General features: G+C 41.8%; 1 protein-coding gene across 2 annotated transcripts in view; it reads left to right on the top strand.

Annotated features, from left to right (window-relative positions):
* Positions 1 to 1109988: 1109988 nt before the first annotated feature.
* GPC6 (glypican 6) overlaps positions 1109989 to 1153433 on the top strand; it is a 946336-nt gene continuing 902891 nt past the window's right edge. For both annotated transcript variants that reach the window (XM_063425801.1, XM_063425799.1), the window contains exon 1: positions 1109989 to 1110279. In XM_063425801.1, the coding sequence (XP_063281871.1) occupies positions 1110126 to 1110279 (154 nt within the window). In that variant the 5' untranslated portion in view covers positions 1109989 to 1110125. The remainder of the gene's footprint in view (positions 1110280 to 1153433) is intronic.

Below are 1153433 nucleotides of genomic sequence, written 5' to 3'. Positions count from 1 at the left end.
GAGGGCATCCCTGTCTTGTCCCATGGTTGATGTTAAAAATTTGAGAGGTAAATCCAGATCCCATGACTTTTGCCTGTGGAGAGTCAAAGAGAGCAGATACCGCTTTTAGAAATGAGCCTGTCAATCCAAATTGTTTTAATGTGGCTGACATAAAGGCCCACCCTAACCTATCAAACACTTTCTCTGCGTCTATTGATATGAGCATGAGTGGGTTCCCCTTAGTCTCTGTTGCCTCCAAAATGTCTATTACTTTCCGGATATTGTTAACTGATGACCGACCTGGAATAAAACCAACTTGGTCATTGTCAATAAGATCTGGTATGACAACTGTAATGGAGCTCCCCGTACTCAGACCGAGTACCCTCCGTTGATGGACGCTTCCTAGCTTGCACCGAGGACCACAAGCACTGCACCGGACACCACAACCACTGCAGACTCCACAACCACCATAGCTTAACTGGAGTCTCGCCATCTTCTGTCCACCCTGGATCAGCTTCGGTCCTCCAGGACCGTGTGGGAAGACCTCTCCTCCAGGAGAGCATATCAGGAACAAGCTCTTAAAAGAGCTGAGTGATTAAAGCTCAGGGGAGTATGGAGAGCATAGCAATCCCCAGTGTGATATAGCAGTTCCCTCCAATAACAAGACAAGGCCACATATTGAGGGTCAAGAAGATCTCTTTTACTTGGCACCAAAGGGCCTTCTTTTATGCAGGATTTCCCTACATAGGACCACCCACAGGGTGTTACAGAACAACCAATAACACACGTACATTACAGAAAACACTCCCAGCAATTATACACAAAATCCTCCCCTCTGCCTGTGATATAATTATGGTACACAATGGGTTAACATAATTATCACAAGCAGGAAAAATACAGTTTTATACATGTAGTATAACTTAAAAAATATACATCCAATCTTCAAAAATATATATAATATTCAGAATCAGCCCACTTTAAACATAAACACTCTCAAAAATCAGACCAATCGATCCAGTAGATCAAAAGTTAGCTGGGAGTCCTTTATGACCGACCGCAAGCACATTTTCCTGCCCAAAACAGTTCCATAGATTTGGGCTGTGCGGTCGGTCTATTTTACACAGAAAAATGACTAAGTCCCATTCGAATGCACGAACGGGGCCGTTCATGCATTTAGCTTAGTATAGCAGTGAGTTCAAACTGCCGAACGGGACTTAGTCTCTGCAGCTGAAAACGGAGTGTAGGAGAAGGTAAGGGTCAGCGGTGTTCGTTGAAATGTGTAGCCGATTTCAGTTCCATGGATTTGGCTACACATACCGCTGACCTCGTTCGAATGAACAAAGATAGCTGCCGCCACGTGTTCGTTTGTCGAATGGCGGCCACTTCGACTACTTCAGCACTTCGGCTGCATCCGAAGTGCCAATTTAAAGCTGCAGAACTGCTCCAATACAATTTAAAGGGGCAGCAAGAGTCTTTTAAAATCCAATCTACTAAAATAGTTTTTAACAGGCAATATCTTCCAGGGGCCATTGTCTTAAAGGGGCATTATTCACCAAAGTCACAATGTGCCCACAGACGGCTCTTAAAGGGCCATACACAGTTCAATAAAAGTCCATAAGCCCAAATGCTGGTTTTAAAAGGGTACAATCTCCCAGGGGCCATAGTCGCAGGGGAGGAGGCAGGCCTCTCCAGGACAAAGTGGCAAAGGGCACTTCGTCACAACAACTTTCAGGCGATCAGCAAGAATCAACGAGAATATTCTGATGTCTGTGTTTATCAATGAAATCAGTATAAAATTACTTATAAGTTCTGGATCTTTATCTGGTTTTGGAATTGGAACAATATTATCTCTCAATAAGTCTCCAGGGCATTTTACTGTATTTATCATATAGTTAAAAACATTTACCAGTTCTTCTTTTAATTGATCTTTCATAATTTTATAAAATGTTTTTATCATTACCAAACAATCCGGTAGTAGATTATATAGATCTCTATAAAAAAAATTAAATGCTCCACCTATTTGTTCTGGGGCCATTATGTATGTATCTTTTTCCCTAATTCTAGATATCACTCTTATATTTTTTTCCTTTTTCAACTTACTCGTCATAAGTACTTCAGGTTTATTGCCTTTATGATACCATTTAGATTGAAAAAATCAAAAGGTTTTGCTATTTTATTGGATAACTGTACATTTATGTTCTGCTCTATTTCTGATATTTTCTTTGCTATTTCTGTAGAATGTGTTATTTTATTATGTTTCTTATATTCATTTAGCGCTATATAGCTATGAGAGTGGGGGTCCTTCTTTCTTTTTCATTCTAGCTGCCATCCACATCAAGTGGCCCCTAATTACGCTTTTGTAAGCGCACCATACTACAGTATCTGATGTCCCCTTATTATTTTCCCCAAAAAAAGTTTAGTTAGTTTTTTTATCTGTTCAATATTATAATTTTTGTATAATATACAATCGCCGGTCTTTACAAACTTATCAAATGCATCTTTGTAATCCAATATGATTCAGGTTATGATCTGACCATGTTATATCCTGTATTACAATCTTTTTAACAAGGTACAGCATGGCCACATCCCCCAAAATAAGGTTGATTCTGGAGTAGGAATTGAATGTTTTTGAATAGCATGTGAAGTCCAACTCCAAAGGATGAAATGTTCTCCATATATCCCTAACTTTATATTGATCTAGCAAATTTTGTAGTTTATCTGATGATGCTTTATTGATCTTTTTTCCATTATAGTTCTTCCTGTCTTTAAAAGGCTCTATTACACAGTTGAAATCACCCATCATTAATAGCACCCCCTGTTTGATTTGATCTATTTTCTTCATAATCTTTGTTAGGAATTTTATGGTAGACTTATTAGGTGCATATATATTAGCTAGTGTAAAGAGTTTATTGTTTATTTCGCACACCAGGATAATATATCTTCCATCTATATCAAGATCTTGGTATTTAATGTTTACGGATATATTTGTAGACAACATAAAGGCCACCCCCCTTTTTTTTTTCTTCCAGAGCCACGCTTATAATAATCAGATAATTAACATATCATATTAATTTTGTCAGTTTTTATCCAATGTGTTTCTTGTAATGCATAAACTTGTATTTGTTTTTTCTTCAAGAAATCCAGAATTAGAGATCTTTTAAATGGTGAGTTAATCCCATGGGCGTTCAGTGATGTTAACTTAATTTAACAGTATCTGCCAGCTCAAATGTCTCTCTCTCCAATTTTAACATCAGGGCTATCATAACATAGGGTATATATGATTTTTTTTTTAAATTACGCACATAGACAGGCTAGTCCTAAACAAAGGAATCAGCCTAAGACACAGCTTATGTATGGTACAAACTACCTGACATACTTTATCTTGAGCAATATCACTCATTGCTCATATAATGAACCCACCTAACCTGTGGGTTAGCGTGCTCGGTTAAAAAACGCCTGAGTCACTACCTAAACATCTAATGGGTATCACACTGAACAAACAAACACGCAGAAGAAACAATAAATCAATCAATAATGGAAAAAGGGACAACATAAAAGAAAGGAATGGCCTCACCTCCCCATCACTCTACCAAAGAGCCCTTAGGACATTGCTCTGTAGAATTCTAAACTTCACTTAAAAAAAAAAAAAGAGCCTTATTCATTCCAATCTATAATTGTGTATAGGTCTAAAATACCCCCTTTTAAATTTTTTTATTTTTATTTTGTATCCCTTTTCCCTCCCATTTATTCCCCTGCCATCTTGTGCCTTTTCTCTAAATATCACCTGGTGAGTAAACCATTCCATAAAATGTATTAATTTTTTAACTTTATAGTGCTATTTCTTTTTACCCACATCCTTTACACTTTTTCCTTTACTTGAATAAATCTTCATAAGTCTATTAATCCCTCCTAATTTGTTGATAAATGTATGTGACAGTTTCGTCTTAAGTGTATATTAATTAGCACCTCAAACTTTGGTCAGTGTTGTCTAACTTGTGAGTCTTCTCTGAGAAGAAGAGGCAAAAAAAAAAAGAAAAAAGAAGATAATAAATAAATAAGCCCAACTAATCTCTTCAAAATACCTGATGTCTGCAATTTCTAAGTGTATTCATTTTTATTCTACTAGTGTATCTGTTTTCCTCTTTATATTGTGTACCTCTATCTATCATCCTCTATCACAACCAAAAAAGTTAAAATAAAAATAAATAAGTAAATAAGTCTGCAGGTGCACTTATTTCCATCTTTACCGTCTTCCTACTTTCTTTTCACCCTTTTCCTTCCTTTCTTTTTGCTATATTTTCCTATTTCTCCCCCTTTTCTTCATTGTCTTCTTCCGTTCCCTAGCAAGATAGTTACTGTTTCTTCTTTATATCTCTTTCGTTAGGGTCATCCATCTTTTAAGTTCTTCTGCTGTAATGACACTTAAGATCTTGCCTTCATGCAATATAAAGATATTTGTAGGGAACCCCCACCAGTATTTTATATTCTTGGATCTAAGTAATGTTGTACTATCTGCAAATGTCTTTCTCTTCTGATAAAGGTTTAACTTTTCATACTCTCCTGAAAGATTCGTTTTTTTTTTCAGTGATCTTAGGATCTGTAACTTGGGTTTAAAAGAGGAGCAACAAACCAATATGTCTCTTGAAAGGTGATCTGGTATGCCTTTTGGCTTGTTAACTCTGTGACACCATTCCATCATAGGGCTTTTGATATCCCATTCCACGTTCATATATTTGAAGAATTCTTCTAGATATGTTTCCAATTCTGTTGTCTTTATTTGTTCTGGCACACCTTCTAATTCTTAGATTGTTCCTCCTTGATCTGTCCTCCAGATCTATATTTTTTCTTTGCAAGATAACATGTTCTTACTGGTAGGAGTTACTCACTTGTTCGATAATCTCAAGTTTTTCTTCAATACTCTGTATCCTTGGGATTAATAAGGAAAGGTCTCTCTTGATGTCTTGTGTATTCACTTGCATTTCCTCCCTCATGTTCTCAAATTGTGTGAGAATTAAGTTATCGTGTGCCTCCATTTGTGTACTGCTTGTTTCTCGTTCTGTCAGATTGGTTGACTGGTGTGACATAAATTTGATTTATTCCCAGGTGTGACGAAACCAATCTCGCCACTGAGAACTGGAGAAGCCTGGTTGCCCGCCTGCTGCCTTTGGACTATGGCCCTGGGAGATTGGGCCCTTTACAAACAGTATTCGGCCCTAACAGAGTGCATGTCACTCATTCTGGCCCTTTAAATACAGTGGGGCCATTCGGTACTTGCCCTGTGTGAGCAGTGATACCCCCCAGATAGCTATGCCATGGAGCCTATTCATATAATGAAAGACTATGGGAAAGACTTTGGCTCCATGGCAATTAAACTGTATTTGTGTGGTCTGCGTGCCATTCACCTAATAATGTGCACGCAGACCTGAGCTATCTGGGGATATGTTAAATGTCTGTGTTTAATGTATAAAAAGTGACTTTATGTATTTTAAAGAGTTTTATGTTGTTTTGCAACCATGTGGTTAATGGAGTCTGCCTCTAGTCCTGGATAATTAGATTTCCTCTCCAATTATCTCCAGGGCAGAAGGGAGGAAGCCAGGATGCATTGTGGGGATGTTTTACTTTTACTGTTTGAGCCAGAAGGAACAAAAGATACTTTTAGTAACTTTTTAACCCCTGGTCGGATTCATGCCATTTTTTAATATGTTGTTCCCCTGAATGGATTGATTGTGGATATGTATTTTTATGTGAATGTGATGTATGGTTTTAAAGTTATGAAAGTTGTGTAAAAGTATATTTTGAACTGTACACATAATGGGATTAAGTGTCACACTAAGGGGAGGGGATGTGTGGGAGGTAACATCTATGTTATTGGTTATTTTATGCCTCCCCCTGGGTGTGGCCTGTATGTGTACTCATGTAATAAAAACCAGGCTGGGTGCCCAGCACCTCAGACCACTGCTTGACCTTCAACACGGAGCCTTGTCTCGTTCTTGGGGGGATTCACTGTATGCTGTTGGAGATCGACTGCTAGGAGTGTAAGCGGATGTCTGCTTTTCCTATTCATCTGCTAGCAGCTATTCGTGAGGTTCCAGCTTGGAGTGCTACCTTATTCACCTATATCCAGTTCGTGAGTTTTGATGTTCTGCAGTAGCTGTGCCTTTCTGAGAAAAGGGGATTATCGCCTAAACGGATTTTAACCCCTCATATGCTGAAACGGTCCGTTACAATTGGTGGCAGCGGTGGGATCGTTCCTACAGCCAGAAGGACAGCTACAGGAGACACCATTACTCTGGATTGTACAATTTGAGGGCAACGCATGTCCCAGTACAGCGACCCTAAAAGCAACAGCATGGAACCAGCAGTGGAGTACAATAAGGGTGACATGGATGACCGGGATGCAATAAGGAAAGGCATCTGGTACCAGGCCCTGGATAATGTACAATACCAGCGGGGTGAGAGTCTCCCCAGTGAAGAGCAGCGGTTGCAGAAGCAAGTGGCCCTGTGGATGCCCTTCCTGGGAGAGCAGCCCCTGGAGGAATGGGTGAAGGAACTAGAGCACCGGGTATGGCAGGAGCTATGGCTGGAGGATGCCTACCAGGCGCTCTGGTGGTATATGGCACAGTATATACCCTGGACAGCCGAACATGACAAGCCAGAGGGAGAGGAGTTTGATGGTCCTGGCTTGTTATGGGAGTCCTTTGCAGAGCCTGGCTTCGGGAGCCCTGCGCAAACCAGACTGCAGGACATTTTCTATGAGAGGGAGGCTAGGCATGAGTGGGATGACCCCCATGAGGTAGAGCAAGACCTGGCTCACCTAGCAGCCCTGGAGTGGGAACTGGAGCAAAACTACCAAGATCTCTTCCGCTTCATTGGGAAGGCTCAGCAGGACAGTAAGGTGACAGACCCAGATCCAGACCCCTTCCGCTGGGAAGATATTGTAGAGATTTACTGGGAAGAACCCCAGGTGGCCTGTAGAGATGGGACCGAGGTCTCTCCACCGGTCCTGCAGGGAATTGGGAGCCCAGTCTCCATTCCCCAGCGGCAGGCTGAGTTACAGGGGGCAGAGGTAGTTGGTCCCACCACCCAGCAGCAGAGTGATATGCCGGGAAGGCAGTGTGAAGTGCAGGGAGAGGAGAGCAGCGTCCTCCCTCCCCAGCGGCAGGCTGAGTTACAGGGGGCAGAGGTAGTTGGTCCTACCCCCCAGCAGCAGAGTGATATGCCGGGAAGGCAGTGTGAAATGCAGGGAGAGGAGAGCAGCGTCCTCCCTCCCCAGCGGCAGGCTGAGTTACAGGGGGCAGAGGTAGTTGGTCCTACCCCCCAGCAGCAGAGTGATATGCCGGGAAGGCAGTGTGAAGTGCAGGGAGAGGAGAGCAGCGTCCTCCCTCCCCAGCGACAGGCTGAGTTACAGGGGGCAGAGGTCGTTGGTCCTACCCCCCAGCAGCAGCGTGATTTATTGGGAATTGGGAGCCCAGTCTCCATTCCCCAGCGGCAGTGTAAAGTGCAGGGAGAGGAGAGCAGTGTCCTCCCTCCCCAGCGGCAGGCTGAGTTACAGGGGGCAGAGGTAGTTGGTCCTACCCCCCAACAGCAGTGTGATGTTTTGGGAATAGAGAGCCCAGTCTCCTTTCCCAAAAGGCAGAATGTCCAGCAGGGAATAGAGAGCCCAGTCTCCTTTCCCCAACAGCAGGACACTGTATTGGGAGGAGAGACAGTCGGTCTCCCTCCACAGATGATGGAAGTATGTATGGGAGAGGAGCTTGCTACCACCTCTCCCCAGCGGCGGATCATTGATGTGCAGGGAATAGAGAGCCCAGTCTCCTTTCCCCAGCGGCAGGACACTGTATTGGGAGGAGAGACAGTCGGTCTACCTCCACAAAGGTGGAAAGTATGTATGGGAGAGGAGCTTGCTACCACCTCTCCCCAGCGGCGGATCCGTAATGCGCAGGGAATAGAGAGCCCAGTCTCCTTTCCCCAGTGGCAGAGTGTTCTAGTGGGAGAGGAGCCTGTTACCCCCTCTCCCCAGCGGCAGCTTAATATACCAGGGGGAGACTGTAAACCCCCCACCGGTGCAGATGGGACCGTGGTCTCTGCACTCACCACACAGGGGGTAGGGATGGTCGGTCCTACCCCCCCACGACAGAACTATGTATCCAAGGGGGAGACAACCGGTCTCCCCATTCAGCAGCAGAGCTATGCAATGAAGGGGGAGACAATCCGTCTCCAGCAACCAGGCTCCAACCAGACTACTCCGGTGGTAGTGCTGGCATCAGGACAGAGTACCGCTGGTCTCTGCCCACTCAGCAACCCACCAAGGCAGCCTACCAGTCCCCTGCACAGCCGGGGTGAGGCACCTGGACATGGACAACTTTCTCCTCTACCCAGGTGTAGTAACCATTTATTGTGGGTGGGCTGTACTGATGTTTCTGCTTTGTGGGTGGGTTGCTGGACTAACAAGGGCACTGACCGGCAGGAGGTCAGGTACCCTGTTAGTCTTTTTGGAAAGGGGGAGAGATGTGACGAAACCAATCTCGCCACTGAGAACTGGAGAAGCCTGGTTGCCCGCCTGCTGCCTTTGGACTATGGCCCTGGGAGATTGGGCCCTTTACAAACAGTATTCAGCCCTAACAGAGTGCATGTCACTCATTCTGGCCCTTTAAATACAGTGGGGCCATTCGGTACTTGCCCTGTGTGAGCAGTGATACCCCCCAGATAGCTATGCCATGGAGCCTATTCATATAATGAAAGACTATGGGAAAGACTTTGGCTCCATGGCAATTAAACTGTATTTGTGTGGTCTGCGTGCCATTCACCTAATAATGTGCACGCAGACCTGAGCTATCTGGGGATATGTTAAATGTCTGTGTTTAATGTATAAAAAGTGACTTTATGTATTTTAAAGAGTTTTATGTTGTTTTGCAACCATGTGGTTAATGGAGTCTGCCTCTAGTCCTGGATAATTAGATTTCCTCTCCAATTATCTCCAGGGCAGAAGGGAGGAAGCCAGGATGCATTGTGGGGATGTTTTACTTTTACTGTTTGAGCCAGAAGGAACAAAAGATACTTTTAGTAACTTTTTAACCCCTGGTCGGATTCATGCCATTTTTTAATATGTTGTTCCCCTGAATGGATTGATTGTGGATATGTATTTTTATGTGAATGTGATGTATGGTTTTAAAGTTATGAAAGTTGTGTAAAAGTATATTTTGAACTGTACACATAATGGGATTAAGTGTCACACTAAGGGGAGGGGATGTGTGGGAGGTAACATCTATGTTATTGGTTATTTTATGCCTCCCCCTGGGTGTGGCCTGTATGTGTACTCATGTAATAAAAACCAGGCTGGGTGCCCAGCACCTCAGACCACTGCTTGACCTTCAACACGGAGCCTTGTCTCGTTCTTGGGGGGATTCACTGTATGCTGTTGGAGATCGACTGCTAGGAGTGTAAGCGGATGTCTGCTTTTCCTATTCATCTGCTAGCAGCTATTCGTGAGGTTCCAGCTTGGAGTGCTACCTTATTCACCTATATCCAGTTCGTGAGTTTTGATGTTCTGCAGTAGCTGTGCCTTTCTGAGAAAAGGGGATTATCGCCTAAACGGATTTTAACCCCTCATATGCTGAAACGGTCCGTTACACCAGGCGGTTGGGGTGAGAAAAAAGACAAGTGTTTTTCTAGCTGCCCTCCCATTTTTTTTTCTTTCTTCAGGTGTTTGCCATTTTGCATCTTTTTGGTGGCCATATTTTCTTCTCCTTATCTCCCCACCTCCTCCCCTCTTTCCCCTTCCTTCTTTTCCTCCCTTCCCTTTTCTTCTTTTTTGCCACAGTTATGTTACTGGAGAAAGAATGTGTGTATGATGGCATACACCTACATGCCTTACAGTATCCACAAGTATGGAATCCCTTCCTCATCTTCCACCAATCCCTTCCTATATACAACCTTTGGGATATCTGGTAATTTGCGCCCTAGGTATTGATCAATTTGGAGAATTGCCCAATGCTTCTTCAGTTAATGGAGAAGGCCTTATAATTGTATTGGGTATTAAACGAAAATTCGAACTGGGTATTGGAGTTAGTTGTATGTTTGGGTTTGTCTATAAGGAGAATTGGGTATTAAACGAACATTTTGAATTGGCTATTGAAGTTTGTTGTATGTTTGGGTTTGTCTATAAGGAGAGGGTATTAAACAAAAATACTAATTGGGTATTGGAGTTAATTGTATGTTTGGGTTTGTCTATAAGGACACTTCTATACATCTTGGCTGTATTGAACACCTAGTGTGATGCATGTTATAAGTTGGCATATATTAATTTCTCATATATCTTAAATGCTTGGTTTTATATATATATATATATATATATATATATATATATATAGTGTCTTTGAAATCTCTCTATGTATACTCAATTATCTGAAACATACATAATTGTACATAATGAAATGTCAACTTAGAAATAGATTACTAATTCTTTGAATACATCTTTATTTGCATGTTATTATTTGATCCTTTACGATCTAATGGGGACTGATTGTGTACATTTTGGGAAGAGACTGAGAAACGAAGTGGAACGCGTATTCATTCCGGCCGCACTTTAATGATGCTAATACCATCGACGAGAAGACGGACGACTTCCTGATCGGTGGAATGCATATGCGTTCCACGGACGTCCGCCGGAACCCCATCTAAGGAAAGAAGAAGAAAAAGAACAATGAATACATAACAGGTGATTTGAAGACAGCGGATTGGCTAAACGGTCCCTAATACAAACAGGAGGGACTTTTAAATTCCACTCAGATCATCAGACCTAATACAGGACTTTATCTACACACCACCTAATTTTATTGCTCCTGAGGAAGTCTACCGTAGTAGATGAAACGCGTAGAGTTTATTGATATATTTTTATCTTTTACTTTTTAATTATTTTTATATAATAAGCATTTGCCTGATACTCCTGTGAATAATACTCCACCCTACACTATTTGGACTGAGGGAATACAGAGATGTATTGATGGGCATTTTAACTCCTTGTATACTGTAAGTGTACCTAATAAAGCGTGTCATTTCTACTTTCAAACAGTGCTGTATTATGTCAATTTCTATATTTCTTGCATGCATCCATGGAGATCTGAGGTATGATTGATCCGTGAAAATCTAACTTATTTGATGAGCCTGAAAAATTCATTCAGGCTGTGAGTGCAATATTGATACAATGGGCCATTTGTTGATATATGCTATTGCCCTATGAGTTTTTTCTTTTCTCTACTTATATATTTAGGTGTATCTTACTTTTGCATTTATCTTGAGGATTGAGAGGAATCCTTTGCTACACTTGCAAAAAAAATGAAGTAATTATCTTTTTTATTTATTGTACTCACACTGCACTCGGATGGTCTAAATTTTTTTATCAATTACTGGACCTGGTGACTCTGTTCGTCTGTCTCAGTCCTATAGGCAGCATTACAGCCGCGTGGTGAGGGAAGTTGTTAGTTGCTGGATCTAGGACCAGGCGAGGGCAGAGGTTAACTGTGCTCTTCCCGGTTGCCAGCACTTCTGCTGGGGTCGCCTGCAGGTAGTCAGGCCCTGTGCAAAGGGAAAGCAGAGGGCAGAGGCCAGCAGCACACTGCCCTGATTCCAGCTCTTCTGCTGGAAGTGGGTCAGTAGGTATGTCAGTCTTCCACTAAGACCAGAGCCCAGCTGGAAATTGGCTGTGGAGGGGAGACATTGCTTACTTCCTCCTCCTGGTATCCCTGTAAGGTTAGTTGGGGGTCTGGACAGGCCGTTCAACATCCCTGTAGGTCTAGTTCAAAAACCATGCTTCCATCTGCACCATCGGTGATAGAAGTGCCTCCCTCTGTAGCTGGGGGGAGGGGCCGGTTGTCTCCTCTCCCTGTAGGGAAGCTGCCGCTGGGGAGAGAGGGCGATATGCTCCTCTCCCTAAAACACATACTGCCGCTGTAGAGTGAGACCGACTGTCTCTTCTCCCTGTAGGACACACTGCCGCTCGGGGAAAGGCCCCCTCGGTTGCATACTGCTGCTGGGGAGGGAGATTGCTTGTCTCCACTCCCAGTAAGATACACTGACACTGGGGTGAGAGGCCATCTGCCTCCTCTCCCTGCATTTTACACTTCCGCTGGGGAAAGAGACCGTTTGTCTCCTCTCCCTGAAACTCACTCTGCCACTGGGGAGAAAGGCTGGCTGCATCCTCTTCCTGCAGTTTACACTGCCGCTGGGGAGAGAGACCAGTTGTCTCCTCTCCCTGCAGGATACACTGCCGCTGGGGAGAGAGACTGGTTGTCTCCTCTCTGTGCAGGATACACTGCCGCTGGGGAGAGAGACCGGTTGTCTCCTCTCCTTGAAGTTCACACTGCCGCTGGGGAGAGAGACCGGTTATCTCCTCTCCTTGAAGTTCACACTGCCACTGGGGAGAGAGGCCGGCTGCCTCCTCTCCCTGCAATTTACACTGCCGCTGGGGAGAGAGACTGGTTGTCTCCTCTCCCTGCAAAGAAAACTGCTACTGGGGGGAAGGAGTTGGGTTGGGTCCGAAGGGAGCCAGCCAACTCTTTAGCATAGCGTCAAACTGTGCCTCAGTATAGCTGAGCGCCATGCTTGCTCGGTGTCTCCAGGATGCTGTTCCTCGCACTAGAAAGCCATCCCGCCGCTTGTCAACAATGTAACGGATCACTTGTCAATCGATGCTCCTAGTGATTACCAAGTACCATCTGCACCGCACCAGACACCATAAGCACTATAGACCCCACGAACTGCCGCAGCTTGGTTGGGGTTTTGCCGTCTCCTACCCACCCTGGACCTACGACAAGGCTCCATGATGCAGTGGGTGAACCTCTCTTCCTTCAGAGAGTGAAGCAGGAACAGCTATTTGAAGAGCTAGTGATTAGATACCAGGGGAGTATACAGAGTATAGCAATCCCCAGTGTGATTATAGCAGTTCCCTACAACACGAGAGAAGGCTGCGAGTTGAGGGTAAGAAGGTCTGACAGTTTAATGGCACACACTGGTATACAAGTTTTACAGCAAAGGTGATGCCACATACAAACCAGTAAAAACAGGTTTACATTTAGACACTCCCATACAATGTACACAAATCCCCTCTGCCTGTGATACAATTAACGAAGACAATGGGCTAACTCAATTAACTCTAAGCAGAAAAAACATACATTTTTACAAAGTCTTCAAAACACCCCAAAACACCACATATCCCCATATCACCACACATCCCCTGATAGCTCTGATCTGGGTGAACAGCATATCCAAAAATCACCCAGATCAGAAGAGGGGTTCCGAAATTCCATGAAAGTCTCTTTTTGACCCACCGTGCACATGGTCCCATGCCCAAAACAGTTCCAGAGAATTAGGGCTAACGGTCGGTCTGAGCATTTTAAAGTACATTGAGCAAAGTAAATTGCAGGGCCCATAGTCCTGAGGCAAGAGGCTGGCCAGCAGGCCCCTCCAAGAACCAGTGGCGAAGTTGCTTTCATCACACTATACATTTTTATATTTTATTAATGTGCTTGTAGTTTGTAGACATATTGTGACAATCTGTATTTTAAGTATGTTAGTCAAAGTATACAGATTATACAGTCAGTAGGTAATGTGGTGGAGTATATCTTGCCATGGAAGCATTTGTAGGATCAATACAATTGTGACAGAAACTATAGGGCATTCAAGAATATAGTGTCAAATGCTGATCCTAAGAAGAATGTAGAATATCTCATTACCCAATCGGGTGTTTTAGATGTCATGACAGGTGACCCTTCAAGCCATCTATATAGAAAAGATACTGATAGTGGAGCGCTGATTAAAAATAGATATAGGTGAGACTAGGGTATAAAATAGGATACCTAACAACCTATACAATACTATACAAAATCACACTAGAACCCTTCTCTTTTAGACAATAATGTCTCACTATATCCTAATAGTAGTACTTTTACAAGAAATCTAAGTACACAATAAATAATGCTGATTTAGAAAAATCTGTAAAAGTCCAATTGATAATTTCCCAGGTGAATCTCCTGAGTTGTTCACTCCATCATGCAGATCCACATATCTAGTAAAAATCTCTCGGTGTCCCAAGACAGCTGAGTAGTATTGCTGTGAAAGATTGAGATTTGGGTCTTCTATATGGTTAAGTAATGGCTGTGAGTGATAGTCGTCAGACCTATCCATCGGGACGCCGAGAGATTTTTACAAAATATGTGGATCTGCATGATGGAGTGAACAACTCAGAAGCCATCTATATAGACTAGAGATACAACACCGGTAGGAGGCATTGTCAAAAGGGGAGGTTCAACTCCACTTGAAAGGATAGGGCAAAAGTATCTGGTATGTCAGTCGATATGTTTGGTTAGGGTAAGGGATGGAGAGGTCATTTGTCATGTCTAGCTGGGGTGTGATGAGGACAGTATGGGGGTAGGTAAGAGAGTGGGAGAGGATGAAAAGATGAGGGAGAATGGATGAGAAGAGAGATATGGAGAGAGAAATAGAGAAAGAAGGAGAAAAAAGTGAAGGTTTCTCCTTTTCTTTTCCTTGTTAGTTTCCCTCTTTTCCTCTACCTTTACTCCCTTGCATTATTAGCTGAAAGGAAAACCAACCAATGGGTCCAGGTCTGGGTACAGCTGTCTGAGCGACTCTGAGGGGCTGCTGTCAGTGATTCCATATTGTAAATCTCTCCCACCCAACATATCCATTGATGGAAGGTTGGTGCACCAATCTGTTTCCAGAGCATGGGCATCAGGGATTTTGCTGGGGTCAGTAAGTGTTTAGTCAGTGACTTTTTGTATGACTTTAGGGATCATGTGGTGTAGTAGCATGGGGAGGGGCCGGAGCAGCAGGTCAGAGTCCATGATTTCTCTGATCTTGGCATTCACCATTGCCCAGGAAGGGGGAAATAATTGGGCAGGTCCACCAAATGTGAAGCATGGTACCAACCTCAGACCCACATCTATCAAATATAATAATATTTATTATGAACAAAAATAATCACAGTGCATACAAAAATATAGATGACACTCAAATTAGTTACACCAACAACAGATACAAACAAAAAGGTTAAAATCTCAGAAGTCCTAATTACTTACCTTAGGTTTTAAAAGTAAAACTTCTACACACGGGGTCTCTGGCAAGGAAAAATGGTGACTCACTCAAAATAAGATTTTGGCCCCAAGCAAGTACAATAGACATCATATATATACCCTCTGGATTCATCTCAAGTTCCCAAGCCTTGCCCAGAGGTGGAGATAAGGTGTACTTATATAAAAAATAAGTAACCACACCTTGTGTTCCAGACCAACATTAATCCTAATATAAACTTTTGGTTTTATCTCCTTTTATGTGCTTGTCACAGAAATAATAATTGCATGTATGAATTTGATACAATTTTTCCAATCCATAAATATGTTACACTTCTTACCTAATAAAGTGGACTTTTTAGTTTCTTCCAAACAACTTAAATTGTGCTATTTAATACTGTTTATGTATGAATGGAGTAGCCCTCATGTGTTCGCACACCTCCCCGATAATCAATTTTCCTGGCACTGCAGGTCCCCTCTCCCTCCCACCCCCCAATCCCGGTTGCTGAAGGGGTGAAAACCCCTTCAGTAACTTACCAGAGGCAGCGACGATGTCCCACGTTGCTATTTCTTCCTCCACTGCCGCTCCTCCCTGTGATTGCATCGGCCGGTGGGCAAGACTGATCCCTCCCACCGGCCGGGGAGACCTAATGCGCATTAGCGCTCCCCATAGGAAAGCATTGAAAATACTTTTTAGTGCTTTCCTATGGGGAAATGAGCAACGCTGGAGGACGTCCACAGCATTGCTTTTGGCCACTCTCACATGATACTGCAGACACATTTGGTTCTGGCACTCCTGGTCACTCTGCCCTCCCTCCCAGCACAGTTGCCCAGCATTTTAATGTTTCCACAGACACCCCTGGTTGTGGCATAGATTGACACATAATCTGCACTACATCCCAGCAAAGTTGACCTTATTTCACCTTCTTTCACCTAGTGCCACAGACAACCCAGGTTCTGGCACAGCCTGGCACGCATGCTCCCTTTGCCCTCCCTCCCAGAAACTATGTCTTGGCACACTCTCACATGGTACCACTGACACTCCTGGTTCTGGCACAGAACAAACGTCAGTCTTCACAGTAGGGCCCCTTCGATATTTGGGTTTATAACACATATTACTTTCAGGCACATATCGAGATAACCAATCTTAATTCTGTTACTAAGGCATTTTTATCCGCTCTCGTGAGCATGTTAGTGGAGATTGTGGCTAATTTAGCCAAGATCTGTGCTAGGGTTTCACTCTGCAAGGAGCCCAGCAAGGAGTCAGCCATGCTTTTGGCTACAGGGGAAGTCGGTGCCATGTTGTGTGTTGTAATGCTGTCGGGTGTGCCCCACTTGTGTCTCAGGCCATTGGGAGTGGATAGGAGATCATCCATGGTGTCCATGGCCCGCCTCAGGGAACTTGCTCCGGAGGTTCCAGGGGTCACCATGCGTCATGTTTTTCCCATTTCGTGAAGCAGAAGAGATGTGATATGGGGCTATGTGGACTGCGTCCTACTCCATTAACCGGCTATCCACACCCCCAGAGCATTTTTAGACTATTCTATACAACACACATTCTATACCATTCTATATCATTCAATTGGACAGGTATTTCCAAAAACCACCAGCAGATCATGTCAATTATGACTGAATAGAATATGTACTGGACATAAACTTTGAAAGAGGTATATAGTGAACATCTGTAACTCCAATAACATTTGTAATCTACAGAATGCCCTTAGAAATTCTATGAGTCATCCGCTCTGATCATTAATCCAACACTGTTCTTTGTGAGTCATTCAAGGTCCTGTAAAGAGCTGTACAAGAGCCTGGAAGAGGAAGGTCTTTTATAGGTAGGACTAGAGATCCAGCAAAGAGATCCAGAGCAGAGAGCAAGGTAAGTATTTTTTTTTTTTACATATTTACCATTGTTAAGAAATATGTATCATAATAAAAAAATGAGATGTTCAAATGCTAGATAAAATTGTATAATATAGTATTGTTCAATGCAAATTGAAAAGATATTCTTCATTTCATTGATAGCCACAGCATATTAAATGTATTGTTGTATTGCTGCAGTATAATATATTACAACAATGAAGAAGGCTATAATGTGTCGCTTTATGAATTTTACAGGAAAATCACTCAATGGACAGCATGAGATGCGGCAGAAATCAATACAAGGCTTTGCTTTCGAGGTTTCTTTTAAAATTTACTGTACTTGACAACGGAATTGCAATGAACACAGAAACAATACACAGTTTTACTAAGACGATTCTTAAAAAAATAGATCCCAGTGTATTAATATATTACATACAAAGGCTAATATATATGTAAAAGGCCATAGGTCTGAATTTGTGGGAGGAGTGTTCCCTATATAAACTCTACCCCCCTACTTACCTTTGCCGTTTCCTTTTCAAGTGATCAGGTTGCCACGACAACCAGCACTTCCGTTCCGGTCCTTCCTGCCAATTTTTCACTGCTCCAGCTCGAGGACACGGCTTTATTTGTCTCTGACCTGGCTCCAGTATCGCAAGACGCCGGCTTCCAGCCACTAGACCCAGCATGGGTGTTCCTACGTTCGGGCCTATTACTTAATTCCATTACTTTCACTTACATCTGTACTGTTTCGTTAAATTTCGTTTAAACACTCCTGTGGTTCTTACTTATGTTCACATGTTTTCGCTTATTCCCATACAGCCTGTTCGTTCACTTAGCCTGTTCATTTGGTTCAAACCGTATATTTGTTTACTTTCTCTTCGCGGTTTTTCATTACTTCCATCTGTGCGTTTAATGTCTGTTCACTGTTTGGTATTTGGCCAATGTTCTTTGTAACGGACCGTTTCAGCATGAAAGGGGAAAAATCCGTTTAGGCGATAATCCCCTTTTTGAGAGACAGGCACAGCTACTGCAGAACACCAAACTCCCGAACTGGATACAAGATAACACTCCGAACTGGAACAGCTGAACAAGAAAAGCATACGATCCGCTTACACTCCTGGCAGTCAGCTTACAATCCAATTCCCCCCAAGAACGAGACGACACTTCATTTTGAGGGTTAAACAGGAACTCTCGACTGGCTCATCCAGCCTGGCTTTTATTTCCAACTCACACATACAGGCCACACCCAGGGGGAGGCATAAAAGAACCAATGACATAGATGTTACCTCCCACACATCCCCTCCCCTTAGTGTGACACATAATCCCATTATGCATACAGTGTAAAATATACTTTTACACAACTTTCATAACTTTAAAACCATACATCACATTCACATAAAAATACATATCCACAATCAATCCATTCAGGGGAACAACATATTAAAAAATGGCATGAATCCGACCAGGGGTTCAAAAGTTACTAAAAGTATCTTTTGTTCCTTTCTGGCTGGCAGAAAAACATCCCCACAATGCACCCTGGTTTCCTCCCTTCTGCCCTGGAGTTAATTGGAGAAGTAATCCAATTACCCAGGACTAAAGGCAGACTCCATTAACCACATGGTTGCAAAACAACATAAAACACTTTAAAATACATAAAGTCACATTTACACATAACACACAGACATTTCACCCATCCCCAGATAGCTGGGATCTGCACGCACAAAACTACCGAATAGCGCGCAGATCCTACTCACACAGTACAATTGCCATGGAGCTAAAGTCTTTCCCATAGTCTTTCATTATATGAATAGGCTCCATGGTATAGCTATCTGGGGTATCACATTCCCATAAAGTCTGGTCCATAGTCCAAAGGCAAGAGGCAGGCAAGCAGCCCCCTCCAAGGACACGTGGCGAGGTCGGTTTCGCCACACTTCTCCCCTTTTCCAAATAGACTAACAGGGTATCTGACCTCCTGCCGGTCAGTGCCCTGGTTAGTCCAGCAGCCCACCCACAAAACAGAAACAGCAGTACAGCCCACCCACAATAAACGGTTACTACACCTGGGTAAGGGAGAATCTGGTCCATGTCCAGGTGCCTTACCACGGCTGTGTGGGGGACTGGTAGGCTGCCTTGGTGGGTTGCTGAGGGGGCAGAGACCAGCGGTACTCTGTCCTGGTGCCCGCACTACCACGGGAGTAGTCTGGTTGGAGCCTGGTTGCTGGAGACTGACTGTCTCCCCTTTAGGTGCATAGCTCGGCTGCCGGAGGGAGAGACCGACTGTCTCCCCTTTGGATACACCGCTCTGTGGCTGGGGGACAGGACCGACCGTCCCTACCCCTTGTGCTGTAAGTGCAGAGACTACGGTCCCATCTGCACAGTTGTGGGGCTTAACATCTCCCCTTGGTGGGTTAGGCTGCTGTTGGAGAGAGGGTGTAACAAGCTCCTCTCTCTGGACGGTGAACTGACGCTGGGGAGAGGGGTTAGCAGGCTCCTCTCCCTGCCACTCTCTCTGCTGGTGGAAAGGGAGACCAGCTGTTTTTCTCTTGTCCTGCTGCTGGGGTGCGAGACTGACTGTCTCTGCTTCCTGCAGGACACACTGCCGCTGGGGAGGATGGACAACACCATCAGCTCCCTGGGGTACACACTGCCGCTGGGGAGGAAGGATGGCACCATCAGCTCCCTGGGGTACACACTGCCGCTTGGGAGGAAGGACGGCACCTTCTGCTCCCTGGGTTACACACTGCCGCTGGGGAGGAAGGACTGCACCTTCTGCTCCCTGGGACACACACTGCCGCTGGGGAGGAAGGACGACACCTTCGGCTCCCTGGGTTACACACTGCCGCTGGGGAGGACGGACGACACCATCAGCTCCCTGGGTTACACACTGCCGCTGGGGAGGAAGGACTGCACCTTCTGCTCCCTGGGACACACACTGCCGCTGGGGAGGACGGACGACACCATCAGCTCCCTGGGGTACACACTGCCACTGGGGAGGAAGGACTACACCTTCTGCTCCCTGGGGTACACACTGCCGCTGGGGAGGAAGGACTACACCTTCTGCTCCCTGGGGTACACACTGCCGCTGGGGAGGAAGGACTACACCTTCTGCTCCCTGGGGTACACACTGCCGCTGGGGAGGAAGGACTACACCTTCTGCTCCCTGGGGTACACACTGCCGCTGGGGAGGAAGGACTGCACCTTCTGCTCCCTGGGACACACACTGCCGCTGAGGAGGACGGATGACACCATCAGCTCCCTGGGGTACACACTGCCGCTGGGGAGGAAGGACTGCACCTTCTGCTCCCTGGGACACACACTGCTGCTGGGGAGGACGGACGACACCATCAGCTCCCTGGGGTACACACTGCCGCTGGGGAGGAAGGACTGTACCTTCTGCTCCCTGGGACACACACTGCCGCTGGGGGGGAAGGACGGTACCTTCTGCTCCCTGGGGTACACACTGCCGCTGGGGAGGAAGGACGGCACCTTCTGCTCCCTGGGATACACACTGCCGCTGGGGAGGACGGACGACACCATCAGCTTCCTGGGGTACACACTGCCGCTGGGGAGGAAGGACGATACCTTCTGCTCCCTGGGACACACACTGCCGCTGGGGAGGACGGACGACACCATCAGCTCCCTGGGGTACACACTGCCGCTGGGGAGGAAGGGCTGCGCCTTCAGCTCCCTGGGACTTACTCTGCCGCTGGGGAGGAAGGACGACACCTTCAGCTCCCTGGGATTCCTTTTTGGCCAAATCTACTAGGGATTGCAGGTACTCTCCTACTAGTTTCCTGGCGAGCTGCACGGCTCTCTCCGGGGGGTTGGGTCCATAGCCAGACAGCACCTCATTGACCTCTCTGTCCAACTCCTCCTGAGTGTAGTCATATGCCATGCTTGCTCTGCTGAAGTTGATTCTTTTGTAGATAGGGTCGCTGTACGGGTACTAGCGTTGCCCTCAATTTGTAATCCACGGAAATGGTGTTTCCTGTAGCTGTCCTTCTGGCTGTAGGAACGATCCCGCCGCTTGCCACCAATTGTAACGGACCGTTTCAGCATGAAAGGGGAAAAATCCGTTTAGGCGATAATCCCCTTTTTGAGAGACAGGCACAGCTACTGCAGAACACCAAACTCCCGAACTGGATACAAGATAACACTCCGAACTGGAACAGCTGAACAAGAAAAGCATACGATCCGCTTACACTCCTGGCAGTCAGCTTACAATCCAATTCCCCCCAAGAACGAGACGACACTTCATTTTGAGGGTTAAACAGGAACTCTCGACTGGCTCATCCAGCCTGGCTTTTATTTCCAACTCACACATACAGGCCACACCCAGGGGGAGGCATAAAAGAACCAATGACATAGATGTTACCTCCCACACATCCCCTCCCCTTAGTGTGACACATAATCCCATTATGCATACAGTGTAAAATATACTTTTACACAACTTTCATAACTTTAAAACCATACATCACATTCACATAAAAATACATATCCACAATCAATCCATTCAGGGGAACAACATATTAAAAAATGGCATGAATCCGACCAGGGGTTCAAAAGTTACTAAAAGTATCTTTTGTTCCTTTCTGGCTGGCAGAAAAACATCCCCACAATGCACCCTGGTTTCCTCCCTTCTGCCCTGGAGTTAATTGGAGAAGTAATCCAATTACCCAGGACTAAAGGCAGACTCCATTAACCACATGGTTGCAAAACAACATAAAACACTTTAAAATACATAAAGTCACATTTACACATAACACACAGACATTTCACCCATCCCCAGATAGCTGGGATCTGCACGCACAAAACTACCGAATAGCGCGCAGATCCTACTCACACAGTACAATTGCCATGGAGCTAAAGTCTTTCCCATAGTCTTTCATTATATGAATAGGCTCCATGGTATAGCTATCTGGGGTATCACATTCCCATAAAGTCTGGTCCATAGTCCAAAGGCAAGAGGCAGGCAAGCAGCCCCCTCCAAGGACACGTGGCGAGGTCGGTTTCGCCACATTCTTAAAGTCTACTGCACATTTAAATCCACATATACATTCACAAGGAATTATGCACACTAGATATATAGTCTGTTATAAATTTTGTCCAGTTCATCTGGGATTCCTGTTTATTATATAATATCATTAAGTGGTCACATCCGTCTGTTTATAATAATGCATGTCTGCTAGGTGACACACAAATTCAGTGCATAGGTCTTTTTGATATATATATTTCTCCAAATCGGTACTCACTTTGTTCTCCTATTATACCGTGTATTTTAGGTGCCATATCAATTTATTCGCAATCTTACTAGAGAAACCAAGCGGTTTTCTTCCAGCAATATTGTTTTGGGTATTTCCTTACGTTCATATTTTTTCGTTAAACCCATATTTAGGCCTCACACTGTCTTTTACGTTTATACATTGTGCTTATTTAGGGGCTTAGGTTATTTAGGGGCCCATGTTAGGTCTCCAATACGTTTACATTCATACAGTGACTTCAGTGTTGTACTGTTTTCAAATTACTCCATTAGGCAAACTAGGATACAGAGAGTTATATTCCCACACCTATCAGGTATTTTATAATTTTCTCTTTAAAACTCTTCTCCCAAATTTGTGCCTTCTTCTTTTACCCACACGTTTCTTCAATTATTTATAGGTGCACATAACAGACCCCTCTCTGGTTATAATGCGCTCTCATCAGCTCTTTCAGGGTACGTTCTGTTTATATACACTAAGCAATAAACCAATAAATCATGTGTCACAATTTAATTGCTGATCTTTATTTCAGAGAGGTGTCATTTCAGCTATATCTTCCCTCCAGCTCTTTCTTCCTCTGTCTCTATTTCAGTCTATTTAGGTACGTATGTTTACAATTATGCAACTTCTTATAAGACAAGCCTCTGCTAGGGATAGAGAACTGGCTGCAAGGGTTAGGAGCTGGCCTTATTTTATTTGGTTACTTTCATGATCCGCGAGGCCAACTCCCTACCTCTCTCGGAGGTATTGCCCACACGGCCCAACGTTTAGTTAAATTGCCTTATATGCATGGGGTTTTTAGAGTATCACATGCCACAGCCATATGCTTTTGACTCTTTACTATCACCAAGAGGCCAACATCCTCTCCCACAAGCCAAACCATAGATAGAGCCTCTCATCGCTACTTGGCAACTAACAGGGATTCACCTGTCACAGGGTAGTTAAGTTCTTCGCCACCGGCACTAGAGGGGTTTCCACCGCTGGAGGGTATCCTTCTCCTGGTGAGTGAGGGGTATTCTCAGCATCCAATCTTCATGCAGGTGAGGAAGCTCTTAAAAGCTCTTAACATGATTAGCTGTATAGCTGGTTACCCACAATAAGAGACAGGACTCTAGATTGAGGGTGAAGAAGAACTGACTCCAATGAGCGTTTATTCCTGCTTATATACAAGTTTCCCAGCAGGGTTACCAACCACGTAGACCTTGTGGGGCACTGGAACTGTAAACTTAGCAACCAATCAAATAAAGGCACATGGATAATCACACCCACCTATTACAATAAGAACCCTCCCCTCTACTTGGGAGAAAATTGAGTTACTTACTGTATCAACTAAATTATCTACATGCTACAAAAACATACTTTTATGCAATTTTGATAACTTTGTGAGTTTACATACAATATGAATAAATTATTATATTTTTACAACCAGCATAACTTGGGGACAAAGCTCACTTGAATCGGTTAAGTGGTTAAAAAGTTAGGTGGAGGTCCCTTTTTGACCGACTGCACACACAAACAGTTCCATAGATTTGAGCTGTGCAAATGGTCTATTTTATGCAGAAAAATAACTAAGTCCCATAAAAGTCCATAAGCCCAAATAATGTTTTTAAAGGGCCATACACCCCAGGGCCATCGTTATGCGGCAAGAGGCTGGCAAGCAGGCTTCTCCATAAGCCAGGGGAACAGAGCAGTTTGGCACATAGAAAGCCAGTGGCAAATGGCAGTTTGTCACACATGGGTTTGTTACAGACTACCTTTAGATGGACCCATATTCAGGAACATATCAGACCTTTTGGACACTAACCCTTTTAATGTCCAGGCTAACTCAGTTATCAAAGCAGCTATTTATATCGCCTTCTACGTCTTCCTCAGACCTAGAGAATTCACTGTGGTCCAACAATCCAATTTTAATACAAGTTCAAAAATAGCCGGTTTGGTCAAACACAACGACCATTACATCCTCTCATTACAACCATCTAAGATTAACCAAACTAACCATCTCTTTCCAACAGACAACCTCTGGTGCCTCGTTAAAATACTAGATTCATTTCAATCCGCATGCATCAGCCACCCAGCTAACACTCCCTTCTTGCTTCTTCACGGACACCCACTTACCACTTCCAAATTCATATTTTATGTTAGAATATTGTTGCTAAGATTGGGACATAATCCCTCTTCATTTTTTGAGCACTCTTTGAGGATCGGGGCCGCCTCTGCAGGCTCCAGTACGGACACACCAGTCCATATTATTAAAAAACTGGGCAGATAGAAATCCTCTGTCTACAGCACTTACATTCCGCAACCTGAGAGAGAACTCAGGAAAGCATTTAAATGGTTAGATTTATGAGTATGCAATAAAGTGTATTTTTTCCCTCTTTATTACAGGCCTACCTGTACGTTGGTTTCGGCACAACACTACCAACTTTCTCCCTTTCCTCTATTTTCATATACTATTTAAGTTCTAACCACAAACCACCCAGCTAGATACGAGCAGCATGTTGCTATAGCAACACATCAACAATCTGACTGCGTTCCAGACGACGGCTTCGGCACCCGCTGGAACGCGAGGTCAGACAGCAACATGATCCAGCTGCTGCATACACTTATGTTACGACACTCACCGCCAGTTAGATGACGCCGCCGTTTAGTAAATAATCCCCTTCTCCAGGAACGCAGGTTCTGTACAGCCAACCGTCAAACTGCCGAACGGAGGATACGTGAACGTGGCAACTCCCGACCATAAAATCAGCCGACCTCCTTTCACAGCTAGAAATACGAAAAGTGCTTTCCCAGTAATAATTCCCCCCACAAACGAGACCAAGCTCCATCTTGAGGGTCAAACAGGAATTTTCTTTAATGAGGGCTACCTGCCCGGTATTTATGCAGGTCTCCAACAAGGTGGACACTCCCCTAGGGGACCTTGTGGAAGACTGTAACACATATAGGACAGTAGCCAATCGCAGTGGCTTAAGTGTAAGCCCTCCCCATTTTACCCATAAATCCTTCCTCTCTATTCTGGAGATAATTGGGAAGAAACTTAATTATCTCCAAGGATAGAGGCAAATCACCATTTTAAATGCAATATGAAAAATACATGAAAATACATAAATGAGGAAATACCAAATAAATATGGTTCGTGTAACGTATCCCCAGATAGCCTGAATCTGATTGCATATTTCTACCGAATAGCACTCAGTTCCGATGTGCACAGTTCAATCGCCATGGAGTCAAAGTCTCTCACAAGTCTTTCGGTACACGATTGACTCCATGGGACGGCCATCTGGGCGAAGTCCATACGTACGTTACAAAACTCCCGAACGGACCGGTGTTCGTATGCCTCGATGAAATAGAAGGCGGGCGGCAGTTTCCAGCGGTGTTCGGTAGATAAAGTGTCCGCTTTTAGTTCCATAGAATCGATACCGAACACCGCTGATCTTCCTCGTGTCCCAAAATGGCCGCTGCCTCGTGCTCGGCATACGAACGACGACCACCCATACGGAGGGAATGGAGAGGTGTCTGCGGTTAACCACAATGTTCTAATTGGGGCCAAGAGGTTAACCAGCAGCACACTCCTCTCCTGGGTGGCCGTCCGTTCGGTAGTTTCAATCGGTATTTAGAGAAACACACGAACAGGGGCATACGGACAGGAAATCAAACGAAATAAAGGCAAACAGACGAACCAGCAATACTAGTCTGCACAGATGGATCTGTCACAACTTACAGGGGTCAATTTTACCCGCGTTTTTTCGGCGATCACCATGGGGACCACACTGGGACAGGGGTAAGCAACACCTGTATACAATACAATACAATGTACTAATGTAATTTGTATCTGTTTGTTATTTATTTGTTGGTTGGTGTAATGCACCTTATCCTGATGAAAGTTCTGCACAAGAACTGAAACGTTGATACTTTGTGGCAGTTGCTGAATAAAAGTTATTTTTTCACCATACTTTTTTGAAGTCCCTGGAGTGTTATTTTCTACTATTCTGTTCTATTATATTTGCTAAACAAGCACCGGGCTTTATTTTGTTACAAGAGGAGTGCAAGTATTTGGACATTTTGTATTTTCGGTCTGGATGGCAAAGGACCAGCTATGCACCCGTGGAATTTTGATGTACATGTAATATAGCTCCTCATTCTGAATCAATTGAGGATACTTATAGCTATTATATATTACCTTGTTTTTATGCATTTATTTGTTCAACACATTCATCGCTGACACAAATTTCTATTCAAGGGCATCTTACTGCATGAATATCAGTGAGATTGTAACCAGAACTGTAATATATATCCTTGATTGATATATACACCAATTTTTCATTTTTTTGTACATTGTATATAACGGGTGCTTAATCTCTATGGAACAGCTTTTTGCACAGGCAGGTGGCTTGCTGGAACAAGCAGAGACTCTACAGTATACAGAGGAAGACGCCGAAGAAGTTTATCTTGAATTAATACGTCTAAAAAAGAAAGAGACTGACTTGGATCTTCATGGGCTATTCCTATCAGACTGTCACAGAAGACTACAAATACCAAGGGGATTCAGGATTAAAAACATCCCTACTATAGGACGAGTAAAACCAAAGGTCTGCAAGAAGTGGATTGCAGTATTGAACAAATGCTCCCTAGACCTGACCCTCATTATTATAGAGGACGTGAAGGAAGATCTTGTCAAGATTAGACAACGCATCACTCAACTTGAAGCAAAAGAAGCTTTACTATTGACCTCAGCAGAAGCAGCCCCCACCCTTTTGAAACTTGAACAAAACGTGAAAGAATATAAGACTGAGCTGATTAGATTCAAGCGTGAAAAACAAGAAAAGGTTAAGAGTGACTACATGGAACACAGGGTCTATCGGTGGCTGAGCGGCCAGAACGAGGTCCCACGCTTCGCAAGGAATAGAAGACCCATCAGGAGACCAAGGCAGTATACAATAGACAAAACCTCAGCAGACTCTACCTCAGATTCAGATTCTCAACCAAGAACCCAGAACGCACAACAAACTACCTTTTTTTAGAGAAGGGGAGTATAACAACAGGCACAACTACGAGACAATGGGCCAGGCAAGATATCAAAGAAAACGATACACCACGAAGAGGACAGAAGGGGAGGATATACTGGGCAAAGAGGCAGACCACCACGCCAGAGATAGTACCAATTTTCAACTTATCTACATGCCAACTCACCAACGCGGAGAATAAATTACTGATGAAAGGCTTATCTTTTGTACCCACTTCACACCCTAACCCACTCACTCAGGAAGTGGAAATATATAAGTTTGGGAGAACACTAAGACTGAAAGACTTCTTCAAACTATAGAATACACCAAATCCATCCACCAACATGTTCAAAGCCAAGAGCACCTGGGATCCTCTACCCAACCAGTCTACAATAAAGACGTTTTTGAAATCTCTGAACTATGAGACTCAACTACACCTTAACCAACCTACTAAACATAAATCCAACATCACCAAAGATGAACGAAAGATCATAACCTCGTTAGCCAAAGACCCTAATCTCATCATCCGACCAACGGACCAGGGCAGTGGAATAGTGCTTTTAAATTATACAGACTACAGACAGGAGATCCTTACAATTGGGTGATTTGACCACATACTCAAAATTAACCACAGATCCCACTATAACAATTATGCAAAGTATTCAACAGATCCTCCAACGAGGATTGGAAGCCACCTACTTCACCCAGGAGCTTTATGAATTTCTACTACAGAAGAACCCAAGGACGCCAGTGATATACACGCTGCCAAAGATACATAAAAACCCCAAATCACCACCAGGAAGACCCATTGTGTCAGCAATAGGGGGGCTCTTGAACCAATAGCCAAATGGCTGGACTACTTGTTCAAAAAATCCATTGAGGAATTACCCACATGCATTAAAGATACTCCAAGTCTACTCAAACTACTACAGCAATTTACTAGATTGGAGTCTGGGATCACCTTTATAACGTGCGATGTAAAAAGTTTATACACGATTATCCCACACGACACGGGCATTAATGCCATGCGGAGGATCCTGACATCATCACCATCATATATGGGACCACCAGTTGAGTACATATTGGAACTGTTACATCTGGTACTTAGCCAAAACTACTTTAGATTTGAACATACTTGGTATAAACAAATCGCAGGAACTTCAATGGGGGCAGCCATGGCCCCGATGTATGCTAATAGCTACATGTACGTATTTGAACAAGAACATATACTCATGCCATTTCACAACAGTATATTGTTTTACCGCCGATTTATCGACGATATTATTATCATCTGGAAAAACGTGGGACCCACCCCAGACCAAATACTTGACACCATCAACAGCCTGGACACACCAGTCCACCTCACAATGACCACAAGTGACGAACAGATCGACTTCCTAGATGTTCGTCTGTACAAGGAAAATGGCAGAATAGCCTATACCTTATTCAGCAAACCAACTGACAGGAATACTCTCCTGCATGCCGAGAGCCATCATCCAAAACATCTAATCAGTTCACTCCCGCAGTCACAATTTATGAGGGTGATACGAAACAACTCCAATGTGGCCAACACCCAACTCCAACTACAAATTATGTGGGATAAATTCCTTGCACGGGGTTATAATCCTAGAAATTTGTCAAAAGCACTGGACAGATGCTATGAAATACTAGTACAACGTACAGCAAAAACAGAAAGATTGTTTTTTCCTATAACATATACCACTATATCTGATGATATCAAACAATCAGTCGACCGTAACTGGAGAATGCTACAGAATGACACAAGCCTGCCACCACAATTCAAGCAGTGCCCAATGATGTGCTATCAGAGGGGCAGCAACTTGAGCGACCTATTGGTCAAAATGGACCCTACACACTTGTTACAAATCGCTATTTGTAACTGGCCCTTTAAATGAGAAAGTGCCCTGCTTCCCTGGATTGTGGAGAAGCATGTTTGCCAGCCTCCTGCCTCATGACTATGGCCCCTGGAAGATTGTGCCCCTGAAAATGTATTAACTTTAATTGGGTGTGTATGGCCCTTTAAGAACCGTCTGGGGACATATTGTGACTTTGCTGAACAATGCCCCTTTAAGACTATGTCCCCAGACCGGTAAAATAACTTGTTCCTGGCTCTCTCCCACTTGGTTCAGTAAATAGGGCTTACTGAACCAAGTACCACACAGGCAGACCACCCAGAAGTTAAAGTATGCAGGCAATTTACCTCCCAGGCTGTGAGGTTACTGCCGGTCAATTGCACGTGGCGGCGGCCATCTTGGTTTCCTCGAATGCGGTCAGCGGTGTATGCTAAAGATTCTGTGGAACTGAAATCGGCTACACATTTTGCCGAACACCGCTGACCCTTACCTTCTCCCATACGGAACTTGCAGCTCCAGAGACTAAGTCCCGTTCGAAATGGGACTTAGTCGTTTTTTCGCATGAAATTGACCGACCGCACAGCCCAAATCTATGGAACTGTTTTGGGCAGGAAATTGTGCTTGCGGTCGGTCATAAAGGACTTCCAGCTAACTTTTGATCCACTGGAGGGATTTGGCTGATTTTTGGAAGGGTGTATGTTTGATGTATGCTGAGTCTGAATATGCAACTTTTATTGAAATTGGATGTATGGTTTTAAAGTTACAGTGTGTGTGTAAAAACTGTATTTTTACTGTATGTAATAATTGGTTTAACTGTTTATCTGAGGGGAGGGAACCTGTGGGCTGTACTATGCTGTTATTGGTTAATTTCATCCTCCCCCTGGGAGTGTCCTATTTGCATGTAACCTCAATAAAAGCCAGGCTGGGTGTTCCAGACCTCAGACCTCTTCTGACCCTCAATACGTAGCCGTGTCTCGTTATTGGAGGGAACTGCTATATCACACTGGGGATTGCTATGCTCTGCATATTCCCCTGAGCTCTTAATCACTTAGCTCTTTTAAGAGCTTGTTCCTGTTACGCTCTCCTGGAGGAGAGGTCTTCCCCACACGTTCCTGAATGCTGAAGGTTCATTCCAGGGTGGACGGAAGACGGCGCGGCTCCAGTTAAGCTACGGCGGTTGTGGAGCCTGCGGTGGTTGTGGTGTCGTCTGCAGTGCTTGGAGTCCTCTGAGAGCGCTAGGAGCATCCATCAACGGAGGGTACTCGGTCGGAGTACACGGAGCTCCGTTACATTGGTGGCAGCGGTGGGATGGCGTCCTAGTGCGAGGAGAAGCAGCTCAGAGACACTGGTAACGTTTGGAGTTACAATTGAGGGCAACGCTAGCCATTGGGCAGCGTCCCTGGCTACAACAGGATGGCTTCCCTAGGGCGAGGAACAGCATCCTGGGAACACCCAGCAAAACTGGACTATTGGTATAGTCACGTACAGTTTGACGCTATGCTGAAGCGGCGGTTGGCTGTCTACGGGCCCCTCCTAACAGAGGAACTTGTACCAAGAGTGAGGAGAGAACTGGCGGAGTATCTGCAGATGGAAGCAGAATATCGGGCAGTGAGGGCAAAGTATTCCGTCCCTGCGCCCCAACAACAGCGTGAGTTACAGGGGGCCGAAGGGGCCGTCCTTCCCCCCCAGCGGCAGTGTGTCCTACAGAGAGCAGAGACAGTTGGTCCCTCTCTACAGCAACAGGACCATGGTAAGGGAGTGGAGACAGGCGGTCTCCCTCTCCAGCAGCAGTGTGTACCCCAGGGGGCCGAAGGTGCCGTCCTTCCCCCCCAGCAGCAGTGTGTCCTACAGAGAGCAGAGACAGTTGGTCCCTCTCTACAGCAACAGGACAATGGTAAGGGAGTGGAGACAGGCGGTCTCCCTCTCCAGCGGCAGTGTGTACCCCAGGGGGCTGAAGGTGCCGACCTTCCCCCCCAGCAGCAGTGTGTCCTACAGAGAGCAGAGACAGTTGGTCCCTCTCTACAGCAACAGGACAATGTTACGGGAGTGGAGACAGGCGGTCTCCCTCTCCAGCGGCAGCCTGTGTTTCCGGGAAAGGAGCACAGCACCCCCTCTCCCCAGCGGCAGCTTACCCTAACAAGGGGAGACACCAATCCCCCAGACGGCGCAGATGGGACCGTGGTCTCTGTGCCTGACCTACAGGGATGCTGGACAACCTGTCCAGATCCCCAACTGCTCTCACCAGGACAACAGGAGGAGGGGGTAAGTACAAATTCCCCTCCCCCGCTAACTCCTAGCGTGGCACCAGGGTTAACAGAGGCGATGTTAACCCCTACTGACGTCCATGTTCCCTTGGCTACTGAGCCGGACTATGGTCTCAGTACCCCAGCAGACGAGCTGGCAGCTGGGCAGAGTGCAGTCGGCCTCTGCCCTACCTTTGTCCCTGATCCAGAGCCTGATGTCCTGCAGGCTACCCCAGTGGAAGAGCTGGCATCTGGGCAGAGTGCAGTCGGCCTCTGCCCTACCTTTGTCCCTGGTCCAGAGCCTGATGTCCTGCAGGCTACCCCAGCAGAAGAGCTGGCATCTGGGCAGAGTGCAGTCGGCCTCTGCCCTACCTTTGTCCCTGATCCAGAGCCTGATGTCCTGCAGGCTACCCCAGCGGAAGAACTGGCAGCTGGGCAGAGTGCAGTCGGCCTCTGCCCTACCTTTGTCCCTGGTCCAGAGCCTGATGTCCTGCAGGCTACCCCAGCAGAAGAGCTGGCATCAGGGCAGAGCGCCGCTGGCCTCTGCCCTCCCACAAGTCCCCACAGCATGTTACCACATCACCACAGCAAAATACCCAGGTGCAGTAATTGTGTCTTGTGGGTGGGTCACCCTTGTACCTGTTTGTTGTGGGTGGACTACTCTGGCATTTGGTTATTGTGGGTTGGTGGATCGACTAACGGAGGCACTGACCGACAGAAGGTCAGGTGCCTGGTTAGTCTTCCCCCCAAAGGGGAGATGTGTTACAAATCGCTATTTGTAACTGGCCCTTTAAATGAGAAAGTGCCCTGCTTCCCTGGATTGTGGAGAAGCATGTTTGCCAGCCTCCTGCCTCATGACTATGGCCCCTGGAAGATTGTGCCCCTGAAAATGTATTAACTTTAATTGGGTGTGTATGGCCCTTTAAGAACCGTCTGGGGACATATTGTGACTTTGCTGAACAATGCCCCTTTAAGACTATGTCCCCAGACCGGTAAAATAACTTGTTCCTGGCTCTCTCCCACTTGGTTCAGTAAATAGGGCTTACTGAACCAAGTACCACACAGGCAGACCACCCAGAAGTTAAAGTATGCAGGCAATTTACCTCCCAGGCTGTGAGGTTACTGCCGGTCAATTGCACGTGGCGGCGGCCATCTTGGTTTCCTCGAATGCGGTCAGCGGTGTATGCTAAAGATTCTGTGGAACTGAAATCGGCTACACATTTTGCCGAACACCGCTGACCCTTACCTTCTCCCATACGGAACTTGCAGCTCCAGAGACTAAGTCCCGTTCGAAATGGGACTTAGTCGTTTTTTCGCATGAAATTGACCGACCGCACAGCCCAAATCTATGGAACTGTTTTGGGCAGGAAATTGTGCTTGCGGTCGGTCATAAAGGACTTCCAGCTAACTTTTGATCCACTGGAGGGATTTGGCTGATTTTTGGAAGGGTGTATGTTTGATGTATGCTGAGTCTGAATATGCAACTTTTATTGAAATTGGATGTATGGTTTTAAAGTTACAGTGTGTGTGTAAAAACTGTATTTTTACTGTATGTAATAATTGGTTTAACTGTTTATCTGAGGGGAGGGAACCTGTGGGCTGTACTATGCTGTTATTGGTTAATTTCATCCTCCCCCTGGGAGTGTCCTATTTGCATGTAACCTCAATAAAAGCCAGGCTGGGTGTTCCAGACCTCAGACCTCTTCTGACCCTCAATACGTAGCCGTGTCTCGTTATTGGAGGGAACTGCTATATCACACTGGGGATTGCTATGCTCTGCATATTCCCCTGAGCTCTTAATCACTTAGCTCTTTTAAGAGCTTGTTCCTGTTACGCTCTCCTGGAGGAGAGGTCTTCCCCACACGTTCCTGAATGCTGAAGGTTCATTCCAGGGTGGACGGAAGACGGCGCGGCTCCAGTTAAGCTACGGCGGTTGTGGAGCCTGCGGTGGTTGTGGTGTCGTCTGCAGTGCTTGGAGTCCTCTGAGAGCGCTAGGAGCATCCATCAACGGAGGGTACTCGGTCGGAGTACACGGAGCTCCGTTACAACACTGTTATAGCCAACCTAATATCCACCAGAACCTGGGGTGCTACAGATGTTTGGGCTGCGTAACGTGCAGCCACATGATCCATGGTAAATCATTCACTCACCCCCATACGGGCAAGAAATACCTTATAAGGCATAGACTCACCTGTACAAGTGATTTTGTTGTATATAAATTGGGGTGCCCTTGTGGTTTGGCATATGTGGGAAAGAACGATTTACCACAACATGAGAGAATACGTAATCACCGATCAAGCATACGCATTGCCTACAGAGACAAAGGTTCAGAACTGCCAGTTGCAAAACATTTCCTGGAACATAACCATCCTCTACCCACAATGAAATTCCTGGCAATTGATCACATTCCATAACCTTTACGGGGTGGGGATCGCAAGAAGCTCTTATTACAAAGAGAGCTACACTGGATCAGAACTCTTGACACAGTGCAACCTAAAGGACTAAATGAGAAATATACTCTGGGTATTTTTCTTTGACATGTCAGCACCCGAGACTGATACTATTAGTACCTCGGACTATTGATGCTACATATATTTGGCCTAATAATCAGGGCGTTATTGTAGATAACTAATTGATTTCATGTCTGCCTATAGGTATTTCGCCTTTTTGGAAGTGGATCTGATCTTTTTTGCTGTACTCTCTGGTTCAGATAAAAAATAATCAGATGGAATCTTGATCAATGGGTCAGCAACATAACCAGTATCATTTTCTATATTTTCTACATTTTTACTTGTGCATGCATTGATAACTCCTGCTTGGATATGATATGTGGATGTCTATTATGTACATGGGGGCTCTATGGTTAGAACTATACCCTTCTGCAGTTATTTTCAATGTATTATGTATTGGACATAACCCTCGACTCAGATAGATAGCAACTTGATAGAAGCAAGAGCAATGGGTTAGCAACATATTCTGTCTCACTGTTTATATTTTAGCCTCTGCAGGTGTTAACACTCCTGTCTGAATAGTGTCTGAGAATGCCTGTTATGTACATGGGGGCTCTATATACAGAACCACATCCTTTTGCAATTATTGTTAATCCACACAATACAACCACCATCAGAACTGCATGTGAGGATACAATGTCCCTCATATACCATATTATGTCAGCAACCTTTATCCCCATTACAAGTCAATCTGACACAATAACTTGAATCCCCATTGGAGCACTTATTTAGCAGTAACTACGTCCCCCACATTTCGCCCATGTCATAAGGGACAAATATTAAGCTGCTGCCTTGCCCCATTAATCAAAGACACATTATTTGGGCACTGCATGTGTAATTTTTGTACAACCCTTCAGGGCTTTGTATTAGGTTTATTTTTTGACTATCAGCCTCCTCTGGGTGCTCCAACAGTATAGGGAGTATACAGCCTCTACCTCTATATAGTACCTATACCTATGCCTCCCCTATACAGTGTAGAGATATGTTCTCTCTCACTGTTATCACCAATTTTACCACTCTGTGCTGTTAGACCTGTAACAGATCGACAGTTTCGCCAATCGCTCATTCCTCCCCCTCCCACACACTAAGTCCCTCCGCCCAGCCAGACACGAGCAGCATGTTGCTATAGCAACGTATCAACAATCTGACTGCGTTCCAGCCGACGGCTTCGGCACCCGCTGGAACGTGAGGTCAGACAGCAACATGATCCAGCTGCTGCATACACTTACAGGGGTCAATTTTACCCGCATTTTTTTCGGCTATCACCATGGGGACCACACTGGGACAGGGGATGAAAGTTCTGCACAAGAACTGAAACGTTGATACTTTGTGGCAGTTGCTGAATAAAAGGTAAGTTATTTTTTCACCATACTTTTTTGAAGTCCCTGGAGTGCTATTTTCTACTATTCTGTTCTCATATATATAGCTAAATTCTATGTGTATTATATATGTAATTATACGTATTTACATAAACCAAAAAGGCTTGAGCAACTGAGCCATATTCCTGGCTCTTCTTTTGTGAGTTGGCATCCTTACTGATTTAATAAGTCTTTTTCTGTTGTAAAGGTTTTAAGAAAAGTTTTCTGCACTATTTTTGGCTTTGATGATTTTACTATACTAAAGAGTGATTTAAATAGCAATTGAAGGTATAAATGTGTGAAGCGCAGTTTTAACATTTTATTAAAGAGTCACCACCTTTATTTGGTACTATAAGCATTTTAAATAGCACAATAGCGCAATGTATTGTTTAAATTGATTGTTCGATTGCACAGATTTCATGTATAAGCACTTTTTGTTGGGAAGATTTATTAAATTTGATGAAAATAAGGCATACTAAGCACTCCACCAACCCAACACTAGTGATGTCGCGAACATACAATTTTTGTTCGCGAACGGCGAACGCGAATTTCGGCAAATGTTCGTGAACCGGGCGAACCGCCATAGACTTCAATAGGCAGGCGAATTTTAAAACCCACAAGTTGTTTCAAGGGGACTAACACCTGGACTGTGGCATGCAAACTCCGATCCGCGGCTGCATCTTGCAGCCGCTTAGTAGATAACTCCCTAATTCCCATGGTATTAGGGAGTTATCTACTAAAAGGCTGAGCGGCGGGTGGGGGCCCTAAATACTAAAAAAGGCGGGGGACCTAATGTCCTCCCCCCGGCCCCCACCCCTGAGCGGCGGGTGGGGGCCCTAACAAAATGTCCCCCCCAGGTGACTAGGGGTCCCCAAACCCGTAGTCACCCCCTCCCCCCAAAAAAAAATTAACCCCTACCTACCCCCCTCACCCTAAAAAGTATCTGTAAAAAAAAACTTACCATTCAATGTTTTCTTTCTTCTAAATCTTCTTTTTTTCAGCCCCAAAAAAGGGCAAATAAAAAACCATAATAACCGACGCAATAAAAAAAAAAAAAAAATATGAGCGCTAAAAAAATAATCCATGTTCACCCGGCGAGGGCTCCGCGCAGACTAAGCTCTGCAGGGCGGGGGAAGGCTTATAAAGCCTTGCCCTGCCCTGCAATTAGGCTCAGAGCACTCTGATTGGTGGGTTTAAGCCAACGAGAGTGCTCTGACAGGTAAATACATTTACCTGTCACAGCACTCTGATTGGTTGGTTTGAAATCCCCCAATCAGAGTGCTCTGTGTCATTTTACACAGCGTGGGAAAGTTCTTTGGAATTTTCACACGCTGTGTGATTTGACTCATAACTCTCTGATTGGTAAAGTGGTTAAACTCATAAGAGCAGACATTAGAGTGTGAGAGTAGGACCTGCCAAAGATGGGGTACATTGACGTTGTGGCAGGCTTATGCAATGTATGATCATATAATGTAACTAAATCCCCATTATTTTTTTGCCTAGATGAGGTGTTTTTAAAAAAACTTTAAAAAACTAATAAAATCTGTCAACATTGAAGTTGCTGTTTAGTAGATAGGAGAGTGCGCTGGATCTTGTGTATTGTTTATTATATAATATGGCCCCCCAGCAGCACCCCATTTAAGCATGTTTAGGTGAGTGCAACCATCCCCCCATTTTACATACATACTGGTATTGTACAAGAGTGACAGTACTCACACAAGCAGTCATATTTATTGATACTGCAAACATAAACATAATAACATTGCACACTGCAAAGCATTCACAATGGTTCTACACTCAGACACCCTCACACAAAATATTGAACAAATCATAATATTTAAAAATCAACTTATGACATTAACATTTACATTTAGTTTTAATTAAATATGATGTTAAATATGATATAGGATAAGGACCAGGTAACCAACATTCTTAATTAGGAACTGCACAAGTCTTTGTCCCTTGCAAATTTTAGGTAACAATGAAAACAGCAAACATCAATATTCAGAACAGTGGGGAGAAGCAGAACATTAGAGAGGGGGGTGCTATATATACATGAAATCCTTAAAATACTTATGTCTGTACAAGGAAGGTCTTACTGCTGATAGTCAAATCAAATCAATCTAGAAAAACAAAAACAGATTGCACATAGCATAATACTGTATGAAGAAAAATAAAATCAATAATGGTGGTTTGGGTCACTCACGATAAACAGAGCCTATTGTAGCAGGCTCTGACTGTATGGGCTCATCAAAATCTCTGTATGCTGTATGTTCCAACAGGATCAGCTCCAGGATCAGCTCCCTCCTCCTCTTAGTACTCTTCCAATCACACCAAAAAAACCAAATGGTAAGGTGTAAAAAGGATTTATTCAGAATACTATAAAACAAATAAAATGACAAAGCACTACGCGTTTCGACTGTTCAGTCTTCTTCAAAGGTGCATAACATACAAGTCCATCTGATTTCTTTAAATACATCCGGAGTTGTTGATTTTCGCGGGTAAAAGTTCGTGTTACTTCCGGGTTGTGATGTCACTTCCGGGTCCGCCGGCTCAATTTGCGTCATATGACGTCATCACGCTTCCGTCCGTCTGGCATCCTTCAACCTGGATGTTTATGCTTACGGACGCCATTTTTGTACCTGGCATTGTACTAGCGAACTATACTTAGATGAGGGAAAATAGATCAGGCAGAACTATAACGTGCATATTGTAGAAATCCGCTTACAAAGCTGGTAACATATATATTATACTCTACAATATTAGGAGAAATACTAGAAAAAGGAAAATAAGAAACCATTAAAATTATCCTTATAGGAAAGATTAAGCTTATCGGTAATAAGAAAGGGAGGGGGTTAAAACAATATAACCCTTTCTCGAAAAAAGCAAAAATATACTTTTTAAAAGAAGGAAATCCTTCCATATAACAAAAAGATGGATATGAGAAATATATAAAAAATATAAAAAATATATATATAACCCCTATAATTTGGGCCGAACTTTTTAGATAAGGGCTGCCATCTCAAAGTCCACATTGAGCCCGCCCGGGGTCAGTGTTCCGAGATCAAAGATCCACCTCATCTCACAGCGGCTCAATGCGGACTCGAGATGGCCTCCCCTCCAATGGGGTTTAATAGCTTGGATCCCAAAAAAACTAAGCCCCGCAGGGTTTCCACCATGTACATTTAAAAAATGTGTAGAAACACTATGTTTTAAAAAGCCTCTCCTTATATTGTAGATGTGCTCACGTATCCTTGTCTTTAGGTTTCTTGAAGTTTTCCCCACATATTGGAGTCCACAAGGACACGTGAGCAAATACACCACATTCTTAGTGTGACAGGTCATAAATGAATTGATTTTAAAATTAACAGAGCCAATCTTAGAGTGAAAAGCCTCTACTTTCTTCGGTTTACTCTGGTGGTTCCTACAACCCATACACTCCCCACAAAAGTGAAAACCTTTCTGTAGGGATTTATTGATAGTTAGAAAATTTTCTTTCAATTTAGGAGCTTCTAAATAACTCGAGGTTAGTTTCTGTCTTAGATTTTGCGCCCCTCTAAAAATCAATTTGGGTTTATCATAAAGGTATGGTAGGATTTCTTCATCCTGTTGGAGGATATACCAATGTTTATTAAAGATTTTTTTAAGCTCTCTGTGATCTTGACTATAATTGCAGATGATAGGTATTTTATCTTGTTTTTCCTCTGATATGGTTTTTGATTTATATTCTAGTAGAGTGTTCCTTTCCATATTTCTAACCAATTCTATCTCCTGATCTAAAAGTTCGTTACAATATCCTTTCATTAGAAATTGTTCTTTTAGGATTCGGGATTGGGAATCAAAGGTTTCTATTTTTGTGCAGTTTCGTCTCATGCGTAAGAATTGACCCTTCGGTATGTTCTCTAACCATGGACGGAAATGACAACTTTTTTTGTGGATATATCCGTTCACATCAACCGGCTTAAAGAAAGTGCATGTGTCAATACTATTCCCTGTAGCTGAGATCTCTAAATCCAAAAAATGGATTTTCTGCTGGCTATATTCCTGAGTGAGCTTAACATTCCACTCATTAGAATTCAAAAAGTCGAAATATTCCAAAAAAGTGGAATGATCCCCCCTCCAAATAATGAAAATGTCATCTATATACCTCCTATAGAGGACCAGATTCGCACTCCAGTCGTGCTGGGAATAAACAAAAGAATTTTCCCAAAAAGCCATAAATAAATTAGCATAACTGGGTGCGAATCTGGTCCCCATAGCGGTCCCCCGACGTTGCAGATAGTACTCCCCCTCGAACCAAAAGAAATTGTTCCGAAGGATTAACGAAATTCCTTCCATCACAAAGTCTATTTGTTCCTTGGGGTACAACCCGGATGTTTCCAGAAAGGAGTAATTGGCTCGACATCCAATGTCGTGATCTATACAGGTATATAGGCTAGTGACGTCGCACGTAATGAATGCGAAGTCACTTTCCCACCTAAAGTTCTTAAGTATTTGTAATAGGCTCATAGAGTCTTTCAGGTATGAGGGGTTTTCTTTCACTAAGGGTTGGAGAATCGTATCTATATATTTAGACAGATTCGAAAGAAGTGAACCCACTCCAGAGACAATGGGTCTCCCCGGGGGGTTATTCACATCTTTATGGAGTTTTGGTAATATGTAAATTACAGGGATTTTTGGAGATTTTATGTTTAAATAGTCATACTCTTTCTTAGTTAAAATTTCTTTTAGAAAGCCTTTATCTAGATATTCCAAAAAAATCTTTTGGATATCTTGTTGGGAATTTTTATTTAATTTGACATAAGTATCTTTATCTTCCAACTGCCGATTAATTTCCGTAATATATTTGGCCCTGTCCATAACTACCACCCCCCCCCCCCCCTTATCCGCTGGTTTGATTACAATCTCTGAATCTTTTCTTAAGTCCTGTAGTGCCACTACTTCTGATTTCGTGAGATTATTCCTTTTGTTTATTTTTATCTTTCTAATGTCTTTGGTGCAAGCTTTTTCAAAGACCTTCATGGCATTAGATTTTAGATGGATGGGGTAAAAGGTGGAAGGGGCTTTTAATTCGGTATGTACAATGTTTCCTGTTACTCCACTAGTCACATTTTCCACCTGTGGTTTTTTATCAAAGAATTTTTTTATACACAATTTTCGCATGAAGCGATTTATGTCTGTGTAAGTTTCGAATTGGTCGATATTACAGCTAGGAACGAACTTAAAACCTTTGCCTAGGATTTTTATTTGGTCACAGTTTAAAACTTTTTCGGAAAGATTGAAGATTTTTACCTCCTCATCACTTTTCCTCTTGGGTCTCTCCAGTCTTTTTCCTCCTCTATTTCCCCTTCTTCTACTTCTCGATATCTCCTTTTTGTAGGGAGTGGGGTTTTGTCTAGGGGTTCGTCCCAACGCTCCTCTAAAAAAGGGGCATTTCTTTGTTTTTCTATTTGGTTCAGGGGTTCAAATCGGTTAGATGTTGGGATTCTCCTACTTTCTCTACTAGAAAAACGATAACCTTGATCAGAATTATGTTTATATTGGTTCCTTCTTTTGTAATCATACTCCTGGGGGATCATACGAGTATCAGATTTTAAAGGGTAGTCATAATGATTCGTTCTTTCGCTACGTCTCGTTCTTTTTACCTCCCTCCATTCTGACCTAGAGTTTTGTCTTATTGGGGATTTAGTTCTTGTTCGTTTGGGAACATAGTTGTTGGAAAAAGGTTCCCTCTCCTTTTGTCTACTTCTTTCTCCTGATCTGGACTCTCTTTGGTTAGGATAATTTTTTGGTTTTTTCCTAACATTATTGGTGGCATAATCATTAATGTCTCGTTGGTATTTTTTCTTTTTATTGGTGATAATGATAGTCTCTAATTTATCCAATTTCTCAATAATAGGATCAGAAATTACTTCAAAGTCCCTGGTTCCAATGTAGGGTTCTAATTTGACTTTGATTTCTTTAATAATTTTATCCAGGACCTCTAAGTTCATTTTTCTTTGATCTACTATGATTTGCATCATGGTTATTGAGAAAGACTCTAAGGCCCTTTCCCATATATCCATGAACCTTTTGTCATCCTGATCAAATGTGGGGTATTTTGTAAATCGGAGTCCCCTAGGGGTTATTTGGTCACTTAAATATTTTTCCATGGTGAAGACCTCCCATTTGATTTTTAACTCCTTGGTTAACAGTTTTTCTAACAGTAAACCCATATCTTTTAAATTGTCAGTAATTTTATATTTTTCCGGGGTCTCAATTTCTGTTTCCTGGAAAATCTCTTCTGACCATTTCTGTAACTTGGTTCTTTTCTCAAAAATGGCCATTGTGGTTTAAGCTGCCCACACCCTGGTGATTGAACTACTAGTGAACAAAAATAGATACTTTCCAAGAAAATATCTGTGGGTGGATTGGCGCTATTAATACTGGTAAAAGGTGAAAACACAGCAACTACCCCCAAGTGCCTAGAAATCACCCAAAGGCACTATACAAATGGATACAAAAGACAAAACATAGAGAGGGGGGTGCTATATATACATGAAATCCTTAAAATACTTATGTCTGTACAAGGAAGGTCTTACTGCTGATAGTCAAATCAAATCAATCTAGAAAAACAAAAACAGATTGCACATAGCATAATACTGTATGAAGAAAAATAAAATCAATAATGGTGGTTTGGGTCACTCACGATAAACAGAGCCTATTGTAGCAGGCTCTGACTGTATGGGCTCATCAAAATCTCTGTATGCTGTATGTTCCAACAGGATCAGCTCCAGGATCAGCTCCCTCCTCCTCTTAGTACTCTTCCAATCACACCAAAAAAACCAAATGGTAAGGTGTAAAAAGGATTTATTCAGAATACTATAAAACAAATAAAATGACAAAGCACTACGCGTTTCGACTGTTCAGTCTTCTTCAAAGGTGCATAACATACAAGTCCATCTGATTTCTTTAAATACATCCGGAGTTGTTGATTTTCGCGGGTAAAAGTTTGTGTTACTTCCGGGTTGTGATGTCACTTCCGGGTCCGCCGGCTCAATTTGCGTCATATGACGTCATCACGCTTCCGTCCGTCTGGCATCCTTCAACCTGGATGTTTATGCTTACGGACGCCATTTTTGTACCTGGCATTGTACTAGCGAACTATACTTAGATGAGGGAAAATAGATCAGGCAGAACTATAACGTGCATATTGTAGAAATCCGCTTACAAAGCTGGTAACATATATATTATACTCTACAATATTAGGAGAAATACTAGAAAAAGGAAAATAAGAAACCATTAAAATTATCCTTATAGGAAAGATTAAGCTTATCGGTAATAAGAAAGGGAGGGGGTTAAAACAATATAACCCTTTCTCGAAAAAAGCAAAAATATACTTTTTAAAAGAAGGAAATCCTTCCATATAACAAAAAGATGGATATGAGAAATATATAAAAAATATAAAAAATATATATATAACCCCTATAATTTGGGCCGAACTTTTTAGATAAGGGCTGCCATCTCAAAGTCCACATTGAGCCCGCCCGGGGTCAGTGTTCCGAGATCAAAGATCCACCTCATCTCACAGCGGCTCAATGCGGACTCGAGATGGCCTCCCCTCCAATGGGGTTTAATAGCTTGGATCCCAACCACAAACCACAATGGCCATTTTTGAGAAAAGAACCAAGTTACAGAAATGGTCAGAAGAGATTTTCCAGGAAACAGAAATTGAGACCCCGGAAAAATATAAAATTACTGACAATTTAAAAGATATGGGTTTACTGTTAGAAAAACTGTTAACCAAGGAGTTAAAAATCAAATGGGAGGTCTTCACCATGGAAAAATATTTAAGTGACCAAATAACCCCTAGGGGACTCCGATTTACAAAATACCCCACATTTGATCAGGATGACAAAAGGTTCATGGATATATGGGAAAGGGCCTTAGAGTCTTTCTCAATAACCATGATGCAAATCATAGTAGATCAAAGAAAAATGAACTTAGAGGTCCTGGATAAAATTATTAAAGAAATCAAAGTCAAATTAGAACCCTACATTGGAACCAGGGACTTTGAAGTAATTTCTGATCCTATTATTGAGAAATTGGATAAATTAGAGACTATCATTATCACCAATAAAAAGAAAAAATACCAACGAGACATTAATGATTATGCCACCAATAATGTTAGGAAAAAACCAAAAAATTATCCTAACCAAAGAGAGTCCAGATCAGGAGAAAGAAGTAGACAAAAGGAGAGGGAACCTTTTTCCAACAACTATGTTCCCAAACGAACAAGAACTAAATCCCCAATAAGACAAAACTCTAGGTCAGAATGGAGGGAGGTAAAAAGAACGAGACGTAGCGAAAGAACGAATCATTATGACTACCCTTTAAAATCTGATACTCGTATGATCCCCCAGGAGTATGATTACAAAAGAAGGAACCAATATAAACATAATTCTGATCAAGGTTATCGTTTTTCTAGTAGAGAAAGTAGGAGAATCCCAACATCTAACCGATTTGAACCCCTGAACCAAATAGAAAAACAAAGAAATGCCCCTTTTTTAGAGGAGCGTTGGGACGAACCCCTAGACAAAACCCCACTCCCTACAAAAAGGAGATATCGAGAAGTAGAAGAAGGGGAAATAGAGGAGGAAAAAGACTGGAGAGACCCAAGAGGAAAAGTGATGAGGAGGTAAAAATCTTCAATCTTTCCGAAAAAGTTTTAAACTGTGACCAAATAAAAATCCTAGGCAAAGGTTTTAAGTTCGTTCCTAGCTGTAATATCGACCAATTCGAAGCTTACACAGACATAAATCGCTTCATGCGAAAATTGTGTATAAAAAAATTCTTTGATAAAAAACCACAGGTGGAAAATGTGACTAGTGGAGTAACAGGAAACATTGTACATACCGAATTAAAAGCCCCTTCCACCTTTTACCCCATCCATCTAAAATCTAATGCCATGAAGGTCTTTGAAAAAGCTTGCACCAAAGACATTAGAAAGATAAAAATAAACAAAAGGAATAATCTCACGAAATCAGAAGTAGTGGCACTACAGGACTTAAGAAAAGATTCAGAGATTGTAATCAAACCAGCGGATAAGGGGGGGGGGGTGGTAGTTATGGACAGGGCCAAATATATTACGGAAATTAATCGGCAGTTGGAAGATAAAGATACTTATGTCAAATTAAATAAAAATCCCCAACAAGATATCCAAAAGATTTTTTTGGAATATCTAGATAAAGGCTTTCTAAAAGAAATTTTAACTAAGAAAGAGTATGACTATTTAAACATAAAATCTCCAAAAATCCCTGTAATTTACATATTACCAAAACTCCATAAAGATGTGAATAACCCCCCGGGGAGACCCATTGTCTCTGGAGTGGGTTCACTTCTTTCGAATCTGTCTAAATATATAGATACGATTCTCCAACCCTTAGTGAAAGAAAACCCCTCATACCTGAAAGACTCTATGAGCCTATTACAAATACTTAAGAACTTTAGGTGGGAAAGTGACTTCGCATTCATTACGTGCGACGTCACTAGCCTATATACCTGTATAGATCACGACATTGGATGTCGAGCCAATTACTCCTTTCTGGAAACATCCGGGTTGTACCCCAAGGAACAAATAGACTTTGTGATGGAAGGAATTTCGTTAATCCTTCGGAACAATTTCTTTTGGTTCGAGGGGGAGTACTATCTGCAACGTCGGGGGACCGCTATGGGGACCAGATTCGCACCCAGTTATGCTAATTTATTTATGGCTTTTTGGGAAAATTCTTTTGTTTATTCCCAGCACGACTGGAGTGCGAATCTGGTCCTCTATAGGAGGTATATAGATGACATTTTCATTATTTGGAGGGGGGATCATTCCACTTTTTTGGAATATTTCGACTTTTTGAATTCTAATGAGTGGAATGTTAAGCTCACTCAGGAATATAGCCAGCAGAAAATCCATTTTTTGGATTTAGAGATCTCAGCTACAGGGAATAGTATTGACACATGCACTTTCTTTAAGCCGGTTGATGTGAACGGATATATCCACAAAAAAAGTTGTCATTTCCGTCCATGGTTAGAGAACATACCGAAGGGTCAATTCTTACGCATGAGACGAAACTGCACAAAAATAGAAACCTTTGATTCCCAATCCCGAATCCTAAAAGAACAATTTCTAATGAAAGGATATTGTAACGAACTTTTAGATCAGGAGATAGAATTGGTTAGAAATATGGAAAGGAACACTCTACTAGAATATAAATCAAAAACCATATCAGAGGAAAAACAAGATAAAATACCTATCATCTGCAATTATAGTCAAGATCACAGAGAGCTTAAAAAAATCTTTAATAAACATTGGTATATCCTCCAACAGGATGAAGAAATCCTACCATACCTTTATGATAAACCCAAATTGATTTTTAGAGGGGCGCAAAATCTAAGACAGAAACTAACCTCGAGTTATTTAGAAGCTCCTAAATTGAAAGAAAATTTTCTAACTATCAATAAATCCCTACAGAAAGGTTTTCACTTTTGTGGGGAGTGTATGGGTTGTAGGAACCACCAGAGTAAACCGAAGAAAGTAGAGGCTTTTCACTCTAAGATTGGCTCTGTTAATTTTAAAATCAATTCATTTATGACCTGTCACACTAAGAATGTGGTGTATTTGCTCACGTGTCCTTGTGGACTCCAATATGTGGGGAAAACTTCAAGAAACCTAAAGACAAGGATACGTGAGCACATCTACAATATAAGGAGAGGCTTTTTAAAACATAGTGTTTCTACACATTTTTTAAATGTACATGGTGGAAACCCTGCGGGGCTTAGTTTTTTTGGGATCCAAGCTATTAAACCCCATTGGAGGGGAGGCCATCTCGAGTCCGCATTGAGCCGCTGTGAGATGAGGTGGATCTTTGATCTCGGAACACTGACCCCGGGCGGGCTCAATGTGGACTTTGAGATGGCAGCCCTTATCTAAAAAGTTCGGCCCAAATTATAGGGGTTATATATATATTTTTTATATTTTTTATATATTTCTCATATCCATCTTTTTGTTATATGGAAGGATTTCCTTCTTTTAAAAAGTATATTTTTGCTTTTTTCGAGAAAGGGTTATATTGTTTTAACCCCCTCCCTTTCTTATTACCGATAAGCTTAATCTTTCCTATAAGGATAATTTTAATGGTTTCTTATTTTCCTTTTTCTAGTATTTCTCCTAATATTGTAGAGTATAATATATATGTTACCAGCTTTGTAAGCGGATTTCTACAATATGCACGTTATAGTTCTGCCTGATCTATTTTCCCTCATCTAAGTATAGTTCGCTAGTACAATGCCAGGTACAAAAATGGCGTCCGTAAGCATAAACATCCAGGTTGAAGGATGCCAGACGGACGGAAGCGTGATGACGTCATATGACGCAAATTGAGCCGGCGGACCCGGAAGTGACATCACAACCCGGAAGTAACACAAACTTTTACCCGCGAAAATCAACAACTCCGGATGTATTTAAAGAAATCAGATGGACTTGTATGTTATGCACCTTTGAAGAAGACTGAACAGTCGAAACGCGTAGTGCTTTGTCATTTTATTTGTTTTATAGTATTCTGAATAAATCCTTTTTACACCTTACCATTTGGTTTTTTTGGTGTGATTGGAAGAGTACTAAGAGGAGGAGGGAGCTGATCCTGGAGCTGATCCTGTTGGAACATACAGCATACAGAGATTTTGATGAGCCCATACAGTCAGAGCCTGCTACAATAGGCTCTGTTTATCGTGAGTGACCCAAACCACCATTATTGATTTTATTTTTCTTCATACAGTATTATGCTATGTGCAATCTGTTTTTGTTTTTCTAGATTGATTTGATTTGACTATCAGCAGTAAGACCTTCCTTGTACAGACATAAGTATTTTAAGGATTTCATGTATATATAGCACCCCCCTCTCTATGTTTTGTCTTTTGTATCCATTTGTATAGTGCCTTTGGGTGATTTCTAGGCACTTGGGGGTAGTTGCTGTGTTTTCACCTTTTACCAGTATTAATAGCGCCAATCCACCCACAGATATTTTCTTGGAAAGTATCTATTTTTGTTCAGAAGCAGAACATTGTTGGATTGAGATTTGAGATTGAGAGTTTTTCATGGTAGAAGTACTTGTATTGTACATGGTTCAAAAATTTAGAATTGTACGTTCCCAACAAAAAGAAAATATTTAGCCAGAAATCTATTACTAATAATCATCTGTATATATATATATATATATATCAAAATGTTTTATGCAATTTAATAGCATTTTAAATGAACCATAGCTTGGGTTAAAAAAACAGGATAGTTCTTTATACAGGACTGAAAATGTTCTCTGAAAAACTGAAAAACATCTTCTGTAAATAATTATGTAAAAACAGCTGTGCAGTTCCACTGCAGCAGAAGTAAAATTTCTTGTGGGAGTTATCAGGAAAAGGCAAAACAAGTCATCTTACTCATTAGATTTTCTTGGTTACAAAATTATATTTATTGTTGTATAGCTGCTGGTTAACTGATTGCCTAATATCTACTGGTGCCATTCATTTACTCTGCAATTTAATATGGCAAATTGCTAAAAAAAATGCATTATCAACAGACCTTGAAAATTATTTTATCTTTATGCTTGTTTCCCTTTAAGATTAAGTTTATACTGTTTACTCAGTAGGTTTATAAAATAATTATGATTTCTCCATACATTTTGTATTTTGTATGCAAAGTCATATTTGTTCATGCTGCTCAAATAAAATAGTGTGATTATGTTGTTGTTGTGTTCGCAACTGATCTGTGTAAATTACCGTATTTATCGGCGTATAACACGCACTTTTTTCCCCTGAAAATAGGGGAAAAATCGTGGGTGCGTGTTATACGCCGATATCCCATAATTACTTACCTGTCCTGAAGCGTGGGCCGGCTTCACAGCGCGCACCGCGGTACAGGAACTTTAATTTAAGGTTCCGGTTTCCGGCGGGACTGAAAGGAAGTGTGCACAATAGTGTGCACACTTCCTTTCAGTCCCGCCGGAAACCGGAACCTTAAATTAAAGTTCCTGTTCCGCGGTGCACGGTGTGAAGCCGGCCCACGCTTCAGGACAGGTAAGTAATTATGGGAGGGGAGGAAAGTACACTATGGGAGGGGAGGGGAGGGGGAGGAAAGTACACTATGGGAGGGGAGGGGGAGGAAAGTACACTATGGGAGGGGAGGGGGAGGAAAGTACACTATGGGAGGGGAGGAGGGGAAGTACACTATGGGAGGGGAGGAGGAGGAAAGTACACTATGGGAGGGGAGGGGGAGGAAAGTACACTATGGGAGGGGAGGGGGGAGAATACTATGGGAGGGGAGGGGGGAGAATACTATGGGAGGGGAGAGGGGAGAATACTATGGGAGGGGAGAGGGGAGAATACTATGGGAGGGGAGGGGGGGGAGAATACTATGGGAGGGGAGGGGGGGAGAATACTATGGGAGGGGAAGGGGGGGAGAATACGAGGGGAGGGGGGGGAGAATACTATATACTATGGGAGGGGAGGGTGGGAGAATACTATGGGAGGGGAGGGTGGGAGAATACTATGGGAGGGGAGGGGGGGAGAATACTATGGGAGGGGAGGGGGGAGAATACTATGGGAGGAGGGGGGGAATACTATGGGAGGAGGGGGGAATACTATGGGAGGGGGGAGAATACTATGGAAAGGGGGGAGAATACTATGGAAAGGGGGGACACTATGGGATGAGGGGGGAATACTATGGGATGAGGGGGGGGAATACTATGGGATGAGGGGGGAAATTTCCTGGAATTTCTTTCTAAAAATGAGGTGCGTGTTATACGCCTGTGCGTGTTATACGCCGATAAATACGGTAAATGCACCTTCGGTCAGTTATTTTATTTTAATTGAGAAATAATTTTTACCATTGGGATTATCTACTAGGCAAAAACTCTTGCATGTTAATTATCTGTGTGACATAAAGTTTAGCAATTAACCATTTTTATTAAGATTTCATTTTGGTTTTGTACTCATCACTTCTTTTCAAATTAATTTGTAATATATCAGAACATTATTTATTTATATTCAGCTTTTTTGTCACTTGAACGGACATGAATTTGTCCGGATTTAAGCCAGACTAAACTCCACCGAACCACTGAAATATGGACCGAATGCTGCAAATCTGGGCCTGGATTTTTTTTTTTTAAACTATTCACAGGTCAGAAAAAAACCATCAAAGGATCAGCACTATTTAACCAAACCAAATTAGAAGGAAAAGGCAGCATACCTAAAGGATTGAGCTCTCTTGCAGACCACAAACAGGATAGGACAATACAGCAAAAGGAGAGGAAGGCTGCGCCAATAAAATTGTAGTAAAAGATATTCCCAATGGACGATAGATACAGAAGAATAAAAACCAATAGTAAAAAAAGGATGTCAAATGTCCAAATAAATGTGCAAACTTATATATACAAATATTTTAGGAAAGTCTCTTCTCTATGGACATGCCATATCAGGAAATGCTTGGGATATGTATCAATATACAAAAAACACAAGAGGAAAACCCAATAGTGTAGCATATTAAGAAAATATATGGTACTAATAATTCGTAGATCTAATGTAGTCCTACTCATGTTTTCTAGAGCTAGAACCAGCTCTAGTATGAATGGCATTCATGGTATAGTCCCCAAATATAGGATTCATGTGATAATGAAGTCAGCAGATATCACTGCGGATATCACTGCGGTATGGGGACCATAAAAGCCATAAAAAAAAAAACAACAACAATAGTGCTCACTGTGTAAATTGAACAAAGAGTAATAAGTAAGAAATTACGTGTCCGACTTCCGGTGAGAGCGGTTGCATGGCTTAGGAGCTCCGCCGTAACCCCGACCTGAAAAGCGACTAAAAGCACTATAACTACCAAAATTGATACCATATACGCCACCAGAGGTGCCTGTACATACCATGCCACCATCCAAGAAACTAAAATTGTCAGAAACAGCGAAATTGAAGAAAACCGAGCGCCGCAGGGAAAACCAAGATGGCGACGAGACATCTAATATGTCAGATGGACAATCTGACTATGATTGAGGACCCTCCAAATACACAGACTCACCTGTCACGGAGCGTAGCCTTCACAAGATGCTCCAAGAACTCCGAGCCACCATTATGGCGGATTTTCACCGCATTGACGGAGACTTGAGAAAATAAATCTCTAACCTCGGCGACAGAACCAGTCACCTGGAAAACAGGACGGAAGAATTATGCGTTGAACACAACGAGGTTGTAGATAAAATACAGAAATTGTCAGAGGAAAATGTTATGCTTAAATTAAAATTAGCTGACATGGAAGACAGATCAAGACAACAAAATGTCCGCTTCAGAGGTATACCAGATGATATCTCCCATGATGCTTTCCCAGCCTAAATTCTCTCAATATGTAATTCCCTAGTCCCTGGCCTACCAGGCTCCGCGTGGGCTTTTGATCGCATGCATAGACTTCCAAGACCAGACCGCTTATCTAATGAGGTCCCCAAAGATGTTATTAGGTTTCACTACTTTGATCATAAAGACACTCTATTGGCAGCAGCGAGAAAGCTTCCCACACTTCCTGACCCTCACCAACGGATAGCGCTATTCGCAGATCTGTCATCAACCACAATGGCAAGATGTAAGGAATTTGTCTCAATCACTAAGTAATCACTAATGTAAAATCATAATGTGGCATACAGGTGGGGCTACCCCACCAAGGTGATAATCTGGCGTCAAGGGAAAACCCAAGTAATCAATGAACCAGCTGAGGGACTGAAATTACTCACAGCCTGGGGACTATGGATTAACACTACCAACCTCCAAGAAAACTCAGATGGAACCTCCCCAAGAAGACTTCAAGCGGAATGGCAGATGGCAGGCTCACCGGCCAGGAAACCATAAACTCTGTCACTACCTTGATTCCAGCCAGGGCGGTTACGTTGGTATACTATCTAATCATTAATAGATTTGCAGTGTGTCTACTTCTGAGCGTTATGTCCCAGAACATGTTCATTAAAGGACCACTATAGTGCCAGGAAAACATACTCTTTTTCCTGGCACTATAGTGCCCTGAGGGTGCCACCACCCCCCTCTTTTGTTCTTCATATGTCTCAGCATCACGGCTTTACATCACAAGCTCTAACCTTCTAATTTCCCCATGTTATCTCACTCAATGAAAATTATTTCCCTTAATGCCAAAGCTCTTAATAGCTCTATAAGAGAAGACAAGTACTTAAAGATATGCATACAAATAAACCGGCTATAGTGTGCATTTAAGAAACCCATTTCAACAACAAAAAATCCACCTCAACTGCGATCGACGAAATACCCTACAGCATACCATGCCTAACAAATCGAAAGGAGTAGCAATACTCTTTCATGCTGATTTGTTTTTCACATTACACAAACAATACACAGACCAAGTAGGTAGATTACTGATTTTGGTAGGTGAATTGAACGGCATACTAGTAAACCTTAGCTTCGCTATACGCCCCCAACGAAGCACAATTTTACCACATGACAGGGGGCTTCCTATTTTGCATTAAACTCTCTTTACTAACTCCACATAGCAGTAAAGAAAAGTGAAAACATTAACCAATCAAAATGTAATAGGAAGTATAGTATTCACAGTGATGAGGCTCCTCCCCCTCTTTCTTTACTGCTCCATCAAGCAGACAGGTCAGAGTGTTACTCTTCTCCATTAGTTTATGTTCTTATTGCCTCTTTGAGGTTGTTTCTATATTATATTTTTTTGATATACTTTGCTGTATGTTCTTGCTGTGCTTCTGTTCTCTGTGCAGCTGTGTTTTTTCTATGTTATTTATTGCGTTTGTACCTTATTCTTGGTTTCTGCCCTCTCCCCTCCTTGCTCTCACTTCTCTGAGGTTTGAGGTCTTACTGGGGTTACATGTTAATATTGAATTAAGCCATTTACATAAACTGTTTAAATGGATGTCACCCATAACCCTGGATTAACTATTAGAGCATGGATTGGTGCTCTCTGTCAGGACTGTGGCCTGCACTCAAGGGGTGAGCCCCCTACTATATTTATACTGCACTGTGATACTGTATGGAGACATGTTGTTACAGCCTCTGTTAACTACTGGACAGGACTTCCAGGACATACTGCTTAGGAATATCTCCCATAACCTTGTATTAACGGTTTGAGCACAGGTTAGTGCTCTCTGCCAGAGCTGTGACCTGCACTGAAGGGTTCATGCCCTGTACACCTGGGGTGATACCCCTACCATATATTTCACTATGGAGACAGACTGCTCCAGCCTCTGTTAAGTGCTGGGCAGAATTTCCAGGACATACTGCTTAAAAGACTGCAGACAGGTCAGAGTTTTTTGGCTCTTCCCTTTATTTTATTGTTTATAGCGATTTTGTGTCTGCTTCTTTTCATATATATACACACTGTGTTCTCTCTATTTGTCTTAGGGATTCGTTCCCACATTAGTATACTTTTCTTCAGGGACTCTAACTTTCCTGCTCCCCTATCTATTTGTTTTTGGCGCCAATCCGACCCGTCGGTCTTTATTTTCACCGACGGATCGCTTTGTGCTTGCCTCATTCTTTTAGGTTTCTGAGGGTAATGATCACCCTCCTCCACCCGTTCTCTCCCTCGCGGCTCCACAGCCGCACTCAGCCAGCCGGCATGACGGGAAGCTTTTTTCCCGTCTCCGGCGGCCATCTTGGATCTCGCGTCTCGCGAGACCCACGGCTGCCATCTTAGTAGACCCACGATCTCCGTTATTCCGGCTCCTGATCGCTCCGCAACCGGACACATGCTCCTTACGTTCAGGCAGGGGTTACCAGGTCAGTTGCCTAGACTGTAGCCTGCACTATAGGGTTTGCTAACCCTGTGCATTTGGGGTGAGGCCCCTATAATATTGCTGCTGTCAGGTGGATTTTCGTGCCACATATATATATATATATATATATATATATATATAACCCAGTACAAAGCCCAGTAGAAAGCCCAATATACCCTGCTGGGGTGACTGGTATTGCTGATACCACATACATTGAAATTACATATCCACCCTGCTGGGGTGTCTAATACTGCTGGTACTACTACACTATCTACCCTGCTGGGGTTATCCTGTTGGTACTGCTGTTACCACTATTATATATATTATATATTTACACCCTGCTGGGGTTATTTGGGTACTGCTGGTACCATCACTTACTGTGAATTACGCTACAGACTGACCCCTAGCCAAATAATTACACCCTGTGCCATCATCCAATATAGTAATTTGATTTACACCAGTCCTGCTCCTAAACCTTACGGAAGCATCCCAGAACCCTGCGGACTTCCAGGCAATGATTACTGAAGCCATCTCCGCCTCAATGGAGAAAGCGCTTTCAAGGGTAATGACGGCATCTGCTGATCAAACCAAGAAAGTCACAAAAGCCCAACACCAGGACTACGATGAAGCTTTAGAATCACACGCACAGTCCGATACCCGGCTTAGCAAACGCCACTGGAAGGGCGAAAAGGGGAACGACAACCCTGGCAAAGGCAAGGCACCAGCCAAACGCCACAAGCCGACCCCACCTACCACTGCCCCACGCGCTTCATGGCCGTGTTGGACGAGTGGCAGGATGCGGATTCTGATTTGCTGGACGATGACTGGGGCTCAGATACCAGATCCCACACTGGGTTCTTACACGGCACTTTCTTGGATGACATCCAACTGCCGGACGACCTTACACCCGCCCAAGAAGAAGGGGAAACCATCCTGGACCCCATGGGACAACGTCTTTTCGACCCTCTAAATATCCGACACCCACGGTCAGGGGACTGGACTCCACTGAACACCTCTCTAAATTCATGCATCTGTGGCTTTGCAAACCGCAGGACAAAACAGTGCACAGCCGCCTACGCTCCGAATGCCCTCGCCCTTCACTTCCCCACCATGTGGCTCAGTCTCCGATGTTCGACCAAGTCATGACCACCTTCATGTCTCGGGGTGGCCGTGACCCCCGAAGAGGTGTGGAGAAAGGATTTCACAGGGTTTAGGACAAGCTACTGGACTCCATTGGCCCAATTTCCCACATCATGTATTTGGCAGACAACGCATTTGCAAGGGCTGACCAATTCGATTCCAGCATGGTAAAAGAATGGGCTCATGACATAAGAGAATGGGCACAAAGGTGCTTTTGTTTAGTTGGTAATGCCAACATAGCCCTCTCCTCTGAGAGGCGTAAGGCAGCATTGCTCCGCATAGACGGAAAGCTGGTGGAATTGGGCACCAAGGAGTAGGGACCGCTGGCACAGGGCAGACTGTTCGGGGACGCCTTCCTAAAAGAACTGAACAGACACGTCAATGTGTTCACGTCCCTTAACAAGGCTCAGACTTCTATGAAACAAGTCTTCAGGGGCTACCCCAGTCGGGGTGTTTTTGGACGGGCTGGCCGCCAAAGGGGCCATGCAGCCAGCCGCTTTTGGCCTTCAGGCCCCCGCTCACAAAGACCTCAACCCTTCTACCCGGAAGTAACCTACTGGCAACCCTTCCGGGTAGACACCAGAGGAGCTGACAGAGATCAAGGACCACGTGGCCGTGGCAGAGCACGCTTCCCCACAGATAAGCAAACCTTTCACTCAAGTACCACTTACCCAACATATTGCAGGTCGTATCGCTCTTTTTTTTCAGAACTGGACAACTATCTCCGCAGACTTCCTCGATTTCGACTACATCATCAATTTAGTGGACGCCCCGCCCCCCATACAGTGCTCTGCAGAGGACCACCAGCTCATCGCCGGTGAGTTCCGAGAGCTCCGGTCAAAAGGGGCGATCGAATGCACTCACGATCAAGGGGGTTTCTTCAGCAGTATATTTCTGGTGAAAAAAGAATCTGGGGATTTTCCGACCCGTCATAAACTTGAGGAGACTCAATGTTTATGTGATGTACAGGTATTTCAAGATGGAAGGCATTCATCTTCTAAGAGACCTCCTCCAAGACAGGGACTGGTTCACAAGACTGGATCTCAAGGACGCATACTTGTCAGTACCCGTCCACCTCACCTGCCGCCAATTTCTAAGGTTACGGTGGCAAGGCCTACGCTGGCAATTCACGAGCCTTCCCTTCGGCCTCAGCTCGGCCCTGTGGTGCTTCACCAAGCTGCTGAAGCCAGTAGTTGCACATCTACGAGCACGAGGAATTCGGTGGACGCATTTCTCCAACCATGGCCAACCAGGGGAGCGTACGCCTTTCCCTCGTTCGCCATGATAGCGAGGACGATTTAGTACTTGAAGACTCAACGCGGGTCTCTGCTCCTCATCACTCCCCTATGGTGGGGCCAACCCTGGTTCCCGGACCTCCTAGCATCGTCCTACATGGATCCCCTACTCTTACCATCTTATCCAACGCTCCTCCCAGATCCGAAAGGGAACCCTCATCCTGGAAGACCGTCTTGCCTTGCTGGCTTGGACTCTTTCAGGGGCGCCTGGCGGACCAGCGAATTATCGCAAGCAGCTAGAGATCTTATATGGAATTCATGGGCACCAGGAACCAGACAATGCTACCTATCGGCTTGGAGCAGTGAACGGAACCTCGATCCCTTTACTGCACCTATAACGGCCATCCTGTATTGTCTTTCCTATCTTTTCTCCGCAGGTCGCTACTCCCGATCGCTCAACGTTGTGCGCTCCGCGATTTCGGCAGCCCACATACCAGTCATAGGGATACCGTAGGAAAGGACCCACTGGTATGCCAACTCCTGAGGGGCATTCGATTACAGAGAACTCCGAGACCCCAATACTCTCGCTTAAGGGACGTCAAGGTTGTCTTACAATTCTTGAGAGACTGGCCGGATAACGGCAGACTCTCTCTCCGACAACTCTCAACTAAACTGACGCTCTTGCTTTGCCTAGTCTCGTTCCGTCGGGTTTCGGACGTGCGGGCGTTTGACTTCGACACTTTTTTGGTCTCCCCTGAGGGTGTTACCTTTTAAGTATCGCAGCGTACGATATCGGACTCTACGTCGGTCTTCTGCCCGTTTTTCCCTACCGATCCACAACTTTGCGTGGTGTCTACCCTACGTCGGTATGTGGAGGTCACATCCCCGCTTCGGGTCTCCACTTCAGGACAACTTTTTGGTGTCTTATGTTAGACCACACGTACCCGTCTCGACTACCACTCTCGCCAGATGGATAAGATGGATTCTATCACTGGCGGGGGTGGATGAGGTCTTCAGAACCCACTCAGTTTGCGGGGCAGCGGCTTCTTCTGCTTTCGCTGGCGGATATCCTACGTTCTGCGGACTGGTCACGAGAATTTACCTTTCGGACATTCTACTTCCACCCAAGCTCAGGGGCAGCCACTTTTCTCCTTCATCAGCGTTAAAAAAAAGCAAAATAGGAAGCCTCCTGTCATGTGGTAAAATTGAAGATTATGCTAGCGTTAGTGTACTTATAATCTTAATTTTAGTAATGACAGGAGGCGAGTATTTTCCCACCATTTCCCACCCTGGGAAGAGAGGTCTCACGTAAGTATATTTGTCTTTTGTCTACTTCTTCCCTGCATCAGTCTTTGATTGCTCCTCCTAGGTATGGGGTTTGTTCTGATTGTTTGTTTATAACATTTTACTTGCCGTTTATAGTCTGTCGTTTATAGTCAATAATATAACATCCCTGCGAGTTTGTGTTGAGTTATTACCATTACTTCATACAGTTTCCAGACCTGTACCTAACCTATTTCACGTTCTCTTTCAGTGTAAATTCATGATGTTACAGTTCGTTCTCAGGATGGACACCTTGGGACCTTCCTTCATCCCTTGAGGTTTCGTTTATTGGAGAGTCACCTGATGGTTCATGTTACAAGACTTTTTGGAACTTTATCCGTTATGATGTCGCTTTCGAAAGAGGGGGAGGAGCCTCATCACTGTGAATACTATACTACCTATTGCATTTTGATTGGTTAATGTTTTCACTTTTCTTTACTGCTATGTGGAGTTAGTAAAGAGAGTTTAATGCAAAATACTCGCCTCCTGTCATTACTAAAATTAGTATTATAAGTACACTAATGCTAGCATAATCTTCAATTTCCTTTCCTTAATAAAGCAATCAAAAAAATCTCATCCTTGAAACAGGGCCATGTAATAATATGCAGAGATTGCAATTGTACCCTTGACCCTTCACTTGATATCCAACGCACGCAAAATAAACCACCCAGCAAAGTTTCTACTCAAACTAGCAAACTCTTCTCAAACCTTATTTACACACATGATCTCTGTGATACACGGAGAAATCTCTTTCCAGCAGCAAAAGACTACACTTAAATTCACCGGTACACATGACTTACACACGGATTGATCTTTGCTTAATCGATAAATCAACTCTACCCCACCTTCAAAATCAAACAATAGGCCAAAGAACATGGTCTGTTCACGCACCAATAGTGATCACATTGGCAGTCCCATGCCCAGCAAAAGGCCGAGGCAAATGGAGACTAAATGAATGCATTCTAGATTGCCCCACTAATCAACAAAAAATAGCTTCAGAAATAGATAATTATTTCTCATGCAACGTAACCAATGACACCACATCAGAAAACCAATGGTTAGCTGATAAAGCAGTTATTAGAGGCGAATTCATCAAATTAGGTTCCACCATAAAAAAAAAAACAATTCCATACTACACTTACAGCATTACATCAAAATCTTGCTACATTAGAACAATCGAACAAAAGATCCACTTCCAAAAACCTATCTAAGCAAATAGCCAAAGTACAGGAGGATATTCATCAACTACATACCCAAGTTTACACCAAAATTGTACTAAAGATTCAACAAAATTACTGTAGCATGGGAAACAAAGCAGGTAAATTACTAGCAAATCAATTGAAATTTAATTACCTGCAAACCAAAATCCCCTATATTACATCAAAATCAAACACTAAAATCTACAATCCTCACAACATAGTAGACAAACTGTCCCTATATTATGAAGACATCTACAACCTCAGAAAAAACAAAGACACTTTTACCCCTAATGAAACACAGATATCATAATACTTGACACAAATCTCACTCCCGCAAACCACTCCACAACAAAATGACCTCCTGGACGCCTTGTTCACAGAAGAAGAAGTAGCTAAGGCCATCTGTTCTCTTCCCAAACACAAAATTGGTGTGATTTAGGCATAACACATGTACATAAAGGAATCTGCTCCTTCCCAGACTTACAAATCTCATATTTCTATATCTAAGAGTGAAACACATTCTACAATCTAATAAGATGTGCTACATAAACCCTACATAAACCCTCTTTCACGTAAATTAAATTAAATTAAATTAGAACAAAAATGCCATACAACGAAAAAAGTATCTTCTCCATCCAAATTTCTAACATTATGTTACTCAGCTCAATTAGATATTAATGAAACAAAAAAAATTACCCTACATGATCAAATGGGAAGAAAACCTAGGGAAAACATTCTTATTGTCAGAATGGGAAACAGCAATTAAACACACCAAACAGTCCTCAAAGTGTGTCACCCACTGGGAATCCTTTTTCAGGGTACTGATGAGATGGTATATGGTCCCAAGCAGACTAAGAAAAATATACCCCACAGCAACCTCTATTTGTTGGAGATGCAACAAAGACAAAGGCTGCAAAAAAAAGCACATATTTTGGGACTGTACAATCCTGCAATCCTTTTGGCGTAACATACATAAATCAATCCGAACGCTATTTCGAGATACCACTTACACCAGAAAATTACTTACTTTACCTCATACCCAATTTAAGTGAGGTCCCTTCTAAAGATGCAGTACTCAATATTCTTTTAGCTGCAAAAATCAGTATTGCCGCTCATTGGAAGAGCATTTTATGTCCCACTCTGTCAGAAGTGGTCCGTAGAGTCAACTCCACATACCATCACGAAAAAGAATGGGCAAAAAGAGAAAATATGTCAAAATTCTTAGACAAATGGAATAAATGAGAACTATTTGTACAATCAAACCACTAATTCTATCACACCATTGTTAATCGAGGCCCAAAACAGCGAAACCACATAGCCTACTAATCTATTCTAAATTTACAGCACTCTGCAATTTTACCTCCCCATCCCTCATTTATTAGTTGCATTTAAGATTGAGAGATATTTCCTAGTCCGCTAACTACTCTTATTCCCACTGTGATAGGGAAGGTACATGGTTTTCATACTGTTGAATATTCCGATATACATAGTGGTACTTCTACGTATGCCAATCTCCAACACTGCAAATAAAGGTACCTATATGTTTGAGAAACAGGGTGAAAGCAACACTATTCTTCCGCAAACACCCAAACATGCTGTACCACTATCCACTATTATTGTTCATTCAATTAATGTATGTAACCATATTGTTTTGTATGCGCAAATGTCGTGCAATGGTGAGAACGGTATATTTCATGTTCCGTATATACTCTTCAATGCCGATATCTCTCATTGTTATGCCATTGTTATGTACTATTTGATATGTTCTATTGTAAGTGTTAACTTCTATGTCAAAATCAGTGGTATACAGTGTGCTTTTCTTATGCATAAAACCAATAAAAACTATATATTAAAAAAAAAAGGAAAAGGGCACACTCACATGATATAAGTACCCAAAATCACTTTATTAAAATAGCTATATATAGTTTAACCTATATAGGGCTTTATCAAGTGGAATTCATACTAGAGCTGATTCTAGCTCTAGAAAACGTGAGTAGGACTACATTTATTTATTTATAAAATATTTTACCAGGATCGATACATCAACATAAACAAGTATGCCCTGGGTCTTTGCATTGTTACAATAGGATACAATATTACAAAAATACAATATACAAACTATATATATATATATATATATATATATATATATATATATATATACACACACACACATATATGAATTTAATACATAACAGGTAATAAATATATTCAACCATGACAGGTGCATTCTGTGCTGAGGTATATTGCCATATATCTCTTAAAAGATTTTAGATTGAATGAAGATTTGACTGTGTCCCTGAGGTTATTCCATAATTGCGGTGCTTTGTAGGAAAAGGAGGATTGAGCCACTTTATTTATGTATTGCAGTATGCTTAATATCGTGCTAGTACTGCATCGGAGGTTATAGGAGGTGGGAACAGTCGGAGAGAGCATTCTACTCAGGTAGGGTGGGAGCTTCCCAGAAATGCTCTTATGCACAAGGCAGGAAAAATGAAGAGTACGTCGGCATTCCAGCGCCAGCCAGTTTAGCTCTTTTAACATGTCATAGTGGTGGGTAAAGTTAATACATTCTAGTACAAAGAGGCAGAACAAATTATATAACTTAAGTTTATTAAGGTGGGTTTGCGGTGCGGGTGCATACACTACATCCCCATAATCAATGTGTTGCACTGTTTCCTTAGGCGGGATTTGTTTCTGTACAGGGCACCTATTTTTTCGTTATAGATTTGAAGAGATTTTTTTCAACGTGAAGGCCAAAAGATAGATTGGGGTTTAGCAACATACCTAGATATTTAAAAGAACAGACTGCTGTCAGTGTGCTATTTGAATTTGTTCTGATACACAATTGTTGATTTTGTAGTTTACGTAATTTAGGTACAGTTCCAAAGATCATTGTAATGGTTTTGTCAGTGTTTAGGAAGAGTTTGTTATCACTTTTCTACCTGTGTGAACTGGATTTGGAGCACAGCCTCAAGCTGCGGTAGCTTGGGTATACTAGCGTAGATTACAGTGTCGTCTGCATACGTGGGGCGCCAAATGATATAGATTATCTTAAACAAACAAATATGTTTGAATGACTATCTGTTCCTGTCCAAATCTGAGATGATTAAATTGCGTATACGCAGAAGTAAATTCACACTGACACATGGAGTTCAGGTTAAAAGAACTTCGAGAAAATTTAATGGCATCTGGTTAAAAAGCGGGCTCGCAGACCCTTATAAGAGCAATATTACATCATCATTGAATATCAAGATAACAACAAATAAACATCATTAATTGGTCTATGTGTTAAGTGGTAAGTTAAATGCCCTCCCATCTATATTAGTAATTGGCTTAAGGGTTAAGTGGCTAGTGGGGCATCCTCCCATCATGGGATGTCGTCATCTCTGACAGGGATGGGACATAAGATTCAGGCGCCATTGTTGTTTAGCACGAGGCTCGCTAGATGGGAGGGGGAATCTGGCAGCCAGCCATTTTGAGTACTTGGCACCGTTTAGCTTCGAGGTTATTTCAAGGCTTTTTAGTAAATGAACATTTCATTAGTGCAGTTTCTCGTGATCTAACTATGGCATACATTGTTACATATTACAGGAACTTGATAATTCCGGTGTTAGTCATATTCTTCTAGAAAATACATTCTCTGTCTAACATTCTAAATGCTGTTAGGAAAATCTGTCATATAATGAAGTTAGATGGAGTTAATGGAGAAATTTAATACAGGTTTTAATAATTCTACAACACTATCAGAAATGGCCACATATTGCAATCCATCTGAAACATACGATCAAAACCAAGTTAGCGGACGATCACCAATGCCTGAACTTTTACGTTTTTGAAAAAGAAGGCCATGGTCTATTGTGTCAAAGGCCTTGGCAAAATCAAGGAAAATAGCTCCAGTTAAGTCTCCTTGTTCCTTGCCAATTTGGATGTCATTGCAAGAGGGCAGTCGAAGTTGAGTGATTTGGACGAAAGCCTGATTGATCAGGGGTCAGATAATGTGATCATTGAGTGATTTTGATGAAAGCCTGATTGATCAGGGGTCAGATAATGTGATCGTTGATAATATTCACATAGTTGCGTGTGGACGCATTTTTCCAAGATTTTTGACAATACAGGGAACAATGATATTGGGTGATAGTTAGATGCAGATAATAGGAGTAGGTGATGTGTACAGTCCCACAAAGGGGAAATCAACATCAGGAGAGCTCCACTGTATAAGAAATGAGGAAGGGAGGCCCTACCTTTAATCAATCTAAGGATAAAAAGGGATATGCAAACAAAAAGTATAACTTGAAAAAAGGGAGAGCTTCTAAACGGTGCCCAGGGGATCAATTGTCTGGAGTGCTAGCTAGCATCTAAGTTCCAGTTCCCCAAGTGTCCAACTGACAAGAAGGTAGTGCAAAACTGCAGGGACATTACATCTATGGATGAAAGGGTTCTTGAATATAGATCTAATGGTAACCTCACCAAAAGAGAAAGCTTAGCACTTAATGAGCTAAAATCAAACGCCAACATTGTCATTAAACCATCTGACAAAGGTGGTAATATTGTGGTCATGAATCGTTCAGATTATATCCAAATGGTAAACCTTATTCTTAATGATAAAGACACCTATCGGATCCTACCAGGGGACCCCACGGCTTAATATTTCACTGAAATTAAGACTCTCTTATCTCTGGCCTTGGATAGTAAATTCATAACAAAAGAGGAATTTGACTTCATGCTCATCCGATCACCAGTACTTTTCACCTTCTATAGCCTGCTTAAGGTGCATAAGTCCTTTACGAATCCACCTGGCAGGCCTATTGTATCAGGAAGGGATAATCTAACCCAGAATGCAAGCATTTTTCTTGATAAAATCTTGTCACCCATTGTATCCAATTTACCATCATACATCAGAGATACAAAACAAATATTACACTGGTTAAAGAACCTAAGGGTACCAGAAGGAGCCATCTTATGTAGCCTGGACATAGAGGCATTATATAGCTCCATCCCCATAAATTGGGGATTAAAAGCGTTAGATCCACTCTTCAGAAAACACTTAATGCCCCAGCATACATAGACTTTATTTCTGATATCCTTAAATTTATCTTGACCAAGAATTTCTTTTTATTTAATGATAAAGTATACCAACAAGTTAGGGGTATTGCCATGGGGACTTCATGCGCACCCTGCTATGCCAACATATACCTGGGAGACACACATTGAAATGGACCAGATAACTCAATTATCTCCCAAGCAGAGGGGAGGGTATCTGTGGGTTGTAACCATTGTTTGATTGGTTAACGTCTAATTGGTTGTGGGCGTCTCCCTTGCATGAGAGCACTGCATAAAAGGAGAATACCTGTCATTAAACATCAGTTCTACTTTACCCTTCAAAATGTAGCTTTGTCTCGTTATTGAAAGGGAACCTGCTCGGCTAATCACTAGCTCTTTTAAGAGCTCTACCTCTCTCTCTCTACTTGGATCCAGCTGATAGAAAGAAGGCTACTACATTACTGTACAGCATCTTGCCGGGAAAAAGGACGTCTCCAACGGCTGATACCCCCTCTCCACTGGGGTAGCCGTTACTGTATTGTCACCACTTTTATGGATAGGTACAACTTTTGTAGTCTTCCATAAGATCTATGAATTATTAAAACAGTATATTGTCAAGATATTCTACACTATGGCATGTTTGCACATTTAGTTTGACATTTTATTGGTTATTTTTAGCCTTTTTTTACTATTGTTTTTTTTTTCTTCTGTATCTATCTCCCATTGGGAATATTTTTTATTACAATGTTATTGGCACAACCTGTCTTTCCTTTTGCTATTTGCAGGGTGGAACTAGATGGGGATTTCACTAGTTCACAATGAAAAAGTAAGTTTGGTCTGTACCACTTCATCCAAAAAGCAAACAAAAATTAATGGGGGTTTAGTTACAGTATATGATCATACATTGCATAAGCCTGCCACTGTCATACCTTGTATCCCGCGCCGTCCCGGTCCCGCCGTCCGTCCTCTCCTGTCAGGTGGTGTGGATCGCTGGCGGGCGTTGCACATGCACACCTCCAGGGGCGCACGCGCATCTGTAAAGCGTCCGAGCACGTGCGCGCGCGCACAAGGTAACCAGCAGGGGTCACGTAAGATCAATTTTAAAGAGATAGTAGCCTATTGCTACTATCTACTTATACCTCCCTCAATTCTGTCCCTGCCTATCAGTATTCACCTTGCTCTATATTACCTTTTTCTGACCTCACTTCCTTGCCCTGTCGTGGTTTATTATAGCCCGAGAGTGCGTTCTGAGTAGTTGTCTTTTCTTTGGTTCCTGACTTCTTGTTTATCGGTTATTCTCGTTTCTGGCTCCCTGACCTGGGCTCTGTCTATTCGCTTTTCCGTATCTCTGTATTCCTGACCTTGGCGTGTTTGACTATTCTTATCTCTCGTTCCTACGTTAAGTCCAGCCACTTTAAGGTCCGGTAATACGTCTACCTGTGCTCGCCTTTATTGTTCTCTGGTTTGCGTGTTGGGGAGTATTAACCTTAACAGCCACAACATCAATGTACCACATTCTTGGCAGCTCCTACTCTGGCAGCCTAATGCCTGCTCTTATGAAATTTATCCACTTACTTGGGAAATACTTTCTCCTGGGAACTGTCTGCAGGTCAAGGCTAAATAGGGCCCTGGAATGAGGCACCTTTGACAGGGAGGGGTGCAAAACCAAGGAGTTGGCCTGGACTCTGAAATATATAAATTAAACCAAGAGGGTTGCACTCACCTAAACAGCGATTAGTGAATGAACGAGTGCGCTGGATTTTGTATGTTGTATAAATTGACCCCAGCAGCCCACTTGGTTTCATAAATATATATATTAACTATTGAATTTATATTACTATTGAATAATAACTATTGAATTTATTCACAGATCAAATTTTACAACTATATATATATATATATATATAGTTATTAAATTTGATCAGTGAATAAATTCAATAGTTATTATTATTATTATTATTATTTATAAAGCGCCAACAAGTTCCGTAGCGCTGTACAATGGGTGGACTAACAGAAACTTATTTGTAACTAGACAAGTTGGACGAGGGATTGAGAACCCTGTTTAATTAGCTTACATGCTAGAGAGAGTGAGGTATAGTGACACAAAAGGTAAGGGTAGGGTAGAAAAGTAGGTTGCTAGGATAGTATTTATTGAGGGCTTAGTGTTTTGTTTTGATAACAGTTGCAGCAGAGGAATCATGGTGGGGGAGGGAAAGCTGTTCACAGTTTAATTGATATGCTTTCCTAAAGAAGTAAGTTTTCAAAGATTTTTTGAAGGAGTTGAGATTGGGTGAAAGTCGAACAGAGAGGGGAAGGGCATTCCATAGGAATGGTGTAGCCCTAGAGAATCTTTAAGGTAAGCAATAGAGGTAGGGAGAATGAACAGAGGTTAGATGTAGGTCTTCCGGCAGAGCGTAGAGTCTTAAATTGAACATATTTGTATATTAGTGAGGATAAGTAGGTTGGAGCAGCATTGTGTAGAGACTTGTAAGCAAGTATCAGGGTCTTAAATTGAGCCCTATATCCAATTTAGGGACTGACAAAGGGGGGAGGCGTGGAAGGCTGACTGTAACAGGACAAGTTGGAAACATGTAAGACCATTGAGAAGCGCATTAGAATAGTCAAGGCAAGAGAGGACAGCAGCATGGACAAGCACTTAGCCATATCAGGTGTTAAATAGGGTCAGATGCGTGCTATGTTTTTGAGATGGAAGCGTCAGGATTTGGCGATTGATTGGACATGAGGGGTGAAGGAGAGGTCGGAGTCAAAGAGAACAACTAGGCAGCGAGCCTGAGAGGTATAGTGGATGGTAGCGCCATTGACTTGGAGTAGCAACACGTGAGGGAGGGAAGACCAAAAGTTCTGTTTTGGACAGGTTCAGTTTAAGGAAATGAGCATTCATCAATTTTGAAATAGCAGAGAGGCAGTCAGAGACACAAGTCAAGAGGGGTGGTGAGAAGTCAGGGGAGGACAGATAAATGTCATCACCATAGAAAAGATATTGGTAGCTGAAGAAGCTCATGAGTTTACCAAGAGAGGCAGTGTAGATTGAGAACAGTAGGGGACCAAGGACAGAACCTTGTGGAACACCAACAGAGAGGGATTGGGGAGAAGAGGCAGAGCCCTGAGAAAGAAAAACTGAATGATCACTGGTAGAGGTAGGAAGAGCATCAGGGGAGAGCGGTATCTCCTAGACAGAGATTACGGAGGATGAGAAGAAGCTGTTGATGATCAACAGCGTCAGAAGCAGCAGAAAGGTCGAGGAGAATTAGGATAGAGTAGTGTCCATGGGATTTTGCAGTGATAAGATCATTGTATACTTTGGTCACAGCTGTTTCAACAGAGTGACGAGCGTGGAATCCAGATTGAAGAAGGTCAAGCAGAGAGTTGGATTCTTGCAAGTCTGTCAATCTCGAATACACAACTCTCTCGAGGATCTTGGAGACAAACGGCAGTAGCGATATTGGGTAGTAGTTGGACAGGGAATTCGGCTCAAGGTTAAAAAAAGGTTAGTTAAAACGCAATCATCATTTTTCCCATCAATCATCAACAGGTGGAATTCAGAATCACAAATCAAAATTAACATGCTAACCCATTCAACATGATTTGGCTACATTTTGGCTTGAAGTACGAAAATTTGTACAATTCCCCAATTGGCCCACTATTGAAAGAATTGCAGTTTGTAATGAAATTAATCTCCAAGTCTAATAGTAGCTGAAGATAAATCGAAACTAATTATTCAAATGTCAAAATATTGCTGAACAGTAATCCAAAGGTAATTACATGAAACTGCAATGCACTGCAAGGATAAATTAGGGCGTGAAAGCAATAATAAAGCTTGTTGGTTACAAATACTTGTTAATGTCATATTATATAAGAAGATTCTAGCATCTTCTGGTCAAAGCTGTCAATCTTGGGAATCAGAGAGCCTGACGGCTATCAACTTCCAAAAGGTTAAGAGCTATATCAAATACCAAAAACCAAAAGAGGCTCTAGAGTTTGGCTTGAGGTAAAATTTTAACAAGTGGCCCTGGTTGATATGCTTGCAGTGATAGCAAATCTCTATGAGGGGCATGAGGCAAGGTTTAATCACTTTTCACAATTATTATTCAATATATCAGAACATTTCTTAATAAAAAAAAGTAAACTTTACAATAGTGTCTAATTGTATTAAGTAATTAATCTGTTCTGAAGTTACGGTAAAGTAAAGTCTACTGAAGTGCAAACAGGTAACTGTTATCCCTGTGTTAATAACACAACACTTTAAAAGGGAACAGTCACTTCCCAGGATTTGTATTATGTTTTCCTAGCCTATATGTATTTGTGAGGGTAAAAATTAAATATAGAAATCCACAGCTCTTCTCCCTGTACCTGGACACCTCCATCTTAACTCTGTCAGTCAGTTATATTTCTCCTCCTCATCTGCAATGTTTGCCTGCCTGGTTTTGCGTCTTTTTTTTTTTTTAACTGGATTATGTAATTTGCTAAAATGTTAATGTAAATTTAAAAGAAAACAGAACATCCCATGAAACAAAGGCTAGCACGAATAAGAGATGATTTTCAATGTTGTATTGATTGGTGTAAATTCCATAGAAGGCAGTTCTTCTTTAATAGCTAGATTATTTGTTCATGAAATATGTCAAAATTATAACATTTCAGTAGAGAGTTATGATGTAGTTCTGCCCACAAGTAAAGCCATGTATTTCCAGCTATACATTAGTTAACAATATTCTCCTATAGAGCATTGATTTGCATTTCATCATCTTATTTCTGAAGACTAATTAAATTATATTTTTTAAGGCTACGTTTTTGCATTTATAAATGTACTATCATCACAAGTATCATCAGATGTTTACTAATGTTGTTCAATATAAATACACACAAGGAACATAACATAGCACAACACATATTAATCAAATAGCATGAAAGTTGTTGCTAATGTAGCATTAAAATTCTCCCAAGATTTTTTGTATTCTTAATTAAACAGATGTGAAGGTCACCATGAAGTTTAATTAGAATGTTCACCTTTTTAATAAGTCATTTAAGAGATAAGATAAGTCCTTCAAAATATATTGTATTTTTTCAGTTTAACCAGTGAAGCATGCTAAATTGACTGGGTTTAATATTTAAGTCAATTTGTCTGTGTTATCAGGACAACATAGTAATTATAAATTGTGACTGTCATGCATTCAATTTATCCATGTTTCTGCAAGGTTTTATAATTTGATGACAAATATTCATTATACTTACTACATAAATTATGTTTCTACTTTATCAATTGACAACAGTATTTTATTGTGTTAGAGTCACTAAAAAGTTAGTGATCTGGAATGACATAACATTGTTGCAGAAGTAAAGATAATCATTTCGGATTTTGGATGCAGGTACTTTAGAAAAACGTTTAATAGTACCTTCATTTTGAGTTTATATTGGTTTATTTATTATTAAAGGGACCCTATATTAACCAGAACTATTACAGCTTAATGTACTGGTTGTGGTATCTATTGCATGTCCCTGCAGGCTCTGCATGGAGGTGCTTAACGTTCCCTGCAGAGATGCTTTGATTTAGTTCATCTCTATGAGAATATGATGATTGGTGTAGTGCAGCTTATTGCCCAGCATGCTCAATAGCCTCCCAATGATTTCCTATGGAAAAGCATTGGATCGACTGAGTTTATCAAGTTTTATGATCTCAGCCATGGAGGCGGGGCCAGCTGCGGCGAGACTGGAGCGCCATTCCTGACACTATAATGTTCCTTTAACTATTTGTATGCTGGCTGCACAGGCTATATATTACTGATTTAATGCAACTTTAACGCCTTAACCCCTTCAGGACCGCTGACGGTTCAGGACCGTCAGCGGTAAAACGTGCGTTTGGACCGCTGACGGTCCTGAACCGTCATAACGGTCTGGGGCTACTTACCTGATCGCCGTCGGTCCCACGGCGGCGATCAGTGCTCCACCCGGTCCAGGGGGACTGCCTGTCTGCCCGGGCAGTCCCCCCTCGGCAGATCAGGACCCCACGGCCATGTGATCACTCGATCACATGACCGCAATAGGGGTCTTTGTATCTGCCTGCAGGGGGACTGTCTGTGCTGACAGGCAGTCTCCCTGCAAGTAAAAAATCCAAAAAATAAAGTAAAAAAAAAACCAGTGTAAAATCAGTGTAAAAATAAATAAATAATATGTGTATATATATATGATATATATACATGTATTATATCTATATATAATATATGTATATGTATCATATATATATATAATGTCATATTAAGTGTATTTTTATATTTATATATACGTATATTAATATAAAAATACACTTATATTTAAATTACACACGAATATATACAATATATATATAATTGCTATATATATGGTATATATATATTATTATAAAATACAAATAATATGTTAATAAAAATAAATAACAAAAAATAAAAATAATTTTTAATAATTATAAAAAAATATTTATATATGCAATTTTATTCTAACAGTATTTTGATATATATATATATATATTTATATCAAAATATACTTAGAATGTAATGATATATATATCTATGTATAAATAAATAAATAAAAACAATACCAAATATACATATGTCCATATACATAATTACATAAATAATTTCATAAATATACACGTAGACGTCAAATAAATAAATATGTATATATATTAAAATTCTACATGTGTATTTATGTAATATTTTTACCTAATTAAGTAATTTTAATGATTGCAATTTGAGGGACCTGCCTGCCAACCCAGGCCGAAAGTCCAGATAATTTAATTTGCTAGCACTGTGTTTAACCCTGTAACTTTCTATGACACCCTAAAACCTGTACATGGGGGTACTGTTTTACTCGGGAGACTTCGCTGAACACAAATATTAGTGTTTCAAAACAGTAAAACATATCACAGCGATGATATTGTCAGTGAAAGTGAATTTTTTTGCATTTTTCACACACAAACAGCACTTTCACTGAGGATATTATTGCTGTGATACATTTTACTGTTCTGATACACTAATATTTGTGTTCAGCGGAGTCTCCTGAGTATAACAGTACCCCACATGTAGAGGTTTTATAGTGTTTGTGAAAGTTACAGGGTCAAATATAAGGCTTGATTTTACTTTTTTTTTTTATTGAAATTTGTCGGATTGGTTAGGTTGCCTTTGAGAGCGTATGGTAGCCAAGGAATGAGAATTAGCCCCATGATGGCATACCATTTGCAAAAGAAGACAACCCAAGGTATTGCAAATGGGGTATGTTCAGCCTTTTTTAGTAGCCACTTAGTCACAAACACCGGCCAAAGTTAGCGTTTCTTGCATTTTTAACACACAAACAAATATAAATGCTAACTTTGGCCAGTGTTTGTGACTAAGTGGCTACTAAAAAAAACTGGACATACCCAATTTTGAATACCCTGGGTTGTCTACTTTAAAAAAAATATGTACATGTTAGGTGTGTTTCGGGGATTTATGACAGATAACGGTGTTACAAGGTCACTATTGATACATTTAAAATATATATATATTGAAACAGCAATTTCCTACTTGTATTTATAGGCCTATAACTTGCAAAAAAAAGCAATAAAGCATGTAAACACTGGGTGTTTTTAAACTCGGGACAAAATTTTGAATCTATTTAGCTGTTTTTTTCATTAGCTTTTGTAGATAAGTAAAAGATTTTTCAAGTAAAAGTCCAAAAACATGTTTTTTTTTTAAATTTTTCACCATATTTTATTATTTTTTTTAAATACAATATTGGACATAATACAAATAATGGTATGTAAAGAAAGCCCCTTTTGTCCTGAAAAAAACAATATATAACTTGTATGGGAACCGTAAATGAGAGAGCGGAAAATTACAGCTAAACACAAACACCACAAAAGTGTTAAAACTGCTCTGGTCCTTAACGTACAAACATCGCAAAAACAGGCCGGTCCTGAAGGGGTTAATCCACAAACCCAGCTATAAGCAATACTGGAAATCTTCATTTCCAATTCTCCCAGCAACTTTAAGGTACTGATAGCAGCTTGGAAGATACTTCACCTCATTTTTTCACCTCTGTCACCATATTGTTATTTGATATTATAACAATGTTACAAATTATGCCTGCAGTTTACCATTGTAATTTTCTAATTGCAATTTTCAGCTTATGTTTTTCACCAATATTTCATATATAGTTATTAATATATTGGCTGAATCTGGTTAATGAACTTTTCAATTCTGAGTTTGCTCTACACACCCTGCCTCTATCATTCCTTTGACTTCCCTAGCTGTAGATACTGTGACGTACCCCCCCCCCCCCCCCTGTCGATTGATGCTCCTAGTGCTTGCCAAGGACCATCTGCACCACACCAGACACCATAAGCACTGCAGACCCCACGAACCGCCACAGCTTGGTTGGGGTCTCGCCGTCTCCTACCCACCCTGGACCTACGACAAGGAACCTCTCTTCCTTCAGAGAGCAAAGCAGGAACAGCTCTTTGAAGAGCTAGTGATTAGCATCCAGGGAAGTATACAGAGTATAGCAATCCCCAGTGTGATATAGCAGTACCCTACAACACAAGACGAGGGTACATAGTTACATAGCTGAAAAAAGACTTGCATCCATCAAGTTCAGCCTTCCTCACGTATGTTTTTGCTGTTGATCCAAAAGAAGGCAAAAATCCCAGTCTGAAGCGCTTCCAATTTTGCAACAAACTAGGAAAAAATTCCTTCTTGACCCCAAAATAGCAGTCAGATATATCCTTGGATCAAGCAACTATTACCCCACTAATTAGAAATTATATCCCTTTATGTTTTTGCAAGTATTTATCCAATTGCAGTTTAAACATCTGACAAAACCACCTCTTCAGGCAAAGAATTCCATATCCTTATTGCTCTTAGATAAAATCTCATTTCTTCCAGCCTAAATGTGTGACCTTGTGTCCTATGTATAGCCCTGTTTATGAATAGATTTCCAGATAATGGTTTGTACTGGCCCCGAATATATTTGTATAATGTTATCATTACCCCCTCTCAGGCGCCGTTTTTCCAAACTAAAGAGATTTACATTTTTTAACCTTTCTTCATAACCTTGCTCCATTCCTTTTATCAATTTTGTAGCTCATCTCTTCACTTTTTCTAGTGCCATGATATCTTTCTTTAGAACAGGTGCCCAAAATTGCACAGCATATTCAAGGTGTGGTCTTACCAGCAATTTATAAAGAGGCAAAATTATATTTTCATCTCGAGAATTTATGCCCCTATTTATACATGACAAAACCTTACTGGCCTTAGCAACGGCAGATTGACATTGCATATTGCTGCCTAATTTGTTGTCTATAACAATTCCCAAATCCTTCTCGTGTGTGGTTATCCCTAGTTCACTACCATTTAGGGTGTAAATTGCTTGTGCATTATTAACCTCAAAGATCATAACTTTGCATTTCTCTACGTTAAATTTCATCTGCCCTTTTAGTGCCCTGTCCCCCAATCTATCCAAATCCCTCTGCAGCAAGGCAATATTCTGCTCACATTTTATTACTTTACAAAGTTTTGTGTCATCTGCAAACACTGATACATGGTTTTCAATGCCCATTTCAAGATAATTTATAAACATGTTAAATAGAAGCGGTCCCAAAACAGAACCCTGAGGGACACCACTTACCACTTTTGTCTAGCTTGAAAATTTCCATTAATGACAACTCGATGTACTCTATCCTTAAGCCAATGTTCTACCCAAGAACAAGAATATTCATCTAGACCAACTTCTTTTAGTTTGAAGACTAAATTGTGAGGAACCGTATCAAATGCCTTTGCAAAATCCAAGTAGATCACATCCACTGCAACACCCTGATCTATACTTCTACTTACTACTTCGAAGAAGGCAATTAGGTTAGTTTAACATGACCTATGTTTCATAAAACCATGCTGATTATTGCTAATAACACCGTATTTCCCAATTAATTCATGAATATTATCCCTTAATAGCTGTACAAATAATTTCACAGTCACAGAAGTTAAGCTCACAGGTCTATAATTTCCAGGCAAGGATTTTGAACCCTCTTTAAATATAGGAACAACATCTGCCTTTCTCCAATCCTCCTGTCAGGGCTCCGTGGGCAGCGGTGAGGGGAGGCTGCAATCCTCTCGCAGCACTCGCCCTCGGTCCGTCGCTGCCCGCGGTCCCCCCTCCTCTTACCGGTCGGCGAGCGGCGTCCTCTCCTCTTGACACGCCACTCGCGTCCTCTCCTCCTCCTCCCCCCAGCGGCAGCATGTCTAACGCTGCACGCTGGGAGCCGGCACCTATATCAGTACGCCGGGGTTGCTCACATGACCCAGCGTTAAAGCGACAGTGCAACAATCACAGTGGGGGGTATAGATACCCCCCACGTGTGTTTGTTAATTCTGATTGGAAGTTATCCAATCAGAATTAAGGCAAGGATATTTATACTTACCTTTCCTGTCTCTCAGTGCCCTGTTGTGGTCTTTGCTTTAGAGTATTGATACTGAACGTGTGCTTTCTGGTTACGTACTCCCTGGCTTGTTATACTGACTTTGTGACTTTCTCCTACCCTTTGACCTCGGCTTGTTTCTCGTTATTCTGTTTTCTGGTTCCCCTTACTCGCTTGTCTCCTGACTATTCTGTGTGTGCTTAGCCCGGCCACTCTAAGGTCCGGTACTTCACACTTTCTGTGTGTGTGTCTGTGTGTGTGTTAGCGTGTTGGGTTCCCCGAATCGTGACACCTCCAGTACAATACCTGAAACAAAAAAATCTTGAAAAATTAAATATAGAGGTTCACTTATTTCCCCACTTAGCTCCTTAAGTACTCGTGGGTGGATACCATCAGGCCCCGGAGCTTTATTTAAATTACTTTTCTTTAATAGCTGTAGCACCTTGTCTTGAGTTATCCAATCACAAGTTATCTGCAAGTTTGTTGCAACAATCATTTGCTTATCTCTTGCCATAGTATCCTCATTAATATATACTGAAGAAAAATAGTTATTTAAAATGTCTGCCTTTTCCTGGTCTTCATTAACTAACAGACCCATCTCTGTTTTCAGTGTACCTACACTTTCATTTTTTTTTTTTTTAGAATTGATGTACTTGAAAAAAATTTGGGAGTTGGTTTTGCATTATTTGGCTATCAATTTCTCATTTTCTAGTTTAGCCACTTTAATTGCCTTTTTGCAAGTATTATTGGCTTATTGGGTAAAGAAGGTCTGAAGGTTTATTGAACAGCTTGCATTTTTATACAGTTTTTCAGGCCAGAGGCACATCCCCTGGACCTGATCGAAAACAGGGACACAAGGAACATAAACCAATGGGAACAATAATTTACACTGTAACACTCCCAAATACAGTCAGCAATCCCCCTCCCCTCTGCATGTGATATAACTCAATTATCCACCGGCAGAGAATAGCCATTTTTACCCAAAGTGCAGAAACCCCCCAAAACTCCAACATATTCCCATAAATATTACATCTCCTGATAGCCCTGATCTGGGTGAACAACATTTCCAAAAATCACCCAGATCAGAGCAGGGGTTCCAAAGTTCCATGGAAGTCTCTTTTGACTGACCGCATGCATGATTTCATGCCAAAAACAATTCCAGAGAATTTGGCTGTGCGCCGGTCTATTTCCAATGACTACGTTCACTTCGAATGCACAAAGTCAATGTTGAAGTGCAGTTCGAATTGTTGAACGCTGTTCGACTCCTGTCAAAGAGTCGAAGTCTCAGAGAAGGTAATTTTTCAGTCGTGTTCGTGCCGTTGCATGTCCAATTTGAGTTCCGTGAACTCGATGACAAAACACAGGTGAACACGTTCGACTAAACAAGATGGCCGCCACCACGTGTTCGACTATACAAACAGCGACCGCCCAGCCGTTCAGCAATTTGGCTCCGGTTTACTAGCAGCATGGGAGGTAAATAGGCTGCACACTCCACTTGTGTGTGTGGTCTGGCTGTTCGGTGGTTCGAAGTTCCACTTCGACCACTTCGAAAGTTTAAAGGGGCATTGTGCCAAGTCCCAATAGGCACAAATAGTACATTTTAAAGGCAATACATCCCAGGGGCCATAGTCAAAAGGTGAAAGGCTAGCAAGTAGTCCTCTCCAAAACCCAGTGACGAAGTGGATTTGTCACAGATACCTTCATATAACTGTGTTTCATCTCAATCCATGTTCCTTGGGCCTCAATACACAAACCCAGCTAACAACAATACTGTTAATCTTCATTACCACAAATCAATACAATCTGATTCTGAGGTGTTAACCCTACTTGTCAATGTCAATCCATCATGTCAGTGCACTTGTTATGGGGCAGGAGTGCAAGGTCATAGTCATACTTTCAGAAGTTAAACTGTTTTCAAACAGCTTAACCCCATTTCTCCCTGTCTCCCTGCAGTTGAAAGCTCTGCCTACTCCTTCATATAGCTACTGTCCACTACAGAAAGTTTTTCCCTGGTTGCCGGTGATAAACTGAGGGTGCCAGCTAATGCTCTCAGCCTACAACTGTTTAGTAAATATGTTTAAGAGACCAGATCCCAAAGTCCACACTGTAATTGTGTATGATGCACTTGCAGTGCCAGTCAATAGTAGAGTTATGGAAATTGAAAAAAAGGAGAACAAAAAGTCTCATATAAAAAATTCCTTTTGAGTACTCAAATGTATGTACAAAATGAAAAGAACCAAAGAAAAAATATAGATGATACTTGAAGGGTACTAGGAGTACTTGGATCCAATACAGGTGGAGGCTGGGAGATGTCAGGTTTCTGTTGCCACAATACCTGTTATGTTATGTTATGATCCCCAGCTATTAGATACTTTGTCATTTCACATACTAGCATGAGCAAATACATTTGTATCAAATATATATGACCACTATAGTGTATATATGGAATTCTTTATATATTTTTGTCTATACTCCATCCAATACAATGGATTTTTATAATCGTTACTTGATTTTTATAATGGATGAATTAATTACAAGTTATGTCTTAACCAATTTTTTGGTGGCTGCTCCTTATTCATAGGGATTGTTCTATGTCCTTTTATCCCTATTTTCTCCTTCTTTGTCTGAATTGTTTAAATTAGGGGGTTACCCCCATCTTACTAAGATCAATCTTACACTCTTGCCCATAAATATTAGCATTCTTTTTAGTCTCTAATAACATGACCTGTTACTTTAACCCCTTAAGGACCAAACTTCTGGAATAAAAGGGAATCATGACATCTCACACAAGTCATGTGTCCTTAAGGGGTTAATTGCATAAAAACCTACAGGGTCCTGTAATTGCTATGGACTTCTGTAGGTGGTGTGGGGCTGCCATAGTTATCAGGCTGCCTTGAAAGAGTGTGCAGACATTGCCCTCCATGCGGTGTTCACTGTGGCCGGAACGATGTATGACAGTATTCCCTACATATGTGATCTGCAGGTCATCCTCACTCTAAGTCTCCTTGTGCCATCTGAATATTCCCCTGCACCCAGCACTCCCCCAAAATCTTTTCTATAGGTCTCCCCCCTCCCTTAATCCTTGGTGTTGTCCAAATATTCCATGAACCTAGTGATCCCTCCATATGTCATTTGCGGGTCTCCCTCCTTCACCCCTATTCTCCTTGTGCTGTCTGAATATGCCCCTGTAACCAGTGCTCACCATATGTGCTCTGCAGGTCTCTCTCCATCCTAGTGCCATTCTAATATCCCCCTGTACCCAGCACTTCCCAATATGTCCTTTGCAGGTTTCCCTTCTGCCCTCCATCATTATGCTGTCCAAATATCCACATGTACCAAAATTTTAACTGACAAAACTAAAAAACCTACAGAATTTATACAGAACAATTTACACCCCAATCCTATTCCAATACTGGAAAGGGAAAACGTTTAAAATATATTGCATTTCCTAAAAATGTCAAAAGTGCATAGGAATCATCAGCTACAGCAATAGGGCAAGAATTTCAATACAATTTAGGCAAAAAAAGCTTTCAGTAGCATTAGGTTTACTATGGAGAGGGGGGAGGAGAGGGATTTGCATTTTTGCATTTTCCTAACTGTACAGTTAAGTGGTTAAGCTACGTTTTTTTTTCAAATTTAGTTTTTATTGCATTTTAAAATATCAGGGGTACAGAAAGAAGAGTAGGGGGGGGTTAGCAATGGTTACATAGTATGTAGATAACATCATTAAGGTACATTGTCAGGTGTGGGAGTTAACATCATTGTCGTTATTTACAACTTATGAGTACATCACTTCTTCATCATCACTACTGACACTTATTCAACCGGAGCTCATTGTAATAGACCTTTTTTCCACAGTTGGAGGTGGGACTGTCCATGTACCATTACATTTGTAAAGTAGTGTAACCAGATGCCTGTCAGTTAATGTTTTGTATACAGGTTTTCAGAGGGGGTAAGGGTAGTCCTTAACATGGAGGTAGAACTCGGAAAACTTGGGAGATTAGGGCATCACTGACGAGGGGAGCCAGTAATATTGATGGGTTTAGTTACAGACTGGTGGTACGGAGGGCCGTTGGGTTGTTGAGTCTGAAGTAGTATTGGAGTTGGAGCGGTATTTGATTAAGGGTGAGTGGGAAGTGCTGAGTGTGTGGGTGGTTGGTATATATGATTGTTGCGGTATGTAGTCTCCCATACATGCCATGTGTCGATGAATCTTTGTTTTTGTTCTACTGTGGTGGTTGATAATCTTTCATAATAGTAAAATTGATCCAACTTGTCTCGTAGTTGAGGCATGGATGGGCATTGCTGGGATTTCCAACATTGTGCTAAGAGGCTCCTTGCTGCCAACAGGGTTAGTACAGTGATTTGTTTCTCACTCGGGGTCAACTGCGGGGGTAGGAGTAGGAGTAGTCCCACCGTGGGGGTTAGGGGAAAGTTGGGGATATTCAATTCGTCCAGTATGGTACGGGCATGTTTCCATAGGGGTTGGATAGCTTCGCAGGACCACCAAATATGCTTTAATGTACCCAGGGCATTGCTACACCTCCAGCAAGTAGGTGGGGTGTTGGGGAATATGCGATGGAGACGTTGTGGGGTCATGTACCATCGGTACAGAAGTTTCCTATGTGCTTCTATGTGAGAGTAGCAACGGGTCTGCTTAGAGAGACCATTCAGGGCTTTCAGCCAGTCGCACTGCGTTAGGGTTTCATTGCAATCTGTCTCCCATTGGTTTCTGTGGGATATGGGTGGTGGAGGCGCAATCTCTTGCCATGCTTTATAGCATAGTGCCAGGGTCTTTGGTTTCGTTGGTGCAGACCAACATCTATCTAAGAGTAGAGTGGGGGTAACCCAGTTGGAGTTAGGGGTAGTGTGGCTCTGTGGCATGAATGCTAATATGATACTTTTCAATTGTAGGTAGGAAAAGGTGGCTCGGCTTGGTAGCTGCCATTGGGTTTGCAGTTCTGGGAAGGGAATAATTTCTCTATTTCTCATTAGCTGAGATATGTGGGTGATCCCTGCATTGGTCCAGAGGTGGAGTGGGATGTCTTGTGACACCGATTTGACAACCGAAATGGGTGCTTTTGGGTGAAATTTTCCGTGGTAACCTAGGCTTGAGAGAAATTTGTCCCATATGTTTATGGTGTGGGAGGTAGTCGGGAAGATCGTGGGTCTCCGAGTCCTAAGACATCGAGGTGTCCACATATAATCGATGATGGGTAGGTTTGGCCACTGCGCCCTCTCCATGTCTGTCCATTGTAAGAGGTTGGGCTGGGCATGGAGAAGGACGCCACCAGTCAGTGCCGCAGCTTTGTAATATTGTCCAATGTTCGGTAGGCCTACTCCACCTAATTTGGGTGTCAGTTGGAGAAGTCGTATCGGCACCCTAGGTTTTTTACCTGCCCAGACGAATGTGTTACACATTGTCTGTAGGTCTTTACAATATTGGGCGGGGAGCTGTAGGGGTAACATTCTAAAAAAATAAAGGATACGAGGAAGGATCATCATTTTATACGCATTGATTCTGCCTAGCCATGAAAGCATGACGTGTTTCCATTTATTCAGTTCATTTTTACACACTAGGGTTAGGGTACTGTAGTTAAGTGTTATTGTTTTAGGTAAAGTGGATGCTATCTTCATCCCCAGGTATGTAATGTATGTCATTCTCCAGTCAAAGTGATAGCGGTCCTGGAGTGAGTCTATCATTAATTTCGACATTCCCACTGGTAATGCTTGTGTTTTATCTTGGTTCAAGCGGTAATGCGAGATGTCCCCGAATCTTTTTAATAGAGCCATCAGAGGGGGTAGAGACTGCTGTGGTTTGGATAGGGTTATGAAAATATCGTCGGCGAAAAGCGCCAGGCTGTATGTACGGTCTTGTATGGTAATTCCATGAATGTCAGGGTGAGTCCGTATTTTGTGTGCTAAGGGTTCTAGCGATAGGATATAGAGTAAGGGGGATAGTGGACACCCTTGTCGGGTGCCGTTCGTGATCTTAAATGGTTGGGATAAGAGGCCATTGTGGGATACTCTGGCTGCTGGGTTACTGTATAAGGCCATAATGCTTGTTATGACGCTCTCCGGGAATTTAAACTTTTTCAGGACTTCGGTCATGTACGACCAATTGAGGCGGTCGAAGGCCTTCTCGGCGTCCAGCGCCAAGAATAGGCCCTCCGACCCTTGTCTTTGTATGGTGTCTATTACATTAAGGATCTTCCTAGTGTTGTCTGAGCCTTGACGTCCTTTTACGAAGCCTGACTGGTCGTTATGGATAAGTTTGTGTAGTATTGGTGCTAGTCGGTTGCTAAGTAGTTTCGCATAGAGTTTGGCATCACAGTTCAGAAGGGAGATAGGCCTAAAATTTTTGCATTGTGTCGGGGGTTTTCCTGGTTTCGGGAGGGTAGAGATATGGGCTAGCAGCATCTCTTTTGGTAAGGTACCATTTTGGGAACTCTCATTCAGGACCTTTAAGAGGTGTGGAGAAAGGAGAGAGGTAAAGGTTTGATAGTATGCGTTGGGAAGACCATCTGGGCCTGGGGATTTATGGGTGGGCAGGTGAGTTATGGTATCAGTCAGTTCATCTAGTGTAAATGGACCTTGTAATCTTTCTCTGTCTTCGTCCGTCAGTCCGGGCAGATCTAAGTCGTCTAAGAAGTCGTGAATGGTTCGTGGGTTCGGTAGAGTAACAGTAGGGTCTGCTTTTAAGTTATATAGGTCTTCGTAGTAGCTTGCAAATTTGGATACTATTCTCTGTGGGTCGATGATGCGTTCCCCTTTCTTGTCTTCCAGATAAGCTATTCTGGAGGCTGCCATTCTTCGTTTAAGCTGCGCTGCCAGTTTTGCACCCGCTCTATTCCCATTAGCAAAAAAGTTGTGCTTAACTTTGCGTAGAGCATAGGTCGTTTTGGCCATTTCAATATTTCTGAGTTTGGATTGCAGTTGAAGGAGATGTGTGTGCGTCTTAGGGTTGGGGTTGCGTTTATTGAAATGTGTTAACTGGGTGATTTCGGTTATAAGGGCATTGTATTCTGCGGTCCTTAGTTTTTTGGCTCGGCTTGCCTGTTTGATGAAGCTACCCCTGATGCACGCTTTGTGTGCCAACCAAATTTGGTCTACGGAGGTCTCTTCATTTGTGTTCTCGTTAAAGTAATTGGTGAGGTCTGTCTTTATTTGTGCGATAACGGCCGGGTCTGTCAGGAGCGACTCGTTGAGTCTCCAGGAACCTGTGCCTTTGCTAGGGAAAGGTGTTCTTAGGCTTAATGTGGTAGGTGCATGGTCTGACCATGAAATCAACCCAATGGTAGTTTCCTCTATGTTAGGCATGTAAGTGGCTGGGACCAGAAATCTATCAATTCGGGAATAGCTGTTATGTGCCGCAGTGTGGCAGGTGAAGTCAACCTCTGCAGGATGTTGAATGCGCCAGGGGTCAACCAGTTGGTGAGAGGAAAGGGTGTTACATATCTTAGATGTTAGTGCCACTCTTTGGTTGAGAGAGGTCACTGAGATATCAGCTGTAGAGGATGAGTCCATGTTACTATCGATTAAGAAATTAGTGTCTCCACCTAGGATTACCTCCCCATATTTGTACAAATCTGCAAGCGCTAAAATCATAAGTAGGAAGTCGTGTTGATTAGTGTTGGGGCTGTACACATTAATCAGGGTATAGGGGTTATTATTGATGAGACATTGGAGAATTAGGTATCGGCCCTTTTTATCACTGATTTTGCGTATTAATGTGAAAGCGGCATCTTTACTGATCAGTGTCGAAACACCTCGTTTCTTAGTTTTGTAACAAGTGTGGAAGTCATGAGGGAAGTCTTTGGAATTAAATTTTGGTCTACCTTTCCAGGTGAAGTGCGTTTCTTGGTAATATGCTATGAGGGCTTTACACTTTTTGGCTTCATGTATGGCTAGTCTCCTTTTATTCGGAGAGTTGAGCCCCTTGGTATTTAAAGACATTATTTTAATCGACATGTGGGCAGGTAGGGAGTGTGCTACTACTGGGGTGTAGGTGCATTGCCCAACATTCCCCTTTTCTCGGTTCCCACCAGAATAGTATTGTACCGGACTTGTGGACGCCCACTAGTCGTGTCTTATCGTACACGGATAACCCATTGTTCCTATTCAATGTGCCCTTTGTTTTGGGGGTAGGGAGAACTGGGGGAAAACTATTTACAATATTCCGTATGTCACTGGAGGTGACATGTGGCTGCTCACGGCAACGGATAAATCTGGCCATTAATAGGCCGTGGGGGTGATTCATTTGAGACATTTGCATAGAGGTTATACAGTCTAACAATCGGTTAACTAAGCACGTTTAACTAAGAGCGGGTTACATCTCGCCCGTAACAGCTTAACATTTCAAACATTAAATTAGCCATTAGGGAGGGGGGGAAGATCAAGGGGTGTACATATAAAGCGGTCATATATCTATCAAAGCTTTAAGTATGATTGCACTATAGGACTATACGTTACAGTAGTAGTAGTCAGGAAGGTACGGCCTTCTCCATTAAGACCTGTCTTCGTGACCTTAACCGGATCAGGTAGTCGGGGTATTAGAGTTCGTGGGTTGTCTGTGGGTCTTGCGGGCCTGCGACCATTCCTTGGCCAAGGAGTGTAGTGCAGAGGTGGTAGTGGCGTTCGGATGGTCCGCATCTGCGGGGGGGAGCGATATTTGCCAGTCTTGTAGGAGGCGTTTGCCGTCTTTTGGGTCGGTGATAGCTCTTACCGCTCCGTTTTTCCTCACTAGTAATTTGGTGGGGAATCCCCATTTATAAGGGATGTTGGCGATCCGTAGTGCTGTGGTTATGGGCGCGAAAGCGCGTCGTTTAAGCATAGTAGCGGCAGATAAGTCCGTGAATATTTTGATATGTTGGTAGGATTCCGGCCATTGTGACAAGCTCCTGGAAGCTTGCATGATCTTATCTTTCACTGTATAAAAATGGATTCTCGTGATCACGTCTCTGGTGGTATCCGGAGGCAGGTGTTTAGGTTTAGGGAGTCTATGCGTTCTGTCCAGCATCAAGTCTAGGTTGTTTAAAGAGGGTATCAATGCTTTAAATAAGTCTTGCACATACCTAGTGAGATCAGAGTTCTGGATTGATTCAGGGATACCTCTAATGCGGACATTGTTTCTCCTGCTCCTGTCCTCATGATCCGCAACTCTCTCTTCTAGTAGTTGAAGTTTTGTCTTGAGCGATGTGTAGGCCTCAGCCATGGAGTTGTGGGCGTCTATGAGTTCATCAGTGCGTTCTTCCAGCTTTGCTGTTCTTTCGCCAATGTTGTTGATGTCAGCCTTTATTTCTGCAGTCATTTGCTGGATGTCTGCTTTAAGTGAGGCTTTTAGTTCCTGCATTATGGTTCTCACCGAGAGATCTGTTGCTGGGTTGGAGAGTTCAGCGTGGTCTGCTGTATAGTCCCCTATGTCGGAATCCTGAGCCGGCGAGGTAGGCCTGTCGGCGCCATCTTGGTCGCCGTGTTCCAGCGCATGTTGCACTCCAAAGTGCGAGTTTAGCTTTTGTTGTTTAAGTTTCTTCGTAGATCTCGACGCCATGTCGGTATGTGGTGTGTCCCCTCGTTGGTCAGCTCGTTTTTGGATTGCGATAGTGGCTAAATCAGGCTGTGAAGGCCGCTGTTCGGGAGAGCTCTCGTCCCGCACGTCCGCTCACATGCGCTGCTCGGACACGCCCCTGGTTAAGCTACGTTTTAAGAAGAAAGTTGTAAATGTTTGTATGAACATTTGTGCTAGATGATCATTGTAAAAATTCAATAAACCCAAGGTATTCTCTTCCACTTTTACAAGTCTTTTGATAGTAATTATTGGTGCTGATAAATTGTATCAATGAAAGATTGCACTTTCAGGAGTTAATGATGTCTTGTTAATGTATCCAAATCCGTGTTACAACAAATAATCAACATTTTGAACCTATTTGGATCTTTTTCAAGATTATGAATGAATAAATCAAGCACATCAACATAGATAATAAGATGTGTACTCACCAATGGAGATGAAGCGAACATAAAATTTTCCGTTCGCAAACGGCGAACGCGAACTTCCGCAAATGTTCGCAAACGGGCGAACCGGGCGAACCGCCATAGACTTCAATAGGCAGGCGAATTTTAAAACCCACAGGGACTCTTTCTGGCCACAATAGTGATGGAAAAGTGGTTTCAAGGGGACTAACACCTGGACTGTGGCATGCCGGAGGGGGATCCATGGCAAAACTCCCATGGAAAATTACATAGTTGATGCAGAGTCTGGTTTTAATCCATAAAGGGCATAAATCACCTAACATTCCGAAATTGTTTGGAATAACATGCTTTAAAACATCAGGTATGATGTTGTATCAATCAGGTAGTGTAAGGGTTACGCCCGCTTCACAGTGACAGACCAAACTCCCCGTTTAACGCACTGCAAACAACCGCAAACAGTCCATTTGCACAACCGCAAACTCCCCATTTGCACAAGGTTGGATACCAAGCTAGCCATGTCCCGTTCTTTGTCCTCACTGATGTCATTGAAGATCTCTTCCTCCACCAAGCCATGCAAAACACCAAGGGTCCCCGAAAGGTGACAACAAGCCCCCTGTATTTTTTTTTTTAAATGTACACTACTGTTACACCAGGTATGAGTTGCACTGGTGTGACACTGTGCCCTGGCAGGCCCTGAAACGCACACGTGTGAAGGAAACTGACTGCTATTATATTACAGTCAAAAAAGTTTTTTTTTTATTTTTTTTAAATGCAAGCTATTGTGACACCAGATATGAGTGGTGGCACTGGGCAAGTGGGCACAGTACCTGCTGTGAGCCTGACACACACGCTGACAGGCAGGCAACTGCAATTAGATTACACAGGAAAAAAAAAAAAGCAGACTGATGTTCTAGCCCTAAAAAAGGCTTTTTGGGTGCTGTCCTTACAGCAGAGATCAGATGAGTCCTTTTGGACTGTAGTGGACACTGAATACACTAGCCTAGCTATCGATTTCCCTATTAAATCAGCAGCAGCTACACTGTCCCTCCTCTCACTAAGAATGCAGCTTCCGGGGGGCGGGGCCTAGCTGTCATGGAGGAAAGACGCACTTCGTGTGAGCTCCCTCAATAGCTCACTTTAAGCAGCTATCAACAAGTGAATTTCACCCCAGAAGGGGATGACCCAGCAATGTTGCTCCTACCTGACCGACCCGACATGCTTAATAGCGGTCAGCAACTCGACAGAGTCTTACTTACCTCCGCGTGGCAAGTGTGGCCTGGTGCTCACCGGGAGAGAGAGGCGGACGATCTCCCGATCCTGGGATGCCCAGGAGCAGCTACTTCCCGGCAGGAGCTCCGTTACCCCCCCCCCCCAGTGGGGGTTATCCCAGTCCACCCCTGAGAGGCTGTCTGCAGCTAATGGACGCACAGAGCACAGCCGCCCAGGCTGACATACTCATCTGCGACTCTCCCAATATGGCGACAGCCGCGAGTCCTCCTGGTACCAGCAAAGCATGGCAGGGTATTGAGTCTAAGCTGGACAGACTCTTTAATCAATTTTGGAAGAAAATAACAAGCAGGAAGCCCCAACAAGCTCCACCACAGCCCCAACAAGCTCCACCACAGCTAAGCGAAGCAGTCCCCATTAAAATCCACCAACGCAAAAGGCGTTGAAGATGGGACCCAAGGCACAAACAGAAATGCAGAGCCTGCCCCACGTCAAGCACTCGCCTCCACCTTAAGCCACCGCAATCCCGCACCGGACGTGAAGCACCACCGGGACAGATCCGACCACCCGACAAAACAAGCTTCCACCACCTCAAGCCGCGAGACTTGCCTTTGTTGTTCCAGGTATCAAGGACTCCCAGGGTCTGCACCTGGGGCCCAGAAGGGATCGGATGAGCACAGCAGTAAACAGCAGCCTGCCAAGTATGTCCCACTATAGCCGATCCTCCACACCATGCCTTTGATCACATGAACTGCTCTCTGCACATTACCTAATCGTAAAGTAGCAAGCGTTTAAACATGTCATTATTTCACCTCCTAAAGAGTTTATTGTCGTAGTTCCTTACATGCCTTTACCTTAACCGTTCATGTATTATGTTATTCACTAGTCTCATCTCATGGGGCGACTCACACTTGATTTATAACTAGTGGTGGAGCTGCTGATATAAATACACAGTTGATAACGTGCAAGCTACACCCTAAACACATTTCACAACAATGTACTGCTATATACTTATACCCTCAGTGCAACTAGCCATGATATACGCACGTTCAGCCTAGCATGCTCAAATATAACACACTTCTGTCTAAAAAAAAATACAAAAAAATACAAAAAAAAAATAATGCAGCTTCAGAATAAATCTAAATTGTATGCTGTCTGGAAGGTGGGAGGGCCTGGGAGGGAGGGTCTGCTGCTGATGAGCTGGAATGTGTCTGCTGACTGTGAGGTACAGGGTCAAAGTTTACTCAATGATGACGAATAGGGGGCGGACTGAACATCGCATATGTTCGCCATCCGCAGCGAATGCGAACAAGCTATGTTCGCCAGGAACTATTCGCCAGCGAACTGTTCAGGACATCACTGTCCAGGATATCAGATTCAGGTTAATACCTGCTCCACAAGCTTTTTTAAACACACAGTATAAAACAGATACTGTGACGAAAGTGACCTTGCCACTGGTTCTTGGATGGGCCTGCTGGCCAGCCTCTTACCTCAGGACTCTAGGCTCTGCAATATACCTTGTCCAATGCACTTGAAAAAGCTCTGTTCATGTGAGGTATGTACTTTTGAACTTCAGACAGAGAGACCGACCGTTAGCCCTGATTCCCTGGAACTGTTTTGGGCATAGGACCATGTGCACGGTCGGTCAAAAATAAGACTTCTAGGAAATTCCTGAACCCCTGAAATGATCTGGGTGATTTTTGGCTTTGTCAGTCACCCAGATCAGGGCTATCAGAGAATGTAACTTTTGTGGGGATTTTGTGTGTTTTAAGGTACTTTGGGGGTGTTTGTAAAAATGTGTGTTTTTCTGTGCTTGGAGATAATTGGATTAGATTAGTACAGTTCCTGATCCAATTTTCTCCCAGGCAGAGGGGAGGGATTGTGTGTTTGTATATGGGAGTGTCATGCATTTAACCACTGTTATGATTGGCCTGTGACTTTGTGTTGCAGTCCCCAACAAGGTCCATGTGGGCGTATCACTTGCATGGGGATTGTCATATAAGGCCAAGTGTGGCACCATTAAAATATGTTCCTGCTTACCCTCAACACAGAGCCTCATCTCGTGATTGAAGGAACCGCTATACCTGCTATAATCCCTGCTCTTAGGATTGCTATTTGGAGTGTTATAATCACTAGCTCTTTTAAGAGCTGTTCCTTCTATGCTCTCCTGGAGTAGGAAAGGTCCACCTACTGGAAGCTGGATCCTGGTCTTGGGTCCAGGGTGGGTGGAGGACGGCAAGCTCCCAGCCAAGCTGTAATGCAAGCTATTGTGCTGATGTGCTGATGGTGTCAGGTGGAGTGCTGATGGTGTCAGGTGGAGTGCTTGGAGTCCTCGATGAGCACTAGGAGCATTGGTTGGCAGAGGCACAAGGTCGGGGTGTCAGGCGGTCCGTCACAGATACCTTACAAAATAAATCAATAGAATATAGTCCACCTCCACTTAACACATTTTGGCTGGTTGCCTTTTTCAAAAGTGGTTCTGTAGTGAGTGTTTCTGTGATCCTCCCTTTTAACTCCATTTTTGCGCAGTTTTTGGAATTGTCAGTAATCTCTTTCCGGGTTTGTCATAATTCCACGTGTAGACGAATGTGTTCATGCGTCTCTTTGTGTACAACGTCGGACTTGCGGTCACATGTTAGTTCAGAGTGCCAACACTCGAGTTAAACACACAGATTTCCCCTATGTGTTCTAAACCTATACTTATCATCCACAGACAGTTTTAAAGTCCGCCGTAACTCTGGAGTTTTCAAAGGGGGTATAAAATATTGGAAATATGCAATATTATATCATAAATGCCTAGATTCAATAAACATTTAAAATAAAGAGCATAATATCGTGACAACAATTAATATCTAAGAGTAATAAAGGTAGAAATATAGACATTAGTATGAGTTATAAATATACACAGGATATGTGCAATTATGTTTAAATAAAAAACGTGGGGCGAGAGATATGTATAAAATATGTACACATACTTAAAAGAACAATAAAAACAAAATAAAAAATATCATAGTAAAAAATTGTTAAAAGCATGAATTAATCTCAAAATCAACATTTAAGCCGTGGGGTAACATGGTGTGAAGGTAAAAAATCCACCTCATCTGAGACTTACTCAGGAGGCTATCTATATCACCTAAAAAATGTTTTGAGACACTGTGTAAGTAAAATTTTCTATTAATATTATAAATATGTACTTGAATCCTTATCTTGAGAGCCCTTGAGGTTTTCCCAATATATTATATATGATCATATAAATAAAATTTTTGGTGTTGCACGTGATAAAATATTTTATATTGTATTCCTCTTTAGTTTGATATGAGGTGAATTTCTTTACATTTTTGTTGTTATTTTGGTGGTCTCTTAATGTGCAACCCCTACAATTTTTACAATAATAAAAAGCATTGTCTCTCATTAAAAAAAATATTATTCTCTTTGGTTTTTGTTTTATCAAGGAAACTATGGGTTAGGATTTTTATTTTAATTATTAGCCCCTCTAAAAATGAATCTTCGTTTATTCTCTATAAAATTATAGATGTCCTGATCTTCATTTAAAATATGCCAGTTTTTCTTGACAATTTTTGGCAAGTTAGAGCTCTTGTCAATGCTCCTGTCCTAGCTCCTGTCCTAGCTTCCCCAGATCCTAAGAAACGTTTTATAGTCCATACAGATGCTTCCATATTTGGATTGAAAGCAGTTTTAAGCCAAGATAGTGAGGACAGGGGAGAGCATCCAGTGGCCTACCAGAGTCGGAAGTTATTACCCAGAGAGGTCAGCTAGGCGGCTATTGAAAAAGAGTGCCTAGCTCTGGTGTGGGCACTGAAGAAATTAATTAATTCATTAATACCGCACCTCTATGGACGAACTTTCACCTTCATCACTGACCAAAACCCATTTGTATGGCTCAATCGGGTTGCTGGAGACAATGCCTGACTCCTGACACAGAATGTGAATGCAGAGGAGCTATCTCCAAGTTGACCCAAAAAGGATCAAACGGTGTCTGCCTGAGCCATAGGCAAAGGGGGAGCAGTGTGAAGGAATACCCCATCACTTGGTTCGGTAACTTTCATTTCCTTTCTGTTCGTCTGCTTGTTCGAACCCACATAGTTTGGTTCCTGAACAAGGACCACCCCAGCACCTCATTAGAACATGGAACACTAAGTATCCAGTGCTAAACCACAACAGAAACTATTACTAAAAGGCTCCCCTGAGTGGCTGCCACTTAGTTTAACCAAACACACTTGGTCGACAGAATGGATGGCAGCCATGTTGTCTCTCGAACACAGGCATCGGTATCTGGTCGTCGATGGCCTGGAACTTATTTCAGCTAGGCACTCCTGCAAACACTGGTGAATATAAAAAAACTGCTGCCCGTTCAAGTTCCCGACCACCTATACGAGCGGTGTTCATAAACTACCTAATGGAAAGCATTTGACAAAGCTATTCAAATCCAGTTTGAATTGTCCGATCAAGAGCTGTTCAGCTATGCTAGAATAGGACCCCTAATGTATGCCTTGGATATTAAGAAACACACAGAATTTGACAATTTAATTAATAAGCATTATAAAAACAAACAAATTTCTAAAGTTACGCATATGGTTAAGAACCTAATGGTCATAGATAAACCTAAATACATTAAAAAAATGGGAAAAAGATATAAATAAATCTTTCTCATTGGAAACATGGGGAGATGTATGTACTGGGATCAGAAAAATGACCCACAGTTAATATACAATATACTTTTTGTTTAAATTGCCCACAGGTGGTATCTTACTCCACAAAGAATTCAAAAATATAAAAAAAAGTTACTCAGATAAATGCTGGAGATGTTCCAAAGAAATAGGTACACTATATCATATGTGGTGGAAATGTGAGGAATTAGAAGAAATACAAAGGAAGATCTCAAATATATTTCTAAAATTAGGAATACAACAGGCAATATTATTACCCCAGACATTTTTTATTTCACTTCCAAATTGTAACATTGAACAAAAAATAATAATTATTCAATCAAACTCACGTTGGCCAGAAACTGGAAAAACTCATTGGCACTATTATACCAATATATCAACAACAGATGGAAGAACGATTTTACCGAAAGTCAAATAGGATTTTAATGCATAATGCAAAATTCTTAAATCAATGTAGTTACATACCCTGAGCATAGAGCAAAGTAAAAAAGATAGAAAAGGATACATAGAAAAGTAATTTGGCTCAGACTAAAAGTATTATTTCCTCTTCAAGTATTCAATATTTTGAACACTTACTTCCACCCGAATCATGCTATAATATATTTATCTCTAAAAATAATGCAGCAGAAAAACAATTGACAATACATTTTTTTTAAGGGGGGTAAATGAGAAATGAATGGATTTGAAGTGTAATTTATTTATTTTATTTATCATTTATTACTGGCATTTATAAAGTGACAACAAATTCCGCAGCGCTGTACAATTGGGAAAGACAATACAATATGAACAGACTAATACAAAGCTTACAATCTAAAGTTTGATCTGGGCTTACAATCTAAAGGTTGAACTGGGGAGATGAGACAAGAGGTAGCAAAGGGATTTGTATGTGAAAGCAGAGAGAGTTAATAGTATAACTGCAGCAGCTGACAACTGCAGCAGCTGATAGCATGTGAAGGGAACGAGGTGGTGATTGCTTGTGGCTCCAAACAGCTGTAAGAGCACATTGCAAAGTTATAAGGAACCAGGGTGGGTTCCGCCAAGTAAAATTAAAAGACCTTGTAGCAGGGATGGATGATGAAGGAAGGGAAGGAAGAGAGATAAAAGCAGTTACTTAAAAGGTGTTTACAGCTAGAAGTGGCAAGGGGGGGGGAGGGGCAGACAACAAAGAAAAAAAAACTGTACCTCAATGAAAATTCCAAACCGCCAAACAGATCTGAGTGCTTTTTGGATATATTAAACACTCAGATCAGGGCTATCCGGAAGTACTTTTGGGATGTTTAAAAATTGTTATATTTTTCTGTACCTGGGAGATAATTGAGTTGTAAGTTTCCTGACTCAGTTATCTCTCAGGCACATGGAAGGGTTTACTGTATGATTTAAAAAAATGAGTGTGCTTGCCTGAAATAAACAGATCTACTCCCAGCATTCAGTCTCGAATAATGTGCGGGGGATAAGGCAATACCAGCGATATTTACTGTCACTGTTTGATAGAGCTACGTTGTTTTGGGAAAGCGAATCCATGGCGGTGATATACTGGAGGTCCGCCACAGATTTATGTGTACTTGGGGATAGGAGGAGCTACCTCATTGCTTTGCTGTGTCCATGAACTACCAGGAAAATAAAATTACGGTAAGCATGAATACATTTTCTCTTATATATATAAAATTTTAATTAAATTAGCAGTATTAGTCCTCTAAACAAGATGCTGAAATAAGTATTGCAATATGCAATGTATAACATTGATACATTTTATTGGACTAACATAATATTTAAAAGACAAGCTTTCAAGAATTGTGGCTCACACAACTCTCGTTCAGCTCTCTACCCCCTTAATGTAGGTAACTTTTATACAATGGAATATTGCTCTCACTGTAACTAGTTTATTTAGTTGTAAGTTAACAGCTTAAAATATATTAACCCCGGGATAGGTCAAATGATCTTCCACCAGCCAAAAGACATAGGCTAGGGTAAAACCTATAATTCTATCCCCTAGTTAAGGAGGGGTCACCTGGTTGTACTAGTATAACACGGGGTAACCCTAATTACTAGAAATAGAAAAAAAAGAAGAACAATATCCCAGACATCCACTCCAATGCAGATGGGTGTATGGGAATAAGTACAACCTGAAATAGATTAGTAGCAAAAAACAAAAAAAACAAAAAAAACTTTCATTGAATCTTAAGTCGTAGAGCTACTATATCTAATACAGGGTCCTAAATAGGAAACAAATGTCTGCATACCGGGTAATGGGGTATCAGCCCTATGAGACAGATAAGGGGTACATAAAGCGTTACACTTAAGAGGGATACCCTACTACCAAGCAGAACCTAGTAAGGGGTAATTGGGGAACACAGAGGGATAATCTGTTTCTCATTCAAAAAGAAAAATCTCCTGGATATCAGTCATTAGGAGATTAGAAAATAAATATAAGAGAAACAGAAAGGCTCCTAAAGCGATTATAAAAAATCACTGCTAGGTTCCCACCATAACCACCATACCCCATAGAGAATATATTCCTATCTGTCCCTAATACCTTGGCACTGCACTAGGCTAATGCCTACCTGAAGCAAGCACCCTATAGAAGTTAACTCAATTTAACTAAAAAACAAAGTGAAGTGCTACCTAACAAGTTAAGGAGTGCATAAAAAAAAATTATTAATATGGGCTTTATTTATTTTTAATTGTATTATTATTATTTAATCTTATTATGCACTCCTTGACTTGTTAGGTAGCACTTCACTTTATTTTTAAGTTGGTTGGAATCACCATCAGTAGCCTCGTCGTACCTGAATCTCAAAGACGGTGTGAAATCACTTCCCTTTCACAGGTGATTTTAGTTTTGAGAAAAGACAGAAGTTGCAGGGTGGCAAATCTGGGCTATAGGTGGGCTGAGTCACCTGGGCGATTTTATTTGCTCTGCACTCAGAAAGCCTTCTGAATCATCAGAATAGTTTCGCAAAGAATGTTCAAGATAAACACAAAGATAGATGCAGATTAGTTTCTCTACTCGCTCAGTCATTTTGAATGCAATGACCACATAGTATACATGCTCACTCAAAAGCATCTATCACTCTCACTGACTATTACAGTGAAGTCATCATTGTTCACGCATGCTCATTCCAATCCACAATCCTTGGCTGCCAGGTTACATCAATGTTGTGGAAACTGTTCTTATTATATTAACAAAGGTTGGACTTTTTCCAACCAGACATGGTAGCAGGACCGGCGCGTCCATAAGGCGGCACAGGCGGCCGCCTGAGGGCGCACCGGCTCTGGGGGGGGGCAAAATTCCAGTGACCGTCAGGAGGGAAGTGCTCCCTCCTGCCAGGCCACCTTCTGGATCCCCGGCGCGGCGTGCGGCTGAATTGGATTCCGAGGTGACGAGGGAGCTCTGATCTCGCTGATCTGCTCCCTCGCAGGCTGTTTTCTGATGCCTCCCTTGCCACATCGGAATCCAATTCAGCCGCACGCCTCCCAGCAGCCCCACTGGACCACCAATGAGAGACCCACACCAGCTCTCCAGGTAGGGAGGCTGGGTGGGAAATTTAAATTAAATTTATATTATTAATTACTGTGAGTGTGTGTGTCTGTGTGTGTGTGTGAGTGTGTCTGTCAGTGTATGTGTGTCTGTCAGTGTGTGTATGTGTGTCTGTCAGTGTGTGTGTGTGTGAGTATGTGTGTCTGTGAGTTTGTGTGTCTGTGTGTGTATGAGTTTGTGTGTCTGTGAGTTTGTGTGCCTGTGTGTGTGTGTCTGTCAGTGTGTGTGTGAGTGAGTGTGTCAGTGTATGTGTGTCTGTCAGTGTGTGTGAGTATGTGTATGTGTGTCTGTGAGTTTGTGTGTGTGTCTGTCAGTGTGTGTCTGTGAGTTTGTGTGTGTGTGTGTGTGTGTGTGTGTGCATGTGAGTATGTGTGCCTTTCAGTGTGTGTGAGTATGTGTCTGTGAGTTTGTGTGTGTGTGTGTCTGTCAGTGTGTGTTTGTCAATGAGTCTGTCAGTGTTTGTGTGTCTGTCAGTGTACATGTGTGTGTCTGCCAATGAATGAGTGTGTCAGATAAGTGAGTCTGGCTGTCAGGGACGTCTGTGTGTTTGTCATTGAGTGTGTGTGACTGTCAGTGTTTATACACCTCTGACTGTAGCGTGGCCAAGCGGAGTTTAACCGTGGTACAGTAACTTCTGTTTCCTGTACCTGGCAGTACTGACAGGAAAAGCTCACTGTACCGGGATTCGCTCCGCTCAGCCACACTACAAGAAAGGTAGGAGGCACACTAGGAAGGGGAGGGGACCACTATGGGGGACATGGAGAGAAGGGGAGAGATACCCTAAGGTACAGGAAAAGGAGGGGGGAGAGGAACACTAAGCGACAGGGAACAGAGGGGGGAGGGGAGAGAAACACTAAGGGACAGGGAAAGGAGGGGGAAAGGGAAAGGAACAGTAAGAGTCAGAGAATGAGGGGACCATTAAGGGATGGGAAGAGGGGCTGTATGTGAAAGAAACACACAGCGGGGCTTGAGAAGGAAAGAGACACACACAAAGGAGCTGGGAAGAGTAAAAAACACAAAGGGGCTGGGAGAAAAGGAGTTCCATAAAGGGGCTGGGAGGAGTAAGATAAACAAAATGTGGGAGGATGTAAGAGTCATACAAAGAGGAGAGATTGGAGACACACAAAGGCAAAATAGGAGATAAAATACACTAAAGGGAGTCAGATATTTAAAAGACGGGATAAGAAACACAAAAGGGAGGTTAAGACGCACACAGGTGAAGATGTTTTTGGGGGGATGGAAAAATGCATCTTCACCTATGTACCCAAAATTCTTTGCACCGGCCCTGCATGGTAGGTATATATATACAAAAGTACTAGAATGCAATTACTTTACCCACCACTGTGACATGTTAAAAGAGTTAAATTGGCTATCGCTGGAATCCAGAAACACTCTTCATTTTTCTAGCCTTGTGCATAAGAGCATTTCCGGGAAGCTCCCACCCTACCTGAGTAGAATGCTCTCCCCAGCTGTTCCCACCTCCTATAACCTCTGATCTAGTACTAGCACGATATTTAGCATACCGCAATGCAAAAATAAAGTGGCTTGATCCTCATTTTCCTACAGAGCACGGCAATGATGGAATAACCTCAAGGGCACCATCAAATCTACATTAAATCTAAAATCTTTTAAGAGATCTATGGCGATATACCTAAATACAGAATGCACCTGTCATGGTTGCATATATTTATTACCTGTTATGTATTAAATTTATATATATATATATATATATATATATATATATATATATATATATACTATATATAGTTTGTATATTGTGTTTTTGTAATACTGTACCATATTGTAACAATGCAATGTTTTGTGGACCAAGGACATACTGGAAAACAAGATAAATCTCAATGTATCCATCCTGGTAAAATATTTTATAAATAAATAATTAAATTCTAAAGATATATTCTAAAGAGGTTTACTGTGTACTTTTATAAAATGCCGTTATATATGGTTTACTTGTGGAGTACCTAGTTAGTGGTCCTGAGGAAAGTCCCCAAGTGGGACTGAAATGTTGACCTGTATCATTGTACTTCTTACCACACAGTAATGTGAATTATTAAAACATTGAATAATAAAGGATTCCTTAGACATAGACGAAACCGTGAGTGTTGTCAGATTTTTGTATATTTTATTTTTTGGATGCCAAAGACTAGCACCAGGAAAGAACTTGTATGTCCTGCACTCTATCAGAACTTGCATGTCAGTATGTCTATCAGAACTTGTATGCCCTGCACTCCTGCTCCCCAGTCTTGTCAGTGCAAAACTCCAGCCACAGATGTAAAAATTCCAAGATTTACAATTCAAATTGATGCTTTTATTGATGCGAATTCATGAAAACAATGGTCAATGTTTTAGTCCTGCTTGGACATTTTTCAAGATATATATTATGCAGTACACTGATAGACATATTTTCTCTCTTTAGATTAAGTTAGAAAAAGTAGCCAATAAAGGGAAAAATGAGAAGGATCAGTAAAAAAGAAATCTATATGTATTTATTAAATATATAATACATAAATATAGATTTTTCTATCTGGTATTAAGCCCCTGGAATTCTCATTATACCAATGCAATGTATTTATTGGAATTCTCTTGTGGCTCCTAATGTGTGTAAAAAATCTATGAGTAAAAAAAAATTCCAAAAATTCCAAAATTCAAATTAACATTATAAAGTTAAATTTTAATTAGCATTCAATACTGATGCATTGTAATTCATGCTCTAAGTTTAGTTGTTGAAATGTTTAATCTCATACTTTAGAACAGATTGATAATTATTGGTGAGGTGACAATAGGAAACTTGTAATAAAAGTGACATTACTATCCCAAACCTCCTCAAATATATACCTTCCTGTTGTCACCTCCTGTTACAGAAGCCTTAGTTTTATTGTGCACCTTTAAGTACCATTTTTATCTATGCAGCCGTTCGGATGATTTCATACGAATTCTTTGTGCTCGGAATAGGTGGCCGCCATTTCGGGACTTTACACGTGTTCGCGGCCATCTTGCGCACGAACAGCGGTGTTTGCCTGTAACCACATGGAACTGAAAATGGATACGCGAACAGGCGAACACCGCTGAGTCCTCCAGACCTCCATGAATTCGTACAGAAACTACCGAACGTCACACCGTTCGGTAGAAAGACTTAATAGACTATGGGGAGTCTGGCGACCATAAAGATTCGAATGGATGGCAAGATTTTCGTGTCCTTTCACCGTGCGAACGGAGACCGACCGCAAGGCCAAAACTCATGGAACTATTTTCGGCTAGTTGGTCTGTGCGGTCGGTCAAAACTTTGGAACCCTGTATCTCCCGAACCATTCATCCGAATTGACTGATTTTTAAATATGTTGGTCCTCTGAACAAGGACTATCCGGGGATACCAGATGTAAAGCTGTACCCCCTGTTTTTGGGGTACATCCAGAACTGGGGTAAAATAATGTACGTTTAATTATGTTAACTGGTTATCTGAGGGGAGGAGATGTGTGGGTTGTACCCTGTACTGGATTGGTGATTTTATGCCTCCCCTGGGTGTGTTCTTTCTGTACTGAATCCTAATAAAAGGCAGGCTGGGTATTCCAGTCCTCAGTTCTTGTTTGACCCTCAAATCGCAGCCTTGACTCGTTTTGTGGGCAGAAGGGTATCCTAGCTGTGCTATAGCTAGTGGGATTATTCTACATTTACAGGACTCGTATGGAATACTATGCAGAGCAGCTTCTCCCCTCTTCCACGATAGGAACCCAGACTACTAAACGGTCCAGCTATCAGCCAGCCTAAGGGTAACCGTAACACCTCCAAAGTGGCATGTGAAGCTCAGGGGCTCAACCCATGAGAAATCTGGTCTGGATTCCAAACTTACATATTAAAGACAAAAAAGAAAAGCAATTTGGGGCACACCCGGAACATGGTGTGGTGCTGCTGTAGTGACTAAAATACATACATAATACAGATTAAGCAACAGCGCACATATATACAATATATTGTAGCGCACATACAATATATTTTTACATTTTATAAAAGTACTTAAAATCACCTATCTCAGCGGACAAATACATATATGGCTATATTGTGTTAAGCCCACCACTACTTCACAGCACCACAATATCAGTGGGTCAAACGCTATGTGGGAGACAAATTAAATAGTGCCATGCTTTGATTGTCCAGGTTGTATGTGCCTTTTCCTCATCCCCTTTTACCTGTCTTATTGGTTTTTTTCCAACAGGGTGCTGTCCCATTGTTCCAAGGGCACTTTCAGACGAGTTCAGACTGGTTGCCCTCTCACTCCTTTAATTCCCCCATGTGGTTCTCAGCCCTTGTTATTGTCTGTCCCCACCCTTGTTTGTACCACAGTACTGCATTCACACTAATGTAATTAAGCTTCATAGTGTAATTGGTTACTAGTCCAAGTCCTTACTGCTATTGCAGTGTAATTGAATACTGCCTAAGTCCATACTGCTATTAGTTGGCTTGGGCTTACTGTGCAGTTTGAAAGGGGGTTACGGTCTAGAATCTGGAGGGGAACTTTGTGTACCACTGTAACCCTATTGTATGTAACTAAGGTGGTGAGAGTATAAATAGATGTGCTGTTTTCAATAAAGCAGAGCTGTTGTAACTAACGTTCACCAAGTGTCGTCTGGTGTTTGGGGAAAGGGCTATGATCACTGCACTGCAGGAGAAAGGGTTTCCAGAGCTATAATCACGGAAGCCTGGTCCAGGGTGAAAAAGACCCTCAGTGATCCCAGTCAAGCTTTGGCGACTGGGTCTAAAGCTCTCTAGGGTCCCTGATAGCGGCGCAAAAAAGCAGTCTTGGCGCAGGTACTCAGTCTTAGTACAGGAGCTCTGTCACAGTAATAATATATATTTTATGTTTTATGTTGCTTTCTCCACAAAAATATTATGAATCCTATATGAAATGAAGAAAAAAATATAAATTAAAGCATATAAATGACATGATAATCAATGGGATAGGTTGCTATAACAACATGCAGTACTTCCAGACGATAAGTATCATATTGAAATAGGAAACATGGAATAGGAAACACAGGAATGTGTACTTTTAAAATATATATTTTTCTCTCTTTGAGGCTGTATCACATTCTTAAAAACATCTACATTCACAATGCTTTGCACTGAATCTGCTTACGCATTTCAACTTGCATTCAGACGCCAAAAGACAATTTTCAGAATTTGAGAGTTAACCATTGTACATTGGCAGATTTTCCGTAGAAAATATCTGGAAAAAATCATAAATAGTTTGCATATTTAAGAGCAGATTTTGCTTCAGTATAAGGTTATGAATTCCTATATGTTATGGGGAACATTAAGATAAAATCTTGCTAAAATTATTATTAAAATAGTATTATTAAAATTAGAATTTTTAATTGCAATTGTTTATATCAGTGGTAGTCAACCTTTTTCTACCTACCGCCCACTAATGCATCTTTCTTGATGGAAAAATGTCCTTACCGTCCACCAGTTTTCGTGCAAGTGTGGAATATTTTTTAGAAAGGAGGGTGTTTTAAAAATATATATATAAATACGTACATTTATCTTTTTATTTCTACTTTTATAATGTTTTTAACTTTATAAAGTTTAATGAAAAACAATAAAGTAAATTGAAATTACCTTTACTAGTGATTAATGAGATCCTTGAGGTTGATGCTGCAAGACTAAATATTTGATATCTGGTTCGATTTTAGTAAGAAACAAAGGTCCCCTCTTTCTGTGTTATTCAGACGACTTCTCTGTTTGCGCATAATATGATTTCTCATCTGTGCGTCAGCTCCCCTCCTCTCCCTCCTCAATTCCCCTCCCCACTTTTTTTTTAACTTTTTTCCATTTTTTAACCTTCCTTATAGCAATGCCCAGTAGGAAGACTGAGCTAGGTAGCCCACTTACTATTAATAGATAGGCACACATTGACAGTGCTGACCGGGCCCCCTTACAATCCACATCCATCGGGTGGACCTAACAGCATGGGCCATGGTGATGGCGGTACCGTGTCGCAGGGGTACCGCCTGCTCGCACCCTCCCTCCCGCCCTCCCAATCTCTCAAAATGAGGAACTCCCTACCGCCCACCTGGAATCCTGAAATGCCCACTAGTGGGTGGTAGGGACCAGGTTGACGACCCATGGTTTATATAGTGCTGCATATTCTCTACAATAGTTTAACATACAAGAACAGTAGTGAGCCCTGCCTAAATGAACTTACAATCTAAAGAAAAATAGAAAGGTTCATACATTTATGAAACCATTGAAAGGGAAAGACACTAAACTTCTAAGTGTAGTGCAATCAGGGCTGCAAGCTTCATTCTTGTTTTATACATATTACTTTTTCATGCTGTTACACAAATGAGAAAAATGTTTCCTGCAGCATATAGGTTCCATATGTTGAATTTGCATGCTAAAGGATGGAAAACACTAAATAAGTAGATTCCTTTTGGTTCTATTTCTGGTACTCACCCCCATATGAATTCTACATAGTACAAATCAGAGAATCTGTATCTGAACCATGGACAAGCCTTAGTCAGTAACACAAAATAAACATAGCACAAATGCAAATAGTTATGAAACCATGGTAAAATTACACAAACCAAATCAAGGTAGCACGCTTGAATTAAGTGAAAGCTTATGGTAGGAACAATGCAAGCACGGTAAACTGAGTGATGAATATATATAGGCATTACCCATTCATATCTACTATTAAGAAAAAAATTGTGAGAATGGGCACCAGGAAATATTTTCTTTTCCTAAAGGGAAAGACAGGGTACACCACTATTAACCTCTCGTATCACTTAACCTTGTTTTGTCAGACGTAATGCAAGACCAATTGAGTAAGCATGGTAGAGTCCGAAAAACCCTTTAACACATTGAACCCTGATAAGATTATTACATTTATTAGCTGTTGGTAACTAACAAAGGGAAAAAAATGAAATTAGCTGTTAAAATGTAATATAATAAAACGGTAATTATGCTTGACCTCACAGAGGGTTGATACGGAGTGCTCAACATAGGAAATTTGATTTGCAAGAAATATATTCTCACATGTAATGTGGCCGAGAGATACAATAAATTGGATCAGTACCAAAAAGCCTAACTCATTTAAATAAAATGTTCTTTCTTATATATCACGCATATATCGCATACATACAAATAAACATACATTCACACATGCATAAACACACACACACACACACAAAGATATCATTATATTTATACAGTAAGGTTAACAAAAATGGACACATATTGATTGATTGACTCAGTAATTCAAAACAGCACAAGAAGCTAATTTTCCTTTTACTCAACGACAATTAAATCACCATAGATACCAGAGATGAAGGAAAGAGACAGTATATTAGAAAATTGGTTAAACAATTAATTCCCAGCAATGTAAACACCATAAATCTAATATTTAATTACAAATGATATTGTATGTTACTAGTTAGCTTCTCACTGACATAGGTTTTCCCAATGATATGTGATAAACGTCTGGTGCTAAACCAAAAAACATGCAATAATAAATATGTATGATCGGGGTGTTTCTGTCTTGTTTTTATATTTATATTTTTCACCAAGTTTCTTCTTTTTTTCCCATAACAAAATACTTTTGCATTCATATTAAAGGAAATCTATCAAACAAAGTTTTGACAAAACTCCAATGGCATTTATTAATGAAGATTCCTGTCTGCTTATTTTAGTAGTAGTATATGTATGCATCCTAGGTAGTGATGTCGCGAACATAAAAGTTTCCGTTCGCAAATGGCGAACGCGAACTTCCGCAAATGTTCACGAACGGGCGAACCGGGCGAACCGCCATAGACTTCAATAGGCAGGCAAATTTTTAAACCCACAGGGACTCTTTATGGCCATAATAGTGATGGAAAAGTTGTTTCAAGGGGACTAAAACCTGGACTGTGGCATGCCGGAGGGGGATCCATGGCAAAACTCCCATGGAAAATTACATAGTTGATGCAGAGTCTGGTTTTAATCCATAAAGGGCATAAATCACCTAACATCCCTAAATTGTTTGGAATAACGTGCTTTAAAACATCAGGTATGATCGATCAGGTAGTGATCAGGTATCGATCAGGTAGTGTAAGGGTTACGCCCGTTTCACAGTGACAGACTAAACTCCCCGTTTAACGCACCGCAAACAACCGCAAACAGTCCATTTGCACAACCGCAAACTCCCCATTTGCACAAGGTTGGATACCAAGCTAGCCATGTCCCGTTCCTTGTCCTCACTGATGTCATTGAAGGTCTTTTCCTCCACGCAGCCACATACAAGACCAAGGGTCCCCGGAAGGTGACAACAAGCCCCCTGTATTTTTTTTTTTAAATGTACACTACTGTTACACCAGATATGAGTTGCACTGGTGTGACACTGTGCCCTGGCAGGCTCTGAAACGCACACGTGTGATGGAAACTGACTGCTATTATATTACAGTCAAAAAAGTTATATATTTTTTTTTAAATGCAAGCTATTGTGACACCAGATACGAGTGGTGGCACTGGGCAAGTGGGCACAGTATACACTGTGAGCCTGACACATGCTGGCAGGCAGGCAACTTCAATTATATTACACAGAAAAAAAAAGCAGACTGATGTTCTAGCCCTAAAAAAGGGCTTTTTAGGGTGCTGTCCTTACAGCAGAGATCAGATGAGTCCTTTTGGACTGTAGTGGACACTGAATACATTAGCCTAGCTATCGATTTTCCTATTAAATCAGCAGCAGCTACACTGTCCCTCCTCTCACTAAGAATGCAGCTTCCGGGGGGGCGGGGCCTAGCTGTCATGGAGGAAAGACGCACTTCGTGTGAGCTCCCTCAATATCTCACTTTAAGCCGCTATCAACAAGCGAATTTCACCCCAGAAGGGGATGACCCAGCAATGTTGCTCCTACCTGACCGACCTGACATGCTTAATAGCAGTCAGCAACTCGGCAGAGTCTTACTTACCTCCGCGTGGCAAGTGTGGCCTGGTGCTCACCGGGTGGGAGAGGCGGCCGATCTCCCGATCCTGGGATGCCCAGGAGCAGCTACTTCCCAGCAGGAGCTCCGTTACCCCCCCCTCGGACCAGTGGGGGTTATCCCGGTCCACCCCTGAGAGGCTGTCTGGAGCTAATGGACGCACAGAGCACATACTCATCTGCGACTCTCCCAATATGGCGGCAGCCGCGTGTCCTCCTGGTACCAGCAAAGCATGGCAGGATATTGAGTCTAAGCTGGACAGACTCTTTATTCAATTTTGGAAGCAAATAACAAGCAGGAAGCCCCAACAAGCTCCACCACAGCCCCAACAAGCTCCACCACAGCTAAGAGAAGCAATCCCCATTAAAATCCACCAACGCAAAAGGCGTCGAAGACGGGACCGCAGGCACAAACAGAAATGCAGAGCCTGCCCCACGTCAGGCACTCGCCTCCACCTTAAGCCACCACAATCCCGCACCGGACGTGAAGCACCATCGGGACAGATCCGACCACCCGACAAAACAAGCTTTCACCACCTCAAGCCGTGAACCCAGCACTCAACCAGAGACTTGCCTTTATTGTTCCAGGTATCAGGGACTCCCAGGGTCTGCACCTGGCACCCAGAAGGGATCGGATGAGCACAAGCAGTAAACAGCAGCCTGCCAAGTATGTCCCACTATAGCCGATCCTCCACACCATGCCTTTGATCACATGAACTGCTCTCTGCACATTAACTAATCGTAAAGTAGCAAGCGTTTAAACATGTCATTATTTCACCTCCTAAAGAGTTTATTGTCGTTGTTCCTTACACGCCTTTACCTTAACAGTTCATGTATTATGTTATTCACTAGTCTCATCTCATGGGGCGACTCACACTTGATTTATAACTAGTGGTAGAGCTGCTGATATAAATACACAGTTGATAACGTGCAAGCTACACCCTAAACATGACAGCCATCTTTCACAACAATGTACTGTTATGATATACGCACGTTCAGCCTAGCATGCTCAAATATAACACACTTCTGTCTAAAAAAATAAATGAAAATAATACAAAAAAAAAGAATGCAGCTTCAGAATTAATCTAAATTGTATGCTGTCTAGGAGGTGGGAGGGTCTGGGAGGGAGGGTCTGCTGCTGATTGGCTGGAATGTGTCTGCTGACTGTGAGGTACAGGGTCAAAGTTTGCTCAATGATGACGAATAGGGGCGGACCGAACATCGCATATGTTCGCCATCCGTGGCAAACGCGAACAAGCTATGTTCGCCAGGAACTATTTGCCAGCGAACCGTTTGGGACATCACTAATCCTAGGGAATAGCTCACTTGCTTAGCTTTCCCAGTAGAGAATTGGTTAAGTTAATAAAGATGTTAGCTACTTAATATCAAAGCTAGAATTTGTTTAGTTTTTTATATTTTAAGTAAGGTTTGTCTATAGGTTTGTCTAATAAGATGGTAGTTTAAGAAATAGTGAATCAGTAATTGCCAGTTACAGTGCACAATATTTTGAAGTGCTAAAGCTTGAGCGTTTTTCAGATCCTTATGCTTTATATAGTGTACCTCCATTGGATTTTGGAAGCTCCGATGCTTCTATCTATCTATTTTTTACATTTAGTGATCCCACAAAAATCCTGAAATCACTAGGATGACTTTAAAGATTGCATGCTAGCAGATTATTATAAGTTATTAATTATCAATGATTAAACAAATTAAGGGTTATGGTAGCTTAAATCTAGCAAGGCATCTCCTGTGCAAAACACAGTTTTTTTTGTTTTTTTTTTAGTAAGGATGTGTTCAGCACGTGTTTGAACAATGAAGGGAAAATGCAGAGGGAAAAAGAGAGTAAAGACTTTAGTCAAAGATAGGACAGTAAAGGATAATTGGTGTGAGGGAATGGGATCAAGGGGAAATGTGGTACAGCAGGAAGAAGAAGAAGAAGCACACAAGACTCCTCTTCAGAAACAGGGAGGACAATAAGTGTATTAAGTGTAGAGGAGGACAAGGTAAGGGTTGGGCAGTTGGGGTTGGGCAGTTGAGGGAAGAGGCTAGGTGATTTCTGTTTGGATGTTGTGGAAGTTTTCTGTCAAGTAGGACGCACAATTGACAGCAGGGAGATTAGTAGTTTGTGGAGGTGATGTGGGGTGCATTTAGATAGGGCTTTGTATGGATGAGTATTTGCATATGAAAATGAGACTGTCTTTTTATGCTGTGCTTGACAGGATCTCTTCAATACAATTGTGACCTGTCCTAGGTGAGCACATAATATACAAATCACATTTTTAAACTATGTATGCAAATGATCTGTTTGCATTTATCTGACCATCCTGAAATATTCATGCGACACTATATTTACATATTCTGCATTTAATAATATGCAGACATATCTTCATTTATGCATCAATATAAGGATTTATGTTATGGTTTGCAGAGCTTGAATAAAATGGCTAAGAATACAACAGCTCTTGAACTGAGCTTTGAAAAAGCTATTAAAATATTAATATCCTATCTCATCCCTAAAGCAATTGATGGAAGGTTTAAGAAGCACTGACAGAGAACTTTGACTACTGCACGTTAACAATACAGTTCACTTAATAAGGTACCTCAGCAATAAAAAAGTCAGAGTTTATCTACAGTGCATAATACATTTTAGATGTAGTAATTAGGTTATGGGTGCATGAACTTCGGCTCATATTAAGTACATTAAAGTAATCTTCCTACGAATAATGGCCGCTTCAAAAATAAGGGCATCTAATCAAGTGTACCTTGCTCTGTTGAGATTTTGTGCAAAGGGTTTGATGGCATTTGAAAATGAACACAGTTATTAAAATTTGTTAAGAAAACAATTCATTTTGTAAAAGAATAAGATGTACTCTAAATGAAAAAAACACAGGATCTAAAATGATGGCATAATAATCATCATTAATAAATCCCAGAAAAACTAAAAGATATATAAAAAAAAATATATATATATAGGAGGATCCCATTTACTACCCTAATTAGCAACTGATAAGGCTTTAATTAGCAGGCTATACAATATGAACTGCTGATATTAGCAAGGCTGTGCAGAGCAGGACAAAGTTCTAAAGGTTGGTGAAACCTACGTTTATTTTGCTGGATTTGTTACCTCATTACCCTGGATTAGTAAGGAAAGCTATTTATGTCTAGTAAGTGCTCAATTTTGAGCTAAAGTTTTGTTTGTAGATTTTCTCTTTGGCTTCGATTTTGTGCACAATGTAAATAGACCCACTCATTTTTGCATACGAGACTGTTGTCCTGTACCTGATACCATAGAGGACCGTGTTGCTTTGTCCCTGGGAGAAGTAGCCCGCTAACCTGAAAGGTCATAATATATATATATAAATATATATAGTTATATATATTTTGAAATCTACATTCTACATTACATACCACAGCTAACAAATTCGGGATTATTCTAACTTTTAGTGACCGAATAATCTAAATTTTATTAAAGACAGGAGGCGAATATTTGCTTATGTTTCTTTACTGAAACTCCCAGCAGCAAAGAAACAGTTAACAATAAGTTTAAAAAATGTAACCAATCAGCATGCATCACAGTAATATAAACTGCCATCAGGCTCCTCCCAATTCCTCTTTCTTGATGTAGCCGAACAGCCGTAGAGTCAACCATGTAAACGTAGAACCATTAGAACGATGAGTAGGAAAAGGTGTAAGTATCCGATAGGATGAAGACAATGCTCCATCCGCGGGGAAGACTTTAGACAGAGAGGACGAGTGATCTTCACACTAGGAGGAAAGAGAGACATCGTGAAAGTATGGTCTCTTTGGCAAGAGAAAAAACAAATTAAATGTAATGAAACTAACGTCCAATTTAAGTGCAAGTTTTAACATATAATAATTAACGGTCTGGTGTCTAGGGCAAGTGAAAACCAAATTAAAATGTAATGAAACTAATGTTCAATTTGAGTGCAAGCTTAACATATCATAATGACCTAACGAGTAAAGGTTAGAAAAGTTGAGAGAATATTAGTCAGCTAGTTAGAGATGGAGGTGGTAAGAGATACTTACCTATTAGGGTGGGCAAAGATTAATAAAATTTAGATTATTCGGTCACTAAAAGTTAGAATAATCCCGAATTTTATGGCAAGACAGGAGGCTTCATATTTGCTATTTTAACGCGTAGATAGCATGGACAAAGAAACATGTGGAGAATGTCTAAAATAAAAGGTACGGAAAGTGGATTCTCTAGACCAGTCAGTGGAGGATAAAATCTCCGCTAGGGAACCTCCAGCTATGAATACAGAGGAGACGGCCGCGCCTCTAACCGAGTGAGCCCCGAAAGACGCATCAATGCCGGCTAGGGTTAGTAGCCATTTAATCCATCGAGCGATGGTAGGACATGAGACTGGTTTGTGTGGTGGCACATAAGACACCGGGAGGGGCCCAGTAGGTGTCCTGAGAGGGGTAGTGCGAGAGATATAGTGTTTTATGCAACGGGCTACGCAGAGAAGGGGTTTCTCTGGAAAATAGGGGTAGCTCACTGTAGATGAATTGGTCTTGGTGTGTCTAGTGATGTGAAAGTGCACCCCTTCCGATGTGAAATTGAGGGCATGAAAGTCGAAAGCCCTGATGTCGGAGACTCTTCAGAAGGAGACCAAGCAAAGGAAGAGAGCTAATTTGGCTGACAATTGGCATAGGGAGAGCGCCTCGTTGTCCGGCCAAGCTTCTAAGAACGTGAGCATGATGGCCACGTCCCAGAATTGACTATATTTGGGAGCCGGGGGTCTAGCGATGCGGATGCCCCATAAGAGACACACAGAAGGGTGTTTGCCTACTGAAGAACTTTCAATAGGAACGTGTGCTGCGGAGATAGCAGATCGAAACACGTTAATAGTTCGGTAGGATTTACCCTGGTCGAACAGAGACAAGAGGAAATTGATAATATTAATTATAGATGTTGAAAAGGGATCAAAGTTCCTTTCCAAACACCAGCAACTCCAGAGACACCAAGCGGAGATGTAAGAGCGTCTGGTTCCTGGGGCCCATGAATCCCAAAGGAGTCCCTGAGCAGTTGTCGAAAGGCCTGAGACATTCCAAGATCCCCTGAAACGGTCCAAGCCACTAGTCGGAGATGATCCTGGATTGCCAACGGGTGAAAGTTGCCTGCCGGGTCCCTGAGGAGGTCGCAGGAGGTGGGTAGAAGCAGGGAAAAGTCCACTGACAGTTCCAGGAGGTAAGGGTACCATGGTTGGGCCCGCCATAGGGGGGACAACAGTGTTACCTTGACACCTTGAGTTTTGAGGTGCTGTAGTGTGCGTGGAATCATGGAGAATGGAGGGAACGCATATGCACCGGACATCGGCCACGTCTGTAAGAAGGCATCGATTGCAAGGCACGCTGGATCTGGCAACCAGCTGAAAAATGCGTCCGTCTGACTGTTGAGGCGAGACACAAAGAGGTCCAGGTGGAATGGTCCCCGCCAAATCTGGAGACGGTGGAATATCTGTGGATTCAGTTGCCAATCGCTGGAATCCCTCCAATGACGGGAGAACCAGTCTGCAACGAGGTTGTCTGATCCCGGTAGATATTCTACTCGCAGGGAGATATTCCTGTCTAGGCAGAACTGATACAATTCTTTGGTCAGGTCCGAAAGCATCTTCGCTTTGGAACCTCCTAGACGATTCACGTAGCGAACTGCTGACACATTGTCCATCTTCAGCACCACGGAACAATTGTAGACATCCTTGGTGAAACTGCGGATTGCGAAGGAGCCTGCAATTAGTTTGAAGCAATTGATATGAAGTGCTCGTTCCGAATGGGACCAGAGGATCCTGTAGAATTTTTCGAGCAAGTTGCGCCCCATCCGAGCAGGCTTGCATCCGATTCTAGAATGAAATCGGGTTGGGATCCGAAAATGGCTCTTCCATTCCAAGCGTCCATATGGTGTAGCCACCAATGGAGTTCTAACCGAACTTCGTCTGTGAGCGTGATCTGTTGTTCTTAGGATGTTGACTGATGTAAATATTGCGTTTTCAGGCGTTGTAATGCTCGGTAGTGTAATGGGGCAGGGAATATGGTCTGTATTGAGGCGGAGAGCAAGCCGATGATACGAGCTAGATCTCGCAGGCAGAGGTATGGTGATATCAGCAACCTCTGAATGTCCTTTTTTATGGATTTGATTTTGGTTGCCGGAAGTTGAAGGATTGCCTGAACAGAGTCTATCTGGAATCCCAGGAATTGTACCGTCTGGGACGGTGTGAGAGATGACTTTTGGCGATTGATCATGAAGCCAAGGTTCTGTAACAAAGCTGAGGTCATGGCTGTATGAAGGTGAAGTGTCTCTTGATCCTGCACCATGAGGAGGATATCGTCCAGATAAATGATGGACCGGATTCCCTGGGAACGCAGTAATGCCATTACTGGTTTCATTAGTTTGGTAAAGCACCAGGGTGCAGAAGATAGGCCGAAGGGGAGGCAGGTGAATTGCCATATTTCCTGTTCCCAACGAAACTGAAGGAGGCAGCGGTGGGCTGGTGTTACCGGCACCGTGAGGTATGCATCCTTTAGATCGAAGCGGGAGAACCAATCTCCCTCGCAGAGTAGGTCTCTCAATAAATGGATTCCCTCCATTTTGAAGTGACGGTATGTGATGAACCTGTTCAGATCTCTCAGATTGATAACAGGTCGCAGGTCTCCTGATTTTTTCTTGACTAGAAACATGTTGCTTATGAAGACCTGAGTGCCAACAACTCTTTCAATCGCACCTTTGGTGAATAGATTGTTGAGTTCGCTCTGTAGAGTCGACTCGTCTAACAGTGACATTTTGATCGGAATAGGAGGAGATTTTTGTATCGGTTCGTCTGAAAAGTCTAGGTGGAACCCGGACACAGTCTGAAGGATCCAAGGATCCCAAGTGAGTTGAGACCACTGTTGGGAAAAAAGGGTTAACCGGCCTGCAATAGGAATATGAGAATAAGGAAGGTCCATTACCTGTAGCAGTGCAACCGCGGAGGGAAGCGGATCCACGTCCTCGGATAGCTCCGCGTGAGGGAAAAAATTGCCTGTGGTGGAATCGGGTATTGCCCGAGTTCCAGGTGTCCGAAGGTCGAGGCCTGTAGCCCGTGAAGGCGGCTCTGCCAGTCGCTCGGCCTCTGTAGCGACCAGCTCTCCCAGAAAAACGCTGTGTGCGAAACACCTTGCAAATGGAGGATTGCGCTTTTGTCAGCGTAGTAAATACAGAGGCGTGTTTACTAAGTTCTTTTATGAACTTGTCTCCGAATAACATGCCTTGAGCCTCTGGACCAAGTTCTTTAGTGCCCAATTCGGCAAGCTTGGCATCGATTTTATAAAGGATGGCCTTCCGCCGTTCTGTCGAGATTGCCACATTGGCATTGCCTAAAAGGCATAAAGCCCTTTGTGCCCACTCTCGCACCATATGTGCGTCAAACGTGCCACCTGATAAAGCCTCGTCTGCTATAATGAAAATTTGTATAAGCGGGCCCGTCACATCCATCAACTTATCTTGAGTGGCTTTCAGACCCTGTTCTATACCCTTACAGGGGTCTTTCCCTGACTTGGTCAGAAAGGTAACAAGGAAGGGATCGAATTCAGGTGTACTGGCCACCTTGTCTGGGATAATGGGACGTGGGCATTCTGCCCTCAATTTGTCTCTCACCTCTTTTTCTAGAGGCCGACGGAGCCACATTCTGCAGTATTTGGCAATGTGGTCCGGGGGTGTCCATACGGCAGATCTAGGGTGCCTGATGCATCTGAGGTCAAATAAAGGGCGGCCAGAGGTATCAAATAAGGTATCATCTTTTAAGTTAGGGTTTTCGGATGTTAAGTCAGATTCCAAATGGAATTCCTCTTGAGGTATGAGGTAGTCATTATTTGCAAAATCAGACGGGTAAAGGTCTCGGGATGTCTTATGAGGTGGAGCATCATTGTCCGAATGTTCTGCATAATATTCATCTACCACCTGAAGATCATAATTAGAGGTTAAACCCTCAAGTGGGTCCAAATTATGTTGGGAGACAACCTCCCTGGGTTTGGAATAGGACACTCTAGGTAGCGCTATCACCTTTCCAAGGGCGTTTGCGAGGAGCTTCATCACGTTCTGAACCGTGAGAGTCCTCGGAGTCTGACAGCTGGGTAACAGTCGCTGTAGGGGCTGGGACTGTCTTTTCTCGGAAAGCTGCTAGAGCTTTGGGTATGGATTCGGTGATGGCATTGAATAGCCAAGCCTTAAGTTCAGCAGAGACTGCTGGTTCTGGCAAATCCAACATAATGTCAGTAACAGTGGGGTCACCACTATAGTATTTAACTTATTTGTATTTGTATTTTTTCTTTTATTTATTTATTTATTTTTTTATATGCAGACAAAGGTGGTGGACTTAGACAGTATGTAAACTTTTGGTAAACAATTATCTTGCAAAAAGTGGGGTTCATCCACAGCTTATCAGTGGGGTTCACCCAAAGAGAAAAGGAACAATATAATGTCCAAAATCAATAACAGGTATGTACCTGTGTAATTATATAGGGGGTTACCCTGTATAGAGGCAAAGAGGGGGTGACCCTTAGAAAAGAGGCTAGAGGGGGTCACCCTCAGAAAATAGGCTAGAGGGGGTCACCCTCAAAATCAAGCAAGAGTTTTGAGACACTTTGTTGTAATTGGGAATCTGTAAACAGAAAAAAACAAAAGAAAAAACAGATATTTTGAGTATGGGGTATATACCTTTACGTATTAACTGGCGGACTGGGGCTTTAAGAAATGAGAATGTACTTACCGAGCAGCTGGGTCGCATTTGCAGTGAAGAGCCGAAATGAAACTAAACTGCCGCACAGAATCCTTCCACAAGATGGCGCTGAGCCAAAAAGCCAGGGAAAAAGGTAAGAGAAAAGACCGCGGCATAGGAGGGAGGGTGGGACGCGTTTCTATGGAGACGCCATGGCAACATAGATTGTGTATAGAGAAGCTGAGCGGCTGAACGGACCGGCAAAATGCCGGGAGCCCCGGCGAAAGTGTCAGTTTGCAGTTTAGATTTAAACTGACAGCACAAAATTGAAGTTTAAAAATAATAAATAAATAAGAAAAATTATGAGGTAATCTGAAGTTGTGGGCTGACTAGAAAGTCAGCCCACTTAACAGTTGTAAAGAAAAGGAGCATATATTGCATAAAAGAGTTAAAGGAACAGAAAAAAATATATGTTTAATAATACATGTAAATGGTATTAAAGTGATAACAATCAGTTAAATTGATCACTAATAGGGATATAATTAGAATAGACTCACCTGGGAGGCTAAGCAGCAAAGAAAGAGGAATTGTGAGGAGCCTGATGGCAGTTTATATTTCTGTGATGCATGCTGATTGGTTACATTTTTTAAACTGATTGTTAACTGTTTCTTTGCTGCTGGGAGTTTCAGTAAAGAAAGATAAGCAAATATGAAGCCTCCTGTCTTGCCATAAAATTATGATTTTGCTTAAAACAGGCTTTATGCCAATATGAAATTTATTGGATGTAGCATTTCAAATAAAGTGTGACGAAACCAACCTCGCCACTGAGAACTGGAGAAGCCTGGTTGCTAGCCTCCTGCCCTGCGACTATGGCCCCTGGACATATTGCACTGTAAAAACTATATTTGGGCATGTAATAGTTTATATTACTGCTACTGGGCCTTTAAGGGCCATCCGTGGACCTATTGGGACTTGTGGGATACTGTACCTTTAAGACTGTAGAGCATATTACAGTAATCCTGCCTTAGTCCTTTAATATCATGTATGCATTTATGTGTTCAGTTAACCTTGGTTATATGTATGCATCATTCATCTGATTGTTCGGTAGAATCACTCCATTCAGTATATTGAGTGAAACTACCGAACAACCAGACCACCCAGGAATAAGTGTGCCTCCAATTACCGTTTGCAACAATGTTGCAAACGGGTAATTGGCAATCAGTGTAATGTATTCTTTGTCCTCTGGGTGGCCGCCATTCGGGAAACGAACACGTGGCGGCGGCCATCTTAAACTACCGAACAGCGGTGTTTTGCCGTCAAGTGTCTGGAACTAAAATCGGACACTTGACTAGGCAAACACCGCTGAGACCTCCATACTTCCAGAAATTCGTATAGAAACTACCGAATGACCCGCCGTTCGGTAGAAAGAACCCCACAAACAAGGAAATTCATTCAAACCCTCTCCAGGCTCTATAACCCAGGCAATTCGTCTGTTTTCATTCCCTTGTTTGTGACCGACCGCAGGGCCAAAATGCATGGAACTGTTTTCGGATACTTTACCCATGCGGTCGGTCAAATCTTTGGAACCCCATATCTCCCGAACCGTTCATCCGAATGACTTGAATTTTGAATATGTTGTCCCCCTGAATAAGGGCTATCCAGCGATGCTGGATTTAAAGGTGTACCCCCTGTTTTTGGGGTACATCCAGAACTTGGCTGAAAAGGTGTACCGGATAATTGGGTTTAATGTTATCTGAGGGGAGGGGATGTGTGGGCTGAACCATGTATGTGATTGGGTATTTTATGCCTCCCCCTGGGTGTGGCCTGTATGTGTACTCATGTAATAAAAACCAGGCTGGGTGCCCCAGCACCTCAGACCACTGCTTGACCCTCAACACGGAGCCTTGTCTCGTTCTTGGGGGGATTCACTGTATGCTGTTGGAGATTGACTGCTAGGAGTGGAAGCTGATGTCTGCTTTTCCTATTCATCTGCTAGCAGCTATTCGTGAGGTTCCAGCTTGGAGTGCTATCTTATTCCCTGGTATGCAGTTCGGGAGTTTGATGCATTCGCCTGTATCTAGTTCGTGAGTTTTGATGTTCTGCAGTAGCTGTGCCTTTCTGAGAAAAGGGGATTATCGCCTAAACGGATTTTAACCCCTCATATGCTGAAACGGTCCGTTACATAAAGATTTACCTAATTTAAACTTATTTAAGCATTTGAACAAAAACAAACAATTTCTGGTGGCAACAAATGCCCATGAGATAGCTAAATTAATAGAGCTAACGCCACAGCTAGATCAAGAAGACAGAGCTTCACTTCCCAGCAAAGTGAACTGAGGCTTTCATCCTTCTAAGGTTCTCATAAGTAACACTAAAAAGTCGAATAATAATGATATCTACAACCAAGACATACCTGAAATCTCCTGAGAAGTTAAATGTGCTTTGTTGGTTAAAATGTTGGAAAATACTATTATAACGTTTTTGAAATATTGTTATAGAAACTCTAACTATACAAAACTGTGCAACATCTGTGATATTTGATGCATATGCCTGCTGTTGTGACATAGTAGGAGTTTGTTCTTCCTGCACAGCAAAAAAAAAAAGAATAAAAAAAAAAGGCAGTGTTACAAAGTACTCTCTGTCTGCTACATTTGCTACAATATTGCTGTTTCTTGCCTATTGTTGTTTCTTGCCTATAAGTAAAACAACAAAAAGCATTCACAAGGTCATTCATATGAACGAATGACCGACCACCCGGCATATGGAGTGTGCTGCCTATTAACCGCCCAGAAGCTGTGGCTTTTTCCCTTGTTAACCTTTTCACCCCCCAATCACCAAACAAACTGCCGAATGACCGACCACCCTGCAGGAGGATTGTGCCCCTTATTAGCCGCCCAGAAGCTGTGGTTTAATTGATGAACGGCTGGATGGTCGTCGTTCGTATGAACGAACACATGGCAGCGGCCATCTTTAACTGCTGAACGCCCAGCGAGGGTTTGTCGTCGACCGCCTGGTACTATTTCCGGCCACTATTATTCACGAACCCCGCTGGGATTCCCAGACCTTCGTCTGTTCATGCCTAAGCATACGAGCACAGTGCCGTTCGGTAGTTTTATTCTCTCGAAACGAGACCGACCTTATGCCTGAATACTGTGGAACTAATTCTGGGTTGACTTTTGCCGAATGGCCCTGGAGACAAACTTTACCCCCATGGCGATCCCACTATATTCATGAGATCTGAGCACTTTTTGGACATCTTGTGCGCTCAGATCCAAGCTATCTGGGGATATGTTGGACATATAGGTTAAATATGGTATTATATAAGTTATGTATTTGTATGTGGTTTCTGTTATATATTTAACTTTAGAATATGTCCTGTACCTGGAGATAATTAAGTTAATACAGGAGGGTTTAGAAAGATGCACTTTGTTCTTATTGGTTTATGTCCCTTGTATCACAATGTTCCATCAGGTCCAGAGGGGTGTGCCCCGGCCCGAAAATGTGTATATAAGCAATGGCTGTCTTCTCACTAAACCAGACTTCTTACCCTCAACTCACAGCCTCAACTCGTGTTGTAGGGAAACGCTAGTCACTAGCTCTGCTCAGAGCTCCAGGAATACTCTACACTTGCAAGAATATCGTTAGGTGCTGAAGTGGAACATTTCACTGCTCTCCAAGATCGGGGACAAGTACATCCAAGCGGTCCAACCCCCAGTCAGCCTGGGGCAACCGTAACAGACAGTTTCTCAGGGTGGAACGGTTGAATTGGTCATCTACTTTTACCTTTATTTTTATTTTTTTGTAATTACTTCTGCTTCTGCTGCGTCCCTCTTTTCATTAATTTACAATATTGCTAAAGGAAAAACAATAATTGTAAATTTAAAAAGCTGTCAACATATTTCTAATACAGATATAATAATATAATTATAACACAATTCACAATGAGCAGTGCAAAATGTTTAATAGTATTTAGCCTCGACATCAGGCAATAGTTTACAGATTTTTGCATTGCTATATACTAATCGGCACCTTGTGTGCCATTTTAGTGCATCCACTTAATTAAAAATGTGTCTATGCAAACTCTACATGGACACATTTTAATTTTGTCCAAACCATTTTTTTCCCTTTATTGGACAAATTAATTTGGACAAACCAAAACATTTTTGGCATGCACAAGTCTAATGAATATACAGGAGTAATCGGGTCACACTTTGATTTAACATTAAAATAGTGAGTAGCTATATCAGTACCTTGATCCTTCTAAGACTATTTAGCTGATTTAGAATAAAGCAATAATGTGATGTTAGGTTAGCAAGTAAAGTGGAGTTATTTGAAATAATGATAATAGTGTATGTAGAGGTCTTACTTTATGAGAACATCCTCAAAAGATATAAAGCTCATGATTTCTGAACAGCTGAACTAATAACAGAACATGAGCAATCGGACGTTCTGGTGATTATTTAGGGCATATTATTACATGAGATATTGAACAATGTTTTCTGGTTTGCAAAGATTAAACTTTACAAATACATTTAGTTTCAGCAATGTCATTTTATAATGTAATGTAAATAATAAAATAGACTAATATATTACATATCATATACTATAAATTATTTCCCAGGTTTAGAATTGAAATGCAGAACTGCAGAGGAAAATGTTAACTGTCACCATCCAGGAATTTTAGTTTTGTAACATTCTTCTTTTACTGACAATCATGCTCAGTCCAATAAACTACAAAGGAAAACATTGCAACATTGCAAATAAAAAACAAAACAGACAAACATGTGACATGAAACACATGGTTCATTCCAACTGAAAAACAATATAACCAAATGCTGTACTTCACCTTGAGAAGCAAATACAACTATGGAATAAAATCACATAGATCTTTTTATTTATTATCTATGTGAATATAAATATGCAACAACAATGTCAAACAGTAAAAATATGAACAGACTAGGCATGAAAAAGGGGGGAAAGACATAAAACGCCTTTTGAAACTGAACACGTTTTGAATCTGCACCGGATGCATTGTCAATAGCTACAGTTGATTTTTTCTGTTCATTTTTACTATCTGCCAATATATTTGCTATTTTTTATTCACATTGATAATAAAGAGAATATCTATTTACTGTTACTCCCTTTCTTCATTATTTTCTCATGGTGGAGTGCAACATTTGGCTATATTGTTTGCTTGTTTTTTGCACTAATTGGGGTTACCCGAATGGTCATCTCCAAGGAGACATGCAAGCACATTTAGTATAATTTATTTGCTTGTCCCTTCATAATTTATAACTGCAAAATTTAGCTATGGGCAAGTAGTTGATTTGTTTAATTTCAGTCCAAATAAACCTTCCAAAACGTGATAAATATTGTTAAAAATAAAATAGAAAATGAATAATGATCACAATGTAAACTTGCATGTTCATGTGAGTGCAGCCTCTTGGTTTCATATATATTTGGGAGGACAGACCAACTGACCAGCTTTGCACCCCTCCTTGTCACAGGTGCCTCATTCAAGGGCCCTATTTAACTAGAAGGAAATATTTCCCAAGTAAGATTAACCTCATAAGAGCAGGCAATTTGAAATTGCTGTTTAGTGGATGAGTGAGTGCGATTGATCTTATATATAGTATTATGACATATATCTCATTTGCAAGCCTTATTTTAGACCGTGTTACTTTCAGAAGCCCCCATAAAATCCGTACATGGGTTTATTGTTGTATGCATGAGATGTTGCTGAACACAAATATGAGTGTTTTAAAACAGTGAAAAGTATAATGAGGATGATATCATCAGTGAAAATAAAGTTTTTGTGTGATAAATGAAAGAAAAAAAAACATGAACATTAAATTTGCCCAGTGTTTGTGACTAAGTGGCTACTAAAAAAGACTGGTTATTATTGTTATTATTTTATTATTTATAATTAGGCCAGCAAATTCCACAATGCTGTACAATGGGTGGACTAACAGATATGTAATTGTAACCAATATTCACAGGTATTCACGGAGGGCTTAGTAGGTTATTTTTGACAGTTGCAGGAGAGGAGTCATAGGGGGTGAAAACCTGCTAACAGTTTAACTGATACACTTTCCAGAAGAAGTGAGTTTCCAAAGATTTTTTGAAGGAATGGAGACTGGGTGAAAGTCTAACAGAGAAGGGAAGGGAGTTCCACAGAAAAGGTGGAGCCCTGGAGAAATGGATATACCCCATTTTGAATAACCCGGGTAATATACTTTTGCAAATGATATGCCAAGATGGGGATAATTTGCCATGTGGTCTCAAAGGTAACAATGGCCAAGCACACCAGTCTGGCATACTGAAATGGGCAAGCCCTATATTTGACTTTCCAAAACAGCATAAAACCTGTACATGGGTGGATACTGTCATCCTCCTGAGATATGGCTGAACACAAATATGAGTGTTTAAAACAGTAAAACATATGACAATAATATAATCAGTGAAAGTGCAGATATAACAAACATAAAAATTAATTTGGGCCAGGATTTGTGACGGAGTACAAAAAAGGAATGGACATACCCTATTTTTAATACCCTGGGCTGTCTATTTTTGTAATTGGTATGCCATGACAGGGGTAATTTTCATTCCTGGGCTGCCATACGGTTTCAAAGATAACATTGACCCATCAAACCAATATGGAAAATTTAAACGTGTAAAAACTGAAATATACTTTTTTGACCTTGTAACTTTCCAAAACACCATGAAATCTGTACACAGGGGGAATCTTTGTACTCATAGGAAATCACAGCATACAAATATTTGTGTTTTATTGCAGTAAAAAGAGTATTATGACATTTACAGTTAAAATGCCATGTAGTACATGGAAAATAACAGTTCTTAATTTCTCACATTTTTTTTAGATTGTATTTATATTCAATTATATTTCATGGATACATATTTGATTTTTAATGAAAGCCCTCTTTCTCCTGAAAAAAAATATTATATATAATAAGTGTGGGCACATTTAATATGAAATAGGTAAATTATAGTTGAACAGACATAGCTCTTCTAGGTTTTACTTTGGTTTGATTTTGGTCAGAACTTGTACAATTGCCTCCATTGTTAAAGGGTTAAACAGGACTATTTTGCAGGATATTCTATCCACTGAAATTACTATAAAAGTTTATAAAAACAGATTAGCTAATATCTTTATTTTTAGCTTTCTTTTCATGATTGTTACGTGCCACTCATTTTACATGAATATAGTGGTGGTGGCGAGCTGCCTTAAGTGCCCCCATGGACGGACCACTACAGGCAACAGCCTGTATAGATATAATTTAATTGTCTGGAAATGATTGTAAGCATAACAAATTAAAAGCCCTGGGTTAGATATTACTCATCATAATGTTATAAAAACACAAACTTTAATGCTGAAAAGTCATCATAAGTGATAAAATATTTTCACATGTGGCTGCACATTAAATATAGAAACATATTTAGTGAGTTGATTATTGCAAATTTGACTAGTGAACTTAAATTATTATATTTTAATACAAGCTGTTTTCTAGTCTGAGAAATATATTGGCTACTAGTAGTGTTTTATATTGAATTACATATTTTATTAAACTCACACTTTATTATTATTATTGGTATTTATTATTAAGAAAGGGGGACAATAAATGAGACAATTATAAAGTGAAACAGGAACAATAGGTAGATGAGGAACTTGCTCAGATGAACTTACAGTCTAGAGGAGCAGAGTATAAAGACACAATAGGAAAGACATTAATGGGGACAGCAAACAATGAGATGTAAAAGTAGCAGAACTGGAGGTGAGAAGAAGAGAGCATGAAACAGATTTGTGACATAGAAGTAACTATGGGAGGCCATAAGCATTTCTGAAAAAAAAATGGTTTTAAGGGACTTCTTAAAAGATTAGAGACTAGGAGAGAGTCTAATGGAGAAGGCAGGCTGGTCCAAGGGAAAGGAGTGACCAGTGAAAAGTCCTGCAAGTGCAAGTTAGCAGTAAGGGTGTGAGCAGCGGACATGAGAAGGTCACCTGCAAAATGGAGAAACCAAGAAGGGGCATTCTTACAAAAGAGTTAAAGAAATGTAACAGGGACTAGAGTTGTCTAGAGCTTTATAGGTACGGGTTAGTATTTTGAATTAAAACATACAGGATACAGGAAGCCAGTGTAAGAATCTACAGACGGGTGAGATATGAGAGGAGCGACAGGAGAAAATAATCAGCCTGGTGGCAGCATTCATTACAGGTTGTTGTGGGGCAGTACAGCTTCTGGGGAGACCAATTAGGAGAGAAGTACAATAATCCATTTGAAACTACTAGAGCATGAACAAGCTCCTTGGTGGATATGGGCAATGTTTTTAAGGTGGAATTAATAGGTCTTAGCAACAGACTGTATATGAGACACACAGGTGAGGCCTGAATCAACGATAACACCAAGACAGTGAGCTGGCATGGACGGGATGATGCTGGTACCATCAACTTTTAGGGAAACAAAAAGAGGAGGATCAGCATTATGAGGAGGAAAAACAAGAAGCTCTGTTTTAGAGAGAGTTTCAGAAAGTGGTAGGACATCCAGTCAGAGATGGTAGAAAGGCAGCAGTGACACATTGTATGACAGCAGGGGAGAAATGGGGGTGTAGGGGATGATAGAAACACAGAATGTGATGGAAGATAAGAACCATTTGGCTCATCTAGTCTGCCCAATTTTCTAAATACTTTCATTAGTCCCTGGCCTTATCTTAAGTCTAGGATAGCCTCATGCCTATCCCACGCATGCTTAAACTCCCTCACTGTGTTAACCTCTCAGATGGAAGGCTATTCCATGCATCCACTACCCTGTCTGTAAAGCACTACTTCCTGAAATTATTTTTAAGCCTTTGCCCCTCTTATTTAAGACTATGTACTCTTGTTGTGGTAGTTTTGTTTCTTTTAAATATAGTCTCCTCCTTTACTGTGTTGATTCCCTTTATGTATTTAAATGTTTCTATCATATCCCCCTGCCTCGTCTTTGCTCCAAGCTACATCTGTTAAGATCCTTTAACCTTCTCCTAGTAAGTTTTATCCTGCAATTCATGAACCAGTTTAGTAGCCCTTCTCTGAACTCTCTCTAAAGTATCAATATCCTTCTGAAGATATGCTCTCCAGTACTGCATACATTACTCCAAGTGAGGTCTCACCAGTGGGTGTCTGGTGGTAGCAGAATCAAAAGAAAATAATGAGTTTGCCACGAGAGACAGTTTAAAGAGAGAAAGAAGGGGACCAAGAAGAGAGCCTTGGGGTACTCCAACTCTGACAGGATGAGGGTAGGATGTGTTATTTGAAAAGGAGGCACAAAATCAATGTTGGGAGAGATAGGAGGAGAACCATGGGAGGTCAGTGTCACAGAGAACGAGGGATTGAATAGTTTGGAAAAGGATGACATGATCAACAGTGTCAAAGGTGGCAGAGAGGTTAAGAAGAATTAGTATGGAGTAGTGGCCTTTAGATTTAGCTGTAATTAGGTAATTTGTAACTTTAGATCAATAGAGCAATATCAGTAGAGTGGAGAGGGCAAAAAACAGATTAACCCCTTAAGGACACATGACATGTGTGACATGTCATGATTCCCTTTTATTCCAGAAGTTTGGTCCTTAAGGGGTTAAAGAGGGTTGAGGAGGAAGATGGAATTGAGGTAACAAGTCAAACAGGTAAAGAATGGGTAAAATTGCTACTACTGGTACTATATATTTTATTGTTTTTACTGTGGTGCGACCTTACTCTATTCTATTCTATTCTCTGTGATGGTCTGTGAGGGAACCTCATACTCTTAGGTTGCGGCCTACCCTTAACTTATCCTAGCTTCAAGTTGGCCAATAAGCGCTGATCCAACAACTGTTTGTCTTAAAGAATGGGTAAAGACAAGTCCAACCAGGTAATGTCAACATTGACTCTAATCAATGCTGGCCAGGTGTTCCAAAACAAAAGCATATAGAAATGGAATATATAGCAACTTTTTAGCTCATACCATTTCACAATGAAAATTTCAGAAAATGTTTCCAATCCTTAGTATGACTTTGGAGATAGATATAGTTGTGGTCGGAAATATAAAAGCCGATAGAGTATAAATATGAATTTATACTATGAAAACTTAATATAACGAAAAGTCGGTTGAAGTGTGCCGGAACCGACGAGAGGTTAGACCTGTAATAAAGTAGGGCAAAAAGATATTACTTCACATTATTTTTGACTACACCTTTTTAGGGTAGCACTATGCACCTTATTCTTATTATTTTTTTGTAATCTAGGTACTCTGAGGGTCTCTGGTTTAGGTAGGCACTAGCCTTGTGCGGTGCAGAGGTAATAAGGGACAGTAGCTAGCTTATATACTTTATGCTTGTTTGTTGCTTTTATTTAATTTTTTCTAGGCTCCAGTGGTTATGGTAGATAAACATTTAGTCCATGTTCCGCCTTTTTTGGGGGGGCTCTAGACTTTGGTTCTAACTTATGCATATATGAGGGAAGCATGGACTTTTTGATTCCCATTATCCTTACCTGTATTTAGGTTATTTCTATAGGGAATTGTTCTATCTCAATAATCCAGCTCCATCCTGTACTTAATTGTTTGGCATATACCATCTACCTGCCTATCTTTTCCTGTACCCTTACCTCTACTCTCGCCTTTTTCAGCCAGACCCTAGAGATGTTACACGTGTGGTGCATTTCTATTTTTCTTTTTGGTCTCAGTAATTATGATCTAGTTATTAATAAAGGTTATTTTGTTTTTCTCTTTTAGATTGTATAGTCTGAGATCTCTATCCCTATACAACCTATCACTATATGACCTCTTATCTCAGCGGATGAGTAGCTGGGATTCTGTAGTTCAAAATATATTATGCAATTCAAACCTTTATTTAACACTTACCTTGTTATTACATAGCTATAGTACAAAAAGCAAACCTGACTTCTTTCTCTGGCTGTGGAAACAATTGCAATACCCAGTGGACTGGTTCTCCAGCTGATAAAAGGGGGATTAAAAAAAGGCCAATCACAAAGCCATGCTCTATTTCTTTGTTCAATAGCAAAGACACTGTAAGAGGATCTTGCGAGGCAGGTTGTAAATTGGGACATTCCAATATACCGGTGGGGAAAGAAACTAAACCCATGTGGAAACCTTCAGAAAACCTAGTGCTCAGAAACTCAACCAAGTGTCTGGAAGGGTAATTAGGCAAAAGATCTTTTAACATGTCAATTTTACTGATTGGTAAAGAGCAAGTTGGGCACATTGTTTTAGCATGTGCTGTAAAACATCTGGAGCATGTGTGTAGTAATCTACAATTGCGATAGCCCCCAGAATTAAAGATATTACAAACTTGCGCCTTGACAAGAAAACAATTGGTCATCCTAGCGTATCATTTAATTCATTTTGTGGTGGTTTATACGTGTATTGTGAAGGTGCTTGACTAGTGAATGGTAAGCTAACGTCGTTAGGGCATAAGTTGGTGACATGCTTGTATGATTCATAATTTGCGCAACCTGAGCCCTTGAGACCTGCAAAGTGTCTGTAGTACCACTATGAGTTAAAAAGAAGATGAAACCTAAGAAGATTATTTGGACAAGGATCGAACCTAATAAGCCAGTTCCATCTAAGTTTTTTTTTTAAATACCTGAAATCCTACAGCTTTATATTCTAACCGATTTCCAACCTGTGGAGCACTGTGCAGCCTATATAAAACAAACCAACCGTTAGTATGGAAACAACAATGCAATTGGAGGGTTTTGAAAGTGTAAATATATGTACCTACAGAATGACACTTATTCCTAGACTTCTTGATACAGGAAATTGCACTTATAATATGTAAACGAACCACTACAAATTGAAAACCGCCAAATAGGCTACCATCATATAAAAATTTCACATACTAACCTTAGATAAGGAGGGACTCACCAAAAAAAGGGGACAAAGGTTATGGTTTGGCCTACAGATCTGAATCTTAAACAGAAAGTTTATACGAAAATTAGGGATTATTCTAGCTTTAGTGACTGAATAATCTAAATTTTATTAACGACAGGAGGCGAATATTTGCTTTATCTTTCTTTACTGAACCTCCCAGCAGCAAAGGAACAGTTAACAGTAATGTAAAAAGTTCAACCAATCAGATAGTATAACAGTATTATATGATGTCATCAAACTCCTCCCATATCCTCTTTCTTGCTGTGGTCGATGATATGTCTGTGTCAACCGTGTAAACTGTAACGATGAACTGCGGACTAAGTTGGAGTCCTGAAGTAGTCAACATGTGGAATCTTCAGTGTGCTTGAAGGAGCCGTATATACAAAGGTAGGTATTTTTCACACTAAGGGAATAGAGAAAAGACGTGAGAGTATAGGTTCTCATACTAGGTGAATGCAATTTATGGCATGTATGTTAAGAACAAATTGTAGTTACTCTTTGAATATAATATTGAATATTTCAAACACTAGATTAGAAGTGTTATGGCGTGAACCTATGGCAGATGGTGTATAAAGTGTGTGTAACCAGTAGACTGGAATGCATAGTAACTTACCTGGGCAGGTGTTAGAAAGTGAAAATAAAGAAGGGGGGGAAAATATTCGCCTCCTGTCGTTAATAAAATTTAGATTATTCAGTCACTAAAGCTAGAATAATCCCTAATTTTATGGCAAGACAGGAGGCTTCATATTTGCTGTTTTAACGCTCCTATATGAGAGAAGATGCAGCATGTGTCATAGGTTTGAAATAAAATGTACGGAATGTGGACAAAATGTCTGAGAGGGAGCTCCCCGCGCGAAAGGCTGAGGATGCGGCTGCTCCTCTGACTGAATATGCGCCAAATTTTGAGTCAATGCCTGCTTGCGCTGGTATCCATCAGATCCACCGTGCGACGGTGGGTGCGGATACCGGTTTGTGTGGTTTTACATAAGACACGAGGAGGGGTCCCGTAGGGGGCGTAGAGTGGTGGTGGCATCTAAATAATGCCTTACGCAGAGTGCCACGCAGAGTGACTGTCTATTAGGAAAGTAAGGTAGAATACTGAGGAAGAATTAGTTTTGTTCGTCTGGTGATGTGAAACTTAACGCCTTCAGGCGAGAAGACTACTGCGTGGGGATCAAATGCTCGGATATCCAAGACCCTACGGAAGGATACCAGGCATAGGAGTAAGGCCAGTTTGGCCGAAAGTTGACGTAGCGACAAATTTTCATTAGCGGTCCAGGATAAAAGGGAAAAGACTTGAGTGATATCCCAGAAACAGGAGTATTTAGGAAGAGGGGGTCTGGCTAACCTGATCCCTCGTAAAAGTCTACAGACTGAAGGATGTTTCCTTATTGACGCATTGTCAATGGGATTATGGGCCGCAGAGATAGTGGATCTATAGACATTAATTGATCAATAGGATTTACCTTGATCAAATAGGGTAGACAGAAAATTTAGGATGATCGTCAGAGGTGCTGAAAAGGGATCGGTGTCCCTTTCAAAAACCCCAGCTGACCCATGTCTTCCATGCAGCGATGTAAGCCCGACTAGTGCCTGGGGCCCAGGAGTCCCATAGGAGAGCCTGAGTTGTCTCTGAAAGTCCTGAGACGTTCCAAGATCCCCTGAAACGGTCCAAGCTACAAGCTGGAGCCGGTCCTGAAGGGCAATTGGGTGAAAGTGCCCTGTTGGGTTCCTGAGGATGTCGGGTGATCGAGGTAGAAGAATTGGATAGTTCACTGATAATTCTAACAGGGTTGGAAACCAAGTCTGGGTTCTCCTTAGTGGAGTGACAATGACTATCATCACTATTAGGGCTTTGACCCGGTAGAGGGTGCGTTGGATCATGGAGAAAGGTGTGAACGCATAGGCTCCTGTCTCCGGCCATGGATGTAGAAAGGCGTGGACTGCCCATGACTGGGGTCTGGGAGCCAGCTGATAAAGGCTTCCGTCTGGCGGTTCAGACGGGATGCAAACAGGTCCAGTGTAAGGGGCCCGCGAAGGCAATGAATTTGGTGGAACATGCGGGGGTCTAATTGACAGTCGCTTACATCCCTCCAATGGCGAGAGAACCAATCCGCAACTAGGTTGTCCGTGCCCGGAAGATATTCCGCTCTGATAGATAAGTTCCGTTCTAGACAGAATTGGTAAAGATCTTTGGTCAGATCGGATAGTAGCTTGGATCGGGAGCCTCCTAACCGATTCACATAGCGCACTGCAGAGACGTTGTCCATGCGCAGTACTAGTGAACAGTTGAAACAGTCTTTTGTGAAACTGCGAATTGCGAAAGATCCTGTAATCAATTCCAAACAATTGATGTGCAGTGCTTGTTCGGATGGGGACCAAAGTCCCCCTGTGGACCCTTGGGCGCATGTGGCGCCCCATCCCAGGAGACTGGCATCGGATTCCAGAATGAAATCTGGTTGTGATCTGAAGATGGCTTTGCCATTCCAGGCTTCCATATTGTGAAGCCACCAGTGAAGTTCTATACGAACTTCGTCTGGCAGTTGGATGTACTGATCGTAGGAGGTGGAACGGTGTAGGTAATATGTCTTGAGCCGTTGCATGGCTCGGTAGTGTAAAGGTCCTGGGTAAATGGCTTGGATAGAGGCAGACAGTAGGCCTATAGTATGAGCCAGATCGCGTAAGCAAATCTGATGGGTTGATAACAATTTGCGAATGTCTTGTGCCATTATCAGGATGTCATCCAAATATATGATGGATCGAATCCCCTGTGATCGGAGTAGCGCCATCACTGGTTTCATCAGTTTCGTGAAACATCATGGTGCGGAGCATAGTCCGAATGGGAGGCATGTGAATTGCCAGATTTCCTCTTGCCAGAGGAATTGAAGGAAAGCTCAATGGTTGCAAGCAATAGGAACTGTAAGGTATGCGTCTTTGAGATCGAAGCTGGAGAACCAATCTCCCACGCAAAGGAGGTCCCTGAGTAGATGGATGCCCTCCATCTTGAAGTGGCGATACCTGACAAAGTGATTCAGGTTTTTTAAGTTGATAATTGGGTGTAGGTCTCCAGTTTTTTGTGGCCAAAAAAATGTTGCTTAGAAAGTATGTGGGAAAGGCGATTTCTCTATTGGCCCTTTTTTTACTAGCTTGCACAGTTCGGTTTGTAGTGTCAGGTTGTCTGCAGACATTTGTAGTGGTGTAGGTGGGGTGTCCTGGAAGGGGTGGAAAGGAAATCTATTTGAACCCTTGGACTGTGTGTAGGATCCATAGATCCTGAGAAAGTAATTCCCACTGTTGTAAAAAACTGGCTAATCGACCTGCTATAGGTACATTGAAAGAAGGGAGATTTATTACCTGGAGCAGCTCTTCCGCGTAGGGAGGCAGATCCACGTCTCCGGATAGACCCTCTATTAGTGAATAGTTGCCTGTGGTAGGGTCGGGGTTGTCCCGATTGCCAATAGTTTTCAGAGGGGCGAGGCCTGTAGCCTGTGAAGGCGATTCTGCTGTTCGTTCGGCCTCTATAACGTCCAGCTCTCCCAGAAAAACGTCCTGACTGAGAACGAAAAACCCTGCGCAAGGAGGATTGGGCCTTATTTAGGGTGGTGAACACCGCTACATGTTTGGAAAGGTCTTTCATGAACGAGTCCCCAAACAGTAATCCATTGCCTCTGGTCCCAGTTCTCGGGAGCTCAGATCGGCTAATTTTGCATCCAGTTTGTACAGTGCCGCCTAGCGTCTCTCGGTGGACATGGCCACATTAGCGTTGCCTAGTAAGCATAAGGCTCTCTGGGCCCACTCTCTAACTGTGTTTGGGTCAAATCTGGCGTGAGAGCTACCTTGTTTGGAATGGTCGGTCAAGGGCACTCGGCTCTGAGTTTTGCCCTAATTTCTTTGTCCAGTGGTTTGCATAACCACATTTTACAAAAGTTGGAAATGTGCTCTGGTGGAGCCCATTCTGCCGACCGTGGGTGTCTGATGACCCTGGGGTCAAATAAAGGGACACCCGAAGCATCCAGAAGGATGTCTCAATCGGGTCCTTTTGATTAGGTAGTATAGCATCTAGATCTTTATGTGTGAGAAAGGTTTCCTTGACAAATTCCGATGGGGTATCCCCTAGTGCATTCGCCGAGGGGTCCTCATCAGAATATCCAAGGAAATAATCGTCAACCCCGTCTAACGTGTGGGATGTAGACCCTCTAAGGGGTTAAAGTTAGCTTGAACGGGGCGAGTGGCAATCAATTTTTGGGACTTGGCAGAAGCCTTGCCCGCAGACCTACTTTCCCCTTTCCAGGGGCGTTTGCGTGTAACCTCCTAATCCGAGGGTTGAGAGTCCTCGGAATCAGAGAGTTGACGTGCAGAAGGGGTGACTTCGGCCGAAGTCTTCTCATGAAAGGCTGCTAATGCCTTGGGGATGGAATCTGCAATGGTTGAAACCAACCAGGCACTGAGTACCTGGGATATAGCGGGCTCATTATTGTCAGACATGGTATGTCTTAGAGCGGTTGCCAAACAGTTAAGTATATTAATTTGAAAGAATGGAGTTGAATGGGGTTCACCCAAAATTATTTCAGAGTATAGATGGGGGTCACCCAAAATATTTGGTAGTTTAATACGTAGGCGGCACTCAATATTTAGTGGGGTTGTCCACTAAAATATACACAAGTGGGTTGTACCACTATGATAGTAAACAGTGGGGTTAACCACTTAATTGTAACCATAGACAGTGGGGTTCACCACTGAGTAGTAATAAAGTGTTGTATCACTTAATTATAGTGTATTTGTATAAGGGGATCACCCTTAACAGTAATATTGGTGTTAAAACACCTTAAGAATTGATATTAAAGTGTTGTATCACTTTAATTATAGTGCATTTGTATAAGGGGGGTCACCCTTAACAGTAATATTGGTGTTAAAACACCTTAAGAATTGATATTAAAGTGTTGTATCACTTTAATTATAGTGCATTTGTATAAGGGGGTCACCCTTAACAGTAATATTGGTGTTAAAAAACCCTTAGGAATTGATATTAAAGACACTCAATATAATGAAGTGGCAGATAATAAAATGGTGGGGGTCACCCACAAAGCCTTGCTTTATTTAGTAACAACAATGATAATACAGCAGGTGTTGGAAAAAATCCTGAGAAATAAAAGGGGGGAAAAATCACAAAAATAAATTAATGTATTAGCACTTTAAGGTGCTATAAACAGAAGAGGAAAATAGTACTTACCAGATCCGAAGTCAGGCGAGTTGATCGCTGCTCTGGTGACTGGAACGCGAATAAAATGGCCGCCGCCAGCAAAAGGGCGAGAAACAATGCACTTGCTAAGTGCTGATGCGAACGGGCGGGGTAACGCGAGGGCGCAAAACTGAGAATAGTAAAAAGCAGTAATGAGTCGCAGGAGGAAAAACCTCCTGCGATTTAAAGGGGAAACCTAAATAAAGTTTAATAGGAAATTGAAAAAGTAGTCCAAGATTGAATAGAATGAAATTACATAAATAGAGCATAAATGTTTCCACAGAAAGTGTTGTTAAAGTGATAAGTGAATAAAGTGTTAAAGGTATGTGACCATTGTAATACATTTTTTTATTGAAATAGTGTATTAAATGTTAAATGATACAGCAATATAATTGGAGTAGACTCACCTGGGAGGCAAGCAGCAAAGAAAGAGGATATGGGAGGAGTTTGATGACATCATATAATACTGTTATACTATGTGATTGGTTGAACTTTTTACATTACTGTTAACTGTTCCTTTGCTGCTGGGAGGTTCAGTAAAGAAAGATAAAGCAAATATTCGCCTCCTGTCTTGCCATAAAATCTAAATGATACACCCATCAATAAGGATCGTCATGAGGGCAGATATTCTTTTCATGAATGCAACACAAGGTTTGATAAAATAATACTGCCAGTTCTAAAGTAGGCCTTGAGATGTGAAAACCTGGTTGGCTGTGTAACAATCTAATATTGACAATTAACATTTCATGGTCAAATATCGATAATAATACTAAAACAAAGCACAGAATATCAAAGAGTTAGCTTTCGTAGTCCGAAAGAACCAACTTGCTGCAATCATAAGTGCAACAATACAAAGCAGTGAATCAAACTGCAACAAGCAAATACCGTATATACTCGAGTATAAGCCGACCCGAATATAAGCCGAGGCCCCTAATTTTACCCCCAAAAAATGGGAAAACTTATTGACTCGAGTATAAGACTAGGGTGAGAAATGCAGCAGCTACTGGTAAATTTCTAAATGAAATTAGATCCTAAAAAAAATATTAATTGAATATTTATTTACAGTGTGTGTATAATGAGTGCAGTGTGTGTGTATGAATGCAGTGTGAGTGTATGAATGCAGTGTGTGTATGAGTGCAGTGTGTGTATGAGTGCAGCGTGTGTGTATGAGTGCAGCGTGTGTGTATGAGTGCAGCGTGTGTGTATGAGTGCAGCGTGTGTGTATGAGTGCAGCGTGTGTGTATGAGTGCAGCGTGTGTGTATGAGTGCAGCGTGTGTGTATATGAATGCAGCGTGAGTGTATATGAATGCAGCGTGAGTGTATATGAATGCAGCGTGAGTGTATGAATGCAGCGTGAGTGTATGAATGCAGCGTGAGTGTATGAATGCAGCGTGAGTGTATGAATGCAGCGTGAGTGTGAATGCAGCGTGAGTATGAATGCAGTGTGAGTATGAATGCAGCGTGTGTGAGAGTGCAGCGTGTGTATGAATGCAGCGTGTGTGTATGAATGCAGCGTGTGTGTATGAATGTAGCGTGTGTGTATGAATGCAGCGTGTGTGTATGAATGCAGTGTGAGTGTATGAATGCAGTGTGAGTGTATGAATGCAGTGTGAGTGTATGAATGCAGTGTGTGTGTATGAGTGCAGTGTGTGTGTGTGTGTGTGTGTGTATTGCAGAGCCTTGGTGGGGGGTGGGCAATGTTTTTTTATTTTTTTATTATTTTAATTTTTTTTAGTATTATTTATTAATTTTTTTAATTTAATTTAATTATTATTATTTTTGTATTATTATTTATTATTTAATTATTAATTTTTTTATTATTACTAATAATATTACTAAATTATTATTACTAATAATATTACTAAATTATAACTAATTTTTTTTCGTCCCCCCTCCCTGCTTGATACATGGCAGGGAGGGGGGCTCTCCTTCCCTGGTGGTCCAGTGGCATTGGCAGTTCAGTGGGGGACTGGCAGAGCTGTAACTTACCTGTCCTGCAGCTCCTGTCAGCTCTCTCCACCTCCGCGCCATCCGTGCAGCTCCCTCTGTCAGCTCACACTGTAAGTCTCGCGAGAGCCGCGGCTCTCGCGAGACTTACACTGGGAGCTGACCGAGGTGCTGAACGGACGGCGCGGAGGTGGAGAGAGCTGACAGGAGCTGCAGGACAGGTAAGTTACAGCTCTGCCAGCCCCCCTCTCCCCCAGTCTGTATTGTGGCAATGTAAATTGCCATAATACAGACTATTGACTCGAGTATAAGCCGAGTTGGGGTTTTTTAGCACAAAAAATGTGCTGAAAAACTCGGCTTATACTCGAGTATATACGGTAAGTACAAGTGACTTAGTAATTTGTTGTTCTAAGGTACAGCGAGTATCCCCACAATGAGGGAAATGTAGAAACATATGTTCTGTAAACCAAGTTGCATTTGACAGAGATATGGGCAGTAGCCCAGCAATAGTACTTATGATCCAATAAACCGCCATGTCTCTGAAACTGCAGGAGAATTTGTGCTCTGGGATCCTGATGCACTTGACTCTGATAAAACTAGCTTACCTCCTGCATCTGATCGAGATGCCTAAGCACCTAAGGTATGCCTGGATGCGCTGTGCGATGTTGCGAGGGAAAGAAAACACAGAGTGCCCAGGGTTCGCGTCTAGTTGACGGGAGGATGTTTAGCTGGGAAGTAAGCTGTAAGTCTTGACAGCTGCAGCTTCAAGAGGGATCCGGATTCTACCGACTGACAGCAGGCTTCCCAATATCTCTGCAGGGCTGTCTTTATTTACAGTACACCAACAAGATCCTGGAGACAGAGAAGCTTGACGCAGCAACACTGAAACCTCTCACTTCACTATGGTTACTTGGTAACACTTTAATTATTGGAGATTTTAATTACCCAGACATAAATTGGGACATAGGGACTAGTAGCTCAGCAAAGGGAATTAGGTTTTTAAACTTGTTAAATGACAACTTCATGTCACAACTTGTACAAGCACCAACTAGAATGGACGCTTGTCTGGACCTGGTTTTAACAAACAACGTTGATCTTTTGACCAACATTCAAGTAGGTGAGCACTTGGGAAATAGTGATCACAATATAGTGTCCTTTGAAATAAACTCAAAAAAACAAAAGCACATGGGGTATACTAAAACATATAATTTTAAAAAGGCCAATTTCAATAAGATAAGGGAAGCTTTACAATATATTGACTGGCATAAACTCTTTAGTGAAAAGAACACTGAGGATAAATGGATCATCTTCCAACAAATATTAGAAAGGTACATTTCTCAGTATGTACCATTGGGAAATAAGTATAAAAGAAACAAATTAAAACCAATGTGGCTTAGTAGAGAAGTAAAACAAGAGATTAAAAATAAGAAAAGGGCATTTAAAGCATTTAAATCAGACAAATCAGATGCATCTTATAAAAGATATAAGAAAGCAAATAATGCGTGCAAAAAGGCAATTAAACTTGCTAAACTTCAAAATGAAAAAATGATAGCTAAAGAGAGCAAAACCAACCCCAAAGCATTTTTTAAGTACATAAATTCCAAAAAACCCAAAAATGAAAGTATAGGTACACTTAAAACTGAAACGGGGGTGTTAGTTAATGAAGACCAAGAAAAGGCAGGAATTCTAAATAACTATTTCTCCTCCGTATATATTAAAGAAGAACCCATGGCAATAGATGTGCAAATGATTGCTACTAAAAACTTGCAGAATAATTGTAATTGGTTAACTCAAGACAATGTGCTGCAGCAACTAAAGAAAGTTAATATAAACAAAGCTCCAGGGCCTGACGGTATCCATCCACGTGTACTTAAGGAACTAAGTGTAGAAATAAGTGAACCTCTGTTTTTAATCTTTCAAGATTCTTTTCTTTCAGGAAGTGTTCCGGAGGATTGGAGGAAGGCAGATGTGGTTCCTATATTCAAAAAGGGTTCAAAATCCTTGCCTGGAAATTATAGACCTGTGAGCTTAACTTCTGTGGCTGGTAAAATATTTGAAAGGTTATTAAGGGATAATATTCAAGAATTCCTTGAGAAGAATATGGTTATCAGCAAAAATCAGCACGGTTTTATGAAGCACAGGTCATGTCAAACTAACTTGATTGCGTTCTACGAAGAAGTAAGTAGAAGTATAGATCAGGGTGTTGCAGTGGATGTGATCTATTTGGATTTTGCCAAGGCATTTGATACAGTTCCACACAAAAGATTAGTGTTCAAACTCAAGGAAATCGGTCTCGATGAAAATGCTTGTTATTGGGTAGAACATTGGCTTAAAAACAGAATACAAAGAGTTGTCGTTAATGGTAAATTTTCAAGCTGGACAGAGGTGGCAAGTGGTGTCCCTCAGGGGTCTGTTCTGGGACCCCTTCTATTTAACATTTTTATAAATGATCTTGAAGACAGCATTGAAAGTCATGTTTCAGTGTTTGCAGATGACACAAAACTTTGTAAAATAATACAATGTGAGCAAGATATTACTTTGCTGCAGAAGGATTTAGATAGACTGGAGGACTGGGCACTCAAATGGCAGATGAAATTTAATGTTGAAAAATGCAAAGTTATGCACTTCGGCGTAAAGAATACACAAGCAACGTATACCCTTAATGGAAGCGAATTAGGGATATCAACACACGAAAAGGACTTGGGAATTGTTATAGACAACAAACTATGCAACAATGTGCAATGTCAATCAGCAGTGGCCAAGGCCAGTAAGGTATTGTCATGCATGAAAAAGGGCATTCATTCTCGGGACGAGAATATCATTTTGCCTCTCTATAAATCACTGGTAAGACCACATATTGAATATGCTGTGCAATTTTGGTCACCTGTTCTAAAGAAGGACATCATGGCACTAGAAAAAGTGCAGAGGCGGGCTACAAAATTAATAAACATATCAGCTATGAAGAAAGGTTAACAAATTTAAACCTATTTAGTTTAGAAAAACGTCGCCTGAGAGGGGATATGATAACATTATACAAATATATTCGGGGCCAATACAAACCATTGTGTGGAAATCTATTCACAAACCGGACTTTACATAGGACACGAGGCCATGCGTTTAGACTGGAAGAAAGAAGATTTCGTCTAAGGCAAAGGAAAGGTTTTTTTACTGTAAGAACAATCAGGATGTGGAATTCTCTGCCTGAAGAAGTGGTTTTATCAGAGTCCATACAGATGTTCAAACAGCTACTAGATGCATACTTGCAAAGACAGAATATTCAAGGATATAATCTTTCAATGTAGGGTAATAACTGCTTGATTCAAGGATAAATCTGACTGCCATTCTGGGGTCAAGAAGGAATTTTTTGTCCTAGCTTGTTGCAAAATTGTGCTTCAAACTGGGGTTTTTTTTTTTTTTTTTTTCTTTTGGATCAACAGCAAAAAACAGGTGTGAGGAAGGCTGAACTTGATGGACGCAAGTCTCTTTTCAGCTATCTAACTATGTAACTATATGTAACTATGTTGCTACAGGTAAGCTATGTTGCTACAGGTAAGAGGAGGGTTTTTGGGGTTTATATAGTGACTAAATCCCTGCCACAATTGCAGATTTCCCACCTTTTATTTATGTAACTATTTCCACAAATTGGTCTGGCAAGTACCGTATATACTCGAGTATAAACCGAGTGTTTCAGCACATTTTTCGGCTTATATTCGAGTCAATGTCTGTATTATGGCAATTTACATTGCCATAATACAGACTGGGGGCTGTGGGGGCTTCTTACCTCTCCTGCAGCTCCTGTCAGCTCCCTCCTCCTCCGCGCCGGTCCGTTCAGCACTTCTGTCAGCTCCCAGTGTAAGTCTCGCAAGAGCCGCGGGGTCATAGTGCGGCCGCGAGACTTACAGTGTGAGCTGGCAGAGGGAGCTGACCGGACCGGCGCGGAGGAGGAGGGAGCTGACAGGAGCTGCAGGAGAGGTAAGTAACAGCTCTGCCAGCCCCCTCCCTCCACTGAACTGCCAATGCCACTGGACCACCAGGGAAGGAGAGCCCCCCTCCCTGCCATGTATCAAGCAGGGAGGGGGGAAGAACAAAAAATATATAAATAATAATAAAATATTAATAAAAAAAATTATAATAATAATAATTAAATAAAATAAAAAAATAACAATACAAAATAATTATTAAAATAATTAAAAAATAATAATAATAAAATTGCCCACCCCCCACCAAGGCTCTGCAACACACACACACACTGCATTCATACACACACACTGCACTCATACACACACACTGCATTCATACACACACTGCACTCACACACACACACTGCACTCATACACACACACATTGTAATCATACACACACTGCACTCATACACGCACTGCACTGAAACACACACACTGCATTCATACACACACTGCACTCATATACACACACTGCACTCATACACACACACTGCACTCATACACACACACTGCACTCATACACACTGCACTCATACACACTGCACTCATACACACTGCACTCATACACACTGCACTCATACACACTGCACTCATACACACTGCACTCATACACACACTGCACTCATACACACACTGCACTCATACACACACTGCACTCATACACACACGCTGCACTCATACACACACACTGCATTCATACACACACACTGCATTCATACACACACACACACACTGCATTCATTATATACACACACTGTAAATAAATATTCAATTAATATAATTTTTTTAGGATCTAATTTTATTTAGAAATTTACCAGTAGCTGCTGCATTTCCCACCCTAGTCTTATACTCGAGTCAATATGTTTTCCCAGTTTTTTGGGGTAAAATTAGGGACCTCGGCTTATATTCGGGTCGGCTTATACTCGAGTATATACGGTAGTTAGATTTTTTTTTTGTATATATTTTATATTGTACATGTAGTAGAGAAATGAGATGCAGATCAGTACAAGATGCCAGATTTTTACCAGCTTCAATAAGTAGATAACATGAAAAATGACAAATTCTGCTAACTCTACTATACAGTATTTTGCATATGTGACATTCCAATAGATGTAAAATTGGAAGTAGCTGTTTTGAGTTGTAATAATTACCTTTTTTCAATCAGCAACTTCTTCGCATGGTATATATTTACTTAATTTCATTAATGACATGTCTATTCAAGCATCTACTTGGTATCTTACCTGGCTGTGTAATTATGATATCCGGAAATAGAAACCTAAATAGAAATGCAATAATTACAGTTTGTATTTTACATAGGATGTATTTCACTTTAATAACATAAATTAATAATGAGAACAGTGACAAGTACAAAATTAATGTTTAGGTCATTTTAATTAAATGTGGAAAAATGAATATATAAAAAATATATATATATATATTTGTGTTCGGGGCATTCTCATATGATATAGAATAAGATGGTTGTAGCGATGTAGCTTTAGGAATAATCGGTTGAGGTGTGCCGAAACCGACGTATGCTGTAGGCCGGTAAAAAGTGGGCTTACATAGAGGAAATATGAACAATGGGAGTGGAGGGTGGGGCTATTCATCTGACCCACAAAGGTAAGTAGGGAAAGGGGGAGTCCCTTTTGTAGGTCTATAGCCCCTCCCACAACTTCAGGCCCTGCCTTCCAATTTGTGTTCGGGGCATTCTCATATGATATAGAATAAGATGGTTGTAGCGATGTAGCTTTAGGAATAATCGGTTGAGGTGTGCCGAAACCGACGTATGCTGTAGGCCGGTAAAAAGTGGGCAAAAGAGAAATATTAATGCAAAACATTATACAGGATCATAGTGCATTTGTTAACCATCAGGTAGACATTTTAATGAAAGCTTCCTAATTCCTGAATCGGCTGTGGTATGTAAGTCGCATAAGCCTATGATTCGGAGCGGCCCCGTGTCTTTAACGTGTGCGGGGATATCTTGGCTATATAGTGCATGAACTTACCTGTGGTAAGGACAGTATTGTACAGTGACAGTAATGGTTCAGTAGTGCGTATGGTGGCATGCCCAAGAACGTCACCAGTACCTTAACTGGGCACCCAATATTGCTTGTAAGATAGTAGGTTATATGCACTGGTTCGCACATCTGACTCGTCTTAGTTTTAGGAAGGGACCGGACATAGTGGTTTGTGTGTTTTAGAACAATAAGAGGTCAACAGGCACTCTTGTTTATGATGTTTGCAGCTGATAGTGAGTTATACCTTGAGAAAGCAGTTAAAGGCTAAATAGGTAGCAGTTTTGACGACTGCATTGTGCATGGTTCGGAAGGTGCATGGTCGAGTGGTTCTGATATGGTTTGAACATTGTATGTCTATGGCCAGTATTTAGTCGTAGCGGGAACGTCCACTTGGTATGTCTCTAAGTAAGGTATGGATGGGATAGGTGGATAGGAACCTTTGTTGTTTGGGAAGGAGAAATACGTATAGTGTTGAATGTCCGTGAGATAAAGTTTAACCGTGTTGTGCGAGAATTTTTTACTTAAGGTGGCAAAAGAAGTGAATGCCATAATTGGTGAAACCTCAAACCAGCTAAGTCATGGTCTGACATGAAACGTATTGTATAAGTGGAAACCCTGTAGCAAGCGTGTTGAGTGCTGGTGGACAAGGCCAGTTTAGTCAGAGCCCGACTATGTTGGCGAGGTTCATGTAATCCATGACCTTGACCATAAATGACCCCCTGCCATGGCGGCTGTCACGTCAGCTGCCACAGTAGTTTACCATAACATGTGGTTAGGTCTGCCGTGGCTTGGTTGTCTAGGGACAGCCCCTGATCATCAGGTGGGAATGTGGAAAAAGCAAAGTGGTCTGAGATTAAAGCGCAGCCTGCGGTATGATGCGCATGGCAAATTTTAAGGAACCTGGCAGGGATTGTAGTTCCATGCGGTTGCGAGTACCAAGCAGGAGTTGGTAATTGGTGTTTTTGCGACTGTTCCTATTTCTCACGTGGTAACTTGTTGGCAAGGATGCCAAGTCAAGTTGTATGCCCAGGAATGTAACGATAGTGTCTGGGTCTTCTATGACCTTAGGGAATACTGGGACCCCCAAGTGTTCAGACATACTAATGGCATTCTTGAAGCTTCTAGAGGGAAAGGCGTTCCCTTTGACCAACAAGAAATCATCTCGGGAATGTATGACCTTGGGGCATCTGGATATGTTTAACCACAACCAGCAAATAGTTCTACGAATATATTTAAGATTGTGGCTGCTCTTGACCCGAAAGTTAAGCAGGAGAAGAAATATATGACTGCTGCCCATAAATGCCCTGTAAGTGCCAGTGTAGGGTGGATGATGGCAGTCTGAAATGCGTTGTGATATCAGTTTTACTTAACCAGGCTTCCCCCGCTGCTTGAGTGATAGCTGTAATGGTATGAACAATGGTGGCATACTGTAATGAAAACTCCTCGAAAGGGTATGAGGGAGTTGAGACTTGGGGTAGCTGAGGTGTGAGGTGCCGATGAGTCTGTGATCAGTTACAGTGTGAGGGAAGATTCCCTGTGACAATCCCAATGGGATTGCGCCACGCGGTAAATGGTGTACAGAGGCCCAGGTAGAAATCTTTCTGCCATTCTTGGGCCATGAGTGTATTGCCAGCTGTTGGATGCTGCTGTGATGACTGCAAGTTAGGGCATTTTAGATTTCCCCAAAAGTATATGGCAATACCTGTCCGGAAGGCTTTTAAAATCGGAGATTAGGAAATCAACTAAATTTCTGGAAGGGTGATGAGTTAGAAAGTATTGGAAATGCATAATGTTTACAGACGTGAAGTAATGTTCAGGATACATTTATTGGGACACATGGTTTCATGTGCCCTGACGTATTGGGAACATATCTGCCACAGTCTGCATGCACTGAAACTACTTGTGCCAACATGGAAATTGTTGCAAATCTGGGATTTGCCAAAGAGAATGAGACAACCCAATTTGTCTCTGGTAGTTCTGAGGTGCTAGAGCTTGGAGCCTGAAACGTGATCGTCCGCTGTGTTGGGACAAAATTGTCGTGTGGGACTAGCAACATCCTCTCCAAGTGAAAGATGAAGATAGCCATTATTATATGAACCCACAGTGTGCTAGTACTGGCTTGCTAGCTAAAGCCGCATGGCGAAACAATCAATCCTTTGTTTTGTGACAGGTGAGGCCCTGCTAGTTGCCAAGTGGCTTGAGAGGCTCTATCTATGCAATGGCGCGAGGGAATTTTGTGGCCACCAACGTAATGGCAGGATGTTGGCCTCTCGGTGACTGTAACCAGAAAAAAGGGGAGGGGAGTGACAGATGAGGCCCTCTCTATATACCATGCGAGGCGGCTAGCTCACGAGTGGCCCGATGGGTGTTTGCCTCCGAGCGTTGAGGCGGGGTGTTGGCCTCGCGGGACCACTATACGACAGGCATAGATGCCAAGAAAGGAGAATATCTATTGGAAACCTATAGTCCCTAATTGCCAGTACGCTAAGGATGTATCCAGGGGAAAACAGAAAATGTATGTAAATACCACATAAGCAGGTGTATATACCTGGTACTATGATTAGATACCCTTACTGGTCGTAAGGGTTATTAATACCTGTATCCCGGACGGGTAAAACAATGTATGAAAATTGAATATATAGATATTTAAAAGCGTATACCCATATGTGTTATGCACGTTTAATAGAGCAAAGTGCTCCGTCCCAATGTTTATTGTATGCTTGTTAATGCCCCTGTTTGAAGGAAATTAACTTGTCGGGAGTGTTATATCATATGTGATATGGAATACAACTGTACCCGGAAACATGAGTGTAGTGAACCATGACTGGCTGCTGAATAACCTAATGTGTGAAAGTACGTAATTGGAAGGACTTATATTTTAAGCGTGCAACCATGCAAATAATCCATAGGAGTCAGTATAAACGAAAATGCTGTAGTTCGTTTGATTGCTTATGAAGTGAAATAAAGTCTGAGAAGCCTGTAGTATACCGATTGACCAGTAGGGGTCAGCATGTAGGCGAAAATGCAGTGATTCGTTGGTTTGTACATGCAATGCAATAATGTCTGAGGAGCCTGTAGTACGCCGAATGACCAGTAGGGGTCAGTGTGTAGGCACGAATGCAGTGGTTCATTAGTTTGTACATGAAATGCAATAATGTCTGAGAAGCCTGTCGTACATCGGATGACCGGTAGGGGTCAGTGTGTAGGCTCAAATGCAGTGGTTCGTTGGTTTGTACATGAAATGCAATAATGTCTGAGAAGCCTGTAGTACACCAAATGACTGGTAGGGGTCAGTGTGTAGGTTTAAATTTAGTAGTTTATACATGAAAATGCAAACAACGTCTAAGAAGCCTGTAGTACACCGAAATGACCGATAGGGGTCAGTGTGTAGGCGAAAATGCAGTAGTTAGTTGGTACATGAAATGCAATAATGTCTGAGAAGCCTGTAGTACACCAAATGACCGGTAGGGGTCAGTGTGTAGGTGAAAATGCAGTGGTTTATTGGTTTGTACATGAAAATTCAAACAACATCTAAGAAGCCTGTAGTACACCGAAATGACCGATAGGGGCCAGTGTGTAGGCGTAAATGCAGTAGTTAGTTGGTTTGTACATGAAATGCAATAATGTCTGAGAAGCCTGTAGTACACCGAATGACCGGTAGGGGTCAGTGTGTAGACTCAAATGCAGTGGTTTGTTGGTTTGTACATGAAATGCAATAATGTCTGAGAAGCCTGTAGTACACCGAATGACTGGTAGGGGTCAGTGTGTAGGTTAAAATTTTGTGGTTTGTACATGAAAATTCAAACAACATCTAAGAAGCCTGTAGTACACCGAAATAACCGATAGGGGTCAGTGTGTAGGCGTAAATGCAGTAGATAGTTGGTTTGTACATGAAATGCAATAATGTCTGAGAAGCCTGTAGTACACCAAATGACCGGTAGGGGTCAGTGTGTAGGCGCAAATGCAGTGGTTCGTTGGTTTGTACATGAAATGCAATAATATCTGAGAAGCTTGTAGTACACCAAATGACCGGTAGGGGTCAGTGTGTAGGCGCAAATGCAGTGGTTCGTTGGTTTGTACATGAAATGCAATAATATCTGAGAAGCTTGTAGTACACTGAATGACCGGTAGGGGACAGTGTGTAGGTGAAAATGCCATAGTTTATTGGTTTGTACATGAAAATGAAAGACGTCTAAGAAGCCTGTAGTACACCGAATGACCGATAGGGGTCAGTGTGTAGGTGAAAATGCGGTGGTTTGTTGGTTTGTACATGAAATGCAATAATGTCTGAGAAGCCTGTAGTATACCGAATGACCGGTAGGGGTCAGTATGTGGGCGAAAATGCAGTGGTTCGTTGGTTTGTACATGAAATGCGATAATGTCTAAGAAGCCTGTAGTACACCCAAAGACCGGTAGGGGACAGTGTGTAGGCAAAAAAAAAATTATTTTGTTTGTAGTTTTAACCGCACAGATGATTTTAACCCAACAGATTTTACATGAACAGCTAGGTGAGTATTAGGTAATGAAATAACCGTGCAAAACAAAAGGAAACCATAAAGTGAGGACCCGTGCTGTGCTGAACGCCGTGGGAACTAATCCTGGCGCGACAGGTGGGTCAACTTACGGTTTGAGAGTCCCTGAGGCACCAAATATGATGCTGACCGGAAAGAAAGCCACTGGATTAACGGAAAGCCCTGCAGCAGGATTCCTGGACACAGCTTGGAGTATGAGACCTCATGGAGCAAAGGTGAAAACAAAATGGCGTCTTGCATGACCTGGAAGTGCTATTCGTCTGACCCACAAAGGTAAGTAGGGAAAGGGGGAGTCCCTTTTGTAGGTCTATAGCCCCTCCCACAACTTCAGGCCATGCCTTCCAATATATATTTTGGTAAATATTTTATTAAATCTTTTCATGTGACAAAACTGAAGAAATGACACTGCTACAATGTAAAGTAGTAAGCGCACAGCCTGTATAACATTGTAAATGTGCTGTCCCCTCAAAGTAACTCAACACACAGCCATTAATGTCTAAACCGTTGGCAGCAATAATGAGTACACTTCTAAGTGGAAATGTCCAAATTGGGCCCAAAGTGTCAATATTTTGTGTGGCCACCATTATTTTCCAGTACTGCCTTAACCCTCATGGGCATGGAGTTCACCAGAGCTTCACAGGTTGCCACTGGATTCCTCTTCTACTCCTCCATGACGACATTACAGAGCTGGTGGATGTTAGAGACCATCCACTCCCCCACCTTCCATTTGAGGATGCCCCACAGATGCACAATAGGGTTTATGTCTGGAGACATGCTTAGCCAATCCATCACCTTTCCCTTCAGCTTCTTTAGCAAGGCAGTTGTCGTCTTGGAGGTGTGTTTGGGGTCGTTATAATGTTGGAATACTGCCGTGCGGCCCAGTCTCCAAAGGGAGAGGATCATGCTCTGCTTCAGTATGTCACAGTACATGTTGGCATTCATGGTTCCCTCAATGAACTGTAGCTCCCCAGTGCCAGCAGCACTCATGCAGGCCCAGATCATGACACTTTCACCACAAAGCTTGACTGTAGGCAAGACACACTTGTTTTTGTACTCCTCACCTGGTTGCCACCACACATGCTTGACACCGTCTGAACCAAAAAAGTTTATCTTGGTCTCATCGGACCACAGGACATGGTTCCAGTAATCCATGTCCTTAGTCTGCTTGTCTTCAGCAAACTGTTTGTGGGCTTTCGTCTGCAACATCTTTAGAAGAGACTTCCTTCTGGGACAACAGCCATGCAGACCAATTTGATGCAGTGTGTGCCATATGGTCTGTGCACTGACAGGTTGACCCCAAACCCCTTGAACCTCTGCAGCTGTGCTGGCAGCACTCATATGTCTATTGCCCAAAGACAACCTCTCGCTATGACGCCGAGCACATGCACTCAACTTCTTTGGTCAACCATGGCAAGGCTTGTTCTGAGTGGAACCTGTCCTGTGAAACCACTGTATTGTCTTGCCCACTATGCTGCAGCTCAATCTCAATCAGGATCTTCGCATTTGTCTTCTATCCTAAGCCATCTTTATGTAGAGCAACTCTTTTTTTCAGATCTTCAGAGAGTTCTTTGCCATGAGGTGCCATGTTGAACTTGTGAGGGGTGTACTCACTTTTGTGAGATACTGTATATATATCACATTCACTTTGGCAGGAAATGTTTGTCACTTAAAATTTATAAAAACCAAGTCCATAAACTATTTAATATATTTAATATACAATGAATTGTAAAATCAAGTCCTGTATATTTTGTATATTTTGTATATTTTATATGTAATGTATACATTGAAAAGATAAGTCCTTGAACTATGTTATATGTTTAGTGTACAATTTATGAATTTTTATGCAATGTTTTGAAATATTCCAATACATGTCTAGAAACTTTAAACAATAGCATTTTTTAACATAATATTCCTTATTATATTATATTATATTATATTACATATAGCACTAACAGCAGTAATCATTAAGATAAGTTAGAATTTTAACAGGAAAGATGTATAAAAAATCTTTGCCCTAACCTGTACCTTATATAACTGAAAACGTCCTTCTAGAATTGGGTATAAAGAAAAATACAAAATAGGAACATATTTTAATTTTCTCCAGGCAGAAATTGTGTTTTTTGATTCTTCATCCTGTAATTCAGATGTCTGGAACTCTGTATGTTATCTAGCTTTTGATTAATGTCAGAGTAAAAAGACTTAAGGCCAAACATGTTTTAGACAGAACTTGTCTCCAAAACGAGTGGTGTATGGCTTTATTGTAAATCCTATTGACTGGACTGACAGAATCGACTCCCAATGTGCATGGGCTGAATAAAAAAGATTTGCTATCTACTAATGTTTTTTGCTGTAACAAATAAGTTACCAACTACCACAAACTATCATGAGAATTCTACCTGACATTTTATTTTTTATTCTTTTAATAATTTTTGTCTATACAGAAAACACAACACAGTATTTGGGAACAAAGTATCTTGCTTTAGGCCCAGATATTTCATTATGTTTTTCATGTTGTTCAACCGACTATCCTATTCAGAGAATAGAGTCAGAACAAATAAATTAATCTTACTATTATATTTTGTTGTCAATAGAGATTAACCTAAAAATTGGTATTTAAAATCTGTTGTTTTATATTTACAACCCAATGCTTTGATATGATAATACTAGACTATATCTGTACAACAACATCAAGTATTTTTAATTTGGTGTCAGGCTTGTCAAGCACACCAAAAATTACAAGGTTAAATTTGTTGTCAAATTGATATCATGAAAATGTATTAAACAATTTCCTTTATGAATATGTTGTAGCTAAAAGTCAGACAGATATTTACAATTTGGTCTGTTGATATGACTCAAAGACCATTGACTGATTTCAATTTCTGAAAACAAATATTGATAATTAATAAGTTATTATTGATAAGTTAATATCTCTTATTAGAAAAAAAAAAGAATGAATACAAATAAAATACACAGAAAAAATAATATATATATATATATATATATATATATAAATATATATATATTTAACACTACTATATAAGCTTTCTTCTTTTTGTCACCCACTTGCATAATCAAGCATAGAACTATACAATATTCATGTATTTAGTGATATATCCTTTCAAACATATAGGAGCAGCACTAAGCATATATGTGTGTGTAGCGAAAGCCACTTCGCCACTGTGGTTTGGAGGGGGCTGCTTGCCCGCCTCTTACCCTGTGACTACGGTCCCTGGACGATTTGGCCCTTTATGCACGGTATTTGGGCATACTGTGGGTTATTGGGCTGCCCCAGGATTATGGGCCCAAAGTGTCAATATTTTGTGTGGCCACCATTATTTTCCAGTACTGCCTTAACCCTCATGGGCATGGAGTTCACCAGAGCTTCACAGGTTGCCACTGGATTCCTCTTCTACTCCTCCATGACGACATTACAGAGCTGGTGGATGTTAGAGACCATCCACTCCCCCACCTTCCATTTGAGGATGCCCCACAGATGCACAATAGGGTTTATGTCTGGAGACATGCTTAGCCAATCCATCACCTTTCCCTTCAGCTTCTTTAGCAAGGCAGTTGTCGTCTTGGAGGTGTGTTTGGGGTCGTTATAATGTTGGAATACTGCCGTGCGGCCCAGTCTCCAAAGGGAGAGGATCATGCTCTGCTTCAGTATGTCACAGTACATGTTGGCATTCATGGTTCCCTCAATGAACTGTAGCTCCCCAGTGCCAGCAGCACTCATGCAGGCCCAGATCATGACACTTTCACCACAAAGCTTGACTGTAGGCAAGACACACTTGTTTTTGTACTCCTCACCTGGTTGCCACCACACATGCTTGACACCGTCTGAACCAAAAAAGTTTATCTTGGTCTCATCGGACCACAGGACATGGTTCCAGTAATCCATGTCCTTAGTCTGCTTGTCTTCAGCAAACTGTTTGTGGGCTTTCGTCTGCAACATCTTTAGAAGAGACTTCCTTCTGGGACAACAGCCATGCAGACCAATTTGATGCAGTGTGTGCCATATGGTCTGTGCACTGACAGGTTGACCCCAAACCCCTTGAACCTCTGCAGCTGTGCTGGCAGCACTCATATGTCTATTGCCCAAAGACAACCTCTCGCTATGACGCCGAGCACATATATGTGTGTGTAGCGAAAGCCACTTCGCCACTGTGGTTTGGAGGGGGCTGCTTGCCCGCCTCTTACCCTGTGACTACGGTCCCTGGACGATTTGGCCCTTTATGCACGGTATTTGGGCATACTGTGGGTTATTGGGCTGCCCCAGGATTATGGGCCCTCTCATCAGCCCATACGAAACTTAAACCCCATGGCGTTTGAACTGTGTTTGTGGCATCTAAACGCTGTTTGGATATGTTGAGCGCTCAGATCCAAGCCATCTGGGGATGGGTTGAATGTGGTGGTTCTGTTTAGTATAACAGGAGTTATGTATTTTTATGTCTTTTGGTGGTTGCTGGTAACATGTGCTTAATGGAGGCTGTGTTTGTCCCTGGATATAATTAAATCAGCTTCTCCATTGTCTCCAGGATAGAGGATTCTGGGGAACTAGTTTGAGCTTCTAAAAACCATGCTTCCAGAAGGTCAAATGCACATTTGTACTAACTTTTGAACCCCTGGTCCAATTCGTATGATTTTTGAGTATGTTGTTCCCCTGAATGGATTGATTGTGTATATGTATTTTTATGCGAATGTGATGTATATTTTGGGAGTTATGAATGTTGTGTAAAAACTGTATTTTCCCTACCTAGGATAATTGTATTTTCCTGTGTGTACAGATAATTAGTTTACAGGTAGAGGGGAGGGCTATGTGTGGGATGTAACTATTGTGTGATTGGTTAATGTACGTTACTGTGTGTGTCCCTCCCCTTCATGGGAGCACCTAATAAAAAGGGCTGCAAGCTAGCAGCCAGAGAGTTCTATTTTTACCCTCAACTTGAGTCCTGTCTCTTATTGGGGGAATCTGCTACAAGGGATTGCTATGCTAGGCATATTCCCTTGCTATAATCACTGAGCTCTTGTAAGAGCTTGTTCCTGCTTCGTTCTGAAGGGAGATAGCTGCAGCCTGCAGTGCTTATGGTGTCTGGTGGAGTGCTTGGAGTCCTCTGGAAGCGCTAGGAGCATCTTTCAATGGAGGTACCCAGTCGGGGTGCCAGTGGATCCGTTACATTGGTGGCAAGCGGTGGGATGGCGTCCTAGTGCGAGGAGAAGCAGCTCAGAGACACCGGTAACGTGTGGAGTTGTGCAGCGTCCCTATCTTCAGCAACATAATGGAACCAGCAGTGGCTACAGCAAGCATGGCGTATAGCTACTCCGTACTAGAGTTTGGCACGATGGTAGGGTTGCGCCTGAAGTTTTACGGACCCAATCCAGAGGAGAAATACGTGCGGTTCGTGTGGGACATGGTGACCCAGAACCTACAACACAGGGCGTTGAGGGAAGGCCAGTGGGCACGTTGGGAGAAACTCCAGCCACAGGTAGAGTGGGACGAGGAAGAAACCGAGGTGGTCGGTGGAGATGGGACCGAGGTCTCTCTACCGGCCCTACAGGGATGCTGGGCACCCGGCCCAGATCCCCAGCGGCAGTATGTTTTACAGGGAGGGGAGACAGTCGGTCTCACTCCCCAGCGGCAGAATGTGTTATTGGAGGAAGAGACAACCGGTCTCCCTCCCCAACAGCAACCAGAGGTACCCGAGGTAGAGGACCTCATAGACTGGTCCTGGGAGGACCCCCTGCAGGCAGGTGGAGATGGGACCGAGATCTCTCCACCGGCCCTACAGGGATGCTGGGCAACCGGCCCAGATCCCCAACTAGAGCTGGAGTTACAGAAAGTGGAGAGCATCGACCTCCCCCCCCAGCAGCAGCCGGAGTACCAGGGGGAGGTAAGTGATATTTCTCCTCCCCAGTCAACTCCTTTGTTCCCTGACCCCCCAGCAGAAGAGCTGGCAACTGGGCAGAGTGCCGCTGGCCTCTGTCCTCCCTTGTTTCCTTCCCCTGAGCCTGACTTTCTACAGGCTGCCTCAACGGAAGAGCTGGCAACTGGGCAGAGCGCCGCTGGCCTCTGTCCATCCTTTTTTCCTTACCCTGAGACTACCCCAGCTCTGACCCCGGAGCAGAGCACATCGGGCATCTGGCCCCCAAGTACTCACAGCCATTTGCCCAGCAAGGCCGAGGGTGCCACAGTTTCACCCCACAACTTGGGACCTACAGGCCAGTATGACTTATTGTTGGGGGGCTATTCTGTGAATTCTTTATTGTGGGGGGGCTACACTGCTAAATTTGTTTTGTGGGTTATACCCTCTGTGAACTATGTACCGTGGGTGGGCCATTCTGTGAATTCTTTATTGTGGGGGGGCTACACTGCTAAATTTGTTTTGTGGGTGGGCTACTCTGCTAATTTTGTTTTATGGGTGGGCTGCCCGACTAATCTAGGTACTGACCGGCAGAAGGTCAGGTACCTGGTTAGTCTACCCCCGAATGGGAAGATATGTAGCGAAAGCCACTTCGCCACTGTGGTTTGGAGGGGGCTGCTTGCCCGCCTCTTACCCTGTGACTACGGTCCCTGGACGATTTGGCCCTTTATGCACGGTATTTGGGCATACTGTGGGTTATTGGGCTGCCCCAGGATTATGGGCCCTCTCATCAGCCCATACGAAACTTAAACCCCATGGCGTTTGAACTGTGTTTGTGGCATCTAAACGCTGTTTGGATATGTTGAGCGCTCAGATCCAAGCCATCTGGGGATGGGTTGAATGTGGTGGTTCTGTTTAGTATAACAGGAGTTATGTATTTTTATGTCTTTTGGTGGTTGCTAGTAACATGTGCTTAATGGAGGCTGTGTTTGTCCCTGGATATAATTAAATCAGCTTCTCCATTGTCTCCAGGATAGAGGATTCTGGGGAACTAGTTTGAGCTTCTAAAAACCATGCTTCCAGAAGGTCAAATGCACATTTGTACTAACTTTTGAACCCCTGGTCCAATTCGTATGATTTTTGAGTATGTTGTTCCCCTGAATGGATTGATTGTGTATATGTATTTTTATGCGAATGTGATGTATATTTTGGGAGTTATGAATGTTGTGTAAAAACTGTATTTTCCCTACCTAGGATAATTGTATTTCCCTGTGTGTACAGATAATTAGTTTACAGGTAGAGGGGAGGGCTATGTGTGGGATGTAACTATTGTGTGATTGGTTAATGTACGTTACTGTGTGTGTCCCTCCCCTTCATGGGAGCACCTAATAAAAAGGGCTGCAAGCTAGCAGCCAGAGAGTTCTATTTTTACCCTCAACTTGAGTCCTGTCTCTTATTGGGGGAATCTGCTACAAGGGATTTCTATGCTAGGCATATTCCCTTGCTATAATCACTGAGCTCTTGTAAGAGCTTGTTCCTGCTTCGTTCTGAAGGGAGATAGCTGCAGCCTGCAGTGCTTATGGTGTCTGGTGGAGTGCTTGGAGTCCTCTGGAAGCGCTAGGAGCATCTTTCAACGGAGGTACCCAGTCGGGGTGCCAGTGGATCCGTTACAGTGTGTAACATCATGTGCATGTACATAGAGCTTGAAATTACAGGTTTTACAAACATGACATTATAAGCATTTGTGTGATCTGCAGATTTATGTGCTTAAGGGAATAATCAAAGCACCACAAACACTACAACCAGATGTAGTGGCTATTGTGTCAAGAGTACACTGGTGCTGTCGCAAGGTAAGATGTAGCTCATTCAGGACAGTGCTCATTGACTCAGCTAACACTCTCTTAACCAGTGAGCACCATCCTACATGGCCCTGTTTTCCCCTTTAGATCAAATTGGATTCTTCTTCTGGAGAAGGCTGGATGCAAGAGATGTGCCAAAAAAAGTTGCCAAACCATGCTGGTGGTTTGCAACAGGACCGGACTAGCCATTGGGCATACTGTGCAAATGCCCGCAGGGCCACGATGGCCATGGGCTGAGGCCCGGAGGGGAGATCACAGGATCTGCCCTGCCAGCCCCTGCAGGGCCAGTGCTATCCGAGCGCCGACCCTGCTGTGTGCCTTCATGGGCCGGTGGGGTGATCAAAGATCAAAGATCTTTGATCAAAGATCTCCCTCATCGGCCCAGAGGCACTGATGTGCGGCTGGCGGCTGGAGAGGGAGGGAGGCAGGAGAGGACCCGGGAGCTCTAGCTAGCAGCTCTGTCAGGTCCTCTCGCGAGGTCTGAGCATTTGCCGTGGTTACCACGGCAATGCTCAGATCTCGTGAGAGTGAACTCTAGCCCTGCAGCCTAAAGTTCACTCTCACCACTAGGACCACCAGGGAATGCAACACGGCACCCTCCAAAATGCCCTCCCCCCTCCTCCCAGGCTAAAGGTAAGAAGGGAGGGGGGATACCGTTTTTTGTTTGTGTAATACAAAAAAAATACATATTTATATAAACACTGTGCTATTTACACTCTAACTGAGAGCACTCACACATAGAACACTCATACTAACAGCACCCTCAGACACAGACAGCACCCTCAGACACACACAGCACCCTCACTCACACAACACCCTCACTCACACAGCACCCTCAGACACAGACAGCATCCTCAGACACACACAGCTCACTCACACAAACAGCACCCTTAGACACAGACAGCACCCTTACACACACACAGCACCCTCACACACACATCACCCTCAGTCATACAGCACACTCTCACACACAGCACACTCTCACACTACAATATCACCAAATGCCCGTCAGAAAATTAATAATAAAATAAAAGGTAACATAAAGACTGCAAACAGTTTACACTAAGTCCTGCAGATACTATTTAGCCTTATGTTAATCAGTCATATCTGCCTTCTGAATCCCTGGCTATAAGTTGAAAGTAGTCTGCACTGAATCCCACTGAATCTGCAGGACTTAGTGTAAACTGTTTGCAGTCTTTATGTTACCTTTTATTGTATTATTTATTTTCTGATGGGCATTTGGTTATATTGTAGCAGTTCCTCAAGAAGTTTCTATCTATGATAACAAAGTATCCTACTCTGGGAACTGTTACAAATACTTATCAGTATATAATCATCACAGATAGCTTTATTCTGATTGCTACTCACCCTCTTATGTTTGTCTTTTAGTCAGTCCTGCTAACCCACTTATTACATACCCCCATTATGTCTGTTGAGCCTGTAAGCTCTCCTCAGGGATCTAGATGTGGAGTGATTAGGTATTTTGTCTAATTCATTTTTAATTTTTAATTTCTGTCTTTTATGAATTACAATAAAATGTGTTTTTACATTTATATTTACCCTATATTTGAGGGTTCTTCTAAAATGCTCCTGGGACCTCCTGTCCCTGGTACACACCTTTTTTTGTTCTTTCCCTTTTATACCCACACACACATTTCCATCCAGCCCCTATTACTCAACACGCTCCACAATTCCTATCTTACCCTGCACAAATTCTAGCCCCTTTTACCTTGCACACCTACTACAGCCCTTATTCCCTCACACACATACACACACACACACACATACTGCTGTATTTAGGTCCATCCACATACATTGCAGACAATATTATCCCTCCCTTGCACTCTACAGCTCCTCCCCAAAACATATAAGCCCCTATAGATATTCAAATACATTTCCCCACAAACAACCCTTAGGAAGGCTAAACACTGAGGCTATGGGGTTTGATTATCTCCTGCTCTAGGTCTGTATACCTGCTTTCATATTGGTATATGGGTTTCAAGTGTGAGCACTTTACATTAGGCTTCATAGAAACATCTCACCAGTGTTCTGCACAATGGCATGATCACTTCCCTCTTTATACTGTTAATACCTCTCCCTATACGACCAATCATTCTGCTAGCATTTCCTGCTGCTCTATTACATTGTCTGCCTACGCTTAAGTAATCTGAAATCCCTTTTCTCAGATGTTGAGGTTAAGACTCTATTAAATATTCTATACTGTGCCCTTGGGTATTACGTCCAAAATGTATTATCTTGCACTTATCCACATTAAATGTCAGCTGCCACAACTCTAACCATGTTTCTAGTTTACCTAAATCATTTGCCATTTGGCTTTTTCCTCCTGGAACATCAGCTCTGTTACATATCTTGTTGCTGACAGAGTGGATGGATTATTGCGAGGGGCTGGGGATGACCCAGCGGTCATGGTCCATGTTGGTACCAATGACAATGTAAGAGGAAGATGGAAGGTCCTAAAGAATGATTGCAGGGAATTAAGTAGCAAACTTAAGAAAAGGACATCCAAGGCTGGATGCAAGAGATGTGCCAAAAAAGTTGCCAAACCATGCTGGTGGTTTGCAACAGGACTGGACTAGCCATTGGGCATACCGTGCAAATGCCCGCAGGGCCACGATGAGATATTACCTGTGCCATGCACTACAGTGGAAAGTGGAACTTTTAGTGTGATTGGAGTGATTCACATTTTGGTGATTTGAGCACTGTATATCAATTTTTCCCTTTTTATTGTGTTTTATTACTACAGTGGAAAGGCAGTGGGAAATTAGAGAGGTCAATGCGTGACTGAAGTCTTGGTGCAGGAAGGAGGTTTTTGGGTTTTTAGAGCATTGGGTCGACTTTGCACTTGGGTACAACCTTTATAGTAGTGATGGGTTGCACCTAAACGGGAGAGGGTCTGCAGTGCAGGGGGATAGGATGGCTAGACGGTTGGAGGAGATTTTAAAATAATAGTGGGGGGAAGGGTCATAGCAGTATACAAAATGGAGATAGGAAAGAAAGGAGATGGGCTTTAGCTCAGTATAAGGGGGGAAGAGACGGGGGAGGGGCAAGCTCAGAACAGAGAAGCTATGTAATGTTGATAAGTCACAAAAAGTACAAGTGACTCATGATATTAAATGTATGCTTACTAATGCAAGAAACCTAAATAACAAAAAAGGGGGAACAAGAGGCAGTAGCATACACTAAACAATATGATATAATAGGCATAACTGAAACATGGTGGAATGAGACACATGACTGGGCAGTTAACTTAAATGGATACATGTTATTTAGGAAGGATAGGAAAAACAAGACGGGTGGTGGGGTATGTTTGTATGTCAACCATGAGTTAAAGCCAAATCTTAAGCAAGTGGAATGTGATGAGGAAAATGTGGAAGTTTTATGGGTAAATATCTGCTTGGGGGAAAAGAAGGGAAATCAACTATTGGTTGGGATATGTTATAAACCACCTAATGTTAAAATTGACGAGGAACAACAGATGTTTGAGCAAATTGGGAAAGCTGCAAATCTGGGTAACACTTTAATTATTGGATATTTTAATTACCCGGAAATAAATTAGGACAGAGGGACTAGTAGCTCAGAAAAGGGAATTAGGTTTTTAAACTTGTTAAATGACACCAACTAAAGGGTGCTTGTCTGGACCTAGTTTTAACAAACAACGTTAATCTTTTGACCAACATTCAAGTAGGTGAGCAATTGGGAAATAGTGATCACAATATAGTGTCCTTTGCAATAAACAAAAAAAAAAAAAAAAAAAAAGCACATGGGGTATACTAAAACATATACTTTTGAAAAGGCCAATTTTTATAGGTTAAGGGCAGCTTTACAATATATTGACTGGCATTAACTCTTTAGTTAAAAAAACACTGAGTATAAATGGGACTTCTTCCAACAAATAGTAGAATAAATAATAAAAGAAACAAATTAAAACCAATGTGGCTTAGTAGAGAAGTAAAACAAGAGATTAAAAATAAGAAAAGGGCATTTAAAGCATTTAAATCGGACAAATCAGATGCATCTTATCAAAGATATAAGGAAGCCAATAATGCGATTAGATTTGCTAAACTTCAAAATGAAAAAAATGATAGCTAAAGAGAGCAAAACCAACCCCAAAGCATTTTTTAAGTACATAAATTCTAAAAAACAAAAAAATGAAAGTGTAGGTACACTAAAAACTGAAATGGGGGTGTTAGTTAATGAAGACCAGGAAAAGGCAGGAATTTTAAATACCTATTTCTCCTCCGTATATCTTAAGGAAGAACCCATGGCAATAGATGTGCAAATGATTGTTACTAAAAACTTGCAGAATATTTGTAATTTGTTAACTCAAGACAAGGTGCTGCAGCAACTAAAGAAAGTTAATATAAACAAAGCTCCAGGGCCTGACGATATCCACCCACGAGTACTTAAAGAACTAAGTGTGGAAATAAGTGAACCTCTGTTTATAATCTTTCAAGATTCTTTTCTTTCAGGAAGTGTTCCGGATGATTAGAGGAAGGCAGAGGTGGTTCCTATATTCAAAAAGGGTTCAAAATCTTTGCCTGGAAATTATAGACCTGTGAGCTTAACTTCTGTGGCTGGAAAAATATTTTAAAGGTTATTAAGGGCTAATATTCAAGAATTCCTTGAGAAGAACATGGTTATGAGAAGAAAATCAGCATGGTTTTATGAAGCACAGGTCATGTCAAACTAACTTGATTGCGTTCTACGAAGAAGTAAGTAGAAGTATAGATCAGGGTATTTCAGTGGATGTGATCTATTTGGATTTTGCCAGGGCATTTGATACAGTTCCACACAATAGATTAGTGTTCAAACTCAGAGAAATCGGTCTAGATGAAAATGCTTGTTCTTTGGTAGAACATTGGCTTAAAAATAGAGTTGTCCTTAATGGTACATTTTCAAGCTGGACAGTGGTGACAAGTGGTGTCCCTTAGTGGTCTGTTCTGGGACCCCTTCTATTTAACATTTTTAGAAATGATCTTGAAGAAAGCATTGAAAGTTATGTTTCAGTGTTTGCAGATGACACAAAACTCTGTAAAATAATATAATGTGAGCAAGATATTACTTTGCTGCAGAGGGATTTAGATAGACTGGGGGACTGGGCACTCAAATGGCAGATGAAATTTAATGTTAAAAAATGCAAAGTTATGCACTACGGCGTAAAGAATACACAAGCAACGTATACCCTTAATGGAAGCGAATTAGGGATAACAACACATGAAAAGGACTTGGGAATTGTTATAGACAACAAACTATGCAACAATGTGCCATGTCAATCAGCAGTGGCCAAGGCCAGTAAGGTATTGTCATGCATGAAAAAGGGCATTCATTCTCGAGACGAGAATATAATTGTGCCTCTTTATAAATCACTGGTAAGACCACATATTGAATATGCTGTGCAATTTTGGGCACCTGTTCTAAAGAAGGATATTATGGCACTAGAAAAAGTGCAGAGGCAGGCTGCAAAATTAATGAAAGGAATGGAACATATCAGCTATGAAGAAATGTTAACAAATTTAAACCTATTTAGTTTAGAAAAACATCGCCTGAGAGGGGATATGATAACATTATACAAATATATTGGGGGATAATACAAACCATTGTGTGGAAATCTATTCACAAACCAGACTTTATATGGGACTGGAAGAACGAAGAGTTCGTCTAAGGCAAAGGAAAGGTTTTTTTCCTGTAAGAACAATAAGGATGTGGAATTCTCTGCCTGTAGAATTGGTTTTATCAGAGTCCATACAGATGTTCAAACAGCTACTTTATGCATGCTTGCAAAAACAGAATATTCAAAGATATAATCTTTCAATGTAGGGTAATAACTGCTTGATCCAAGGATATATCTGACTGCCATTCTGGGGTCAAGAAGGATTTTTTTTTTCCTAGCTTTTTGCAAAATTGGAAGTGCTTCAAACTGGATTTTTTTGCCTTATTTTGGATCAACCGCAAAAAACAAATGTGAGGAAGGCTGAACTTGATGGGCGCAAGTCTCTTTTCAGCTATGTAACTATGTAACTATGTAATATCTTGGTAGCATCAGCAAAACGACATACCTTACCATCAAGACCCTCTGTAGTATCACTAATAAAAATATTAAAGAGAATGGGTCCAAGTACAGATCCCTGAGGTGCCCCACTAGTGACAAGATCATGCTTCGAATTCACTTCATTGACTACAACCCTGCGTTGCCTGTCACTCAGCCACTGCCTTATCCACATAACAATATTCGAATCCAAACTTAACGATTGCAGTTTATTGATAAGCCTTCTATGTGCATGTCACATACCGTTCCTGTCTGCAGATTATTTCTTATCATGGCTTCTAAACCTTTTTCAACCTCTGCAACTCTGCATGATCCCGTATTGCCTTATCCTAAAAGGTATTTACCTATAACTAGCTGCATTGCAAAGTATCCTGGAAATCCTTAACTACTTGGTACAACTTCAAGCCTACTTGTATACAAAAGACTTTATTCATTTACTTTCTAAAGATCTTGTTTGTGGCATATCGCCTAAACCCTGTTTTTTCTCACAAAGCATCCTGTTTGTGGCATCGCGCTCAACACCAGGGGGTGTGTGGTTACCCTGCACCAGACCCTGATTGCCCTATTCCACACTGTGACTTCTACCAACATCAGGCATACCGGGTCCCGGTCTTTTGACCACCACCCCATGACAGTGCAACAGTGTCAAAAGCCTTACTGAAATCTAGATAAGTAATGTCTACTGCACCACCCAGATCTATTATTTTAGTTACCCAATCAAAAAAAAATCAATAAGATTAGTTTGACATGATCGCCCTGAAGTAAACCCATGTTGCCTCTGATCTTGAAATCCAAGTGATTTTAGATGTACAACAATCATTTGCTCTAACATGGTTTCCATTACTTTTTCCACTACTGAAGTAAGGCTTACTGATCTATAGTTGCCCGACTTCTCCCTACTACCTTTCTTGAGAATGGGCACAACATTCGCTAACTTACAATCTTCTGGGACTACTCCTGTTAACAATAATTGACTAAGTAAATCTGTTAATGGTTTTGCTAGTACACCACTAAGTTCTTTAATAACTTTGGGTGTATTCCATCAGGCCCCATTAACTGATTTGTCTTTACTTTTGACATTTGAAATAGAACCTCTTTCCCGTAAACTCACATGTAACAAATGATTAATTTGTCCTTTTTCCTAACTGAGGTCCATTTCCTTCATTTTCATTGGTAAATATTGAACAAAAATATTAATTGAGCAAGTCAGTTAGACCTTTATCCTATTTTACATACCTTCCTTCTTTTGTTTTTAATCTAACTAATCCTTGTTTTACTTTCCTTTTCTCATTTATGTCTCTAAATAATGTTTTTTGTCCCCCTTTTTTTTTTTACTGACTGTGCTATTTTCTCTTCTGTGTGTGATTTGGAAGCTCTTATAAATTCATGTTTTCACTTTGAGTGTATGGTTTTTACTATGTCATTGTATGCATAACAATCTTATTATGTGCAATTACTTGTGGTGTGGTTTGGGCCTATTTTCTGCTATTGTTTTGTATCTGGTGGGGGAACAAGATTTTTTTCTCGTTAAGCACCCATCACTTTCCTAACCACTTGTTTCACTAAACCAATCCATATCATAGTGCTTACTATAATTTTGCCTGCAAATAAAGAGGGCCTATGATAACAGAGTTAAACGATGAGCATTGGGTTTTCCACAAAAATGCCTGCAGTCTCATGTGCTGCGTTAGTTTTAAAGGCAATTAAACACCTCTTAAAACTACAGGCCTTACGGTGTGAACATTTGTGGTCAGGGACCAAGGCCATACTTGACACAATTACAAAATGCAAAAATGGTAAAGTGTGCCAGAACTGACGGTTGGATTATAAATAAAGAGGGCAAATATTAAATGCAATAAATGCAAAGGTGGGGAAAGGGGCAAAAAAGAAGTGAAAGATAATATGAAAAGTCATCAAATTATCCTACGATAAGTGCATGGCCTGTGTGACAAAGGAAGCTCAGTGAAAATTCCAATATCAATTTGATTAATGTGTAACTCTCTAATGGAGAAAGAGATGAACATGTGTTATCTGTGATAGAGGAAGTTCAGTAGCAAATACCAATTGGATGTTCAGTTTATAATTAAGTTTGTGATTCACAAAGTCTGCTGAAATTATCCAGTTACCAGGGTCAGAAGTGTAATACAAGACATGCCTTAGTAAAGGAATTAACACTGAAAAGAAAGAATGTACATTATAAATAAACAGTACCGCTTTAGCACTTTTCATAGCAAAGGATCAACTAAACTATTAAATACCAAACAAACACAATGAGTCGAGTTATATAAAAATAGTAATAATGTATATTTTCTCAATATTATATATAAAACAATTCTGTAAAACAAAAAAAAGGGAGGAAAGATAATAGTAAATGTAAATAAACCTTTTCACATGCAATATATATCTTATGAATTGCAAGTACTCACAAACATAAAGCCACAATGACACTGGGCTCTAGGATCCTTGGGGAGATCCAAACCCCTCTTCAGTGGGATATACACAGTGTTGCAATAATCTGCTAATTAAAGTAAAGGTAGTTGGTCCACACCAAGGAATTTATTTAAATGGGAAAATTAAAATATCTCTTAGTAAAAAAATGGTCAACTTTCAATAAAAGGAAAGTCTAGTAAAGTATCCAGTCCAGTATCAAAACTGGTTTCACCAAATTATTGGCTTCCTTAGTTGATCATGACATGAAGTACTCAACACTACAAATTCTGCATTCAGATACTAGAACTTACCTATAGGGCTTTGAGTGTCTGCCTATCTGACTGTCCATCTGTCTGTCTGACTGTCCGCCGTCTGTCTCTCTCTCTGTCTGACTGTCCGTCCGTCTGTCTATATGTCTATCTGTCTGACTGACATCCCTTCTGTCTGCTCGTCTGTCTGTCTATCTATCTTAGATACACATCTCTTGGTTTTCATCTCATGTTATGGTTCTGTGTGCCTTTTTAGCTGCTAATTACCCAGTAGAAAATAAGCACATTTGCTTGACATTGTCTCCTTGCAGCACATTCTACTGTGATCTGCAAGCTTAAACTTAACATATTTAACAATTCATTATCTCAATATTGTATCCCAACTAATCACATCTGACTCATTGGCTTACAATTTACTGACTCATCCTTTGTATTACGGTGTTTTTGCATGAATGTAATACTAGATTTTTCAGTTATTCAAATCATCTAGACCTATCACTGTCAATGGTTACTAATTAAATAGTTCTTTAAAAAGCACAATAGGATAGAAATGAATAATTGATACTCGGCACAGCATGCTGAATTCAGAGGAAACGTTTACAGTTTTTCTCCATACATTTTCTTTTGCTAAAGTTCAGATAAAATTATATCTTTGTGTCATTTTGGTGTCATGCTTTGTATTAATTGGCATCTAAACATGGCAGGTGAACAGTTTTTTTTGTCAAATATAGCATGTTTTGTTAATTATTAAAAGAGTACATTGTACATAAAGATAAAGCAAATATATTAAAATAGTAAATAAAATAAATAGAATTTATTTACTGTTACAGTTAACATAGTGTATGTCATACAGAAGTGTGATTGTGCTGCAAGGACTTTTTACATTATGGAAACGCAGCATTATTTGAAGTGCAAATTGCATATGAGTTACAATGTTTAAAGGAACACTATACTCACCTAAATTACTTTCGCTAAATAAAGCAGTTTTAGTGTATAGAACATTCCCCTGCAATTTCACTGCTCAATTCACTCTCATTTAGGAGTTAAATCACTTTGTTTCTGTTTATGCAGCCCTAGCCACACCTCCCCTGGCTATGATTGACAGAGCCTGCATGAAAAAGAAAAACTGGTTTCACTTTCAAACAGATGTAATTTACCTTAAATAAGTGTATCTCAATCTCTAAATTGAACTTTAATCACATACAGGAGGCTCTTGCAGGGTCTAGCAAGCTATTAACATAGCAGGGGACAAGAAAATCTTAATTAGAGAGAACTTGCAATAAAGAAAGTCTAAATAGGGCTCTCTTTACAGGAAGTGTTTATGGAAGGCTGTGCAAGTCACATGCAGGGAGGTGTGACTAGGGTTCATAAACAAAGGGATTTAACTCCTAAATGGCAGAGGATTGAGCAGTGAGGCTGCAGGGGCATGTTATATACACCAAAACTGCTTCATTAAGCTAAAGTTGTTCAGGTGACTATAGTGTCCCTTTAACTTTGCTAAATAAAGACACTGTTCAATATTAAAAGGACAAGTTTGCAGGACCTAAAATCTGCAAAACAAATATGTACTAATAACATTTCATTTTAATTTCAAAGTTAGATTTGCATGCAATATGGACATATTCCATTGTTAACTGATTAATGGCTTGAATATGCATTTCATTAGGTTTATATGAGTTAATTGACAAAGTGGGTAATTTCAAATAATGTGATTTTCCGAAAATATATTCTGTACATTAAGTAAATTACTAAGCCATTAACAGTCATAATGTTAATAAATAAAATACTGCTGCATTTTGCATGCACATTAATCCAACTCTATTATTAAGTCCATCAATGGAATATTTTTTTAATCTAATCAGTGCTATATATGAGACTTCCAATTTGTTTGTGCTGCATCAGTCAGTTATATTTATAATATTCATGTCTACCTATAAAAAGTAACACATGAATATATATATATACACACACAGTCATGAAAAACAAAGTACACTCTCTTTTAATTCTATGATTTTTACATATCAGGACATAATACCAACCATCCATTCCTTAGCAGGTCTTAAAATGAGGTAAACACAGTCTCAGATGATCAACATGACATATTGCCATGATTTATTTAACATAAATAAAGTCAACATGGAGAAGCCAAGAAGCAAATGCCCTTGATTAATTGATCATTAACAAGTGTGACCACTTCTATAAAGGATACTGTAACGGACCGTTTCAGCAGACAAGGGGTTAAAATCGTTTAGGCGATAATCCCCTTTTCAAAGACAGGCACAGCTACTGTAGACTCACCAAAACTCACAAATTGGATATAAGTGAATGCACCAAACTCCCGAACTGCATACAAGGGAATAAGGTAGCACTCCAAACTACTGAACTGGAACCTCACGAATAGCTGCTAGCAGACGAACAGGAAAAGCTCCCAAGCGGCTTACACTCCTGGCAGTCAGTCTCTATCAGCACACAGTGAATCCCCCCAAGAACGAGACAAGGCTCCGTGTTGAGGGTCAAGCAGTGGTCTGTTTATTGAGGGCTACCTGCCCCTGTATTTATGCAGGTCTCCCACCTGGTGGACACTCCCCTAGGGGACCAGATGGAAGACTGTAACAACTGACAATTACACAGACAATTAATGGACAATTACAGACATACAGCAGTAAAACATCCCCCACAATGCATCCTGGCTTCCTCCCCTCTGCCCTGGAGAAGTAATTCAATTATCTCCCAGGACAAAGGCAAAACTCCATTACACACGTGGGGACACAAAGACAGACTATCACTTTAAAATACATAATGGGACAAATGGTACAGTAAATATATACATTTAACATATCCCCAGATAGCTCAGGTCTGAGTGCACATTATTAGGTGAATGGCACTCAGACCACATGAATACAGTTTAATTGCCATGGAGCCAAAGTCTTTAATTACACGAATTGGCTCCATGGCTGTGCTATCTGGGTTAACATTCACATATACAAACTACCGAATTAACATGTATTCGGTTAAATCTGCACAAATAAGAACCAGGGGGCTGGAGGCTCAGTGGTGCCTGCACGTAAAAGTGTCCGCTTTTAGTGCACTGATTCTGGGCTGAGCACCGCTGGCCGTCCGGGGAGCTCCATAACACCACCACCTAGCGGCCGCTAAGTGTAACCGCGACCACCCAATAACAGTCAATTAAACTGCTGCTGTTAACCGCAGTTTCAGGGAGGTAAATTGGCAGCACACTCCAGCTCCTGGGTGGCCAATTAACGGCGCCGGCCGGCTTCCCACGGCTCTGGGGAGGCTGAAAAATGTCTGTTTGTTCGGTAGATAGCATCTACCGAACGGCTGTGCAGAAAGGGAGAAATAAATCTTTCTGCACAGTAAAATTAACCCTTTAACTGCCGGTCCATAATCCAAAGGCAATGTGGCGAGATTGGTCACAGATACGTTTTAGCAGTTTAGCTGGTCTGGAGAATTCAGGTGTGTGTTAACACAATGTCAAGGAGGAACAACATTAGCAGTAATCTTAAGAAACAATTGTTGCTGGCAAACAAACTGGGAATTGTTATAAGGCCATTTCCAAACAATTTTAAGTCCATAATTCAACAGTAAGAAAGATTATTCAAAAGAGGAAAACATACAAGACTGTTGCCAATCTACCCTGGAGCGGACGTCCCAGCAAATTCACCTCAGGGTCAGACCATGTAAATCTCAGAGATATTGCAAAAATACTGAAGAGTTACATCTCAGACTCTACAGGCCTTAGTTAGCATGTTAAATGTTAAAGTTCATGACAGTACAACTAAAAAAAGACTGAACAAGTGTGGTTTATTTGTAAGGGTTGCAAGGAGAAAGCCTATTCTCTCTAAAAAGAACATGGTAGCACAACTTAGGTTTGCATAGATGCATCTGAAAAAAACACAAGATTTCTGGAACAATATCCTTTGGACAGACAATACCAAAGTGGAGATGTTTGGCCATATCACACAATACCACATTTGGTGAAGGAGTGATGATGCGGGCTTGGTTTGCATTTACAGGACCTGAGAACCTTGCAGTAATTGAGTCGACCATGAAGCTAAAGCTTGGCCAAAATTGGGTCATGCAACAGGACAATGATACCAAGCACACCAGTAAATGTACAACAGAATGTCTGAAAAAGAAAAGAATCAAGGTGTTAAAATGGCCCAGTCAAAATCCAGATCTAAACACATTTCAAATACTGGGGAGGTACCTTAAGAGTTGCATAAACAGATGTCAGCAATCGACAATGAACTGAAGAAACTAAAACAAAAATTCCTCCACAATGATGTGAGAGACTGATAAAGTCATACAGAAAACGAGTAATTCAAGTTATAGCTACAACAAATGATACTACAAACTATTGATTTACAAGGTGTACTTAGTTTTTCACACATAGCTTCTCAATTTTGGCTTTATTTTTGTTAAATAAATCATGACATGGTTTAATATGTCATATGTTGTTGTTCATTTGTGGTTGTATTTACCAGATCCGTTGTATTCCAGATCGGTTCGCAGTATCTTAGTGGCATTTCTATTCATACATTACACTGTCACTTTTGGATGCTGCAACTTGGCAGTTCACTACACTTGCTTTATATATATTTGTGTTAAGGGCTCATGATAGTACAGAAGATACAAACACTGTTAGGTGTGGGATGGTATTAAAAGAGCAAGTCGGTTGTGGTGTGCCGGAACCGACGATGAGGTAGGCCTGTAAATAAAGAGGGCCCACCAAGAAGAATTGTAAGAAAAAGGAGTTGATAAAGAGGAGTGGGTGGGAGGGTGATGCAGCGCTGACCTCGAACGGTATGGAGCCAGGTAAGGGGTGTCCCTTAAGTAGGTAGAAGGTGAGTCATACGCCCCTCCCACAATTACAGGCCAAAAGGCCTTAATACTTGTGTTAAGGGCTCATGATAGTACAGAAGATACAAACACTGTTAGGTGTGGGATGGTATTAAAAGAGCAAGTCGGTTGTGGTGTGCCGGAACCGACGATGAGGTAGGCCTGTAAATAAAGAGGGCAAAAGTAGAAAATCAAATTTATTACGAAACGAGCAATATGCATACTTTAACCAGACATATCTTGAAAGGCATTTCTAACTTCTTGTACTGGGTTAGGTATGTATCTAGAGTATGCAGAAGACTTCCAGCGCCCTAGTGACTTGATAACATGTACTGGAATGTTTGCACTGGACGCTGTAGTGGCTGCTCCTATGCGGAAGGAGTGGCCCGAATAGTTAGTTGCTTTTAGGCCTAGTTGTGTAAGTAATGACCTGACGTGGGTCATGAAGGTGGTGGTAGTGAGTACCGAACCTTGTAGACAGAAAAGTGGTTGAGATGGTGATGCTTGTAAAACCTGGGTATATGTGTCCAGTAATGTGACGGGGCACCACTCGTTGTGGGTAGGATAGTATCTAACCTCTACCGGAGGTGCGTGTTGATTGGTTTTGGAGTGATGCAGAGCCAAGATATAGTAATCCATGTGTTTTGTTAAGTGTGAGTGAAGCAGAATGTGAGTGGACTGGGTTGTGTTGATGGCGGTAAATTATCTTGGTCTTAAAAACCCATATAGATGGCGGTTTTAATAACAAGGTTTGTGTTGTTGGCAAAGGGTTTTAAATCTAGTAGTTTGGATAGATCTTTGAAAATATTGACGTCTATGGGTAGCCTTTGCGCAGTACGTGGGGGTTCGGATCTCTGAATACCCCTAAGGATATTTTTGATCTGGTAGGAGGACATGAAACTTGTGTTGTTTGGTTGTAATGTTAACATGTGATGTTGTATGCCTGTTAGATATAGCTTGATTGTGTTGTATGATAACTTGAGTTTGAGGTGGCAAAAGGAAGCAAAACCCAACAAGGATGTCATAATGAAAGGTTGTGCGATATTGTGTGATGACAGAAATCTTTTGAATAGAAGGAAAGCCCTGTCATAGGTCTTCCGGGTATTGGAGGATAGCGCTAATTGTGACAATGTTCTGCTATGTTGCATTATAGCGTCTAGTCCATTACTAGTTGGTGGAAAGGTGGAGTGGTCGTGGCTGTGCGTGCAGCTGATGGAAGTATTTGTCAAAAAGCCTGTAAATTGAAATGAGACAAATGGTCAGCAGCCGTGTTGCATACACCTGGGACATGCACACAAAACAAGAAGAAATTGTGACACGCAGCCAGCCAGGTGAGTTTCCTCAAGAACCTCATAATGGGTAGTGATTTGGATCAACCTTTGTTTATGATGTGGCATGTTGCTTGGTTGTCTGAGTAGCAACGTACTGACGAACCTGCCCATAAATGCCCCCGTGTCACGGCAGCTGCCACAATGGGATATATCTCAAATAGAGCTGAGGTAGTTGAAAAACACTCCAGGTCCTGAACCTCTGGAGGCCAACTACCCCAAAGCCATTCATTCCCATAAATTGCTGCAAAACCTGTGGTAGACGCCGCGTCTGACCAGATGGTAGGTGAGGAGTCAGACAATATAGGGAGGAACATGCTTTTCCCGTTCCATGTGGTTAAAAAGTTTCTCCACATAAGTAGGTCTGCCGTGGCCTGGGTATCCAGGGGTAACCTGTGTGCATCATTGCTAAACAGTGGGAACATGTGTAGGAGCCGTGAGATGAAAGCCCGGCCTTGAGGTATAATGCACATGGCAAAATTCAGTGACCCAAGTAGAGATTGTAATTCTTTGCGGTTGCAAGTACCGAGGTGTAAGTAAAGGTTGGTGTTGGTAAGAATGTTCTCTATCTTGGTGTGTGGCAGGCTGGCTTGCATGTTGGCTAGTATGATTCCTAGGAAAGGGATGACTGTATCTGGTCCTTCGGTTTTGGTGGGGGAAACTGGGACGCCCACCTGTTTAAAAAGACTGATGGTTTCTATGAGGCTACTGGGTGGGGAAATATTCTCTTCGATCAGTAAGAAATCATCCAGGTAGTGTATAACTGTAGGGCATCTGGCTACATTTAACAATAACCAGCATAGTGTTTCGGCGAATACGTCGAAAATGGCCGGACTACTTTTTGAACCAAACGTTAAGCGTGAGAAAAAGTAGTAGTTCCCGGCCCACTTAATGCCATGCAGGTGCCATAGTGTAGGGTGGATAGGCAATAATTTGAAAGCATTTGTTATGTCAGTCTTGCTGAGCCATGCTCCAACCCCTGCCTGCATGATAGCCGTAAAGGCGTGATCTATGGTGGAGTATTGAAGAGAAAATTCCTCAGAGGGGATAAGGGAGTTCAGACTCGGTGTGGCAGAGGTGTGAGGTGCAGACAGATCGATGATAAGTCTTTGTTTGTGGGAAGTGTCACGATTCCGGGGAACCCAACACGCTAACACACACACAGACACACACACAGAAGAGTGGCCGGGCTAAGCACACACAGAATAATCAGGAGACAAGCCGAGTAAGGGGAACCAGAAAACAGAATAACAAGAAACAAGCCAAGGTCAAAGGGTAGGAGAAAGTCACAAAGTCAGTATAACAAGCCAGAGAGTACGTAACCAGAAAGCACACGTTCAGAATCAATACTATAAAGCAAAGACCACAACAGGGCTGTAACGGCTACCCAGGTAGAGAGAGGGTATCTGCCGTTGGAGACGTCCTTTTCCCTGCAAGCTGCTGTGGAGAAGTAAAGCTGATGTAATCCCATCCACGATATCCAGGGCGAGAGTCAGGTTCAGCTGTAACAGGAGCAGAATAACATTCCCAAATAATCCCCTTCCAAGAACGAGACGAGGCTACGTTTTGAAGGCGCCAAAATCGAACGTATAAAAGAGGAAAGAGACTGCACATATTAAATATTCACCAACTGAGGAAGCCTATTTGGCGAAACGCGTCTTGGTGACTTTGGTGACTATATGGACTTTGTTTTATGCTGTTCTTTTATTTCTGGAATAAATTAATTTTTTTAGAAGCATTTATTGTTCCTGTTTTATCCTTCTCATCTGCTGGAGTGGGATTTGGATCTCCCTTAAGGATCCTATTGCTATCCAGACCAGAGCCAGGTTATCTTATGGCTCTACTTTTGTGAGTGTGCTATTTAAAGATACAGTGACCTATTTCCATTTTATCAGATTTACACTATTGTATCTCCCTCTGTTTCTGTTTCAGTTTCATTGTTTTGGCTGTAATATTGAAGAGAGGGAAGTATTTTTATTTGCTATACACTGCTCTACCTATTTTTGTCGTATCATATTATTGTATTTGTGAAGGTGAAGGGGATACCTCACTGGTGTGTTGAGCAGCTTTCATTCTCTGGGACGTACTTGTTTGTGTGTACGTTTTGAAGGGTCAAGAAGAACTGAGGACTGGAACACCCAGCCTGCTTTTTATTAGGATAAGGTACACACAGGACACTCCCAGGGGGATGATGAAAACAACCAATCATACACATGGCAACACCCCCACGTCTCCTCCCCTCAGATAAACACATAACATAATTAAAACGTACAATATTTTACCCCAGTTCTGGATGTACAGCTTTAAATCCGGTATCGCTTGATAGCTCATTCAAGGGGACAATATATCCAAAAATTAGCCCATTCGGATGAATGGTTCGGGAGATACAGAGTTCCAAAGTTTTGACCGACCGCACAGACCAACTAGCCGAAAATAGTTCCATGAGTTTTGGCCTTGCGGTCGGTCTCTGTTCGCACGGTAAAAAGATACGAAAATCTTGCCATCCATTCACATCTCCGTGATCGCTAGAATCCCCATACCAAGTTAAGTATAACTACCGAACGGCCGGATGTTCGGTAGTTTCCGTACGAAGTTCTGGGTGTATGGAGGTCTCAGCGGTGTTCGCCTGTTTGCGTATCCGATTTTAGTTCCATGCGTTTACAGGCAAACACCGCTGTTCGTGCGCAAGATGGCCGCGAACACGTGTAAAGTCCCGAAATGGCGGCCACCTATTCAGAGCACAAATAATTCGTATGAAATCATACGAACGGCTGCATTCTCCAGTAATGGTATTCCCATACAATATATTCGTATAAATCCCCCGGCTGTTCGGTTATATTAGCAGTCCAGACCTACAGCATAGTTAAAGGGCTAGAGTCAGCCTAATACAAATCCATATGCCCGCATATAGTGTTTAAGGTGCAATACAGTCCAGGACCAGGGGAGGCAAGCAGGCCTCTCCAGGACAAAGTGGCGAAGGGCACTTCGTCACAAGGGCACTGAGAGACAGGAAAGGTAAGTATTTATAACCTTATCTTAATTCTGATTGGATAACTTCCAATCAGAATTAACAAACACACGTGGGGGATATCTATACCCCCACTGTGATTGTTGCACTGTCGCTTTAACGCCGGGTCACGTGAGTGACCCCGGCGTTCTGATAACAGTGCCGTCTCCCAGCGTGCAGCGTTAGACATGCTGCCGCTGGGAGGAGGAGAGGAGGACGCGAGCGGCGTGTCAAGAGGAGAGGACGCCGCTCGCTGACCGGTAAGGGGAGAGGGGACCGCGGGTAGCGACGGACCGAGGGTGAGTGCTGCGAGAGGATTATAGCCTCCCCTCACCGCTGCCCACGGAGCCCTGACATTACCCCCCCCTCGAGGACCACCCAGAGGGCGGGAAGCCGAAGGCTTCAAAGGAAACCGCGCATGAAAGGAGCGGATCAAAGAGGGCGCATCCAAATCAGAGACAGAAACCCACGACCGCTCCTCAGGGCCGTAACCCTTCCAATCAACTAAATACTGCAACCGACCTCAAGAGAAACGAGAATCAAGGAGAGCAGCTACCTCGTACACGTCACTAGAGACCGCGTGGAGGGCATCGGAACGCCTAAGAGGCCTAGAGAACCGATTACAGAGCAAGGGCTTCAATAGAGAGGTGTGAAAGGTGTTAGGTATACGCATGGAAGGAGGCAAGGCCAGGGAGTAGGACACAGGATTCACCCTACGTAACACCTTATAGGGACCAAGGAACTTGGGCGCGAACTTCATTGAGGGAACCCTGAGGCGGAGGTTCCTAGAGGACAGCCAAACCCTATCACCCGGAGCATAAGAAGGAGCCACACACCTACAACGATCAGCAAATCTCTTTTGAGCAGCAGCAGCACGACAAAGAGCAGCATGGACCTGATCCCACATCTTCCGTAAGGAGGCGAGGTGCTCGTCCAAAGCGGGCATTCCCTTGTCGGAGAACACACCGGGAAGGACAGCGGGTTGGAACCCATAAGCCACCATAAAAGGACTTACGCCAGTAGAAGAATGAGACACAGTGTTCCTGGCAAATTCAGCCCAGGGAAGGAGATGGGACCAGTTGTCCTGGTGTGCATTCGTGAAACAGCGTAAATACAACTCCACAGACTGATTTGCTCGTTCGGCAGCTCCATTAGATTGCGGATGATAGGAGGAAGTAAACGATAAGGAGACCCCCATCTCAGCACAAAAGCCTCTCCAAAACCGAGAGACAAACTGAGGGCCCCTGTTAGATACAATATCTTGTGGTATACCATGCAAGCGGAACACCTCTTTGGCAAACACCTGAGCCAACTGAACCGCAGAAGGTAGCTTCTTAAGCGGAATGAAGTGCGCCATTTTGGAGAACCTATCCGTTACAGTCAAAATTACTGTCTGTCCATCAGATGAAGGAAGATCCACAATAAAATCCATGGACAAGTGTGTCCATGGTTTCTTGGGTTCAGATAGGGGCATAAGGACTCCCAGGGGTTTAACATTAGGGGACTTACACTGTGTGCAGACACGACAAGCCTGCACATAATATACCACGTCTTTTTTGAGTGATGGCCACCAAAACTGTTGGAGGAGACCCTTGTAAGTCTTGGTAACCCCTGGATGACCAGCCGTTTTGTCTGTGTGAAATACAGTTAACAACTTCTTTCTGTCTTTTACTTTCACGTATAGCTTACCAATAGGAGTCTCAGGGGGTGCTTGGGATTGGTATGACTTGATACCATCAAGAAAAAGAGACGAAATAACCAAACGAGTAGTAGCTATTATATTAGATGTGGGTACAATGGGCTCAGGAGTGGAAGTAATAGTATCCACAGGTTCGTACTGGCGGGAGATAGCATCAGCCTTGACATTTCGATATCCAGGCCTGTATGTGATTATGTACTAAAACGTGAGAGAAATAAAGACCATCTAGCTTGACGAGAGGATAACCTTTTAGCGTCTGCGATATAGGATAGATTTTTATTATCGGTTATAACCAGAATCTTATGTCTAGCTCCTTCTAACAAGTACCTCCATTCTTTAAATGACATCACTATAGCTAATAATTCCCTGTTCCCGACGTCGTAGTTCTTTTCAGACTCTGACAAGCGTTTAGAAAAGTAACCACAGGGAAGGAGGGGTTCATCATACGATTGTCGTTGTGACAACACTGCTTCTATACCTGATTCAGAGGCGTCTACTTCCAGTACAAAGGGAAGGGAAGGATCAGGATGGTGTAACACAGGGGCAGTGGCAAATGCCTTTTTAAGTGTCTTGAAGGCCACAATAGCATTAGGATTCCAAACCCTGGGGTGTAAACCTTTTTTAGTCAGTTTAGTGATAGGGGAAATAATGGATGAGAAGTTTTTAACAAACTTTCTATAATAATTGGCAAACCCTATAAATCGCTGTATTGCCTTAAGTCCTTGGGGAAGGGGCCAGGACAGTATAACTTCCAATTTAGAAGGATCCTTGTTCAGAAATAACATAACCCAGGAATTGTACAGAAGTTTGGTCGAATAAGCATTTTTCTAATTTACAATAAAGACCGTTCTGCAACAACCTCTTGAGCACCATTCTAACATGAGTATGATGTGTTTTCAAATCCGGAGAATATACAAGTATGTCATCAAGGTAGACTATGGCACAGACATGCAGTAGATCTCTAAGGACATCATTTATCAGATCCTGAAATATGGCAGGAGCATTACACAATCCAAAAGGCATGACCAGATACTCGTAATGCCCACTACGTGTATTGAATGCCGTTTTCCACTCATCGTTCTCCTTGATACGAACAAGGTTATAAGCCCCCCTGAGGTCTAGTTTAGTAAAATATTTAGAACCTTTGACACAATCAAACAACTCAGTAATGAGAGGGATCAGATAGGCATTTTTAATCGTTATATTATTTAGAGCTCTGTAATCTATACACGGTCTCAAATAGCCCTCCTTCTTAGCCACAAAAAAGAAACCAGCACCAGCAGGAGAGGAGGACCTTCTAATGAAACCTTTATTTAAGGCTTCCCGCATGTACTCCTCCATGACCTGGTTCTCTTTCTCAGAAAGAGGGTAGACCTTACCCCTAGGAGGCATAGTACCCGGTAATAGGCTTATGGCACAGTCATACTCACGGTGTGGGGGTAGCTTATCTGTCTCCCTTTTTTCAAAAACAAATGCAAGGTCAGCATACACAGAAGGGACAGAAAGTGGTTTAGCCGTGGGCACGTTGAGTAAACAAACGGGACGTACATGGGCCATACAGTCTCATTGACAGGATTCCCCCCAGGAGAGTATGTCTAAACAACCCCAATCAAGTACTGGGTTGTGTTTAACTAACCAGGGAAAACCCAGAACGATGGAAGCAGTAGGAGAGTCAATTATTTGGAAGGTTAACCTTTCCTTGTGTAAAGCACCCACAGACATAACTATATCTTGGGTTTCATGGGTCACCAGAGGCTTCTCAAGTGGTCTACCATCTATGGCCTCAACGGCCAAGGGTGTGGCCTTTTGGATCAAAGTCAAGGCTGCAGTTTTGGCAAAGTTCTCATCCATTAGGTTGTCTGCCGCACCTGAATCGATCAAGGCTTTGGTTCTTATAGTGGTTTTATTGACCAAAAGAGAAACCGTAATAAATGGTCTGGAGATGGACACATGAGGGGACAAAGTCATAACACCCGAGGCCGACCCCTCTCTAGGCCTTAGGTGCTGTAGTTTCCCTGTAATTTAGGGCAGGTATTACAGTGGTGCCCCCTCTTTCCACAATAAAGACATAACCCCTCCCTTCTACGATACGTTCTTTCAGCCTCAGTTAACCCCATAGCACCCAATTGCATGGGTTCTGGGGATGGTTGCCTAGGAGCAGGTAACGCTAGTAATGCAGTACTGGGTAGAGCAGGTAACACCCGTGTATCCAGCCTTCTTTGACTACGTCTCTCTCTAATGCGGTTATCAATAAGGATTACATAGTCTATAACATCATCTAGAAGGACAGGCAGTTCCCTGGATGCTATTTCATCCAGTATGTAAGCTGCCAAACCCTCCTGAAAGGCTGTTACGAGGGCGTTGTTAGTCCAAACCACTTCAGCTGCTAGAGTACGGAATTCGATAGTATAATCCGCTACAGATCTGTTACCCTGTCGAACCCTAAGCAGAGCTTTGCCAGCAGAGGCAACCCTACCGGGTTGATCAAACGTGCGTTTGAATGCTGACAAAAAATCTGCAAAGGACATAGGAGACATATTTTCCCACATGGGGTTTGCCCATGCTAAAGCTCTCCCGGACAGGTGGTTTATCAAAAAGGCAATTTTGGATCTGTCGGTGGGATAGGAACGTGGATTCATTACCAAATGGATGTCAATTTGATTGAGGAAACCACGACACAAAGCTGGGTCACCACTATAGCGCTGTGGCGGTGTCATATGACTACATGAGCAGGAACGGGTACTGGAGTGGCAATGGGTTCGGGCACAGCAACAGCCGCCTCCTGGACGGCAGGCTGCAAGTGTGCAGTATGAGCCAGTATGGTCTTTAAAGCTTGAGAAAACTGATCCATACGGTGGTCCAAGCCATCCATTCTAGCCTCCTGATTAACTAGGAGCTGGGGTATGTCAGCAGGTTCCATTATGGCCCTGTTGTAATGTCACGATTCCGGGGAACCCAACACGCTAACACACACACAGACACACACACAGAAAGTGTGCAGTACCGGTTCTTAGAGTGGCCGGACTAAGCACACACAGAATAGTCAGGAGACAAGCCGAGTAAGGGGAACCAGAAAACAGAATAACGAGAAACAAGCCGAGGTCAAAGGGTAGGAGAAAGTCACAAAGTCAGTATAACAAGCCAGAGAGTACGTAACCAGAAAGCACACGTTCAGAATCAATACTATAAAGCAAAGACCACAACAGGGCACTGAGAGACAGGAAAGGTAAGTATTTATAACCTTATCTTAATTCTGATTGGATAACTTCCAATCAGAATTAACAAACACATGTGGGGGATATCTATACCCCCCACTGTGATTGTTGCACTGTCGCTTTAACGCCGGGTCACGTGAGTGACCCCGGCGTTCTGATAACAGTGCCGTCTCCCAGCGTGCAGCGTTAGACATGCTGCCGCTGGGAGGAGGAGAGGAGGATGCGAGTGGCGTGTCAAGAGGAGAGGATGCCGCTCGCTGACCGGTAAGGGGAGAGGGGACCGCGGGTAGCGACGGACCGAGGGTGAGTGCTGCGAGAGGATTGCAGCCTCCCCTCACCGCTGCCTGCGGAGCCCTGACAGGAAGATTTCCCCGTGACTATACCAATGGGATTTGTCCTCCATGTGGTAAAAGGAGGGGACTGAAAGGGTCCTAATAAGAAGCCCTCTGCCACTTCTTTGGCTATAATTGTGCTGACCGCTGTAGGGTTTTGTTGTGCAGATTGTAAATTAGGGAATTCAAGGATTCCTGTAGGCATGTGTATTAGACCAGTATGGAATCCTTGTGATAGACCAGTGATGATGAAGTCTACCAAATGTCTAGATGGATGTTGTGACAGTAATGCCGTGAGTACAGAAATATTTATATCCGTTAAGTATTGCTTAGGGTACATTTTATTCGGACACATAGTTTTCGCATGTGCCCTAAAACATGTTGAACATATATGCAATAACCTACATCCACTGTAATTACATGCACCGACATTGAAATTATTACATATTTGAGATTTCCCCAAAAACTTGATAGGACGACCCAGTTTATCTTTGGGCGTTTTCTCTGCTGAACCAGCGGAACCAGTGCCCTGTGAGGTAGTAGGTTCGTTTGCAGTGGTTGGACAAAAATTGGCAGTATGGGCCATGGAGGAGCAGTATGCACAGGCCGGTGTTCTCAGACCTGCAAAGTGTCTACAGAAAATGACCGTATCAATCTTGCTCCAGTTGGACCTTGTCCCGTACTGTGAGAAGGCGCCAGACACTTTGGCAGAAAAGGATCTATGGTAGTCATAGAAAGCTGACCCACCATATTTGTTGCCCAGGTCCACCAGCCTGTGCATGTATAAGTCAAACTCCTCACGTCTGTGGGGATATATCGTACAAATCACATCACGATAAATGCCAAAAGCTAAAACAAATTCTGGAATAGTAAGCTTCCTATTTAATCGTGCATCCCTAGATTTTACCACCACAGAAATATCGTCATAAGCGTATGTCTTATGTTCCACTATATCCTGGGAGGCAATTAGTAGTGAGGCCAGATTGACATCTGTACCTTCCAGGATATCTTTTTTGGGGTGTTCGGGTTTCATGTGGGCAGGGTGAACCTCTTGGTCATCCGAGGTGATGGCTGGAGAGACTGATTGCAACTCCACCACTGCTGTGGGGATTGCCGTGGCCGTTCCAGCCATGGTGAGGGCTGTAGTGACCGATTCAAGTGTCTCCAGCCTAGAATTGACCTTGCTCATGGACGCCATGAGGGATGTGAGCATGCCATGTATGTCTCCTGGGTTAGACTGGCTAGATCCCTCCCCGGCATCCCTGTTATCGGTTGAGGTGTGCAGTAACTTGTAAAGTTCTGCTTTCCTTGCTGTTGCCGGAAAAGGGATTTGTCGTCTCCTGAGTTCGCTAGTGATGCGAGGGATAGTCCACGACCTGAAAGATGCTGGGCTAGCCATATCCTCCTCCTGTGATGGGGTGTTTGCTCTGGCGGGAGTACTCGGGATGGAGAAATCCTCTACCCCTTCTTGAGACATACTAGATGACAAAATATAAATTAGCGTGGAAAACCCCAGGGGATGTACTGGCAGGCTAATTATGCCGGGTAAGGCGAAACATTAATCTTGTTCTTTGGTGACAGGTGAGGCCCTGCTAGTTGCCAAGTGGCTGTGAGAGGCTCTATCTATGCGTTGGCGCGAGGGGTTATTGAGGCCGCCCGACGTAGCGGCAGGAGTTCATAGGCCTCTCGGTGACAATAAAAGAAAACAGGGGAAGGGAGTGACAGGTGACGCCCTCTCTATAATTTGCGAGGCGGCTGACTTACGTGTGGCCCGGGGGGCATTACCTCCGAAACGTTGAGGCGGGGTGTTGGCCTCGCGGACCACTAAACGATAGGCAGAAAGCCCAGAGGGGAGATACCTATTTGGGCCTATAACCCCTAAAAATGCTAGTACTCTAAGTCCTATGTAGATATGGAACCGTATGTGTTATACGGCGTGAGCAGGCTTAACGTACCTGGTAGTATGTATGTGTTTGATAAGCGACAGGTATAGAGAAACCTGGAAAACCTAAAGGGTTTAGAAACAAGATATACAAAGTGTGAGAATTGGATCCTTTGATACCAATTTAGACTAAATAGCTGTAGTGAGTTGATATATAGACATATGTAAGGTAAATTTTAATGAATGGTAGTTACCTAACTGGTCATATATGTGGTATGACCCTTATAACCGGGTGTCTTGTTGTGTATAATATGTCTCTATGGTGACAAGAGTAATGCGTATGCTTGCTAGTGTTTGCAGTCTAATATGGTGTATATTAGTAATAATATAGTCTATGTTAGGTATTGAAAGGTAAGCTCTAAAAGAGGTAAAGTATGAGGAAAGATTAAAAATCTTTATAAAACAGAAAATTGACGTATGAGTGGTTGAATCAAGTCGTGTGATTCAACCCGAAAGTTAATGAGATTTTTTGGACCGAGTTCTTGTGTATGTAGTTTTGAGTACATAAAGAAAAAGTCAGCATATGTGCGTACCATGTAAGAAACGTGTGTACATGGTATGTTTAGAAGTGTAATCTTCTAATGGATAATATGTAAACATAAAATATTTAATACACGTGCTTGTGTGAGATAAATAACATAATGTAAAGTTGTTTAAACAAAACTTCATATATGTATAACATGACCATTCTAATATTACTAATAGTCCAATCTGAATAACACATTTAATCAGTAACCTATATAACCCTTATATAAAATTGTAATAAGGAAGGGTATGCTATATTCATATGCCAGTAAACGTAATCTTTATAAAGTAAATAGAGGCGCCAGTGGCAAAACCCCCACCTGTGGATCTCGTGCCCTCATACCACCCTCATGGAGTCTGTTTCTGACCGTTTGAGCAGACACATGCACATTTGTGGCCTGCTGGAGGTCATTTTGCAGGGCTCTGGCAGTGCTCCTCCTGTTCCTCCTTGCACAAAGGCGGAGGTAGCGGTCTTGCTGCTAGGTTGTTGCCCTTCTACAGCCTCCTCCAAGTCTCCTGATGTACTGGCCTGTCTCCTGGTAGCGCCTCCATGCTCTGGACACTACGCTGACAGCAACAGCAAACTTTCTTGCCACAGCTCGCATTGATGTTCATCCTGGATGAGTTGCACTACCTGAGCCACTTGTGTGGGTTGTAGACTCCGTCTCATGCCTTCAAAAGTGACCAAAACATCAGCCAGGTAACATAGGAACTGAGAAGTGGTCTGTGGTCACCATCTGCAGAACCACTCCTTTATTGGGGGTGTCTTGCTAATTGCCTATAATTTCCACCTGCTGTCTATCTAATTTGCACAACAGGATGTGAAATTGATTGTCACTCAGTGTTGCTTCTTAAGTGGACAGTTTGATTTCACAGAAGTGTGATTGAATTGGAGTTACATTGTGTTGTTTTTTTGTCCAATATATATTTTTTATTAGTTTAAAGCATAGGAAGAGTATCCACAATGACAATACAGTGAGAAACATGTTAAGTACATAAATTTGTCTCCGTAACATTTTCAGGCAACAATCACAATGAATTTACAGCATAGTCCCAGTATACAATGGTAATATTGTTGCTATTGAACGTAAAACAGGATTTGATTATGTACAATGAGGTGGAGTATAGATGTCACTATGTTACAAGATGCGTGGATGTCTGTTAAAGCTTATCCTTTCAAGGACTATTGATTCATTTGAACATGCATATTTTGTTACATTGTAGAAGATAAACCTGTCTGATGGCTTATACATCCATCTTGGTATCTTACATCTATACATGACCCCTTATCGACTGTTGCTACATTGACTTTGCGATGTGATGGTAGGTTTAGTTAAAATAAATCATTAAGAGTTAATAGTGTGAAGTGCAACTTCTGTATGCTGTACGTCTATGATTAACTACATTGTAGGCTCCTGGAACCTCTGTATCATGCCTACAATTAACCAACATGTTCAATATTAAAGTGGATTTGGGAGTATTCTTCCTTAGATGTTCTCGAAGTGGTAATAACTTGAAGGGTTATTTAACGGGTATGGTGGAAGAGGGGTGGGGAGATGTGAAAGCACGAAGGATAAACATAGAAGGGGGGAGAGACCGTTTAATCACCATACTCTGTCGTTCATGTAGGCTAGAGTGCTTTCAAGTAGGCTGAAATATAATCAGTTCCGCCAATATGCATAACGTGTTATTGATTGGAGTCCATAACGGATTCCCAATTATACCATAGCTTTAGGAATTTTGTCATGTTGCCTCTTTTTGCCCATTCTTTCTCATGGATGTAGGTGGCATTGACTCTATTAATCACCTCCTGAGCAGTGGGGCACGCGGTGCTTTTCCAGTGGGCGGCAATGCTAGTCTTAGCCGCAAAAGGATATTCAGTACCGCCGCTCTTGAGGGGACCTTACCCAGATGTGGTATTAAGTGAAGGAGGTAATTAGCTGGTGAAAGCGAGAGTTTTTGGCCACTTACTAATTCAATTAAATGTATTTTTAACCAGAATTGTGAAGGATGTTACACTCCCAGAATATATGTTTTATTGTACCTTTGTTTTTGGTGCATCTCCAACAGACCGTAGTTAAACCAGGGTATATGTTACCAAGCCTGTCTGGGGTCATGTACCATCTCATCAGTATTTTAAAGTATGCTTCCCAGTGAGTAACGCACTTTGAGGATTGTTTAGTATACTTAATAGCTGTTTCCCAGTCTGAAATGCGAAAATTGTTATCTAAATCCTCTTCCCATCGAAGCATATAGGGCAATTTATCAATGTCCTTGCTCAATGATAGTAGTAGATAACAGAATGATAAGGATTTCGATGAGGTGGACGTTTTGTTAGTTGTGTAGCAGACATGCCCCAGATTACTCAGTGATAAAGGATTAATATAATCTATTGATCTGGATTGTGATATATGTTTCACCCTTAAGTATAAGAACATATCTCGTGGTGGTAAATTAAAATTTTTTGAAGATCTGGAAAAGGGATTAGACCAGTATTTTTGTATAATGAGTATACATGAGTGATTCCTTTGGTTATCCAGTGTTGTTCTGGTAAATCTGGCGAAATAGCCGAAAGGGCTTGTAATAGTGCTATGAAAAGCAATTCATTTTGAGGGCACAATAATGAGCTCCAGGACATCCAAGATTTTAGTAAAAGTCTGGTAGTGGGCAGCATAGCCAATGACGCGGGTATGGATAGAGACCAAAGATTGTTAGGTAAAGATTGAATGTTCCCACAATCTGATTCCAATTGGAGCCACACTGGATTGGATCTATTTGTTACAATGTCAAGGCTTTGAGCCAAAACTGTTGCTCTGTAGTAGTTTTTAATATTGGGAATATTAAGGCCTCCTTTTTTAATGGGGTACCAAAGGGAGTGGAAAGAGACTCTTGGGGGTTTCTTCTTCCATACATGGGCATTAATAGCCATCTGGAAGCGTTTCAAAAGAGAATTGGGAAGAGCAATAGGCAACGTTCTGAACAGATACAATATGTTAGGCATGACCATCATTTTGATGGAGTTGACCCTACCTAGCCAGGAAGCATTTACTTTGTCCCATGAATCTGTTTGTTTTAAGATATTGGATAAGACTACTTCGTGGTTTTATTGAATAGTTTGTTTTTAAGAATAAGCTATTTTTACGCCCAGATAGGAGATCGAGGTTTTTTGCCATTCGAATGGATATCGGGTTCTTAGAATGTTTGTTATCTCTGAATTCAGTTGGATGGGAAGAATTTGTGTTTTAGTAATGTTGTTTTTATAATTTGATATTTTGCCGTACAATAACAAGGTATCTAAAAGATGAGGGATAGAGTTTATTGGGTTAGTGAGGAAAAGCATTATGTCATCCGCATATAGTGCGATTTTCTTTTCACCTGTGGGTGTTTTAAGGCCGGGAGTAAGGGATCTTTTGTTATCGTTCTAATCAATGGTTCCAGACACAATATAAAAATTAGAGGTGAGAGTGGACAACCTTGTCTGGTTCCATTTGTTATATAGATGCTTCTGTATGTAAATCCTGTTTTGAAGACTTTGGCTGATGGCCATGTATAAAGAGCCTTTATGCTTGTTATGAAGGGTTGGGAAAATTTAAACGCTGATAATGTGTTTTCCATATATCTCCAATTTAGGCGATCAAATGCCTTTTCCGCATCTAACGCTATCAATGTGCCACTTTCCTTATTTTTGATTGCCCAGTCTAATAAATCTAATGTTATCTCCTACTTGTTTACCAGTTACAAAGCCTGCATGTTCTATGGATACCAGAGTGGTCAGGAGGGGTTTTAATCTATTAGCAATTAATTTCGCATATAGTTTTACATCTGCGTTCAATAGTGATATTGGCCGCAGGTTACTACAGATTGTTAGTGTTTTATTTGGTTTGGGCAGAGTTATAATGTATGCTTCGAGCATTTCTTTTGTGAATTTCCCGTTCTTTTTGACTGTGTTAAACAGTCTTGTGATGTGTGGGGTTACTTGTGGTGCCATTTTAATATAATAATAATTTGATAGCCCATCTGGGCCTGGAGCTTTGTGTTTGGGAAGAGACCGGATTGTTCCTGCAACTTCATCTATCGTAAATGGGGCGCTTAACAGATCATTTTGTTGTGATGTAACTTGTGGGAGATCGATTTGTGATAAATAACTCCATACCTCTTCCTGATTGGGTGTGTGTGTGTCTGTATGTGTTTTTAGATTGTATAGATCTTCATAGTAATAGGATAATTTGTCTACTATGTTGTTGGGGTTGTAGATTTTTGTATTTGATTTGGAAGTTATGTAAGGGATTTTTGTCTGGAGGTATGTAGATTTTAGTTTATTAGCTAATAATTTGCCTGCTTTGTTGCCCATATGGTAATATTGTTGTTTAAGCTTTTGTGCGTTTTTAGTGTATTCTCGAGTGTTTAATTGTTGAAGGGCTTCTCGAGTGTTTGCTATTTGTTTAGACAGAGACTTGGAGGGGAACGATTTATTGGATTGTTCTAATGCTGCCAATTTTTGAGTTAATGCAGTATGTGAATTATGAAATAGTTTGTTAATGGTTGAGCCTATTTTAATAAATTCTCCCCTAATAACTGCCTTGTGGGCGATCCATTGTGTTTCAATTGAAGTATCGTCAGTCAAGTTATTGTTTTGTGGTTCTTAGGGCAGTCTAGAATAGATTAATTTAGTCTCCATTTTTCCTGGCTTTTCATAGGATATGCAACTGCTATGATGGTCTCAATTGGGGCGTGGTTGGACCATGTTCTTTGTCCTATTGTTTGACTAATTAGATGTGGTAATGTAGATTTATCTATTAGACAGAGGTCTATACGCGTGCACGTTGTGTGGACTTGTGAAAAATATGTATAATCTTTTGCTGTGGGATAAAGATTCCTCCAAGAGTCGTACAGGTCATGTGAGTGAATTAGGTGAGAAAAAAGTTTACCTGTGTACATGGAATTTTTACTAGGTGGTTTATTGTGTAAGCGTTGCGTGTCCAATAATTGGTCTAATGTGCAGTTGTAATCACCACAAATTATCACATGGCTTTGTTTTATTCGTAATATTTTTTTAATTACTTTGTTTAAAAATGAATATTGGGCTTCATTTGGCGCGTATAGGGAGGCTACTGTTAATAGTATGCCATTTAACTCACCTACTAGGATCAGCAGTCTGACAGTTTGATCTACATATTGTTTGTGCAAAGTGAATATCCAGTCTGAGTGGAAAAATATGGCAACGCCTTTGGTTTTATTAGACACATATGCGTGGTACCCTATGGGGTATCTCGTTGAGCATAGTGTTGGTGGGTTTGTTTTGTTAAATTAGTTTCTTGTAGGCAAACTATTGCCGCATTAGATGTGTACATATCTTTCAACACTTGTTGTCTCTTGTAAGGGCTGATAAGTCCCTTGACATTAAGGGATAATATTTTCATTGTGTTATGCATCATGGTTACATTGTGTAGTTAAGCGTGCGGGGTGGTTACTCAAGGTCATAGGAGAGGGTGACAAATGATATGACCATGTGGGTTGTCTACAGCCTTGCGTGAAGATTTTATTTGCTATGCCATCGAAGTATAGTTTTTTTTTTGTATTCTACCGTGAATAACAATCTCCGTTTTTGTGAGGTTGAATTCGATAAACGGATCTCTATGGAAATACAGGGCTAAGGTAGAGGGAATGGGGAGGAACAAAAAACTAAAGTATATACACCTGACTGCCATTCTGGGGTCAAGAAGGAATTTTTTGTCCTAGCTTGTTGCAAAATTGTGCTTCAAACTGGGTTTTTTTCTTTTTCTTTTTTTTTTTTTTTTTTTTTCTTTTCTTTTGGATCAACAGCAAAAAACAGGTGTGAGGAAGGCTGAACTTGATGGACGCAAGTCTCTTTTCAGCTATCTAACTATGTAACTATGTAACCTATCTCCTTCTTTGAGGAGATGAAATTCGGTCATTTGGAGAACACTAAGTAGTGATCCCGAGAGGTGACATAGGATGGGGTTGGGGGGGGGGGGAGAGAAGGGAATTCCTATCGTCCTGACAATGTTTAACCCAAATACAGTTGTTCACCGGTGTTACTCCATAAACCCCATTCGGAGAGTAGTTTCATACCTTCTGTAGGCTCAGCTATGACTTGTGTTGTGCCCTGTTGCCAAATTATCAGTTTGGTCGGGTATCCCCATTTGTAAGACACGTTGTTATTCCACAGGGTTTTAGTGATTGTGATTAATTCTTTACGCCTTGACATGGTGGCCGCTGATAGATCTGCAAACAGAGCAATTTTAGTATGCGGATCAGGAAGCGTTGAGGTTTTTCTTGCTGCTGATAATAATGACTCCTTGTGGGCATAATAATGAAATTTAACGATCACATCCCTGGAAACTTCGCTAGACAGTCGGGCCGGTCGTGGGAGTCTATGCATTCTATCATAAGCCCATGCAGAGTCGGGCAGGTCAGGGACCAGGGATCTACATATGGAGAGAATGTAGGCTGGAAGAGCATCCTGGGAGACATCATCCGGAATCCCTCTGAAACAGATGTTTTGTCTCCTCAATCTGTCCTCCAGATCAGCCAGTTTTAGTTTTAGGGTATCATTATCTTCTGCCAATTTTTGAAGCTTGTCCACAACTTCATTGTGGGCAGTACATAACTCTCCCGTCTTGTTTTCGAGATGGCTGGTTCTTTCACCCACGCTTGCTATTTATTTTCTGAGGTCGCCATCTATGCAATGGAAGTCTGCTTTTATCGTGGCTCTCTTCCGTGATTGGGGAGTCTGAGTATTTTGAATAAACCGATTCTTGATCGGAAAGGCCGTCCGACATATTTTCTAATTTGTCGTCGCCATCTTGGGTTGTTTTGCGGCGGTCTCTCTTTTTTGTTTTTATCGACTCCGGTAATTTGAGCTGCTTGGATGGTGACATTTTACAGCTCTTCTTCGTCTGAAGAATATAGGTTTATCTTTCTCTTGAATCTTTGCTAATTATTGCTTGATTGTAGCTTATCAGGCCGATTTACCGCCGGAGCTCCTAAGCCATGCGACTAGACGCACTGGAAGCCAGACACGCTCCCCCCCCCCATTGTGTTGTTTTAAAGTGTTCCCTTTATTTTTTTGAGCAGTGTATATATACTCATATAGTCACACACAGATATGCATGAATATGTTTAAAAATAAGTGCAGCATTGTAGACTTGCTTTAATCTATTGCAGCATACATGTAAAAGTTGCATTACAGTGGATCATCATAGAGGCAGTTACCTCTGAAATAGGGCCATGCATTCTACCCCAATAATAAATAATATTTGTATGGGAAATCAAGAAGTGGAGATAAGTTCTTCCAATCACCAGAAGTCATTAGAAAGACAGTAGGTAATATCTGATGACTAGTAATGGAGTAGAGAGAAAAGTATGCTTTGTTTATGTGGAGTGTCAGTATATTTGTACATGCAGAAAGTATTTGTAGACACATGTGAATGCAAAATATACTTAAAATTAATGCGTGCAAATGTAAAGTGTCAGTAATATAAATGAGTAATTTGTATGTATGCGGCTATATACATGTGAATTCAGGATTGTATTGTGTATGGACATTACTGTGTTACTTGTCTCCCACTTCTTTATCCCTCCAGATCTGGCCCAATGTTTATATGCCTACCTAGCGGACGCTCACTTAATCCTATTTAATTAAACTTACCATTACCATTTCTCACCCTGCTATACATACAAGTGTGTCTCACTCTCCCATAAAAACACTTGTATCTCACCCATCCACACCTACCTTAATCTCAAATTTCACTAACACAATTGTATTTCATCGTCCCACCCACACCTGTGTCTCTCCCTGCAGATTTTTTCTTCTGTTAAATGTGTGCTGTGAGTAGCCAATCAAGATGCACCTGATTGTGCACATTCATATAATATCTCAAATGCACAAATATTTCCTAAGCCCTAAAAATATAACTTTAATTAGCAGCAGAATATGCTGCTGTACCTAATCTGGATCCCACCTTTTTTTTGCTTAGCAGTTACTTCCTTATTAATGCTAACGATTGTGCTTTCAAATATTTCTCAAAGAGAAGCATTGGAAATTAATTGCCACTTCAATGCTGGTGGTTTTTTCGTGGTTCTATGGATTTACTGTTATGTATTTTTTTTTTGTCTATTGAAGTGGTAAATTGCTATATAAAGCAGCCTGCTAACATTCCTATCATGCTCAGGTATCCACTGAGTTTTATTCCACATAAGGTGATTAGTAGTGATGTACCGAACTGTCCGCTGGCGAACAGTTCCCGGCGAACTTAGCGTGTTCGCGTTCGCCACGGCGGGCGGACACATGCGCAGTTCGATCCGCCCCCTATTCGTCATCATTGGGCAAACTTTGACCCTGTGCCTCTCGGTCAGCAGACACATTCCAGCCAATCAGCAGCACTCCCTCCCTTCCACACCCTCCAACCTCCCGCCCAGCATCCATTTTCGATTCATTCGGAAGATGCATGCTTAGTGAGAGGAGGGAAAGTTTAGCTGCTGCTGATTAGATAGGGAAATTGATAGCTAGGCTAGGGTATTCAGTCTCCACTACAATCCTGAAGGACTCATCTGATCTCTGCTGTAAGGACAGCACCCCAAAAAGCCCTTTTTAGGGCTAGAACATCAGGCTGCTTTTTTTTTTTTTTTTTCCTGTGTAATGTAATTGCAGGTGCCTGCCTGCCAGCTTCTGTGTGAGGTTCACATTGGATACTGTGCCCACTTGCCCAGTGCCACCACTCATATCTGTTTAAAATAAATTCTGATTTAAAATAAATATTTTTTTTTCACTGTAATAGAAGAGCAGTTGCCTGCCTTCCAGCTTCTGTGTCAGGTTGGATGCCTTGCCCATTTGCACAGTCAGTGCCACCACTCATATCTGTTTTTACAATAGGTTAAGCTTTAGATTTAAAAGAAATAACGTTTTTTCACTGTAATAGAAGAGCAGTTGCCTGCCTGCCAGCTTCTGTGTCCGGCTGGATGCCTTGCCCATTTGCACAGTCAGTGCCACCACTCATATCTGTTTTTACAATAGGTTAAGCTTTAGATTTAAAATAAATAATTTTTTTTCACTGTAATAGAAGAGCAGTTGCCTGCCTGCCAGCTTCTGTGTGAGGTTCACATTGGATACTGTGCCCACTTGCCCAGTGCCACCACTCATATCTGCTTTTACAATAGCTTAAGCTTTAGATTTAAAAGAAATATTTTTTTTTCACTGTAATAGAAGAGCAGTTGCCTGCCTGCCAGCTTCTGTGTAAGTTTCACAGTGGATACTGTGCCCTCTTGCCCAGTGCCACCACTCGTATCTGTTGTTACAATAGCTTAAGCTTTAGATTTAAAATAAATATTTTTTTTTCACTGTAATAGAAGAGCAGTTAGTTGTCTGCAAGCGTCTGGGTGTCAGGCCTACTTCAGCGTGTGCTCTGCAGACCTGTGCCAGCGTGCTTTGACAGTTGCCAATCATATCTGGTGTCTCTATAGCGTGCTTTTAAAACCAAAATTTTGTTTCCACTGTAATAGGAGAGCAGTTGCCTGCCTGCCAGCTTCTGTTTGAGGTTCAGAGTGGATACTGTGCCCTCTTGCCCAGTGCCACCACTCGTATCTGTTGTTACAATAGCTTAAGCTTTAGATTAAAAATAAATATTTTTTTTTCACTGTAATAGAAGAGCAGTTAGTTGTCTGCAAGCGTCTGGGTGTCAGGCCTACTTCAGCGTGTGCTCTGCAGACCTGTGCCAGCGTGCTTTGACAGTTGCCAATCATATCTGGTGTCTCTTTAGGGTGCTTTTACAAAGAAAAAAGGTTTCCAGTGTAAGCTAATAGCAGCCAGTCAGTGTCCTTCCAGCGGCTCTGTCAGGCCTTCCTTCAGCGTGTGCCCTGCACAACCCTGCCAGCGTACTTTGACAGTTGCCAATCAAATCTGGTGTCTCTATAGCGTGCTTTTAAAACCAAAATTTTGTTTCCACTGTAATAGAAGAGCAGTTGCCTGCCTGACAGCTTCTGTTTGAGGTTCACAGTGGATACTGTGCCCTCTTGCCCAGTGCCACCACTCATATCTGTTTTTACAATAGCTTAAGCTTTAGATTTAAAATAAATAAAAAAAATTCACTGTAATAGAAGAGCAGTTAGTTGTCTGCAAGCGTCTGGGTGTCAGGCCTACTTCAGCGTGTGCTCTGCAGACCTGTGCCAGCGTGCTTTGACAGTTGCCAATCATATCTGGTGTCTCTATAGCGTGCTTTTACAAAGAAAAAAGGTTTCCAGTGTAAGCTAATAGCAGCCAGTCAGTATCCTTCAAGCGGCTCTGTCAGGCCTTCCTTCAGCGTGTGCCCTGCACAACCCTGCCAGCGTACTTGGACAGTTGCCAATCATATCTGGTGTCTCTATAGCGTGCTTTTAAAACCAACATTTTGTTTCCACTGTAATAGAAGAGCAGTTGCCTGCCTGCCAGCTTCTGTTTGAAGTTCACAGTGGATACTGTGCCCTCTTGCCCAGTGCCACCACTCATATCTGTTTTTACAATAGCTTAAGCTTTAGATTTAAAATAAACATTTTTTTTTCACTGTAATAGAAGAGCAGTTAGTTGTCTGCAAGCGTCTGGGTGTCAGGCCTACTTCAGCGTATGCTCTGCAGACCTGTGCCAGCATGCTTTGACAGTTGCCAATCATATCTGGTGTCTCTTTAGGGTGCTTTTACAAAGAAAAAAGGTTTCCAGTGTAAGCTAATAGCAGCCAGTCAGTGTCCTTCAAGCGGCTCTGTCAGGCCTTCCTACAGCGTGTGCCCTGCACAACCCTGCCAGCGTACTTTGACAGTTGCCAATCAAATCTGGTGTCTCTATAGCGTGCTTTTAAAACCAAATTTTTTTTTCCACTGTAATAGAAGAGCAGTTGCCTGCCTGCCAGCTTCTGTTTGAGGTTCACAGTGGATACTGTGCCCTCTTGCCCAGTGCCACCACTCATATCTGTTTTTACAATAGCTTAAGCTTTAGATTTAAAATAAATAAAAAAAATTCACTGTAATAGAAGAGCAGTTAGTTGTCTGCAAGCGTCTGGGTTTCAGGCCTACTTCAGCGTGTGCTCTGCAGACCTGTGCCAGCGTGCTTTGACAGTTGCCAATCATATCTGGTGTCTCTATAGCGTGCTTTTACAAAGAAAAAAGGTTTCCAGTGTAAGCTAATAGCAGCCAGTCAGTATCCTTCAAGCGGCTCTGTCAGGCCTTCCTTCAGCGTGTGCCCTGCACAACCCTGCCAGCGTACTTTGACAGTTGCCAATCATATCTGGTGTCTCTATAGCGTGCTTTTAAAACCAACATTTTGTTTCCACTGTAATAGAAGAGCAGTTGCCTGCCTGCCAGCTTCTGTTTGAGGTTCACAGTGGATACTGTTCCCTCTTGCCCAGTGCCACCACTCGTATCTGTTTTTAAAGTAGCTTAAGCTTTAGATTTAAAATAAATATTTTTTTTTCACTGTAATAGAAGAGCAGTTAGTTGTCTGCAAGCGTCTGGGTGTAAGGCCTACTTCAGCGTGTGCTCTGCAGACCTGTGCCAGCATGCTTTGACAGTTGCCAATCAAATCTGGTGTCTCTTTAGCGTGCTTTTACAAAGAAAAAAGGTTTCCAGTGTAAGCTAATAGCAGCCAGTCAGTGTCCTTCAAGCGGCTCTGTCAGGCCTTCCTTCAGCGTGTGCCCTGCACAACACTGCCAGCGTGCTTTGACAGTTGCCAATCATATCTGGTGTCTCTTTAGCGTGCTTTTACAAAGAAAAAAGGTTTCCAGTGTAAGCTAATAGCAGCCAGTCAGTGTCCTTCAAGCGGCTCTGTCAGGCCTTCCTTCAGCGTGTGCCCTGCACAACCCTGCCAGCGTACTTTGACAGTTGCCACTCATATCTGGTGTCTCTATAGCGTGCTTTTACAAAGAAAAAAGGTTTCTAGTGTAAGCTAATAGCAGCCAGTCAGTGTCCTTCAAGCGGCTCTGTCAGTCCTTCCTTCAGCGTGTGCTCTCCAGAACTGTTCCAGTGCACATTGCCAATCATATCTGGTGTCTCTATAGCGTGCTTTTAAAAACAAAATTAGTTTTTCACTGTTATAGATTGAATAGCAGTTACTTGTCTTCAAGCGGGTGTGTCAGGCCTACAGTGTGTGCTCTGCAGAACTGTTCAAGTGCACATTGCCAATCATATCTGGTGTCTCTATAGCGTGCTTTTACAAAGAAAAAAGGTTTCTAGTGTACGCTAATAGCAGCCAGTCAGTGTCCTTCAAGCGGCTCTGTCAGTCCTTCCTTCAGCGTGTGCTCTCCAGAACTGTTCCAGTGCACATTGCCAATCATATCTGGTGTCTCTATAGCGTGCTTTTAAAAACAAAATGTGTTTTTCACTGTTATAGATTGAATAGCAGTTACTTGTCTTCAAGCGGGTGTGTCAGGCCTACAGTGTGTGCTCTGCAGAACTGTTCAAGTGCACATTGCCAATCATATCTGGTGTCTCTATAGCGTGCTTTTAAAAACAAAATTTGTTTTTCACTGTTATAGATTGAATAGCAGTTACTTGTCTTCAAGCGGGTGTGTCAGGCCTACAGTGTGTGCTCTGCAGAACTGTTCAAGTGCACATTGCCAATCATATCTGGTGTCTCTATAGCGTGCTTTTAAAAACAAAATTTGTTTTTCACTGTTATAGATTGAATAGCAGTTACTTGTCTTCAAGCGGGTGTGTCAGGCCTACAGTGTGTGCTCTGCAGAACTGTTACAGTTCACATTGCCAATCATATCTGGTCTCACAGTAGCTTGCACGCATAGTACCACTAATCCCCCAAAAAATGACAGGCAGAGGCAGGCCACCCCGCAGGGGCCGTCGTGGTCGTGGTGCTGTGATTCCCTTTTGCCCTAGAATAATGCCCAATTTTCAGAAGCCACGTACCCTGAACTTGAAAAGTTCTGAGGACATAGTTGACTGGCTAACACAGGACACCCAATCTTGTACAGCCTCCGCTCGGAACCTTGACGCACCATCCTCCTCCAGCTTAGCTTCAGGCACCTCTCAAGATACCACTCACCCGCCTGCCGCCACCACCAAAACTAGCACCACAGCCGCTTTACTTGGTATGTCAGAGGAGTTATTCACACACCCGTTTGAAGAAATGAGTGATGCGCAACCATTATTGCTAGAGGATGTAGATAACAGGGATATGTCTCAGGCAGGCAGCATTAAACACATGGAGGTACGGTGTGATGATGATGATGTTGTACCCGCTGCTGCTTCCTTTTCTGAGTTGTCAGATACAAGCGAAGCGGTTGATGATGACGATGCGTCCATGGATGTCACGTGGGTGCCCGCTCGGCAAGAAGAAGAACAGGGCGAAAGTTCAGATGGGGAGACAGAGAGGAGGAGTAGACGAGTTGGAAGCAGGGGGGGGGTCGTCGCAAGGAGCTAGTGGCACAGTCAGACAGCATGCATCGGCACCCGGGGTCAGCCCGACAGCACGCCAATCAACGCATGCTGTGTCCACCACCAGAATGCCGTCATTGCAGAGCTCAGCAGTGTGGCATTTTTTTTGTGTGTCTGCCTCTGACAACAGTGATGCCATTTGCAACCTGTGCCAAAGGAAACTGAGTCGTGGGAGGTCCAACACCCACCTAGGTACAACTGCTTTGCGTAGGCACGTGATCTCACATCACAAACGCCTATGGGATCAACACATGAGTACAAGCAGCACGCCTACTCTAATCCGCCATCTTCCTCCTGGTCCAGCATCTTCAGCCTCGTCAACCACTGCTGTCCTCCTTGCCCCCTCTCAACCATCCGCCACTCCGTCTCCCGCCTTGAGCAGTTCCCGCTCATCTGCCCACAGTCATGTGTCTGTCAAGGACATGTTTGAGCGTAAGAAGCCAATGTCACCAAGTCACCCCCTTGCCCAGCGTCTGACAGCTGGCTTGTCCGAACTATTTTACCATACAATCTGGTTGAGTCTGAGGCGTTCAAAAAATTTGTAGCTATTGGGACACCGCAGTGGAAGGTACCCGGACGGAATTTCTTTTCACAAAAGGCAATCCCCAACTTGTACTCGATTGTGCAAAAGGAAGTCATGGCATGTCTGGCACACAGTGTTGGGGCAAGGGTCCATCTGACCACTGATACCTGGTCTGCAAAGCATGGTCAGGGCAGGTATATCACCTACACTGCACATTGGGTAAACCTGCTGACGGCTGACAAGCAAGGAATGCGTGGCATTGCAGAGGAGTTGGTGACACCGCCACGAATTGCAGGCAGTCCTGCTGCCACCTCCTCTACTCCTCCTACTCCATCCTCTTCCATAACCTCCTCGGCTGAGTCCTCTTGTGCTGCTGCGTCTTGCTCCACATCAACGGCACCCCCCCAGCTCCCCAGGTACTATTCCACATCCCGGATACGGCAGTGTCACGCCGTCTTGGGTTTGACTTGCTTGAAAGCAGAGAGTCACACCGGACAAGCACTCCTGTCCACCCTGAACGCACAGGTGGAAAAGTGGCTGACTCCGCAGCAACTGGATATCGGCAAAGTGATGTGTGACAACGGAAAAAATTTGATAGCGGCATTGAAGTTGGGCAAGTTGACACATGTGCCGTGCATGGCACATGTGTGTAATCTGATCGTACAACGCTTTGTGCATAAGTATACAGGCTTACAGGACGTCCTGAAGCAGGCCAGGAAGGTGTGTGGCCATTTCAGGCATTCCTACACGGCCATGGCTCACTTTGCCGATATCCAGCGGCGAAACAACATGCCAGTGAGGCGCTTGATTTGCGTCAGCCCTACGCGTTGGAATTCAACACTCCTAATGTTCGACCGCCTGCTCCAACAAGAAAAAGCTGTTAATGAATATTTGTATGACCGGGGTGCTAGGACAGCCTCTGGGGAGCTGGGAATTTTTTTGCCACGTTACTGGACGCTCATGCGCAATGCCTGTAGGCTCATGCGTCCTTTTGAGGAGGTGACAAACCTAGTCAGTCGCACCGAAGGCACCATCAGCGACATCATACCATTTGTTTTCTTCCTGGAGCGTGTCCTGCGAAGAGTGCTGGATCAGGCTGTAGATGAGCGTGAAGAGGAAGAGTTGTGGTCACCATCACCACCAGAAACAGCCTTATCAGCATCGCTTGCTGGACCTGCGGCAACGCTGGAAGAGGATTGTGAGGAAGAGGAGTCAGAGGAGGATTGTAGCTTTGAGGAGGAGGAAGTGGAGCAAAACCAAACACAACAGGCATCCCAGGGTGCTCGTTGTCACCTATCTGGTACCCGTGGTGTTGTACGTGGCTGGGGGGAAGAACATACCTTCAATGACATCAGTGAGGAGGAGGAACGGGAAATGAGTAGCTCGGCATCCAACCTTGTGCAAATGGGGTCTTTCATGCTGTCCTGCCTGTTGAGGGACCCTCGTATAAAAAGGCTGAAGGAGAACGACCTGTACTGGGTGTCCACGATACTAGACCCCCGGTATAAGCAGAAAGTGGCGGAAATGTTACCGAATTACAACAAGTCGGAAAGGATGCAGCATTTGCAAAATAAATTAAAAATTATGCTTTACACAGCATATAAGGGTGATGTCACAGCACAACGGGAATCTAACAGGGGGAGAGGTGGAAGTCATCCTCCTCCTCCCACGACCACGCCGGCAAGGACAGGACGCTTTAAAGACGTGTTGTTGATGGAGGACATGCAGACCTTTTTAAGTCCTACGCATCACCACAGCCCTTCGGGATCCACCCTCAGAGAGCGACTCGACCGACAGGTAGCAGACTACCTCGCCTTAACTGCAGATATCGACACTCTGAGGAGCGATGAACCCCTTGACTACTGGGTGTGCAGGATTGACCTGTGGCCTGAGCTATCCCAATTTGCGATAGAACTTCTGGCCTGCCCCGCTTCAAGTGTCCTGTCAGAAAGGACCTTCAGTGCAACAGGAGGTATTGTCACTGAGAAGAGAAGTCGCCTAGGTCAAAAAAGTCTATATTACATCACCTTTATTAAGCTGAATGAGGGATGGATCCCGAAGGGACTGACACTGTCACTGGGCGATACATTCGATTAAAAAAGGCCTGATGAGATGAGCTGCCTTGGGCTAAAAATGGTCCACACGCTGCTGTATTTTAGCTCTGAATGAGAAGACGCTTAGCTTAGTCAGGTTGCTACTTTGTTACTTAGAAGCTAGACTTAGGCTGGGATAGAACTTTTGATTTCCACTTTTATTTCGCGAAGTTTTCCAGCCTAGTTAGGCATCCACTTTTCTACCAATACCTAGACTTAGGCTGGGCTCGTATTTTGTTTTGTTTTTACAATACAAGGGGTTGGGAATAAGTGGGCATCTGAGTCCTGGCTGGATGGGAGACATTCCCTGCATCTGAGAGACAGGGGCAGCTCCTGTGTCTCTGGGGAAAGCTCACAAACTAGCAACTTCATACTATTGTAACTTTGTATCTTTCCCTAATAGCACTACTCTGGGACCTTAGCATTCTATCAATAAGCACTAACAGATCGTCCCAGCTACTTTGTCTACATTATTTTTGTATAAGCAATCCACTACCTTTGTAATTTGGGGCTGACTACTACTCAGTTAAATCGACCTACTTGGGTATCTTTACATACAGGGGGAAGTTTTCCAATTCTATTATGACTTCATTGTTTTTCCCCCACACTGTATGCCTTTGATCCCGATTTATCTCACCAGTGCAGTCAGCATCCCCACATTTTACCATATACTCCAGGAAAGGACACCCTGGGGTCTGGGGTATCCCCCCCAGAATATACAGTTGGGCTACATTTTATGCAGACACTCTGACACTATAGGGTTGATCTGTATTCTGGTGCTTTATACATTTAGGTAGATACTCTTTTACCGTATGCTAGTATGAGCAAATAGCCTCTAGGGGTTGTGGTACAGTACTCTCTACAGTGATCTGTCCAGTACCCCCCCCATCGTCAGTACAGCCATATGGACCAACCCCCACTCCTATACCCTGGCTGATAGGAGACGCGGAAGGTATTAAACTGATATGAACATTACTCCACTCCTATCAGTAGGTCCGTCCCATTGTGATTTATGCCCCCCACCCACCGTGCAGGGATGGGGGCCGGGGGGAGGAAAGTAGGCCCCCCCATTGTGATTTATGGCCCCCACCCACCGCGCAGGGGTGGGAGCCGAGGGGGGGAGGACAGTAGGTCCCCCCATTGTGATGTATGGCCCCCACCCACCGCACAGGGGTTGGGGAGGACAGTAGCTCCCCCCAGTGTGTATCATGGGCTTTGAGGACAGGTGTCAATCCATACCTGCCAAGTGACCTTATGTAGGGGGAACAGTCTCTATTCTGCTCTGTGTCAGTGTGTATCATGGTCTCTGTGGACGGGTAACAGTCTCTATTCTGCTCTGTGTCAGTGTGTATCATGGTCTCTGTGGACAGGGAACAGTCTCTATTCTGCTCTGTGTCAGTGTGTATCAGGGGTTTTGAGGACAGGTGTCAATCCATATCTGCCAAGTGACCCTATGTAGGAGGAACAGTCCCTATTCTGCTCTGTGTCAGTGTGTATCAGGGGTTTTGAGGACAGGTGTCAATCCATATCTGCCAAGTGACCCTATGTAGGGGGAACAGTCTCTATTCTGCTCTGTGTCAGTGTGTATCATGGTCTCTGTGGACGGGGAACAGTCTCTATTCTGCTCTGTGTCAGTGTGTATCAGGGGCTTTGAGGACAGGTGTCAATGTTAGGTGATTTCTGCCCTTTATGGATTAAAAGCAGACTCTGCATCAACTGTGTAATTTTCCATGGGAGTTTTGCCATGGATCCCCCTCCGGCATGCCACAGTCCAGGTGTTAGTCCCCTTGAAACAACTTTTCCATCACTTTTGTGGCCAGAAAGAGTCCCTGTTGGTTTTAAAATTCGCCTGCCCATTGAAGTCAATGGCGGTTCGCGCGGTTCGCCAACATTTGCGGAAGTTCGCGTTCGCCGTTCGCGAACCGAAAATTTCAGGTTCGCGACAACACTAGTGATTAGCAAATGGTTGCTTTATTGGTTCATTACTTTAAGTATATATATTAATTCCCAATTATTAGGTAATTATTTGTGTTCATTTTGATGGGAAATTAATTTACATTAAAGGGACACTATAGTCACCAGAACAACTACAGCTTATTGAATTTGTTCTGGTGAATATAATCAGTCCCTTCAGGCTTTTTGCTGTAAACACTGTCTTTTCAGAGAAAATGCAGTCTTTACATTACAGCCTAGTGATAACTACACTGGCCACTCCTCATATAGCTGTTAGAGATCCTTCCTGGGTCATGGCTGCCTAAAATGCATCCAAACATTCAGTATCTCCTCCCTCTGCATGCAGACACTGAACTTTCCTCATAGAGATTCATTGTTTCAATTCATCTCTATATGAGGAGATGCTGATTGGCCAAGGCTGTGTTCGAATCATGCTGGCTGTGCCCCTGATCTGCCTCTTTGTCAGTCTCAGCCAATCCTATGGGGAAGCACTGTGATTGGATCAGGCTACCACTTCTGATGATGTCAGCAAACTGTTTGTTTTTGTTTGAGGCAAACAACATGCAGATCTACAGCTTCTATCTTGAATACAGTAAGATTTTGCTATATTAATGGGGGCATGAGGGGCTCGGGGGGGCTAGATGGTGGTTTTAACACTATATGGTCAGGAATACATGTTTGTGTTCCTGACCCTATAGTAATCCTTTAACCCCTTAAGGACCAAACTTCTGGAATAAAAGGGAATCATGACATGTCACACATGTCATGTGTCCTTAAGGGGTTAAAGAGGGATGTGTTGTTTTTTCTGACCTCTACAGCTAGATGGGGTAAAGGTCAAAACCAAGAACTGATTTTTGTTTTTACTTTACCAAGGTGTTAAATTGACTGAGAGCCAGGCAGAAGCTTTGTCACTGTGTGTGTAACGCACCTAGCCAGGGACAGCTTGTTCAAGACATCTGGGGTTAGCATACTGCAGGTGCAAATGTAAGACAAAACTGATTTTGTCAACCAGTAGGAGAATATTCCAAACTTTAAAGACTGTTCACTTGGAAATTAACATCCATCAAATAAAACAAAATCTAAATATCTAAATTATGACCTTGTTTTCTGTCGAAAACAGTATATTTGTATTTTTTTTCCTCTAGGAGAAGCAATTCACTTTATTACCTTTATGTGAACATTTCACCAAATGCCAACACATGCATTGGGCTTGGTGTTCCCATTTATAACCCCTTCTATGGGACATTTCTATTTTACCCAAGTATGTCTACATTGGGTTCCAATAATGCATTACCCCAGTAGGCTGATTATTGTATGATACATCAAGGCTGCTGCTCCAAATAAACTGCATTTTAGAGACTGCCTTACCTTAACTGCTTTTTTCTGCCTTTATACCTGCTGTATTCTCTGTTTTGCTAATTTGCTATTTTATATTTTTAACACTAAAGTTCTTTGTTGTATTTTGATTTTAGCGATATTTCAAAATATCTTTTACAGAGAGAATATTTCAGCCCTAGTATCTGTGTCCTCAGGTCTGTATATGTTCTTTGTCAACTCTATGAACCATTAATTCCTTGTGCATGCCCTTTCCAAATTAAATCTATTTGAATCTCTCATATTTTCTCTTTTACAGTTTCAGTCTCGCACATAAGTCAAGTAAGAACATACTCTCTAAGCTCCGATCATCTATGTCACTTATCTTCCTCTCTCCAGTCCCAACTTTCTCCAATACTACTCCAACTCTTCTACTAAAAATGCCCTTACCAAAGTGACTAATGACTTACTCACTGCTAAATCTAAACGTCATTACTCTCTCTCTCTTAATTCCCCTTGACCTCTCTGCTGCTTTTGATACTGTACAGCACTATTTTCTTCAAACCTTACACAACTCTATGACACTGTACATTCTTGGTTTTCATCCCATCTTTATGAAGTGTTGTTTGCCCATCCCAGCTGGTGTTACCCAAAGCTCCTTTCTTCATCCCCTCATATTCTCTGTATACACTGAACCTCACCTTTCCTCCCTCTAGAAGTAATGCTCCATCTATCTCCGAGCATATTAATTTGACACCTCAGCCCCACAAGTCTGCTGCCTTGGAGTTTTGTTTGATCTAGGTCTTACCTTTTCTACTCACACCCAGTCTGTCTCCAAATCTTACTTTTTTTTAACTTTTTTCTAACTGACGATACAACTTGTTCAGGCACTCATCATTTCCCGACTTGACTATTGCAACCCACTACTCCTCATCTTTTCAAATACCCACATTCTCCCTCTTCATATGTAATGAATGCTGCCTCCATGCTCATCTTCCTGACTATCGCTACTCCCACATTTCACCCCTCTCTCAAATAATACATTAGTTTCCTGTACCCTTCTGGATAAAATGTAAACTGCTAACACTAGCCTACAAAGCCCTCATCAACTTCACTCATCACTGCATTTTCACTTTTCTCAACAAATACAACATTCACTTAGCTCTGCAAATTACCTTCTCCTAATATCTGCTTGTTTCCGCACTTCCAACTCTCACCTGCAGAATTTTTCAAGGGCTGCCCTGTTCCTTTGGATGTCCCTATCCTATGCTATTAGACACTCCCCAAGTTTACAGTCCTTTAACTAACCACTGAAAACTCCTCTCTTTAGGAAATCCACCCCATCTTCCGTGATGATGCTCCTTACATTACAGTTGCCTTCCTCAGTTCCTTTGCCTCCATAGCCCAGCTCACTCTCTCCATCCACAGTTCACTTGTTCCACACACAACGTTTACTAGCTTATTTTGACACAAGCTTTTTATCCATCAGCCCTTCATCGCTTCTGTCTTGCTATTATTTATCTTGTGTGTCTTTATCCATTCGTCATAGAGTGTAAGCTTGTTCGAGAAGGATCTTCTGTATCTCTTGTCCCTGGTAATTTATGTATATCAATTATTTGTTTTCTAATATTCCAATTCTATAATTGTAAAGCACTGCAGGGCATGTGCTGGTGCTATATAAATAATAAAATTAATACAAATGATAATAATAATACAAATATATTTAAACAGTGGAAACATGCTAAGTTTGATTTCCATTGATCTTGAATATTTCATATGTATAAGAGAAAAATAATGCTTTTATATTTTTAGATTAAAAAATCTTTAATCTTAAACTCCCAGCTTTTTTAAAAGAGCACAGCACAACAGAAATGTATTTAGAAATAATTACACCAATGGAAATAGGAACACACAGAGAGCCATAAATTATGCTATACTTGCCAATACCCAAGTGAGATGGAAGACCTGACTGAGGGATGTGAATTGGGTCGAGCTAATTATCTTCGGGGTCTTTTGTTCTTATCCCAAGGCAAAATAACCTTGGAAATTCCAATAGAAAGGCTAGTTTAACCCTCTACCCCTCCTCCCTGTGTTACTAAACACTTCAAACAAAGGTTATGCATATAACACCAAACCTAGTGGCAGTAAACACATGTTGAAATACCTTAATCCTCTGTATCTATCTTAGGGTAATAAGTGCAGCTTAGACCATAACTAATGAATATATCAAAATGGCCGTATTGTCACACATTGAATTAAAAAAAAAGCAAATTTTCATAAAATTAATATTTGAAAGTGGATCTCAATAAACAGCTGAATCTAATAAACTATACACATTGTTATTCATATTTAAATGTTTTACTCAAAAACATCTGAAACTGGCAACTAGTATGTTGTTTCCAAATATTAAAACATCAATCATTTTTAAACCCTGTTCTCAGTCTTGCTTGTTTAATATGTATTTTACATCATATACACTTTTTAACCCCTTAACGCCGTTACGACGTACCATGCCGTCCTGCATTAAATGGGCTTTAAAGCCGTTGCGACGGCATGGTACGTCGTAATGGCTTGCAGCCTCAGGAGGTGAGTTGTACTTACCTCCGCCGCGATCCTCTTCTGGGGGGCTGCCTGACAGCCCAGGCAGCCCCCCTCCGGCAAATGAGGCCCCCGGGGGCCATGTGATCGCTCTCAAAGAGCGATCACATGGCCCCCTATAGCTGGCTATGGATCTGCCAGCAGGGGGACTGTTTGAAATATCAGACAGTCCCCCTGCTGGTAGGAAGAATAAAAAAATAAAAATAAACATGTTTAAAAATAAATTAAATATATTTTTATATATATATATATATAATATGTATATATATTATATTTATAACATATATACATACATATTATATATATGTAACGTCATACAAAGTGTATTTTAATATTAATATAAGTATATATATTAATATTAAAATACACTTAGAATGACGTTACATATATATAATATCTATATATATTATACATATATTAGATGTACATATATATTATATATAAATATGTATAATTAAAATAATAAATAAATAAAATAAAATAAATAAATAAAATATTGAAACAAAATTTAATATAAATTATATATGCATATGTAATTTCATTCTAACTGTATTTTGTTATTAATATATATATATATCGGTAACAAAATACTCTTAGAATGACATTCTATATATATCTATCTATCTATAAAATACAAATAACCGCAAATATATTTATATAGATAAATACATATAATTACATAAAAGATTACATTAGTATACACGTAGAATTGAAATACCTATAAATGCACATATATTAAAATTCTACGTGTATATTTAAATAATATTTTAACGTAATTATGTGATTTGATTAATTAAAATTTGATTGACATGCCTGACAACACAGGGAGAAAGTGCAGAGAATGTAATTCGCAAGCACTATATTTGACCCTGTAACTCTCCAAGACACCATAAAACCTGTACATAGGGGGTACTGTTTTACTCGGGAGACTTCGCTGAACTCAAATATTAGTGTTTCAAACTGGTAAATTGTATTACAACGATGATATTTTAAGTAAAAGTGACATTTTTCGCATTTTTTACAAGCGAACGGCACTTTTATGGTCTATATTATTGTTGTGATATGTTTTACTGTTTTAAAACACTAATATTTGTGTTTAGTGAAGTCTCCCGAGAATAACAGTACCCCCCATGTACAGGTTTTATGGTGTTTTGGAAAGTTAGAGAGTCACATATAAGAACTGCTGGTGGACCCAAGCCCAATACGAAAAAGGGGGGCTCAGGGGCACCAAGGAAGATTCTATGAGTTTACTTATGTTTGAAAATAAAAACACCTTTATTATAGGGTACACATTCCCCAAAAAGAAATAAAGGAAACTTATAAATGATGCTAACACATCTAGAAAAATATAAATCGAGGGAGGTAGTAATATCTACAAATGAGACAGGAGTGAGTGATCGAGTACCTAAGACCCTTTATCCAGGGGTAACTTATGTATCTGAGAGGTCTGTGCAAAATACAGACACAGCTTGTTGAGGGCTAGAAAAAAGCCCTTGAAAGAAATAGTATATAAAACTATAACGTTGTCAACAATGGATACATTTAGGTAATAAAACTTAGAACATTGTATCAATTGTGTCCAGGACTAGAAAAGTCTTGTTGGATTTATTGCTCAATGCTTCTAGTTGTTGGTATCTAGCTCGACTAGCGTGTAACCCAACTGTAGTATCTATTAGAGATAATAAGTCTTTACACTAGTGCAAAAAATACACCATATATACACACTATTACTCTTAACCACAGGGTTATTAAACCTATATCTGCAAATCTGTGTAGAATTATCTACAGACTGGGTAAAAAACTCCCAAGTTGCTTAATAAAAGGTTGTCTATCCGCTGGAAATCTTATGCAGGTATCATTAGATCTTATGCAGGCATTATTAAACTATTGTCTCTCCAGGGGATTGCAGCATACCCTAGGAATAGTTGCGATCACACTAGTACTCATGTAGCCAAAGTGCTGAATAGTAGTGCTGAACCTGAAAGAACACGGCCACGAAAATCGAAGAATCCCAGAATCACTCTAAACTGATATATTCGTCAGACTCCTACATACTCATCTACCTCCCCCCACCTGGTGAACACACACAAAGTGCTCGGTGATAGTTTAAAAAAGCATTAACCTAACGCACGTTTCGGCGCTATGCAAGCGCCTTTCTCAAAGGTAAAGGTGACACTGCCGTCGGCTCGTTTTTATAACACATTACTTTCGTCAGGTAGCCAATCGGTGAACGCCCCTATTGGGATACTCTCGCGCCAGAATTCTGATGGGCGGTCTATGTGTTGTAGCTCCGCCCATCCACGTCATTGGGGGCGTGTGTGAGACTGCTGCCCATGTGATCCTGAATTAGCATAACCTGAAAAAGGTACATGGGGACGAAATATTTGTGTAATACATTGTCTCGATCCTAAAGATCGATCTAAGCTGCTAGTTACTCCCCTAACAGATTATAGAGAGGGAGTATACAGATATTGTTGTCCTTTTGCCCTGCTGTACCATTATTTATGTCTTCAAGTTTTCCCATGTTCCAGGGAACAACTTGCTTTATCGAATATGGATATAATCAGGGTGCAGTTTACTCTATTAGGAGTATATAAAAAATCATAAAAGAGATACTACTAGGGCAACATAATACGATGTACATCTCCCGATATAGAGGTTAATAGATGCCCACTTAAGGAGGATATGATATTAAGGTCGGTCGAGGTGTATAGCGGTAACAGAAATCATCACCATATATGGTTTGAATAATTCTGTTGTCCTCATCTCAGACACTTGTTGTTAGGATAGTATATCTCCATCTTATATGGTCTGTATCTGTGTTATTCCTGGTGATCATATAGGTCACCATTGGTCCATATGCCTCCTTATTAAGTGATGGGAAGTAGATGTACTGGGCTAGTGTCACTTTATGAGTTAGCTTATGTTAAATAATAAAACCCTGTTGTATCTTAGGTGTTAAATGGGTCACGGGTAAACAAATTCTTATATACATATATACATATTAATATACAGCAATGGATTTCTTAGGGTCATTAACTAATGAAGGGTGTAAATGTGAAGCCCTCATTAAGTCCTTTCGGAGACAGGGTGTCCAATTTATGGATCCAGTAGCACTCCCTTCTTTTGAGTGCCTGGTCCAGATCACCCCCTCTCCTACCCATAAGTACCTTTTCAATGCCCGCAAATTTGATGCAGCGGGGTGTATCACTGTGGTGAGATCTCACATGTCTGGCTACTGGAGTGTCTCTATTTGTTGTCACTGAATGTACGTGTTCCATTATTCTTTTCTTGAATGGGCGTATGGTTTTACCGACATACTTCATCCCGCATTTGCATGTTAGTAGGTATACCATTCCGGACGTATTACAGTTAAAAAACTGTTTTATGGGGATAGTAGTGGTGGCAGTTGAGTCCATAATCGTTTTGGACCCCTTGGCAATAAAGCTGCACGCGACACACCTCCCACACTGATATGTGCCTTGCACCGTAAGCCAATTTTTTGATGTGTGTCTAGATGTGGATAGATGGCTGGGTACCAGTATGTCTTTTATATTTCTCCCCCTTCTGGCCGTGACCGATACTCTAGAGGGGATAATGTCCCTTAGGTGTGGGTCTTGTGTCAAGAGTGGCCAGAATCTGCTTAGGATCTTTTTTGCTTCCTCCCAGCCGGCATCATAGGTAGCTATACACCTAATTTGTTTGTCTGTATCCTTCTTACTTTTCTGTAGAAGAGTTTCTCGGTCACTTTCCAGTGCCCTTTGGTAGGCTTGTTTGAGGCATCTTATGGGGTACCCTCGTTCCCTGAATCTTTCCCTCAATACCCTGGCTTTAGTCTTGAAATCATCTATTGATGAACAATTTCTTCTCAGCCTAAGGTATTGTCCCACTGGGATACCTCTTTTCAGAGGGATCGGATGATAACTCTCCCATCTGAGCATATTATTTGTGGAAGTGGGTTTACGGAAGAGGGTAGTGTTAATCTTCAAGGATTTAGTAATCGAGAATGTACAGTCAAGGAAATTGAGGACTTGATCACCAAATTCCATAGTGAATTTCAAGTTTATTTTGTTTATATTTAGTGTTGTTACAAAGTCCTCAAAGCATTGCTTGGTACCTGTCCATATCACTAAGATATCATCTATGTACCGTTTCCATGCATAGATGAAGTCTGTATATTGTGAGTTTCGTGCAGAGAATACCACCTCCTTTTCCCACCAACCCAGGTGCAGGTTGGCATATGCCGGGGCACAAGATGTCCCCATAGCAGTCCCCTGCACCTGGTGGTAGTATTTATCCTTGAATATGAAAAAATTGTGAGTCAATATGAATCTCAAGAGATTAAGTACAAACTTGGTATGGGTGTCATGTTCGGGACCTCTTTTTTCCAGGAAATAGCCTACATGGTCTAGCCCACTTGAGTGTGGGATAGATGAATATAGGCTCTCTACGTCCAGACTGCAGAGTATAGACCCTATTGGCAGGGCCGGATTAAGAGCACACTGGGCCTGGTGCTGACAATTATGATGGGCCTAATTACGGGATCTTATTGACCAAAAACACTAAAACAGTCATGCCTCCCAAAAAGGGGGCATGTCTGTCTAAAGAATTTGAAGGACAGCCTGGTATGAATGCATGTCAGGCTGCCAGCCAATCCTGCAGGCTGTCCAACTAAGGGCATACTATGCAGGCAGCATCCTGAGCTTGACATAAATGCATCCTAAAATGCGCTCACTCCATGCTTTCTAAGGGCGGTCCCCTAGCACTCACATGCCCACTTGTGAGTGCTAGGGGACCTTCTTACTAGCAGGCAGAAGTTCCTGGTATATAGTCTGAGACAGAGAAAAGGTGTATGTAGTGAGTGTAGAAGAAAGGGGACATGCCACAGTGTTAGAGAGACCAACGTCTGCATTACCCAAACTAATTTTATTGTCAGCCAGTCCACACAAGTTTTGTTCCCATACATCCCTCTTAAGCTTCCAAATTTAAAGGGACACTATAGTCACCATAACAACTGTGGTGGAATCTCGGTAAAAATAAATTTAGTAGGCCGAGATTACCACGTGGCATGTGTACGTGCATATGCTGACGTATCGATCAGTTGGTTGCACGAGGCAAGATACGATCAGTAGTGTACGGAGCATGTGCAAGAATACAGGATGTAGTATTCCCCCTCCTCCATTGTGCTGGACAAGCCATGCGGTCAAACAGGAAGTTAATTCTTATTTGTGTTGATTGGTTAAGAGAATGTGCGGGTGGAGCTTAATATGGGAGGAGTTATGTGCCTATATAAGGAGCCTGCACTATTGTCCGGGGCTCAGAACTTGCTGTATTTTGGTGACGCTAGTCCCTCTGAGTCCCGATCGGTGATCCAATAAAGAATCTCTTCCTTCCTGAAGAAACCTGTGTCCATCTCTCTGTGCTTCGCTTCCGTCAGTTTCTCCGGTATCACAACTACAGCTTATTGTATTTTTTTCTGGTAAGTAGAATCATTCCATCCAGGCCTTTTGCAGTAAACACTGTCTTTTCAGAGAAAATAACTCCACTGGGCACTCCTTAGATGGCTTCTAGAGGTGCTTCCTGGGGCAGTACTGCCTAGTGTGCAGCACTGCCATTCAGTGTCTCCACCCTCGGCATGCAGACACTGAACTTTCCTCATACAGATGCATTGATTCAATTTATCTTTATGAGGAGATGCTGATTGGCCAGGGCTATGTTGGACTTGTGCTGGCTCTGCCCCTGATCTGCATAGTTGACAGTCTCAGCCAATCCTATGGGGAAGTATTGTAATTTGCTCAGACCACCACTTCTGATGATGTCAGCAGACAGTCAGTTCAGAGGCAGAGCCAGCAGCTGCAGACTTGAATACAAGTTATATTTAACTATACTTAGGGAGGCAAGAAGGGGCCAGGGTGGTGGTTTTAACATAATAGGGTCAGAAATACATGATTGTGTTCCTGACCATATAGTGCTCCTTTAAACAAGAGTATGTGAAGAGTAGTTAGGGTTGCCACCTTTCTTGGAAAAAAATACCAGCCTTAATCATTTGTATAATCACAAGGAGTGACATCAGAGAAAATTCTGTAAAATCACCAACAGACTACTCACAGTTTGATTCTGCTGTATAGGTGGATTGCTCCCAGTGTCTCAGTCTCACAAGTCACCCAGTGTCTCAGTGTCCCTAGGTATCACACTGTCAGTGTCCCCATGTCGCCCAGTCCCCTAGTCTCTCAGTGTCTCAATGTCCCCATTTCTCCCAGTGTCCCAATGTCTCAGTGTGTCCCCATGTCACTAGGATACTGGGGACACAGTGAGACATGGGGGCACTGAGAGACCCGGGGACACTGAGACACCCGGGGACACTGAGAGACCGGGGGACACTGAGACACCCGGGGACACTGAGAGACCGGGGGACACAGAGACATGGGGACACTGAGACATGGGGACACTGAGACATTTAGGGAAACTGGAAGAAATGGGGACACTGAGACACTAGGGAGACATGGGGACACTGAAACATTTGTGGACACTAGGGACACAGAGACATGGGAACACAGACACTGAGAGACTAGGGGAAACTGGGAGACTAGGGGACACTGGGGACACTTGCTGGGAGACAAACACTTGGAGACACTGGGAGACATGGGGACAGTTGTGGACATAGACATGGGGACACTGGGACATATAGGGACACTGGGAGACATGGGGACACTAGGCACACTGAGACACTAGGAACACAGACACTGGGAGACATGGGGACACTGAAACATTTGGGGACACTAAGACACTAGGGACACAGAGCACAGAGACATGGGGACACCGGGAGACTATGGGACACTGGCTGGGAGACAGACACTTGGGGACACTGGGAGACATGGGGACAGTTGTGGACATAGACATGGGAACACTGGGACATATAGGGACACTGGGACACATGGGGACACTAGTGACACTGAGAGACATGGGACACAGACACTGGGAGACTTGGGGACACTGAGTCACTAGCGACACTGGATGGGGGACATGGGGAGAAACGGGGACATAGTGTCTCTGTGTCCCAATTTCTCAGTGTCTCCCAATGTCCCTATGTTTCACAGCATCCCCATGTGTCTCAGCATCCCCATGTGTCCCAGTGTCCCCTAGTGTCTCAGTGTCCCCATGTTTTCCAGTGTCCCCAAGTGTCTGAGTGTTTCCAGGTCTCCCAGTGTCTGTGTCCCCATGTGTCCTAGTGTCTCAGTGTCCCCTAGTGTATGTGTCCACATTTGTCCCCTAGTGTCTGTTTTCCCTAGTGTCTCAGTGTCCCCATATGTCCCCTAGTGCCTCAGTGTCCCCTAGTGTCTCAGTGTCCCCGTGTGTCCCTGCTGCCTTTCCCCCCATCCCTCTCTTAGCTGAGCTGTAGAGCTGCTGTCTGGACTCTGTGCTGTATTGCTGCTCCCCCACGGATCAGTAAGTAGTAGAGAGAGGCAGGGATATGCTGTAACTTCCTATCCCTGCCTCTCTCCACACACAGTGACCCCTACTGGCCGGTGCTGGTATTGCAGAGTAATCTCCATTTATTCTGAGAAAAATACCTGCATTTGTATTGCCGGTATTACTGCAATACTGGCACGGCCAGGCAGCCTCAAATACCAGTCAGGTGGCAAACCAGTAAAATACCAGTCAGATGGCAAACCTAAGAGTAAACCTAGAGTAGTGTGTAAAAAAAAAAAAAAAAATTTTTTTATTTTTTTTATTTTATTTTTTTTAAATGGGCCTATTCCATGGGCCTGGGCCTGGAGCTGCAGCTCCATCAGCCCCTATGTTAATCCGGCCCTGCCTATTGGAACGGTCAATGATTGCAGGTATTTCAAGGTATCCTTTGTGTCCTTGAGATAGGAGGGTAAGGTTTCTACATATGGTCGTAGGATTTTGTCTACGTATATGCTTCCCTTACTGGTCAGATTGTTGGAGCCTGAAACGATAGGTCTAGCAGTGAGTGTTACATATTGTTTGTGAATCTTGGGAAGACCATAAAAGGTTGAGGTTGCTGGATACTTTATAAAGATGCTACAGTGTTCCTCTTTTGTCAGGATACCATCATCATATGCTTGATCGAGGAGTTGCTTATACTCCAATTGATATTTGGTTGATGGGTCATTGGCAAGTACTCTGTAGGTCTTATTGTCCAGGAGAATGTTTTCTATTGTCTGTATGTAATGTGGTTTATTCATTACCACAATATTGCCGCCTTTATCCGCTGGCTTGATGATGATGTTCTCATTTTCTTTTAGGCTACAGAGTGCCCTCCATTCTGTCCTGGATAGGTTCCCTTTGGGTTGCATCGTGAGCATATCTGTATTGATTGTTTTTATCAAATTTGTGGTAGATTCTACAAACATATCGATATTTTTATATTCCCTTAGGTTGGGGGTAAATTTGCTCCTGGGTCGCAGGTTTGTATAGGGGGTGGTTATGGTGGTATCGTCATTCTCTTCTAGTAGGGTGACCAGTTCCTGTAGGCATTGGTACTCCCTTAGGTTAAAGCCCAATTCTTTCGCCTTTTTTTCATCTTTGATTTTAAAGAATTTGTGTAGGGCTAGTCTCCTGCCGAACAGATTGACATCTTTTATCCATTCAAAATGATTGAATGGAGGGATCGGCACAAAAGACAGTCCTCTCAACAATACTTCTGTTTGGGTAGAGGTAAGAACGATATCTGACAGGTTAACTATTCTCATATCATCTTTTAATATCTCCTGCGTGCCCTTCCCCTGTTTCTTGTTAGTCTGTAGTTTTGTGTTTCCCCCTCTCGGGGGGGCTGTCCTAAAAAAGTCACGCCTTTTTTGAGGATTCCTTTATTGCCCTGTTGTCTCCTATTGTTACTGGTGGAAGGGGTTGGTTCGCTGTCTGTGTCAGACGTTTCGTACTCAGATGTCTCATTGTTGACAACGTTATAGTTTTATATACTATTTCTTTCAAGGGCTTTTTTCTAGCCCTCAACAAGCTGTATCTGTATTTTGCACAGACCTCTCAGATACATAAGTTACCCCTGGATAAAGGGTCTTAGGTACTCGATCACTCACTCCTGTCTCATTTGTAGATATTACTACCTCCCTCGATTTATATTTTTCTAGATGTGTTAGCATCATTTATAAGTTTCCTTTATTTCTTTTTGGGGAATGTGTACCCTATAATAAAGGTGTTTTTATTTTCAAACATAAGTAAACTCATAGAATCTTCCTTGGTGCCCCTGAGCCCCCCTTTTTCGTATTGGGCTTGGGTCCACCAGCAGTTCCTACATTCATTTTGATATTAAGGGTTATCCCCTATACAAGATTCTATGGACACACAATAAGACCCTGTTTTATCAGGGATCTTATTTCTTTACAATTATAATTACTCGTTCTATCTAATAGAGGTTTCAATACCATTACAGTGTGTCAACTCTTTAGTACATGATATATGGCAATGGCACATTTCTTGTCCCAACTCAAAGAACCGAATCAATGGTGCACAGATGTGGAATCAGTTTTTTCAGATAAAGATGCAACATACTTACCTGAACATGACAATATAAACTCAAAATTCAGGAATTTATCTAACATGTGTAAACAACAGATAAGGCTGGGGTGGGAAATAACCTCTTTACAAAAATATCAAAGTAAGTCCATGATACCGAGGGGACTAAGAATACAGACCACACCAAATATAGAAATGGATGACCCGGCCCTATTAAAAGAATGGGAGGAAGCGGCTGATACATGTTCTAAGAAATTCATGGATATCCTGCAAAGATTTGAGGCAGCTAGATTAAAAACGGTCAATGAAAAAGTAAAGACCGCTATAGAGGATATACAAAGCTGCAAAGATGATCCCTCCTTTAGCACACAGGAACAGAGATTAGAACAAAATCTGAAGAAATATCAGGGCAATATAAAAAGCCGTAAACACGGGAAATTCATCCGTGATAATGATGATTACAAAAAAGGCAATGTGTATAGACGCTTCAAAAAAACTATACGGATGGACTCTGACAACTATGAGACATCTGAGTACGAAACGTCTGACACAGACAGCGAACCAACCCCTTCCACCAGTAACAATAGGAGACAACAGGGCAATAAAGGAATCCTCAAAAAAGGCGTGACTTTTTTAGGACAGCCCCCCCGAGAGGGGGAAACACAAAACTACAGACTAACAAGAAACAGGGGAAGGGCACGCAGGAGATATTAAAAGATGATATGAGAATAGTTAACCTGTCAGATATCGTTCTTACCTCTACCCAAACAGAAGTATTGTTGAGAGGACTGTCTTTTGTGCCGATCCCTCCATTCAATCATTTTGAATGGATAAAAGATGTCAATCTGTTCGGCAGGAGACTAGCCCTACACACATTCTTTAAAATCAAAGATGAAAAAAAGGCGAAAGAATTGGGCTTTAACCTAAGGGAGTACCAATGCCTACAGGAACTGGTCACCCTACTAGAAGAGAATGACGATACCACCATAACCACCCCCTATACAAACCTGCGACCCAGGAGCAAATTTACCCCCAACCTAAGGGAATATAAAAATATCGATATGTTTGTAGAATCTACCACAAATTTGATAAAAACAATCAATACAGATATGCTCACGATGCAACCCATAGGGAACCTATCCAGGACAGAATGGAGGGCACTCTGTAGCCTAAAAGAAAATGAGAACATCATCATCAAGCCAGCGGATAAAGGCGGCAATATTGTGGTAATGAATAAACCACATTACATACAGACAATAGAAAACATTCTCCTGGACAATAAGACCTACAGAGTACTTGCCAATGACCCATCAACCAAATATCAATTGGAGTATAAGCAACTCCTCGATCAAGCATATGATGATGGTATCCTGACAAAAGAGGAACACTGTAGCATCTTTATAAAGTATCCAACAACCTCAACCTTTTATGGTCTTCCCAAGATTCACAAACAATATGTAACACTCACTGCTAGACCTATCGTTTCAGGCTCCAACAATCTGACCAGTAAGGGAAGCATATACGTAGACAAAATCCTACGACCATATGTAGAAACCTTACCCTCCTATCTCAAGGACACAAAGGATACCTTGAAATACCTGCAATCATTGACCGTTCCAATAGGGTCTATACTCTGCAGTCTGGACGTAGAGAGCCTATATTCATCTATCCCACACTCAAGTGGGCTAGACCATGTAGGCTATTTCCTGGAAAAAAGAGGTCCCGAACATGACACCCATACCAAGTTTGTACTTAATCTCTTGAGATTCATATTGACTCACAATTTTTTCATATTCAAGGATAAATACTACCACCAGGTGCAGGGGACTGCTATGGGGACATCTTGTGCCCCGGCATATGCCAACCTGCACCTGGGTTGGTGGGAAAAGGAGGTGGTATTCTCTGCACGAAACTCACAATATACAGACTTCATCTATGCATGGAAACGGTACATAGATGATATCTTAGTGATATGGACAGGTACCAAGCAATGCTTTGAGGACTTTGTAACAACACTAAATATAAACAAAATAAACTTGAAATTCACTATGGAATTTGGTGATCAAGTCCTCAATTTCCTTGACTGTACATTCTCGATTACTAAATCCTTGAAGATTAACACTACCCTCTTCCGTAAACCCACTTCCACAAATAATATGCTCAGATGGGAGAGTTATCATCCGATCCCTCTGAAAAGAGGTATCCCAGTGGGACAATACCTTAGGCTGAGAAGAAATTGTTCATCAATAGATGATTTCAAGACTAAAGCCAGGGTATTGAGGGAAAGATTCAGGGAACGAGGGTACCCCATAAGATGCCTCAAACAAGCCTACCAAAGGGCACTGGAAAGTGACCGAGAAACTCTTCTACAGAAAAGTAAGAAGGATACAGACAAACAAATTAGGTGTATAGCTACCTATGATGCCGGCTGGGAGGAAGCAAGAAAGATCCTAAGCAGATTCTGGCCACTCTTGACACAAGACCCACACCTAAGGGACATTATCCCCTCTAGAGTATCGGTCACGGCCAGAAGGGGGAGAAATATAAAAGACATACTGGTACCCAGCCATCTATCCACATCTAGACACACATCAAAAAATTGGCTTACGGTGCAAGGCACATATCAGTGTGGGAGGTGTGTCGCGTGCAGCTTTATTGCCAAGGGGTCCAAAACGATTATGGACTCAACTGCCACCACTACTATCCCCATAAAACAGTTTTTTAACTGTAATATGTCCGGAATGGTATACCTACTAACATGCAAATGCGGGATGAAGTATGTCGGTAAAACCATACGTCCATTCAAGAAAAGAATAATGGAACACGTACATTCAGTGACAACAAATAGAGACACTCCAGTAGCCAGACATGTGAGATCTCACCACAGTGATACACCCCGCTGCATCAAATTTGCGGGCATTGAAAAGGTACTTATGGGTAGGAGAGGGGGTGATCTGGACCAGGCACTCAAAAGAAGGGAGTGCTACTGGATCCATAAATTGGACACCCTGTCTCCGAAAGGACTTAATGAGGGCTTCACATTTACACCCTTCATTAGTTAATGACCCTAAGAAATCCATTGCTGTATATTAATATGTATATATGTATATAAGAATTTGTTTACCCGTGACCCATTTAACACCTAAGATACAACAGGGTTTTATTATTTAACATAAGCTAACTCATAAAGTGACACTAGCCCAGTACATCTACTTCCCATCACTTAATTAGGAGGCATATGGACCAATGGTGACCTATATGATCACCAGGAATAACACAGATACAGACCATATAAGATGGAGATATACTATCCTAACAATAAGTGTCTGAGATGAGGACAACAGAATTATTCAAACCATATATGGTGATGATTTCTGTTACCGCTATACACCTCGACCGACCTTAATATCATATCCTCCTTAAGTGGGCATCTATTAACCTCTATATCGGGAGATGTACATCGTATTATGTTGCCCTAGTAGTATCTCTTTTAGGATTTTTTATATACTCCTAATAGAGTAAACTGCACCCTGATTATATCCATATTCGATAAAGCAAGTTGTTCCCTGGAACATGGGAAAACTTGAAGACATAAATAATGGTTCAGCAGGGCAAAAGGACAACAATATCTGTATACTCCCTCTCTATAATCTGTTAGGGGAGTAACTAGCGGCTTAGATCGATCTTTAGGATCGAGACAATGTATTACACAAATATTTCGTCCCCATGTACCTTTTTCAGGTTATGCTAATTCAGGATCACATGGGCAGCAGTCTCACACACGCCCCCAATGACGTGGATGGGCGGAGCTACAACACATAGACCGCCCATCAGAATTCTGGCGCGAGAGTATCCCAATAGGGGCGTTCACCGATTGGCTACCTGACGAAAGTAATGTGTTATAAAAACGAGCCGACGGCAGTGTCACCTTTACCTTTGAGAAAGGCGCTTGCATAGCGCCGAAACGTGCGTTAGGTTAATGCTTTTTTAAACTATCACCGAGCACTTTGTGTGTGTTCACCAGGTGGGGGGAGGTAGATGAGTATGTAGGAGTCTGACGAATATATCAGTTTAGAGTGATTCTGGGATTCTTCGATTTTCGTGGCCGTGTTCTTTCAGGTTCAGCACTACTATTCAGCACTTTGGCTACATGAGTACTAGTGTGATCGCAACTATTCCTAGGGTATGCTGCAATCCCCTGGAGAGACAATAGTTTAATAATGCCTGCATAAGATCTAATGATACCTGCATAAGATTTCCAGCGGATAGACAACCTTTTATTAAGCAACTTGGGAGTTTTTTACCCAGTCTGTAGATAATTCTACACAGATTTGCAGATATAGGTTTAATAACCCTGTGGTTAAGAGTAATAGTGTGTATATATGGTGTATTTTTTGCACTAGTGTAAAGACTTATTATCTCTAATAGATACTACAGTTGGGTTACACGCTAGTCGAGCTAGATACCAACAACTAGAAGCATTGAGCAATAAATCCAACAAGACTTTTCTAGTCCTGGACACAATTGATACAATGTTCTAAGTTTTATTACCTAAATGTATCCATTGTTGACAACGTTATAGTTTTATATACTATTTCTTTCAAGGGCTTTTTTCTAGCCCTCAACAAGCTGTGTCTGTATTTTGCACAGACCTCTCAGATACATAAGTTACCCCTGGATAAAGGGTCTTAGGTACTCGATCACTCACTCCTGTCTCATTTGTAGATATTACTACCTCCCTCGATTTATATTTTTCTAGATGTGTTAGCATCATTTATAAGTTTCCTTTATTTCTTTTTGGGGAATGTGTACCCTATAATAAAGGTGTTTTTATTTTCAAACATAAGTAAACTCATAGAATCTTCCTTGGTGCCCCTGAGCCCCCCTTTTTCGTATTGGGCTTGGGTCCACCAGCAGTTCCTACATTCATTTTGATATTAAGGGTTATCCCCTATACAAGATTCTATGGACACACAATAAGACCCTGTTTTATCAGGGATCTTATTTCTTTACAATTATAAAGAGTCACATATAAGGCTTGCATTTCATTTTTTTGACATTGAAATTTGCCAGATTGGTTATGTTGCCTTTGAGAGCGTATGGTAGCCCAGGAATGAGAATTACCCCCATGATGGCATACCATTTGCAAAAGTAGACAACCCGAGGTATTGCAAGTGGGGTATGTCCCGTCTTTCTTAGTAGCCACTTAGTCACAAACACTGGCCAAATATTTGTTTTTTGCTTTTTTTCACACAAAAACAAATATGAACGCTAACTTTGGCCAGTGTTTGTGACTAAGTGGCTACTAAAAAAGACTAAACATACCCCACTTTCAATACCTTGGCTTGTCTAATTTTTCAAATGCTATGCCATTATGGGGGTAATTCTCATTCCTGGGCTACCACACCGTCTCAAAGGTAACATTATTAATCTGGAAAATTTCAATTTGAAAATGGAATGTTCTATATTTGACCCTGTAACTTTCCAAAACAACATAAAACCTGTTAATGGGGGGTACTGTTGTACTTGTGAGACATCGCTGATTACAAATATGTGCATTTTTTTGCAGTAAAACCTAACAGTGTTATGACATTCACAGTTAAAATGTCAGACGGAAATGCAAATTTAAAAAAAATCTTATTTTCTCACATTTTTTTTTTATTTTATTCATAATAAATTATGTTCCATATATGAATAGTTAATGATAGATTAAAGCCCTGTTTCTCCTGAACAAAATTATATATAATAAGTGTGGGTGCATATAATTTGAAAGAGGGGAACTACGGGTGAACAGACATATAGCGCAAATTCCAGTTTTTGTTTACGTTTTGTTTTGATCAGAACGTGCACTATTGACTCCGTCCTGAAGGGGTTAAAAATAATAATGGTCTTCAAACAGCAGATAAACATGAAACTCAACACTGTATTTTATTGACATAATAACTAAATTAAATATGATGCCATAAACTAATCATTGCTGCATAAGATCATGATATCATCAAAATAATTGCCGTTACTGCGTTGGCTGAAATCTCTCATAAGAATTTATACTAGTTTGCCTGAGTTCCCTGAATATTGTTATGTTTTGATAATGTTTAACTTATATCCTACTTGCTCTATTATTACTATTTATTAATATGAAATATAGAACCCCAGGCATGTTTAGATATACATCAGTGCATCTTCTGAAGAATGAATGGGAATTTCAATATATATTTTGTTCAATATGTGTTATCTTTTGATTCATTCTATGTGTAAGCCGTATTAGGTTTTGTTTCAGTACTAGTACATACAGTATCTCACAAAAATGACTACACATCTCACATTTTTGTAAATATTTTATTATATCTTTTCATGTGACAACACTAAAGAAATGACAATCTGCTACAATGTAAAGTAGTAAGTGGACAGCTTGTATACCAGTGTAAATTTGCTTTCCCCTCAAAATAACTTGAAACATGGCCTTTAACTGTTAGCAACAAAAGTGAGTACACCCCTAAGTGGAAATGTCCAAATTGGGCCCAATTAGCCATTTTTTCTCCCCAGTGTAATGTGACTCATTAGTGTTACAAGGTATCAGGTGTGAAAGGGGAGCAGGTGTGTTAAATTTAGTTTTATCGCTCTCACACTCTCTCATACTGGTCACTGGAAGTTCAACATGGCACCTCATGGCAAAGAACTCTCTGAGGATCTGAAAAAAAAGAATTGGTGCTCTACATAAATATGGCCTAGGCTATTAGAAGATTGCCAAGACACTGAAGCTGAGCTGCAGCATGGTGGGCAAGACCATACATCGGTTTCAAAGGGCAGGTTCCACTCAGAACAGGCCTCATCATGGCTGACCAAAGAAGTTGAGTGCACGTGTGCAGTGTCATATCCAGAGGTTTTCTTTGGGAAATAGATGTATGAGTGCTGCCAGCATTGCTGCAGAGGATGAAGGGGTGGTGGGTCAGCCTGTCAGTGCTCAGACCATACGCCGCACACTGCATCACATTGGTCTGCATGGCTGTCAAGAAAGTCCGCAAACAGTTTGCTGAAGACAAGCAGACTAAGGACATGGATTACTGGAACCATGTCCTGTGGTCCGATGAGACCAAGATAAACGTATTTGGTTCAGATGGTGTCAAGCGTGTTTGGTGGCAACCAGGTGAGGAGTACAAAGACAAGTGCATCTTGCCTACAGTCAAGCATGGTGGTGGGAGTGTCATTGACTGGGCCTGCATGAGTGCTGCAGGCACTGGGGAGCTACAGTTCATTGAGGGAACCATGAATGCCAAAATGTACTGTGACATACTGAAACAGAGCATAATCCTCTCCCTTTGGAGACTTGGCTGCACGGCAGTATTCCAGCATGATAACGACCCCAAACACACCTCCAAGACGACAACTACCTTGCTAAAGAAGCTGATGATAAAGGTGATGGACTAGCCAACCATGTCTCCAGACCTAAACCCTATTGTGCATCTGTGGGGCATCCTCAAATGGAAGGTGGGGGAGTGCAAGGTCTCTAACATCCACCAGCTCTGTAATGTCGTCATGGAGGAGTGTAAGAGGACTCCAGTGGCAACCTGTGAAGCTCTGGTGAACTCCATGCTCATGAGGGTTAAGGCAGTGCTGAAAATTAATGATGGCCACACAAAATATTGATACTTTGAGCCCAATTTGGAGATTTCCACTTAGGGGTGTACTCACTTTTGCTGCCAATGGTTTAGACATTAATGGCTGTGTGTTGAGCTATTGTGAGATGAAAGCAAATTTACACTGTTATACAGACTGTACACTTACTACTTTACATTGTAGCAGAGTGTCATTTCTTCAGTTTTATCACATGAAAAGATATAATAAAATATTTACAAAAATGCAAAGGGGTGTACTTACTTTTGTGAAATACTGTTTTTATATATATATATATATATATATATATATATATATATATATATATATATATATATATATATATATATATATACACACATTTTATTTTACTGGAGATAGATTTTATTGATTTTTTTTACTGGATTGCTTTATACACTTGTTTTTTTTTGGGGTTTTTTTTTGGTAAGGGCATGAGAGGCTACCAAGACTCAAGGAAACTAAAAAATCCATTCTTCTTTTATTCATAACTTGATAAACTATAATCAGACATATGGAAAAATCATGTTTTAGACTTGACAAAATAAATGGCTATTTATTTTTTAGGGTACTACTGACAATGCAATCAATTTAGGTGCAGAGTGTTTTGCCATTCATATCTAAAGATTACATATAGCATTGATTTGTAGGTGAGCTGCACCCAGACCACTTCAGCTCATTGAAGTGGTCTGGGTGCAATGTCCTTTCTGCACTTATTACTGTAATGTAACATACGGCAGTTCCAGAGAAACTGTAATGTTTATACTGCAGCACTAAGTCTGCCCAGAGTGACTGTCTTCCAGACAGCCACTAGAGGGCTTCTTGAATCATAATCATAACGGACCTTTCTGCACTGGGCTTTACTCACACTTTGCATTAGGACATCCAGCGTAAGATTTTTCCCCATAGGAAAGCATTGATTCAATTGATTCAATGCTTTCCTATGGTGAGGTCTAATGTGCGCATGGCATTTGCCGTGCATACGCATTAGCACCCGTTAATCACTGTTATTGGAGGGAGCAGAGCCAGGACCCAGCACAGAGGGACTTCGGAGCTGGGAATAGGTGAGTAAATAATGCATTTTTAACCCTTTGTTCACCCATGTGTGGGGGCGTGAGGGAGTGGGGGCAAGGGGAGCGATAGTGCCAGGAATACAGCTTTGTATTTCTGCTACTTTAGTATCCCTTTAACAATATTGTTTGTTTTTCTTTTATTTAATGCATTGCCTCTCAATTATATTAATTTTGGTTTTGTAAAGTTATCCCAAAAGGTTTGCATATAGACTATTTAGAATTTGTGTTACATGTGTACACACAACCTGTAAAATCAACTGCATCAGTCAAACATCAAGGCCCTTTAGAACTCAAAATGGTGCATTAAGAGAACTGAGCACAGTGAGTAAACTATGGGTCATCACTGCAGGCTGCCTTGGAAAAGAGTATATTCCATAAACAGAGAGAAGTCCTGTGAGTGCCCCTATTTGTGATAGATATATATATATATATATATATATATATATATATATATATATATTGAAGAAAAAAAGCATTTTATCCCCTGCTGATTTTGAACATTTGCCCGTTGACAAAGAAATTATCAGCCTATAATTTTAATGGTAGGTGTATGAGACAGAATAACAACAACAACAAAAATCCAGAAAAACACATGTCAAAAAAGTTATACATTGATTTGCATGTCAATGAGTGAAATAAGTATTTGATCCCCTAACAATGAGCAAGATTTCTGGCTCCAGTTAACAAGCTGAGATTTGGACCACTCTCTTAAAGGGAGTTCTCCTCATCTGAGCTTCTTACCTGTATAAAAGACACCTGTCCACAGAAGCAATCGAGCAATCAGTTTCCAAACACCATGGCCAAGACCAAAGAGCTGTCCAAGGATGTCACTGACAAAATTGTAGACCTACACAAGGATGGAATGGGCTACAAGACCATCGCCAAACTGCTTGGTGAGAAGGTGACAACAGTTGGTGTGATTATTTGCAGATGGAAGAAACACAAAATAACTGTTTGTCTCCCTCGGTCTGGTGCTCCATGCAAAGTCTCACCTAGTGGAGTTTCAATGATCATGATAACGGTGAGGAGTCAGCCCTGAACTACACTATAGGATCTTGTTAATGATCTCAAGGCAGCTTGGACCATAGTCACCAAGAAAACAATTGGTAACACACTACGCCATGAAGGACTGACATCCTGCAAGTTCCCCCTGCTCAAGAAAGCACATGTACATGCCCGTTTGGAGTTTGCCAATAAATATCTGAATGATCTAGAGGACAACTGGGTGAAAGTGGTGTGGTCGGATGAGACCAAAATCAAGCTCTTTGACATCAGCTCAACTTGCCTTGTTTGGAGGAGGAGGAATGCTGCCTATGACCCCAAGAACACCATCCCCACCATCAAACATGGAGGTGGAAACATTATGCTTTGGGGGTGTTTTTCTGCTAAGGGGACATGACAACTACACCGCACCAAAGGAACGATGGACGGGGCCATGTACCGTCAAATTTTGGGTGAGATCCTCCTTTCCTCAGCCAGGGAATTGAAAATGGGTTGTGGATGTGTATTCCAGCATGACCCAAAGCACACAGCCAAGGCAATAAAGGAGTGGCTCAAGAAGAAGCACATTAAGGTCCAGTCTCTAGACCTTAATCCCATAGAAAATCTGTGGAGGGAGCTGAAGGTTGGAGTTGCCAAAGTCAGCATCGAAAGCTTAATGACTTGGAAAGGATCTGCAAAAGAGGAGTGGGACAAAATCCCTCCTGAGATGTGTGCAAACCTGGTGGCAAACTACAAGAAACATCTGACATCTGTGATTGCCAACAAGGGTTTTGCCACCGAGTACTAAGTCGAAGGGGTCAAATACTTATTTCACTCATGTAAATCAAACTTTTTTTAAATGCATTTTTCTGGATTTTTTTTTTTTTTGTTATTCTATCTCTCACTGTTAAAATACCCCTACCATTAAAATTTTAGACTGATCATTTCTTTGTCAGTGGGCAAACATTCAAAATCAGCAGGGGATCAAATACTTTTTCCCCTCACTGTGTGTGTATATGTATATATACACATGTTATGTATATATACACAGACTTGTGCACAGCAATAATATTTGTTTCGGGCCGAACCACTTCAGGTGCATTTTTTTTGCCATTTGGTTCAGAGATCAAGTAAGAAAAAGTAACCAATAATAAAAAAGCTATATTTTTATATTTATAAACAATATATATATATATTAAATATATCATATTTATTTATTTATTTTTACTGCTCCTGCTTTTTTCCCCTCTATTCTTCACATCTCACTTGATCTGTGAAAAAAATCAATATTTAGTTACTGTCCTTAGCCATCAATCATCTTTTTTGGAGGTACAGGGAGAATTCTGAATCACAAATTAAAACAAAATGCTCATCCATTGCTTGAGATGTTAGATTCATGTTTCAGATACATTTTAGCTTGGCATTCGGGAATTACAGTTCATAATGAAGTATAGGTACAATGATTAGCCACAATATTAAAACCACTGACAAGTGAAGTGAATAAAATAACCAATGACTGGGCCAAAGGTTTTCATCACAACAAGACACTAATCCTAAGCACACATCAAGATAACCTAAAAGTGGCTTAGGGTCAATTTTGTGAATGTCCTTGACTTAAACCCAACTGAACATTTCTTGACAGGCCAGAAAATGGCTGTCCAGTGACCCCAACCAGCCCAACAGAGATTGAGAATGGCAGAAAACAGCTGTGGAAAGTTTGTTACATTTAACCTGTAATCACTGCCAAAAGTGCTTCAACAAAGTACTGAGTTAAGGGCATGAACACTTATGTCAATGTGATATTTTTGTTTAATATATTTGCAATGGTGTCAAAAATCTACTTTTGCTTTGCTATTATTGTAGATGGGTGGGTGCACTAATATTATTATTCAGGGTGAGGAATGTAAGAGCTTTCTGATTGGTTGGCTAGTAAGATTATGTGTGAGACTTGGCTGTCAGGGCCATCTGGTTGACTCGCTTGGTTTGGGTCCCAGAATCATGAATTTGATTGGCTTAAAAGGACATTATATTCACCAGAACAACTACAGCTTATTGCATTTGTTCTGGTGAGTAGAAACATTCCCTTCAGGCTTCTTGCTGTAAACCCTGTCTTTTCAGAGAAAATGCAGTGTTTACATTACAGCCTAGTTATACTTCACTGGCCACTCCTTAGATGGCTGATAGAGGTGCTTCCTGGGACAGTCTTGCCTAGTGTGCAGCACTGCAATTCAGTTTCTCCACCCCCTGCATGCAGACACTGAACTTTCCTCATATAGATGCATTTAATTCATCTATATGAGGAGATGCTGATTGGCTAGGGCTATGTTTGACTTGTGCTGGCTCTGTCCCTGATCTGCCTTCTTGATAGCCTCAGCCAAACCTATGGGGAAGCATCATGATTGGCTCAGACCACCACTTCTGATGATGTCAGCAGACAGAGGCAGTTCACAGGCAAACAGGGTCAGCAGAGTCAGCAGCGTCAGCAGCTTCAGGCTTGATACATGCAGTGTATACACTGCACTCAAATGCTAACCAACATTCACACACATGCTCCATACAAAAACATGCTTACATTCAAACACATTATGTGTATGTATATTTTTATACACACAATATACACACACTGCATCCACTACACACACACACACACACACTGCAATCAAATGCAAACATTACATATACACACCCCTGTATTAAAACACTAAAATGATATACAAACACCCCATCAGTCAAACACCAACACTACGCACAAAAGCACACCTGCATTTAAAGTCCAACACTACATGCAAACACACCCCTGCAGTCAGACGCAAACATTACACACAAGTACACCACTACATTCCAATGGCAACAGTACATACAACTACAACCATACATGCACACATATACTTCAAACAAAAACAAGCTTACATTCAAACGTTTAAACTATGCTCACAAATACAACCCTGCAATGATGGGCAAATAGTGGATCCCCAGCTGGCATAGCATTGTTGAAGTTCTCCACCTTTTGGCCACACTTGCACTGGAGAGGGTCCACTAAACATACTTGCACCAGGGCCCTCTCTATATTATTTCCACCGCTGGGATACTTAACGTGAGGTGCCTGGATGAAAGAGCGGAACACATGGCTTCTGATTGTGAGTCTGTGAGTAAGCAGTTGTATGCCTCTAAATCTGAGTGACATGATATGCCAAGTTTCTGCCTCTAAAACCACCATGATATCCCAAAATTATCCCCTTTAAAACTGCAATGCTATGCCAAATTATGCCTCTAAAACTTTCATGATATGCCAAGTTTCTGCCTTTAAAACTGCCATGATATGCCAAATTATGCCTCTAAAACTGCCACGATATCCCAAGTTTCTGCATTTAAAACTGTCATGATATGCCAAGTTTATGCATCTAAAGCTGTGATGATGTTCCAGTTGTATGCGCCTAAAACTGATTGCCATGGTGTGCCAATGCTATGCCTCTAAAGCTGATTGCCATGGTGTGTCAATTTTATGCATCTAAAACTGATTGCCATAGTATGCCAATTTTATGGCTCTAAAAATGATTGCCCTGGTATGCCAATTTTATGCCTCTAAAAATGATTGCCACAGTGTGCCAATTGTATGTATCTAAAGCTGATTGCCATGGTGTTCATTTTTAAAATATGCATTAAAAGCAAGTGGGTCTCAAAAAAATACTATATTCAAAAGTGGGTCTCGGCCCATAAAAGTTTGGGAAGCCCTGCTTTAAACTATTACAGGTCCAACCCCTTAAATGATGAAGGTATGCAGGAGATACATTGTCTTCATTGGTTCTATAAAGTGTTAATCCAATATAGAGTTTCTCTATATTGTCCTTAAGAATAAATATTTTGAATGTGTAGTCAAATGCATAATGAAATCTCAAGTTTAAAAAATACCCAAAGTATTTATTTGGACAATTCCAGTTAATCACATTATTCTAGTCATTCCCCTGCAGTTGATTATTATTGTAATATTCATTTATTTAGATTTTATTGTTTATTATATTTGATATCTATAACTACAATAAACAATTAAGTATCTTTATAAAATAATGTGTATGTAATGTTCTATATAATGTTCTTCATTCATTCAGTTAAGTTTAAAACGCCTTTTATCTCGCTGAATGATCAACTTCAGAAATATCTTGTAAATGTACATACAATAAAGTGAAAAGAGCTACATCAGCAGACTCAGTACACATATTAAGTACAATTTGACAATATTGTCAAATTGATGCGGAGTATCTTTTTCCTGTCACTTTTTTACTTTGACAATTTTACAATTTGAGTTTCTTCATGAGGTTTTGATTATAGTCATCAGCTGGAAAATAAATGGGCCAATAATGACAGAGAAATAATGACAGAGAAATCAGAATGGCTTAAATAATTTAATTACATAAAATATCACATTTATTAAACCTGAATTGCTGTCTTACTCATCAGGTCTATAGTATATATTATAGAATACATATATGAAGTGTTTTCCTCAGCTTTGTCTTACATAGCTTTTCTGATTGAAGATACCAAACTGTACAATGATGGTTGGATGGTTAAAAACAAACTAAAAAGTAATGCCAAAAAGATTCTTTATTATCGGGTATATCACTAAAATGATGATGTGAAAAGCAAAGTTTTTTGTATGTCCTGTGAGAAAAGTGTTAAGGTTTGAAAAATCTAAAGGTTGTTTAAACCCAAACCATTCCTTGTCATGTCAAACACAAATTGTATTTCTGCATTTATTTTTGTAAAGCTCATAACTTATATAGCTGTAGATACCCTTTTAGCTACATGTTTTGTTAGAACATAGATGTAAGAACAAAACAAAGAACTGACTAATTCAGCAAAATAACAGAAAAACATATTGTGATACATGGCGTTATTTCTTTGAAAAAAAATCATGAATGTAAAATGTAAGCATTTAAATGTTAAAATAATTTTAGAGATATTTCACAGTTGTAGTTGTTATTTGTTATTGCACAGTTGTAGTTACTCATCAGGATGCCACTAACACAATAATTTTTATGATTTTTAATGTTATGTAAAAGACTGGTGTACATATTCAAAATTACATGTAAGCTGCATGAATAAAGGAAAGTAAATGTTAAGATTTTAAGGAGCCAAAGGCCCAGCAGATATTGCAGTACATTTCAAAATACAGGGCATTTAGTGATTACTAGTGATGTCGCGAACACAAAATTTTCGGTTCGCGAATAGCGAACGGGAACTTCCGCAAACGTTCGCGAAACGGGCGAACTGCCATTCACTTCAATGGGCAGGCAAATTTTAAAACCCACAGGGACTCTTTCTGGCCACACAAGTGATGGAAAGGTTGTTTCAAGGGGACTAACACCTGGACTGAAAATTACACAGTTAATGCAGAGTCTGGTTTTAATCCATAAAGGGCAGAAATCACCTAACATTCCTAAATCACAATGGATATGGATTGACATCTGACACATGACATATTGACACCTTGACATATGGATTGACACCTGTCCTCAGAGCCCCTGATACACACTGACACAGAGCAGAATAGGGACTGTTTTCCCTACATAGAGTCACTTGGCAGATATGGATTTACACCTGTCCTCAAGGACCCTGATACACACTGACACAGAGCAGAATAGGGACTGTTCCCCCTACATAGGGTCACTTGGCAGATATGGATTGACACCTATCCTCAGAGACCATGATACACACTGACACAGTGCAGAATAGAGACTGTTCCTCCTACATAGGGTCACTTGGCAGATATTGATTGGCACCTGTCCTCAGAGACCATGATACACACTGACACAGAGCAGAATAGAGACTGTTCCCCCTACATAGTGTCAGTTGGCAGATATGGATTGACACCTGTCCTCAGAGACCCTGATACACACTGACACAGAGCAGAATTGAGACGGTTCCCCCTACATAGGGTCACTTGGCAGATATGGATTGACACCTATCCTAAGGATCCCTGATACACACTGACACAGAGCAGAATAGAGACTGTTCCCCCTACATAGGGTCACTTGGCAGATATTGATTGACACCTGTCCTCAGAGGCCATGATACACACTGACACAGAGCAGAATAGAGACTGTTCCCCCTACATAGGGTCACTTGGCAGATATGGATTGACACCTGTCCTCAGAGACCATGATACACACTGACACAGAGCAGAATAGGGACTGTTCCCCCTACATAAGGTCACTTGGCAGATACGGATTGACACCTGTCCTCAGAGACCTAATTGTGTAATAATGGTAATACTATTACCTATTATATAATATTGGCAGGGGCAAGGAAATTCCCTCTAAATAGATGGGTATAGGCAGAGAGTATGGAGACCGGAGTGATAAAGTGTCAATAAGGTGATATAAAGTTAAATGTATCACAGACACACAGCCACCCTTTCTATTAGCTAGTTTCCAGAAATGCTGGATAGATAGAAGGGCTATAAAGACCCAGAGAGGTCTAAGAAAAATCCTCTAAACTAGCACTTATCTCCTTAAACACCTTCAAGGGTGTTCTAAGCTAAAGCTCAATCTAAACGTTTAGATGACTGCCTGATTTCCCATCACAGATGCTGGCTAGGAATAACAGAGTGGGTCTAAGTGCCCATAGTGCAGTAAAGTGTCCCTAGTAAAGTGAAAAAGAGAATAACGAGCTGTTGCCCTATCAGGGGACGTGTATATGGCATCGATTTTAGGAACCGGGAGATGGAAAAAGATGCTTGGTGGGTCCTACTTCAAATTTGGGGCACTGCGCGTGCAATCTAATGTGCCACCATATAGGAGTGGTGTTTTAAGTAGTACTATTCCTATCAGTTTAATCCCTGTCATGTGCCTTTTTTTTGGTTTGGTTTTTGAAGCCACAGTGCAGCACCAGAGGGCCGAAAAATTAGGCATGTGCACATGCCTGAAAAATTAGGTATTGTTGCAGCCGCTACAGCAGCGGCCATAAAAAATGATGTTTGTTTCCCAGGCAGAAAGTGCCCTTAAACATGGCGGCTTGAACCCTAGTTGGTGGCGGATAAGTCACGCAAGTCAACCGGCATTCAGAGCTAAAATACAGCAGCGTGTGGACCATTTTTAGCCCAAGGCAGCTCATCTCATCAGGCCGTTTTTAGTCAAATGTATCACCCACTGTCAGTCCCTTCGGGATCCATCCCTCATTCATCTTAATAAAGGTGAGGTAATCTAGACCTTTTTGACCTAGGCGACTTCTCTTCTCAGTGACAATACCTCCTGCTGCACTGAAGGTCCTTTCTGACAGGACACTTGAAGCGGGGCAGACCAGAAGTTCTATCGCAAATTAGGATAGCTCAGGCCACAGGTCAAGCCTGCACACCCAGTAGTCAAGGTTTCATCGCTCCTCAGAGTGTCGATATCTGCAGTTAAGCCGAGGTAGTCTGCTACCTGTTGATCGAGTCGTTCTGAGGGTGGATCCCGAAGGGCTGTGGCGATGCGCAGGACTTAAAAAGCTCCGCATGTCCTCCATCAACAACATGTCTTTAAAGCGTCCTGTCCTTGCCAGCGTGGTCATGGGAGGAGGAGGATGACTTTCACCTCTCCCCCTGTTAGATTCCCGTTGTGCTGTGACATCACCCTTATACGTGTAAAGCATACTTTTTAATTTATTTTGCAAATGCTGCATCCTTTCCGACTTGTTGTAATTCGGTAACATTTCCACCACTTTCTGCTTATACCGTGGGTCTAGTAGCATATGTATGTGGAGCAAGACGCAGCAGCACAAGAGGACTCAGCCGAGGAGGTTATGGAAGAGGATGGAGTAGGAGGAGTAGAGGAGGTGGCAGCAGGCCTGCCTGCAAGTCGTGGCAGTGTCACCAACTCCTCTGCAGAGCCACACATTCCATGCCGTCAGCAGGTTTACCCAATGCGCAGTGTAGGTGATATACCTGCCCTGACCATGCTTTGCAGACCAGGTATCAGGGGTCAGATGGACCCTTGCCCCAACACTGTGTGCCAGACATGCCATTACTTCCTTTTGCACAATCGAGTACAGGTTGGGGATTGCCTTTTGTGCCTTTTGTGAAAAGAAATTTCGTCCGGGTACCTTCCACTGCGGTGTCCCAAAAGCTACAAAGTTTTTGAACGCCTCAGACTTGTATGGTAAAAGCTGGCGGGCTAATAGTTCGGACAAGCCAGCTGTCAGATGCTGGGCAAGGGGGTGACTTTGTGACATTGGCTTCTTACGCTCAAACATGTCCTTGACAGACACCTGACTGTGGACAGATGAGCAGGAACTGCTCAAGGCGAGAGACGGAGGGGCGGATGGTTGAGAGGGGGCAAGGAGGACAGCAGTGGTTGACGTGGCTGAAGATGCTGGACCAGGAGGAGGATGGAGGCTTTGAGTTTGTGTGCTGCTTGTACTCATGTGTTGATCCCATAGGCGTTTGTGATGTGCGATCATGTGCCTACTTAAAGCAGTTGTACCTAGGTGGGTGTTGGACTTCCCACGACTCAGTTTCTTTTGGCACAGGTTGCAAATGGCATCGCTGTTGTCAGAGGCAGACACACAAAAAAAATGCCACACTGCTGAGCTCTGCAATGACGGCATTCTGGTGGTGGACACAGCATGCGTTGATTGGCGTGCTGTCGGGCTGACCCCGGGTGCCGATGCATGCTGTCTGACTGTGCCACTAGCTCCTTGCGACGACCTCCCCCTGCTTCCAACTCGTCTCCTCCTCCTCCTCTCTGTCTCCACATCTGAAGTTTCGTCCTGTTCTTCTTCTTGCTGAGCGGGCACCCACGTGACATCCATGGACGCATCGTCATCATCAACCGCTTCACTTGTATCTGACAACTCAGCAAAGGAAGCAGCAGCGGGTACAACATCATCATCATCACACCGTACGTCCATGTGTGTAATGCTGCCTGCCTGAGACATATCCCTGTTATCTACATCCTCTGGCAAAAATGGTTGCGCATCACTCATTTCTTCAAACGGATGTGTGAATAACTCCTCTGACATACCAAGTGAAGCGGCTGTGGTGCTAGTGTTGGTGGTGGTGGCAGGCGGGTGAGTGGTATCTTGAGAGGTGCCCGAAGCTAAGCTGGAGGAGGATAGTGCGTCAAGGTTCCGAGCGGAAGCTGTAGAAGATTGGGTGTCCCCTGTTAGCCAGTCAACTATGTCCTCAGAACTTTTCAAGTTCAGGGTACGTGGCCTCTGAAAACTGGGCATTATTCTAGGGCCAAAGGGAATCACAGCACCACGACCACAATGGCCCCTGCGGGGTGGCCTGCCTCTGCCTGTCATTTTTTTTTTTGGATTAGTGGTACTATGCATGCAAGCTACTGTGAGACCAGAGGAGAGTGGCACTGTGCAGTGGCAGAGGTTGGCAGAGTACACGCTGTTGGCCTGACACACCCGCTTGAAGACAAGTAACTGATATTCAATCTATAACAGTGGAAAAAAAAATGTTTTTAAATGCACGCTATCGTGACACCAGATATGAGTGGCAAAGTGGACTGGAAGAGGTTGGCAGAGTACACGCTGAAGGCCTGACACCCAGACGCTTGCAGACAACTAACTGCTATTCAATCTGTTACAGTGAAAAAACATTTTTTGTTTTTAAATGCAAGCTTAAGCTATTGTGACACCAGCTATGAGTGGTGGCACTGGGCAAGTGGGCACAGTATCCACTGTGAGCCTGACACAGAAGCTGGCAGACAACTAACTGCTACTCAATCTATTACAGTGAAAAAATGTTTTTCTTTTTAAATGTCAAGCTTAAGCTATTGTGACACCAGATATGAGTGGTGGCACTGGGCAAGTGGGCACAGTATCCACTGTGAGCCTGACACAGAAGCTGGCAGACAACTAACTGCTACTCAATCTATTACAGTGAAAATTTTTTTTTCTTTTTAAATGTCAAGCTTAAGCTATTGTGACACCAGATATGAGTGGTGGCACTGGGCAAGTGGGCACAGTATCCACTGTGAGCCTGACACAGAAGCTGGCAGGCAGGCAACTGCAATTACATTACACAGAAAAAAAAGATCAGATGAGAGATCAGATGAGTCCTTCAGGACTGTAGTGGACACTGAATACCCTAGCCTAGCTATCAATTTCCCTATCAAATGAGCAGCAGCTACACTTTCCCTCCTCTATCTAAGAATGCAGCTTCCGAATGAATCTAAAATGGATGCTGTACAGGAGGTGGGAGGGTCTGGAAGGGAGGGTCTGCTGCTAATTTGCTGGAATGTGTCTGCTGACCGTGAGGCACAGGGTCAAAGTTTGCTCAATGATGAGGAATAGGGGGCAGATCGAACATCGCATATGTTCGCCATCCGTGGTGAACGCGAACACGCTATGTTCGCCTGGAACTATTCGCCAGCGAACTGTTCGGTACATCACTAGTGATTACATGTTCATAGCCAACAATACCAAATGGTAGGATTTTCACTTTGTGAAGCGACTGATAGGAAAGTAAATTGAAATAAAATTACTGGCTCATGGCTAAGAATTACTGTTTGTCTCTGATTCAGAGATACCTTTAAGATTTATAGTCTTTTTCAACATTAATGTTTAAAATTAAAGAGGTTAAATTCCACATAAAAAAATGCACAGAACCATATTTACTGAAAATAAAATTTTGTTTGTGATCTGCAGTTGACAGTTGACAGTTTGGCGCATCTGAATATTGTCCATTCAAAGTATTAAAGGGACACTCCAGGCACCCAGACCACTTCTGCCCATTGGAGTGGTCTGGGTGCCAACTCCCACTACTCTTAACCCTGCAAGTGTAATTATTGCAGTTTTTTATAAACTGCAATAATTACCTTGCAGGGTTAACTCCACCTCTAGTGGCTGTCTACTAGACAGCCACTAGAGGGCACTTCCTGACTCATAGCAAAGATTTGTGAGGACCTCCAGCGTCGCTCAATTCCTCCATAGGAAAGCATTGAACATCTTTTTCAATGCTTTCCTATGGGGAGACCTAATGCGCGTGCGCGGCATTGCCGTGCATGCACATAAGGTTTCCTCAGCCGGCGGGCAGGATCAGTCTCGCCCACCGGCTGACGGATTCACCAGGAGGAGCAACGCCGACCCGAAACCACCGCCGAGGGACATCGGCGGGGTCTCAGGTAAGTGACCTGAAGGGGTTTTCACCGCTTCAGCTACCTGGGATGGGAGGTGGGAGGGAGAGGGTACCTGCAGTGCCAGGAAAACGAATTGTTTTCTTGGCACTGGAGTTTTACTTTAAGGAAAATGATTAAGGCAAACCAAAAAGAGCAAGAGAATGCACCTATCGATATAAATATTATGTATGGCTTTAAAGTACACTGATAGGTTAATTTGGCATTTGGCAACCTTTCAGTTCACAGAACAAGTAACCAACAGAAGGAAATAGAGGAGGAGTGGTAATATATATATATATATATATATATATATATTTATTTTTTTTTATAATTTTTTTTTATTTTTTTACATACCAAAAGAGTTGGGTGGGGAAAAAGTTTGGATGAAAATTCCTTCCACCTGAAGTAAGTGGATAGTTAAAAGTACACTCCAGGCACCCAGACCACTTCTGCCCATCGGAGTGGTCTGGGTGCCAACTCCCACCACCCTTCCCTGCAAGTGTAATTATTGCAGTTTTTATAATCAGACAGCCGCTAGAGGGAGTTTTGTGTTCTTAGTACACACTATGTGAGGAACTCCAGTATTGCCGAAATCCCTATAGGAAAGCATTGAATAATGCTTTCCTATGGGGAGGTCTAATGCGCGTGCGCAGCCATTGCCACGCTTGCGCATTAGGTCTCCCCCGCCGGCTGACGTTGGCGGGGGAGGAGAGTAGGCAGAGTCTGACCCAGAGCCGAGGGACATCGGCACTGGACTCCGGTAAGTCACTGAAGGGGTTTTAACCCCTTCGGCAACTTGGGATGGGGGTGGGAGGGAGAGGGGCACTGCAGGGTCCTGGCACTTTTCCTGGAACTGGAGAGTCCCTTTAATACATTGCTAAACACAAATACACACACCAGTCAAGCTATAAGACTTGCTTTTCCCACAGAAATCACACTTTAACAGTGCTCTCACTACTGCAAGGAATTCTGGGTAGGCGTATGCAAATGAGAGCACTGTTAAAGTGAGATTTCTGTGGGAAAAGCAAGTCTTATGGCTTGACTGGTGTGTATGTTTGTGTTTAGCAATATATTAACTATATATTTAAAAATATAATATAAATATATATTTTTTACTGCTCTATTGGTCACTTCTCACTTAAACTGTGCACAAAATCAACATTTACTGGCTGTCCTCATCAATTATCTTTTTCTCATCAATTATGTTATTATTTGATGCCACAGGCTTAACACTCTGAATACTAAGTCAAACAGACATGTCCAGCCTTTGCCCTAGTCAATACCTCCTGATATGCCAATATGCCACTTTGGAGATATGGTCTATCGGCTGATCAGCCTAAATTCAGACAGATATTCGTAGCAGCACAACAATGGGTAGCTTTTCCCCTTCCACATTAGGAAGGAACCTAATTAAAATAGTAGTATAAGTACCCCCTTGTTTCCTTTAACCCTCAAGCATCTTGTTCCTGTTCTATTTCCCTTAAGACAGTATGTAGTCATGTTTGACTATTTTTAGTTTTTCTTTTTGACTTACCAGAGGGTTGTTACCCTCTACCCCCAAAAGATTAAGCTTCTCAGCCTTAATAAAGCTTCAGGATATGGCTCTGTGAAAAGGTGGCACCCTGAATATTCCCCTTTAGTGGCGAGGAGATTTCTAGCAGTGACCTTAAGGGTAGTAAGTGTATGAACACACTAAAATTGAAGGAGTATCACTCCTGTGTATGGATATGTTCTCCAATACCTGGTTGCTCCTGAATAGGTGCAAGTCTAACAGTTTGACATTTCTATGTGTTTCCTGGTGGTCCTGTGGCTTCTTCTATTCTTGAGCACATTTGGAGTATTTTCAGCCCCCTAGGATTTCATGGAGATTTAATAGTATTTTGTTGGTGTCTGGCCATGTGCTGTTACATATGTTGGGGCATAATGATGATTATATTAATGTATGGAAGTCCTGAAACAAGCATGCACAACAGATACATACTGGCCTATAACTCTGAGATCATCAATGATGACATGGCAATAATTTTTTAAGCAACAAAATGTGATTTTATTAAAGACACGGAGGCTCATATTATGCATAACTCTTTCTTTATTCCCTCAGCAGCAAAGATAGAGGAATATAAATATTATCAAAAATAAAAAACTGTATAGGTACACAGGCAACCAATCACATAACAGAGGAAGTGACTATAAAATCCCACAATCCCCCTCTTTCTTTGCTGCTTCCTCAGACCAGCTAAGTATATTTTTGCTCCTCATCTTATGTAAATTTTCCTTGGTATTATTATATCTTGATCATTTATATTGTGGTACTTGCATTTAGTACTTTAATACACTGTTAGTTTTGTCTCTACTGTATTCTATTTATTTGCTTGCACGGTGTGCCTGGTGGGGATCCCCTCTTTGGTCTTGCGGTTCGCCCGCCGGGGTGTTTATCCCCTTGCCTCCCTGCGGCGTTTCCCTCCCACTTTGGTCATGCGGACCGCGGTCCCTTCTTTGTCACGGCTCGCACTCGCGAGGCCCGCATGGGCGCTGTGTATGAGCCCCTTCCCCCGCCTGTGGTCTGGCCACGATAGTACTCTGCTCGGCTCCCATGTGCGGCGGGCATTTTCTGGGTGGAGCTTAATCGTGGCTGGTCTCCCTGCTCCCTGCGGCTCGCGATCGAGCCGCTGCGCGGTACTACAGACCGCTGATTCCCCCTGGGCACACCTGCAAGCGTATTGCTTTTTGTTTACTTTTGTCTGAAGTTTCTTGATATTTTACTATGCAAGATAAGGATGAAGGGCCTGAGGGCCTTGCTGAGGCTTACACCCAGGATGACCCTGAAGGTACTGTAACCTCACAGGAGTTTCAAGCATTACTAGTTGCTACTATGGCCTCATCCTTGCAGAAGGCCTTTACTTCTGCCGTGGGAGCAGTGTACACATCGTTCTCCCAGTTCTTGCAGGCTATGTTGTTACCCCCTATGGTGGCCTCCGCCCTCCTGGGTGTTGGGACTCCCCCGCCTGCCCCTGCCGTGCCTGGTGCCCATAAGGCCAAGGCTAAGGCTAAGCACGTCGACTCCCACTCCTCGATGCAGGTTCTACTTGCCATGAAAGACACGCTAGAGGCGGTCACAGAAAGCGCGCATCACACGCGCAAAAGAGCCCGTGGTCGGGCTAAAAAAGCTAGACTGTGGAAACGGGCTAGAGCCCTCGAGGAAGGGTCGGATACCGACCGGAGTGCGGAGGCTGACTCGGACGTGATGGAATACGACTCTTATTATGAGTTTGAGTCGGGTGAGGATATGCCCCATACGGGTATAACCCCTTCTGGGACCTCTACCACTACTAAGGGTCATCTGCAGGGACCCACTGGGGAAAATAAGACACTATTGGATCCTCAGGGCAATCCCCTGTTTGATCCAGATGACCTTCGCCACCCCCGGTCGGCGGAGTGGGAACCTCCTTGGCATATCGACCAATATGTGGCACGGCACATGCGTACTCCCCTTTCCAAAGAGGGCCGCAATAAACTATGCGCTGAGTGCCCAAGGCCTTCCCTCCCGGGTTCGGCTTGCAATGCCCCTGAGATTGACCCCCAGATCGCACAATTCTTAAATAAGTCTGGCTGGAAACCGAAGAAGGGCTTGGACTACTCCCTAAAAGGGGGCCAGGACAAGATTTTAGATACCGTGGGCCCTTTGTCGAAGCTGTATGAGCTTCTTGATGCTGCTAGGGCTGGCGACTCGGTCCTGGATGTTGATGTGGCCATTGGATGGGTCCAGTGGGCTATTTGTCTTTTGGGAAATGCCAATATCACTATGTCTACGGAAAGGCGTAAGGCAATTTTACTAAAAATCAATCCCAAATTAGCTGCCATGACAGTGGCGGAAACAAGTTCATCAGACGAAGGGATGTTATTTGGTGCTACCTTTGTGAAAGACCTGGGGTCTTACGTTAAGACCTTCACGGCCATCGATAAGGCCCAGACCAACATGAAGCGCATGTTTGCACTTAAGGTTTTCGGAGGGGCCGGGTGTAGCAGGAACCGTCCACCTGGCCGCAGATTCCGGGGCTCATTCCGAGCCAACAGAGGTTCCTTTTTCCCATCCCGGGGCTTCCAGGATCCGAGAGCCCCTCCTTTCTTCCCAGCTAGAGGGAGATCATGGGGCTCCAGATACCCCCGCTGTGCCACTTCGGGCAGACGTCCTTATGGTGAGTACCCATTCTTCCCTTCTTGCTCATGTACGGGTGGCGAGAAGGTTGGCCTTATTCTACCAGGGGTGGGAAGATGTGACTTCGGATGCTTGGGTATTGCAGTCAGTGAGGGGTTATCTCCTCGAGTTTGTTTCTCTGCCTGTCCAATTTTCTGTCCCAAGGGAATTGTCCCTTCCTTTGGAGCAGGACGAGATGATTTCCGCGGAAATTGGAGAGATGTTGTCAAAAGGTGCCATAGAAGAGCTGCCGTTTGCCACCCCGGGCTGGTGCCAAAGAAAGGGGCAGGTGTCCGGCCAGTGATAAATCTCTGACCTCTAAACGTGTTCCTATGCTACCAACATTTTCAGATGGAGGGCATACATTGCCTCAGAGACCTCCTCCGACATTCGGATTGGTTGGCCAAACTATATCTGAAGGACACGTATTTTACGGTGCCCATAGCGATGGAACACAGGGACTACCTCCACTTCACCTGGCACGGGAAGCGGTGGCGTTTTACATGCCTACCGTTCGGTCTCTCCTCAGCTCCTTGGTGCTTCACCAAGATCATGAAACCGGTGGTGACCTTCCTTCGTACTCGTGGCGTACGCCTAATTATTTACCTGGACGACATCCTAATCATGTCCAAGTCCAGGGATCAGTTACAGATCCATGTGGAGTGGACGATCAATCTGCTCCAGAACTTGGGATTCATGATCAACTGGGACAAATCAATCCTGACTCCAGCTCAATCGATGGAATTCCTAGGTTTCAAGGTAGATTCCATTCAACAATTCCTGTATCTGCCAGAATCCAAGATGAAGGTCATCCAGAAAGAGCTTCGATGGGCTCTTCGGGTGTCAGATTTGTCCATCAGACAGTTGGCAAGAATTATTGGCCTACTCGCAGCCTTCATTCAGGCAATCTTTCCGGGCCCGTTACATTACCGGGCACTCCAAAGGCTCAAAGGGTCGCACCTACGATCAGGTCATTCTTACGAATCCAGGATACGACTGGACGAGGAATCCATGGACGAACTGGTATGGTGGTTGGCACACATGGAGGCTTGGAATGGAAGGGCCATTTTCGGTTCCATTCCAGACATAGTGATAGAGTCCGATGCCAGCTTACACGGCTGGGAGACTCGTTGTGGCAACGTTTCCACAGGAGGCAGATGGTCCGAGATAGAAAGGTCCTTACACATCAACTGTCTGGAACTGTTGGCGGGAGCCTTCGCGATTCGCAGCCTTACCCCAGGTCGGGCTAATTGCTGCGTTCTCCTCAAGATGGACAACGTGTCGGCAGTTCGTTATATAAATCATCTGGGAGGTACCAAATCCAAAATGTTGGCTCTATTGGTGAAAGACTTTTGGTAATTTTGTCTGTACAACAATGTCTCTGTGATGGCAGAGCACATCCCGGGTCTGGACAATTCGTGAGCGGATTGGAATTCGAGACATTTGAGAAACTCGGGTGATTGGCACATGCACGTTTCGGTGTTTTGCTCTCTAGACAGGTTGTGGGGACGGTTCAAGATGGACCTGTTCGCGTCCCGCCTGAACACACCGGAGTTTTACAGTTGGAGACCAGACCCGGCAGCGGTGGCGACGGACGCTTTCCTCCAAGAGTGGCCGATTGGCCGCATATACGCCTTTCCCCCATTCAACATGATTGCTCGAACGATCTCGAAGTTGGTTCGTCAAGATCTCAGCCCCGGTTCCCGCGCCTGATGGAGTTATCAATAGACTATCCTCGACTAATTCCGAGCTTCCAGGAACTCCTTCTGGATCCGGATGGGAACTCGCACGGGCTGGTGTTGCAGAACCAATTGCCTCTGATGGGCTCCTTTCAGAGGACCTTGGCATGTCCCAAACGTTCCGCGAGCGACTCTCTTGCTCCTTGATAATGCCTGGGCTCCTGGTACAAGAACGGCCTATAGCGCCTCTTGGAGTTCATTGTCTGGTTGGTGCATGGAACGGTCAGTGGATCCCGTATCTGCCCCTCTCCATATGATGTTGGAGTTCCTCACGCTGTTATTCGGGTAAGGCGTATCGCACTATTACCTTTTTCCGCTCAGCTATCTCAGCTGGAGGTTTGGATGGTTCACCCGTCGGCAGACATCCTTTTGTATGTCGCCTTCTCAAAGGTATCCGCCTCGCTCGTCCACCTAGGTCTCGTTTCTCTGCCTTCTGGGACGTCAACGTGATGTTACAGTTTCTATCTTCATGGTACCCTAACCAGGGACTGACACTTAAACAGTTATCCTCTAAGTTAGTGATGTTGCTTTGTGTGATTTCATGTAAGAGAGTGTCTGACGTCAGGGCCCTTGATTGGGACGCCATTACTTTTACTCCTGAAGGGGTTTCTTTCAACATATCCAGGAGGACTAAATCGGCATCCAAATCATTTATGTACCCTAGATTCTCAGAGAGTCTGGCACTCTGTCCCATGGATTGTCTAAAGGCTTATCTGGATGCTACACGGTCTCTTCGTTCGTTGGACTTTCATCAGTTGTTCATTTCGTTTAGGTCTCCTTACCGACCTGTATCGACGCCGACTCTTGCGTGTTGGGTGCGCTGGCTTTTATCCTTGGCTGGGGTTGACACTTCTATCTTCACGCCGCATTCAGTACGTGGTGCTATGGCATCGAAGGCTTCTGCAGTCGGCTGTTGACTGGAAGACATTATGCGAGCGGCGTATTGGTCTCAGGAATCAACCTTCCGTAACTTCTATTTCAGACCAATTGAACACATCGCATCTCATGTAATAGCTCAGCTTTAAACTTGCATAATATGAGCCTCCGTGTCTTAAAAATAAAATTCCCAGATTTTACTATTAACATGACGTAAAGTCATGATTTTTTTTAAAGACACGGAAGCGCACAGACACAGAATGACAGGCGGATGCGTATTAGGGACTTTAACTTGTGGCTTGGTGAATGGTGTCGGGAGCAAGGATTTGGCTTTATTGCTCATGGTAGCTCTGTTTGGAATGGAAATAAACTGTACAAAAAAGATGGTTTGCATCTTTCTCAAAAGGGATCAAATGTTCTCAGTGAGCAGTTCAGAGGTTTTGCTAGGATGTATTTAAACTAGGAGGGGGGGGGCAAAAGGGTGATAAAACATCAATCCAATTGTCCCCCAAAACAAGGACAGAAGGTGCCTGTAGCAAGTGTGTTAAAAAATGATAAGCTTAGAGTCATGTCTACAAATGCTCGCAGTTTAGGGAATAAGATCCATGAACTTGTGGCAATAATGGCAACTGATAGTGTAGATTTAGTCGCTGTTACTGAGACATGGTATAATGAGAAAAATGACTGGGACATAGCAATACCAGGGTATTCTTTATATAGAAAAGACAGGGAAGGCAAGAAAGGGGAGGGGTGGCCTTGTATGTAAAGAATAGCATAAAATCTAGCCTAATAAAGGTTAGTGAGGCGAACATAGAGTCAGTTTGGGCTACGTTAGAATTTGGTAATCACACAGTAACTCGTGTAGGTGTGATTTATAGGCCCCCAGGGCAAATTGAAGAGTTAGATAATCTACTAGTTGAAGAAATAGCTAAAATGACAATGAAGGGGGAAGTTATCATCATGGGTGACTTTAATCTTCCTGATATAAATTGGAAAACAAAAATAGCTACTTGTGCCAGGAGCACACATATTCTAAACTCCCTACTGGGATTGTCTCTAAAACAAGTCGTTGAGGAGCCAACTCGTAAAGAGGCCATACTAGATTTAGTGTTAACAAATGGAGATTTGGTATCAGATATTACTGTAGGTGAAAGTTTAGGATCCAGTGATCATCAGTCAGTGTGGTTTAATATAAGAACAGTGTCTGAGTCACACCACACAAAAACAAAAGTTTTAGACTTTAGAAAAACAGACTTTTCCAAAATTAGAATATGTGTAAAGGAGTCATTATCAGACTGGAGCAATTTAAATGGAGTCCAAAAGAAATGGGATTATTTAAAAGTTGCACTACTGAAGGCAACAGAAAATTGCATTAGGCTTGTCAGTAAAAGCAAAAAATTCAAGAAACCACTGTGGTACTCCACAGATGTAGCCAAAATAGTAAAAAACAAAAAGTTAGCATTTAGTAATTATAAAAAAACCCAGAGTGAGGAAGACAGAATGACCTATAAGATTAGGCAGAAAGAGGCTAAGCAAGTTATAAGAGCTTCCAAATCACACACAGAAGAGAAAATAGCACAGTCAGTAAAAAAGGGGGACAAAACCTTTTTTAGATACATAAATGAGAAAAGAAAAGTAAAACAAGGATTAGTTAGATTAAAAACAAAAGAAGGAAGGTATGTAGATGAGGATAAAGGTCTAGCTGACTGCCTCAATGAATATTTTTGTTCGGTATTTACAGATGAAAATGAAGGAAAGGGACCTCAGTTAAGAAAAAGGATAAATGAGTCATTTATTACACGTGAGTTTACAGAGGAAGAGGTTCTATTTCAACTGTCAAAAGTAAAGACAAATAAGTCAATGGGACCTGATGGAATACACCCAAAGCTATTAAAAGAGCTTAGTGGTGTACTATCAAAACCATTAACAGATTTATTTAACCAATCATTGATAACAGGAGTAGTCCCAGAATATTGGAAGTTAGCGAATGTTGTGCCCATTCACAAGAAAGGTAATAGGGAGGAGTCGGGCAACTATAGGCCAGTAAGCCTAACTTCAGTAGTGGGGAAAGTGATGGAAACCATGTTAAAGGATAGGATTGTTGAACATCTAAAAACACATGGATTTCAAGATCAGAGACAACATGGGTTTACTTCAGGGAGATCATGCCAAACTAATCTTATTGATTTTTTTGATTGGATAACTAAAATTATAGATCAGGGTGGTGCAGTAGACATTGCTTACCTCGATTTCAGTAAGGCTTTTGACACTGTTGCACATAGAAGGCTTATCAACAAACTACAATCCTTGAGTTTGGATTCCAATATTGTTGAATGGGTAAGGCAGTGGCTGAGTGACAGGCAACAGAGGGTTGTAGTCAATGGAGTATATTCGAAGCTTGGGCTTGTCACCAGTGGGGTACCTCAGGGATCTGTACTTGGACCCATTCTCTTTAATATTTTTATTAGTGATATTGCAGAAGGTCTTGATGGTAAGGTGTGTCTTTTTGCGGATGATACTAAGATATGTAACAGGGTTGATGTTCCAGGAGGGATAAGCCAAATGGAAAATGATTTAGGTAGACTAGAAAAATGGTCAGCGTTGTGGCAACTGACATTTAATGTGGATAAGTGCAAGATAATGCATCTTGGACGTAAAAACCCAAGGGCAGAGTACAGAATATTTGATAGAGTCCTAACCTCAACATCTGAGGAAAGGGATTTAGGGGTGATTATTTCTGATGACTTAAAGGTAGGCAGACAATGTAATAGAGCAGCAGGAAATGCTAGCAGAATGCTTGGTTGTATAGGGAGAGGTATTAGCAGTAGAAAGAGGGAAGTGCTCATGCCATTGTACAGAACACTGGTGAGACCTCACTTGGAGTACTGTACACAGTACTGGAGACCCTATCTTCAGAAGGATATTGATACCTTAGAGAGAGTTCAAAGAAGGGCTACTAAACTGGTTCATGGATTGCAGGATAAAACTTACCAGGAAAGGTTAAAGGATCTTAACATGTATAGCATGGAGGAAAGACGAGACAGGGGGGATATGATAGAAACATTTAAATACATAAAGGGAATCAACACAGTAAAGGAGGAGACTATATTTAAAAGAAGAAAAACTACCACAACAAGAGGACATAGTCTTAAATTAGAGGGACAAAGGTTTAAAAATAATATCAGGAAGTATTACTTTACTGAGAGGGTAGTGGATGCATGGAATAGCCTTCCAGCTGAAGTGGTAGAGGTTAACACAGTAAAGGAGTTTAAGCATGCGTGGGATAGGCATAAGGCTATCCTAACTATAAGATAAGGCCAGGGACTAATGAAAGTATTTAGAAAACTGGGCAGACTAGATGGGCCGAATGGTTCTTATCTGCCGTCACATTCTATGTTTCTATGTTTCTAAGCGAGTATTATTCCCACCCGCCCTCCCGGTGTGGGATTACTGAATGAGATGCTATTGGACTTGTCAGGTATGTTGCAATCTGGAAATTTAATATGGAATGCGTATGGTAGCTATGCTTACTTATTGATGTTTGTTGGTTGGATACGATTTATATTAATCATATTTTTTTATATATTACAGGTTTCAGTTTCCAGATTTACAACCGATAGTTTGTTTGGTAAGTCTTCAGTTTGGAGTTTGGTTATTACCATATTTCTCTCTCTTTTTTAGCTTGAAGTTATCGATTTGTTCCTGTTTCCTGTTCTTGCCGAGTGGGATATCATTCATGTTCCCTGGTCTTCGGTGTTCGCAAGAAAGAGGGGGATTGTGGGAGACACAGGCCTTTTATAGTCACTTCCTCTGTTATGTGATTGGTTGCCTATGTACCTATACAGTTTTTTCTTTCATTTTGATAATATTTATATTCCTCTATCTTTGCTGCTGAGGGAATAAAGAAAGAGTTATCCATAATACTCGCTTCCATTGTATTAACTATCCACAGACTTCAGGTGGAAGGGGTTTTCAATCACATTTTTTCCCCACCATAACCTATTTGGATTTTGCTTCCCAAGCACTACCAAGCCTCAGTAAGCAAACCAGTAACCAACCTCATGCTGAAGAGTTGCATTAACAACGAAACAGCTGTCCATGAGTGGTTCACTGGTTTTGCATCTTTTCCTAAATTGTGTTCCAAGCAGTTGTATACTGCAAACACAGATTAAAAGGAATCCATGTTTAAAATGGAATGAGGCAAAAATGTGATTCTATGTTAAACTAATTTGCATATGCCCACCCAGAATCCTATGCGGTTGTAACATCACTGCAGATTTGGGATTTCTGTGGGAAAAGCAAGTCTTATGGCTTGACTGGTGTCCAGATTTGTGTTTAACATTGTATTAACTATCTATATATATATATACTATCTATATCCTGGTAAGTTTAAAGCTGCAGTTAGCATTTAAAGGCATAATCCTATATTTTCTTATATAAATTTTTGTTGTGAATTTTCCTGCCTATGTGTTTCTTGGTTTTCTTCCATTTTAACAGATTTGCAGATCAGGATTCAGATTATTTTTCTTCACGAAAAAAGTAGTTATAGGTAAGCCATATTATGCTGTTTGTTTTTGTTCTAGACTTTGTGAGGTCTTAGGCGAAACTCAAACTTGAGGCCCCCACTAACACCTAAAGTTAAAAATAGGGGTTGCATTGTGTGTATAAGGAGCTGTTGTTGTATTTAAGGACGAGCTTGCAGCGCTGGATACAGAGAGCTAGTCTCTGTATTCATCGTTCAGAGGCTTGCAGTGTAGCGGCTCCCTGTGCCGCCGCATTATGATCTCTCTGACTGTAGTTATGGCATAATATGCAAACTAACTTAATTTGCAATAAACAAATTTAATTAGCAATTATGCCAATCGTTTATACATGACTGAGGGGTATGGTTACATAGCCTTGCAGTCGTGTATACATAAGTGCCGGAATATGTATATATGAGTGTATCTGGCATTGTCTACCTATGTGTGACAGGGTTTGGGGTGAGTGTTGCACAGTTGGAGTACAGGATTGTAAGGGTTTATGTAATAGGGTGAGTGTGGCAGGGTGAAGGGGGTGAGTGGGACAGACTGATAGAGGATGAGTGACAGGGTCGGGGGGTGAGTGTGACAGTGCAAGAGAAGGTGAGTCTGACAGGGTTGATGGTGGGGGTTAATGCAATAGGGTAGGTGTGGCAAAGCAAGGAGTATTGTATGGTTGCAGTGGGTGAGAGAGACAGGATTAGGAGGGGTTATGTAAGTTTGGCTGGGTGTAGGGGGCGGCAGTGTGTGGGGTCTGAACTGTTTGGGAATGGTGATAGTGTATGTGAAGGGGATGTCAGTGTGTGTGGTAATGATAGGGTCCGGTTGGGGAATGACAAGGTGTGCGGTGGAAAGTTGTGACAGTGCGTGTGTGTGGGAAGGCTGTGATTGGGTGGGTGTGGGGTGACAGGGTAGAGGAGCTGTGAGAGGGTAGGAGACTTTGACAGGACAAGGGGTAGTGGGGGGGCTGGAGCAGGGGGTGGTGGGGCAGGTGGTGGTAGGGGGGCTGTGACAAGGTAGTGAGGTGGTAAGAGGACAGTAGGAGGGCAGAGGGTGGCTGGGGCAGAGGGTGGTAGGGTTCCCCTGGGGCAGGGGGGTTATGACAAAGCACGGGGTGGTAGGACGGCAGTGACAGGGTACGGGGTGGTAGGGTGGCTGTGACAGGGGGTTGCAGGAGGGCAGTGACAGGGTACGGGGTGGTAGGGAGCAGAAGGTGGTAGGGTGGCTGTGACAGGGCAGGGGATGGTAGGGGGCATAGGATGGTAGGAGGGCAGAGGGTGGTAGGAGTACAGTGACAGGGTAGTGGGGTGGTAGGAGGGCAGAGGGTGACTGGGGCAGAGGGTGGTAGGAGGACAGTGACAGGGTAGTGGGGAGGTAGGAGGGCAGAGGGTGGCTTGGGCAGGGGGTGGTAGGAGGGCAGTGACAGGGTACAGGTAGTAGGGAGCAGAGGTTGGTATGGTGGCTGTGACAGGGCAGGGGATGGTAGGGGGCATAGGATAGTAGGACGGCAGAGGGTGGTAGGGTGGCTGGGGCAGGGGGTGGTAAGAGGGCAGAGGGTGGCTGGGCCAGGGGTTGGTAGGAGGACAGAGGGTGGCTGGGATGGTAGGGGGGGCTATGACAGGGCAGGGGGTGCTAGGAGGACAGTGACAGGGTAGTAGGAGGGCAGAGGGTGGCTGGGGCAGTGGTGGTAGGGTGGCTGGGGCAGTGGTGGTGGGGTGGCTGGGGCAGTGGTGGTGGGGTGGCTGGGGCAGTGGGTGGCTGGGGTGGCTGGGGCAGAGGGTGGCTGGGGCAGAGGGTGGTGGGGGGGCTGGGGTGGTAAGAGGGCAGAGGGTGGCTGGGGCGGTAGGTGGGACTATGACAGGGCAGGGGGTGGTAAGAGGACAGTGACAGGGTAGTGGTGGGGTGGCTGGGGCAGTGGTGGTAGGGTGGCTGGGGCAGAGGGTGGTGGGGTGGCTGGGGCAGAGGGTGGTGGGGTGGCTGGGGCAGAGGGTGGTGGGGTGGCTGGGGCAGAGGGTGGCGGGGTGGCTGGGGCAGAGGGTGGCGGGGTGGCTGGGGCAGTGGTGGTGGGGTGGCTGGGGCAGAGGGTGGCTGGGACAGTGGTGGTGGGGTGGCAGTGGTGGTGGGCTGGCTGGGGCAGAGGGTGGCTGGGGCAGTGGTGGTGGGGTGGCTGGGGCAGTGGTGATGGGGTGGCTGGATCATTGGTGGTGGGGTGGCTGGGGCAGAGGGTGGCTGGGGCAGTGGTGGTGGGGTGGCTGGGGCAGTGGTGATGGGGTGGCTGGGTCATTGGTGGTGGGGTGGCTGGGGCAGAGGGTGGCTGGGGCAGTGGTGGTGGGGTGGCTGGGGCAGTGGGTGGCTGGGGCAGTGGTGGTGGGGTGGCAGTGGTGGTGGGCTTGCTGGGGCAGAGGGTGGCTGGGGCAATGGTGGTGGGGTGGCTGGGGCAGTGGTGGTCGGGTGGCTGGGTCATTGGTGGTGGGGTGGCTGGGGCAGAGGGTGGCTGGGGCAGTGGTGGTGGGGTGGCTGGGGCAGTGGTGATGGGGTGGCTGGGTCATTGGTGGTGGGGTGGCTGGGGCAGTGGTGGTGGGGTGGCTGGGGCAGTGGGTGGCTGGGGCAGTGGTGGTGGGGTGGCAGTGGTGGTGGGCTTGCTGGGGCAGAGGGTGGCTGGGGCAATGGTGGTGGGGTGGCTGGGGCAGTGGTGGTGGGGTGGCTGGGGCAATGGTGGTGGGGTGGCTGGGGCAGTGGTGGTGTGGGGGCTGGGACAGAGGGTGGTAGGAGGGCAGGGTGGGGAGCGGAGGCATACCTTAGGATCCCTGGTGGTCCAGTGGGCGGCCAGGCTGTTTCCCTGGTGGTCCGGTGGGCTCCCTTTACGGTCTGCAGCTCCGCCGGGTGCAGAGCTGCAGACCACGTGGTAAGTTTAGTCTCGCGATCTCAGCCAGTCAGAGCGTTGCCGTGGTAACCCGCGGCAACGCTCTGATTGGCTGAGATCGCGAGAGCCACTCAGTCTGCAGCTCTGCGCTCGGCGGAGCTGCAGACAGGCTGGCTCTCCCAGGCAGGCATAGGAGGGGCCTCGCACCCGGCGGCATAAAGGGCAAGCCGCTGGGCACCCTCCTGTGTCGGGTCCTCGGTCTCTGACCGAGGACCCGACCTGTCACACTGCCCTAAGGTGATTTAGGCGGCCGCGAGGCCCCCATAAGCGCGAGGCCTAAATCGCCTAATTAGAGAGCCGCCTCTGGGTATTACAGGCAAACAAGATAAAGGAGACATTTCTTAACCCACCAAGGATGGGCTTCTTGCCCCTGAATCATTGTATCTTGCCAGTGTTAATCACCTTATCTCTAGGATATGCAGATCCTAGAGTCAGTAAAAGACAAAACTTATTCTAGCCTCTATTTTGCTGATCTGAGAAATAAGTGAGTTACATTTCCACTCCACCAAGGAATTTTTCACCTCTACCTTTTTGAAGTTTCAGCTGCTACCTCTTGTGATACTGAGGTGGTCAGGTTAGCTAACGGCACCACCTTCAATGCAGGTCCACTCAGAGTCTCTATGGATCACAGAATGGAGTTAAACCTGGCCAAGACCTATGTAGCAGTAGCATATCTGTATATCTGACCTTGAAGTTGTGGATTGAAAGATCTTGGAGATGGAAGGAACAGATAATCCATTCTTGAATGTCTACAGGATATCAAGCTTTTAACAGACTTTATCACAAAGGCCTTGGTTGTTATGGTAAGAGCTTTAGCAAAAAACATGGCCTTATTAGTCCCAGCAAGTAGGGCCCTGGATATTGTGCACCAAGAATATCATCTGTAATTAGACCACTCCCCTCCAAACCACAGCTTTCAAGTTACAAGATGATTTACACCCAGAATGATTTACACCCAGAAGTTACAAAACACACAAAAAAGGGCACTCCAGAAATGTCACATAATCCACCATAATACCAAGAACTCTAAAAAATATCAATGTTGTTATGTATTGCTTAATTATTATATATTAATTAAGAGATTAATATTAATCTTTATAGTTATTGGTATTATTGTTGAATATGTGGATCGAAAATACACAAAACGTTGTAATATTAAATGTATATTTGATATTATTATAATATCAAGTAAACTGATGATAGTAGAATGTCAATTTACTACAATCATTATTCAATACGAAACTATAACATATTACTTACAAAAGTCTATAACAGTTGCTAAATGTTACAATGGATTCACATGGTACAATACAAAACATGAACAAACTTAAACAGGCCCCAGACTCTGGGGCCGGGGCTAAAACAGTCAGCTGTAATGGTAACCTACATTCTAGAAAGGGCAAATAGCAAAAAGACTGAATTTCTCCTACATCTGGTTTTTATTCAGTGTATTCCTAAAGTAGGCTGGCCTGTGATGTCACTGTCAGAAGCACATAGCTTAAAGAAACCATATAATGGCCTACACACTGCCCCTAGTGGTGCCTCCTTGTGCTTTATTTTGTGTCATAAATCATTATATTAATATATTTACAAGGGGTTGATATGAAAAGACAATTCTGCATCATTAGATATTGTGCTTTATAGTTGAAAGCAGCAAGGTGAATTGTTAGTTTAGTACTAACCTACGAGATTTGCCGTGACGGGGCAGGTGAGTTTCGACTTAGGACAGTGAGTAAGTAACTTTTTTTTTTTTTTTTTTTTAGATATTATGTTCTCTTAAATATGGAAAGTGTAATATATGTGTTTGTAATTCTGCGCTGTATCCTGTAAAGTGACAACACAACAAGAAATAACTGTATCAACTTGCAAGTAAATTTTCTGTAGTAACTGTTCATCACATTGATAGATATGGCAGACGGCCAAATCAAAGCATGATAAACAAACATTCTTTATAATAAAGCTGATAGATCAAAACCAAGTAAACTACTTATGTATTGTAAGCTCATTTGGACAGGGCCCTCTTTAAATGCTTTTGGAACAATCCAATATTTTTTGAATACTAAGCAGAGTGTAGTATTAATCAGAGGCATGCCACAGCATTCAGAAACGTTCTAATATGATTACGATTCTATGAAACAGAAATAAACAGAGCATTTAAAAATAGCAAACTTCAGGACAAAATTATAGAAAAAAATTACTTGGAACAACATGCAACTTTGCTATCATACAAGCTCACCCTTTCCTATAATAAAAAAACCCCACAACAATAACAACAAAAACATATTTAAGTTTCAGGAATATAAAAGAAGAAAAATGACTATCAAAAGCACATACAGGTTTAAATTAAGACACTATTGTGTTTAATCAATAAACATTTTTCCTGCATCACTACTTTTTCTACTTATGATTCATACATTTATTTATAATTGTCTTTTGTTTTGCTTTTGATTCTTATTTTTATTTGTAAACAAAATATGGAGCAAACACATTGATGTGTCTAAACTTTACGAATTGTGTTTCTATGCATGTACAATGTCAGAATATGACATTTGATTTCATAAAAAAATATATATTCCAATATGGATTCTCGATATAAAGAAAAAAAAATGCATAAAGCATCCCTTGGCTGCCAGTTATGCTGTTAATTGTTGCTATAGGTACATAGAATACTCACTATATGTTGTAAGTGAATCTCGTTTGTTTTTGCTAGTTTGTATGTAAGCAGATGGATACTGTGTGAGCTGAAAACCAAGAGATATGTAGGTTAAAGTTTAAAATACATTAAATGAATTCAGACCTAGGCAAACCACTTAAAAGAAACAGGAAAATGAAAATAACCACAACATAGTGGTGAGATTAAGTGATTTATTGCAGCTACAAAATCCTCTCTAGATTTGGTCCTTGACATTAGTGCTGGCCCTCATCATTGCTACACATTTTACACATAGTGTATTCTCTCCCTGTGCTTGGGAACTGTTCCATTCTGTTCAGTGAAATTTTCAGATAAAATGTTCTGGCAGAATTCTAAGCAAGGTGAATGCAGGATGCATACAGATTGCATTGTGTAGCCTTGATTTTAAGCAGCAACAATTGCAAAGAAAGTCAATGCCCTTGGCCAATGCTATATGTCTATCCAATTAACAATAGCATAGGGAATGATAGAAAAAAAAGGAAAACAGGCTTTCAAAGCAACTTAGTGCAGCTTATAAACCAGTCATTTGTCCTCTGCAGCATTTCAAAATACATTTACCACATATAAATGGAAAAAAGTCCAATATATCGTGCTATTACTTTTCCCATACATTTCAATAATAGTCTAGCTACTCTTTATTGATAAGCTACAGAAACAAATGCATTATGGATCACAATGATGTGATCATTGTAATAATAAAAAATATATTTTGTTTTACGTTTTTGTGATAGTATGCCCAGCATGTAATGGGGGAATATTAGAATTAGTGCATATATCTTTGTCAACAGACAGTTTTCTAGTTACTTTTTTCAAGCAATGGCACACGTTTAGTGTTTTGGCATATCTAACAGTGTGTACTACTATATGATTGCATATATACCCAGCAGAAGAGAACAGGTAATTGTTAATGTTTATTCAGTTTTTAATTCGACTTTTAAATCAAAAACTCCAGGTTGTTAGAATAAAACAAAGATAAAACAGCATGACTGGCACGTAGCTAGTTTGCATAGGCCAGTCTCATCTCATACCAACATAAGAGATTCTTAACATACCAACAACTGTACCCCCTTGGTATATTGTTGTGATCAGACTATGACCCACTCACTCCCCCCACACCAAACAGCTTTCCCAACCTTCCTGGTGAAACTAGGTCTACAACATCCATGTTTGACCTCATCCTCTCACTTTTTACACAGATCCACGGCCATTAGATCAGAGAAGGTATATTCAAGGTAATTGAACCATCCCTAAGAATGGCATCAATTATATTTGCCCATTAAACACCTTGAGCAAAGTTCTCCATTCACTCATATACCTTTAAAACCTGAATGTGTTATTAATTTCCAGTGTTGAATAGACTGCACTAGAATTGCACAGTCATATTGCGTTCAATCCGCAATTACCTGGCAAAGGGGATCAGGGGACATTCTGCACTTTACAGGCAAATTGCTTTGAATTCTTATTTACTCTGGTTTTAGTGATCAAGTATGAAGTATGAAGAGACTCCTCACCCTCACCGCTGAACATACTATAAAACTGAATTGTGACTGATGTGATTTTACATCCTATCTTTTTTTTTTTTTCTCATCTTCACTGCACTGTATCTCAAAAAGGGTAGGCTTGGGAATGTAAGTCAGAATGTGTCTTGAGACATTGCCTTCAAATGATACACAGGTAGAGATTGGATGACCTATATCCCTATATGCCAGTTCCTTTAATTGTTTTGTTTACTTAAAATAATATAAAGATGGGGGCCTGGCTAAGCGCTCAAGCCAAATAGATGGATCTGTGTAGAGTTCCGGAGGCTTAAGACACAAGGGGTGCACATCCGTGGTGTATCCTGGTTTTGTGCTGCCCTAGGTTACTGTATGCATTTACACTGAGCAATATACATAGCATTATTTCATTATTTATGGCTTATGGCTGTATTTCGTCCTCATATGTTTGTTTAGCTACAGTTTACCCTAGTAAACCTGTCCTCTAAATAGCACTACCTGTCACTAACAAGAAGAAAGCAGGTTTAGCTTACTAGTATATATTTTCTTTGTTTATGTTAGTTCTGTTATATTTAGCTAAAACCTTATACGAGTACTAATATTATTAGGAGAAAGAGAGACTATCTGAATATAGTCCTATTTACCTATTACTAGTTGGAATATACACAGGTTATAGAATCCTGAGTTTCTATTATACTTAGAAGTTTACACTATCTTAATAAACTGCAAAAAATTGCCAATTACTTACTCTTGACCTTAATCCCCCAAGTAGATTTTACTTGACTGCTGCATTTGATCGCATAGGCCAATTTATTAGCAGCGATTTATAGTCAGTTATATATATTCACTAACACTGTGTGTTTCACTTTTAGTTTTTTCACTTACCTCACCATATTTTGTGTTCTTAAAGATATTATTGAATAAAATGTAATAAAGATATGTCTACGGTTTATCCTATGTGCCCCATGAGTTATCTTTACCACTGTGGGTATACCTGGGGGGGACTTTTAGAGGAGAGGCAGGTCGCCCTTCACTCTCAGAGGCAATTCACTCCTCAGAGGCAATTTTTCGCCCTTCACTCCTCAGAGGCAATGTTTCTCATATTTAAACAATTCAGGGTTTATGACCTTTTATACCCACATAGTCCTTTCGTTTGTCGACTTTAGGGTCAAACCTTGACTGACTCCTAAGGCTTCATTCTTGATTTTCACTAATCAGAAATTGCCAATGGGTAAATCTCCAGCTGCTGATGGACTGACCAACTAATACTATGACATATTCTCAAATATATTGGCACCACATCTTCAGAAGGTGTACCAGCTTGTGAGTAGTCTGGGTTCCTTTGCCCCTGAGATGCTATCTATTGGCCACTATAGTTACGCTTCCCAAATCAGATAAATCAACGGAAGTGTGCAAAAACGTTCACCCTATATTCCTCCTAAACATTGATGCAAAAGTTGATGTGAAATTTTGGCAAATAGGTTGGTATCAATTCTCCCAACTCTGATAGGAGATGACCAGACTGATTTTGTCTCGGGAGGCAGGGGCTTGATAACATGCGTAACCTTTCAATGGCACTTCAACAGCTCTGGGAGTCTAGTCAAGGTGGTCTTTTATAGGCCTTAGATACAGAGTATAAGAGTTCAAGCATCTTGTCTGGCCCTTCCTAAAACTGGTTTTGGGGGCTTATGGGTTCCCACCCATACTTGTTCAACAGATCAATGGCACTTCAACAGCTCTGGGAGTCTAGTCAAGGTGGTCTTTTATAGGCCTTAGATACAGAGTATAAGAGTTCAAGCATCTTGGCTGGCCCTTCCTAAAACAGGTTTTGGGGGCTTATGGGTTCCCACCCATACTTGTTCAACAGATCATTCCATACTACCACTATACAAAAGCAATGGGAAACTGATTTAGGCTGCAAGATAAACCACCTAAACAATGGGAATATATAATCAATTTACCTAAAAGATGGATTAAATCCTCCTCACACATTGGGCAGCATGTAATGCTTAGGAATAAAAGTTGGTTGGAACTCAATTGCAGATTTACAAATAAAGAAATTCTGTCACTTTAAGAATATTTAAAGTAAGTGTTTTATTCAATCTTTAGTATGCAGTTCCTTATTTGAATACTTAAACAGTGTCCAATAGAATTATATGCAGAGTATAAACAAGAAGTATATATGCAGGAGTTGTGCAGGATATATTCAGGTTGCAATTTAAAATTAGGAATATATTGGAGCACAGTGAACTGACTTTTGTATTGACTGGATTCACCCTTTGAGAAGATTAGACTGAATGACTCGAACAATACAGCAATTCCCAGTATAACGGAAGAAACTAGCTTGTTTGTGGAAGTTGGTGATTAGAGAGAGTCCTTCCCATGTTTAAGAAGTCTGTATTTCAGCAATATCAGTTTGGAGCAAAGAGATGAGAGTAGTCAAAGTCTGTTCCGTGTCCAGGGAGCAAAGAGTTCAGCAATGTTGGTTTTGGAGGTTCAGAAGTTCAGAGGTTCAGTACACAGCTTGGTAACACAGGGAGCTCAGACGTCACTTGGTAACAAAATTAAACAAATTGACTGAGCACTTGAGATTACCTGCAGCTTCCATTTAACACAGCTGTTGGTGACATCAGAAGCATAGACGGGGCCTGATCGGTGAACCAGGAAGTTCTGCATAGTGTATCTGCCAATCAGTAATCATGACACAGCATTATAAAATGTTATGCAGGTGGCATCTGGTACCTGCTAAGCTCCATACATTTTATCCTACCACCTCCACGCAATGTTGGCGATGCAGAGAAGCCGTGGGCTCCATTCATTTCGTTGACTTGCATGGGCCTTAATAACTTCTGAGCTAATGTGCTTTGGAAAACTGAGACTTTGATAGAATGTAAGCTGTCATTCTCACCCCAATCTTATCTCCTCTTGGATTTACTGGCAGACATACCTAAATTGAAACTGAAATAAGTACTGTGCATAGCTCTAACTACACAGAAATTGATAGCAAGATCCTGGAAATCAACCAAAGCATCAATAGTCACTGAGCTGCTCCAGGTATTTTACAAAAATAGCTCATATGAAAGGTGTCTTACATCACTCTTCCCCCCCTCTAAAATGTATTTAATTGCATGGGATTTTTGGGACGCATGGAGATGGGAGCCCGTACTGTTTCTTGACTCTCTGTAATTTTGTTAATGCCACTTTAAAGATTGTGCTGCTTGAGATATGTTACCTTAAATCTTGCCTTTCTATTCCATGACTTGTCATTAAAAAACTCTGCTGGTTTTATTTCTCACTCATGACACCTGGTAACTACTACTTTAATGTAAACTACTTTCAGTAAAAATAAATATTTAAATGCAGTGAATATGCCTATTCTACTGTACTGAAAAAGCCATGTGTTAGGATATGTATTTTAAATAAAGTCAGCATATTTTGTGTCTTTTTATTTCTCTTGCAGACATGTTACTGTGTTATGTGTTCATGATTTTCCTATGCTTACTTGTGCTGGTGATGCATCATATATAGCTGCTAAATAATGTGTTGTTTTTTTCTGTATTCATCTCTGTATCTTTCTCAACCCTAGAATGAACTGAAGAATGAATATAAGAAAATATCAGGCTTAAACCTAGAACACTGAACATTTTCATTTGAAGTAAAAAAATACATGCAAAATATAATTCTGCTTTAATATTGGTATTGCAACATATGATTCAAGTATATGATACAAGTGAGACAAGTGCACACAAATGTTTTCTTCAGAGTAAGATATCAAAAGCAAGAACAGATCTGAGCAAGTATTTGGCAGAAGCTTGGCACTTAAGAAATGAAACAAGTGCTTAAGAAATACATTATATCATAGTAAAATGATGCCTAAGTCCGATTAGCAAAGAAATGCAGAAAATTTATCATTTTTCTTCATTTTTGATATTGCCCATTTTATTTAATGCTACCTATTCAATTGCTTGAAACATGTTTTGTTCTTTTCAGAGCCTTGAAATTAGTTGTTTGAGTTGACTCTGAAGAAATATTTAAAATCTTAGCACCATCACAATTTCTTTGTGTTCTTGCCCATTCTACCCACTGACAGAGCACCATATGCAAATATTTTCTTAAGCAGGATAATTCATTAGATGCTACTTGTTAATGTACTAATGGTATGGAAGCTAAGTCATTTAAACATACTTTAAAAGTCTCTCTAAAATTATTGTTCTGCCTAAATTACACTCATTTTGAAACTTTGGAGCCAAATATTTGTTTTGCTCTAAATTCCTCTTTAAATGGACACTGTAAACACCTGTAGTACATTTAAGGCTTTCAATGGCCAAGGATACATTAAGAGCTTTAAAATGAAGTCCCATAGATATTGGGTTTTTTAAATTAAGTTTTTTTCCAAGTGTTGGCAAACTATAGTGCTACACTCATTCGGAAATGGAGGTATCAATACTTTTTTAAAATTCATTTAGCATTTATTTCTCTTCTCTACTGACACATCTTAACGTAGAGGAACTTAGTTTACTAACTGACTTGGAGAAACACTTTGCTAATTTGTTTCTCAAGCAAGAAAAAATGAAAAAGATGGTACTTTTAAAGTATGTTTAAATGACTTTGCTTTAATACCATTGTTACATTAACAAGTAACATCTAATGAATTACCTTGCTTAAGAAAATATTTGCATATGATGCTCCGTCAGTGGGTAGAATGGGCAACAATACAGAAATGTGATAGTGCTAAGTTCTAAAATATTTCTTCACAACCAACTCATCTCAATGCTCTAAAAAGAGCAAAACATGTTTCAAGCAACGTAATAGGAAGAATAAATTGACATGGGCAATTTAAGTGGTATCTCTAAAATGAAGAAAGATAATTATTTTTCTGCATTTCTTTGCTATCTTTATACAATGCCCCTGCAATAGAGCCACTTTAAGTAACCTTCCTAAGTATTAATATGACATTACTAAGAAAGATCAGTATGCTCAAGATTAGTATTTATGATAAAGCATCTGGTAAGGTGGTTCTGTCACTGTTCTTTCTGTAGAGAATAGAGGGATGAATTAGAGACTTGGTATTTAGTAGCAGCTGCAACAAAAACAGAGAGTATGAGAACACATAGCTGTTTTCCTATCACTATAGCTTCCTTTAGTGCCCAACTCCCTTGTGGCCCCAACCATATTGGTTAAAAACCCCTTAATCACTTACCTGATTCCAGCACCCATGTCCGTCTGAGCTAGGGCAAACTCTGCCTCTGCTCAGCTGACAGGGAAGCCTAATGCTCATGTGCGGAGAGACATATGTTCACAATTTGATTTCCAGCATTGGAAAGCATTGTATAAGGCTTTCCTATGAGGTTTTGAGTGATGCTTCATGTCCTCTTGCAATTGCAGGGTTAATGTGCATGGGACACTGCACATAGACCACTTCAATGAGCTATAGTGGCCTAGGTGCCTATAGTCCCTTTAATTCATTGCAACAAAAACAGAGAACATGAGAACTCTGATAACAAGCATTAGCTAAGAGAAACCTCAATAACTTGCCCTTTAGTTAGTTCCTGCTCAGGTCTCAAAAATGCTTTTGCTAATTTGGCTTCCATTATCATTTATATGCAGATGACAGGCAAATCTATCTGTCCTCTCCTGATCTCTCTCCGCCCATCATGACTCGTGTCTCTGACTGCCTCTCTGCAATTTCCAAGTGGATGGCTGCTCACTTCCTTAAACTCAATCTGTCCAAAACAGAACTCCATGTCTTTCCTCCATCAAGTGCTGCTACTCCTGTGTCTTTCTTCCTCCAAGTCAACTGGTCTACAATCACCTCTACCTCGCAGGCTCGCTGCCTAGGTGTTCTCTTTGACTCTGACCATTCCTTCACCACTCATGTCCAGTCGATCACCAAATCCTGCCGCTTCCATCTAAAAAAAAATAGCATTTATCCACTTCTTTTTAATGCCGAATGCGGCTAAGGTGCTGGTCCATGCCATTGATCTCTCGCACCTTGACTACTGCAATCCCCTTCTCTGTAGTCTTATGTGTTCCCAGCTGCACCATTGCAATCTATAATGCTAATCTCCCTGTCCTCCAGCACCTCCCACGCCTCTCCCCTCTGTCAGTCCCTACATTCATTTCCAGTAAGATCTAGGGCTCAATTTAAGATTTTGATGTTTGCTTACAAATCTCTACATAATGCTGTTCCAACCTATCTATCCTCTCTAATACACAAGTATGTCCCATGTAGGCCTCTACGCTCTGTCGAAGACCTCCATCTATACTCTGTCAGAACTTCCACCTCTGATGCTCGCCTTCAAGACATCTGCAGGGCTGCATTTTTTCTGTGGAACTCACTTTCCTTCTCTATTAGACTTTTACCCAGTCTCCATTACTTAAAAAAATCATTGAAAACTCACTTCTTTAGGAAAGTGTCTCAATTAAACTGTTAACAGCTATTCAGCCTTACACCCTGTCACCTCTCCTGCAACTGTTAAAAATAACCTACTAAGAGCCGTGGAACGGAATGGTCGCACACTTCAGAGCTCTGCACCAAGCAGAATAAAAACATAGAATTTCGGGTGGAAATTGGACCACAAACTGACCAATTTCTCGCTAACCAAGCAGGGGAACAAGATGGGCAGAAAACACAAGAAACCCAAACCAGGGAAAAGCCCAAATACCAGAGATATTGGAGAACTATTGCGCAACACGCAGCAGGCCGCGCAACAGGCCGCGTGGCAAAGATGGCGCTGGAGGACGAAGGCTCCTTCTATTCCTCAGATGGAACCCCCTCAGACCTCGGAGAGGGACCCTACAGAGGCTCAGCACTGGCTTACCACCGGCACCCACTCCCGCACACCCACCAGCCGGAGCACCGGTAACGGCGGATCTGCTCAAAACAATGTTGGCAGACCTGCGAAGGGACATTGCCGCGGACATGGCCTACTTTAAGGACGTAGTGGAAGGCGCAACAGCCAAGATTGTCCTCTTGGAGGCCGCCACGAGCTCCCATGATACCAGACTTGCCTCGGTCGAGAAACAAATTGGGGACATGCAAAGGCAACAACTGGCAATGGCCGACAGGCTGGATAACACCGAAGACCAACGCAGGAAATATAATCTTCAAATCCGGGGAATCCCGGACTCGGTCACCCTCACTGACCTGCCACATTATGTGCGGAGATTGTTCGCAGTCCTGCTACCACCTAAACAAACGAAGCTGCTGAGACTAGACGGGATGTTTCGTCTTCCCAAATCAAATAAGGCACCCCCGGAAGCCACTGCGGATCTTATTATCAGATTCCAGTCCTTGCAAGATAAAGCCATGCTTCAGAACGCAGTAAGGGGGAAGACCCCCCTACCCTTTGAGGGATCCGCATTGTCGCTGTTCCCGGACCTCACTCGAGCAACCCTCACTTGGAGGAAAACCCTTCAACCACTTCTACGCCGGCTGCGTGACAACGGAATACCTTTCCGCTGGGGCATACCGAGGGCGATCTTATTCACCCACCAGGGGACGGCCTATAGAGCGCACACCTACCTGGAACTGGACGCACTCCTGCTCCAAATGGGCCTCAACACCCACGCTGATAAAGGCAATACGAGACTTTCCCAACTGAACCCAGCGGGGATAGCAGAGTTTGTCCCACATCGAACCCAACGGCCCGCACCCGCGCACGAACCAGCGTGAGATAGGAGACACCCGTGGAACACCACTCTGCTTCCATAATGAACAGGCTCCAGTTAAGATCCACGAAACCACCTGATACCTCAGGACTTGGTCGGTTATAATATTATGCTGTTCCTATATGCTTTCTTGTTGTTGATTTGTATTTCTTAGTTTTTCATTTATTTAACCACCACTGATCTTCTACGTGCAGAGATCACATGAAGGCCCTATTTTAACCATACCCACATATGGCTGCCGGGCTTTACCAGACCAAAAGCTAGCAATATCTTTTCCAGCCGCGTTAACAATAGCGATACCCTCCCCCCCACACACCACTCAAGGAGGGGTTAAAATCCCCCGACGAGCACACATAGCCTAACAACAACCCCAGAGTTACTCGCTAGGATGCCCTTAAGACACCCCCCACCCCCGGGGTTCCCTCCTCGACTTGCAATTTGCAATGTAACTAACCGTTACAAGACATAAACGAGGACACCTAACCTAGCAAGCCCTTATACCCACCAGAACCCGCACATAGACACGACTCTGGACACGCACTTAGAAAGCTCTTTAATGGAATCTCTCTTTACCAGTCCCCCCCCCCCCAAACAAAACAACGAATACTAATGCAGGAATGCAGTATAGATAGCCGAAGGGGGTCAGTCTACCACAAGAGCACCTATTCCCTCGTGAACACCGCTAAGTTACCTGTCTCCAGTCTTGGAGAACCCTTTACTCTTATTTGCATGATGTTTATGTTATTGACCAGGCATATAAAACCAAAAATCCTCATTCTGCATGCCTACCGCTTGTGAAATCTATAAAATATGACCTGTTATGCACTTTTGTTCTGTTAACCACTGTCAATCGTATTTACTTATGGCATATATGCAGAATGAGAAAAATAAAGAATAAAAAAAAAAAAAAAAAAAAATAACCTACTAAGCCCTCAGTGGATACTTTTCTAGCGACCTACTTTGTTACACCTACTTTTACCTTTTGTGACAATCTATACCCCACTCCCTCTAGCATGTAAGCTAGAGGGAGTGGGGTTCTCAACCCCTCTGTTCCTGTGCGTCCAACTTGTCTGATTATAATTACGTGTCTGTTAGTCCATATATTCTACAGCGCTACTGAATTTTCTGGCCCTATATAATTAATAATAATAATATTAATAACAACAATAATAATAATATTTAGTACCTATTCTATCTGCATATACAACTAACCCTTCTCACGAGGACAGTCCAGATCCAAAATGCTGGCAAGTTCCTTCTACATGAGAGATACAGCAGCCCTGAAGAAACATTGTAGCAGCAGATGCCCATAACTTCCTGTCGTTACTTTGGAAAATGGCAGACGTTAAGAAACCATTAATTGGCTAAAAATGCAACAAGTACTTTACCAAGTACCTGGTAGCCAGTAAATAGTAGTGACAAGTATGGAGATACACCAGCCCTTGGAGAAATGTATTCAATTTCTGCTCATTAGTTGCTTAGTCTATGTTATTATCACTGTTCCGTCACTCTTTCCAAGTTTCTCTATGGAAATTTTTCATCTCACTTTGAGAGTGTCCTTTGCCAGCATAATGGATTAAATACAGACACTAGTAAATGCTATTTTCATGTAACATTTAGAGGCCTGGATCAAAATTTCAATGACTTATAAAATTCATTGTACAACAAAACGTGACGAAAGGCATCATCTTATGCATCACAAGGATTGGTCTGTGGAGGATCCTGTAGACTTACAGAATCTTTCACAGACCTCTGTGTTGTACTTTTTAGTTTACATAACAGTATGGCAGTGACACAGTCATATGAAGTGTCAGTAGCTAAAGATTGAAGGGATAAATTCAGGTATGTATGTTTACTTTCAGCTTCATCTACCCCCTCCCCCAATTTCTCCAGATATGTCACTTTCAATTTTTAATCTTCTAGGGCTCTTATGATCAGTAACCTTTGTTACTAAACTGAAAATATTAGATACTGTTCCTCTCTGGAATACTAATGTATCAATAACACTTAAAGGACCACTATAGTGCCAGGAAAACATACTCGTTTTCCTGTCACTATAGTGCCCTGAGGGTGCCCCCACCCTCAGGGTCCCCTTCCTGCTGGGCTGGATGGAGAGGAAGGGGTTAAACTTACCACTTTCTCCAGCGTCGTGCGGGGAGCTCTCCTCCTCCTCTCCGCCTCCTCTCCTCCTCTTCGGCTGAATGTGCATGCGCGTCAAGAGCCGCGAGCGCATTCAGCCAGTCTCATAGGAAAGCATTTACAATGCTTTCCTATGGATGCTGGCGTCTTCTCACTGTGATTTTCACAGTGAGAAGCACGCAAGCGCCTCTAGTGGCTGTCAATGAGACAGCCACTAGAGGCTGGATTAACCCAAATATAAACATAGCAGTTTCTCTGAACCTGCTATGTTTATAGAAAAAAGGGTTAACCCTAGCTGGACCAGGCACCCAGACCACTTCATTAAGCTGAAGTGGTCTGGGTGCCTATAGTGGTCCTTTAAATAGTAGTTAATTCTCTCCTCTTGTATTCATAATCGTAGGAATTGTAAAAAAAAAAACACTAGGGTTTGCTGAGCACAATTGTGGGCATTTAATGAGTAATTGATTACTGGCTTATAGAAGATACATTGATTCCTCTAGTCATTCTAGAATATAGACGAGGGAGAATGAGACTTTGTGGACTAGATTTCATTCTGCAAAGTGCAGGAGTGAACTTGATTTGGGAAATTAGGGTGTTAAATAGCTTCTCCGAGCACCATGGCCATTTCATAGATTTGAAGTGGTCATGGTGCCTGAAGTCTCTCTGTGCAGCATTTCACTTAGCTGCCAGATGTGTAACTTCAACTCCAGTAGCATCATTTATTTATATTTTCAAAAACATGCTATGGAAATGAGTAGGTGGGAGGACAACAAAATTAGAAACATCTTGACTCATATGAACCACACAGACTTAATTAGAGTCAAATTGCACAATAGATAAAGCTAATGTGAAAATTACAATCTCTGAATAAGTAATTCTGGCTAAAAGCCATGTATGTTGCAGAAAGAGACTTTAATACAAGTACATAAAAATGTTTGTGAACAAACTATCTCTGCCATGTATGTGAGGAGCAAAAGAGAAATATTGAGACATTTAAATGAATATTAAACTCAGAGCTCAAAAAGGTCCTACACTAGTAGAGAGGCATAAAAGTTACTCACCACTGAGAAACTGGAGAGCCATCACTGTGCGGTGAACTTCTACTCACCAGAGCTGAATTTTCACTTGCCAATGGCTAGTGGGTGAATAAATACAATAAATAAGGAAAGAAAAGAAAAGAAAAAAAAGAGGGGGGTGGAGCCAAACGTTACAAAACCTCTTAATCGGGGTTATCCCCAATATAAATGCACAGGGAAAGAAGAGATGGAAGATGCAACTAGGACAAGCTGTCAATGGAGTACAGTACAGTGAAAAATTATGTTAATTAAAACGTAACATTTAATCAGTAAGCTAAAAAGTACAACTTATGGACTAAAAAGAGCAAGATAAACCACACACAAAAATACAGATAGTATTATATAAAAATAAAATAAAAGACACACATAAAAATAAATGTAATGGCTAAAATAGCTCACAAGGAGGAGTATAGACTGGCACCTTAATGCATTCTCGTGAAAATACAAGATCAACAAAACATAGGTAAAAGGTGTCAGACCTCTGTATCTATGATAGTATGGTTTAGGGAATAGTACGCACCTTAATATTAGCAATCTAAAATGGGCAATTGTATACATAGTCCTACAAGGTATATTGTACAAAGATAATATAGGCTAGCCAGAGTTGAGTAATCATAATATCACTATATCACACTGGTACTTTGTCACAGCCATGGTGTATTTCTGTATATAAAGTGTAGAGTACAAAAGGGATATTGGGCGGACTGGGGCAGATTCATCGCAATGTCCCTGTCTCACAATGGTACTACGTTGCAGCAGTAGTATACTGTTATGGCTGCCATTAGGGTCTAATCATGAGCATACATTGAGTGGAGATTATCGATACTGCTATGTCCCCACATGTATAACCCTATGTACTATACATGAGCCATATACTATCCTTGATATTAGCGATATTATCGGATTAGTATAAGGCATTGTCCACCTACTCTGTGACCGTACAGGGTGAACCCAGGTATCACTAAATAAGTTGCTACAGTATTAAATCAGATATATGGTTACAGACAGTTAGTAACCTGGTCTCTGTGTGAGAATGATACTGTCAAAGTGTCATAAGATTTTTACACACTGCCATTCTTTATCCTTGATCTTTCTGGCATTCAAGGGTTAGGTAAAATGTTGCCAACTGATCTGCAACAGTGCCATATGACAACAGTATCCTTGAGTACTGCTACGATATTAAGTCAGATACAAGGTAGCAGACATCGTGACTGAATGCATGGTAAGGTAATTTCTCAATTGCTGTTAGCAGTCTGATCACTACGTAAAGAATAATACAGTTAAAATGTAATTACTTGACTTTTGCAACCTGTAAGAGTGGTAAAAAGGTAGAGTACAGGACAGGGGGGATGTACCAGGTATGAACTACCTCACCATATTGTGTCTCCTTCCTCCATCTCTTCTTTCCCTGTGAATAAATACATAATCCACATGGAGGCAGCTGGGATCTAAGCAGTATATGGTACTGACCTTTTGTGTAAGGATTCAAACCCTATGCCATATATGCAATATAAGCATCCAGTACTTAAAAGCAAAGCTGATTAGTGTACAATATGCTTTGTTACATATATGGGATGCATGGAGGTGTCAGCTCCAACTAAGTTTTAAGCCCCTCTATTTATTTTTCTTTGGGACAGTATGTCTCTAAACAGACTAATTTACATCTTAGATCTTATCTTTTTGTCAAAGCTAAGTAAATGTTAGTTTACTAGTATGTTTCCTTTTATCTAATGGAAAAGCGCATGCCTAATAGTCTTATTTATGTTGCTTTTGTTTATAGATCATTGGCTAAGTTAAATTAAATATAGATTTATGGTTAGTAATAGAGGTGAACTTAGATAGGTAGGTATGTGTGTTAGATGTTTGAGTAAAAATAATAATAATAATAATAATAATAATAATAATAATAATAATAAACTCCATTGTGCACGGCTTGTACTACTTATTCAAACCTCTAGGTCACATTCCAAATGCTCATAAAAAGACACAAATAGAATCTTGTTCCTATTGAATAATGGACTTCAATACAGCACTCTGCCTCTCTTTTTTCACTTGCTATCACCGATCTATTAAAGTGCATATACAAAAGCATATGCTATCACTCTGTGCAACTCAATATTGCTAAAAATGCCTTTCTCCAAACGTAAAAGTGTAAAGACTAGTATAGTTCCCACGGTTGCATGAATCATACTAATATAATAAAGGGAAGTGGGTCATCAGTATTCAGAATGCAATGTTAAATTAATTTAGAATGCAATGTGAAACTGCAACATGTAAGCTTGTGTTTCTGTTGTATGACAATAAGCTCATTCATTTGTGCTCTTTTATTGTTCTTTCTCTCTATTGACTATTCTACAGCAGCACTGTGCTGTAAAACATTTTGTAAAGCTTTTCCATTACTTCACATGCATTTTTCTACTGGAAAAAGTGTATTGTCATACAAGAGATTTTGTGAGTAATCCATGTTATTTGCACCAAAAAACAGCCTACACTAGGTGGAGGAGAACTTGGTTGCATTTCACATGGAAAACGCATCACATACAAAAAATTACTAAATGGTGAAAACCATGAAACAAATTTACACTCAATTTACAATTTAGCTCATGTTAACCATTATAATTTTATTTGACTGCTGAATGTGGGTGGTGTAGAGTTACATAGTTACAAAGTTACATAGTAATCTAAGTTGAAAAAAATTACTTACGTCCATTAAGTTCATCCTTGATACCCATTCTTTAAGGCTATTGACACAAATAAAAGAAAAAAAAAAACAATTGTAGCCATTTGTAGATATACCACAAAAAGGGAAAAATTCCTTCTCAACACCATAATAGCAATCAAATTTCTCCTTGGATCAACAGCCTGTCCACATAAATATCAATTAGATCCATAAATATACTATCTCTGGGAAAAAAACATCCACAATTTAAAAAATATAATATCTAAAGATTATAATTAACTATAGAATTCCATATGACATTGTTACAAACATTGCGATCTATGGTAAATTTAGGATGAGTTATCTTTCAAGAAATGTAGAGTTTAAATAACTTTATGCAGAAGGTTAGAATCTAATTGACATGTACACCAGTTTTTCAGTATTATTTTGTTCATTTCATTTTTTGTACACATGCAGGTGGCTATAAAGTATATTTCTTCTTATTATTTGTTTTTTATTCCTGTTTATTATATGATCATGCCTTTGCATATCTTTGCTCAAGGCTTGTTCCATCAAAGCTAATGATTATTAATTTATTAGGCATCTCATGCAACAATGTTTCAGATATAGTTGACTATGACACTATTCTCTTAGAGAATAGTGACTCTAATGTACATCAGAGAAACTGACTATAATGTACATTTATTTTTAAAAAGGTTGGATGTTCACTGGGGGAAACTGACCATAATGTTCATCTATTTTTAGACTGGTTGGATGTTCGCTGGGATATAGCAGCAGATGATTTTTTTTTTTACAATTACGTCTAGAAATGCAATACATGTAGGATCTATGTTCCGTGAAAGAAATCAATGGATCCAGGAAGGTAACACTATGTACATTAGTTATGAAGGTTAATATTGTATATGGGTCTAATCCACTGATTGTCTAGAACTGGACAAGGATACTGTTCAAATCTATACATATGTAATGCATAAAGTGTTTTCACATTAGAAATTGACTGAAGTCTTCTTATTTTGTAAACAAAAACTAGAAAACATACGTCAGATTACAGTTTACACACAAATAAATACAGTGACTAAATAAATAATAAAATGGTGTTGCTACAATCACCAGTGTTGGTTACCCAAACAACACAGCACAATCGTAAAACAGTAGAATAGATAGGTGAGAGCAAACACACAAGGAAAGCACAATACTACCACTTTCTACGTTGATAAATGGCAGTGTTCACTTTTCTGTAGAAAAACATAAAGTGCAATACATAGTGTAATTTGTAAATGACTGTTACAATATATAATATATGCTGGATAAACTCACATGGTGCGGAGCCTCTAAATAGCAGGCTCAGACTTTCAGGCTCATTATAAAGGAACCTCCAGATTGCTGGAACTGCTTTTTCCCAAGAAGTGATTTTCCAAGCTCTCAGTAGTGGAAAAATCCTATTTATTGGGCATACATATATTGCAGAAAAAAATCTAAAAGAGTATGCGGAATTATCTGACATGCAATCTCTACCTTCTAGAGAATTATTCAATTACTTTCGAGTTAAAAGCTTTTTGAAAGAATATGTATTAATTACCGAAGGTGATACGGGTATTCTGATTGAGAAGGTTCTTTCAATCGAATCTGCTAAAAATAAATACTCTCCAACAATGGAATTACTAAAAGATATAGATGGATTAGATATTCCTACAGCTTTTAAAAAATGGAAAAGAGATTTGGGTATGGAGATTCAATATAAACAATGGTGTCACGCTTACTCAAGAATAAAAAAATTCATACACTGTTTAAATATATTAGAAAATTTCATCAAAGTAAGCTATAGATGGTACATGGTCCCAAGTAGACTTAATAAAATTTCCCAGAGTAATCCCCCCAACTGCTGGAGATGCTTCCACATGGATGGCTCTATGATGCATATTTGGTGGAACTGTCCCAGAATAAGATCCTTGTGGGACCTCTCGTTCAAACTAATACGCAAGGTGGGAGACACTTGCCTGAGTAATAAACCTGAAATAGCATTATTACATTTGTATGGAACGAAATTAGACAAAAAAGTAGAGATTATGGTAATTCATTGCCTTTCGGCTACTAAATTATTGTTTGCTAAAGCTTGGAAACAAACATTAGTACCAAATGTGCAACAATTGAAAAACCAAATAATTTCACAAATTGAGATGGAAATGGGTGGGATCTCACCAAATTAGCATTTTAAAAATAAAACTAAGGATCTCTATCTGAGTCTTATCACTGATATTAAAAGAGCTTTAGTTAATTAAAAAAAGGGAAAAGAGAGGAAACATTTAAGAGAAGGATAAAGGAGGAGGGATGATCTGCCCGTAAAGAGTTAACTTGAGCGTATAAACTACCTTTTCTATATGTATGAGACATATGAGGAAACCCAAACCCCACATGAATGCATGGTATGAATGTTATAGACGTAAGTGTAACAGTGAGAGTGTAAGTGCAAGGGCAGGATGGGATACCAAGACCCAATAAGAATGATACAAGGCTGAGGCATTCTAGAGTCTTTTAGCGGACTAAAGGATAATAATTTTTGAGGATCTATTGCTGAACAAACGTAACTGTCTGACAGACTTAGCTTAGCCTGGAATATTATGGTAATACTGTACTGCGATATAGGGCCTAATAACTATTGGCTAAAACTGTTAAACCTCAGTAAAGATGTATGAGATGTATTCCACAACAACTGTTGTTTGTTTGTTTGTAAACGGTTCCATGGATGAACCAATACATGTCTATTTGTATTTAAAGTATTTAAAAAAAATTTTTCAATAAAAATTAAATAAAAAAAAAAACATATATTGCAGAAAAAATCAGCAAGTTAAAAATCAAAGATGATAAAGCACAACGCGTTTCGACTCTATGATGAGTCTTTTTCAAGTGCATATCTTCTGTCCGTCTGCATCTTCCTCTTATACCCGGATCTGGTGTTCTCCTGCTTTAATTCACGGTCTCTTCCAGGTTCGCAAGGTCAATTGACATCATTTCCGGAAGTCAACGGTATTACGTTGCGTCAATGCGTGCTGACGTCATTTTCCGAAACAGTGTCCGTTCATTAAATTAAGCGTACTATTAGGAGTTCAGATAACGTCCATTTTTATTTTTATTATTGGCAAATGACAGAAAAGAATCCCCTATATTGGGATTAGTAAGCTAAAGAGTCAAAATAAAAATTTAAACATTAAACATTTTACAATGTATGCTTAAAAACATACCATATATTAGATATTATCATAAGGAGTTAGCCATATTTAAATGACATCCAGAATTCATAATAAAGTGCAAAGAAGAAATTAAAAGAAAAATGGAAAGGATACTTTGGATCATAATTATTGAGTTATAACCTTTTGACTTTAAAAGGGAGGGGAAAAAAATCATCTTTTTTCTCCCTTTTAAATTCAAAAGGTTATAACTCAATAATTATAATATGTGGTATGTTTTTAAGCATAAATTGTAAAATGTTTAATGTTTAAATTAGTATTTTTACTTTTTAGATTACTAAACCCAATATAGGGGATTCTTTTCTGTCATTTGCCAATAATAAAAATGGACATTATCTGAACTCTTAATAGCGTTAGTACGCTTAATTTAATGAACGGACATGCTTAAAAACATACCATATATTATATATTATCATAAGGAGTTAGCCATATTTAAATGACATCCAGAATTCATAATAAAGTGCAAAGAAGAAATTTAAAGAGAAATGGAACGGATACTTTAGATCATATGTTTTTAGTTATAACCTTTTGAATTTAAAAGGGATGAAAATTTTTTTTTCTCCCTTTTGAATTCAAAAGGTTATAACTCAATAATTATAAAATATGGTATGTTTTTGCACTTAAATTGTAAAATATTGCTCTCTCTTCATGCTCCTCCTACCTCTCCCAGTGCTCTTTCAGTGTTTCTTTCTCTGGCTCTGCTTCTTCTCCCCAACTCCTCTCTGTTGGTGTCCCCCAAGGTTCAGTCCTTGGTCCCCTACTGTTCTCTATCTGCACTGCCTCCCTCGGTACTCATTAGCTCTTTTGGCTTCCAATATCAGTTCTATGCGGATGACACGCAGATCTATCTGTCCTCTCCTGATCTCTCCCCGTCCCTCTTGACTAGTGTCTCTGACTGCCTCTCTGCTATTTCTAACTGGATAGCTGCCCACTTCCTTAAACTCAACTTGATCAAAACATAAATTCTGGTCTTTCCTCCCTCAAGTGTTGCTACTCCTGTGTCTGTCTCCCTCCAAGTCAACAGTGCGACCATCAGCTCCACCATGCAGGCTCACTGCCTAGGTGTTCTCTTTGACTCCGGCCTCTTCTTCACACCTCATGGTCAGTCTATTGCCAAATCCTGTTGCTTCCATATCAAAAACATTGTGCGCATCCGACCCTACTTAACGCCAGATGCGACTAAGGTGCTGATCTATTCCACTGTCCTTTCTCGCTTTGACTACTTTAATACACTGCTCAGTGGTCTTATGTGCTCCCAACTTGCGCCGTTACAGTCCATAATGAATACGGCGGCAAGGCTCATCTTCCTTTCCGCCCGCACCTCCCACGCCTCACCCTTCTGTCAGTCCCTACATTGGCTTCCTGTAAGATATGGGGCTCAAATTAAAATTCTGGTTCTTGCTTTCAAATCTCTACATAATGCTGCTCCCACCTATCTATCCTCCCTAATACACAAATATTTTTACCGTCTAGGTCCTTACGCTCTGCTGAAGACTTACGCCTATCTTCTGTCCGTACTCCCACCTCTGATACTCGCCTTCAAGACATCTCGAGGACTGCACCGCTCCTGTGGAACTCACTTCCCTCCTCCGTTAGATGCTCACCCAATCTCCACTCCTTCAAAAAATCATTCAAAATCTACTTATTCATAAAAGCATATCAATTAAACTGTTAATAGCTCCCGACTGATTCCTCTTTTGCAACTGTCATTAGTCCAATACTATCCTTACCTTTTGTGACACTTCACCCCACTCCCTCTAGAATGTAAGCTCATTGAGCAGGGCCCTCAACCCCCCTGTTCCGTTGTGTCCAACTTGTCTGGTTACAAATACATGTTTGTTCGTCCATCCACTGTAAAGCGCTGCAGAATTTTTGGCGATATATTAATAACATAATAATAATAGTAACACAAAAAAATCTAAAGCCTCTACAACATCCCAAGGTGCACTGTTGACATTATCTGGAAGAACTTTGCTAACAATATTTCTATATAATTGTGAAATTATACAAATTGCAGCAATGAGCAGTGAGAAGAATGCATACTTTCTACGGCAGTTGATTCAAGGATCATACAGAAGAATTTGCATTTCGAGGATATTTTTCTACACAGATGAAAACGTAATATATACAACAGTCATATTAGTTGCCACTGTATGAGGAGGAACTTAACTGAGGTCAGTGTGTTTTCAATTATCTGTTTTTCATATATATATGTACTTAGAATCTGCAGGAATTCAAACAAATATATTATGTTGCCTTCAAACCATGTGTCTCTACATAATAGACAGATCAGCTGCTGTTCTGTTAAGTATATTGACACAAATATTATGAAGACATGATGTAAAATATTACTGTCAAAGTTCTTACTAGCCATACTTTTAACAATTGTCGCTGCCACCTGCAAAACTATGCTAGCCAGCATTAATATGGCATAAAGACTCACACAACATTCTGCTTCTGAGATATGCTGGCATTAGTTTCTAAAATACCCCTAACAACTTAAAGTAAGCTTAACTTGTATAAATACAATGCAGCATTACATGATTTTAGGAAACAGGACAAAATATTAACTTCACTCTCTACAGCATTTGTGAGCAGCATGAGTCTTTTTCAAATCATTTTTATTAAAATGTTCATCATCTTCAAATACAAGTAGATTAATATAAAAGGAAAAAAGCACTTCAAAAGATGGATATGGCTATTGTTAGATATCTGTACCTTATAAACATAAATGTTCTCTATACATCTAACATATACACTATTTATTGGATTTTTCATAGAGGCCTCTTTGTGAGTAATACATATTTTCATAAATGTCTGCTTTCTTCCATCAGGTGAATAATTTGTGAAAATGAGCAATAATGGTGTATTTTCAAAGGCGAGCTAGGAGGATGGTAGTAGCTGTCAATGTCTCTGAGATCAATATCTGGAAATTCTTTGACATGTTTAGAGGAAAAATTGAAAAAAAATTATCTGTGCAGTCAGAAATAATGTTATACCTTCTGTATAAATGAAAATACAAGATGATATATATATGTCAGTTGAGAGTATGAAACCCTAAAGTGTGGCATTGTTCTCTTACCAGGTCAACCCCCCCCAACATGAAAATAGTGAAGATTGTTGATAGATTGCATGCTATCGACCTGGAGTTATATACCACCTAATCTGTACTTTACAAAATTGTTCCATTTAGTTAACACATTTTGTTACCCTCTGTTAGGCGGCTACTAATCTAGTTTTTGTTAGCAAAACACTGCTGCAGGGTTAAAGCGGCATTATCATGCCGAACTTTCCTTTCCTCCATCGCTTCCTCTTCTCTCCGTCTTTTAGGATCTGTTCCTTATTTCTTTGTGTCTGCTCTAGTTTTCTTTAAAACATAAGACAATGTAGGGACTATTTTGTCTGATGTATTTTTCCTACGCTTGACCAGCTTTGACCCAGGGGAGGAGCAAAGTCCGCTCCATTTCCTGTGGTCAAAGCAATTTTCCCACAATTCTCACCTTCCTCCTGCTGCTTCATTCGGCGTTTGAATGCCAGCGAAACTACAACATTTCATCCTAACAGAATGAGAGCAGTTTGTCCATTCGTGTTAGGACAAAAGTCAGGACTTTTGTTCGGATCGGAATTTCATTGGAATGAATGAAACTCCGATCCTATTCGTGTCGCGAGTAGATAGCTCCCTAATTCCCACGGTATTAGGGAGCTATCTACTAAAAGGCTGAACGATCTAAATTGGTCTTTCAGCCAAATTTACAAGTTACAATGGGGGGGGGGGGTGGGCTATTGACTACCCCCCGCCCTCACCCATGAGCGGTGCGTGGGGGCAGCAAGGTAAAATTAGGGGGGGGGGTCAAACAATAATAGACAGGTAGCACCAAGAAAAATACTCCAAACACAATAGTATATAATAATAAGAACAATAAAATCAATATGAGCAATAAAAAACCCACAGGATATAAAAAGAGTGCACAATAAAACTTAAAAGAATAAAAAAATACCAAATGGTACCAGGGCCGGACTGGCCCACCGGGATACCGGGAAATTTCCCGGTGGGCCGCGGCTCCTGGGGGCTGCTCTGGCAATATGTGCCACCGGGTGGCCGGTCCGGTGGCACACACTTTGAGGGGGCCGGCCGGCAGGCGGCCGCATTGCACGCTGCAGCCTCACCGGTCCGGTGGCACACCTAATGCTGAGGGCTGAGGGAGGAGCATGTCTCTCTACCATGCTCCCTCGCGGTTCCCACAATCCCCAGCAGCATCCGTGCTGTGGGATTGTGGGAACCGCGAGGGAGCATGGTAGAGATATGCTCCCTCCCCCTTCAGCCCTCAGCATTAACAGTGCTGCCGGACCGGCGAGGCTGCAGCGTGCAATGCGGCCGGCCTCCTGACTCCTCTCAGGTGGGTGGGGGGGATGGAAGTGGGGGGGGGGATGGAAGTGGGGAGGGTGAAGAGAGAGACAGAGGTGGGGGGGATGAAGAGAGAGACAGAGGTGGGGGGGATGAAGAGAGAGACAGAGGTGGAGGGGATGAAGAGAGAGACAGAGGTGGGGGGGATGAAGAGAGAGACAGAGGGGGGGATGAAGAGAGAGACAGAGGGGGGATGAAGAGAGAGACAGATGGGGGGATGAAGAGAGAGACAGAGGGGGGATGAAGAGAGAGACAGAGGAGGGGGATGAAGAGAGAGACAGAGGAGGGGGATGAAGAGAGAGACAGAGGGGGGATGAAGAGAGAGACGGGGGGGGGGGTGAAGAGAGAGACAGAGGGGGGGTGAAGAGAGAGACAGAGGGGGGGTGAAGAGAGAGACAGAGGGGGGGTGAAGAGAGAGACAGGGGGGGTGAAGAGAGAGGGGGGTGAAGAGAGAGAGGGGGGTGAAGAGAGAGAGGGGGGTGAAGAGAGAGAGAGGGGGTGAAGAGAGAGAGAGGGGGGTGGAGAGAGAGAGACAGACAGAGGGGGGTGAAGAGAGAGAGACAGATGGGGGTGAAGAGAGAGAGACAGAGGGGGGTGAAGAGAGAGAGAGAGAGAGAGGGGGGTGAAGAGAGAGAGAGACAGAGGGGGGTGAAGAGAGAGAGAGACAGAGGGGGATGAAGAGAGAGACAGAGGGGGGGATGAAGAGAGAGACAGAGGGGGGAAGAGAGAGACAGAGGGGGGTGAAGAGAGAGACAGAGGGGGGGTGAAGAGAGAGATGGGGGGGTGAAGAGAGAGACAGAGGGGGGGTGAAGAGAGACAGGGGGGGGTGAATAGAGAGAGAGACAGAGGGGGGGTGAATAGAGAGAGAGACAGAGGGCGGGAGAGTGCCACAGGGAGAGGGGGGAGAGTGAGACACAAGGGGGGAGAGAGGGGCGAATAGAGAGAGACAGAGGGGGAGGGAGAGTGCCACAGGGAAAGGAGGGAGAAAGAGACAGATGGGGGAGAGTGAGACACACGGGGAGAAAGAGGGGTGAATAGAGAGAGACAGTGCCACAGGGAAAGGGGGGGGAAAGAGACAGAGAGGGGGAGAGTGAGACACAAGGGGAGAAAGAGGCGTAAATAGAGAGAGACAGAGGGGGAGGGAGAGTGCCACAGGGAAAGGAGGGAGAAAGAGACAGAGGGGGGAGAGTGAGACACACGGAGAGAAAGAGGGGTGAATAGAGAGAGACAGTGCCACAGGGAAAGGGGGGAGAAAGAGACAGAGGGGGGAGAGTGAGACACAAGGGGAGAAAGAGGCGGAAATAGAGAGAGACAGAGGGGGAGGGAGAGTGCCACAGGGAAAGGAGGGAGAAAGAGACAGAGGGGGGAGAGTGAGACACACGGGGAGAAAGAGGGGTGAATAGAGAGAGACAGTGCCACAGGGAAAGGGGGAGAGTGAGACACAAGGGGAGAAAGAGGGATGAATAGAGAGAGACAGAGGGGGAGGGAGAGTGCCACAGGGAAACTCTAGCCCTGGAGCTACGGGCTAGAGTTCACTCTCACCACTGCGACCACCAGGGATTCCTGGTGGTCCAAGTGGTGAGAGTGAACTCTAGCCCCATACAAACACTGCCCACACACACCATACACATTCACACACTGCCCCCCCCATACACACACACAGACCCCCATACACACATTCCCCTACACACACAGCCACCCATACACACATTGCCCCACGCACCCTACACACTGAACCTTTCACACATATTGCACCCCTCACACATTGCACCACTGCTCCTATACCCTACTACAGCCCCATATCCCAGCAGACCCCAGGTAAGTTGTCAAACTGTACTTAAACGGTTTGACTACTTACTCTGGGAGCGGGTCCCGGCACTCCTGGCACCATACCCACTACACAGAGCAGTAGTGGTTATTGTGCATGGATTACTTCTTTAAATAATCTATAGGTGCCCCTCCTGAGATCAGGCTCTGGATCCGCCACTGATTTATATTATATTATATTATATATATATATATATATATATATATATATATATATATATATATATATATATATATATATATATATATATATATATATAATTATGCCTATTATATTTACACATATATTAATGTACATTTATATATGCATAATACACTAAGAAATGTCATTGATATGTACAATATGTAATAAGCAGATATTGTCCCAGTCTTGTTGCTAGGTGCATAATCCAGCACAATAACATATTTAAAGTGAAGAGTGCACCCACAGGACCTCAAAATAAACAAGATAACGTCATTTTTTACAGTTGTGCCCAACATACATTCACCATTTCAGTCCCATTACCAAGCGTTCCTTAATATGTCATGGTAGTTGGACTGAAACATTGGTTATATGCAAAGGCACGTCTGCTTAAAATAAATCTGCACTCTTTTTTTTTAAGCCTATATGTGCTTTTTTTCACATTGGAGTAATAATTTTAATTTTAAGTTATCTTTTCTAACTCTGTATCTGCACACTATGCTGGCGCGACGCATTATGGGGCTGGTAAATAATTTTTTTCCAGGGCTGCTTTTAATTCCCAGTCCGGCCCTGAATGGTACGGCACAGTCTCACAGGTGGCAATAGATCTTCTAGTCCTGGTATGGGACTTTCTTGGTAGCTTCACTTAATAGCAGAATATGAAAAGGAAGCAAAAACAGAGGCAAACAAATAGTGCAATATGGTAGTACATGGTAGAACAAACGACACTTAGATAAGATGTCAACTCACATATGGTAGAGCTATAACCAGCTCTAGGTAAAACAGCATGCAGTGGTATACAATCCCCACTTGCAGGATATCCCTCTGGTTTTGGTACACAGTAGAATGTTGGTAAATCACAACTGGATAACGATGAGATAGATCATATGGAATGACAAATAAAGCAGGTATTTAGGTTTATTGGTTCCCCACTCACTATTTTTAGGGTAAGGGGGTTAGGCAGACTTTTATTTGAGGGGGTGACTAGGGGCTTGGGGACCCCTAGTGACCTTTGGGGGAGGGGGTAATTTCTATATTTAGCCCCCACCCGTTACCCATGGGTGGGGAGACAATAGGATCCCTTATTGTAACTTATTGCCCCACCCGCTGCTCATGGGTAGGGGGTGGACAATAGGTCCCCCCCCATTGTAACTTAATGGCCCCCACCCACTGCACATGAGTTGGGGGTGGACAAAAGGGCCCCCACCTGCTGATCATGGGTGGGGGGCAGGGGGGACGGGACCCTTTTCCCCACTATTAATCATTTTTATAGGTTCCCCACTAAGGGGCACTTTATTAAAGTAGTGGGCAGGGGTTTACAACAGTGAGCAGCCACTGGTATAGCGAGTAGGGGCATATTTATTACTAATACTAAGTAATATTTACTTAGTATTTGTAAATTTGGCTAAAAGACAAATTTAGGTATTTCAGCCTTTTAATGAATAGCTCCCTAATACCGTGGGAATTAGGGAGCTATCTACTCGCGGCACGAATAGAATCGGAGTTTCATTCATTCAAATTCCGATCCGAACAAAAGTCCCTAATTGTGTCCTAAAATGATTGGACAAACTGTTCTCATTCTGTTAGGATGAAATTCAGTAGTTTCGCTGGCGTTCCAATGCTGACTGAAGCAGCAGGAGGAAGGTGAAAATCGTGGGAAAATTGCTTTGACCACAGGAAATGGAGTGGACTTTGCTCCTCCCCTGGGTCAAAGCTGGTTAAGCATGGACAATAGATAGCCCCTATTTTAACTTAAAGACCCCCACTCTCCATGCATGGGTATGGGCCTGGGGGTTGACTATAGGTACCTCCCCTGTTGTATTTTAGGGTCCCCACCCACTGCGCATGGGTGGGGTCCGGGGAGGTTGGACAATAGGCCCCTCATTGTGACTTAAGGGTCTTCACCCACCGTACATGGGTGAGGGGCTAAAAGGTGGGCAATTGGACCCCCCCATTGTAACTTCAAGGCCCCTACCTGATGCGCATTGGTGAGGGCCAGGGAGTGGGGGTGGACAATAGGTTGCACCCCTATTGTAACTTTAGTGCCTCCACCCGCCATGCTTGGGTGGGGGCGAGGTGTGGACACTAGGTTCCCCTCATTGTAACTTAAGGATCCCCACCTGTCACGCTTGGGTAGGGGCCAAAGGATGGATAATAGGTCCCCCCTGTTTGATGATGATGTCATCACAGGGGGCCCGGTCAGCGCTGGGCGCTTTACCAGCGCGACCAGGCCCCCTCACAATCCACATCCATCGGGTGGCCCTGACAGCATGGGCCACCCGATGGACCCCTCCATATGCGGCCCCGGCGGTTTGCCGCGTGGGCCGGGGCCGCAAATTGTCACGGCGGTACCCAGTCGCAGGGGTACCGCCGGCTCGCACCCGGTCGTCAGGTCGTCAAAACCTGGAAATCCCTACCGCCCACCTGAAATCGTAAAACGCCCACTAGTGGGCGGTAGGGACCAGGTTGACGACCCATGATTTACATAGTACATAATATGTGTAGGATTTCAGTTTATGTTAAAAGTTACAGGTCACAAACTACAAGGTCTAAAATAAAATTTCAATGTGAAACAATTTTAGAAGTTGGTATGTTTGTCTTGGCAGTTTAATACCCATTACAGGAAAAAAAATTGCCACACAAAAGTATATATTTATATAAAGTAGACATCACAGGCTATTTACCTAAGGTTATTTTGACACTTTTTACGTAGCCATTTCACCGCCAATCTCTGCTAAATATTGGAGTAAAATTGTGTTTTTTTTTTCTCTATTTTGGCATATACACATATAACAAGGTTTTTGTAATGTGCATTTCGTAATCCCTGTACAGAACCCCATAATTGTGTTCAGCTACATCTGCTGAGTACAATGATACCCCCATTGTATACCTTTGCCCCTATTCTGTGAAGCTACAATGCCATATAGGAGACCATGCTATTTCAGTTTCTATAGATGGAATTTTCATAGATGGTCATATGTCTGATTTTGTGGCATTATAGCCATTTGACTGTTTAAATAACCCCACAAATGCCTTCTATTTGAGAAAGCAGACACTCCAGGGTTTCTTATTAGGCATATATTATACCTTAACTTGCCACCATTTTTTCACCAATTTATTTAAAATTTTGTGGTGAGAAATTTTTTTAAAATTTTTTTACATACATGTTGCGTTTTCGCTGGGTATTTCTTACATTTGATAAGTGCTACTGTAATAAATTACCACTAAGTATGCTCAGTTTCCTCTTCTGAGTAAAACAATATGCTCTAATGTATGACCTAGACACTATTTTGTGAAGTTACAGTGCTGTAAAAGAGACGTGACAAGTTCAGGTTTTTAAGTGTGAATTTACATGGAGGGTTTTAATGGGTCGGTATTTTTTTAAAAAATTATGTTAGCAGGCTGCTTTTTCCAACTGCCCCAAAAAGAACACACCCAAGGGTATTTCAAAAGGAAAATTTTGAACCTTAGTGTGATATCATTTTTCTGCTAGCTTGTATCAAGTGTAGTGGTAATAAGCATTTTCTTCTGACTTTTTGACACACAGTGAGTTTGTACTGTATATTTTGCAAACCTTATGTATGCTACGGCTTTATAATACTTTATATGTTGCTCAGCTATGTTGTCTGAGTACATCAATATCCCCGTATGTACCTTTGCCAGGTATATGTGGACGTTTAAGGGGCACATTTGAGACACAGCCATTGCAGTTTTTTTCAAACTTTGAATTTTTATGCTGTGTCGTTACCCCACTTTGGAGTTTTTTAGCAGGCTATATATTCCAACTACCCCATAAAGGTGTGCCATTTCTTAATACTTCCTGTCTTGCTCAGCTATGTAGTCTGAGCACAGCAATACATTTGAGAAACAGCTATTGAAGTTTTTTCAAACTTTAAATTTTTACGCTGTGTCCATACCCCACTTGGGAGTTTTTTTTGTAAGTTAATTATTCCAGCTACCCCATAAAGGCATACCATTTCTTAAAGAAGACACCCTACGGTATTTCAAAAGACGTATTTTGAACCTTAGCGTGAAATAATCTTTCCGCTAGCTTATATCAAGTGTACTGGTAATAAGCATTTTTTATGCCTTTTTGACACACAATGAGTTTGTAATATATATTTTGCAAACCTTATGTGTGCTACAGCAGTATAATACATCATATGTTGCTCCGCTATGTCATCTGAGTACAGCAATAACCCCATATGTACCTTTACCAGGTATATGACAACATTGAAGGGGCGCATTTGAGACACAGCCGTTTAAATTTGAATTTTTACGCTGGGTCCATGCCCCACTTTGGAAATTTTTTAATAGGTTGTGTTTTCCAATTACTTCACAAAGGCATACTATTTCCTAAAGAAGACACCCCAGGGTGTTTCAAAAGGCATATTTGAAACCTTAGCGTGGTATCATTTTTTTGCTAGCCTGTACCAAGTGTAGAGGTAATACGCATTTTCCCCCTTTTTTAAATTTTTTTTTCACTTTTTAAAAGTTTTTTTCACTTTTAAAACATTTTATTTAGCTTTTAACAACTTATTTTACTATTTTTACTAACAGTAAATCCCCAAATTTCCTGACTAACTTCTACTTCTACCCACCCTAGCTAAATAAATAAATATTTTACAAATATTTAAGTAACTAACTAAATAAGTTTAACCCCTGAGGATTAAAAAAAAATAAAAGTTAGCCCTCAGGGGTTTAAAAAAAAAAAATCAGATCACAGTGAAATACTGTGATCTGTATTTTGATCACTGCAGACAGTGATCAAAGGGCAGGGAAGGGGTTAAATTTTATATGAAAGAGGTGAGAGGTGAGGGGGGGGGGGTGGAATTTTCTAACTAACTGTTTTTTTTTTTTTACAGCCAGAGACAGATCAACACCGATCTGTCTCTCTGCAGTTGACAGCTCACACGGAGGTAGTGTTTCACTGCAGCATGTGTGATCGCTCTGACTCCCAGTGAGAGCAATCACATGGGCTGTGAAAGTAAAACTGCCCATGGTAGTGTGCTTCCGACATGGAGATACACTACAGGAACATTAACCCCACGATTGCCGCAATTGTGGCAATCTTGGGTTAATTTTCATTTTGGACGGAAAATTTTCGTCCAGTGTCCTTAAGGGGTTAAAGAAAACTAGAGCAGACAGGAAGAAATGAAGAACAGATCCAGAGAGAGGGAGAGAAGAGGAAGCGATTGAGGAAAGGTAAGTTTTGCATGACTGTGCCGTTTTAATTTATTTTCATTTATTTTTCCGATTTCATGATATATAAATGTTTTTGCTTTGACAACTGTGTTATTACTATATTGTAATTGTCAGTTGGAAGGCCCTTGCCCATTGGTGTATTCATATTTAAAATTTATAAAATAAAGATTAGGTTCTGCGCAAAGTCTCATACCCCGATATTAAACAGGGAGCCAGTTTGTATGTACATAACAAAGCCCAGTCTGGGAATAATTAGTTCCTTCAAGAGAATGAAGGAGCAAAGTTTGCTGTCCTTTAATGGTGACTAGATTTAAACCCAAAACTTTATATGTATGGAACTTAGAGGTATTATTCAGGAAAAAGAGGGATTGTGGCAGAGTTGTTTTCTTTTTCTTCAGTTTGTCCCATATAGAGAATGTAAGTTAAATCGATGGAAGATGATCAATCTGGGTAAAATTGTGTTGTGGACCCATGCAGTGGCGGTACTACCGCGGTCACAGGGTACGAAGCTGCGACCGGGCCTGTCACTCCGGGTGCCCAGTGCACTCCCGGTGCCATGTGTTGCGGCATAACTGCCAGGGCCGCACGTTAAGGGGCCCATCGGGTGGCCCATGCTATTGGGGCCACCCGATGGAAATAAATTTACAGGGGAGCTGGTCAGCGCTGCGGCACTTTAAAAGCGCGACCGCGCCTCGTTTGATGACATCAGAGCACAGGGATTAAGTGACTGCCCCGATCACGCGCGGGAGGAAGAGTGGGGAAAGAGAGTGGGAACTCTGACTACCATCAGCCTGAGCCACTGGACCCCAGGGAAAGTCACCTTCCTGCACCTAAAAGGTAGGAAACAGAAGGGTGACATTTTGCATGTGTGTGTCTCTGTGTGTCTGTGTATGTGTGTCTGTATGTATGTGTGTCTGTATGTATGTGTCTATGTGTGAGTGTGTGTGTGTCTGTATGTGTGTGTGTGTCTGTATCTATGTATGTAACTCTGTGTGTATGTGAGTGTCTGCATGTATGTGTGTTTGAACATATGTGTTTGTATATCTGTCTCTATGTCTGTATGTATGTGTGTGTGTTTATATGTCTGTATGTGCCTGTGTGTGTGTGTGTGTTTGTATGTCTGTGTGTATGTGTGTCTGTATGTATGTGTATTTATGTTTGTATCTATGTTTGTGTCTGTGACTGTGTGTGTATGTGTGTCTACATGTATGTGGGTCTGTATGTGTGTGTTTGCATGTGTATCTGTTTGTCTGCATGTGTGCGGGGTGTGCTGATGTGTGGGTGTGGGGACTTGTGGGAGGGGGGAATGTGTGGGGTGGGGGGTAGACATATGGGGGGCCCCAGGGCAATTTTCGCACCTGGCTAAAAGATCTAAATTGGTCCCCATGGTTTCTAGTTATGCCTCTGGACCCATGCATATTTGGAGTAGACATGTAAGATAAAATGTAGTGATTTGTAGGTATACCGCCTATAATTTCCTTTTTGACAATTCCAAGACATTAAAGGGAAGCTATACACACCAAAACAACTTTAACTTAATGTAATGTTGGTAAAGAATTATTAAAATAGAAAAGTGCCTAATTGGCCATGGACTTCTATTAATTTATCGATCGCTGGTTTCGTCTGTAACCTCTGCAGTACTGGGAAGCCCAATTGAACAACACACACACGATGCTGGTTCAAAATGACTATGTTTTAAAGCATAAAAATAATAACATTCTGTCACTTAATGAGGAAGCCTGGTCTAATACTATCCTTACCTTTGTATCACTTTGCCCCACTCCCTCTAGCATGTAAGCTCATTGAGCAGGACCCTCAACCCCTCTGTTCCTGTGTGTCCAACTTGTCTGGTTACAACTACATGTCTGTTTGTCCACCCACTGTAAAGCGCTGTGGAATTTGTTGGCACTATATAAATGATAACATAAAAATAATAATAATAGTTAAATCACTTTATTTCTGTAGTCCTAGGTGATGCAAAATCACCTTCAATATAAAGGTGTGCCTGAATACCATCAGAAGGGGAAAAAATGACAAAACAATTTGAGTAGGTAACACTCACTGTATGACATTTTGTAAGATTGTCTCCTGATATTTGACCCAAGATTATGTAGTCGATAGTGTGCATTGCTGATGGACTTCCAGCCAGTGGTGTCACTGGGGGGGGGGGGGGCAACCTGCTGGCCATGTGTTTAGATTATATTCCCTCGGACTGTAACATTCTGTGAATGCAGAAGAGAGGAGCTGGAACCGTGCTGGGGGCTGTCTGTGGCCGGAGGGAGCACTGACAGGCTCCCCAGCACAGGCCCCGCCCCCAAACGAAGCCCTCCCGCAAATAAGCCCCGCCCCCGCCATTAAGCAGCAGCCCTTGCTGCTGCTGCAAAGGCAAGAAGATGGCTGACCCCCAGCAACAGGTAGGCTTGATGTGCTCAGGTGTGTGTGTGTGTGTGTGTGTCTGCTAGTGAGGAAGCTTGTGTGTGTGTGTCTGTCTGTGTGTGTGTGTTTGTGTGTGTGTGTGCCTGCCTGCTAGTGAGGAAGCTTGTGTGTGTGTATATGGACTCAGCAGTATGTGTGTGTGCGTGTGTATATGGACTCAGCAATCTGTGTGTGTGTGCGTGTGTATATGGACTCAGCAGTCTGTGTGTGTGTGCATGTGTATATGGACTCAGCAGTCTGTGTGTGTGTGTGTGTATATAGACTCAGCAGTCTGTGTGTGTGTGTGCGTGTGTATATGGACTCAGCAGTCTGTGTGTGTGCGTGTGTAAGGACTCAGCAGTCTGTGTGTGTGTGTGTGTAAGGACTCAGCAATCTCTGTGTGTGTGCGTGTGTAAGGACTCAGCAATCTCTGTGTGTGTGTGTGTGTGTAAGGACTCAGCAATCTCTGTGTGTGTGCGTGTGTTAGGACTCAGCAATCTCTATGTGTGTGTGTGTGTGTATGGACTCAGCAGTATGTGGGTGTATGGACTCAGCAGTCTGTGTATGTGTGTGTGCGTGTGTAAGGACTCAGCAGTCTGTGTGTGTGCGTGTGTAAGGACTCAGCAATCTCTGTGTGTGTGCGTGTGTAAGGACTCAGCAATCTCTGTGTGTGTGTGTGTGTGTGTAAGGACTCAGCAATCTCTGTGTGTGTGCGTGTGTTAGGACTCAGCAATCTCTATGTGTGTGTGTGTGTGTGTATGGACTCAGCAGTATGTGGGTGTATGGACTCAGCAGTCTGTGTATGTGTGTGTGTGTGTGTGTATGGACTCAGCAGTGTGTATGTGTGTGTGGACTCAGCAGTCTGTGAGTGTGTGTGTGTGGACTCAGCAGTCTGTGTGTGTGTGTATGGACTCAGCAGTCTGTGTGTGTGTATGGACTCAGCAGTCTCTGTGTGTGTGCGTGTGTATATGGACTCAGCAGTCTGTGTGTGTGTGTGTGTGTGTGTGTGTGTATGTATATGGACTCAGCAGTCTGTGTGTGTGTGTGTGTATATGGACTCAAGTCTGTGTGTGTGCGTGTGTAAGGACTCAGCAATCTCTGTGTGTGTGCGTGTGTAAGGACTCAGCAATCTGTGTGTGTGTGTGTGTGTGTGTAAGGACTCAGCAATCTATGTGTGTGTGTGCGTGTGTTAGGATTCAGCAATCTCTGTGTGTGTGCGTGTGTAAGGACTCAGCAGTCTGTGTGTGTGTATGGACTCAGCAGTATGTGGGTGTATGGACTCAGCAGTCTGTGGGTGTATGGACTCAGCAGTCTGTGTATGTGTGTGTGTGTGTGTGTGTGGACTCAACAGTGTGTATGTGTGTGTGGACTCAGCAGTCTGTGAGTGTGTGTGTGTGGACTCAGCAGTCTGTGTGTGTGTGTGGACTCAGCAGTCTGTGTGTGTGTGTGTGTATGGACTCAGCAGTCTCTGTGTGTCTGTGTGTGTGTATGGACTCAGCAGTCTGTATGTCTGTGTGTACGTGTATAAATCAGCCTGTGTGCATTCAGTAGTCTGTGTGCATTCAGTAGTCTGTGTGCATTCAGAAATCTATGTGTGTTTGTGTGTGTGTGTGTATGTATTCAGTGTACTGTGTGTATGTACTCAGGGGCGGACTGACAGGTCGGGCAGATTGGTCATGGACCAAGGGTCAGTCAGGGGCCCGGCAGCACAGCCATGCTTCTGCTGTGGAGATCTCCACATCAGAAGTTATGCAAAAAAGAAGTGCTGTAAGAAGGTTGCAGGGGGCCCATAATGAGCCGAAGGGCCCCTGTAACCCATCAATCTGCTAATACACCCCCCCCCCATCATTCAGTGAGAAACCTGGCAGCACACCTCCTCTCACTGCCAGGTCTCCCCTCTCTCCCTGCTCAGAGCTCCGTGTGAGGATGGGAGGCGGGGCAGGAAGTGGCATCACTCCCTGCTTCCCTCTCACACGGAGTACACATACAGCGTGGATGGAGGGTGAGAAGAGGAGCCTGTCTGCCCCACTGCTGCTGGAGGAAGATGGAGGGAGGAAACCATCAAATTGTACAGGTAAGCAGCCCCATACACACACTGCCCCCCCACCACACATACACTGCCCCCCATATACACACACTGCCCACCCATATACATACACTGCCCACCCATATACACACACTGCCCACCCATATATATATACTGCCCCCCCATATACATACACTGCCCACACATATACATACACTGCCCCCCATATACACACACTGCCCACCCATATACATACACTGCCCCATATACATACACTGCCCACCCATATACATACACTGCCCCCCATATACACACACTGCCCACCCATATACATACACTGCCCACCCATATACATACACTGCCCACCCATATATATACACACTGCCCCCCCATATACACACACTGCCCCCCCACCACACATACACTGCCCATATACACACACTGCCATTAATACACTGTCCAATATATACACACATTTTTATATAAAGGAAATAAAGTTGTGGTGCCACTGCCCACCCATATATATATATATACTGCCCCCATATACATACACTGCCCACCCATATACATACACTGCCCCCCATATACACACACTGCCCACCCATATACATACACTGCCCCATATACATACACTGCCCACCCATATACATACACTGCCCCCATATACACACACTGCCCACCCATATACATACACTGCCCACCCATATACATACACTGCCCACCCATATATATATATATACACACGGCCCCCCATATACACACACTGCCCACCCATATACATACACTGCCCCCATATACATACACTGCCCACCCATATACATACACTGCCCCCATATACACACACTGCCCACCCATATACATACACTGCCCACCCATATACATACACTGCCCACCCATATATATATATATACACACTGCCCCCCATATACACACACTGCCCACCCATATACATACACTGCCCCCATATACATACACTGCCCACCTACATATATACACTGCCCCCCATATACACACACAGCCCACCAATATATATATATATATATATATATATATATACTGCCCCATATACATACACTGCCCGTCCATATACACACAGCCGCACACGTATTCAAACGCTGTGTGTCTGTGTATGTGTGTCTGTATGTATGTGTGTCTGTATGTATGTGTCTATGTGTGAGTGTGTGTGTGTGTCTGTATGTGTGTGTGTGTCTGTATCTATGTATGTGTCTCTGTGTGTATGTGAGTGTCTGCATGTATGTGTGTCTGAACATATGTGTTTGTATATCTGTCTCTATGTCTGTATGTATGTGTGTGTGTTTATATGTCTGTATGTGCCTGTGTGTGTGTGTGTGTTTGTATGTCTGTGTGTATGTGTGTCTGTATGTATGTGTATTTATGTTTGTATCTATGTTTGTGTCTGTGACTGTGTGTGTATGTGTGTCTACATGTATGTGGGTCTGTATGTTTGTGTTTGCATGTGTATCTGTTTGTCTGCATGTGTGCGGGGTGTGCTGATGTGTGGGTGTGGGGACTTGTGGGAGGGGGGAATGTGTGGGGTGGGGGGTAGACATATGGGGGGGCCCCAGGACAATTTTCACACCTGGCTAAAAGATCTAAATTGGTCCCCATGGTTTCTAGTTATGCCTCTGGACCCATGCATATTTGGAGTAGACATGTAAGATAAAATGTAGTGATTTGTAGGTATACCGCCTATAATTTCCTTTTTGACAATTCCAAGACATTAAAGGGAAGCTATACACACCAAAACAACTTTAACTTAATGTAATGTTGGTAAAGAATTATTAAAATAGAAAAGTGCCTAATTGGCCATGGACTTCTATTAATTTATCGATCGCTGGTTTCGTCTGCAACCTCTGCAGTACTGGGAAGCCCAATTGAACAACACACACACGATGCTGGTTCAAAATGACTATGTTTTAAAGCATAAAAATAATAACATTCTGTCACTTAATGAGGAAGCCTGGTCTAATACTATCCTTACCTTTGTATCACTTTGCCCCACTCCCTCTAGCATGTAAGCTCATTGAGCAGGACCCTCAACCCCTCTGTTCCTGTGTGTCCAACTTGTCTGGTTACAACTACATGTCTGTTCGTCCACCCACTGTAAAGCGCTGTGGAATTTGTTGGCACTATATAAATGATAACATAAAAATAATAATAATAGTTAAATCACTTTATTTCTGTAGTCCTAGGTGATGTAAAATCATCTTCAATATAAAGGTGTGCCTGAATACCATCAGAAGGGGAAAAAATGACAAAACAATTTGAGTAGGTAACACTCACTGTATGACATTTTGTAAGATTGTCTCCTGATATTTGACCCAAGATTATGTAGTCGATAGTGTGCATTGCTGATGGACTTCCAGCCAGGGGTGTCACTGGGGGGGGGGGGGGGCAACCTGCTGGCCATGTGTTTAGATTATATTCCCTCGGACTGTAACATTCTGTGACAGCCCGAGGGAATGCAGAAGAGAGGAGCTGGAACCGTGCTGGGGGCTGTCTGTGGCCGGAGGGAGCACTGACAGGCTCCCCAGCACAGGCCCCGCCCCCAAACGAAGCCCTCCTGCAAATAAGCCCCGCCCCCGCCATTAAGCAGCAGCCCTTGCTGCTGCTGCAAAGGCAAGAAGATGGCTGACCCCCAGCAACAGGTAGGCTTGATGTGCTCAGGTGTGTGTGTGTGTGTGTGTGTGTCTGCTAGTGAGGAAGCTTGTGTGTGTGTGTCTGTCTGTGTGTGTGTGTGTTTGTGTGTGTGTGTGCCTGCCTGCTAGTGAGGAAGCTTGTGTGTGTGTATATGGACTCAGCAGTATGTGTGTGTGCGTGTGTATATGGACTCAGCAATCTGTGTGTGTGTGCGTGTGTATATGGACTCAGCAGTATGTGTGTGTGTGCATGTGTATATGGACTCAGCAGTCTGTGTGTGTGTGTGTGTGTGTGTGTATATAGACTCAGCAGTCTGTGTGTGTGTGCGTGTGTATATGGACTCAGCAGTCTGTGTGTGTGCGTGTGTAAGGACTCAGCAGTCTGTGTGTGTGCGTGTGTAAGGACTCAGCAATCTCTGTGTGTGTGCGTGTGTAATGACTCAGCAATCTCTGTGTGTGTGTGTGTGTGTGTGTAAGGACTCAGCAATCTCTGTGTGTGTGCGTGTGTTAGGACTCAGCAATCTCTATGTGTGTGTGTGTGTGTATGGACTCAGCAGTATGTGGGTGTATGGACTCAGCAGTCTGTGTATGTGTGTGTGTGTGTGTGTATGGACTCAGCAGTGTGTATGTGTGTGTGGACTCAGCAGTCTGTGAGTGTGTGTATGGACTCAGCAGTCTGTGTGTGTGTATGGACTCAGCAGTCTCTGTGTGTGTGCGTGTGTGTATATGGACTCAGCAGTCTGTGTGTGTGTGTGTGTGTGTGTATATGGACTCAGCAGTCTGTGTGTGTGTGTGTGTATATGGACTCAAGTCTGTGTGTGTGCGTGTGTAAGGACTCAGCAATCTCTGTGTGTGTGCGTGTGTAAGGACTCAGCAATCTGTGTGTGTGTGTGTGTGTGTGTAAGGACTCAGCAATCTCTGTGTGTGTGTGCGTGTGTTAGGATTCAGCAATCTCTGTGTGTGTGCGTGTGTAAGGACTCAGCAGTCTGTGTGTGTGTATGGACTCAGCAGTATGTGGGTGTATGGACTCAGCAGTCTGTGGGTGTATGGACTCAGCAGTCTGTGGGTGTATGGACTCAGCAGTCTGTGTATGTGTGTGTGTGTGTGTGTGTGTGTGTGTGGACTCAACAGTGTGTATGTGTGTGTGGACTCAGCAGTCTGTGAGTGTGTGTGTGTGGACTCAGCAGTCTGTGTGTGTGTATGGACTCAGCAGTCTGTGTGTGTGTGTGTGTATGGACTCAGCAGTCTCTGTGTGTCTGTGTGTGTGTATGGACTCAGCAGTCTGTATGTCTGTGTGTACGTGTATAAATCAGCCTGTGTGCATTCAGTAGTCTGTGTGCATTCAGTAGTCTGTGTGCATTCAGAAATCTATGTGTGTTTGTGTGTGTGTGTGTGTATGTATTCAGTGTACTGTGTGTATGTACTCAGGGGCGGACTGACAGGTCGGGCAGATTGGTCATGGACCGAGGGTCAGTCAGGGGCCCGGCAGCACAGCCATGCTTCTGCTGTGGAGATCTCCACATCAGAAGTTATGCAAAAAAGAAGTGCTGTAAGAAGGTTGCAGGGGGCCCATAATGAGCCGAAGGGCCCCTGTAACCCATCAATCTGCTAATACACCCCCCCCCCATCATTCAGTGAGAAACCTGGCAGCACACCTCCTCTCACTGCCAGGTCTCCCCTCTCTCCCTGCTCAGAGCTCCGTGTGAGGATGGGAGGCGGGGCAGGAAGTGGCATCACTCCCTGCTTCCCTCTCACACGGAGTACACATACAGCGTGGATGGAGGGTGAGAAGAGGAGCCTGTCTGCCCCACTGCTGCTGGAGGAAGATTGAGGGAGGAAACCATCAAATTGTACAGGTAAGCAGGCCCATACACACACTGCCCCCCCACCACACATACACTGCCCCCCATATACACACACTGCCCACCCATATACATACACTGCCCACCCATATACACACACTGCCCACCCATATATATATATACTGCCCCCCATATACATACACTGCCCACACATATACATACACTGCCCCCATATACACACACTGCCCACCCATATAAATACACTGCCCCATATACATACACTGCCCACCCATATACATACACTGCCCCCCATATACACACACTGCCCACCCATATACATACACTGCCCATCCATATACATACACTGCCCACCCATATATATACACACTGCCCCCCCATATACACACACTGCCCCCCCACCACACATACACTGCCCCCCCACCACACATACACTGCCCCATATACACACACTGTCCACCCATATACATACACTGCCCGCCCATATACACACACTGCCCACCCATATACACACACTGCCCACCCATATATATATACTGCCCCCATATACATACACTGCCCACCCATATACATACACTGCCCACCCATATACATACACTGCCCCCCATATACACACACTGCCCACCCATATACATACACTGCCCCCATATACATACACTGCCCACCCATATACATACACTGCCCCCATATACACACACTGCCCACCCATATAAATACACTGCCCACCCATATACATACACTGCCCACCCATATATATATATACACTCTGCCCCCGATATACACACACTGCCCACCCATATACATACACTGCCCCATATACATACACTGCCCACCTATATATATATACACTGCCCCCCATATACACACACAGCCCACCAATATATATATATATATATATATATATATATATATATACTGCCCCCATATACATACACTGCCCGTCCATATACATACACTGCCCACCCATATACATACACTGCCCCCCATATACACAAACTGTCCACCCATATACATACACTGCCCCCATATACATACACTGCCCACCCGTATACATACACTGCCCACCCATATACATACACTGCCCACCCATATATATACACTGCCCCCCATATACACACACTGCCCACCAATATACATACACTGCCCCATATACATACACTGCCCACCCATATACATACACTGCCCCATATACACACACTGCCCACCCATATACATACACTGCCCACCCATATACATACACTGCCCACCCATATATATATATACACTGTCCACCCATATACATACACTGCCCACCCATATACACACACTGCCCACCCATATACATACACTGCCCCATATACATACACTGCCCACCCATATACACACACTGCCCACCCATATACATACACTGCCCACATATATATATATATATATACACTGCCCACCTATATTCATACACTGCCCACCCATATACATACACTGCCCACCTATATATATCCACTGCCCACCCATATACATACACTGCCCACCTATATATATATAAACTGCCCACCAATATATACACTTCCCACCTATATATATACACTGCCCCCACACACACACACACATATTGCCCCACACACCCTACACATTCAGTCACTACACCCCCCCACCACACACTGAACCTTTCACACACTGCACCACTCACACACACCACTGCTCCTATGCCCTACTACATCCTCATGTCTCAGCAGACCCCAGGTAAGTTGTCAAACGGTTTGACTACTTACTTTAAAATTCTTTTTAACATTTACTTAGTCCTTAAAGGACCACTATAGGCACCCAGACCACTTCAGCTCAATGAAGTGGTCTGGGTGCCAGGTCCCTCTAGTTTTAACCCTGCAGCTGAAAACATAGCAGTTTCAGAGAAAACTGCTATGTTTCACTAAGGGTTCATCCAGCTTCTAGTGGCGGTCTCACTGACAGCCGCTAGAGGCGCTTCCGCGATTCTCACTGTGAAAATCACAGTGAGAAGACAAGCTGGGCGTCCATAGGAAAGCATTAAGTAATGCTTTTCTATGGGCGGTTTGAATACGTGTGCGGCTCTTGCCGCAAATGCGCATTCGGATCTGACATCAGCAGAGGGGGCCCGGGGCTGGAGAAAGGTAAGTGGCTGAAGGGGTTTTAACCCTGTGTAACGGCTACCCTAGTAGTGAGAGGGTACTAGCCGTTGGAGACGTCCTTTTTCCCGGCAAGCTGCTGTGCAGTAGAGGAGTTGCTTATTCCCATCCACGAGATCCAAGAGAAGAGTCAGGAATAGCTGTTAAAATAGCAAGGTGGTTATGCAGCAAATCCCCTTCCAAGAACGAGATGAGGCTACGTTTTGAAGGGTCAAGAAGAACTGAATTTTAATGACAGGATTTCTCCTTTTATGTGAGTCTGCCCATGCAAGGGAGAAATCCACATAATTAACACCCAATAAAACATAAGGTACATCCCACACATCTCCTCCCCTCAGATAAGCTTGTAACCCAATTAACAGAAACACATCTTTCCCCAAGTTCTGGGGGACCAACATATAAAAAAAATCAGCCCATTCGGTTCAGTGGTTCGGGAGATATGGGACTTTAAAGTTTTGACCGACCGCACAGGCAAAGTAGCCGAAAATAGTTCCACGGATTTTGGCCTTGCGGTCGGTCTTTGTTCGTGTGTTAAAAGTCCCAGAAAGGCTTGCCATCCATGCAAAATTCGACGTTCGCTAGTATCCCAATAGGCTATTAAGTCTTTCTACCGAACGGCAGGGTGTTCGGTAGTTTTGGCATGAAGTTCCGGTGTTATGGAGGTCTCAGCGGTGTTTGCCTACTCGAGTGTCCGATTTTAGTTCCAGACGCTTGACGGCAAAACACCGCTGTTCGGGAGTTAAGATGGCCGCGAACACATGTAAAAGTCCGAAATGGCGGCCACCCAGGAACTGAAACAACGCGTTCGTGCGTTTACCTTTGAAGCTGAATGTGCCGATCAGGGAGGTAAACAACCACTTAATGAAACAGCAGGGTGCTCCGGTGTTCGGTAGTTTGTATTCGTATAGGGAATACTTTAGAAGTCCCAAACTGCTGTATTGTAATATCCACACAAAAACAGGTAAGGATCTTCAATCTGTTACAAACCCCTTCAGCCCAGCGGGAGGGGGCCCTTGAGGGTGGGGGTGACATAATTATCCTATAGTGCCAGAAAAACGAGTTTTGTTTTTCTGGCACTATAGTGCTCCTTTAATATTTTGTCTCGAAGGGCCCTGGATCTAATTTTGTCCGGGGGCCCAGAAGGCTGTCAGTCCATCCCTGTATGTACTCAGCAGTCTATCAATAATTAAACATTTTATTCCTGTGAGTTGTTTTGTAGGAAGGGCCCCAGTGCACTGCTTTGCCCGGGGGCCTTTAACACTGTTAAGATGGTACTGCTTGTGTGTGTCAGTGAGCTTCTATTTAGTGAGCATGTGTGTGCCAGTGAGCTTGTCTTTAGTAAGCTTGTGTGTGTCCCTGAATTTCTTTGTAGTGAGCCTTGTGTTTATACAAAAGAGTTTGTCTGTAGTAAGCTTGTGTGTGAGTCAGAGAGTTTTGTCTGTCAGTAAGCCTATTTGCGCATGTCAGTGAGCTTGTGTGATTACTGTACAATATATACATATTGACTTGTGGCATACATTTTTTTCCAGGATTCTGGAAAAGAGTTTGGCTCTGCCAGCAAGTGTGCTTTACCGCTGAATCATCTGTGTGAGCTGCCGCACACTTTAACCCTGTTATACGTGCCTGGGAGCTGCTGTTGAAAGGTACTAGTAGTCTAGAGATTGGGACATGGGGTATATGCTCAGCTATCTGTATAATACTATGGTGCTGTTCTCTGTATAATACAGATCTGTGTGTGTATAATATCCCGGGATAGTCAGTGTTCCTGTATAGTGCTGCTCTCTGTCTTGGGATATAATACACAAACAGACCTGTATTATACAGAGAGCAGCACTATACAGAGAGCACTGACTGTCCTGGGATATTATAAACATAGCCATGTATTATACAGAGAGCAGCACTATACAGGGAGCACTAACTGTCCCAATTTATTATACACACAACCCTGTATTATACAGAGAGCACTGACTGTCCAGGGATATTATACACAGACAGTAATTGATAGCTGTGCTGCAAAATGTCCTTGGAAATTTCAAATCTTGGCAACTATGGCACTGTATCAAAGGAAATGTGTTTGGTTTGTTAATAATCCCTGGTGGAAAATAATGAACCCTCCCCCAGGGATTATAAAAAAAAACAAAAAAACAACACATTGTGTCGGGGGCGGGGCTTAACATGCAGCAGGGGCGGGATCAAACTGCGGCGAGGGCGGGGTTGAATGTGCCCCCCTACTTTTGTCCCTGGCCCACCATGTGCCCCCCCTAAAAATGAATCCTAGAGACGCCACTGCTTCCAACTGGCCAGCAAATTATAAAAATCTGGGAATGCTTTGTGCAATCTAAAATCAGTTCTTGAATTTATTCTCACATTGTCTAAGGCAGTCACACACACACTCTCAGACACATACACAGGTAGATAGTGCCAGACACATTTAGAAATACACACAACCAAATACACATTGTGAATGTATGTGTGTGAGTGTCAAAGTGAATATAAAGAAGGATTCCTATTTATGTGTTTACATATGTTTTATACATAACTTGCTTTTTTATATATATATTTGGTCTATCCTTTTTTATTTTATTTCATATATGGTTTTATACATTCTTTATAAAAAGTTTTATCTATTTTTCATATTTTGTAAAAGGCTCGATATAACAGTCATATACTATATAAATAATATGCATATATTTGTTTATATATAAATATTTTATTTATTAGATTTAATATATTTTTATTTATATGTTTTTCTTAATATAGTTTACACCAGTACATGACTGCTATGTTGCTGCCGCTAGGTTAACACAGAATAACCGATATGTAAGTAGAACTCGACGGATCACTACCTTATATCCCTGAGGAAGTCCAGAACAGGACAGAACGCATAGGACTTTACATCAACTTGTTGATATTATATACTTTTTATTTATGTTTGTTTTTATTTGCACCTGTGATCCTGGGACCTTTTCCTGCTACTTGTTGGAAACCTGGATACCACTTTGGTGTGGAGATATGCTGTTTGTCATCTGACATTTTGTAAGTACCACTTGTAATAATAACTTTGTTACTTTTATACAATCTGCATTATATTTTTTGGGGGGTTCAAGAAATGGTTCAAGAAATGTTTTATGTTAAGGAGTCTTCTTCCATATAGTCATCGTTCATATGTTTGGCCAAAAAAATGTAACTAAATTACTCTTATTTAAGTTAAAGAATGTATTTAACATTTTATTCAGGACAATACAAGTTTATAGGGACATTGATAGGACATTGATAATTAACACCACTACTACACTACTCTGTATATTTTTTTCTAGAAAAGGATATACAGCGCTATAAATAATAGAGTAAACCTTAATATGTAGAGCTTCTTGATCCAAGGAGAATTCTGATTGCCTTTTGAAGTCAAGAAGGATTTTTTTCCCCCCTAAGCAGCATTCACAATAGCTTAATTTGGGTTTTGTTTTGCCTTTTCTTTGGATCAAGAGTAGGAAGGATAGGTAGAAAAGTTTAACTTGCTAGGTTTATGTATTTTTTCAACCTAAATTACTATGTAAAAATGGAAATTTAGCTTTCTGACACTAAAGCTTAGCACAATATCATATAGTTTGAAATAATGTGGCCAAAACTGTAATGTTCTGAGCTGTTAATAATTCTGCAATTCAGCGGTCTATTCACTAAACAGGGAATTTTAATAGATTTTCTAAATCTAAGGCATAGTTGACATATTGCGGCAAAACTGCTAATTTGGCTTCAATATTACAATTCTCTTATAAATAATTTGCTATTCCCAGCTTAGTTAATAGACTTTACTGTTTCAAGGTTAGGTAAGGTAAGGGTCGTGCTCAAAGAGTCTACCTTGACGTGGTGGCGGTCTTAATATTTTTAGGCCAAACTATAGATGAAGAGATTCTTTTCTATTAAGAATGATCATATTTGAAACTAGACCTGGATAAAATAACTGTGCAAAGTAGGGGACATGGTTAAATGGGGGTAGGGGAGGTAGGAAAGGGAGGCTATATATCGATATATAGCTATTTTTAAGACCATCTAGATTATGCATCCTCCATATCATTATAATCATTTATTTGGTATGTGTATTTTTATTTTATTTTAATAAATTCACTTTTGTTTACTATGTATATATTTAGGGACAATTAAAATGATCTGGTTTATTAGGATTTACCATTTTTATAAGCCATACAAATTAATTTCTGCTCAAAATTAGTCGCTTACTGTATATGTTTGCTACCATAATATGTTTTGCTGTTTTTATGCCGTGTATTTTTTTATTTGAAGGGATCAGGTTACAGAGACTGTGAAATGTACATCCACAAAAATAATGCTGTCAAAATATGGCTAAGACACAGCATGACCTATATATAGTGATGTATGATGTTGATCTCATAAGAATGATATTCACTTGTGGGCAAAATTGGCTATACAGTTATTTGATTATCGTATTCTGTGAAAGGTCACGCTTTGTGTAATTGTGTATGTCTTTAATATTACGGACAAGGTAACTATTCAGTTCACATTTATACAATAATATAAGCGCCTGCAGATGAAAAAAAGAGAAAAAGTGGGATATAGGTATAATATTTTTTTTTTTTAAAAAGCAATGCATGTGTTTGTGAATTACGGTAGATGTTTTGAAGTCACAGGGGAGTAAAGAAGCTATATTTATTTATTTATTTATTTATAATTTGAGTATATATTTTCTAAAAGCATATTCCTTCAACATAGTTTGTAATATTATCTATGCCTAGGATCACATCTAATATGTGAGATGAATACCATATAGTTGATTTTACAGTAACAAGTTCAGATGTTTTAAAATGGTTTTATGCATTTAAATATTGAATATTAAATTATGTTTGGAAAATATGATGTCAGCAGAATCAATTAACTACTAATTTCTACACTAAACAAGTCAATGTCGATACATATTTTTATACACATGACAAATACCCAAGCTAAATATTTTCACAGTTAATATCACACAATATATTTTCCTTTGTTTTTGGTAGTAGGTTTTGGATATTTTAAAAGTAAACATAACATAGTCACACAATGCATTATTTAAGCACATAAAGACACAATAATGGTATAAGTACTCTGTGATTACAAAATCACATCGAAACTTGTGTGTGAACTATTTCATTCAGTGCATTTCTGCTATTCTTTGATAGTCATTATTGATTGTTTTGTGACTTATCATATATTCTTTATGGCAGTATATTGTGACTCACATGCACCTTGCATCATTTATTCTATATTTTCATACAAAGATATGAAAGCTTCTGGTGAATAAACAATCAGCAAGTAAAACATATAGAATGTGAATGCAAAGATAAAGGTGATAACTTAACAATATTCAGAGGAAGTGATTTATATGTTTTTAAGAAAAATGTGTAGTTGTATATGAAAAAGATAGCTTGTGCTATGAAAAAAACAATACTCTAAAGCATGTGCCTATTTCTATTTTACAGTCATGAACAATCTAAGGATTCTTAAAAAAATTACAGCTTTTTTCATATAAAATTTTACACAGGCTCCTAACTGTATATATTCAATCTTTATATACCTTGTGTACTTATGTATGTAAGATCTTTAAATATAGAAAAATATGATATTTTAAAAATTATACGAACTTCTAAAATAATCAGGGCCGGCGCTTCCTAAAAGGCGAACTAGGCAGCTGCCTAGGGCACCATATAGGAGGGGGCGCCCTGCGCCCCCATCGCAGACCCTTTAAATGCTGCAGCCGCCTGAGCGCTCTATAGAGAACGCTCAGGCAGCTGCCGCACTGCCTCACCTCCCCTTCCCTGTAGCGTGGCCGAGCTCCTCTCCTGTCCGCGACCCGCCCGGACTGATAGGAAGTGCACACTGAGTGTGCACTTCCTGTCAGTCCGGCCGGGTCGCGGACCGGAGAGGAGCTCGGCCACGCTACAGGGAGGGGAGGTGAGGAGAAGATTGCAGGGAGGGAAGGGGAGGGGGGAGGGAAGGTTGGAGGGAGGGAGAAGAATACAGGGAGGGAAGGGGAGGGGGGGAGAGAAGGTTGGAGGGAGGGGGGAGAGAAGATTAAAGGGAGGGGGGAAGAGAAGATGGGAGGGAGGGGGAGAGCAGATTAAAGGGAGGGAGGGGGAGAGCAGATTAAAGGGAGGGAGGGGGAGAGAATATTGGAGGGGAGGGGGAAGAGAAGATTACAGGGAAGGAGGGGGGGAGAAGATTACAGGGAAGGAGGGGGATAGAAGATTACAGGGAAGGAGGGGGAGAGAAGATTACAGGGAAGGAGGGGGGAGAGAAGATTACAGGGAAGGAGGGGAGAAGATTACAAGGAAGGATGGGGGAGAGAAGATTACAGGGAGGGAGGGGGAGAGAAGATTACAGGGAGGGAGGGGGAGAGAAGATTGGAGGGAGGGGGGAGAGAAGATTGGAGGGAGGGGGAGAGAAGATTGGAGGGAGGGGGAGAGAAGATTGGAGGGAGGGGGAGAGAAGATTACAGGGAGGGAGGGGGGGAGAGCAGATTAAAGTGGGGGAGAAGATTACAGGGAATGAGGGGGGAGAGAAGATTGGAGGGAGAGAGGAGAGAAGATTACAGGGAAGGAGGGGGGAGAGAAGATTGGAGGGGGAGAGAAGATTGGAGGGAGGGGGGAGAGAAGATTACAGGGAGTGGGAGAGAAGATTACAGGGAAGGAGGGGGAGAGAAGATTACAGGGAAGGAGGGGGAGAGAAGATTACAGGGAAGGAGGGGGGAGAGAAGATTACAGGGAAGGAGGGGAGAAGATTACAGGGAGGGGGAGAAGATTACAGGGAGGGAGGGGGTGGAGAAGATCGGAGGGAGGGGGAGAAGAAGAGAAGATTACAGGGAGGGAGGGAGGGGGAGATTACAGGGGGGGAGAAGAAGAGACGATTACTGGGAGGGGGGGAAGAGAAGATTACAGGGAGGGTAGGGGGAGAAGATTACAGGGGGGAGAAGAAGAGACGATTACAGGGGGGGAGAAGAAAAGAAGACCATTAACGGAGGTGGGTGGGAGAGCAAAGACCGCAAGGGGCAGGGGTGATCTCTAAGGGATGGAAGGGAGAGCTCTATAGGACAGGGGACATGACAGGGAGCTCTTTCACACTACGCACACACACACACACAATGCATCCCTATACACACAGAAACACAACATGCTTCCCTTACACACAGAGAAACACACAATGCATCCATTACACACACACACAATGCAACCCTTACACATAAAGACAATGCATCCTTTGCACATATACACAGAAACACACAATGTATCCCTTACACACACATGCAAACACACAATGCTTCTCTTACACACACACAGAAACACAATGCATCTCTTACACACACTTAACGCATCCCTTACATACACAGAAACACACTTTGCATCCCTTATGCATGCAAACACAGATTCACACAATGCATCCCTTACACACAACAAGAAACACACAATACATCCCTTGTACACAAACACACACGGCTTTCTATCCCTTACACAAAAACACACTGCTTCCACTACACACTACACACAACACACTGCATCACCTACACAAACTCGTATCCCTATACACTACATTCCATAAGCACACACATTAGATCATCTACAGTAACACATAATACATCCCCTACACACTTCACTCCCTGTGAGCGAACTCATGGGTGGAACATGTAGGTGGCCTTATGGGCATACTCACCGTCAGGCCCTGGGGCCCAGACCTTGAGCTGTGTAAGAGGCCCCAAAAAATGGAGCTGCTTCCCGTTCTTCCAGAACATTGAATTTTGTGACCACAGTTACAAACAGCCTCCAGAGATCCTGTTCTACACCAGACCACTGGAGCCAGACTGCAGCCAGAGCCCATCACCATCCTCATCTGATTGTAAGTAGGCAATCTAGTATATTATTAGTGACACTAATCTGTAATTGACCTCACATTAAAGGGACACTGTAGTCCTCAGAACCACTGCAGCTTAATAAAGTGGTTCTGGTGTCTATAGTTTGTTCTTGCAGGCTTTTAAATGTAAACACACACTGTGTGCAGCACTGGCATTAGTTCATATGGCAGATCACATGGGTGGGGCATTGCGATGTCACTGAGGGGGTGGGTGGGAGGGGGGGGGGCAAATCTTTATTTTGCCTAGGGCGGCAAAAAATCCTTGCACCGGCCCTGTGTATACCTAGTCAGTTACTGCAATTGTTACTCTGCAGCCTGCTTGCATTTGGGAGTTGTTCACTTGTTTCACCTGTTGAAAAGTTCTTTAGCAACTAACTGCTTTATTTTTCAGTGCTGTTTTACTATTAGTTGATAAAATAATTATTTAACATATATTGGACTAATAGTTTTAAAAACTCTATGTTGTTGTAGATTTCTGAACAAGGTTATTCACTAAAGTGAGAATTCATAGTGAACTCGATGCCAACTTCAAATGTAAGGTCAAAGTAGGCGTACACTTAGTGACACTGATTTAAGAATTCTTTATTTTACCAACACAAAATATTTTTCTGAGATTGTGTATTTCTACTCAAATACTTTTATTAAGTTTTAAAATATTTTAACAAATTCTAGCAATGATATATCAATAACAATAAAACAGTTATATATTTATTTTGTACTTATTACAATAAACAGGAAATTCAAATAGAAAAGGGGGGAAAACGTGAAGGGATATATATTGTTTTGCAAACATACAAGACATTTATAAAGAATTATATAATGTAATATATCACATTGGAAGCAATAATAAACAGACATTTTCAAACTTTTCTCCAATATTTGACCTCATATCGAGTACGATTTATTTCTCACAGAAAGAATTCACATTGTTTATTACATATTATATTTGTCCTTAACAGCTTTTTCCACCAATGATTTATTATGTATTATGGAGTATTTTAATAACTTGTTGAATGCAGCACACATTTTTTAAAATATACAGGGATTTCATTCATCACAATAAGCCAGTACAAGAAACATTCAGTAGAACATCATTGAATAGTTTGTTGTGTGCTTTGCCAATCTAGTACAACTGTGGGGCTGTTTTGTAGTTTGAACTGACAGTACATTTCATATCTATAGATGGACATCAGTCCCTTTAGGGGACAGTGTGCTGTTAGTTAACATATTGAAGAGGGCACAATAAATAAATAAAAAAACTCTTAGATTCTATAACCAAATATGTCCAAGATGCATTGAGCATAAGGTAAGGACATTAACTGCCAACTTTGGTTTTAATAGGAGCAATGACATTCCCATTTGAGACATAAATATATCTTGAGGTGACAGCTCTGCCATGTAGCAATGCACACACATTTCTGTTTTTTTCCCCCAAGTATCTATTTACTATTATTCTTATTGGTAGCTGTGCTAGTATTGTTATTTATGTATTTATTTTTGTGTTTTGTTAGTGATTTATAATTATAGCTTCCCACCAATACAGGAAATATAGGAATGTGAAATACTTTTAATGAGCTTTGTTTATGGATGATTTTTACTAATGTATACACTAGATTATTCACTATGAGTAACCAGTAGTGCAAAGTTCAAGGTTAATTAATTTAAATAAATATAGTGCCAATGCTTAATCATTCCCTGAAAAAAGAGAAGTAATTTTGCATATTCATGTTAGTATTTGCATTGCATTGTTATATATTTTGTGCTCCCATATTACCTCTTTATATTCACACATTGTTGTACATGTAAAATCTTTCTACATGATGCTGAGCTAATTTAAGATATGCATATTTGTAGTTTATTTACTAGGGGTCCATACATACTTGTATAAAAGTTTTCTTTAAGGGCATATCTCGTAATTATTCCTTCTCCTTTTTTACTTTATGTAAACATATTTTGTGTAAAATTTGCATATTCTCAAGTGTGAAGTTTAAACTTAAATTAAAAAAATTAAAACAAACATTTTGGTAAATATTTATTGGGTTATATGGAATATTAGGGTAAATGCCATTATTTAGGAATTTATGGTAAAGCCAGTCTCTCTTGAAGGAGTGAACCAAGATGGCCTGGTGGATGGCTGCTTGAAGTTCAATGTCTTCATATTAAAACCTGCAACATATATAATTGGAATCATCCTGACTCTATATGCATGGCTACCCCAGAGCTCCATTGCTCCTGTTTGTCCTGGAGCCCCTGCTTTATCTGTAAGGGGGTCCTCCAAGAGCTGGCATTAAAACTTCAAAATCTCCCTGCTTAGCCCTGCCCCCTGACTACCTCAAAATAGCATTAAGAGCTTTGTCCCAGCCCTATACTTCTGACTCAGAGCATGGCAGTCAGTCCACTACCTGATCCTAGTACCCTCTATTGTACCACATATAATTATACCCCCTCATATTCTGATATATATATATTGGAAGGCATAGCCTGAAGTTGTGGGAGGGGCTTATGGACTTTTAAAATGAACTCCCCCCTTCCCTACCCTACCGTAATTGGTTCGACGATCTGCTGCATTATAGACCGCCATTCCCACCAAAAATCACTGGTAGCTGACTCTCCAGTATCACAAGAAATGTGGTGTGAAGTTTGCCTCAGCTTTATAAGCTCCTTGCCAGCTCACTGTTCCTACGGTTCCAATTGCCGACTCGATAGCCAAGATTACTACTGCAGATAGATGGCAGTACCGGCACCCCCCAGTGACGTCATTTGGATCATCTTGTGGTGCAAACCATAAGCTTAAACATCTTGCCAAGGGTCTCCCGGCTGGCACAGGCACGGAGGCCACCTGTATGGCTCCTTCCACATGCCACATGCCAGTAGGTGGGGAGGGGGGCATGGTCACACGAACTCAGTCGCGAGGTGGTGCTATAACAGGCACGGAGACTCTATAGCAGTATTGTGCCTCTGTGTCCAAGGAGTTCAGACATGAACACCATCCTTCTCGGAGCAGCTTACAGCAAGATCCAACTCGGACTTGAAGTACAAATAAATTTATTTTTACAACTAAGTTAAAATGAATACAATAAAATGAATAAGTAAGTTAATGCAGTCCACTGTAGATTCCTATTCCGAGACACGTTTAACTCTGTATAAGGGCTTTATCAATTGGTGTATGTTGCTCCAAATCAGTCCAGTTTTAAATATGGTACTGTTGTGTTTCATTGGTGGTTCTCCGTAGGATTCAACCAATTAGGATCCGACATCCCGGCGGTGTGTTGTTCTCAGCTGTTTCCTATAATCACCATATGTCCGTGCCGGAAGTGACGTGTTCTATATAGACAACGTCATTTCCGGAGTAACATTCCCCATCGTATCTTCGGGCAAGTTCTGGATAATTGCCAGGAACTGGCATCACACATTGTATCGTGTGTGCCGTTCCCTTTATCACCCGGTGCGATCTTTCAAGATTGGGAAGTGTTTTAAATACCTTTTAAAACACTTGTTAAGTAGTTTCTCATTAGGTGTCCCCACATAACAAACAAAGAAGAAAGGAAAGAAAAAATGCAGATACAATATATTAGAGGGTCATTGACAGATAAATTAAATTCATATTAAATTTCTATAATCTAAAAAATATATACTTATGGTTAGAAAACTTTAATGGCCACATCTTCCAAATTATACTGTATTATGAGTTTTATAACTTTGGTATGTGTACTTTATCATACAAGGAAACTGTCACATATCCATCTGACACTTTTTCCTCACCTGATGCTCAGCGGCCGGAAGCTTGCAATCCTGACTGTCTCAGCATACAGTCTGGTGCTGGCCGCTGCACATTCACGGGCAGAAATAACCCCGCGCGCACGTGACCGCGGGTGCGCGCGTGCACGTGAACGCGCACACGTATAGCACACGCACATTATGGAGCCAAAATGCCGGTCTAACCAATGGGAAAGGGAGGATGGGTATAAAAACCTAGTCTGACCTCCACTCAGTGCCCTGTCGTGGTTTCCCTTGTGGTTGTCCGAGAGCGCGTTCCTGTTTATAGTTTTCTACATGTTTTTTGACTTTGGCTTTGTTTACTGACTTCTCTATATTCTGGTATCCTGACCCCTGGCTTTCCTCATCGCTACGTCCCTTTCTGTGTTCCCTGGCCTCGGCTAGTATTTTGACTATTCTATGTACGTTAAATCCGGCCATTCTAAGGACTGGTAATACGTTACTTATTTGTCATCTGTGCTATACAGTTCTACGTGATGGATTATACAGTAATCCTGGCAGAAACGGCTTAAGTTCTAAAAATAACTAAAATCACTTCACAAAGCATAAACATATACTTAAAATTATGGTTAACTTAACCTCCCATATCAAATATATCTTATGACAATGATGGTAATTCATACATATCATAATTCTCCAATGGTATTTTATTCATCCACTTATATAAATTAGATTATATGTCTCACACCCTGTTATGGTAAATTTTTCTTTTTAAAGTGACCATGCAGAATTATGTTGAAATACTTTAAAAAATGTCTTGGAGGTTTATAAATAGGTTGATAAAAATTGATTGTATGAAAATAGTTGTAAATAAGAATTTTACAAAAGGATTATAAAACATGACACATTTCAAAATCGTTATTTAGACCAAAAGGGGTCAAAGTGTTGAGATTAAATATCCACGTCATCTCTTGTTTTCCCATCTTTTTAATGGGGTCATCTCCTCTCCAATTCATATATACTATATTGATACCCAAAAATATCAATTGGGTGGGATCACTGTTATTCTGATGTTTAAAATGAGCCAAGAGACTGTGTTTTTCAAAACCATTTCGGATATTTCGGATATGTTCCTAAATCCGCATGTTTAGAGACCTAGTGGTCCTTCTCACATATCCTAATCCACAAGTACAAATGGTTAAATAAATTACTCTCTGGGAATAGCAAGTGATAAATTGCTTAATCTGAAAAACTTCTTCATCCTTCTGGGGAATAGAAAAGGATGTAACATGTCTTTTTTTTGAACCACTGTTTTTACAAGCCCAACAGGTGTCACATCCATAAAAACCAGTAGCTTGATTAAAATTATTGGGGTTCTTATATGGTTTTTCACCAAATTGTCTTTTAAATTTGGTATTCCTCTACAGGTAATGATTGGTTTATCAGGGAGCATACTTCTTAATTGTGCATCACTCTGTAAAATGGGCCAATATTTAAAAAAAAAAAATCCTTTTTAGTTGGTGACTGCGGCAATTAAAGTCACATATAAAGGCCAGTCTATTCCTTTCTACCAGATTAATGGGAGTATTATATTTTAATAAAGTGCCACAGTCTTTCAGAGTGACTTCATGATGAGTCTGGTTTAAAAGTTGACTTGAATATCCTTTTTGTTTAAAATCATTCATAATCTTATTTGATTGTAAATTAAAAACTTCATTGTCCATACAGTTTCGTTTGATCCTCAATGTAACTGTAACTGTTTACAGCAACCTTCTTAAAGTAGGTTTTGCTTTTAATAGTATTATCCTCTGCAAATCCAAAAAAATCACAGTATGCTGGCTACAGTTGCTTTCCAATTTAATGCCCCAATTATTGGTATTTAAAGTTGATAAAAAGTTAAAAAGTGAGGATTTGTCTCCTTTCCATATAGAGCGATAGAGCCCCTGGTTAGCATCCCAGTCACGCCTTGCGTACACATGTTCGTGTTCCCACGTTGACATAAACAAGTTAGCGTAACTGGGAGCAAACCTGGTGCCCATCGGCATCCCACATATTTTGAAGTAGTATTCATCTCCAAACCAATTATTGGTCATATCCGCTTGATAAGTTTCTGTTTGACAACAGGATACTAGTTTTCATTTCGGTTTAGGCCGCCCTCTTTAATAGAATACATCACAAGGCGGATCTTGTCAAGCACTCACCTTACCAGACTCCCAGGTGTGAGACTCCTGGCTAATTACAAGGTTACTGGCTGATAGGGAATTAGGTGGCCATTTAGGTTCACAGTTCAGGCACTCTTCGCCTTAGACTCAGTGGTCCTATGAGGCCAACACCCATCCTCCACGCAAGAGGTAATATGCCCCACAAGCCAAACCATAGCTAGCTGCCACGCTCATTGCATAGAAAGGGCCTCACTTGTCACATCCTTACTATCTTATGCTTTAATGGTCACCGAGAGGCCGACACCCCACCACAATGTTAGGTGGCAACATACCCATTGGGCAAATACTTAGGTAGAGCCTCTCAAGCCAACTGACAACCAAATAGGTCTCACCAACATCCCCGGTTCTAAACAGTATTATTACTATATTTCAGGATGTTTCAGGTTCCTGATGAAGGTGATGATATCTCAGTCCCCAGCAACCAGCACTCCGTCCAGGTCTGCTATCCCTACACAAAAGGACGACACCGGTAGCACGGCCTCCATCAGGTCTATCCACCACATCACAGCCAAGCTTTGCAAGTGCAGAATCCCTTTCCTAGCTACGGCCAGGAAAGCGGAGCTATTCAAGCTCATGCGGACCAACACAGACAATGCAGACGCAGGGGAGGGCACGAGTAGCACAAACGACTCCAACCTCCTTTTTGGAGCCTCCAAGGAATCTTCATAGGGAAAGTACCATCCCCACTTGAATTGGTACAATACTTATATACCTAGAGCCGGGACCCACAGGCTCAGGACCAGGTGAGCACCCCATTTATTCACCTATATTTGTGTTTCTCCACTGCCAAAATCTACACATTGGTCCATTCTCTTTTATGTTTTTGAGAATTTCTTCAAGCCAAGTAGAAGGGTGGTGCTACCATTATAAGCACACAAGCCGTAATACGGAGCCAGTGTTTTCTATATAGGCTCCTTAGAATGTGAGTGTACAAGTTCACTACGATATAACCACTATTGCTGCACTGCCACTTTATATACCATCTGCATATTGTATTCTTTTGTATTTTTTTAACATGTACTTGATACTGCACCATTGAACGGAAAAACGTTTGGTAAGCTGTATATGTGTTTGAGCACTCCACTTATAGGTGTAGGTCTTTTGTCACTTACACCGCACTATAATTGACATATTTGTTTAGTGGAATTGAGGATATTTCCACACAAGTGTATAGCGCTGCTTGTAAATTATTTTTCACCTCTTAAAGCATTTTTGTTACACTCATTCCTCTGTAAAAAGAGGTAACCTGTGATTCCAACCTCCACAATGATCGTTTCAACGATAGGCTAGAGAGGCTGGAAGTTCCCATTATGGCAACAGGGCCCCCCACGGCTGAACTGCCAACCACGCCCCAGTTACAACCAGGTGATAGTGTACCTGCTGCTTCAAGATCTCACGTTATCAACCCAGCCAACATGGTACCAGTGAACCTCAAAAAGGACATCCTGGAAGGTAAAGACGTTAATCTCGTCTCCCTTCTGATTGCCTCCCAGGATGTCGTTGAGAATCGCACATACGCATATGGGGATATCGCGGTGGTACTAAAATCTAGAGACCCTAGACTCAGCAAGAAGCTGTCAATTCCAGATTTTGTTATCACGTTTGGCATCTATAGGAATGTGTTATGTTCAGTACACCCACATAGAAGGGACCTGGAAAACAAATACTGTGGTACATCTTTTTATGACTACCACTGGTCAGTCACAGCGAGGGCATCTGCAGCTCTGGCCCAGTACAATGTCAGTACGGATTGGAATCAACTGGACACAGTCCTTTTCCTTAGACACTTTGCTGGGCTAAGGACCCCAGCTTGTGCAATTTGTGCTTATGCCGCACATTCGGCGAATTTCTGTACAGTTTCGCCTGACATCACCCCCAGTACGGCAATCTCTAGTGTGAAATAATTTGCTTTGATTCCAAGGTTCAAGCTTATAGGTGTCATATAGCCTATATTAAAATTGTCTAACTTGGACTCAGGAAATGCTTAATACTTAAAACGACACTTAAGACCATATATGTCTAGTTCCGGGAGTAGATAGCCCCCACCTGAGCTTTCTCTCCTAAACCAGTCTGTTATTTCTCTTTCTCGGAACTTATCTGTTATATGTACATCACTCCCTTCCTACTACTGTCCTATGAGTATTTGCACTTACTTTTTAATGTATAAGAACAAATACTGAAAAATAAATGACAGAGGCTTATTTTGATTACCAACAGGTGTCTGGTGTCTAATTCACACTTCTCCAAGTGCACTTGAAATAACTGTGACGAGACCAATCTCGCCACTGTGCATTGGAGGAGCCTGGTTGCCTGCCTGCTGCCTTTAGACTAAGGCCCCATGTTGAAATGCCTGATTTTACCCTGCAAAGACAGGTGCTTGCCCTGTTTGAGCGGTGTTACCCCAGATAGCTATGCCATGGAGCCCATTTGTATAATGAAAGACTATGGGAAAGACTTTGGCTCCATGGCAATTGAACTGTATGTGTGTGATCTGAGTGCCATTCAGTAATAATGAGCACTCAGATCTGAGCTATCTGGGGATATGTTGAATGTACCTGGTTTATGCCATGGCTGCACAGTTATATATTTTTATGCATTTTATTGTCTTTTGCTGCCATGTGTTCAATGGAGTTTTGCCTCTGTCCTTGGAGATAATTGGATTACTTCCCAATTATCACCAGGATAGAAGACTCTGTGGAACTGGTTTTGGGCAGAAAAGCCATGCTTCATTTGGTCACAAAGGACTACGATCTATCTTTTCAACCACTGGACCAATTTGTATGATTTTGACGTATGTTTGTATTTGGAGTATGCTGATTCTGAAAATGTGAATGTGATGCATACTTTTAAAGTTATGAATAATGTGGAAAAACGGTATTTCCCTGCCTGTGATAATTACATTACCCATTGTTTAAGGTAATTGTATCACAGGCAGAGGGAGGATTTTGTGTGGGAGTGTCTGAGTGTATTGTAAGTGTTTATTGGTTGTTTTCCAAAACCCTGTGGGTGGTACTAATGTGTATATAAGAACAATAAACCCACAGCTCTGTCTGATCACTGCTTGACCCTCAACACAGAGCTTTGTCTCATTCTTGGGGGGATTTACTGTATGCTGTTCCAGTTCGACTGCTAAGAGTGTAAACCTTTCGTATGGTTTTTCCTATTCGGCTGTTTACAGCATTCGTATGGTTCCGGTTCAGCTGTTTACGGCATTCACATGCTTCTCCGGTTCGGTGGATTGGTGTCTACAGTAGCTGCCTGTATATCTGGAAGGGAATATCTCCTAAACAGTTGTTAACCCCTTTTATGCCTGGGGTTCCGTTACAATAACAATTTGGACTTCCTTGAATAAACCAAAGATCACATTGGAACTATATCACTAGCACCGTAAGTTGATAAACAGGGCAAAGATAAACTAGGCTGCCCGATCGTATATCTTGGGAAGTCTCAGATTTGCAATAATTTTAATGAAGTTCATGTGGTTATAGTGCCTGTCGCATGTTTGCTCTCACTGTTTCAGGGCCCATACAAAATCCATGTGCCCTAATAAAATGAATCATAAATCGTATTTAAACTCTGTTAATGTTGGCATTCTAGCTAGTCTACTTTCCAGTCATCCTTTTAAAACACCTTGTAGATTTCTTGATAACCAGTTTTACCCAGGGTTTCCACACAGGTCTTATCCACATGCCAGCAGGGATATTAGAATGTAACAATCTTCATTCAGCCATGGCCGACACTGAGGCAGTAGAGGTGCAATCACAGCTAGAAGTTGACCAAGGGTTTTTACTTGGGCCTTTCACAGAGCTTCCTTTTTCCAACTGGAGAACTAGTTCCAATGGCTTGGAAAAACTCGAGTAAGCAGAGACTGATTATAGATCTCTCAGCACCACACTCCTCATTGGTCCCAATTCTAAACTCACTTATCCCCTCAGAAGAGTTCCTGCTACAGTACACTACAATTGACAATGCCAGAAACACAATCTTAATGGCTGGCATGGGGGCCTGGCTCAGCAAGACCGACATTGTCAACACCTTCATATTATTAACCTGCACACCATTAAATGGAGAGGTCTGTATTATTTTTTCACTAGGCTTACCTTCGGTCGAAAAGTAGTCCAAGAAATTTTGACACTTTCGCAGAAACCTTGTGTTGGCTCCTCCTGAATACGTGCTAGTATCATATCATCATCCACTATCTAGACGATTTTTGTATTCATTGAAAACAATTCCTCCCCCCTGTGCAGCCTGGATAAAGAAGTCAAGTTATTTAATACGCTAAGGGTACCAGTCTCACCTAAGAAAACAGAGGGCCCAGACACCATTATCAATTTCTTAGGGATACAACTGGATTCCACACCCATGGAAGCCAGCCTGCCTCAGGAGAAAATCACTAGCATCCTCCACAACATCAATCATTACACGAATTGTAGAGCCCCAAGCACCACTATTGGCTCCTGGAACCGGGAAGGATTGCAATCATTGCTAGGCTCCCTAAACTTCGCAATGAGTCATCCCACAGGGTACAGCATTCATCTCCAAACTTCTGAGCCTACTCCCCACATTCCCTGATGACCAAAGCTGTATCTCCCTTAATGCCCAAGCTACAGCAGATCTACTCATGTGGAACATATTTCTCTCAAACTGGAATGGAAGAAACATGTTTCTTCCGCAGGTATCCAAAAACTCCCCTGTCATTTGGATGGATGCAGCAGCTACCACAGGCTTTGCAGTCATATTTATCAATGAATGGCTCTTTTACTTGGTGTGCTGCCATGTCCCAGGAGTTTTAAACACTGCAGCTGATCGATTGTCTCGCTTTAAATTTCAGGTTTTCCGAAAGTCCCTACCCACAGCTTCACATCTGGCCACAGCTGCACCCCTGTTCCAACAACTAATCATGGACTAAACGAGTGGCTGCACCATAGCCAAACCTTAACAAAACTGTCCCTATCCACCAACACCCGTGCTGTCTATGATAGGGCATTTTCCTTATAGAGGAAATTTATGGCAGATCATCAACTTGATAGCATGTTTGAAATGGTGGCATTCATCACTTTTTGCCACCTCAAGTTAAGGTTATCCCACAATACAATAAAGTTATACCTTACAGGCATCCAGCACCATATGTACTCCACCTGCCCCAACAACTCTAGTTTCTTCTCATCATACCCTATCAGGACCATACTTAAGGGCATATCCAAGGCTAATGGTCCTACGCCACAAGAAAGGCTACCCATCAACAAGCTGTTCAAAGATATGTCAGATTTACTAGATTCAGCCCCTTTCCAACCCCATACTAACTCAGTCATAAAAACCGCCATGTACCTGTCTTTTAATGGCTTCCTGAGGCCACAGGAATTCACCATAAGTGGACAACATATCTCTGCCTCTGTGTCTCCTACCTAAGGAAGCATCTAGATCATTACATACTCACTCTACCTGTGACCAAAACAAGCCAACTGGATCAACCTGTCCACATTCTGTACTATCCCACGAACAATAACTGGTGCCCAGTGAATGTTTTCAATTCCTACCTTCTCACCGTACCAAATCTTGCCTCACTTCCGCTTCTGTCACTTCACAGGGCTATCCTCACTACATCCAAATTTATGTTATATGTCCGCTTATCATTAACAAGGCTAGCAATTATTCAGGACACTCATTTAGGATAGGTGCCGCATCCAAGGCATCGTGGACGTTCCAGTCCATATCAATAAATCGCTAAGTCACTGGAAGTCATCATCAGCATATACATACCGCAACTGGTACAAAGCATTTATAAAAATTTCATCTTAAAGTATTTACGTTGTATTATGTTCTTTTCTCAATAAATGTGTTGAAGCATGATATGTGTTCCTTTTTGACCACTATATTTACTGGCCTATAGCATACGTAGTTTTTGACACACCTCAACCGACTTTTTCATATCAAAGGTTTGATAACAGCAATCTTACTTTAATCATAACCAATGTAACCCCGAACACAATATATATATATATATATATATATATATATATATATATATATATATATATATATATATACAAAAAGAGAAGTCCTGCGCTTAAGCAGCAAGGACTACAACACACATCAGCCCCAATATATAGTAAAAACCAAAGAAAAGAAAAACGTTACCTGCGCTTTCTCCTTAATCCCTATGTATATTTAGACAAATGGAGGTCATTTAGTTGCTCCAATGGCCATTGGAGGGAATGCCCGCCTGCCAACGTCAAGGCAGACCCCCCTAAGAGGGTCCTAACACTGACCCTTCAGCCTGCTTCCTTGAGCTTCTGGCAAAGATATCTCTAATGAGACAGAAAGGGGTATTTTTTATATACACATCCCTATACTTATTAACCCTTAATAGGGAACACATGGGATGGGTAGCAGCATTGTAACCAGGCTGTGTGATACAAAGTAAATACAAATACAAAAAGAGAAGTCCTGCGCTTAAGCAGCAAGGACTACAACACACATCAGCCCCAATATATAGTAAAAACCCAAAAAAAAAGGAAAACGTTACCTGCGCTTTCTCCTTAATCCCTATGTATATTTAGACAAATGGAGGTCATTTAGTTGCTCCAATGGCCATTGGAGGGAATGCCCGCCTGCCAACGTCAAGGCAGACCCCCCTAAGCGGGTCCTAACACTGACCCTTCAGCCTGCTTCCTTGAGCTTCTGGCAAAGATATCTCTAATGAGACAGAAAGGGGTATTTTTTTATATACACCCCTATACTTATTAACCCTTAATAGGGAACACATGGGATGGGTAGCAGCATTGTAACCAGGCTGTGTGATACAAAGTAAATACAAATACAAAAAGAGAAGTCCTGCGCTTAAGCAGCAAGGACTACAACACACATCAGCCCCAATATATAGTAAAAACCCAAAAAAAAAGGAAAACGTTACCTGCGCTTTCTCCTTAATCCCTATGTATATTTAGACAAATGGAGGTCATTTAGTTGCTCCAATGGCCATTGGAGGGAATGCCCGCCTGCCAACGTCAAGGCAGACCCCCCTAAGCGGGTCCTAACACTGACCCTTCAGCCTGCTTCCTTGAGCTTCTGGCAAAGATATCTCTAATGAGACAGAAAGGGGTATTTTTTTATATACACCCCTATACTTATTAACCCTTAATAGGGAACACATGGGATGGGTAGCAGCATTGTAACCAGGCTGTGTGATACAAAGTAAATACAAATACAAAAAGAGAAGTCCTGCGCTTAAGCAGCAAGGACTACAACACACATCAGCCCCAATATATAGTAAAAACCAAAGAAAAGAAAAAAGTTACCTGCGCTTTCTCCTTAATCCCTATGTATATTTAGACAAATGGAGGTCATTTAGTTGCTCCAATTGCCATTGGAGGGAATGCCCGCCTGCCAACGTCACTGAAGCCACAGTAGTCCCAAAGTTACCCTACCCCTTGGTGTTGGGTCGTGATTTTCCCGGCTTTAGAACCTTGATGCCGAGGCACGTAACCCCCAAGCCATTGGAGTTGGCAAGTGACAGCCCTTGTAGTGCTTTCCCATATACTCACCCTGACTCCTTTGTTAAAGAAAGTAAGATACGAAAGTCAAAGAGAGGAAGGAGAAATAAATACAGGGGTACAAATCGGTTGTGTGAGGTCCTGATTAATGATCAAGATGAGATCCCAAGCACTAGTCCTGATGCCACACCTTCAGTAGAGAAAGATGTAGAACAGCAGACTGAACGCATGTGCAGTTGTTTAAATTTTGGAAGAGACCAAGCTAGAGAGACCTGTGTATTATTTGGGACACCCACCGTAGAGGTCCACACACTTGTACCAGAAGTAAAAATGTCTACTGACCTTACTCCTAAGCAGCAGAGTGAGGTCAGAGAGCTGCTATTAAGGAATGCAGACATATTATCTGCCACCCCAGGTAGGACTAAAGCAATAGTCCATGAGATTGTAACAGACGCTGGAATAATTGCAAAGTCAAAACCGTATAGAGTCCCAGAAGCAAAAAGGCAGGCAATAGCAGCTGAAGTTGCAAAAATGTTGAAATTAGGGGTTATTGAAGAGTACAATAGTCAGTGGTCAAGACCCATTGTTCTGGTACCAAACCTAGATGGCTTTGTAATTACTTCGGAAACTCAATGAGTGTACTAAATTTGATGCATATGCTTTACCTAGGGTAGACGAACTTGTCGATAAATTGGCCCCAGCTAGGTATCTGAGTTGCCTAGATCTTACAAAGGGTTATTGGCAGATTCCCCTGACTGAATCTGCTAAGGAAAAAACTGCTTTTTTGACCCCTGAGGGTCTTTATCAATATACGGTGTTGACATTTGGCTTACATAGGAGCCGCTGCAACATTCCAGAGGTTGATGAATAAGCTGTTGAGACCCCATTCCACTTATGCCTCTGTTTATTTAGATGATCTAGTCATCTACAGCCAGGATTGGGAAACCCACTTAGAAAAAGTTGAAGCTGTAATCGATACATTGAGGGTTGCAGGTCTTACTGTTAACCCTGCCAAATGTGTACTAGCATGTCCGGAAGTTAAGTACTTGGGGTATACTATAGGACGAGACATGGTCAAACCTCAAATCAATAAAATAGCTGCCATTGAAAAATGGCTGCGTCCCTTGAATAAAAAACCCTTTAGAACTTTTCTTGGTATTGTCGTATACTACAGGAGATTTATACCCCATTTTGCCACCTTAACTGAGTTGACAAGAGCAAGGGGACCGGAAATCGTTCCGTGGAGTCAGGAAGCCGAAATGGCATTTACGAATTTGAGGATTGCCCTATGCTGTCATCTGGTTTTGATGGCCCCAAACTTTAATGAGCAATTCTTTCTACAGACTGATGCTTCAGAGGTGGGTCTTGGAGCAGTATTGTCACAGTATGTAGGGGGTGAGGAACATCGTAAACTGCTGCCTAGGGAACAGAAATACGCTGTGGTAGAGAGAGAATGACTGGCCATCAAGTGGGCTGTGGAGTCCTTGAAGTATTATTTGTTGGGTCGTTCATTTACTCTTGTGACGGGCCATGCTCCTTTACAATGGATGCAGAGGAACAAGGAAAAAATGCACAGGTCACCCGATGGTTCCTTTCCCTTCAGCCCTATAAAATTGTAGTGAAACATAGAGCCGGCCTCCTGCATGCTAATACAGATGCATTGTCTAGAGTGCATAGCCTCTATGTCACGTCCGCTCCACCCTGTTGTGTTCCGCTGGGGGTAAGGATATGTGGCAGTGTGAGGGAACACTGCTATATTAGCCCCAGAATGGCACTTTCAGTGTTCCCTGACTAGAGGGGGTTAAAAATCAAGTTGCTCTAGTAGATCAATTAGGGAGCTGCATAAACCCTATGCAGATGGAAATGAGTCTCTCCTGTGAAGAGCTGGGGCAGAGACAGAGAGACTGTGAGTCAAAAAGACTGCTGAAACTGTGTGGGAACAGAAAGGTATTTTGCAAGCTTTTATTTTTATTTGTTAAACTACTGGGGTCAGCTTAGCTGCCCAGTAGCATAGGAAGGGTACTCTATGTTAGTTAGTCTCCAGTGTGGAGTAGGTGTTTATTTTGTTTTTCATGTTTTGCTGTGGCTCAATTGGTCCTAAAAGTAAGAATAAAATACATGTCAAAATAATGGGAAAAATTTAAATTAAATAAATAGTACAAATATAAATATGAAGAAATAAAAAAAGAAGATAATATTGTTTTGGTGATATCACAAACAGAAATGTAATTGAATAAAGAATGATTTAGAAAAGAGTATAGTGATACAAAATGGGATAAATGTACTAGGATAAAAAATAAAAAAATAAGTGCTTTGATAGTATCACTATCAAAAATGAAAATTATTGAAATCTATATTAAGGCCACAGGGGGTAAGAGTGTCTAAGTTAAAAACCCATTTAATTTCTTGTTTACCAAATGATTTTAACATGTTTCCACCTCGCCAAGGAGGGACACGTTTTTCAACACTGCACAATTTCAACAAGCTTGGATCTTCATTAAAAAACGTTTTGATACAAAATGATTTCTGAACCTTGTTTGGATGTTCCTTACATGTTGAGCTATTCTGATATTAAATGTTCTTTTGGTTATTCCGGCACATGGACACACAAAAAAATGACATTTTTAGTATTACAAGTTATAGAACACTGTGTACGTTTTATGAGTTTGATGTGATTTAAATTGTATTATCTGATTATCAGCTTTATTGGTCTTTTTGCAAGCTATACAGATTCTACATTTATAAGGGATAATATCTCTGATTGTGTTGTTTTCTTTTAAAGTGTTCCAGAGCTTATGGATAATTTTTGGTTTACTAAATAAAGTAATGGAATAAAGTAGTTAATTTGCTAACTCCTTTGGAATTCATCTTGATCCTGTTTGGAGCCCGGATCCACAGATTCTTTGGTGGAGAAAAAAAACACCTAAGCGATTAGGATTGAGCAAAACCACACTTTAGCTCCCACACTTTAGCTATCTCTCCTCTTTTTTCTCTTTAGCTACATTTCCTCTTTCCTCTTTTATCACCACTATAGAAAGATCATCAGTGAGCACTATATGTTTTTATTTCTGTTTTTATATATAATACTACTCACCATCAAGTCTGGAAATTATCCTGAACCCCCTTAGCTGTAACTCTATTTCATGTATCAGTGCTTCATACAAGATATATTACACTATAGTTTGGTCCACTTTTCTGTCTCCACAAACTTCATCACTTCTGCAAACATAACTAACTCAAGAAGCACATCAAGGTGCTACTCTCTCTTCCTATTTTCTGTTCCTAACCATGAGTTAAGTCTTAGTATCAGACCTGATTACAATCCTGATCCTGAGTTAGCTTATACTGTATTAGAGGCTAACCTCTCCTATTCTAGTGCTTCCTTTTCTGTGTTAGAATTAGTTCTGACATTTCAAATTTCTATCCTTAGTTTTAGCCTGAGCACCATAGTTCTAGTTATACACCTTTCTACCTTTCACACTCTACATTTGGTAGGTTGCTGACTTACATCTTGCTGAGGATCCTTTCATATCCAGACACAGAAAGACAAACTTTACAGAAGAGAGCCCATGGTTCTAAGAGGGTGACCCAATCTGGAATCCTGTCTAGGACTCTTGATAATCTTAGTCCTGCTCTGAGGTACATTTATGTCTGACATGTTTTTTCCACATAATTTTAAACAGAAATGATCTACGGTATATTGCTAATGAGGTCTTTGGCTAAGAGGCCACTTCATATTACTAAAGTTGTTTTTATGCAAAGACTATTTTTTTCTGTGTATTGGGCTGCCTCTCTGGGCTCTCATTCACCCACTGGAATGCTGTCTTCTAGACGGGCAATATCAGTTTTGCACAATTATTGTGTCTGATGCCAGCACGGAGAGCACACAGCACACATAATAACCACAGACACTTTGGAAAGGCTGTCCATGGATGGATAAGTTACACACACACAGTGTTAACATTCCTTCTGCCCAATTTCAAGCAATTTACTTCTCTAACACCTGGATAAAGTAATAAATAAATCAGTTGTGGTTTTTGGCCTTTGATTGTCCCATAATATTGGGTCCAAGATGTTGCCTGCTTCTGATGGACTATAACTCCTTTCATGCTTAAAGTTCTTGGATGAGGCTAGTAGGAGTTAAAATATACCTTTGATGCATTGTGGCAAAAACGTGCTTAACAGTTCATAGATAGTATAACTCCAGTAAATCTAATCCATGGTTTGGCTGAGCGTTTAAGAATATTAGTCTACAATTATCTTAAAAAGAAAATCACAATGTTAATGGGCGTATACAAATTAAATTAAAAAGATTTAAATACAAATCTAAATCAATCCCTAATGCTCAATAAGACTGGACATGAAGTGCATATAAAGTGAAAATTTAAAGTAAATTCAAAGTGAATTCAAACGTAAGGCCTGAGTAGCTGACAGCCCAGCTGACTTTTTCCAATTCCCTTTTTTGGCTATTTTAACCTAAATTTGACTTTGAGCTACCTTTGCATTGTCTATTTACCCCAAGTGTTACCATTTAAGTTATTAAAATTATCTATAACACTCTTTCAGTAGATTTGTATTATGAATACTCACTGACAAGAATGATTAGGGTTGTACTTCCTATCTCTATGCTATAAGGAATAGGTTTGCTATTTTCTTACATAAGCTCTTTTTTGACCCAACAAATATCTAGCTGAACACAATGACAGGTATTTGTTATAATTATTAAAGGGACACTATAGTCACCTGAACAACTTTAGCTTAATAAAGCAGTTTTGGTGTATAGAACATGCCCCTGCAGCCTCACTGCTCAATCCTCTGCCATTTAGGAGTTAAATCCCTTTGTTTATGAACCCTAGTCACACCTCCCTGCATGTGACTTGCACAGCCTTCCATAAACACTTCCTGTAAAGAGAGCCCTATTTAGGCTTTCTTTATTGCAAGTTCTGTTTAATTAAGATGTTCTTATTCCCTGCTATGTTAATAGCTTGCTAGACCCTGCAAGAGCCTCCTGTATGTGATTAAAGTTCAATTTAGAGATTGAGATACAATTATTTAAGGTAAATTACATCTGTTTGAAAGTGAAACCAGTTTTTTTTTTTTTTTCATGCAGGCTCTGTCAATCATAGCCAGGGGAGGTGTGGCTAGGGCTGCAAAAACAGAAACAAAGTGATTTAACTCCTAAATGACAGTGAATTGAGCAGTGAAATTGCAGGGGAATGATCTATACACTAAAACTGCTTTATTTAGCTAAAGTAATTTAGGTGACTATAGTGTTCCTTTAATATCATTTTTAGAGGGCCAGCATGTTCCATTGTGCATTGTATTATTAATAAGGGAAGAAAAACAGAATGCAGCTGACAACTAAAATTAAGTTGATATAACCAGAGGTGAAGAGAACCCTATTGAAAAAAGCTTAGAAATGAGGGCCGCGATTTAATAAGCTTTCCAAATGATTCAACATTGTTAGGAAAACTTTCCCAATAATTTATCTACAGAAGTCACCATGGGAATTGTTGCAAATAAATCATTTTGAAGCTTATTAAATTGAAGCCAAAGAATGTTATAATGCTTCTCTTTAAACCTAAACAATATTTATTTATCTAATGAGACTATAATTCCATTGTTCCCATGTTTTGAACAAAATTAGCTTTCCCACTAAATAGTAGATCACAATTATAATACCCTATAATACAGGTACAGTGGAATCTTCTCTTCATAGCTGCAGCTATAATGCAACCATACATCCATGTAATCTGAACAGGACTTTTATAAACATATAGAGGGCATCTGATAATTTTTCCCACTTGGCACTGAGCATACTCTTTCACCATGGATGAATATATTTTAGTAATGATTAAATCACTAAACTCTGGGTTTTGTTCTTTCTCTGATTTGATTTGAAAGCTCCAGGAGGAATATAATTTAAGATCTCTCCTGGGAACACATATTTTAGGAGTAGGGGAGGGAGAAAGATACACACAGAGGGCCTTGGGGGAGAAAGAGACACACAAGAGGGGCTGGGTAGAGAAATAGACACACAAAGCAGCGGGAAGGGAGAAATAAACACACACAAGGGTCTGGGGGGAGAAAAAGACACACAGAGGAACTGGGGAGGGAGAAGGAGTAACACAGAGTGGCTGGGTGAGCATAGACAAGTTGCTGGGGTGAAGAGATATCCAACATGAGCATGAAAAGGGGGAGAAAGAGACACACAATAGGTGCTTAGGTGGAAGAAAGCAACACATACAAATTCTGGGGGAAGAAAGCAACACGCAGAGGGACTAGATGGGAAAAGGAGACACACATAGGGGCTGGGGAGGGATACATGGATGCACAGAGAGGCACATGGAGGGGAAGATAAAAAGAGAAACACAGAGGAGCAGCTGGGGCCGAGACAAGGTGCTGGGGAGGAAGACTTACATAGGGGCTGGGGAAGGAGATAAAGAAACACACAAAAGGGGCTGAGGAAGGGTGTAAAAAGAGACACAAATAAGGCTGCTAGGAAAGAGCCATACAAAGGAGCTAGGGATGGGGAAAAGAAAAATACAGATGTAAATTCAAAAGTAGGATTAAGAGACACACCGTTGAAGGGGGGCGGGTGTCTGCAAAATGTATATTTGCCTGTGTAGCCATAAATCAAAAAAAAAAAAAAAGAAAAGCAAAAGAGAGAGGAAAAAAAAAACACAAGGGGGGAGGGAAAGGTGTGGAACTATGAGCAAGTCCTATTGGGAAAATAACTCTAACCTAAATATGTGGGAAAATATACGGAAAAAACTGGACTTTCCCTTAAATAAGAATACCCTCTGTCAATAATTATGTGAACAACTGAGCTGCGTCCCACAACCACCTAAACAAATATTGAACTTTTTGTATAAAGATAACAACCAACCAATAAAGGTTACAAATATAATTTATTGATCCTTGTGTATATATAAAAGGCTATTCTTAATAGACTTTTATATATACAAGGATCAATAAATTATATTTCTATACTTTTTGTGGGTGGTTGTGGTATGCAGCCCAGTTGTTTACATATTTCTTGACAGAGGTTAGCCCTGTGTATAGTATTTTTTAGTGCACTCCTATATATTGAGGGGGGGGGGGGTTGTTTTACATGTATTTTGAGCTGGTTGGAGAAAATCACTTTATTTTGGCATTTTCACATTGTTATATGCTCTGCTTTTTTATCACATTTAATTAACAAAACAGCCTTTGCATGTGGAATTCTGTTTCTACTCTTTTAATGCATAGTGTGCCTTAGCTGTGCCAGTACTGAACTGGATCATGATACCACTCTCTGGAAATAGGTCATATGGCCAAAGGTAAATGGGCACCCACCTGACCATCATACCTCTATAAGTTTTCTGGACACCCCATTCCAAAACCATGAGTATTAACAAGGAGCTGGCCTTCCTTTTCAGGCTATAACCACTGTAAAACCTTGGAGAGGGGGTGACCATTTGAGGATCCTTAATAAGACAGAGATGAGATGGATCTTCGATTTGGAAACCCTTTCTCCTAATGGGTTAAACATTGAATTCGATATGTACAATTATATATAATCCTATGGGCTATTTTAATATATATATATATATATATATATATATATATATATTCATTAGTTTTTTAACAATATGGGTTTTTTATTTTATATATATATATATATATATATATATGTGTGTGTGTGTGTTCTTATAATAAATATTATATGTGTTTCTTTTCATTTTATCTATGTATAGACATGTTTTATGAACATTGCTGGATCACTTTCTGAGACTCTAAGCCGATATTTACAGCACTTATGCACTTGGACAGCACACATCACTTTTGGAACGCACGAGCGCGCTGACTGGCAGTGCGTGGAACGCATACAATCCGGAAGTATTTTTCATCACGCGAAACCGGAAGTAGATGGCCTGGGCTACGGCAACTCCGAGAGACCAAACAGGAATGAGAGACTGCACTGCCGATTGGCTATCAGGCATAGGGGGCGGGTTCCAAGTACCCGTTTCCTGTGCCAATTTGTGTATTTAATTGTGTATGAAGTTGTTTGACATCACTGCCCCTGAGGAAGATGAGTGAGTTCGTCGAAACACGTTGTGCTTTTTGTACTTACTTGAGAACGGTACTACTACAATTTTCATGTAATATTTTATATATACTTTTTAATAAATTTGAATACCTGCTTTTTAATTGGTGTGCCCTTTCTGTACCTCTTATTTTGAGGAGCAAGCTTCATACAATTGGAATACCCTCTGGATCATTCTTTACAAGTGTTACTAACTGTGCCAGTTTTTTAGAAATATACTCTCACAAATGTGAGTTGGACCATACAGATACCTTATAAACACTTATATTATATTTCAGTGTTACGCTATGAGTCTGTTCTTGTTTGACCTATTTATAGGTATTTTACCATCTACTCCCCTAATATCTGGGCTTACTACCGTCTGACCCTGCTAATATTTAGGGCATATACAGGGAGTGCAGAATTATTAGGCAAGTTGTATTTTTGAGGATTAATTTTATTATTGAACAACAACCATAATCTCAATGAACCCAAAAAACTCATTAATATCAAAGCTGAATATTTTTGGAAGTAGTTTTTAGTTTGTTTTTAGTTATAGCTATTTTAGGGGGATATCTGTGTGTGCAGGTGACTATTACTGTGCATAATTATTAGGCAACTTAACAAAAAACAAATATATACCCATTTCAATTATTTATTTTTACCAGTGAAACCAATATAACATCTCAACATTCACAAATATACATTTCTGACATTCAAAAACATAACAAAAACAAATCAGTGACCAATATAGCCACCTTACTTTGCAAGGACACTCAAAAGCCTGCCATCCATGGATTCTGTCAGTGTTTTGATCTGTTCACCATCAACACTGCGTGCAGCAGCAACCACAGCCTCCCAGACACTGTTCAGAGAGGTGTACTGTTTTCCCTCCTTGTAAATCTCACATTTGATGATGGACCACAGGTTCTCAATGGGGTTCAGATCAGGTGAACAAGGAGGCCATGTCATTAGATTTTCTTCTTTTATACCCTTTCTTGCCAGCCACGCTGTGGAGTACTTGGACGCGTGTGATGGAGCATTGTCCTGCATGAAAATCATGTTTTTCTTGAAGGATGCAGACTTCTTCCTGTACCACTGCTTGAAGAAGGTGTCTTCCAGAAACTGGCAGTAGGACTGGGAGTTGAGCTTGACTCCATCCTCAACCCGAAAAGGCCCCACAAGCTCATCTTTGATGATACCAGCCCAAACCAGTACTCCACCTCCACCTTGCTGGCGTCTGAGTCGGACTGGAGCTCTCTGCTCTTTACCAATCCATCCATCTGGCCCATCAAGACTCACTCTCATTTCATCAGTCCATAAAATCTTAGAAAAATCAGTCTTGAGATATTTCTTGGCCCAGTCTTGACGTTTCAGCTTGTGTGTCTTGTTCAGTGGTGGTCGTCTTTCAGCCTTTCTTACCTTGGCCATGTCTCTGAGTATTGCACACCTTGTGCTTTTGGGCACTCCAGTGATGTTGCAGCTCTGAAATATGGCCAAACTGGTGGCAAGTGGCATCTTGGCAGCTGCACGCTTGACTTTTCTCAGTTCATGGGCAGTTATTTTGCGCCTTGGTTTCTCCACACGCTTCTTGCGACCCTGTTGACTATTTTGAATGAAACGCTTGATTGTTCGATGATCACGCTTCAGAAGCTTTGCAATTGTAAGAGTGCTGCATCCCTCTGCAAGATATCTCACTATTTTTGACTTTTCTGAGCCTGTCAAGTCCTTCTTTTGACCCATTTTGCCAAAGGAAAGGAAGTTGCCTAATAATTATGCACACCTGATATAGGGTGTTGATGTCATTAGACCACACCCCTTCTCATTACAGAGATGCACATCACCTAATATGCTTAATTGGTAGTAGGCTTTCGAGCCTATACAGCTTGGAGAAAGACAACATGCATAAAGAGGATGATGTGGTCAAAATACTCATTTGCCTAATAATTCTGCACTCCCTGTATTGGTATAATTTTTATATTGGTAATATATATCCTCACTATGTATGAATTACATCTCACTTATGGTATTACTTATTTGCGCTGCACACTACTTTGTTGTTTGTATAACCGCTGAAGAAACAGACCTGGTGGGTCAGAAAAAGTAGGGCGCCCCCTAGTAGATTACCATATATATATATATATATATATATATATACAAAAATAAAACATAGCTTTTAATAGTTACTGTAATAAAATACTCATCTTCGTAGTAGGAAAATGAGGATAACAAAAGTGATTAAAAATAGGTATAGATAGGTGAAATAGTAGTTCCTGGGTGGGATATATAACCTTAAGTTATAACTTAAGAAAGATTAATGAAATCTTAGTCAAGAAGAAAGAAAATCCCACTACAGTGCTTGATCTGTTTCTGCATAGTAATAGTTGCTCATAATAATGCTTGCATCCTAAATAGAAAAAAAACAATGATAATAAGTGGCTATTAGCTCTCCCAACAAAAACCCCTAACAGTTACTTAAAGAATCTAATGGGGTAGGAAGTAGCAAAATAATTCTACATATCAGGGAGAGAAATCGTATACACTTGCAGAAAGCATGGAAGTCTATTACTAAGTTACTAGATTGCTAAACTAGTCAGGAATCAAAGCTAGAATGATACAATGTAGATTGTGCCTCTGCTGCTGTTATTAACAAAATCTCATATAGATGGGGTATGGGCACAAGGTGGGAAGATAGAAATAAAATTAGAGTCTCCCCCAATCAAATGAACAATACACCTGGTAACCCACAACCCCCAGTCAAACGAGATGCACTCCAGATCATCTGAGCAAGAGAATACTGACTAGCTGGCTAATAAAACTGGACCGGCTGGAACACAGGCACCTATCTAACCTCTCTACCTGCTACCTGACACGTGTTTCGGCGCTGCTAAACGCGCCTTCTTCTGAGGCTATACAGGCATCCTCTGGCATCAGGGGCTCCTCTATAACTCTATTACCTCGATAGAAAGAGGGGGCGTGTTCTGCATGTTCGCGCCAAAAACGGGACATGAACTCGCCACGCCCCCAATGACGTATCGTCATGTAATAGGTTAACACTTAGCTGTGTATGAGAGCACTCTTTAACCATCTGAGTGCCATTGCATTGGGACTAAAGAGCAAGTCATATCGCCAGTGCAACTAAGTAGATGGTCAAAGAGAGATTTTTAGTAAATATGTTTGATCATACCAATATTAACAAGAAATGGACACCTTAATCTCAGTAGGCATATGTTTGGTCATACCAATATTAACAAGAAATGGACACCTTAATCTTAGTAGGCATAGGATAAATCATTTCTGTGTCTAAAAAATAGTAGTATCTGGAATAGAGGCCAATTTAGAGCATAATCAAATATAGTAAATACCAATCAGTCGTATGTTGGACTTCCATCAATATATATAAAGTAGTCCTATTGAACAGGTTTACTGTATCATAACAATGAATATGTCTCTTAAAGGTCTGTAATATAATAAATTACGGTGGACAACCCCATTAGTTCCATATTGGGGTTGAAAAAGAAGCTGGTTTAACCCTTTCAGGCTATCCAATGAAACTCAAACTTCTGAATTTATCTTATACCCAGACACATAATCTAAGGGTGCATTTATTGTATGAAATTGTGTTTACTTGTCTAGGGTCCAGTGGTGTTGTGCTTTACACCAATCCAACCATTACTTGTCATTGTGCATATTCATGTGAGACTTGTGTACAGGTGCACTTTAAAACTCTGTAGTGAGTGCTGCAGATAATTTTTTCAATGGTCTACACACTTTATTAGTTGGTGCTCAACTAAGTAAGTCTCACACATCATGGCTAGGTGGTTGTTTGTAGACACTTGCACTTCACAATAGCAGCACTTACAGTATACTGGAACAGATCTAATAGTGCAGAAATTTCACAAACTGATACTGTCACACATAAATTCAAGTAGCTCTTCAGTGCAACCCATTGCACTGCCAGTGTTTGTCTATGGAGATTTCAAGGCTGGATTTTATTCAAATGTTTGTAATATGCGCAGCTGAGGCACCTGAATATAAATATCAGTGTCTTTAAATTATTTTGGCCATATAGTGTATCATTATTAGGAGATGCATAAATTTGCGTGGCATTCTCTGCACATAGCATCTGCTGCTTGAACTATTCATTAATAAATTCTTCAATATATATATATATATATATATCAATATATATGTATAGCTTAGTGGACTGACATTTGTAAATTCTTATTTTATTGATCGTCAAGCAGAATTCCACACAAGTAACACAGTGAAAATAGTAGGTATCTCAATGAGATGTTAAAAGTGTCTGATGAGAATCTGGAGCTCAGGAAATTACAAGGAAATGAAAAAATAGAAGAGATATAAGAACTCTCTTAGGACTAAAGGACTAGGGATGAATGAACTTAACACTCCAGGATTAGCTATGCTATATGGCAACCTGTCATCTCTTGCCACTCATGCAAATGATGAATTTCTGGTGCAGAACAAAAAAGATCAATTACATTTTATAGGTGCCCAACAAGAGCACAGAATACTTAACAATGAGCTAGAGAAGCCAATTACAAATACATTCAAAGCATAGAGATGACACTATTTATTAGTCAAAATGTAAAGTAAACAAATGTGTGCTCTGGCTCAAGACAAGGAATATTTCCATGTGTAAGCATGTTTCAACACAATGGACAGTGACCTTGTTATAACACAGGATATTAATGCAAGAATTATTTTCCCTTGTTAAAGTTAGATTGATATCAGGGAAATATATGTATGTTAAATAGATTTGTAAAATACTGGTGTTTTTGTTTTCTATAAAATCATGTTTAACAAATGTACCATATGTTTAATAATGTTCCTATGATAAAAACAAGGTTACTGAATACATTTAGTCTAAGAGTTCAGAAAATAGATACTAAACTGGTTCATGGATTACAGGATAAAACTTACAATGAAAGGTTAAAGGATCTTAACATGTATAGCTTGGAGGAAAGACGAAACAGGGGAATATGATAGAAACATTTAAATACATAAAGGGAATCAACACTGTAAAGGAGGAGACTATATTTAAAAGAAGAAAAACTACAACAACAAGAGGACATAATCTTAAATTAGAGGGGCAAAGGTTTTAAAAAAAATATCAGGCAGTATTACTTTACTGAGAGGGTAGTGGATGCATGGATTAGCATTCCAGCTGAGGTTGTAGAGGTTAACACAGTGAAGGAGTTTAAAGCATGCATGGGATAGGCATAAGGCTATCCTAGCTATAAGATAAGGCCAGGGACTAATGAAAGTATTTCTAAAATTGGGCAGACTAGATGGACCGAATGGTTCTTATCTGCCGTCACATTCTATGTTTCTAAGAAGACGGAAGCAAAATATATAGAAGTAAGTAGGATAAAGGTTGTTTAGGACAAGAAGGTTATTTTTTTCTTGATGGCATGCATGATATATATATATATTAATAACTCACTAGCTATTCAGAAAGGTCTGACTTGTATTGGAGAAAAATCACCTGTGGTGGAACCTACCGCCAATTTTGTATACTGTCACGATACCCAATGACCCAACACGCAGTGTATATATGATAATAGTTTAGGCAACGTTTGCCAGTCCTTAGAATGGCCGGGTTATACGCTGTTAGAAAAAGAATGTTCAAGGACAAGCGGAGTCAGAGAAGCCAGAAATCAGGGAAGCGAAAAAAACGATAGCCGAGTCACAGGAGAACAAAATGGAGAATAGTCAGAATAAAGCCGAGATCAAAATACCAGAAAAGACACAGAATATAACTAACTCTTGGGAACTGTAAACAGAAACCACAACAGGGCAATTATCCATTCCCTGAGTGTTCCTTTTATACCCTATGCCTTTAATTTATAGCCACTCCCCCAAAACATTTGAATTCAAATGTTTTGGTGGGCCGTGATGTCATCAGTTTCATGATGTTGGTGCATACGTGCCACGTCATAAAAAGGGGCGGAGCTATAGCGCCCGGCGTCGGAACCACTGGAGACATGAGAGGGACTGTGGGAAGGGTTCCTCTCCCCTTCCTGGATCTCCCCAGGCTGTGTCACAGCCTGGGCAGCATAAGGTAATGTGACATATACTTTGCCCCTGTTTGTGTGCTTTTACCTTTTTCCATTCGGGAGTTATTATATACCTGCAACTTAAGTTTGAAACCGCAAGGGAAGTAATTAATGAATGCTTCCCCTGACTGGCTGCCATTTTATATAACGGAATGTACGCGGTCGACAAAAGAATGCACGCTTGTCTCCCGAACGTGGGCAGCAGCACTTGGTCGTCGAGTGCCAGGAACTATTTTCATCTAGGCATTCGGAACCCTGGTAAAGATTAGACCGCTGCACAATCTATTTCCAGACCACCTAAAAGAACGACGTTCGGGAGATATGAACTACCGAACAGGGTGAGCATTCGTACCCTAAAACTAAGAAATTCCCTTGCATGGTGTACTCATAGGAACCCCCGAACAGAGACCGGCCAAGGCTAGTGCCTTGTGTCCTTCCGGTCAAAACTTTACCCCAGTGGCATTCCAGTGTCACCAAACTGATCTGAGTGATATTTGGATATGTTATACACTCAGCTCAGGGCTCTCCAAGGATATAACTTTTGTGGGGTTCCTAGTTATGGTAGGAGCACTTTTGGGGTACTCTATATTTTTTATGGATTTTCTGTACCTGAGAGATAATTGAATTATAGGTTTTTCTCACGCAATTATCTCTGTTTTATTGTATTGGAGACCCCATGTAGGGGTCTGTGCATAAAAGCCATGTGTGGGGTGGAATACCCAGAACTATGTTTCCTCTGATTACTGGGGGAATGGATGTCTGTATGCTTTAATGGTTCCATAGTGCCTGAAGGAAGGAATTAGCGGAGGTAACCAATCGGACTATCCATGGCCCACTACATCTGCAAATTAGATATTCACTAAAGGTGAATATGCTTAAAGAATAGCTAATTTGATAAAACAACTCAGGTGTCCACAAACCATAGATTTGGGCTTATGAAATTGAGCAAGGATGGATCTTTAATTATCAGCTGTCAGGTAACATGCTCCTGATTTCACATCTATACATTTTAAAAAAAGATTGTTGGATCATTAAGCTGCCACTAGGCAAGAACTAAAAATGAAGTAAAGTTAAAGCAACCAATCAATTAATAAAAAATATGTAGACACACTTCACTTTGACCTGTTCTGACTCTGACATGTGTTTGTGCGTATATTATTAATTGCATACTAGCAGATCAATGCTATAAATAGGTATTATTTTTTTTACAGCAGTCTTAGTGCCAATTGACTGCTCACAGATGGCTAACATTTTTAAGCCAGCTGTCAAGGAGAAATACTTATAAATAAATAAGCGTAAAAAAAAATAATAATTTAAAGGTTAGTTCAAGTGGTTTTAAAGGTCATCTTACAATAGCTTGTCTAAGTTGGATAAAATATTTTTCTAATATTTTTGGGAAAAGTGATATCTTAAGCACCTATCTTAAATAAACCTAATATAACTATTAACCTAATATGTAATTTTTCAACTTACCATACTTTAAACGTCAGTGGAAAAGTTGGGTCTTTGTCGAAAGAGTTAATATTTTTTGTATTTTGCAGTCATTTTAGGAATCCATATTTCAGAACATACCAGTGAATTCTTTACTAATACCTATGAATTGTAATTTAAATTACTTTGCTATACTTCTGTTCAATCTCACTTCCTTTATATTTGTCCTTTTGCTCTTATTATTCCGAATCTGCCAGAAGGACTGCATAATAATGAATTCAGATACATTAATAAAACAAACTTTCTTAATGAACAGTTGTTTTATTTATCATTGAAGCACAACATATTTTTTCCTACTTTTATGATACTTTGTTAAAACAAAAGCCAAGCTGTATTTTCTTTTTTTGTAATTAAGAAATAAAACTGACACTCCAGGCAGGCTATGAATTACTCAGTTATTTTATGCATTACTAATATAATGTGTAGAAAATATGCAAACATGAAATAAATTTCAAAAAAGTCAATCTAAAAAGATACATTTAAATGTATTGCAACTGCTGTAACCTTCAATCAAGGAATAGCAGGAGTTCTGCTCAGAGCAGAAAGAGGCTACCAATAAGGAGTATTTTTGATTAAATGGGTCTAAACTTACAGTATCCAAACTCAATGCCCAGCAAGTATTTGTGATTAAGGCTTAAATGTAGTTCAGCGCTGACAGCAATTCCATCCATCAGATAAAATAAATGGAACTGCTGAATAGGCTAAAACATCCATATCATGACTTCTAGAAACCTTTTGACAAATGAGTTCATAGTTTTGTAAAGCTGTAAACCATGAGAACCATATAACGTTATCATTATGCACAAGCTCTCTCAAATGGTTGAATGGTATACATCCACACAACATGCATACATTGCAATGCTGTATACTTGTACCAGCAGAGGAGGAAATATGCACAAAAATGGTCATGCTTACAGCGGAAATGATTTTTTTAAACTGTTTCAGATACAAGACAGGTACGGATTAAGCATACAATATTTTGATTCTCTGAGAACCCTTTAAATGTGGTTGAAATGTTTCAGTGATATTGAATGAATCTATAACAATGCTTAGCATCTTGAGTTGCAAAATATTATCCTCTACGCACATTCATTATTTCTTCAGTGTAATGCTTTTGGTTTCATCAGTATGAATAATTTTATACTAGAATGAATAAGAATGACCTAAAATGAATTATTCGCAAGTATAGCAATTGTAATATATAAAACAAAATGTGGAAAATCTACACAATTAAAGTAGGTAATATTATTTAATATTTTGATAATGCATTATTCTTAATTCCTCATCGTTATACTGTAGGCTTATCTCAGGATATAATGCTAATGATTTGGCATGGGCACTGGGGTCTGTGCATTAAACAGTAAATAGCAGTGTTTGACAGATTCAGGCATTGAGTGTAGTGGTGTTATGGAGTCAGGCTAAGGCATCGAGTGTGTGGAACCACCATCCTCCATGTCAAAGTTGTGCAAGACTGCAGCCAATGACAAAAAAGACAAGGTGAGGCCTGATAGAAAGCAGTTATTGTTGGGGGATTCCATCATAAGAGGTATGGAGCTGGACAATAGTGGCCTTGTGATATGTCTTCCTGGAGCACCTACTCACAGAGACAGGAGACGTATTTGTAATATTGTTAAGCTAGCAGAGCAGGAAGGGGAATTTGATGTACTTGTCCATCTAGGGACAAATGACTTGGCTTGCAATGAGGTTTTAGAGGTAAAGCACGTTTGTTGTGTTTTTGCCAATGATATAAGGCAGGTTGCTTCCACACTGTCATTTGCTGAAGTTCTGCCTGTGCATAACACTCAGAACGACAGGCAGATGCGTACACAGACTAGTGTCCCCTCAGAAAGCACTTAATATACAAACTTATAGTGCTCCTTGGGGATCTCAAAAAAGTAACTTATGGGATATAAGTTATTAAAAGAGCTTAGTGGTGTACTGGCAAAACCATTAACGGATTTATTTAACCAATCATTGCTAACAGGAGTAGTCACAGAAGATTGGAAGTTAGCAAATGTTGTGCCCATTCACAAGAAAGGTAGTAGGGAAGAGTCTGGCAACTATAGGTCAGTAAGCCTTACTTCAGTAATGGGGAAAGTGATGGAAACCATGTTAAAGGATATGATTGTTGAACATCTAAAATCACATGGATTTCAAGATCAGAGTCAACATGGTTTTACTTCAGGGAGAACATGCCAAACTGACCTTATTGATCCGTCTTCTTAATTGATTGGGTAACTAAAATAATAGATCAGGGTGGTGCAGTAGATATTGCTTATCTAGATTTCAGTAAAGCTTTTGACACTGTTGCACATAGAAGGCTTATCAATAAACATCAATCTTAAGTTTGGATTCCAATATTGTTGAATGGGTAAGGCAGTGGCTGAGTGACAGGCAACAGAGTGTTGTTGTCAATGGAGTATATTCAAAGCATGTTTGTTTGTTTTTTTTACCAGTGGGGTACCTCAGGGATCTGTACTTGGACCCATTCTCTTTAATATTTTTATTAGTGATATTGCAGACGGTCTTGATGGTAAGGTATGTCTTTTTGCTGATGATACTAAAATATGTAACAGGGTTGATGTTCCAGGAGGGATAAGCCAAATGGAAAATGATTTAGCTAAACTAGAAAATGGTAAGAGCTAAAATATAGATCAAAATATCAAGCAGAAAGTTATACCCATTTCTTATAATATGAGCAGTTTCATCCAATAGAGGTATTTTGACTTAAATAATGCTAGATGCTCCTTGGTGATGACACCTTATTGATTATAGTCATTGGTTTACATTGTCATTAAATTCACGTGTACATGGACTTAGATGTTATAAATTCAAGTAAACACATCGATATAGTGCAATTACAATAAAATAAGTATTTTCCTTATCCAAATTGTTCATTTCATAAATAGCATTGTTATAAGAATAGCATTTCTTCTTGTTACACCCAAGCATACCTGTTGCATTTTTCAAAATGAATCATATAAAAAAGACTTTACAATGCCTATCTCGAAGCCCTTGCAGTAAATGGGCAATACCATATATATCAGATAAAATTATTCTGGATACAATATCTCATTAATTAGGTGTGTTAACCGTCTTAATCATATCTTCCTAAGTGTCATAACATATAACCTGAAGTGCTACATCTAGCTCATATTACTTGGAGACAGATGTATGGTCTTAATTAAAACAAGATGGAGTGATCCAAAGACTGTGTCTGAAAGGATTACATTTTCTCATTGGACAAAAAAAAATCATAATCAAGAGTTGCAATATTAGACTTCATATTACATATAGCAAAATGTAAGTCAAACAATGATTTTCAGATGTATCGTGAAGTCGTAATATTAACCAGCAATGGATGGAAATTACAACCTCTATTGTTTACAAAACAGTTCTACATGAAACATGCTTTGAAAAAAATATGAAAAAGAGGATTGTTTTGCATGCGATTTGTACATAAAAGAACAACATTTTTAGAGCTTTAGATTTCAGATTTAAGTGTTACTTTGATGTTTCAGTTTGCATACTATCTACAAAGTAACAGGCATAGCAAATAACACAATTTTGATATAGTATTCTTTCGGATTACATGGTAAAATGTCCTTTATGTGGATTGTTCTAGGAATAATAATGCAGGCTGCTACATTTGTGAAGAATGACGTCTGCTCTTTGTTTATATTCCATTATTATCTACTGTTCTTGCTATCTAAGGCTGCCATCTGCTGCAGCACAGTGAAGTTACATGCTTATATTCAATATTAGCTGAATAGATATAAACGTTACTGCTTTATGAGCTTTATCCATTGTATTCCAACTTTTCAACAGATGTTTGAAGAAACTTTTAAAGAAAATAATTATGTTTTTTAACTTCCAAATGTGCTCAGTCCTGCCTCTAGGCTCACAATTTGGTGCTCAGTGAATACCGGTATAATACGTTATTTATTATTTTCAAGCTGCACTTTGCCCATTCAGTGTGAACCAGTTAACAATGTATGTGTGACAGATCACTGACAATCCCCCATGCCACCAAGGTGGGGCTATAATTAAATAAAACAATTTAAATCCCCTTGCTATGCACTCACCTATGCATAAATTCAATCTCTGGGAAAAGGAACTGGGAAACTGGAGAGAGGAGGGTGGGAAGACATATAAAAATATCCTGCCAAGTTACCCATTTGCATAACCCTACAAGAACAATCATTTAAGATATTATTTCATTGGTATGCCACACCAGTAAAATTATACCACATGGGAAAAAATGATTTGGATTTGTGTTGAAGGCTATGTGGACATAGGGGGTACATACCACCACATACCACCACGTGTGGAGGTCATGCTCTGAGACACCTATTTGGGAAGAAATATACAGTGTAGCTTCTTGCATATTCCATAGGCCTTGAATCCTTGGTTGTTCTTGATTTCTAGGCCCCCGATAACACAGGTTGAAGGATAAGACAAATGCAGTGGACTGTGTTATGCAAAAAATAAGGCAATTAATTAATGGACAAATTAGCAGCCCAATTGAGAAATTCAATATCTTCCTTTCAAAAGTTTGGTCACCATGGGAAGAATTGACTGAGACAAGCATAAGCTAATAGAATAGAACTTTGTATGGTCCTCTTCCCATTAGAAGCAGCAAATTCCCCCACTCCATTCTTCCTTATTACCCCTCTTTTTTATCATTGCAAAGTTTTATATATTATATCAATAAACTAAAAATGCTAATTGGCTGTGCACATTGTCTTTATACAGCGGATTTTTATTTTATTTTTTTCAGATGAACCACTTCTGTAACTAAAACAAATTTCCGGATGGCGGAATTTCATCTCTTCAGAATTAGGAAACAAATTATAAAACCAAAATATTGGTGTCCAATCGTATTGTAAATACAAAATATGCTTCATATAAATATGTATATATTTTGCAGTACACGTAAAGGGGCATTTTCTCACCATTATGTTCACAGATCAAGAAAAGTAATCAATAGAGGGGAAAATGAGGTAAAGAGAAGAGCAGTAAAATAATACTCTTTAAATATATTTATACATATGTATTAGATATATGCACAAGATGTAAAAATGTATAGATTTTTTTTTGCTGCTCTTCATTTTCCGCTCTACTGATCATGTCTTAATCTGTGAGTAAAATCATTTAGTGGCTGCCCCTATCTATCAATCATCTTTTTTCCATCAATCATCTCTTTTTTTTTTTTTTTTTTTTTTTTTTTTTTGGGGCGCCATAAAGGAACTCCAAACGACAAATCAAAAGAACATACTTATCCACTGAGCAAGTCACTTTTTTCTTTGACATTTTGGAAATAAGGAATTCTGATGATCACCCGATTGCCTCAAATTCAGATTAATATCAGTAAGTAACTAAGCAAATCTACAAGTCTTATAATAAGTATATTTGACAAATAAAATGCATGCATAAAGTTAGATTTATTTATTTGTTAACTTAATGCAGAAATGTTGCATTTTTATAAATTTTATATTTTGTCTTAGAAGCTTTCTAAATTATTCTGAAAAATATAGCATAAAAAGATAAAACCACTTTTAAAAGATAGAATATTTGAATGCGCCTTGGTTGTTCTCCATGTTACAGAGTGTTTTTTGTGTTGGTCGGGGGAGAGTGGGTAATTTATCCAATATCCACTCTATGTACTAATATAGATATCCACATTGTATATTGAGATGCCTACAATGTAAGAAACATTTTCCCAGGATTTCTTTTTTTGAGGTTTAAACATTAAACCATATCAATATACATGAATTGTATAATCTGTATAAATGTGGCATTGGGAGAAAATAATTTAGTGCTGTAGTTAAAGGGAATATGAATGCTTTGAACACATCTCACTGAGAACTCACCAACAACCAGAATGTGCATTATTTTAAAGTGCATAAATCTGTTCTATTAAATTTTATGTAGAAACAAGAGCTTTCAGCAACATGTATCTACATTATCTATGCTGGTAATGACTGAAATTTCCCCACGTTTTGTATTTTTCACTGTAATCATAGAAGAGTAGTTTCTGTCAAATAGCTTCAGCAGTGAGTACAAGGAATTGGACATTTGTTTATTTATAGGGTCACTAATGCCTTAATGAAAATGGATTATGTAAGAAAAATCTCACTGAGACATGTTCAAATATGTCTGTAAAATATGTGATGCATTTTACTACTGTGAATAGCCTTATATTTTATTGAAATCAGATGATGAGAAAGAAAACCACTTTTAATCAAAATTGCATCCTGATTGGCAGTTAAGGTATTCACTGAACAGTGAGATGTAATATGTTTCAAAATAGCTTGGAATATTTATGTTATATTCACTAATTACAAAATAATCTGTTGGCAGGCTATGGTAGAAATAGTTTCCATCTCAGATACTTTGACCCAAACAAAGCAGGTTAGCTATCAATTCACTATAATTTACTGTCAACCGAATAGACCTCTTAGTATTTTCAACCAAACGGAAACTATTGACAAATTAATAATATTATGGGCATGTGCCACAACTGCTGAAGATAGAATACATAACATGTAACCCTCTGTGTGATGTAAATGCAGACTATATGATTCAATAATAGTGGAAAAGAAAACAATGGAATGCCTAATATAGGATTTATACTGCATATTATTTATTAAATCTAAAGTGGAAGCTCATTGAAAATACCATGCACTTGTTTGTATTGAAACAGCAATCAATTAAAACAAGAAAATGTAACGAACAGCTATTATCATGTTTCTGTTTTATTTTTTCCCAAAAAAACAGTTAAATGGATTTTAAACAGAATACAAAAAGTTGATTGGAAATGATCAATTAACAAGTAAATCAGAATACTAAAAATGAAGGATTCATAAAGGACAGTGGATCCGGGCACTCATCAATTAAAATTGTTCCTGTGCAGACTTTATTTGATGACATTTCGGTTAAACCATTGGCCAATCGTGACAAAGGTCACATGGTATAAACAACACAACATCAGTTCAAATAAAGTTTCTGTCACCCTCTTAAAGTGCCTGGATCCACTTTTCTTGATGTATCTGGATTATTGCAAGGCTGGCCACATTGGGGTCATTTAAGCAGATAGGACTATTACATATTTACATAGCTGAAAAGAGGCTTGCGTCCATCAAGTTCAGCCTTCCTCACATTAGTTTTTTTGCTGTTGATCCAAAAGAAGGCAAAAAAATCCAGTTTGAAGCACAATTTTGCAACAAGCTAGGAAAAAAAATCCTTCTTGAACCCAGAATGGCGGTCAGATTTATCCTTGGATCAAGCAGTTATTACCCTACATTGAAAGATTATATCCTTGAATATTCTGTTTTTGCAAGTATGCATCTAGTAGCTGTTTGAACATCTGTATGGACTCTGATAAAACCACTTCTTCAGGCAGAGAATTCCACATCCTTATTGTTCTTACAGTAAAAAAACCTTTCCTTTGCCTTAGACAAAATCTTCTTTCTTCCAGTCTAAACGCATGGCCTCGTGTCCTATGTGAAGTCCGGTTTGTGAATAGATTTCCACACAATGGTTTGTATTGGCCCCGAATATATTTGTATAATGTTATCATATTCCCTCTCAGGCTATCTATTACAACATTGTAGTCTGAGTTGTAGACTTTTTTTTAATGCAAAATATAAAGGGGTATAGTCTGCTTCATGGGTGACCTAATACTACAAGGTCCAGAGCTCAACCTCCAAGCAATTATAGAGAACATTGAATATATATTACTCAATTAAAATGTTCCATGTGTTGTTCCCTACAGTCATCTGCTTTTAAAATGCTCTCTACTGTTATCGTTATGACTTCATCTTTAGCCCATGCAACAACATTTTTTTTCCGAGTGCAGGTCCTTATTTGAATACAAAATGTTAAGGGGCATAGTCTGCTGCAGGAGTGGCCTATTACTACAACAAGGTCTAGAGCTCCACCTCCAAACAATTGTAGAGAAAAATCTAGCAATTGAATATCTATTCATCAATTAAAATAGTTCCTGTGCTGTTCCCTACAGTCATCTGCTTTTAAAATGCTCTCTACTGTTATTTTTACGACTTTCATCTTTGGCCCCTGCATGTTCTCCTCCTGTTGTTCTATGCTTCCTTTTTGAAAATTGACAACCATATTACAAAATTTAGGGAAAAATAGAGGAAGTGTAAAAAATTATCCAACTTTTCTATAGTCACAGCTTATCTGCTTGTTTTGCATAACATTTGCAATTTGTGTTCACTGTTTGTGTTCACAATTTGTATTAACAATTTGTGTTTCCCTCTAGTCTACCTACACAGGAATTAGCACACAACAGTCCTTGTCCAATCAGGAATGTTTCCTATACTAGCAAAATAGATTTGATATTGAGTTGAGACCATACTGGTTAAAGCTGACTATATACATCATTTTGCATGTAGTGATTAACGAGACAGTTAGTCAAGAAGACCACCAACATTATTTGTAGTTTTAAACTTAATTTTGAATCCAGTGTTTTGCAGAGCCTTATATTGGAAAATCTTGTATTTAACAATAAAAATGGTTGGCAATTATATTTGTTTGAATAAACAGATCATAATAAATAAGTTGAGAATAGAAAACAACATTGAGTCAAAGAGCAGGATTTAGCACACAGTTACTAAAAGCTGACACTGAATTCATTAAAAAAATATATAGCATCACATGTAGTGGTAAAGGTAATAAGACATGTTTTGCACAGACAGCATATTCATTATTCACTCTCCATGATCAATCATAACCCTGTGACTGAGAAAGAAAACTGCATTGATCTCCAATATGTTGAAACTAGGTCAAGCAATAAAAGGTTAACGTTTGCACCATGTAACTATATTTTATTACCCTTTAATGAGACATTCAATTAAACATATAATAATGATAATAACAATTGTAATACTAATAATGTGACATTAGCAAATTGTCACACTTATAAACATAGTTGACTATTTTTTTTTTATTATATGACAGTAACAATATCAGAACTAGAGGATTATAACATGCAATAATAAAACTGAGATAATATAGCTGCAATCTTCACCATAGCATCTGTCTGACAAAGAAAAAAAATAACTGCAATTGAACAGCAGATTCTCTTGATTGGCTAGTTAGATTGCATGCTCCAACAGCTGATGAGTGTCTTCACAGACATTTACTGTTAGCCTTTTCAGGTTTATACGCAAAAGTAATTGCTCAGGTAAAGTATCATTAAGATACTTACAGATGATTGTAATATGTATACATGCTGGTACAGACACAATTGTAGAAAGCAAGACTTAGTTTGAATTTATCAGTAGAGTTTTATTATCAGTGATTGATGACCAGCATGACCAGTTGTGAAATAGAGGTCTCCACACTGGGTGTTTTCTACCCTACGGATGTCTATTAGCAATGTTGTTATGGTGATATCACTAATGACATAGGGTAAGGTGATATACACTGTAGAAGGGACCTGTTTTGTATAATTATATTCAACATCTGAAAAGGTCAGTGGCTGAACTGGAGAAAGTTTCTTATTATTTTCCAATTTGAGTAATTTGACCTAAATTTCGAAATTCAGTTCCACACAGTTCACTGCTTAGTGAATACACCTTTTACTTTTCTGTTACTGCGGCTGAAACATTTACATGACAGGGTGTCACAAATGTCATTTACACCCTATCACATAAAACAATATCACAAGTGCAGATGGCACATACAATGACTTTTAATTTACCTTTTCAGATCATTCTATGATTGGTCCTTCTACAAAATTAGTCCTAAATTTGGATGTTCACCTATTCTATAAGATGGGGGAACTCTCACATTCAGGATTAATCAAAAAACTGAAACAAGATTGTAGCAAATGAAAATGCAAATGGCAAAATCGGGGCTAAAATTGTCTAAATGTGGCTATTTTTCCTGATTAGCTGAATTTGGTTAAACTTTGCTATTTTACTGACTTACCTGACCCTCAACTTATTTGCTGGGATCTCATTAGTGAGGTGGGCATCCTCTACCGGTCTCACAATCTTCGCTGATTTACCCTGCTTGAGGACACTTCCCTAAGCAAGGCAAACAAACCTCCTCCATGATGCTTGATTGCCAGCATGCTGACATCTGAACTGAGTCATGCAGAAACAGTATACCGTGCACTCAAGTTCCACATGAATGCTTTGGCCTTCCACCAAGGAGGCGCCCCGTGTAAAGGATGGACACCGCTGAATCTACCAATGCAGTATTAAAAGAAGAAGAACACAGGCAGCACTCCAAAATAATGAAGGTAAGTTTTATGCGTGGGTTCACCACCTCACCAAAAAATAAGTGCGACATTTCGGCTCAGCAGAGGCTTAATCATGCGTGATTAAGGCTCTGCTGAGCTGAAATGTTGCACGTTGTGCAAAACATGTCTTCATTATCCTGGAGTGCTGCCTGTGTTCTTCTTTTGAATCTGAACTGAGTCATGTCAGTCACTCCATTCCTATACTCCATAGAATCTAAGCCGAAGAACTGACTGACAGGTGGGAGAAATATTTTTAAGTGGGTTTTTCTCCCAATCTATACACAAAACCGCTAGCACAATGTATAGATGGAATTTTATGCTCTTTAAAAATGGCAAACGTTATTTCGGGCACTACAGTTTCCCTTTAATGTGCTATATTTTCAGAGTACAGCAACTAACCCTATTTTGCACTTGTCCAAATTTGCACAGACTCAGGTTTGAAACATTCAAAATAATATTGGAATGCTTGTCTACAGCTTTCAAGAAATGTACCTGGGGTGTTCCTTTAGGGTACTCATCATTTTGTTCACATTCATTTGAGATTTAAATCACTCCTGCAGATGTATTCATTGATGCAGTAAATATTCTAGTCTTCTTTATACTAGCAAAGATTTGCTGGGACTTATATGCTTATAACATTTATTAGTGGATGTAGTATTAAACATGTAGTTAAAACAATATTTTATTTTCTATGAATGCAAAATTATTAATAGCTAAATCACAGTGGCAGCTTGGTGAAAGTATTATAGTTATGTTACTATCCATCTGAACACAGGCAGCTGCTGTTATTCTGCGATTCTCACAATGTGTGGTCAAGATCTAATTTAGCTGAGCTTGAAATGTAATGTATTGTCCCCTAATATGTAGTAAAGTATAACATACCCCCTATTGTATGTAATTTCTCTTTCAAATGACACATAACAGTTCTGTGATATTATAAAGGTTACATAACTGTTAGCTCTAATAATATCCTAAATGTAAAAAGTATAAAAGTACATTATGATATATATATATATATATATAACAATAACACTGATTAAATAATTTAGCGTTATCCTGTAAAGTAGCAATGAAATCATAATGACACTAAAGCAGTTAAATGCACAAAATGTATGCCGATTCAGATAGAAAATCTTCACTTTGAAATAGGGAATTCAATTCTAAGAAAAAAAAAAAAAAAAAGACCAAGTTACCAAGACCCATAACATTATTCAGCCTTATTTCAGGAAAATCTTGGCAACTCGAAGTCACATAGAAAAATGTTTCCATAGACATAGCATATCTGATCATTTTGCCTTACATCATGATACAAATCTTGCATTTCTGACTAAACAGTGGAATGTTAGAGTGCATATATCCCTTAGGAATGTAGATAAAATGTTACAGTTAAAAAAAGGAAATAGATTGAAGCAAGGGCTTTAAATATATATAGAATTTGCCAACATTTTTATAATTAACGTTTGTATCAGTTCTTCTCTTGTTATCAAAAAATGGTTTACAAACATATCATAGATCATTATAACCCCATTCACTAGCAACTACAAGTATGCACATGACAAGCAAATAATTACATTCTGATTTCATTAAGTGAAAGGTTTAAATTCAATAACATTAATTATATAAATTACATTATTAAGTAGTTGCATAAAATGCCATGTTAAAAACTGGCTGATTTATATAATGTAATTAATCAAAATATAACACAGAAAGATATATCAATAAAAGATATATCAATAAACTACTTTTCTCCCAATAAATATTTTATTGAACTTCATTGCATTTTTCAAAAATATGGTCGTACAACTCATTGCAAGTACAATTCTACCAATACAATTAACTTGTGGTTGTATACAATGCAATATGAAAATAAGGTCAAATGTAATGCAGGTAGAAAAGCAGAGTCCTCATCAGATCAGGATCAGATCAGGGTCCTCATCAAAATCAGATCAAAAGATCTAATTTTGGCACCATTTTCATGTTAGTCTGCTGTAATACTGAAAGAGAAATATCTCCTTCACTTGCATGATGATTTATGACCTTAATGCACCGTATTTGTAATCAGTTATACACCAGAGTGGAGGGGTACATGATTTTTAAATCAGGGTTCAGGGTTGAACTTAGGAAATGGCATAAGGTTGGTTTTAGGAGGGATTTGTCTCTCTTAGCGACATGTTATCCTATGGCTTATAATAGGGTACGATGATACGATGATGAAACCCAGAGCTACCTCTCCTCACCTGATCTTTCTCCCCATCTGCCGGATCGTGTTGCCAACTGCCTATCCTCTGTCTATGATTGGCTTTGTGATTCCTAAAACAAAACCGAACTCCTTTTCTTTACTCCTTCTGAGCCATTTGTTTTCTAATGGTGCTATCTCAGAGGTAAGTTGTCTTTGTGTGCTCTTTAAATCTGGTCTTTCCTTCAACCCATTCGTAAAATAAATTTTCAAAACCTGTTGCTTTTACCTTAAAAATCTTTCTTGTTTTCATCCTTTTCTTACTCATAATGACACCAAAATGCTTGTCCTTGTTCTCATTGTTCCCCCCCTTGATTTTTTTAACCCTCTGCTTATTGACCTAAATCGTGCACTGATTATAATTAATGTGCACCAGTGAAATGTTCAGTTCGTACAAATTTTTTTTTTCCGTCCACTTGAAAAAAAAAAAGCAAGGAGGGAGCCGGCAGCGCTACCAGCTCCCTCCTTGTGAAACCATTGCTACCCCCTCTGCATTAAAACCTATTGGGGTCACTATGACCCCCATATTAATAAAAGGGAGGGTAAATCCTCCTGCATGCCCCTACTCACAGCAATGCTGCGAGTAGGGGTTTGTCGCCTAAACAGAGAGCAGCCAGTGACTGCTTCCTGTCATTTAAAACTAAATATAAATCAGTATGGGGGTCACTATGACCCCCATATTGATAAAAGAGAGATTAAGTCCTCTCACATGCCCCTACTTGTGACATGCCGCGAGTAGGGGCATGTCGCCTAAACAAATTTAAAACTAGTGACTTGGCCGCTATTGCTGCCCAGTCACTAGTGCAATAAAGGGGGACATGGCACAGGTTAAATCCTCCTGCATGCCCCTACCTGTGCCAGGTCCCCCCGTGTAGTAGAGGCATGTCGCCTAAACGGATGGCAGCCAGTGGCTGCTCGCTGTAATTTAAAACTGGATAAAAAAATCAGTATCTTATATAGAAGTGATAGAGAGCTACAGTAAGGGTACTTGAAACCAAAAGTTATATCAAAAACTATACCAATGTTGCAATATGAAAAAGTAGCTATTTAGATCTAAATAGCCACTTTTTACATGTACTCAAACCGTACTCTTTACACTTCTATACAAGACACATTTATATCCAGTTTTAAATGACAGAGAGCAGCCATTGGTAAATGTGATATTGTAAGCCATATTGACTGGCTGTTCGCTGTCATTTAAAATTAAATATAAATCAGTATGGGGGTCACTATATTTTTATAGTGATCCCATATTCCTTTCTAAGACTACTTTTATTTAACTCAAATGCAATTTTTCTATCCTTGCTTGAAATATTTATTTATATCCACCTTATCAATTTTATAGTTTGTTGCTGCACTTTTTCTACTTCTGCAATATCTTTCTTTAAAACTAGTGCCCAAAGCTGCATTGTATATTCAAGGTGAGGTCTTAATATTGATTTATAAAATAGCTTACTAGTTTGTTATTGTTTTTTAAATCCAGATATACAATAATTAAATTTTGACAACTCAGAATTGGTATTCAAGAACAGCTGATATAGAATTGCCATTGGGCAAGGTAATATTGTAGCTGGTTTTGCATGTCGTCACAGTCATGGACACCATTTTCCTGCATTTTTGGCTGTTCAAATTGCCACCCTGAATGTTTTCCAGTACCAAATTCAGCTGAGCTAAACTGCACCATGAATTAAATTAAAATCTGCCAAAGTGGTTTGCAAAAAAGCTAATTTTTTTCATCTTGCACAATCTAATAATTTAATTTTTAGCACCTGAATTAATAACCCCTTTTTGTTATGCTTTATTTCTTTTATACAGAAAGACACAACAAAACTTAAAAAAACAAATTCACAGTAGACATATAGTGGCCTCTTCCCCTTCTCTGAAAGTCCCACATTCGTGATGTGACAATATCTCATATAGTTCGAAAGAAGTTCGCTTTGACAAAAAAATATATATAATTGTCCGGCGAGGCAGCTCCTTGTAAGGATTGATGCTCTAAAAACTGATCAATAGATTATCTTTTTATTTTGCTCATTCGGAGATTAATTTTATCCAGAGATCCCAATTCTGATTTGATTTCCTGGTAACATTTTGGTACCTATCTATTCCCTTTTCCATTTTCAGTTGAAAAAGAAGCTGATTTTTAACCTCATTCCAATTTGGCGGTATTACAGATTTCCATTTTCTTGCTATTGTGATCTTTACTGCCAACAAAACTTGTACTACTAAGTCATATTCCACTTTAGAAATTTTGGGAGATTTACATGTAGTAGATACATTTCAGGATTCAGTGTTAGTAAGATTAAACTAATATCTTGGATTTTTTCCTGTTTACCTGTCCCCAAAACTTAAAAATCATCTCGCACTTCCACCAGATATATAATTGGTCATCTTTATGTGACTCAGATCTCCAGTACCTGTCAGTATGGTCAGGCCACATCCTGTTGAGCCGAGGATACTAGATACATAAGGTTATTGTGCTTAAACTGTATCTCTGTTAAGTTCAAGTGCCTTACTGATTTGCACAGTTTCTGGAAGGCTCCTATTACGTATTTTTGGCTAATATTAACTTGTATATCTCTCTCCAATTTCTCAGCGGCCCTAGTCAAACTTATTTTTTTTCCCCATTCTTATTCCATGCATAAAGCTAACATACCATTTAACTCAGTCTTTCTTTGAATTGTTTGTATTTTTGTAATTATCTTTTTCGGTTCTGGGCATAAATGTTTCATAATACATCCTTTTAATCACAGATAGGTTAATGAAATTCTCCTTTCAGTTCCTGTGCTTCTTCAGAAATTTCTGTCAATGTTTTAATATGTTTGCCCTCAAGTAAATCAGTTATTGTCACTAGTCCACTTCTATACCATTTTCAGAGGTTTATATCTTTCATATTACTTGCTATATTTTCCAGGGAAGTGTTTGTTAAAACATTATTGCTTAGCTTCATATTCTTCCTAGGATTAGGTTGTTTTTAACTAAAGGTATTTTGGGGTCTTTAATTAAGCCCTTGATCTTTCTGATTTGTTAGGTCTTTTTCCACCTTGTACCAATTTTTTTTCTCTTGATTCCTTTTGTGTAATAAATGCATGCATCAGCATGTTTGCATTGTGATATTCTTGTATGTCTGGCATAGGAAGACCTCCTTGTGCTGGTTTTAATTTAAAACAATCTAGCTTTAGCCTGTTTTTTTTTTACTACGCCATACAAAATTCCTAAATGATGCCTTAATCAAAGAGAGACAGCTGCTTGGAACTGAGAGTGGTACAATACGGAAAAGATGGAGCCATTTCGGGAGAAGATATGATCTCAGAATATTTATTCCTCCCCAAAATGAGAATGCCAGCTTTCCCCAAACCTCTGAAAATTGTTCTAAAACCTTAGCCGTTTCTTCTAGGGAACTTTTGGAATCGTCCGCGTATGAATTTATTTTCAAATCACCAGGTTGTGCTAAAGCCTTTTATCTTTTTGTTTTCTCTGATCTGAGAGGCCAATGGTTCTAGTGACAAAATGTATTAAGCAAGATAAAGACACACAGAAAGGATAGAGAGTGAGAAAAAACCCTCTGCCACTCCGTGAGATTGTAGTGCAGCGCTATAAAATAAAGTAGACTCACCCTATTTGGGTTAGTTGGGTAGTTCAGCTAGGTCACATATATGTATAAGAGAAAAACAAAATAGAGACTGTATAGTGCAGAGTTGTTTTAACCAGTGGATAAAATTAACTGTAAAGTAACAAACTCACATGCTAATGAGCCTTTTTAGGGACAGGCTCTAAACTCTTCAGCAAGTATGTTTTAGGGTAACATACACCCCCCTCTTTGGATCTTCACTGAGGATGTGCTTCCAATATATATTTGGTAGAAAAAGGAGACACAAAGGGGTATACACTCTAAGTGAGATCTGTAAATGCAAAGCAAGGTTGTAAAAATTACAGACTGTGCTCACCTGACTCAGAGCCTTCCAAACTGGCTCTGAGTATATGGGTAATGCGTCAAATATAGGGTGACAGCTCCCTTTGGAACCTGGACAACAACGAAGACTGGATCCACTTGTTTGGTAAAAAATGCACAGAAAGTGCTTGTTTTAATAAAGATGAAAATAATCACAATTAAAATTCAAATTCAAATAAAAAGTGTGTAGATCCTCCGAAACGTGTTTCACCTATCCTGTAGGCTTTTTCAATCGGCATAGTGTTGCTTCCTGGTTCTGGTATTTACGTCGTCACTCATACACGCCCCTTTCAATTTCGGTCCTATTGAAATCTATCTATCTATCCCTTCCCCTTCACTGCTGTTCCGCTTTCAGTTAATGTCCTGGTTTCGTATGATATTTCCACTGAATGGGCGGGACTACATTGCCTAGGATGCACTGTGGCCGCAAAGCTCTATCATTTCTGGTCCGGCAGCAGCATCACTCCCATCACACTCGGCGATATAATGTTCAAAATATAGCGGAAATAGCCCAAATTCTGTACAATATCATTACATAACACGTACAGACAGAAGAAAGAAAGTTTTTACATATATCACAACAGGATAATACTTATATCAGAAAAAATATGACTCTATAACCCAAAAAAAAAAAACATATTTATTTACAGGGTCACTGGAACCATACATAAAAAAGAGAGAGAAACTTTTACACAGTGTGTTAAATGTAGTCACTTAAAAGCACCCCAGGGCAGACAGAGATGCGGTGGATCACAAAAAATGACACAATTCAAAGTCTGCATTCAGACCATGCGGGGCCAGAGTGTTCAAATCAAAAATCCACCGCATCTCTGCCTGTCCCAATTTTTTGATTATATCATCCCCCCTCCAATTTAAATGAACCCATTGGATGGCAAGAAAAGTTAAGTGTTGTGGGTTACAGGCATGGTGCTCCTTGAAGTGTGCTGAAACACTGTGTTGCATAAACCCTCTCTTGATATTACGAACATGTTCGTTTATTCTTATATATAATGATCGTTTGGTTCTTCCTACGTAATATAAGTTACATGTGCATTTGAGTAGGTATATGACTTGTTTAGTGTAGCAAGTAATCAGATTTTTTATAATATATTCCTTTCTACCTTGTGGATGTTCAAAAGTAGTCACATGTCTCTTAATGCTAATTGTCCGCCTGCATGCTATGCATAGTCCACATCCAAAAAAGCCATCTTTGTGCAAAAAAGTTTTGGGTTGGTTGTTATTTTTTATATGATTTTTAACTAACTTTGAGGCTAAACTTGGAGCTCCCCTGTATACCACTCTTGGTTGTTCCGGTAGCAGGTTGTATAATAGGGGATCAGCCCTCAAAAGTGGCCAGAATTTTTTAATAATTTGTTTCACCTGCCTACTTTTTGAGTTAAAATTACATATAAAGGGAATATTTTGACTCTCATTTTTATTTTTGACCTTATATTCCAAAAGTGGCAGTCTATCTTGGGACTTTACATCCTCAATTGTATTTTGTAGACTACTAGTATCGTACCCCTTTTCTACAAAGCGGCTCTTTAATTTTTCTGCTTGGGTATTATATGTTGTTATATCAGTACAGTTTCTTTGAATCCGAAGGAACTGAGACCTAGGGATATTCAAAAGCCAGGGTGAAAAGTGGCAGCTGTGTAAATCTATATAATTGTTGACGTCCACCAACTTAAAGTGGGTTTTGGTTTTTACAGTATTTTCCTCAATGTAAATATTCAAATCCAGAAAGTTTACATTGGTTTTACTGAAGTCTGCTGTTAAGTTGATCCCCCAGTTATTAAAATTCAAATATGCCAAAAAAAGCTGGAGGGTCTCTTCTGGGCCATCCCACACAAAGAAAATATCATCTATATAACGGCGGTAGGAAACGAGGTTTGCACACCAGTCTGCGTTATCTAAAATAAAAACATGCTCCCATAGAGCCATAAAAAGATTCGCATAACTGGGTGCAAACCTCGTTCCCATCGCCGTGCCGCAGATCTGTAAGTAGAACTCATTCGAGAACCAGAAGAAATTGTTGCATAGTATAAGGTGTATACCTTGGACAATAAAGTCTATCTGGTCCTGATGGTATAGTTCTGACTTCTCTAAATGGAACCTTACTGCTTCCTCTCCTTGACTGTGGGGAATGATTGTGTAAAGAGAGCTAACATCAGCCGTAACTAATATGTAGCTCTCCTTCCACGTCATATCTCGTAGGGTTTGGAGTATACTAATAGTGTCCTTCAGATGACTTGGAGTTTGTAGAACAAGAGGTTGAAGACAGTGGTCAATATATTCCGATAGTCTACTGGAAATCGAATTGATTCCAGAGACTATCGGACGACCTGGTGGAGCAGTGGGATGTTTATGAATCTTCGGGAGGTGGTACAGTACTGGGACCCTTGGGTGTAAAATATTCAAATATCTGTATTCTTGATCATTTAGGATCCCTTTGTCTCTACCTACCTCAAAAAAATTCCTAAATTTTGTTTCTATCTCTTGAGCTGGATTACTGGGAAGTCGGAGGTAGGTGGTTGTGTCACCTACCAACCTCATGCCCTCCTGGAGATATTTGTCTACGTCCATAACAACTATCCCCCCCTTATCCGCAGGTTTGATCATTATATTGTGATCTCTTTGTAACTCCTTTAAGGCTAGCCACTCTTTTTTGTTCAGATTCCTATTGATTGTTTTAATCTTAATATTGTTAATTTCTTGCATGACTGCCTTTTCAAAGCCTATCATTTCATCAGAGACAAAATTATGTGGAAAAAATACAGATCTCTCTCTGAGTGTTGTATGAACGAACTCAGATTGTGTAATTTCTTCATTGAGGTGTCTGTCATTTCTCAAAAAACATTTTTTCAAACACAGCTGTCTCTTAAATTTATTTAAATCCACATACATATCAAATTTGTCTAGTTCTTTAGTTGGAATGAACTTTAATCCCTTGTTCAACACTGAATCTTGGGCTTTAGTCAATATTTTACTGGACAAATTAAAAACTAATGATTTTGATGTGTCCAGTCCCTTTTTGCTCTTCTTAATTCTCTTTCCTCCTCTAGTTCCCCTTCCTCTACACTCCTCCTTCTTTTGTATGGGGAATCGGGGTACGGAGATCTCCTCCAAGTCAAGACAGCATTCTTGTGCTTGTCTTTGAGTCTCGTCTTGAAAAAAAAATTCTGGTTCCGTATTCAAAACATTGAACCTATTATGCATACTGGTTGAGTTTTGGGGGTTCTTACTGTTGTGATGAAAAATAGGGGATCTAGGTTTTTGATATTTCTCTTTATGTTCCAACCTTGTGGATCGTCGTGAATCCTGATGTGAAGTGGATGGATGTTCTATCCTTTCCCTTATTGGATTATCTGTATGTTGTAATTCATGGTGGGGGGGTAGGTGGGCATTCTGTTCTCTTTCTTATTGATGGTTTTCTTTTTCTGGATATATTTTGACGATATACTCCTTCGTTTTTGGGTAGTGTATTTCTATTATCCCTATATGGCTGTCTATAAGAGTTGCTAGTGTATTTATCCTTTGACACAGGGGGATATACATCCCTCATATTGTCTTGTTTGGGTTTTTGGTATGATCTGACTTGGTTGTGGTCAAAATCATATCTATCCCTTTTATACTTCCTCTTTTTAATTACCGTATATACTCGAGTATAAGCCGAGTTTTTCAGCCCATTTTTTGGGCTGAAAAACCCCAACTCGGCTTATACTCGAGTCAATAGTCTGTATTATGGCAATTTGCATTGCCATAATACAGACTGGGGGGAGAGGGGGGCTGGCAGAGCTGTAACTTACCTGTCCTGCAGCTCCTGTCAGCTCTCTCCTCCTCCGCCGGTCCGTTCAGCACCTCGGTCAGCTCCCAGTGTAAGTCTTGCGAGAGCCGCGGCTCTCGCGAGACTTACAGTGTAAGCTGACAGAAGAGCAGAACGGACGGCGCAGAGGAGGAGAGAGCTGACAGGAGCTGCAGGACAGGTAAGTTACAGCTCTGCCAGCCCCCCTCTCCCCCCCACTGAACTGCCACTGGACCACCAGGGAAGGAGAGCCCCCCTCCCTGCCATATATCAAGCAGGGAGGGGGGACGAAAAATAAATAAAAATATAAATAAAATAAGAAATAATAATAAAAAAATAATAATAAAAAAGGGGTATAAGGACCACTATGGGAGGGGGGGGTATAAGGACCACTATGGGAGGGAGGGGGGGTATAAGGACCACTATGGGAGGGAGGGGGGATAAGGACCACTATGGGAGGGAGGGGGGGGATAAGGACCACTATGGGAGGGAGGGGGGATAAGGACCACTATGGGAGGGAGGGGGGTATAAGGACCACTATGGGAGGGAGGGGGGTATAAGGACCACTATGGGAGGGAGGGGGGTATAAGGACCACTATGGGAGGGAGGGGGGTATAAGGACCACTATGGGAGGGAGGGGGGGATAAGGACCACTATGGGAGGGAGGGGGGGTATAAGGATCACTATGGGAGGGAGGGGGGGGATAAGGACCACTATGGGAGGGAGGGGGGGATAAGGACCACTATGGGAGGGAGAAGGGGGATAAGGACCACTATGGGAGGGAGGGGGGTATAAGGACCACTATGGGAGGGAGGGGGGGATAAGGACCACTATGGGAGGGAGGGGGGTATAAGGACCACTATGGGAGGGAGGGGGGGATAAGGACCACTATGGGAGGGAGGGGGGATAAGGACCACTAGGGGAGGGGAGGGTAAGGACCACTATGGGAGGGAGGGGGGGATAAGGACCACTAGGGGAGGGGGGTATAAGGACCACTATGGGAGGGAGGGGGGGGATAAGGACCACTATGGGAGGGAGGGGGGTATAAGGACCACTATGGGAGGGAGAAGGGGGATAAGGACCACTATGGGAGGGAGGGGGGGTATAAGGACCACTATGGGAGGGAGGGGGGATAAGGACCGCTATGGGAGGGAGGGGGGTATAAGGACCACTATGGGAGGGAGGGGGTATAAGGACCACTATGGGAGGGAGGGGGGATAAGGACCACTAGGGGAGGGGGGGGTATAAGGACCACTATGGGAGGGAGGGGGGATAAGGACCACTATGGGAGGGAGGGGGGTATAAGGACCACTATGGGAGGGAGGGGGGGTATAAGGACCACTATGGGAGGGAGGGGGGGTATAAGGACTGCTATGGGAGGGAGGGGGGTATAAGGACCACTATGGGAGGGAGGGGGGTATAAGGACCACTATGGGAGGGAGGGGGGGTATAAGGACCACTATGGGAGGGAGGGGGTGGGATAAGGACCACTATGGGAGGGAGGGGGTGGGATAAGGACCACTATGGGAGGGAGGGGGTGGGATAAGGACCACTATGGGAGGTAGGGGGGGTATATGGACCACTATGGGAGGGAGGGGGGGTATATGGACCACTATGGGAGGGAGAAGGGGGATAAGGACCACTATGAGAGGGAGGGGGTGGGATAAGGACCACTATGGGAGGGGAGGGGAGGGTAAGGACCACTAGGGGAGGGGAGGGTAAGGACCACTAGGGGAGGGGTGAGTCAGGACCACTAGGGGAGGGGTGAGTCAGGACCACTGGGGGGGGTGAAGGAACACGGGGGTGGGGAGGTAAGGACCACTGAGGGAGGAGGAGGGGAAGTCAGGACATATAAGGGGGGGGGGGGGCGGCAAAAAATGTTTTGCCTACGGCGGCAAATATCCTTGCACCGGCCCTGCACACACTGCATTCACACACTGCATTCATACACACACACACTGCACTCATACACACACGCTGCACTCATACACACACGCTGCACTCATACACACACGCTGCACTCATACACACACGCTGCACTCATACACACACACACATACGCACACACTGCATTCATTATACACACACTGTAAATAAATATTCAATTAATATTTTTTTTTTAGGATCTAATTTTATTTAGAAATTTACCAGTAGCTGCTGCATTTCCCACCCTAGTCTTATACTCGAGTCAATAAGTTTTCCCAGTTTTTTGGGATAAAATTAGGGGCCTCGGCTTATATTCGGGTCGGCTTATACTCGAGTATATACGGTACCCTAAAACATACTTGCTGAAGAGTTTACAGCCTGTCCCTAAAAAGGCTCATTAGCATGTGAGTTTGTTACTTTACAGTTAATTTTATCCACTGGTTAAAACAACTCTGCACTATACAGTCTCTATTTTGTTTTTATCTTATACATATATGTGACCTAGCTGAACTACCCAACTAACCCAAATAGGGTGAGTCTACTTTATTATATAGCGCTGCACTACAATCTCACGGAGTGGCAGAGGGTTTTTTCTCACTCTCTATCCTCTCTGTGTGTCTTTATCTTGCTTTCCCAAAATAGTGGGTGATATTTGGAGCACCCACAAAGTGTACAAGCTGCTACCACTGAATTATTAAAGTAATAAGCGCCTATAACTCACACATTTGTTTTCTCTGTATTACAAAATGTATAAAATTGGGGAGAGTGGACAGCACTGCCATTCGTAAGATAGAACCAGTCAGAGCTGAAGCTTCCCCCGAGTACTCTGGTTGACGGACCGATGTGCAGGGCCATATTGGCCTCCAGCATCCTCTCACATATGCCAAACATACTCAGGACCTCTCAGAGGAAACCCCACCCAGCCCTGCCAAATGCCTTTTTTTTGTAACAGCTCTTGAGGGACATCTCTCCTTTCGACTATCACATTAAATGTTTTAGTCAGGGGTTCTTTTATGTCATCTTTCAGTATTTTGTAAAACAAGTTGTTAAATCCATCTGGACCAGGTGGTTTCCACACCTTCAAACTTTCTATACCCCAGGCTATCTCCTTTTCTGATATCTTATTATTTAATATTTTAAGTTGTTATTCACTTAAATGGGGTAGTTTTATTTTATTCAAATAATCTTTTATTTGGGTTTGAGAGAGTTTGATTTGAAGATTATATAGTTGATAATAAAATTATTTGAAGGTAGTCCCTATTTTTTCCGGAGTCAGTAGTATCTCATTCCTTGACTTGATTAAGGTAATATTTTTCTTTGCCTTTATTTTTTTAAGTTTGTTATATATTGTTTTGTTAACTTTATTCCCCTGATTTTCTGTGATAGCTCCCTATCTGGGTTAAGTTTATTTTGTCTGGTTAACTCATCAAGTATAATGTATATATCTGCTTATCTGTATGGATTATTTCTCTTCTCCTTAATTCCCATTTTAATCAGTTCCCCTCTGATTACGCATTTGTATGCGCCCCATGTCATGGGGCAGAAACGTCTCTGTCCATATTTTCCTTAAAACAATTATCTGTTACATTTTTCAGTTGTTGTTTATATTCTTCTTTGCTTATTCTCCAATTAGTTCACCCTCTTTTTTGCTCTCTTTTAGTTCCAACACAACAGGATTGTGGTCTGGCAATATTAGCATTTTAATATCTTTTTTTTTTTTTTAATCAGCTTAGTAAGGTGCCTGTCTCTGAAAATTATATATATTCTTGAATAACTTAAATGGGATTTTGAGAAACTAGTCTAGCTCTTTGAAATGTCTAGCCCTCCACATATTCAGCAAAGCATTATCTCTTATGAGCGCTCTTAATCTTTTTGCATTATTTATCACATTCTTATCTTCTTTATGGTAAATACATGTTTATTAGAATCAGGCTACCTTGTTTTATTCTGTCGATCTTAAGTTGGGGTTTGGTTTTGCACATAAAGGTTGACAAAGGTATCTCTACCAATCCTACAAATCAAGATAACAAATCTGGCCTCTGTATCTCTTTCCTGATATAACACTTCAGGTGATAAGTTTCTAGAAAACAAAACTGCTACTCCTCTCTTTTTCTTGCTCTCCAAGGACGCACCGAAAATCAGTGGAAAATCTTTAGATATCATTCTTTGCTCTTTGCACCTTGTCCAGTGCGTCTCTTGGAGAGCACAGACCTGTATATTTGATTGCCTTAAGAAATTATATACCAGTGACCTTAATTAATACCCCGTTTTACATATCATAGTATCTTATCCAGATCATTATCTATAATTTTGCCAAAGTCCTTTTCATTTACTGTTATCTCTAACTCAATACAATTTAATAAATATGTTGCTTGTGGTTTCCTTAAAATGCATGTATCTGTATTGTTGGAATAATACACTTTGTCTATATACAATGCTTAGTGAAAATACCTATAGACAGAGCTATACACTTTCCTGTCTCAGAGTGTTGGTCTTATTTCCTGTTTTCTCTTTCTGCCATTCTAACTGCATAGTAACATGTCTATTTTATGAGTGCGTAGTAACTTTTATATTTCAGCTGTGTAAGTAAACTGAAACTATAATGAGTACTCCCCCATTACATCTGCAAGCTAGCTATAGCATAAGATATGTTGAGATAAGATTGATGAATTATGTTACATAGTGACATAGTTACATAGCTGAAAAGAGACTTGCGTCCATCAAGTTCAGCCTTCCTCACATTTGTTTTTTGCTGTTGATCCAAAAGAAGGCAAAAAAAACCAGTTTGAAGCACTTCCAATTTTGCAACAAGCTAGGAAAAAAAGGCCTTCTTGACCCCAGAATGGCAGTCAGATTTATCCTTAACTGGATCAAGCAGTTATTACCCTAGATTGAAAATGTTATTATTGGATGTTTATAAGACCACCCCTGTTTCCTCTTGAATATAACCTGTTACACAGCCGTGTAAATGTTAGAAGTCACCTTGAACCTTACATTGTCTTGTCTCATTCATTGGGGCTCCTCACCAGCTGGTATGGGGACAAGGAGAAATACAGAGAGTTCCAAATTGCTGAGAAGTCCATGGCATGAGAAAGGAAAATTCCTGACACAGGAAATCTTCATTTACATGCATTAAATCTCATCTGCCACTTGCCTGCCTAGTCTGCCAATTTGTCTTAGTTAGTTTTGCTTCATCAGCAAACACTGACAAATGACTTCCAATGCCCACTTCAAGATCATTTATAAACAGATTAAAGAGAAATAGACCCAAGACAGAACCCTGAGGCACTCCACTTACCAATTTTGTCCATTTGAAAATTGTTCCATATACAACTACTCTCTGCACTCTATCTTTAAGCCAGTGTTCTATCCAATAACTAGATTTGTAATTTAAACCAACTGATTTGAGATTTAATAGTAATAGTAAACTTTTGTGTGCAACTGTATCGAATGCATTAGTAAAATACAAGTAGATCACATCTATTGGAACTTCCCAAATCTAGATTTCTACTTGCTTCTTCATAAAACTAAATTAAGTTAGTTTGGTATGACCTGCCATCCATAAAACCATGTTGATTCCTACTAATGATATTGTTCAAAATGAATTCTTGAATATTATCTTTTCACAGTCCTTCAAATCATTTCCCAACCACAGAAAGAAAAGAATCCTGAAAGATTAAAATATGCCCCAATTCATTCGAAAGTGTATTCCACAGCAAACAGCGGATTTTCTCAGCGGCAAAGAGGAAAGTATGTTAATTGTACAAAATGAAAATACACACTAAAATCTTAATCAGTGAAGACATGTTCAATAGAGGGAATATGGATTCATATACATATCAACTGAGCAGGGCAATAATATTATTATTCATACATTTGCAGTTTTATTCATACATTCTCGCGAGGCAAATGCTATATGTCATTATAGAACCCTTCTGTCTAATTACCAGTATCAGTTAGATCAATCAGTTTTCTACGAAAAGAAATATAGAAGATAATTAAATCTCTACAGGTGACAGGAGCAAATGCTGCTTTGGGTGAACTGTAGAGAATAGTCATCTGAGATGGCAAGAGAAGGAGTAAATTGATTGTAAATTGAGCAATAACTATTCTAAACTTTTCAATTATATATTTACTTTTGTGTTTTGGCTTCGTGTTGTGTTGTATGTTCTGTCCAGGCTTGTGTCCTATATTCCTCCTTGCCACAGGTCTCTTTGTGTGTAAATTAATTGTATTAGAATGTAGATTAATCTTCAATGGAACTGCAGGGGATTATAAGTGTATACAGATTAAGCTTTAACTGATGTTATTAAATTTGACTAAGAGCTTCCAAAACTGGGGTTCTTTCACCAGCAGGATAAGCATGTTACACATAATATGTCATGACATATATTTTATTGTTTTCTCAGTTAAGTATATTGATCCTATTTTTTAATTCTGCAGCTTATTATAGTGTGGTTATTTTCAGCATTACTTTATTAATTTGTGCTTATCCATATATGTGCACGTGCATTCATGTAAGTGTGTGTGATGGAATGAAGCATCTATTTGGAGTATTTGTGATTGTAATAACTCCAATTTCATATCTCATATTACAATATACAGTCAACATTAATAACGGATTATTAAGTATAGTCCTTCATCAAAGAATGTTTTATAGACATTAAAATCTAAACATATGGGGTTACATTAAAACATAAGTAACACAATATGTGAGTATGTCATAGAAACTGTGAAACATGTAGAAAGATCACAGAGTATATTGTGTATATATGTAATGATGTTAATTGCAGACAGTAGAAATTGACTATTGATCATCTATAAATAGTTTCTTCTGTGTTTATGATTTAATTAATGTGTGGGTTTTAAGTCCTGATCTTTTTTATTCTGGTGTTCAGGTCTTATACTACGCACCATTAACTCCTGAGAATTTACATATCATCAATATCTGTCAGGCAACTTATCTTCATTCATCCATCACTCTCACTTTATCTTTACATACTGTTAATCACAATTATTATACAGGGGATGCACTTTGTCCACAGTGGGTGTACAGTAAGAAAACAATAAACAAACACCAATCTATACAATCAAAATAAAAGGCATACTAACCATTATGTATCATTTAATTGTACAAGGTATTTTCTCAGATAATAATAAAACATAATATATGTAATATTATTATTATATTTTATTATTTATATAGCGCCATCAGATTCCGTAGCACTGTACAATGGGTGGACTAACAGACCTGTAATTGTAACCAGACAACTGGACATACAGGAACAGAGGGGTGGAGGACCCTGCTCAATGAGCTTACATTCTAGAGGGAGTGGGGTATAGTGACACAAAGGGTAAAAGTAGGGGTACGAAGTAGGTTGTTAGAAAAGTATTCACCGAGGGCTTAGTAGGTAATTTTTGAAGCTTGCAGGAGAAAAGTCATGGGGATGGGGGATAAAAACCTGCAAACAGTTTAATTGATATGCTTTCTTGAAGAAGTGAGTTTTCAATGATTTTTTGAATGAGTGCAGACTGGGTGAAAGTCATACAGAGAAGGGAAGGGAGTTCCACAGAAGAAGTGCAGTCCTGGAGAAATCTTGGATGCGAGCATTAGAGGTGGACGTACGGACAGAAGATATACGTAGGTCTTTAGCAGAGCGTAGGGGCCTCGAAGGGACATACTTGTGTATTAGGGAGAATAGGTAGGTTGGAGCAGCATTATGTAGGTACTTGTAAGCAAACACCAGAATTTTAAATTGAGCCCTATATCTAACTGGATGCCAATGCAGGGACTGACAGAGCGGGGAGGCGTGGGAGGTGCAAGCAGACAGGAAAATAAGCCTCGCCGCGGCATTCATTATAGATTGCAGCGGTGCAAACTGGAAAGACCTAAGACGCTGAGAAGGGTATTGCAGTAGTTAAGGCGAGAGAGAACAAGAGCATGGACCAGCATCTTAGACGCATCAGAGTTAAATAGGGGCAGATACGCTCTATGTTTTTGAGATGGGAGTGACAGGATTTGGTGATTGATTGGACACGAGGGGTGAAGGAGAGGTTGGAGTAAAAAAGAACACCCAGGCAGCGAGCCTGCGAGGTAGAGGTGATTGTAGCGCCGTTGACTTGGAGGGAGACAGACACGGGAGTAATAACACTTGAGGGAGGAAAGACCAGAAGTTCGGTTTTGGACAGGTTGAGTTTAAGGAAGTGAGCAGTCATCCAGTTGGAAATTGCAGAGAGGCAGTCAGAAACACGAGTCAATATGGGCAGAGAGAGATCAGGAGAGAACAGGTAGATTTGCGTGTCATCTGCATAGAAATGATAACAGAAGCCAAAGGAGCTGACCAGTTTACCAAGGGAGGCAGTATAGATAGAGAACAGTAAGGGACCAAGGACAGAACCTTGGGGGATGCTGAGAGACAGTGGTTGGGTGGGAAGAGGCAGAGTCAGAGAAAGAAACATTGAAAGAGTGCTGGGAGAGGTAGGAGGAGCACTTGGAGAGAGCAGTATCCCGTAGACTAAAATTACGTAAAATGCGAAGAAGCTGTTGATTGTCATTTCGGAATTTCGGGACTTAGGAACTTCGGGACTTCTATTGCAGCCGTTTAGTAGATAACTCCCTAATTCCCACGGTATTAGGGCGTTATCTACCAAAAGGCTTAAAGACCTAAATTGGTCTTTCAGCCATATTTACTAATACTAAGTAAAAATTACTTAGTATTAGTAAATTTTGCCCCTACTCGCTATACCGCGAGTAGGGGCATGTCTAGTAAACAGTGAGCAGCTGCTCACTGTTAAAAAAAAAAAGGGTCCCCCCTCCCGAGCCCCTACCCGCTTTTAAACTAAAGGGGGGACCTATTGCCCCCCCCCCAGCCCCCACCCCTGAGTAGTGGGTGGGGGCCCTAAAGTAAAATGTTGGTGGGGGACCTATTGTACTGCCCCCACCCCTGAGTGGTGGGTGGGGGCCCTAAATTGGAATAAGGGGGGGACCTAATATCCTCCCCCCCTGTCCCCCACCCCTGAGCGGTGGGTGGGGGCCCTAAAACAAATGTCCCCCCAGGTGCCACATAATCATTAAAAGTCCCCATAAAAGATTTTGGTTCTTATCAGCTATTTCATTACTTGTTGTATCCATCTTATTAATCACTAATTTTGTGCAGTGCATTAGTGGTTTAGCTATACAACATATGGAGCTAGAGGGTAATAACATTTGAACATCTGCAGAGGAGCATAATATCAGACATATTTAGTCTGGAGCTCCTATGTGGTGTTCATGTCCCTGGTCAGTAGGAGTTGCAGTGCACAATAGGATGATGGCATGTTGCAGAAAACGTATGACTCTTAAATGGCAAAAACAATCACACAGTTTTATGCATGCATTTGATATTTTCGAGAAAAACTATCACCATTGCCCTTATGAAATCATGGGTGCCCAGCAAAGTGGGAGCATGTTTTGGCGTACCCACAAAGATTAACCTCTCACCTTCCACACATGGATGAAGTGAAGAGGAGGCAGCAAACAGCAGTTTTTGTTTTTTTTGTCAGGGATTAGATTAACACAATTATCTCACATTACAAAAGTCTAAGGGATGAATTCAGACATATTTACAAGAATGATTTCTAAGGATAAACATATTAAAATATTTAGCCTTAAAAAGCTTTAGATTCCTTGAAAAAGAAAGGGTAGAATGATGGTGATTATGCACAGGGATTATTTTATGCAATCGTCTTATAGGACATTAATTGATAAGAATAGATAAGGATGCTTGAAATTGAATTCCACAAAATAATATCAGAATGAACTAAAGAACCCTCTGGAGAAATGGTTTTATAGTGGCATCCTAAACAAAGAAGTTAAATACATATATAATCCATATAGTAAAAATGCTTTCATTTTACTTGAAAAAACTACTAGGCTATTAACAAATCACCAGGCCTGTCTCAATCTATGGATTCTGCTTTATAAACATTTTAAGATATGCTGTTACGATCGAAACGATAATGTATAAAAGATAAGCCCTCACAAGGCCATAGTAAGGAGATACCTATTAAAGCAAGGGGCCAGACAGAAAAAGGAATCCCAACAATTAATTGAATTGCTTATTACTCAAATAAGCAAATTAGAAACAAAACTCAAAAGATCAGTGTCAGATGAGACATGCACCTAGCCAACACATCTGATAACCCAGCTACACACAATCCTAAATATTTGAGTTGTCAGAACTGAAGCACACAAAAAAAGATATTTTACAAACCTGATAACAAGAGCGGTAAACTTTGTGTGAAGGCACTACAAAAGGCAATACTATTCATTGGTAGCTAAGACTAGTGGATGGTTCTCATACACAACTGCAGGAAGACATGCTATATCTATTTAGGGACTACTATTCCTCCCTATGCAACAGTAAAAAAACAAATGCAAATTGCAAACACTGCCATACATCAACATAAATAGACAACTCTCTCCACACTACCATAGACACAACTGTTAGAGACATCACTCTGAAAGAGTTATAGGATCCCCAGGATTGGATGGGCTAACCATTATTATTACTGACACTACATTTTCTGCCAACCTGTAATGCACTAATTGATGGAACAGAAGTGCACACACACGTTTATTCAGAATACAATATGCACTACTGGGCTAGACAAGAACCACAACAGGGTGATTTGGACTAGAAAGCTTGTGAAATATAAAGCCCATGACTACAAATAATTGGCTGGAGTCATAAAGGAGTGCCTAAAAGACTTGAATTCTGTGGGTAGGCAAACTCAGATTTTTTAGCAATTTGTTTAGTTCCACTGAATGATCATTAGGTATAATGCCATTAAGATGTTGGCACAAATGCTCATAAAGAGACTCCGCAGTGTGTGGTGTCTTTAACATTTTCAGAGCAGTGAGGGGGACCTCGGAATAGGTAAATAATACCCAGACAATGTAGCCTTTGTACTGGAGAGAGGTGAGGAATGGACCCATCAGAGTAATAAACCTTATACATAGTGTGACGGAGCGCCTCCCACCCGACTGGGTGCCTCTTCCAATCAATGCTTCCTAGTATCCCTGAGTACTTCCAAGCACTCCACCAGACACCATAGCCACCACAGACCCTTAGCCGTCATAGCTTGGCTGGGGTCTTGCCGTCCTCTACCCAACCTGAACCCATGTCAGGGATCCAGCTTCAAGTGGGTAGACCTCTCCTCCTCCAGAGAGTATAGCAGGATAGCTCTTGCAAGAGCTAGTGATATAGCTGGTATAGCTGTTCCCTACAAGCACGAGGCGAGGCTCTGTGTTGAGGGTGAAGTAGAACTGTTTACTGGCAGCCACAGCTGGTTTTATATGCAAGTCCCAATGCAAGGAGTTTTCCATAACATATTCCAGGGGCATTCCCCACTGGACCTGAGAGGGGACAGTAACAAAGTAAACACTGTAATTACATTGGCTCTCAGGTCCAGGACACTCCCACACAAAACAGGATAATCCCTCCCCTATGCCTGAGAGATAATTGAGTCAGGAACTGTACTAAACTCTATCTACAGGCACAGGAAACATGTATTTTACAATACCCCAAAAGTACCCCCAAAACACATGAACACACCACAAAAGTCATATCCCCTGTTAGCCCCGATCTTGGGGACCAACATATCCAAAAATCACTTAGATTGGTTCAGGGGTTCAGGATTTCCATGGAAGTCATAATTTGTCTAGTTTGGTAGTTTAAAAACGGAACAAACTACTAAACATAGCCAATAGTCTTACCCTGGAGCTTGTTCCCCTCATCCAGACGAACGATTCCACCTAACAGTGCCTTTGTGTAAAACCGAACGCAGGCGATGATGGAAGTCCACTGGTGTTCGGAAGTTTGTGTGTCAGATTTTAGTTCCAGGAACTCAACTACCAAATACCGCTGCCCTAGTTCATGTGAACAAGATGGCTTCCACCTCGTGGTTGTTCATGCATCTTATAATGCAACCCTTATTTTTCCCCCACTTTGGGTGTTAGTGGGGGCCTCATGTTTGAGTTCCGCTTAAGGCCTCACATATTCTAGAGCCGCCACTCATGCCAAATTATACAAATTTTTATAATATTTTGCAAACACGGTGCTAATCTTCTTAGGGTGAGTATTTTTATACCCTCACCATTTATCAAATGCTCAATTCTGGACTGAAGTCCTGTGGCATAACTTGGAAGCTAGTAATGAAGAAGTTTTATTGTCTTTAGCGTAAAAAGTGTGTTTTAATCTCTTTAGCATCAGGGCTGTGTGATTCAGCTGAATTGCATTTATTTTGGATTTGACATCAAGTGTTCCCTCAGCAAGAGATGAAGAAGGGTCAAATGTATTTGCTTGATTTAAATTATATAATTTAGTTTCTAAGTCTTTTAAGTGTTTTGATCTAGTTTTCTTCAAAAAAGAAGCTCGCTGAAGAAATTTACTTCTTTTTACTGATTTATAAGCATTCCATAATGAAGAAATGTCTACATTTGGGTCTGAAATTTCCCTTAAATAATTAATGAGCTTTGTTTTGGCAAGGGATTTATTTTCAAGATCAGTGACTAAATAATCACTTAATCTCCATTGCCTGTCTAAGTTGGACTGGAAGGATTCTTCTAGATATAACACTATGGGGGCATGGTTGGACCAGTCAACCTCTAGGATGTCTGAACAAATAATAAGAGGGATAACATTTACACCTGTCAAGAATCTATCAATCCAAGAATGCATATTGTATATAGGTGAGTGAAAGGTGTAGTCTATCTCTCCTTCATATTGTGACGAACCCTGCTGCATAGACCTGTATTGCTGGTTCGTCTGTTTGCCTTGGATTCGTGGATTTCCTGTCCGTATGCTCTTGTTCGTACGTTTCCCTAAGTACCGATTGAAAATACCGAACCATCGGCCACCCAGGAGAGGAGTGTGCGGCTCATTAACACCTTGACCACAATTAGAACGTTGTGGTTAACCGCAAACACCTCTCCATTCCATTCGTACGGGTGGTCGTTGTTCGTATGCCAAACACGAGGCGGCGGCCATTTTGGACACGAGGCGAATCAGCGGTGTTCGGTGCAAAACCTATGGATCTAAAAACGGACTCTTTATCTACCGAACACCGCTGGAGACGGCCGCCCCCTTCTATTCTCTTGGAGGCGTACGAACACCGGTCAGTTCGGGAGTTTCTCTCATTCGTATGGACTTACCCAGATAGCTGTCCCATGGAGTCATTCGTATACCGAAGGACTTATGAGAGACTTTGACTCCATGGCGATTGGACTGTGTACATCGGACCTGAGCGCTATTCGGTAGGAATATGCCCTCAGATCCAGGCTATCTGGGGATACGTTGCACGAACACTATACATTCGGTACTTCTGATTTTATGTATTTTATTGCATTTTTCGTATTTGATTTTAAAATGGCGATGGTCCCTATCCTCGGAGTTAATTAGGTTTCTCCCTAATTATCTCCGGGATAGGAAAGAATGACTTATGGGTAAAATGGGAAGGGCTTATGTTATAGCCACTGCGATTGGCTACTGTATAATATATTTTACAGTCTTCCACAAGGTCCCCTAGGGGAGTGTCTACCTTGTGGAGACCTGTATAAATACCGGGCAGGTAGCCCCCATTAAACACATTACTGCTTGACCTTCAAGACGGAGCTTTGTCTCGTTTGTGAAGGGATTTACTATTGGGACAGCGTTTTCGTTTATTTCTAGCTGTGGAAGGATTTCGGATGGATTGCTGATCGGGAGTTACCGCATTCGTATGCTCCATTCGGGAGTTTTATGATCGGTTGGACTGAAATTGCATTTCTGGAGAAAGGGGATTATCGACTAAACGGCGGCTTCATTCCCCTGGCGGTGAGTGTCGTAACACATATAAAATATGCCAACAATCAAAAAGGGCCCTGTGAAAAGCAACATTTGGAGAAAAGATTCACCAATTTTTAAGTATAAGTATTTTTGACGTCTCGATTTCAATCTCTAACTATGTCAATCTTGTGGTCAAACACAAAATTAGTGTCATTTGTTTTTTTAATCCAGAAATAAAGTTTTAATTTTAAGGAATGGTGAAAGATTAGTGTTGGTGGGAATGTCGAGCACATGAGGTTGGAGAGTGTATTTATTTCAGAGATAAGTCAATACTTCTCTTCCCAGAAGGGAGTATTGGTTTTTAAATTCTGTGAAAGGAATTAGTTGACCATTATATAAAAAGTTGTGTACATTGAGCATGTTGGATTGATGCCAATGTTTTAGATTAAGGTCAGGTGTGTATAGTTGTAATGTATTAAATGATGCTAAATATAGTTGAGAATATGGTTTGAGAAGTTTGAATACCCATAGTCTTCCGATCTTAAGGTAAAGCAAAAAGTTGTCAACATATTTTCCAATTTTGGGCATAGGCGCTCCGGGGACCACAACAACTGAGCTTCAGTATATGGAGTTAAATGTTCACTTTCTAAGTTGCACCATAAAGGAACCGTGGTTGACAATGGTTGCTAAGATAGATGCCACATGTTAACTGGAACTCCCACACCACCTGTCTTAGGAGCCCTTCTAATGATTTCCATAACTACTATTGGAGGATTTTTTGTTTCCAAATGTGGGTGTATAGAGAACGTTGTACATTTTGTAGAATCGATTTAGACAGTTGAATCAGGAGGGTCTGGAGTAAATATAAGGTCAGTGGCAATGCTCTCATCCTAATGAAGTTAAAATGACTGATAGTGATGTCGCAAACATAAAATTTTCCGTTCGCGAACGGCGAACGCGAACTTCCGCAAATGTTCGCGAACAGGCGATCCGGGCGAACCGCCATAGACTTCAATAGGCAGGCGAATTTTAAAACCCACAGGGACTCTTTCTGGCCACAATAGTGATGGAAAAGTTGCTTCAAGGGGACTAACACCTGGACTGTGGCATGCCGGAGGGGGATCCATGGCAAAACTCCCATGGAAAATTACATAGTTGATGCAGAGTCTGGTTTTAATCCATAAAGGGCATAAATCACCTAACATTCCTAAATTGTTTGGAATAACGTGCTTTAAAACATCAGGTATGATGTTGTATCGATCAGGTAGTGTAAGGGTTACGCCCGCTTCACAGTGACAGACCAAACACCCCGTTTAACGCACCGCAAACAACCGCAAACAGTCCATTTGCACAACCGCAAACTCCCCATTTGCACAAAGTTGGATACCAAGCTAGCCATGTCCCGTTCCTTGTCCTCACTGATGTCATTGAAGGTCTCTTCCTCCACCCAGCCACGTACAACACCAAGGGTCCCCGAAAGGTGACAACAAGCCCCCTGTATTTTTTTTTTTTAAATGTACACTACTGTTACACCAGATATTAGTTGCACTGGTGTGACACTGTGCCATGGCAGGCCCTGAAACACACACGTGTGAAGGAAACTGACTGCTATTATTTCACAGTCAAATTTCTAGTTTTTTTTTAAATGTACACTACTGTTACACCAGATATGACTTGCACTGGTGTGACACTATGCCCTGGCAGGCCCTGAAACGCACACGTGTGAAGGAAACTGACTGCTATTATATTACAGTCAAAAAAGTTATTTTTTTTTTAATTGCAAGCTATTGTGACACCAGATATGAGTGGTGGCACTGGGCAATTGGGCACAGTATACGCTGTGAGCCTGACACACACGCTGGCAGGCAGGCAACTGCAATTAGATTACACAGAAAAAAAAAAAAGCAGACTGATGTTCTAGCCCTAAAAAGGGCTTTTTGGGGTGCTGTCCTTACAGCAGAGATCACATGAGTCCTTCAGGACTGTAGTGGACACTGAATACACTAGCCTAGCTATCGATTTCCCTATTAAATCAGCAGCAGCTACACTGTCCCTCCTCTCACTAAGAATGCAGCTTCTGGGGGCGGGGCCTAGCTGTCATGGAGGAAAGACGCACTTCGTCAACAAGCGAATTTCACCCCAGAAGGGGATGACCCAGCAATGTTGCTCCTACCTGACCGACCTGACATGCTTAATAGCGGTCAACAACTCAACAGAGTCTTACTTACCTCCTCGTGGCAAGTGTGGCCGATCTCCCGATCCTGGGATTCCCAGGAGCAGCTACTTCCTGGCAGGAGCTCTGTTACCCCCCCCCCCCCCTTGGACCGGTGGGGGCTATCCCGGTCCACCCCTGAGAGGCTGTCTGGAGCTAATGGACGCACAGAGCACAGCCGCCCAGGCTGACATACTCATCTGTGACTCTCCCAATATGGCGGCAGCCGCGTGTCCTCCTGGTACCAGCAAAGCATGGCAGGATATTGAGTCTAAGCTAGACAGACCCTTTAATCAATTTTGGAACCAAGTAACAAGCAGGAAGGCCCAACCAGCTCCACCACAGCCCCAACAAGCTCCACCACAGCTAAGCAAAGCAGTCCCCATTAAAATCCACCAACGCAAAAGGCGTCGAAGACGGGACCAGATGCACAAACAGAAATGCAGAGCCTGCCCCACATCAAGCACTCGCCTCCACCTTAAGCCACCACAATCCAGCACCGGACGTGAAGCACCACCGGGACAGATCCGACCACCCGACAAAACAAGCTTCCACCACCTCAAGCCGCGAACCCGGCACTCAGCCAGAGACTTTCCTTTGTTGTTCCAGGCATCAGGGACTCCCAGGGTCTGCACCTGGCACCTAGAACGGATCGGATGAGCACAAGCAGTAAACAGCAGCCTGCCAAGCATGTCCCACTATTGCCGATCCTCCACACCATGCCTTTGATCACATGAACTGCTCTCTGCACATTAACTAATCGTAAAGTAACAAGCGTTTAACCCCTTAAGGACCAAACTTCTGGAATAAAAGGGAATCATGACATGTCACACATGTCATGTGTCCTTATGGGGTTAAACATGTCATTATTTAACCTCCTAAAGAGTTTATTGTCGTAGTTCCTTACATGCCTTTACCTTAACCGTTCATGTATTATGTTATTCACTAGTCTCATCTCATGGAGCGACTCACACTTGATTTATAACTAGTGGTGGAGCTGTTGATATAAATACACAGTTGATAACGTGGAAACTACACCCTAAACATGACAGCCATCTTTCACAACAATGTACTGCTATATACTCATACCCTCAGTGCAACTAGCCATGATATACGCCCGTTCAGCCTAGCATGCTCAAATATAACACACTTCTGTCTAAAAAAAAAATGCAGCTTCCGAATGAATCTAAAATGGATGCTGTCCAGGAGGTGGCAGGGTCTGAGAGGGAGGGTCTGCTGCCGATTGGCTGGAATGTGTCTGCTGACTGTGAGGTACAGGGTCAAAGTTTACTCAATGATGACGAATAGGGGGCGGACCGAACATCGCATATGTTCGCCATCCGTGGCGTACGCGAACAAGCTATGTTCGCCAGGAACTATTCACCTGCGAACTATTCGGGACATCTCTAGTCAGGATAGATGCCTCTGGAATGGGAGGTACGGGTTGAGATGGTACGGATACCAGTGTCTCAGGGGCCAAATAAGCATTTCTGGACAAAAGTGTCTGATGGGTCTGGGCAATCTGGTCCATACGGTGATCCTGTTCTTAAAATCTTGCCTCATAGGAGGCCATTTCCTGTCCTTACCCTGTGGGGCCCATGGTCCTATCATAATGTCATGATGTAATACCCCAACACGCAGAGTTTAGGATAGCAAGGGACAAGACTAGGATATAGCTTATTACCTGGACTTAGAATGGCCAGACTAAACGTCAGACAGAGATAAAGCGTAATCAGAAACGAGATGAGGTCATGGTAACAGAGAGACTACGAAAATGAGAACAAGCCAGAGTCAGGTAGATGGTAATCAGTCACACGGGCAAACAAGACAGGAAAGGGTTAAAGATAAATTCAGAGTCAAGAATAAAGCCATGGTCAATACCAAAATAAACAAAATAGATCAAGGAACGCACTAAAGGTTACTGACACAGAAACCACGATAGGACAAAGTGTATAGAGCTAGGGAAGTTTAAATATCCTTTAACATTTGATTGGCCCACGTCATGCCTACACCCCCAAAACGTTTGTGTGTGGGGGTGCTTGAATGACGTGGGCCAATGGGAGCCTGAATCAACTTTTGGCTCCCACTGCCCCTTTAAAAGTGAGCTCATGACTCGAGCCGTGCTCCTAGTGCCAGGTGGGCCACGTGACCTATCACTGCGGTCAGTGCACCCGGCTAAGTCAGAAGAGGAGATCAAGCCGCATGCGGCTCGTGTGGAGGCAGGAGTGATCCAGCCACTTGCGGCTCAAGCTTAGGAGCCAAGTCGGTCCCAGGATAAGGTAAATACAGCCACAACCACTTATCCCAATCACACACCTTTCCTAACGTCCTATCCCATTAAAAACATATTACCGCATATTTAATAAAACAGACACCCTACTTCATCCAGGTTACCGATCGATGGTTCGATATTCTGAGCCCTCTCTGATTTACTGTACACGACTATTCGATATTCCCACAAATTTTATATAGCATTTTATGTTTGTTTGAGACCACCTTAAAAATATTGGATATCGCTAAAAATCATGATCACTATATACTTTCTCTACAAACCTCTAAAACGAACCAAACTACTCATCCATCCGCTATACAACTTTATCCCACCTAGAACTAGTGCCCAGTTAAAATACTTGACTCTTACCCACACTCAGTCATGCCACACACATTTAACCACTACTCTCACTGAATCCCTCTGACTACGGCTAAGTTCATCTTCTACATCAGAACACTACTCCTAAGATTAAGTTGTATCCATGTCTCGGGTCTTTCATTTAGAATAGGGGCAGCTTCGGTCTCCTTCAACACTGACACTCCAGTGCATATTATTAAAAGATTGGGCAGATGGAAATCCTCAGTCTACAACCGATATATTCCTCATCCCACAACCGATATATTCCTTATCCCGAGAAAGAAATGAGGAAAGCTTTTAAAAGCTTGGCTTTGTAAATTTGATGCAATAAGTGTGTTTTTCTTTAATACCTTTTCACCCTCTTTGCATGAACCAGATTTACATATATTACTAATATGTTTCTGAACATATATATTATATTATTCACTCAATCACTCACTCTCTGGGCCGGCCTAAGACATCATGCTGCCTAGGTCCAACGATAAATGACTATGGGGGATAATGTATAATAAACACAGGTTACTGGCTATGGGAGGGATAGTGTATAATAAGCACAGGTTACTGGCTATGGGAGGATAATGTATAATAAACACAGGTTACTGGCTATGGGGGGATAATGTATAATAAACACAGGTTACTGGCTATGGGGGGATAATGTATAATAAACACAGGTTACTGGCTATGGGAGGGATACTGTATAATAAACACAGGTTACTGGCTATGGGAGGATAATGTATAATAAACACAGGTTACTGGCTATGGGGGGATAATGTATAATAAGCACAGGTTACTGGCTATGGGAGGGATAATGTATAATAAACACAGGTTACTGGCTATGGGGAATAATGTATAATAAACACAGGTTACTGGCTATGGGAGGATAATGTATAATAAACACAGGTTACTGGCTATGGGGGTGGGGTAATGTATAATAAACACAGGTTACTGGCTATGGGGGGATAATGTATAATAAACACAGGTTACTGGTTATGGAGGGATAATGTATAATAAACACAGGTTACTGGCTATGGGAGGATAATGTATAATAAACACAGGTTACTGGCTATGGGGGGGGATAATGTATAATAAACACAGGTTACTGGCTAACGGAGGGATAATGTATAATAAACACAGGTTACAGGCTATCAGGGGATAATGTATAATAAACACAGGTTACTGGCTATGGGAGGGATAATGTATAATAAACACAGGTTACTGGCTATGGGGGGGATAATGTATAATAAACACAGGTTACTGGCTATGGGGGGTAATGTATAATAAACACAGGTTACTGGCTATGGAGGGATAATGTATAATAAACACAGGTTACTGGCTATGGGAGGATAATGTATAATAAACACAGGTTACTGGCTATGGGGGGTAATGTATAATAAACACAGGTTACTGGCTATGGGGGGATAATGTATAATAAACACAGGTTACTGGCTATGGGAGGGATAATGTATAATAAACACAGGTTACTGGCTATGGAAGGGATAATGTATAATAAACACAGGTTACTGGCTATGGGGGGGATAATGTATAATAAACACAGGTTACTGGCTATGGAGGGATAATGTATAATAAACATAGGTTACTGGCTATGGGGGGATAATGTATAATAAACACAGGTTACTGGCTATGGGACGGATAATGTATAATAAACACAGGTTACTGGCTATGGAAGGGATAATGTATAATAAACACAGGTTACTGGCTATGGGGGGACAATGTATAATAAACACAGGTTACTGGCTATGGAGGGATAATGTATAATAAACACAGGTTACTGGCTATGGAAGGGATAATGTATAATAAACACAGGTTACTGGCTATGGGACGGATAATGTATAATAAACACAGGTTACTGGCTATGGGGGGTAATGTATAATAAACACAGGTCACTGGCTATGGGGGGACAATGTATAATAAACACAGGTTACTGGCTATGGGAGGGTTAATGTATAATAAACACAGGTTACTGGCTATGGGGGGATAATGTAAAATAAACACAGGTTACTGGCTATGGTGGGGGATAATGTATAATAAACACAGGTTACTGGCTATGGGGGGATAATGTATAATAAACACAGGTTACTGGCTATGGGAGGGATAATGTATAATAAACACAGGTTACTGGCTACGGAGGGTAATGTATAATAAACAGGTTACTGACTATGGGGGGATAATGTATAATAAACACAGGTTACTGGCTATGGAGGGATAAGGTATAATAAACACAGGTTACTGGCTATGGAAGGGATAATGTATAATAAACACAGGTTACTGGCTATAGGGGGAAAATGTATAATAAACACAGGTTACTGGCTATGGAGGGATAATGTATAATAAACACAGGTTACTGGCTATGGAAGGGATAATGTATAATAAACACAGGTTACTGGCTATGGGACGGATAATGTATAATAAACACAGGTTACTGGCTATGGGGGGTAATGTATAATAAACACAGGTCACTGGCTATGGGGGGACAATGTATAATAAACACAGGTTACTGGCTATGGGAGGGATAATGTATAATAAACACAGGTTACTGGCTATGGGAGGGTTAATGTATAATAAACACAGGTTACTGGCTATGGGGGGATAATGTAAAATAAACACAGGTTACTGGCTATGGTGGGGGATAATGTATAATAAACACAGGTTACTGGCTATGGGAGGGATAATGTATAATAAACACAGGTTACTGGCTACGGAGGGTAATGTATAATAAACAGGTTACTGACTATGGGGGGATAATGTATAATAAACACAGGTTACTGGCTATGGAGGGATAAGGTATAATAAACACAGGTTACTGGCTACGGAGGGTAATGTATAATAAACAGGTTACTGACTATGGGGGGATAATGTATAATAAACACAGGTTACTGGCTATGGAGGGATAAGGTATAATAAACACAGGTTACTGGCTACGGAGGGTAATGTATAATAAACAGGTTACTGACTATGGGGGGATAATGTATAATAAACACAGGTTACTGGCTATGGAGGGATAAGGTATAATAAACACAGGTTACTGGCTACGGAGGGTAATGTATAATAAACAGGTTACTGACTATGGGGGGATAATGTATAATAAACACAGGTTACTGGCTATGGAGGGATAAGGTATAATAAACACAGGTTACTGGCTATGGGAGGATAATGTATAATAAACACAGGTTACTGGCTATGGGGGATAATGTATAATAAACAAGGTTACTGGCTATGGGGGATAATGTATAATACACACAGGTTACTGGCTATGGAGGATAATGTATAATAAACACAAACACAAAAAAATACAAAAAAAAAAGAATGCAGCTTCAGAATTAATCTAAATTGTATGCTGTCTAGGAGGTGGGAGGGTCTGGGAGGGTTTGGGAGGGTCTGGGAGGGAGGGTCTGCTGCTGATTGGCTGGAATGTGTCTGCTGACTGTGAGGTACAGGGTCAAAGTTTACTCAATGATGACGAATAGGGGGCGGACCGAACATCGCATATGTTCGCCATCCGTGGCGAACGCGAACAAGCTATGTTCGCCAGGAACTATTCGCCAGCGAACCGTTCGGGACATCACTAATGACTGATATTAAAAGGACTGCTGAAAGGGATTTGGTTGGATCCATGAGTGTTAAAAAATGTGTAAACTGCAAACAGGGAGATTAGTTGTTCTCCATATTTGGATGGAACTCCAATGATCATGTTTTCTTTATTTTTGTGTCAATAGAGGTTCTAAAAGCCATAATAAAAATGAATGGTAAGAAGGGTAACCCTGTCTTGTATTGTCTTGTTCAGTATATTGAATGGTTCAGAAAGGAAATTTGAGCTAAAGATATATAGCATTCAAAAAGGATATGGGGAGACCAAATTTGTGGTAAACTGCTTTCATGTAGTGCAAATTTATTCTGTCAAATGCTACTAAAAGGCTTGTTATGTGTTGGCGTTTAATAATGTCTGATTGAGGGTGCATCTGGCATTGTTTGAGACTTGGCGACCTGGCACATATCCGGATGTTTGGCTGTTTTAATTAAAGTTAGGAAATAAAGGATTAGACAGTAGGAGGACCTCTATTTTACTGCTAGTTGTTATCCTATGACCTCCAGGACCTGATCCTCCCATAGTCTGTTTGTTTCAGTGGCACACAACCATTATTTTAATCTGATGCCAATTTTATAAGATGACCAAAGGCTTCATATTTGCTTAACCCCTTAAGGACACATGACGTTTGTGACACGTCATGATTCCCTTTTATTCCAGAAGTTTGGTCCTTAAGGGGTTAATGCTCTTTTTACTAGAACTCCACAGCAGCACATTAACACAGAGAGTAAACAACCAATCAGAAATAAGTAAAGTACAATAAAACTCCCTTCTACACAAACTACTTCCTCTTTCTTTGCTGCTCCACCTCTAGCACAGGTCAGAGTACCACTATCTCCTGCTCTTGTGGGTGACTGTGGGATTTACTATTGTATTTTCCATTATATTATATTTCTACTATATTATCTTTTATTATATTTTATATTGTATTAGGTTATATTGTATTTATATTATTACCTACTCACTCCTATTACTGTGGATTGTCTTTGGGAGTTTTGTTCTTTCTATTCAGTTTTCCCTGTCATTTAGCCTCCCTGTCTATTCCCCCTTCTTACAGACGGTCCACTTATTCTGTTTTTTCTCTGTCGTTTTTGCCTGGTTGGTTTTAGCTTGGGAGTTTCGGGAGGCTGACTATTGGGCTGCCTCCTCCGATCCCCCTGAGCTCCGGGACCGCGGAGTACGTCTTCGGCAGTCCCACGTGTTTTCACATGGCCTCTTAGGACCTCGCAATCCCACGCGATTCCCTTTGGCGGAACCTCACGCACTGCCGCCCCATCACGACGCCACCAAGCCTTTGCCGTGGCCCACGTGCGTTCGGACTGGAGGGAATCCCAGTGATTTTGCCTTCTGGCACCAGATTTTGTTATTAGGCCTGGATACAGCTTTGGTAGGCCCTACCATTCTAAGGCTTAGTTTGTGCATATTGACTCTATGAATTTATTATCTACATAGACCGGCCTGTTTAGAATCTGTGTTTACTATTGTAGACTAGCAAGAATGCTTGTGTACTGTTGATTCCCTGCATAGATCTAAGATCTGTTCTTTTATCTACCATTCAATCACTCCACTGTAGGATATATATTTACTATTTGGATTAAACCCCTATATGCACCTAATGGATTTCTACTCTGTATTGGGATAATACCCCACACACATTGGTCCTCTGCTCTGCTGTCTTAATACAGCGCCCGTGATTGGCCTGCTTTGGCTATGCCCTATTGATTGGCCTGCTTTGACTGTGCCCAATTCACCCGCCATTGGCCACAGGCCTAGGGGAATACTACTGGGTGAGCTCCAGTCTCCCTATACGGGTATATGTATGTATGTATGTATATATATACATATATATATATATATATATATATATATATATATATATATACACATATATATATATATATATATATATATATATATATATATATACATATATATATATACATATATATACAGGCAGTGCAGAATTATTAGGCAAATGAGTATTTTGACCACATCATCCTCTTTATGCATGTTGTCTTACTCCAAGCTGTATAGGCTCGAAAGCCTACTACCAATTAAGCATATTAGGTGATGTGCATCTATGTAATGAGAAGGGGTGTGGTCTAATGACATCAACACCCTATATCAGGTGTGCATAATTATTAGGCAACTTCCTTTCCTTTGGCAAAATGGGTCAAAAGAAGGACTTGACAGGCTCAGAAAAGTCAAAAATAGTGAGATATCTTGCAGAGGGATGCAGCACTCTTAAAATTGCAAAGCTTCTGAAGCGTGATCATCGAACAATCAAGCGTTTCATTCAAAATAGTCAACAGGGTCTCAAGACGCGTGTGGAGAAACCAAGGCGCAAAATAACTGCCCATGAACTGAGAAAAGTCAAGCGTGCAGCTGCCAAGATGCCACTTGCCACCAGCTGTAACATCACTGGAGTGCCCAAAAGCACAAGGTGTGCAATACTCAGAGACATGGCCAAGGTAAGAAAGGCTGAAAGACGACCACCACTGAACAAGACACACAAGCTGAAACGTCAAGACTGGGCCAAGAAATATCTCAAGACTGATTTTTCTAAGGTTTTATGGACTGATGAAATGAGAGTGAGTCTTGATGGGCCAGATGGATGGATTAGTAAAGGGCAGAGAGCTCCAGTCCGACTCAGACGCCAGCAAGGTGGAGGTGGAGTACTGGTTTGGGCTGGTATCATCAAAGATGAGCTTGTGGGGCCTTTTCGGGTTGAGGATGGTGTCAAGCTCAACTCCCAGTCCTACTGCCAGTTTCTGGAAGAAACCTTCAAGCAGTGGTACAGGAAGAAGTCTGCATCCTTCAAGAAAAACATGATTTTCATGCAGGACAATGCTCCATCACACGCGTCCAAGTACTCCACAGCGTGGCTGGCAAGAAAGGGTATAAAAGAAGAAAATCTAATGACATGGCCTCCTTGTTCACCTGATCTGAACCCCATTGAGAACCTGTGGTCCATCATCAAATGTGAGATTTACAAGGAGGGAAAACAGTACACCTCTCTGAACAGTGTCTGGGAGGCTGTGGTTGCTGCTGCACGCAATGTTGATGGTGAACAAATCAAAACACTGACAGAATCCATGGATGGCAGGCTTTTGAGTGTCCTTGCAAAGAAAGGTGGCTATATTGGTCACTGATTTGTTTTTGTTATGTTTTTGAATGTCAGAAATGTATATTTGTGAATGTTGAGATGTTATATTGGTTTCACTGGTAAAAATAAATAATTGAAATGGGTATATATTTGTTTTTTGTTAAGTTGCCTAATAATTATGCACAGTAATAGTCACCTGCACACACAGATATCCCCCTAAAATAGCTATAACTAAAAACAAACTAAAAACTACTTCCAAAAATATTCAGCTTTGATATTAATGAGTTTTTTGGGTTCATTGAGAACATGGTTGTTGTTCAATAATAAAATGAATCCTCAAAAATACAACTTGCCTAATAATTCTGCACTCCCTGTATATACATATATATATACATATATATATATATATATACATGTTAAGACACCTTTTGTCTTAGTAAGTAAGTCACTGTTTAGTCTACCTTCCCCTCTCACCGTATCAAGTCCTTGTTCGTATTCTGCACAATCCACGAACCATAACCAGGGGAAGGAGTAATCTCTCGAGTAACGATATCCACCAAACGGCATAAGTTCCCAATAATAGTCCTTGAGCGTAAAATAAGAATCCCCCCAAATAACGAGACTGAAGCTCCGTGTTGAGGGTCAAAACAAGATCTGAGGACTGGAACATCCAGCCTGCTTTTTATTAGAAAAAGGCACACACAAGGCACTCCCAGGGGGAGGATGAAAATAACCAATTATACACAGGGTAACACCCCCACCTCTCCTCCCCTCAGATAATCACATAACACAATTAAACTGTACAATAATTCACCCCAGTTATGGATGTACCCCAAAACCAGGGGGTACACCCTTGAGTCCAGCACCGCTTGAAAGATCTTGGTTAGGGGAACACTCTGTCCAAATCTCAGCCCATTCGGTTAAGGGGTTCGGGAGTTATGGACGATTGAAGTTTTGACCGACTGCACGGATCTTCTAGCCGAAAAGAGTTCCACAAGTTTCGGCCCTGCAGTCGGTCTCCGTTCGCCGGTTAAAATCACCCGAAATCTTTATCATCCACAACTGTCTCCGAGTTCGCTGGATTCCCCATAGCTGATTATACGTAACTACCGAATGGCTCGTCGTTCGGTTGTTCCAACACGAACTTCTGGGTGTATGGAGGTCTCAGCGGTGTTCGCCTGTTTGGGTATCCGTTTTTAGTTCCACGCGTTCACAGGCAAACACCGCTGTTCGTACACAAGATGGCCGCGAACACGTGCAACAGTCCCGAAATGGCGGCCACCCATATGTTAGACAGAGAGTTCGTACGGAACGAGGCGAACGGCTGGAAACAGGCTGGAACGGTAAAACATACTTTATAACATCCCAAATCAGTCCTTTATACGGATGGCCCAAAATAGCCGAATCCACAAGAGTACTGGACAGACGGATGGTTCCGTCACACGGCTCCCCCCTTGTGGAACACTCCGGCAGACCCGGCTTGACCCTGTGGCGGGTCAACTTGGGGATGTCCGGACTTACGAGGTGGTGGATATGTCGGTCTGTCGTGATAAGCCATCCGCATTTCCGTTCAGCTTACCGGGTCTGTAGCTAATAGTGAAATTGTACGGTTGTAATGCCAAGCTCCATCTCAGCAGTCTCCCATTGTCGCCTGAGACCCGGTTAAGCCAAACGAGGGGGTTATGGTCTGTTACAAGGGAAAATTCTTGCCCATACAAGTAGGGACTTAACTTTTTCAATGCCCAGACTAGGGCTAAACATTCTTTTTCGACTGCCGCATAACTCACTTCTCGGGGTAGTAATTTTCGGCTGAGGTATGCGACAGGATGCTCTCCTCCATCTTCCCCAACTTGGCTTAACACAGCCCCCAGTCCATACATGGAAGCATCTGTGTGAACGAGAAAGCGTTTGTTAGGGACTGGGGCAGCCAAGATAGGGGCATTCACGAGAGCTTGCTTCAGTGCCTGGAACGCAGCTTCACAAGCCGGGGACCACAGGACCTGCTTAGGCAAATTCTTTTTCGTCAGATCTGTCAGGGGCTTAGCAATAGAGCTGTAGTCAGGAACGGAACGTCGGTAGTACCCCGCTGTCCCTAAGAAGGCCAATACCTGGGTCTTAGTAGTGGGTGTGGGCCAGTTAGCCACCGCTTCTACTTTGGCGGGCTCTGGTCTCTGGTTCCCACATCCCACTCGGTGACCCAGGTACTGTACCTCTGCCATACCTACATGGCACTTTTCTGGCTTCAATGTCAGGCCAGCGGCCCGGATCTTATCCAGCACTACCCCTATGTGTACCAGGTGTTCCTCCCAGGACCCACTATAGATCGCTATGTCATCCAAGTATGCACATGCAAATTCTTGGAAGCCATCCAGGAGTCTATCCACCATCCGTTGGAACGTAGCCGGAGCATTCTTCATCCCAAACGGCATGACCCTAAATTGGTACAGGCCGAATGGGGTGACGAAGGCCGACTTGGGGATAGCATCCTCGGCCAGGGGAATCTGCCAGTAGCCCTTACATAGGTCTATGGTGGTCAGATAACGTCCCCTGGCAATACGATCCAATAATTCGTCTACCCGGGGCATCGGGTAGGCGTCAGTGGTAGTCCGCTCGTTGAGTCGCCTGTAGTCCACACAGAACCGGGTGGTCCCATCTTTCTTCGGTACTAGGACTACAGGCGAAGCCCAAGGGCTGTCAGAGGGTTCGATGACCCCAAGCTGGGTCATTTCCTGTATCTCCTTCCGCATTCCATCTCGGACTGCTTCAGGGATACGGTAGGGCGGCTGTCGTAAGGGGGTCTGTCCGGGGGTCTCTACCTTGTGTATAGCGAGGTGGGTGTAACCTGGCTCCTGGGAAAAAGTTGCTTGTTTTTCCCATAACAACTGTTTTGCTTGGATCTTTTCTGTGGGGTTTAACCTGTCTCCTAACTGTACGAGGGAGGTGAGGTCAGTCTGGGGGTCCCTTTCTAATAGATCAGGGAGAGACAAATTCTCCGGGTCATCTGCAGCTGGGGCACATACCGCTGCAATGTTCTCAGGTCGTTCTTGATATTCTTTCAGCATGTTCACATGAAAGGATCTCTGGACCCTTTCGTCGGAACAGCTGGCTATAAAATAGGTAGTATCGCAGATCTGCGCCACTATCCTGTACGGGCCTTGCCAAGAGGCTTGCATTTTGTTGGCCTTCACAGGTTTGAGCACTAATACTTTTTGCCCCACCTGGAAGGCTCGCTGTCGGGCACCCTGATCGTACCACCTCTTCTGTTTCCCCTGGGCCGCCTGGAGATTCTCCCTTACCATCAGGGACAGTTTCTCCATGCGGTCCCGAAGTTCCAGAACGTATGGCACTATGGGGGTCCCTTCTTGCTCGGTCTCCCCTTCCCAGTGTCCCCGGATGAGATCTAGGGGTCCGCGGACCCGTCTCCCATACAGTAACTCAAAAGGGGAGAACCCAGTAGATTCCTGGGGTACCTCCCGGTATGAAAACAGAAGGTGCGGCAAGAATCTCTCCCAGTCCCTGCAAGTGTCCGTAAAGGTCCTCAGCATCTGCTTGAGGGTACCGTTAAAACGCTCGCAGAGACCGTTAGTCTGTGGATGGTAAGGCGAGCTAAGCAAGGGTTTAATGCCACATACTTTCCACAGCTGCTGGGTGAGCACCGCAGTAAATTGGGTTCCCTGGTCGGAGAGGATCTCTTTAGGGAACCCAACCCGGGTAAAAACCCTCACCAGGGCATCAGCAACTGTCTCTACCTCTATGTTCGACAGCGCTACTGCCTCTGGATAGCGAGTGGCATAGTCCACTACAGTAAGGATATACTTCTTGCCTGATGGACTAGCCCTGGCCAGTGGACCCACAATGTCAACAGCTATGCGGGAAAAGGGCTCCCCTATAATAGGCATCGCTGATAGTTTAGCCTTAGGGTGGTCCCCCCGTTTTCCTACCCGTTGACATGTGTCACAAGTACTGCAATATATCCGTACAGCCTGGTTGAAGTTGGGCCAAAAGAAATTCTGGGAGATCCTATAGGCTGTGCGACGTGACCCTAGATGTCCTGCTAAAGGGACATCGTGCCCTATCCGCAGAAGCTCCTGCCGGTATTTCGCGGGTACTACCAGCTGGTGGTTCTGCGGAGGGGCTATCTTTTTCTGGGAAGGTTTCGGGATTCTGTATAGCCTGTCCCCCACCCACTTATACCGCTCTCCGTCTATCCCTTCTTCCCCAGCGTCTGCTCGGTCCCTGTACTTTTGTAAGGTAGGATCTGCCCGGGTTTCCCTCCCAAACTCCTCTGGGGAATCCCAACGTAAGGGGGTCTGAGCTAGGGTGTCAGTCGGGGAAAAGGGTCTTACCTGGGTCTCCTCGGCAGGTGGGCTGGTTCCAGAGGCACGGGTCTGAGAGCGAGTAGTCACTGGGTTAACGTCCAAGGGACCCATTGGAGCATAGGCCGAAACCAAAGGGGCCAAATCATTACCAAGAAGCACATCAGCGGGCAAGTCTTTCATAACCCCAACATCCACGTGTCTAGCGCCCACTCCCCAGTCCAGATGAACACGGGCAACAGGTAACCGGAATACGGCTCCCCCTGCTACCCTCACGGCTACTGTGTCTCCGGTGTGCTGGTGTTCTGAGACCAAGTTCTTTTGGAGCAGTGTCATGGTGGCTCCTGTGTCTCTAAGTCCATTTACCACTCGGCCATTTAGTTTCACAGTCTGCCGGTGTTGCTGGCGATTGTCCTGATGGGCGGCTTGCACCGGGTCGGCTTCGTGCAAGATACCCCAGAATTCCTCCTGTTCTACACAGTGAGCAGCAGGCTGTGGTGGTCGCTGATTCGGGTTGGCTGCTCTCCTCCAGGACTGAGCTTGGTTAGCTTGGTTCAGCGGACACTCCGGGCGTTTGTGTCCCAACTGTTTGCACAGAAAGCACCGGATGGGTTGGGAATAATCCCGGGCATTAAATTTAGATGGCTGTACATAATTATTGGACGGTGATACTACTGGACTGCGATGCACTGGGGGTTGGTAAGTTGTTGAAATCGGAGGGGCTGCTGGTCGGTATTCCACTCTGGTCGGAACTTTAACCACGGTACTGTCCAGTTTGCGAGCATCAGTATATTCGTCGGCCAACCGGGCCGCCTCGGGTAGGGTTGAGGGTTTTCTATCTCTGACCCACTCCCGAACCCCGGTAGGCAATTTCTCGAAACAGTGTTCCAGTAAGAATACCTGTAGTACCTCTTCCCCTGATACTGCTTGGCATCCAGCCATCCAGTGGGTTGCAGTACGGTGAACTCTGCAGGCCCATTCCATATACGAATCGCCACTTTGGTTGTTGGTTTCCCTGAAGCGCCGTCTGTAAACTTCTGGGGTCACCGCATACCTGGCTAGAAGCGCATCCTTCACTGCCCGGTAGCTGGTGATCTCCTCCTCTGGGATGGCCCGAAATGCATCACTAGCCCGGCCGGATAATTTCCCAGAGAGGATGGTGACCCATTGGTCTGTGGGTACTTGATGGAGGGCACACTGCCTTTCAAAATCGGCCAGAAACCCATCGATCTCTCCTTCATTTTCAATAAAGTTTTTGAATGCAGCAAATGGTACCTTTTTCCTTCCGGAATCGTTATTGGGTACCTCTGCTGCTGCAGCTCCCCTTCCTTGGAGTGCTTGGTGTGCTGTTACTGCAGCTTGCACACGTTCCACAATGTCTGCTGAGGGGTTGGGGCCAAAGTGTGCCAGCCTTATTTGCACTGCCCGGTTAAATTGTATCTCCTCGGGTGTTAAATCCAAACTGCTGGGCACATTAGCGTTCTCCGTTCCCTGTGTTGCATCCATTTCCCTTAGCAAAGCAATAATTTCTCGTTTCTTCAAATTGCTTGCTGATCGGCCTCGGCGTTCTATTATATCCTTAAGAGTAGCACGTCTTAACTGTTCATACTGCATTTCTTTCCTTCTGTGTTGTGGGATTCATCCCGTCGCTTGCCACCAATTGTTAAGACACCTTTTGTCTTAGTAAGTAAGTCACTGTTTAGTCTACCTTCCCCTCTCACCGTATCAAGTCCTTGTTCGTATTCTGCACAATCCACGAACCATAACCAGGGGAAGGAGTAATCTCTCGAGTAACGATATCCACCAAACGGCATAAGTTCCCAATAATAGTCCTTGAGCGTAAAATAAGAATCCCCCCCAATAACGAGACTGAAGCTCCGTGTTGAGGGTCAAAACAAGATCTGAGGACTGGAACATCCAGCCTGCTTTTTATTAGAAAAAGGCACACACAAGGCACTCCCAGGGGGAGGATGAAAATAACCAATTATACACAGGGTAACACCCCCACCTCTCCTCCCCTCAGATAATCACATAACACAATTAAACTGTACAATAATTCACCCCAGTTATGGATGTACCCCAAAACCAGGGGGTACACCCTTGAGTCCAGCACCGCTTGAAAGATCTTGGTTAGGGGAACACTCTGTCCAAATCTCAGCCCATTCGGTTAAGGGGTTCGGGAGTTATGGACGATTGAAGTTTTGACCGACTGCACGGATCTTCTAGCCGAAAAGAGTTCCACAAGTTTCGGCCCTGCAGTCGGTCTCCGTTCGCCGGTTAAAATCACCCGAAATCTTTATCATCCACAACTGTCTCCGAGTTCGCTGGATTCCCCATAGCTGATTATACGTAACTACCGAATGGCTCGTCGTTCGGTTGTTCCAACACGAACTTCTGGGTGTATGGAGGTCTCAGCGGTGTTCGCCTGTTTGGGTATCCGTTTTTAGTTCCACGCGTTCACAGGCAAACACCGCTGTTCGTACACAAGATGGCCGCGAACACGTGCAACAGTCCCGAAATGGCGGCCACCCATATGTTAGACAGAGAGTTCGTACGGAACGAGGCGAACGGCTGGATACAGGCTGGAACGGTAAAACATACTTTATAACATCCCAAATCAGTCCTTTATACGGATGGCCCAAAATAGCCGAATCCACAAGAGTACTGGACAGACGGATGGTTCCGTCACAATACATATATATATACATATACATATACATATACATATATATATATATATATATATATATATATATATATATAGGTACACAACTATTAACATACTACCGTTCTATCTGGGGTTGCCCCGACTGCTTAGTGGTGACAGCAGTCCTTTTTTTGTCCCTAGGTGTCACGCTACATTTAGGAGTTTACCCACTATGGACACTCTGATTATTGCGTCAGTGACCGCCTCTGTAGAAAAAGCTCTTGGGAGGGCCCTACCACAGGATTGGGGCACAACGGGGACCCCCCACATGGCTGAAGAGTCAGACTCGCCCAGGAGGGACCAGGCGAGAGCGCCCTCTGCGGCTTCACCCACTTGACAGAGACATCTCTCTGATGAAGAAGACTTCCTACCCCCTCCCACCCCTGTCTGTCGTGGATGAATGGCGAGCGGACCAGTCTCCCTGGGGATGGGTGGGGTGAGGATGAACTGGAAGATTCACCGTACCCCCGGGAGTCCAGTGGCTTTGCCACACAACCACTACCCACCTGGACTCAACGGGCAAACCCCTCTTCGACCCACGAACGATTCGAAACCCCAGGTCTCCTGAATGGTCCTTACCCAACCACCTAACACAAATCTTGCACTATTGGGTCCACAGACCTCTAGATTGGAAAGTGCAGAAGAGACTGAGGGCATAATGCCCCAGACCCACATTGCTGGACAAGGTCGCTGTGACCCCTCAGTTTGACTCCATGGTTTCTACCAACCTGACCCGCTCCAGGGGTGCAGTCTCCGTCTGGCACAGGATAAAGTGCTTGATATGTTGGAGTCGCTATCAAGAATCCTCACGCTCGTGGATGAAGCATTCTCGCAGGGTACCGCACTGGACCTGTTGGCTATAAGAGACTGGTCCTTGCGCTCCATCTGCCTGCTGGGCAACTCAAGCGTGGAACTCTCTACAGAGCGGAGAAAAGCAGTCCTTATGTGCATGGACGCTAAGTTGTCAAACAGGGGTCTAAGGAGCTGCCCCCCCTGGCCAAGGATCTGTTGTTTGGAGAGCCTTTTAGTAAAGAGCTCCATAAGCATGTGAACCTTTCTATAACACTGAACAAGGCCCAATCCTCGATGAGGAGAGTCTTCCGCACACACACCTCCCGTGCTTTCGGAAAACAGCGGGGTCATGTCAGCAGCCGCTTCTGGCAGTCTGGCCATCAAGGATCCCATGCACCATCGTTTTTCCTCAGCTACCATTCCAGGACCTTCACTGCCCATAGGTCAGACCGCGGTAGAGAGAGCTGAGCTCGCGGAAGAGCCAGGATGTCCACATCCACAGTTTCTCCAAATTTCCTATCCAATCTATTGCATGCTGGCAGGTGGTGTCACTGTCTCACAATTCTTAGGATTCGAAATAGACGCGACACAGTGCCTCCTACGCCTCCTCCTGTCCAAAATCACGGCCATTCGGAAGGAAAACCGGAGGATCCTACATCAGGATCAGATCCCACTCAGGATTCTGGAGTGAGTAGTGGGCCTCTTATCCGCATCAATCTATGCCATCTATCTGGGACTCCTTCATTACAGGACAATGCAACGCCTGAAAGCTTGCATCCTATGAAAAAGACCCTCCAATGCCCAATTTTTTTCCCCTCCCACTGGATGTCAGGGTCGAACTCCGCTGGTGGCTACTCCACATGTTGGCCTGGAACAGCAAAGCAATCTTTGGCCCAACTCCAGCTTCGTTCTGGAGTCAGACGCGAGCCTCTGGGGCTGGAGAGCAGCCTGTGCTACCACCTCCACGGGAGGCCCCTGGTCAGAAATGGAAGTGGAGTATCACATCAACTGTCTAGAACTGATCGCGGGCTTGTTTGCAATTCAGAGCCTTACGTGCCGCCTATCTGATTGCTGCATTCTCCTGAGGATGGACAATGTGTCGGCAGTGCAATATATCAACTGCCTGGGGGAGCCTGCTCACAGGCGCTTTTGGAGGTGACAAAGGAGACTTACAGATTCTGTTTCCAGTGCAACATCACTCTCTGGGCAGAGTATCTGCTGGGTGTGACGAACCTGATGGCGGATTGGTTTCCAGATATTGGAAGGACACCAGTGACTGGAAGCTGCATTACTTGATCTTTCTCGAAGTGGCACACCGGAGGGGACCATTCACAGTGGATCATTCCACCTCCAGAACAAACTTCCAGGTTTCAACATACTTCAGGTGGCTCCAGGACCCGACATGCATGGCGGTAGATGACTTTCTTCAGGCATGACTGTCGCAGAGAGCCTACGCGTTTCCTCCATTCAGGGTCCTGCTCCAGGTACGACGGTAACAAGTATCCTTAGTGTTACTGACTTCTCTTTGGCAAGACCAGGCTTGGTTTCCAGAATTGCTGGAGCGGTCATGTCGGGACCCGCTTCTCCTGGAATCCTCACCCGCTTGTGCTGGACAGCCACCTCTGCTTGTTGGCCTGGACTCTTTCTGGGGAACCTGGAATGTCAGTGAACTATCGCAGTCGACTAGAAACCTTCGGGTCTCCGACGTCCAGGCGTTCAACATCGACACGTTAAATTTTTCTCTGGAGGGGGTGACTTTCTCTGTGTCTAAACGTACCAAGTCAGACTCAACGGCTATTTTCTACCCGTATTTCCACGAGGCTCCAAAACTCTGCGTTGTGGATGCGCTATCCCGCTATGTGGTGATTACAACTCTGCTTCGTGATTTGCGATCCAGACAACTTTTAGTCTCTTATGTGCATCCACATAGACCCGTCTCTTCCACTACCTTGGCGCGTTGGATCAGATGATTGTTGTCGTTAGCCGGTGTTGACTCTTCCTTTGGGGCTCACTCTGTTAGAGGCGTGGTGGCATTGGGCACCCTGGTGCTTGACTCCCTTACGACATTCTTCCTTCTGCAGACTGGTCTCAAGAGGACACCTTGCAACAGTTTTTTTTTCAAGCCAGCGGAACATGCATCTTTTGCTTTTTTGGCTGAGCGTTGAAACAGCAAATAGGAAGCCTCCTGTTATGTTATAAAATTGTAGATGCTAGCTTTAGTGTACGTTTTATTAATGACAGGAGGCGGATATTTCCCACCCATTTTTATCCCCTACCCTTGTTTTGGTAATGTTGTCAAGAGTTATTTGGCTATACTAGGTAAGTATACAGCTCTTCAGATGTTTCTTAATTCCTGCCACTTGTTATCACACTGTTCTCTTATAGGTTAGGGTTGGGATCTCTGGGAGATTTATTGTACCTTACATTTTTCTGATTGGTTGTTTACTCTCTGTGTTAATGTGCTGCTGTGGAGTTCTAGTAAGATTAAGATTATAGGTACACTAAAGCTAGCTAATCTACAATGAATCTAGGTATAGAAACCCTGTGAGCATTAAATGTGTGCATAGCAAAAAAATTCAGTTCATCTGAATTGATTCATCCACAAAAAAAAATAACTTATTTGTTTGTATGGCATTTTGGTTTGTACAAATTTTGTTAATGTGATCATTTCAGAAAACACTACTTGGACAAACCAAAATAGCACAAGATATACCTATTAGTGTAAGGCAATACAAATATGGTTAAAACATTGTGTAGACTAATGATTTTGCTAAATAAAACAGTTTTGCAATGACAAATGTGCATTGTTATAATTATATTATTATATCTTTATTAAAAATATATTTTAATAATTGACACTGCAGTGAAATCTAACAAACTTGAGGTGATCCCAAAGCAGACTGAGACGAACTTAGAAAAGCTGGAGAAGATATAGGAAGAGAGTGCACACTTGCTGGTAAAGAAATAGTGGACTGATGCCTGTTATCTCTCCACTTGTAATTTCTCTGGCTCATAGTCAAGTTCCTCCAGGGCCAGAGTCTGCAGTGATGAACGTTATCTCTAATAGCACCAATAAACTAGACTGCTGATTTCTCCATTAGGGGCTAGAGGTACAAGGGGGTAACATTGTGAATGATCCACTGGTTATACTGATCCCTTGCTTCAACCATAAGACATTAAAGGTATAATGATTGAACTAGAAGGAGCTGCACCTCACTGTTTTCTCCTGTCCGTATTCCCAGACCACCAAGGGTATTTGTAGCTTGTTACTTTCCCCTGCTCAGCTTTGTTTGGTGTTCGTCCCTCGGCATCCAACTTCCAAACCGCTCTACCTAGAACGCCACAATCACGCGGCTACATACAGCTGTCCGCCACACTCAGCCTCATAAACCCGCCTCCTGATCCGTGAAAGCGTGCACCCGTCCTCATGTCATTACACCCGCTTAGTAGAATGTAGAATGGCCATAGGCTGGTCACAATAAAAGGCCACTCTAAAATGTGCAGTTTTATCACACAGCACAATGCAACAGATGTCGCAAGTATTGAGGGAGCATGCAATTGGCATGCTGAGTGCAGGAATGACCACCAGAGCTGTTGCCTGTGAATTGAATATTAATTTCTCTACCATAAGCCGTCTCCAAAGGTGTTTCAACCGCAGACCCCGTGTAACCATCTAATGAAACAAAGAAATCAGAAATTCAGTTGACGCATGCGCGATTTTCACGCGCATGCGCATTACAACCCGGAACTGTTTGACAAGCTCTCTGCACTCCACGCTGGATTTCTGCGTTCCACAGTGAAACGCATGTTTGTTCACATGTGTATCGGATTAAGAAGAGGTTGCTGATGGGTATAAAAACCCATAGAAGTGGATCCACAACTATCCCTGAAGAAGTCCGACATCCAAATAGGACGAAACGCGTTGGATAATTCTACTTCTACGTACTTATATTGTTTTTATTTATTTTTATTTGTATTTGAATGCTGTATCTTCTCCCTATCTCTGGACTGTGGATACTCGATTATCATCACCAGGAGTTCCATATATGTATGGAGAGATGCCTGTTTTATGCTGCTAATTTGTAAGTGCAATGAATAAATGTGAATTTATATATTTATAAACAAACTTCACTATATTGCATTTTTTACATCCACATATATCGGGTTGGAGGACTTCTTTGCTCATCACACTACCCCTGAGAGGGTGAAAGGCCTGAATATTCGTTCGTTTGTGAGTGTATTTCTATCTCACTTTAAACACTACTTGGATTAACTTTTTTACGCTATGAAAGTGCTTTCTATTCTTACACAGATTCCATTTGAGGATATCTGACCTATACCAGGTTGTCCTTTTGTATTTTGTTCACTATACATACTCTGGGTGGTTTCCACTTTTGTTTTTCCCGTGTAACCATCGTCTGAGACCAGCCACTCGGAAAGCTGTTGCAACAATTGGTTTGCACAACCAAAGAATTTCTGCACAAACTGTCAGAAACTGTCTCAGGTAAGCTCATCTGCATGCTTGTCATCCTCACTGACTGCAGTTCATCGTCGTAACCGACTTGAGTGGGCAAATGCTCACATTTGATGGCATCTGGTGCTTTGGAGAGGTGTTCTCTTCACTGATGAATCCCTGTTTTCACTGTACAGGACAGATGGAAGACAGCGTGTATGGCGTTGTGTGGGTGAGCGGTTTGCTGATGTCAATATTGTGGATCGAGTGGCCAATGGTGGTCGTGGGGTTATGGTATGGGTGGGCGTATTCTATGGACACAAAAACAAAGGTGCATTTTATTGATGGCTTTTTGAATGCACAGAGATACCGTGATGAGATCATGAGGCCCATCGCTGTGCCGTTCAACCACGACCATCACCTCATGTTGCAGCATGATAATGCACAGCCCCATGTTGCAAGGATCTGTACACAATTCCTGGAAGCTGAAACATCCCAGTTCTTGCATGGCCAGCATACTCAACAGACGTCACCCATTGAGCATTTTTGGGTTGCTCTGGTTAGGCATATATGACAGAGTGTTCCAGGTCCTGCCAATATCCAGCAACTTTGCACAGCCATTGAAAAGGAGTGGACCAACATTCCACAGGCCACAATCAACAACCTGATCAACTCTGTTTGATAAAGATGTGTTGCACTGGTTTTCAAACAACACTGGTAAGAATTATCAACTTGACAAAAACACTGATTAGGTTTACTAACAATGTGCATATACCACAACCTAAATAGTATGTTATCATATCAGGAATGTAATTGGAAGCTAGTGGATAAGCAAAATTATGTCAGATGCATCATCACTTCACACATGCACCACACACAAAATACATGTACACAATTAAAATGATGTGTTTGCATGTTTCCAGGGTAACAAATCTTAAGTCGAGAGGGAAGAACAGAGGCATGTTATGAATAAGTAACAACAACATATGTTTGCTAACTATATTGTGCGATGAAATGGCATCACTTTCATTTTGATATTATAAATATGCTGATTATCATGGAACATAAATGTGAAGTCTGAAATTAAACTTCGTCTTTGTGCCTGACATAAATTCTCAATAAAAATTTGAGAAATTAAATAACTTTTTCTTTCATAGCGATTCACCCTCAATGATCCCCAAAGATCATTAGGCAAGTAGTGGAAAATGGAAGCAAAATTTAATATAAGCAAGGGCAAATGTTGCATATATAGGACTTGTTCAAATTACATTTGTGACAATACAGCTTTAATATATTGTCCGTGGGTATTATTTTTTACATAACTTGCAGCACTAAACTGCTCCACTAACTGGTAGGACTCCTCTTTGGTAGCATATGCAGGATATACTGAGCTGATATCTGGTTACTATATACTATATTTACCTTCATTTATTGTGTGTTTTATTTTTATTTTTTCAGATGGAACATGAATTAACATACCCTGAGTAGTGTGCCTTTGTGGTGAAGGTATGTTATTATGTCACTACTTAAAATTAAAGGAGGTTGTTTTTTTCAGATCATAATGATCTATCAAATTACTCTGACAAATACAATTAAAATTGTATTGCAAAGAATTTGGTTACAAAACAAGTATGTAGGGAGACTGTAAAGAAGCTTAATTTTCTAAAAGTACTGAAGTATCTTCAGCATAGCTGCAGGCACTGTAACAAAGCTCTCTCTGCTAGTGAATTGATTTTCATTTGACATATTTTTTTCTATTTCTCTACTGAAATATATTAAGAGGGTTTTAACATTTAAGTCCATGAATGATCTTGGGCAAAGTACAAAAAAAAAATGTTTAAATTTCAGATACCAAGTCAAGTGGTAGCTCCACCACCCTCAAGCCTTCTGACTATTTTATTCTGCCATTATCTTATTCACATATTTAAAGTGTTTCAGCAGCTGTATGAATATCCAGGTATTCAGAAGTTTCAGGAAACATTAGTTATGCAGTCAGTTTTACCTTAATCAGAAATGCCATAAGGCATTTCCATAATTTGCCTCTGAAATCACAAGGGTAATTTCTGACATTTAGCCTTGTCAGAGCTGGGATTTAACACCTGTCCCAATAATTGGCTACAAACACAATAACATTCCCTTTACAACAAATGACTAGTTTTTAATACTTGGCTATTTCCTTGTCCATAAATTGTATTATCTACAATTTTATTTTATTCTTTCAGACTCATGAAAACACAGACCTTAGTGTAATTATTTGAAGAGGCAATATCATTAACATTAAAATGTGTATTGCTTGTGGCAGAATGGTTCTGAAGCACATATGAAGGAACACTATAGTCACCCAGACCACTTTGTTGAGATTATGTGGTCTAGGTGCAGTGGTCCTGTTATTTTAACCCTTTCTGGCAGCTATTAGAGGCTTTTCCTCCTCCTCCTCGTCCTCCTCGTCCTCCAAATTGGAGGAGCATGGTATTTGGCTGTGCCTGTTAAAAACCCAATTCTTCATAAAAGCGTATCAATTAAACTGTTAATAGCTCCCAACTAATTCCTCTTCTGCAACTGTCACTAGTCTAATACTATCCTTACCTTTTTGTGTCACTTTACCCCACTCCCTCTAGCATGTAAGCTCATTGAGCAGGGCCCTCAACCCCTCTGTTCCTGTGTGTCCAACTTGTCTGGTTACAACTACATGTCTGTCCGTCTGTAGCAGTACTTACCCTCTCCAGGGGCCGGCCGGGGTCCTCTCTTCTCGCCGCGCGCGGTCCTGCTCCTGCATGAGCCGCGCACGGCTCATCCAACGACGAGATCAGTCGGGCGGGCAGTGACCGCGAGAAGCGGTCACGTGTCCCGCCTGACACTAAGAGCGCGCCGCGCGTCTCGGGCGCGCTCTTAAAGGGACAGTGGGAGACAAAATTAGAATCAGTCTCCCATTGGCCCCTGTCATGCCACGTTCCCCATACACTCACGTTTTGGGGGCGTGGATATGACAGGGGCCAATCAAAGTGAACATTAGGGTATTTATACTCACCTGTTTCCTTTGCACCTTGCCCTATCGTGGTTTCTGTCCAGTTCCCTTTAGTGCTTGTATCGTTCAGTTGGTTTTTTGGTGCTTGACCTTGGCTTTGTTCCTGACTCCGCTCTCTCTTTATCCTTGCTTGTTTATCCGCTGGTTTGTCTTCTGTGTACCAGTCCTCGGCTTGTTCTACTTTACGCTGTCTCTCCGTTCCCTTGACCTCGGCTTGTTCTGGACTCTGTCTTTTCTTGTACTCGTCTAGTCCGGTCATTCTAAGGTCCGGTAAGACGAATCCTGGTTTCTTGTCTCTTGACTATCTGGACTATTCCTGCGTGTTGGGGTATATTACCGTGACATTACGATAGGGCCATGGACCCCGCAGGTTTAGGACAACAGATGGCCACTCATGAGGCTAGATTCGCAGAACAGGATCACCGTATGGATCAAATGGCTCAAGCCATCCAGACACTGTTATCCAGATCAGCTCCGGTACCTGTACCTGCGCCTCCTGTAACCCCTGTACCAGACACAGCTAATATGCCTAATGCTTCAGCACATCTAACCCCGCCACCTAGGTATGGAGGGGACGCTAAGACATGTAGGGGATTCCTTAATCAAGTGGAATTCCACTTTGAAATGTACCCACGTTCATTTCCCACTGATAGATCTAAGGTGGGTTTTCTTATGCACCAGCTTACGGATAAGGCACTTGAATGGGCAAATCTTATTTGGGAGGCTAATGGACCTATGGTACATGATTTCAATAGCTTCCTCACAGCGTTTCGTAGAACATTTGACACGACTAAATGGTCAAAAAATGCCGCCAGGGCATTAATGAGAATTAAGCAAGGATCTAAATCTGTAACCGATTATGCTATTCAGTTCCGTACCCTTGCCTCACAGGTAGATTGGACTAACAATGGGCTTACTACTGCGTTTATGGAAGGTCTGTCTGAAACTATGTTGGATGAGGTAGCAGCTAAGGACCTCCCTGTACCCCTAGAGGACCTTATTGACTATCTCATCGATATAGATAACAGGATCCGTGACAGGTTATATACCAGGTCCAGAAATAGACGCTTTGTCCCCGTTAACTCACCTAGAGCTGAGACTCCCGAGGGATCTAAAGGGTCAGAGGAGAAACCTATGCAGTTAGGGGTTGCCAAACTTACTGACGCTGAAAAACTTTATAGGAGAAAGGAGGGACTTTGTCTTTATTGTGGTAGGAGGGGCCATATGAGACAAGAATGTCCAGTGCGTACGGGAAACTATCGCACCTAAGACCGTATAGAGGACTGGCCTTGGGTGTGACATCAGAGTCCTCACATTTGCCTCTTAATAAATTGCTTCTCCCTGTTTCCCTGCACCTTGGTAGTAACTGCATAGCAGGGAATATACTAGCCCTGGTTGATTCCGGAGCGGCCGAAAACTTTATAGATTCCAGTTTTGTCAAGGAGAATAACATACCCACTAGAGAGAAGGAGACACCCTTGGCCGTAGAGGCCATAGATGGTAGACCATTATGCTCTCCAGTTATCGCACATGAAACTGTACCACTACATATGTCTACAGGGGTGTTACACTCTGAAACCATTCGGTTTCAGATCATTACTTCTCCTTCCTCTCACCTCGTGTTAGGGTATCCTTGGTTGCGTACTCATAATCCCACTATTGATTGGGAGTCAGGACAAATAGTTTCTTGGAGTGATGCTTGCCAAGAGTCTTGTATTGTTAAAATCACCCCTTTGAATTCTACTAATATTCCTCCTGTGCCTACGGTCATACCCCCTCAGTACTTGTCTCTTAAATCTGTTTTTGATAAAAGGGAGGCTGAAAAGTTGCCACCTCACAGGCCTTACGACTGTGCTATTAATTTACTACCTGGTACTATGCCTCCCAAAGGGAGAATATATCCTTTATCTCCTCAGGAGAATCTGGTTATGGAGGAATATATTAAGGAATCTTTAGAAAAGGGATTTATAAGAAGATCCTCTTCCCCGGCAGGGGCTGGTTTCTTCTTTGTATCTAAGAAAGATGGCGAATTAAGGCCTTGTATTGACTATAGGGGCCTAAATAAAATCACCGTCAAAAATGCGTACCCCATACCTTTGATCACGGAACTATTTGATAGGCTTAAACATGCCACGGTTTTTACTAAATTGGACCTTAGGGGTGCTTACAATCTCATACGTATCAAAAAGGATCACGAATGGAAGACCGCATTCAATACCAGGAGTGGTCACTACGAATATACTGTGATGCCCTTTGGCCTTTGTAACGCCCCAGCAGTTTTTCAAGAATTTATTAATGATGTCCTACGTCAATATATACATACATTCGTAATAGTATACTTGGACGACATATAAATTTATTCTACTGATTTACAGACTCATCACATGCATGTTAAATTAGTGTTGAGAACTCTTCTTGTTAACGGTCTCTATTGCAAACTCGAAAAATGTTCATTTGATCAATCAGAAGTCCAATTCTTGGGTTATATAATCTCTGCCAAGGGTTTTCGTATGGATCCCAAGAAACTTTCTGCCATTATGGAATGGCCTCTACCTCAGGGTTTGAAAGCCATTCAGCGTTTTCTGGGGTTCTCAAATTATTATCGGCGTTTTATTAAAGGGTTTTCTGCCATTGTAGCACCTATAACCAGAATGACCAAGAAGGATGGTAATACTCATGTCTGGAAACCAGAAGCACTTGAGGCCTTTGAATTCCTGAAGGCTTCGTTTGCCTCTGCCCCTATTTTACAGCATCCTGTCCCTTCACTACCCTTTATTCTTGAAGTTGATGCTTCTGAGATTGGGGTAGGTGCTATCTTGTCTCAAAGAGATTCACCTGAAAAGCCGTTACACCCTTGTGGCTTCTTTTCCAGACAGATGTCCAAAGCAGAGAAGAATTATGATGTAGGCAATCGTGAACTCCTTGCTATCATTTTGGCGCTCAAGGAATGGAGACATCTACTAGAAGGTACTAGGGATCCCATCCTCATTTTAACGGATCACAAAAACCTCTCCTACCTTAGTGAAGCAAAAAGATTGTCTTCTACGCAGGCCAGGTGGTCTCTGTTTTTGTCTTGTTTTAATTACATAATCACATACAGACCAGGTGATCGTAATACTAAAGCTGACGCTCTGTCCAGACAATTCGAGACTACTGACAAACTAGAAATTGATGTTACCCCTGTCATTCCTCCCGACAGAATAATAGCTGCTACTGTTCTTTCTGTTTCTTCTTCCCTCTTACAAGCTATACAGGCTAAACAAAACATGGCTCCTGGGGAGAGGCCTGCTGATAAACTGTTCGTTGATATACCCGAGAGACGAGACATTATGTCATTATATCATGACACTAGAACTGCTGGACACCCTGGTATTTCTAAAACGTTCTCAGCAGTTTCTAGATATTTCTGGTGGGCTTCCTTACGGAAGGACGTCACCGATTACGTTAATGCCTGTACTACTTGTGCCAGTATGAAGTCCTCCCACAGAGTTCCTTGTGGGTTGTTGCATCCGTTGCCCATACCCGAGAGGCCGTGGTCCAATCTATCCATGGATTTTATTGTTGAATTACCTCCTTCGAATGGTAAAACTGTCATCCTGATGATTGTGGATCGTTTTTCTAAGATGGCTCATTTTGTGTCTCTTGTCAAATTGCCATCATCCAAGGAACTTGCCTCTATCTTTGCCAGGGAGGTGTTTCGGTTGCATGGTATTCCCACTTCGATCGTGTCCGATAGGGGTAGCCAGTTTATCTCCAGATTCTGGAAAACGTTTTGTTCAGAGATGGGTATCTCCCTCTCGTTTTCTTCTGCTTACCACCCCCAGTCTAATGGAGCTGCTGAACGTGCCAACCAATCTCTAGAGCAGTATCTTCGTTGTTTCGTGTCCCACCATCAGAACAATTGGGCTGACCTTCTTCCTTGGGCTGAGTTTGCTCGTAATAATGCTGCTCATGAATCATCCGGTAACAGCCCTTTTTACGTTGTTTATGGACGGCATCCCGTGGTTCTTCCAGCTGCATTCTCCTTACAGGGCATGCCAGCTCTGGATGAACATTTGGCTGTTTTACGTAATACTTGGGAGCAGGTTCAGTGTTCTTTGGTGGCTTCCGCTGCTCGCCAGAAGGTTCAGGCAGACAAGCATCGCAGGGCGGCTCCATCCTATGCTGTGGGGGACCGGGTTTGGCTTTCTACTCGCAATATTCGTCTACGTGTGCCTTCTATGAAGTTGGCTCCTCGTTTTATTGGTCCTTTTCGTATATTGCATGTGGTTAATCCTGTCTCGTATGCCTTGGATCTTCCTAGGAATCTACGCATTCCTAACGTGTTTCATACCTCCTTGTTGAAACCCCTCCTGTGCAACCGTTATACTCGGCATGTCCCTCCTCCCCCTCCGGTTTCTGTGGAGGGACATGAGGAATTTGAAGTGGCTGCTATACTTGACACTCGTTTTCTTCGGGGTCGCCTCCAATATCTGGTACATTGGAAGGGCTATGGGTCTGAGGAACGCAGTTGGATTTCCGCTGGCGCTGTTCACGCTCCTCGCCTTGTACGTTCTTTCCACGCTCGCTTTCCTGCCAGGCCTGCTCCTCCCCGCCCGGTGGGCGTGTCTTCAGGGGGGGTACTGTAGCAGTACTTACCCTCTCCAGGGGCCGGCCGGGGTCCTCTCTTCTCGCCGCGCGCGGTCCTGCTCCTGCACGAGCCGCGCGCGGCTCATCCAACGACGAGATCAGTCGGGCGGGCAGTGACCGCGAGAAGCGGTCACGTGTCCCGCCTGACACTAAGAGCGCGCCGCGCGTCTTGGACGCGCTCTTAAAGGGACAGTGGGAGACAAAATTAGAATCAGTCTCCCATTGGCCCCTGTCATGCCACGTTCCCCATACACTCACGTTTTGGGGGCGTGGATATGACAGGGGCCAATCAAAGTGAACATTAGGGTATTTATACTCACCTGTTTCCTTTGCACCTTGCCCTATCGTGGTTTCTGTCCAGTTCCCTTTAGTGCTTGTATCGTTCAGTTGGTTTTTTGGTGCTTGACCTTGGCTTTGTTCCTGACTCCGCTCTCTCTTTATCCTTGCTTGTTTATCCGCTGGTTTTTCTTCTGTGTACCAGTCCTCGGCTTGTTCTACTTTACGCTGTCTCTCCGTTCCCTTGACCTCGGCTTGTTCTGGACTCTGTCTTTTCTTGTACTCGTCTAGTCCGGCCATTCTAAGGTCCGGTAAGACGAATCCTGGTTTCTTGTCTCTTGACTATCTGGACTATTCCTGCGTGTTGGGGTATATTACCGTGACACCGTCCACCCATTGTAAAGCGCTGCGGAATCTGACAGCGCTCTATAAATATCATAATAATAATAATAATAATAATTCATTGCTCCTCTATGAGACGCAATGGCTTTGAAGAGATTGTGTGTGATATCAGCATGACATCACCAGAGTGGAGGTGTTGGTAAGGAAGTGAGTAGAGTTGAGCGGACACCTGGATGTTCAGGTCCGGCGAGTTCGGCCGAACTTTGAAAAAAAGTCCGGGTTCGGGCTCGAACTTGAACCCAAACTTGACCCCGAACCCGAACCCCATTGAAGTCAATAGGGACCCAAACTTTTGGCCACAAAAATGCCTCTAAAAAACTCCTGGATAGGGCTAGAGAGCTGCAAAAGGAAGTAAAATGGGGGTGAGAGTAGGACAAGTGCCCTGCAAACAAATGTGGATAGGAAAATCACTTAAAATAACACAAAAATTAAAAATACAGCTATGCCATAAAATAGCACTAGATGGAATCTTTGATTTTAGCTTTGGAAGAACATAAAGCAAAATCTAAAGCATGGCTGTCAGAAGGATCACCAGAATTATCCATTTGAGAGAGGGTTGGAGTGCAGGATTTTCTCTTTCATTGTTCAAATTGAGCTCTACTCCTGATGCATGGAGAAAAGGCCTTCACAAGCCTCTGCTAATGTGTACCTAGTTTATACTAAGTGACCCATAGGTTGAGGAGGCGGTGACCGTGGCGGTGGAGGAGGAGAATGAGGTAGCCAACACTGTCATTTATGGTTTTTTTTTATTGTGGTAGCCCACAAAATATTGGGACATACAACAAAATAAACATTTGCGGCCTGCGGTGCATTTCTTGCAGTCCTGATGCATGGAGAAATGCTCAACTCCTGATGCATGGAGAAAAGGCCTTCACAAGCCTCTGGTATTGTGTACATAGTTTATACTAAGTGACCCATAGGTTGAGGAGGCGGTGACCGTGGCGGTGGAGGAGGAGAATGAGGTAGCCAACACTGTTATGTATGTTTTTTTTTTTAATTGTGGTAGCCCACAAAATATTGGGACATTCAACAAAAGAAACATTTGCGGCCTGCAGTGCATTTCTTGCAGTCCTGATGCATGGAGAAATGCTCAACTCCTGATGCATGGAGAAAAGGCCTTCACAAGCCTCTGCTAATGTGTACCTAGTTGGGACATATAAAAAAAGACAACTCTGTTCCGCAGAGTAGCTGTTGACATTATAGTTGCGCATGCAATTTGTTGACCACATGAAAGGAAGGCAGCAGGCGTGCAAATAACCCACTCCCGACGCGGGAAGCTAGTGACGACAAATAACAATACAGGACTCTTTAGAGGCCCTGTAATTGTAATGAGTCCACTTGAAATCCTTTAACTCTGATCAATTGGAGGGAAGTCTGGTGCAGAGCCACTGACCTGTGCGTGCTGCAGCTGAAATTCTACTATCGCCTGCTGCTGCTCGCACAGTCTCATGAGGCGGTGAGCGGGAAGGCTGAAGTTATGCTGCAGCGCAGACAGACAAGCAGCAGCAGGGTGACAACGCCAAAAGCGTGCACAGCCGCTACAGTGAATGTCACATCCTATTAAATAAGATAAAAAGAGTGCATCTACACCTTCTACTAGAAAAGGTGCAGGGAGCACTGAGGTCAGGAAGGTGGTTCCAGATCCACCAAAGGGCTTGTACCCGAAAGAGGTTATAAAATTAAAGAAAATTATTTGAAACTCAAAAAAATGGGAATCAAAAACTGGTTTTATAATGTATTACAAAGAACTCAGCAGTATAAATATGACCCCTGACCCAACCATCAGCACTGGATGTACATAATTGGGGGGAGGCAATAAATCCCCAATATTGGCATACAGGGATACAATATCAAATTATACTCTCTAATTGATGTCTCCCAGGGAATTAAAACAAAAAAAGTTTATTATAGTTAATATAAGATAACATGGAGACAACAAAACTTGGAGCTAAGAAAAAAGAGTAAGCCTATATATATAGTATACCAAATAATAGGAAAGAAAGGAGTCTATGGGTGCCAAACACCACTCTACCAGGTCTGGCTATGATAAATCCCCAGGTCAAATTGGGTGGATGAATATGATGCCGATCAATATACAGGTATATAGGGGGTTAATTTAAAGCAAGAAAAACGTGAATGTCTCAATGACAGTATATCCACCCTATAACTAATATTTTAGACACGTTGGTGATCATAGGTTAAGCTATTTCTCCTGAGCATCGATATGAGAAGAACTCCCACTAATGAGGATAATATAGCAGTTCTATGCTGCCCCATTTATGGAGGAAAGGGTAGCAGGCGACAATTGCCTAAATGTGTATCTGCAGCGTATACGGAGATTCATACACCGGGGTGTAACCCCTATCACTCCCGAGATAGACACCTTCAAGGGTGTTCTATTCTATCCCTATAGGGAGAACTGAAGTAGCAGGCAAAGGTTATCTGTGGCATAGATGAAAGTCCAGTAGAATTAGAAATATATACCCTGCAACTCCTAAAAAACACCTTCAAGGGTGTTCTATGCTGTCCCTATCGACCGGAAAGAAAAAGCAAGTAGAGACAGCTAGCTGGCTATAAGAAAGACTCCTTCAGTGCTGATAGTTAAAGTAAATTTAAATCAAACAAATAGTGCTACCATAGTGACAAACTGTGCCAAAATAAATTAAAACAAAGCTGGAACCCGACGCGCGTTTCGGTGCGTCTAATGCACCTTCGTCAGGGGTTAAACGATACCTGGTCCCGCCAGTGGCTTTTAAATCTTTAACTGCCAATCGGAGTCCTCCGATCCAGCCCACTGATTCTCCTCTGGTGTGTATGGGGCGTGGGGTAGGTTGAAGCCCGGAAGTGGAACCCGGTCCAACCACTATTCAGGTGGGCGGTGACATTTCGTCATCCGTCCGTCCCCACGTGGGACAAGTCAACAGGAGGGGAGGGGGTTGGAGGAGGGGAGGAAGAGAAATGCTCCTCCCTCACTCTCAATTGTCCCGATAGAGGGACATACTTTGCGCATGAAAAAGTGCCGTTTAATCGGCTAAGTATAAACAATTAATAAATAAAAAATAATAATAATAAATGCAAAGTACGAGTTATTTCTTGGGAATTATTGCACAGTGAAAATAGCAAGGACACTGGGTCCTTGCAGATAATAGATTGGTATTAACCCTCCATTATGTTACATTTAAATGTAGCTTAGAAGTTCTACATTTATAAACCGATTCAAATAGAAAGGGGGAGGGGAGATGGAGATACAGCTCATCTTCATTTATTTTTATTTTTATAATTCCAATGTACATATTGCTTAACATCATAAGGTACATAGTTCGAAAAGTGTACATACTTCAAATGTACATATTTCTAAGCATCATATGGTGCTTAGATATCATCAACTGTACACAGGAAAATCCATATGAATATATCTTTTTATCTTGTTCCAATCATGATCTTACTATAGTGTGCAAAGAAAGGCATATAGCATATCGATGTGCCGTTGTCTCAAAGGAAACATATCTCGCTGTAATTCAAAAAAAGCACTTATCGAACTATGTACCTTATGATGTTAAGCAATATGTACATTGGAATTATAAAAATAAAAATAAATGAAGATGAGCTGTATCTCCATCTCCCCTCCCCCTTTCTATTTGAATCGGTTTATAAATGTAGAACTTCTAAGCTACATTTAAATGTAACATAATGGAGGGTTAATACCAATCTATTATCTGCAAGGACCCAGTGTCCTTGCTATTTTCACTGTGCAATAATTCCCAAGAAATAACTCGTACTTTGCATTTATTATTATTATTTTTTATTTATTAATTGTTTATACTTAGCCGATTAAACGGCACTTTTTCATGCGCAAAGTATGTCCCTCTATCGGGACAATTGAGAGTGAGGGAGGAGCATTTCTCTTCCTCCCCTCCTCCAACCCCCTCCCCTCCTGTTGACTTGTCCCACGTGGGGACGGACGGATGACGAAATGTCACCGCCCACCTGAATAGTGGTTGGACCGGGTTCCACTTCCGGGCTTCAACCTACCCCACGCCCCATACACACCAGAGGAGAATCAGTGGGCTGGATCGGAGGACTCCGATTGGCAGTTAAAGATTTAAAAGCCACTGGCGGGACCAGGTATCGTTTAACCCCTGACGAAGGTGCATTAGACGCACCGAAACGCGCGTCGGGTTCCAGCTTTGTTTTAATTTATTTTGGCACAGTTTGTCACTATGGTAGCACTATTTGTTTGATTTAAATTTACTTTAACTATCAGCACTGAAGGAGTCTTTCTTATAGCCAGCTAGCTGTCTCTACTTGCTTTTTCTTTCCGGTCGATAGGGACAGCATAGAACGCCCTTGAAGGTGTTTTTTAGGAGTTGCAGGGTATATATTTCTAATTCTACTGGACTTTCATCTATGCCACAGATAACCTTTGCCTGCTACTTCAGTTCTCCCTATAGGGATAGAATAGAACACCCTTGAAGGTGTCTATCTCGGGAGTGATAGGGGTTACACCCCGGTGTATGAATCTCCGTATACGCTGCAGATACACATTTAGGCAATTGTCGCCTGCTACCCTTTCCTCCATAATAGGGGCAGCATAGAACTGCTATATTATCCTCATTAGTGGGAGTTCTTCTCATATCGATGCTCAGGAGAAATAGCTTAACCTATGATCACCAACGTGTCTAAAATATTAGTTATAGGGTGGATATACTGTCATTGAGACATTCACGTTTTTCTTGCTTTAAATTAACCCCCTATATACCTGTATATTGATCGGCATCATATTCATCCACCCAATTTGACCTGGGGATTTATCATAGCCAGACCTGGTAGAGTGGTGTTTGGCACCCATAGACTCCTTTCTTTCCTATTATTTGGTATACTATATATATAGGCTTACTCTTTTTTCTTAGCTCCAAGTTTTGTTGTCTCCATGTTATCTTATATTAACTATAATAAACTTTTTTTGTTTTAATTCCCTGGGAGACATCAATTAGAGAGTATAATTTGATATTGTATCCCTGTATGCCAATATTGGGGATTTATTGCCTCCCCCCAATTATGTACATCCAGTGCTGATGGTTGGGTCAGGGGTCATATTTATACTGCTGAGTTCTTTGTAATACATTATAAAACCAGTTTTTGATTCCCATTTTTTTGAGTTTCAAATAATTTTCTTTAATTTTAATGTCACATCCTATTCCAAGTTACGGATCAGTCTGGTGATGGCTTCTGGTATCATGTACTCTTTTTACCGAAGCTGCATCAGGGTCCTGGTATGCGGCCGCACAAACGCTGGTGCTCAACACCAGGTGGCGTGCGGTTACCCTGCACCAGACCCTGCTAATCCATTCCACACTGTGACTCCTAACTTCAACATCAGGCATACTGGGTCCCGGTCGTCCGACCGCCGCCCAGACAGTGTCTGGGTCCTGGTCACTGGACTGCCCACCTCACTGTGAAACCACGAATGGATTGTTAAATCTGGTACGAACTCGAACTTTGCAGTTCGGGTTCGCTCAACTCTATTATGGATCCTTTGATCGCTACATGTATTACTAGGATAACTGGTAATTCTCGAGCTAATACATGCCGACGAGCGCTAGGGGACGGACGCTCCGCTTTTGCACCCTGCTCCCTCTTATGCGGTGCTGGTGCCTCTGTGTGACCAGTGCCTCTTCCTCCAAACTGCACTCGTCACTCGCATGACCTTGATTCCATGTGGGGTCTAGGACCTCATTATCCTCCACATCATCTTCCACCCACTCCTAAACCCTGCCCACCTTGCCGGTATGCAAACTGCAGAAAGCCACAGCAGTTGGCACCTGTGTTTTTCCAACATGTAAAGTCTGCAAAGGACATATGGAAATTGTTTTAGAATTTCCTACAGGCAACAGTTTTCCCTATAAACTGTCCTCTCAGTTTGATTTGTGAGGGTATTGCCCCAGAATTATAATATTGTTGAAGTACCTCTTAGCTATTGATCACTTGTTTAAATATAGCAGCTTGTTATCTGTTAGTTTCGAGTGTAGAAAATATCACTGTTTTCTATAACTTAGATCTGTGTAAAAAGTATTGTAGGTGTGAAACAATATTAACAAGTGACCGATGTAGTAAATTTGAATCAAAGTTACGCTTCGATTTGACTCTCAGATATGAAATGAACACCCCAAATATACTATTTAGCACCAAAAAAACAAAAACAAAAAAAGTGACTAATTGACTTTTTAAAACTCCAATGTAAGCAGCATATTAGCAGCAAAACAATTAGAATGTTTACAACTGCGCAGTAAGCACACTATTTGACGCTTATATTTGACTCTCAGATATGAAGTGCACCGCACGCCGCAAATGTACTATTTAGAAGATTAGCAGCAAAACAATTAGAATGTTTACAACTGCGTAGTAAGCACACTATTAGACGCTTCTATTTGACTCTCAGATTTGAAGTGCACCCCACTAAAATACTATTTAGCAGTTTAGGACCCAAAAAAATTTAAGTTTTAAAACTACAATGTGACAGCAGTATTTGACGATTCTATTTGTCTCTCAGATATGAAGTGCACCCCACTAATGTACTACCCCACTAATGTACTATTTAGCACCAAAAAAAAATTACCTTTTAAAACTCTGATGTAAGTGCACCCCACCCCACTAATGTACTAGTTTGCAGAATTCTTTCCTAAGCTGTACCTATCAGCGGCAGCATCCTCTCCCTACACTAATAAGACCGCATGAGCGTGCAGCGCTACGTGAGTCCAGCTTATATGTAGAGACTGGGTCACATGCGGCACTGGCCAATCACAGCCATGCCTACTAATGGCTGTGATGGCTTCAAAGGGCACACGAGTCAAACGCTTGTTGATTGGCTGCCCTGCAGCCTTTGAAAACGCGCCATTAAATCGCCGAACACCGAACTCCAACCTGAAAATACAGTGTTTGGGTCCGGGGTACAAAAAAACCTAATGTTCGGTATGAACCCGAACTTTACAGTTCGGGTTCGCTCAACTCTAGAACATTTTTTTAACCCCTTCACTTTCTTATTGAAAAAATAGCGTAGAACTTATTTGAAGCAAGGAATGCAAAGCTAGCACATACACATAACAGGAATTTGGAACATAAATTGCTTTGCAGACAAACTGAAAATGGAAATTGTGTACATTTGCACAGTTTTCATGTTTCATCCTTTATGAAACAAACATTGGGAAATGAAATGCTTTAGATAGTATACAATGTTCTTTATCTTGCAATATCTCACACAGCTTCTGAAATGTTAGCATAAATGTAAACATGCATTTTTTTTCTCTTATACAATAGGTGTAACATAAATAGATAAATTAAATTGCTCAAATCCATTGCTTATAGGTATTTTAAAGACCCTGAAAGCATTACTACAAGTGCAGGTAACTAAATATTGCTACAGAATGCAAAAATGATGTCTGCATTTGAGCATAATGCCCACATACAGTAAATACAGTTAAATCATATATTTCTAAAATAAAGGTGCTTAAAATTGCTTTTGTGATACTTATAAATTAAAATGTTCATACTTGATTTTGGTATTGAAGGGGTTAATGCCAAAAGGAGTGGGCAGAATGGACTATAGGTTCCCTTTAACAATGTATGTATGTGTTTGGGCCAGTAAAAAGTCAGAACCGGGTAATGGTTGCAGAACTATAGTGGATGTAATGTAACAGATGTAGATGTCCCGAACAGTTCGCCGGGAACTGTTCGCCGGCGAACATAGCTTGTTCGCGTTCGCCACGGCGGGCGAACATATGCGATGTTCGGTCCTCCCCCTATTCGTCATGGAGGTGGGAGGGTCTGGGAGGGAGGGTCTGCTGCTGATTGGCTGGAATATGTCTGCTGACTGTGAGGTACAGGGTCAAAGTTTACTCAATGATGACGAATAGGGGGCGGACCGAACATCGCATATGTTCGCCCGCCATGGCGACCGCGAACAAGCTATGTTCGCCGGCGAACAGTTTCCGGCGAACTGTTCGGGACATCTCTAAATGTAATATAATATAATATTTCAGTAATGTAATATAAAGTGCAATGGTAGTAGATGTGGAAAGAAAGCCAGTAGATTGTCAGAGATCCTGGCTTATTGAAATCAGTGCTATTCATAGACTGAAATCATGTAAGACACAAGCAAATATGTTAGATGAGTTAATTTGATAGATATACAAATGATAATTGATCTTTAACACTGCATGACAGATTACTTACTAGTGCAGTCATGAAAGATAGATTTACCTAATCCTCTTTCATGAACTTAATAAAAGAACTTGAATTAGTGATCAAAAATGTCTATGTCCTATGGTACAGGATTCTCCCTCCATTCTCAGTGGAGTACTTGTAGATAAATGGAATTGATCAACTTGTTTAAGCTGTATGCTTGTTTTACCTTGAGATCAGTGCAGTTGTTTGATGTTAGAAATAAGTCCTAAGTACTGCCCACTACTAGTATTTGCATTATAATTAGCTGATGTTGTATAATTGGAAAATGCCTCAAACTTTTTTCGTTTTTTTCTGATGTGAAAGGCTGAATGTGATGGACACAAGTTTTTTTCCGCCTATAATACTATGTAACTATGAGTATGCATACATCAGATTTAAAGGTTGCCAAAGTACTTTTGTTCCTAATACAGTGACCTCAGCCCATAACAGAGGGTCAAGGAAGCCTAAAGCACAGGTCCTTAGTTCCTTTACTCCAGGATACTTGTGGCCAGGGGTTTTCATGCCACAGGTTTTGTTTGTGAAGAGAAAAAAAAGTGTGCAACTGTATACAAGTTTGAATTCCTAAGCTTAATTGAACAACTTTAGAATTTATAACCATATGTTTCTAGTTTAAATTGTATCTGCAATAAAATCAGGTGACATGTTGTAAGTTCAGAGTTAGATTCCGTTAAACAATATATTTATAAATACTTATTGTATATGAAGAAGAACTTATTGTATATGAAGAAGTTTTTTCTTGCCATTAGAGAGTTAGCACATCTTTTAGACTTGCATCAGTGTGACCTAATTTATAGACTCCCTTCTCTGCCCATATCGGTCTTACTAATTAGCATCTTGTTTATCTTGCCTTTTGTCCTCAAAACAGTACTCATGAAGTCATAGTGACTGAATGGAGGACACCTGTTTTAAGAAATACTCTTTAACATTAATACACTGGTTTACTAATGAAAATGTCAAAACATTTTGTTAATGTATAAACTGTATCAGGCACACCTCGACATAGACTGTAGCACACATACTCTCTACTAAGGTTTCAATACCATTACAAGAATAGAAACAACTTTATAGTGTTATTGTGATGGACCGCCTGGCACCCTGACTGAGCGCCTCTGCCAATCGCTGCTTCCCAGTAGCCTGGAGTACTATAAGCACCGCACTGGACACCATAAGCACCGTAACCCCTAAGCCGCTGCAGCTTGGCTGGGGTCTTGCTGTCCTCCACCCACCCTGGACCCAACTTCAGGTTCCAGCTTCCAGTGGATGGATCACTCCTACTCCAGAGAGTCTAGCAGGTATAGCTGTGTAGCTCTTACAAGAGCTAGAGATTGTAGCCAGTATAGCAATCCGAAGCAGGTATAGCTGGTATAGCTGTTACCTACAATCCCGAGACGAGGCTGCGTGTTGAGGTGAAGTGAAACGATTTTAACGGGACCACACTTGGCCTTTTATGACAGTCCCCATGAAATAGGCACTCCCCCCTGGACCTGAGAGTAAACCACAGTAGAAACAAATACACAATCACATTGACTCTTAGATCCAGGACACTCCCATACAAACTAGGTCAATCCCTCCTCTGTACCTGGGAGATAATTTAGTCAAGTACTGTATTAACTCAATTATCTCCAGACACAAAAATACACATTTTTATAAAAACATAAAATACATACAATGTAGTAGGTGGATCAAACTTCTGAGTAAATCTGTAAAATATATAAAATAATATATTGTAATATGTCAATACAATTGTATAAATAGAGATGAGCTAAATCTCAACATATGGCTCTCATGGATGGCGCTGTGGGACTTTTTAGGATGTCTCTCTCCTATTCCCAGATCACCTGTTGGTTGCTCCGGCTGAGTACAAATCCAGGTTCTACAACTTGAATTGGATCTTTTAGGAGAAAACTTTATTGCTCCCCAATGTGGAGTAAAATTAGTAAAAATAAGTGCAGATAAAAACGAAATAAAAATGCTATTTCAATATCAATATGACTTAAAGTCAGTCCTGCCAGTTGGCAAATAAGTGTCCAAAGTGTCCGAAACGTGTTTCGCCCCGTACCAGGGGCTTTTTCAATCGTTATATGGGCTTCGTTCTCTGTTTGGCATCTTCTTAATCTCCCTGTAACTTTTACTTCCGGGTTCCGGCTATCGCACGTGTGGAACGCAACGTGCGTTCCAACGCTAGCGGCATGCGTTCCACTTCCGGATGGCGTAGTCTGTCGGCTGACGTCACTGGAACGCATGTCGAGCATGTCGTGCGTTCCATTTCAGAATTAGTGTGTATTAACATACAGGAAAATATTATTCTCTACAAATGTGTGTCTTGAGTATATAGTATTCAACATTTCCTTATTAGAGTATCAGATATTGTTGTTTATTTCCCCTTTATTTTAATATTCTTCTCAAATTCTATTTAGGCTCATCTTGATATTAAAATTTCTTTATAAGATAATAAAAGGAGGGGAAAAATCATTCACTGACATACTATATTTAAAGTGCTAAAATTGTGCAAAGGGTGATGATGGCCCTTAACCCCTTAACAACGTTACGACGTTCTATGCCGTCACGCTTTAAGTGGGCTTTAAAGCCGTTGTGACGGCATAGAACGCTGTAACGGCTTTGAGCCCTGGAGCGCCCGGTATACTTACCTTACCGGCGCTCCGCTTCGGGAGGACTGCCTCACAGTCCAGGCAGCCCCCCACGGCAAATCAGGCCCCCGGGGGCCATGTGATCGCTCTCAAAGAGCGATCACATGGCCCCCTATAGCTGGCTGTGGATCTGCCAGCAGGGGGACTGTCTAAAATATCAGACAGTCCCCCTGCTGGTGGGAGAGTAAAAAAAAAAAAAATATTAAACATGTTTAAAAATAAAATAAATATATTTATATATATATAATATATGTATATATATTATATATCAGATGTCCCGCACTCAATTTTCCGGTCTTGTGCTTGCCTCGGTGCTGCCTCAGCCGTTAATATAAACAAATAGAAAGGAGTGCACTCGAGAGGACTTCTTAAAAAAAATCAATTCAGTTTATTTTGCAAATGTGCAAACATTCAAAGACGATCAAGTCAACGTTTCAGTCCTCGAAGGACTTTTATCAAGACAGTGAATAGCGGGAAAAATAGTGATTTAAATACGATAAAGCAGAGTTTTGATTGGAGAGTGAACTATACGAAAAAGAGGTTGTGACGTAATCAGTGCTATGTCAGAGGTCAGAGAGCGTTATCCCAGATAGAGATTAACCCTGTAGAGTGTGAACAGTAAATAGAATATAGAAAAAATGGATTGCCGAGATATGGAGATTCCACATACTCGAACATCTTTAAAATACAAGGATAATATATAGAAAAAGGAGGATAAGGGTGCCACCCAGCATACAGATCTTATTAGAGATCTAAGGAGTAAATACACATATAAAGCAACATAATTAAATGGTAACAGTTAGGGTAGCAAACCAGTCCTACAAAAAGAATTCAAAGACCTAGAGAGATACAGTCCTCGATATCAAGTAACATATATGCAGTATCAAAAAAGCTTGAGTTACATAATCTATAAACACAAAGAAAAAGTTACTATGTTGTCCTGCAAACGATGAGACTGTTTAAACCAACAAAAATTTAACACATCATTATCTTTTCGGAATAAAGCAATTCAAAGGATTAATCTCATTTAGTCCCCCTGGAGACAATGTCCCCAGTGTAAAGATCCAAAAGGCTTCTCTCTGGAGAAGCAATGTGTCTCTATCACCCCCCCCCCTCACAGGGGTCGGAACATGTTCAATGCCCATAAATTTCAAAGTTGGTAGTGTATGTCCCATCTCAAGGAAGTGTTTGGCTATAGGAGTAGATGCAGTGCCGCTCGAGAGTGCTATTCTGATGGTTGACCTGTGTCCTCTCATTCGTTCCCTTAAGTCATTAGACGTTTTCCCAATGTACATAAGGCCACAGGGGCATGTAATCCGATAAACGACATGTGTTGTGATACAGGTAATCCGTTGTCGTATCTTATATTCTTTGCCAGAATGAGGGTGAAAAAAAGCTTTTCCTGGCGTCATATTGTTACAAGCTGTGCATTTTAAGCAACGAAAGCAGCCAGGATTCTGTTGTATAAATCGACCCGAGGTTTGTATATCCGTGTGAACCAAATAATCCCTTAAATTCTTATTACTCCTATAGCTTATCATAGGACTTTGTTGAAATATCACTGGTAATGTTTTGTCTTTTCTGAGTACTTCCCAATTGTTCCGTAACTTTTCAGATATATCCCTAGATTGTGAGTGATAAGTTTGGGGAAAAATCAATCTTGTCTGTGTATTCTTTGCCGTGGGTCCATCTGTATATATCTGCAATGCCTTTGAGTATGCCCTTTCCAGTATATATCTTGAGTATCCTCTTTGGGTGAATTTTTCAAACATCTCTTGTACCTGTGTAGCAGCCTTTATGGAGTCCGAATTGTTCCTCAGTACCCTAACAAACTGAGAAACCGGGAGGGATTTAATTAGATTGGGAGGATGATGACTGGTGGCATGTAGTAACGTGTTGCGATCAGTCTTCTTCGCAAACAAAGTGTAGCCCAATTTGTAATTTTCAATGAAAATCCGAAGATCCAAAAAGTCCATCTGTTTATTGTCAATTTGATATGTTAGTCTAACAGGTGAGTCAAGCTGATTAAGTGACTGTAACATATCAAGTAATGTTTGTTCTTCCCCAGACCAGATAATGAAGATGTCGTCGATATATCTGAAATACTTCAAAATATATTGGCCATATTCTTGCAGGATATATCGCTGTTCATATATATGCATATATGCATTCGCATACATAGGTGCCATAGGGGCACCCATAGAAGTCCCAGAGATTTGAATATAGAATGACTTCTCAAATCTGAAATAGTTTAACCCCTTAAGGACCAAACTTCTGGAATAAAAGGGAATCATGACGTGTCAGACACGTCATGTGTCCTTAAGGGGTTAATGTGAGACATAATTCCAGTAGTTCAAGGATGTATTCAATAGGAGGCTCAATTTTCTCCTGATGTTGTGATAGTACTTGTTGCATGGCGAATATTCCCTCTTCGTGGGGAATGATGGTATACAGACTGCTTACATCAATAGCCGCCAAAAAGACCCCTTGTGGAGGGAGATCGATGGATCCCAAAGTAGTTATAACCTGTGCAGAGTCCTTCACATAAGTAGGTAATGACATTATCGGTTTCTTGAATTTGGTGTCTAACCATTTTCCAAGGGGTTCCAAAAGGCCGCCAATTGCAGACACAATTGGTCGGCCTGGTGGCTGCTTCAAGTTTTTATGGACCTTCGGCAATGTATAAATAATCGGACACCTCAGGTGGGTTTCAAATAAATATTCAAACTCAGCAGTAGTGAGGAAGCCTGATTCCAAGCCCCTCTGAAGTGTCTGTTGAATGACCTTACTGAATTAATTAACTGGGTCTACGAGGGTGTACTCATAGACCCTCATATCCGATAATTGTTTAAGAATTTCTGCCCTGTAGTCTTCATATTGTAGAATGACTAATGCACCACCCTTATCCGCTGGCCGTATAATAATTGACATGTCATTAGCCAAACTTTGTAGAGCCTCTCTTTCGCTTTTGGAAATATTAGATCTGGACTGCCTTTTGTTCATCAGTACTTCAGTAGTATCAGTCTTGAGGATTTGAGAAAAAGTTTTTTAAGTGTGGCATTAGAAGTAATGGGGTCAAACGAGCTTCGCAGCTTGAACCGTTCAATTCCCTCCTCTTTGGTTTGTTGTTGCTGATTAGAATTTTTTAAGTAGTCTACTAAACAGAGTTTTCTATTGAACTTGAACTGATCGATTTCCCATTGGAATTTGTGAATTCTGGAAGTAGGGACAAATGAGAGACCTTTCTTTAGTAACATAATTTCTGTGTCAGTGAGAGCTCTGCCCGATAAATTAATAATAGGATCTTCTAACGTCTCCGTGGTGGTCGTCCTCTGTGTCCAGTGCCTCTTCCCTTTCTGCCCCCTCCGATTGTAGTGTTGATGTTTGGAGGGTGCTCTATGCCGGAGTGACCCCCACTGATTGATTCTCTCACCAGACCAAGTCCTGGTTCTAAAAAAGATGAATCACTTTGTTCAGAATGAATCACTTTGTTCAAAACGCCCTCTGACCTCTGACATAGCACTGATTACGTCACAACCTCTTTTTCGTATAGTTCACTCTCCAATCAAAACTCTGCTTTATCGTATTTAAATCACTTTGTTCAGATGAATCACTTTGTTCAGAATGAATCACTTTGTTCAAAACGCTCTCTGACCTCTGACATAGCACTGATTACGTCACAACCTCTTTTTCGTATAGTTCACTCTCCAATCAAAACTCTGCTTTATCGTATTTAAATCACTATTTTTCCCGCTATTCACTGTCTTGATAAAAGTCCTTCGAGGACTGAAACGTCGACTTGATCGTCTTTGAATGTTTGCACGTTTGCAAAATAAACTGAATTGATTTTTTTTAAGAAGTCCTCTCGAGTGCACTCCTTTCTATTTGTTTAAATAGATAAATACATATAATTACATAAAAGATTACATTAGTATACACGTAGAATTTAAATACCTATAAATGCATATATATAAAAATTATACGTGTATGTTTAAGTCATCTTTTAACATAATTAGGTGATTTGATTAATTAAAATTTGATTGACATACCTGACAACACAGGGAGAAAGTGCTGAGAATTTAATTCGCAAGCACTATATTTGACCCTGTAACTCTCCAAGACAACATAAAACCTGTACATGGGGGGTACTGTTTTACTCGGGAGACTTCGCTGAACTCAAATATTAGTGTTTTAAATTGGTAAATTGTATTACAACGATGATATTTTAAGTAAAAGTGACGTTTTTTGCTTTTTTTACAAACGAACGGCACTTTTATGGACTATATTATTGTTGTAATATGTTTTACTGTTTTAAAACACTAATATTTGTGTTTAGTGAAGTCTCCCGAGAATAACAGTACCCCCCATGTACAGGTTTCATGGTGTTTTGGAAAGTTAGAGAGTCACATATAAGGCTTGCATTTCATTTTTTTGACATTGAAATTTGCCAGATTGGTTATATTGCCTTTGAGAGCGTATGGTAGCCCAGGAATGAGAATTACCCCCATGATGGCATACCATTTGCAAAAGTAGACAACCCAAGGTATTGCAAGTGGGGTATGTCCAGTCTTTCTTAGTAGCCACTTAGTCACAAACACTGGCCAAATATTCGTTTTTTTTGCTTTTTTAACACAAAAACAAATATAAACGCTAACTTTGGCCAGTGTTTGTGACTAAGTGGCTACTAAAAAAGACTAAACATACCCCACTTTCAATACCTTTGGTTGTCTACTTTTTCAAATGGTATGCCATTATGGGGGTAATTCTCATTGCTGGGCTACCACACCGTCTCAAAGGTAACATTACCAATCTGGCAAATTTCTATTTGAACCCTGTAACTTTCCAAAACACCATAAAACCTGGTAATGGGGGATACTGTTGTACTCGTGAGACATCGCTGATTACAAATATGTGCATTTTTGTGCAGTAAAACCTAACAGTATTATGACATTCACAGCTAAAATGTCAGACGGAAATACAAATTTAAAAAAAAATCTTATTTTCTCACATTTTTTTTACATTTTATTCATAATGAATTATGTTCCATATATGAATAGTTAATGATAAATTAAAGCCCTGTTTATCCTGAACAAAATTATATATAATAAGTGTGGGTGCATATAATATGAAAGAGGGGAACTACGGGTGAACAGACATATAGCGCAAATTCCAGTTTTTGTTTACGTTTTGTTTTGATCAGAACGTGCACTATTGACTCCGTCCTGAAGGGGTTAATGATAACAGTCTATTGCAGTATTTACTTATCTTACACGTACATTGCTCTGGTGTATCATAAGGTACTTATAGTTTTAGAGTGTTAAAAAGAAAAGATAATGACTGTCTATTGTAATATTTGATTCTTATCACACTGATATCTTATAAGTAAAGTGCTCTGGTGGGCCAATAAGTGCTTTTTGTTCTTGAGGATAACAGTTTCTTAGAGTATTAAAAATAAAAAAATAAAAAGAGAAAATTAGATATTTAAAAGGCTGTTAATAATATTAGCACTTTAAATATAGTATGTCAGTGAATGATTTTTTTCCCCTCCTTTTATTATCTTATAAAGAAATTTTAATATCAAGATGAGCCTAAATAGAATTTGAGAAAAATATTAAAATAAAGGAAAAAAAAACAATATCTGATACTCTAATAAGGAAATGTTGAATACTATATACTCAAGACACACATTTGTAGAGAATAATATTTTCCTGTATATTAATACACACTAATTCCGAAATGGAACGCACGACACGCTCGACATGCGTTCCAGTGACGTCCGCCGACAGAGATGATGCCATCCGGAAGTGGAACGCATGCCGCTAGCGTTGGAACGCACGTTGCGTTCCACACGTGCGATAGCCGGAACCCGGAAGTAAAAGTTACAGGGAGATTAAGAAGATGCCAAACAGAGAACGAAGCCCATATACCGATTGAAAAAGCCCCTGGTACGGGGCGAAACACGTTTCGGACACTTTGGACACTTATTTGCCAACTGGCAGGACTGACTTTAAGTCATATTGATATTGAAATAGCATTTTTATTTTGTTTTTATCTGCACTTATTTTTACTAATTTTACTCCACATTGGGGAGCAATAAAGTTTTCTCCTAAAAGATCCAATTCAAGTTGTGGAACCTGGATTTGTACTCAGCCGGAGCAACCAAAAGGTGATCTGGGAATAGGAGAGAGACATCCTAAAAAGTCCCACAGCGCCATCCATGAGAGCCATATGTTGAGATTTAGCTCTAGGCTTGTGAGTACCTGACTCTCATATCTATTTATACAATTGTATTGACATATTACACTATATTATTTTATATATTTTACAGATTTACTCAGAAGTTTGATCCACCTACTACATTGTATGTATTTTATGTTTGTATCTCTTTGAGTGGTGTAAGGGGTTTCCACTCAGGTGGTCTGTGGCATTTATTGCTACCACACTTAGTCCCACTCCGTTTGTATATATACTTGTGTTTCACTTACATTTTTATAAAACCCCATAAAAACCTTTTAAAACATACAAAACCCCCACAAAAGTTACATCACCTGATAGACCCAATCTGGGTGAACAACATATCCAAAAATCACCCAGATCGGTTCAGGGGTTCAGAAATTCCCTGGAAATCATAGTTTTGGCCGACCGTATGCATGGTCCCATGCAGAAAACAGTTCCATAGAATCATGGCTAAGTGCCGCTGCGAGTGACCGGGAACCGCAAAGTTTTCATGCCAAAAATAGTTCCAGTGCTTTCGCGGCTTAGTCCTCCTGTAGTCTATTCGTGGTTTTGGTCCATGCGAATGGCCGCCAGTGAGCTAGCGTTTGGTTTTATGGAAAGTGCCGAACCAGGGGGAATAAAATATGGGTCTTTATTGCCGCTGACCTGGCCATAGTCTTTTGGCAGGAGGCTGGCAAGTAGGCCCCTCCAAAAGCCTGCAGCAATGTTTGTTTCGCTACAGTTATTATACATCATCACGCCCATTTTATTCAATTGCAGCTATAAAACAAGTACTCTGCAACAAATTGAAACTGGATATTTTTTTACAACTGCACTTATACATAATAAGGTGTTTTTTTTTTTTTTTGCTACTTTCACTGGTAGAAAGTGATGATTCAAACAAAAGTGATATTTAATTTTTGTTGAGTAGACAGAGTCGTGTTCCTCAGGAACATTGGACCAGAAATTGCAGGATTTAAAACTCAGAAAAATCTATCACCTAACAATAATGCTGGTTTTCCAACAACTTAAATATTAAAGAAAATTTATATTAAAATCAATACATAATTATCTTAAACTAACTCAGTAAATCTTCCATCTGTGCACTGTGAATTTTAAATTGGAATTTTACTAACAACCGCTAGTTGTACCCAAGGTTCTATCTACACACCTTGAATCTTGGCTGTCAAGCACTGTTGCAAAAAAATGTATAAAAGTATACAAGAAGAGTGTGTAAAGGCGCTTCTTATGGATAAAATACTGATAATAGAAGTGAGGTCCCCAAAACCTAATTATGTAACAAAGTGCTTCCCCAAAGAAACATAAAGTGACATATATATATATATATATATATATATATATATATATATAACAAATATTTACAAATTCTGGCACTCTTCCCAAAAAAAAATAAACACTTAGAGAGAATCAGACCAAGGTGCTTCACAGTGCTGAATATGTAAAACAACGAAAAAATGAGAGCACTCACTGGTTTTGCAAAAGCTGTGTATTCAAGTTCTAGGCAAACGAATCAACGTTTCGACCGTCAAGCGGTCTTTATCAAGAAGCCAAATCATTACAAACATAGACAATATATAGCATGTGTACAAATAAACTTACCCTATCACCGTGTAAAACCCATTAACCCGACCTGCCCCTTTGACCGGCGCCAAAAACCGCTGACGTGCGTGATGACGTCATGTCATGTGATCGTGATACTACCAATTGCTTAGTTACGGGCACACCATGTGACCTGCAATCATGTGATCGCAACCCAAGACAGTTGCTAAGAAACGCCTAAATAACCTGGACTATAGTGCACAGTAAATCGGAGGGAAAGAAAAATATAATAAAAATAGAAATAAAAACATGCATGGAGGATATACTTATTGTTCAAGTGGCTGGATTGAATGCTCTAATGTATATGGGAATCTCACATGTGGGCATCAGAATGGCAATGTTAAAGGAACCAAAGAGAGCTAAAAAATGTACTATACTGTGAAAAACGTGAATGTGGTAAATAAGTGAATAAATAAATAGATAAAAAGACATGGACAAAAAATAAATATAAATAAAAATAAAAATAAAAATAAAAATAAAAATAAAAATAAATAAATTTTTTATATATATAACAAGATATCAGTGTACATAGAGTCATCAGTATTAAAGTGTATGGTATAAAAACACAGAAAATACAACCATGCACTAGAATCCACTGGGATATCACAGAATACCTGAAACAAAATTAAAACAACATAGTGTGTACTGTATAAAAATATAAATGTGGGATATAAAAATAGGACTACCACTCACATGGCCCAGAGCCATCCCAGGTTCTGTATTGCAGGCTCAAGGGTGCCAATACTGGCTACAGGGTCCACATTAATTGTGTTTCTCTGCAAAGTGGGCGGAAACACTATGCTTCGTATACCCCCTATGGATGTTGACAATGTGTTCCGCTACTTTTTTTTTTTTAAAGCCCTTGTGGTCATACCAATATATTCTAGACCACAAGGGCACCAGAGGAGGTATATTACATTAGTAGAATGGCATGTGAGGGCCTAATTAGTATCAAAATTCATGTGTGTAGAATAAGAGGTAATTTTTTTTAAATTTTTTTTTTATTGTTCTTTTACAAGCTACACAAGATTTGCAAGGATAAAAACAGTTATCTAAACCAAAATACTCTTTTTCTTTTTTGTGTCCTTAAGAATACTAGTGGTTAAATGCGGTTTTAAATTATTCGCTCCTCTATATATTATATGTGATTTTTCACCTACAAGATCTCTTAAGTTAGAGTCAATTTTGAGGAAATTACAGTATCTATTTATTATATGTTTTATTTGTTTGGCATCTTCACTGAAGTTTAAAATCAATGGAATTGGTTGATTTTCCTCCTTATTTTTATTATGTCCTTTTTTATCACTCCTTACTTAGAATTAAATTCCAATCCAGGAGCTTGATATTGGTAATGCATTCATTCATTTTATATAGGTCATAGTTCCTCTCCATCAATCTCTTTTTTTAGAATTGAGGCTTGTTCGTCAAATATCTTTGTGTCGCTACAGTTCCTTTAAAGAAGCAGGAACTGTCCCTTCGGAATGTTTTTCAGTCATGGGTCATAATGGCAGCTTAATGTATCAATATAGCCATTGACATCAACCTTCTTGAAGAAAGTCTTAGTTTTAATACAGTTAATATATATACAGGTGCAAGAAAAAGTATGTGAACCCTTTGGAATGATATGGATTTCTGCACAAATTGGTCATAAAATGTGATCTGATCATCATCTAAGTCACAACAATAGACAATCACAGTCTGCTTAAACTAATAACACACAAAGAATGAAATGTTGCCATGTTTTTATTGAACACACCATGTAAACATTCACAGTGCAGGTGGAAAAAGTATGTGAACCCCTAGACTAATGACATCTCCAAGAGCTAATTGGAGTGAAATGTCAGCCAACTGGAGTCCAATCAATGAGATGAGATTGGAGGTGTTGGTTACAGCTGCCCTGCCCTATAAAAAAACACACACCAGTTCTGGGTTTGCTTTTCACAAGAAGCATTGCCTGATGTGAATGATGCCTCGCACAAAAGAGCACTCAGAAGACCTACGATTAAGAATTGTTGACTTGCATAAAACTGGAAAGGGTTATAAAAGTATCTCCAAAAGCCTTGCTGTTCATCAGTCCACGGTAAGACAAATTGTCTATAAATGGAGAAAGTTCAGCACTGCTGCTACTCTTCCTAGGAGTGGCCGTCCTGTAAAGATGACTGCAAGAGCACAGCGCAGACTGCTCAATGAGGTGAAGAAGAAACCTAGAGTGTCAGCTAAAGACTTACAAAAGTCACTGGCAAATGCTAAAATCCCTGTTAGCGAATCTACAATACGTAAAACACTAAACAAGAATGGATTTCGTGGGAGGATACCACAGAGGAAGCCACTGCTGTCCAAACAAAACATTGCTGCATGTTTACAGTTTGCACAAGAGCACCTGGATGTTCCACAGCAGTACTGGCTAAATATTCTGTGGATAGATGAAACCAAAGTTGAGTTGTTTGGAAGAAACACACAACACTATGTGTGGCGAAAAAGAGGCACAGCACACCAACATCAAAACCTCATCCCAACTGTGAAGTATGGTGGTGGGGGCATCATGGTTTGGGGCTGCTTTGCTGCGTCAGGGCCTGGATGGATTGCTATCATCGAAGGAAAAATGAATTCCCAAGTTTATCAAGACATTTTGCAGGAGAACTTAAGGCCATCTGTCTATCAGCTGAAGCTCAACAGACGATGAGTGTTGCAACAGGACAATGACCCAAAGCATAGAAGTAAATCAACAACAGAATGGCTTAAACAGAAGAAAATAGGCCTTCTGAAGTGGCCTATTTAGAGTCCTGACCTCAACCCGATTGAGATGCTGTGGCATGACCTCAAGAAAGCGATTCACACCAGACATCCCAAGAATATTGCTGAACTGAAACAGTTCTGTAAAGAGGAATGGTCAACAATTACTCCTGACCATTGCGCACATCTGATCTGCAACTACAGGAAACGTTTGGTAGAAGTTATTGCTGCCAAAGGAGGTTCAACCAGTTATTAAATCCAAGGGTTCACATACTTTTTCCACCTGCACTGTGAATGTTTAGATGGTGTGTTCAATAAAAATATGGCAACATTTCATTCTTTGTGTGTTATTAGTTTAAGCAGACTGTGATTGTCTATTGTTGTGACTTAGATGATGATCAGATCACATTTTATGACCAATTTGTGCAGAAATCCATATCATTCCAAAGGGTTCACATACTTTTTCTTGCAACTGTATATATATATATGTATATGTGTATGTATGTATGTATGTATGTGTGTGTGTGTGTGTGTGTGTATATATATATAAATATATACAAAAAACAAAATAATTCCTGCACTCATGCTAATGCATCCCTCAGTGACCGGGTGCCAGCCAAAAATAGCTAGTTTATCCATCTGTCTATCAGCTGAAGCTCAACAGACGATGGGTGTTGCAACAGGACTATGACCCAAAGCAAAGCATATGTGTGTGTGTATATATATATATATATATATATATATATATATATAGTTAGGTCAAGAAAGTTGATATCAGATATAATTGGACTATAAGGACATTACACTTGTTAGCCGTTTTGCACAATGACACTAAGAACGAATGCGACTGATTATCCTCATGAAATTGCCACCTCCTTAGTAATTGAAATAGACTCTGCATTCCCGCCATCAACGCTGCGTTCCAACCACGCGTTGTTACGGTGACGTCAGTAGAAATGACGCCAGGAACCCGGATACATCATCATAGATGTGGAATTACAGGAAGATTGGACACAGATGCACAGCACATTAACCCCTTAAGACCGCAGGGAGTTCTATGCCGTCCTTATTTATATGGCTCTAAACGCCGCAGGGCGGCATAGAACGCCCTGCGATCTTTTCTACTTACCCGGTCGCCGGCGATCCCACGCCGGCGATCGCAGTATGGGGACTTACCTGGGAGCCCAGGGAGTCCCCCTCTGTCCTCCTCGGCCCCCCTGGGCCATGTGATCGCGAGGTCCTTGCGAGGACCCCGCGATCACATGGACGGCATAGCCGTCCATGTCAATGCCAGCAGGGGGAGTGCCTGGAATGACAGGTACTCCCCTTGCTGCCTGAAAAATAAAATAAAATAAGTTAAATTAGTGTAAAAATAAATAATATATACTTAGATCATATATTTATTTATTATATATATGATCTAAGTATATATATATATATATATATATATATATATATGTATACACATACACATAAATATACATACACTGTCTACGTGTATTTTAATATTAATATATACATAATTATATATATATATTAATATCAAAATACACGTACAAAATATTGATTAAATATATACATAATTTTCATTATATATATATATATTTATATATAACAAAAAATAAATAAATACGTTAAAAAATAAAATAAAAAAATAATAAAAAATAAATAGATAAAAAATATATATGCATGCGTAATTTCGTTCTAACTGTATTTTAAAATTAATATATATATATATATTGATATCAAAATACATGAACGAAATAGAACGAAATAATATATATATATCTATATACATAAGTATATACGTATATATCACTATATATATATACCTATATATAAATAATAAAAAAACAATATTATATACATATATATATATATACACACACATATATATAATAATTCTATGTATATATATATATATATGTAATAATTTTACATAATTAGGTAATTTTATTAATTACAATTTGCAGGACCTGCCTGACAACCCAGGCCCAAAGTTTAGGGAATTTAATTTTCTAGCACTATATTTAACCCTGTAACTTTCCAAGACACCATAAAACCTGTACATGGGGGGTACTGTTTTACTCGGAAGACTTCGGTGAACACAAATATTAGTGTTTCAAAACAGTAAAATATATTACAACGACGATATCGTCAGTGACAGTGAAATTTTTTGCATTTTTCACACACAAATGGCACTTACACTGACGATATAATTGTTGTGATACATTTTACTGTTTTGAAACACTAATATTTGTGTTCAGCGAAGTCTCCTGTGTATAACAGTACCCCTCATGTACAGGTTTTATGGTGTTTTTAAAAGTTACAGAGTCAAATATAAGGCTTGCGTTTCAGTTTTTTCACATAAAAAATTGCCAGGTTGCCTTTGAGACCGTATGGTAGCCCAGGAATGAAAATTACCCCCATGATGGCATACCATTTGCAATAGTAGACAACCCAGGGTATTGCAAATAGGGTATGTTTAGTTTTTTTAGTAGCCACTTAGTCACAAACACTGGCCAGAATTTGCGTTCAAATTAGTTTTTTGCATTTTCAAATATTAACACTAATTTTGGCAAGTGTTTGTGACCAAGTGGCTACTAAAAAAGACTGGACATACTCCATTTGCAATACTTTGGGTTGTCTACTTTTGCAAATGGTGTGCCATCATGGGGGTAATTCTTATTCCTGGGCTACCATATGGTCTCAAAGGCAACGTAACCAATCTGGCGAATTTCAATGTGAAAAAACTGAAATATGTAACACGCTATATTTGACCCTGTAACTTCCCAAAACACCATAAAACCTGTACGTATGGGGTACTGTTTTACATGTGAGTCATCGCTGAATACAAATATGTGTATTGTATTGCAGTAAAAGCAAACAGTATTTTGACATTCACAGTTAAAATGTCACGTAGAACTAAAAAATGTTTACAAAATTCTTATTTTCTCCCATTTTTTTACATTTTTTTCATATTAAATTATGTTCCATACCTAAATATTTTATATTAAATTAAATCCCTGTTTCCCCTGAATAAAATGATATATAATAAGTGTTGGTGCATTTATTATGAAAGAAGTGAATTACGGTTGGACAGGCATATAGCGCAAATGCCAGGTTTTGTTTACGTTTTGTTTTGATCACAACTTGTACATTTGGCTGCGGTCTTAAGGGGTTAAGAGATTAAAGTTTTTATTTTGCCAAGCATCTGATGTCCAGTCTCCTGTTTTGATAACGTGGGACCTGTAGCCAGTATTGGCAACCTTGAGCCTGCAATACAGAGCCTGGGACAGCTCTGGGCCAAGTGAGTGGTAGTCCTATTTTTATATCCCACATTTTATATTTTTATATACAGTACACACTATGTTTTAATTTTGTTTTAGGTATTCTAGTGGATTCTAGTGATATGGTTGTATTTTCTGTGTTTTCATACCATACACTTTAATACTGAGGTACACTGATATCTTGTTATTCATAAAAAAATATTTATAGTAAATCTCACTCAGAATAAAAATTATAAAAAAATAAAAATAAAAACTGCCATAAGTTAATACATCTCACATTAAAAAATTAAAGTACCATCAATATAGATATTTGACTACCAATTCCACGAAAGGCAAAATTATGTAAATGGCTAGCAATGTTTTTTTTTTACCTTGACCTGTGATATATGTAAATAGAAAAGCATGACATACAGGGGATAATGAATTGGAAATATAAAAGAATCTTCAGTGTAGAGGACTACAGTACATGAAATGTGAGCAATGGACAAAAAGTATATATCAAATTATTTATTTATGAAAATTATGCATTATGACACATTCACGTGGGCAGAGAAAGGCATATCTCTAAATACCATTGTACCTAGATAAATCAATAGATGGAATAAAGGAAATGAAAACAATAAGCCAATAAAGAAGATGCATCTTAGGATTCAAATATCTAGATGATGCAATTCATATGTTTTGACTTCATTTATCATTTTATTACAGTAAAGAGAGCCCGCAGGAGCCAATGAGTAACAAATGTAAACTGCATAGATATCTTATTCAAAAATGTAACAATGCAGAATGTCAAACTTGATTACTGAAAAATTGAAACTAGTAGGAACGTGAAGATATTAAAAGATTGATACAAGAAAACAGACATCAAAATCTATATATGCTTAGTTTCCAGACCAAGAGTTAGAAATGCACCAATTTACATAGAAAAATACATACAAATCAGATGGACATGATATTACTAAGTAAATCAGACGGATATGTATGCGATAAATAAATCAGATGGATATGTAAGTTGTTCCAGGCATGGTATTCAACAGTGCGTATAAAGATATTTCATTATGCTATCTAGATGGTACAACATACAAAGGTGGATGTCAAGGCCACTTTACCCGGGTCATTTGCATATATCTGGTGGCAATGTTTTTGAATCATTCCATACTGAACTATACCCATTTATATATAAAATTTCCTTGAGTTTTAAGTTATTGACAGCAATAAAATTCCTTATCACTGCAAAGTGGAAGCAGGCATCACATATACACATACTGAATAGGTGCAAATTAGTTAGATTGCTATGGAAGAAATAAAATGGTCTTATAAACTGCAATACCACAACATCAGAAGGCTTGGTACCCATTGGTAGAATTCCTGCACATGGACAGGACTACTTTCAATGTATAGGTGACTTTGTTTAGTGTGTGCAAGGGTTCAAAATAACTTCTGCACTACACCAAAAAAAATTATAAAAAGCCTGAACCTATTCTGATATAAAAAATACCAACAGCAGGACAATTGGAGAGTCCTAGGTTACCCCAGCCAAATTAGATTCTAAACCTCAAAATCACTCATGTCTCTTTTTTAATGTGATTTGTTAATGTGATTCTTATACCAGGCAAGATACATCTTAATAAAACATATATTTTGAACATAATTAGGTACTGTGCCCACTTTTAAAAAGAAAAGACCTTTCAAATGCATTACATTATGCAAACAGATGAAATAAAAAGAGATAAATTAACAGGGTTTTTTTTTTTTTGCCTTTTGGATCAACAGCAAAAAACAGGTGTGAGGAAGGCTGAACTTGATGGACGCAAGTCTCTTTTCAGCTATCTAACTATGTAACTATGCAGGGGTCAAGTCCTGGGGAAAAAAGTGTGGGAACTCCCGCCCCTCCCCCCCCCCCCAAAAAAAACCCAAAACACTTGTATGCATATATAAACGCGTGCACACACATACACTCACAGACGCACACATACTCAGACACTCACACAGTGGTGTATTTCAATTTTGTGCTGCCATAGGCATGACTATACCTGAGCACCCCCCTAACCTAAATTTACCACCCCTTCCTGGCAAGGGCGCACCGCTTCCTGATTAAGAACCCACCCCTTCCTCTTAAGACTCCACCTTTTCCTGCTCCTTTTAAAGAAATACTATAGTGCCAGGAAAACAAAGCTGTTTTCCTGGCACTATAATTCCCTATAGTGCCCCCGTCCCCCACTCAACACTGAAGGGGTTAAAATCCTATGGGTAATTAGCAGATGCTGGATGTCCTCATGCACATGGTGGGGACGTCCAGCATCAGTTAGGCGACTTTTGGTCACCTAACCACCCGAAAGTCCCTCTAGTGGCTGTCTGGTAGACAGCCAGTAGAGGTGGAGTTACCCCTCAAGGTAATTATTGCAGTTTCTGAGAAACCGCAATAATTACACTTGCAGGTTTAAGGGGACTGGGACACTGCACCCAGACCACTTCAATGAGCTGAAGTTGTCTGGGTGCCTATAGTGTCCCTTTAAGCACACTCTCTGACAGACACCCACACTGGCAGATACACACTGACAGTAACACACACACTCAATGACAAACACGCAGACGTCACTGATTTGACACGCACACATTCACTGACACACACTAATTCATTGACAGACACACACAAACACACTGACAGACACACACTAATAGTCACACACACACTAAATGACAGACTCTCACTGATTTGACAGACACTTACAAACATACACTAAGAGAAGCACATACACTCATACACACACGTACATACGCTAACAGACGTAAGTACACTCATACACACACACTGACACAAACATACACTAACAGACATAAACTAACAGCCATACACTAACAGACACACATGCACACTAACAGACACACACACACATACACTAACAGACATACACACACATACATACTAACAGACATACACGCACATACACTAACAGACATAAACACATACACTAACAGACACACACAGACATACACACACAGACATAAACACATACACTAACAGACACACACATACACTAACAGACATACACACACACACTAGCAGACATAAACACATACACTAACAGACACACACACAGACATAAACACATACACCAACAGACACACACACACACTAACAGACATAAACACATACACTAACAGACATAAACACAGACACACACAGACATAAACACATACACTAACAGACACACACATACACTAACAGACACACACTAACAGACATAAACACATACACTAACAGACACACACAGACATACACTAACAGACACACACAGACATACACTAACAGACACACATATATACAAATAATTAATATTATTAATATTGCCCACCCACCCTCCCTACCTTTTAGGAAACCTGTCAAGGGGGCCACCTGATTGCTCCTCTCTCCCCCCCGGCGGGCGGCTCTCTCCCCCCCGGCGGGCAGCTCTCTCCCGGTCACACACGGCGAGGGAGCTGTGTCCTCTCTGCTCCCTCTCGCCGCGTGGGTTGTCTGCTGATACAGGGAGCCGGAATATGACGTCATATTCCGGCTCCCTGCATCAGAAAACGGCACGCGGCGAGTGGGAGCAGAGAGGACACAGCTCCCTCGCCGTGTGTGACCGTGAGAGAGCCACCCGCCGGGGGGAGAGAGGAGCAATCAGGTGGCCCCCCCATGACAGGGGGAATACAGGGCTTTGGGGGCGGCATTTTTTGCCGCCCCCTGAGTGCCTGCAGGGGGAACGGCGTTCCTGCTGTGAAAAAAGTGCAGGAACGCCGTTCCCATGCGTTCCTGCAGGACTCGAGCCCTGTAACTATGTAACTATGTAACAGGAAAACTACTGTCCTAGAGAGGTTTCAGAGAAAAACCTATACTATTTGCATAATAGACTAATCCCACCCATAAGGGCAGTTCAGATCCAGAATGCTGGCAAGTCTTCTCTGCCCAAGAGATACAGTAACCACAGACAATGTATTTGGCATTCTATGGGCCTCATCGGAGAGATGTAGCTGAAACCTCTCTAGGCACAGTAAACACAGAGTCCACATCTGGATTATCTTTTTACATCAGGAAGAGCCAAGGTAAATGCATTGCAACAAAATCAGAGAATATGAAAATGGGGAAAAGTTCAGAGAAGCCTTAATAGCTTGCCTTCAGGTCTCAAAAACATGTCTTCTCATTTGTGTCATTAGAGATGGAAACTACAACATTTGCATATTAGTCTGATCCCACCCATAAGGGCAGTCCAGATCTGATATGCTAGCAAGTTTCCTTAACACAAAACATAAAGCAACCAGCCTTTTTTGAGCCTAGTCAGTGAGTTGTAGCTGATACCCCCATAGGCAAAGTGAGTGGAGGGTCCTAGTCTGAATTTCAACAAAAATAGAAAATTGGAGAAGTACAGCATTGCCCCACATGTGAAATTATAGGGTCAAGTTACAGACATGCCAATTTAGGTGCCAAAAACAGATTCTGGAAGCAAATCAGATAAATAAAAAAGGCATAAAAATAGGCCAATAGGTTTTCTGCAAAATATTTACATAATATTAATATTATTATTGCCATTTATATAGCGCCAACAGATTCCGTAGTGCTTTACAATATTATGAGAGGGGGATGCAACTATAAATAGGACAATTACAAGAAAACTATAGGTTGAAGATTTTCCTGCCATTTGATTCACAGATCAAGTGAGAACAAGTAACCAATAGAGGGGAAAAACAGGAGCAGTATGCAATCTATATTTATATATTAATTTTATCTATTACATATTTAATATATAATATATAAATATATATTTGTGAAGAACAGTGATTAAAAATCAACATTTAGTGACTGCCCCTTAGCCATCAATCATCTGACCTGGGCAGAATTCAGAATCATGAATCAAAATACCATGCTTGGCCATTGTTCTTGGTTGGTTCGTGATTCGCAAAAGTTTGTTCAGTTCAGATATTCGACTAATCACCGAATCAGAGCTAATGCAGACAATTTGCAGGTTAGGACTAAATTGATCTCTAAGTCTATTGAATTAATGTTAATAAGTAATACATGGATAAAATTATTGAATGGTACTTAAAGTTAGTCTAAGTGAACCTTCACTGATGATAGTTTATAAAATGTGGCTTACCTGTTGTAAGGATTAAAGCCATTTTAGAACAGTTTAACTTCTTACTTGAGGTTCGCTGGTCATCACTTACCATCTGCACTACTTCCTATGGATAGCTGATCTAGCCCAGTGGTGCAGGGCATAGTTATCAACTAATGTTAGCTCCCAAGTGAGAGCTTACAACTCATTGATGGTTGTAGTGGAGGCAAGGAAAGATGCCCAGATGATCCCAGGTAAGTCAAACTATCTGTGACTTACCCAGTTGACAGACCCAGTTGTCACAGTGATATAAAAAGTGTTGTTTACCATGTATATCAAGCAATGAATGTGCTGTGAAGGAAAAGCCACTCATTCAAAATAAATGTGAACTGAGACATTCATTTTCTAAAATATGACCTTTATTCATAAAGGTAAAATGTAATTTGAAGCGAGCACAGAGAGCAGAAAGGAAAGGTTTGTCTTTCAAAGTTGGCATCAATCAGTTGTTAGCTATAGGCTAGCAAACACGGCAAGAATCAACATATACCTATATATAGATAATCGAAAACAAAAAAAAATGCAATTAGATATAAATGTATAAAGAATATTGCTAATTTCTTAGCGAGTGTTCACCGTGTGTATTGCCTTATAATCTAAATATCGTATTTTTGTAAAGCAAATTTTAAAAATGAATTTTCTTTCTGTATACATTAAAACAGTTTCTTGATAATTTCTTTAAGTAAACATGTGGCGCTTCTTATACACTTTTATCTGCATGCTGTGCACGTAATCGAGTAAAGCACATATTGTGAATTGCAATTCACATAGGAGGTCATTCCATTTGACTTTCCCAGGACATAAAATTCATATATTTACTATACAGAAACATGCCCAGAGCATTTACATTTAGTGCTATCACATTCATATTTTACTATCCAACCATGTAATAACATCTTCTCATGTCATCTTCAAACCAACTGGGGATAGTTTATTAGAAAGAGTATACACTTTTTTTTAATAAAGCAAATGTTATCCTTGATTTAAATTTTCAAAATTTTAACCCCTTAAGGACTGAGCCAAATGTACACGTTGTGATCAAAACAAAACGTAAACAAAATCTGGAATTTGGCTATATGTCTGTTCAACGGTAATTCACCTCTTTTATATTAAGTGCACCCACACTTATTATATATCATTTTATTCAGGGGAAACAGAGCTTTTATTTAACATCAAATATTTAGCTATGAAACATAATTTAATATGAATAAAATATAAAAAAATGGGAGAAAATAAGACAACATTTTTGTTAGTCCTACGTGACATATTAACTGTGAATGTCATAATGCTGTTTGCTTTTACTGCAATAAAATACACATATTTGTATTCAGCTATGTCTTACATGTAAAAGAGTACCCCCTATGTAAATTGGGAAGTTACAGTGTCAAATATAGCATGTTACATTTTTCAGTTATTTCACATTAAAATTCGCCAGATTGGTTACGTTGCCTTTGAGACCGTATGGTAGCCCAGGAATGAGAATTACCCCCATGGTGGCATACCATTTGCAATAGTAGACAACCCAACGTATTGCAAATAGGGTAAGTCCAGTGTTTTTTAGTAGCCACTTGGTCACAAACACTGGCCAAAGTTAATCTTAATATTGGTTTGTGTGTGAAAGATGCCCCATTTGCAATCTGCAAATGTTTCAAATGGAATGAGGTAAAAATTTGATTCTTTGTTAAACTGATTTGCATATGCCCACCCAGAATCCTTTGCAGTAGTAACATCACTGCAGATTTGTGATTTCTGTGGGAAAAGCAAGTATTATGGCTTGACTGGTGTGCAGATTTTTGTTTAACATTGTATATAATTTTTTTAAATAATTTTTATTTATATATGGTTTTATATATATATATATATTTTTTTATTATTATTTTTTAACTGTTGATCTTGAGGAAAGTCCCGTGTAGTGGACTGAAACGTCGATCATTTTAAATATGCTTTAATACAATTTGGTTTTTTTATCTGGTCCGTGAGTGCTGCTAACTCTTTGGATTTCTTATATATATATATATATATATATATATATATATATATATATATATATATATATATATATATAGTGATATATACGTATATACTTATGTATATAAATATATATATATTATTTTGTTCTACCAGTTTTTTGATATCAGTATTTATATATTAATATCAAAATACAGTTAGAACAAAATTACACATATATATTTTTATATATTTTTTAACGTATTTGCATATTTATTTATTTTATATTGTATATAAATATATATAAATATAATTATATATATATATATATATATATATTTAATCAATATCATGTGTATTTTGTGTATTTTGTGTATATCATGTGTATTTTGATATTAATATATATACCGTATTTATCGGCGTATAACACGCACTTTTTCTCCCTGAAAATAGGGGGGAAATGATCCATAGTATTCTCACCCCCCTTTGTATAGTATTCTCCCCCCCTCATAGTATTCTCCCCCCTCCCATAGTGTTCCCCCCCTCATCCCATAGTGTCCCCCCTTTCCATAGTATTCTCCCCCCATAGTATTCTCCCCCCCCTCCCATAGTATTCTCCCCCCCCACATAGTATTCTCCACCCCCTCCCATAGTGTCCCCCCTCCCCTTGTCCCATAGTGCACTTTCCCTTGTCCCATATTTACTTACCTGTCTTGAAGCGTGGGCCGGTGTTCAGCGCGCACCGCGGTACTGGAACTTCAATTTCAGGTTCCGGTTTCCGGCGGGACTGAAAGGAAGTGTGCACACTTCCTTTCAGTCCCGCCGGAAACCGGAACCTGAAATTGAAGTTCCTGTACCACGGTGCGCGCTGTGAAGCTGGCCCACGCTTTAAGACAGGTAAGTAATTATGGGACAAGGGAAAGTGCACTATGGGACAAGGGGAGGGGGGACACTATGGGAGGGGGTGGAGAATACTATGTGGGGGGGAGAATACTATGGGAGGGGGGGGAGAATACTATGGGGGGGAGAATACTATGGGATGAGGGGGGAACACTATGGGAGGGGGGAGAATACTATGAGGGGGGGAGAATACTATACAAAGGGGGGTGAGAATACTATGGAAGGGGGGGACACTATGGGATGAGGGGGGAACGCTATGGGATGAGGGGGGGAACACTATGGGAGGGGGTGGAGAATACTATGGGAGGGGGGGAGAATACTAAGGAAAGGGGGGGAGAATACTATGGAAAGGGGGGGAACACTATGGGATGAGGGGGGAATACTATGGGATGAGGGGGGGAATACTATGGGAGGGGGGGAAATTTCCTGGAATTTCCTTCTTAAAATGAGGTGCGTGTTATACGCCGGTGCGTGTTATACGCCGATAAATACGGTATATATATATATATATATATATATATATATATATATATAAAAATATTAAAATGTACTTAGACAGTGTATATGTATGTATGTGTATATATATATACTTAGATCATATATATAATAAATATATCTGATATTTATTAATATCTGATCTAAGTATATATAATTTTATTTTAAACTGTTTTAACCTTTTTTTTTTTTAACATTTTACAGGCAGCAGGGGGGAGTACCTGTCATTCCAGGCACTCCCCCTGCTGGCACTGCTGTGGACGGCTATGCTGTCCATGTAATCGTGAGGTTGTCATGTGATCGCGAGGTAAGCTGATTGAGCAGGGCCCTCCACCGATCTGTTCCTGTATGTCCAGTTGTCTGGTTACAGTTACATGTCTGTTGTCCACCCATTGTACAGTGCTATAGAATCTGATGGTAAATAATTATTGTAAATAATAAAATAATAAAGGACCGTGCTAATAAATTCAACATAGTGATACTACTAGTAGTAGAAAAAGTACCCTGTCTGTAAAACCTGTGTCACACTAAGTGATATACGCATAGCTCAGGCACCACACGGGCACTAAACCTCAAAGCCCCATGTTCTAATCCTAACAAGATATTCAGTTTTTAATGGATCACTAATTATTATTATTACTGGCATTCATAAAGTGCCAACATATTCTGCAGTGCTGTAGTCCATTAGTACTGTAGTGTACTAATCAATCTTAATTTTACCTTAAAAGAATTATAATCATTAAGCAGAAATATACTATAATATATAAAATATACAGTGGAAAGCAACCACCAAACAGCATACTAGCTGCAGTTAATGAAGCATTGTCCACAATCCCACCCTGTACCATCACAGAAATAAACAGGCTCATATATGCAACAGCTATATTGGTCCTCCAGCCAGTGGCGTACATACCGGGATCGCGGCTGCAACCGGGCCCGGCCCACCCACCCACCAGGGGGCCCAGCCGCCCTGCGACCCAGGTATGTACTCACTGGGCCAGCCTCTTCTCCTGGGGGGCCCAGGAGCCTGCCACCTCAGGGCCCACCGAGGCTGGCCCTGCTGTCACCCAGCTGGCGGGCGCGCGAGGGAGCACTTTCCCTGGCTGAGTGCTTCCTCTTCAGCTCCCTCGCGCACTGAGTGTGTTTGTGTGCATCTGTTAGTGTGTGTCTGTCTGTCAGTGAGTGTGCATGTATGTTTGTGACTGAGTGTGTGTCTGTCAGTAAATGTGTGCGTCTGAGATTCATGAGAGAGTGTGTGTGTCTTAAGCACTTACCTTTCTCCAGCGCCAGACTCCCTTGGCGCTGGGGATCTCTCCGCCCGATCCGCCTCTCAGCTCCGAATGCGCATGCGTGGCAAGAGCCACGCGCGCATTCAAACCGCCCATAGGAAAGCATTACTCAATGCTTTCCTATGAACGTTCAGCGTCTTCTCACTGTGATTTTCACAGTGAGAATCGCGGAAGCTCCTCTAGCAGCTGTCAATGAGATTTCTCTGAAACTGCTATGTTTTCAGCTGCAGGGTTAAAACTAGAGAGACCTGGCACCCAGACCACTTCATTGAGCTGATGTGATCTGGGTGTCTGTAGTGGTCCTTTAATGTGTTTATGCATACACGGGCATACATACCGTGAGCGCAGGGGTCGCAGCCCTGCGACCAGGTGCCCGCTGCCATGTGTTGCGGCCCCAGCCCGCGCAGAGGAAGCCCACTGATCAGTTTTCACACCGGGGCCCCATGGGTTGTGTGTATGCCACTGCTTCCAGCTACTTGAATACAAGATCAGGCTCAAAGAGAAGCAATAAAGGAAGGTGTTCTGTGTATAAAAGGCGCTTAGTGAGTTGACAGAATAACTTAAGGTGGGTGCACAGCAGCTCTACACAAGTGTAAATACCCCCAAAATTACACACCATTAGTATGGTGAACAAATGACCCAGGTGGAACAAACCACCAAAAGAGCACAACAATTAGTAAACAAGTATATAAGTAAACAATTCCCTAAGGGGAAAAAAATATATATATATACAATAGTATATCAAGTCCAACAGGGTGGTATAAAAGAGAATGTGGACCGCACTCACATGGTACAGAGCCACATATGGATAGGCTCTGTTCAATATGGATAGGCACATATCCACATATGGATAGGCTCTGACCTTGCGCAGAGGTATATTAGGTAATACCTTCTCTGAATCCTTGATCAGCTTATCCTCAAAGAGTGGGAAGACAAGAAAGAAGAAACAAGAACTTCTGGTGCAGAATTTAAGAATCACTGCCGTGAACAAATATGCAATAACAAGTGATTGCTCACCTTTTTGGGAGCCAATTTTACTAGGCTCTCTGTATATTAATATATGTGCTTATATTAATATATGTATATTAATATATGTGCCCTTGAATAATGTGAACAGAAAACAGAGGACCTCTGGATACAAAGATCACTAAAAAATACACTTTATTAAAACAACAAACATTAAAATATATCTGATGAATGCTAGTGATACCAGTCCACAGCTGTAGGTGGTCCTCCTCCGAGATGCGTTTCGCCTGCCGGCTTAATCGATCAGGAAATCCATTTTCTGTTCAGTTCCAATATTTAAATGCTTGAATCCTCTTCTGATTGGTCTACATGTTCCTCCAATGGCCAATCACCATGCTCATTCCTGGGGTTATGTATTCACCAGCTGGATCCACTAAGGTAATCCCCCGAAACCAGAAGTGACATTGTGGACCAGACACAGCATCACTTCTGGTCCATTCGTCTGCAGCATTCCATTACCTGTAGTTCTGTTGCGACCATTATAAGTGTGGGCAAACCCCTTATCAGTCGGTTGTAATGCTGTATATCTAGTTCTGGCAAATAGACTCCCAGGTTAATTTGGGTGGTGTCATTCACCCGAAGGCTAATAATCCAGTGGTCAATACTCATGTCATTAGAAGTGCAGGAATAAGGAGAAAAAAGAAAAGAATATTTTGAATCGGAATTCAAATACAGTTCAGTACACAATATTCTATTTAAAAAAACAAGCATTAATGATAAAATAACTGAACATTAACCCCTAGTTGACCACATAATATATAGATAGACAGATAACATTTCCTAAATAGTTAACTAGAGATACACAACCTATGTGTGAATAGTATAGCAAGTAAAATTAAAAGGGATACGATCTATAGCAGCATAATATATGGTAATATTGGCTTATGTGTTAACCCCTAGTTAGCCACTTAATATAAAAATTGACAGGTAATAGCTACTGAGTAAGTGGCCTCAATGCCATATATATATATATATATATATATATATATATATATATATATATATATATATATATATAGATACTCCTAGAGCCTTCTTAAAAAAATGTGTAAAATTGTTAGAACCAGCTAAAAATTATCTGTTTAACAGACCACAAGTTAAAAATTAGAAAAAACACTAAAATGCCCAACACAAAAGCTATATTATTGTTAAAAAAAAAAGAATAATTAAAAAACATTTTTAAGAAGTGACAAAGTTCAAAATCATTATTTAAACCATTTGGTTGAAGTGTGTTTAAATTGAAAATCCACTTAATTTCCGATTGTCCTATTTTTTGATGATGTCGTCGCCTCTCCAATTAAAATTAACCTTTTGAATACCCATAAAGATTATATAGCTTGGGTCGCTATTGTGTTTTATTTTAAAATGTAGAGATAGACTTTGTTTGATGAAGCCATTTTTAATGTGACAAAACCCCTGTATTATGAGTGCCCTGCCTTTTCTATTTCATCTGCTGTTCGTGTAGTTAGCCCTATTTCGTTCTTTCATAAAAAAACGAACACACTACCGAACAGCCAGACCACCCGCACTGGGAGTGTGCAGCTCATTAATCGTCCAGAAGCTGTGGTTAACCACAGCTATTTGTCAAATGACTGGGTAGTCGCCATTCGTTGGAACGAACATGTGGCGGCGGCCATTTTAAACTGACGAACGTCCAGCAGTTTTTGGTCATCGACCACGTGGAACTATTTTTGGCCACAATTTCACACGAACACCGCTGGGACTATCTAACTTCCACCTCATTCGTTTCTAATTATACAAATGCCATGCCCCCAGGTAGCTCAATCCATGGAGCTAATGCTGGACATATTTCAAACGAACAGTCAGAGAACAGACTCTTTAGCTCCATGGCGATTTGACTGTGTTCGTGGGATCTGAGCGCTGTTCGACTATATTGAGCACTCAGACCCAAGCTATTTGGGAATATGTCGAATGATGGGGTTCCATATGGGAAAAGCAAAGTTATATATTTTAATTTATTTTTGTTACGTTTGTAAAATAGAAATATTTTCTCTACCTGGAGATAGTTAAGTTTGCTCAGGCCACTTAACCCAATTATCTCCAGGCTAGAGAGGAGGGATTTCACTGTTCATGTGGGAGCGTGTTATATTTTACTGTAAACTGATTGGTCACTGTATTTTGTGTTCCTGTCCTCCACAAGGTCCCTGTGGGAGTAACATTTGCTGCAGGACCTGCATAAAAGGCCGAGCTGTGGCCATCAATAAGCCAGATTGTTTTACCCCTTCATGAAGTCTTGGCTCATGTTTGGGGGATTTGGAACAATATTTCACAACACCTTTGTATTAACTTGGATTTTGGGAGACGCTGCACGCATATACTCAGCTGGAGTGTAAGATATTCGTAACATTTACTATTACGGATATGTTCCTGAATTCGAACTTGTAGTGGCCGAGTGGTATGGCCTATATAGGATAAGTTACATGTATATGTGATCATATAGATCACATGTTTTGAATGACAAGTGATAATTTTGTTGATTTTAAAATTCCTATTGTCATTTAATGGATGTGCAAATTCTTTTATATCTCTTTTTGTACTTTTTGTACCCCTACAGGCTCCGCACATCTCACGTCCATAAAAGCCTTTAGATTCTTTGAATGGATTTTGTGTATTCTTTTTAGTTAAAAGACGATTCTGTGTAAGACTACACTTCAAGTTGGGGACACCCCTATAAATCACTTTAGGCTTCTCTGGTAAAATTAAATTAAGAGTTTTGTCACTTTTTAAAATCGGCCAGTATTTAGAAATAATTTTCCTTAATTGTTTACTTTGGCAATTAAAATCACAAATAAAAGCTATCGAAGTCCCATCTACATTCTGTTTTGTTTCCTTATAGCTTATTAAAGTATTTCTATCCTGGACTTCAACTTCCTGGAAAGCTTTTTTCAAAAGTGCATCTTCATACCCCTTTTCACTAAAGTCCTCTATAATTTTCTGTGCTTGTTCATAAAATTTAGTGTTGTCAGTACAGTTTCTTTTTATTCTCATGAGCTGTGTCTTAGGGGCATTTAAAAGCCAAGGCCAATAGTGGCAACTATTGCCTTGGATATAACTATTAACATCGACCTTTTTGAAATAAGTGCTGATCTTGATGTTATGATTTTCTATATATATGTTTAGGTCTAAAAAGCTGACCAAACTATTGCTAAAGGTGCTGGTCAATCTAATGCCCCAGTCATTATCCTCAAGGTGTGCTAAAAAGGCTGTGAGAGATGATTCATCTCCCTTCCAGATGAAAAAAATATCATCTATTTAGCGGCGATAGGTCACCAGATTCGCATACCACCAGTGCTGTTCAAAAATATGTCTCTGTTCCCATAGTGACAAACAGGTTGGCGTAACTGGGTGCGAATCTGGTGCCCATCGCCGTACTGCAGACCTGAAGGTAAAAAGTGCCATGATGCCAAAAATAATTATTGGTCACAATCCAGAAAATTTCTTCTGATAAAAAGTCTATTTGAGTTTGTGGAAATGTTTCAGAAGTCTCTAAAAAATGCCTAGTTACTTTGCATACTTTATAGTGAAAGATGATCGTATAAAGCGAACTAACATCAGCCGTAACTAAAAAATAATCTTCCTCCCATTTGATGTCTTTTAAAATCTGTAGAATATTTAGAGTGTCTTTTAAATAGCTTGGGCAGTTTTGAACTACCGGTTGCAAGTATTTATCGATATATTGTGATAGCCTACTGGATATAGATCCTATGCCTGAAACTATTGAACATCCTGGGGGTTTATCTATATTCTTATGGATTTTTGGGAGGTAGTAAAACATAGGAATTTTTGGGTATTGTACATTTAAAAATTCAAATTCTTTTTTGTTTAAAATGCATGTCAATTTTCCCTTATCGATCAGTTGATTGTAACTATCTTTAATTTTGATGGTTGGATCTTTTGATAATACCTGATATGTTAAAACATCTCCCAATAGTCTAGTGGATTCTTCTAGATAGTCACTCTCTTCCAAGAGAAACAATGCCCACCACGGAGACTACGACTGGAAGCCAAGATAAAGACAACACGGAAGGAAGTTAGTAAACAGGATCAACTTAACAGAGGTGGAAAGATCAAAGATAGATCCTGGCTGCTCCAGACGTACAAGGATATGCCCATAACAGGTATCAGGGCTCGAATCCTGCAGGAACACGTGGGAACGGCGTTCCTGCACTTTTTTTAACGCTGTTCCTGCAGGCACTCAAATGCACCCCAAATGCCCCTCGTGTTCCCCCTATCATGGGGGGGGGGGCCCAAGAGGTGGCCTGTTGGCCACCTGATGGACCCCCCGGCGGGCGCCTGATTCTGGGTTTGCTGATGCCGGTAGCTGGAATAGGACGTCATATTCCGGCTCCTGGCATCAGAAGACAGCCCGCACAGCAAGAGGGAGCAGCCCGCATCTTATATGGAGACAGGTACCCACCCCACTGAACCCCAGGGACAGGTCCACGCCAGCTCTCCAGGTAGGGAGGCTGGGTGGACATTTTTTAATTAAAAAAAATCATTTGTGAGTGTGTGTGTGGGTCTGTGAGTGTGTGTGTATGTGCCTGATTATGTGTGTGTCTGTGAGTGTATGTGTGCGTCTGTGAGTGTGTCTGAGTGTGTGTGTGTCTGAGTGTGTGTGTGTGTGTCTGTGGGTCTGTGAGTGTGTGTGTATGTGCCTGATTATGTGTGTGTCTGTGAGTGTATGTGTGCGTCTGTGAGTGTGTCTGAGTGTGTGTGTGTCTGAGTGTGTGTGTCTGTGTGTGTATGTGTGTGTGTGGGTCTGTGAGTGTGTGTGTATGTGCCTGATTATGTGTGTGTCTGTGAGTGTATGTGTGCGTCTGTGAGTGTGTCTGAGTGTGTGTGTGTCTGAGTGTGTGTGTCTGTGTGTGTCTGTGTGTGTGTGAATGTGAGTGTGTTTCTGTGAGTGTATGTGCATATGTGTGTGTGTCTGAGTGTGTGTGTGTCTGAGTATGTGTGTGTGCACCTGTCAGTGTGTTTGTGTGTACGTGTGTATGTATATATATATATATATATATATATATATATATATATATATATATATATATATATTATATACACACACACACACACACACACACACACGAGTGTATATTATTATTATTATTATTTTTTAGGGGGAGTAATCTTGGGTGAGTTCCTACACTTTATTCCCCAGGACTTGACCCCTGCCAGGTATGTTTTGTATGTAAGAGTCATTGTTTTTTGTATAAAGCAATGTATTCATTTCACTAGTTTAAAGGAGGACTATAGGGTCAGGAAGGGTTAAAACCACCCTCTAGCCACCCTGGTCCCCTCATGCCTCCCTAAGTATAGTAACTCTTACTTGTATTCACGTCTACAGCTGCATGCTTTGTGCCTGTTTCCTTTAGACCTGCCCACTGCCTGCTGACATCAGCAGAAGTGGTAGCCTGATCCAATCACAATGCTTCCCCATAGGATTGGCTGAGACTAACAAAGCGGCAGATCAGGGGCAGAGCCAGCACAATTCAAACACAACCCTGGCCAATCCACATCTCCTCATAGAGATGAATTGAATCAATGAATCTCTATGAGGAAAGTTCAGTGTCTGCATGCAGAGACACTGAATGTTTGAATGCATTTTAGGCAGCCATGACCCAGGAAGGATCACTAACAGACATTTGAGGAGTGGCCAGTGAAGTTATCACTAGGCTGTAATGTAAACACTGCATATTCTCTGAAAATACAGTGTTTACAGCAAAAATCCTAAAGGTAATGATTCAACTCACCAGAACAAATTCAACAAGCCGTAGTTGATCTGATGACTAGTGTCCCTTTAATAAAAGTGTTGGTGTACATACAACATTTATAATCAATAAATTAAAGCAAATTCATTGAACTGACCAGCAAAGTTGGGATTGAACTTCCCAGGATGTTTAATACTGTGTTTACTTAACCCTTTTATTTAATAAATATATGTTTTTTAAATAGTATAAATAAAATTAAATTAAATGTACACATCTTTCTCTCACAACTAGGAACCTCCATCTTAGTTTCCTGTCAATCATTGTTATAAGCTCTCAACTTAGTTATCAGCATAGAGAATGCATATAAAGAAGAGGGTACATAAAACAATATTTAAATTTCTTTATTTGTGTTTGCAATGTTTACCCTGGCTTTGCCTTGCCTAACTATGTTATGTAGTAATTTGCTACATGTATTTAAAAAAAAACAACAAAAAACAGAGCATCACATGAAAGAAAGGTTAACACAAGTCACAGATGATTTTCATTATTTTATTCAATGGTATAAAAACAAGAGATGTGACAGTTTCCCTTTAAATGTGAAGTATTTTATGACATTGTTACCAAATGCACAGTACATGGCAATATATGATAATTCTAAATTGAAAAGCAAGTAATAAAATGGTCACACAATTGATAGCACCACACAATGATGACTATTAGAGCATAACGATTATTTAAAGACACAGATGATACACTATAAAGCATGTGATTCTACATAAATTACAGGAATCCTCATTCAAAGAAAACTGTAACAGGAATTAACAAGCATAAATAAATGTGTGCAAATGTCAAGAATCCCGAAGGAGCTTCATTAATTCCAATACATATTATTGATAAAATGAATGACTTTTTTAAACAGAATCAGCAGCAAACTGATTTTTCATTATTATTAATCAAACTGACTATACGATGCATGGAAAAACTAAATATAGTTTAAGCAGAAAATAAGAATGATATTTAACTACTAGTATTTTATGTTTAGGAAAACAGCTCATATTAAGGAAGTTAATAGTAAGATTTAAACAAAAGGCATTATAATGAGATAAAGTGTAATATTTACAATGACAGCTACACAGTATAGAACTGGCTATAAAATAAAGGCATACTAGACTAAACATTTGTAAATACAAAGTCAAATATTGCAACAAAAGCAGAGACTATGAGAACACTGGGAATGGGCAAAAGCTTAGAGAAAGTCAGTAACTTGCCCTTCAGTCAGTCCCCGCTTAGGTCTTCAGTTCTCAAAATATTTTTTGCACATTACAAATTTTAATGTATTTGCATGTTATATATTCACAAATGGCTCACAGACATAGTAGTAAAATAGGACTTATCTTTACTTCAGCACACACACATAATGACATAACTCAAGAGACATTAACACAACAGAACAAGTGCATAACTTTACTATGCTGCCGTCTACTGGAAGGTGGACTGCATAACACCCCAATACATAACACAAAGGGAATCTATATCATTTGCATATCAGTCTAATCCCACACATAAGGGCAAAATGCTGGCAAATCCTCTCTGCACAAGAGATATTGCAATACTGTAAGATCATTTTGGCCTTTTCAGAGCCTTGTCAGCAAGGTGTAGCTGATACTCCTCTAAGAGCAGTGAGCAATGGGTCCACATCTGGATTACCCTTTAACCTTAGGGAGAGCTCAAGCAAATATATTGCAACAGTTTCTCTTTAGAACAGCTAAAGAGAAACTCAGTAGCTTGCCCTTTGGTAAGCCCCGCTCAGATCTCAAAAATGTTTTTTGCTCACTGTTGTTATTACAAATACTAATCCCACACATAAAGGCAGTCTAGAACTGAAATGCTGGCACTTAACCCAGATTAAAGTGTTTGAATTCTTATGGCCTCGTTAGCAAGGTGTAGCAGATACCTCTCTATGCACAGTGAGCATGAAGTCCACGTCTGGATTACCTCGATATTCTCAGTATATTCTTGCATCTTGTGTTTTTTTTTTGCTCTCTCTAAGCTTAAAGGGTAATCTTTGCACACAGTGCCTAGAGGTGTCTTGGCTATACCTCAGTGATGAGGAAAATGATCATCTGGGGCTGCTGTGTCTCTTGTGCAGAGAGAGCCAGTCTTTTAGGTTTGATCAATCTGATATGTAAATAGCCTAGATTCTCTTTATAATGGTATGAGATGATTTAAAACCATATTGAGATCTGAGTGGGGACCCACCAATGGCCAAGCTACTAGAGCTGTTGTCTGTTCTCGTGTGGCTGTGACAGGTGAGGCCCTAACTATAAATCCGATAGGTGGGTGAATGCGAGGCTCTAACTATTATTTGGGCCGATGGGTAAAATCTCCTGGGACCAGCTATTATAATTATATCTAAGGCCAGCACCTGACCCTGAACAGCCAGTTCACTTACCCTGGACGTGGGCTTGACAAAGGGAAGATATGAACATGATTGTGAAACGTACCAAGCCAACCACAAATTGTGATTCCTTAAAACAAAAGATTCCCTATGAGACCTAAAACATAAAAATAAAAACACCTAAGTACTGTATTGTGGGAGTTTCTTAATAATAGTGCTGACAGATTATTCTTTGTGACAGAGACCCGAGCATGCTAGGAAATATAGAATTGCCGTGGGTAGTAGTAGAGGGAAATAAAAGGAGGAATAAAAGGAGGAAGTTGAACAAAAAGTATCTGTGACTAAGCCCAAGAACAACAGAACAGTGGACATAGAATAAGATCGTATACTATCAGATAGTGAGAATTTAGATAAGATCGTATAATGGATTGGTCAAGTAATGCCGTGGTCTAATGAGGCAAGGCGGGAATGAAGCCCCCGTTCCCTGCTACCCCTTTTTATGGACGTAGCGTGGCCGTGTTGAGGCATATTGTAGAGAGAGAAACTTGAATTTTAAGTATCTTGCTGGAAAGCAGGAGCAATTAAATGAACAGGCAATATAGGCCTAGAAGATAGTTGACCCTCGGGGTATCTGAAATTAAGGTATAGCATGTAAGCCAACAATTGTATTACTGCTTAATTGATGACTATTGCACCCTCCATCCTTAACTCTTGTTTAGTTAAACATTTGTTTTGTTCATGTTAGTTCTTGCACTCTAAGCCATGTTAATATATGATGTTCCTTATTTATGACTTTTACCTATCTGATCTCTGCCATTCCCTTAGATCCTTAAATTTAAATTCCCTTTCATCTGCTTTTTCCTTGATTTTTTTTTAACACCTCAATGATTCCCCACCCACAATCTGTCTTATCTAGCCCTAGATTCTCTCTTTATAGACTGGGCCCAATGCAGCATTGTAACAGCTACACCCAGGACTCACAGCACCCAACCCTGCAGGATTTGCCCTAAGCAGAGGTAGCATTTCTGGATGATCATTTCCCACCCTCCCCATGGTACTCATTACATTTATAGATAGCTCAAATTACCTGAATTTCCTGACAAACCAATCATGTCCACCAAGCCCTCCACACCTAAAATACCTTAACTCACAACACCTGTGAAGGAATACCCCTTCACCATTCGGCTATTTGCACTCCCTGCTATTAACTTCTCTCAGTTATTCGTTTCCTTTTTATGGTCATTCGTTAACTTGTTCGTTTTACTGAACAGAGACCACCCTGGGACTAATTAGAACATGGAACACTGTGTAGCAATACGAAAACCGCAGACTAATTGAATGCTCCTAGGTGGCCGACATTTCGTGCATACGAATACACGAGGTGAGAACAATGGTTGGTGGCCATCTTGTAAACCGAACGCGGCCAGCGGGACTTGGTCCTCGAGTGCCTGGAACTATTTTCAGCAACGCACTTGCACGAACCCTGGTCTAGGTGGAAGTCCCCTATGTTCTATGTCCCAGCACTGTAGACGAACGGCGTTCAGGAGTTTGAAACAGAAGAACGCAAGGAACATTCTGCATGAACCATCTCTATTTTACCTATTGCGGTTTTCGTATGAATCTCCGCAAACGGAGACCAGCTCTTGCTACAAAACCTCTGGAACAGTTTCTCGCATTAACCCTCGTGGCAGACCGGTCAACTTTCAACCACAGTGCCATTCGCTAACTACCGAATGGATTTGGCTGAAATTTTTATATATTTCTCCCACAGAGATCAGCTAACCAGGGATATGATTTGTGGGTTTTTATGCAGTTTTGGGGTATTTCTGAAAATCTGGAAAATGTTAACTTTTTCTGACCAGAAGATAATTGAGTTTAGTATGTTCTCAAAACTCAATTATCTCGCTGGCTTAGAGGAGGAGTTATGTACTGTATAAATTGAATGCCTGTTTTCCCATTAACCCAGTCTTGTGACAGCATTAAGCTTTGGCTCATGTGTGGGTTATTATGCGACACCAGCGATATTGGAACCTTTGGATTATTGGGGTTATTATTTTATGGAATAAGGGAATGCAAGACGGTGATAGCTATTTAGACCGTCACAATACCTTTTAAAACTTTACCTTTCTAACCTCCCCTACAATTCTCACAGCTCAATTATACATATCTTAAAAACACAGCACCTATTCTCCTACTAATGTTCTCACTTCTATGTTTTTGCTTTCTCTCTCACTTCCCTCATTATTAAAATCTCTCCATCCTTTTACTTACCTTTTCCTGCTGACGCCATCTTCATTGCTCCCTTTTGCTTCCCTCATCTCTGTATTCAACACATGCACTTTACTCATATTTATCCAGCCTTTCTACACAAACCCCTCTTAAATCCCCTAAATACAAGCTCTCATCCTAAACATTTAAATCTTGCTCCCACTTTCTCTTCCTTTCCATTCTACTGCAGCTGGTGATATCTCTCCAAACCCTGGTCCCTCCTCTATTAAGTCACCAGGTCCCAACACCAGAAACCACAACAATCTAATATCCGTTCCATGTAACTCTCACTATAATTCCTCCTTTTAAGCTGCCCTCTGGAATGCACGCTTTGTGTGCAGCACTATTAAATCTACTTCCATCCGTGACCTATTTATCTCACACTCCCTAAAACTACTTGCACTAACAGAAACATGGCTCTCTCCCTCTGATACTGCTAACCCTGCCTCACTATCCTTTGGTAATCTTCACTTTACCCACAACCCAAGACAAGCTGAGAGTAAAGGTGGTGGTGTAGGGTTTCTGCTTTCACCTTACTGCTCCTTTAAAACTCTGCCCATCCCCCCTTCCCTCTCTTTTCCATCATTTGAAATTCATTCAATTTGCCTTTTCAAACCCTTATCCTCCTGGTTCCCCCTCCTATTCCTTGACCACTTTGCTTCCTGGCTACTCTACTTCCTCTCTTCTAATATTCCATCCCTAATTCTTGGGGACTTCAATATTCCCATTAACCCACCTTTGACCTCAGCAGCCTCTAAACTACTTTCAATTACTTCCTCCGCGGGCTATCGCAGTGGGCTTATTCTCCTACCCATGTAGCTGGCAATACCCTCAACCTAATTTTCTCTAATGCATATCTAATATCTTCAACACTCCATTTCCCCTCTCTGATCACCACCTCTTATAATTTGCTCTCCAGAACCCTCTCACCCAACAACCTCATCCCAACCCCCCTCAACTCAGGAGGAACCTTAATGCTATTGACCTCCAGCAGCTGTCAGCTGATATTGATTCACAACTGCTATCGATCCCTTCTCTCTCCTGTCTCTCACTGGCCATCTCCATATAGAACACTAACCTTATCTCGGCTTTGAATGCTGCAGCCCCGCTCTAAACATGCACATCAAGGAGGACACACCCCCAACCGTAGCATACCAAATAAACACACTATCTGCAAAGTTGCTCCGGTTGTGCTGAACACTCCTGGAGGAAGTCTAAAAAAATCATGCGTCCGATACGAAAAATCATGCGTTCTTTTGTATTACATTCACTGTTCATGGTCCATTAGTGTAATAGCTACCTTTTCGTATACCTTGCTAATTCTTTCCTATTTCATGCTTGTCATGCTTAGTCTTGTTACATTCGTGCATTTCAGTTTTGTATGGAAGGGATATTGTTAGATTATAATTTCGGCAATTACAATAATTGTGTGTAATCTAGAGGATTGTCATTTGGGAGTTTTCCCCTAAATATTTCAATTACAAGTTTGGGTATTAGGCACAATTAGAATGTAAACAGACAGTGTGTAGGCGCTTCTCAATTTAGATTAAAAAAACCTTACTGTAGCTACAACAGTTAGTAGGTAGTGTGACTGATATAATTGTGCTTCCCAAAAAACACTAAACAAAGAAACCAAACAATATATACACTATATCAGTATACACAACAAACCCAGTGAGAGTAAAAATATAAATAATACTACCATATGGAGTACAATAAGAGGATACCTAAAATAGGAATGCTAACTCCTCCCACAAATACAGGTATGAGGCCTTTAAACACACATATATATATACGCGCCTATACTGGTATATATACGCGCCTATACTGGTCCCAGCTGCCTGTATAGTCAAGAAGTAAAGATGGAGCCCAGTTGCCTGTACAGTGAAGATTGGGCACAGCAAATGCCATCTTCAGTTTCTGTAAGCTCCTCTTTCCAACTCTGAGTCCCCGGCCATCAGAGCATTGCTGCAGGTTACCATGACAATGCTCCATGCTACACTCCCCTTTCTTGTCTTCTTTTTATTAAGAGTACCCTGGTATTGCTACATCCCAGTCATTTTTCTCATTATACTATGTCTCAGTAACAGCCACTAAATCTAAATCAATATTCTCATTTGCCATTATTGCCACAAGTTCATGGTTCTTAGTCTCTAAACTGCAAGCATTTGTAGACATGATTAAGCTTATCATGTTTTAACACAATTGCTATAGGCACTTTCTGTCCTTGTTTTGGAGGGCAATTGGATTGATGTCTTATCACCCTTTTGCACACCCCAAATACTAGCTCTGGGTAGTTGCTGAGAAGTAGGGAGTAGATACATTGTAGAAGTGACAGTGATCAGACAGTGATATCCATTAAAAATACACCTGAATTTGTACATGCCTTACAAATACACACTTCATACATTATTTGCTCAAATACTCTAATGCATTCACACATAATGATATTCATAAAAATACACCCTGGAATTCACACAAACGCTCACTAACTTGCCTAATAAACAAACCCCTGCATTCACACACACTCACTGATTAACCCTACAAGTGTGTGGGGGTGGGGGGTGCTGTGTAAGTGTGTGGGGGGTGCTGTGTAAGTGTGTGGGGAGGTGCTGTGTGTGTGTGTATGAGGGGTAATGTGTGTGTGAGAGGGGTGATGTGTGGGGGTAGGGGTGCTGTGGGGGTAGGGGTACTTCTGGGGGGTAGGGGAACTGCTGGGGGGTAGGGGTACTGTGTGGGGGGTAGGGGTGCATGTTGGGGGTAGGGGTGCATGTTGGAGGGTAGGGGTACTGCTGTCGGGTAGGGGTACTGCTGGCGGGTAGGGGTACTGCTGGGGGGGTAGGGGTACTGTTGTGGGGGGTAGGGGTACTGCTGTGGGGTGTAGGGGTACTGCTGTGGGGGGTAGGGGTACTTCTGTGGGGGGGAGGGGTACTGCTGGGGGGAGGGGTACTGCTGGGGGGTAGGGGTACTGCTAGGGGGTAGGGGTACTGCTGGAGGGTAGGGGTACTGCTGGGGGGTAGGGGTACTTCTGGGGGGTTGGGGTACTGCTGGGGGTAGGGGTACTGCTGGTGGGATAGGTGTGCTGGGGGGTAGGGGTACTGCTGTGGGGGGAAGGGGTACTGCTGGGGGGTAGGGGTACTGTGTATGGGGGTTAGGGGTAATGCTGGGGGGAAGGGGTACGGCTGGGGTGGTAGGGGTACTGCTGGGGGGATAGGGGTACTGCTGGGGGGATAGGGTACTGCTGGGGGGATAGGGGTACTGCTGGTGGGATAGGGGTGCTGGGGGTAGGGGTACTGCTGTGGGGGGAAGGGGTACTGCTGGGGGGTAGGGGTACTGTGTATGGTGGGGTAGGGGTAATGCTGGGGGGAAGGGGTACGGCTGGGGTGGTAGGGGTACTGCTGGGGGATAGGGGTACTGCTGGGGGGATAGGGGTACTGCTGGGGGGATAGGGGTACTGTTGTGGGGGTAGGGGTACTTCTGGGGCGAAAGGGTACTTCTGGGGGGGTAGGGGTACTGTTGTGGGGGTAGGGGTACTTCTGGGGGTAGGGTTACTGCTGGGGGATAGGGGTGCTGGGGGGTAGGGGTACTGTTGTGGGGGGTATGGGTACTGCTGTGGGGAAGTAGGGGTACTGCTGGGGGGAAGTAGGGGTACTGCTGGGGGGATAGGGGTACTGCTGGGGGGATAGGGGTACTGCTGGGGGATAGGGGTACTGCTGTGGGATAAGGGTGCTGGGGGGTAGGGGTACTGTTGTGGGGCAAGGGGTACTGCTGGGGGCAAGGGGTACTGTTGGGGGTGGTAGGGGTACTTCTGGGGGGTAGGGGTACTGTTGAGGGGGTAGGGGTACTGCTGTGGGGGAGTAGGGGTACTGCTGTGGGGGGAAGGGGTACTGCTGGGGGATAGGGGTGTTTTGGGGGTAGGGGTACTGTTGTGGGGGGTAGGGGTGCTGTGTGTCAGTAACCCCCTCACTCCTTCTTACCTTTAATGAGGTAGGGGGGGCGGCACAGCCATCCCTGGTGGTCCGGTGGTGGTAAGCACTGCAGGGGGAGGGATCTGTGAATCAGCTCCCCTGTCGTCCTGCGCAATGCGTAGAGGATAACACAGTAAAGGAGTTTAAGCATGCGTGGGATAGGCATAAGGCTATCTTAACTATAAGATAAGGCCAGGGACTAATGAAAGAATTTAGAAAATTGGGCAGACTAGATGGGCCGAATGGTTCTTATCTGCTGTCACATTCTATGTTTCTATGTTTCTATGTTTCCAAAATGTTAAATTCTTTGTTAAATTCTTTGCCCTAATTCTCCAATATAGATTGCATAACAGCTACAGAGTTTATTAACAAAACCATTACTTAGCAAACTGAATCACAGGGGGAAGTGGCCTGACTTCATGTGAGCGGACGCATTTCAGAAGAGCTCCCGATAGCTGACTCAAATAAAGCCAAAAAAACTACGGAATCCACACAAATGGGCAACAAAAAGAAATCTACAGCTGCACTAGACCCCTCCGAACAAGGGGCGAACAAAAAAGCTGGGGATCTTGATAGATACTTGCGAGAAAAGGTGAGGGTACTCATGGCAGACTCGGAAGACAGCATCCACACTACGCAACTCCCCACCACACAGACCGACATCTTCTGAACACAAAAATGTCAGACATAAGAGAAATACTCAGATAACATAGCAGCCATGTTGGCCCGGTTGGAGGCATCCGTCCAAGATCAGATTTCCTCCCTGGCCGCAGAGTTACAACAAGTCAGCAACAGAGTAGGAGACCTGGAAGAAGACAGAGAACAAATATTAGAACGGTCCATGTCACCTATAGATACATTTATTTCCTGGTTCTTTCATCATGTCACACACCAATAGAAGAATATGAATAATATTGTTTTACCATTGTTAAACTGTTTATATCTGTTTCTTATAACCAGTTATAGTGGTAAAGTTGAAATTCTACAGCACACCAGCATACAGACCTGCTCTCCACACCACCTGCAGTAGACAACACATAACTTAGGGATACAGTCACAGTACACCTACAGCAGGAATGGGCACACTCAACATACTATCATATAATGTACAGGGCCTTAATACACCGGAAAAATGCCATATCGCGTTCAGGGAATTTATCAGACTGGGGGCAGATGTGATCTTTGTCCAAGGACGCCACAACCCTTAGACACCCTAAGTTCTCTCACATCTATTACAATAAACTAAACTAAAAAAAAAAAAATAAACTAAATCTAATTCACTAAAAGCAAATCGAGGGGAGCAGCAATTCTAATAGGGGCTAAAATACCCATCACCTACACAAAACACATAGTAGATGACTCCAGAAGATTCGTTATACTCCAAGGTCATGGAGTACTTCTAAACCTAGAACAAAGACCCGATGAGATGGACACAAAGTTAACACACAATATGAAAAATGTGGAAGATTTGGATCTGGGATCATCGTAACAATATTAGAATATGGGGTCTACCAGAATCTCAAGACTCCACAGAAAACCTCAATGCAATCCTACAATTTCTATTCAACAACATATTACACAGACCCACGGACACCCCAATTATGCTAGACAGGGCTCACAGAGCGCTTAGGCCCAGAGACCTGGCACCAGACGCCCCACGCGATGTGATTTGCAGGGTACACTATTACGCAGAAAAATAATTGATAATGAGAAGCGCCAAATATATTTCAATAATCCTATTCAATAACGCTAAACTACAACTCCTGCCCGATCTATAATGGATGACACTAAGAGGCAGGAGAGCTCTACGACCAGTGACACTAGCGCCTCAACAAAAGGGCATCAAGTAACGATGGGGATTCCCATTCTCCCTTTTTGCCTCTCATCAAGGGCATCAAAGACTTTATTAAACAATTGGGACTGCTAAGCATGGAGATAATGGACAGATATGATGTCACCGAGACAGTCCAACAACCAACACTGCAGCAAGGTCCTCACTGAAAACAACCAGAGGGAAGGAAGAGGGAACAATGGAAAACTCCACCACATTTCCCCTACACCAAACCCAAGAGATCACCTCAGGGACTTTTAGGGAACTCAATAAGGACTTAACAAATAGGGAATTCTCCTTTAAGGCGACAGAGTCTCGAGAGAAATGGAGGAGGTGGCAAGTATTATAACACGCATACAACTGTTTCACTAGATGTATACATTGAATATAATGATGTATATATTACCTACCATAGAAAGCATATAGTTCAACTATTAAAATAACCTCGGAATTGTTAAATATAACAGTTGAGCCTAGCGAGGCCATAAGCTACCACACGAGTAATACCATCTAAATCGCATCAAGGGCGGGAAAAACAAACTCACACCCTCCCTCCCTCACTCCCTCACTCCACTAAGGAACTTTAAGTAGCACACCACAGCATCTCTATGCTACCCTGCATCTCTATGTCATACTAAAGGAGAGGGGAAACCCTAGGAGAAATAGCAAAGCCTGAGTATTACTTTTCTTTCTAATACTCAATGACAAAACTCAGATATTGGGTGCTCAGCATGGAAGCTAAACCCACATCACCGAGCCACTGAGCACATTACTATATTCCATCCCGCACCAGGGCACAAAAAACCCATGCGATTAACCCCTCACACCCCCCCCCCCCCCACACAGTAACTATCATTGAGACCGACTAGACCCAGAGCAGTATTCCTATATGTTAGAGCAGTTTCCCCATATCTCATCCTGGTCCAGCTCTAAATAGCTGGTTATACACAGGGTTTAATACCGACTCCAAAATAGCTGATGGAAAACCAAGATCAGAGTAATTCAAAGAGTCAAAATTAAAACGGTCCATGTCACCTATAGATACATTTATTTCCTGGTTCTTTCATCATGTCACACACCAATAGAAGAATACGAATAATATTGTTTTACCATTGTTAAACTGTTTATATCTGTTTCTTATAACCAGTTATAGTGGTAAAGTTGAAATTCTACAGCACACCAGCATACAGACCTGCTCTCCACACCACCTGCAGTAGACAACACATAACTTAGGGATACAGAGTCACAATACACCTACAGCAGGAATGGGCACACTCAACATACTATCATATAATGTACAGGGCCTTAATACACCAGAAAAATGCCATATCGCGTTCAGGGAATTTATCAGACTGGGGGCAGATGTGATCTTTGTCCAAGGACGCCACAACCCTTAGACACCCTAAGTTCTCTCACATCTATTACAATAAACTAAACTAAAAAAAATTAAATAAACTAAATCTAATTCACTAAAAGCAAATCGAGGGGAGCAGCAATTCTAATAGGGGCTAAAATACCCATCACCTACACAAAACACATAGTAGATGACTCCAGAAGATTCGTTATACTCCAATGTCATTTAGGGGCTTCCCCTGTGACATTGGTAGCTTTATACCTCCCAAACAAACACCAATGTGGTACCTTCTGAAAAATCTTGGACATCATACAAAATAACAGTTGGAACCCTCATAATAGGAGGGGATTTTAACATAACTGTTGACGCCAGTAATGACAGTACAATTAAAAACCCCACACACCAAGCCATGGACAGACACCAACTAAAACACCTGATGCATGCCAACCAATTGGTGGACTGCTGGAGAGCACATTACCCAATAACAAAAGAGTATACATACTTCTCAGTCCCCAATCAATCATACTCGAGAATAGATTACTTCCTGACTACACAAAGAGACCTCTCTCAGGTGAGGGAGGACTCTATTCGACCCATAACCTGTCTGATCATGCACCCAACCCTCCAAACCTTAAGCCAAAGGCCAGTGGACACTGAGCCCCAACCTCCTGCACTCAGACCAGATTAAAGACTCTAACCGTAACACGTTAACACACTACTTGTCAGAAAACAAGACACCAGACACCACCCACTATATACAATGGGAAGCATATAAGGCTGTAGTCAGAGTAGAACTAATTAAATGGGGAGCACATATCAAAAAAGAAAGAACCCAGAAAATCTCCAGACTGGAAGAAGAAATACAACAGACACAAGAGGCCCATAAACACAACTTCTCAGACACCATATCGCAACCTCTTATCCCTGAGATCTTAATTACACTCCTTACTACAAGACAAAACCGAGAAAACAATTATATTATGCCCAGGGAAATAGGTGTGGCAGGCTCCTAGCACAAGCCTTGAAACACAAACAAACACTAACATACATCCCCAAGAATAGGAATTCTGACAACACCTTAGTTCAAACAACAGAAGATATAGCAGAAGCCTTCTGAGAGTATTACGACTCCTTATACAGCCTACTAGAGATACCACCCAACCAAGATGATATCAAATCATACCTAACAGATAAATTTGATAAAACATTGCCTCCCTCGGCATCCAGATACTTAGAGGAACCATTCTCCCTAGACAAACTAAAACTAGCCATAAAAACTGCACCACACAACAAAAGCCCAGGCCCAGATGGCCTCTCGGCTACATACTATAAATCTTTCCAAAGCAAACGACCCACTTCCTGGAAGCCTTAAAAACTCAATCTCACCAACACATACCATACCAAAATCTAACCTAGAGACAACAATTGCATTAATCCCGAGACCAGGGAAAGACCTGGAGAAATGCTCGAGCTACCAATATCTCTTATAAATGTGGACGTCAAGATCTTCACTAAAATGTTGGCGACCAGATTAAGACCTGTTCCACCCTGATCAGGCCGGCTTCATCCCAGCAAGAGAGACTAAAGAAAATACGTCCAATATTATGAACCTTATACATATAGCGTCACAATCAAACACACTAATCCTCTTGCTGGCGATTGATGCGGAAAAATCATTTGACAGGGTGGATTGGACATTTCTGATGGGCACATTGGAAGCTCTAGGTATCTAAGTCCTTCCCCATCACCAACGGTACACGAGAGAGGTGCCCCTTGTCACTCCTGTTATTCATACTGGCACTAGAACCCCACCTGCAGTAGGTTCACTAATGGGAAGCATAAAAGGCATACACATACAGAATTGAGAATACAAAGTATCAGCATTCGCAGATGATCTTTTGTTCACAATAGAACACCCCAAGAGAAGCCTACCGCAACTGATGGACACATTAGGGACACACAATAAACTATCAAATTTTAAAATCAATACAGACAAATGTGAGATACTAAATCTCAACATTTTTAACACACAAGAAAATTATCTCAAAAAGGCATACCCCTTTCAATGGGCTACACACTTGATAAAATTGTCACATGTTCATCCTCACCTCATAGTGTCTGTGATGGTAACTGCCTTCCTGGCATTGATGGAGGTGCCACTCAGCGGCCCTGCGCCGGTGTATCTGACTCCTGTGGCATGTTGATGGACGCCCGCCACTGCAGATCCACGCCATTTTAAAGCCCCACATCCGTCCACGGTATTGACGACATCAACGCGCGTGTGTCGTCACACAAAGGATATGCATGCACGTTCTAGGGTCAAAGGCCGATTACAGCCAATTGGATCTAAAGGAGACTTATTTAAACAAATTTTTACTTTTCCTCATTGCCCTGTCATGGTTCCCCTTATCTGAGAGTGCGTTCCTGATCGTGTGTTTCTGGCTTTGGCTTTGTTTTGACTTCCCTGACTTCTGGTATTCTTGATTATTGGCTTTCCCTTATCGCTGTGTCCCATTCTGTGTCCCTGACCTCGGCTAGTATATTGACTATTCTTTGGTACGTTAAGTCCGGCCATTCTAAGGTCCAGTTAGACATTACCCTTAGTCTTAGGTGTGACACATTTCTGTGTGCTGGATCAACTTTAATCCTGACAAAAATACCTAGAAGTGAACATTACCAAATCGACTAAGACCTTATACTCCAAGAACTTCCCAGGCTTGCTAGCTTCTATTCAGAATGACCTAGATATATGGGACAACCCTCACTTCAGTTGGATGGGATGTATTAACATTATCACCATGAATGTCCTACTATGACTCCTATATCTCTTATACCACGAGTGTCAAACACAAGGCCCGCGGGCCGAATCCGGCCCGCCAGACCTCGTCATGTGGCCGTGTAGCCGCCGCCGGCCGCCAGCCTCAGGGCCGGACTGGCCCACCGGCAGGGGCGGACTGACCGGTCGGGCACTTCGGACATGGTCCGAGGGCCCGGACGAGAGGGGGGCCCTCCACCAGGGGGCCCGGTGGCACACTCTGAGTGGGCCGGCCGCCCCTTTAAATGCTGAAGCCGCCTGAGCCCTCTCTTAAGAGCCTCAGGCGGCTGCAGCTTCTCACCTCCCCTCCCCTGTAGCGTGGCCGAGCTGCTCTTGGGTCCGCGGTGCCCGGCCAGAGTGATAGGAAGGTGCACCTTCCTGTCAGTCCGGCCGGGTACAGGAAACAGAAACTCCTGTTCCGCGTGTAACAGGAGTTTCTGTTTCCTGTACCCGGCCGGACTGACAGGAAGGTGCACACTCAGTGTGCACCTTCCTATCACTCCGGCTGGGCACCGTGGACCGGAGAGCAGCTCGGCCACGCTACAGGGGAAGGGGTAAGAAAAGAGAGGGAGGGGGGGTAAGAAAAGAGAGGGGGTAAGAAAAGAGAGGGAGGGGGGTAAGAAAAGAGAGGGAGGGGGTGTAAGAAAAGAGAGGGGGGGTAAGAAGAGAGAGGGAGGGAGGGGGGGTAAGAAGAGAGAGGGAGGGAGGGGGGGTAAGAAGAGAGAGGGGGTAAGAAAAGAGAGGGAGGGGGGGGTAAGAAAAGAGAGGGGGGTAAGAAGAGAAAGGGGGGGGTAAGAAGAGAGAGGGAGGGGGGGTAAGAAAAGAGAGGGGGGTAAGAAGAGAAAGGGGGGGGTAAGAAAAGAGAGGGAGGGGGGTAAGAAGAGAAAGGGAGGGGATAAGAAGAGAAAGGGAGGGGGGTAAGAAGAGAAAGGGAGGGGGTAAGAAGAGAAAGGGGGGATTAAGAAGAGAAAGGGAGGGGGGTAAGAAGAGAGGGAGGGGGGTAAGAAGAGAGAGGGAGGGGGGTAAGAAGAGAGAGGGAGGGAGGGGGGTAAGAAGAGAGAGGGAGGGGGTAAGCAAAGAGAGGGAGGGGGGTAAGAAAAGAGAGGGGGTAAGAAGAGAAAGGGAGGGGGTAAGAAGAGAGAGGGAGGGGGTAAGAAGAGAAAGGGAGGGGGTAAGAAGAGAGAGGTAGGGAGGGGGGGTAAGAAAAGAGAGGGAGGGGGGGTAAGAAAAGAGAGGGGGGTAGCATGTGACCTGGCAGTCAGGCAGAGCAGGGCAGCCCACACGGGTCTTCCGATGTCTTGCTTCCTGTGTGTAAAGTGCTGTCAGGCAGGGAGTCCTGTGAGAGAGCTGTGTCAGGATCGGGACAGGGATCCAACACGCAAAGTACAAACAGGTACAGGGTACGTATACCGGTCCTTAGAATGGCCGGGCTAACGTACAGAGAGTATAGAGAATGGTCAGAGACAAGCCGAGGTCGAGGGAACGAGAAGACAGGTAAGCGAGGAACAAGCCGGGTCAAGGATAACGGAGGTAAACAGAGTAAGGAAACAAGCCGGGTCGAAACCAAAAGGATAACTGAGAAACACCAGAGCACTGTGTGACTAGACAGGCTAGAACCACGACAGGGCAATGAGCAACAGGGCGAAGTATGTTTAAATACCCTGGCTAGAGAGGATAGACACGCCTCCGACGAAACCTGATTAGTCTGTCTCGGACTGAGTGACAGGTCGTTCCGGATTGGCGTGATGACGTCGGCCTCCGGGCACCATGCTACAAAAGGAAGAGACTCCCTCGCGGCCGGCGTTTGTGTGACCGGGTCGACCGCGAGGAACAGAGGAAACATGGCGTCCGGACGGATGAACGTCTAAGTCTCTACCTGTCTCGGAGGTAGAGACTTCAGGTACCCTGACAGTACCCCCCCCCTCAGATACGCCCACCGGGCGGAAAGAACCGGGACGAGATGGAAAGCGAGAGTGATACGCCCTGCGGAGACGAGGAGCATGAACATCCTCCTGAGGTACCCAACTCCTCTCCTCAGGACCGTATCCCTTCCAATCGACCAGATATTGTACTTTCCCCCGGGAGATACGAGAATCAATAATAGAGTTAACCTCATACTCCTCCTGACCCTCCACCTGAACAGGACAAGGAGGGGCTGTTGTGGAGGAGAACCTGTTACAAATAAGAGGTTTCAGCAACGACACATGAAACGAGTTAGGGATGCGTAAGGTATCAGGAAGAGCTAGACGATACGCAACTGGATTGATACGAGACAACACCCTGTAAGGTCCAATATAACGGGGAGCGAACTTCATGGAGGGCACCTTTAAACGGATGTTCCACGTGCTCAACCATACCCTATCACCCGGAACAAAGAGCGGAGCCGCCCTTCTACGTTTATCAGCATGTTTCTTAACCAGCATAGAATTGTGCGTAAGGATTTGCCGAGTTTGATCCCACAACTTCCTCAAATTAGCAACATGAACATCAACCGACGGCACCCCCTGGGAAGGAGAAGCCGAAGGAAGAATAGACGGGTGAAAGCCATAATTCATGAAGAAGGGGCTTGAATGAGTAGAATCGCAAACGAGATTGTTGTGTGCAAACTCTGCCCAAGGAATCAAACCGACCCAATCATCCTGGTGTTCGGAAACAAAACATCGCAAATATTGTTCAATTTTCTGGTTGGTACGTTCAGCAGCTCCATTAGACTGAGGGTGATAGGCAGAAGAAAAGTTCAATTTGATACCAAGTTGCGAACAGAAGGACCTCCAAAAACGGGAAATAAATTGGGAACCTCTGTCAGACACAATTTGAGAGGGTATCCCATGTAGGCGAAAAATCTCCCTAGCGAATATCTCGGTCAATTCGGGAGAAGATGGAAGTTTAGGCAGAGGAATGAAGTGTGCCATCTTAGTGAATCTGTCAACCACGGTGAGGATAACAGTCTGTTTTTTAGAGATAGGTAGATCGACAATAAAGTCCATGGCCAAGCAGGACCACGGCTTCTCTGGAACTTCTAAGGGGTGCAGGAATCCACAAGGAAGCGTATGAGGTTGTTTGGTCTTAGTACAAACCTCACATGCAGCGATGAAATCTTTAGTATCCCTACGTAAAGCAGGCCACCAGAAATCCTTAGAGATCAACGCAAAAGTCTTGCGAATACCAGGATGTCCCGCCATCTTGCTGTTATGGAAACACTGCAACAGTTCCAGTTGAAGAGCAGGAGGAACGAAATGTCGACCCACAGGAGTCTGTCTAGGTGCTAAATGTTGTAGCTTAACGATCTCGGCCAGTAACGGAGAATGAATCCTGAGATTCGTATTAGCAACAATATTGCATTTCGGAACTATAGAGGAAAGGACCGGCTCAGGTACAGTAGAAGGTTCATACTGGCGAGATAAGGCATCGGCTTTAGAATTTTTTGAACCAGGTCTATAAGTCAGCACATAGTTGAAGTGAGTCAGGAATAAGGACCAACGAGCCTGCCTAGAGGACAGGCGCTTAGCCTCCCCAATGTAGGACAAGTTCTTGTGGTCCGTCAGGATAGTAATAGGGTGTAAGGTTCCCTCTAATAAATGTCTCCATTCCTTTAAGGCTTTAATGACTGCTAAGAGTTCTCTGTCGCCGATGTCATATCTGCTCTCAGGGCCCGAAAGTTTCTTAGAAAAAAAACCACATGGGTGCAATGGTTTATCTACCCCCAATCTTTGTGACAGAACCGCCCCTACTCCTGTCTCAGAGGCATCGACCTCGAGCAGGAACGGTAAGGTCGTATCCGGATGGACTAGTATTGGAGCAGAAGCAAAAAGTTCTTTGAGACTCTTGAAAGCAGCTAGAGCATCAGTAGACCATGTCTTAGTATCCGCCCCTTGTTTGGTCATATTGGTGATGGGCGCAATAATAGACGAGTAGCCCTTAATGAAGCGTCTATAATAATTAGAGAAGCCAATAAATCTCTGAATAGCTTTGAGTCCCTGAGGCAATGGCCAATCTAAAATAGACTGGAGTTTGTCAGGATCCATCTTAAAGCCCTCCCCAGAAATCACGTATCCAAGAAAGTCTATCTGGGTCTGGTCAAAACTGCATTTCTCAAGTTTACAGTACAAACCATGTTGTAAAAGTTTGTGTAATACCTGTCTGACTTGTCGATGGTGGGTCTCAATCTCTTTAGAGTGTATGAGTATGTCATCCAGGTAGACAATAACACAATCATGTTGAAATTCCCTAAGAACTTCGTTAATCAAATCTTGGAAAACTGCAGGTGCGTTACAGAGACCAAAAGGCATGACCGTATACTCATAATGACCATAGCGGGTATTAAACGCTGTCTTCCACTCATGGCCTTGCTGAATTCTCACCAAGTTGTACGCCCCTCTGAGGTCCAACTTGGTGAAAATCTTAGAGCCCTTTAACCGATCAAAGAGTTCTGTAATCAAGGGGATAGGATAGGCATTCCTGATGGTTATTTTATTCAACCCTCGATAATCGATACAAGGTCTGAGTGACCCATCCTTCTTCTTAACAAAAAAGAACCCAGCCCCGGCAGGAGATGAGGATCTCCTGATAAATCCCTTGTCTAAATTCTCCTGAATATACTCCTCTAAAACAGCATTCTCTTTAGTGGATAGAGGGTATACATTGCCCCTAGGAGGCATGGTACCAGGTAATAGGTTAATTTTACAATCAAAGGACCTGTGTGGAGGTAGAGTATCAGCGTTCTTTTTATCGAATACTGCCTTTAAGTCCATGTACAAAGGAGGTATCTGTCTCTCTTTAGGCTGGGTAGTAGTGTCAGGTGTGTAAATTACAGCCAAAGGGGATACCTTCTGTAAACACCTCTCCTGACAACCCTGACCCCACGAGAGTATCTCCCCTAACTCCCAATCGATAGTAGGGTTATGTCTCTTTAACCATGGATACCCCAGGACTATGGGAACGGAAGGGGACGAAATAAGCATAAGAGATATACTCTCCTCGTGTAAGATACCAACAGACAGGCTCATGGATATAGTCTCACGAGTAATAACAGGCTCGAGTAGTGGTCTACCATCAATGGCCTCAACGGCCAAGGGGGTCTCTCTTAACTGGGAAGGAATAGTGTGCTTAGTGGCAAAGGCTTGATCGATAAAATTCTCAGCAGCGCCGGAATCTATCAATGCCACGGTCTTAAGTACTTCCTTCTTCCATGTTAAAGAAACTGGTAGTAAAAGCCTGTGATTTTTGTAATTATGCGTAGAGGACAAAATAGAAACACCCAAGGCCTGTCCTCTAGAGAAACTTAGGTGCGGGCGTTTCCCGAGCGAACAGGACAATTCAGGCGTAAATGACCTCTGACTCCACAATACATACACAATCCCTCCCTTCTCCTGTACAGTCTCTCCTCTTCTGAGAGATGAGTATTGCCTATCTGCATAGGTTCAGGAATTAGTGAGGTATTGGACTCAGGACTTAGAAATGCAGGTGCTAATTTAAAGGCAGGTCTTAGGTTCCTCTCTCGAGTGTTCTGTCTTTCTCTTATACGTTCATCAATACGAGAAATGAACGAAATTAAGTCCTCTAAATTCTCTGGTAGCTCCCTAGTAGCAATTTCGTCAAGGATAACATCTGATAACCCGTTCAAGAATACATCCATATAAGCCTGTTCATTCCACTTAACTTCTGACGCCAGAGACCTGAACTCTAGTGCATAATCCACTAATGTTCGGTTCTCCTGTCTCAGGCGCAACAGTAATCTGGCTGCATTGACCTTTCTACCAGGGGGGTCAAAAGTTCTTCTAAAAGCAGCTACAAAGGCAGTATAATTGTATACCAACGGGTTATCGTTCTCCCATAATGGGTTAGCCCATCTCAGAGCTTTCTCAATGAGTAAGGTGATAATAAACCCAACCTTTGCCCTATCGGTAGGATAGGAGCGAGGTTGCAATTCAAAGTGAATGCTGATCTGGTTTAAAAAACCACGACACTTCTCAGGTGACCCACCATAACGTACAGGTGGAGTAACACGGGAAGAGGCACCTACAGTAGCTACCTCAAGGCCTGAACCTACAGAGGAAATAGGAGTAGGACGCGTCTCCTCTGGAGGATTATTAGCACGAGACAACAATGCCTGTAGTGCTAAGGCCATTTGGTCCATTCTGTGTTCCATGGCGTCAAACCTGGAATCAGAGGAACCAACCTGACTGTTTGTACCTGCAGGATCCATTGGCCCTGTCGTAATGTCAGGATCGGGACAGGGATCCAACACGCAAAGTACAAACAGGTACAGGGTACGTATACCGGTCCTTAGAATGGCCGGGCTAACGTACAGAGAGTATAGAGAATGGTCAGAGACAAGCCGAGGTCGAGGGAACGAGAAGACAGGTAAGCGAGGAACAAGCCGGGTCAAGGATAACGGAGGTAAACAGAGTAAGGAAACAAGCCGGGTCGAAACCAAAAGGATAACTGAGAAACACCAGAGCACTGTGTGACTAGACAGGCTAGAACCACGACAGGGCAATGAGCAACAGGGCGAAGTATGTTTAAATACCCTGGCTAGAGAGGATAGACACGCCTCCGACGAAACCTGATTAGTCTGTCTCGGACTGAGTGACAGGTCGTTCCGGATTGGCGTGATGACGTCGGCCTCCGGGCACCATGCTACAAAAGGAAGAGACTCCCTCGCGGCCGGCGTTTGTGTGACCGGGTCGACCGCGAGGAACAGAGGAAACATGGCGTCCGGACGGATGAACGTCTAAGTCTCTACCTGTCTCGGAGGTAGAGACTTCAGGTACCCTGACAAGCTGGAGGGAAGCTGCTGGGAAGGAGCAAGGTAGGCTCAGTGAGCAGAGGCACCCAGGCATTTCATTTTAATTGTACTGATTCTTAGAGTGTTTATATTTGAGGGTGTAGTTGTGAGTGTGTTTGGTGTGTATTTTTGAAGTGTGTGTGTCAGTATGGATCAGTGTGTGTCAGTATGGATCAGTGTGTGTGTCAGTATGGATCAATGTGTGTCAGTATGGATCAATGTGTGTGTGTGTCAGTATGGATCAATGTGTGTCAGTATGGATCAATGTGTGTCAGTATGGATCAGTGTGTGTCAGTATGGATCAGTGTGTGTGTCAGTATGGATCAATGTGTGTCAGTATGGATCAGTGTGTGTCAGTATGGATCAGTGTGTGTCAGTATGGATCAGTGTGTGTCAGTATGGATCAGTGTGTGTCAGTATGGATCAGTGTGTGTCAGTATGGATCAGTGTGTGTCAGTATGGATCAATGTGTGTGTGTGTGTCTCAGTATGAATATCTACTTGCCATTATTCTGACTATGTTTCTGCTTTCAGAGCTAGTTATTACTTACATTATTACAAAAAACAGTAATAATTGAATGCAGTGACAATAATTTATGATAATAAAGAGTGGACACGTACTCCTACAGATACAACCGGCCCTTTGAGGGTGACCAGACTGCTGATGCGGCCCCCGATGAATTTGAGTTTGACACCCCTGTCTTATACACTCTACCAATCTCAATTCCACTCAATTTTTTTCAAAATGTAAGATCCATACTAACGAAATTTATATGGACAAATAAAAGACCTCGCATTGCATACAATATTCCAACAAAACCCAAAAAGGAAGGAGGATTAGGTTGCCCAAATATACTCCTGTATCACCAGGCGATACACCTAGGGAGAATCATTGAATGGTCAAATTACAAACACCCAGAAGATTGGGTTAGCATTGAACAAACACAAATAGACATACACTGCCCCAGGTAATGGAGGAACCCCAGATACACCCACCACATCTACTACTATTAAAGTTTGGAAATGGGTATGCCATCTCCCAGAGACAGCACCAACTCCATCACCCAAATACCCGATATCTCACAACTCATTATTCCCCGTAGGAAACAAGGGACTCCTGCTGAAAACACACTCTCTGCCAAATAACACTCACTAGGGCTATTAACTTGGCAGCCCAGAGAGGAAACCAAATTCGAAAAAATGTGTACGAACCCCAACAACAAAATAATAACCTCCCAATGCTACCCCTATTACAATCCCAAACAAACAATTGCCTAACCTACTTCACAAAAGCTGGGCGATAATGGTTCACACAACAATTAGAGAACCAAGACCGGGTGAATATATTTACCAAATCAATGACATCACACTGTAGTGTTCCATTGCAGGAAACAAATTACAAATGTATCTCCCATTGGTATACAACCCTAGTTGAGGCACATAGATTCAGTCCAAAATCCCACAGATTTGTTGGAGATGCGAAAAAGAGACAGACACATACCAACATTTCTGGTGGCCGTGCCCAAAAATAGTGGACTTTTGGAGGGAGGTAACAAGAATTTCAGAACAACTAAGCAAAATCCAATTACTCTTTAACCCCGATTACCCTTTAACTACCACATAAACACAACAGCAAAATCAGTGGTGGCAGGTAACTGGAAATCCAACACCAGACCATCTAGGAGAGAATGATACCAAAAGATAGACAATATCCACAAACTGGAAGAGCTAAGCATGACAGCTTTGGGTAGACAACACGTTTATCTTCACAAGGAGACCTTGGGAGCAGTACCTGAAAGGAATTGGTTGCCCAATTAGGAAGAAAAGAGTATATCAGATTCAAAAGAATAACTCTGGCTAGATAATAAGCCCAGAAGTAGGTAATCCCAGATGACACATATACACCGGATGACCCCATAACCTATTGAGGATGGAGAGTATACGGCGTAGGCACGGTACCAGTACAAACATCTTGTTTAGAATTTCATACCGGTAAAATATATCTCAAGTAGATTGACTAGACAGAGTTATATAATTCAAATATACACAAGGTGGAATATCTTACATCGTTTCTGAACGCTTAAGTCTTTAAGGAGTGTAATCCTATAATTAGGGAAAAGGAAAACAAACACTAGCGCAATATTGTCTGAATGGAAAAGTTGGAGTGGATTAAAATATGTATTTACACTCACAAATAAAGAGCCAGTAAATTCTCGGCTCAAGATATCAGCGTGGTGGGATTTTGTAGCGTCCCACTCCCTCTTCTGTATGCTGTATTAATTTCAGATCATTGATAGTAGTCACCAATCCAATGATTCATAGAAGTGCTTTATTTGCCAAAAAGTGTATAAAGGTTAAAAAAAAACCTATAAATTCAAGAATAATGCCGTTGAAACAAAGAAAAAAGGAAAAAAAAGCAGAAACATATATTGTATACATGTATTTTCAAAGCAATTAGTATAGAAGGATTCAAACCCATGTCTATAGAGTTAGTTCTTATTCTCAATGGTTCCTACCCAGTGAGTAATTTAGCAATTTTAAGATGTATTATATAATCTCTCCAGAACCTAGTGATATTATGTACAGAACATGAATTTAAAATAAATAAATTATTAAGTCCCCTAAAGGTATAAATATTATTAAAAATTACAAACTTCAAAGACTGAATTCAAACCATACGGAATTAATGTATGAAAGTTAAATATAAATCTCATTTTTTCTCTCCCTATTTTTTTCACATAATCAACTCCTCTCCAATCTTTCTTCACTTCTTTTATTGCACAGAATAATAGGCCTTCTGGGTTTTGCTTATGCATTAATTTAAAGTGCAGAGAGACGCTATCTGTCTCTATCCCATTTTTTATGTTCCTGACGTGTTTAGCAATACGGACCTTCAGTGGTCTAATAGTCCTACCTACTTACAGTAAATTGCATGAACATTTCAATATGTATATCACTCCTCTGGAATGACATGTCAGATGGTCTTTTATAATATTAGTTTTTTTGGTAATATCCCCTATGTCCACTAGATGTCTGCATGGTAGGCATAGGCCACATATATAGGAAGTGGACGCAATCATGATAGGACACAAGGATGCGTTCCAAGTGACCAGGGTGGGGCGCTGTGTATTTTTCACACAGGGCACCTAAAGGCCTGAGGCCGGCCCTGACAACTATTACACTGAACTAAGTGTACCATTATAATGAGGTGAAGAATTGAGATCAAAACAAAACTTACTTTATTTCTTTACACCTCATGTATACCTCAGACTACCAGAGTATCTCCAGAATTTCTCCAAGTTCCCTTCGTAACAGCACTAAGTAGCAGCAGCCAAGCTAAATTAGCCAAGTTGCTCCCATTACACACGCTGCATCCACTACACACACCGCATCCACTTTACACACTAAATCCACTATACCAGGCATAGGCAACCTTCGGGACTAAAGATGTTTTTGACTACACCTCCCATGAAGCTTTGCCAGCACTATGGGTGTCAGAGCATTATGGGGGATGTAGTCCAAAACATCTGGAGTGCCGAAGGTTGCCTATCCCTGCACTATACACAAACACTCTACATCCACTATAAACACACATTGCATTCACTACACACACCACTTCACACACATTGTATCTACTATACATGCACACCACATCCACACACACTTTCTGCAGCTACTACACACACACACACACACACACATTGCATCTGAGCTAGATGACAATGAGCTGGCGGTGCCAAATATAAGCTCCACCCTGGTTGCTAAATTCTGTACGTAAGCCCCTGTCAAGTCATTAAGATTATCTTTCATTGGTTGATCTCCTAGCATGTTTGTTGGTGGAATAAAACAATTTCTTCATGTTTAGATTCTAATAAATAGTATCAGTGTTAGAGCACTCAGTGCAAATGTTGAGAGAATGTTTTTGTACAAAGTAGTTGTTATACTTTGTTTTAGAAAAGTTATAAGCTATGACCTCTCATGTACTATGTAACACAGAATAAGGTATTTACTACACAGCATGCACATATGGTATATAAGAAGATACATGTGTCCACTTAAACTAAGAATCAGAAGCATCCTTATCACATTGAGAGCAAAAATATGAAACACAGCGTGGAAAGAGAGAAAGGTGTTTCAATTTCTGCAAAAGAAAAATGTAATGTCCTACTGTGCAAATGTATGGTGTTCCAGAGTATACATTTAGGGACCACATCGACAAATTGAAAGATTTTAAAATAAGATTTTTTTTTACATTACAATATTTGTGTCTCTGTCACTGGAATAACACATGTTTTAAAAATCACCCCCTAGAAATTGTAATATGTTAATACATTACCAGCCTTCTGCTGGTTTCTTCTTTGTCTCTCGTACCAACAAATTGTAGCGTTTATTATCTACTCCTTTTTTATTCGTTTTCTATATTTTGCCATTTTTCTTGTTTTTGTTTGGTTATTACATGCTTCTAATATTTTCAAGATTATGTTTGTTGCCTCAACAAATTTAAAGGCACAAAAGCCAAGGGAGAATTGAAAGACAAAGATTTTAGCAAGCAATTTATGTGCCTAGACATAAGAGGTTAGGCATAGGGTTTATTTTCTACTCCTTTTTTTATTCGTTTTCTATATTTTGCTATTTTCCTTGTTTTTGTTTGGTTATTACATGCTTCTAATATTTTCAAGATTATGTTTGTTGCCTCATTATGTTAATGGTGATATAAATAAGGCAAGCATAACGTGTGAGGCTTAGGAAGAGGAGTAATGCCTATGTATTTCAGAAATTTAAAGGCACAAAAGCCAAGGGAGAATTGAAAGACAAAGATCTTAGCAAGCAATTTATGTGCCAAGACATAAGAGTCCATCACCAATGTGAGAAAATGTGAAAACAATAATACATTATTGACAAATATATACAGATATATATATATAAAAAAAACATACAAAATACAGAATCGAGCGCACTCGCTTATCCACTAAACAATGATTTTGAAATCTTACAGATTGTAATAGTTTTATTTAAACACACCTCAACTAGGCAAAACATAATGGGGGTTTAGTTACATTATATGATCATATATTGCATAAGCCTGCCACAATGTAAATGTACCCCATTCTTGGCAGGTCCTACTCTAGCAGCCTAAAGCTTGCTCTTATGAGATTAATCCACTTACTTGGGAAATACTTCCTTACTTGGACTCTCTGCAAGTCAAGGTTAAATACGGTCCTGGAATGAGGCACCTGTGACAGGGAGGGGTGGAAAATCAAGGAGTTGGCCTGGACTCCCAAATATATAAATGAAACCAAGAGGGCTTTTTAAATCATTCAGATTGTAATAGTTTTATTTAAAACACCTCACCTAGAGTAGGACCTGCCAAGAATGGGGTACATTAACGTTGTGGCAAGCTATGCAATACATGATCATATAATGTAACTAAACCCCCATTATTTTTTGCCTAGGTGAGGTGTTTTTAAATAAAACTATTAAAATCTGTAAGATTTAAAATTTGTTTAGTGAATAAGCGAGTGCACTAGATTACTAGATTATGTATTTTGTATATTTTGGCCCCAGCAGCACCCTATAATGTATGCATGCTCAGGTTAGTGCAGTCCTCTTGGTTTCATATATATATATATATATATATATATATATATATAGATCCCCAGCACTCACATTTAAAGTATATCACTGCCGGGCGCAAGACTGAGGCACCAATAGATAGACAATCTAGTGAGGGAGGCTGCTCTCCGGACTTAAAACTTCAGTTTATTATTATTGATTAAAAATAACGACCAACGTTTCAGTCCCCACTCGGGACCTTCTTCAGGGTCAGATACAACAAGACAATTGTCTTGTCTCAGCATGCTTTCCTTTTACACGGTTTCACCTAAAAAAATCACCACGTTTACAGTTAACATCACGCAATTTAATTTTAGAAGGTTTTGTCCCCCTTCTTTTCACACATTATATCTCTCAGCAGTTTTCTCTCTTATACGTTACTTAGCTCTATGTCATTATTTTAGGCTCCTCATGATTTTAGGCTTATCAAGTATACAAGATTGTCAACCTGGTATCCTGTCATACAGTATCAGGTATTGTTATCTTACTTGTTGTGTATTATCATGTCCTCAAGGCCTCAGCCTTCAGCCTTCCCTAGTTACATTCTCCCCACCCCCGTTGTGTATCTAGGAGTTTGTCTCCACATATGGACCAACGTTCAGGTCCCCCACAATGCACCTATACATATGTTTTCTGCACCAAGTAAATGACTGTTCATTGTATTATCTGCTGTTCCCACTTAAGTTAATTAGCTCTGTGTCATAATTTCAGGCTCCTTGTATTACCACGCATACAAATACGGATTGTCAACCTGGTATCCTGTCATTCAGTACCAGGTATTGTAATCTTACGCGCTACGATGACCTCATCTCCTCAAGGCCTAACTCAGCCTTCTCTTGTTACATTTCCCCAATATGTAACTAGGGGCTTATTTATCTTTATGTATGGACCAATGTTCAGGTCCCTCACCATGCACGTATCCAAACGTTATCTTTACTTAGTATATGACTATTCATTGCACTACATGTTTTTTCCACTCTCACGAACCCTGTACATACTAATTACATGCTCAAAGCCCACCAGCATCTATCTTACCCTTAGGATACTCCAGCTGGACCAGTACTACTCATAAGTCCTCACTACTTTATCCACAAAGCATTTCATCATTCGCTAGCCTGAAGTTAAATCCTTAAGCTTAGTATCCACATGATTATGTTCACCAGTCAAGAGACAAGCCCCACCAGGGCTAGAGAACAGGCTAATAGGGTCAGGTGCGGGGCTTAGAAACCCACAATATATCGGTCGCGTGAGGCCTTCACCCCACCTCACCACGGAGAGTATGCCCAACGGCCGAAATCATAGTTAGTCGCCTGTCATCAAAAGATCAACATCCCACCACTACATCTAGTGGCCAAGAACCCCCACGGTCCAAATCATAGATAGAGCCTCTCACCACCACTTGGCATTAGCAGGGCCTCACCCTTCACATTCTTTAGTTAATTATTTCGCCTCGGCACTAGTCAGCAAGCCAGTTCTATGAAGGTCTTAACCCCTTAAGGACCAAACTTCTGGAATAAAAGGGAATCATGACATGTCACACATGTCGTGTCCTTAAGGGGTTAATCTTCCCTCCCCCACTCTACTAATCGATGTTCCTATTTACAGGATGTTACAAGAATTAATCCCTATTGATGACCTGCCCATACAAGATTTACCCAGCACTCCAGCCTGGCCCTGGCCCCCAGAAGTATCCCTCACCCCGTCTACCCCCAGGTCCCTGAGATCATGGACCATACCGAAACTGTCAGCAGAACTAAGGCATAGGGGCATCCCTTTCCCAGTCACAGCCAGAATGGTCGAGCTCTACAGACTGCTGACAGCTCAGTCCAGCAATCCAAGGCCTGGCACAAGCTCTCAAGGGCTGCACATCAGCTTCTCAGACTCAACTCAAGAAACCTTGGCAGCTATCCTGGCTAACCTTCAGACTCTGAACCAAAGGCTGTCTGAGGTGTAAACAGCCACCGCTACTCCAGGTGACCTGCCAGGCCATTCAGGTCCTCCCCTGGTAATCCCTAACCTGCTGAGTAGAACCCCACCCCCGCCCACCCCATGTTTCCCCAGCTCACTCTGTCCCAGCATCCATTAAAAAAGACATACAGTTTCCATCCTAATTGCCTCACAGGATATTCTGGAGAACAGAGACAATAACTATGAAGATATTTCAGTGGTGTTAAAAACCAGAGACCCTCGTCTCAACAAAAAATTGTCCATCCCTCAATTTGTCATTGCATTTGGGATTTATTGAGACGTCATCTGCTCTGTGTACCCGCATAGAAGGGAAGAACTGGACTTATACATGCATAAGGTGGTTGACTTAGGCATCAAATACGGAGGTTCCTCATTTTACGACTATCATAAGTCAGTATCGGCCAAGGCAGCAACTCATCTGGCCCAGTTTAACATCCAGATAGACTGGTGCCAGATGGACACGGAGTTGTTCTGCCGACACTTTGCCGGCTTGAGGCCCCCGTCCTGTGCAGCATGTAGTTCAACTTCTCATTCCACCGATTTGTGCCCCTGAGAGGCAGATCCCTCCTCTTCCCACCACACCTTCAGCTCCAACAGAAGGCAAGAAAGCAGTCAGAGGGACAAACTGGGCAGACCCATTGTGTTTCTGGGCAAGGAGCAGGTGTGCAACAATTTCAATGCCGGCGCCTGCAGCTACAGCACATGCAGGCTGTTGCACATCTGCTCCATTTGCTTCAGAGCTCACACTAAGACTATGTGCCCAGCCAGGCTTTCCCCCAAGAAATGACTAGCCGAGGTTAACATAGACGCTTTGGCCTACTACCTCCGCTCTCACCCCGCCATTCACTTAGTGGATTTTTTGGTTTCAGGGTTCTCACAGGGTTTTCACATGGGTCTCATTGCCATCCCCTCAGACACCTTAGAATGCCCTAATCTGTTGTCCTCCTCCAATGACCCTCCTACAGTGTACCACCTCCTAGCCACAGAAACCCAGGCAGGTTTCATGATTGGTCCATTTTCAGAACCCCCCTTCTCTTCCTGGCATACAAACCCCATTGGGGTAGCTGTAAACAAGTATACCAATAAAAAAACGCCTGATAATCGATCTTTCTGCTCCTCATTCTTCACACACCCCTAACATTAACACACTCATACCCGCTGAAGAGTTTTCACTACAGTATGCCAAGATTTTCAATGCCATGCAAGCCATCATAATAGCAGGCAGTTGAGCATGGCTGAGTAGAATGGATATCTCTAATGCTTTTAAACTCCTACCTATTCACCCGTCACTATGGCACTCACATGGTGTAAACTGGAGGGGCAAATACTATTTTACCACACAACTCACTTTTGGTTCTAGGTCAGCCCTAAACTATTTGACATCTTCGCAGAAATATTCTGCTGGCTGCTCCTGAACATGGTGTCCAGGTGTCCATCAGTTATCCACTATTTAGATTATTTTTTGTTGATAGAAATAGGCTCCTATGCACCTAGCAGCATTAACAGCACCACAGCCCCTGGGGGTTCCCCTGTCCCTAGACAAAACACTGGGGCCCACCACCAAACTAGTCTTTTTGGGTATTTCACTGGACACAGTTTCCTTCCAAGCTAGCCTCCCACAAGAGAAATTGGCCCGCATTAGAAAGGAAGTTGATCTGTTCCTTCAGAGTGATACCTGGACTAGGAAATGACTCTTTCTTGGGGTTCCTTAATGTTGCTATGCAGATCATTCCACAGGGTAGATCATTTGTCTCAAGGCTGCTATGTCTCCTACACGGGTTACCCGACACAGGTACTATTACCATAAACTCACCAGCCAAGGCAGACTTGCTCATGTGGAGCAATTTCATGTTGGAGTGGAATGGAGTCTCCCTGTTCATTTCCCCACTATTCGACCAATCTCCAATAATTCACACAGACGCAGCAGCACACACCGGGTTTGCCACAATATTTGGCAACCACTGGTTTGGGGACAACTCGCCCATGAAGAAGGCTGCCTTGCTGGCCTTTAGAGAAACACTTGCCTTATTTGAGATTTAACCCATCGTGGCAGCTGCCCATACCTGGGGTCATCTCTGGACTGGTAAGGCAGTTAAATGCTACTCTGACAACTCAGTAGCTTGCAAGATCATTAATAAAGGATGATCCTCCTCATTAACCATCATGAGGTTGGCCTGCAAGCTGACATGGTTAGCTGAAACCGCACAGTTTCACCTAGTCTGTGAACACATCCCAGGCAACTGTAACACAGCTGCTGACGCTCTTTCCCGCTCTCGTTTTCAGGTATTCTTCCAGTCGCACCCTACTGCCCACAACCTACCATTCAGGATACCATCACTCCACGAACTAATCATAGACTGACTGAACTGCTATGTCACTCACAATCACTCACGCACCACGCACTCTCAAACAACACCACTACCACTTATGCCAGGGCACTGACCATTTTCCACAAGTTTGCAGATGAATTCCAAGTACATGGTAATTTCTCTATTGACAATGGTGGCTTTTGCCTCCTTCTGCCACTTACATCTTAAATTATCACACAACACCATTAAGCTATATCTCACAGGGGTTCAACATTACGTTATCACCACCTTTCCCAATCACCCTCCTTTTCTATCCTCTTACCTAATCAAGAATATCCTTAAAGGTATTAATAAAACGATCGCCCCCCCCCCCCCTACAACTAGCAGAATGCCTATTGATGGTCCCATATTCAGACAACTTAGCGACCTCTTAGATGCCTCCCCTTTTGATTCCCAGACTAATTCATTTATTAAAGTTGCTATATTTATAACCTTCTATGGCTTTCTCAGTCCTAGAGAATTCACTGTCATACGCCAGTCAGATGCCAACTTAAGTCCTAAACATTCTCACCTGACTAAAGTCAATGACCACTACATCCTTTCGTTGCAAACATCCAAAACAAATCACACCAATCAACCTACTACCATTCCTCTCTTCACTACCGGACATGCCTAGTGCCCAGTTAAAGTACTAGATACGTTCCTAAGTTTTCACCACAGTCACTTATCTAACTCTCCACTACTACTACTCCACAATCACCCACTCACCACATCCAAGTTCACGTTTCACATCAGAACTCTGCTACTAAGGTTAGACTACAACCCTGCTTGCTTCTCTGGTCACTCCTTCTGGATAGGAGCAGCTTTATCGGCATCTAGCTCTAACACGCCAGTCCACATCATTAAGAGACTGGGTCATTGGAAATCCTCCATTTACAATATCTATAACCCACGACCGGAGAAAGAACTAAGACAAGCATTCAAATGATTAGCCTTATAAGAAGCAATAAAGTGTGTTTTTTGCATCATCCTATTTGCCCTCTTTTATTACAGGCCTACTCGTTCGTTGGTTTCGGCACACCTCAGCCAACACTGCATCATCTAACATATTCCATAACCAATTAAATTCTGAGCACACGTTAAAGGGCCATTAGGCCTGTATTTGTGGGAGGAGTTATGTCCCCTATTTAAACCCTGAGCCCCTACTCACCTCTGCCATTCACGCTTATTGACCCCACCCACCTTCACCCTACCCTTCTCGTATTACATTATCATCACCTTAGTATGCCCCCTTTTATTACAGGCCTACTCGTTTGTTGGTTTTGGCACACCTCAGTCAACACTGCATCATCTAACATATTCCATAACCAATTAAATTCTGAGCACAAATATATATATATATATATATATATATATATATATATATATATATATATATAAAAATATCAATGATATATAAATGATATGTATATCAAAAGTACCCTAAACAAGAATCTCTATGAACTTTAAATCTTAAGAAGATTATATGGAGCATAAATAGTAGGATATACAGTAAAATTTAAATCAAGTTGCAGGAAAAAAACTCAAGATTTGATCTGTGGTTGTATTTTACCATGTATGTTTGATCCCGTGTATAAGCTGACTGAAGCTTATATATAGCATTACAAAATTGAAGATTATGCTAGCTTTAGTGTACTAATAATCTTAATTTTAATAAAGACAGGAGGTGAGTATTTTGCATATCTCTCTTTACTAAAACTCCATAGCAGTAAAGAAAGTGATAATAAGAACCAATCAAAAAACAGTAGGAGGTATAGTATTCCCAGTGAACAGGCTCCTCCCCCTCTTTCAACTAGCGACATCGCAGACGGGCAAAGTTCAAACAATGTTGAGTTGAAACCAGTCTTGGGTCTGTAACAGGAGAATAAATCCAAGTGTCTTAGGACAATCCATGTGGAGAGTAGGGGAAACTTGGGAGAATCAATCCAAACCAATTAGGATAAACTTGGGATAATCCACATAGCGATAGTTGGAGGTCTACGTTGATTTACGCTGAAACGAGAGTGTGGAATAGGTTAGGTACTAGTCGAAAGACTTTGAAAGCATGGGAGTCATTCGTACAGTATATTTATGTAAGATTATAGTATTAAATAGCAATATACTGGTAATACATACTCTTCTCTCTAAAGAACAACAGGGTATAATAGTATCCACAGAATACGTAGAACAGTCGAATGATGAAGGTAGAGCAGAGACTAGTTCCCTATAGAAGGATAGGAGATTAGAAGAAGGAACAGTATTTGAAGACCGAAAGGGTGGGTATGGGTGGGAAAATACTCGCCTCCTGTCTTTATTAAAATTAAGATTATTAGTACACTAAAGCTAGCATAATCTTCAATTTTATTACATGACAGGAGGCTTCGTATTTTGCATTTTTAACACTGATGTAAAAAGGAAAAAGCCGTGCAGGAGTTCGGTCTAAAGTAAGAAGGTCCGGAAAGTGGATTTGCGGGACCAGTCAGCCGTGTGTAGGACATCTGATAGTGAAGCTCCGGCTGTGAAGGCCGAAGAAGCAGCCGCGCCTCTCACCGAATGAGCCCCGAAAGTGGCGTCCACGCCTACCAGTGACAAGATCCAGCATACCCATCTAGCGAGAGTGGTAGAGGAAACTGGATTGTGAGGTTTGACATAGGAAATCAGAAGTTGACCGGAGGGAGTCGGGCGGAGAGAGGCGGTAGCCGTCATGTAGCTGCGTAAGGCTGCGACCACGCATAATTGAGGCTCCGTGACGAAAAAGGGATAAAAAATAGTGGTAGAGTTAGATTTGGTGCGTCGGGAGACATGGAATGTTACCCCTTCAGGATCTATTGAAAAGGCATTGGCTTCGAAGGCTCTAACGTCGGATACCCGACGAAAGGAAACTAGGCAGAGTAACACCGTCATTTTGGCTGACAGTTGGCGGAGTGAGAGTCTGTCGTTAGGCGGCCATTCTCTTAAGAAGTTGAGGACGAGGTCCACATCCCATAGGTGAGTGTATTTGGGGGCCGGAGGACGTTTGAGTCGCATGGCCCTCAGTAGTCTACATACCATAGGATCCTTACCCACCGGAATCCCCTGGATAGGGATATGGGCCGCTGAGATCGCTGATCGAACTACGTTAATAGTTCTATAAGATTTCCCTGTTGCAAAAAGCGACGCCAGGAAGTTCCGGATGGTGGGAATAGGTGCCGTAAGTGGATCGAGGTCCCATTCCAAGCACCAAGAGGACCAGGAGGCCCAAGCAGAGAGGTAGCACAGTCTCGTCCCCGGTGCCCACGACTACCATAAGAGGTCCCTAGCAGTCTGCGATAGTTCGCTGACTCACCAGGTGCCCCGGAAAGAGTCCAAGCCACCAGGGAGAGTCTCTCTTCCATTATTAGCGGGTGGGGGTTCCCCTTCGGATCCATGAGGAGAGTCGGATGGGACGGCAGTAAGAGCGGGTCTGCGTAGGATAGTATTAGAATTTCCGGGAACCACGGTTGACTCTGCCATAGGGGAGTAATCAGGAGCAGAGAGATCTGGTGTGTCTTCAGATAGTGGAGAGTCCTCGCTATCATGGCGAATGGGGGAAATGCGTAGGCGCCGAAGGGCGGCCAGACCTGGAGGAAAGCGTCCACTGCTCTGCATTCTGGATCTGGGAGCCAGCTGAAGAAGTCTGGTGTTTGTCTGTTGTTGCGTGATGCGAAGAGGTCTAGATTGAAGGGTCCTCTCCTTCTCGAGAGGGCATTGAATATCTCTGGATCCAGCATCCAATCACTGCCGTCTCTCCAATGGCGAGAGAACCAGTCGGCTGTTAAATTAGTCTCGAGGGAAATGTTGCGTGGGAGACAGAAGTCAAACACCTCTTTCATGAGTTCGGATAGGAGTCGTGAGCGGGCTCCGCCTAAGCGGTTGATATAGCGGACGGCCGAGATGTTGTCCATCCTGAGGAGAATGCAACAATTTGATTTGTCCTTTGCCAGACTGCGTATGGTGAAGGAGCCTGCCAGTAGTTCGAGGCAGTTGATATGTAGGTTGAGTTCCTGTGGAGTCCAGGTTCCCCCTGTCGATACACCATCGCTCGTGGCGCCCCAACCCCAAAGGCTGGCGTCCAATTCCAGCACGAAATCTGGGGTTTCGCCGAAGATAGCTCGGCCGTTCCAGGCCTGCATGCTGTCCAGCCACCATTGAAGTTCCTCCCTGACCTCTGCCGTCATCGGTACAGGTTGATCGTAAGTGGGGTTTCGGCGGAGGAAGGATGCCTTGAGGCGTTGCATCGCCCTGTAGTGGAGTGGACCCGGAAAGATGGCCTGGATGGATGCCGAGAGGAGGCCCACAATACGAGCTAGATTGCGTAGGGGAACTGATTGGCATCGGATCGTCTTGCGGATTTCCTTCCGAATCGCTGTGATCTTGGTTGTCGGCAGATGGAGCGTGCTGGAGACGATTTCGAAGCCCAAGAACTGTATGGTTTGGGACGGAGTTGTAGCCGATTTCTGATGGTTTATCGTAAACCCTAGGGATTCTAGGAGTTCCACGGCAAAACGTGTGTGTAGTCTGAGTCTTGCTTTGACGGAGCAGAAGATTAGGAGGTCGTCCAGGTATATAATGCAGCGAATTCCTCTTGCGCGCAGATGAGTAACTACCGGCTTCAACAGTTTGGGGAAACACCATGGGGCCGAACTGAGGCCGAAAGGGAGGCAAGTGAATTGCCATGGTTGGTCGTTCCACATGAAGCGGAGGAAATGTCTGCTGTCGATATGAACCGGTACTGAAAGGTAGGCGTCTTTGAGGTCCAATCTTGTGAACCAATCGCCGTCTTGTAGGAGGTCCCGTAATAGGTGAATTCCCTCCATTTTAAAGTGGCGGTAGACCACGTGGGCATTGAGTGTATGTAGGTTTCTGACCAGTCAGAGGTCTCCTGTCTTCTTTTTCACTAAGAAAATGTTGCTGAAGAATCCTCCGGAGTCTGTGGTGGGCTCTATCGCCCCCTTGTTGTAGAGTTCCCGAAGTTCGGCTTGGATGAGTTTGGAGTCCTCTGTCGAACGGTTGGTCGGTCGTGGTGGGAACTCTTGGTGGGGTGTGCTGACGAAATCTATGATGTATCCCTGTACTGTCTGGAGTATCCAAGCGTCTGACGAAATGGTCGTCCAGTTCTGAAAGAAAAGAGAGAGACGGCCTGCATGCAAGATGGTCATAGGTAGATGATAGCTTACCTGGTGTGAAGCGGGATCTGCCATGTCCTCGGGTACTGCGTCCCCTGTCCGAACCTCTTGAGAAGGTGAAAGGTTGGCGGTATCCCGTTTCTGGGTAGAAGGGTTGCGGTCTTGAGGATCGGGGGCCTGATGGCCAGAAACGGCTGGCAGCACGGCCCCTGTGGCGGCCAGCCCGTCCAAAAACACCCCTAGTGGGGTATTGTCTGAAGACCCTCCTCATTTAGGTTTGGGCTTTACTTAATGAGGTAAAGACATTGACGTGGCAATTCAATTCCTTTAGGAAAGGGTCTCCAAATAACTTGCCCTGTGCCAGAGGTCCGAGTTCTTTGGTGCCCAAATCCACCAACTTCTCGTCTATGCGGAGAAGTGCTGCCTTATGCCTCTCAGATGAGAGGGCCACATTTGCGTTTCCGAGGAAACAAAAACCGCGTTGAGCCCATTCGCGGATATCGTGAGCTCATTCCCTGACCATATCGGCATCGAATTGGTCTGCCCGTTGGAAAGCATCGTCTGCCAGGTACATGATGTGTGAGAGGGGTCCGGAGGTATCTAGAAGCTTGTCTTGGACTCCTTTGAATCCCGTCTCCACCCCGCGGCGGGGGTTGTGACCACCTCTACTCATGAAAGTAGTGATTACTTGGACAAATTCAGGTGTCATGGCTACTTGATCTGGTAGGGAAGGGTGGGGGCATTCCGACCTCAGTCGGTTGCGAACTACCTTGTCCATAGTGGTTTACGCATCCATAAGTGCATAAACTTAGCCAGGTGTTCCGGAGGTGTCCAGTCTGTCGAGCGGGGGTGTCTGATGTAACGTGGGTCAAAGAGTGTCTGGCCCATGGGGTCCAGAATAGCCTCGTCCTGTGGCAGGGTGTTTACTAGCCTGGGTGTCGTCTTTAGACTGGGTTTCAGAGTCCTCAGACTCAGTGTCTTGGCGTGTGTGGCGTGGCTTGGAGCGTTCCGGTTGAATGGCCATCATGTGGGATAGGGCCTTTTCCATAGACGCGGCTACTGCTGCATTAACCATGGACTGAAAATCCACTGGAGTAGGTTGTGAGTCTTCCATAATGTTTGGCAAGGACTTGGCACTGGTAAGAGGTCAGTAAGGCAGGGTTCAATGGTAGGAGAGTACCCTACGGTAGTTATGGTACCAGCAGTACCAGATATAACCCCAGCAGGGTAATATTGGGTTTTAAGTCTGGGCAGCACCCAGTATACAGAGGTTACAATAGCAGAGCTCTGATAGGCAGTCTGGGCAGCACCCAGTATACAGAGATTACAATAGTAGAGCTCTGATAGGCAGCCTGGGCAGCACCAAGTATACAGAGGTTACAACAGTAGAGCTCTGATAGGCAGCACCTTTATGGGGCTTCACCCCAGGGAGCACAGGGTATTGAGCCCTATAGTGCACATATACCAAAGGAGTAACAGAGACTTTCTGTGGGGACCCCTGCCTGGATGAGAGCAATGTGAGTTGATAGCAATCTAAAATAGTAAGGGAATATGAGTGACCAACTGGATGTGGCAACAGGCGGATTAACATAAACCTATGCAGAAAAAGAAATGAATACAAATGCTTACCTGGAGATTCAGAGCAGGTGCAGATCTCAGCAACCGAGTGGGTATGAGGCTCCAAGATAGCGGCCGCGGGTCTCGCGATTCGCGAGATCCAAGATGGCCGCCGTCACACTGAAAGTGTGGGAAAGTAGATCCGGCCATCGGCCGGAGCGTTAAAACGCGCGGTTAGGCGGCCGGGAGTGGAAAGGGCTCTGCAGGCAAGGATTCCCTAGTGGAAGGGGGAATAAAAAATGGCGAAAACGCCCGGAGTAAAACGGAAACCGGGAGGAATAAGTAGGGTCCCCAGAGTAAAAGGGCCAAAGGTAGATAAAGGAGCCCCAATCAAAATTAGAAAGAATCAGAAAATGAGGTAAGAACAGTTAGGTAATAAGGTTTAAGCAGTGCTATACAGTAAATAACAAGGAATATAGGTTATAACAAAGTCAAATAAACCAAATAATTAATAAATATGAGGAGCTCAATAATCTGATCTGTCTGCTGATGGAGCAGTAAAGAAAGAGGGGGTGGAGCCTGTTCACTGGGAATACTATACCTCCTACTGTTTTTTGATTGGTTCTTATTATCACTTTCTTTACTGCTATGGAGTTTTAGTAAAGAGAGATATGCAAAATACAAAGCCTCCTGTCATGTAATAAAATTGTATATTTTTCACAATATTAAATCATTGATGAAAACAATACAATGTTGTAATAGTTTGATATTTGTGACATATTGATGTATATTTTTATATACACTATATTGTTTGATATTTTAATATTTTTAAAAACTCAATTAAAAAAAATTGAAATGATTTGGAAAGCTTATCCAACTTTATTAAAATCAAGACCATAATGTTTTACAGTGTTGCCTAAAGTTGCTGTTTTTGTTTATTTTTGCCATATTCTTTTAAAACCTTGTTCTCTGAAGGATAAGACTGATTTTTAAACAGATTATTTCTGCTTAATGATATGTCTGCTGTCTACATAGTTCTACATTGATAAGTTATTTCAAATGTAAAGTCTCTCAATTAATTATTATTGCATAAGAATGGATAAGAATCATATAATATAGGTTTGATCCCACAGACACAAGTAAATATGACCTATTTATTTCTTCATATGCAACTGTGCATTTCTAGCATTTACATATAGAACAATATCCATTTTACTTTAGATTCTGTGGTACTGATTTCGCACTACAAGGATTTTAGACTTTGCAAACAATTTGAGATGCTCTGCTCAGTATTAATAACACGCATCCTTTTCCCAGTTGATTTCCCTTGGTGATACTGATCCAACATAATTACTTGCTGAAAACCATGTGTTTATGTCAAAAATGTATTATAATTTTCCTTGAAAGAAGTTGGATTGAATGCTTAGATTGCAAATTAATTGGGTGATTTGCATGTTTATAACTTGAGCTGTTCCAGTTCAGAATAAGTAACATGTTGTCATTCTTATATTGTCTGCAAGTTCAACAGAATTTCTGCACCAGGGCACTTAACTTTAGCATTTGCTATTTGTACAATATTAACTTTTTCATAAATGATGAATCAGAGGATTTCTCTACTATATCATCATATGTAGAGGGATCTCATTTCAATGAAACATAAATTCATTGACTACTACGATTGCTACCACACATAAATGTTACCATATAATACATCCAACTTCCCATACTACCAAATATATAGCTATATCCTGGTTTTATAGAGGGCAGCAAGATTGCACTTTTTTTCTTTCATGTATGCTTTAGCCCCTTAAGGTCAGCAGGCGTGCTATGCCGTCCTTGGGGACCCAGCTCTAAATGCCGGCGGGCAGCATATCACATCCCTGCCATCCTATTCACTTACCCGGTCGCAGGCGATCGCGGTGGGGGGACTCACCTGACATCCCAGGGAGTCCCCCTGCTGCCGTTCCGGCCCTCCTGGGCCATGTGATCTGTCTAAGTGTATTTTAATATAAATATCTAATTATATATATATATATATATATATATATATAAACTGCAAATGTCCCGCACTCAATGTACCGGTCTTGTACTTGCCTCGGTGCTGCCTCAGCCTTCAATATATACCAGTGGAAAGAGTGCACTCGAGAGGTCTTCATATAAAAATATAAACAATTTATTGTGCCAAAATTCAAAGACATACAAGTCGACGTTTCAGTCCCCGTAGGACTTTTTTCAAGACAATGAAAGGCGGGAAAAGTAGTGATTAAAATATACCATACGTGTAATCTGATTGGAGAGTGGGATGTGTGAAAGAGAGGCTATATTGACGTGAATGCAATGCCAAAGTATAAGAGAGGAGTTAACCCCTTAAGTGCCTACTGGTAGGGCCGGTCAGTGAGTGTGATTACGGCCGAGTGGTGAATAATCTGCTCTCGCAAACATATTAAAATACAAGGATATGAGAAATGCTAAGAGGTATCGAAGCCACCGAGAAGTGCCTGTGTATATTGAGTTTCTATTTAGACATATAAGCAAACTTATTAATTAAACTTTAGAAAAAGTATAAAAAGTGTAAATTGAGGTGGCTACATTCCTATATTGGAGTTCCAAGAGCAAAGCGGTTACAGATCTGCTTATAGATACATTGGTATACAGATGTCAGGACCAATATTATACAGCCACTTATGTATGCACAATGAATACTGTGCTAAAACACAAACTAGCATCTGCTTGGTCTATGTAGTATTGCGAGAACTCCCCTTAACAAATATATACATTAACGATAGTCCCGTAAATAGCCACGAATCTAAACTTCTATGTGACACCTTATATACATATATACAAACTGCTTCTATATACACATGTACTAGAACCTATCACGTCCTTATCTTTTCGGGATGAAACAATTCAATGGGTTGATCTCGTTAAGTCCCCCCGGGGATAATGTCCCCAGTGTGAAGATCCAAAAAGCTTCTCTTTGAAGAAGCAAAACATCTCTGTCACCCCCCCCTCAACGGAACCGGAACATGTTCAATGCCCATAAATTTCAATGTTGGCAATGTATGCCCCATTTCAAGGAAATGTTTGGCTATGGGAGTGGTTGCAATCCCGCTGGATAATGCTGTCCTGATTGTGGATCTATGTCCCCTCATACGTTCCCTGAGGTCATTGGACGTTTTCCCGATATACATGAGTCCGCAAGGGCAGATAATACGGTAAACTACGTGTGTAGTGGTACACGTGATCCTTTGTCGTATCTTGTATTCTTTACCTGAGCGAGGGTGGTAGAATGCTTTGCCTGGAGTCATATTGTTGCAGGCTGTGCACTTTAAGCAACAGTAACAGCCTGGGTTTTGTTGAACAGACCGATGCGCTGTTTGTATATCAGTATGGACCAGGTAATCTCTCAGGTTCCTGTTCCTCCTATAGCTGATCATAGGGGTATTCTGGAATGTCCCCGGTAGTGTCTTGTCTTTTTTAAGTACCTCCCAGTTGTGCCGTATCATTTGGGACATTTCACCCGATTGTGAGTGAAATGTTTGACGGAAAATCATTCTAGTTTGATTGTTCTTGGTTTTAGGGCCATCAGTATAGATTTGAAGTGCTTTCGAATATGCACCCTCCAATATATGTCTTGGATATCCACGTTGAGTACATTTTTCAAACATTTCTTGCACCTGGATTGCAGCTTTCATGGAGTCAGAGTTGTTCCTCAATACCCTCACAAATTGGGATACCGGTAAAGATTTAATGAGATTACGGGGATGGTGGCTACTAGCATGTAGTAACGTATTGCGGTCAGTTTCCTTCGCAAATAGAGTATACCCCAGTTTGTTGTTTTCTATAAAGATACGGAGATCTAAAAAATCAATTTGTTTGTTGTTGATTTGATAGGTAAGTCTTACTGGTGAGTCCAACTGATTCAATGACTGTATCATGTCGTGTAGGCTTTGTTCCTCGCCTGACCAAATGATGAACACATCATCGATATATCTCAGGTACTTCAAGATATGCTGACCATATTTCTGGAGAATGTGTATTTGTTCGTATCCATGCATGTATGCATTAGCATACATGGGTGCCATAGGGGCACCCATCGATGTCCCTGAGATTTGAATATAGAATGATTTCTCAAATCTAAAATAATTCAATGTAAGACATAGTTCCAATAACTCAAGTATATATTCAATCGGGGGCTCTATGCGCTCTTGGTACTGTACTAATACTTGGCGCATCGCCTGAATTCCCTCCTCATGGGGAATTATGGTGTATAAGCTGCTTACATCAATGGCTGCTAGAAAAACCCCTTGTGGGGGGAGTTCAATTGAGCTCAAAGCTGTTATGACTTGCGCAGAGTCCTTAACATAGGTGGGTAATGACATTACCGTTTTTTTAAATTTAGTATCTAACCATTTTCCAATGGGTTCTAATAACCCCCCGATTGCCGATACAATCGGTCGTCCTGGTGGGCGCTCCAGGTTTTTGTGAACCTTTGGCACTGTGTATATAATCGGGCACCGAGGGTGGGTTTCAAATAGATACTCATATTCCGTGGTAGTAAGAAAACCTGCGTCCAGGCCCCTCTGTAATGTCTGCTGTATAACTTTACTGAATTCATGAGTGGGGTCTATTTCCGTGTATTCATAGACCCTAGTGTCCATAAGTTGTTTGAGGATTTCTGCTCCATAGTCGTCGTATTGTTGGACGACTATGGCACCCCCCTTGTCGGCTGGACGTATGATGATGGTCATGTCATTAGCCAAGCTGTGTAAGGCTTCTCTTTCAGATTTAGACAAATGTGAACGGCGTTGGTTTCGAGTGGTTGTAACCTTCATTGTATCAAATTTTAGCATCTGTATAAACGTTTTTAATGTAGGATTTAAGGTAATGGGGTCAAAGGTACTGCGCATTTTGAATTTTTCAATATTCTCTTTCATTTGATGTTGCTGATTGGAGTTTTAGAAATGGTCTGCTAAACAGAGTTTTCTATTAAATTGAAATTGCTCAATTTCCCATTTGAATTTGTTGATGTTAGCAGTCGGAACAAATGAAAGTCCTTTCTTTAAAAGCATGATTTCTGTTGTAGTAAGGATTCTAGTCGACAGATTAATAATGGGATTAATTAACGTCTCCGTGGTGGTCGTCCCCTGTGTCCAGTGCCTTTTCCCTTTCTGACCCCTCCTGGTATAGTTTTGATGTTTGGAGGGAGCTCTGTGCCAAGGTGACCCCCACTTGTCGTTTCTCTCACCAGGCCAAGTCCTGGTTCTAAAAAAGACGAATTGTATGTTTCTGAAGTGTTAGAATAAGCTCCCTCCCTTTGTGGGTCCTTGTATTCAGAATCAGATGCCGACTCACCGGAGGTAAAATCGACAGTAGATGCAATGGGTTTTCTAATTCTAGGCTTGTAGGTTCTGTATGCAGGTCTGGTGTTGTCTCCCGATAGCCACCTGTATTCTCTGTGTTCTGAGTAATCTGCTTGCACCTTAGCAAGTTTTTCTCTCTTGAATCTGACCAGGTCGTTTTTATATTGTTTCAAGTCCTCGGTCAGTCTCTGAATCAATATATCACAATTGGGTGCTGTTATAGTTGTAGAGTGCAATACTTCATAGTCTGAGATTTTAAGTTTAGGGTAACCTGCGTCCAGGCCCCTCTGTAATGTCTGCTGTATAACTTTACTGAATTCATGAGTGGGGTCTATTTCCGTGTATTCATAGACCCTAGTGTCCATAAGTTGTTTGAGGATTTCTGCTCTATAGTCGTCGTAAAAGATAAGGACGTGATAGGTTCTAGTACATGTGTATATAGAAGCAGTTTGTATATATGTATATAAGGTGTCACATAGAAGTTTAGATTCGTGGCTATTTACGGGACTATCGTTAATGTATATATTTGTTAAGGGGAGTTCTCGCAATACTACATAGACCAAGCAGATGCTAGTTTGTGTTTTAGCACAGTATTCATTGTGCATACATAAGTGGCTGTATAATATTGGTCCTGACATCTGTATACCAATGTATCTATAAGCAGATCTGTAACCGCTTTGCTCTTGGAACTCCAATATAGGAATGTAGCCACATCAATTTATACTTTTTATACTTTTTCTAAAGTTTAATTAATAAGTTTGCTTATATGTCTAAATAGAAACTCAATATACACAGGCACTTCTCGGTGGCTTCGATACCTCTTAGCATTTCTCATATCCTTGTATTTTAATATGTTTGCGAGAGCAGATTATTCACCACTCGGCCGTAATCACACTCACTTACCGGCCCTACCAGTAGGCACTTAAGGGGTTAACTCCTCTCTTATACTTTGGCATTGCATTCACGTCAATATAGCCTCTCTTTCACACATCCCACTCTCCAATCAGATTACACGTATGGTATATTTAAATCACTACTTTTCCCGCCTTTCATTGTCTTGAAAAAAGTCCTACGGGGACTGAAACGTCGACTTATATGTCTTTGAATTTTGGCACAATAAATTGTTTATATTTTTATATGAAGACCTCTCGAGTGCACTCTTTCCACTGGTATATATATATATATATATATATATATATATATATATATAATATCAAAATAAACTTAGAATGATATTGAATTGAATGATATTGAATGATATTATTTATATATAATATTAAATCAATAAATATGTAAATACGTAAAAAAATAAAAATAATAAAAAAAAAAAATTAAAAAAAAAAAAATAAATATATATATAAAAGACTTTTACAGACTGAAACGTCGCCTGGAACGTTGTATGAATTTGTAATTGCTCAATAAAGCAACAGATGAAATTTAATAGTAGAAAGGGGTGGGTGAATGGTAGTGAGACCCAAGTGCAGGCAAGTCTCTGTATACAGGTCACTCCAACCTTAAACAAAACATGCAAACAAAACGTAGAAAGTACAGGGCGCCACAGTCACTATAAGGGTAATCTGATAAATGGGGTTAAGAAAGAGTAAAAAGTAGAGTGGATAAAATAAAAATTTATTGAAAATATTGAACAAAATCAGCACACAATGTGTGCAATAGATAAAAGATAAAAAAAAGATCGGCGCATGCGCAACCATGCTGGAACGCAGAAAAACTTTATTGGTACTATACACATCCGCATTATGAGCGTTCTACAACAAAAACGCTCATATTTCATGTGGTATGTGTGTACAGACCTACCTGACTTCCAGCTAACCCCTAATATGAATCACTATCAGCCACAAATGAAATAAATATAAATAGGACTGATGGGGTACAAAGAATAGATAAAAAATGGGTTTATAGGAAAAGACGGGCTTAGAGAAAAGATAATGAATAAAAATATATGCATAAAAGGTATAGTTAATAAAAAATATAAATGAATAATAGTAAAAATGGTAAAAATAAGAGAATTACAAGATTTGCATTGTAAAAAATAGTCCATTTATATTTCTGGTATAAAATATACATAAATTACATATATAATGGCTATCTATACATAATGCTAGTCTAGCTATATCAGAGGATTTAAAAGGTGTAAATACCAATAGTGGAGGTATATCTTTCATAGAAGAAATAGTGTGGTATCACAATATCAAATATGTGTGTGAATTCATAGATATGTAAACATCGAGGATCATAATATATTGCTTAATTACAGATAATAAAAGGAAGCGATAATGTTAAGCAATGGAAGTTTAGAACCTTTAAATATATTAATAATATATAATATATATCAATATTTTATTTAAATTTTAAAATTATGTTAAAATACACAGGAAGAAAAAACATCCAGATGAGATCAAGAATACACTGAGAGCTACCTAATAATAGGAGATATAATGGGAGACAAAATAAGAAATAAAATGAGAGATAAAAAAGGGAGATAAAACAGAGGAATTAGTGCAAAATCAATCAATGAAGGCTAATATATCTAAATCCGTATTAAGTCCTGAGGGGACAGAGGATTTCATTTTGTATATCCATTCTGTCTCCCTCATGGCCAACATTTTTTCAGTATTTCCGCCCCTCCAATGTGGTATAATCATGTCAATACCAATGCAGATAAAATCTTTAAAATCAAATTCTCTACAAGCATTACAATGTTTTGGTACACTATGCTTCACGTTCTTGTTCTTAATTCCATTAAAATGTTCTAATAGTCTTACGTGCAATTTTCTGATAGTGCGTCCTACATATTGAACCCCAGATTTACAGTGCAACATATAAACCACATTTTTACTTTGACAGTTAATAAAGTGCTTAATTTTAAAAGTCTCTTTTGTCACTGTGCTACAAAATTCTGTAACCTTATTTTTTTGGAATTTGCATGTAGTGCATCTTCCACATCTGAAAAACCCATTGGGTTTCTCTGATAAAAATTAACTCTCTCCTTAACAGTCTCTTTCTTAGGTAAAATACTAGGGGCTAAAATATTCCTCAAATTATTAGATTTCTTATATATTACTTTAGGTCTCTTTGGTAAAATCCTTTTTAAAATTTTGTCTTGTAATAAAATAGGCCAGTTTTTCCGAATTGATTTCTCTATTAAATTAGCTTTGTTATTAAATTTTGTTAAAAATGCAAATTCTGAACAGTTCTTATTATCCTTCTTCTTTTTGCTAACATTTGTTAGAAGGTCTTTTCTTAGAAGGCTCTCTATTTCTCTCTGTGTATTAAGTAAAAGTTCCTTAGGGTAATTATATAACTATCCGAATTTTTTTTATTTAAAACCTGAACCTGGACCTGCTCTTTAAAATCTTCTTTCTCTGTGCAATTTTTAAAAATCCTCATATGTTGTCCCTTAGGGATATTAGTTAACCACTTACGATGGTGGCAACTTGAGAACTCGATAAAACCATTTCCATCCGTAGGTTTAAAATAGGTCTTACTAAGGATTTTCCTTTCTTCTGTGAATCTAAGGCCATATGTGTTCGAGTTAATATAACTTAAAAATTCTTCTAAAAGACCCCGGCTTCTTTTCCAGATAATTAAAACATCATCAATATAGCGTCTCCATTGCACCAGGTTCGCACCGAATGGATTATTATGCCAAATACTATTAGATTCCCAATCCGCTACAAAAATGTTAGCATAAATCGCTGTTCCACATGTTTGGAGGTAATATGACCCCTCAAACCAAAAGAAATTGTGGAACAGGTTGAACCTAATGAGCTCTAAAATAAAAGATGCCTGTTCCAAATTCATCTGGGGGTCATTAATTAAAACACTCTGTATAGCCTTTATACCCTTTTCATGGTCAATCACAGTATATAAAGAAGTTACGTCTATTGTCACCCAAAGGTATTCATCCTTCCAATCCAAATTCTCAAACTCTTTAATAATTTGGGTGTAGTCTTTGGTGTAAGATCTCGCTAATGTTACATATTTTTGTAAATACAAATCTATATATTGGGAGATGTTACTGGTCAGAGAGCCAATGCCACTGATAATAGGTCTTCCTGGTGGGGACTCAAGGCACTTGTGAACCTTGGGAAGGTAATAGAAGACTGCCGTCTTGGGTGAAGTAATAAATAAATACTGAAACTCATCCTTACTTATTATCCCTTTTTCCATTCCCAACGTTAAGATCGTATGTAATTCTTCTTTAAAACCGTAAATGGGTTACTTCTTAAAATTTTATAAGTATTGGAGTCTCCTAATATTCTCTCGGACTCTTTCATATAGTCATCTCTATTTAAAATCACAATACTCCCATCCTTATCAGCTTGTCTAATTACTATATCTTTATTGTCTTTAAGAGTCTTTAAGGCTTGTTTCTCCTTTTTAGTTAGGTTCTCTTTACCTTTATTTTTAGAAAGTTTCTCGAATTCACTCATTATCATGTTACTAAAAACAGGTATATGATCGCCCTTTTCCCAAGTGGGAAAAAATTTGATTTATTCTTTAATCCTGAATGGATTATTTCTGGTATCATGGACCCCATTTCAGGTAGTGTCATTTAATGAGATTAATGAGGAACCATTGATATTATCATTCCGTTCGAGATCTATCTCCTTTTTCTTTTCAAAAAACCTTTTTATCGTTAACTTCCTTAAAAATTTTTGAGTGTCTATAAATAATTCAAACATGTTGGGATCTGTTTGTGGGGCGCATTTTAGTCCTTTATCTAAAACCTGTAATTGTTCCATAGTAAAAACCTCTTTTGATAAATTAAAAATGCCTCCAATATTATTAATATCTCTCATGTTTTTTTGTTCATTTAATCTGACATTTCCCCTTCCTCTACTTCCCCTAATCCTCCGGTTGCTCCCAATAGCTTCCTTTTCTTGTGGGGTGTATGAGTGGTCTGTAAAGGGGAAAATTTGTTCCTGTGAAACCAGACATTCTGGCCTTGTTGAGGGATCTCTGTCACGTTCACATAGAGTTTGAAGGAGCTCAACTGCAGATTTCTGATTAATTAGATGTGAATGTGAGGAGTTGAGAAAATAAAGAGATGACAGTTCACCAGGAAGTTAACTGATACTGTGTCTTTAATAATTTTGATTGAATAAACACAGGTACTGTATCTTTAAATGGTTCAAGTTGCTGAGTGGATTCTTAGATTAATTTATACAGTTGAATGGAAGCAATAATATGAAGGAAGCAATGTAGCTTTAACTTGCAGAGATTCGTTTTAGCTTAATTGATAGAAAACATCTCATATGGAGGTAGAAAGGTAAATAATTAGGAATTACTCCTATAACGATAGGAGGATGTGTGAGCAGGCTGAGCTTGAGCTCAGTAGTCAGGGAAAGTTCGTATAATACAGCGAGGTAACTTAGCTTCCAGAGGAGTTGAAGTTGGTTCCAGAGTGCCTTCCGGAGAGGTTCCGTGGAGAGAGGTCGAGAGGAGTCAAGTGCTAGCCGTGGTCGAGGAAGGAGAAGGAGGTTAGTCGTTTACGAGTCCGGTTCGGTACACAGGTAAGGTTGAAGAGAAAAGTTGCAGCCGGTATAATTCCGCGGTACGCTGTTCATTAATCCAGCGTCTGTTGCCTGGCACGGTCGCATTATGTAGCGCAATGAGACCGCGTCAGAGGGGGGTGTGGCTACAGTCCGTCAACCCGGAAGAGACAGGCAGTGCAAGTAACGGCCATGACAGTATCCCCCCTGTAACGAGCACCCACCGGGTTCTATCCACGTGGTTTGGATGGATAACGTTTGTGGAAAGCTGTACGCAGCCTATCAGCATGAATCTCAGAGGAATCTTCCCATGAATCTTCATCAACTCCATAACCCTTCCATCTAATGAGGTACTGCAGAGAGCCACGATGGATCCTTGAATCAAGAATTTTGTGGACCTCGTATTCCTCAGTACCATGTACCAAGATAGGATCAGGAGAAGTGATTACATTTCTTTGAAAAGGATCAGGATGATAGGGCTTGAGCAGGGACACATGAAAGACGGGGTGAAGCTTAAAAGTAGGTGGAAGCTTCAATTTCACAACATTAGAGTTTATGATAGACGTTATTTGAAAAGGGCCAAGAAACAGGGAACTCAACTTCTTCGAAGGACGGTTGGTGGAGATGTTCTTTGAGGAGAGCCAGACAAAATCGCCAACTTTGTAAGAAGGGGAAGGTTGTCTCTTAGCATCATAAAACTTCTTCTGGTTAGAAGATGCCACTTCAAGATTTTCATGTAATTGTCGAAATAATGAGGACATATGAGAGATTTGATCCGAGACAGTGGGGTTAGATGAAGGAATGATTTGAGAAGGAAATGAGGAGGGATGAAATCCGTAATTGGAGAAGAAGGGAGTCATTTTGCTACTTGTATGAACTGAGTTGTTATAAGCAAATTCGGCCATAGGTAACCACGTTATCCAATCATCCTGTAGGTGGGAACAATAACAACGTAAATACTGTTACAGACATTGGTTAACTCTTTCAGTCTGCCCGTTGGTTTGAGGATGATAAGCGGAAGATAGTTTACGTTGGATACGAAGGGAAGTACATAATGCATTCCAGAATTTGGATGTAAACTGGGTTCCGCGGTCCGATATGATTTCATCTGGGAGTCCATGAAGTTTCACAATGTTATCGAGAAATGTTTTTGAAAGTTCTGATGATGAAGGTAATTTCTTCAAAGGAATGAAATGGGACATCTTTGTGAATTGGTCTACTACTACTAAAATGGTAGAATGGTGTTGAGAAGGGGGAAGTTCCACCAGGAAATCCATAGAGATGGATTGCCAAGGTCTCTCTGGAACTGGTAGGTTCATCAACTGACCAAAGGGTTGATGACGGTCAGATTTGGATCTTTGACAGGTTGAACAGTTTTTCACGTAGGATTCGATGGTGCTGTCCTGACGCGGCCACCAATAATATCTTTTGGATAATTCGAGGGTCTTTTTAATACCTGGATGACCTGCCAGAGGAGAGTCATGAATGAATTCAAGTATTTTATTCCTAAACGGGGGAGGAATGTAAATTCTATCATGAAAATAATAGAGACCGTCCTTCAGTGATAATTTAGTTGATTTAGGAAGGTCAAGAGCATCTGGATGAAGACCTTTTATGTCATCTATTAGGGATGTGACAATTCCGATGACTGTATGGGGGTTTTCTACTTCAGGTTCTTGATGAATTCTGGAGAGGGCATCCGCCTTTTTGTTCCTTGCCCCAGGTCTAAAAACGATTTGAAAATTAAACCGGGAGAAGAAGAGGTTCCATCTTACTTGTCTCGCAGACAGAGTTTTGTTGGAGTGAAGATATTCAAGGTTTTTATGGTCAGTATAAACTATTATAGGAGTTTGGGTTCCTTCTAGAAGATGTCTCCAGTTTTCTAAAGCTAATTTTATGCTTAATAATTCTTTTTCTCCTATAGGGTAATTCTTTTCAGCCGGAGACATGGAACGGGAAAAGAAGGCAACAGGGTGAAGAGGATCTTGAGGAGTTTTGTGTTGGGAAAGGACAGCTCCGAGAGCAGTTTCTGAAGCATCTGTTTCAAGGACATATAGACATGTGGGATCAGGGAGTTGAAGGATAGGAGCAGTTGTAAACCTTCTTTTCAATTCATCGAAAGCCTTTTGGGCCTTTTCATTCCAATTGAAAGCATGTTTTTTGCTGTTAAGTGAATTAAGTGAATGAGTTACATCAGAGTAATTTTTAATGAATTTCCTGTAGAAGTTAGCAAAGCCCAAGAACCGTTGTAATTCTTTTACGTTAGAAGGAATGGGCCAGTTGAGGATACAACTGATTTTTGAGTTATCCATTCCAATTGAATGAGGAGTGATAACGTAACCTAAGAAGGTTATTTCGTTGACATTAAAGAGACATTTTTCTGGTTTAGCGTATAATTTATGAGTTCGCAGTCTGGATAACACCCATCTCACGTGTTTTTTGTGTTCTTCAGGTGTATTGGAGTATATAAGAATGTCATCTAAGTAAATGATAACACAGACGTCCAGAAGATCCCTGAAGATGTAATTTATGAAATGTTGAAAGGTGGCAGGGGCATTGCAGAGGCCAAAAGGCATCACAAGATACTCGTAGAGACCATATCTAGTTCTGAAGGCAGTTTTCCATTCATCGTTGGCTTTGATTCTAACGAGATTGTATGCCCCACGGAGGTCAAGCTTAGTATAGATAGTGGCTGTTTTTAACCTTTCAATTAGCTCGTTTATCAGGGGAAGAGGATAGCGATTTTTGACTGTTATCTTATTTAAAGCTCTGTAATCAATGATGGGACGGATGGTCTGGTCCTTATTCCTCACAAAAAACATACTGGAGGCCGCAGGTGAGCTGGAAGGTCTAATGAACCCCTTACGGAGGTTTTCCTCCAAGTATTCCTTGAGGATTTTTATTTCAGATTCAGAGAGAGGGTATATGTGCCCAAAAGGTATGGGGGCACCAGGTATGAGGTCGATAGGGCAGTCGTAGGGACGATGAGGTGGAAGTGTCTCAGCTTCCTTTTTACTGAATACATCAGATAATTCTGAATAGCAAGAAGATATAGATGGTTCTTCGATAGTTTGGAGGAGTGGAATATGTTGTAAGCACGTTTCCTTACAGTACACAGAGTTAAAAGCGAGAGAAAAGGGAGACCAGGTAATTTGAGGGTTGTGGTCCCTTAGCCAATTGATTCCTAGGATGACCGGATAAAGGGGAGAATAGATAACATCGAAAATGAGGTATTCGGTATGAGTGTTAAGTGAAGTTGTTCGTATAGGAATAGTTTCTTTTGTGATAGGACCCGAGGCTATGAGGGAGCCATCAATTACTCTGACAGAGACAGAAGTGCTTTTACGGACACAAGGAATTTTATTTTTGATTATAAAGGATGAATCGATGAACACACCGTTAGCCCCAGAGTCAACGATGGCTTCAGTCGTTATTCTTTCTTTGTCCCACTGTAATATGAGAGAAATGGAGAAAAATTGAGTGGATGATTTAGGAGGGAGTGCACTCAGTATAGAAGTGGTATGAGCATGCTTACCACTCCGTGGTCTTTTCAGTAGAGGGCAGTCCGGGATTAAGTGGTCTTGTGAGGCACAGTACATACAAAGGTTAAGTAGTCGTCTTCTAGATTTTTCTTCTAGTGTGGGAGGACTTCTTATAATGCCAATTTCCATAGGTTCGTTAGGCAATGAAGGTTTTTCAGCTGGTTTTGGAGGAGCAGCTGGTTTCCTAATTGATGAACCTGAGAGAGCTCTTTCAGCCTTTCTTTCCCTAAGCCGTCTGTCAATACTGATAGATAGTTGAATAAGAGCGTTTAATGTAGCAGGGAGTTCAGTTCGAGAAAGTTCATCTTTTACTCCTTCGGATAATCCAATTCGAAATTGGTTGCGCAGGGTTATATCGTTCCATTGAGTTTCTATTGCCCATCTCTTGAACTCAGCTATGTAATCCTCAACAGGTCTATGCTTTTGCTGGAGGGTTCGGATGGTTAAATCAGCTGTAGCCTGTTTATTAGGATCTTCGTAAAGGAGAGACATAGCTTCAGAGAACTCGTCCAATGAGTCTAAGATGGGATCATCATTTTCCAAGAAGGAGTGGGCCCAGGCCATAGGTTCGCCTCTTAGGAAGGAGATAACTGAACAAACCTTAGATCTTTCGGTGGGATAAGGTCGGGGTTTTAGAGCAATCAATAGTTTGCAGGAGTTTAGGAACTCCCTGTATTTTGATCTATCTCCAGAAAACTTCTCCGGATTACAGACAGCAGGTTCACTGGCTGAGTGCATAACAGCATGAGGAGTGTGGGTTTGTAAGTCTCTGACATAAGTAAGAATCCGTTCATTTGTAACCTGGAGATCTTGCATGCCTTGAGCAAGTGTATCGACTCTTTGATTCAGCATCGTCAATTTTGAATCGAAATCTGCTGGATCCATTACAAGGCTGGATTAATCTGTCACGTTCACATAGAGTTTGAAGGAGCTCAACTGCAGATTTCTGATTAATAAGATGTGAATGTGAGGAGTTGAGAAAATAAAGAGATGACAGTTCACCAGGAAGTTAACTGATACTGTGTCTTTAATAATTTTGATTGAATAAACACAGGTACTGTATCTTTAAATGGTTCAAGTTGCTGAGTGGATTCTTAGATTAATTTATACAGTTGAATTGAAGCAATAATATGAAGGAAGCAATGTAGCTTTAACTTGCAGAGATTCGTTTTAGCTTAATTGATAGAAAACATCTCATATGGAGGTAGAAAGGTAAATAATTAGGAATTGCTCCTATAACGATAGGAGGATGTGTGAGCAGGCTGAGCTTGAGCTCAGTAGTCAGGGAAAGTTCGTATAATACAGCGAGGTAACTTAGCTTCCAGAGGAGTTGAAGTTGGTTCCAGAGTGCCTTCCGGAGGGGTTCCGTGGAGAGAGGTCGAGAGGAGTCAAGTGCTAGCCGTGGTCGAGGAAGGAGAAGGAGGTTAGTCATTTACGAGTCCGGTTCGGTACACAGGTAAGGTTGAAGAGAAAAGTTGCAGCCGGTATAATTCCGCGGTACGCTGTTCATTAATCCAGCGTCTGTTGCCTGGCACGGTCGCATTATGTAGCGCAATGAGACCGCGTCAGAGGGGGGTGTGGCTACAGTCCGTCAACCCGGAAGAGACAGGCAGTGCAAGTAACGGCCATGACAATCTCTCTTTGACGATTCCCTAAAAATACCTCATGTTGATCGGGCTTATCCCTTGCTCTACCATTAGATGTGTTTCTCTGAATCTCTTTTCTTCTTACAACCTTATTGAACTCCTCATCATTACCATTTCTCATAGTATTCAATCCCCTATGCTCTTCCCTATTGGTTATCTTGGTTCTGGGTTCTTTTGGGGTATGATCCTTTTCATACCTAATCTTAGTCCCCTCCTTAAATTTGTATGGTCTATTCTCTCTTATGTTCCTATTTTGGACAGTCTTAAATATTTTCTTCCTCCATTCTCTTTGTATACCTTTTTTATAGTCATTTATTTCATTTGTGGCTGATAGTGATTCATGTTAGGGGTTAGCTGGAAGTCAGGTAGGTCTATACACACATACCACATGAAATATGAGCGTTTTTGTTGTAGAACGCTCATAATGTGGATGTGTATAGTACCAATAAAGTTTTTATGCATTCCAGCATGGTTGCGCATGCGCCGATCGGTCACGCGTGCGTCATGACGTATGTCGACGCGCGTGATGTGCGCATGCGCAATCATGATCACGGAATGACAGACCGGCGGACCGGCAGATTTAAAAGGGAGAGAAGATGGGGAGAAGGAAGATGCTCCTGAGGAAGTCACACAGACGAAACGCGTTGAGCAACAGCTGGGACCCTGTATTTTGGTAGTAGCAGTCTCTTTTTTATGTACTTTGGTTATCATTGGTTGTGCTGCATTTGTATTTGACTAAGTTCTGTTTTTAAATCTTCATTAGTGATTTGGTTTTTGACCTCTTCATTTTTGTTGATTTTGCACTTTAGCATTTGCACTTTTCATAATTTGTATGCACCATTGTACTTTATTGTATTGAGCTGCTATACTTAAGGGATCTATAGCCCATTGTGGCTCTTTTTATCTTTTATCTATTGCACATATTGTGTGCTGATATTGTTCAATATTTTCAATACATTTTTATTTTATCCACTCTACTTTTTAATCTTTCTTAACCCCATTTATCAGATTACCCTTATAGTGACTGTGGCGCCCTGTACTTTCTACGTTTTGTTAACAGATGAAATTTACCTTGAAAGACTCCTGAGTGCTCTCTACTCGTATCGTATACAATTTGGTTGGAGACATCACCGGAGCATTAAAAGACCGGGAGCATTGAGTGCTGGGACATGGGACGTATATATATATATATGTGTGTAATTTAGTTCTAACTGTATTTGGACATTAATATATATTGATATCAAAATACATGTAGAACTAAATAATATATATATATCTATATACATAAGAATATACGTATATATCACTATATATACCTATATATATAAATAAAAATAATGTAAAAAAATTATATATATATATATATATATATAAATATATATATATATATATATATATATATATATATATATATAAAATAATTCTACTCATATATTTATGTAATATTAATTACAATTTGTGGGACCTGCCTGACAACCCAGGCCGAAAGTCCAGGGAATTTAATTTGCTAGCTCTATATTTAACCCTGTAACTTTCCAAGACACCATAAAACCTGTACATGGGGGGTGCTGTTTTACTCAGAAGACTTTGTTGAACACAAATATTAGTGTTTCTAAACCATTAAATGTATTACAACGATGATATCGTTAGTGAAAGTGACATTGTTTTTGCATTTTTCACACACAAATAGCACTAACACTGACAATATAATTGTTGTGATACATTTTACTGTTTTGAAACACTAATATTTATGTTCAGCGAAGTCTCCTGAGTATAAAAGTACCCCTCATGTACAGGTTTTATGGTGTTTTCAAAAGTTACAGAGTCAAATATAAGGCTTGTGTTTCAGTTTTTTCACATTGAAATTTGCCAGATTGGTTACATTGCCTTTGAGACTTTGTGGTAGCCCAGGAATGAAAATTACCCCCATGATGGCATATCATTTACAATAGTAGACAACCCAAGGTATTGCAACTGGGGTATGTCCAGTATTTTTAGTAGCCACTTAGTCACAAACACTGACCAAAATTGGCGTTCAAATTAGTTTTTTGCATTTTCCACACACAAACAAATATTAACACTAACTTTGGCAAGTATTTGTGACTAAGTGGCTACTAATAAAAACAGGACATACCCCATTTGCAATACCTTGGGTTGTCTACTATTGCAAATGGTATGCCATCATGGGGGTAATTCTCATTCTTGGGCTACTATACGGTCTCAAAGGCAACGTAACCAATCTGGCTAATTTCAATGTGAAAAAAATAGAAAAATTTAACATTCTATATTTGACCCTGTAACTTCCCAAAACACCATAAAACCTGTACATAGGGTGTACTGTTTTACACCTGAGACATCGCTGAATACAAATATGTGTATTTTATTGCAGTAAAAGCAAACACTATTATGACATTCACAGTTAAAATGTCATGTAGAACTACAAAAATTACATTTCTTATTTTTTTCCCATTTTTGTTATAGTTTATTCATATTATGTTACATAGAAGCTCTGTTTCCCCTGAATAAAATTATATATAATAAGTGTGGGTGCACTTAATATGAAAGAGGTGAATTACGGTTTAGCAGACATATAGTCAAATTCCAGGTTTTGTTTAAGTTTTGTTTTGATCACAACTTGTACATTTGGCTAAGTCCTTAAAGGGACACTCTTGGCACCCAGACCACTTCTGCTCATTGGAGTGGTCTGGGTGCCAACTCCCACTACTCTTAACCCTGCAAGTGTAATTATTGCAGTTTTTTATAAACTGCAATAATTACATTGCAGGGTTAACTCCACCTCTAGTGGCTGTCTATTAGACAGCCACTAGAGGTCACTTCCTGGGTTCTAGCACAGGAAACCTGTGCTAGAGCGTCGCTGGACGTCCTCACGCTGTGTGAGGACCTCCAGCGTCGCTCAAAACCCCATAGGAAAGCATTAAAATGATTTTTCATTGCTTTCCTATGGGGAGACATAATGCGCATGCGCGGCATTGCCGCGCATGCGCATTAGGTCCCCTCGGCCGGTGGGCGAGATCAGTCTCGCCCACCGGCCGACGCAATGAAGAGGAGGAGCGTCGCGGAGGTGGAGACAGCGACGAGGGACATCGCCGCTGCCTCAGGTAAGTCACTGAAGGGGTTTTCACCCCTTCAGTAACCGGGGATTGGGGGGTGGGAGGGAGAGGGACCCTCCAGTGCCAGGAAAACGGATCGTTTTCCTGGCACTGGAGTTTCCCTTTAAGAGGTTAAATTCTCCAAGCATATATCCATATTCTTATTATTCACAAAATTGCATAAACAAACCTGCAATTTATACAAATTATATATTATCAAACTTGCACTTTTTTTGTAGGACACACTCAAATTATTAAATTTTTTATATATTTGGTTACACTACTTATATGGCTGCATAAAAAAAAGAAGTTAATAAAAAGAAGAACGTATATTCCTTTGCATTATAAAGTCAGTTAAATTGTTGCTACTATTTTTTTTTATTAAAGAGCCATAAAGTGAACTGTTAAATAGCATCTTGAAAGACAGCCTGTTTTTTTCTGGCACTCAAAGCCTTGTCCCTTTTGGATTAGTTGTTAAACATTGAACAGCAATGCCAGACTCAATGAGGCAATCTTGATATAAGTTGAACAAGTATCCACAAATTTTTTGCACATTAGTAAATATTTTACAATATAAGAAGCTTTCTTTCTCATATTCTTTTGTCATTATTTTTTTTTCCCAAAGCGCTGTACTAACATGCAACTGCATGATGGTTTCCCACTGAAATTAGGAAAACTTAAGCAGGTGCAATGGCTTCAGTTTAGTTCCCTTTAAAAAAAAAAAAAAAAAGCAACATGCATGAGTTCCTCCAATTTGATAAATCCCAAACTACCTGTTGCTTATCAAAAACGTCTGTGTGTGTGTGTGTGCGCGTGCGTGCGTATGTGTGTGTTATATGCAAGAGTAACTTTAAACAGAGTGTGGACTTTATTGAAGACAAAATTAATATATAAAGATTTGAATAAACCCTTCACTGCCATTTAGTTTGGAAAAACACTTCCAGATTTGTACGTTTCATTACAATATATATATATCAATAATATTTGATGGAAACAAAAATTTAAAATGTTGGTTGGACCAACAAAAGATAGATAGATAGATAGATAGATAGATAATCAGATTTTTAATTCAGATATGGGCCAACACTAATGTTTTGAGGAATCTAAAAATACCTAATAAGTATGTATAATGAAAATATAAATTGAAATGCTATGTCATAATTTAGTTTTGATAAAAAGTATGTTATCAATGATAACTGTAGTCTTCTATAAATCCTTCTCTTTTGAGTATTTTTGAGCTTTCTGAGTAGGTTGGACATGTAGTAAAGTAGCAAAGGTTAATAGATACAATGTGGGTGAGAACTGAGTAATAACGTCTGAAATGAAGCAACTATTTTATTCTGTCAATACAAAACCTTGAAATGTTAAAACATTAAAACGTTAAATGCATTTGGTGTTACTCACCATAGGGATTTGAAAATAAGCAATTTCTTTAACATTGTTTAATAAAATAACCTTGAAAATAAATGATTTTACTTTGATTTTCCTAAAAGTACGCAAGTTAATTTTAGCGTACATCTTCCTAAGGCTGTTGCTATGGGGTATTTTTATTAAAAGAACACTGTAAGCACCAAGACCGGCTATTGAAGTGGTTTCGTATGTACTTATGACTCTCCAGTTATACTGCTCAGGTACCTGCCATTTAAGAGCTAAATCAATTTGTTTATGCAGCCCCATCTGTACCTGCCCACACCTCCACAACACAATTCCTGAAAAATAAGTAATTTTTTTTAGCTTCACATATTGGAACACATCTTAGATCAGCTTGTAGTTTGAGAGTTTTTTTATGTTTCACTTTTTGGTATTTTCGCCCTAATAGAACACATGCATATATTTGTTTTCTGCGTGTTATGTGTCAGTTAAACGAAAGCAAAAAAAACAGCTTGCAAAAACTGCAGATCTGCCTTTTCAAGCCCTTTGCTCTTTCCCTGACAGACCTTTAGTCTGTGCAGGGGAATTCACCAATCAGAGGCTCCTCATTGAGGCTTTCAAATGCTTCTCAATAAACATGTTGTAGTACTTTATGTGTCTGGAGTACAGTTGAGCGGACACCTGGATGTTTGGGTTTGCCGCGTTCAGCCGAACTTCGGCAAAAACCCGAACCCCATCGAACTTGACCCCGAACCCGAACCCGAACCCCATCGAAGTCAATGGGCACTAATACGGCTCTAAAAAAGTCCTGAAAAGGGCTAGAGGGCTGCAAAAGGACACATAACATAACAATGAGGGAGGGACCTACTGTCCTCCCCCTCTGGCCCCCATCCCTGAGCGGTGGGTGGGGGCCCTAAATAAGAATGAGCAGGGGACCTACTGTCCTCCCCCCAACCGCCACCCCTGCGTGGCAGGTGGGGGCCCTATATAACAATGAGGGGGGATCTACTGTACTCCCCTCTGGCCCCCACTCCTGAATGGTGGGTGGGGGCCCTAAATAACAATGAGGGGGGGACCACTGTCCACCCCCGGCCCCCACCCCTGCGTGACAGGTGGGGGCCCTACATAACAATGAGGGGGGGACCAACAGTCCTCCCACCGGCCCCCACCCCTGAGTGGTGGGTGGGGGCCCTAAATAAAAATGAGGGGGGACCTAATGTCCTCCCACCAGGCCCCCACACCTGCATGGTGGGTGAGGGCCCTACATAAAAATGAGGGGGGGACCTACTCTCCTCCCCCCCTGGCCCCCACCCCTGAGCGGTGGGTGGGAGCCCTACGTAACAATGAAGGAAGGGAGAGAGTTATGAGTCAAATTACACCTTACTCAAAGTGTTATGAGTCAAATTGCACAGCGTGGGAAAATTCCAAAGAACTTTCCCACCTGTGTAAAATGACAAAGAGCACTCTAGCGTAAACCAACCAATCAATCAGTGTTCTTAGTCTAATTGCAGTGTTGGGCAAGGCTTTATAAGTCTGTGCGGATCCCTACATGGGTGAAGATGGATTTTTTTTTTAGCGTCAGGTTTTTTCCTTTTTCGTCTGTTTTTTTTTGCACTCTGATTTTTTATTTTATTTTAAATTTGACGGGTATTATGGTTTTTTATTTAGCCTTTTTTGGGGCTGAAAAATGAAGATTTTAGAAGAAAGAAGACATTAAATGGTAAGTTTTATTTTAATTTACAGGTTAGTTATTTTATTCCCCCCTCACTATTTTTAGGGTGAAGGGGATAGATAGGGGATAACTTTTATCAAAGGGGTGCTCACACAGTTTGTCGTTGAATTTTATTCTTAACCAGTCGTTGTCTTGGGTCCCCAGGCCAGCTTGGGGCCCCAAGCAATTGCTTGGTTTGCTTGCCTTGTCGCGACGCGCCTGCACACAAGTCAATCACTTGTTGATTGGCTGCCCTGCAGCTTTTCAAAACGCGCCATTAAATTGCCAAACACCGAATTCGAACCCAAATTGTTACTGAAATGTCCGGGTTCGGGGTCAAAAAATTGTAATGTTTGATACAAACCGGAACTTTACAGTTCGGGTTCGCTCAACTCTAGTCTGGAGTTAATTTAGATTTTATCTCCTGCTCTATTAGTTGCATGTAGAAATCTGCAGCAGCCACTTCTGTGTGATTAACATTCAAGTAGCAGATCAAGAGATAATAACTTTTAAAGAAAACAAAGTGCTGTAAGATCTGATTGAAAATGAAACTTTTTTTTTTTAATGGAAGCTGTGTTGATACAGCATCAGGGTAGACGTGAAACACGTACAGAGCCCTTTTAGGTATTTAACCTATCTTTTCAACTTGTTTTTTTTCCCTTCCAGCAGACACAGGGCTGACTTTCTATGTTTTGCCTTGTTTTTTGTTGTTGTTTTGGTGTGGATACTATTTCTTATTATATTGTTAATATAATACATACCATGTAACAATTTTTTAACAAGCAACGATGCACTACTTATAAACTATCTTTTGTATATTATGAATGGCAGTGAATGAGTATCTTTTGGAGCAAAGTGGTGAAGCTGTGTGAGTGACAGTCACGGCTTGGGCTGCCTTAATAAAATGATCTAACGTCTAAACAGCATAGAATTGACCATTGACACTATAGCTACATAATCTATACACCAAAACTGCTTCATTTTTATAAAGTTGTTTCGATGCTTAGAGCATTCCTTAAATAAAAAGTATAGTTTAGGTGATTATTGTTCGCCTGTTTAATATAAGCCAGTGCTAGGGTAAAAGGGTCTAGAACTAGTCTCTCTTTGGTTCATCTGGCAGTAAAGGCTGTGAATTGTAGCATGAAGAAAATGGAGCATTGCACCAAAAACCTTCTACACTTATCAAGTTCCTAACCTCAGCAGTTTGGGGGATATGGCAATTCTGATTCACGAATTCTGACTGAGTAATAGTACTCAGGTGTTTGTTGTGCCATTGCACCAAGGTCAGTGCAAGCCAGCAATATTTGCAGAGTGTATGAAAACTGATATAAACTGTGTTTCAAGTATGTTAGCTTGCATTGAAGGTAACTGACACTTGCTCTACAAGTGCAGAAAATATTAGGACCCATTCATAGTAGTCAGGACAGACAGAATCAGATGTCTAACTGCAGGAGTTTACCAGATAACAGAATAGATTTAGTGAAATGAAAAAGATGATCTAAGAGATCTAAGTTTAATAAAGCGATGAAAGCAAAAAAAAGGGGATGATATAATTAATAGAGTCAGTAAATAAAGAGAGTTGAGGGAATTACCTTTGCACCAATTTATTTGTTAGTAATTAAGCCATCTCTTCCAAATACAAATACATTCTGGTTTAAAGTGGAAAACATAACCCTGAAAAAATATTAACTTAAGGACTGGACTGTTTTTGTACATTTGCGACCAGGCCTCTTTTTACACTTTTGTGGTGTTTGTGTTTAGCTGTAATTTTCCGCTCTCTCATTTACTGTTCCCATACAAATTATATATTGTTTTTTTTTCAGGACAAAAAGGGCTTTTGTTTACATACTATTATTTATATAATCTCATGTAATTTAATAAAAAAATATATAACGAAAAATTTAAAAAATACATGTTTTTTTACTTTTACTTGAAAAATCTTTTACTCATCTACAAAAGCTAATGAAAACAACTGCTAAATAGATTAAAACTGTTGTCCTGAATTTAAAAATACCCAGTGTTTACCTGCTTTTTTGCTTTTTTTTTTGCAAGTTATAGCGCTATAGGTACGAGTAGGATATTGCGGTTTCAAAACATACATTTTTTAAAATGTTCAATAGTAACATTGTAACATTATTATCTGTCATAAAAATCTGGAAAACACCCCACATGTATATATTTTTTTTTAAAGTAGACAACCCAGGGTATTCATCTAAGGATATTTTGACACTTTCTATGCAGCCATTTTACCACCAGTCTTTGCCAAACTTCGCACAGGTAGTTTTTTTTTCACATACATTGCAATTCAGGTATAAACGCACAGATCCTGTTATGTGTTGCTGCCAAAAAACACACTAATATGTGTTCAGCAACATCTCCCGAGTACAGTGATACCACCCAAGCATAGGCTTGTCGGGTTGTTAGGGGGCTAAAAGGCCACATTTGGCACGTGTGCCATTTTCCAACTTGGAATTTTGACATGTAGTCAACCTGGGCACATGTCCTATTTGGGACATTTGTAAGGCCGGCCAATGTATTTTACCCCCACCAAACCATATATTTTTGAAAAGTAGACACCCTAGGGTATTTCAAATGGTGGTATTTTAACACTTTCCATGCATTAATTCTACCACCAGACTTTGTCAAACTTTTAGGTAGTAATTATTTTTGTGTTTTTTTCACACACATTGTACTTTAGGCATGAATTAACAGATCCTGTTATGTGTCACTGCCAAACAACACCCCAATAGTGTTCAGCAACATATCTTGAGTACTGTGGCAAACCTAGCCACTTCTGGACTATGCTGTACCAAGGTTGTCCGTAGGCTGTAAGGGGGGGACTGTATATTTTGTATTACGTGTGTATTATCTATGGGCGTTCGCATGCTGGCAGCCCTAAGCTACCAGCATGCAAACACTTCGTTTGACGAATTGCGGCTATCCGGGCCGTTCGCCAAACGAATACGGGCTCCCCAGGTGGACCACACGCTTAGAGTCGTGTGGCGCTCATTAACCGATTGCAACAATGTTGCAATCCAGGGTAATTAAAGGCTCTCCTAGGTGGCCGTCGTTCGACTACCGACCATGCGGCGGTCGGCCATCTTGGATCCTTTGTCTCTCCAGCGGTGTTCGGTCGTCGAGTGCCTGGTACTAAAAACGGCTACTCAATGATACGAACACCGCTGGACTTCCAGAGCGTTCGGGAGTTCCGCTCTCATCACATTATGTTCCCCATCGGTGTTCGGTAGTTTCAAACCGAACTCGATGGTTAAGTGTATTTCGTGCGGCGTTCGGTTAGTTTAGCTGGGATCTGAGCGGTATTCGTACTAAATGTGCCCACAGACCCCAGCTATCTACCGAACGGTTGTTCGTACAAAAGCGATGAATATTATGTGAAATACAGATTTTTATGTGAATTGTCAGTTTGGCTGCATGAGGGGATAATCCACTTAATCGTCCATTTTAGTGGGAGTATCCCTCTCGTGCAGCAATGCCTGTTGGGATAATTATACTGCCTGATGGGAGAAATCCCCTGTAACATCTGTAAGGAAACCCCTTGCAAGGGGAACTGCATAAATATGGAAGTCTGTGAATAAAGCAAGTTAGTTGACTCCCAAACTGTGTTTCGTCCGGTTATTGGGAGGATCGGGGATATTGCCTTGCTTTCTAACTCTGACTGTGGATTACCTGTGATACCAATGGAAACCGTGGACTATACTACTGCATTCCGTTACAATTGGTGGCAAGCGACGGGATCTAACCTTACAGCCGAAAAGCAGTGTTCGTGTAAACTGAAAGTACCAAACAAGGAAAGCAAGGGCAATTCGTATGGAGATTGATTATACTGTATTGAAACGGCAGACTTTAAAGGAGCTACTGGAAGCCTGGGGTAAGATAGCCAGCAACAAATCCAAAGCTGTGCTGATCACTGAACTGATGGAGGGAGACAGAGCTCGCAGCGCTACACCTCCACCAGCCATGGAAGAGACCCCATACCAGAGAGAGCTGAGAACCAGGATGGAGTTTCGGCCGCAGCCAGTACCCTTGGAGATATTGACCGTGCTGATGTCAGATGTACAGGATTATCTGATGGCAAACCAGCCCCGGAGACACCGCCCAGGGCAGAGTCTGTTACTGCCTCCATATACGGACAGGTAAAACCCAAAGTCCCACATCACGCATTTAAAGTGTTTTGTGAAGAAAAAGATGAGATTGACAGGTATTTACAAGATTTCGAGAGGCTGTGTGACTTACACGACTTGGAACCCACAGTATGGGTACCTCTACTGGCAGGCAAATTATCGGGTAGGGCGGCCGAAGCCTACCGCGCTGTGCCCCGAGAGGACAGCAAAGATTACCCAAAAGTAAAAAGGGCGATCTTAGAAAGGTATGCCATCACCCCAGAGGCGTACCGGCGCAAGTTCAGAGGCTTGCGCAAACCCGAAAAAGATTCCCATGCAGAGTGGGCGCACAAGCTGGACCAAGCATCACAAGGCTGGATACAAGCCAGCAACGCTACCACTATGGAAGAATTGCGGCAGTTAATGCTGCTGGAGCAATTCTTTAATGGCTTGTCCCCAGAGGCACAAGAATGGGTGAGAGATAGAAAACCCCTCACCCTAACCGAAGCGGCTCGACTAGCTGATCAACATTTTGATGCCAGGAGGCATCACGGACTCCAAAGTAAAACTTACCCTCGACTCACCGTGCCACCCAGTAACTTTACTCCTACCGGCCCCACAGTACCCCTGTCCAGGTCCACGCCAAGTAATCCACCACCCCCCTCCCGATACAATGGCCGGGCTAACATCCAATGTCACACCTGCAAACAGAGGGGACATATCTCCCGAGAGTGCACGCAGAACCGGAGCAGACAAGCGTGGAACCAGGTGCGACAAAATTTGGCACCAAGGGCTGCTGCCCATCACTATCAAGTAGCACCGGCCACCCAGGAAATGTTGAGCGCCCAGACCGAGGAGCCTCTAGGAGTACTCCACGAGGTGATGTCGGTCCGAGCCACCGACAACCGGCAGCATCATCGCCAGCTAGTGACCCTGGAAGGGAAGGAGGTACAAGGGCTCCGAGATTCCGGGGCCACTCTAACTTTGGTTGCACCGCATTTAGTCCCAGGTTCAACCCACACTGGCGGATCAGTGGCAGTGCGAGTGGCAGGGGGAGCAGTATACAGGCTACCCACTGCCAAGGTACATTTGGATTGGGGTGTGGGAGAGGGGACTGTGGAAGTGGGGCTTATGAAAAATTTACCCGCAGATGTTGTATTGGGAAATGACTTGGGCCAGATGACTTCTGCTTTTATACCCCAGGCTCCATACCAGGAAGACCATCCAGTGACTACACGGCAGCAGGCTCGCACCACGGCTCCACCAATACACTCTGAGGCTCAGGTAAGAGACCATAACCCCCACATGACTCACATGTCCTGGGATACCCCGACTACCTTTGAGGCAGAGGTAAAGACAGACCCCACCCTACAAGTATATCGGGACCGGGTACACACTGACCAGGCAGGGCTAGAGGGGGAACGGTACACCTGGGAGAAAGGGTTATTATACCGCATCGCGGAGAGGGAAGTGGGAGGGTCCGTCACAATGACAACAAAACAGTTAGTGGTACCCCAGAAATATAGGCAGGAGCTACTTAGGATTGCTCATGATATTCCCTTGTCCGGACACCTAGGGATGACCCGTACCAGATATCGCTTAACGCATGCTTTCTTCTGGCCCGGAATTTCTAAGGACGTGCGACAGTATTGCACCTCCTGTGACGTTTGCCAGCGAGTAGGTAAACGAGGAGACCGCCACAAGGCCAAGCTATGTCCCCTACCCATTATTGCAGAGCCCTTCAGCAGGGTAGCCGTGGACATAGTGGGGCCCCTGCCAAAACCCAGCCCCTCTGGGAAAAGGTATATCTTAACCATAGTGGACTACGCCACCAGGTACCCCGAGGCCGTAGCGCTCACTAATATTCACGCGGAAACAGTAGCTGAGGCCTTAATGAAGGTATTCTCCAGGGTGGGGTTTCCCCAAGAAATAATATCTGACTGGGGCACCCAATTCACTGCCGAGGTCACCCAACATATGTGGAAAGTATGTGGCATTAAGCCAATAGTCAATTCCGCCTACCACCCCCAGTCCAATGGACTATGCGAGAGATTCAATGGTACGCTGTAGCAGATGCTTCGTACGTTTGGGGAAACCCACAATGACTGGGAGAGGTTTCTACCTCACCTGCTCTTTGTATATATAGAGGTCCCCCAGGAATCGACAGGATTCTCCCCGTTTGAATTACTGTTTGGGAGGAGGGTGCGGGGGCCCTTGAATCTAATTAGGGAACACTGGGAGGGAGAGAGTAGCACCAAGGGAACCCCTATTGTATCATACGTACTGGAGTTCCGGGACCGTCTGGAGGCGCTGACTCAGACTGTGCGCACCAACCTCCAGGCGGCCCAGCAACGCCAGCGCCGCTGGTACGATAGGGGAGCCAGAGACCGCAGCTTTCAGGTGGGACAGAAGGTTTTGATTTTAAAACCCGTCCGCACAGACAAGCTGCAGGCCATCTGGCAAGGCCCATACCAGGTGGTGGAGCAGAGATGCGACACCACCTATGTGATTGGCCCCTGCTCAGGGGTAGGGAAGAGACGCATGCTCCACGTGAACATGCTCAAACCCTACCATGAGAGGATAGAGGATGTGACGGCAATCTGCGCCTCAGCCTCGGAGGATCAGGAGAATCTACCCCTACCTGACCTATTAGAGCCAGAAGAGCCGATAGAGCCCTTCCGGGGGGTTCAGCTGGGGGAGCGGCTAAGCCCTCAGGAGCGTGCACAGGTACAAGAGCTGATTGTAGCTAAAGGGGCTACCTTCTCCAATTTGCCTGGGTACACTCAGCTGGCCACTCACCGAGTTGAAACCCCAGGACAGCTACCGATGCGACAGGCCCCATATCGGGTCCCCGAGTGAGTCAAGACCCATATGAAGGCAGAGTTAGACGAGATGTTACAGCTAGGGGTTATCGGACCCTCAGATAGCCCCTGGGCATCGCTGGTAGTACTGGTACCTAAAAAGGACGGCACGACCCGGTTCTGTGTCGACTACCGGAGGCTAAACGACAAAACGGTGTCGGATGCCTACCCGATGCCCCGAATAGACGAGCTGTTGGATAAGATGGCACAGGGCCAGTATCTCACTACCATTGATTTGTGTAAGGGATACTGGCAAATTCCACTAGCTGATGATGCCATCCCCAAGTCGGCGTTTGTCACTCCGTTTGGCCTGTATCAGTTCAGAGTCATGCCATTCGGAATGAAAAACGCTCCGACTACCTTTCAGCGGATGGTAGATCGGCTACTGGACGGCTTCCAAGAGTATGCCTGTGCGTACTTAGATGACATAGCCATATTTAGCCAGACCTGGGAAGAACACCTACGCCATATAGGGGCTATTTTAGACCGTATTGGGGAGGCAGGGTTAACCTTAAAGCCCAGTAAGTGCCACATAGGGATGGCCGAGGTGCAGTATTTGGGGCACGAGTGGGGTGTGGGCAGCAAAAACCCGAGCCAGCCAAGATTGAGGCCGTGGCAAAGTGGCCTACCCCAAGGACCAAAACTCAGGTATTAGCTTTCCTAGGGACTGCAGGGTATTATAGAAAGTTCGTACCCAACTACAGCGCCCTGGCCAAACCTGCCAGAAAACTTTTTTTAACCAAATGTGCAGGTATCAAATGCACCTTTAGCAGCATTCCTAAACTAACTCCTGCAAAAAGAATCTAACTGGAGATTTGGGGGAAGGAAACTGACTAACTAAAATTTTCCGCTTTCAAAAGAAAAAAAACAGTGCAATGGGGTGTTTGTCCTTTCCCTTTATTTTATAACAGACCGGTCAACGTTTCAGGGGATTTTTTTTTTTTTTTTGTAGTTGGCGGTATCTTAAAAATAAAATGTCTGTGGTTGTAATTTGACCATCTCCATAAATTATTGTGGAAATCAGCTTGAGCTGAAATTGGAGAAAGGTGGTTCTTTCAGGATTTATTTTTTTAAGGAGTAAAAATGAATTATGTGTTCCTACTTGCATCAGGTAGATAGGCACCTTTTTATACCAGGCTTTTGTCTTTCTTAAGATAAGATATGGCTGCATCAGCTGATCAGCCAAATCAACACACCCATGTGCCTGTTATAAGCCCTGATGCAAACAGATTTGGTCTGTACTCTGCTTCGGACAGTGACGTCTGACATGCTTTCGTCATGGATGGTTGTTAGCATGTGAACATCCTTCCTGTCCTTAAATTTTAGTGCAAGAAGTTCAGCTTTGCACAGAGCTTTGGATTCACCTTTTTTTAATTTGGCCTCTATGAGAGGTCTGGGGAAATCCTTGGCATTTCTTCTCACAGTGCCGCAGGCCAGTGTCTGCAAACCATAAAGAATTTTAAACAAGTGGACACTGCTGTAAAAATTGTCCACATAAAGGTGGTAACCCTTATTGAACAAGGGGAGCAGTAGGTCCCAAACAAGTTTCCTACTTGTCCGCAGAGAGTCAGGACAGCCAGGAGGGTTCAGTTGACCATCTTTCCCCTTATATACACGAAAGGCAAATGTGTAGCCACTTTCGCTCTCGCACAGTTTGTACACATTAATGCAATATCTAGAGCGCTTTGGGTGGATATACTGCTTGAACCCTAATATCCCTTTATATTTCATAAGGGATTCATCAATAGATACATTTTGTTGGGGAGTATAAACTTCAGAAAATCTGTTCTGAAGATGGTCTACCAGTGGACGTATTTTATGAAGCCTATCATATTGGGGGTGATCTCTGGGGTGACAGAGGGTATTGTCGTTGAAATGTAAGTATCTCAGCAGCAGCTTATATCTTGGTCTAGGCATTGTTTGGGAGTATATAGGAGTTGAACAAATTGGGTTGGTGCTCTAGTAAGAGCAGATTGATGGCTTCTTTATTATTCCCATGAACATTGTAAGCCGTCCGTTTTCCGTTAGGATGGTTCAGGACCGTCCTCGGTCGGCAACGCAAAAATGCCGAGGACGGTCCTGAACTGTCCTCGGTCCTGAATGGGTTAAACTGTTTCTAGGCTATTCTGTTTTGATTATTTTAAATATAAGAATGCTGAATGCATAATCAAAGAGAGCCCTTGAATGCACCATGAAACAGAATCAGAGGATTATGAGGGACTCAGTAACTGAAATTTAAAGCCAAAACTGAACCAGCTTTGAGGTTGAGGAACATTATTATATAAACAAGATGATGTAAGTATTCCTCAAGTGGGTAAAAGAAAATATAAAATAAGGGATAAACATTACTTTAAAACCTAGGACAAATCATGGAACCAACTATAATAATCATTTAACTACAAGGAACCAAATATATACAACAGTGATGATCTTGTAATGGATCTGTGTGTTCTCTGTGAAAATCATCAGAGAAATGGACTTCAGTGTATACTATTTCAAGATTATTTACTTAAGAGTGAATTGGTAGGAATTCCCATTAAATTCCAAGTGAAATTTAAGTATTATGTAAAAAAAAAAACCCTACTAGAAAAATTCAGCTTTGCTTTCAGTTTGGTTATTTTAATATAAACTTTAAATTTTCCTATTTATATGCTCAATGATATTGCTAAATTGACCTTGTATGCAAATGAACTACCACTGGCATGAAATTAATTTACATAGTAGTTCATGTTGATAGTTGAAAGGAATGTAGTGACTGAGTTTGTTTTTTTTTTGTTGTTTTTTTTTCAGTGCAAGGCACTTTTTCTTAATTTCAGGACTTTCAGTACAATTTTTCCACATAAGAAATACTGAAAGTAGAGTTAACTAAAATAGATTTCTGTAACAAAATGTAATAGTCCTCTAAGCACCAATCATTCATTAGTATGTGGTTAGTATTTTATGTATAATGGTGTCATTTTTTCCATGGTGTTGTTTCGTATTTGTTTGCCATCTCCATATTTTTTAGTGCATAATGAGGCTTGTAAATTCTCTGGTGTGTCATCAAATGTATGCGGATGTAGGAATTATTAGAATATAGTAAGAATTTCATATTTATTGCAAAAAAAAGTATCCTCTATTCTTTGGTTTTCTGTCGCAAGAAACACATTCTGATTTAAATAATTAAAACGGACAGTTAAGGGAATGAATATAAAACGCAGTTTAAGTAATTTTTTTATAATTTTAGTGCAGTGGTAGCATTTTTTTCTCACAATATATAAAATATCGTTCTTTTATTGCAGTGGAAAGTATTAATTTTAAAGTGCATTAGTCAAAACTATTTTGTTAAATAAATGTTCTTTGCAATAGTAAATAAATAATTTCTTTTTTAATGTTTGGTGAAATAGTAAATGCTATAAAACTGAACTCATTTGCTGCAAGGGAGTGCTTTAATTGAAATGCTAAGTTTAAAACTGACAGGAATATTTTACAAATTCATCTACTTTCCATCAAAGAGCTAATTTCTGTATTAAACGTAAATGATCTAGCAAATGTTTTGGAGAAAAATAGTGGTAAAATTAACATACTTGGTTTAATTTACCTAGTAATGTTACAGAGTAAGATATTTTAATGCATATGTGCATGTAGAGTCTTAAACATTTATCGTAAAAGAGAGGCATAATTTAAAAATCTTGCCTTTCCAGTTGAATTGAGTAGAGTTGGTCACTTAAATTTGTGAATTGGTCACCTAAAGATCTCCAAAATCTTCTATACATAATAAAAGACCCAGAAAGCTTGTCTAGTGTAATTGTTTTGTAACCAATGAGAATCCTAATGGTGTCTTACGTAACCAAATTGATTACTAGAGTCTTTGAAATGTTTCCTTATTAAAGGGACACTATAGTCACCTGAACAACTTTAGCTTAATTAAGCAGTTTTGGTGTATAGAACATGCCCCTCTAGCCTCACTGCTCAATCCTCTGCCATTTAGGAGTCAAATCCCTTTGTTTATGAACCCTAGTCAAAACTCCCTGCATGTGACTTGCACAGCCTTCCATAAACACTTCCTGTAAAGAGAGCCCTATTTAGGCTTTCTTTATTGCAAGTTCTGTTTAATTAAGATTTTCTTACCCCCTGCTATGTTAATAGCTTGCTAGACCCTGCAAGAGCCTCCTGTATGTGATTAAAGTTCAATTTACACTTATTTAAGGTAAATTACATCTGTTTGAAAGTGAAACCAGTTTTTGTTTTCATGCAGGCTCTGTCAATCATAGCCAGGGGAGGTGTGGCTAGGGCTGCATAAACAGAAACAAAGTGATTTAACTCCTAAATGACAGTGAATTGAGCAGTGAAATTGCAGGGGAATGATCTATACACTAAAACTGCTTTATTTAGCTTAAGTAATTTAGGTGACTATAGTGTTCCTTTAATGTAAAATGTATACAGTATTAACATTTTCATATCATGAAATAATAGCCTCCCTGCACTTATCTTCTATATTTAGGATAGGAATAAATTTATAACACATATATAACTGTGCTGTCAAAATTGTATCACTTTTCTGTGGCTGCATTGGCTATACTATTAAAAGTATAACAAATAAACTAGACAGAAGTTTCATGCCCTCAGTAACAATTCCTAGTGTCTATCTTAGTTTAAAGGTCAACTGTCATCAGATTTTTACTTTAATTTTTTTTTAAGTCTATTACATTTAAAGAAACAATTCAGGCACTATTACAACATCATCACAAAAAAGTTGCCAGGAGGTCCCTGTGCTTCATTACCCTTAGGGCTTAAACCATTCACTAATGTTTTTTTCTCAAAGTCATCATTTCTCTCTGTCCCCAGTGAGCCAGGAACTCCTGCAACCATAACTACTTCATTTTGATCCTGTTATTATGGTGCCCAAAGTGTTATTTTATTGAAACATAATGATATATTTTAAATGATGCATTTTGTCACTTTTTTATCTTGCTTATTAGCCATGTTGGTTTAGACTCTGTTGTAATCTAACAACGGCTGCTCAGCCCAATTTGCTTGCTGTTGCAGTTTTACATAGAACAATAACAGCAGCAAACAAATTGAGTTGAGCAGCAATTGGTGAGTTAACTGTAGAGTCTGACCCCACACAGCAGCTCGGCAAGATAATAGGTGAAATTTTCTCAAAAAATACTTTTAAAAATAAATATATTAAAGTATATAATTACTATTAACTAACAATAAGTGAAAATGTGACGACACTAGACATGTTCCCCAGTAAAATTTTCGTTTCGTACGAATGATTTCGTACTAAATAAAAATTTTATTAGTCAATCCCGAATTTCGGCCGTAAACCATGTTTTTTTCTGACAAAATCCGGTAAGAAACAATTAGTTTTTTAGGATGAAAAGAGCACTGCGCATGAGCAAAGAAAAAAAAAGCAAGGAGGGAGCTGGCAGCGCTACCAGCTCCCTCCTTGTAATAAACAATAACCATTCCAACCCCCCACTCCCCGCCTTAACCTATGTGGTCACTCTGACCCCATATTAATAAAAGAGAGGTTAAATCCTCCTGCATGCCCCAGTGGCTGCTCGCTGTCATTTAAAACTACTAGTGACTGGGCAGCTATTGCTGTCCAGCTGCAAGTGCAATAAGGGGGGACCTGGCACAAGTTAAATCCTCTGCATACCCCTACTCGTGGCATGCCGCGAGTAGGGGCATGTCGGCTAAACAATAGGGGCATGTCGGCTAAACAAATGTAAAACTACTAGTGACTGGGCAGCTATTGCTGCCCAGTCACTAGTGCAATAAGGGGGGACCTGGCACAGGTTAAATCCTCACACATGCCCCTATATTTAAAACTGGGTATAAATAAATCAGTATGTTATATAGAAGTAATAGAGAGCTACGGTAAGTGTACATGTAACCAATTGTTATAGCAAAAACAATAACAATTTTGCAACATGAAAAAGTAGCTATTTAGATCAGTAACACAACAAGGCTGTGCTACTGATTTAAATAGCTACTTTTTACACATACTCTTACCGTAGCTCTCTATCACTTCTATATAAGATACTGACATATCCAGTTTTAAATGACAGTGAGCAGCTAGGGGTATGTGGGAGGATTTAAACTGTGCCAGCCCCCCCCCCCCCTTATTGCACTAGCGACTGGGCAGCAATAGCTGCACAGTCACTAGTAGTTTTAAATTTATTTAGGCGACATGCCCCTACCATACAGGGGGACCTGGCACAGGTCCCCCCGTTTCCCAATGGTGGTGAGCCCAAATAACTAAAATGGGGGGGACATAGTGCCCCCCTGCCCCCCACCAAACCTGTGGTTTGGGGCTATTAATATAAAAAGGGGACCTAGTGTCCTCCCCAGGCCCCTCCCATGACCGTTGGGTGGGGACCTAATGTCCCCCCCAGGTCCCCACCCATGACAGGTGGGTAGGGACCTTAAATAATTAAATAAAGGGGGGGACCTAATGTCCCCCCCCCCCAGGTCCCCACCCTTTAGTGGCAGGTAAGGACCCTCATTAATTAAAGGGCGGACCTAATGGCTCCCCCAGGTCCCCACCCATGAGCGGCGGGTAGGGACCGTAATTGATTAAAGGGGGGACCTAATTTAACCTCCCTTTTTTAATATGGGGGTCATAGTGACCACCATAGGTTTTAATGCATGGGGGTAGAAATGGTTAATTTATATTACAAGGAATGAGTTGATAGCACTACCAACTCCCTGCTTGCTGTTTTTTTGTGCATGCACAGTGTTAGTCTAGGAAATGAAAGAACTGAAACAAAAACAAATGTATTCGGTATTTGTCCTTTCATTTAAAAAATACTGAAAATTCGGACGAAATCGTATTCATACGAAAACGAATGCCCATGTCTAGACGACACTTGTTCTTTAAGACTAACTACTAATATTAAGGCAAACCTTCTATTTAGGTCCCAAAATATCTAACTCTGGGTGCTCTAAAGATGCTGTACAAAATTGTTTATAGAACAGATTTGGATTTTCTTATATAACCCTACAATCTAATTAACCATAAATATGGAATACATGGGGATTAGGTGGCTTCTTTTTAAGTAGGCTGCATAATAGGTTATGTTATGGTCCAGTATTTTTATCACTTTTTCCTCAGATATTTTGCATCTTTAAATAAAAGCAGTCACAGAGACTTAAAATGTGTACTCTGGAGGCGTGTCCTGACCGCGGAGAAAGATGGCCTCTTGAGCTCTGAGCTCCGCAACACGAGCTAGGCAATACCTTACCACTGGGTATTTCCCATCCGCCTGCTCATCACGCGCAACGGCACCACCACAGTGCTCCTGTCTGTAGAAGAAGGCATACGGCTACTACAAAGATGGAACCTAAGCCCAGCTGAACCTACGGCAGGCGCACCGTCACCCAAATGCCTTGAAAGGGACTGGTCCCAAGCTTGAATCCAGCCCGCAAGTATTTAAAGAACCCTACAAACACGCACATTGAGTGAGGCTTATGCCCCACATAGTGCATTCAGCTTATGCCATAGGCCTAATATGTAGCTATATCCTGTTACTTAATGTGTGCCGTACATTAGCAGGGCAATGCGGCAGTTATTATGTTTCCTATAGCCACTATTGGTGGCGCTGTAGCACAGCATAGCCGCATTGCCAACCGTATGCCTGCTCAGGCCTTCTACCTGTCACCATCTTTGCCTCCACCCCCCCCCCCACACAGACAGCTCGCCTGTCCCTTGTACCCACCAAGGTCCGAAATGTATATACTTTTGTTAATTTTGTTCCCCTGGTTTTTATTCCCCCTCCCCACCCTCCGCTCCGTAACTCCACACTATGCTCATTTAAAGTCCATACAGATGGCTCACACCGGAACCCCCATTGTTTCGGTTGGTACTCCGACCCACCCAAAGTCTCATAGTTCTAAGCGTCCTGCCCTAGTTTTTGAATTGACGTGTAGGAGTGGTCATATGTGGACCCAAGCCATTGCGCCACCCAGGCAGACTACGCACCAACCCCATAAGCCACCCTGAAGATCTACTCTCATAATGTGCGCGGGCTCAATATGCCCCACAAACGACACATGCTTCTGAATGAAGCCAGGAAACACACTGCAGATATCTTATGTCTCCAGGAGACACATTTCCCTAGCACCTGTATACCCACTTTTGGAGCAAAACACTTCCCCAATCAATATCATTCTACCTACGCCACTAAGTCAAGAGGAGTGTCCATATACATTCATAGATTGGTGGCCTTTGAGCTACTACAGGAAATATCCGATGCACAGGGCAGATACCTCATTTTGATATGTATGTTGAATAATGTGATGTATACTTTGGTTAACGTGTACGCTCCGAATGAGCACCAACGTAATTTTTTACATAAAATATTGACTAAAGTGACCACGATACAGAAAGGGTTGACCGTAATTTGTGGAGACATCAACCACGTCCTCGACCCCAGACTAGACTCATCCACGCTGACCCAATCCACACGACAAAGGTCGCTCACACCCCACTGCAAAGCCCTGACAAAACTGCTGCTGCAATTCAATACTCTAGGATCGATGTGATACTCGTTCAAAGCTCCTCCCTCAATCTGGTGCAAGGGTGTGACATGGGAGACATAGTTTGGTTGGACCATAGCCCAGTCACCATATCCATACACGACGACTTCCACTTTCGTGGCTGCAACCCATGGAGACTCAACACTGGGTTGCTATCAGACAAATCCTTTAGACCAGGGCCGGACTGGGGATACAAAGCAGCCCTGGAAAAAAAAAATCTATGCCAGCCCCATAAGTCATTGCGCCATATATTGCCGTATGTAATATGTAAGGCAATGTCTTGCCACCCCAGATGGTTGAGTATATATATATATATATATATATATATATATATATATACACACACACATTAAGCATTCTCACATGCAGTGTTTACATTGCTTCCTAGTGACACCTCTAGTGACAGTCACTCAGACAGTCACCAGAGGTGCTTCCTGTGTCAGTGCTGCACAGCGTGATTGCACAGTGTGCAGCACCTACTATCAGGGCCTTTGCAGCCAATCCTATGGCAGAGCATTGGATTGGCTCAGATCATCATGCTTGATGATGTCAGCCAAAGAGGCAGGGCCAGTCGAGGGGAGACCAGCACGGCGTGGGGAGAAAAAAAAAGGTGAGTAAAAACACTTTTTAAATACACACAGATACACCATGACACAGACACACACGCCATGACACAGACACACAATGACACATACACACATGCCATGACACAGACACACACACCATGACACAGACACACAATGACACAGACACACACGCCATGACACAGACACACAATGACACATACACACACGCCATGACACAGACACACAATGACACAGACACACGCCATGACACAGACACACGCCATGACACAGACACGCCATCACACAGACACACCATGACACAGACACACACACCATGACACAGACACACACACCATGACACAGACACACACACCATGACACAGACACACACACACCATGACACAGACACACACACACACACCATGACACAGACACACACAGACACACAATGACACATACACATACGCCATGACACATACACACACGCCATGACACAGACACACGCCATGACACAGACACGCCATGACACAGACACACACACCATGACACAGACACACACACCATGACACAGACACACACACCATGACACAGACACCATGACACAGACACACACACACACACACCATGACACACACACACACACCATGACACAGACACACACACCATGACACAGACACACACACCATGACACAGACCCACACACACACCATGACACAGACACACACAGACACACAATGACACATACACACACGCCATGACACATACACACACGCCATGACACAGACACACGCCATGACACAGACACGCCATGACACAGACACGCCATGACACAGACACACACACCATGACACAGACACACACACCATGACACAGACACACACACCATGACACAGACACCATGACACAGACACACACACACACACCATGACACACACACACCATGACACAGACACACACACCATGACACAGACACACACACCATGACACATACACACACACCATGACACATACACACACACCATGACACAGACACACACGCCATGACACAGACACACGCCATGACACAGACACGCCATGACACAGACACACACACCATGACACAGACACACACACCATGACACAGACACACACACCATGACACAGACACACACACCATGACACAGACACGCCATGACACAGACACACACGCCATGACACAGACACGCCATGACACAGACACACACGCCATGACACAGACACACGCCATGACACAGACACGCCATGACACAGACACACACACCATGACACAGACACACACACCATGACACAGACACACACACCATGACACAGACACCATGACACAGACACACACACACACACCATGACACACACACCATGACACAGACACACACACCATGACACAGACAAACACACACCATGACACAGACACACAATGACACATACACACACACCATGACACAGACACGCCATGACACAGACACACACACCATGACACAGACACACAATGATACAGACACACACCATGACACAGACACACAATGACACAGACACACACACCATGACACAGACACACACACCATGACACAGACACTCACACTGACAGAATTACAAATTTTACCTGTGGGTGACAGGTAAAGACCGGCTGGGTGGGCTAGTGGCCGCTGGAGGTCTGCTGGCCGCTGGCTGGGGGAGCTCTTCTTGCGGCCGCAGGGGAAGCTCTTCTTGCGGCCGCAGGGATAACTTGAATGGCGGCCGCAGGGGAAGCTCTTCTTGCGGCCGCAGGGGGAGCAGGCTGTTCTGTCTCTGCTCCCCCTCCCTCGCGCGCAGCTTAATGAGACCGGGGCCGGAATATGACGTCATATTCCGGCGCCGGTCTCTTTCTAGCGCGCGAGGGAGGGGGAGCAGAGACAGAACAGCCTGCTCCCCCTGCGGCCGCAAGAAGAGCTTCCCCTGCGGCCGCCATTCAAGTTATCCCTGCGGTCGCAAGAAGAGCTTACCCTGCGGCCGCAGGTCACCCCGGCCCCAGGTGCTGACGGCCCACCGGGAAATTTCCCGGTATCCCGGTGGGCCAGTCCGGCCCTGCTTTAGACCTCTCACAATACTTCACCACTAATGACATCCCCGAAACACACACCTCCTCTACATGGATAGCACACAAAGCTGTCATGCGTGGGATCTTTATACGTAGGGCTTCCTACATCAAGAAACAGACCCAAACGAAAACCCTACGTATAAAGATCCCACGCATGACAGCTTTGTGTGCTATCCATGTAGAGGAGGTGTGTGTTTCGGGGATGTCATTAGTGGTGAAGTATTGTGAGAGGTCTAAAGCAGGGCCGGACTGGCCCACCGGGATACCGTGAAATTTCCCGGTGGGCCGTCAGCACCTGGGGCCGGGGTGACCTGCGGCCGCAGGGTAAGCTCTTCTTGCGGCCGCAGGGATAACTTGAATGGCGGCCGCAGGGGAAGCTCTTCTTGCGGCCGCAGGGGGAGCAGGCTGTTCTGTCTCTGCTCCCCCTCCCTCGCGCGCAGCTTAATGAGACCGGGGCCGGAATATGACGTCATATTCCGGCGCCGGTCTCTTTCTAGCGCGCGAGGGAGGGGGAGCAGAGACAGAACAGCCTGCTCCCCCTGCGGCCGCAAGAAGAGCTTCCCCTGCGGCCGCCATTCAAGTTATCCCTGCGGTCGCAAGAAGAGCTTACCCTGCGGCCGCAGGTCACCCCGGCCCCAGGTGCTGACGGCCCACCGGGAAATTTCCCGGTATCCCGGTGGGCCAGTCCGGCCCTGCTTTAGACCTCTCACAATACTTCACCACTAATGACATCCCCGAAACACACACCTCCTCTACATGGATAGCACACAAAGCTGTCATGCGTGGGATCTTTATACGTAGGGCTTCCTACATCAAGAAACAGACCCAAACGAAAACCCTTTCTCTCCTCCGCACCCTGCGAGACCCCACCGCCCACCAATTCCTACACCCAACCGCTACTAGAGGGTCCCAAATTGAGCAAACCCAGAAAGAACTCAACGATATTTACATAGCGCGCACCCTACATATGCTAAAAGTCAAACAGTACACCATGGGCAACAAAGCAAGCGCTTTACTCGCCAATAGATTGCGCACGGTTAACGCTCAGTCAAAAATAGGATATGTACTGACTGACGAAGGTAAAAAAGTTATCAAACCCCAAGATATTTGCAATGCCTTCGCACAATTTTACAGCAAACTATATAACCTACGGGAAGATGCAGCAATGCACCAGCCCACACCAACAGAAATTTCCCAATTCCTAGACCAGGTAACTCTCACCAGTCTGACAGACGACCAAATACACCTATTGACAGATACGGTCACGTCACAAGAGATAGAACAATTGATAGCGGCCTTCCTCCTCACAAATCACCGGGCCCTGACGGCTTCCCCAACCTGTATTACAAAAAGTTCGCCTCCATCCTCTCCCCCAGATGGCAAAATTATTCGTAACAGCAACCGCCGAGAGTAAGCTCCCACAGGAAATGCTAGAGGCCAATGTAGCCATGATACCCAAACCAGGCAAGCCTCCCATGAAATGCGCCAACTTCCGACCCATATCCCTGCTGAATACTGACATTAAAATAATGGCGAAAGTTTACGCGAATAGGTTAAACGGTATCCTCCCCACCCTGATTCACTCTGACCAAGTAGGCTTCATCAGAGGGTGACAGGGGGCAGACAGGACACGCAAGGCATGAACCGAACGTCCACCAATAGCATACTCCTCTCATTAGATGCCGAAAAGGCTTTCGACCGCCTGCACTGGTCATTCCTCCAGGCGGTCCTCGAAAAGTTTAACTCCCCCCCCCCAATTCCTGGCGGTGGTCAAAGCGCTCTATAATGAACCCACGGCAAGGGTATTTAACGCAGGCTTTAGGTCAACCCACTTTTGCATAACAAACGTGACACTGCAGGGGTGTCCCCTGTCAATCATATTATATATCCTGCCACTGGAACCGCTAGCGGCTCTGATCAGGGACGACAATCGTATACACGGGGTGCGCATTGATGGCAGGTTAGTGAAATTAAACCTATTTGCCGATGACATACTCCTCACCATCACTGATCCCAAGATGTCACTACCAGCATTCCACGATATACTACATGCTTACAGCAGATGTTCGTATTATAAGCTTAATCTCACAAAAACACAGGCCATGGGGTTGAGGATGGAAGGCAACTATAGGGCGGACCTTGAGAAGGAGTTTGCATATGACTGGAGGACAGACTACCTCACCTTTTTAGGTGTTCGACTTCCCCACCATCTCCCAAAACTTTATGATCTCAACTATGTCAAACTGAGCAAGGAAATAGCAGAAGGCCTCCAACAATGGAGAAATAAATACATCTCCTGCTCGGGACGCATAGCTGCTGTAAAAATGGCAATACTGCCTAAGCTGCAATATCTATTTAGAAAAACATGTGTTTTACAGATGAGATGTTCATGTTTGAAATTGAAATATTGAAAAGAAAACAAAAACCAAGGAAAAAATCTTGGAATAAGGTCCCAAAGAGGGACAAAACCAAAAACAAAGAAAAAATAACAAAGAAAAACAAGCATAGACAAAAAATGTGCCCTTAAGTAGGAAATTAAAAATATCCCTTCTTCAGAAATGTATAGGCCCATCAGGAGGAGAGGGAGTAGGGACACTGGGACAAAATGGAAAACAAATTAAAAAAACATGTTTTAAATTATATTAGACACTAAAAATGACTAAGTAAAAACGAAAAAAGAGAAAACATTTTTTTTCCATAAAAAATATAATTAAAAAAAGAAAGAAAGAAAGAAAAAGAAAAAGCTAAATACCACAATGTATAACTGAAACTGGACTCTCAGGAGGATTCAAGACATCACTGAAACATCACTTTCCACAGTCGTTTTGATGCCATTTGCGTTGAGGTCTCTGCAGTCACCGGATATGTAGAGAAATTTGCACTCAGCAGATCCATTCCTTCTTCTATAGTGGCTATGGCATAATTGCTTCCATCCATCTTGAATAGGACCTGCACTGGAAATCCCCAGCGATATTGTATGTTTCAACGACAGAGTTCAGGCGTGGACTGCCCAAAGTCTTCATAGTTGCTGGGGAAAAATCCTTGAAGATTTGTAAATGTCTGAAATTGGATGGTAGCTCACCAGACCATAAAGCTGATCTAAAATGTTCTTTAATTTTGAATAAATTAATCCTGGCTATAACATCCTTAGGAGTATCCCTAGAGCCAGAAGCAAACTTGAGAAGTATATGGATACAGTTAATAGCCAGATACGTGTCATACCTCTAATTCTTAAATTATTCCTCCTGCTCCTGTCTTCTAAGTCTGCAAGTTTGGTATTTGCAGACTTCAATTGAATCTTCATAGATTTAAGGCGTTCTGTGAGCTCAGTGAGATGTACTACATGCAGCAACAGGGTATCATCTACTGTGTTAGCTCTATGTTCAAGAATAGCACCATCGTGTTTAGTTTGACTGAAGTCTTCTTTAAAATCTTTCCTTATATCTTCTCTTAGTGTCTGCCTAATTACTTCAGTTACTTTGCTGGCAGTTGTTGACTGAGCAACAGCCGCACAGCTTAGCTCCGACATCCTATGCTCCACGGGCCTCTTTGACTGAGCTAAGCTGTGTGAGACACAGGGAGCTTCAAAACACAAGCCCCCTACGCCTAGTAAGCACCGTACCTGCACCCGCCACTCCACTCATAATCACAGTTTTGTCTTCTTTGTATACATTGTGTCTGGAATCCACTCATGTACCTGCAGTCTGTGGTGGGTACGATGGTGAGGGAACAGCAATATGTTTCTCAGCAAACATTATATTGTGGGATACAGGCAGTTTAGAAGTATTTTGGCCTGCTGCAGCTTTTTCATGGGTAGACATCAATCTGCAGATGAAGTCCCAGGATCATACTTTTTTCTTTTTCTCCGAATAAATTCACTAGTTTAAATATATTATTTAATGGTTTTATGAAGAAATGTAAGCCCAGTCTCCCTGGAACTCACTCAAGTGGCAATCATTCAAATAACTGGCCAACTGACACTCATCCTCCTTAACCCTTTATGGAAATTAGGAAGCCGGAAGGACTTCACTCATAAAAAATGCCTCGATTCATCCAGATATTAAGCAAAAAAAATTACATATTGCAGCTTGCACAAACTGGGGGGAACACAACATCAAAAGACTAACATGTTTTGTGCCTTGTAGCAATTCTTGACTATGATGCATACACATGAATGCAGATTATAGCAGTGCGCACTGAACATAGGAAATTCTTTGAATATGAAAATGATATCTTATTATGAAGGTTTTTTTTATACATTAAGTAGAAAGTCTGTGAATGTTCCTAACATCTCAAAGAGAGTGCAGCTCCAAACAGACCTCCAAGCAAATTAAGTAATTTATGTTCCCACACTTCAACCTCTTTAACCTAAATTATTCACATTTGTTTACGTCCTTCAAATATCTTCACTCAGATGACTTTCATACAATGATCATGCCTAAAGAGTGTATGTAAATAAGACACATCATCCTGTCTTCATTTGTACCTATCAGAAGAATATGACCTGTGTGTCCTAAAACATTGGCAATGTACTCTGCCTAAGAAAACTAGTAAATAAATCTGCTTTTGATTGTCTTTTTTATTTTAGCAGTACATTAGCAGTTTACTTTAGTTATAAAATAGTGTATTTTATGTGTTCCTATATACAATAAAGGCATATTTCTTAAAACAGTGCTTCTCAGACTATACTATGTGTCTCTTTTTTTTCTCTGCTAACCTGTAAACTACTATATTTAATCCACCTCATGGTTAAAAATATTTAGAGAAACAATGTTTCTGGCAAAATGTACTAATTAAATCATTGCATATCTGCCTGGGTTTTCTATGCTTCTAATTCCATGCTGCTTGCCTTCTAAAAATTCAGATCTTTCTCAATTCTGGTGTACATACACCGACAGGGAAGTCTTTGCAGGTAGGCCTTGCTCTTTTTTGCAAAATATTTATTTTAATTAAAACTACAATGATTGGAGCATGCACAAAATACGGCATGTCAATAAGGCCAAAACTCTTGTATGCATTCAAGTTTTGTTGGTGCTCAAAAACTCTGTTTAGCTGTATAAGTTCAAGAAGCCACACAATTTACATCTCAAACCATAGGAGAAGGTGTGTGTTGCAGAAAAAGTCTTCACGGATTCTATCCCTTCCATTTTACCTACATGACAATACTTGTCTTAAAATATTTTTCTGTGGGTATTGTGTATGTGCGGCTTGTGTATCTGTTGCATTTCATCCTTATTTGTTTGTTTATTTATTTTTGCATATGGATTATTTATGGATTAAACTGTCTTGAGAAACACATTAAGACATATTCGTTTCTGAGCATCATACCCCAAGGATGGTTAATTGCATGGAGCACAGAATGTATGGGAATCCTGAAGTTATTGTTACTTTTAATGCTCACTCTGATAGTGATCTAAGCTCTGGCATTTTTAATTAAAGAAGTATTTAGAAAATAGTTATGCAACATTTTGCTAATGCACATTTTTTATTGCTAATGAATCATAGGAACTATTAAAGGGTTGCCAATTTCAACTTACAATACCCGTTTAATCAAAGTGCAGTTCTAGGACAAGCTAGGACACTGTACTAAGAGGGAGGTATCAAAATAAGAAAAAGAAAAAATGAAATTACATAAAAAAATTATTGTTGGGAGGGGCTACTGAATGTTACATCATAAAATAACACATGAAGGTTTCTAAGAAACATTTGTATTTGTATACCTAAAAACATAAAGTGTATGATATACGAAATGATCTGTGCCAGGACAGCCATTTAAAGTAGGCCTGAGGATGGCCAACAAGGATTGTAAATGATAGGACAAATCAAAGGTAGAAAATGGAGTGGCGATTGCAATAATGGAGCACAATGGAGGTAGGGATGTTGTGTGCCGTTAAAAAGCCCTCTAGCCATGTCTTCTAATACAGGCCAATTATTGGCCTTACGCTTTGGCTTGACCTAAAAACCAAAAGCACAATAGTATATGGTCTCAGGTGTGCCAGGACTGCCAGATAAGATAGGCCTGAAGAGGACCAAAATAAGAACCAATAATATTTTCCATAAGAACTTTGTTAATATAAAGTTACATCACACACATGCATAATAGAAAAAAGCATCACATATTTCACATATAACTAGTGTAAATTGGTGATTAAAATCTCCCTAGTTTATGTATTGAAGCAGCCCTTTATAGTGAATGTCTGGAACAATGGTGCTGTTTATGCTCTAATTGGACTAATAATGTATGTATGGAGTGAATTATGTTATTGAACTTTAAAGGGCCATTTCCTGTGAGTAATAGAGGATTTTCTCTAGCTTTATGTTACAGAAAATTTACAAATTTATCTTACATTGTCACCAATGCCGTAACATGGGACACCAAACCTGTGTCCTTATTGGTGCATTTTATTCATGGCTATACGAATGATCATGTAGGAGATTATGAAGAGCTATAGACCTCTGGATAGTAATGGGGAAACCACAAAGAGGATTACTTAGAGAGACTGGCAAAGTTACATGAAAGCAAAAGCGGTCTATATAATCATTACATGTACAGAACAGCCATGTAACTACTAAATCAACAACAATTAAACATAAAACATGATCATGACATCCTCAGCCAACAATACTGTGTAATCATTCCATTCCAATTGCAGGGAGATCTCTCACAAGGGAAATCAAAGTACTGTCGTTACTCTCTGAAGATGGAAGAGCCAAAGGTGAGTTGCTCTACCAGCAACATTCTATTACGTGACACTTGCTGCCCATAGATCTGGCTGCTACACGCATCCAAGGAAAGTCCCACTAGTTGCACATGTTGTTGAAAGTGGACTCTCCAGAGTTGGGGGCCATATGGAAGGGGTCGTTCCTCTAATGTTTGTAGCCTAGGTAACTGGTAGTGGAGAATAGGCAGATGTGACACCTGAGAGTAGCTGGATAACCAAGTGTTCACTGGCTCATGCCAAACTGGTTTAGTGTGGAGACTGTACTGGTCTTAGTGTGCCCCAAATTAAGACGTTACACACATATCCATCCCCAGTGCTTGCGATGCAGAGTATCTCTGCCGAGCTTTTAAGGCAGCCATTTTAGATACAGGTCTCATAATAAATGTGGTAAAGGATAAGCCTAATCTCTTTATCAGGAAAATAAGCTAACCACTCCAGAGAGTATTGGGATAACCTCCACTGGTCTGAAGGGGGGGAGAAACAGGGATGTTAGCAAAACTGGGGCTGAACAAAAGCAGGGAATTAGTTACATCCCCACCAGGTGTACACTGATAGGCAGGGTAAATCCTGGTTAACTCCTAGTTAAACAATGCAAACTCAGCCCAAGTGAGGGCTGGAGTGTTCCCCAGATAGTTAGGAAGATATTAGCAACTGTGAGCAGTAATGCATTGTGAATTATATGCTTAATTGTAGGTTTCAGAACAGGAGCTCATCTAGGCAGCGTCCTGCTTGATCAGTTGCCAGAGCCTGTCACTCCCACCACTGAAATAGTTTAACCTCCTATTACCTGCTGATGATGGAGATGATATAGACATTATGAATCTCAGACTGTCTGTATAAATAAGCAGACATGGCAGTGTATGCAAATCATACAACCATATATATATATTTTTTGATTAGTATGCAATCTTTATCTGTATGCGCTTAAACTTATTTTAATTCACAAGCACTATTCATGTCCTATGATTAATTGCTCAGTAATCAGCATTATCAGCATCATCGTCACCATTTTCATTATTTCTTGATTGGGACTGACTGTCACATTCTTGCATTAGTTCTTCAGAATATTAAATCATCTGATGTATTAGCTAAGGAGTGAGACATATTATATCAGCTTATTCATGGTTTCAGAAAAACAAAAAAAATTATTATGCAACATCATCATCCCATCAAGCAAACTAAAAAAAAAACACAAACACAGTCTCTGAAAGATTATGTCTCTTCAATTAACCTGCCATACAAAAAGAGAAGCAGTTTTATATATATATATATATATATATATATATATATATATATATATATATATATATATATATATATTTAAAATGTGTTACTTTTAAAATGTGTTACTTTTTCTCGCCAGATCTGGGAACCAAATGGTGGGAAACACTCTTATTAGTGTACTCCAAAATGTATACATAATATTACATATTAATATTTTTGGTTCATCTGATTCTACTCTGAATCAAGTTTTCGTGTACAAAATTCTGCCACCTGAACTGCCATATAGAGAAGAAATTAGCACTTCCCAAACAATTTCTATTTTTCGGTAAACTTGATTCTTTTAACCCAATATTTTTGCTGTGCACAAGTCTATAGATTATGACATTGATTTAATATTTCTGGGTAAGCTTTTTAAATGATTTACATTTTTTACTAAACATTTAAAATGATTTAATATTGTGAAAAATAATTTAACATCTGTACTTTTTATGTATTGATATATTTTTTTATAGATAATATATTTTCCCTGTGATATCATTTCTAATATATTAATATATTGAAAAAATAACAAGTTGGTATGCTTACCTTTTTCTTAGAGTTTCAAAACGAATCCTATGATGCAAAAATAGTGATTAACATTTAGATCACAGATATTATACATTTTCAGCAGCCTCCTTGACATGCCTAGGGAATTAACTTCTTTCAAATCTAAATCGACATTTGACCCTATCTCCAATAATCCAACTTTAAAAACATATATGTCTACAATCATGCATGAGACCAAGGAACATATCAAGATTGATAAAATAAAACGACATAATCTTACACTTAAACAGAGGAACCTTATTAAGAATCTTGCACAAGATCCAAGTATAATCATACGTCCGGCAGACAAGGGAGGAGGTATTGTGGTGATGCAATACGAAAACTACGCACAAGAAATACGACAACAACTTCAATGTCAGCAAACATATGAGAAATTACCTCAGGATCCTACGACCCAGGTACAACGTAAAATAGATGTCTCTTTGAATGAGGGTTTGATGGCTGGATATTTGGAACCAAAAGTGGCAGAATATCTGTATAATACAACTCCCACTACACCAGTCATATACACTATCCCTAAAATGCACAAGGATCCAACACACCCCCCGGGACGGCCAATCGTTTCAGCGGTAGGGGGTGTGTTGGAACCTATTGCCAAATGGTTAGATGCACTGTTTAAACAACCCGTACTGGAATTGGACACGTGTATTAAGGATACCCCTTCACTTATTAAGGTATTGTCAACTATACAACTTAAAGACAAAGAAATTGTCCTTATAACCATGGACGTCAAAAGCCTATACACTGTCATTCCCCATACACAAGGTATTGATGCTATGAGACAAATTTTGACACAATCAGAGGCGTACAGCGGTCCACCTATTGAATACACATTACAATTATTGGAACTAGCTCTATCTAATAATTATTTCAGATTCGAAGAAGACTGGTATATGCAAAGGGCCGGTACATCAATGGGTGCGGCCATGGCCCCAGCTTATGCAAACGGTTACATGTATATATATGAAACAACTAACATCTTACCAGTATATGGAGATAAAATACTTCGATTTTTTAGATTTATCGACGACTTGCTTGTATTATGGACCGGGACAATACAGGAGGCCCAACAGATGGTAGATGATTTGAATAAAATCGACAGTCCAATCCGATTCACATCAGAAATAAGTAAAGACAGAGTACACTTTCTGGATTTACTCATTTGGGTGGAGGAGAATAATTTACAGTATTCACTATATACCAAACCCACCGACCGCAACACTATTCTTCATGCTCAAAGCGCACACCCGGAACGTCTCAAAGCTTCATTACCTAAAGCACAGTTCCTCAGAACCATAAGGAACAACTCCAATGCTCGAATTAGGGAAGAACAACTAACACAGATGAAAACAAAGTTTCTTAATCGAGGTTATAACCACACACAATTGGAAACAGCATTGAAACAAGCGAGAGAATTTATCCCACAAACCTCTGTGAAGACACAGAATCGTCTAATTTGCCCAACCACATATAATGATTCTTCAGTTCAATTATCGAATATTATCCGAGATAACTGGAATATGTTGGCCTGCGACTCCACACTACCATCAACTTTTCAACAGAAACCTTTAATTTGTTACAAACGAAATAAAAATTTGCGTGATTTATTGGTTAAAACTGATCCTGTACAAAGTTATGTACGGCAGGGGAAGATACAGCATCGAGGAAGCGTCAGATGCTTGGGATGTGTGACCTGTAGCCACATGGTCCCATCCCGCACATTCAACCACCCCCATACCAGTAAGAAGTTCCTGATAAATCATACTATTACCTGCAAAACTTCGTTTGTTATATACAAATTAACCTGTCCATGTGGTTTGTCCTATATAGGTAAAACACAGACCCTACTGTGTGAACGTATACGCGGCCATAGATCGAATATCCGTACAGCGTATAGGGACGGCACCAGCGACAAACCGGTCGCAAAACATTTTTTGCAGAATCAACATCCTTTAGCATCTCTTAAATTTACGGCGATAGATCATATCCCGGAACCAAGACGTGGGGGAAACCGAGGCAAGATGCTTCTCAACAGAGAGACGTATTGGATATATCTACTCGACACAGTTGCTCCAAAAGGACTCAACGAAATGATCTCGTATCATTCCTTTCTCTAATAAGCTCCATTTTTGCTTGTGTTTTTTGATTTTAAAAATGAACCGTTGTAGGCTTGTAGATAACTGTGATTAGGAATATTAATGGCACATTTTTCTTTTTTGAATCCGATGAGTTGGCACTACAAAAAAGTGAAACTTAGATGTAGAAATAATATCTACAGAAAGATCAATTAAGACTATACAATATGTCATAGTAATTCAGATAGATACATTATAGTTACAATTAATAAATTGTCAATAAATGTACCATTAATCTAAATGAAGAAAATATTCCACACAGTATATCCAGCGAGACGGTCATATAACTGTATGTACTGCTACTATATAGGGAACACTGAATAACATTTACAAGGTTCTTCCAACACTGGCACTCAACACACAAAGTTAATGAGAGTTAGCTTTAATAAAACTTGCACGTAATCTCCGATTAATACAGGGAAGCCTATACATTGTATATTATTTATTATAAGTCACTACACAATTCATCACTATATAGTAATATTTTTGATTATTTTTTGAATACATTTGTAGATTGCTTATATATTTATTGCAAAGTTAGTGATTTTTTAATTGTTTAATTATTATTTTGTATATTGACAGTTAAGTATGCCCCTTTTTGCAGGCGTGCATACAAATCAAAGCACTATCCAGGTGTACATTATATATTAATATGGAGGAATCACAAGTAATTTTTTCTTTAATTTTTTCTTAATTTTTTCTTCATTATTTAGTAAATGAAGGACATTAGGTGTATTAAAATACATACTGTATAATGTTAATTCATTAGTTGTATTAAAATACATAATGTATAATGTTAGTTTAATGTAGTGTCCTTTAATAGCATAACATACAGTCCTTTTATCAAATATTTAAATTGTCTGTTTATTCGATCTGGTCCCAAGGTGCACGGAGTATAACCTGCAAGCGATTTTCCTGTGTAGAATAGTTCCCTAGGTAACGCATACCGCGTAACCAGGGTAACGACGTTCATTGACGTCATTACGGAGAAGTTCCGGGTTATGGAAGGTCGCGTCTATTTCGCGCATGCGCAATTATTAATGGAGAACGCCGCGGTTGAACTCTTTGCACCTGGGGTAAGTCAATTAAGTATTAACTTTATAGCTATATAAAGGCGATATTTGTTGTATGTATGTATGTCATTTGATCCTGAGGAAGGTCCCTGAGAGGACCGAAACGTCGATTTTGCATCAATTTATGGAATAAATTTATAACTTTTTATCCAAGACCGTGAGTGCAACCCAATTATTCCTGGTTTGATTCTATCTACAACCCCATGGGAAGTGGCACCCGGCAAGTAATATTTATACTATTTATTTTTTGAGCAAGAGTGCATGGACTATTTCATTTTTTGTATATATATATATATATATATATATATATATATATATATATATATTTAAAATGTGTTACTTTTAAAATGTGTTACTTTTTCTCGCCAGATCTGGGAACCAAATGGTGGGAAACACTCTTATTAGTGTACTCCAAAATGTATACATAATATTACATATTAATATTTTTGGTTCATCTGATTCTACTCTGAATCAAGTTTTCGTGTACAAAATTCTGCCACCTGAACTGCCATATAGAGAAGAAATTAGCACTTCCCAAACAATTTCTATTTTTCGGTAAACTTGATTCTTTTAACCCAATATTTTTGCTGTGCACAAGTCTATAGATTATGACATTGATTTAATATTTCTGGGTAAGCTTTTTAAATGATTTACATTTTTTACTAAACATTTAAAATGATTTAATATTGTGAAAAATAATTTAACATCTGTACTTTTTATGTATTGATATATTTTTTTATAGATAATATATTTTCCCTGTGATATCATTTCTAATATATTAATATATTGAAAAAATAACAAGTTGGTATGCTTACCTTTTTCTTAGAGTTTCAAAACGAATCCTATGATGCAAAAATAGTGATTAACATTTAGATCACAGATATTATACATTTTCAGCAGCCTCCTTGACATGCCTAGGGAATTAACTTGTTTTTTTCCTGGACATGTTTCCTGACAAAAAAATAATAATGCATAGGCTTGTTTACATTGCTCCTTTAAGAAAAATATTTTGGTATTACATAGAAACAGGAAGAACACAAAACTAATTTTAAAAAAAAGTATGGATAAATGTACCAAATAACAAAATAATATCTAGAGTTTGTGGTGTGTAAAATAGCATTTATGCAGAATATATTCCTGGAATTGAAAATTAGAGTTGCAGATCCATTTAACTGTAGAACCATAATTTCATATTTTCATTTCAATTTGAAAACATAAAGGAAACACAAAATGCATTTTTATTCCTGTTTAATATGGCCTTCTTAAACTCAAATGACTAGGATTCTGTAATAAATTTAATTTATTATACCGTTTATTTTATATAAATTGTATCATTGTTCTAAGTTGTAAAAATGCATAAAAGTATGGATAGAGATGCACAGCTAAAATATATCTATTTGTCTGTGTGTGTCTGTCTCTACCTATCTATCTACCTAACTATATATATATATCCATCCATCCATCTGTCTGTCTATATTTATATATCCAATGACTCATGTGAACCCAACTATAAAATCTGAGGGCAATAAAACATTTCTATAATTTCCAAACATATCATACAAATGGATGATTCTGGAAACTGGGCAACGTTTGCTGGATTCGTTATGGAATGGTTTGGGATACGGTGAATCAGCAGAGTATGTCAAAATAGGGGGGTGGAGCCGACTGCCGTACCGCATGGACATGTGCTAGCTGAGCTCCTCAATCCTGGAAAGCCAATCCACTACCATCGAGCACAAAACTCACAAAATGGGACACCCGAAACGCTCCAATGCTGGTCAACACCCTGCTGGCAAGACCCCTGCTGGAAAAACTGTTTTTTTTCAGGGACACAGCAGAGCATACTCCTGACCCGGTAGGCCCCAACCCGGCCCCGGACTCATCTCCGACCTGCTCCGCTCCGATGAGCCCAACAGGGTCCGAGATCTCTTCTCATTCGACTGATCCAGATATCAGGGAGATACTCAAGGCACTCCCCTCCAAACAAGACCTAGCCCTCATGCTACACAGAATAGAGGCCTCGTTCCCGACCAAGCTGGATGCTATAGGGGCAGACTTCAAGCAGACAAAGCACAGATTATCTTCCCTAGAAGAAGACAGGGACATGATGCAAGTGCAGATCAGAGCACTCCAAGATACAGTGTCAGCGCAAAACAATCAGGTCTCAATCCTACAGCGGTCGCTGGATCACCTGGACAACAGGGGACGGCGAAACAACTTGAGGGTGAAAGGACTTCCAGAAACAGACAGGAAACACCTCCCGACTATACTGCAAGACCTCTTCAACCTTATCCTGGGCCGCCCCAAGGACACACCAATAGCCTTTGACAGGGCCCACCAAGCCCTACGTCCACGAGGTTCACCATTTGAAATGCCAAGAGATGTGATCTGCAGATTACATTACTATGACTGCAAGAACAGCATTATGGAGGCCCATCGCCGTTCCCAACCATACAGGCCTGCAGGGCACTGAAGCCCATAACGGATCAGCTCCGGTCTAGGAACCTGCGGTACCGCTGGGGCTTCCCACTCTCGCTAACAGCCACCTATAACGGGGCCTCACATACCATCTCATCAATCCACGACGTTCCGGTATTCCTAAGAGGGATGGACTTACCTGACCTCCAGCTCCCAGATTGGTACGGCATTGTTCAGCCGCCTAACACGGCACGGCTACCACAAAGGAAACATTGGCAACAAACGCCCAAGAAACGGAGAACAGACTGGTCAGCGGCACCACTAGATGGACCTACACATACCTCAACCCACTACTAATTGCTCGGAAATTCCAACTGAGATACCAAGATACTACAGGACTGCAACGGACTCTCACCTTCCCCTAACCCTGACTGGATTACCAACGACACCTTCCGTGTAACAGACTTGCCTTTGCTGGCCCCAGCTCGAATAGAAGCTCCGGAAGAGACCTCTAAGGCAGCACGACAGCCCTTGGCGAAGAGACCTCACACCAGCCGGTCACGCAAGTAGTGCTATTACTAGGGACATTGAACTTACCCCAGGGTCTACCCATACACACTCCTCCATGACCCCGCAACCCTCCCCACCGTATACAGCCCTAGCTAAACTGCCCTCTTAGCACGGAAACGTGCAGGTGACCCAAGACCCGACCAGAGTGACGTAGTAGCTACGGCCACATTGGCTCCTAAGCCCACTACACATTATGTCCCACTCAATGGACATGTTGCTCCACACTCATTATGATTATTTCAATGTATGCCTCTATGAATGTCTTTTTGTACCCCTCCCCCATGCTTCCCCTATCCCCTCCCTTCGCAGCCTTTCCTACCTCTCTCCCTGCCTAGCATATCACAGCTTGATATGTGCCTTCCCAACAGCTGTTGTATATGCCTGCCATGTGGGCTTCGCCCCCCGGGATAGTCTATAAGTTCGTCCCGGAGGCGCTGCCCCTAATGCTGTCAAAATGTATTGTAGGTTATGTCTATATATGCTTTATGTGGGGCCACAGTCCAAATCCTGCTCCCCCCCCCCTTCCCTTCCCTCTCGCATACCTGGCAGGCCCGCACACAGCGGTGATGTGCGGATGCTCAGGTACTTGGCCCACATGACACCACTTCTATAGTCACCTGAATCGTTGGGCCCAACACACATCACACTCCATACCGCTCCTGGATCGAATACCATACGAGTGTAGTCGATCACTTCGTAATGACCGCCACCTTCCTGGCCCTAATCCCACTCAACGGATGGGTACACTCGCAACCGAGTATATTTCTACATATATGGCTATGGGATTGGCTACATATTTCTCCCCCTTCTCCACACCTATCACCCACTTTTCTCCCCCCCTCTTTTAGGTTTGGTTATGGGACGGTATGCCTAGACCTAACAGGATACTGACCAGTCTGTGATACAGATATCATTCCTGCAGGCACTATTCCCTGAGATAAAATATGCTTTTGTCGACCAGTTATGTCAAAATGTACTGTGTATTGTGATGTTTAAAAATTTTCAGAGACATACTCCTGGATCTGTCATCTCCCCTCCCTCCCCCCCCCCCTTTTTCTAATTCCATGAACAGTGACACGGATAATGGATAGAAAAAATAAATAAATAACTAAAAAAATAAATAAATAAATAAAAAATGATATACTCTAGACCCCAGGCAGCGTTGTGGACAAATTCATGAGTGAGAGGTCCCTAATACCTCCTCACGGAAGATTCACAATACTGCATGGTCCTCCTGTGGGATGTCAGCCCCACTCCTTCCCTAGCTCACTCACCCTCCTTCCCACCCTCCCCCCAAGACACAAGGCATTCTCTAACAATCTAACGATCCAAAAATAAAATAAAAATAACAATTCCAGATGTCTCGCGATCCTGTTCTCGGCACATGTGCCCTTTACGTATTCCACCCACAAATCAGATGATACTGGGAGACTGCTCATGGTCAAAGGTAAAATCAGCCAAACTACAGTCACACTGGTGAACACATATCTCCCAAATAGACGCCAATGCAAATATGTTCACGGCTTTGTAGAATCAACATTCTTAAAATGAAATCTCTTCCTAAGATACTCTACCTCTTCCAAACACTGCCCATAGCTATACCCAAGTCCTTATTCACTAAGATCAGGCAACTTTTCACCACCTTTATCTGGGCACAGAGACAACCTAGGATCCCATATGAGGTTCTCACAAGACACAGATCCTGTGGAGGATTGGGCCTCCCATACATGGAACGTTACTACAAGGCAGTCATTCTTTCCAGAATTTGCGAATGGTCCGCACACCCACCGACGCGCCAATGGGTAGCCCTCGAAAGAGCAGTAAGCTTAGTACCTCTTTATACACTCCCATGGCAGAGAAGCACCCCCTCAAAACTGCTCTCATGCTGCTCCACCCACCCCACCATCTTCCCTACACTCAGGACGTGGATAAACATGCGAGAAGCTAGGAATATTTCTCCCCATCCATCCCCCTTTTTCCCATCACGTACAACCCACTCTTCCCTCCAGGAATGCAACCTGCGACATACCAACGATACAATAAAACACTTGATGCCCCCTACCTGACGCTAAGCTCGGTGGTCGAGAGTGACTCCATACGGACACTGGCCAGTTTGGTGGACCCTGAGGCTCCACACGCACTACAAATGATCTGCTATGCCCAGCTGACCCATTTTCTAACGGCCAATGCAACCTTACTTAACCCCTTAAGGACACATGACATGTGTGACATGTCATGATTCCCTTTTATTCCAGAAGTTTGGTCCTTAAGGGGTTAAGGACCCCCGCTCCCTATCCGATTTTGAGACAAATTGCCTGACCCATAACGTCAAAACTAAACTGTTGTTGCCTTCTATAAACTCCTACAGGCTGACCATGGTTCCCAGCTACCCCCCTTCACAGACACCTGGTTAACAGACCTGAATACACAAATCACGACACCTCAATGGCGGACTGCCCTATCACAAATACACACGGCATCCATATGCACCAATGTGCAAAAAAGTGGATACAAGAGAATATCCAGGTGGCATTATTCCCCGACCAAAATCCACAACATCTTCCCAGGCACGCCAGATGTCTGTTGGAAATGCTCCCAGCCAAAGGCGTCCCTTGCACACATCTGGTGGCATTGTCCACTCACACAAAAGTACTGGACTAACATTGTCAAAATGATCCACACTGTGACGGGTACCCAACTACCACATACTCCACACCCTCTGCTGTTCCTGATCCTACCTACCTCATTCCCTAAGACGCAGAAAGCCCTCCTGACGCATCTCCTTACTGCTGCCAATATGCTCATCCCTGTGAAATGGAAAAATCCTGAGGTCCCCACAATCAGGGAATGGGTAGCTAAAGTTGACTCAATCAAAACCATTGAAGAGATTCACGCCTCCATCTCCCACAGATACACACTTTTCAGGGAAACATGGGATCCATGGATGAAATTCATGACCGAGGACTCAGTTTGACTACCTATAGCTCACACCCTTTCAAACAGAGATTCCATACTGTAAGGGCCTCCAGCAACACGAGTAGGTTGAGACACTTCTAACGCAAACAACCACAGGCGATGATCTGACCGGGCGACCTACACTACTACACAGACCACTGGATACCCTCCAACTCAGCTGGGTGAAACATACATGGCACAGAACTACCACCTCAGTAGACAATCACTAGTCTAGATATGACACACTAGCAGTTATGTGGACAGGGGAGGACAACTCATGACACTAGACCGCACTATAACATTATGCTACACAAAAACCACAGCGATAGCCAGGATCTCTCCCCTCAAAGTAACGACAGGTCCAGGTAAAGGACGACGTCCAGTCCCGGTCAAGTCCTCAGTGCTAGTCTCAATTTGTCGTTTTATTGTCAAGAGCTATGATTACGAATGTATGCTTCCTACGAAGTTCTACCTATTCCTTACTGTATAAACTTCACACTGTATCTTTTCAAAAATGTATCTTATTAACAAGATGTCAGTTGTCACCCTGGATGTAACTGTATACGTCCGTTCCCCCCCCCCCCCCTTTTGTCTCTTATGTACCTTTTCAATATGACTGTACTTATTCTTGATAACCCAATAAAAGCTTGATATAAAAAAATGAGTATGTCAAAATAATTTATTTGTCTTGCATAGTAATGCAAAAATGTTCAACATTGTTGAGAGAATCGTTCAGACAATATTAGTTCAAGCCCTGAGATAATACATTGCTGCGTATTCAGAAAATGAAAAGCTGAAAACTGAAATGCCTTTATACATCTGGTATTTTAATTTGGAAATGAACATCAGGTGAGAAATCCTTGCAGGTATTTTGGTGCTATAACTTTTGTGATATACCTTACATGCCCTCTGTGACACTACATGTCTTCCTGTAAAGTTTACAATTAATGACATATTAAACATAGGTATAAAGATACGCATGGGGTACACATTAAAAATATTATTGCAATAACTGAGAATAATGAAACATCTGGCAAGAACATAACATGAGAAAGAACAAGATTGTCATTTCAGTACTAAGACTACATCAGCCCACGAACAATTACAAATTTACCTTTGGTTTGTACAAGGTACCTAAATAACTCAATATTTTGATAAATTGTAAAGGCTTGCAGTAGTGCAAAAAATATTTATGCATTACTGATTTATGGGCTCTGTTACACAATTTAAATTGAAGAATAAAGTAAGTTAGAACATTTCCTGGTAACTTTTGTACTTCCATCTACAGTACCTGATAACAGCTAACTAATATTTTAGAGTTTTGGGGTTACTTTGAGGTAAATTCTTGTTCTTATAAAACTCTATCCAGTGAGTCAACTTTAATTAACAAAGATTGATTTGTTTATTGATACAAGAGGCCAAAAGAGTGACAAAACACTAAAGCATAAGAAATGGAATAAGAGAGATTATTGTCTAATTGTTTTGATAGAGGCATTCACATGATGTTACCCTTAAGGGGTCTGAAATGCAATCTTTATTATATATTTTTTTTTGCTACTTAAATGGTTACTGAAACCAAAAAAGAGTGCTTTAATAAAGGACATTTTTTTTGGCAAAGAAAACCTCAATCATAACTGGGAAAAAAAATAATAAAGCTAAAACAAATTAAGCTACTTGCCGACATCTAGATCTGCAGTCAGCCTGATCCTCCTCCCCCATTGAAGGAGGAAAGGCTGAGGGGAGAACTTTGGTGGCATGGAAGGGGGGCATTGCTATCATTGATCTTCTGTCACCAGCATGCTGTGTGTGATGATAACAGATGGCCGATATGCACATAATTGACATTAGTTACCCACTCTTGTGGGTTGTGGGCTGGCTAATGATGCTCTAACAAACTGCCAGAGGTGGAGTTGCAGTTAGCTATGGACTATATCTCTATATATGCTGTATTTTATAGTGAAATATCATTATCTTCTTCTCAGTGTACTATAATCAGAGATTAGTCCAGAGAGTGAGAGAAAGGTTGAATCGGTAGTTGATAAAAACCAATGCCATCTACAGCCAAAAGAGAGAGAGAGAGGGAAAAAAAAAAGATGGACACATTTATTTTAGCTGTGCATCTCTATTCATACTCTGTTGTATCCTTACAACTTAATGAGAGAGAGAGTGTGCTATATATATATATATATATATATATATATATATATATATATATATATATATATATAAACATATTACAAAGGCTGCATGAGACAACGAAACACTCAGGGGCATTTTTTTTTTTACATAATACAAAGTTCCCCTTATGTATCCTCTTTATATATGCAATGTGTTTGTCTATTTTCAATAAGAATTGTCACCTTCCAAAACAGATTAACAGAAAAGCCTTTCTTAATCAAATCTTTCAGTATATAGGTATTACTATTTATGATAAGGAAGAAGAAAGCATACCAAGACTATTGCATGTTTAGAATGTAATTAAAAAATATTAGCAAGCAAGAATATTTTATACAAACAATACATGCTGCAGTAACTGTGAAATTTCAAAACTGATTAAAAGACATGTCATGTATAATACATTTGGGCTATGCTGCCATCTACTGTTTATTATTTTAATCTGACATTTTGCACAAGCAGAGTAAATTAAAAAGGTACAGTGAGCTGATTTTAAGAAGTATTTTCATTTCATTGTTTTGCTTCATAGCTTTACTTTGTTTATTTTAAATATGCATGCACAGTCATGGGGAAAAAATGTTTATATGGCTTTACATATAAGGACATAATAACAATCACCTGTTCCTTAGCAGGTTTTAAATATAGATTCTTAAATTAAATTTGCAACCTCATATGAACAACAACACATGGCATATCACACCATGTCATGATTTAAAAAATAATAATAAGGCATAAAAAAAAATAATAAGTCATTTGTAAAAAACTAAGTACACCTTATTATTATTATTATTATTATTATTATTATTATTATTATTGCCATTTATATAGCGCCAACAGGTTCCGTAGTGCTTTACAATATTTTGAGAGGGGGGGATGTAACAATAAATAGGACAATTACAAGAAAACTTACAGGAACAATATAAAAACAGAAAAATGAGTAAGCGCTGGATAACACAGGAGGCAGCAACTCTATAAGGGAATCCCTCAAAGACCCTTAAAAGTAACACAATAAAAACAAATAGAAATAAGAGCTGCGCCTAATAAAAAATAAATAAAATAATGAACAGATAGTCCGAATATAAAAATAAAAAGTCTTATCTAAATCGATCTGATGTGGTCGTCTGGTAAAGCAATGTTCAGTCCGCAATAGTTATCCTTGTTTGGTTCTTCCTTATGAATCCACTCATGTAAGAGACAAAGGGTATATAAAGGAAGCCAGATAGTGTAGTATTGTTAAAAATTAGAGGGAATAAAATGGATAAAACTCTTGAATGCAAACTCACATTTGACAGAGCAAAAGCCTGCTCTGGTGTAGAGGGCGTGCAGCGGTTTGGATCCCCGCTTATGGGATATGCAGTAGGTGTCCTCCGTCTTTAGTGTGTTTTCTCCGTCCTTTGTATGGCAAACACTCGGGTAGAGAGAGACAACCAATAGTGTACACTGGATATAAAACTATGGTTAAATGAAAGAAATAAAATGGGTACTCACAATGGGGGAGCAGGTACACTGCTCCTTTAAAATAGCGCTGGTGGTATTATCCCCACCTAGGATTTCTTGGAGTCCGAAGTGATGATAAAATGCCAGGTAAGGAAATAATAAATGTATATAAAAAATACAATAAAAAGTGATAAAATATACTTTAATATTAAAAATACACAATATTATAACCATAAACGCGTTTCGCCAATACGGCGTTATCAATATGGGGAAAGAACCTGATACCTGGCAAAAGAAACTTTAAATAACAAACACAGTACTTTGAAATTGGCGCCGAAAATTGGGCTAACCAATCACAGCAAAGGATTCAAATGATAATATAAAACCATATTAAAAATTATATAAAGAAGCATAATGGCAACATGATTGTACAAATGTATATAAAAAACAAGCGTGTAATGCGATAAAAACAATATAATGAAGCACGGTCACATGACCGGCATAAACAAAGCAGGGGGATTGTGGGAAATGTAGTGAGACGCCGGCGAGCACTGCGCAGCCGCCGGCGTCTCAACAAGACTACAGATAGGAGGGAGGCATGGGCTGCATCACGTCAGCACGCATAGAATATGCGGCTGACGTGAAGGGGAAAAGCGACGGCTCGCATGAAGCTGCGGCCGTCGGTATAGGAGGGGCGTGGATTGAGTGACGCGGCTGATGACAGCCGTCGTCATGGCAATGAAAATAAACAGCCGGTCGGCGCGCACAGAACTGCGGCCGGCCGGACAGAAAAGGCTAGATAAAGAAGCATGTAGTAAAAACATGTAAAAGGAAGAAACATAAATAAAAAGACACATCATGTCTGATCCACTTAAACAGTGTGACCAGACATGATGGTATAACAATATAAAAGCAAACATAAGAACAGTGCATAAAAAACAATATCTTAAAGCAACAGCAGCCCCAAAATGTAAAAAAATAAATAACAAAGAGGCAATGGAATAAAAATAAGCAGAAGCATATGCAGAGAAATAGAAAATATTATAAAAAGTTAAACAGATCAAAATCAACATTAAGACCGTGTGGGGCAAGGGTTTGGAGTCTATAAACCCACTCTTTTCTGCCTAAAATATTCTTAATATTTCCGCCCCTCCATGGAACAACACATTTTGTTATACCAATACATTTTAGCATTTTTGGATCTTTATTATGTGTAATAAAGTGTTTGGATACAGAATGATTCTGATATCCATCTTTAATGTTTCTGCAGTGCTCACTTAAGCGTGTCTTTAAGCACCTTGTGGTCATTCCAACATATTGGAGGCCACAAGGGCATCCAAGCAGATATATAAATTTTTTTGTGGAACAATTAATAAAATTGTTTATTTTATAAACCTTGTTTGTCTTATTTGATACAAATTCGGTGACTTTATGAGGGACGTCAGGATTGGTAGTTCTGCATACTATACACATTTTGCACTTACAAAAACTTTTAATTTGTGGAAAGAAAGATACAGAGGGGGCCTTTTTGGTTTCTCTAGTAAAATTATTGGTTAAAATAGATTTGAAATTTTGTGCTCCCCTAAAAATAATATTTGGACGTTCAGGTATAATTTTATTTAATGTTTCATCTTGTTTTAACAGATGCCAATGCTTCCTTATGATCTTTTTTACATTGTTGCTTTTGTTATTAAAATTAAAAATAATTGGTAAAGGCATTGCCATATCTGTGGTTTTCGGTTTATATTTTAAAAGTTCAGTTCTATCTTTTTTTTGGATATCCCTGATGGTATTATCAAGTTCTTTTTCGGAATAGTTTTTCTCAACAAATTTTTCTTTTAGGAGGTCTGCTTGTATATTAAAATCTGTTATTTCTGAACAATTGCGTCTAAGTCTGAGCATTTGACTTTTTGGGGCGCTGTCTAACCAGGGTTGGTAGTGACAGCTACTTTTATCTATAGCAGTATTGACACAGACCTTTTTAAAAAAAGTCTTTGTGTGTAACTTACCATTTTTTATAAAAATATTAAGGTCTAAAAAATTAATTTGATCTCTACTGTATTCGTGGGTCAGAATTATACCTCTATTATTTGTATTTAAATTAGTAATAAAAGAATTAAGATCGTCTTCAGTACCATCCCAAATAAAAAAAAGATCATCAATATACCTAAAAAAGGAGACTAGGTTTGCTCTCCAAGCGTGATTGCTAAAAATGGCTTCAGACTCCCAATCAGTCATAAATAAATTTGCATAGCTGGGAGCAAACCTAGTCCCCATAGCGATCCCTCTTTTTTGAAGGTAAAATGAATTTAAAAACCAAAAATAATTATTTTTTAAAATAATATTAATGCCTTCTAAAATAAATTCAATTTGTTTGTCAGCGATTTTTCCTTCTTTCGTTAATATATTCTTTACAGCTTGACAACCTATATCATGAGGTATGATTGTGTACAGTGACTGAACGTCGCAGGTCACTAGTATAAAATCAGGTTTCCATGTAAAATTGTTTAAAAAGTTTAAAAAAGCCATGGAATCTTGAAGATAGGATCTCATGAGACGGACTGAAGGCTGTAGCAGAATATCTATATATTGTGAGAGATTACATAAGAGAGAGCCTATGCCAGAAACAATGGGTCTCCCTGGGGGGGAGGTTTCATTCTTATGAATTTTCGGAAGAAAATATATAACAGGAGTGACTGGGAATTTGTTATTTAGAAAATTAAATTCATGTTTGTTTAAAATACCTAAAATCACACCATTGTTTAAAAATTGAATAAAAGTGTTTTGAATTTGTTTGATAGGGTCAGATAGGAGTTTTTCATACACATTTGTATCATTAAATTGTCTGTATGCCTCTTGTATATACATTTGTGCTGATTGAATGACTATCCCTCCGCCCTTATCGGCAGGCTTAATCACAATATTTTCGTCATCTTGGAGTTCTTTTAGTGCCAATTTCTCTAAGTGTGTAAGGTTATGAGGGTCATATTTACTATTTTTTTTATTTTATCTAAATCTTTAGTAACTAACTTCTCAAACATAGTAAGGAGGGCAGATTTAAAATGAGCGGGATAAAACGTGGATCTTTCTATAAGAGCGGTGTTAATGACCATATGATTGGGAGGGGATGTGAGAGGAGTTAAAACTGGGTTTGGTAGAGAGATTTCATAATTTTTGTCCATAAAAAATCTTTTGAGGGTGGCTTTGCGAACTAATTTATTAACATCGATAAAAGCTTCAAATGACTTAAAAGTATTAGTGAGGGCAAACTTAAGACCTTTTGTTAAAACCGCTATGTGGGCACTAGATAAAATTTTCTGTGAAAGGTTAAAAATGCCAACACTAGTACTACTAGGAGGAGTAATTATATTTCTAATCTTTCTCTTTTGCTCACGTCTGCCACTTCTTCTTCCTCTAAATTTAAAATCCTTTTTTTGGGGCGTGAGGGGTGTGGTGTCTGGGCTAGTGCAGTGTGGTGAGTGCGGATTTCTAAAAAATGGTCATCGTTTTCAAATTCAGAATCTAGTGACAATCTAGTGATCTTAATTCTTTTATTACTAATTTAAATACAAATAATAGAGGTATAATTCTGACCCACGAATACAGTAGAGATCAAATTAATTTTTAAGACCTTAATATTTTTATAAAAAATGGTAAGTTACACACAAAGACTTTTTTTAAAAAGGTCTGTGTCAATACTGCTATAGATAAAAGTAGCTGTCACTACCAACCCTGGTTAGACAGCGCCCCAAAAAGTCAAATGCTCAGACTTAGACGCAATTGTTCAGAAATAACAGATTTTAATATACAAGCAGACCTCCTAAAAGAAAAATTTGTTGAGAAAAACTATTCCGAAATAGAACTTGATAATACCATCAGGGATATCCAAAAAAAAGATAGAACTGAACTTTTAAAATATAAACCGAAAACCACAGATATGGCAATGCCTTTACCAATTATTTTTAATTTTAATAACAAAAGCAACAATGTAAAAAAGATCATAAGGAAGCATTGGCATCTGTTAAAACAAGATGAAACATTAAATAAAATTATACCTGAACGTCCAAATATTATTTTTAGGGGAGCACAAAATTTCAAATCTATTTTAACCAATAATTTTACTAGAGAAACCAAAAAGGCCCCCTCTGTATCTTTCTTTCCACAAATTAAAGGTTTTTGTAAGTGCAAAATGTGTATAGTATGCAGAACTACCAATCCTGACGTCCCTCATAAAGTCACCAAATTTGTATCAAATAAGACAAACAAGGTTTATAAAATAAACGATTTTATTAATTGTTCCACAAAAGATTTTATATATCTGCTTGAATGCCCTTGTGGCCTCCAATATGTTGGAATGACCACAAGGTGCTTAAAGACACGCTTAAGTGAGCACTGCAGAAACATTAAAAATGGATATCAGAATCATTCTGTATCCAAACACTTTATTACACATAATAAAGATCCAAAAATGCTAAAATGTATTGGTATAACAAAATGTGTTGTTCCATGGAGGGGCGGAAATATTAAGAATATTTTAGGCAGAAAAGAAATGGAGTGGGTTTATAGACTCCAAACCCTTGCCCCACACGGTCTTAATGTTGATTTTGATCTGTTTAACTTTTTATAATATTTTCTATTTCTCTGTATATGCTTCTGCTTATGTTTATTCCATTGCCTCTTTGTTATTTATTTTTTTACATTTTGGGGCTGCTGTTGCTTTAAGATATTGGTTTTTATGCACTGTTCTTATGTTTGCTTTTATATTGTTATACCATCATGTCTGGTCACACTGTTTAAGTGGATCAGACATGATGTGTCTTTTTATTTATGTTTCTTCCTTTTACATGTTTTTACTACATGCTTCTTTATCTAGCCTTTTCTGTCCGGCCGGCCGCAGTTCTGTGCGCGCCGACCGGCTGTTTATTTTCATTGCCATGACGACGGCTGTCATCAGCCGCGTCACTCAATCCACGCCCCTCCTATACCGACGGCCGCAGCTTCGTGCGAGCCGTCGCTTTTCCCCTTCACGTCAGCCGCATATTCTATGCGTGCTGACGTGATGCAGCCCATGCCTCCCTCCTATCTGTAGTCTTGTTGAGACGCCGGCGGCTGCGCAGTGCTCGCCGGCGTCTCACTACATTTCCCACAATCCCCCTGCTTTGTTTATGCCGGTCATGTGACCGTGCTTCATTATATTGTTTTTATCGCATTACACGCTCGTTTTTTATATACATTTGTACAATCATGTTGCCATTATGCTTCTTTATGCTAACATATTGTTCTTATATAATTTTTAATATGGTTTTATATTATCATTTGAATCCTTTGCTGTGATTGGTTAGCCCAATTTTCGGCGCCAATTTCAAAGTACTGTGTTTGTTATTTAAAGTTTCTTTTGCCAGGTATCAGGTTCTTTCCCCATATTGATAACGCCGTATTGGCGAAACGCGTTTATGGTTATAATATTGTGTATTTTTAATATTAAAGTATATTTTATCACTTTTTATTGTATTTTTTATATACATTTATTACTTCCTTACCTGGCATTTTATCATCACTTCGGACTCCAAGAAATCCTAGGTGAGGATAATATCACCAGCGCTATTTTAAAGGAGCAGTGTACCTGTTCCCCCATTGTGAGTACCCATTTTATTTCTTTCATTTAACCATAGTTTTATATCCAGTGTACACTATTGGTTGTCTCTCTCTACCTGAGTGTTTGCCATACAAAGGACGGAGAAAACACACTAAAGATGGAGGACACCTACTGCATATTCCATAAGCGGGGATCCAAACCGCTGCACGCCCTCTACACCAGAGCAGGCTTTTGCTCTTTCAAATGTGAGTTTGCATTCAAGAGTTTTATCCATTTTATTCCCTCTAATTTTTAACAATACTACACTACCTGGCTTCCTTTATATACCCTTTGTCTCTTACATATGAGTGGATTCATAAGAAAGAACCAAACAAGGATAACTATTGCGGACTGAACATTGCTGTACCAGACGACCACATCAGATCGATTTAGATAAGACTTTCTATTTTTATTTTTATATTCGGACTATCTGTTCATTATTTTATTTATTTTTTATTAGGCGCAGCTCTTATTTCTATTTGTTTTTACAGGAACAATAGGTTGAAGAGGACCCTGCTCAAACGAGCTTACAGACTATAGGAGGTGGGGTATTAGAAACATTAGGACAGGAAATATCAAGTAGGAGTGAAGCAGAGCTGGAGGAGAGAGCAAAGCACTGTCCCATAGGAGAGAGCAAGATACAGCTATGTAAGGTAGAGATTACTCTGGGAGGCCATAAGCTTTCTTGAATAGATGGGTTTTAAGGCCCTTCTTAAATGATTGAAGACTAGGGGAGAGTCTGATGGCAGTAGGCAAGCTATTCCATAGGAGAGGAGCCGTCCGCGAGAGGTCCTCCAAGCACGAGTTGGCCGTACGGGTGCGAGCAGCGGTCAGGAGGTGGTCACGGGCAGAGCGGAGGGTACGAGGAGGGGCATACCTATGGATCAGTGAAGAGATCAGTGAAGAGATATAAGAGGGGCTGGAATTGTTCAGTGCTTTAAATGTATGGGTTAGCACTTTGAATTGACTCCTATAGGATACAGATATAGGATACAGGGAGCCAATGTAAGGACTGGCAGAGGGGTGAGGTGTGAGGGGACCGACTAGAGAGGAAAATCAGTCTAGCTGCAGTATTCATTACAGACTGTAGTGGGGCAATACGGCTTTTAGGGAGACCAATCAGGAGAGGGTTACAGTAATCCATGCGGGAAATTACTAGAGCATGGACAAGCTCCTTGGTAGCATCTTGCGTAAGAAAGGGGCGGATGCGGGCTATGTTTTTGAGTTGGAACCTACAGGACTTGGCAACAAACTGGATGTGAGACTCAAAGGTGAGACCAGAGTCAAGTATGACGTCAAGACAGGTCGCTTGCAGGGATGGACTTATGTGGATATCACTGACTTGAAGGGAGAGCGAGAGAGGAGGATCAATATTAGGAGGAGGAAATACAAGGAGTTCAGTTTTAGAGAGGTTAAGTTTGAGAAAGCGTGACGACATCCAGTCAGAGATGGAAGAAAGACAAGCAGTGACACGTTGCAGGACGGCAGGGGAGAGGTCTGGGGAGGAGAGGTATATCTGAGTGTCATCAGCGTACAGGTCCAAAAGAGGCAATACGTTTTCCAAGAGAGGCAGTATAAAGAGAAAATAGAAGGGGACCAAGGACAGAGCCTTGGGGAACTCCAACCGAGACAGGACGAGGGGAGGAGGTATCCTTGGGAAAAGGAGACACTGAATGAGCGTTGGGAGAGATAGGAGGAAAACCAAGAGAGGACACAGAGACCGAGCGATTGAAGAGTTTGAAGGAGGAGAGCATGATCAACGGTGTCAAAGGCAGCAGAGAGGGCAAGGAGAATTAATATGGAGTAGTGACCTTTGGATTTAGCGGAGATTAGGTCATTCGTCACTTTGATAAGAGTGGTCTCAGTAGAGTGGAGAGGGCGGAAGCCAGACTAAAGAGGGTCAAGGAGAGAGTTGGAATTAAGGAAGTGAGACACACAGGACACACGGGTAAAGACAAGTCTTTCCAAAAGCTTTGATGAGAAAGGGAGCAGGGATATGGGACGATAGTTAGAGGGGGAGGATGGGTCAAGAGATGTTTTTTTTCAGGATAGGTAATACAGTGGCATGTTTAAGGTCAGCAGGAACAGTGCCAGAAGAGAGAGAGCAGTTAAAATGTGTGTTAGGGTAGGCACAAGACAAGGGGAGAGAGATCTGATGAGGTGAGATGGGACAGGATCGAGCGGGCAAGTGGTGGGGCGAGAGGAATGGAGAAGCGCAGCCACCTCTTGTTCAGTAGCCGGGGAGAAAGTCTGGAGGGTAGAGAAAGCATGATTTAAAAAGAGAACGGCAAGGAGGGGAGAATTGTTTCCTTAGCTGTTCAATCTTGTCAGTAAAGTAACATGCAAAGCTATCAGCTGTAAGTTTAGTTTGGGGGGTGGCCACAGCAGGGCAGAGAAGGGAATTAAAGGTGTCAAAGAGACATCTGGGATTTAGGGAGCATGAACTAATGAGAGAGGAATAGTAGGACTGTTTGGCGAGGGCTAGGGCTGTGCTGTATGAAAGCAACATGAATCTATAATGGAGAAAGTCTGCTTGGGTGTGGGACTTCCTCCAGGAGCGTTCAGCACAACGGGAGCAACTCTGCAGATAGCGTGTTGATTTATTATGCCAAGGTTGGGGTCGTGTCCTCCTCGAGGTGCATGTTTGGAGTGGGACTGCAGCGTTCAAGGCAGATGTGAGAGTAGTGTTATATGTGGAGATGGCCAGTGAGGGACAGGAGAGGGAAGGGATGTATAGCAGTTGTGAATCAATGTCAGCTGGCAGCTGATGGAGGTCAATAGAGTTAAGTTTCCTCCTGAGCTGAGGGGGGTTAGGCTGAGGTTGTGATGATTCAATAGCTTGTAGAACAACCTTTAGCAGCAATAACTTAAAGTAATCGCTTTCTGTATGACTTTATCTGTATCTCACATCATCGTGAAGGAACTTTGCCCCACTATTCTTTACAATGCTGTTTCAGTTCATTGAGGTTTGCTGGCATTTGTTTATACTCAGCTCTCTTAAGGTCCCGACAGCATTTCAATTGGGTTGAGGTCTGGACTTTGACTGGGCAATTGAAACATCTTGATACTTTTCTTTTTCAGCTTTACTGTTGTAGATTTGTTGGTATGCTTGGAATCATTATCCTGTTGCATGAGCCAATGTCAGCCATGCTTGAGCTGAAATTGGCCTCATATTTGACTCTAAAATACCTTGGTATATAGAAGAGTTCATGGTTGACTCAATAACTGCAAGGTTCCCGGGTCATGTCAACGTGCTTGACAGTAGGTTTGAGGTATTTGTGCTGATATGCTGTATTTAGTTTTCACCAAATGTGGTTTTGGGCATTATGGACATACATCTCCACTTCGGTCTTCTCTGTCCAAATGACATTGTTCCAGATGTCTTGTGGTTTGTTCTATTGCAACTCTGCAAATCTAAGCATGCTACCATGGTTTTTTTTAGAAAGAAAAAGCTTTTTTTGTGACAAGGCTTCCAAACAAACCATACTTGTACTGTCATGAATTTGAATATTTAATATGCTAACTGAGGCCTAAAGAGTGTGAGGTGTAACTTTTTTTTGTTGCAATTTCTCTAAGCATTGTATGGTCTGAATTTGGGGTGAATTTGCTGGAATGTCCACTCCTGGAAAGATTGGTAGCTATCTGGCATTTTTCCACTTTTAAATAATCTTTCTAACTGTAGAATGATGGCCTCTAAATTGTTTGAAAATGGTCTTATAACCCTTACTAATTTGATGGGCAGCAACAATTGCTTCTCTAAGATTGTTGCTGTTGCATTTCTTCCTTGGCATTGGATTCTCCAAAACAGCAAACTGCTAAATCTTCTTCTTCTTCTTCTTCTTCTTCTTCTTCTTCTTATTATTATTATTATTATTATTATTATTATGTTATGTATATAGCGCCATCAAATTCCACAGCGCTTTACAATGGGTGGACAAAGAAACATGTAGTTGTAACCAGACAAGTTGGACACACAGGAACAGAGGGGTTGAGGGCCCTGCTCAATGAGCTTACATGTTAGAGGGAGTGGGGTAAAATGACACAAAAAGGTAAGGATAGTATTAGACTAGTGACAGTTGCAGAAGAGGAATCAGTCGGGAGCTATTGTGTAATGTAATGTGACATAGTTTAGAAGGTAGTGTATTTGATAGGAGCATTATTTAAAAACAGCAAGAATCAGTCAGGAGCTATTAACAGTTTAATTGATACGCTTTTATGAAGAAGTGGGTTTTGTAATGATTTTTGAAGGAATGGAGATTGGGTGAGCATCTAACGGAGGAGGGAAGCGAGTTCCACAGGAACGGTGCAGATCTCGAGAAATGTTGAAGGCGAGCATCAGAGGTGGGAGTACGGACAGAAGATAGACATAAGTCTTCAGCAGATCGTAAGGGCCTAGATGGGACATACTTGTGTATAAGGGAGGGTAGATAGGTGGGAGCAGCATGATGTAGCAATTTGAAAGCAAGAACCAGAATTTTAAATTGAGCTCTATATTTTATAGAAAGCCAATGTATGGACTGACAGAAGGGTGAGGCATGGGAGGTTTGCAGCACCTGTCTGCTATGTAGCCTCTTAATTCCTATGGCAAAATTAAGGGTGTGCTTAGTTTTCACACAGGGCTTCTCCATTTTGGCTTTATTTTTGTTAAATACATCATGACGTGTTGTAATATGTCATGTATTGTTGTTCATCTCAGGTTGTATTTACACAGTTTTAAGACCTGCTAAGAACAAATGATTGTTATTATGTCCTGATATATAAAATATATAAAATCATAGAATTTAAAGAGGGTGTACTTTCTTTTCCCATGACATGTATATATACATGCAATCTGTCTTTGCTACCTATATTGTCTGAAAAATGTTGTTTATGATGGCTTTCCTTACAATTGCAATTACAATTGGAACTCACCACAAATTCAGAACCAAATTCTAGTGTCACATTGTGATTTACAACATTCAGAAATATTAAAGAGACTAAAATATAGGGTAGATTAATTTCTATTTGGGAGCTGGCTTGCAAAAACAGTCCAGGCACCCAAACCACTTCTGCCCATTGGAGTGGTCTGGGTGCAAACTCCCACTATCCTTAACCCTGCAAGTGTAATTATTGCAGTTTTTATAATCAGACAGCCGCTAGAGGGAGTTCTGTGTTCTTAGAACACACTATGTGAGGAACTCCAGCATTGCCGAAATCCCCATAGGAAAGCATTGAATAATGCTTTCCTATGGGGAGGTCTAATGCGCGTGTGCAGCCATTGCCGCGCGTGCGCATTAGGTCTCCCCTGCCGGCTGACATCAGCCGGCGGGGAGGAGAGTAGGCAGAGCCTGACCCAGCACTGAATGACATCAGTGCTGGTCTCCGGTAAGTCACTGAAAGGGTTTTAACCCCTTCAACAACTTGGGATGGGGGTGGGAGGGAGAGGGGAACTGCAGGGTCCTGCATTGCCTGAAAAACTAATATGTCCCTTTAACTCTTTAGTGTGTTTCCCTTGTGACATTGCACCCCTCCCACACTAACCCATACCTCCCAAGTGTCCCTATTTTGGGACAATAATTGTATTGCTTTCAAGGTCCTTGCAAATACCTAGAAGCCAGATATTAGATCATTTTTGTTTATCTCATCTACTTTGTGGAAAAAAAGTGCCTTTCTGCATTTATACTGTGTAAAATATTGCAAGATAAATGATAAAGGTTTTAATACCCTAAATATTTTTTATAATGGCTTAACAAATACGTTACAAATGCAAATTGTGTAAATTTGCATAATATACATTTTTAAGTTTTTTTGTAAAGCAATTTATAAACAGAATTGCAGTGTTATAATTCTCATTTGACTTGCCCTTACAAATTGTTGGGATCCCGCGGGCGGCTGCGAGGGGAGGCTGCACTCCGCTCGAGGTACTCACCCTCCAGCCGTCCGCGGTCCCCTCCTCCTCGTGGGCTCGGCGAGCGGCATCCGTCCAGCCTCGGATGCCGCCCGCGTCTTCCTCCACGTCCTCCAGCGGCAGCATGCATGACGCTGCACGCTGGGAGACCGCCCAATATATTACACGCCGGGGTCAGTCACCTGACCCGGCGTTAAAGGCACAGTGCCTCAATCACAGTGGGAGGTTTAGATATCTCCCACGTGTGATTGTTAATTCTGATTGGAAATTATCCAATCAGAATTAACCTTATGGTTTAAATACTTACCTTTCCTGTTCCTCCCTGCCCTGTTGTGGTCTTTGCTTGCTAGTATTGCTACTGAACTTGTGTTTCTGGTTAAGTACTCTCTGGCTTGTTAATCTGACTTTGTGACTTTCTCCTACCCTTTGACCTAGGCTTGTTTCTCGTTATTCTGTCTTCTGGTTCCCTTTACACGGCTTGTCTCTTGACTATTCTGTGTGTGCTTAGCCTGGCCACTCTAAGGTCCGGTACTGCACCTTTTCTGTGTGTGTGTGTGTGTTAGCGTGTTGGGTTCCCCAAATCGTGACATTACAACAAGGCCATAATGGAACCTGCTGACATACCACAGCTCCTAATTAATCAGGAGGCTAGAATGGATGGCTTGGACCACCGTATGGATCAGTTTGCTCAAGCTTTGCAAACCATACTGGCTCGTACTGCACACTTGCAGCCTGTCGTTCAGGAGGCTGCTGCTGCTGTGCCCGAACCCATTCCCACTCCAGTACCCGTTCCTGCTCATGTAGTTCATATGACGCCGCCACAGCGCTACAGCGGTGACCCAGCATTGTCGTGGTTTCCTCAACCAAATCGAGATCCATTTGGTGATGAATCCACGTTCCTATCCCACTGACAGATCTAAAATTGCCTTTTGATAAACCACTTGTCCGGGAGAGCTTTAGCATGGGCCAACCCCATGTGGGAGAATACGTCTCCTATGTCCTTTGCGGATTTTCTGACAGCTTTCAAACGCACGTTTGATCAACCCGGTAGGGTTGCTTCTGCTGGCAAAGCTCTGCTTAGGGTCCGACAGGGTAACAGATCTGTAGCGGATTACACTATCGAATTCCGCACTCTAGCAGCTGAAGTGGTTTGGAATAATGACGCCCTCGTAACAGCCTTTCAGGAGGGTTTGGCCGCTTATATATTGGATGAAATAGCATCCAGGGACTTGCCTGTTCTTCTAGATGATGTTATAGACTATATGATTCTTATTGATAACCGTATTAGAGAGAGGCGTAGTCAAAGACGGCTGGATACACGCGTGTTACCTGCTCTACCCAGTACTGCACTACTAGCGTTACCCGCTCCTAGGCAACCATCCCCTGAACCCATGCAATTGGGTGCTACGGGGTTAACTGAGGACGAAAGAGCGTACCGTAGAAGGGAGGGGTTATGCCTTTATTGTGGGAAGAGGGGGCACCACTGTAATGCCTGCCCTAAAGTACAGGGAAACTGCAGCACCTAAGGCCTAGAGAGGGGTCGGCCTCGGGTGTTATGACTTTGTCCCCTCATGTGTCCATCTCCAGACTGTTTATTACGGTTTCTCTTTTGGTCAATAAAACCACTATAACAACCAAAGCCTTGATCGATTCAGGTGCGGCAGACAACCTCATGGATGAGAACTTTGCCAAAACCGCAGCCCTGACTTTGATCCGAAAGGCCACACCCTTGGCCGTTGAGGCCATAGATGGTAGACCACTTGAGAAACCTCTGGTGACTCATGAAACCCAGGAAATAGTTATGTCTGTGGGTGCTTTGCACAAGGAAAGGTTAACCTTCCAAATAATTGACTCTCTTACTGCCTCCATCGTTCTGGGATTTCCCTGGTTAGTTAAACACAACCCTGTACTTGATTGGGGTTGTTTAGATATACTCTCCTGGGGGGAATCTTGTCAACGAGACTGTATGGCTCATGTACGTCCTGTTTGTTTACTTAACATGCCCACGGCTAAACCACTTTCGGTTTCTGTCCCTTCTGTATATGCAGACCTTGCCTTGGTTTTTGAAAAAAAGGGAGGCAGATAAGCTACCTCCACATCGTGAGTATGACTGTGCCATAAACCTGTTACCGGGTACTATGCCTCCTAGGGGAAAGGTCTACCCTCTTTCTGAGAAAGAAAACCAGATCATGGAGGAGTACATACGGGAATATCTAAGTAAAGGTTTTATTAGAAGGTCCTCCTCCCCTGCTGGTGCTGGTTTCTTCTTTGTGGCAAAGAAGGAGGGCAATTTGAGGCCATGTATAGACTACAGGGGTCTGAACAATATAACGATTAAAAATGCCTACCCTATCCCCCTCATCACTGAGTTGTTTGATCGTGTTAAAGGTTCTAAGTTCTTCACTAAATTAGACCTCAGGGGGGCTTATAACCTTGTCCGTATAAAGGAGAATGACGAGTGGAAGACAGCATTCAACACACGCAGTGGGCATTAGGAATATCTGGTCATGCCTTTTGGACTGTATAATGCTCCTGCTGTGTTTCAGGACCTCATAAATGATGTCCTTAGGGATCTATTGCATGTCTGTGCTGTGGTGTACCTTGACGACATACTTGTGTATTCTCCTGATTTGAAGTCACACCATAACCATGTTAGGATGGTGCTCAAAAGGTTATTACAGAATGGACTCTACTGTAAGTTAGAAAAATGTTTATTCGATCAGACCTCTGTGCAATTCCTAGGATATATAATTACTGAACAGAATTTCAGTATGGATCCTGCCAAATTGGAAGCCATACTGTCCTGGCCACTTCCCCAAGGACTGAAGGCTATCCAGCGTTTTATAGGATTTGCAACTATTATAGGAAATTTATAAAAAACTTTTCACCCCTTATCTCTCCTATAACGAAGATGACTAAAAAAGGTCTACACCCTAGGGTTTGGACTCCTGAAGCCTTTAAGGCTCCTCCAATGCAATGTGGCGAGATTGGTCTCGTCACACTCACCAAATTGCTGGAGATGCGACAACCAAGAAGGGACAGTGCTCCACATCTGGTGGCAATGCCCGACTATCCAACTGTTTTGGCATGGGGTTCACACCCTGCTGACCTCCTTGACCGCAACCAAATTGCCCCTCCAACCACTTACATACCTAACCATGCTCCTCCAAGATTAACTCCCTAAGCATATGCAGAAGCTCATGTACCAAGTCCTATTATCAGCCCAAAGACTAATAGCTATAGCATGGAAATCCCCGAACTTCCCGCCGTGTCCACTCTAATGACGGACATATATAAACAGCGCACGTACGATTAAAGTTTTAGCAGGCTGTGGCCCCCTAATAAAAAGGAATGGGGTGAAGAGTCAGCGCTACGTAGCCACAGAGAAATATAGTTTAGAACGGCTGCACACCTTAAAAGGGGAGTTCCCCTAATCCCCTTATATAAGTAACATAAAACACGAAAACAGAAATGAAAAGGGTGCGCCTAACTTACAAAAAAATAATATTATGCATAAATAAAATAATAATAAAATAATAGTCCAAAGTCCTACAATAAGTCCGAAGTGGTAAGTTCCACAAAGTATGGAGGATGCTTGAGGATGATGTCAGTCTTTACGCCTATGGACTTGTAGTTCGGTGATGATATGTGAAGATAAAAGCAGGAAAACAAAAATCCCAATGGTACAGTATGTCAGCAAGGTGAAAGGGGATAAAATAGTGATAATGAAAATTACTCACAATTTTCAGAGCTAAAATCCAGCTCTGATATTATTTGCGTGAAGTGGAATGATCCCCACTCAAGGATATATAGGGTGACGCTGGTCAGCAAGTAGTGCAGGTGAAAAGTCCAGCGATGATCCGGCTCGGCCGATAATAAGAGAAAATTAAATATAGTGCTCTCTGTATGGCAGATAAAAATGCTAGAAGAAAATAAAAATATACTCACAGTATATAGAGCAGGCTGAACTGCTCGGTGTAAGCGTATGGGTGGTATAATCCCCACCTATGGATTCTTTGCGCTATTGCGTGGGTTTATAAATTATAAGTAAGGTCAGGTTAAAAAAGGTAAAAAAAAGAAAAAAAAAAAAAAAAAAAAAGGATATTTAAAGGAATATGGCAAACAAGATATTTTGGTGCCAAAAATTCCTTTATTACAAATATCAAATATAAAATATAAAATGTATAATATCTAGACGCGTTTCGCCTAAAGAGGCTTCTTCAAGTAGATAATAGAAAACATAACCTGACATACATGAACTTATATAGGGTACAATAGTATTAGTAAAATTTGAATATCCCGCCAAAATGGCGTCATTACCATAATTAGCATAAAACATAAAATATAGTAAAAGGGTTTTTTAAACACAATAGGATAAAATATTATAAGAGGCCAATCTTATGGGACCAGAAAGAACAGGAAAAGAGGCTTTAATCCTGTAAAAAAATGATATATTAAGAACGAATTCGGAAATTAGCATAAAAAAATAAAAATGACTTTTACAGGTATAAAAGTGAAGCTATAACCCAAACTAACTGAGTGGTAATATTGGTTTATAAAAACGAAGCTTGTAGCTTGATAAATTAAAGAAAGAAAACGGGTAATGTGACGCGCGACTAGAATACTTCCGCGTCACGTGACGGATGTTTAGATAAATTAGCATACTCCCTGGAGGGGATAATGGGGATATAAACAGGGAGGGGGGATAAAACTTAGGCACAGTGAGGGAAATTATAATTGTCAACAAATTTGATTAAGGTTAACATCATATATGTATATCTTGGGGAAGGTTAACTAAACTGTGAAATACAAAGTTTATAAAAACATAATAAAGATAATAAAATTAATAAAAATATATATGAAATGTAGTTAGTACATACTCATATAAGTAATATTTGTGTAGATAAACAATGATTGGAATGAGGAGCAGAAAGTAGTAGAAAAGTTATTGTTGCTGTGTAATAAAAAAGTTATTGTTACTGTGTAATAAAAAATTTATTGCTACCATCATTAATATCATAAAGGATTAGAGGGGCATTTTTTATTTTTATAAAAAGTTAAAAAGGTCAAAGTCTATATTGAGACCTTTTGGAGTAAGGGTTTTTAGGTTATAGACCCACTCCATTTCTTTTTTTCCCAGAATCTTTTTGATGTCACCTCCTCTCCATGGGACATTACATATATCTATACCAATGCATTTGAAAAGTTTTGGATTTTTATCGTGTTTCAGAAAGTGCTTAGATACCGAATGGTTATCATAGCCTTTTGCAATGTTGCGACAATGTTCGGCCAGTCTTGTTTTTAGATCTCTAGTGGTCATACCTACATATTGTAAGCCACATGGGCATTCTAATAGATAAATGACGTTTTTTGTATTGCAGTGAATAAAGTGTTTTATCTGATAGTTTTTTTGTGTAATTGATGATTTAAAATAAGTAGTTTTAGACTTAATAATGTCACTGGTGCGTTTACATACTATGCACTTGTTGCATTTAAAAAGAACCACTAGGTTTAGGTAAAAAAGTAAGAAGGTTAGGAGGGGGTTTATCGTATTTTTGTTTGGTATAGTTAGTTGTGAGGATGGACTTAAAGCTGGGTGCCCCTCTGAATATGACATGTGGATTATCTGGGATAACGCCAGCTAGAGTTTCATCCTGTTTTAATATATGCCAATGTTTCTTAATAATCTTCTTCATAACATTGCTTTTGTTATTGAAGTCGAAAATAATTGGCAAAGATGGTGCATCTTTAATGTCTTTTTTATTTTTGTATTCAAGAAGTTCTGATCTGTTTTTATCTTTAATATTCTTTAGAGTAAGGTCTAAATTTTGTTTGGGGTATTTTTTCTCAGAAAATTTGTCTAACAGCGTCTGAGATTGGGCTTCAAAGTCTTGGGTAAGGGAGCAGTTCCTCCGAAGACGGAGGAACTGGCTTTTTGGTATGCCTTGGAGCCAGGGTTTATGATGGCAGCTAGTAACATCAATAACATTATTAGTGCATACTTTCTTAAAAAAAGTTTTGGTGTTAATTGCATCATCTTTAATAAAAATTTCTAAATCTAAAAAATGAATGGAAGAGTTACTGTATTCCCAAGTTAAAATAATACTTCTGTCATTTTTGTTTAGATGCTGTAAAAACTGGTTCAAGGAATCCTCCGTCCCTTCCCAAATAAAAAACAGATCATCTATATATCTAAAATATGTGACCAAGAGAACTACCCAAAGGGCATGGGAGGCTTGGGACGCATGGAGATTGGCACATTCTGCAAGTCAGAGTGCCCCTACTATAACTACACCAGAAGGAGAGATTAGCAGAGGACTACGTAGAGGTCTGATGGGGTCCAAAGAGAGGACATTGTGATGTAATGTTATGTACAACAATCAGATCAACTCTGTCTGTAAGAAATGTCGGAAACGTATTTGCTGCATCCCCCCCCCCCTTCTTTCTTTCTGTAGCCCTACCCCCCACTGTGTTATTTTTCTCCACAGAAAATAAAAATTGTCAAATTTAAAAAATAAAAAAAATGCCTTTTTGTTTCCAAAAACTTAAATCTAAGTGAATTTCTATTTTTACTAAAGGTATTTTGTTTGGTATTCACATTTCTATTTGATGTTATACCATTCTTCTAATACTTGATTTAAGATTTTATTATGCTTCTTTATCTGAGTAGTAAATTGGTTATGTTATAGATTCCATTCGACCAGAGATATATCTTTATTTTTTAATGAGATTCTTTCTATCTCTTGTCAGCCTTCAAATTCAGGGGATTGTATTTGTAACCGATATACATGAGTAATTATACTTTTAACACATTTTCTTAATATTTGGAAAGTCTAATCCTCCATTGTGTTTTTTATGAGATAACAATTTCCTACTTAACCTAGGTGGTTTCCCTTTCCAAATAAAATTTGTTATACTGGATTGTGCTATAGTAAGCCATATATTGGATATTTGAAGAGGCAACATTTGAAACATATAGGACCATCTTGGGAGGATATAGAAATTGATTAAATTGATACGACCCCACCATGATAATTCTATTTTTCTCCATTCTTTTAATATGTGGTTTGTTGATCTTAATAATTCCATAACATTTGCTTCCATTAAACCTTTTAGATCTTTTGTATTTTTAACTTCTAAATAAGAAATAATTTGTTTTACCCAAGAAAATCTATATTGTTTCTTGATTTCTTTCTTGGCTTCCTGGTTTATATTTGAGATAAGATTTTAGATTTTTCTTCAATTTACAATTTACAATTTGAAATGTAATTGTTGGAGTTCTTGAATAAGTTCTGTAAGCGAATCTTTTGGGTTGAAAAGAGTCAATAGAACATCATCCGCATATACCATTATCTTTAATTGTGTATGATTTATAGGAAATCTCTCTATTTTTATATTGTTCCTAATTTTCATTGCTAGAGGTTCAATTGATATAATATCAACAGTGGAGAGAGTAGGCATCCCTGTCTTGTCCCGTTTTTTAGTGGAAACCAATCAGTTGTTATATCGTATCCCACTGTTCTTGCAGACGGGGAGCAATACAACATCATAATTGCTTGATGTAGCCATCCTTGTATACCAAAGCTTTGTAAAGATTTACTCATGAACCCCCAGTTGATTCTGTCGAACGTTTTTTAGGCATCAAACGAGAGAGTCAACATGAGGGTCCCAGATTGTTCCACGGAATCTAACATATCCAAAAGTCTTCTAATATTATAGCATGAAATCCTATTAGGGATAAATCCAATCTCATCTGTATGGATCAATTTATCTATAACTTTTTTTTAACCAGGATGCAAGAATTGAAGAATACAATTTAATATCTGTATTTGGAAGAGATATTGGTCTATAGTTTTAGATATGATCAGGACTTTCATTTTGTTTTCAAAACTGGAATTATATTGGCTTTAGTAAGTTCTTCTGGGATATTATTTTGTTGAACAAAGTCATTAAATGTAGATGTTAGGCATTTTAGCAATAATGTTTTAAATGTTTTGTAACAGATATTACACCATCTGGACCTGGTGTTGGAGTTGTAATGATGTTCTAGCTTGGTCTACTTCGGTCTTACTAATTTGTAAATTTAAGTTTTGTTTCTGTGTGTCTGTTAGTTTTGGAAAATTTAAATCTTTAAGATAATTGTCTATATCTATATCTCGAGGATGGTTATCAATATCATATAGATTGCTATAATAATTGTTAAAGGCTTTACCTATGCTATCCGGAGTTAATAGAGTTTCATTTCAAACAATTATTTTTGTTATTTTATTTCTCCTTTTATTATTTTTGTATTTTTCAGAGAGTAATCTATCTGCTCTATTTCCCCTTGTGTTATATCTAATCTTTATTTTTTTTCATTGCTTTAATTGAATTTTGTCTTAATTTATAGTTGATTTGTTCCTGTATTTTTATTATTTCTTCATATGTCTGGGCTGTAGGATTTTGTTTATTTGAATTTGAAAGATTATGAAATTTTATATACAGACATTCTATATTTTGTTCATGATTTTTTCTAAATTGGTCATTTAACTTTCTCAAATACCCTCTTATAACTGCCTTAAAGGCACGCCAATTATTAGTCAAAGTTGTATCTTTTGGATTATTTTCCTTAAAATATAGAGAAATCATTCTCGAAATATATTCTTTGCTCTCTTTTGAATTTAGCAGAAATCCGTTCATTCTCCATGGTGGTTTAAATTTATCCTTAATTTCTATGATAAGAATATTATGATCTGACCATAAGTTACATCAAAATATATTTTTTATTTGTTTTACTTTGCTATGTTGCAATATAATCAAAAGTATGCATTCTCATGGTGAAAAGGGGATGATAGAAGCATAGGTTGCTTCTCTGATTAGAAGAATTTCCACTAATAAAGGGCCATTGGATTTGACTTTATTAATCTTGACCTGTAACTTTTGAAATTTTTCTATCTCTGTCAAATGTATGCATTTATCTTCCAAAGTAGACTGTCATTTTGTAAAAGTGAAAAACCAGTTTTTTTGTTTTTATCACTGTGAAGCAAACAAAAACACTTTGATTGCCCTACTGTGAGTATTTTATCTATAGATTTTAGTTTAGAAAGATATATTTACTCTAGTGTTGCCATTTATAATACATACATTCTGCATTCTGCATGCATTCTTCTAGCTGCTTTAGAATGCACCCTTGACAATTTTCTAAAATATCAGGCAGCACTTTAAAGGGACATTGTATTCACCGAGGCCACTTCATTTTATTGAAGTGGTCTGGGTGCTTTGTCCCTGTCCCTTTGAGTCTTTTTTTGAGAAACTGCAATGTTAACATGGCAGTACTAAGATTACCTCCTGTAATTGTATACCAAACAGCTATTAGCAGCTCTTCCTGGAGTTTCACACAGTTTGACTCCGTGAAACGACGCTGGCCATCCTCACGTTCTGCATAAGGGGATCCAGTGTCAGAGAAAGTCTCATAAGAAAGCATTGAGGCAATGCTTTCCTATGTCTGAAGGCCTAATGTGTGCACTTCGCTCACAGTGCAAGTGCATTAGGTCCTATAACTAGATGACGTCAGAGGAGGAGGACCATGACCCAGCACCGAAGGACATCAGTGCTTGAGTGGGGTAAGGGAATAAATGGTTATTTAACACTTTACGTGCCACAGGGGGGCCATGAGGGAGGGGGACCAGAGGACACTCTAGTATTCCTAACACTATAGTTTTCCTTTAATCCACCTTGGATAGAGTCGGTGCTAAAGTTTCAGATCAAGAAAGGAAACATAGAAAGAAAACATAGCTTTCTGTGGTTAAGCTAAAAACAAATAAAACTATGATTTCTTTTCCTAGGTTGAGAAAAGTGGATGTTGTCGTAACGTAAAATTGAAAAGTAATTTTACTTTTAATAACTAAAGTAATATTGAAATAAGGAAAAGTAAGTTTATTTTTTCAGATCGGAAGTTAAAATAAAAAGGCATGAAAAGCAAAGAATTTAATATATATGCATATTGGTGCACAGTGATTATATTCAGGTATTACAGAAATATGAATAAAAATTTAAATATCAGAACATTATACGCTGATTGTCATCTCCTATGACTCTAGAATATTACTTGGGTAAAAAATAATAAATGAGACAGACAGGCAGTCTTATGCTTCTTTATGAATCTTTATTGACAGTCTGTTTAAAATACAAACACAGATTTATTAAACAATTATTTTACATTTTGATAAAAGCAAGTGAAATCATACAAAAAGACTTATGCAATTTTTTCACTTGACAAATAGCTATTTGCCAGAATATTATAAAGTTTAACAAAAAAAGTGAAATGCATACAAGAAATTGTTTAGTATAACTACCCATGCCATTTAATAAACAATACACAAAGTTACATTAGTCAGAAAATGAAGATAGATATGACTTATTTGCGTTTACAATATCTGACCAAACCTAGCAGCCTATTGGCTGAAAGGAATTAAATAAAAAGCTGACTATTAGTCACCTTTTAAAAACACAGTGGGATAAATATATCTATGTTTTTACTACTGTTATAAAAAGTAGTATAAAGGAACTAAAAGTTGTGAAATCAATACTGAAATAGGTAAAACCAACAGGCACATATCGGTGACTCCTCATTTACACCACAAAGTACTTTAATAATTCTCCCCCAATGAGTGTGTTCTCTGCCAACCCATAAACACAGGATTGGTTTAGTTTTGCATAATAGAAATTAAACCCTAATTTTGGAGCCACTCTTTTTGGCCACTCACATGCTAGTCCCAAACTAGAAAATAAATTAATTTAATGAAGGACTGAATATTGGCATACTTAGGTCATCATTGCAACTTATAATTTGGGAGGAGGGCTGACACTATCAGAACCAGGGGCATAGCTTTGTGGCAAAAAATGGGACTTCAGCCAAGGGCAAATTTTATAGCACTTCCCATATGTTGACCCTCTTGACGCCAGCCCTATACCATGCCCTAGGTTCAAACCTAAACCCTAATCAGTCCTATAAATCTAATTGTGGTACCAAATATTTGATTTAATTCAGGGTATTACTATATGATTATATTGTTATAAACTCGATACATGCTATATTAGCTTAAAGCCATGCTTAGTTAACAATTCATCCCACTGCATTAAATCTGTGTGTGCACAGAACTATCCCTGCCCTGTGCTGTATAACTAATTCACACTATGGTGCATTAAAGAGGTTTTGTCGCAATTTATTTACACTTTATGGACAAATGTATTGGCCACCTGACCATTACAACAACAGGAACATTTATGCAGGGCCAGCCTTAGGCCATTGGGAGCCCTGTGCAGAAAATCTTCACAGTGCTCCCCCCCCAACATCTTCCCTGGTCATACATCTTCATCCATGTATGTGTGTTTATAGGGGTGTAGTTTTTGTATATAGGGGGTTTATTAAATTAATAATAATTCAAAAACAAATATTAATTCCCCCTTTCCTGTTGTTAACTTGCAGTGAGAGGGGAATGCTGATATATGGCGTCCCAGTGTGCTGGGAATCTGGTCTGCCCCTTCATTGGGTGCAGACTATGAGTAACTGTCTCATTAGCTCAGGCATTTACAGTGTCAGAGCTTTCCTCTGGTAATCCACAACAATCCTCTGATTGGCCAGACCTCGGAAGACAGCTACTTATGGTCTGCAGCCAGCATTAGTGCCAGACTGCCTCACCTGCATTACAAAGGTGCTGACTAAGTATGTTACATAATACTGTGACACACAGTTACAGGCAGACAGTCACACACACACGCGCACACACACACAGTCACACATGCTCAGTTACAGGCAGACAGTCACACAGGCACACACACGCAGTTATAGGCAAACAGTCACACAGACACACACTCAGTTACAGACAGACAGTCACACAGACACACGCAGTTACAGGCAGACAGTCACACAAACACACACACACACACACACTTACAAGCAGACAGTCACAAACACTCAGTTACAGGCAGGCACTCATGCACAGGCAGACAGGCACATACACACACTCAGTTAGAGGCATCAGTCACACACAGTTGCAGTCACACACAGGTAGACAGTCACCCACAGTTACAGTCATACACACAGTTACACTCACACACACAGGCAGACAGTCAGACACAGTTAAAGTCACATACAGAGGCAGCAAAACACAGCTACAGTCACACACACAGGCAGATATTCACACACACACAGTTACAGTAACACACACAGGCAGACAGTTACACACATAGTCACAGTCAGACAGTAACACACACAGGCAGACAGTCCCACACAGAGTACAGTCTCTCCCAATGAGTATGTTCTCTGATATATTGACAGTCACACACACAAAGTACCTCTTTCCATTGTGGCTAGAAGTGAAGAGTTGAAGCAGTGCAGCTCCTGTAGCCTAGTTGTTGGGGAAGCAGGGACTCCTTGCTTCCTGTGCAGCAGTTACCAGGAGCTTTTAAGAGCTTTAGGCTCAACTCCTGAAGCCATTTTAGCCCTGCCTTTTCAACTTTTATGACCCGACCCTGCTGCTCAGTAAGCCCTGCCCCCACTGCCTTGCTCTTCACTTTTATAGTCCCGGGTGGAGAATAATGAGATCCTCCACCTGGGTACCTGCTTTAGCATCCCCTGCACTCCTGTCACCCAGCCATGTGTGAGCTGAGTTGGCCACATGGCGCCCACTGCTCCATGGTACAGCTCGCACACGCCTAAGGCCGGCCCTGCGTTTATGACATTGCAATATAAATACATAGACATTAAAGGGACCCTTCAGTAAACCTGTACAACTTTAGCTTAATAAAGCAGTGCCTCTAGAGTTTCAAAGCTCAATTCACTGCCATTTAGGAGTTAAATCACCTTTTTTTGTTGTTTATGCGGCCTTAGGCACACCCCCCTGGCTGTGACTGACACAGCCTACATGAAAACTAAATGGTTGGACTTTAAATCAGATGTAACTTACTTTAAAAGTTTTCATATCCTGCTCTGTAAATTGAACTTTAATTACATACAGGAGGCTCCTGCAGGGTCTTGCAAACTATTAACAGGGCAGGAGGTAAGAAATTATAAATTAAACAGAATTTGTAATAAAGGAAGTGTAAACATTAGATGACTCTTTACAGGAAGTATATATATATATATATATATATATATATATATATATATATATATATATATATATATATATATATATTGAATTGTCAATATTACAATACATTATTTTCTTCCTTTTAACCCATTAAGGACTGGACTGTTTTTGCGATGTACATTTGCTACCCTGCCTCTTTTTACATTTTTGTGGTGTTTGTGTTTAGCTGTAATTTTCCGCTCTCCCATTTACTGTCCCCAAACAAATTATATATTGTGTTTTTTCAGGACAAAAAGGGCTTTCTTTACATACCATTATATATATAATCTCATGTAATTTAATTAAAAAATATATATATATGCTAAAAATTTTAAAAAAATATTTTTGACTTTTACTTGAAAAAATCTTTTACTCATCTACAAAAGCGAATGAAAAAAAACACTAAACAGATTCAAAATGTTGTCCTGAGTTTAAAAATACCCAGTGTTTACATGCTTTTTTGCTTTTTTTTTTTGCAAGTTATAGGGCTATAAGTACAAGTAGGATATTGCGGTTTCAAAACATACATTTTTTAAATTTATCAATAGTGACATTGTAACACTATTATCTGTCATAAATCTCTGAATAACACCCCACATGTACATATTTTTTTTAAAGTATGTCCAGTCCTTTTTAGTAGCCACTTAGTCACAAACACTGGCCAAAGTTAGCGTTCTTATTTGTTTATGTGTGAAAAAAGTAAAAAAAAACAAAATTGAACGCTAATTTTGGCCAGTGTTTGTGACTAAGTGGCTACTAAAAAAGACTGGACATACCCCATTTGCAATACCTTGGGTTGTCTTCTTTTGCAAATGGTATGCCATCATGGGGGTAATTCTCATTCCTGGGCTACCATACGCTCTCAAAGGCAATGTAACCAACCTGGCCATTTTCAATGTAAAAATATTTGACCCATATATTTGACCCTGTAACTTTCAAAAATGCTATAAAACCTGTACATGGGGGTTACTTTTATTCTCGGGAGACTTTGCTGAACACAAATATTAGTGTTTCAAAACAGGAAAACGTATCACAACAATGATATTGTCAGTAAAAGTGCTGTTTGTGTGTGAAAAATGCAAAAAAGTAACTTTCACTGACAATATCATTGCCAGTGAACAAGGCAGTCAGACAGGTAACGATCTCCTGGCATTCACCAAATATAGACCCGCCCATCAGACTACCAAACAGAGAAGTGTGATTTGTCACTACACATAATTTGTTGCCACTGCTTCAGTCCATATAATATCCATATAATGTAATTAAAACTGTTGTTTTTCAGTAAAAAATAATGGTAATAAAATGTGACATATTACTATAGCACCTATCTTTATACATTACTTTCATCCCATTGACCAAAAGGGGAGCACTAATCAAACCAATCAGTGTTGTATCCATATAAGGCTTGTGTTTCAGTTTTTGAACTTTAAAAAAATAAAAAGTTCAAGTTAACCTTTTCTAATAAACTTTTCTGTTAGCTTAAGAAGTGTTCTCTAGAAAATATTTTTACATTTCTTGCACATACTTCACCTCAACAAACACACCTCAATAAAATGTCAAATAGATTTTGAATAGCAAGGTAGAAAACATATATTTTTCTGAAATAACATACTTTAATGGATAAACAGCATCTGATGATTTATTTTACCACAAGGTATAAATTGAAATATGCATTAAAGCTACCCTAAATGCTATTCTTGTAGTGCTCTGTTGAAGGTATGTATTATTAAATTGCAAAAATAAAAGGTATCTGCAATAATTAGTGTTTGTTTGTTTTTTGAAATATTTAAAACTTATTAATCACTAACTATGCAAAAGTACATTTTGGCTAAGGGTGTCTGAAAGGTCAGCCACCCAATGCTCATTTGCTTAACTTTTTTTAAGGTTTATAGAAGCCATTCTGCATCTACTGGGTTCAGAGTCACCCTAAATGTAGGGAAGCAAATCTCCAACACTGCAGTAATGTCTGATCCCAATTCCCTGTGGAACAATTTATTCAATTACCTAGAAAGCAATCATGCAGTCAATTGGTAATTGTGCCACACTTACTGCTAGTTTTTGCTCTGAGCCATGATTACTATGGATGACCCAACAACTATGTGTGGATCATATTCCAACCCTTCTTAAGTGGTGCCTGTGTATAATGGATGCAGTGTGCATATAGTTGATGCAGAGTGTGTGTGTGTATACCGGGAAATTTCCCAGTGGGTCGTCGGCACCTGGGGCCAGGGAGACATCTGGGTGACCTGTGGCTGCAGGGGGAGCTCCTCTGGCGGCCAGGGGGAGCTGGCTGTTCTGTCTCTGCTCCCCCGCCCCCGCACGCTACTTAATAAGACCGGGGCCAGAATATTACGTCATATTCCGGCCCCGGTCTCGTTAAGCTGCACGCTGGGGAGCAGAGACAGAACAGCCAGCTTTCCCTGCGGCCACCTGAAGAGCTCCCCCTGCGGCCGCCAGCACACCCATCTGTCTGCCCGAAGGTAGCAACAATCATGTATGTCAGTCTGTCAGTGGGAGTGTATGTGTGTGTGTGTGTCTGTGTCATGGTGTGTGTCTGTCTGTGTCATGGTGTGTGTGTCTGTCTCATGGTGTTTGTGTGTGTCTCTGTGTCATGGTGTGTGTGTCTGTCTCATGGTGTGTGTGTGTGTGTCTGTGTCATGTAATGCGTGTCTGTGTCACAGTGTGTGTGTGTCTGTGTCACGGTGTGTCTGTATCATGCTGTGTGTGTGTGTCTGTCTCATGGTGTGTCTGTCTGTCTCATGGTGTGAGTCTGTCTCATGGTGTGTGTGTCTGTGTCATGTAATGTGTGTCTGTCTGTGTCACGGTGTGTGTGTGTCTGTGTCACGGTGTGTCTGTATCATGGTGTGTGTGTCTGTCTGTGTCATGGTGTGTGTGTGTGTGTGTGTGTGTCTGTCATGGTGTGTGTGTGTGTCTGTCATGGTCTGTGTGTCTGTGTCTGTGTCATGGTCTATGTTATTGTATGTCTGTCATGGTGTGTGTGTGTCATGGTGTGTGTGTGTGTCTGTCATGGTATGTGTCTGTGTCTGTCGTGGTGTATGAGTGTGTCTGTGTGTGTTTTTAAAAATAGTGTTTTTACTCACCTTTTTTTTTTCCCAACATCGAGCTGGTCTCACCTCGACTGGCCCTGCCTCTATGACTGAGATCATTAAGCTTGATGATCTTAGCCAATCCGCACTGACACAGGAAGCACCTCTAGTGACCGTCTGAGTGTCTGTCACTAGAGGTGTCACTAGTAAGCAATGTAAACACTGCCTTTTCTCTGAAAAGTCAGTGTTTACATTGAAAAGCCTGCAGGGACAGGCTATAGACACCAGAACCACTACATTAAGCTGTGTGTGTGTGTATGTGTGTGCGCCTGCTAGTGAGTGAGCTTGCTTGCATGTGTGTGTGTGTGTGTGTGTGTGTGTGTGCCTGCTTGTGAGTGAGCTTGTGTTTTTATGTCAATGAGCTTATGTATATCAGTGAAATTGTTTGTCTATGAGGCTGTGTATCAATGAGCTTATGTGTGTCAGTGAGATTGTCTGTGACTGCATGTGAGTATGCTTACTGTATAATTAAATGTTTTACTCTGAAAGGACCAATATTTTATATTAGAAAAAGCAATATATATTATATATATATATATATATATATATATTACTCAATCATCTGGGGTGGCAAGACATAGCCTTACATATTACATGCGACAATATATGGCGCAATGACATGGGGCTGGCATAGATTTTTTTTTCCAGGCCTGCTTTGTATCCCCAGTCCGGCCCTGATAGTGGATGCAGTGTGTGTATTTTTGTAGTGAATGCAGTGTCTGTGTAGTGGAAACAGTATATGTGTGTGTTTGTGGTGTTGGATAGTACTAGTACTCACTATATATTTGCATATTGGGGGAATAGGGCCTGGGCGCACCAGATATTATATAGCTCTACTGGCTGTAGCAGCTAGTGGTGACCTTGTAACTGGCACTTTCTGTATCCTTGAAGGGAAACTCCAATGAAAAAACTGTGTTTAAAAAAATTATAATAAAGAACTTAATGAGAGAACCATGGCAAGATCTCCCTCAGCCCAAGCCTTCCTCAGTGACATTACTCCCCACCACTGGAGGTGGGTGGCATCCCAGAGGATGGGCTGAAGGTGACAGAAGGAGTACTTAGGTGACACAGAGAGAGGAATGCCACTATTGGTTTTCACTAGCATGCTATGAGTGCTGTCCTGTAGACTTTAATTGTGACTTCTGCAGGTTAATCATTTGAAACTTTTTTTCTAACAGATTGTGATCATGTTAAAAGCTTATATAAATATGAATTTCCTTAACCTGGCTTTTTCTTTATTCCTGTAACGGTGTCCCAAACTTTGCAATATAAGTGCCAATGCACCACAGTTTACATTAAGAATACTTGTCTCTTGTTTTTTATTTGAAATAGGTGTACCAAAAATGTATTAAACTGTAAACTGTATATAATATTCTTGTCTGCTTTAGTATTTGGCATACTGTGCACAGAACATTTTGTTTATATTCTGTGTAAATGCTGTACACCTTTGAGTCATGTACTGCTTAGTCTGTTCTGTTATTGAGTTTGTATCATATGGGATTAAGAGAACTACTGTTTTAATAATAGTATCCAGTGTACCTAGCTAAAGTGGAGCACTGCCAAACTCAGTTATAAAACCCCCATATCTCAGCATTCAGAATGAAATCTCCTTATGGCAAAAATTGAGAACTTTTAATTTTAGCCCGTTTTTCTGTCTTCGGCAACAAAGCATTACAGAAATGCCCCATCAGAAATTAAATAACAGAATAATGGAACATTTTTTTTCTAGTTACCACTAACAAGTATTTAATATATTCTAAATGGGCTAAAAAGTTCTGTCTCCATTCTCCAAATTTACTTTATGAAAGTTATGTACCTTTCTTTACATAATGTTATGTATTTCATCTAAAATGTGTTTCACAGTACAAAAAAAAAATCATTCATTAATGTATAAGGGATAAATTGTGTAACTGTGGTAAAACAGTTGCCAGTTGGTTTTCCTGAGCTACATACTATTATCCTTATTTATCGCCTTACATGTAGCCATCTGTGTTTGAACTGATAGCAGGTTGCAGAAATCGGATGTGAAGTTGACACTTAGGATCATGGTACTGTTGTCACTAGCAGCTAGTGTGACCACTTCCTCATTAGAATGGTGTCACTGTAAAATAACATCCGTTTTTGAGGTACATTTTGTTAAAAAAATATTTCATTAAGGTTTGAAGAGAATTACATCAATGTATTAATGTTTGCATGTCTCTATTAATGTATTAAACATTATTCAACTTTCATTTCTGATATTCATGTTTGACTGAAAAAGCATAGAGTAATATTTTGAATATTTATATACTCTATTGGCACAATGTATTATTACTGCTGTTATTATTACACTTGAGCACAAATATGTTTTAACTGGCAAAAATGAATCAAATTCCTGTCTTAGTCAATGATGCATTGATTAATTTGTCCATAGATAAAGAGGAATTTGTTCATATCAACTGCAAAGAAACTGTGCACAAGTCTAATTTATTATTATTATTATTATTATTATTATTATTATATGTCTACAAAATGTAAGAAAGACCAATGAAAAAAAATTTATAGGGGCTAATTAATAAGGGTGATATAAAATATCTGAATTGCAAAAAGTTAGCTATGCTTTGAGTTCAGCTATATAGGCATACAATTTGAAATTCACTCTGAATGCATTTTGAATGCTCACCTCTGTAAATGCCAGAAACAAAATAACATATTTAACATATTTTAGATGCATAAAATGATGAATGTATCATAAAATGTTAATTTCAACTCAGTAAGAGAGAAAGTGTAATTGTAGGAAAACCAGTAAGTCAAAAGTGTCACACTATGTCAAAAAATAGAACTTAAATAAAACAAATGAAGGTAGTAAACTTAAGAAGTATATCTGTATGCATTGATGTAGTTAATTGTTTGCTAGAAAAAAGTAAAACTCCTCAAGCATGAGATAAAGTGGGTGTAATAGGCATAGCACTTCGAATGTACTTAATGCGTCACTCTCATGGCCGAATCCAGTTTTTTTTAACCCCCCTCCCGACTCCACTACATATAATATGCCCCTAAACCCCCCATATAACCTGAGTTTTAATCTTTATTTCGTGGCCGGACCTAGTTCCTGGGCGCCGCCATCTTTGTGTGGGTAGATGAAGGCCCTGTGGGACATGTCATCTGCCCACACTACATAGAGCTGTAAAATTCCTGCATATGCCCAGTTAAACACTTGGGCATTCGCTTCGGAAATTTTGTCTATCATTCATTCGTCAGAAAGACTAAGGAATGAATGGAAATGTCAGATGAACAAACAAACACCAAATATCGATGTTCGTTTGTTCATTCGTTTAGTTTATTACAAGGAGGGAGCTACATAAAATGTAGAAATAGAAGCAGCAGTTTAAGTAAGTTTTTTGTAATTGGCCCATGGTGGAAGTTGGGTTATGGTATGGCGTATGTTATAGACAACGAATGCAGGTGCATTTTATTGATGGCATTTTAAATACACAGAGATAACGTGACGAGATCCTGAGGCCCATTGTGTCATTCACCCACGACCATCACCTCATGTTGCAGCATGATAATGCACGGCCCCATGTTGCAAGGATCTGTACACAATTCCTGAAGCTGAAAACATCCCAGTTCTTCCATTGCCAGCATACTCACCGGACATGTCACCCATTGAGCTTGTTTGGGATGCTCTGGATCAGCATATATGACAGTGGGTTCCACGTCCTGCCAATATCCAGCAACTTCGCACAGCCATTGAAGAGGAGTGGACAATCATTCCACAGGCCACAATCTACAACCTGATCAACTCTATGCGAAGGAGATGTGTTGCACTGCATTAGGCAAATGGTGGTCACACCAGATACTGACTGGTTTTCACCCACCCGGTCCCCTCCCAATACAGTAAAACTACACATTTTAGAGTGGCCTTTTATTGTGGCCAGCCTAAGGCACACTTGTGCAATAATCATGCTGTCTAATCAGCATCTTAATATGCCACACCTGTGAGGTGCATGGATTATCCCGGCAAAGTAGAAGTCCTCATTAACACAGATTTAGACAGATTTGAGAACAATATTTGAGAGAAATGGGCCTTTTGTGTACATAGAAAAAGTCTTAGATCTTTGAGTTCAGCTCGTGAACAATGGGGGGCAAAAACAAAAGTGTTGCGTTTATCATTTTGTTCAGTGTACATACACACACATATATTAATGTAACATATAACAGGTGATACATATATTCAACCATGACAGGTGCATTATGTGCTGAGGTATATTACCATAGATCTCTTTTAGATTGAATGAAGATTTGACTGTGTCTCTGAGGTTTTGCCATAATTGTGGTGCTCTGTAGGAAAATGAGAATTGAGTCACTTTATTTTTGTATTGCGGTATGCTAAATATCGTGCTAGTACTGGATCGGAGGTTATAGGAGGTCGGAGCAGCTGGGGAGAGCATTCTACTCAGGTAGGGTGGGAGCTTCCCAGAAAAAAAAGAAAGCTCTTATGCACAAGGATGGAAAGATGAAGAGTGCATCGGGATGCCAGCGATAGCCAGTTTAGCTCTTTTAACATGTCACAATGCTGGGTAAAGTAATTACATTCTAGTACAAAGCGGCAGAATGCAGTATATAACATATTATGTTTATTAAGGTAGGTTTGCGATGCAGATGCAAAAACGACATCCCCATAATCAATGACCGGAATTAGCATTTGCTGAACTATCTTCCTTACTGTAGGGATTAGGCTTCTGTACAAGGCACCTACTTTTGGGTAAAATTTTGAAGAGATTTTTTTCAATGTGAAGGCCAAAGGATAGATTGGGGTCTAGCAACATACCTAGATATTTAAAAGAACAGACTGCTGTCAGTGTGCTATTTAAATTTGTTCTGATACATAGTTGTTGATTTTGTAGTTTACATAATTTAGGTATAGTTCCAAAGATCATTGTAACTGTTTTGTCAGTGTTTGGGAAGAGTTTGTTATCCGCCATCCACTTTTCTAGCCTCAAGCTGCGGTAGAATGTGTTTACTAGCATTGATTACAGTGATGTCTGCATACATGTGTACAGTTGAGGATTTGCAGACGTTAGGCAGATAATTTATAAATAATGTGAATAGCAAGGGGCCGAGAATAGAGCCTTGGGGAACACCACACGTGACTGGAAGAGGGAGGGAAGCGCTATCAGAAATGGCCACATATTGCAATCGGTCTGACACATATGATCGAAACAAGGTTAACAGACGATCACCAATGCCTGAGTATTTAAGTTTTTGCAAAAGAATTCCATGGTCTACTGTGTCAAAGGCCTTGACAAAATCAAGGAAAATTGTTTCAGTTAAGTCTCCTTGTTACATGCCAATTTGGATGTCATTGAAAACTTTTAGGAGAGCAGTTGAAGTTGAGTGATTTGGACGAAAGCTTTATTGATCACGGATCAGATAATTAGATTGTTCATAATATTCACATAGTTGCATGTGGATGCATTTTTCCAAGATTTTTGACAATACTGGGAGCAATGATATCGGGCGATAGTTAGATACGAAAGTATTGTCACCACTTTTAAGGATAGGTACTACTTTTGCAGTCTTCCAAAGTTTAGGTATGTATCCTGAAACCATGGATTAATTGATAAGCTTTAGCAATTGCTGGCGCACTGAGCTTCAGCATCATTGCTGGGATTTGATCTGGTTTTTCATTTTTAAATTATTAAGATATTTATTAATGACACTAACAGGCACAGGTCTAAAATTGAATTGTTCTATATAAGGATTTGAAGATTTTGCAGGGCCTGATCTTTATTTGTGGCCTGAAAATGAGTGTCATTTGTTATCTTATCAGCCAGGGTGGTAGCACATCCAACAAAATAATTATTAAATGCATTTGTTACAGTGTTTGCAATGTTTGGTTGTCCATTTTGACAGTGGAGTGGATTGTGGGGATTTGTATGCTTTTTATGATTTTACAAAAGTTTCTTGGGTTTGATATGTTGTTGTTCAAATTTTCACTGAAATATAAGGCCTTTGCCATTTTTGTTTGTTTTGTGCATGCATTTTGCCATTGTCTGTAGGTACAGTGATCGGTCATGGAGCCAGTACGCTTGAACTTTGGCCACAGTGAATCTTTAAACTGGTACATTTGAATGAGTTCAGCTGTAACCCAGGGCAAGTGCATCCCTTTTATTCACACTTTATGCAGAGGGGCATGCAAATTCCTAACATGCAAGAGCTCAGACTGAAAAAATCTAGATTAAGTCTAGATCTGGAATTAGATTTAATCTGTGCCATAGTATGTTCTTGAGATCATTTAAAAAGGATTCAAGATTACATTTTATGAAAGACCTGGTGATTATAATCTAGGGAGGGGACTTAGTGGCCTGTAATTTGTGTATTTAGTACACTAGTCAGTGGAACAATCTCCATTAATAGAAACAAATATAAAACTTTTGACTAGCCTGCTATTCTAAACATTAATGTGGTTATACATTGCACATAGGTGGGTTATTTTATATATATTTTCACTACACCATTTCCACTTGGTAAATCAGCAGAAGAGTGGTTTAAAATTCATTTTTGTGAGACCTTTTGTCTGGCTCTTTGTGGCAGCAGGGGATATCACTGACTAAGACCATGGTGAATTACTCCTTCTGTGAAACGGTTAGTTTATATGCACCTTCTTAAATATAACTCCAGTGTTCAACCCCCAAGCCTCATGGCTTTTTAATGTGCATATAGACTCTTTCTTACTCTAATTTTTCTAATCATTGCATTCTCTAATAAAGTTGTTCTACCATTATTTTATTTATTGGAGGGATTTCCATCTTTGGACTCACATGAAATTTTTTGGCCTATTTGTCTATTTTGTAATCTAAAAAAATCTGAAGGAAAACTTTGGCTGGGGTTTGTGATTAAACATCATAAAACCTGAACATGGGGTATACTGTTGTACTCGTGAGATTTTACTAAACACAAATGTTAGTATTTTAGTGCAATAAAACATATAATATCATCGCAATATCAAATGCAAAAAACAAATACAAATGCTTACTTTGGCTAGGATTTGTGACTAAGTAGCTATAAAAAAAGAAAGGACCCATTTTTGAATACCCTGGGTTGTCTACGTTTTCAAGTGGTATGCCATGATAGGGGTAATTCTCATTCCTGGGCTGCCATACAGTCTCAAAAGCAACATAACCAATTTGGCAAATTTTAATGTGAAAAATGGAAATTGGCAAGTCTCATATTGGACACTGTAACTTTCCAAACTATAATGCCAGAAAAAGCTAGAAAAATAGCTCCCTATAATGCCTTCCTCCCTTTGTCACCCTCCCCCCCACCCACCCCACCGGATGGTGCAGAAGTGGTTAAAAATGCCTTCTGTCATTTACCTAAGTCCAGCACTGATGTCCCCTGGTGCTGGTTTGGGCTCCATCTCCACTATGCTTGGGCAATGGCCGCACTCGCATTAGTATTTCCCCCAATGCTTTCCTATGGGTTTTACATGATGCTGAATGTCCTCATGGATAGTGTGAGGACATCCAGCATCAGTTAGGCAACCAAAAGTCACCTAACTACTGAGAGGCTCCTCTAGTGGTTGTACCTTTGAGGGTTAACTCCACCTCTAGTGGCTCTCTATCAGACAGCCACTAGAGGTGGAGTTAAGCCTCAAAGATAATTATCGCAGTTTATTAAAAACTGCTATAATTACCCTTGCAGAGTTAAGGGACCTAGGACTATGCACCTAGACCACTTCAATTAGCTGAAATGGTCTGGGTGCCTACAGTGTCCCTTTCATTTATGTTTAAACCTCCTGCAATTCTTACTTGGTCTGGGTTATTCACTAAACACTGGAGTTTGTCTGGAAGGACAAAATCCATTGAACATGACTGAATTCTGAACACGTTGGCAATTCTCAAAGTGTGGTCATATTTTGGACAGAAATCAGTCAGCCCGAGTGAATGTGCAGCAATTGCCTGGATGCATTCATCTGTTTTTTGAAATAAAACTGGTGGTTTCATATCTGAATTCTAAACAAAGTTTTTGATTCTGAGGATTTGCAAAGCACCAAATTTTTTGTCATTCTTTATTTTCATTGTGCTGAATATAACAAAGTTGCCTGTATTGCCACAACAGCAGAAACAAACATATGTCAGACATGATAAATACAGAATGAAAGGGACACTATAGTCACCAGAACAACTACAGCTTATTGAATTTGTAGAACCATTACCTTCAGGCTTTTTACTGTAAACACTGTCTTTTCAGAAAAAATGCAGTGTTTACATTACAGCCTAGTGATATCTTCAATGGTCACTCCTCAGATGGCTGTTAGAGATCCTTCCTGGGTCATGGCTGCCTAGAATGCATCCAAACATTCAGTTTCTCCTCACTCTGCATGCAGACACTGAACTTTCCTCATAGAGATTAATTGATTCAATTCATCTCTATGAGGAGATGCTGATTGGCCAGGGCTGTGTTTGAATCATGCTGGCTCTGCCCCTGATTTGCCTCCTTGTCAGTCTCAGCCAATCCTATGGGGAAGCATTGTGATTGGATCAGACTACCACTTCTGATAATGTCAGCAGACTGCTTGTTTTTCTGAGGCAAACAGCATGCAGAGTTACAGCTTCAGGCTTGAATAAAGTAGGATTTTGCTATATTTATGGAGGCATGAGGGGCCCAGTGGGGCTAGATGGTGGTTTTAACACTATAGCGTCAGTAATATATGTTTGTGTTCCTGACCCTATAGTGATCCTTTAAGGTATTCATCAATGAGCACAGTTTTGTAAACAAAAAGTATAAAACGTAACTGTCATGTCTAAGTTGAGAAGGAATAGAATGTTGGTCATAAAAAGACACATCAGACATATAAGTATGCAAACTAATGAGTAAATATAAATGTTAAGGAGTTTACTCGAAGAGAAGTCTAAATGGAAAATGTGTATGTCCCCAGGGGGGTATAAAGATACATCTCAATGAGGTCTACTCTACACAGTTATGCCCCTGTTAACTGTCTGCACACATTTAAGGGATCCCGGGTTAGGAATTTAGGTTGTTTGCTTTCTAAAGACAAACCACAATATAACAGCCAGGAGGCAAGTATACCAGGTTATGAAACTTACAGTTATTCCTCCATGGCTAAATATGAACTTCTTGATAACTAAATATGAGCTTCTTGATAGAAACACAAGAGAAACAGAAAGCAACTAAAACAAAGAAATAACAGCCTTATGCAACATAAATATAATGGAGAATATCGGTGGTGGAACTTGGTGTTCCTCTGAGGAACTGGAGGGTCTACAGCTGTCCAAGTCGCCTCTCTGGTGGGCCCCCATTGTTGAGTTGAGCAGGAAATGAACTCCAGAATAGTAGAGGGGTTAAGTTGTGTCGTGCCCCTTGTTACTGCTCTCGAGGGCTTTGACAGACCGAGGCAGTGCATGTGAGAGTCCAGCTCATGACAGCTTGGTGCCTTGTACAGAGTGCCCAGGATAGCACCTTTGGAACCCCCCAGCGATATGGAATGTCCCTAGTGAGGAAAAGCAAAAAGAGCGGCTGTAGGGTCTTGCGACATGCGATAGTGCCTCTTGTGACGTCTGGGAACAAGGCCAATCCCTCAAAAATCTAAAGATATTTTCCATGAGACGCTGTATGGATAAAGCACTTATTTTGCAGATATCGGAACCTGAGGATGAGATCCACCGTCGCTAGGGTCTGTTTCGGCAGTCTGAACATGCAAACAATCTTTACCCCTTTGGCCTGTTTAGGTGGCAATAGGAGATTGAGTAGGCAACGAACATAGTGTGGCAAGTCTGTTAGGCCTACCGAGTCTGGGACTCCATGACCTACCGAGTCTGGGACTCCATGGCCTACCGAGTCAGGGACTCGTGTATCGTGAGCACTGGTTGTAGCTTCCAGGAGGGTAATTCTAGTTGCGGCACCATGTTTCGAGTATATCTTTTCACTCTATTAAAATGTCTTTTCAGTCAAAAATATATTTTCATAAAGATACAAACATGTATTCTTAACAGTATAGTGGTCCACTACCTGTTTAGGAAAGTTTTCACTTACCTTTTCTTCTTTGCCTCAGATATCACTGTATCTCTAAAATCACTATTTAGGCCCCCAGCCCTGCTGTCAGGAAAGTACAAAGGTGTAAAATGAACCTTTTTTTTTTTTTTTACAGCGCTGTGCGGGTCTCACCACGGATGACTCTGCCCCTACTCTGCCTCCTTGGCTGAGATAAGCAAAATAGACAATCACAGTAAATTCAATCCTAGGCTCCCATAGGAAAGCACTGGCAGTCTATTGCAAATGCTCGTCAAAATGCCATGCTGTGCCAATCCGCATCTCCTTATAGAGATGCATTGAATTATTGCATCTCCATAAGGAATTTCAGGGCCTATGTGTAGACTGTGAAGCACTGAGCCTGGAAGCACCTCCAGTGTCACTAGGTGTTACTAGACATTAAGATAAATGTTGCCTTTTCTATGAAAAGGCAGTGTTTACATTAAAAAGCCTGCAGATACATGCTATGCACACCAGAACAACTACATTAAGCTGTTAATTGTTATGGTGACTATACTGTCCCTTTGGCAGTAAAGAAAGTCTAAGCATGCTTTTGCCTATGTATTAAAACAAATAGTTTAATTTACAAATCTCAAAGTTCAATTTTTCACAAAGCTAGTTGATTATTGTGGCATATTTTTATGAACATTTCTTATATTTTATTACATAGCGAAACATAAGTTATGCTAGAAGTAAAATCATGCAATTATACATAAATACGTTTTCAGTGTACCGATGTTCCTCACTTACCAACCGGGTTCCGTTCTTACGATCCGGTGGTAAAACGAATTGGTCGGTAAGTGGGGCGCATGCGCACCAGTGCAGGTCTATGTTCGGGGAAATTTTCCCTGAACATAGATTAGAGGGATTCTCTGTTCTGGTGCGCTTGTCTATGTTTGGGGACATTTCCATGAATGTAGACATACGCACCAGAGCAGGGAATCCCTCTATTCTATGCTTGGGGAAAAATTCCCCGAACATAGACTAGCTCTCTAACGTGGGGAATCCCTTGAATACCCACACAAGAGAGCTGGTCATAAGTGCGAGCCATCGCAAAACAGGTAGGTCGCAAAGTGAGGCCCACCTATGGAAGTACCTTATGATATGATAAAACCCACGAGTTGATACATTTTAGAGTGAATTCTTGTACATCATTATATACAATTTTATTGGAACATACAAAATGCTCCAGTAACACCATATCGTACAAATATATAACTTATGGTAATCTTGTTTTTTTTTGTGGGAAAAATGTTAAATATTTACAAAAGACCACATGGACAGCAGCAGAGCCAGCCTTAGGGGTGTGCGAGCTGTGCGGCCGCACAGGGCGCCATGGAGCAGGGGGCGCCCTGCGGCCGCATAGCTCACACGCAGGGTCGAATTGGCCGCGAGGCAAACAAGGCATTTGCCTTGGACGGCATTTTCCAGGGGGCGGCAAAAAAAGCCGCCCCCAAATGCCCAAGGCAAATGTCTTGTTAGCCTTGCGGCTAACCGACATGCCGGCGGGCTGCTAGGCTGGGCGGTCGGGCGGCGCTGGTGGGCGGCTGGCGAGGGAGCACTTCCCCTCAGCTGTCTGCTCAGCTCCCTCGCGCGCCGCAGAGTGAGGCTGGGAGCCGGAATATGATGTCATATTCCGCCTCCCAGCCTCACTCTGAGGCGCGCGAGGGAGCTGAGCAGACAGGTCAGAGGAAGTGCTCCCTCACCAGCTAGCTGCCCGCCCGCCAGCCAGCCAGCCAGTGCCGCTCGCCCAGCAGCCACTGGACCACCAGGGAGGAAGAGACACACCCCCCCAGCATTCCCAAAGGTAAGGAGGCTGGGGGGGGGGGTGTTTAAATAAATTTTTAAAAATGTGTTCATGTGGGTGAGTGTGTGTGTGTCTGTTAGTGTGTTTGTTAGTGTGTTTGCCTGTGAGTGTGTGTGTCTGTTAGTGAGTGTGTGTGTGTGTGTGTGTGTGTGTGTGAATGTGTGTGTGACTGTTTGCCTATGTGTGTGTGTGTGTGTATGTGTGTGTGTGTGACTGTCTGCCAGTGTGTGACTGTCTGTGTGTGGCTGTCTGCCTGTGTGTGTGTGTGTGTGGCTGTCTGCCAGTGTGTGTGTGGCTGTCTGCCAGTGTGTGTGGCTGTCTGCCAGTGTGTTTGTGTGTGGCTGTCTGTGTGTGACTGCCAGCCTGTGTGTGTGGCTGTCTGCCTGTGTGTGTTTGTGTGTGTGACTGTCTGGGCAGACTAGATGGGCCGAATGGTTCTTATCTGCCATCACATTCTATGTCTGTGTGTGTGTGTGTGTTTGTGTGTGGCTGTCTGTGTATGACTGCCTGAGTGTGTTTGTGTGTGTGTGTGTGTGTGTGTGTATAGCTGCCTGCCTGCCTGTGTGTGTGTATGACAGGGTGTGTGGGAAGGGGGAAGGAGTGGGGGAGGAGGGGACAGGAAGGGGGGCGCTGTGAAGATTTAGGCAGATAATTTATAAATAATGTGAATAGCAAGGGGCCGAGAATAGAGCCTTGGGGAACACCACACGTGACTGGAAGAGGGAGGGAAGCGCTATCAGAAATGGCCACATATTGCAATCGGTCTGACACATATGATCGAAACAAGGTTAACAGACGATCACCAATGCCTGAGTATTTAAGTTTTTGCAAAAGAATTCCATGGTCTTCTGTGTCAAAGGCCTTGACAAAATCAAGGAAAATTGTTTCAGTTAAGTCTCCTTGTTACATGCCAATTTGGATGTCATTGAAAACTTTTAGGAGAGCAGTTGAAGTTGAGTGATTTGGACGAAAGCTTTATTGATCACGGATCAGATAATTAGATTGTTCATAATATTCACATAGTTGCATGTGGATGCATTTTTCCAAGATTTTTGACAATACTGGGAGCAATGATATCGGGCGATAGTTAGATACGAAAGTATTGTCACCACTTTTAAGGATAGGTACTACTTTTGCAGTCTTCCAAAGTTTAGGTATGTATCCTGAAACCATGGATTAATTGATAAGCTTTAGCAATTGCTGGCGCACTGAGCTTCAGCATCATTGCTGGGATTTGATCTGGTTTTTCATTTTTAAATTATTAAGATATTTATTAATGACACTAACAGGCACAGGTCTAAAATTGAATTGTTCTATATAAGGATTTGAAGATTTTGCAGGGCCTGATCTTTATTTGTGGCCTGAAAATGAGTGTCATTTGTTATCTTATCAGCCAGGGTGGTAGCACATCCAACAAAATAATTATTAAATGCATTTGTTACAGTGTTTGCAATGTTTGGTTGTCCATTTTGACAGTGGAGTGGATTGTGGGGATTTGTATGCTTTTTATGATTTTACAAAAGTTTCTTGGGTTTGATATGTTGTTGTTCAAATTTTCACTGAAATATAAGGCCTTTGCCATTTTTGTTTGTTTTGTGCATGCATTTTGCCATTGTCTGTAGGTACAGTGATCGGTCATGGAGCCAGTACGCTTGAACTTTGGCCACAGTGAATCTTTAAACTGGTACATTTGAATGAGTTCAGCTGTAACCCAGGGCAAGTGCATCCCTTTTATTCACACTTTATGCAGAGGGGCATGCAAATTCCTAACATGCAAGAGCTCAGACTGAAAAAATCTAGATTAAGTCTAGATCTGGAATTAGATTTAATCTGTGCCATAGTATGTTCTTGAGATCATTTAAAAAGGATTCAAGATTACATTTTATGAAAGACCTGGTGATTATAATCTTGGGAGGGGACTTAGTGGCCTGTAATTTGTGTATTTAGTACACTAGTCAGTGGAACAATCTCCATTAATAGAAACAAATATAAAACTTTTGACTAGCCTGCTATTCTAAACATTAATGTGGTTATACATTGCACATAGGTGGGTTATTTTATATATATTTTCACTACACCATTTCCACTTGGTAAATCAGCAGAAGAGTGGTTTAAAATTCATTTTTGTGAGACCTTTTGTCTGGCTCTTTGTGGCAGCAGGGGATATCACTGACTAAGACCATGGTGAATTACTCCTTCTGTGAAACGGTTAGTTTATATGCACCTTCTTAAATATAACTCCAGTGTTCAACCCCCAAGCCTCATGGCTTTTTAATGTGCATATAGACTCTTTCTTACTCTAATTTTTCTAATCATTGCATTCTCTAATAAAGTTGTTCTACCATTATTTTATTTATTGGAGGGATTTCCATCTTTGGACTCACATGACATTTTTTGGCCTATTTGTCTATTTTGTAATCTAAAAAAATCTGAAGGAAAACTTTGGCTGGGGTTTGTGATTAAACATCATAAAACCTGAACATGGGGTATACTGTTGTACTCGTGAGATTTTACTAAACACAAATGTTAGTATTTTAGTGCAATAAAACATATAATATCATCGCAATATCAAATGCAAAAAACAAATACAAATGCTTACTTTGGCTAGGATTTGTGACTAAGTAGCTATAAAAAAAGAAAGGACCCATTTTTGAATACCCTGGGTTGTCTACGTTTTCAAGTGGTATGCCATGATAGGGGTAATTCTCATTCCTGGGCTGCCATACAGTCTCAAAAGCAACATAACCAATTTGGCAAATTTTAATGTGAAAAATGGAAATTGGCAAGTCTCATATTGGACACTGTAACTTTCCAAACTATAATGCCAGAAAAAGCTAGAAAAATAGCTCCCTATAATGCCTTCCTCCCTTTGTCACCCTCCCCCCCACCCACCCCACCGGATGGTGCAGAAGTGGTTAAAAATGCCTTCTGTCATTTACCTAAGTCCAGCACTGATGTCCCCTGGTGCTGGTTTGGGCTCCATCTCCACTATGCTTGGGCAATGGCCGCACTCGCATTAGTATTTCCCCCAATGCTTTCCTATGGGTTTTACATGATGCTGAATGTCCTCATGGATAGTGTGAGGACATCCAGCATCAGTTAGGCAACCAAAAGTCACCTAACTACTGAGAGGCTCCTCTAGTGGTTGTACCTTTGAGGGTTAACTCCACCTCTAGTGGCTCTCTATCAGACAGCCACTAGAGGTGGAGTTAAGCCTCAAAGATAATTATCGCAGTTTATTAAAAACTGCTATAATTACCCTTGCAGAGTTAAGGGACCTAGGACTATGCACCTAGACCACTTCAATTAGCTGAAATGGTCTGGGTGCCTACAGTGTCCCTTTCATTTATGTTTAAACCTCCTGCAATTCTTACTTGGTCTGGGTTATTCACTAAACACTGGAGTTTGTCTGGAAGGACAAAATCCATTGAACATGACTGAATTCTGAACACGTTGGCAATTCTCAAAGTGTGGTCATATTTTGGACAGAAATCAGTCAGCCCGAGTGAATGTGCAGCAATTGCCTGGATGCATTCATCTGTTTTTTGAAATAAAACTGGTGGTTTCATATCTGAATTCTAAACAAAGTTTTTGATTCTGAGGATTTGCAAAGCACCAAATTTTTTGTCATTCTTTATTTTCATTGTGCTGAATATAACAAAGTTGCCTGTATTGCCACAACAGCAGAAACAAACATATGTCAGACATGATAAATACAGAATGAAAGGGACACTATAGTCACCAGAACAACTACAGCTTATTGAATTTGTAGAACCATTACCTTCAGGCTTTTTACTGTAAACACTGTCTTTTCAGAAAAAATGCAGTGTTTACATTACAGCCTAGTGATATCTTCAATGGCCACTCCTCAGATGGCTGTTAGAGATCCTTCCTGGGTCATGGCTGCCTAGAATGCATCCAAACATTCAGTTTCTCCTCACTCTGCATGCAGACACTGAACTTTCCTCATAGAGATTAATTGATTCAATTCATCTCTATGAGGAGATGCTGATTGGCCAGGGCTGTGTTTGAATCATGCTGGCTCTGCCCCTGATTTGCCTCCTTGTCAGTCTCAGCCAATCCTATGGGGAAGCATTGTGATTGGATCAGACTACCACTTCTGATAATGTCAGCAGACTGCTTGTTTTTCTGAGGCAAACAGCATGCAGAGTTACAGCTTCAGGCTTGAATAAAGTAGGATTTTGCTATATTTATGGAGGCATGAGGGGCCCAGTGGGGCTAGATGGTGGTTTTAACACTATAGCGTCAGTAATATATGTTTGTGTTCCTGACCCTATAGTGATCCTTTAAGGTATTCATCAATGAGCACAGTTTTGTAAACAAAAAGTATAAAACGTAACTGTCATGTCTAAGTTGAGAAGGAATAGAATGTTGGTCATAAAAAGACACATCAGACATATAAGTATGCAAACTAATGAGTAAATATAAATGTTAAGGAGTTTACTCGAAGAGAAGTCTAAATGGAAAATGTGTATGTCCCCAGGGGGGTATAAAGATACATCTCAATGAGGTCTACTCTACACAGTTATGCCCCTGTTAACTGTCTGCACACATTTAAGGGATCCCGGGTTAGGAATTTAGGTTGTTTGCTTGCTAAAGACAAACCACAATATAACAGCCAGGAGGCAAGTATACCAGGTTATGAAACTTACAGTTATTCCTCCATGGCTAAATATGAACTTCTTGATAACTAAATATGAGCTTCTTGATAGAAACACAAGAGAAACAGAAAGCAACTAAAACAAAGAAATAACAGCCTTATGCAACATAAATATAATGGAGAATATCGGTGGTGGAACTTGGTGTTCCTCTGAGGAACTGGAGGGTCTACAGCTGTCCAAGTCGCCTCTCTGGTGGGCCCCCATTGTTGAGTTGAGCAGGAAATGAACTCCAGAATAGTAGAGGGGTTAAGTTGTGTCGTGCCCCTTGTTACTGCTCTCGAGGGCTTTGACAGACCGAGGCAGTGCATGTGAGAGTCCAGCTCATGACAGCTTGGTGCCTTGTACAGAGTGCCCAGGATAGCACCTTTGGAACCCCCCAGCGATATGGAATGTCCCTAGTGAGGAAAAGCAAAAAGAGCGGCTGTAGGGTCTTGCGACATGCGATAGTGCCTCTTGTGACGTCTGGGAACAAGGCCAATCCCTCAAAAATCTAAAGATATTTTCCATGAGACACTGTATGGATAAAGCACTTATTTTGCAGATATCGGAACCTGAGGATGAGATCCACCGTCGCTAGGGTCTGTTTCGGCAGTCTGAACATGCAAACAATCTTTACCCCTTTGGCCTGTTTAGGTGGCAATAGGAGATTGAGTAGGCAACGAACATAGTGTGGCAAGTCTGTTAGGCCTACCGAGTCTGGGACTCCATGACCTACCGAGTCTGGGACTCCATGGCCTACCGAGTCAGGGACTCGTGTATCGTGAGCACTGGTTGTAGCTTCCAGGAGGGTAATTCTAGTTGCGGCACCATGTTTCGAGTATATCTTTTCATTCTATTAAAATGTCTTTTCAGTCAAAAATATATTTTCATAAAGATACAAACATGTATTCTTAACAGTATAGTGGTCCACTACCTGTTTAGGAAAGTTTTCACTTACCTTTTCTTCTTTGCCTCAGATATCACTGTATCTCTAAAATCACTATTTAGGCCCCCAGCCCTGCTGTCAGGAAAGTACAAAGGTGTAAAATGAACCTTTTTTTTTTTTTACAGCGCTGTGCGGGTCTCACCACGGATGACTCTGCCCCTACTCTGCCTCCTTGGCTGAGATAAGCAAAATAGACAATCACAGTAAATTCAATCCTAGGCTCCCATAGGAAAGCACTGGCAGTCTATTGCAAATGCTCGTCAAAATGCCATGCTGTGCCAATCCGCATCTCCTCATAGAGATGCATTGAATTATTGCATCTCCATAAGGAATTTCAGGGCCTATGTGTAGACTGTGAAGCACTGAGACTGGAAGCACCTCCAGTGTCACTAGGTGTTACTAGACATTAAGATAAATGTTGCCTTTTCTATGAAAAGGCAGTGTTTACATTAAAAAGCCTGCAGATACATGCTATGCACACCAGAACAACTACATTAAGCTGTTAATTGTTATGGTGACTATACTGTCCCTTTGGCAGTAAAGAAAGTCTAAGCATGCTTTTGCCTATGTATTAAAAAAAATAGTTTAATTTACAAATCTCAAAGTTCAATTTTTCACAAAGCTAGTTGATTATTGTGGCATATTTTTATGAACATTTCTTATATTTTATTACATAGCGAAACATAAGTTATGCTAGAAGTAAAATCATGCAATTATACATAAATACGTTTTCAGTGTACCGATGTTCCTCACTTACCAACCGGGTTCCGTTCTTACGATCCGGTCGTAAAACGAATTGGTCGGTAAGTGGGGCGCATGCGCACCAGTGCAGGTCTATGTTCGGGGAAATTTTCCCTGAACATAGATTAGAGGGATTCTCTGTTCTGGTGCGCTTGTCTATGTTTGGGGACATTTCCATGAATGTAGACATACGCACCAGAGCAGGGAATCCCTCTATTCTATGCTTGGGGAAAAATTCCCCGAACATAGACTAGCTCTCTAACGTGGGGAATCCCTTGAATACCCACACAAGAGAGCTGGTCATAAGTGCGAGCCATCGCAAAACAGGTAGGTCGCAAAGTGAGGCCCACCTATGGAAGTACCTTATGATATGATAAAACCCACGAGTTGATACATTTTAGAGTGAATTCTTGTACATCATTATATACAATTTTATTGGAACATACAAAATGCTCCAGTAACACCATATCGTACAAATATATAACTTATGGTAATCTTTTTTTTGTGGGAAAAATGTTAAATATTTACAAAAGACCACATGGACAGCAGCAGAGCCAGCCTTAGGGGTGTGCGAGCTGTGCGGCCGCACAGGGCGCCATGGAGCAGGGGGCGCCCTGCGGCCGCATAGCTCACACGCAGGGGCGTATTGGCCGCGAGGCAAACAAGGCATTTGCCTTGGACGGCATTTTCCAGGGGGCGGCAAAAAAAGCCGCCCCCAAATGCCCAAGGCAAATGTCTTGTTAGCCTTGCGGCTAACCGACATGCCGGCGGGCTGCTAGGCTGGGCGGTCGGGCGGCGCTGGTGGGCGGCTGGCGAGGGAGCACTTCCCCTCAGCTGTCTGCTCAGCTCCCTCGCGCGCCGCAGAGTGAGGCTGGGAGCCGGAATATGATGTCATATTCCGCCTCCCAGCCTCACTCTGAGGCGCGCGAGGGAGCTGAGCAGACAGGTCAGAGGAAGTGCTCCCTCACCAGCTAGCTGCCCGCCCGCCAGCCAGCCAGCCAGTGCCGCTCGCCCAGCAGCCACTGGACCACCAGGGAGGAAGAGACACACCCCCCCAGCATTCCCAAAGGTAAGGAGGCTGGGGGGGGGTGTTTAAATAAATTTTTAAAAATGTGTTCATGTGGGTGAGTGTGTGTGTGTCTGTTAGTGTGTTTGTTAGTGTGTTTGCCTGTGAGTGTGTGTGTCTGTTAGTGAGTGTGTGTGTGTGTGTGTGTGTGTGTGTGAATGTGTGTGTGACTGTTTGCCTATGTGTGTGTGTGTGTGTATGTGTGTGTGTGTGACTGTCTGCCAGTGTGTGACTGTCTGTGTGTGGCTGTCTGCCTGTGTGTGTGTGTGTGTGGCTGTCTGCCAGTGTGTGTGTGGCTGTCTGCCAGTGTGTGTGGCTGTCTGCCAGTGTGTTTGTGTGTGGCTGTCTGTGTGTGACTGCCAGCCTGTGTGTGTGGCTGTCTGCCTGTGTGTGTTTGTGTGTGTGACTGTCTGGGCAGACTAGATGGGCCGAATGGTTCTTATCTGCCATCACATTCTATGTCTGTGTGTGTGTGTGTGTTTGTGTGTGGCTGTCTGTGTATGACTGCCTGAGTGTGTTTGTGTGTGTGTGTGTGTGTGTGTGTGTGTGTATAGCTGCCTGCCTGCCTGTGTGTGTGTATGACAGGGTGTGTGGGAAGGGGGAAGGAGTGGGGGAGGAGGGGACAGGAAGGGGGGCGCTGTGAAGATTTAGGCAGATAATTTATAAATAATGTGAATAGCAAGGGGCCGAGAATAGAGCCTTGGGGAACACCACACGTGACTGGAAGAGGGAGGGAAGCGCTATCAGAAATGGCCACATATTGCAATCGGTCTGACACATATGATCGAAACAAGGTTAACAGACGATCACCAATGCCTGAGTATTTAAGTTTTTGCAAAAGAATTCCATGGTCTACTGTGTCAAAGGCCTTGACAAAATCAAGGAAAATTGTTTCAGTTAAGTCTCCTTGTTACATGCCAATTTGGATGTCATTGAAAACTTTTAGGAGAGCAGTTGAAGTTGAGTGATTTGGACGAAAGCTTTATTGATCACGGATCAGATAATTAGATTGTTCATAATATTCACATAGTTGCATGTGGATGCATTTTTCCAAGATTTTTGACAATACTGGGAGCAATGATATTGGGCGATAGTTAGATACGAAAGTATTGTCACCACTTTTAAGGATAGGTACTACTTTTGCAGTCTTCCAAAGTTTAGGTATGTATCCTGAAACCATGGATTAATTGATAAGCTTTAGCAATTGCTGGCGCACTGAGCTTCAGCATCATTGCTGGGATTTGATCTGGTTTTTCATTTTTAAATTATTAAGATATTTATTAATGACACTAACAGGCACAGGTCTAAAATTGAATTGTTCTATATAAGGATTTGAAGATTTTGCAGGGCCTGATCTTTATTTGTGGCCTGAAAATGAGTGTCATTTGTTATCTTATCAGCCAGGGTGGTAGCACATCCAACAAAATAATTATTAAATGCATTTGTTACAGTGTTTGCAATGTTTGGTTGTCCATTTTGACAGTGGAGTGGATTGTGGGGATTTGTATGCTTTTTATGATTTTACAAAAGTTTCTTGGGTTTGATATGTTGTTGTTCAAATTTTCACTGAAATATAAGGCCTTTGCCATTTTTGTTTGTTTTGTGCATGCATTTTGCCATTGTCTGTAGGTACAGTGATCGGTCATGGAGCCAGTACGCTTGAACTTTGGCCACAGTGAATCTTTAAACTGGTACATTTGAATGAGTTCAGCTGTAACCCAGGGCAAGTGCATCCCTTTTATTCACACTTTATGCAGAGGGGCATGCAAATTCCTAACATGCAAGAGCTCAGACTGAAAAAATCTAGATTAAGTCTAGATCTGGAATTAGATTTAATCTGTGCCATAGTATGTTCTTGAGATCATTTAAAAAGGATTCAAGATTACATTTTATGAAAGACCTGGTGATTATAATCTTGGGAGGGGACTTAGTGGCCTGTAATTTGTGTATTTAGTACACTAGTCAGTGGAACAATCTCCATTAATAGAAACAAATATAAAACTTTTGACTAGCCTGCTATTCTAAACATTAATGTGGTTATACATTGCACATAGGTGGGTTATTTTATATATATTTTCACTACACCATTTCCACTTGGTAAATCAGCAGAAGAGTGGTTTAAAATTCATTTTTGTGAGACCTTTTGTCTGGCTCTTTGTGGCAGCAGGGGATATCACTGACTAAGACCATGGTGAATTACTCCTTCTGTGAAACGGTTAGTTTATATGCACCTTCTTAAATATAACTCCAGTGTTCAACCCCCAAGCCTCATGGCTTTTTAATGTGCATATAGACTGTTTCTTACTCTAATTTTTCTAATCATTGCATTCTCTAATAAAGTTGTTCTACCATTATTTTATTTATTGGAGGGATTTCCATCTTTGGACTCACATGACATTTTTTGGCCTATTTGTCTATTTTGTAATCTAAAAAAATCTGAAGGAAAACTTTGGCTGGGGTTTGTGATTAAACATCATAAAACCTGAACATGGGGTATACTGTTGTACTCGTGAGATTTTACTAAACACAAATGTTAGTATTTTAGTGCAATAAAACATATAATATCATCGCAATATCAAATGCAAAAAACAAATACAAATGCTTACTTTGGCTAGGATTTGTGACTAAGTAGCTATAAAAAAAGAAAGGACCCATTTTTGAATACCCTGGGTTGTCTACGTTTTCAAGTGGTATGCCATGATAGGGGTAATTCTCATTCCTGGGCTGCCATACAGTCTCAAAAGCAACATAACCAATTTGGCAAATTTTAATGTGAAAAATGGAAATTGGCAAGTCTCATATTGGACACTGTAACTTTCCAAACTATAATGCCAGAAAAAGCTAGAAAAATAGCTCCCTATAATGCCTTCCTCCCTTTGTCACCCTCCCCCCACCCACCCCACCGGATGGTGCAGAAGTGGTTAAAAATGCCTTCTGTCATTTACCTAAGTCCAGCACTGATGTCCCCTGGTGCTGGTTTGGGCTCCATCTCCACTATGCTTGGGCAATGGCCGCACTCGCATTAGTATTTCCCCCAATGCTTTCCTATGGGTTTTACATGATGCTGAATGTCCTCATGGATAGTGTGAGGACATCCAGCATCAGTTAGGCAACCAAAAGTCACCTAACTACTGAGAGGCTCCTCTAGTGGTTGTACCTTTGAGGGTTAACTCCACCTCTAGTGGCTCTCTATCAGACAGCCACTAGAGGTGGAGTTAAGCCTCAAAGATAATTATCGCAGTTTATTAAAAACTGCTATAATTACCCTTGCAGAGTTAAGGGACCTAGGACTATGCACCTAGACCACTTCAATTAGCTGAAATGGTCTGGGTGCCTACAGTGTCCCTTTCATTTATGTTTAAACCTCCTGCAATTCTTACTTGGTCTGGGTTATTCACTAAACACTGGAGTTTGTCTGGAAGGACAAAATCCATTGAACATGACTGAATTCTGAACACGTTGACAATTCTCAAAGTGTGGTCATATTTTGGACAGAAATCAGTCAGCCCGAGTGAATGTGCAGCAATTGCCTGGATGCATTCATCTGTTTTTTGAAATAAAACTGGTCGTTTCATATCTGAATTCTAAACAAAGTTTTTGATTCTGAGGATTTGCAAAGCACCAAATTTTTTGTCATTCTTTATTTTCATTGTGCTGAATATAACAAAGTTGCCTGTATTGCCACAACAGCAGAAACAAACATATGTCAGACATGATAAATACAGAATGAAAGGGACACTATAGTCACCAGAACAACTACAGCTTATTGAATTTGTAGAACCATTACCTTCAGGCTTTTTACTGTAAACACTGTCTTTTCAGAAAAAATGCAGTGTTTACATTACAGCCTAGTGATATCTTCAATGGCCACTCCTCAGATGGCTGTTAGAGATCCTTCCTGGGTCATGGCTGCCTAGAATGCATCCAAACATTCAGTTTCTCCTCACTCTGCATGCAGACACTGAACTTTCCTCATAGAGATTAATTGATTCAATTCATCTCTATGAGGAGATGCTGATTGGCCAGGGCTGTGTTTGAATCATGCTGGCTCTGCCCCTGATTTGCCTCCTTGTCAGTCTCAGCCAATCCTATGGGGAAGCATTGTGATTGGATCAGACTACCACTTCTGATAATGTCAGCAGACTGCTTGTTTTTCTGAGGCAAACAGCATGCAGAGTTACAGCTTCAGGCTTGAATAAAGTAGGATTTTGCTATATTTATGGAGGCATGAGGGGCCCAGTGGGGCTAGATGGTGGTTTTAACACTATAGCGTCAGTAATATATGTTTGTGTTCCTGACCCTATAGTGATCCTTTAAGGTATTCATCAATGAGCACAGTTTTGTAAACAAAAAGTATAAAACGTAACTGTCATGTCTAAGTTGAGAAGGAATAGAATGTTGGTCATAAAAAGACACATCAGACATATAAGTATGCAAACTAATGAGTAAATATAAATGTTAAGGAGTTTACTCGAAGAGAAGTCTAAATGGAAAATGTGTATGTCCCCAGGGGGGTATAAAGATACATCTCAATGAGGTCTACTCTACACAGTTATGCCCCTGTTAACTGTCTGCACACATTTAAGGGATCCCGGGTTAGGATTTTAGGTTGTTTGCTTGCTAAAGACAAACCACAATATAACAGCCAGGAGGCAAGTATACCAGGTTATGAAACTTACAGTTATTCCTCCATGGCTAAATATGAACTTCTTGATAACTAAATATGAGCTTCTTGATAGAAACACAAGAGAAACAGAAAGCAACTAAAACAAAGAAATAACAGCCTTATGCAACATAAATATAATGGAGAATATCGGTGGTGGAACTTGGTGTTCCTCTGAGGAACTGGAGGGTCTACAGCTGTCCAAGTCGCCTCTCTGGTGGGCCCCCATTGTTGAGTTGAGCAGGAAATGAACTCCAGAATAGTAGAGGGGTTAAGTTGTGTCGTGCCCCTTGTTACTGCTCTCGAGGGCTTTGACAGACCGAGGCAGTGCATGTGAGAGTCCAGCTCATGACAGCTTGGTGCCTTGTACAGAGTGCCCAGGATAGCACCTTTGGAACCCCCCAGCGATATGGAATGTCCCTAGTGAGGAAAAGCAAAAAGAGCGGCTGTAGGGTCTTGCGACATGCGATAGTGCCTCTTGTGACGTCTGGGAACAAGGCCAATCCCTCAAAAATCTAAAGATATTTTCCATGAGACGCTGTATGGATAAAGCACTTATTTTGCAGATATCGGAACCTGAGGATGAGATCCACCGTCGCTAGGGTCTGTTTCGGCAGTCTGAACATGCAAACAATCTTTACCCCTTTGGCCTGTTTAGGTGGCAATAGGAGATTGAGTAGGCAACGAACATAGTGTGGCAAGTCTGTTAGGCCTACCGAGTCTGGGACTCCATGACCTACCGAGTCTGGGACTCCATGGCCTACCGAGTCAGGGACTCGTGTATCGTGAGCACTGGTTGTAGCTTCCAGGAGGGTAATTCTAGTTGCGGCACCATGTTTCGAGTATATCTTTTCATTCTATTAAAATGTCTTTTCAGTCAAAAATATATTTTCATAAAGATACAAACATGTATTCTTAACAGTATAGTGGTCCACTACCTGTTTAGGAAAGTTTTCACTTACCTTTTCTTCTTTGCCTCAGATATCACTGTATCTCTAAAATCACTATTTAGGCCCCCAGCCCTGCTGTCAGGAAAGTACAAAGGTGTAAAATTAACCTTTTTTTTTTTTTTACAGCGCTGTGCGGGTCTCACCACGGATGACTCTGCCCCTACTCTGCCTCCTTGGCTGAGATAAGCAAAATAGACAATCACAGTAAATTCAATCCTAGGCTCCCATAGGAAAGCACTGGCAGTCTATTGCAAATGCTCGTCAAAATGCCATGCTGTGCCAATCCGCATCTCCTCATAGAGATGCATTGAATTATTGCATCTCCATAAGGAATTTCAGGGCCTATGTGTAGACTGTGAAGCACTGAGCCTGGAAGCACCTCCAGTGTCACTAGGTGTTACTAGACATTAAGATAAATGTTGCCTTTTCTATGAAAAGGCAGTGTTTACATTAAAAAGCCTGCAGATACATGCTATGCACACCAGAACAACTACATTAAGCTGTTAATTGTTATGGTGACTATACTGTCCCTTTGGCAGTAAAGAAAGTCTAAGCATGCTTTTGCCTATGTATTAAAACAAATAGTTTAATTTACAAATCTCAAAGTTCAATTTTTCACAAAGCTAGTTGATTATTGTGGCATATTTTTATGAACATTTCTTATATTTTATTACATAGCGAAACATAAGTTATGCTAGAAGTAAAATCATGCAATTATACATAAATACGTTTTCAGTGTACCGATGTTCCTCACTTACCAACCGGGTTCCGTTCTTACGATCCGGTCGTAAAACGAATTGGTCGGTAAGTGGGGCGCATGCGCACCAGTGCAGGTCTATGTTCGGGGAAATTTTCCCTGAACATAGATTAGAGGGATTCTCTGTTCTGGTGCGCTTGTCTATGTTTGGGGACATTTCCATGAATGTAGACATACGCACCAGAGCAGGGAATCCCTCTATTCTATGCTTGGGGAAAAATTCCCCGAACATAGACTAGCTCTCTAACGTGGGGAATCCCTTGAATACCCACACAAGAGAGCTGGTCATAAGTGCGAGCCATCGCAAAACAGGTAGGTCGCAAAGTGAGGCCCACCTATGGAAGTACCTTATGATATGATAAAACCCACGAGTTGATACATTTTAGAGTGAATTCTTGTACATCATTATATACAATTTTATTGGAACATACAAAATGCTCCAGTAACACCATATCGTACAAATATATAACTTATGGTAATCTTGTTTTTTTTTGTGGGAAAAATGTTAAATATTTACAAAAGACCACATGGACAGCAGCAGAGCCAGCCTTAGGGGTGTGCGAGCTGTGCGGCCGCACAGGGCGCCATGGAGCAGGGGGCGCCCTGCGGCCGCATAGCTCACACGCAGGGGCGTATTGGCCGCGAGGCAAACAAGGCATTTGCCTTGGACGGCATTTTCCAGGGGGCGGCAAAAAAAGCCGCCCCCAAATGCCCAAGGCAAATGTCTTGTTAGCCTTGCGGCTAACCGACATGCCGGCGGGCTGCTAGGCTGGGCGGTCGGGCGGCGCTGGTGGGCGGCTGGCGAGGGAGCACTTCCCCTCAGCTGTCTGCTCAGCTCCCTCGCGCGCCGCAGAGTGAGGCTGGGAGCCGGAATATGATGTCATATTCCGCCTCCCAGCCTCACTCTGAGGCGCGCGAGGGAGCTGAGCAGACAGGTCAGAGGAAGTGCTCCCTCACCAGCTAGCTGCCCGCCCGCCAGCCAGCCAGCCAGTGCCGCTCGCCCAGCAGCCACTGGACCACCAGGGAGGAAGAGACACACCCCCCCAGCATTCCCAAAGGTAAGGAGGCTGGGGGGGGGGTGTTTAAATAAATTTTAAAAAATGTGTTCATGTGGGTGAGTGTGTGTGTGTCTGTTAGTGTGTTTGTTAGTGTGTTTGCCTGTGAGTGTGTGTGTCTGTTAGTGAGTGTGTGTGTGTGTGTGTGTGTGTGTGTGTGTGTGTGTGTGTGTGTGTGAATGTGTGTGTGACTGTTTGCCTGTGTGTGTGTGTGTGTGTATGTGTGTGTGTGTGACTGTCTGCCAGTGTGTGACTGTCTGTGTGTGGCTGTCTGCCTGTGTGTGTGTGTGTGTGGCTGTCTGCCAGTGTGTGTGTGGCTGTCTGCCAGTGTGTGTGGCTGTCTGCCAGTGTGTTTGTGTGTGGCTGTCTGTGTGTGACTGCCAGCCTGTGTGTGTGGCTGTCTGCCTGTGTGTGTTTGTGTGTGTGACTGTCTGGGCAGACTAGATGGGCCGAATGGTTCTTATCTGCCATCACATTCTATGTCTGTGTGTGTGTGTGTGTGTGTGTGTGTTTGTGTGTGGCTGTCTGTGTATGACTGCCTGAGTGTGTTTGTGTGTCTGTGTGTGTGTGTATAGCTGCCTGCCTGCCTGTGTGTGTGTATGACAGGGTGTGTGGGAAGGGGGAAGGAGTGGGGGAGGAGGGGACAGGAAGGGGGGCGCTGTGAAGATTTTTCGCACAGGGCGCCCAAATGCCTAAGGCCGGCCCTGGACAGCAGCAAACTCTGCCAAAAATAAATTTAGATCAATTTGATTCATTCATTCTCTGTTAAAATTCAATATATTTTTGTTCAGTCTAAATGAAACTAAATAATCAAAATGTTCTGAATCAGTACCAAACTGAATGTCTTCTAAATGGAAAATAACAGCTTTGATGCATTAAGCATGGACAGGGCTGCCATCAGAAATTTTGGGGCCCCTGACAAAGCACAAGGTCTGGGCCCCCCCCACCCCCTCCCTCCCGAGCCCGCCCACGCCCTACCTAGTCCGCTGACAATGATGCGGGACTGAATGTGGTGTGTATAGTGGAAGTGAATTAGAATGTGTGTAATGGATGTAGTGTTTGTGTGTATTAGATACTGTTTGTGCAGTGAATGCAGAGTGTGTGTTTGTGTAGCGGATGCAGTGTGTATAGTGAACGCAGAGTGTGTTTGAGTAGTGGATGTAGTGTGTGTACAGTGATGTAGTGTGTGTTTGTGTAGTGGATGTAGTGTTTGTATGTACTAGATGAAATGTGTTTAGTGGATGCAGTGTCTGTAGTGGATGTAGTGTGTGTACTGTGAATACAGGATGTTTGTGTAGTGGATGCTGTGTGTACAGTTAATGCAGAGTGTGTGTCAGTATAGTGAATCCAGAGTGTGTGCATAGTTTAGTGAATGCAGAGTGTGTGTTAGTGTGTAATTAATGCAGTGTGTGTGTTAGTGCAGTGAATGCAGAGTGTGTGTAAATGTGTAGTGAATGCAGAGTGTGTGTTAATGTGTAGTGAATGCAGAGAGTGTGTTAGTGTGTAGCGGATGCAGAGTGTGTGTTAGTGTAGTGAATGCAGTGTGTTAGTGTGTAGTGAATGCAGAGTGTGTCAGTGTAATGAATACAGTGTGTGTTAGTGCAGTGAATGCAGAGTGTGTGTAAATGTGTAGTGAATGCAGAGTGTGTGTTAATGTGTAGTGAATGCAGAGAGTGTGTTAGTGTGTAGTGGATACAGAGTGTGTGTTAGTGTAGTGAATGCAGTGTGTTAATGTGTAGTGAATGCAGAGGGTGTGTTAGTGTGTAGCGGATGCAGAGTGTGTGTTAGTGTAGTGAATGCAGAGTGTTAATGTGTAGTGAATGCAGAGAGTTTTTGAGTAGTGGATGTAGTGTGTGTACAGTGATGTAGTGTGTGTTTGTGTAGTGGATGTAGTGTTTGTATGTACTAGATGAGATGTGTTTAGTGGATGCAGTGTCTGTAGTGGATGTAGTGTGTGTATTAGAGACAGTGTCTGTGTATAGTGAATGCAGAGTGTTAATGTGTAGTGAATGCAGAGAGTGTTTGAGTAGTGGATGTAGTGTGTGTACAGTGATGTAGGGTGTGTTTGTGTAGTGGATGTAGTGTTTGTATGTACTAGATGAATTGTGTTTAGTGGATGCAGTGTCTGTAGTGGATGCAGTGTGTGTATTAGACGCAGTGTCTGTGTATAGTGAATGCAGAGTGTTTCAATTAGTGTATGCAGTATGTATGTTGTGTTAGTGTATGCAGTGTGTGTGTTAGTGTATGCCGTGTGTGTGTTAGTGTATGCAGTGTGTGTTGTATTAGTGTATGCAGTGTGTGTTGTGTTAGTGTATGCAGTGTGTGTTGTGTCAGTGTATGCAGAGTGTATGTGTTGTGTCAGTGTATGCAGAGTGTGTGTTGTGTTAGTGTATGCAGTGTGTGTGTGCTGTGTTAGCGTATGCAGTGTGTGTTGTGTCAGTGTATGCAGAGTGTGTGTTGTGTTAGTGTATGCAGTGTGTGTTGTGTTGGTGTATGCAGAGTGTGTTGTGTCAGTGTATGCAGAGTGTGTGTTGTGTATGTAGTGTGTGTGTTGTGTTAGTGTATGTAGTGTGTGTGTGTTGTGTTAGTGTATGTAGTGTGTGTGGGTTGTGTCAGTGTATGCAGTGTGTGTGTGTGTTGTGTCAGTGTATGTAGTGTGTGTGTGTGTTGTGTTAGTGTATGGTGTGTGTGTGTGTTGTGTCAGTGTATGTAGTGTGTGTGTGTGTTGTGTTAGTGTATGTAGTGTGTGTGTGTTGTGTTAGTGTATATAGTGTGTGTGTGTTGTGTTAGTATATGCAGTGTGGGTGTTTTGTCAGTGTATGTAGTGTGTGTGTGTGTGTGTGTGTGTGTTGTGTCAGTGTATGCAGTGTGTGTGTTGTGTCAGTGTATGTAGTGTGTGTGTGTTGTGTCAGTGTGTGCAGTGTGTGTGTGTGTTGTGTCAGTGTATGTAGTATGTGTGCTGTGTCAGTGTATGTAGTGTATGTGTGTTGTGTCGGTGTATGTAGTGTGTGTGTGTGGTGTCAGTGTGTGTGTTGTGTCGATGTATGTAGTGTGTGTGTGTTTTGTCAGTGTGTGCAGTGTGTGTGTTGTGTCAGTGTATGTAGTGTGTGTGTGTGTGTGTGTGTTGTGTCAGTGTATGCAGTGTGTGTGTTGTGTCAGTGTATGTAGTGTGTGTGTTGTGTCAGTGTGTGCAGTGTGTGTGTGTTGTGTCAGTGTATGTAGTGTGTGTGTTGTGTCGGTGTATGTAGTGTGTGTGTGTGTGTTGTGTCAGTGTGTGTGTTGTGTCAGTGTATGTAGTGTGTGTGTGTTGTGTCAGTGTGTGCAGTGTGTGTGTGTTGTGTCAGTGTATGTAGTGTGTGTGTGTTGTGTCAGTGTATGTAGTGTGTGTGTGTTGTGTCAGTGTGTGCAGTGTGTGTGTCGTGTCAGTGTATGTAGTGTGTGTGTGTTGTGTCAGTGTATGTAGTGTGTGTGTGTGTGTTGTGTTAGTGTATGTAGTGTGTGTGTGTTGTGTTAGTGTATATAGTGTGTATGTGTGTTGTGTCAGTGTATGCAGTGTGTGTGTTGTGTCAGTGTATGCAGTGTGTGTGTGTGTTGTGTCAGTGTATGCAGTGTGTGTGTGTGTGTGCTGTGACAGTGTATGCAGTGTGTGTGTTGTGTCAGTGTATGTAGTGTGTGTGTTGTGTCAATGTATGTAGTGTGTGTGTGTTGTGTCAGTGTATGTAGTGTGTGTGTGTGTGTTGTGTCAGTGTATGTAGTGTGTGTGTGTTGTGTTAGTGTATGTAGTATGTGTGTGTTGTGTTAGTGTATATAGTGTGTGTTGTGTCAGTGTATGCAGTGTGTGTGTTGTGTCAGTGTATGTAGTGTGTGTGTGTTGTGTCAGTGTATGCAGTGTGTGTGTGTGTTGTGTCAGTGTATGCAGTGTGTGTGTTGTGTCAGTGTATGTAGTGTGTGTGTGTTGTGTCAGTGTATGTAGTGTGTGTATGTAAATGTGCAATCTGGGGGAGGGGGAGGGGGGGCATTTTAACATAATAAAAAATATGTAATTTAATTAAATTGTTTCTCCCCCCTCCCTGCTTACCTGTGTCTAGGGAGGGGGGAGATTCCATGATCCCTGGTGGTCCGGTGGGGGGCCCCCGGCTCCCTGTTACCGCAGAGGGGGCCCAGGCAGCACACAGCTTCTCCTCTTCTCTCCTCCAATAACTCTCGCGAGACCCGCGGAGCGTTGCCATGGCAACCGGGTATCGCGAGAGTTATTAGCAGAGACGAGAAGAGAAGAGGCTGTGTGCTGCCTGGGCCCCCTCTGCGGTAACAGGGAGCCGGGGGGCCCGCGGCTGCACACATAGATAGCAATATTCGCTATCTATGTGTGCAGGGAGGGAAAGTGGGGCCCAGGACTGCCAGAGCAGTCCGGGCCCCCCAGGGCCACCGGGCCCCCCAGGGCCACCGGGCCCGTGACAACCGTTATGGTTGTCACCCCCTGATGGCGGCCCTGAGCATGGACTCCAAAAGAACTCTAAACATGTCCTGGGATATCTGGCACCAAGACATTAGCAATAGATTATTTACGTTCTGCAAGTCGTGAAGTGGTGCCTCCTTGGCTCAGATTTTTTGTTCCAGTACATCCCACAGATGCTCCACCGAATTGATATCTGGGGAATTTGGAGGCCAAGTTAACACCTTGAACTCTTTGTCATGTTCCTCAAACCATTCCTAAATATGTTTTGTAGTTTAGCAGGGTGTATTATCCTGCTGAAAGAGGTCACTACCATCAGGGAACACCATTGCTATGAAAGGGTGTACATGGTCTGCAACAATCTCTTAGTAGATGGCACATGTCGAAATTAACATCCACATAATGGCCAGGACCAAGGTTTACAAGCAGAATGTTGTCCACTGGCCTGGCTTCTTTCCATAGTGCAGCCTGCTGCCATCTCTGCCCCAGGTAAATGCTGAACACGCACCTGGCAATCCACCTGATCTAAAAGAAAACATGATTCAGCAGACCAGGTAACCTTCTTCCATTGCTCCATGCCCCTGATGCTCATGTCTTTATTGGAGGCACTTTCAGCAATGGACAGTGGTCATCATGGCCACTTAGAACAGTCTGTGGCAACACAGCACCATACACTGCAAACTGTGATGTACTATTTGTCCTGACACCTTTCTATCATGGCCAACATTCAGCAATTTGAGCTACAGTAGTTCTTCTGTATGATCGGACCAGACGGATTAGCCTTCACTCCCGATGTGCATCAATAAGCCTTAAGAGACCCATGACCCTGATGCTGATTCACCGGTTGTCCTTCCTTGCACCATTTCTGGTAGGTACTAACCACTGCATGTGGTCACCCCGTGATCACCCCACAAGACTTTCTGTTTTGGAACTGCTCTGACCTAGTCATTCAGTCATCATTATTTGCCCCCTGTCAAAGTTACTCAGATGTTTTTGCTTGCCTATTTTTCCTTCTTCCAACACATAAAATTCAATAATGGACTGCTCACTTGCTGCCTAATATATCCCACCCCTTGACAGGTGCAATTGTAACAATATAATTAATGTTATTCACTTCCCCTGCCAGTGGTTTTAATGTTGTGTAGTATTAGTGTAGTTTCACTTATTTCTTAATTTTTTTTTTTTTTTGTCAATCTTTCTTTTATTGAAGCATTTGTGATGGGGTACATAAAGGAAGAGGGAAACGTATAAGTCGGTTACAGTATGGGGTTAAGACATTGTCAGCTTTGAAATAGTACATTTCCGGCATGGCTATGCTTCATTTTTTTTATTTTTATCTTGTCGTTAGCTAAAACATAGTAGAGCCAAGAGTAATGCCTGTCATGTCAGGCTGTCAAAGGAGTAACAGTATACAATACAATTTAAATATATATAGCGTGAGTCGGGCTGGGTTCTTTCCCAGAGCACCCAAACAGAACACAACAAAACACAACCAAAATAGCGTTACAGGTATTCATAGATTGTAGGCGGGTATAGCCGTTGTATGGGTTAAGTTAATTGTCACACGACTTCCATGAATGTCTAGTGCCTCCCATCCGTTAGTGTCTCCCACATAGGCTATTGCTTACACGATTGGGTGTTTGGCATTAAGACAATAGTAGTATTTCTATATGTACTGGTTCCCTGTCTGTGTAGTTCAGTACTCCTACGTTTGAACAAGTATTATGGTCACCAATGTACATATATACATCATGTTTATGGTTCAAGTGCATGTGAGCGTGTGCCCCGAGTGTGTACTAGGTTTGTTGGCAAGAGTGTGTCTGTATAGGTACGTGGTCTAGCCTCTAGTAATCGTTTGCTTGAAGCGAGTGGTATGTGTCATGGCATAATACAGTTTACCTGTGTAGCAAGGTATAAGGCAAGCATAATATAAATCTTATTGTCCACAAGCGTTTCCAACCTTTCGGTAGGATCTGAAATTTCGCTGTTAGAGCATGTCAGCGCCCAAGAAATTCGGTGCTAGCAGTGTGACAGTGTCCCATATCAGCGATTACATGTGGTCCCCATCCGATTCTCCATCACCCGATGCCGTCTCTGCATAGGCGGTGCGTGTCTGTTTCTGGGTTCCTGTGGCCCGTTGCAAAATAGGTGTCGGAGAGGGCGTCCCCCCAGCCCCAGGCTGGAGTGCAGGTCTGCATCTTCTTGCCACAAACTCGGTTGCCTCTGGGGTCCGGGTTTACTCCACTTGCGGGAGGGACGGAGGAGCGGGTCGTCGTTTGTCGTGTTCGTTGCTTCTTCCTCCGCCAGTGTGGGTGATGCTCGTGGGCACTATGCCCTGTGGCCTGCCGCCCGGGTGGGTAAGGTTGCGCATACATGGGTGGGTAAGACGAGTGTGTACCCAGGGGTAATTCCTCCACTCCCCGACTCTTGGGGTTCCGCTCACCCTTCTTCTGTGGGGGAGACGATTTAGGTCGGGCTGCTTGTTGTCGCCACCTTAGCGAGTCCCAGAGGTGGAACAGGGTCGCATCCGGGCGCCTCAGGGATGCAGTCGTTGGCAGCGTTATGTTCGCCATGCGGGTTGTTTTGCCGGCCGCCATTTTAGTGGAGACCTTTAGGGGCCTGTAGGTTAGCGTGCCCGGGTCATGCTTGTGTGGTCTGCCTAGTTGTGTGCTCCTGGGACTGAGAGCGGACCGGGATAACCCCCACCGGTCCAGGGGGGGGGGAGGAGCAGAAGTAAGTGCTTGAAGGGGTTGATGTCTGGCTTTACCATCCAGGAGAGCGGCCGTCTCTCCCTGGCTCTGGCTCAGGTAGGCCCCATTAACGTAGGTCGGGTTTCCGGGCGATTTGCGACTCGTGTGTTGATTCTTTCGATGCCCCATGTTTACCCTGCTTCGCTGAGTGCACCCCGGCTCCAGATCGTGTCCGTTATCGGGGTTTATACCCCCGTTTTCGTCGTTTATTGCGGGAGCTGCTGTACAGCACGTCTGGTCTGCTCGGTGGTTAGGCTCCGCCCCTTATTTCTTAATTTAACCCATTCACTGTGGAAATCATGTATACACAATCTCAAAGGTATGCTTCCATACCCCAGAGTCATGTATACACAATTTTCCCAACTGCAAATGTAATTCATATAATGAAAACAAATTGTGTTTGCAAATTGTGCCCTAAACACAGCTAGACAGCTTGCACTCTGTGTTCAGTATCAGCATGCTGTGTTACAGCAGCCATTGTTGTTCTCAGTAACTTCCATTAAGGCAGACTGTTGGCAATGGCAATGTAGGATAATTTTTTTTTTTTTTTGCACAGTTTCTAATCTTTGCATATGTAAGTGGGTGAGTGCAAAACAATACATTATTGTTTGGTGGTGGGGGCAAAGAGGAGTCATGGAGCCAGTGTTCAATGTGTTTCTGATCTTTTCATTGTGTTTGCTTCCAGATGGGGAGAGGTATGAAGGGTTGCATAGAAAAGTAGATTTGAGTGTATATGTATCTTTGTGTACGTACATGTTTCAGTTTGTATGTGTGTGCTTGAATATATGATTAAGTGTGTCAATGTGTGGCTATCTGAGTTGATGTGTTGCTAAGTTGATGTGTTTGGGGTATGATTGCATTTTTATTTATGTTTGGCTAATTATATATGGTGTGGGTATGTATTTTGTAGTGTGTTTGGACAATAAGTATGTAAAAAGTTAGTTATGTGTGTGTGGTGGCATTTAGAGTGGGGGCATTACCTTTTGCTTGGTCTCAGGCAGGAAACATCTTAGGTCATTGCTGTCTCTGTATACAGAAATGATGTTGGGGGGGAAAGAGAAAGGAGGATAAGGACAGGGAGAGCTACAAAGGGGTCCATGTGTGTATGTATCATTGTGAGTGTAACTGTATCTCAATGTGTGTTTGACTAAGCCTGCCACAATGCCAGTGTTTCATTTTTTTTTCAATGTATGATGATATACTGTAATTAAATCCCCATTGTTTTTACCTAAGGCAGGAGTTTAAAAAAAAAAAAAAAAAAAAACATGTTGTGAGTTTGAATTTGGTGCATAGTGAACGAGTATGCTGGATTCTGTATGTTGTATTAATTGACGCCAGCAGCACCCTTACAATGTGAGTGCCTTCCTAGTTTAATATGTATTTTGGAGTCCAGGCCAACTCACTTGTTTTGCATCCCTCCCTGTCAGATGTGCTTTATTTCAGTATCCTATTTAAACCCTTAAGGACACATGACATGTCATGATTCCCTTTTATTCCAGAAGTCAAAACAACTTTAACTTAATGAAGCCATTTTAGTGAACATACCTTGTACCTGCATCCTCACTGCTCAATTCTCTAACATTTATAAGTTAAATCACATTTGTTTCTGTCCATGCAGCCCTAGCTACACCCCTACTGGCTATGACTTACACAGCCTACACAAAAAAAATGGTTTTATTTACAATCAGATATTAAGCTGATTTTAAAAGATTTCATATCCTGCTCTGTAAATTCATACACGGGACGCTCCATCTGGGATAGTCAGGCTATTAACAGAGAATGAGCTACAGAGAAAAGCTAAATGAAACACACTACAATAAAGAAAGTTTAAACATTAGAGCTCTCTTTACAGGAAGTATTTAGGTAGGCTGTAAAAACTAGGCAAATTGGCATTGTGACATGCTTATGCAATTTGTAATTACATTAAATGTAATAAAATCCCAATTATTTTTTATCTACGTCAGGTGTTTGGTTTTTTTTTAGAAAAAAAAAATATTCCATTGTGTGGCTCCTGATGCTGATGTTTAATGATGCTGGATTCTACATGTTGTATTAATTGGTCTTTCCAGCACCCTTATATTGCATGCATATTTAGGTGAATGTAATCTTTCTGATTTCTATTAAATAATGCGCTATACACTATTTTCTAGAACATGAAAAAAAAATACTTTGTTTCTGGTGATGCTTTTTGGTAATTCGCTTAGTAGTGAAGGGGTAAAACTGAGTATATGGAAAAGTTAACAAACGATTTTGCATCTCACAAATTCTACCTTATAAGGTACGATAAAAAAAAAAAAGAATTCACATACAAAATTTTCTGTAAATACAAAGAAATAAAAGAGTAATATTGAATTTCCAGTTTGAAGAAACACAATTTGTATCAAACATGGTTAATATGTCTAAACAAGTAAAAAATATTTTATTGACAAAAGAGCCATACCATAGAAACAGTGCAGACACAGTACCATATTCTATAATTGAGGTAATAGCTTGCTTTCAAACACTGTCTAGCATAGCAACTTGTAACACACCGCTGATCAAACACAGGCAACAAGCAGTAATCACAAGAAAACGAAATAAAAGAACAACATTCCACTAAGTTGCTATTGAAATTCCAAACAGAATTATTTATAGAAAATAACAGTTCTAGAAGAAGACAGGAAACTAAGCATTAAAGACATGCCAGAACAAAAGAAACGTGATTCAGCTACATGATTCAGTGTTCAAATAAAAAGTTGTTAGGTTGCAAACATTTGAGGAATTACAAATGAACGCACACAACAGGAACAATAGAATGTTTTTTAAATCAATTTTAGTATAGTAACTCATACTGTTGTAGAATTATTAGGCCTCATATAAAAATTGTCTTTAGGCCTCATACAATTGTCTTAAAGAATGCTTTGTGCTTTGTTAGAAGAAAGTGTGCGTCAGTGGAACCATAGATTCCTGTTGAATGAAACATTGTAGCAACTAGCTTGCATGTATGTTGGTCTTAATAAAATGTGAAGTTACTAAAAGCCTTGAAAAGCTAACCTTGAAACTAACAGTGCCAAACTACTCAAAATGGCTGCCAAAGCACCCCTCCCATCGAGTGAACACCTCGTGCTAACAAGATGGTGCTGGAACCCGGGGGAGAACTTCATGACGACAGTAATGACATAAGATGGCACACCCAGTAGGGCGTGCTTTGAATGAACCACTTAACACTTAACCAATTACTGATTTATAATTCTATGTTATCTTGAATTCTTTAGTGATGTAATAATGCCTTTATAAGGGTCTGCGCACCCATTTTCTGTGTTCTTGCCATTAAATTTCCTGAAGTTCTTTCATTAACCTGAACCCTGTGTCTCAGTGTGAAATTACTTCTGCGTGCACGCGACTTTGTTATCTTTAATTTGGACAGGAACAGATAGTCATTCAAACTTATTGGTTTGCATAAAAGAATCTACTACGAATTACGAATATGTATTATTTTATCGTTAAGACGTAGCCTATTTCAACCTCACTGCCATGGAATTTTGTTAGGAATAATTAAAAAAAATATTTGATTTTTTTTTAAAAAAAATGTTGTGGTAGTGCAGACACGACATGCATCCCAGAATATATATCCACCAAGATCTGAATACAGACCTAAAATGGAGGTATAGAGGAGAACTTCAGGTGAAGCTTCTACCTTCTAGCTACCACCATCCCAGTGGTCATGTTACCTTTGAAACAAATCAAAGACCACACAAGTGACAGTACCTTTTTGAATATATGTTTTACCGAATACTCATATTAATAATGTAGCATGACATCATTTACAAATAGATTGCACTGTGTTGTCAGAAACATTACTGTGTCTCTTGTACACATGCTCTGAATATATTGTTTGGACTATTCTAGTCTAGTTGGACTAATTCTTTTTAGAATGGTGCACAAACTCTTTTCACCAGCAACAAACAAATATAATTCCTGATAATCTACGCCCACATGAATCAATATGTCCAGGATGTATGCGACAGATCAATTTGTTACGGTGTAAATTAACAGGAATTTGACACATTAGTCTCAAGTAAAAAGGATTTGTGCACACGTCTACTTATTTTCTGTAACCAAATTGCTGTTTCACATGAGAAAAATAAGAATGTAATAACAGTGAATTTACATTGCGTATATGCAATCATAATTATATATCCATGCATATTTACGTACAAGCACTCTCATTCACAAAATGACCATCATAGATGCATACTTTAAAGGCAGTGGCTCAAAGGGTAATGAAGTTGAACGCAGAAACTGTCTCTCAAAGTGGCTGAGTACAGTAAACCCGAATGTGTAGATTTGCTGGATTGTGCTGATATGTGTGGTTGCAATTTATGGCTGCATGGGTGCATGTGTACACATGAGTGTATAGGATATATGTTTGGCTGTTTTGCATATAAGTAGACAGAAAGGGAGATGTGTAGCAGTCAGCAATAGAACAATTGTCCTGTTGATTAAGCTTCCCACCCACTGCTGGCATGTGCAATTGAAAAACAACTGTTCAATGCATTTTAACCTAAATAATGTGTTTCGTGTGCAACTATTCTTTTTTTCTGCATATCTGATATTTATAAACATTTGAGCCCTCACTGCAGAGTATTTAGGTTGGATCAAGAAACGTATTTTTTTACGCCAAACATGACCTTTAGCCTTTTTCAGTTTCATAAATCGAGAATTTGTACTTACTTATTTAAGTGTAACAGTGCCTTAGACTCTTTCTGTGCAATATTCCATTTTATTATGGTATAAAGTTTACAGCTATATATATAAAACATTTTGTGTTTGTCAATTTAAAAGTAACTAACGTAAGTACAGGTTACTAGATGTTCAGGTGAAAAATTTTATAAAAAACAATATTGTTAATAGTTCAGATCAACCTGACCTCAATGTGGACAAACAATACTTTGGGCTGACTTTGGTATGCTTCTCTTATGTAGCAAGGATTTTAAATTGCTATTTCACACTTTCATTGACTTTGAATTATGCGTTAGCATGAATTATTTTTAAGCCAATTATCTCAGAATAAAGTATTCATCACTTTATGTAAAGGAATATGGCACTTTTTATACAAAAAACAAGGAGTTATTTACTCTAGATTGTTGTTGAAATTCTTACCTGGTACATTGGGTAAGCAGAAAAGGTTAATATGTTAAACCACCCCACTACCAATTGCTAGCCACTGCTTCAGTTGGTTGAAAGCCTCGGGGCCTTCTAGCATCCTTCTAGCATTAAAAATCTGAAATAGTTTATGTATGCTTTCCATATGTCTATAACTTTTTTAGTTATGCAGACACTTAATTTAGTGACCAGCTATTATCATTGTGCATGCATAATATTTACAGCTATATTTCTGAGCTTATGAATTTGACAAGAAATGCACTGGTTATTTTGGTGTAATTTATTCTCACACTAAGTTGCTGTCTGTATATAGGTAGAATATCATGGACTCACAATTTAACTACTGGAAAATGCATTTTATTGACTCATGTCTTCTTTCTGTGTAGTACTAAATGAACAAAACCTCAGTTACATACTGTGAGAATGTTTTTTTCACTTCAACTTCTTTTTAGCTGAAATTGTTCACATCATACCTTTAAAACACAATACTTGGATATAATGGCAGAAATGTAATCCTTTTAGACCGGATTTTTAGCTCTTTTATGTAGTATGTATGAGAATTGCCAATCGAGTCAGAATTCCATCACTTTCACCAAATGCCGGTCCAGACAAAATTCAGTGTTTAAGAAATTTCCTAGATAATGTGTTTTAGAATGCTAGTTATTTCCATCCTATGTCAGATAAATTCTTTTGCTTAGTAAGGAGAGAAAAACATGACATTGATTTCAGTATTTCCTAGTATTGTGTTTTAAAGGTATGATGTGAACAATTTCAGCTAACAGAAGCATGAGAGTGAAATTAAATGCTCACAGTATATAACTGAGATTTTGGTCATTGAGTGCTACACAGAAAGATGACCTATTCAATAAATTGCATCCTCCAGTAGCTAAAGCATGAATCCATAAAATCCTATATACAGACAGCAACTTAGTGTGGGGGAAAAAAATACACTAAAATAACCAGTGTATTTTTTGTCAAATGCATGTCAACCTGCCCTATACCTTCTCCTTCCTTAGCTCACAAATATAATTTTATTACATGACAGGAGGCTTCGTATTTTGCATATCTCTCTTTACTAAAACTCCATAGCAGTAAAGAAAGTGATAATAAGAACCAATCAAAAAACAGTAGGAGGTATAGTATTCCCAGTGAACAGGCTCCACCCCCTCTTTCTTTACTGCTCCATCAGCAGACAGGTCAGAATATTGAGCTCCTCACATTTATTCATTATTTGTTTTATTTGACTTTGTTATAACCCTGTTATTTACTGTTTACACTCTTATTCTTTATTCTTTGCTTATACCTTATTGCCTCATTTTCTGATATTTTCTATTTGCTTGGGGCTCCTTTATTTACCTTTGCCCTTTTGTACTCTGGGCACCCTGCTTATCCCTCCCGGTTTCCGTTTTATTCCGGGCATTTTCGCTGTTTTTTATTCCCCTTTCTCTAAGGAATCCTTGGCTACACAGCCCTTTCCACTCCCGGCCGCCTAACCGCGCGTTTTAACGCTCCGGCCGGCGGCCGGATCTACTTTCCCACACTTTCAGTGTGACGGCGGCCATCTTGGATCTCGTGAATCGCGAGACCCGCGGCCGCCATCTTGGAGCCTCATACACACTCGGTTGCTGAGATCTGCATCTACTCGGAACCTCCAAGGTAAGCATATATATTTATATCCATACTCCCTTACTGTTTCAGATTGCTATCAACTCACATTGCTCTCATCCAGGCAGGGGTCCCCACAGACAGTCTCTGTTACTCCTGTGGTATATGTGCACTATAGGGCTCAATACCCTGTGCTCCCTGGGGTCAAACCCCATAAAGGTGAATGCCTATCAGAGCTCTACTGTTGTAACCTCTGTATACTGGGTGCTGCCCAGGCTGCCTATCAGAGCTCTACTGTTGTAATCTCTGTATACTGGGTGCTGCCCAGACTGTCTATCAGAGCTCTGCTATTGCAACCTCTGTATACTGGGTGCTGCCCAGACTATAAAACCCAATACTACCCTGCTGGGGTTATACCTGGTACTGCTGGTACCATAACTATCGTAGGATACTCTCCTACCGTTGACCCCTGCCTTACTGCCCTCTTACCAGTGCCAAGTCCTTACCAAACATTATGGAAGACTCACAAAGTACCCCAGTGGATTTTCAATCCATGGTTAATGCAGCAGTGGCCGCGTCTATGGAAAAGGCCCTATCACACATGATGGCCGCTCAACCAGAACGCTCCAAGCCACGCCACTCACGCCAAGACACTGAGTCTGAAGACTCTGAAACCCAGTCTAAAGACGACACCCGGGCTATTAAACGCCATTGGAAAGGGGAAACAGACCCCAAACTGAACAAAGGCAAAAGACCCACCAAGCGGAGCAAAACAACTACATCTGTCGCCCCTGCTCCTACCCAAGTACTATCCTCAGAGGAGGAAGAAGATATCGATGGCACTATGGCCATCTTGGACGAATGGCAAGCTAACGCATCCCATTCTGACGACGACGCCTGGGACTCAAGATCTAAACCCTTTCATATAGGGGATTCAGACTCTCTCGCTGCAGAATGGCAATGGACAGGGGACAACACCCTGCCTCAGGACGAAGCTATTCTGGACCCCATGGGCCAGACACTCTTTGATCCACGTAACATCAGACACCCCCGCTCGACAGACTGGACACCCCCGGAACACCTGGCTACGTTTATGCACTTATGGATGCGTAAACCCATGGACAAGGTAGTTCGCAACCGACTGAGATCGGAATGTCCCCGCCCTTCCCTGCCAGATCAAGTAGCCATGACACCTGAATTCGACCAAGTAATCACTACTTTCATGAGTAGAGGCGGTCACAACCCCCGCCGCGGGGTGGAGAGGGGATTCAAAGGAGTCCAAGACAAGCTCCTAGTTACCTCCGGACCCCTATCACGCATTATGTACCTGGCAGACGATGCTTTCTAACGGGCAGACCAATTCGATGCCGATATGGTCAGGGAATGGGCTCATGATATCCGCGAATGGGCTCAACGCGGTTTTTGTTTCCTCGGAAACGCAAATGTGTCCCTCTCATCTGAGAGGCGTAAGGCAGCACTTCTCCGCATAGACAGGAAGTTGGTGGATTTGGGCACCAAGGAACTCGGACCTCTGGCACAGGGCAAGTTATTTGGAGACCCTTTCCTAAAGGAATTGAATCGCCACGTCAACGTCTTTACCTCATTGAGTAAAGCCCAGACCTCAATGAGGAGGGTTTTCAGACAATACCCCACTAGGGGTGTTTTTGGACGGGCTGGCCGCCACAGGGGCCGTGCTGCCAGCCGTTTCTGGCCATCAGGCCCCCGATCCTCAAGAACGCAACCCTTCTACCCAGAAACGGGATAACGCCAACCTTTCACCTTCTCAAGAGGCTCAGACAGGGGACGCAGTACCCGAGGACATGGCAGATCCCGCTTCACTCCAGGTAAGCTATCATCTACCTATGACCACCTTGCATGCAGGCCGTCTCTCTCTTTTCTTTCAGAACTGGACGACCATTTCGTCAGACGCTTGGATACTCCAGACGGTACAGGGATACATCATAGATTTCGTCAGCACACCCTACCAAGAGTCCCCACCACGACCGATCAACTGTTCGACAGAGGACTCCAAGCTCATCCAAGCCGAACTTCAGGAACTCTACAACAAGGGGGCGATAGAACCCGCCACAGACGCCGGAGGATTCTTCAGCAACATTTTCTTAGTGAAAAAGAAGACAGGAGACCTCCGACCGGTCATAAACCTACGTACACTCAATGCTCACGTGGTCTACCGCCACTTCAAAATGGAGGGAATCCACCTTTACGGGACCTCCTACAAGACGGCGATTGGTTCACAAGATTGGACCTCAAGGATGCCTACCTTTCAGTACCGGTTCATATCGACAGCAGATGCTTCCTCCGCTTCCTGTGGAACGACCAACCATGGCAATTCACTTGCCTCCCTTTCGGCCTCAGTTAGGCCCCATGGTGTTTCACCAAACTGTTGAAGCCGGTAGTTACTCATCTGCGCGCAAGAGGAATTCGCTGCATTATATACCTGGACGACCTCCTAATCTTCTGCTCCATCAAATCAAGACTCAGACTACACACACGTTTTGCCATGAAACTCCTAGAATCCCTAGGGTTTACGATAAACCATCAGAAATCCGCTACAACTCCGTCCCAAACCATACAGTTCCTGGGCTTCAAAATCGACTCGGTCTCCAGCACGCTGCGTCTACCGACGACCAAGATCGCAGCGATTCGGAAGGAAATCTGAAAGACGATCCGATGCCAATCAGTTCCCCTACGCAATCTAGCTCGAATCGTAGGCCTCCTCTCGGCATCCATCCAGGCCATCTTCCCAGGCCCGCTCCACTACAGGGCGATGCAACGCCTCAAGGCATCCTTCCTCCGCCGGAACCCCACTTATGATCAACCTGTACCAGTGACGGCAGAAGTCCAGGAGGAACTTCAATGGTGGCTGGACAGCATGCAGGCCTGGAACGGCCAAGCTATCTTCGGCGAAACCCCAGATTTCGTGCTGGAATCGGACGCCAGCCTTTGGGGTTGGGGCGCCACGAGCGAGGATGTATCGACAGGGGGAACCTGGACTCCACAGGAACTCAACCTACACATCAACTGCCTCGAACTCCTGGCAGGCTCCTTCGCCATACGCAGTCTGGCAAAGGACAAATCAAATTGTTGCATTCTCCTCAGGATCATCTCAGCCGTCCGCTACATCAACCGCTTAGGCGGAGCCCGCTCACGACTCCTATCCGAACTCACGAAAGAGGTGTTCGACTTCTGTCTCCCACGCAACATTTCCCTCAAGGCGGAATATCTCCCAGGGGAGACGAATTTAACAGCCGACTGGTTCTCTCGCCATTGGAGAGACGGTAGCGATTGGATGCTGGATCCAGATATATTCAATGCCCTCTCGAGAAGGAGAGGACCCTTACATCTAGACCTCTTCGCATCCCGCAACAACAGACAAACGCCAGACTTCTTCAGCTGGCTCCCGGACCCAGAATGCAGAGCAGTGGACGCTTTCCTCCAGACCTGGCCCCCCTTCGGCGCCTACGCATTTCCCCCATTCGCCATGATAGCGAGGACTCTCCACTATCTGAAGACACACCAGATCTCTCTGCTCCTGATTACCCCCCTATGGCAGAGTCAACCGTTGTTCCCGGACCTTCAAGCACTATCCTACGCATATCCGCTCTTACTGCCGTCCCATCCGACCCTCCTCAGGGATCCGAAGGGGAACCCCCATCCGCTAATAATGGAAGAGAGACTTTCCCTGGTGGCTTGGACTCTTTCCGGGGCACCTGGCGAGTCAGCGAACTATCGCAGACTGCTAGGGACCTCTTATGGGAGTTGTGGGCACCGGGGATGAGACTATGCTACCTCTCTGCTTGGTCCTCTTGGTGCTTGGAACGGGACCTCAATCCACTTACGGCACCTATTCCCACCGTCCTGAACTTCCTGACGTCACTTTTTACAACAGGAAAATCTTATAGGACTATTAACGTAGTCCGATCAGCGATCTCAGCGGCCCATATCCCCATCCAAGGAATTCCGGTGGGCAAGGATCCTATGGTATGTAGACTACTGAGGGCCATGAGACTCAAACGCCCTCCGGCCCCCAAATACAATCATCTATGGGATGTGGACCTCGTCCTCAACTTCTTAAGAGAATGGCCGCCTAACGACAGACTCTCACTCCGCCAACTGTCAGCCAATGATGGTATTGCTCTGCCTAGTTTCCTTTCGTCGGGTATCCGACGTTAGAGCCTTCGAAGCCAATGCCTTTTCAATGGATCCTGAAGGGGTGACATTCCATGTCTCCCGACGCACCAAATCTAACTCTACCACTATTTTTTATCCCTTTTTCCTCGCGGAACCTCAATTGTGCGTGGTCGCAACCTTACGCAGCTACATGACGGCTACCGCCTCTCTCCGCCCGACTCCCTCCGGTCAACTTCTGATCTCCTATGTCAAACCTCACAATCCAGTTTCCTCTACCACTCTCGCTAGATGGGTACGCTGGATCTTGTCACTGGCAGGCGTGGATGCCTCTTTCGGGGCTCATTCGGTGAGAGGCGCGGCTGCTTCTTCGGCCTTCACAGCCGGAGCTTCACTATCAGATGTCCTACGCACGGCTGACTGGTCCCGCGAATCCACTTTCCGGACCTTCTACTTTAGACCGAACTCCTGCGCGGCTTTTTCCTTATTACATCAGCGTTAAAAATGCAAAATACGAAGCCTCCTGTCATGTAATAAAATTGAAGATTATGCTAGCTTTAGTGTACTAATAATCTTAATTTTAATAAAGACAGGAGGCGAGTATTTTCCCACCCATACCCACCCTTTCGGTTTCAAATTTTTCTATACTGTCCTTCTCCTATTCTCCTATCTTCTACAGGGAACTAGTCTCTGCTCTCCCTGCATATTCGACTGTTCTATATATTCTGTAGATATCTTAGATCATGACTATTATGCCCTGTGGTTTCTTTAGTAAGAAATGTATGTATTACCTGTATATTACTACTTAATTATATAATCTTACATAAAAATACTGTACGAATGTCTCCCATGCTTTCAAAGTCTCTCGACTAGTACCTAACCTATTCCACACTCTCGTTTCAGCGTAACTCAACGTGGACCTCCAACTATCGCTATGTGGATTATCCCAAGTTTATCCTAACTGGTTTGGATTGATTCCCCCAAGTTTTCCCCTACACTCCACATGGATGGTCCTAAGACATTCGGATTTATTCTTCTGTTACAGACCCAAGACTGGTTTCGACTCAACTTTATTTGAACTTTGCCGTCTGCGATGTTGCTAGTTGAAAGAGGGGGTGGAGCCTGTTCACTGGGAATAATATACCTCCTACTGTTTTTTGATTGGTTCTTATTATCACTTTCTTTACTGCTATGGAGTTTTAGTAAAGAGAGATATGCAAAATACTCGCCTCCTGTCTTTATTAAAATTAAGATTATTAGTACACTAAAGCTAGCATAATCTTCAACTATACACAAGTATTATGTGCGCAGAGTGATAATAGCTGTTAACTTGGCTATTTGGATGGATGTGCCCCTAGTGGCTGTCAGAGTGACAGACAAAAGAGCCATAAATAACCCTGTAAAGTTAACACTGCTGTTCCTGCAAAATGGCAATATTTTACACTGCTAGTTTAAACCACCAGGGACATGACACCCACTTTTACATGACACTTCATTGAGACAAAGTGGTCTGGGTGTCTATATTGTCCCTTTAACTTAGATTTACTACACTTTGGCAATGCCTAACAATCTGCTCCACTAGGTGGCAACCTTTCTTTAAAATAAAAAAATAAAAATAATGAATAAAATCAATCTTAAAACATAACTGTAAAATGAATCTTTATAACAGTATTGTATATACAGAAAATATTGATTGTTCTATACTGATGTAGTCCTGAAAAAATAATCTTCTCTTACTATTCTTTTTGTCATGAATTTCTTCATTTAGAGGACTCACATTGAACAAACAGTAGATCTATCAGTCCTCCCATTCAGTATATTAAAGTAATTGTAAGTGTATTTATGCATTGTAAATGTACAAGTAGCTGTTATTAAACACTGCTCTGAATCACTTCATATTAACATTAGAAAAGTATATTGCTTCTTACATTTCAGCTGGAGATGGAGGCTTGTTTGAGATTTCTCAGATGCTTCATGGTTAATGTGAAAGATTCAAAAATGAATTTCATAATCGCTATTATTAGACACACGTTGGTTTTCATGCACAGTCTGTCCACTTGAACACGGTGCCAAAACGGAATAAAGAATTTTGAGAGAAGTGGTTTTAACTGATCTGTACAAATAGCTTTTGCATGTGCATTAACATGGTATGTGCTTGAGATTCATCAAGGTTGCATTGTCTACACTTCGGGGCATTTTTTATCTTGTTTTATTCAATAAATACAATGGACTGTATATTTTGCACTTTTTTCCTTTCCTCTTGTTTGTTATTCACAAAGAAATGAATACGGGAGCTGAAAACAATAGAGAATATAATAGATAATAAAACTACTTCTTATAAATGTTTTATACAGAACAATTTGCTCTTTATTTATTTTAACTTGCAATGCATCATACATTCATTTTAAATAGATATTGCACATGTATGTTAATTGCCTTTTATATCCCACTTCATTTTAGAATTTCAATGAGAAATATATCATATTATAATGAATAATTTTATATAAATATTACATCTTTAATTGGATTTGCAACACTTTTCCCTGTGTTATTTTTATAAATTGATTTGTGCACCATCATTATGATCTCCAGTGGCTTTGAGTAGAAGCTTGTGCTCCATTCACTGAAGTCTGAGCTCCTGCATGCACATTATAATTTGTGATAGGAATATAACATCATTCAGAGATTTGATGGTCAATGAATTATGGGTATCACTGTGAGGATATGCCGTCACTGCCTTCTCAAAACTCACTTCAAATTTAATGATATGTTGCAAACAACAAATGCAAATTACCATAAAGACAAAATGAAGGTGATCACTGTTAGTGTCCAAAAGGTAGATCCCCAGATGGTTTAAAACTTCAGCTTTCATGGTGCTTTGTCATTTTAAAGGCATTCTTAATGCATGCAAAGCATCATGGGAGCTGTATTTGTACAACATCTGGGGATCTAATGTGGTTGAAGCAAGCATTGCCAGTATATGCTTGGAGTTTCCCTATGTCTGTTCTGGCTATTATATTTCATGCACCTTCTTTATCTCTTCTGACACACTAGATTAGAGATATATTGGTAGCTCAAGTACAAGAAAATGTCTCATAAAAGCAAAACAAATTATGTAAAAATAGAGTCACAATTTGTCACGATTACCAGGAGAACCCAAACACACAGACAGATCACAGACAGAATGGCCTGACTATGCAAAAGAGATAGAGTAGTCAGGGTACAAGCCGAGGTCAAGGACAACAGAGAGACTGAATATGGAAGGACAAGTCGAGGTCAAGGATCACAGAAAACAGAGTAAACAAGAAATTAGTCAAAGTCAGTAACCAGAGAATGAACCTCAATACAAATGCGCTATTGGGCTATGAAAGACCACAACTGGGCACTGAGGCAAGGGGAAGGTAATCTTATATTCACACAGGGTGTGTCTGATTGGCTAACTTCCAATTAGTGTTAATTGCAACACATGGGAGGTGACTTTTCCCTCTCTTGTGATCAGTGAGGTCATCACTGTGTGCTGGGTCACATGACCGGGTCTAAAACACAGATAAGGAAGCTGCCTTGGAGCGTGCAGTGTCAGAAACACTGTCAGGTTGGTGAGTGGCAGCAGGGACAGCCACAAGCCATGGACAGTAACCGGAAGATGCTGCTCGTGGTGATGGGGTGTCACGGTAATATACCCCAACACGCAGGAATAGTCCAGATAGTCAAGAGACAAGAAAACAGGACTCGTCTTACCTGACCTTAGAATGGCCGGACTTAGACGAGTACAAGAAAAGACAGAGTCCAGAACAAGCCGAGGTCAAGGGAACGGAGAGACAGCGTAAAGTAGAACAAGCCGGGGACTGGTACACAGGAGGACAAACCAGCGGATAAACAAGCAAGGATAAAGAGATAACGGAGTCAGGAACAAAGCCAAGGTCAAGCACCAAAAAAACAACTGAACGATACAAGCACTAAAGGGAACTGAACGGAAACCACGATAGGGCAAGGTGCAAAGGAAACAGGTGAGTATAAATACCCTAATGTTCACTTTGATTGGCCCCTGTCATATCCACGTCCCCAAAACGTGAGTGTATGGGGAACGTGGCATGACAGGGGCCAATGGGAGACTGATTCTAATTTTGTCTCCCACTGTCCCTTTAAGAGCGCGCCCGAGACGCGCGGCGCACTCTTAGTGTCAGGTGGGACACGTGACCGCTTCTCGCGGTCACTGCCTGCCTTCCTGATCTCGTCGTTGGATGAGCCGCGCGCGGCTCGTGCAGGAGCAGGACCGCGCGCGGCGAGAAGAGAGGACCCCGGCCGGCCCCTGGAGAGGGTAAGTACTGCTACAGTACCCCCCCTGAAGACACGTCCACCAGGCGGGGAGGAGCAGGCCTAGCAGGAAAGCGAGCGTGGAAAGAACGCACAAGGCGAGGAGCGTGAACGGCGCCTGCGGAAATCCAACTGCGTTCCTCAGGCCCATAGCCCTTCCAATGTACCAGATATTGGAGGCGACCCCGAAGAAAACGAGAGTCGAGTATAGCAGCCACTTCAAATTCCTCATGGCCCTCCACAGAAACTGGAGGGGGAGGAGGAACATGCCGAGTATAACGGTTGCACAGGAGGGGTTTTAACAAGGAGGTATGAAACACGTTAGGAATGCGTAGATTCCTAGGAAGATCCAAGGCATACGAAACAGGATTAACCACATGCAAGATACAAAAAGGACCAATAAAACGAGGAGCCAACTTCATAGAAGGCACACGAAGACGAATATTGCGAGTAGAAAGCCAAACCCGGTCCCCCACAGCATAGGATGGAGCCGCCCTGCGATGCTTGTCTGCCTGAACCTTCTGGCGAGCAGGGGAATCCACCAAAGAACACTGAACCTGCTCCCAAGTATTACGTAAACCAGCCAAATGTTCATCCAGAGCTGGCATGCCCTGTAAGGAGAATGCAGCTGGAAGAACCACGGGATGCCGGCCATAAACAACGTAAAAAGGGCTGTTACCGGAGGATTCATGAGCAGCGTTATTACGAGCAAACTCAGCCCAAGGAAGAAGGTCAGCCCAATTGTTCTGATGGTGGGACACGAAACAACGAAGATACTGCTCTAGAGATTGGTTGGCACGTTCAGCAGCTCCATTAGACTGGGGGTGGTAAGCGGAAGAAAACGAGAGAGAAATACCCATCTCTGAACAAAATGCTTTCCAGAATCTGGAGATAAACTAGGCTACCCCTATCGGACACGATCGAAGTGGGAATACCATGCAACCGAAACACCTCCCTGGCGAAGATAGAGGCAAGTTCCTTGGATGAGGGCAATTTGACAAGAGACACAAAATGAGCCATCTTAGAAAAACGATCCACTATCATCAGGATGACAGTTTAACCATTTGAAGGGGGTAATTCAACAATAAAATCCATGGATAGATTGGACCAAGGCCTCTCGGGTATGGGCAGCGGATGCAACAACCCACAAGGAACTCTGTGGGAGTACTTCATACTGGCACAAGTAGTACAGGCATTAACGTAATCGGTGACGTCCTTGCGTAAGGAAGCCCACCAGAAATATCTAGAAACTGCTGATAATGTTTTAGAAATATCAGGGTGTCCAGCAGTTCTTGTGTCATGATACAATGACATAATGTCCCGTCCCTTGGGGATATCAACGAACAGTTTATCAGCAGGCCTCTCTCCAGGAGCCATGTTTTGTTTAGTCTGTATAGCTTGTAAGAGGGAAGAAGAAATAGAGAGAACAGTAGTAGCTATTATTCTGTCGGAAGGAATGACAGGGGTAACATCAATTTCTGAATTGTAGTTTGCAGTAGTTTCGAATTGTCTGGAAAGAGCGTCAGCTTTAGTATTACGATCACCTGGTCTGTATGTGATTATGTAATTGAAATGAGACAAAAACAGAGACCACCTGGCCTGCCTAGAAGACAATCTTTTTGCTTCACTAAGGTAGGAGAGGTTTTTGTGATCCGTTAAAATGAGGATGGGATCCCTAGTGCCTTCTAGTAGATGTCTCCATTCCTTGAGCGCCAAAATGATAGCAAGGAGTTCGCGATTGCCCACATCATAATTATTTTCTGCTTTGGACATCTGTCTGGAAAAGAAGCCACAAGGGTGTAACGGCTTTTCAGGTGAATCTCTTTGAGACAAGACAGCACCTACCCCAATCTCAGAAGCATCAACTTCAAGAATAAAGGGTAGGGAAGGGACAGGATGCTGTAAAATAGGGGCAGAAGCGAATGAAGCCTTCAGGAATTCAAAAGTCTCAAGTGCTTCTGGTTTCCAGACATGAGTATTACCATCCTTTTTGGTCATTCTGGTTATAGGTGCTACAATGGCAGAAAACCCTTTAATAAAACGCCTATAATAATTTGAAAAACCCAGAAAACGCTGAATGGCTTTCAAACCCTGAGGTAGAGGCCATTCCATGATGGCAGAAAGTTTCTTGGGATCCATACGAAAACCCTTAGCAGAGATTATATAACCCAAGAACTGGACTTCTGATTGATCAAATGAAAATTTTTCGAGTTTGCAATAAAGACCGTTAACAAGAAGAGTTCTCAACAGTAATTTAACATGCATGTGATGAGTCTGTAAATCAGTAGAATAAATTAATATGTCGTCCAAAAATACTATTACGAATGTGTGTATGTACTGACGTAGGACATCATTAATAAATTCTTGAAAAACTGCTGGGGCGTTACAAAGGCCAAAGGGCATCACAGTATATTCGTAGTGACCACTCCTGGTATTGAATGCGGTTTTCCATTCGTGATCCTTTTTGATACGTATGAGATTGTAAGCACCCCTAAGGTCCAATTTAGTAAAAAACGTGGCATGTTTAAGCCTATCAAATAGTTCCGTGATCAAAGGTATGGGGTACGCATTTTTGACGGTGATTTTATTAAGGCCCCTATAGTCAATACAAGGCCTTAATTCGCCATCTTTCTTGGATACAAAGAAGAAACCAGCCACTGCCGGGAAGAGGATCTTCTTATAAATTTGTAAAGATTCCTTAATATATTCCTCCATAACAAGATTCTCCTGAGGAGACAAAGGATATATTCTCCCTTTGGGAGGCATAGTACCAGGTAGTAAATTAATAGCGCAGTCGTAAGGCCTGTGAGGTGGCAACTTTTCAGCCTCCCTTTTATCAAAAACAGATTTAAGAGACAAGTACTGAGGGGGTATAACAGTAGGCACGGGAGGAATATTAGTAGAATTCAAAGGGGTGATTTTAACAATACAAGACTCTTGGCAAGCATCACTCCAAGATACTATTTGTCCTGACTCCCAGTCAATAGTGGGATTATGAGTACGCAACCAAGGATACCCTAACACGAGGTGAGAGGAAGGAGAAGTAATGATCTGAAACCGAATGGTTTCAGAGTGTAACCCCCCTGTAGACATATGTAGTGGTACAGTTTCATGTGTGATAACTGGAGAGCATAATGGTCTACCATCTATGGCCTCAACGGCCAAGGGTGTCTCCTTCTCTCTGGTGGGTAAGTTATTCTCCTTAACAAAACTGGAATCTATAAAGTTTTCGGCCGCTCCGGAATCAACCAGGGCTAGTATATTCCCTGCTATGCAGTTACTACCAAGGTGCAGGGAAACAGGGAGAAGCAATTTATTAAGAGGCAAATTTGAGGACTCTGATGTCACACCCAAGGCCTGTCCTCTATACGGTCTTAGGTGCGATAGTTTTCCGGACGCACGGGACATTCTTGTCTCATATGGCCCCTCCTACCACAATAAAGACAAAGTCCCTCCTTTCTCCTATAAAGTTTTTCAGCGTCAGTCTGACCCTTTAGATCCCTTGGGAGTCTCAGCTCTAGGTGAATTAACGGGGACAAAGCGTCTATTTCTGGACTTGGTATATAACCTGTCACGGATCCTGTTATCTATATCGATGAGATAGTCAATAAGGTCCTCTAGGGGTACAGGGAGGTCCTTAGCTGCTACCTCAAAACCAGTCAAGTGGCCCATTGCGCCACCAAATCAGTTCACCATCCATGCCCACCTTTTTCTGGTTTTATAACGGATATTGATGTTATGCTAATCAGTAGCTCTTTGCCATACCCGCTCCTTCACGGCTCTGACTTTCAATGTTGTCAGAGCACAGGCTGAGAATCTCTGAGCCTGTGCTCTGACTCACTAACTGAGCGCCGGAACCACGAGGGAGAGGATATGATCTGACTGCACCTACTGCTGGTGCGCACCAGTGGACCACCAGCGAATCGTTTAAATTAAATATGCTGGTGTACCCAACTTGTGAGCTGTGTTGGCCGCCGGGCGCCTCTGTTGTCATGGCACCCTGCGTGACCGCACAGCTTGCCCACCCAAACGGCTGTTCCTGCTGACACACATTGATGTTACTACTTAGACATCCCTCAATATTAATACAGAGATGAGAGTAAACACCAATAAACTGTGGAAACAGAGCTGATCCCCCCAAATTTATAAAGGTTTGCTTAGAGGATTTATTCAAGATTAAATCATGCCTCTTCCTCTCTCCCCCATGCGCTGCTCTGTAGGCTGGGAGGAAGTGAAGAGTAATCACAGTCTCCCAGCACAACGCCATCTGAGGCTGCATGGGGAACAGCTGTTTAATGTAATGCTTGCAGGACGGCCAGCTTCCGCAGAACCTCTTTGTTTCCGTCTCTGCAAAGGGCTCTAGGCACTGCTTGTTGTGAGTGTGAGCCACTGTAAATTAGGGGCAGAGGGCACTTGCACTGCGGTCAAGACGGGTCTGGGCAGGAGGAGAGTGCAGTGCAATCAGTGCACTCCCCTCCTGTGGGTCACCAGTAGACTGGTGCACCTGCCCAGGATCAGAGCCGGTGCAAGGATTTTTGCCGCCCTAGCCAAAATATAAATTTGCCGCCCCCCCCCCCCCATGTGACATCACAATGCCCCACCCATATGATCTGCCATATGAACTAACGCCAGTGCTGCACACAGTGTGTGTTTACATTAAAAAGCCTGCAGGGACCAGCTATAGACACCAGAACCACTTCATTAAGCTATAGTGTCCCTTTAATGTGAGGTAAATTATAGATTAGTGTCACTAATAATATACTAGATTGCCTACTTACAATTAGATGAGGATGATGATGGGCTGCAGTTTGGCTCCACTGGTCTGGTGTAGAACAGGACCTCTGGAGGCTGTTTGCAACTGTGGTCACAAAATTCAACGTTCTGGGAGAATTGGAAGCAGCTCCATTTTTTGGGGGCCTCTTACACAGCTCAAGGTCTGGGCCCCAGTGCCTGACGGTGAGTATGCCCAAAAGGCCCACTCATAAGTCCACTTATATGTTCCACCCACCCATGAGCTCGCTCACAGGGAGTGGAGTGTGAAGGGGATGTGTTATGTGTTATCTCATATGTGTGCTTATGGTATGTAGTGTATAGGGATACCAGTTTGTGCAGGTGATGCAGTGTGTTTGTGTGTAGTGGAAGCGGTGTGTATTTGTGTATAAGGGATGTATTATGTGTTTTTGGTTGTGTGTGAGGGATGCATTGTGTGAATCTGTGTTTGTATGCATAAGGGATGCAAGGTGTGTGTCTGTATGTGTGTGCATTGAGTGTAAGAGATGCATTGTGTTTCTGTGTGTATGTAAGAAAAACAGTGTGTGTGTTTGCATGTGTGTGTAAGGGTTTGCATTGTATGTTTCTGTGTATGTGTGCAAATGATGCATTGTCTTTGTGTGTAAGGGTTGCATTGTGTGTGTGTGTGTAATGGATGCATTGTGTGTTTCTCTGTGTGTAAGGGAAGCATGTTCTGTTTCTGTGTATGTATAGGGATGCATTGTGTGTTTCTGTGTATGTATAGGGATGCATTGTGTGTTTCTGTGTATGTATAGGGGTGCATTGTGTGTGTGTGTGTGTGTGTGCGCGTAGTGTTAAAGAGCTCCCTGTCTTGCCCCCTGTCCTATAGAGCTGTCCCTTCTGTGCCTTAGAGCTCTCCCCTGCCCCTTAGTGGTCTCTCCTCTCCCCCACCCTCCCCTAGCAGTCTCTTCTCACACTCACCCACCCTCCCTGTGCTCTTCTCATCCCCCCTCCACCCTCCCTGTGTTCTTCTTACCCCCTCCTCCCTGTGTTCTTCTTACTCCCCCTTCTTCTTATTACTCCCCCCTTCTTCTTCTTAACCCTCCTACTTCTTCTTACCCCCTCTTCTTCTTCTTACCCCCTCTTCTTCTTCTTCTTACCCCCTCTTCTTCTTCTTACCCCCTCCTTCTTCTTCTTACTCCCCCCTCTTCTTCTTACTCCCCCCTCTTCTTCTTACTCCCCCCTCTTCTTCTTACTCCCCCTTCTTCTTACTCCCCCTTCTTCTTCTTACCCCCCTCTTTTTCTTATCTCCCCTCCTTCTTACTTCCCCCTTCTTATTATTACTCCCCCCTTATTCTTCTTAACCCTCCTACTTCTTCTTACCCCCTCTTCTTCTTCTTCTTACCCCCTCTTCTTCTTCTTACCCCCTCTTCTTCTTCTTACTCCCTCCTTCTTCTTCTTACCCCCTCCTTCTTCTTCTTACCCCCTCCTTCTTCTTCTTACTCCCCCCTCTTCTTCTTACTCCCCCCTCTTCTTCTTACTCCCCCTTCTTCTTACTCCCCCTTCTTCTTACTCCCCCTTCTTCTTCTTACCCCCCTCTTTTTCTTATCTCCCCTCCTTCTTACTTCCCCCTTCTTCTTACTCCCCCCTCTTATTATCCCCCTCCCCTCTTCTTACTCCCTCTCCTTACTCCCCCCTCCCCTCTTACTCCCCCCTCTTCTTACTCCCCCCTCCCCTCTTCTTCCTCCCCCTCCCCTCTTCTTCCTCCCCCCTCCCCTCTTCTTACCCCCCCTCTTCCTCTCCCCCCTCCCCTCTTCTTACTCTTCCCCCTCCCCTCTTCTTACTCTCCCCCTCCCCTCTTCTTACTCTCCCCCCTCTTCTTACTCTCCCCCCTCTTCTTACTCCCCCCCTCTTCTTACTCTCCCCCTCCCCTCTTCTTACTCTCCCCCCTTCTTACTCTCCCCCCTCTTCTTACTCCCCCCTCTTCTTACTCTCCCCCTCCCCTCTTCTTACTCTCCCCCCTCTTCTTACTCTCCCCCCTCTTCTTACTCCCCCCCTCTTCTTACTCTCCCCCTCCCCTCTTCTTACTCTCCCCCCTCTTCTTACTCTCCCCCCTCTTCTTACTCCCCCCCTCTTCTTACTCTCCCCCTCCCCTCTTCTTACTCTCCCCCCTCTTCTTACTGTCCCCCCCTCTTCTTACTGTCCCCCCCTCTTCTTACTCTCCCCCTCCCCTCTTTTTACTCTCCCCCCTCCCCTCTTTTTACTCTCCCCCTCCCCTCTTCTTACTCTCCCCCCTCTTCTTACTGTCCCCCCCTCATTTTACTCTCCCCCTCCCCTCTTTTTACTCTCCCCCTCCCCTCTTTTTACTCTCCCCCCTCCCCTATTTTTACTCTCCCCCCTTCTTACTCTCCCCCTCCCCTCTTCTTACTCTCCCCCCTCCCCTCTTCTTACTCTCCCCCCTCCCCTCTTTTTACTCTCCCCCCTCCCCTCTTCTTACTCTCCCCCCTCCCCTCTTTTTAATCTCCCCCTCCCCTCTTTTTACTCTCCCCCTCCCCTCTTTTTACTCTCCCCCCTCTTCTTACTCTCTCCCCCCCTCTTCTTACTCTCTCCCCCCCTCTTCTTACTCTCTCCCCCCTCTTCTTACTCTCCCCCCTCACCTCTTCTTACTCTCCCCCCCCTCTTCTTACTCTCCCCCCCTCTTATTACTCTCCCCCCCTCTTCTTACTCTCCCCTCCCCCTCTTCTTACTCTCCCCCCCTCCCCTCCCTTCTTTTTACTCTCCCCCCCCTCTTCTTACTCTTACCCCCTCCCCTGTAGGTGGCCGAGCTGCACTCCAGTCCGCGGTCCCGGCCGGAGTGATAGGAAGGTGCTCAGTGTGCACCTTCCTGTCAGTCCGGCCGGGTACAGGAAACAGAAACTCCGCGCGGAACAGGAGTTTCTGTTTCCTGTACCTGGCCGGACTGACAGGAAGTGCACACTCAGTGTGCACCTTCCCATCACTCCGGCCGGGACCGCGGACCGGAGTGCAGCTCGGCCACCTACAGGGGAGGGGAGGGAGGGAAAAGCAGCTGCAGCCGTCTGAGCGCTCTTTACAGAGCGCTCGGCGGCTGCAGTATTTAAAGGGCCGGCCCACCGCGGCCGGTCCTAAAATAATTTCGGGCGGCCTGGGGGGCAATTGCCTCCCTGCCCCCCGGCCCAGCCCGCCCCTGTGTCTAACAGAGCAATACCTACTTCTCATGTTTCAGTACTTTAACCCCTTAAGGACAGAGCTTCGGAAGCTTGTCTTTCACTTTATGACAACGGCATTTTTTGCTGTTTGCGTTCAACTGCAATTTGCATTTTACTAATTTATTGCACCGACGCATATTATATACCGTTTTTTAAAGGACAGAAAGGGCTTTAATTTGATGTAACATATATATACATAAATGCTTATTTATTATAAAAAAATACAGAAAAATGCAAAGAAAATGAAACATTTTGAGTTTTTTTTTACAGTTTTTGCAATAATAATGTGTGCACAATTAGTGCAGGTTTAAGAAAGTAATTAAAAATAAATTCATTTAGTTGTCCTGATTTACAGAATATATAATGTGTCTGGGATTTTACGTTTTTTTTCGTAGTTACAGGTCACAAAGCACAAGCAGTAAAATAAACTTTTAATGTGGAGCGATTTTAGAATTTGGTATGTTTGTCTTGTAAGCTTAATAGCCATAAAAGAAAACAAAATTGCCACACAAAAGTAGATATTTATATAAAGTAGACACCACAGGCTATTTACCTAAGGTTGTTTTGACACTTTCTACGTAGCCATTTTACCGCCAACCTCTGCTAAATATTGGAGTAAAATTGTGTTTTTTTGGGGGTTACACATGAGAAACTTATAACAAAGAACTTCTCATGTGTATTTTGTAAAGTTGGTGTGTGCTATTCCTGTACAAAGTTTTATTATGTGTTCAGTTACTTCTGCTGAGTACAACGGTACCCCCATTGTATGTCTTTGGCACTATTTCGTGAAGCTACAGTGCCATATAGGAGACCTGTCCTTTTCAGTATTCACAGTCGAATTTTGAGAGACAGATTTAATGAGCCTATGCTTCCATTTGGGGTGTTATAGTAGTTTGACTGTTCAAAAAACCCCAGAAAAGGCCTACCATTTGTAAAAGTAGACACCCCAGGGTATCTCATAAGGTGCATATTGTGCCTTAACATGCCCCCATTATTTCACCAATATATGCCAAAGTATGTGGTAAAAAATAATTGTGTGCATTTTTTACATACGGATTGCATTTTTGCTAGGCATTTTGTATATTTCATATGTGCCACTAAGTTCAAACCCCCCAAATTATGCTCAGCTAAGTCTTCTGAGTAAAAGGACACCCCCATTGTATGTCTTTGGCACTATTTCGTGAAGCTACAGTGCCATACAGGAGACCTGTCCTTTTCAGTATTCACAGTAGAATTTTGAGAGACGGATTTAATGAGCCTATGCTTCCATTTGGGGTATTATAACAGTTTGACTGTTCAAAAAAACCCACAAAGGCCTACCATTTGTAAAAGTAGATACTCCAGGGTATCTCATAATGTGCATATTGTGCCTAAGCATGCCCCCATTTTCCCACCAATATATGCCAAAGTATGTGGTAAAAAATTATTTTGGGCATTTTTTTTACATACGGATTGCATTTGTGCTGGGCATTTAGTATATTTCATATGTGCCACTAAGTTCAAAACCCCCAAATTATGCTCAGCTAAGTTTTATGAGTAAAAAGACACCCCCAGTGAATGTCTTTGGCACTATTTCATGAAGCTACAGTGCCATATAGGAGACCAAGCCATATCATTTTTTACCGACCTTTGAATTTTGACGCTGGGCCTATGTGCAATTTCCAAGCATCTTCGCAGTTTTAAATTCAAACTATCCCACAAAGGCCTACCATTTCTTAAAGTAGACACCCCAGGGTATTTCAAAAGGCATATTTTGAACCTTAGCGTGGGATAATTTTTCCGCTAGCTTGTACCAAGTGTAGTGGTAATAAGCGTTTTTTCTGCCTTTTTGACAAAGTGAGTTTGCACAGTATATTTTGCAAACCTTATGTGTACTACCACTGTATATTACTTCATATGTTGCTCAGCTATGTCTGCTGAGTACAAAAATACACCCGTATGTACCTTTGCCAGGTATATGTGGACATCGGAGGAGCACATTTGGGACACAGCCATTCCATTGTTTTCAAACTTTAAATTTTTACGCTATGCCCATGTCCCATTTTAGAGTATTTTACCAGGCTATATAATCCAAATACCCCATGAAGCCATACCATTTCTTAAAGTAGACACCCCAGGGTATTTCATAAGGCATATTTTGAACCTTGGCGTGGGATCATTTTTTCTCTAGTTTGTTCCAGGTGTAGTGGTAATGAGCGTTTTTAAATGTATTTTTAAACTTTTTAAAACTTTTTTTACTTTTTAAACTATTTTTTAAACTTTTGTTTTGCTTATTAATTTTTTTAAAGTTTCCTAAACTTTCTTAAAACTTTTTTTTACAGATTTAGCATTTTTCTAAGCTTTTTCTTTACCATTAACCCCTAACTAGCAGTAAGCAGCACTAACAGTAAAGTCCCCATTTTCCCATAACTCCCACCCACCCTAGCTAGCAAAATATTTAATTAAACAATATTTAAATTAGTCAATTAAATAAATTTAACCCCTGAGGGTTAAAAAATAAATAAAAGTTAATCGTCAGGGGTTAAAAAAAATTAGATCACAGTATAATACTGTGATCTGTATTTTGAACACTGTAGGCAGTGATCGACTGGCAGGGAAGGGGTTAAGTTTTATTTGGACTGGGTAAAGGGGGAGGTTCTTTTATTTTTTACTTAAACGTTATTAAAACTTTTTTTTTAACTTTTAAAGCTTATTTTAAAACTTTTTTTAACGTTAACCCCTAGTTAGCTTAACACTAAATCCCCCAATTCCTTACTAACTTCTACCCTCCCCAGCTAGCTAAATTTATAATTTTAAAATATTTAAATTAATTACTAAAATAAATTTAACCCCTGAGGGTTAAAAAAAAAAGAATTAACCCTCAGGGGTTAAAAAAAAGTCAGATCATTGTAAAATGAAATCCCTGCCAATTGATCACTGCAGTCAGTGATCAATTGGCAGGGAAGGGGTTAATTTTTTACTAAAATGGGTAAAGGGGGGTGGGTTTTTAATTTAACTTTTTTTTTTTTGACAGGGGGCAGGATCACTGATGATCCGTCTCCCTGCACTTCACAGTGAACCCGGAAGAGCAGGGAGGCGGAAGATGAGTATACTGAGCACATGTGCCCGCTCTGACATGCTGTCAGAGCGGGCACATGAGCTGGGACAGCCAGATCAGGTGCTCCCGGTCTGCCTCTAATACAGAGGCAGACCGGAGCACCATTAACCCTGCGATCGCCGCGATTGCGGGTATCTGGGGTTAATTTTAACAGCTGATGGACGAGGTCGGTCACTCGTCGTTAAGGGTTTCCCCTGAGTGACGGACCTCGTCCGTCACTCGTCATTAAGGGGTTAACCTATTAAGGACAGGTGCAATTGAACCAAAACAAAACCTAGCTATAGGTTTGTTTCACCATAATTTAAGGGTTTTTCTTTAAGTGACCTCGTACATACCATATATAATTTTTTAAATAACAGAAGTGGTTTTCATTTAACATCCTGTATCTATACCTAATACAACATTGTGTGTATAAATTAGTTTTTTTTTTTTAAACATATTTTTTTCACATGTTTGATTATAATAATTTTTACACATCCAGTGCAACTGATTAAAAAGAAGGGGATAGTATTATGGTAAGCATACAATTAGAATTAGTACAAGAATTGGGTGATTGGAATAGCTTTAGTGTGGGGGTTGGTATAGGGTTAGCTATACATATTATGCATTTAGCAGTCAGGATATTCTATATGAATCTAGATTAAGGTCCAAAAGTGTCACTAGGATTAAGCTGCTGGCCTGAACTAAGGAGATAGCTCAATTTGGACTGGCCCATGATCAGACCACGTGGAAGGGCCAATGTCCACCCTAATTAGGTGGGTTAGGCAGTCTTACTGAATAAACAAGTAGTGAATCTGGGAATACTGGCCATGGAGAGCAGAGTAGTGGGTGTAATTTCTGGTATTCAGGTTTATGAATGGCTTGCATACCTAGCTATCCAAAATTTTACATTTGTGACAGTTTCAAATATGCCAAGTGCATTATATATGATCAAACTCAGCCCACTTTGCAATCCAATGTTATTCAATTTTAAAAGCAGATATACCATTTTGCATTATGCTTATTTGTGCTGCAAAAAATGTGTGACAAGCCACCCAGTCACCATCCACATTTTAATGCTGCAATCTAATGTTATTCAATTTTAAAATCAGATACAGTATCTCACAAAAGTGAGTACACCCCTCACATTTTTGTGAAAATTTTATTATATCTTTTCATAAGACAACACTGAAGAAATTACACTCTGGTTCAATGTAAAGTAGTAAGTGTACAGTCTGTATAACAGTGTAAATGTGTTGTCCCCTCAAAATAACTCAACACACAGCCTACAGTCTAAACCTTTGGCAACAAAAGTGAGTACACCCCTAAGTGAAAAGCCATTTTCCTTCCCCGGTTTCATGTGACTCGTTAGTGTTACAAGGTATCAGGTGTGAATGGGGAGCAGCTGTGTTAAATTTGGTGTTATCACTCTCAAACTTTCTCATACTGGTCACTGGAAGTTCAACATGGCACCTCATGGCAAAGAACTCTGAGAATCTGAAAAAAAGAATTGTTGCTCTACACAAAGATGGCCTAGGCTATAAGCAGATTGCCAAGATCCTGCAAATGAGCTGCAGCACAGTGGGCAAGACCATACAGCGGTTTCACAGGACAGGTTCCACTCAAATAGGCCTTGCCATGGTCGACCAAAGAAGTTGAGTGCACGTGCTCAGCGTCATATCCAGAGGTTGTATTTAAGAAATAGATGTATGAGTGCTGCCAGCATTTCTGCAGAGGTTGAAGGGGTGGGGGGTTAGCCTGTCAGTGCTCAAACCATACAACGCACACTGCATCAAATTGGTCTGCATGGCTGTCAGAAGGAAGCCTCTTCTAAAGATGATGCACAAGAAAGCCTACAAACAGTTTGCTGAAGACAAGCAGACTAAGGACATGGATTACTGGAAGCATGTCCTGTGGTCTGATGAGACTAAGATAAACTTATTTGGTTCAGATGGTATCAAGCGTGTGTGGCGGCAGCCAGGTGAGGAGTACAAAGACAAGTGTGTCTTGTCTACAGTCAAGCATGGTGGTGGAAATTTAATGGTATGGGCCTGCATGAGTCCTGCCGGCACTGGGCAGCTACAGTTAATTGAGGGAACCATGAATGCCAACATGTACTGTGACATTCTGAAGCAGAGCATGATCCCCTCCCTTTGGAGATGGGCCGCGGGGCAGTATTCCAACATAATAACGACCCCAAACACACCTCCAAGATGACCACTGCCTTGCTAAAGAAGCTGAATATAAAGGTGATGGACTGACCAAGCATGTCTCCAGAACTAAACCCTATTGAGCATCTGTTGGGTATCCTCAAACAGAAGGTAGGGAGTGCAAGATCTCTAACATCCACCAGCTCCGTGATGTCGTCATGGAGGAGTGGAAGAGGACTCCAGTGGCAACCTGTGAAGCTATGGTGAACTCTATGCCCATGAGGGTTAAGGCAGTGCTGGAAAATAATGGTGGCCACACAAAATATTGATACTTTGGCCCAATTTGGACATTTCCACTTAGGGGTGTACTCACTTTTGTTGCCAACAGTTTAAACATTAATGACTGTGTATTGAGTTATTTTGAGGGGACAGCAAATTTACACTGTTATACAGGCTGTACACTTACTACTTTACATTGTAGCAGAGTGTAATTTCTTCATTGTTGTCACATGAAAAGATATAATAAAATATTTACAAAAATGTGAGGGGTGTACACACGTTTGTGAGATACTGCATACCATTTTGCATTATGCTTATTTGTGCTGCAAAAATTAATGTGTGACAAACCACCCAGTCACCATCCACATTTTAATGGTTGTTCCTTATGTTGTCCCCCAAAAGACTACTTTCACTACCCCTGGCTTACATCACCTTCCCCTCCAGGACTGACCTTTTCTGTGGTTTTAAACGGAGTCCAGACAGCCGCAAAGACTTCAGTGGGACTTACTCACAACTCTTCTGGAACTCCGGTCCGCGGATAGCCTTAACTCCTGACCAACTTTTACCCCGGTTTTCCACTGCTGCCTTCCAGTGACAAGAGAACTTTTTGGAGGGAAGGTGCTTTAGACTGTGTGGAACAATCATTCCCTGAGAACCAGGGAGAGCACCCCTTATTTCATTCACAGGAACTCCTGATATTTAACCCTCCAAAGCTCTAATTTATCTTGAACCCCTTTGGGCATGAACTTTGCGGCTGGTCAAAACATTACCCTGGTGGCAATTTGTCATTCTTCATGGAACTGGGCGCTATTTTGCCAACATGGCTGCTCGGATCAGAGCTATCCGGGGATGTATAATATGTATAATGTATAATTCTTCTGTGTTTTTATTATGTTTTGGGGTGTTTTTATGTTGTGCTCTCTGTATTTGGAAGATAATTAGTTTAGCAAGCAGCAGCAGCTCAATTATCTCCCAGGCACAGAAGCACCAGAGCGGGATCATTGTTCCATGTATAAGTTACTAAAAAAGATACATATCAGTTTTATGAATGGGGAGCAACTGATTAACTTAGAGTGTCAACTGACCTGCCAGGCAACACTCGCTGCATTCTGAAACTCAGAAGCCACATGCCACCTGAGGGACCTGGAGATCGGTGCCAGAGGCAACATTTGGGTATAAGCCATTAGAGAACAGTTTAACCCCTTAAGGTAAGAGAGTGCCAAGAGGTCTCCTGGCACCATAATAACATTTAGATTGAGTTATTATGGTGACCTGGGTGTCCCTTTAAGATGATCACAGATACCATAATATTATTATGGGTATTGAAAAATCAGCATTTCAGTTGACTCTTTCATTTCCCTTTTCATAAAAAAATAAAGATCTATATTTCAATTTAAATACTTACTTAAAAGCTTACTTTGCCTCCTTCTAAGGACACTAAATGTGGAGGAATTTGTTAGGGTTGGAGTGAAATCAGTGTCAAATTGAGTGCTAGATTACATAATATCACATAATAGAAAAACTATTATAATTAAAAACCAAAGCAACACATATATTTTAACCTCTTAAGGACGGCGGGTGTGCTACGCTGGGGGCTCTAAACAGCGGCGGGCGGCATAGCATAGGTACTTACCCGCTCACTGGTGTGGGATCATGATGGGGGACTTACATGGCATTCCAGGGAGTCCCTCTGCTGCCGATCCGGCCCTCCTTGGCCATGTGATCGTGAGGTCCTTGCGAGCACCTCACAATCACATGGACGAAATAGCCGTCCATAGCAGTAATTTCAATCTCTATGGTCTACATACCTTAGGTTAGTGGTCCCGCGAGGGCAACACCCATCCTCACTCACAAAGGTATACGCCCATCGGGCCAATCATAGCTAGCCGCCTTGCATAGTAACATAGAGAGGGCCTCACCTGTCACCCTTTTCTTTTTTCTCTTACAGTCACGAAGAGGTTGAAACCCTGCCACTACGTTCGGTGGCCACAAAATCCTCTTGCGCCAACGCATAGATAGAACCTCTCAAGCCACTGGGCATCTAGCAGGGCCTCACCAGTCACCAAACGTAGCATAATTGTTTTGCCACTTGGCATTAGTCAGTACCATGTCAAATATGCATAGATAATAATGGTAATCTTTATGTTCTTTAGTATGTCTCAAGAAGGTGGCGAGGAGCTATCTCTACCTAGCACTCTGGCTAGATCCGGCACTCCCTCACACAGAGGAGATATGGCTAGTCCAGCATCAATCAGATCCTGGACTATCCCTCGCATTACCACCGAGCTCAGGAAACGACAAATTCCATACCTAACTACCGCTAAGCGGAACTCTTCAATTTACTCCGCACATCATCAGATAATATGGAGGCAGGGGAAGGCCCAAGCAATGCTAATTCTGCAGATATTCATTTCATGTTATCGTCACTCATGACCTCCATGGGTAAAGTTAACGATAGATTGGAGAAACTGGAATCGGTCACTTTAGCCCTGACAACAGCCGGGCCTTCCTCCACAGTTCAATCAGTATCTACTGAAATTCACTTAGGTGGTTCAGTAACTACTTCTGATTCACAGGACGTTAACCCTGCGCACATGATACCAGCTCATATTAAAAAACATATCCTGGAAGGTAAAGATGTCAACCTAGCATCACTACTAAATGCCTCTTTTAGGATATTGTAGAGAATAAAACCGTATCGTATATGACGATGTATCAGTGGTGATAAGAGGTTAAACAGGAAACTGACCATCCCTGAGTTTGTGTTAGCCTTTGGCATTTATAGAGATGTTGTTTGCTCTGTTTTCCCTAATAGAAGGGAAGAATTTGAATTGTATATGCACAAGCTGGTAGACCTAGGCAACAAATACGGGGGTACAGCCTTTTACGATTATCACAGATCTTTTTCAGCCAAAATGTCTGGTGCTCTCTCACAATTCGGGAATAGGACCAATTGGAGCAAACTTGATACAGAAATTTTCTGCAGACACTTTGCCAGCTTGTACATCCTGTTCATCCTCTACTCATATGAAAATTTTTTGTCCCATCTCAGTGGAGGATCACCCCTATGCTCCTGTTCCTAGCACCTTTGGTAGATCAGAGAAAACGGCTAGGGACAAGTTAGGCTATCCCATTATTTTTCTTAGGAAATCACAAATCTGCAATAATTTCAATGTTGGTATGTGCAGTTTAAGTGCATGCAGGTTGTTGCACATTTATCTATTTATAAAATATTTTACCAGGAAAGATACATTGAGATTTCTCTCGTTTTCAAGTACGTCCTGGGTCCACAAAACATTGCATTGATACATTATGGTACAATAAAATGCAAAAACAATATTAATACACAATATATACAAAATTTAACATAGAACAGGTAGGAAATATATAATCAACCATGACACGTGCATTCTGTTTTAAGGTATGTAGAGAGGGATCATTTAAAGAACTTTAGACTTGGGGAAGATTTTAAAGTGGGAGGTCATTCCACAATTGCGGCGCTCTGTAGGAGAAGGAGGATATATGTTCTAAATGTTTCCGGGCACATGCTAAAACAATGTGTCCCAAAAAACTGTACCGCAAACCCTACTTAACGTATGTCAACATTAATACTTTGTCAGCTTTACTACTGATGTAGAATTATTACAAATCTTTATTGAACCTGTATTGAATTATTGTACTAACTCCATCTTAACCTCACATAATGACAGACCCTCCATTTTGTCCACATTACATGACAGAATTTCCCAGCAACATTTAGTGTAATGAATAGAGACTGTATTTTCTATAAAGACATAGCTGACTCCGGAATTATTGAATCTCCTGTAACATGCAACAAAGTATAACCAAGGCCAAGGCCATGAGAACGCCGGCCTAATGAAATGTTCTATTCATAAAAGAACCCTGCACCTGACCACGAGTCTGACATCACTAACTGCCCAAAATGACGCTCAAGCCCCCCTTCCCACCGAGTAAGCCTCATGCTGGGAGAGATGGCGCTTGAGCCATCTGTCCACACCCGTGTCCAGAACAATACCACCTCCCGGTGGGAGGACACCTAGTTAACCACTTAGTTTTTGATCCAATTAATAATATTGATGGGTGGACACTGACATAGTCACTTAACATTTAATCCAATTAATGATGTTTATTTGTTATTATCTGATATTCAATGATGATGTCATTTTGCCTTTAAAAGGGTCTGCATACCCGTTTTTTAACCAGATGCTAATAAATTTCCTCGAAGTTATTTTAACCTGAACTCCGTGTGTCAGTCTGAATTACTTCTGCGTATACGCAATTTAATCATCTCAAATTTGGACAGGAACAGATAGACATTTAAACATTTTTGTTTATTTCTAAATTAATCTACATCAATTTGGCGTCCAGAACGTGGGGCACCGGGCTATGGCCTCTGGCCGGTAAGCCGTCCTAAGGAAGACGCTGTTGAACGGAGGAATCCGGGGGGAAGGAAAGGGAGACTGATCACCTCCGATTACATGGTAGAGACTTCTGCAGAGCCACCGGTATGTTCCGGCCCCTTTGATTGACCCGTCCACGTGTCTGTGACTGCTTCCCGGGAGGACATCAAAGACAGGTAATATCTTGCCCGGTGTCTTGTTACTCACTTGTTTACCTGCATTTAGTCTATCTGTTGCCTGGGTGTGTTTGTATTGGCCTGTTTTAGTTTAAGTGCCCGGGTAGAGTGTTTATCTGTTTACCCCTTTTGGGATAAAGGGGGGTGGACCTGGGGGTGTTTGCCTGGGGTCCTCTGTTTGCCTGTTTACTCCTTTTAGGAACCACGTGGCTGTGGTTGTAAGGAAAAAGGGGGGTGGACCTGTGGAAGTTTTCCTGGGGGTCTTCTTTGCCTGTTTACCCCTTTTAGGAGCCTCGTGGCTGTGGCTGTAAGGAAAAAGAGGAGGGGGGAGTCTGTGGAGGGGTGTAGACTCATTGCTTCCTGGGGATTCCCCATGGTGTCACTTTGATAGCCTAGCTAGCCTCATTGTGCACATAACTCTGCTTGCAGAGAGGTGGTAACCTCCAGCTTCGAGCGCTGAGTGTCAGGGTACCTGTAGTCTCTACCTCAGAGGAGGTGAGAGACTTAGACGTTTATCCTCCCAGAGGGGTTGTTTCTTCCGTTCCTCGCGGTTCTCTCGGCCATTTACAAGCCGACCGCGAGGGATCCACTTCCTTATATGACGCGACGCTCAGTAGTCAACGTCATGACGCCAACCCGGGTCGACCTGTCAGTCAAGTCCCGAGCACTAATCAGGACTCGTCGGGGGCGTGATTACCCTCTAGAATCAAGGTATAAAGTAAGGCTTTCGGCATCTGCTCATTGCCCTGTCGTGGTTCTAGCCTGTCTAGTCACTCAGTGCTCTTGTATTCTAGTTGTCTCTTTGGTTCTGACCCGGCTTGTTTGTACTACCCTGTTTATCTCTGTTACCTTTGACTCGGCTTGTCTCTCGCTTACCTGTCCTCTCGTTCCCTCGACCTCGGCTTGTTCCTAGACCATTCTCTACTTACTCCTTACGTTAAGTCCGGCCATTCTAAGGTCCGGTATACGTACCTACCACCTGTTTGTACTCTGCGTGTTGGATCCCTGTCCCGATCCTGACATTACGACAGGGCCAATGGATCCTGCAGGTACAAACACTCAGGTTGGTCCTTCTGACTCTAGGTTCGACGCCATGGATCACAGAATGGACCAGATGGCTCTAGCACTACAGGCGTTACTATCTCGTTCTGGTAATCAACCAGAGGAGACGCGTAATACTTCTATCTCTCCTGTGAGTTCAGGTCTAGAGGTAGCCACTGTAGGTGCTTCTTCCCGTATCACTCCACCTGTACGTTATGGTGGTTCTCCAGAGAAGTGTCGTGGTTTCTTAAACCAAATAGGTATCCATTTCGAATTACAACCCCGCTCCTATCCTACAGATAGGGCGAAGGTTGGATTTATTATCACATTACTTGTTGAGAAAGCTTTGAGATGGGCCAATCCATTGTGGGAAAATGATAATCCGTTAGTATATAATTATAATGCCTTTGTAGCTGCTTTCAGAAGAACTTTTGACCCTCCAGGTAGAAAGGTCAATGCAGCTAGATTACTGTTGCGCCTTAGACAAGAAAACCGAACACTTGTGGATTATGCACTAGAGTTCAGGTCCTTGGCGGCAGAGGTTAAGTGGAATGAACAGGCTTATATAGATGTATTTTTAAACGGGTTATCAGACATAATCCGTGACGAGGTTGCTACTAGAGAGCTTCCTGAGAATTTGGAGGATTTAATTTCTTTTATTTCTCGCATTGACGAACGTTTTAGAGAGAGGCAGAACACTCGAGAGAGAAACCGTAGACCTTCCTTTAAACTAGCTCCTTCATTTCAAAGTTCTGAATCCACAACCTCACTTTTTTCCAGAACCTATGCAGATAGGCAATACTCGCCTCTCAGAAGAGGAGAGACAGTACAGGAGAACGCTCGCACCTAAGTTTCTCTAGAGGACAGGCCTTGGGTGTTTCTATTTTGGCCTCTAATCTTAATTATAAAGATCACAGGCTTCTGCTACCCGTTTCTTTAACTTGGGAGAAGGGAGTACTAGAAACTATGGCATAGATAGATTCCGGAGCTGCTGAGAGCTTTATCGACCAAGTTTTTGTTACCAAACACGCTATCCCATCCCAGTTAAGGGAGACACCCTTGGCCGTTGAGGCCATAGATGGTAGACCTTTAGTTGAGCCTGTAATTTTCCGTGAAACCATACCCGTTAAATTAACTGTTGGTATCTTACACGAGGAAGACATATCTTTATTGCTTATTTCTTCTCCTTCTGTTCCCATAGTCCTGGGGTACCCTTGGTTAAAAAAACATAACCCTATTATTGATTGGGAATTAGGGGAGATAATCTCATGGGGTCAGGGTTGTCAGGACAGGTGCTTACGGACAGTGTCACCGCTTTGCGCAGTTAACACACCGATTAATTCTACCTACTCTACAGAGGTACAAATACCGCCTCTGTACCTGGATTTAAAGGCAGTATTTGACAAAAAGAATGCTGATACTTTACCTCCACACAGGTCTTTTGATTGTAAGATTAATCTACTACCTGGTACTATGCCCCCCAGGGGTAATGTATATCCTTTGTCCACTAAAGAGAACTTAGTCTTAGAGGAGTATATTCGTGAGAACCTTGAAAAAGGATTCATTAGGAGATCCTCCTCTCCTGCCGGGGCTGGGGTTTTTTTTGTTAAAAAGAAGGATGGTACACTAAGACCTTGCATTGATTATCGAGGTTTGAACAAAATAACCATTAGAAATGCCTACCCAATTCCTTTGATTACCGAGCTCTTTGATTGTCTAAAAGGCTCCAAGATTTTCACCAAGTTAGATCTCAGAGGGGCGTATAACTTGGTGAGAATTCAGCAGGGACACGAGTGGATGACGGCGTTCAATACCCGTTATGGGCACTATGAATACACAGTAATGCCTTTTGGCCTCTGTAATGCACCGGCAGTATTTCAGGACCTGATCAATGAAGTTCTTAGGGAATTTCAACATGACTGCGTTATTGTATATCTGGATGATATACTTATACACTCTAGAGAGATTGAGACTCACCACAGACAAGTCAGAAGGGTATTGCGCAAGCTTCTTCAACATGGCCTGTACTGCAAATTGGAGAAATGCAGCTTTGACCAATCCCAGATAAACTTTCTTGGTTATGTGATTTCTGGGGAAGGGTTTAAGATGGACCCGGATAAGCTCCAGTCCATTTTGGATTGGCCTTTACCCAGGGGCCTCAAGGCCATTCAGAGGTTTATTGGATTCTCCAACTATTATAGGCGCTTCATTAAGGGTTACTCTTCAATTATAGCTCCTATTACCAATATGACCAGACAGGGGGCTGACACTAAGAACTGGTCTACTTAAGCCCTTCTTGCCTTCAAAACACTCAAGGAACTGTTTGCTTCTGCACCAATTTTAGTTCACCCTGATACGACTCTGCCTTTCCTACTCGAGGTAGACGCCTCAGAGACAGGTATAGGTGCTATCCTGTCCCAAAGGTTAGGTGTGGATAAGCCCTTACATCCATGTGGTTTTTTTTCCAAGAAACTATCAGGCCCTGAGAGCAGATATGACATTGGTGACAGGGAACTACTAGCAGTTATCATGGCTTTAAAGGAGTGGAGACATTTATTGGAGGGCACCTTACATCCTGTTACTATTTTGACAGACCACAAGAACCTGTCCTATATTGGGGAGGCCAAGCGCTTGTCCTCCAGGCAAGCTCGTTGGTCTTTATTCCTCACGCATTTCAATTACGTGCTCACTTATAGACCTGGTTCTAAGAATTCTAAAGCCGATGCTTTGTCTCGACAATATGAACCTTCTGCGATATCTGAGCCGGTCTTGTCTTCTATAGTACCCAGGTGCAATATTATCGCCAACACGAGTCTTAAGATTCACTCTCCGTTGCTTGGTCAGATCATGAAGTTGCAGCATCTGGCGCCTAGACAGACTCCTGGGGCAAGGCATTTCGTTCCTCCTGAACTCCAACTGGAACTCTTACAGTGTTTTCACAACAGTAAGGCGGCTGGGCATCCGGGTATTCGCAAGACATGTTCCTTGATCTCTAAAGATTTCTGGTGGCCTTCTTTACGGAAGGATATTAGGGATTTCATCGGAGCATGTGAGGTCTGTATGAAGACTAAGCAACCTCATACGCTTCCATGTGGGTTGTTACATCCCTTGAACATTCCAGAGAGACCATGGTCCTGTTTGGCTATGGACTTCATTGTAGATTTGCCTGTTTCTAAAAAACAGACTGTGATCCTCACGGTGGTTGATAGGTTTACTAAGATGGCTCATTTCGTGCCCTTAACTAAACTCCCGACTTCTCCTGAATTGGCGGAGATATTCGCGAGAGAGATTTTTTGCTTACATGGGATACCTTCCGAAATTGTTTCCGATAGAGGTTCCCAATTTGTTTCACGTTTTTGGAGATCCTTCTGTTCTCAACTAGGCATCAAATTGAATTTTTCTTCTGCCTATCACCCTCAGTCTAACGGAGCTGCTGAACGTACCAATCAAAAGATTGAACAATATTTGCGTTGTTTTGTTTCTGAACACCAGGACGATTGGGTCGGTTTGATTCCTTGGGCGGAGTTTGCACACAATAATCTCGTTTGTGATTCTACTCGTTCCAGTCCCTTCTTCATGAATTATGGCTTTCATCCTTCCATTCTTCCCTCGGTTTCTCCTTCCCAAGGGGTACCGTCGGTTGATGTTCATGTTGCCAATTTGAGGAAGTTGTGGGATCAGACTCGACAAATTCTCCTACATAATTCCATGTTGTTCAAGAAACACGCTGATAAGCACAGAAGGGCGGCTCCGGTTTTTGTTCCAGGTGATAGGGTATGGTTGAGTACTAGAAACATTCGTTTGAAGGTTCCTTCTATGAAATTCGCTCCTCGTTACATTGGCCCTTACAGGGTTCTGACTCGAATTAACCCAGTTGCGTATCGCCTAGCTCTTCCAGCTGCCTTACGCATTCCTAACTCCTTTCATGTTTCTTTACTGAAACCGCTAGTCTGTAACAGATTTTCCTCCACTATATCCTCTCCTCGCTCTGTTCAGGTTGAGGGTCAGGAGGAGTATGAAATCAACTCCATCATCGATTCTCGAATCTCCCGGGGGAAGTTACAATATCTTATTGACTGGAAGGGATATGGTCCTGAGGAGAGGACTTGGGTACCTCAGGAGGATGTACATGCTCCTCGCCTCCGCAGGGCTTTTCACTCCCGTTTTCCATCTCGTCCCGGTTCCTTCCGCCCGGTGGGCGTTTCTGAGAGGGGGGGTACTGTCAGGGTACCTGTAGTCTCTACCTCAGAGGAGGTGAGAGACTTAGACGTTTATCCTCCCAGAGGGGTTGTTTCTTCCGTTCCTCGCGGTTCTCTCGGCCATTTACAAGCCGACCGCGAGGGATCCACTTCCTTATATGACGCGACGCTCAGTAGTCGACGTCATGACGCCAACCCGGGTCGACCTTTCAGTCAAGTCCCGAGCACTAATCAGGACTCGTCGGGGGCGTGATTACCCTCTAGAATCAAGGTATAAAGTAAGGCTTTCGGCATCTGCTCATTGCCCTGTCGTGGTTCTAGCCTGTCTAGTCACTCAGTGCTCTTGTATTCTAGTTGTCTCTTTGGTTCTGACCCGGCTTGTTTGTACTACCCTGTTTATCTCTGTTACCCTTTGACTCGGCTTGTCTCTCGCTTACCTGTCCTCTCGTTCCCTCGACCTCGGCTTGTTCCTAGACCATTCTCTACTTACTCCTTACGTTAAGTCCGGCCATTCTAAGGTTCGGTATACGTACCTACCACCTGTTTGTACTCTGTGTGTTGGATCCCTGTCCCGATCCTGACACTGAGGCTGGTGGAATTCCAATTTTTATTTGTGGCGGGCGGATTCAAGCAGGCATTGCTTGTCTCCAGCACCACGTGGTAGTGAGACTTACGGGTGGGTCCGTAGGGGCGCTATGGGAGTGAGGATAGAGGTGGCCACACTTAGTGGACTGCTGTAACGAGGGAGGCTATACAGGATTCGGGTCGGAGAGGATTGCTGTTTCCTGTGGCCGCTGGTAGTGAGACTTACGAAAGTCGTTCTCCGAGCGGGGACACTACGAGGTTGAGGGAGGTGACTTTGGTCACACGAGTAAAGGAAAGGGATTACTGTTGATTTTATTTTGAACTGTGATGCATGCACTGTATTTCAATTGAATTGTTGTGTTTTTGTTTAATTGGGAGTCATTCAAACTCCTGTGTCTGTCTCTAAAATTTCACCTTACTTTTTACTTTTCCTATACTTCCTGTATTATTTACTCTATCCACTCCTATTTCTCTTGTAAGAGAAGTGATTGGTCACACACTTCTCACCCCGCTCCAATCCGTGACTACCACCTCGGGTAGGCGGATTTAGTGACTGGTCTACGTTTTGGGAAGACGCACTTGAGGGGGACCCACCCTTCTTGAGTGGCAGTCGAGCATTGTAGACGTTCTGTTTCATTTTTTCTTTCCCTATATCTGGGGGGGGATATGGGACAGGAATTGAGTAAGCCCGGTAGGGGCTGGCTCGCATGTGATTTAGTTGAAGACAGAGAGGGTGAGGAGATGGTTAAAGGTGTTGAAAAGATTGCTAAAGTGTGTAAAATTGCTGTGCCTTCATGTGGTAGATTGCAGCCAGAAAGCTGGCATAGATTACTGGCAGAGAAGAAAGGCAAGCTTACAGATAATGATTTATTGCATACTGCTGAAGCGTGGTACAGAGTAGCGAAGGCTATTCAGCAGGAAGGTTGGGTTGAGGAAGAAATAAATCACAAAGGTGTGAAATTGTTTGTGTATCATAATAATTGTGTTGCTGGGGCATTCCCTCAGCCAGCGCCCCAAAATGGTGCCCAGGGGATGTCTATCCCCAAGGTTCAGTCAGCAATAAGTGACAGCCAGCTGACCATGTTCCCCTCTCCCAATCCTCCCATCACCCATCCCGTCATTTCCCCTGTTTGTCCAGTCCTGAATTCTGATGGATCATTATTCTCCCCATCATGATCCCTGACATTCCCATCATCCTCATCCATCCCTGCACTACCTTCTCTGCCTAATCCAAGCATTTCATCTGCCATTCCTTCTCTACATTCTCTCTCCGTCAATAATCCTACCCTCCCATCTGCATCCACCCAGTTCACTAACCCCTCCTCTCTTGCTACTGTCAATCCTACTACACCCACTCCGGCTCCTCCTACTACACCTGCCTCTGCTAATCCCTCTACGCTCTCTCCCTTTCCCACTCCTCCCACAGCCCAGGTTCCTACCCCTTCAGTTTCATATCCGTATCCCGGATGTCCCACCTCCTTCCCTAACCCCTGCCCAACTAATCCACCCTCCCCAGGTTCTGCCCAAAACTCTACCCAGTTGTCTTGGCCCTACCCCTTCCCTTACCCCTTGACCCTGCCCTATCCAAACCAAGCTTACTTCCCTTCCCAAGCCACTCCCCAGACCCCGGTCATGTCCAGTCCGGCACAGTCTGCCCCGGATGTGCCCACATCCAACATGGCCGCCACTTCTTCCCTTAACCCTAATGCAGTTTCCTTTCACGCCTCCAATATGGCGGCCCCCAGTCATCTAGCACCCCTGATTCCGGTACTTCCCGATGACTATTCACCCCAAGCTCATAACCCACTAGCCACCCCAGCATCTGGGAATCCCTCATTTCCCCCGGTTCTGACACCTCAGGTGGTCCCATTACGCAGAAGGGCCCAGACCACAGATGAGGATGAGGATGAAGAGGGATCCCAGGACTCAATGGAGATTGCGGGGCCCCCAGCCCCGCCGTTCTATTGATGATCCTTTTGGACATACAGGCCGGGGGGATCGGGCCCCTCCTAAATATGTTGCTTTTAATCCTACTCAAGCTAGTGCTCTAATGAAATCACTCCCTGACCCAGAAAAGCAACCTATGCCTTTTTACCGAGGGATAGTTCAGATTCAAAAGACTTATTCCGCAGCATGGCGTGATTTACTGAGCATTTGTGCTATTAAAGCCGGGGATGCATATTGGCCCAGCATGGCCCGCCACCTCAGTACAGATCTGCTTATAAGTGACATTGATTACCCCTCCGGAGTAACTTTTTGCAACTAATTAAAAGAATGGGCTAAGGACAAACTTGCAGATCAGGCTGCTGGCCTTACTGATATTATACAAGACAAAGGAGAATCAGTGGAAAGGTTTCATGCAAGACTGTTTCAAATGTTTACAGATTTGGGGTTTGATCTTACTGACAAGATTCATTCACAAATGCTGTCTGGTGCGTTTTTTCAAGGTGTTAAAGACTCCATAAGAAAGGGAATCATTGCTGCACGCCCTGAATATAAGGTGGTCCCACTGGATACCTTACTCTTAGTAGCCAGAGGTCTGGAATCTGCCCAGACCCCCAGAAGGTCCACCTCTGCTCCTCTCATGGTGTCCCGCTCCACCCCTGTCCCAAAGGGCACCAAACCTGAGGATGGACATTGCTTTAATTGTGGGGCTAAGGGACATTTCAGGAGTGATTGTCCAGAACCCAAGAAAGAACCCAAGAGGGTGCCCAAGCCTGCCCCTGCTCCCAAGGCCACAAAAACAGTTCCAATTGTTGAGGAACCAGATGATTAGGAAATTGGCAAGCCTGTGTCATTAACCCCTGTTATGGCAGTGTCTTCAGGGGATAAGGGGGGGCCACTTGCCACTGTGACTCTACCCATTGAAGGACAACCTACCACATTTCTTGTTGACACAGGTGCAGCCCGAAGTGTTCTAAGGGAACAAGACCTGCCAGATGCATCATTTCTGTCAAATATTGATGTCTCTTGTGTTGGAGTGGATGGCCAACCAAGACACAGTCCTTTAACAACTCCATTACGAGTTGGCAACTACCCTAGCTTGCTTGCTCGTTTTGTGGTATCCTCCACATGCCCAATTAACCTGTTAGGCGCTGATGTCCTCTCACGCCTGCAGGCATCTATCACCTTCACTCCAGATGGACAAGTAGAACTGTCTACTCCTCTATCTGAATCAGACACCTCAGCCTTGTGCTCCCTGCCTCTGATGCTGCATTTAGAAGAACCCCGTGGGGAAGCAAAGGAACAGAGGTCCAACTTTCCAGATATGTTAAAGACAAAGGTGCCTGCTAAATTATGGTCCTCAGGCCCAGAGGACATAGGTCACCTAAAAGTTCCACCTGTGGTGGTAAAGCTCATTCCAGGAGCAAAGTTACCAAGAAAACCACAATATCCTTTAAAACCAGCTCAAGCTGCAGCTATTTCAATTCAAATCAAAGCACTCTTGGAGAAGGGTGCTCTTGTGAAATGTGAATCAAAATGCAACACCCCATTATTTCCTGTGAAGAAGAAAACCCCAAAAGGCGAACCAGAGAAGTATAGAATGGTTCAGGACCTCCGTGCAGTCAATGAAGCAACGGTCCTGGACACCCCTATTGTGCCCAACCCACACACTCTGCTCTCTGGGGTTCCACCCTCAGCAAAATACTTCACAGTCATTGATTTGGCAAATGCCTTCTTCAGTGTACCACTGGATCCAATTTGCCAATACCTGTTTGCTTTCACACATGAAATGCAACAGTACACATGGACTGTCATGCCCCAAGGGGCACAAAACTCTCCAAGTCAGTTTGCAAAAGCCATGTGCTCTATCCTTGACCCATGGCAAGCAGACCACCCAGAAGTTGTCCTGCTCCAGTATGTGGATGATTTGCTACTCTGTGGAGATGACATACCCACAACTGAAGAATGTTCAATTAGTCTCCTTTGCTATTTAGCAGAACAAGGATGCAAAGCTTCACTTCTCAAGCTGCAATTCTGTCAACCTACAGTAATCTTCCTTGGTCATTGCCTATCTCAAGGTACCAGACATCTCACTCGGGACCGAGTCAGAGCAGTACTGGATATTCCACCTCCAAGGACTTCTAAATCTCTACATGCCTTCTTAGGCCTCATTTCCTACTGCAGAGCATGGATCCCAGAAGCCTCTCTGCTTATGCAACCACTCTATGATGCACTCAAGTCAGACCCATTCTGCCTGACTAATGAAGCACTGGACAATTTCCATACACTAAAACGTGCCATTGCATCTGCTCCTGCTCTGGGCCTACCAGACTACACCAAACCCTTCAAATTGTTTGTCTCTGAAAGACAAGGCCATGCTACAGGAGTCCTTACCCAAACAAATGACTTAAGAGGCCGTCAAAGGCCTATTGGCTTTTTCTCCTGCCAGCTGGATATCGTGGCCAGAGGGACCCCATCTTGCCTTAGGGCAGTTTTTGCAGCAAGAGAACTCATTGAGAGAACTGCAGACCTGGTCCTTGGCCACCCTCTAGTTGTCTTGGCCCCTCATGACATTTCTGCCATCATCAACCAAGTACAACTCAAACATGTGTCTCCTGCGAGACACCTACGCCTCCAATGTCATCTCCTGTTACCTGACAACATTACCATACAAAGATGTCAAGTTCTTAATCCGTCCACTCTTCTCCCACTACCTGAGGGAGGTATCCACTATGGGTTTATCATGGATGAAACCTACATCTACCTTCTTGCTGGTTCAATCAAGAGAATGCATCCTGATTTATCCTTTCATGATGGACAAGCTCCTCTCTGCGAGGGACCAGGATATGCCTTCTGTACCATGTGGTATAAGCCAAACAGCACTCCTGAGCCTTGCTATGAAGATGAGCTTTATCACCTAGTGGAGGTGAAACTCACTGCCCAAGACTTTTACTGTGACTCTGAAGGCAACAGCATGGCCTTGATTCAATTACCTTCAGAGCCCAAATACTTGTACCGTCATTGGGACACTGCCATTCCACATGTCCCTGTCACCAAGTTGAAAACAAAATCATGGAATGATCTTGGGCCCATGGCAAAATTATGGGCCACCATGGATGAATCACAGCTACAGGAAAACGGCATTGTCAAATACCCAACAACTGACCATCTTGAAGCATGGCCATGCCACTTCCTGGAAAATGAATTTCAAGATCTGGTCATAGTGAATGATTATGACCCAGAGACACCTCATGACTGTTTCGAACAAATGAAAATGGAGACAATACACTTACCAACTGTACATGAGAATCCATTAACAAATCCTGATTTTACCCTGTTTGTGGACGGTTCAAGGTATGCTGATGAAGAAGGAAAATACCACACAGGATATGCCGTGACCACAACAGATGAAGTTATCAAGTCATCATCTCTACCACCAGCAATGTCTGCACAAGAAGCTGAATTACAAGCCCTGACTTCAGCATGCAAAATTTCCGAAGGAAAACGTGCCAACATCTACACGGATTCAAGATCCGCTCTGGGTGTGGCACATGACTTCGGCCTCATTTGGAAGACAAGAGGATTTCTTACCACTGCCGGTACACCAGTCAAACACAGCTCTGCAATCAAGGAACTAATGGATGCCCTCCTACTCCCTGAAGAAGTGGCCGTCTTGAAAGTCAAGGCACATGGGAAGTTGGATACAGATGAAGCAAAGGGCAACCATTTGGCTGATCAGGCTGCTAAGCAAGCAGCAAAGAATTTGCAGGAAGTGGATGAAGAAGTGTCCGGACAAGAAGAAATCCCTATTTTTGCCTTGCAGACCCTTCCTACTGACCTAAGAATTTTGGGGGAACAGCAAGCTGCAATTACCCCCGAAGAAATCCAGAAATGGAAGAAGAAAGGAGCTGTCCTAAAGGACGGAATTTACTACAACAACTTTAGATTCTGCCTTCCTAAGAATTTATATCCAGCAGTTGTCCAATGGGCACATGGACCTGCACATCTGTCAAAAGACTTAATGGCCGCCCTCATACAAAAGTATTATGAAGCACCTGGAATCACAACATTGATCAACAGCTTCTGTAGGGCCTGTGTCATTTGTGCAAAATGCAACCCAGGGAAACCAACCAAGGTGCCCTTGAAACACCTGGCTAAGCCCATGTACCCATTCCAGAGAATTCAGATTGATCACATACAAATGCCAAAGAGTGGGCCCCATGAGTATGCACTAGTAATAGTGGACATGTTCTCAGGCTGGCCAGAAGCCTACCCAGTGGCCAATATCACTGCCAAGACAACAGCAAAACGTCTGCTTGCAGATATTGTATGTAGATTTGGACTTCCAGAAGTCATTGAAAGTGATCAGGGCCCAGCTTTTACAGCAACGGTGACTAAAGAAATTTGGACTGCTCTGGGAGTGACCCTAGCCTTTCACACCCCTTACCACCCACAAAGTAGTGGCAAAGTGGAACGCATGAACGGCACTCTAAAAGCCAGAATGTTAAAAATATCACAAGAAACAAAGATGCCCTGGCCAGAAAGCCTGTCAATAGCTTTATTCAGCGTTAGGCACACACCTAGAGGGAAGCACTCACTATCCCCATATGAGATTCTATTTGGGACTGCACCCAGACTAGGTTGTTATTATCCACAACAGTTGCAGCTTCAATCTGATGTTTTAGTAGACTATGTAACTGAACTTGCAAGTGCCTTGAACAAAATACATGCCCAAGTTTTCTCTTCAATTCCAGATCCCGATTTGGATACAGGTACCCACAACCTGCTTCCCGGAGATTGGGTTCTGGTCAAGAAATTTGTGCGGAAACATACCCTGGAACCAAGATTTGATGGACCATTCCAAGTTCTCCTGATCACCGCAACCTCCGTCAAATTGGCCGGCAGGCCACACTGGATCCACGCTTCCCATTGCAAGAAGACTCCTGCCCCAGAGGAAGCAGATACCGCACAACCATGTACTTCTGGTACATCATCTCCTTAATTAGTCTAATTAAGGCCCAGCAAGTAGCCATCACCAAAGATGTCAGTGGGTACACTTTCTGGTACAATTCATCATGTACCCGTGTGGCTACTTATACTTTTGATTACTGTGACATCGTAGAATGCCCATTCCCTACATCACAGATTCAGAATATCTATAGAGATATCCCTCATTCAAAGGACCCCTATGTTTGTGTAGTTGACAAACAATGGGGGCACAATTGTAACCATTGGGGGGCGGCGGGATGGAATGCCGGGCCTGCCTGGGGTTACAAACCAAAAAGTGCCTAATCTAAAGTAGATGATCATGGTAGATCCCTTCTCCAAAGAATGACTCTGAGAAAGCCTGGAGGAGGTATACCAATGAAATTAATCCTAAATATTGAGCATCCAAGTCCAACAGATGCAGACCAGTATGTAATGGGAATGTATTGGGAAAAGGGTTCCTATAACAAGTTAGGGCATTTCTACCTTAAAGATATGTGCAACTCTTCCGAGTGGCAAGGGACCACCCATATGGTCTCAAATCCATTAAAACCACACATCCAGTCCTTTAAGGACATGATGGCCATTGCTAACCCCACCTTTGAAGATACCATGGCCGCTGAAGCAGGTTTTAATGATGTTAATCTATGGTTAGAATGGATGAAATATAATGCCAACAAGCATAACAAAACCGCATGCTATGTGTGTGGCGGTGCCCGGCCTCACCTGGGCACCGTGCCTTCAACCTTGCCGGTAGATATAGAAGAATGTGTTTTGAGTCTTTTTGCCTATCACTACGATTTCAACAGGTCCATATGTAAAGCATGGACAGTAGAGTATCCTCTTCTAACCAAGGATGTCAAACCCCCAGATGGTGTTACAGTCTATAGAGGTAATTACACCTGTTATGCTAATTGAATAGAATAGCCTTAGACATGATTCTAGCCGAAAAAGGAGGGGTATGTAAAATTTTGCCCGACACCATGACATGTTGTACTTACATCCCAGAAAACACAGGCCCTAATGGTAAAGTTACCTTAGCTATAGAGAAATTAAATGAGCTCTCTGAAGAGTTAAAAAGCAATTCTGGGATAAAAGATCCCTGGGAAAGATGGTTTGGTTGGATGACAGGATGGCAAAAGGCTTTAATGCATATTGGTATAGCAATACTAATTTTTCTTTTTCTTTTTGCTCTTCTCGTTTGTTGTGTCCTCCCTTGTCTGAGAAAATCCCTCATGAAAACTGTAGACCAAGCGGCACCCACTTTCGCATATCTCGCAGTTGATGACCAAGATTTCCAAGATCTCAACTCACCCTGTATACCGCTGCAAACTATCCCTTTTATTGATAAAGTGCGAGAATTCTAGGTAGGGACCAGCTTTGGGACAGCATTTGTCTGTATGGGAAAGACTACCGTGTGGAGAAGTGATGGGTTAGCCATCGTGGGCCACCCCACGATGCGTTCGAGTGCCCTGCAGACGGATGAGTTAGCCTACTAGGGTCAGATGAAGGGACAGAATTGCACTTTGCAATAACACCTAGCTAGCGGCCACGGGGTTTCTGTGCCTTTGGGCTAACACGTCTTCTGATACTAACTAATAAAGTTTATCTTTTAGAATCTAACATTTCATAGGGGGGACTGATGTAGAATTATTACAAATCTTTATTGAACCTGTATTGAATTATTGTACTAACTCCATCTTAACCTCACATAATGACAGACCCTCCATTTTGTCCACATTACATGACAGAATTTCCCAGCAACATTTAGTGTAATGAATAGAGACTGTATTTTCTATAAAGACATAGCTGACTCCGGAATTATTGAATCTCCTGTAACATGCAACAAAGTATAACCAAGGCCAAGGCCATGAGAACGCCGGCCTAATGAAATGTTCTATTCATAAAAGAACCCTGCACCTGACCACGAGTCTGACATCACTAACTGCCCAAAATGACGCTCAAGCCCCCCTTCCCACCGAGTAAGCCTCATGCTGGGAGAGATGGCGCTTGAGCCATCTGTCCACACCCGTGTCCAGAACAATACCACCTCCCGGTGGGAGGACACCTAGTTAACCACTTAGTTTTTGATCCAATTAATAATATTGATGGGTGGACACTGACATAGTCACTTAACATTTAATCCAATTAATGATGTTTATTTGTTATTATCTGATATTCAATGATGATGTCATTTTGCCTTTAAAAGGGTCTGCATACCCGTTTTTTAACCAGATGCTAATAAATTTCCTCGAAGTTATTTTAACCTGAACTCCGTGTATCAGTCTGAATTACTTCTGCGTATACGCAATTTAATCATCTCAAATTTGGACAGGAACAGATAGACATTTAAACATTTTTGTTTATTTCTAAATTAATCTACATCACTATCAACACACCCTTCTAGATATCTGGTGGATTTCCTAATCTCAGAATTTTCAGAGGGATTCCATACAGGTATTATAAAACATGCCTTCAGGGAATCTAGAATGACAAAATTTGCAGTCAGCACAGCAGAATCCCACGTCCGTGAACACTCTCATTGCACAAGAATTTGCTGAGGGTTTCTTGTTATGGCCTTTCCAACCCCCACCATTTACTGCATGGAGGACAAACCCCATCGGTGTTGTCACAGGGAAAACCTCCCTTAAACAAAGACTGATCATTGACTTATCAGCACCCCACACCTCTGCAATTCCGATTCTCAACTCACTGATTCTCTCTGAGGAGTTTTCCCTACAGTGCGCCACCATTGACCATCCCATTACAGCTATCAATAAAGCAGGGGTAGAAGCTTTGTTAAGCAAGACTGATATAGTTAACACTTTTAAACTACTACCAATCCATCCCACACTTTGGCACCTACATGGCATTAAATGAGAAGGCAGCTACTATTTTTTTTCATGCTTAACTTTTGGGTCAAAAAGTAGCCCTAAAATCTTCGACATGTTTGCAGAGACTCTATGCTGGTTGTTACTAAACATATCCAGATGCCCCACAGTCATCCATTATTTAGATGACTTTTTTATGGTAGAAGAAAACATTTTTCCCCAAAGAAGCCTCAGGGAAGCCATTAGCCTTTTTGACTACTTAGGGATTCCAATATCCCCTAAGAAAACAGAAGGCCCGGACACTATCATCAAATTCCTAGGCATCCAACTAGATTCTATTTCCATGCAGGCAAACTTACCACAGGACAAGATAGGGAACATACTCACTTGCATTAATCACTATCTCCGTCTAGGTTCATGCAATCGTTAAGAGTAACAATCCCTATTAGGTTCCTTAGATTTTACTATGCACATCATTCCACAAGGCCACGCTTTTATCTCCAGATTGCTTTGTCTCTTCCCAAAATTTTATAATGATGAACATAGACTGACCCTGGATGACCAAGCCACGGCAGATCTAATTATGTGGCAGAATTTCTTAACCACGTGGAATGGTAAAAGCATGTTCCTCCCAGTTTAGTCTGAGAATTCACCAACTATTTGGTCAGACGCGGAATCTACCACGGGTTTTGCAGCAATCTATGGGAACGAATGGCTTTGGGGTAGCTAGCCTGCGGAAGTCCAGAATTTGCAAGGTTTTTCCACTACCTCAGCACTTTTTGAGACTTTCCCCATTGTGGCGGCAGCTGTGGTTTGGGGTCATTTATGGTCTGGGTTTGTCAGTTTGTTGCTACTCAGACAACCAAGCCACATGCCAGATTATTAACAAAGGCCACTCATCATCATTAACAATCCTGAGATTTCTCAGGAAACTAACCTTGTTAGTGGCATGTCACCAATTTTTCTTAGTGTGTCTTCATGTACCGGGTGTTTGTAATAGTGTAGCTGACAATTTATCTCGGTTTAAATTCCAGGCATTTCACCAAGCTCTACCCACAGCCACTCAAGCAGCCACAGCCGCCCCCTCGTTTCAAAATCGAATAATGGATTACATATACTTTTGCAACATAGCCGGGAATTATCACAACTGGCACTCTCGGCCAACACCGATGTCATGACTGCTGGTGTGGTCCAGCACGCAGAACTATGTAACATCTACATAGAAAGAAACAGAAAGGATAAAACATAAACTTGTTCTTAGAATGGCCGGACTAATATGTTAGCGACAGAGAATGGTTAAGGGATAGCCTAGGTCAAGGAAGCCAGAAATACACAAATACCGTTAAACAAGCCAAGTCAGGGGAACCAGATATCAGAGTAGTCAGGAATAGCCAAGGTCAAAATACCAGGAATAACAATAACAGCAAAGATAAACGCACTCTCAGGAACCAGGAAAGGAAACCACGACAGGGCAAGGTACTGGGGTACTTCAGGGATTTATATATCCCTGTCTAGACTGCAATTGGTCAGAGGGTGACCTCTGAGGGTGACCTCTGACCCCAGAACGTGCGTGTGCGTTGGCGTTGTGACGTCACACGCACATTCGTATAACCCTGGGGGGCAGAGTCATTGATGGCCACGACCGCATGGTCGGCGCCATCTTTGTTTTGGGTAAACTGCCCAGAAGATCCGGAGGAGGGGTTCCTGACTCGCCGCTGTGCAGGTAAGCTAAGCTTGTTGGTGTGATCGTGCCGTGACAGTACCCCCCACTGGAAGACCGCCCACCGGGCAGGTAGGAGCCGGCTTGTGAGGAAAGCAGTTGTGAAACGACCGGACAAGACGGGGAGCATCCCTTCCAGTCAACCAAATAAGACAAAACACCCCTAGAAATCTTGGAATCCAATATAGTGTGAACTTCGTATTCCTCTTGACCACCGACCACCAAAGGCGGAGGAGGAGCGACCAGTTTTGTGTATCGATTACAAGTGAGAGGCTTAAGCAGAGACACATGGAACATATTAGCAATTCTCATGTGCGCAGGGAGAGCCCAAAAATATGTCACGGGGTTAATATGTCGAAGGACACGAAAAGGCCCTATTTATCGAGGAGACAGTTTCATGGAAGGAACTTTGAGCTTAATATGACGCGTGGATAGCCAGACCCTGTCTCCCACTTGATAGACAAGATTGGCACAACGCCGCTTGTCGGCCTGGACTTTAGTACTTCTAGAGGCTGTCTGTAATGCCAAATGCACCGAAGCCCATGTGTCATGGACAGCAGCTAAACAGGCGTCCAAAGCAGGAAGATCAGTGCCCGAAAAATAAGAAGGCAATACAGTGGGGTGATAGCCATTATTTACAAAAAAGGGGGCTATGATTGGAGGATTCATGAGTCACATTATTCCTGGCAAATTCAGCCACAAGCAAGACTTCAGACCAGTTTGACTGATTGACATCAATAAAACAACGTAAATAGGATTCTAAAGACTGATTGGCCCTCTCAGCTGCACCATTGGTCTGAGGGTGATACAAAGAGGAAAAATAAAATTCTATGCCCAATTGCTTACAGAAAGCATGCCAAAACCTAGAAATAAATTGGGTACCTCTGTCGGAGACTTTATTTTTCGGCACCCCATGTAACCGAAAGATTTCTCTCAAGAATATTTGGACAAGATCTTGAGAAGATGGAGAGATCCACAATGATGTCCATGGCTAGATGGGTCCATGGAGCGTCTGGTATTGGAAGTGGCTGCAACAACCCAGGAGGAGTATTATGAGGGGCTTTAGAGACAGCACATATTCGACATGCCCCTACGTAATCTTTGACATCACCCCTAAGCATCGGCCACCAAAATTTCCTAGAAATGGCAGAGAGGGTTTTATGTATTCCAGGATGTCCGTCTGTCAGATTATCATGAAATAACCCAAGCACTTTTGTCCTTAATAATGGTGCAATGAACAGTTTGTCCAGTGGTCTCTCCACGGGTGCCTGAGTTTGGTCTGCTATTATTGCAGAAAGATAAGTCCTGCGCTCACTCCCATCACTGGGCGGCAGCAATGACTACAGTACACATCAGCCCCAATATATAGTAAAAACCAAAGAAAAACAAGTTACCTGCGCTCTCTCCTTTATCCCTATTTAAATCCCTGTTTAAATATCATCCAAAATTGCCACGAAAATCTTCCTTTTTGGATGATATTTAAACAGCAGCATACAGGATCCATATAGAGACATTGATAAAGACAATTAAGTCGAAACGCGTCTGTTCTCTGCATTTTTGTAAGCTTATTTTATACTTTGTTTTTATTGAATAAATTTACTATTTGATCGACTCTTTTGCTGCTGTGGCTTCTCCTATCTCCGTGATCCATATGATTCCAGTGGTCCATTGTCATTCGTTTTTAGCCTTTTTAGGCACGCTTGGGCTTTCTATACAGAGCCTGGCATGGCTCTGGAATCTCTAAGTTGAACCAGTTATTCATCTATACTCATTTGTATTCTGGCAGTATACACTATGTTTTGTGTTATTGTTTTTTAGGTATTGCTTATGACCATCCTGCCATTCATGTATATGCAAAAGTATTTATTTATTTTATATTTATGGCTTGCTTGAAGGGTACACTCTCACTCTGTGTTTTTTTACACTGTGTTGTTGGTGCTATTTTTCTATTTGTATTAAGGTGTGGGGACAACACCTTTTTTCACCCTTTTTTCACCCTCTTGCTAAACACAAACACCACAAAAGTGTTAAAACAGCCCTGGTCCTTAACGTACAACATGGCCAAAACAGTACGGTCCTTAAGGGGTTAAGCTAAATTGTTTTGGTGACTATAGTGTGTCTTTAATCTGTATTTTGTGTTTGTGTGTCTGTCCATCTGTGTCTATGTGTGTGTCTGTAAGTAATTGTGAGTGTGCCAAGAGTAGTGTTGTCGCGAACCCGAAATTTTCGGTTCGCGAAGGGCGAACGCGAACTTCCGCAAATGTTCGCGAACCGGCGAACCGCGCGAACCGCCATTGACTTCAATGGGCAGGCGAATTTTAAAACCAACAGGGACTCTTTCTGGCCACAAAAGTGATGGAAAAGTTGTTTCAAGGGGACTAACACCTGGACTGTGGCATGCCGGAGGGGGATCCATGGCAAAACTCCCATGGAAAATTGCACAGTTGATGCAGAGTCTGCTTTTAATCCATAAAGGGCAGAAATCACCTAACATTGACACCTGTCCTCAAAGCCCTGCCCTGATACACACTGACACAGAGCAGAATAGAGACTGTTCACCGTCCACAGAGACCATGATACACACTGACACAGAGCAGAATAGGGACTGTTCCCCCTACATAGGGTCACTTGGCAGATATGGATTGACACCTGTCCTCAAAACCCCTGATACACACTGACACAGAGCAGAATAGGGACTGTTCCCCCTACATAGGGTCACTTGGCAGATATGGATTGACACCTGTCCTCAAAACCCCTGATACACACTGACACAGAGCAGAATAGGGACTGTTCCCCCTACATAGGGTCACTTGGCAGATATGGATTGACACCTGTCCTCAAAACCCCTGATACACACTGACACAGAGCAGAATAGGGACTGTTCCCCCTACATAGGGTCACTTGGCAGATATGGATTGACACCTGTCCTCAAAACCCCTGATACACACTGACACAGAGCAGAATAGGGACTGTTCCCCCTACATAGGGTCACTTGGCAGATATGGATTGACACCTGTCCTCAAAACCCCTGATACACACTGACACAGAGCAGAATAGGGACTGTTCCCCCTACATAGGGTCACTTGGCAGATAAGGATTGACACCTGTCCTCAAAACCCCTGATACACACTGACACCGAGCAGAATAGGGACTGTTCCCCCTACATAGGGTCACTTGGCAGATATGGATTGACACCTGTCCTCAAAACCCCTGATACACACTGACACAGAGCAGAATAGAGACTGTTCCCTGTCCACAGAGACCATGATACACACTGACACAGAGCAGAATAGGGACTGTTCCCCCTACATAGGGTCACTTGGCAGATATGGATTGACACCTGTCCTCAAAACCCCTGATACACACTGACACAGAGCAGAATAGAGACTGTTCCCTGTCCACAGAGACCATGATACACACTGACACAGAGCAGAATAGAGACTGTTCACCGTCCACAGAGACCATGATACACACTGACACAGAGCAGAATAGAGACTGTTCCCCGTCCACAGAGACCATGATACACACTGACACAGAGCAGAATAGAGACTTTCCCCCCTACATAGGGTCACTTGGCAGGTATGGATTGACACCTGTCCTCAAAGCCCCTGATACACACTGACACAGAGCAGAATAGGGACTGTTCCTCCTACATAGGGTCACTTGGCAGATATGGATTGACACCTGTACTCAAATCCCCTGATACACACTGACACAGAGCAGAATAGGGACTGTTCCCCCTACATAGGGTCACTTGGCAGATATGGATTGACACCTGTCCTCAAAACCCCTGATACACACTGACACAGAGCAGAATAGGGACTGTTCCCCCTACATAGGGTCACTTGGCAGATATGGATTGACACCTGTCCTCAAAACCCCTGATACACACTGACACAGAGCAGAATAGAGACTGTTCCCTGTCCACAGAGACCATGATACACACTGACACAGAGCAGAATAGAGACTGTTCACCGTCCACAGAGACCATGATACACACTGACACAGAGCAGAATAGGGACTGTTACCCCTACATAGGGTCACTTGGCAGGTATGGATTGACACCTGTCCTCAAAGCCCATGATACACACTGGGGGGAGCTACTGTCCTCCCCAACCCCTGCGCGGTGGGTGGGGGCCATAAATCACAATGGGGGGCCTACTTTCCTCCCCCCCCGGCCCCCATCCCTGCGCGGTCTGTGGGGGGCATAAATCACAATGGGACGGACCTACTGATAGGAGTGGAGTATTGTTCATATCAGTTTAATACCTTCCGCGTCTCCTATCAGTGGACGTGTATATGGCAGCCATTTTAGGAACTGCCATAGTGGGTAGTCAGTGGGTAGTCAGTGCAAACACTCTCTTCCCGGTGAATAATGAGGAGACTAACTATGATGACGTTATTTGCGTTGAAAGTAATGATGCCAGAGATCTTTTGAAACCATATGGAAGGAACGAATTGGTTAAAAGAAAGGCAAGAGACCACCTGCATATAGACAAGAATATGCATAAGAGAAAGAAGAGAACAGGTGAAAAAGAGAAGCTGCAGACTGCCTATCTGCAAATAGTTGAGTTATGTCCTGAAGATGTCCGTGTTACCACAGTGCAGACTCTGTTTGATACACTACTGAGGAGAGTCAGAGAAACCCCAGATCTTCACGTATTGGATGAGTATTGCAGAGAACGTAGAACAAGAAATATTTAAACTTTTCCTGTGTACTGACAGCAGATATAAGAATAAATACCGGATCCTCCTTTTCAATTTGAAGGACCCTAAAAATCAGATCCTGTTCCGTAGTGTGGTCCTTGGTGAAATCACCCCACAGTGTTTGGTTCTAATGAGTGCATCGTAAATGGCTGCACAGGAGCTGGCCAACTGGAGAATTCAAAAGAGAAAACATGCACTGGAACTAATCGAGAAAGAGGAAAGACAGCCATACCAGATTCAGATGACAAAGCTGACACACAAGGGGTTAATTGAAATTGATACCGTGCCCGATCAGAACTTGACCCTAGAGGATCTGTCTGATTCTGTGTGGCAGCCTCAGGATTCTCAGCAGGATTGCATCTCAGAGAAAAGGGACACAACATCCCAACACAAGAGCCACCTTTTAGATCAGGACTGCCTTATGTGCAAAGGGCTGATAAACCCCCCAGGTGATGCTGACTTAAGCCAATGGGTAATTACCAAGAAACCAGAGAAAATATGGAAACACCATATAACTAATGGCAATCAACATTCTTCATGCATTGAAAAGAAGAACAACGCCAGAGTCTGGTTATAGCAGTCATCTTTGCCAGGATTTACCAAAAGTGTTAACATCCGAAGGATGCATTTTGCAAGAGTCTGTTTGGGAATATGTGGATCGTATCTGGCCAGAGTGCACCAAGGACATGTGTGTGATCCGACTGAATCAAAGAACGTCAAGTGATGCAGTTTCATATGCTCGGCTGTATTCTTATCTTAATCGGAAGCTGAGATATGCAATCATCAGAAGTCATGGCATGGAGGCGTTCCTAGTGCCTCTAACTGCCGGCCAACCCATCCCTCAAAGATTGCGTCCTTTGGGAGGTCCAGGTTTGGAAGACAACCATCCTATTCTGCTTCTGATCTTGCTTCTTCCAAGCCATCCTTCCTGGACAGCTTATCCCAAAAAATCTTCCAAGAAACATAAAGAAGGTTTGGATATCCCAGATGATATTTTCTCTGACATATTAGCAGATGTTGAACGAGAGGAGAGACAAATGGCCGAGCAAGGGCTCCCTCCTCCAGGTTTCCCAAATTTTGAGCAGTGGAATCAGAATTCTGAGGATACAGGAGAGGAAGTTGGCATGCCTGAGATCATGAATATGCTCCAAAATTTGAGCAATGGCCTTCAGTTCCCAGGAGAATTCTCTGGAATTATAGGAGAGAGTCAGGGTGCTAATATTATGCCACGTCGCCATGTGCCAAATACTGTTCCAGCAGGTCTCCCATATCCATCTTTTCCATTGTATCCAGAAGCAGCCTACCCTGGCTGGCATGGTATGTTGCCCCCTACTCGTGCAGTAAATCCATTGTCCATTGACCCAGCCAATCTCTTCTCTTACCCGCTTTCACAAATAATACCACCTAACATAGGCGTGCGCAGCCTATTGCATTAGGGTGTGCACCCTAAAGCACAAACACACGGCGCATGTGTATATATGTAATATATATTTATATATATATATATATATATACATACATACATACATACATACATACACACATATACACACACACATACACTGCTGTGTATGTGTGTGCTGCTCGTGTGCTGTGTGAGGGTGCTGGTAGTGTGCTATGTGGGTGAGGGTGTTTGTGTGTGTGTTTGTTAGGGTCCTGTTACTGTGCTGTGTGAGGGTGCTGTGTGTGTGAGGGTGCTATGTGTGTGAGGGTGCTGTTTGTGTGATGTGTGCATGTGATGGTGCCGTTTGTGTGATGTGTGTGGGTGTCGTGTATTTGTGAGGGTGCTGTTTGTGTGTGTTTGTGAGGGTGCTGTTAGTGTGCTGTGTGTGAGGGTGTTGTGTGTTTGTGAGGGTGCGGTTAGTGTACTGTGTGTGTGAGCGTGTGGGCTGTATGATTGGAGGGATTGTGGAGGTGGGGGCAGATTAGTAAATATCCCCCCTCCCTACCTTATATAGGGAGGGGGGATCCTTGCTGCCATGTGCCATCCCTGGTGGTCCAGTGGAGAGTGAACTCTAGCCTGCGGGGCTAGAGTTAACTCTCGCGAGATCTGAGTGTTGCCGTGGCAATGCTCAGATCTCGTGAGAGGAACCTGGCGGAGCTGCTGTCTAGAGCTCCCCGGGTCCTCTACTGCCTCCCTCCATGTTGCTGTGGGCTGGTGAGGTAGATCTTTGATCTCCCCGCCAGCCCATGGAGGCTTAGAGCAGAGCCGGCACTCAGATAGCGCCGACTCTGCGTGAGCCGACAGGGGAGATCCGGAGATCTCCGGTGAAGTCCTGGGGAATAAAGTGTGGGAACTCTTTTCCCACCTCCCCAAAAAAATAATATACACGTGTGTGTGTGTGTCTGTGTATATATATATATATATATATATATATATGCGTGCACACACAGACTGACACATACACAGACACACATATATACGCGTGCACACACACACATTCACAGACACCCATACACCTACAGACACACACCCATACACACACACACATTCAGACACACACACTCAGACACACACACATACATACATTCAAAGACACTCACTCACAGACACACAGACACATACACACAGACACACACACACACATTCACAGACACACTCACTCACAGACATATACACACAGACACACACACACACATTCACAGACACAATCACTCAGACACACTCACTCACAGACATATACACACAGACACACACATTCACAGACACAATCACTCAGACACACTCACTCACAGACACATACACACAGACACACACACACATACATTCACAGACACAATCACTCACAGACACATACATACAAATTATTATTTTTTTAATAAAAAAATGTCCACCCAGCCTCCCTACCTGGAGTGCTGGCGTGGACTTGTCCCTGGGGTCCAGTGGGTCGGTCAAGCGCCGGTCTCCACTCAGCCGCGGCGAGGGAGCTGTGTGCTCTCTGCTTCCTCTCGCCACGTGGGCTGTCTGCTGTAGCTGGGAGCCGGAATATGACGTCATATTCCGGCTCCCGGCATAAGCAAACAGTGCGCGGCGAGAGGAAGCAGAGAGCACACAGCTCCCTCGCCGCGGCTGAGTGGAGACCGGCGCTTGACCGGGGGGTGGGGGTCCTTCACCACCTGGCCCCCCCCCCATGACAGGGGGAACATAGGGGGAGGAATGGGGAGCTGAGTGCCTGCAGGAACAGCGTTCCTGCTCAAATAAAAGTGCAGGAACGCTGTTCCTGCAGGACTCAATACATAGGCGTGCCACAGGGATTAGGGTACACCCGGCACACCCCGTGCGCACGCCTATGCCACCTAACTTCTTATCTGATCAACATTTTACTGCAGGACCTCAACCTTTTGCATAAATGTTGTAGTTTTGTTATATTTACGTTTTTTGTTTTTTTTTTTAACTGTTATGTTTTAGCGAAATATTGAAAAAAATACATGTAATGTGCTGAACATCAAAGCTGAAATTTTAATTTGTCTCAGTAAGTTGAAAGCCATACTTTCTATGGGAGTTTCAAATGTTCAATAATTGTTTTCTGAAGAAAGCATAACTGTCTGTTTTTAGCAAGCAACAACCCCATATTAAGCTATTTATTCACTGAACATCTATTTGTACTGAATTGAAAACTGAATGACAAAATGTAGGCAAAAAACGAATGATTTGAATATATTCTTCAAATACCAGAATTTTTTAATTTGTTTTTTAGTTCACTACTATTCTGTGTTTAGTAATGTATAAGTGTGCCAGATGTGACAAGTTTACAAGGTTAATTATAGCCACTGTTATATCTGGGCTACAAATACATGCATTTTGGCAAACACCTCAAAGCCCATGTAAGCTTTGTGTTGTTGAATTTCAGTGATTTATTTTCTGTTGCATGTGTACAGTTGTACTGTAAAATGGGTAAAGCATGGGATATGTTTTTACATTTGTATACTAAAAATTTTAATATACGTTGAAAAAAAAAAAAAAAAAAAAAAGGACGCATGAGCCTACAGGCATTGCGCATGAGCGTCCAGTAACGTGGCAAAAAAATTCCAAGCTCCCCAGAGGCTGTCCTAGCACCCCGGTCATACAAATATTCATTAACAGCGTTTTCTTGTTGGAGCAGGCGGTCGAACATTAGGAGTGTTGAATTCCAACGTGTAGGGCTGTCGCAAATCAAGCGCCTCACTGGCATGTTGTTTCGCCGCTGGATATCGGCAAAGTGAGCCATGGCCGTGTAGGAACGCCTGAAATGGCCACACACCTTCCTGGCCTGCTTCAGGACGTCCTGTAAGCCTGTGTACTTATGCACAAAGCGTTGTACGATCAGATTACACACATGTGCCATGCACGGCACATGTGTCAACTTGCCCAACTTCAATGCCGCTATCAATTTTTTTCCGTTGTCACACACCTCTTTGCCGATATCCAGTTGCTGCGGAGTCAGCCACTTTTCCACCTGTGCGTTCAGGGCGGACAGGAGTGCTTGTCCGGGGTGACTCTCTGCTTTCAAGCAAGTCAAACCCAAGACGGCGTGACACTGCCGTATCCGGGATGTGGAATAGTACCTGGGGAGCTGGGGGGGTGCCGTTGATGTGGAGCAAGACGCAGCAGCACAAGAGGACTCAGCCGAGGAGGTTATGGAAGAGGATGGAGTAGGAGGAGTAGAGGAGGTGGCAGCAGGACTGCCTGCAATTGGTGGCGGTGTCACCAACTCCTCTGCAATGCCACGCATTCCTTGCTTGTCAGCCGTCAGCAGGTTTACCCAATGCGCAGTGTAGGTGATATACCTGCCCTGACCATGCTTTGCAGACCAGGTATCAGTGGTCAGATGGACCCTTGCCCCAACACTGTGTGCCAGACATGCCATGACTTCCTTTTGCACAATCGAGTACAAGTTGGGGATTGCCTTTTGTGAAAAGAAATTCCGGCCGGGTACCTTCCACTGCGGTGTCCCAGATTGTATGGTAAAAGCTGGCGGGCTAATAGTTCGGACAAGCCAGCTGTCAGACGCTGGGCAAGGGGGTGACTTGGTGACATTGGCTTCTTACGCTCAAACATGTCCTTGACAGACACATGACTGTGGGCAGATGAGCGGGAACTGCTCAAGGCGGGAGACGGAGTGGCGGATGGTTGAGAGGGGGCAAGAAGGACAGCAGTGGTTGACGTGGCTGAAGATGCTAGACCAGGAGGAGGATGGCGACTTAGAGTAGGCGTGCTGCTTGTACTCATGTGTTGATCCCATAGGCGTTTGTGATGTGAGATCATGTGCCTACGCAAAGCAGTTGTACCTAGGTGGGTGTTGGACCTCCCACGACTCAGTTTCCTTTGGCACAGGTTGCAAATGGCATCGCTGTTGTCCGAGGCAGACACACAAAAAAAATGCCACACTGCTGAGCTCTGCAATGACGGAATTCTGGTGGTGGACACAGCATGCGTTGATTGGCGTGCTGTCGGGCTGACCCCGGGTGCCAATGCATGCTGTCTGACTGTGCCACTAGCTCCTTGCGACGACCCCCCCCCTGCTTCCAACTCGTCTACTCCTCCTCACTGTCTCCCCATCTGAACTTTCGCCCTGTTCTTCTTCTTGCCGAGCGGGAACCCACGTGACATCCATGGACGCATCGTCATCATCAACCGCTTCGCTTGTATCTGACAACTCACAAAAGGAAGCAGCAGCGGATACAACATCATCATCATCACACCGTACCTCCATGTGTTTAATGCTGCCTGCCTGAGACATATCCCTGTTATCTACATCCTCTAGCAATAATGGTTGCGCATCACCGCTTGAAGACAAGTAACTGCTATTCAATCTATAACAGTGAAAAATAAATTTTGGTTTTAAAAGCACGCTATAGAGACACCAGATATGATTGGCAATGTGCACTGGAACAGTTCTGCAGAGCACACGCTGAAGGAAGGACTGACACACCCGCTTGAAGACAAGTAACTGCTATTCAATCTATAACAGTGAAAAATAAATTTTGGTTTTAAAAGCACGCTAAAGAGACACCAAATATGATTGGCAACTGTCAAAGCACGCTGGAACAGGTCTACAGAGCACACGCTGAAGTAGGCCTGACACCCAAACGCTTGCAGACAACTAACTGCTCTTCTATTACAGTGAAAAAAAATGATTTCTTTAAAATCTAAAGCTTAAGCTATTGTTAAAACAGATATGAGTGGTGGCACTGGGCAAGTAGGCACAGTATCCAATGTGAACCTCACACAGAAGCTGGCAGGCAGGCAACTGCTCTTCTATTACAATGAAAACAAATTATTTATTTAAAATCTAAAGCTTAACCAGTTGTTAAAACAGATATGAGTGGTGGCACTGACTGTGCAAATGGGCAAGGCATCCAACCTGACACAGAAGCTGGCAGGCAGGCAGCTGCTCTTCTATTACAGTGAAAACAAATTATTTATTTTAAATCTAAAGCTTAACCAATTGTTAAAACAGATATGAGTGGTGGCACTGGGCAAGTAGGCACAGTATCCAATGTGAACCTCACACAGAAGCTGGCAGGCAGGCAACTGCTCTTCTATTACAGTGGAAACAAAATTTTGGTTGTAAAAGCACGCTATAGAGACACCAGATATGAGTGGCAACTGTCAAAGTACGCTGGCAGGGTTGTGCAGGGCACACGCTGAAGGAAGGCCTGACAGAGCCGCTTGAAGGACACTGACTGGCTGCTATTAGCTTACACTGGAAACCTTTTTTCTTTGTAAAAGCACGCTAAAGAGACACCAGATATGATTGGCAACTGTCAAAGCACGCTGGCACAGGTCTGCAGAGCACACGCTGAAGTAGGCCTGACACCCAGACGCTTGCAGACAACTAACTGATCTTCTATTACAGTGAAAAAAAATGATTTCTTTAAAATCTAAAGCTTAAGCTATTGTTAAAACAGATATGAGTGGTGGCACTGACTGTGCAAATGGGCAAGGCATCCAACCTGACACAGAAGCTGGCAGGCAGGCAACTGCTCTTCTATTACAATGAAAAAAAAATGATTTCTTTAAAATCTAAAGCTTAAGCTATTGTTAAAACAGATATGAGTGGTGGCACTGGGCAAGTAGGCACAGTATCCAATGTGAACCTCACACAGAAGCTGGCAGGCAGGCAACTGCTCTTCTATTACAATGAAAACAAATTATTTATTTAAAATCTAAAGCTTAACCAATTGTTAAAACAGATATGAGTGGTGGCACTGACTGTGCAAATGGGCAAGGCATCCAACCTGACACAGAAGCTGGCAGGCAGGCAACTGCTCTTCTATTACAGTGAAAACAAATTATTTATTTTAAATCTAAAGCTTAACCAATTGTTAAAACAGATATGAGTGGTGACACTGGGCAAGTAGGCACAGTATCCAATGTGAACCTCACACAGAAGCTGGCAGGCAGGCAACTGCTCTTCTATTACAGTGGAAACAAAATTTTGGTTGTAAAAGCACGCTATAGAGACACCAGATATGAGTGGCAACTGTCAAAGTACGCTGGCAGGGTTGTGCAGGGCACACGCTGAAGGAAGGCCTGACAGAGCCGCTTGAAGGACACTGACTGGCTGCTATTAGCTTACACTGGGAACCTTTTTTCTTTGTAAAAGCACGCTAAAGAGACACCAGATATGATTGGCAACTGTCAAAGCACGCTGGCACAGGTCTGCAGAGCACACGCTGAAGTAGGCCTGACACCAAGACGCTTGCAGACAACTAACTGGTCTTCTATTACAGTGAAAAAAAATGATTTCATTAAAATCTAAAGCTTAAGCTATTGTTAAAACAGATATGAGTGGTGGCACTGACTGTGCAAAGGGGCAAGGCATCCAACCTGACACAGAAGCTGGCAGGCAGGCAACTGCTCTTCTATTACAGTGAAAAAAAATGATTTCTTTAAAATCTAATGCTTAAGCTATTGTTAAAACAGATATGAGTGGTGGCACTGACTGTGCAAATGGGCAAGGCATCCAACCTGACACAGAAGCTGGCAGGCAGGCAACTGCTCTTCTATTACAGTGAAAAAAAATGATTTCTTTAAAATCTAAAGCTTAAGCTATTGTTAAAACAGATATGAGTGGTGGCACTGACTGTGCAAATGGGCAAGGCATCCAACCTGACACAGAAGCTGGCAGGCAGGCAACTGCTCTTCTATTACAGTGAAAAAAAATGATTTCTTTAAAATCTAATGCTTAAGCTATTGTTAAAACAGATATGAGTGGTGGCACTGACTGTGCAAATGGGCAAGGCATCCAACCTGACACAGAAACTGGCAGGCAGGCAACTGCTCTTCTATTACAGTGAAAAAAATGATTTCTTTAAAATCTAATGCTTAAGCTATTGTTAAAACAGATATGAGTGGTGGCACTGACTGTGCAAATGGGCAAGGCATCCAACCTGACACAGAAGCTGGCAGGCAGGCAACTGCTCTTCTATTACAGTGAAAAAAAATGATTTCTTTAAAATCTAATGCTTAAGCTATTGTTAAAACAGATATGAGTGGTGGCACTGACTGTGCAAATGGGCAAGGCATCCAACCTGACACAGAAGCTGGCAGGCAGGCAACTGCTCTTCTATTACAGTGAAAACAAATTATTTATTTTAAATCTAAAGCTTAACCAATTGTTAAAACAGATATGAGTGGTGGCACTGGGCAAGTGGGCACAGTATCCAATGTGAACCTCACACAGAAGCTGGCAGGCAGGCAACTGCTCTTCTATTACAGTGAAAAAAAATATTTATTTTAAATGTAAAGCTTAACCTATTGTTAAAACAGATATGAGTGGTGGCACTGGGCAAGTAGGCACAGTATCCAATGTGAACCTCACACAGAAGCTGGCAGGCAGGCACCTGCAATTACATTACACAGGAAAAAAAAAAAAAAAAAGCAGCCTGATGTTATAGCCCTAAAAAGGGCTTTTTGGGGTGCTGTCCTTACAGCAGAGATCAGATGAGTCCTTCAGGATTGTAGTGGACACTGAATACCCTAGCCTAGCTATCAATTTCCCTATCTAATCAGCAGCAGCTAAACTTTCCCTCCTCTCACTAAGCATGCAGCTTCAGAATGAATCGAAAATGGATGCTGGGAGGGAGGTTGGAAGGGAGGGAGTGCTGCTGATTGGCTGGAATGTGTCTGCTGACCGAGAGGCACAGGGTCAAAGTTTGCCCAATGATGACGAATAGGGGGCGGATTGAACTGCGCATGTGTCCGCCCGCCGCGGCGAACGCGAACACGCTAAGTTCGCCAGGAACTGTTCGCCGGCGGACAGTTCGGTACATCACTAGCCAAGAGTCATGTTAAGCAGTTGAATTGGGCAAGGACAGAAGTAAGGTTTGGGGTTGGGCCAGGGGTTGGGCTTTAGAAAGGGGTCACCAAATAATTTTTGGGCTCAAGTGTTTATTGACAACACAACTGACTGAAATGTAGACTGCCAGTTAAGAGGCACTTTAATGTTGCTACATTTATAACTAACAACATTTATAGCAGTGCAATTTTGTTACAGTGTTGTTCGTAAAGAAGTATAGTCTTCCAAAAATAGAGGTATTAAAGTGTCACTGTCACTTTGCAGTTTTTTCTCAATTAATTATTTATTGTCCCTTTTTAAAAATTTATTTTGGAGACTGACCTTAACTTTTTAGTTATAGTTAAGGGCATAAGCAAAATTCCAATTCAGTTGCTAACCTGATTTACTCACAATACATCAGTCAAAGTAATCTCACAAAAGAGAACACCATGGACAATGGTGAACAAAATGGAGGTGCTCAGGTATCAAGATCTGGTGAAAGAAGAAAACAAAAGATAATAAAGTCTAATAAAGGCAATTGGTATGGGGAGTATAATCATGCCTAGATTGGTAAACCACGCAAATGCGTGAGAAGAGTATACTCAGTTTGCACCCAGATTAGGGTCATTCACCACCAGACAACCAGGGTTTTAAATTTCCCATTCCCTGTCCATAGATAAGAGGAAGGAAAAAGAGAAATCAAAGTTTTTTTTTTCCCATAAACATTATACACAAACAGCTCACTCTACCGAAATGCAATCCGGCAAGTAGCCTCCAAACTGGCCCTTTTGCCCTTTGGTATCCCACTTATTGAGAAAACAAGGGACAAGTCACTAGCAAATGCAGCACAAGCATGCTATTAAATTCCCATTTTTCCCATGAAAGAGCGCTTTTAAAACTAAATGAGGGTGGGGCGTAGCTAGCTGTGATCCTGACAAGACATGTGGTAAGGAGCTCTGGCTTCCACCGCAATAAATTGACCAAATTGCCACGGATATGATGAAACCACTCAAAATAAAGTATAAACACCGCGACCTTTAAGCCCCCAGCAGAGAGCTGGGGCAAAAAACCCGCAAACCTAGCCACTCAGAGAGCTCATACTTACAGGACATACGACAGGCTGCAACAGGCCCAACCTAAGATGGCATCTGAGAGGACATGAGGCTCAGGTGACTCAGAAGCTTCTCAAGATGAGGAATGGCCCGAGACCACACAGACTTCCAGTGGAGTACACCGGAGGGCAGACTCTGATGCCTCACCTTCCACTAATAACTCTTCCTCGACCTGCGGGATGGGAGGCCTTTCCCGGTGCATTACTGAGGTCGAGACCCAAGAGAGGAAAAGAGACATTCGGATCATGGAAACAAGCTCTCAAGTGGAATCCCTCTCCAACCAGGTGCAGCGTCTCACCCGCTGTAACGAAAATATACCCCAACACGCAGGATTCAACTCAACAGAAGACAACACAGAGGGGAGATACGTCTACCGGACCTTAGAATGGCCGGACTCGACGTATATGAGAGGAGTACAGAGTCAGGAGCGATCTGAGGTCAAGGGCACAAAGAGACAGCGTAAACTAAGACTAGCCGGGGTCTGGTACAGGGTAAACAGCAAGCCGGCAAACAGAACAGATAATGATAAAGAGAAAACGTAGTCAGAAACAAAGCCAAGGTCAAGTACAAGTACGAAGGAACACAACTGAACCTAACAAGCGCTAAAGGGAACTGAAACAGAAACCACGATAGGGCAAGGAACTAAGGGAGAAAGGTGAGTATATATATCTTAACATCTATTTTGATTGGCCCCTGTCATATCCACGCCACCAAAAGGTAAGTGTATGGGGAGTGTGGCATGACAGGGACCAATGGGAGGCCTTGCCAATTTAGGCTCCCACTGTCCCTTTAAGAGCACGCCCGATACCCGCGGCGCGCTCTTAGAGTCAGGCGGGACACGTGACCGCTACTCGCGGTCACTGCCCGCCTTCCTGTAACAGCCGTCGGATTAACCGCGCGCGGCTCGTGCAGCAGCCGGACCGTGCGCGGCTTGAACAGAGGACCCCGGCCGGCCCCTGGAAAAGGTAAGTACCGCTAAAGTGCCCCCCCGAGGACACGCCCTTCGGGCGGAGAGGGCCAGGCCTGGCAGGAAAACGAGAATGGAAAGAACGCACAAGGCGAGGAGCGTGAACAGCGTCAGCGGAAATCCAACTGTGCTCCTCAGGCCCATAGCCCTTCCAATGCACCAGGAACTGAAGTCGACCTCTAAGGAAACGAGAGTCAAGAACAGCAGAAACTTCAAACTCCTCATGACCCTCCACAGAGACAGGGGGAGGAGGAGTACGCCAGGTATAGCGGTTGCGTACGTAAGGCTTCAACAACAAGGTGTGAAAGACATTAGGAATACGCAGATTCTTAGGAAGACCCAAGGCATACAAAACAGGATTAACCTTATGCAAAATACGATAAGGACCAATAAAGCGAGGGGCCAATTTCATAGAAGGCACCCGGAGGCGAATATTTTGCGTGGAAAGCAAAACCCTGTCCCCCACGACATAAGAAGGAGCCACCCTGCGACGCTTGTTAGTCTGTACCTTCTGGCGAGCAGCGGAATCCACCAAAGAATGCTGAACCTGCTCCCAAGTATTACGCAAACCAGCCAAATGCTCATCCAGAACTGGCATGCCCCGTGAGGAGAAAGCAGCCGGAAGAACAACGGGATGCTGGCCATAGACAACAGCAGGAGCAGGACCGCGCGCGGCTTGAACAGAGGACCCCGGCCGGCCCCTGGAAAAGGTAAGTACCGCTACACCCGCATAGTCAGCACCCTCGAAAAATATTTTTTAAAAAAACTGAAAGAAAAATTGCAGCTTAAATTCTTCGAAAAATAAAAAAATATTGGCATAAAATGTAAAAAATAAAACATGAAATATTCCTACTGGAGATTTACCTTTAAATTATTAAACCGATAAGATTGTTTTGTAATAAATAATTAATTCAGTTTGTTCAGTACTTGTATAACAAATACAATGACACCTATTAGTTCACATGTCTCTGCATTTCTCTTAAATTATTTGCAACATTTCTTATACTCTCATTTCTTTAAAACTGTCAAGTTAATAAGGCTAGTAATGAGGGTATGGGTTGCTGGTTTTGGAAATCCCCTAGGGTGTTTGGTTAGGGTGGTTTCAAAAATGTAAATTAAGTAAATAGCACAGCTCTAGGCATATAATAATTCAATGAATTAAAATTAGTCAACATGAAAAGACTCCAGTAAATATGAATTAATTCATCATGCACATTTGAACCAATTATTTATGAAATAGTGTTTCATAAAGTGAAGTGAAACAGAATAATACTCATAGATATATTGAGATATATGGACCCAGAAGACATCTGATTGTGCCCTGTGGTATCTGGCACCAAGTCATTAGAAGCAGATCATTTAAGTCCTGTAAGTTGCAAGGTGGGGCCTGTTGCTCTACATAATTAATTTTCAGCACTTTCAGAGTGTAATGGTGTTATGGAGACTCAGCACCGAGTGTAGTGGTGTTGTGGAGAGAGGCTTGGAGACTATGATGAGGCCTAATAGAAAGCAGTTGTTGTTGGGGGATTCTATCATAAGAGGTGTGGAGCTGGACAATAGTGGTCTTGTGAGATGCCTTCCCGGAGCTACTGCTCACAAAGACAGGAGACATATTTGTAATATTGTTAAGCAAGCAAAGCAGGAAGGGGAATTGGATGTGCTTGTCCATCTAGGGACAAATTACTTGGCTTAGATGGAAGTGAGAAGAAGGGCCCTTTCTCCCTCCCCTTTCCCCTCCTCCCCTGTTTTTCCCTACTTTTACCTTGCCTCCCTTACATTCTTGATACTATTATATGACAGCCCGCACCTGGCCAAGCCTTATTGTCTATCTACCTATCAAGTTATTTGCTGTTTTTTTGGCTACACTTGGATACCAATTAATGCGATTAGCTGACAATTGTGGGACTTTTTTTACTTATATCAATATTGTGGCTGTTGGTTTAGGGATGGTACACTAAATGGTTTACTAGTTAGTGGGCACTTTGTGTTATTTGTATTTTTCCTAATGCTTTTTACATGAAGCATATTATATTTAATGAATATTGTTTCTTTTCAATTATTTTATATTCTAAACTATTAAAAGTTATGTTTTAATATTATACCTTTTTGGGCTGGATGTTTCAAAGTTCTTGGTATTGTTATATTCTAATCTGGGTTCATGACCTTCTTATCTGGCCCTTTAGATACTATTGTCCTCTTAATCACTATCTTAATTAAATCTGGTCTCAAACAGGTTACATCAAGCAACATTAAAACTCCTTCATGAAGGTCACCTTGGCATTGTCAGAATGAAAAAGGATAGGAGTCATGTTTGGGGACCGTCTATTGATAAAGTCATTGAGGACTATGTCATGTCATGCAAGGAGTTTTTTCAATCTCAATGACAGCTTCCGCAAGGAGCTGTACAATCATGGGACTGGCCTACTACATCCTAGGAGAGACTACATTTGGACTTTGCTGGTCCTAATGAATGAATCCCATACATGATAATAATTGATGCACACTCTAAATGGAAGTTTGCTCCAATGACAAACAGAAGTTGTTCCAATGACACAACCTACAACTACTGATATCATATCAGTATTAGAAATATTATTCACAGTATTTGGATTACAAAAGGTAACAACCCCCCCGTTTGTGTCACAAAACTTTTAGAAATATTTGCATGAAAATTGAATTATCGGGGGCGTGGCCGACTACGGAGCCTAATGGACGCTTGCTGAATTAGCTCCAGAGGACCCGGGCACCAATCCGTTGCAATCGGAGACTAAAAAGTGAAATGGGCAACCATAAAAAGCAAGGTACTACTCAGGGGCATACAGGGAGAACACCTTCCACGAAATCGGGAACATTGACCCGATATTTTAAAGAAAATCCTGATCGTGGAGAGGAGGCCGCGGCGTCCCCTCTCGTAATGGCGGGAACAGATCCGCAACCGAGCAGCCCCTCAGCCTCAGAAATATCACACATCTCATCCGACACAACACAGGAGGCCAATATTCGAACCCTGCTTAAAAACCTGCCCTCGAAATCTGATCTACAAAGTATGAAAAATGACTTACAAACCACAATGAAAAATCTGGAAACCACGTTCCACACGAAAAAGGAGGCAATTGGCACTGAAGTCCGCCAGCTAAATCTCAGAGTGGTAGATCTGGAGGAAGAAAGAGACGTGATTCAAGCTCAGTTGACTAATATTACAACAACAATAGACTCCCACGCCTTACATATGGCTTCCACACAGAGGCACCTAGATGATCTAGACAATCGCGGGAGAAGGAACAATCTCCGAATCAGAGGCCTACCAGAATCCCAAGGTGAGAGCCTAGAGGAAATTTTATCTGAGCTCTTTAACCTTATATTAGGTGAACAAAGTGACAATAGAATTTTATTGGATAGGGCCCATCGCTCCCTGCGCCCTAGGGGCCTTTCACCCGACACCCCAAGAGACGCCATTTGCAGGATACATTACTTCTCTATAAAGGAGAATATTTTAAAATCTCTAAGGGACACCTCTCAACCTCTCCTATTTCATGGGCATCCAGTGCAGATATACCCGGACCTTTCCCGGTATACCCTACAAGCACGTAGAGCCTTAAAACCGGTTACAGAACATCTCAGGAACAGAAATATCAAATACCGGTGGGGGTTTCCCTTTGCCCTAATAGTGAACCACAAAGGTAACCTGCTGTCAATCTCATCTATATTGGATGTCCCCTCATTCCTTCAAGCACTCGACTTACCTGTTACTAACGTCATGGACTGGAATGGGATACAACATCAACAGGATACAACAATCGTCCCTCAAAGACAACGCTGGGTCACACCTGCCAAAAAAAGAAGAAACGAACAACGATTTATATCACCGCAACAAAGACCAAGAATTCCAACAGACAATATTAACCTCCGTAATATGCACTCTTCTCCGTAAGGGAGTTCTGAACTCACTGCACGTCTTCTACCTTACTCGGAAGCCCCGCATTATTTATAAAACCGAGCCAGACGACCATAAGTGAACTCTCAACAATCTATACCCAGAAAAGGATGACAACGACTTTCCACAACCTCTCCTCTTACATCTGCTGGAGTCTTAACGTGAATTCAGCCAATTTCATCCATCCTCTCCCAGACAACTCTTCAATCAACTTTGCTGTTGACCTTTACCACACTGCGTACACCTACAGTATTGAAGATACCAGTCTTGAACTTAAGTTGGACTCTCCTACCATTACTAAGAACATTCCACATAATCAATCCACTCAGACTTCACTACTGAGGACAGGTTGTATGTTAAACTATGTTTGTCGGAAAAACTGTTAATCTTAATCTTTATATCTTACTAGAACTGTATGAGCTGTTGAAATCACAGCAAAATGTAACACCAACAGACTCTGAATGCCAGATGTTTCTAACAAGATAAGTTAAGGCTAAGGAAATTTTATATTTTATATAATGTACTTGCCAATTTCTTTTCCTCCCAATCTCATCACTCTCATTACTCCCTCTCTGTTGGTATTCACAGCCATGCAACCTATTCCTCCAGTTGGTTACAATATCTGGCGTTAGATCTAATCACCAGTCTCCAAAAGCTTACTACTTCACTAAACATTAAAGGATGTGAGTGCCAGGGACCCTTACCCTTAGTATTGGTACACCGATCCCCCATTCACAAACAGGTATCTATCGGTAGCGTCTCGATAGATTGCCTCTACTCTCATTGATTGAGAGAGAACTCCCACTACAGGGAAACATAAATCCCCCCTATTCCTACTTCCCAACTTATCAATCTTTCCCTTCCCTTCAGTTCATTACCTGTCTTTTCCTCTCTTCCCACCTCCCCCCCCCCCCCCCCCCGCTCCCATCAACCCCCTATATACCTTCTGCAACCCCTCCTTTTAACCAGGGTTGAGGCATAGCCCATATTCGAGTGACAGTTCAACATTGCTAGTATAACATAGCAATTTGATCACTTGCCTACGTTCATTCCTAAGCCTCAGACTCAGGCAACGCTATAATTTTAAGAGAGCTTTCCTGACCTGTAACAAGAGTAATTTTACTGCAATCAGTTGTAAACCAAAGGTTTTGTTTATGTGTTTTTTCTTTATTTTACTTATTAATCTTTTTATTTTCAGTATATTGTATGATACCTGCTTAATAGTGTTATCATCCGACAAATTGCCGGTACCGTAAATAACAATATCTATCTAAACAATATTCCAAGTGTATAAATAACGTTATAATACTCTGGTGACAAGGGAAACCCCATATAGATACTACATTCACATTAGACATTTTCCTGTTATCACAACTTCCTACAAGAAAGACATACACTCTACCAATATACTTCTATTTCTCTGTAGGACTCAATTGTCCAAACAAATAAGACCAGACATTAGATGATGGCTTCGATTGTTATACTAACTCAAAATGCCAAAGGCCTCAATACCCCAGAAAAAAGATCTATAGCACTATCTGACTTTCACAGACAGAAAGCAGATATAGTTTTCATTCAGGAAACACACTTGCGTAAGGGAACAACCACAAAAATACGAAACAAAGATTATCCTCAGGGATATTATGGTCATTACTCTGAATCTAAATCAAGAGGAGTGGCGATACTGATTGGTAAACACACCCCTTTCACCTTTCAGGAGCAATTAACAGATGATTCGGGCAGATTCCTGTTTCTTAAGGGGGTCCTAGGCACAGTCACAGTAACATTAGCCAACCTCTACGCACCCAACAGAAAACAAAACCAATTCTTAAAAAAAATCCTACATAAGCTATCTGACTTTCAAGAAGGTATCCTAATAGTTGGAGGGGATATAAATGTCTCACTGGGTGGGGAACTAGACTCCACGGCCAAACTGCAACCTCACACGACTCAAACTAGGAAACAGATTAACTCTACGCTACATGAGGCACAATTGTTTGATTGTTGGAGGATGCTACACCCCACACGAAAAGATTATTCCTTTTACTCCCCTCCCACGCATACATACACTCGAATTGACTCTATATTTTTACAACATAGATACCTGACCCTAGCTTCAGCAGCTACGTATGGCCTGATCACCTGGTCGGACCATGCACCGCTGACTCTATCACTAAAGCTCCCACACTTACAACACCCCTCAGCCCAATGGAAACTAAACGACCTATTACTAAACGACCCAGACAACATAACACGTATAAAAAATACAGCAAGTGTTTACTTTGATGAGAACACCAGACCTGACATAGCCCCTCCTCTTACTTGGGAAGCCCATAAAGCCGTAATGAGAGGGGAACTTATCAGAATTGCATCCGCAGCCAAACGCACTAGAGAACAAAGAATTGCTCAATTGACAAAAGAACTTAAATCTCTAGAATCTATACATCAAGATAATAATATATCCCTCGACACATATAAATTAATCATTCTAAAAAGATCAGAACTCACGACTACACTAAAACTTCACGCTAAACGCAAAATATCCTTAACAAAACATCTTTACTACGAAAAAGGAGGGAAAGCGGGCACAATCACTGAAACCGGTCAAACAATCTACTTTTATCCCCGAAATTAAAATGGACTCAGGGATAATGACTAAAAAAATGCCTGACATAATGGGCGAATTTCAGAAATTCTACACCAACCTTTATAACATATCCAAGGTCCAACCGTCCAAAGAGGAAATTCTCGCATATTTACATACTAGAATTAAGAAAACAATCCCACTTAACGAAGTTGCCTTTCTAGACGAACCTATCACACCAGAAGAATTTAATAGCATAATCAAATCACTACCAATAGGTAAGAGTCCAGGTCCAGACGGTTATACAGGGAAATATTATAAAACATTTGCCTCAATACTAGCGCGTCCCTTTGCAGAGGCATTCAATACTCAAAACCTTTCTCACTAAGTACCTAGAGCAGCACTCGAAGCCACTATCACACTCATCCCGAAACCGGGCAAAGACCCAACAATATGTGGCAACTATAGACCTATCTCCCTAATAAACATTGATTTAAAAATACTAACGAAGATCATGGCGACCAGACTCAAAGCATTCCTTCCGAACTTGATTCACCAGGATCAGGCAGGCTTTGTTCCCGGTAGGGAGGCAAAAAACAATACAATGAAAATAATTAATCTAATTCACTGGGCCCATACACATAGGATACACAGTTCCATACTTGCAATAGACGCTGAAAAGGCCTTTGATAGGGTCAATTGGTCCCTACTCACCCACACAATGCTTGCTCTAGGTTTTGGGCCTCGTTGGATGGAGTGGATAGCAGCAATCTATTCCAAACCAACGGCGCGCATGCTCAACCGAGAATAGCTTACGAGACTCTGATAAAAAGCAGAAATCTCGGAGGTCTGAACTTTCCAGATCTAGATACATACCACAAAGCAATCCATCGTAGCAGAATATATGAATGGACCAGAACGGGAGTGGCCCAGCATTGGGTACAGATAGAAAACGAATTCTCAACCACCCCCATGAGGGTTCTCCCATGGTTACCTAAACAATCACCTCACACTACACCCCTCTCTGACCCACACCCAACTATCAAAACCACAATTCAAATCTGGCATAAACTAGTAAACTCTACAACGATCTCCCCCTATCCTTCTCCTCTCTACCCGCTTACAAACAACCCGAAATTTCAAAAGGGTCAATCAGGGACGACCTACAATACCTACCACAAGGGTACCACATTACTGCTAGGTGACATGATCACGAATAATAATTTGAAAACAATTCAACAAATCTTCCCAAATAAAAGTCCATCAGGAATTCAAATATTTCAATACACGCAACTTAAAAAATTTATAGAATCTCAAAACTTGCTACCAGAAGGTAATCGCCCCTTGACAGACTTTGAAAACATATGCACAAATCTTAAACCCCAAAAGAAAATAATGTCAACTCTATACCAGGTGATTAAAAACTCACGTTCACTCGAACTTCCAAAATTCACACAAAAATGGTCCCAAGAATTACAAATGGTTATTTCACAAAAACAATGGCAAGCCATTTTTACATCTACATATAGAGCATCAATCTCCCTAACAGCCCAAGAAAGTAATTATAAGCGTATATCACGTTGGCACCACACTCCAGCAAAAATCCAACATATACACAATACAGATAGTGACAAATGTTGGAGATGCAACAACAGCACCGCAGATCACACCCACATTTGGTGGCATTGCCCAATTGTATCTAATTATTGTAGAAGAATTCACACACTTATCCAACTGATCCTGGGCAAAAATATTTCTCTAGCACCCTTAAACTTTATCTTTCTAGAACCACCCACTAATCTGAGGCTAAACAAATCACATTGCACTCTATTTCAACATTTAGCTATGGCTGCGGCTCAACTAATCCCCATTTATTGGAAATCGCCACAAGCTCCGTCCACGAGGGAGTGGATCATGAGGGTGGAAAGCACTAAACAAATGGAAGCGATCACTTTCGCCAGGTCAAAAGACTATACTAAATTCACCAAAATATGGGATCCTTGGACACAATTTATGGAAAACACAATCACTCACTAAACCTTGCCTCCTCTCCCCTCCCCTCCCCCCCCCCCCCACTTCTACTACCCCTCCCCTACTTTTTTTTTTTTTAATTTCATTTATTCAAATTCTTCCCAAGGAAGGTATTTGATTCACCCCCTACACGATCTCAACGGAACTTTAAATTGTTATTACTACTTTTTAAATGGTTTTATGAATGCATAATTCATGTAACTCTTTTATGAACCATTGTATAACTCTATACCCTCCTCGATTTATTGTATAACAATATTGTTTTATTGTTTCACTTGCAATATATGTTTTCAATTTTACATTCGGTCAATTGCTGACTACTTGTAACAAATGCATTTTTGATGTTGTAAACTTTTTGCGCATAAAAGAATAAAAATTCGAAAAAAAAAAAAAAAAAATGGAATTATCATAATAAGACAGCACCATACCAGACTGCAACCAATAGGCAAGCAGAGACATTTGTCGAAACTTTTAGAAGGGTATTAATGGCTCTAAAAATAGAGAAGCAGTTAAATAAAAAAAAAACATTTTTACAATATAGAGTTATTTAACATCCCACCATAGGAGTTTCCCCTTCTCAGCTATTGTTTGACAGAAAGATCGTTACAAAGCTCAATTTAATCACACCAGATTAACAAAAACATTAAGCAAGATAAAATGAGAGTGGGAAAACCCATGTGAACTTATGTAGAAGGAGACTTGGTCTTGTATAGGGTATATCATAAAGATGAGAAATGGGCACCAGGAGTAGTTTTCCAGATTGAGGGCCCAAAGATGTTTGAGATAACCACTCAATTTAGTGTGTGTTTCCTCCAAGTGAATCAGCTGGGACCAAGGTTAGAGAGTAGAGAACAGGCTGGTGAGGAACAACAGATACCAAAACAATCAGATAACTTTTATATATGGAGTGGGGTTTGGCGTGATCCAAAAACAGACTCTGACTCAACTACAAATGATTACTCAGAGAAACCAGTCGGTAATGAAGAACCCTTTAATGATAAGTCAGAACTCTCTAACCAGGACCAGACTTGTCATGTTAGTACCCCCAGGAAAAGAATGCCTATTGTTCACTGTTCTCCAGAGGTGAATCTCAGAAACACTCAGCAGAGACAATGTGTTATATACCAAAGGAACTTTCGTCATCAAAAGAAACAAGCAGCACCTCTCACATCTACAATACAAGAGGGAGCTACAGAAGACAGATTTATTTGTTATAATGCAGTTAGTGTTATATATATATATATATATATATATATATATATATATATAGGTAAGGCATCTCCAGCACATTGCTGAGGCTCCTGATTTCCAATGTGCTAGACAAACCGGAACCACATACCATCTGTATAATGGTTTTCTTGTAAGTTCTATATGTGAGTTACATAATGTGAGCAGTCTACGAGCTCATAATATTTATAGATATAGTGTGATAAAATTCCTTTTCCCATGCTCATGTAAACTATATTTTTTTAAGTGTCATTTGGTTATAAGAGAACTTTGCAAACTTTGAGATTACATTTGTCTTTTGCAACAAAGAAAAATCTAAAATTGTATTTCCTTGCATAATTTGGTTCATGACAGTTATTTCCAACCTATGCCAAACTCTATAGCTAAAATTTGGGATGATGTGGGTGAACTATGTTTAGTTTTGTGCATATCATCATTGCTTTGCACTGGGATTTGAGTGTGTGATGTCTGGGGGAGGAATAAGGGGCTGTAGTATCCAGTTGTGGATCTATTATGTGGTTGACATCAGGGCCGGTCTTAGGCCTTTAGGCGCCCTGTGCGAAAAATCTTCACAGCCCCCCACCCCCGTCATCCATGTATGAGGTAATGTTTGTGTTGTCTGTGTATGTGATAGGTGTGATGACTGTGTGTGATATGTATGCTATGTGTTAGCTGTGTGTGATATTTGTAATGGGTTTATTAACAGTGATTGATATGTGTGTATTGGTTGTATGTGATATTTATGCTGGGTCCATTGGCTGTGTGTAATGGTTACAGTCAGATGCACACAGTTATACATATACACTGTCAAATCCACCACATGCACATAGTCGCAGGCAGATAGTCACATACACAGGATCAGGCAGAAACACACAGGTACAGGCAGTAACACACTCACACAATTACAGGCAGACAGTCACACACACACACACACACACACACACACAGCCACACATACAGTCTTACACACACATACTTACATGCAGACAGCCATACACACACAGGCAGCCACACACATACACACACACACACAAACACAGGCAGACAGTCACACACACACATACACACACACAGGCAGACACACACACACACAGAGTCAGACGGCCATACACACACAGGAAGACATCCACACACACAGAGGCAGGCAGTCACACACACACACACAGGCAGGAAGTCATACACACAGACACACACTGGCAGACAGTCATACACACAGACAGGCAGACAGTCATACACACAGACACACACACACACACAGGCAGACAGTCATACACACACACACAGTGATATACACACAGGCAGACAGTGATACACACAGACAGTCATACATACAGACACACACACACAAAGGCAGACAGTCACACACACAGGAAGACAGGCATACACACACACAGGCAGACAATCATACACACACAGACAGTCATACACACAGACACACACACACACACACAGGCAGACAGACACACACACACACACAAAGGCAGACAGTCATACACACACAAGTAGACAGTGATACACACACAGACAGTCATACAAACAGTCACACACACAGGCAGACAGTAATATTCACACGCAGGCAGACAGTCATACACACAGACACACACACAGGCAGACATTCACACACACACAGGCAGACAGTCATACACACACACACACACACAGACAGTCACACTCACACTGACAACCACATAGTTACCTCTGATCATTGTGAAGGCAGTGCAGCTCCTGGAGACTATTTGGTGGGGAAGCAGGGACTCCTTCCTGCTTCCCCTGTAGCAGTTATCCAGCACTTTTAGCTCTGCCCCTGCTGCACGGGATGCCCCACCCCCATTGCACAGTAAGCCCCGCCCCTGGCACCTTTTGGTAGTGTATGGAGGAAACAGTTAATGATACGGGAGGAGGTGGGGGTGGAGGTGGAAAAACATAATGGTAAATGTATCAGAAGCTAGTGTGTGTTGTGTAATCCGGCAATGGTGCACATCTGCAGGCATGCTGGAGGTCTAGGACATAAGCAGGTAGGTTTGAATGGAGGACCGACTCGGCACTCCTCTTAATTGTAGTTAGTTCCTATGTGCTCTGTCTTCTGCGTCTGTGATTTTGGCTTCCATGGTCTTAATTTGTTGCTTCAAGTTTTATACATGTTTTGCCATATTGTTGTGTGCTGTGGCAAATTCACTAAGTTTCTTTTCTATGTGGGATGTTTGAGCACCCAGATCTTGTGTGTCAAATAGCCTTTTATACGCTGTTCTGTAGATTAATATACTCTGCGGTCTTGCGTTATTGTCACGATTCGGGAACCTAACACGCTAACAGGACACAGAAAGAAAAGGGTGCTATACCGGTCCTTAGAATGGCCGGGTTAAGCACACTAAGAATAGTCAGGAGACAAGCCAAGTAAAGGGAGCCAGAAAACAGGAGAACGAGGAACAAGCCGAGGTCAAAGGAATGGAGAAGACGGGAAAATCGGAATAACAAGCCAAATAATCGGAAACCAGAGAGAGAGGCACGAACAGACCGCAATACAGGTATCACAAGACCACAACAGGGCACTGAGAGACAGGAAAGGTAAGTATGTATATCCTAAGGTTAATTCTGATTGGATAACTTCCAATCAGAATTAACAATCACACGTGGGAGATATTTACACCTCCGACCATGGCGTTTGCATAAATGCGCAGGCTCCCAGCGTGCAGCGTTATACATGCTGCCGCTGGGAGGCGAGGAGGAGGACACGAGCGGCGCCTGGAGCAGGGAGGACGCCGCTCGCTGATAGGTAGGGGAAGGGGAGACCGCGGGTGGCGAGGGACAGAGGGTGAGTGCTGCAAGTGGATTGCAGCCTCCCCTTACAGCCGCCCGCAGTGCCCTGACAGTTATACTGCTAGAATATGAATCATTGTCACCATCTTAGGATTTAGCCTGCACAGCCAGAATCACAATATTGGTTTTATGGCCAAAAAAATGTAATCCCAATCAATCTTAAAAAATTGGGATCTAATATATCTCCTAACAACTTTTTAGAGTTGCAACAACAATATGATTTGCCTAACAATAAAATATTAGCATATCTAAGAATGACACATTTTTTTTAAAATAATGCAATTAGTAGACCAGTCTTCGTTAGATATAGTTCCTTATGGGTCGAGTCCTAAAAAATCTCCTAAAATGTAGACAGATCACCAACAAATTTACTCCTGAAGTTAACTATTATAAAGTGGGAAGAAGACTTAGGTTATTCTTTTTCTCATAAATTATGGACAGATTCTATTTACTATAAAATCCTTAATAGATGGTATCTAGTTCCCACTAGATTCTGTAAATGTATAGCTCATTATTCAAACCAATGTTGGAGACGCAATAAGGACATTGAACACTGAAATTAATTTGGTGGGATTGTTCTAATTGAAATCCGATTAAGGCTTTTGTAGTACAGCTATTTAAGTATGTAGATTTAATGTTATTAGAATTGACTCCTGAAAAGTTTATTTTTCATATAAATATTATTGGTTTAAGAACTTCTGAAAAGTATCTGTTAATACATATATTGATGGCAGTAAAGATCTGTATTTCCAAATACTGGAAGAGTGCAGAAATCCCTTCTCTAACTGATATAACCCAAATTAATCACCAAGGGGTAATGGAAAAAGCGGTTTATTTTAATAATGGAAATATCGTGAAATATAATAAAATTTGGTCTAGATTGTTTGAATATTATAACATGAGAAATTGATTATTAAATTAACCGATTGGGCAAAAGGAATGTAAGATTGAATTTGTGATAGTACTCAAAACTGTATCTGGATCATTAAACTGTTAATAACTCATTAAACTGTTAATAACTACTTAAAGATAGCTCTTGCGACTCTCTTCCCCACCTTGTATGCACCCCAGCGTACAAGCAATACACGTATTTTTTTTTTTCAATTATATCCATTACATAAAATTAGTCCTTTGTATGTTTATCAGGCAAAAATGAAAGAGTAAAACTATTGTAAAAGAAGTGGTCTCCATATTTACACTAAGAGACTGGACAGAATGCGTGTATTTTGGTTAACGTAAAAAAAGACTGGAAGATTATTATACATGCCATATGTAGATGCTTGTGTATGTCTTGTTACTATTGTCTCCTTATAACAATATTAATGTTATATATGTTATTTACAAGATGTTATATGTTTTTATAATTGAAAATTAATAAAAATAAAGATTAAATGGTCTCTCTAAACATACCATTATTTTCATCATATCATATAATTTACTATAAAAAAAAATTATAAAATATAATGGGAAAAAAAAACCACACCTTTTCTAACTTTGACCCCCAAAATCTGTTACGCATCTACAAGCGCCAAAAATACCCATGCTAAATAGTTTTTAAATTTTGTTCTGAGTTTAGAAATACCCAATGTTAACATGTCCTTTTGCAAGTTATAGGGCAATAAGTACAAATAGCACTTTGCTACTTCCAAACCATTTTATTTTCAAAATTAACGAAAGTTACATTGTAACACTGATATCTATCGGGAATCCCTGAATAACCCTTCACATGTATATATTTTTTTAAAGAAAACAACCTAAGGTATTAAACTTGTGGTACTTTGACTCTTTTCATGCAACCATTTTACCACCAATCTATGACAAATTTAAAAATAAATAAATAATTGATGATTTTTTTTGACACACATAGCAATTTAAGAATACATGTACTGAGAACTTTAAGGGTTACTGCCAAAAAACACCCCAATATGTGTTCAGCAACATCTCCTGAGTACAGTGACACCACTCATGTATAGGTGTGTCTGGTTTTCTGGGGGCTAAAAGACTGTATTTGGAGGGAGCACATTCCAGTTTTTCAACTTGGAATTTTCAGAGCTGGTCATTATGCACCCATGTTCTATTTGGGACATTTGTGAAGCCAGCCAATGTAATTTACCCCCATCAAACCATATATTTTTGAAAAGTAGACACCCTAGGGCAGGGGTAGGCAACCTTTTAGCAGCACTGTGCCGATATAGGATTGTGATGTCCCGTAGCGTGCCGGTCCTATTTTTTTTTTTTTTTTAATCAAGGTGTGTATGTTGCCGTATTCTGCTTGTGTTATTTTTACTGTAATTGCTTTGTATTGTTGTATTTGTGCGTATATGCAGGGCCTTCTTTAATAGTGACTGGACCCTGGGCAAAGCATTTGCTTAGGGCCCCCTGGACCCTGTCCCTCCTTCCCAGGCATGCAATCACTTCCTCCACCTCAACGCAGTGGCGGACCTAAAGTAGAGAGGTGCAAGAATTTTTGGGGGTCTCCCTGTTGCACGGGTGATTAAAAGGTAGATCCCCATCTGTCGTGCAACTCCAGAAATGCATTGATAGCTGGGGCTCTACCATTTACCCATGTTTGCAGGTCTGTATTTAGCACTAAGCAGTTTTTGTTTTTGAATGTAAACAGGTTTTTGTATGGAATTTGTTTGTACGTGGTGTTGGCGTGATTGCAAGCATGTATTTGTGTAGTGTTGGTTTTTGAATGCAGGGGTGTATTTACATATAATTTTGGTGTGTAACACAGACATGTGTTTGTACGTAGTGTTGAGATTTGAATGCAGAGGTGTATTTGTGTGTAGTGTTGGTGTGTGAATGCTGAGATGTATGCACATATACACACACAGAGATATATACACACTGAAATGCGCACACACACACACTGACACACACACAGAGACATACTGACACACACACAGACATGCTGACATACAAACATACTGACACACACACAGACATACTGACACACACACAGACATACTGACACACACACCCACAAAGACATGCTGACACACAAAGACATACTGACACACAGATATGACACACATACATACAGACACACTAACAGACATATTGACACAGACATACACTTTAAAACCCACCCTCCAGTTTCCTACCTTTCCTGCTGGTGGTTGAAGGTGTTGGGAGTTGGGGTCTAGCGCTCTCGGCCAGCCCCCCTCCAATCTGCCTACTCTTCTTTCCCACGCGCTCCTCTCCTCTCTTTGTGGGAGGAAGTGATGCGCGGCCGTCACTTCCTCCCAGCCTGCTGCCGAAAAGCAAGGGGCCCACTCGTGCTGTTAAAGCGCCTCAGCGTGCGGCGGGCCCCTGCTGACAGAAGCCCACCAGGTCCTTTGTTCATGTGCCACCCGGTGGGCCTCCTTAGTGTGCAGATTACCGGCCAGAGGGTTAGAAATAGTTGAGGCCAGCAGGGCTCACGGTGCAGCTGCCCAGTTTGCCCCGCGTTAAAGATGGCCCTGCGTATATGAGCTATTATATTGTTTATGTTCATGAGTAGTTTATGGTATTGTGTATGATACATATGAATGTGGGCTGTGTATGGGGGCCGCTTGTGCAATTGTGTGTGTGTGTGGATGGATATGTCACAGTGTGTGTTTGGTAGTGTGTGGGGGCTTTTTGGGGTATTGCATGTGAGGTTGTGTGCATGTATGTGGATTGTTAGTGGTGTTTCGTTTGTGCGGATTGTGTTTGTTTGTGTGTGGGCTGTCCGTATTATTTGTATGAGGGCAGGGTTATTTTGCATTTCTGTGTATATCTAGCAGTGTGGGTGGCTTCCCTGGGTTCCAGTGGGGGCCAGGCTGGCCAGGTAGAGGTCAAGGACAGGAGCTGCAACAGCAGCTGCAGGCTGCTCTACTACAGTGTGGATTCCTATTCACAAGTGCTCTGAGATCACTACCTCTACGTGCTGCAATGCATAAATTGAGGATTGTCCTTCACCTTCTCGGATTAGCAGATATCTGAAGTTTTACTGGGACTCCTGATAGGCCAGAGCCTGTTTGGCTCTAGCAGCCTTGAGTGCCGTGCAAAGACACCTCGAGTGCCATGCATGGCACTAGTGCCGTAGGTTGCCTACCCCTGCCCTAGGGTATTTCAAATGGTGGTATTCTAACAATTTCCATGCACTAATTCTACCACCAATCTTTTTTAATTTTTCAACATTTTTCAACATTGCCAAAGTTAGCGTTCATATTTTTTTTTTTTACACAAAAACTGCACTTTTAATGATGATTTCATTGTCGTGATAAGTTTTACTGTTTTAAACACTCATATTTGTGTTCAGCGAAGTCTCCCGAGTATAACAATACCCCCCATGTACAGGTTTTATGGTGTTTTGGAAAGTTACAGGGTCAATTTTGGACTTGCCCAATTCAGTTTCATGGGTCTATATTGAGTTTTGATACCAAACGATAGCCCAGGAATGTGAATTAACCTAATCACGGCATACCATTTTCAAATTAAGACAACCCAGGGTATTCAAAATGGGGCATTTCCAGACTTTTGTAGAAGTCACTTAGTCACAAACTCTGGCCAAAGTTAGCATTTTTATTAGTTTTTTGTATTTTTTTAAAAAACAAAAACTGCACTTTTACTGGTGATATAATGTTCGTGATACATTTTTCTTTTTAAAACACTCATATTTGTGTTGAAGTCTCCCGAGTATAACAATAACCCCATGTAATGTTTTATGGTGTTTTGGAAAGATAGGTGGTTAAATATATTGCTTGCCAATTACATTATCTGGACTATCTGCCTGGGTTGTCCCTCAAATTATAATTAATAAAATCAAATAATTATGTAGTTAATAGTTAAATATATTTGTAAAATGTGTGTGTGTGTATATATATATTTTTGCCTAGATTAGGTGTTTTTTAAAAAAACTTTTACAAACTTATAAAATCTGTCAACATTGAAGTTGCTGTTTAGTAGATAGGAGAGTGCACTGGATCTTGTGTATTGTTTATTGTATAATATGGCCTCCAGCAGCACCCCATTTAAGCATGTTTAGGTGAGTGCAACCATCCCCCCCATGTTTCCTATATATATTTGGGAGTCTAGCCAACTCCTTGGTTTTGCACCCCTCCCTGTTACAGGTGCCTCATCTCAGGTCCCTATTTAGCCTTGTACTGCAGAGAGCCTCAGGTGGAATTTTTTTCCCAAGTAAGTGGTTAATCTCATAAGAGCAGACATTAGACTGTGAGAGTAGGACCTGCCAAAGATGGGGTACATTGACGTTGTGGCAGGCTTATGCAATGTATGATCATATAATGTAACTAAATCCCCATTTTTTTTGCCTAGATTAGGTGTTTTTAAAAAAAACTTTTACAAACTAATAAAATCTGTCAACATTGAAGTTGCTGTTTAGTAGATAGGAGAGTGCGCTGGATCTTGTGTATTGTTTATTGTATAATATGGCCTCCAGCAGCACCCCATTTAAGCATGTTTAGGTGAGTGCAACCATCCCCCCATGTTTCCTATATATATATATATATATATATATATATATATATATATATATATATATATATATATATTAAAAAAAATAAATGAAATGTGGTTTGTTTTAAATTGATATTATATATATATATATATATAATACGTGTTTGTGTGCATGTATATATATATACACACACACACATATAATACATGTGTATATAATACGCATGTGTGTGTGTGTTTGTGTGTATATATATATATATATATATATATATACATATAATATATTATACATATATAGGAAACAAAAGTGTGTGTGTATATATATATATATATATATATATTTGTGCTCAGAATTTTAATAGGTTATGGAATGTATAAGAAGATGCATAGTTGGTTGAGGTGTGCTGAAACCAACGAACGAGTAAGCCTATAATAAAAAGAGGGCCCACAAAGGTGAGATGTAATATATAGATAGGTGCAGGTGGATGGGGTCAATCAGCTTGCACGGCAGAGGTGAGTAGGGGCTTGGAGTTTAAGTAGGGGCCATAACTCCTCCCTCAAATTCAGGCCTAATGGCCTTTTAACATGTGCTCTGAATTTTAATAGGTTATAAAATGTATAAGAAGATGCATTGTTGGTTGAGGTGTGCCGAAATCAACAAACGAGTAGGCCTGTAATAAAAAGAGGGCAAAAAGGAGGATGCAAAGAAAACACACTTTATTGCAAGTTACAAAGCTAGACTTCTGAAAGCTTGTCAAAGCTCCCTCTCTGGTCATGGTATGTAAGTATAGTAAATAGAGGATTTCCAGCAGCCCAGTCTCTTAATGATGTGGACTGGAGTATTTGAGCTAGATGCTGAAGATACTGCGCCTATATGGAAGGAGTGACCAGAGAAGGAAGCCGGGTTGAAGCCCAACCTTGACAGTAGAGTTCTGACGTGAAATGTAAACTTGGCTGAGGTGAGTGGGTAGTAATAGTGTAGTAATAGTGAAGTGTCAAGTGAGTGCGCGTGGTGAGATTCAAGAAAAATATTGAGTATTTTGACTGGGCACCAGACATCCCAGGTGGGGAAGAGAGGAATGATAGTGGGATGATTGGTGTGGTTAGCTTTTGTGAAAGGTAATGAAAGGACATAGTGGTCATCGACTTTCTTAAGGTGAGACAGTTTTAAGCTTGATGTGGTATCTACCTGGCGTACGACTGTGAACTCCCTGGGTCTAAGAAAGCCATAGAAAGCGATAAAGATGGCAGCCTTTATAACAGCATTAGTGTGATGATCAAAGAGGGATTTGTCCAGTAAGTCGCTAAGTAGTCTAAAAATAGGACCCTCTATTGGCAATCTGGTAGTGACAGGGGGAACTGTAACCTTGTGAATACCTTTAACCCCTTAAGGACACATGACATTTGTCACATGTCATGATTCCCTTTTATTCCAGAAGTTTGGTCCTTAAGGGGTTAAGGATGTTCTTAATAGGGTATGAAGCTAAAAAAGGAGCGTGATTAGGAAAGTTAGTAAGGACGTGGTGTTGTACCCATGTGAAGTAAAGCTTAATGGTATTGTGGGATAATTTGAGGTGTAGGTGACAGAAGGAGGCAAAAGCCACCATGGTTTTAATGGAGAAGTCTCCTTGCAAGTGACATTCTGCAGTGAACTTATTGAAAATAGTCAGTGCCCTAGTGTAAGTGGTAGTGGTGTTGGGTGAGAGTGCGTGGTGCGTGAGTGCCTGAGCATGGCGCAGTAGCTCGTTTAGGCCATGATTAGCTTGTGAAAAGGTGGCATCCTGGATGGTAGGTGGTGGGCCGTAGGGAGTGCCTGGAAGAAAACCTGAAAATGAGAGCAGAAAAGAGCGTCAGCAGCTGTGTTATGTATACCAGGAATGTGTATGCAGACTAGGTGAAACTGAGCGGTTGCTGCCAGCCAAGTCAGCTTGCGAACCAGCCTCATGATGGTTAGAGAGGAGGACCGCCCCTTGTTGATAATTTTGCAGGCTACTGAATTGTCTGAGCAGCATTTGACCACCTTGCCGGTCCAGAGATGACCTTGTGTATGGGCAGCCGTCACGATGGGGTAAATCTCGAACAATGAGGATGTTTCTCTAAAGGCCGTCAAGGCATCTGTCTCAGAGGGCCAGTTATCCCTAAACCAGTGGTTGCTGAAAACGGCTGCAAACCCGGTTTGTTCTGCTGCGTCTGTGTGGGTGAAAGCTCGGATAGTGGAGGTATGAACAGAGAGACCCCATTCCATTCGGCCAAGAAGTTACTCCACATGTGCAAATCTGCCCTGGCAGGACCATCCAATGTAATTGGGCAGGAGTCAGGCACCCCCGTGGAGTAAACACAGTAGCCTAGAGATGAAAGATCTGCCCTGTGGAATGATACGCATCGCAAAGTTAAGGGACCCCAATAAGGACTGGAGTTCCTTTCTGGTGCATGTATCACTTCTCAGGAACAGACCAATTTCGTCCCTAATGCGGGCCAATTTCTCGGGTGGTAGGCTGGCTTGAAAAGATACTGCGCCTTGCCCAGAAACGCAATGGGTCTGCCCAGCTTGTTCCTCTGCCCGCCTTCTTGCCTAGTTTGTGGGGTGAAGGAGTGATGAGAAGTGGAAGGGTCTGCCTCACAAGGGCAAAGTCAGTGGAGTGGGATGTTGAGCTAAAGGTGGCACGGGATGGAGCCTCAATCCGGCAAAGTGTCGGCAGAATATTTCTGTGTCCATCTGGCACCAGTCAATTCTGATATTAAATTGGGCCAGATGAGTTGCTGCCTTGGCTGACACAGATTTGTGGTAGACATAGAAAGAGGACTTGATGCTGTACTTGATGCCTAAGTCAACTACTTTATGCATATAAAGATCAAGTTCTTCCCGCCTATGTGGATACACAGTGCAAATTACATCTCTATATATCCCAAATGCTATAACAAACTGGGGGATAGATAGCTTCTTGTTAAGGCATGGGTCTCTAGTTTTTTAATAGCACTGAGATGTCCCCGTAATTGTATGCTCGGTTCTCAATAACATATTGTGAGGCTATGACTAGGGAAACTAGGTTTACATCTTTCACATCCAGTATTTCCTTTTTAATGGAAGCTGGAATGGAGTGAGCAGGTGAGATATATGGGGTTGCGGTTGGTGGGGGAGGGGGAGGGTGGGGGGGTGCCAGACGGCAAAATAGGGAATGCCAGAAGAGGACCAGAAGGGCCTGGTAGGTCACCTGAGGTAGCTATGGCTAATTCCACTTTTCACAGTCTACTATTCATGGTTTGGAGGTTGGCCAGAATAGCTGTCAGGGTTTCCTGTGTAGAATCGGATGTGATGGTAGACGGCCCTTGTGAGCTAGTGCCGGGCTTAGGTTTCTCTGGCCTGAGCCATCAAGAGCCTGTATAGCTCTGCCTTTCCAGCAATGCAACTGAACTTTTGGGATAGTCCATGATCTCAGGGATCTGGGGGTAGAGGGGGGTGAGGGAATCCTCTGGAGATCCAGGCCTGGCTGGCGTGCTGGGTACTTCGTCCAATGGTAGATCGTCGATGGGAATAGATTCTTGTGACAATCTGCAAAAGGAATAATGATTTAAATTAGGTAGGGTAGTGGGAAGGAAGAATGAGACCTTCAGAGAACTAGCCTGCTGACTAGTGCCGAGGCAAAGAACTTTACTATAGCCAAGTGACAGGTGAGGCCCTGCTAATGCCAAGTGGCAGTGAGAGGCAATACCAATGATTTGGGCCACTAGAATGTGGTGGGATGTTGGCCTCTCGATGACCATAAGAGATTCAAATACATGTGGCCGTGACTTGGGAAGCCCTAGCTGTAGCCCTAAAGAATGGCGAGCGAAGCGGCTAACTATGATTTGGGCCGGGGGGCTGAATCTCTATGTTGAGGTGGGGAGTAGGCCTTGCGGGACTGGTGAACTTACTTGGGGTTGCTAAGGGCAGCACCTATCCCTGTATGCCAGTTCTCTAAACCTGAGGGGGCTTGTCTCCTTAATGATGTGGCTGAACATGTAGATACTAACCTTGAGTATTACTCTGATCACTTAGCGCGTGATACAGTAGTTCTTGGATATGAATTGCTTCGGAAGAAAAACAGGTCTGGCCAAGGTATCCTAGGGATAAGATAGATGCTAGTGGGCCTGAATCGTGCCACTGGTATGCATGATGTATGCAAAGATGTCAAACGTATGAAGAGGTGTGTATCAATGATACTGTAACATAAGAACCCGTGTAAGATGAGGGACCTGAACGTTGGTCCATACCTAGAGACAAGCCCCGAGTTACCGTAATTTGGTAATGTAATGAAGGAAGGCTGAGTAAGGCCTTTAGGAGAATCGTAATTGTAGTGAGTAAGATTAACAATACTTGGTAATGAAATACAGGATACCAGGTTGGCTGTTGGTGGTTTAAAGTGTCGAAAATTTGAAGAAACTGCGGTAATGACGCAGGTCTAGGTAATAAACGTAGAAACAACAAAACAAGTGATGTACAATTATTAAATAGTAGAGGCAGAGTGACATTGGTTGGGAGGGGATTATTGGTGAGATCGTAGTTAGGGGTCTTATCGTGGCCCACGTAGAAGTTTAGAACCCATCTGGGGTGTTGGGGGGTTTCCGTGGAGGCTGCATGAGGCCTCAGGGCAAGATAAATGTAATGAGTAAACCACTATACCTGATACTGTAAGGCAGGTATAGTGACACTTCCTGAGGTCTACTTGAAGCCTAAAATCATACATAGAGCTAAGTACTGAAACAAGTATAAAGCTAAGAGAAACAGAGATTGAGCGATAGTGCCTATGGTCAGTACTGATGCCTGATGAAAATGAACCGTGGTGAGTGCATTTGGGAGATAGACGTGAAAAGTTGTGCGTGCTTAACCTATGGGCATGCTACTAAAAGATAATAAGCATATGACTTTTAGTAGGAGAGAAAACGTAATTAATGAAAGGCTAATCATGCAGTCATGTTAGGTAAAAGTAATAATTGATAACCTGTGAGATTAAATTAACTGGAAAAGTGAAACAAAAGTGCAGGACCCCTAAACCTGCATAAATTGAAATCAGGGAGAAAATTGGGTGAAAGGCTATTAGACTAGAACTGTTAGTTCGTATGAACGAATGGTATAACAGATTGACATGGTGCAAGATAAGGGGTTTTAAGCAGTAAAACAGGCTGGCGTTTGGCTAAAAACACATGAAAGGAAAGAACTGCATGCATACATGGTGTCTGCGGTTGGCTGTTTGACCGCACAAAATAATGAACGAATGGAAGTATACCCTGCGAATCGCTGAAATGCACGAATGGGTAATTATGCATGAAACGGGTATAGTATTACCGAAGGGAGCCTACCCCCAAGTTTTTAGGCCTGAACATGGGAAATAGCCGAACGCTATTTCCCACGTTATGCTTACGTGGACGTGCCAGTCTTGTGACCAGAAGCCGGGTACCGTGACCGGGGAGAAGCCGGTTGGCAGGAACGGAGGTCGGAGGCAGAAAATACTGCTGGCGACCGGACTCCTGCTGGAAACTTGAACTGTTTGGCGGGAACTCGGACCGGAAGTGCTGGTTGCTAAGGAGTCAATCAGTTTGCACGGGAGAGGTGAGTAGGGGCTTGGAGTTTAAGTAGGGGCCATAACTCCTCCCACAAATTCAGGCCTAATGGTCTTTAAACACTTTTATGTGTATATATCTCAAAGTACACCTATAATGCAATCATATATATGTATAATATATTATAAAATGCTTTAATTATCATAGACTCCTATTGCGGCCATGTGATCATGGTGATCACATGGCCCTGGAGGGCCAGAGAGGCTGGAGCTGCTGCAGGGGGACTGCTGGGATCTCTGGCAGTTTCTCTGACTGTTCACGTAAATAAATGGGTCCAATTTTCCGCCGACATACCAGGTACCTCCTAGGTTGTTAACGACCGTTTTTTGTCAGAGTACCTGGTATGTCCGCGGTCATGAAGAGGTTAAAGGGACACTATAGGCACCCAGACCCTTTCAGCTCATTAAAGTTGTTTGAGTGCAGTGTCCAAGGTCCCTTAACCCTGCAAAGCTAATTATTGCAGTTTTAAAAAAAAAACTGCAATTATTTGCTGGGTGGGCTAAGCTACCATACAGCCACCAGAGGGACTTCCGGGCCATTAGGTGACTAACTGGTGCTGGACATCCTCATGCTATGCATGGAGACATCCAGTGTCACCCAAAATCCCATATGAAAGCATTCCCCAAAAATACTAATGTGAAACAACTTAAAAAACTTTGTTTTCCTGGCACAATAGTTACCTTTTAAGTTTTTCTGTTTTTGTGCTTTTATGAGCTTTTATTTTTTGTGTGTTTTTGTGAGCTTTTTCTGTTTTTGCCTTGCAACATCTTTATTTTGCTGGTTTTGCAGCCTTAAGGGAGAATATTCTCGATTTCTTAACAGCCCATATGCAGGAGCAGAGGTCTATGCTGCCAGGCTGCTCGGCGGCTAGGCACACTCCACCCCCACAGACTTTTTAATGTAAACACTGTTTTTTCAGAGAAAAAGCAAAAATATTGATTTTAAAACTATAGTGTCAAAAAAACATGTTTGTAGTCCTGACACTATAGTGTTCCTTCAGTAAAAAGAGACATATATCGTAATAGTGTAATTTTATAGATTTTTAGGGGCTAAATTGTGTTCTGTTTTTTCAGATTTGGTTGGGGTGACCTAAGATGCCCCATTTATATATTGTCTTTGTATTGGCAGCTTTTACACTGTACTAATACTGTACACAAATAGTTATAGATGGTGTTATGAGGAATTGTTTATCATTATTTTTGGTCTAGTGAAGACAAATAGGGAATTTGAACCCTTTCACCCACTGAAGTAAGTTATATGCCTGCCTGAGAGTGGTGGGGTTTATGACAAGCTGTAGGAATTTCAGTGAAAGTTGATTAAAGAAATGTGTATGCATGTAACGTAAACAAGGATTTATTGGGAAATCCAGAGAACACAAATATATCTATGGCCTAGAACAAAATATGCTCAAGTGCCTACATTAATACATCCCTGGGAAGGATGAAATCACATAGAGGGGGTTGTAATTTGTTGCTAAACAAAAAAGCCAGCGAACAAACATTTAATGAAACATGGAAGAGTGGGGCCCTGGTAAACTCCAAAGGCAGCCCTTGGCGTTCATTCAATTAATCATTGTCACAGTCATATCCCTGGCTGGCAGTGAACCAATGTTCTTTGTGCTTCAAATCTCGTAGCTTGTCACTCTAACACCAAAGGAGCTTGTCTTTTCCTCTATGTACATTTCCTGATGGCCTTGGTGGGTGGCTGGTAGACTGCCTTCTATAGTAGTTAATCTACGGTGGTGTTGTATGTCAAGCTAGGAAGTAATGAACACAATAGTAGTTTAGACACATTGCGTGATATCCCACTCGTATCCTACAAACTGAATCAGTGTTGTATTTGTTTGTTTTTTATTTTAACTGGAAATTGCAACTTGAAATTAGCTAAAAAGAGTTAAAGCAGGTTAACACAGTCTTTCTATTTGTTTATTACAGTTTCATTGGCCTTGAGTTAATATTGTTGGATAAAACTTTTCAATTATTTAATATATATTACAATATCATACATAACAAATATCTATAGATCCAAAAATATCAAAATATTAAAATATATTTTGGAATAATTTTAAAGGTTAAGCTAAAAATATTAAACAGAACTTGCAATAAAGGAGGGATAAACTTTGGATGACTCTTTACAGGAAGTGTTTAGGAAGGCTGTGCAAGTCACATGCAGGGAGGTGTGACTAGGGTTCATAAACAAAGTGATTTAACTCCTGAATGGCAGATATTTGAGCAGTGAGACTGCATGGACATGATCTATATACCAAAACTGCTTCATTAAGCTAAAGTTGTTTTGGTGGCTATCGTGTCCCTTTAAATTGAGTCTATTGTTAGAACTTTTAGCCAACATATTTGTGACAGACCTCCCTTTCACAGCTCTTTTGGTCCCTTTCGCAAGTTTGTTCGGTGAAATACATCCCCTACATATTTCCACTTTGCCCTGTTCGAATACCAACCAATCTACCGAACAACCGACCACTTGTTGACCCCGTATGTGCGAACATGTGGCAGTGGCCATCTTTGAACACGAACACAGACAACGGTATTTGGTCGTCGAGTGTACGGAACTAAACCAGATACTCAACAGCGCGAACACCGCTAGGACTTCCATACGCCAATATGTCCGGCACTATTCATCCGAACAAAGCAGCATTTAGTGAAACCATTAGTCGAACTACCAATGCTCTGGAAATGTATTCACAAACTCTGATTTGTATATAAAACTGTGAGTTTGATATTCCCGAAATAGACCGACCGCACAACCTGATTTCGTGGAACTATTTTGGGCAGGCGCCTCATGTGTGGTCAGTCTAAATTATACCCCGGTGGTGTTTTGGCTCTATTCGTGGGATCTTAGTGATTTCGACATATGTTGGGCGCTCAGTTCCAGGCTATCCGGGGATATAGTACTTGAAGGGATATCTTATTGTTTAATCTACCTGAGAGGTAATGTAATTATGTGTGTGCTTATGTTGCTGTCCCCTCTCAGGTCCAGTGGGGAATACCCCTGGAATGTGTCACCAGAAACCCCTTGCATGGGGACTTACATAAAAGGTCAGCTGTGGCTCCCATTAAAACTTGTCGTGTTTGTAGGGAACAGTGATAACAGCTATCTCACTGCGTTTTTGTCAGGATCGGGACAGGGATCCAACACGCAAAGTACAAACAGGTACAGGGTACGTATACCGGTCCTTAGAATGGCCGGGCTAACGTACAGAGAGTATAGAGAATGGTCAGGGACAAGCCGAGGTCGAGGGAACGAGAAGACAGGTAAGCGAGGAACAAGCCGGGTCAAGGATAACGGAGGTAAACAGAGTAAGGAAACAAGCCGGGTCGAAACCAAAAGGATAACTGAGAAACACCGGAGCACTGTGTGACTAGACAGGCTAGAACCACGACAGGGCAATGAGCAACAGGGCGAAGTATGTTTAAATACCCTGGCTAGAGAGGATAGACACGCCTCCGACGAAACCTGATTAGTCTGTCTCGGACTGAGTGACAGGTCGTTCCGGATTGGCGTGATGACGTCGGCCTCCGGGCACCATGCTACAAAAGGAAGAGACTCCCTCGCGGCCGGCGTTTGTGTGACCGGGTCGACCGCGAGGAACAGAGGAAACATGGCGTCCGGACGGATGAACGTCTAAGTCTCTACCTCTCTCGGAGGTAGAGACTTCAGGTACCCTGACAGTACCCCCCCCCTCAGATACGCCCACCGGGCGGAAAGAACCGGGACGAGATGGAAAGCGAGAGTGATACGCCCTGCGGAGACGAGGAGCATGAACATCCTCCTGAGGTACCCAACTCCTCTCCTCAGGACCGTATCCCTTCCAATCGACCAGATATTGTACTTTCCCCCGGGAGATACGAGAATCAATAATAGAGTTAACCTCATACTCCTCCTGACCCTCCACCTGAACAGGACAAGGAGGGGCTGTTGTGGAGGAGAACCTGTTACAAATAAGAGGTTTCAGCAACGACACATGAAACGAGTTAGGGATGCGTAAGGTATCAGGAAGAGCTAGACGATACGCAACTGGATTGATACGAGACAACACCCTGTAAGGTCCAATATAACGGGGAGCGAACTTCATGGAGGGCACCTTTAAACGGATGTTCCACGTGCTCAACCATACCCTATCACCCGGAACAAAGAGCGGAGCCGCCCTTCTACGTTTATCAGCATGTTTCTTAACCAGCATAGAATTGTGCGTAAGGATTTGCCGAGTTTGATCCCACAACTTCCTCAAATTAGCAACATGAACATCAACCGACGGCACCCCCTGGGAAGGAGAAGCCGAAGGAAGAATAGACGGGTGAAAGCCATAATTCATGAAGAAGGGGCTTGAATGAGTAGAATCGCAAACGAGATTGTTGTGTGCAAACTCTGCCCAAGGAATCAAACCGACCCAATCATCCTGGTGTTCGGAAACAAAACATCGCAAATATTGTTCAATTTTCTGGTTGGTACGTTCAGCAGCTCCATTAGACTGAGGGTGATAGGCAGAAGAAAAGTTCAATTTGATACCAAGTTGCGAACAGAAGGACCTCCAAAAACGGGAAATAAATTGGGAACCTCTGTCAGACACAATTTGAGAGGGTATCCCATGTAGGCGAAAAATCTCCCTAGCGAATATCTCGGTCAATTCGGGAGAAGATGGAAGTTTAGGCAGAGGAATGAAGTGTGCCATCTTAGTGAATCTGTCAACCACGGTGAGGATAACAGTCTGTTTTTTAGAGATAGGTAGATCGACAATAAAGTCCATGGCCAAGCAGGACCACGGCTTCTCTGGAACTTCTAAGGGGTGCAGGAATCCACAAGGAAGCGTATGAGGTTGTTTGGTCTTAGTACAAACCTCACATGCAGCGATGAAATCTTTAGTATCCCTACGTAAAGCAGGCCACCAGAAATCCTTAGAGATCAACGCAAAAGTCTTGCGAATACCAGGATGTCCCGCCATCTTGCTGTTATGGAAACACTGCAACAGTTCCAGTTGAAGAGCAGGAGGAACGAAATGTCGACCCACAGGAGTCTGTCTAGGTGCTAAATGTTGTAGCTTAACGATCTCGGCCAGTAACGGAGAATGAATCCTGAGATTCGTATTAGCAACAATATTGCATTTCGGAACTATAGAGGAAAGGACCGGCTCAGGTACAGTAGAAGGTTCATACTGGCGAGATAAGGCATCGGCTTTAGAATTTTTTGAACCAGGTCTATAAGTCAGCACATAGTTGAAGTGAGTCAGGAATAAGGACCAACGAGCCTGCCTAGAGGACAGGCGCTTAGCCTCCCCAATGTAGGACAAGTTCTTGTGGTCCGTCAGGATAGTAATAGGGTGTAAGGTTCCCTCTAATAAATGTCTCCATTCCTTTAAGGCTTTAATGACTGCTAAGAGTTCTCTGTCGCCGATGTCATATCTGCTCTCAGGGCCCGAAAGTTTCTTAGAAAAAAAACCACATGGGTGCAATGGTTTATCTACCCCCAATCTTTGTGACAGAACCGCCCCTACTCCTGTCTCAGAGGCATCGACCTCGAGCAGGAACGGTAAGGTCGTATCCGGATGGACTAGTATTGGAGCAGAAGCAAAAAGTTCTTTGAGACTCTTGAAAGCAGCTAGAGCATCAGTAGACCATGTCTTAGTATCCGCCCCTTGTTTGGTCATATTGGTGATGGGCGCAATAATAGACGAGTAGCCCTTAATGAAGCGTCTATAATAATTAGAGAAGCCAATAAATCTCTGAATAGCTTTGAGTCCCTGAGGCAATGGCCAATCTAAAATAGACTGGAGTTTGTCAGGATCCATCTTAAAGCCCTCCCCAGAAATCACGTATCCAAGAAAGTCTATCTGGGTCTGGTCAAAACTGCATTTCTCAAGTTTACAGTACAAACCATGTTGTAAAAGTTTGTGTAATACCTGTCTGACTTGTCGATGGTGGGTCTCAATCTCTTTAGAGTGTATGAGTATGTCATCCAGGTAGACAATAACACAATCATGTTGAAATTCCCTAAGAACTTCGTTAATCAAATCTTGGAAAACTGCAGGTGCGTTACAGAGACCAAAAGGCATGACCGTATACTCATAATGACCATAGCGGGTATTAAACGCTGTCTTCCACTCATGGCCTTGCTGAATTCTCACCAAGTTGTACGCCCCTCTGAGGTCCAACTTGGTGAAAATCTTAGAGCCCTTTAACCGATCAAAGAGTTCTGTAATCAAGGGGATAGGATAGGCATTCCTGATGGTTATTTTATTCAACCCTCGATAATCGATACAAGGTCTGAGTGACCCATCCTTCTTCTTAACAAAAAAGAACCCAGCCCCGGCAGGAGATGAGGATCTCCTGATAAATCCCTTGTCTAAATTCTCCTGAATATACTCCTCTAAAACAGCATTCTCTTTAGTGGATAGAGGGTATACATTGCCCCTAGGAGGCATGGTACCAGGTAATAGGTTAATTTTACAATCAAAGGACCTGTGTGGAGGTAGAGTATCAGCGTTCTTTTTATCGAATACTGCCTTTAAGTCCATGTACAAAGGAGGTATCTGTCTCTCTTTAGGCTGGGTAGTAGTGTCAGGTGTGTAAATTACAGCCAAAGGGGATACCTTCTGTAAACACCTCTCCTGACAACCCTGACCCCACGAGAGTATCTCCCCTAACTCCCAATCGATAGTAGGGTTATGTCTCTTTAACCATGGATACCCCAGGACTATGGGAACGGAAGGGGACGAAATAAGCATAAGAGATATACTCTCCTCGTGTAAGATACCAACAGACAGGCTCATGGATATAGTCTCACGAGTAATAACAGGCTCGAGTAGTGGTCTACCATCAATGGCCTCAACGGCCAAGGGGGTCTCTCTTAACTGGGAAGGAATAGTGTGCTTAGTGGCAAAGGCTTGATCGATAAAATTCTCAGCAGCGCCGGAATCTATCAATGCCACGGTCTTAAGTACTTCCTTCTTCCATGTTAAAGAAACTGGTAGTAAAAGCCTGTGATTTTTGTAATTATGCGTAGAGGACAAAATAGAAACACCCAAGGCCTGTCCTCTAGAGAAACTTAGGTGCGGGCGTTTCCCGAGCGAACAGGACAATTCAGGCGTAAATGACCTCTGACTCCACAATACATACACAATCCCTCCCTTCTCCTGTACAGTCTCTCCTCTTCTGAGAGATGAGTATTGCCTATCTGCATAGGTTCAGGAATTAGTGAGGTATTGGACTCAGGACTTAGAAATGCAGGTGCTAATTTAAAGGCAGGTCTTAGGTTCCTCTCTCGAGTGTTCTGTCTTTCTCTTATACGTTCATCAATACGAGAAATGAACGAAATTAAGTCCTCTAAATTCTCTGGTAGCTCCCTAGTAGCAATTTCGTCAAGGATAACATCTGATAACCCGTTCAAGAATACATCCATATAAGCCTGTTCATTCCACTTAACTTCTGACGCCAGAGACCTGAACTCTAGTGCATAATCCACTAATGTTCGGTTCTCCTGTCTCAGGCGCAACAGTAATCTGGCTGCATTGACCTTTCTACCAGGGGGGTCAAAAGTTCTTCTAAAAGCAGCTACAAAGGCAGTATAATTGTATACCAACGGGTTATCGTTCTCCCATAATGGGTTAGCCCATCTCAGAGCTTTCTCAATGAGTAAGGTGATAATAAACCCAACCTTTGCCCTATCGGTAGGATAGGAGCGAGGTTGCAATTCAAAGTGAATGCTGATCTGGTTTAAAAAACCACGACACTTCTCAGGTGACCCACCATAACGTACAGGTGGAGTAACACGGGAAGAGGCACCTACAGTAGCTACCTCTAGGCCTGAACCTACAGAGGAAATAGGAGTAGGACGCGTCTCCTCTGGAGGATTATTAGCACGAGACAACAATGCCTGTAGTGCTAAGGCCATTTGGTCCATTCTGTGTTCCATGGCGTCAAACCTGGAATCAGAGGAACCAACCTGACTGTTTGTACCTGCAGGATCCATTGGCCCTGTCGTAATGTCAGGATCGGGACAGGGATCCAACACGCAAAGTACAAACAGGTACAGGGTACGTATACCGGTCCTTAGAATGGCCGGGCTAACGTACAGAGAGTATAGAGAATGGTCAGGGACAAGCCGAGGTCGAGGGAACGAGAAGACAGGTAAGCGAGGAACAAGCCGGGTCAAGGATAACGGAGGTAAACAGAGTAAGGAAACAAGCCGGGTCGAAACCAAAAGGATAACTGAGAAACACCGGAGCACTGTGTGACTAGACAGGCTAGAACCACGACAGGGCAATGAGCAACAGGGCGAAGTATGTTTAAATACCCTGGCTAGAGAGGATAGACACGCCTCCGACGAAACCTGATTAGTCTGTCTCGGACTGAGTGACAGGTCGTTCCGGATTGGCGTGATGACGTCGGCCTCCGGGCACCATGCTACAAAAGGAAGAGACTCCCTCGCGGCCGGCGTTTGTGTGACCGGGTCGACCGCGAGGAACAGAGGAAACATGGCGTCCGGACGGATGAACGTCTAAGTCTCTACCTCTCTCGGAGGTAGAGACTTCAGGTACCCTGACAGTTTTAGGATCATTGCTTCTTTGATCATTACAGCTCTACTCAGAGGGAAAAAATAACATATCTGGCGGCAAAATCCCTTTTCCCATCGGGGTGTCCACCGCAATATTTTTGTCCATTATTAAACTACAAAATATGTAACACTGAACAAACAATACAAAAATACATTTGAAAGGAAAAACAATGTGGTGTAGTATGTATATTTTCACTTTATTTGTAAATAATCAATTTAAACACTATCAAAAAGGTTATTGCTCAAAATTATATATCAATGTCTCTGTTTTCCAGTAGGATATGTAATGTTTTTCCTTTACAAGCCAAAATTGTGCATAACAGAGATAGATTGAAAAGCTTCTGTTAATGTATTCTTATTTTTGCCCTGCATATGTTCCAAACTATACCAGAAACCAGAGAATATTTGAATTCTGAATATATTATAAGCCTAAAATACAACCATTTGAAATACCCTAGGGTGTCTTCGTTTCAAAAATATATGGATTGATGGGGGTAAATTACATTGGCCGGCTTCATAAATTTCCCACATAGGACATGGGTGCATGATGACCAGCTGTGAAAATTCTAAATTGGAAAACTGGAATGCACATTCTCCAAATAAGGTCTTTTAGCCCCCAGAGAACCTGACACACACACATACATGGGGTTATCACTGTACTTAGGAGATGTTGCTGAACACATATTGGGGTATTCTTTGGCAGTAACCCTTAAAGTTCTCCGTACATGTATTATTAAATTGCTATGTGTGTCAAAATAATTACCAATTATTATTATTATTTTTTTAATTAGGCATAGATTGGTGGTAAAATGGTTGCATGAAAAGAGTCAAAATACCCAAATTATAATACCTTAGGTTGTCTTCTTTTAAAAATATATATACATGTGAAGGGCTATTAAGGGATTCCTGACAGATATCAGTGTTACAATGTAACTTGCGTTAATTTTGAAAAAAAATGGTTTGGAAATAGCAAAGTGCTACTTGTGCTTACAGCCCTATTACTTTCCAAAAAAGCTAAGAACATAGTAAATTCTATATTCTATCCTCCATTATTCTTAGCATTTTCGGTTTCTATGCCGTCGGTACTTATTTACAACATTTCACCTTTCTGCATACAGCACGGGAAAGCACTGCATTCATTGTATATACCCGTTGCCTAGCAACGCTTACGTTAGATTGACGTCATCACGTGTGTCCCTCCTGTGCACTTCCGGGTTCGGACGGCTGTGGGATTGCCTCTCACTTCACATTGGTAAGTTAATATCAGATATTTTGTATATATTCGCACTTTTCACTATATATTTTGATCTTGAAAAAAGAAACGTCGATGGGACAATTTTGATGTGATTTATAAATAAAAAAGTTTGAAGGAACAAAGACCTTTTAAATGTGCACCTTATCTCTATTTGGTATATATATATATATATTGATATATTGATATATTGATATCAAAATACACTTAGAATTAAATAATAAACACACATACATACAGACAGGCACACAGACAGACACATACATACAGACTGACAGACACAGACAGACATACACACATACACACAGACAGACACACACACACACATTCATACAAAGACACATACAAACAAACAGACATACACACATACATACATACACACAGACAGACACCTACATACAGACACACACACACACACACACACAAGACAGATATACATACAAAGACACAGACAAGCACATATGCATACATACAGACATACACACAAACAAAAATACATATACAAAATGTTTAAGTCACACTCCTGTTGCTGCTTTTTGGTGCAGGAAGGTGACTTTCCCTGGGGTCCAGTGGTGGCTCAGGTTGATGGGAGTTAGAGTTCCCACTCTGGCTCCCTCCTCTGCTTCCTCCCGCACAGGCTCTGTGTATGCCAGGAAGAGTGACCGGGGCAGTCACTTCCTCCCAGCGTGTGATGTCTTTACAGGGGGCCCGGTTGCGGTCTCCTGTAGCGGTTCGAATCGGCATTTCGAATTCCTGAACAACTGCACGAACCGGAGACCATCCTGGAGCTTGTTAACACCTATTAACAACTTGGAACGTTTCTCACTGTAGTGTTCTAATTGTTTGTCTGGGTGACCGCAATTCCTATGGACAACCACAAGGTGGTGGCCATCTTGTTCGCATGAACGCAGGCAGCAGTGTTTGGGCATGAATCTCATGGAACTAGAATCGGATACAGAAACTCCCAAACACTGCTGGACTTCCATCATCGTCTGCGTTCGGTTCTATACAAGTTAGAAGGGCACTGTTCGGTGGGATCATTTGTCTGGATGAAGGGAACAAGCTCTAGTGTAAGACTATTGACTCTGTTTGGTAGTTTGTTCGTTTTCAAATTACCAAACTAAACTGACTGCAAGCCCTGATTCTCTGGAGTTGTTTTGGGCATGGGACCATGCCTGCAGTCGGTCAAATAAATGACTTCCATAGAATTCCTGAACCCCTGAACTGATCTGGGGGATTTTTGGATATGTTGGTCACCCAGATAAGGGCTATCAGGGGATACTATGTGTTTTGGAGTACTTTTGGGGTTTATAAAAATATGTGTGTTTTTCTGCCTGGAGATAACTGATACAGTATCTGACTCGCTTATCTCGCAGGCAGAGGGGAGGGATTGTATGCTATGTGTGGGAGTTTTGTGCATTGGAATACTCTTCTTATTGGTCTGTGAATATTGTAACTCAGTTCCCCACAAGATCCATGTGGGCATACCCCTTGCATTAAAATCAGTCCCTCTTCACCCTCAACATAGAGCCTCATCTCATGTGTGGAGGGGACAGTTATATTCACTCTGGGGATTGCTATACTCCTTATACTAATCACTTGCTCTTATAAGAGCTGTTCCTCCTATACTCTCTGGAGTAGGAGAGGTTCACCCATTGGAAGCCGGATCCTGGTCTTGGGTCCAGGGTGGGTGGAGGACGGCAAGACCCCAACCAAGCTGCGGTGGTCTGAGGGGTCTATGGTGCTTATGGTGTCTGGTGGAGTACTTGGTGTCCTCGGTGAGCACTAGGAGCATCGATTGACGGAGGCACCCGGTTGGGGTGCCAGTCGGTCCATCACAACAACCACTTCCACATCTGTAGGGCTTCCTTACCCTACCCCTAACCCTACCCCTAAACCCTAACCACCACAACCACTTACACGTCTAGGGTTAGGGGTAGGGTTAGGTGCCCGGACTGCCACCACAACCACTTACACATCTATAGCGCTCCTAGTGCCAGGAATTAGCTTATTGGTCTAGATTCCTGTCGTCATTCACAAAATTTTTCCTCCCTCTCTTGTTTTGCCACTTTTCAGTAATCCAAAGCACTTTGGCACTTTGGAAATTCGGCAATTCGGCAATTCGGCAATTCGGTTCGGCACTTTGGAAATTTGGAAGCATCCGAATTTCCAAAATTTGTCTGAATTTACATTCAGAACTAAACTAGTTGCACATGTCTAGTAAGCACTACTTTTAATAAATTGCCTATCCATACTGGTATTTAAATCCTGAAAATTCTAGTTAAGAGCCCATACCATGAAAAGGCTCTAACACATGTGAGTTGATTTTCACTCAGTCATTGCACTTTAAAAAAACACATTACATTTTATATTTGCTTTGTTTCCATGTGTACTAAATTTCTATTGGAGGGGTAAGTCCCTATTTTAGATTTAAAGCGCTGCACTCACACTTTATGGATTAGAGGGTATATCATCTAAACATTGAGTGCACTTTTTTAGATTGGTGTGTTGTTGGTAGGTTGCAGAGACTTGCAGAGTGTTGCTGCTATATTAAATAACATTGTAACAAAAAGCACCACTACTCACACTTCTTGTGCATTTATACTTAAATTCAAATAATTTCATAATGTTCCAATAACCTTGAATTTTGCTCAAGTGCTTGACATCAATGAATGTCTGAGCAGTGAATCCATTATGTTCCTGTGCAACCTCAATTCTCCAACAAAGCACAGAAATCTTTGTATGTCAAACTACAGTTCTTCATTATAGTAGCCAGACATTAGTGAAGGAGGAGGGTTCTGCACAGGAAACTTCTGAGGTTGCAATAACAGCCTTCAAATCTACAACGCCCTGTTTTGCCATATATTTGATGAAGCAGTTTGTCAGTGTTATATGTGGACATGATAAACATGTAACTAGTCATATCTATTATCAAGGCAATTGTGCATTTTAGTTAGTTATTTATGTCACACATGCAAAAAAACATTTGTACATGATTCTGTACTAACATTTCTGATGATAATATATGATTTTTACAAAAGGGTTTCAAAACCCAAATTGGGTCCAAAATAGTAATATTTTCTCAAATATATAATATGGAATAACACTGTATGCTTCATGGTGTATAGAGCATATTCAATAGGTAGTGTCACACTTTGTTTAAAGTATTGAAACATTTTCAAAGATGTAGCAAAAATGTTTAAAATGTTATAACAAAATCTCTTTACATGTCATGCCCTCACAGAAGCACAAACTGTCATACAAAATATGAACACAATATAATATGTCATATGTATACTGATATCCAATCTGTCCGTATGTATATATATTTGTAACTAAGGCAGACTATATATAATAATAGCATAAAAGTAAAATGCAATTTGTCTTACATACAGTAGATGGGACAAAGTAGATAAATAAAAATGGTCAAAAAACTTGTTTACATGTATTTGTAAGGCTCCTGAATGCATGAATAGCAGTACAGCTTACTGAAAAGGTTAGCAAAATGTAAAATGGAAGTTTGTATATGAGCATAATGTCTACATACAGTAAATACTGTATTTCTAAAAAGCATTTAAAAAGTACTATTGCAATCTTTATCACTATGGAATACAAATGTAATGTTACATTGAAATGGTAGAGCTCACTCCTCACGTCCCTAACTGTAAGAATTAAATCACCCATTGAAACATCCTTTACTATTTAGAAGGTGAAGATGAGCTGACATTTTCAGCACATGTGCAGTGACTAGTGGCTTCTAGCAGATAGTTTATTTCCTCTACAGGCTGGCTATCATTCCTGGAGTATAAATTACAGTGAGTAAGACTTTATGAACAAATGTAAAAATGGAAGTGAAGAAGACACTATAAGCACCAAAACAACTTTAACTGACGAGTGGTTTGCGTGTATAGATCATGCCCCGTCAGTCTCATTGCTCAATTCACTGCCATTTATGAGTTAAATCACTTTGTTTTTATAGTTTAACCTCCTCTTTATGTGTCATACACAGTCCCTTGAACGAGTACAAAAAAGTACAAAGTTCCCAACTTGTGGAAACTGGAGTGTGTCCACAGAACTCAATAGGGGATAACCCTTGAATGTATACAGAGACACTTGAAATAAAGGTGATCCTTGGCCAAATAATCTTTAGGAGCACCAAGAGAAGAGTTCTATGGGTGTTGTACTATGTATATACAAAACCATTAAAAAAATATATTTTATTTAGGGCATCAAATGACCCCAGAGAAAAAAATAAAACTTAATACACCATCACAACTATGAACACACAGGGGAGACTGAACTGCATATATAGATCGGCAGATACAGAATGGTGTTATAGAGGTAGAGAGTAATATAATATACTGGATGTCTCTACAGTCTATATTGACACCATAGAAATGAGCCTTAAAAAGTAGGTGACCAGTAAGGCTGTCCTAAGTGAAAAAATTAATTAAATAAACACTAGGGTATGAGTGTCAAAAAACTCTCACAGTAGATAGCTTGAAATGATATCCGTCACTGAATACTACTCTGTGAAATAGATAAAAAAAAAAAAAGGACCCAAGGAAACAGTAGATAGAAAGTATCCTTAGCCAGGGTCTATTCAATTTGTAACAGCTTCAAAGGAGTCATCTATTGTAAACAAAGTATCCATACGGCTAAAGTAACTAGAGCTAGCTAAAAATACTGCGATAAAGATTCTACACTCAGACAAATCTGCTCAGATAAAGATGCCTAACAACTAGGTCTAACGTAGGCTAGATTCCTAGTGGTGTCCCTCTCCCCTACCCAGTGATCACATCAAATCGTGCTGTGGTTAAAAACAAAAAAATAAAGCATAGGACCTAACGCACGTTTCGGCACTGCTAAAGCGCCTTTGTCAAAGGTAAATGAGGTACTGACCAAACCGTAATTTATAATTTATGAGGTCAGTACTCTGTAGGTCTTTTCATCATGAAGGATAGATTCAGCTGTCTGTATATAATGTTGCCTGTTCATTAGGACAATGTTGCCGCCTTTATCTGCAGGCTTTATTATAATATTGTCATTGTCCTTGAGTTCACATAGGGCTTTCCATTCTATCCTAGGCAGATTGCCCCTTGGTCTCACTGTGAGCATGTCTGTATTGATCTTTTTAATCATGTTGGTGGTAGAGTCTATGAACATATCAATGTTCTTGAACTCCCTGAAATTAGGTGTAAACTTGCTTCTCAAGCAAAGGTCAGTATAGGGTGCTGTGGGATTGGTATCATTGTCCTCTAATAGAGATACTAGTTCTTGTAGACATTGATATTCTCTAGGGTTGAATCCCAGCTCTTTGGCTTTTTTTATCATCTCTTATTTTGAAAAACTTATGTAGGGCTAATCTTCTCCCAAACATGTTGATGTCCTTAATCCATTCAAAATGGTTGAATGGAGGAGTTGGGAGAAAAGATAAACCTCTCATCAATACTTTAACTTGTATGGGAGTAAGGATGATATCTGATAAATTTACAACTCTCATAGCATCCTTCAATACCGTCTGCGTGCTCTTCCTTTCTATTTCACAGAGTAGTATTCAGTGACGGATATCATTTCAAGCTATCTACTGTGAGAGTTTTTTGACACTCATACCCTAGTGTTTATTTAATTATTTTTTTCACTTAGGACAGCCTTACTAGTCACCTACTTTTTAAGGCTAATTTCTATGGTGTCAATATAGACTGTAGAGACATCCAGTATATTATATCACTCTCTACCTCTATAACACCATTCTTTATCTGCCGATCTATATATGCAAGTCAGTCTCCCCTGTGTGTTCATAGTTGTGATGGTGTATTAAGTTTTATTTTTTCTCTGGGGTCATTTGATGCCCTAAATAAAATGTTTTTTTAATGGTTTTGTATATACATAGTACAACACCTATAGAACTCTTCTCTTGGTGCTCCTAAAGCTTATTTAGCCAAGGATCACCTGTATTTCAAATACACAGTCCCTTTACACATTTCCTGTAAATAGAGATCTCGTTTAACCCCTTAGTGACCAGACCGATTTTCAATTTTCTTACCATTAAGGACCAGGGCTGTTTTTTAAAATTTTGCGGTATTTGTGTTTAGCTGTAATTTTCCTCCTACTCATTTACTGTACCCACAAATATTATATACTGTTTTTCTCACCATTAAATGGTCTTTCTAAACATACCATTTTTTTCATATCATATAATTTACTATAAAAAACAAATATAAAATATGCTGAAAACTTTTTAAATTTAAAAAAAAACACTTTTTCTAACTTTGACCCCCAAAATCTTTTATGCATCTACAATTGCCAAAAAACACCCATGCTAAATAGTTTATTTTTTCTCATTTATCTTTTTATTGGTACAGAATAAAGGTTCAGACATTTTGCAACGCAGTGCATTATTGTCATGCAATACCCATCACAGTCACAGCTGTGGATGTCATTTCTCAGGAGATTGGTCTAGCACAGGGGTAGGCAACCTTTTAGCAGCACTGTGCCGATATAGGATTGTGATGTCCCGTAGCGTGCCGGTCCTATTTTTTTTTTTTTTTTAATCAAGGTGTGTATGTTGCCGTATTCTGCTTGTGTTATTTTTACTGTAATTGCTTTGTATTGTTGTATTTGTGCGTATATGCAGGGCCTTCTTTAATAGTGACTGGACCCTGGGCAAAGCATTTGCTTAGGGCCCCCTGGACCCTGTCCCTCCTTCCCAGGCATGCAATCACTTCCTCCACCTCAACGCAGTGGCGGACCTAAAGTAGAGAGGTGCAAGAATTTTTGGGGGTCTCCCTGTTGCACGGGTGATTAAAAGGTAGATCCCCATCTGTCGTGCAACTCCAGAAATGCATTGATAGCTGGGGCTCTACCATTTACCCATGTTTGCAGGTCTGTATTTAGCACTAAGCAGTTTTTGTTTTTGAATGTAAACAGGTTTTTGTATGGAATTTGTTTGTACGTGGTGTTGGCGTGATTGCAAGCATGTATTTGTGTAGTGTTGGTTTTTGAATGCAGGGGTGTATTTACATATAATTTTGGTGTGTAACACAGACATGTGTTTGTACGTAGTGTTGAGATTTGAATGCAGAGGTGTATTTGTGTGTAGTGTTGGTGTGTGAATGCTGAGATGTATGCACATATACACACACAGAGATATATACACACTGAAATGCGCACACACACACACTGACACACACACAGAGACATACTGACACACACACAGACATGCTGACATACAAACATACTGACACACACACAGACATACTGACACACACACAGACATACTGACACACACACCCACAAAGACATGCTGACACACAAAGACATACTGACACACAGATATGACACACATACATACAGACACACTAACAGACATATTGACACAGACATACACTTTAAAACCCACCCTCCAGTTTCCTACCTTTCCTGCTGGTGGTTGAAGGTGTTGGGAGTTGGGGTCTAGCGCTCTCGGCCAGCCCCCCTCCAATCTGCCTACTCTTCTTTCCCACGCGCTCCTCTCCTCTCTTTGTGGGAGGAAGTGATGCGCGGCCGTCACTTCCTCCCAGCCTGCTGCCGAAAAGCAAGGGGCCCACTCGTGCTGTTAAAGCGCCTCAGCGTGCGGCGGGCCCCTGCTGACAGAAGCCCACCAGGTCCTTTGTTCATGTGCCACCCGGTGGGCCTCCTTAGTGTGCAGATTACCGGCCAGAGGGTTAGAAATAGTTGAGGCCAGCAGGGCTCACGGTGCAGCTGCCCAGTTTGCCCCGCGTTAAAGATGGCCCTGCGTATATGAGCTATTATATTGTTTATGTTCATGAGTAGTTTATGGTATTGTGTATGATACATATGAATGTGGGCTGTGTATGGGGGCCGCTTGTGCAATTGTGTGTGTGTGTGGATGGATATGTCACAGTGTGTGTTTGGTAGTGTGTGGGGGCTTTTTGGGGTATTGCATGTGAGGTTGTGTGCATGTATGTGGATTGTTAGTGGTGTTTCGTTTGTGCGGATTGTGTTTGTTTGTGTGTGGGCTGTCCGTATTATTTGTATGAGGGCAGGGTTATTTTGCATTTCTGTGTATATCTAGCAGTGTGGGTGGCTTCCCTGGGTTCCAGTGGGGGCCAGGCTGGCCAGGTAGAGGTCAAGGACAGGAGCTGCAACAGCAGCTGCAGGCTGCTCTACTACAGTGTGGATTCCTATTCACAAGTGCTCTGAGATCACTACCTCTACGTGCTGCAATGCATAAATTGAGGATTGTCCTTCACCTTCTCGGATTAGCAGATATCTGAAGTTTTACTGGGACTCCTGATAGGCCAGAGCCTGTTTGGCTCTAGCAGCCTTGAGTGCCGTGCAAAGACACCTCGAGTGCCATGCATGGCACTAGTGCCGTAGGTTGCCTACCCCTGGTCTAGCATGTACATTGTGCGAGTTGAGAGTCCCGGTGACTGCTCTCCATAGTTTCGTACATTCAGACTTCACATGTTTGGAGCGTGCATTTTGTGTGGTATCATTTGTGTCCTGATTTCGATATGTGCTAACACGGTGTGAGTCGTAACCTCTTACTTTATGTTGCACGTCTGGTAAACATTTCACATTTCCTTTAGTTTTTTAACAGTGAACTAGGGGAACGGGGGAGGGGGGGGTAGGGTACAGAAAGAAACAGGGAGGGGTTGAGGGGTACCCTAGACAATACAATTTTTGTTTAACGTTCAGGCCCTATATATGCCACTGGTATGTTTGCTTCCGCTGATTCCTAAACCTTTTGCTCTGTAACAGTTTCAGCAACATAGCCGCCTTTCTCCCTTCTAAGTCACAGGTGGCCAACTTCCCCATTCTTTTTCCCATCTTTCGCTACAACCGTTCACCCTGCTTGCCATTCTTTCGTATGTGCTAATTGTATCCATTTTGTTAGTTATAATGTCTACTTTTCCAACTGCCTGCCAGCACGATTTTCGCTACCGTAAGCACGTTAAGGATCACCTTCCTGTGGGGGTGAGTGGCAATACCAGGTACGATGTGGAGAATATAGTGTTCTGGTTTCAAGGGGAGAGATATGCCTGTCCTGCTCAGTAGGAGGGAACCTACTTTTTTCCAATAATCTGTTAGCGAAGGGCATGCCCAGAAAATATGTTGTATTGTCCCTACATATGTGTTGCACCTCCAGCAGTTCCCGGACGTGCCCGGGTACATGCGTGCCAGTCTGTGTGGAACCAGGTACCACCTCATTAGGACATTGCAATAAGCCTCACAGAGGGCGAGGCTTTGTGATGCCCTTTTTGTGGCTGCCAGGGCCGTGTGCCATTCTGTTGTGGGAATCTGGATACCCAGGTCCTCCTCCCATTGAGTCATGTATGCTGGCTTGTCAGATGCCGTTGTGGTGATAAGCGCGTTATAGCATACTGACAGTGGTTTTATGTGCCCGTGGGAGATTGCCTGTTTTAACATTAGGTGGGGTTTTGTAGGTTGGTGTGTGCTATTCTTGATATGCGAGTGTACTATGTTTTTTATTCGGAGATAAGTGCCGCATGCCCACCTCCGGTTCATTTACTGTGTGCGCTCTTCCGTTTCTCCAGATAATGATCTTGGTCGGGTACCCCCAGCGATATTGGATGCTGTTATTCCTTAGCGTCTTCGTGACTGTCACAAATTCTCGCCTCCTGCTCATGGTCAGAGCCGAGAGATCAGCATACAGTTGGACATTTTCATAAGGTGCAGGCAGTGTTGACGTTTTTCTTGCCGCCGCTAGTACTGCATCCTTGGTCTTAAAATAGTGGAAGCGTACTACTACATCACGCGGTGTATCTTGCGCGAGCCTCTGGGGTCTTGGCAGGCGGTGCGCCCTGTCCGTGAGCCACTCTTGTGCTGGTATAGTCGGCACCAAGGTTTTGCACATCGACTTTATATAGTCAACGAGGCTGTCATTCGTCACAGATTCCGGGATCCTCGGAACCTGACGTTGTTCTACCGCGAGCGGTCCTCCATATCAGCCATTTTCGTTTTCAGGGACATGTGCTCTTCGCTCAGTCTCTGTACAGTTGTTGCCAGTATGTCATGCGCTGAGCACAGTTCGTCCTGTTTTGCCTCCAAGCTGTTTGTCCTCTCTCCCAGCTGATATTTCTCTTTTAATGTCATTAGTAGCCTGTCGGAGATCCTTTTGCAGGGTAAACCTGAAGTCCTGCAGCATAGTAAAGAGTTTCCTTTCCGTGACCGGGGCATCAGTGTAGGGATTTGCCTCACTATCAGTCTTGTGTGAGGAGTCTGAGGCCTGTGAGAGCGCTCCTCGGTCGTCAGCCATGCTTGCTAAATAGTTTCTATTAAATTTTGTCCTGAGTTTAGAATTACCCAATGTTAACAGGTTCTTAGCTTTTTTTGCGAGTTATAGGGCAATAAGTACAAGTAGCACTTTGCTATTTCCAAACCATATTTTTCTAAATTAACGAAAGTTACATTGTAACACTGATATCTGTCAGGAACCCTGAATAACCCTTCACATTCATATATTTTTTAAAAGAAGACAACCTAAGGTATTAAACTTGGGGTATTTTGTCTTTTTTCATGCAACCATTTTACTACCAATCTATGCCAAAAAAAAAAAAATAATTATTCATAATTATGTTGCGAGTGCGAACATTCTGATTAATTGGTGTGAACATTCTAATGGTGCGCCGGGGAGGTCCTCATTTGGGAGACAAACGTGTCAGGAAACAATCCACGAATGCTCCCCCTGGTGGCGTTCGTCTGTATAAATGGCGGCCCCCCAGGGAAGCACTTATTAATTGTTTCCCTTTGCTGTTTGCGGTTTGACACCTATGTAGCGAGGTGTGAACGTTCTAACCTAACATTCTAAGTGAGATATCGGCGTGGACCCTGTTCGGGAGGTGAATGGATTTCCTTCGTGGAAGACCTCCCAAATGGGGAGCGGCACAATAAACGAAAGAATGGGAAGAACACACATAATATAAAGAAAGGCAATTCACTGACAGGCAGTGGTTCTGCCACAATATACACACACATATACATATAATACATGTGTATATAATACGTGTGTGTGTGTGTGTGTGTAAATATATATATATATATATATATATATATATATTTATATATATATATATATATATATATATAAATATACCCACTTTTATTTGCTATATATGTATAATATATTATACAATAATTAAAGCATTTAATAATATATTATACATATATAATGCATATATATGATTACATTCTAAGTGTATTTTGGGATATATGTGTATATATCTCAAAGTACACTTATAATACAAATTTCATTTGTTATTTATTTATTTATTAACATTTTAGCTGCCTGGGGGATTGCCTGACAGCTCAGACAGTCCCCCTGCTGGGAACTCCATAGACTCCTATTGCTGGTGATCAAATGGACCTGGAGTGCCGGAGAGGCCAGAGCTGCTGCAGGGGGACTGCTGGGGTCTCCGACAGGCCCCCCCCCCGACCGTGATCGCCGGTCCAGGTAAGTCAAGGGCTACAATTTGCCGCGGACGTACCAGGTACATCCGAGGTAGTTAACAATCGTTTTTTGTCAGACTTACCTGGTACGCCCAAGGTCGGGAAGGCGTTAAATTTCCTTTATTGCAAAGTCTGTTTAAATTAGAATTTCTTATCGCCTGCTCTGTTGATAGCCTGCGAGCATCTGCAGGAGCCTCTTTAAAATTCAATTAACAGTGCAGGAGATAAAAACTTTCAATGTAAACACACTGTTCAGTCACATCTGATTGACAATGAAAACTTTTTCATGTAGGCGTGTGAGACACAGCAAGGGGAGGTGTCACTGGGGCTGCATACACATAAACAAAAGTGATTTAACACCTAAATGGGAGAGAATGGAAGAGTGAGACAACAGGTGCATGATCTAAATACGAAAACTGCTTCATTAAGCAAAAGTTGTTTTGGTGCTTAGCATTTTATAGAGATAATAAAAAAAAATTAAAGATACTTATCTTTAAATAATCTTTTGCTACTTCTGGTAATACATATCAATCTGTGTATAAAAGAAAACCTCACATTCTAACTGCTACATTCTAACTACTAAAAAAATCTCAACCCTGAGTGCTTTGGCATATTGTGGTAGGAATGCAATAAGCCATAACGCTACCAATCTGCTTTCATCTTTAGCCACAATAATTATGTTATTATTATTATGAATGCATAATTAACAGGTAGCTGATGAAAAAAACATAAAGTAGTTAGCTTAAATCATATCTTTAAGAAACTAGACAACCTACAACTTTAATTGAAATTTATAGAAGCTTATGTCAGTCATTAAACTATATTTTAGTTTTTCATCTGCTTCATACTTACTGAAATCTTCAATGCCAAATATACCCTAACCACAGCCTCTATTTAATATTTTAAGAAAAGCTTTTCAAATGATTTCATATTTTTGGATAAATCCTGATTTAAAAAAAACCTCATTGCTATTATGTCAAATGTTACACATTAACACACTATGCATCCACCTTAAAGACAGTATATCCCCATAATGGCCACTAGATGGAATTATATCACCAAACAGGACTGCGATCAAGGTGGGTGAAAAAGGTTAATGAACACATGGGCATAACATTGATCAGCTGATAATTTCTTATTGTTAAGTTATTCCTGACTGTGTGATTGATTAAAGGATACCTGTACTTTGGATAGAGGTCATCTATACCATTGTGTTAGGAGATTTGCTAGCAAATGTATATCTTGGGTGAAAAAAACCTATTTACTAATTGTTTTTTCTCACACTACTTAGTCAGCTTTTTAGCATAGACAATTCAGACGATATGACTGACAACGGAATGCAGAAAAGACCTCCTATTTAAGATCCTTTTGGTCTCCCAAACATAGCAACCACAGAGCTTTGTTGATCTCACTCCATTCAAGCTCCAGGCATACTGACAAAGCCCATATCAGCATCACCGATGAGGTTTAGGCTGCCTGAATAAGTGTTTCCAAGCAGGACAAATCAAACAATACTGCAGGAGGAGTGGAAGATGGACCACAGGTGGGTGTTGTAAAAGTAGCACCCACAAAGTTGAGGAAATGGAGGTGCCGGAATGAGTGAATATCTCAGTATTTGGTGAATATCTCAGTATTTAACATTGAGAACATCATATCTCTAGGGTATATGATGCATTCAACATATTTAGGGTTAAGCTATAGTTAATTTTTAGAGTACAGGTTCTCTTTATGTCCTAGATAAGAACCTTCTATAAGGCAGAAAAAAACTGAACATGAGGTTTTATAGTATATCCACAGGCCTGTCTTTAACGTGGGGCAAACAGGGCAGCTATCCCCGTGGGCCCCGCTGCCCTAAACTATTTTTTCCCCCATGGGGCCATCAGCCCGCACATTAAGGAGGCCACTGGGTTCGTATTTGTAAGCAGGGGCCTGGTCACACGCTGTAGCTCTTTAACAGCGGGATTGGGCTCTTTGCTTTTCGGCAGCGCTGGGAGGAAGTGACAGCCACAAGTCACTTCCTCCCACTAAAGAGAGGAGCCGTGCGGTAGACGAAGGAGGGAGCCTGGGTCGGGAGAGGCAGACCCCAACTCCCAACAGTCTCAGCCTCCAGTCTGGACACAGGGGAATCCACCCTCCAAGGTAGGAAACTGGAGAGTGGGTTTCAAATGTATGTGTGTGTATGCCAGTATGTCTGTGTCAGTATGTCTGTGTGTGTATGCCAGTATGTCTGTGTCAGTATGTCTGTGTGTGTATGATAGTATGTCTGTGTCAGTATGTTTGTGTGTGTATGCCAGTATGTCTGTGTGTGTATGTCAGTATGTCTGTGTCAATATGTCTGTGTGTGCATGCCAGTATGTCTGTGTCAGTATGTCTATGTCAGTATGTCTCTGTGTGTGTGTGTGTGTGTGTGTGTGTGTCAGTATGTCTGTGTGTGTGTCAATATGTCTGTCAGTATGTTTGTCAGTGTATGTATCTGTCTGTGTATGTCAGTATGTCTCTGTGTCAGTATGACTGTCAATGTATGTGTGTCAGTATGTCTATCAGTGTATGTGTCTGTGTATGTGTGTCAGTATGTCTGTCAGTGTATGTCTCTGTGTGTGTGTGTTAGTATGTCTGGTAGGGGGCAGGGTCCAGGGGCCCCAAGCAAATGGTTGCCCAGGGTCCAGTCAATATTAAAAATGGCCCTGTATATCCATATATAAAAGCAAGAAAAGAAAAAGTCAGATGAAAATAGTAATCAGACAGCCCAACAGACAACTAGTAGAAGAGTGTGGCGAAACCGACCTCGCCACGTGTCCTTGGAGGGGGCTGATTGCCCGCCTCTTGCCTTTGGACTATGGACCAGACTTTATGGGAATGTGATACCCCAGATAGCCATACCATGGAGCCTATTCATATAATGAAAGACTATGGGAAAGACTTTAGCTCCATGGCAATTGTACTGTGTGAGTAGGATCTGCGCGCTATTCGGTAGTTTTGTGCGTGCAGATCCCAGCTATCTGGGGATAGGTGAAATGTCTGTGTGTTATGTGTAAATGTGACTTTATGTATTTTAAAGTGTTTTATGTTGTTTTGCAACCATGTGGTTAATGGAGTCTGCCTTTAGTCCTGGGTAATTGGATTACTTCTCCAATTAACTCCAGGGCAGAAGGGAGGAAACCAGGGTGCATTGTGGGGATGTTTTTTCTGCCAGAAAGGAACAAAATATACTTTTAGTAACTTTTGAACCCCTGGTCGGATCCATGCCATTTTTTAATATGTTGTTCCCCTGAATGGATTGATTGTGGATATGTATTTTTATGTGAATGTGATGTATGGTTTTAAAGTTATGAAAGTTGTGTAAAAGTATATTTTACACTGTATGCATAATGGGATTATGTGTCACACTAAGGGGAGGGGATGTGTGGGAGGTAACATCTATGTCATTGGTTCTTTTATGCCTCCCCCTGGGTGTGGCCTGTATGTGTGAGTTGGAAATAAAAGCCAGGCTGGATGAGCCAGTCCGGAGTTCCTGTTTTACCCTCAAAGTGATGTGTCGTCTCATTATTGGGGGAAGGATTTATTGCATGCTGTTCCAGTTGACTGCTAGGAGTACAAGCCTATTCGTATGGTTCCTATTCAATGGTCTACAGCATTCATATGCTTGGGAGAATTTAAAGGTTTCTCAGATTCGGTGATTGTGGTGTCTGCCAGAGTGCTTGGAGTCCTCAGGAAGCACTAGGAGCATCCATTAACGGAGGTACTCAGTCGGGGTGCCAGGCGATCCGTTACAAAGAGTAATTTTGGAATTGTTGGACCTTATTAAATTAGAGCCATTGGTCTTTATTGGGAATTTGCTGGCTCTCAATTAGTCATTTATCAGTTTGGATCTATCAACTACATGCTGTTAAATTCTTATCGAAGGCAATAATTAGTTCAAAAATGAAAATTGAAACAATATATATACTCACATTTAAAATATTGTCTAATGGGGGCATGGCTTGGCCTGTGACTTAAATGGCCACCATTTGAGTGAGTTCCAGGGACACTGGATCAAAAGCCTTCTGTTTAATTTTAAATTGAGTCAAATTCATCTTTACAGCTTCATATACTGACACTGAATATGAAGAAACAAAAAAATATGAATATGAAGAAACAAAAAAAAAATCTGAAACCGCTGCTGCTATTTTAAGATCAACCGTCATTCCTGAAAAGACATCTGCAGGCCGGGCCATTTTGAAACTACCAACTGGCTGCTCGCTTATGCCTCCACAGATGAATACGTGTGTCTCATCTGCACTGCAGGAACACTCCCAGATGGGTACCGGTAGAGGCGCGACCACACACTAGGTGCCATCAAGAAGCTGGATCGCTGCAGTTATGCAATTGGCTCCCGCAGCAGATACATGCAGTGAAATCCAAGCTGCTCCTTTAGTTGCTGAGGGTCATGCCATTTCAATTACTCCTTTGACATCTGAGGAGCAGAAAGAGCCAGTACATCACAGTAGCGCGGTCGGCTCTTGAAATGGAAGTGCATCATGAACACAGAGCCTCATTAATATAAACTAGCTCTTATACCCCATTATCAGCTATTAAATCCATAGGATCCCCAGGAAATGTATCTCTTGTTAAAAATAATGTTGCTGCACTGGAAAATAAAACTGATACTTTGAATGTTACATTGTTAAAACAAGCAGCTGACCACAAAACCCTGGCGGATTCTGTACAAGCTTTGGAAATAAAATTGAAATCTGCTAATACTAAGCTAGCAAACTTGGAAGACAGGAGCTGCAGAAACAATTTAAGAGTGAGGGGGTCCCTGATTCCAGATGAACTGACTGATTCTTGGAAGACTGTGATGAGATCAGTTAGACCAAGTTTCACAGACTTGGATCTGACTATTGATCGCATTCACAGACTTCCTAAACCTGAATCTACCCCCACAGACGGTCCTAGAGATGTCATCACCAGGATTCATTTCTATAATGCAAAATAAAATTTCCTTCTAGCATTGAGATCTACTGCTTTACCCAATGAATTCAATCATATAAAGATTTTTCAGAACTTCTCTCCCTCAACAATTCAGAGGCGCAGAGAATTTGCGCAGTTCACATCTGAATTGCGCTGAATGAACATCCGATATCTCTGGGGATTCCCTACAAAAGTCTTATTTCGATAAGAAGGCTGCAATTATACAGTTGTTACACCTGAAGAACGGATGAGCCTGCTGAACTCTTTTCTTTCAGCTGATCCCAAAACTTTTATTTACAGAGATAATATTTTTCTTTTTTTTAACTGGCTCACTTGTTATTTATTAGTTTTATTTTTCATTTTTGTTTCTGTTTAACTTTTATTTATCATTTTTACAATTTTTTTCTTTTCTTTTCTCTTTTTCACCCCCACACGGGCCTGTATATTTTAGATGGGGAGGAAACTTTTTGGTGTATATATGCTTTTTTAGATTTTATTTATTATTTTTTTCTTCCCCATTTTTTTTTTTTTTGTTATCTTGAATGTCAGAAATCTTTGATTTTTATCATCCAATATGTATGTCTGCAATTTATTTGCCACTATTTTTCTTATTACAGTTTATGCTCCCTGGATGCTGGTGTTTTTTCCTTAAAGGTGACATTATAGGGTCAGTAATACATGTTTGTTTTAAAACCACCATTTAGGAGGGTGCGTGGCTGACTGAGCAGCGAGAAAGACGTGTTTGAGCAGAGCACCGACAAAGCCAATGATTAAAAGCAGACCTTTGCAACTTAACTCCACACAACACTACTCCTCCCAGCTGACATTATGAGACAAAAAAACTAAAAAGCTGCATCTCAGAGACCACAAAAATGCCTGACATTAGGCTTTCCTTTGACAGGCCTATCCCGCAGGTCGCTCCCAAGATGGCGCCTGCAGAGCAAAATGAGGACGGGCCTAAGAAGCATCTAGAGAGGATGAGCGAACTCCAGAGACTCCCCCAGCAAGGTACCTGCAACGACTCAGATTTAGAAGAAGACTCTGCACCAGTGACCAAAAGGGACATCAGAAACCTCCTGCTGGAGATGAGACAGTTGAGGAAAGCAGGCCTGCTAAAAACGCAGACTGAGCTGGGAACCCTGAGCCAACGACTTACAGAAGTGGAGTCCAGAGAGAGAGCCCGGGAACAATAGCTGCAGACCATGCAAGAAGAGATACAGGACCTCAACCAACAGGTCCAGAAACATAAGGATCGACAGTGGGAAAGCATTGGATTGGCTGAAATTGTCAAGGAGGCGGGATTGGGGCGGGTCCAAACCCAGTTTTGGCCAATCAGCACCTTCTCATAAAGATGCATTGAATCAATGCATTGTTATGAGGAAAATTCAGCGTCTCCATGCAGAGCGTGGAGACGCTGAACGGCAGTGCTGCCTACCGTGCAGCACTTCTCCAGAAAGCACCTCCAGTGGCCATTTAAGGGAGTGGTAAATGGAGATGTCCCTAGGGGGTAATATAATATATGGTAATATATTGGTAATAATATGGTAATATAAAATATGCCTTCTCTGAAAAGGCAGTGTTTGCATGAAAATACCTACAGGGAATGATTATACTCACCAGAGCAACTGCATTAAGCTGTTTTCTTTTAATGTGAGGGGCATGAACATGCCACACAAAAGCAGGGTTTTATTCAGGGAAACAAAACTCTATAAACCTGATGTCTTATTTATACAGGACACCCATTTTAAAACACACAATATCCCTAATACTTTGCTAAAAGATTACCCTACCCAGTCTTCGTACAAAATAAAGGGGTGTCTCTGTTTTGATCCATAAGAGTGTGGCTTGCAGCACCAATGAGGTGATGGCAGATAAGGACGGCATTTATCTGATTTGGAGGGGTTCACTCAAAAGTGTTGGGCAGTATCACTACCTTAAAAAAAATGTTAATCATACTTTTGGAAATGTCTGGGGCAGATTGATATTTGGTGGGGACACTAATTTTGTTGCGATTGGATATAGTTTGCGAGGAGGATATAGTTAGAGAACAATGACAGTGTTGTTAAGAATTATACAAGTGAATAATTGGCTTACCTATGCTCTAAATATATTTTGTTTCCCAGGGATTATATGATTGTTGGTGTATCCAACGTGAAGGTGAGAGGGACTACACCGACCACTTGTAATACTTGTGGAAAAGCTATTTGGAACTCGGAACTCAACCACAGGTGGTTGAACAGATTTGATACTGTCACTTTAAGAATAAAGCAATTTTGCTTTGGCAATTTTCTTTTGTAATATGATTCTAAAATGATAATGCATGAGCAAAGATAATCTTGAAGTTAATTGCTTCAATCTGAATAACGTTTGGCAAAATTAAATTAAATAAAGCAACTCCTTAATTAGGAACATATAATAAAGTTCTTTTAACTTCAGCAATAAAAACACAGAGCTAATTCTTCTTAGAAAATGTAACAGAGTCCTTTAGGTTCTCACAGAAGTAAATAATGAATAGGTCTTGTTAGGAGATGAGTAGCTGAATCCCAGAGGGCAGACAATTATATTCCTTCTTATCCTTCCCAATAACTTCAGGTGCGAACCAATTAATAATACCAAGAACTGGAGAACTTATTTTGCTTACTGTGAATGATGTGCTTTGAAGTCCTTTCCAGAATCGATGAGGGTTATAATTCCTTGAAGTATGTAGAGGAATAGAGGAAGTGGTGATGTCTGTTCCGAAGTCTGTGAGTGGAGAGGTCAGCGTAGTTAGGAGTAAGCCAGTGGATTCTGTACAGAGAGAAGTCAGCGTTGGCAGGAGTAAGCCAAAAGGTTTGGTACACGGAGAAACTAGTAGTAAAGCTCAGACGGCAATCCGCAACAAAGTAGCAAGTATGCTAGAGGCACAAATTGATTGAACAATCTTGATTAGTTTGCAGTTACCTTTTCAAAGGGAAGTGCGTGATGTCAGACGCATGGGTGGAGTCTGATCAGCAAAGCCCAGAAGTCGTATGGGTAATGCCGATCGGAAAGGAAGATATGGGGGAATCCTGACACCACATGACAATTTTCAATATGTATTTCAGAATCAACAGGTCCTTGGCGGGTGAGAAAACCATACCTTATGTTTTGCATTGAGATATTCTGGACATAAATTGGTAAGACCATGCCCCCATAGTGTTGTATTTAGAAGAATCAGTACAGTCAAGTCAAAATACAATATGCAGACTTAGTGACAATTTGGTCACAGATGTAGAAAACAAATTGCTAGCTAAGAAAGTTCTTACTGATTATTTTAGATATAATCCAACTCCAAATTTATCAGAAACTTCATTATGGAATGCTCATAAGATTGTTTTACATGGTCACTTTATTCAAAGAGTTTCCTAGTTGAAGAAAATTAGATCAGAAAATATGAAAGAGTATAAATTTCGCACATATAGCTCCCTTGTTGCCATGATTTCTTATATTAAACATAAAATTGTGAAAAATGTTGAAACGGTTAAAACAGGTTTTTTTTTTATTCAAAAGTGTCACATTCTCTTCCTGTTGCAGATCATTTCTGGCCTTGGCTTCTGTTATCCAGTACTCTTTTTTTTTTTACAATTCTTGTTTAGTTTTTCTTGTTTTTTCTGGTTATCTATTCTATGTATGGTTTTCTTTATGCTGCGTTCTCTGGGTTCATTTCTTTTTTCCGTTCCTGGAATTCCCAGTCTCCTGGATTGCTTTAAATGTTTGTTTTTTGTTGCCACACCCATTCCTTTGCCATTTATCCTTTTTGTTTCAGTGTTTCCTGCTAGCAGTGATCTTATTCCTCTGCTCCTTTCCTTGCAGGTAAGAACTGTGTGTGTTTTATTGTTGTTCTCTTAGTCATGCATATCTAGGCAGTTAGAACCCACCGTAATTGGAGTACTTTGGCACAGTGGTGGGCTGCATACATCTTGGTCATTTATGTATGTCTAAATCTCCAATGTTTATTACATATATAGTACTTAGTTATTTCTACTCTTGTTTCGCCTTGTATCTCTTGTCTTGTTTTATATTGTCTTGTATTCCCAGTTCATGTATAGTCCTGTCCTGCCCTGTCCTGTTCTTGTTTCCCTCATGTCTTGTGTACATGTTCTGGGTTCTGCTTTCTGTCCTTCTCCAGTTCTGTGTTCTTCTAGTCTTGTTTAGATTGTATTGTTATCTTGTTTGGATCCGGTTCTAGTCTTACCTTGTTTCTAGTACTGGATACATATTTGCATAATATCAAGATCCTGGGATCCGCAGAAGTGGCACCAGGGCCCTGATATGTGGCGCACAAACCCTGGTGCTCAACACCAGGGGACGTGTGGTTACCCTGCTCCAGACCCTGATAGTTCATGTCAATGCTGTGACTCCTACCATCATCAGGCATACAGGGGTCCCGGTCTTCGGACCGCCACCCGTGACAAAAAAGCAATAAGGCTTCCTCATTATCAGCCTCTAAATTATGACATAAACTTTACCAGTCCAGAATTGAACATTTACTAAATGAGGATGGAATAAAAGTGACCCACCCTGTGAAAACTAGTAATTTGTTTTCGGATTATTGTAAAAAATTATATATTTTGGCTTCAGATCCTAATACAGTACAGTCCACATCTGAGAAAAAAAGTTATTTTCTGGATAAGGCCCCTTTGAAATAAATTAACAGATAAATTGGATATACTAAATTCTCATTAACATGATTCCTGCAGTTCCTGATGGTTTTACAATAGCATATTATAAGTCTTTCTCAGGCATTTTAACCCCATATTTGACTCATTTATTTAGTAACTACTGGAATACAGGAGAAATACAGTGGGAGGCTTTGCATTCCCAAATTGTGACCTTACCCAAACCATATGCCTAAATAATAATAACACCAAAATGTATTAGAAAATATTGGCTTTTTAGACTTTCACAAATTATCTTCACTTTCATTCACAAGGACCAGGTAGGATTTGTATTAAACCATCAGGCCCCGGACAGTACTAGGCGTTTCATTAATTTAATTTGCCAGATAAAATTGGAGCGTATTTCTTCTTTGTTTCTTTCATAGTTACATAGTTACATAGCTGAAAAGAGACTCGCGTCCATACAAGTTCAGCCTTCCTCACATATGTTTTTGCTGTTGATCCAAAAGAAGGCAAAAAACCTAGTCTGAAGTGCTTCCAATTTTGCAACAAACTAGGAAAAAATTCCTTCTTGACCCCAAAATAGCAGTCAGATGTCTCCTTGGATCAAGCAGCTATTACCCCACTAATTAGAAATTATATCCCTGTATGTTATGTTTTTGCAAGTATTTATCCAATTGCAGTTTAAACATCTGTATAGACTCTGACAAAACCACCTCTTCAGGCAGAGAATTCCATATCCTAATTGCTCTTTCTGTAAAAAAAACACTTTTCTTTGCCTTAGATGAAATCTCCTTTCTTCCAGCCTAAATGTGTGACCTTGTGTCCTATGTATAGCCCTGTTTATGAATAGATTTCCAGATAAAGGTTTGTACTGGCCCCGAATATATTTGTATAATGTTATCATATCCCCTCTCAGGCCAGGGCTGGATTAACATAGGGGCTGATGGAGCTGCAGCTCCAGGCCCAGACCCATGGAATAGGCCCATTTAAAAAAAAAAAAAAGAATTTTTACTTTTTTCTTTTTTTTTTTACACACGACTCTTAGGTTTTCCTCCTGACTGGTATTTTAAGGCACAGCTTGTATTTGAGGCTCCCTGGCCGTGCTGGTATTGCAGTATGTGGCGGAACCAGCCTCGCCACCTGGCATTGGAGAAGACTGATTGCCAGCCTCCTGCCATGTGACTATGGGCTTATTTGGGCTTATTGGGTTTTGAAACCCTTTTTCTGCCCCTTTGAATACATGGGAAGGTGTGCCCCTCCCCCGTTTCCTGTCTATTGTTCTCCAGCAGGGCGTTGTCCCAGGGACACTGCCAGACCAGTTGGAACTTGCTGTTCTGCCCCTCCTCTGTCTCTCATCAGCCCTTGCCATGGTTTAACCCCATGGCGATTTGACTGTGTTCGTGGGATCTGAGCGCTGTTCGGATATAGTGAGCGCTCAGATCCAAGCTATCTGGGGATAGGTTGAATGTGGGGTTCTGTTCAATATAATGGGAATTATGTATTTTTAGGTACTTTACTGTTGTTGTAAATGGAGATATGCCCTGTACTGGATATAAGTAAGTTACCACAGCTAACTTTTAAACCACTGGAGGGAATTGTATGATTTTTGAGTATGTTTGTATATGGAGTATGCTGATTCTGGAAATGTATGTTTTATGTGAATGGCATGTATATTTTGAAAGTTATTCATATTGTGTAAAAACTGTATATTTCCTGCCTGTGATGATTAAGTTAGTCTATTGTGTTGAGATAATTGTATCACAGGCAGAGGGGAGGATTTCTGCTGGTATGAATGGGAGTGTTTAGCTGTGTTGTAATGTATTGATTGGTTGTTCTTCTGTTCTTCAAAATCCTGTGGGCAGTACTATGTTTGTAAAATGGGCATACAAGCAGAGTGTTGGATTAAAGCTTCAGTTCTACTTCACCCTCAATTTGGAGTGCCGTCTCTTATTGGGGGATTCTGCTACAAGGAATTGCTATGCTTGTCATACTCCCTTGCTAAATCACTACTAAGCTCTTGTAAGAGCTTGTTCCTGCCTTGCTCTCTGGCGGAGTCTACGGTGGTTATAGTGTCTGGTGCAGTGCTTGGAGTCCTCAGGAAGTGCTAGGAGCATCCTTCAATGGAGGTACCTAGTCTCAGTGTCCCCATGTCTCTGTGTCCCCAGTATCCTAGTGACACAGGACACACTGAGACATGGGGACACTGGGAGAAATGGGGACACAGACACTGGGAGACTAGGGGACTGGGCGACATGGGGACACTGACACTGTAATTCATAGGGACACTGATGCCAGGCTGATGCCAATTCTTTGGACAGACATACCCCCTTTTTGGGCATGTTCGCCCCTTCTGGCAGTTCTGGTCATGTGATTCGTATCAGTGGCCTACTCTTTTACCCCGCCCATTGGTTTCCTGCTTCACTGGACACTGCTGTTGGTATGGATTTACTTGAAAGATGAAAGCATAAAGAGATTAGCATAGAGTATGTGTTTTCTTATAGCTGCATCCTTTGAGTTTCCCTCCAACACCATTAGATACATGACGCTTGGGAGGTATGACTGTTTTAGTGTTTTTCGTCGATAAGATTCTGTAATTAGGCCCCATCATAATTGTCAGCACCAGGCCCACTGGGCTCTTAATCCAGCCCTGTCTCAAGCGACGTTTTTCCAAACTAAACAGATTTAAATTTTTTAACCTTTCTTCGTAACTAAAATGCTCCATTCCTTTATCAATTTTGTAGCTCGTCTCTGCACTTTTTCTAGTGCCATGATATCTTTCTTTAGAACAGGTGCCCAAAATTGCACAGCATATTCAAGGTGTGGTCTTACTAGCGATTTATAAAGAGGCAAAATTATATTTTCATCCTATATTTTATATATTTTCATAAATGCCCCTATTTATACATGACAAACCCTTAATGGCCTTAGCAACTGCAGATTGACATTGCATATTGCTGTTTGATTTGTTGTCTATAACAATTCCCAAATCCTTCTCGTGTGGGGTTATCCCTAATTCACTACCATTTAGGGTGTAAATTGCTTGTGCATTCTTAACCCCGAAGTGCATAACTTTGCATTTCTCAACGTTAAATTTAATCTGCCATTTAATCATTTAATCTGCCATTTAATCTTTTTTAATCTGCCATGTTTTATAATTCACTGCTTTATTGCATTTAAAATTGTTCTGGCACGAAATTGGAAATCTAATCAAGTATTATTATGGGAAGATATTAAAACTCAAATCAATCTTCAGGTGGAGATGGAAAGAGATTTAAGTATACCATACCTGAACTCCCCAAAAAGATTGGTTTTATGGCAAAGTTGGGTAAATAAATTGGAAATTATTCTTTAAATTAAACCAGAATATATTGACTGGTATTTATTAGATCAGATAGAGGCCTGAGCATAGATAGACAGTTCTCTCTCCTGGCATATCCCCCACAGAAAAGGGTGTAATAAGTTATATGTGTGTCTATTGGGGCTTTCAAATGTGTTAACTATGTAATGGTATAAAGTGATTCGTGTTGTGCTGTTGGTCTTTGTATTTTTGGCAAAAAAAGTAATAAAAGAATTTATATTTAAAAAAAAAAAAAAAAATGTAATCTGCCATTTTAGTGACCAGTCCCCCAATCTATCCAAATCCCTCTGCAGCAAAGCAATATGCTGCTCACATTTTATTACTTTACAAAGTTTTGTGTCATTTTTAAACACTGATACATGGCTTTCAATGCCTATTTCAAGATCATTTATATATATGTTAAATAAAAGTGGTCCCAAAACAGAACCCTGAGGGACACCATTTACCACTTTTGTCCAGCCTGAAAATTTACCATTAATGACAATTCGTTGCACTCTATCCTTAAGCTAATGTTCTACCCAACAACAACAATATTCATCTAGACCAATTTATTTTAGTTTGAAGACTAACCTATTGTGAGGAACCGTATCAAATGCCTTGGCAAAATCCAAGTAGATCACATCCACTGCAACACCCTGATCTATACTTCTACTTACTTCTTCATAGAATGCAATTAGGTTAGTTTGACATGACCTATGTTTCATCAAATCTGGAAGTTTAAATTTAAATTTCATTAGATGTGGAGAAGGCATTTGATCAAATTCATTGGGGATTCCTAAAGGAGGTTATGTCGCAATTTAAAATCCCAGATCCCTTCAGCAGGGCTGTGTTTGCACTTTATTGCGCTCCAAATGCAAGGATATCTGCAGCTGGTTTTGTCTTTTAAGTTGTCCAATGGAACCAGGCAGGGCTGTCCGTTGTCGCTACTAATGTTTGTGTTGGCAATGGAGCCCTTGAAGGAAATGATTAGACAGTGGGCAAATATTGAGGGCTTTGTGGTAGGGGAAAGGTTGCATAAAATTGCCCTTTTTGCAGATGACATTATGCTTTCATTGAAAAATCCTATGACTTCAATCGACTCCCTAATGTCCATATTGTGTGAATTTGGCAAAATATCATATTACGTATTGAATACTAACAAAGCCAAGACTCTTTCTTTCTACACTCTGTGGTATGATTTAAATATTTTGAAACAGAAATTTGACTTTAACTGAAGGGCCTATCTGGACATTAACCTGTACAAGAACCTGTCAAAAATGCATATCTGTAACCTAACTAAAGTCTGGATCAAAATTAAGGACGACCTTTAGAGGTGGTGTAGTCTTGAAGTCTCATAGTTAGATAGGATTAATTCTGTCAAGATGTCTCTTCTTCCAAAACGTTTATATTTTATCAGAGCAATCACCCTCACCACACCTTAATCTTTTTTTTAAAAGGGTTTATCTTGCCCTTCTGACATTCATATGGAATAAAAACCATGTAGAATCAAAATAAGCATTATGCAGAAACTTAGGGTTGGTGGAGGTATGGGTTTGTCAAATTTTATTCATTACTATTGGGAAAATAATTCTGCCCTGGTGATTAAATTTAACTTGGATGATGGATGCCCTTGTTGGCTCGATATGTAGGCAGACAAGATTTTTCCTTGTTCTATTAAAAATATTTTATGGCTGCCCTCTTCTGGACGACTGCAAGTAACGGACATGTTTCATTCTACTAAAACAACTAAAACGCATGGGATATTTTGTATAAATTGATTTGTCCTTCTGCTATCTGATCTCGGGTTACCCCCTTGTCGGTGCTGCAATTGTTTTTACCTGAGCTGAACATAGAATACTGGAATTCACAATCCATCACGCACATGAACAATTTTTTTTTTGTCTTTTGTCCAGTTGAAAGAAAAATTTGATCTAGATGATTCTGACACTCATGATTTTAATGAGATAATAAAAGAATTGCGTGAGCATTTTAATGTTTCTGACCAGGATTTGGACTTGAAACAACTGGCAATGTCAAATTTAGAGAAAATTAATTTTTCCAATCCTGGTCAGAAATTTACCATCTCCTTATGCTATACCTATTTTGCTAGTAAAGTAGGCCCTAAATTGGACTACATGCTGAAATAGGAGAGTGAGCTGGGTAAGGAATTTGAAGTTGAAGACCTGCACACCTCTTTCCTAACACTAAACGGCATTACACAATGTACATCACAAATGGAAAAACATTACAAAGTAATATACAGATGGTACATTACACCTTCTAGACTGTTTAAATTACAAATGACAAACACTAATTCATGTTGGAGGGGTTGTGGGAGAGTTAGAACATTGTATCATATCTTCTGGGCATGCCCTAAGATAACTCCATTCTGGAAAGACATACATAAACTCAATTCAAACCATCACAACATTTCCAGCTGAAATATCCTCACATCTTTGTTTATTTATAAATTTACCGGAAAATATATCCAAAAGTCAGAGGGTTATGTTGGGTCATCTCCTTATTTCTGCTATTTCTGTAATTCTGTATTTCTGTAATCCCACGACACTTGAAATCAAGAACTTTCCCTTCAGTTAGAGAGGTATTACAGCTCCTTTTTAAAACTAAACGTTGTGAGCTTAAATGGACACTTCAGGAACCCAGACCACTTCTGCCCATTGGAGTGGTCTGAGTGGCAACTCCCACCACCCTTAACCCTGCAAGTGTAATTATTGCAGTTTTATAAACTGAAATAATTACCTTCCAGGGTTAAGTCCTCCTCTAGTGGCTGTCTGTCAGACAGCCACTAGAGGGACTTCCATGTTCTTAGAACATTTTAAACTACGCTGGACATCCTTACGCTATGCATGAGGACCTCCAGCATCGCCGAAATCCCCATAGGAAAGCATTGAATAACTATTGAATAATGCTTTCCTATGGGGAGGTCTAACGCGCGTGGTCATTGCCGCGCATGCGCATTAGGTCTCCCCAGCTGGAGCGCGGGCAGAGCCTGACCCAGTGTCGAGGGACATCGACACTGGATTCAGGTAAGTCACTGAAGGGGTTTTAACCCCTTCAGCAACATGGGATGGGGTGGGACGAGAGAGGGCGGAAAACAGATGTTTTCCTGGCACTGGAGAGTCCCTTTAAGCTTAATTAAGAGGAAAACTTTTCTCTAAATGCATAGAACCCCTGTTAATATTCACACATTTTCACCAATTCCAATCAGCTGGCTTGAAGAAAGACAGTTTAAGAGACTATGAATCTTCAAGTATTAGTAACGATTTGTAAGTAGCCACCTGCAGTGGCCATTTCAAGATAGGTAGGACTGATAGAAATACTTATTTAACCCTATTGTTCTTGATGTATCTGACATACAATATTAGCTCTTCTACTCCTCCTTTATCAATCAAACCGTCTAGCATCAAACTAACATAGTTTGCCTCCTTTAGCTTGTAAACATCTGTTTTCAAGTTCAGACAATCAAGTAAACATGGAAATATAGTCACAGAAGATTGGAAGTTAGCGAATGTTGTGCCCATTCACAAGAAAGGTAGTAGGGAGGAGTCGGGCAACTACTTTAGTAGTGGGGAAAGTAATGGAAATCATGTTAAAGGATCGGATTGTTGAACATCTAAAAACACATGATTTCAAGATCATAGGCAACATGGGTTTACTTCAGGGAGATCATGCAAAATTAATATTATTGATTTTTTGATTGGGTAACTAAAATAATAGATCAAGGTGGTGCAGTAGACATTGCTTACCTAGATTTCAGTAAGGCTTTTGACACTGTTGCACAAAGAAGGCTTATCAATAAACTTATTGTTGAATGGGTAAGGAAGTGACTGAGTGACAGGCAATAGAGGGTTGTAGTCAATGGAGTATATTCAAAGCATGGTCTTGTCACCAGTGGGGTACCTCATGGATCTGTACTTGGACCCATTCTCTTTAATGTTTTTATTAGTGATATTGCAGAAGGTCTTGATGGTAAGGTATGTCTTTTTGCGGATGGTACTAAGATATGTAACAGGGTTGATGTTCCAGGAGGGATAAGCCAAATGGCAAATGATTTAGGTAAACCAGAAAAATGGTCAGAGTTGTGGCAACTGACATTTAATGTGGATAAGTGCAAGATAATGCATCTTGGACGTAAAAACCCGAGGGCAGAGTACAGAATATTTAATAGAGTCGTAACCTCAACATCTGAGGAAAGGGATTTAGGGGTGATTATTTCTGATGACTTAAAGGTAGGCAGACAATGTAATAGAGCAGCAGGAAATGCTTGCAGAATGCTTGGTTGTATAGGGAGAGGTATTAGCAGTAGAAAGAGGGAAGTGCTCATGCCATTGTACAGAACACTGGTGAGACCTCACTTGGAGTATTGTACGCAGTACTGGAGACCGTATCTCCAGAAGGATATTGATACTTTAGAGAGAGTTCAGAGAAGGGCTACTAAACTGGTTCATGGATTGCAGTATAAAACTTACCAGGAAAGGTTAAAGGAATGTAACATGTTTAGCTCGGAGGAAAGACGAAATAGTGGTAATATGATAGAAAAATTTAAATACATAAAGGGAATCAACACAGTAAAGGAGGAGACTATATTTAAAAGAATAAAAACTACCACAACAAGAGGACATAGTCTTAAATTAGAGGGACAAAGGTTTAAAAATAATATCCGGAAGTATTACTTTACTGAAAGGGTAGTGGATGCATGGAATAGGCTTCCAGCTGAAGTGGTAGAGGTTAACACAGTAAAGGAGTTTAAGCATGCGTGGGATATGCATAAGGCTATCCTAATTATAAGATAAGGCCAGGGACTAATGGAAATATTTTAAAAAAATTGGGCAGACTAGATGGGCCAAATGGTTCTGATCTGCCGTCACATTAACCCACAAATGACAATCATTTAAAGTGCAGCAAAAGATAATGTTTAATAAAAATATGTTAGAGAAAATATAACAAATATTAATAAACATATTATAGCTAAACACTTGTAATAATAACTAGACCGTTATCTTTTGCAGTACTAATCGTATATTTCCCACAATCACAATTGAAGATTATGCTAGCGTTAGTGTACTTATAATCTTAATTTTAGTAATAACAGGAAGCGAGTATTTTGCATTAAACTCTCTTTACTAACTCCACATAGCAGTAAAGAAAAGTGAAACATTAACCAATCAAAATGCAGTAGGAAGCATAGTATGCACAGTGATGAGGCTCCTCCCCCTCTTTCGAAAGCGACATCATGAATAAAGTTCCACAGAGTCCAAAGTCCAGTAACATGCACCAACGGGCGACTTTCCAAGAAACAAAATTTGAACGGGTGAAGTTGCAAAGGTGTCCATCCTGAGAATGAGCTGTAAAGCCACGGATTTACACTGAAAGAGAATGTGAAATAGGTTAGGTACCGGTCTGGAAACTGGTTAAAGTAATGGCAATAACCCATGATTAGCTACAGGAATATCATATTATTGACTATAACGACTGATAGCACACTCAGCGCAAGTAAAAACAAACCAAGTCTACTGACTATAAATATCCAGAGCGAGTATATACAAACAGAATCTGAAGCAAGATAGAGGCATAGGTGATATCGGAGGTATATATACTTACTTGAGTCTTATCTCCCAAGGGAGGGATGGGCGGGAAAATACTCGCCTCCTGTCATTATTAAGATTATAAGTACACTAACGCTAGCATAATCTTCCATTTTACCACATGACAGGAGGCTTCCTATTTTGCATTTTTAACGCTGATGCAGGAGAGATGAGGCTGCTCCCGAGCTCGGGCGGAAGTAAAACATCCGAAAGGTAGATTATCATGACCAGTCCGTGGAATGTAGGATATCCGCCAGCGGAGCTCCCGCCGAGAAAGCCAAAGAAGCCGCCGCCCCGCGAATGGAGTGGGCTCCGAAGACCTCTTCCACTCCCGCGAGTGAAAGAATCCATCTTATCCACCTGGCGAGGGTAGCAACCGAGATTGGAACGTGTGGTCTAACATAAGACACCAAGAGCTGTCCCAAAGAGGAGACTCGGAGCGGAGATGTGACCTCCACATACCGACGTAGGGTAGAAACCATGCAGAGCTGTTGATCAGAAGGGAAGAACAGGTAGAAGACCGACGTAGAGTTCGATTTCGTCCATCGCGAGACTCGAAAGATAACGCCCTCTGGGGAGACCAAAAAGTCGTCGATGTCGAATGCTCGGACGTCCGATACCCGGCAGAACTAGACTAGGCAGGAGCGTCATTTTAGCTGAGAGCTGTCGGAGGGAGAGTCTGCCATTGTCCGGCAAGGCCCTCAGGAATCGTAGGACAACTTCGAAGTCCCATAAGTGAGAGTATTTGGGTTTTGGGGGCCTCTGTAATCGAATGCCCCTCAGAAGTCTGCAGACCAGGGAGTCTTTCCCTACGGGACGATACCCGTTCTGCCGTGTATCGGACGTCGAATGCTCAGACGTCCGATACCCGGCGGAACGAAACTAGGCAGGAGCGTCATTTTAGCTGAGAGCTGTCGGAGGGAGAGTCTGCCATTGTCCGGCCAGTCTCTCAGGAATCGTAGGACAACTTCGACGTACCATAAGCGAGAGTATTTGGGTTTTGGGGGCCTCTGTAATCGAATGTCCCTCAGAAGTCTGCAGACCAGGGGGTCTTTCCCTACTTGGATCCCCATGACCGGGACGTGGGCCGCACAACGTTTAGAGAGCAGTAAGAACGACCCGCGGAAAAAAGAAAGGAAAGAAAATTCAAGATGGCCATTGCAGGGGCAGTAAAGGGATCGATGTTCCGTTCACTGCACCAAGAGGACCAGGAATTCCAAGCTGATAGGTAACATCGCCTGGTTCCTGGAGCCCATGAATCCCATATGAGATCTCTAGCTGCATGCGATAACTTGCTGGTTTGCCAGACACCCCTGAAAGAGTCCAAGCCACCAAGGAGAGACGGTCTTCCAGGATGAGAGGATGAGGGTTGCCTTTCGGGTCCGTGAGGAGCGTTGGATAGGATGGTATGAGAAGGGGATCCATGGAGGACGATGCTAGGAGGTCTGGGAACCAGGGTTGGCCCTGCCATAAGGGAGCAATGAGGAGCAGAGACTTGGGTCTTGGGTCTTCATGTACTGAATCATCCTTGCTATCATGGCGAACGGGTGAAAGGCATATGCTCCCCTGGTTGGCCATGGTTGGAGGAATGCGTCCACTGCCCTGCTCTCCGGGTCCGGGAGCCAGCTGAAGTAGTTGGTTGTCTGTTTGTTGTTGCGTGATGCAAACAGATCCAGGTGAAAGGGACCTCTCCTGTTCGAGAGGCGCTGGAATATCTGTAGGTCCAGTCTCCAGTCGCTGCTGTCTCGGCAGTGGCACGAGAACCAGTCCGCAGTCAGGTTTGTTTCTCCCGGGAGATATTCTGCTATGAGGGATATTTTGCGTGGCAGGCAGAAGTCGAAGATCTTTTTCGTTATCTCTGAGAGGAGTCGGGATTGTGCACCTCCCAAGCGGTTGATGTAGCGGACCGCAGAGACGTTGTCCATCCGGAGGAGGATGCAGAAGTTCGTCCTGTCTCTTGCCAGGCTGCGGATCGTGAACGACCACGCCAGAAGTTCAAGGCAAATTATGTGAAGGTCGAGGTCCTGGGAAGTCCAGGCGCCACCTGTCAACCTGCCTTCGCAAGTGGCACCCCAGCCCCAGAGGCTGGCATCCGATTCCAGGACTGTGGCGGGTGTGCTCCCGAAGATGGCCCGGCCATTCCATGCCTCCATGCTGTCCAACCACCATCTGAGTTCCTGTTTGACCTCCTCCGTTACCGGGATGGTTTGGTAGTAGGAAGGGTTTTGACGAAGAAAGGACGTCTTCAGGCATTGCATCGCCCTGTAGTGGAGCGGTCCCGGGAAGATTGCCTGGATGGAAGCGGATATTAGGCCTACTATCCGCGCCAAGCTGCGGAGTGGAATGGAGGGGCAGCGAATGACCCTGCATAGTTCTTTTCTGATGGCTGTGATCTTCGAAGCTGGCAGTCGCAGAGTGCTGGACGTGGAGTCTATCTCGAAGCCCAAGACTTGTATGGTCTGGGCTGGAGATATCACCGACTTCTGGTAGTTCACCACAAATCCTAGGGTGTCAGGAATTGTATGGTATATCGTGTGTGTTGAGTCAGTCTGGACTTGTCTAAGCAAAACAGAAGCAGGTCGTCCAGGTAGATAATGCATCGAATGCCGTGTGTTCATAGATGTGCAACTACTGGCTTCAGCAGCTTGGTGAAGCACCATGGGGCTGAGCTGAGACCGAATGGAAGGCATGTGAACTGCCATGGTAGGCCGTGCCACTGAAACCTGAGGAATTGTCAATGCGGAGCAATGCTGCTTTACGCCTCTCCGAGGAGAGGGCTACGTTGGTGTTACCAACGAAACAGAAGCACCTTTGTGCCCATTCCCTTATGTCATGAGCCCATTCTTTTACCATGTTGGTATCAAACTGGTCAGTCCGTGCAAAAGCGTTGTCCGCCAAATACATGATGCGGGCAAGTGGGCCAATGGAGTCCAGCAATTTGTCCTGGACTCCGTGGAATCCTTTTTCCACGCCTCTTCGGGGGTCACGGCCACCCCGAGACATGAAGGTGGTCACGACCTGGTCAAATTCAGGAGTCTGAGCTACGTGGTCAGGGAGCGAAGGACGAGGGCATTCGGAGCGTAGGTGGTTGCGCATCGTTTTGTCCAGCAGTTTGCGGAGCCACAGATGCATAAATTTGGAGAGGTGTTCAGCCGAGTCCGCCGAGCGCGGATGTCTGATATTTTGAGGGTTGAAGAGGCGTTGCCCAGTGGGGTCAAGGATGGTTTCCCCCTCTTGGGCAGATGCAAGGTCATCTGGCAGTTGGATGTCATCCAGGAATGTGCCTCGTAAGAAACCGGTATGGGATCCGGCGTCCGAGCCCCACTCATCATCATGCGAATCAGAATCCGCGGCCTGCCACTCGTCCAGCACGGCCATGGAGTGCGAGTGTTCTTCCCCTTCATCCGAGGAGTAGCATTGTTGTGGGGCGGGGGTAGGTGGGGTCGGCTTATGGCATTTGGTTGGAGCCTTGCCTTTGCCCGGGATAATGTTCCCCTTTTCGCCCTTTCAGTGGCGTTTGCTAGGTCGTGAGTCAGCCTGTGCCTGCGATTCTGAAGCATCAGAATCAGTCATGGTGTGGGGCTTTAGTGGATTACATGGTTAGATCGGCTGATGCCGTCATCACCCTGGAAAGCGCTTTCTCCATAGATGCGGAGATGGCTTCAGTAATCATTGCCTGAAAATCTGCAGGGTTCTGGGGAGTTTCCATAGTGTTTTAGGAGCAGGACCGGTATAGATCAAAATATTGTTTGGCACAGGGTGTACGTTGGGTTAAGGGTCAGTCTGTGGTGTGGATCACAGTAAGTGATGGTACCAGTGGTACCTGTAGAACCCCAGCAGGGTATAAGTATATATATAAAATAAGAATGTAAGCACCCCAGCAGGGTGGGTATGTAAAATCCAAGTATGTGGTATAAGTTCACCAGCTTTCCCAGCAGGGTAGATTGGGTTTTTGCACTGGACCTCACCCAGGTATGTATATGTATAGGAAGATGGCACAAAATCCACCTGAATAGTACAATTACAGGGCTTCACCTGATTATATATATATATATATAGGTGGCACAAAATCCACCTGAAAGCAGCAGTATTTAACGGGCCTCACCCAGTTATATATTTATATATATAAAGGTGGCACAAAATCCACCTGGTATAAGTAAGAGTATAGTGGTCCACCACTGTATGGGACTGACAGCCGTAATAGCAGGTTAGATTGGCAAGAAACTAACCTGATGACCCCTGCCTGGATGATGAGCCTTGTACTGTGCGGTCGGCAGCCGGAATGACGGAGATTGTGGATCTCCTAAGATGGCGGCCGTAAATCTCACGTGACGCGAGATCCAATATGGCCGCCGGAGAGACGGGAAAGAGGTTTCCCGCCGTGCCGGCGAGTGATTGCGGCTGAGAGGCCGCGAGGAGAGTGGTTAGGGCGGAGGGTGAGCGTTACCCTCAATAAGAAAACCAACAATCCGATCTCGGGGAGAGTGAGATCGGATAGTGTGAAACAAAGGGAATAGATGGAAAATAAAATCAGATAAAATAATAATAAAATAAAATTAATATGAAGGAAAATACCAGCACACAAATACAAGTCCCTGAGGGCAGGGAGAGAAAGCAGCAGAGGAGAATCCCTGAGAGGAGTAAGCACAAATGTAAAAGGGGGACAGAAAGTCCTAAGAGACAGATAGGGAAAACCCTAGTATATAAACATTCATAGATAAGGAGAAATCATATAAAGTAACAAAAATCAATACAATTAAGGGATGAGACAAAAACTCTGACCTGTCTGCTGATGGAGCAGTAAAGAAAGAGGGGGAGGAGCCTCATCACTGTGAATACTATGCTTCCTATTGCATTTTGATTGGTTAATGTTTCACTTTTCTTTACTACTATGTGGAGTTAGTAAAGAGAGTTTAATGCAAAATAGGAAGCCTCCTGTCATGTGGTAAAATTAAAACATATTCAGCTATCCAAGCAATTTAATCTAAACACAAATATAAAAAACTATAAAGAAATTATACAGTTCCATACTCATCATCCCAGGATCTTAGATGAACTGAAGATGTGTTCTGCTGCTCTGGGTAGTTCAACCTTTATACTCCAAGTGAGGTCTCATCAGTGTTCTGTACAATGGTATCAACACTTCCATCTTTCTACTGCTTATACCTCTCCTTATACAACCAGGCATTCTGCTAGCATTTCATGCTGCTCTATTACATTGTCTGCCTACCTCTTCAGAAAAGTCTTCAGAAATACGACTTAAAGGTAGAAATAAGACTTAAATCCTTTTCCTCAGATGTTGAGGATAGGACTCTATCAAATATTCTGTACTCTGCCCTTGGGTTTTCATGTCCAATATGCATCATCTTTCACTTATCCACAGTAAATGTCAGTTGCCACAACTCTGACAATTTTTTCTAGTTTGTCTAAATCCTTTGCCATTTGGCTTATCCCTCCTGGAACATCAACCCTGTTACATATTTGTGTATCATCAGCAAAAAGACATACCTTACCATCAAGACCTTCTGCAATATCACTAGTAAAAATATTAAAGAGAATGGGTCCAAGTACAGATCCCTGAAGTATCCCACTGGTGACAAGCCCATGCTTCGGAAATACTCCATTGACTACAACCCTCTGTTGCCTGTCACTCAGCCACTGCCTTACCCATTCAACAATATTGGAATCCAAACTTAAAGATTGCAGTTTATTGATAAGCCTTCTATGTGCAACAGTGTCAAACGCCTTACTGAAATCTAGGTAAGCAATGTCTACTGCACCACCCTGATCTATTATTTTAGTTACGCAGTCAAAAAAATCAATAAAATTAGTTTGGCATGATCTCCCTTAATTAAACCCATGTTGTCTCTGAACTTAAAATCCATGTGATTTTAGATGTTCAACAATCCTATCCTTTAACATGGTTTCCATTACTTTCCCCACTACTGAGGTAAGGCTTACTGGCCTATAGTTGCCCAACTCCTCCCTACTACCTTTGTTGTGAATGGGCACAACATTTGTAACTTCCAATCTTCTGGGACTACTCCTGTTAACAATGATTGGTTAAATAAATCTGTTAATGGTTTTGCTAGTACACTACTAAGCTCTTTTAATAACTTTGGGTGTATTCCATCAGGTCCCATTGACTTATTTGTCTTTACTTTTGACAGTTGAAATAGAACCTCTTCCTCTTTAAACTCACATGTAACAAATTACTCATTTGTCCTTTTTCTTAACTGAGGCCCCTTTCCTTCATTTTCATCTGTAAATACTGAAAGAAAATATACATTGAGGCAGTCAGCTAGACCTTTATTCTCTTCTACATACCTTCCTTCTTTTGTTTTTAATCTAACTAAGTCTAAGTCTGAAACTTTTGTTTTTGTGTGGTGTGACTCAGTCACTCTTCTTATATTAAACCACACTGACTGATGATCACTGGATCCTAAACTTTCACCTACAGTAATATCTGATACCAAATCTCCATTTGTTAAATCTAAATCTAGCATGGCCTCTTTACCAGTTGGCTCCTCAATTACTTGTTTTAGAGACCATCCCAGTAGGGAGTTTAGAATATGTGTGCTCCTGGCACAAGCAGCTATTTTGGTTTTCCAGTTCACATCAGGAAGATTAAAGTCACCCATGATGACAACTTCCCCCTACAGATTAGAAAGCAACCAAATCTCCAAAAAGTGGAACGTGAAACAAATGCACAACAACTATTACACTGAACTAAGTCTGCCATTTTAATGAGGTGAACATTTTAAATCAAACAAATCTAAACAGTTTTTTTTTGTCCTCCTATATACCTCAGATTACCTCTAGTTTATATCCAGAATATCTCTAATCACACACTTAGAAGCAGCACTTAGATGTAGCAACCAAGCTACATAGACGTGTGAAGGCCTCTTTGCCCTGTAACTGCCATCAACATGCCTCCTGACTCTGAACTGGTTAAACTGGTTTGTTAAATCCATGCTCCTTTCAACAGAGGAAAATAAATTCCTTTGTTTGAAATTAACCCTTTCAGTGCTTAAAGCTGCCTAATTCAGGATTATCTGTTAAATGATAAACTAATAACTCAGGGAGTTATGGGCATAAAAACACAAATATTGTGTTAAAATGTTAGTCGTGTTTCATTTCCATAACAGGGGGATTGTCACTCGCCTCATTGACACAGCCTGTCCCAATTCTGAGTCTCTGGGGGGATTGTACTTCATTAGATCTTCCATTTGAGCCATGTTTTCTACGTAGGAATTCAGAATCTACAATTCTTGGTGGTAGGTAATCTTTAGAGATACTCAGTAAGTGTCATATCGGTACCCTTCACGTCCACACTAAATATATGTGTATATTTCTGTGAGATCCTTTAGTTGAATTTTAGTGAAATGCAACAGTATGGGTAAGGGTTGAAATGGCAAGTCCACCTCTGTAATCTCATTTATATTACTATAGATCTCTTTCCAATAGGGAACTACCCGTGAACATGTCCACCAGATGTGAAAGCCATACACGACCCCCTGCACACATCTGGAATCTCAGGGTTTATGGAGACTTTGTTTTTTGAGTCTACAGTTTAAATGGCCTGAAACACCTTTCACAATCTGAGATGTTTTGTCAGCAAAGCCCAGGAAGGAGGCACAAATCTCACATATGCCTATACACATGTTATGGTCAAATTTAAGCCATGTGAGGTCCTTTCACCAATCTTGCTTAAACATTTTTTTAAGCTTTTTGAGAGTGACTTGTTGACGTGGACTCCTCTGCTGATTGTTCTTTTCTACTGGTTGATTCTGCAATAACATGTTCCATTTCACTTTCCAAACAAGAGGACGTTGCAAAGAAAATTTGTCATCCACAGTTGCTTTGATCTTCTGGCGTCACAGCTTTTGCTGCATGTTTCATTTTTTCTGAAGTCACATGCAAATATGTTTGAATTTTAGTACACGTTATTATTTCTGTAATGACATAGTCTCACAAAAATGACTATTTTACTTTTCCTTTAACCCCCTTAGTGACCAGAACGTTTTTCAATTTTCTTACCGTTAAGGACCAGACTCATTTACTGTACTCACACATATTATATACCGCTTGTCTCGCCATTAAATAGTCTTTCTAAAGATACCATTAGTTTCATCATATCATATACTTTACTATAATTTGTTTTTATAAAATATGATGAAAAAATAAAAAAAAACACTTCTTCTAACTTTGACCCCCAAAATCGCATGAAAATAGATGTTATGCATCTACAACTGCCAAAAAACACCCATGCTAAATAAATAAACAAAACTGAAAGACAAAAGTAATGGCTATCAGAAAATAAGAGGGAACAAGACAGAGTAATAAGTGGAAGCTCGAAAACTGGAGTGAGTGGGGTTTCACCAAATCCCAAGGATTAACGTAGAAAAGATACAATTTATCCAGGAGCTTTTACAATAAAAAGAAGAGAATGCCTTATAGTTACACAATAAAATTCAAATTTCTAAAAATGAGGAAATTCTTAAAATGCAAATGTGTGTACTCAGGCAGACAAAGTTATACTCAGTATAAAATCACAGCATTATGTTTCATAGCAGCAAATAGTCCAAGTATAAATATATAAGTCCCAAATTGGATGAATAATATATACCAGTCTTTTAGAGTGTGTATCATAAACCACCTTTGATCTGCTGGATGAAATAGCAAGATCAACTGGGGTATTTATGAATTTATATACTTTCAATACAAGAAAGATCAAGTGCAAAAGTAGAACATTAGTGATAATTCGAAAAAATAGATCCAAAATGTCAGTAAATAAACCAAAACATAAAAATGGAAATGGAAATAAAATAAGGGCTAATTAGTATTGCTGACTAACAGCCAAAATGCTTAGTCTCTCACCGAAAAAAATCTGGACTGACAGCCTGAGAGTGATAATTGTGGCTGTAGCAATCAAAGATAAAAAATATACTGTGTTAAAGTCGTGACAGGATCCGTGTATAAGCCGTGTGATGCCAATAAAAGATAAAAACTTGTAGGTGAAAAATAGAGTGTTATTTTATTTAATTAATAAAAAGGTAAATCATCTAAATATAGGTGAATAAAATATTATAGAACTGCTCCAAAAAAGAAGAAAGCAAAATTGGCTAAATAACCTGACCGATGATGCTGGATGGCTGTGGATGATGTTCGTCTTCTACCTATATTTAGATGATTTACCTTTTTATTAATTAAATAAAATAACACTCTATTTTTCACCTACAAGTTTTTATCTTTTATTGGCATCACACGGATTATACACGGATCCTGTCACGACTTTAACACAGTATATTTTTTATCTTTGATTGCTACAGCCACAATTATCACTCTCAGGCTGTCAGTCCAGATTTTTTTCGGTGAGAGACTAAGCATTTTGGCTGTTAGTCAGCAATACTAATTAGCCCTTATTTTATTTCTATTTACATTTTTATGTTTTGGTTTATTTACTGACATTTTGGATCTATTTTTTCGAATTATCACTAATGTTCTACTTTTGCACTTGATCTTTCTTGTATTGAAAGTATATAAATTCATAAATACCCCAGTTGATCTTGCTATTTCATCCAGCAGATCAAAGGTGGTTTATGATACACACTCTAAAAGACTGGTATATATTATTCATCCAATTTGGGACTTATATATTTATACTTGGACTATTTGCTGCTATGAAACATAATGCTGTGATTTTATACTGAGTATAACTTTGTCTGCCTGAGTACACACATTTGCATTTTAAGAATTTCCTCATTTTTAGAAATTTGAATTTTATTGTGTAACTATAAGGCATTCTCTTCTTTTTATTGTAAAAGCTCCTGGATAATTTGTATCTTTTCTACCCATGCTAAATAGCTTATAAATTTTGTCCTGTGTTTCCAACTCCCCAATGTTAACATGTTCTTAGCTTTTTTTGCAAAGTTATAGGGCTATATGTACAAGCTATTTCCAAACCATTTTTTTTTCTAAATTAAAGCAAGTTACATTGTAACACTGATATCTGTCAGGAATCCCTTAATAATTATTCACACGTATATATTTTTTTATAATAGACAACATAAGTTGTTAAACTAGGGGTATTTTGACTCTTTTAATGCAAACATTTTACCACCAATCTATGCCAAATTAAAAAAAAAAAATAATTGGTAATTTTTTTGACACACATAGCAATTTAAGAAAACATGTACGGAGAACTTTAAGGGTTACTGCCAAAGAACACCCCAATATGTGTTCAGCAACATCTCCTGAGTACAGTGATGTCCCCCATGTATAGGTGTGTCAGTTTCTCTAGGGGCTAAAATACCTTTTTTGGAGGGAGCGCATTCCAGTTTTCCAACTTGGAATTTTCACATCTGGTCATCATGCACCCATGTCCTATTTGGGACATTTTGAACCCAGCCAATGTAATTTACCCCATCAAACCATATATTTTTTTTAAATGTAGACACCCTAGGGTATTTCAAATGGTGGTATTTTAACACTTTCAATGCACTAATTCTACCATCAGTCTTTGTCAAACTTATTGGTAGTCATTTTTCTCTCACTTTAGGCATCGATTCTCAGTTTCTGTTATGTGTTACTGACAAAGAACACCCCAATATGTGTTCAGCAACATCTCCTGAGTATAACAGTGTTTTTTCATGAGCTGTAAGCCATAATCATCGCACATATGACAAATCACGGCTTGAACTATCTTGTTTTGCATGTAATGTGTCTATCTCATATATTAGTTTCCCCTTTTACATTGCATTACTGAAATAAATTAACTTTTGCACGATATTCTAATTTTTTGAGTATCACCTGTATATAATTTTTAAAAAATTATTTTTTACAGTATTTAATTTATTTTTAATTATTATTTATTTTTTATAATATATATACAATACATATAGTTATTATATATATGTATATGTGTCATTTTACTCTGTGTATGTTTATATTAATTTATGAATATATTAATAAAAAAATACACTTGGTAGGACGTTATATATAAGATATATATATATATATATATATATATATATATAAATATCATATATACATATATATACAAAAAAACAAAAAAAAACAATGGCAAGCACACCCCACGTCAGCATGAACAGGTTGGTTCAATGCTCTCCTAGGCCATGCCATAATAAAAAGGACTTGCATTTGTTCTGCGCAGAGCAAACAAATTTACTGACACGAGTGACCTGTGTTTGCTTGAGACTTGTCTCTGGTGTCTCCATATGTGAGATTCCAGAGGACAAAAGGGTCAAGAAAGAGTACTGTACATGTGTTTGGAGGCTGTTTGTGGGATTGCGTGTGGGTACAGTGAGCTAATTGTGGTGTGATTTTTTTTTTGTTTCGTTTCAGTTGTGTTTATTGTGTGGCTAAGGGCTGTAGGGAGTGGGTATATGTGCTGTGTGTAAAGGGTTCATAGTGTGTGTACAGGGGATTCAGCATGTGTGTACAAAGGTGCTGTAGTGTATGTGTGTGTAGGTGACATTGTGTAGGTTCTTTAGAGAGTGTGTGTTTAGGGAATGCAGCGTGTGATTGTGTGTTCAGTGGATCTAGTGTGTGCAGAAGGTATCCAGAGTGTGTATAGGGTTTGTAGTCTGTAATATAGTGTGGTGGTGGTGCAGCGTGTGTTTAAAGGTGATCTAGTGTGTTTAGGGGATGGAAATTCTCTGCCATGTAGGTGTTAAATCACTTTGTTTGTGCAGTCCTGCTCATGCCTCCCTGCATTTCATGTAAAGAGTCATCTAATGTTTACACTTCCTTTATTGCAAATTATGTTTAATTTAGAATTTATATCCTGTTCTGTTAATTGTCTCCAATTAGGGGACAGTAGTATGAGAAGAGATTAACAAATAAGGAAGGGGTAATAAGAACAAGGGAGCAAGTGGAGGAAGAGAGAGGAACAATTCTGAGGAAATTGTAAATTAATAAAGGGGATTGAGGGAGATATAAGAGGATTGGAAACACAATGCAGCCACATACATGCACACTAACCCTTCACAAAAAATTCACTCCTGCATGCACACACTGGCATGCTGCATAAATACACCACAACATTCACCCAATTATACCCCTACATTCCCACAAATAGTGATAACTCTATTAATATTTGCATGCTTAAAGGGATACAAAGCTGTATTCCTGGCACTATCGCCTCCCTTGTCATTGGTGAATCAAAGGTTAAAATCCCTTTATTTACTTACCTGATCCCAGTGATGATCTTGAAATAGGCATTGCAAGCCATGTTTCAGTGTTTGCAGATGGCACAAAACTCTGTAAAGCAATACAATGTTAGCAGGATATTGCTTTGCTGCAGAGGAATTTAGATAGATTGGGGGACTGGCACCAAAAATGCTCCATGAAGCTAAAGTTGTTTTGGTGCTTATGGTATCCATTTAATTTAAATTATTCTTAAGGTTTGGAAGGAATTGGCTGAGTCTGTAAAAGGAGTATAAGATGCAAACTAAAAAAATGATATGTATCCCACAGTGCTACATTAGATTAAAAGACAAGTTTACAAAACATTAACACAGATGACCAAGGATTTGTTGTTTTTTTGCAGCATTTTGTAGATAACTAAAAAAGTGTATATAACTTGTGTTAAATGTTAATGTGAAAACATTACAAGTTACTATGCTGTTACATGTCAAAGATATGTGTTCCTTTATATATGCACTGCAATGTTTTGTGGACCCAGAACATACTTGAAAACATATAATATTTTATAAATAAATATACCAGAAGGCTTTTTATGCAAATTAGCCTCCCTGAAGAAGGCATGATTCCTCTATAAATCCTTTTTGATGTATCCACACTTTGAGGCTAATTTCTATAAAGATATCAATACATTACAATTTACTTTTAATGCAATTTACAAAATAATAGGGAGAAAAATAAGAATTCTAAGGAACAAATTCCAGGTTTTTAAATATACATGTCCTTTCAATTGAATCTCTCTTTTGCTGTTGACCTTAATTGACCTGAGACAGTCCTGTAGCACACCTGACACATCATAAAAATTACTGACTATATTATATTGAAGAATATCTGTAGCAATATGAATCTGTAGGAATTTAAGCAGAAACAAATGTAGTATGCAGGCATAAGATTTTTTTTTTTAATTCTAATAACTTAGTATGCTAAAGCTTAATTAAACTTAAATTATTGAATATGCCTAGCAAGGGACTAGTATGAGTTTTTAAAGAAAAGTAAAAGGTAATGGTTCTTCACATAACACATTTTAACCTTTACATTTGATTTGGCATTGTACAATTTCTATTTGTTTGTAGAATATCTGTATGAATTCCACCTGTAGAAAGAGCAGGGATGAAAGCGTTTTCTAAACAAATAAGGAACAATTTAAATAAATGTTATATATATATATATATTGAACAAAATAACAGTAGAGAAGATAACTGCAAACAAAATTGTTGCCATGGAAGAAATTTATCTTCAGTATTAAACAAAGAAAACAACTTAGATTGTATAAAGCTGATCTTAGAATAATTTCTCTTAATTTTTTAATTGGCAACATTATTAAATTGTTTTACATTAAAAGATAACTATATTTAATAAATACATTGGGTATTTTTTAGTACCTTTGAGTGTAATTATACAATGTTAACGTGCTAAATAATTTCCACTTCTATGATTAAAATATTGAAAAGCAATGAAAATGAATGTACTAACTACAGATTAGGTGCAATTAAAACATTTTACATGTTATATATACTGTATGTGATATTCACATATTACTCATAAAATCTTCAAATTCATTGAGCACTTGTTTTAAGTATCAATGCACATATTTTATGTTTTAAACGATAACTATGTTCTGAGAACTACACAGATTTTGTCTTTGTTGCTCTTGTTTAGAATAATTGACCAAAGTTCCTTCTTTTAATATATTGTCTCAGTTAACATAGTCTGATTAGAATATTTAAAATGTTTCTACTATAACATAAATAAGAAAAAGGCATGATATAAAGGTAAATAGACACTACACTATAAAAAAAGCGTTAGAAAAATGTAGTTTACACTGTTGCTGAATGTGATGACAATTTTATAAATATGCATAAATATAGAAACATGTCTTGGAAATGTATACCTCTGTGTAAGATTAAGTGTGGCCTTTAAAATTATTGCATTTAGCATAGTCAGGTTATATTTTGTTATTTTTTTTGTTGTTGCAGTTTTTATGTTACGCATGGCTAAAGATGTTTCAAGACCATGTGTTAGCACCGCATGTTGTATGTCAATACTTTTATTTTTCTTCTGCTGCAAGTAAGAAAAACACATTTTACGGTGGCCATTAATTAACTATATATGTGTTACAAAAGCAAGTTAACATCACGTGGCAAAATGTCAACCAATTAATAATTTCTCAAGAGAGAGAATGTATGTAATAGTCCAAACTTGCTTATAATGTAAATGGCAGTTATTGCAATAAAACAAATGAGAAAAAAACAAATACTGTCAATACAGAAATAGTGGTTCTCCTAGAAAGCCACCCCCCTCCCATTTGCCCTCCCCCCCATACACTGATGCTTAAAGCCTGTCAATGTCATGTTAAACATTAAATACATTTATCATAACTATACTGATTAATAACATGTAAAAAGCTGCAATTGCATGGAATAAGTGCGTGCAATTCCCAATATTGCATACACATTTTAAGCACATAGGATTCATCATTAGCTATGTATACATGTCAGTAATATGCCACAACTAGTGCTCCCAAAGAGTAACTAAATATTTTAATTGGCGTAAGACTGCATTCAAATGGCAAGTTTGGATATGTATATAAAATGTATCACAGGTGTTGTAGGTGCTGGATATTTAAAGTTTACATATCCTCTATATTTCACAGACATGTATGTGACAGGGAGATAAAATAAACTTAAATATAGAAATCTACACAGCTGTATGTATCTCTCTCCTAGAATTGAACACTTCCACCTTGACTCCCTTTCATGATCCTATAAACATGGAGAGCATAATCCCCAATATCATGTGTGTCCTGGATGTGCCTGTGCAGAACTGAATTGTGATGTCAATTGCTGAATCTTTAGTAAACATTTGAAAGAAAGAGTGAAACATCACATGAGAATAAAAGGTAACAAAGGTTATAGGTTTTTTCAATGTTTTATTGACTGGTGTAATTCCAGAAGAGAGACTATTCCCTTTGCAAATGTTAAACTGAAATGTATTTGCTACAGTGAATACCAAGAGAGGAGTTGTGAACTTTCAGAATAGCTAGAAATGTGTTTACGTTTGGTTTCCAGGTGTATTTCCCATTATCTATTGAGAGGTGCAAAATGTTGTGTTTTTATTTATATGTAGCGTGTTCTCACTTTAACAGGGCCTCAGTACTCACAATCTGTTTTTATTACTATATTATTTACACAGAAGCCTAAATATCACCATGGAGCAGACCAGCCATGCATCCAGTTCCCTCAGTACCCAGTGGTTAAAGTCCAAGTATCACATGGGAGCCGTCTTCTTGAGCTCGGCGCTTTATGTAATTGCCCTAATCGATAAGTCGCATTGCAACACAACTCCCTCTTACACAAGGCAAATCGAGATCCCAGGTACCGACAAGGACCATCCTGAGGATGCAGGAGGCATGTCTGTAGCGCCCTCGCCTTGCCAGCCCCACACGTGACCCCACAGCCTGCACTCATTCACATGGCATGACCTCTTATTGTGAGCGGGATCCCACATCACGGCTACTGCGACACAATCACTACATGGCTTCTTCACTGGAATGTCCCCGCGTTCTAAAAACACCAACACGTGCTAGAGCGGAACACGTTGTTGTGAGTGACAAACAGACGCCCTGTCCGCGCTTTATCAATGGATTAACCCCTTGAGAGTGCCAGGCGTGTGCCATGGAACAGACACTCGAAGGGTTAAAACAAAAAGCGCAAACAGGTAACGGCCAATTCAGCTAATTAACCCGCGCATTAATTAATCGGCCGTGATTTCTACCAGTTCGTGTCTAATTATTGTAGTGATTACACTGCCCGCCTCCTCCTCCTCCCTATATAATCCCCCGGGCCCGGTTGGGTACACGGCGAGTAGTCGCTGCTCGCTCTCGGGTTTGTTGTGCTGGTTGTAGTATCGAGCCCCTATGTGGAGGAGGGAGGGGGAGGTGAGCAGGGAGGCCCCTTTACTTCCCCTGGCGTGTAGGCTGTGATTGGTTGCGGGCGGGCATAGGAAGTCTATTTTTTTTATGCTAATGAGGCGCTGGGCTTGTAGATATTTACGTTCATACGGGAGCCGCCCTTCATTCACCACATGGCCGGATTCAGACCTTGTTCGCGCCACTTTCGCGGCTGTCTATCCTGCTGTGTGAGCGGCTCCCTGTCAGCCGGGGCTGTGAGCGGGCCGTGAGAGGTAAGTGTTCACTGCTCAGTGTGTGCTCGGCGTGCGGAGGAGGAGGAGGGGGGGGGGGGGTCTGTGTTTTGGGGATCCTTCTTCCTTCGTTCTACTCTTCTCGTAGTAACAGAGGAGGGGGCGAGCGAAGATGGAGGCACTCATTCCCCTCCGCTGACCCTGGCCAGGCGGTGAATAGCGGGATGGCGGCCGTTGTTTGGGTGCCCCCTCCCCCGGCAGTGTGGCTGGCTGCATGGCTGTGTTTATGATAGTAAGGGCAGAGCGCATGGCAGCCATAGTGCGGAAGAATGAGGGAGATTTGAAACGCGTGCTGCAGTGTCTCTCTCCGCCTCCTCCCCAGCGCACACGCTGCCTGCACCCGGCCCGGGGGGGCCTCCAAGCTGAACCCCTCGCCCTCCGTGTATCCCTGTATGCACTGAGCGCTGCCCGAACTGTGTCCCTGACAGGCCCGCGCGGGCTCCCCGTCTGTGATGGGATATTGCTGTCGTTAAATAACCCCCCCCCAATGGCTGACAGGTCCAGGCTAGGCCGGACACTTGTCATGCGTCAACCCCAGTCTATTGTCTGCTGATACGGTCCTATTGTGCCCCCAGGCTGCCCGGCTACGGCCCTCTTTCTCCCCCCTCCCCCTCAGAGACAAAGCTCTTTGTCTGCGCTCGGCGGGTCCTGACACCCGTTACACTCTATGGTGGCCTGTCATGGTCAGCAGTCACCCTGATGTCACCTGTCCGACACGCACGCCGTGTGGGTCCCTCAGCTCTAACAATGGGTCCGGGGCGGCGCACGGCGTGTGATGATGACCTTATTGAGTGCTGGTGTTGGGAGTTTGTTTACCTCCCCGCGGCCTGCCAGCTTCGTCACCCGCCCCTCCCCCACCGCTCCGGAGAGGCCGCGCACGGTGCTCATTGTTAGCGGCCGAGCAGTTGAGGGACCTCACGGCGCCATGTTAGGCGGGAGGGTGGGGGAGGGCCCTAGTTCCCAGCCGTGTCCCCGCTGCGGCTCTCGGCAGAGCGCGGGCGGGGAGTGCGTAGCACGCCTTGCTCTCGGGGTGAACGAGGCCTTGCAGCAGATGCCTGGCTGTCTGCCGCAGCTTCATAGTAAGGGGGAGGGGGCTGCGCCATGCTGCACACGGCATGGGGAGGAAGTGGAAACCATGGTGGCGGGCCGCTTTCTTCAATGCGAGCTTCAACATGCGCACTAACCACACGCTTACTATCAGCGCCTGCTACAGCAACTAACGCGCGTAAATCGGTCCCCCGTTCGGGTTGGGGAGGCTGGCGGCAGCTCCCCTAGTGGCTGTGAGGCCGGCGGTACAGACACGTGCTCCTACTTCCATGAGGGCCGCAGCTCTCCGCACCGCGCTCTCCAGCCACACGGTGTGGCCGCTGGTGCCTTGCCCTCTGTAACACGATGCCCCAGCACGTGGTAGGCCTGCGGGCGTCCATTGTGCTCGGGGCTGTTGTTTGTGGAGGACCTGCAACTAGGCACACATAGCCCTCGACAAAGGAATCCAAGCATGACAGACGTAAAACAAAGATATGCGAGGCACTTGATTTATCACATGGCCACAAGGAAACAGTACACTTCCCCACTCTGGGCTCGTAGGAAAGGCAAATGTGTCACATGGAGTGCCCAGGGCTTATCTAGTTTAAGCAATTCTACTTATTAGACATTGGGCTTTTTGGACCGAAGTGCTAAATTTCTAGCTCTGTGAAGGAATACTGATTATTTTGAGTTTTGTCGTACTAAGCCATGTACATTTAAAATGTTTGACATGAATACTAACCCAGGAATCAAATTGTTTTCAACAGGACGTGGGCATGCCAGACTTGCCACAATTAGTGGCATTACACAATTCTATTTTTTGTTGTTGCAGGTGTTGCCAATGGAAAGGTGTTAAGATGTCTGAGCCTGTCAAGAGTAATGTCAAAGTGCTTACAGTGCAGGTAGTGATTTTAATATAACCTACTGCAGTGAAGGCACTTGTAGCATTATGTTGACTGATCTGTTTCACCGACTTATCAGGTATAAATGGCTTCCTGTGTTAAGGTGCATCTAGTGCAGATAGTGAAGTAGATTAGCATCTACTGCCCTAAGTGCTCCTTCTGGCACAAGAAGCATAATTGCATCTGTTTTTTGGGGAGGGGGTGTATTTGGCTTTTCTTGCTATTTGAAGCAGCCTTCTGTAAGTTTTGCATAGTTGCACTACAAGAACTGAGTTGTGCAAATCTATGCAAAACTGATGGCAGTCTGTACTGTCAACAATAGCTATCTGCTACAGATTATAATGGCGAAACAAGCACATGCTTTAGCTTCGGTAGTGCTAAAGTGCTTATAGTGCAGGTAGTAATTGGTGTTCTACTGCATCATGAGCACTTAAAGTACTTCTGGCTGTAAATCCTCTGCTTGGTCTCTTTGCAGTGTTAAGATGTCTCTGGTGTTACATGATTAGTTTTGCAGGTTTGCATCCAGTTATCTCTAATTTGCTGTGCAAATCCATGCAAAACTGATCATGGCACTGTCTTTCAGCAGACTTGGATAGAAAGATGCCACTTTCTGCACAGGTTGGGATTGGTTGCAATGCTGTCTGTTTGTGTGGTATTGCACTTGTCCCGGCCTGTTGAGGATAGTTGGGATTTCTTTTTTGAGTTTGTGATTGGTCAAGTTAAAATATTGAATTTAGACTAACATGAATTTTATCTTCTGCATATTCAATCTGAAACTGCCTATGTGTAGTGTTACATGATTTATCAGTATAGATGTCACTATTTGCTTGTTTTAATGATAAAATTGTTGCAATGTAGTGTGGGTTGTTTTGTGTTTTTTGTTTGTTTTTTTTTTTTGGGGGGGGGGAGGGCTAGTGCCTGCATAGCTTTCATTGTCTGCAACTCTTCTATGGATAGTTTGGAAGTGTGTTAAAAAAAAAAAAAAAAATCAACCAGCTGCAGAGTTGTGTGGATGGGGTTAGCCCCCACTCAAAACCATGGGGGTTTACCCTAAAAGCTCATTGTGCTACACCTACAACAAGGTGTCCTTAATATTTTTTACCTAGTTCTCTTGAGGTTGGACTGCAGAGTGGAGTCTATGCAGATGGTGGATGCACTTAGTGAGTCACAGGCTCTCACTGCCTGCAAGACTATTTCCCTACATAATGGCTAGAGCAGCTGCTGTTAGAAATGTTTTGTCATTGGTCTACATTTGCAGCTTGTCAAATATGCCCTAGACATTTTTTGTTAGTGATGCCAATAAAAATCAAAAGGGTTGTGTATGTGTGCGCTTTTTACAATGTATCTTTAAATGACGCTTCTAACCATTTTAGAGTCTGGGTTCGTCTACCTAGTCTTAAATTAGTTACATTACTCTAACTTGCCTTAATTCCAAAGTTGGGTCCAAAGTTTTTTTTTTTTTTTTTTTTTGTTTTTTTTTTGAGAAAGCGGTATGCTCTGCCACTCAACATCTAAAAGCATTGTAATGTTCCTCTACTAGTACTAGGATGCAAACACAACATTACTGGACACCCATGGTCCTTGAAGTGTTTATTGTGATGTGTTGTGGGTTTTTTTTTTTTTTTTTTTTTTTTTGAGCGGTGTCCAAGCCTTTAAAACTACTAGAGGTAGTGGTAAACATGTCCAGAAATAACAATTTGTGGTGGGTTTTTATTAAAAAAAAAACCCTTCCCATGTCTAGACTGCGTCTATGCATCAAAGCTACATGTGAATGTTTGTTTTGTGCTGTCTTTTCAACTTAAAAAAATCTCTGGGGTTCAAAGGTGATGGATATGGTAAGCAAGTGTTGGTGTGGAATACTGTTGTTGCTTGAGTTGTGCATGTGAGATCGGGCCTGTAAAAGTTACTGTGAACCTGTTCACCATAAACAGAACATATCCTCCTGAAAGTAAACACTACTTTGGTGCTATAGGCTCCCACTCCCTCAATGCTATTAAAAATAAAGGTATGTAAGGATTACTTTATCTCCTGCGCCAAGGCTCTTCTGCTGTATGGGTATGATCTGCCTTGAAGTTCTCAGCATGCCTGCTGACATTTTCTTTGAAAAGCACTGGATTGCAGCAGACTCAGGAACAGCATATGACTACAAGACAGTTTTGTTCTCTTCTGAGGGAGGAAGTACCTCTAGTGGCTGCCATGAAGTAGGGATTGACTGATATTGGGGTGTTTTTATTTTTTACTCTTCTGTTTGTCCCTCCTCTGCTTCTTGCCAGGGTGGGGGTATAGCATTCCCTGGTGGCATGGACTCTGCAGTGGGGGCCCAGCACACTCTTACTTGCCTTCCCTTCAGCTCCTCTGTCTAACTCTCGTGTGCTGTGTGGAGCTTTGCCATTGCAACGCTCTGACAGCCAGGGGAGCTGCTGGGAAGCTAAGTAGGAGAGTGTGCTGGGCCCTCTTATGAAGTGTCTTAATACTTTTCCTGCTGTTCTAGGTATTCTGACACTGTCCATGTCTTGATGTCAGCATTTTTTTTTTATTTTTTTTTATTCTCCACTGAATCTTGTATCCCGTTCTGAACAGGACTCGTGTGCACAGCATGATTATGCAAAGATGAGAAAATGCCAAGAAACACTACTAAAAGTAACTTATTACTTTTAAAGGATCTAATACAAATGTATCTTGTAACATTGTATATCCTGAAATGTAAACTTTGTTTTTGAAGACTTAAAATAAATCTACTATATTTGTTATAACATGATCATCGTTGTGATCTCAATGTCTTTACAATGACTTAAGGTGAGAACTCAAAACATAATATAAGATACTGATCTTGTGTGAACTTCATAAGTAATGAAGACAAATTTCCCTTTAGCTTTGTGTACCTGCTAAAGCTCTCTATTGTGAGATGAATAAACGTAATTCATATTGTATTAACACAAAGTTGCAAATATTCAATAACAGTCTATCTTCTCATCCATGCACAAAAAAAGTGGATTTAAAAAAAAGTAAATCTTGAACATTTCAGGGTATCTCCATTTGTTGTCTGCTTTTTGAATGCTTCACTTTTTCACTATCCCAATGTGTTCAGGCTCTTGGACTCTTAAGTGACAATATGTAGCAGAAGTAACAATTTCTGTGCAAAAGCAGGGCTACATTAGTCCAACCAGGGAAATTTTTTTTATTCTATAATGGCAAAGTACTGTGAAATATGTTGGGACTAGAACTATTGTAATGTAATTTTAGTTATTGGCTTAATTTGTCTGAGACCCTATAACACCACTTTCATTTTATGCACTATTTAAATTACTTGTGTGCTATCATCGCTTGCAAAGCAAGAATGAGTTCCGCGAACTGTTATTCATTGCTTTGGTGATCTTCAAAGTCTAACTAAAAAAAAAAAAAAAAAATTCTGATGCAGTGACTTAGGCTCACATTAACTGCTACTATGTCTATATAAAAAGACAGGCTTGGATGTTCCATCGCAACAATGCACATGAATAAGCAAGACCTGCAGACAGCTACTCTAATTTTTGCACAGCTAGGAAAAGGAGTGAGGAGAAACTTTTATTTTGAGTGCTCCAAATGCAGTAATATAAATGTACTTTGGCGCAAAGGATGAGATGTGATTTAACTATATTTAGTAATTCTTCACAGTGGCATGAGTGTTGAGAGCTCAGGTTTGACACTCTAGGACAGAGTTGAGCTTTAAAGTGTTACTTCAGCCCTTCACTAGATTCGGTTTCAATACCCTATTGAGCATTCTTCCCTATAATCTGCCAGAGGAAGCTCTTGGTGCTAAACCACCCTCTCATGTCCGATGTCAGCAGGTGCCTTGGAAAGTCCAAACCCAGGCTTCTTTCTGCAGGCTCAGTACATGCACAATCGAGCCAGGCTGGGGGGAGCAAACTTGGAGGGGAAAGTGCTTGCTTGCAACTGTCATTTGCCAGCAGTGCACTCTTTAACATGTGTATAATATGCACAGGATTGACATTAAACCACCCACTAACAAATTCATGTGTACGAGTGATATAACTAGCCTTTGGCACACAAGCACAAATATCTTTGCAGTGTTTTATACAGGAAAAACTGCACATCCAGACTTATACCACTAAGACCCATTTAAATAACTGATGTGGTTAGGTAGTCATTGCTTGCTAATCAATTTCTTTGTTTTAGATTTATCGAATCCTGCTTTTCAGCCTCAACTTAATAAATAACTATTTGTGGGACCGATTGAACTCCGGGACGGAGGCAATTGTAAAAGTTCTGATTAAAACAAAACCTGGCATTTGCACTATGTCTGTTCAACCGTAATTCACCTCTCATATTACGTGCACCCACGCTTACTATTTATCATTTTGTTTAGGAGAAACAGGGCTTTACATTCATATCAAGTTACTTAATATGGAAACATGTGTGGGAAAGTAAGAATTTTTTTTTTTAGTTCTGCCTTGCACTTTAAATGAACCCTATAGCGTTAGGAATACAAGTATGTATTCCTAACGCTATAGAGTCCTAGTCACCTAAACGGTGACTAGGGCCCTGTTCTGCCGCAAATAAATGGTTAACCATTGATTTGCTTACCTTAATCCAGTGCCGGGCTTCCTTGACATTGGTGACCTCTCCCCCATCGATGTCAGCTGCCGAGTGGAGCTGCATGCGCGGCCAGGGGCATGTGCATGTTGAAACCCGCCCTAGGAAAGCATTACTCAATGCTTTACTATGGGGATTCTTTTGATGCTGGAGGTCCATGAGGATGTCCAACGTCAAGTGCGATTTGCTCTGTAAATCATGGAAGCACCTCTTGTGTCAGGGAGACCGCCACTAGACCCTGGATTAACACTGCAGTATAAACTTAGCTGTTTCTCTGAAATTGCTATGTTTTCAGCTGCAGGGTTAAAATTAGGGGCACGCAGACCACTTCATTGAGCCGGGTTACTTTAGTGATCCTTTAACTGTGAGTGTCATAATACTGTTTACTTTTACGGCAATAAAATACACGATATCTAACAAGCACAAGAGTACCCACCATGAACAGGTTTTATAGTGTTTTGGAAAGTCACAGCGTCAAACATAGCACATTAAATTTTTCAGTTTATTCACATTGAAATTTGCCAGATTAGTAATGTTTCCTTTGTGAGTGTATGGTAGCCCAGGAATGAGCATTACGCCCATGATGGCACACCATTTGCAATAATGGAGAACTCTCGGTATTCAATATGGGGAATGTCCAGTCGTTTTTAGTAGTCACAAACACTAGTCAAAGTTAGCTTTCATAATTGTTTTTGTGTGAAAAATGCAAAAAAACATTATGAATGCTAACTTTGTCCAGTGGCTACTAAAGACTGGACATACCCCACTTGAAATACCTTGGGTTGTCAAATTTTGCACATGGTGTTCCGTCATGGGGTTCATTCTCATTCCTGGGCTACCATATGCTCTCAAAGGCAACATTACTAATTTGGCAAATTTTAATGTGGAAAAAACCTGAAAGGGTCACTATATGGTCAGGAACACCATCTAGCCCCTCATGCCTCCATAAATATAGCAAACGATTACTGTCTTCAAGCCTGAAGATGTAGATCTGCATGCTGTTTGCCTCAGAAAAAAAGTAGTCTGCTGACATCAGAAGTGGTAGCCTGATCCAATCACAGTGCTTCCCCATAGGATTTGCTGAGACTGACAAGGAGGCAGATCACGGGCAGAGCCAGCATGATTCAAACACAGCCCTGGCCAATCAGCATCTCCTCACAGAGATGAATTGAATCAATGAATCTCTATGAGGAAAGTTCCGTGTCTGCATGCAGAGGGAGGAGACACTGAATATTTGGATGCATTTTAGGCAGCCATGACCCAGGAAGGATCTCTAACAGCCATCTGAGGGGTGGCCAGTGAAGTTATCACTAGGCTGTAATGTAAACACTATTTTCTTTGAAAAGACAGTGTTTACAGCAAAAAAGCCTGAAGGTAATGATTCCACTCATCAGAATAAATTCAATAAGCTGTAGTTCTGGTGACTATAGTGTCCCTTGAAATGCACGCCTTATATTTGAATCTCTAACTTTCCAAAACACCATATAACCTGTAAAGGGGGGAGTACTGTTATACTCGGGAGACTTCACTGAACTCAAAAATTTGTATTATAAAACAGTAAAATTACAACAATATTATCAAAGTGTCGTTTGTGTGTGAAAAATGCAAAAAAGTAACTTTTACTATCATCATTGTAATACAATTTACAGTTTTAAAACACTAATATTTGTGCTCAACAAAGTTTCCCAAGTAAATATAGGGCTTGCAAATGAAATTCTCTGGACTTTCTGCCTGGGTCGTCAGGCACGTCCCTCAAATTTTAATGATTAAATTCACATAATTATGTTTAACGTGAATATACACGTAGAATTTTAATATATATATATATATACATATCTATTTATATTCTATGTGAATACTTATGTAATTATATATATATATATATATACATATATATATATATATATTTATTTTTACATTTTTTATTTATATATAAAATGCCATTCTTAGTGTATTTTGCTATCAATATATAATAACCCCTTAGTCACCAGTTTTTCAATTTTCTTACCGTTATGGACCAGGGCTGTTTTTACATTTCTGCTGTCTTTGTGTTTAGCTGTAATTTTCCTCTTACTCATTTACTGTACCCACACATATTATATACTTTTTTTCTCGACATTAAATGGTCTTTCTAAAGATACCATTATTTTCATCATATAATTTACTATAAAAAAATTATAAAATATGATGATAAAATAAAAAAAAACACTTTGACCCACAAAATCTGTTGCGCATCTACAACCGCCAAAAAACACTTGTGTTAAATCATTTAAAAATTTTGTCCCGAGTTTAAAAATACCCAATGTTAACATGTTCTTAGCAAGTTATAGGGGTACGTCTCATTCCTGGGCTACCATACACTCTCAAATGCAACATAGCAGTCTGGCAAATTTTAGTGTGAAAGTACGGAAAATCAAGCCTTACATTTGACCCTGTAACTTTCAAAAACACTATAAAACCTGTACATGGTACTGCTATATTAGGAAGACTTTGCTGAACACGAATATTAGTGTTTCAAAACATGAAAACGTATCACAACCATACCAACAACCACATACCATCAGTGAAAGTGCTGTTTGTGTGTAAAAAACTATTTTTTTATTTTTTTAACCCCTTAAGGACCGGCCTGTTTTTGCGATGTTTGTACGTTAAGGACCAGAGCAGTTTTAACACTTTTGTGGTGTTTGTGTTTAGCTGTAATTTTCCGCTCTCTCATTTACGGTTCCCATACAAGTTATATATTGTTTTTTTTACGACAAGAAGGGCTTTCTTTACATACCATTATTTGTATTATGTCATATATTGTATTTTTTAAAAAAAAATAATAAAATATGGTGAAAAATTAAAAAAAAAAATCATGTTTTTGGACTTTTACTTGAAAAATCTTTTACTTATCTACAAAAGCTAATGAAAAAAACTGCTAAATAGATTCAAAATTTTGTCCCGAGTTTAAAAACACCCAGTGTTTACATGCTTTATTGCTTTTTTTTGCAAGTTATAGGCCTATAAATACAAGTAGGAAATTGCGGTTTCAATATATATATATATTTTAAATGTATCAATAGTGACATTGTAACACCGTTATCTGTCATAAATCCCCGAAACACACCTAACATGTACATATTTTTTTAAAGTAGACAACCCAGGGTATTCAAAATGGGGTATGTCCAGTCTTTTTTAGTAGCCACCTAGTCACAAACACGCCAAAGTTAGCATTTATATTTGTTTGTGTGTTAAAAATGCAAAAAACGCTAACTTTGGCGGGTGTTTGTGACTAAGTGGCTGCTAAAAAAGGCTGAACATACCCCATTTGCAATACCTTGGGTTGTCTTCTTTTGCAAATGGTATGCCATCATGGGTCTAATTCTCATTCCTTGGCTACCATACGCTCTCAAAGGCAACCTAACCAATCTGACAAATTTCAATAAAAAAAAAAAGTAAAATCAAGCCTTATATTTGACCCTGTAACTTTCACAAACACTATAAAACCTCTACATGTGGGGTACTGTTATACTCAGGAGACTTCGCTGAACACAAATATTAGTGTATCAGAACAGTAAAATATATCACAGCAATAATATCCTCAGTGAAAGAGCTGTTTGTGTGTGAAAAATGCAAAAAAACTTCACTTTCACTGACAATATCATCGCTGTGATATGTTTTACTGTTTTGAAACACTAATATTTGTGTTCAGCGAAGTCTCCCGAGTAAAACAGTACCCCCATGTACAGGATTTAGGGTGTCATAGAAAGTTACAGGGTTAAACACAGTGCTAGCAAATTAAATTATCTGGACTTTCGGCCTGGGTTGGCAGGCAGGTCCCTCAAATTGCAATCATTAAAATTACTTAATTATGGTAAAAATATTAAATACGCACGTAGAATTTTAATATATATACATATTTATATATTTGACGTCTACGTGTATATTTATGAAATTATTTATGTAATTATGTATGTGGACATATGTATATTTCGTATTATTTTTATTTATTTATTTATACATAGATATATCATTACATTCTAAGTGTATTTTGATATATATATATATCAATATCAAAATACTGTTAGAATAAAATTGCATATATATATAGAATTTGTTTTAATTATTTTTATTTTTTGTTATTTATTTTTATTAACATATTTGTATTTTATAATAATATATATATATACCATATATATAGTTATTATATATATTGTATATATTTGTGTGTAATTTAAATATAAGTGTATTTTTATATTAATATACGTATATATAAATATAAAAATACACTTAGTATGACATTATATATATATGATATATGTATACATATATTATATATAGGTATATATATATATATAATACATGTATATATATCATATATATATGATATATGTATACATATATTATATATAGGTATATATATATATATAATACATGTGTATATATATCATATATATGTATATATATATATAAACATATTATTATTTTTTTTAACACTGATTTTTTTTTTCACTTTGTTTTTTTATTTTCCACTTGCAGGGAGACTGCCTGTCAGCACAGACAGTCCCCCTGCAGGCAGACACATGGACCCCTATTGCGGTCATGTGATCGAGTGATCACATGGCCGTGGGGTCCTGATCTGCCGAGGCAGACAGGCAGTCCCCCTGGACCGGGAGGAGAGCTGATCGCCGCCGTGGGACCGACGGCGATCAGGTAAGTAGCCCCAAACGCACGTTTTACCGCTGACGGTCCTGAACCGTCAGCGGTCCTGAAAGGGTTAAAGTCACGCTCATTGACTATCATCGCTGTGATATGTTTTACTGTTTTGAAACATTAATATTTGTGTTAAAGGACCACTCTAGGCACCCAGACCACTTCAGCTTAATGAAGTGGTCTGGGTGCCAGGTCCAGCTAGGGTTTAACCCATTTTTTTTTTTATAAACATAGCAGTTTCAGAGAAACTGCTATGTTTATAAATGGGTTAAGCCTTCCCCCAAATCCTCTAGTGGCTGTCTCATTGACAACCGCTAGAGGCGCTTGCGTGATTCTCAGTGTGAAAATCACAGTGAGAGCACGCAAGCGTCCATAGGAAAGCATTGTAAATGCTTTCCTATGCGACCGGCTGAATGCGCGCGCAGCTCTTGCCGCGCGTGCGCATTCAGACGACGGGGCGCAACGTAGGTGGATCGGAGGCAGAGAGCTCCCCGCCCAGCGCTGGAAAAGGGTAAGTTTTACCCCTTTTCCCCTTTCCAGAGCCGGGTGGGAGGGGGACCCTGAGGGTGGGGGCACCCTCAAGGCACTATAGTGCCAGGAAAACAAGTATGTTTTACTGGCACTATAGTGGTCCTTTAAGCAAAGTCTCCTGAGTAAAACAGTACCCCCATGTACAGATTTTAGGGTGTCATGGAAAGTAACGGTTAAATACAGTGCTAGCAAATTCAATTATCTGGACTTTCGGCCTGGGTTGTCGGGCAGGTCCCTCAAATTGCAACCAATAAAATTACTTCATTATGTAAAAAATATTATATTAATATGCACGTAGAATTTAAATATATGTGTGTGTGTGTATATATATATATCTACGTGTAGATTGGTGAAATTATTTATGTAATTATAGATATATATTTCATATTTTTATTTATATATATATATATATATATATAATTTCATTCTAAGTGTATTTTGATATATTTTGATATAAATATATATTATCAAAATACAGTTAGAATAAAATTACATATATAATATTTTTATTTACTTGCCTTTATTTTATTATATGTACATAATATATTATATATTTAATTATAAGTGTATTTTTATATTAATGTATGTATATATTAACCCCTTCCCGACCGTGGACGTACCTGGGACGTCCACGGCAAATCGAAGCCCTCTACTCACCTGGATACATTTATAATGAAATCATATATATGTATAATATATTATAAAATGCTTTATATTATATATATCTATATGCATACGTATATAACACTATATACATACATAAATATATATAATAATTTTGAAAAAAATTCTCTCTCTATATATATATATATATATATATATATATATATATACACACGTATATAAATAATAATTCTACATATATATTTATGTAATAATTTTACATAATTAGGTCATTTTATTAATTACAATTTGCGGGACCTGCCTGACAACACAGGCCAAAAGTCCAGGGAATTTAATTTGCTAGCACTATAACCCTGTAACTTTCCAAGACACCATAAAACCTGTACATGGGGGTATTGTTTTACTCGGAAGACTTCGCTGAACACAAATATTAGTGTTTTAAAACAGTAGAATGTATTACAATGACGATATCGTCAGTGAAAGTGAATTTTTTTTAATTTTTCACACACAAATGGCACTTACATGGACGATATCATTGTGATACTGTTTTGAAACACTAATATTTGTGTTCAGCGAAGTGTCCCGTGTGTAACAGTACCCCTCATGTACAGGTTTTATGCTGTTTTCAAAAGTTTCAGTTTTTTCACATTGAAATTTGCCAGATTGCCTTTGAGACCATTTGTTAGCCCAGGAATGAAAATTACACCCATGATGGCATACCATTTGCAATAGCAGACAACCCAAGGTATTGCAAATGGGGTATGTCCAGTCTTTTTTAGTAGCCACTTGGCCAGTGTTTTTGACCAAGTGGCTACTAAAAATTACTGGACATACCTCATTTGCAATGCCTTGTGTTGTCTACTTTTGCAAATGGTATGCCATCATGGGGGTAATTCTTATTCCTGGGCTACCATACGGTCTCAAAGGCAACGTAACCAATCTGGCGAATTCACAATGTGAAAAAACTGAATAATGTAAAATGCTATATTTGACCCTGTAACGTCCCAAAACACCATAAAACCTGTACATAGGGGGTACTGTTTTACACGTGAGACATCACTGAATACAAATATGTGTATTTTATTGCAGTAAAAGCAAACAGTATTATGACATTCACAGTTAAAATGTCACGAATAACAAAAAAAAAATTAAATTCTTATTTTCTCCTATTTTTTTTATATTTCTTAATAATAAATTATGTTTCATACCTAAATATTTGATGTTAAATGAAAGCCCTGTTTTCCCTGAATAAAATGATATATAATAAGTGTGGGTGCACATAATATGAAAGAGGCGAATTACGCCTGAACAGACATAGAGAGCAAATTCAAGTTTTTGTTTACGTTTTGTTTTGATCACAACGTGTACATTTGGCTCAGTCTTTAAGGGTTTAACCCCCTTAAGACCGCAGGGTGTTCTATGCCGTCCTTAAGGAAGTGGCTCTAAACGCCGCAGGGCGGCATAGAGCGTCCCTGCGATCTTATGTACTTACCTGGTCGCCGGCGATCGCGGTATGGGGACTCACCTTGCCAAAGTTAGCTTTCATATTTGTTTTTTGTATTTTTTTAATACAAAAACTAGTCTTTCTGGTGATTTAATCGTCGTGATAAGATTTACTGTTTTAAACACTCCTATTTCTGTTCAGCGAAGTCTCCCGAGTATAACAATACTCCCCGTGTACAGGTTTTATGGTGTTTTGGAAAGTTACAGGGTCAATATAGGCCCAATTCAGTTTGCCAGATTGGTTTGCTGGGACTATGTCGCCCTTTGAGACCATATGGTAGACCAGGAATTTGAATTAACCTCATCATGGCATACCATTTTCAAATGTAGACAACCCAGGGTATTCAAAATGGGATATTTCCAGTCTTTTGTAGTAGCCACTTAGTCACAAACGCTGGCCAAAGTTAGCGCTTTTATTTGTTTTTTGCATTTTTTTTTTAAAACACAAACTGCACTTTTATTGGTGATATCATCGTCGTGATTAGTTTTACTTTTTAAAATACTCATATTTGTGTTCAGTGAAGTCTCCCGAGTATAACAATACCCCCCATGTAAAGGTTTTATGGTGATTTGGAAAGTTACAGGTACCTCAAATTTATAGAATAAAATCAAATAATTATGTAATATATAGTTAAATATATATGTAGAATGTGTGTGTGTGTATATATATATATATATATATATATATATATATATATACACAATGTTGTTTTTAATTTATATTATTTATGTGTGTATATATATATATATATATATATATATATATATATATATATATATATATATATATACTCAAACAAATACCGTATATACTAGAGTATAAGCCGAGTTTTTCGGCACATTTTTTGTGCTGAAAAAGCCCCACTCTGCTTATACCCGAGTCACTGTCTGTAATATGGCAACTTACATTGCTATAATACAGACCAGTTGGGGTCCGGAGCGAGCTGTTACCTTTACAGCCACTCCGTGGAGCTCCCCCTGTTCAGCTCACAGCGTAAGTCTCGCGAGACCCGCGGCCGTGGCAACGCTCTGCGCAGCGCGCAGACCGTGAGACTTACACTGGGAGCTGCTGTAAAGGTAAGAAACAGCTCGCTCCGGCCCCCACACTGCACAGTCCATCCCAGGCAACAGGCAGGGAGGGGGGTTAAAAAAAATTATTAAACAAATATTAAAATAATTTAAATAATAATATTAAAATAATATTAAAAAAATAAAAATGCCCTTCCCCCACCCAGTTTATACACACACACACACACACACACTGCATTCACACAAACACACACATTCTGCATTCATTATATACACACAAACACACCGCATTCATTATGCACACAAACACACACATACACACACTGTATTCATTATATACACACACTACACAAACATACACACACTGCATTCATTATATACACACTGTAAATAAATATTCAATTAATGTAATTTTAATGGGATCTAATTTTATTTCGAAATTTACCAGTAGCTGCTGCATTTCCCACCCTAGGCTTATACTCGAGTGAATAGTTTTTTGTGCTAAAATTAGGGGCCTCGGCTTATATTCGGGTCAACTTATACTCGAGTATATACGGTACATATAATGTGTGTGTGTGTATGTATATAGATATACACACACAAACACGTATTATATGTATATATATATACACACTTATTTCCTATATATGTATAATATATTATAAAATAATTAAACCATGTTATAATATATTATACATATAATATATATATATATATGATTCATTATAAGTGTATTTTTAGATATATGTGTATATATCTCAAAGTATGAAATCATATATATGCATTATATATGTAGAATATAAAATGCTTGAATTATTTTATAACATATTATACATATATATAATATATGTATAATATATTTATTTTAATTTTTTTTTGCTTTTTAGCAGCCTGGGGGACTGTCTGAGAGCTCAAATAAGAGAAACACAGGCAGCACTCCAGGATATAGAAGGTGAATTTATTCGTGTGTTTACCACCTCACCAAAATAAGTGCGACGTTTCGGCTCCAAAGAGCCTTAATCATGCAGACCCCAGGATTGCGATCGCCGGCGATCAGGTAAATCCCGATCTAGTAAATGACGTACAATGGACGTCCGTGGTCTTTTAACAACCCTTTTTTTTGGTGGACGTACCTGGTACGTCACTGGTCACTAAGGTGTTAAAGCATAATTTTTTTTATCAAATTATAAGATAAACTTTCATAAAACTATAGCTTTAACAATTAACATAAACTCTTATATTCTAGGTTCTCTTCAAGACAAATAATTTTCATTGGACCAAAAAAGAGTTTCAATATTTAGGAATCACGGTTACGGCGAACCCTCAAAATATACTAGAGATTAATTTTCTAAAATTACTGAAACACACCAATAAGATTCTAAGGGAATGGCGCCCTTTGGAAATTTCATGGTGGGGAAGAGTTAACACAATAAAAGCATATGTTATCCCTAAATGAACATATTTGTTCAATATGATCCCACTGAAAGTTCCAAAACCTTGGTTGGACATGCTCCAACATTCATTATCTAATTTTATTTGGAAAGGGAAAACACCAAGAATAAAATCTCAAGTCTTAACAAAGAAAATTAATCAAGGAGGAATGGCCTTTCCATTAATTAAAGATATATATAGTGCTAATATAATTTCCCATATACATACATTTTATATTTCTAAGTCAAGAAAACAACCTTGGTATCAGATTGAATCAACAAGGATAAAAGAGAAAGATCTATCGCTTATAATTTGGGATGATAAAACCAATTATAATACACACTTAATGCAAGCTAATTCTATGATTGTATCTCATCTGATCGAAGAATGGCAACGAATTAAAAAATTACTTAAGATATCAACAAAAAAAATTGAAGGAGCAAATATACGAGTTATTGAAAGAATTATCTCAGATATAAATCTCTCCAAATGGAGATCTGAAAGAGAGATTTGTATTAAGGATCTCCTTCAAAATAATAAGCTGTTGATGTTTAATGATTTTAAATCTAATTTGAACCTTTCTGATACAGAGATATTTTCTTATATGAGAGTAAGAGGATTTCTAAATGATTCTTTATTAAGAAAGGATGGTGGTATAAATAATTTGGTTTATAAGATTTTTGAGAAAAAAACAACAAAATCAATATGCTTTATGGCAACTGATTTGATTAGACAAATCTACTCAGATGTTTATCCCACAGCCAAAAAACAATGGGAAAAATATCTTAACACTATATTAACTGATAAGGACTGGTGCACACCTATGAAATTATTGAGAAAACACATACATTGTTTAAACTTAATCAAAACTTTTTTTAAAGTTTTCCATAGGTGGTATTTAGTACCAACGAGATTAGCTAAAATATCTATATCTAATTCCTCCTTATGTTGGAGATGCCATAAGCATGAAGGAGATATGCTACACATTTGGTGGAGTTGCCCAATAATCTCTAATTGATGGGATTCAATATATACTTTTCTAGAGTTTTTTTTATATCAAGATAAAAAAATGCCCACAAATAGGTTTACTCCATCTTAAGTGGGATAGACTCCCAAAAGATCAGTTAATATTGACCATCCATTCTTTTATAGCAGCGAAGATATTAATCGCAAGAACCTGGAAACAAACTGTTATACCTGACAGTAAACCATTTATAACTCAATTATTATTCCAGCTTGAAATGGAAAGAGGAGTTGCATATTCTAATAATAATAGAAAGTATATTCATCACTTTGATAACGTAATATCTAAGATTAAAGAACGTTTTTAGTTGACTTAGTCATTTCTCTCTTTAAAATATACAAAGATATTGGTCGCCTTTTTTTTTTTTCTTCCTATCTCATCCAAGTATTGTTAAATGTTTGTTATGTCTATTTCATATGTGTAAAGTATCGTATTTATACTGTAATCATAAATGTATGTAGATGTATGTATATGTATTTATGAATATCTTTTTTAATAATGAAACGTAAAGAAAATCTATTCTAATAAAAAGCACTATGAACTACTAAAGCATACATTTTTTAATTTTTTGCATTTCCTTTTCAAATGTTTTATTGAAAGTTTCAAATATGATAAACCAAACAATAATAATGATAATATTAACATCAAACAAACAAGGAAAATGGGTAAATATACAAGTACTATTAATCATCAAATAGTATTTCCAATTATAAAGAAGAAACAAGAAATTGTACAATAATAAGTATAACTGTAACATTGGTAGTGCCTTATTTAACAAACCTAATGCACAACCCCATCGGTTGTGGGGAAAGTACTACATTTGATATTAACGCCTAATATCTTCTTCCCAAATCATCCAGTCGAGTTGTAAGGTGGTATATGTGTCCGATAGCAATCTTGTAGCTAGCTCATAAAGTTTTTTGTGTTTTTTTCTTCAAAAGAGCTTTAATACCTCGCTAAGTGAAGGGACAGTTGATGATTTCCAATGTTGTGGGATTGCGAAAGCAGCAGAAATAAGGAGATGCCCCAACATTACTCTTTGACTTTTGAATATAATTTCTGTAAATGTATAAATAAACAAAGATGTGGGGATATTTCAACTGGAAATTTTATGATGGATTAAATGAGTTTATGTATGTATTTCCAGAATGGAGTTATCTTAGCACATGTCCAGAAGATATGATGTAATTTTCCAACCCTCCCACAAACCCTCCAACATGAATTAGTGTTTGCCAATTTTAATTTAAGCAGTCTAGAAGGTGTAAGGTACCATCTGTATATTAATTTGTAATGTGATGTACATTGTGTGTAATGCCTTTCAGTGTTAGTAAAGAGTAGTGATGTCCCGAACTGTTCGCCGGCGAACATCGCTTGTTCGCGTTCGCCACGGATGGCGAACACATGCGCTGTTCGGTCCGCCCCCTATTCGTCATCATTGAGTAAACTTTGACCCTGCCTGTACCTCACAGTCAGCAGACACATTCCAGCCAATCAGCAGCAGACCCTCCCTCCCACCTCCTGGACAGCATCTATTTTACATTCATTGTGAAGCTGCATTCTTAGTGAGAGTAGGGACAGTGTAGCTGCTGCTGATTTGATAGGGAAATTGATAGCTAGGCTAGTGTACTCAGTGTCCACTACAGTCCTGAAGGACTCATCTGATCTCTGCTGTAAGGACAGAACCCCAAAAAGCCCTTTTTAGGGCTAGAACATCAGTCTGCTTTTTTTTTTCTGTGTAATGTAATTGCAGTTGCCTGCCTGCCAGTCTGTGTGTCAGGCTCACAGCATATACTGTGCCCACTTGCCCAGTGCCACCACTCACTCACTGGTGTCACAATACCTTGCATTTAACAAAAAAAAACTTTTGGGACTGTAATATAATAGCAGTCAGTTTCCTTCACGAGTGTGCGTTTCAGGGCCTGCCAGGGCACAGTGTCACACCAGTGCAACTCATATCTGGTGTAACAGTAGTGTACATTTAAAAAAAATATATAATTTTGACTGTAATAGATTGAATAGCAGTTAGTTGTCTGCCAGCGTGTGTGTCAGGCTCACAGCGTATACTGTGCCCACTTGCCCAGTGCCACCACTCCTATCTGGTGGCACATTAGATTGCACGCGCATTGCCCCAAATTTGAAGTAGGAGGACCGACCAAGCATCTTTTTCCATCTCCTGCTTACTAAAATCGATGCCTTATATACATGTCCCCTGATAGGGGACGTAACAGGGATTAAACTGATAAGAATAGTACTACTTAACACACCACTCCTATCTGGTGGCACATTAGATTGCACGCGCAGTGCCCCAAATTTGAAGTAGGAGGACCGACCAAGCATCTCTTTCCATCTCCCGCTTCCTAAAATCGATGCCTTATATACACGTCCCCTGATAGGGGACGTAACAGGGATTAAACTGATAGGAATAGTACTACTTAACACACCACTCCTATCTGGTGGCACATTAGATTGCACGCGCAGTGCCCCAAATTTGAAGTAGGAGGACCGACCAAGCATCTTTTTCCATCTCCCGCTTCCTGGGTGGAGGAAGAGAGACCTTCAATGACATCAGTGAGGACAAGGAACGGGACATGGCTAGCTTGGTATCTTGTGCAAATGGGGAGTTTGCGGTTGTGCAAATGGACTGTTTGTGGTGCGTTAAACGGGGAATTTGGTCTGTCACTGTGAAGCGAGCGTAACCCTTACACTACCTGATCGATACAACATCATACCTGATGTTTTAAAGCACGTTACTCCAAACAATTTAGGAATGTTAGGTGATTTATGCCCTTTATGGATTAAAACCAGACTCTGCATCAACTATGTAATTTTCCATGGGAGTTTTGCCATGGATCCCCCTCCGGCATGCCTCAGCTAGTCACTAGTAAAGAGGTGTGCCAGTCTTCAACTTCAAATTCCCTACCCAGCTCACTCTCCCATTTCAGCATGTAGTCCAATTTAGGGCCTACACCAGCAAAATAGGTATAGCATAAGGAGATGCTACGTTTGCCAATTGTTTCAAGTCCGAATCCTGGTCAGAAACATTAATTAAAATGTTCATGCAACACTTTTACCATTTCATCAAAAATATGAGTGTCAGAATCATCAAAATCTATTTTTCCTTCAATTGAACAAATGACAAAAATTTTTGTTTAAAAAAAATTGTGCGTGATGGAGTGTGAATTCCAGTGTTTTATGTTCAGTTCAGGTAAAAACTATTGCAGCACCGACAAAGGGTTAGCCCGAGACGAGACAGCAGGAGGATGAATCAATTTATACAAAATGTCCCGGGCCTTAATAGTTGTAGAAAGAAACATGTCTGCCACTCAAGGTCATCGAGAAGAAGGCAGCAACTCAATTTTTTTAATAGAACAAGGAAAAATCTTGTCTGCCTCCATCTCAAGCTAATGAGTTACATTTAAGTGCTATAGCAGTGTTAGTTGCCCAATAGTAATGAATACGATTCAGGAAACCCATACTTCCACTAACCCTTAATTCTTCATGTTTTTTTATTCCATATGAATATCAGAAGGGCAGAATGAATCCTTAAAAAAAAAAGGAAGGTGTGTTAAGGGTGATGGCTCTGATAAAATATAACATTTTTAGAAGGAGAGACATCTTCACCGAGTTAATCCTACCTAACCATGAGATCTCAAGGACATCCCTAATCGGTCCAGACTTTAGCCAGGTTACAGATATGCATTTTTGACAGTTCTTGCACAGGTTAATGCCCAAATATGATACAGTGAAAGTCAAATTTCTGTTTCAAATCATACCACGTAGAAAGAGTGTAGAAAGAGCCTGAGTTTTGTCAGTATGTAATTTGTAATATGATATTTCACCAAATTCACACAAGATGGACATTAGGGAGTCGATTGAAGTCATAGGATTTTTTAAGGAAAGCATGTCATCTGCAAAAAGGCAAATTTTATGCACCGTGTCCCCTCCTGCAATACCCTCTATATCTGCACACTGTCTAATCATTTCAGCCAGGGGCTCCATTGCCAACGCAAACAGTGGCGACAATGGACAACCCTGCCTGGTCCCATTGGACAACTTAAAAGTTTCAGAGGCAAAACCAGTTGCAGATATCCTTGCAGTTAAAGCGCAATATTGCACAAACACAGCCCTAATGAAAGTATTTAGAATATTAAATCGCGACATAACCTCATTTAGGAAACCACAATGAATTTGATCAAATGCCTTCTCTGCATCTAATGAAAGTAGCAGAGAAGGAATACAGTCCAATTTTATCTGGTGAATTAAATTAATGAAATGCCTAGTACTGTCCAGGGCCTGACGGTTTAGGTCCTTGTTAATTAAAGAGGGGAGAATTTGTGAAAATCTAATTGGCAATATTTTCGAATATATTTTGGTGTCATTATTAATCGGGGATATGGGTTGAAAATTTGAACAAACATTATGAGTTTTTCCAGGTTGGGGTAAGGTCATAATTTGGGCACACAAAGCCTCCCCTGACATCTCTCCTGTATTCCAGTAATTATTACATATACAAGTCAAATATGAGGTTAAAATGCTGGAAAAAAGCTTATAATATGCCATTGTAAAACCATCAGGTCCCGGAGCTTTTCCCACAGGAATCATGTTAATGACATTTATAATTTCATTTTGAGATATGGGAGAATTTAGTATGTCCAATTTATCTGTTGAAATTTGTTTCAAAGGGACCAAAAAATAACTTTTTTTCTCAGATGTGGACTGTGCTGTATTAGGATCTGAAGACAGATTATATAATTATTTTATAATCCGCAAACTAATTACTAATTTTCACAGGGTGGGTTACTTTTACTCCATCATCATTTAGTAAATGTTTAATTCTGGAGTGGGAAAGTTTATGTCGTAATTTAGAGGCTAACAATGAGGAAGCCTTATTGTCTTTTGAATATAAAACCTGTTTTAACTATTTCAACATAAATGCTGTTTGTTCCAACTGAAGTACTTCGATTTCACGTGTAATAACAGAGATCACTGCAGGAAGGGACCTAGATTCGCCAAATTTAAATTGTAAAAAAAAAATCCAACTCTTTTGGGTCTAATTTTCTTCAAGTAGGAAGTTCTTTGAATAAAGTGACCCCGTAATACAGCTTTATGAGCGTTCCATAATGAAGTTTCTGATACAAATGGAGTCAAATTATCTCTAAAATAATCAGTAACAACTTTCTCAGCTAGTAATTTGTTTTCTACATCTGTGACCAAATTGTCATTAGGTCTCTATGTTCTGTTTTGACTTGACTGGACTGACTCTTCTAAATACAACACTGTAGGGGCATGGTCTGATCAATTTATGTCCAGAATATCTGAATGCAAAACATAAGGTATGGTTTGCTCACCCGCGAAAAACCTGTCAATTCTGGAATACATATTATAAGTGGTCGAGTGGTAGGTGTAGTCCCTCTCTCTTTCTTGTTAGATACGCCAACAATCATATAGTCCCTGCAAAAAAAAGAAAGAAATTTAGAGCATAGGTTAGCCAATTGTTCACTTGTATAATTCTTAGTTTTTTTCTTTTGTTTTAGATTGCAAGGAGGATATAGTTAGAGAACTATCATGTTCTCTAATTATATCCTCCTTGCAATCTAAAACAAAATGAGTTTCCCCACCAAATATCAATCTGCCGCTGATATTACCGGAAACATAATTAATCAATTTTTTTTAAAGGAATTGATACTGCCCAAGGTTAGGAAAATATGCGTTTACCAAAGTGTACCCAACATTATAGAGTGAACCTCTCCAAATCAGATATCGGCCATCCGCATCTGCCACCACCTCATCGGTGCTGCAAGCCACACTCTTATGAATAAAAACAGAGACACCCTTAGAATTTTTTACGAAAGGTAGAGTGAAACAGTTTAGGGTAATCTTTTAGCAAAGTACTAGGGATATTGTGTGTTTTGAAATGTGATTCCTGTATAAATAAGACGTCAGGTTTATTGAGTTTTGTTTCCCTGAATAAAAGCCTTCTTTTGTGTGGCATGTTTAGGCCCCTCACATTAAAAGAAAAGAGTTTCAATACCATCTATATCTCAAAAAAAGGAATAAATAAAAATACGTGAGGGGCAGAAACACACCAAAAAAAATTAAGGAAAAAACAACAGCATAATCCAGGGAGCATAATCTCAGTGGTTTCCACCCAACCGATTAATCGTTGGTATTAAATAGCAAAACTGTAATAAGAAAAATAATGGCAAATATAAACTGCAGAAATACATATTGGATGGTAAAAATCAAAAGATTTATGACAATCAAGATAACATTAAAGAAATTAAGACATTTTAAAAAAACGGGAGGAAAACTTGGAGAAAAATCCCATTATGGGAGAGAAATAATAAAAAAAAGTATACATACACTAAAAAAGTGAGCCAGTAAAAATTGAAAAAAGTATTATATGTCTGTAAATAAAGTCCATGTACCATATAACCCCTTAAAGGGACACTATAGTCACCCAGACCACTTCAGCTCAATGAAGTGGTCTGGGTGCCAGGTCCCTCAGGTTTTAACCCTTCAGATGCAAACATAGCAGTTTCAGAGAAACTGCTATGTTTACATTTGGGGTTAAGCCAGCATCTAGTGGCTGACTTCCGGACAGCCACTAGAGGTGCATCTGTGACGCTGGAGGCATATTATGCCTCCATCGCGCAGAGCATCCATAGGAAAGCATTGAGAAATGCTTTCCTATGGACACTTTGAATGTGAGCGCAGGTGCATTCCGCTCCTGTGACGTTGGCCAGGGGAGCTGATGTCGGCGGGGGAGGAGAGGTCACCAGGGAGCCCAGCGCTGGAATAAGGTAGGCTGCTGAAGGGGTTTTAATCCCTTCAGTGCCACGGGAGGGGGACCCTAAGGGTGGGGGCACTATAGTGTCAGGAAAACCGCTTTGTTTTCCTGACACTATAGTAATCCTTTAACGACAGAGCCAAATGTGTAAGTTGTGATCCAAACAAAAAAGGAACAAACCACAGAATTTGACTATATGTCTGTTCAACAATAATTTACCTCTTTCATATTATGTACACCCATACTTATTATATATCATTTTGTTCAGGAGAATCAGAGCTTTTATTTCATATCAAATTTTTATATATGGAAAAATTTTTGTTAAAAAAAAAAAAAAATTGACAAGATTTGGTTATTTTTCAAGTTCTGCATGGCATTTTTACTGTGAATGTCATAATACTGTTCACTTTTACTGCAAGAAAACATACACATTTGTATTCAGCAATGTCTTACGAGTAAAACAGTATCCCCCATGTACAGGTTTTATTGTTTTTTCAAAAGTTACAGGGTCCAATATAGGGCTTGTCCATTTATGTTTGTACACATAGAAATTTGGTAGTTGGTTTGCTGGGCCTATGTTGCGTTTGAGACTGTATGGCAGCCCCGAAATACAACAATACCCCCACGTACCATTATTTCAATTTCTTTCGGTAACTCACAGGGCCAAATATATTAGATGCCCTTTTCAGCTTGTAAGTTTGACAATGTGTCACTTTTGAGAAAGTATGGCAGCCCAGGAGAGAAAATGACATCTATGATGGCATAGTATTTTTAAAAGCAGGCAGCCCAGGGAGTGCTGAAAGGGAGCCTATATTGCGTTTGCAACTTACCAGGGTTTGGGGGAAACCTCTGCGATTCCTCCGCACTGTGCCACAGGCTAGGGTTCCAAAACAAAATAAAGTTTTAAATAACTCTATGCTTGAATAATAGTTGTCAACCCATATCCTGTATCCCTTACTTAACAAGGTGAGTATTAGGTCCCATACTATCTTGCCACTTTTACCCACAGAATCAGGGCATCCTGGTGGGTCAAGATGGTTATCTTTCCCCTGATAAATACTAAAACGCCCATGTATATCCAGATTTGGATTTGCACAATTTTAAAAATTTGACACCGTATCGGTACCGTTTAGAAGGGATATACTGCTTAAAAAGTAATCTACCCTTAAACTTTATTAGGGATTCATCTACACAAATATTTTCTTCAGGGACATAATTTTGGGAGAATTTGTCTGACAGGAGTTGGATTAGGGGCCGAATTTTGTAGAGCCTGTCAAACAATCGGTCGTTTCTTGGGGTGCACAGTGCATTATCGTTGAAGTGGAGGAAACGCAGCAGATGCTCATAGCGATCCCTCTTCATAACCACTAGGAAAAGAGGGGTAGCCTGGATGGGGTGCTTGTACCAGTAGGACCTGATACTCGGCTTTTTGACGATACCCATAGCTGGAGTTAGGGCCCAAAATTTGCGCATTTCTGCGAGATCCGTGGGATGCCACATATTTCACTGATTGTAATGGACCCCGGATTCGCAGTCAGATATTGGTTGACAAATAAATTGGTTTGCTCAACCATTAGGTGAAAAATGTCTTCTGACATGAACAGATCAAAATATTTAATTGGCTCTGAAGCATCCACCATCCAACGTCCAGTTTGGGAGCACCCAGTCACCATCTGGCATTGGGCTTGCTGAGCGTCCTGTTGTAGGTGGTGGTGGGGCACCATCACTTGAGGAGTCACTCAGAGGCTCAATGTCAGAGGCAGTGATAGTGTCACTGTCTTGCAGAGTTTCACTATCACTGCCTGCCAGGATGGCGTACGCCTCCTCTGCGGAGTAGCGAAGTGCCATTGTAGGGGGGACTAATCAATAATTAATAAAAAAAAAACTAAGGGGGAAATTACTAAATTTCTACCTGCCTAACACCCACTACCCACCCTCAAAAACCCACGAAGAATAAAATAAATGTACTGATCGCAGTTTAGACTGCTGCGATCAACACTGAAAAGGTTATTACTTTTTTATATATATATATATATTTAAAAAAAAAATAACCCAAATAAAAGTCAGCCTGATCAGAGAGCCCTCTGATCACAGTGATCACTATTACAGTACTGTACAGCAGCGATACTGTACAGTACAGTGATCACGGCAGCAGGAAAGGGGTTAAGGGAGATTTGGGTTGCTGTGGCAGACCCTAAAAAATTCATAATTAATTTAATAATAGTACAAATGTACTAACAGCCCTTATCAGACTGATCACAGTGTTAATGCTGTGATCAGCACTGAAAGGGTTAAAAATAATAATATTTTTTTACAATTTTACTGAATTTTTATAACTCCCCTACAGGGACCACCAGCAACGATCTCTCTGCCTCTTTCTCTAAGATCGAAGTGAGGTGAGGAGAGGGGCAGAGACAATGTGTCAACCAGTGATTTAAAATCATTGGCTTACACATTGTAACAGTGATCGCAGGGACTGGTTGTCACTGTGATCACAAACTTCAGATCGCCACTGATTGGCCACAGGGGCAACCCAGGGACCTAGAGTAATGGCTTGCATTCACATTATCTCTCAAAGGGGATCACACAGTGTTTCAACCATATAGAAAACCACTACAGAATTATAAACCAGTGGCACCTGGCCCCTTCAAGACTTCATAAAATGAACACAAAATATTTAGATAGGTGTTGGATGGGTTGTGGAGGCCTTGGTACTCTTTCACATATATGGTGGCACTGTGCAAAATTGCAGCCGTTCTGGCAGGGAATACGTTCACTGATTAAAAAGATAGATCCGTCAATTATAACATTCTCTCCAGAGATGGGTTTATTCAAACATCTCCCTAAAACATCAACTAAATTAGGTAGAATCATGGTAGGCCACATTTTTATTCTGGCCATGTTGATCATACCTTGTTATTGGAAGTCTACTACTTCACAATCAATTAAGGAAGTGCTCGAAAACAAAAGGTATGAACTAGCATTGCGTCAACCCTCGCCTCAAAAAGTGAATTTGCAGTTTCACTGGGACGCCTGGGAAAATGATATAAGTAAAAAGGTTTCTCCTTTAGACAATTCCGCACACATTGTTACATATTGATATACAATAAATTCAGACAAACAATTGGTTATATTACTCTCTGTATTATATTTTGTCAGAAACAAATTCACTATTTTATTATTGTACATTTGGATAGTACCCGTCCCCTCCCTTTTTTTATTTCTATTTCTTTTTGATTAATTTTTTTCACCTTCCCTTCTTTTTTCTATTGTTAAATGTTGATTTCTTTATATACCAAATTAATGTGAAACATGTTTTCTAAAATACTGTTCAATAAGAAATTTAAAAGGAAACCACCCATTGTTTGACAATTTATGCAAAATTATCCAACTCCTGTCTGACAAATTTTCACAGTTATATCCCAGACTAAAACTTTTGTATTCGTGAATCCCTTATGAAATTGAAAGGTAGCCTACTGTTTAAACAATATATCTCATTGAAGCAGTCTCGATATGGCATGATATTTTATAAATTATATGAATCCAGTAGCTATACTGGCTATATATGGGCCTTTCAGATTTATCTAGGGAAAGTTAGCTGTATTGACCCACCGGATGCTCTGATTCTGTGGGCACAAATCACAAGATTGTGTGTTATCTGATTCTTCGCTTGTTAAATAAGAGTTAGCATCCATGGGTTTATAACTATTATGCCAGTATTGATTTATTTAAACATTTATATTGTTTCGAAACTCTAGCATGTTGGCACAATGTGTAAAACACAAAGGTTTCCCTCAAACCCTGACAAGTGGCAGAAACTGTGGAGGCTCCTCTTCAGCTCTACATGAGGATGAGATTCCAGCCCTTTGGTTCACAGATAAGAAAGATGTGTACATGCTGTCTACAATGCACGACAAAAGTACAATACCAGTGTCTATCAGAGGAAAAACTGAGCAACAGGAAAAACCAAAGGGCATAGTATACTACAGCAAGTATATAGGGAGAGTAGAGTAGGCTGAACAATATATGCAGCCTTATCTGGTGAACGGAAAAAGTAAGCAAGATTGCATTTTTTTTTTTCCGTTACGATGTGCTATATAAAAAGGCAATAATCTCGATGTAATACAGAATGCACACTATAGCAACCATAGATATATGTATAAATCTTTAATAAGTATGCAAATAACAAAAAAATATATACTTTTGTACAGAAAGGAACAAAGTAACAGCACAAGATTTATACAGATATCTATGGTTGTTATAGTGTGCATTCTGTATTATATAGAGAGTATTGTGTTTTAGTACTTGAGGGAGTACTTATATGGTTTGCACCTAGCTAATTGTGACTATTTAATTTTGTCTCTCCATGTGTTTTTTGTTTATAGATTGTTGTTTCCCTTGCATGTGTTGAGAGATCATGTATTTTCAGGACACAGGTGGCATTAGTGACAGAAGGGCAGAAACACAAGTTTATACGCAGGCAGAGGTTGATGCCATATCGCTAGATATAGTGTGAAACAAAGTGTGTTTGTGACTGATCAGACCACACTATATCAACGTGTGGAATATTTAGAAAAAAAGTAACACACACACCCATGATCACATGTTTCCCTACAGCCTATCAGGGAACATCTTAAGCTATTTAAGCCTAGTTTGTCCATTTATCTGTGCCCTGTCGTGGTTTCTATTTGGTTATCCAAGAGTGCGTCACTTGTATTTGATTCTAGTGTATTTTGACCTTGGCTTTCCTTTTGACTATCCGATCTCTGTATTCCTTGACCTTTGGCTTGGCTCCTGACTATTCTAAATTCTACATTCCTATTCTGATTTCTCAGTTCCTTGACCCGTGGCTTGTTCATCGTTTGCGTTATTTCTTCGTCTTGTCTTTTCCCTGTCTTGTGGATATTTACCTTTATATGTTAAATCCAGCCATTCTCAGGCACGGTAATAGGTCTTAGGTATTTTCTTGTTTTCTACTTAAGTTCTGCGTGGTGGGAATCTACAGTAATCCTGACATTACGACAGGGCCATGGACCTTGCAGACTTAAATAGACAGGTGTCGTCTTGCAAGTCTAAACCATATGGATCAGTTTGCTCAGGCCTTCCAGACAATATTGACTTGCATTGCACACGTTCACCCTCTGCTCAGGCTTCACAGTATGCCGCTGTGGTAGCAACCAATAGTCAGACACCTCCTATAAGCTTATCCCCTCCATCTAGATTCAGTGGTGATTCCCAGGAGTGTAGATGTTTCATTAACCAGACAGAGTACCACTTTGAGGCATCATCTGGTTCATTCCCTTCTGACAGGGCTAAGATCGGATACTTAATTAATCAGCTATCCGATAAAGCCCTTGCATGGGCCAACCCCCTATGGGAGAGTGGGAAATCCGTAGCGATGAACGTAGAGTTCATCACTGAGTTCAAGAGATCATTTGAACCCCTTGGGAAAATATAAAAGGCAGCCAAGGCGTTAATGCGGATAAAACAGGGCAATAGATCTGTTGCAGATTATGCCATAGAATTCCGCACGCTGGCGGCAGAGGTAGATTGGACATACAGCGGGTTGGTAACTGCCTTCTTGGAAGGTCTCTCTGAGACCCTATTAGATGAGACAGTGGCTAAGGATCTTTCAGATTTGCTGAAGGACTACATTGTTTACATGATGGACATAGACAATCGCCTTAGGGAACCCCTGTTCCCTCAGCTCCTTGTATGACTCCATCTGCTCCTACAGTTGTTAACGATCCTGAACCTATGCAACTAGGAGTGATGAAGCTGTCAGAAGCAGAGAAACAGTACCATAGGGCTGAGGGTCTCTGCCTGTATTGTGGCAAAAAGGGGCATCTGCCTCTAAACTGCCCAATATGTCCGGAAAACCAAGGCACCTAAGCACAATTAGAGGACCGGCCTTAGGTGTTATGAAATCGTCCTCTATCTTGCCTCACAACCGATTCCTCCTATCTATAGTTCTATTGTAGGGTACTGATAATATACCATGTAAAGCTCTTATCGATTCAGGAGCTGCTGAGAATTGTATAGATAACAAATTTGTTAATGACCTTCTTGTCCCCCTGAGGGAGAGATCCACACCTTTAGCCGTTGAGGCCATAGATGGTAGACCCCTTCTGGCACCTCTTATAACCCATGAGACCCTTCTGTTATCCTGGTCTGTTGGTATACTGCATATAACTCTGCAGGTCATATCAACTCCTTCATGTCCTGTCATTCTCAGGTTTCCCTGGTTGGTGAAACATAATCCAGTCTTAGAGTGGGTTAAAGGTGAGATTTATTAATGGGCTACTATCTGCAAGGAACTATGTCTTCTCCCAGTTAAACCTATAGGCCGTATCAATGTACCCACTGCGGCTCCCTTATCCACAGTGATCCCCCCGCAATACCTCCATGTCAGGGAGGTGTTTAACAAAACTAATGCTGAGACGTTACCCCCACACCGACCCTATGACTGTGCCATTGACCTTCTTCCAGGTACTATGCCACCTAAAGGAAGGCTGTATGCTCTATCCCTCCATGAGAGTGAAATCATGGAAGAGTATATCCAGGATGCCCTTGCCAAGGGTTTTATACTTAGGGTGTCTAAGAAAGAGGGAGACCTACGACCGTGCATAGACTATAGAGGCCTTAACAAGATCACTATAAGGAACGTCTATCCGATTCCTCTTATTACGGAACTATTCGATAGCCTTAAGGGGGCTACTGTATTTATGAAATTAGACTTCAGGAGTGCCTATAATCTGTTCAGGATAAAAGAACCATGAATGGAAAACCGCATTTAACACAAGGAGTGGGCATTGCGAATATCTCGTAATGCCTTTCGGATTGTGCAATGCTCCGGCGGTTTTCCAAGACCTGATTAATGATGTCTTACGGGAATACATTCATTCTTGTGTTCTAGTCTATCTAGACGATATTCTCGTATATTCCCCAGATATTGCTACTCACTACGTTCATGTATCCCAAGTGTTTACTACACTCTTACATAATAGTTTATATTGCAAATTAGAGAAATGTTTATTTCACCAGACAGAGGTACAATTCTTGGACTACATTATTTCAGCCAAGGGTTTTGAAATGGATCCCAAAAACCTTGAGGTGGTCTTGCAATGGCCCAGACCTAAAGGCCTTTGAGCAACTAAAGTCTCTCTTTTCAAAAGCCCCGGTGCTCATGCATCCAGACCCATCCATTTTGTATTAGAGGTTGATGCTTCAGAGACAGGGGTTGGAGGCGTCCTCTCTCAACATGAGTCCCAAGACCCTCCCATCAATCCTTGTGGCTTCTTCTCCAAAAAGCTATCCCCTGCAGAGGCCAATTACGATATAGGGAACAGGGAATTATTAGCGATAATCCTGGCTTTGAAAGACTGGAGACACTTGGCAGAGCGGGCTAAAGTTCCGGTAATGATTATAATGGACCAAAAAGATTTGGCCTATATTAGTGAGGCTAAATGTCTCTCGTCTAGACAGGCTAGATGTTCTTTGTTTCTTTCTCGTTTTCATTTTATCATCACGTATAGGCCTGGTTCTCATAATACCAAGGCTCATGCCTTATCATGACAGTTCGAAACTGACTCAGATCGGGATCTCGAGGTTGGGCCCATCATACCACCAGAACGCATAATGGGTACCACTATATTGACTATGTCCTCCTCATTGATGGACAAGGTACATAATACACAAACCCAGGCTCCTGACAACAAACCTAATGATAAATTGTTTGTGTCACATACAGAGAGGACAGAAATACTCTCCTTGTACCTTGTCAGCCGGCCATCCAGGAATTCGTAAAACCTTGTCCTCCATATCTAGACAGTTCTGGTGGCCTTCTATGCACACGGATGTCACAGATTATGTCCAAGAATGTACCATTTGCGCTGTAACCAAGACCCCTCATAAACTACCATGTGGTCTCTTACAGCCACTTCCTGTTCCTGAAAGACCTTGGTCCAACATTGCTATGGACTTCGTAGTTGATCTACCTCCATCCAAGGGGTATACTACCATTTTAATGATGGTAGATTATTTCTCAAAAATGGTCCATTTAATTCCTCTCTGTAAACTGACCACCTCTGCTGAGTTAGCCCATATCTTCATTAAGGATATATATAGGTTACATGGGTTGCCTCAAGAAATCGTATCAGACAGAGGGACTTTTGGAGGAAGTTTTGTTATGAATTTAGGGTTACATTGTCTTTTTCTTCATCGTATCACCCCCAGGGGCTACAGAAAGGGTTAACCAGTCAATAGAGGGCTTTTTGAGGTGTTTCATATCACACAATCCTGACAACTGGTACAATGTCTTGTCTTATGTTGAATTCGCACATAACAACGTTACTCACAGTTCCTCCCGGCATAGCCCTTTCTTCGTTACCAGTGGCAGACACCCCCTTGTTGTACCTTTGCAGTTTCATGAACTAGTTTACCTGCTCTTGTAAAGAACAGAGTGATAAACCGCGCCAGAAAAATATTAAAAGTGAATAGAATAATGTAATAGTATATACATACAGATAATCCAATGATGATGTATAAAGCCCTCAAGGGAAATAAAAATACAGAACAATAATAGTGCAATATGTCAAATGATAAGATAACATAAATAATTGGTATAAAAATCAATAAGAATGCTAACTCACAATTTGCAGAGCTACTAAGAGCTCTGCCGTAAAGCGATGGGACGGTTCAATCCCCGTCTTGCCACTCTGTTTTTTAAAATTTGTGTCACTATTAGCAGGTTTTGGGAATTCCTGCTGGTTCACTGCTGCCCTGTACTCTGTTATTTTGGTGAGTGCCTATAATCTATAGCTTTCAAATTTACCTGCTCTTGATTGCCACCTTCACGATCTACGAGAAAGGTGGAAGCACGTGCAGCTGTCTTTGTCTTTGGCTTCCTCTTGTCATAAGACCTATGCTGACAAACGTCGCTCTATGGCACTTAATTATATTGTTGGAGACAGGGTCTGGCTTTCCACTCGTAACATCCGGTTGAAGGTTCCGACCATGAAGTTGGCACCCAGGTTCTGTCAGGGTGGCGGTCCGGTGCACGGAACCCAGACACAGTGTCCAGGTGGTGGCGCATGGACCGGGACCCATAATGCCTGATGAAGTGGGAGTCTTCAGCGTGGAGGTGGATTAGCAGGGTCTGGTGCAGGGTAACCGCACGCCCCCTGGTGTTGAACACCAGCGTTTGTGCAGCCACAACCAGAACCCTGATTCAGCTTCTGCGGATCCAAGGAACTAGGAAATAAGCAGACCTCCCAGGAGCTGAATAGGGAGGCTCTGCAGCAAGGGTGTATCCAGTATTAGAAACAAGACAAAGCTAGAACAGGCACCAAACATGAAAACAAGACATAACTAGTAGAACCCAGAACCAGAGAAGGATAGGAAGCTAAACCCAGAACATGACACAATACATAAGGGAACATTAACTAAACATGGGCATGACTGGACAGGGCTGAACATGGACAGGTATATACAAACTAAGACACGACAAGATAACAAAGGCAAAACAAGAGGAGAAATAACTAAGTACTACATATGGAAATCATGGGGGTTTAGTCACACTATATGATCATACATTGCATAAGCCTGCCAACAACGCCAATGTACCCCATATCTGGCAGGTCCTACACTGCCTAATGTATGCTAAAACAACCACAGATTAAGAACACATATATAGCACTTACCTGCAAGAAAGGACAGAAGCTTTGAGCCGCTGCCTGCAGGAACTCTAACACATAATGAAAGCTGGAAACATAAGGGTGTGGCAAATAAAACAAACCTTTAAAGGAAACCTGGAGACTGGGAAATCCAGGGACGAACTATAGGAATGAACCCAGAAATCCCAGCATAAAGAAAACCAGACACAGAATAGAAAACCAAAAACCAAGAAATATTAAACAAGAATAGCAAAAGGAGTACTGGATACCAGAAGCCATTACCAGAATGATCCGCAGCCAGGAACGGAACGTGACAGGTTCATCAGCCCATATGCGATCTCCAGAAAAATTAATCTGGTGTCTTATGCTTTGGTGCTACCTCCGGCATTGCATATCCCCAATGTTTTTCATGTATCCCTGCTTAAGCCTTTGTTGTGTAATCATTACACCAGGCGCTCATTCCGTCCTTCTCCTGTGTCGGTTGATGGCCGGGACGAGTATGAAATCCAGTCGATTGTGAACTCCAGGTGGTCACGAGGTGTGTTGCAGTAGTTAATTTATTGGAAGGGTTATGGGCCAAAGGAGCGTTTATGGGCTCCGGCCTCCGACATTCAAGCGGCTCGTTTGCTGCGCATTTTTCATGTCGGGTTTCCCAATATGCCGGCCCCTTCCCACCCAGTGGGCAGTTTTCAGGGAGGGGGTACACTAAGAGGAATGCCGACGATCCCCTACCTGCTTGGTCTTCGCCCGCCGGGTCCCCTCATACCCGGCGGGCACGTCTCGGTCCGGCGGCATTCACACTTGGTTATGGGAATGCCACCAAGCACTCACCCATGGTGGTGGCTCCTCCTCCCAGCGGCCGTGTCTAATTGAGAAAGACGCAGGCCGCTGCAACTGTAATAAACTTAAAGGTTTCATGTTTAACCCGTAACCCCTTAAGGACCAAACTTCTGGAATAAAAGGGAATCATTACATGTCACACATGTCATGTGTCCTTAAGGGGTTATTAAAGGGTCAGACCATTAATCACCATATGGATGTGTAACACACACACCCATGATCACATGTTTTCCTACAGCCTATCAGGGAACATCTTACACACTGTTCCAAATTATTATGCAAATTCTATTTAAGTGTCTATTAAGTGTCACAAAGATTAAATATTTTGTTTTTCAGTTTAACTCATGGTGTCTCAGGGCTCTTTTGATCACTGAAAACAATCTCAGACACCTGTGATAATTAGATTGCCAGGTGAGCCCAATTTAAGGAAAAACTACTAAAGGAGGGTGTTCCACATTATTAAGCAGAGCACCATTTTCATGCAATATGGGGAAGAAAAAGGATCTTTCTGCTGCCGAAAAGAGTGAAATAGTTCAATGCCTCGGGCGAGGTATGAAAACATTAAATATTTCACGAAAACCTAATGTGTGATCATCGCAATAGTAAGAGATTTGTGGCTGATTCAGAGCACAGACGGGTTCGTGCAGATAAAGTCACATTTAGGAAGATTTCTGCCAGATCCATGCATCGGATCAAGAGAGCAGCTGCTAAAATACCATTACATAGCAGCAAACAGACATTTGAAGCTGCTGGTGCCTCTGGAGTCCCACGGACACCAAGGTGTAGAGTCCTCCAGAGTCTTGCAACTGTGCATAAACCTTCTATTCGGCCACCACTAACCAATGCTCACCAGCAGAAACGGCTGCATTGGGCATAAAAATACATGAAGACCAATGTCCAAACAGTCCTGTTCACTGATGAGAGCCGTGCCACCCTGGATGGTCCAGATGGATGAAGTAGTGGATGGTTGGTGGACGACCACCCTGTTTCAACAAGGCTGCGATGTCAGCAAGACTGTGGTGGAGTCATGTTTGGGGCCGGAATCATGGGAAGAGAGCTGGTCGGCCCCTTTAGGGTCCCGAAGGTGTAAAGATGACCTCTGCAAAGTATGTGGAGTTTCTGACTAACCACTTTCTTCCCTGGTACAAAAGGAAGAACTATGCTTTCCGTAATAAAATCATCTTCATGCTTGACAATACTCCATCTCATGCTGCAAAGAATACCTCTGCATCAATGGCTGCTATGGGGATAAAAGGAGAGAAAGTCATGGTGTGGCCTCCATCCTCCCCTGACCTCAATCCTATTGAGAACCTTTGGAGCATCCTCAAGCAAAAGATCTATGAGGGTGGGAGGCAGTTTACATCTAAACAGCAGCTCTGGGAGGCTATTCTGACATCTTGCAAACAAATTCAAGCAGAAACTGGATGCAAGACTTGTGAAACTGCTATCAAATAAGGGGTCCTATGTTAAACTGTAACGTGACCTGTTAAAATGTTTAAAAAGTTAAAATGTTGTTATAAGTTTGATTGAAATAGCTTTTGATTTCATTAAATATGTTGCAACCACAACAAATGACAATATTCAGTTCTTTACAACCTATAAAGTGTTTTGAAACTTACTGTGCGTAATAATTTTGGAACAGTGCATTGTAAGTTTTTTTATGTTTAAAAAAACTACTGTTATCATTAGGAGGTTTATTCAATAAAATTTGAATTGTACTCTTAATAGTTGATAACATGAAAATTATGCTGACTGTTATTTACATCAATTATTTAGGTAAATAAGAAAAATATAATTTGCATAATAATTTGAAACAGGGTATATGTATAAACAATATAAACCTTATAATATTAAGCTTACAAGACAATACAGAGACGTAAACACTGCATGTCTAGTGTACCACCTCACTTTTAATGTATACATGTACCGCTGATTATGTATGTGATCTAACAACCCTGTGGCACCTCGTAATTCTCTATGCACTACATTGGACTTTGTTTCTGTATTTTTGCTGATGAAAACCAATAATAAATAAATAAATAAAACTTAAAATTTTTGTTTGTAAAAACAAAATGTATTGTAATAAACCACACAAAATGAAATAAAAGCTAATGGAGGCTCTATCCTTGTGAGGTGTATTATTTTTCTTCACATAATTGAGATATTGAACATACTGGGTTGCACTATTGGTTTTTCTTTTCTGCTTGTAGCAGCGGTTCCCAAACTGTGTGCCGCGGTGCCCCAGGGGGCGCACAGAGGCTTTGCTAAATATTTCCCTGGTGCTATGATCACTCTCCACTGCCGGCTCTGCAGGACCGGAGGGGAGATCAGAAATCTCCCTCACGGGCCCGCTAGCAGTGTAATGCAGGGGAGGGAGGGAGAGAGGACCCACGGCAACGCCTCAGGAGCTGCTATAGTTCACTCTCACCACTGGGACCACCAGGGCTTTTCGACTAGGCCACCAGGGTTTAGTACTGTCCCCACTCCCAGGCAAAGGTAAGCAGGGATGGGGATATGAAAATAATGTTTTGTTTTTTTAAGTAAATACATTTTTTTTATATTTATTCATCTACTTTCCTTCCCCCACAAACCCACAATAACTCCCCCCATACACACAAACACACACACACTGCACCCCTCTCACACACTGCTCCTATACACACACACACACTGTACCCCTCACACACACTGCTCCCATACACACACACTGTACCCCTCACACACACTGCCTCCCCACATATACTGCCCCCCTCAAACACATACAATGCACCACACACACACACACTACATCCTTCACAAACACAATGCACCCAGTACACACACACACACACACCTCACACACATTTTACTCCTCACCCCTTACACACACACACACACACACTACTGCTTCTTTCTCCTACTACAGACCTAATCCTGGCAGACCCCAGGTATGTTGTCAAACTGTTTTTAAACAGTTTCTCTACTTACCCTGGGAGGGTACCATGGCACTACAGAGTGCTGTAGTGGTTAATGTGCCTGGATTGATTCTTTAAATAATCTACCAGTGCCACTCCCGAGATTTGGTTCTGGATCCGCCCCTGACACGGAAACATTTCTGCAGAACAGGGCCCCAGTAAATGCCGCAGCACTGAAAGAACAAAACAGGAGAATGGCCCCAGCGCTGTACATAATACAACCTAGAAATCTCTTTGACTTTGGGTGCCTTGGAAAAAAATTGAAATATTAAGGACGCCTTGAATCGAAAAAGGTTGGGCACCACTGGATTATATTTTACATGAGATGCTAATAACAGAACTCTATGCCGCACTCAAAACCTAATTTATTTGAATATCAACGAGGACCTTTGACTGATTTACACTAAAGCACCACCTCCTCAAAGGGTTATAGGAAAAAGACCCTTGTTTAATTCTTCTGGGACTTTTTAAATATATAAAGTTATTTCTTTCACTATGTGGTTTTACTGTATGTATATATACATACATATACATATATATACATCCATACCTATTTCATTTATACTTGCGCAAACCTGTTTAAATTATTTTCTACCAATACGTAGAGGAGTTTTTTTTCTAGGGCTGCTAGGCATCAGGGCCATGCCACCAGACGATTCTGGCCATCCGGCCCCCGCACTTCACGCCCACAGCCCTTTTACCCAGAAGTGGAAAATAGACAACCGTTCCATTATTCGAGGGGCTCAGTCAGAGGCCATGGCGGTCGAGGATGGGCTAGAGCACGTTTCACAACAGGTAAGAAAATTTTATGCACACTGCGGGCTGCCTTCCCCTTTCTTTCCAGAATTGGGTAGTACTGTCTGCGGATGCTTGGGTTTTACAAACCGTGCGCAGTTGTCACAAAGAATTCGAAACAGTTCCACACCAAACACCTCTCCCCCATCCGTTACACTTCGCAACCGCAGATGCATGACTCGTAGAACAAGATTTACACGACTTGCGGGTGAAAGGCGCTATCCAACCACAGGGCTAGGAGGTTCTTTCAGCAACATATTCCTGGTTTGGAAAAAGATAGGAGATTTCCGCCCCGTCATTTATGGGATCTAAATGCACACATGACATTTCACAATGGAAGGCATCCATCTGTTACGAGATCTCCTCCAGGACGGAGACTAGTTTACCCGCCTTGTCCTCAAGGGTGCCTACCTCTAAGTCCTGGTACACATAGACAGTCATCCCTTCCTGCGTTTTCTCTGTCATGGAGTTCCATGGCTATTCACTTGCCTTCTGTTTGGCCTCAGTTTAGCAGCATGGTGCTTTACGAAACTTCTAAAACCAGTGGTGGCCCACCTCCAAAAATCTGGGATCAGATGCATAATTTACTTGGACAACATACTACTCTTTTGTCAGATCCGTGCACAACTGATTTCACACACAAAATACACAATGGATTTACTGGAATCCCTGGGCTTCATGGTCAATCGGGAAAAGTCATCACTGATTCCCTCTCGATGTGTCCAATTCCTAGGATTCGACATAGACTCACAGTCCTGTACTCTGAAACTACTGGCAACAAAAATCTCATCCATCCGTAAGGAGATCTGAAAGATACTATGTTGGGACACAATCCCACTCAGACTCCTCACACGGATTGTGGGACTGTTTTCATTATCAATTTTGATTATATTCCCATATATTCTACATAATCCCAGTGACAGAGGAAGTTTGTCAGGAAATCACATGGTGGCTCGAGTGCATGCAGGTTTGGAACAGTCGGGCCATTTTCGGCACTTGCCCGGGCTTATGCTGGAACTCTCCCTCTACATCAATTGTCTGGAATTTCTAGCAGGAGCTTTTTCAATATGCAGCTTGGTCAAAGGTAAGTCCAACTGCTGTATTCTTCTACGAATGGATAATGTCTCCGCCGTCCCCTACATCAACCATCTCGGCTGCACATGCTCGCAGATATTGACGGAATTCACAAGGGAGATATTCAACTATTGTCTCCCACGCAACATAACCCCGTTGGCAGAACATCTACTGGGAGACACACATCTCCTAGCAGACTGGTTCTCTCACCACTGGCGAGACAGCAGCGACTGGCAATTGAATCCCCGACTATTCACAAATTTGAATGTTCAAAGGGGACCACTACAACTGGATCTCTTCGTATCCCGCACCAACCATCAACTACCAGTCTTTTACAGCTGGTTACCGGACCCGGAGAATGCAGCGGTGGACGCATTCCTGCAGAAATGGCCTTCTCTCCATTTGCGATGATAGCGAGACCCCTACATCACATTCGCCTTCAGAAGGTGAACGTACTCCTGCTGACCCCATGGTGGCTGAGCCAACCTTGGTTCCCAGACCTCCTCACTCTTTCCTATGAGCATCGTCTTCTCCTGTCGGATGTCCCCCTACTCAGGGACCCAGGAGGGAACCCTCATCCAGTGTTACAAGATGGATGCCTCTCTTTAGTGGCTTGGAGTCTTTCAGGGGTTCCTGGAGTATCAAGGAATTATTGCCAGCAGCTAGCGACCTCCTTTGGGATTCCTAGGCACCAGGAAAAAGGAGGTACTACCTCTCTGCACGGCACTCCTGGGACAATTGATGCATGGGACCGAATCTCGATTCCTTTACAGCACCTGTTTCCTCTATATTGAACTTCCTGTTGTCTTTCTTTTCAGATGGTAAGTTGTTTCAGTCTATTAATGTGGTTTGTTAAACCATCTCAGCTGATCCTACTAGCGGACATCCATAAACTACTGGTGGCGGACTCCGCTCTGCTCAAGTCTGAAGTGCAGGCTGTCACAGAGGGGGTAAGGGCCTCGGAAGAGTAAGTTGTATTAGTCTATTAATGCGGTTTGTTAAACCATCTCAGCTGATCCTACTAGCGGACATCCATAAACTACTGGCGGCCGACTCCGCTCTGCTCAAGTCTGAAGTGCAGGCTATCACAGAGGGGGTAAGGGCCTCGGAAGAGGACATTGCCGATATACACACTAACCTGGTCACCCTCAATTATTCAGTGCACCAACTCCAGACCCAACACAGGGCCCTATCAGTTACATTTACGGCCATGGAAAACCACCAACGCCGCTTTAACATTAAAATACGTGGTGTCCCCAATACTATAGCGGCGGATAAATTACCACATTATCTCAGATGCCTACTAGCCACCATTATGCCCCACGCAGTGGCGAGGAAACTCACAATTGACAGAATCTACCGCGTTCCCAGCACCGTCCATGCAAAGCCAAACATGAACAGAGATGTTATACTCCGATGCATCTCAGTGCAAGACAAGATCCACATCATGACTGCCCTGAAAGGCAAAACACCTCTCACATTTGAAGATTCTACACTCGCCTTTTTCTAGGATCTCACCAAAGCCACTCTCCTGTGGCAAAAATCCTACACACCTGTAACATCTCAATTGCCAGCAGCAGGCATGGCTTACAGATGGGGACCTAACAGCTCTCTGACAGTGACTCACTCTGGGTCGGCACACATTCTCACTTCGATGGCAGACGCATCATCTTTCCTAACGAAATTGGGACTGTCCCTACCAAAATACAACCACACACACACCAAGGAGGGTTATTTACCTGGAGTATAACAAATAATAGGTATGTCCTCCTTATATACAGTGAGTAGATTCAAGTATAGAGTTCCCTATACAAAAAATATAAACACAGAGAAGGACATAGTGCAACCTATATATTATATACAATAAAATGGGAAATTCTGAGATGAACTCACTCACACTTTGATGAGCCGTTTAGAAGTAGGCTCAGGACTTCATTGTAACCTAGAAGAGCACCTGAGGAAGACCACTAACAGTTGGTTGAAACACGTTGTGCAATATTGCTTTTTATTATTTATTTTTTAATAAATCACTTATCCTGATACTCCTGGCTCCTGGCTCCTGACTCCAAACTTGACAATAGACGACTATTGAGATCCAAGGGGAACCTGCCTGAAGAGTAAAAGAAATGTGTATGTCCCATTTAAGTGACATAAAAGCTACATAAGTCCTGAGCCTACTTCTAAACGGCTCATCAAAGTGTGAGTGAGTTCATCTCAGAATTTCCCATTTTATTGTATATAATATACAGGTTGCACTATGTCCTTCTCTGTGTTTATATTTTTTGTATAGGGAACTCTATAATTGAATCTACTCACTGTACTCACTGTATATAAGGAGGACGTACCTATTATTTGTTATACTCCAGGTAAATAACCCTCCTTGGTGTGTGTGTGCGCTTTTACCTTTTTTTGGTTGTACTGTATCTTCTTTAAGTGGTGATATACTTGGGTATAGCTGCACCATTCACCTATTTGATCCTCTAGCGCCACCTCTATACTGTTTCTTGCTATTTGTCCAAAATACAACCACAACTGACATGCTTCCAGGAACATCTTCGGACTCTGACAGTATCAGTCACTTCATCCCTAGGACATGAGGATTACAAGCATCGGCATTAATGGAAGAACCAGATAGGACGGTGTAGCCCTAATATCTAAAGTCTCAATATGGTTTATTTACATTGACATTAGTTCCTCTTTTTCGTTTTCATTTTATTTTTAATAATGTTTATCGCATGTGGAGAGTCACACACACATACTGCTCAGCTCAAGGAGCACATAGTTTGCATCAGGCGTATACATGCAAGTAACGCAATAGCCTCCAGGGAAGTCTAAGGCTTTCGTATGGCGTGAAACACCCCTCCTCCCGCAACCCTCTTGGTTAGGGGTAGGTAACCTGGATGCACACTCACTCGCTCATTACACCTTAGTGGCAACTAACTTGTATAAGCATACTCTACCCGAAACCTACCTGTGTATTAATCATACGGCTACTATACAGCCAGCATCGTAGACCTTTAACTTGCCATGGCATGACCTTACACTAATATATACATTAACTACCATGTACTTTGCCTGGTACAAAATGGGGTTTACCTCCAGAACATACAACTACCTATCTCCCACACAAAGGATTGTCAGTTTAGATTATCACTGACTTGTATCTTATGACAAATCGTACTTTACTCTGATATTCTTCATTTATATTACTCTTATTTACCATAACAATAGTGCATGTCTCCTGTTATATCTAACACATGTCTCTAAACTTGTGTACATCATATATTCTGCTGAATGGCTATATACCTGCAATGCACTGCAAAAATAATGATTATAAAAAAATAATTATCTGAAACGCCTTTGGAGACGGCTTATGGTAGAGAAATTAACATTCAATTCATGGGCAATAGCTCTGGTGGACATTCCTGCAGTCAGCATGCCAATTGTGTGCTCCCTCAAAACTTGCGACATCTGTGGCATTGTGCTGTGTGATAAAACTGCACATTTTAGAGTGACTTTTTATTGTGGCTAGCCTAAGGCACACCTGTTCACTAATCATGCTGTCTAATCAGCATCTTAATATGCCACACCTGTGAGGTGGATGGATTATCTCGGCAAAGGAGAAATGCTCACTAACACAGATTTAGACAGATTTGTGAACAATATTTGAGAGAAATAGGCCTTTTGTGTACATAGAAAAAGTCTTAGATCTTTGAGTTCAGCTCATGAAAAATGGGGGCAAAAACAAAAGTGTTGCGTTTATAATTTTGTTCAGTGTAGTTAGTTAGGTTTTTATAGGTTTAGCTTATTGGGCTATAGATTCACTTCTATTGTTACATTCATGTTTTAGGAGATAAGGTAACATAATTATTTTATATTATGTCTATATTTATAAATGATAGATTAGTTCAGAATTTACTATTGTGATGGTCCTTTGTTGTTTGCTATGCCTTTCTGTATGATTAAAACTTCTTACATTCTCTTTCAGCTTAACACGCCACATCGGCCATACTAATGGACTACTCTCCATGGATGGTGTCTAATTCTTCTTTGTTAACATTTGGGATTTCCTCGTTATACAGGATGCTACATGGACATTCTTTCAGCTACCATTTACACTGTATATATTGTTGATTGTTACGTGACTTGTGATGTCGCTTTGGCAAGAGGAAGTACCTCAGTGGGAGGGGCTTATTACACCTTGTTATCTCTGATTGTTTTTCATTTCTTTATTGTTTGCTGCTATACAGTAAGTAAAGTTAATGCAGAATATTCGCCTCTTGTCATTACTAAAATTAAGATTATGATTACACAAAAGCTAGCATAATCTTTAATTATATATTAACATTGTTAATATATACAATTGCAATACTAATCTGTCACTTTTTTGGGCACTATTTAGTTTTTTCCATTTATTTTCAGTGTTTGGGGGACTACCTAACAACCCAAGCAACCACCCTACAGACAGTTCTGTTCTGCTGTTCCGGCCATGTGATTGTGATGCCACCACGATAACATGGCTCTTAAGGGCCGGGGTTGGCTGCAGGGGGCTTCCTGGCTTGTCAGGCAGTCCCCTCGATTGCGATTGTCGAATGAGCTGCAAACCGTGTACGTAACAGCGTTAAAGCATCCTTTTTTTTTTTTAAGGCATAGCATATTGTGGTGATGAGAACATGTCAATTAGTAGGAATCTTTCTCATTCCAACCTTGGCCTAGATTAAATTAGAGCCAATTACATTTATCGGAGTGGACATATTAGTAATTTTTCCTCAAAAATGCTATATAAATCCATCCACCCATCCACACTCATTACTTACATCCATTAAACCATCCATCCATACCCATTAATCCCTTGAAACCTTCAACACCCATTACCCACAGCGATCTTCACCCATTAATTCATGGCAATCATCTACACCCATTAGCCCCATCCATCCATACCCATCAATCCCAGGCAACTCACCAATCACACATAGCCATCAAAGGATGTTCAAGGAGAAATCTTATTGCCATTATAGAGCCCTTTTTGTGGCATAATTTGAAATTGCTGCAATTTGTTTTGCCTTCTTTAAGCTCAACAGCATAAAAGATTGTGATTCAAGGTGGAACTTAATAGTCTTTAGTTTTTTTTCCCAACCTAAACTACTAGGGCACTAGGCAACTATGTACTTGTGATGTAAATAGGGCTGTGTGTAAGTTGTCACCATTGCGACACACTTCACTCTGTGATTGGCCTTAACAGGAGCTTAGCAATGGTATATACAATATATTGACACTGTGATTTTAAGTTATATAGTTTTTTAGGTTTATTTTTGTTATGTAAATGTAAAAAAATCTCATAAATCATAGACTTATATGGACACTATAGGTACCAAACAACTCAAAGTGAGCGCTGCAATCAGGCATTTAAATAGGGATTTAAATCATCATTGTTACAATGTGGTGTGAGTTGTTATATGGTTAAATCCCTGCTCACACCAGGGAGTCCTAGGTATCAATGGATACTCCCCTCTATCAGCTGGGGCAATTTTAGAGGCCCCAGACATTTTAATGAGCTGCATGCAGTGCTGAAATTAGCACAGCATGTAGCTCCTTAAATAAGCATTTAAATGCCTATAACTAGATCCCTGCTCACACTAGGAGCTCAAGTATCAATAAATACCTGGGGCTTCCCTCTGTCAGCTAAGGCCATTTTAGTGGCCCCAAACTGATTTTAGTATGTAAGATTAACAATATGAAATGTACTTTAACCAATATATACCTCCCCAATTTTGCCCTAGTACCACTCTTAAACAAGATCTTATTTAAAAGCTGAACAGGTCAAAACAGGCTTATATATTGTGGCAGGCTATTTTTTTTTGTCTTTTTCTCTAAATACTTATTATGTTTTCAATATAAAACAATTATACATTAACAATATGAACAATGCAATTACATACTTTGTGTCATACAATTAACAAACAAAGAATATTCTTTATCATTTTTACATTTGGTCTATAACAGAGAATTTCTTATAAAAATAGAACTAATTTCTTTGTGCTATAATATGGGGGAAGATGTTTAGGTTTAGAATACATTATATTTTGCCTAAGATGCATCTAATATGCATCTAAAAGATTTGTGGAGTGGGGAAGGTTGAGCAAATCATTATACAAATCATGTTTCATAAATAGAGACAAATAAGCAAAATAACCCAGGGAAAAAAAGATAAGGATGTAACAACTAACTACTATTATTATTTCATTATTTATATAGCCAGCAAATTCCATTGCACTGTACAATGGATTATAATATTCAAACCACGGAGTCCATATTCTGTTATAAGTTTCTAAATTACCATTATTAAAATATGCAGCCCTTTCCATAATGCTTTGAAAATTTATTTCTGTTTTTATTTCATTGAAATCGTGAGTCTCTATTATTTCCCAATATCTAGCTAGGCATAATTTTGTCGCTAACTGAATATGGATGACCAAGCATAATGTGAATTTTGGAACTCTAAAAAATCCAAGATGAAAAAAAATAATAATTAAGAAGTTAAGTCTGGAATATTAACATTTAAGTTATTTTACTTTATTTTACTTAACTTATTACACTCCCACCAAATGTGTTTTATAGAACCTATTTCACTTTCACATCTCCAGCAACGGTTAGAGACTGATGGTTGGAATTTACACAATCTGGTGGGAACCAGATACCAATGGTTAAGAAGTTTAAGGAAAGATTCAAAAGATTTATACAGTGTATTGTTTTCCTTACTAATTCAAAGGATGTACGCCAAGATTGTAATGGGAATGTTATATCCAAATCACATTCCCATTTTACAATAGAGTTTGATTTTGGATCCTGACCAAATTTAGTAATGGTATTTCTAATCATCAAGGATTTTTTTTTCATGTCCCATAAATAATCTTATCTAATGGAGCCTGGTCTATAGTTTGAATTTTATCCAGACAGTTAATAATTCTTAGATAGGAAAATAGTGTTTTAGAAGGTAGGTTATAGCGAGCCTGAAGATTTCAAAATAAGCTGGTCTTATTATTCAAATACATAAGTCCTATTTTATTTATGCCCTTTTCTATCCAAGTGGACAATTTTATGTCCTGTATAAAAAAAAAATCAATGTTTCTAAAGGAACTTATTTGGATAATAGATGTTGAAAATCGAAAAGGACTTTTATAAGTTTAATTGATCTAAATATCTGGTCTATTATTAAATGGTTAATGCTAAGATTTTTTTAAAGTTTTGAAATCAACCCAAAAAAGATTATAGGGATCAATATTTCAACAAATTTCTTTTTCATGAATATACTATGATTTTAATTTTGAGTTTTCCTTTCTCCATTCTAAGAAGTGGAAAACATCACTATATCATGTATCTGAAAATGTTAGGAAAGGACAAGCCTTCCTCATTGAGCTTTAGGAACATAACTTGATGTGAAATTCTTGTTTTTTTCTCTCACCATACAAAGAATACAAATAGGCTGTGAAATTCAGGTTCAGAATTCCCTTTGGTACTCTAAGAGGTAATGTACAAAAACGGTATTCTATTTTAGGCATAATATATGCACTGATAATATTTACTCTACCTATCCAAAATATCTGTAATGTATTCCAGCTTATAAGTGATATTTTTAAGTCTTGTTAAGGTTCTCCATAATTATTGACTATCCAATTTTCAATTTCAAAATTGATATTGATTCCCAGATAGTGGATCGGAGAATTAGACCAATTTCTTTTTGAGTTGGTATAAGATTATAGTAAACAATTTGAGTTTTATGCATATTAATTTTATAATTTGAAAAATAACTATAATCTTTAATGCAAGCCAGCACAATAGGAATAGAAATTTCTGGATCAGTAGGCGTTAGAATTAAATCATCCGCATAGAGGGTTGTTTTTTGCTCCTGTTTTCCCAGAAAAATACCATGAATGTTAACAGATTGTCTTATATATTTGGCTAAAGGTTCTATTGAGAGCACATACAGCAGGGGTGCTAAAGGGCACTATAACAAAACCAAATATAAAGATGTACCAGGATAGAGAGATAAGGGTGTAAAAAAAATAAGCATTTAGGTTGAAAAACACAAGAAACAAAAGATAAAGGAACAGAAAAGAATAAAAAAGGATAATAAAAAAAAGAAAAATTGCTACAAAAAAGACACAAAATGGCAAGCATCAAAGAAAAGAAAAAAACTGGAAAACAAAACAGAAAAACGCCTTTCCTTTATTTCATCAAATCCAACAACTAACAAAACAAAACTGGAGGAATCTATTCTCTCTAATATTTCTTCAGAAGCAAGCATTAACAAAGTACAAAGGGAGGAAACCCAAGAATTAAATCAAAGTGATGCAAAAAGCAAATATGATGATTTACTCAGACATATAGATACACAATTCGGCAAATTAAGAGAGGAAATTCAAGCCAATACTATAGACATCAAGACAGATTTGTTAAACCTTAACCAACGATTTCTAGGAATAGAAGAAAAATTAAACGGACTAGAATATAAGGAAAACATCCATAAATAAGAACATCAGGTGCTAGAGAAAACGATGGAGGATATGGAAGATAAACTGACAGAATTAGAAGACCGGTCAAGACGGAATAATTTAAGAATCAGAGGAATACCAGAGCAAATATATAAAACAAATTTGGAACCATATATAGAGGAATTCTTTTTACACTTGAAGGTTGAATGGGACCATAGAATCCCTATGATGGAAAGATGTCATAGAGTATATAAAGCTAAAGGAGTCCCAGAACATCTCCCAAGGGATGTAATGATATGCTGTGTCTCCTCTAGAATTGCATTTAAATTCTGAGAGCCATAAGAAATAATGGATGTACAGAAAAATACGAAACCCTAAAAGTATTCCAGGATTTGTCATGGTCAACTAGACTTAAAGAGGAAGACCTTTGCTGAAGGCACATTGACCCTGAGACAGAACAACATCGATTACCATTGGGGGTTCCCCACGAAAATTATTATAACACATGAAGGGAAACTCACCTATAACAATAGCACAGAAGACCTGAAAAGCTGGCTAGATAAAAATAAAATTGGAATTACCCCCAGCCACTAGCCAAAGAACTGGGAGGTTTTAAATACTTAAAGAAATGGAGAAGGGAGTGGGGGAGAGGGGGGAAGATAGGAAAAAGGGAGAACTAACAAGTAATGGAGATTTTGAACTTTCTTGATAAATAAGGAATGACATTTTCCTTTGTTTTTTTTCTTATTCTTTTTGTTTAATTTTTACTGTTATATTTATTCCTTTTTATTCTATAATGCACATTGGGGACCTATGGTAGACACTAATATACTAAAAGGAATTTATGGCAAATAAATAAACAAAATAATTGTAGACCTCAACAAAAATTTATTAAATAGGCACTCCATAAAGAAATTAATCTACAATAAGAAGGGAATATGTTCACTCTAGGATGACAAATAGGAAGGAAATGAAGTAAGAGAAATAGGAAATTCACCAAAGAAAAAAAAGGCAAGGAGAAGGAAGAAAAAAGAGGGGAAGGGAAAAAAAGGAAAAGGAAAAAGAGTTAAAAACACAGAAGATACACAATTAGATAGGGAGGACAACAAAGTTAAGGGGTAGGGAAAGAGTGATACTTCAAGAATAACATTAGCACTTTGTAAGGAAGTAATAAGAAAGAATGAGAAAACAGCACTTAAAGAATAATTCTAATAACAAAGGTGAAATCACCAAGGGAATGGATTTATATTTCCCCTATGACTTTGTTTGTTTATTTTTTCATTTTTTTAAAAACAAAATATGCAATTTCTTTTTTCTATTATTTGTGTTTCCAGCTTTGCTCGGCATAGGTCGATTACCCTCAGCACGCCTTTGCCACATAAGAGAGATGGAATTTTTCCCCAGGTGGGTGGGTTAATCTCATAAGAGCAGACATTAGACTGTGAGAGTAGGACCTGCCAAAGATGGGGTACATTGACGTTGTGGCAGGCTTATGCAATGTATGATCATATAATGTAACTAAATCCCCATTATTTTTTGCCTAGATAAGGTGTTTTTAAATACATTTTTTTAAAAACTAATAAAATCTGTCAACATTGAAGTTGCTGTTTAGTAGATAGGAGAGTGCGCTGGATCTTGTGTATTGTATAATATGGCCCCCAGCAGCACCCCATTTAAGCATGTTCAGGTGAGTGCAACCACCCCCCCATGTTCCATATATATATATTTGGGAGTCTAGCCAACTCCTTGGTTTTGCACCCCTCCCTGTCACAGGTGACTCATCTCAGGTCCCTATTTGGCCTTGTGCTGCAGAGAGCCTCAGATGGAATTTTTCCCCAGGTGGGTGGGTTAATCTCATAAGAGCAGACATTAGACTGTGAGAGTAGGACCTGCCAAAGATGGGGTACATTGACGTTGTGGCAGGCTTATGCAATGTATGATCATATAATGTAACTAAATCCCCATTATTTTTTGCCTAGATAAGGTGTTTTTAAATAAATTTTTTTAAAAACGAATAAAATCTGTCAACATTGAAGTTGCTGTTTAGTAGATAGGAGAGTGCGCTGGATCTTGTGTAATATATATATATATATATATATATATATATATATATATATATATATATATATATATATATATATATATATATATATGGTAACACTTGGAGAGAAAGAGACCCCAAAAATAAGAAGATATCATAAATTAAGTTGAATTCTCTAAATGCACGGGGGATAGACACACCATGTAAAAGGTCAATAATTGTAGATTTTTTTTATAAAAAAAAATTGGGTACAAATTTGTGCCCTCCAAGAAACTCACTGGACAAAAGTTAAAGAAAAGACAATAAGCTCATCAAGATACCCCATTATTATAAGTGCAGCCTTAGAAAAAAAAGGGGGTGTTGCACTTATTTTCACAAAAAAAATGTTTCCCTGGTTATTAAATATCAAGAACTAGATCCAGAAGGTGATATATTATCTTAATATGTGAAATAAACAAATTATTTACACTAGCCAATATTTACGCACCAAACAAAGCAACAATAACATTTATATCAAAAGTGTTTAAAACGATAGAGCAGATTAACAAGGGCTGGTACTAATTATGGGGGATTTTATTTGCATAGTTGACCTGCTAAGAGATAGAAAGAGCCAGAATGATAAGTAAAATAAAAAAAAGATGATAATAGACTGCAAAACTTACTTACTAATCACAATTTAAGAGATATATGGACGACCATAACAGGAGAACATTCAATTCTTACTCCAGAAAAGATTTTATCTTGGGAGATGCAACCATGCTGTATCTTGTAAAAAAAAGATACAGGATATAGCATGGTCAGACCATAGCCCTATCATGCTGAAATATAAAGATAATTTTCGCAAAGAGTGGCGCATAAAAGACTTTATACTACACAAAAAAGTAATGTGGAAGAAATTTGAAAAATAACAAACCACTTATTTCATGAAAACAAAAACAAAGGCACACCGGACATAACGGTCTGGTGTGCATATAAAAGTGTAGTTAGAGGTCACCTGCTAAAAATGGTATCGATTGAAAATAAAAAAGGATTACCGCCTCTATCGAAACTATACATAACATTAAGTGAACACAAAAGGCAAAATAAATGAATACCTTCTACACAAACAGCAAGTAAGATCACAGAAATAGAAAAACAGATTAACAATTAACTAATAAACAAAGCATCCAAACAACTAGAATCACTGCAAGCTAAATGGTATTTAAAAGGTAATAACCCAGAAACAATTATGTCCAATAAATTGAAAAAAGACAAACATAAAAGAGTAATATATAAAATAAAACAGAACAACACTCATCTAATGGCTCCAGAAAAAAATGGAGGAGCATTTCAAAGATTTTCTCAGAAATTATATAGCTTGCCAGAAGATACATTTGGTAAGGCAAAAGAGATTGAGAAGTTCTTTGAAAACCTGCCCATGCCAAAAATCCAACCCTGTCAATCAAGGCAAATAAACCAGCCCATAACAGAAGTAGAGGTCAGTAAATCGATAGACAAACTTAAAATTAAGACCGCTCCAGGCCCAGATGGCTTTACAAATACATTTTACAAATTAAGGAAAGATCACCTAAAATGGGAACTCACTAATATTTTTAACTATATAATGGACACAGGAGACTTTCCTGGAGAGCTGTTGAGGGCAAACATTGTGCCCATCCCAAATGCAGATAAAGACCTAGAAAACATAGGCAATTATAGACCCATATAATTAATAATACAGATATTAAAATACTATCTTCTATTCTAGCTGACAGATTAAAAACAGTAATACCACAACTTATTAATAGTGATCAAGTCGGATTTAAACCAGGGGTCCTTAATTAACAACCTTAGAAAAATAATAAACATAACAGAGGAAGTGGCGAGCAGTGGAACCCCTCTAATACTTCTGTCAATAGACGCAGAGAAAGCGATTGACAGGCTTGGATGGGGTTTCATGTTCGCCGCTTTAAACCAGTTTGGAATTACTGGACCAATCTTACAAGCCATGTGTGCTCTCTACAGCTCTCCATCAGCTAAGATAATAGGGTCAAGATTTACATCACAAAATTTTAACATAAAAAATAGGACCAGTCAAGGGTGTCCTCTATCTCCTTTACTGTATATAATGGTTCTAGAACCCTTGGCGATCTCAATAAGACAGAATAAAAAAATTAAGGGGTTCACAAATTCACTAGGACAAACCAAATTAAACATCTATGCAGATGACATCCTATTAACATTAGAAGAGCCAAACATTTCGGCCCTAGAACTACTGAAGGACATAAACAACTACTCCAAAGTCTCAGGATATAAAATAAATCTGGAGAAATTGACATTTATAGCTAAAAATATGAACAAAAGGATAATCACATTTTTTGTGCAGCACACTGGGCTCCCCGAGAACAGTGATAGGCTAAAATATCTGGCCTATCAACATAACTACAGAATTAAAAGATTTAATAGAAGTTAACTTTCTACCCCTACTAAAACAAACTAATACAAATCTAAGGGTTTGGAAAGGCATATATTTTTATGGCTGGGCAGGATTAACATCCTAAAATCATATATCCTGCCAAAATGGCTGCACTTGTGGAGAATGATTCCAATTAATTTCCCAGAAAACTGTCCATCCCTACTACATTCTTCCTTTGTTAAATTTATTTGGGGGGCAGGAAACCAACAGTTAAAATGAAAGTGTTGGCTAGATCAAAACAGGATGGAGGTTTGGGGTGTCCAGAAATTTTGCAATGTTACCAGGCCAGCAGACTATTTCACATAATGCTCACACGAAGCAAGGCAGCAACTCAAGAAATATGGTATAAAATTGAAAAAGCTAAAACTGGGGTTGGAAACTTATCCTCATTATTTTGGGTTGTTGAGGCAAATAAAAAAAAATATTAGAGAGGCACAAACCAAATCTCAGATACTTAAAGAGCTAACAAGATGGTGGGATAAACTTACAAACAAGAAAGGATTTAGAAACAAAATAATTGATAACTCCCATTCGCAAGTATCTCAGATATGCTAGAAAACATAAAAACAGATACATGGATGCTAAAAGGGGTAAAGGAATTTAAAAACATAATGGAGGAATATAACCTTAAACCTTTCAACCAAATTATGAAGGATTTTAATATTCCCTCCAGTGAAACGTTCAACTATCTGCGAAGTAAAAGCTTTTTAGCAGAACACCTCTTTAAAAATAAGGAGGTGAATACCATAAACCGTATACACCGATTTGAATTTGTACCTATAGAAGAAGAACAATGGATACATTCTTTAAATAAACTAAATAAAATATACACTGTTTAAATCTTTTAGAAACCCAATTTAAACTGTCAAATAGATGGTACTTAACACCTAAATGTTTAAAGAGAATCTTCCCAGAGCTACCAGACAGAGAAATGCAATATCGGTGAAGGTGATATGATTCATAGTTAGTGGCAGTGCACACCCATAAATAAGTTTTGGAAAGAAGTAATCAAGATAATCTATCAAATAACGGAAATAGAACTACCTTGCAAGCCTGAAGTGGTTTTACCAAATTTGCACTGACCAGAAATGACAAAAAAAAGGTCAGTGTTGTTATTACACATATTTACGGCAGCCAAATTACTTCTTGCAAGAAATTGGAAAACAGAGACAATTCCAAATATCAACAAACTGATAAAACAAGGAACATGGCAAGCAAGAATGGAAAGGGGTATCCTAGTAAACTTAGGAAACAGATATAAGCAAATAGAAGACTGGGAGACATGGATAAAGAAACTGGATGATATACTAGGCCTTCGGTGCTCCACACAGTGACATGATTTTTCTCTTTATGATTCATCTTTCCTTCTTTCTCCCTCTATCGAAGGGGAAGCAAAAGATCAGAGGAAGGGAAAAGACGGGATGGAAAAAGAAAAAAGGGGAAATACAACCGGGCAGACAGACAAATAGAATAACAAAACATTGAAACCATATAGGATAAAAGAGGCTCTCGTTCTCTCCAAGACTAGATTACAGAGTGGATAGACAAAAAAGCTTCACTAAGAACTACATAGAGACAGGGGGGTACCCGGGTGGGAGGTATAAGAGGACTAATAGACCAGCAATATATTGAAAATTACATTGCACCAAGGCCAGCTACACACAAGTAATACAAAACGTATGCAGCGCAGGTACAAGTCTGAAATAATAAAATAAATAAATTAATTTTTTTACAAACAATGATTATATATCTACCTGCACTATCCTCTATATGTATTAATTCAAACTTATTTTTTGCAGAACAGATAATAGCTACCCCTCTTTGCTTTTTATCAGGTAGATTAGTGCTTAGTATTATTGGAAATTTAGAGTATTTCCATAAGTCTTCCCAATAGTTCTTCCAATGGGAAACAGATATCAATTTTATCTTTTTAATAGCATTCTATATAGTACATATCTTTAATAGGATTATTTAGACCATGGGCATTCATAGAAGTTACTTTAACCCCTTAAGGACACATGACGTGTGTGACATGTCATGATTCCCTTTTATTCCAGAAGTTTGGTCCTTAAGGGGTTAAATGACGTATATTATGTTTTATTTGCTCAGCGGAGTCCATACCCGTACCTCTCCCTCCTGGCCTCACCTTTCCCTCAATAGCACTAATACTAAATAGACCATTTGAATATAATTTGTGTATAAAAATAACATTAAAAATAAAAAACTAAAAAATACAAGAAAAACTTAATTATAACAAATAACAAGCATAACATTGTCAGAAAAGAAAAATTAAAACATTGTCTGGCGACAACCCTGAAAAAACATCTCCCAAACAAAAATTTCAGGGAAAAAGTTCGCTGGTGCGAATTTAGCGAGACAATTTTTATTGGATAAGTAACTTTAATGGAGATATTTTCCAGACTAAATGATTCCTTATTTCACTGATGACAATGTAATTAATTGAATAATGAAACATTAAAAAATATTGACGTGTCAGCCCCATTACATGGGCTTTCATCAGGATGGCATTGCCATCGATATTTTTTAATGTCATAAATTAAAAGTTATATTTTATTATTACTCATACGAAGTCCTTGGAGTGCGGTCATTTTCATTTATATATATTGTGACCTTTATGGGCAAAGCAACACAGTCCTCTAGGGTAACAGGCATAGAACAACAGTCTCTGGTGCAAAAATGGTGTGGTTTATTTATAGCGTGCACAAAAATCCATACAGCAATCAGTTTGTTCAAAAACTGCAGCACAACAGAAAGGAAAATCTACAAAATAAATCCTAGCTCAAATTTGAGCACTAACTAAACATAAAGAAATGTCCCTTACTCACCAGGGTAATAAACTACACAAATCAAAAATAAGCATTGGTTTCACCAACCTTTAGCACATTGTTTAGATGCTGCTCTGCACAGACCTGCTCTCTCTCTGCAGGTCAGATTGTATCTGACTCTTTCTGCTCTGAGACCTGCTAATTAAAGCCTCAGCAGTTGCTAATTGGGCAGGTGAATGAGTATAGACTATGGAGGATTCTGGGTCCTAGATCCTTCCTTCTATTACCCTCCCATAGACTCTGTCACAATATATATATATATATATATATATATATATATATATATATATATATATATATATATATATATATACATACTGCTCAAAAAAATAAAGGGAACACTTAAAAAACACAATGTTACTCCAAGTCAATCACACTTCTGTGAAATCAAACTGTCCACTTAGGAAGCAACACTGAGTGACAATCAATTTCACATGCTGTTGTGCAAATGGGATAGACAACAGGTGGAAATTATAGGCAATTAGCAAGACACCTCCAATAAAGGAGTGGTTCTGCAGGTGTTGACCACAGACCACTTCTCAGTGCCTATGCTTCCTGGCTGATGTTTTGGTCACTTTTGAATGCTGGCAGTGCTTTCACTCTAGTGTTAGCATGAGACGGAGTCTACAACCCACACAAGTGGCTCAGGTAGTGGAGTTCATCCAGGATGGCACATCAATGCGAGCTGTGGCAAGAAGGTGTGCTGTGTCTGTCAGGAGACAGGCCAGTACATCAGGAGACGTGGAGGAGACCTTAGGAGGGCAACAGCGCAGCAGCAAGACTGCTACCTCCGCCTTTGTGCAAGGAGGAACAGGAGGAGCACTGCCAGAGCCCTGCAAAATGACCTCCAGCAGGCCACAAATGTGCCTCCATGAGGGTGGTATGAGGGCCCGACGTCCACAGGTGGGGGTTGTGCTTACAGCCCAACACCATGCAGGATGTTTGGCATTTGCCAGAGAACACCAAGATTGGCAAATATCGCCACTGGCGCCCTGTGCTCTTCACAGATGAAAGCAGGTTCACACTGAGCACATGTGACAGACGTGACAGAGTCTGGAGACGCCGTGGAGAACATTCTGCTGCCTGCAACATCCTCCAGCATGACCGGTTTGGCAGTGGGTCAGTAATGGTGTGGGGTGGCATTTCTTTGGGGGGCCGCACAGCCCTCCATGTGCTTGCCAGAGGTAGCCTGACTGCCATTATGTACCGAAATGAGATCCTCAGACCCCTTGTCAGAATATATGCTGGTGTGGTTGGCCCTGGGTTCCTCCTAATGCAAGACAATGCTAGACCTCATGTGGCTGGAGTGTGCCAGCAGTTCCTGCAAGAAGAAGGCATTGATGCTATGGACTGGCCCGCCCGCCTGAATCCAATTGAGCACATCTGGGACATCATGTCTCGCTCCATCCACCAACGTCACGTTGCACCACAGACTGTCCAGGAGTTGGCAGATGCTTTAGTCCAGGTCTGGGAGGAGATCCCTCAGGAGACCATGCGCCACCTCATCAGGAGCATGCACAGGTGTTGTAGGGAGGTCATACAGGCATGTGGAGGCCACACACATGTGATTTTGTTGTCAGCACATTCAACTATGTAAAGAACAAAGTATTTCAGAAGAATATTTAATTAATTCAGATGTAGGATGTGTTATTTTTGTGTTCCCTTTATTTTTTTGAGCAGTGTATATAAAAAAAAAAGTAGAATATACCTTGCACTCAGGCTTCAAACATGCCAAACCGGGTGCAATACCAGGGCTTGAATATCCAAATAGTAAAATAGTATGGCTGCACTCACGGATTTCCAATAAAATATAACTTTTATTCCAGTTCCTTGTGGACTTTCATCAGGATCACAAGTATATTACTTATATAGTACAAACTATGCACTATATATGTAGTATTTGCAATAACAGTTAAAGGACCACTCTAGGCACCCAGACTACTTCAGCTTAATGAAGTGGTCTGGGTGCCAGGTACCTCTAGGATTAACCCTTTTTTTTATAAACATAGCAGTTTCAGAGAAACTGCTATGTTTATAATGAGGGTTAATCCAGCCTCCAAATCCTCTAGTGGCTGTCTCATTGACAGCCGCTAGAGGCGCTTGCGTGCTTCTCACTGTAAAAATCACAGTGAGAGCACACAAGCGTCCATAGGAAAGCATTGTAATTGCTTTCCTATGCGACCGGCTGAATGCGAGCGCGGCTCCTGCCGCGCATGCGCATTCAGCCGATGACGTCGCGATCAAGATGGAGAGGAGGAGGAAAGCTCCCCGCCCGGCGCTGGAAAAAGAGGTAAGTTTAACCCCTTCCTCTCTCCAGAGCCCGGCGGGAGGGGGTCCCTAAGGGTGGGGGCACCCTCAGGGTACTCTAGTGCCAGGAAAACGAGTATGTTTTCCTGGCACTAGAGTGGTCCTTTAACGTGTATATTTCAGTTGCACTGCACTTTCTGTCCTGATATAAACACACAGACAGCTATTATATACTTCTATTTTGAGCTGTCACCTATTGAAGTTAAACAACACGGTGTTGTGGAAGCTTGTTAGTATCACTATATGTTGCCAGGTAGCCGTTTTCGATATATCGCGCTACCATGGCAATGACGTTAGCGTCACGTAATGACGTCACGGAAATGGGTGGGGCTTAAGCCACACATGCGCACACGATCCGGAAGAACGCCGGTTTCCTCACAAGCAGCACCTGGAGGGAGTTAGTTCATTATTTCTACAATCATTGCATCCTATATATATGATATGTTTTTAATGTACTTGTGATCGTGATGAAAGTCCACAAGATGGACTGAAACATTGACCTATTTTAAGGAACTGGAATACAAGTTATATTTTATTGGAAATCCGTGAGTGCAGCCATACTATTTTACTATATATATATATATATATGTATATATATATATATATATATATATATATATATATACAATAAATACACAAGATGCAGCGCACTCTCCTATCTACTAAACAGCAACTTCAATGTTGACAGATTTTATTAGTTTGTAAAAGTTTTTTTTAAAAACACCTAATCTAGGCAAAAAAATGGGGATTTAGTTACATTATATGATCATACATTGCATAAGCCTGCCACAACGTCAATGTACCCCATCTTTGGCAGGTCCTACTCTCACAGTCTAATGTCTGCTCTTATGAGATTAACCACTTACTTGGGAAAAAATTCCATCTGAGGCTCTCTGCAGTACAAGGCTAAATAGGGACCTGAGATGAGGCACCTGTAACAGGGAGGGGTGCAGAACCAAGGAGTTGGCTAGACTCCCAAATATATATAGGAAACATGGGGGGGATGGTTGCACTCACCTAAACATGCTTAAATGGGGTGCTGCTGGGGGCCATATTATACAATAAATACACAAGATGCAGCGCACTCTCCTATCTACTAAACAGCAACTTCAATGTTGACAGATTTTATTAGTTTGTAAAAGTTTTTTTAAAAAACACCTAATCTAGGCAAAAAAATGGGGATTTAGTTACATTATATGATCATACATTGCATAAGCCTGCCACAACGTCAATGTACCCCATCTTTGGCAGGTCCTACTCTCACAGTCTAATGTCTGCTCTTATGAGATTAACCACTTACTTGGGAAAAAATTCCATCTGAGGCTCTCTGCAGTACAAGGCTAAATAGGGACCTGAGATGAGGCACCTGTAACAGGGAGGGGTGCAGAACCAAGGAGTTGGCTAGACTCCCAAATATATATAGGAAACATGGGGGGGATGGTTGCACTCACCTAAACATGCTTAAATGGGGTGCTGCTGGGGGCCATATTATACAATAAATACACAAGATGCAGCGCACTCTCCTATCTACTAAACAGCAACTTCAATGTTGACAGATTTTATTAGTTTGTAAAAGTTTTTTTTAAAAACACCTAATCTAGGCAAAAAAATGGGGATTTAGTTACATTATATGATCATACATTGCATAAGCCTGCCACAACGTCAATGTACCCCATCTTTGGCAGGTCCTACTCTCACAGTCTAATGTCTGCTCTTATGAGATTAACCACTTACTTGGGAAAAAATTCCATCTGAGGCTCTCTGCAGTACAAGGCTAAATAGGGACCTGAGATGAGGCACCTGTAACAGGGAGGGGTGCAGAACCAAGGAGTTGGCTAGACTCCCAAATATATATAGGAAACATGGGGGGGATGGTTGCACTCACCTAAACATGCTTAAATGGGGTGCTGCTGGGGGCCATATTATACAATAAATACACAAGATGCAGCGCACTCTCCTATCTACTAAACAGCAACTTCAATGTTGACAGATTTTATTAGTTTGTAAAAGTTTTTTTTTAAAAAACACCTAATCTAGGCAAAAAAATGGGGATTTAGTTACATTATATGATCATACATTGCATAAGCCTGCCACAACGTCAATGTACCCCATCTTTGGCAGGTCCTACTCTCACAGTCTAATGTCTGCTCTTATGAGATTAACCACTTACTTGGGAAAAAATTCCATCTGAGGCTCTCTGCAGTACAAGGCTAAATAGGGACCTGAGATGAGGCACCTGTAACAGGGAGGGGTGCAGAACCAAGGAGTTGGCTAGACTCCCAAATATATATAGGAAACATGGGGGGGATGGTTGCACTCACCTAAACATGCTTAAATGGGGTGCTGCTGGGGGCCATATTATACAATAAATACACAAGATGCAGCGCACTCTCCTATCTACTAAACAGCAACTTCAATGTTGACAGATTTTATTAGTTTGTAAAAGTTTTTTTAAAAAACACCTAATCTAGGCAAAAAAATGGGGATTTAGTTACATTATATGATCATACATTGCATAAGCCTGCCACAACGTCAATGTACCCCATCTTTGGCAGGTCCTACTCTCACAGTCTAATGTCTGCTCTTATGAGATTAACCACTTACTTGGGAAAAAATTCCATCTGAGGCTCTCTGCAGTACAAGGCTAAATAGGGACCTGAGATGAGGCACCTGTAACAGGGAGGGGTTGTAACGAGTATATACCCCTACACGCAGGATCCAGCAAAACAGAAGACAGCACAGAGGAGAGATACGTCTACCGGACCTTAGAGTGGCCGGACTCGACGTAAAGGAGAAGAACAGAGTCAGGAGCGATCCGAGGTCAAGGGCACAAAGAGACAGCGTAAACGAGAACTAGCCGGGGTCTGGTACACAGGAATCAGCAAGCCGGCAAACAGTACAGACAAGGATAAAGCGAAAACGAAGTCAGAATACAAAGCCAAGGTCAAGTACGGAGAAACACAACTGAATACAACAAGCACTAAAGGGAACTGTAGCAGAAACCACGATAGGGCAAGGAACTAAGGGAAAAGGGTAAGTATAAGTAGCCTTCAAACTAACGTGATTGGCTCCTGTCACTTCCACTCCCCCAACAGGTAAGTGTATGGGGTGATTGGCGTGACAGGAGCCAATGGGAGCCTTTTTGCAATTTAGGCTCCCACTGTCTCTTTAAGAGCGCGCCCGAGATTCGCGGCGCGCTCTTAGCTGCAGGCGGGACACGTGACCGCTTCTCGCGGTCACTGCCCGCCTTCCTGTTTGAGCAGTCGGATGAGCCGCGCGCGGCTCGTGCAGCCGCAGGACCGCGCGCGGCTTGAAGAGAGGACCGCGGCCGGCCCCCGGATAAGGTAAGTACCGCTACAGTACCCCCCCCTGAGGACACGCCCTCCGGGCGGGCAGGACCAGGTCTGGCAGGAAAACGCGAATGGAAAGAACGTACAAGGCGGGGAGCATGAACAGCATCCGCAGAAATCCAACTGCGCTCCTCAGGCCCATAACCCTTCCAATGTACCAAGTACTGAAGCCGACCCCTGAGGAAACGAGAGTCAATAACAGCAGACACTTCGAACTCCTCATGACCCTCCACAGAGACAGGAGGGGGAGGGGGTGTACTCCGGGTATAGCGGTTGCGTACGTAAGGCTTCAACAACGAGGTGTGAAATACATTGGGTATACGCAGATTTTTAGGCAGACCCAAGGCATAAGAAACGGGATTAACCTTATGTATAATGCGATAAGGACCAATGAAGCGGGGAGCCAATTTCATAGAAGGCACCCGGAGGCGAATATTCCGTGTGGAAAGCAAAACCCTGTCCCCTACAACATAGGAAGGAGCCGCTCTGCGATGCTTGTCAGCCTGAGCCTTCTGGCGGGCAGCAGAGTCCACCAAAGAACGCTGAACCTGCTCCCAAGTATTACGCAAACCAGCCAAATGCTCATCCAGAACTGGCATGCCCTGTGAGGAGAATGCAGCCGGAAGAACAACGGGATGCTGGCCATAGACAACGTAAAAAGGGCTTTTGCCGGAAGAATCATGAGTGGCGTTATTCCGAGCAAATTCAGCCCAAGGAAGCAGGTCAGACCAATTGTCCTGATGGTGAGACACAAAACAACGGAGGTACTGCTCCAGAGACTGGTTGGCACGTTCAGCAGCTCCATTAGACTGGGGATGGTAAGCGGAAGAAAATGAGAGGGAAATACCCATCTCCGAACAAAAGGCTTTCCAGAACCTGGAAATAAATTGGCTACCCCTATCGGATACAATAGATAAGGGAATACCATGTAATCGAAACACTTCTTTAGCGAAGATAAGAGCCAGTTCCTTGGAAGTGGGCAACTTGCGAAGAGACACAAAGTGAGCCATTTTGGAAAACCGATCTACTATCATTAGGATGACTGTGTTACCATTCGAAGGGGGTAATTCAACAATAAAATCCATTGATAGATTAGACCAAGGTCTCTCGGGAACGGGTAACGGATGCAACAGCCCACAAGGAACTCTACGAGAGGTTTTCATACATGCACAAGTAGAACAAGCACTTATATAGTCAGTAACATCCTTACGTAAGGTATCCCACCAGAAATACCGAGAAACGGCTGACACTGTTTTGGAAATACCAGGATGTCCAGCAGTCTTAGTATCGTGATACAGTGACAGAATATCCCGTCTCTCGGGAACGTCAACGAACAATTTATCATTAGGCCTCTCGCCAGGTGCCATGCTCTGTTTCGCTTGTATGGCCTGCAAGAGGGACGAGGAAATAGACAATATAGTAGTTGCTATTATCCTGTCTGGGGGAATGACAGGAGTGACATCAATCTCCTGTTTGTCAATAGTCTCGAATTGTCTGGACAGAGCGTCCGCTTTAGTGTTCCGGTCGCCTGGCCTATAGGTTATTATATAATTAAAATGAGACAAGAACAGTGACCACCTAGCCTGCCTGGAAGACAATCTTTTAGCTTCGCTAAGGTAGGACAGGTTCTTATGATCCGTAAATATGAGGATGGGATCCTTAGTGCCTTCTAACAAATGTCTCCATTCTTTGAGTGCTAAAATGATAGCAAGGAGTTCGCGATTACCCACATCATAATTCCTTTCTGCTTTGGACATTTGTTTAGAAAAGAAGCCACAAGGATGCAATGGCTTGTCAGGAGACTCTCTTTGGGATAAGACAGCACCTACCCCTATATCGGAAGCATCAACCTCAAGTATATATGGCAATGAGGGGACAGGATGCTGTAAAATAGGGGCAGAGGCGAACGTAGTCTTAAGAAAGTCAAAAGCCTGAAGTGCCTCAGTAGACCAGACACGTGTATTGCCATCCTTTTTAGTCATACGAGTAATAGGCGCTACTATAGACGAAAAACCTTTGATAAAACGTCTATAATAATTAGAGAAACCCAGAAAACGCTGGATGGCTTTCAGACCTTGCGGCAGAGCCCATTCTATGACCGCAGCGAGCTTCTGGGGATCCATCCGAAAACCCTCAGCGGAAATCAAATACCCTAAAAACTGGACCTCGGATTGGTCGAATAGACATTTTTCTAATTTGCAATAAAGACCATTAGCAAGAAGGGTCTTCAGAACTGTCGTAACATGTCTGTGATGAGTGTGAATGTCTGTAGAATATATTAAAATGTCATCCAAGTACACAATAACAAATGAGTGAATAAAGTCCCTTAAGACATCATTAATAAATTCTTGGAACACTGCTGGGGCATTGCAAAGCCCAAATGGCATGACGGTATACTCATAATGACCTGACCGAGTGTTAAAGGCTGTCTTCCATTCGTGGTCCTTTTTTATACGTATCAAATTGTATGCTCCTCTAAGATCTAATTTGGTGAATACCGTAGCATGTTTGAGCCTGTCAAACAATTCTGTTATTAACGGTATAGGGTAAGCATTTTTGATGGTGATTTTATTAAGACCTCTATAATCAATGCAAGGTCTTAAATCACCTTCTTTCTTCGATACAAAGAAGAACCCCGCTCCAGCCGGAGAAGAGGATCTCCTAATAAATCCCTTTTCTAATGATTCTTTAATGTACTCCTCCATGACACGGTTTTCTTGAACCGATAGGGGGTACACCCTGCCCTTGGGAGGTATAGTACCAGGCAACAAATCAATAGCACAATCGTAGGGTCTGTGAGGCGGTAATTTGTCAGCCTCTCTTTTATCAAAGACAGTCTTTAAAGTTAAATACTGAGAGGGTATAGCCGTAGATAAAGGAGGAACAGTAGGAACGTTAATAGAATTCACAGGCGTGACTTCAATAGTACATGACTCATGGCAGGCTTCACTCCATGATTTTATCTGCCCTGTCTCCCAGTCAAAAATGGGATTGTGGGCACGTAACCATGGATACCCTAATACCAACTGTGAAGAGGGAGAGGTGATGACCTGGAACCGAATGGTTTCATAGTGTAGAACCCCTGTGTACATGTGTAGCGGTGCAGTCTCGTGAGTAACAACTGGAGATATCAATGGTCTACCATCTATGGCCTCAACGGCCAAGGGTATCTCCTTCTCCCTGATGGGAATATTGTTTTTCTTTACAAAACCAGAGTCTATAAAATTCTCAGCTGCCCCAGAGTCAACCAGGGCGTATATGTTTTCAACTATACAACTCTCTCCCATATGTAAAGAAACAGGGAGAAGCAGTCGGTTAGGAGGCAATGTAGGAGACTTAGAAATCACACCCAAGGCCAGTCCCCTATAAGGTCTTAGGTGCGAGAGTTTTCCGGGAGCAGAGGACACTCCTTTACCATATGTTCTCTCCTACCACAATATAGGCAGAGTCCCTCTCTTCTCCTATGTAATTTTTCATTATCAGAGAGTTTGGCAACCCCTAATTGCATTGGCTCCTCTTCAGATACTTTTACACTCTCCGGTGGATTAACTCTGGGGTGAATAGGCGTAACAAAACGTCTATTCCTGTTCTTGGTATAGAGCCTGTCCCGAATCCTATTATCTATATCGATGAGGTAGTCAATAAGGTCCTCTAAGGCAACAGGAAGTTCCTTAGCCGCTACCTCATCCAATATAGAATCTGATAAGCCTTCCATGAAGGCAGTAGTTAACCCATTATTGGTCCAATCGACCTGTGAGGCAAGGGTACGAAACTGTATAGCGTAATCAGCCACAGACCTAGAACCCTGTTTAACCCTCATTAATGCTCTAGCGGCATTCTTAGACCTTTTCATAGTGTCAAAAGTTCTGCGAAAAGCTGTTAGGAAACTGTGAAAGTTATGCACCATAGGTCCATTAGCCTCCCAAATAGGGTTTGCCCATTCAAGTGCTTTGTCGGTAAGTTGGTGCATAAAGAACCCAACTTTGGACCTCTCTGTGGGAAATGAACGTGGATACATTTCAAAATGAAACTCTATTTGGTTAATGAACCCTCTGCATGTCTTAGAATCCCCTCCATACCTAGGAGGAGGCGTTAAATGTGCTGTAGCATTAGGTATAGTCGATACTTCAGGAAGCAGGGGTGCAGGAGGGTTAGGTGCGGTTGCTGGAATGGTTCTAGTTAAGAGCGTCTGGAGAGCCTGAGCTATTTGATCCATACGGTGATCCTGCTCTACAAATCTAGCCTCATGGGTCGCCATCTGTTGAGCTAAATCTGCGGGGTCCATGGCCCTATCGTAATGTAACGAGTATATACCCCTACACGCAGGATCCAGCAAAACAGAAGACAGCACAGAGGAGAGATACGTCTACCGGACCTTAGAGTGGCCGGACTCGACGTAAAGGAGAAGAACAGAGTCAGGAGCGATCCGAGGTCAAGGGCACAAAGAGACAGCGTAAACGAGAACTAGCCGGGGTCTGGTACACAGGAATCAGCAAGCCGGCAAACAGTACAGACAAGGATAAAGCGAAAACGAAGTCAGAATACAAAGCCAAGGTCAAGTACGGAGAAACACAACTGAATACAACAAGCACTAAAGGGAACTGTAGCAGAAACCACGATAGGGCAAGGAACTAAGGGAAAAGGGTAAGTATAAGTAGCCTTCAAACTAACGTGATTGGCTCCTGTCACTTCCACTCCCCCAACAGGTAAGTGTATGGGGTGATTGGCGTGACAGGAGCCAATGGGAGCCTTTTTGCAATTTAGGCTCCCACTGTCTCTTTAAGAGCGCGCCCGAGATTCGCGGCGCGCTCTTAGCTGCAGGCGGGACACGTGACCGCTTCTCGCGGTCACTGCCCGCCTTCCTGTTTGAGCAGTCGGATGAGCCGCGCGCGGCTCGTGCAGCCGCAGGACCGCGCGCGGCTTGAAGAGAGGACCGCGGCCGGCCCCCGGATAAGGTAAGTACCGCTACAGGGGTGCAGAACCAAGGAGTTGGCTAGACTCCCAAATATATATAGGAAACATGGGGGGGATGGTTGCACTCACCTAAACATGCTTAAATGGGGTGCTGCTGGGGGCCATATTATACAATAAATACACAAGATGCAGCGCACTCTCCTATCTACTAAACAGCAACTTCAATGTTGACAGATTTTATTAGTTTGTAAAAGTTTTTTTTAAAAACACCTAATCTAGGCAAAAAAATGGGGATTTAGTTACATTATATGATCATACATTGCATAAGCCTGCCACAACGTCAATGTACCCCATCTTTGGCAGGTCCTACTCTCACAGTCTAATGTCTGCTCTTATGAGATTAACCACTTACTTGGGAAAAAATTCCATCTGAGGCTCTCTGCAGTACAAGGCTAAATAGGGACCTGAGATGAGGCACCTGTAACAGGGAGGGGTGCAGAACCAAGGAGTTGGCTAGACTCCCAAATATATATAGGAAACATGGGGGGGATGGTTGCACTCACCTAAACATGCTTAAATGGGGTGCTGCTGGGGGCCATATTATACAATAAATACACAAGATGCAGCGCACTCTCCTATCTACTAAACAGCAACTTCAATGTTGACAGATTTTATTAGTTTGTAAAAGTTTTTTTTAAAAACACCTAATCTAGGCAAAAAAATGGGGATTTAGTTACATTATATGATCATACATTGCATAAGCCTGCCACAACGTCAATGTACCCCATCTTTGGCAGGTCCTACTCTCACAGTCTAATGTCTGCTCTTATGAGATTAACCACTTACTTGGGAAAAAATTCCATCTGAGGCTCTCTGCAGTACAAGGCTAAATAGGGACCTGAGATGAGGCACCTGTAACAGGGAGGGGTGCAGAACCAAGGAGTTGGCTAGACTCCCAAATATATATAGGAAACATGGGGGGGATGGTTGCACTCACCTAAACATGCTTAAATGGGGTGCTGCTGGGGGGCATATTATACAATAAATACACAAGATGCAGCGCACTCTCCTATCTACTAAACAGCAACTTCAATGTTGACAGATTTTATTAGTTTGTAAAAGTTTTTTTTAAAAACACCTAATCTAGGCAAAAAAATGGGGATTTGGGGATACAAGTTATATTTTATTGGAAATCCGTGAGTGCAGCCATACTATTTTACTATATATATATATATATATACATATATATATATATGTATATATATATATATATATATATATATATATATATCATCTTATTAACCTAAATTGGTGTCTCTACCTCAAATCTAGATTTCCTTCTGTATAAATTTCATTTCAAAACTTGCTATCTTTAGTTGTGAAGTACAACCATCTGTCAATAGCCAATCTTGTCTAGATCTTTCGACTAATATTTGGTCAAAAGGAGTCAAAGATAATTCAGAATTTATTATAAGAGGTCAAAAAGATTACAATAAAGTTGTCATAAATATACGTGATATCCTTAAACTAATACAAAAAAAAGTAAACAAATAAGTGAAACATAGGTTTTGTGTAAACAGCTTGCGATTATAAGGCAGAAGCTAGAAATAAGATTCTTAAATATTATTGTGCATTTGTAGTTTATCTCTAGCCTGTAGATTGTGTTTTAATATTTCAAGATATTATCATAAAAAGTGCAAAAAAATACGGTACTGTCATACTCCTTTATCTCTATAAAAGTGATTAGTGCACTTAAAAACACTCTTTGACTAACTCAATATTTTCAGTATTCTAAAAAGATCATCTCCTATTAGTCCCAAGTCAATTCTAATATTTATTCAAGAATGCTTAAATCTTTCATTTTTGAAAGATCTCGAACAGAGTACTTTCCCATTGTGAATTCTCCCAACTTGTAATTTTTTATATTTTTGTAAATGCCTTTAAACCTTAAGTTATTACGACGTGATCTATCTTCGATCTCAGTTATGTTAGAATCAAAATCTTTTATCTGATTCTTTAATAACGCATTTTGAGTTTGTGACAAGTCAACTTCATCCTGAATTTTTTCCAACTTATTGTTTTGCTCCACAACTTTAGAATTTAGAGCTGTGACCTCTTTAAGAAATCCTGTCATATTTTGTTTAAAATCGTTCTTAATTTTCTCATACAGCTCGTCCACTAATTTGATCAAACTTTGATTGGTGATCATTTCTGGTGGAGAAATGTCAGGGCTGGGGATGGGATTAATTGTTGATGAGCTTTCCAATGGACAGGGTGAAAGGGATATTTTTTGTGCTTGGGGTTTATCTGTTTTGGGAGACTAATTAACATTAATGGATTTGTGTGTATCAGGTTTATCGGTTGTCAAACTACATATTATATTGAAGCAGTACAAGATACAAGATATCAAGAACAAGAAAAGGAGAAGAAAGAGGAAAGAGAAAGAAGGGAAAGGAAGAGAAAAAAAGAAAAAAAAAAAGGAAAAAAAAAAGTCAAATATATTTTCCCCCCCTTTTAGCACCTCAACACTGTATCAACCATTAAAATTGAATACAGTTTTTCAGCACTACCTACACGGACACCAGATGGTGCCGCCGAAGGCACAGAGACAACATGAGTTCTTTAAAACAAATAAGAAAGACAGAGGAAGAACAGAGCGGGGTGCTGGAGGCAGTGCGAGATCTCCCTCATATCACTCTGAAGCAGGCTCTGATACAGATTCTACACAAATCTTAGGAGAAAATGCAGAAGATCTCTCCCTGTCAGAAAAAAAGATTGTCAGACATGCTCTCCACCCTGAGAACATCATTACAGCTAGATTTTAGAAAAATATCGGAAGAAATACGAAAGGAAGTCCATGAGTTGGGTACAAGGACATCGGCTCTGGAAGAAAAAATGGATGAGATCTGCGAGAACAACAACAAAATGAGGGAAAAACTTATCAAAATGGAAGAGGACTTTCAAAAACTCCAGGGAAAAATGGTGGATATAGAGGATAGGTCTAGACGCAATAATATCCGCATTAGGGGTGTGCCTGAAACAGTCCAGGGGGGAGATATACCACCTTATTTAGTCGAGCTGTTCAAGGCCGTAGCTCCTACTCTCACTACAGAAGATTTGCGGTTTGATAGATCACATAGGGTGCCAAAGCCTAAAATTGTAACTACTGAGGTTCCCAGAGATATTGTGGTGAGGCTACATTATTTCAGTACAAACGAGACGATCTTATCCACCCAAAGAAGGGCTACAACAATGCCGTCAGCATACGTGCATATTTCACTGTTTGCGGACTTATCCGCTATGACTATAGCAAGAAGAAGAGATTTTCAAAGAGTTACTAAATATTTAAGGGATAACAACGGGAATTATAGATGGGGATTCCCAACTAAATTGCTGATTTGGAGAAATGGATCGATGACGAAGATAGAAGACCCTGAAGAAGGATTACAAATACTACATAAATGGGGTCTAATAGGAACTCCTTCAGAAAAGGTGGACAGTGCACCGCTCGTAATTAAACGCCCTGTAGTCAGCCCGTTTAATTTTGGTTTGGAGTCAGGCTGGGTTCTGTGTAAATAGCCCAAGCCAGACACCGGTGTCTTGTCTAGACTAGCGTTCTAGGGTGGATATTACGTTCGCTAGGTCGGAGGGACCGGGAGACTAAGCGGCGTCTGTGTAAATTGTGGGAAGGCGTGTAAATTTGGAACCCACTAGATTTTTGATAGAGTATATAGACTAAGAGGGTGCTGTTGTAAATTCCGCCCTCTAGTTCGCTATATGTGGTGCTTGGGCAGCGTGGCTAACCAAAACGGATGTAAATTAGTTGGGAATTGTAAATGTGTTAAAGATTGTTGTAGTAGCGTGTATATCTTGCTAGATAGCGTGAGCTCTGCCGTCTAGCGAGAGTGTGAATAGTGTGTAACTGTATTATAGTGCACGGTACCATAACCATGTATAATTACTGATACTGTAAATAACTACTAATAACTGTCGTCTATGTTGTATGTTTAACACCATAACCACTACTAACTGAACTGTGACTTTAAATTGTACTCTAACCAATGCTAACCGTACTATAACTACTGTTTGTAAAGACGATGTTACTAGGGTGTGTTATAGACGGGTAATTCAGATACTGAGAATTATAACGTGGGTGACTGTATAGTTTCGCCAAAGGGCACAGTAATAGTTATTTAGTGACTGGTGTAACAGCTGTGTGTGTACGGGAATTCCCTGAGTGTTTTGTTGTGTGCGTTTGACCTAGCAACTGTACCACATGGTGCTGTTGCCAAGGAAACGAGTGTGACTGTTGGAGGTGTGTTTGTTGTGTTTCTTTGAATTAGATGCTCCGTTGTTAAGTATGGGTGCGTCGGATTCAAAGAAACTTTAAAAAGGGATATAATGTGTGTGATTTTGGGGTTAAATTGGCTCCAAATCACCTGACTACCTTATGTAGTAGAGAATGGCCTCTGTGGTAATCTGTCTTGATTTAAATCTAGTGCAGCGTGTACATGTGGCTGTATCTATTATGCTTGAATTCTATGACCAGTTTCCATATTTTGACTGTTAAAACAGTTTGTGCTACTAGATGGTTACCAAAACTGGTTTGTCCATCCCCAATGGAATCTGACCCATCTGACCATCCCTCAACTAAATTCTATAGCAAGAACTGGTGCAGCTGGTATGTCCACCTGTGCTTTAAGCCCTCCTATTTCTGTGCCTACCTACCCCCCAACTGGTTCTTTGTACCCTGAGGCCCTTTTTGGTGGAAGGGTATTTTAGTGTTTTTTTATTATTGTTCAGTTTTATTATTAGCAGTCAAAATTGTGAGGAGAATTCTTAATAACAGTAACTGAGTCCACTGAAAACACCATAACCACTGGCAATACCATAATCACTGAAAACACCATAACCACTGATAATACCATAATCACTGAAAACACCATAACCTCTGACAATACCATAATCACTGAAAACACCATAACCACTGACAATACCATAATCACTGAAAACACCATAACCACTGACAATACCATAACCACTGAAAACACCATAATCACTGAAAACACCATAATCACTGAAAACACCATAACCACTGACAATACCATAACCACTGACAATACCATAATCACTGAAAACACCATAACCACTGACAATACCATAATCACTGAAAACACCATAACCACTGATAATACCATAATCACTGAAAACACCATAACCCCTGATAATACCATAACCACTGAAAACACCATAACCACTGACATAACACTATAATTACTGAGTCTTGTGTGCCTTTAGTAACAGTAAATTAGTTTTGAAATACAACTGGATGAAATGGTCAATGGTATAGGACGCTGGAATACACTTTTACCATTTTTGGTTACTGGTCAGGCTCCTCCTAGCCCTGTCCGAAACATTTTGTTAACCGAGTTACTGACCAGTAAAATTAATTTATCCATTTCCACCTACCTCACCACTCCCCGACCGGAACCTATGACTAAACAACCCTATCTAAGTCCCACCCTAACCTGACAAATGACCGGTGCCCTCCAACTTTGACATTTACAAATGCCACTGCAGCTTACCCCTGGTCCACCACACATTGATTTTAATGGTCAATTACAGTTGGCAGACCCTGTATTTGTTTATGTCCCTTTCACCATGACTGATCTGTTTAATTGGAAGACCCATAATTCCTTTACGAAAGCCGACGAGTCACCTAGTGCTTTCTATGAGAGATTGCTGGAGTCATATAGATTATATACTCCTTTTAATCCAGAGGCCCCTGAGAACTCTCGAATGAACAACTCAGCATTTGTCAGCCAGACCCAAGGTGATATCAAAAGAAAATTGCTAAAGTTAAAGGGATTTGTAGGAATGTCCATATCATAGTTAATGGAAATTGCAAGTCAGGTGTATATGAACAGGGAGATTGAAACAAAGCAGGAGGAAGAACGTAAAATGAGGATGAAGGCAGATATGCTAGCTGTAGCTATCATACGTGTAGAGAGACAGGGAAGGGAGGTGAATAGAGGAGTTGAGAATAGGCTGAGTAAGGGAGGAAGTAGGAATCACTGTGCGTATTGTAGAGAGGAAGGATATTGGAAAAGTGACTGCCCACAGAGGGAATATAAAGCAAGTTATAGATAAGACAAGAGAGAAGGTTACGAGATGGTTACAGAGGTGGCTATAGAGAAAGTCTTGGAGGGAATGACAATAGTAACAGAGGAGGTGTTCAGGGAAGTAGATACTATTCCCCTACCCAGAGATTAAGGGATAGAGAAGATAGAGATTTTGTCGGTCTGGCTGACACTGTCATGGAAGACTATTGATACCGACTGGGCTCCATCCCCCTTTAGCCGAGTGCAGCCTATGGTCGATGTATCAATAGAGGGAAAGAGGAGCTCTTTCATGATTGACACTGGTGCTGAGTACTCTGTGGTAACTAACCTAGTTGCTCCTCCTTCAGGAAGACTATAACTATGATAGGAGCTACTGGGAAAAGCGCTGCTAGACCAATTCTCAGGAGTCATACTTGTATTCTAGGAGGCCATTTTGTTAAGCACCAGTTCCTATACCAGTGTCCAGTTCAGCTTCTAGGACGAGATCTATTATCAAAGCTTCAAGCCCAGATAACTTTTAAACCCAACGGATCAACGTCTCTGAAGTTTAATAGATCACCAGGCATAATATCAGTATCGGTGCAAAGGGAAGAAGAATGGCACTTCTACTCTATAATAACAAATACAGACCCTAAGAGTGATGAATCCTTATTTGACATTTCAAGAATATGGACAGAGATTAATCCTCCAGGACTTGCTCGCAATGTTCCACCAATACACATTGAATTAAAGCTTGGAGCGTATCCTGTTAGCCTTAGTTAGTACCATATATTATAGAGGGCTAAGGAAAAATATACAAACCTATGTGGATAGAAGAATGGAACACTGTTCCATTAGGTTCCAAGTGGAGAGGTCCCTATGTTGTTCTTTTATCTACCCCAACAGTTGTAAAGGTTGTAGAAGTGACTCCGTGGATTCATCACTCTAGGGTAAAAACCAGCGGCAGATTACTGACAAGCTACCATTGATGTGGAATTATTAAAAATTATTATTGTATTTGTATTGAATTATTGTACTAACTCCATTTTTACTTTATACTGTGACTTCTTCCTCCATTTTGTCCTCCTAACCTGACTTCTTCCATCCTCCATTTTGTCCTCATGACTTAACTTGTTCATTTTAAAACTACCTTACGTGACTGAACTTCTCAACCCAATTAGTATAGTAGACAAAGACTGTGTTTCCTGCAAGGACAAGCACCAGGAGGTGCTGGCTACTCCTTAAACCTTGCTGGCTACTCCTTAGAACTTGTAAGATAATGCAGTTTGAAGGCCACGAGAACACAGTAGTAATGAAATGTTCTATTCATAAGAGACCTTGCACCTGGACATGAAGCCTGATATCATTGACCGTGTAAAATGACGCCCAAGACCCCCTTATCCCCACCCGTGTCCAGAATAATCCCACCTCTGATGGGTGGGCACGGGACTAACCTCTTAATTTTTCGAACCAATAGGTAAGACACTAACCCCGACACTTAACAATTAATCCAATTGATGATGTTTATTTGCCGATATTCTAATAATCAATGATGACGCAAAATGCCTCTTAAAAGGGCCTGCGCGCCCGCTTTTACTTCACTTGCCAATAAATTTTCTCGAAGTTATTTTAACCTGAACCTTGTGTGTCAGACTTAATTACTTCAGCGTATATACGCAATTTAATTTTATTGATTTGGACAGGAACAGATAGACATTTGAACATTTTGGTTTACTTTCAAAAAGTACCATAACAATCTTGGCGCCCAACGTGGGGCATCGGGCTATGTCCGGCCGGTGAGCCGTCCTAAGGAAGACAAGGGTGGACGGAGGAATCCGGGGGGAAGGAAAGGAGATTGATCACCTCCAGGTACACGGTAGAGACTTCTGCAGAGCCACCGGTATGTTCCGGCCCCTTTGATTGACCCGTCCACGTGTCTGTGACTGCTTCCCGGGAGGACATCAAAGACAGGTAATATCTTGCCCGGTGTCTCGTTACTCACTTGTTTACCTGCATTTTAGTCTATCTGTTGCCTGGGTGTGTTTGAATTGTTTGCCTGTTTCCCCATTTTGAGATAAAGGGGGGTGGACCTGCAGGGGATTTGCCTGGGGTTCTCTGTTTTGCTTGTTTTCCCCTTTTTGGGATCAAGGGGGGTGGACCTGCAGGGGATTTGCCTGGGGTTCTCTGTTTTGCTTGTTTTCCCCTTTTTGGGATAAAGGGGGGGGGGGGACCTGAGGGGATTTGCCTGGGTCTTCTTTGCCTGTTTACTTCTTTTAGGAGCCTCGTGGCTGTGGCTGTATGGAAAAAGAAGTTTGTGGAACTGTGGGATCTGTGTAGAATCATAGTTTCCTGTGATCCAATTTTGTGTCACTTTGATAGCCTAGCTAGCTTCACTGTGCGCTTTCGGACCATCCAGCTCTAGTTGAGTTGGGGACGTCCTGACCCGGACCATCCAGCTCTAGTTGAGTTGGGGACGTCCTGACCCGGACCATCCAGCTCTAGTTGAGTTGGGGACGTCCTGACCCGGACCATCCAGCTCTAGTTGAGTTGGGGACGTCCACTGATTATTTAATTGTGGTAGGAGACTTAGCCTTGTGGCAAGGGACTCAGTTTCCTGGGGGGATTCAGGCAGGCATTGCTTGTTTTCCGCATCACGTGGTAGTGAGACTTATAAAGTGGGTTTTATAGGGGCACTACGGGAGTGAGGGTGGCGCGGCCACTTTAAGTGGACTGCTGTAACGAGGGAGGCTAGAAAGGATTTCGGACCGGTGTTAGCTGTTATCCTTGGCCGCTGGTAGTGAGACTTGAGGAAGTCATTCTCCGAGCGGGGACACTACGAGGTTGAGGGAGGTGACTTTGGAGTAAGCACATGTAGAAGGAAAGGGATTATTGTTGATTTCATTCGAACTGTGATGCATGCACTGTATTTCAACTGTATTGTTGTCTTGTTTGTTTAATAGGAGTCTTATGAACTCCTGTGTCTGTCTCTAAGGATTTTCCTTGCCTTTCATCTTTTCTGTACTTCCTATATTATTATACTATCCACTCCCATTCCTCTTAAAAGAGAAGTGATTGGTCACACACTTCTCACCTCGCTCCAATCCGTGTCTACCACCCCGGGTAGGCGGATTCAGTGACTAGTCTACGTTTTGGGAAGACGCATCTGAGAAAGTCCCACGGTTCTCAGGTGGCAGTCGAGCATTGTAGACGTTCTTGTTCAGTTTTCTCTCTCTCTCTATATATCTAGGACGCTGGTATAGGGGTAGAGGGATTATGGGGCAGGATTTAGGTAAGCCCAGTAAGGGCTGGTTAGCATGTGATTTGGTAGAAAACAGAGAGGGTGAGGAGATGGTTAAAGGTGTTGTAAAGATTGCAAAAGTATGTAAAATTACTGTACCAACGGGTGGAAGATTGCAACCAGAAAGTTGGCGTAAGTTACTGGCAGAAATGAAAGGCAAGCTTACAGATAATGGTTTATTAAAGACTGCTGAAGCATGGTACAGAGTAGCGAAGGCTATTCAGCTAGAAGGTTGGGTTGAGGAAGAAATAAATCACAAAGGTGTGAAATTGTTTGTGTATCATAATAATTGTGTTACTGGGGTCTACCCTCAGCCAGCGCCCCAAAATGGCGCCCAGGGGATATCTATCCCCAAGGTTCAGTCAGCCATAAGTGATAGTCAGCTGACTATGTTCCCCACTCCCAACCCTCCCAATACCCTTCCCATCACCTCCCCTGTCTGCCCGGTCCTGAATTCTGATGGATCTTTCTTTTCCCCTTCCCCGTCTCTAACATTCCCATCATCCTCATCCATCCCTACGCTACCTACTTTACCTTCCCCTAACATTTCATCTGCCATTCCTTCCCTACGCTCCCTCTCCGTTCATGATCCCCTCCCCTCCTCATCCGCCCAGCTAACCACCTCTTCCACCTTCGCCCCGGCTTCTCCCTCTACACCCACCCCGACCAATCCCTCTCCGTCCCCTCCTATCTCCACCCCGATCCAATACCCCACCTCCTTCCCCTCCCCAGCCTGGCCCTACCCCTTCCCGTATCCCATGGCCCTGCCCTATCCCGGATATCCACTACCCCTTCCCCAAGCCACTCCCCAGGTTCCGGTCATGCCCAGTCCGACACAGTCTGCTCCGGATGTGCCCACATCCAACATGGCCGCCACTTCTTCCCTTAACCCTAATACAGTACCTTTTCCGGCCACCAATATGGCGGCCCCCAGTACAGCCCTGATGCCGGTAATTCCCGGTGACTACCTATCCCCAGGTTATGACTCGCTAGCCACCCCCGCATCTGGGACCCCCGCTCATCCTCCGGTCCTGTCACCTTACCCGGGCCCTGCACGAAAGAAAGCTCAGATCATAGAATTAGATGAGAGAGATGAGGATAGTTCATCCCAGGACTCGTCAGAGGCTGCAGGAGCCGCTGCAGGAGCCTCAACTCATCGTTCCATCGATGATCCCTTTGGACACAAGGGCCGGGGAGAACGGACCCCTCCTAAATATGTTGCCTTTAACCCCACTCAAGCTAGCGCATTAATGAAATCGCTCCCTGACCCAGAAAAACAGCCTATGCCTTTTTACCGAGGGATAGTTCAAATCCAAAAGACCTATTCCGCCGCATGGCGTGATTTGCTGAGCATTTGTGCTATTAAAGCAGGGGATGCATATTGGCCGAGCATGGCCCGTCACCTCAGTACGGATCTGCTTTCCAGTGATGTTGATTACCCCTCCGGGGTAACCTTTTGCACCCAATTAAGAGAATGGGCTAAAGACAAACTTGCAGATCAGGCTGCTGGCCTTACTGATGTTATTCAAGATAAAGGAGAATCAGTGGAAAGGTTCCATGCTAGACTGTATCAAATGTTTACAGATTTAGGATTTGATCTTACTGACAAAATTCATTCACAAATGCTGTCAGGTGCGTTTGTCCAAGGTGTTAAAGACTCTATACGTAAGGGAATCATTGCTGCACGCCCTGAATATAAGGTTGTTCCCCTGGATACCCTGCTTTTAGTTGCTAGAGGTTTGGAATCTGTTCAGACCCCAAGAAGACCCAATCCAGCTCCCCTCATGGTGGCCCGCGCTACCCCCATCACCTCTGGCACCAAGGGAGTCAAGTTAGAGGATGTAATTTGTTTTAATTGTGGGGCTCAAGGACACTACAGAAGTGACTGTCCGGAACCTAAAAGGGAACCAGGGGCACCCAAAAAGTTCTCCAAGCCTGCCCCAGGCCCCAAGACCGAGAAAAAGGTTCCAATTGTTGAAGAACCAGATGATTAGGAAGCTGGCAAGCCTGTGTCTGTAACCCCTGTAATGGCAGTGTCTACAGGGGATAAAGGGGGGCCACTTGCCACAGTGACTTTGCCCATTGAAGGCCACCCTACCACATTCCTTGTTGACACAGGTGCAGCCCGTAGTGTTCTGCGAGAACAAGACCTGCCAGACCCATCTTTTCTGTCACATATCGATGTCTCTTGTGTTGGAGTGGATGGCCAGCCGAGACATAGCCCTCTAACAACTCCACTACGAGTTGGTTCTAGCCTGCTCGCTCGCTTTGTAGTATCCTCCACATGCCCAATTAACCTGTTAGGTGCTGATGTTCTCTCACGCCTGCAAGCATCCATCACTTTTACCCCAGATGGGCAGGTAGAAATGTTTACACCTCTATCTGTATCAGACACTTCAGCCCTGTGCTCCTTGCCTCTGATGCTGCACTTAGAAAAGCCCCGTGAGGTAGCAGCAGAATTAAGGTCTAATTTCCCAGAGGAATTAAAAACACAGGTGCCCGCCAAGTTATGGTCCTCAGGCCCAGAGGACATAGGTCACCTAAATGTTCCCCCTGTGGTGGTAAAGCTCATTCCAGGAGCTAAGCTACCAAGAAAACCACAATATCCCTTAAAACCAGCGCAGTCTGCTGCCATTTCTATCCACATCAAGGCACTCTTAGAGAAGGGTGCCCTGGTAAAATGTAAATCTGAATGCAACACCCCATTATTTCCTGTGAAAAAGAAAACTCCAAAGGGTGAGCCAGAGAAGTACAGGATGGTCCAGGATCTCCGTGCTGTCAATGAAGCTACCGTCCTGGATACCCCTCTTGTACCAAATCCCCATACTCTGCTCTCTGGAGTCCCACCATCTGCAAAATTCTTCACAGTCATTGACCTGGCCAATGCCTTTTTCAGTGTCCCACTGGACCCTTCCTGTCAATACCTGTTTGCTTTCACTCATGAGATGCAACAGTATACCTGGACTGTCATGCCCCAAGGGGCACAAAATTCTCCAAGTCAATTTGCAAAGGCCATGGGTACTATCCTTGATCCATGGCAAGCCGAGCACCCAGAAGTTGTTCTGCTCCAGTATGTGGATGATTTGTTACTCTGTGGAGATGATATACCCACTACTGAAAATTGCTCAATTAGTCTCCTTTGCTATTTGGCAGAACAGGGATGCAAAGCTTCGCTCATCAAGCTGCAATTCTGCCTACCTTCAGTAATTTTCCTTGGACATTGCCTATCTCAAGGTACCAGACATCTTACTCGGGACCGGGTGAGAGCTGTGCTGGACATTCCGCCTCCAAGGACTTCAAAGTCTCTTCATGCCTTCCTAGGCCTAATTTCCTACTGCAGAGCATGGATCCCAGAAGCCTCTCTGCTTATGCAACCTCTCTATGATGCTCTTAAGTCTGACCCATTCTGTCTGACCAATGAAGCTCTGGACAATTTCAATGCTCTCAAACGTGCCATTGCTTCTGCTCCTGCCTTGGGCCTACCTGACTACTCCAAACCTTTCAAATTATTTGTCTCTGAAAGACAAGGCCATGCAACAGGAGTTCTCACCCAAACTAATGACTTAAGAGGCCGCCAGAGGCCTATTGGATATTTCTCATGTCAACTGGACATTGTGGCCAGAGGGACTCCTTCCTGTCTCAGGGCTGTTTTTGCCGCGAGAGAACTCATAGAAAGAACTTCAGACCTGGTCCTTGGCCACCCTCTGGTTGTTTTGGCCCCTCATGATATTTCTGCTATTATCAACCAAGTCCAGCTTAAGCACGTGTCTCCAGCCAGACACCTGCGCCTACAGTGTCATCTTCTTTTGCCTGACAACATTTCCATCCAAAGATGTCAAGTGCTTAATCCGTCCACTCTTCTTCCACTCCCTGAGGGGGGTATCTATTATGGATTTATCACAGATGAAACCTACATCTACCTGCTCTGTGGATGTATCAAGAAAGTCATGCATCCACATTTGTCATTTTATGAAGATGAGACACCTCTTTGTGAAGGCCCGGATTACGCCTTCTGCACCATGTGGTACAAGCCGAACATTACTCCTGAACCTTGCTATGAAGATGAGCTTTACCACTGGACCAATGTAAAGCTCACTGCACAAGACTTCTATTGTGACTCTGAAGGCAATAGCATGGTCTTGGTCCAGCTACCTCAACAACTTAACTACCTTTACCGTCATTGGGATACCGCTATCCCACATATTCCTGTTACCAAGTTGAAGACAAGGTCATGGAATGATCTTGGGCCCATGGCAAAACTATGGGCCACCATGAATGAAGAACAGCTACAGGAAAATGGTATTGTCAAATACCCAACAACTGACCTTCTAGAAGCATGGCCACGCCATTTCCTGGAAAAGGAATTTCAAGATCTGGTCATAAAAAATGACTATGACCCAGAAACACCTCATGACTGTTTCGAACAGATGAAAATGGAAACAGTGCACTTACCAACTGTGCATGAGAATCCATTACCAGATCCGGATTTTACCCTGTTTGTGGACGGTTCAAGATATGCTGATGAAGAAGGAAGATACCATACAGGATATGCCGTAACCACAACAGATGAAGTTATCAAATCATCATCCTTACCGCCAGCAATGTCTGCGCAAGAAGCTGAATTACAGGCTCTGACTTCAGCATGCAAAATTTCCGAAGGAAAACGTGCCAACGTCTATACAGATTCAAGATATGCTCTGGGTGTGGCACATGACTTCGGCCTAATTTGGAAGACAAGAGGATTCCTTACCACCGCCGGTACACCAGTCAAACACAGCACTGCAATCAAGGAGCTAATGGATGCCCTCCTACTCCCCACAGAAGTGGCCGTTTTGAAAGTCAAGGCCCATGGGAAATTGGATACAGATGAAGCAAAGGGCAACCATTTGGCTGATCAGGCTGCTAAGTTAGCGGCCAGGGATCTGCAGGAAGTGGACGAAGAAGTGTCCGGACAAGAAGAAGAAGAAGTTCCTATTTTTGCTCTGCAAACTCTTCCTACTGATTTACGAATTTTGCGAGAACAGCAAGCTGCAGTCACTCCTGAGGAAATCCAGAAATGGAAAAAGAAAGGAGCTGTCCAAAGGGACGGAATACATTACAACAACTCCAAATTTTGTCTTCCCAGAAATTTATACCCAGCAGTGGTCCAATGGGCACATGGGCCTGCACACCTGTCAAAAGAACTGATGGCCGCCCTCATACAGAAGTATTATGAAGCACCTGGAATCACAACATTGATCAGCAACTTCTGTAAAGCCTGTGTCATTTGTGCAAAATGCAATCCAGGAAGACCAGTCAAGGTGCCTGCAAAACACCTGGCAAAGCCCATGTACCCCTTCCAGCGAATTCAAATTGACCACATCCAAATGCCCAAGAGTGGGCCCCATGAATATGCACTAGTCATAGTGGACATGTTCTCAGGATGGCCAGAGGCATACCCAGTGGCCAATATCACTGCAAAAACAACCGCAAGACGCCTACTTACCGAGATAGTATGTAGGTTCGGACTTCCAGAAGTCATTGAAAGTGACCAAGGCCCAGCCTTTACAGCAACAGTGACTAAAGAAATTTGGACTGCTCTAGGGGTGACTCTAGCCTTCCACACCCCTTACCACCCACAAAGTAGTGGTAAAGTGGAGCGCATGAATGGCACTCTAAAAACCAGAATGTTAAAAATGTCACAAGAAACAAAGATGCCCTGGCCAGAAAGCCTGCCAATAGCTTTATTTAGCGTTAGGCACACACCTAGAGGGAAGTATTCACTGTCCCCATATGAAGTTCTATTTGGGACAGCACCCAGACTAGGTTGTTATTATCCGCAACAGTTGCAGCTCCAATCAGATGTTTTAGTAGATTATGTAACTGAACTTGCAAGTGCCTTAAACAAAATACATGCCCAAGTTTTCTCTTCAATTCCAGATCCCGAATTGGATACAGGTTCCCATAACCTGCTTCCCGGAGATTGGGTCCTGGTCAAGAAGTTTGTGCGGAAAAATACCCTGGAACCAAGATTTGACGGTCCATTCCAAGTTCTTCTGATTACCGCAACCTCCGTCAAACTGGCCGGTAGGCCAAATTGGATCCACGCTTCCCACTGCAAGAAATCTCCTGCCCCAGAGGAAGCGAATACCGCACAAACATGTATCTCTGGTATACCTTCTCCCTAATTAGCCTTATAAAGGCCCAGCAAGTAGCCATTACCAAAGATATTAGTGGGTACACCTTCTGGTATAATTCATCGTGCACCCAGGTGGCTACTTATACCTTTGATTACTGTGATATTGTAGAATGCCCATTTCCCACACCACAAATCCAGAGCATCTATAGAGATATCCCTCATTCGAAAGACCCATATGTTTGTGTAGTTGACAAGCAATGCGGGCACAATTGTGACCATTGGGGGGCGGCGGGATGGAATGCCGGGCCTGCCTGGGGTTACAAACCAAAAAGTGCCGTAGCTAAAGTAGATGATCATGGTAGATCTCTTCTCCAGAGAATGACTTTAAGAAAGCCTGGGGGGAGTACACCAATGAAATTAATCCTTAACATTGAACATCCAAGCCCAACAGATGCAGACCAGTATGTGATGGGAATGTATTGGAAAAAGGGTTCCTACCAAAAATTAGGGCATTTCTACCTCAAAGATATGTGCAACTCTTCTGAGTGGCAAGGGGCCACCCATATGGTCCCTAACCCATTAAAACCTCATATCCAGACCTTTCAAGACATGATGGCCATTGCTAACCCCACCTTTGAAGATACCATGGCCGCTGAAACAGGTTTTAATGATGTAAATCTATGGTTAGAATGGATGAAATATAATGCTAATAAGCATAATAGAACTGCATGTTATGTGTGTGGCGGTGCCCGGCCTCACCTGGGTACTGTGCCTTTAATCCTGCCAGTAGATATAGAAGAATGTGTTTTAAGCCTTTTTGCCTATCACCATAATTTTAACAGGTCCATATGTATTGCATGGACAAAAGAGTATCCTCTCCTAACCCAGGATGTCAAACCCCCAGATGGTATTACTGTGTATAAAGGTAACTACACTTGTTATGCTAATTACGATGGAATAGGTAAATTCTTGGGTAACTTCTCTAAGGGGTATTGTGCTACCTACAGAAATGTTTCTATGGACTTGTTGCAGTTTCACACCAGGTCATTAGGGGATATTTACTGGTTGTGTGGGGATTTACAGCTAAGATCCAGAATGGACAAGCAGTGGTGGGGGGAGTGTACTCTAGCTAAAGCTATTATGCCTATACATATCATCTCTGACACACACCTCGTCACCCATGGGTCCAAACACACTAAGGTTAAACGTGACGCCCCAGTGAAAGGAAGTTTTGATCCTCATGTGTATATTGATGCCATTGGAGTGCCTATGGGGTGCCCAATGAGTTTAAAGCAAGGGATGAAGTTGCTGCAGGATTTGAATCAATTTTTACCATAGTTACCGCAAACAAGAATTTAAATTGGATAAATTACATTTATTATAACCAACAGCATTTTGTTAATTACACTAGAGACGCCCTCCAGGGGTTGGCCGAACAGTTGCAGGCCACATCCCAAATGGCCTTCCAGAATAGAATGGCCCTAGATATGATCTTAGCCGAAAAAGGAGGGGTTTGTAAAATTTTGCCCGACACCATGACATGTTGTACCTACATCCCAGAAAACACAGGCCCTAATGGTAAAGTCACATTAGCCATAGAAAAATTAAATGACCTGTCTGAAGAGTTAAAAAGGAATTCTGGGATAAAAGATCCCTGGGAAAGATGGTTTGGTTGGATGACAGGATGGCAAAAGGCTTTAATGCAGATTGGTATGGCTATACTAATTTTCCTTTTTATTTTTGCTCTTCTCTTTTGTTGTATCCTCCCATGTCTGAGAAAATCCCTCATGAAGACTGTTGACCAAGCGGCACCCACTTTCACCCATCTCGAAGTTGATGACCAAGAATCCCAAGACATCAACTCACCCTGTCTGCCGCTGCAAACTATCCCTTTTGTTGATAAAGTGCAGGAATTCTAGGAAGGGACTAGCTTAGGGACAGCATCTGTCAGTGAATGGTAAAGGCCCCGTGTGGAGAAGTGGTGGGTTAGCTGCCATGGGACACCCATGGGTGTGAAGTGTTCGAGAGCCATACTGACGGATGAGTTAGCCTATTAGGGTCAGTTCTAGGGACAGACTTGCACTTTGCATTAACACCTAGCTAGCGGCCACGGGGTTTCTGTGCCTTTGGGTTAACACGTCTTCTGATACTAACATAATAAAGTTTTATCTCTTAGAATCTAACATTTCATAGGGGGGACTGATGTGGAATTATTAAAAATTATTATTGTATTTGTATTGAATTATTGTACTAACTCCATTTTTACTTTATACTGTGACTTCTTCCTCCATTTTGTCCTCCTAACCTGACTTCTTCCATCCTCCATTTTGTCCTCATGACTTAACTTGTTCATTTTAAAACTACCTTACGTGACTGAGCTTCTCAACCCAATTAGTATAGTAGACAAAGACTGTGTTTCCTGCAAGGACAAGCACCAGGAGGTGCTGGCTACTCCTTAAACCTTGCTGGCTACTCCTTAGAACTTGTAAGATAATGCAGTTTGAAGGCCACGAGAACACAGTAGTAATGAAATGTTCTATTCATAAGAGACCTTGCACCTGGACATGAAGCCTGATATCATTGACCGTGTAAAATGACGCCCAAGACCCCCTTATCCCCACCCGTGTCCAGAATAATCCCACCTCTGATGGGTGGGCACGGGACTAACCTCTTAATTTTTCGAACCAATAGGTAAGACACTAACCCCGACACTTAACAATTAATCCAATTGATGATGTTTATTTGCCGATATTCTAATAATCAATGATGACGCAAAATGCCTCTTAAAAGGGCCTGCGCGCCCGCTTTTACTTCACTTGCCAATAAATTTTCTCGAAGTTATTTTAACCTGAACCTTGTGTGTCAGACTTAATTACTTCAGCGTATATACGCAATTTAATTTTATTGATTTGGACAGGAACAGATAGACATTTGAACATTTTGGTTTACTTTCAAAAAGTACCATAACACCATAGATCCAGAGAATCCTTGCAAGATCCGGTTGAAGCGTGTGACCCAGTTGGATTAAAGTGTTTTTTGCGAAGAGAATATTGTTAAAAGGGAACATCAACAAAGATCTACAAGTAGGTGTTTTGACGGCCACAATAAAGCCTGACCACCTACCAACGTTAAGCCAGAGGAAAAACCTCTGTGAAGAAAAGTGAGGATCAGGAAGGACTCCATTCCCTGCAGCCCTCACATCCTGGAAGCTGAGGTGCCATCGCGCAGTCGAAGAGTCAGGACAAAGATGTCAGGAGTGATGTGTTTGATAATGTGTATATTTGTGTTTTTTAATTATTCAGGAAAGTAGAGGTACCAACACACCAGGCTGTGAGGTTTGCATTAAGACTACGAAAACAGGCAATCATATTTCCCAGACCCTTATTTGGCATTCACAATATGAGTGTAAAGGACATGTATCTAAGTGTAGATACTTGAGTATAGATTATAGTGTATGCCATCTAAGAGCAGGAGAACCTAGGTGTTTTAGTCCAGAGTATCAACCCTGTACAATTTGGTTGACTATTTGGAATGGAGACTCACAGGGGACCCTAATAAATAAGACCATACTAGAAACCGTACATTCTTCAGGTGTTATGCTATTTGATGCATGTAAGGCAATATCAGGTGGTAGGAAACCGTGGAATGTATGTGGTGATCTTAAATGGGAAAGAACGTATGGGTCTAATGATAAATATATTTGCCCCAGTAGTAAGTACAAATATATGGATCCAAAGTGCCCAAATAAAGATATAATTATTGCCCGTATTGGTCCTGTGTAGGGTGGGCAACTTGGGGACAGACAGTAGATAAGGATATGATCGTCACTAAGTTGCCTACCAAGCCATATTGTAAGTCTAAGGAGTGTAACCCAGTCCATATACTTATCAATGACCCAGAACGATTCATAGATAGGTTTGGGAACTTATTTGGGTTCCAGATATATGGAACAGGTTTGGATCCTGGGACAATATTATTTATATGAATAGAGACCGATACTGTGGCAACCCAGACTCATCAGGTCTTTCATTCCTTCTATGAGGAGATGAGTGTGGAAAATAAGATCCCCCATAATGCGAAAAACTTGTTTATAGATCTAGCCGAAAGCATTGCTGGTAGTCTTAATGTAACCAACTGCTGTGAGTGGAGGTACTAACATGGGAGACCAATGGCCCTGGGAAGCAAAGGAGGTAATGTATTCCGGTTCTGAGACAATTGAACAGTTAATATCTTCTCAAACTGATTATCAAGTGAGTGTTAGAGGTAAATCTGAGTGGCGATTAAAGACCTCCATTATAGGTTATGTTTGCATAGCAAGGAAAGGAATAATGTTTAATACATCTGTAGGATAATTGACTTGTCTAGGGCAAAAAGCTTATAATGATAGTACAAAAGATACAACTTGGTGGTCAGCTTCAAATGTCTCAGAACCACCTAATCCTTTTGCAATTTATACCAATTTAAAGGATGTGTGGTTTGACCTATCTGCTACATCTAGTTGGAAAGCCCCAGCAAATTTGTACTGGGTCTGTGGTAAGAAAGCCTATTCGGAGTTACCACAGGACTGGGAAGGGGCATGTGTATTAGGTATGCTCAGACCATCCTTCTTCTTGTTGCCAATTGAAACAGGAGAGACCCTGGGAGTTAAGGATTATGATGTGAATCATAAAAAGAAGCTAGCATCCTTGAATGTAGGTAGCTGGGAAGATAATGAGTGGCACTGGCTACCTTAGCGCGCTTCATTGCCAATAAGAGGGATGTAATATGTGAGGGAACTGGTTAACAGCCAAACTGTATGCACATGAAGTGTTATTGTATTCTAATACAGGGATTCAAGCCTCATTCTACCATTAGGCAATTATGGATTCCTCTGTAAAGCACATAGCCTTCTTACCAGGTAAACCAGTTGGGCTGTTGATAAAGTCCTCCATTCACTTCCAGTGCAAATAGAAGGAGGTGTATGTGGAAAGTTCAATCTCAGCAACTGTTGTCTGCACATAGATGATGAAGGGCAGGCAGTGGCTGATCTAACAAGCCACATGGCTAAACTGACGCATGTACCGACTTAAGCCTGGAACGGGTACAATTCTAGTAGTTGGTTTGGAAGTAGGTACGAGCAGCTTGGAGGGATCAAGACATTGGTAGGAGGAGTCATGTTGATTATAGTGTTGTGTCTCTTTCTACCATGTTTGGTTCCATTGGTAATTAGGTCCATACAGAGTGTCATAGAGAGCACGACAGAAAGGAAAACAGCTGCGCATGTAATGGCTGTTTGCAAGTATGAACCCTTAGCCCAGAGAGAATATATTCAGAATGAGGAGTGCTGAAGGAATTTGTAATGATGCTAAGATGCTTATGAGGTCTGTTCTGATTCATGGCAACTTGAGGTGTAAGTAAGTGATGATTAGGTGATGCATCTGGAATTATAATATATATCAGAAGCATCAAAGGGGGGAATGTGGTGGAAGCACGGTAGAAATTAAATTTAGTAGGCAGAGATTTCCACGTGGCATATGTGTATGTTGGCGTATCAATTAGTCAGTTACACGTAGCTAAGATACAATAAACAGTGTACTGAGCAAGTGCAGGAATGCAGAAACTGAAAACACTTCCCCTCCTCCATTGTTCTGGGTGAGCCATGTGGTCTAACAGGTAAGGGAAGTTAGGCTTTGTTCAGCTGATTGGGTAAAGAGTATATGTGGGTAGAGTTAACTATAGGATGAGCTATATGTCTATATTATGCATTTACACAGTCAGTTCTGGGCTCAGACTGTTTGTTGTGGTGACGCTAGTCCATCTGAGCCCCGGTCGGTGAATCGAATAAAGAATCTCTTCCTTCCTGAAGAAACCTGTGTCCACTTCTCTGTGCTTGTCTTCCGTCAGTTTCTTCGGTATCAATCTCTTTAAAGTGGGGGGAGGGGAGTATGCCCTTACGTCCAAGAACACCCAATCTGCTCATTAAATGGCACTCTTTCATGTCATTTCACAGCCGGCCATGGGGGCTCCAATGTCGGCTAAGTTCCCGCTCATCCATAAATCCCGCAAGTGCTTGCTCACCGAGCTGTCTACCAGCATCTCTCTGATATGGGGGGAAGGAGTGAGGAAGGTGTCCACCTGTCAAAAGTGTTATAGTTAGCACAAAAAAACAATGAACATTAATGATGGGAGTAAAGAGCAATGCAATCATGAAAGACTGTCCCCGCTAGTCCCTCAAGGGTCTTGGCATTCAAATAATCACTCTCATAGAATATATATATATGATAAGACCAATACAATAATAAAAAGGAATCCTTAAACTAAATTATTACATATGCATTGGCCCAATATGACACAAAAAAATTGAGTTTTGTAAAACGTTGTTTTATTGCCTACAAGATCACATTAGCAAGCAATTGGAAACAAGTGTGTGAATTACCATAGGAACTAATTTAAGCTCAATTACTTTTACAGTTAAAGATGGAAAGATATTTGAGTATTCCCTTCTTGAATTACAATCTTACAGAAATGCTTAATAGTAAGATTGAACTAGACAATAGCCCCTGTAGCATTTTTTACCGGGTTACCTTTGGCCCCTCTTCGCCCACCAAAGAATTTGTATTTTTGTGAGATATATTTAAAAGCTAGGATAGACCACATCAAATATGGCATTAGTGAGTCAGAAAACAAGTTCATATATGTATGCTGCAAAGTAATAATTCACCACTTTGGCAAATGCCAAACAAGGAATCAGTGTGAGCACCCATTGCCCTGATGTAAAAATAGCAGGAAGATAAAAAAAGCAAAAACTGTGTTATACATAAGCCATGCTAAATCATAAAAAAAAAAAATGCAATAACATTTTTTAAGGATGTCCACTATTTTATAAAAATAATGCATAAGCAAATGCTTCCATCTCTACATATTTCAAACATAAGAAGCAAGCATATAAAACTATTTCACATTGGTAACTCTCTCCTATCAGACTTTTTCTTATGGGTCACCTAGATTCTGATCTTTTTTTGGAAACAATACAGGGATAAATCTACTTACCGTATATACTCGAGTATAAGCCGACCCGAATATAAGCCGAGGCCCCTAATTTTACCCAAAAAAACTGGGAAAACTTATTGACTCGAGTATAAGACTAGGGTGAGAAATGCAGCAGCTACTGGTAAATTTCTAAATAAAATTAGATCCTAAAAAAAATATATTAATTGAATATTTATTTACAGTGTGTGTATAATGAATGCAGTGTGTGTGTATGAATGCAGTGTGAGTGTATGAATGCAGCGTGAGTGTATGAATGCAGCGTGTGTATGAGTGCAGCGTGTGTATGAGTGCAGCGTGTGTATGAGTGCAGTGTGAGTGTATGAGTGCAGTGTGAGTGTATGAGTGCAGTGTGAGTGTATGAGTGCAGCGTGTGTGTATGAGTGCAGCGTGTGTGTATGAGTGCAGCGTGTGTGTATGAGTGCAGCGTGTGTATGAGTGCAGCGTGTGTGTATGAGTGCAGCGTGTGTATGAGTGCAGTGTGTGTATATGAATGCAGTATGAGTGCAGTGTGTGTGTATGGGTGCAGTGTATGAGTGCAGTGCAGTGTATGAGTGTGTGTGTGTGTGTGTATATGAGTGCAGTGTGTGTGTATGTGTGCAGTGTGTGTGTGTGTATGTGTGCAGTGTGTGTGTGTGTATGAATGCAGTGTGTGTGTATGAATGCAGTGTGTGTGTATGTATATGAGTGTGTGTGTGTGTGTGTGTTGCAGAGCCTTGGTGGGGGGTGGGCAATTTTAATTTTTTTATTATTTTTTTTTATTTTATTATTATTTATTATTATTTTTTATTTAATTTAATTATTATTATTGTATTATTTGTTATTTAATTATTATAATTTTTTTATTATCACTAATTATTTTTTTTTCGTCCCCCCTCCCTGCTTGATATATGGCAGGGAGGGGGGCTCTCCTTCCCTGGTGGTTCAGCATTGGCAGTTCAGTGGGGGGGGGAGGGGGGCTGGCAGAGCTGTAACTTACCTGTCCTGCAGCTCCTGTCAGCTCTCTCCTCCTCCGCGCCGTCCGTGCAGCTCCCTCTGTCAGCTCACACTGTAAGTCTCGCGAGAGCCACGGCTCTCGCGAGATTTACACTGGGAGCTGACCGAGGTGCTGAACTGACGGCGCGGAGGAGGAGAGAGCTGACAGGAGCTGCAGGACAGGTAAGTTACAGCTCTCTGCAGCCCCCACAGCCCCAGTCTGTATTATGGCGAGTATAAGCCGAGTTGGGTTTTTTTAGCACAAAAAATGTGCTAAAAAACTCGGCTTATACTCGAGTATATACGGTACGTTAGCACTGTTTGGATGTGTCAACTTTCTGGAGGGAAGTGGTTGGATTGGTATTCAGATTTCTACAGACTGATATCCCCCTGGATCCCTGGATATGGTTTTATCAAAACCATGAGATGGGGTTACTAGAGCACTGTCTCAGACATGTTGGGCACACTTCATTGCAGCCTGTTGCCATTAGGCCATGGGAAAACCACTGAACATCTCTCTCACCTCAGCAGCAGGCTGTGTCTTGGTGCCTCCCATCTGAAAATGGTGTCAGACCCAACAGGTGCACCTCTCATCCTTCTCACCTTAGCATCAGCCAGGTCTGGAATTAGACACCAACAGCTGCATGCCAGAGCCTTTTAAGGCTTTCTAGGTCCCCCTTGGTTCTGATGCTCGCGAATGTGCATGTGTCACCACATTGACATTGATACCGGAGAAACTGACGGAAGCCAAGCACAGAGAGATGGACACAGGTTTCTTCAGGAAGGAATCACCGATCGGGACTCAGAGGGACTAATGTCACCAAAATACAGCAAGTTCTGAGCCCCGGACAATAGTGCAGGCTCCTTATATAGGCATATAACTCCTCCCATATTAAGCTCCACCCGCACATTCTCTTAACCAATCAACACAAATAAGAATTAACTTCCTGTTTGACCGCATGGCTTGTCCAGCACAATGGAGGAGGGGGAATACTATATCCTGTATTCTTGCACATGCTCCGTACACTACTGATCGTATCTTGCCTCGTGCAACCAACTGATCGATACGTCAGCATATGCACGTACACATGCCACGTGGTAATCTCGGCCTACTAAATTTATTTTTACCGAGATTCCACCACATTCCCCCCTTTGATGCCTCTTGATATTTTACAATTACTTGAGGCATCACATAACCTTAGTTTTGCTTACACCGCAAGTTACCTTGAACCAGACCAGACTTATCTTATGATGTGAATCTTCAACATTCATCTTCCTGCATTGGTTCTCCCTGATCTAGAGCCTTATACTTATATATCGCCATTATCTGTGCAGCAGCCTTCCTCTCTGCTATACTTCCTATCAGGCTTTGCACAGACCTAACTACTAAGGGTATAAGACACGGTAGGAGTAGACACAACAGTAAAATCAGTAGGACTCCACCTACCACTGCCTTAAGCCCTCCAAACCACTCATACCAGCTACCAAACCAACTACTTGGATTGTACCCTTTCCATACCTGAGTAGGCACATGCGCTAGTTTAACCATATGGCTAGTAAGCTCAGCTATTGCTTGCCCTTCGTCGTCTATTTGAAGACAGCAATTGCTTAGGTTAAACTTCCCACATACACCTCCCTCTACTGCCAAAAGGTAATCCAAGGCTAATCTATTTTGGTAGACTGCCGTCCTCATCCTGGTGTTATGCTTCGCTAGAAGATTGAGCGCTTGTGATGTCTCATTTGTGATAATCTCAACCACCGCCTGTAATCTTATAATACGGTTGAGCATATAAATAGGGGTTCTATAACCAAAGGTACCATCTTCTGCCCACGTGGCTGGCCCATAATAGTCTATAATACGCTGGGGAGGCCATTCATTATCTTCCCAGGTGCCTATCTCTATGGGTCCCCTTTTCTTCCTATGATTCACATCATACACTTTAACACCTAAAGTCTCACCTGTTTCAATCGGTAACAAGAAGAAGGATGGTTTGAGCATACCCAACACACATGCCCCTTCCCAGTCCTGTGGCAGCTCCGAATAGGCTTTCTTACCACAGATCCAGTACAAATTGGCTGGGGCTCTCCAGGTAGATGTGATAGATAGATCAAACCACACATCCTTTAAATTGGCGTATCTAGCAAACGGGTTAGATGGTTCTGAGACATTTGAAGCCGACCACCAAGTTGTATTCTTTGTATCATCATCATAAGCTTTTTGCCCTAGACAAGTTAATTCTCCTACAGAAGTGTTATACATTATTCCTTTCCTTGCTATGCAAACATAACCTATGATGGAGGTCTTTAATCTCCACTCAGATTTACCTCTAACACTCATATGATAATCGGCTTGTGTAGATATTAGTTGGTCAACTGCCTCAGAACCGGACATTACCTCCTTTGCTTCCCAAGGCCATTGGTCTCCCATGTTAGTACCTCCACACACATAGCAGTTGGTAACATTAAGACTACCGGCAATACTTTCAGCTAGGTCAATGAACAGGTTTTTAGCGTTATGGGGGATCTTATTATCTATACTCATCTCTTCATAAAAGGAATGATATACTTGATGAGTCTGGGAGGATACCGTATCAGTCTCTATTCCTATAAACAATAATGTCCCAGGATCTAAACCCGTCCCGTATATCTGAAACCCAAATAAATTGCCATACTTATCTAGGAACTTGTCGGGGTTATTAATAAGTATATGGACTGGGTTGCATTCCATAGACTTACAATAAGGGCTAGTCGGCAACTTAGTCACTATCATGTCTTTATCTACTGTCTGTCCCCAAGTCGCCCACCCCACACAAGACCAATATGGGCAAAAGTTATAGTCTTTATTTGGGCATCTAGGACTTACATATTTATTTTTACTACTGGGACAAATATATTTATCATTAGACCCATACGTCCTCTCCCATCTAAGATCCCCACATACATTCCACGGCTTTCTACCACTCGATATCGCTTTACACGCATCAAATAGCAGAACACCCGAAGAATGTACGGATTCTAACACCGTCTTATTAATTAGGGTCCCCTGAGGATCTCCATTCCTGAGAGTCAACCAAATTGTACGAGGTTGATACTCTGGACTGAAGCACTTAGGTTCTCCTACTCCTAAATGGCACACACTATAGTCTATATTTAGGTATCTACATCTTGATACCTCTCCTTTACATTCGTATTGTGAATGCCAAATTAGGGTTTGGGAAATATGGTTACCTGTTCTCGTAGTCTTAATGCATACCTCACAGCTAGGAGTGTCGGTACCTCTACCTTCCTGAATATAAAAACACATGTAAATAAACACAATCAAAAGCACATCTTTCGCCATCATCCTCAGTCTTCGTCCGTGCGATGGAACCTCAGCTTCCAGGATGTGAGGGCTGCAGGGAATGGAGTTCTGCTCGTCTTCACAGGTGTCCCTTCGAGACTTTCCTGGCTTATACACTATGTGTTGGTAAGCGGACAGGCTTTATTATGGCCTTCTCACTCACACCTGTAACAATAAAATTTGTAATCCACAATAATTCCTCGTTACTCCGACTGAGTAGTGCGTTTCAACCGGATCTTGCAGGGATTCTCTGGATCTGCTGTAACTTGCCAAGAATCAACTGCTGCTGGCTTAACCCTGGAGTGATGTATCCACGGAGTCACTTCTGCTACTTTTATCGCTGTAGGGGTAGACAAAAGAACAACATAAGGACCTCTCCACTTGGGCCCTAACGGTACATTATTCCACTCTTTAATCCACACTTGGTCTCCTGGATGATAACTATGAACAGGGGGATAAATATTCACAGGTAATCTATCTTGTACCCATTTCTGTACCTCCTCCATAGTCTTACCCAACTCTACAACCTGCTGCCGAGTAATTCCTTCTCCCAACTGACTCAAATCCCCCCTTAAGTTACCAAGTACGGGAGGTGGTCGCCCATACATGATTTCAAAAGGAGAGAGGCCCATCCTTCTGGTAGGGGTACTGCGGATTCGCAATAGAGCTATAGGTAAGAGAACGTTCCACTTAAGTTGGGTTTCCTGACACATTTTAGCCAACTGGTTCTTAATAGTTCTATTCATTCTCTCTACCTTACCAGAACTCTGGGGTCTATATGCAGTATGAAGCCTCCACTTTATACCAAGCATATGAGTCAGTTGTTGTAGGCACTGGTGAACAAAAGCTGGACCATTGTCCGATCCTTATAGAACAGGGTAGTCCATATCGGGGTATTATTTCTCGTAGCAGGAATCTCACAACTTCTCCTGCTTTCTCTGTACGAGTAGGACATGCTTCTACCCAGCCTGAATAGGTGCACACAATTACCAGCAGGTAACGATGTCCACCCGATTTAGGCATCACTGTAAAGTCTATTTGTAGATCGGACATGGGGAGTCCCCCCATGAACTGGACTCCTGGTGGCTTTACTGGTCCTTGTCTTGCATTATTCTTAGCACACGTTACACATCTGCGTACAATGGCCTGAGTCAAGTTGGACAATCTTGGTATGTAGAAATGTTTCCTGAGAGATTCTTCAGTACTGTCTCTCCCAGAATGTGTCCCGTTATGATAATTTTGGACAATTTCTACTGCTAGTGATGCTGGTATGACTATTCTTCCATCTTCTAGCTGATACCACTTGTTCTCCAAATACTTTCCCGGTTCAGTCTTTAACCACTCCTCTTCTTGAGTTGTATAAACTGGAGTCCATTGAGACAGTGGGGTTGGTATTAGAGCAGCTATATGCCCCACATACTGTTGTCTTCCTGATTCAGCAGCACGCTTAGCTGCACTATCTGCCATCCGATTTCCCTTGGTTACATCACCATCTCCTCTCAGATGCGCTCGACAATGTATAATACCGACTTCTTTCGGCTCCCACACTGCTTCCAATAGTTGTAGGATTTCAGCTGCGTACTTGATTTCTTTGCCTTCTGAATTCAGTAGTCCTCTTTCTTTATACAAAGCTCCGTGGGCATGAGTGGTTAAAAACGCATACTTAGAGTCCGTATAGATATTCACTCTTAAACCTTCAGCCAATTGTAACGCTCGTGTTAGTGCTATTAATTCTGCCTTTTGTGCTGATGTTCCTTTCGCCAGTGGCCGAGCTTCTATCACCTTGTCTATTGTTGTTACTGCATATCCTGCATAGCGGATCCCTTCTTTCACATAACTACTGCCGTCGGTATAATATTGAACATCGGGGTTCTGGATGGGAAAATCACGAAGATCTGGTCTACTTGAGAATACTTCATCCATTACTTCCAAACAATCATGTTGACTTTCAGTAGGTTGTGGCAAAAGGGTAGCTGGATTTAAGGTGTTTACAGTCTCTAAATGCACTCTTGGGTTTTCACACAACATTGCTTGATACTTGGTCATACGGCTGTTACTAAACCAATGATTTCCTTTGTAATCCAACAACGTCTGTACTGCATGTGGGACTCGTACATAAAGTTCTTGACCCAGAGTGAGTTTATCGGCTTCAGCTACTAGCAGGGCGGCTGCAGCTACGGCTCTTAGACAAGGTGGAAGTCCGCTGGCCACTGCATCCAGTTGCTTAGACATGTAGGCAACAGGTCTTTGCCATGATCCCAAGTACTGTGTCAATACTCCCACAGCCATTCTTCTTTGCTCGTGTACATATAAGTAGAATGGTCGTGTGTGATCAGGTAGACCTAATGCTGGGGCACTCATCAAAGCCTTCTTCACATCTTCAAATGCCGTTTGCTGTTCTTGGGTCCATAAGAAGGGATCGTGCTCTGTACCTTTGATGGCTGCGTACAGAGGTTTTGCTAGTATCGCATAGCTGGGAATCCATATCCTACAGAAGCCTGCTGCCCCCAAGAATTCTCGCACTTGTCTTCTATTCTTGGGTATTGGTATTTGGCAGACAGCTTCTTTTCTCTCTGGCCCCATAATCCTTTGACCTTCAGAGATATGGAATCCCAGATACTTGACAGTTGGCAAACACAACTGAGCCTTCTTTCTAGACACCTTGTATCCTGCCTTCCAGAGAATATGTAGTAGATCGTGCGTTGCTTGCTGACATTTTTCTTTTGTAACTGCTGCTATCAACAAGTCATCTACATATTGTAACAATACACATTCTCCTGGGATAGACTCGAAATCCAATAAATCTTGACTTAGGGCTGAACCAAATAGGGTAGGTGAATTTTTAAACCCTTGGGGCAGTCTTGTCCAAGTCATCTGGCGTTTTGAGCCCGTTACAGCGTTCTCCCATTGGAAAGCGAAAATACATTGACTTTCTGCGGCAATTCGGAGGCAAAAGAAGGCATCTTTGAGATCTAAGACTGTGAAGTAAGTAGCCCCGCCCGGAATTAAAGCAAGCAGGTTATATGGATTGGGTACAACTGGATGTATACTAACAACCGCATCATTGACTGCTCTCAAGTCCTGCACAGGTCGATACTCATCTGTACCGGGCTTTTGAACAGGCAGCAATGGGGTGTTCCAGGGGGAAGTACAGAATTTTAGGATACCATACCGTATGAACTTATCCAGATAGGATTGGATGTTCTTCTTAGCCTTCTGTGGGATGTGGTATTGTCTTAGGCTCACTGGATAAACCCCAAGTTTCAGTTCAATTTTTATAGGTGGAATATTGCGGGCCAGTCCTGGTGGGTTGTTCTCTGCCCAAACTCCTGGTATGTTAAATAATGTCTCATCACTCCTAGGGTTTTGGCTAGTCAACACTGTATAAAGTCGCCACTCTTCTTCCTTTGGTACGGATAAAGTCATAATACCTGAAGGTCCATTAAACTTTAAAGATGTTGTTCCATTTGGTAGGAACGTAATCTGCGCTTGTAATTTTGATAGCATATCACGTCCCAGCAATTGGACTGGACATTCAGGCATATAAAGGAATTGGTGTTTTACTACGTGGCCTCCCAATGTACAGAGTCGACTTTTAAGAACCGGTCTTTCAGCACTTCTTCCAGTTGCTCCTATCACAGTAATAGTCCTTCCAGATGGAGGAGCAACTAGATTAGTCACCACTGAATGTTCAGCACCAGTGTCGATCATGAACGCACTCCTTTTTCCCCCTATTGATACATCGACCATAGGCTCCGCTCGACCAAGGGGGATGGAGCCCGGTCGGTATCAATAGTCCTCCATGACCGTGTCAGCCAATCCTACGAAGTCCCTACCTTCTCTATCGCGGGACCTTTGCGCTGCTGGAATATACCTGTCTTCCCTAACACTTCCTCTGTTCCCATTACTCCCTCTATAACCATTACTCCCTCCGGGGCCTCCTCTACCTCTCGCTCTGCCTCTAAAGTTTCCGTAGCCTGCCCTGGGTTGGTCTCTCTCGTACTGCTCTCTTTGCGGACATTCGTTCCTCCAATGCCCTTCTTCCCTGCAATACGCGCACTGATCCCTACTCAAAGGCTCCCTACTCCATCTATTATTGCCTCTATCTGGGCCCCGTTTATCTACGCCTGCGATCGCTACCGCTAGCATATCAGCCTTTTTACGCATCTTGCGCTCTTCCTCTTTCTTACTTTCTGTATCCCTGTTCATATAGACCTTATTTGCTACCTCCATTAGTTGGGTGATGGACATACCTGCAAACCCTTCTAACATTTGTAGCTTGCGCTTAATATCTCCGTATGCTTGGCTGACAAAGGCGGAGTTAACCATTCGGGAATTGTCTGCGTCTTCCGGATTAAAGGGGGTATACAAGCGGTATGCCTCCAATAATCGGTCATAAAAGACACTGGGCGCTTCATCGCTTTTCTGGATCACCTCAACTGTCTTCGACATGTTAATGGCTTTCTTTCCTCCTGCTTTCATGCCAGCAATTATAGCGTCTCTATAGGCTCTGAGTTGAACCATATCAGCACCATTTACGTTCCAATCGGGATCAGTGTTGGGATAATGTGTTGCGGCCATTGCTGCTGGATTAGCTTGGTTCAAAGCACGGGCTCTATCCTCTAGTGCTTTAATGGCTGCTTGATTTATTCTTGTCCTTTCCTCATTGTTAAATAAAGTCATTAGTAACTGCTGGCAATCAGCCCATGTCGGATTATGCGTCTGTACTATTGAGGTGAACAGATCAGTCATGGCTTGTGGTTTCTCAGTATACGAGGAATTATGGGTCTTCCAGTTTAAAAGGTCGGTAGTGGTAAATGGGACATATACGAAGACTGGGTCAGCGTGTGCCATTTGACCTGCGGCATCGATATAAGCTGACCCAGGATTTAGGCGAAGAGGCATCTGATAGTGCTTTAATTGTTGGGCACCAGTCAACTGTCGGGTTTGGATGGGGCTACGTAGAGAGGCGTCAGTCATGGGTTCCGGTCGGGGAGAGATAGGGTATGGGGATGTGGGAGGTTGGTTTTGGGAAAAGGTCGTAAATAAAACACTTCGAGCCGAGCTAGATGAAGCTTGACCGGAAGTCTGAAGTGGCGCCAAATCAGGATATTCGTTTCTAATGGGGGTGGGTTCTGGTTCCGGAAGGGGAGATTTAGTACGAGGGGGGGTGGATCCTGTACTGGAGGAGGAAGCGGAAGTGGATGAGGGTAATGAGGGGAGGGGTGCAGGACTTCCTGCGTTTGCGTCACTTCTTCTTAACGGAAAGTAAGGGGGCGGCAAAGGGATCTCGGACTCAGGGGGCGTGTCCAAAATGGGCCTAACACCAGCGCTAGTGGACGAACAAGTCCTAGCTACCATGAGGCGACACTGCTCCTCGTGGCATGTCTGGAGCCATTTTGGCGAGTCATTTACGGCCTGTCTCCAACAGTCAATATAAGGAAACTGGCCGTAAAGTTCAGGCCTACCTGATACAGCCACGTGTAAGCGCTGTACCAGAGTTAGATCCAAACTGCCACGTGGCGGCCATGCCGCAACCAAAGTAGGCCACTCCCTAGTGCACAAAGTAACTAAACGCACAGGAGACATCTTAACCCCAAAATCACAAGTTTTGAATCCCTTTTTAAAATTCTTCACCATACAACCTAAGGGATCCGGAATCGTTGACTGCGACGCACCCATACTTAACAATGGAACGTCGTCGACAACGAATACTATACACGCGTACTATTCAACAGTCACACCCGTTTCCTCTGGCAACAGCACCACGTGGTACGGTTACCAAGTGAAACGTACACAATAACACAATAAACACTCAGGGAATTCCCGTACACACACAGCTGTTACACCAGTCACTATATAATCAATATTATGCCCTTTGGCGTAACTATACAGTCACCCACGCTATAATTCTCTATATACGAATTACCCGTCTATAACACACCCCAGTAACATCGTCTTTTACAAATAGCGGTTACAGTACGGTTAGCATAGGTCAAAGCACAATTTAAGGTCACAATACAATTATTAGTGGTTATGGTGTTAAACATGCAATAGACGACAATGATTAGTACTTATATACAGTGTCAGTAAATATACAGGGTTATGGTACCGTGCACTATAATACAGCAACACACTATTAACACTCTCGCTAGACGGCTGAGCTCGCGCTATCTAACAAGATATACACTTTACTAAAACAATCGTTAACACATTTACAATTCCCAACTAAACTATTGGCCAGTACCTTGAATGGACTACCTAAAACTATATACACCCGTTTTGGTTAGCCACACTGCCCAATCACCACATATAGCGAGCTAGAGAACCGAATTTACACAGGCGCCTCTTAGTCGCACTATCAAAAGTCTAGTGGGTTCCAAATTTACACGCCTTCCCACTTAGCCCAGATAGGATGAGAACTAGCGAACCGAATTTACACAGGCGCCGCTTAGTCTCCCGGTCCCTCCGACCTAGCGAACGTAATATACACCCTAGAACGCTAGTCTAGACAAGACACCGGTGTCCGGCTAGGGCTATTTACACCAGAACCCCGCCTGACTAACCAAATCAAACGGTCTGACTAAAGAGCGTTCGATCGAGCGGTGCGCCTTCGCTCCTTCCCTCCGACAGAGGGGGCAGATACACAGATTCAAAACCCCTTTGGGCCTACCGCACAATCGGTATACCCCTAGTGGGTCCTGCCGTCTAAAACAGCAGTTGTCTTACCTCCTCGTTCCTGAACCTGAGTTCACACTCATCGACGGGGACACCCCAGCACTTCTCACGTAGAGGCCGATGATCTCCTGGACAACGGCCCAGTGGCGCCGAGACGAAGGGAGGTCCACGCAGAAGTTCAGGGGTGCAGCCGTAGAGAACGTGGGCAAAGATAGACCATCTCACGCCTCTGCCTCTCAGCTACCGTTGAACGATGAGCTTCCCGGCCAATGCACCAAATGATACCGGAGAAACTGACGGAAGCCAAGCACAGAGAGATGGACACAGGTTTCTTCAGGAAGGAAGAGATTCTTTATTGGATCACCGATCGGGACTCAGAGGGACTAATGTCACCAAAATACAGCAAGTTCTGAGCCCCGGACAATAGTGCAGGCTCCTTATATAGGCATATAACTCCTCCCATATTAAGCTCCACCCGCACATTCTCTTAACCAATCAACACAAATAAGAATTAACTTCCTGTTTGACCGCATGGCTTGTCCAGCACAATGGAGGAGGGGGAATACTATATCCTGTATTCTTGCACATGCTCCGTACACTACTGATCGTATCTTGCCTCGTGCAACCAACTGATCGATACGTCAGCATATGCACGTACACATGCCACGTGGTAATCTCGGCCTACTAAATTTATTTTTACCGAGATTCCACCACAACATCACACAGGTTCCAACATTACAAGATGTCTATGGGCCAATCAGATCCATGCTTTAGCTATTTAAACCTAAAATAAATAGTTTTCAGTGTCTTTTCATGTTTTCCAGTTGATAAGCAAGGCCTATGTTGCATATGGCAGCCAGGGCCGGTGCAAGGATTTTTGCCGCCCTAGGCAAACAAAAATTTGCCACCTCCACATATATTCTGCCCACCATGTGACATCACAATGCCCCACCCATATGATCTGCCATATGGGCCAACACCAGTTCTGCACAAAGTGTCTTTTATCGGAAAAGGCTGTGTGTTTTTTATATTAAAAAGCCTGCAGGCACAGGCTATAGACACCAGAACCACTACATTAAGCTGTAGTGGTTCTGGTGACTATAGTGGCCCTTTAATGTGAGGTAAATTAGAAATTAGTGTCACTAATAATATATTGTATTGCCTATTTACCACCAGATGAGGACAAGAGGATGATGATGGGCTCAGGCTGCAGTCTGGCTCCACAGGTCTGGTGTAGAAGAGGCTCACAACAGTGATCACAACAATTAACGAACAGGAAGCAGCTCCATTTTTGGGGCCCCTTACACAGCTCAAGGTCTAGGCCCCCAGGGCCTGACCGTGAGTATGCCTACAAAGCCCATAAGTCCACCTACATGGCCCACCCATGAGTTCGCTCACAGGGAGTGGAGTGTATGCATGTAGGGGACGTGTTATGTGTTATTGTAGAGGATGTAACGTGTGTGTGTTCTTGTGGAATGTAGTGTATAGGGATATTAATTTTTGAAAGGGATGTAGTGTGTGTATAGGGGATGCAGTGTGTGTAAGGAATGCATTTTGTTTCTCTGTGTGTAAGAGAAGCAGTGTGTGTGTGTGTGTGTGTGTCTGTGTGTGAGTAGGAATGCATTGTATGTTTCTGTGTGTGTGTGTGTGTGTGTGTAGGGATGCATTGTGTGTTTCCTTGTATGTATAAGGATGCATTGTGTGTTTTGGTGTGTCTCTGTGTGATTAGGGATGCATTGTATGTTTTTTTGTGTGTGTGTAGGGATGCATTGTGTGTTTCCGTGTATGTGTAAGGATGCATTGTGTGTGTATGTGTAGTGCAAAAGAGAGGTTTTGTGGAGTAGGATAGGGGCTGAAAGGGGAGCAGCTCTTTTTTTATAGTTCTCTCCCCTCATGTCCCTGAGTGCTCTCCCCTCATGTCCCTGAGTGTTCTCCCCTCCTGTCCCTTAGTGCTCTCTCCTCCCCCTGATCCTTAGTGCTCTCCCCACCCGTCCTGTCCCTTAGTGATCTCCCCTGTTCCTTATGTCTCCCCTACACCTCCATCCTCAGAGCTCTCCCCTGCACCTGTCCCTTAGTGGTCTCTCCACTCTATTCCCTGTTCCTCAGTGTTCATCTCCCCTCCCCTCCCTGTCCCTTAGTTGTCTCCCCCTTGCTTAGTGGTCCACTCCAGTCCTCCTTTGGTGGTCCTCTCACTCCCCCTTAGGGGTCCTTTCACTCCACCCTCTTCCCCCTTAGTGGTCCTCTCACTCCCCCCCCCAACCTTAAGACCCTTAGTGGTCCTCCCTCTCCACCCCTTAGTGGTCCTCCTCCCCATCCTCTTAGTGGTTCTCCCTCTGTACCCACCTCCTCTCCCCCCATCTTAGTGGTCCTCTCTCTCCCCAACCCCTTAGTGGTCCTCTCTCTCCCCCCTCTAGTGGTCCTCTCCAGTCCCCACTCTCCCCCTTAGTGGTCCTCCCGCTCCCCCCACCCCATTATTGGTCCTCCCTCTTCCCGCCTCTCCCAAACCCCTTAGTGGTCCTCTCCAGTCCCCCCTTGGTGGTCCTCCTACTCCCCCTTCTCCCCCTTAGTGGTCCTCTCACTCAGTGAACACTTCCTGTCAGTCCGCCAGCGGCCGGTTACAGGAAACAGAAACTCCTGTACCATGGTCCACGCTGCCCGGCCACGCTAAGTTGAGTGACTGGCAGGAGGGATAGATTTGCGCTTCCCTCTTGCTGGTCACTTAAATCTGGTGCCTCCCGGGCTGGTGCACCCTAGGCACATATGAAAATCTAAGTACACCCTTACTGCTTAAACAAGAATTAGTAGCAGACAGGTGCTCCTAATCAAATGCCCTTTATTAAGTGATCATCAGCATGTGTGAACACCTCTATAAATTTGTTAGCAGTTTTCTGGTTTGGAGCATATAGCTGTATGTTAACCAGGGCTGCCATCAGAAATTTTAGGGCCCCTGACACAGCTCAAGATCTGGGCCCCCCGGGGCCAGCCCTGAGTCCGCCCACAAGGATGAAGTGTGTGTGTGTGTATAGTGGATGCAGTATGTGTGTCATGGATGCAGTGTGTATAGTGGATGCAGATTGTACGTTTTGTGTAATGTATGTAATGTTTGTATGCATGCATTAGATGCAGAGTGTGTGTAGTGAATGTAGGTGTGTGTATAGTGAATGCAGAGTGTGTGTGTCAGACCTTCCGGCATTCGCTAACCGTGGACTTCCGGGTAGACGGAGCGCGGCCACTCCCCCTCCTCTGACGCGGTCGCTCCCAGGATACATAGGGAGACCGCGTCAACACCACAGTGCTGGATCAACTTGAAAGCTCCCGCGAACTTAAAAACTGAATTACTTATTACCTCTACTGTGTATCGGACCCGGACTGTTTAATCGTTTACCCTCCTTCTCCTCTCCTACGACCTCGGAACTGTTTTTGGATATTCTCTTGCCTGCTGTAACTCGATCCACTGTGGGAATCTATCTCACCAATTTGGACTATCACTCCTACAAAAGCTAAGTAAAACAAATTGGCTCAAGCTGGATAATACCTATCTTACATCTCTGCTTGCTCACTATCACCTCCACCTAAACTAATAACTCTGTTTCCAACAATTACTAATCAATCAACTGCCATTTATTATATCTATTTGGGAACTCCTCTCTGGTTGGACTAATTCTGCCTTATCCTAAACCCACTGCAACTCTGCTGCTGCTTATTTTCTGCCAGGAATTAAAGAGACAGTTCAAATTGATTATTTCTTTATTTAAAGCAATAAAACATTCTCAGTTTCAGTTATCTGCAGTTGTGTTCCATCTTGTCAATAATTGAGCGTTACAGTGTGTTTTTGTAGTGGATGTAGTGTGTATAGTGAATGTAGTGTGCTTGTAGTGAGTGAAACGTGTGTATAGTGAATGTAGTGTGTGTGTGTGTAGTGCAAAGTGTGTTTAGTGAATGTAGTGTGTGTGTAGTACAAAGTGTGTTTAGTGAATGTAGTGTGTGTGTGTAGTGCAGAGTGTGTTTAGTGAATGTAGTGTGTGTGTAGTGCAAAATGTGTATAGTGAATGTAGTGTGTGGGTGTGTGTGTAGTGCAGAGTGTGTTAGTGAATGTAGTGTGTGTGTAGTGCAGAGTGTGTTGAGTGAATGTAGTGTGTGTGTGTGTGTAGTGCAGAGTGTGCTTGTAAGGATTCAGTGTGTGTGTAAAATAGGGGGGAAGGGGAGTATTATTTTTTTTATTTATTTGTGTATATTTCAATTTTATTCCCCCCTCCCTGGTTCTTACTGTGCCAGGGAGGGGGGGAGATCTCATTTCCTGTTGGTCCAGTGGCATGGTGGAGGGAGCCAGCCACGGTACATTGAAGAGGGGGCCCAGCAGCACACATTGTCTTCCTTTCCAGCTCCTCTCTGACTAAATCTCACGAGACAGGCCTGCGTGCTGCGCGGAGCGTTGCCATAGTAACCCATGGCAACGCTCTGGCAGCCGCAGGGTGCAGAAAAGTTAGACAGAGAGCAGCTGGAAAGGAGGACAGAGTGTGCTGCTGGGCCCCCTCTTCATCGTACAGGTAGCAGAGGGCCCTCTGTGCATATATATATATATATATATATATATATATATATATATATATATATATATATATATATATATATATATGTGCTTCTCTATGACAAGCGCCTAGGTGTTCCTAGGCAGCAATGTAAACACTGCATTTTCTCTAAAAAGGCAGTCTTTGCAGCAAAAACCCTACAGTGGTAGACTATACTCACCAGAACAACTACATTAAGCTGTAGTTGTTCTGGTAACTATAGTGTCCCTTTATGTTTGTGCGTGCAAAGGGGTAGGGACTGCAGAGGGTGCCAAAAGGAAGGGGCTGTAAAGGGTGTGAGTGGAAGGGGCTGCAGAGGGTACAAGGGGGAATAGAGGCTGTAGTGGGTGCAGAGGAGGGACAGGATGTAGTGGGTGCAAAGGGTAATAGGAGCTGCAGTGGGAGCAGTTGGGTAGCCCACTAGCCACTACCAAAAGCGAAACCCTACCATTGCGCACAGTGCAGGGGGCAGGAGCTGCAGTGGGAGCAGCAGGTAAGGGCTGCAGTAGGAGCAGAGGGGTAGGGAATTCAGTGGGAGCAGGGAGGTAGGGGCTGCAGAGGGAGCAGGGAGGCTGCAGTGGGAGCAGGGGTAGGTGCTGCAGATGGAGCAGGGAGGTAGGGGCTGAATGAGGTAGGGGTTGCAGAGGGAGCAGGGAGGTAGGAGCTGTAGGGGGTATGGGCTAGGGGCTGCAGAGGGAGCAGGGGGTAGGGGCTGCAGAGGGAGCAGGGGCTGCAGTGGGAGCAGGGGCTGCAGTGGGAGCAGGGACTGCAGAGGGAGCAGGGACTGCAGAGGGAGCAGGGAGGTTGGGGCTGCAGAGGGAGCAGGGAGGTAGGGCCTGTAGGGGGTATGGGCTGCAGTGGTCGCAGGGGTTAGGAGCTGCAGAGGGAGGTGGGAGGTAGGGGCTGTAGGGGGTATGGGCTGCAGTGGGTAGGAGCTGCAAGGGGTATGGGCTGCAGTGGGATCAGGGGCGTAGGGGATGCAGTGGGAGCAGGGGGGGTGGGGGCTGCAGAGGGAGCAGTGGAGTTGGGGCTGCAGAGGGAGCAGGGGATGCAGTGGGAGCAGAGGGGTAGGGGCTGCAAAGGGAGCAGAGGGGTAGGGGCTGCAGAGGGAGCAGGGGCTGCAGTGGGAGCAGGGGGGTAGGGGACGCAGTGGGGGTAGGGGCTGCAAAGGGAGCAGGGGGGTAGGGGCTGCAGAGGGAGCAGGGGATGCAGAGGGAGCAGGGGATGCAGTGGGAGCAGGGGATGCAGTGGGAGCAGGGGGTGGGGGATGCAGTGGGAGCAGGGGGGTAGGGGCTGCAGTGGGAGCAGGGGGTAGGGGCTGCAGAGGGAGCAGTGGGGGTAGGGGCTGCAGAGAGAGCAGGGGATGCAGTGGGAGCGGGGGGTAGGGGATGCAGTGGGAGCAAGGGGGGGTAGGGGATGCAGTGGGAGCAAGGGGGGGTAGGGGATGCAGTGGGAGCAAGGGGGGGTAGGGGATGCAGTGGGAGCAGGGGGTAGGGGCTGCAAAGGGAGAAGAGGCTGCAGTGGGAGCAGGGGGTAGGGGATGCAGTGGGGGTAGGGGCTGCAGAGGGGGTAGGGGCTGCAAAGGGAGCAGGGGGTAGGGGCTGCAGAGGGAGCAGGGGCTGCAGAGGGAGCAGGGGATGCAGTGGGAGCAGGGGGTGGGGGATGCAGTGGGAGCAGGGGGTAGGGGCTGCAGTGGGAGCAGGGGGTAGGGGCTGCAGAGGGAGCAGTGGGGGTAGGGGCTGCAGAGAGAGCAGGGGATGCAGTGGGAGCAGGGGGGTAGGGGATGCAGTGGGAGCAAGGGGGGGTATGGGGATGCAGTGGGAGCCAGGGGGGGTATGGGGATGCAGTGGGAGCCAGGGGGGGTAGGGGATGCAGTGGGAGTCAGGGGGGAGGGGGTAGGGGATGCAGTGGGAGCCAGGGGGGGTAGGGGATGCAGTGGGAGCCAGGAGAGGGGGGGTAGGGGGTGCAGTGGGAGCCAGGGGGGATAGGGAATGCAGTGGGAGCAAGGGGGGGGGGTAGGGAATGCAGTGGGAGCAAGGGGGGGTAGGGGAAAGCAGTGGGAGCAGGGGGGGATAGGGCTCCCAAAACCCTCCCAAACCTTACCTCTCTGGTGGTCCTCTTCTGAAGGAGCCTCACAATGCTGACATGCTGCCTGTAAGTCTGCTCAGGGCAGCTCCGCACAGCTCACTGTGACTGGTGATGTCACTTCCTGTAAAACAAGCCACACGGAGCTGCCCTGAGCAGTGTTACAGGCAGCTCAGTGAGGCTGTGTTCTGAGACAGGCACACTGAGGGGCAGCCTAATGGGGTCTTTGGGAGGGCCCTATAGCTGTCCCTCAGTGTGCCCTGCACGGAGGACATGATTAGTAGCAGCAGGGGCCCGCGGACGGCTGTGCGGGCCCCTTGCTGAGTGCAGGCTGGCTGGGGAGATTGTTTAACTCCCCAGCTCACCAATTACTTACTGCAGCAGTATGTGGGGCTCGGGGCCCCCCAGGACCGCCGGGCCCATGACAACTGTTATGGTTGTCATGCCCTGATGGCGGCCCTGATGTTAACACAATGACAATTAGGAAATACATCAGCAATGATCTTAGAGAAGCAATTGTTGCTGCCCATCAGACAAGGTTAAAAGCTCATTTTCAAACAATTTAAAGTCCATCATGAGAAAGATCATTAAAAAGTGGAAAATATTAAAAACAGTTGTCAATCTTCACAGGAGAGGACTGCCAATAAATTTCACCCCAAAGCCATACCATGCAATACTCAGAGAAATTGCAAAAAAAAAAAAGTTACATTGCCTTCATTGAGTCATAAGTAATGCCATCTGTCTACAGTTAAAATTTGGCTGAATTTGAGTCATGCAAGAGGACAATAATTCCAAGCACACCAGCAAATCTACAAGCAAATGGCTGAAAAAGAAAAGATTCCAGGTTTTCCAATAGCCCAGTCAAAGTCTGGATCTTAAACTGGTTGAAATGCTTTGATGGAAGCAAATGCCAGCAAACCTCATGAACTGAAGCACTGGTGTAAAAAAGAGTGGTCCAAAATTCTTCCACAACAATGTGAGATAGGCATGTGCATGGGGAAAATTTTCGGTTCGGTTCGGCATTCCGAAATTCGGAATTTTCGCAATTCGGGACTTCGCAATTCGGCACTTCAACACTTTGGAACTTCAGCAACTTCGGAACTTTGGCACTTCAGCACTTCGGAACTTCGGCACTTCGGCAGTTCGACACTTCGGAAATTCGGCAACTTCGGAACTTCGGCACTTCGGAACTTCGGAACTTCAGCAACTTCGGCACTTCGACACTTCGGAACTTCGGCATTTCAGAATTTCGGGACTTCGGCACTTCTTTTGCAGCCACTTAGTAGATAACTCCCTAATTCCCACGGTATTAGGGAGTTATCTACCAAAAGGCTGAAAGACCTAAATTGGTCTTTCAGACAAATTTACTAATACTAAGTAAAAATGACTTAGTATTAGTAAATTTTGCCCCTACTCGCTATACCGCGAGTAGGGGCATGTCTAGTAAACAGTGAGCAGCCTGAGGCTGCTCACTGTTTTAAAAAAAAAAAAAATAGGCCCACCCCCGGCGGGTGGGGGCCCTAAAGTAAAATGATGGGGGGAGCTATTGTCCTCCCCCCCGGCCCCCACACCTGAGCGGTGGGTGGGGGCCCTAAATACTAATAAGGGGGACTTAATGTCCTCCCCCTGGCCCCCACCCCTGAGCGGCGGGTTGGGGCCCTAAATTGGTATAAGGGGGGACCTAATGTCCTCCCCCAGGGCCCCCACCCCTGAACGGCGGGTGGGGACCCTAAATACTAATAAGGGGGAGGAACCTAATGTCCTCCCCCCTGGCCCCCACCCCCAGTGCGGCGGGTTGGGGCCTTCCAGTCAAATAAGGGGGGGACCTAATGTCATTATTTTTAGGGTGAGAAGGTAGGTAGGGGGACCATTTTTTTGGGGGGGAGGGGGTGACTATGGGTTTGGGGACCCCTAGTCACCTGGGGGGATTGGACATTTTTTTAGGGCCCCCACCCGCCGCTCAGGGGTGGGGGCCAGGGGGAGGACATTAGGTCCCCCCCTTATTAGTATTTAGGGCCCCCACCCGCCTCTCAGGGGTGGGGGCCAGGGGGGAGGACCTTATGTCCCTCCCTCATTAGTATTTAGGGCCCCCACCCACTGCTCAGGGGTGGGGGCCAGGGGGGAGGACATTAGGTCCCCCCTTATTATAATTTAGGGCCCCCACCCACCGCTCAGGGGTGGGGCCAGGGGGGAGGACATTAGGTTTTTTTTTAACAGTGAGCAGCCACAGGCCCCCCTTTTTAGGATTTATGGCCCCCACCCGCCGCTCAAGGGTAGGGGCCAGGGGGAGGACATTAGGTCCCCCCCTTATTTTACTGTAGGGCCCCCACCCACTGCTCAGGGGTGGGGGCCAGGGGGAGGACATTAGGTCCCCCCTATTACTATTTAGGGCCCCCACCCACTGCTCAGGGGTGGGGGCCAGGAGGGAGGACATTAGGTCCCCCCCCTTATTAGTATTTAGGGCCCCCACCCACCGCTCAGGGGTGGGGGCCAGGGGGAGGACATTAGGTCCCCCCCTTATTATAATTTAGGGCCCCCACCCACCGCTCAGGGGTGGGGCCAGGGGGAGGACATAAGGTTATTTTTTAACAGTGAGCAGCCACAGGCTGCTCACTGTTTAATAGACATGCCCCTACTCGCGGTATAGCGAGTAGGGGCATAATTTACAAATACTAAGTAATCTTTACTTAGTATTAGTAAATTTGGCTGAAAGACCAATTTAGGTCTTTCAGCCTTTTAGTAGATAGCTCCCTAATACCATGGGAATTAGGGAGTTATCTACTTATTCATTCCTGTCATTACATTGACTGGCCAAGTAACTTACATTTTATATGAATGTATGTTACTTGATTGTTGTAAGTGTTGCAAATGCTTACAGGTGAATCTTGGCTATGTTTGTATACTTTTTATTTAAAATTGTATACAATGTAACATTTTTCTTCTTTCATTGGGTAAGTATATTAGTACTTAGGCAATACTGTGCTTCGGAATTTCGGCACTTCGGCACTTTGACACTTCGGAACTTCGGCAACTTCGGAACTTCGGCATTTCAGCACTTCGGAACTTCGACACTTCAGAAATTCGGTAATTTTGGAACTTCGGGACCTCTGCAATTCGGCACTTCGGCACTTCAGCAATTCGGACATTCGGAAGTACCCGAATGTCCGAATTACCCGAAATTCGTCCGAATACATATTCGGACCGAAACAAATTGCACGTGTCTAATGTGAGAGACTGATGAAGACATATAGAAAAAGATTACTTCAAGTTATTGCTGCCGAAGGTGGTTCTACAAGCTATTGAATCATATGGTGTGCTAGTAGCCTCTTAATTCTCTTTGAACCAGTAAGTTTTTCACACAGGGCTTCTACATTACGGCTTTATTTTTGTTAAATAAATCATGACACGGTGTAATATGTCAAGTGTTGTTGTTCATCTTTGTTAAAAAGAGGTCTGAGGTTGTATTTATCTCATTTTGTGACCTGCTAAGGAACAGATGATTGTTATTATGTCATGATATGTAAAACCATAGAATTCAAAGAGTTTGTACTTTTTTCCCTATGTATATATTAATTTCAAAATACATTAAGAATTAATAAATATTTATAATCCTGTACATATTGGGCATTTTAACAATCAGGACCAATTGGTGAATCGAACTTGAGCTACTGTAGCTTTCTTTAGTTGCACTTGTGCAGAAATTATTAAATGTAAAACTGAGTATTTATTTTTTCCCTTTTTTGTAATATTTTATTCTTATGAAATATTGTGTTATGGATACATATAGATTATCAAAAGAAACCTTACTTCACCTTCAAATGTATAAAAATGCATATATAATGAATGAGTGCATTTAAAAGCAAATGGTGAAATTGTGGTAGAATGAATGTGCCAAAAAAGCCTTGGTCTTTAATGGGTTGCATTGCAAAAGAGCCTTGGGATTTTTTTTAACAGTGAGCAGCCACAGGCCCCCCCTTTTTAGGATTTAGGGCCCCCACCCGCCGCTCAGGGGTAGGGGCCAGGGGGAGGACATTAGGTCCCCCCTTATTTTACAGTAGGGCCCCCACCCACTGCTCAGGGGTGGGGGCCAGGGGGGAGGACATTAGGTCCCCCCTATTACTATTTAGGGCCCCCACCCACTGCTCAGGGGTGGGGGCCAGGAGGGAGGACAATAGGTGTCCCCCCCTTATTAGTATTTAGGGTCCCCACCCACCGCTCAGGGGTGGGGGCCAGGGGGGAGGACATTAGGTCCCCCCTTATTATAATTTAGGGCCCCCACCCACCGCTCAGGGGTGGGGCCAGGGGGGAGGACATTTTTTTTTTTTAACAGTGAGCAGCCACAGGCTGCTCACTGTTTAATAGACATGCCCCTACTCGCGGTATAGCAAGTAGGGGCATAATTTACAAATACTAAGTAATCTTTACTTAGTATTAGTAAATTTGGCTGAAAGACCAATTTAGGTCTTTCAGCCTTTTAGTAGATAGCTCCCTAATACCATGGGAATTAGGGAGTTATCTACTTATTCATTCCTGTCATTACATTGACTGGCCAAGTAACTTACATTTTATATGAATGTATGTTACTTGATTGTTGTAAGTGTTGCAAATGCTTACAGGTGAATCTTGGCTATGTTTGTATACTTTTTATTTAAAATTGTATACAATGTAACATTTTTCTTCTTTCATTGGGTAAGTATATTAGTACTTAGGCAATACTGTGCTTTGGAATTTCGGCACTTCGGCACTTTGACACTTCGGAACTTCGGCAACTTCGGAACTTCGGCATTTCAGCACTTCGGAACTTCGACACTTCAGAAATTCGGTAATTTTGGAACTTCGGGACCTAGCAATTCGGCACTTCGGCACTTCAGCAATTCAGACATTCGGAAGTACCCGAATGTCCTAATTACCCGAAATTCGTCCGAATACATATTCGGACCGAAACGAATTGCACGTGTCTAATGTGACTGATGAAGACATATAGAAAAAGATTACTTCAAGTTATTGCTGCCGAAGGTGGTTCTACAAGCTATTGAATCATATGGTGTGCTAGTAGCCTCTTAATTCTTGTTGAACCAGTAAGTTTTCCACACAGGGCTTCTACATTACGGCTTTATTTTTGTTAAATAAATCATGACACGGTGTAATATGTCAAGTGTTGTTGTTCATCTTTGTTAAAAAGAGGTCTGAGGTTGTATTTATCTCATTTTGTGACCTGCTAAGGAACAGATGATTGTTATTATGTCATGATATGTAAAACCATAGAATTCAAAGAGTTTGTACTTTTTTCCCTATGTATATATTAATTTCAAAATACATTAAGAATTAATAAATATTTATAATCCTGTACATATTGGGCATTTTAACAATCAGGACCAATTGGTGAATCGAACTTCAGCTACTGTAGCTTTCTTTAGTTGCACTTGTGCAGAAATTATTAAATGTAAAACTGAGTATTTATTTTTTCCCTTTTTTGTAATATTTTATTCTTATGAAATATTGTGTTATGGATACATATAGATTTACTGTCGACGTGCACTAGCCTCCCAATACTTCCCTATTAGAAAGCATTCAGTTGGCTGAGATTAGCAGGATTGAGGGAAAGTGGTCGCACAGAGACCGGATGGGGGTTACTAACATCTAAAATTTATTAGAACACTAGCGTTAGGAATATACATTTTTATTTCTGTAGTATTCCATTAAGTAAGAAAAATTATAGCTGAATAAGTGAGCAAATATTTTATATTGCCAGCACACTTACTCAGAATTCTGCTGTCGAGTGCCTTTTGTCCTATTTTTTGGAGCGGTGTTACAAAGAATGCTTTTAATTAGACACATTTATTTGATGAAATTCATTTCTAGTGTGTTTTTCTTGCTTTTTTAAAAGTAAGATGACCTCATGTGGTGTTTATGGGGTACTACATATATCAAAAACAGTACTATACAGCTGATTGCAAGTTTATTTAGCAATGTGATAGAGCTAGCTTTAAATTAATCAGCTATACTAGAAAATGCTGCTTGTGTGATTGAAGAGTAATGTCTATATATATATATATATATATCTACAGCGCTGGCGTAATTGACGCACCAGTTCCATGGTGCCCTGGCCATTGGCTGCAACTCAAAAGCCACAATAAACAGAAAACTTAGACTGTGACGCACCAGCTCAGAGTGTAACAATTTTTTTCTGGGTGCACGACACTCATTTTGTATTTTTTTTTATTATTATTTCTTATTTTATTTTTATAGTAAATATTATTATTTGATTAAATATTATGCATTCAGAGCTTAACACAGATGACAGTTCACTACAACTTTGGTGATACACTAATTTACCAGATTTTGTTCTGTGACCTTGATGACCTTTTGTGGCTTTCCAGGCATATGGAGATGTACAGCAACATACAGATATATGCTTACAGTTGGAAAATATTCTAGAGTAATAATAACAAAATTCACTACTCTTCTGTAGAGTAATGATAACAAATTCATGAGAAAAAAAGAGGTATAAGACACTCGGGAGATATTTTCTCTGTTTTAGTGTTTTCTGTCTATAAGATTAGGTCATCAGCAACATACCCAGTAGGTTATTAACCATTTAAGGATCGATGAGGTACTAGGTACATAGTACGTCCTCGGAGTCCTTCTTACTTACCAGATTGCCGCCATTCTCCCGCAGGCGATCAGTCTGTGGGGACTGTCTGACAGCCCACACAGTCCCCCCTCAGCAAATTAGGCCCTCGCGGACCATGTGATCGCTCTGAAAGAGTGGTCACATGGCCGCAATAGAGGTCCATAGTGCTGCCTGAACTGACAGGCCGTCTCCCTGCATCTGTAAAAAATAAATAAAAAAGGTTAATAAATAATAAACAAATAATAATATATGTATGTATATATATATGAGAGATATATACATATATTGTATCTATATCTAAGATCTTATATATAACGTCATACTAAGTGTATTTTTTTAAATTAATATATACATATATGAATAAAAAAATACACTTAGAGTAAAATTACACACGTATATATTAATATATATAATTATATATATATATATATATATATATATATATATATTATATATAATAACTATATATATATTATTAAAAAAATTAATAATAAATGTAAAAAATTAAAAAATAGTGAAAATACATGTAAAACCATTATATATATATATATATATATATATATATATATATATATATAAATATATCTATGTATATATAAATGCATAAAAATAATATGAAATATTATTAAATACATAATAAATTCATATACATAATCACATAAATAAAAAATACATTTAGGGAATCAACACAGTAAAAGAGGAGACTATATTTAAAAGAATAAAAACTACCACAACAAGAGGACATAGTCTTAAATTAGAGGGGCAAAGATTTAAAAATAATATCAGGAAGTATTACTTTACTGAGAGGGTAGTGAATGCATGGAATAGCCTTCCAGCTGGAGTGGTAGAGGTTAACACAGTAAAAGAGTTTAACCCCTTAAGGACACATGACATGTGTGACATGTCATGATTCCCTTTTATTCCAGAAGTTTGGTCCTTAAGGGGTTAAGCATGCGTGGGATACGCTTAAGGCTATCCTAGCTGTAAGATAGGGCCAGGGACTAATGAAAGTATTTAGAAATTGGGCAGACTATATTTAGAAAATTAGTCTAAGGCATAGGAAAGGGTTTTTGTTTTTTACAATAAAAACAATAAAGATATGGAATTCTCTGCCCGAAGACGGTGCTTTATCTACACAGGTAGAGTCTGTACAGATGTTTAAACAGCAATTGGGTAAATACTGCAAAAGCACAATATTCAGGGATATAATTTTTTTATTAGTGGGGGTAATAGCTTTTTGATCCTTCCCAGCTTGATGGGCAGCAACAATCACTTCTCTAAGATCATTGCTGATGTCCTTCCTCCATGACATTGAATGCTCCAAACCAACAAAAATCTTATTAGTGGTGTTCACACTTGCTCATGGGCATTTAATTAGTAGCACCTGTCTGCCTTTTAATTCCTATGGAAGCAGTAAGGGTGTACTTTACACATGGCTTCTCCATTTTGGCTTTTTCTATGTTAAAAAGAGGTCTGAGGTTGTAGTTACCTAATTTTAAGACCTGCTAAAGAAAAGATGATTATTATTATGTCCTCATATGTAAATCCATATAATTCAAAGAATTCAAAGATATATATATATATATATATATATATTATATATATATATATAATCCCTTGTGTCTCGCACTCAAATGCTCCCAGTCTTGTCAATGCTTCGGTGCAACCTCCGGCTAATAATATAATATTACCTTTATAGAGAGCACTCGTAGGACTTGTAGTGGTAAAGAAGATGCTTTTATTCCGCATTTAAAATCACAATATGTCAGTGTCGACGTTTCAGTCCAACCGGACTTTTATCAAGGTCTTGATAAAAGTCTGGTTGGACTGAAACGTCGACACTGACAAGTCCTACGAGTGCTCTCTATCAAGGTATTTATATATATATATATAAAGAGAGAGATAGAGATAGAGAGAGAGAGAGAAAGAGTACTTTCTTTTTCCAATACAGGAATTGGAAAAAGATATATATATATATATTTCCTTGTTTTTGATTACCGTTTTGACTTGAGTATTGAATGTAGACTTTCATTTTCTTCTTTTCATGCAGTTTACATATATGTTTGCATTACGTTCCTGCACTACACACTCCTATGGAGACATTTATCTCATGAGTAATGGGTTCATCAATGAATTTACAGTGCAATCGGTATCTTTCATTCCTCTAGAGATGCTTACAGTAATGATTTTTAATATATTTTATAGTGTCTAATTCCATTTTTTTTATATTGTTGATAAAGTAACACTAATAGGACAGAATCATTGAATTGCTTGTCACACAGTCAGTATATTAAATAATTATTGTGATTAGTGCAATTGTTTGCATTAGGACTGTATTTTTCTGGACAAAAAGTATGCAAAGCTAAATACGCTTTTCTAGAAGTGGAAGCAAAGTATCTTTAATTTTTTACAAGGCTCCAAGTTGTTAGATGTGGTCCCTAAAATGTGTTCTGTTTGCATACATCCTTTTTACTGGAGAGAAAACGCATGTTGAACATGTGATGTTTATCTCAAAAGTGTCCACTGTATGGAGCTGTGACTTCAAATTCCAAGTCAAACGTACATTGTTTTGGGAAGCTATGTAATGAAAATGTAACATCCTATGATTATTTATTTTATTGTGATATTATCCCAGCAAAATGATTAGCTGATTGTATGCTGATGTATTATAACAAAAGTAAAATGCACCATTTCTGACTGTTCTATTTATAATTTTGGTTTGCTTTGAAATAGCTGCATTGCCACTTTGTTTTTATCTCGCATTTCACCATAGAGATAATGAAGGGCACAGCCGGAATTACTTAACTATTGTTATCTGAAGAGAATATCAACAGTTTCATTGACTTATAAAAACAAAAAACATTGTCAGTTTATATAGTTCTTTAATACAAAAAAAAGTATTATATAGTCTCTGTCTACATTATTATGTAATGCATCAATATTGATAAATATTTTTTCAATGCAACTCCTCTTATATGAGGGCAGCCATCTTAAACCTTTATGGCCAGAAGCACAGGTAAATCAAGAACTAACGTATGTTCAAAAATTCTGAAATCATGTGCAAGCACAGAACATCTTAAAAATGCACTCTGGGGGCAGTTTTTTTTATTTAATATTCTTAATTTGCATGGTCTTAGCAGATACATTGTTTTAAAGATATACTTTAAACACCATAATAACTATAGCCCATGGTACTAGTAAGAAACGTGCACTGTATTCAATCTATTTTTAGTGGTTTGACACAAACCAAGGGGACCCCAGGAGTCCATGCTCTGGCACTTTGCCTCATTATACTTTTTGTTGCACTTGACATTTTATTAATCTTTGGATAGCTCTAAATATAAGTAAGGGGTACAAAGTCGGGTACTCCATGGGAAGATTAGGAACTCCTGAGCTGGGAGATTCTAGCTTCTCCAGTTTGCTGTTATCATATTTCCTGAGGTGTGTGACATACTATGATGTGACAGACATGCTGGTGATTGTGTAACCCTGCATCAACTGACGGCTTGCAGAGTGTTGAATGGTGAAGAAATAAGCTCAACGAGAGGAAGATGAGGCCCTACTAAATGCCAAGTGGCTCTGAGAGGCTCTAGCTATGAATTGTCTGAGGGGCTGAGACCACTGAATGAAATGGCAGACATTTTGACCTCTCAGGGACAAGTAAGAGATTCAAATGAGTCGCCGTGACTGGTGAGGACCTATCTAATAACCTGATGAGATTGGAGCGATGCTCTAGCTATGAGTTCGGCTGATGGGCGAATACCTCCGTGTGAGTATGGGAGTTGATGGGACTGAATTATAATAATACTAGAATATGGTCCACATGAATACCGTTTACAGCCAGTTGATCTATCCCTAAGGAATGTAGGGGAATAGAAACTTAATAAATTGATATGTTGGAATGTACGTATCTTGCCAAATTAGTGTGTGGTTGAGCTTGAGAAAGGAACATTAAGGGATCTAAAGACACAATTATAATGCTAATGGGAATATGTTCAGGATGGTGTATGTGATAATTGAGATAAGAGTATAATGTTCCTGTGTTGTGGTTAAGGATTAAAACATCATTAACAGGATGATAAGTAGGGGTCGTATAAACCTAGATATCGTATATACTCGAGTATAAGTCGAGTTTTTCTGCTCATTTTTTGTGCTGAAAAACCCCAACCCGACTTATACTCGAGTCAATGTCTGTATTATGGCAACTTACATTGCCATAATACAGACTGGGGGCTGGCAGAGAGCGTTTACTTACCTCTCCTGCAGCTCCTGTCAGCTCCCTTCTCCTCCGCGCCGGTCCGGTCAGCTCCCCTGTCAGCTTCCAGTGTAAGTCTCGCGAGAGCAGCGCTATGACCCCACGGCTCTCGCGAGACTTACACTGGGAATTGCAGAGGGAGCTGACCGGACCGGACCGGAGGAGGAGGGAGCTGACATGAGCTGCAGAAGAGGTAAGTAAACGCTCTCTGCCAGCCCCCCTCCACTGAACTGTCAATGCCACTGGACCACCAGGGAGTGAGAGCCCCCCTCCCTGCCATGTATCAACCAGGGAGGGAGGACGAATAAAAATAAATAAAAAATGAATAAACAAATAAATAAAATGTAATAATAAAATATTAATAATACTTTTTTTTACTAATTATAAAAATATTAAAATAATAATTTAAAAAATAATAATAAAAATGCCCACCCCCCACCAAGGCTCTGCATCACACTCTGCATCACACACACACACTGCACTCATACACACACTGCATTCATACACACACTGCATTCATACACACACACTGCACTCATACACACACACTGCATTCATACACACACTGCATTCATACACACACTGCACATACACACACTGCATTCATTCACACACACACACACACACTGCATTCATACACACACACACACACTGCATTCATACACACACTGCATTCATACACACACACACTGCACATACACACACTGCATTCATACACACACACTGCATTCATACACACACTGCATGCATACACACACTGCATACATACACACACTGCATTCATACACACACTGCATACATACACACACTGCAATCAAACACACACTGCATTCATACACACACTGCACTCAAATACACACTGCACTCATACACCCACTGCATTCATACACACACTGCACTCAAACACACACTGCATTCATTATATACACACACTGTAAATAAATATTTAATTAATATAATTTTTTTAGGATCTAATTTTATTTAGAAATTTACCAGTAGCTGCTGCATTTCCCACCCTAGTCTTATACTCGAGTCAATACGTTTTCCCAGTTTTTGGGGGTAAAATTAGGGGCCTCGGCTTATATTCAGGTCGGCTTATACTCGAGTATATACGGTAATAAGGGAGTTCATGCGCCCAACTACTCATTCCCCCATGGGCCCCCAGTGCAGCCTGGGGCCCGCACACTAAGCAGGGGCCCGGTTGGGTGCTGTGGCACTTCAACAGCACAACAGGGCCCCCTTGATTTTTGGCAGCATGGGAGGAAGTGGCTGCCGTGAGTCACTTCCTCCCAGAGAAAGCAGCGCGGGAGAGACAAGAGAGACAGAGAGGAGGGGTACTGGTCTGGGATTGCCAGTCAGCAACCCCCAACAGCCTCAGCCACCACTCCGGACACCATGGAAGCCCTTCAAGGTAGGAAACGGGAGGTGGATTTAAAAGTGTAAATTTTCCGTGTGTGTCAGTATATCTGTGTGTGTGTCATAATGTCTATGTGTGTGTGTCTGTCAGTATATGTGTGTGTCAGTATGTCTGTCAGTGTGTGTGTGTGTGTGTCAATATGTCTGTGTCTTTGTCAGTATGTCTGTCAATGTGTATGTCAGGATGTCTCTCAGTATATGTGTGTGTCTGTGTGTGTCAGTAGGTTTATCAGTGTATGTGTCTGTGTGTTTGTCAGTATGACTGTCAGTATGTGTGTGTGTCAGTATTTCTGTCAGTGTACGTCCAGGTGTATGTCAGTATGTCTGTCTGTATATGTGTGTCTGTCAGTGTGTGTGTCAGTACGTCTGTGTGTGTCTGTGAATATGTAAGTATGTCTGTCAGTGAATATATGTGTGTCAGTATGTCTGTCTGTGTGTGTTTGTGTCAGTATGTCTGTCAGTGTATATGTCTTTGTAAGTATGTGAAAGGTGTGATTGCATGCCAGGGCGTGGAGGGGGAGGGGGGCCGGGCCAGGGGGGCCAAGAAAATGCTTTGCCCAGCTTCCTATTAATATTAAAAACAGCCATGAACCCAGGTCAATCTATAGATACCTAGTAGTGGTGCATCTAGGTATGAGTTCCCACTGTGCCTCCTTCCACTAGAAGGACCTCAAGTATGCCTGAGAAAAAAGGGAACATCTCTAGTTTACGCAGAAAGTGGGGAAAAAAAAGAAAAAAAGTGCACATGATCGGTCTGCAGTTCCTCACTGACAGAGTGGTAAAACATCTTGACACTGTACTGCACCAATGCTTTATTGTGGTTCTTAGAGATAAGTTCCACCACCTTACTTAAGAGTTCCACAAAGGGTTTTTAAAGGGATAAATAAATATTTACAGTGTTACACTATGATTGTTTTCTCTCTAATTTAAGGTGGATACGTTGTTACACCTGGATTGGATTTGTTTCAACGGCAAGAACACACAGAACACTATATAACTACTATATTTTAAAACACTTGGAAATACCCTTTTTTTATATATAAGCCATATATATTGGGACTCTAACATCCTGGACTTATTTTCTCCCCCCTCCCCCCCACACACACACACTTTCTGTTATATAGGGGAATGTCTGCTAAGCGCTGATACTACGAAGCGAAATATGTGAGAACTAGTAAGCTTAAGTAAAACAGTTAAAATAAAAAACAACAAAAAGGTGTATAGGTGCTTCTGCAGCAATAGCAAATAGTTTGTAAATAGGTGTATGAAATTAGGTGATTCCCCTATAATCAAATCAGCATAATACTTGAATAAAAACAATAGCTAATGTTCTTTTACAACTGTAAACACAAGTTTTGAATTCACGATTAATGGGTGTTTAATTATTCACTGTTTTCCTAATATATGAGGTTTTTAAGATAATACATATTGGAATTGCTTATTTTAATCTTTTTTTTTTCAATAAGTATTTTATTGATCAGTTTTTCGTGAAAAGGGGTACAGAAGGAAAAAAGGGCGGGAGGTCGGGGGGGGGAACAAATACACTTATATATGCATTTCTCACATAAGAGGGTACCACAAGTGTGGTAAAGGTACTTATAATATTAGTTCGTTACATTGTGAACATAAGTTTTAGATAACAGTACAAGATAATGGTACATTAATGTCACAGCATAGTATATCACACATCACAGCATAGGTTACCACAATATGTATGTCCCCATCTTCCTACCCAATTGTAATCTGGGGGCATGTGGAGGTAGGTACAAGGTGTGGGCTGGTTCCACTATAAGGATGAAGTGGGGGTGAGGGATGTTAGGATGTGTTCACTTCTCCTTCTGTCCACCTCTGCCAATTGCATCTCGTGATATTGGAGTGTTTCAATGTGGTCACAGAGAGCAATTCGTATTTGAGGAATTGATTAGTCATGTGTTTTACCATTACCAGAGGTGGACACCCTGTTTTTTTCCAATTGCATGCAATGCCTAGTTGCCAAAATAGACAGTATCACTAATTGCTTGTCTGCGTGGGGTATATTACTTGGGAGAATAAGAAAGATGCCTATAGAGGGTGTAATTGGTGTGAGCGTAATTCCCAGTTGCTCCCAAATTCTTTGTGTTTCCAACCACAGTGGCTTGATCTCTGGGCAGCTCCACCATACATGAGACATTGTTCCCTCTTCTGTCTTGCATCTCCAACATTTAGGAGAGGTATTTGGGTATATCTTGTGGAGTCTGGACGGTGTGTAGTACCACCTGAAAACAAGTTTCTTGTGGGCTTCAATATGTGAGTAGCAGGAAGTGATGCCTTTCAGGGCTTGAAGTGAGGTTAGCCATGTTTTACCTGTGGGTGAATAGTTGCATTCATTTTCCCACTGTGTGCGGTATGTAAAAGTTGGGGGGGTCTTTTGACTCTGTAGTATAGTATAACAGATTGAGAGAGCTTTGGATTTAGTCGGTGATTTGTGACAACGCTCATATAGAAGTGACAAATCTTGGTGTGGCCTGTGTGTGGGTTGTGTAGGGGTTGTAACCACACTCGAAACCAAACTCTTCAGCTGAAGGTATGGGAAGATGAATGACGGGGGTAGATGGAATTTTTTTTGTAGTTCAGGGAATGGCATAATAGTTCCCGTCCGGCAGATGTCTGTGATGTGGTTCACTCCCATTTCTTTCCACCTGTGCAGGGAAAGCCATGGGGATACCGAGTTAAGGGCTGTGAGTGGGGCCCAGGTGGAGAATGTTGATTCTGCTGTACGGGGGCCGTGGAGATGGTCCCATGTTTGAATTGCATAAGTAGTAAGTGGTAGGAGTGTCCTGCGTGTACCTCTAAGAGGTTTGGGTGTCCACATTAAATCAGTTGCCGAGTGTTTGGGGTCGTAATTATTCTCTATGTCTGCCCATTGTAGTGCATGTGGTGGTGCGTGCAACTTTATTGCACCTTCTAGAAGAGCAGCCTTTTGGTATTTTGCAATGTTGGGGAGTCCCAATCCTCCTTCTTTTGTAGGGAGTTGTAGGAGAGACATGGGTAGTCTCGGCTTCTTTTTAGCCCATACATAGGTGGAGATTATGCTTTGTATTTGTTTGCACAAAGTGGGCGATATGGGGATCGGCAGCATCCGAAACACATAAAGCAACTTTGGGAGAAGGATCATTTTTACAGCATTGATCCTGCCAAACCAGGACAGTAACACATTTTTCCATTTGTGGAGAGTTTGTTTGCACATCAACGGTAGGGTAGAAAAGTTGTGTGTGCTAATACCTCTATATGTGGCTGCAATTTTCACTCCTAGGTATGTTCGGTGTGTTTGTCTCCAATCAAAGGAGTGTACAGATTTAAGTGCTAGGACATCCGTCACGGGGAGGCGGATTGGCAGTGCTTGGGTTTTAGTTTGGTTTAATTTGTAGTAGGAGATTGTGCTATATTCGTTTAGTGTGCCAATGAGGTGTGGTAAGGAGCGGTCTGGTGCAGTAAGGGAGAGAAGAATATCATCTGCGAACATAGATAATTTATATTCTACTTTGTTGATGTTGACACCCTTTATGTCGTTATGTGTTCTAATCTTGTACGCCAAGGGTTCTAATGATAAAATAAATAGCAGGGGGGAGAGCGGGCAGCCTTGGCGGGTGCCGTTCGTGATCGGGAAAGGGCTCGAGAGGAATCCCGCGTTGGATACTCTCGCAGTTGGTTTAGAGTATAATGCCATTATGCCAGTTATGTAGGATTTGGGAAAACCAAATTTGAGCAGTACTTGTTCCATGTATGCCCAGTTGAGCCTGTCGAAGGCCTTCTCCGCGTCCAGCGCTAGAAGAAGGCCTTCCATTCGGTGTGTTTCCATATGTGCTAGGATGTTCAAGACTTTCCTCGTATTATCAGAACCTTGTCTGCCTTTAACAAAACCAGATTGGTCATTGTGTATGATGCGGGATAGTATGTGTGTGAGGCGGTCCGCTATGATCTTAGCGTATATTTTAGTATCGCAATTGAGTAGTGAAATCGGCCTGAAATTTTGGCAGACTGTTGGTGGTTTACCTGGCTTAGGAAGCGTGGAGATATGCGCTTGAAGCATGTCGGGGGGCAGTGTGCCTGTGGTAAAGCAGTGGTTAAGGAGTTGTGTGGGATTAATGTGTCCGAAAAGGTCTGGTAATAGAGATTGGTAAAGCCATCAGGGCCTGGTGATTTGTGCAGGGGAAGTTTCTTAATCGTATCGTTCACTACTTCTACTGTAAAGGGTTTAGTAATTGTGTCAATGTCTGATTGGGTTAGCGTTGGCAGTTGTATGGTGTCTAAGAAAAGTCGAATTTGTTCCGGTGATGGTGGAGGTGAAGTGGTGTCATCTTTGAGGTTGTAGAGAGAGCTATAAAATTGTGCAAATGTTTCTACTATTTCTTGCGGGTTCATAGCCTTTGTTTTGTCCTGTTTAAAGACGTTTGCCACTCTAGAGTTGGCCATACGTTGTTTAAGTTGGGATGCCAGGATCGCTCCTGCTTTATTCCCTTGGGCAAAGAATTTATGTTTACATTTTTGTAGGATGTAGTTGGTTCTATCTAGCTCAAGTTCTTTGAGTTTGGATTGTAAGATTCTCAGTTTTGTGTAGTGGTCTGGCGAGGGGGTAGTTTTGTTACGATGAGTAAGAATTGCTATTTGTTGGATTATGTCGTCAAACTCGCGTTTTCGCTGCTTGTTAGCGTAACTAGCGTGTTTGATGAATAAGCCCCTAATGACAGCTTTATGCGCTTGCCAGAGTGTGGTTATTGAAATATCATCTGATATGTTGTGCTGGAAATACATTTCCAGTTCCTGCTTGATTTGTTGCGTTATGAGGGGTTTTCTGAGTAGCGACTCATTTAATCGCAAGGAGCCTCGCCCTGTATTGGGGAAGCGGGTCGATAGTGACATAGTTATAGGTGCGTGGTCAGACCATTGTATGAGGCCTCTTTGTGTGGATTGCACTTTAGAGATTAGGGAAGAGTGTAGGAGGAATCTATCGATTCTTGAGTAAGAGTTGTGTGCCTGTGAGTGGAAGGTGAAATCCCTGTCAGAAGGGTGCAGGGTCCTCCAGACATCTATATAGTGAGCTTTGTGTAAGTGTGACCCAATGGCATTGGTAGAGTGATTGCGTCTAGTAGCAGTTTTGTGAGAGACTCCCATGGTGGAAGACGTGTCTAATACATCGTCTAGGATAAAATTCGTGTCACCTCCTATTATTACAGTTCCGAATTTATGGGTATCCGCTAGCAATAGTATTTTTTCTAGATAGGGTATTTGGTTATCATGCGGACCGTATACGTTAATGAGGGTATATTGCTCATTATTAATATTACATTGTAGAAGAATAAATCTACCTTCCTTGTCTCCTATTTTTTTTTGTAGGGAGAAGGCTACATCCTTGCTAATTAGGATTGAGACTCCTCTCTTTTTTTTTGGCGTAACCCGTGTGAAAACCTATGGGGTAGTATTTGGATGAAAATTTAGGCTTTTTAGCATTCAGAAAGTGAGTTTCTTGAAAGAAGGCTATCATGGCTTTTGCCTTTTTGGCTTCTTCGAGAGCTAGCCTCCGTTTGTGGGGGGAATTCAGTCCCTTAGCATTCAGTGAAAAGATATTTAAAGCCATGTAATTACAACCAGTGCGCTGAGTGGAGCACAGATGTATATGGGTTTTTTATGCGACACTCCATGAACTAACGCCCTATGTAGCAACAAGTGTCGGTTAAGTGTAAAGCAAATTACCGTTTTTGCTAGTGGTTTAAGACCGGATTGTGCATAAAGTATATTTGTGGGGGGATAAAGGGTCACGGTAGGGGTGGGGTACTCAATATGGTACCAAACAAGAACTATATACAAAGGAGGGGTCAGACAGAGGGTATCTGACCCAGAAAACGAGTTTAGCGGCCCTATGGAGCCTGGGTGGAGGGGAGGGCAATCTGTGGGTAGAACTGCCCGGAGGATTATGGAGGCAGTACTGAGGGTCTGTATAGAACCATCAATATGTAGCGAGGGTATATGGCACATAATGCATCAGGTATATATACGTAGGTCGGCTCTCTACATTGCTAGGTATCCAAAAAACCTTATAATACACAAATATACATGGTAGCATTGGGGAATAGAGCATAGGAGCAAAGCAACATAGCAAGATCATATGCTTACATATCTTCAGAGTACGGTGCCATAATCTGGTCTATACAGTTCTTTATGTAATGTCAGTCTTTGTTATTTGTGTTTTGTCCCAGTAGACCATTCGTTAGGGATTTTCAGAGGTGATGATCGGAGACCTTGAGATGGAGTCTTGGTGTCTTGTAGGGTCACCGGTATGTTCCAATTTTGGAGTATTCTCGCTCCTTCTGCTGCCGTGGTTATGTGGTAGTCCGTGCCATTTCGCTTGATTATGAGACGGGTAGGATACCCCCATTTATACAGGATCTCTGCATCTCTGAGTGCTTTCGTGACTGGGTTCAATTCCTTGCGCTTAGCTAGCGTGGCGGCGGATAAATCCACGAACAGCTTAACATGTTGGAATTCAGGTGGTATGTTATCTGGATTTCTTGCCGCTCGCATAACCAGTTCTTTGGAGGTGAAATAATGCATCCTCATGATCACATCTCTTGCTGCTGTGGGTTGCAGAAATTTCGGTCGTAGTAGGCGGTGAATGCGGTCTAGTCTGAGGTCTCCTTCAGTGAGGCCTGGGCACAAGGCCTTAAAGAGACCGATAGCATAATCCCTCAATTCTGAAGGTTTAATTTCCTCCGGTACGCCTCGCAGGCGAATATTGTTGCGCCGGTCACGATCCTCGTGATCAGCCATCTTGGCTTCTAGGTACGCCATTCGAGCATCTATCGTATCGTGCGATGCCGCCAGATCATTGTGAGCACTGATCACTTCCTCCATTTTGTCTTCAATTGCACTTGTGCGTTCACTGATCTCTTTGATATCAGCTCTGACATCGCGAGCTAATTTAGCAAACTCCATCTGCAGAGTTTGCTGTAGATCTTGCAGCATCTTGTGCAGGGTGTGTTCTGAAGCAGGGGCATTAGTCCCCATAGAGATGGAGGTGCTGTCGCTGTTTTCGGACGCTGCTGTTGGCGATTCTGGGCCTCCGGCGCCATCTTGGATTTTGGTGCGTGGCGGTGTGAAGGAGGATACCCGGGTCACTGCCGGTCGAAGTTTTGTTTTCCTGGGTGCTTTCTGGGACATGGTGGTGCAGGTTGTCGTAAGCTCTTTGACAAACCTAAATTAGGGCAGATATTGCTCTTGTATTCGCTGTTTAGTAGGAGCCCTCACGGTAGCTAACAGATCACGCGTCCATTACCGCGCGCTGCCAGGCCACGCCCCTTATTTTAATCTTTTGATCTTCTGGTTCTATTCTACATATTACATAGATACATTCTCCGGAACTCTAGCTTACTTTCCCCCACATTATTGGTACTGTCTGCTTGTTTTATTTTATTTCAATATATTTATATAGCATTATGCATATGTCGATAGGCAGTCTGCCCGATTCTAAAATGGCCACCGGACTATTTATCGATCTGGTTGCCTGGCTATCACAACGCAGTACTGCTTTAGTATGACGTAGCAGAAGCAACATCACTAGAATGGTGCTGGAAGTGATGCGACACACACTGGACCAGATAGAGAGGGATGTTATTTGTTAACAGCTGCGCCGAATCATCCCTCAAAATGGAAATTTAAAAGAGAAAAACATCAAAGGACAAGGTTATTTGACAATGATGAAGAGTTAATGTGTCTAAATGTGCTTGCCATTTATTATTTGGTTTGAGACTTTTGTGCAGTGGTGTATACTATTGTTTTTTTGGACTATTTTTTCTTACCTATTACTAGTCATATACTGCTAAACAACAGTCAATATTTTTGCTACATTTGTTCTTATATTTAGTTTTTATATAATAAAGCACTTATTATTGAAGAAATACGCATTCTGTTTTTTCCAGTATTGGAACATTGAAGCCTTATTTATATAGCTTTGTACAACTCTATCTTTTCATATTGCCATTGTTGCAGTTTATCCTTATTTAGAAGCCTCCATTCCAACTTATCTGTATATAATTTTTTTTAATCGGTTCACTGTGAGGTGTATGATTAGCTATTGTTTTTCTTTTTAGGTAAAACAGTGACAGACCGAGAATGCCTGAATATGGTTAAATTTGTAATAAGGAGTTCTAAGTTCTCTGGAATATAGAGAGAGGATCATATAGGAAGGAGTTGCATAGGCCTAACAATGGCAAGAGGTATAGTCAATTGTAGTATGATATCTACATATATATATGACAATGGGCACAAGCACAATTTAAGTGCATGTGATTTTGGCCTCATATTCAAGCTGTTTTTTCTTCATGTTCAACTCCTTTTAGTTTTGCTTATAGGAACACTATAATGTTAGAAATACAATGCTGTATTTCTAACACTATATTAACCTTCTACCCTGGCACACCTTACGGTAGTCTCCCCCGCAACATGGAAGGGTTAAAAACTCTTTTAAAACTTAACTGATTCCAGTGCCAAAGTTCCTTTCTCTGGGAAGGGGAAAGTGACACAAAATGGCCGGTGGGGAGAAATAGACACAAAAAGGGGCTTGGGGGAGACAGAGACACAAAACTGGTGTGGGGGAGAAAGAGACACACAAAGTGGCTGGGATGAAGACACACACAGAAGAGATGGGGGAGAAAGAGATCCACAAAGGTGTTGGGGGATGAGACACACAAAGGAGTTGGGGGAGAAAGAGCACATAAAAGGGCCGGGGGAAGAGAAAGAGACTAAAAGAGATGTGGTGAAAAATAGTCTTGCACAAGCCTTGCTAAGGGTTCAGTGAAGCTTACCTATCAACATTTAAATTAGACAAAGAAGAATACTTTCATCTTACGGGTATTAGTGGGCAGGGCCAACGCGTCCTATAGGCTAATTTGGCGGCCGCCTAGGGCGCTTCTTAAGATGGGTGCTGGCAGTGGCTTTACTGCTTGTCTAGATGGCTCTCCTATCAAGTTGGATTGATTATGCAGAGTGGGCTGCGATTGCCACCAGCCACTTTACCGGGCGCTAGGTAGCACTTACTTGTAGACTAGAACCCGGTGGAATGTCGTTCCTGCATTCACCATCCAGACAAGCACCACGGCAGCACAAGGGTGCCTTATTCGCTGGCTCCCACCCCTTGCCCTGTATGTGTGAACAAGTGGGCAGGAGATTTACATGAAATGGGGCTGAAAAAGAGTGTCGGCCTCCGGGCGTAGTAAAGATGACAGGAACAAAGAGCAAAGTGCAATGAAGGTAAGAGAGGACTTGCAGTGTGTGTTTCAGAGAAAGAATGTGTTTCAGTCTGCATGGATCTGTGTGTTTGTATGGGTCCGTATGTGTGTCTGTATGTATGGGTCTGTCTGTCTGTGTGTGTGTGTGTGTGTGTGTATGTATAGGTCTGTGTATGTGTGTATGGATATGTGTGTATGTATGGATCTGTGGATGTGTGTATGGGTCTGTGTGTGTGTATGCATGAATCTGTCTGTGTGTATGTATGGATCTGTGTGTATGTATTGGTCTCTGTGTGTATGGGTCTGCGTGTCTGAGTCTGGATCAGTTGTGTGTGTGGGTTAGTGTGTGCATGTGTATGGGTCAGTGTAGGTAAGTCTGCATGAGTGGGTGGAACGAATGGGGAGGCAATTCTTTTTTTTGCCTAGGGCTTAAAAATCTTTGCACTGGCCTTGTGAGTGGGGTCATGGCCAGAAGCCGAGCTGTTAGAAATTTTAGGTGACCTACTAATTGAAGATTATACTAGCTTTAGTGTACTAATAATCTTAATTTTAGTAATGACAGGAGGCGAATATTTGCATATCTTTCTTTACTGAAAACTCCAGCAGCATAGAAACAGTAACAACCAATCAGAGAAAAGATATGGTGCCCATAAAAGGCCCTGTCTATGACATCACTTCCTCTTTCTTTGAAGCGAAACAATAAATAGCAACAATAAACATAATCATATTACTTCAACAGTTCCACAACATAGTAGAATAATCAACTCCAGTAGTTCCGTGATGTAGAGTTATGGGAGGTGAGTCTTTGTCTTGAGGAGAAGACGTTCACGCTGTAAGAATAAGAAAAAGGTGAAAGGACTCTGGCGTGATAACTTGTCCGCATACAATAAACATTAAGAATCTGATATACCAATGGATACTAGAATGAGTAACATATCCATATATATTAATTCTAAAGCAATGATATTTAAGAATCTATAAATACAACATAATTCAAGGTACATGTCTAATTATTCAACCTATACAAGTCTCTCAAGCCACATATCTAAGTAGCAAACATACAACCATAACGTACTTACCTTCCTGAACATAAAGTGTATATTCTGTTCAACACGAGAAAACATGGGAGGGATCCTATAGGGTGGGAAATATTCGCCTCCTGTCATTACTAAAATTAAGATTATTAGTACACTAAAGCTAGTATAATCTTCAATTTTACCACATGACAGGAGGCTTCATATTTGCATTTTTAAAGCTTAGAATTGACCAGTGTGAAGGAAGTATGAGATGTTTGCTGAAACAGAGCGTTCTAAACGTACCCTCTCGCGCTCAAACTGCGCATCGTGTAGTGTTGGTTAGGGAAGCGTCGGCCGAAAAGGACTTGTGGGGCCACCGCTCCCTTGACCGAGTGGGCTCCGAAAAAGGTTCGACGCCCGCCAGATGCAATAGCCAGCGGCTCCATCTGGCCAGTGTAGCGGTAGGCACCTCTCCATGAGGTTCCACGTAAGAAGTCAGGAGTAGACCCGTTGCATGAATACGAAGGGGGAATGATTTCGGTATACTCCATTAGCATTCCGACCACACCTAGTTTGGTGTCTGACACAAAGTATGGGTATGACACCGAAGATGAACTGGACTTAATTCGTCTCGATATGGTAAAGGTAATCCCATCTGGTGTCATAGAGAAAACCATTCATATCGAAAGCCCTAACGTCCGTCACCCGTCTAAATAAGACGAGGCATAACAAGAGGGCTAGTTTGGCTGAAAGTTGTTTCCGTGACAAGTAAGGATTGTCCTGCTATTCCCTCAAGGAATCACAGCACCACGTCCACCTGCCAGAGGTGTGAATACTTGGGTGCCGGGTCTCGATAATTCGGCACCCCGTAGTAGTCGACAACCCCGTGGATCTTGACCTACTGGTCCGTCCTGTACCGGAACGTGCGCCACCGATATGGCGGATCCGATCACGTTGAGGGATCGATATGACCGCCCCAACGAGACCAGGTGTAACAGATAGTTAAGGATCAGTGGGGCAGGTGCGGTAAAGGGATCGGAATCCCTTTCCACCCTACAAACACTCCAGGCCGGTCAGGCAGAAACATAGCATTTCCTGGTGCCGGGGACCTGAGTCCCATCAGAGGTCTTAGTTGATGCAATAGGTCGTGGACATTTCTGGAGGCCCTGAAATCGTCCAGTCCACTTGGGCCAGTCATACTTCCCTGACAAAGGAGTGGGCTTCCCCTGAGGTCCCGTCAAAAGCAGAGGGAAGGTAGGGAGTGGTAGAGGGTCTTCGCGAGATGTCCCCAGGCGATCCGGGAAATCACGGTTGGCATTGTCCGAGGGGTGTCATGAGTATGAGCAATAACCAGTGTGTGTGTGTGTATCAAAGCACCCTTGCCATTGTGGAGAGCGGTTGGGTCCGTTTGCATGGGTTCATCCGCCACTACGTATCCAGAGGAAGAGTCAAAGATCGATTGCCGATCCAAGTTTGCAAGTGAAGTAGTCACCATCGAAATTCCATCCTCACTTCTGCCGACAGTGGGATCCAGTGGTCGCATGAGTGACCGGCGTGTATGTATCTAGCCAGCAGTCGTTGCATGGTCCCGTAGTGTAGTGGGCCAGGGAATCTCGATTGTATGGAAGAGGAGAGGAGGAGAGGGATCCCACCATCCGGTGAGTATTCTGAGATGAATCGTATCCAACCTTAGAGCGTGTCCGACATCCATCCGTATAGGGGTTATCTTGTCGGGGACCGACGCAGAACGTAGTTTTCAAAGCCGATGTCGAAACGAGGAACTGACCCGACACAGATGGGGGAGCAATTAGTCTGCGTACTACCAAAAAACCCATGGAGTCCAGAACGTGAACGCCACTTTGACTGCAAACGTAGCCTGGATTCGCAGAGGGTCAGCAAGTCTTCCAGGTACCCGAGACATCGCACGTCCAAATTCGCGGATGTGAGCCCTCACCGTCTTCAGTAGCTTTGTGGGTACCACAGAGTCGTAAACTGCTGTGTTAGTCCTCATCACTGGGATCGGAGGAAAATTAGGTAGTGTAGGGTAGCGGATATTGACAAGTATGTGTCCTCGGGGTCCAGATGTATAAACCAGTCGTTATCATTCAGGAGGTCTAGTAGAAGGTTGATTTTCTCTATCCTGAAGCGTTTGTATACCACGTTTCCTTGATGATAGGATGGCTCACTAGTAGATGAAGCGGTTGGTGGTTCGGTTCCGCTACCAACCAGTCTTCCCAAAACACCTTTTCCCAAAGGGGTGTGGAGGATTTGCTTCAGCGAGGTTTGGACTAAAGTTAGTGTGGTGGGTAAGTTCCCGCTGTCAAATAGTAGAGCTTGTGCTTTAGGATTAGTCGTTCTTACATTCCACTTCCTCAGAAGGCGAGTTGTCTTCGTGTGAGTGATCTATTATTGTACAACGTGCATGGTGGATAGTAGTCTTCTTTGTCGGAAGATTGTGGTGGACCGGGTCATGAATTCCCAGTGTTCCATCTACTTGGTCTGTTCCATGGGCGACTTGCCTTAGACCCTAGTGGCAGGGGGGTTGGAGCCCTTCTCTTGCCGTTTTTACATGAAGGCTCGTGGGGCTGGGATTCGAACCCACGCCTCCAGAGAGACTGGAGCCTAAAACCAGTGCCTTAGACCGCTCGGCCACGCTTTCATGTGGGATTAAGCCAGACATTGCATTGTGTTGAAAATAATGAGTTTGTCTCTTTAAATGCGTGCGTGCATTGTAATTGAGGCAGAACAGTTGGCAGGCACTGAGGCAAATCCCCACAGGGGGAAAAACATGGAACAAAATAACTATAATTTTATAATTCACTCACTTAGTGTACACTAGGGAGGGTATACAGATGTGGAGCCCGGCGGTCGGGTGAGTTTCCGATCCGGCAAACGAGCGGGGAAGGCGGCCGTCCGGTATCTCGCGAGCCGCGAGATCCAAGATGGCCGCCGCCCGCGTGAAGGTGTGCTGCGGTCGCTCGCGGCGCGAAACAAAGGGAATTAGATACACGAAATAACCGCTGACCCCAGTCTCCCTCCACCTGTCCCCATACAGGCCCCCACGAAATTAGAAGGGGCCGGCCCGCGTGGCGCGTGCGGCACTGAGAGCCGTTGTGCTCGCGGGTAACGGCAGAAAAGTGGGAACTAACAGGGGGGCATAAGCATAAAGTCACAGAATACAGGGACAGGGATAAGGGGACCAAGGTAGGGGCAATCGAAAAATAAATCAATGTACAGTGAAACAAACAAAGTTCATTAAACAACAAAGTATAGTAAGCAATTGCCAGAGAGGCAAAATACTCTGACCTGATCTTGGCTGCAGCAGCAAAGAAAGAGGAAGTGATGTCATAGACAGGGCCTTTTATGGGCACCATATCTTTTCTCTGATTGGTTGTTACTGTTTCTATGCTGCTGGAGTTTTCAGTAAAGAAAGATATGCAAATATGAAGCCTCCTGTCATGTGGTAAAATTACAATTTATGCAACCAAATGTTCATAACAAGAACACTGCTTCTTGATTTCTAAACACATTTAGTGTCGATTAAAGGCACATTACTGTGTTATTGACGTTGAGCTCTGTTACGCACTTAGACACACCAACAATATGGAGCTTCTAGAAGTAAAGGTTTTTTTCACCTTTCTTTGGTTCACCAGTATAAAAATATATGTTAAATGGTTAAATTTGAAGGACTTGAGTCTTTCTTTTTAACCTATATTTCTATAGAGGGGGGAGAATATTAGAATGTACACTCTTAAATAGACTTATTAGTAAAATATTACATTACTAGTTAAAAAAAATCATAAATTAATAAAATATACACTGATCAGCGACAGCATTAAAACCACTGACAGGTGAAGTGAATAACACTAATTATATAGTTACAATGGCATCTGTCAAAGGGTGGGATATATTATGCAGCAAATGAATAGCTAGTTCTTTAACTTAATATGTTGAGAGCAGGAAAAATGGACAAGCAAAAAGTGAGTGACTTTAACAAGGTCTAAATAGTGATGGCTGGATGACTGGGTCAGAGCATCTCCAAAACGCCAAGTATTGTGGAGTGTCCTAAGTATGCAGTGGTTAGTACCTATCAAAAGTGGTGCAAGGAATGACAACTGGTGCACCAGAGTCAGGGTCCTGGGCACCCAAGGCTTACTGATGCACATTGGGAGCGAAGACTAGCCTGTCTGGTCTGATCACACAGAAGAGCTACCATAACTCAAATTGCTGAAAAACTTATGTTGGCCATGATAGAAAGATGTCAGAATAATTTGCTGATGATGACTCCTGTCCACCGCAGAAAGTGACTTCTATGGGGACATAAGCATCAGATCTGGACCATGGAGCCATGGTAGAAAGTTGCCTGGCCTGATGAATTACATTTTCTGGCCGAGTACATTTGCCTTGTTTACCTAGAGAAGAGATGGCAGCAGGATGCACTATAGCAGGGCTGCCCAACAGGTAGATCCCACGATGTTGTGGAACTACAATTCCCATGAAGCTTTGCATGCCTTTAGAATGCATTTAGAATGACGTACCAACTACCTAGATATTGTTGAGACCATGTAAATCCCTTTATTCTTTCAGCAGAATAATTCAGCCAACTACACTGCAAAAGTTGTTAATGACTAGTTTCAGGAAATTTGCAGAGTTCAAGGTGTTGCCTTGTTCTCCAAATTCCCAAAATTTCAATCCGATTGAGCATCTGTGGGATGTGCTGAATAACAAATCGATCCATGAAGACTCCACCTGGCAACTTGCAGGGCTTAAAGGATCTGCTGCTAATGTCTTGGTGCCAGATACCACATGACATGTTCAGAGGTCTCTTGAAGTACATGCCATAGCTATTTTGGCAGCACGAAAGGGACTTTTATGATATTACGCAAGTGGTTTTAGTAAATCTGTTTTTATTGAAAAGTAAAGCAAGCAGGTAGTACATATGTTAAGAAGATTTGCAATTTGGGACACGCAGGTCCCAAGATTTGCAATTTGGGACACGCAGGTCTCCAACATATCGTCAGTTTGAGGATACTATGTTAAGGTTAACGGCTAGGTCGGGGATTAAAGCTGTAATACGATCCCCTGTTTTTTTTTTTTGCTTGTTAGCCGAGTCCTTTCCATGTCCCTCAGTCTGTACCTCTCCGCGCGGGCACAGGGTATCTATCTCTGAAACTAGTGTGCGTTCCCACTTTGCGGTCCTGTTTTATCCACCAGTTATGCTTTGGGATCGGAGCTTGCGCTGCCAGTATTTAGCGTTTTGTCGTCCCCGTCAATGTATTATGTACCAATTAGATATGTGTTCCCGATTATGCAGTCTAATGGGGAAGCGGTTGTTGCTTTCATTTGGGAAGTTATGTAAGTGATGTCTAGAATGGGTTAAGGTGGAGTTCCAAGGCTTTCAGGCATCTGCCCTACTGTTTGTTCTTTTGCGATCTGTGCGTTATGTGTGTGTATGATATGTGCCCACTGGTGGTGGGTGGATATTGCTGGGTGAATTATATATGTGTTGCATCAGTTATGTGATGTGGTGCGTTTTCGGTGGGAGGTAATACTCCCTTCTATATGTCAGATTTTCCTCAGTCTTACCTATTCAGGGTATGAGTGTGTGGGAAGCAGGGGCAGGTGCGGAAGGGACATAGGGGGAAAAGAAGAGGGGATAGGACTAGAGGGAGCAATGTATGGTCCATGCTAAGGGGGAGTCGGAGCCCGTGCGCCGCTTCTGGTGTCCCCCCCATTCCGCGGGAATTGAGAGATATACATAAACCAGGGTTGCCCCGCTTCCACGTGTTTGGTCTCCCTGCCCATCAGGGAGGCATGGAGCGCCTCCGCACCCTGAATGTCCTCCACTCATCTGACCCACTCCTCCTTCGTCAGGATCTCTGTCTGTTTCCAGTATGCCGGTATGGAGGCCTTAGCTGCGTTTAGCAGATGGCGCATGATCGATTTTTTGTAGCTTGATATCGGTTGTTGAGAGATATTTAGGAGTGCGAGTTCCGCAGACCAGTCTGGGACTTCTCCCAATACCAGGGATACCTAATTTTTTATAATTTCCCAGTACGGGGCTATGGCGCTACAATCCCACCAGATGTGTAGTAGTGTGCCTCTTTCTGTTTGACATCTCCAGCACGTCGGTGGGGTCGATGGGAAGATTCGGTGTATCACGGTTGGCGTTCTATACCAGAAGGAAATCAGTTTATAGTTAACCTCCTGGTAGTGAGAGCTCATGGAGCTCTTATGTTGCCATAGGAGTGCCTTGTCCCATTGTGGTGGTGTGAATGTTCTACCGAGCGATTCCTCCCACTGCCTTCGGGAATGTGTTATTGCCCGTGCGGTCATTCATGACTAGATGTTGGTAGAAAATGGACACTGCGTGGTCCAGTCCAGAGCCTTGCTCACAGAGCTTCTCGAACCACGTTAGCTCCCTGTTCAGTCGTTCTTTATGTGTGAGGATAGTATAGTATTGTTTTAGTTGCATGTATCGGAGTGTGGTGAGTGCGGTCCGTGGTCTACCCTCCAGCAACGCATCCAGATCTCAGAGCCCTCCGTCTCCTAGGGCCCTTCGTATGGGAAGATATTCTGCGTCGCCCAGGAAGCTCCATGCCCTAGCTGGCAAGCCTCCACCTATTCTGTTATTGTGCGTCACCGGTAGAAGGGGGCTGGGTGTTGGTGAGATATATGGCCGCTCCCTTAGTGATTTCCAGTTGCGTAGCGTTTGTGTCACCGGTCCGTCATCCACTGTTCGGTCTCTCGGGCCCTGTTCCCCCCCCCCAGACCATGTTTTCCAGCGTCTTTTTGTTAATTATTTTGTCTAAGGATACCCATTGCTTCTGTGTGGGTTGCGTATGCCAGTCAAGAATGCGTTACGCAAGTGGTTTTGATGTTGTGGCTGATAAGTGTATAAAGGTGTTACTCCCTAATAATTATTGTTAGTATAAGCAGTATGCAACAAACATTACATTTTTTACATGAAAAATAAGAAAAAATGAAACATAAAATTACAATAAAAATAAATATTCCTGGGTGGATAAGGTAGAGGAAATTCATAACATGGAAATGTTGACCGCTTCCCTGCAGGAACGCTCGGACAAATGTGCTCTCCTGTGGTTTCCATGGACGTCCTACATCGCCCGTGGACAGGCCTAACCGGCCTACTCTGCCTCTGACAAACCATAGGCGACTGAACTTACAGATGTGTTCCGCGCCCCCTGGGGATAGCCCTGGTCTCAGCCTTTCCCCTTCTCTCCTCCCTCCCTCCCGTCCCCCCTTCCCTGTGCCTGACCCAGGACACGGTTTTCAGCGACTAGAGCCCAGCCCTCACTACGAGTCAGGTACTCTCCCAGGAAGGGTGACCTCCACCTCCCGACCCAGATTTGGGTACACACTCCTCTACTACCCCGGACCGGCCTGCTTTCCGTGCCATTTGCCCTCTCCACGGCCCCGCTACCCGGCGGGACTCCGCCATTACAGGAAAGGTGCGGGCAGGCTAGATGTCAATCGTACAGATATTACAGAAATTGCTTGTGAACTTGGGGTAGCCATTTAAATTGTTTATCAATGTACTGTATTCTGTAAAGTGTATCTTACTCCCCCCCCCCCTTTTCTTTCTTCTGTCTCCCTCCCTATTTTGAAAACTATTATAAATAAAGAATGTCTAAAAAAAAAAAAAATATTCCCTGGTCTGTTACAGAAGTTAACATTTGGATAAATGTGGCTTGATCCTGGACATCTAAGTTCACTTAATTTACTACTTTGTGGGACTGGGCATTTTAGAATTTGGATTTTATTTTCCTGTAGGTTCCACAGTTGTTACAGTTTCATTGCTGAATGTATGTTACAGGTTCATTTTTAATACATACTTTACTAACCAACAACCCTTATTGGGAATAACGCCTTTGTTATATCTTGTCTGATCCTTATGAAAGTTTATGCTCTAAACTGAAGCACTGACCCAATATATAAAATAAAAGTTAACCTAGTTAATTAAATTAATAAACTAGTGACAGGGCCATCACTGTCACAAGCCATCACTAAATATCGGCAAAGCTGTATCAGTGTATGTATCTGTGCATGTTTGTCAGTGTATGTGGATCTGTATGTGAAATGTGTGTGTGTATGCATCTGCATATATTGCAGTCTTCCTGAGTGTGTGTGTGTGTGTGCACGCGTGTATCTCTTGGAGTATATCTGTGTGTGTGTGCATCTGTTTGTGGCAGTGCACATATATGTGTGTATCTGTATTTATTGGAGTATATCTGAATGTGTGTGTGTTTGTGTGTGAGCATCTCTTGGAGTGTATCTGTATGTCTATGCGTTTGTCAGTGTCTGTGTGCATATCTGTATACAATTATCTGTATATCTATATGTGTGTATATGTTCATCTGTCTGCATGTGTGTGTGTATCTCTTCAAGTGTATCTTTGGGTGTGTTTTTTTTCTACCAGTGTGTGGACGTATTTGTGTGTTTCTTTGTGTGACAATGTGCCTCTATATGTGTGTGTGGCTGTATATATATATATATATATATATATATATATATATATATATATCACTATAAACAAGCAGTCCTCTGCATTCAACAATACATAAAAACAGCTGTGCAATTAGACACCAATGCTACACACAAACACACCCCTGCATTCAAACACACACTCTACACTATAAACACACCATTGCATTCAAACACCAACACTGAACATAAAAAAGTCCCTACAAATTTAACACAAAACACACCCCTGCATCCAAACATCATTATTATTTACAAATGCAAAGCCATTTACACACACAAACCCCATACAAAAACAGGCCTACATCCACACACAGGCATTGCACTCAAATACAACTCTGCAAGCATTGACAAAGGGTAAATCCAAAGCTGGCCAAGTAACATAGTAGTTGTATTTACCTTTTGGCCACCCCTGTTATATAGGGTGTCCAAAACAAATGTAATGTTTGCATTAGGGCCCTATCCTTATTAATTCTGCCACTGTGGCATTCCCATTATGTTTAATTGGGGCTGATAATATTCTATAAGTAGTATAATAGTGTATGCATCAGCAAATAGAGATTGTTGCAAGCTGACTAATAGTTATATTCATTGTTATTTGAAACTGTGGATATTAGTGTGCAACCACACTCAGATAATAACCCATTATCAGGAACTGGGTACTTGTATAGAACGTGCACCCTGTACAAGTACAGTAAGCAGGGGGAAGCATAAGCCTTTTCTGTGCCACTTATAAGCTAAGGTGATGAGGACTTATAGTAAATGTATATAGTTACAAGAAACTAGGGATGAACTGCTCCTTGTAAAATAACCTGTGAAAGGAGTATATATTATTTTGCAGCTTGAAGTGTCTCTTTTAAGCTATATAAACACTCCATTCCACAGCAGCAGGGCCGGACTGGCCCACCTGGATACCGGGAAATTTCCCGGTGGGCCGTCGGCACCTGGGGCCGTGGAAACATGTGGATGTCCTGCGGCCGCATGGAGAGCTTGGATGGCGGCCGCAGGGGAAGCTCTCCTTGCGGCCGCAGGGGAAGCTCTTCTGGCGGCCGCTGGGGGAGCAGGCTGTTCTGTCTCTGCTCCCCCTCCCTCGCGCGCTAGAAAGAGACCGGCGCCGGAATATGACGTCATATTCCGGCCCCGGTCTCATTAAGCTGCGCGCGAGGGAGGGGGAGCAGAGACAGAACAGCCTGCTCCCCCAGCGGCCGCCAGAAGAGCTTCCCCTGCGGCCGCGAGAAGAGCTTCAGGAAGGCTGGCTGGGCTGGAAGGTGAGCACAGGAGGGGAGGGGAAGGGGGTGGGGGAAGTAACAAAGGTCACAGGAAGGGGAGGGTGGGGGGTAACAAAGAGCACAGGAGGGGAGGGGGGGGTAACAAAGGGCACAGGAAGGGGAGGGTGGGGGGTAACAAAGAGCACAGGAGGGGAGGGGGGGTAACAAAGGGCACAGGAAGGGGAGGGTGGGGGGTAACAAAGAGCACAGGAGGGGAGGGTGGTAACAAAGAGCACAGGAGGGGAGGGGGGTAACAAAGGGCACGGGAGGGGGGTAACAAAGGGCACAGGAGGGGAGGGGGGTAACAAAGGGCACAGGAAGGGGAGGGTGGGGGGTAACAAAGAGCACAGGAGGGGAGGGGGTAACAAAGAGCACAGGAGGGGGGGGTAACAAAGGGCACAGGAAGGGGAGGGTGGGGGTAACAAAGAGCACAGGAGGGGAGGGGGGTAACAAAGAGCACAGGAGGGGAGGGGGGTAACAAAGGGCACAGGAGGGGAGGGGGGTTAACAAAGGGCACAGGAGGGGAGGGGGGGTAACAAGTGGCACAGGAGGGGAGGGGGGGTAACAAATGGCACAGGAGGGGAGGGGGGGGTAACAAATGGCACAGGAGGGGAGGGGGCTAAGAGGTCACAGGAAGGGGAGGGTGGGGGGTAACAAAGGGCACAGGAGGGGAGGGTGGGTAACAAAGGGCACAGGAGGGGAGGGGGCTAAGAGGTCACAGGAAGGGGAGAGGGGCCAAAAGATGAGCACAAAAGGGGCTGAAGAGGGTACAAGTCGGAAGGGGGCTAAAGAGGGCACGGGATGGGGCTAAAGAGGGCATAGGAAGGAAGGTGGCTAAAGAGGGCACGGGAGGGGGCTAAAGAGGGCACAGGAAGGGAGGGTGCTACATAAGGGCACAGGAGGGGAAGGGGCTAAAAAGCACACAGGGGGCAAAAGAGGGCAAAGAAGGGGAGGGGCACCTATCAGTCTGCCCACCCACCCACACAGGTAGCAACAAGTATGTATGTCAGTGGGAGTGTGTCTGTCTGTGTCATGCTGTGTGTGTGTCTGTCTGTGTCACGCTGTGTGTGTTTCTGTGTCACGCTGTGTGTGTTTCTGTGTCATGCTGTGTGTGTTTTTTCATGCTGTGTCTGTGTCTGTGTCATGCTGTGTGTGTGTCTGTGTCATGCTGTGTGTGTCATGCTGTGTGTGTGTGTGTGTGTCTCTGTGTCACTGTGTGTCTGTATCATGGTGTGTGTGTGTCTGTCTGTGTCATGGTGTGTGTATGTCTGTCATGGTGTGTGTGTGTCAGTCGTAGTGTCTGTGTGTGTTTGTAAAAATAGTGTTTTACTCACTTTTTTTTTCCAACGTCATGCTGGTCTCTGCCTCTATGACTGAGATCATCAAGCTTGATGATCTCAGCCAATCCGCACTGACACAGGAAGCGCCTCTAGTGACCGTCTGAGTGTCTGTCACTAGAGGTGTCACTAGGAAGCAATGTAAACACTGCCTTTTCTCTGAAAAGTCAGTGTTTACATTCAAAAGCCTGCAGGGACAGGCTATAGACACCAGAATCACTACATTAAGCTGTGTGTGTGTGTGCGCCTGCTAGTGAGTTTGCTTGCTTGCATGTGTGTGTGTGTCTGCTAGTGAGTGAGCTTGTATTTTTATGTCAATGAGCTTATGTATATTAGTGAAATTGTTTGTCTATGAGGCTGTGTATCAATGAGCTTGTGTGTGTCAGTGAGATTGTCTGTGTCTGCATGTGAGTATGCTTACTGTATAATTAAATGTTTTACTCTGAAAGGACCAATATATTATATTAGAAAAAGATATATATATATATATATATATATATATATATATATATATAATTACTCAATCATCTGGGGTGGCAAGACATAGCCTTACATATTACATGCGACAATATATGGCGCAATGACTTATGGGGCTGGCATAGGGCTGCTTTGTATCCCCAGTCCGGCCCTGCACAGCAGTTTACATGAGTTATAAAGACGGAGTCAGTGGTATTCATATAAAAAATGCAATAGCTCCATACATATAAACAGCAATTTCTAATATATAAATATAAATCACCCTTAATGAACTATAGTGATAAATTCATCAAGTATTTTATTCAACATTAACGAGCAATACTCATGGTGATGGTTTTGCTCTTTACTCAAAAGGCAATGCAACAATGTAATATAGAAATGCTTGTGGTGTGGATCCAAAAAGTATTAAACCATTATTTTAATTTCTTTAAAAAACAAATCTAAGCAAGTAGAAAGTAAATGGATATGAACCAGTTATAAATTAACAGGCATAATTTTCCCAGTTAAATTATAACTGTTGTTAAGTTAAAAACAGTTTGGACCCATTACCATTTTGCTTGCGTGTATGTGATTTTAAAGAAATGAAAATACAGACTAAATGTTATTTCATAACAGGACCATGGACATTTCTGTCTATTCATTAAAGAGTCCAAGAGCCATGTGACTAGAATTTACCAGAGTACAAAAAACTTGATAATAGTGGCTACCTAGTAATTAAAAAATATATATTATAGGATCAAAACATTCTCGTTTGATGCATGAAAACAGATTTTAAACAGCATTGCAAAGTGCTCTGTTAATATCTCTTTTGTTGAACAATCAATAAACATGATCCATAGGAGTTATTTATTTCATTAGCTGTCTGTGTTATTGTCTCGTAGACGGTCATCCAAATTGTTTTCTTAGAAGTCTGATATTCCACAACAATTGGAGTAATTTAAGAAAATAAAAACAATAAATAAAACAGATTTACAATGGAGGTATAGAATAATGTATTTATCCATTTTCTTTTTTTTATTCTAGTAGGACTATTAACCCATTGCACCTCTGCAGAACACATTGGTGATATACACATCCCATAACTGACAATCATTAATAATAAGATATATTATTAACTACATATGTCACATAAAAATATTAAATATATGTCATGAACAGTTTCTCATGTGTATGTCATATCATGTGTGTATGTTTTAATTGTTTTCTATTTTTATGTGCCCCTTTCTATTTTGCTTGATGATTCATATTTACATTAAAACTGATCTCTGACTTCCTACAAAATAAAGTTTTATTCCGTGGTATAAATTACAGAGAAGTGTCTGATTCCTCTGTACAATAACATTCTAATTTAAAAAGTGGAAAGCATTCAGAAGCATTAGCTGTGTTGCTGTCATCATGCTGTAACTGATGGTGCCGAATGTAAAGTCTTTTGGAAATTAAAGTATGTAAGAAGAAAGTGCTTCTAATAGTTGCCTGTCTGACAGACTCTGAAGCAATGTTTTTAGACAAATATAAATATTACCATGTCTCAGAAACATAATTTCTTTACATTGACAAATAAAAAGGACACCAGTTTTACACCAAAACCACTACACTAAGATTTAGAGTTTAATGCATACAAAGTCTCTTTAATTATTTTTACTGCCAGAAGAAATTTCTTTACATTTCAAGCAAGAAAGTTAAATGTTATATAATTGGAAATAGTCACAAATAGTCACAATTTGTTTGTTCCTAATCATTTTTCGTTTTTTTCTGATGTGTGTTTTTCTGTGATTTCACAGGTTATGAAGTGTATTATAGATGGCGAATTAGCTGAGCAAATCAGTTAATAATGATTCTTTAGTGGATATTTATTACATATGTAAGTTAATCAATTCATTTTATGTTTAAAATCTTATATTGCTAAAACCTTTCCGTAAGTACAAAATAGCAATAATAATAAAAAAAAAAAACAGTGTCAATTATTTAAACCTTTATCTTCCTGGAATTGATATATTCACATACCTATGCTCATAATTCAAAATTGTTGCATGCTATTACGGCATCTCAGTCAAGGTTATGTTTCATTGTGGTTGTCAAAAACTAACCCCAAAAGACATCTTACTAGCGTTTGAAATAAAAGATAAATGGTTTAATTTATTAAAAGTGACTTTCTTTTCCAATGTAACCTTCAACTGAGTATTGCTATAAAACTCAGGTATCTGTTTAACAGTTTAGGGGAATGTGTCTACTTTAGATAAAAAAACAACAACAAAAAAAAACAATAACAAATGTTTATCTCTATTTATGACCTCAATTTAATACACTTTCCAAATAACCCAATACTGTTATACAAAAACTTTCCAAATGATTAATCTGCAAAACAATCCTGTAGAATTTAATAGTGACGTCTGTAAATAATGCTTTAGAAAGTTTTTTTGTTTCAAATTCTTTTATTTAAATGTTTTTAAAATATTTAACATAACATAATATAAATTATTAAAACGTGCAATAAATTTAGGCCTATGTTTAATAAAATGTAAATGAAATATAATGCAAGTGTTTCTCACAGACCATTACTAAGCAATAGTTTGTTTAAATGCCTCAGTCCTTGGTCTAAAGGATGGTCAAAATATTGTAGAACATTGGCCATTGGGAGTTATTCACATAAACCCGATTTTTGAAAACTGATGAGAAAATTGCATTTTAAATCAGGGGTGTCCAATCCATGGCCCAGGACCACTAGCAGTGTGGCCCAGTTGCAGTCTGGGTGGAGAGGGACTGCTCTAAAAATAAAAAAAATGCCATTGAAATAATTTTCCCTCGGACTGTGACATCCTGTGTCAGTCTGAGGGGATTAATGAATGGTGTGCTGGGGGAGTGCTGGCAGCCGGAGGGAGCACTGTGAGGTTCCCTTCACCATTCTCGGCAATTCCTTGTCCATGCTCTACCCCCGCTTGCAAGCTCCACCTCCTGTTCATAAGTCACACCCCTGATACAAACCCCACTCCCACAAGAGCAGGAAGAGATAAGAAAACGGCTCCTGCAGTCTTCAGTGCCAGGTAAGCTTCAGCTAATTTGTCAGTGACTTTGTGTGAATGTGCTTGCTAGTGAGTAAGCTTGTATGTTTGTGTCTCAGTGAACTTGTCTGTAGTGAACATGTGTGTGTGTGTAAGTCAGCTTGTCTGTAGTGAGTATGTGTGTGTGTGTAAGTGAGCTTGTATGTAATGAGCATGTGTGTGTAAGTGAGCTTGTCTGTAGTGAGTATGTGTGTGTAAGTGAGCATGTGTGTGTGTCAGTGAGCTGGTATGTTGTGAGCTTGTATGCTTATGTGTGTGTGTGTGTGTGCGCGTGTGCGTGGGGGGGGTCTGTGATTGTGTGTGTATCTGTTTGTGTATGTAAATCTGTGATTATGTGTGAAATGTATGTGACTGTGTGTATAGGTCCGTGATTGTGTGTGTGTGTCTTTGTAATTGTGTGTATAGGTACGTGATTATACGTGTGTGTGGCTCTGTGATTGTGTGTGTAGATCTTTGATTGAATGTGTATGTCTGTGTGTGTACATCTGTGATTATGTGTGCATATTTGACTGTGTATAGGTCAGTGATTGCATATCTGTGTATCTGTGATTCTGTGTGTATATTTGTTATTGTGCGCAAAGGTCTATGAGTGTATGTGTGTGTCTGTGATTATGTCTGTATAGGTTTGTGATTGTGCATGTGTATATGTGATTGTGTGTGTATATCTGTGGTTATGTGTGCATATACATGTGTATATATTTAGTAGATAGCTCCCTAATTTGGTATCCTTAACCCCTTAAGGACTGGACTTTTTTTGTGATGTTGTACATTTGCGACCAGGCATCTTTTTACACTTTTGTGGTGTTTGTGTTTAGCTGTAATTTTCCGCTCTCTCATTTACTGTTCATATACAAATTATATATTGTTTTTTTCAGGACAAAAGGGGCTTTCTTTACATACCATTATTTATATAATCTCATGTAATTTAATCTTTAAAAAATGAAAAAATATGATGAAAAATTGAAAAAAATACATGTTTTTTGACTTTTATGTGAAAAATCTTTTATTCATCTACAAAAGCGAATGAAAAAAACTGCTAAATAGATTCAAAATTTGGTCCTGAGTTTAAAAATACCCAGTGTTTACATGCTTTTTGCTATTTTTTTGCATGTTATAGGGCTATAAGTACAAGTAGGATATTGCGGTTTCAAAACATATATTTTTAAAATTTATCAATAGTGACATTGTAACACTATTATCTGTCATAAATCGCTGAATAACACCCCACATGTACATATTTTTTTTAAAGTAGACAACCCAGGGTATTCAATATGGGGTATATCCAGACTTTTTTAGTAGCCACTTCGTCGCAAACACTGGCCAAAGTTAGCGTTCATATTTGTTTGTGTGTGAAAAAAGTAAAAAACTAAATTGAACGCTAATTTTGGCCAGTGTTTGTGACCAAGTGGTTACTAAAAAAGACTGGTCATACCCCATTTGCAATACCTTGGGTTGTCTTCTTTCGCAAATGGTATGCCATCATGGGGGTAATTCTCATTCCTGGGCTACCATACGCTCTCAAAGGCAACGTAACCAACCTGGTCATTTTCAATGTAAAAATATTTGACCCATATATTTGACCCTGTAACTTTCAAAAACGCTATAAAACCTGTACATGGGGGGTACTGTTATACTCAGGAGACTTTGCTGAACACAAATATTAGTGTTTCAAAACTGGAAAATGTATCACAACAATTATATCATCAGTAAACGTGCTGTTTATGTGTGAAAAATGCAAAAAAAGTCACTTTCACTGACAATATCATCGCTGTGATATGTTTTACTGTTTTGAATCACTAATATTTGTGTTCAGCAAAGTCTCCCGAGTAAAACAGTACCCCCCATGTACAGGTTTTAGGGTGTCGTAGAACGTTACAGGGTAAAATACAGTGCTAGCAAATTAAATTCTCTAGACTTTTGGCCTGGGTTGGCAGGCAGGTCCCTTAAATTGCAATCAATAAAATAACTTAATTATGTAAAAATATTACATAAATACGCACGTAGAATTTAAATATATATGCATATGTATATATTTGAAGTCTACGTGTATATTTATATAATTATTTATGTCATTTTGTATATGGACATATGAATAGTTCGTATTCTTTTTATTTATTTATATATACATAGATATATATACAATTTCATTCTAAGTGTATTTTGATATAAATATATATATATTAATATCAAAATACAGTTAGAATAACATTTCGTATAGATATATAATTTTTTTTTAATTTTTATTATTATTTTTAATTTTTTTAATTTTATTTAAATTATTTATTATTCGTATTTTATAATAATATATATATACAATATATATATAGTTATTATATATATTATATATATACGTGTGTAAATTAATTATAAGTGTATTTTTATATTAATATATGTACATATTAATATAAAAATACACTTAGCATGGCATTATATATATGATATATAGACATATATTATATAGGTATAATATATGTCTATATATCATATATATATACACATATATAATAATATTTTTTTTTTATTACCTTTCACTTTAAATTTTTTTATGATTTTACAGTTGCAGGGAGACTGCCTGTCAGCACAGACAGTCCCCCTGCAGGCAGAGTCTAGGACACCTATTGTGACCATGTGGTCGCCCTGATGGGCGATCACATGGCCCCAGGGGTCCTAATCCGCCATGGGGAGACTGTCTGGGCTGCAGGCAGTCTTCCCACAACGGGAGCAACGCCGATCGCCGCCGGGGGAACGACGGCGATCGGGTAAGTACATTTTAAATTTAGGACGGTTCAGGACCGTCGTCGGTCGGCAACGCAAAAATGCCGATGACGGTCCTGAACCGTCTTGCGTCCTTAAGGGGTTAAATATGGCAATCCCACATAAGGATAACAAATAAAGGAGTTATCTGCTAAACAAAATGAATAAAAAGGGTTTAAAATTTTTATTTTATAAAATAATGATATTATAGATTTTATGTGTGGCCCAAGACAATTCCTCTCTGCTCAATGTTGCCCAGGGAAGCCAAAAGGTTGGACACCCGTGTTTTGAAACAAGTTGTTAAAAAAAACCAAAAAAAAACAATCCTGCAATAACAAAAAATAACTGAGAATGGTATTTTTTTCTATTCTTTTTTTGACCTAAAATTTGCAATTCCCTTGTACATTTTCTAAATTTCCTGGTTAAGTGAATAATTGAATAATTCCAACAGTTTATGAGTCATTAAATATGTTGCCAAAGAAGGAATTATATATTGTAATTAGAATTGTATTATATATAACGTATTAAACAAAATAAAACATACTGTTTGCATTTCTTTTGTGTGTGGCCTGTGCACTTTCACCATATATAAAACCAGAATAATAATAAAAAAAATAACAACAGGAAATAATAAACATACTATGCCTCAGAATGTCTCAGAATTGTATTCAGAAATATGTCACACCTAACTTTTCATGAAAACTGAGCAATGTTAAACTTGCAACTTATATGAGCTCTGATATGAGGGAGACTTTTTTAAGTGTCTGGAGTGTCCCTTTTTCAAAACATAACACAATAATTTTGTATTTAGACTGCTGTCCAAGCAAAATAGCTTACAAATAACCCCTTAAGGACACAGCTTCAGAAGCTGGACATACTCTTAAGGACACAAGCAATTTTTGCATTTTTTGCTGTTTGTGTTCAAATGCAATTTGCATCTTTCTCGTTTATTGTACCAACACATATTATATACCGTTTTTTAGACAACAAAAATGGCTTTAATTTTATGTGACATATACATATATAAATTCTCATTTATTACCAAAAAAATGCAAAATAATTTGGAAAAAACTAAAAAATGCTTTTCCCCCCAAGTTTTGGCAATAATAATGTGTGCATAATATGTCCAGCTTAGGAAAAGTAATTCAAAATAAATTCGTTTATGTGTCTTCATTTACAAAGTGCATAATATGTGTAGGATTTCAGTTTATTTTGAAAGTTACAGGTCACAAACAACAAGGTCTAAAATAAAATTTCAATGTGAAACAATTTTAGAAGTTGATATGTTTGTCTTGGAAGTTTAATACCCATTACAGGAAACAAAATTACCACACAAAAGTATATATTTATATAAAGTAGACATCACAGGCTATTTACCTAAGGTTAGTTTGACACTTTTTGCATAGACATTTCACCGCCAATCTCTGCTAAATATTGGAGTAAAATTGTATTTTTTCTCTATTTTGGCATATACACATATAACAAGGTTTTTGTAATGTGTATTTCATAAACCTAGTGTGTGCTATCACTGTACAGAACCCCATATTGTGTTCAGCTACATCTGCTGAGTAAAACTATACCCCCATTGTATACCTTAGCCCCTATTCTGTGAAGCTACAATGCCATATAGGAGACCATGCTATTTCAGTTTCTATAGTTGGAATTTTCATAGATGGTCATATGTCTGATTTTGTGGCATTATAGCCATTTGACTGTTCAAATAACCCCACAAAGGCCTTCCATTTGAGAAAGCAGACACTCCAGGGGATGTTATTGGTCATATATTATACCTTAACTTGCCACCATTTTTTCACCAATTTATTTCAAATTTTGTGGTGAGAAAAAATAATAATATTTTTTTGCATACATGTTGCATTTTCGCTGTGTATTTCTTACATTTGATAAGTGCCACTGTCATAAATTCCCCCTAAGTATGCTCAGTTACCTCTTCTGAGTAAATCAATAAGCCCAATGTATGACCTAGACACTATTTTGTGAAGTTACAGTGCTGTGAAAGAGATGTGACAAGTTCAGGTTTTTAAGTGTGAATTTACATGGAGAGTTTTAATGGGTCCGTATTCTATTTTTAAATATGTTAGCAGGCTGCTTTTTCCAACTACCCCAAAAGGGCATACTATTTCTTAAAGAAGACGCCCAAGGGTATTTCAAAAGGCAAATTTTGAACCTTAGCGTGGGATAATTTTTCCGTTAGCTTGTATCAAATGCAGTGGTAATAAGCATTTTGTTTCTGCATTTTTGACACACAGTGAGTTTGTACTGTATATTTTGCAAACCTTATGTGTGCTACAGCTTTATAATACTTTATATGTTGCTCAGCTATGTTGTCTGAGTACAGCAATACCCTCGTATGTACCTTTGCCAGGTATATGTGGACGTTGAAGGGGCACATTTCAGACACAGCCATTGCAGGTTTTTTCAAACTAAATTTTTACGCTGTGTTTTTACCCCACTTTTTAGCAGGCTATATATTCCAACTATCCCATAAAAGCATACTATTTCTTAAAGAAGACATCCCAGGGTATTTCAAAAGGCATATTTTGAACCTTAGCGTGGGATCATTTTTCTGCTAGCTTGTACCAAGTGTAGTGGTAATAAGAATTTTTCTGCTTTTTTGACACACACAGTGAGTTTGTACTGTGTATTTTGCAAACCTTATGTGTGCTACGGCTATATAATACATCCTATCTTGCTCAGCTATGTTGTCTGAGCACAGCAATACCACCATATGCACCTTTGCCAGGTATATGCAGACATTGAAGGGGCACATTTGAGACACAGCCATTTAAGTTTTTTCAAACTTTGCATTTTTACGCTGTGTCCACACCCCACTTTGGAGTTTTTTTTTGTAGGTTAATTATTCCAGCTACCCCATAAAGGCATACCATTTCTTAAAGAAGATACCCTAGGGTATTTCAAAAGATGTATTTTGAACCTTAGCGTGAAATAATTTTTCCGCTAGCTTGTACCAAGTGTAGTGGTAATAAGCATTTTTTCTGCTTTTTTGACACACAAAGTGAGTATGTACTGTATGTTTTGCAAACCTTATGTGTGCTATGGCTAAATAATACTTCCTATCTTGCTCAGCTATGTTGTCTGAGCACAGCAATACATTGAAGGGTACATTGAAGGGTCACATTTGAGACACAGCCATTTAAGTTTTTTCAAACTTCACATTTTTACGCTGTGTCCATACCCCACTTTGGAGTTTTTTTTGTAGGTTAATTATTCCAGCTACCCCATAAAGGCATACCATTTCTTAAAGAAGACACCCTAGGGTATTTCAAAAGACGTGTTTTGAACCTTAGCATGAAATATTTTTTCCGCTAGCTTAAACCAAGTGTAGTGGTAATAAGCATTTTTTATGCCTTTTTTGACATACTCAATGAGTTTGTAATATATATTTTGCAAACCTTATATGTGCTACAGCAGTATAATACATCATATGTTGCTCCACTATGTCATCTGAGTACAGCAATACCCCCGTATGTACCTTTACCAGGTATATGACAATGTTGAAGGGGCACATTTGCGACACAGCCATTTAAGTTACAATCTTTACGCTGGGTCCATGCCCCACTTTGGAATTTTTTTAATAGCTTGTGTTTTCCAATTACTTCACAAAGGCATACTATTTCCTAAAGAAGACACCCCAGGGTGTTTCAAAAGGCATATTTAAAACCTTAGAATCTTATCGTTTTTTCGCTAGCCTGTACCAAGTGTAGAGGTAATACGCATTTTCCCCCTTTTTTAAAAATTTTTTGAACTTTTTAAAAGTTTTTTTTAACTTTTAAAAAGTTTTATTTAGCTTTTAACAGCTTATTTTACTATTTTAAAACTTTGTTTAAACTTTTCAAAAGTTTTTTTTCACTTTTAATAGTTTTTTTACTTTTAACCCCTAACTAGCCTAACCGTAAATCCCCCAATTTCCCCACTAACTTCTACCCACCCTAGCTAAATAAATAAATATTTTAAAATATTTAAATGAATTAATTAAATACATTTAACACCTGAGGATTAAAAAAAATTAAAGTTATCCCTCAGGGGTTAAAAAAAAAAAATCAGACCACAGTGAAATACTGTGATCTGTATTTTGATCACTGCAGGCAGATTAACCCCACGATTGCGCGATTGTGGCAATCAGGGGTTAATTTTCATTTTGGCCGGAAATTTTCCGTCCAGCGTCCTTAAGGGGAGATCTGCAATGACGGAAAATTTCCGTCCAGCGTCCTTAAGGGGTTAAAAATGCATACATTTGCAGAATTATACTTTTTATTTATTTATTTTATTTCATCTTTAGCAGAGATATATGAATTATAGTGTTTCTTATAGAATACCTCCCAAGCAAAACTCTTTAAGAGGAACTGTCTCTATTTTGGACCCAAATTTATCTGTCCCTATTTTCTATGGTAATGTCCAGGGCTGTCTATAATATTAATAGGACCCGAGCAAAGCATTCTCTTTGGCCCCCTGGACCTCCCCCCCCCCCCTTGCATGCAAACACACCTTTCACATACATACTTACACAGACATATACACTGACAGACATACTGACACACATATATTCACTGACAGACATACTGGCATTTCACAGACACACACAGACATATTGACACACACACTGACAGACATACTGACACACTCACAGATATACTGACAGACATATTGACACACATACAGACATACTGATACATAGACACACACACACACACACACACACTAACAGACATGCTGATACAGACATACACTGACAGACATACTGACACACACACACACACAAATACACTGACAGACATACTGACACACACATGCACAAACCCTGACAGCCATACTGACAGACAGACACATACACAGACAGACATGCTGACACACATATATTGACAGACATACTGACATGCACACAGACATAATGACATACACATTGACAGACATACTGACACACACACTGAGAGACATACTGATACATAAACACACTGACAGACATACTGACACACAGAGACACATACAATGACAAACATGCTGACACACATAGACACAAACATATACTGACAGACATGCTGACACACACACATAGAGTGACAGACATACTGACACACACATACTGACAGAGATACACTGACACACATACTGAAACACGCACACAAACACACACACAGAAATGCTGACACACACAGACATACTGACACATTCACACAGACATACTGACAGACACACAGACATACTGACATATTTAAACACACGCAACATTTACACTTTTAAATACACCTCCCGTTTCCTATTACATAGTTACATAGTTACATAGTTAAATAGCTGAAAAGAGACTTGCGTCCATCAAGTTCAGCCTTCCTCACATATGTTTTTGCTGTTGATCCAAAAGAAGGCAAAACACCCAGTCTGAAGCACTTCCAATTTTGCAACAAACTAGGAAAAAATTCCCCCAAATTCCCCCAAAATAGCAGTCAGATGTCTCCTTGGATCAAGCAGCTATTACCCCACTAATTAGAAATTATATCCCTGTATGTTATGTTTTTGCAAGTATTTATCCAATTGCAGTTTAGACATCTGTATAGACTCTGACAAAACCACCTCTTCAGGCAAATAATTCCATAACCTTATTGCTCTTACTGTAAAAAAAAACTTTTCTTTGCCTTAGATGAAATTTCCTTTCTTCAAGCCTAAATGTGTGACCACGTGTCCTATGTATAGCCCTGTTTATGAATAGATTTCCAGATAATGGTTTGTACTGGCCCCGAATATATTTGTATAATGTTATCATATCCCCTCTCAGGCGTCATTTTTCCAAGCTAAAGAGATTTAAATTTTTTAACCTTTCTTCATAACTAAAATGCTCCATGACAAAACCTTACTGGCCTTAGCAACAGCAGATTGACATTGGATATTGCTGCCTAATTTGTTGTCTATGACAATTCCCAAATCCTTCTCATGTGTGGATATCCCTAGTTCAAAACCATTTAGGGTGTAAATTGCTTGTGCATTCTTAACCCCGAAGTGCATAACTTTGCATTTCTTTATGTTAAATTTAATCTGCCATTTTAGTGCCCAGTCCCCCCAATCTACCCAAATCCCTCTGCAGCAAGGCAATATCCTGCTCACATTTTATTACTTTACAAAGTTTTGTGTCATCTGCAAACACTGATACATGGCTTTCAATGCCCATTTCAAGATAATTTGTAAATATGTTAAATAGAAGCGGTCCCAAAACAGAACCCTGGGGGACACCACTTACCACTTTTGTCCAACTTGAAAAGATACCATTAATGACAACTCGTTGTACTCTATCCTTAAGCCAATGTTCTACCCAAGAACAAGAATATTCATCTAGACCAATTTCTTTTAGTTTGAAGACTAACCTATTGTGAGGAACCGTATCAAATGCCTTGGCAAAATCCAAGTAGATCACATCCACTGCAACACCCTGATCTATACTTCTACTTACTTCTTCGTAGAATGCAATTATGTTAGTTTGACATGACCTATGCCCAGTCATGTGTCTCATCCCACCATGTTTCTGTTATGCCTATTATATCGTATTGTTTAGTGTATGCTATTGCCTCTAGTTCCCCCATTTTGTTATATAGGCTCCTTGCATTAGTAAGCATACATTTAATATTACCATGAGTCATTTGTACTTTTTATGAATTATCAATATTACATACCTCCTCTGTTCTGAGCTTTCCCCTCCCCCATCTCCACCCCCTTTGTTTTGAGCTAAAGCCCATCTCATTTCTATCCTATCTCCATTTTCTAGATTGCTTTGACCCTTCCCCCCTACTTCTAGTTTAATATCTCCTCCAACCTTCTAGCCATCCTATCCCCCAGCACAGCCGACCCTCTTCCGTTTAGGTGCAATCCATCATGACTATACAGGTTGTACCCAAGCACAAAATCGTCCCATTGCTCTAAAAACTCAAAACCCTCTTTCCTGCACCAAGACTTCAGCCATGCATTGACCTCTCTAATCTCCCACTGCCTTTCTGCTGTAGCACGCGGCACAGTTAATATTTCTGAAAATAATACCTTGGAGGTCCTTTTTTTTTAGCTTACATCCTAGATCCCTGAACTCATTCTTTAGGACCTTCCATTTTCCTCTGACTTTGTCATTGGTACCAATATGGACCATGACAGCTTGGGGATGACCCTCCCAATAATCCCTCCACTATGTCGGCAAGATGCCGGACCCGAGCACCCGGGAGACAGCAAACTGTACGGTTGAGTCGATCAGAGTGGCAGATTACCCTATCTACTCTCTTAATAATAGAGTCCCCTACCACCACAACCTGTCTAGACTTCCTTACCCTCTCAACCCCACCCGTACTAGAGGGGCTGTTCCCACGGATGTTAGAAGGAACAGCTTCCTGCAGTACAGCTACTCCTGAGCTGATGCTCCCAACATCTTCACTCAAACGGGCAAATCTGTTAGGCTGCACTAGATCAGGACTAGCTAAACCTTTCCTCTTCCCTCCCCCTCTGCTTCCTCGCCCCACTGTTACCCAGCTATGTGCCTGTTCTCCAACTGTCTCATCTCCTCCCACTCCACTACCAGCACCCACTAAACTCTGCACAGTGAGCAACAGACTCCTCTCAAGATTATCAATCTCCCTCAGTGTTGCAATTTTCCTCTTCAGATCTCCAATCCGAGCTTCCAGAAAAGCCACTCGCTCACACCCACCACAGAGGTATACATGCAGCAGGATGTACACTGAGTAAAACTTGTAATCTTGCTAGCACTCATCCCCAGTTACCAAAAAACACAACTGAGCAAAAACAATATTTACCCTCTTTTTATTCTCCCCTGTAGTATAAAAACTCCTGTTGTTTTAACTCCTACTTAAAATAGACTACTTGAAATAGCCTACTTTCAAGCAAACTCCAGTGAGCAAGCTCTGTGAGTCAGTATTGGGTTTATATTGGTAATACAAATCCCACACAGGTGGAAATTAAGGGGCACTCCCCCTAATTAGTTCAGCAGCAGCACCCACAGGGAGAGAAATATAAACAGCAAGAGAGGAATAAAAACAAAAAAGGGAGGGAAAAACTTTTAAAATAAAACCAGCAAGGAGAAAAAAAAAAGTCAAAGTTTAAATAAACCCAGCAAGAAGGGTGGCTTCCCTGGTGTCTAGAGTGGTGGCTGAGGCTGTTGGGGGTTGCCAACTGGCAATCCCAGCCTAGCCCCCATTCCGCTCTGTCTCCCTGGTGTCTCCCGCGCAACTCTCTCTGTGAGGAAGTGACTCAAGGGGGACCGGTAGTGCTGTTGAACCGCCACAGTGCACGACCAAGCCCCTGCTTACAAACGCCCACCGGGTGGTCCATAGTCTAAAAGGTTTTTTAAGAATAAAAGGGATGGTAAATACATATTGGATGTTTCATTTATAAGAAATGTCATATAATTCAAAGTTATTTAATTTTATGGGAATATTTTTTTATTATTATTTAAAGATATGTGTTTAACAATCAGGTATATACATTTCCTTCATTTTATTTGGAATATATCTTATATACCTTCCATTTTCTTAGATCTGGAAATATTCGGACACTGACACAATTTGCATTATTTTGGCTCCATCACTGTTGTTTTCTGTAGACGACCAGACATTTTTGTGTTGCAGAGCACAACGGTGCATTCTTTTTGATGGTTTTTTTTGCATCCTGAGGATGGCCTCAGGGCCGGCACGTCCATAAGGCGGCACAGGCGGCCGCCTTAGGGTGCACCGGCTCTGGGGGCGCAAAATTCCAGTGACCGGCAGGAGGGAAGTGCTCCCTCCTGCCAGGTCACCTCCTGGATCCCCGGCGCGGCGTCCGGCTGAACTGGATTGCGAGGTGGCGAGGGAGCTCTGATCTCTCTGACCGGCTCCCTCGCGCACCTTTTGCTGATGCCGCGGGAGCCGGAATATGATGTCATGTTCCGGCTCCCGCGGCATCAGAAAACAGCCTGCGAGGGAGCCGGTCAGAGAGATCAGAGCTCCCTCGCCGCCTCCTAATCCACTTCAGCCGCACGCCTCCCAGCAGCCTCACTGGACCACCAATGAGAGACCCACGCCAGCTCTCCAGGTAGGGAGGCTGGGTGGGAAATTTAAATTAAATTTACATTATTTATTACTGTGAGTGTGTATGTGTGTGTGCATGTGAGTGTGTCTGTCAGTGTGTGTGTGCATGTGTGTCTGTCAGTGTGTGTGTGTGCATGTGAGTATGTGTGTCTGTCAGTGTGTGTGAGTGAGGGTGTGCATGTGAGTATGTGTGTGTCAGGATCGGGACAGGGATCCAACACGCAAAGTACAAACAGGACAGGGTACGTATACCGGACCTTAGAATGGCCGGACTAACGTACGGAGAGTAAAGAGAATGGTCAGAAACAAGGCGAGGTCGAGGGAACGAGAGGACAGGTGAGCGAGGAACAAGCCGGGTCAAGGATACCAGAGGGAAACAGAGTAAGTCAAACTAGCCGGGTCGGAACCAAAGGAATAACTGAAATTGCCAGAGCACTGTGTGACTAGACAGGCTAGAACCACGACAGGGCAATGAGTGAAAGGGAGAAACAGGTTTAAATACCCTGGTCACAGTGAGTATACCCGCCTCCGACGATTCCTGAGTGGCTTCCAGTCACTTGAGTGACAGATCGGTCCGGACTGACGTCATGACGTCGGGCAGCGTGCGTGACGTCATAAGATTAGACGGATCCCTCGCGGCTGGCGTGAGAGTGTCTAGGAGAGCCGCGAGGGATGGAGGAAGCCGACCTGCTGGAGGAGTAAACTACTAAGTCTCTACCTCTTTCGGAGGTAGAGGCCTCAGGTACCCTGACAGTACCCCCCCTCTCAGATACGCCCACCGGGCGGAAGGAACCGGGACGAGACGGAAAGCGTGAGTGAAACGCCCTGCGAAGGCGATGAGCATGAACATCCTCTTGTGGTACCCAACTTCTCTCCTCTGGACCATTTCCCTTCCAGTCGACCAAATATTGTACTCTCCCCCGAGAGATACGAGAATCAATGATGGAGTTAACCTCATACTCCTCCTGACCCTCCACCTGAACAGAGCGAGGAGGGGCGATCGTGGAGGAGAATCTGTTACAAACTAGGGGTTTCAACAATGAAACGTGAAAGGAGTTAGGGATGCGTAAGGCAGCTGGGAGAGCTAGACGATACGCCACTGGGTTAATTCGAGTCAAGATCCTGTAAGGGCCAATATATCGAGGAGCGAATTTCATGGAAGGAACTTTAAGCCGAATATTCCTAGTGCTTAACCATACTCTATCGCCTGGAACGAAAATCGGAGCCGCCCTTCTACGTTTATCGGCGTGTTTCTTAACCAGCATAGAATTGTGTAGAAGAATTTGTCGAGTCTGATCCCACAACTTCCTCAAATTGGCAACATGTACATCAACCTACGGTACACCTTGGGAAGGAGAAACCGAGGGAAGAATAGATGGATGAAAGCCATAGTTCATGAAGAAGGGGCTTGAATGAGTAGAGTCACAAACGAGATTGTTGTGCGCAAACTCCGCCCAAGGAATCAAACCGACCCAATCGTCCTGGTGTTCGGAAACAAAACAACGTAGATATTGCTCAATCTTTTGGTTAGTACGTTCAGCAGCTCCGTTAGACTGGGGATGATAGGCAGAAGAGAAATTTAATTTAATACCTAGTTGAGAACAAAAGGATCTCCAAAAACGGGAAACAAATTGGGACCCTCTGTCAGATACGATTTGGGAAGGTATCCCATGTAAGCGAAAAATCTCCCTCGCGAATATCTCTGCAAACTCTTGGGAGGATGGTAGTTTAGGCAAGGGAATGAAGTGGGCCATCTTGGTGAATCTGTCAACCACGGTGAGGATAACAGTCTGTTTTTTAGAGATAGGTAGATCGACAATAAAGTCCATGGCCAAACAAGACCATGGTTTCTCTGGTACCTCTAAGGGATGCAGGAATCCACTTGGGAGCGTATGAGGTTGTTTGGTCTTAGTACACACTTCACACGCAGCGATGAAATCTTTAGTATCTTTACGTAAAGCAGGCCACCAGAAGTCTTTAGAAATCAAAGCATACGTCTTGCGGATACCAGGATGTCCCGCCATCTTGCTGTTATGGAAACATTGCAACAGCTCCAGTTGAAGAGTAGGAGGAACGAAATGTCGACCCTCAGGAGTCTGTTTAGGTGCTAGATGTTGCAGCTTAATGATCTCGGCCAGTAACGGGGAATGAATCCTGAGATTCGTATTAGCAACAATCTTGCATTTAGGAACTATAGAAGAAAGAATCGGTTCAGATACAGTGAAAGGTTCATATTGTCGAGACAAAGCATCGGCCTTAGAGTTCTTAGAGCCAGGTCTGTAAGTAAGTACATAATTGAAATGAGTCAGGAATAAGGACCAACGAGCTTGCCTAGAGGACAAACGCTTAGCCTCCCCAATATAGGACAAGTTCTTGTGGTCCGTCAAAATAGTAACCGGATGTAAGGTGCCCTCCAATAGATGTCTCCACTCTTTCAAGGCTTTAATGACTGCTAACAATTCCCTGTCTCCGATGTCATACCTGCTCTCAGGCCCAGAAAGTTTCTTGGAAAAAAAACCACAAGGATGTAACGGTTTATCCACCCCCAACCTTTGTGAGAGAACGGCACCTACTCCTGTCTCAGAGGCATCGACCTCAAGTAGGAACGGCAAGGATGTATCAGGATGGACTAATATTGGAGCAGAAGCAAAAAGTTCTTTGAGATTTTTGAAAGCAACGAGAGCTTCAGTAGACCAAGTCTTAGTATCAGCCCCTTGTTTGGTCATATTGGTAATAGGTGCAATAATAGAAGAGTAACCCTTAATGAAGCGCCTATAATAATTGGAGAACCCAATAAACCTCTGGATAGCCTTGAGTCCCTTAGGCAATGGCCAATCTAGAATAGACTGGAGTTTGTCAGGATCCATCTTAAAGCCTTCCCCAGAAATCACGTATCCAAGAAAATCTATCTGAGTCTGGTCAAAGCTGCATTTCTCCAATTTGCAGTATAAGCCGTGTTGTAGAAGTTTGTGTAATACCTTTCTGACTTGTCTATGGTGGGTCTCAATCTCTCTAGAGTGTATGAGAATGTCATCCAGGTATACAATAACACAATCCTGTTGAAATTCCCTAAGAACTTCGTTAATTAGATCCTGGAATACTGCCGGTGCGTTACAAAGGCCAAAAGGCATGACCGTGTACTCATAATGCCCGTAGCGGGTATTAAACGCCGTCTTCCACTCGTGACCTTGTTGAATTCTCACCAAGTTATATGCCCCTCTGAGGTCCAACTTGGTGAAAATCTTAGAACCTTTTAGCCGATCAAAGAGCTCGGTAATCAAGGGGATCGGATAGGCATTCCTAATGGTTATTTTATTCAAACCTCAGTAATCAATACATGGTCTGAGTGAGCCATCCTTATTTTTAACAAAAAAAAATCCAGCCCCGGTGGGAGAAGAGGATCTCCTAATGAATCCCTTGTCTAAATTCTCCTGAATATATTCCTCTAAAACAGAATTCTCTTTAATTGATAGAGGATATACATTACCCCTGGGGGGCATGGTGCCGGGCAAAAGATTAATTTTACAATCAAAGGTCCTGTGTGGGGGTAGTGTATCAGCATTCTTCTTATCGAACACTGCTTTCAAGTCTATGTACAGAGGCGGTATCTGTCTCCCTGTAGACTGGGTAGAACTATCTGGTGTGTTAATCATAGCCAATGGAGACACCCTGCGTAAACACCTCTCCTGACAACCCTGGCCCCATGAGATTATCTCCCCTAATTCTCAATCGATAATAGGGTTATGTCTCTTTAACCATGGGTAGCCCAGGACTATGGGAACAGAAGGAGATGAAATGAGCATAAGTGATAAGTTCTCCTCGTGTAAGATACCAATAGTTACCGTAAGTTAATGGGTATAGTCTCACGAGAGATAACAGGCTCAAGTAAAGGTCTACCATCTATGGCCTCAACGGCCAAGGGTGTATCCCTTAACTGGGATGGGATAGTGTGTTTAGTAGCAAAGACTTGGTCGATAAAATTCTCAGCAGCTCCGGAATCTATCAGGGCCATGGTTTTTAGCATTCCCTTCTCCCACGTTAAAGAAATTGGTAGCAGAAGCCTGTGATCTTTATAATTATGCGTAGAGGACAAAATAGAAACACCCAAGGCCTGTCCTCTAGAGAAACTTAGGTGCGGGCGTTTCCCGAGCGAGTAGGACAATTCAGACGCAAATGACCTCTGGCTCCACAATACATACATAAACCCTCCCTTCTCCTGTACTGCCTCTCCTCTTCAGAGAGGCGAGTATTGCCTATCTGCATAGGTTCAGGATACAGTGAGGTATTGGAATCAGGACTTTGAAATGTAGGGGCTAATTTACAGGCAGGTCTGAAGTTCCTCTCTCTAGTATTCTGTCTCTCTCTTAAACGCTCATCAATACGAGAAATGAACGAAATTAAGTCCTCTAAATTCTCAGGAAGCTCCCTAGTAGCAACCTCATCAAGGATAATATCTGATAGCCCGTTCAAAAATACATCTATATAAGCCTGCTCATTCCACTTGACTTCTGCCGCCAGAGACCTGAACTCTAGTGCATAATCCACAAGTGTTCGGTTCTCCTGTCTCAGGCGCAACAGTAATCTGGCTGCATTAACCTTCCTACCAGGAGGGTCAAAAGTTCTTCTAAATGCAGCTACAAAGGCATTATAATTATATACCAATGGGTTATCATTCTCCCATAGTGGGTTGGCCCATCTCAGAGCTTTCTCAATGAGTAGGGTGATAATAAATCCAACTTTCGCCCTATCTGTGGGATAGGAGCGAGGTTGTAGTTCGAAGTCGATACTAATCTGGTTCAAAAAACCACGACACTTCTCCGGTGAACCACCATAACGTACAGGTGGGGAAATACGGGAAGAGGCACCTACAGTGGCTACCTCTAGACCAGAACTTACAGGAGAGATGGAAGTAGTACGGATCTCCTCAGGTGGGTTATTGGCACGAGATAATAGCGCCTGTAGTGCTAGTGCCATCTGGTCCATTCTGTGTTCCATGGCGTCAAACCTGGAATCAGAGGGACCAACCTGACTGTTTGTACCTGCAGGATCCATTGGCCCTGACGTAATGTCAGGATCGGGACAGGGATCCAACACGCAAAGTACAAACAGGACAGGGTACGTATACCGGACCTTAGAATGGCCGGACTAACATACGGAGAGTAAAGAGAATGGTCAGAAACAAGCCGAGGTCGAGGGAACGAGAGGACAGGTGAGCGAGGAACAAGCCGGGTCAAGGATACCAGAGGGAAACAGAGTAAGTCAAACTAGCCGGGTCGGAACCAAAGGAATAACTGAAATCGCCAGAGCAATGTGTGACTAGACAGGCTAGAACCACGACAGGGCAATGAGTGAAAGGGAGAAACAGGTTTAAATACCCTGGTCACAGTGAGTATACCCGCCTCCGACGAGTCCTGAGTGGCTTCCAGTCACTTGACTGACAGATCGGTCCGGACTGACGTCATGACGTCGGGCAGCGTGCGTGACGTCATAAAATGAGACGGATCCCTCGCGGCCGGCGTGAGAGTGTCTAGGAGAGCCGCGAGGGATGGAGGAAGCCGACCTGCTGGAGGAGTAAACTACTATTTATTATTTATTATTTATTTATTAAAAATTCTTAAGAAACGCAGTCTTATTACCCATAGGGTCTCGATGCGCATACCTCTTTCGGAGGTAGAGGCCTCAGGTACCCTGACAGTACCCCCCCTCTCAGATACGCCCACCGGGCGGAAGGAACCGGGACGAGACGGAAAGCGTGAGTGAAACGCCCTGCGAAGGCGAGGAGCATGAACATCCTCTTGTGGTACCCAACTTCTCTCCTCTGGACCATTTCCCTTCCAGTCGACCAAATATTGTACTCTCCCCCGAGAGATACGTGTCAGGATCGGGACAGGGATCCAACACGCAGAGTACAAACAGTAGCCAGATACGTATACCGGACCTTAGAATGGCCGGACTAACGTAAGTAGTACAGTATAGAATGGTCAAAGACAAGCCGAGGTCGAGGGTAACAGAAGACAGGTAAGCGAGAGACAAGCCGAATCAAGGGTAACAGAGATAAGCAGAGTAAGGTAAACAAGCCGGGTCAAAACCAAAAGGGATAATAGAATACACAAGCACTGAGTGACTAGAACAAGCTAGAACCACGACAGGGCAATGAGCTAATGAACGAAGCTCTGTTAAATACCCTGTTCAGAGCAGTAACCACGCCTCAGAGGCTTCCTGATTGGTCCTGCAGCAATTGAATGACAGGTCGTTCCGGAGGAGTGTCCTGATGACAACTTCCTGCCTAAATGCTGTAAAAGGCAGTCACTCCCTCGCAGCCGGCCTTGCATGACCGGATAGACCGTGGGGAAGGGAGCCATCAGGCCGTCTGGATGGAGGAACAGCTAAGTCTCTGCCTCTTTTGGAGGTAGAGACCGCAGGTACCCTGACAGTACCCCCCCTCTCAGATACGCCCACCGGGCGGAATACACCAGGGCGAGAAGGGAATCGAGAGTGAAACGCCCTGCGGAGACGGGGAGCATGCACCTCCTCCTGAGGTACCCAACTTCTCTCCTCAGGACCATAACCCTTCCAATCGACCAGATATTGCAGTTTCCCCCGGGAGATTCGAGAATCAACGATGGAATTGACCTCATACTCCTCCTGACCCTACACCTGAACTGAGCGGGGAGGGGCGATCGTGGAGGAGAACCTGTTACATATTAATGGTTTTAGCAAGGAAACATGAAATGAATTAGGAATGCGTAAGGCACTAGGCAACGCTAAACGATACGCAACTGGGTTAATTTGAGACAGTACCCTGTAAGGTCCAATATATCGAGGAGCAAACTTCATGGACGGCACTTTTAACCGAATGTTTCTAGTACTTAACCATACTCTATCGCCTGGAACAAACACCGGTGCTGCCCTTCTACGTTTGTCAGCGTGTTTTTTAACCAGCGTAGAATTGTGCAGAAGGATTTGTCGAGTTTGATCCCACAACTCTCTTAAATTGGCAACATGAACATCCACCGACGGTATCCCTTGAGAAGAAGACTCTGAAGGAAGGATGGAAGGATGAAAGCCATAATTCAAGAAAAAAGGGCTAGAATGCGTAGAATCACAAATGAGATTGTTATGTGCAAACTCCGCCCAAGGAATCAAACCGACCCAATCGTCCTGGTGTTCTGAAACGAAACAATGTAAATATTGTTCAACTTTTTGGTTAGTGCGTTCAGCAGCTCCATTGGACTGAGGATGATAGGCAGAGGAGAAATTCAATTTGATGCCTAGTTGGGAGCAGAATGATCTCCAAAAACGGGAAACAAATTGGGAGCCTCTGTCAGAGACAATTTGGGAAACAGAAAATCTCCCTGGCGAATATCTCCGCTAATTCGGGCGAAGATGGGAGTTTAGGTAAGGGAATGAAGTGAGCCATTTTAGTAAATCTGTCTACCACAGGGAGGATGACAGTCTGCTTTTTAGAGATAGGCAAATCAACAATGAAGTCCATTGCCAGGCAGGACCAAGGCTTTTCAGGAACCTCTAAGGGGTGCAGAAATCCGCATGGAAGCGAATGGGGTAGCTTGGTCTTGGTACAAACTTCACATGCCCCGATGAATTCTTTAATATCCTTGCGTAAGTCAGGCCACCAAAAATCTTTAGAGACCAGCGCATAAGTCTTGCGGATGCCAGGATGCCCAGCCACCTTGCTGTTATGGAGACAGCGTAGCACCTCCAGTTGGAGAGCGGCAGGAACGAAGTGTCGATCCCCAGGAGTCTGTTTGGGTGCCAAATGCTGAAACTTCATGATCTCAGAAAGCAATGGAGAGTGAATCCTGAGATTCGTGTACGCGATGATATTCCCCTTAGGAACTATGGAGGAGAGAAGTGGTTCAGTTACAGTGGATGGTTCATATTGACGAGACAAAGCATCGGCTTTAGAGTTCTTAGAACCAGGTCTATAAGTAAGTACATAATTAAAGTGAGTAAGGAACAAAGCCCAGCGAGCCTGCCTGGCGGACAAGCGCTTAGCCTCCCCAATATAAGACAAGTTCTTATGATCCGTTAGGATAGTAACAGGGTGTAGTGTCCCTTCCAGTAAATGTCTCCACTCCTTTAAAGCCTTAATGACCGCTAACAGTTCCCTCTCCCCGATGTCATATCTGCTCTCAGGCCCAGAATTTTTTTTAGAGAAGAAACCACAAGGGTGTAACGGTTTATCCACCCCTAACCTTTGAGACAGAACAGCCCCAACTCCTGTCTCAGAAGCATCGACCTCGAGCAAGAAAGGCAGAGTTGTATCCGGATGAACTAGAATGGGAGCTGAGGCAAAAAGTTCCTTGAGAGTCTTAAAAGCACCAAGAGCTTCCTCAGACCAGAACTTAGTATCAGCCCCTTGTTTGGTCATATTGGTAATAGGCGCAATGATAGAGGAGTAACCCTTAATGAAGCGCATATAGTAGTTGGAAAAACCAATAAACCTTTGGATAGCCTTGAGTCCTTTGGGCAAAGGCCAGTCTAAAATAGATTGGAGTTTACCAGGATCCATTTTAAAACCTTCCCCAGAAATCACGTACCCAAGAAAGTCTACCTGAGACTGATCAAAACTGCACTTCTCCAATTTGCAGTATAGACCATGTTGCAGAAGTTTGTGTAACACCTTTCTGACCTGTCTATGGTGAGTCTCAATCTCCTTAGAGTGTATTAGTATGTCGTCCAGGTAAACAATAACACAATCCTGCTGAAACTCCCTAAGTACCTCATTAATCAACTCTTGAAATACTGCAGGAGCATTGCATAGTCCAAATGGCATAACAGTGTATTCGTAATGGCCATACCGGGTATTGAATGCCGTCATCCACTCGTGACCTTGCTGGATTCTCACCAAATTGTAAGCCCCTCTGAGATCTAACTTGGTGAAGATTTTGGAGCCCTTAAGACGATCAAATAACTCGGTAATCAGTGGGATAGGATAGGCATTTCTGACAGTTATTTTATTCAAGCCTCGGTAATCGATACAAGGTCTCAGCGTGCCATCCTTCTTCTTAATGAAAAAGAACCCCGCCCCGGCCGGAGAAGAAGACCTCCTGATGAATCCCTTTTCTAAATTCTCCTGAATATACTCCTCTAGAACCGAGTTTTCCTGAACAGACAAAGGATATACATGGCCCCTCGGAGGCATAGTCCCGGGTAGAAGCTTAATTTTACAGTCAAATGACCTGTGTGGCGGCAAAGAATCGGCATTCTTCTTGTCAAACACTGCCCTTAAGTCTAGGTAAAGGTCTGGTAATTGTCTTTCTGTGGACTGAGTAGGATTCTCCTGTATGTTAATATTAGCTAATGGAGAAACCTTGCACAAACACCGATCCTGGCAGCCCTGGCCCCACGAGAGTATCTCCCCTAACTCCCAATCAATAATAGGGTTATGTTCTTTCAACCATGGGTACCCCAGAACTATGGGAACGGAAGGAGACGAAATGAGCAGAAGAGATACATTCTCCACGTGTAGGATACCAACATTTAACTCAATGGGTATGGTCTCACGAAAGATAACAGGGTCTAGTAGTGGTCTACCATCTATGGCCTCAACGGCCAAGGGTGTCTCCCTTAGCTGGGATGGGAAATTGTTTTTACTAGCAAAGGCTTGGTCGATAAAATTCTCAGCAGCACCGGAATCTATCAAAGCCATAGCCCTTACTACTTCCCTCCCGCAAGTTAAGGAAACTGGTAGCAGAAGCCTGTGATCTTTATAATTAGGAGTAGAGGACAAAATAGAAACACCCAAGGCCTGTCCTCTAGAGAGACTTAGGTGCGAGCGTTTCCCGGGCGGTTAGAACAGTTCGAGAGTAAATGACCCTTAGCTCCACAATACATACACAAACCCTCTCTTCTCCTGTACTGTCTTTCCTCCTCAGAGAGGCGGGTATACCCTATCTGCATAGGTTCAGGAAGCAAAGATACCGTGGAGTCAGGACTTGGAAAAGCGGGGGCTAACCTAAAAGAAGGTCTCCGGTTCCTCTCTCGAGTGTTCTGTCTCTCTCTTAAACGTTCATCTATACGAGAGATGAACGAAATTAAATCCTCTAAATTCTCAGGGAGTTCTCTGGTAGCAACCTCGTCAAGGATTACTTCAGATAAGCCATTCAAAAATACATCCATATACGCCTGCTCATTCCACTTGACCTCTGACGCCAGAGACCTGAACTCTAGTGCATAATCCACCAGTGTTCGGTTCTCCTGTTTCAGACGCAACAGTAATCTGGCTGCATTAACCTTTCTACCTGGAGGGTCAAATGTTCTTCTAAAAGCAGCTACAAAGGCGTTATAGTTATAAACTAATGGGTTATCGTTCTCCCATAATGGGTTGGCCCATCTCAGAGCTTTCTCAATAAGTAGGGTGATAATAAATCCTACCTTTGCCCTATCTGTAGGATAAGAGCGAGGTTGCAATTCAAAATGGATACTAATTTGGTTTAAGAAACCACGACACTTCTCAGGAGCCCCACCATAGCGTACTGGGGGGGTAATGCGAGAAGAAGCACCCACTGTGGCTACCTCTAGACCTGAACCGACAGGAGAAACAGGGGTATTACGTATCTCCTCTGGTGGGTTATTGGCATGAGATAATAGAGCCTGTAGCGCAAGCGCCATCTGATCCATTCTGTGATCCATGGCTTCAAACCTAGGATCAGGAGAAGCAAGCTGACTGTTTGTACTTGCAGGATCCATTGGCCCTGTCGTAATGTCAGGATCGGGACAGGGATCCAACACGCAGAGTACAAACAGTAGCCAGATACGTATACCGGACCTTAGAATGGCCGGACTAACGTAAGTAGTACAGTATAGAATGGTCAAAGACAAGCCGAGGTCGAGGGTAACAGAAGACAGGTAAGCGAGAGACAAGCCGAATCAAGGGTAACAGAGATAAGCAGAGTAAGGTAAACAAGCCGGGTCAAAACCAAAAGGGATAATAGAATACACAAGCACTGAGTGACTAGAACAAGCTAGAACCACGACAGGGCAATGAGCTAATGAACGAAGCTCTGTTAAATACCCTGTTCAGAGCAGTAACCACGCCTCCGAGGCTTCCTGATTGGTCCTGCATCAATTGAATGACAGGTCGTTCCGGAGGAGTGTCCTGATGACAACTTCCTGCCTAAATGCTGTAAAAGGCAGTCACTCCCACGCGGCCGGCCTTGCATGACCGGATAGACCGTGGGGAAGGGAGCCATCAGGCCGTCTGGATGGAGGAACAGCTAAGTCTCTGCCTCTTTCGGAGGTAGAGACCGCAGGTACCCTGACAATACGAGAATCAATGATGGAGTTAACCTCATACTCCTCCTGACCCTCCACCTGAACAGAGCGAGGAGGGGCGATCGTGGAGGAGAATCTGTTACAAACTAGGGGTTTCAACAATGAAACGTGAAAGGAGTTAGGGATGCGTAAGGCAGCTGGGAGAGCTAGACGATACGCCACTGGGTTAATTCGAGTCAAGATCCTGTAAGGGCCAATATATCGAGGAGCGAATTTCATGGAAGGAACTTTAAGCCGAATATTCCTAGTGCTTAACCATACTCTATCGCCTGGAACGAAAATCGGAGCCGCCCTTCTACGTTTATCGGCGTGTTTCTTAACCAGCATAGAATTGTGTAGAAGAATTTGTCGAGTCTGATCCCACAACTTCCTCAAATTGGCAACATGTACATCAACCGACGGTACACCTTGGGAAGGAGAAACCGAGGGAAGAATAGATGGATGAAAGCCATAGTTCATGAAGAAGGGGCTTGAATGAGTAGAGTCACAAACGAGATTGTTGTGCGCAAACTCCGCCCAAGGAATCAAACCGACCCAATCGTCCTGGTGTTCGGAAACAAAACAACGTAGATATTGCTCAATCTTTTGGTTAGTACGTTCAGCAGCTCCGTTAGACTGGGGATGATAGGCAGAAGAGAAATTTAATTTAATACCTAGTTGAGAACAAAAGGATCTCCAAAAACGGGAAACAAATTGGGACCCTCTGTCAGATACGATTTGGGAAGTGTGTCTGTGAGTTTGTGTGTGAGTATGTGTGTCTGCCAGTGTGTGTGTGAGTATGTGTGTCTGTCAGTGTGTGTGTGAGTATGTGTGTCTGTGTGCATGTGAGTATGTGTGTCTGTGAGTTTGTGTGTGTGTTAGTGTGTGTGAGTGAGTGTGTCTGAGTGAGTGTGTGTCTGTCGGTGTGTGTGTGTCTGTGATTATGTGTGTGGGCATGTGAGTGTGTGTGTGTGTTTGTCAATGAGTCTGTCAGTATTTGTGTGTCTGTCAGTGTGCATGTGAGTGTCTGTCAATGAATGAGTGTGTCAGATAAGTGAGTCTGGCTGTCAGATACGTCTGTGTTTGTCATTGAGTGTGTGTACACCCCTGACTGTAGCATGGCCAAGCGGAGTGTACCGTGGTACAGGAACTTCTGTTTCCTGTTGTTGGCAGGACTGACAGGAAAAGCTCACTGTACCGGGATTCGCTCCGCTCAGCCACGCTACAAGAAAGGTAGGAGGCACACCAGGAAGGGGAGGGGACCACTATTGGGATGGGTGGCGCACCAAGGGACAGGGAGAGGAGGGGAGAGATACCCTGAGGTACAGGAAAAGGAGGGAGGGGGAGAAGAACACTAAGCGACAGGGAACAGTGGGGGGAGGGGAGAGGAACACTAAGGGACAGGGAAAGGAGGAGAGAGGAACAGTAAGGGTCAGAGAAGGGAGGGGACCATTAAGGGACGGGGAGAGGGGCTGGATGTGAAAAACACACAGCGGGGCTTGAGAAGGAAAGAGACACACACAAAGGAGCTGGGAAGAGTATAAGACACAAAGGGGCTGGGAGAAAAGGTGTCACACATAGGGTCTGGTAGGAGTAAGACACACAAAATGTGGGAGGATGTAAGAGTCATACAAAGAGGAGAGATAGGAGACACACAGATATTTAAAGATGGGATAAGCAACACAAAAGAGAGGTTAAGAGGCACAGGTGAAGATGTTTTTTTTTTTTGGGGGGGGGGGGGGGGGCAGAAAAATGCATCTTTGCCTATGTACCCAAAATTCTTTGCACCGGCCCCACAACTGAAATCTACTCCTGAACTTTTACCTGCTTAGTTGATGAAGAAAAAGACAATACCTGTTCATGAAACAGTTTTTGAGTCAATTACTTTTTGGTCTCTTGGAAAAGAGGGGGCTACATATTAAAGAGTTGTAATTCCTAAACCCTTCCTCAAGTTTGGATGTGAATACCCCCTAATTAAAGCTGTGATACTGTACTTCAAGCCCATATTCATTATTTAACTGTAACTTGAATTTAGTTTGGTAAGCAGCTAAAAAACTTGTGTCAGTGTCCAAATATTTCTGAATCTAATTGTATTTATAAATGATTTTGAAATAGGCATTAAAAGTCATGTTTCTGTGTTTGCAGGTTACACAAAAGATAATACAATGTGAGCAGGATATTACTTTACTGCAGATGGATTTTGATAGATTAGGGGATTTCGCACTCGAATGACAGATGAGATTCAATATAGATAAATGCAATTAGGCACTTTTGTGGTGAAGAATGCACAAGCAACTTTTACCCTTAATAGTAATGAATACCAATTCCCAAATCCATGAGAAAGATTTGGGAATTGGCATAGACACCAAACTAGGCAACAATAAAGAATTTCAATCAGCAGTTGCTAAGGCAGTATGGTGATATATGAAAAGTCCATTAATTCTCTGGATGGAAATATAAGTTTGCCTCTATAAATCAACAGTAAGACCATACTTTGAATAAGCCATACAATTTTGGGAACCTGTTCTAAAGCAAGACATTATGGAACTAGAAAAAAGTGTAGAGATGGGCTACAAAATTAATAAATGGAATAAAAGATTTTAGCCATGAAGAAAAGCTAGCAATCTAAACTTTTTTTTTAGTTGAGATAACTTGCCTCGGAGGAGATATAATAACATTATACAAATATACATAGGGCCAATGTACACCTTTCGCTGGACATCTGTTACGACTATACATAGGACACAAGGTTCTAAGAAAGGAGATTTAGTCAAAGGAAAAGGATAGGGGTCTTTACAATAAGAAGAATAAAGATGTGTCATTCTCTGCCTTAAGACATGGTTTTAAACAGAAAGATTTTTAAACAGCAATTGGAAGAATTCTTGCAAAAGCATAATATTCAGGGATATAATATTTAATATGTGGGTTAACAGCTTCTTGATCCCAGGAAAGATCTGACTGCCATTCTGGGGTCAAGAAATGTTTTTCCTGGGTTGTTGGAATTTCTTTTTTTAATGAAATGTATGTAACAATAATCAAAAACTCTACCTATAGGTATTTATAAATAATATGACATTTTCATGAGATATAAACATCTTAATTTTAATTTAGGCTGCATTCGGGTATTTATTTTATATAAGGCATTGCTGGAGGCTGTTGCACTTAGCACATACTCTTTCTGTGGCATCCAGAAACCTCTCTCATCCCCTCTCAGGCTGCTATGCTTTCCTGTGTTTAGCCATGCAAACTCCTCTTACATAGTGTGGTGGGAGGACATATTTATGTTGATGTAATATAGAGTTGGGCATCTGCCTGAAAAATGCAGACCCAAAAAGCAGAGCAGGAAAAACTAAGACAGGTTAGATGTATTTTTTTTTTTTCAAACTTGACAGCTGTTTTTCCAAGTCAGCGTCCACCAGAAATTTAATGAATAAACCCCTCATTTTTGTTGCATGCTACAACTTACCAGAAACACATAGACTAAGAGGCTGAACCAGAAACAATAATCACTGTTATTGTATATTTTTTAGATATACGATTATGAGATTATCATAGCGCTCAATTAATATTTTGCACGTATTGCTATGACACCTGCTATGTAGGCCAACATTTTGTAATTTACTCATAATTATTTTGTTATTGGTTGATATTCTTAAGGGAATAACTTTTAGCACCGTTAATGAGACATTGTCGAAATATAATGAGTTTGGAGAATTTGAGTAATTAACTACAAATATGTGAACATTAGTATCTTGTGCATTGTATCACTCAGGAGCCTCCTTTTGTCTGCACTTCCATTTCAAGGGAAAGAGCACCAAATCCCATCATATAACAATATTGTTAATTTTCCATAAAACAAATTAATTTTCTATGGTATTTTAAGTATGACTTTTGATAGCTTTAAATGATGGCTTTAAATACCCAGGGTATATTTAATTAGTTCACACACTTAAAAAACAGTTTGTATCCATAATTTTTTTAATTAGTGGAAAATCCCAAATGCCAATCTGTGACATATGCTTAACAACTTTAACATTTGTTGTTAATATATTCCCTACTGATCTCATCCAGAAGAGTTCCTAGTATATCTTATGCTTTAGGTATGACAACAACAATGTGGTTTAGAACACATTAGTTGAGATGCACTATAACAAATTGCCAAGGTGGAAAGTAACTTGTGGTTGTTGAACATATATAAACTTGCCAAGGTGATAGCTGGTGGAAAGGCAGGAAAAAAAGGAAATATGTTTGCTAGGTGGATTTAAAACACCCATTTCTCCTTGGGATTACCTATGTGAGCATCATACCATTGTCAATGTTTCCTTATAATCTTTTTAATTATCCCTTAAACCTTAAAGGAAACACTCCAATGGAGAATTTTTTTTTTTTTTAACAATTTAGTTAATACACGCCCCCCCTTCCCCCCATTAAAGCATGCACACATTTAATTATGCAATTTTTATTGAGTGTATATATAAGAACAGCTTGAAAAACTGCAGTTTACTTGTCTGTTAACTTTGCAAGCCCTCTCTTTCTTCTCCATCCCAGATTATCTGTGGCAGTCCAATCACCCTATCGGAACAAATCGGCAAGATAGCCCTAAATAACCCTGACGCGCGTTTCGCTCTAAAGAGCTAATCTGCGAAACGCGCGGCAGGGTGATATAGGTCTATCTTGACGATTTGTACCGATAGGGTGATTTAGGGGTATCTTGCTGTTTTTATCGATAGTTTCTACATTTAACAAGGGTAATTTAGGGCTATCCTGCCAAAATGTACCGATAGGGTAATTCAGGGCTATCTTTCCGTTCATACTGATATGTGTTATATCTAACCCCTATGTTGGATAGGAGATTCAGGGCTACCTAACCGACTTGCACTATATCTATTGATAGGACACCAATAGACATACCGATAAGGGTCTTTCCTGCCTCTATGTGTCAAACAAGAAATTAGACAGCTTAATAGAAGTGCATGAACAAATAGTGCAAGGTTTAAAATAGAAGACTAAAGATGACTGGTAATAGAAATTACTATTAATCTTTTTATATCAAGAACAGCACTCTACGTGCTAACTGTAGCCACCTAGATACTGAACCGGGCCACTTATCTCATCATATGAAGTGCAGCATTGAAAGAGTTAATCGCTGCAGCCTGGTCACTGAATTTATAGCTGAACATCAGTGTCCCCTTATAGTGCTAACCGGGGAAAATAACCACTATCAATCTTCTTATATTAAGTACAGCATTCTAAGTGTGAACTGGGACTATCTTTATGCTCTACTCAGTCCATCAATTTTGCTATATAAGAGTTAACTGCTGTAGCCTGGGTACTACATCTGGGTCATCCCAGCACCGTTAGACCGAGAGCTACTTTAAACATTTAGGATTCTGGGGGACAACACGCAGAGGGGAGCATCTATTTCACATTCTACCAATAATCTTTCATATTGTGTGAAGAAATAGCAGTGGCTAGTACATATATTTGGCTAACCCCATAGACTCTGCCTGCCCCCTATCCCCAGGCTTAATCATAATCAAACACCTTACCACTAAAAACAGTACCTATATAAAAGTTTCCATATTCGATACTTTTTATGTCTCTAGAATAGTAACAGCTTATATCGTATCAACTGGGTTACATTAGAGATTACCTCCGGGGATGCCGAAAGTCAGAATGCTGCAGAGCTCTCCATAACAGTTTTTCATCAGCTGTATCCGCATCATAGCTAACTTCACTAACTATCAAAAAAAACTATTTGTCTTACCCATGTCCAATCAGTACATGATTGCTGTTCCTTCTTACTCCTCTTGCGGATTTATGCTGTGCTAACAGACAAACACACTAACAGACAAACACACTAACAGACACAGACACACACTAACAGACACACACACACACTAACAGACACAGGCACACACTAACAGACACAGACAAACACTAACAGACACAGACACACACTAACAGACACACATACTAACAGACAAACACACTAACAGACACAGACACACACTAACAGACACAGACACACACTAACAGACACACACACACACTAACAGACACAGACACACACTAACAGACACAGACACACACTAACAGACACACACACTAACAGACACAGACACACACACACACACACTAACAGACAAACACTAACAGACAAACACACTAACAGACAAACACACTAACAGACACACACTTACAGACACACACACTAACACACACACTAACACACACTAACCCACATTAACACTTTTTTAAAATTTATTTAAACACCCCCCCGCCTCCTTACCTTTGGGAATGCTGGGGGGGTGTCTCTTCCTACCTGGTGGTCCAGTGGCTGCTGGGCGGTTGGGCGGCGCTGGCGGGCGGCTGGTGAGGCTTTTTTTGCCGCCCCCTGGAAAATGCCGCCCAAGGCAAATGCCTTGTTTGCCTCGCGGCTAATACGCCCCTGGGTACATTGATGTTGTGGCATCTCTAAGATTTGAAATAATTGTTTAGTGAATAAGCGAGTGTGCTGGATTGTGTATTAATTACGAATATATGTTTAGTTATTTTGTTTCTTGAGGAGATTGTCACGGGTGGCGGTCGGGAGACCGGGACCCCTGTTTGCTTTATGATGGTAGGAGTTACAGTGTGGAAATGAACAATCAAGGTCTGGTGCTGGGTACCCACATGCCCCCTGGTGTTGAGCGCCAAGGTTTGTGCGGCCACATACCAGGGCCCTGATGCAGCTTATGTGGATCCCAGGTGCTAGATGATATGCAGACCTCCCAGGATCTGCAGCAGATATATATCCAGTATATATCCAGTACTAGAAACAAGGCAAGACTAGAATATGCACCAAACAAGTTAATAAGAACCCAGACAGAAAGCAGAACATGTGCACAAGACATGAGGGAAACAAGAACAGGACATGGACAAGGCAGGACAGGACTGTATATGAACTGGGAATACCAGACTAAATAAAACAAGACAAGAGATACAAGGCGAAACAAAAGGAGAAATAACTAAGTACTATTTATGTAATAAACATTGGAGATTTAGTTACCAAAGAAAGCGCGCTAAATTAATCTGTAAACATAAAAAACACAAATAATAGTGCTGTTCATCTGAATATAATAATATAAATAAAGAAAAATCTTAGGGAAAAAAACTCACATATCCCAGAGCCCTATCACCCCTGGCTCTGGGTTTGCAAGGCTCCTTTGGAGAGGGGATGTCCCCACACTGTTAGATTTTCCAGACGATATGTCCACTGATGATTCTGTTATGCTGTGTGTAAAAAGAAGGGCAGGACCTCCAATTGAATAATATCACAGATCCGTTTATTATATAGAAAAAGTTAAAACCCTTACTTGGGATGTGGTGGGTATAGACTCGCAGAGTCACCCACATAAAAGCACGAACAAATATTGTAAAACACTTCCTGATCGCAGTCCGATCACGTGATCGCTTCCGGGTCCACCCCTCCAATGACGTCCGTGTGACACGTTTCGCCCGCCTCCACAGGCTTCCTCCGACGACGTCAGGGAGTTCCAGCCATCCTTTTAAGTCCATGGTGTTTCCCCCCTCTTACTCCGTTGGTCTGGGGGGCCTGATTCAAATACGATCTTATTCAATAGGCAATCAATTACGCATATGTGGACTTAAATTCATTAAGACGAGCTGAACTCCTTATATCAACCAAAAGAGGTTGATTATATTTAAACACACATTAAAAACCAGAATCTATAAAATAAACCTAAATCCTATTGATTACTAGGTTTCGCATGTTATTTAAAAAGCAATAATATGAGTGACTTAACAAGACTCTCACTTCAAATGTACACATACAATATGTCCAATATAGTGATTTCAAAAGAGCTCTTAAAGGAACATCTCATTATTTAACTATACCTTATCTTGGTACTCCAAAAACCATAAAGATATACAAATACACAACATGAGTGCTACATAAGGTTAATCAATCCTAAGTATAAAGGAATAACATTTAATTTGCTTTAACTGTAGTATCTATAGCAAATAGCACAGATTTTTACTCCTTTTATAAACATTTATATGTTCTATCTCTATACTTGAGATACCTACTAAAAAAAGGGAAAAAGGAAAAAGGAAGAATATTACAAAGCAGATCAAAGAAAAAGACATAAGAAAATTAGTCATAAAAAATGGCAAACTTCAAATTCTCCATTTAAGCCTCTAGGGAACAGCGATTTCAATTTAAACACCCACCTCATCTCTTGTTTTGCCAATTTATTATTCAGATTTTCACCCCTCCAATTTCTACTAACTCTTTCTATCCCAAATAAAATGTAATTTGGTGACGTCTCCCTGATGTTTATGGATAAAATGGGAGGAAAGGGGGTGTTCTTTAAAACCCCTCATTATATTTCGTACATGTTCTTCAATGCGAATATGCACTTGTCTAGTGGTTTTACCAACATAGTGCATATTGCATGGACATGTAAGAACATAAATACAGTTGGTGGTGTGGCAAGTTATCAATTGTTTGACACAATATGCTTGTTGTGTATTTCCACCTACCAATTCCTTCTTAACACACTTGGGGGCTCCTGTGGTTCTACAAGCCAGGCAATATCCACATTGGAAAAAACCTACATCTTGATTAAGGAAATTCCTACTTAAATTTTCTTGTTTAAGGCTACTTTTTACTAAATGACTCTTAATACTCGGTATCCCCCTATAGATGATCATGGGTTTCTTTGGAACTATTTGTTCCAACAGGGGATCTTCCTTTAAAATGAACCAATATTTATTGATTATATTTTGTATTTCTTTATTTTTCCCTGAATAATTAAAAATCAAAAAGACTTCATTATTCCTTTTGTTTCTTTTATCTCTCATCTTTCTGCTGGATTTATTAAATAGCTCCTTCCTGTCAATTTTTCCTACCTCCTTATGGGCCTTATCCAATAGAGTCTTAGGGTAATGTTTGGCTGTAAATTGATCCATTAACTTATTTATTTGGATCTCACAAGTTTCTTCACTTGTGCAGTTTCTTTTAAGCCTTAGCATCTGTCCTTTGGGGATATTATCCAACCAGGGGCCATAGTGACAACTGTCATAAAAAATAAAGCTATTAACATCTACCTTCTTGAAGAAGGTCTCTTCACTGTATTTGATTGGAGATTTAGACATACATAAATGGGCAAGATGTATGCAGCCCACCACTGCGCCAAAGTACTCCAATTACGGTGGGTCCTAACTGCCTAGATATGCATGACTAAAAGTAGAGCAATAAAAGACACACAGTACTTACCTGCAATTAAAGGAGTAGAGAAATGAGACCACTGCCAGCAGGAACAGACTGAAACAAAAAGGATAAATGGCAAAGGAATGGGTGTGGCAAAAAAAAACAACATATAGAGGAACCCAGGAAACTGGGAATTCCAGGAAAGGAATAAAGGATTGAACCCAGAAAACCCAGCATAAAGAAAACCAGACATAGAATAGAAAACCAGAAAAAAAACTAGAAAAACTAAACAAGAATTGTAAAAAGAGTACTGGATATCAGAAGCCATGACCAGAAATATCAGCAGAATGTAACAGGATGTAACAGAGATGTATTATTCTTTGACATATCTTCAGTAATTGTCATGCTTCTCTTTAATTTATGAGGGGTCAGTACAAAGAACATTCTGATTTCCTAATAAGATTGCAGATTTTCATATTTTAATAATATTCGAGTTTCCTTTAACCCCTTATTAACTTATGGAATAAAAGGGAATCATGACGTGTCACACACGTCATGTGTCCTTAAGGGGTTAAAGTAGTACCATATGTTATCCCCTACTAAAACTATTTTATTTTTATCTCAGTTAGTCTACATCTGACTCCTATAGTGAATCCCAAGAAGATCTTATCTAAATAGAGACTACTACTCTACTAGTGTATATTAAGAAATCCTTCCAGATTTTCTAATGGGTATTTTAATATCATATGTTGTCAATAAAGGGATGAAAATTATATAAATATTGTACAAACCACCCGTCTCTTTCGTGCAGGGTTAGCTCTTCCATTTGGCCACTTAGGCACTGACGTAGGATGCCAGTTCCCTGAAAGATCCTGTGGCAAACTTGCGACTGTAATGTCTTGGTCAGCCCTTCACTGGGTGCACTTTGGAAGCCAGCTGAATTGTCCATTATGACACAATCATAAACCTGTCCATGCTGCACTAGGCTTTATTGTCTAAACAACATGTGGTGAGTGCCACTAAATGTATGCATGCCAATGAGATTGTATGTGTCAATATGCTTATGTCTGTATGTGTGCATCAGAGTGAGCTTGAGTCTATAGTAAGCTTAAGTTTGTGTGTGTATGTGTTTGTGTATAAATGTATCAAAGAGCTTGCTTGTAGATAGCGTATTGGCTTATATGGCAGTAAACTTGTCTGTAGTGAGCTTGTGTGTGAGTGCATACGTTAAAATGTCTGTAGTGAGGCTGTGTGTGTTTCTGTGAAATTGTGTGTAGTCAGATAGCTTCTAAGTGTGTGTTTCTGTGTGTATGTGCATTTGTGACAGTGAACTCGTGCATCAGTGAGATTGTGTTTGTTGGCTCATATGGGTGGGACATTATGATGCCATACTAATTTGAAGCATACGGGACATGGTTTATGTTATATATCACCATTAGTGGAACAAGTTTGGCAGCAAAAATCTTTGCACCAGCCCTTCTTACATGTTAGATGTAGTCTATGCAAGTAAAATTATATCTCTGCACTTGTTTTTTATATATTTTTTAATTAATACCATGTTTATTTCTAAAACGTTTAATGCCTCACTTTTATAAAGGAAGAATTAATAAAAAAAAAAAAGATGTTTGACTTCATATAATTGTTTTGGTATCCCTAAATAGTATTTAATATAACCTACCAAATCAGAATGTGCAATATATATTTTCCGTAAAAATGTTTATACTCAATACCATGTTAATACCCTATACAATTTCTTAAATTTAGAGATTTCATTATATTATATTTTGCAGAAAAACAACAACATACACAGTAGTCTATACAAGAAAAAAATATATACACATCATTATTGTTGGATTCAAATTCAGTTTAAGGTTAAAGGAAACTCATTGCATGGAATCCATATAAGCATTTAAATTGAATTTCCGTTAGTGAAACTGGAATTATTTGCATTTGTTTTGTGAGTATCACAGTGTGAAGAAATCACAAAATTAAGGCAGTGTTATACTAGATTTGGATGGTTTTATTGGAAGATATATGTTTAGCCATATTCACAAATGCAGGTTTATCAGTTATTTGGCAGTGTACAATTAAGATTTCTTGCAGTTGGGTGCTTTTGGTGATAATTGTAAGGTAAATCACAGACCACAGGCAGCACAAATCAATAAATGTTGGAATATGTTTTACAGTAGCAGTACTAGCTATTACAGTTCAACCCACTTCTTGACTTAAACTATGCTTGCCATTGCTGTTTTGTCCTAAGTCAATATTCTAGTTACTCATCCAATGTTTTAAACAAATGGCACAATATTTTGTTGCCACTTAAAACTAAAAATAAAGCCATAAAGAAATGGTTATAGTGATATTGTTAAATTGTCACTTTAAATGCATGATTTCTTTTTAAGTATATAGTTCAGGAACAAAACACATTGTATCACTTATTTATGGACAAGAAAATTATGCCATATCAAGAGCATATAAGTATCATGATTCTAAAACAGAAAATGAAAAGCAAAAAGCATTCCAGAATGTATGAAAACCTATGAAAATGTATTATCATATAGTGCTGTAAGCTGCAGATGCCAAAAAACTGTACAACTTACTCAACAAATTGGATGAAAAAGAGAAGCTAGAAAGCTAGCATACAAAAATATATTAATTCCTAAAAAACACCAATTATGTTATATACAATACATAATTGGTATTACAATACATATTAGCAACACTAAATGTTTGTTTATATGGCTTATTAATATATATATTGTGTGAGTGCACTACTATTCATGATATCGTTACATTTTACTATGTTCAATACACTTTACTTCAGTAGCTGTTCATTCGATTGAAATTAACATAACAATGCAAATAAAGGGCATGTGGCTTGACTCGCTTGCAAGATGGCAGCATAACTGCAGAACTCCCAATTAACTGACCTTAGCAAACTACAGCCATCTATGTGATCCTAAATAGAAAAGCAAGTTCATCCCAACCTCCTCACCGACCTGTGGATCCCGCAAGGTCCGGTCCTGTTGGGGTCATATTACATTGCTGGGCAAAGTGTTCCATACACCTCACATTTGGACCGAATGTTCAGGGAGAGCCTTTCCATGATACACAGACAACGTGTTTCAAATTGGGCTACTACCAGTGTATTAAGGGTCAGGCAAACATATTTATAGAAATAATTTATGGCAAAAGTAACATGCCAAAAATACATCAGCTAAACACGATATTGCTTATTCAGCAATCAACAACATGTATTTCTGTAACCAGAGGTTAAAAGGTTATTTCTTTGATGATCTGCAACAGGTTTTACTTATAAGCTGACATTTAACAATTGTTATTTCTAACAATATAGTCTTGTCCATTAACAGTAGTCACATACTTAATTTTTAACCCTTTCAGGTCCCTTGGGTAATTTTCTTTCCACTCCTGATGACTTAGCAGGCATATTGTGCACAGGAGGAATGAGATCTTGACTTGGAGAGAGGATGAGTGTATCTATTTGAGCGTTCATGTCAATGTATGCATCTGTTTATGTGTGTCAGTGTTTCTGGATCTGTGTGTGTGCATCTATGCTTTTGCGTGTACCTGTGCATGTTTGTAAGTGTTTGTCCATCTGTGTGTGTATCTATACGTTTGTTAGTCTGTGTGTGGGTATCTCTTAAAGTGTATCTGTGTGTGTTTGTATATTTGTTTCAGTCTCGGTAACTGTTTACATGTATCTCTTGAAGTGTATATGTGTCTGTATCTCTTTGAGTGTATGTGTGTATGTGTGAGTGTGTGTATCTCTTGAGTTGTACTTGTGTGTGTGCATTTTTGTGTGTCAGAGTGTGTATATCTTGGATTCTAACTATTTGTGTTTATCTGGGTGTGGCAATGTATGTGTATGTATATGTGTGTGTTTAAGCATGCCAGGATCTCTTTGAGTGAATCTGTGTGTGTGTGTGTAACTGTGCGTGGCAGTATTTGTGTTTCCTGTGTGTAACTATGTACATCTGCAATTGCATGCATACACCAACACTGTACACAAAAGACACACCTGCAGTAAAAAAAAATCGGTGGTAAACACAAAAACACACCTGGTATGAAAGCAGTCAGTTGCTATCTCCAATATGTTGATATAGTGTGAAAGGCCTGCAGCTGGTAGTAGAGAAAGCCTTGCCTGACATAATAACTTGAGAATATAAAGATATTTTGATATAGAGTTACTGCAGTTGTTATTGGCCTCTCACATGTAAGAGAATCTGGACTACCCATCGCCCTGTACATTTTTTTGTGTCGAATTCTATCAATGGAGAAAACCTTACACTCCACAGACCATTCTCCTAAAGCTTTTTTATGGTCATTTAAAACATGCAGTAGACATTTTGCAGAATGAGACAAGAGTAAGAGCTAAAATTGTGGTATATCCGAGTCAATAAGTACATGTCTGACAGCATGCCTACCAGTCAAATTATGGGTTAGTATAATGTCCTGCCCCTTCGCTAGATATTTTTTATCAATGTTAACAACAAAGTCTATGGTACAAGGGAATATGCAGGTCATTCTATTGTGCACAGACATGTAAAGCTAGAGAAGTTAACATTTTATGGATGGTAAAATTACATAACTATGTGGGCAGGTACACAATTGCCCAGTGCACAAGACCTACAAAGAACACAGGTCAGGCCTAAGATTCTGTGTGTTTTCTACTTAATCTGTGGCATACCCTTAAAGTACAAGTGGCCATCATTTATAATAATCCATGGACATTTGTTTCTTTTTACAGGGATGTTATATAAGCAGATTTTGGGTTTGTGCCCAGTACATCCGATGTCAATGGGAGTGCTGGAAACTTGTAGCCTGGTGGGCAAAACAAATTAGTGACTCACCTGCCCATTTACATCAGTGATAGACACAAGCAGACAAACAAAATAGATGTGTTGATAGACATACAAGATATGCTTTTGGACATTTAGATGTGAAAAGTGGTTAGATAGTAAGCTAGGGAGCAATTGTTTGGCCACTTCTTGACACTTGGACAACACTAATCAATAAGAGAGATCTCCCCAACACGGCAAGCATTTAGTAAAAAGAGTTCTGAAGGATTTTCCAGCAAGGGAATGCTAGTACTGCATTAAACCTTGTATATCATGCCAATGAAAAGTAAATGCATAAACTTGGTATATCATGTCAATGTGCAGTAAATGCATAAGCCTTGCATATCATGCCAATGAGCAGTTAATGCATGAATCTCATATAACATGCTAAAGAGCGTTAAATGCATAAACTTGGTGTATCATGCCAAAGTGCAGTAAATGCAGAATTTTGGTACATCATTATAATAGGCAGTAAGTGCATAAACCCTGTATATCATGCCAAAAAGCAGTCATTTCATAATTTTTGTATAGCATTGTGTGCCCCCAAACATCATGTCAGTACCATGTTTCTGCCACCAGCCTCTCTGTGACCTCTCTCTGCCCCCCAGCATCTCTATGCCACCACTCTTCTCCCAGCAGCCCTGTGCCATTGCTGTTCCCTCAGCAGCTCTGTGCCCTCTCTCTGCCCCCAACAACTTGCTTCAACACATTGATGGCATATTCAGTGCTTGATCTGCACCCATATGGTATCCCTTGCACTTGCTCTGCAGCCAGGTGCCTGGCATGTCTTGCACTTACCCTAGGACTCAGATGGCATCCCCTGCACTTACCCCAGGACCTCCCTGGTGTCTAGTAGGAAGCAGCATGGTGTCTGTGCACTGTGTATGTACACAGACATCCTGTCTGTCTGCTTCTTGCACTCTCCACACATTTGGTGAAGTTAGAGTTTGCATGATGAGTGCATAGGCACCATGCTGCTTGCCTCGCACTCCCTGAAGGGCAGCTGGCTGGATGCCAGGCACAAATATTACCAGTAATGCTTGCAGTATATTCCAAATAGTGGCTGGGTTAACATAGCTATTACCAAGCCCCTGTTTTGAGATGCAAGTAATCAATAGCAGATGACCCACGTGGTCTGATTAAATTAAAGGGACACTGTTGAAACTCAAACTGGTTCATCTAATTGATGTGGTTATAGTATCTGAAGTCTCCTGGCACCATCATTCTATTCAGTGTTATACTGTTTTAAATCTAAATTAAAGTCCTCAGCAGCCCCGTTAGCCGCTGGGGCTAATAAAGAAGCACTAGCCTGATTACAAGTGGGCAACCACTGTTAACTGATCAGATAAATAAGCTAAAGTGTATTTAAGTAATCTGTTGTAAGAACATTGTGAACATATATAAACGCAATTCAAAAAAATGCAGTGTCTAAATTAAACAATTAAAATGATAGTGTTTTGATGTATATACTCACAATGCATATATCTGCTCTATGAAAATTATAACTAAAGTGACATTACTATCCAAAAATTCTTCAAATAAATACCTGTGCTTACCTACAAAGGGTCGTTTGAGGCTGGGGGACTTTTTCTTTACTATGTAAACATTTTAGAGACCATCATTAATTCATACAAAATAAGCCACTTGGGTAGTTTTCAAAAATACATCTAACAAAAGTGCGTGGGTAAAATAATGGTAAAGAAATAATATATTAAGATCAAGACCCAAATAAGAAAACTGTATGTAAGTTCACCTGTGGTGAATGTAGTAATTTATTGAGACTTTTATCTATTGCCACATTAAATAATTTAGTCATTTTGTGACCAATGCATCTATTATAGCTTCTCAAATTTTACGCTCAACACCATATTCTGAAAGCTAACAATAGTGTATACACTTTTTATTACACCTATATTCTTAATATTTCATGTCGAAATATATTCCTGCAACTTTATATTTATTTCAATTATTTCCTTTTTCTTTATACATTTTTTCTCTTTTGCATAATGACTGTATAATGAAACAAGTGGAAATGTATTAAGTGACTGTAAAGCGAGACTATAAGTCAGTTTTATGTTTTGTGTAAGGGTCAGTTCATAACTAATATAAAATGACAAACACTGATGGTAAAATAAGTTTTATTATCAAAATGTAAAGCCATTAATCAGTCTTTTTTTAACAATATGTATTATGTTCTATCATTTTTTAGCAGGTAGCCTTGCTTTTAGGATTGTTGCTTGCTTTTTAGATTGGAGCAGCACAAAATGATGAATGTCTTGTTAACAGAGTAATAGGACAGCCATCTGTTCCTATTTCCTCCATGAAGGCATACTAATGCATCACAGCCATTTAATAGGCATACTATTTTCCTAAAAAACATTTATTTTCATCAGTATATACGGATACATTCTGAATTGTATGTGTTTTTTGTTGAGTTCTTATAAATAATTAACAGGCCATCAAGTTTATTTAAACCTTGAATATAAATATTCATACCAGCGAAATAATACCGCACTATCACTTTTGTCAAACTCCATGTTATCAGGAATTAAAAATCCATTGGTTTTGCCAAGGTAACATTCAAATTTTTTTGCTTAGATATTCATATTAGATAAGTGATTATTATGCTACGCAATCCAATTCTTATCTAGGGTATAATGAAATATTTTTTTACAAATTGTGAAAGATTTGTTGAATATGTTGGGGTTTTTTTTCCACACAAAGGACGTATACATGAAGTCCAGATAGAGGATAATGACACAGATCTCCGGAGATCCTAACAATGATAAATATAGTAATGAGATCACATCTGCTACCATATTATATTAAAGAGCACTGATTTATAATCTCATCTTAGTGTAAAACAGACTTTGTTTTTTTTAATTCCCCCCAATATGCAATTCTGAAAACAGCTAGCATAGATATCAGTGCATTAACTACATTGTTTTCTTACTCTATAGCTTGCAATATGAATCATATGTAAAAACTCCCACACCTAAACAAGTTCTACTGCACATCTACAGCTAGTACCATCCATTGCAAAAGCTGCCCCACTGGTTCCCCCTATAAAAAACTACAATTTAAGGCATACTATAGTCACCAGAAGTACAGTTTAAGTTAGGTCTTCTGGTGTGCATAGTATGTCCCTGCAGAGAACAAAGGCACCTTCGTCACTGGGATTTGGAGAGGCCTGCTTGCCAGCCTCTTGCCCCAGGACTATGGCCCATGTATTACACTGGGATTCAGTACTGGGGAAAAGCTTGTGTTCGTGCCTTTTTCCTTCCCCAGTTCAGTCTATCGGACTACCGAATGGATTGTGCCTATGGTGTTCGTTTATATGAACAAACTAACGAACAACCGGACTACACGCAATGGGAGTGTGCAGCTTGTTAACCTCCCAGAAGCTGTGGTTAACCGCAGATAATTGACGAATGGCTGGGTGGTCGCCGTTCGTATGAACGAACACGTATCGGCGGCCATCTTAAACTGCCGAACTCAGTGTTTTGTTGTCGACCGCATGGAACTATTTTTGGCCACTGTTTCACCATAAACACCGCTGGGACTTCCAGACTTCCATCCTTTCGTTTATATTCATACGAACGCAGCGGCATTTGGTACATTTAAAACTCACGAACTAGACCGACCCTGAGGACTAAAAGCCCTGGAACTAATTCTGGACAGATTTATGCCGAATGGTCGGTGAAAACACTTTAACCCCATGGCGATCTGACTGTGTTCGTGGGATCTGAGCGCTTTTCGGATATATTGACAGATATATTGACAGATCCAAGCTATCTGGGGTCATGCGAACATGGGGTTTTAATTATGGGAAACATGAGTTATGTGTTTTAATGTCTTTTTGTTACAGTTTTAACTTAGGAATATTTTCTGTACCTGGAGATAATTAAGTTTACTACGGCCACTTAACCCAATTATCTCCAGGATAGAGAGGAGGGATTTTACTGTTTCTGTGGTTCACATTGTATTGTATGTTGATTGGCTACTGTAATTGTATTCCAGTCCTCCACAAGGTCTCTGTGGGAGTATCCCTTGCTGGAGGACCTGCATAAAAGGCCAAGCTGTGGCCACCATTAAACAGATCATCTTGCACCTTCATGAAGTCTTGGCTCATGTTTGGGGAATTGGAGAACTACACTCTGGGGATTGCTATAATCACTATACTCCCCAGGATATAATCACTGAGCTCTGGAAAGAGCTTGTTCCTGTTCCTGCTCTCTGGATTTAAGAGAGGTCTACCTACTGGAAGCTGGACCCTGGTCTTGGGTCCAGAGTGGGTGGAAGATGGCGAGACCCCAAACAAGCTGCGGCGGTTTGTGGGGTCTGCAGTGGTTATGGTGTCTGGTGGAGTGCTTGGAGCCCTCAGGAAGCACTAGCTTCAGAAGGTACCCAGTCAGGGTGCCAGGCGTTCCGTTACACCAAGTAACACCTCTAATGGCAGTCACTCAGGCTGCCACTAGAAGTGCATCCTGGGACAGGGCTGCACAATGTGAAGCACTGCCGTTTAATGTCTCCACACTAAGCATGGAGGTGCTGAACATTCCTCATAAAGATGCATTGATTCAATGCATCTCTATGAGGAGATACTGATTGGTGCAGAATGGTGTTTTGCTGCGCATGCTCAACAGCCAACCAATGTTTTCCTATGGGAATCCACTGGATTGGCTGAAATCATCAAGCTTGATTGTCTAAGCCAAGGAGAGGAGGCGCAAGCTGGGTCAGCTGCAAGAAGACTCGTGTGGCGCTGGAATAAAGGTAAGTAATGTCATCTTTTAGTTTGATGACAGGGGGACTGGGAACCTAAACTATGTTTTCACAGCTATAGTAATAGGAATACATGTTTGGATTCCTGTCACTATAGTGTCCCTTTAATGAGCTATTAATCAAAATGTGTCTGTGCCTTATTGAACTCCTATCTTCTGTGTACTTTCCTTTATCTACTGAATCTTGGACTAAGGCCTTAAAGAGCCTCTATAGGTGCTTAGATGACATCATCTTAATGAAGTGGTCTGGGTGCCATGCCCCTGTCTCTTTAACTCCCCAACTGAATACAATGACATTTCACAGAAATGGCCAAGATCCCATTGCAGGTTTAACACGACTCTAGAGATGCTTCTGAGGTTGTAACTTAATTAAATTCATTTTAAAATGTTACTATATATGTTTTCTGGCTTCATTCTGGTGCAGTACCTCACAGCTGTTGTAGACTGCTGTACCGAAACTGAAGAGATCTGTCTTTGTTCCCAGCTGGACCTACCTTGTAATTGTCTCCTCCCTATTTCATTTAAATGTGCCCCTTCTTGTTTGCCAGTTCATTAACCCTTGGAGGATGGAGGAAATTGTACAAATTCTGACCATAACAAAGCCTAGAATTTGACCTATATGTTTGTTCGAACACAATTTAGCTCTTTCATATTAAATGTAGCCACACTTATTACATATCATCTTGTTCAGGAGAAAAAGGGTTTTTATAATATTTATATATGAAACATAATTTTTATATGTATTAAAAAAGTTAAAAAAAGTATAAAAAAGTGTGATAAATTAAAATTTTTATTTTATATTCCAAGTTCTGCATGGCATTTTAACTGTGAATGCCATAACACTGTTACCTTGTACTGCAATAAAAAGGTAAGTGCTGAAGGGGTTTTAAACAAACACACTCTCACAAACAGACGCATACACACTAGCTAACAGACACACACATTTACTGACAGAGACACACTCAGTGACAGACAAACATACACACTCACTGACTGACAGGCACACATACACACTCACTTACAAAACATACACCTCACTGACAAACACACACTCACTAACAGACACCAAACTTACTCACTAACAGACACACACAAACTAACACACTCAGTAATAGACACACACACACACACTCACTGACACACAAACTAACACACACACTGACCTCAGTAGCAGACACACACTCAATAACAGACACACACAAACAAACACACACAAACTAACACACACAGTAACACACACAGTAACACGCACACATACACACAAACTAACACACTCACTGACACTGACTAGCAGACACACACACAGTAACACACACACTGACACAAAAACTAACACTAACACACACACTCTAATACTAACACACATACACATTAAAATGTGATCCTCAGCCTCCCTACCTTTGGGAGTGCTGAGGGGATTCCCTGGGGTCCAGTGGGGCTGCCCGGCGGCCGGTTCTGCGGGTGCGCAAGGGAGCACTCTCCCCTGAGCACTCTCTGCCCAGCTCCCTCGCCCGGTGACACCAGGGTCAGCCTCGGGGGGCCATGAGATGGCCAGCTCCTGGGCCCTCTAGGTGCAGGGCGCCAGGCCCCCTGGTGGGCCAGGACTGGTCACAGCCGTGACCCCTGCGACCGCGGTATGTACGCCAGTGCTTGAAAGAGTATATGTGAGTCTGACTAACATTCATGTAACGAAATCCCTGTTTAACCAACCTCAGAAACAGCATTTCGTTTGACCATACGTATTATGCTCAATTCGTATAATACTAAGAAACGAATAAAACTACCGACCACAGGTAGCTACAGTTATGGAACTCTTTTCGGATGGAATTGCACGAACAACTGGTGAACTTAAACTTTACTCGACGTTATTGAGAACTGTGTTCGTGGGATCTGAGCGCTATTCACCTATAATATGCGCTCAGATCCAAGCTATCTGGGGGTGTGTGGAACATGGGGACTTCGTTCAGCGAAACATGAGTTATTGATTTTAATACAGTTTTGTTAAAAGGTAAAAAGCACATGTTTCTCTCTGCCCGGAGATAATTAGGCTCTCTGCAACCACTTAAGTTAATTATCTCCAGGATAGAGAGGAGGGGTAAGTTAATTATCTCCAGGATACAGAGGAGGGGTTACACTCTTCCTGTGGGTGTGTATAAGAATTGTACTGTATACTGATTGGTTCTGCATATTTTGTTACAGTCTTCCACAAGGTCCCATGTGGGAGTTCCCTTGCTGGGAGACCATCATAAAAGGGCTGAGTTTGGCCATCAATAAACACGTTCGTTTTACCCCTTCATGAAGTCTCGACTCATGTTTGGGGAATTGGGAGCTATAATCACTACTTCACTCTTTTAAGCTTGGATTTCGGGAGACGCTTCAAGGATCAGCGCTGCACGGATAGCAGGATCCTTTACACTGGTGGCAAGCAGCGGGATTTTTCTCCCGAACGGATGTACCGAACCGGAGCAAGTAGTGAATGGCGCATAGATACGAACGCTTGAAACGAACAACGCTGAAAGAACTGCTGGAAGCTCGAGGCATAGTGGCAAGTAATAAACCGAAAGCCACGCTAATAGCCGAACTACTAGAGAGCGATCAAACCAGCGAACAACAGATGGCGAATACAGAGGAAACAGAGTTCCAAAAGGGTGTGAGATGGAGACTCAGCCTGGTAGGACCTAACCCTACACCAGAGATCGTGGTACAGATCTTGGCACAAGCTACAGAGGCACAGAATGCCCGGGAAGCCCGAGAAGCCAGAGACAGATCCCCGCCTGTGGATATATTGTCGCTATCTGGATCTACAATGGGGCGACAGCGCAAAATCAACTACGCTGCATTTAAAAGCTTCGTGGAAGGTGAGACGGATATTGATAACTATTTGCAGGACTTTGAGAGACAATGTGTGCTAGAAGATTTGGAAAGGGCTAATTGGGCTGCGGTACTAAGCAGCAAAGTATCAGGCAGAGCAGCGGAAGCATTGAGAGCTGTGCCAGATGGGGATATACAGAACTATGAAAAAATCAAAGAGATTTTGTTAGCAAGGTATTCTGTTACTCCCGAAGCCCACAGAAGGAAATTTCGGGCTCTCAGGAGACAAGGCAGAGATTCCTACACAGAGTGGATACTAACACGCTGCCAGTAACTGGATGCAGGGGAGTTAATCGACCACCCTAGAGGATGCTGTACAGTTAATACTACTGGAGCAGTTCTTTGACTACACTCCAGCAGAGGTTCGAGACTGGGTCAGAGACAGGAAGCCACAGACTGTGGAAGAAGCAGCAAGATTGGCGGATGAATTTCACGAGACCAGACGGCTGGATGGAAATCGAGGGTTCATGGGGTCGCGCCCCTCACCTTGTCCTACAACTACCCCGCAGAGGGTAACACCAATGGTGAGCTACCCCACAACCCCAGGGTATCAAAAGACCGCTCCCATGTGCCATGGGTGCAAGCAAGTGGGACACATCAAACCCAATTGTCCAACGTGCTACAGATCGCTGGGGGCGAACACCAGCCCCACCGACAAAAGCAGCAGCACACTGTGTACAATAGGATTATAACCCCCCGGCACCAGCCTCACCTAGTAACAATACTGAAAATTGGTCCAGGTTACATGAAGTGAACCCCATACAAGCTGCTGGAGATAATCGGTCGCACCACAGACAGTCCGTGAAGTTAAATGGACAGGAAGCTAGAGGACTGAGAGACAGCGGGGCTACTATTACCCTGGTACAACCTCACCGAGTTAACCCTTCCCAACACACAGGTCGCACCGTTGCTGTGAGGGTAGCCGGAGGGGCAATACACAAGCTCCCAACGGCTCGAGTACATATTGATTGGGGTACTGGGGCCAAGGACGTAGAAGTGGGCATCATGCCGGATTTACCAGCAGAAGTATTGTTGGGAAATGACTTGGGGTGTTTGACGTCCCAATTGGCGGCACCCAGCCCAGAAGGAGCGTTACCCGGCAACAGTCCAGAGCTATGGAAGCCTCCCCCTCACCCGACGACCAGGTAAGCGATACTTCCACGACAGTTAACCATGCCCATACACTTTACTGGGGTACCCCACAAGACTTTGGGCAAGCCCAGCGGGAGGATCCCACCCTAAGAGGGTATCGGAGGGAGGCAGACCAACCTCAGGGAGACGAAGATCAGGCCAGATTTACCTGGGAAAAAGATCTATTATACCGAGTGACAGGGGGGACAGCGAAAGGGGCAGGCCAGGTAGCAAAAAGGTATGGAAAGAGAGGGGATCACCCCCGAGCCAAACTACGGCCCCTACCCATAATCGAGGAACCGTTTTTCCGGGTGGCTGTCGACTTAGTCGGACCACTCAGCAAGCCCAGTCCCTCCGGTAAGAAATACATTCTTACTGTAGTGGACTATGCTACCCGTTATCCAGAAGCAATAGCTCTGTCCAACATACACGCAGAGACAGTGGCGGACGCTTTAGTGCAGGTATTCACCAGGGTAGGATTCCCTAGGGAAATAGTATCCGATCAGGGAACCCAATTCACAGCAGTGGTTACCCAACAACTCTGGCAGAGCTGTGGGGTAAAACCCATACTAAGTTCACCCTATCATCCCCAGACGAACGGCCTCTGTGAACGTTTCAATGGGACGCTGAAACAAATGTTGATCACGTTCACAGAGACCTGTCGGAATTGGGAAAAATTTCTCCCCCATCTGCTCTTTGCATACCGGGAAGTACCCCAGGAGTCTACCGGATTCTCCCCGTTTGGATTGCTATACGGGAGACGAGTTCGGGGACCCCTGGACCTGGTACGAGAGCATTGGGAGGGAGATATGGGGGACTCAGGTACCCCTATAGTAGCATTTGTACTGGAGCTCCGGGACCGCCTACAGACGCTGACCGAAATGGTTCGGGAAAACCTGCGGGCGGCCCAACAGCGACAGAAGCGTTGGTATAATAGGGGGGCTAGAGACCGTATATTGGAGATAGGACAAAAAGTCCTGGTACTAAAGCCCACTAAGACTGACAAGTTACAAGCCTCCTGGCAGGGCCCCTACACGGTGATAGAATTGTACTGTATACTGATTGGTTCTGCATATTTTGTTAGTCTTCCACAAGGTCCCATGTGGGAGTTCCCTTGCTGGGAGACCATCATAAAAGCCGGTATTTGAGTCTGCCTGGATGCAATAATACTGGCAATACAAATGCCGTTATATTTCTTAGTATAAACTGAGATTAGACTGCAATACCAGTGCTGGCCAGTATATGTGTGTGTCAGTGGGGACAGGGATTGGAAGTTACAGCATATAACTGCCTCCTTCTACTCAGTGATCCGCAGTGAGCAGCTCTACACAGAGTGTCCAGCCAGCAGTTTAGGTAAGTGAGGGATGGGAAGAGCAAGTGGGAGGACATGGGGGACACTGAGGGAGACATGGAGACATTGCGAGAGACGTGGGTACACAGACACATGGGGACACTGGGAGACACATGGGGAAACTGAGATAAGGGAAACTGGCAGACATGAGGATACTGCGACACTAGGGGACACTGGGAGACACTAGGTGACACAGACACATGGGGACATTGAAAGACATGGGGATAGTGGGAGACACATGGGGACACAGACTTTTGGGGACGCTAGGAGTCATAGAGACACTGAGGCACTAGGGGACACTGAGAGACACTGAGGGACACTGGTAGTAATGGGGACACTGATACACCAATGGACAATGGGAGACATGGGTGGAACGGCTCAATGGCCTGCTTTTACACAATACAGGGACACAGTAAACACACCCATAACACAAAACAGGATAATCCCTCCCCTGGACCTGAGAGGAGACTAGTTACCAGCAAACATCTAACAAACTTCTCCCCTGTGCCTGTAAGATAATTACCTGAGCACACAAACATATAATTGAATTATCTCTCAGTACAGGAACAGGCAAGATAACAAAACCCCCCAAAATACCCACAAAACACATAAAAACCCATAAAACCCAAAATTACAGTTACATTCCCTGATAGCCCTGATCTGGGTGACCAACATATCCAAAAATCACCCAGATCGGTTCAGGAGTTCGGGATTTTCATGAAAGTCAATTATTTGACCGACCGTGCACATGGTGCTATGCCCAAAACAGCTCCATTGAATCGGGGCTAACGGTCGGTCTCTCTTTCTGGAGTACAAAAGTACATAAATAACATGAACTGAGCCTGTTAATGTGCATTGGGCAAGGTATATTGCAGGGCCCATAGTCCTGAGGCAAGAGGCTGGCAAGCAGGCTCCTCCAGGAGCTCATGGAAAATGAACAGACCACAGGGTTTGTCACAATGGGGATACTGAAACACTAGGGGACACTGAGACACTAAGGGAAACTGGGGGACACTAGGGGACACAGACACATGGGGACATTGGAAGACAGGCTCTCCAGGGACTCTGCTACTGTCAGGATCGGGACAGGGATCCAACACGCAGAGTACGAACAGTAGAGATGTACGTATACCGGACCTTAGAATGGCCGGACTAACGTAAGGAGAAAGCAGAGAATAGTCAGAGACAAGCCGGGGTCGAGGGAACGAGAAGGCAGGTAAGCGAGAGACAAGCCGAGGTCAAAGGACACGAGAGGTAAACAGGAACGATAGTACAAGCCGAGTCAAAACCAGATAGAACGATAAACATAAGAGCACTGAGGAACCAGACAAGCTAGAACCACGACAGGGCAATGAACCATTAGCCACATCCCTCTTTTATACCCTGGTTCTCTAAATCATTACTCCGCCCTTGCCGAGCCCTGATTCATTGTTCCGAACCAGATTGACAGGTCGGGATGTGATTGCCGTCATGACGTCGGCTCCTGAGCGTCGTGTCATAAAAGGAAGTGGGGTTCTCGCGGCCGGCGTGGGAATGACTATGAGAGCTGTGAGGATTCGATGAATCAGCCCTGCTGAGAGAACGGACGTCGGGAAGTCTAACCTCCTCCGAGGTAGAGACTTCAGGTACCCTGACAGTACCCCCCCCTTCAGAAACGCCCACCGGGCGGAAGGAACCGGGGCGAGACGGAAAGCGAGCATGAAAAGCCCTGAGAAGGCGAGGAGCATGCACATCCTCCTGGGCCACCCAAGACCTCTCTTCAGGACCATATCCTTTCCAGTCCACAAGATATTGCACCTTCACCCGAGAAATCCGAGAATTGAGGATGGAATTGATCTCATACTCCTCCTGACCCTCAACCTGGACAGGACGAGGGGACGGCACAGCGGAGGAAAATCTGTTACATACCAAAGGCTTCAATAAAGAAACATGAAAGGAGTTCGGGATGCGTAAAGCAGGCGGAAGAGCCAGACGATATGCAACAGGATTTATCCGAGACAGAACCCTGTAAGGGCCTATGAAACGAGGAGCAAATTTCATGGAAGGAACTTTCAAGCGGATGTTTCTGGTACTCAACCATACCCTATCGCCCGGAGAGAATACAGGAGCCACCCTTCTGCGTTTGTCAGCGTGTTGTTTGGACAACATGGAATTATGAACAAGGATTTGTCGAGTCTGATCCCACAACTTTCTCAGATTGGCAACATGAATATCAACCGACGGTATCCCCTGGGAGGGGGAGGCCGACGGAAGAACGGAAGGATGGAAGCCATAATTCATGAAAAAGGGGCTAGAACGAGTAGAATCGCAAACACTGTTGTTGTGCGCAAACTCCGCCCAAGGAATCAAACCGACCCAATCGTCCTGGTGTTCAGAAACAAAACAACGCAAGAACTGTTCAACCTTTTGGTTGGTGCGCTCGGCAGCCCCATTGGACTGGGGATGATAGGCAGAGGAAAAATTTAATTTGATACCAAGCTGGGAACAGAAGGATCTCCAAAACCGGGAAACAAATTGGGAACCTCTATCAGAAACGATTTCAGAAGGAATCCCATGTAACGAAAAATCTCCCTCGCGAAAATTTCAGCCAATTCGGGAGAAGAGGGCAATTTGAGCAGAGGTACAAAATGAACCATTTTGGTAAACCTGTCAATTACTGTGAGAATAACCGTATGTCTTTTAGAAACCGGTAAATCAACAATGAAGTCCATAGCCAGACAGGACCATGGTTTCACAGGAATTTCTAGGGGTTGCAAAAGTCCACATGGAAGCGTATGAGGTTGTTTGGTCCTCATACAGACATCACATGCCCCGACGAATTCCTAAGATCCTTACGTAATGAAGGCCACCAGAAATCTTTAGAAATCAGAGAACATGACTTGCGTATGCCAGGATGTCCGGCAAATTTACTGTTATGAAAACATTGCATAAGTTCCAGTTGGAGTTCAGGAGGCACGAAGTAACGGTCCCCTGGAATAGGTCCGGGTGCCAGATGTTGTAACTTCTTGATCTCCTCCAGCAACGGAGAGTGAATCTTAATGCTAGTGCTGGCAATAATATTACGCTTAGGAACTATAGAAGAAAAAACCATTTCAGGCATAGTAGAAGGTTCATGTTGGCGGGACAATGCATCAGCCTTAGAATTCTTAGAACCAGGTCTATAAGTGAGAACATAGTTGAAATGAGTAAGGAACAAAGACCAACGAGCCTGCCTGGCAGATAATCGCTTGGCTTCCCCTATATATGACAAATTATTGTGATCCGTCAAAATAGTAACCGGGTGTAAAGTCCCTTCCAACAAGTGTCTCCACTCCTTTAAAGCCAAAATTACTGCTAACAGTTCCCTGTCACCAATATCATACCTGCTCTCAGGTCCAGACAATTTCCTAGTAAAAAAAACACATGGATGCAGTGGTTTATTCAAACTTAACCTTTGGGACAGAATAGCGCCTACACCTGTCTCTGAGGCGTCTACCTCGAGTAAGAAAGGCAAAGATGTGTCTGGATGAACTAATATCGGTGCTGAGGCAAACAGTTCCTTGAGAGTACTGAAAGCAACAAGCGCTTCTGGAGACCATGTCTTAGTATCAGCACCCTGTTTAGTCATGTTAGTAATAGGAGAGATAATAGACGAGTATCCCTTAATGAAGCGCCTATAGTAATTCGAGAAACCGATGAATCTCTGAATGGCTTTGAGTCCCTTGGGCAATGGCCAATCCAAGATAGATTGGAGTTTAACAGGGTCCATCTTAAAGCCCTCTCCAGAAATAACGTAACCAAGAAAATTTACCTGAGATTGGTCAAAGCTACACTTCTCCAATTTGCAGTACAACCCATGCTGTAGAAGTTTATGTAATACCCTTCTGACTTGTTTGTGATGAGTTTCAGGCTCTTTAGAATGTATTAATATATCATCCAAATAAACTATAACACATTCCTGTTGAAATTCCCTAAGAACCTCATTAATCAAGTCCTGGAATACAGCAGGAGCATTGCAAAGCCCAAAGGGCATTACCGTGTATTCATAGTGGCCATACCGGGTATTGAAAGCCGTTTTCCATTCATCACCCTGCTGAATTCTCACCAAGTTATAAGCTCCCCTCAGGTCTAACTTGGTAAAAATCTTAGAACCTTTCAGGCGATCAAATAGCTCAGTAATCAGGGGAATCGGATAAGCATTTCTGATTGTTATCTTGTTCAAGCCCCGATAATCGATGCAAGGCCGTAGTCTGCCGTCTTTTTTATCTACGAAAAAGAAACCGGCTCCGGCTGGAGAAGAGGACCTCCTAATAAAGCCTTTGTCTAGATTCTCCTGAATGTACTCCTCTAAGACTAAGTTTTCCTTAGCGGATAGAGGATATACATTACCCCTCGGGGGCATAGTACCAGGCAGGAGATTAATCTTACAATCAAAGGACCTGTGTGGAGGTAAAGTATCAGCCTTCCTCTTATCAAAGACTGCCTTTAAATCCTGATACTGGGAAGGTATCTGTAAATCTGTGGGCTTGTTAGAGTTGCTAGGTGTGTCCACTAGGCACAACGGTGAGACTTTCTGTACACAACCTTTCTGGCAACCCTGACCCCAAGAGACTATCTCACCTTGTTCCCAATCAATAGTAGGGTTATGCTTTTTAAGCCAGGGATACCCCAAAACTATAGGAACTGAAGGGGATGAGATAAGCATGAAAGAAATCTCCTCCTCGTGTAAAATACCAATGGTTAGTTTAACTGGTAAAGTTTCACGAGAAATAACTGGATCTAACAACGGTCTACCATCTATGGCCTCAACGGCCAGGGGAGTCTCCTTTAACTGAGATGGGATAGCATGTTTCTTGACAAAAGTTTGATCAATAAAGCTTTCAGCTGCTCCGGAATCTATTAATGCCATAGCTTTAAGTGCTCCCTTTTCCCAAGTTAAAGAAACCTGTACTAGTAGCCTATGATCCCTGTAATCATATGTAGAGGACAAAATAGAAACACCCAAGGCCTGTCCTCTGGAGAAACTTAGGTGCGAGCGTTTCCCGGACGGTTAGGGCAATTAAGGCGTAGGTGACCTCCTACTCCACAATACATACACCGACCCTCCCTTTTCCTATTTTGTCTTTCATTCTCTGAAAGGTGAGTGTTACCAATCTGCATAGGTTCTGGGAGAGCTAGAATAGTAGATTCAGAATTCTGAAATGCGGGAGTTAGACTTAAGGAAGGTCTATAACCAAAATCACGAGTGTTCTGCCTCTGTCTCATGCGTTCATCTATACGAGAAATAAATTAAATTAATTCCTCTAAATTTTCAGGAAGATCCCTAGTGGCAACCTCGTCTAGGATCGCATCTGACAATCCGTTCAGAAATACGTCCATATAGGCTTGTTCATTCCACTTGACCTCTGCCGCCAAGGATCTGAACTCTAGCGCATAATCCACAAGGGTTAGCCTATGCTGTCTAAGACATAATATTGATCTAGCAGCACTGGCCTTTCTCCCAGGAGGATCAAAAGTCCTCCTAAACGTAGTAAGGAACGCATTATAGTTATAGACTACAGGATTATCATTTTCCCACAGAGGGTTAGCCCATCTAAGAGCTTTGTCAATGAGTAGCGATATTATGAATCCAACCTTCGCCCTGTCAGTAGGATAGGCACGGGGTTGTAATTCAAAATGAATTCCTATCTGGTTTAGGAAACCACGACAAGTATCTGGAGCACCGCCATACTGTAAAGTGGAAGTAACTGTCAGGATCGGGACAGGGATCCAAATCGCAGAGTACAAACAGGTACAGGATACGTATACCGGACCTTAGAATGGCCGGACTAACGTACGGAGAATATAGAGAATAGTCAAAGACAAGCTGAGGTCGAGGGAACGAGAAGACAGGTAAGCGAGGAACAAGCCGGGTCAAGGGTAACAGAGATAAACAGAGTAAGTCAAACAAGCCGGGCCAGAACCAAAGGGATAACAGAAATACAAGAGCACTGTGTGACTAGGCAGACTAGAACCACGACAGGGCAATGAGCAAATGGGAGAAGCAAGTTTAAATACCCTGGCTCGGAAGGGTAGACACGCCTCCGACGAGTCCTGATTAGTCTCTGAAGGATTGAGTGACAGGTCGTTCCGGGTTGGCGTCATGACGTCGGTTTCCGGACGTCATGCTAGAAAAGGAAGTGAGTCCGGAAGTGCGGCCGGCGTTTACGTGACCGGATGGACCGCGAGGAACAGAGGAAACAGCCCGTCCGGAGGGATGGACGTCTAAGTCTCTACCTCTCTCGGAGGTAGAGACTTCAGGTACCCTGACAGTACCCCCCCTCTCAGATACGCCCACCGGGCGGAAGGAACCGGGACGAGATGGGAAGCGGGAGTGAAACGCCCTGCGGAGACGAGGAGCATGAACATCCTCCTGAGGTACCCAACTCCTCTCCTCAGGACCATATCCCTTCCAATCGACCAGATATTGTACTCTCCCCCGGGAGATTCGAGAATCGATAATAGAGTTAACCTCATACTCCTCCTGACCCTCCACCCTAACAGAGCGAGGAGAGGATGATGTGGAGGAAAATCTGTTACAGACTAGTGGTTTCAACAATGAAACATGAAATGAGTTAGGGCTAGCGTAAGGCAGTTGGAATAGCTAGACGATACGCAACCGGGTTAATGCGAGTTAGCACCCTGTAAGGTCCAATATAACGAGGAGCGAACTTCATGGAAGGCACTTTTAAACGGATGTTTCTTGTACTCAACCATACTCTATCACCTGGAACAAACACCGGAGCCGCCCTTCTACGTTTATCAGCGTGTTTCTTAACCAGCATAGAATTGTGCAGAAGAATCTGTCGAGTCTGATCCCACAACTTCCTCAAATTGGCAACATGAACATCAACCGACGGCACCCCCTGGGAAGAAGAAGCCGAAGGGAGAATAGATGGATGAAAGCCATAATTCATGAAGAAGGGGCTTGAACGAGTAGAATCACAAACGAGATTGTTGTGTGCAAACTCCGCCCAAGGAATCAAACCAACCCAATCGTCCTGATGTTCGGAAACAAAACAACGTAAATATTGTTCAATCTTTTGGTTGGTGCATTCAGCAGCTCCGTTAGACTGAGGATGATAGGCAGAAGAGAAATTCAATTTGATACCCAGTTGAGAGCAGAAGGACCTCCAAAAACGGGAAACAAATTGGGAACCTCTGTCAGATACAATTTGGGAGGGTATCCCATGTAATCGAAAAATCTCCCTTGCGAATATCTCCGCCAATTCGGGAGAAGACGGGAGTTTAGGCAGAGGAACGAAGTGAGCCATCTTGGTGAATCTGTCAACCACGGTGAGGATAACAGTCTGTTTTTTAGAGATAGGTAAATCGACAATAAAGTCCATAGCCAAACAGGATCATGGCTTCTCTGGAACCTCTAAGGGGTGCAGAAATCCACAGGGAAGGGTATGAGGTTGCTTGGTCTTAGTACAAACCTCACATGCACCGATGAAATCTTTAATATCCTTCCGTAAATCAGGCCACCAGAAGTCCTTAGAGATCAAAGTACATGTCTTGCGAATACCAGGATGTCCAGCCACCTTGCTGTTGTGGAAACATTGCAACAGTTCCAGTTGTAGAACAGGAGGAACGAAACGTCGACCTTCAGGAGTCTGTTTAGGAGCTAGATGTTGCAGTTTAATGATCTCGGCAAGTAACGGAGAGTGAATCCTGAGATTCATGTTGGCGATAATATTGCATTTCGGAACTATAGAGGAAAGAACCGGTTCAGATATAGTAGAAGGTTCATATTGGCGAGACAAAGCATCGGCTTTGGAGTTCTTAGAACCAGGTCTATAAGTAAGCACATAATTGAAGTGGGTCAGGAATAAGGACCAACAAGCTTGTCTGGCGGACAGTCGCTTAGCTTCCCCAATATAAGACAAGTTCTTGTGATCCGTTAAAATAGTAACAGGATGTAAGGTCCCCTCCAATAAATGTCTCCACTCCTTTAAGGCCATAATGACCGCTAAGAGTTCCCTGTCGCCAATGTCATATCTACTTTCAGGACCAGACAGTTTCTTAGAAAAAAAAACACAAGGGTGTAGTGGTTTATCCACCCCTAACCTTTGCGACAGAACAGCCCCTACGCCTGTCTCAGAGGCATCGACCTCGAGTAGGAACGGCAGAGTCGTATCAGGATGGACTAGAATTGGAGCAGAAGCAAAAAGATCCTTGAGAGTCTTGAAAGCGGCGAGAGCTTCATTAGACCAAGTCTTAGTGTCAACCCCCTGTCTGGTCATATTGGTAATAGGTGCAATAATAGAAGAGTATCCCTTAATGAAGCGCCTATAATAATTGGAGAAACCAATAAACCTCTGAATAGCCTTGAGTCCCTTAGGCAAAGGCCACTCTAAAATGGACTGGAGTTTGTCAGGGTCCATCTTAAAGCCTTCCCCAGAAATCACGTATCCAAGAAAGTCTATCTGAGACTGGTCAAAGCTACATTTCTCCAATTTACAGTATAAGCCATGTTGCAGGAGTTTGTGTAATACCTTTCTGACCTATCTGTGGTGGGTCTCAACCTCTCTAGAGTGTATCAGTATGTCATCCAGGTATACAATAACACAATCATGTTGAAATTCCCTAAGAACCTCATTAATCAAATCCTGAAATACTGCAGGTGCGTTACAAAGACCAAAAGGCATGACCGTGTATTCATAATGCCCATAACGGGTATTGAACGCTGTCATCCACTCGTGTCCTTGCTGGATTCTCACCAAGTTATATGCCCCTCTGAGGTCCAACTTGGTGAAAATTTTAGAGCCTTTCAGACGATCAAACAGCTCGGTAATCAAGGGAATCGGATAGGCATTTCTGATGGTTATCTTATTCAAACCCCGGTAATCAATGCAAGGTCTTAGTGAACCATCCTTCTTTTTAACAAAAAAAAAAACAGCCCCGGCAGGAGAAGAAGATCTCCTAATGAATCCCTTGTCTAGATTCTCCCGAATATACTCCTCTAGAACTGAATTCTCCTTAGTGGATAGGGGGTATACATTGCCCCTCGGAGGCATGGTACCAGGTAGTAAGTTAATTTTACAATCAAAGGTCCTGTGTGGAGGTAGAGTGTCAGCATTCTTTTTGTCGAATACTGCTTTTAAGTCTAGGTACAGGGGCGGTATCTGTATCTCTGTAGACTGGGTAGACCTACCTGGTGTGTTAATTACACCCAATGGGGAAACCCTCCGTAAACAATTCTCCTGGCAACCCTGGCCCCATGAGAGTATCTCCCCTAACTCCCAATCAATAATAGGGTTATGTCTTTTTAACCATGGGTAACCCAGGACTATGGGAACAGAAGGGGATGAAATAAGCATAAGCGATAAGTTTTCCTTGTGTAAGATACCAACAGTTAAGCTAACTGGGATGGTCTCACGAGAGATAACAGGCTCAAGTAAAGGTCTACCATCTATGGCCTCAACGGCCAAGGGTGTATCCCTTAACTGGGATGGGATAGTGTGTTTAGTAGCAAAGGCTTGATCGATAAAATTCTCAGCAGCACCGGAATCTATCAAAGCCATGGTCCTTAGTACTCCCCTTTCCCAAGTTAAAGAAACTGGTAGCAGAAGCCTGTGATCTTTATAATTATGCGTAGAGGACAAAATAGAAACACCCAAGGCCTGTCCTCTAGAGAAACTTAGGTGCGAGCGTTTCCCGAACGATTAGGACAATTCAGGCGTAGGTGACCTCTGACTCCACAATACATGCATAATCCCTCCCTTCTCCTGTACTGCCTCTCCTCCTCTGAGAGGCGAGTATTGCCTATCTGCATAGGTTCAGGACATAGTGAGGTAGTGGAATCAGGACTTTGAAATGCGGGAGCTAAATTAAATGAAGGTCTAAGGTTCCTCTCTCGAGTGTTCTGTCTCTCTCTTAAACGCTCATCAATACGAGAAATGAATGAAATTAAATCCTCCAAATTTTCAGGAAGCTCTCTAGTAGCAACCTCGTCGAGGATTACATCTGATAGCCCACTCAAAAATACATCTATATATGCCTGCTCGTTCCACTTAACTTCTGCCGCCAAAGACCTGAACTCTAGTGCATAATCCACAAGAGTTCGGTTCTCTTGTCTCAGGCGCAACAGTAATCTGGCTGCATTGACCTTTCTACCAGGAGGGTCAAAAGTTATTCTAAAGGCAGCTACAAAGGCATTATAATTATATACCAAAGGGTTATCATTCTCCCATAATGGGTTGGCCCATCTCAGAGCTTTCTCAATGAGTAAGGTGATAATAAATCCAACCTTCGCCCTATCTGTAGGATAGGAGCGAGGTTGTAATTCAAAGTGGATACTGATCTGGTTAAGGAAACCACGACACTTCTCAGATGAGCCACCATAACGTACTGGTGGTGTAATACGGGAAGATGCACCTACAGTGGCTACCTCTAGGCCTGAGCTCACAGGAGAAATAGAAGTAGTACGCGTCTCCTCTGGCGGGCTATTAGCACGAGACAATAACGCCTGTAGTGCTAGCGCCATCTGATCCATTCTGTGCTCCATGGCTTCGAACCTAGGATCAGAAGGACCAAGCTGACTGTTTGTACTTGCAGGATCCATTGGCCCTGTCGTAATGTCAGGATCGGGACAGGGATCCAACACGCAGAGTACAAACAGGTACAGGATACGTATACCGGACCTTAGAATGGCCGGACTAACGTACGGAGAATATAGAGAATAGTCAAAGACAAGCCGAGGTCGAGGGAACGAGAAGACAGGTAAGCGAGGAACAAGCCGGGTCAAGGGTAACAGAGATAAACAGAGTAAGTCAAACAAGCCGGGCCAGAACCAAAGGGATAACAGAAATACAAGAGCACTGTGTGACTAGGCAGACTAGAACCACGACAGGGCAATGAGCAAATGGGAGAAGCAAGTTTAAATACCCTGGCTCGGAAGGGTAGACACGCCTCCGACGAGTCCTGATTAGTCTCTGAAGGATTGAGTGACAGGTCGTTCCGGGTTGGCGTCATGACGTCGGTTTCCGGACGTCATGCTAGAAAAGGAAGTGAGTCCCTCGCGGCCGGCGTTTACGTGACCGGATGGACCGCGAGGAACAGAGGAAACAGCCCGTCCGGAGGGATGGACGTCTAAGTCTCTACCTCTCTCGGAGGTAGAGACTTCAGGTACCCTGACAGTAACACGGGAAGAAATTCCCCCTGTGGCTACCTCTAGGCCTGTGTTAGCAAGAGAGATAGATGGAGTACGAATTTCCTCTGCTTGATTACTCGGATGAGATAGTAATGCCTGCAGCGCCAGAGCCATTTGGTCCATTCTATGGTCCATGGCTTCACACCTTGAGTCAGGTGAACCAAACTGAGTGTTAGTACCTGCAGGATCCATGGCCCTGTCGTAATGTCAGGATCGGGACAGGGATCCAACACGCAGAGTACGAACAGTAGAGATGTACGTATACCAGACCTTAGAATGGCCGGACTAACGTAAGGAGAAAGCAGAGAATAGTCAGAGACAAGCCGGGGTCGAGGGAACGAGAGGGCAGGTAAGCGAGAGACAAGCCGAGGTCAAAGGACACGAGAGGTAAACAGGAACGATAGTACAAGCCGAGTCAAAACCAGATAGAACGATAAACATAAGAGCACTGAGGGACCAGACAAGCTAGAACCACGACAGGGCAATGAACCATTATCCACATCCCTCTTTTAAACCATGGTTCTCTAAATCATGACTCTGCCCTTGCCGAGCCCTGATTCGTTGTTCCGAACCAGATTGACAGGTCGGGATGTGATTGCCGTCATGACGTCGGCTCCTGAGCGTCGTGTCATAAAAGGAAGTGGGGTTCTCGCGGCCGGCGTGGGAATGACTATGAGAGCTGTGAGGATTCGATGAATCAGCCCTGCTGAGAGAACGGTCGTCGGGAAGTCTAACCTCCTCCGAGGTAGAGACTTCAGGTACCCTGACAGCTACATCCCAAATGTTTCACAAGCAACTTTGGACCTCCTGGCGGGGGCTTGGGCACAGACACATGGGCACTCAGACACACGGGGACACTGAGACACTAGGGGACACTGGGAGACATGGGGATACTGGGACACTGGGAGACATGAGGACACTAAGACACTTGGAGAAACTGGGAGACATGGGGACAATGAGACACAAGGGGACAATGAGACACTAGGGGACACTGGGAGACATGGGGACACTGGAAGACACTAGGGGACACTGAGACACTGGGAGACATGGGGACACTAGGGGACACTGAAACACTAGAGGATACTGGGAGACATGGGGACACTGGGACACTGGAAGACATGGAGACACTGGAAGACATGGAGACAATGAGACACTAGACAAAACAGGGAGACATGGGGACAATGAGACACATGGGGAAATTGGGAGAAATGGGGACAATGAGACATTAGGGGACAATGAGACACTGGGAGACATGGGGGCACTAGGCGGCACTGAAACACTGGGAGACATGGGGACACTCAGACACTAGGGGAACTGGGAGACATGGGGATACTGGGACACTTGGAGACATGGGGACACTGAGACACTAGGGGAAACTGGGAGACATGGCGACAATGAGACACTAGGGGATAATGCGACACTAGGGGACGCTGGGAGACATGGAGGCACATGGGGACACTGAGACACTAGGGGACACTGAGACACTACTGTACACTGGGATATATGGGGACACTGGGACACTTGGAGACACGGGTATACTGGAACAGTGGGAGACATGGGGGCACTAGGCGGCACTGAAACACTGGGAGACATGGGGACACTCAGACACTAGGGGACACTGGGACACATGAGGATACTGGGACACTCAGAGACATGGGGACACTGAGACACTAGGGGAAACTGGGAGACATGGTGACAATGAGACACTAGGGGATAATGAGACACTAGGGGACACTGGGAGACATGGAGGCACATGGGGACACTGAGGCACTAGGGGACACTGAGACACTAGTGGACACTGGGAGATATGGGGATATTGGGACACTGGGAGACATTGGGACACTGAGACACTTAGGAAAACTAGGAGACATGGGGACAATGAGACACTAGGGGACACTGGGAGACATGGAGACACATGGAGACACTGAGACACTAGGGGACACTGGGAGACATGGGGAGACTGAGACACTAGGGGACACTTGGAGACATGGTGACACTAGGGGACACAGAAGCTAGGGGAAACTGGGAGTCATGGGGACACTAAGAAACATGGAAACACAGACACTACGGGACACTGGGAGACTTGGAGACACTAGGGGACACTAGGAGACCTGGGGACACTGGGAGACATGGGGACACTGAGACTAGGGAATGCTGGAAGACATGGGGGGACGTAACAGGGTGTCGCGGCTGCCGGCACGCCGCGTGATATTTAATACCTTGCCCTGCCGCGGTTTCCTGTTTCTGGTTTCCTGAGAGTGCTTTATCATTGTGAATCTGATTTCCTGGTATCCTGATCTTGGCTTTTCCCTGGTTATTCTGAATTCTGGTTTCCCTGACTTGGCCTGTGTAAACGGTATTGTGTATTTTCTGGCTTCCTTGACCTCGGCTTTCCCTTTGACCATTCTCTGTCTCTAGCGTATTAGTCCGGCCATTCTAAGGTCTTACGGTTTACGCTCTGTCCTTTTATTTTCCTTTTCTTGCCTATGTATATGTTTACATAGTTTCTGCGTGCTGGACCACACTAGTAGTCGTGACATTGGGATTAAACTGATAAAAATAGTACTACTTAACACACCACTCCTATCTGGTGGCACATTAGATTGCACGCGCAGTGCCCCAAATTTGAAGAAAGAGGACCGACCAAGCATCTTTTTCCATCTCCCGGTTCCTAAAATCGATGCCATATACACGTCCTCTGATATGGGACGTAACAGGGATTAAACTGATAAGAATAGTACTACTTAACAAACCACTCCTATCTGGTGGCACATTAGATTGCACGCGCAGTGCCCCAAATTTGAAGAAAGAGGACCGACCAAGCATCTTTTTCCATCTCCCGGTTCCTAAAATCGATGCCATATACACGTCCCCTGATATGGGACGTAACAGGGATTAAACTGATAAGAATAGTACTACTTAACACACCACTCCTATCTGGTGGCACATTAGATTGCACGCGCAGTGCCCCAAATTTGAAGTAGGAGGACCGACCAAGCATCTTTTTCCATCTCCCGGTTCCTAAAATCAATGCCATATATAGACGTCCCCTGATAGGGGACGTAACAGGGATTAAACTGATAAGAATAGTACTACTTAACACACCACTCCTGTCTGGTGGCACATTAGATTGCACGCGCAGTGCCCCAAATTTGAAGTAGGAGGACCGACCAAGCATCTTTTTCCATCTCCCGGTTCCTAAAATCGATGCCATATATAGACGTCCCCTGATAGGGGACGTAACAGGGATTAAACTGATAAGAATAGTACTACTTAACACACCACTCCTGTCTGGTGGCACATTAGATTGCACGCGCAGTGTTCAAATTTGAAGTAGGAGGACCGACCAAGCATCTTTTTACATCTCCCGGTTCCTAAAATCAATGCCATATATAGATGTCGCCTGATAGGGGACATAACAGGGATTAAACTGATAGGAATAGTACTACTTAACACACCTTATAATAACGCAGAGAGAGGCAATGCAGAGAGAGGAGTCTGAAGAAGAGGAGTCAGAGGAGGAAGGTGACTTTGAGGAGGTGGAAGACCAAACACAGCAGGCGTCCCAGGGGGCTTGTTGTCACCTTTCCGGGACCCTTGGTGTTGTACGTGGCTGGGTGGAGGAAGAGACCTTCAATGACATCAGTGAGGACAAGGAACGGGACATGGCTAGCTTGGTATCCAACCCTGTGCAAATGGGGAGTTTGCGTTTGTGCAAATGGACTGTTTGCGGTTGTTTGCGGTGTGTTAAACGAGTTTGGTCTGTCACTGTGAAGCGGGCATAACCCTTACACTACTTGATCGATACAACATCATACCTGATGTTTTAAAGCAGGTTATTCCAAACAATTTAGGAATGTTAGGTGATTTATGCCCTTTATGGATTAAAACCAGACTCTGCATTAACTATATAATTGTCCATGGGAGTTTTGCCATGGATCCCCCTCCGGCATGCCACAGTCCAGGTGTTAGTCCCCTTGAAACAACTTTTACATCACTATTGTGGCCAGAAAGAGTCCCTGTGGTTCGCCTATTGCCTGCCTATTGAAGTCCATGGTGGTTCGCGTTCGTTGTTCGCGAACCGAAAATTTTATGTTTGCGACATCACTAATTCTCGGCTATTTGACACTTTGTTCCTCAATCTCAGCCTTTCGACCTGTTTCGGTGCCATTCACGGCTGTTCGCCACTTTGTTTTTTGCGTTTGGACATTCTGTGCATTCAGGGTCGTTCTTGCAGTGATTTGCCGTTTTATCTCACTTACCCAAAGTTTGTAAGAAACCAAATTTGGGTAAGTGAGATAAAAAAGTGCTAAATTGTGCAGGCAAGCCACTAAAAACTGGGAAACACTCCCTATATCCCTCCAAATAATCCAAGTGCAAACAAACTGAATAGCAACTAAGAAAAAGAGGAAGACAACGATATCAGGAAAAACCTAATACGTGGTCATCAATATGGTTAGAGAGGTAATGTTTTTCACAATTTTTCTATTGATTCCATTAAAATGCTCTAATAACCTTACATGCAATCTATGTCCTACATATTGTCCTACATATCCTACATATTGTGTTTCGCATTTACATTGGAGCAAGTAAACTACCTTCTTGCTTTGACAATTTATAAAATGCTTATTTTTGAAAGACTCCCCAGTAGTGGTGCTCTTAAAAACTAATGTTTTATAAGATTGGAATTTGCATGTACTGCATCTGCCGCACTTTGGGTTTCTCTCTTAAGAAACTATTGTCAGGAATCGTTGGGTTCTTTCTAATCTTTCCCTTGGTAGAACACTATGGGCTAGAATAGATTTAAAATTTTAGTTTTTTTTGTAAATTACACAGGGTTTATTTAGCAAAACATTTTTTAAAAACTCATCTTGAATTAAAATAGGCCAATGTTTTCTAACCGCTTTTTCAATTAGGTGGGCTTTACTATTATATTTTGTAATAAAAACGTATTTAAAATCTCTTTTCCCTAGTTTCCCTTCTTTTTAAAAAAAAAAAAAAAAAAAAGTCTTTCCTGTTACACATTTCCACTTGTTTTTGAGATCCTTCCACAAGATCTATTGGGTTATGTCTATTCTTAAACTTTTAATTTAAAATGTGTACTTGAATTTTAAATTCACTTGCTTCAGTACAATTCCTATATAGCTGCATCTGCTGGCCTTTATAAATACGTTTAAGCCAGTTTGGCTGGAAAACTCAATAAAGTTGTTGCCATCAGTAGGCTTAAAAAACATTTTATTACGTATATGCCCATTTTTAATAAAAAAAAGTAAAATCAAGAAAATGGATTTCTGCTTGTTAATTGTCTGCCGTGAATTTCAAATTATAGTTGTTTGAATTTATATTGTTTAAAAATTCATCCAAGGCGGCCCTGGGGCCTTCCCAAATTATCACCAGGTTTGCGCCAAAAGGGTTATTAAGCCAGTATATAACGAAGCTATATCAACTGTTGCCCATAAATAATCTTTTTTCCAATTCTGAAATGATTTGGGCCGAATCTTTAATAAAAGAAGGGGCTTTGGTTACAAATTGTTGCAGAAAAAAATCCACAGATTCAGAAACATTATTGACCAGAGATCCTATGCCACTGATAATGGATCTCCCAGGTGGATCCTCAAGTCTCTTGTAGATTTTGGGCAAATAATAAAAAACTGCCATTTTAGGTGATTTAATAAAAAAATATTCAAATTTATCTTTATTTATAACCTTATTATTAAAACCTACATTTACAAAGGCCAATAACTGTTTTTTTTATAAACCTCCATTGGAGTGCTTTTTAGAATTTTGTATGTGGCTGTATCTAAAATCAAATCAAATAATATAAATACAGATAAGTTAAAAGGAGACCTGTAGACCGTCTTATCGGGATAGGATGGTCAACAGGACTCTTTTTAACATATGTTTATTTATCAAATCAAATAATATAAATGCACATAAGTTAAAAGGAGTCCTGTAGACCATCCTATCGGAATAGTACGGTCTACAGGACTCCTTTTAACTTATGTGTATTTATATTATTTGATTTGATTACTTTATTCAATAAATTTAATTTTATATATACCAAGTTGTCCAGTGGATCTGCCATTTGCTGATGTCTAAAGAAGTGTGCCCTTAAAGGCACACTTGCTTATATACCAGGAGCCAGGTATGGGCTCCTGAGAAGGTGAAAAGCCGTTCCCTTATTGCACTTTTCATTGTTTCCATTGGGATTTATTGCACTAGAAGCTATGTTGCTTCCTTTCGCCCTCAACCCTCTTCTTTTCCATATATAAGGATTATTTGAGTAAGAAGAGGTACAATGTCACCTTAGTACATGCAGGTGAAAGTGATCTGAGCCTATCCAGAGATGCTCTTTTCCATGTGAGTGTGACCATTGAGACTATCCACATTTTTTCACAAATTCATTACACAATATTCATTTTATTTATCTTTACAATTGTCTAAATTGTGCTACATCTTAGAGTTCTGGAAACTACATTAACCCTTAGGGGTAAGTGATCAATATTATTATTCAAGCGCTCCACAATTACAACTAGTGGTGAATTATATATATTTTTTTCTTTCCACACAGTTTGTATCTTTGTTTGTATAAAATAATCATACTTTACCAAATTCTGATATAATAGTACACTGAAATAATGCATCAACTATTTTTATATAATTTAATTTTTTTTTTTTTTTTTTTATTCTCCTTACCCTGTATTTATGCCTTGGGTATTATTGATAAATAAAGAAAATTAGAGAAAAAGAAAAATCCACATTTTGCCTACTATACACACCGATATATCTCTCCATATGCAAATGTTCATAAAAACACAACAATGTTATTTGTGTTGATGCATTTAAACAAAATAGTTTGGAAATAGAATAAGTTAGGAAAAGAATGAATACTTATTACTGGCATTTGTAAGGCACCAACATATTCCAGTATGCTCTACAATTTGGAAAAAGACAGTACAATATAAACAGATCAAGACAAAAGGTAAAGAGGGCACTCCATATGAGCGGAGACCTATCCCCTGAAGATCTTTTACACAGAGTACATTGCTAGATAGCCCACAATCTTATAATCTAAACTACATTTGTTTCAACATTAAAAAAAAAAAAAAAAAGGTGCATAATTCGAATAAAAGGCATACTAAAACATATCACCATTGACAACAGTTAGTAAAATACCATTGAATATCAATAATATTCTTTTGACCAGGTCCCGATTAACATAGGGACTGATGGAGCTGCAGCTCCAGGCCTATGCCCATGGAATAGGCCCATTGGTTTAAAAACAAATTTTCATCTAAGGCAAAGAAAAGTTTTTTTTTACTGTAAGAACAATAAGGATGTGGAATCCTTTGCCTGAAGAAGTGGTTTTATCAGAGTTCATGTAGATGTTCAAACAGCAACTAGATGCACACTTGCAAAAACAGACTATTCAATTATATAATTTTTCAATGTAGGGTAACAGCTTTGTGAAGGGTTTCCCTGTATTCCCTGGCTTCTTTCGACTATTTCCTCTCCCTGCTACTTAAATGACTTGGCAGCATTAGTTTTTCTGTGTGTGTTCGGTAGAGTATTCGTTCTACCGAACAGAGACCACCCTGGGTAGCAATTAGAACGTAGAACACCCGGTTGCAACATGAAACCACAAGGTAATTGAGTGCTCCTAGGTGGCCATTCGGCATACGAACATTTGGCGAGAACAAAGGATGGCGGCCATCTTAAACTCCCGAACGAGGCCAGCGGGACTTGGTCTTCCAGTGCCTGGAACTGTTTTCGGCATGGCACTCGCATGAACACCCGGTCTTTATGGAAGTCCCGTCTGACCTATTTCTCCTTGCAGTACAAGACCGGCGTTCGGGGATTTCAATCAACCGAACGAGGAGAGCATTATCATGTAACCAGCTGCATTCTACCTATAGTGGTTTTCGTGCAATTCTTCACAAACGGAGACCGGCTCTTACTACCATTTTCATGGAACTCTAAATCGGATACAACCGCATGGCAAGCCAGTCAAACTTCCACACGATGCGACTCTGAAACTACCAAACGGATTTTCGTGCAATTTGGATATGTTACTTACAGTATCCTCAGCTACCCAGGGATTTTATATTGTTATATCATATAGAAAGTATATTTCTAAAAAATTTGAAAATTGTTAATGTTTCTGGCCAGCAGATAATGGAGTTTAGTATGTTGCTGAAACTCAATTATCTAGCCTGGCCCAGAGGGGGAGCTTGTACTGTATAAATTGAATGCCTGTTGCTTCCAGTAAATCAGTCTTGTTCCAGCATTAAGCTTTGGCTCATGTGTGGATTATTTGGCGATTGCAGCGATATTTGGTCCTGCGGATTCTAGGCGATACTCTGCTCATTGGGAAAAAGGGAATACTGGACGGTGATACAGATTACTACCGTCACAAGCTTCTTGATCCAAGGATTAGTCTGACTTCCATTCTGGGGTCAAGAAGGATTTTTCCCTAGTTTGTTGCAAAATTCAAAGTGCTTAGAACTGTTTTTTTTTTTTTTTTTTTTTTTGCCTTCTTTTGGATCAACCGCAAGAAACAAATGAGAGGAAGGCTGAACTTGATGGACAAGTCTCTTTTCAGCTATGTAACTTTGTAACTTTGTTACTACTCTTCACATGCTCTTCCTTAGGTATGGAAACTTAAGAGGGATGAAGGGGAACAAAACTGATGTGTACTGGCTGACAATGAAATTAGTTAATGTAAAGCTGACTTTGCACACTATGCAAATGCTCTTGCTGCTTCAGTCTCTATAAAACTGTAGCATGTCCCCTTTCTTCTACACTCACTACATATAATTTTTTTCTGTCCCAGACTGTATAACAGGAGCTTCTGTCTGGTAGTAAGAAGGTTAAGAGAAGAGTGCACCAGTGAATGCTAGGGGTTAGTCCTTAGAAAGCATAGCGATAATGCATAATTAGATGCATTTATGCCAAGCCCAGGGAGCTGTCTGCACAGTATACCCTTAGTTGTTCATCCTGCATGATTGGAAGGCAGCCTAATGTGCATTCAAGCCAGACTAACCATCTATTTCTTTGTGCAGACACCCCCACTTTTCGGACATGTTTGTCCCTTTGGGTGGTTCTGGGTATGTGATTCACATCAATGGCCCACCCTATTACCCCGCCCACCAAAATCCTTCTTCACCGGACACTACTGTTAGTGGGTATGGATTTACATGAAAGTGAAAGATTAGCATAGGGTATGTGTTTTCTCATAGCGATATCCTTTGAGTTTCCCTCCACCATCAGCTCCACCAGATACATGACACTTAGGAGGTATAACTGTTTCAGTGTTTACTGTAGATAAGATTCTGTAAATTAGGCCCATCCTAATTGTCAGTACACGGCCCAATGGGCTCTCCAGCCATGCTTTTGACCAAAGTAGCTTGTGAAATAGATAAATAGTTGAGATATATCAATCTATTAAAATACTACTGTTTGTGTAGTTGATATGATGTTTTTTTTTAATGTGATTCTTTTGTATTCTTTATATTATGCTTTCTCTGAAACACATTTGGTCATTTTTATATGGAACAAAATCCTATCTTAAGCTTTTTGACAACTGAATGTGTTCTAATAGTTATAACTTTTACACACCCACCCTCCACTCCTCATGCCCACCCTGGTTCCTGCTAACTATATAGCATGCTCTTCCAGCTGTTTGGCATGACAGCCAATCACCTCCTCCATCCCTTCACATGCTATCAGCTGCTGCAGTTATACTATTAACTCTCTCTGCGATCACGTACAAATCCCTCTGCTACCTCTTGTCTCATCTCCCCAGTTTATCCTTTAGATTGGAAGCTCATGGGCAGGACACTCTACCTGTTGTATCGGTCTGTTCTTATTGTGTTTTCTTTCCCAATTGTACAGCGCTGCGGAATATGTTGGTGCTTTATAAATGCCAGTAATAAATAAATAAATAAATAAATAACAAAAAAATGCTTAATTATATTTAAAATGATGTATTATTATTAATTCCATAAAAATATTAACTCACTAGACCGTAAGCATTTAGTTAGATTGCTGTAGATTTTCATGTATTTTTATTTTGGGATTTTTTTTTTACTTTAATTCGTTTCTTTGGCATGACCTGTCAGTTGTTGCCCTAGTTCCATTATTCTACGTTCAAGGAATTCTATTTGTGAATTTATCTCCACTTTTAAATTTAACATTTCTAGACTAGGCTCTCTATGCCTTCTAATGTTCTAAGAAATAAATCTTTTAATGGCTTGATCTTCTGCCTCTCTTGTTACTTGCATCATTTGTAGAGCATGATCACTTTGATCAATAGATAGACTGATATCTAGCCTTATGCATTTTTAGAAGACTCATCGAGAGATGCATTTTTCGATCTTTTGACATTTGACATCTGTTTTAATTTTTTTTTACTATTTCTATTTTCCTTGTTTTTCCCCTCAAGTCCTTACATAGTAGTTTACTTAGAAGACCAAAGATGACAAACAGAATTTTGGTATGCTCAATTGATTCTCTTTTTTCAAAGGTGATAGCTGCTTTCTGATTGACAAAAAGTTTTAGAGACTGCAATATTTAATTTCCTTCATGCAGAACTTGAAAGCTATCTGTAGAAACATATATGTCAGCAATATGAGTTTTTGTGTAGTTCTTCTCTGATTTGTGCTTGTATAATTAGATTAGTGAATCTGCAATTTGGAATCACCGGTATAAATAGCCAGTAAATACAGCCAATTGTTGGAAAGATCAACACATACATGTGCAAATTCTTTTAATAAAAATATGCCACCTGTTCACTCAGTATTTTCCTTTAATGTTCAAACAGAGTCTTGAAGTCAGTTACACCAGCTCCTTGAGATTTATACTCAACCACCAACTTCCTCCAAACAGATCTCTACCACAGATGTTGCAAGTTTTGAGGGAGCGTGCATTTAGCATGCTGAATGCAGGAATGTCCACCAGAGCTGTTGCCCGTAATTTCTCTACCATAAGCTATCTCCAAAGGTGTTTCAGCAAATTTGGCAGTACATCCAACCGGCCTCACAACCGCAGACCATGTGTAACCACACCAGCCCAGGACCTCCACATCCAGCATCTTCACCTCCACGATCGTCTGAGACCAGCCAACCGGACAGCTGCTGCAACAATCGGTTTGCATAACCAAACAATTTCTGCACAAACTGTCAGAAACCGTATCAGGGAAGCTCATCTTCATGCTCATCATCCTCATTGGGGTCTCGACCTTACATAGTTACATAGTTACATAGTTACATAGTTAGATAGCTGAAAAGAGACTTGCGTCCATCAAGTTCAGCCTTCCTCACACCTGTTTTTTGCTGTTGATCCAAAAGAAAAAAAAAAAAACCAGTTTGAAGCACAATTTTGCAACAAGCTAGGACAAAAAATTCCTTCTTGACCCCAGAATGGCAGTCAGATTTATCCTTGAATCAAGCAGTTATTACCCTACATTGAAAGATTATATCCTTGAATATTCTGTCTTTGCAAGTATGCATCTAGTAGCTGTTTGAACATCTGTATGGACTCTGATAAAACCACTTCTTCAGGCAGAGAATTCCACATCCTGATTGTTCTTACAGTAAAAAACCCTTTCCTTTGCCTTAGACGAAATCTTCTTTCTTCCAGTCTAAACGCATGGCCTCGTGTCCTATGTAAAGTCCGGTTTGTGTAAAGTCCGGACTGCAGTTCGTCATCATAACTGACTTGAGTGGGCAAATGCTCACATTCGATGGCGTCTGGCACTTTGGAGAGGTGTTCTCTTCATGAATGAATCACGGTTTTCACTGTGCAGGGCAGAGGACAGACAGCGTGTTTGGCGTTGTGTGGGTGATCGGTTTGCTGATGTCAACGTTGTGGATCGAGTGGCCCATGGTGGCAGTGGGGTTATGGCATGGGCAGGCATATGTTATGGACAGTGAACACAGGTGCATGTGACGATATCCTGAGGCCCACTGTTGTGCCATTCATCCACGACCATCACCTCAGGTTGCAGCATGATAATGCACGGCCCCATGTTGCAAAGATCTGTACACAATTCCTGGAGGTTGTAAACATCCCAGTTCTTGCATGGCAAGCATACTCACCGGACATGTCACCCATTGAGCATGTCTGGGATGCTCTGGATAGGCGTATACTGCAGCGTGTTCCAGGTCCTGCCAATATCCAGCAACTTCGCACAACCATTGAAGAGGAGTGGACCAACATTCCACAGGCCACAATCAACAACCTGATCAAATCTATGTGAATGAGGTGTGTTGCACTGCTTGAGGCAAATTATGGTCACACCAGATACTGACCGGTTTCTGCACCTTCCGGACCCCATGAACTCCCCCAATACAGTAAAACTGCCCAATTTGGTGTGGTTTTTTATTGTGAACAGCCTAAGACACACCTGTGCAATAATCATTCTGTCTAATCAGCATCGTGATATGCCACACCTGTGCGATTAATGGATTATCTCGGCAAAGGAGAAGTGCTCACTAACACAGATTTAGACAGATTTGTGAACAATATTTGAGAGAAATAGGCCTTTTGTGCACATTGAAAAAGTCTTAGATCTTTTCAGCTCATGAAAAATGGGGGCAACAACTAAAGTTTTTCATTTATAATTTTGTCCAGTGTATTTAGCTAAGCTTCTATTTATCCTGTTTCTAGTTCTGATGCAACATCTTTACTGTCTTTCGTCTTTAAAGGCTTTCTTTCCATTTCCATTTTGTAGATAAGTATAAGTTATGTCTTAAAAAACTATGTTGTGAACACATCTGCTAGAAATGGCTTTAGTTAAAACCTAAGCAGGTCATTAACTATGAACACCATTAAATGTGAAATGCTCTAACAATCAATTATTTTAACTCTAGCAAATCTACTTCTTATGGTTAGTAAAGGTCAAACACTATTAAATTAATAAACTTAATGAGTATGACATACTGTAAATAAAGATAACAAAGATACGCATATCCAGACATAAACAAAATGAATAGAAAAATACATTGCTAGAAATTGCCCAATGGCATAACATGTTATCAGTTTATTTTAAAAAAATTGTTTCTTGCATTGTGCGAGATAATACAGTATCCAGTCATCTGTCTAAATGACTGCAAAAAAGTCGAACACACACAGGACTACAACGTTAAATAGTGAAGTTCTCTTTAAAGGGACACTTTATTATTATTATTACTTACACTTGTAATTGTATCTTTTTTGCAGTACTTTGCAGTTAGGATATTCATGCAATTGACAGACAAAGATAATGTTGACAGACACAAAGAGGCAAAGTGAGCTTACAATGTGGGAAAAGTGGTAAAGTAAAAATGTTGTATAAGAGGGGAGAACATTGATAGACATGATGCCTATGCCGAGTTTAGCTTTTAAAAGTGGAATGTGGGGTAGTGGAATGTAATGTACAAACAAGTGAAGCATAAAGGAAGGAACGTGTAATCACAGAACAGTCACCCAGGGAGATGGTAAGATGGTAAGTGGTGGGTTGTCAGAGACTCCTTTAAGGATTGAAGGCTAGGGAAAGTCCAATAGAACAAGGTAGCACATTTCATAAGATACTGCCACCATAGAAAAATCCTGGAGATAAAATTAGCAATGTGGGCACACAAAGAGGACAAGAAAATTGCACAAGAAGGTGTTTGAAATTGAAAATGAAATGAGGACTAGAATAGATTAAAGGGTTCTCTAGTGCCAGGAAAACAAACACGTTTTCCTGGGACTGTAGAATCCTGGAGTGCCTCCTCCCTCCTGCCCCCCCATCTTGCATCTCCGAAGGGGTTAAAACCCCTTCAGACACTTACCTGAATTCAGCGCTGATGTCCCTCAGTGCTGGGTCAGGCTCTACCCACGCTCCTCCCTTGCCGGCGGATCGAACACGCATGCGTGGCAATGGCCGCGCGCGCATCAGACATCTCCATTGGAAAGCATTATTCAATGCTTTCCTATGGGGATTCTGGCGATGCTGAAGGTCTTCATGCATAGCGTGAGGATGTCCAGTGTTGTTTAGACGACCAAAAGTCGTCTGAGAAGCTGGAAGTCCCTCTACTAGCTGTCTGGTAGACAGAGACGAGAGGAGGACTTAACCCTGCAAGGTAATTATTGTAGTTAAGAAAAACTGCAATAATTACACTTGCAGTGTTAAGGGTGATGGGAGTTGACACCCAGACCACTTCAATGGACTGAAGTTGTCTGGGTGCCTACAGTGTCCCTTTAATGCTAGTGAAGGGAATGGAACACTACTTGAGTGTAAACAAGACACTTGGGAATCTTCCTTTTTTTTTAGAGAGAAGTGGAGAAGAAACCAGAAAATAGATAGGTATTGAAAATATGTCAGAGAGGGGAAAAGATTAAAATATTAGACAAAGTAAGAGGGACTGTGATCTAGACAACAGGTGGTGGGGAGAATGGATAGAAGAGTAGGAAGGAGGAAGGAATTTAAAGTAGAAAAAGGAACATGATTGAATGATGATTGAAGCTGAGTTGCAGGGGAAGGAGGAAAAAGGGGGGGTTTCATTCCTAATTGGCACTAAAGTGATATACACTAACTCTGGTTGGGAGGTTAGTGCAGGGTGGAGTTGCAGCATGTGACAAACTCCCCTTTTTCTGTAAATTTGCCACAAGTTTTTGGAGGGGCCTGTTTGCCAGTCTCCTGCCCTGTGACTATGGCCCTGTGGTGAACTTTGGGCTAAAGACATGGTTCGTGCCTTTTTCCCTGCTATGGTGCATTATATGGGGCTTACCAAATGGATTAGGCTTATGGTGTTTGTTTACCGAACAAACTGTCACTCAGTCGGACCACCCACAAGTGGAGTGTGCAGCCTATTAACCTCCCAGAAGCTGTGGTTAACCGTAGCTTCATTGACGAATAGCGGGGTGCTTGCGTTCGTATAGTTGAACACTTGGCGGCAGCCTACTTGTTTAATCGAATGCAGTCAGCCTTGTTTTGTCGTCGAGTTCATGGAACTAAAATCGGACACTCGACGGCACGAACACCGCTGGGACTTCCACCTCCATCTATGTTTGGCTAAATAGGCATGAACAGAGCGCCATTCAGTAGAAATAATCTACCGAACACACTTCAAACACTGACTTTGTGCACGAACTGTCCCGTTTGACTATTTAAAGTGCACTTTAATCATTGGAAATAGACCGGCTGCACAGCCTAATTCTCTGGAACTATTTTGGGCATGAAGCCATGCTTGCGGCCGGTTAAAAAGAGAATTTCATGAAACTTTTGAATCCCTGCTCTGATCTGGGTGATTTTTGGATATGTTGTTCATCCAGATCAGGGCTTTCCGGGGATGTTACTGTAATTTTGTGGGTGTTTTATGTGTTTTGTATGTATTTGGGGGTTTTTGTTATATTGCCTGTTTCTTTTGGGGGTATATTATGTTTTGGGGTACTTTCTGAACTTTGTGAAAATTAGTTTTTTTTTGCCTGGAGATAATTGAGTTACTTACAGGACTTTACTCAATAATCTCCCAAGCAGAGGGGAGGGATTGTCTGCTGTACATGGGAGTGTCACAGACTGTATGATTGTTCTGATTGGTTTGTGTCTTTTGTGTTCCTGTGCCCATCAGGTCCAGGGGGTGTTCCTCTGGCCTGAAGAACTGTATAAAAGTCAACCTGAACCATTAAAGATCAGATCATCTTGCACCTTCATGAAGTTTTGGCTCATGTTTGGGGGATTGGAGGACTACATACACTCTGGGGGATTGCTATAATCACTATACTCCCCTGAGTATAATCACTAGCTCTTCTAAGAGCTGTTCCTGAAACGCTCTCAGGACTAAGAGAGGTCTACCCACTGGAAGCTGGATCCTGGTAGTAGGTCCAGGGTGGGTAGGAGACGGCGAGGGTTGGGGTTGCAGTGGTTATGGTGTTCCAGTGCAGTGCTTATGGTACTCATCAGTACTATGAAGCAGCGATTGACGGAGGTACCCAGTCGTGGTGCTAGGCAGTCCGACACACAGCATATGAAACATATTTACTACAACTCAATATTGTGCATTTGTTGCCTTAAGCGCTGTAGCATTTAGGAATGGTTTGATAAAAAACAGGGCTTAGTGGTCGTGCCATTGTCTTAGCTGTAGAATTAACACTTCTGCGTTGTAAATATAAATGTTGAGTGTTAATGGTGTTTACAAAATCAGTTAGCGAAGGAATATCAACAGAGGTTGCTAAGAGATTTCCAAGAAAACAGAATCAAAGTATCCATCCAAAACAGGGTTAGGGGACGATTCTATTCTTTTTGAAGCTTTATTTTTAGGATTATATACAATAAGGAGTTCAGGCACTTTAAGTAGTATAATGTTACAAAGTAATACACACATGTGAACATGCAGAATTTAAAATACATGTCCCCTTCCAACCAATGATAAAACAGATTTTTTTTATGCTTGGTTTTATGGGTTCATGCCTTTCTTTTTTCCGTTCCTGGAATTCGTAGTCTCTTGGAATCCTTTTAAATGTTTTTTTTTGTTGCCACACCCGTTCCTTTCTCATTAGTCCTTTTTGTTTCAGTCTGGTCCTGCAGGCAGTGGTTTCATTACCTCTGCTCCTTTCTTTGAAGGTAAGTGCTGTGTGTGTTCTATTATTGTTTATTTAGTCATGCATATCTAGGCAGTTAGGACCCAACGTAATTGGAGTACCTTGGTGCACTGGTGGGCTGCATACTTCTTGGCAATTTATGTATGTCTAAATCTCCAATGTTTATTGCACGTATTAGTACTTAGTTATGTCTCCTCTTGTTTTGCCTTGTTTTTCTTGTCTTGTTTTATTTTGTCTTGTATTCCCAGTTCATGTACAGTCCTGTCATGGTCTGCCCTGTCCATGTCCTGTTCATGTTTTCCTTATGTATTGTGTACATGTTCTGGGTTCTGATTTCTGTCCTTCTCCGATTCTGGGTTCTTCTAGTCTTGTCTTGCTATCTTCTTTGCTGCCTGTTCTCGTCTTGCCTTTTTTCTAGTACTGGATACCTATCTGCTGCAGAGCCTCCCTATTCAGATTCTGGGAGATCTGCATATTGTCATCTGGCACCTGGGATCCACAGAGGCTGCATCAGGGCCCTGGTATGTGGCCGCACAAACGCTGGTGCTCAACACCAGGGGGCATGCGTTTACCCTGCACCAGGCCCTGATAATCCATTTCCACATAGTGACTCCTACTATCAAGATCAGGCATTTATATAGCACCAATAGATTCTGTAGCGGTTTACAATATTATGAGAGGGGGGGATTTAACTATAAATAGGACTGTAACAGAGCTCCCTGTACCCCTGGCTGGGTAACTCTGCCAAGGACTGCTTCTTAGCTGGAACAGGGGACAAACCGCACCACTTCTGCCCACAGTCACCGTGGCTTGACTGGGGTCCTGGAACCGCTCCCTTCTGGAGCTGAATGGGGAATTCACTCTAGACACCCCCAGGCACTGGATGACACTCAGTCCTGGAGGCTCTTGTCCTTACAAGGACTTTCCCCATTGAATCCTCCACACTGGAACAGTTATTAAAGAATTGCCTTTTCACATCCCAGTAACCTGTGGCTTTTTAAATTGCAATTAATGTCTGTGTATAAATAGTCAATGTTCTTAGCTCTCGCATGGATGCACTGAGCAGGCTAGATACTGAGCCATGAAGAAATGTCAAAACCTGTGTAACAAGGTAATGAAACTTTATAAAGATGGAAAAGGATATAAAAAGATATCCGAAGTCTTGAAAATGCCAGTCAGTGCGGTTTAATCACTTATTAGAAGTGGAAAATTGGGGGATCTCATGATACCAAGTCAAGGTCATGTAAACCAAGAAAGATTTCAGTCACAACTGCCAGAAGAATTGTTTGAGATACAAAGAAGAGATACAATGAACAGAGGCATTTCATTTTTTTCTTTGTTGCCTAGTTTTGTTTTATAATTGTGCCATTCTGTTATAACCTACATTTAAATATGAATCCCATAAGAAATAAAAGAAATGTGTTTTGCCTGCTCACTTATGTTTTTCTTTAAAAGTGGTACATATATTACCAATTCTCCAAGAATTTGCAAACCTTTGAGCACAAATTTATATGTATTTACAACATGATAAGTGACACAAGAGGCATTAGAACCAATCACATCTTAAAGAGCCGTATCCAGGCTCCATGGAGCATGCTAATAGGTGCCCCTTTTTGGGGCAAATGGTATATAATTACTAAGCTGCATCTTCAGTCACACAGACCAACTCCCACGAATGCAGGAAACTGATTTATTGCACAGGATCAATTATAAGTAACACATGTTAATAAAGAGCATCCAGGAGCTATACTGAATAAAGCTAAGTATGCAGTAGGTAATACAAGCTCAAAAATACCCTTATTACCACTGGCAGGCCACACAAGTAATCACAAGCACAGCATGTTTCAATCATAGGTCTTCTTCTTGGACCTTCTTGTTTTATTTTTAAGATTGCTTTAATTTTACACAATATATATTTTGCATGTCCACACTTCTAAAACTTGCATTTTAAGATCTGAAACACAAAATAACAATATTAACAGATCACATAATGTAAGAAAATTACATACAACTGTTCAGGCATCACATTTCTCACAAGGAAGGCATCTATGATTAATTGTGTAAAAAATCTATAGCTTGATTTGGTTGGACTGTTTGTTATTATGCTATTAGTTTGTTACTGTCAGCTTTGCCATGTTAAAAGTGCATTAGCCAAATGGTGTTGCACATCATATACAATTTTACACAGAATTACTGATAGTAAAAGAGCATTTTCTGAAATCCCAAAAAAATCCAATATTTGTACTTCCTATTTAAATGTACTACATGCATTAATCAATGTCTGAATGATTAACATCAAAACAATCAACACTCTGTTAGCAGAATAGAAATTAAATGTTTTAATTATGATAAACACTATTGTCTCCAATCCAGTATCTATAATATAAACAAAATATAATTTTGAGTATTAATGATATTAAGGTCAATCATCCATTTCAAATATGTAACCTTTGTATTAGATTATCAAGCAATATTATACTGTTATTTAACTCTCCTTTTACAATTCTTTCATTCAATACCCATAAATTATTCAGAGGAGTTGACTGAAATGTCATGCTTGCAACATCTCCAATAATAGAATGCTTTTAGCTTACATTTATTGTTTAGACCTTTTTGTTTACAAGTAAGGATACTCCTCCATGAAAGTGGCTACATTTTTCAAATGTATTTGCAACATTTAAGATACACACCTTTGTTTTATTTTTTCATTTTCTCACAAAGTATGCCATTGTTTCTAATTTTATAAACATATCAAAATATTTTATATGGTTTCCACATTAACAAATTTGTGTTTATGAAAAATGTTTCATTTATAGATGTGACATCAAAATGTTTTGCTTATAGATGTAATATTACTTGCTGCTGTGCTGGACAGGATACTAATAGGCCAAGTGCATTTCCACAACCCTTTATCGGGAACTGGAACACTGCAGTAGGCCTTTGGAATATCAGCATGGCTCTATTCCTTCCCAGACATTTCTTCTGTGGATAAGTCATCTTGATGTAACACATGGAAGTATGCTTCTTTTTGGCTTTGTTTCAGTATATAAATCATAGTGTAAGTGATAAAGAATGGTCTCAGACAATTCTTGGACCTAGTACCAACAGTGTGGAGATAACTCTTCCTAGTTACCTGTGGATCCAGTACCTTCTGTTGATGTCATCCATGAATCCAGCATCAATCTAACACCATGTGTTATTCTGCTGTCCCCTTCATTTACACCTACAGTATATATACTCACAGTTCTGTGCCCTGTCATGATTCCTTATAACAGAGAGTGTTATTTATACTGTAATGCAGTGCTTTCCAACCTGTGGTTTTGGTAGCCCCAAGGGTACGAACCAGTTAACGAGAAAAAAAATTAATGGGGGAACCAGGGGTGCTACCCAATTGTATTTCTGAAGAGTAAGATGCAGTGGCCCTTTAACAGCGCAACTGGACCCCTGAAACATTGATGATGCTAGGACGAAGTGAGTGCCTGTCACTTCCTTCCAGATACAAGGAAAGAACAAGCAAAGGAGTTATTGAGAATAAGGTTCAGTGCCAGCCACAGACCCATACTCTTAGCAGACCCTCTGGCACACAAAAGGTATAACTGGAGAATGGCTAAAAATATATTAAAACATATTACATATGTGTATCTGTGTGATTGTGTATCTGTGTGTGAATGTGTATATGTGTGTATCTGTATGTCTGTGTGTGAATGTATTTGTCTGTGTTTGTGTTTATGTGTCAGTGAGTTCATCTATGTGTATATGTGTATGTGTGTGTGTGTGCATCAATGTGTATTTGTCTGGGTGTGTGAGTGTGTCTATGTGTCAGTGTGTACATGTGTATATGTAATTGTGGGCATCTATGTGTGAGTGTGTATGTGCAAGAGTGTGTAACTATGTGTGTCAGTGTGTTTATATGTGCATATTAGTGTGTGTGTATCTCAATGTATGTATATGTGTGTGCATTTGTGTGTGTGTCAGTTTGTCAGTGTGTGTATCAATGTGTATGTGTATCTGAGTATTTATGTATCTATGTGGTAGTGTATGTGTATATGTACATACACCCCAGCATTCAAACACAACATTGCATGCAAATATACCCTGTATCTTCTATCTCTGACTGGATGTCCTCGCGCTGTCTGAAACCGAATCTCTCTAAAACTGAGTTTCTTATTTTTCCTTCTGATAACACTGATCCTCCTTCACTCGCCTTGCAGGTTGATGGTTTGATAGAAACATTTAAATACATAAAGGGAATCAACACAGTAAAGGAGGAGACTATATTTAAAAGAAGAAAAGCTACCACAACAAGAGGACATAGTCTTACACTAGAGGGACAAAGGTTTAAAATAATATCAGGAAGTATTACTTTACTGAGAGGGTTGTGGATGCATGGGATAGCCTTCCAGCTGAAGTGGTAGAGGTTAACACAGTAAAGGAGTTTAAAAATGCGTGGGATAGGCATAAGGCTATCCTAACTATAAGATAAGGCCAGGGACTAATGAAAGTATTTAGAAAATTGGGCAGACTAGATGGGCCGAATGGTTCTTATCTGCCGTCACATTCTATGTTTCTATGTTTCCATGTTTCTATGGTACCTGCCTCACCCCATCCTTTCAAGGTCGCTGTCTTGGTGTCATTTTTGATCCTGTCATTACCTTTGTGCCTCATGTCCAGTCTGTTGCTAAAACTTGTTGATTCCACCTTAAAAACATTGCCCGCATACGCCCCTTTCTTACGCAAGATGCTGCCAAGGAGTTGTTCATGCTCTAGTAATCTCTCGCATTGATTACTGTAATTCTCTCCTAATGGGTCACCCCAGAAGCTGTACTCCTCCCCCTACAATCTGTGATGAATGCTGCTGCCAGGCTGATCTTTCTTTCTTGTCGCTCCTCTCACACCTCACCCATCTGTCGATCCTTACACTGGCTTCTTATACCTTACAGTCAAGTTAGCCCTTACCGATAAAGCTCAAACCAACTATAGCCCCTCTTACATTTCTTCACTGATTCATAGGTATGCCCCCTCACGATCTATCCGCTCTACTGGTGACTTTCTCCTGTCTGCTGCTTGCACCCTTACTGTATATTCACACCTGCAAGACTTCTCACGGGTGGCTCTTTTCATTCGGAACAGCCGGTCTACCCCTGTCAAACTCTCCGTTAGTCTTCAATCCTTTAAGAAGTCACTCAAAACCCATCTTTTCAGGAATGCTTATGGCTTCTAAGAGTGACTTCTATCTCTCAAACCTTCCTCTTGCTCTCTCCTAAAGGGCCACACTCCACTCTCACCTCCAATTCTGCTACTTTCCCACCACGTCTATTTCCTACCTCTCTCAATACCCTTCTTATTGTGTTTTTATATCCCACCTCCTCTAGACTGTAAACTCATTTATCCCCTTAACCCCTTAAGGACACATGACATGTGTGACATGTCATGATTCCCTTTTATTCCAGAAGTTTGGTCCTTAAGGGGTTAAGGACCGCGGATATATGAGGTATGTCCAACAAAAAAATGATCTCTAACCCCTTAGTGACCACACTGTTTTTCAATTTTCTTACCGTTATGGACCAGGGCTGTTTTTACATTTCTGTGGTGTTTGTGTTTAGCTGTAATTTTACTCTTACTCATTTACTGTACCCACACATATTATATACTGTTTTTCTCGCCATTAAATGATCTTTCTAAAGATGCCATTATTTTCATCATATAATATAATTTACTATAAAAGAAATTATAAAATATGATGAAAATATTTTTAAAAAACACACTTTTCGAACTTTTGCGAACACACCCATGCTAAATAGCTTCTAAATTTTGTCCTAAGTTTAGAAATGCCCAATGATAACATGTTCTTAGCTTTTTTTCAAACCATATATTTTTGAAAAGTAGACACGCTAGGGTATTTCAAATGGTGGTATTTTAACACTTTCCATGCACTAATTCTACCACCAGTCTTTGTCAACCTTTTTGGTAGTAATTTTGTTTTGTATTATTTTTCACATACATTGTACTTTAGGCATGGATTCTCAGTTCATGTTATGTGTTACTGACAAAAAAAACACCCAAATAAGTGTTCAGCAACATCTCCTGAGTACAACAGTGCCCCCAATGTACAGGTTTTATGGGTTTTTGCAAACTTACAGGGGTCAAATGTAGGGCTGTCCCCTTTTCCATGTTTGCACATTGAACCTATGTTGCCTTTGAGACCGTATGGCAGCCAGGAACGAAAATAAAATACTTTTATATAACTGTTCAATCTCCATCTCTGTTCTTCAGGCCTCATCTCACACTCAAACTCAGGGAAGCTCTGCATTTTTTCTCATCACTTCCCACCCACCCTCCCCTCCTCCCGCCCATCTAGTTTCCCCCTAAATATATTCCACCAGCTGTTTGATTACAGAAGTGATTGTGACACTTGCCTCTGTGCCTTTCAATTACCTCTTCACTCCCTTTGTATTTTACCAATAGGTGCTTCTCTCTGTTAACTCTTTTAGCCATCACCTCCAAATTTCCCCTGCTACCTCTTGTCTCCAATCCCCATTGTATCCATGGGCGTCCGAAGGGAAGGGCGAGGGGGGGCACTTGCCCCCCCTGGATTTTTCAGCTTCTGCTATTTTTTGTGTGAGATTTAAAATGAACTGCAATACCGGCGCTGGCCAGTAGGTGGTGCTGTGTATGGAGAGAGACAGGGATAGGAAGCTACACCTATTCCTGCTTCTCTCTGCTGACTGAAACCGCAGGGGAGCAGCACAAGCAGGCAACAGAGACAGCCTATAGATTAGGGAAGTGAGGCATGGGGGGGGAGATAGCCTATAGATTAGGGAAGTGAGGCATGGGGGGACAGCCTATAGATTAGGGAAGTGAGGAATGGGGGGAGATAGCATATAGATTAGGAAAGTGAGGCATGGGGGGCAGCCTATAGATTAGGGAAGTGAGGCATGGGGGGCAGCCTATAGATTAGGGAAGTTAGGCATGGGGGTAGCCTGTAGATTAGGGAAATGAGGCATGGGGCAGCCTATAGATTAGGGAAGTGAGGCATGGGGGCATCCTATAGATTAGGGAAGTGAGGCATGGGGGCAGCCTATAGATTAGGGAAGTGAGTCATGGGGCAGCCTATAGATTAAAGAAGTGAGGCATGGGGGGCAGCCTATAGATTAGGGAAGTGAGGCAAGGGGGGGGGGCAGCCTAAATGAAGATTTAGCAAGGAGCAGGAAGGTAAAGTAAGAGAAGGAGCAGAAAGAAGAAGGAACAGAAATGAGCAGGAAGGGTCTGCAAGGAGCAGGGGCAGCAAGGAGCAGAAAGGCTCTGCAAGGAGCAGGGGCAGCAAGGAGCAGGGGCAGCAAGGAGCAGGAAGGGGCAGCAAGGAGCAGGGGCAGCAAGGAGCAGGAAATGTCTGCAAGGGGCAGGAAGGATCTGCAAGGAGAATGAAGGGTCTGCAAGGAGAAGGAAGGGTCTGCAAGGAGAAGGAAGGGTCTGCAAAGAGCAGAAAGGGACATAGGAGCACAAAGGTAAAGGAGCAGAAAGAATCAGAAGGAGCACAAAGGTAAAGTAGGAGAAGGGGCAGAAAGGGACAGCAAGGAGCACAAAGGTAAAATAGAAGAAGGAGCAGAAAGGGTCTGCAAGGAGCAGAAAGGAATCAGAATGAGAAAGGAGCAGAAGGGTGCAAAATAAGCAGAAAGTAGCAGAAAGGTAAAGGAGCAGAAGGAGCCAAGGATAGAAGACAGTGACAGAATAAAAAGAAGACTGTCAAATGAAGGAGAAGAAAAGGAGATTGGAGCAGGAAGGACAAATTAACTGAACCTTCCACTTTATTCTGGACACCATCATAAGGCTTTGGTACCTGGGCCTGGCAGGGAAACTCTGGACCTTCTCATCTCCCCAGGTAAAAAAAAATATCAGGAAAAATGAATAAATAGCCCAGTGATCTCAAAACCCCTGTGTGGGTGAAAAAGGAGGAGTTCTGAGACCAATGGACAAAGTGGTCAGAAGGTGGTGCCAGTCCACCAAAGGGCTTGGACCCAAATAAATATGTAAATAGAAAAAATTGTTGCTGTCAAAAAAAAAGATATATATCAGACAACTTGGAGGTCTGTACCTACAGAGCTCTACAGTGACGTGATGTATATCTAATGGGAGTATATGGGGGAGAATCAACTCCTTGCGGGCACCTTACACCATGCATACAAATTAAATCCTGTGCCAATCTCTTTAAAGTCAACTGATGCAATAATACTATTGAATAAAAAGACACAGTAAAAAACTTAATATGACCCTTCTCAATATTCACACAGTCAATGCATCTCTGAAGTAGGATGACATCTGTTGATGACCCATAGGGTGATATCCCTCTGTTCCATAATAATTCTTCATCTCTTGTCTTTATTTTTGTAGCAATTATTAAAGAAGAAGAAAAAAGGTACTCCTCACAGACAATAATAAAATATTTTATTCATACAAACACATATTTACCTATTCTTCTACCTGAACAAATAACTCAAATAGAAATTGGATGAATCAATAACAATTTTTGGGAACAGTGAGGCTCTTAAACTTCATGACTTCTACCTCCCCCCACCCCCACTTACAGACGTCTTCTAATCAGTGATCGGCGAATACATAACTTGACCCGCCAATCAAATGACGTCCGCCTAACTGTCCGGCCCATCCCTTTCACCAATGAACAGCCACGTGGGGGCGATGCGTCATCAATGACGTATTTCGCCCCGCCTACGGCTAAATCACATGGGGTGAAACGTCAGCAATGACGCGAGGATATTCCAGACACGTGATCCAATGACGCTGGGGGGGGACCTCACATCTGATTGGCTGCAGAGACATTTAAAAGTCCCGGCTTTTCTGCAGGATATTTCTTAGCCCCTGACGAAGGTGTTGTTACACACCGAAACGCGCGTCGGGCTTTGGCTCGTCACTTTTTTGTTTTCACACTGTTTGCTCACTTAGGGACACTTTTTCGCTATGGGTACTTAGACCCTTGAAGGTTAAATTAATTTATTTATTTTTTCCTCACTTTTACACAGTGCCATTCTCATAGCTGATGTGATGGCACACTAGGCAGTATATACTTTTTCCTTGTAGATGGAGTTATAGATTAGAACACCCTCGAAGGTGTTGGGAGAACAATAGGGACTAGCGCAGAGTTTTTCCTCTTCTATATAGAAATTAGAGGAATTTCTTGGCAGCCCTCAAACGTATATCTCCCTTTTGTATATAACCCATACACAAGGGGCTACTCAAGGGGTACTTAAGGGGTTACTTGTATTTGCATTATTGACTGCAACTTTGTAGCTTTAACCCACTCCCCCTCTTTTACTCATACTGTCCTAATGTTTCTATGGGAATTTTTTCTGTTAACCCTTGATGGGTGACTTTTCAGTTGGTGACATCTTGCTAACCATAAAGGATCAAATAAAGACAATTGTCAGGCGATCACTTTGCAGGAGCACCATCTAAGATATTAGGGAGTTGATTCTCCCCCATATACTCCCATTAGATATACATCAAGTCACTGTAGAGCTCTGTAGGTACAGACCTCCAAGTTGTCTGATATATGTCCTTTTTTTTGCCAGCAACAATTTTTTCTATTTAAAAAAAATATCAGTGTTAATTTTTCACTTTTATTTACTGAGTGTCAGGAAGCACAGAGTGCCGCTGGGTAGGGGTGTTGCTGATTGGCTGATCTGCACTTCCTAACACTCCGTTTCAGATGCTGAATACCACTGAGCAACCTGGAAGCCTTGCCCAGTTGGCCACTTTCCCTGGAAGCCTTGCCCAGTTTGCCTCTTCCTGGGCTCCCATGGGTTTCCATCTTCCTCCTCCCTCCTTCATGGGTCGGTTCGTGAAGCAGTCAGTTGTGTTTCAGTCATGAGCTCACAAAGCTCTGAAGTCGGATTGCGTTCAGTGCGCATTTGGCAGTGTTTTGGCCGCATAATTGTGACACTTGACTCCGTGCCTTTAAAAAAATAATTTCTGTCATGTAATAACAAAACCTTGGAATTTTTGTCTTTACCCATTGCTATGGCACACAACATTTAGTTTCTTCTGCTTGTGTCACAACTGTACTGATAAAAATATATCTGACCATGAAAAAAAAAAAAAGAACAGGGCAGCATTTAACATCATTAAATTATTATTTTTCATGAGAAACTGGGAATTTGAGGTGTGAAGGCTAGTCTTATTGTTATATTTACTTACAAGATATTGTGTTCAAAAGAGTAGAAAAACTAAAATAGTTTTAAACATTACATTATGATAAAATCTAATATCACATAATGAGTTAGTGAATTTCCACAAAAGCAAATAATAAAGCCATGTTCCCTCAAGACAAACCTCTAAAGCATTGCCTATATTTTTCTACTGTTCTGTTCTCAAAGGAGTGACTGTTTTCTAAGCAGTATATTGGAGTTAAGTCTCAAGGTGTCCATTCTGTTTGTTCAATTGACACTTTATTAAATCGCTCTGCAGGCTTTTTTATGAGCAACCTAAAGCCATTGTCAATTCCTTTAATTTCATGCCACATTTTTGTCACATTTTGGTTTGTTTTTCCCATTCTACGCATTCCCTATGGTGTCCAAAACCCTTAAATCATTTTGAAAACTGTTGTCTATTTAACAGTTTGATTCAAGAGATGCTGTACAAGAAATGTGTAAAAGTAATAATCTGTAAAATCAGTCTAAAATTGTGTTTTCACATAAAATAGGAAACAAATCAGTTATATATTTCCTATAAATAAAAACTGACACCGTTATGTCAGCCATTTAAAAGGACAATTAATAACATGCCTGCTTTAAAAAAAACAAAAAACATTTTTATTTCTCCACAGAAATGCCATAGGCCTATCTTCTATCAATTCCAAGAAACATTTTTGCAATACCCCTTACTGTGCATTTATGAAAACAGCATCCTTAATTATGTCTGTTCTGCCTGATTTTAGATGGCACTACATGAGCCCAGTTGTTCTGATCGTAATGCCTCTAATAACCTTGCAGTGTTATGCAAAATAAGCCAGTGGACCAGGGGTGATGTAGAGGACAGATAAGGCAGATAATAAGCAAAGTGCAAAATTACAATTAATAAGTTTAGGATGAACAGTGGCTCAACACGCAGAATTAAGTAAAACAAGTAACAAATACAAACAGTAACAATGTATTACCGGGCCTTAGAATGGCCAAAATTAATGTAATAGAATGAACAGTCAGGAGCCGAATACAGAAAGGAATAAATACGGAAAAAACAAAGTCAAAGGGTCAGGAATGCCAGAAATACGGGAAGTCAAGTCAAGCCAAGATCAAAAAAACAATAATCAGAATCAGGAACGCATTCTCGGATGACCAACAGGATGGAAACCACAACAGGGCACTGAACAACTGTAGGTTTGAGTCTAAATAACCCAGTAAATCCTGCTATTGGCTGATTTGGGTCCCATGACCCCAGAACGTGCATGCACGTTGAAAACATGATGCCGCATGCACGTTCACATCACCAGTGACGTCATTGTGGGCGGCGTTATTAATTAGCGCTGTCTTGCAGCGGCCGGTGTCCCTCCCAATGCTGGACCTGGCCGTCGATCCACAAACTGTATGGAGGGAGAGGCTCTGGGGGTGAGGTGAGTAACCTCTCCCTCCTTTAGTGCGACAGCGCCAATCGGGCACGGCCACACTGTGGTGCCAATCGGGCACTGGGATAGTGTGACCGCACCGATCACGAGCGGTCACACTGAAGTGCCGATCAGGCACCGTGACAGTAAGAGAAACCAGTATAAAGGGGCACTCTAGGCATCAGAAAAACTACAGCTTAATGTAGTGTTTCTGGGGCAAAGTGATTGTCCCTGCAGGCTTATCAGTGTACGTACTACCTTTTCTGAAAAAAAGATAGTTGTAAATTGCTGCCTAATACCACTTCTAGTGGCCATCACTTAGATAGCCATTAGAGGGACTTCCTGTATGATGTCCCAAAAAGATTGCGGGACTAATGTTTAGCATCTCCACAATCTTCATGGAGACAGCAAATGCAATGAGTAAATGCATCTCTAAGGAGATGCTGACTGGCACAGTGAAGCTCACCCAATGCTTTCCTGTGGAGAAGCGTTGAATTAGTTGACATAATCAATATTGATGGTCTCAGCTTGAGACTGGTGTCAGCAGGGTTTTCCTGAGGCCTTTAGGCGCCCTGTGCAAAAAATCTTCACAGTGCACCTCCCTCATACTTCATTTATGTATAGTGTGTGTAAAGAGGTATAATGCTTGTATAGGAGATTCAAATGTGTGTGAGAGGCGTTATGGCTGTGTGTGATATTTGTAATGGGTGTATTAGTTGTGTGTGATAAATCTATGCATATATTTCACTGGCTGGGTTTAATATTTATGCTGGGTTTATTCGATGTATGTGATGAGTATTTAATACAGCTTCTTACACACACACTCAAAAAGTTATAGACAGTCACTTATGCACAGTTACAGACAGTCTCATACGCACAGTTACAGACAGTTTCTCACACACACAGTTACAGTCAGTTTCCCACGCATAGTTACAGACAGTTACACACACACACACACACACACAGTGTCTCTCACACACACACACACACACAGTTACAGACAGTTTCTCACACGCAGTTACACACACACATAAACACACATACACAGTTACACATAGTTTATCTCATACATACGGTTACAGACAGTTTCTCTCACAAACACACAGTTACAGGCAGTCACATGCACACAGTTTCAGACAATGTCTCACACACAGTTACAGACAGTTAAACACACACACTGTTTCTCTCCCAAACACACAGTTACAGACAGTCACACACACACATACACACACAGTTACAAGCAGTCACATACACACAATTACAGACAATGTCCCTCACACAGTTACAGACAGATTCTCACACACATACAATTACAGACAGTTTATCTCTCTCTCTCTCTCTCTCTCTGTCTCTCTCTCACACACACACACACACACACACACACTTACATACAGCTTCTATTATACACACACAGTTACAGACAGACAGACACATACACACAGTTACAGACAGTTTCTCACATACACACAGTTACAGGCAGTTTCACACACACACACACACACACACACACACACACACACACACACACACAGTCATATACACACAATTACAGACAGTTTCTCACACACAGTTAGACCATTTGACACACACACACATACACAGTTACAAGCAGTCACATACACACAGTTACATACAGTTTCTCTCTTACAGTTTCAGACAGTTTCTCACACACATACAGTTACAGACAGTTTCTCTCTCTCTATCTCTCACACACACACACACACTTACATACAGCTTCTATTATACACACGCAGTTACAGACAGATTCACACACACACACAATTAGCGTTTATCTCACAGAGTTACAGATAGTCACACAAACACACAGTTAAAGATAGTCACATACACACAGTTACATACAGTTTGTCTCACACAGTTACAGACAGTTTCTCATACACACATACAATTACAGACAGTTTCTCATACACACATACAATTACAGACAGTTGCACACACACACAGTTACATACAGTTTCACACACACACACACACACACACACACACACACACACACAGTTACAGACAGTTTCTCACATACACCCTGTTACAGACAGTCACACACACACACACACACACACACACACACACAGTTACAGACAGTTTCTCTCATACACATAGTTACAAACAGTTACACACACACACACACACACACAAACATACACACAGAGTTACAGACAGGTTCTCACATACACACAGTTAAAGACAGTTACACACACACACATACACACACTTACAGACAGCTTCTCTAATACACACCCAGTTAAAGACAGTCACACACACACACACACACAGTTACAGACAATTTCTCTCATACACACAGTTACAGACAGTTACACACACACACACACACACACACACACACACACATACTTACAGACAGCTTCGCTAATACACACCCAGTTACAGACACTCACACACACACACTTACAGTTTCACTCATACACAAACAGTTACAGACATTCCACAAGCCATCTCCTTAAATATACAACACCATAGGCAACCACACTTGCACAACATTCACATCACAATTTACAACCCCTGTACTTTTCTGTCCTCTGGTATCCCACTTACTGTGCAACCAGAGACAAGCCACCAGCACACACACAGCAAAAGCGTGTAATTAAACTTCTGTGCGCTGCCTAAAACAAACACGTTTTCACCATCCAAGAGCACTTCAGCAATACTCTGAGCGTGGGATGCCCTGAACGAGCATCAAACTAGCAATCTCATTTAGGAAGAGCGTCCTTTGATGACATAACAAATCCGCTTTCTCATCCCTCCCCTCATTTTGGTCTTTTCCTTCTTTGTACAAGTCCAGCCCTTAAGTTACAAGTAATGTTGCATGACAACCAGGTCAGACTATTATGGGAAATGTAGTTGGCTTTTGGGTGACGCTGGATGTCTTCATGCATAGAGTGAGGACATCCAGCATCAGTAAGGTGACCAAAAGTCTCCTAACGACCCTAGAAGACAGCCACTAGAGGGGAAGTTAACCCCCAAAGGTAATTATTGCAGTTTATTAAAAATGCCAATAATTACCTTTGCAAGGTTAAGAGACCTGGGACACTGCAACCAGGCAGCTTCAATGAGCTGAAGTGGTCTGGTGCCTATAGTGTATCTTTAATGCATTATTAGACAAGGCAAATGTTATATTTGTAGAGATATTTATACAGGTGCTGAGAGATATAAATATATTACACATTATTGATATAAGGTTTCTCAAAGGTCTGTGTTTTATTCAAGCCTGATTTATACCAGATTGTGAACTTCGAAGTTATGCTTATCATAATTCATTAACCTCATCTATTGATTTTCTCCTAAAGTATCTTTGTAGATGAAACACTGCTAATTGCATAATTTATTGCATGCATGCCATAAACAAGGACAAAAAGGTTAAATCTCAGCATAAGGCCACTATCTGATCATATTTGATTCTGTAAAGACAATTTTTTTAAAGAAGATAACAAATAATATCTTGATTAATGCAATTTAGATAATTAAGTCATTTCAATTGAATATACTTCACAAATGGGGAGATTTAAGTATTAGAAGCAACTGTAGGTTGGTGAATATAGCGGCAACCAAGTAGGTACTTGTGGATATAATATCACATGGCACACAGGACTCTAAAACCTATAAATCTTGTCTATTGCCTAAACAGAAGTAAGTTGGCCTGCTAGGTATCTCAAAGAACTCTAAAACAAACCATAAAGTGGGCCTTCTCTTGTCCATGCGCAAACTGTAGTGTTGCTGAGCTATCAGTGCTTTCAGTGCCTTTCCTGCTTCTGCAGCATAAGACTCTGCACAGCTAATACAGTTCCAACCTCTTTTTCACTATATTGACACCTGCCACAGAGGAGAGATAATGGGGGGCTAGGGAGAGATTATTGAGGGTTGGTGAGAGATAACTGGAGAGATATTGGATGCTGGGGAGAGATTATCATAGAGATATAATTGCAGAATTCTATATAGATGTTTTGATAATAGTGGAGTTCTACACAGATATTGTGTGTTTTCCCATAAGAAAAAGCTTGCCCAGGGCCCATTCACATTAAAGATGGCCCTGCACCAATCTTGATCAGGCATAATCTGTGCTGGCAAGTGGTTAAATTTACTATCTTCAAAGTCCTGTTTCAAAATTTCATAATCCAGGGCTGGATTAAGAGTCCATTGGCTTGGTGCTGACAATTAAGACGAGTCTTTACAGAATCTTATTGACAGAAAACACTGAAACAGTTATACCTCCCAAGAATCAGCTATCTGGTGGAGGCAGTGCTGGAGGGAAACTCACAGGATATAGCTATCAGAAAATATATACCCTATGCTAATCTCTCGCTTTCATCTTTCAAGCAAATCCATACCCCCTAACAGCAGTGTCCCGTGAAGCAGGATTTCAGTGGGCGGGGTAAAAGGGTGGGCCACTGATGTGAATCACATAACCATAACCCTCCAAAGGAACAAAAATGCCCAAAAAGGGGGCGTGTCTGCATGAAAAATTAGTTGGTCAGCATGGCTGCCTACCAATCATGCAGGATGACCAACCAAGGGCATACTGTGCAGACAGCACCCTGAGCTTGGCATGCACTAGCTCTATGCTTTCCAAGGACTGTCCCCTAGCAGTCGCTGGTTCACTTCTCTCCTAACCTTCCTACTAGCAGGCAGAAGCTCCTGTTACACAGTCTGTGATAGAGAAAAAGTGTATGTAGTGAGTGTAGAAGAAAGAGAACCTGCCACAGTGTTAGAGAGACTGAAGCAGCAAGAGCATTTGCATAGTGCGCAAAGTCAGCTTTACCTTAACTAATTTAATTGTCAGTCCACACCAGTCTTGCTCCCCTATATTAGTCTTAAGTTTCCATACTTAAGCAAGAGCATGTGAAGAGAGGAAAACAATTAATTAATATTTTCATAAAAATTATTAAAATGAATAATCTTTATTGAAATATAAAAATCCAAGAGGTTGATATTTTATTGGCGCTATTCCCAATTATTAATTTAAAAGCGAAGAGTTACTCACTATTTTAACTCTTAGACCTAGAGCATGTTGTTGGAATTTAATATTTCATACATTAATATCACAACTTTATCAAAATTATAATATTTAATTTTCTTAATAGGTGTAAACAACCATGATAGTTAGTGAACAGTTTTCAATAACAGTGAACAAAATATGGCATAGTATAGTGTCACAATCACAGTAAAGCAATTTCAAACTTTGTTAGAGTGATGGGATTGTTAGTCCATGACAATTTCAATCAACAGGTTTAGCATATGGAATATTTTACTCATATACAATTGATTGTGACAATCTGCAAATAGTATGTCACTATTTGTTAAATTATAAAGAACCATATGAGTAATTAGCATATGGATTATTATAATTAAAAGACGGATTTTTCAGAATCTTAAGGAATACAATCTTAGTTTTACTCTTACTTAGATTTTCTATCATGTGTGGATTACTTGCTAGTGATGTCCCGAACTGTTCATCGGCGAATAGTTCCGGGCGAACATCGCTTGTTCGCGTTCGCCGCGGACGGCGAACACATGCGCAGTTCGGTCTGCCCCCTATTTGTCATCATTGAGTAAACTTTGACCCTTCCTGTACCTCACAGTCATCAGACACATTCCAGCCAATCAGCAGCAGACCCTCCCTGCCAGACCCTCCCACCTCCTGGACAGCATCCATTTTACATTCATTGTGAAGCTGCATTCTTAGTTAGAGTAGGGACAGTGTAGCTGCTGCTGATTTGATAGGGAAATTGATAGCTAGGCTAGTGTATTCAGTGTCCACTACAGTCCTGAAGGACTCATCTGATCTCTGCTGTAACGACAGCACCCCAAAAAGCCCTTTTTAGGGCTAGAACATCAGTCTGCGGTTTTTTTTTTCTGTGTAATGTAATTGCAGTTGCCTGCCTGCCTGCCTGCCAGCCTGTGTGTCAGGCTCACAGCATATACTGTGCCCACTTGCCCAGTGCCACCACTCACTCACTGGTGTCACAATAGCTTGCATTTAAAAAAAAAAAAGTTTTTGACTGTAATATAATAGCAGTCAGTTTCCTTCACTAGTGTGCGTTTCAGGGCCTGCCCAGCGCCACCACTCACTCACTGGTGTCAGAATAGCTTGCATTTAACAAAAAAAAAAAACTTTTTGGACTGTAATATAATAGCAGTCAGTTTCCTTCACGAGTGTGCGTTTCAGGGCCTGCCAGGGCACAGTGTCACACCAGTGCAACTCATATCTGGTGTAACAGTAGTGTACATTTAAAAAAAAAAAAAAAATTTTACTGTAATAGATTGAATAGCAGTTAGTTTTCTGCCAGCGTGTGTGTCAGGCTCACAGCGTATACTGTGCCAACTTGCCCAGTGCCACCAATCATATCTGGTGTCACAATAGCTTGCATTTAACAAAAAAAAACTTTTTGGACTGTAATATAATAGCAGTCAATTTCCTTCACTAGTGTGCATTTCAGGGCCTGCCCAGTGCCACCACTCACTCACTGGTGTCCCAATAGCCCTAGAATAATGCCCAGTGTTCAGAGGCCATGTACCCTGAACTTGAAAAGTTCTGAGGACATAGTTGACTGTCTAACACAGGACACCCAATCTTCTACAGCTTCCGCTCGGAACCTTGACGCACCATCCTCCTTCAGCTTAGCTTCGGGCACCTCTCAAGTTACCACTCGCCCGCCTGCCGCCACCACCAACACTAGCACCACAGCCGCTTCACTTGGTATGTCAGAGGAGTTATTTACACATCGGTTGGAAGAAATGAGTGATGCGCAACCATTATTGCCAGAGGATGTAGATAACAGGGATATGTCTCAGTCAGGCAGCATTACACACGTACGGTGTGATGATGATGATGTTGTACCCACTGCTGCTTCCTTTGCTGAGTTGTCAGATACAAGTAAAGCGGTTGATGATGACGATGCGTCCGTGGATGTCACGTGGGTGCCCGCTAGAAAAGAAGAAGAACAGGGAGAAAGTTCAGATGGGGAGACAGAGAGGAGGAGGAGGAGACGAGTTGGAAGCAGGGGGAGGTCGTCCCAAGAAGCTAGTGGCACAGTCAAACAGGAGGCATCGGCACATGGGGTCAGCCAGACAGCACGCCAATCAACGCATGCTGTTGCCACCACCAGAATGCCGTCATTGCAGAGCTCAGCAATGTGGCATTTTTTTTGTGTGTTTGCCTCTCACAACAGCGATGCCATTTGCAAGCTGTGCCAAAAGAAACTGAGTCGTCGGAAGTCCAACACCCACCTAGGTACAACTGCTTTGTGAAGGCACATGATCGCACATCACAAATGCCTATGGGATCAACACATGAGTACAAGCAGCACACAAACTCAAAGCCACCATCCTCCTCCTGGTCCAGCATCTTGAGCCACGTTAACCACTGCTGTCCTCCTTGCCCCCTCTCAACCATCCGCCCCTCCGTCTCTCGCCTTGAGCAGTTCCTGCTCATCTGCCCACAGTCAGGTGTCTGTCAAGGACATGTTTGAGCATAAGAAGCCAATGTCACAAAGTCACCCCCTTGCCCGGCGTCCGACAGCTGGCTTGACTGAACTCTTAGCCCGCCAGCTTTTACCATACAAGCTGGTGGAGTCTGAGGCGTTCAAAAAAATTGTAGCTATTGGGACACCGCAGTGGAAGGTCCCGGACGAATTTTTTTTGCACAAAAGGCAATCCCCAACCTGTACTCGATTGTGCAAAAGGAAGTAATGGCATGTCTGGCACACAGTGTTGGGGCAAGGGTCCATCTGACCACTGATACCTGGTCTGCAAAGCATGGTCAGGGCAGGTGTATCACCTACACTGCGCATTGGGTAAACCTGCTGACGGCTGCCAAGCATGGAATGCGTGGCTCTGCAGAGGAGTTGGTGACACCGCCACGACTTGCAGGCAGGCCTGCTGCCACCTCCTCTACTCCTCCTACTCCATCCTCTTCCATAACCTCCTCGGCTGAGTCCTCTTCTGCTGCTGCATCTTGCTCCACATCAACCGCACCCCCCCAGCTCCCCAGGTACTGTTCCACATCCCGGATACGGCAGTGTCACGCCGTCTTGGGGTTGACTTGCCTGAAAGCAGGGAGTCACACCGGACAAGCACTCCTGTCCGCCCTGAACGCACAGATGGATCAGTGGCTGACTCCGCACCAACTGGAGATCGGCAAAGTGGTTTGTGACAATGGAAGAAATTTGTTGGCGGCATTGCATTTGGGCAAGTTGACACATGTGCCGTGCGTGGCATATGTGTGTAATCTGATCGTACAACGCTTTGTGCATAAGTACCCAGGCTTACAGGACGTCCTTAAGCAGGCCAGGAAGGTGTGTGGCCATTTCAGGCATTCCTACACGGCCATGGCACACTTTTCCGATATCCAGCAGCGAAACAACATGTCAGTGAGGCGCTTGATTTGCGACAGCCCGACACGTTGGAATTCAACACTCCTAATGTTCGACCGCCTGCTCCAACAAGAAAAAGCCGTTAATGAGTATTTGTATGACCGGGGTGCTAGGACAGCCTCTGCGGAGCTGGGATTTTTTTGCCATGTTACTGGACGCTCATGCGCAATGCCTGTAGGCTCATGCGTCCTTTTCAGGAGGTGACAAACCTAGTCAGTCGCACCGAAGGCACCATCAGCGACATCATACCATTTGTTTTCTTCCTGGAGCGTGCTCTGTGAAGAGTGCTGGATCAGGCCGTAGATGAGCGTGAAGAGGAATAGTTGTGGTCACCATCACCACCAGAAACAGCCTTATCAGCATCGCTTGCTGGACCTGCGGCAACGATTGAAGAGGATTGTGAGGAAGAGGAGTCAGAGGAGGAATGTGGCTTTGAGGAGGAGGAGGAGCAAGACCAACCACAACAGGCATCCCAGGGTGCTCGTTGTCACTTATCTGGTACCCGTGGTGTTGTACGTGGCTGGGGGGAAGAACATACCTTCAGAGAGATCACTAAGGACGAGGAACAGGACATGAGTAGCTCGGCATCCAACCTTGTGCAAAGGGGGTCTTTCATACTGTCGTGCCTGTTGAGGGACCCTCGTATAAAAAGTCTGAAGGAGAACGACCTGTAATGGGTTTCCACGCTACTAGACCCCCGGTATAAGCAGAAAGTGCCTGAAATGTTAAAGAATTACAGCAAGTCAGAAAGGATGCAGCAGTTCCAAAATCAATTAAAAAGTATACTTTACACAGCGTATAAGGGTGATGTCACAGCATAACGGGAATCTAACAGGGGAAGAGGTGAAAGTAATCCTCCTCCTCCCACGACCACGCCGGCAAGGACAGGACGCTTTACAGACGTGTTGTTGATGGAGGACATGCAGAGCTTTTTAAGTCCTACGCATCGCCACAGCCCTTCGGGGTCCACCCTCAGAGAACGACTCGACCGACAGGTAGCAGACTACCTCGCCTTAACTGCAGATATCGACACTCTGAGGAGCGATGAACCCCTTGACTACTGGGTGTGGAGGCTTGACCTGTGGCCTGAGCTATCCCAATTTGCGATAGAACTTCTGGCCTGCCCCGCTTCAAGTGTCCTGTCAGAAAGGAGGTGGTATTTTCACTAAGAAGAGAAGTCGCCTAGGTCAAAAAAGTCTAGATGACCTCACCTTTATTAAGATGAATGAGGGATGGATCTCGAAGGGACTGACAGTGGACGATACATTCGACTAAAAAAGGACTGATGCGGGGGACTACTTAACACACCACTCCTATCTGGTGGCACAGTAGATTGCACACGCAGTGCCCCAAATTTGAAGTAGGCGGACCGACCAAGCATCTTTTTCCATATCCCGCTTCCTAAAATCGATGCCTTATATACACGTCCCCTGATAGGGGACGTAACAGGGATTAAACTGATAGGAATAGTACTACTTAACACACTACTCCTATCTGGTGGCACATTGGATTGCACGCGCAGTGCCCCAAATTTTAAGTAGGGGGACAGACCAAGCATCTTTTTCCATCTCCCGCTTCCTAAAATCGATGCCTTATATACACGTCACAAAAAGACAAAAGTGGAGACCACCCAGAATACGTATAATGAATGAAATACAAAGGGACAACCTGATAAGGGTCCAATTCCCTAGAATGGGATCTGTGTGAAAATGAAAAACACTTTCATAGCGTAAAAAAGTAAATATAAATGGTGTTTAAAGTGAGATTAGAAATGCACTCACAAACAAACGATTATTCAGGCCTTTCACCCTCTCAGGGGTAATAAGATGAGCACAGAGGTCCTCCAACACGATATGTGGATATAAAAAATGCAATAATAGTGAAGAATGTTTGGAAATATATAAATTCACATTTATTTATTGCACTTACAAATTTTCAGCATAAAAAAGGCATCTCTCCATAAACATATGGAACTCCTGGTGATGGTAATCGAGTATCCACAGTCCAGAGTCAGGAAGAAGATACAGCATACAAGTAAAATAAATTAAAAACAATAGTACATAGATAAATGAGAAGTGTAGTGATGTCCAACGCGTTTCGTCCTATTAGATGACGGACTTCTTCAGGGATAAAGATAGATCCACTTCTGAGGGTTTATGTACCCTTCAACATCATTATCTTCATCCGGTACAGCTGTTTTCGGGCATGCAATTCACTGTGAAACGCACAAATCCGGCGCGAATACAGGAGGCTTCTCCAACAGTTCCGGGTAGTAGTGCGCATGCGCGTAATGTCCGCGCATGCGTCTATTGAAAGGACCACTGCCTGTGAGGGACAAAAAGCATAGAAAGGCGAAAAACGCCTGAGAACCAAACCAAACCCCTGTTGTTACAGATTCTAATGAAGTAAAGGAGTTTATCGAGATTATTACATCATACAAATCAATTATACATATTGAATATATCTCTCCTAACAAAGTATATGCACACATATGTACATGTAGACACAGAATAAATTGTATAATATGGATTGTACATATATATGTATACAGCCATATGTAAATATAAATTAATATAAATTAATACATGAAATTGAATTCAAATACAATTGATATAAACTTACTTGGGGGGACATATAACCCCTTAATGAATTAATTAGTATACACCATACTGGATGTGATTATTATTATAGAATTATAGAATTATTATGTGAGAAATAGAGAGTAAAGCTCAATTAAAGGGCCATGTATACCCATCATATATTGTTGATATATAAGGAAAAGGTATAATTAAATTGATTGAAGCTTGAATTAGTTTAAGAGCTTCTTTATACGTGAATTAAGGAATGTGTTATTATTTTATTCATAGTGAGGAATAAATATACTTAAAGAATATACAAGTATATTCTATATATTTACATATAGGCTAATATATACATATAGACATATCAACAACGAAAATAGAGAAAATTGATGACATCTAGTTATAGATATTGGACAACAAAGAGAACCCTTAAGGAAATGATTAGATGAGACCCTGTAAATCTATTTCTTGGTTAAGTCCCATATTCAAGGTTTTTAGGTTAAAAATCCACCAAGCTTCCTTCCTGATTAGTTCCTGTAATTTATCTCCCCCTCTCCATCCTGATTGAACCAAGTCTATTCCATAGACTTGCAGAGTATTCCAAGAGAATAAGGGGCAGGAATTGCAGTGTCTTGGCACACTGTGGTCAGTTTTATTTTTGCGTATGTTGTTATAGTGTTCCAATATTCTGATGTGTAACTTCCTGGAAGTACGTCCGACATATTGAGCACCACAACTGCATTGCAGTAAATAGATTACAAAAATAGAGGAACAATGAATATAATTTTTTATTTTGTATGTTTTTTTCGTGTATGTGCCAGTGAAATCTTGGATTTTTCTTTTGAGATGTGTACAGGTAGAACAGTGGCCACAGCTGTAAAACCCTTGTACTTGGGTCTTAAAAAAGGGGTTACGGGGAGGAGTGGTGGGTAATAGACTGGGTGCCAATTTGTTCTTTAGATTGCTAGATTTTTTGTAGATTACTGTGGGTAAATTTGGTAATATATCTTTTAGGATCTCATCTCTTTTTAAGATGTACCAATGCTTCTTAAGGATTTGTTCTACCTGTCTAGCTTGAGAATTGTATTGTGTAATGAACGCAAATTCAAATTTGCTTTTAGTATCATTTTTGTTACTTTTACTTTTTCTTATATCTGTACTGTCACTTATCTCCTTATTTCTGTTTTTCCATTTGAACCTATTTTTTTTTTTTTTATTTTTTTTTTTTTTTATTTTTTTTTTTTTTTGCTCAGCTGTTAGTAGTTCCAGACCCTCTTCATTTTTGTTAGTCAATAGTAGTGATCTATCAGAATTTAATACTTCGGATTTAGAAGTCTCCATTTTTTTCACATTGTATCCTTTATCAGTATATCTTTGTTGTACAATCTTAGACTGTTCTAGGAACATATGGTTGTCTGTACAGTTCCTTCTGAGCCGGGTAAATTGGCTCTTAGGAATGTTTGAGAGCCAAGGAGGATAATGAGTACTGGAGTACTCGATAGCTGTATTACAGTCTGTGGGCTTAAAATACGTCTTAGTTTTTAGTTTGTTTTGTTCTACATATATAGTTAGATCCAAGAAATTAATAGTGGAATCACTGGATGTGGAAGTAAATTTTAAATTATAATCATTCTCGTTAACTTGACCTAAAAATAAATCAAGGTCTTCTATAGAACCATCCCAGATGATTAAGACATCATCGATGAAGCGCCGCCACAGGACCAAACCACACCCACCCCGCTCCGCCAACTCGATGTGCCGCCGCTCCCAATGGGACACATACAAGTTGGCAAAACTGGGGGCGAATTTAGTTCCCATGGCGACGCCGCACCGCTGGAGAAAAAACTGACCATTGAACCAGAAGAAGTTTTTGGCGAGTACAAATTGGATACAACTCATCAGAAACTCGATCTGGGCATCCTCTAAAACTTGTGGTGATCTAAGGGTATCCTGGATACATGCAATACCTTTCGCATGGGGTATGTTAGAATATAGGGCTGTTATGTCTGCTGTTGCTAGGATATACGAAGATTTCCACTCTATGGATTGTAAATCTTGCAAAATATGCCTGGTGTCTTTAATGAAAGTATGATGTAATGGAACATACGGCTGTAAAAATAAATCCACATATTCTGATAATTTGCATGACAGGGAATTAATTCCACTGATGATGGGACGTCCTGGTGGTTTTTGTGTGTTCTTGTGAATTTTTGGCAAAAAATAGAAAACTGCCACTTTGCAATTTGGGTTAAAAATGTATTTAAACTCATCCTGGTTTATGATATTGTTATTTAAACCAGTGGACAGTAGTGTGTGTAGTTCTGCCAAAAATTCAGAAGAAGGATTTTTATCCAAAATTTGGTATGTGGTAACGTCATGTAAAATATTATAGGCTTCCTGTAAATAATAGGTTTTATTCATAATAACAATCCCTCCTCCCTTGTCAGCTTCTTTTATAACCAAATTGTGATTTTCTGTAAGTGTAGTAAGAGCTAATTTTTCTTTTTTGGTGAGATTAGGTTTAAATTTTCTGTCCACCATTTTGTTTAAATCTTCCTGTACCAGGTCATTAAATACCTCCAGGAATTTCCCCTTAGCTGCCCATGGGAAAAAAATTGGATTTGGGTTTTAAAGAGGTATGAAAAATTTTAGATTCTATATCGAGTGCCTTGTTCTCTATATTCGGGTCTGAAGGAGTATTGCTTAGACCAGGTTCTGAATTTATCAAATTCATTTCCTTACTTCTGAAGAATCTTTTTAATGTTAATTTTCTTAGAAATTTCTGGTTATCTAAATACAGGTTAAAAGGATTACAGTTGGAAGACGGGGCAAAATTCAAGCCTTTCTTTAATAATGACAGTTCTTGTGGTGAAAGGGATATGTCAGAAAGATTAAAAATGCCTTCAAACTGGTCTAATTCTGTCTGTATGAGAGGTGGAGTGGAGGGTCCTCCTCCTCCACCTCCAAGTGTGGTCTTTTCTTTGTGGGAGATTTTAGATGTTGAAATCTGTTTTGAGTGTGTATGGAAAAATGGTTTGTGTATGGTTTTTGGTTTGGCTCCTTGCCTAAAAAAACTTCCTGATTGTTTTTAGAATATCTAGAATGATTAGGAGAATGGCTACCTGTTGTTCGTGTGGGGTATTTTTTATACTGTATGGGATTGACATTGCCATGTGAATTTTTTCTGAATAGAGGTTTGGAGAATGAATTAGAATTAGAGTTGGAAAAACGTCTTATGTCTGGTCTTTTTTGGTGGGGCTCTTGGGATCTAGAATTAAATTGGTTTTTGTACGGGTATCTAGAGTGCCCATGTTCAGGTTTTTGCCTAGGCCAGTTTCTTTGATTGCCTTTTTGGTAATCATCCTGATCCCTCCTAAACTTGGTGGACTTAGTATTTGAGATTTTATCATCAACGGCTTTAATTTTCTCTTTTAAAATTGCATAGTTGTTTTCTACTGCTTTTAGTTCTACATGCACAGAGAGTTCGTTTTCTATTTTATTAATTTCCTCCTCTAGTGCTTTCAGAGATCTTTTTTGGTAATTAATTAGACCCGTCATGTATTTTTTTGAGCATTCATCATTGGCATTGTGCCAGTCTTGCATTAGCAATTCATCCTCTAGGCCAAAAGCAGGCATTTTAAGTATTCTTAGACCCCGTGGGATGATATCGTAAGCTAAATATTGTTCTAAAGATGTAATTTCCCACCATTTGCGAGTTTCTTTCTCTAATAGACGTTCTAATTGTATAAATTTGTGGTTTAGGGAACTGTCTATAGATTTGTTCTCCCCTCTGAATAAGGTATCAATCCTTAATTTTCTATCATGTCTCATCTCATCATAAACATTTTGTGCGGCCATAACAATAGTGATATACAATAGTGAAGTGGTCAAATAATGAAACAAAAAAAATAAAGTATATACACTAAGAGAAAACACGTATACTGAGATAGTTCCAGGTGAACTTCACAACCACCTGTGGAAATATGTTACAAAAAGACAAAAGTGGAGACCACCCAGAATACGTATAATGAATGAAATACAAAGGGACAACCTGATAAGGGTCCAATTCCCTAGAATGGGATCTGTGTGAAAATGAAAAACACTTTCATAGCGTAAAAAAGTAAATATAAATGGTGTTTAAAGTGAGATTAGAAATGCACTCACAAACAAACGATTATTCAGGCCTTTCACCCTCTCAGGGGTAATAAGATGAGCACAGAGGTCCTCCAACACGATATGTGGATATAAAAAATGCAATAATAGTGAAGAATGTTTGGAAATATATAAATTCACATTTATTTATTGCACTTACAAATTTTCAGCATAAAAAAGGCATCTCTCCATAAACATATGGAACTCCTGGTGATGGTAATCGAGTATCCACAGTCCAGAGTCAGGAAGAAGATACAGCATACAAGTAAAATAAATTAAAAACAATAGTACATAGGTAAATGAGAAGTGTAGTGGCACATACACGAAAAAAACATACAAAATAAAAAATTATATTCATTGTTCCTCTATTTTTGTAATCTATTTACTGCAATGCAGTTGTGGTTCTCAATATGTCGGACGTACTTCCAGGAAGTTACACATCAGAATATTGGAACACTATAACAACATACGCAAAAATAAAACTGACCACAGTGTGCCAAGACACTGCAATTCCTGACCCTTATTCTCTTGGAATACTCTGCAAGTCTATGGAATAGACTTGGTTCAATCAGGATGGAGAGGGGGAGATAAATTACAGGAACTAATCAGGAAGGAAGCTTGGTGGATTTTTAACCTAAAAACCTTGAATATGGGACTTAACCAAGAAATAGATTTACAGGGTCTCATCTAATCATTTCCTTAAGGGTTCTCTTTGTTGTCCAATATCTATAACTAGATGTCATCAATTTTCTCTATTTTCGTTGTTGATATGTCTATATGTATATATTAGCCTATATGTAAATATATAGAATATACTTGTATATTCTTTAAGTATATTATTTATTCCTCACTATGAATAAAATAATAACACATTCCTTAATTCACGTATAAAGAAGCTCTTAAACTAATTCAAGCTTCAATCAATTTAATTATACCTTTTCCTTATATATCAACAATATATGATGGGTATACATGGCCCTTTAATTGAGCTTTACTCTCTATTTCTCACATAATAATTCTATAATCCTATAATAATAATCACATCCAGTATGGTGTATACTAATTAATTCATTAAGGGGTTATATGTCCCCCCAAGTAAGTTTATATCAATTGTATTTGAATTCAATTTCATGTATTAATTTATATTAATTTATATTTACATATGGCTGTATACATATATATGTACAATCCATATTATACAATTTATTCTGTGTCTACATGTACATATGTGTGCATATACTTTGTTAGGAGAGATATATTCAATATGTATAATTGATTTGTATGATGTAATAATCTCGATAAACTCCTTTACTTCATTAGAATCTGTAACAACAGGGGTTTGGTTTGGTTCTCAGGCGTTTTTCGCCTTTCTATGCTTTTTGTCCCTCACAGGCAGTGGTCCTTTCAATAGACGCATGCGCGGACATTACGCGCATGCGCACTACTACCCGGAACTGTTGGAGAAGCCTCCTGTATTCGCGCCGGATTTATGCGTTTCACAGTGAATCGCATGCCCGAAAACAGCTGTACCGGATGAAGATAATGATGTTGAAGGGTACATAAACCCTCAGAAGTGGATCTATCTTTATCCCTGAAGAAGTCCGTCATCTAATAGGACGAAACGCGTTGGACATCACTACACTTCTCATTTACCTATGTACTATTGTTTTTAATTTATTTTACTTGTATGCTGTATCTTCTTCCTGACTCTGGACTGTGGATACTCGATTACCATCACCAGGAGTTCCATATGTTTATGGAGAGATGCCTTTTTTATGCTGAAAATTTGTAAGTGCAATAAATAAATGTGAATTTATATATTTCCAAACATTCTTCACTATTATTGCATTTTTTATATCCACATATCGTGTTGGAGGACCTCTGTGCTCATCTTATTACCCCTGAGAGGGTGAAAGGCCTGAATAATCGTTTGTTTGTGAGTGCATTTCTAATCTCACTTTAAACACCATTTATATTTACTTTTTTACGCTATGAAAGTGTTTTTCATTTTCACACAGATCCCATTCTAGGGAATTGGACCCTTATCAGGTTGTCCCTTTGTATTTCATTCATTATACGTATTCTGGGTGGTCTCCACTTTTGTCTTTTTGTAACATATTTCCACAGGTGGTTGTGAAGTTCACCTGGAACTATCTCAGTATACGTGTTTTCTCTTAGTGTATATACTTTATTTTTTTTGTTTCATTATTTGACCACTTCACTATTGTATATCACTATTGTTATGGCCGCACAAAATGTTTATGATGAGATGAGACATGATAGAAAATTAAGGATTGATACCTTATTCAGAGGGGAGAACAAATCTATAGACAGTTCCCTAAACCACAAATTTATACAATTAGAACGTCTATTAGAGAAAGAAACTCGCAAATGGTGGGAAATTACATCTTTAGAACAATATTTAGCTTACGATATCATCCCACGGGGTCTAAGAATACTTAAAATGCCTGCTTTTGGCCTAGAGGATGAATTGCTAATGCAAGACTGGCACAATGCCAATGATGAATGCTCAAAAAAATACATGACGGGTCTAATTAATTACCAAAAAAGATCTCTGAAAGCACTAGAGGAGGAAATTAATAAAATAGAAAACGAACTCTCTGTGCATGTAGAACTAAAAGCAGTAGAAAACAACTATGCAATTTTAAAAGAGAAAATTAAAGCCGTTGATGATAAAATCTCAAATACTAAGTCCACCAAGTTTAGGAGGGATCAGGATGATTACCAAAAAGGCAATCAAAGAAACTGGCCTAGGCAAAAACCTGAACATGGGCACTCTAGATACCCGTACAAAAACCAATTTAATTCTAGATCCCAAGAGCCCCACCAAAAAAGACCAGACATAAGACGTTTTTCCAACTCTAATTCTAATTCATTCTCCAAACCTCTATTCAGAAAAAATTCACATGGCAATGTCAATCCCATACAGTATAAAAAATACCCCACACGAACAACAGGTAGCCATTCTCCTAATCATTCTAGATATTCTAAAAACAATCAGGAAGTTTTTTTAGGCAAGGAGCCAAACCAAAAACCATACACAAACCATTTTTCCATACACACTCAAAACAGATTTCAACATCTAAAATCTCCCACAAAGAAAAGACCACACTTGGAGGTGGAGGAGGAGGACCCTCCACTCCACCTCTCATACAGACAGAATTAGACCAGTTTGAAGGCATTTTTAATCTTTCTGACATATCCCTTTCACCACAAGAACTGTCATTATTAAAGAAAGGCTTGAATTTTGCCCCGTCTTCCAACTGTAATCCTTTTAACCTGTATTTAGATAACCAGAAATTTCTAAGAAAATTAACATTAAAAAGATTCTTCAGAAGTAAGGAAATGAATTTGATAAATTCAGAACCTGGTCTAAGCAATACTCCTTCAGACCCGAATATAGAGAACAAGGCACTCGATATAGAATCTAAAATTTTTCATACCTCTTTAAAACCCAAATCCAATTTTTTCCCATGGGCAGCTAAGGGGAAATTCCTGGAGGTATTTAATGACCTGGTACAGGAAGATTTAAACAAAATGGTGGACAGAAAATTTAAACCTAATCTCACCAAAAAAGAAAAATTAGCTCTTACTACACTTACAGAAAATCACAATTTGGTTATAAAAGAAGCTGACAAGGGAGGAGGGATTGTTATTATGAATAAAACCTATTATTTACAGGAAGCCTATAATATTTTACATGACGTTACCACATACCAAATTTTGGATAAAAATCCTTCTTCTGAATTTTTGGCAGAACTACACACACTACTGTCCACTGGTTTAAATAACAATATCATAAACCAGGATGAGTTTAAATACATTTTTAACCCAAATTGCAAAGTGGCAGTTTTCTATTTTTTGCCAAAAATTCACAAGAACACACAAAAACCACCAGGACGTCCCATCATCAGTGGAATTAATTCCCTGTCATGCAAATTATCAGAATATGTGGATTTATTTTTACAGCCGTATGTTCCATTACATCATACTTTCATTAAAGACACCAGGCATATTTTGCAAGATTTACAATCCATAGAGTGGAAATCTTCGTATATCCTAGCAACAGCAGACATAACAGCCCTATATTCTAACATACCCCATGCGAAAGGTATTGCATGTATCCAGGATACCCTTAGATCACCACAAGTTTTAGAGGATGCCCAGATCGAGTTTCTGATGAGTTGTATCCAATTTGTACTCGCCAAAAACTTCTTCTGGTTCAATGGTCAGTTTTTTCTCCAGCGGTGCGGCGTCGCCATGGGAACTAAATTCGCCCCCAGTTTTGCCAACTTGTATGTGTCCCATTGGGAGCGGCGGCACATCGAGTTGGCGGAGCGGGGTGGGTGTGGTTTGGTCCTGTGGCGGCGCTTCATCGATGATGTCTTAATCATCTGGGATGGTTCTATAGAAGACCTTGATTTATTTTTAGGTCAAGTTAACGAGAATGATTATAATTTAAAATTTACTTCCACATCCAGTGATTCCACTATTAATTTCTTGGATCTAACTATATATGTAGAACAAAACAAACTAAAAACTAAGACGTATTTTAAGCCCACAGACTGTAATACAGCTATCGAGTACTCCAGTACTCATTATCCTCCTTGGCTCTCAAACATTCCTAAGAGCCAATTTACCCGGCTCAGAAGGAACTGTACAGACAACCATATGTTCCTAGAACAGTCTAAGATTGTACAACAAAGATATACTGATAAAGGATACAATGTGAAAAAAATGGAGACTTCTAAATCCGAAGTATTAAATTCTGATAGATCACTACTATTGACTAACAAAAATGAAGAGGGTCTGGAACTACTAACAGCTGAGCAAAAAATAAAAAATAGGTTCAAATGGAAAAACAGAAATAAGGAGATAAGTGACAGTACAGATATAAGAAAAAGTAAAAGTAACAAAAATGATACTAAAAGCAAATTTGAATTTGCGTTCATTACACAATACAATTCTCAAGCTAGACAGGTAGAACAAATCCTTAAGAAGCATTGGTACATCTTAAAAAGAGATGAGATCCTAAAAGATATATTACCAAATTTACCCACAGTAATCTACAAAAAATCTAGCAATCTAAAGAACAAATTGGCACCCAGTCTATTACCCACCACTCCTCCCCGTAACCCCTTTTTTAAGACCCAAGTACAAGGGTTTTACAGCTGTGGCCACTGTTCTACCTGTACACATCTCAAAAGAAAAATCCAAGATTTCACTGGCACATACACGAAAAAAACATACAAAATAAAAAATTATATTCATTGTTCCTCTATTTTTGTAATCTATTTACTGCAATGCAGTTGTGGTGCTCAATATGTCGGACGTACTTCCAGGAAGTTACACATCAGAATATTGGAACACTATAACAACATACGCAAAAATAAAACTGACCACAGTGTGCCAAGACACTGCAATTCCTGCCCCTTATTCTCTTGGAATACTCTGCAAGTCTATGGAATAGACTTGGTTCAATCAGGATGGAGAGGGGGAGATAAATTACAGGAACTAATCAGGAAGGAAGCTTGGTGGATTTTTAACCTAAAAACCTTGAATATGGGACTTAACCAAGAAATAGATTTACAGGGTCTCATCTAATCATTTCCTTAAGGGTTCTCTTTGTTGTCCAATATCTATAACTAGATGTCATCAATTTTCTCTATTTTCGTTGTTGATATGTCTATATGTATATATTAGCCTATATGTAAATATATAGAATATACTTGTATATTCTTTAAGTATATTTATTCCTCACTATGAATAAAATAATAACACATTCCTTAATTCACGTATAAAGAAGCTCTTAAACTAATTCAAGCTTCAATCAATTTAATTATACCTTTTCCTTATATATCAACAATATATGATGGGTATACATGGCCCTTTAATTGAGCTTTACTCTCTATTTCTCACATAATAATTCTATAATTCTATAATAATAATCACATCCAGTATGGTGTATACTAATTAATTCATTAAGGGGTTATATGTCCCCCCAAGTAAGTTTATATCAATTGTATTTGAATTCAATTTCATGTATTAATTTATATTAATTTATATTTACATATGGCTGTATACATATATATGTACAATCCATATTATACAATTTATTCTGTGTCTACATGTACATATGTGTGCATATACTTTGTTAGGAGAGATATATTCAATATGTATAATTGATTTGTATGATGTAATAATCTCGATAAACTCCTTTACTTCATTAGAATCTGTAACAACAGGGGTTTGGTTTGGTTCTCAGGCGTTTTTCGCCTTTCTATGCTTTTTGTCCCTCACAGGCAGTGGTCCTTTCAATAGACGCATGCGCGGACATTACGCGCATGCGCACTACTACCCGGAACTGTTGGAGAAGCCTCCTGTATTCGCGCCGGATTTATGCGTTTCACAGTGAATCGCATGCCCGAAAACAGCTGTACCGGATGAAGATAATGATGTTGAAGGGTACATAAACCCTCAGAAGTGGATCTATCTTTATCCCTGAAGAAGTCCGTCATCTAATAGGACGAAACGCGTTGGACATCACTACACTTCTCATTTACCTATGTACTATTGTTTTTAATTTATTTTACTTGTATGCTGTATCTTCTTCCTGACTCTGGACTGTGGATACTCGATTACCATCACCAGGAGTTCCATATGTTTATGGAGAGATGCCTTTTTTATGCTGAAAATTTGTAAGTGCAATAAATAAATGTGAATTTATATATTTCCAAACATTCTTCACTATTATTGCATTTTTTATATCCACATATCGTGTTGGAGGACCTCTGTGCTCATCTTATTACCCCTGAGAGGGTGAAAGGCCTGAATAATCGTTTGTTTGTGAGTGCATTTCTAATCTCACTTTAAACACCATTTATATTTACTTTTTTACGCTATGAAAGTGTTTTTCATTTTCACACAGATCCCATTCTAGGGAATTGGACCCTTATCAGGTTGTCCCTTTGTATTTCATTCATTATACGTATTCTGGGTGGTCTCCACTTTTGTCTTTTTGTAACATATTTCCACAGGTGGTTGTGAAGTTCACCTGAAACTATCTCAGTATACGTGTTTTCTCTTAGTGTATATACTTTATTTTTTTTGTTTCCTTATATACACGTCCCCTGATAGGGGACGTAACAGGGATTAAACTGATAGGAATAGTACTACTTAACACACCACTCCTATCTGGTGACACATTAGATTTCACGCGCAGTGCCCCAAATTTGAAGTAGGAGGAACTACCAAGCATCTTTTTCCATCTCCTGCTTCCTAAAATCGATGCCTTATATACATGTCCCCTGATAGGGGACGCAACAGGGATTAAACTTATAGGAATAGTACTACTTAACACACCACTCCTATCTGGTGACACGTTAGATTGCACGCGCAGTGCCCCAAATTTGAAGTAGGAGGACCGACCAAGCATCTTTTTCCATCTCCTGCTTCCTAAAATCGATGCCTTATATACACATCCCCTGATAGGGGACGTAACAGGGATTAAACTGATAGGAATAGTACTACTTAACACACCACTCCTATCTGGTGGCACATTAGATTGCACGCGCAGTGGCCCAAATTTGAAGTAGGAGGACCGACCAAGCATCTTTTTCCATCTCCCGCTTCCTAAAATCGATGCCTTATATACAAGTCCCCTGATAGAGGACGTAACAGGGATTAAACTGATAAGAATAGTACTACTAAACACACCACTCCTATCTGGTGGCACATTAGATTGCACACGCAGTGCCCCAAATTTGAAGTAGGAGGACCAAGCATCTTTTTCCATCTCCCGCTTCCTGGCTGGAGGAAGAGAGACCTTCAATGACATCAGTGAGGACAAGGAACGGGACATGGCTAGCTTGGTATCCAACCTTGTGCAAATGGGGAGTTTGCGGTTTTGCAAATGGACTGTTTGCGGTTGTTTGCGGTGCGTTAAACGGGGAGTTTGGTCTGTCACTGTGAAGCGGGCGTAACCCTTACACTACCTGATCGATACAACATCATACCTGATGTTTTAAAGTACGTTATTCCAAACAATTTAGGAATGTTAGGTGATGTATGCCCTTTATGGATTAAAACCAGACTCTGCATCAACTATGTAATTTTCCATGGGAGTTTTGCCATGGATCCCCCTCCGGCATGCCACAGTCCAGGTGTTAGTCCCCTTGAAACAACTTTACCATCACTATTGTGGCCAGAAAGAGTCCCTGTGGGTTTTAAAATTCGCCTGCACATTGAAGTCTATGGCAGTTCGCCCGGTTCACCCGTTCGCGAACATTTGCGGAAGTTCGCGTTCGCCTTTCGCGAACCGAAAATGTTATGTCCGCGACATCACTATTGTTTGCCTATCGTAAATATCATTCATTAGACTTAGCTGGACATAGTTTGTAATTTACTCTTAGGGACAATGTTTTACAAGGGACAAGAATTTTAACCAGCTCAGTGCTGACAAGTCAGTTTAAAGGACCACTCTAGTGCCAGGAAAACATACTCGTTTTCCTGGCACTAGAGTGCCCTGAGGGTGCCCCCACCCTCAGGGTCCCCCTCCCACCTGGCTCTGGAAAGGGGAAAAGGGGTAAAACTTACCTTTTTCCAGCGCTGGGCGGGGAGATCTTTGCCTCCGATCCTCCTCTCTTCCGCCCCGTCGGCTGAATGCGCACGCGCGGCAAGAGCTGCGCGCGCATTCAGCCGGTCGCATAGGAAATAATTTACTATGCTTTCCTATGGACGCTTGCGTGCTCTCACTGTGATTTTCACGCAAGCGCCTCTAGCGGCTGTCAATGAGACAGCCACTAGAGGATTTGGGGGAAGGCTTAACCCATTAATAAACATAGCAGTTTCTCTGAAACTGCTATGTTTATAAAAAAAATGGGTTAACCCTAACTGGACCTGGCACCCAGACTACTTCATTAAGCTGAAGTGGTCTGGGTGCCTAGAGTGGTCCTTTACGCTTTTAACTCACACAGGATTTTAACTAGTTGACTGCTGTTTCACAGAGTAATTAATTATGATTAATTAATCCATCCAGTAACTAAAATCTTGCAGGTTTGGTTAAAACAATTCTTTATCTGCTAAACATTTCTTAGTCTGTTATTTGATTAATCTTAATCTGGGTAACTCTTGATATTCTATCTTTATTTCATATCAGTGTGTCTCCCAGTCTGCAGTTTGAGATACACATTTTTAATCATGGGCTATCATGAAACCAAATTTGGATTCTGATCAGCATTTACCCAGAAAAATACTATCTTTTAGATATGTAATCTTATAATTAATACAAAAGGCTTATATTTACCGATAGATGTTCTGGATGTCTCTGGAGCAGATTGATTCAGAGTTAGTGAATTATAGTTAAGAGTTCTGGAGTTGGAAGTGTTTCCAAAAAGAGAGTATAGATAGAAATTCTAAAGATTTTTTTCCTCGCCAAAGAGATAGCAGTGGTTAAGTTTACAGATGAAGGGAAGAGTAAGAAGGCAGTTCTTCAGGTGTTATTGTCAAGACTGTTTCAAGATGTCTTCTAGCTTGTCCGATGTCAAGGGATTTCAAGAGATCGCCCGAGTCCTTCTCTTTTTTCTTTTTCTCTCCTCTTTTTTTTTTATTCCTATGTCATGGGGTTATATGTCAATCTCATCTGTTAACCTTCTGACCTGGTCCAATGGAATTCTTGGGGCAAATCTTATGTTAATGGATGTTGATGTCTTTTTGACATATACACTGCTCAAAAAGATAAAGAGAACACTTAAACAACACAATGTAACTCCAAGTCAATCACACTTCTGTAAAATCAAACTGTCCACTTAGGAAGCAACACTGAGTGACAATCAATTTCACATGCTGTTGTGCAAATGGGATAGACAGCAGGTGGAAATTATAGGCAATTAGCAAGACACCCACAATAAAGGAGTGGTTCTGCAGGTGGTGACCACAGACCACTTCTCAGTCCCTATGCTTCCTGGCTGATGTTTTGGTTACTTTTGAATGCTGGCGGTGCTTTCACTCTAGTGGTAGCATGAGACGGAGTCTACAACCCACACAAGTGGGTCAGGTAGTGTAGCTCATCCAGGATGGCACATCAATGCGAGCTGTGGCAAGAAGGTTTGCTGTGTCTGTCAGCGTAGTGTCCAGAGCATGGAGGTGCTGCCAAGACACAGGCAAGTACATCAGGAGATGTGGAGGAGGCCATAGGAGGGCAACAACCCAGCAGCAGGACCGCTACCTCTGCCTTTGTGCAAGGAGGAACAGGAGGAGCACTGCCAGAGCCCTGCAAAATGACCTCCAGCAGGCCACACATGTGCATGTGTCTACTCAAACGGTCAGAAACAGACTCCATGAAGGTGGTATGAGGGCCCGACATCCACAGGTGGGGGTTGTGCTTAAAGCCCAACACCGGGCAGGACGTTTGGCATTTGCCAAAGAACACCAAGATTGGCAAATTCGCCACTGGTGCCCTGTGCTCTTCACAGATGAAAGCAGGTTCACACTGAGCACATGTGACAGACGTGACAGAGTCTGGAGACGCCATGGAGAACGTTCTGCTGCCTGCAACATCCTCCAGCATGACTGGTTTGGCAGTGGGTCAGTAATGGTGTGGGGTGGCATTTCTTTGGGGGCCGCACAGCCCTCCATGTGCTCACCAGAGGTAGCCTGACTGCCATTAGGTACCGAGATGCAATTGGATAAATACTTGCAAAAACATAACATACAGGAATATAATTTCTAATTAGTGTGGTAAAAAGCTGCTTGATACAAGGAGACATCTGACTACTATTTTGGGGTCAAGAAGGAATTTTTTCCTAGTTTGTTGGAAGCGCTTCAGACTAGGTTTTTTGCCTTCTTTTGGATCAACAGAAAAAACATATGTGAGGAAGGCTGAACTTGATGGACGCAAGTCTCTTTTCAGCTATGTAACTAAACATATAAGTACAATTTCAATGAAAATTATGCAAAGTTAGATATTGATGTAAAATATCACGCATTAAAGATTTAACCTCAGAAGAAATCTATTTTCTTTTTTTAACTTATGAATTGTATTTCACAGTGAAAGGAACACATTTCTTATGATTATTATTTTCTCTCAGGAGTAATGTATTTTAAGAACACAACTCAGATTTACTTAAAAATATGTAAAAATGAGGGGGGCGTGTCCGAGCAGCGCATGTGAGCGGACGTGCGGGACGAGAGCTCTCCCGAACAGCGGCCTTCACAGCCTGATTTAGCCGATAACACATCCCGAAAACGAGCCGACTATCGAGGGGACACACCACACACCAGCATGGCGTCAAAATCAGCCAAAAAATTTAATCAAAAGACGCTGAACTCACACTTTGGAGTGCAACAAACGCTGGAACAAGGTGACCAAGATGGCGCCGACAGGCCTACCTCGCCGGCTCAAAACTCCGACATAGGGGAACATACAGCAGATCACGCTGAACTCTCCAACCCAGCAACGGACCTCTCGGTGAGGACAATAATGCAGGAGCTGAAAGCTTCATTTAAAGCAGACATCCAGCAAATGACTGCAGAAATAAAGGCTGACATAAACAACATAGGCGAAAGGACAGCAAAGCTTGAAGAACGCACTGATGAACTCATAGACGCCCACAACTCCATGGCAGAGGCCTACTCCTCGCTCAAAACAAAACTACAATCCCTGGAAGAGAGAGTGGCAGACCATGAAGATAGGAGCAGGAGGAATAATGTCCGCATTAGAGGTATCCCTGAATCAATCCAGACCTCTGATCTCCATAGGTATGTACAGGACTTGTTTAAATCACTGATACCCTCTTTAAACAACCTGGACCTAATGCTGGATAGAACACACAGACTCCCTAAACCTAAACACCTGCCTCCAGATGCCACTAGAGACGTAATCACCAGAATCCACTTTTATACAGTGAAAGATAGGATTATGCAAGCTTCCAGAAACCTGTCAAAATGGCCGGAATCCTACCAACACATCAAAATCTTTACAGACTTATCTTCCGCCACTATGCTTAAACGACGCACCTTCGCGCCCATAACCACAGCACTAAGGAATGCTAACATCCCTTATAAGTGGGGTTTCCCCACCAAATTGCTAGTGAAGAGAAACGGATTGGACAGAGCTATCACCGATCTAAAGGAAGGCAAGCGTCTCCTACAGGAATGGCAAGTGCCGCTTCCCCCCACGGGTGCAGACCATCCAACTGCCACCACCACCTCCACGCTGCAATCTTTGGCCAAGGAATGGTCACAGGCCCGCAGGACCCACGGACATTCCACGAACTCTGGTGCTCCGACTACCTGATCCTGCTTATGGTCATGAAGACGAGATTTAGTGGAGAAAGTCGTATCATCTTGACCTATAGTAATGTAACGTATAGTTCTATAGTGTACCAATACTTACGGATTAGATCGCTTTATGACTGTCTTATATGTATACCCCTTGCTCTTCCCCCCTGGCTAATGGCTAATTCAATGTTTAATCTTTTAAGCTGTTACGGGCGAGTTGTAACCCGCTCCTTGTTAACCATACTTAATTAACTGATTTGTTAGACTGTATAACTTTTATGCAAATGTCTCAAATGAATCACCCCCAAGGCCTACTAATGGCCATGTTTATCCGTTGCTTTGAGCAGCTGCATGTCACCTTCAGTGGCATAAGGAATGTTGTAAATAGTTTTCCCCCAGTTTTCCCTACCCCCAAAACAAAGGGCACGTTAAATATGAACCATGGGTTATCCACGAATGATAGGACACAACTAGTGGGCGTACACGAGTCCAGTAAAATATTATCCTGGTGGGAATCAAGAAAAGGGGAAGGAAGGGCAGAGAGCCTATACCCCCGCAGTAGCACACTCTTTACCCGCCCTAATGTCGATTAAAATATTGTCTCTAAATACCAAGGGACTCAACTCTCCGAATAAAAGGAGACTAGCCTTAAATGACGCCAAAAAGTGTCAAGCCCTCATAGCATACTACCAAGAAACGCACTTCACCTGGAAAGGCAGACCAAAATTTAACTCTAAAGACTACCCTCATGACTTCCACACTTGTTACAAAACTAAGAAACGAGGTGTTTCGACACTGATCAGTAAAGATGCCGCATTTTCATTAATACGCAAGATCAGTGATAAAAAGGGCCGATACTTAATTCTTCAATGTCTCATCAATAATAACCCCTACACCCTAATTAATGTGTATAGTCCTAATACTAATCAACATGACTTCCTGCTTATGATTTTGGCACTTGCAGATCTGTACAAATATGGGGAAATCATCCTAGGCGGTGACACTAATTTCCTGATCGACAGTAACATGGACTCCTCCTCCACTGCTGATATTTCAGCGACCTCTCTCACCCAAAGAGCGGCACTAGCGTCTAAGATATGTGACACCCTATCCTCCCACCAACTGGTTGATCCCTGGCGCATTCAGCACCCCGCAGAGGTCGATTTCACCTGTCACACTGCGGCGCATAATAGCTACTCCCGAATTGATAGGTTTCTGGTCCCGGCCACTTACATGCCTAACATAGAAGAAACTACCATTGGGTTGATTTCGTGGTCGGACCATGTGCCCACCACAATGAGCCTAAGAGCACCCTTCCCCAGCAAAGGCACAGGTTCCTGGAGACTAAACGAGTCGCTCCTGACAGACCCGACCGTTATCGCACAAATAAAGGTAGACCTCACTAATTATTTTAACGAGAACACAACTGAAGAGACCTCTGTAGACCAAATTTGGTTAGCGCATAAAGCATGTATCCGAGGCAGCTTCATAAAACAGGCAAGCCGAGCAAAAAAACTAAGAACCGCAGAATACAACGCCCTCATAGCTGAAATTGCCCAATTAACGCATTCCAATAAACGCAACCCCAACCCTAAGACGCACACACATCTTCTACAGCTGCAATCCAAACTTAGAAATATAGAAATGGCCAAAACGACCTATGCTCTCCGCAAAGTTAAGCACAACTTTTTTGCCAATGGGAATAGAGCAGGTGCAAAACTGGCGGCGCAGCTTAAACGTAGAATGGCGGCCTCCAGAATAGCCTATCTAGAAGATAAGAAAGGAGACCGCATCATCGACCCACAGAGAATAGTTTCCAAATTTGCAAGCTACTACGGAGGCCTATATAACTTAGCAACCGACCCCACTGTCACTCTACCGAACCCACAAACCATACACGACTTTTTGGGAGACTTAGACCTGCCTGGCCTGACTGATGAAGACAGAGAAATATTACAAAGCCCATTTACCCTAGAAGAACTGACTGATACCATAGCCCACCTACCTACCCATAAATCTCCAGGCCCAGACGGCCTCCCCAACGCATATTATCAAACCTTTACCTCTCTCCTTTCTCCGCACCTCTTAAAGGTCCTGAATGAGGGTTCGCAAAGCGGTACCTTACCGAAAGAGATGCTGCTAGCCCATATCTCTACCCTCCCGAAACCAGGGAAACCCCCGACCCAATGTAAAAATTTTAGACCTATCTCCCTTCTGAACTGCGATGCCAAACTCTACGCGAAACTCCTTAGCAATCGGCTAGCACCGCTTCTACACAAACTCATACATAATGACCAGTCAGGTTTTGTGAAGGGACGACAAGGCTCAGACAACACTAGAAAGATCCTCAACGTAATAGACGCCATACAGAGACAGGGATCGGAGGGCCTATTCTTGGCGCTGGACGCCGAGAAGGCCTTCGACCGCCTAAACTGGACGTACATGACCGAAGTCCTGAAAAAGCTTAACTTCCCTGAGAACGTCATAACAAGCATTATGGCCCTATACAGCAACCCAGCGGCCAGGGTGTCCCACAATGGCTTCTTATCCCAACCGTTCACAATCACGAACGGCACCTGACAAGGGTGTCCACTATCTCCCCTCCTCTATATTTTATCCCTAGAACCCCTGGCACACAAAATCCGGACTCACCCTGACATTCATGGAATAACCATACACGACAGAACGTACAGCCTGGCGCTTTTTGCCGATGACATTTTCATAACCCTCTCTAAACCACAACAGTCTCTGCCCCCACTTATGGCTCTGTTAAAAAGATTCGGTGACATCTCCCATTACCGTTTGAACCAAGATAAAACACAGGCATTGCCAGTAGTAATGCCGAAATTAACGATAGACTCCCTTCGTGACGGCTTCCACTTTGACTGGAGATTGACATTCATTACGTACCTGGGGATGAAGATAGCATCCACTATACCCAAAACAATAACGCTTAACTACAATACCCTAGCCCTAGTGTGTAAGACTGAATTGAATAAATGGAAACATGTCATGCTCTCATGGCTGGGCAAAATCAATGCGTATAAAATGATGATCCTTCCTCGTATCCTATACTTCTTTAGAATGTTACCCCTGAAACTCCCCGCCCAATACTGTAAAGACTTACAGAAACTGTGTAATACATTCATCTGGGCAGGCAAAAAACCTAGGGTGCCGATACGACTCCTCCAACTTGCACCCAAATTGGGAGGAGTGGGCCTACCGAACATTGGACAATATTATAAAGCTGCTGCACTGACTGGTGGCGTCCTCCTCCATGCCCAGCCCAACCTCTTACAATGGACGGACATGGAGAAAGCGCAATGTCCAAACATACCCATCATTGACTATATGTGGACACCTCGGTGTCTTAGGACACGGAGGCCCACGCTCTTTCCGACTACCTCCCATACCATAAACACATGGGACAAGTTTCTCTCGAGCCTAGGCCACCACGAAAAATTCCATCCAAAAGCACCCATTTCGATTGTTAAATCTGTGTCACAAAACATTCCACTTCACCTCTGGTCCAATGCAGGGATCACTCACATATCTCAACTGGTGAGGAATAGAGAAATGATCCCCTTCCCAGAACTGCAGACCCATTGGCAACTACCAAGCTGGGCCATCTTTTCCTACCTACAATTGAAGAGTATCATATTAGCATATATGCCACATAGCCGCAATACCCCTGAACCCAATTGGGTTGCCCCTACCCTACTCTTGGACAGGTGTTGGTCCGCACCGACAAAACCAAAGACCCTAGCGCTATGCTATAGAGCGTGGCAAGAGACTGCACCTCCACCACCCCTATCCCACAAAGCCCAATGGGAGACAGATTGCAATGAAACCCTAACGCAGTGCGACTGGCTGAAAGCTCTAAATGGACTCTCTAAATGGACCCGCTGCTACTCTCACGTAGAAGCACATAGGAAACTACTGTACCGATGGTACATGACCCCACAACGTCTCCATCGCATATTCTCCAACACCCCGCCTACTTGCTGGAGGTGTAGCAATGCCCTGGGTACATTGAAGCATATTTGGTGGTCCTGTGAGGCTATCCAACCCCTGTGGACACAAGCCCGTACCATACTGGACGAACTGAATATCCCAAGCTTTCCCCTAACCCCCACAGTGTGCCTACTCCTACTCCTACCTCCGCAGTTAAACCCAGGTGAAAAACAAATTACTGTACTAACTCTGATGGCAGCAAGGAGCCTCTTAGCACAATGTTGGAAATCCCAGCAATGCCCATCCATACCTCAATTACGAGAAAAGTTGGATCAATTGTATTATTATGAAAGATTATCCCTCACCACAGTAGAACACAAACAAAGATTCAACGACACATGGCATATATGGGAGACTACATACCGCAACAATCATATAACCCAACCACCCACGAACACATCACCTCCTACAAATCCTTAATCCAGTAAAACCCCAACATACATACCACTACATACTCTACAACTCAAATAGCCCACCTTGCTGCCAGTCTGTAGCCGAATCCATCAACTACTACTGGTTCTCCTTATCAGTGATGCCCTAATCTTCCAAGTTTTCCAAGTTCTACTCCCTTGTAAAAGACCATCCATACCCCCCCCCCCCCCCCCCCACTTAACCGGAATACAAGGTACTGACTGAAAAATCACAAGATTACCCTCTCTTATAGAATAAAATGGTACACTGGCAATTTCACCTCCAAACAGTTGAGAAAAGAAATAAGACGTTGAGGTTCTGTTGAAAACTGTTGATGGCGTTGAGTAAGACTGTAATATGCTTGTTATAATGTAATTAACAATGATGCTGTTAACTACCGCACTTGACAATGTACCTTCATAGGCGTGCGCACGGGGTGTGCCGGGTGTGCCTGGGCACACCCTAATCCCCGCGGCACGCCTATGTATTGAGACCGGCAGGGGAGATCTCAGGATCTCCCCTGTCGGCTCATGCAGAGCCGGCGCTATCCGAGCGCCGGCTCTGCTCTCAGCCTCCCCTCACCGGCTCACAGGCAGTGAGGGAGGCAGGAGAGGACCGGCGGAGCTATTGCCAGCAGCTCCGCCGGGTTCCTCTCGCGAGATCTGAGCGTTGCCTGCGGGGCTAGAGTTCACTCTCCACTGGACCACCAGGGATGGCAGCAGCAGCAGGATCCCCCCTCCCAGGCATAAGGTAAGAAAGGAGGGGGGATAACTGATCTGCCTCCACCTCCACTGGACCACCAGGGACAAGGAACAAGAATCCCCCCTCCCCACATAAAGTAAGAAGGGAGGGGGGATATTTAGTAATGTACCCCCACCTCCACCCCCCACAATCACCCACACACATACACACATACACAGCACACACACACACACATACACAGCACACACACATACACAGCACCCACAGACATACACAGCACCCACACACAGCACCCACAGACATACACATACACAGCACACCCACAGACATACACAGCACATCCACAGACATACACAGCACACCCACAGACATACACAGCACACCCACAGACATACACAGCACCCACACACAGCACCCACAGACATACACAGCACCCACACACAGCACCCACAGACATACACAGCACCCACAGACATACACAGCACCCACAGACATACACAGCACCCACACACAGCACCCACAGACATACACAGCACCCACACACATACACATACACAGCACACCCACAGACATACACAGCACCCACAGACATACACAGCACCCACACACATACACATACACAGCACACCCACAGACATACACAGCACCCACAGACATACACAGCACCCACACACAGCACCCACAGACATACACAGCACCCACACACAGCACCCACAGACATACACAGCACCCACACACAGCACCCACAGACATACACAGCACCCACACACATACACAGCACCCCCACACATACACATACACAGCACACCCACAGACATACACAGCACACCCACAGACATACACAGCACCTACACACATACAGCACCCACACACATATAGCACCCACACACACATACAGCACACACACACACATACAGCACCCTCACAAACACAAACAGGACCCTAACAAACACACACACACAAAACACTACCAGTACCCTCACACACAAACAGCACCCTGACACACAGTACATTTACAGCACCCTCACAAGTGCACACACACACACACACACACAAACAGCACCCTGACACACAGTACATTCACAGCACCCTCACAAGCACGCACACACAAACACCCTCACCCACATAGTACACTACCAGCACACACACATCACACTAACAGCACCCTCACACAGCACACACACAGCTTTGTGTGTGTGTGTATATATACATACATACATATATATATATATATATATATATATATATATATATATACACGCCGCGTGTGCTTGTGCTTGAGGGTGCACACCCTAATGCAATAGGCTGCGCACGCCTATGTGTACCTTAATAATGTTTTTGTGTACCATGTAATCACCGCTAACCCCTCCCTATTTTTTCCTTCTGTATCCCTGATATCTTAAAACGCAATAAAAACTAAATTTGAAAAATATGTAAAAACTTTGAGATTATTATACTTAATATTTGCATGCAATTTCCTGCTTTCTGACTAGGCAGTGATACTAAAAGTAAATTATATTTAATGTTTCAATGTGTCTTCCTACATTATTTTAGTTATGCATAACATTGCCTCATGTAATAAAAATGCATATGTGATACATGTGATACATGTGCAATGCTCTATGCGAAACTACATCTCAAGTGAACCCACATTGAATATCCAAAGATGTGAGAATATGTATATACCCTGTCGTGTGGGTAACACGACAGGGTATATTTGTACTTGTGGTAACAATGTCAATATGAAATGTTATCTGTAATTAAAAAGTATCCATATGGTGAAAAACTTATAGGCAACAAGGCATGGAAGGAGGGAGGAGAAGGATGGAAAAAGAAAGGTGGTGGAAGTGGTAAGTACAAAGTATATTTGTTTGGAGTCGTGTCCACCAAGAGTAACCCTAAGTAAACAATACTAAGTATTTGTTGAGAATAAGGATGCTGTTTTTTCCTTTGATGCCTGCACACAGTGGAGGTAATAAGGTAGATTTGACAATCTATGTGAGATAGGCCCATGATAACTGCCAATAAAAAGAAAAATACAAACATTTTTAAATACATAAGGAAAATTAAATGCATATAGAATAGATATAGAAATATATTAAACAGACACATGATGTGACAAGTTATGTAAAGTTTCTCCAGATCTTAATCCCATAGAAAATCTGTGGAGAAAGCTGAAGGTTCGCGATGCCAATGTCAGCCTCAATACTTTAATGACTTGGAGAGGATCTGCAAAGAGGAGAGGGACAAAATCCCTCCTGAGATGTGTGCAAACCTGGTGGCCAACTGAGAGAAACATCTGATCTCTGTGATTCTCAACAAGGGTTTTGCCACCAAGTACTAAGTCGAAGGGGTCAAATATTTGTTTTACTCATTGACATGCAAATCCATTTATATTTTTCTAACATGTGTTTTGGATTTTTTTGTTATTCTGTCTCTCACTGTTAAAATACACCTATCATTAAAATTATAGACTGATCATTTCTTTGTCAGTTTGCAAACTTATCAGAATGAATCTACACAGACACTCAATCAAGAACCACAAGGACAATGGATATTGTACCCCTATTGGTCATCACTTCACCTAGACTCGTCACTCCATCCAAAACCTCAAGATTAAAGTTCTAAAAGGGAATTTCAAAGACTCTCATGAATGAAAGACATTTGAGATGAAAATGTTCACACATTTCAACGCCAGAAATGAAGGACTTAATGTAGACTCTGGCTTTCTCACACACTACCAAAACTTTTTCTAAACACACATCTTAATGTTTTATATAGTTCTCTTTTAATATTCTCACTTCATATACAGCTGTATACTTGCATGCCCTGCTCTACTGTTTTCTTGTTTTTCTTTTTAAACTTTTCCTGGCTATTCTCAGCCAGCCTGCACTTTTATTTTCAGGCACATCTTCTGCTATTTTTAACACCCCGCTCACTCCCCCCCCCCCCCCCCCCACGCCCCTTCTCTGCCATTAGCTGTTTTAAGTGTTAAACTGTAACAGATTGATCAGTATTGCTTCAGACCTGAGGAAGGGAGGAAAACTCTCAAATGCTTGTCTTTGAAATATTGTTAGTACAATAAAAAAGGTATCATTGCAAACTGCAATATTCTGGTATTTTGGCATTATATATATATATATAATTTTATAAAAAATTTATAGCAAACATTGATATTTTGGCATTGTTTCCCCTTAATTTATTTAAAGCAAAGAGTTACCCACTCTTTTAACTCTTATAGACCCTGGATAATGTTTATTAGAGGATTTGTATTTCACACATTATTCACAACCGATTGTTAAAATATAATTTATTGTGACATTGTGAATAGTTAACAATAATAATATGTAACATGCATGACAGTAACATTGAATATTTAGGTATAACAATAAGTATACAATATGATGTGGAGGATTATACCTGAACCAAGGTTCAAGCTACAGATGACCGGATGACCAGTCTGTTTAAAATTGACTAACCTGGATCATGATATGCTTTGAAATGTACCCTTGTTTTAGTGCCTGACATGTAGGCACAATCTCTTTTTCTTGTGACATCCTGTGGCTTCTGAAGAGATTATTCTGAAGAGATTCTTATGTCCTAAGTAACTTCATGTTTTTTTTTATATTTAACTATTGAAGTATGCTTAGTTATGTAAATTCCTCTTATGGTACAAAGTGCCTTCAAGCATCCTGTTTTTGTCTATATAACCTTGTATGCTTTCCCATTAAAAAAGCAGAAACATCCTTTGATTCATAAACAACCGTGTGTCTGATTGCTTCCCCGAGTGCTTGATTTTACAATCTGGTTTCCCTTGAACATATCCTTGGGTTATTTTTATCCACAACAATGGCAAAAACTATTTTGGCGCAATAGCCACAATGAAAGATAGCTTAATATCAACATATTAGGCAAAATTAGTAGATTAACTTATTTTGAAAGATTTTTATTATTATTAAAAATGATTCAATAACAATAATGACAATAACATTGTATAAATTACAGATTGACAAAAAAAATATAAACAGAAATAATAAAAAAAACAAAAAAAAACATAACTGGGTCAATAATTAATAAATGTTTCCAGTATTCATTGCATATGTAGATTATATTATTTGTATTATAGTCATTGTGCCAATTATGCAGTACATGAAACAACATACAAAAAGATCTCATATCTACTTTGTCTAGTTTTGTTTTGTTTTATTATATAAAACAATAATAATGGATAATTATCTGTTTTAGTGTCTAGTCAAGTGAGGTAAGTTTTAAAGTGAATATCTTTTTCTGACATCCCACTCCCAGATTCCCCATTCATACCTTATGGTTTCTAGAGTGTATGAGGGTGCTCTGAAGAGTAGATTAAATTCTAAAGGAGTTACATGTAAAATTACAAATAATCTAGAATTTAATTAACAGTTATATCCACATAGATACATTTCAACAAAGCTATAGGGAAACTTTTAGAGTTCAAAATTCCTTTACACAGGACATAACACAGAGCTTTGCAGCTTTAAGTCGTAAAACCTTTATAGAAGCTATCAGGCACACAGAGAATAAAACTGTTCCTTCCATCCTGTAACCAAAAGAATATTTTTAACCAAGTTTTACACTGCAGATGATTAACTTTTCTGATTAACTATCCCTAAATTCAGATAGGTTAATATCTCTGGATAATAGCTTGATATGCTAAACATAGCAAATTACCAATCAATTTATTATTCTTTTATTCCATCTGCAGATATGGAATATGGAATTATATATTTCTCAGCTAAATATGATTTCAAAAGTTTTGAAATCTGATCAGCATTATCCAGGTATATTTCTGCTTTTAGTAGAAATGAATTAATTTAAATTAAATTAAACCAGCAGATTTACCAGTTTTCTTGGTAGAAATTCTATAGGCTTGGAGATATCTTCCATGAATGGTCGTGCAAGTATGTTTCGAGAGAGAAGTGTAGAAATATAGAGATAGTTCTGTAAGATTTCAAAGACAAAATTGTCTTGGCTAACAAAGAACTTCAGTTGGAAATAATTTCAAAGTTCCAGAATTCAGTTGGAGAAGACAGAGTGTTAAATGTGTCCAGGGTGTGTTTCTTCTCCAGTCTCATCTGATGATCTTACATCCAACCCTTTGGATCTGACCCTGGATCTCTCTCCCTCATCCGATCTTCCTCTCCTCTGGTTTGTAAAAAGCAAAAAGAGGAAAGAGAGGAAGCTAAAAGGACACTCTTAAAGGGGTTAACCCATAAACAAAAGTGATAAACAAACAAGAAGTGAGTGTCCTATCCATAAAATATAACCTTTAATGATTCTATGAAGATAGTCTGTTGACTAGGAAAATATGTCCAATTACTCAAGTATGTATAAACTAATATTAATCAATATGGTAGTGTACCAATGTACAAATATTGTTCTAATTGGTAATTGATGGAGTTGGAATTAATCCCATTGCAGGGACTCCAAATCCTTATCAAATAGCAATTGATACAGAACCATGCATCATAATGTGATATAATCACCTATAGGATCAAATCTAAAATATAGAATCTTTAGCTTTATGATGCAAGGAACGCAAAAAATGGTAAGTATAAGATTTAGGAGGTTCAAATAACCTTAGTTAAATATATACAAACTTGGGAGGTTCTGTTCTAAAGTTTTCATAAACCTATTCTCAAATAAATGTGCCAAAATCAGTTTTGCAGTCCACAGTGGTCAATTTAAATAGTTATTGCTGATCTAAAAATGCAGGAATAGTCTCAATATTGCATAGGAACCCGTCGGTTAACTAATGCAATGTAACGATTCTGTAACCGCTGAATAGATACTGACTTCCCTTTTACAGTTGTATCAAATGAGGGTAGTCTGAAATAATGTATCACAGCTCAAAGATAAAATTGTTAGCCTTAGAAGGTTTTTGTGGATGAAAAAAACGTGATTGCTGTGGGGACAATAGAAGTGCTTCCTATTATGAACCAATAACAAGGATAGCGAGATTGCTAGAAATATGTATAAGTAAAGCCCTAATTGTCCAAAGCAAAGACAGTTTTAAGATGCTCAGGACCCGAGCTTGGTATAATTGAAAGATTCAAATGAATAAGTGTCTAATAGCTCTGGGTCCCCGAGTTCCCCTGTCGCGTTCCCCGAGTTCCCCTTACGCGTGCGTTTCGGAAGGTAACTATTCTGATTGGTGGATTCAAAAATGTCATCATTCTTAAGAGCCAATAGAGAACGGCTCAGACAGTGACGTAACGGTAGTCGGGCTTAACCCTTGTTATAGTCTTTGAAGGGAATTTTAACCCTTTACAAGCTGAATAGTCAGCTTAAAAGTAAAGTTTAAAATAGTTCAGAATTTCTAATGATACAAAGTTGAGAATTAAGCCTGAGGAATAAATCTTAGAAAGATTATCGGCAAAGTATTGCCGACTAGCCAAAACCTTTTGTAAAAGTTTCTTAAGGTTTCCAGACTGAAATCTTTGTATATGAGAAGATATTAATTGAAAATTATGATATCCAGGAAATGAAAATAACTTTTTAAAAATGGGCATTTAGATGTTTAACTTCAAAAGAACAATTATATATAACATCCTAATTTTGACCTAAATATGATTGTACATATTTGTATATATTTAACTAAGGTTATTTGAACCTCCTAAATCTTATACTTACCATTTTTTTGCGTTCCTTGCATCATAAAGCTAAAGATTCTATATTTTAGATTTGATCCTATAGGTGATTATATCACATTACTGATGCATGGTTCTGTATCAATTGCTATTTGATAAGGATTTGGAGTACCCTGCAATGGGATTAATTCCAACTCCATCAATTACCAATTAGAACAATATTTGTACATTGGTACACTACCATATTGATTAATATTAGTTTATACATACTTGAGTAATTGGACATCTTAACAGACTATCTTAATAGAATCATTAAAGGTTATATTTTATGGATAGGACACTCACTTCTTGTTTGTTTATCTCCTCTGGTTTGGCCTCAATTTTTTTTTCAATTTGTATTTTATTAAGTTGAAAATAGCATAACTTTTCCAAAATATTTTAGATAGAAATCATGTGATATGATAATAGAATTGTATTGAGGACAATAAATGCAACATTGACTAGTGATCAATAACTTTAAAAACTTGTGTTAGCTGCAATACTGTCTATAAAGACGTGTAGCCGAGCCCCGGTGAATCAGTGGGCTAATATGAGTCACCAAAGTGAGTCCCTGGTGGTTCCATTCACTGGGTGATCCCTCCCATATTGATAGAATCTTGGATCTATGGCTTTGGGTAATGGTGTTAGTCTCTTGACTTTGTTACTAGGTGGCTTGCTGTGTATACACAGCAAGCCACCTAGTAACAAAGTCAAGAGACTAACACCATTACCCAAAGCCATAGATCCAAGATTCTATCAATATGGGAGGGATCACCCAGTGAATGGAACCACCAGGGACTCACTTTGGTGACTCATATTAGCCCACTGATACGGTTGTTGGAGCCCTTTGGTCCATCAGGTCTCTTGATAGGTAAGGAGGGTCCCTGTCTTTTTTGGGCGGACAGGCCCACTTGTAGCAAGAGCTCCAGATCCTCCTCTGATGTCAGCGTAAGGCTGTCCCCCCAATTTCAGTGAGGAAAGATTCCCCCACTCCCCAGTGGTAGCATATGTTAGAGTCTCACAGTTTTCTGGCTATAGGCTCTAGTTTCCTTTTTTCCATGAGGACAGAAAATAGTATGTCCAGGTAGATAGCCACCTTGTGGCCCTCGTGGCCCTGTGAGGTATCATTCCCATTTCTCTGGATTGGGTCATTATAGCAGATCTTACTGAGATGTCCCAGGTCAGCACAATGACATTCCTGAGTGCTTCACTGGGTGCTGCTGCAGACTTCCGCACTCGAAATGCTGAGGTGACCCGTGGCATATCAGCACTGCCTCAAATGCCCATGGTGGTTATAAGGTTGTGGAGCTTCAAGACAGGAGCTGCTCGTTGTCCACCGTTTCGGAACACCTCTGAGGCGCAGGTTTTTCCGCCGGGGTCGTTCCTCCATTGTGGTCACTGTGCATCTTAATTGTTGCATCTGAGAGGTAAGCCCCTCTAGGCTAGTGTCAGTAGCCCAGAGGTTGTCTTCTCTGGATGTCTCATGTGCTTCTAGGTCTTGGACCCTCTTGCACACCTCCTCCAATTCTGCCAGGAGTTTTTTTATGTCCCCCATTGTGGAGGGTATCACGTCCTCTTCCGACTCCGATGAGCAAGATAAGGCTTCTGTTGGAGGAGAGGGTAGAGATTTTTCTTACTCTAGTTAGGCTTCAGATGCCTCAGATGGGTCTCGGGTGCAATCTTGGGTCTCTGTGGGATCACAGACCTCTCAAAAGAGGTCTGTATATCTGGCTGGCGGGGTACAGTTTGCACCCTATTGTCTCTGCATGGGTGGTGTCTGTGTCTCGAGCTGTATCTCTGCGGTAATCATGACTTTTATCGTGTTTGTTTCTGGGCCCGAGCGGAGCTGTGCTAATAGACGTCCGCTCGGGAACGCTGTGAGCCATGCCCCCCCGTCCCCAATTTTTAAAGAAAATATTATCTTGAGTTTCTTTGCGTCACCAATTTAAGGTGACCACTGGGATTAGGTGGGTGTTCTTTCTTCTACTGATTGTCTTATAGACATTGATCAGTAGATGGCGTTATAGCATCACAATAATTTCTCATTACGAATTCCAACTACCACTGTGTATGAGGAGTTTATTGAATTTAGAGATTTAAATGACGTCACAAATGTCTTATCTCTATGACCCATTAATCAAGCTAACGCATTTACACTTTAGTTCAGCTCTCTCTTACAATGGTTCTTGTAGGAATCACATTAAATTTAAAAAGTATAATTACCATATTTCACTGCATAATAGTCGCCACTGCATAATAGTCGCACCCTGGTTTTCCAGTCCAAAAATTTTTTAAATTCAATTCATCAAATAATAGTTGCAACTGACCATTGCTGTTTTTGTTGTGAGACATTATTCTTGAAAACTGATGGCGAACATCTTATACCGAAGAGAGGGTTTATTACTTATCAGTTTATTTTACTTGCAAAAACAGAATATTCAAGGATATAATTTTTCAATGTAGGGTAATGGCTGCTTGATCCAAGGATTAATCTGACTGCCATTCTGGGGTCAAGAAGGATTTGTTTTCCTAGTTTGTTGCAAGTGCTTCAAACTGTTTTTTTGCCTTCTTTTGGATCAACAGCAAAAAACAAATGTGAGGAAGGCTGAACTTGATGGACGCAAGTCTCTTTTCAGCTATGTAACTATGTAATTTTAGTTCATTTTACCTATATAATGCATTAAGAAATGACATAAGGACAGGGATCAGTATCACACTTTACGTAATGCATTAGAAAATATGCTATCAGCATCTATCATGTTATCAACAACAAAAACAAGCTACACTTTTGTTTTTGCCCCCATTTTTCATGAGCTGAACTCAAAGATCCAAGACTTGTTTTATGTACACAAAAGGCCTATTTATCGCAAATATTGTTCACAAATCTGTCTATATCTCTGTTAATGAGCACTTCTCCTTTGCCGAGATAATCCATCCACCTCACAGGTGTGGCATATCAAGATGTTGATTAGACAGCATGATTATTGCAAAGGTGTGCCTTTGGCTGGTCACAATAAAAGGCCACTCTAAAATGGGCAGTTTTATCACACAGCACAATGCCACAGATGTTGAAAGTTTTCAGGAAGCGTGCAATTGGCATGCTGACTGTAGGAATGTCCACCAGAGCCCGTGAATTGAATGTTCATTTATCTACCATAAGCCATCTCCAAACGCGTTTCAGCGAATTTGGCAGTACATCCAACTGGCCTCATAACCGCAGACCACGTGTAACCACACCACCCCAGGACCTCCACATCCAGCATCTTCACCACCAAGGTTGTCTGAGACCAGCCACCCAGACAGCTGCTGCAACAATTGGTTTGAGATTTATTTTCAACCACCAACTTCCTCCAAACATATCTCTACCCCAGATGTTGCAAGTTTTAAGGGAGCGTGCAATTAGCATGCTGAATGCAGGAATGTCCACCAGAGCTGTTGCCCGTGAATTTAATGTTCATTTCTCTACCATAAGCTGTCTCCAAATGCATTTCAGCTAATTTGGCAGTACATCCAACCTGCCTCATAACCGCAGACCACGTGTAACCACACCACCCCAGGACCTCCACATCCAGCATCTTCACATCCAAGATCGTCTGAGACCAGCTACCCGGACAGCTGCTGCAGCAATCGGTTTGCATAACTAAAGAATTCCTGCCCAAACTGTCAGAAACCGTCTCAGGGAAGCTCATTTTCATGCTCGTCGTCCCCATCGGGGTCTCAACCTGAATGCAGTTTGTCATCGCAAACTACTTGAGTGGGCAAATGCTCACATTCTATGGCATCTGGCACTTTGGAGAGGTGTTCTCTTCACAGATTAATCCAGGTTTTCACTGTATAGGGCAGATGGCAGACAGCGTGCATGGTGTCGTGTGGGTGAGCGGTTTTCTGATGTCAACATTGTGGGTCGAGTGGTCCATAGTGGCGGTGGGCTTATGGTATGGGCAGGCGTATGTTATAAACAATGTTATATTATTGTTATATTATTATAAACAATAAACAGGTGCATTTTATTGATGGCATTTTGAAAGCACAGAGATACCGTGACAAGATTCTGAGGCCCATTGTTGTGCCATTCATCCACGACAATCACCTCATGCTGCAGCATGATAATGCACAGCACTATGTTGCAAAGATCTGACATCTCACCCATATCACCCATTGTTCATGTTTGGAATGCTCTGGATCAGCGTATACAACAGCGCGTTCCAGGTCCTGCCCATATCCAGCAACTTCGCACAGCCATTGAAAAGGAGTGGAACAACATTTTACAGGCCACAATCAACAACCTGATCAACTCTAAGCTAAAGAGATGTGTTGCACTGCTTGAGGCAAATGGTAGTCACACCAGAAACTGATTGGTTTTCAAACCACCCCCCCCCCCCTCCTCGACCCTAACAATACAGTAAATCTGCACATTTTAGATTGCCATTTTATTGTGGCCAGCCCAAGGCAGACATGTGCAATAATCATGCTGTCTAATCAGCACCTTGATATGCCACACCTGACAGGTGGATGGATTATCTCGGCAAAAGAGAAGTGCTCACTAACACAGATATAGACAGCTTTGTGAACAATATTTGAGAGAAATAGGCCTTTTGTGTACATTGAAAAAGTCTTAGATCTTTAAATTTGGCTTATGAAAAATGGGGGCAAAAACAAAAGTGTTGTCTTTATCATTTTGTTCATTATATATTATTATGGTTAAGTGTGGGTGGTGTTAAGGGGGATTTTTATAATTATTTCTGTTCTAGTGCAAATAGTGAACTTTAACCCTTTCACCACCACAACTACATAACGTACACTCTTGGAGTAGGGTGCATTCGTGACAGTGACCCATTGTGATGTTTCTAGTTTATATTGTAAAGTGACTCTCGCTCAGAAGATTACTGCTCTAAAGCATGATATCATATTAGGGTTACTCTGGGTCTTCTGTCTTGCCAAACAAATTTACTAATAGAGCTCTGTATAGTCTTAAACAAGAGGCTGGTGTGGCAATTTGCAAGGTATGCAATAAGTACTGAAATGTAAACATGATGGGTATTTTGTTTGGCAGATAGTCTACTGGACCAGGAAATACATTTATTTTTCCAACTAGCGAGGAGAAAAAACTATTTATTTACTGAGTTAAACTTAGTTTGGCATGTGGGTTTGAGAAAGGTTAGTTGGCAAAATAACACCTAAGAATATCAGGCCATCATATCTCCAATCATAAGCGAAGTTGCATCTTAAACATCAATCTGTTTTAAGACATTTCTTGTCTTATAGTTTGTGTTTTGGTTAATTTCAGTTTTTAGTAAGAATGACATAAAAATTAAGTAAATAAAGTGAGGGAAAATAGTATTTGATCCCCTGCTGATTTTGAACGTGTGCCCACTGACAAAGAAATAATCCATCTATAATTTTAATGGTAGGTGTATTTTAACAGTGAGAGACAGAATAACAAAAATAAAATACAGAAAAACGCATGTCAAAAAAGTTATAAATTGATTTGCATGTCAATGAGTGAAATAAGTATTTGACCCCTTCGACTTAGTACTTAGTGGCAAAACCCTTGTTGGCAATCACAGAGGTCAGACGTTTCTTGTAGTTGACCACCAGGTTTGAACACATTTCAGTAGGGATTTTGTCCCACTCCTCTTTGTGGGTCCTCTCCAAGTCATTAAGGTGTCAAGGCTGATGTTTGGCAACTCAAACCTTCAGCTCCCTTCGCAGATTTTCTATGGGATTAAGTTTGGAGACTGGCTAGGCCACTCCAGGACCATAATGTGCTTCTTCTTGTGCCACTTCTTTGTTGCCTTGCCTGTGTGTTTTGGGTCATTGTCATGCTGGAATACCCATCCACGATCCATTTTCAATGCCCTGGCTGAGGTAAGGAGGTTCTCACCAAAGATTTGATGGTACATGGCCCCGTCCATCATCCCTCTGATGCGGTGCAGTTGTCCTGTCCCCTTAGCAGAAAAACACCCTCAATGCATAATGTTTCCACCTCCATGTTTGACGGTGGGGATGGTGTTCCTGTGGTCATAGGCAGCTTTCCTCCTCTTCCAAACACAGCAAGTTGAGATGATGTCAAAAAGCTCAATTTTGGTCTCATCTAACCACAACACTTTCACCCAGTTCTCCTCTGAATCATTCAGATGTTCACTGGCAAACTTCAGACGGGCCTGTACACATGCTTTCTTGAGCCGGGGGACCTACGCTTAATGTGTAATAGAGCACTCTACCTGCTCTGATACTCTGTTCGTATTGTCTTGCCTTCTATGTTTTCTAAGGTATAAGCCATTTTGGCCAAATAATGTCCCTAATGTGCGATTTAAGGGAGGATATTTGTTAGGTTAAAGGGTCTATCTGAAGGGTCTAGAAAGTGTTTACTTGTAAGGTCTCTCAGGGAGCGTAATAGGGAGAGTAAGTTAGCTTGTGATGTTTTCTTCAAATATGATGTCTAGTAGGTGAGTCGGCAATGTGGAAGTGAAGGTGGCTAGTGAGCATATCTCGAGCTCCGCTATGGATGATTGTCGTGGGGGAGGGGTCGCCGCCCGCACTAGGACTTGGGTCCATACCATAGGTCCCTACCCGTGGATACACTGGGTGGAGGCTTTGTGATGTGGGAGTGTTGAGTGATTGGCCTATAATTTAACTTAATTAGTTCGGGGTACCTGAGTACCATTGAATAGACGCTAGTTTCTTACACGCGCACTCCGGACCGTAGATAGGGTCCCATTCTTGCCACTACCACAAATATAGACGACTCGGTGAGACCATCAGTCGTAACCTGCCACCCAACTCTCGCTGGCCCGACCTTCTCTGCAGCTACCTCGCTGGTGTCCCTCTCCTTTACTATATTGTCATCCGCTCCGAGCCTTATCCTCTAAGGTGGTGACTGTTCATCCAATACATTTAACCCTGCTCTCCACGGGTGGGCCCCGTATACAGTCTATGTCCAACCAAAAGCAGCAGCACACTATGAGTAAACACTCATACTTTCACACATACATTACTAGAACACCCTAAGATGATGCTCGCTCTCTGCACCCACATCTAGCGGAAGGGAAGCACGGGACTCGTCAACAGATCAATACTCAGAACTCTTGATCTTAAAATGTTTAATTGCATTGGTGCTGTTTAAATTGTACTGTATTGGTCCTCGAAAATCTTATGCTCGCTTTGCCTTTCTTTTGGAAATGTTGTCTTGTTGCCTGGCCTGCGAGCCAACTCTCTGCTGATTATTATGCCTTAATAAACAGATTTACAAAAAAAAAAATATGATGTCTACTAATTAGTAAGCCTCTTGAGACTAACATCTGGACTTGCCAAATTAAGGTTTTAGTAACATCTGAGGTATCATCGGTCTTAAATGAATCCCGTAAACCCTTATGGAGGTTAGATACAAATGTTTTGTCAACAAGATAGAACAGTGTAATCTCTATGGGTTGCCATAATGGGATTGCTTTTGACAATCCTTATTTAAGGAAGGTTTTTTTGTTTTGTAACAAAATACAAGGATATGGAAGGTGGTACAGGAGATGTCAAATATCAGTTAAATCAATAGTGGAATAGAAATAGACACAACAAGTATGAAAGACTTGTGCAGGACCAATATATTACATGGAGGAAGCAAATAGCATGAAATGATAGACATCTATCAGATACTAAGTCAGGGCATACTGTTAGAAAATATATGAGTTTATCCTGTAAGCGTGACATTCACTGTAGTTTTGCATTGAACAGGAAAGGATGCCACAGTTAACTAGTTATGATGGAGAATGACAGTTAATAGGGAGAGAAGGATAATAGTGTAAAGGAAAAAAATAATAAAAAGGGGGGGGGGTGGTGGATAAGGGATCTCCCTCAGGTAAAACATTGTTTGTTGTTAGGAGCCTGCTGTGAAGATTTGGTTTATGGGTTTAGGGTGTTGGGGAAAGTAAACCATCGACGAGTGCCAATTGGCAAAATTACCAGTTTGCCTGCATTGGTACAGAGTGGCAAGAGTTTCCTGATGCTATGTATATGAGTCTTCTTTTTAATTTTTCCCCTTCTCCCTTCTAGGTTGTTGAGAGAGAGGTTCCCATAGTATACATGGCACATGTGGTTGTATCTGACTTGCATTATGCTGTGTCAGGATAAATCATAACTGTGTCAACGATCAGATAATTCCACTCTCCATTGGAGTGATGTTTGGTAGTTGCATGTAGTTAGTGTCTCTGTAGCATGGGGGGGGAGCCTCCCTACATTGGGAGGTGTCAGTGTCAAGGTAGGGCATCCTTACAGAGTAAAACCTATGTATAGATAATTAGTGGTGCGAGAAGTTTGTGTATCTATCAGGACAATTAACTTGCTCCACGATCCTCTCCCTTCCACACCACCAGCCATCAGTCCATCCATATTTGTCCCCTCTACCCCCTGTCTAGTGGTCAATGGTCACTGTAACCGAGGCCAGATGAAAACCCGAAGAAGAGGGAGGCAGGAAGACAGGGGAAGTGAAGGAGGTTGGGGAGTAAAGAGGTAATTAAGTAAGGAAGAAGAGAGAGAGAAGGGAAAAAAATAAAAATAAAGGGAGGGGATGGAGGGCGTTGATATAGGTAGGGACCGCATCCATCGCGGAAGCCGTCATTCCAGCGCCTACGCCCACAGCCCACAAGCCCACACATCCATCAAGTGTCCATTCCGCATTTCAGACCATCTGGCTTTCATTTACTTGGGCAATATACTCTATCCCTTTAGGTCCACCATGAGAGGTTCCATTTGATGTATCTCTTCTACCTTTTCTGTCCATTGTACGATAGTAGGAATACCTTTTGACTTCCATCTAGCTGGTATTAAGCTTCTAGCAGCATTAAGGAAGTGTCATGTAAGGGACTTTCTTGTAGGCTGAAATCAGCATGTTGGTGTGATGGAGTGGTATATCTGAATCTAGGATGTCAATGAGCATTTTGTGGACGTGATTTAAGAACGGAGTGATCAGTGGGTAAGACAACCATATGTGTAGGTCTGTGCCCTCCGTGGCGTCACATCTCCAGCATAGGGAAGACTGCATAACGCCCATGCGGTAGAGACGGGCCGGGGTTCTATACCAGCATGTCAAAAGTTTGTAATTGAGTTCCTATAGTTTGGAGTTAATCATCGAACAAGGGAAGCAAGCCTCTGTCTGGAGTTACTCATCCCCTGATGGGTGAGAGTATGAATCTTTTCACACTGCAGGTCTGACAGCGTGGTGCCTGTGGCCTGTTCCCATATGGCAGCTTCTGCGTAGCAGCTAGAAGCATGGTATATAGGACGATATCCCTCGGGGCAGAGCATCGCGGAGGAAGTGAGGTCTCTGTGTAGTAGGTTTTTCCCACGGAGTGAGGCATAGTAACGCTGGATCTGAAAATATCGGTACCTGTGCAGTCCTGTCATGTGGTCCTGTGTGATGAGCTCCTCCAGTAGTTGCAATGTGTTATTTGAGCACCATTTTTTGAGATAGAGCCCATCTGGAGTGTCAATTCCTGCCAGGTCACACGGTGTTAGTCCGCCTGCTATCGCTGAGTTGTGGGCCACTGGGGTCATGGTCACCGGGTTGGATGTGAGTTGTTGTTTGTATCTTTGTGCATACCATACCCTTAGCAATGCACTAATGAACCAGTGCTCTCTCAATTGTCTAATCTGAGGCATCCAATAGCCAGATCGCCAAGAGGAGGCATCCTTGGAATTTGGTGCTTTCAAAGTGGACCCATATGTGACAAAAGCCACTTCAACACTGGGGTTTGGAGGGGACTACTTGCCAGCCTTGTACCCTGTGACTATGGCCCCTTTAATTTATTGTGGTTGAGAAACCCTAATTGTGCCTATTGGGACTTTAAACATTGGTTCTTCGAACTCCCGAACAGTCGAAGTGGCCGCCATTTGACATTCGTACACGTGGTGGCGGCCATCTTGTTCACTTGGACCAAAACCTCGAATAGACTTCAGGGGGAGTAAGCCGCGAATGCCCTGGAACTATTTTTGGGGTTACAAGGGGTTTTGTAGGAGGGGCGGGGCAGGACAAGGGTTTTGTAGGAGGGTCTGACAGCGGTTTTGCAAAGTTTACAAATTGTAAAAAAAAACATTTAAAAAATGTACAGGTTTTTTTGGGGGGGAGGGGTGAGGGGGGGGGGGGCAAGCACAGGACTCACCCTGGGTGCCAAATGCTCTAGGTACGCCCCTGCAGTTCCCCCCACATCAGCATAACCACTTGCAGTGTTTGGAATATGGGTAGGAAGCTGTCCAGGTCCTTTGTTAACAAGATTCCAAGGTATATTATGTGGTGTGTACACCATTTGAATTAAAATTGCATCTTCAGCCATTCAACCACTTCTGTATTCAGTGCAACTGGGAGAGCTTCTGACTTGTCAGCGTTAAGTTTTAAATTGGATATTCTCCCATATGTCCCAAACACCGTTAATAAGTTTGGGTGTGTAATGGTTGGACATTCTACAAAAAAAGAGAAGATCATCGGCATAAGCAGCCACCTTGTTGGTTGCCCCTCCATAGGCAAACCCCGTAATGCCACCATCCTGTCTGACCGCCTCCAGGAATGGTTCAAGGGAGAGGGCAAACAAGAGGGGAGGGGGCAGTGGGCTCCCTTAACGTGTTCCATTTGAGAACGAGAATGCTAGGGAGAGGGCACCATTGATTTGGAGTTGAGCCTTCGGGGTCGGGTATAATGTGGAAATCTATGCGAGCATGTTAGGGCCAAATCCCATTTTCCACAGAGTTGCCATAAACTGCAAGTCCACTTGGTCAAACGCCTTCTTGGCATCAGTAGAGAGGAGAAGGATCTTCTAGGAGGTGTTTTGTGCTGCGTGTATGACGTTGATCACTCTAACAGTGTTGTCCCTCACCTCCCCTGTTGGTGGGAAACCAACCTGATCTGGATGGACCAGCTCCAGGGCCAGTCGTCCATTACATATGGCCAAAACCTTAGTGAATAATTTAAGGTGTGCATTTAGCAGGGAGATAGGCCTCTAGCTAGTGCAGCCGGTAAGGTCTTTTCCTTCTTTCAGTATCACAGCTATGATGGCCAGTAGAGTGCCATCTGGGAACTGGCCGTCTTTGAGAAGTATGTTCAGGCCCACTACCAGCTTGGGTAAGAGCACCTCTCCAAAGATATCTCGCTGGGAGGCCAGGATAGGAATGGTTAGAGTCGTTGTAGGTTGGTGTTGACAAGTAACCTAGACAAAAATGAAGAGAACGTGACTTGACTGTCTAGGGGGGATTGAACAGCAGAGAGCACCCATCCTTGTTACATGACTCTATAGCCATCGTTCCCTCCTATAAACCCCTTCAGTCTGTCGTGGGAGGCAGGTACAGTACTAGCGCGTTGGATTCTAGAATAAGCACCTGAATCCTCAGTACGTTGTTAACAAAAATAAGTCTAACTGTTTAATAATATCCACAACTCCCACCCCCGCCAGTGTTTAAAAAGTGAACTCCATATGCAGTATCTGCATGGTGCTGAAGAATTAGTCCAGGTCAGTCTGTGATAGGCCCTATCTAACCACTCAAGTGGAGCCCATAGTACCCTGCATGACGTCTTTCCATCCCAACCTTTGCTGATCCCCTCCATATAAAAAAAATTATTGCCCTCTCTCATCTCCAGTGGCTTTTGGTGAGACATTCTTGGCTAGCATGGGATTATCTATGTGTACAGTATTGGGTCGGGAGTGAGGTGGCATTTGCCAGTGCAAAATGTGATACTTCCCAGTGTGTGTCAGTAATGTATCTTCCCTTATCTAATCGTCCAAGTGGGGTAGTATTGTGCTTGGGGCTGTGTTAGTATAGCAGGCATCTCCTGTGGGCCCCTCGACACAGCAAGTGCAGGATCAATAGCATCTTGATTGGGGCTGGGTAGCGTCACCTGTTAGAGGTGTAGGAGTGCACACCCAGGAGAGGGGCGAGGGGGTGGGGGGGTGGGCGTATTGGCATTTAATGAGCTTAATGAGGACTTTGTGGGGGAAAGTGGATTGGAGTTGGGGGCATAGATCTTAGCAATTGTTTATACTACATTTTTGAGGGTACAGACTAAAATAAGGTGTCTTCCATGATTATCAGAGAATTTATGGAGGAATTCAAAAGCAATGCTTTATGTATGTAAAAGGGACTCCTTTTGACTTTTTTTTCTATAGAAATGATCAGTTATATGGTATTGGGTAATCTTTACTACCCATTGCTTGTATTCTTGCCTGAAAGAAGTGAGTCTCCTGGAGACATAAAATATTTGGAGATAGTCTGTTAGCTTCTTTGAGCACCAGTATCATATGTAGGGCATGTTAAGGCCTCTTACATTATGAGAGTAAATCTTTATAATTAGTGTATAGATAGTAGCTCATTGTAAAGATGATGAGCCATTCATATGGCATACTTGCTAAATGCTGGACAGAATTGGTAAGTGTATTTGAATAAGTTCTCAGGTGACTGAAGGGATAAAATAACAGCTGAACTACTTGAGTGACTACATGATATAAAATATAATCTATATACAATCCAGGGATGTTCATGGTTTGGAGTAGGGTGCTTGCCTTAGGAGGGGTAACGTGATGGACAAAATAAACATAAATGCAAAAAAAAAAAACAACATATACAATTGTCATATTCATTTCTGTTCCATACAGATCAAGCAGGAAAATAGTATATCAGATTGCAGAGAATTGTATTGGTAACATTTTGATAAAATAAACCTGAAAGTCTTTTCTTTTAAATCAGTCTGAATCAGAACCTGGTCTTTAACAATATAGAGAAAAAGAAAGCAGTCCTTGCTACTTAAAATAGGCTGCTTCAGTTTGTAAATTAACTAGCCAATTAGTAGTAGGAATACAGAAAAAAGTTAATGGCAGAATATTTAAATGTAAGAAAATAACAGAAAATGGAGATTCTGAAGTCTTGAGGCAAATCAGTTATTCCTGCAAAAAGCAATTCCCATATGGAAGATACAATTATACAGGCTGGTAAACTAGCTGGCTGTAGTGGAGTGCAAAACAAAACAGGGCGTTCATTTAGCTTTCAGCAGTTGAGTTGTAAATAAAGTAAATTGAAGAAATGCAGGAAATAAGGTGAGTTTTAAGGATCCAATTTGTAGATTCTGAAAGAATTTCCAGAGAAGTAAATAGAAAATCAGTTCTGAGTTAAGCTGGAGATTCTGAGACCTGAAAACTTTGTGGAAACATACAAGGCACAGGAGCATAATAGGCTTGTGTCAGCTCACTAACAGTGCACAGGTTCAATGACAGAGCAGTCTTAAATAGGCTGTTTATTGTCAGTAGAACTGTGAACTTAAAAGGAAAGAACATAATTATTTGAAGAGACAATAACATTAAAAGCATATTTCTGACACGTCAGTAGTGTGGTACCATGGGAGGTAAATATAGTAACTGCTTATATGTGTGTATCATGGAAATTAATTCAGGTTAATCAGATCGCCTAAAATGCTGAGCAATAGTAATAATATTGAACAATATAAAACGACTTTTAAACAAATTTAAAGGAGCACTTAGGGTCAGGAACACAAACATGTATTCCTGACCCTATGAGATTAAAACTACCATCTAACCACCCTGGTCCCCTAAATATAGTAAATTCTTACTTGTATTCATGCCCGTAGCTGCAGGCGTTGTCCCTGTTTCCTTTTGACCTGCCCACTAACTGCTGACATCATCAGAAGTGGTAGCCTGATCCAATCACAATGTTTCCCCATAGGATTGTCTGAGACTGACAAAGAGGCAGATCAGGGGCAGAGCCAGCACAATTCAAACACAGCCCTGGCCAATCAGCATCTCCTCATAGAGATGAATTGAATCAATGCATCCTATGAGGAAAGTTCAGTGTCTGCATGGAGAGGGAGGAGACACTGAATGTTTGGATGCATTTTAGGCAGCCATGGCCCAGGAAGGATCTCTAACAGCTATCTAATGAGTGACCAGTGAAGTTATCACTAGGCTGTAATGTAAACACTGCATTTTCTCTGAAAAGACAGTGTTTACAGCAAAAAGCCTGCAGGTAATGATTCTACTCACAAGAACAAATTCAATAAGCTGTAGTCAGTGGTGTATCCTGGTTTTGTGCTGCCCTAGGCAGGACAAAACTCAGGCACCCTCCTTCCCCCCCCCCCCCCCCGCGCCACCCCCACCCAACCTTTCCCCCCGCCCCGCATTCTAAATACACACACACACATTCACTGACAGATACGCATACACTAGCTAACAGAAACACACACTCGCTAACAGAAACACACACACACTAACAGACACACTCACACTCAGTAACAGACAAACACACTCACTATCAGACACACACTAACAGACACACACTCACTCACTAGCAGACACAAACTAGCAGACACACACACTCACTAACATACACACACACTCACAGGCAAACACACACACTAACAGACACACACTCACTCACTAGCAGACACAAACTAGCAGACACACACTCACTAACATACACACACACTCACAGGCAAACACACACACTAACAGACACACACAGTCAGACAGACAAACACACACTAACAGACACACACACTAACAGACACACACACACACACACTAACAGACACACTAACAGACACACACACACACTAACAGACAGGGGCGTATTAGCCGCGAGGCTAACAAGGCATTTGCCTTGGGCGGCATTTTCCAGGGGGCGGCAAAAAAAGCCGCCCCCAAATGCCCAAGGCAAATGTCTTGTTAGCCTTGCGGCTAACAGACATGCCGGCGGGCTGCTAGGCGATCGGGCGGCACTGCCTGGCGGGCGGGCGGGCGGCCGGCGAGGGAGCACTTCCCCTGAGCTGTCTGCTCAGCTCCCTCGCCGGCCTCAGAGTGAGGCTGGGAGCCGGAGCCGGAATATAACGTCATATTCCGGCTCCCAGCCTCACTCTGAGGCCGGCGAGGGAGCTGAGCAGACAGCTCAGGGGAAGTGCTGCCTCGTCGGCCGCCCGCCCGCCCGCCAGGCAGCGCCGCCCGATCGCCCAGCAGCCACTGGACCACCAGGGAGGAAGAGACACCCCCCCCAGCATTCCCAAAGGTAAGGAGGCTCCGGGGGGGGGGGGGAGGGGGGTTAAAGAAAAAAAAATGTGTTAAAAATAAATTTTAAAAAAATGTGTTAAAAAGAAATTAAAAAAAATGTGTTCAAAAGAAATTAAAAAAAATGTGTTCAAAAGAAATTAAAAAAAAATGTGTTCAAAATAAATTTAAAAAAATGTGTTAATGTGGGTGGGTGAGTGTGTGTGTGTGTCTGTGTCTGTGTGTGTGTCTGTTAGTGTGTGTGTGTCTGTTAGTGTGCGTGTGTCTGTTAGTGTTTCTGTCTGTGTCTGTTAGTGTGTGTGTGTGTCTGTTAGTGTGTCTGTTAGTGTGTGTGTGTGTCTGTTAGTGTGTGTGTCTGTTAGTGTGTGTTTGTCTGTCTGACTGTGTGTGTCTGTTAGTGTGTGTGTTTGCCTGTGAGTGTGTGTGTATGTTAGTGAGTGTGTGTCTGCTAGTTTGTGTCTGCTAGTGAGTGAGTGTGTGTCTGTTAGTGTGTGTGTTTGCCTGTGAGTGTGTGTGTATGTTAGTGAGTGTGTGTGTCTGCTAGTTTGTGTCTGCTAGTGAGTGAGTGTGTGTCTGTTAGTGTGTGTCTGTTAGTGAGTGTGTTTGTCTGTTACTGAATGTGAGTGTGTCTGTTAGTGTGTGTGTGTTTCTGTTAGCGAGTGTGTGTTTCTGTTAGCTAGTGTATGCGTATCTGTCAGTGAATGTGTGTGTGTGTATTTAGAATGCGGGGCGGGGGGAAAGGTTGGGTGGGGGTGGCACGGGGGGGGCGGGGGGGGAAGGAGGGTGCCTGAGTTTTGTCCTGCCTGGGGCAGCACAAAACCAGGATACACCACTGCTAACAGACACACACACACTAACAGACACACACACTAACAGACACACACACAGACACAGACACACACACAGACACAGACACAGACACACACTCACCCACCCACATTAACACATTTTTTTTAATTTATTTTGAACACATTTTTTTTTAATTTCTTTTGAACACATTTTTTTAAAATTTCTTTTGAACACATTTTTTTTAAATTTCTTTTTAACACATTTTTTTAAAATTTATTTTTAACACATTTTTTTTTCTTTAACCCCCCCCCCCCCAGCCTCCTTACCTTTGGGAATGCTGGGGGGGGGGGTCTCTTCCTCCCTGGTGGTCCAGTGGTTGCTGGGCGATCGGGCGGCGCTGCCTGGCGGGCGGGCGGCCGGCGAGGGAGCACTTCCCCTGAGCTGTCTGCTCAGCTCCCTCGCCGGCCTCAGAGTGAGGCTGGGAGCCGGAATATGACGTCATATTCCGGCTCCGGCTCCCAGCCTCACTCTGCGACTGGCGAGGGAGCTGAGCAGACAGCTCAGGGGAAGTGCTCCCTCGCCGGCCGGCCGCCCGCCCGCCAGGCAGTGCCGCCCGATCGCCTAGCAGCCCGCCGGCATGTCTGTTAGCCGCAAGGCTAACAAGACATTTGCCTTGGGCATTTGGGGGCGGCTTTTTTTGCCGCCCCCTGGAAAATGCCGCCCAAGGCAAATGCCTTGTTAGCCTCGCGGCTAATACGCCCCTGGCTGTAGTTGTTCTGGTGACTATAGTGTCCCTTTAACAAGTCAGAAATTCCTTATGCATAGACAAATCTTATTGTGTCTGATATAGCACAAATAGTACCAAAAGGAGACTGATAGTATAAAGCTGGAACTCTAATATCAGACACTTGCATTAAGTGTGGGCGTTGGATGAAAATTGCCTTATGCCAATATCAGAACTATTAATGAAAGGTAAATGAAAATAAAGGTAAGCCTACATAAGTGAGGCTAAATGGCTATCCTCTAGATAGGCACATTGGTCCTTTTTCTCAGGGCCGGCGCTACTATAAGGTGGTACAGGTGGCCACCTTACTGTGCACAGACCTAGGTGGCGCAATATTTGGATGACATACAGGAGGGAAGAGCACTGCACAGCACTCCCCTCCTGCCGGTAACAGCAAATAGCATGGCCTGGCTGTGGACTGAGGTAGAGGAGCTTCTGTAATCTCTATTCTGTTTGACAAGAAGTGCTCACTGAGAAACAAAGTAGAGGTTACAGGAGCTCCTCTACCATGGCCCGCAGCTCAACCACACTAAAAGAGAGAGCTGAGCTGGCACATGGGGGTTTAGGGGGGTTAGACACATAGAGGAGGGAAGGGGAGAAAATTAGAAACATGGGGGCTGGGGGAATGAGAAACATGGAGTGCTGGGCGACAGAGACACATAGGGGGAGGAAGTGAGACACATGGGGAGAGAGAATTATACAAATGAGGAGGGAATGAGAAACATCGGTGGGCTAGGGATATGAGACACATGGGGAAGGAAACAAGACACATGGGGGGCTGGGGGAGTGAGACACATTGTGGGGAGGGAATAAAATACATGAATGGAGGGACTGGGGAGGAGGAACTGAGACACATGGCGAGGCTGGGGGGGAATAAGACACAAGGAGGGGGAATGAGACACATGAGGGGACACATTGAAATTAAGGTACAGGAGGAGAAAGACAATGTGCTGGGGAAGAGACATACAAATAAGGCTGTGGAGAGACAGAAAGACAGAGAGGCTTGGGGGGGAAGAGTCACAGTGGGGCTGGGAAATGGGCAAAATAGATGGACAGGGAATGGGCAAAAGAGACAGACAGGGGATTTGGGGAGAAACACCCAGTTTAGTTGGGAGACACAAAGAGATAAAGAGGATCTGGGGGAGGGGCAAAGACACAGACAGGGGCTAGGGTAGGGGCAAAAGGGACATAGAGGGTCTGAGGAAGGCATCCAGAGGGGCTGGGATGTGGAGAAAGAGAGGGGCTGGAGGGAGAAAGACACACAAAAGTGCTGAGGGAGCACGAGACACACAATGGGACCAGGGGAGAAAGAGACACACAAAGGGTTGTATAAGAGACACAAAGGGAAAAAATGGAGGGATACGATATACTAAAGGAGAGTATAAGACAATAGGGTGATAAGATACACTAAAGGGAGTAAGACATTCAAAAGAGAGTATAATAAGTACATAAGGGCGTAAAATGCATCTTCATCTGTGTAGCTAAAACTCCTTGCACAAGCCCTGCCTCTTCCTCTCCCACATGAATGACAATATTATATCATCCTGGACATTGTAACACTAAGGCAATTTGATAATGACAAAAAAAAACGTATAATGCCTCATGGGAAAATCATTGCACTTACTAGAACCACGGTAGCTTCTCCATTTTTAGTTGCCATCCATGAAGCCCAGAATAGTTCTCAGGGCAATTCCCGTGGGAAAGATGTGAAGGCCTATGTTCGGTCCTGTGAGATTTGTTCACAAGCTACAACATTCCATCAGGTACCTTGTAGTTTTTTACATACCCTTCCTGTACCTCCGATTCCCTGGTCCCAGTTGTCTATGGACTTTATTGTGGGCCTGTCTCTTTATAAAGGATTTACTGTCCTTTTTGTTGTAGTGGACTGCTTTTCTAAAAGCACTTCATTCCGTTTAAGAAACTGCTATCCTCTGCTGAACACAGCTCAATAATTTGACTCCATGTCATGCCTTATAATTTCTGATAGAGGCTCACAGTTTGTCTCCAAGTTCTGGAGGGGTTTTTGCAAGGAGATGGGTATTGATCTTGCCTTTTCCTCTGCCAACCACCCACAAACCAATAGGGCTTTTGAATGTATCAATCAATATCTTCGTTGTTTCACATCTGAATTTTGTAAGGAATTCTCGGGTAACCTAACCAGTATGCCAATCACAGGGAGTACTGACCCAGCAGACCACCATTTTCCCACCCCTGCTGGCTACTACAGAAACACTAATGCTGGATTATGCACACACATCCTTTTTATGATAGTGCACAGGTGCACCAGCATCATGACATCACAAATGCCAAATTAAGGCATAATCACTGCCCCTTCACATTTTAAGGGCATGGTTATAGCAAGTACACCCCAAGCCTATAACACATCACAGTTTCAATAGTGTGTACATGCTGTTTTGAATTACTGCTACTAACCCAGCTATCCTATTGAAGATTATGTATTCCAGTATTCCTGTGTCAGGGATCTGGTCGGGAAGGCGTGCTGACCAGTGCAGCAACCTCTATAGGGTGGAACCCAGAATGCAGAGAAATCAAAATACACACAAATCAAGGCAAAAAAAGGGTATTGATATTTACAAGGAAGACAGTTAAAGAAAATAGAAACACAGATGACTGAATATAAGAGAATGGCCTCTGGATACAGGGAAGCAGCTAGCACAGGAACACAGGGAAGTAGCTAGCACAGGAACTCAAGATAGGCAGCTATTTTAGCTATACAGGACAAAAGGACCAGACCATCAACATTATTAAAATGAATGAACTGGCAAACAAGAAGGGGTGAGGCTCAACTAAACTGGAAAAAGATGATTAATTTGTAAGGCCAGCTGGAAACAAAGAGGTCTCAGTCTAGGTGCAGCAGCCTGCAATAGCACCACAGACAGGTAGTGGCACTGTGAAGTACTGCACCAGACTGAGAGTAAACTGAATCATGACACCCTGACCTAGCTTTGTTTTATTGTCTATCTGATTTCTGGTTTCTCTTGACTCTGGCTAGTTCTGACTATTCTGTATGTATGTTTTATGTGAAGTCTGGCCAGTCTGATTAGGTCCAGTAAGACTTTATTACTGAGGTTATACTCTTTAAACACCAAGAGAACTTGGCAGATCTACTTTCTTGGGCTGAATTCACTAGAAATAATGCCAAATACATACTTGTAATAGTTAATTTTCTTGTCACTTATGGTCAGCATCCCAACTTGCTTCCATCTGCATGATCCAATAAAGGACTTGGATGAGCATCTAAACACAGTGCATAATACTTGGATGTATGTCCAAGCTATCTTGAGGTATATTATACTTACCCAAAAGGCCTTCCCTGATCGGCATTGCAGAGCTGCACCTTTCTATTAAGTTGTGATAGGGTTTATTCACTAGTAATATCCATCACTGTGTCCCGTTTATGAAATTAACCCTGAAAATCTCAGGTCCTTACAAGATACTATGCAAAAAAAAAGTAGAAAGAGACTTTGCATACTTAATGCATTCCACACCTCTCTGCTCAAGCCATTGGTTTGTAACAGATACACTAAGCCCTAGACTCCTCCTTCTCATGTTTTGGTCCTGAAAATTGCACAGGGTTTCTTGCTGTTGATGTTCATGCTTTTAGGCTTGTTTGTGCTTTTTATACCAGATGTCCAGCCTGCTTATCTGTTGTCTGCCAGTGTATAGTGGTCATTCCTGCAGAGGGGGGTACTGATATAGCCTCCGCACCACTCCTCTGCATTCTGCCATCCCCTGAATTTGGTTGAAGTGGAAGTTTCATAAGCTTCTGCCCTGCATTCCGCTGATGCCTAATGTTCTTCATGTGCACTCTTGGAGGTGTGCGCGCTGATATTGAACGTTACACTGACGTCTGTGCTGGCATGGAATGCTGCCATTCAACTATATATATATGAACACAGAAAGGTCAATCAGTAAGTGGGCAAACTCCTACACCTTCTGACACAAGAAGTGCATAATTGTTCCCCAGCGAATCAGTAGTAGGAGTTTTTAAATTATAAGCGAGTTTTAACCAAGAGGGTAAATATTGTTTTGCTCACTTGTGTTTTTGGTAACTGGGGATGAGTGCTAGCAAGATTGCAAATTTACCCCGTGCACATCCATGCCTTGATGGGTTTATGTCGTATGTCGTTTCTCTTTCCAATTAAATAAAGTTCATTGGTTTTAACATTATATTAGCTGTATATTTCAAGGAACCTTTTGTGCTCGTTGGATTTTTATCATATGGACATTTTTGTATTTTCTCTAATTGTCTAAATTTCAGGTTCACTTGTACACACCAATAGTCCTTTTTTTGGGACACTATTTTCTCATATGTTAGCACTTTTCAGACCTACTTCCTTGCACTGTCACAGTGCGTTCTTGTCTATTGTGTTTTCTGGTTTTGACTTGGCTCTGTATGGTGACTATTCTTACCTCTGGAATCCTTGACTCCAGCTTAGTATACTCATTTATCCTACTCTCTTCTATCCTTTATACAACAAGAAAAAAAAACAAGTTGTACCAAATAGTAAAAATAATATAAATTAAACATAAAAAAATCCAAAGGGCGTAGTTATAGATATAGGATATTCACCAAATAACCTTGCTTTCTTTAGTTATTAGTTCCTTATCCGTGAGTACATATAAAAGAGTAAAAAACAAGACAAGCTATGGCATAGGACTTCTCTGAAAATGAGGACACACAGTTCATATGTGAAAAATATGCACTCATAGAATTTGGAGCTTCAAAGTCACAGTAGCATGTAGTGGTGTGATCCCCACCAAGTGAGACCAGCAAGACGGTTGAGATAAAGTAAGTTTAAAAGCTTATTTGCATGTATTTTTGGAGTCGTGGCAGATATCTAAATTATCCCTATATCATTTTAGGACTACATTTTTGTATTCCTTACTTTTCAATGCTCCTTTAACACAGATTCCTAAATCAGTTGGTTAATGCATAAACTGTAGTCATTTTTTAAATATTACAGTCTCACCTGAGAAAACAATTGTGTAGCATGCACACTGACGAAAGGTCAGGTATGATTTTATGTTTTGCTTCTAAAATTATACTTTTAAATAAATAGAAATAAAAAATAATTATGTGAGTGTGGATGTATATCTATCGTTCTGTCTATTACAAAAATGCATACTCTAAACAAGAGCTAGGTTTAGGTACTGGATCAAATGTGACAATTTAACAAAACATGTACTCATATTTGATATTTTGATAAGTTGCCAGTTTGTCTAAAGTCTCTTTTTTGCATATTTTAAGTATATTTCTTCAAGTTGTCCTGTGCACCTCGATAAATCACTGGCCCAAGAGTATCATTATATTGCTGTTCTAAGCAGCTTTTTTAAAATAACAGTGGTTCATGGTAAACCAAGATAAATGATTACATAGATTTGCCAAAACCATTATGGCACCTTAGTGCTTTCTTAGGGAAACATACAGCCATTAAAGGGATGCATTAAACTAATGTACTCATTTAAAGGTAATGCTAGTGATTCTGTTATCTTGAAAATACATTTATAGAAGTCACTTTTTTTGTTTTATTTTGTTTTATTTTGTGTCCAATAAATATATCCCTAAATCCCAAGTCAAGACTTACTTCACACATGCAGGGACATTTATTAGAACTCTGTAAAGGATCAAATTCTAGGAAAAATTATATACACGCAGGATCAAGTAGTATAATTCCATTGACGAGGCTGCAAAACCCCATTCATGTCCATGTACCACAGTACTACTTGCATTTATGATATCATTATAGTATAGGCTTGCTAATTGAGGAAACATGGACCACCCAGTCAATCAGTATAAATAAAATTAATTAAAATATATGTATTATTGCTAGTGGAGTGCTGCAAAACAACTTTAATATGAGAATATGACTTGCACTGATGGAATCATTACAGTATAAGCCTACTAATTAAAGAAACACAGACTACCCAGTCAACCAGTATAAACAATAAATACAATTAATAAAAAAAAACAATATATATATATATACACTAGAGTTTTTTTTCATTGCCAATGCTCCCTCTATATTGCTAGCCCTAAACTTCTTTCTACGTCAATATTATGCTGGTCACACCATCTAGATGCAGTCACAAACACTATTACAAAATCATTAAACGGATAAATTAATACATAAATAAATTGCACAAAAAAAAAAAAAAGAATTGCACCTATGCAGAAAGAATAAGGAAGTAAAGAATAATTCATATGAAAGTTACACATATTAATTATCTAAACATTTTTTAACAAAGGCATTGAAGGCTTTATCTTATATCAAATGCAAGCTGACAATTTATAATTAATAGGAATAGAGGCTATAATGAAGCACATAATGCAAGTAAGAATCCAAAGGACATGTGATATTTCATATAAATAATACTGAAATATATCTGTACTATGTAAAGAAGGCTGCTCTCTGACAATAACCTTATGAATTAATTGAACCAACATCCAACTTGTGGCAGGTGTCACTTTCGCTCGTAGATTGAGTTTAATATATTGCTAATTAAAACCTTAAATTCATATGTCCTATTGACACTTCCAAGACACATATCGAGGTGTACATATCTATAAATAACTTAATTCAAAATTGGCACATAGCCAGGATGAACTATTTTATAGCAATCTACAAGTAAACTTTGCATATGGTTAAGCGAAACATGTCCATAAATATGCTGTAGTAAATTGTTATGTATTAATGTCAACTACCGTATATACTGTGTATAATTCGAGAAATTTTTGTCCTAAACGTCATTTTAAAATACAGAGTCGACTTATCCACAGGTCAGTGCTAGTTTCAATAGAATTTTGTACGGCGTTCGGGAGTAAGACTGTAGGCATATCCCTTGCTTGGGGACTTGCTTGGTGTGGTTTCCATTAAAACAGACTTAATTCACCCTCAATCTAGAGTCTTGTCTCTTATTGGGGGGAAACCACTTAAAGCTATCACTACAAGCTCTTGTAAGAGCTGTCCCTGCTACACTCTCTTGGAGGAGAGGTTCACTCACTGAAAGCTGGATCCTGGTCTTGGGTCCAGGGTGGGTGGAGGACAGAGAGACCCCAACAAGCTGCGGCAGTTGGTGTCCTTGGCGGAGGTACCCAGCCGGGGTACAGGGAGCTCCGTTACAACGAGTATAAATGGTAGCATTCATCATCAGCATTCATTTTACTTTTTTCATACTTTGCATTTGCTTAAATGCCATATATTCATACATTTATGTTTAAGATCAGATCTAATTCATAGTACTGTAATGAATCGTAACATGTTATAATGTAGTATTTTTTTTAGCATAATGCAATATATAATACTGAAAGAATACTAAGTAATAGCAAAAATGCTTAATTAAATACAGAGGTTCACTTATTTCCCCACTTACCTCCTTAAGTAGATGAATATTCTTGTTCTTGGGTAGAACATTGGCTTAAGGATAGAGTACAACGAGTTGTCATTAATGGTAAATTTTCAAGCTGGACAAAAGTGGTAAGTGGTGTCCCTCAGGGTTCTGTTTTGGGACCGCTTCTATTTAACATATTTATAAATGATCTTGAAATGGGCATTGAAAGCCATGTAGCAGTGTTTGCAGATGACACAAAACTTTGTAAAGTAATAAAATGTGAGCAGGATATTGCCTTGCTGCAGAGGCATTTGGATAGATTGGGGGACTGGGCACTAAAATGGCAGATGAAATTTAACGTAGAGAAATGCAAAGTTATGCACTTTGGGGTTAAGAATGCACAAGCAATTTACACTCTAAATGGTAATGAACTAGGGATAACCACACACGAGAAGGATTTGGGAATTGTTATAGACAACAAATTAGGCAGCAATATGCAATGTCAATCTGCCGTTGCTAAGGCCAGTAAGGTTTTGTCATGTATAAATAGGGGCATAAATTCTCGAGATGAAAATATAATTTTGCCTCTTTATAAATTGCTGGTAAGACCACACCTTGAATATGCTGTGCAAGTTTGGGCACCTGTTCTAAAGAAAGATATCATGGCACTATAAAAAGTGCAGAGACGAGCTACAAAATTGATAAAAGGAATGGAGCATTTTAGTTATGAAGAAAGGTTAAAAAAAATTTAAATTTCTTTAGCTTGGGAAAAATGGCACCTGAGAGGAGATATGATAACATTATACAAATATATTCGGGCCAGTACAAACCATTATCTGGAAATCTATTCATAAACAGGGCTATACATAGGACACAAGGTCACACATTTAGGCTGGAAGAAAGGAGATTTCATCTAAGGCAAAGAAAAGTTTTTTTTACAGTAAGAGCAATAAAGATATGGAATTCTTTGCCTTAAGAGGTGGTTTTGTCAGAGTCTATACAGATGTTTAAACTGCAATTGGATAAATACTTGCAAAAACATAACATACAGGGATATAATTTCTAATTAGTGGGGTAATAGCTGTTTGATCCAAGGAGACATCTGACTGATATTTTGGGGTCAAGAAGGAATTTTTTCCTAATTTGTTGCAAAATTGGAAGTGCTTCAGACTGGGTTTTTTGCCTTCTTTTGGATCAACAGCAAAAACATGTGTGAGGAAGGCTGAACTTGATGGACGCAAGTCTCTTTTCAGCTATGTAACTATGTAACTATGTAATCTAGACCAATTTCTTTTAGTTTGAAGACTAACCTATTGTGAGGAACCGTATCAAATGCCTTGGCAAAATCCAAGTAGATCACATCCACTGTAACACCCTGATCTATACTTCTACTTACTTCTTCGTAGAATGCAATTAAGTTAGTTTGACATGACCTATGTTTCATAAAACCATGCTGATTATTGCTAATAACATAGTTCTTCCCAATGAATTCCTGAATATTATGTAATAGCAGTTTATTAAATAGCAGTTCAAATATTTTCCCAGTCACAGAAGTTAAGCTCACAGGTCTATAATTTCCAGGCAAGGATTTTGAACCCTTTTTAAATATAGGAACAACATCTGCCTTCCTCCAATCCTCCAGTAGAATACCTGAAACAAAATAATCTTGAAAAATTAAATACAGAGGTTCACTTATTTCCCCACTTAGCTCCTTAAGTACTCGTGGGTAGACAATGTCAGGCCCCGGAGCTTTATTTACATTAATTTTCTTTAATAGCTGTAGCACCTTGTCTCAAGTTATCCAATCACAAGTTATCTGCAAGTTTGTTGCAGCAATCATTTGCTTATCTCTTGCCATAGGATCCTCATTAATATATACTGAAGAAAAATAGTTATTTAAAATTTCTGCCTTTTCCTGGTCTTCATTAAAGGGACACTCCAGGCACCCAGACCACTTCTGCTCATTGGAGTGGTCTGGGTGCCAACTCCCACTACCCTTAACCCTGCAAGTGTAATTATTGCAGTTTTTCATAAACTGCAATAATTACATTGCAGGGTTAACTCCACCTCTAGTGGCTGTCTACTAGACAGCCACTAGAGGTCACTTCCTAGTTTCTAGCAGAGGTTTCCTGTGCTAGAGCGTCGCTGGACGTCCTCACGCTGTGTGAGGACCTCCAGCGTCGCTCAAAACCCCATAGGAAAGCATTGAAATGATTTTTCAATGCTTTCCTATGGGGAGACGTAATGCGCATGCGCGGCATTTCCGCGCATGCGCATTAGGTCTCCTCGGCCGGTGGGCGAGATTAGTCTCACCCACCGGCCGACGTAATCACAAGGAGGAGCGTCGCGGGGGCGGAGACATGTCCCTCGATGTCCCTCGCCGCTGTCCCACGTAAGTGACTGAAGGGGCTTTCACCCCTTCAGTTACCGGGGATTGGGGGGTGGGAGGGAGAGGGACCCTCCAGTGCCAGAAAAACAGATCGTTTTTCTGGCACTGGAGTTTCCCTTTAACTAACAGACCCATCTCTGTTTTCAGTGTACATACACTTTCATTTTTTATTTTTATTTTTAGAATTTATGTACTTGAAAAACATTTTGAGGTTGGTTTTGCATTCTTTGGCTATCAATTTCTCATTTTCTAGTTTAGCCACTTTAATTGCCTTTTTGCAAGTATTATTGGCTTCCTCATATCTTATATAGGATGCCTCGGATTTGTCCGCTTTAAATTCTTTAAATGCCCTTTTCTTATTTGTAATCTCTTGTTTTACTTCTCTACTAAGCCACATTGGTTTTAATTTGTTTCTTTTATAGTTATTACCCAATGGTACATACTGAGAAATGTACCTTTCTAATATTTGTTTGAATAGTTTCCATTTTTCCTCAGTGTTTTTATCACTAATGAGTTTATGCCAGACGATATGTTGTAGAGCTGCCCTAATCTTATTAAAATTGGCTTTTTTTTTTAATTATACATTTTAATATACCCCACGTGCTTTTGCCTTTTTGAGTTTATTTCAAAAGTTACCATATTGTGATCACTATTTCCAAAATGCTCCCCTGCTTGAATGTTGGTTAAAAGATCAACATTGTTTGTTATAACGAGATCCAGACAAGCATCCTTTCTAGTTTGTGCTTGTACCAGTTGTGACTAGAGATGTTGCGAACATAAAATTTTCCGTTCGCGAATGGCGAACGCGAATTTCCGCAAATGTTCGCGAACGGGCGAACCGGGCGAACCGCCATAGACTTCAATAGGCAGGCGAATTTTAAAACCCACAGGGACTCTTTCTGGCCACAATAGTGATGGAAAAGTTGTTTCAAGGGGACTAACACCTGGACTGTGGCATGACGGAGGGGGATCCATGGCAAAACTCCCATGGAAAATTATAGTTGATGCAGAGTCTGGTTTTAATCCTAAATTGTTTGGAATAACGTGCTTTAAAACATCAGGTATGATGTTGTATCGATCAGGTAGTGTAAGGGTTACGCCCGCTTCACAGTGACAGACCAAACTCCCCGTTTAACGCACCGCAAACAACCGCAAACAGTCCATTTGCAAAACCGCAAACTCCCCATTTGCACAAGGTTGGATACCAAGCTAGCCATGTCCCGTTCCTTGTCCCCACTGATGTCATTGAAGGTCTCTCTTCCTCCACCCAGGAAGCGGGAGATGGAAAAAGATGCTTGGTCGGTCCTCCTACTTCAAATTTGGGGCACTGCGCGTGCCATCTAATGTGCCACCAGATTGGAGTGGTGTGTTAAGTAGTACTATTCTTATCAGTTTAATCCCTGTTACGTCCCCTATCAGGGGACGTGTATATAAGGCATCGATTTTAGGAAGCGGGAGTTGGAAAAAGATGCTTGGTCGGTCCTCCTACTTCAAATTTGGGGCACTGCGTGTGCAATCTACTGTGCCTCCAAATAGGAGTGGTGTGTTAAGTAGTCCCCCTCATCAGGCCTTTTTTAGTCGAATGTATCACCCACTGTCAGTCCCTTCGCGATCCATCCCTCATTCATCTTAATAAAGGTGAGGTAATCTAGACTTTTTTGACCTAGGCGACTTCTCTTCTCAGTGACAATACCTCCTGCTGCACTGAAGGTCCTTTTCCTGCTGCACTGAAGGTCAAGCCTGCACACCCAGTAGTCAAGGGGTTCATCGCTCCTCAGAGTGTCGATATCTGCAGTTAAGGCGAGGTAGTCTGCTACCTGTCAGTCGAGTTGTTCTCTGAGGGTGGACCCCGAAGGGCAGTGGCGATGCGTAGGACTTAAAAAGCTCTGCATGTCCTCCATCAACAACACGTCTGTAAAGCATCCTGTCCTTGCCGGCGTGGTTGTGGGAGGAGGAGGATTACTTTCCCCTCTTCCCCTGTTAGATTCCTGTTGTGCTGTGACATCACCCTTATACGCTGTGTAAAGCATACTTTTTAATTGATTGTGGAACTGCTGCATCCTTTCCGACTTGCTGTAATTCTTTAACATTTCAGGCACTTTCTGCTTATACCGGGGGTCTAGTAGCATGGAAACCCAGTACAGGTCGTTCTCCTTCAGCCTTTTTATACGAGGGTCCCTCTACAGGCAGGACAGCATGAAAGACCCCATTTGCACAAGGTTGGATGCCGAGCTACTCATGTCCCGTTCCTCGTCCTCAGTGATCTCACTGAAGGTATGTTCATCCCCCCAGCCACGTACATGCACGGCACATGTGTCAACTTGCCCAAATTCAGTGCCGCCAACAAATTTCTTCCGTTGTCACAAACCACTTTGCCGATCTCCAGTTGGTGCGGAGTCAGCCACTGATCCACCTGTGCGTTCAGGGCGGACAGGAGAGCTGGTCCGGTGTGACTCTCTGCTTTCAGGCAAGTCAACCCCAAGATGGCGTGACAGTGCCGTATCCGGGATGTGGAATAGTACCTGGGAAGCTGGGAGGGTGCTGTTGATGTGGAGCAAGACGCAGCAGCAGAAGAGGACTCAGCCGAGGAGGTTATGGAAGAGGATGGAGTAGGAGGAGTAGAGCAGTTGGCAGCAAGCCTGCCTACAAGTCGTGGCGGTGTCACCAACATCTCTGCAGAGCCACGCATTCCATGCTTGGCAGCCGTTAGCAGGTTTACCCAATGCGCAGTGTAAGTGATATACCTGCCCTGGCCATGCTTTGCAGATCAGGTATCAGTGGTCAGATGGACCCTTGCCCCAACACTGTGTGCCAGACATCCCATTACTTCCTTTTGCACAATCGAGTACAGGTTGGGGATTGCCTTTTGTGCAAATAAATTTCGGCCGGGTACCTTCCACTGCGGTGTCCCAATAGCTACAAATTTTTGGAACGCCTCAGACTCCACCAGCTGGTATGGTAAAAGCTGGCGGGGTAAGAGTTCAGACAAGCCAGCTGTCAGACGCTGGGCAAGGGGGTGACTTTGTGACATTGGCTTCTTACGCTCAAACATGTCCTTGACAGACACCTGACTGTGGGCAGATGAGCAGGAACTGCTCAAGGCGAGAGACGGACGGGCGGATGGTTGAGAGGGGGCAAGGAGGACAGCAGTAGTTGATGTGGCTGAAGATGCTGGACCAGGAGGAGGATGGCGGCTTTGAGTTTGTGTGCTGCTTGTACTCATGTGTTGATCCCATAGGTGTTTGTGATGTGCGATCGTGATGTGCGTTTGTGATGTGCCTTCGCAAAGCAGTTGTACCTAGGTGGGTGTTGGACTTCCCACGACTCAATTTCTTTTGGCACAGGTTGCAAATGGCATCGCTGTTGTCAGAGGCAGACACACAAAAAAATTGCCACACTGCTGAGCTCTGCAATGATGGCATTCTGGTGGTGGCAACAGCATGCGTTGATTGGCGTGCTGTATGACTGTGCCACTAGCTCCTTGCGACGACCTCCCCCTGCTTCCAACTCGTCTCCTCCTCCTCTCTGTCTCCCCATCTGAACTTTCCCCCTGTTCTTCTTCTCTTCTAGCGGGCACCCACGTGACATCCACAGACGCATCGTCATCATCAACCGCTTCACTTGTATCTGACAACTCAGCAAAGGAAGCAGCAGCGGGTACAACATCATCATCATCACACCGTACGTCCATGTGTGTAACGCTGCCAGACTGAGACATATCCCTGTTATCTACATCCTCTGGCAATAATGGTTGCGCATCACTCATTTCTTCAAACTGATGTGTAAATTACTCCTCTGACAGATCAAGTGAAGCGGCTGTGGTGCTAGTGTTGGTGGTGGCGGCAGACGGGCATGTGGCAATTTGAGAGGTGCACGAAGCTAAGATGGAGGAGGATGGTGCGTCAAGGTTCAGAGCGGAAGCTGTAGAAGATTGGGTGTCCTGTGTTAGCCAGTCAACTATGTCCTCAGAACTTTTTGAGTTCAGGGTACATGGCCTCTGAACACTGGGCATTATTCTAGGGCCAAAGGGAATCACAGCACCACGACCACGACGGCCCCTGCGGGGTGGCCTGCCTCTGCCTGTCATTTTTTTTTCGATTAGTGGTACTATGCGTGCAAGATACTGTGACAACAGATATGAGTGGCACTGTGCACTGGAAGAAGTTGGCAGAGTAGACGCTGTAGGCCTGACACACACACTTGCAGACAACTAACTGCTATTCAATCTATTACAGTCAAAACATTTTTTTTTTTAATGTACACTACTGTTACACCAGATATGAGTTGCACTGGTGTGACACTGTGCCCTGGCAGGACCTGAAACACACACCTGTGAAGGAAACTGACTGCTATTATTTCACAGTCAAATTTCTAGTTATTTTTTTTAATGTACACTACTGTTACACCTGATATGAGTTGCACTGGTGTGACACTGTGCCCTGGCAGGCCCTGAAACGCACACACGTGAAGGAAACTGAATGCTATTATTTCACAGTCAAATTTCTAGTTTTTTTTTTTTTTTAATGTACACTACTGTTACACCAGATATGAGTTGCACTGGTGTGACACTGTGCCCTGTCAGGCCCTGAAACGCACACGCATAAAGGAAACTGACTGCTATTATTTCACAGTCAAATTACTAGTTGTTTTTTTTAATGTACACTACTGTTACACCAGATATGAGTTGCACTGGTGTGACACTGTGCCCTGGCAGGCCCTGAAACGCACACGTGTGAAGGAATCTGACTGCTATTATATTACAGTCAAAAAAGTTGTGTTTTTTTTAAATGCAAGCTATTGTGACACCAGATATGAGTGGTGGCACTGGGCAAGTGGGCACAGTATACGCTGTGAGCCTGACACACACGCTGGCAGGCAGGCAACTGCAATTATATTACACAGGAAAAAAAAAAAAAGCAGACTGATGTTCTAGCCCTAAAAAGGGCTTTTTGGGGTGCTGTCCTTTCAGCAGAGATCAGATGAGTCCTTCAGGACTGTAGTGGACACTGAATACACTAGCCTAGCTATCGATTTCCCTATTAAATCAGAAGCAGCTACACTGTCCCTCCTCTCACTAAGAATGCAGCTTCCGAATGAATCTAAAATGGATCCTGTCCAGGAGGTTGGAGGGTCTAGGAGGGAGGTGTCAGGGTACCTGCGGTCTCTACCTCCGAAAGAGGTAGAGACTTAGCTGTTCCTCCATCCAGACGGCCTGATGGCTCCCTTCCCCACGGTCTATCCGGTCATGCAAGGCCGGCCGCGAGGGAGTGACTGCCTTTTACAGCATCTAGGCAGGAAGTTGTCATCAGGACACTCCTCCGGAACGACCTGTCACTCAATTGCTGCAGGACCAATCAGGAAGCCTCGGAGGCGTGGTTACTGCTCTGAACAGGGTATTTAACAGAGCTTCGTTCATTAGCTCATTGCCCTGTCGTGGTTCTAGCTTGTTCTAGTCACTCAGTGCTTGTGTATTCTATTATCCCTTTTGGTTTTGACCCGGCTTGTTTACCTTACTCTGCTTATCTCTGTTACCCTTGATTCGGCTTGTCTCTCGCTTACCTGTCTTCTGTTACCCTCGACCTCGGCTTGTCTTTGACCATTCTATACTGTACTACTTACGTTAGTCCGGCCATTCTAAGGTCCGGTATACGTATCTGGCTACTGTTTGTACTCTGCGTGTTGGATCCCTGTCCCGATCCTGACAGGAGGGTCTGCTGCTGATTGGCTGGAATGTGTCTGCTGACTGTAAGGTACAGGGTCAAAGTTTACTCAATGATGACGAATAGGGGGCGGACCGAACATCGCATATGTTCGCCCGCCGTGGCGAACGCGAACAAGCTATGTTAGCCAGAAACTATTTGCCAGCGATCTATTCGGGACATCTCTAGTTGTGACATAAAGGTGTCATTTAACACTTTCAAAAACCGGATTCCCCTTGCTGAAGTACGAGTCCCTCTATCCCAATTTATGTCCAGGTAATTAAAATCTCCAATAATTAATGTGTTACCCCGATTTGCAGCTTTCCCAATTTGCTCTAACAGCAGTTTTTCCTCATTAATATTTATATTTGGTGGTTTATAACATATCCCTACCAATAATTAATTTCCCTTTGTTTGCCCCAAAGCAGATATCTACCCATAAAGCTTCCACATTTTCCTCATCACACTCCACATGCCTAAGATTTGACTTTAACTCATGGCTGACATACAAACATACCCCACCACCCTTCTTGTTTTTCCTATCCTTTCTAAATAACATGTACCCATTCAAGTTTACTGCCCAGTCATGTGTCTCATCACCAGGTTTCTGTTATGCCTATTATATTATATTGTTTAGTGTATGCTATTGCCTCTAGTTCCCCCATTTTGTTATATAGGCTCCTTGCATTAGTAAGCATACATTTAATATTACCATGAGTCATTTGTACTTTTTGTGAATTATCAATATTACATACCTCCTCTGTTCTAAGCTTTCCCCTTCCCCCATCTCCACCCCCTTTGTTCTGAGCTAAAGCCCATCTCTTTTCTATCCTAGCTCCATTTTCTAGATTGCTTTGACCCTCCCCCCCCTACTACTAGTTTAAAATCTCCTCAAACCTTATAGCCATCCTATCCCCCAGCACAGCAGACACTCTTCCATTTAGGTGCAATCTATCACGACTATACAAGTTGTACCCAAGCGCAAAATCGTCCGAGTGCTCTAAAAACCCAAAACCCTCTTTCCTGCACCAAGACTTCTGCCTCGCATTGACCTCTCTAATTTCCCGCTGCCTTTCTGTTGTAGCGCACAGCACAGGTAATATTTCTGAAAATATTACCTTGGAGGTCCTTTTCTTTAGCTTACTTCCTGGATCCCTGAACTCACTCTTTAGGACCTTCCATTTTCCTCTGACTTTGTCATTGGTACCAATATGGACCATGACAGGTGGGTCATGCCCAGCCCCTCCCAATAATTCCTCCACTCTGTCGGCAACATGCCGAACCCGAGCACCCGGGAGATAGCAAACTGTTCGGTTGAGTCGATCAGAGTGGCAGATTACCCTATCTACTCTCTTAATAATAGAGTGCCCTACCACCACAACCTGTCTGGACTTCCTTACCCTTTCAACCCCACCCGTACTAGAGGGGCTGTTCCCATGGCTGTTAGAAGGAACAGCTTCCTGCAGTGCAGCTCCTCCTGTGCTGATGCTCCCAACATCTTCACTCAAACAGGCAAATCTGTTAGGCTGAACTAGATCAGGACTAGCTAAACTTTTCCTCTTTCCTCTCCCTCCGCTTCCTCGCCCCACTGTTACCCAGCTATGTGCCTGCTCTCCAACCGTCTCATCTCCTCCCACTCCACTACCTGCACCCACTAAACTCTGCTCAGTGAGCAGCAGACTCCTGTCAAGATTATCAATCTCCCTCAGTGTTGCAATTTGCCCCTCCAGATCTCGAATCCGAGCTTCCAGAAAAGCCACTCACTCACACCCACCACAGACCTGCCCAATTTGCAACTGCTGAGGCTTTAATTAGCAGGTCTCAGAGCAGAAAGGGGAGAGATACAATCTGACCTGCAGAGATAGCAGGTCTGTGCAGAGCAGCACCAAACAAAGTGCTAAAGGTTGGTGAAAACAATGTTTATTTTTGTTGATTTGTGTAGTTTATTACCCTGGTTAGTAAGGGACATTACTTTATGTTTAGTTAGTGCTCGAATTTGAGCTAGGACTTTGTTTGTAGATTTTCCTTTCTGTTGTGCTACAGTTTTGAACAAATTGATTGCTGCATGGATTTTTGTGCACGCTGTAAATAAACCACACCATTTTTGCATAAGAGACTGTTGTTCTATACCTGTTACCCTAGAGGACTGTGTTGCTTTGCCCATAAAGGTCACGATATATACCCTTTCAGTGTACTATTACACCTTGCCTTGCTGCCAACCAAGTTGATATATATTGAATAGACAAAAAGGGTGCACTTTTAGGACTTTTTTTCAATAATTGTGTTTAATTCAGTTGCATATCATCATTTTTAGAGACCCAAATGGGTTAAAATGCGATCTAGGACACATATGTAATATGCAACTGAATTAAACATTTATTGAAAAAAGACCTACAAGTGCACCTTTTTGTCTATTCTCTCTCTCTATACGCACATATTATTTACACACGTACACCAATTTTAAACATTCAGTGCCCCTCCCGAGATTGGGTTCTGGATCTGCCCCTGGCTTGTAGGTAGTGATGTCGCGAACACGAAATTTTCGGTTCGCGAACGCGAACTTCCGCAAACGTTCGTGAACCGCCATTGACTTCAATGGGCAGGCGAATTTTAAAACCCACAGGGACTGTTTCTGGCCACAAAAGTGATGGAAAAGTTGTTTCAAGGGGACTAACACCTGGACTGTGGCATGCCGGAGGGGGATCCATGGCAAAACTCCCGAGGTAGTCTGCTATCTGTCGGTCGAGTAGTTCTCTGAGGGTGGATCCCGAAGGGCTGTGGCAATGCGTAGGACTTAAAAAGGTCCGCATGTCCTCCATCAACAACACGTCTTTAAAGCGTCCTGTCCTTGCCGGTGTGGTCGTGGGAGGAGGAGGATGACTTCCACCTCTCCCCCTGTTAGATTCCCGTTGTGCTGTGACATCACCCTTATACGCTGTGTAAAGCATACTTTTTAATTTATTTTGGAACTGCTGCATCCTTTCCGACTTGTTGTAATTCGGTAACATTTCCGCCACTTTCTGCTTATACCGGGGGTCTAGTAGCGTGGACACCCAGTACAGGTCGTTCTCCTTCAGCCTTTTTATACGAGGGTCCCTCTACAGGCAGGACAGCATGAAAGACCCCATTTGCACAAGGTTGGATGCCGAGCTACTCATTTCCCGTTCCTCGTCCTCAGTGATCTCTCTGAAGGTATGTTCTTCCCCCCCAGCCACGTACAACACCACGGGTACCAGATAGGTGACAACGAGCACACTGGGATGCCTGTTGTGGTTGGTCTTCCTCCTCCGCCTCAAAGCCACATTCCTCCTCTGACTCCTCTTCCTCACAATCCTCTTCCAGTGTTGCCGCAGGTCCAGCAAGCGATGCTGATAAGGCTGTTTCTGGTGGTGATGGTGACCACAACTCTTCCTCTTCACGCTCATCTACAGCCTGATCCAGCACTCTTCGCAGGGCACGCTCCAGGAAGAAAACAAATGGTATGATGTCGCTGATGGTGCCTTCGGTGCGACTGACTAGGTTTGTCACCTCCTCAAAAGGACGCATGAGCCTACAGGCATTGTGGATGTGCGTCCAGTAACGTGGCAAAAAAATTCCCAGCTCTGCAGAGGCTGTCCTAGCACCCCGGTCATACAAATATTCATTAACAGCTTTTTCTTGTTGGATCAGGCGGTTGAACATTAGGAGTGTTGAATTCCAACGTGTCGGGCTGTCGCAAATCAAGCGCCTCACTGGCATGTTGTTTCGCTGCTGGATATCGGCAAAGTGAGCCATGGCCGTGTAGGAACGCCTGAAATGGCCACACACCTTCCTGGCCTGCTTCAGGACGTCCTGTAAGCCTGTGTACTTATGCACAAAGCGTTTTACGATCAGATTACACACATGTGCCATGCACGGCACATGTGTCAACTAGCCCAACTTCAATGCCGCTAACAACATTTTTCCGTTGTCACAAACCACTTTGCCGATATCCAGTTGCTGCGGAGTCAGCCACTTTTCCACCTGTGCATTCAGGGCGGACAGGAGTGCTTGTCCGGTGCGACTCTCTGCTTTCAAGCAAGTCAAACCCAAGACTGCGTGACACTGCCGTATCCGGGATGTGGAATAGTACCTGGGGAGCTGGGGGGTGCCGTTGATGTGGAGCAAGACGCAGCAGCAGAAGAGGACTCAGCCGAGGAGGTTGTGGAGTAGGAGGAGTAGAGGAGGTGGCAGCAGGCCTGCCTGCAAGTCGTGGCGGTGTCACCAACTCCTCTGCAGAGCCACGCATTCCATGCTTGGCAGCCGTCAGCAGGTTTACCCAATGCGCAGTGTAGGTGATATACCTGCCCTGACCATGCTTTGAAGATCAGGTATCAGTGGTCAGATGGACCCTTGCCCCAACACTGTGTGCCAGACATGCCATTACTTCCTTTTGCACAATCGAGTACAGGTTGGGGATTGCCTTTTGTGCAAATAAATTTCGGCCGGGTACCTTCCACTGCGGTGTCCCAATAGCTACAAATTTTTTGAACGCCTCAGACTCCACCAGCTTGGATGGTAAAAGCTGGCAGGCTAATAGTTCGGACAAGCCAGCTGTCAGACGCTGGGCAAGGGGGTGACTTTGTGACATTGGCTTCTTACGCTCAAACATGTCCTTGACAGACATGACTGTGGGCAGATGAGCGGGAACTGCTCAAGGCGGGAGACGGAGTGGCGGATGGTTGAGAGGGGGCAAGGAGGACAGCAGTGTCTGAAGATGCTGGACCAGGAGGAGGATGGCGACTTAGAGTTTGCGTGCAGCTTGTACTCATGTGTTGATCCCATAGGCGTTTGTGATGTGAGATCATGTGCCTTCACAAAGCAGTTGTACCTAGGTGGGTGTTGGACTTCCCACGACTCAGTTTCTTTTGGCACAGGTTGCAAATGGCATCGCTGTTGTCAGAGGAAGACACACAAAAAAATTTCCACACTGCTGAGCTCTGCAATGACGGCATTCTGGTGGTGGACACAGCATGAGTTGATTGGCGTGCTGTCGGGCTGACCCCGGGTGCCAATGCATGCTGTCTGACTGTGCCACTAGCTCCTTGCGACAACCTCCCCCTGCTTCCAACTCGTCTCCTCCTCCTCTCTGTCTCCCCATCTGAACTTTCGCCCTGTTCTTCTTCTTGCCGAGCGGGCACCCACGTGACATCCATGGACGCATCGTCATCATTAACCGCTTCACTTGTATCTGACAACTCAGCAAAGGAAGCAGCAGTGGGTACAACATCATCATCATCACACCGTACGTGTGTAATGCTGCCTGCCTGAGACATATCCCTGTTATCTACATCCTCTGGCAATAATGGTTGCGCATCACTCATTTCTTCAAACGGATTTGTGAATAACTCCTCTGACATACCAAGTAAAGCGGCTGTGGTGCTAGTTTTGGTGGTGGCGGCAGGCGGGTGAGTGGTATCTTGAGAGATGCCTGAAGCTAAGCTGGAGGAGGATGGTGCTTCAAGGTTCCGAAAAGAAGCTGTAGAAGATTGGGTGTCCTGTGTTAGCCAGTCAAATATGTCCTCAGAACTTTTCAAGTTCAGGGTACGTGGCCTCTGAAAACTGGGCATTATTCTAGGGCCAAAGGGAATCACAGCACCACGACCACGATGGCCCCTGCGGGGTGGCCTGCCTCTGTCTGTCATTTTTTGGGGGATTAGTGGTACTATGTGTGCAAGCTACTGTGAGACCAGATATGAGTGGCAATGTGCAATGGCAGAGGTCTGCAGAGTACACGCTGTAGGCCTGACACACCCGCTTGAAGACAACTAACTGCTATTCAATCTATAACAGTGAAAAAAGATATGAGTGGCAACTGTCAAAGTACACTGGCAGGGGTCTGCAGGGCACACGCTGAAGGCCTGACACACCCGCTTTAAGGACACTGACTGCTATTAGCTTACACTGGAAACCTTTTTTTCTTTGTAAAAGCACGCTATAGAGACACCAGATATGAGTGGTGGAACTGACTGGGAAAATGGGCACAGTATCCACTGTGAGCCTGACCTAGAAGCTGGCAGGCAGGCAACTGCAATTACATTACACAGAAAAAAAAGCAGACTGATGTTCTAGCCCTAAAAAGGGCTTTTTGGGGTGCTGTCCTTACAGCAGAGATCAGATGAGTCCTTCAGGACTGTAGTGGACACTGAATACCCTAACCTAGCTATCAATTTCCCTATCTAATGAGCAGCAGCTACACTTTGCCTCCTCTCACTAAGCATGCAGCTTCAGAATGAATCTAAAATGGATGCTGGGAGGGAGGTGGGAGGGTGTGGAAGGGAGGGTCTGCTGCTAATTTGCTGGAATGTGTCTGCTGACCGTGAGGCACAGGGTCAAAGTTTGCTCAATGATGACGAATAAGGTGCGGATCGAACCGCCCATGTGTTCGCCCGCGGCGTCAAACGCGAACACGTTATGTTCGCCAGGAACTATTCACGGGCGAACAGTTCGGTACATCACTACTTGTAGGCAGTCCCAAGAGTGGGAGTGTGCGTAGTATTGGTCAGGAATGGCAAAATGGTAGATCCAAGAGTTGTACAACAGATGGGTATCTAGCTTTTCTCCACTCTTGTGCTAGAAATTATAGAGGGGAGACCCCCAATAAAATTCTTGCATCAGGCCCTCTCTACATTAGTTCCTTCAATAGGTTAGGGTGGAGGCCGTGATTGCATGCCAGGGAGCTGGGGATTGGCAGTGGGTGGTGGCAGGGTCCAGGGGCCATGCCAGTGGTGGAACTACCATGGTCGCAGGGGTCCCAACTGCGACCAGACCCCTGCGACTGCAGTGCCTGCCACCATGTGTTGAGGCCCTGGCCTCCACCGTATAACTGCCACGGCCGCACGTTAAGAGGCCCATTGTGTGTCCCATGCTGTTAGTGCCATCCAATGGCTATGGATTTTCAGCGCTGCGGCAGTGTAATAACGTGACCAGGCCCCCTGTGATGATGTCAGCTGCTGGGATGAAGTGACTGCCCCGTCCACTCCTCCCAGCTTACAACGGGAGCCGTGCAGGAGGAAGGAGATTAGGGATTCAGAGTGGGGTCTTTGACTCCCATCAGGCTAAGCCACCACTGGACCCCAGGGAAGTCACCCTCCTGCATCTAAAGGTAGGAAACCGGAGGATGACTAAAATGTTTTGTATATGTGTGTGTTTGTCTGTATAAATGTGTGTATGTATGTATGTATACGTCTGTCTGTCTGTGTATGTATGTGTGTCTGTATGCCTGTCTGTATGTATGCCTGTGTGTGTGTTTGTATCTATGTATGAGTCTGTGTGTGTGTCTCTGTATATATATATATATATATATATATGTGTGTGTGTGTGTGTGTGTGTGTGTGTCTGCATGTGTGTGGGGGCAACATATGGGAGGGGGAGGGTAGATGTATGGGGGGGCCCCAGGGCAATTTTCGCACTGGGCTACTGTGGTTTCTAGTTACACCTCGGGGGAATGCTGATAGGATTCATTTATATTGTCACCCCTATTATTATTATTATTATTATTATTTATATAGTGCCAGCAAATTATGTAGCGCTGTATTAACCCCTTCAGGACGGAGTCAATAGTGCACGTTCTGATCAAAACAAAACGTAAACAAAAACTGGAATTTGCGCTATGTGTCTGTTCGCCCGTAGTTCCCCTCTTTCAAATTATATGCACCCACACTTATTATATATCATTTTGTTCAGGAGAAACAGGGCTTTAATCTATCATTAACTATTCATATATGGAACATCATTTATTATGAATAAAAGTAAAAAAAATGTGAGAAAATAAGATTTTTTTTTAAATTTGCATTTCCGTCTGACATTTTAACTGTGAATGGGTTTTACTGCAAAAAAAATGCACATATTTGTAATCAGCGATGTCTCACGAGTACAACAGTACCCCCCATTAACAGGTTTTATGTTGTTTTGGAAAGTTACAGGGTCAAATATAGAACATTACATTTTCAAATTGAAATTTGCCAGATTGGTAATGTTACCTTTGAGACGGTGTGGTAGCCCAGGAATGAGAATTACCCCCATAATGGCATACCATTTGAAAAAGTAGACAAGCCAAGGTATTGAAAGTGGGGTATGTTTAGTCTTTTTTAGTAGCCACTTAGTCACAAACACTGGCCAAAGTTAGCGTTCATATTTGTTTTTGTGTGAAAAAAGCAAAAAACAAATATTTGGCCAGTGTTTGTGACTAAGTGGCTACTAAGAAAGACTGGACATACCCCACTTGCAATACCTCGGGTTGTCTACTTTTGCAAATGGTATGCCATCATGGGGGTAATTCTCATTCCTGGGCTACCATACGCTCTCAAAGGCAACATAACCAATCTGGCAAATTTCAATGTGAAAAAAATGAAATGCAAGCCTTATATGTGACTCTCTAACGTTCCAAAACACCATAAAACCTGTACATGGGGGGTACTGTTATTCTCGGGAGACTTCACTAAACACAAATATTAGTGTTTTAAAACAGTAAAACATATTACAACAATAATATAGACCATAAAAGTGCAGTTCGCTTGTAAAAAATGCAAAAAACGTCACTTTTACTTAAAATATCATCGTTGTAATACAATTTACCAGTTTGAAACACGAATATTTGAGTTCAGCGAAGTCTCCCGGGTAAAACAGTACCCCCTATGTACAGGTTTTATGGTGTCTTGGAGAGTTACAGGGTCAAATATAGTGCTTGCAAATTAAATTCTCTGCACTTTCTCCCTGTGTTGGCATGCATGTCAATCAAATTTTAATTAATCAATCACATAATTACGTTAAAAGATTATTTAAATATACATGTAGAATTTTAATATATATGCATTTATAGGTATTTAAATTCTACGTGTATACTGATGTAATCTTTTATGTAATTATATGTATTTATCTATATATATATATTTGCGGTTATTTGCATTTTATATATAGATAGATATATATAGAATGTCATTCTAAGTGTATTTTGTTACCGATATATATATATTAATAACAAAATACAGTTAGAATGAAATTACATATGCATATATAATTTATATTAAATTTTGTTTCAATATTTTATTTATTTATTTTATTATTTAATTTATTTATTATTTTAATTATACGTATTTATATATAATATATATATGTACATCTATTATATATATAATATATATACATATTATATATATGTAATGTCATTCTAAGTGTATTTTAATATTAATATATATACTTATATTAATATTAAAATACACTTTGTATGACGTTACATATATATAATATGTATATATATTATATATATAATATATATACATATTATATATATATAAAAATGCATTTATTTTATTTTTACACATGTCTAATTATTTGTTTTAATTCTTCCCACCAGCAGGGGGACTGTCTGATATTTCAAACAGTCCCCCTGCTGGCATATCCACAGCCAGCTATAGGGGGCCATGTGATCGCTCTTTGAGAGCGATCACATGGCCCCCGGGGGCCTCATTTGCCGTGGGAGGGCTGCCTGGGCTGTGAGGCAGTCCTCCCGAAGCGGATCGCGGCGGAGGTAAGTATAACTTACCTCCTGGGGCTGCAAGCCGTTACGGCGTGCTATGCCGTCATAACGGCGTTAAAGCCCACTTAACCCGTGACGGCATAGCACGCCGTAACGGCGTTAAGGGGTTAAGGGAAATAATTCATGAAGATTGTGTCTTTGGAAAGCACGTTGAAAGCATGTACATTGATGTAACAGGTTAAACTGCAATAAAGAATAAGATCGAGAATGTCAAACTAGATGAACAAATTGCAGTGGATAAAGGTATCACGGAGGCCATATGCTTTTTGGAGTGTTTATTTCTTTGTGAATACAACAGGGTGCCAAGATAAGAAATGTGGAGGACAAATATAAATTTTATAACATGACAGGAGGCTTCGTATTTGCTTAAGACTTTCTTTACTTAAGCTTCACAGCAGCACTTTTTTACTTAGTAACAGGATAACCAATCAGAAAAAAGATAACATGGTATAAAAGTCCCTCCCTGTGACGTCACTTCCTCTTTCTTTGCTGCTTCACACCAGTACAGGTCAGAGTGCCACTGTCTCCTACTTTTCTGTGGGTTTTGTGGTTTATTCTTTATTTTTCACCTATCTGTTTCTGTCATAATTTCACTTTAAATATGGTTTCTTATTCCTAGGTGTTTGTTTCCTACCCTATCTTATTTTTCCCTAAGTTTCTCTTAACTTAGTTTCTTATTACCACCTTATTTTCTTTTCTCATTCTTACAGTTCCGTTTCTGTTTTGTGTATCTATTGAATGTATTAAATTTTAATTTTAAAATATACCGTTTAAACAGTCTGGGTTTTTCGGTCGGCATATTTTGCCCCGTTTTCCCTGGCTTTCTGGGCCGTGGAGAACGCCTCCAGTGGCCCCGAGCGCGCACGGCGGCCATCTTGGATCTCGCGCACCTCTGCGAGATCCAAACGGCCGTTTCTCTTCCTTGTGCGCATGAGCACGATCGCGGCGGCCATTTTCTTGGAGCCGCGATCTGAGCCCAAATAACCGCACGGCGGCCATTTTAACTGCACTTCGCGGCAGTATCTTTATTTCTAACACCTGAAAAAATATATATATTTTACACTACTATTTTTCAGATAATAATAATAATATTACCTCAGAGTAGGCTTGACTTCACTCCCCTTGGAAATACCTCACTCTGTAATTTCAGTTTGATGAGTTACTGGCTTATACTACTCCCCTTGGTGGTGAATTGAAAGTACTACTTGGAACCAAATATTTTTATTTCGAATTCATATTAAACTACTCAATACTGTCGTTGGGAATACCCCATTACCATTCAGCCTAAGTTTTTCATCACATTAATACTGAATTATTTTGAGGGTAAATCCCTAAATATATTTATGATTGCTGTTATGATATACAGCCCATGATTGGCCCGCTTTGTCCTCTAGTAATATTTTAAACCTCTACACGGGTTTGAAATATTACTCCCGGAGGTTATTAAGACTGGGTGACCCCCAGCTACAGCTTGCACTGTTTTAAAAAATTTTAATAAAGTTTTGTGTTATTTCGGACGGCCGCAAATGCATTCTAATGCTGGCCTATTCTGCCCCATAGGTATCATCACTATTGCTATGGAGGCTTCAAACCAAGACCAAAACTTGCAAGCTGTTATAAATGCGGCTGTTGCCGCTTCACTGGAAAAGGCCCTGGCTCGGGTGCTGCCCATTGAGCCTAAAGATCCAAAAACTTCTGAGCCCCAGCCTTCTGAGGAAGAGGCGGATGATTCAGATTCCACAAGAAGGAACCCTTCCAAACCCAATAAAAGATATTGGAAAGGGGATGGGCCAGAACCACTCAAACGCAAGGGGAAAGAACCGGCTAAACGCCTGAAACAGACTGACACCAAAACGAAACATCCCGTGCAACCTACTCTGTCAGAGGAAGAAGACGACTCTTTTGATTTACACCCCTTGGCCATCCTAGATGAATGGCAAGCCGACCACTCTTCTGAAGACGAAGAAGACTGGCCTGTGGCTTCTTTTAAAGGGGCACCTTTCCCTCAAGATTTCCATAGAGATCTCACAACAGAGGATTCTGTACCTGAACAGAATCCTTCGGAAGACGCCGAAACCTTCATGGATACACTGGGTCAACCCCTATTTGACCCACAGCATATCAGATATCCTCGGTCTTCTGAATGGTCACTCCCAATTAATCTCTCCCAATATATCCATTTCTGGATCAGGAGACCACTAGACCAGGAGGTCCGCAAGCGCCTAAGAGCTGAATGCCCTAGGCCTACTTTGCCGGACAAGGTTGCCATGACCCCGGAGTTCGATCCAATGCTCTACACATACCTAGCCAGAACTGGCCGTGACCCTAAAAAGGGCATCAAACGCAGCCTACGCCTCACCCAGGACAAGATGTTAGATGTCCTGGGGCCCCTGGCAAGAATTCTACTATTGGCTGATGAAGCCCTCACTAACGAGGGCCCTTTAGACCCATCGGTTATAAGAGAATGGGCACTACGCTCCATTTGCCTGCTGGGCAATGCAAATACTTCCCTATGTACGGAGCGTAGAAAAGCAGTGCTGCTGCATATGGATGCCAAACTAACCGATCTGGGAACCAAAGAATTGGGCCCCAAGGCTAAGGGTCTATTATTTGGAGAACCCTATATCAAAGAGTTACACAAGCATGTAAACTTATACACTACTTTGAACAAGGCACAATCATCCATGAAAAGAGTATTCCACCAACAACCCTCACGAGTTTTTGGAAGGGCTGGCCGTTCAAGGGGTTGTACAGTCAGCCGTTTCTGGGCCACAGGCCAACGCCAGCAACCCCCCACTTCATCCTTCTTCCCCAACTACCAATCAAGGGGTTTCTACACCCAAAGAGCACACAGGGGAAGAGGAAGCAGAGCCCGTGGACGCAACAGATACCCTACAGGTGAGATTTCCTACCTTTCACCTTACTACGGTTTATCATGCGGGCAGGTTATTACATTGTGTAGATATGTGGAAGACGCTGTCTTCAGATACCTGGGTTCTAAACACAGTTCGGGGTTATTTGATAGAATTTTATTCTCTCCCTACTCAAACAGGTTTTCCCCATTACCCGATAATGTCAAGAGCTCAAACCACCCTCCTCGATTCGGAACTACGTTCCTTACTGACAAAAGGAGCTATTCAACCAGCTCCACACGACAAAGGCTTTCTAAGTTCCATTTTCCTAGTCAAGAAGAAATCAGGGGAATTTCGCCCAGTAATCAACCTTCGCCAGTTGAATACTTTCGTGATATACAGGCACTTCAAAATGGAAGGGATTCATCTCCTCAGAGACATCCTCCGACCAGGGGATTGGTTCACCAGACTCGACCTCAAGGATGCTTACCTCTCCGTACCGGTACATACATCCAGCCGACGTTTTCTCTGCTTTCTTTGGCACCACCGGGTCTTCCAATTCACCTGCCTTCCATTCGGCCTGAGTTGCGCTCCATGGTGCTTCACCAAACTGCTCAAACCAGTCACCGCACATCTTCGAGCAAGAGGCATTCGCTGCCTAATCTACCTCGACGACCTCTTACTACTCTGCGACGACGCATCCAGTCTACAGTCACAAACGAACTACGCATCTTCATTGATCGAATCCTTGGGATTCGTTATCAACAAGGCGAAATCCTCACTGACTCCATCCCAAATCATTCAATTTCTCGGCTTCGAGATCGACTCCTCTACCTGTGTTCTCCGCCTACCTCAATCCAAACTAACTGCGATCAGGAAGGAACTACGCAAGACGCTTCGACAAGTGGATATACCTCTCCGAGGTTTAGCTCGGATTGTAGGCCTGCTTTCAGCTTCCATTCAGGCGATCTACCCAGGTCCCCTCCACTATCGGGCCATGCAACGCCTGAAGGCTCAGTTCCTCCAGACCCATCCATCATACGACCAGAGGGTCCCGATCACTACCGAGGTGAGGGAGGAACTCGACTGGTGGCTCCTCCACATGTCCGCCTGGAACGGCAAAGCAATTTTCGGCCCCACTCCAGACTTTGTGGTGGAATCAGACGCGAGCCTCCAAGGCTGGGGCGCAACTTGTCATGCAACTTCCACCGGGGGACCATGGACCGCGGCAGAACACTCTCTCCACATCAACTGTCTGGAGTTAATTGCAGGCTCGTTCGCAATCCGCAGTCTGGCCAACCACCTCTCAGACTGCTGCATCCTCCTTCGAATGGACAATATCTCAGCTGTCCAATACATCAACAAACTGGGAGGGGCCAGATCACGCACCCTATCCGAAGTGACAAAGGACATCTACAATTTTTGTTTCCAACGCAACATAACACTTCGAGCAGAATATCTCCCGGGAGAGACGAACATTACTGCGGATTGGTTCTCCCGACATTGGAGAGACGTCAGCGACTGGCGCCTGCACAAATCAGTTTTCTTCCACATCTCCAAGCTCAGGGGACCGTTTACTCTGGACCTTTTCGCCTCCGTGACGAATTTTCAAGTCCCACACTTCTTCAGCTGGCTACCAGACCCAGAATGCTCGGCGGTAGATGCCTTCCTTCAAAAGTGGCCGACAACGGGAGCCTACGCCTTCCCTCCTTTCGCAATGATCTCGAGAGTCCTTCTCCAGATTCGCAGACAACAAGTCACGCTGGTACTACTCACCCCGCTCTGGCAGGGCCAAGCATGGTTCCCAGATCTCCTGGACCTATCCTGCCAACATCCCCTCCTTCTACCTCCATGGCTCAATCTGCTAGAGGACCCTCAAGGAAACCCTCATCCGATGATAATTCAGGGCCACATCCAACTAGTAGCTTGGACTCTTTCAGGGGATCCTGGAATTTCTGAGAATTATCGCAGAGAGCTAAGGAACTCCTCTGGGATTCTTGGGCGCCTGGAACCAGAAGATGCTACCTTTCCTCCTGGGGTGCTTGGTGCAATTGGTGCCTGGAACAGAATACCGATCCCCTTACAGCCCCTAGACAGTTAATTTTGAATTTCCTCTCACAGCTGTTCGACTTAGGCCGCTCATACCGTTCCATCAACGTTGCCCGGTCAGCAATCTCAGCGGCCCACGTGCCTCTAGATGGAGCTCCAGTTGGCGAGGACCCATTGGTTTGTAGACTATTGCGGGGCATTAAACTAGCTCGCCCCCCAACACCGAAATATTCCCATCTATGGGACGTTAATGTCATAATTCGCTTCCTTGAAGCTTGGCCGAACAACGAAGATTTAACCCTACGTCAACTCTCAGCAAAATTCACTCTGTTACTTTGCCTAATCTCCTTCCGAAGAGTGTCAGACGTTTGAGCATTTGACCATAACGCTATCAACTTCTCCCCAGAAGGTGTCACCTTTTTCGTATCCAGACGGACAAAATCAAACTCCACTTCAGTATTTTACCCTTATTTCCCTAACCATCCAAAATTGTGTATGGTCTCGCTTCTCTCTCGTTATTTATCAGTCACCTCCTCTCTACGTTCAACCTCCTCCAGCCAACTATTGATCTCATACGTCCGACCCCATCATCCTGTATCAACCACAACCCTTGCCAGATGGGTTAGGTGGTTGCTCTCCCTGGCCGGGATTGAAACTTCCTTCAGAGCCCACTCCATCAGGGGTGCGGCGGCATCAGGAGCATTCAACGCTGGAGCCTCTCTTCGGGACATCCTTCACTCAGCAGACTGGTCCAGGGAACAGACGTTCCGCAACTTCTACTTTCGTCCAGCTGTGCACGCTTCCTTAGCTCTCCTGGGGGAGCGTTAAAACAGCAAATACGAAGCCTCCTGTCATGTTATAAAATTGTAGATTATGCTAGCTTTAGTGTACTGATAATCTTAATTTTATTAATGACAGGAGGCGAGTATTTCCCACCCATTCACCTTCGTTTTTTCCCCCCCCTTGGGTCGCCTCTTTAGGTAAGTTTATCTAAGATTAGAGTAACATGCTATGTATATTCTACCAGGGGGGGCTAAGGATTTCTCTCCATGGTTGTATAAATTAACACTTTAGGGGAGGTGGACTATTATATATGATTTTTTCTAATTACTGGACGCCATAATTTTAGAAGTCCAATTCTCGGATTAATCCTTGGTTTCGACTCTGCTCTCTTGTTTCAGCGTAAAGCCCCTCAAGTCTAGTTGCTGTTCCATCTCAAGCATCATCTCAGCTCTCCTAGAAGTCATGTTTTTGTTCCTGTTCCCTCTCAAGCATCAACTTTCTCGTCTGGCATTCCGGATTTCCCTTTACAGTTTTCCCGTTCCTATTTGATCGCAGCCAGAAAGAGGAAGTGACGTCACAGGGAGGGACTTTTATACCATGTTATCTTTTTTCTGATTGGTTACCCTGTTACTAAGTAAAAAAGTGCTGCTGTGAAGCTTAAGTAAAGAAAGTCTTAAGCAAATACTCGCCTCCTGTCATTAATAAAATTAAGATTATCAGTACACTAAAGCTAGCATAATCTACAATTAAAGTGCCTAGGGTATTCTGTGTTGCATGTATGATAATTAAATGTTAGACTCCAGAAAAAATATTATCTTTATGTTTTTCTTTTAATAATCTTAATTATAGTGTCATTCTCATGTGTATGAAATCTCAAGGTTTAACACAAAAATTAACAATTTTTAGTCAAGTGTAAGAGTAAAGCTATAGCGTATGATTTGATGTCACTCCATTCCATTCTATTTTGATCTGAAATTACATAACATAACAGAAAAAAGGTAGCCCAACTTTAGAGACTCCTGATTGGTAGAGACTAGTGATGTCCCGAACCGTTCGCCGGCGAACATAGCGCGATGTTCGGTCCGCCCCCTATTCGTCATCATTGAGTAAACTTTGACCCTATACCTCACAGTCAGCAGACAAATTCCAGCCAATCAGCAGCAGACCCTCCCTCCCAGACACTCCATGACGAATAGGGGGAGGACCGAACATCGCGCGTGTTCGCCGGCGAACGGTTCCTGGCGAACTGTTCGGGACATCACTAGTAGAGACTATTTCTGTTCTGAAAGGATTTTTTTTTTTCATTTTAAATCATTCAATAGATTCATTATCTATATTATAAAATGTATATTTATAAAAATATATGTTTTTGGAAATCACTCATTAATAAATAAAATTCATCAAACATTCAATTTTAAATCTACGATAATTTCCACTTCTTATTTCTTGAATATTGCAAAAACAAATATTTTTTTTTTCTTCATATGTGGTTTGCTTACAGACTACTTACTTTAGTCTCCATAACCTCACTTCAGACTTACATCAATTACTTTTACAAAGTCTAAATATAATGTTATTACTTACAACAAATATTGACATTATGATTATACTACGACTTCACAATGGATTCATATATAACAAAATCAATATTTACGTAGTTAAGTCAATGCATATATTGCTTTTGAACTCAGGCAAAGCAAATATAAATGAAAATTAATTTGAACCATTTGCAATATTGATTTAGTACTTTTTCTTGCCCTCGTTACCATTGTATATTTTGAGACACACATTGCCCTTGTATGCCAGCTAGTTTTATATATTTCTATTTTTTTTATAAACTTTTTTTATATAAAGTTGCTACAATATATCAACTATCTAGTGGTAATTAATCAAAGATATAATTCAAACATTTATATCCATTATATTACTGGTAATAGCTCTATCAAGTGTAAGTTTTATTCAAAGGTATTTATTCTCAGCTGGCAGAGAATTATAAGATTGCAGTCCAAAATCTGGGCTTAATTAAAAGCCTTTCAGCTTTACAACATATTTGTTCAGTTTGGATACCAAACAAAATTCAAAAGGTTATCTACCAAAGAAATGTCACATTACTATGTTATCATATGTCTTTTTCTATAGTAAAATTCTTATTGAGCCTATTGTCTTGTAACCTGAGACAGGGTGTTCATCTACAGTTGATGTAAATGCAATGATTTTTTCCAGTATCAACATAGAGAGTGAGTAGTGTATCCCTCTGACAGTCATATATCTACTTAACCACTAAAGCTGAGCTGAAATGTGCGGGTAGAATTGCCCATTTTACCCTGAAAAACATCATGTTCAATTACTCCAAGTGCTTTTTTTTTTTCCAATTACAAAGTTATAGACTTCTCTATTGAATTGCTGTTTTCATCCTAACCTGCTTGTTCTCACAGCCTATATTAAGATAGCTTCGACATTTCTTTTGGAAATCCTACACTGATCAGCCACAGATTTAAAATTATTGAAAGATAAAGTAACAAACAGATTATACCGTTATTATGGCACCTGTCAATGGATAGATATTAGGCAGCAAGTGAACAGTTAGTTTTCAAATTTTATGTGTTGGAAGCAAGAAGAATGGGCAAGCAAAATGATATGAGTAACTTTGACAAGGGACAAATAGTGCTAGCTGGATGACTAGGTCAGAGTATTTCCAAAACGGAAGGTTTGTCCTATGCAGTAGTTAGTACCTGCGAAAACTAGTGCAAAGAAGGACAACTGGCATCAGAGTCATGGGTGCTCAAGACTTATTTATGCACATGGGGAATGAAGGCTAGTCGGTCTAGTCCAATCACACAGAAGAGATACTGTAGCTCAAATTGCTGATAGACTCAATTGGAGCCATGTTAGAAAGGTGTCAAAACACATACTACATCACAGTTTGTTGTTTATGGTGCTGTGTTGCCACAGACTGGTCAGAGTGGCCATAATGAACCCTATCCACTGAAAGTGGAAAGTGCCTCCAATGGAAATGTGAGAATCATAACTGGACCATGAGGCAATAGAAGAATGTTGCCTGGTCTGATTAATTACATTTTCTGTTAGATATGGTGGATGGCCAGGTGCGTGTGTGTCATCTGAGAATAAGATGGCAGCACGGTGCACTATGGGAAGAAGGCAGGCCGGTGAAGATAGTGTTATGCTCTGGACAATGTTCTGCTGGGAAAACTTGGGTCTTGGCGTTCATATGGATTTTACTTTGACACATACCTCCTACCTAGAGATTGTTGCAGGCAATGTACACCCCTTCATTGCAGTGATGTTCCCTGATGCAAATGAGCTCTTTTTAGCAGAATTATGCATCCTGACATACTGCAAAAATTGTTCATTAATGGTTTGAGTAACATAACAGGTTCAAGGTGTTGCATTGGTCTCTTAATTCCGCAGATGTCAATCCAGTTGAGCATCTGTGGTAAGTGCTGGAACAACAAATCAGATCCACTGAGGCTCCAACTTGCAACCTGCAGGACTTAGAGCATCTAATTCTAATGTCTTGGTATCATATATCAATCCTATACCACAGTTTACGTTCAGAGGCCTTGTGGAGTTCATGCTTCAAGGCTTCAAAGTAGTTTTAGCAGCATGGGAGGGGGTTTACACGATGTTAGGCAAGTGGTTTTAATGTTATGGCTGACCTGTGTATACAAAAATGATGACACCCAAATGCACTAGGATTTAGTCCGCTCTCTTCCATAACATACTATATATATATTTTTTTTCCAAATGAACTTTTGTTGATTTTTATAAAAGTACAAAGAATGAATGTGCAAGTCATTTTCCATTCTATCTAGGGTTTTTTCCACTAAACAGTGAATTATATTCTTCAAGCTATACAGTCTCCACAGCAATCAAGCTGCAAAATTTTGTATTAAATATGTATTATATTTTCTGTTTAGTTTGCTGTATAAAACCATATGCAAAAAAAAAATTAAAGCTGTATTATGGCTTCTATTAACATGAGAAAAATTAAATTTAATTATTGTTTTTTTATAAATGTAACAAATTTCATTCAGGTTTGCTCCATTGTGTATTTTTTTTCACAAGAAAAGGATCCTTTTATCATCAGACCTGGCCAAAATAAGCTTCAGTCATGAGCGTCATGAATTAAACTATATATGCCCAGGTTTGATTACTGTGCACAAATTGCTTAATTTGTGATTTTTATGAATGTGCTAATTGTAGGTTGTACAGCTTCCAATAGAATGAATATGCTAAAAATCTTACAGAAAGCTGTGGGAGCACCACATTTGACTGAGTGTATTTTTACATGAAGTGGATATGCAAGAATTAGAAAAGGTATAATTCCCCCCCCCCCCCCCCAAAAAAAAAAAAGAACAGCACCATAGCCACATTATTTCAATTAAGTGGTTATATTGCGTGAGATCTCCTGGTGCTCTCTTACCTTCTAGTGTTTAACCATTGTTGAGCAGTATAACAGAAGTGTCCCCAGGTGTTTTCCTACTGATACCATTAGTATGAGCATTGTGCCTGCCACATTAATTTCTGTACCTTCACACCAATGGTTATGCTTTATAAGTGACCTCCAAGCACCATGACCACTTTATTGGTTTGAATACCAATATATCTATCGTTTGGATGACAAGGAAATAATTCCAGAATGTAGATCATTATAATGGAGAATGACAAAAGTTCTGAAATATTACCAATTAGATTTACTCTTTGTGTAAATAACAATATTAAGATCAGTATGCAACGACAATGACTAATTGAAAGATCATTTGAGCAATGGCCTTTTTGCCTACTGTTTTCATATGTTAGATGTGTCTTGTTAGAGCCTCTCTGCCAGACCCTCTGTGTAAATGTCCATCATACTTTTGGGCAGGGTGCTCTTATGCTATTGTTGCTGAATGTCAAACATGTTTTGCCAGAATTCATTGTTTATTTATGGTATGTGGCTGCAAAATATGTTTGCACAATATAAATAACTGTAAATAATACTGCAGGGAAATGGCTCAACTCTCCCTGACAGCACAATCTTTCTGATTGGCCATGGAGCAACAAAAAGCACTTATGTGATTCACAAAGTGTGAGATGTGGTGTATCTGGTGACTCATTCTGTATAAAGAACTATGAAAGAGTCAATCATCTCAGCATCCGATAAGATAAACTTGTTCAATTGTCAATAACATAGTAATAGAGATAGTAATGAGGGAGTGATATAGATCAGATCAGACCGTTGCTTCTATAGGTTGGGATCATCTGCAGTAAGTGTTTCTGAACCATCAAAAAAAATCAATTTGTAATATGCTTTGTGTAGGTCAGGGTTAGGCAAACTTAGGCACTTCAGATGTTTTGGACTACATTCCCCATAATTCTCTTTCACCCATAATGCTGGCAAAGCATCATGGGAGGTGTAGTCCAAAATATCTGCAGTGCCAAAGGTTATAATAAAAACTATCTTCAACTGAACCAACCGGTATTCCTAAGTGCCCTATTCATTATATGCATGGTATTAGAGGTAATCAATCTAATCAGTCTAGAAGTGTCTACTTTTGGGTACAATAGAGCATTAAGGACTCTTATTATAATTGAGATGCTTTCTCTAAATGTGTCCAAAGAGGAAAGCATTTCCAATAAGAGCATATGTTGTAGTGGGGCAGAGGCTGATTCCAAAGATGGCCTGATGTTTTTTTTTTTTTTTTACTTTCAGCCACATTAACCCATTCTGAATAGGTCCAGCTTTTGCGCTGCAGTAATGAGTGACTTCAGCAGCCTGCTTTGCACCACTCAGCTAATCTCATACCTCATCCGGTTCAGTGGTATCCTGAGATTTACGCTCCGCAGTAGCACTGGCAGTCGATCTCCCGGCTCTGAAGGCCCATCTTGTGGAAAATAAGAAGTATTTAGAAAATTAGGCAGACTAGATGGGCCAAACGGTTTCCATGTTTCTTGTGGCCCCGTTAACTCCCTTTGGACCAGTGGGGGATTGTCAGGGCTTACCTTAGTTGAGAGTCCAGTAGGTAGAGATTTGTGCTCAACCTTGCAGATATACACACTGCAAGGTGATAAGGTTAGAAACCACCAGCACTGTGAATCTGTGCACGGGGTGCTGTGCATGAAAGTTGTTCCAATTCACAAGGGCAAATCCAGAAGAGTGGTCAGACATGGTTCCAATGGTCAAGCCAGGCAGTAAACAGGCAATAACGAAGATCCAGAAGCAGGGGTCACAAGCCAAGTCAGTCTTTAAGCAAAAGGAACAGGAAACCAGAAACAATGAACTGACCATGTTCTCAGGGAGGGGCAGTGTTTTATGCCCAGCTGATGAGCGATCTGCCTCAGGTGAAGTTAGAGTGATAGACAGCAACCACAATTGAAGCCCAACCCCCGTGCTGCAGACAATACCAGGTAAACAGGGCTAGAACCAGAAGTTCTGAAGTGGCTCAGATGCAGGGAAGAGGTCTTAGGATACAGAAGAGTCCTGGCTTAAATCCCCTGTCTGGCACCTGTGGGTCGACCACACCTGGCCGTCTGGTTGGCACAGTGCGAATCGTGACAGGGATATCCTGGGGCACACAGATTCTGAGGTGAAAGTTTACTTGAACCGTGTGGCACCACTAAAATGTCTGCCACATCAGAGTTTCAGCACTACCGAATAGGACACGATTCGACGCACTCTGACAGAAGTTCTGGCAACGAATTAGCAACAGGCCCAAGGTACCTACCCCTCCTGCTACTCAGATGTACAAAGCCGTTGATCACACCACCGGTTCCTTTGCTAGGCTGAGGGCAGGCCCAGGCATCCATCCATACAGACATGGGGTGCCTGAGTTTTGGGGGGCATGGGATTCTGCCACCCATAGATGGAGGATCTATGGACATGGGGCACTAGCCTTCTTTAATGCCCAGAGCTGCAGTTATGAGGATTCATAAAACTATACACAACCCTGTGATGGATGGGGAGGAAAAATGGTCCTCACAAGAAACTGAACTCACAATTATGGCCTATCAGTGGCATAGGGTAACCTGTTATGGTGACTGACAGGCAGGGCTGCTATCAGAAACAGAAATATTGCTGGGCAGTGAACACCGAATGTGCTGGGCCCCCTCTGCTGTGAACAGGTAGCTGGGGATCCGCAGTGCACAAATATATAGCAATAATCAATTTATATATATATATATATATGTGCACTTAAGGAAAGTGGGGCCTGGGACTCCCAGAGCATTCCAGGCCCTCGAGGACCTGCGGGCCTATGACAACCATCATGGTTGTCATGCCCTGATGGCTGCCCTGCTGACAGAGTAATAGTCGCTAGCCTCTTATGCAGTGAGTTATGTTTTAAACCAATGCCTTCTTATACTATTTGTCTTATTTTCTTAACCTCTAAGGCTGTTTTCTAAACCCCAGTGGCAATACAGTTACTCACATTGTCAGTTAGTGCAATCAAAGACACCACATGCCTTTTACAGCTCCTCTATTGACATATTTCCTGTATTTGTTTTTTCATACTTCAGTTTTTATTTAATACAAATTGTGCAGCATACTTGATATTTCCTGAAATGCTTACACATTGTCATTGTTGTCTCTGCTCTTTATAAATGTCTGCATACACTTGTTTGTCATGTTATGCACTACAAAAATAATAGATGTCAAAAGAAAATATGTTAAGTTTGATAGGGGGTGTAGACAGAAGCAAATGTATATGTATGTGAAGCAATATTACCTCTGATGAATCTACATAGTCTACATGAGCAAAAGGAAATGTATTTAACCGCCTGTTAGTATCAAAAAATTACTGAGGGCAGTGGTTATTTTGAAGCGCAGGTGCAGCACCTATTTTAAAATGAGTTCCTTGTATCAAGGAGACACATTTTCTATTTATCCATATTTTTATACTGAAAGATAAACTGTGTAGCAGTAAAATTGCACAAGAAAAGAATGGAGGAGAAAAATAATTAATATGAAAGAAAAAGAAAAACGAGGAATAGAGCAGCAAATATAATAATTAAAAGAAGACAAGCACCCCCAACTTACGTACAAGATTACCAACTAAAGGTGTACAAGTTGTGTAGGAGGCAAGCCTGAGTACCTACCATAAAAATAAAATGTCACAGGTAATATACAGTATGTAATTTATCAAGTGATGCTCCTAAAAACTGACCCTATAGAGCATAACAATGTAGCACCATGCCTGCTAGTCTCTAGTTAGACAAATCTTTTTTTGTTTTACAATTGCAGCACCCATTTATCAGAGCTACACTAAAACTATGGTAAATATTATTTGACAACCTACCCAAATCTTTTAATAGCAAAAACAAATCCGATTTAGCTGAGAGCCTTAGTTGCGAAAATTTACCATTTTTGGCATTAAATCTTTACTCACTAGGAGTCACTAATGTCTGTATTAAATATATTTCAGAGGTGCCTTTCGACTAGACTGGAAAACATTAGCTATTTACAGCTTTTACATTCCTATCATTCCCTGCAGGGTAGACATAATGTTAACAGAGACCTTACCTAATTTGATGCGCATTATAATCCCCCATGAGCATTTAGATACAAGCATCTCCACTTTACATCAAATTCTATTAACTTGCCTTCACCTACTTCCCCCCAAGATTCTCTCCAGATGGAAGACGTTCAGTAGATGAATTATAAACTTCTGACTAGATGGTATAAAACCATTCATGTTGTGATTTTTTTTTGTTTACCTCATTTGCTTTCCGCTGTTCCTGTTTTGCCAAATTATTTATTTATTTTTTTACATATGCTTGATTTTTCCTGTTTTATTTTTCCTATTTTTTTTCTTTCTTTTGTAGTTAACCCAGAATCACCCAAAAGAACCCCAACATACATTACAGTAGTAATCCATGGTCCTATGCTGGGATGAATACATAAAAAAAATATTTTCTCCTTTTTAATTTTTTTCCATTTGTTTTTGTAGGATTGAAATAGGATTATTTTGGCCCTGGAAATGGAAAACTATATTGCATTGTTTAAACCAGAAAATATAGTGGTTATACTAGCCAGGAGCAATAACATGTGACACAGTAGGTAAAACAGAGAAAAAATATCAATACTAAAATAGTTATACAAACATATTTATTTTTGGTTTTAGAGACACAGGTTACCACAGGTAGTCTACAAAACAGAAAAAACATAGTGTGAACTGTAAACAAACAGTTCAGGAGAGAGAATGGGATGTGGAACCTCACTCACATGGCCCAGAGCCGTCCGATATGTTTGAGAAAGAACACACAAGAAGAACAATGTTTTTTAGGGAGGGAGCCAGATCAAAAAGAAAGGCGAATCACACAATTCTTCAAACCCCCAGAGAAACCATGGGAGAACAGATTTTCTCCCCTGGAAGATCTTACAGAAACCCCACCCAAAAGGAAAAGGTCAGAGGAAACTCTATGGAGGGAAGAAAATCACAGGAGAAGGAATTAGAAAAACAAGCAGATATACAAGTACTAATAAAGGGCTTAAAATTCGCTCCCAATAAAAATATCAATTATTTTGACACTTATGTGGATCTCCAAAAATATATTAGGAGAATGACTCTAAAAATGTTCTTTCTTAAACAGAATAGAGAAGACAACACACCGACTTTAGAAACAGGTACAAAAAAGAAAGAATTCAAAAATAAATCCACCTTTTACCCAATATATTTAAAGGGTCCTCATTTAGAGACATTTAATAATATGGTGATTGCAGATGTGGAAGAACTAGAACTCAATATGAATAAACAAAAGAAAAATACATTTAATCTCAGCAAAGAGGAAGCTGAAAGTATTAAGAAATTACAAGGTTTGGAAGAAATTATTATAAAGGAAGCGGATAAGGGGGGAGCAATAGTGCTAATGACAAAAGAATATTATTTAAAAGAAGCCTGCAGAATATTGGGGGAAAATACATCTATTCAATTAGAACAAGACCCCACGGTAAAATTCAACCTAGAATTGGAATCCCTGTTAGACTCTGCAATACATACAAATACAATATCAAAAGAAAATGCTCAATACCTTTTCAATAAATATCCAGTAATTCCAATTTTTTATTTTCTGCCAAAATTACATAAAAATCCCGAAGAACCCCCAGGAAGACCGATCATCAGTGGAATAGGCTCAATAACTGCACATTTATCTGAATTCATAGATTATCATTTACAAAAATATGCTCAAGAAGCTCCTTTATATATACGAGATTTGTCCCACATTTTAGAAATTTTGGATAACAAACAATGGGATGAGAATAATATATGGGTCACGATAGATGTAACATCTCTATACACCATTATTAAACACGAGGTGGGTCTAACAGCGGTTGAAAAAATCATGGGAGAAGATATTAACATGCAAAATTCCTTAAAATAATTGTTATTAAAAGGTATACATTTTATTCTTCATCATAACTATTTTTATTTCAATGAAGCTTTCTACCTCCAACAAATGGGCACAGCCATGGGGACCAGATTTGCCCCCAGCTATGCCAATATCTATATGAGGGATTGGGAAGCCAATTCAGTATGGAGAGGGCATGGCTGGGTTGCAAACCTGGTCCTATGGAAACATTTCATAGATGATGTTTTGTTAATTTGGAAGGGCACACAGCGAGATTTAGAAGAATTTCTACATTATATAAATATTAACAACTATGGTTTGAAGTTTACACATACGTATGATATGAATAGTATCAACTTTCTAGACATAACATTTTTTGTAAACCAGGGTAAAATTCAATCAAAATGCTACTTCAAAGAAACGGAAGGAAACAGCTTCATACACAAAAAGAGCTGCCATCATGATAATAGGCTTAATTCAATACCAAAAAGCCAATTAACTCGAATCAGGAGAAATTGTTCGAAAGATAATGATTATTATGAACAAGCAGGTCATTTATCAAATAAACTGATTTCCAAAAAATATGATAAAATTACTTTAAAACAGGAGACATCTAGAATTGGAAAACTTGATAGAAAGGAACTATTAAACCAAAAAAAGGATAGGATACAAAAGGAAGTTTATAAATATTAATTTATTACTCAAATTAATGCACAACACCATGAGATCAAAATAATTTTAAATAAGCATTGGAATATTTTGTTGAAAGATCCGATTTTAGGAAAGGTACTCCCAAGAAGGGCACCAGTAATTTTTAGGAAGGAAAAAAATTAAAAATATATATTGGCACCCAGTTATGCCTTAAAAAATTCACATAGAGATAATAAAACAGAAAACAGAAAAGGTTTTAACTCATGCAACAAATGCAAAGCTTGTAAAACCCAAAGACTATTAAATGTAAACATTTAAAAGCACCATAACAGGGAAAGAGTTCAATATAAAATCCAACATAAATTGTGAAACCCGAAATATAATTTATGCCTTACAATGCCCCTGCGGGAAACAATACGTAGGGCGAACCTGCAGGAAATTAAAGGAACGTATCTTGGAACATCAAAATAATATTCGAAAAAAAATCTAATAAACACATAGTTCCAATTCATTGTAATACTTGTAATAAATTTAATTGACAAAATGTTTACTTTTTAGGGATAGAAAAAATAGATAATTATTGGAGGGGTGGTAACCTCATTAAAAAATTGGCCCAACGGGAAACATACTGGATTAATACACTAAAAACCCTACAACCAAGGGGACTCAATTTAGACATCGATTTATGGTGTTTTTTGGATTAGAATCCGTCTATTGTGGTTATACATTGTTTTCCTGTTTTAATTTCACCTTTTTATTTAATGGTGTGGGGAATTCTTTGTATAGAATTTCTATTTCCAAATATCTATTGTAATTTCTCTTTTTTTCCAATCCTTTTTTATCTACCGGTATGTAAAAGTGTAAACAGTTCCTTCTTGCAATCATATATCATATATATAAATATATATATATATATATATATATATATATATACATATATATATATATATATATATATATATATATATATATATTTAATATGTTTTCATTCCCCTCTCCATGCTCACATTATGCACAACACATCGATTCTGAATGGTCCCACTTTGATGGGCCGATTGTGAAACACAAGAAATAAAGATTCATGAGAAAAAAACTTGTAAAAAATCTGTGGAACGCAAGTGGAACGCACGGCAGACGTCCGTAACGGAACGTGATGACGTCACATACCCGAAACCAGGAAGTGATAGCCTCTCAATTGCAGCAGCTGAATTTCACCGGTGGAACCTATGAATGGATGTTATCTATTGATTGTGGGGTGTATTTAAGAGGGAATGTTTTTTTTATTCGTTGTTACACCTGCCAGATTGCTGCAAGGTGCCTGAGGAAGTCCCTGAAGTGGGAAGAAACGCGTTGGACACATTGTGGGCAGTTTTATCCTTGATTTTCTGCTGATTGATCCTTACCTATGTGTAAGTAATAAATGCTTTTTGTACTTTGCACAAGCCTTTCTACTTTTCATTCTGGATGCCTTTTTCTTAATTTTCCACATAAATGAGATTGAAAAATCATAATTTTGGAATCAGAGAAATACCTGAGAGCCACAAGGAATTTTGATACGCCCTGTTTTCACAGTTAAAGTGTGAGTGATCCATTTGGCACATATCACTATTATATATATACCAAACAGAGTTGCACTATGTTATCTATTATTTCTCTATAGTTGGATTGACCCATATTTTGTTTTCATTATTTTTTTAATGTTTTGTTTTGCATGTTACCATATAATACTTAAATCCTCCATCAAGCATAAATATTTAACTTTAGCTGCTCAAGTTCCTGGAATAATTCACACCAAAAATAATATACAATGATAACACAATATTCACAGCTGAGACTGGTTTAAATGAATGAATCTGTACTACACAATGTCTATGAATTATTCATAGTGCCCATATCTATATTACCTATATCTATTTTATGTAGCTTGCAAATAAGTGGAAATGTGGCAAATGTAATTATTCACTGAAATAGGTAAATTCATATTATTTTTACATTTCTTGATAGTGTATATATATATATATATATATATATATATATATATATATATATATATTTGTGTTAAGGGCTCATGATAGTACAGAAGAAACAAACACTGATAAGTGTAGGATGGTATTAAAAGAGCAAGTCGGTTGTGGTGTGCCGGAACCGACGATGAGGTAGGCCTGTAAATAAAGAGGGCCCACCAAGAAGAAATGTAAAAGAAAAGGGAGTTAATAATGAGGAGTGGTGGGAGGGTAATGCAGCGCTGACCTCGAATGGTATGGAGACAGGTAAGGGGTGTCCCTTAAGTAGGGAAGGTGTGTGTCAAACGCCCCTCCCACAATTACAGGCCAAAAGACCTTGATACTTGTGTTAAGGGCTCATGATAGTACAGAAGAAACAAACACTGATAAGTGTAGGATGGTATTAAAAGAGCAAGTCGGAGGGGGCGGGCCTGAACGCAGAGCTGAGCAGATGCACACAAGCACAGCTCCTGCTCTGCACAATCTTTCACTCGACGAAACGACACAAATAAGCCCAGAAATGTGATCAAATGAGCTACCGATGGGTAAACAAAGTTAAACTGAACAGTTTAATACCTCACACAAAGCAATCCAAGCCGGTTTGCCAGGATCCGCATCTGAGGCCTAGCATGAACAGCAGCCTTATTGCCGGGAGAGGCGGCCGATCTCTCGACTCTGGGTTGGTACCGCATTGCTGCTCTTCTGTTCCCCTGCTACCCCCCCTATGGACCGGCGGGGATATCCCGGTCCCCACTGGAGACTCAGATTTACCTACCACAGGGGGAACTGCAGTCCGGTGGCAAATCGCATGAGGCATCTAAGATGGCCGCCAAGCCATGTCCTGAACACGCTACAGAAGACCCAGGGCTCCAGCAATGGAGGCAGCGCTTCGAAGCCCGGTTTGACCAACTCTGCAGGGCCTTCTGGATGCGACTACAGTGCAAACCTTCCTCCCAAACCCCGCATGAAAAGCAGGGGCACGCACCAGAGGCTGCACGTCAGATCCACTCCGAGCACGGGATCCATACAGAGGTACACCCGCTCCGCCGCCCAAACACCCGGAGGGCTCCTCGCAAGCCCCAGAGCTCCAAAACCCAGGTACATGCTGGGAAAGGCACGGTCACATGGCCACCCACAAAGCGACGTTACTCAAAGCTGAAGACAACGGAGAAGCGGCGGAGGGCAGCTGGACACGGCAAATGCAAGAGCTCCCATTACAGACCTGCCTATGGCCCTTCAGAACAAGCAAAGGTCACAAGGAGCGACCCAAATGACCACTCCAACAAACGGGACACTCACCAAGTACCAAACCCCCCCCCCCCCCCCCCCGAGAAGAAAAGAGAGGTACCGCTTACCCCACCTGGAGTCCTGGGAGCTTCCCGAACCGGGGGATTGGCTGAGCTGGAAACACCCTGAAAACGGAGGGCTGAGCATCTAACCTCTGAGTGCCCAATGTTCACAATGGTCACCATCTTGTTACAATGACATACCGTACCATCATAACTGCCCTGTGTCCCAGCGGCTAATTGGCTACCTAACTAGCGAGCACTATACACACATGAGTATAATTTCTTTTCCCCTTTTTTTTGTTATTTAAAGCGGCACTGTCATGCCGAATTCCGTTTTTTTTTTAACCCCCCTCCCGCCTCCACTACATCCAATCGACCCCCTAGTCACCCCCAAATGCCCCTAAGCCCCCCACATTACCTATTTTTTATTCTTTATCTTCTGCCCCGATCTTTATTCAGGGCGCCGCCATCTTTGTGTGGGTAGGTGAAGTCCCTGTGGGACACGTCATCTACCCACACTACACAGACTGTAAGATTCCCGCACATGCCCAGTGAAACACCTGGACATGCAAACGGGAATTTCACCTATTCATTCATTCATCAGACAGACGAATGAATGAATAGAAAAAATCAAACGAACAAACTAACACCGAATATCAGTGTTCGTTTGTTTGTTCGGTTTATTACAAGGAGGGAGCTACCGGCGTGCAGCACCCTCCTTGCAATATGTAAAGACAGAAGCGGCATGGAGCTGTGCTCCCCACCACTTCATTAGCCCCCCAGGTCCTCCCCTCACTCTATGGGGGTCAATATGACCCCCATAATAGCATAAGGGAGATTCAAATCTCCCCAATGCCCCTACTCGCTATACCGCGAGTAGGGGCATGTCTACTAAACAGTGAGCAGCCTGTGGCTGCTCACTGTAAAAAAAAAAAGGGTAATAAGGGGGGTGGGGGGACCTACTGTCCTCCCCCCAGGCCCCCACCCCTGGGCGGCGGGTGGGGGCCATAATAGTAATAAGGAAAGTTCTTTTGAATTTTCCCACGCTTGTAAAATGACACAGAGCGCTGTGATTGGATGTCTTGAAATCCATCCAATCACAGTGCTCTGTGTCATTTTACAATCGTGGGAAAGTTCTTTGGAATTTTCCCACGCTTGTAAAATGACACAGAGCACTGTGATTGGATGGCTTGAAATCCATCCAATCACAGTGCTCTGTGTCATTTTACAATCGTGGGAAAGTTCTTTGGAATTTTCCCACGCTTGTAAAATGACACAGAGCACTGTGATTGGATGGCTTGAAATCCATCCAATCACAGTGCTCTGTGTCATTTTACAAGCGTGGGAAAGTTCTTTGGAATTTTCCCACGCTTGTAAAATGACACAGAGCACTGTGATTGGGTCCCCCCCCCCTTTTTACTATGATGGCCCCCACCCGCCGCCCAGGGGTGGGGGCCGGGGGGGAGGACAGTAGGTCCCCCCCTCTCTTATTACCATTATGGCACCCACCTGCCGGCCAGGGGTGGGGGCCGGGGGGGAGGACAGTAGGTCCCCCCCCCTACTACTATTATGGCCCCCACCCACCGCCCAGGGGTGGGGGCCGGGGGGGAGGACAGTAGGTGTCCCCCCCCTACTACTATTATGGCCCCCACCCGCCGCCCAGGGGTGGGGGCCGGGGGGGGAGGACAGTAGGTCCCCCCCCTCATTATCTTTATGGCCCCCACCCACCGCTCAGGGGTGGGGGCCGGGGGGGGACAGTAGGTCTCCCTCCCTTATTTTACTTTACGGCCCCCACCTGTCGTTTAGGGGTGGGGGCAATATTTTATATTTTTTTTTTTTTACAGTGAGCAGCCACGGGCTGCTCACTGCTAACTAGACATGCCCCTACTCGCGGTATAGCGAGTAGGGGCATATTATTTACTAATACCAAGTCATTTCTACTTAGTGTTAGTAAATGTGGCTGAAAGACCAGTTTAGGTCTTTCAGCCTTTTAGTAGATAGCTCCCTGATACCGTGGGAATTAAGGAGTTATCTACTAAGCGGCTGCAAGATGCAGCCACAGCAATGAATAGGATCGGAGTTTCATTCATTAGAATGAAATTCCGATACGATCAAAGTACCGAATTGCATCCTAACACCAATGGAGAAACAGTGCTCATTCTGTTAGGATGCAATTCGGCAGTTTTGCCGGCGTTCTGTCTAAGTGACAGGACATTCGGCAATACTGACAGGAAGCATTGTGGGAACAGGGAGGAAAGCTAGGGATCATGGGAAAATTGCTCTGACCAGCGGAAATGAAGCACACTTTGCTCCTCCGCTGGTCTGAGCTGGTCAAGCGGAGGAATCCTCCATAAGACAAAGAGTCCCTACTTTGTCTTATGATTTTAAAACTATAGAAGACAGGAAGAAATGAATAACAGATCCCGAGACAGGGGGAGAAGAGGAAGAGATTGAGGAAAGGTAAGTTCGTCATGACAGTGCCGCTTTAATACATAACTCGCAGATTATCACCTTATCACTGGGACATCTCATCTCACCTTTTATATATAGGTGGCTTGTTTAGCGACATGCACACATATAGTGTTAACTTTTAAGAATGTTATTATCTCTATAGTTGCATAATATCACATAGGGTGCCTTCACTTAAGTTAAGAGACGACAACAAAGTCAATAGCAAGGCTGTGTTATTTAATGATGTCTGTCATTCATGATTAATCACTAACTGATCCAAGCAATAACCATGCAGATTATAATGTCGAGCTATATTGTATGTTTATCTTGTTCACTTAACCCAAAAAATGTGCAATGCTTTCAATGCCATAGTGTTGTTTCTTTCTGTGTATCATCTGGTTTGCTTCAGCTATTGTGGCAGAGCAAACTTGCCTGTTAATTATTTGCACAAATAAAATAAAGAATTAAAAAAAAAAAAAAAAAAAAGAGCAAGTCGGTTGTGGTGTGCTGGAACCGACGATGAGGTAGGCCTGTAAATAAAGAGGGCAAACATAGAAAATCAAATATATTACATACCAGCAATATACATACATTTAACCAGACATGTCTTGAAACGCATTTCTTACTTCTTGTACCGGGTTAGGTATGTATCTAGAGTAAGCAGATGATTTCCAGCGCCCCAGTGACTTGATAACATGAACTGGGATGTTTGCACTGGATGCTGTGGAGGCCGCTCCTATACGGAAGGAGTGGCCCGAATAGTTAGCTGATTTGAGGCCCAGCTGTGTAAGTAAAGACCTGACGTGTGTCATAAAGGTGGTGGTAGTGAGTACCGAACCTTGTAGACTGAAAAGTGGTTGAGATGGTGGTGCGTTGTTATGCTGGGTATATGAGTTCAGTAGTTTGACGGGGCACCACCTGTTGTGAGTAGGATAGTACTTAACCTCTACTAGAGGTGCATGTTGATTGGTTTTGGAGTGAGGCAGAGTCAAGATAGAATAGTCCATGTGCTTTATTAAGTGTGAATGAAGTAGGATGTGAGTGGACTGTGTTGTGCTGATGGCGGTAAATTCGCTTGGTCTCAAGAAACCATAAAAGGCTATGTATATAGTGGTTTTAATGACAAGATTTGTGTTGTTGGCACAGGGTTTTAAATCTAGTAAGTTGGATAAATCTTTAAAAATATGAAAATCTATGGGTAGCCTCTGGGCCGTACGTGGAGGTTCGGATCTCTGAATACCCCTAAGGATGTTCTTAATTTGGTAGGAGGACATGAAACTCGAGTTGTTTGGTTGTAAAGTTAGCATGTGATGTTGGATGCCTGTCAGATATAGTTTGATTGTGTTGTTAGTTTGAGTTTGAGGTGGCAAAAAGAAGCAAACCCCAACAAGGATGTCATGATGAAAGGTTGTAAGATGTAGTGTTCCGATCGTTTAAATAAAATGAAAGCTCTGTCGTAAGTTTTCCGGGTATTAGTAGACAGTGCTAATTGGGACAATGTTCTGCTATGTTGCATGATTGCGTCTAGTCCATTACTAGATGGTGGAATAGTGGAGTGGTCGTGGCTGTGAGTGCGGCTGACGGGAGTATTTGACGAAAAGCCTGGAATTTAAAGCGAGACAAATTGTCAGCAGTCATGTTACATACACCTGGAACATGAACACAAATATGACATGCAGCCAACCAAGTGAGTTTCCTCAGGAATCTCATAATAGTCAGTGATTTGGATCAGCCTTTGTTAATAATGTGACAAGTTGCTTGGTTGTCTGAGTAGCAACGTACTGACGAACCTGCCCATAAATGCCCCCATGCCTCGGCAGCCGCCACGATGGGATATATCTCAAACAGAGTTGAGGTAGTGGAAAAATCCTCCAGGTCCTGAACCTCTGAAGGCCAGCTGCCCCAAAGCCATTCGTTCCCGAAAATTGCTGCAAAACCTGTGGTAGACGCCGCCGCTGACCAAATAGTAGGTGAGGAGTCAGACAATTTAGGGAGGAACATACTTTTACCATTCCAGGTGGTTAAAAAGTTTCTCCACATGAGTAGGTCTGCCGTGGCTTGGGTATCCAGGGATAACCTGTGTGCATCATGTCTAAAAAGTGGGAACATGTAAAGGAGTCGTGAGATGAAAGCACGGCCTTGAGGTATGATGCGCATAGCAAAATTTAGTGACCCAAGCAGAGACTGTAGTTCTTTGCGGTTGCAAGTACCGAGTTGTATGTAGAGATTTATGTTGGTAAGAATGTTTTCTACCTTGGTGCATGGCAGGCTAGCTTGCATGGTGGCTGAGTCTAGTATGATACCCAGGAATGTGATGAAGGTATCTGGTCCTTCGGTCTTGGTGGGGGAGACTGGGACACCCAATTGTTCGAATAGATTGATGGTTTCTTTGAGGCTACTGGGAGGGGAAATATTCTCCTCGACCAGTAAGAAATCATCCAGATAATGTATAACTGTAGGGCATCTGGCTATATTTAATAATAACCAGCATAGGGTTTCGGCGAATAAAACGAAAATGGCCGGACTACTTTTGGAACCAAAAGTTAAACATGAGAAAAAGTAGTAGTTCCCGGCCCACTTGATGCCATGTAGGTGACACAGTGTAGGGTGGATCGGTAGTAATTTGAAAGCATTTGTGATATCGGTCTTACTGAGCCATGCTCTGACCCCTGCCTGCATGATAGCCGTAATGGCATGATCAATGGTGGAATATTGCAGTGTAAATTCCTCAGAGGGAACAGACTAGAAGTGGCAGAGGTGTGTGGTGCCGATAGATCGATGATAAGGCTCTGTTTGTGGGAAGATTTCCCCGTGACAATACCGATGGGGTTTGTCCGCCATGTGGTGAAAGGAGGGGACTGGAAGGGCCCCAATAGGAAGCCCTCTGCCACTTCCTTGGCTATGAGTGTGTCAACCGCTGTAGGGTTTTGCTGTGCGGATTGTAAATTAGGACATTCCAGGATTCCGGAAGGCATGTGTTTGAGACCTGTGTGGAATCCTTCTGATAGACCCGAGATAATGAATTCTACCAAATGTCTAGATGGATGATGTGACAGTAATGTCGTAAGTACAGAAATGTTTATCGACGTTAAGTATTGTTTGGGATACATTTTATTAGGACACATGGTTTTAGCATGTGCCCTGAAACATTTTAAACTTATATGCAAAAACCGACATCCGCTGTAATTACATGATCCAACATTAAAATTATTACATATCTGGGACTTGCCCAGAAACTTGATAGGCTGTCCCAGTTTGTCTTTGGGTGTTTTTTCTGTAGAACCAGCGGAACTAGTGCCGTGCGAGGGGGTAGGTTCGTTCGCAGTGGTTGGACAGAAGTTAGCCGGATGAGCCATGGAGGAGCAGTATGCACAAGCCGGCGTTCTTAGACCTGCAAAGTGTCTGCAGAAAATGACCGTATCAATCTTGCTCCAGTTGGACCTTGTCCCGTACTGGGAGAAAGCGCCAGACACTTTAGCAGAAAAGGATCTATGGTAATCATAGAAAGCTAACCCACCATATTTGTTGCCCAGGTCCACCAGCTTGTGCATATACAAATCAAACTCCTCACGTCTGTGGGGATATACTGCACTAAAAACATCACGATAAATGCCAAATGCCAACACAAATTCAGGTATAGTCAGTTTCCTATTTAAGCGGGCATCCCTAGATTTGACCACCACAGAAATATCATCATAAGCGTAAGTCTTATGTTCCACCACATCCTGGGAGGCAAAGGCGAAAAATTAATCTTGTTTGGTGACAGGTGATACCCTGCTAGTTGCCAAGTGGCTATGAGAGGCTCTGTCTATGCATTGGTGTGAGGGGATATTGAGGCCACCCGTCGTAATGGCAGGAATCATAAGCCTCTCGGTAATAGTAAAAGAAAACAGGGGGAGGGAGTGACAGGTGAGGCCCTCTCTATAATATTGGGAGGCGGCTAACTCACATGTGGCCCTATGGGCGTTTGCCTCCGAAACGTTGAGGCGGGGTGTTGGCCTTGCGGACCACTAAACGATAGGCAGAATGCCAAGAAGGGAGATACCTATTTGGGCCTATACCCCTAACTTTCCAGTACTCTATGGCCTAGGGAGAATGAAACGTATGTGAACTACAACGTGAGCAGGCTTACGTACCTGGTAGTATGTATAAAGTATAAAGTATGTATAAAGAGATTCGACAGGTATAACAAAAACCTGGATAAACCTAAATGGGTAGAAACTAAATGTGATAGAGTGAGAATGGATCCTGTGAGACCTGTGTAGTCTGTATACCAGTATGTGCGGGAGGTGTAAAAGTCTATGAGTATTATAGTGACATGACTGGCCCATGCTTGGTGATCTGATGCTTGGAGTCTGAAACTGGCAGCAGGGGCTTGGCCGTGTATTGTGTGTCTACAGAGGGTGACCAGATGATATGCATGTCACTAACTGATCTGGGAAATGCTAGGGTTTGCAGTATTCAATGGTGCAGGGAGAGATAGAGGGAATGTATATATATGTGCCGTGGCATAAACTGAAAAATGGAATGATGTGGATGAGGTTGAAAAATTATGTGAAATGACAATATGCTGAAACATAAAATGTTGTAATGTGACGTATGAGTGGTTGAACCAAAGCGTGTGATTCAACCCGAAAGTCTTGTGAAAGATAGGACCGTGTTCTTGTATACTCGTGGTATGTCGTCTGAGTATGCCAAGAAATGGCCTGAAAATTGTAAGTGCCATGTAATCGTGATGTACATGGTTGTAATAAAAGCATGATCTCCATAAAAACCTTTAGAAATAAGCCATAGTTACAGGCTAAACCATTACTGTAATATACATGAAAATGTCTATAATTTAGTAATTTTAAAAATAACTATAATCTAAACCAATATACATGAGAAAATTTTAACAAGATAGAAACTTAGTATCGTATGAATAAGTATTGAAAGTATAACTGATTTAAACGAATTTATAACAGTACATGAAAAAGTAGATGAACCGAATTTGGTTTAATATAAAACAGAAACAGAGTTTGCCGTATGAAAGATGTGAAACTAATGCGTGCATAACTGAGCAATACTGCTGAAAGCATGATTAGAATGAATAGAAAGAGCAGTGTCATTTGTCAAAACCTTGTGACCTACCTAGACAAAAGATATTTGTATACAGATTGAAACAACCGAACGGAAAGCAGCATGAATGAGTGCTTACGGTAAAATTAAACGAAACAAATTGAAATGAAATAGTGTTAGGAAATATGAGTACCATACGGTAGAACATACCGAAAGGATTATGGCACGGAAAATGTAACTGAAATGGGAACAACGATTGATTTGCGACCTGGCCGTAAAGCCTTAAAGCCGTAAAGTAAAGATCCGTTTTAAAACGGGACGCCGTGGGAATGATCCTGGCGTCGGACTTACGATTTAGAAGTCCCTGGGACGTTATCGTTGTCGAAGACCGGAGTCGCGAGGAGCTGGACGGGTGGAAAAAAACTTCAAGAGGATTCCTGGACACAGCTACACGTGACGAAAATCGTGGGTTTCTGAAAACCAAGATGGCGCCGTACGAGAACCGGAAGTGGATCCTCATGCAGCGCTGACCTCGAACTGTATGGAGCCAGGTAAGGGGTGTTGGAAGAAGGAAAAATTGGCAAGTGAAAAGATCTGTGTGACTTTGACAAGGGCCAAATAGTGATGGCTAGATGACTGGGTCATATCAACTCCAAAATGTGAGTCTTGTGGGTGTTCCCAGTGTGAAGTGATTAGTACCAACCTACCAAAAGTAATGCACGGAAGGACAACAAGTGAACTGTCATCAGGTTCATGGGCTCCCAAGGCTTATTGAGGCACATGGAGAGTGAAGGCTAGCCTGTCTGATGACACCTAGGAGCTTCTCTAGTTCAAATTGCTGAAAAACATGATACTGGCATGGAAAGAAATGTGTCAGAACACACAGTGCATCATGGTTTGCTGCATATGGTGCTATGTAGCTGCAGACCAGTCCAAGTGCCTATGATGAAGCCTTCCATCATGGAAAGTGATTTCCACGGGGATGTGAGCATCAGAACTAGACAATGGAGCAATGGAAGAAGGTTGCCGGTCTGATAACTCACATTTTTTGATCAGGTGGATGGCTGGGTGCATGCCCTGGGGAAGAGATGGCAGCAGGATGCACTATGGGAAGAAGACAGGTGGTGGAGACAGTGTTATGCTTTGGGTAATGACATGCTGAGAAACATGGGTTTATGGCATTCATGGATGTTACTTTGACACGTGCCACCTACTTAGAGATTGTTGCAGATCACATACGCCTCTTTGTGGAAATGGTGTTTACTGATGGCAGTGGCATCTTTCACCAGGATAATGCACCCTGCCACACTGTAAAAATGCTCAGGAATGGTTTGAGGAACATGGCAAAGAGTTCAAGGTGTTGTCTTGACCACTAAATTCCATAATTCTGGATCTTGACCAGCTGAGCATATGTGGGATGTGCTGTAAAACTAAAGTATATGCTGCTAATTTCTTGATGCCAGATACCACAGGACATGTTCAGAGGTCATGTGGAGTCCATGCCTAGATGCATGGATCTGTTTTAGCAGCACAGAGGGAACCTACATGATATTACGGCAGGTGGTTTTAATGTTGTGACTAATTAGTGTAGTGTTAGCTTATGTTGATGCCTTATTAATCATGTTGATTCAGTGGTCCCTTTGCAGATACTGGGCAGGTGTTTAGAAATATTAAGTTATAAGGCTTATTTGGAAAAAGCAAACAGCTTCCTACATAGATATCCCCATTATAAATCTCCTCACATACATCACTGTGCAAATTTCAGGTAGCATTGAGTAAACTGTATTAAGAGATCTACTTAATCTAAAAGAGATCTAAAAGTATTAAGAGATCTACTTAACTGAAGATTCAAAAAAGTAATTTGAGGCAAATTATTCAACCATGTTACAAGGTTTGAAGGTGTATTTGACTCACTTGCACGCATTTAATACATTCTGGATTGGGAAAAAATATTTTATTATTTCATTATACTTTTCCATGTTCTGCCAATCCATTTTGTAATCTCAGACCATGAGGCTTTAAACATTTCCAGATAGCTTGGCACTATAATGGGAAAATGGCAACTGAAAATACATTGTACATATTAAAACATGGTGGCCTAGGGTTGCCAATGATATCCATGTGTTAAGTAAATAACACAGAATTTTATCAACTTTAAAAATATGAAAAAGGTAAACAGAAGGCCAACTAAGACATATGTTGAAGCAAAGAGAGCCTAATGTGTTTTGTACACAAATGTTTACTTACCCATAGGCAACAGTAAGGTTCCCTCAATTTCATAATGACTGAGAAAGAGGCTTGGGGTGCAAAGACATAGCTACTGACATTTTCAGTGTCTACTTAGATATGTCTTGCATGTGATTCACTCTGAGAGTGATCACATACATGGAAATGCCAGATAGTGGGCTGTCCCAAGCTGATCTGGTTTCACATAAGGATAGGCCGCTTACCTAAATCATGGTGAAAATAATAATAGTCCATCATACAAATCCGTTGCTGTAAAGGTTTGCCACTGTACATTTTAGACTTCTTTTTTTGTGTAGCACCCATATAGTAATAATTTCCAGGGGTAAAATCCCATTTTCATTTACATCAATGAATGAGTACTTATATGAACTCGGAGATATTTACAATCATATTAATACTTAACTTAATAATTTACTAACTAAACAGATCATTAAAAATTGATGCAAAATGTAAGTCGGAACTCAGAATATAGTCTTATTGAATTGTGCTGACTTTTCTGTTGGTGAAACAGAAAGTGCACTGATTTGTATAATTGCAAAATGCAAATTAGAAAATTACAAACAACTAAACAGTTCCATCTGTATATCTCTGTTTTTCAATTGGTTAGAAAGTTGATTGTATTTTATATTTGATGCTTTTTATTGTTATTTGTTCTTCACGTTGTGTATTTTTGTTATAATTTACATGGATTTTACCATATGTTTAAGGACAAGTCACCGAAGGCTAGCACTTGTCCAATATAAAGTAGTGTGTGTTAGTTCCATTGGGAATTGTGTGTTCTGTCTTGTTTGTTCAGAGATCCCAATAACAGAGTTTTCTGACCTAGTGGATGGTTGGCCTGGTCCTTGATTCCTGGGACAAGTTAACAAAGAGCTGCTTGACCTTTGTAAAGGCAGTAGTTGGAGACAGTGTAGTCAGATGTGTCAATTCCTGCCTGTGAGAAGAACAGAAGTGGCATGTGACAGGCTTCCTGGTCATCCAGCCTGGCTGCAGGACTCCCCGACCTTCTACCTCCTCCTTCAAAAGACTAACATAAGTATTCCCTAACCCTGCAGCCCATGCCTCCCAGCCCAGGATCCCTCTCCCACCATTTAACTGCCAGAGGGCCGCTGAGGTATGGTGTGCATAACCAAAAGCGACCCTGATTTCTCCTGGAACTCTAAATTGGATCACAGAGCCACTACAATCCCCTAAAACTGAGTGCTCTCGGTCCCAGGACCATCAATCAGAGCGCTTTTTGGAGGGTTATTAGAGGAGGTGGAGAGGCATCAAATGGCACCTATGACTTGGGGGAGCTCCTTGTATTCACAGAAAGCACTGTGTTTTAATGTGACCGGGGAACTCTACCCAGCACTCTGAACTTTTGACTTTCACATCATTTGGGCTAGCCATGCCCGATCAACATGCTTTTTGGACAGAATGGGCACTCCAGAGAGGCCTTTCCAAAGATGTATGGCATGGGGGGGTTTCATTGTTTTTTTGTATTTTCAGGGTTTTCATATGTTTAGTTTCTGTGCCTGGGAGATAATTAGTTTAGCTGACTAAATTAACTCCCAGAAACAGAGACGCCTGGGCAGGTTTATGTTGAATACAATGGATACCCCATGCTGGGAGTCTGTGTATAAATTCAGTGAGCCTTCACCTAATAAACCAATTCATTTTCACCCTTCACTAAGTCTAAGCTAGTGTTTGGGCGAGACAGTGGTACATCCTGCAGAAGCGATTCTCATGAGAAAGTAAGTCTTGCTGGATGGCGCGAGGAGAAGCGTTTTTGAGCAAGCTATGGATTTTCCCTCCCTTCCCCTTGACTGTGACCTCCATCTTGCCTTGTGCCTCATGCACAAAAGTACCCCATCAGAGATAATCAACAAAGCTGCAATGGGTATTTGTAGTTATTTGGAGCTCTAGAGGGAAGGAGGTATATGGGCTAAGGATAACAGAATTTGTCAGAGACGGGGAAGGGAGGGAAAATCCAAAGCTTGCTCAAAAACGCTTCTACTCGCGCCATCCAGCAAGACTTACTTTCTCATGAGAAACGCTTCTGAAGGGAAGGTATTTTAAGTTTTTTGTAATAAAATTTTTTCAGAGAGAATTGGTACAAAGATATGAAGAAGTAGGGCAGGTATGAGATGTTCTAAACTGTAAAATAAAAATAAATGACACTTAATTGTATCTCAATAAATGATCAGGGAATGATTAGCTATGAAGAAAGGTTAACAAATTTAAACCTCTTTAGTTTAGAAAAACGTCGCCTCAGAGGAGATATATATATATATTCGGGGCCAATACAAACCATTGTGTGGAAATCGACTTTACATAGGACATGAGGTCATACGTTTAGACTGGAAGAAAGAAGATTTTGTCTGAGGAAAAGGAAATGTTTTTTTTTTACTGTAAGAACAATAAGGATGTGGAATTCTCTGCCGGAAGAAGTGGTTTTATCAGAGTCCATACAGATGTTCAAACAGCAACTAGATGCATACTTGCAAAAACAGAATATTCAAGGATATAATTTTTTAATATAGGGTGACTGCCATTCTGGGGTCAAGAAGGAATTTTTTTTTCCTAGTTTGTAGCAAAATTGGAAGTGCTTCAAGCTGTTTTTTTTTTTTTTGCCTTCTTTTGGATCAACAGCAAAAAACAAATGTGAGGACGGCTGAACTTGATGGATGCAAGTCTCCTTTCAGCTATGTAACTATGTAACTATGTAATACTCCATATTAAAGAGGCCAACTGTACCATACTTTGTGTCAAAATCAAATAGATTTAGTATATGTCCAGGAGACTCACTGGAATGATACAACCAAGAAATTATGGGAATTTTCACATTGTCCATATATCTATCAAGCCAATATCTCTAATGGGGGAAAAAATAAACTCAAATTTAAGCCAGTCCTTGAGGAAAAGGAGGATAATGCTAGATATGTTATTCTGATTTTCAAAATTAACGACATTTTATATACATTAGTAAACATATATTGCCCTAATCAGTCTCCTACAAAATTTCTTGTGGTGATTTCAACTGCGCTCCTGACGTTAGAGTAGATAAAAAACTACCATCTAGAGCAAGGATAGATTCTCAATCTAAACACGCTGCAAATCTACTTCACAATTTGTTTTTTCAAAAACTCTCTATATCACATCTGGAGAGTATTACACCCCAAAGAACAAGATTATACTTTTTTTTTAAGGTACACTTTTCATACTCAAGAACAGATGTATTTGTTTCTAAACAACAAACATTATATAAATGTTCTTCCTCACGGATCGGATCAATAACATGGTTTGATCATGCACCCATATTTTTCAAAATCGAGAACAACAGAGAATATTCCCCTCAAACAACATGAAGACTGAATTAATCATTGTGCTCTCTTAGACAGGATATAGATAAGCTGAAAAAGCAAGCTGAAAAGTTTGTTGAAATTAACGATAATGGAGAGACTTCAATTTTCTCTGTTTGGGGATCATTCAAATGTTTTATCCCAGGAATATTTATAAAACTCGGATCATATGTAAAAAAGAAACGAGGTGAACCTTTATCAAATCTTTATATATCATTAACTAAACAAGAGAAAATAAAGAAAATTCTAATCCAAATTCAAAATTTTATTAAAATCAAACTTTAAGAAAGCATAGATAGAACATTCCTCAAACACAAATGGTATTTGAACAGTAACAGGATTGATAAACTTCTCTCCAACAAATTAAAATTTAAAAAGAACAGTACTGGAGACCATATCTTCAGAAGGATATTGATACCTTAGAGAGAGTTCAAAGAAGGGCTACTAAACTGGTTCATGGATTGCAGGATAAATCTTACCAGGAAAGGTTAAAGGATCTTAACATGTATAGCTTGGAGGAAAGACGAGACAGGGGGGATATGATAGAAACATTTAAATACATAAAGGGAATCAACACAGTAAAGGAGGAGACTATATTTAAAAGAAGAAAAACTACCACAACAATAGTCTTAAATTAGAGGGCAAAGGTTTAAAAATAATACCAGGAAGTATTACTTTACTGAGAGGGTAGTGGATGCATGGAATAGCCTTCCATCTGAAGTGGTAGAGGTTAACACAGTAAAGGAGTTTAAGCTTGCGTGGGATAGGCATAAGGCTATCCTAACTATAAGATAAGGCCAGGGACTAATGAAAGTATTTAGAAAACTGGGCAGACTAGATGGGCCGAATGGTTCTTATCTGCCGTCACATTCTATGTTTCTATGTTTCTATGTTTCAATCGAATTTGTAAAAAAAAAAAGGAGGAAAAATACTATTGTCTCCTAAACAGATTGGAGAGGCATTCAGATCGTATTACTGTTCATTATATAATTTAGGAAATGGAAATAAAGAAGTAATAGGTGAAAATATAGTCAAATAATTTCTTTAAAAAAATGCAAATTACCAAAAATCAAACCAAATATGTTAGAACAATTAAATAAACCTATTTCTATGTTAGAGATTCAAAATACAATAAAATGGCTAAAAAATACCAAAGCACCTGGACCAGATGGGTTCTCCGCAATCTTTTTAAAAACATTTGACAATATAATTTCCAAATTGTTACGACGATTATATAATTCATTTTCAAATTGTAGAAGCATCCCAAAGGAATTGTTTCAGGACAATGTTCTCCCAATCCCTAAGCCTGGAAAGGACTGTGATAACCTGTTGAATTATAGACCCATTTCTCTGATAAATCTCAACATATTTTCAAAAATATTGTCAGAAAGATTGAAAATCATAATCCCAGAAATCATTCATATAGATCAAATGGGTTTTGTGTCAGGTAGGGATATTGCTGATAATACTTGCAAAATCTTAAATGTAATGGATTATTTAAAAATACAAAAAATGCAATCAGTTTTTATAGCGTTAGACACAGAGAAAGCATTTGACAGGGTTGACTGGAAATTTCTTGGCTTGGTGATGGAGAACTTTGGACTGGCAGGCTTTTTTAAGGAGAGTACAATGTAATTATACACAAACCCACAAGCTAGAGTCATATGTCCTGGTATGGTATCTGATTTGTTCGCTATATGGAATGGCACCAGACAAGGTTGCCCTCTGGCACCACTCCTTTATGTAATAGCTATGGAACCTTTAGCAGCAGCAATTAGACAAAATTCTAAAACCGAAGGGCTGCAGATCCATTTAGAACATTATAAGATTACTCTATATGCGGATGATGTTATTTTAACTCTCTCTAATCCAATAGATTAAATAGCAAATTTATTCAAATTAATTTCAGATTTTGGCAACTATTCCTGCAATCTGACACCCGCTGGGTCCAGTGCCCAGTCCCATTGCCCAGCTACCGACCCACATTGCGGCTTCTGCCACAACCCAGCCAGGTCACACTGCCTCCACCCTGCAGTCCCCTGGCTAAGACCCTACCCCCACGGGCCATGGCCAGTACCCCTCAGAACTGCTTCAGGTGCCATCAGCCTGGGCATATCAAATGGGAATGCCCCCAGGCTTGCCCTGGACCTCCATTTATTACCAATGTGGCCCCTCACCCACCACAAACTGCAGCCCATTGCTATCAGGCTGCTCCCCTTGACTCTCCTGGAACTACCTGCATGAGGCCATCCCCTTCCATGCTGCCCACAACAACAGAGCTCATCACCGGCAGCCGGTCCAGCTAAATGGATGCACCAAGGTCTGTGGGATACCGGTGCCACCCTAAATCTGGTTCACTTCCCCCTCATCCCAGAGACTCAAAATACCAGTGGGACAGTTGCAGTCCGAGTGGCTGCGGGCGACATTCATTGCTTACCCACAGCACAAGTACACCTTGACTGGGGTGCAGAGGACAGACAGGTGACTGTCAGCCTCATGAACCAGCTACCTGTGGAGGTGCTCCTTGGCAATGACCTCGGACATCTCACCTCTTCCTATGTGCACCTTCCGACACCCGAAGAAGCCTATCATCCTGTGATGACCAGGCAGCAAGCCCACTCCCCACAGGACGGTTCACACTCTGAGGTTCAGGTAGGCACACATACCCCTCCCCACCCCCTGTTCCCCATAGGCAACCCCATAAGCAAGCTCCCTGGGTACATTATCTTGCCCTGGGCCCCCTACCTGCCCCTACCCTTGGGTCCCCCCTTCCCTGATCCATAGCCCAAGTGCCCCAGGTATTCTCGCGGATGGGGTTTCCCCGGGAGATCCTCTCGGATCAGGGCTCCCAGTTCACGACTGAGATGACCACTCAGCTGTGGATGTTGTGCGGCATTAAGCCCATCCTGAGCTCCCCCTACCACCCACAGACCAATGGCCTGTGTGAATGCTTTAATGGCACGTTGAAGCAAATGCTCCGTGCCTATGCAGAGTCTCGCAAGGATTGGGAGAGATTCCTGATGCACCTCCTGTTTGCTTATCGGGAGGTACCCCAGGAATCCATGGGGTTCTCCCCGTTCAAATTGATTCTCTGGCTGAGAGGGAGGGGGCCCCTGGACCTAGTCTGGGTGCATTGGGATGGAGCTGGGGAACAGGAACACACCCCAACCATTCCATACATGCTTGAGATTAGGGACCGACTGGAGGAGCTTACCCAGCTAGTGCGGGAGAACCTTCAGGCAGCCCAAGGGCCCCAGCTCACATGGTATAATCAGGGAGCCAGGAGCCGTGGCATTCAGGTTGGGCAGAATGTCCTGGTTCTAAAACCTGTCCGGCATGATATGCTACAGGCTGCCTGGCAGGGCCCATATCGTGTGCTGGAGCAAAAATGTGACACCACCTATGTGATCGTCCCATGCTCAGGTACTGGAGACCGGCACCTGTTGCATGTCAACATTCTTAAGCCCTACCACAAGTGGACAAAGTACGTGGCCACCATCTGTGCCCCGGCCTCGGAGGATTTTGAAAATCTTCTCCTGCCTGTCCTCCTGGGAGATGGAGCCTAGGCAGGGTCCATGAAGAGGTTCAACTAACCCAAGAGGAGCACCGCCAGGCGCAGCAGATGCTTTTCCAACCTCCCTGGGGTCACCAACCTGGCCACCCACTGGGTGGAAATCCAGACCAGCATCCCCTGCGACAAAGCCCATACCGAATACCCGAGGCAGTACGGGAGAGCATGAAGAAGGAGATCCAGGAGATGCTCCACCTAGGGGCCATGGAGTCCCTGGGCCTCTCCGGTAGTACTGGTCCCAAAGAGGGACAGGACCACATGGTTCTGTGTGGACTACCGGAGGCTCAATGACAAGACAGTGTCAGACTGCGTATAGATGATCTATTGGATAGGATGGCTAAAGGATGGTACCTCACTACCATAGATCTGTGCAAGGTGTATTGGCAGATACCCCTGGCCACATAGGCTATTCCTAAGTTAGCCTTCATCACTCCATTCAGCCTATACCAATTCCGGGTAAAGCCCTTTGGAATGAAGAATGTCCTGGCCACCTTCCAGAGGATGGTGGACCAATTGCAGGAGGGACTCCAGGACTATGCCTGTGCATACCTGGATGATATCGGCATCTGTACCGATACCTGGGAGGAACATCTGGCCCAAATGGGGGCCATACTGGAACGGATCAGAGAGGCAGGGTTAACCCTAAAACCCACTAAGTGTCACCTCAGAATGGCAGAGGTGCAGTATCTAGGACACCGGGTGGGGTGTGGGGCACAGAAACCCGAACCGGCCACGATAGAGGCAGTCGCTAGCTGGCCCCATCCCCGCACCAAAACTCAAGTGCTTGCCTTCCTAGGGACTGTGGGTTACTACAGGAAATTTGTCCCCGATTATAGCGCCATTGCTAAACCCCTCACCGAAGTGACCCACAACAACCTGCCCCGAAAGGTAGCTTGGACCCCAGAGTGTGAGCAGGTGTTCCAAGCTCTACAGGATGCCCTGGTAAATGCCCCTGTACTGGCTGCTCCTTATCCCAGGAAACATTTTCTTGTCCACAAAGATGCCTCTAAGTTCAGACTGGGAGCAGTACTGAGCCAGGTCGGGGACGATGGCAGTTAACACCCCGTAGTTTACCTCAGCAGGGAGTTCATACCCAGGGAGGTAAGCTACACCGCCATCGAAAAGGAGTGCCTGGTGGTGGTGTGGGCACTCAAAAGCTGCAGCCCAACTTGCATGGACAGCAATTTACCCTGCTCACGGATCACAACCTGTTGGTGTGGCTTAACCGGGTCTCTGGGGACAATGCCAGGCTGTTACGGTAGAGGCTGGTCCTGTAGCCATATGACTTTACCATCCACTACAGACCCGGTAAGCAGAACGGCAATGTCGACGGCCTGTCCAGGCAAACCGCCCTGGTCAAGGGACATCAACAAGTTTATCTGCTGGGATCCACCTGTGGATGCCGACTACTGGGGGGGAGCTGTGTAGCGGGATCTCCACTAAACCGTGAAGTGTGGTAGTGTATTTACCTATGTTCCCCATGTATTTGTGATTACTTGTGTGTTTTACCTGCTCCCTGTTCGGGAGACCACGTACGAACGCAGCTTGTTTGTCTCCTGAATGGGGACCACCCCAATACCCCATTTAGAATGTTTATTTAGAATGTTCACACCTCGCTAAAGAACAGGGGACAAAGGGACTAGGGTTCCGGTTCCGATATACGAGGGGAAGGCCCCTAGAGGGGGAGGATCCTGGGAGGGGACATTGTCTTTTACCTGTATTACACTCCCTTGCATGGGGAGAGTATAAAGCCAAGTGTGGCCAATAAAGCTTGTTGTTGTACAAAATGGGTCTGGTCAATTATTAATAGGTAACCAGCCGGGTTACCCAAGGTCCGCTACATGCATTTAATATGAAAGAGGTGAATTATGGTTGAACAGACATATAGCGCAAAATCAAAGTTTTGTTTACGTTTTGTTTTGATCTGAACTTGTACAACTGCCTCAGTCCTTAAGGGGTTAAGGAGAATGGCAAAGTATTTATTAACATGTAAAAACCTAAAAAAATAAATAAATTTCACTGCACAGAATCTGAATTAAATAGCCAAACAAATAGGAATTACATGGACAATAATTTTCATTGCATTGTCATGAGGAGCTCACCTTAGCCTATTTTACAAATCTGAACTATGATTATAAAATAAATTATGTTTTGACTGTACGTTTCTAAATCAATAGTTTGCAAGGCAGCTTTTAGAGAGCCTTGCACATGCATCCTGTAATATAATTGAATGGAGATTCAAAAAGCAACTCCTACATTTTTATGCATCTTTAGCTTGATATTTCATTTTGCAGGCTTATAGCATTTACATAAGAAAATGTATTTTCTTATCTTGGAAAAATGAAGATCTTTCATATCTAACATTCATACTGTTCCAGAAAGAATACAAATCTCCCCAGTCTTTTTCCTTCAGGTGTTTGAACAATATAAATCTTTTCGGTTCATCAGAAGTACATTGTGTGCAGAAGGCTGGTCATCTTGAATCTAAACATTTATGAAGGGTAATCTTAGGGTTTTTAGAAAATTATCTGTGGCAAATTTTGTATATATAGGAAGTGTCTTTTATTTTAATTTTTTGAATATATATTTATACTTGTAATTTTATGTAATATTAAATGCCCTCATTTGTTGCAATCCGCTCATATCTTTTTGGACAAAATTTACATTGCTACAGTTAAGATGTAACTTCCACAAGAGCAATATGTTCAGGAAAGATCACAAATTAGTTTGGTTTGCCCTCATGCCCATAAATCCTTTTGCCCCCTCCCCTGTTTTTTAATTATTTATTTATAAGTTCAAGTAGAGAGGATTACAATCATGGAAAAGACATACTGTGTTATAACAATCCATTAGTTGCAAAATATTTAATGTGTTATGTCACACTCCTGTATACATGTAGTATAATAAACAAACATAATTTGTCACCAAAGAACAAAAGTTTTTTTTTTTTACACTTGTGCTAGTGGGGATGTCTCGTCTCCGTTACGTACTGCAATTAACATTTTAATGTTTTTATAAACATGGAGGATATAGAAAAAAGTTAAGAGATTCTAAAGGAGGAGCGAGAGAGAGAGAAGAAGAAAAGGGGGAGATAACAAAAAGGCACAGGGTGTGGTTTTTAGGAAGTGGTCCCATTCCCCGCTGGAGTGTGGAGATGTAATTATCAGGCTCCCTTTAATCAATTACTGCTCCATGAAATCTTCCCATGGTTGGCAGAATCTGGTGAAGGTAGAGTAAGGGATTTCGTATTTCGGCAGTCATCTTGTCCATAAGACAAGTCTTCTTAATTTTGGTGATGACCCTGTTTATATTCAGTATTTCTGTCCCAAGCCATGTCTGTGCCAGGACTCTCCTTGCCGCCAGGGTTATTTTGTTTATTAGCTTTTTTTCTCGTGTAGTTAGCTCATCTAGTGGTTTGGCTAGTAGGAAGGTCCCAGAACTTTACCTATTTTTCTTTTCATTACTTCTGTTAAGAGGTTTTCAATCAATGTCCAGAACTGCACCACTTATGGACAGTTTCACCACATGTTGATGTATGTCCCCTTTTGCCCCTTTTTTGTATCCTCCCTTTGCATCTTACATCCCTGTGTCTCTTACCACTTTGTCCCTTATCTCCTTGTCTCCTCATGTGTCCCCCATGTCTCTTGCATCCCCCTGTGTCTCTTGCCTTTCATGTTTCTTCTGTTGTGTCTCTCCTCTCTGTAGCATGGCCTTTTGGAATGCAGTAGAGAATCTTTTTTATCCTCTATCAGGTCTGACAGGAAGTTACTCACTGATCGTTCCTGCTCCTTCCAGTGACACCATGCAGCTACTTTTTAGACTGAGTAGAGGATAAATAATATTCACTACAGCAGTCTGAGAGGCCATGCTACACAGAGTGACTGGTGGGAGAAGGGATTTCTGTGCACCCCTTCTACCTGCCACTCAGTCTGGTTCGCCCCATAGTCCACCTGTGCCACCTTTATGGTAGTCCTGGCTTGCTAGCACCAAACTATCTACAATCAGTCGTGGTGTTTATATTACTTGCAGCCACTCTTAAATGATTTTTTACAATAGAATGTTAGAACTCACAATGTAATGTTATTGTTGATTTTTATATTTTGCCTATCACTTTAATATCTGCAAAATGTTAGCTAATACATTAGTTCCTATCTATCATAAAAAGAGAGAAAAAAATTGTATAGCAAACAGTGTGAAAACATGAATATAAACATGATGTTAATTTGAAATTTCTTGATAATTACATTAACACCGTGATTTGCATTACCAACGGAGAAGTATTTTAGTATATTATATTAACCTACAGCTTTAATCCTGGCTTGTAAAGAAAAAAATATTATTTTTTAATGGATTTCTTTGTATGTTCTTATTAATTATCCACCATTATCATCAGTGGCGTACACACACTCCATGGGGCCCTGGTGCGAAACTGATCCGTGCCCCCCCCCCTACCCTGACCCTCTCCCCCCTGACTGATGCCCCCCCCCTCCACACATACATACAGACACAAACACATACACACACCCCCGACAGACACATACATACATACATACAGAGACACACACGCAGACACATACATACAAAGACACACACAGACACATACAGAGACACAGACACACACATACAGAGACACAGACACACACATACATACACAGACAGACATACAGATACACACATACAGAGACAGACACACACATACAGAGACACAGACACACAATCATACAGAGACACAGACACAAACATACATACAGATACACACACACACACATACAGAGACACAGACACACAGACATACATACGGATACACACACACAGAGACACAGACATACATATGGATACACACACACACACACACAGACAGACACACATACATACACACATACAGAGAAAGACACACACACAGAGACACACATACAGAGACACAGACACAAACATACATACAGATACACACACATAGACACAGACACACAGACATACATACGGATACACACACACAGATATACATACGGATACACACACACAGAGACACAGACATACATATGGATACACACACACAGACAGACACACATACAGACACACATACAGAGACACACACAGATACACACATACAGAGACACAGACACAAACATACATACACAGACATACATACAGATACACACACAGAGACACAGACACAAACATACATACAGATACACACACACACACAGAGCCACAGACACACACATACATACACACATACAGAGACACAGACATACACGCATACAGAGACACAGACACACATACATACACACATACAGAGACACAGACATACACACATACAGAAACACAGACACAAACCTACCCTGTGTGACTTTCCCTGGGGTCCAGTGGTGGCTCAGCCTGATGGGAGTCAGAGTTCCCACTCTGACTCCCTCCTCCTTTCTGTTTCCTCCCGCGCGGGCTCTCAGTATGCTGGGAGGAGTGACGTGCGGTCACTTCCTCCCAGCAGTGATGATTTCATCACAGGGGGCCCGGTCGCTCTCTTAAAGCGCCCAGCGCAGACCGGGCCCCCTTACAATCCATGTCCATCGGGTGGCCCTGACAGCATGGGCCACCCGATGGACCCCTTAACATGCGGCCCTGGCGGTTTGCCGCACGGGCCGGGGCCGCAAAGCATGGCAGCTGATACCTGGTCGCGGGGGGTCGCGGGGGGCCGCAGGGCGGCCGGGCCCCCTGGAGTGCCGGGCCCGGTCGCAGCTGCGACCCCTGCGACCGCGGTACGTACGCCACTGATTATCATACAGGGCCAATGTAGTTTAAACACAAAAATTGACTTCTTTATAAAGTATAATAAAAAAACTCCAAATTATAATTTTCTTAAAATGCTTTGAACAATTTTTAAATAAATACATTATGTTGTTTTGCCTGTGTTAAACTATTATGATAGGAATTTACAGATTTGAAATAATTTACCTTTGTGATGTTTTAATCATTCTATTTCACTACTGAGAGCTACTAAATTGGCTAAATGTGAATATATTAAATACTAGAATATGTAGAAATGTAGGCAGTTTTTTCATAATAATTATTACCCTTCATCATTTTATTGTAGTACTGCTAATGGGAGAAAGAGTTCAGTAACACAATGATAATAACATAAAATACCATGGTAAATCTTCCCAAAAATATAGAGGTAGCATCTGATAAGGTCAATACACTTGGTCTATTTATATTCTTTGTTAGCGAAGCATTTTCTTTAGATACATAGATAAAAAATGTATATAAACCAAAGAAGAAAAATGTCACCTCCCTGTAATCCTTTTCTTTAAAGCCTCACAGTAACACTGTAGGCACCATAACCACTTCAACAAATTGCTTATGGTGCTAGAAGTCTGTGAATTCCATGGGCACTGGGTCCCTCATCATTGTTTAGTAGAGATGCTCAGATGCTTGGACTCCGGCAGCCTGTAGCAGGCCTCAAATGACAATATGCCTCTCTCTATACCAATTCAAACCAGACAGCATTGAGTTGACACTATCAACCTGTCAGTGCCCGCTTTCCCTGGCAATTTGTGAACTGGAGCTCCACATCCACCATTTTGTCATTGGAGGCTAGGCTGCAGGGTGCTGGAAATCAAATATCTCTACTAAACAGTGACTAGACTATTTAGTAATGTTAAGGAACCAAGACACAGACATTCAGCACCATAACCACTTCCAGTTTGTTCAAGTGGCGTTAGTGCCTACATGTCCAGTAGATCAGTGAAAGAGAGAGCATACTGTATAATAATAAAGTCATATTATTTAAACCATTTAAAAAAATGTCCTCCCAAACATACATTATAAAATCCCATATCACACACAGCTTCTATAGGTCAAGGATTCCAGCCAGGTCCAATGACAGTACATCCAGTGAGGTAATAATAGAAGTGAGAGGGCTGAATCATGGCACTGGGTTTTTGAAATGTAAGCCTAGAGACTAGTGAGAGGTTCTCTTGGTGGTGCAGTCTGTGAGAGACTTTGACCTAATTGTGAAATGTCTTACTGTCAAAACTAGGAAACGAGATCCTGTATACTAGCCTAACCCTAACAAGCAAACATAGGCAGAGACATGACAGAGGTGCCTGCATATGAGTCCTTAGAATGGAGAGGCTAGCACAAAGAATACATCCTGTGCAGAATGGGACTACTGCCAGTGTCAGTGGGTGATCCGTGCACTTAGGGTCACCTAATGGGAACTGCTGAACAAAGGCCCAGTCAGGTGCCACGGCCCTTTAACAGTGCAACTGGTCGCCTGTATTATTGGCAAACTAGGAGGATGTTAGTGCAGGGAGGAGAAGAGAGAGGCGGCACAGGCAACGTGGGGGGGAGAGCAAGGAGAGCTGTTAAAGTCAACCTGACAATCCCATCAATCTCAGCCAGCAGTAGGACTCCAGGCATGCCGCACTGCTGTATATAAATTGTATGTTAACAGGAGGATGGCTAAAAACATAAAAACATATGTCATGTATGTGTGTTATTATGTGTCACTGAGTGTGCCTGTGTCAGTGTGTGTATCTGTGAATGTGTCAGTGTGTGTGTATTTGTGTGTGTATATTCCTTTTTATATATCAGTGTGTGTATCTGTGTGTCAGTGCGCTTCTGTGTGTGTGTGTGAGTATGTGTCATTGTGTGTATGTGTGTATATCTAAGTGTGTGTACCAATGTGTGCATCTGTGTGTGTAAATGTGTATCTGTGTAAGTATGTATGCATGCATGTGCCAGTGAATGTGCATATGTGCATACATCCCAGCAATCAAATGGCAACACTACATGCAAACACAACCTTGCATTAAAACGAAAATATTACATACAAACAAATACCTGAAGTCAAACGACAAAATTATGTATACATCCCTTCATTCAAACACTAATACTACACACAAATGTAAATCCGCATTTAAAAGCCAACACTACACACAAACACACCCCTGCAATCAAATGCAGACATTACATATAAACACACCCCTATTGTCTCGGGTGGCGGTCAGGAGACCATGACCTCTGTATGCCTGATGATGGTTGGAGTTACAGTGTGGAAATTAATTATCAGGGTCTGGTGTAGGGTAAACACACGGCCCCTGGTGTTGAGCACCAGGGTTTGTGCGGCCACATACCAGGGCCAGTGGTGTATCTTGGTTTTATGCTGCCCTAGGCAGGACAAAACTCAGACACCCACCCCCTGCGCGCGCCACCCCCACCCAACCCTTCCCCCCTGCCCCGCCTTCTAAATACACACACATTCACTGACAGATACGCATACACTAGCTAACAGAAACACACACTTGCTAACAGACACACACACACACTAACAGACACACACAGTCGGACACACAGTCAGACACACACACACACTAACAGACACACACAGTCACACACACACTAACAGACACACACACACACACACTAACAGACACACACACGCACAGTCACACACACACACGCACAGTCAGACACACACACACACTAACAGACACACACTAACAGACACACACTAACAGACACACAGTCACACACACACACTCACATTAATACTCACTTCTCTTTTTTTTTATTTAACCCCCCCCCACAGCCTCCTTACCTTTGGGAATGCTGGGGGGGGGGGTTCTCCCATTCCCTGGTGGTCCAGTGACTGCTGGGCGGCACTGGCGGGCGGGCGGCTGGCGAGGGTGCACTTCCCCTGAGCTCTCTGCTCAGCTCCCTCACGCGCCGCCCGCAGAGTGAGGCTGGGAGGCGGAGACGGAATAAGATGTCATATTCCGGCAACCAGCCTTACTCTGCGGGCGGCACGCGAGGGAACTGAGCAGAGAGCTCAGGGGAAGTGCTCCCTCGCCAGCCGCCCGCCCGCCAGTGCCGCCCGCCCATCAGCCCGACAGGCATGTCGGTTAGCCGCAAGGCTAACAAGGCATTTTCCCTGGGCATTTGGGGGTGGCTTTTTTTGCTGCCCCCTGGAAAATGCCGCCCAAGGCAAATGCCTTGTTTGCCTCACAGCTAATACGTCCCTGACCAGGGCCCTGATGCAGCTTATGCGGATCCCAAGAGCTTGATAATATGCAGATATGTATCCAGTACTAGAAACAAGGCAAGACTAGAATAGGCACCAAAAAAGATAACAAGACAAGACTAGAAGAACCCAGAACCGGAGAAGGATAGAAAGCAGAACATATACACAAGATATGAGGGAAACAAGAACAGGACAATGGCAGGGCAGGACAGGGCTGTACATGAACTGGGAATACAAGACAAAATAAAACAAGACAAGAGATAAAAGGCAAAACAAGAGGAAAAATAACTACAAGTACTATATATGTAATAAACATTTGAGATTTAGACATACATAAATGGCAAAGATGTATGCAGCCCACCACTGCGCCAAAGTACTCCAATTACGGTGGTTCTTAACTGCCTAGTTATGCATGACTAAAACTACAATAATAAAACATACACAATACTTACCTGCAAGGAAAGGATCAGAGGAACGAGACCACTGCTAGCAGGAACACACTGAAACAAAAGAATAAATGGCAAAGGAAGGGTGTGGCAACAAAAAACAAACATTTAAAGGAATCCAGGAGAAATAAAGAAAACCAGACATAGGATAGATAACCAGAAAAAACAAGAAAAACTAAACAAGAATTGTGAAAAGAGTACTGGATATCAGAAGCCATGGCCCAAAAAGATCCACAGACAGGAAAAGGATGTGACACCTATATTAAAATGACAATGTAATATACAAACACTCTTTCATTCAAACATCAACATTACGCATAAAATTACACCTGCATTTAAAAGTCAACGCAACATACAAAACACCCCTGCATTCAAATGTAAACATTACATAGAAGTACTACACTGCCTACCAATGGCAATTGTACATACAAGTATGCTAAGTATGGGTGCGTCGGATTCAAAGACCATTGATCCCTTAGAATGTATGTTAAAAAACTTTAAGAAGGGATATAATGTACACGATTTTGGAGTAAAGATGTCTCCAACACGCCTGACTACTTTATGTAGTAGGGAATGGCCTACTTTGGTGGCTTCATGGCCTCCACGTGGTAGTCTTGATCCTAATCTGGTGCAGCGCGTACACGTGGCTGTATCGGGTAGGCCTGAACTTTACGGCCAGTTTCCGTATATGCAATGTCGCCTCATGGTGGCCAGAACATGGTTGTCCACTAAGGCCGTGATTACGCCCATTCTGGACACGCCCCCTGAGTCAGAGATCCCCATGCCGCCCCCTTACTCCTCCTCTACAGGAAGAAGAAGAGGAGGTGCTGTTGGTAACACTACTCCCCTTGCCCCGTTGTCTCTACCTACCCCCTCCTCTAGCTCAGAGTCTAGCCCACTTGCTTTAAACCCTCCCCTTCCGGTACCTACCCCTATTAACCCCACCTATCCAGATTTGGCGTCATGTCTAGTTCCTGGTCAGGCTCCTCCCAGCCCAGCCTGGAATATTCTATCTTACTGATCTTCCCTTCAGTAAAGAAAAAGCGTCCCATTCCCCTCGTCTTACTACCCCTCGACCGGAACCCTTTCCTCAACGAAGCCCCATACTAACCCGACAACTGACCGGTACCCTCCAACCCGACATTATCAAATGCCTCTCCAACTGACACCGGGCCCGACACATATTAACGGTGAGGGCCAGTTACAACACGCTGATCCCGTATTTGTTTATGTTCCCTTTACTACTACTGATTTATTTAACTGGAAGACCCATAACTCCTCTTACACCGATAAACCTCAAGCCATGACAGATTTGATTACCTCTATAATTCAGACACATAATCCCACTTGGGCTGATTGCCAGAAATTGCTTATGACATTGTTCAATAACGAGGAAAGAACACGGATAAATCAATTAAAGCGCTGGAAGAAGTGGCCAGTACTCAAAATCAGGCCAATCCGGCAGCATGGGCTGCAGCCCATTATCCAAATGCAGATCCGAATTGGAATGTCAATGGCGCAGATATGGCCCATTTAAAAGCTCACAGTGACTGTAACGGACCGTTTCATCAGACAAGGGGTTAAAATCCATTTAGGCGATATGCCCCTTTCTGAGAGACAGGCACAGCTACTGCAGAACACCAAAACTCCCGAACTGGATACAAAATAGCACTCCAAACTGGAACCTCACGAATAGCTGCTAGCAGACGAACAAGAAAAGCATACATCAACTTACACTCCTGGCAATCAGTCTCCAACAGCATACAGTGAATCCCCCCAAGAACGAGACAAGGCTCTGTGTTGAGGGTCAAGCAGTGGTCTCAGGTGCTGGCACACCCAGCCTGGTTTTTATTACAAGTGAACACATACAGGCCACACCCAGGGGGAGGCATGAAATAACCAATAGTATCACGGGTGCAACCCACACATCCCCTCCCCTTAGTGTGACACATAATCCCATTATACATACAGTTAAAACATACTTTTTACCCAACTTTCATAACTCTAAAACCATACATCACATTCACATAAAAATCCATATCCACAATCAATCCATTCAGGGGAACAACATATTAAAAATTGGCATGAATCAGACCAGGGGTTCAAAAGTTAGTAAAGTATCTTTTAAAACCCCTAGCAGCATGGCAAAAAAACATCCCCACAATGCATCCTGGTTTCATCCCTTCTGCCCTGGAGATAATTGGAGAAGTAATCCAATTATCCAGGACTAGAGGCAGACTCCATTAACCACATGGTTGCAAAACAACATAAAACACTTTAAAATACATAAAGTCACATTTTACACATAACACACAGACATTTCACATATCCCCAGATAGCTCAGGTCTGAGTGCACATTATTAGGTGAATGGCACTCAGACCAACCGAATACAGTTTAATCGCCATAGAGCCAAAGTCTTTAATCACACGAATAGGCTCCATGGCATAGCTATCTGGGTTACCACAGCTCACACAGGGCAAGTACCAAATGACCCCACTGTATTTAAAGGGCCAGAATGAGTGACATACACTCTGGTATGGCCGAATACTGTTTTTAAAGGGCCCAATCTCCCAGGGCCATAGTCCAAAGGCAGCAGGCGGGCAGCCAGGCTTCTCCAATGCAATGTGGCGAGATTGCTCTCGTCACAGTGACGCCATTATTGCTGGCATGAAAGCCGGAGGAAAAAAAGGCGATCAAAATGTCAAAGACGGCTTGGGTATTGCAGAAATGTGATGAGTCGCCCAGTGCCTTTTATGATCGATTATTGGAGGCATACCAGTTGTATACCCCCTTTAATCCAGAGGCTCCTGAGAATTCCCGGATGGTTAACTCTGCCTTTGTCAGCCAGGCCTACGGAGATATAAAGAGAAAGTTACAAAAGTTAGAAGGGTTTGTAGGGATGTCTATAACTCAACTAATGGAGATAGCGAATAAGGTATGTATGAATAGGGAGACAGAGACTAAAAAGGAAGAAGAGTGAAAGATGAGAAGGAAAGCAGACATGTTAGCAGTAGCTATCGCGGGTGTAGATAGAAGGGAAAAGGAAGTGTATAGGGGAACCGAGAAATGCGAGAATAAGTGGAATAGGGAGCCTCTAAGTAGGAACCAATGCGCGTATTGTAGGGAAGAAGGGCATTGGAGAAGTGAGTGTCCACAGAGGGAACAACATGAGAGAGATAGAAAAAGGGCAGGATATAGTAATAATTATAGAGGCAGAGCGAGAGGAAGAGGAGGCCCTGGAGGAAATGGTGGGAATAATAGAGGAAGCGTTCATGGGGATAGGTATTACCCAGCAGTGCAGAGACCCCGAGAAAGAGAAGATAGGGACTTTGTGGGTTTGGCTGACACTGTCATGGAGGACTATTGATACCGACCGGGCTCCATCCCCCTTGGCCGAGCGGAGCCTATGGTCGATGTAGCAATAGGGGGAAAAAGGAGTTCTTTCATGATCGACACTGGTGCTGAACATTCTGTGGTGACTGACCTAGTCGCTCCTCCTTCAGGAAGAACCATCACCGTAATAGGAGCAACTGGTAGAAGTGCTGCTAAACCGGTTCTTAAAAGTCGACTGTACACTGGGAGGCCACGTAGTAAAACATCAGTTCCTTTACATGCCTGAATGTCCAGTCCAACTGCTAGGGCGAGATTTGTTGTCGAAGTTACAAGCACAGATAAAATTTCTGCCTAATGGAACAACATCCTTGAAGTTTAATGGACCCTCAGGTATAATGACAATATCAGTACCGAAGGAAGAAGAGTGGCGACTTTATACAGTGTTGACCAGCCAAAACCCTTAGAGTGATGAATCCTTGTTTAATGTACCAGGAGTATGGGCAGAGAGTAACCCACCAGGACTTGCTCGCAATATCCCACCTATACGGATTGAACTAAAGCTTGGGGTTTATCCATTGAGCCTAAGACAATACCATATTCCCCAAAAGGCAAAGAAGAACATACAGTCTTATTTGGATAAGTTCATAAGATATGGTATCCTAAAATTCTGTACTTCCCCCTGGAACACCCCATTGTTGCCTGTTCAAAAGCCCGGGACAGATGAGTATCGCCCTGTACAGGACTTGAGAGCAGTCAATGATGCGGTAGTAAGTATACATCCAGTTGTGCCCAATCCATATAACCTGCTTGCTTTAATTCCGGGTGGGGCTGCTTACTTCACAGTTTTGGACCTCAAAGATGCCTTCTTTTGCCTACGGATTGCTACAGAAAGCCAGTGTATCTTTGCATTCCAATGGGAAAATGCTGTAATGGGCTCGAAACGTCAGATGACTTGGACAAGACTGCCCCAAGGGTTTAAAAATTCACCTACCCTATTTGGATCAGCATTAAGTCAGGACTTATTAGACTTCAAGTCCATCCCAGGAGAATGTGTACTATTACAATACTTAGATGATTTGTTGATAGCAGCAGTTACAAGAGAAATATGTCAGCAAGCAACATATGATTTACTGCACATTCTTTGGAAGGCAGGATACAAGGTTTCCAGGAAGAAAGCTCAGTTGTGTCAGCCAACTGTCAGGTATCTGGGATTCCACATCTCTGAAGGTCAAAGGATAATGGGGCCAGAGAGAAAAGAAGCTGTATGCCAAATTCCAATACCCAAGAATAGAAGACAAGTGCGAGAGTTCTTGGGGGCAGCAGGCTTCTGCAGGATATGGATTCCCAGTTATGCGATATTGGCGAAACCCCTTTATGCCGCTATAAAAGGCACAGAACACGATCCCTTCCTGTGGACCATCGAACAGCAGAAGGCATTTGAGGATGTTAAGAAGGCATTGATGAGCGCCCCAGCATTAGGTCTACCTGATCATACACGTCCATTCTACTTATATGTACACGAGCAAAGAAGGATGGCTGTGGGAGTACTGACACCGTACTTGGGATCATGGCAACGACCTGTTGCATATATGTCCAAACAACTGGATGCAGTGGCCAGTGGTCTTCCACCTTGTCTAAGAGCCGTAGCTGCCGCTGCCCTGCTGGTAGCCGAAGCTGATAAGCTCACTCTGGGTCAGGAACTCTACGTGCGAGTCCCGCACGCAGTACAGACGTTGCTAGACTATAAAGGTAACCATTGGTTTAGCAATAGCCGTATGACTAAGTATCAAGCTATGTTATGTGAGAACCCGAGAGTGCATCTTGAGACTGTCAATACCTTGAATCCAGCTACCCTTCTGCCACAACCTACTGAGAGTCAACATGATTGCCTGGAGGTGATGGATGAAGTGTTCTCAAGCAGGCCGGACCTTCGTGGTTTTCCCATCCAGAACCCCCATCCAGTATTATACGGACGGCAGTAGTTACGTGAAAAGGAGGGATTCGCTATGCAGGATATGCAGTGACTACCATAGACAAGGTGATAGAAGCTCGGCCATTGTCAAAAGGAACATCGGCACAGAAGGCAGAATTAATCGCACTCACACGAGCGTTACAATTGGCTGAAGGATTGAGGGTGAACATCTATACGGATTCAAAGTATGCGTTTTTAACCACTCATGCCCATGGAGCCTTGTATAAAGAAAGAGGACTACTGAACTCAGAGGGCAAAGAAATCAAGTACGCAGCTGAGATATTACAACTATTAGAAGCCGTATGGGAACCAAAGGAAGTTGGTATCATACATTGTCGAGCGCATTTGAAAGGTGATGGTGATGTGGTGAAGAGAAATCGGATGGCAGATAATGCAGCCAAGCGTGCCACTGAATCGGGACAACAGGAATATGTGGAGTGTATAGCTGCTCTCATACCGACCCCTCTGTCTCAATGGACTCCAGTTTATACAGCTCAAGAAGAAGAGTGGTTAAAGACTGAAGCTGGGAAATATTTGGAGAATAATTAGTATCAGTTAGAAGATGGAAGGATAGTTATTCCAGCATCGCAAGCTGTAGAAATTGTCCAGAACTATCACAATGGGACACATTCCGGGAGAGATAGTTTGGAAGAATCTCTTAGGAAGCATTTCTATATACCAAGATTGTCCAACTTGACTCAAGCCATTGTACGAAGATTTGTGTTATGTGCCAAAAACAACGCAAGGCAAGGTCCAGTGAAACCACCGGGAGTCCAGTATACGGGAGGGCTCCCTACGTCCGATCTCCAAATAGACTACACGGTAATGCCCAAATCCGGCGGACATCGCTACCTACTAGTAGTTGTGTGTACCTAATCAGGATGGGTATGTCAGGATCGGGACAGGGATCCAACACGCAGAGTACAAAGAGTGGAAAGGTACGTATACCGGGCCTTAGAATGGCCGGACTAACGTACCGAGAGTAAAGAATAGTCAGAGACAAGCCGAGGTCGAGGGAACGAGAAGACAGATAAGCGAGAGACAAGCCGGGTCAAGGGATAACAGAGAAGCAGGGTAGTACAACGAGCCGAGTCAAAACCAATAGAGCAAACTAGAATACCAGAGCACTGAGTGACTAGACAAGCTAGAACCACGACAGGGCAATGAGCTGAAGTAAGGAGTAAGCTTAAATACCCTGGCTCTGGATGGAAATCACGCCTCTGACAAGTACCGATTGGATATCGGACACTTGAGTGACAGATTGCTCGTGATAGCGCCATGACGTCACGTATTGAGCGTCCTGCTAGAAAAGGACGTGGATTCCTCGCGGCCGGTGTTTAAGTGACTGGATGAACCGCGAGGAACGGAGGAAACAGCTCGCCTGGACGGATACACCACCAAGTCTCTACCTCCCTTAGAGGTAGAGGCCTCAGGTACCCTGACAGTACCCCCCCTCTCAGATACGCCCACCGGGCGGAATGAACCGGGGCGAGATGGGAAGCGGAGGTGAAATGCTCTGCGAAGGCGAGAGGCATGGACGTCCTCCTGAGGTACCCAACTCCTCTCCTCAGGACCAAATCCCCTCCAGTTGACCAGATATTGCAATTTTCCCCTTGAAATTCTGGAGTCAATGATGGAGCTGACCTCGTACTCCTCCCGACCCTCCACCTGAACAGGACGAGGCGAGGGGACCTTAGAGGAGAATTTGTTGCAAATGAGGGGTTTCAACAAGGAGACATGAAAAGAGTTAGGAATGCGTAAGGCAGGTGGCAGAGCAAGGCGATACGCAACCGGATTGATACGAGTGAGAACCCTGTAAGGGCCTATGTAGCGAGGAGCAAATTTCATGGACGGAACTTTTAGGCGAATATTCTTAGTACTCAACCATACCCTATCCCCAGGAACAAAAACAGGAGCCGCTCTTCTATGTTTGTCAGCGTGTTTCTTGAACAGCGAGGAACTATGTAATAGAATTTGCCGAGTCTGATCCCATAATTTCTTCAGGTTGGCGACATGATCATCAACCGACGGTATCCCCTGAGAAGAGGAAACCGAAGGAAAAATCGAAGGATGAAAGCCATAGTTCATGAAGAAAGGGCTAGAGCGAGTTGAATCGCAAACAAGGTTATTGTGTGCGAACTCCGCCCAAGGAATCAGACCGACCCAATCGTCCTGGTGTTCGGAAACAAAGCAACGCAGATACTGTTCGATCTTTTGATTAGTACGTTCAGCAGCTCCGTTAGACTGAGGGTGATAGGCAGAGGAGAAGTTCAATTTGATGCCCATTTGAGAACAAAAGGATCTCCAGAAACGTGAGACAAATTGAGAACCTCTATCAGAAACAATCTCTGAAGGAATCCCATGTAGGCGAAAAACTTCTCTCGCAAAAATCTCCGCCAATTCAGGAGAAGTCGGAAGTTTAGGTAATGGCACGAAATGGGCCATCTTAGTAAATCTATCCACCACCGTGAGAATAACAGTCTGTCTTTTGGAAGCAGGCAAATCAACGATAAAGTCTATGGACAAACAGGACCAAGGTTTCTCAGGAATGTCCAAGGGGTGTAACAGGCCACATGGGGATGCATGAGGTAGTTTAGTCTTGGCACAAGTCTCACAAGCTGCGACGAACTCCTCAATATCTTTTCGAAGTGAAGGCCACCAGAAATCCTTGGATATCAGAGAGTATGTCTTGCGAATACCAGGATGACCAGCTATTTTACTTTCATGAAAACATTGTAAGAGCTCCAGTTGAAGTTCAGGAGGAACAAAGTTTCTTCCCTCAGGAGTGTTTCCGGGAGCTAGATGTTGTGACTTCAAGATCTGGTCAAGTAGCGGAGAATGAATTTTGAGACTGGTATTAGCAATAATATTGCATTTGGGTACAATGGAAGACAAAAGTGGTTCAACTGAAGCAGAGGGTTCATATTGGCGAGATAGCGCATCGGCTTTAGAATTCTTTGACCCAGGTCTGTAAGTCAGAACGTAATTGAAATGGGTAAGAAACAACGACCAACGAGCCTGCCTGGAGGACAGACGCTTGGCCTCTCCGATATAGGACAAGTTTTTGTGGTCTGTCAGAATGGTAACAGGATGTAATGTACCTTCCAATAAATGTCTCCATTCTTTCAAAGCCTTGATAACCGCTAGTAATTCTCTGTCACCAATGTCATACCTGCTTTCAGTACCGGTCAATTTTTTAGAGAAAAATCCACATGGATGTAATGGTTTATCAACACCCAACCTTTGAGATAGAACAGCACCTAAACCAGTCTCTGATGCGTCTACCTCGAGCAAAAAAGGCAGAGAAGTGTCAGGGTGAACTAAAATTGGAGCGGAAGCGAAAAGCTCCTTGAGAGTCTTGAACGCAAGGAGAGCTTCAGTAGTCCAATTCTTAGTATCAGCCCCCTGTTTGGTCATGTTAGTGATAGGTGCAATAATGGAAGAATAGCCCTTAATAAAGCGCCTATAATAATTGGAAAAACCAATAAATCTCTGTATGGCTTTAAGACCTGTGGGTAAAGGCCACTCTAGAATGGATTGGAGCTTATCCGGATCCATCTTAAATCCCTCCCCAGAGATCACATAGCCGAGAAAGGTTACCTGGGTTTGATCAAAGCTACATTTCTCCAACTTGCAGTACAAGCCATGCTGGAGAAGCTTGTGCAAAACCCTCCTGACTTGCTTGTGATGAATCTCAATCTCACTAGAATGAATGAGTATATCATCTAGGTATACAATGACGCACTCTTGCTGAAATTCCCTAAGAACCTCATTTATCAGATCTTGGAATACCGCTGGCGCATTGCATAACCCAAAAGGCATAACAGTATATTCATAGTGACCATATCGAGTATTGAATGCCGTCATCCACTCATGTCCCTGCTGGATTCTCACCAAGTTATATGCCCCTCTGAGGTCTAACTTGGTGAAAATTGTAGAGCCCTTCAAACGATCGAAGAGTTCGGTGATCAAGGGAATCGGGTAGGCATTTTTAATGGTTATCTTATTCAAGCCTCGATAATCAATACAAGGTCTCAAAGAACCATCTTTCTTTTTAACAAAAAAAAATCCAGCCCCGGCAGGGGAGGAGGACCTCCTGATGAATCCCTTGTCTAAATTCTCGTGAATATATTCCTCTAGGACTGAGTTCTCCTTTATAGATAATGGGTATACATGACCTCTGGGAGGCATGGTACCAGGGAGTAGGTTAATTTTGCAATCAAAGGACCTGTGTGGGGGTAAGGTATCGGCTTTCTTTTTGTCAAATACTGCCTTTAAATCTAGATACTGAGGCGGAATTTGTGTCTCTGTAGGATTGTCAGAGGTATTCGATGTATTAGTTAATCCAAGAGGTAAGACCTTCCGCAAGCATTTTTCTTGACAATTCTCTCCCCACGAAACTATCTCCCCTGATTCCCAATTAATAATAGGGTTGTGTCTCCTCAGCCAGGAGTACCCCAGGACTATGGGAATAGACGGAGAAGAAATGAGCATTAAGGATATATCCTCTTTATGCAGGATGCCAACAGTCAAGTTAATCGGTATGGTCTCATGGAAAATAACAGGCTCAAGTAACGGTCTACCATCGATGGCCTCGACAGCCAGAGGTGTCTCTTTTAACTGGGATGGAATAGCATGCTTGGCAGCAAAACCCTGATCTATAAAGCTCTCAGCAGCTCCAGAATCGATTAGTGCCATAGTCTTAACTACTCCCTTCTCCCACTTTAAAGAAACGGGTAACACAAGCCTGAGCTCCTTGTAGTTGTGAACAGAGGACAAAGTAGAAACACCCAAGGCCTGTCCTCTAGAGGAACTTAGGTGCGAGCGTTTCCCGAACGATTGGGACAATTTAGGCGTAAATGACCCCTGACTCCACAATACATACATAAACCCTCCCTTCTCCTGTACTGTCTCTCCCTTTCAGTGAGATGAGTACTGCCTATCTGCATAGGTTCAGGAATACGTAAGTCTTCGAACTCAGAGATTTGAAAGGTAGGCGCTAGTTTAAAGGAGGGTCTACGGGTCCTATCTCGAGTGTTCTGCCTCTCTCTTAAGCGTTCATCAATACGAGATAAAAAAGAAATTAAATCCTCCAAATTTTCAGGGAGTTCTCTAGTAGCGACCTCGTCAAGAATTACATCTGATAACCCATTCAGAAACACATCTATATAAGCCTGTTCGTTCCACTTAACTTCTGCCGCCAAGGATCTGAACTCTAGTGCATAATCCACAAGTGTTCGATTGTCCTGTTTAAGGCGCAACATTAATCTAGCTGCATTGACCTTTCTGCCAGGAGGGTCAAAAGTTTTTCTAAACGCAGCTACAAAGGCATTATAATTATAGACTAGTGGATTATCATTCTCCCATAAAGGATTGGCCCATCTCAAAGCTTTTTCAATGAGTAGAGTAATAATAAATCCAACCTTTGCTCTATCTGTAGGATAAGAGCGGGGTTGTAATTCGAAATGGATGCTAATCTGGTTTAGAAAGCCACGACACTTCTCCGGTGACCCGCCATAGCGTACTGGTGGGGTAATACGGGAAGAAGCACCTACAGTGGCTACCTCTAGACCTGAGACTGCAGGAGAGATAGAAGGAGTACGTGTCTCCTCAGGTGGATTACTAGCACGAGACAAAAGTGCCTGTAGTGCCAAAGCCATCTGATCCATCCTATGTTCCATGGCGTCAAACCTGGGATCCGAAGAACCAAGCTGACTGTTTGTACCTGCAGGATCCATTGGCCCTGTCGTAATGTCAGGATCGGGACAGGGATCCAACACGCAGAGTACAAAGAGTGGAAAGGTACGTATACCGGGCCTTAGAATGGCCGGACTAACGTACCGAGAGTAAAGAATAGTCAGAGACAAGCCGAGGTCGAGGGAACGAGAAGACAGATAAGCGAGAGACAAGCCGGGTCAAGGGATAACAGAGAAGCAGGGTAGTACAACGAGCCGAGTCAAAACCAATAGAGCAAACTAGAATACCAGAGCACTGAGTGACTAGACAAGCTAGAACCACGACAGGGCAATGAGCTGAAGTAAGGAGTAAGCTTAAATACCCTGGCTCTGGATGGAAATCACGCCTCTGACAAGTACCGATTGGATATCGGACACTTGAGTGACAGATTGCTCGTGATAGCGCCATGACGTCACGTATTGAGCGTCCTGCTAGAAAAGGACGTGGATTCCTCGCGGCCGGTGTTTAAGTGACTGGATGAACCGCGAGGAACGGAGGAAACAGCTCGCCTGGACGGATACACCACCAAGTCTCTACCTCCCTTAGAGGTAGAGGCCTCAGGTACCCTGACAGGGTAGAAGCATGTCCAACTCGTACAGAGAAAGCAGGAGAAGTTGTGCGATTTATGTTGCGGGGAATAATACCCCGATATGGACTACCATGTTCTATAGGATCGGATAATGGTCCAGCCTTTATTCACCAGTGCCTACAACAACTGACTCATATGCTTGGTATTAAGTGGAAACTTCATACTTCATATAGGCCTCAGAGTTCTGGGAAAGTGGAAAGGATGAACAGAACTATTAAAGGGAAACTGTACTCACCGAAAATACAGCTTATTTTCCTCCCAAACTAAATTCTACCCATCCCCTGCACCTCTGTAACCCCCCTTGCAAGACATATAAACTTCAATAAATATTATAATTCTTACCTTATTTCCAGCGCCGCGTCTCACATCCATCCTCCGTCGTCTACACCCCCTTCCGCGTAATCCGATCAGCTGACCCACTCTCCTTCCCTCCGCCAATGAGCTCATACTCATTGGGAATCATTGGGAAGCAAGAGCGCATGCGCATCTAACGCAGCGCCCCGCCCCTTGCACGCTTCACGCAGAGATTCATTGAATCCCCTTGTGAAGCTGCATTAGACCCACGTGATGTGCGACGTCCTCATACAGTGCGTGGGGGCGTCGCACGTCGTAACTCACCTTTCCTCTCCTATGGATGCGGAAGCACCATCTAGCGGCTAGGTAAGAGAAGGCAGCTGGAGGTGGGATTTTCAATTAAATCAAAACACTGCGGTTTAGCAAAAACCACAGTGTTTTGACAAACTTGGTTAAGGGTAGAGGGCCAAGGCACCCAGACCACTCAAATGAGATGAAGTGGTCTGGGTGCCTAGAGTGTCCCTTTAAGAACCAATTGGCAAAGATGTGTCAAGAAACCCAACTCAAGTGGAATGTTCTTTTGCCAATAGCTCTGTTGCGCATTCGTAGTACACCTACCAGAAGGTTGGGTCTCTCACCTTTTGAAATTATGTATGGGCGTCCACCTCCCGTACTTGGTAATTTAAGGGGGGATTTGAGTCAGTTGGGAGAAGGAATTACCCGGCAGCAGGTTGTAGAGTTGGGTAAAACTATGGAGGAGGTACAGAAATGGGTACAAGGTTACCTGTGAATATTTATCCACCTGTCCATTCTTATCATCCAGGAGACCAAGTTTGGGTAAAGGAGTGGAACAGTGTACCGTTGGGGCCAAAGTGGTGGGGTCCTTATGTTGTTCTTTTGTCTACCCCAACAGCTATAAAGGTGGCCGAAGTGACTCCGTGGATTCATCACTCCAGGGTTAAACCAGCAGCAGTAGATTCTTGGCAAGCTACACCAGATCCTGAGAATCCCTGCAAGATCCGGTTGAAGCGTGCAACTCAGTCGGAGTGACGAGGAGATATTGGGACATCCAGACTAATAGTAGAGATCAGCAAGTAGGTGTTTTGACGGCCATAATAAAGCCTGACCACCTGCCTACATTACATAGTCACAGTGCCTTGAAGGGATCTCTGTGAAGGAAAGTGAGGATTCGAAGGACTCCATTCCCTGCAGCCCTCACATTCATGGAAGCTAAGGTGCCATCGCACGGTCGAAGAATTAGTAGGAAGATGTCAGGAGTGATGTGTTTGATGATGTCTATATTTGTGTTTTTAATTATTCAGGAAGGTAGAGGTACTGACACACCAGGCTGCGAGGTTTGCATTAAGACTACGAAAACAGGCAATCATATTTCCCAGACCCTTATTTGGCATTCACAATATGAGTGTAAAGGACATGTATCTAAGTGTAGATACTTAGGTATAGATTATAGTGTATGCCATTTAGGAGCAGGAGAACCTAAGTGTTTTAGCCCAGAGTATCAACCCCATACAATTTGGTTGACTATTGGGAATGGAGACTCACAGGGGACCTTGATAAATAAGACCATACTAGAAACCGTGCATTCTGCAGGTGTTCTGCTATTTGATGCATGTAAGGCGATATCAGGTGGTAGAAGACCGTGGAATGTATGTGGTAATCTTAAATGGGAAAGAACGTATGGGTCTAATGATAAGTATATTTGCCCCAGTAGTAAGTACAAATATATGGATCCAAAATGTCCAAATAAAGAATATAATTATTGTCTGTATTGGTCCTGTGTGGGGTGGGCAACCTGGGGACAGACAGTAGATAAGGATATGATTGTCACTAAGTTGCCTACCAAACCATATTGTAAGTCTATGGAGTGTAACCCAGTCCATATACTTATAAATGACCCAGAACTATTCATAGATAGGTTTGGGAACTTATTTGGGTTCCAGATATATGGAACAGGTTTGGATCCTGGGACAATATTATTTATAGGGATAGAGACCGATACTGTGGCAACCCAGACTCATCAGGTCTTCCATTCCTTCTATGAGGAGATGAGTGTGGAAAATAAGATCCCCCATAATGCGAAGAACTTATTTATTGATCTAGCCGAGAGTATTGCTGGTAGTCTTAATGTAACCAACTGCTATGTGTGTGGAGGTACTAATATGGGAGACCAATGGCCATGGGAAGCAAAGGAGGTAATGTATTCTGGTTCTGAGACAGTTGAACAGTTAATATCTTCTCAAACTGATTATCAAATGAGTGTTAGAGGTAAATCTGAGTGGCGATTAAAGACCTCCATTATAGGTTATGTTTGCATAGCAAGGAAAGGAATAATGTTTAATACATCTGTAGGAGAATTGACTTGTCTAGGGCAAAAAGCTTATGATGATAGTACAAAAAATACAACTTGGTGGTCAGCTTCAAATGTCTCAGAACCACCTAATCCGTTTGCAATTTATACCAATTTAAAGGATGTGTGGTTTGACCTATCTGCTACATCTAGTTGGAAAGCCCCAGCAAATTTGTACTGGATCTGTGGTAAGAAGGCCTATTCGGAGTTACCACAGGACTGGGAAGGGGCATGTATATTAGGTATGCTCAAGCCATCCTTCTTCTTGTTGCCAATTGAAACAGGAGAGACTTTGGGAGTTAAAGTGTATGATGTAAATCATAGAAAGAAAAGGGGACCCCTAGAGATAGGTAGTTGGGAAGATAATGAGTGGCCTCCCCAGCGTATTATAGATTATTATGGACCAGCTACGTGGGCAGAGGATGGTACTTTTGGATATAGAACCCCAATATACATGCTCAACCGTATCATAAGGTTACAGGCAGTGGTTGAGATAATTACCAATGAAACATCACAAGCGCTCAATCTCCTAGCAAAGCATAACACTAGGATGAGGACAGCCGTCTACCAAAATAGATTAGCCTTGGATTACTTATTGGCAGTAGAGGGAGGTGTATGTGGGAAGTTGAAACTAAGCAATTGTTGTCTTCAAATAGATGATGAAGGGCAAGCAATAGCTGAGCTTACTAGCCATATGGTTAAACTAGCACATGTGCCTACTCAAGTATGGAAAGGGTATAATCCGAGTAGTTGGTTTGGTAATTGGTACGAGCAGCTTGGAGGACTCAAGGCACTGGTAGGTGGAGTCATGCTAATCTTGATGCTGTGTCTTCTCCTGCCATGTCTGATTCCTTTGGTAGTTAGGTCTGTGCAGAGCATTATAGAGAATATAGCAGAGAGAAAGGCCGCTGCACAGATAATGGCTGTTTACAGGTACGAGGCTCTAAATCAAGGAGAACATGTACAGGAAGAGGAATTCTGAGGGGTTTGTATCTCTAGAGAGTAGCAAAGTCTAGTCTGCTTTATGGCAACTTGAGGTGTAAGCAAACTCTGATTAAGTGATGCATCTGGAATTATGAAATATCAGAAGCATCAAAGGGGGGAATGTGGTAGAATCTCGGTAAAAATAAATTTAGCAGGCCGAGATTGCCACGTGGTATGTGCACGTGCATAAGCTGATGTTTCGGTCGGTTGGTTGCACGTGGCAACGATACAATCAGTAGTGTACGGAGCATGTGCAGGAATACAGGATATACGAGTATTCCCCTCCTCCATTGTGCTGGGCAAGCCATGTGGTCAAACAGGAAGTTAGCCTTTATTCTGTTGATTTGGTTAGAGTACGTGTGGGTGGAGCTGATTATGGGAGGAGCTATATGCCTATATAAGGGACCTACACTGAGGTCAGGGCTGAGATTTTGCTGTTTTTTGGTGACATTAGTCCCTCTGAGTCCCGGTCGGTGAATCGAATAAAGATCTCTTCCTTCCTGAAGAAACCTGTGTCCATCTCTCTGTGCTCGGCTTCCGTCAGTTCCTCCGGTATCACCACGTTCTCTGTAAATTGAGGCAGTTCAATATACGGCTCGGTTGTCTGACTCTCTCAGCCAGTGGGAGTGCCTGGCTCTGGGATGTTTGTTAAATGTCAGTATGCTCAGACAGGTTACGCTGATCAGGAGTTCCCCATTATTCGTTGCAGTAGGCACACACTGCACTGAGCTCAGTACCACACGTTACATTGTATCAGCATCATTCTGTGCTCCCGTCTGCCTCCTCGCTGCCCTGGTCTACACCTCACGTCTAACAGGGTGAAAACTTTCCTGTAGCTGCGGTTTAGAGATGAACACAGGAGGCATCCAGCTCCTATAAAGATATCTCTGAGGACGCGAACGGGGTCTGTGTGAGGAGGGAGCGAGGCTGATTGTGGCTGCTAAAGCTGTCTCCCCTGCATGTAAAAATCCTTAACCCTTTTCTTGCGAAAGGCAGTCAGCTTTTTCAATGTCCCTTACAGTAAATTAAAAGCAAGTCTGCTTTTTTTTAATCACATGTAATTAACAATGTGCTCTCCTTTACTATTGTTTTATCACTGCCTGTAAATAAAAGATCTCCCTTCTCATATATTATTATATATTGTGTGTTCATTAACCACTTAAATCCAACAGAAATCACATATTACCATCCAAGTAGGAGTGAAAGGGTAAATACATGAACACTTCACATTATATCACTTGGAGAGGATCTGATATCCCTCTCTCATACAAATGATTAACCATTGTCGTCTGAGAAATGCCATCTGAATTGGTCACATGTTAACCTTTCCAGTCCCATGTTGATAAAATGTAGTGATTCCTGTGGGACTGAAAGATTTAATAAAAATTCATAGTGCAAATGTGTAAAAAAAAAAAAAATACTTTCAGTGTCATAGATGTCACATGAAGACATATTTTAACCCTTTCAGTACCGTGGGCATTGTAAAAGGTGGGGGTTTCATGAATACATATTAAATAGGAATATATGAGTGGAGGTAATGTTTTATATGTAGGTGGTGATAAAAAAAAATGGTAAAAGAGAGCAGATAATTATATTGGTATAAAAAATGCAGACTTGCATATATTTGATTGTAATTGGGCATTAAAGGGTCTGCCTGCTTCCTGGAGGAGAAACTGTTACGGATTTTCCATGCAGGTGGGATAAGCAGGGATGATTTATTGACCTTTCAGGACTTTCGGCAGCCACACTTAGCCTCGTTCCTCCTCCCTTCTCACACAGTCTAACATTGCCTGCATGCACATCTTTACCGGGAACCAACTTTAGCAGGACACTGTTCATTTGTCTACTGCTGTGAAAATTAAGAATCGCAGTAAAGGATCTCGTGTGAGGGTTTTAAATCTATTTGGATTGGATTGTGTGCTCGCATCATGTTCTGGATAGAAGCATTGCTATTCTGGATAAGTGTGCCACCTGCACTCTGTGCCCGGACTGATGGTAAATCTGGGAGTTGTAGCGAAGTCAGGCGAGCATACAACGCTAAAGGATACAGTGTGTCCAGTGTCCCCTTCCAGGAGATAGCAGGTAAGACAGAACTGTCAATACAGGAGGTGATCAATCATTGCATTAGACATCACAGCTGCTCTTCACTTTGTGATCTGATCATTTCTCAGAGCTATACAGGATAGCTGGTTAATGGACATTTTAACAAGGCTCTTTAACTTGCTTGGGAGGCTAATTAAATGTGCTATAAACGGGAATCTAATATTCTACACTATTCTGTGTCAGTATAGATCTGTCTAGTGGTTATAAAGTCCACGTGTATGTGCTGTGTTTGAGATAATTAAAAAGTGAAAGGTCTCTAATTTTGGATTTTGCCTTGGGTCCTGATTCAAATGAGTGCATGATCCGCTGGTGTCTGTTTGGCCAAATTATTGAAAAAAATGTCTTTTCTTTTTCAATGGCCATGTACTATGCGATTTCTAAAATATTCTTACTAATTTAAACCCTAAAGAACCCTTTCATTGCATTTCAGCTTGTTATAGTCAGTGTATAAAATAATATTCTATGAATTGTGTATATTATTCATATTGTAATCAGTTGTATTTGTGATTTTAGTAACGTGATTTGCAAGATAACTTCCTTATTATTTATACTTTTTCAATAGCCTTTTTATTATTTTGGGTTTTCTTATTTTATTTTTTTTATGCACCAAGAACTCAGTAAACCATTGTTTGTTAGAATGAGCTATGTCCTTTCAACTTGGGTGAAAGGCAGCCTAGTGATGATGCATTCTTAAAGCATAAAATGACGGTTATCCCAGGTTCAGTGTCTGACTGCTCTAGCACAGATTGCCTGTACTCAGTGATAGAATCTTCTGCACCTATGACTGTTGCATGTGTATTCTAACATCACATCTACTTGGAACATCACCTTAGAAGAAGCACTGCACTGACAGAGCAAGGCAGCTCATTCATCAGATGTCCACACTATAATCGATGTACATCAAGTGACTGGCCTTATTCAGCATTATGCTAGTTTTGTGTATTTATTTATGAATTTTTGGGGGGGTTAGAGATATGAGTTGAACATAGAGTATACAGTACCTTGCAAACAAGAATGTTAATTAGACTGTTTGGTAGGCTGATCTAAGTGTCTATTAAATTATTAGCTAATTGATGCATGCTGCATTATTATTCCTTGAAGTTTCAGGGATATAAGACTATCACTTTTAGAACGTTTCCCCAGAATCGTTCAATTCTTCTATCCCATTAAGGTAGTTACAATCTCAGGTATTTGTCACTGTTGGTTTGCATTCACACTTTGGAAATATTTATTTACTTGTTTGTTAAATATTTATCACTTTTGCAGGCACTTAAGTTATAAAATTGTGTTTAAATTAACCTATGAAAACAATGTACATTAATGTTAGATTCATGATATGGAAAAGCAGTTGTGTGTGTGTGTGTGTGTGTGTATGTATATATATATATATATATATATATATATTATATATATATATATACCATACTTAAGAAGAACATTCATTACTTTGCATTTCTAAACATTAAAATGTTCCATTATTATTAATTTTAAGCAGCTGTCATGTATCTTATTTTTTGTTTATTATTGTTGTTTTTTAAAACTTGAAAGTGGGACAAAAAGGAAAAATCTGGACATTTAAAAAAAAAAAAAGAAAAATCTTTTTCTCCCCTACACATCAAATTAACTGTAAATTGCAAAAATAAATAACCGCACATCCAGCAATTACAAATCTAATTTACTTAGCGATAGTTCAAAATTAAGCTTATCTTATCCCTTTTTAATGCATGATGTAATTAATGGAGTTTATGTGTCAAAGTGAGCTGCGGTGAAATGAAAAAACAAATGACAAAATTTAGTTATGACTAATATCTAATTTATTACAATGCACTTCAATGTGTAAATACACAACTGGACTTCAATGTGTAAATACACAAATAATATGACAACCCGCAAAAAAAGTCCAGATGGTATTTGTCATATATCAATTAAATTGGAGAAAATGGGAACTCCTCGAATCATAAACCACCATAGTACAGTTACGAAAGGTGAAGCAGGATTTCTATTTTGAAACACCATTACTAATTTGTTACATTTCTTCCAATTTTGACAGCCGTGTAAGTGAAAAAATCAAATATTGACATTTTATTTGAGCATATACCGCTTTAACACGTCTCGTTCCAACACTCATTGCACAAACTTTATTAAAGTGGACTCTTAGCCGTCATTTCTACAAATCATTGGACTATATAAGAAGGAAGGTCACCCCCTTTTAAAGATGCATACCATTTCTAAAGCTGTAAAGTTCTTACCGTTCTTCTTTGGCAGGGATAAACTATGCAAACGAAATTTTATCTTTTTTTTTAAACCTATTTTCTTGCTCATGACTTCTAAACTGGGCAGAGTTTTTACCTCGTGAAATGAGAGCAAGCTCTTCACTAGGATACTTAAGCTTCATGACACCTAATCTGAAATCTTAGTCCTTTATTATAATATTCAGCAAAGCACAGTTCTGTTACTCATTTGACATGCTTAAAAAGATGAGGCCTAAAGTATGGGGTACCATAGTAGCCTTTCTTGTTTTTTCTTTAACCCCTTAAGGACCAAACTTCTGGAATAAAAGGGAATCATGTCATGTGTCCTTAAGGGGTTAATCATCACTCCTAAGTACATTTAACAATAAATAACTTTGTCACAAAAAGTCCTAATGTAATATTGCAGAATGCACAGAGTGAAAGATAAGGCTAGGGGGATTATCACGGGAGTATTGGGGAAGTGTAATCTATTTATTTTTTAACTTGATTTTCAAAAAAAAAATTTTTTTAAAAACACACAGTTGCACGTTTAAACCAGTAAAAATAAGTAGCAACAGCAAAAGATATCCTGTAAACTGTTGTCAACCAATATTGAATAGAGGCACACGCCACGGATGTTTCAGAGCTGCTGCCCTAAAACTGCATTCTGTACTTGTATTGTACCAGTTAGGTGGGAATTAAACAATAAGCGCTAAAACCTACAAAAATAAATGAGACAAGTCAAATATTTTGATTGCTACTGACTTGATTTTACACCTAATATCTAAATATACCCTCCATTTTAAAGGTCTGTTTGACACTGCCACTTATGCAGGGTGGATTGAAGGCATCATTTTGTGGAGTTCAAAGAGTAAAATTGTGAAACAGAGTGCCTTAGAGCATAAATTTAAAGTAATTGAGGGCCGCTTAATAATAAAATTATTTTTTATTCTTTTTTTGAGATTTGCTAATTCCTTATCAATCTGCATCCATTCCTTTCTAAACTTAATCCCATAGTGAGCAACCACAAAAAGGCCATATTTGACACAAAGTAGAATTAATGGAAGTCAATTTTTAAGAGGCAATGTGTACTAGCCACGTTTAATTTTGACAGAACTGAATCACTAAATTTAACATGGAATAAATTGCATGCACAACAAACGTTGAAAAATCACCAAACTGTGATTACAGATTTTACTATACTCCTTTAAATTGTTGAGCTGTTCAGAGTTTGGGGTTGGATAGACAATTAGTATATATTTGTACATATTGAGCCCCATAGTCCTTCATACTACTTTGGACTGTTGTTAATTAGTGAGGACAGATTTATGAGAACCTCCGGTTTTGCTAATTGGCTTTATCCCACAGACAGATTTTTGTTAATTTTAAGTACACCATTTCCTGAATAGCTACTGTGTTTATTTACAAGATGGTACATTCTCCTTCTGTCAAATTGAATACCGTAATCAACTGTTAATTTCATACCTCATATCCCTATCCTATTTGATAGTTTGCTGCATCAACTCATCTAATCTTTTATCTCACTTGAATGCTGCTGCTGCTTGCTTACAGTGCACAATTCAATGTGATTATTTTTTATATATGCCTAACAGAATCTTCTCTATCTGTGGGATACTGATAGCCTTCTTTCTCTCTGTTTTTGTCACTTTACAGTGGACAATATCCTTAATTTGTAGGGGAGTTTTTTTTTTTTTTTTGGTATCCCTTAAGATCTATTTCGTTATTTGCACTTGCATTGGTAAATTGTTTGCAATGTACATATTATTGTTTGGGTTCTCTTTTTGGTTATTGGGTCTTTTAATGGGATAATAATTGCAGTTTAATTTTGAATTTCATTTGTAGACCATCTACTACATTTCTCCCCAATTACATAGAACACCTCAAATGATTTAAGATACTTTCAACATTCTTTGCAGACAATTTTTATTTATTTCTCATAATTCCTAATTGTGGATCTGAATCATGTAGCATTCAGGTTAAAGATCCTTTCCAAGAGGCCAATCAATGTGTGGCATTGGAAGCTACTACCTTCAAACCGACCAGGCTTTGCTAACTAAAAGAGGAAATTACCAGACGGATTGCAGTGTGCTTCCCATATACTTTAATTTCTCATCTATCAGCAGTGCACAAGTAATTGAGCAGAAATATTTGCTAGACAAATATATCTCTGGCACATTTCGTATGAATGTGTGCAGAATATGATATTTTACAGATATTAAGCTCACGTAAACCACTCCTAGATAAGTCATGTGAACATAGTTTTACATGCAGTTTTTTTGGATAATTGTAATTTACTGTTTTTTTCAAGAAGTCAAAACCTCTCATCATTCAATACAATTGTTAAGTAGAATGCTCCATATCTCGCTGGACAGTGGCTTGTTCATAGATATTGATGAGACAATGGTAAGATGGGTATAAATACATTTACAAATATCGAATTCGGGGGGAAATAAACATAGGCGAAGGATAGACATAGGTTAGTGCAACTTGATGGTTTGGCGTTTTATTGCAGAACCAATTTCAGTGTGTGATTTCCTATTAACTTCAATATAAATATTGCGGTTACCATTTTCTGACTGGCATAGATAGCATCCGTATAGATCGTAAGGACAATTAAAAAAAAAAAAAAAAAAGATCGGGCTCAAAAACGTGCTTTGGTTTTACAAAAGATCCTCTTTATGGTGTTATGAGATATTGTGCCTTCATTTATGATGCTATTCCTTGATACCCTTTTCCCCATGCTCCCTGGCAGAATTTACTTTGTAGCATGTAATATCTGGAAGATTGTTCATATGCATCATTTTGGGGAACTAGCTGTATCAACTCTCTTTTTTTGAGGGGAAGGTTGGGGATGCCCAGTTCCAAGCCAGTAGGGTCAATGCTGCTTTAGTAATATGAAAGATCAAATATTTCTCCAATCTTGACCGATTGATTGATAGGCTTGTAGACATGAGCTATGAACATTAGTGGATCCCTGTAGTAACATCTAGATCAAGGAAATGGCTTTAATTGATGGCGTTATACCTATACATGATCTCTTAAATTCAGCTGTTGCTCGTTTACATGATGATACATTAATGTGCAATGCATAGATAACGACGATCTTAACTGAGCGTACCAGAATTTCACTATAGAGATGATTTTATGTGAAGTTTCCAAGTCAGAAAATGGCACCAGCTCAACTCTACAATAAATATATAATATGTGTGTGTGTGTGTGTATGTATATGTAGGTAGGTAGTGTATGCTAGCTCTTTCCCAAACCCTGTAGTTAAATTCTGGGATGAGTGCAATCATAGATTGTAGAGGAGTCGCTAATGATATAGGGGACTGAAGGTAGATGAGGTGTCTGAATTTATTCCATACCTGTAAAGTGGTGCATGTAGTATGTGTGGGAAATTGGGGCATTGGTTCTTCTGGAGCCAAATCATAGATCACCAGTTAAATTCTTTCCAGTGTTCTTCCACTGTAACCCATTGTGGTTGATCTGATTGTGAGTGTGCTACTACTATGCTACTTTAATATAGTTTCTCTGTAGTATAGTGTAATGTTGGGGAGTCCCAAAGCTCCTGTTTGAATTGGGTTATAGTGAGTTTTAATAGTCATTCTCAGACATCTAACATTCCAAACACATTTGTTTATGGAAGATTGTAACATCTTAAAGAATGTGTAAAGAACTCTTATTGGTAGGGTACAGAATAAACGGAATTTGTGATGAACGGTAATTTTTACAGGCATGATGCGCCAGACTATGTAAGTATCTTACCTTTCGGGCTCATCAGAAGAATAATGATAGACTTACTGGATTTAACATAATTCTGCTGATACAAGTTAGATCATGAGTATGGGAGAGACTCTACCAGGACAGTAGCTGGGTTTGTTCTCCAGTCATAGCCATAATTTGCTTTTAGCTGTAAAAGGACATTGTCCTCCACTCTGACACCCATACCCTGTGTTTTATTAAGGTTTCATTTGTAATAGAAATATTTGCTGTAGTAGTTTCATATTTTGTGCAATGTGAGTAAGGATGTGTGAGAATGTGTGTTGAAGTAACTAATATATCATCCAGATTATGTTTGAACTGTCTACTCCATAATTGAATACCTCCTTATATCTGGGTTCACCTGTATCAGATCTGCCAGAGACTCCAAAGACAAAATATTTAATATAGATATCTGTCATAGGGAGCCCCCATTCAGTTAATCTGGTCGTAGGTGCACTATATAATGCTTCAAATGCTGACTGGAATATCAGTGGAAAATTACATTTGCGGAGGACCAATTGGAGGAAGGAGCAGTGAAGATGATCGACCGCCTTTTTCAGCATCTAAAGATAGCAGTATGCTACTTTCAGTTTTTTAGTGAATACTGTATAGTAGCATCACCTCCTTTTGCGTACTATAAGTTCCCTGTCAGCTCTTCTAGTGGTAACACGTAGGGGAGGCAGTAACATCATTTCTTGGAGCTGGGATTGTTTTTTAAGGTAAGGGGTTCTACTAATAAATGATCCTCTCATTACAATTGTGTGTTCTTGCTATATTGAGCCTACTGAGACATTAGGGGTGTCATTGAATTGGAAGTATTAATTCATTTATTTTTGATTGATTAAAAAAAATGTCTTGTAGCAAAGTGTTTAATCTCGATGGGTGACATCCTTTAAATTTAAATTGGTCTTTTAGTGTGAAAAACAGAGAGGCATGTGTGACCACAGGATGTCTCCCATGGTGCAGTTTATTACAGAATTAAGGTAAGGGCCTGGCAGCACATATTGATCATGGAGTGTGAATAGTGAACTGAAGAGTTGTAAGAATGAATAATGTGCCAGACATCATGATATACATCATAATAGTTAAAACTAATTAGTAATTTGACCAGGGATTTGCAATTGAGTTTGGGGGATTTGTGTCTAGGGGAATTGGGACTAAGGATTATATAATAATATATGATTAATGTCAACATATATCAACATCATTCCCTTCTGTAATGTGGAGAGTTTGGTAAAGACCTGATGCAGGAAATTCCATTGATTGACATTAGCAGAGTATAAATTATCAAGATATACATGGTATCATTGAGGAGGCATACAAGAATTAAAAGGACACTCTAGGCACCCAGACCACTTCTGCTCATTGGAGTGGTCTGGGTGCCAACTCCCACTACCATTAACCCTGCAAGTGTAATTATTGCAGTTTTTTATAATAATTACATTGCAGGGTTAACTCCACCTCATTGCCGCGCATGAAGAGGAGGAGCGTCGCGGAGGCGGAAACAGCGACGAGGGACATCGCCGCTGCCTCAGGTAAGTCACTGAAGGGGTTTTTACCCCTTCAGTAACCGGGGATTGGGGGGTGGGAGGGAGAGGGACCCTCCAGTGCCAGGAAAACTGATCATTTTCCTGGCACTGGAGTTTCCCTTTAAGTAACGGCCATACAAGAATTAAGTAACGGCCATGTGTGCAGGAGTTTGAATGCTACTAATTTATGAATAAGGATTTAGGCTTCATATGACTTTGTAATATATGTAGAGTGATAGTGTATAGGGTAGTTATTGGTTCCAAATGTAGGTGTTTTGGTGTGTGAAAAGTGTGCTTCTTGGAAGCACAGAATATAAGTTGCCGGTTTATGAGTTTCTTTTAGTAGCATATACCGTATTTATCGGCGTATAACACGCACCTCATTTTAAGAAGGAAATTCCAGGAAATTTCCCCCCCCATCCCATAGTGTCTCCCCCCCTTTCCATAGTATTCTCCCCCCCCCTCCCATAGTATTCTCCACCCCCTCCCATAGTGTCCCCTAGTGCACTTTCCCTTGTCCCATAATTACTTACCTGTCTTGAAGCGTGGGCCGGCTTCACAGCGCGCACCGCGGTACAGGAACTTCAATTTCAGGTTCCGGTTTCCGGCGGGACTGAAAGGAAGTGTGCACACTTTGAAATTGAAGGTAAGTAAATATGGGATATCGGCGTATAACACGCACCCATCATTTTCCCCCTATTTTCAGGGAGAAAAAGTGCGTGTTATACGCCGATAAATACGGTACCTCTTATGTGGGGTGCTAAACCCTCTGGTATTATGTAAATACATCTTCATATTTCAATATTAGGTGGGTTTTATGCTTCAGTCTGTAATGTTAAGGGGGTCACTTTGGCTTCAAAGTTATCTATTGTGGTAAGGTGATTAAGTGCATAGGAATCCTGATTTGGTGCCATATCTGCGCCCTAAGAGTCAAGCTTTGCATGCTGAAAAAGGTTATCCTGTTGTTTACTGGTTGAAGTAGATACTATTGAACCTCTGGGGAGGTATGTGTAGTAGCTCTAACTTACTATCTAGTGCACATTTCGAATTCCAAGACTAATGAAGAAAAGGGCAGGCATGGTGCATTGCGGATGTCCAGCACCCAGGATGGAGACATTAGGTAGGTAGAAACAACTAGCTTGGCAAAGAACATAAACATAACAAAATATATACATCAAAACTCTTTTGTCAGGTTGATTCTGGGAACAGTGAGCTGGGCATGGAGTAATACCAGCATGTATCTCACTGTAGCATGGTCGGCCACTACTAATTCCATTTGTATGTATCCTTAGTGCCATACATATGACATAAGTGGTTCAAAAGTACATTTTAGCATTTTGACAGTGTTAGCAAGTAAGCCGGTAATGAACTCTTTTTATTAACCTGGTCTTTTATATATGGAGTGAGAATTCTGCAAATGTTGTGGCGTGTGTTCTCCTCTGGTAACAAAAAGCAGGCTGCACTTCAGAAAGTTAGCCTCCAAACCATATAGTGACCAGGGCGGGGGGTTGTTATGCATTTTTTTCCCCCTACTCTACTGAGCTAATAGAAGTGACAGCCATGCTCTGCTACAGCATTGGACTAGGAAGCATCTCTAGTGGCTGTCTGAGTAACTGCCACTAGAAATGTTCCCAGTGCAGCAATGTAAACACTTTATTTTTTTCTGAAAAGGCAGCAATTACAGTACTTTGCCTTCAGGGTTAGGCTATAGACACCAGAACCACTACATTAAACTGTAATGGTCCTGGTGACTATAGTGTCCCTTTAAATCAGTTTCACTATTTAATTCTTAATATTGTTGTATTCCCTGCCTATTGGCTGGAGGGCATACAATAGTATAATTTATAGCCAAGTTCCGTAAAGTGAGTTTTTTTTTTTTTTTTTTTTTTGTTTTTTTTTCCCTCTCCTTTTTTTGATGGTTAATTCTGAAATTTATTTTTGGTATGCTGAATATTCTTGGGAAAAATATTGGAATCTCATGTTCTTATTAATTCTAAACATATATCAGAATCATATAATGCATTCCCATGCTGAGCAAACAGCCTCTTCTACCTGCAGGAACTTTGCTGTAACAAATTTAGTTACAATTATTTAGCATGTAAAAACATTTCTTACGTGACTTTAATATATTAATTTTATAGAAACATTCTAAATAGCATAAACACTAGATGGTAAATAGTCACATGAGGGTAGTTAATCTGTTTCTCTGTATGGCTTCTTGCCTGGGGTCCTCCATATTGCTGGTTCTTACATTTTTTTTTCTGTTATACTCTATCTCACTATGTAATAACACCATCCTCACATCTGCAGTCCCCACTTCCTGTTTCTCTCCGTAATAGGGTTAACTCCTCCTGTATTTGTTTGTCAAATTTTGTATTGTCTCAAATTGTACCTTTTTGTCTTTTTACTTGTACCAATTGTATCCATATACAGTGCTGCGTAATGTGTTGGCACTTTGTAAATAAAGCGCAATAATATAACCTCTAGGGGTATTACCCAATATCTTTTTTTATTTTATTTTTGATCACTATAATTTTATAGAATTAAGTGTGCCACCTGTGAAAAGTACAGTGCTATGGATTGAGAGTTGTGTGGCATTTTTAGAACATGTGCAAACCTGTAAGGAACATTTTAATACTCTCACAAATCAATGGCTTGTCATACAGGTGATGCTTGAAAAATTATAATATCGTGCAAAAGTTCATTTATTTCAGTAATGCAACGTAAAAGGGGAAACTAATATATGAGATAGATGTATTGCATGCAAAGCAAGATAGTTCAAGCCGTGATTTGTCATAAGTGCGATGATTATGGCTAACAGCTCATGAAAACTCCAAATCCACAATCTCAGTAAATTAGAATATTGTGAAAAGGTTCAATATTCTAGGCTCACAGTGTCCCACTCTAATCAGCTAAGTAAGCCATAACAGCTGCAAAGGGTTTCTGAGCCTTTAAATGGTCTCTCAGTCTGGTTCAGTAGGAATCACAATCATAGGAAGACTGCTGACCTGACAGTTGTGCAGAAAACCATCATTGACACCCTCCATAAGGAGGGAAAGCCTCAAAACGGGCCCAAACCAAGTAGTGAGTCCATATGCATGCTTATACTTTTCAGAGGTCCGATATTGTTCTATGTACACTCCTTGTTTTATTGATTGCATGTAATATTCTAATTTACTGAGATTGTGGATTTGGGGTTTTCATGCGCTGTAAGCCATAATCATCGCACTTATGACAAATCACGGCTTGAACTATCTTGCTTTGCATGCAATGCATCTATCTCATATATTACTTTCCCCTTTTACGTTGCATTACTGAAATAAATTTAACTTTTGAACGATATTCTAATTTTTCGAGTATCACCTGTATAACACAAGAAAGTTGTTTAAAAAAATTGCAAAACTTAGTCACAGAATTTTGCACAAAAATATTATTTATTTAAAAAATACTGATTTCTGACTTGCAACAATTTTTAAATAAATATATTATTTATTTACACATTTCATTTCTCTATGCTTTTGTTAAAAGTGTTTGCTGATTTAGATTCATCAATGAATAGTACTTTTTTTGGAAGATCTATCCATCTATCTATCTCTCAGTAACCCTTTGGTTTAGAGAATGGAGGACTACTATAGTGTCACCTTTTTTATTCATGGATATTTTTTATTTTATCTTTTTATTTGAAATTACAGCTTTGAAATAGAAATGCTATCTGTACTTGTATCTCACAATAATTTCTAACCTATTTGACTACGATAATATAGAGATAAGCTCTGGAAAATTCATTAACATTCATTAACTCTTGCATGGCTATTAATAATTAATAGAGGTGACAGAAAAGACAAATATTCACAGCACACTGACGTGCAAAATTTCAGAGCCTCTTGGGATCTCACTTTACTGGCTACCAAAGCAGGTTTTCAAATACCTTCTTACTCTATTTTCAATGTGTGCCTGAACTTAAAAAGCTCCATTTAACAGAAATGTTTTTACTTGTAAGTGTTTATTTGTAACACTTACAGAACCTTAAAAGCATTAGGCATTTAATGGAGCAGCACATCTATATATAGGTATAAGTTGTACACGGACCATTTTGCAGGCAAGAACTCTACACCTGGTAACCTGTACAGTATGTTTTATACAAGCACGCTATTTTATATGGAAGACAGATCACAAATGGCAGTTCTGAAATATGCTTCAAACACACAGTTATTTTGTGATTACATGTGTACTGTGTACAGTTTGGCTCCAGGGTTGCCATCTTCCACATGTGATATCCATTGGCTCCGTATATACATTGGCAGTTGTGCTCTTAGGCCAGCACCACACCAGTCCTTCGATGGAATATATCCTCACAGAAAAAGAGGGAAGAAAAAAATCGCCAATGTATAAAATCACAAATAAAAATTTGTGAAATGTTGAGGTAGATATTGATTTGGGAGTTAAGGTAGACTCCTGTGGGCTGTAATAAAAAAAATTCAAATGGATTAGATGCTTATGAACAAGTAGTCTGTTAATTTTATGACAAGACAGGAGGCTTCAAATTTGCTTTACCTTCTTTACTGAAACCTCCCCCAGCAAAGTAATAGCTGACATAAGTTTTCAGAAACAACCAATAAGAAAAATGCAGACCCTCTCACTTCATCTTTCTTTGCTGCTGCCTAAAGATGAGCACTCCCCAATTCAGAGAGTGTCTGCTCTGGGCTGTTGATTGCTTTATTGTTAATATGCTGCATGTTTGCCTTGATTCCTAAGCTGTATTTAGTTAGTAAGTTTGGTTATTTATTCCATCTCGTTTTGTGTGGGGCTTTTGGACTGTGTGTCTGGTTAGCATTTCCCAATTCAGAGAGTGTGTCTACACATTCCTCCACAAGGTCCAGTTTGTTCCTACAGGAGGGTACTCCGTTCTGCTGCTCATTTTTCCTCAATGGCTGGTCGGCAGCAGGGATGCACCACCAGCAGAGCCACTTTCTCGGGTCCTCATCCACCCAGGGTAAAAGTCCTTCCTTGTTTACTATACTTGGCAGTTGCTGGCAGGACGTCTAATTTTTCTCCTTGGTGGGATGCCTTCATAGGAGACCCCTGGGTGCTTCAGATGGTCTCTGGTTTCCGGATTGAGTTTGTGAATCCCTCGATGCAGTCAATTCCTTAACCCTGATTTGTCTCGACCGGGAAGCTTCCACACTGGTCCATTCAGAACTGCTTGCTCTGTTGGAGAAAGGAGCGATAAAACAGGTTTTGTGTTCCCCTTGCTATCTGTGCGACATCTTCCTTGTCAGGACAAAGACAGGAATTTTCATCTGGTTTTTCAACCTTAGTGCCCTCAAAGCATATGCTGTCTATCGACATTTTTAATATGAAGTGCACTCCTCTCCTACATGACTTGCTCTGTGACTATCTACAGTACCCATACACTGTAAAGGCAGGAGTTTTCTTCTGGTGGATTCGACGGTGCTCCAAATTCTTTTCTCCATGGTAGCCAGAGCAAGCGTCTGGTATCATTCCTGATCACGAAGTCTTCAAGTCTCTTTGGGGGATCTGGCATGGACGATAGGTCTGCTCTCATCCTCCATTCAGGACGTTTCCGCTTTCCACTGTATAAATTGCATGTGAGAATCCCTCTCCAAGCTCCTGTTGGATCTCACGAAGGACCTTTACCTGAACTGGACAAGAACTTGTTACTCTCAATGAAGTACCTTCCGGGCCAGGAAAATCTTGTGGTGGATGAGTTTTTAGCTGGCTTCTGGATCACCTCGGGGTGGTTGTGGATGCGATTCTTCAGGACTGACCATATGCGTGTCCTCCTTTATCGATGTTACTCAGGACTTTGCATTCAATCACATTTCTGAGTGTGTTGATTATCCAGATCACATGGCTGTCAGTTAGATGTGGTTCCCTCTGCTTCTGGAGTTGTCATGCAAAGACCTGTTGTTGTTGCTTCCTGTCTCCAAGTTTCTCCTTCAGGATCCGACCGGGAACCACACCTGTTGATGTTGGAAGGTCATCTGTCCTTCTTGGCCTGGACCGTTTCCAGGGTTCCTGGGATGTTTCGGGCTTCTCAGCGATGGCTTGTGAGTTTCTCTGGAAATCATGGGCACCTGGCACTAGACAATCGTAACTGCATGCCTGGTGGTCCTGGTGTTTGGAGAGGTGTTTGGATCTCTTTACGACCCTTGTCATGGCAGTATTCTATTTCTTCATCAAATTATTTTCTCAATGTAAGTATTCCATACTATTTATCTTACAGTCGTCCTTTTCGGCGGCTCATGTTCTTTCTCAGGACTCTTGCTTGGGAAGACCTCTCGGTCTTCAGGCTATTCCGAGCTGTCTTTCAGAGAACCCCACCTCTCGCTATTTCTCATTCTGGGATATTTTGGCCATACTTTGTTTGGTGTGGGCGGATAATGAGGATTTGTTTCTTTGTGTACTTGCAGCTAAGCTAGTTCTCTTACTCTGCCTTGTACCTTTCCGTCACGTTTCAGATGTTTGCCCTTTGATGTGGAGTGTTTTCTAATTCTCCTCTGACTGTGTCTCCTTTTCTGTTTCAGGCAGAACTCTTTGTATCGTACCCTTTTTTTTTTTTTCTGGCCAGGCTACACCTATGTGTGTCTTGTTGTCTGCGTACCTATATTTCTGAGATTTTGTCTTTTCGTGCATAGGCCCATGGATAAATTTAGATTTCCTACGTGCGACTGTTTAACCCCTTAAGGACCAAACTTCTAGAATAAAAGGGAATCATGACATGTCACACATGTCATGTGTCCTTAAGGGGTTAAGGCAGTCTCCGTACCTACAATCGCTCATTGGGTTCAGTGGCTTTTTGCCTCTGTCGGCACGGAGAAGTCTTTGGTGCCCATTTGGTTCAGGGCGCGGCAGTGTCAGCGGCTCTGGATTCAGGTGGGTCTCTTTCGGAAATTCTCCTCGTCATGGACTGGTCTAGGGAGTCGACTTTCCGTAAGTTTTATTTTTTCATCCACATTCTCATGTTTTCTTTCAGTGCTCAGTTCATAGGTAGTAGCCCAATATAAAGGGCTCTCATTCTGTAGGTAGCCCTTTGATTTATTACTTTTATGGGTTTTACCTATTATATTTATTTTCATTTTTAGGTATAAAAGTTTGTACATCGCGATCTACTATTGTGCAGCCTATTATATGTTTATGCTGATAATTTGTGTGCATTTTGTACACAGCAACCACATATCTATTTTTAATCTTAATTAAGAAAAGTTATATTTTACTTTATTAGGGCACTCGGAATTTTCTTTGTTCTTTTCTCTTACTACTTTGGTAGTTTATTGTGGGTTAACCCCACTATAAGTGTTTCCCTTTAGTTTCCACATCATTCTCTCTTTACAATACTACAGTTCCAAGTATAGTTTTCTGTTTTTAATGGCACTGTGGATTTTAATTATGTATACCCTATGCATAAATAGTGCATCCATTTTTTTTAATTAACTTATTTTTTACATTTATGTTTTCAAGTATGTCCTTGGTAAAGGTAAAGAAATTTCAATGTATCCTTCCTGGTAAAATATTTTATAAATAAAAATATAAATTATAAATATAAAATACATTTCAAGGAAATATTATATTAAAAGTTACACTTTAACCATAAGATGACTTCAAGGTTTTTTACTCTGTTTCTATTTAGTCTATGTTTTCGGTTAAGCCCTGTGTTTCTATGAGGGTCAGATAAATATACTTTAGTCACACATTTTTGCCATACAAAGATTACGTTCTACTTTATTGTCTCCATGTGTGTAATATATTTATTTAATATGCATCTTGAGCATTTGAATCTAAGTTTTCCACCTGCTAAAGATGTTGCTTCTTCAGTATATTTTAGAGAACAAAATTAGTTGGCAAAAAGTCTTTAGTGAAAACACCATGGATTGCCTTTTTAAACAGTATATTCTTCTGCACTGGAATGTTTGTCATATATTACATGATGAATGGGTTTGGCTGCTTTAAAGGAAGGTTCAACCCTCCCTCCAAAAAGAATAGATAAATATAATTTTAGTTTATTCTCTCTCAGATAGATACATGTCCCAAAATATTTGTGGTGAGACCAAACACAACAAAACTCCCCATCACCTGCAAATCTCAAGTTGGACTTTGTAAAGTCCCCCTTGGACACAGAAATTCAAGATATTATGTTCCCGCAAATATCTCATAGTTTCCATCTTGACATATGAGCACTGGCAGGTATGGTGTTTGAGACTTCACCCTGTATTTCTTAAAGTACCTATAACAATAGTTTTAAACCATAGCTTGGGTTATGAAAAAATATATAACCTGGTTAAAAAAAAAAAAAAAACATATTTTAAATGGCTGTCACACTGGCATGGTCAGTCTGTTTTTGTGGCCATATGTAAGTATTGCAGTTTCTCTGAAATGTCAATGGTGATATGTTTGTGCTTAATTTCCATTTAATGTAAATTTGGAAGGGAACGTATATGGAAGTCCACAGTTTTCACATGAGTTTGATTTTTCCAAAAAATTATTTAAAAGTGTGCAACTATTCATAATGTTTAAAATCGGGATATATGCGTAATAGTGATTTCATTAAGCCACAGTGGAACCAGGCTTTGAAGTAATAATTTAAATAATTTGCTTCAGGCAGACATATGAAAAATGTAATAGCCACACTCCAAGCTGAAGAGATATTAATTTGTCAATTTAATGACACCTAAATTAACAATTTCTACATTATTTTCATGGCTGTGCTTCAAATATCCTTTTTTTTGTTTTGTTTAATGTAAAACATTTATCATTTTATCTTTTATGTAAATACATAAGTCTACCATATTGTGTGAGACACACAGTAGACTTATCTGCATGGGGCTGTAGGTATACCTCTCGGCTTGGCATAGTTATTTCTGTATAAGATAGGGTCCTGAGGTCTTACCTGGTTCTCCTCTGTTTTTAATAATTGCTCTAGTAGGTACCATAGAACTATATTATTGAGCATTATTTTATTCACCTTGTGTGCATGCCAGACTGGTTGCTGATTTTATATAACAGGTATGTGACTTAATTTGTACAAAACACAAAGTAATATTTGTGGCTGTGTTCTGCTGTTTTATTTTGTTTAAGTGAGTGCAAACTAATCAGTAAATTTGTTAACTCCTGGCACTCCGCGTTTAATGTCATCTAATGTCTTGGTAGCTGCTTACCTGACAAAGTGTACATTAAACAGCTTTACACACTTTTTAAATGCTCAAAATAAACTCCAGACTAAGAACTACTTTGCAACTCCAAAATATTAACCACCAGTGATGTGTAAATACCTAACTGTGGAGTGTTGCTTTTCAACACAACTGAATCTTTGAAGGGACACTATAGTTGACAAAACAACTGTGATAATGAAGCGTTTTTTGTTTATAGATCATGCAGTCTCACTGCTCAGTTCTGTGCCATTTAGGAGTTAAATCACTTTTGTTTCTATTTATACAGCCCTAGCCACACCTCCCCTGGCTGTGACTAACACTGACTGCATGAAAACAAAAAGGTTTAATTTTCAATTCAATGTAACTTACATTACATTTTTTTTTTTTTTTATCTTCGTGCTGTAAATTGAAATGTAATTACATACATGAGGCTTTTAGCAGAGAGATGATAAATTAAATTTGCAATACAGGAAGTGTAAACATTAGATGACTCTACAGGAACTGTTAAGGAAGGTCACAAGCAGGGAGGTGTGGTTAGGTCTGCTAAACAAAGTGATATAACTCCTAAATGACAGAGAATTGAACAGTGAGACTGCAGGGGCATGATCTGTATGCCAAAACTACTCCATTAAGCTAAAGTTGTTTTGGTGACTATAGTGTCCAATCTGGTCCAATTTGGATGACTGGATTAACCCTTTAGTTCACATTGTGGAGTTGTGGGGTGTTTATTGGTTTACACCTTGTCTGTTCATTCTAATTTGTCTTAGTCTGTTACTGTCTTTTAGTTTGATTAAAGTAGATGAGCATACTAGGTGATTAACGGATTTAATAAGTTAAGATAAGGGGTTAGATACAATAATAACACTCTACAGCAAAAGTATACAATAACGTTTTGGCTATAATGGAGATCAAACCAACATTACCCTGCAAAAAGACCTACATTTGCAGTGACACTTCTATAATATCATTAGTGTTTATTTTCCCCTGATATATAAACTACACACATACAGATTGGTACTTTCAAAACCTTTTCAAATCTAGGTAGAGTGATATGAGAGAAAATATCCTAAGGGCACACAAACGTTTTATACCTTCATTGACCATTTATAAATGTTACATTAATTTTACTGTCTTACTGCAGAGGTTTGCAAAACCATATTACATTTCTGTACAGAACAGTGTGTGTGAACTGAAATTCCTAAAGAGTGTATTGTAGTAAATTCATAATAGTTGCAAAACCTAGGCCAGCATATCAAAGTTACAACCATGCGCCAATGCCCCTAGCCTAATTTTTCATTTTCGTATCAATATGCAGTTTAGTGAATACATCCCCAAATATTAGTACACTCTCCTCCTTTTATCTCCTTTCTTTTTTTTATATACTTTCATCTTTCTTCAGCATGTTTATTTTTCTCTCTAACATAGTTTCATGAAGTTTCCTCACATGCCATATTTTGTCATATTTCATTTGACGATCTTACACTAAATTCCATGTGTGCTATATTTCAGCCACAACCCAGTGTATCTTATTGTATAGTTTTATATATTTCATCTCACAATCCTAAACTTTGTAGCATATTTTATTCTACTTATCATATTATATTGCATCCATTTTGTTAGCCCACCCTCTCAGTTTCCTTATATTTCCCCTAGTGGCTTGAGAAGGGGGCATAGCTCATTAAGATACACAGTACTGGAGAATAAGCATATTTTTACCACTTTTGTGCAACTTTTCCCACTACCCTTTACCACTTCCACCTTCATTCACATGACACATCCACATAATTTTGTCCATCTTTTACTTACCCATTCTCTCTAGCTCAGTCCCCTACTACCTCTGTGTAATATCCACACCTATTAAATTTTATGAGAATTGCATTCTTTCCTCCATCTCGATTTGACATTTCCCCAGACCTAGATGCTTAAAGGACCACTATAGGCACCCAGACCACTTCAGCTTAATGAAGTGGTCTGGGTGCCAGGTCCACCTAGGATTAACCCTTTCTTCTATAAACATAGCAGTATCAGAGAAACTGCTATGTTTATGATAGGGTTAATCCAGCCTCTAGTGGCTGTCTCACTGACAGCCGCTAGAGGCGCTTCCGCGCTTCTCACTGTGATTTTCACAGTGAGAAGACGCTAGCGTCCATAGGAAAGCATTGAGAATGCTTTCCTATGGACTGGCTGAATGCCCGCAGCTCTTGCCGCGCATGCACATTCAGCCGATGATGAGGAGGAGGAGGAGAGTCCCCCGCCCAGCGCTGGAGAAAGAGGTAAATTTAACCCCTTCCATCCCCTAGAGCCCGGTGGGAGTGGGACCCTGCACTATAGTGCCAGGAAAACAAATCTGTTTTCCTGGCACTATAGTGGTCCTTTAATAATAGTTATCTATGAATGCCACATAGCAGGGGAGGCCTGGCAGCCTTAGGCCTGGGGGGCAAAAGCAGTCAAGTGGCCCATTGCGCCACCAAATCAGTTCACCATCCATGCCCACCTTTTCCTGGTTTTATAACGGATATTGATGTTATGCTAATCAGTAGCTCTTTGCCATACCCACTCCTTCACGGCTCTGACTTTCAATGTTGTCACAGCACAGGCTGAGAATCTCTGAGCCTGTGCTCTGACTCACTAACTGAGCGCTGGAACCACGAGGGAGAGGATATGATCTGACTGCACCTACTGCTGGTGCGCACCAGTGGACCACCAGTGAATTGTTTAAATTAAATATGCTGGTGTACCCAACTTGTGAGCTGTGTTGGCCGCCGGGTGCCTCTGTTGTCATGGCACCCTGCGTGACTGCACAGCTTGCCCACCCCAACGGCTGGCCCTGCTGACACACACTGACGTTACTACTTAGATATCCCTCAATATTAATACAGACATCAGAGTAAACACCAATAAACTGTGGAAACAGAGCTGATCCCCCCAAATTTATAAAGGTTTGCTTAGAGGATTTATTGTAAGATTAAATCATGCCTCCTCCTCTCTCTCCCCCATGCGCTGCTCTGTAGGCTGGGAGGAAGTGAAGAGTAATCACAGTCTCCCAGCACAACGCCACCTGTGGCTGCAAGGGGAACAGCTGTTTAATGTAATGCTTGCAGGACGGCCAGCTGCCGCAGAACCTCTTTGTTTCCGTCTCTGCAAAGGGCTCCAGGCACTGCTTGTTGTGAGTGTGAGCCACTGTAAATTAGGGGCAGAGGGCACTTGCACTGCGGTCAAGACGGGTCTGGGCAGGAGGAGAGTGCAGTGCAATCAGTGCACTCCCCTCCTGTGGGTCACCAGTAGACTGGTGCACCTGCCCAGGATCAGAGCCGGTGCAAGGATGTTTGCCGCCCTAGACAAAATATAAATTTGCTGCCCCCCCATGTGACATCACAATGCCCCACCCATATGATCTGCCATATGAACTAACGCCAGTGCTGCACACAGTGTGTGTTTACATTAAAAAGCCTGCAGGGACCAGCTATAGACACCACAACCACTTCATTAAGCTATAGTGTCCCTTTAATGTGAGGTAAATTATAGATTAGTGTCACTAATAATATACTAGATTGCCTACTTACAATTAGATGAGGATGATGATGAGCTGCAGTTTGGCTCCATTGGTCTGGTGTAGAACAGGATCTCTGGAGGCTGTTTGCAACTGTGGTCACAAAATTCAATGTTCTGGGAGAATTAGAAGCAGCTCCATTTTTTGGGGGCCCTCTTACACAGCTCAAGGTCTGGGCCCCAGGGCCTGACGGTGGGTATGCCCATAAGGCCCACTCATAAGTCCACTTATATGTTCCACCCACCCATGAGTTCGCTCACAGGGAGTGGAGTGTGTAGGGGATGTGTTATGAGTTATTGTAGAGGATCTAATATGTGTGCTTATGGTATGTAGTTTATAGGGATACCAGTTTGTGCAGGTGATGCAGTGTGTTTGTGTGTAGTGGAAGCAGTGTGTATTTGTGTATAAGGGATGTATTATGTGTTTCTGGTTGTGTGTAAGGGATGCATTGTGTGAATCTGTGTTTGTATGCATAAGGGATGCAAGGTGTCTGTCTGTATGTGTGTGCATTGAGTGTAAGAGATGCATTGTGTTTCTGTGTGTATGTAAGAAAATCAGTGTGTGTGTGTTTGCATTGTCTTTTTCTGTGTATGTGTGCAAAGGATGCATTGTCTTTGTGTGGGGGTTGCATTGTGTGTTTGTGTAATGGATGCATTGTGTGTTTCTCTGTGTGTAAGGGAAGCATGTTGTGTTTCTGTGTATGTATAGGGATGCATTGTGTGTGTGTGTGTGTGTGTGCGCATAGTGTGAAAGAGCCTGTCCCTTAGAGCTTCTTAACCCTCCTACTTCTTCTTACTCCCCCTTCTTCTTCTTACCCCCTCTTCTTCTTCTTCTTACACCCCCCTTCTTCTTCTTCTTACACCCCTTCTTCTTCTTACTCCCACTTCTTCTTCTTACTCCCCCTTCTTCTTCTTACTCCCCCCTATTTTTCTTACTCCGCCCTTCTTCTTCTTACCCCCTTCTTATTCCCCCTCTCCCTCTTATTACTCCCCCTCTCCCCTCCTTCTTAATCCCGCCTCTTCTTACTCCCCTTCCCCCTCTTCTTCTTACTCCCCTTCCCCCTCTTCTTCTTACTCCCCCTCCCCCTCTTCTTCTTACTTCCCCTTCTTCTTCTTACCCCCCTCTTTTTCTTATCTCCCCTCCTTCTTACTGCCCCCTCTTCTTACTCCCCACTCCCCCTCCCTCTTCTTACTCCCCCTCCCTCTCTTCTTCTTACTCCCCCTCCCTCTCTTCTTCTTACTTCCCCCTCCCTCTCTTCTTCTTACTTCCCCCTCCCTCTCTTCTTCTTACTTCCCCCTCCCTCTCTTCTTCTTACTTCCCCCTCCCTCTCTTCTTCTTACTTCCCCCTCCCTCTCTTCTTCTTACTCCCCCTCCCTCTCTTCTTAACCACCTCCCCTCTAACTCCCCCCCTCCCCTCTTACTCTCCCCTCCCCTCTTCTTACTCACCACCCCCTCTTCTTACTCCCCCCTCCCCTCTTCTTACTCCCCCCTCCCCTCTTCTTACTCCCCCCTCCCCATTTCTTACTCCCCCCTCCCTCTCCTTACTCCCCCCTCCCCTCCTCTTACTCCCCCTCCCCTCTTCTTATTCCCCCCTCCCCTCTTCTTATTCCCCCCTCCCCTCTTCTTATTCCCCCCTCCCCTCTTCTTATTCCCCCCTCCCCTCTTCTTATTCCCACTGTAACGGATCGCCTGGCACCCTGACTTGGTACCTCCGTTAATGGATGCTCCTAGTGCTTCCTGAGGACTCCAAGCACCCTGCAGACACCACAATCACCGAATCCGAGAAACCTTTTAAATTCTCCCAAGCATATGAATGCTGTAGACCATTGAATAGGAACCATACGAATAGGCTTGTACTCCTAGCAGTCAACTGGAACAGCATGCAATAAATCCTTCCCCCCAATAATGAGACGACACATCACTTTGAGGGTAAAACAGGAACTCTGGACTGGCTCATCCAGCCTGGCTTTTATTTCCAACTCACACATACAGGCCACACCCAGGGGGAGGCATAAAAGAACCAATGACATAGATGTTACCTCCCACACATCCCCTCCCCTTAGTGTGACACATAATCCCATTATGCATACAGTGCAAAATATACTTTTACACAACTTTCATAACTTTAAAACCATACATCACATTCACATAAAAATACATATCCACAATCAATCCATTCAGGGGAACAACATATTAAAAAATGGCATGAATCCGACCAGGGGTTCAAAAGATACTAAAAGTATCTTTTGTTCCTTTCTGGCTGGCAGAAAAACATCCCCACAATGCACCCTGGTTTCCTCCCTTCTGCCCTGGAGTTAATTGGAGAAGTAATCCAATTACCCAGGACTAAAGCCAGACTCCATTAACCACATGGTTGCAAAACAACATAAAACACTTTAAAATACATAAAGTCACATTTACACATAGCACACAGACATTTCACTTATCCCCAGATAGCTGGGATCTGCACGCACAAAACTACCGAATAGCGCGCAGATCCTACTCACACAGTACAATTGCCATGGAGCTAAAGTCTTTCCCATAGTCTTTCATTATATGAATAGGCTCCATGGTATGGCTATCTGGGGTATCACATTCCCATAAAGTCTGGTCCATAGTCCAAAGGCAAGAGGCGGGCAATCAGCCCCCTCCAAGGACACGTGGCGAGGTCGGTTTCGCCACACCCACCTCCCCTCTTACTCCCCCACCTCCCCTCTTCTTATTCCCCCCTCTCCTCTTCTTATTCCCCCCCTCCCCTCTTACTCCCCCTCCCCTCTTCTTATTCCCCCCTCTTCTTATTCCCCCCCTCTCCCCTCTTCTTATTCCCCCCTCTCCCCTCTTCTTATTCCCCCCCTCTCCCCTCTTCTTATTCCCCCTCTCCCCTCTTCTTATTCCCCCCTCTCCCCTCTTCTTATTCCCCCCTCTCTTTTCTTATTCCCCCTCCCCTCTTCTTATTCCCCCCTCTCCCCTCTTCTTATTCCCCCCTCTCCCCTCTTCTTATTCCCCCCTCTCCCCTCTTCTTATTCCCCCCTCTCCCCTCTTCTTATTCCCCCCTCTCCCCTCTTCTTATTCCCCCCTCTCCCCTCTTCTTATTCCCCCCTCTCCCCTCTTCTTATTCCCCCCTCTCCCCTCTTCTTATTCCCCCCTCTCCCCTCTTCTTATTCCCCCCTCTCCCCTCTTCTTATTCCCCCCTCTCCCCTCTTCTTATTCCCCCCTCTCCACTCTTCTTATTCCCCCCTCTCCCCTCTTCTTATTCCCCCCTCTCCCCTCTTCTTATTCCCCCCTCTCCCCTCTTCTTATTCCCCCCTCTCCCCTCTTCTTATTCACCCCCCTTCCTTCTTCTTATTCACCCCCCCTCCCTTCTTCTTATTCACCCCCCCCTCCCTTCTTCTTAACCCCCTCCCTTCTTCTTAACCCCCTCCCTTCTTCTTAACCCCCTCCCCTGTAGCGTGGCCGAGCTGGTCTCCGGTCCGCGGTGCCCGGCTGGAGTGATAGGAAGGTGCACGCTCAGTGTGCACTTCCTGTCAGTCCGGCCGGTTACAGGAAACAGAAACTCCGCGCGGAACAGGAGTTTCTGTTTCCTGTAACCGGCCGGACTGACAGGAAGTGCACACTTAGTGTGCACCTTCCCATCACTCCGTCCGGGACCGCGGACCGGAGACCAGCTCGGCCACGCTACAGGGGAGGGGAGGGAGGGAAAAGCTGCTGCAGCCGTCTGAGCGCTCTTTACAGAGCGCTCGGCGCCTGCAGCATTTAAAGGGCAAGCCCGCCGCGGCCGGTCCTAAAAGAATTTCGGGTGGCCTGGGGGGCAATTGCCTCCCTGCCCCCCGGCCCAGCCCGCCCCTGCCACATAGTCCTCTACCCATGACACCAGCCAACTCCCTCCCTTTGCATGAGTCAGAGCAAGAACAGGTGGTGCATTTAGATCTGTCTTGTAGCAAATCCATAAAGAATCACAACTATAGATGGATGTATTAAAAAAAAAAAAAAATGAAAAAAAATTTGTCACACACGTATCCTTAAAATGTTTGAATTGTGTCTGTAATTCAATATCAATAAAAAAAATCTATATCATTGAGTATTGTCATATTTAAAGGGAAAGTGTCACTACGAAAGGACTTTTAATATGTTTACTTATGCTAATATTTAACAAATATTTTTATTTGGTGGTTATGGAAAGTTGTCAAAGTCAAATGTACACCTCTTTATTGTGCTACAAGGTGTCTCTAGTTAGCGCCTTGTCAATGAGTTATAATCTTTGTCCTCTGCACCTGGCAGTAATGAAACAAATGTATATTTTCCTCTTCATTTGTAATGCTTTCACTTGTTTTGCCTTGTCTGAACTGGATTGTGATGCCATTTGCTAAAAATTTTTATATGAATTTTAAAGCAAAAAAAGTAAAGCAGAAAATCTCATACAAAAGGATTACCCTAGTTCTAAGTATTTAACAATGTTGTATCCAGTGGTGTAAATTCCAGATATGAAAAAAGTTCGCCTTTAAATCATGAAAAAGCACAGAAACTCCTTTTCTTTCAAAACGAGTGGACTCGGCACTACACTTCTATTAGGTATCCTGCAATAGACTGTCGTTTGCAGTGCATTTAATTAATGATTTAATTATACAAAATCATTACAAATAACTGAATTCAAATAAACCTCACAAACCTAAATGAGGTTTTAAAGTACAACTTGAGTTACTTTAATTATTTACAATCAACAAATCTTAAAAAGAAACTGTTTTGCAGATTAAATATGTTTACTTACAAGCAAGAGCAAACCGTGTTACATGATAATTAAAACATCATTGATATCTATAAACACAGGCAAATAATGGTTTCTGGGATTAATTATGTAAACTGGATCGAGTATTGATATTTCCTTAATTTGCTAATCGTTTGGCTATAACACTGTACAGATGCAATTATTTGCAGATTAGGAAGAGTCTCTTGTTATGAAATTAACTTTTAAAATTAATTTATTAAGTCATATGCAGATTTAAAGATTAATCTATATATTAGTTTGGTGAAATCTAAAGAAAATAAATAGATTAAAAGCTTACTGCCTGAATATTATTCCTGCCTATTCCAAAGTGGTCACTGTAATTCTATATGTATGGATTTTGCGAGACCTACAAATGATTTTCATGACTCTCCACCGTGACCATCATCTTATTACAAGCTAACCATTGCTATATACCCCTATTTGTGAGCAGTTAATGTATTTGGGTTTTGGCATTAGGCAGGAACATTATGGTTTAATACCTCGGCAGTAACAAAATTTTAAGTAAATGAATGCTAATGCTCTTGTCTGGCTACAATATAAGGAAGAAATAAAGGTATTACATATTTTATGAATTTAGGACTGTATGAAGTCAGGCTTGAAAGGGTCAGCTTTGGGCTGCATCCATGACACAAATTGCATCAATGACTTTCTTCCATATGACAATGCCCCCTTCCATCCCTAATGCAGCAGATATCTTAAATAGGATTTATCAAATGGACTATATTTTTCATATCGATAGATGCAAAATACGATGTAGGATTAGGTGACTGCAGTACTTACAAAATTCCATTACAATGGTTGCATGGAAAAAAATAAAAAGTTTGGCTTGGCATCAGTCTTCACCACCATGTCACAGATATTTCTAGCCTGTTTATTGATGAAGACTGGGTAGGCTTTAAACATATGCAGAGCAGGACTGGGAATGAAAAGCAGCCCTGAAAAATATTCTATACCAGCCCAATAAAGAGTTGTGCCAGCAAAGTGTGTAGAGGTGGAAAAGATAACTTTAAAATTGAAAACATGAAAGTAAGCACTCCTAGGCCTTCAAAATGAACAAAAGTGCAAAGTTATTTTAAGCAGATGTGCTGAATATAATAAACGTTTCAGTTCAACTACTTTGACATATTAAGAAAAGTTTAGTAATGGGACTGAAAGGGTGAATCTATGTTTACATATGTAGGGTTAAGATCAGGGTAGCCTTCCTGTTAGATGCTCACGTCTTAGCAATAAAAAGGGGTCAACATGGGCACACAGCCCCATATGCAGCAACCCAGTCATCTAACTATCAATCCTTGGCCCTAGTCAAAGTCACTCAGATCTTTTCGCTTGCCAATTTTTCCTGTTTCCAACACAATCGAATTTCAAGAAATGGCTGTTGGGTTTACCAGCTTCCTCTAGAAGCCTTATCTCCTGACGTGTTGGACACTGAATGTCCTCCATCCCTAATCTAATGAGACATTACTGTTTTACACTGAAAAACTATAGACACAACATTTATAACATGTTTTTCTTGAATGCAGCAAGATTAGTGATGTCACGAACATAAAATTTTCCGTTCGCGAACAGCGAACGCGAACTTCCGCAAATGTTTGCGAACCGGGCGAACCGCCATAGACTTCAATAGGCAGGCGAATTTTAAAACCCATATGGACTCTTTCTGGCCACAATAGTGATGGAAAAGTTGTTTCAAGGGGACTAACACCTGGACTGTGGCATGCCAGAGGGGGATCCATGGCAAAACTCCCATGGAAAATGACATAGTTGATGCAGAGTCTGGTTTTAATCCATAAAGGGCATAAATCACCTAACATTCCTAAATTGTTTGGAATAACGTGCTTTAAAACATCAGGTATGATGTTGTATCAATCAGGTAGTGTAAGGGTTACGCCCGCTTCACAGTGACAGACCATCGCAAACAGTCCATTTGCACAACCGCAAACTCCCCATTTGCACAAGGTTGGATACCAAGCTAGCCATGTCCCGTTCCTTGTCCTCACTGATGTCATTGAAGGTCTCTTCCTCCACCCAGCCACGTACAAAAGAAAGGTGACAACAAGCCCCCTGTATTTTTTTTTTAAATGTACACTACTGTTACACCAGATATGAGTTGCACTGGTGTGACACTGTGCCCTGGCAGGCCCTGAAACGCACACGTGTGAAGGAAACTGACTGCTATTATATTAGTCAAAAAAGTTTTTTTTTAAATGCAAGCTATTGTGACACCAGATATGAGTGTTGGCACTGGGCAAGTGGGCACAGTATACGCTGTGAGCCTGACACACACGCTGGCAGGCAGGCAGGCAACTGCAAATAGATTACACAGAAAAAAAAGCAGACTGATGTTCTAGCCCTAAAAAGGACTTTTTGGGGTGCTGTCCTTACAGCAGAGATCACATGAGTCCTTCAGGACTGTAGTGGACACTGAATACACTAGCCTAGCTATCGATTTCCCTATTAAATCAGCAGCAGCTACACTGTCTCTCCTCTCACTAAGAATGCAGCATCCGGGGGGGGGGGGGGGGGGGGGATGCAGCTCCCTCAATATCTCACTTTAACCAGCAGCAGCTATCAACAAGCAAATTTCACCCCAGAAGTGGATGACCCAGCAATGTTGCTCCTACCTGACCGACCCGACATGCTTAATAGCGGTCAGCAACTCAACAGAGTCTTACTTACCTCCACGTGGCAAGTGTGGCCTGGTGCTCACCGGGCGGGAGAGGCGGCCGATCTCCCGATCCTGGGATGCCCAGGAGCAGCTACTTCCCGGCAAGAGCTCCGTTACCCCCCCCCCTCGGACCGGTGGGGGTCATCCCGGTCCACCCCTGAGAGGCTGTCTGGAGCTAATGGACGCACAGAGCACAGCCGCCCAGGCTGACATACTCATCTGCGACTCTCCCAATATGGCGGCAGTCGTGTGTCGTCCTGGTACCAGCAAGGCATGGCAGGATATTGAGTCTAAGCTGGACAGACTCTTTAATCAATTTTGGAAGCAAATAACAAGCAGGAAGCCCCAACAAGCTCCACCACAGCTAAGCAAAGCAGTCCACCAACGCAAAAGGCGTCGAAGACGGGACCAGAGGCACAAACAGAAATGCAGAGCCTGCCCCATGTCAAGTACTCGCCACCACAATCCCGCACTGGACATGAAGCACCACCGGGACAGATCCGACCACCCGACAAAACAAGCTTCCACCACCTCAAGCCGCGAACCTGGAACTCAGCCAGAAACTTGCTTTTGTTGTTCCAGGTATCAGGGACTCCCAGGGTCTGCACCTGGCGCCCAGAAGGGATCGGATGAGCACAAGCAGTAAACAGCAGCCTGCCAAGCATGTCCTACTATAGCCGATCCTCCACACCATGCCTTTGATCACATGAACTGCTCTCTGCACATTAACTAATCGTAAAGTAGCAAGTGTTTAAACATGTCATTATTTCACCTCCTAAAGAGTTTATTGTCGTAGTTCCTTACATGCCTTTACCTTAACCGTTCATGTATTATGTTATTCACTAGTCTCATCTCATGGGGCAACTCACACTTGATTTATAACTAGTGGTGGAGCTGCTGATATAAATACACAGTGGATAACTTGAAAGCTACACCCTAAACATGACAGCCATCTTTCACAACAATGTACTGCTATATACTCATACCCTCAGTGCAACTAGCCATGATATACGCACGTTCAGCCTAGCATGCTCAAATATAACACACTTATGTCTAAAAAAATAAAAAAAAAAAGAATGCAGCTTCCGAATGAATCTAAAATGGATGCTGTATGGGAGGTGGGAGGGTCTGGGAGGGAGTGTCTGCTGCTGATTGGCTGGAATGTGTCTGCTGACTGTGAGGTACAGGGTCAAAGTTTACTCAATGATGATGAATAGGGGGCGGACCGAACATTGAATATGTTCGCCGTCTGTGGCGAACGCGAACAAGCTATGTTCGCCGGGAACTATTCGCCAGATAACTATTTGGGACATCTCTAGTCAGGATAGATGCCTCTGGAATGGGAAGTACGGGTTGAGATGGTACGCATACCAGTGTCTCAGGGGCCAAATAAGCATTTCTGGACAAAAATGTTTGATGGGCCTGGGCAATCTGGTCCATACGGTGATCCTGTTCTTAAAATCTTGCCTCGTAGGAGGCCATTTGCTGTCCTAAACCTGCAGGGCCCATGGTCCTATCATAATGTCATGATGTAATACCCCAACATGCAGAGTTTAGGATAGCAAGGGACGAGAGTAGGATATAACTTATTACCTGGACTTAGAATGGCCAGACTAAACGTCAGACAGAGATAAAGCGTAATCAGAAACGAGACGAGGTCATGGTAACAGAGAGACTACGAAAACGAGACAGGAAAGGGTTAAAGATAACAAAGCCATGGTCAATACCAAAATAAACTAAATAGATCAAGGAACGCACTAAAGGGTACTGACACAGAAACCACGATAGGACAAAGTGTATAGGGCTAGGGAAGTTTAAATATCCTTTAACATTTGATTGGCCCACGTCATGCCTACACCCCCAAAACGTTCGTGTGTGGGGGTGCTGGAATGACGTGCACCAATGGGAGCCTGAATCAACTTTTGGCTCCCACTGCCCCTTTAAGAGCAAGCTCGTGACTCGAGCCGTGCTCCTAGTGCCAGGCGGGCCACATGACCGATCACTGCGGTCAGTGCACGCGGCTAAGTCAGAAGAGGAGATCAAGCCGCATGCGGCTCGTGTGGAGGCAGGAGTGATCCAGCCACGCCCGGCTCAAGCTTAGGAGCCAGGTCGGTCTCAGGATAAGGTAAATACAGCCACAACCACTTATCCCAATCACACACCTTTCCTAACGTCCTATCCCATTAAAAGCATATTTAATAAAACATATAGACCCCCTACTTCATCCAGGTTACCGATCGATGGTTCGATATTCGGAGCCCTCTCTGATTTTACTGTACACGACTATTCGATATTCCCACAAATTTTATATAGCATTTTATGTTTGTTTGAGACCACCTTAAAATTACTGGATATCGCTAAAAATCATGATCACCATATACTTTCTCTACAAACCTCTAAAACGAACCAAACTACTCATCCATCCGCTATTCCACTTTATCCCACCTAGAACTAGTGCCCAGTTAAAATACTTGACTCTTACTTACCCACACTCAGTCATGCCACACACATTTCACCACTACTCTCACTGAATCCCTCTGACTACGGCTAAATTCATCTTCTACATCAGAACACTACTCCTAAGATTGGGTTGTATCCATGTCTCTGGTCTTTCATTTAGAATAGGGGCAGCTTCGGTTTCCTTCAACACTGACACTCCAGTGCATATTATTAAAAGATTGGGCAGATGGAAATCCTCAGTCTACAACCGATATATTCCTCATCCCGAGAAAGAAATGAGGAAAGCTTTTAAAAGTTTGGCTTTGTAAATTTGATGCAATAAGTGTGTTTTTCTTTAATACCTTTTCACCCTCTTTGCATGAACCCGATTTACATATATTACTAATATGTTTCTGAACATATATATTATATTATTCACTCACTCACTCACTCACTCACTCTCTGGGCCGGCCTAAGACATCATGCTGCCTAGGTCCAACGATAAATGACTATGGGGGATAATGTATAATAAACACAGGTTACTGGCTATGGGGGGATAATGTATAATAAACACAGGTTACTGGCTATGGGAGGATAATGTATAATAAACACAGGTTACTGGCTATGGGAGGATAATGTATAATAAACACAGGTTACTGGCTATGGGGGGATAATGTATAATAAACACAGGTTACTGGCTATGGGGAGGATAATGTATAATAAACACAGGTTACTGGTTGTGGGGGGATAATGTATAATAAACACAGGTTACTGGCTATGGGGATAATGTATAATAAACACAGGTTACTGGCTATGGAGGATAATGTATAAGAAACACACACAAAAAAAAGAATGCAGCTTCAGAATTAATCTAAATTGTATGCTGTCTAGGAGGTGGGAGGGTCTTGGAGGGAGGGTCTGCTGCTGATTTGCTGGAATGTGTCTGCTGACTGTTAGGTACAGGGTCAAAGTTTACTCCATGATGACGAATAGGGGGCGGACCGAACATCGCATATGTTCGCCGTTCGTGGCGAACGCGAACAATCTATGTTCGCCAGGAACTATTCGCCAGCGAACCATTCGGGACATCACTAAGCAAGATCTTTCTTGAATGCAGCAAGATCCAATTCCTCTTAACAGAACTTTTGATATGTCATTCAGGAGAAAGAAGTAACTGGAGAAATTATTTGTTAACAGACTAATTTGTTATTTGTTTTTTCATCATTCATGTAATTTTCTATCCCTCTCTTGTTTTGCTACTTTTCAGAAATCAGAACCACTTCGGCACTTCCAAAATTCGGCAGTTCGGTTTGGCACTTCTGAAATCGGCAATTCGGTTTGGCACTTCAGAAATTCAGCAATTCGGACATTCTGAAGCATCCGAATGTCCGAATTGCCAAAATGTGTCCAAATTTACATTCGGAATGAAACAAATTGCACAGGTTTATTTTTTTAATTTTATTTATTTATATATTGCAACAAAAACTGGCGAGGAACTGTCACAAGTGCCCCTACAGTTTTGACTCTACTGTTGATTATGTCTAAATAGCAAAAAGTACATGTCATGGGATATAGCAGAAATGGGATTATTATAGAACTACAAGATTGTATACAACTGTGCTCTAATGCAAAAAAAGGCACATATTATGTTTATATAAGGAATACTAGATTTATACTCAAGGTAGAAAACATCCAATACTCTATAGTTGGCTTCATGTTCTAACCAAGCATATTCAGTTTGAGGAAACAATAACTGTGCCACAGCAGGGACAAATCGATAGAATATCTTATAATGAAAATTTAGAGTGATTGCTATTGACATGGCTACAGGACATATATGGAATATCTTTATTAAACTTATAATTATATTTATTTGGAATCTGACTTAGAAAATTAAGACAACAATAAATGATTTAGTGGGGGGAAAAAACACATGCTTATAACACTAAAATGTAAAGCCACCAACTCCTTTGCTCTAAAACATATTTTTCTTCCTGCCTAAATCACAGTTCTTCATGAGATTTATGGATAGAGATCCTAGGTAAAACCATAAACAGACATATTTACACATTACATATTGGAGACACTTAATAAGTGATTTCATATATTAGTTTAAAAGGTAGTGATAGTTGAACATAAAATAAGCTAGCGAAGGATCTTTTCAGAATGTATTTTGCAGCAAATGCATAGATGGATTTCTAGATTTCATTGGGGAATTGTAAAATTCCAGCCCTCGCTAATGGTTTTCCCGTTAGTTAATAGAGATTACAGAATGCATCTCTAATGGCTGCTTTTAAGCTTCAATGACTAAACCTTCATCTTAACAAATTACTTTTAATGTCAGCACTTTGTGGTCAGTATTTTTAGGCTGATGTACTTGGATGCATTAAGTTTTAAAGGAGGTTTATACAAGTACTGTCTACAGCTACACATACAACAGAAATACTGTTTGGCTTTTAAGTTTGTTTATAGGTCTAAAAATAAAAAATATACACTTAAAAATCAACATTACATAATAGAAGAAGTATATGTTATGTAACGGATCGCCTGGCACCCCGACTGGGTACCTCCGTTAAAGGATGCACCTAGCGTTTCCTGAGGACTCCAAGCACTCTGGCAGACACCACAATCACCGAATCAGAGAAGCATATGAATCCTCTCAAGCCTCTGAATGCTGTAGACAGTTGAATAGGAACCATACGAATAGGTTTGCACTCCTAGCAGTCAAACTGGAACAGCATGCAATAAATCCTCCCCCAATAATGAGACGACACTTCACTTTGAGGGTTTAACAGGAACTCTGGACTGGCACATCCAGCCTGGCTTTTATTACAACTGTACACATACAGGCCACACCCAGGGGGAGGCCTAAAATAACCAATAGCATCACGGGTGCAACCCACACATCCCCTCCCCTTAGTGTGACACATAATCCCATTATTCATACAGTTTAAAATATACTTTTTACCCAATATTTATAACTTCAAAACCATACATCACATTCACATAAAAATACATATCCACAATCAATCCATTCATGGGGAACAACATATTAAAAAATGGCATGAATCAGACCAGGGGTTCAAAAGTTAGTAATAGTATCTTTTAAAACCCCTGTCAGCATGACTTTCCAGCTCAGACCGGTTACCTCCCACAATGCCTCACAATCCCTCCCCTCTGGCCTGGAGATAATAGGGGGAAGGAATCTAATTATCTCCAAGGACTGAGGCAAAACTACATAATATTTAAGACAGTAGTACTGTGATATGTTACAAAGTCTTAAAGGGACATTATTCCCAAACTTCCCAATATGTCCACGGATGATTCTAAAAGGGCCAGCAGCAGCAATATAAACTAAAACATGCCCAAATATAGTTCAAACGTACCAATTTTCCAGGGGCCATAGTCAGCAGGTAGGAGGCAGGCAGCCAGGCCCCTCCAATGTCCCGTGGCGAGGCGGTTTCCACCACATGTTACATAAAGGATCAGTGATTATAGACTAAAATTATCTGGTGATCAGTTTGGTAGTTTAATTTGTGTCTTCTGACAGTTTTGTTGCAGAATAAATATGATCACAATAAAAAATATTTTTTAAAAAATGTGCCAGACGTTTAAAGTATTTACAGCTTTAGCTGAAGAAACAATTTTCTCAGATATGTTTCTTTAACCCCTTAAGGACACATGACATGTGTGACATATCATGATTCCCTTATATTCCAGAAGTTTGGTCCTTAAGGGGTTAAAGATTTGTATGTTTTCCAAAACCTTGATATTTTTTTTTATTTTTTTATTTGTATAGCAAAAGATGAGCTCTAATTCTTTACTTAATCAATTTAGTTTTTTTGTTGTATCCGTACTGGCTTTCACCATAAACGTTTTAGTTTAATTCTATGGCAACTTGAATTAAAGAACCAATATAGTATTAGAAAGAAAACACTGTATTCCTAACACTATATAGTGTTGCTTTCAATATTACTATAGCTCTGCACCTCCCCACCCTTGTGTAAAAAGGGTTAGAAACCCTTATAATACTTTCCTCTTTCCAGCGCTGAACTCTAGTTTGGTCTCCTCCTCCAGTAATGTAATGCTGGGGCAGGAACCTAATGAGCATGCTTTGCAAACACCTGCACGCTTTAAAGCTTCCTCATAGGAAAGCATTGAATCAGTACTTTCCTGTGGGGAATTTGAAGATGTTTGACATCCTCGTTCAAAGTGTGAGAATGCCCAATGTTGTTTCAAGGAGTTAAACTCTGTTAGAATCAAGGAAGCAAATAAAGGGAATGTCTGGAGGGCAGCCACTAGGGGTTGTCTTAACACTACAATGTTTACCTTGCAGAGTTAAGGTGACTGGGGCACTTAACCCAGACCTCTTCAATGAGATGAAGTGGCCTGGGTCACTATAGTGTCCCTTTCATCCATCCAGATAAAAAGGATGAGTGGAGATACTTTTTTTTGATAAAACAAGTATTTCTATGTATATTTTGCATGGTATTGATTCATTTTCCTTTTCCTGCTATAGAAATTTACTATTTTCTCAAATCCGCAAATACCAATGAAGCTTTATACATGGGTGATGAGGGCATTGGAGGGAATTTTAAAGACTTAGCAGCTCTGCATTCCTGAGATCATCTTAATCATTTTCCCAGGATTCCTTGTTTGCACATGTGCAGGAAATCCTCTAAATTGTAATTTGCGTTGCATGCCAATCTGTGCCAGATAAGAAAAAAATGTATCTAATGCCAATTCAAATAAAGCTTAAAAAAATCATGAAAACATAAATAATTGTTTTAGGCTGATATTGAAATTTGGTAAATGTAAAATTATATTCTGTAATCTATAGAATATCACATTTGTTATACAATTTTCATATCATTGTTGAAGGTATGTTCTGATCATTGTTTCATTTAAAACTACCTCTGGTCCTACTGCAAAACTAAAAACAATCTAGTTACTATATTTACTAGACTTGCCAACTTACCTAAGCAACACTTCTGGAAGATTTGCATCTGTGTACTCATAAGAAGGGGCGGACTGACCGGTCGGGCACTTCGGACATGGTCCGGGCCAGCCGCAGCCAGTAAGCACACAGCCTTCCAGCAAGCCCACAGACTGCAAGCCAGCAACAGTCAGCGAGCTATGTTGTGTTGCTATATTGTGAATAGGAACCAGAGTGTTGGAGAGACCCCCCTCCAGGCCCCATTAGACTCCATTGTAGTCTCTAATGGGACCTGGAGGAAATTCTTTCTAACACACTCTCTAACGGACACTACAATAGCCTCTGCTAGAATGACCCCCCCCCCCCTCCATGGCCCATTAGCCTTCAATTGTAGTCTCTACTGGGGCCTGGAGGCGACTGTTTCCAGCAGGGACCCTGAGATGGCCTCTGTTAGAAAGACCCCCTTCCAAGCCTATTCGACTCCATTGTAGTCTCTAATAGGGCCTGGAGGGGATTATTTCTAACACACTCTCTAAAGGACACTGAGATAGCCTCTGCTAGAAAGACCCCCCTCCATGGCCCATTAGCCCTCAATTGTAGTCTCTACTGGGGCCTCGAAGGGATTATTGCACTTTTGTTCCTTGTGTCTAAAGATTGTGTAGGGTGTGGCTGGAGGCTGTGCATGGAGGCGGGACATGGGTGGTGCTTGCTGCGGAGTATGGGTGGGGCCTGTAAGGGGGCCCTTGATTTATTTTGCCCGGGGGCCCTGAGGGTTCTCAGTCCGCCCCTGCTCATAAGAGTACTGTATCATACAATTACAAAAATGAGACTTGCACCATCAAGTTCAGCTTTTCTCACAGATGTTTTTACTGTTGATCCAAAAGAAGGCTGCACTGTGAATGTTTACATGGTGTGTTCAATAAAAACATGGCAACATTTCATTCTTTGTGTGTTATTAGTTTAAGCAGACTGTGATTGTCTATTGTTGTGACTTAGATGATGATCAGATCACATTTTATAACCAATTTGTGCAGAAATCCATATCATTCCAAAGGGTTCACATACTTTTTCTTGCAACTGTATATATAAATAGTAATTGTTAATAATAATAGAATATTTATGGATATAATATCAATGAAGAAATACCATATTATGTACTAACATTGGTGGAATATGTGTAATAGACATGTATAAATCACATGTGTAACATTACGAAGTGCTTCCCACAGTTTCACACAAGAAAACCAGACACAGGATTAAGAAGATGACCGTTAACACTACAGTAATTAATTTACATTTAAATATTAAGGATCTGATGATACAAAGTTACATTATATTAAGAGGGTGAAACTAAGGCTAAGACGTGTCAAAATCTAATTTTATGGTCCAAAAGGAGGAGAAAAAAAAAAGCGCTTTCAAGTCTGACAAGTTTTTTATGAATGGTTATCAAAAAGATAACCAAGATGATGTCAAATGCATTACAAAATTTAGTTAATATACAAAGTGATAACTGGACTTTCTGAGAATTTTCTGTGATGTAATTGCACCTTCTACTGACCAAAATCAAGATGATAGTCTGTAGGAAAGACACACCCACCTGCTTCTATTGGTCACTGTCAACTAGTGGCGTATAGAGAAATTCTCCTTTAAAAATTTAAGGACAAAGGAGAGAAACACTCTCTCTGGGGATGAAACATCTAACATCCAAGATCTGACATCTGGAGCAGGAACGAGGACACACCTAACTTTCTCTTCCAATTAATTCTGGAACTTTGAAAAAATCCTAACACTTGTCTTTTCAACTGAAAACTTTATTTCCCACAATTCTCATTCATACTGGCATTCACAATTCCTGGGACATATCTCTAAGCCTGATAGAAATTCTACAAAAGAACTGGTAATTATGCTGTTTTTTTATTTTATTTTATTTTTTCATTTAAATTAAATTAAATTAACTTTTACATAAAAGCCGAATATATCTGGGATAAGGTTGGTCAGGTTTCCAACTTAGAAATCATAATTAATTAAGCAATATATGGTTATAAAAATTCCATTCCTGCAGGTGGAATTATTAAACAATATATTCACTAATAATTTGCCAAAATTAGAATACTGAACTTTTACCCAGAGATATTTACTTACCTGAATTAGGGATAGTAACCTTTAATTAGGAAAACTAAAATTCTGCATATGATAAAACCTGGTTATAATTATTGGTATGGTTATTGGATGAAAAAGGAATGGTTAAATGATCTGTTATTAGAAAGATGATATTGTTAATTGCAGTATAAAAGGGTATATTGCATATGAGAATTGTAGCCAATAGTAAGGAGTTAACAGACTGCCAGTCCAAAAATCATTTTTATTGCTTAATGCTGCGCTGTGAAAGCTCTGTGTAAAGGAATTTCAAGTTGATGCTGTGTAAGGAATTGCATCGCTTATTTCAAAGTGAAGTGTTATGTCGTAAATCTTGTTGAAAACTGCATATATGTCGCTATAATGTTGCTAGATTTAGTTGTCTTTAAATTGTGTTAAGCCATTGCATATTGTATAATTATGTTTTTACCTAAATATTCACTGATTGTCACATGTTACTTATTATTATTATTTATTATTATTATTATTATTGTTACAATAAATTATATTTTTATAATTAGTTTGTGATTAATGTGCGAAATATAAATCCTCTAATAAACGTATGCCAGGGTCAATAAGAGCTAAAAAATAGTGGGTAGCTCTTCGCTTAAATTAATCGAGGGAACAGTGCCAATATATAAATTTTTGATATAATAAAAATTAAATACATTTTGATACATATTACAAATAATATTTTCAGAAAAATTATCACCCCATAAATATCCTCACTACTTACAGACTTCAGGGAAGGACTTCAGGGAATCCACTCCTCCTCCAGCCCAAACTGTCTGTAAGTAAGAGAGAGAGAGTGCATGTGACTGTGTGTGGCAAACTCCCCTTTTTACCTGAGTTTACCACGAGCCCCTGGTGGAGTCTACTTGCCAGCCTCCTGCCCACAGACTATGGACCCTGTTTAAAATAATGTAAAAGACTCTGTTCATGCAATTGGGATTATATGGTTCGTTTACCGAACAACCGCACGAGCAGAGACCACCCTGGAGCTTGTTAAGACCTATTAACAACTTGGAACGTTTCTCACCACAGTGTTCTAATTGTTCATATGGGTGGCTGCACTTCCTATAAGCAACCACGAGGTGGCGTCCATCTTGTTCGCATGAACGCTGGCAGTGGTGTTTGGGCATGAATCTCCTTGAACTAAAATTGGCTACAGAAACTCCAGAAGACCGCTGGACTTCCATCCTCACCTGCGTTTGGTTTTATACAAGTTAGAAGAGCACTGTTCGGTGGGATAATTCGTCTGGATGAAGGGAACAAGCTCCAGGGTAAGACTATTGACTCTATTCGGTAGTTTTTGTTTTCAAACTACCGAACTAGACCGACGGCAAGCCCTGATTCTCTGGAACTGTTTTGGGCATGGGGCCATGCTTGCGGTCAGTCAAAACTATGACTTCCATGGAATTTTTGAACCCCTGAACTGATCTGGGTGATTTTTGGATATGTTGGTCACCCAGACCATGCCTATCAGGGGATGTAACTCTCATGTGGTTTTCTGTGTTTTTTGTTTTTTTTTCAATACTTTATTTTTGCGTGAATGTCTTGTTACAACAGTACCTTACAGCAGGTGGTATACATAGGAATATTAACGTAGGTAACAACCGTATTCCTGATTCGTTACACATAGTCTCATTGTCATTTAACCGTATCAAGTCAGGCATGCAACAGAGACATGACACTTTGTTTTATCTTGTGATCATGTGTTCAAGCCATCGGTGTGCAGCTAGTGTCCAGTTATCTATGTTTATGAAGTTGTTGTGGTTTATTTAATGCCAATGTTTGTTTGGGATAAGTGTCCCCAATCCCTTTGGAGGTACACCTGGTCCTGCCAGGAGATATGTCGGTCAAATGGATGGAATTGGGCCTTTTCCCTCGTCTAAAGTCTAAGAATGTAGGAAGATGAAAAGAAAAAGGCAGGAGAGCCTGAGAATATGTAGAGCGATGATGGGGCATGGGGGGGGGGAGGTATAAAAGAAGAGAGAGAAAGGGATGGGGGGGGAAGTTGCGTCATTCCCGTGTAGCGCCGGCGCGTCCGATGACTCACCTTTCTATCGTGACTGTCCGGGCGTTAGATTATGTCTTGAACAAGAACACAGCTTGTCCAGGGTTCCCATATTTTTTCAAATTTGGACATGGAGCCTCGCACCCTGGCTGTCAATTTGTCCATTATGTATACTTCCTTCAGGTTGGAGATCACTTTCTGCAGGGGAGGCATATCTGCTTTTAGCCATGCCTGAGCTAGGGTTCTCCGCGCTGCCAGTGTTACTTTGTGTACTAGTTTTTGTTCCCTAGTGGTCCAGTCATCTATTGGTCTATTTAGTAAGTATGTCCAGGGGTTTGGCTCGGGTGTCCTGTGGAAGATCGTTTTCAGATAGTCGAAGATTTTCGTCCAGTAGGTTTTCACTAGAGGGCATTCCCACCACATGTGGAGGTATGTGCCTCTTTGGGCGCATCCCCTCCAGTAGTCGTCTGTTGGTGTTTGGTGCATGTGAAATAGTTTGACTGGGGTGGTGTACCACCGAAACATGGTTTTATAGGATTGCTCCTGGAGGGATACACAGATGGACACTGCATTATTTGCTTCCCATATATCTCTCCAGTCCTCACCCCCCAGGACCTCTTCTAATTCCCTTTCCCATGTCTTCGTGTATGTTAGCGTACCCCATTCCTTTGTTTCTGAGCAAATGTGTGCGTATAGTGTGGTAATGAGTCCAGTTGGCATGGTTTCGTTAAGGCACATTTTCTCATAAAACGTCAACCGAGCTTTCCCTGCTTTTTGTATGTGTGGGTGTCGTACATAGTCTTTGAGTTGTAGGTACCGAAAGAAGTCCCTGGGGGTGAGATGGGTCATTTGTTTCAGTTGTTCGAATGTGACTATACTGTCGTTCTCGAACATGTGGCAGATCCTTTGCAACCCCGTTTTTTCCAGGTTTGCAAACTTTCTCGCCACCATTCCCGGGGGGATAGCCCTGTTTCTTAGTAGCTGGGTGAGCGGGGATGGGGTGGTCGCTAATTTGTATTTGGGTGCTGATGCGTCCCAAATTCTCAGGGAGTTTAGTATCGCGGGACAGGTAGTTCTCAGTATCGGTCTATCTTCTCTGGGCACCCAAATATGATATTGCGGTAAGTCCGGGCCGGTGAGGAGGGACTCTAGGTCCACCCATCTCCTCACCTCCAATGGTGCATGCCACATGGCTACCTGCGCTAGTTGTGCAGCTAAATAGTAGAAATAAAAGTGTGGGAGCCCCAGACCCCCTCTCTGTTTTTGTCTATATAGAATGTTTCGGGAGATCCTGTGGCGTCGGTTTTGCCATATGAAGTCTCCTACAGCCTTTTGTAGTGGGGCAAGGTCAGATTTTAACAGTTTAACGGGTAACGCCTGAAAGAGGAAAAGGATGCAGGATAGTATATTCATTTTTACAGCATGGATACGCCCAACCCAAGATATAGGTTTGTCTAGCCACTTATCCATATCTTGTATGAGCGTCCGTATAAGTGGTGTGTAATTTAGGCTAAACAATTTGTCCGGGTCTGTGGATAATTGAATCCCTAGGTATTTTATGTGGTCTTTTGCTATGGGAATATTATATGTTGCCCCCTGTGCCTCCGTGTCCGCCGCGGACAGGCCCATGACTAGGGCGCTTGATTTTTCTAAGTTGGCCTTATAGCCTGAGAATTCCCCAAATTGTGCCAGGGTTTCTTGCAGAGCCTCCATGGAGTCTTTGGGTTCTGTGATTGTTAGTAGGACATCATCCGCGTAGGCGGAAACCAGAAATTCCTGTCCTCCCACAGTTATGCCGTGTATACGTGGGTGCTTGCGTATTGCTTGTAAGAGTGGTTCTAGCGTCAGCACGAACAGCAGCGGGGAAAGGGGGCATCCCTGTCGAGTCCCATTTCCCAGCTCAAAGGGTGTGCACCTTGCTCCGGCAATTTTAACCTGTGCGAATACTTGTTTATACATAGCTTTGATGACGGCCACGTATTTTTCCGAGAATCCCAGGAAATCTAGCAGTTTGAAGAGGTATGGCCATTCGACCCTGTCAAAGGCCTTTTCCGCGTCTATTGCTATTATTGCTGTAGGTGTATCTGTGGTCCGCTGACGCCAGATAAGATCTATGTTTCGTATGGTGTTTTCAAATAATTGTCGATCAGGTATAAAGCCTACCTGGTCTGGGTGTATCATTGCTTTCAAATGTAAGTTGAGACGATCTGCCAGGACCTTCGCTAGGATCTTTATGTCGTGGTTAATCAGCGAGATAGGTCTATAATTGTCCGGTAGCTGGGGGTCTCTGCCCGGTTTCTGAAGAAGAATGATGTTGGCCAGGGACATTCCACTCTCTGGGATGCCGCCCTCCATGAAATCGTTGAACAGACGTTCCAAGTGGGGTGTAAGTTCTTCTTTGTATGTTTTATAGTAAGCTCCGTCGAATCCGTCTGGACCTGGTGCCTTACTGCTTTTCAGCTGGGCTATCGCCTTGTCAATTTCATCCCCGGTGATGGCTTCGTTCAGGAGCACTGCTGCCGCTGTGGGAAGCTTAGGAAGATCTAGCTTTCTTAGGAAGCTGAGCATGCTTTCATTTGCTGTTGCCTGTGCGGCGGAGTCCCTTGGTGTGTGGTTGTAAAGCTTCTTGTAATAGTCCGTGAAGACTTGTGCGATGTCTATCAGGGTGTTTTTGATGGTGCCATCTCTGTGTTTGATTGCAGTGATATGTGTCCTATCTTGTCGCGGACGCAAAGTCCTAGCTAGCAGTGTGTCCATCTTATTTGATTTCTCATAGAACATCCTTCTGGACCATGTGGTGACTTTGGCGGTGTCGTCTAGCAACAATTTTGTGATGGCTCGTCTGGTTCCGCCTAGTCGTTCCAGTATTTGTTGGGTTGGTGCTGTCTTATGTTGCTGTTCCTGTTGTCTCAGTAGATCCGGTAGTTGTGTCAATCTTTTCGCCTTCTGCTTCTTCTTCCGTGTGGCTAGTTTTATACATGTGCCCCTGATCACTGCCTTGTGGGCCGCCCATATGGTACTTGGGGACATGTCTTCCGTGTCGTTTGCTTCAAAGTATTCTTGTATATCTTTACGGATAGCTTCTTGCACATCTTGATCTTTCAGTAAATGCGGGCTGAGTCTCCAGTTCCACCATGAGGTCGTACACAGGTTTCCCAAGGTTATGGATATGTCTGCATGGTCTGACCACGTAATGGATCCTATCTCCGTATCTACAACTCTGGCCATATACGTGCTGTTTACTAGGAAGTGGTCGATCCTGGAGTACAACCCGTGTGGGGCCGAGTAAAACGTGTAGTCTTGTGTGCTGGGATGCTGCGCTCTCCATGCGTCTAGTAGCCCACTGTCTTGAATAAATTTGTGTAATAACTTATCTTGGCTTCCCCTGCCCTGCTACCTCAGTTGGCCCTTTTTAGAGCTCCTGTCCGCGGCTGGACACGGTGCAGCGTTTAATTCCCCCCCCCCCCCACAATGAGCAGTCCATGTGGTAGTGCCTTTATCTTAGTGGATAGGGCATCCCAGAAGTCTACATCGGGTGTGTTAGGCGCATAAATGTTGACTAGGTGCAATGGGTGGAAATGTAGGGTACCGGTGAGTATGATGTACCTCCCCTCCGGGTTCGGGTCAAAGGTTGATATGTGGATGGGGCATTTACTGTGTATTAGGATTGCCACCCCGTTGTGTTTGCGATGGGATCTAGCTTCGTATGTGGTTGAGTATGTGCGGTCCTTTAGTTGGAATGTCGTGTGTTTGGGTATGCGTGTCTCTTGTAGGAAGGCTATATCCGAACCCTTCCTTTTAGTTTCCCGAAACATCAGCCGCCTCTTTCTGGGGGCATTCAGCCCTTTTACGTTAATCAAAGTCAGCTTTAGAGCCATACCCGTAGTCGTGGGT

Source organism: Pelobates fuscus, chromosome 1, assembly GCF_036172605.1.
Source record: "Pelobates fuscus isolate aPelFus1 chromosome 1, aPelFus1.pri, whole genome shotgun sequence".
Taxonomy (NCBI): Eukaryota; Metazoa; Chordata; class Amphibia; order Anura; family Pelobatidae; genus Pelobates; species Pelobates fuscus.
This window is presented reverse-complemented; position numbering and strand designations above follow the sequence as displayed.